This window comes from Misgurnus anguillicaudatus, chromosome 1, assembly GCF_027580225.2.
Source record: "Misgurnus anguillicaudatus chromosome 1, ASM2758022v2, whole genome shotgun sequence".
NCBI lineage: Eukaryota > Metazoa > Chordata > Actinopteri > Cypriniformes > Cobitidae > Misgurnus > Misgurnus anguillicaudatus.
Window position 1 is genome coordinate 29747458 of NC_073337.2, and position 1144831 is coordinate 30892288.

Sequence of the window (1144831 nt, forward strand, 5' to 3'; positions counted from 1 at the left end):
AAACATTTTTGTTTATGTCTTAAGAAACCAGTCAGAAACCAGTCTGGGCTTATTTGTTCTAAATAAAGAGACAGTAACCTCAATTAACCTACTTAAGTCTGTGTCATTTATGTTAATCAAACAACCCAAAACAAACAGAAAATAACTTCTATTGCTCAAAAATAATAATAATAATAATATTTAATTTGTACAATAAAGACAGTGTTATTATCCATTTAATTTAATTTCTGTACATAATGCTAATTTTAGACAACTATGTTCTTTTTTATAAATGTTTATAATTTCTTTATTTGTTGTTATTAGAGTTTTATTTGTTACAACGAGACTTGAGACTTGACTTGGACTCGAGCTCAAAGACTTCAGACTTGACTTGGACTCAAGCTCAAAGACTTCAGACTAGGGCTGTCGCGGTAACCGCATTACCACATGACCGCGCTACTGACAAGCCCAACTGCATGGAAAAAAAGCAACCGCAACAACCGCGCCTTTCACGTTAAATTCAAGAAACTATATGCCGCCTTGTTTTTCACGTCATACAGTACATGTATAATAAAGGCCAAATAGATTGTCAAGAGTTAAGAGAGTAGGCCAATTTGTTTTTCGTAAATTTCAATTAAAAATGTAATACTTCATATTTCGTTCAATCATAGTGAATGTGTAAAAAAGTAAAACTGAGATGACAGAATAACTGTGGCATCGTCCCCTCTAGATGCAGTTTTAAAGATTAAAAGTACTTTAATATAACTGATCAACCCAAATAACGCCAAAATATAACTGGTTGCTTACCAGCATTAAAACCTCATAAAAAAGACCTTTATAGGTTTTTTCTTTGTGCATCTGCAGTGTCCGCTCCGTGGAGCCAATATAACGCCGCGGTTGCTTTTCTGAACTGACTGACTGACTGCACACTTGACTTTCACATTTAAATATCCAGAATGTGCTAACAGAGGTTTTTTCATCAACAGTATCTGCGTGAAACATTATAATATAAACATTGATGATCATCTGTCGACTCGACTGTTTCATCACATCCTCTAAACACGGAGAGTCTGCTTTATTAACGGCTTTTCCTTCGCTCCGCGTGAGCTAAACGTTTCCGCTTTTTGCTTTTTTGGTCGAATATAATTCTACATATTTTCGACAAAGGAAGACACATGATATAATGTAAGTTATTATAGATAGCAGCATTTAAGCTTGTTCTGAAATGATGACAAATCTGTGTGACTAAATATGACCTCTCCAGCTTAATTTAGCCAAAATAATGATACATTCGTTTTCATACTTTATACACGTTATAATATAATTTATCTACTAATATATTATTAAAAATGCCCTAAACATTGATGATCATCTGCCGACTCGACTGTTTCATCACATCCTCTTTTCACGGAGAGTCTGCTTTATTAACGGCTTTTCCTTTGCTCCGCGTGAGCTAAACGTTTCCGCTTTTTGCTTTTTTACTCGCATAAAATTCTACATATTTTCGACAAAGGAAGACACAGGATATAATGTAAGTTATTATAGATAGCATTTAAGCTTGTTCTGAAATGATGACAAATCTGTGTGACTAAATATGACCTCTCCAGCTTAATTTAGCCAAAATAATGATACATTCGTTTTCATACTTTATACACGTTATAATATAATTTATCTACTTATATATTATTAAAATGCCCTAAATTATTATGCATTGCCTTCTGTATTGCATTCGTTTTGTACATTTTACAGGTGCACAAATACTGGCTAATTTTAATTTCTTTAAGACACTACTGTGTTCTGTATTGACTGATGCTCTGTTAATTTGCGCTTAACAAGCCTAAATTATGTTCTTCAATTTATTTTTGTTTTCTCAAAAATATATTTAGCTTGTGTTAAACTTTTTTTTATAAGGGGAAATACATGTAGCCTACCCTTCATCTATTAGTTGACCTCATTGTTCTGGATTTAAAAAATAATTTTATTTTAGTAACGTTAAAATGAAGGCGGTAAAACCGCATACCGCGCTGGTGAGCCACGCAAAATCACCGCAAGGGAAATTCCTTCACCGCGACAGCCCTACTTCAGACTTGACTCGGACTCGAGCTCAGAGACTTGTGAACATCTCTGGTAGGTTCAGTAGATTCTCAGAAAACAAATGAGACCCAGCATTCATGATATGCACGCTCTTAAGGCTGTGCAATTGGGCAAGTAGTTGAATTAGTTGAAATGGGTGTGTTCAAAAAAATAACAGTGTGGCATTCAATCACTGAGGTCATACATTTTGTGAAGAAACAGGTGTGAATCAGGTGGCCCCTATTTAAGGATGAAGCCAACACTTGTTGAACATGCATTTGAAAGCTGAGGAAAATGCGTCGTTCAAGACATTGTTCAGAAGAACAGCGTACTTTGATTAAAAAGTTGATTGGAGAGGGGAAAACCTATAAAGAGGTGCAAAAAATGATAGGCTGTTCAGCTAAAATGATCTCCAATGCCTTAAAATGGAAAGCAAAACCAGAGAGACGTGGAAGAAAACGGAAGACAACCATCAAAATGGATAGAAGAATAACCAGAATGGCAAAGGCTCAGCCAATGATCACCTCCACGATGATCAAAGACAGTCTGGAGTTACCTGTAAGTACTGTGACAGTTAGAAGACGTCTGTGTGAAGCTAATCTATTTTCAAGAATCCCCCGCAAAGTCCCTCTGTTAAAAAAAAGGCATGTGCAGAAGAGGTTACAATTTGCCAAAGAACACATCAACTGGCCTAAAAATTGTTCTTTTTGGGTCCAAGGGCCACAGGCAGTTTGTGAGACGACCCCCAAACTCTGAATTCAAGCCACAGTACACAGTGAAGACAGTGAAGCATGGAGGTGCAAGCATCATGATATGGGCATGTTTCTCCTACTATGGTGTTGGGCCTATTTATCGCATACCAGGGATCATGGATCAGTTTGCATATGTTAAAATACTTGAAGAGGTCATGTTGCCCTATGCTGAAGAGGACATGCCCTTGAAATGGTTGTTTCAACAAGACAATGACCCAAAACACACTAGTAAATGGGCAAAGTCTTGGTTCCAAACCAAAAAAATTAATGTTATGGAGTGGCCAGCCCAATCTCCAGACCTTAATCCAATTGAGAACTTTTGGGGTGATATCAAAAATGCTGTTTCTGAAGCAAAACCAAGAAATGTGAATGAATTGTGGAATGTTGTTAAAGAATCATGGAGTGGAATAACAGCTGAGAGGTGCCACAAGTTGGTTGACTCCATGCCACACAGATGTCATGCAGTTTTAAAAAACTGTGGTCATACAACTAAATATTAGTTTAGTGATTCAGAGGATTGCTAAGTCCCAGAAAAAAAATGTTTGTACAAAATAGTTTTGAGTTTGTACAGTCAAAGGTAGACACTGCAATTTTTTTGAACACACCCCTTTCAACTAATACCCCAATTGCACAGCCTTAAGAGCGTGCATATCATGAATGCTGGGTCTTGTTTGTTGTCTGAGAATCTACTGAACCTACTGGTAACTTGTTTGCCACGTAGCAACAAAAAATACACCAAAAACCTTGATCATTCTGGCTAGTCACATTGCAATGCTATTATTTTGAACAAGACTGTATATTCGAATATCAAAACTGAAAATCGAATGTCAACCCACGGAACGAATATTCTGGTCCAGTCCTACAAATATGGGAAAAATTTCTTTTGAGAGAAACCGAGCAAAAAAACTACAACCACATGTAAACAGACCCTTTTCTGTTTCCCGGCGGCGGAGTGATATATCAGCGAGCAATGAGTCTTCCAAGAGAAGTCAATGGAATTTTACAAAATGCCAAATAAAGCACGACAGAAACTGTATTTCGCTACACAACTTGTTTTTAATCATCAACGAACACCACGAACCACTCGGTGAGAAGCACAGTTTTGAAAATAAACGTTTAGTGTTGTTTTAATGACATGTTTGTGCATGGCCATTGACTTCCATTCTGAAGCAGTCAAGAGACGCTTCTAAACCAGTCAAATACTCAAGACACGACCCATTATCAAAATTTCTGTGTCCATCACTGTAGTTCATCCAAAACAAACCAGAAATGAGACTCAAAGTGTTAAATACCGGAATTATCCTTTAACAATTAGTGTTCAATATCTGTTTTTTTTCTGTGCACTGTTTCAGGAAGCCATCAATAATGAGTTTGATAGATATCTCTTGGACAATGAGACGGCTTCTGAGGGAAAATGTGAATGTATTATATCATGTCTCTCTGAACCAATGACTGAAAGAATCACTGGAGGATACTATGCAAGACCAGGAGGTTATAATCTCTTCTGTCGGGACCTGGAGAACATTGTGATTCAGTACAATACACAGGCCAATAAAGAAGTCAAGGTCTTTAATTTTAAATTATAGTATTAACTTTATAAAATATGACAATACTAATTGTGACAATTATTTACAAAGTTAATGTTATGCATTGTACCAATGCCATAGTTATGGTATCATTCCAGAATTATCTATCCATTGATATTATATAAAAAAGGAAAGCGCACCAAAAAAAATCCAAGAAAATTCTGTCATCGTTTACTCACCTTAATGTTGTGCTAAACTTGTTTCAATTTCTTTGTTAAACACAAACAAAGATATTTTGAAAAATGTTTGTAACAAAGCAGATCTGGGGCACCGTTCACTTTTATAGTAGGAATGAGTAATACTATGGAAATTAATAGTGGCCCAGATCTGCTTTGTTACAAATATGTTTTTGTATTTAGCAGAACAGATACATTTATACAGGTTTATATGTGTAAATAAGTGATGACAGAATTTTATTTTTGTGTGAAGTATACCTTTAAAATCATGTTTACTCTTTCCTTGTGTGTCTATATAGAGTGCTGAGGTGTTGGAGAAGTTTTTACAGGAAAAGGCGGCCATTACAACATCCATCCTGCAGGCTGATAATAAACTAACTGAAAATGAAAGAAGGATTTGTGGTAACGGCTTTGTGTTTTTAACAGAGTATACACAGTATGCACTAAACATGAAGTGTGAATAGGACGAGCCCAGTTTTACATGTAATTTTTTTCCAGAGGAGAGAGAGAGGGCAGTCCTTCTGGAACAAGAAATTAAGTCCCAGGAAGAGAAGCAACGTCATCTGGAGGAGAAGATGGAGATTGAACGACAGAATAATGAAGAGAGAATGAGACAGGTCATACAGATGATGGAAGATGAGATGTTTCTCCAAAAACAAGAGACGGAGCGTGCGATGGAGAGCAAGTTAAGAGAAAAGGCCGCCCTGATGGAGAAAGGCTTTCAGGAGAAAGCAGATAAGATGGCTCGGGAGATTGACGAGTTAAAGAGAAAAAATGCTGAGGCAGAGGACAGAACCTCAAGAAGTTGTTCACAGATGATAGAAGGTCTGCAGCGAAGACATGAACAAAACATGAAGGCGTTGAGGCAGCAGCATAGACAGCAGATGCAAGAAATTAACAGCAGACCCAAACGTTCATCTTCATCCTGTTCTATACAATAAAATGTGTTCATATTATAGGTCTTTAACCGTTTTCAGGCCAATGCATTTGTGTTTGATGCCTAATTTCATTCTTGGAAAAAAATTAAAAATTTAAAAAATATTTGGAGGACCCCTTGTTTATTAAAGGTAGGCCCATATCATGAAAGTCTTTCCATGTTTAAGTGCTTTAATTGGGTCCCCAGTGCTTCTGTCAACCTAGAAAATGTGAAAAATCGACCCAGTAACTTAGTTTTGGTAAAACATTCTCTGAAAGCATGTGAAAAAAATAGATCATTAAAATCTGGTTCCCCTTGTGATGTCAGAAAGGGATTTTATTATCATAATACCACCCCTTACTCTGCACTTGTATCCAACCACGGCACTGACATTTAGTTGAGAGAGAGAGAGAGAATAATTGACAGCACAATTGAGTTCCAGTTTCAACAAACCACCATCATTGTGATCAGTGTTTATGTTTCATCAGCTCATTTACATTTTAAAGGACACACCCAAATTGGCACATTTTTGCTCACACCTACAAAGTGGCGATTTTAACATGCTATAAAAAATTATCTATATGGTATTTTGAGCTAAAACTTCACATATGTACTCTGGAGACACCAAAGACTTGTTTTAAATATATAAAAAAGTTTTGTGAAATGGCACCTTTAAAGATTTTTGAATACATAGTGCGTATAATCTTACTCACAATAGTTTATCAGTTAATATCTTAATATTTTACTTTTTCCCCCTAAAAATCCCCAAAATGCAACTCAAAAACCAGTGAGCATTGGTGATCCCTATGTTCCCTTACTGGAAATCACGTGACCTTTAAGCATAATCAGCGTAAGGCACGGTCATTGACACAGAGTCAATTGGGAAGCTGTGTGTACAGCAGTCAGTGCTGCAGACCTTGCAGATGATCGATCAGCCAGTGGTGGTGGTGGTGGTGGCTGTGGTCGGTCTCTATCGCACTGGGAAATCCTACCTGATGAATCAGCTCGCTGGGAAACAAACAGGTTAGACCCTCACCTGCAATGCTGATAGCAACAAAGTTTATGTCTGTGACCACCAAATTGTTGCTTTTACCCAGCTGTCCAATCATGGTGGAAGAGGGGTGGGACAAATACCACAATGGCTATGTTTACATGCACAAAATTGTATCAATCCGACTGAATTTAATCCGATTGAAGGTTACGACAATAAAGTTTACATGCACCCTAAACAGTGCAATCTGATTTAATTGTTCATTGACATGTACATTCTATATAATCCAAACCGAACGTCTGCGCACAGCCAGAGTTGCCAGATTCGCATATCAAAACCATCCCAAAGGACATTCAAAACTAGCCCAAAAGCATCTCAATCACTATATACAGCCCAATTACCAATAACTAATGAACAAAATCCTTTCATCTTTAACCTGCAGAAAAAAACAACTGGTGAAAACAGTTTAAACAGTAGCCCAAATCTAAACTCGAAAAAAAGGAGATTATGTGGCAACGCCATGCTGCGCACAACATCTCTCATTGAGTTCACGCTTTATCTCTGGATAAAGTCAAAACTGAGTTGGAGAAAGTTCTTCTTAAGAAGTTTTCAGATATAGGCAATGAAAACAAAATTTTTGAAAGGCACAACGCTATTGTATTGCTTTATGTAGCCTAATGCTATAAAAGTACACATGACCACTGCAGAATGTACAGCGTGCTGTGTACAGCTCGTGATCCCATTACTGTTATGTGTGTTGCCATTGCTTTAGAAATTGCATGTTTCTGTGACGAAAATCATACGTAAATAAGAGGTAAATATAAGACGTTAACTTGAGCACAATTGTTCTGGTTTAAGGAGGTGATAACATTTTAGAGCTTACAGGACTAGATCACAGGATCTAAAGCCTGAGAAGGAGGAGCAAGTAGCTCCGAACATCCTGGAGGTTGAGGAGCTCAATGTGGAAGCTGGAGGAGCTGAAACACGCAGCGTCAGCTGAAGCTTGGGATCTGATCCTCTGGGATGTTAAAGGGTTTATGTAAAGGGTTTTTATTTTTTTCTCTTTAATGAAACTTACTATTGACAAAGTCAGAAACATTATAATCATTCCATAATATGGTAACCGAAGTGTCTCCAAAGCAGCTGCCATTTTTAGTAGAGTGCCTGGCATTTTCACAGTCTTAAACACACTGTTGTAGACATGTGGGCTAAGAGAGACATGATTCAGTTACATGAAAACAAGTAATTGTTTATTTTGTGTGTGTGTGTGTGATTTTCAGGGTTTGAATTAGGCAGCACAATTGAGTCCAAGACGAAGGGCATCTGGATGTGGTGTGTGCCCCACCCCAGTAAAAAAGAAACCACTTTGGTGCTGCTGGACACTGAGGGACTCGGAGATGTGGACAAGGTAGGGTGACCACCTCCAGTCAGACAAAATGTGGGACAAGTAGCATGGTGTGGGACAATGTGGGACAGACATTTTAAAGCTTTCAGACACAGCCATAGTTTCAAATGTCACTAGCAGTTTATAGGGGCCATGAATTCTTCTGATGGGGTGAGGAGAGATCGAGGTGGTGGTAGGTCAGGGCACCATGTTTAGCCTGGCTCCGCCCTCCTACATGCTTCTGCTTAATTTTCATTTCGCTTCAGCACGACATCTGAGACTGCTCTGTAGAGTTTCGTTTTCTCTGGCAAAAATCTGCAGGTCCAATCACTGAGCAGAGGGGGGTGGCTAAGAACAATGACGTTGAGGTCGTGCGCCAGACTGAGTGACATACGTCACAACCAAACGTTAGCGATTGGTTATGGCAGATTCAGAGTGACTCTGGGCAGATCCAATAGTTTTAAACTTCAACGGAGGACTCTCCTTAACGGAAGTAACGCTTTGCAATGGAGCGTGGCCAGACTCTATGTACAAATTAAATGAATGTAAAAGAGTCTGGTTGGACCAGGCTACACCATATTAGCAAATTCACTACTTTTCTGGCTTTTGAATTAACCCATGTATTTAGTTAATAGTTTGCTGTAAATAGGAGACAGGGAATGTAAAACAATACTTTCCAAGTTACGTTCTTTTTCTAACTCTGTAAATGTTTTTTTTTCTGTCTCAGGGGGACTCAAAGCATGACACCAACATCTTCTGTCTGGCTGTGTTACTGAGCAGCACTCTGGTATACAACAGTCGAGGGACGATTCAAAACAAGGAGGTTGAAGAGCTGCAGTATCCTTCTTCCTCAAGTTATTTAAAAGTATTTTAGAAATGTATTACATATACTATACAACAAAAAAGAGAAGGCGGCAGCATCTTGTATAATGTGCTCAGTGTTAGCTTAGTATCTTATCTGGACTTTGGTCTCGTGGCCTTAAATTGCTTGTGCTCGCTTAGTCTACGAGTCTCATCTGTCATTTTAACGCTCCAAAGTGTGCTCATCAGCTCCCCCTTTGCACCCTTGATGCGGTATTTGGCGGAGCCTACACTGCAGCAGGGTTCACGCACTTTACCAACCCAGAAGTTCTTGCGAAAGAGCAATCAGACGACGGATGGAAGGAGTTCACACTGATGGGCAACTTCTCTTCCTATTTCCGGCATGACGCTTGAGTCTGTCCCAAAATACGACTCCAGTGCGCCCTTGTGGACTCGCGTCAAGGGTCCCTAAGGTCCCCACTACATGATGTCATCAAAGTGTGGACTCTGAGGAGGTCCACACCTCCGGAGTGTGCCATTTGGGACAGGGCCTGTGTTGTAAATATTGCTGTGTGCCTGCTGAGCGAGCTGAACATAAATAAAAGTTTTCTTTATTGAAATAAGAAACATTACAATCACAACAACACCCGACTTACAGCCACAAAGACTGCAAATAACAGATGAACACAGTAAATCTGTCAAGATCTCAGCAGAGGAAGATTAAACACCAGCAGAGAAAGCAGTCAATTTGACGAGTGGTTGCTGTCGCTCATGATCTTTCTGGCTTTCCTAGCACACCGTTTGGTGTAGATGTCCTGGAGGGAGGGATGCTCACCTCCTACAATGTAGCGGGGAGTTAGCACAACTCTCTGCAAAGCTTTACGGCTGCCCGCAGTGCTGTTCTCGAACCAGTCAGTGATGCAGCCGGTCAAGATGCTCTCAACAGTTCAGGTGTTGAATGATTTATGGATGTCTGACCTCGTCCCAAACTTCCTCAGCTGCCTCAAAAAAGAAGAGGCGTTGGTGTGCCTTCTTCAGCAATGCATCTGTGTGAACTGACTATGTGAGATCCTCAGCAATGTGGACGCTGAGGAACTGTTGACTCGTTACACCTGTATCCCATCAATGGTAATGGGGATGTGTTCTGGGCTCCATCTCCTAAAATCCATGACTAGCTCTTTGGTTTTGTCAGTGTTTAGTGAGAGGTGGTTCCTCCTGGCACCATTTTGTCAGAGTGTGCACCTCCTCTCTGTAGGCTGTTTCATCATCGTCAGTGATCAGGTCTACAACCGTTGTGTCATCTGCAAATTTGAGCTGTGTGTGACTGTACAGTCGTGAGTGTACAGGGAATACAGGAGTGGGATAAGAACGCTGCCCTGTGGAGCACCGGTGTTGAGGATCAGCGGGGTTGAGGTTTTGTTGCCCACCCTGACGCCTGCCTGACAGGAAGTACAGGATTCAGCTGCACAGAGGTCTGTCTAGCCCTGGAGCCTGGAGCTTTTCGACAAGCCTGTCAGGTACTATGTTTAGCTTTAAGAGTACATAAAATTAAATATAGATATGTCTTTTAGTTACATATATGACATTATATTTAAAAATGATTGAACCAAATAGTGTGTTTGTAAAAAAAATATGGAATAAAAATTGTTTTGTTAGACATTGCATCACAAGTTGTTGTTTAAAACCCACTTTGTGTTCATGCCTAAACAAACAGTCAGATATGTTACTGAACTAACAGAGTGCATTAAAGTCAAATCATCTGATGAGGATGCTGATGAGTCAAGCGAGTTTGTGAAGTTCTTCCCTAGTTTTATCTGGGCTGTAAGAGACTTCACCCTTGAGCGAAAGATTGATGGCAAAGATGCAACAGAGGATGAATACCTAGAATTTGCTCTCAAGCTAAAACCTGGTAATTAAAGATTATTTGAATACTTGTCCTCATATTTATTATCACAACAGAACTTTTGTTCACTAAATGACAATGTATAATTTATTATGTAGTATTCTCAGAAGGTGGATCATGTGTTTATCTGTTTTAGGCACTGGAAGAAAAGTGATGGAGTACAACCTGCCCAGGGAGTGCATCCAAAAATTCTTCCCTTCAAGGACATGTTTCACTTTTCCGTTTCCAACTGCTCCAGAGAATGTATCTCGCCTGGAGAGCTTAAATCCTGCTGACCTTTCCCCTGACTTCCTAAAGGTCACAGATAGTTTCTGCAAGTTTGTCTTTCAGAATAGCCAGACGAAGAAGCTGAAAGAAGGATATAGAGTCACTGGCAGGGGTGATTAATGAGAAAATATCTACTACTGGTTATCTATTGTTCAATTTATATTCTTTCAATTATTTAATATCATTGTGTTTCTGGGCTTCTTTTCGTTCTTTGCAGTTCTGGGTAATCTTGCAAAAACATACGTGGACACAATCTCTAGTGGGGCTGTGCCATGTCTGGAGAATGCTGTGATCGCTATGGCAACGATTGAGAATGAGGCTGCAGTGAAGGAGGGGCTTGATGTCTATGAGAGTGGAATAAAGAAGCTGAAGAACTCTTTCCCTCTGGAACTGAAGGTTGTGTCCTCAGAACACCAACGCCTCAGCAACCTGGCAACACAAACCTTCATGAAGCGTTCATTCAGGGACACTGATGGGACATACCTAAAATCTCTTGAGGTAGGCCAGATCTCCACAGTACATTAGCATGAGGAGCATGTCATAGACGTGATCTGATACATTATAGTACAACTGAGAACTGCTACTAACATTCATATGTTATGTTTATAGGAAAACATTAAGAATCTCTTTGAAGGATACCTAATTCTAAATGAGCAAGCTTCAAAGAGTAAATGTGAGGATCTTCTGTCATCTCTGACTGCACAAATGACGGAAAACCTCAAGCAAGGACTCTACGCCAAACCTGGCGGCTATAATCTCTACTGCAACGATCTGGAGAACATTGTGCAAAAATATAACTTCCAGGCCACAAAAGAAGTCAAGGTCTTGCTCATTTTACACGTCAATATCTTTTTTATCATTGTTGTCTTAATTATACACGGTTTCTGTTTGTTAATAGGCTGAAGAGGTCCTGGATGAGTTTCTGAAGCAGAAGTCTGTGGAATCTAAAGCTATTTTGCAGGCTGATAAAAAACTAACTGAGAAAGAGAAAAAGATTAAGGGTGAGAGTCTTAAGCCTTCAAATACCCAGTTTGTAAATTCTTATTTCCATGTGAAACATGCCATCAAAGGTTTGGGTACTTGTGAGACTGCTGCTAGATGATCAAAGTCAAAATGATCATGCATCACATTATCTGCCAAACTATGAAAACAAAATGTCCAGGAAAAGGTTAAGTGCAACTTTTGTCCCTTTATTGAAGTCCACAAAATGTTTTTTAGTAGGTACAGGGCACCAGACTTTTTTTTTTTACTAGAAAATCCGGTAAAAATTATGGGAATTATGATTATTGTTGTTGGGGATACACCTTCCTCAGTAGAAATAAATGCAGTGGGTGCATCGGGGACCCATCCAAGATGGCGGCCGCAATGATATGTCAGCTCCAATAGGCAGGCTCAGTCTATGAGGCGTCTACGTATATAATGTGTATGGGTCGAGCCTGGTTGAGTTAAAAAATAAAATAAAATGGCGGCCATAGAAGCAGCTGAACCAAAAATTTAGTTTAAATAAAAAGAAACCATTGCACCAACATATCCAAAGTTTTTATTTGTTTTAAAGCATGTTTCCTTTTTTTTGTCAATAAATGACCAGAGGAACAAGAGAACGCTGCCCTCTTGAAGCAGGAAATCAAAGCTAAAGAGGAGAAGCAACGACAACTAGAAGAGAAGATGGAAGCGGAGAAACGTAGTAATGAAGAAAGGATGATACAGATGAAGCAGAAGATGGATGAAGAGATGAAGCTTCAGAGATTGGAAGCTGAGCGTGCCATGGAAAGTAAACTGAGAGAGCAGGCGGCTCTGCTGGAGAAGGGCTTTAATGAGAAGGCAGACATGATGACTCAGGAGATGGAGGAGTTCAAGAGACAGAGCGCTGAAGCTGAGAAGAATCGAGCAAAAGAGTTTCTAGAGATGTTAGAGAACTCCAACCAGAGACATGAAGAGTCAATGGCCAAGATGATGGAGCAACACAGAGAACAAATGAAAGCCTTACAAGAAATGAATGCACGCTCTTCAGATGGATGTTGGATCTTGTAAAGAGAATAAATTAAATGATAGCCAGTCTCAGAGGCATGCAATTGCACAATACAATTACAGCATATATAAAGGTATACATTTACAATTAAACGGTACAGTATAGTATTGATCTCTATGTCCAGATGAAACTTCAAGGAAAATAGTAAATGTCACTGTACAGGTATGTTTTCTGTACCTTGTGTACATGACTAACCTATGATTTATTATAATTACATGCATAGCTGACATTGATATTATCTTTATTCATAAGCAGTGACAAAATACTGTTAATTCAATGTTAATATATTTCTCTGGTTTTGAAATACATGATAGCATCACATAACATATTTATTTGTGAAGAACACAAAAGAGTTTGTGTTTGTGTTAGGTCTCACTCCTTAATATCTGTGTTTTCCATGTGCATTTTCCATTTACTCTGTATTTTATTATTTAATCAGTACTTTTGATTGCTTGTATTTGCCTAATGCTAGTCCTCTGTTTGTTTCACATTGCATTTGGGTATTGCAAAAGTTATGAAATTTCATGACATGAGCAGAAAGCAACTATGTACTCATAATCTAGATGGGGTCAGATTGACCTCAAAGACAGTAAAAGCGGTATAAAGAGTTTTTACTGCTACATTAAAATCACATGCTTTTATAATTTTACTGAAGTAAAATTTAAACAGAGTACTTTTCTGGGAGTATTTTCTTTTAGGAGGTCTGTACTTGATTCCTGTACTTTACCCAACATAAATGTAATATTAGAACTTATATCTGTACTAAAGGACATAAATACACTTACATGCACTCTTCCCTTAACACTGCACTAAACACGGTTTACTAAAGCACCAAAGAATCCCCAACATTCTATACATTGTTTTCATATTATAATCATGTACAGTATATGACAGTATGGCGCTGGACATCTTGCATTTCTACTTCAAAATGATTTTAGTGTCATTACTACAAGCTTTCATAGTAGGAAAACAAACAAATGGAAGAATTTCATTGTATTTGTTTTCCTAGTATGGAAGTCAATGGTTACAATCAGATGTGTGCTTATCATCATTTATCAAAATATCTTCACATTAATTTTTCCTCAAATCATTTGTAAAAAATACCACAATATTGCATAACAAATTGCAGTTTATTTGAATTTCATTGCGACTTTATAGACGGTTTCACAGTAACAACATAAACACGCGGCTTTCGTGGTCTTCACGTAACTTTCGGTAAACTCTGTTAAGAATAAATAACAACAAAGTCCTTTTAAAGTAGTTTATTTATATAACAAGCAAAATAAACAACACGTAGATAACATAGGAACCCAAAACATTTGTTATTTTCGACGAGGTATATGTTCAAGAGTTCGGTTTCAGCAACTAGTCAGACCATTAAACAAACAGAAACCAGAAGTAAAGTTCCGACCAGACGCTTATCCGTCACCGCACGTGCGCCTGATTAAACCGTCTATAGACGCTTTTACTGTTTGTTCACAATGATGACGTGACAGCGTATGCGAGTGCATTTAGGCAACAGAAGTATGGCAAGAATCAGCAGTGAAGCAACACAGAGAGAGAAAGCTATTTTAATAAGTTGACTTTATCAACTTTTTTAAAGCAAAACCAAAGAGTTTTTTTTACCTTAAAATAACGTTTCCAAAAAGTTTCAGTGGTTCATCCACTCAAAACAGGGTGAATGGCACTTTCACATTCGCTTTGCAGCCCTCTATCGGCCAAAACCGCACTAAGGAAGTTTCCAACCGTCGGGTAGCGGTCCTGTAGTTCGAGTGAAAACTACAAAAACTTGCTTTACGGCAGACCTACAATTCAATCAGAGCCAGCTATGCTGCAGTATTTACGACAGTGGTAATGAACAATTACGCTTCTAACCTGTAGGGGGAGCAAAGAGCAATAAGTCTTTAGTGTTGCTTTAACACAGCTAACAGATCCGTGTACTATAGTGGAGTGGATAGAAGACGTTAGCAGATGGACAAAGTTGCCAGATACATATATACGTATATTAGTATATTATATTAGTGCAACCAAACGCAACAACCAGACATTTTGATGCTGGGAAAACGTTTTAATAAACTTTCTGAGTTGCTAACACATTAGAACCACTGAGGAATCAGATGGGAACAAGAAATCATGTTAACAGATGAGGTAAAGTAATCAAATTTTATAAATGTTGTGTTTTATGTAAGGTTTAATGTAATGTTCAAAACTAAATTGTTAGTCATAGATGTTACAGTATTAGTCAAATTTAATGGTGTGCTAACACAGCACAGAATTAAGTGTTCAGATCAACAAATTTACCATAAACAAGCGAGTAGCCCGACAGATGCTATATTCCGCATTTGCCCACGACACTGTTGTCATGTGGTTTCTACGTCAGTAAAGGTGGTAACAAAGGGCAACGTGGATATTAACAGGGACTGCACTGCCCCATGTCACTGTTTAGAATGGCAATTTTCTTACGATTTACAAGTTGTTGAAAACATTAAGAGATATTGTTAGTAATCAGCTGGATAAAATATTGGACTAGTGGTTTTTGGATATTTTACTGCAACTATCTTACATATTGTACCTTTAACTCCCATTTTAATAATGCACATGTTTGTCATTAAATCTGGTATTAAAAATTGTAGTTTTATGAGTCAGAATGATAAATGTTGTATGAACTTTCATAATAAATCTGACGCAAGTTCACCTAACCATATTAGACACACTGGTCAATTATGATCAATTCCCCGTAGTGTTAACCATTCAGAGTTTCGAAAAGATTGAAAACAGTTATGACATAAATAAGCTTGGCCAGTTTAAAACACGCTTCGAACCACTGATTCGAAACAAAAGATTCATAAATGTTTTTGAGTGTTTCAAAATCGACCATCACTACATTACAGCAGTCAGTAGTTTCTATAAAGTTAGTTTTAAGCTTTTTGACTACTTTGTGACAGGCAGATCAAAAAAATATCTGATGTTTTATTGTTATATTTTAACTTTGCACTTGGTTTAGTAGTGGGATCGAAATATATTTGAGCTTTGACAACTTTGTGGTACGCAGATATTTTTATTTTATTATACATCATGTCTTTTCAGTTACAATTGTTCATATTTATAAAGAAGCTGGCATTAGTCTGTTAGTAATACAAAATGTACATGTATCTATATCGATAAACACCAGAAAGAAAATATTGTTACTTGTACTCACTCTTTACAAAAATAGTATTGGTGCACTCTTAGCAGTATCACTATGCTTTTAAGCTATATACAATCTACATTACAGTTTAATAACAGATTTTCACTTTAGACTTTAAATGAATTTTAAACCCTGGATAAAGAGGTTGAGTGAATGTGGTCTGGACGCTGTGGATGAGAGTCATTGAGTCTGAAACATTGTAGAAGGACAAAGTTCCTCTGCTGTGATCCACATACACTCCTACTTTACAACATCTGGACACTACAGGGAGTTCAGTCTTGATTTTATTGTGTGTGAATGAGTAACTGGAGTCAGAACAGAACAAACTCCACGATTGATCATTTAATCCAAACTCAGACTCATGAACGCGTCCCTTCCTACCGATGCTCTTATATGACACTGATATACTCACCTTATTACTCCACTCAACCTCCCAGTAACAGCGTTCACACACAATCTCTCTACACAACACCTGAAGTAAAGGATGAAATCTGTCCGGATGATCAGGATACTGACAGACATTGCTAATGTATGCAACTACTCGGTTTTCCTCAGAAAGTTGTAAACGTTCATTCACTGTGTTTGGATCCAGTGTCAGCCGATGATAATATGGAAGAAACATAAGGTTGAATGATGTTTTCATTCAAATTCGATCTAGTTATTATGCAGAAATCATGGAGGGGTCTGAAATTGTCATCGTGGGTGCATCATGTTCACTGTGAGAGACAAAAAATCCAGAAATCACAATATATGATTTTTTAACTATTTATTTGTATGATACAGCTGCAAATAAGTATTTGAACACCTGTCTATCAGCTAGAATTCTGCCCCTTAAAGACCTGTTAGTCTGCCTTTAAAATGTTCACCTTCACTCCATTTATTATCCTCTGTTTGCATCTGTTTGAGGTTGTTAGCTGCATAAACACACCCGTCCACCCCATACAATCAGTAAGAATCCAACTACTAACGTGGCCAAAGAGCTGTCCAAAGACACTATGGACAAAATTGTAAACCTCCACAAGGCTGGAAAGGGCTATGGTGAAATTGCCAAGCAGCTTGGTGAAAAAAGGTCCACTGTTGGAGCAATCATTAGAAAATGGAAGAAGCTAAACATGACTGTCAATCTCCCTCGGACTGGGGCTCCATGCAAGATCTTACCTTGTAGGGTCTCAATGATCCTAAGAAAGGTGAGAATCAGCCTAGAACTACACGGGAGGAGCTGGTCAATGATCTGAAATAAGCTGGGACCACAGTTTTTAAGGATACTGTTGGTAATACACTAAGACGTCATGGTTTGAAATCATGCATAGCACGGAAGGTTCCCCTGCTTAAACCAGCACATGTCCAGGCCCGTCTTAAGTTTGCCAATGACCATTTGGATGATCCAGAGGAGTCATGGGATAAAGTCATGTTGTCAGAAGAGACCAAAATATAACTTTTTGGTCATAATTCACTAAACATGTTTGGAGGAAGAAGAATGATGAGTACCATCCCAAGAACACCATCCCTACTGTGAAGCATAAGGGTAGTAGCATCATGCTTTGGGGGTGTTTTTCTGCACATGGGACAGGGCGACTGCACTGTATTAAAGAGAGGATGGCCATGTATTGCGTGATTTTAGGGAACAACCTCCTTCCCTCAGTTAGAGCATTGAAGATCATCTTCCAACATGACAATGGCCCACAGCAAACAGCCAGGATAGCCAGGTGTGGCCTAGCCAGTCTCCAGACCTAAACCCAATAGAGAACCTTTGGAGGGAGCTCAAACTCCGTGTTTCTCACTGACAGGCCAGAAACCTGACTGATCTAGAGAAGTGGGCCAAAATCCCTCCTGCAGTGTGTGCAAACCTGGTGAAAAACTACAGGGAACATTTGACCTCTTATTGCAAACAAAGGCTACTGTACCAAATATTAACATTGACTTTCTCAGGTGTTCAAATACTTATTTGCAGCTGTATCATACAAATAAATAGGTAAAAAAACATACATTGTGATTTCTAGATTTTTTAGATTATGTCTCTGACAGTTTATTTAGTCTGGTTGATGATCATTTTAATCTATGTAATCATGTTTATGATAAACTTACATGGAAGAAACTCATTCCTGGTCTTGGGTTCAGGGCAGAGAGTAATCTCTGTGTATTTCACTTTGGAAACAAACAGACAATTTTAAGTAAATAATGTTGACTGAAATTATACCCAAAACATTTCAGATTGAATGAATTGTATTTCTACATGATAATTGTCACTAGCTGGGTTTCCATTTAAACGCGAAGCAAATCTTTTCAAAATTTTCGCAAAACAAAAGTGAATTAGGTGCGTTTCCATTAAATTATTGGGCAAGTTATTAATTAACTAGCAATATAGCTTGTAATTGTCAAACTGAATGCTGTGCAGATAAAAAGGAATGCAAAATGTTTGATTTTGAATTTCACAGGGGTTTAATGTTTGCTACATCAGAATTTATTCAGTAAATGCATTTCATCTCCCATTATTCGCATTTATACTTTATCGAATACGTCAAAAACCACCTCAAGCCAGCGTAAAATATTTTGGCGAATTAAGGGATTTTTTATTCGAAATTTGGCGTTTCCATCACTCATTTCTTATGCAATACTTCAAAAAGTGCACAAAATCTGTGAGATGGGTACCCAGCTAATGACATGACATATGTGTGGGTGCAATATGATATCGCATAATACAGAAGACCCCATGTGATCTTATGACTGAGTAAAAGTACACTTTCCATGTCAGGAGGTACAACCAATAAAAAACGAAGAAAATGCTCTTGTATGCAAAACCTCTTATTAGGATTTGAAAATGTGATGCTACGTATTTGTTATTTTATACAAATAATAGGTCTGTATTAAATGCATTTATTTGTATACTTATATGATTATTTATCTGTATTTAAAAGTATAATCAGATGCTAATGATAGTATACCTGAACGCATTCAGTAATTCTGAATTAATATGGTTAAAATACACAACCACCACAATAATAATAATGTGTTTAGCACTGTATATACTCTAAGGATTATTTTGCAAAAATTTCACTTAGTTATATATATTTTATATTCCTAATATTATTTCTATTTACGTATACTTGGTTGTACCACCTGACATTTTTTGGTCACGTTAAAAATAGAGTTTGTATTTCTATGCCCAAAAATTTTTTTGATAAACACAACACATTGTTTCTGGATTAAAATTTTTTTTCAGAAGCTTATTTTGCTTTGATTGAATATATAATGTGATTCTAAGTAGTAAATGACTGATACTTTACCTCTATCAGAAATCTTTTCTAGCTCTTCTCTGCAGAAACGCTCCAGGTTGTCTCTCAGATGAGATACAGATTTACCAACATCATCAAAAGAGAGAGACATGACAGTGATGCTGGATGAGTCTGGAGATTCAGGAGGAGCAGAAATCGACTGGAATTTCTAAACAGACACAAAGACAAACAACAAAAAAATAAAGACATGAAATATTAAAACACGCTCTTCCCTTCATAAAGACCACTGCTCTGTTTTTCACATCTCCTTTACCTGCAGAAAATTAATGTCATAATTTGTGTTTGAAAGCTCCTCCAGCTCATCATCTCTTCTCCTCAGATCATCAATCTCCTTCTCTAGCTGATCCAAAAGTCCTTCAGTTTGACTCACTGCAGCATTTTCCTGATCTCTGATCAGCTGTGACACCTCAGAGCGGCTTTTCTCAATAGATGAGATCAGCTCAGTAAACATAATCTCACAATCCTCCACTGCCGTCTGTGCAGAGCGCTGTAAAGACACACAATACAATCAGCTCTTAATGACTCCTCACACATCATTGGCTGTTTACATGCACAAAATTTTGTCAATCCGACTGAATTTAATCTGATTAAAGGTTAATCAGATTAAATGTATAAATAAAATGTATTGTGTCCAGTCGAAAAGTTGATGTTCTATACGCAGACATTTGAAAACAACAAATTTTATTGTTACAATGGCAATACCGCAACACTGTGCTATTTTTGCTTACGGTTATCATATCGCCAGAATCTAATACGACCCATGCCTATTTATGTGTACCCTTAACACTGCAATCTGATTAAAATGTACATGTACATTCAATGTAATCTGAACCAAAAGTCTGCGCAAGCGCAGGGTTGCCAGATTCACGTTTCAAAACCAGCCTAATGGACAGCTAAACTAGCCCAAAAGCATCCTAATGACTAGCCACAGCCCAAATACCAATACATAATAAATAAAATCCTTTCATCTTTAACCTGCAGAAAAAAATATTGCAGAAACAGATTAAACGGTATCCCAAATCTGAAGTCCGCAAAAAAGCAGAGGACTTGGCAACACAGCATCTCTCGTGAGTTCACGCTTTATCTCTGGATGTACTACAAAGTCAAAGATTTCAGATATAGGCAAAGAAAACACTTTTCGTAAGGCACGACGCTAATTTATTGCTTTATGTAATGTTATATTTACCTTTATAATGCGTGTTGCCATTGCCTGGCTATTGTATGTCTGTGATGAGAATTATGTAATACGTAAATAAAAGGTAAATATAAGACATGAACTTGAGCACAATTGTTCTGTGCATGTCCACAAGGTATTTTTGCATTCGATTGAGAAAAAAACTACGATTCACGCGTTTAGATGCGTACTTTTCTCCTGCTGATTGGATCACAGATCGGACTACACCGCACATTTCAATACAATACAAATTTGCATCTGATTGACTTTAATCGTATTGATTAAGGTGTTCACATGAAGGCTTTTCAATCCGATTGAGCCAACAATACGATTACAAACTGATCATTTGGTTATATGTAAATGTACCTAAAGAGATTGGAAAGTTCTCCACTACCGGAGGAGAGTCCTGACTGATGGTGTACTCACACTATTCGATCCGTGCCCGAGGATCTTTGATCCCCAAAGGCTAGTTTGTTTGACCAGTCTGATTGGTCTTTACCGTGCTTGTACACAATAAGATCAAGCATGCCCTGGTCCACTTGAAGTGGTGCACACTAAAAGGCACCCAGTTGTTGTTGTTGTGCTCAAACTCACCTTGTGAGACTCCACACATGCTCGTAACTCCTGAATCTGCTTCTGTCTCATCTGGATTTTCTGCTGGTATTTTTTCTGAGTCTCCTTTAGTTTACACAGATGACACACACCGTGTTGATCAGTAGAGTTAATATCCAAAATTTGACCATGCTGAGGGCAGATCATCTGCTGAAGTTGTCCGGTGCCATCATCAGTCACCTTGTGCCGCTTACCCGAGTTAAATTCTTCATGTTGCTCGAAATTATTTTGACCGTCTGAGTTTTGACATGCCAGATTGATGGCTTTGTGTTTTTTTCCAGTATCCCCAGGTCCAGGATGAGAGTGAGCAGGAATAGCTTTTCTAGTCTTCTTCAGTTTCTCCACCATTCCAGCTATAACAGTGTTTTTATTCAGATCAGGTCTTGGACTGAAGCTCTTTCTGCATTGAGGGCAGCTGTGGACTCCCTTCTGATCATCCTGATTCCAGTACTTTGAGATACATATCATACAATAATTATGTCCACAGGGAATAGTCACCGGATCGTTTAGTAATTGCAGACACACCGAACAGCTGAACTCGTCCTTAGACACTGAAATACTGGCTTCTGCCATTTCACTGCATGTACAAAACAACAGAGAAACAGAGATCACTATATGCAAATACAATAACACCCTACTTTTGCACCGTTGGTGGCGAAAACAATTCCCCTGGGTCACTGTCTGACTGGATATGAGAGAGAGCGATTCACATAGCGTCATACCAGATGAAAGGTTTCTCTTTCTTAGGAAACTGAGTTTACATATGTAACCAGAAAAGTTTCTGTTTGTTTTACATATGGAGTTAAAATCGTTTCCTGGTTCTGTGTTTGACTGATGTGTGGAAAACAGGTTTGTCGGCAAATCTCGTGCTAAAAATAAAGATGGTAACTGCAGAGAACCACGACCACACCTAGGGCCGCACAATTCATCGAAAAACTAATCAGGATTACAATTATGGGTAAAATAGTTACATAATTGCCAAAAGCCTCAATTACAAATGTCCATTTGTGACAGTATGTTTGTGCACCAAATACAGTGGTGAATTATTAATAAGTTGACGTGTCCTTAAGCCATTCGTTTTGCATTTTTGAACATAACTCCATAACTATTATTTGTTATATTATGTATATTATCTGGTTTTGGATGTTACCATGCAGCTGCTTCACAGAAAGTTATAAAACATTTTGATACTTTAATGTAAAATCTATTAAATGTCATTATTAACTGCAATTACAAGATCAAGGTGAATAATCGACAATTATTATTTTTTGTCATAATCGTGCAGCACATCCACACCATTACCGTCCGTGGGTTTACACCAGACACGAGTTCAACAATTTGCGCGAGTAGATTACATACAAAGTCATAGACGCGATTAGACAATTCCTCGCAATATGGGTGGCGCATTTACCACAAAAACACGTGCTATTCGCCTCAAACGTGTCTTCCCCAAGTTGAAAATATTAAATTCAAGCGAAAAATTTGCATGGTACAAGGTTAAATCCCACGAGTAATCTAGAGCGAGTAATGCGATACCCTGCGTTTGGTGTGTACGTAGAAAACAGTGCAGTAATCATTTCATTATAGCAATGCTTAAGGACGAATTTTTGAAAAACTGTAAAAAAGACCTTTATCCCTTAAAACTCTTCTTTAAGCATCAAACCAGCTTAAGTTTTTCCCCCTGTAATTTCATTAATTTCCTTTAAGTTCTTACTATAGAAAATTAGGGTAAAATCCTTAGATATTGTTGTGTTTTAACATTACAACCGTAAATATTACAGTATAATTAGGTATGTTGCTAACTCCGCTGTCGCGGCTGACTTTTTGGTTCCACTCAACAAAACTCAAGATTTCCTCAGGTGGTGCGCGGTGTTGTTCAAAATAATGCTTCTGTTGGTTTGTTGATGGTGACATTTTAATTTTTTTTATTTGTTTATTTCATTTTTTATTCATATTATTATTTCGTTTTCAGTCACCACCTTTTATGTTTAACTACTGGCCATGCAAGCTCGCCAAAGTCTATTGTTTGTAAAATCGTCGTTGTTTTTACTGAAGTTGAGTAAAGAAATTCTTGAAATTGTAATAGACATTTAGTTTAATTGCTAAACTACAAGTGAACTAAATTTTTATACATTTGAACGATGACCAGGGGAGTTTTACCACCCCCAAAATCTGCTTGGATGGACAAAGAATGTGAAGCAGTCGTATAGCCATAGATGTCTGTATTAGAATGTGTGCGAAATCTAATGTAAATGTAAAACAATAAAATAGTTATGAATTGAATATTTTTGTTTTTAATCTAAAACTTGTAAAGGACATTAGATAAACAAGTTTAACCCTTTGGTTAAAAACAAATAAGATCTTGAAGCCAATCTTGGGGTTATTAGCGATATTCTGAAAAAAAGTGTTATTTGGTGGTTTTATATATCTGACTTTTCAGAAGGATATGACAAACCGCTTATCCTGAAAGATTCAGATCAATATCTCAATATTTAAAAAAGTTACAGCAAAAAAACTTTATAATTTTCTTGAATTTAAATGTAAAACATGGGACAAAATAAAGTGATGATTTTTGAGTTTCAAATGTCCAGTATTTTGTTATTCCTGAACCCATAAACCTGATCTTGGTCTCATTTAAAAGCTCTTTTCAATCTCTTTCTATCTGAACAACTAGTTTTACCATTTATCCATTTTGAAGATTTTAGCAACATACCTAGTATAATAATTTATTATGCCACTATAGTTAATATTAGAGAATACAGTATACTATAGTAATTAAACCACCATACTATAGCATAATTAATATACAACAGCATATTACAATTTACTTCAGTTTATTCAAACTAATACTACAGATTTATTTCACATGGGAAGAAATTCTCAATAAACAACAGTGATATACATCTTATTACAATCTATGAAACCCTGAACACTAAAAAAATTGGGTAAATAATCCTCTCTTGACTAGATATAGCCTACATTTCGCATAGTATAAGCTATTATAACATATAATGAAGTCAAACTTAAAAATGAAACACAAGATAATAAATCTGAACGTTACCTGCACAAGGAATACATGCCACGGATTTCCACAGGAATAAAGAGAAAACAATCCTAGAAAAACACAATAATACACATAATAATACATTACACAAATGCCTCAAGATAATAAAACCGATATATTAGAAAAACATACAATAACATGAGATGCCAAACACATGCGAACAACTTCCATATACATAATACAATTTATTATTTAACAGCTTAAAACTAATAAACGCACCACACGATCGTCAATACTCGAAATTGATTCGAGTCAAACTTGCATGAATTTAACTCCTAACTATATATCGTTACAGGAGCATCGATGTTTCCCAGTTGTTGCTCATGTAAGCTCGAATCTTTCTGGTGTCTGACTGAGAGGAGCTGAAACGAAAGTGAAACCGCTGCTATTTCCGGTTAAATTATGCAAGAGTTCTGAGCGCTCTGAATATTCAGTTTATTAATAGTCATTACTAAAAACTACATATAAAATATAATTAATTGCAAAATTAAGACTCCTTCTAGTGATCTTTACCTCGTTAAAAGTCTTCGTGAACGCGTCATGATGTTAAGCGATGAGTAAACAGGCTAACTAGATGTTGTTGTTAGCATGTTAGCATCCGACAAAATGCTTATGCGATTACAAAACCTAACAGCAGGGGGAGCTGGTGATAAGAAACAGTTTTCTCCTCGAGCCTAAGGTTTTAAACTTCTCAGCAGAACACAATGACCTAAATTATTTAGTTGAAGTAGCCCCCGAGATTTTAAGTAAATATTTAAATAATTGAATAGCACATTGTATGTTTTAAAAAATATATTGTTTACCTGTTTTATCAGTAGTATAGCTATTATGATCTGTTCTTGGACCTTCATCTGGTAGTTTTTTTAAGGCTTGACGTATCTGTCCATTAGTAAAAGGGATAGTTAATCCAAAAATAATATTTTTTGTTATCATTTTCTCATTTACATGTTGTTGTAAACCTGTATTTATTTATTTATTTTTTCTGATGAACACAAAAGAAGATATTTTGAAAAATGATGATAAGCACACAGCTAATTGTAAACATTGACTTCCATAGTAGCAAAAACAAATATGATGGAATTCAATGAGTAGTCAACTGTGTGCTCATCATCATTTTTCACAATACATCCCCAATATTTGACTATGGAAGTCAGTGGTTACAATCAATTGTGTGCTCATCATCATTTATCACAATACATCAATAATATTTGTTTTCCTACCATGGAAGTCAATGGTTACAATCAGTGGGGTGCTTTCCATCATTTATCAAAATATCTTCTTTTGTGTTCATCAGAACAAAGGAATTTATACAGATTTTAAATAACATGAGGACGAGAAAACGATGACAGAATTTTCATTTTTGGGTGAAATATTATGTAAATACTATTATATATGTTCACTTCAATGACACTAAATTGTTTAAAAGGTGCAATATGCCAAATAATACCAAATGTTAAAGGCACACCTACAGCTGATCAACTCTGCCATGTTTAAAGGCGTATGACACATCCAACTTTAAAACTGGTATCAAAATGATCTCAGAGTTGAGAGACTAATTACGTACAATTTTCATTGTGAACTCCTATATATTGTAATTCCTTTTTAGTTATTAATGGTTTGTATTGTTTTGACCCATTTCCCCATTGTTTTAAATAATTAAATTATTATCCAAATGAATGCTTAATAAAGACAACACCAAAAACCAATAGCTTTAAACATAATTTTATGGTTTACTTTTGCATATACATTATTTTTGTTAAATCAACTTGTTTTAACATATCCGTAACATACAATCACAGCGAACTATACCTGGATAATTGTTGACAAAATACCATGCATTAATTACAATACAAAGCATTTATTGCATTGAGACATGATGTATGGTAAAAGTCACTTTCTGACATCAGGTTGACATAGTGCAAAATTTAACATGTGATATCAAGAGGCACTTTTTATATAGCAAAAACAAAATGACACAGCAAACATGAATCACTTTAAAAAAAGAAAACTGGGACATTTAAAGTACATCATCGTGTAAAACTGCTACAAAGATCAAAAACAAATGCTACAATGTTTTCTTATATGTGTGAGTGCATATCAATAAAGATATTTGTAAATTTTGAGGTAGAAAACTATTTTAAGGCAATTAATACAATTTTAAAAGATATACAAAGCTGCAAAAAAAATCTCGGAAAGTGTGTTTAAGATGAACGGAGCTATGAATGCAGTCTGGTGTTCAGTTTCTGAGCACATGGTACCATGTAGTGACTTCATTTAATCCTTTAACAGAAGTCCAGAAGCGCCTTTACTTATCAGGAGCAAATACTTTGGTTAAATGAAATAGCTGCCTTATTAAAATCTGATATAACCTTCAACTAAACCACACACATTTGAGTAGGTACATTAAAAAATAATCCAACAAAAACATAAAACAATTGAACAAAAGATGAAAAATGTCTTTGATTTCTATGTGATGAAAAACAGGAAAGGTAGTTATAAAGTAGCCTCATAAGGGGCCGTTCATATTTTGCATGCGCAAGTACGTTATTGTTAAAAAGGTGTGCGGCAAGCATGATTAAATAGGGAGCGAAGTGCTCTTTTTTCCAGATGCAATGGCATCACACAGATTTAAGAATATTTCAACTTTCACAATGCTGTGCATGCACCACAGGTCATGTGACAAGAACAATCCAATCAGCTTTTAGACGCAAAATGTGAACAGCCCCCTCAAGACACTGGCTCGGGTACACTTTTTTATGTGTTTCATAAAAGTCTTAGTTTGGTTAATCTCAAAAAGATCCAAGTGTAGCATACCGGGTATGTATTTTGCTAGGTAAGTCTGTTAAAGAATAGTTATTAATACACCAAACAAATTTAAACTAAATAAATGGCTCAGATACTTATCCTATACATGTTTTGCATTGTCAATTTATAATGCATTTTCAGATATAAAAATAAGTAAAAATAACACTTTACAATAAAGTTGTATATGTTAACGTTAGTTATTTCATTGGCTAATGTGAATTCTAATTTTAGTTCATGTTAAGTTTTGCACGCATTAGCTAACATGATTTAACAATGAACAATATAGTTTTGCAGAATTGATTAATATTATTTAACATTAGTTAAATCACAATGAATATGAATAATTGTACTGGTATTAACTAATTTTAACCAAGATGAATAAATACTATAAACTATAATGCTTATGCTAGATCGTGTTAGCTAATGCATTTACTAACTTAACAAATACAATCTTATTGTAAAGTGTTAACAAAATAATTACAGGACTTTAAATGATTGTTACAAACAACAGTTACAAAATACTGTGTACAATATATATCTACTGCATTTGGAATCTTAATGATTGCTATGTCACGAGATCACCAAAAGCTTTACAAACAGTCATTTTATAGTGCATTTTGCAGACTTTCACAGTATTTGAAACAGTATATGTAAATATGTTTTCTGCATTTTAAATACTTACCCCAAAGTACTTTTCAGATTTGATTGTTACAATATAATATCAAGATTTCTTTAGATAATTTTAATCAAATTATAAAATAAGTGAATAAAAAAAAACTTGAATAAACTAGATAGAAGTTTCTAAGTCAACTAAATATATGGGAATTTATTTACTGAATGATATCAAAAGTAACCTGCAAAATCATTTAGATGGTATATTATTGTTCCATGTTGTTTTACAGATAATTAAAAAAAATTGGGAGATTCACTGTAATATTATATACAGTGTTCATATCTTATGTATGTATGTATGTATGTATATATACTATGGGGTAAGTATTTATAATGCAGAAAACATTCACTTTTTTAAAAATTTTAAAACGTAATAAGTATACAAAACTAACTGTTAGCGGAACAATGTGCAGATATTGTATATACATTTATACAACCAAAAATGATCCAGTAACGTTTTGTGGTTTGTGTTGATATTTACTCTCCTGAGTTTTTATGATCAAGAAACCTTTTCTTGGTCACTCTGAAAAAGTCTGAAAGACAGAAAATAGGTTTTATAAAATGAAAAATATTACAACAATATATTCGGAGACATCGGCAACTTATACAAAAAGCAATAGTACACATAGTTTCAAGTAATTTATGAATTATGTAGTATTCATAAACAATTTGCTCTTCAGCCACCTTATAGACACAATAAGGGACATTTTTGTGGTGGTTGTGTGATCACATGGTCAAAAATGTAAACTGTTTAGCCTTTAAAAACTGGGGTTACTGATTATGGTGGGTGAGTTTACACTGAAAGGGTAGCAGAGATGCATTTTAACAGATAAAATAAATCTAGCAAACATAAAGGCCCAAGAAGTGATGTGCCGAAATGAAAATACTGGATGCATTTGGCTTAAAACTGAAATCAACTTAAAAAAAACTATGTAAAACTTTTTTTTTTTAAATTGTATTAATATTAGTCTTCCCTCATTTTTATTTAGTGGCATTCCTTAATGTCACCAAATACATTTTATTTGCATTTATTTTATATTTTTGGGGGGTTACATTTTGGTGCATCCCTACCCTTAAGCATGCCTACATCTGACTTACTATGTAACCTTATACTATATGTGTACTTGTAAATAAACACTTATGCTGCCTACACACCAAATGCTAGTGATCGCGTTCCTCGCTAAAAATTAGTTGTGGGATTTAAGTTCGTGTCATGTGAATTTTTTGCTTAAGTTGAATATATTTAACATGCGAACTCATGCAGGGCGATGAGAATGACGCTAATCGGGCGGCAATTGCCGCAAAAACGTATTTTCGCTGCAAACACGCCACCCGATTAGCGTCATTCTCATCGCCCTGCGCGAGTTCACGTATTGCACTGACTTTATATGTAATCTAATCGCGCAAATAGTTGAATTCGCATTTGGTGTGAACGCCCAATAGTTGCAATGCATTAGAATCTACTCCCTCACCTGTGATGTTCGCTTGTTTCCGTTTGACTCTCAGAAATCTCTGCTCTGGCTTAGTTCCTCTCAAAGTTCCTCTACTACGTCGCTCCGGATATTTTTCTGTCGCATCAGTTGTGAAGGAACCATCTCTATTCCTCGGCATACCGGGCCTCACCACACAATTATGGTAGAACACCGGCACATCCTGGCACGGCAGCTCCTCCCACTCGATGGTGCCGGAGACCGGCTGGTCCCTCTGAAAGTCAAAGTTCCAGCGCTGCTTTGCGATCTCAACACTCATGCTTATCAATCTCTGAAAGTCCTGCTGCAACTGCTGGTGATCCACGGGACCGAACAGATTCCGACGAACCAATGCCTCAGGTTTAATGTCCTCCTGCTCCTCTAGTGGTTCACAACAACGCTCGGCTGGTGTCACAGACATGTTCCTAGGTTAAAGGAGAGAAATGGGATTTTACTTCTAAGTTTGTGTGGGTAGAGTGATTCAAATTAGGACTGCGTAATTGAATAGAAGTTGTAATATTGCTTGTGTAATATTATAAGGATTACGGACATGGTGGGTCAATATGATAGTAAAAGTATGTAAAATTATTCAAAATTAAACTTTCATTCAACACAGTATATATATAAGATCACATCTGTGTGCATTAAGGGTGCATGACTGGAAAGGGGGCGCCAATGAGCACCCTTTGGAAACCTAAAATGTGACACCCTGCTGTCGTGTGGACTTAACAACCATTCACACACCGTCACATGAATTGCGCCATTTGGGACACAGCCTACATTGACGTTTTTGCTCTGTGCACAAGAATTGGATGGCTTTTCATCGTATCTCGGAAATGTGCTGATGGTATACAATAGTAAGTTATGCAATATGGTATACATAGAAACACAGGAACTAACTTACTGAACAATGTTTTTTCTTTTACTCAAACTCTGAAATTAAATCCTGATTGTTTTAAGTAATGGTTGGTTGAAAGAGTATTTATCCAGAGTGATACTATAATAAAGACATTAATACCATATGGTAAACACATTTTATATCTGATTTGATATCAAATGTGTATTATTTATATAAAGTATATAGTGCAATATAATGAACACCATAAGAGAAAGAGAGAGAGAGATGCAGCGGACCGACTTTCTACAAACAGTTCCTACTTTAAATACACACGTGGTCAGCACCTAACTTAGCTAAAGATGCAGAAATCTAAAAGCAACACCTGGCTTAGTTTAAAATCTGCATGCTTAATCTTTAATGTCAAATTAGTACACTGACAAATCCAACAAAATGTGCTTAAAATAACAAAAAACAACACAGTTTATTAATGCACGCGACCGCGTGCTCTGCACGGAGACTTGTTTACGTCGAAAAAGTTTGCGTGGCACGCGCACGCCTATCAAATTACTACAACGCCACACGGCTACTACAAACACACACACAACACACGAGAAACTGATAAGGATAGAAAACTAAATTTATACACAGTTTATACACACACATATAGATGCACATATGAAGATTAATAATATTTTAACTATTATATATGAAACAGAAGTGTTCGAGAGAAAATAAAAGTAGCATGTACTCACCATTCGATTGAAATATTCACACTTATTGATCGAGGTGGATATGATCCAAATGCACTTCCTGATCCAAAGCAGAAACAAAATAAAAAGCAACGACCCTCATAAAAACATCTCGTCTCATCTGCTGCGAGTTGTTTGTTATGATCGCGGGGACCGCCCCCAGTCACGTGACAGGCGCAACGGTTCAGCGCTCCGCGATATAAACATCAAAGCACGCGTTTATACATTCATACGAACTTAAAATCATATAGGCTTGGGTTACATGCGCTCCGAGGTCTTTGTAAAAATAACGGGAAGTTTGTGGTTTTCCACGTCCATGTTTACGCGGAAACTGGGTCAAACCCCCACACACCCCCTCCGCGTGACAAGCGTTCAGCGTTTGCTTGCGTCACGCTCGGAATTGGCGCGCGGCCAGGAACTTTGGTCACGTTGATGTGCAACGTGACGAGGAGGAGCCACAAACCCGCAACTGAAGAGAGAGAGAGAGAGAGAGAGAGAGAGAGAGAGAGAGAGAGAGAGAGAGAGAGAGAGAGAGAGAGATTTGAACGCTTTGTTAACCAGAAAGTATTCAAGATAAAGGACATTTATAAAAAATAACAGAATAAAAAAATATTAAAATGACATTCTAAGTCATATAAAAAGTAAAAGTAAAATTTTAGAGGAAGCCCAACATCACAGCAGCTGTCTATTATATATTTCCATACAAAATATACATTTTTGAGTTACAGGTTGCACATTAAGTGTTCGTTTACACACTTATATTTTTATCTGTTTTTTGCAAAATAATAATAATAATAATAATAATAACATTTAGCCAAAACACTCGGTGAAGTCAGCCAAAATTGGCCACTTTTTGGTTAATAATGAAATACAATAGTTTTTTTATTTTTTTATTTCAGGTCTCTGTATTACTCTGTGTTTATATATCATTAAAAAAAAGTATTGTTTTTTCCCATAACAGTTAATTTGTAAACACTTTCCTCTCTATCAGCTTACAGTAAATGGCCAGAAAAAAAATCTACTGAACATGCCAGTGAATTGGTGAACAATTTATTAAATTTTAAAATAAAATTCCATAACAAAGTTATACTAGGACATAATGATCACGACCAGGGCTTTGAGCTGAAAGAATAAATTTTTTATCTGTTGAGCAAGTGCAGGAAATACAGTATATGGATTTGCACACTTGATGTTAAAGGGATAGTTCATCCAAAAATGAAAATTCTGTCATCATTTACTCACTCATGTTACAAACCTGTATCAACCTATGGAAGTTTACAAAATTCCTCAAAATATTATATTTATTTTTTATTTTTTGGGTGAACTGTCCCTCTTATAATGAATCTGAATTTAAAAATGGCAATTACAATGGCTATCCACTAGAGGCCGCTGATGTCCGGGCAAAATCAATAACATCAAGCAACTGCCGCAGTACAAGCTGTTGGACTCCTGCATCCATCCAAAAACCAAATTTAAATCATAAATCTGCTGTTCTGCTCGTCTGTGTTCAGTGCATTCATTCACTCATACTTTTAGGGGCAGTTTCCCAGACAGGGATTGGGTTAATTCAGGACTAGGCCTTATTTATATTAGGTCATTAAGAAGTTTTTCCAAACTAACATTACAAAACAGAAACAACACAGGTGTGCATCTTAAGACAAAACAATGTCACTGATTTTTGTTAAAATCAGTCAGGACAAGGTGTTTTTAAAGCAGCTCAAATATGCATTTTATGCTGTGTTCACATCAGCCGCGATAGAGGCGTCAAGCGCAAGCAGGACTGCCGATGAATATTAGCACTTTTGAGCTAACTTGGGTACATTTACATTATGGTAATGTTGATTAATGTCCTCTTTTTTAAAAAAAAAGAACGCGAGTGATTTTATTGTTAAGTCAATGTAAAGACGCGTTGACGCACATCGCGGTCGAATGAGGCATGTAGCATTTAGTTCGCGCGAATGGCACGAATTAAGCGTTGCCGCGAGAAACCTGCGAGTCAAAAAATTTAAACTTTTGGGTAAAAACGCGCTGCGTTAACCAATCAGGAGCTTGCTCTAGTAGTGACGTGATTACAGGAAGCGAGCAGAGTGGCAGAAGCCCCTCCGATGACACCAATTTCCATGTGGTTTTCACGCGAGAATGAAGCGATTACACTCAAAATGTTCAAGCGTCCAACTACGTGCGGTAGACATGAATTTGACGCCTCAAACGCGTCTGGTGTGAACCCAGAATTAGTCTGGGACTATAAACCCTGTCTGAGAAACCACCCTTATAAGAGGTCTTCTGGGATTACAGCAACCATTAAAATAATGCTAACAATGCACCTGCAATTAATGTTAAAATAAAAGTGATTTTATTTCTGTCATATTTCTGCATTGCATCATGAAGCTTTTTTCCTGATTATCACCACTGTTGAATTGTTTCTACAGATTGTTGGTATCTATGTGCGTCTGATATAGTTGTTTAAAAGGATTTGTATAGAACAACACACAATCAGTGATTATACTTTGAATGCGATTTTTATGCTTGAGTGAATTTGGGGATAATAATTGTATTTTTTTTACTTTATACCCCGAAACTACAGTCATCCGTCTAGTTCTCATGAGTACTATTGGTCTATTTTACAAAATACACCATGTGAACACGCCTGGTATTATTTCAGTCCAGGTTTGGTCACATTCCGTAACATGTTGGAACAGACAAAGGCCGAATGTGAGAAAGAGAAAATCATTTCAACTGACAGTCAGCACAGAGAAGAAAAGTGTTGCATATGTAGCCTACATTTTGTCAACGTGTAAGGTAAGTGAGGATGTTTACTGTGACCGTTTTTGCAGTGATGGAAAAGAGGAAGCATTAGTTTGCCCTCTCCCTCTCCCTCTCTCTCTCTCTCTCTCTCTCTCTTTCATCATGTGTTTGTGTGTTTAGGGTCCCGCTGGTGTTTGAGCACATGGCATATGACAGCTCATACACAGTCCTCATCGTTCCTCTGCAGAACAGCCTGTTTAGTCTTGATGCTCTGCACTGCTTCCTCTGGGTAAGGGGGGCAGATTTTGTTAACATTTTGTAGACCAGACAGGATCCTTGTTAAAAAAAAAAAATTCAAATCTCTAGATTGCACCATACATACATTAATACTAGTGCTGCACAGTATTAAGAAAATATTCTATATGCATAATAATTATAATAATAATAATAATAATAATGATAAATCTACTGTTGAATATTGCGGTAACTGTATTTCTTGCAATATTTTTATTAGCTATTTTTTAAATTAATTTAGATGTGTGATTATTATACTGAAATAAACAGGTAATACATATTCTTCTAATGTAATTAAATGTAATTCAGGCTAAAAACAATTTCACGAGTTTGTCGCTGTAGTTTTCTTCGCTCGTCGCTACTCATGCCATATTTATTTTCCGCTCTCTGCTTTAAGCCGCTAGGTTTGCGCTCGCGGTCTAGCCGATAGGATAACATTGTGAGACCTACTTGGCGGGTATTTATTAAGGGCCCTTCTGATTGGTCTAATTTGGACAATCTGCATGCAACACACAAATTATAGACACGTAAAATAAATGGAAGTTGTCGCAACTCTCTGCAATATGGATATCGCATATACGGCTATGACAGCAATAGTATTTAAAAAAAACATATATCGTCCAGTTCTAATAAATACACAATCCAAGCACATGTTTTATTAAATGCTTTAAAAATTTTTTTGCAACATTTCAAATTGTAACAAATATTCAGCTGCTTTAATGTGCTTGATATTTTTGAAAGTTTCATATTCTGCGTGACTTTTGATCCAAGCAACTCTTTCTTCCTTAGAGCAGTACAGCCCACAGACACTTGAAAGATAATCTTAAAGTGGCATCTTACTAAATATTGAAAAAAAATACTGGATAAAAAAAGATAATAGTTAAAATAGTAAATAAAACAGTTGGACACTAAAAGCGCTTTTCCACTGTGTGGTACAACTAGGCTCGGCATGACGTGGCTACTTTGGCTCGGTTTGCATTTCCACAGCATTCGCTTCAAAGTGGAATATCAATGCTTTAAAATATATTTAAAAATATATGTATAATAAAATTGCCATATATATTCAATTCAATTCAAATTTATTTATATTGCGCTTTTCACAATACTTAATTGTTTCAAAGCAGCTTTACATTAATAGAAGCAGTAAAAGCACAGAAAAACGACAGATAGCACAACATAATACACGATAGCATAAGCAGTCAAATTTGCTGCGGCTATGACTCGACATTATAAGCGAGCGTATTACTAATGTAAAGTCTAGAAGAAGGCTGCCTCCCCGGGGGAAAAAAACCCCTAGGAGAAAAAAACCCCGGGCTGTTTAGCCGAGGAAATAAAAAAAGTCCTAGGAGGGAAAAACCCTTGGGAGATATATATTTATATACACACATATAAATTGTAAGCTTATCTTGCATTTAGTAATGATGCTGGTGGTGATGATACTCTCTGACCAATCAGTGATCTGCATCACATTTTAATATTGGTACAGCTTGCGTGGAACCCATAGACTATAAAAAATATGGACGTAGTGTCCATGACGTCACCCATAGGTTTCTGAAGATTAAAGTAGGTGTTGCCTGCCGTCGCCATCTTGGCCGTGCGTCACCGCGCATCACTCGCGGATATCCGAGAATGGGTAAAGAGGCGGGATGTGGGTGAAGCTGAGGTGACTGGTTGCTGAAACCACGCCCACCTAGCTGGACTCTACTGACAGCAGTGGCTGTTCAATCATCACTCAAGCGGCCACGCCCTTAATTATGCAGAAGTTTAAGGCTTAATATAATATTAAACGGATGAGTTACAAAAAAATACACCCCCCTCACAGATGTCATAAAGGGCAAAATTAGCTATACCAAAAACACTTTTTGTACCAGGCTGTAAATATATTATTTTCTACTGTAAAGTTGTCCATTTTAACATGGAGGTCTATGGGAATTGGCTTCCTTTTGGAGCCTGCCTCTAGTGGTCAGTCGATGAATTGCAGGTTAAACCTCATCATGGGGTGCTAAAAAAGTACCAGGTACTTTACACAGTGGAAAACCTCCCAAAAATGAAGCATACCGAGCTGTCCCGCCATACTTGTGTGGTCATTGCTCTGCTGTGATTGCTCAAAGTTAATTTTAGAAATTAAATCATGTTTATTATCTGTTTATAATAATACAAAGTTACAAATACAATTTCTCTTAGCTAAAGAGACGACGAGATATGGAAAGGGAAAAGGATGCTCTGTGGGCTGGATTACAGGTTCTGGAAAAGGCACACCAATGGTACCAGAATCGACTGCAGCTGAACTTACAAAGAGAAGTTAACTCAAGCACAGGAGACCCGGAGAGAGAGGTACGAACCGTCAGATAACACAACTGAGTAAAGTTGCTTTCATGCGCCTCCTATGTGTTTTTTCCTTGTGTCATTACAGGACAGGTTTTCGTGTGCTTTGCGGTCATGTATGCAGCGTGTACATGGAAGTCTGGGAACACTGATGAGTGACACTTGTCTCTGGAGCAATCCGGCCCCAGAGGAAGGAGAAGGTTCAGATTGGGATCTCCGCTGGACCAATGCCACACTCGTCCAGGTCAGATATCGATTGTACCAATATCACGCACTCCTGTTCATTTTCAGAGTATTACAACAAGCATTGTGTGGATGTTTTTATCACAGGAGTTGATTCAACAGAATCTACAAATTTCCATGTTGGAGCTCGAGAAGGCTCAACTCCAGCGCCTGCTATCCTCCAGCAAGACTGTGTGATCATCAGATACCTTCAACTTTAAGGATCATTCAGATCATGAAGTGAATTTCTGTGCAAATTTGTTTTCAAATTTGCTTTTATCATCTGAAGGATTTATAGTTAGCTGAGTAAATACTAGCTTGTTTTCCAATTTGAATATTCTAATTAGGGTAGTCACGTCACAAAACACAGTTGACAACATGTAAAAATAAAGTAATGTTTAGAAAAATATATAAATAAAAGTGAAAATGAAAAACGTGTTTCAAAGCTTTACTTTTAAGTCATATCATCTTACCAATGCTTTCCGAAGGGGGGGCTTTGGCACCCTCAGCACCCCTATTTCCCACGGCCATGAATGGAAAACATTTCAATTTGAACCTTTGCTGTCCAGCAGGGGGCGGCATAATCTCATCTAAGAAGATTTGGGTTTAGCAGGAGTATTTTATATAGTAGAAGGTAAGGTAATGATGCATACTATTTGATTTGAAATGTGACTCTTACAGTGCTCAAAGATTTATTCCCCTACTTTTGTTTAACTTGTCCTCACTTTTCCAATATTTTAAGTGCAATAATGAAACTGTTAAAGAGGTTTAAGGACTGTATTAACTGGTTCTGACTAAATTGGGATCATCACGGGGCATCGGTAAGAATGCACAAAGTCCAAAGGTCCAATCACTATTTTAATGTAAGTGTGGTTTCTATAATAAACAAAAATATAAATAATCAGTTTACAACAATAATGATAAATGTTTAAATCAAAGGATAAACACGTGAGGATACATGGCTATAAATGTAAACAATTTACTATCAATTTACACGTGATTATCATCTTATAACCACATCTCAATCGAGTGTAATCTCACAAACCACATAAATGTATAGCTCAATAACATCTGTAAAGTGTAAATACTTAAGTAAACATATGGAAAATAGATCGTTATTAGACTTATGCAGCGTGCATCGGAACACACGTGCATATATAATGCACACAATCATACCGCTAGCATTAGCGTCACGGAATACGAATACACTTGACATCAGAACGTTGCAACACATAATACAACAGTATCAATATAATCAAGAGTAAATACGGTAACATATGAGGAAATGAAACTTACTTTTAAATGTACGCACACTTTCCTATGGCTTGAATACACGCGAGCCCTCAGCTTTCAAGCGAAACATAACTAGTTGCGTCATCTCTGGGGGCGGGACTAAGTAACGACTGTCAATCAATAGGTGTGTTCGACATCGGCTGTGGCTGGATGTAACCGATCGGCGAGATTAGCCGCGTGCAGGCGGGGAGGAGCTGAAAACGGAGACGTGAAGTCGGACGCGCTGTGCTTCCCATAGTTTGCAGCATTTACGTCAGGCGTGGCTGATCACGTGCCGTTTGCTTGCTTTATCACAATAAACATGATTTGTAAGATGTAAACTACATAAAAAGTGAATTATACTGTTTTGTATGTCCGTGTATGAGCCTGAGTGGAACTGAAGAGGCTTACAGCATCCTTTTTTTACAGGAATAAAGTTTAACATAAGCATATATTATTTAAATACCAATGTAGTGGGGTCTACGTTTTTTCATTTCTATTTCCATTTTATTTTGATGACACAATATAACATCGCGACTACATGAAAAGAGCTTTAACTGTTTTGTGAGCATTTGTGGAACTAAGGGCGTAAAAATACACACGAAACACACGTGATTGTTGTCATGTGGTGAATCCGACAAATCGTGAAACAGCTGTGTCGTCATTACAGCCCGTGCAGCTCCTCTTCGGGAACTGCGCTGGCTAACTCAGGCGGCTGATCTCGAATCGCTCTCGCGGTACTTAAAAACCATATGACACAGTCACGTGCCTGCAGCGCCAGCTGAAGTCGGACAAAAGTACTAACCAAAATGCACTGCTTCAAGTCAGCCGCCGATCGGTCTGCGCAGCGCCGCATGAAGTCGAACACACCTAATTACAACACACCAATAAGAATAAATTTTCAGAGCCTTTTCAACAGAAACATTAAGGCTACTGCCTTATTTCACTCCAACTGTTCACTACCTTTGTCTGACATTTTCCACTATACGCATCTTTTAAAAAGATTCAGATTAAATTAAATATATTTTTAAAAAATCAGAAAAATATAAATATGAAGAGTTATTGGTTATAGTTAACGCAATAAATCCATTTTGACTACTTTGGGTAAAAAATGTGCTTTCTATAAAGTGACAAGATGAAAACCACTTTTCTGTTACAAACTTTCGCATAGCATCTTTAGGTTAGACATTAAAATTCAAATCCATAATTCAATTTTCAAAGATTTATTATAAAAACAGATTTTTTTCTCGCAAAATTCAATAAATCCGTGATGTTTTTTTCACAAAATGCAATAAAATCTATTAAATCAATATATAAATTAATCTTTGCCATTTTATATTCATTTAGTTGACTGGTCGTATACACCGATAAAAAACATTGCACAATGGCACTAATCAAAAAACTTACTTTGTCATATTAAGAACACTGTTATTGCTGATGTCATCCTTTGGATGTCATCGCTGAACTTTTTTGAAAATGTTTTGGTTCTGTTTGATTTTCATTGACTTTGAGTAAAATAATGGAAAGTTTTTCATAAGATCCCCTATAGGGTCAATGTGTTAACATGAGAGAAGCTTGATGCTGTCGGGAGAACAAGCAACAGCCAGCATTTTTCCTTCGCCCAAGTGCCTCTCACGTAATGATTTGATTTGAATGGCTTACGTTTCTTCCCTACCCTTACCCTAACCACCACAACTTTATCAATGCCATTAAAATTACTAATTTGTTTTTGTTTGTTCACTGAAAAAAAAATGATTCATTCAATTTACTCAATTTTTTAAGGTAAGTGGTCGCAATTTATTTATTTAAGCTACATTTGAACACAAGTTTTTTGTTTTGTTTTTCAATTTTTTTGTTTAAATTTAGCTTAAATAAATTGATTGCAACCGCTTACCTTAAAAAAATGAGTAAATTGAATGAATAATTTTTTTTCAGTGTTTGTTGATCCCAAAGTACAAAGTAGATGAGGAAAAATAGGATCCGTGTGTATTCAAAGCGCCACCATTTTTGTTTACAATGCGTGGAATGGTGCGCTGTGATTGGTTGAGCGGATTTATTGCATTCTGCAGAGTATGAGGACTGGCGTTTATCGTGTTTTGGGAAAAAAGGGAAAAAAGATGACAGAATAACATGGCGGATATCAGATTTTGCATAAATTAAAAAATTTACATCTAATACTGACCTGATACAATACTGATTTTGGTGGTAACTATTTTTTTAATGCCGCTTATCGCGTTTTGAAATCAAACTCTTCATATGTAAATTTACTGTGCATGTACAACCTTTTAATCCCAATGCAATCTTTCATGCTCTCAGGTGATAAAAATACAGGGCAAATATTAAATTAAACAAATTACTGAAATGGTACCAGCACATGTTTAAAGTTGTACAAGATTCCTAATGCACCCTCATTTTTTTCTGGCTGCGTTTATAAAACCTCTGTCGCAACACGTTACTTTTATACCCCGGTGGTCTCCACTGACATTTTAGCTTCTGATAAGAGTTATCTGCTAAACTCATCATACATTTACATCAAACACCCTTCCTCTGGGAAACACAAAAGATTTTTGCTTATCTGCTCTTTGCTTTGTCATGAATGTTGCTGCATGATGTGCAGTAACGGATTAAAAACACAACATGGATTTAATTATGACACTTCAGCTGTATATCTAATATTTCACATCATATATGTTGCTGAGTTTGGAAATAATGTTGTAATTAAAGTAGTTTCTTCCAAACATCACACGTTGAAAGGTTAGATGTAACAATTAAACATTTTTAAATACATTTTGATGATAATAATTATAATAATTAATATTTTTTATATTAATTTTTGATATTATTTTTTATCAATGCATACAGTTTCAAATACTTTTTAGACCGCGAATCCCGAGGTTCATCGTGAACTTAACTTTGACCTCTGCTTCAACCATTTCAACCTCAAATAGCAACTTTAGCTTGCAGGAAGTTTCTGGATGAGTTTGTTCACACCCGGATCACATTTCATCTGATAGAGCGCTCACACTCGTAGAAATTTGTGCAACAAATGCACTAACAGATCATAGACGTGTGATTTTGATCTCAGTGAAAAGTGTTTTGCTATTAGTCAAATTGTTTGTGTGAGTGAACTTCCTCCATCCCCACTGAACCGTCCCAGTCAGGGTACCAGCAACACGGTTAATTACTGCCTCCTATGAAGGCCTTTTGTTGATTCTGTCATTGCTCCATGACCGAGCTTTCTTCCATCCTTCTACGGTTCACTGGTTTTCCGCCCTGCTGGTTTTTTCCTCTCATGCCGAGTCTCAGTCAGTTTTGTGGTGGTATGTTAGCAAGGAATGGGTACGCATACCACTTTGCTGTAGTTTAGCTAAAGCGTGAAGGACAAACAGGTATTTTTCTGGATTGATGTGGTTTATGCTTCCTCCGTTTCCTTCCAAAGTAAAGAATACATTCCAAAACATACTATACATGTATTCAAAAACGGCAGGTGTTTAATCACGTAAGAACACTTTTATGGGGGAAAAGATTGTGAACATTAAATATAATAATGAAGAATTTATGGTCAATAGTGGTGAACACAGTTATGTGACACAACAGAAGCCAAAAACATAATTGGTCCCATTCAGCCCAATGAAGAAAATGGGTCATGAAGATGTGATGATGCTGAAGTAAAAGCACTGTGGACACCTTTACTTTTATAATAAGTAGTCATGATGTATTTATTGGTTTACTATGAACATTGATAACAGCTACATCACAGAAAATAGCATCTTCCAGTCTATCTTGCAAACCAAATGCCAAAAACATGTATGTTTCATTCAGGTTCAATCCAGTATCACGAAATTACGTACCTACAGTCACGTAAATTTGTGAGTCTTTTTCGTGACACTGAAATTACGCATTTATGTTTATGTGTCACTGTCACGTATTTGTTACTCAACTGTTTTGTCCTATTTTCTTACCATTGTCGCTTCGGTTTAGGGTTAGATTTACATGAAATGACATCCTTACCCAAAAACCAGCTCTAACCCTAATGCCAGGCGACAATCATACAATATATAAAAATCCTGAAAAAAAAGTACAAAACCAATACTTAAAATGAAATCCTAACGCAAACGCCAAATCTAACCCTAAATTGAAGCGTCAATGGTTTGAAAATAGGACAAAACAGTTGAGTAACAAATAGGTTACAGTGACACATAGACAGAAATATGTGACATGTTCACGAAAAAAGGCAGAAAACGTGTCAGTGTCACGGAAAATTTACGTGACTATAGTTACATAATTTCGTGATACAGGATTGTCAGGTTGCAGTTATTTTTTAATATGCACACTGTAAAAAATTTGCTGTAATTTTGCAGCTGGTTGCCAGTAACTTACTGTAGAAGATAAAGTCTGAAAATGTTTCATGTTCATTTAACTTTGAACCAAATGTTGCCAGTAAATAACATAAATGTAAAATCTACAGTAACTTACTGGCAGCTAGTTGCCAGTAATACCCATTAATACTGTAATTTCTACAGACATTTTTTACAGTGCACTGCATACACATGCCTGAACTCACATACATAGAGTTTACTCACACATATGTTTATTTCTAAAAAAGAAAATAATTTTTGTGTTGTGAATACAAAAGCCTTAAATGTTACAATAAATTGTAATATTATTTTTTTGCCTTACGGTTGTGATGTGTGTTTTGTATATGCTTTACATATGCCATAATAATCAGGATTTTTACATGCTATCTGGTTTTAAAGACACATCTAAAGTAAAGACACTCCATACAACTTTATTTTCTGAAATAACATACATTTGCTGTAAAGCAGCTTTACAACAATATTCAGTAAAAACTGCTTTTGAATAAATTTGAATTGAGATAAAGTCTTGAGCATGTGGGGGACGCATGTACCTGAAGGTAACTGTTCAGCCTGCTGGTTCTGGATTGAATGCTATAATACCGCCTTACTTTTTAGGTGTGATTGGTGACTAGGTTCAGCTGTAATTATGTGATCCTTCCTAAGACATTACAATTGTTTTAATTGTTACACTGTAAAGTTTAATGTGTTGTCCCTACAGAAGGTGTGTTAATTATTTAATTATTCATTGTGCCGCCCACCACGGTCCTGCGACATTAGATCAGAAATGTTTTGTCTGCAAGTGTTCATTTTTCACAAAATAGAGTAACGCGAGGAAAGAACTCATTTAAATTTCAGTAATTGTAACTGCATTACTTGATTTAAAAAAATAAGTAAATACTTTGTTACAGTAACAAAATTACTTTGTAACGCGTTACCTCCATCACTGTTTTTAACACACTTGTGTTGTCCCTTTCATTTATTTTAACATAAAATAATGTGTTAAATGGCATGACACACACAATGTGTAATTTTTTTTGTCAAATTTAAAGCAAACACAATGCAACTAACTTGCAATTTTATGTTTTGATCATAGATAATAGTGGAGCTATGATGAGCGTATATGATTACATTACTACATTTCAGACTGCTAATACAATTTTGTTTATTATTGATTTCAGATACGTAGAGATTGGTTTATGCATTTTTTATTCTGATAGAAAAACAGGGTTTAAATTTTTTGTTAATGAGCATTTATGAGGTGCAGCTCATTGTGATATGAATTAAATTTACTGCTATTCAGCCCTAAAACACATTAATTAAACAGTTTTGACCAAATTAGACTTTTTTTTAAAACAGCAAAGACTTTATATATAGTGAAAATGAATATTGCATCTTATTCACTTCCAATTGCACATCTGTACAGAAGACATAAATGTGCATTAAATTTAAATGATCTAAATTTGAATCATGCTGTAAAATATAGTGTTTACATATGCAATATGTTGACTGCTTAAAATACACTAAAGTGCAATATTACGCTGTTAAGTACTTAAAGTCATATTTATTTATTGAATCGTATATATTGTTTTTGTTTGATAACTTATGCACCATTAGGAATTTCGTTGTACCTTGTGCAAAGGATCTAATCCAAATATGAATAAAATAACATTTTAATAATTTTTCCATATTTTCTGTTTCTCATTTTTAGTAAGTGTATTGTAAAAGGAATAAAGTTGTGATATTGTACTTCACTGTCTAACAAATCGCATCAATATTGTACTTTATTGATTGAAATATATAAGTTATGGGATCTTTAAACAGTATGTGAATTTATACCTAATCTATTACCAGTCTATTACCAATACCATTTATTGTGCACAACACATTTTTATTTGGAATAAAACATAAGTAATTCACAACCTCACAAAGCTAACAAGCAAAAATCTTCAAGTAAAAAATATGTCTACTTGTGACGTCACATGATTTTTTAAGTGTGTGTTTAATATGTTGTCAGCACTACAAACATTTTACACAAACATCACTTCATGTACAGACCCAATAAAAATATACAATACGATTGTTTAAATGTAATGTCTGTAACCAATATATTCATACTACAAGGTAACTCTGCTTAACGAAGATTTTCAGGATTTGACGATGCATTTTAAAAACTCATTTCCAGTGAACTTCAAACAGTAAGCAGCTGTAAATAAACTATTTGAATATCTCTGTCCAATATTGTCATACCAGTCGTGTAGATCCTCTTTAATGCTCGGATATTCCCTCAGGTAGACTGACTTCCAGAAGGTTTTGCAGGTGTTTGATGTAACTTATTGCCGCCCGCAGTGTCTCCACCTTACTGAGTCTTTTATCTTCAAATTCTCGCGGCAAATGTTCACGGAGTCTCGCGTATCCGTCATTGACACATCGCACTCTCTGGCGCTCGCGCTCGTTTCGTTTGTGGATAAACGCGGGTTCAAATGAATATTCTTGTAAGTGGCCGTGGTAGGAAAGGTAGGAAAAACATCCTATGTACCGTGGACTGTAGACTGATTCCTGGAAATTCCGTGGATTTTTTAGCGCATCGCTGAATGGTGAATACTGATGGTGGTTCAAAGACAAGCCGAAAGCCCAGGGCTGAGTGTACGACCCTCGATCCATGATACCGTGATCTGAACCCATTTCTCTGAAGAAGAAAAAACACCACATTTATAAAGATAATTTGTAATAATTAATTAATACATTTAAAATAAACTTGCCTTACTTTTGAGAACGTCTGGTGTGATCTATGTCTGTTAAGTCTATGAATCGAGAGCTGCTCGTGTGTAAGTTCATTCAGTTTATTATCATCTTCATCTTCTTTACCTGCTGATTATTTAAACACTGTAAGTAAAAACTTCCCCTTTTCTTCCTTATATGAGGGCAGGTGAATAGAGTTTCACCTCAGAAAGTAAGAAAGAGGATGTCATCTGATTCTTACCAGATAATCATCTCATCTGATTGTACTTCTGAGGTGGGAAACCTCAACTTCTCTAGGTGCATGTTGAGATCCTATTGTCTTATCTTATTCAGTAAAGTTTTACAATCAGCAAATAGTTTGCTTTTGACAGATTTAAAACATTTTATATCCTAAAGTAAACATTTTATTATGGGAATTAATAAGATCTGAACCATTGTCATAATAAGCAATGCAATTTTGATTATCCTGATTTGGGTGAAAACATCTCGCATACAAGTAATACTGTGAAAAAAGTGCAGAAAGTGTTTTTTGTTTTATTATAAAATTGGCTACTAACAAAATTGTATTATGTACTCATCTGTAACAATAACAAACAGGAATCAAAACTTGAAGGAAACAATAAGATACTTACATAAAATAAGGAAAGAAAGAAAATGGCAAGAATTATAAGAAATTAAACATTAAAAGCAATCTTTGCCTTTTTTTAGAGATGTTTTAGTTTTTTATGCCCATCAAAGGCAAAACGTAGGAATTATAATCGCCCAGATTGAGAAAGGGGCTTCTTTTCCAGGAATATGCATTTGTGGATAAAAAATAAGAATATAAGTAAAATAATAAGATTAATAATATACTGCATATAATATTTAAAATTATGATAAAATAATAATATTAAAAGTGTTAATAAATATTTCAACACGTTTTTTTTTCTGAATGCAAGTGTATTTATTAGTGGTTTATCGTGACTGTGGCCACCCAGTGGTCAACAGAGGTAGTGCAGTTGGGAATGTTTGGGAACCTCCTGTCCCAAATAAACCATGGGCCTATAAGGCCCACAAAAGTGCATATAATATAAAGTCGCACCTGAATATCTGTTTTATTAATGGCAAGGATCACTATATCAATAATCTTGATACATTTTAAAAAATATTTTCCCTGCTATACTGTAATACCTTAGGCAATTTACTAGCATATATACATGATGTTAAAGGGATAGTTCACCCAAAAATGAAAATTCTGTCATCATTTACTCACACTAATGTTGTTACAAACCCACCATAAATTTAATTGTTCTGATGAACACAAAAAAAGATATTTTGAGAAATGTTCGTAATCAAACTGTTTGTGGACCCCATAACTTCCGTAGTAGGAAAAACGAATACTATGGAAGTAAATGGGGTCCACAAATTGTTTGGTTACAATCATTTCTCAAAATATCTTCCTTTGTGTTCATCAGAACAAAGAAATTTAAACGGGCTTGTAACAACATGAGGGTGAGTAAATGATGACAGAATTGTCATTTTTGTGTGAACTATCCCTTTAAAGCTTGGTTGGCAGCAAACATTTAACCCTAATAAGACCCTTGGGGTCAATTCTACCCCCAAGCCACTTTTCTTTAGTTCAAAAACATGGTTCTCTTTATCTCAGTGGAATAAGATTTTGTGACTTTTCCAGTTATCTGTCAAGAAACATATATAAAAAACTGGGCTTGATTCGGTCGTTCTAAAGAGGCGTAAAAAATAAAAAATTTAATTAGTCCCTTTGGGGGTAAAAATGACCCTAACTGAAATTAATGGGAAATGCAAAAAAATATATATTTAGAGTATATATAAGAGTGAAACTAATTTATTTCTGTGCATTAAACATCATTTGGGAGGGTTTTAGCTTTTCATGTGAGCTATTTCTAATACCAATTGATTAAAGGTATTGAGGAGGATTTTCTTTTTCCGGGTGGATCATCAAGACTATTGGTCCTCCTAGTTGTCAATCAGGAGTGTTGCGCAATTGCATATTTTTAAAAAGTGGAGAAGGCGGTTCTTTTCTAAAATTCGAGAAAATCCTCCGCTACACCTTTAATTAAAAGTCAGGTTAATAGCAGGTGTTTCTACAAAATAGATAAGCGACAAGACTTTTGTCAGGGATGTTTGACATTGGCACGCTTGCAAAACATACAAAATGCTGTTACCAGAATGATTAAGTCAGAAATGTGACCATATTTCAGCAGTGGTTCTCAAACTGGGGGCCAGGGGAGCCCCAATTTTAAAACAATGTATAAAATCCATCACTTTATTACAAATTCTGTGTAATTAAATATCAGAAAAATAAGGCTAATGACCAACAGCACTATATTGTATGTAAAATAAAACATTCTTAAACATAAAAATTGAATTACACTATATTATACATACAATATATATTATACTTGGGGGCCCACAAAGGGATGCACCACACACAAGGGGGGTCGCATGGTGAAAAAGTTTGAGAATCACTGTGTTACACCTTCATTGAGATCCGTAATTGGCTGCCAATTCAGTATAGAGTCAATTACAAGGTTTTGATTCTTGTTTTTAAAGCAACTTAGCACCCCCTTACCTTTCCGATATGCTGTCGGTCTACACTCCATCTAGGTCCTTGTGGTAACATTCTCCCAAGTCAGTCCAAAACTGTAAAATGACCTTTCACCCCTTGTTAGATCAGTAAACTCTTTGGCTGTTATCAAGGCCCTTCTAAAAGTCCATTTACTAAATGTATCGTGGGGGTTTGTCTGAAGGGGACTGGACCTGTTGTTAGTGGTAGGTTAATTTTTTTCTGACATTGTCCTGTTTGTGATGTATCTACTTTTAAATTATTGTTTTATACTGTGTTTGTGAAGCACCTTGGGAAGTCAAATGCAAGAGAAAACAAACCAGCTTAACTAGCAAAATTCAAGTTCATTGTGTAAATGCACTAGACATATATTGAAAATAACAATGTAAAATTATTTTAAGAGGTTTCGGGATCAAACCTAAATCCATCACTGCAATGCATTCCTCTAGGAACATGTTTACATTTTAACAGATAAAAGTTTAAAGTGACTTACATATTTCATGTTATTTTCAAGATGTAAAGTGACATTAGATGTTGATTGGACAAAAACAAGTTTTAATTTTTTTTCAGATAATTTGTTGCATGATGTTAACAAGATAATGTTAATACATACTTAGAATAATTTTAGCATATTTGAACATAAATTTAATTATTTTGATTTAACAACATTGTTCTTACCATATTCCACAAAGGACACAGATAACACTGTTAAGCATTGTTTCACTTTCATACAACTTACGTTCCAGTAAACATTTATATCAAATAAATTTACAAAAACATTGAATGCTCTTTTATGAAAACAGTGGGCGGCTCTTAAAAGAGCCTTTGGGTTCAGATTGGGTACTTTCGGCTTTACTTGGAGCTCGTGTATTTGGTGACGGCCTTTGTTCCCTCAGACACGGCGTGTTTGGCGAGTTCACCGGGCAGCAGGAGACGCACGGCGGTCTGGATCTCTCTCGAGGTGATGGTGGAGCGCTTGTTGTAGTGAGCGAGACGAGAAGACTCACCGGCGATGCGCTCAAAGATGTCGTTGACGAAAGAGTTCATGATGCCCATCGCCTTTGAAGAAATGCCGGTGTCGGGATGAACCTGCTTCAGGACTTTGTACACGTAGATGGCGTAACTCTCCTTCCTGGACCTCTTGCGTTTCTTTCCTCCTTTCCCGGCGGTCTTTGTGACGGCCTTCTTGGAACCCTTTTTAGGGGCGGACTTAGCTGGCTCAGGCATGATTCTTCCAACGATAACTCTGTATGTTGAATAGTAAGCAGTGGCAGTAAGGGCGTATTTATTGGCTCGTCTATGCTAATTTTGAAAGAAGACGAAGCGTGTTGTCCGATTGGGTATTCTCCATCTCCAAACCCTTAAAATGTTTTGATTGGCCAGATTAGAGTTTGACGGGTCGAAAGGAGGGCCAATGAAAGTGTTTCACGTATCACTCTTTGTTGGAACATGACCATCCCCCATACATTCGATTTCCTTTGTTTCCTGCTTTTTGTTTTTATCGTTTTATGTTGGTAAATTACTACAGAAATAAAATATACTAGTGTAGTTACAGCCCTTAACATATAACTATAAAAAAACATGATTTTATGTAGACATTGGATTTCTCTTTTATAACACTCTCTAACAGAAAGTGAAACTGCATTGTCAAGGTCATTTAGATTTACCAACGGACGTGAAACTGACCAATGCCTATTAAATTATTATAAAATTAAATCGAGTTATAGAAACATTAAGCACATAAAATACCACGTGTTACATTGGTTTAATGTATTTGTGCCTTATTTTTATTTCATAAAACGTCAACAACCTGAAGTGGCTTATCAAAACAAACATTGAACTCTTTCGGTGAAATAGTGGGTGGCTCTTAAAAGAGCCGTTGGGTTTTGTTTCTCCTTTAATCGTTTAACCTCCGAAACCGTACAGTGTGCGTCCCTGTCTCTTCAGCGCGTACACGACATCCATAGCGGTGACGGTCTTTCTCTTGGCGTGCTCGGTGTAGGTGACGGCGTCACGGATAACATTCTCCAGAAACACCTTCAACACACCGCGGGTCTCCTCGTAGATAAGACCGGAGATACGCTTGACACCACCACGGCGAGCGAGACGACGGATGGCGGGTTTGGTGATACCCTGAATGTTATCACGGAGAACCTTACGATGACGCTTAGCGCCTCCTTTTCCGAGTCCTTTACCGCCTTTACCTCTTCCAGACATGATCTATAGCTCAGTAACAACAGTATATGACGCAGTACCACAGAAGAGGCATTTTTATAACAACCTACAGGACCTAGTAGAAACACAGTCACAAAGGCGGGGCCAAGAACATGTGATGTTTTCCCTCGCAGTTTGACCTAACAAAGCCTCCCTATGCAGCATATATAAATTGCCTTTATAACCTAAAATGTAACATTACCCTTCAAATTTACTGTGTTGTACTATATGTAGGTGGCCTATGAATATTATGTTGAAATAAAGTGGCGCAAATTAAACTAATTTTTAACAGTATATTAAATATTACTTGCACTGTGTTACTCATTATTGCACATTCCTTGTACATTTAATCCTCTTACGTAGTTTCTTATTAATATACATATAGTCTCTACTTACACCATTATATTTTCCATAGCCTACTACTCGCTAACTCCATTTCTATAGCCTACACTTAATTCGTTGTACGTACTTACAAATATATTTCCCAATACAGTTGTATTTAACTATACACCCATATTATCAATCAGGCTCAGTTACAGTGGAAATCCTTTATGGCCAAAATAGATATAGCCAGAAACATTTAACTAAATACTGACCTATTTAACATGGGCCGTAAATCACTTTTGTTAGTAATTAAGTCAAACAACTGTTTCTACATCTGATAACCAATACAGACTGTAATCTGAAAAATAGCACTCTCTCACGGATAAAGTGGGTGGCTCTTAAAAGAGCCTTTGTATTTAAGTGAACTTCTGTTCATTTATTTGGTCTTGGCGGGCTTCTCGGTCTTCTTGGGCAACAGCACAGCCTGGATGTTGGGCAGCACGCCGCCCTGAGCGATGGTCACACCGCCCAGAAGTTTGTTCAGCTCCTCGTCATTGCGCACCGCCAGCTGCAGATGACGGGGAATGATGCGAGTCTTCTTGTTGTCACGAGCAGCGTTTCCGGCCAACTCCAGGATCTCAGCGGTCAGATACTCGAGCACTGCGGCCAGATAGACGGGAGCACCGGCACCGACACGTTCAGCATAGTTGCCTTTACGGAGAAGTCTGTGAACACGACCGACGGGGAACTGCAACCCAGCTCTGGATGAGCGAGTCTTGGCCTTAGCTCTTGCTTTGCCTCCGGTTTTGCCTCTTCCACTCATGTTTAAACTCAGTATACGCGACACTAATAACCCTCGATGGAACAACTCTGCTATTTCAAGACACTTCTAGTCGGCTATTGGTTAATTTTTTTTACAAATACTAGCCAACCACCAATCTTCCCTCTAGACTTCAAACTCCGCCTCTTTCTTCAGCCTTTGTCTTTTTTTATTTTGTCTACGAACCCGTTCTTTAATTAAAATATAATATTAAATACTATTATATAAACTAGTAAATAATTATTTTTTTGTATTTCTGTTACAGTCTCTCTTAAAAAAAGTATTTAAGGAAATGTAAGGACTCTGATTACACATTATATTTACATTTAGGCATCTAGCACACGCTTTTATACAAAGCGATTTATAAAGATTACACCAATGCGTTTAATATATGTGGACACCTACGTGTTAAATTTCTGTAAAAGTACATAAAGTATAAAAAGCGGGATAAGGATAGCATAAGGATAGAAGATATAACCATATGGGGGTGGTCAAGTTACAACAAAGGGTGTTATGAGAAACCATTTTCATTGGCTCTCCTTCTGACCCATCAAACTCTTTGATGACCAATAGAAACCTTTTAGGGGTGGACCCAACAAAGACACCCAATCACAGCTCGTGCCCTGTTCACTGAATATTTACATGAAGCTGGGAATAAATAACCCTGCAAACTACCTCAAAATTATTCAGTTTCGTTTGAGATTTGAAGTATCGTCATGCCTGAGCCAGCAAAGCCCGCGCCCAAGAAGGGCTCAAAGAAAGCCGTCACCAAAAGCGCCGCCAAGAGTGGAAAGAAACGCAGAAGGTCCAGGAAGGAGAGCTACGCCATCTACGTGTACAAAGTCCTGAAGCAGGTTCATCCCGACACCGGCATTTCTTCAAAGGCGATGGGCATCATGAACTCTTTCGTCAACGACATCTTTGAGCGCATCGCCGGTGAGTCTTCTCGTCTCGCTCACTACAACAAGCGCTCCACCATCACCTCGAGAGAGATCCAGACCGCCGTGCGTCTCCTGCTGCCCGGTGAACTCGCCAAACACGCCGTGTCTGAGGGAACAAAGGCCGTCACCAAATACACGAGCTCCAAGTAAAGCCGAAAGTACCCAATCTGAACCCAAAGGCTCTTTTAAGAGCCACCCACAGTTTCTATGAAAGAGCTTCTGTATGACGCTTAAAATGCTGTAAATATTTATCTGTCTTGTAAAAGCAGCTGCATTTATTCCACAGTTCTAAGAACAGCACTTACACTAGATGTTAAGTGAACTTTTTTTTTGCATTTGAGTCATATCCCTGAATAATTATCTTTATGTTTCATTCCAGAGCATTTTACAAACATAAATAAAATGTACTCTTATTACAGTATCAGAGCAGCCACAATGGGACCTACTATAATAATAGGCTATGTACAATCTCATTGATAATGCTGTTCACATTTAGAAATGATAACTAAAAGTTTTGTCAGAAGCAAATATCAGAGAGAAAGAGAACTGGAAAAAAGTTTGTTTAATTTGAACAAAGTTTTGAGGGTGCGAGGGTCCTGATTGTAGTGATGGGAGAAACAAAACTTTTCGAAGCTTCGAATCAACTGAACCAATTGCTTCGAAAATTGATTCAGTTTTTCGAAGCAGTTCAAAACAACACACACGCTGGTGACCCCAGCTGGTCAAGAAAGTGTAAAAGCAGATATGTCCATTGACAATTTTTTACAAAAAAAAATATCAAGATTTTTATTAAAATGTTAAAAAATTATTTAACTTAATTCAGACATAATTAAAATAGTTTTATTTAGGGCAAACAAATAATTAAAACTACCTCCCCTTTTAATTATCCACATTTTTGTCATTAAATCAGTCTAAAAACATTTATTCTTCTGACTAATAACACTACCATTTTGTCTACTTTTTGTTTAAAGAACTTGCATAATAAAACTGACCCGAGTTCACCTAAACACATTGGTAATTTGTGATCAACTCCCCCTAGTGGTGATTGGTGAACCATTGGATTTTCGAAACAGTTTCAAAACAATTATGACGTAATGAAGCCTCGTTTGCTAAAATCACGTGACTTGTGCCAGTTTGAAACACGCTCCGAACCACTGATTCGAAACAAAAGATTCGTAAATGTTTCGAAGCCTCATGAAGCAGTGCTTCGAAAACGACCATCACTACCTGATTGTATGCAGTAAAAGGCTAATAAAGGGAGTTTGATTTACTGTAAGGGAGTTTATTTAATTGATATAATGCAGAGCCAAACTAGTTAGACATGCTAAGCACACAAAGCTGACTGTACCCATTGACTTCAATAGTATTTTTTTCTACTAAGGAAATTAATGGGTACCATCAGCTGTGTGTGTATCATCATTTATCAAAATATCTTTTCTTGGGTTCAATGTTCTCTAAACCTATTTTGTATATTTTAAGAACTTCTTTGTGAAACATTACGTTTAATTATTTTAAAACTGTTTTAAAACATTATTTCTAAACTGTATAAAACACTTTTGTCTTATTATAAACCAGTTTATTTCATCTGCATATAAAAGCTGTTATTAAGATTGAACATAGGTTTAGATGTTGATTTTTTGTCATTTAAAGTCACCATTATGGTGATCAGCGTTTGCTTTAGTTGAACTCTCTGTCTTTACTGTGGAAAATGTTGCTTGTAGATGAGTTTATTAAGAGCTGATATTATCCATCATTATTTTACATTAGTCAACACATGGATAAAATATTTCTATATTTCATTACACAAACATCTATCACTGTGTCAGATATTAAAGAATCAGATTCAACTGAACGATTCTAAAGAGAAGAATCAAAGGAATCTAAACTCATATGATTCACTTAAGATCCAGAAATAAATCTCATTAAACTCTAATATGAGCTCATAATCTTCATTAATCAGACAGAACAGAAGTGACATCTGATGAGTACATATCATGCATTTTTATATAATTGAACAGCTATTAAAGAAACATAAGAAAAGATTTTGTGTCAGGAGATAAACAAAGAAACTTTTTTTGTATACATGAAATGATTATAAACTTACAACAGATTAAATACAACATTATGCCTTTTATATGTTTATAAATGAACCCTACTTCTAAATAACAACATAAAAAACAGAAAATGAATAAATGCAGTGATAGACACAAATTATTTGTTTATTTTCTGCTGCAGATGAAGTTGAGTTGTTGAGATTGAGGAAGGCTGATCCAGAGATGATCTCCTCCAGACTGAACTGCTCCAGCTCTGTGTTCAGTGTTACAGTCCATCAGTTTTGTTTCGTTCCCTGGAGCCCAATTCTGATAGCAGACCTTCTCTTCATTCACCCAGAACCAAAGACCAACATCACAGGAGTGACTTAACCCCATCCACACAGCGTCAGTAGAGGACCGATGAATCACTTGTGCCACCATGAACTGAATCTCCTCTGAATCAACTGAAACCAGATCCACATGATTCTCTCTGCAGTATCTCAGAGCTTCAGACCAGCTCAGATTCTTCTGGATCAATATCAGATTATCTGAACACACACCAAACACAAACTACACATCAGATCAAAACAAACATACACAACAAACACTGAACTGAGATCATTTTAATAATGAAGAAACTTCTGTCGTCAAACACACATTGACTTTTATTACTCACCTTCATGACACAGAAAAGGCTGACAGTCACTGCAAACCATATTATTCCATTTAACCCCACCGAATGCTGCACATTTTTCAGTATAAGGATTATTTGGTTCAATAGGATACCAGTTTCTGAATCCAGATTCACTCTCATCTGACCACTCCCACGAGTCACTGAACAGACCAATCCAGACTTCAGATATGTTTGTGTCATTCATGATCTTCTGAATCTGTTCATTCTCAATCTGATTCCTCACACTGATCAGATCAGTATGATGCTGTCTGCAGAAGGTCTGAGCTTTTCTCCATGATACTGAAGAATCATCAATGATGAATCCTTTACTGCTCTCTGTTTAAGAAAATAAAGATTGTGTCATGATTTACTTTGACTCTTGTATGGGCATTAAAACTTCTCAAAGACTGGCTAAAAGAGAAAAAAAATGGAGACAGACAAGTATGAAGCAGAGGATCTTAATAAGGTATTACGATCATTTTATGCATCTGTGCAAAGTTTCGCGGAAGGATAAAAATGTTAATTTAAAACAAATATGCCAATAAAATGTTTCATATTCATATTAATGTCCAGTTTTTTTCTTATCTGGCAAGTAGCCGTGTAATAAGCGGGATAATGTAGAGGCCGCTTCGCGTCGGGTCCTGATCACACTGTCGGGGCTTATTTCCCGATAACTACCGGCTGCCTCTACATTATCCCTTACATATCACACGACTCCGAGAGCGATATTGCTTTTATACAACAGTTCGACAGCACACGTTTGAAAAACGAAAACTAGAAAACAACAACGGAGTTATTTTAAAAGCCTCTTTGTTTGGGAACTACTTTCTTCCGCCACGGATTTGAGGGCGGGCAGAATCACAGGTAACACTTTCGCTTGCTTTGAATCTCATATTAACTCAATGGACGGAGCAGACGTTTCTTTATATTACCGTTTCTTGGTCACAAAGTGTGGTTTTAAGATTAGTTCAGTCGAGAATATGTGTGTATTATATCTAAATATACAGTCGATTAGTAAAGATGGCGCCTGATTAAACGTTTGCTTAGTGAGATTTGCAGGGTTCTTGCAGGTTTCAGCAAGTTAAATTTAAGACCTTTTTAAGACCTTTTAAGACCATTATGAGTAAAATTTAAGACCAACACGACACATTACTAGAAGCATTCAAATTATCTCAGAAATTCTTAAAACGTTCTATTTTTATTGATTCAGTTATAGAAAAATATAAAATGAACGCAGTTTTAAAACAGATAATCAAAATACATGGAAATACATTATGCTTAACTCTATTAGACCGCGATTGTTGGCGCCGACAAATTTTACCCATAGCCCTTTAGGAAGAGACTTCTGACAATGGAAGCCCAAAAATGGCTAGTGAGCCATTAAAATACATTGAGTTAGAGGCAAAGAGCTGTGATTTTTCTTAATTAATAGTCAAGAAATGCATTGATTTACAATATTTATATCACACTAAAATGTGTAAGTAGTATTTTTATAAAATTCTATCAACAATGTTTTTTTGACAAATAAAATTCACTAATATTAGATCAGTTAGTATGGTCAGCTGCTGGTTTGTGCCCAGTTTTACACTGCCTCATACAACTTTAAAGCTTTAAAATGCATCACACTCTGTAGTACGTAAGCTTATAGGGGAGGTTTCCCAGACAGGGATAAGAGCTTTCCAAACTTGAAAACAATTTGCACTGACATATCTTAAAATACATCAAAATGCACACAAGTAATGGTTTTAGTAAGGCATGTTTATTAAAACTAGTTATATGTCATAATTAAACTAAGGCCTAGTCCTGGTTTAAGCTAATCCCTGCCCGGGAAACCACCCCATAATGTTTAATGTACAACTGGCTGTGTGCTGTGTATATATATTGTGCCTGTTTATAAATATACAAAGAACAAAAGATCACTTTCAATTATTATTCATCCCTAAAAGCATTAATATATGCATTTTATTAATACAAGTTATTAATAAATTAATGTATTGCATTTAATTGAATACAGAATCACAGAGCCAAAAAAACACTCCACCCATACGTTTTATGCATAAATATGCACTATATACTGCCATCAGGTTTAATAGCCTCTCTAATTACACAATAACGGATGAATCTGCATTAAGAAAATGAAATTTACCATTAAAAGGCTGTTTGATATGTGCTGCTAACGTTATCCACTAAGACCGTTTCTCAATCCGAAGGCTGTAGCCTCCAAAGGGTCGCATTTCTTATTTCAGAAATGGTCTTATTTCAGAATATTAACTTTGAAATTAACTTTAAAATATTGATTATTATTCTTAGTTAATCGTTAATTGTTGTAATATGCTTATGACTTGCGAATGTAATGCTCAGTTAACTTAAATAAACCAGGCGATGCCGTATGCAGCAGCCTGCCTATGCGAAAGGGCTCTGATCTACCGCTGTTCATTCAACCGTAACTCCTGAAGCATTTGCGCAATCAAAAAGTTTGAATTGTTCCTAAAAGAAAACAATTGCACCTTTTTTAAATATATGGCTAATTACGGTACTTTCTTGCTTTCCGTCTGCCAATCGCTGCTGTTTGTAGACAGCTGAAGGGAAAGCGCGTTAGGTTCAAGTGCATCGCAGCAAAGAGCAATATTAAGGTCTAAAATATAAAACTGTGGTAACACTAAAGTTGACACGCTGTTGGTGGCTCGTGACTCGACGGCCCGACTGTTTAAGTTGATTTTCAATAAAGCAGCATTGATTTTTGTTCGCTTCTGTGTCCTCTATGTTTCAGAACCTGGCAAATGCTCGGGTAAGCCACCGGCTTATAAATTACCCCGAAAAAGATTTTTGCCTATACAGAACTAAGTTTAAGGATTGTTTCTCGCCAAACCCACAGTAAACAGTCAGATCACAACACCTGAAATATAGCTTATGGCACGATTTGCGTGGATTATGACAAAGGGCGGAACGTTTCTTTTTAGAGACCCACCATCATACACTTTCTGCCTCCGCCACTGATTAATGTTAGTTCTTCAGCGTTTTAAATTACTATTTTATTTTCTGCGGACAACGCTTTTTGGGAATGAAAAGAGGTAAGAAATTTAAGACCTGGGATAAAAATCTGGGTGTTTTTAAGACTTTTTAAGGCCTTAAATTTAACATTCTGAATTTTAGACTTTTTAAGACTTTTTAAGACCCCGCGGGAACCCTGGATTTGGTATGAGAACCAGAGCATGAGCGGACATCAGTTTTCTCTCGCCCCGCTGACCACCGCCCTATCTGGGCTACATCTCTTTAAAATCTTTACAAAAGCAACACTCGTTAAACAAAATCATTCAAAATATTCTTTATTATCATGAAACACCTGAAACAATTTGAAGAACAGCGATATAAATATTCCTGTAGACATTTCCTGGAATAGCGTTTGTAATGCTACTTCTTCTGTGGCACAAATGGGAGTTTCTGCACGAGAGCACCCCCTGGCCTTGGGATGTGCCGGGATTGCACCGTAATTCATTCATTGAGAAAATGTGCATTTGTACGATTAATTGTTACAGCTCTATTATAGATGTGAACCTACAGAAAGTCTTTACTTATTAAACTCTTGATTCATTACAAAACACTTTTAATGTTTTGTAATGAAGTTGAGAGAATAAACTGATCTGAGTGTTTTATAGTTTGTTGTAGTTTACAAAAGAGTGAATGTGTCAAACATAATCTCACATGATATTTGCGTTTCTGTTATGTTTATTATTGTTGTCTTGTAAAGTTTACATCTGATGATGTTTTATTAAAGGCGCAAAAGAGGATGTTATTCGTCGACTGAGAATCCAAAAACGGTTACTGAGTTTTTTAAATGAGCGCATGCGTAAGAACAGCCTCCCGCCTTCACAGCTCATTTCTAGGGTACGCCTTCCAAAACTCGTGCACGACACAAGTGTTTGTTTACCACCGGCATATGTTGTGTTGCGTCAGTGGATTCATTATGTGAAATGATATGATAATAAACACATAAGACGTTAAAACGTTAGATCAGTCGACGCTACTCCCATTTCAACTAGCAGGTCACTGCCTTACAACTACAGTACAAGAACAACGTCGATATACCTGAATAACAGTACAACAATAATTATTCCACAAAGAAATAATAATCACTGTTACCCGTTTAGGATAATTTTTGCGAACTGCGCGTCTGTCTTGACACCTCTCTGTTCCTTCATTGCTCTCCAGCGTTGAAATGTTTCTCCAATAACGACTCTGGTTAGATTACGTTCTTCTGACAATTTTCTTCTATTCCCAGAGGCTTAAAAAAGGTATTTCTTTTGCGTCCTTCTTCGCGTTTCTTCTCTACCATGGTGCAAACTCGAGGAACAAACCGAAACTTAAGACGAAGTTTCATGCGCTATGCGCATGCGTCGCCTGTGTTAAGTTACTGGAGCATGCACGTCTCTCACAAGGATCGTAATGGCAATGATTGACGAGCCAGAGGGCCAACACTGATGCGATGACCGCATGAGCAATTGGCTGATGTTTTTAAGGCCCTATCTTGATGACGTATATTAATATTATAGTTTTCAGTGCACCTAATAAATAGCCTTTTGTCATTTAGTAAAGAACGTTTCAAGTAGTATTGCAAAAATGTATAAAACAAACACTTTAACTGAAGGTTTGATGTTATTTTATGAAGCTTCACTCACCATTGTAGCAGATGAATCTCATGTTCACTTTACAGTCCTGATGATACCATGATCCATCTCTCATATAAACACACTGACCTGAACCATTTGAGTCTCCATTATACCAGTTTGTATATTTCACAGGATCACCCATAGACCACTTCCATTTATAAACACCTGTATTCTTCAGTCCAATCCAGATACCATAAAGCAGACTGTAATCTATACTCTTCATCAGTTTATCCATGTCGTTCATGTCGTTGATGTTGTTGACTGTGGCCAGATCTGTGTATTTTTCTCTGCAGTATTTCTGAGCTTCAGTCCAGGTCATCTTCTTGTTTATGTGATGATAGCGGCGCTGAATGCATTCAGATAATGAACAGAGAGCGATGAGAAGAAAGAGTTTGAGTCAAATCTCATGAGATTATAAAACAAACATAAAACCACAAACACAAACTCACCGATGAGAAGAACGCTGAAATATAAAGTTTGAGACATTTCTGAAAAACAAACACATTGAAAACATCAGATGTTGATTTATTCTGTTTGTTCATAATTGTAATAATCCCAATAAATTCATTTAAATGTCTAAAATATGGGGGCTTAACCCTAAGTGATGATGTGAAGAGAGCATTGTGATCCCTTTTTGCAAATTGGGACCAGTATTATTATATTAATAAATTCATGGCTACATATTTTACTCTTCTATATAGTTCCAAGCCCTTATGATTTTTAAGTTAACCTAATAAAAAAAATTCATGAACAGAGGTATAAAAGTTATTACTATTATTTATTATTGTGTATCTTGAATCAAAGTTTATACTATATGTATATTCAAAGTTTACTGAATAGTAACAATTTATATGAGAATTTATATTTATACGAGTCAGACTGTACTTTTCGTTATACATTATAAATCAGTTTTACTTTCCAGATCATAACCAGATTCATAAACTTATTCATCTATATAAACTATATTCATCTATAAAAGCAAACAAGTCACTGAATGTTGTTTATAGTCTATCTAATTTGTGTGTGTGTGTGTGTGTGTGTGTGTGTGTGTGTGTGTGTGTGTGTGTCCGTGCGTATAGCCTATTTGTGATGGCGTACAGAAATTTCGTAGGTTAAACTCAAAAGGACAAATTTCTCAATTGCACACTTGAAAACATAGCATCATATTATTCACAGCTAGTATTACTGTTAACTAGAAAAAGGCAAACATAATATATACCTTGTATTGCAAAATGTGTTATGACGGTAAACTAAAAACGCCACGGCTTCATTTTGCAAAACAATTTTGAATATTAACTCATTTAAGACGGCAAATATAAATAAATATATTGCAGACATGACTGCACTTATACCGGCTAGCAAACATATTAAAATATAAGCAAAAATACCTTCTGAGCTTCCACGCTGGATATTTTATAAAACAATGACTTTAAGTTTGCAGCTGCCTCTGTGTGACACGTAGCAAAGGCGCTCACGCTAGTGATGGGCGATTTCGAGACATTTATGAATCTTTTGTTTCGAATCAGTGGTTCGGAGCTTGTTTCAAACTGGCCAAAGTCACGTGATTTTAGCAAACGACGCTTCACTACGTCATAACTGTTTCGAAACGTTTCGAAAATCCGATGGTTCACCACTAGGGGGAGTTGATAACAAATGACCAGGTGAACGAGGATTTTATTATAAAAGTTCATAAAACATTCATCCTTCAGACTAATAACACTGCCATTTTGTCTACTTTTTGTTTATAGACAGATTTAATTACAAAAATGTGCATAATTAAAAGGGTAGTTAGTTTTAATGGTTTGCTACCATAAATAAAACTAAAAACACAGAATACACTTTTAATTATGTTTTAATTAAATGAAATAATTTATTTTTCCTAAAAACATATTTTTTGAACAATCTTGCTATTATTTTGTAAAAAGTTTAAAATGTTTGGACAGATCTTGCTGCTTTTACCATATTTTGACCAGAAGGTGTCGCCAGCTTGTGTGGTGTTTCTAACACTTCGAAAAACTGAATCAATTGGTGAAGCAATTGGTTCAATTGATTCGAAGCTTCGAAGCTCCGTTTCTCCCATCACTAGCTCGCACTGTCTTCTTCTTCGGTTTTGGCGGTTGGCAAATAAAACCTACTGGACTGGAGTGTGAGCAGATAAAATAAAATAAAAATAAAGTAGGCTAATTCAGTGTATAATGGTTTTCATTTCTGCTTTACACAGCTTGTACGTCAACATGCTTTATTGAGCTTTTGCCAAGCCATCAACAATTTAATTTCCCTTCACCTCTACATGGGCGGGGAACCCACATAAATATATGAAAAAAGTTCCTTATATGACTTTAGGGGGACGTTCTGTTTTGGTTATTGTTTGGTCACATATAAAGTTAAAAAGTGGACATTTCGGACATTGATAAAATGTTCCCACATGGTCCTCTGTTGGTCATGTGATAATGTTCCTGATATCAATAGGAGGATAAAATATGAAATAACACTTTTATACATTTTATTTTTTGGACCATTAATACATAGCAGATGTCAATGTGCAGTAAGCTATACAAACAAGAAATAAATCATTTCAGAATGAAGAAAAATACATGAATGATTCAGTCTGCACTATCGTACATCAGACAAATACTGAATGAGTTCATGGTTGAATGGGTATTTTGAGAATGTGAGTAAGTTTAAGTTCTTTATCTTGTTATTTAATCAATTATTTTATAATTAACTAAGACTTATGACCTACCTTAATCTGTGTTAACAGCCACAAAAATACTAGTAATAATACTAATATGTATTATGTTTTACTCTCCGAATATGTTGATGTAGATTGCAATGCATATTTAAAACAGTCCGTTAACATCAAGAGTGTTCAATCTGCTTTGTAAAAATGATTTCCTTTCCCATAATGCCACAGCTCACAAGAGGACCCGTAAGTTGCGCAAAATAAAACTGCCCCACTTGACGATGCATGATCTTTGTTTTGTCATACTGTAATACTGTAAGGTAAGTTAAAATACTTAAGATACTAAATCTAGGTACATTCTTTGTTCTACTACAGCGATATACATGGATGGTTTACCTGTTTATTTGCTATTCTTCCATAAAACTCTATATTTGTATTTGCTTGATTTCTTTTTTTTTTCAATTATACATTTTTGTCACAGTCCCTGTTTATTTCTGCCTGTTTCTCTATGTTTCCCCTGTTCATCATCCATTTGGACTTAATGCAACACAGTCTCACGGGAAGTCGTGTTATAGTAACAAAAAATTTTGATTAATTTATTTGTGTTTGATGACACGAATTCTGGGTTGCTTAATTTCCCATAATCCTCCTCACTCCCTCACCTGAACTGTGTTGTTATTATCCTCATCTGACATTCATCACCCTAATCTGACCATTGTTTGTATACGCTGCTGTTCCCATTGTCTAGGTTTGTTCTCATTTATAATGATGTGTTGTGTGTTTTGCTCTTTACTGTTTTTCATTTTCCATGTTCCTTGGCATTTTAATGAATTAAAGATTATCATTTTGGATTCATCATCATCCCCATCTCCTCCTTTATCCTCCACCAAACCAACCATAACAATTTTATAGTATATAATTAAATAGATGGAGTTATGAAATAACCAAAAAACACTGTATAACATTGAACAAAAGACATGACTTTATTCTCCTTTAATGTATGACCTACTACGGACTCATGAATATAATCTATACCTTTTTCCTTCTTATTTTACGTGTATCTCTTTGTAAAGTGCATTTAATGTTTATATGCTTTGGAAATGTAAAGATCCTTCTTTACTATGCCAATAAAGGCAGTTTCTGGCGACCCAATCTGTGTTCTAATCCTATAGTTTATTGAGATTAATATTATTTTGATATGTAGAAAAACATCAAGAATGAGCAGATGAGTGAGTTGTTTTTAATGTTATAAGAGCAGTACATAGATGTTTGATCACATGTTTGAACACTCCACTTCTTTGAAAATATGCTCATTGTGTACTAAGACCGACGGAAAATTTGTGATTTTCTAGGCAGATGTCTAGGAACTATACTCTCATTCTGGCGTAATAATCAAGGACTTTACTGCTGTAACATGGCTGCAGCAGGCGTAGTGATATTACGCAGTGCGAGAAAATAGTCCCCTGCTATTGAAAGTTACCAAGGGGCTGCATTTGTAGGCTGCATACGTCATCAAGATTTATTTCAGAATATTAACAATTATAAAGTTTACTATTATTCATAAATAATTGTAAATTGTTGTAATAAATGTGTTTTATTTTCTCACCTCATCTTGCCATCTTCAAAAAATGTAAAGATGATGATAAAAAGTTTATTAAAAACAACATAGTATATCTACCCTGGATAAAACTAATAATTATGTAACATTTATACTGACTGTCATCTCCAAAAATGTAATGCCATGTAATAAAAATATAATGCTTTAGGTTTGTTTGTACAGGTAGATTAAAGGAATTCACCCCCCCCCCCCCAAAAAAAAAAAAAAATGAAAATTGTGTCATAATTTACTCACCCTAATGTTGTTCTAAACCTTTGTGAGTCTTAAACACAAAAGAAGATATTTTGACAAATGATGGTAAGCAAACAGTTGATGGTACCCATTGTCTTCGTAATTGTTTACTATACCTACTATAGAAGCCAATGGACGCACTACACGAGGACTTAACTTCTTTGATCGACCCTTGCGTGCCCTGATTCGAGTGAAAACCTTTGTATGAATGTGGCCGCTGTACTGTAACTCAGTTTCAGGTTGTTACTGATCTCCTTATGGCCCAGGACATCTTTGTGAATAGCAACAATTATAATTCTCAAATCCTTAGAGAGATTTTGCCATGAGGTGTCATGTTCAACATCCAGTGGTTGGTATGGTATGAGACACTTGTACTCAAAGCGCCAAATTTGAACAGATCTAATACAAGCTAAAGATGTTCACATTTTGAATGGTCCTGTCAAGTAGATAAAGACATGAAGATAATGAATAGGACACCTGGCTTGCATGGTTAAATGATCACTTAGGGTATCTCTTACTGTTGCCAACTATTTTAACAATAATGGCTGTATGTTAAGTTATTTTCAGAGGACAGTAAATCTATACCTGTAAAAGCAGCACATTGACTACTCTAAAATGTATCCAAACCTTAATTTCTATACTATTGTCCATTCAGAAGATAAACTAAAATATCTGCTTAAATGTGAGGTGTGTACTCACTTTTGTGATCTTCTTTTGTGTTCAGTGTTTTCTTAAGTTATTTTGTAAACTTTTTGAGAAACATTACATTTAATTATTTTAAAACTGTTATAAAACATTATTTCTAAACTGTAGAAAACATTATTGCATTATTATAAATCATTCTCATTCTAATTTAAAGTCATCATTATGACGATCAGTGTTTGCTTTAGGTGGACTCTGTCTTTACTGTGGAAAATGTTGGTTGTAGATGAGTTTATTAAGAGCTGATATTATCCATCATTATTTTACATTAGTCACATGAATGGAACTCAGTCTTCACTATATTTCTTTAGACATACATCTATCATTGTTAAAGAATCAGAGTAAACTGAACGATTCTAAAGAGAAGAATCAAAGGAATCTAAACTCACATGTTTCACTTAAGATCCAGAAATAAATCTCATTAAACTCTGATATGAGCTTATAATCTTTATTAATCACACATGAAACAGAACAGAAGTGACATCTGATGAGTAAATATCATGAACTTTAACCCACTCCCAAAATATAACTAACACATTCTTTACATATAATTCAACAGTTATTAAAGAAACATCAGAAAATATATGTCAGGAGATTAACATAGAAAATATATATTTTTAGAAATGATTCTGAATTTAGGCATAATGTTGTATTTAGCAGTAGGGTCCATTTATAAATGTATTACAGATTAAAGAACAAAACTAAATGAAAACCAGAAAATGAAAAAAAAAGGAAGTGATAGACACCAATGATTTTATTCTTCATATCTGCTGCAGATGAAGTTGAGTTTGTGAGATTGAGGAAGACTGATCCAGAGATGATCTCCAGACTGAACTGCTCCAGCTCTGTGTTCAGTGTTGCAGTCCATCAGTTTTGTTTTGTTCCCTGAAGCCCAATTCTGATAGCACACAACCTCTCCTCGTATCCAGATCCAGAGATTCATTTGGCAGTAATAGTGTAACCCCATCCACACAGCGTCAGTAGAGGACCGATGAATCACTTGTGCCACCATGAACTGAATCTCCTCTGAATCAACTGAAACCAGATCCACATGATTCTCTCTGCAGTATCTCAGAGCTTCAGACCAGCTCAGATTCTTCTGGATCAATATCAGATTATCTGAACACACAACAAACACAAACTACACATCAGATCAAAACAAACATACACCACAAACACTGAACTGAGATAATTTTAATAATGAAGAAACTTCTGTCATAAAACACACATTGACTTTTATTACTCACCTTCATGACACACAAAGGTATAAGATAAACTGCAAGGCACATTATTCCATTGTCCCCCACTGAGGACCATTGCACATTTTTCAGTATCAGGATTATTTGGTTCAATACGATTCCATTTTCTGAATCCAGATTCACTTTTATCTGACCACTCCCATGAGTCACTGAACAGACCAATCCAGACTTCATTTATGTTTTTGTCATTCATGATCTTCTGAATCTGTTGATTCTCAATCTGATTCCTCACACTGGTCAGATCAGTATGATGCTGTCTGCAGAAGATCTGAGCGTCTCTCCATGATACTGAAGAACCATTAATGATGAATCCTTTACTGATCTCTGTTGAAGAAAATAAAGATTGTGTCATGATTTACTTTGACTCTTAATACACTTACAGTATAGATGTCAACCTACAGAAACTCTTATTAAGTTGAGTTACTGGAGTGGGTTTGCTTCTCTCTTTCTGTCTTTATCCATCATGGGCATTTATTTAGTCTAGACGTGAGCTGTCAGTTAACAACATCCACGGTAAGATGCTGTGATGAGGTGTGTTAGAGACAGAAAGCTCTGTCACATGGACTAAAGCTGCATTCAGCAGCGACTAGCAGTAGCAAAGCGAAGCAATCTCATTGATTTCAATGGAAGCTTGCCGACTTCCGGCTAAATGAGCGACAGTAACCGTTGGCGACTGGATGGGCGTGTCCAGTCACATGACAAACTTGAGAAATGTTCAACTTTATGCAAATTATGAGCGACATTCGGGAGCGACTACCAATGAGAACAAAGCAGTGGAGTTCACGTCATTCGTCTCTCGTCAGTTACTGGAGTGGACGTTACTCATTTGTATATGACAACCAGATATAGAAACACCTGTTTTGAAAGAGACGAGCGACACACAGTGACAGAGACGCTTATAATGTGAATGTACTTTCAGACTACACTATTACTGTTGGATTGATAGTGTTGTCTTAGTCCGTGACAGAGCTCTCTGTCACAGATGCACAGTTATGCGTAAAACTTGATCCTTTTTTACCACAAAATATGAGCTGATTTGATTGGATACCTGACTACCATTTGCAGTTTAGTAATAATAATAATAATAATATCTTTATTTTGTATAGCGCCTTTAAAACTCGTTTCTCAAAGCGCTTAACATAAGTAAAAAGTGCAACATGATCTCACAAATTTCCGTGAAATAGTCACGCATTATTTTGCTCAGTTTTGCGTGACATTCTCACGTATTTCCACCATATTACGTGCCCCTGACACGACTTTCTTTTCCGTGACAGTTTCATGTATTGGTTACTCAACTGTTTTTCCTATTTTAAAACAATTGTCGCTTCGGTTTGGGGTTAGATTTGCTGTTTGCGTTAGGATGTCACTTAATGTATTGGTTTATAAAAAACATTCGTATGCTTTTTAAAACATCGTCGCCTGACGTTGGAGTAAGAGTTGGGTTTGGGTAAGGATGTCATTTTATGTAACAGAAAGTTGTTCTAACCCCAAACCGACGCGTCAGTTGTAAGAAAATAGGAAAAACAGTTGAATAACCAATACGTGAAACTGTCACGGAAAAGAAAGTCGTGTCAGGGGCACGTAATATGGTGGAAATACGTGAGAATGTCACGCAAAACTGAGCAAAATAATGCGTGACTATTTCACGTATTTTGTGAGATCAGGCTGAAAAAGTAAGATAAATAAAATAGACATGGTGATAAAAAACACATAACGTAGGTATGAAACAATGGAAGTAAAAATTAAAAGGAAGAATAAATAAAAGTAATAAAAAAACAATTAAAAGTAACACTTGGAAGCCATAAAATATACACATTTAGGATACAACCATAAAAACCACAAGAGACACTATATCACCCAAATGCTTCACTCTAAAAACAAACGGTGCTATATAGCACCAAAAGTGGTTCTTTGCTCGTAATCATAGAAGAACCATTTTTAGTGCCATATAGCACCGGTGAAGCACCTGTGTCGCACCTGTGTAGAACCATATAGTGCTTTGTAGTGTTTTAAAAGCTCCGAAAAATAACGAGTAGCGAGGCCATTTAGTGCCTTGTAAGTCAACATCAGAATTTTTTAGTGTGTGTGTGTGTGTTGGGGGGGGGGGGGCATTATTGTCTGTGAGAAGTACATGGCCAGTTTTAATATTGTAAGAGTGCTATAAATTAATTTATACAACAGTTCTTTCTGGTTCTCGAATCTGATTGGCTAAGAGCCATACGATATTGTGCTGATAACAGCACTGTAACCGCTTCACCTTTCGTATTATTCCGCCACCTAGTGAATGGAGGTCCTAAGCAGGCTCATCTCTAAATGGAAAAACACAGACGCGCTGTTTGAATCACTCTCCGTGTGTCTCATTAGTTTACTAGCTCATAAATCAGTCTGTGAATCCCCAATCGGAAGTTATTAGTCAAAGATCAGCGCTCTTGGATGTTACGTTAAAGTTAATTGGATTAATGTCTTGTCACATCGTGTGGATTATTAACACTTGGAAAGAGGAATATAAACACTCGTTTTTTTTCTGGAGCTATATCTCTTATCAGAACGCGAAAACACCGTGGAACTGCAGGTAAGCACCGCAGCTTTTAAATGTGGACATTGATCATTTACTTTATCGTGACGTGACTATTAAAACATGTTATGAGATATCGCCACTGGTATTTTTATAAGCAGCATGCAAAAACATCTCTCTGACACTTATAAAAAACCGTTTTGTATAGTACTGACAAGAACAAAGTTTAATAATAATAATCGAGTGCTCGTATCGCGTTAAGAATAAATGAGAAAGCAATAGTAACGTTACACAAGTATAACTTTGATTTATTAACTTTTACCTCGCGCCAAAACAATAACAACACAAAAGACACTAAATATGAATAAAAAAACAAGTAATAGTTTGATCATGACACCAAATACTGCTGATTTGATTTCATTTTGACGATCATAAACAAACAAGGCCAACATGAGAGCCGGGGAATCCTGTCAGAGGTGTAGCCCAGAGAGGGCGGTGGTCAGCGGGGCGAGTGAACACTGATGTCCGCTCATGCTTTGGTTCTCATTCGTACCGAATCTCACTAAGCAAACGTTCAAACAGGCGCTATCTTTACTAATCGACTGCAGATTTAAATATAATACATATACATTCTCGACTGAACTACTCTTAAAACTACACTTTGTGACCAAGAAACGGTAATATAAAGTAACAGCTTTTCCGTCCATTGAGTTGTTATGAGCTTCAAAGCAGCCGAAAGTTTTACCTGTCATTCTGGCCGCCCTCAAATCCGTGGCGGAAGAAGTAGTTCTCAAACAAAGAGGCTTTTAAAATAACTCCGTTGTTGTTTTCTAGTTTTCGTTTTTCAAACGTGTGCCGTCGAACTGTTGTATAAAAGCAATATCGCTCTCGGAGTCGTGTGATATAGCTCTATATCATCACGGCTGTGATTGCCTCCGGCACTCGGCCTGTGGCCTCATGCCTCTGGCCTAATCACAGCCGTGATGATATAGAGCTATATCACACTCCTACTCGAGCGATATTGCTTAATTCACAAAGTTTATTTGTCACACAGAAGTTTAACACAGGGTGAGTTAATAAACTGATCTGTGTGTTTTTTAGTTTGTTGTAGTTTACAGAAGAGTGAATATGTCAAACATAAACTCACATCATATTTATTTGTGTTTCTGTGATGTTTGTTATTGTTGTCTTGTAAAGTTTACATCTGATGATGTTTTGTTAAGTGAAGGTTTGATGTTATTTTATGAAGCTTCACTCACCATTGTAGCAGATGAATCTCTTCTTCATATTACAGTCCTGATGATGCCATGATCCATCTCTCATATAAACACACTGATCTCGACCGTTTGAGTCTCCATTAGACCAGTTTGTATATCTAACAAAATCACCCAGAGACCACTTCCATTTATAAACACCTGTATTTTTCAGACCAATCCAGACATTACTCATCATCAGTTGTTTCATGTCATTGATGTTGTTGACTGTGGCCAGATCTGTGTATTTTTCTCTGCAGTATTTCTGAGCTTCAGTCCAGGTCTTCATTATGTTTATATAGTGATAGCGGTGCTGAATGCATTCAGATAATGAACAGAGAGCTATGAAAGAAAGAGTTTGAGTCAAATCTCATGAGATTATAAAACAAACATAAAACCACAAACACAAACTCACCGATGAGAAGAACGCTGAAATATAAAGTTTGAGCCATTTCTGAAAAACAAACACATTGAAAACATCAGATGTTGATTTATTCTTTTTGTTCATAATTCTGATCATCACAATAAATTCATTCATTTAAATGTCTAAACTATTTTAATGTGTAGTAAATAAAGATGAGAATCTGATATTAAAGCTGTTAAATGAAGCTAAAAGTTAACATCTCTTCAGTAACTCTTCATCAATTCTTTATAAAGTTTCATTAATAGTCATTAAACATTAATACACAATCCTTATAAAACACTGTGATATCAAAAATATTATTTTAAAGTAAATAAAGTTCTTACTTTTGAGTTTGTGTGTTTCTCTCCTGAATCTTCTGTTTCTCTGTCTTTGTGTTCATCAGTATGTCTTTGTATTTTATCTGCGCATCATTTTCATATTTTAGTTCCGTGCTGATGTTTTTTTCCACATATCCTTACTTTTCCTTGTTTTTTACTGTAATGACAGAAATATGGCAGCAGTTTAGTCCCCTATTTGCATATTAACATGCAGGGGTGGATCTACGGGGTGGCAGCTGCCACACATGGGATACAGTCTTGTCACCCCTGTTGCCACCCTATTTATAAAACAGATCATATTGTTTAAGCATATTTTATGTTCATAGCCTACACGTTGAAGGCCAAGGAGACCTGTACCAATCTGGTCTCAAACAGAACCCCCCCCCCCAAAAAAAATAGTTTCACCCATCACCAGCACGGCAGTGACCCCCCCCCCCAAAAAAAGGGGAGGCTGCACAGTGCATCTGTCTGCAGTATGCAGTGTCTCGGTGAAGAGAGGCTGATAAGCAGTTAGCAGTGGGTTTAGAGGTAAGTTGACACCAAGTCGAAAAAGTCCATACACAGAAAGTTAACCCTTCAACAACCACACTGTTACGTTATTTACATCCGCAATACTTTGTTGTCTCATATAAAGGTCTAATGTTATGTTAGGCTAGCTCTTTGTGTGTCTTTATGCTACTGCTGTCACAAAATTGACATGGATCCACTTTCTCAGAATCTATTAGTATGACTATTCATTTTTGAAAAAATTGTTGACATGCCAAATTAAACTGAGAAATGTTTTGACAGTCATGGTTATCATTGCAAAATTCTCTAGATCTGCCCCTGCATACATGCGTGTCTGCCAATTTCATTCATACAGCTTTATTTAACATTATTGTTTCATTCATTTCTTTAACATTAGCACAAATTCATTATAAAGTAAATTATTTTATTTCAGAGACAATAAAGTTGTTTTTATAATATCACACTTATTGATCTATCACAGTATGAATGAGTCTTCATACATGGACATACAGTAAATACTGTTGATGTTGTAGGAATCATTGTCTGAAAGAGATAAAATTTGTGGGTCTTTGGCATCATGGTTGATTGTTGTCTACCACAGTCTCACCCAAGCAAGGCCAGGTCTACGGGGGTGTCTGGGGGACATTCCCCCCCCCCAGATTTTCCCTCTGCTCCCCAAAAATGTCCAGCCAACCATAAGTGTCTACACAAATAATGACCCTTGTTGGCAAACGCTATTAATATCCTGTCCACCAATTTCTGGTTATCTTACACAAAGCTCAGAGGTCTCTTCAGCAGTATTTAACTTACAGGAGTAATTCTCTACAACGGTAACTTAAAAAAAACTTAAAAATATATATCAGAAAAAAATCCAATAATCTTAACATAAAACATTTTATAATTCGGTCGGGCCAGCTGGTACATTGCAATCTTCAGCAAATGTCTTCTATTTAATTCTCTCTGCGTTTGCAAAGACAGAATATGAATGATGCATTTTCTGTTTGTAGGAGACAAATAAAGTAAAACCTTCAGATCAGTTTTATATTTACATTGAGAGTTATGGCTGCCGACCCAACATTTCTGACTGCCTTGCAGTTCAGCAAGCCTGGTACCGGGCCAGACCCACAGGTGTTTTTTCCAGGAAATCCAAAGGTGTTTTGTTTTGGATGCAGGAATAGTGTGGATTTCCTGGAAAGATATCAATATCAATATCTTTTGTTAGCCTTTAGACGAACTTCATTTGAATGAGGAAGAGAGCTGAACGTGTGAAACTTTACACCACATATACACTACATGCTAAATACTCATAAATGTGTTTTCTTTGCTCACCTCTTGCTATCGTGAATGACGATTTGCCATCTTCAAAAAATATAAAGATCCCTGATAGAAAGGTTATTAAAAACAACACAGCATGTGTAGCAGTGATAAAAATGATGTTTTATAAACAAGGTTTGGGAGGAGCTGATCAGTCAATGAACACGGCTGGCTCTCAATCACTAATCAATGAACACGGCTGGTTATTAATCACTAATCAACACAACAACTTAGTACCAGCTCTATAAATAATCAAGACTCCTTACCCTCATTCTCCAGAATTATTGCAAACCCACCTCCACCCCTTCGCCTCACTACATACATTTAGCTCAGTACCGGGGATAACCCGGGTCAGGGCACGCCTAGGCCCGGGACTCCTTCCCCAGTCAAGGGACGAACGTTCCGAACTCGTATTTCCCGAGCTCGGAAACTTTGCCCCGGGACAGCACGCCACACACGCATAGCAGTCCCATTTTATTGTCAGTGAGGCGAACTCGTAAACTAATAATTATGTAACATTTATACTGACTGTCATCCCCAAAGATTTAATGCCATGTAATAAAAATATAATGCTTTAGATTTGTTTGTACAGGTAGATTAAAGGGATTCACCCAAAAACAACAACAACATGAAAATTGTGTCATCATTTACTCACCCTAATGTTGTTCTGAACCTGTGTGAGTCTTGAACACAAGAGAAGATATTTTAACAAATGATGGTAAGCAAACAGTTAATGGTACCCATTGTCTTTGTATTTGTTTTTCCTACTATAGAAGTCAATGGTTATTGTCAAATGTGTGCTTACTATCAAAATACAGTACGTCACAAAAGTGACTATACCCCTCACATTTCAGGAAATATTTTAGTATATCTTCTCAAAGGACAAAAGCAGCTTCTGCACCTGATGTACAGCACGAGGACTCAACTTCTTTGAATCGACCCTTCCGTGTCCTGATCCGATTGAAAAATCTTGAAAAACTTCTGTATGAATGTGGCAGCTGTACTGTAACTTAGTTTCAGGTTGTTGATCTTCTGATAGCCGAGGACATCTTTGTGAAGAGCAACAATTATAATTCTCAAATCCTATTCTTTGCCTCGAGGTGCCATGTTCAACGTCTAGTGGTCAGTATGAGACAATTGTACTCAAAGCACCAAATTTCAACATCTTTAATACAAGATACACACATTTGTCAAACAGAATAAAACATAAAGATGATAAACAGAACATGAAGCTTTGATGGTTAAATGATATACATCTATGATCACTTAGGATATCCTCACTTTTGTTGCCAGCTATTTTGACATTAATGGCTGCATGTAAAGTTATTTTGGAGGACAGTAAATCTATACAGCTATACGAGGAGGACCATGTGTCTCAGTCACTAATAATAACGTTTTTCATATTTAAAAGCACACTTGAACTTCTCACGAAAACTTTCTGCCTAATTCACAACATGTAGTCTACATGAATTTGTTGTTATACTTGTTGTTACATTAGTGAATTTGGAGTGTACTATATGAGTGGTCGTGTGCAGAGGTTGGTTATTTGCATAAAACACACCCAAACCAGCTTCATGTTGGGGCATTTTCGTGGTGCTGGTCCACAAAAAATATTAAAGCAGTTTGTCATAGAAGCAAAAGAGCTCGAAAAGAAATCCATGATCGTATTTATTATCTGTTATGTTCCGTTTTGCATTTTTTATTTGTGAGGTTTTACTGTCGCTGGAGGAAGCCAGTACTGTCCACCGACCAGAGTAACATTAAAGAAGTATTGGATGTGTTAACAAATATGACATTTAATTAATATGACAGAGACGTGCATCTGTATCTAAAATAAAACAGACAGGAGATCTAGTTTAGTGATTGACGTTTATACTTCTCATTACATTTACAAGACGTTTACATTAGGCATTAAACACTTTCATACAGAGATTTAAAAGATCAGGAAGGAAAGAGTGAAGATTTGTCATTATGTGCATCCTCTTTATATGTGTAGAAAAAAATAAGTAGACTATAATAATGTATAATATAATGCATATAATAATAATATAGATCATGTATAATAACATATAATATTGAAAATAATAAAATATATTCATGTACATTTTATATATCAACATTATTATAAGCATTGTAATTGTAGCCTAGCATAACATTATTGAGAAGGAACAAAGGTTTAGATGTTAATGTTTTGTTTAATTTAAAGTCATTATTATGATGATCAGTGTTTGCTTTAATTGGACTTTTGTGGGTAAATGTGACTGAGAAGTTGTGAGCAGATGTAAACACTCAAGAGAAGTCGGATGAGTTTGAAAAGATGGGATTTTTTATTTACCCCAATTCAGGCCAAATAAAGGCAATAAAAATCATCAACATTAAAGAAAAAAAATACTATTAAGTAACAAAGTAAATTGACATGAGAATCAAAACAAATAAAATAAAAATAAATAAACCAATCAAAATTTATAATCTTTCAGCTGCTTAGAAACAGAGCTTAAAAAGAAATCACTTTTAAGAGCCTACAACAGACTTATGTCTTCACCTCTCAAAGACTGACACTGTTCGTCTAGATATAGACCTGAAACACACCTCTGAAATTGGCACATACCAACACATAATACAATACAGGGGTGCCTCAGGTGAGCAAACAATAAAACCTTAACAACAGCCAAAATACTAAATATACAAAGCTAGAAAATTGCAGACCATTATTTTTATAATGCAAGCTCATATTTGGCAAAGCCACAATATATATTTACAGCTAATAAATTAATTTAAATTAATAAATAAAACCCTGGGTCACTTCCTGTTGACCCGGAAGTTATAGCGTCATTTCAAGCTATTTAAACCTGACAATTGCAGCAAACTTCCCTTTAAACAGACCAGGATATGCTTGTAAGACACAATGATAGTACTTTGAAACTCTGTTACCTTTTAAACTAAATAAACAGAGACACATAATTAATAAAAACATGTGTTGCGTAGTTATTGTGATCAGCTATTGTTGTGAAGTGAATGGCATGAATTGAACAGTAAGAGATGTATAAATGGCTGTAGCTATAGCATATCGTCGCTGTCCGATGAAACTCACGTATGTTCATTTTGCCGATTTTGAGATTTTTCGACAGATTGAATGTCCAGGTTCATTTCCATATACAGTATGCGTCACATACCTAAATAGCCAATGAAAACTTGTGAAATCATGTCATCTGATTTTCACGTACCCGTTTGGTGTCAAAGCTGTCAATCACGCCGCATATCTTCAGCCTGTGAAGCATCTCGCCGGTCTCGTAAAGTTTCATCGAAGCTCAGCACTGGATATAGCCGAATAAACATGACAATGACTTTCCTTCGAGGTAAACGGTTCCCCCGGACGCCAGACTAACATCTAGGAGTTATTTAATTACGGTAGGACTGTGCAAACAAAGTATCTGTCTAGCATTGGTGATATTTACGCTGGGGATTTCCCCACCACTTTTTGAAAGCATTTGGTTAAAATGTTCTGAAAAATCAAGCGATGCTTAAGACTGGTTTTGTGGTCTAGTGTCACATATGTTGTGTTGTATGCTTATGGTGTGTTTTCTTGTACATATGTAATGAAATTCATTGTAATCATTTATTAAACGCGCTGCTGTTTTCTACGCTATGGTGCTTTGGCATTGTTCGGTTGAGCTGGTGTTGCAGGGACTGTTACATGTGTGATGTGTGCATTCGACATTGTTGAGGGTTTATAAATTTATGCTGAGTATTTTCTTGTTGTTGACTGGCCTACGCTATGCCCATTTTTGATGGGCGTTATTCAATATTTTTCCTGTCCTGCAGTAATGTTTTTATAAGATCTTTTGTCCCCACCACTTTTCAACACAATCTGACGCCCCTGTTGTGTAGCATTACCATGTCAGTGTATTGATTCATTGTCCCTTAATGGTTTGCAAGAGACATTTAATACACTTATAATTAATATTAAATAAAGTAAGCGTATTTAACTAAGATGTAGGCTATTTAATAAACTGAGCGTATTCATCTGTCAATGCGAAACGCGACTTTGGCCATTCTAATTAATGATCGGAAGAACGCGTATCGATCAAAGTTACTGTAAAATATGCACGCATGTCCATTTAAACTCAATTTTGGTCAAATGTGGATTATATCATGACACTGACAAGAATATGGTTACATGTAAATATGCCGTACCAAGTATGACAACGCTACATTCAACTGCTTTTGATATACGGTGTTTTTTTCACTTTCTGAAAAGTTACCGTTTTGGACATACGTGATTTTCATCGGGCAGCGACGATATGAATCACCGTAGTGTTAGATGTCAAAAGTGTGCACACAAAAGCTACGGGATAACTGAGTGTATTGTTGAATGGCTATAATTAAATTATTTGAAACAGTACGATGGTTAACAAAATACATAAACACACTATACCAACATATAAAGGTAACATTTATACTCAGTCTTTACTTTATGGTTGGTAGCGCCCTGCTACCGTGACGGTAGCTACACTCTAAAATATTTGCTGTAATTTTGCAGCTGGTTGCCAGTAACTTACTGTAGAAGATAAAGTCAAAAAATGTTTCATGTCCATTTAACTTTGAACAAAATGTTGCCAGTAAATAACATAAATGTAAAATCTACAGTAAGTTACTGGCAATTAGTTGCCAGTAATACCCATTAATACTGTAATTTCTACAGACATTTTTTACAGTGTATGCGCTCCGTCACATGGACTCACAGCATTTATTGTGGAAAATGTTGGTTGTAGATGAGTTTATTAAGAGCTGATATTATCCATCATTATTTTACATTAGTCAGCACATGAAACAGAACAGAAGTGACATCTGATGAGTAAATATCACGAACTTTAACCCACTCCCAAAATATAACTAACACATTCAGTTCATATAATTCAACAGTTATTAAAGAATCAGAAAATGTATTGTGTCTGGAGAATAACATAAAAAAATTTAGTATACATGAAATGATTCTGAACTAAGGCATAATGTTGTATTAATCTGTAATATGTTTATAAATGAACCCTGAAGAACAAAACTAAATGAAAACCAGAAAATTATAAAAATGAAGTGATCGACACAAATTAATTCATTATTTTCTGATGCAGATGAAGTTGAGTTGTTGAGATTCAGGAAGAGTGATCCAGCGATGATCTCCAGACTGAACTGCTCCAGATTTCACTTCATGGTCACAGTCGTCCACTGCTGTTTCGTTCCCTGGAGCCCAATTCTGATAGCAGACCATCTCTCCATTCACCCAGAACCAAAGACCAACAGCACAGGAGTGACGTAACCCCATCCACACAGCGTCAGTAGAGGACTGATGAATCACGTCTGTCACCCAGCGCTGAATCTCCTCTGAATCAACTGAAACCAGATCAACATGATTCTCTCTGCAGTATCTCAGAGCTTCAGACCAGCTCAGACTCTCATTGATCAATATCAGTTTATCTGAACACACAACAAACACAAACTGTAAGGGACCATTTAAAATACTGTATTTATGTATTTTATGTAAAATGTAAGTATGGATCAGGTCATGAATTATTGAATACATCTGTGTAATTAATTTTGTAATTTGATTCACGATACAAAATTGATGTTTTTGTACTTTGTGCATGTGAATTGTAAACGGAAGTTCGCTGATATTTGTGTTGAAATTGTCCTCTTCAGGCAACTTATTGAGCAGGTGCACACGTAAGCATGATGAGATGGCAGGTGGACATGTATGCTAGATGCTAATTGTTTGACTTTGTATTTTAATGTGAATTTTATACTTTTGCATCATTTGAACTGAATTGGATGCACGTTTAATGTTGACGACAAGATTCTCATATTCGGTTTGCACTCCTTGGAGAGCGTAGCGACGTATGTTGATCGAATAACGCAATTAATGCATCGATGAATGTTTGTGTAATGTAGTGTTTGTGATGCCTATTTATGCAATTTGATGTTTACAAGTTTGTTTGAATATATGAATTTGTTGTTTTTGTATAGTTTTTACAGTGCTGTGGGGTGTTTCAAGTCGATGCACTGATGTATGAAATAAAGAGGCTGTTTGAATACATCGCATTGTCTTGTATGGTGAATTAAAAGAAACTTCACGCATCAGCTGAGGCTCTCGGATACAAGAAGGTTGTTACACAAACTACACATCAGATCAAAACAAACATACACAACAATCACTGAACTGAGATCATTTTAATAATGAAGAAACTTCTGTCATCAAACACACATTGACTTTTATTACTCACCTTCATGACACACAAAGGTATAAGACTCATAGCACTTTACATCATTCCATTCTCCCTGCTTGTTCACAATGGTTACTGTACAACTTTCAGGTTCACCATTATTAGGTTCACCAGACCTCCAGTGTGTGAATGTAGAGTCGCTCTCATCTGCCCACATCCACGAGTCTTTACTTGATCTCTTCAGTCCAATCCAGACATACACATAATAAGTGCTCAAAAGCAGGCTGTTATCCACACTCTTCATCAGTTGATTCATGTCATTGATGTTGTTGACTGTGCCCAGATCTGTGTATTTTTCTCTGCAGTATCTCAGAGCTTCAGTCCAGTTCATCATCATGTTTATGTGATGATAGCGGCGCTGAATGCATTCAGATAATGAACAGAGAGCTATGAAAGAAAGAGTTTGAGTCAAATCTCATGAGATTATAAAACAAACATAAAACCACAAACACAAACTCACCGATGAGAAGAACGCTGAAATATAAAGTTTGAGTCATTTCTGAAAAACAAACATATTGAAAACATCAGATGTTGATTTATTCTGTTTGTTCATAATTCTGATCATCACAATAAATTCATTCATTTAAATGTCTAAACTATTTTAATGTGTAGTAAATAAAGATGAGAATCTGATATTAAAGCTGTTAAATGAAGCTAAAAGTTAACATCTCTTCAGTAACTCTTTATCAATTCTTTATAAAGTTTCATTAATAGTCATTAAACATTAATACACAATCCTTATAAAACACTGTGATATCATAAATATTATTTTAAAGTAAATAAAGTTCTTACTTTTAAGTTTGTGTGTTTCTCTCCTGAATCTTCTGTTTCTCTGTCTGTGTTGTTTAGATGTTATTATATTATATCTCATCTTCAACACCTCCCATCATTTGCATATTTCTCTCAAAAGTCATATTTTCATATTTCTTTTCCTGCTTATTTGTGTATTTTTTACCTTCCTGTTGTGTTTTAACATTAGTACAAACAGAAGTCTCAGAGTAAAATAAGGTGTGAGTTTTTTATTTGCATATTGACGTACAGTAGTCAGTGTCACAACAACACAGTGAGTAAAGTTATTTTTTAATAATAATAATATTGACAGACCTATGGCCATCCAAAGCGCTTTACAAGTTGCCTCACATTCACCCATTCATTCACCGATGGCGGTGTCAGCCATGCAAGGTGCCAGCCAGCTCGCCGGGAGCAGCTGGGGTTAGGTGTTTTGCTCAAGGACAACTCAACACTTGGTACTGTGGAGCCGGGGATTGAACCACCAATCTTCCAATTTGTAGATAATCTACATGAACCACTGAGCCAATAGACTGATGGTAAACTTTGCTATACACATACATTTAAATTAAGTGTTTCTCTTCAGAAAGGTTTTTCACTCTAAATGTACCCTATAACCTGTAGATGTATTTTGACATTTGAGCTGTGGAGGCAGGACTGTAAACTATTGTTGAAAAAAGCGCCAAATTTTACAGTAAAATGTTTTTTATTCCACCAAAACTGAAATACACCATAAAGTCTTGCATTCAGACATTCATCTATAAGATAAACTTTATGCAAAGTGGTCAGAGCCGATGGTGTACTCCGACATATGGTGCAGACGCACTTTTGGCAACCCAAGCTCAAATCCTGGCTCGAGGTCGTTTGCCGATCCCCTGCCCCTCTTTCTATCATATACTTTCCTGTCGTCCAAATCCTTTCCAAAGTGACACACATGTAGTTAAGGACCATCAAAACTGTGTACAACTTTGCAATTTGTACTTGCCGCCACATTGAGATCTCTGAGTATGTTTACATGCACAGAATAAGCGGATAACTATCAAAAATCTGCTTATTATAGAAAACTGTTTTCATGCATTTACATGCAAATCAATAAATCGACAATGCAGACAACTGCGTTTACATGGGACTTGGAGAATTGCCGGTAGTGACGTCACCGCCTATAGTACATAATAGTCGTTCAAAAAGCCGATAGCATATCTGTCTTAAGCTATAGACAGTTTCAGCAGTAACAACATAAACACGCGGCTTTCGTGGTCATTACATAACTTCCGGTAAACTCTGCGAAGAATAAATAACAACAAAGTCATTTTAAAGTAGTTTATTTATATAACAACAAAATAAACCACACGTGGATTACATAGGAACCCAAAACATTTGTTATTTGCAACAATGTATTTGTTTAAGAGTTCAGTTTCAGCAACTAGTCAGACGATTAAACAAACAGAAACCGGAAGTAAAGTTCGGACCAGACGCTTATTGCGTCACCACACGTGGGCCTGATGAAACGGTCTATACTGTTGTATCTTTTCTCATGTCTGCAGAACCTGTAAATGTAAAATAAGCTTCTACTTTTGCAGTTTCTCTGCCATCTGCTTTAGTTGAGCGAAGACTTTTATGCGTTACTTTGCTCTTACTTATGCGTTACGTTTAACTTTCACACGCAGAGACATGCACACATAGAAACAAACCTTGAGAAAGACGGTTAAGGTATTAAGGTGTTTACATGCCACGTGAAATAAGGGTAATGAGCCAATTGGTTTTTGCTTACGCCGTTTATGGGCTTCTAAATCCACCTGGCACAGTGGCTGGTGGTCAAAAAAGTTAACTTTAGGCCCTGAATATAGCATATAGCACAGATAAAACTAATAATTCTGTAACATTTATACTGACTGTCCTTTCCAAAGATTTAATGCCATGTAACGGAAATGTAATGCTTTAGTTATGTTTGTTCTGGTAGATTAAAGGGACCAAAAAAAAAATTCTGTCATTTACTCGCCCTTATGTTGTTCTGAACCTGTGTGGGTTTCTTTGTTCTGTGTGTTTATCATCATTTATCAAAATATATTTTCTTGGGTTCAATGTTCTCCAAACCTATTTTTTATATTTTAAGAATTTCTTTGTGAAACATTACATGAATTTTTTCTAAACTGTAGAAAACACGTTTGTCTTATTATAAAACAGTTTCTTTCATCTGCATATAAAAACTGTTATTGAGAATAAACAGAGGTTTAGATGTTGATGTTTTGTTTAATTTGAAGTCATCATTATGATGATCAGTGTCTGCTTTAGTTGGACTCTGTTCCTTTACTGTGGAAAATGTTGGTTGTAGATGAGTTTATTAAGAGCTGATATTATCCATATATATTACATTAGTCAACACATGGATGAAACTCAGTCTTCACTATATTTTATAACACAAACATCTACCACTGTCAGAAATTAAAGAATCAGATTCAACTGAACAATTCTAAAGAGAAGAATCAAAGGAATCTAAACTCATTTGATTCACTTAAGATGCAGAAATAAATCTAATTTAACTCTTATATGAGCTCATAATCTTTATTAATCACACATGAAAGAGAACAGAAGTGACATCTGATGAGTAAATATCATGAACTTTAAGTTATCTCATCAATTAAAAATAAAGAACAATTTTAAAAAAGTGTTTTGATCATTGTTCTGAATCTGATCTCTAATAAAATTCCTTTAAAAAAGCAACAATTTCATCCTTTTGCTCAATTTTTTTTTAAGAAACCTAGCCATATTTGAGATGATATAAAAAGAGAACAAATGAAGATAGGATAAAACACTTTTTCCCCATTTTTTGTTTGTTTGTTTAAAAGCAGAAGGTCTGTTCTTTCGTTTTATATATTTGTATGTTTATATATATTTATAGAAGAAAATTTTAATGGAAGGCATTTTGTGAAACTTTGAGAAAATTTAATGTCAGGAGATTAACATAGAAAATATATTTTTTGTATACATGATTCTGAACTAAGGCATAATGTTGTATTTAATCTGTAATATGTTTATAAATGGACCCTTATGCTAAAGAACAAAACAAAATGAAAACCAGAAAATTAACAAAGAACAAAAATGAAGTGATAAACACAAATGATTTGATTATTTTCTGCTGCAGATGAAGTTGAGTTTGTGAGATTGAGGAAGGCTGATCCAGAGATGATCTCCTCCAGACTGAACTGCTCCAGATTTCACTTCACGGTCACAGTCGTCCACTGCTGTTTCATTCCCTGGAGCCCAATTCTGATAGCACACGACCTCTCCTCGTATCCAGATCCAGAGATTCATTTGACAGTAATGGTGTAACCCCATCCACACAGCGTCAGTAGAGGACCGATGAATCACTTTAGCCACCATGAACTGAATCTCCTCTGAATCAACTGAAACCAGATCAACATGATTCTCTCTGCAGTATCTCAGAGCTTCAGACCAGCTCAGATTCATCTGGATCAATATCAGATTATCTGAACACACAACAAACACAAACTACACATCAGATCAAAACAAATATACACCACAAACACTGAACTGAGATCATTTTAATAATAAAGAAACTTCTGTCATCAAACACACATTGACTTTTATTACTCACCTTCATGACACACAAAGGTATAAGTCTCATCACACTTTACATCATTCCATTCTCCCTCCTTGTTCACAATGGTTACTGCACAACTTTCAGGTTCACCATTATTAGGTTCACCAGACCTCCAGTGTGTGAATGTAGAGTCGCTCTCATCTGACCACTCCAATGAGTCTTTACTTGATCTCTTCAGTCCAATCCAGACATACACTTCTTGAGTGCTCCTCAGCAGACTGTTATCCACACTCATGATCAGTTGATTCATGTCATTGATGTTTTTGACTGTGGCCAGATCTCTGTATTTCTCTCTGCAGTATTTCTGAGCTTCAGTCCAGGTCTTTGTAACTTTTATGTAGTGATAGCGGCGCTGAATGCATTCAGATAATGAACAGAGAGCTATGAAAGAGAGAGTTTGAGTCAAATCTCATGAGATTATAAAACAAACATAAAACCACAAACACAAACTCACCGATGAGAAGAACGCTGAAATATAAAGTTTGAGACATTTCTGAAAAACAAACACATTGAAAACATCAGATGTTGATTTATTCTGTTTGTTCATAATTCTGATCATCACAATAAATTCATTCATTTAAATGTCTAAACTATTTTAATGTGTAGTAAATAAAGATGAGAATCTGATATTAAAGCTGTTAAAAGCAGTGTTGGGAACGTTACGTTAAAAAGTATAGTTATAGTTACTAATTAATTCTCACACATATTAACTGCGTTACATCTTTATAAAAGTAACTAATTACCAGAGAAAATAATTATTGGCTTACTTAAACAAATAAATTAAATATTTCAAATAACTTGGATGCCTCAAATATTACATATGTTAAATGGGTACTAAAGAAAACAACACTAATTTTGTGTCAGCATGTGATGATGTGAGATGCTTTATTAGATCAGAATTACTTGCAACAGACGTGGAGAGACTTTTTCTTCCTTGGCATAAGTTACACATTACACAAACATTCTTGTCTTTCACCTCAACATTGCACATTTTTCTCGATTATCTACCCTGTGCCTGCACAATCCTTATAAAACACTGTGATATCAAAAATATTATTTTAATAGGAATGAGAAAGAAAATAAAGTTCTTACTTTTGAGTTTGTGTGTTTCTCTCCTGAATCTTCTGTGTCTCTGGCTGTGATGTTTATCATTATGTCTTTATATTTTATCTGTGAATCATTTTCATATTTCAGTTCCGTGTTGATGTTTTTTTCCACATACATTACTTTTGCATGTTTTTACTGTAATGACAGAAATGAGGCGCCAGTTTAGTCCCTCTATTTGCATATTAACATGAGTGTCTGCCAATTTCTGTTTCATTCACTTCTTTAACATTAGCACAGACAATATTGTTGTTATTATAATATCACACTTATTGATCTATCACAGTATAAATGAGTCTTCATATGGACTGTTGATGTTGTAGGAATCATTGTCTGAAAGAGATAAAGTTTTTGGGTCTTTGGCATATGGCTGATTGTTGTCTTCCAAAACCTCACCCAAGAAGGCCAGGTCTACAGGGACATTGCCCCCCTCCAGACTTTCCCTCTACTCCCCAAAAATGTCCAGCCAACTATAAGTGTCTACACAAATAGTGACCCTTGTTGGCAAACACTATTAATACCAGCTCCTGTCCACCAATTTCTGGTTATCTTACACAAAGCTAAGAGGTCTCTTCAGCAGTATTTTACTCACAGGAGAAATACTATTCACTACGACAGTAACTTAAACAAATGCATCTTTACAATATTTATCAGAAAAAATCCAATAATGTTAACAAAAAAAATTATAATTCAGTCGGGGCAGCTGGTACACTGCAAAATATCTTCAGAAAAAAGTCTTCTATTTAATTCCCTCTGCGTTTGCAGAGACAGAATATAAATGATGCATTTTCTGTTTGTAGGAGACAAATAAAGTAAAACCTTCAGATCAGTTTTATATTTACATTGAGAGTTATGGCTGCCCACCCAAAATTCTGACTGCCCCGCAGTTCAGCAAGCCAAGTACTGCATGGGCCTGATCCACAGGTGTTTTTTCCAGGAAATCCAAAGGTGTTTTTGTTTTGGATGCAGGAATAGTGTGGATTTCCTGGAAAGATATCATTTAAATTCACTTTTGTTAGCGTTTAGACAAACTTCATTTGAATGAGGAAGAGAGCTGAACGTGTGAAACTTTACACCACATATACACTACATGCTAAATACTCATAAATGTGTTTTATTTCCTCACCTCTTGACATCGTGAATGATGATTTGCCATCTTCAAAAAATGTAAAGATAAACATCCATGATATTATTAAAAACAACACAGCATGTGTAGCAGTGATAAAACTAATAATTATGTAACATTTATACTGACTGTCATCTCCAAAGATTTAATGCCATGTAATAAAAATGTAATGCTTTAGATTTGTTTGTACTGGTAGATTAAAGGGATTCACCCAAAACAACAACAACATGAAAATTGTGTCATAATTTACTCACCCTAATGTTGTTTTGAACCTGTGTGAGTCTTGAACACAAGAGAAGATATTTTGACAAATGATTCCTTTCCTTACATTCCTTACATATAGCGCTTTTCTCAGTACTCAAAGCGCTTTACATATGAACAGGGGAACCTCCTCAACCACCACCAATGTGCAGCATCCACCTGGATGATGCAACAGCAGCCATATTGCGCCAGAACACCCACCACACACCAGCTTATTAGTGGAGAGGAGACAGAGTGATATAGAAAATTAGTATGAGGGATGATTAGTAGGCAAATGGGCAAGTTTGGCCAGGATGCCAGGGCACATCCCTACTCTTTTTCAAAGGACATCCTGGGATTTTTAATGACCTTTTTTGACAGTATAGTGTCCACGTCACTATACTGGGGTGTTAGGGCCCACACAGACCACAGGGTGAGCACCCCCTGCTGGTCTCACTAACACCAATAACAGCAGAAACCTGGTTTTTCCCAGGTGGTCTCCCATCCAAGTCCTGACTAGGCTCAGCCCTGCTTAGCTTCAGTGGGCAAGCTGTCTTGGGCTACAGGGTGATATGGCTGCTGGTGACGGTAAGCAAACAGTTGATGGTACCCATTGTCTTTGTATTTGTTTTTCCTACTATAGAAGTCAATGGTTATTGTCAACTGTGTGCTTACTATCATTTATCAAAACACAGTACGTTACAAAAGCCATGCTCAACGTCTAGTGGTCAGTATCAGAGAATTGTACTCAAAGCACCACATTTGAACATCTTTAATACAAGATACACACATTTGTCAAACAGAATAAAACATAAAGATGATAAACAGAACATGAAGCTTTGATGGTTAAACAATGTACATCTATTATCATTTTGGATATACTCACTTTTGTTGCCATTTTGACATTAATGGCTGTATGTAAAGTTATTTCAGAGGACAGTAAATCTATACTGCTATACGTGGAGGACCATGGGTCTCTTTCACTAACAATTTCACTTAAACTTCTCACGGAAACTCCGCCTAATTCACAACACGTGCGTATATATTCTTCATAAATTTGTTGTTATACTTGTTGTTACATTAGTGAATTTGGAGTGTACTATATACTATATAGTCGTGTGCAGAGGTTGGTAATTTGCATAAAACACGCCCAAACCAGCTTCATGTAGGGGCATTTTCGCAGCGCTGGTCCACAAAAATATTAGAGCAGTTTGTCATAGAAGCAAAAGAGCTCGAAAAGAAATCCATGATCGTATTTATTATTTGTAACATTTTTTATTTGTGAGGTTTTACTGTCACTGTCGCCAGAGTAACATTAAATAAGTATCGGATGTGTTAACAAATATGAGATTTAATTAATATGACAGAGACGTGCATCTGTATCTAAAATAAAACAGACAAGAGATCAAGTGATTTTCTGACATTTAGACTTCTCATTACAATTACATGACGTTTACATTAGGCATTAAACAAACACTTTCATACAGAGATTTAAAAAATGAGGAAGGAAAGTGTGAAGATTTGTCATTATGTGCATTCTATTTATATTTGTAGAAAAAATAAGTAGATTATAATAATGTATAATATAATGTACATCAATCATTTTATATATCAACATTTTTATAAACATTGTAATTGTAGCCTAGCATAACATTATTGAGAAAAAACAAAGGTTTAGATGTTGATGTTTTGTTTAATTTAAAGTCATTATTATGACGATCAGTGTTTGTTTTAGCTAGACTCTTGACCTTTACTGTGGAAAATGTTGGTTGTAGATGAGTTTATTAATTATCCATTATTATTTTACATTATTTAACACATTAAACAAAACAGAAGTGACATCTGATGAGTAAATATCACGAACTTTAACCCACTCCCAAAATATAACTAACACATTCATTTCATATAATTCAACAGTTATTAAAGAAACATAAGAAAATATATTGTGTCTGGAGATTGATATATATATATATATTTTACTATACAAGAAATTATTCTGAACTAACGTATAATGTTGTATTTTATCTGTAATATGTTTATAAATGAACCCTACTGCTTAAGAACAAGAAGTGATAGACACAAATGAATTCATTATTTTTTGATGCAGATGAAGTTGAGTTTGTGAGATTGAGGAAGGCTGATCCAGAGATGATGATCTCCAGACTGAATTGCTCCAGATTTCACTTCACGGTCACAGTCGTTCACTGCTGTTTCGTTCCCTGGAGCCCAATTCTGATAGCAGACCATCTCTCCATTCACCCAGAACCAAAGACCAACAGCACAGGAGTGACGTAACCCCATCCACACAGCGTCAGTAGAGGACTGATGAATCACTTTAGTCACCATGAACTGAATCTTCTCTGAATCAACTGAAACCAGATCCACATGATTCTCTCTGCAGTATCTCAGAGCTTCAGACCAGCTCAGACTCTCATTGATCAATATCAGATTATCTGAACACACAACAAACACAAACTACACATCAGATCAAAACAAACATACACCACAAACACTGAACTGAGATCATTTTAATCATGAAGAAACTTCTGTCATCAAACACACATTGACTTTTATTACTCACCTTCATGACACACAAAGGTATAAGACTCACTGCAACCCACATCATGCCATTGACTCTGTTCTGTCACACTGACTGCTGTACAATACTCAGAACCACCAACATTATTAGGTTGCTCAGACTTCCAATATCTGAATCCAGATTCACTTTCATCTGACCACTCCCATGAGTCACTGAACAGACCAATCCAGACTTCAGATATGTTTTTGTCCTTCATGATCTTCTGAATCTCTTGATTCTCAGTCTGATTCCTCACACTGATCAGATCAGTATGATGCTGTCTGCAGAAGATCTGAGCGACTCTCCATGATACTGAAGAATCATCAATGATGAATCCTTTACTGCTCTCTGTTTAAGAAAATAAAGATTGTTTCATGATTTACTTTGACTCTTACTACACTTACAGTATAGATGTCAATCTACAGAAACTATTTACTTATTTAACTCTTGAGTTACTGCAAATCTCCTAATATTGTAAAGTTTACATCTGATGATGTTTTATTAAGTGAAGGTTTGATGTTATTTTATGAAGCTTCACTCACCATTGTAGCAGATGAATCTCATCTTCATATTCCAGTCCGTATGATGCCATGATCCATCTCTCATATAAACACACTGACCTGGACCATTTGAGTCTCCATTATACCAGTTTGTATAATTCACGGGATCACCCCGAGACCACTTCCATTTATAAACACTTGATCTCTTCAGTCCAATGAAGACATATATAGTCAGACTGTAATTCACACTCTTCATCAGTTGTTTCATGTCATTGATGTTGTTGACTGTGGCCAGATCTGTGTAGTTTTCTCTGCAGTATTTCTGAGCTTCAGTCCAGTTCATCGTCATGTTTATGTGGTGATAGCGGCGCTGAATGCATTCAGATAATGAACAGAGAGCTATGAAAGAAAGAGTTTGAGTCAAATCTCATGAGATTATAAAACAAACATAAAACCACAAACTCACCGATGAGAAGAACGCTGAAATATAAAGTTTGAGCCATTTCTGAAAAACAAACACATTGAAAACATCAGATGTTGATTTATTCTGTTTGTTCATAATTCTGATCATCACAATAAATTCATTCATTTAAATGTCTAAACTATTTTAATGTGTAGTAAATAAAGATGAGAATCTGATATTAAAGCTGTTAAATGAAGCTAAAAGTTAACATCTCTTCAGTAACTCTTCATCAATTCTTTATAAAGTTTCAATAATAGTCATTAAACATTAATACACAATCCTTATAAAACACTGTCATATCATAAATATTATTTTAAAGTAAATCAAGTTCTTACTTTTGAGTTTGTGTGTTTCTCTCCTGAATCTTCTGTTTCTCTGTCTTTGTTGTTTAGTTCATCTTCAACACCTCCCATCATTTGTATATTTCTTTCAAAAGTCATATTTTCATATTTCTTTTCCTGCTTATTTGTGTATTTTCCACCTTCCTGTTGTGTTTTAACATTAGTACAAACAGAAGTCTCAGTGTAAAATATGGTGCGTTTTATTTGCATATTGACATACAGTAGTCAGTGTCACATCAACACGAAGTAAGTAAAATATATTAAAAGATTCATCTAATAGACTGATGTTAAACGTTGCTATACAAATAAATTTAAATTAAAAGTGTTTCTCTTCAGGTTTTACTCTTCATTTAACATCTACCCCATCTGTACCCTATAACCTGTAGATGAAGTTTGACATTTGAGCTGTGGAGGCAGGATTGTAAACTATTGCTGTAAAAACACCCAAATTCTACAGTTAAATGTTTTTTATTCCACCAAAACTGTAATATACCATAAAGTCTTGCATTCAGACCTTTGTGTATAAGATAAGAATCAACTTTATGCAAAGTGTTCAGAGCCAATAGTGTACTCCAACATATTGTGCAGATGCACTTTTGGCAACCCAAGCTCAAATCCTGGCTCGAGGTCCTTGCCGATCCCATAATCCTCTCTCTACCATATACTTTCCAGTCGTCCAAACCTTTCCAAAGTTACACACATTGGAAAGTTCGTTTTGGACCATCAAAACTGTGTACAACTATTGCCACCACATTGAGATCTCGATATCTCTGACATTGAACTTTACAAAAAAAAAAAAACATTTATTTTAAAAGGTATTGCAGAGAATTTTATTTTTCCGGGTGGATCATCAAGACTATTGGTCCTCCTAGTTGTCAATCAGGAGTGTTGCGCAATTGCATTTTGTAAAAAAGTGGAGAAGGCGGTTCTTTTCTAAAATTCGAGAAAATCCTCCGGCTTACCATTAAGAGCCAGAATATTAAAGAATATCAAGATAACATAAATGCATCTTAAATCGCAGGCATGCAAACAAGAACTCACAACAAATATGCAAAATATTTGGATTTATTGTAGACAACAATGAATATTAACACTCAGCATACATGAAGACTTGAGCACACGAAGAGTTTCATTGCAAAACGAAATAAATCCATTTTTTAACATTTTTGTCAAAACATGTTGATTATTATGTTATCATGTTGTTATTTTGTTTTATGGTGCTACTTAGCTGTATTTTTTAAGTTATGAAGGTTTAAATCAAAACAAACCAAAAAATTAATTGGAATGCACAACCAAAAAACGAGATTTCTGAACAATTAAAAAAATGGTGGTTATCTCGTTTTGCAACGAAACTCTTCATATACAGATGATAACAAGGAGGAAACAGAGCATGATTACACTAATGACAAACACAGGTGAGAATGATTAAATGATAAAGACAATGACTGAACTAAATGATTACAATGATAAGAAACCAGCAAATGATAACAAAAACCCTAACATATATAAGGTTATATTCTTATAATAATATTATTCTTAAATGTGTAAAAATTTCAAATGAGCTGATGAGTGAGTTTTTTTTTGTGTGATTTGGGCAGGGCATAGATGTTTGATCAACTATTAAGCTTACAATAATTATTCTGTTTCTTACACACCTATTCTTTTACTTGAGGAGACATTTATACATTTCAGTTTTATTTCCACAACACTTTCTTCAAAGCACACTCAAATTAAGAGATAATGTATAGGAAACAAAATTATTGCAGAAATAAACCCAGACGGTGTGATCAGGACCCGATGAGCAACGCTGAATTATTACATTAGGTAATAAACACTGACTGTTATGTGATTGTACTGCAACCCAGAAAAGAATGAAAGAGATCACCAAAAATGTACATGTGCCATCAGTAGTTCAATATAATATAAAGGGACAAGAACATTTTTGTGAATACAAAACAAATTATTGTTACTTATTGTGAACATCAAACTGCAGTTTATGTGACAATCACAAGCCTCCCAATTTATACAAAATATCTAAAAATGTGTTCTCAAGATAATTTAGGGACTTTGTGGTTAGAATGACACAGTGGTAATTTTGGTGTTAACCCTTTAATGCCAACTAATGGAAATGTAATGCTTTAGTTTGCGGTGGCGGCTGGTGACTTCTCTTGCAAGGGGCATGAATTCAAAATATGTGTTCATTGCATCATGTAGACCATGTGTATCACGTGTCTTGTCAATATAATATATGTCTTGTCTTGCCTTTTGCACACACGTTGAAGTGGTATGATATAAAAGCAACCCGTTCTCATCATTTGGGTTGGATAAAAATACTCACAAGACAGTCACTTAACACTTAACTCTGATTACACATGACATTAAGACAGTATCTGATGGATAATTTTTTTTATACAAATTGAGATGTATATGCATTGCTTTTTATTTATTTATATTTTTCATTTATTTTCCCCTTTTCTTTTCCTTTTCTGTTTTACATGATGTTGAGCATTTCTGTTAATCTATGATGATTATACCTGATGTCCCGTGGTAGTCTGTCTGGATTTTTTCCCTTTTATTATTCTGGATAAAACATAAAATAATAAAAAAGAGAGTATCTGGCAAAGTGAGTGTTTCTTTATCATAAACCCTTTAAATGCATGTGCAGCAGACACTTTTTTTGACAAGACACATGGTTCACACGATGTGCCGAAAACATATTTTGAAATGACCCCCCCACACACACACACAGTAAACCCATATACTCAAAGTAATTAATTGTATTTAGTAGTGTTAACTTAAATCATTACAATTAGTTCAAATTAATTAACCCTGTTAAAGCTGTAGTCTACGATGTTGAAAATCGGTCGAGAAAGCCTGAGATGGTTAGTAAGTTTTAAAAAACTCATCCCGCCCCTCTGTGCTACCTGATCCCTCCCACCGGGAAACGACCTGAACAACGTCACTCATTCAAGCTGTGATCACTGGTAGTAAACATCAGAACAGAGATTTACCGAGCAGTAAACACATAAAGCCTTGAAGGAATGAACAATTACAATTATGATTCCCCTCGACGTTATTTACTTTCACAACAACGTTTGGCATACGTTTCCCCTCCTGAGCTTCAAGAAATTACTTTATAAATATAATTACTTTGACCCGTGATACGCGATGCTAAACAGCTAACATTCCAATGCCGACCGGCAGCATGAGCATGTTGTCAGATTGATAATATCATATTTATGTAACACCTCACACAATCTTTGTAAATATAATTATTTTGACCCGTGATATGCGATGCTAAACGGCTAACATTCCGATGCCGACCGGCAGCATGTTGCCAGACTCATAAAAATATATTTATGTAACACCTCACACAATAAAAGTATAAATAAATGTGTACCTGTTCAACAAAAGTCTGCCGTGTCTGCGTCGGTTTTCAACCCCAAATCTCCCTGAAGCTTCCTCCAACAGTCAATGGCGGACCATATATTGATTCTACTTAGAGTAGTTCCACACTTTTTTTACCTCTGCTCTTTCTTCAACAGACTTCCTTTTCTTCCAACCTTTACTGTAGGGACAAGCAGGGGCTGCTTGCTGCTGTCGGTTAGTTTTTTTCCATTAGTGAGATGTTGCTGCTTCGCTAGCTACCATACACTGACACAAATTTCATGTCGCAGGCAGGAGAGGGGCGGGGTGGTGTGCGATGGGGTGGAGACGCGAGCACGAGGTGGATTTTTAAATGTAGCAGGGATTGGATAAGAGCAGTTAACCAATGTAAGCTGCCCGGCCGGACAGTTTACATTGGTCAACTTATCTGTTACCATACACCCAATAGACCAGGGCTAGTCAACTGGCGGCCCGCGGGCCAAGTGCGGCCCACCAATCATCTTTATCTGGCCCGCCGGTCACCTATGGCCGTTTCTCAATCGGAAGGCTGCAGTCTCCGGACGTCGCATATGCAGACTGCATATGTCATCAAGATTAAGTTAACTGAGGATTACATTCACAAATCATAAGCATATTACAACAATTTACGATTAACTAAGAATAATAGTCAACTTTATAATTGTTAAAATTCTGAAATAAGACCTAATGACGTATGCAGCCTGGAAATGCGACCTCCGGAGGCTGCAGCCTTATTGAGAAACGACTATAGTCTGATTTAAATTCAGCGTGGTTACTTTTACCTTACCACTGTACAAGACAACACAGACAGGGGCTGTATGTGGTGCCAACCATCTGTGGGTGCGTAATTATCTGATCCAATTCGAGCTTTGGATGCATTAAAGAAAATAAACTTATGCAACTACACCGCATGTGACGCGGCGACCGGCAGTGATGTATTTCAGTGTGTTCCAATCAAAACTGTGTGCAAAGTTAAAATTATTAATTATTGTTGGTTTTACTTTATAAGTAACACTTGAATACTTTAATTACTGGTAAGCAAATTATTAACTATGCATATTTTCGTAGATTAAAGGTTCTCTCCCATGACAGATTTACGATTAAACTACATTTTCATTACGCCACTAGGGGGCGAACTCACGACAGTTATATTTGAATGTAATGTACAATGGAAAGGCTGTTTAGCCTATATATCTATAAAATATTAAAAAAGAAAACATGTAGTGCAATTTTAGTCATTAGGAGAAGACTATATGTGGCTATATGTTGTGAGTAGTTGACATGTAACAATTAATGAAAGTAAACCGTTATAAAGAAAATATGTTTAGAAGTGTTGATCTCTTACACTTTTACTATTAACATTTGGCTCTTACATGTTAAACTGCAATTATTTTTTAAATATTAATAAAGAAAATATGAGTTTTCAGTAATTAAAAGGCTTTTAATTTTTTTAATGCATGTTTTTAATATGTTTTTTTCCAAATATACTACAACAAAAGTAACAAAAACGACAACAACACACACACATACAGTATATGGTAAAAGTAAAAAATATATCAAAAGTAAAAATAGGGGTAAAAGTTGGCCCGCGTCATATTTACAATTTTAAAATCTGGCCCCCGAAGAAAAGTAGTTGAAGACCCCTGCAATAGACTGAATGGATTTTTTAAATTCTTTTTTTTCTTCATATTGTTAGGATTTTACTGTAGAACCATAACCAGCATCTAAACGATTAATAATGAACAATCTTTGAAATCGTAGACCATAGCTTTAAAGAATTTTCTGATACTTATGAGTTTGTAAAAATGAAACTCTTTAAGTTAGAAAAATAGATTTTGTTTATTAATTTACACAAACTGTCTCTTTAAATGTACTCCAACTTAAAATTTCTCAGAATAGAGATTTTTTATCTGATGTCATCCGTGTACACGCAAGCTGCCCGCGTTGTTCTCCTCAAGATGGCAGATCGGTCTCGTGGTGCTGTAACTGCACCTTTCCACTCAATATCAATCCAAAAGCAATTGTACTCGTCATGTATATATACATATATATATATATATTTTGACAGTTAAGTAGAGAGTCAGAAATACAACATGTTAAGATGTGTTTCAAGAAAGAAAACATGTGCTTATTCTGTTGCTAGCTTCTGTTTAGGCAGATAGATAGCCAGATTTAGTGTAATTGTAAAATATCAACCTTTAATCTGAACCTTATTAAATAGCACAAATAATTTATTTTTTAAAACTGTATGTTTTAAAACATAAATTAGTTTAACTTTATAATTCAGATTTTCTGTGCAAGTATGTGTTTGAATATATATCCTCAATTCCTGTTAGTTCCCTCGCCTGCGCTACAGCTTGTAGGCCAATAAAATAAGCTTTTATTTTATTACTGTCATTCTAATTTAAAGTCATCATTATTATGATCAGTGTTTGTTTTAGTTGGACTCCCTGTATTTACTGTAAATGTTGCTTGTAGATGAGTTTATTAAGAGCTGATAGTATCCATCATTATTTTAGATTGAATGAAACTCATCTTCAGTATATTTCATAACACAAACATCTATCACTGTGTCAGAAATTAAAGAATCAGACTAAACTGAACGATTCTAAAGAGAAGAATTAAAGGAATCTAAACTCATATGATTCACTTAATATCCAGAAATAAATCTCATTAAACTCTGATATGAGCTAATAATCTTTATTAATCACACATAAAAGAGAACAGAAATGACATCTGATGAGTAAATATCATGAACTTTAACCCACTCCCAAAATATAACTAACACATTAATTTTATATAATTCAACAGTTATTAAACTAACATTAAAAAAAAGATATTGTGTCAGGAGATTAACATAGAAACTTTTTTTGTATACATGAAATGATTCTAAACTAAGTCATAATGTTGTATTTAATCTTTAATGTTATATGTTATATGTTTATAAATGAACCCTACTTCTAAAGAACAAAATAAAATTAAAACCAGAAAATGAACAAACAACAACAAATAAATGATAGACATAAAATATTTGATTATTTTCTGATGCAGATGAAGTTGAGTTTGTGAGATTGAGGAAGGCTGATCCAGAGATGATCTCCTCCAGACTGAACTGCTCCAGCTCTGTGTTCAGTGTTGCAGTCCATCAGTCTTGTTTCGTTCCCTGGAGCCCAATTCTGATAGCACACGACCTCTCCTCGTATCCAGATCCAGAGATTCATTTGACAGTAATAGTGTAACCCCATCCACACAGCGTCAGTAGAGGACTCATTAATCACTTTAGTCACCGTGAACTGAATCTTCTCTGAATCAACTGAAACCAGATCCACATGATTCTCTCTGCAGTATCTCAGAGCTTCAGACCAGCTCAGATTCATCTGGATCAATATCAGATTATCTGAACACACAACAAACACAAACTACACATCAGATCAAAACAAACATACACCACAAACACTGAACTGAGATCATTTTAATAATGAAGAAACTTCTGGCATCAAACACACATTGACTTTTATTACTCACGTTGACACACAAAGGTCTCAGAGAAACTGCAAGGCATATTATTCCATTGTCCCTGCAGATTCATCATTACCTCTGTACATTTTTCAGTATCAAGATTATTTGGTTCAGGAGGATTCCAGTATCTGAATCCAGATTCACTCTCATCTGACCACTCCCATGAGTCACTGAACAGACCAATCCAGACTTCAGATATGTTTGTGTCATTCATGATCTTCTGAATCTGTTGATTCTCAGTCTGATTCCTCACACTGATCAGATCAGTATGATGCTCTCTGCAGATAGACTGAGCGTCTCTCCATGATACTGAAGAACCATCAATGATGAATCCTTTACTGCTCTCTGTTTAAGAAAATAAAGATTGTGTCATGATTTACTTTGACTTTTACTTCACTTACAGTATAGATGTCAATCTACAGAGACTCTTTACTTATTTAAGTTTTGATTAATTACAAAACACTTTCAATGTTTGTTAATAAAGCTGAGTTAATAAACTGATCTGAGTGTTTTTTAGTTTGTTATAATTTCCAGAAGCAGAGGTATATAATACTTAAAGTGGAATTTAGACAAACTTTAGACATAAAATGTCTGTTATCACGAGTAATCTATTTCCATTTTGCATTTTACATGAGAAAAAAAGAAATTTGCACAATTTCGATTATTAGATTGATAGTGTGTTGAAGCGGAATTTTCGTAACGGTCTTTGATGGACTCAATTAACCAGAATGCACTGCACAAAACTGAGTCATTAGCTCCACCCACTAATGACCGATGCAGCCTTCAGGTTAGTTTGACTTCATGCAGCGCCCGCAAGAACCGACAGCTGGATGACGTCAAGGTTCCGCGAGAGCGATTGCAAAAAGCAGACTCCTCTGTATAGGCTTGTTTGAGATGCAGCTTGCCTGAAATTCAGACGAGAGCAGACGGCTGCAGCAAGGGGAGGAGTGAAAAAAGAGCTTTAAAGTCAGACACTTCACCAATCTCGCAGTCCAGTCGACTACAAACGTCAGCATAGGCAGAGATCACGTTCGCGTATTTTATCGCGGATTAAATAGATGCAACTTAAATACCAATAAATTAATTTACATAAAGATGTTTATAAGGAGAATCAACGAAGGTGAACTGTTCGTTACTGGAAAAGGTTACTTAGTAAATGTTGGGATGAATAAATCTAGTGGTAATACAAATTCGTTTCTGTTGTGTGAAATATAAACAGCTCACAGTACAAATAAATCAACACCAATACAGAAGTTTAGAGGAATTCATAAAAAATATAAATGTCATAGTAAAGAACAACTGAATTAATATAAAAACTACTACAGGAATGAGAGTTTTTAGAATTAACAAGTCATCAGCTGACATAACCTGGCCAATGAGCATTAAGCTGTGTCGTCAGCAAGTCTTTTCCCATCGTGCTTTTCGTCAACGCAGTCGGTGGAGAGCAACTGCGCTCGGCTGTAGAATCCGACGAGCCCGCCTCTCCATCGCGAGAGTTATTTTGCACACGTCAGCGTGACATTAGAGCAAGTCGGACGTAAGTCGGACACTTTTCTAACCGACATGCATCTTGCGCGGATCACCGGTGATCGATTCTGCGCAGAATTTGCTCATCTCAAACAAGCCTTATGATTTCACCAATCGCTCTCGCGGTACTTTGACGTCATCCGGTCGTCTATTCTTGTGGCGCCGGGTAAAGTTAAATAATCCTAATAACTTCTTTTACCGCTCAACCTTCTCTCAAATCAACTCAAGTCAACTTGAAGTTAGCCGGCAGACGTACCCAACCAAAGATTAACTCCGCTTTACCTGTCTCTGAAGGGGAAATCACAAAAACCCTTGATAAAAGATGACTGTCATGTAAAATGGTAAAAATATCTAAAACATAATTTGGCTTAGTTGTAGTGTTTTGTGTAACTACGGTAAACATACTACGTAGAAAGTTATTATAATGTTGTTGTTATTATAAACACGAGCAAAGCAAGCTAATGTTAGCTTATCCTGTGCAGCTGTCAATCAAAGAACGTTATCATCTACTATCAATCATCTCGCCTCAAGACCCGCCCCCATTTAGAACGTTCAGAATTATGTAGTCATGCATTTTTCTTCCGGTGATTTGATGACCTGTCAAATCACCGTTACTGTAGCAGTTAAAAGTTTCATTTTTGATATGGAGATAGTACATTTCATGGCAGCACAATCAACTACATATATGTCATGAAATATAGTGTTGGAGCATAATGTTGTTTAGGGTGGACTTCCGCTTTATGTATTTTAGTTACATTTTCTGAGTGTTTGTCTGGGGAAAGAATTTACTTTTCTTTACTAAAAAATGTTCGCTACATTCTAAAGCATAGAATCATACTGTGTATTCATTATATATTGCATATTAAAATTGATTTAATGCCTAATTACATACAAATTGTGTACTTTTACTTTCTTGAGTAAAAGTACAAAAATAATTTTTACTTAAGTACAAAAAATTACTAGATGTTTAATGTACTTAAATATTAAATATTAACCAAAAATATAAATGATGGAGTAGTGGAGTAAAATTATGATAATATGCTTTGGAATATATGTTTTTCAAAGAAAAACGCTAATAAAATTAGCCTGGGTGCCAGCCGATCTTAGCCACGCCCACAACATTTTAAAAGATGGGAAGATCAACATGTATAGATGTATAGTCACAGTACCAATGAATGTAACAGCCGCACGCTACTGCAAAATACACATTTGAACCATAAAATCAATCGCCTAAAACATACTTTGCAGCGCAGGCATGAATACCCCCATTTCGTCAAAATCCAAAGATGAGGGATTTGGATTCAAATATCGGACGACCCTTCTACGTTGTCAAGTGATGAATTGGGGGGTACTCTCAACGTCAGCTTATAGACGTGAGGGGGAATGACCAACTGTACGTGATCGAAAATAATAAAATATCCTACGTTAATTAAGGCATGTTTTAAACATACAGCAAATACAGCCCTGTACATATGACATTTTATTGTAGACCAAATATATCTATATAAAAAAGAGAGAGAAAAGTCGTGATACACCGATTCAGACAAGGGTTACTGTCCCACGAAAATGTTTGGTCACCGCACCAATAATGATTGTAACCGTATGCGGCGCACGCTTGTGCAAAATGCACATTTGCAGCATAAAATCAATCGCCTAAAACCATATTGCGCAGGCAAACCGATAAACCCATTTCGTCAAAATTCAAAGATGAGGGGTTTGCATTCAAATCTATAGGACGACCCTCTACGTTTTCAAGCAACGAATAGGGGGTACCCTAAATGCCGGCTATGAACATGAGGGGGTCATGACCAAACGGCAGTATGTGACGAATAGGGTGTGAGACTGTGTTGGGAAGATCGGTCTGGGGTTTCTACGTTGAGGAGCTACTATGCGAGACCCAAAGCTGGTCGACCAATCAAATTTTCAGGGTGGGCTTTATACGATCATGGACAGATGATCAACAACAGTAACGTAATCAACCAGGTCACCAGAGAGCGCGTGTGTTGAATCTATTTACAACGAAATGGCTGCCGCTGTAGAACTCAGATGTGTGGATTCTGACATTGAATCTGTTCTAAAAGATATCGACAAAGCATTGATTTTAAAAGAGGAACAGAGAAACGCGATCAAGGCGTTTGTTGACCGGAAAGATGTTTTTGCCGTTCTTTCTACGGGATTCGGCAAAAGTTGGTCGCACTTATGGAGGACCAAGTTAAAGAAGCAACTGAAATGGGTATCACGGCGATGCAACTCTGGATATAATTAGCGGTCGTTGCCAGCGTCTTTTCGGACTCCGATATTTTTCAAGCAAACGTAAGGGGTATCGTCGTGGATGAAGTTCAACTAATGTACAAATGGTAAGCGATAGTCTGACAGTATGACTTAGTAAATACTCAATGTTGTGATATAAATGAAATGTTGTAAACATAGTAGGTGTTGATGTACATTCGCTAACTCAGACTTAGTATAATCACAATTTTAGTGTCATTGTAGCCAGGGCCGGATTAACAAATTCTGGGCCCCTGGGCACAAAGGCATCATTGGGCCCTCCCAGCCCTCTTCCTAGGGTTCCCAACTGTCCTGTATTAGCCGGGACATCCCGTATTTAGAGCCAAATTTTTTTGTCCCGTTTTTTGACTGCTACGCTGATCTAACCAGTGACTGATACAACAGGCTTGTTCGACAAGAACCGAGATTCGAGAAATCATACAAAAAAGACTGCTGTCAAAATGCTCTCGCGGTACTGTGATGCAGAGGTGGAAAGAGTACTGAAAATTTTTACTCAAGTACAATTACAAGTAGTTGTTAAAATAATACTCAATTACAAGTAAAAGTACTGGTGTTAAAAATGTACTTAAGTAAAAGTACAAAGTACCCCTCTTAAAAACTACTCAAGTACAAATTACTTTTTAGCCGGTGATATTTATTGAATAACCATTTAATCCATTGAATGAAATCAGAAATATGAATGGATTAAAATCAGGCAATTTGTGTTTTATACGAATAAACACATAGTACAGGAATTTTGTCTGTTTAAAGAATGTTAAATGATTTTAACAGCAGCTATTATTATTATTATTATTATTATTATTATTATTATTTCATATTGTTTCTTCTTATAATTTTTATCAAGTTACAAAAATGGTCTAATGTTATTATTATTAATGAATTATGATGCAACATAAATAAGCTTTTTGGGTTATTTTATTTAAAAACAGATTTTTGTACATTAACTCATTCCCCGTCAGCCATTTTTCGAAAAATGTTGCCCGCCAGCATTTTTTATGATTTTCACAAAAGTTTTACAAAATGCTTTCCAGGAAAATTTTCTTCTAAAAATATATAAACATACACATATATCAAATGAAAGAACAGACCCTCTACTTTTAAACAAACAATAAAAAAAGTGAAAGACCGTTTCATCCTATTTTTTCCCTGCTTATAAACCCTTAAATATTGGTATTTTTCTTTACAAATACACTTTTTTTTTACAAAAAGCTGAAACAATTGCATTTTTGTGAAGGAATTTAGTTAGAGATCAGATTCAGAACGAATATCAAATATAAAATTAGTAAATAACGTTTTGGCTTCAGTTTATCCATAAATTGTGTAAGTCCGCTATCTAGTGGACAATCGCGGTATTGCACATTAACATAAATTCTTCAGAAACACGTTTTTATGGAAATGTTTTTTTTTTCTTAATTGACAAGATAACTCCTCAATGGCAGGGAAAAGAGTAAAAAAATATTATTGGACAAGAAAGCTTTGAAAAAGTAGCCTACTAATATTTCAAAAGTTATCATAGCATTTAGCACTGACATATGTGTAATTTAGACAGGCTGTCAGTGCAGTTACACTGCTATGCCAGTGGCAACAGACGAATTTGATAAAAGAGTCCTTATTAGACTGTTTATTTTTATAAGCTTAAAACACTGATTCAATATGAATAATACAATGTTGACAATGACATGAAATTTAACTTTGATTTAAATTTAAATTTAACTTAGCATTTTACAATGCTAAATCTTTTTTTACGGTCTATGTGCTCGTCACCTAGGTAACTGAAGCTCATGTTTCAAGTGATGTTTTCAGTCACATTATCGTGAGGTCTATCCAACATTAAAAACGAAAACGATCACATAAATATGGTTATAAGTCTTCTTACCATAATGTGCTTTTTGAGATTAGAGGCTGACGTATTGTAAGCCGAAATCACTGCAGATGGCAAACAAAGTTTGCACGCTGTCTCCTTTCCTTCCTCTGTTTGTGAACAACTCCCAGGTGCGGCCAAAGGCACTCATCATCCGGTATTTCTTCGGAATTTTTAATTAATTCAGCGTCCATAACGCCAAAGTTCTTTGACATTAAAACACTAAATACAACGTCACAGTGAAGGACGTGCGAGGATCGATTGAATAGCTCTCCAGAGATTTCCGCTCCAAATACAAGGGTTTTTATTGGCCCGCCCACGATCAATCATTTCTATTCACCTTATTTTTCACGACAACAAGGGCGGCGCCATTTCGCTCATTTTGTCAACGTTCTTCCGGCCGCATAGACGATGAGCAGCTGAGGTAGTGACTGAAGGCGACGCGTTAAAGCTTTAAAAGCTCACTCGAGCGCCTTTATGTTTCTTTCTTACCAATTTTAAGCCAACTGAGGAATACCCTTATCCCAAGGTTCGACTACGATGTTCCGGTAACTTTAAACCACGCCGGGTGTTGAAAAGGTGGCCAGTTTCAGGTAAGCTATCTTAGCTAACTTTGTGCTCGTTCGCTTGAAGTTAGATTTGTGAAGTCCGTTCTACAAATACACTTAAGATCAGTAACGTTAGTTTATAAAATGCAACTAACGTTATTTGAATGGTTTTAATTATCCACCTATATTTTTATATTTACGATAGTACAACGAGATATGTAGTACATTACATTATTACAGTAGCCCACGTGATTCCTACAAGTTGCTCAGATTTCAGATGCTAGAATGTCAGTTCATTTCTCATTCAGATATTGATAATGACCTATTAAACAACGTATTATTTACTAAAGTTAAAGGCTGTGTGTATAATGTTACTGTCTCTTTTTAATGCATCTCTCTCTTACACACTGTTCTGTTTAAGTATGGGTGCCATTTATATATTAATTCTCATGATGCAAGTTCATTTTAAATACTAACATAAAAATGTTTATGGTTATATTGTTTTCACAGATGCATTGATGTGTAGTGATGCAGTGGACAACTGTGAGGATGATACAATCAACATGTTCCTAAACTGTGATGCAGAAACACAATGGGAGGATCCATCCGTCTCTGACCACAACTACACTTTAACATCACAACTCAACCTGAAGCAACCTACATCTGATATGGGAAAACAATGGTGCAGTTTCCCCGACAGGGCTTATCCTGGTCCCAGGCTAAAATGCATATTTGAGCTACAATAATTTAAAAACACCTTTTACTGACATACCTCAACATATATGAGTGCCATTGTTTTGTCACAAGATGCGCACCAGTCTTGTTTTTTTTTAGGGTTTGTTTGTAAAAACTAAAATGTCCTAATATAATTAAATCCTAGTCCTGTAAATCCTAGTCCTGTAAACCCTGTCCGAGAAACTGCTTCAATGTGTTGAGCTGGCACAAATGTACATATCTCTGCTGAGAAACAACCATCTTTGGTTCAGCTTTACAGAGGGTTGATATTGCATCCATTACACAGTCGCCAAGCACTTTACCAGTACATACACCAACAGCTTCCAGATAAACACTTGGGATCAGCTCCTGATGACTCCGATAAAGCTGTGTCTTAATTTATTTCAGTGTGTTATTGCTTTACCTGTTGTAAAGTTACATTAAACCTTAATATGTGATCAGATGTCATGCAGTGATATTAAACATTTACAGTGTGATCAGATGTTGTGCATTTATATTAAACCTTTACAATGTGATCAGATGTTGTGCAATTATATTAAACATTTACAATGTGATCAGATGTTGTGCATTTATATTAAACCTTTACAATGTGATCAGCTGTTACATGTCATGCAGTTATATTAAACATTTACTATGTCATCAGATGTAACCTGCCATGCAGTTATATAAACCTTTACAGTGTGATCAGATATTATCTGTAAGGAATTTCTTAAACCATATGTGAGCTTTGTAGATTCCACTTAAAAGGATTTAAGTCTCCTGATTTGAAGGAATAAGTGTTGGCAAGTTTGCAAATGAATTCTATCATGGTACCACATAAAAACGAAATAGTTATTGGACTGGCTAAGGTGCACATTTGCTATAAAAAAAGACGAAATCACTGTGTAAATATTGGTAGACATACTTTTAATAATTTTCAATGTTGCTCCATCAACTCCTGACAGGACGAGGTAATTAAATATGCCAGGTTACTTGCCACGCCCGCTTCATATCGTCTAACCACGAGACGATTGATGGGACAATATAAGACTATATGAGCGTCGTATGAAGTTTTAACCGTGCTCCTAATTTCAAACATTTACAGCAGTAGCGATATTTGTCAATTCGCTAAAGTTATAGTGAACTACAAACAATCTTCTAACCACCAAACTAACCACCGAATGCACTGTGCCATATTAGCAGCGGAAGTCGGTTGACAAAATGCGGAAGAGCGAAGAATTAAAAAGGGGCGTGGCGGAATAAGGTGAATTGGATATCAAAATGCTGTCAAAGATTTGAATATTAATTTAATTCAAATTCTACAAGTACTTAGTAACGAATGTGATTTTCAAAGTAGCGAAGTACATTATTTACCTTAATTTGTACTTAAGTACAAGGAAAATTACAGACTTAAAAATTTACTCATAAAAGTACAAGTACACGAAAAAACTACTTAATTACAGTAACGTGAGTAGTTGTAATTCGTTACTTCCACCTCTGCTGTTATGTCATTCACCTGCCAGTTCTTGCAGCGCCACAAGCAGCAACACAACAGCAGCAGTGCTGATTACGACACTTGATACTTTAATGATCTCCAACACCTTTCATCCGATCACAATCAGTATACATTTAAGAGTGTAAAAAATACGATTTCAAGTCTTCTTTTTTTATATAGTTGGCTATTTAGCGGTTTGTGCATGGATTGGATAAGATCTGCATAGTTACAAAGTCTCAATTCTGAAAAGATCCAGAGATCTAAAACGCCTTAATCTGAAATGTTTCAAGGAATTTCCAACTTTGCTAGGAAATTCTCGCTCTTGTGATTTACAGACTGTAACGTAAGGGCGTTTCAATTATTTAATGTTAACTCAAAACTCAATAACTAAAAAAATCAGCTCACAGAATATATGTTAGTTTAGTTTGTCACACTAATATTAACATCAAGATGATAACATTTTACCCTAAGTGCAGGAGTCAAGTGTTTTATTTTAGACAGATATTAAAGGTAATGGTTCAATTAAAGGACTAAAAAGTACCTGCTGTAAATTAACAAACTATTAATAAACCTGTTGCCAAGGTGTAAGAGTTATAAATTAATAATATATAATTAGGAGATAAGCCATCATTTTGACAAATAGCCTAAATACACTGTACTTGAGTGGGTGGCACTTTCTTGGACCGTGTCGCATGTAGCACTGCTTGCTCCAGGTGGTAGCGAGAGACTCACCGGCGGCTCGGGCTCGCAACCGGGACTGGTGGTCTCACAATTAGCCTCATTGCTAACATTAGCAACAGGTGCTTTCTCTAACGAGCAACTAGCAACCTCCTTTTAAAAAAAGCTGTCTTTGTAAAAAGACAGCTTTGTAAAAGGCACACTTTGTAAAAAAGCTCCTCTCGCGTCTTTTTCCTTTTTTTGCTTTCGCTTAATCTATCCGCTACGTCGATCCATTCTTTCTTCTGGTTTTGTGAAGATTTGACATTAAACCCACCCTCCCTTACCATTGTACCAATCGTAAAGGGCATGTCTTCTGGTAGAAAATATTCACAATATTTAATTGGAGTGTGTAAACCAGGCCCGGTACTAGGCTTGCTGGACTGGGGGGGCAGTCAGGATTTTTGGGTGGGCAGCCATTTCTCGACTAAAATGATTCATACACTAAAATTATGGATGTTTCAATCCAATATTACTTTGCATGTCTTATAATAAAAGGCAATTTATATGTCATTTTGCACGTTAAAATTTTAAAAGTAGATGCAATTAGATGAATGCTTTATAATGTTATAATGATTACACTAGTTTGACACATTTAGTCACAGTTAATGAAATCAGGCAAGCAGGTGATATAAATATAAAGCTGTACATATAGCTATATTTTATTTATGTTTACACTGCATTTAAAGGAACAGTATGTAGGATTGTGGCCAAAACTGGTTTTGCAATAACAAAACTAGTGGCTAAAACTGGTATTGCAATCCTACAACTGGTGGCCAATACACAAAATGACAACATAAACATCAGTTGAGGGCTGCAACTCCACTTTTTAAATGGCAATATCCTGGCCGGCCCACTGTTGTCAGTGATGTAAGTATTTGAAAAGAAAATGATTTCTTAATGTCTACTGACATATCAGGGCCATTTTATGATTAATTGATATAAATTTCTTACATACTGTTCCTTTAATCTATTATTTCACTTATAGATAAATTAAAGCCATTCTTATACCTACCCAACATATGCCTTTATTCTAAATAAACACTTGTTAGGAACTTTATTTCCACTTCTCAAACACTTTCTTCATTTAAAATAAGGTATTTTCAATGTGATATATGTGATAAGCTGTATTGTCATTAATTCCTGACCCTATCATACATGCTGCTGCAGCAACCTCAAATATCACAACAAAGCACAACGCTATAAATAATATATTTTGAAACATCATGTAAGCAATTTGACATGCATGGCAAATTTTTCAAAGCTTATCCTGTTTGCCTATAACAGCACCAGACAAAAGCACAAGCCCTAAAATACTGTAAGTGTGATTTGCGACGAGACCAAAGATAAATCACACTGCTTTGTTCATAACACAGCAAATCAGATATTATAATACAACGCACCATTATAAAATACAACGCTTTACCTTATGATGACCTTGCGAAGTGAAAGCTCCTCTTGAACTTAAAGTCTGTAGATTTTTGCGTGTGAAGTTTTTCTCAAACGCGAGCTGAATGAGCTGATGAATGACGATGACAAAACCTCTAAAATTTTAATTTAAAACTGCCCGCGATGCTCAGCTGTTACAATACTGTATATTTACTGTATAACCATCTTATATCATTTATATCTACTATATAGTATGCCACAACCAAACTGCATATTCTAATTTAAACAAACAGAACTACGTCTAAAACAAACACATTAAATGCTGCTGGAGACTTGCCATTGGCTGTTGTATTTGCATGAATAAATAATGAGGTGAGTCTAAGAAAGGATAAGGGGCTATTCTGGGCATGTTTTACTATAAAAAAGTTTTAATTTAATATGTGTTGGGTTATTACGTTTATGTAATACTAAATTGCATTGTTTTTGATATATATTTTAAAGATGCAGTTTTTTTTAGTTTCCGTCATAGAGAACAGTAGTACTTTTCCTATGAGTTAAATACTGCTGAAAAGACCTCCAAGGCTTGAATAAGTTAATCAGACGATAGTGGGCGGGGCTGTAAACGCTAGCGCTTGCCTAGAAAACACGTTTTTTGTTTAAAGAGACTCCGTTATTTTAAGGTTGGCTGGACATTTTTGGGGGGCAGAAGGAAAATCTGGGGAGGCAATGCCCCCCCAGCCCCCCTGTAGACCCAGCCCTGGTGTAAACATTGGACTGTTGACTTGCTCATTTTAATTTATTTTAGTGGCATAAATGCACATTACATCAAAATATGTTTTTTGTACAATTTTTTTTTGTATTTGATGTCATCAAAAAAATGCACGTTACATGACATGCCGTCGGGGGCCCCCTGGTGGCCGGAGGCCCCGGGGCAACTGCGCCAGTTGCCCATATGATAACCCGGCCATGATTGTAGCGAAATAACTAGCAGTTAGGTCAGAATGCAAAAGACGTCATTTCAACATACGTCACACACTCCGTTGCTCTGATTGGTCAGAGGTCTATCCAATTGAGTGCAGAGGCATTTTTCGGTTAAGACACGCCTCATAATCATAGCCCAATGGAGCGGTATCAGACTCAAATTCTGACTAGAATTGAGTATGACAACGTAAGGCTATAATAAAATACGAATAATTGAAAATTTAATTTTATTTAGAAAGTATAAATATTTAAGTACTATACATTCAACTCTATACTATACTATACATTCAACTGAAATAGTGAATGTGTCAAACATAATTTCACATGATATTTGTGTTTGTGTGATGTTTATTATTGTTGTCTTGTAAAGTTTACATCTGATGATGTTTTGTTAAGTGAAGGTTTGATGTTATTTTATGAAGCTTCACTCACCATTGTAGCAGATGAATCTAATGTTCACTTTACAGTCCTGATGACGCCATGATCCATCTCTCATATAAACACAATGATCTGGACCATTTGAGTCTCCATTAGACCAGTTTATATATTTCACAGGATCACCCAGAGACCACTTCCATTTATAAACACTTGATCTATTCAGTCCAATCCAGACACCAGTATACACACTGTTAATCAGACTGTTATCTACACTCTTCATCAGTTGATTCATGTCATTGATGTTGTTGACTGTGGCCAGATCTGTGTAGTTTTCTCTGCAGTATTTCTGAGCTTCAGTCCAGGTTTTATTCATGTTTATGTGGTGATAGCGGCGCTGAATGGATTCAGATAATGAACAGAGAGCTATGAAAGAAAGAGTTTGAGTCAAATCTCATGAGATTATAAAACAAACATAAAACCCACAAACACAAACTCACCGATGAGAAGAACGCTGAAATATAAAGTTTGAGCCATTTCTGAAAAACAAACACATTGAAAACATCAGATGTTGATTTATTCTGTTTATTCATAATTCTGATCATCACAATAAATTCATTCATTTAAATGTCTAAACTATTTTAATGTGTAGGAAATAAAGATGAGAATATCATCTGAACTGCATCTAAACACACATATCTGATTCAGCTGGATTATGACGTCAGTGTTGCACAACGGATTGCGCTGACCATCATCATTTCGCACCTGAAGTAAGAAGGAGTTACATGCGGCTACACCTGACTACAATTCCAGTGTAAAATAAAGAGCATTAAAGCCAAGTATAAGGAAGTTAAGGATCACAACAACCGCAGTATTCAGGACAGAACAACTTGCCTATTTTATGAGCAACTGATCAAATTTTGGGCGTTAAACCAGCTGCTGACCCCCTGAAGTTCTCAACAGTTTTTCAGAGGAAGACGTGATGACAGAGAAAGACAATTTGGATAATGATGATAATAACACTATACCCAGTTACACAACGTTCCCACATGGTCCTCTGTTAATCATTTAAAAACGGTTATTAAAAAAACAGTTGTTATTATGACATTCATCAACCTCATCAGTCCATTATTAATTCTCTGCTGTTCCCATTGTCTAGGTTCATTCTTATTTATAGTGACGTGTTTCCCATTTTCCATGTTGTTTGGGTTTTTTATTAATTAAAGATTATCATTTTGGATTCATCATCATCCCTATCTCCTCCTTTATCCTCCACCACACCAACCATAACAGTGTCATAGTATATAATTAAGAAGATGGAGTTATGGCTATTTTCTGGAGCTTCTGGAAGTTGTGGGTGGGTTGTGGGGTAAAGGTGGTATTTTTTGCTCTTTTCTGGCTGGTTCTGGGAATGTTACTAAGCAACGTTTTTAACACCAGTGGGGGCGTTCTTAGAACATAAAATTTCCACATAAAATATGGTCCCCGTAAATGTTCCTTAAAAGTTCTGCCAAATAATGAAACATTCTGGGATTGTTACTAGACAACATCCTCAAACACCAGTGGGGTCGTTCTGGGAACGTACATGTTCTACATTAAATGGTCCCCTTAACATTTCCAGATCATTCTGAATGTTGTGTGAAGGTCTGCCAAATTTCGTCCTCCAACCTTTTAAAGAACTCCACATCTGTCACGGTTAATCCGTGTCATGTCTTGTCTTTGTTCCGATTGTTATCACCTGGACATTCATTGATTAATTACCTGCCTCATCACACCTGTTTGTCATTTAGTCTGTGTGTATATATACCTCTGTCTTCTGTTTGCTCACGGCTGGATCATTGTCATTGTCATTACTACCCTGTCTGTTCCCCGTGTCACATTTTGGATGTTCCTGTGTTTGCTACCTGTTCGTCATTTTACTCCTCGTGTTTTTGGTTTCCTATTTTATCATTAAATGTTATTTATTTTGTGAATTCTGCGTATGCGTCCTATTTCTCTACCGTGTCATGACAGAATGATCCAGCCCGACTGGACGCAGCAGGTTTAGGAGGGCGGCTCCCCCAGGAGGTTCGTAGAGGGGGAGTAGTGACATCGGGGTTCATTTTCCACCAGCCCCGATGTCTCTTGGGGACCACCGTGAGCGATCGCTCGCTCCTGCCGGCCTGCGGGAGGAGGATCGGCCCAGGCGGTCCCCCCACGGTTGAGTCGTCGTCGTCGACGGTCCCTCGGAGGACCACTGAACTTTAGGGGGATCCGGAACGGACCACGCCCGATCATTTCCCCGGGGTGGCTACCGAAGTGAGGGTCCCCATTTCCGCGAGGGGACGGGAGATGACTTCCGGGGGGCATCAGATCGTTGGCGATTCCCAGGAGGGGGGTAATTCGTCTGCCTCGGTTCTCGGAGCGATCGCTCCGGTTCTCCTGGCGCAGTCCGGCCCACCGTCCTGTTGGTTTCGTCCCGGCGGCTGCCGGCATCGCCAGGGTCCTCAAGCCCTCCACCCCTCCCTTGGACTCTCGCTACCAGACTTTGTTTTTGTTGTGTTTTATGTGAGTGTCTGGTAGCCACTCGTAGAGGGGAGGGTAATGTCACGGTTAATCCGTGTCATGTCTTGTCTTTGTTCCGATTGTTATCACCTGGACATTCATTGATTAATTACCTGCCTCATCACACCTGTTTGTCATTTAGTCTGTGTGTATATATACCTCTGTCTTCTGTTTGCTCACGGCTGGATCATTGTCATTGTCATTACTACCCTGTCTGTTCCCAGTGTCACATTTTGGATGTTCCTGTGTTTGCTACCTGTTCGTCATTTTACTCCTCGTGTTTTTGGTTTCCTATTTTATCATTAAATGTTATTTATTTTGTGAATTCTGCGTATGCGTCCTACTTCTCTACCGTGTCATGACAACATCATGACGTTCTGGAAACTAGGCAACTACTATAACTTCCTTTACACCAGTGGGGTCGTTCTGAGAACTCTTTGGGAACGTAAAAGTTCTAGGGGGTTATACTAATGTATTTCAGACATGTCTATAAAAGCAGAGATTTTCTCACTAAAGTCACTTCACTGGACTTGTTTTCTTAATAAAGCTGCTTTAGACACTGATGTTAAACTTTGCTATACAAATCATTTAAAAGTGTTTCTCTTCAGGTTTTTCCATAGACCGTAAAAAAATATGGACGTAGTGTCCGTGACGTCACCCATTGGTTTGTGAAGATCGTTTCTGAAGCTTAAAGTAGGAGTTGCCTGCCTTCGCCATCTTGGCCGCGCGTCCCCGCGAATCACTCGAGGAAAACCGAAAATGGGTAAAGAGGCGGGACATGGGTGAAGCTGAGGTGAAACCACACACGCCTAGCGCGAGTCTAGTGACAGCAGTGGCTGTTCAACCGTCACTCAAGTGGCCACGCCCTTAATTATGCAGAAGTTTAAGGCTTAATACAATTTAAACGGAGGAGTTACAAAAAAATTCACCCCACTCACAGTTGTCATGAAGGGCAAAATTAGCTATATAGGCCAAAAAAAAATGTTGTACCAGGCTGTAAACATATTAATTTCTAATGTAAAGTTGGCCATTTTTAACATGGGAGTCTATGGGAATTGACTCCCTTTTGGAGCCAGCCTCAAGTGGCCAGTCGATGAATTGCAGTTTAAGTCACTTCCGTATTGGCTTCATTAGAGAGATCGGAAGGTTGCCCCTTGGGTTTTTCTCTTCATTTTACATTCCCCCCATCTGTACCCTATAACCTTTAGGTGTAGTTTGACATTTCAGCTGGGGGGGCAGGATTGTAAACTATAGCTGTGAAAACAGCCAAATTCTACAGGAAAATGCTTTTATTTCAACAAAAACTGTAATACACCATAAAGATTTGCATTCTGACATTCGTCTATAAGATAAGAATCAACTTTATGCAAAGTGGTCAGAGCTGATAATGTAGTGGACATTAATCTGATATGTACTCTGGTACAGACAGTACTTCAATTTAAGGTTTGCATTCAGACATTCATTCATAAGATAAGTATCAACCTTGTGTGAAGTTATTAGTGAAGTTATTATTCATCAAAAGGACAAACTACCATACATACTGGGAGAAAACTCAGTAAGCTAAAACCTGTCTGTCAGGTCCTGTCATAAGAAAAGGACAACAAATTGTAACGGCCACTTTCATATTGTAATGGTTTATGTGTACTGTGCCTTTATGAGAGCTCTGCTGACGTATGCGCTTAGACTGGTGAGTGCGCATGCGCCAGGCAGAGCTAGAGCTAAGCGGAATATGTTCAGACTTGTTGTTGTGATCCTGCCATGTGAGCTAAACAAGCTAATGTTTTCTTTCTTTTGTGACGGGAACCGAGTGTTGTTTTGTTTCTACTTCGCCTTTCACCCTGTTTACATGTATGTAAGTTGGATGTGATCGTTGAAGAGGACTAAAATACAAAGGCTTTTTCGGGATAACTTGCTGTTTGCATCGAGTGTTTATTTCCTCGTATAAGCCATCTTGTTTTTCTCCGGGTAAAACACTCCGGCCACGTTACAAATTGGCGCCCGAACGACTGAATCTTTTACGTTTCCCTGTTGGAAGTATGTGCTGTTGGATTGCTGGATTACTGCCGATCGACATCAGTTACCACCTACATGGACGTCGGCGTTTGTTTTGCCACCCTTTTAGTGTGATGATTTCCACGAACGGAGGAGGTTTGCAAGTTTTACAACCGGCGGATCGTGTTGATTAGCATGCACACAGTGGCCAGCATAGGATCGGCCGCGGCCATTTTGTGGTACAGTCGAACATTTCGGTCCGGAAAAAAATTGTGTACATAATCCAGTTTGATTCTCAACAATCCTAACAATCCGTGTGGTTATATGGTATTTGGACTTTTTTTTCTACATCTATTTCTTCAGTTAATGTGGTGCTGTTTCACATATTGACATTCATCACCGATTGAACTGTGTTGTGTTGGGCTTGGACGTGCCCGGACATGCTCGCGTTGTTTGTAGACTACAAGAAACATCGGCGAGGAGCGTATTTTTGTTAATCCCTAAACTGTCAGTGGACATGACTCGTTGATTTGTTCTTCTCCCTTGTTTTTCAATACTTTTGCCCACTCGCAAATTCGGACTGTGTAACGTTATTTCCTTGTTGTTTCGAAATACACGTGTGGACTGTCGTCTTGGTTGCTAGGACACGGGGGACTACAGTGGGTGATGTGTTTAAACTGTTTAACTTGGACTTTATGTGCTAACACTTGCTGACTTAATCAAAACTGTTTTATATTGGGTGGTGAATTTTTCTGTCTGGTACACCAAGTGGATATCTTTATGCACCTTGTATCACAATATTACTGTATTATATTATTGTGTAAATAGTGTGTATTTTTTTATTTTAATTTTTATTTCTTTTTTTTCTCACTTTATTTTCTTCTCCAAATAAGTTCAGTTATTGATTACTTGTGCTTGTAGACAATATGGCTTCTCACCCTGACCTTAAGTCTGATTTAGATGACAGGTCTGCAGTCGATGATTCTCCCTCACAACAGGAGGGGGCGCAACAAAGTGCTGGCGACTTGAGGGCTCAAGTGCAACAGTTACAGGCCGAGGTGATGGTCCTACGGCGGTGTGTTCGTGACTCGATTGACCTGCAGAAAGGCATGTTGGACTGCATAGAATGGAATGAGAGTGCAACACCTGTCAGACCACACCGCACTCCATTGGCAAGTTCTACCCCTTATGGTATGACAAGCAGTCAGCAAAAGGCCCAAAGGTTAGTGCCACCAAATGCCTGTTATGAGGAAACGCCAACTGTTTCAACGCCATATTCTATCAGTCTGAATAGCACAGTAAATGCTCTTTCCTCATTGTTGTTACAATCACGACTTGAACCACCTGTGTTTGCTGCTGATGGCTCCCTGAGTCCTGAGGAATGGCTTCAGTCAGTTAACAATTACAGAACCTCTCTGGACCTCACGGATGCACAAATGCTTCTTGAGCTTCCACGTTTCCTGTCTAAGGAGCCAAGGAAGTGGTTCTCTGTACTTTGCACCCAGTTAACCTCATGGGCTCAATTTTGTAACTTCTTCAACATTGTCTATTTGCCTTCAGACAGTCAAGAACGTATCCTGAGGGGTATCCTAGACCGTAGACAAATGCCTGGGGAGCCCCTACCTACCTTTGTCGCTCACATGCTAGGTGAGTTCCGTAAACTAAACTCCCCTCCACCCCAGCAAGAGCAAATTGATGTGATTCGGAAACATGCGCTGGAGAAATACAGACTCGCACTATACGGCACGCCCATGCTTTCAACCATGGACCTTCTTTTACGAGCTCACGAGCTTCATGCGGTTCTGGGCCCGAGTGTTGGATGTTTGCCTCAGACGCAACCTAGCAGTATGCCGGCTAAGGATGTCCACTGTTTTAAATGCTCCTTACCGGGTTTTACTACTCGTACCTGCCCAAACTGTTCCACAAGAGGAAATCGGCGTTCACCTCAAAGAGAACGCCGGAGCACAAGAGAGGAGGAAATTGCAACGTCTGATGTAAATACGCCTCGCTCACGTACTACGTCTGCAAGAGACCAAGTGCTAGGTCATGTTGAGGATGTTTCTTCTACTTCGCACTGGAACACTCCTTTCAGGGGGAAAGTAAACCTTTATGGGCATGCTTTTGATGCCACCCTTGACACCGGTGCATCTTTGTCCGCAGTACAATCGGCTGTGGTTTCAAACTTACCTGGGGGGTTGACTCGCATGAAATCTTGGTCTTCACCCCCTGTTCAGCTTGCAGATGGTGCAGCTTGCTGCCCACTTGGTTTGATCTGGCTGTCGCTGGGTTTCATGGGTCAGCGCTTTTATCAGCGCTTTGCAGTTTTTGAAAATCTTTCCTCTCCTGTTGTCCTGGGGATGGACTTCTTGATGAGATCCTCAGCCACCCTTCATGTGCCCTCCAGGACTGTAGCCCTGGGTGATGTTTTACCACCTTCAGAGGGTGTTGAGAGTATAAACTTGATGGAATCCTCAAATGTTTCATGCTTGAGAACTAGTTCTTCCCTCCTGTCTGATAAAGTTAACGAGGCTGCAATTGACATGGATCAGAAATGTATGCTTACTGAACTGCTTGAGTCTTTTGGAGTGCTGTTCGATGGTCATCTGGGTCACACGTCTCTCGTTGAACATGAGATTGATATTGGAAACGCTAAGCCAGTTCACCTTGCCCCATATCGTACTTCTCCTGCTAAAAAGGAACTCATTGAATCCCAAATCAAAGAAATGCTGAGGGAAAGAATAATCGAACCTGCTTCGGGTCCTTGGGCCGCCCCAGTCGTAATTGTTCCTAAACCGTCGGGAGAACCCAGGTTTTGTGTCGACTATCGGGCACTTAATAAGTTGACGGTTAAGGACTCATACCCTCTTCCGAGGATCGATGAATCACTGGATTTTTTGGCAAGAGGCAGTTTCATCTCCACAATTGACCTAGCTAGGGGCTATTGGCAAGTGGCAATGTCTGAGCAGTCTAAGCCTATGACTGATTTCATATCTCACTGTGGATTATACCAGTTCCGGGTCTTGCCTTTCGGTTTGTGTAACGCCCCAGCCACATTCCAGAGGCTGATGAACTCTGTCCTTGCCGGGCTCATTTATAAGTCTTGTGCCGTTTACCTGGATGATATCGTCGTGGCATCGCCCACATTTGACCAACACATCATTGACCTGAAGGATGTCCTTACAAGGCTGGAAACTGCAGGCCTGTCGGTTAAGCTTGCAAAGTGCCAATTCTGCAGAAGCGAGCTCACCTTTCTTGGCTACAATGTTACTGCAGAGGGCATCCGGCCATGTGTGGAAAAAGTCAGAGCTGTGACTGAGTTCATGCCACCCACTTGTGTCAAACAAGTCAGACAATTTTTGGGTCTTACTGGGTACTACAGACGCTTTATCCATGAGTATGCTCGTCACGCGGAACCACTCTTTGCTCTTACCAGAACGGATGTTCCCTTTGTTTGGTCCAGTGAATGCCAGGCAGCTATGGACTTCCTGAAATCTAAGCTAACTTCTGCACCTATCCTGGTGTTTCCCAACTTCTTGCTTCCTTTCTTTGTCCATACTGATGCGTGTGATGTGGGGCTTGGGGCCGCTCTCATGCAAAGAGATGACAGGGGACGAGATGTTGTGGTGGCCTATGCAAGTCGCACCCTACACAAAGCTGAAAGACTATACTCCACCTCAGAAAAGGAGTGTCTGGCGGTCATATGGGCGTTGGAGCACTTCAGGTCGTACATTGAGGGTCTTCACGTGACAATTTTCTCTGACCACAACAGCCTCCGTTGGCTAATGTCTCGCCCTAATCTCTCTGGCCGGCTGGCTAGATGGTCTCTGCGGTTGCAGGACTTTGACTTTGATATCAATCACAAACCTGGAGTGTGCAACCAAGTGCCAGACGCTCTTTCTCGCAACCCTGTTCTTTCTTGCGAAACACAGATGGACATTCTCCCTGATTATGCTGTAATCGGTGGTATGGATCTGCGTACTTTGCCCCCGGTGATTTTCTCGGATAGAGAGCACCTCAGACAAATGCAGCTCAATGATCATGATACGGGAAAGCTACTGCGAATGTTGGAAGGCCAAGGGGAGCACATGGAGGGAGAACTGTCTCAGTTTGAAATTCAGGATGGACTTTTGTACTTTGTGGATAGCAAGGCATCCTGTAACCTCCACCCTATGAAGCGACTAAGATTTTATGCACCTACGGCCATGAAGAGGAGTTTGCTGGAATACTACCATGACCACCCGTTGGCTGGACACTTGGGAATGAGCAAAACGCTTGCTAGGCTGAAACTTCGTTTCTATTGGCCAGGCCTATCGTCGGATGCTAAGCAGTATGTCGCCTCCTGCCCAACATGCCAGTTCACAAAGCCTAGCCAGAAAAAGCCTGCTGGTCTCATGATCCCCATCCGCCCCCAAAGGCCCTGGGAATATACAGGTGTGGACTTCGTGGGACCCTTGCCACGTACTCCTGGTGGTAATGCATACATTCTGGTCTTTGTTGACTATTTTTCTAAGTGGGTGGAGATTAGCGTGGTGAGAGAAGCCACAGCCCGAGTTGCAGCCAGCAAGCTGCTGTGCGATGTCTTTGCTCGTCACGGTGCCCCCACTTACCTGATCTCTGACAGGGGGTCTCCTTTCGTCAGTGAGCTCTTTGATCATGTACTTACCACTTTGGGGTCGGAACACAGACTTACAACGGCGTATCACCCGCAAACAAATGCAACGGAAAGGGTGAATCGCTCTTTGAAGACTGCTATACGTGCTTATGTTGGTAACAAGCATACGGCCTGGGATCGCTACTTGCCGCAAATCTGCTTTGCATTGAGGACGGCGACCCATGAGAGCACAGGACACAGTCCGTCCATGTTATTGTACGGTCGAGAGTTGAATACTCCTCTTGATGTCATAACCCAACCTAACTGTGATGGGATGGATGAGCCGGGGATTCCTTACCCTGAAAGCTTAGAATCTTCCATCAGGGAGGCACAAGATCACGCTAGGGCTGTGTTGGAAGAGAGCCATGCTAAGAGGAAAAAGTATTATGATCAGAGGCGTCGGTCAGTGTCTTACTCTGTGAATGACTTGGTCAGAGTTAAAACCCACCCTCGGTCGGATGCCCTCGCTAACTTCACTGCAAAGCTGGCTCCTTTGTATTCGGGCCCTTACCGCGTCACACAAAAACTCTCTGATGTGAATTACCGCCTTGTTGATGCAGATTCAGGGATGGATGCGGGAGTCTTTCATGTGGTTAACCTCCTGCCTTTTCGTACCTGGGACTCACCTGAGGCTGTGGCCGCCGATGACTCGGATGATGTCTTAATTGACCGTTCATTGTTTACGGAAATGGATGAAAATGAGGTTTCTGTGCCAGATCTCCAGTGTGAAGTCAACTGTAGTCAACCGCTGGGTTCTGATGACCTTGTTCTTACTGGCCATGTTGATGATGTGGATTGCTTGTCTAGCCAACTGCCGGACAGTGGTGAACAAACAGTTGAGTTGCCTGTGGGTGGGGATGATCCAAACAGTCCTCCCTATGCTCTGAGACCTCGGCGTGTGCCGAGGATCACCTCTGATTGGTCCTCCAACAGGTGGACAAATGTTTATCACACTAATAGAATGAATCTTTAGTCATATGGTTTTTCTGATGCCCTGTGTTTATGTGGGTTTTGAATTGGGGTACGGTTAAGGTATATGTTGGGGTCAATGGCTCAAATGTTTGACTGTTGTTACATTGTGTACGGTCATATGTTATGTTAATGGCTGATTACTTAAAAAGAAAAAAAAAAACATCCCCATATGCGTGTAATATTTCGCTATTGCACATGTATATCTATAAATCCGTTCACATTGCATTGTATGTTAGTATGTGCCTCACTATGATGTGCCCTGTGTTATTGATTGTTTTGAATGACTTCATGTCTGTGGTTATTAAAATACTGTACTCTGTTGTGTACGGCTGAGGACAGCCTTAAAGTACCTGGGGGGATCTGTAACGGCCACTTTCATATTGTAATGGTTTATGTGTACTGTGCCTTTATGAGAGCTCTGCTGACGTATGCGCTTAGACTGGTGAGTGCGCATGCGCCAGGCAGAGCTAGAGCTAAGCGGAATATGTTCAGACTTGTTGTTGTGATCCTGCCATGTGAGCTAAACAAGCTAATGTTTTCTTTCTTTTGTGACGGGAACCGAGTGTTGTTTTGTTTCTACTTCGCCTTTCACCCTGTTTACATGTATGTAAGTTGGATGTGATCGTTGAAGAGGACTAAAATACAAAGGCTTTTTCGGGATAACTTGCTGTTTGCATCGAGTGTTTATTTCCTCGTATAAGCCATCTTGTTTTTCTCCGGGTAAAACACTCCGGCCACGTTACAAAATGGAACAGAACCACAACTGGGAAATAACCAAAACACTGAATAACATTGCACAAAAAGACATGACTTTATTCTCCTTTAAAGTATGACATACTACGGTCGCATGACTATAATCGATACCTTTTTCCTTCAAATTGTATGTGTATCTTTTTGTAAAGTGTTTATTTAATGTATGTTTTGGAAATGTAAAGATCCTTCTTTACCATGCCAATAAAGCCATTTTTTGGAAACCTGAATTTGAATCCAAGCTTGAGGTCCTTTGCCGATCCCATACCCCTCTCTCCACCCTGTACTTTCCTGTCATCTCCATAAATACCATCTATCAAATACAGTAAAATGGCCCAAAAAATAACTTCATGCAAAGTGATGCACAGATAGCTTTGGACCAACAAAACTGAGTACAACTTTACAGTTTGCACTTGCCACCACATTGAGATATCCATATCTCTGGCATTGAACATTAAAATAAAGATAGCAAAATGTATGTTAAGTATGTTAAGAAGCAGAATATAAAAGGATATTAACACATCTTGAATTAAGTGCATGCAAACATGGAAAAAACTCACAAAAAGGGTTTTTTCTTATATTGAAAAGTTCAGCATTGACAGTAACAAGGATTGTTAAAGTTGAGATGACACGAAAACATTTCTGCACATCTTGACCAAGAATGACTACACTATTATTATTATTCTTTATTCCAGACACATAGGTCCATATAAAAAAGACATACAAACATACTTATTTAAAAACAATACACACAAGAAAGGAGGAAAAAAGACATTTCAAAAAACATACAGACATTGTATATGACTACGTACAGATGTTTTTAGTCTAAATATAAATCCAATGTGTGTTCTTATCCTATAGTTTATTGAGATTAATATTATTTTAATATGTGAAAAAACATCAAGAACGAGCAGATGAGTTGTTTTAATGTGATATGAGCAGTGCATAGATGTTTGATCAGCTATTAAGCTTACAATAATTATTCTGTTTCGTACAAATCTATTATTTGAGGAGACACTTATACATTTCAGTTTTATTTCCACAACACGTTTCCCAACGCACAAATTAAAGTAAAACCCCACCGTTTTAAACACCACCATAACTGTGTTCTTCCCTCAACTTAGAAGAATTAATACATCCCTATATTTTTTTTCAATACCGTTGTACAGCGCTTTGTGAATGTGTTAGCATTTAGCCTAGCCCCATTCATTCCTTAGTATCCAAACGGATGAATTTAGAAGCCACCAAACACTTCCATGTTTCCTCTATTTAAAGACGTAACATGAGTAGTTACTCATAGAAGTAGTTTAAGCAGATAAACATGAGAACTATATTGTATGGCGGAAGAGCACTTAGTTTGCAGCACATTTGGTGTTTGCATATAGTTTGCACAGTAATGTAGTAATTACCTTTTGAATGTCTTTGTAACACATTTTCGTCTTCGTTTAGCATTCTGGCAGAGTAAAAGACACCTAAAGAAATTAAATCCAAGCGTGTTCATTGACGGACATCGTTTATACCTTAACGGCCGTCTGAACTCTCTGGATCGAGCTCGAAGTGGTAAGACAGTACAGACCCCATCCTTTATAGAGAAATATAACTGCTTGTTTACGTTCATGCCTGTGATTCTCAGGACCGAAAAACCCACGCGTATTCAGGGGCGTAACCTTTCAAGCACACGCTGAACCCAGTTGACCAATAATAGTTGAGTAGGTCATCTGACCAATCAGAGTACACTGGATATTTTTGGAGGCGGATTTTAAAGAGACAGGAACTAAATCTGAGCGTTTTACAGACAGGGCAAAATCGGTGAGCTATGAAAGCAATTTATAAGAATAATAATGCATTAGTTGAACTTTTAATCACATTTATGTACTATGGGAGACCAATATATTACAATAAGGTGCTAATCTATTAACAAAATAGGTGCTGTTTGATAAAGGTCCTAATATGTACCATTTTGGTACAAATATGTATCTTTGAACTGCCAATATGTACATTTGAAGTATTAATATGCACTCTTTGGGTACAAATGTGTACTTTTTTGAAAGGGTACTGTCCCAGTCACAACTTTTGTACCTTTATTTCTGAGAGTGTACCACTTCATGGCTGAGTCGCTGTTGTTCCCAGTTGCTTCCATTTTGTTATAATGTTACTAATAGTTGACTGTGGAATATTCAGTAGTGAGGACATTTCAGGAATTTACTTATTACACAGATGAGAACCTATAACTGTACCATGCTTGAATTCACAGAACTCATGAGAACGACCTATTATTTCACAAGTTTGTAAAAGCTGTCTAAGCATGGTGATTGATTTTATACACCTGAGGCCACCTGAGGAAGTGAATGACACACCTGAATTCAATGCTTTGGAGGGCTGTCCCAAAACGTCTGGCAATATATAGATAAATGATGCAAAGCACACTTTTGATTTGTACCCATTGACTTCTATTTGCTTTTTCTTCTAAGGAAATTAATGGGTACCATCAGCTGTGTGTTTACAATCATTTATCAAAACATCTTCTCTTGTGTTCAGTGTTCTCTAAACCTATTTTGTATATTTTAGGAATTATTTTAGAAACATAACATTTTATTATTTTAAAACTGTTATAAAACTAATAAAACTATTGCCTTATTATAAACCAGTTTCTTTCTTGTCATCTGCATATATAAGCTGTTATTAAGAATAAACAGATGTTTAGATGTTGATGTTTTGTCATTTAAAGTCATCATTATGTCGATCAGTGTTTGCTTTAGTTGAACTATCTGCCTTTAGTGTTGTAGATGAGTGCTGAAATTATCAAGTATTATTAATCAACACATGGACGAAACTCAGTAGCTTTATTTAATAACACAAACAGAAAATTCTGTGTCAGATATAAAATAATCAGATGAACTATGAATCACTTAAGATCCAGAAATAAATCTCATTAAACTCTGATATGAGCTCATAATTTTTTAATCTATTAATCACACATAAAACAGAACAGAAGTGACATCTGATGAGTAAATATCATGAACTTTATCCCACTCCCAAAATATAACTAACACATTCGTTTCATATAATTTAACAGTTATTAAAGCTCACGTAACACACGCTGTTTCTGCATTTCTGATGTTAATCTGGAGTACCTGTAGAGTAGTATGACATCCTTTATATCTCTGAAGAGTCTTTAGTTTAATCAGATTTATAAAAGAAAGATTAGCTTTACCGAATCTTTCCGATAACGTACAAAAAAAAATGAAGAAGGAGGAGTTACTTCCGCAAGAGGAGCGAGTACGAGTCATGCAACACTATACAACACTGTTTTAACTTATGATTCACTACATGTTCGTGTCATTTATATAATATACACGCGCCTATTTCCAACATAAGACAGAAGTCTTACTTACCACGTGTAACTCGTCATGACCCGGTTCTGAAAATCCACAGCATCAAACACACACGCAAAACTCTGCTGCTAATCCGGATAATAAACTATATCCATTGTTTCTATAAGGCTGGATGTCTTCTCCTTACATCCAAAAACACACTTCTGGTTGTGCCATTGTTGACTTTTGAAATTAAACAAAGCTGAGTGGCGTGATAAGCTGTTAGCAAGCTCTAGCGTCTCCCGCTGACTGACGGCTGGGCGGGGTTTTCCGGGGGAAGTTTTCCGGCGGAAGCCCATATAAAGAAGTGATACGTATCGAAAAACCCTGAAACGTCAGTTAGAACCGTAATCGAAAAAAACTAGCCGAAACTTGTACGAACCCTGGCGAAGTGCATAAAGCACAGAAATACTCTGAAACACGCCCAACTGCGGTTTTGACACTTTGCCTACGTTTAGCATGAGGAAACAACTCTATAACTGTGTTAATAAGTCAGAATGCTTGAAATACCATTAACCCCCCGCATTTAAAGAAACATAAAAAGATATTGTGTCAGGAGATTAACATAGAACATATTTTTGTTTATTATACAATGATTCTAAACTAAGGCATAATGTTGTATTTAATCTGTAATATGTCATGACTCAAATGCTTATGAACAAAACAAAAAAAGAACAAAGAACAAAAAAAGAAGTAATAGACACAAATTAATTTATTTTTTATCTTTTCTGATGCAGATGAAGTTGAGTTTGTGAGATTGAGGAAGGCTGATCCAGCGATGATCTCCATACTGAACTGCTCCAGATTTCACTTCATGGTCACAGTCGTTCACTGCTGTTTCGTTCCCGGGAGCCCAATTCTGATAGCACACGGCCTCTCCTGGTATCCAGATCCAGAGGTTCATTTGGCAGTAATAGTGTAACCCCATCCACACGGCGTCAGTAGAGGACTCATCAGTCACGTCTGTCACCCAGCGCTGAATCTCCTCTGAATCAACTGAAACCAGATCCACATGATTCTCTCTGCAGTATCTCAGAGCTTCAGACCAGCTCAGATTCATCTGGATCAATATCAGATTATCTGAACACACAACAAACACAAACTACACATCAGATCAAAACAAACATACACAACAAACACTGAACTGAGATCATTTTAATAATGAAGAAACTTCTGTCATAAAACACACATTGACTTTTATTACTCACCTTCATGACACACAAAGGTCTGAGAGAAACTGCAATGTACATCATTCCATTGATCCTGATCTGTCACACTGACTGCTGTACAATACTCAGAACCACCAACATTATCAGGTTGATCAGACCTCCAGTATCTGAATCCAGATTCACTTTTATCTGACCACTCCCATGAGTCACTGAACAGACCAATCCAGACTTCAGATATGTTTTTGTCATTCATGATCTTCTGAATCTGTTGATTCTCAGTCTGATTCCTCACACTGATCAGATCAGTATGATGCTGTCTGCAGAAGATCTGAGCGTCTCTCCATGATACTGAAGAACCATCAATGATGAATCCTTTACTGCTCTCTGTTTAAGAAAATAAAAATTGTTTCATGATTTACTTTGACTCTTAATACACTTACAGTATAGATGTGAATCTTCAGAAACTCTTTACTTATTAAACTCTTGATTCATTACAAAACACTTTTAATGTTTGTTAATAAAGTTGAGAGAATACACTGATCTGAGTGTTTTGTAGTTTGTTGTAGTTTACAGAAGAGTGAATGTGTCAAACATAAACTAACATACGCACAACCGGCGCAACATCATAGAATGTCTCTGAACAGGTTCACGCCCACTTTTGGGGGAAATTACACTAGACGTTCCATTGACTTCCATTCAAAATAGCGAAACAAAGCAACCTTCCTACACAGCTGGCAGGCGTAAATAACTTGTGAAATCACTCAGATTAAACATGTTGAGTAATTATCTGTCCACCCTGCCTGCCATAGAGCGCGAAAGATAAATTAACATATTTAATTTGGTCAATATAAAAACATGTCTCTTTCATTCTCCCAGCATCAAATTTGTGTAACAACGCTCCCTATTGGCCAGAGGTTTCTAACCCGGACATTTACTCTTACCTCATCGAGTCAACAGGGAAGCAAGGGAATGATTTTACTTCGTATTTGAAAGTTACTTCGTATTTATTTATTATGTCTTTATATTTAGAGTAATGAGTGCACTTTTCCGTCGAGTCATACAACTAACTGGCTTAGCGATATTTCCACCTAACACTGGATAGCGTTGTTACACAAATTTGACCCTGTGAGAATGAAAGGGACATGTTTTTATATTGACCAAATTAAATGTGTTAATGTACCTTTCGCGCTCTATGGCAGGCAGGGTGGACAGATAAATACTCGACATGTTTAATCTGAGTGATTTCATAAGTTATTTACGCCTGCCGGCTGTGTAAAAAATTTGCTTTGTTCAGCTATTTTGAATGGAAGCCAATGGAAGGTCTTTTTTATCCCCCAAAAAGGGCCGGTGACGAAATTTACAGTCAAGTTCCCGGATGTGCCGGTAGTCCGTATGATATTTGTGTTTCTGTGATGTTTATTATTGTTGTCTTGTAAAGTTTACATCTGATGATGTTTTATTAAGTGAAGGTTTGATGTTATTTTATGAAGCTTCACTCACCATTGTAGCAGATGAATCTCATATTCATATTACAGTCCTGATGATACCATGATCCATCTCTCATATAAACACACTGACCTGGACCATTTGAGTCTCCATTATACCAGTTTGTATAATTCACAGGATCACCCAGAGACCACTTCCATTTATAAACACTTGATTTCATCAGTCCAATCCAGACAAGACTAGTCAGACTGTTATTCACACTCTTAATCAGTTGATTCATGTCGTTGATGTTGTTGACTGTGGCCAGATCTGTGTAGTTTTCTCTGCAGTATTTCTGAGCTTCAGTCCAGGTCTTATACATGTTTATATGGTGATAGTGACGCTGAATGCATTCAGATAATGAACAGAGAGCTATGAAAGAAAGAGTTTGAGTCAAATCTCATGAGATTATAAAACAAACATAAAACCACAAACACAAACTCACCGATGAGAAGAACGCTGAAATATAAAGTTTGAGACATTTCTGAAAAACAAACACATTGAAAACATCAGATGTTGATTTATTCTGTTTGTTCATAATTCTGATCATCACAATAAATTCATTCATTTAAATGTCTAAACTATTTTAATGTGTAGTAAATAAAGATGAGATTCTGATATTAAAGCTGTTAAAGCTAAAAGTTAACATCTCTTCAGTAACTCTTTATCAATTCTTTATAAAGTTTCATTAATAGTCATTAAACATTAATACACAATCCTTATAAAACACTGTCATATCATAAATATTATTTTAAAGTAAATCAAGTTCTTACTTTTGAGTTTGTGTGTTTCTCTCCTGAATCTTCTGTTTCTCTGTCTGTGTGTTTAGATGTTATTTTATTATATCTGATCTTCAACACCTCCCATCATTTGTTTATTTCTTTAGAAGACTCATTTTCATATTTCATTTCCTGTTTATTTGTGTATTCTTCCAGCTAACTTCATGCTGTGTTTAAACAAAAGTACAAAGAAAAGTCTAAAATAAGGTGCAAGTGCTTTTATTTGCATATTGACAGTCAGTGTCACAACAACACAGTAAATAAAATATATTAGAAGATACAGCAAAGGTTGGTGTGATGTATTTATTTAATAAATATATTTAAAGAAAACAAGCCTACCCATATAGAAGTTGACATTCTCGCGACCTTTCTCACCGTTCCCTAAAAGTTCTCAAAAGTGGACGAAAAATCGAAACCTTTAGGCTGCATTTACACTGACAAAAAAAAAATCAGATTAAGTGCTCAGATCTGACACAGATCGGATATTTCTCCACGTGTATAAAGACAAAACTTAGAGATCCGATTTTTTTCCTATCTGTTCTGAGCCACTTCCAAATATGGATTTTTATCAGATACATATCTGATATCATCTGAACTGCATCTAAACACACATATCTGATTCAGCTGGATTATGACGTCAGTGTTGCACAACGGATTGCGCTGACCGTCATCATTTCGCACCTGAAGTAAGAAGGAGTTACATGCGGCTACACCTGACTACAATTCCAGTGTAAAATAAAGAGCATTAAAGCCAAGTATAAGGAAGTTAAGGATCACAACAACCGCAGTATTCAGGACAGAACGACTTACACATTTTATGAGCAACTGATCAAATTTTGGGCGTTAAACCTAGCTGCCGACCCCTCTGAAGTTCTCAACAGTTTTTCAGAGGAAGACGTGATGACAGAGAAAGACAATTTGGATAATGATGATAATAACACTATACCCAGTTACACAACGTTCCCACATGGTCCTCTGTTAATCATTTAAAAACGGTTATTAAAAAAACAGTTGTTATTATGACATTCATCAACCTCATCAGTCCATTATTAATTATCTGCTGTTCCCATTGTCTAGGTTCATTCTTATTTATAGTGACGTGTTTCCCATTTTCCATGTTGTTTGGGTTTTTTATTAATTAAAGATTATCATTTTGGATTCATCATCATCCCTATCTCCTCCTTTATCCTCCACCACACCAACCATAACAGTGTCATAGTATATAATTAAGAAGATGGAGTTATGGCTATTTTCTGGAGCTTCTGGAAGTTGTGGGTGGGTTGTGGGGTAAAGGTGGTATTTTTTGCTCTTTTCTGGCTGGTTCTGGGAACGTTACTAGGCAATGTTCTTAACACCAGTGGGGGCGTTCTGAGAATGAAAAAAATTTCCCTTAACAATCCCAGAATGTCCTAAATGTTCCTTAAAAGGTCTGCCAAATAATGAAACATTCTGGGATTGTTACTAGACAACATCCTCAAACACCAGTGGGGTCGTTCTGGGAACGTACATGTTCTACATTAAATGGTCCCCTTAACATTTCCAGATCATTCTGAATGTTGTGTGAAGGTCTGCCAAATTTCGTCCTCCAACCCTTTAAAGAACTCCACATCATGACGTTCTGGAAACTAGGCAACTACTAGGCAACTTCCTTTACACCAGTGGGGTCGTTCTGAGAACTCTTTGGGAACGTAAAAGTTCTAGGGGGTTATACTGATGTATTTCAGACATGTCTATAAAAGCAGAGATTTTCTCACTAAAGTCACTTCACTGGACTTGTTTTCTTAATAAAGCTCCTTTAGACACTGATGTTAAACTTTGCTATACAAATCAATTAAAAGTGTTTCTCTTCAGGTTTTTCCATAGACCGTAAAAAAATATGGACGTAGTGTCCGTGACGTCACCCATTGGTTTGTGAAGATCGTTTCTGAAGCTTAAAGTAGGAGTTGCCTGCCGTCGCCATCTTGGCCGCGCGTCCCCGCGAATCACTCGCGGAAAACCGAAAATGGGTAAAGAGGCGGGACATGGGTGAAGCTGAGGTGAAACCACGCACGCCTAGCGCGAGTCTAGTGACAGCAGTGGCTGTTCTACCGTCACTCAAGTGGCCACGCCCTTAATTATGCAGAAGTTTAAAGCTTAATATAATTTAAACGGAGGAGTTACAAAAAAATTCACCCCACTCACAGTTGTCATGAAGGGCAAAATTAGCTATATAGGCCAAAAACACTTTTTGTACCAGGCTGTAAACATATTAATTTCTACTGTAAAGTTGGCCATTTTTAAGCCAGCCTCAAGTGGCCAGTCGATGAATTGCAGTTTAAGTCACTTCCGTATTGGCTTCATTAGAGAGATCGGAAGGTTGCCCCTCGGGTTTTTCCTCTTCATTTTACATTCACCCCATCTGTACCCTATAACCTTTAGGTGTAGTTTGACATTTCAGCTGGGGGGGCAGGATTGTAAACTATTGCTGTGAAAAACCGCCAAATTCTACAGGAAAATGCTTTTATTCCAACAAAAACTGTAATATACCATAAAGATTTGCATTCTGACATTCGTCTATAAGATAAGAATCAACTTTATGCAAAGTGGTCAGAGCTGATAATGTAGTGGACAGTAATCTGATATGTACTCTGGTACAGACAGTACTTCGATTTAAGGTTTGCATTCAGACATTCATTCATAAGATAAGTATCAACCTTGTGTGAAGTTATTAGTTAAGTTATTATTCATCAAAAGGACAAAACTACCATACATACTGGGAGAAAACTCAATAAGCTAAAACCTTTCTGTCAGGTCCTATCATAAAAAAAAGGACAACAAATGGAACAGAACCACAACTGGGAAATAACCAAAACACTGAATAACATTGCACAAAAAGACATGACTTTATTTTCCTTTAAAGTATGACATACTACGGACTCATGAATATAATCGATACCTTTTTACTTCAAATTTTATGTGTATCTTTTTACAGTGTTTATTTAATGTATGTTTTGGAAATGTAAAGATCCTTTTTTTGGAAACCTGAATTTGAATCCAAGCTTGAGGTCCTTTGCCGATCCCGTACCCCTCTCTCCACCCTGTACTTTCCTGTCATCTCCATAAATACCATCTATCAAATACAGTAAAATGGCCCAAAAAATAACTTCATGCAAAGTGATGCACAGATAGCTTTGGACCAACAAAACTGAGTACAACTTTACAGTTTGCACTTGCCACCACATTGAGATCTCCATATCTCTGGCATTGAACATTAAAATAAAGATAGCAAAATGTATGTTAGGTATGTTAAGAAGCAGAATATAAAAGCATATTAAGATAACATGAACGCATCTTGAATTAAGTGCATGCAAACATGGAAAAAACTCACATAAAGTGTTTTTTCTAATATTGAAAAGTTCAGCATTGACATAAGTAACTACAGATGTTTTTAGTCTAAACATAAATCCAATGTGTGTTCTTATCCTATAGTTTATTGAGATTAATATTATGTTAATATGTGAAAAAAACATCAAGAATGAGCAGATGAGTTGTTTTAATGTGATTTGAGCAGTGCATAGATGTTTGATCAGCTATAAAGCTTTCAATAATTATTCTGTTTCTTACACATCTATTATTTCACTAGAGGATACAGTTATACATTTCAGTTTTATTTCCACAACACGTTTCCCAAAGCACAAATTAAAGTAAAACCCCACCGTTTTAAACACCACCATAACTGTGTTCTTCCCTCAACTTAGAAGAATTAATACATCCCTATCTTTTTTTCAATACTGTTGTACAGCGCTTTGTGAATGTGTTAGCATTTAGCTTAGCCCCATTCATTCCTTAGGATCCAAACGGATGAATTTAGAACCCACCAAACACTTCCATGTTTTCTCTATTTAAAGACGTAACATGAGTAGTTACTCATAGAAGTAGTTTAAGCAGATAAACATGAGAACTATATTGTATGGTGGAAGAGCACTTAGTTTGCAGCACATTTGGTGTTTGCATATAGTTTGCACAGTAATGTAGTAATTACCTTTTGAATGTCTTTGCAACACATTTTCGTCTTTGTTTAGCATTCTGACAGAGTAAAAGACACCTAAAGAAATTAAATCCAAGCGTGTTCATTGACGGACATCGTTTATACCTTAACGGCCGTCTGAACTCTCTGGATCGAGCTCGAAGTGGTAAGGCAGTACAGACACCATCCTTTATAGAGAAATATAACTCCTTGTTTACGTTCATGCCTGTGATTCTCAGAACTGGAAAACCCACGTGTAGTCAGGGGCGTAACCTTTCAAACACACGCTGAACCCAGTTGACCAATAACAGTTGAGTAGGTCATCTGACCAATAATAGTACACTGGCCATTTTGGGAGGCGGGTTTTAAAGAGACAGGAACTAAATCTGAGCGTTTTACAGACAGGGCAAAATCGGTGAGGTACGTAAGCAATTTATAATAATAATAATGCATTAGTTGAACTTTTAATCACATTTATGTACTATGGGAGACCAATATATTACAATAAGGTGCTAATTTATTAACAAAATAGGTGCTCTTTGATAAAGGTCCTAATATGTACCATTTAGGTACAAATATGTATCTTTAAACTGCCAATATGTACATTTGAAGTATTAATATGCACTCTTTGGGTACAAATGTGTACTTTTTTGAAAGGGTACTGTCCTAGTGACAACTTTTGTACCTTTATTTCTGAGAGTGTACCACTTCATGGCTGAGTCGCTGTTGTTCCCAGTTGCTTCCATTTTGTTAAAATATTACTTATAGTTGACTGTGAAATATTCAATAGTGAGGACATTTCAGGAATTGACTTATTGCACAGGTGAGAACCTATAACTGTAACATGCTTGAATTCACAGAACTCATGAGAACGACCTATTCTTTCACAAGTTTGTAAAAGCTGTCTAAGCATGGTGATTGATTTTACACACCTGAGGAAGTGAATGAAACACCTGAATTCAATGATGTGGAGGGCTGTCCCAAAACGTCTGGCAATATATAGATAAATGATGCAAAGCACACTTTTGATTTGTACCCATTGACTTCTATTTGCTTTTTCTTCTAAGGAAATTAATGGGTACCATCAGCTGTGTGTTTACAATCATTTATCAAAACATCTCTTGTGTTCAGTGTTCTCTAAACCTATTTTGTATATTTTAGGAATTTTTTTAGAAACATAACATTTGATTATTTTAAAACTGTTATAAAACTAATAACACTATTGCCTTATTATAAACCAGTTTCTTTCTTGTCATCTGCTATATATAAAAGCTGTTATTAAGAATTAACAGATGTTTAGATGTTGCTGTTTTGTCAATTTAAGTCATCATTATGTCGATCAGTGTTTGCTTTAGTTGAACTCTCTGCCTTTAGTGTTGTAGATGAGTGCTGATATTATCAAGTATTATTAATCAACACATGGACGAAACTCAGTCTTAGCTTAATTACACAAACAGGAAATTCTGTGTCAGAGATAAAATAATCAGATGAACTCTCAGAACTCATTTGATTCAGTTAAGATCCACAAATAAATTTCATTAAACTCTGATATGAGCTCATAATCTTTATTAAATCACACATGAAACAGAACAGAAGTGACATCTGATGAGTAAATATCATGAACTTTAACCCGCTCCCAAAATATAACTAACACATTCATTTCATATAATTCAACAGTTATTAAACAAACAAAAGGAAATATATTGTGTCAGGAGATTAACATAGAAACCTTTTTTTTTGTATACATGAAATGATTCTAAACTAAGGCATAATGTTGTATTTAATCTGTTATATGGTTATAAATGGACCCTACTGCTTAAGAATAAAACAAAAAGAAAACCAGAAAATGAACAAACAAAAAAAACGAAATGATAGACATAAAAGATTTTATTCTTTTTTGATGCAGATGAAGTTGAGTTTGTGAGATGGAGGAAGGCTGATCCAGCGATTATCTCCTCTAGACTGAACTGCTCCAGCTCTGTGTTCAGTGTTGCAGTTCATCAGTTTTGTTTCGTTCCCGGGAGCCCAATTCTGATAGCACACGACCTCTCCTCGTATCCAGATCCAGAGGTTCATTTGGCAGTAATAGTGTAACCCCATCCACACGGCGTCAGTAGAGGACTGATGAATCACTTTAGTCACCATGAACTGAATCTCCTCTGAATCAACTGAAACCAGATCCACATGATTCTCTCTGCAGTATCTCAGAGCTTCAGACCAGCTCAGATTCATCTTGATCAATATCAGATTATCTGAACACACAACAAACACAAACTATACATGAGATCAAAACAAACATACACCACAAACACTGAACTGAGATCATTTAATAATGAAGAAACTTCTGTCATCAAACACATTGACTTTTATTACTCACCTTCATGACACACAAAGGTCAGTAAGGAACTGCAACCCATACCATACCATTGACCCTGATCTGTCATTTTGACTGCTGTACAATAATCATCATTTGGTTCACCAGACTTCCAGTATCTGAATCCAGATTCACTCTTATCTGACCAACGCCATGAGTCATTGAACAGACCAATCCAGACAGATATGTTTTTGTCATTCATGATCTTCTGAATCTGTTCATTCTCAATCTGATTCCTCACACTGATCAGATCAGTATGATGCTGTCTGCAGAAGATCTGAGCGGCTCTCCATGTTTTATTAGAAGTTTCAATGATGAATCCTTTACTGCTCTCTGTTTAAGAAAATAAAGATTGTTTCATGATTCACTTTGACTCTTACTACACTTACAGTATAGATGTCAATCTACAGAATGTCAATCTTCCTTTAACTCTCAAGTTGCTGCAGTGTGTTTGCTTCTCTCTCTATCTTTATCTGTTTGAATACATTTATTCTTATTCTGAATTTTATTACCTTTGCTTTAGTAACATGCACTTTACGATATACAGTTATGCATGACACTTTTAACACAAAAGATGGAGTAACTTGATTGGATATCATATATTTGACTTTTTTTTTTGGAACAACCTGTAATACTGGATGTTAAATAATCAAGTTTAAGTTTATTTATGAAGAGACACTATAAAACAATTAAATCTCAGGTGGTGTTGTTAACCCAAATTTGACCCTCATGTTGAACTGGTTACAGACATGAAACTGTTGGTGCTCCTAATCTCTTCATCTCAAAGGCTTTTATCACTGGGTATCTGCTGGAATATATGTTGTAATGTATACATATTATGTGGTTCTAAGATTGTTATTTTATATTCATGTTTATATTATTTTAAAGGTCATGGCGTGTGATGAGTAAAAAGGTCTAATTTCTATAAGTCTAAGCCAGGTTTTAGAACTTAGGATAGAAGATGCATTTCTTGTAGAGGGGTTTAGCCAGGATACTTCTTGCTAGTTTGACCAGGTGTTCTTTAGTATCACTTGCCACAGGTCAAACTAGATTTTTGTAGTTTTACGATGTCTTTGTCTCAAGCTGTGAATAAAAGGTGGCCTGGCAAAATATTCTGGGAGGCATTCGGTTCAGAAGCTCCCACACTATGTGTTTATTAAAATATCATGGAAGAAATCTTTAACAAGAATCTTCCTAGACCACTTTGTGTGTCTTTAATTGCAAGGTATGATTTTTATTTTATGTTCATTTTTCTATGCTGATCTTTTAGTGAATGTTTTGATAATATTTTTAATTGATGGATTTCAATAACCAAATTATTGATTCAAGTGTAACCTGCCTGGCAAAATAAATTGTTCATCTTTATTGATTTCCAAACTTATCAAATCTTTTATTATATTTTCAGGATTTAAGATAAATATACAGCTTCACTCACCATTGTAGCAGATGAATCTCTTGTTCATATTACAGTCCTGATGATACCATGATCCATCTCTCATATAAGCACACTGACCTGAACCATTTGAGTCTCCATTAAACCAGTTTGTATATTTCACAGGATCACCAAGAGACCACTTCCATTTATAACCACTTAATCTACTCAGTCCAATCCAAACAAGACTAGTCAGACTGTTATTCACACTCTTCATCAGTTGATTCATGTCATTCATGTTGTTGACTGTGGCCAGATCTCTGTAGTTCTTTGTGCAGTGTAACATAGCAGCAGTGCCGTGCTTCATCATGTTTATGTGGTGATAGCGGCGCTGAATGCATTCAGATAATGAACAGAGAGCTATGAAAGAAAGAGTTTGAGTCAAATCTCATGAGATTATAAAACAAACATTATAAAACGGGCAGTTCTGGTTCTTCATTCTGATTGGTTGAAACGCGTTCTAAGCCGTGATAAAATACACCGGTAACCTCACGGTTCAGACCACATTACATAAGTATCACTGCACCACTGTTGCTGCGTACTGATTTATGAGAATAAACACCACAGTCTTTAATCATATTTTTAATTTGTCTACAATTGCACAATTAAGGGCGATATCCAAATAAATGTCAATAAATACTGTTGATTCATCTCGTCGATAAAGAGAAAACGTTGTCTGAGGAGTTTATAACTGAAGTTCATACGCCCGCTATTATCCACTGGGTGGCGATCTTTCCCAACTTGAACACTGACGCATTCACTGAAAACACCGTGTAGTACTGTTCATGTCTGATTTGATTTCTTACTAAAGTTGTTCACAAAAATGGAATTATCTCCGCTTTTAGCTAAAAATTTGAGAGGTGATAACTGATAAGAGAACAAATTAAGGTAGGATGAAACTTTTTGTTATTGTTGTTGTTTGAAAGTGGATGGTCTGTTCTTTCATTTTATATTTATGTTTATTTAAAGAAGATAATTTTTCTGTAAGGCATTAAACTAAAACCGGGTGGCAACCTAAAAAAAAAACGCTGACGGGGAAAGAGTTCAGCATGCTTACAAGCATATTTGATCATCACTTCAACAGCACAATATAAATGTTAATGTATAAATTAGATGAATGGTGATTTATAAAATAAACACCACCGTCTTTAATCATATTTTCATTGTGTCTTTGCTGCGTCTGTGTTGTTTGTGAACTGCGCTCTGTTTCAGTCACACTTGATTCTGAGGAACTACTTTGTTTGGCGGAAGAGTAATATTTATACTAATATAATTACAACTTATTTGTGTTTTATTTTATAAAATCCCGCTAACTTTATGCATATGAAGTAACCGTTTTATAAACGCAATAAACCCCTCGAAGCGTTGGGTTACCAGTGCATTTTATAACAGCTAAGGGGGTTTAGGCACTCCGCTTCGCGTCGTGCCTAACAACGCCCCTTAGCTGTTATAAAATGCACTGGTAACCCAACGCTTCTTGGGGTTTATTGCTTTATAAAACCACAAACACAAACTCACCGATGAGAAGAACGCTGAAATATAAAGTTTGAGACATTTCTGAAAAACAAACACATTGAAAACATCAGATGTTGATTTATTCTGTTTGTTCATAATTCTGATCATGAAAACATCAGATGTTGATTTATTCTGTTTGTTCATAATTCTGATCATCACAATAAATTCATTCATTTAAATGTCTAAACTATTTTAATGTGTAGTAAATAAAGAAGAGAATCTGATATTAAAGCTGTTAAATGTCTCTGAAGCTAAAAGTTAACATCTCTTCAGTAACTCTTCATCAATTCTTTATAAAGTTTCATTAATAGTCATTAAACATTAATACACAATCCTTATAAAACACTCTGATATCATAAATATTATTTTAAAGTAAATAAAGTTCTTACTTTTGAGTTTGTGTGTTTCTCTCCTGAATCTTCTGTTTTTCTGTCTGTGATGTTAAGATGTTATTATATTATATCTCATCTTCAACACCTCCCATCATTTGTTTATTTAATTATAAAGACTCATTTTCATAATTCATTTCCTGTTTATTTGTGTATTCATCCAGTAAACTTCCTGCTGTGTTTCAACATTAGTACAAACAGAAATTTAAAATAAGGTGCGAGTGCTTTTATTTGCATATTAACAGTCAGTGTCACAACAACACGGTAAATAAAATATATTAAAATATACGTCTAAGGTTGGTGTGATGTATTTATTGAGTAAATATATTTAAAATAACAATCCTATACTGATGTATTTCAGACATGTCTATAAAAGCAGATATTTTCTCACTAAAGTCACTTCACTGGACTTGCTTTCTCTCCTTTAGACACTGATGTTAAACTTTGCTATACACATAAATTAAAAGTGTTTCTCTTCAGGTTTTTCTTTATATTTAACATTCCCCCCATCTGTACCCTATAACCTTTAGGTGTAGTTTGACATTTCAGCTGGGGAGGCAGTATTATAAACTATAGCTGTGAAAAACAGCCAAATTCTACAGGAAAATGCTTTTATTCCAACAAAAACTGTAATACACCATAAAGATTTGCATTCTGACATTCGTGTATAAGATAAGAATCAACTTTATGCAAAGTTATTATTCATCAAAGGGACAAACTACCATACATACTGGAAGGAAACTCAATAAGCCCAAACCTGTCTGTCAGGTCCTGTTATGGGAAAATGACAACAAGTGGAACAAAACCACGACTGGGAAATAACTAAACACTGAATAACATTGCACAAAAGACATGACTTTATTCTCCTTTCATGGATATAATCTATACATGTATCCTTCTTTTTTTACATGTATCTCTTTGTAAAGTGTTTATTTAATGTTTCTATGCTTTGGCAATGTAAAGATCCTTTTTTATCATGCCAATAAAGCCCATTTTGAATCTTAAATCTATATGGTGCAGACACACTTCTGAAGACTTGAGTTTGAATCCGGGCTCGAGGTCCTTTGCCGATACACCTTGTACCATGAAGGTTTCCTTGTTTCCTGTTGTCTCCTTGCATACTGTCTATCAAATACAATGCCCCCCCCCCCCCCCAAAAAAAAATGCATACTGTCTATCAAATACAATGCCCCCCCCCCCAAAAAAAAATGCAAATTGATGCACATATAGATTTGGAGCAACAAAACTGGATACAACTTTACAATTTGCTATTGCCACCACATTGAGATCTCAATATCTCTATCTTAAAAATAATGACAACCAAAAGACCAGAATTATGTTAAACAGAATATAAAAGGATATTAAGATAACATGAATGCATCTTAAATTACATGCATGCATGCAAACAGGAAAAACTCAAAAAAAGTGATTTTTCCAAATTTTACCAAATATAAAATAATATATTATATTGACATATAATGTACAAAGATTGTTAAAATTGTTTCTTTCTCCTGACTGTGACGTGATATTTTCAGCTTAGAAAAGAATGAAAGCCATCACCAAAAGGTCTATGTGCCATCAGTAGTTCAATAATAATATTATGAAGCAACGAGAACACTTTTGTGCACAAAGAAAACCAAAATAATGATTTTATTCAGTGTGCATTTACAAGCAGACTACAGCGCATGCACCATGAACTGCTGACGTAGTTGCCAACCTTTTTCTCCTCTTTATTGTATTTAAGCCATTATGCAAACATTGTAAACAATACTTAAACAGCCCGTATTAATGCACAAATCTGCCCAGTGTATTCTGTGTCTGTATGCTGGAAACTACACCAGCAGCATGCGCTGAAGTCTGCTCATGAACGTGCTCTGAAGGACCAAGCAGGAGAATACACTGTTGAAAAAAAATGTTATGTTTTATTAGCCCACCAAGGTGTTCCTGTCGCTTCACAATATTATTTAACTATTAATGGCACAAACGTTTTTGACGATGCCTTTCATTCTCTTCAGGGCATGATTGGGAAATATCAAACTGCAGTATATGGGACAATCACAACTTGACCAAAAATATCTAAAAATGGTTTATGAAGACAACCGGGGTAAGTGATTTGTGATCAAACTGTAACTTTGGGATGAACTAACCCTTTAAGTGTTTATTGAAATTAAACGTGACATTCAGCAGCAAACCTAACCTAGCAAATGGTCGATTTATGTTGAAATTGTATATAGCTAACCACAATTGGAGTTTATTATCGTATGCAAGAATTCAACATTAGAAGCTCTTTTCTGGAAAGTGTGGGTGGCTCTTAAAAGAGCCTTTGGGTTCAGATTGGGTACTTTCGGCTTTACTTGGAGCTCGTGTATTTGGTGACGGCCTTTGTTCCCTCAGACACGGCGTGTTTAGCGAGTTCACCGGGCAGCAGGAGACGCACGGCGGTCTGGATCTCTCTCGAGGTGATGGTGGAGCGCTTGTTGTAGTGAGCGAGACGAGAAGACTCACCGGCGATGCGCTCAAAGATGTCGTTGACGAAAGAGTTCATGATACCCATCGCCTTTGAAGAAATGCCGGTGTCGGGATGAACCTGCTTCAGGACTTTGTACACGTAGATGGCGTAGCTCTCCTTCCTGGACCTCTTGCGCTTCTTTCCACTCTTGGCGGCGCTCTTGGTGACGGCTTTCTTTGAGCCCTTCTTGGGCGCGGGCTTTGCTGGCTCAGGCATGATGATGCTTCAAATCTCAAACGAAACTGAATAATCTCTGAAGTAGCTTGCAGGGTTATTTATCCCCAGCTCTATGTAAATGTTCAGCAAACAGAGCCCGTGCTCTGATTGGATGTCTTTGTTGGCCCAGCCTCTTAAATGTTTCTATTGGTCAGCCCAGAGTTTGACGCGTCAGAAGGAGAGCCAATGAAAGCGGACTTACACCCCGTCTTTTATTTGAACGCCCTTCCCCTATCTTCTTCATTTTTCTTTGTTCTAATTTCCCGCTCTTTAACTTGTTTCTCTTTTATTTTTGTAATATTCTAATGAGGTAAATAATTTGGTTCTTCCCTATAATGTGCACAATCTTCCATTTAATTATTAAACGAATATTGTAGAGAGTATAACAGCCATGCTAATGCGTTTTCATGTTGATTTTCAACTCAATGAATCACATTAAAACATTTAAACTTAAGACATATCATTTGAATGTTCAGCTCTTTGTGTGATAATATGGGTGGCTCTTAGAAGAGCCGTTGGGTTTTGTTTATCTTTTGTTCGTTTAACCTCCGAAACCGTACAGTGTGCGTCCCTGTCTCTTCAGCGCGTACACGACATCCATAGCGGTAACAGTCTTTCTCTTGGCGTGTTCGGTGTAAGTGACGGCGTCACGGATAACATTCTCCAGAAACACCTTCAACACACCGCGGGTCTCCTCGTAGATAAGACCGGAGATACGCTTGACACCACCACGGCGAGCGAGACGACGGATGGCGGGTTTGGTGATACCCTGAATGTTATCACGCAGAACCTTACGATGACGCTTAGCGCCTCCTTTTCCGAGTCCTTTACCGCCTTTACCTCTTCCAGACATGACTGCAACTAAAATGCATACCGCAGTGTTGCAGCACAGGAGTTTTATGGTCGCCTACAGGACCTGGTGGAGACACCATGCGTTGAAAACAGCTGACTACGCTGAAAACAGACGTTTATTTTATTTTTAAACTACACGTTTTGTCTTTTATCGGGCACTTTTTGGGGCGTATACAGTGTAGTTATATTTTATATATCAAACGTGTGTTTTATTTAACATTTGCAAGCATGTCTTAAATTTGCAACAGAACTTTGAAAAAATAACGATATTTTCAGTCTAACAGTGTTGTTAAATATAGAGTAGGCTACATTTATTTAAGCAAAATATAAAGCAGCAGACGCTTTTCTCAAAAAAAGCATGTAAGAAACGTCAGGTTAAAGTAAAAAAAATATATACACACATAGTACTGGAAACGTTTCACCTGTTGGCATTGCAGCTTGCTTCGATGCTTTTTGGCTAGATTGTGTTTTTTTTTTGGAACGTTTCGAAAAACATTTGTTTGGTTTTTACGACATTATTCATAATGTCTATACATAAGATGTATGGCAATATAAACATATCCAACGCTCACTAGATAACGTGAAATCACCTTCGAATTTGTAATACCCTCACGCTAAACAACGTAAAACAAATAGACATTACAGTGGAAATTGTCTCGTTTTAAAAGGTATTTGGGTGGCTCTTAAAAGAGCCGTTGGGGTTAATGTTACACTGCGGTCTTAAGCGCGCTCTCCGCGGATACGGCGGGCCAGCTGGATGTCTTTGGGCATGATGGTGACTCTCTTGGCGTGGATGGCGCACAGGTTGGTGTCCTCGAACAGACCGACCAAGTAAGCCTCACTGGACTCCTGCAGGGCCATGACAGCAGAGCTCTGGAAGCGCAGATCCGTCTTGAAGTCCTGAGCGATTTCTCTCACCAGACGCTGGAAGGGAAGTTTGCGGATCAGCAGCTCGGTTGACTTCTGATAACGGCGGATCTCTCTCAGAGCCACGGTGCCGGGCCTGTAACGATGAGGCTTCTTCACTCCACCGGTGGCCGGGGCGCTCTTACGGGCAGCTTTAGTAGCGAGCTGTTTCCTTGGGGCTTTGCCTCCGGTAGATTTACGAGCTGTCTGCTTGGTTCTTGCCATTGCTGCGTCTAACCTCTTCTGGAGTCAACGAAGAAATTGTACTGAGTTCTTCGCAGGCGGTTCTCTTTTAAAGCCCAGTACAGGCGAGTACGGTTACGCGATTGGCTAATGTGTGACATCTGAGTATGACGGCTGGCCAATGGCTGTGCGTCTCCTGTTTTCAAACGAGAACGAGTGGTTTCCCGCTAAAAGCCGTTTGTTTATTTGCTCCTACACATATTACACTTTCATATTTATATTTAACAAACACTTTCATCCAAAGAAACAGCAGAGGAATCACATAACATTACAGCCCTCAGCGTATCACATTTTCTTATACACAATGAACCAATTATCTATTTTATTAAATTATTTTAAAGTTGTTCTGTTTCAGAGAGCAAAAGTAACTATTTTAAGAATAAAACGATTTAGTAAGAAAACTACGTAAGTAATGACTGGGAAAAGAATGAACAACATAATTCCTTTAGTGTGTTATTGATTACAAATTTAGCGGGAGAGCTTGGGTCTAAACAGAGGCACTACCATGAAAGTCAAATTATAGAAAATATAGTGTGCTTTACTACCATAGCGGATACCACTTAAAAGTCATGATCTTCAGAAAGCAAATCATTTGATAAACCATTATTTAAATTTCCTTATTGCTTATAAATGTTTGAAGTGTGTGCTAACGTTATACGTGGTGCGTCAAACAGACAAGTTTATAGAAACAAGCTCTCACGTAGATTAAGTGGGTGGCTCTTAAAAGAGCCTTTGAATTTAAGTGAACTTGTGTTCATTTATTTGGTCTTGGCGGGCTTCTCGGTCTTCTTGGGCAACAGCACAGCCTGGATGTTGGGCAGCACGCCGCCCTGAGCGATGGTCACACCGCCCAGAAGTTTGTTCAGCTCCTCGTCATTGCGCACCGCCAGCTGCAGATGACGGGGAATGATGCGAGTCTTCTTGTTGTCACGAGCGGCGTTTCCGGCCAACTCCAGAATCTCAGCGGTCAGATACTCGAGCACTGCGGCCAGATAGACGGGAGCACCGGCACCGACACGCTCAGCATAGTTGCCTTTACGGAGAAGTCTGTGAACACGACCGACGGGGAACTGCAGTCCAGCTCTGGATGAGCGAGTCTTGGCCTTCGCTCTCGCCTTACCGCCGGTTTTACCTCTACCGCTCATGTTATTTCTGATGTAACAAACACAAACTCAGAAGAGAAATGTAAGTTATGTAGGTGGAGCCTCTCGTATTTAAACCCGTCTGTCAGTCGCCTATTGGGTGGATTCTGATTAAAACTGTAAACCAATCAGTAAACTTCCCTCTAAACTTCAACTCCACCCCCCAGTCTGCGTGTATCGTAATACAGTTAACAGGAATAAAATGTTTTATGTTAATTACCAGTGTTAAACAAAATAACATGATTTTGTACTGCATTGTCGTTTTAGTATTTTTATTCCACGGACCAATAGATATAATATTTATCTTTGTTGTTTTGTTTGTAAATATATTTAATGTTTGTTTCTTTTTTTTCTTTGACAATGCAAAGATCCATTTTAACCATGCCAAACCCATTTTTAATTTTGAATTTATTAATAAATTGCTATAGCTATATTTAGATTCAAGATGAGAAAATCGGATTGCAGGCACTTCTTTAACAGATTGCTGGTCCTAAATTCACGTAAGTGCTGCTACCAGTCCAAGATTAAATGGGATCTTGGAACAATTAATATATATTAACATATAATAATGATAATCCATTGTCTCAAGATCCACACTAGTATTGTTTTTTGTGAGGGTTGTTACGTAAATGTCCTGATATAAATAAGTCTTAGTTCTGGATTAATCTAAACGCTGTCTGGTTATTCACCGCTTGATGGTTTGAAACAGCCATTAAGTGCTTAACTGTGCCAGCTCTCACACGGCTTCATTTAACCGATCAAATTAAACTAGAGTAAAATGTAAACACATCATAACATGCAGATCTGAAACTCTTTCGTGAGGTGGTGGGTGGCTCTTAAAAGAGCCGTTTGTTTCCTCAGCTGGTGACTTTACTTCTTTTTGGGTGCAGCCTTTTTAGGCTTGGCTGCTTTAGGCTTCGCCGTCTTGGGCTTCGCAACCTTCGCCTTTTTAGGGCTCTTTGCTGCTTTCTTAGGAGCCGCAGGCTTCTTTGCTTTCTTAGGGCTCTTGGTTGCCTTCTTCGGGCTCTTTGTCACCTTCTTAGCGGCTGTGGCAGCGGGCTTCTTCGCCTTCTTCGGAGATTTCTTTGCGGCGGTCTTCTTTGCTGCAGCAGTTTTGGGCTTCTTGGCAGCTGCGGGCTTTTTGGCTGCGGGCTTCTTTGCTTTAGGAGCGGCCTTCTTGGTCTCTGCTTGCTTCTTGTTCAGCTTGAATGAGCCGGACGCGCCGGTTCCTTTAGTCTGAACCAATGTGCCTTTAGTCACCAGACCCTTGATGGCGATCTTGACGCGGGAGTTGTTCTTCTCCACGTCGTAGCCGGCGGCAGCGAGCGCTTTCTTCAGGGCAGCGAGGGACACGCCGCTTCTCTCCTTGGAGGCTGTCACAGCTTTAACGACGAGCTCGCTCACGCTCGGACCCGTTTTCTTCGCCTTGGCTGCAGTTTTCTTCTTGGGCGCTTTGGCCGGTGGAGCAGCTGGAGCTGGAGCGGTTTCTGCCATTCTTCTAAATAGATCCGAACTGTCACAAGAACTGAACTCGATCAGTAATGCTGGACTGCCGAGAGGCGCCGCGCGCTTATACAACACATGAGAACCTTATAGACTCAGTCTGTCTGTAACTGCGCGCCTTTTCGAGTTGCCAGCGACTGTGTTTTCTCCTCTGAAATATCGAATAAAATCCGTGGTGTTTAAGAATTGTATCGTTATGAAAACAGCGCGAGCACAGAGCTGAGATTCAGAGCTTTATTTAGAGACCAAACTTTACGGCAGTAAACTCTTTATTTTGGCACAATCAGATCAAATCCACACTGAGCATCTGTCTCCGGATAAAGCAGTGGACGAATGTCATGTGATTTGTGGTTTTGCAATCTGTATAATCATTGTATTATTTGTCTTTAATAATATTTAGAAGCGTTTTTAGTTTAGTTTAGTTATCTCTTCGTTATAACACATCTGTGTCCTTGTTTCCAAGTAGTGTTTGACTATACAGGACACAACATCTACGACTAAACGCAGCATTAGGATCTTCCCCAGTTTTTTTTTTTAAATAAGGAATGAATAAAAAAAATCAATAATATTGATTGATCATAACACGTTTTTTATTAAATTATGTAATTATTAAAACACAAGTTTAGACAGAACCAGAATATAAAATGACTGACAGGGAATAATGGTCAATGTCTTTAATTTATTTGTGACAAGAACTTGGTTGCACCATAATGTTCCTGTGAGAATCATTGTAAGATTTTGTAACTGAGGCAGTATGACTATTTAAAACATTTATATTCCATTATTCTAGATAATATCTATTGTTTAAGGATAACACTTGAGATCATGACATAATTTACGTGCCTGTCTGTTCCAGAAATCATTGGATGATCTGTGTAGGTTTCAAAATAGTTATCTTCAATCTTAAAACAATCAGATAATGTTTAAATTAGTGTTAATAATTCATATATGTAGTTTTATTTTCAAATAAATAACGTTAAATTGTTAAAATAAGTGTGTTTTGTTTGTGTCAATGATCTAGCATCTAAGATTTGAAGTTTATTTATTAATCTTTTTTTTTTTCTTTGATTGCTTGATTCAAAGCCTATATGAAGGTCAAGTCTAAAATATTGATATTAGAATGATATTAACATACTGCTATTGTTTTTGACCCTCTGTGCTTTATGATAATCAAATGAATAATAATGGAAATAAAGCAGTCTTGTGTGTTTGGTGAGGTGTTGTGAGAGATCCACGCCTTGCTTCTGTTACCAGGACTTGACACCAGGAAAATATAGATCAGAGTAAAATGTGTAAGACTATCAAACAAAACGAATATTTAAAAAAAAATTAAGGTGGAAATGCAAAGTTTAAAACGACCAGCAGGGGGCGCAAAAATGTTTCAACAGAACAATCAGGATTTGTTAAGTTGTTCATGTTTAGTGTGTTAAAACACAGTATTTTTCACATAATTTACTTATCTGTATAGCGCTGTTTTCACTGTTCTTAAAAAGTCCCTCCTTCAGAAATACATAACGAGTTCCGGGTTATGTTTCCCGAAAGCATCATTAGCCAACTACTGTTGTAAGTTTCGTCGTTACTGGTTAAATTCAACGATTTGGTATTTTCTGAAACCATAGTTCCTGAAGTTTCCTGAAACTTACGTTGCTCATGCTTTTGAACAAAATAAGCAAAAAACATGTACATTCTATATCCACCATTCAAAATATATATAAAAAAATATTTTACGTCTTTAAGTTTGTAAACATAATTAAAGTGCTGCATTTGAAAACTGCGCATGTGCACAGTCCGTACAAGCTTTAAGACCCTGAGGAATCCCTGGGAGGAGTGACGTAAGAGGGAACTTGCACATTAATTAAATATTATGAAACTAAACAACAGATAACTAAATCACAATAACAAAATCAGTCTTTCGATGCAATATATGTTATTTACAGCAGTAATCTGACATTAGGCCAATTTGCACAGATTAATTAGTACTTCACCTCCTGTACGTGACATCATCAACTATGTTGTAAAACCAACATGGTTCAAAAGACGAATGTGTGACAAAGTTACTATGCTTTCGGGAAACAGTCCTGACAAGGTTGTTTGTTTCTCCAACTATGTATCGTAGCCTACTATTTTGGTTCAGCAGCGAGTTATGTCGTTGTTCGGGAAATGCACCCCAGCTTAGCTGGCGACTGAAGTATTAGGCTACTTTGGGCGGAGTTTAGTCAAAATCTGTTTTATTGACGTCATTCAACCGGGAAGTAGAGGGCTGCAGTCCAAACCGGCCGTTCGTTGTAGGCTTTGAAAGGGGAATTCTGTTAACGTAAATATATTGCCTGGATGTGAACTTTGAGTTTTATCTTTTTATGTTGTAACAGCAACATCACACTAACGTTGGATCATTCACCGTTATTTCACGGAAGCATGCAACCTTATTATTATAAAACTGGACCTTTAAGAGATAACCTGATTAATTTGTGCAAATTAGCACTTAACCCTATTATGCGTTTATATTTCACAAAGTCAATTATTACAGCAGTTGTTGTAAGGTTTTAGCTATTTTGCATATTTTTTTTAGATAAAAGTTCATATCTAGATCTCTTTTTTTAGTCTAAATGGTTCTATGAACCTTTCAGTTTCACAAAATATTTTTTTGTGGTTAAACATTTCTTCAGATTATAAAAAGTTTGCCATTTTACTGTACCTTTGACTAAAGGATGTTTTGATGACTTTCTTTACTGATCTTTACTGTAAAATAGTCAACACTTTTTGTCAAATCAACATAATTTGTTAAGTTAAAGTAACATTAAAATATAAGTTAATCAGTTTCTATTTGATTTTATATTGTCAACTTATCACAAAGTCAAAACTTAATATAGTAAGTGGAATTAACTTACATTAATAAGTGGATTTTTAACTTCATGCTGCTTTTTTACAGTGCATAAAGCAACTCAGCAAAAAATTGAAATATGATTGGTTAGACGACCCTTGCATTTGGGTCAATTGTGTTATCCAACATTTTAAGTTAAAATATCCCATGCTTTCCAGATTTCACCCAAAGAAGGGTTGCAAAACAACTAAGAATGGGTTATTTTCAGCCCAGCAGTACAAATGTGTATAAATAATGAAAAATTAGTTACTATAAATGATACAAATAAAAACACAATGTCAAAAAATACGACAACTTGCTAACAGCTTATCACGCCACTCAGCTTTGTTTAATTTCAAAACTCAACAATGGCACAAAAGATGAAGTGTGTTTTTGGATGTAAGGAGAAGAAATCCAGCCTTATGGAAACAATGGATATAGTTTATTATCTGGGGTACCAGCAGAGTTTTGCGTGTGTGTTTGATGCGCTGGATTTTCTCAACCGGATATGAGTTGCACGCGGTAAGTAAGACTTCTGTCTTTTGTTGTAAATAGTTGCCTGCATATTATATAAATGACACTAACATGTAGTGAATCATAAGTTAAACAGTGTTGTATAGTGTTGCATGACTCGTACTCGCTCCTCCCGCGGTATAACTCCTCCTTCTTCATTTATTCGTACGTTATCGGAAAGATTCGGTAAAGCTAATCTTTCTTTTATAAATCTGATTAAACTAAAGACTCTTCGGAGATAAAGGATGCCATACTACTCTATAGGTACTCCAGATTAACATCAGAAATGCAGAAACAGCGTGTGTTACGTGAGCTTTAATATAAATACCCCACAAACTAAGTCATTAAGATTAATATTTTATAATCGCTTGAAGTCACTTTTTCTGTTTCTCTCCTTTTTTGAAATGCACAATACAAAGAGTTGATTTGATTTTCAGAAACGTCCAAGATCAATTGTGCACCAATTGATCTCATTTAAAAAAACTACCTTTGCCACCACAAACTGACAAACCTAAACATAATAAAACATCAACAAATGAAGACTTCTTGAAGATGAAGGAGATTTGTTTTGTCTGTCTGTGTTACAAATTGTAATGGATTTCATATATTTCACTTTTTCGAAGATGCACAAGGGTCAGACAGACTTTTTTTCAGTTATTGCGCTGCTTAAATAGTTGTTTGTATATATTTGTATACTCTAAGTGGGTTGGGAGAAGACAAAATGGAAATAGGGAGCTGTTTGTTTTACTATTTGTTTACACACACACACACACACACACACACACACACACACACACACACACACACACACACACACACACACACACACACACACACACACACACACACACACACACACGATTAAATTACCTACTGTTTTTACATTGTGGTGGCACATATTGTTTTTAATTATTTTGAATGTTGTGAAACATAAAACACAGAATGCAGTGTCATGTAATGCAGTAATATCTCAATCAGTGACTCACATTTTATTATTAAATATGAAAAACACAGCGGTCCAGACCTCAGTGGCCTCAGCTGGCTACGGTCAAGATCATAAGTTGACAGGAAAGGTTGATGATCGGCTTCATGGTACCGACTAGGCCTGATCTCATGGTTTGGTTTTGTTAACTCAAAACGAATCCTGTAACCCTGAGTTTTACTATCTTCATGCCCTGGGTTTGTTTGTCTGGTGTTGTCCTGTATGGCCGTTGCGTTCGCCCCGTATTGTTTTTGGTTTAGCTTTGTTTTTTAATGCCTGGATTTTTTGTTTGTGTGTGAATAAACTTGAAGCCGTATTTGGATCATCCGCCTGTTTCTCCTTTCTTCACACATTGCAATTAAAATCATATAATATATGATCTTATTTTTTTTAGATATCTTTACAGTTTTTTACGATTGCTATGACAGATTTTTCAATACTTTTAACAAGTTTTCAAAACTCTTAACACAGTTAGCACTACATCCACCTGTGTAAGCTATACTATTAACACATTTCTTGTTGCTTTAACACAAAATGCATACAATTAACACAAATTTAAAATGCTTTAACTTCTTTTACAGACAAGCTCAAACAAGACCAAAACAATAGATTTTTAATGTCAAATTTACAAATGCTTTAACACAGCATGTCAAAACAGATAACATCATGTGCTAAACCTCACTTATAGTCAAAGTAAACAGCTGTTTATATGATGAATTGAAACATAAATATATTCCCTGTATTTTATTCCATTGGGATTGAAAAACAATTTATTGTACCAATGCACATATACTGTACAAATCACAGCTGATTCCCACCTAGGAAACACACTCAAGTTCTTTCAATTGCATGACTATATAGTATACAATAGAGTAAAGGAGGGCCTCTTTAGGTTGATCTTGTGTGGAAAAGGAACAATATGAGCAACACAAAAATAAGATATATGTCTGCACGAGCCAGCGGAAGACCACCAGGACAAGGGAGAGGTTTTTCTCTAGTCCCACCTGGATGCAATAGATGGTGCATTCCCAGACATCACACCTGAACACTGTCAGAGGTGGATAAGACATGGCAAAAGGTTCTTCACAAGATGCCTTGCCAGGGAAAAATCAGGTGTTATGTGAATGAGAACATGTGGCCAAATAGAAACGCAATAGATTAGATGATGAGATTTTCTTTTTTACTTTATTCTTCAGTGGCTTTTCTGTTTGTATTTGTTTATTTTTACTTTTTTACTGTAAATGGAAGTAATATTGAATATCTTGCAGTAATGTCCTGTTGTAAATACTGTAAGTTCTTTACTGCAGCAATTACAGTATGTCTACTTTTTTTATAAAACGTACTCTAAGATGGATGATTCATTTTTGTCTTGAATTGCTGCAGCAAAACAATCATAATACATGCATTTACTAAACCCAACTAAACAAAAATAAAAAAAAGTTTTCAAAAAAACTCTATAACCTATAATCTATAGTCTATAATCTACTACAGTCTATAAGGACAGACTTACAAATAAACTTATGCAGTTTTTGTTTTTCCACCTTATGTTTGTGTTTTTCATGACATTTTGTTATGATTGACTAAATGTTTCTGTTGGAAGAGAACATGTGTTGGTGATCTGGTATAACTAGTTGATTCTGAAACATGTTTACAGTATTTTGGTAAACAGTGTGAGAGTTTAGTTTACAATGTGTGATTTTGAGGATAAAATTAACTGTTTTGGCAGTTGTGTGTTTTAGGTGTGTTGGTGCGTTAAGAGTTTAGAAAATTTGTTAAAAGTATGGAAAAAAGTGTCATAGCAATCGTAAAAAACTGTAATTACTAATTATTACCAGTGTAAGAGTTAAATGTGTGTTTAATTTCTGAAGTGTTCCCAGCAGGCAACTTGATGTTAAAAATTGCCATCAACATTGAAATACAATAGACAGGTCTAAAACGCAAATCAAACTGACGTTAAAAACTTGATGTTCATTTGACATCCACGCACCTTTCAACCTCCAAAATAACAACACAAAAGCAATGAAATCAAAGTAAAGTTTAATTTAGCAAACTTGAAGTCAATAATACAAAGTTAGTTTTAAAATGTAATGCAAATATTCTGATTGTCTAGTTGCCCGGCCCTTTTGCCTCCCTTATGGCCATATCTGTCAGGAGCAGACCGCAGAAATACTGTAAAATATTTGCTGTAGTTCTGCAGTTGTTTGCCAGTAATTTACTGTAGATTTAAATTGATGTTATTTACTGGCAATAGTTTGTTTTAAGTCCAATGAACATTAAAAGTCTTTATCTTTACAGAATAAAACTAAAATAACAGCCACATGCAAAGCATTCTAGAAATCCTCATCAAGCCTTTTCTGTTTTTTTCCTTCAGATTTTGGTTCCCAGAATGCTTTGCATGAGGCTGTTATTTTAGTTTTATTCTGTATAAATAAAATCTTGTTAATGTTTAATGTTCATTTAACTTTGAACAAACTGTTGCCAGTAAAAACATCAATATTAATCTACAGTAAGTTACTGGCAAACAGCTTACAGTATGTTACTGTAATTCTATATAGTGTTTTGACAGTGTCTTTGTGTTTCTTGATGTCAGTCTCAGATGATGATGGATTTGACTGCTGAAGAGCACCTGGATTAAATGCAGTAACTGTTATTACTTGTTTTAAACAATAGCATCAATGACAAGATTTACAGCCACTTATATACCAATCCACCAAATCAGTGAAGCTCTCTAAACAAACATTGATAAACACCTAATCCTCGCTGTTTAATTCAAGTGAGTCACAGCAGTATGATAAGGTCACAGCCAGGTAACCACAGTAACAATCAAATAACACACACACACCCAGAAATACACACGCTACTGTGTTAAATGTAATCAAAGTACAGAGGGATTTTCTGTACCACAGCCGTGCATTAAAAAAGTACAAGAAATAATCATTGCACAATATTGTTCTTGGTAAAAGTTTATATAGCATCCACTTCCTAAAGTGCCCGTCGAAGGGGGAAATATCATGTCTGCACCCAAAGTCTTTTTCGCAATTAAATAAAAAAGTAATTTGTTTTGGAAAATTGTGGTATTTTTTTTACAAATTAATTATCTGTGAGCTTCATTATTATTATTATTATACAGTTTTGTACAAACACTATAGGACACATTTCTCAATACTTAGGTCACTTTTGTAAAACTCTTCACACAGTTCACCAACTTTCAGCTTGTTAAAGCAGTTCCTTTAACATTCAAAATGCACTACAACTACCAAAACAATTTATTCAAGTCTCAAATCAACTCATTCTTCCAGAACACTAGCAAAGGTTGACAGCGGACCAACACATTTTGTCACCCACAAAACACTGACCTGAAAAACACTAACAACATGTAACATTATACAATGTTTTCTCTGTTTATAATTCACTGCAATATATTTTACTGGAATAATTCAGACATGATGCAGAATTCTTCAATATTTTATGTAGTTTATTTATTTTTTTATTTTTTGCACTGAGTAATTCCAAAATACAAGAATTTGTGTACCTACGGTGGCCCTGAAGTGCAAACCACAACAACAAATTACTAAACAACAACAAATTAAAAAACAACAACAAATAAAAAACACTACAACAAATTAAAAAAACACCACAACAAATTAAAAAACACTACAGCAAATAAAAAAACACTACAGCAAATTAAAAAAACAGCAAATTAAAAAACACTACAACAAAATAAAAAACAAATACAAAATAAAAAAAACACAACAGCAAATGAAAAAAAACACTACAGCAAATTAAAAAACACAACTACAAATTAAAAAACACTACAACAAATTAAAAACACAACTACAAATTACTAGACAACAACAACAAATTAAAAAACACCACAACAAATTAAAAAACACTGCAACAAATTAAAAAACAACAAATAAAAAAAACACTACAGCAAATTAAAAACCAATACAGCAAATTAAAAAACACTACAACAAAATAAAAAAACAAATACAAAATAAAAAACACAACAGCAAGTTAAAAAACACAGCAAATTAAAAAACACAACTACAAATTAAAAAACACAACAACAAATTAAAAACACAAATACAAATTAAAAAACACTACAACAGAATAAAAAACCATAACAAAATAAAAAACACAACTACATTAACTATTCATTCAACTATTATTGTAGCAAATTGCTGTCTTATTCAGTTTTGTATTATGTTATGGTTTTGAACATAATTTTTGAAAACAGTATGTAAGCATGTGCAAATTGGCCTGTATGTATAAAGAGTTCTGGCAGTTGTTGTGTCTGAGTGAGAAAAGAATTCATGAAAATTGAGGGATTTAGTCATTGAATGCATTTTGTGCCAAAGCAATGATAATTGATCCTCAGTTTAGCCCACATAGACTTCTGTTGTGCTCACTGTTTGAAAGAGTTTTGCAAAAGTGACCTAAGTAATGAGAAATGTGTCCTAGCGTCTGTAAAAAAACGAATGTGTTTTAATCAAAAACGCAAATCTCATCCCCTACTCGACGCGATCTCTCTTTACGTCCAGTCATATGGTACAGCAGGTGGGTGGGGTCCGAAAAAAGATTGCAGCGATTAGCATTTGGCAACATCTAGCAACTTCCAGTGGTCCAGTCAGTTCTTAATCGACAAATTCAAGTCCAGCACTGCCGGTTTCATTCAGATATTTGTCACCACGGGAAAAAAGACAATTGCTACTTTCATTTCATGGTTCATCAATGCTTTTGAAGCAGTGGCTGCCACGTCACTACAGCGAAAGCTTTGCTGTTGAATGGACATTAGAAAGGACATCAAGTTGTTGATGTCAGTTTGATTTGGATATTTGAACCGTTATTTTGACGATAATCTCACATCTTTTTAACATCAATTTGCCCCTGGGACATATTTCAAATGAGATGTGGCCTGATCAAGTCTTGACTAACATGTAATGTCAAATTGATATCAAGGTGCCTGCTGGGTTAATATTTACTTGAGACATAAATGATTATGAAAATAATTGCAGCACATTTTGTTTAAAAAAAAGCAATTGGCAAGGCCTCAAAGCAACTTTCACACTGGTCCTGAGCCATCAGGTCGTTCTTACTGTCGAGTCCTGCGCGGTGTCATAAATAATTATAAAACAATGAACAATAACTAAAACAAAACAGAAGATGAACTCAGAGTTCTTGGTGTTCTTCTGAAAAGAAATCTGAATGGTAAATCTAAACATCTGAATGGAAATGAGTTTCAGTTTTACATAAAATGTATTTGTGTATGAATTAGGCAATTCGAAAGGAAATAAAACCTGAAATGTAGAGAGAATACAGACCACTTCAGCTTCAGTCTTCACTGTTCCTGCAGGTAAACATGAAGGTTTTCATTAGAATTCAAAGAGGTTTTGCGTATTATTTTTTACTTGTACTTGCACACTATAAAAACCAGTTAACCTTACTTAAAAGTTCAAGTAACTAAAAAAACCTGCAGGGAGTACTTAAGATATAGCCTTGCTTTAGTGATTCATTGTTAGAAAGTATTATTTGATTTGATGATTTAAGTTATGTAGTATAAACTTTCAAGTTTATTGCACTGTTAAGTATTTTTATGAATTAAAATGTTGCTAAAGTGCTAAACTCCTTTATAAATCAGGCATAATTCAAACTAAACAAAGATGACAGTAACTTTTCAATGTACAAAATGTTTTCAACAAAATTACTGCAAATGTTCAAAGATGATTATTTTAATGAAAGTCAAGCACACAAGTTACTACATTGAAACATTGATCACCGTAAAATTGACTAATACAGACAAAACTTATTTTCAATATAATCTCAACTAAAGTTAAACATCTGTTAATTCTTATTAAGAATGTTTGTGCATGTATGAAATAAATCAGATTGAAGTGAAGATGGTTATGGTGTTTTTAAACGACTTGTTTAGGCTAGTTTTTTTTTACATTTTGCTTGATTGTTTTAGGTTAACATCACTAATTTAATAAAGTTTTATGCATTTTATGCAACTTCATAAAAACTAGTAAGACGTGATAGTAATTAAAGTTGACTAATTATATACAGTTAGAATAGAGTTAAGAGTAGATATGCAGTTAATTAGAATTTATAATGAAAGTTTATGAATGTGTTTGATTTAATAAACTCTTTTTGTTTATTATTTAGGATTCACTGCATGTTACTCCATCACCAATGGAAAGATTTATTCATTTTCTGCTTTTCTCAGGTCAGTGCACTGTGTAACTTTAAATATTCTGTATGGTGGACTCATACATTATAGACATAGCCAAAGTTCATTCTTAAATGTTTCTGTATACTATATAACGGTTTACACTATGACCCACAATGTGCAGCATATTCAAACAGAATTTACAGGGTACGTATGTAACAACAGAGTAAATAAATTAATATTCTGGAATTAAATTTGTTTTGTGCAGGTTTTAATATAAAGTTATTTAAGATTATGTTAAGAGAAGGTTTATAATATATAAAAAGACTTAATAATACTTATAAAAATATAAATGCAGTAGTAATGTTAGGGTTATCAATATTTTTCCAAATATATTATTTTGTGTTCTGCAGAAGTCACACAGATGGTGAGTAACAGATGACAGAATTTTTATTTTCTGGAAAACGACAAACCCAAACTAAAACTTCTGCAGCTCTTAAACCCTATGGTCTATATTCATAATTCTGGTCTTGTTTGAAAATAAACATTTGACATATTGTTGCCCAATATTCATAACAACTCTGAGTAGTATAGTAACAGGGTAAAACAAGGTAAATATACATTAAATGACTTCCGATTTTCTTTGAATAACATTCGTTTAGCAAAAATAAATAAATAAATGTATGAAATTGTAATGCAAGACACCTGGGGACACCATATAGGTAAACTGAATGTCAGTCCATGTTGTGATTCAAATTTGGAGGTGATACTCCAAAAAATGCAGTTTCTGTGAGCTTTTTCTAAGTCCAGACGTTCTTTCAAAAAAGTGCACCTGGAGACTCCAAATAGACACGATAACCAAATGACATGATAATCAAATGAGAATGAGTCAGGACTACATACTTCATAATATATACCAATTCAGAATTTTTCTGCCCACCAAAGCACATAGAAAAAAATGATTTCAGAAAAAAAAAACTATTTTGAATGTGGTCGCTCATGGATGGAGTCCAGATTCCTATTCTGTGTCAGTTGAAGGCCTATTTTACATCACAACAAACAAACAAACAAACAAACAAACACACACACACACACACACACACACACACATTTAACTACTTTATTTAAGTCCACAATTCATAATACATATACATAAGGACATAAATGTTACAGATACAAAACATTGCTGAGGCCAGATCCACCAGTGTGAATCTAATGACAATTTAAACAGCAGATTTATGGATACACACAACACCTTCTTCTCCATATATGGCGACTTCCAATGATGGAGGATATTGAACGATATTCGGCCATTTCCTTTGCCCTTGCTTTTGTAAAGCCAACTATCCTGAACCCCCTAATGACGAGCCTATGCACATGCCCCAGGCTGCCAAAAATGAATACCAAGTATTGACATTTATAGCCAACGCCAGTTATTAGCTGTACAAGAGGTTGATATTTTACTAGCTTTGTTAAGTAAGCCTCCTCTAGACATGAATCAAAACAGCAGCCTACTTCCAGGATGAACACATCCTCTTTGTGCTCATCTATGATTATAATATCAGGCCTGGTGGCGTTTAAATCGAAGAACACAGACAATGTAAGACATCTGGAAAAAATGTGTTGATTAACAACACGATTTACATGTATTGACGCATTTGGAGAAAATAATAATGATAAATTCTCAGATAAAATGTCCACTATCCTATCATGCTAGGAAACGTAAAGACTTTTGTAATAATGACAGCCATTTAATATGTGTGACATAGATTCTATTACTTGCTCTTGCCCATGATGTATACACCATGATGTGTGGGAACGAGGATACCAAATTGACAGATTAAACCTTGTTGGATATACCTGAAGCCTCGCCTTAACTGTAAAAATCAATATATCTTCATCAATAGATGAGTTATGGAAGATTGTGTGTGAAATGGAGTGATCTGCAGAAGGGATACATGCAAGCTTTCCTTGGATTTTAAGTCCTCTCCAATGTCTCTGACGTTGCTGATGTTTAATTAACAACAGAGACGCGCGACTGTTTCCAAGAGGAACTGGATGGTGCATATCATCTTGCAGTAATGTTGCAGTCACAGTGATGTTTTTATCCTTAATCATTACTTCATGAGGTACAGCATTTCTAATATCAACTCCAGACCACTGCAGGTCAACACCAGTCCAGTTGCAAAGATCGTTGAGATCCGGCCAGTCCGATCTAACCCAAAACCGGCGGCACGAGTGTCAAGTTTACCGTTCGCTTTCTTACAAAATCCTACGTCCACTTCAGGCATCCTTCATGCATGCCATAGTGTGGACAGATGCCTGCACTGGCACATCAACTGCCTCGAGTTGTGGGCTATATGTCGTGCACTTGGTTGCCTTATTGACGAGCTTTGATGAAAGGATGCATTAGTATATCAACCGCCAAGGGGGGCTCTCATCACCTGTCGCATCTTGCCTGTCACCCTCTCTTTTGAAGTCCAAAGAATCTGAGGTCCCTTTGTGCTGTTCACATTCTAGGGTCACTAAATGTAGCAACAGACCTGCTCGCACGAGCAGCACGCCCTAGCAAATGGCGACTCCACCCCCAGTCAGTTCATCTGATTTGGAGACGTTTCGCCAGGGTGCAGATCGACCTGTTTGCCTCTGCGGAGACGACCCATTGTTGACTGTTCTATTCACTAACCAAAAGAACACATGGATGCACTGCGCTTTCTCACACAGACACTGTGAAAAGTCAGAGAGGACAAGGAAAACAATTTACTGGTTGCTCCAGGTTCCCAGAACTCTTGCTCCCAGCGACAACCCCCCCCCCCCCCGCCAGATTCTAGAGGAAGGACCTTCTTTATCAGGGAGGGAGCACAATATGGAACATGTGTCCTGTGGTATCTGAACGGGTTGTGTGTTCTAAGTGATTTACCACAAGTGGTATCTAACACTATTGCTGCAGGTTGAGCATAATCCATGAGACATGCTTATACGCTGAAATGGAACCTGTTGTGGTGTCAAGTGGTGTTGTTCTTAACAAGAAAATCCCAGAGAATGCCCAATCAGTGTTGTGCTTTCTTACCTTCAGCATCAGTTGAAGAAGAGGCTGTTCCCCTCAACCATTACAGTTGACATTGCTGCAATCTCCCCTCACCATGCCTCTGATAAACGGCAGGTCAGTGGGACAACACAACCTGGTCATTAGGCTTTTAAGGGGTGCGCAACAGCTAAATCCCTCGCAGCCCCCCTCTATTCCTCCTTGGGACCTGTCCATGGTGCTGAAAACCCTCCAGGAGGCTCCCTTTGAGCCTCTGCAGGCAGTAAGTATCAAGTTTCTCACAATGAAAACTCTGATCCTGGCTGCATTGGCCTCCGTACAGAGGATAGGGGAACTCCATGCATTTTCGGTCGATGATTTGTGCCTCCAGTTTGGGTCTGCTGCCTTTAGCATAACACTAAGGTCCAGGCCCGACTACGTTCCCAAGGTTCCCACCACTCCCAACGGTGCCCTTTGAGGAGGTACTTTATTGTCATGACTTTTATTTGAAATTAAAGTTTAAGTTTATACCTAATAGTATATTCTGTAGAGGTACTCTGTTGTTACAAATAGGTACGCTGTAAATTCTGTTTAATTATGCAGTACATTGTGGGTTGTCATCTAAAGCATTACCCTATTTATTACTCTCAACAGGATTCTGGACGTTCACACAGAGCAACTCAAATGAATATATTCTCATCCAGGAGAATAAGACCTGGGCCGATGCAAAAGTTTACTGCAGAAAGTATCACATCGACTTGGCCTCGGTTGCAAGCAATGAACAACAGACACGTCTACGAGAAGCAGTTAGTGCTGCACTGCCTCCACTGGCTTGGACTGGACTGTTCAGACGCAATAACAGTTGGCTTTGGACCTATCAATCTGAGAAATTGACATTTGCATTCTGGAAGCCTGGAAGGCCAAACAACTACAATGGAAAAGAGGATTGTGCTGTCATCAATGCCAGTGGATGGGTGGATATGGCATGCAGTGAATTATTTCCATTTTTTTGCTACGATGGTAAGAAACATGTCTATATAATGTATATACTTTGAATAGTGAATCCTTTTTACTAAAGCGATATTGCTCCAGTTGGAGTATGACATGGCTCTATATCAGCATGGCGCTGATTAGACGAGAGACACAAGGCAGTTTGTCGGCACAAATCTGTGTGTGTAGACAAATCTTCATGACAGTGGTCTCCCATGGTAGAAATAATGGGCCCTATCTTACCCCCGGTGCAGTGCTTTATGCTAGTTTCAGCCTGACGCTGTTAGCATTTTCATGTCCAGCGCCACGCTGTGCAAATGGATGCGCTGTGCAAATGTGCAGCGCATAGCAAATGGACTTGCACCCATCTGTTGGCCCATAGGTGTGTTTGTCTGAAAATGAGGTGTGTTCAGGCACATTGTTGGCGCATTGTTATTTTGGGGTAACTAGAAACAATTGTGCCATTGACCAACTAAAACCTGCTCTAAAATCAATGGCATAGTATTTAGTATTTATTTAAAGGGTGCGTTAGTAATATGTGTCTATACGACTTCAGGAGCATTTATGAAAAACTGATGAGTTGAATCAGGTGTGTTAAAACAAGGAGACATCTTGTGTGAAAAGGATAAAACAAATTACCTAATTCTCATCTTATTACAGTGAGCGGAGCAGGCAGTTTTGTTTTTATCCCTGAATTACATTCACGGTATGCTGCTCGGATCTACTGCTCACAGTATCACACAAGCCTGGCCACCATTCGAAATCAAACTGAAAATGACCTGCTGCTGAATATGATGGCAGGATATGAAAATGCATGGATTGGTCTATTTAAGACTGGCTGGTGGTGGTCAGATGGAACAAGTTCTGCCTTGTTCCCCATAAACTGGAGCGCAGGACAACCTGACGTGACTGGCCTGAACCCACTTTGTGCCGCTACAACTCTTAATGGATTCGATGATCGACTCTGCCCGGAGACCCTCCCATTTATCTGCTTAAAATGTACGTTTCATGAGTAAAAAGATTAAAATTAATCAACAGTTTTTGAATTTCACCTAAATAAGTCACAATTGTAAAAAAAATATCTAAGTATAAACCACTGTATTTTTTAAATTAAAAATAACAACTGACAGTAAATGTTCAAATGTATTTTTTACAGATAAAACTTGTTGTTTGTTGCTGTCTGTTCATTACTGATTGGTGTAATATTCTAACAGATACAAAGAGTCAGATTGTGAGAGTGGAGGTGAAATCGAGTCAGAATCTAAATGATCCTGCAGTGATGGAGATCATCTTACAGTCGGTAAGAAGACACATTATACCACTTTTACAAGATATCATATAAGTCTTGAGTGAATGTGTTTGTGAAAATGTGAAAAATCCCACAGATCATTTATTAGAGTATATCAAAAATGCCTCTATTTGGGTGACATCAAAAACAAAGTGTTTCTGTGCGTGTACTTTTAAATGCAAATGTGTTTAACTGTGTCTCTCACCTATTTGAAGCGTGTTTATAATTTATACAGAGGATGAGCACTTTCGATTAAAAGAGATCTGACTTCTGTGAAAACAGGCCTGACAGTTTAGCAACATTAGCACTATACAGTGTGTGAACAAACACATTTAGATGATTTGCAGACATTGACATGATAGAAAGTGCAGTTAGATTATTAGATCAGAACTGGTGGTGTAGACTCATCTTTCTGAATGAATTATTATGTAAATTCATCAATGGACCAAACCTTGTCTGCAGGGTATTAAAAAGTGGATTGGTTGGATTTTTTCGCCTTACATTTATTTTCTTAAGGAACAACATATTAATGCATCACAGTAGAAATAATGACACGGGGGTCATGCAGTGACAAAAAACGGTTTGGCAAGATGAGAAAAGCAAAAATCTTAAAAAAGCACGCATCAGGTATATTCCAAAGCACAAAGTGTATTTATGTTAATTTTATGAAATAAAAAATTTCATTTGCACCATTTTTTGAAAGTTAAGACTGAATAGACCTGAAAATGACAAATGCTGTAACCGCCAATTGCGCCAAAGAATGAGAAATATTCAATATTGTTTCCACCTTGATGGCATTTTAAAAAATCATTTTAAAACACAATTTTATTAGTTATTTCTTAATGTAAATTTTCATGTGTTTTTTGTAATATTTGTCTGAAAACAGCTTTGTTTTTTAAATAATCTTTGACAAATTATTTAAAAATGAATGTAAAAAATATTTTTTTCTAAACTAGATGATTATATTTTATTACACATATTTTTTACAAATATATTTATTTTTTCATAAAAAAAATTGACACACACCGGTTACACCACATTGACATTTTTGCAAATATCCCGCAAATATTTTTCAAAATGAAATAAAACCAGATGTTTCAGACTTGGTCCTCAAAAAAGAGAATGTATAGAAATAATCTGCAAATTTATTTTGAAAATTTAATCCTTTTACATTTAATTGAATCATATGGACACAAAATATTTAACGTCACGTCATTGACCCATGAAACAATTTTTATAGGCACAATCTAACCCCAAATATCAACTGTGACAATATATTGACTCATATATCGGTCAACTACTGGTATATATTGTTGACAAATCTAGTTAAATAAATCAATAGATACTTGACTGTTGATTTTCCCCATTCTAGCCCATTCTATATGAAAAATATGTGTTTTTTTACCATATCTACTTATAGTTCATTTTTTTAAGTATTTGTACTCCCTATGTTTTTATCCTATTAGTGTAAAGTGTAAGTTGTCTGGTTAGTTTAGGAAAAGTAAGAGTGTGTGATGAGTACTCAAGATTAATTCTGTTCTTCAGATAAAGAAGAAACTGAAGGATCGTGGGATAGGGAATGACACAACATTGACATGGAGACTGCAGCCAGATGGAAATGTTTTCTCATCAAAAAATGAGACTGAAGAGAACCTTAACCCCTGTCCAAACACTTTCTTTTAAATATAACAGTTACCATATTTAATATTTAGGACTGTTAGTCATTTAAATGAAATTTATTTGAATTTAACTGGATAAAATGTTGTGTGCACACCGCCAGTAACTTACGCTGACAGACTGACACAATCTTGATCATTTAAATTAAAGCTTGGTGACTTTGGGCAATACAAGCGACAGTGAACATTGGCAACATGAAAGTGAGTGTGTCCAGCTAATAGAAAATAGTTAAATGTTATGCAAATTATCCTTTCGGAGCGACTTCCAATGAGAGTGAAGCAGTGAAGTTTAAATTGTTTGTTTATTGTAGTAAAACTAGAGAACGTCTTTTAACGACTTCATTGAAAAGAGATTTCTGACACACAGCGGCAAAGTTTCTGGTGATCTGCACACAGCATTAGAAGTCATTTTTTGTTTTTATTATTGTTTTAATTATTATTGTCTGTCATTGGACTGCTATATCTATTTTGCAGTAAACTTTGTCATAGTTGAGTAGATTTAGAGTCTGTACACATGATGAGGGTTCACGTTCTGTATTCTTATTGTCTCTTTATATGCATACACAATTTTTTGTTGAGGTGTGATGCTTGTAGTAGCAGTAAGGGTCGCATGCATTGACTGTAAAGTCTTTAAAAGAATACTTTGAATTTAACAAAAAAATATAATAAACCTAAACCTGCATGCAGGGCTTCACTTTTATTATTTTATTTGCTTAAACTGTACTTTGATTAAACCCAGGGCCGGCGCCACCTATAGGCAGAGTAGGCAATTGCCTAGGGCCTCGAGCTTAGAGGTGGGGCCTCCATAGCCATAAAATTCCTATATTCTAATACACCAATCAGGATGGACAGCAACAAGTGTCTCTTTGTCTATTGGCTATAAATGAATTGTCACTCACCTGTAGTAAAACCACTTATGTGGGTCCAGCAGCTCCCGCCCTCTGAACGTAAGATAAGATCGATATGCAAACAAGTTTTTTCTGCAAAAAGTCAATGATTTATGATGGCGCCTAAACGAGTGCATCCTTTGGGGGCTGCTAAGCGAAAGGCAAAGCAGGCACGCAAAGAAAGTGCAGAGCGTGATAAAGGTATGTGGTTTGTCATCATCTTTTGAAGTAATGTAACCTGCCAAATCCGGATCATTCACTTTATTTTACTGACTTTGCCGGTTTAATCTGACTGAGGCGACCGTCGTAACGCGTCCACTCGAGACTGCCAGACGTGATGAAACTGCGCGTATAATAACATCACGTCAGGAACTGATTTGCATTATCCCAGCTAACAGTTTTTGGTTCCCAAAATATTTTCCTAACGTTAGTTTTTGGTTCTAAAAACGTTCCCCTAACGTTAGTTTTTGGTTCCCATAACGTTATTTTTTTTAGGTTTGTTTTTAGTTAGCCAAGAAAGTTTTCTTTACAGAAATAGAACGTTATTTTTAGGTTAGTTTAACGTTATTCTAACATTATGATAACGTTAGTTTTTATAATATATATTTGATAAATATTTTATATTTTTTCATGTTTTAGGGGCCATTCACATGTCGCGCCTAAAAACGCATGGAAAATGCTAGACATGTAGGTTATTGTCACATGATCTGCACGCTGCGCTTGTGTCATTCTGAAAAGTTAAAAGCCTGGAAAAATGAGCGCGTCGCGACCGCGGCGCTTCCAGAGCACACATACTGCGCGCCTACATTTGAAATAATGAACTTGAGTGCGCAATAGACGCAATATGTGAATCACTGCTTCCACAGTACTTGTGTTTGCGGCGTCATCTCTCCTAACTCCAAAATAATTCCATGATATAGCTGAAGTGCTGTTCCTTTTCACCACAAGGTCTTCGTCTGACAACACATTTTCCTCACTCTTCTCTCCTTTCTCCACCATCGTTTTTGCTAACAGGCACAGTGTCGCAACTGACACCTCACAAATCAATCTGAGCGTAGCTGACTTGGGGGTTCCCCTGATTTGCCTAATAGCATGAACGCGCAAACCATCCGTGCGTCCCAAACTGCCTACTTCCATACTATATAGTATGCAAAGAGTACGAGAAGTAGTGCTTTTCGCCTACTATATAGTATGGAAGTATGCGGTTTGGGACGCAGGGCCTATGTTATGGTTGTGCGTAAGGTATACGGCGTAGCTATGCTGTAGGTTATCCGTAGCCTGACGTGCACCTTACCAAAATGTTAACAGCGCGTCAGTTCTACGCGGACCGCAAGCACTGTGATTGATCCACTACAACCCCTCCTGTCAGATATAAAAAACATGTGGCGTAGGTATTTCCGTTTGCGACGGTAAGAAAAAAGATTGGCCAAGTTGAGGAGTGTTTTAACTCAAACTGCAACAAAAGTCGCCTATTTTTTTCCATCACTGCTGGTCTTCTCAAAACATACAAAACAAGCTGCTTCTTTTTCATTTGTGAGTTAACTGAGTAAGCTGCTGCTTCTTTTGCAGTTGAGATGCTTCTGTGGTTTTAGCGAGGATACTGCCCACCAGGAATCTGCGCTTGTGTTTGCGCGTCGACGCAGATTTATATATGAAAACCAACACATAGCCTATGCTCTAGGACGTACGCACAACTATAATTAGCCCTTAAGCATCACCTATTCTTTTAAGAAATGTTTCTTAAAAGGGGTCATGACAAATATTTTGTTCTTTGAGTTCCACATAATTTTTGCCCAAAAATTGTACTTTCCACAAGTTTTCACAAAATAAGGAGATTGTAAAGAAATGCTAGTGTTTTATTAGTGATGCACCGATGTATCGGCCGCCGATATTTATCGGCCAATTTTTGATGAATTTGAAACCATCGGCATATCGGCAATAGCACGAGAAAGGCCGATACCGATTGTTTATTAATTAACTGCATAAAGAAATCCATTATATGTAAAAAACGAGTTAATGTTGTTTATCAAATAAATGCTGAATAGCAAAAACCACATTTGAAGGTTGTCATGCTGTCTTATTATATTTGTTTTAGCTTAATTTGTGCCTATCTTATTATGTTGGTTAGTTGAATGTTAATTAGATCCAATCCATGTTCAGTAAAAATAATTTGATGCAGAAATAAACTAGCTAATAGACCAACTGTATAGTATTGTATTCAAGTGTTTAATATCGGTATCGGCATCGGTATCAGCCAGAAGTTGTCTGTTTAAATCGGCATCGGTATCGGCCCAAACAAATCCTATCGGTGCATCCCTATTTTTTATGCTTGTTACTTAAATGTTATAGCCTGACGTTGTCATACTCAATTCTAGTCAGAATTTGAGTCTGATACCGCTCCATTGAGCTATAATTATGAGGCGTGTCTCAACCAAAAAATGCCTCTGCACTCAATTGGATAGACCTACGACCAATCAGAGCAACGGAGTGTGTAACGTATGTTGAAATGTCGTCTTTTGTAGCCTGACCGAACTGCTAGTTATTTCGCTGCAATGACACTAACGTTGTGATTATACTAAGTCTGAGTTAGCGAAGGTACATCAACACCTACTATGTTTACAACATTTCATTTATATCACAACATTAAGTATTTACTAAGTCATACAGTAAGACTATCTCTTACCATTTGTACGTTAGGTGAACTTCATCCACGACGATACCCATTACGTTGGCTTGAAAAAATATCGGAGCCTAGCATGTACCTCCACTTATTCAGCAGCCACGATTCCGGGGTTCCGAAAAGAAGCTGGCAGCGACCGCTAATTATATCCATCTCGTCATGCACGCCGAGTTGCATCGCCGTGACACTCATTTCAGTTGCTTCTTTAACTTTGTCCTCCATAAGTGCGACCAACTTTTGCCGAATCCCATAGGAAGGATGGCAAAAACATAAACAAATGCCTTGCTCGCGTTTCTCTGTTCCTCTTTTAAAATCAATGCTCTGTCGATATCTTTTAGAACAGACTCTATGTCAGAATCCACACATCTGAATTCTCTAGCGGCAGCCATTTCGTTGTAAACAGATTCAACACACGCGCTCTTTGGTGACGGGGTTGATTACGTTACTGTTAAACATCTGTCCATCATCGTATAAGGCCCGCCCTCACAATTTGATTGGTTTGACCAGCTTTGGGACTCGCATAGTAGCTCCTCAACGGAAAAACCTCAGACCGATCTTCCCCTTTTCAAAATGTGGTGGGCGGGGCTAAAATCGGCAGGGCACCCAGGCTATACATGTTACTTATTAAATGTAAAACTTTTTTAGAGGCCTGCCAAAAGATCCACCCAAAATTGCCAGTTAAGGTGTAAGAAGAGTGCATTGCAGACACCTTGAAGTACGTTCCTCATCGTGATTCAAGAGTGAGTCACCCCCCAGAATTATGACAGAATTATTAAAAAAGAGTTATAAATTTTTTTTGAATAAAAACACATTAAATAAATAAAAGAAGCAAAAATGCATGACAAAAATACAGTTTTATTTCAGTTTACAAAAACGAGATGACTGAAAGTGCATATTCGTTATTTTAAAAAGGAACAATGTTTTGTTTTTATTGTGAGTGTACACACTGTTGAATGTCTTAATCCTATCCATGTGACCAAAAATAAGTATTTCAGCAGTGGCGACCGGTGACTTCTCTTCAAAAATATGTGTTTGTTACGTTATGTGAACCATGTGCATCATGCGTCTTGTTAAAATAAGTGCCTCCTGCACACACGTCGAAATGCTTACTTAACAATAACTCTGATTACACATGAGATTAAGTATCTGACAAACAAGAGCGTCTCTTTTATCATAAACCCTTTAGACACGTGTGCACTTATTTTGACAAGAACCATAATGCACATACATTCACATGACGAGCAGAACAAACGACGAATCACACACATGACGGGCTACATACATGTGACATGCTTCGCATCGTCGTCCTCGAAAAAGTCATCAGCAGCTGCCACTGATTTTATGTAGTCTCTGCTGTTAAAACGTCAGAGTCTGTGAACGCGTAGGAGCCTCACACAAAAATAATATCAGTTATAGTATTGACATTACAATTTAATTATAAAATGCTTCACAGTCACACACGTTTAACAATCAGTAGTGTGAGCTAGACCTGTTTGAGTCGTGACTCACTCGGATCTTTCACCCGGATCTTTAAATTAACTCATGAGTCGCGAGTCTCTAGTATCATTAACCCGGATCAGTTGAGTCCTACTACAATTCAATGTAAAACCATAAACAGCGCCACCACACACACAAACCTCTTTCAGCATTATTAATGAGTCTTCGCTCGCTCTACAGATCCACTCGTAACCGGCTGATCTGCGCGAGAACTGACCCGAGATTCTCACTCAGAGCCGGAAACATTGCAAACTCGAGAGACCTGCTGATCCGCGCGAGCTGCAAACTGACCTGAGATTCTCACTCGGAGCCAGAAACAATGCGGACTCAAGAGACCTGTGAATCTGCTCTGACTCGAGAATCTCTCAACTCGTAACCGGCTGATCCGCACAAACTGTCTCTCGAATCAAAGCCCGAAACACTGCAGATTCGCAGATCTGCCGGAAAGATTGACTCGAGACTCTCCGGCTCGGGTGGCTACATAATCAGGACACAGTTTTTTCTATATTTTCTCTATATTATGATGCTATTATTATTAGGCCTATTTTTTTAAATGGTCGACCATACACACCAAACCTAAAACCTATAAGCATGTTATTTCAGAAGTGAAAGGCTTTTGTTGTGGATTTGCTTTTGAGGAGACTTCAGTCGCTCTATAGATCCACTAACCGGTTCCGGCTGATCCGCGCGAATCAGCCGGTTAGTGGATCTGTAGAGCGAGTGAGGTCTCATGAGTCCAATGGTCTGCGAGTGTGCAATGTTTCCAGCTCTGAGAATATCAAGTCGCGTGGATTAGCCGGTTACAATTGGGTCTGTACTGAGTTTCCTTGGCGATTTAGCAATACTGACTCAAGTGACTCAAGTGACTCACACAACCCGGATCACTTTAGTGAGTGACTCACAGTAACCCGGATCCTTAAAAGGAATCGAGTTGCCAGGCACCAACTCCTCACGCTGGCCAACACATTTTTGGTGCATGTGAAACATAATGCTTAACAAAGATACTGGAACAGGACTATAAAGCCTTGCTTGCATAATAAATGATAGTTTAGCAAATTGTTTCATTGTAAAGATGAAAACATTTGCATTTGTGTTCACTGACAGATGTACTTTTCTCTTGTTTTAAGGAAATTCATTTTGGCTAGATGTTTATTTGTCATTTTTAATGAATGCCATAAAAATCTGTTTTAACTCTTTCCCTGCCATTGACGAGATATCTCGTCAATCAAGAGAAAACGCTTCCCCGCCAATGACGAGTATTTCCGTCTTTCCGCAATACCGCTATTTTCCACTAGGTGGCGCACTTCCGTAACTTTTAAAACCCGGAAGTATTGCCCTCTGGCAAGCTGCTGCATGTCCGTGTCTGTTTTAAAGATCGCTCTGAATGGGATCTCTATGGAAAGTCTGTCACAAAAATGGAATTATCTCTGCTTTTTGCTCAAAATGTGGTGTTTTTGCAGAAACCTACCCATATTCAAAAGCTGATTACAAAAGAACTACTCAAGGTAGGATGAAACGTTTTTTTTTTTTGAAAGCAGAGGTTCTGTTCTTTCATTTGGTATATTGTATGTTTATATATTTGAAGAAGAACATTTTCTGGAAGGCATTAAACTTTTGTGAAAATCATGAAAAACGCTGGCGCTGGCTGGCAACTTTTTTAAAAAAATCTGGCGGTGAAAGAGTTAATTTGTAATTGTGTAAATGTAAAAAAATACAGTTTATAGCTACTTACATTTTATAAAATATATTGTTTCTGAATACCAGAAAACTTGAAAAGATTAGCTAATATTTTATAGTTTATAATAGCTGTTTTGTCTATTAAGATTTTATATTTGTCGTACTCATTGCACTGTACCTAATACATTTTATTCTATTTACTTTACAGATGGGGCATGGAGACACAGACATAGAACAAATGAACAAGCACAGAGTAACAAACACAAGGACCTTAAATAGGGGAGAACTAAAGAGGACAACAGGTGACATGGGTTAAACAATAAAGAGGAGGATAACAAGGGAGCGGGGAAGACAAGACAAGACACTGGGAACACGTGGTCTAGTAAAACCAATACTGAGCCCACGTGATCCTACACAAAACACGGGTCTGTCATGATTCTGCCACAAGACTAGATTATACAAAGGACAAGATCGCAGAACCATGACAGAACCCCCCCCCCCCCCTTAAGGAGGGGCTACCAGACGCTCCCCAGGGGAACACTAGACACAGGACAAGACAGACTGGCAGACAGACAAAAACCATAAGAACATGACAAATATACACAGGGGCAGACAAGAAAAAAATACAAGAGGGTTGGGGTGACATAATAAAAACAACAAACAAGGGAGGGGGGGCGGAGGCAAAACAGAGTTCACAAAAGAAGGTGGTCCAGGCTGGGTGGAACTAGGTGGGGAAGGAGTCTTGGGTTCAGGGGTAGTGGAGGGCTTGGGACGAGGAGTCCGGGCATCTTTTATATCGTAACGGCCATCTGAACTCTCTGGATCGAGCTAGAAGTGGTAAGGCACTACAGACACCATCCTTTATAGACCAATATAACTGCTTGTTTACGTTCATGCCTGTGATTCTCAGAAGGGAGACAATAACGTGCTAATTTAGGTCCTAATATGTACCATTTAGGTACAAATATGTATCTTTGAACTGCCAATATGTACCTTTGAAGTAATAATATGCACTCTTTGGGTACAAATGTGTACCTTTTTGAAAGGGTACTGTCCTAGTGACAACTTTTGTACCTTTATATCTGAGAGTGTACCACTTTGGGGTTGAGTTGCTGTTGTTCCCAATTGCTTCCATTTGGTTAAAATATTACTAAAAGTTGACTCAGAATATTCAGTAGTGAGGAAATTTCACAAATGGACTTATTACACAGGTGGGAACCTATAACTGTACCATGCTTACATTCACTGAGCTCCTGAGAACGACCTATTCTCGACCTATTCACTTCAAGGTGATTGTTTTTATACACCTGAGGCCACCTGAGGAAGTGAATGGAACACCTGAATTCAATGCTTTGGAGGGGTGTCCCAAAAAGTCTGCCAATATTTAGATAAATGACGCAAAGCACACTTTTGATTTGTACCCATTCACTTCTATTTGCTTTTTCTTCTAAGGAAATTAATGGGTACCATCAGCTGTGTGTTTACAATCATTTATCAAAACATCTCTTATGTTCAGCGATCTCTAAACCTATTTTGTATATTTTAATATTTTTTTTAGAAACATAACATTTGATTATTTTAAAACTGTTATAGAACTATTAACACTATTGCCTTATTATAAACCAGTTTCTTTCTTGTCATCTGCATATATAAGCTTAAGTATAAACAGATGTTTAGATGTTGCTGTTTTGTCATTTTAAGTCATCATTATGTCGATCAGTGTTTGCTTAAAATGAACTCTCTGCCTTTAGTGTTGTAGATGAGTGCTGATATTATCAAGTATTATTAATCAACACATGGACGAAACTCAGTAGCTTTATTTAATAACACAAACAGAAAATTCTGTGTCAAATATAAAATAATCAGATGAACTCTCAGAACTATCACTTAAGATGCAGAAATAAATTTCATTAAACTCTGATATGAGCTCATAATCTTTATTAATCACACATAAAACAGAACAGAAGTGACATCTGGTGAGTAAATATCGTGAACTTTAACCCACTCCTAAAATATAACTAACACATTCATTTCATATAATTCAACAGTTATTAAAGAAACACAAGAAAATATATTGTGTCAGGAGATTAACATAGAACATATTTTTGTTTATTACACATGAATGATTCTAAACTAAGGCATAATGTTGTATTTCATCTGTAATATGTCATGACTCAAATGCTAGAGAACAAAAAAATTAACAAAGAACAAAAAAAAGAAGTGATAGACACAAATTACTTTATTATTTTCTGATGCAGATGAAGTTGAGTTTGTGAGATTGAGGAAGGCTGATCCAGAGATGATCTCCTCCAGACTGAACTGCTCCAGCTCTGTGTTCAGTGTTGCAGTCCATCAGTTTTGTTTCGTTCCCTGAAGCCCAATTCTGATAGCACACGACCTCTCCTCGTATCCAGATCCAGAGGTTCATTTGACAGTAATAGTGTAACCCCATCCACACAGCGTCAGTAGAGGACTCATCAATCACGCCTGTCACCCAGCGCTGAATCTTCTCTGAATCAACTGAAACCAGATCCACATGATTCTCTCTGCAGTATCTCAGAGCTTCAGACCAGCTCAGTTTCTCTTTGACCAATATCAGATTATCTGAACACACAACAAACACAAACTACACATCAGATCAAAACAAACATACACCACAAACACTGAACTGAGATCATTTTAATCATGAAGAAACTTCTGTCATCAAACACACATTGACTTTTATTACTCACCTTCATGACACACAAAGGTATAAGACTCACTGCAACCCACATCATGCCATTGATCCTGATCTGTCACACTGACTGCTGTACAATACTCAGAACCACCACGATTATCAGGTTGATCAGACCTCCAATTTCTGAATCCAGATTCACTCTCATCTGACCACTCCCATGAGTCACTAAACAGACCAATCCAGACTTCAGATATGTTTGTGTCATTCATGATCTTCTGAATCTGTTGATTCTCAGTCTGATTCTTCACACTGGTCAGATCAGTATAATACTGTCTGCAGAAGATCTGAGCGTCTCTCCATGATACTGAAGAACCATCAATGATGAATCCTTTACTGCTCTCTGTTTAAGAAAATAAAGATTGTTTCATGATTTACTTTGACTCTTACTACACTTACAGTATAGATGTAAATCTTCAGAAACTCTTTACTTATTAAACTCTTGAGTAACTGCAGTGTGTTTGCTTCTCTCTTTATCTGTTTTAATGCATTTATGGGCATTTCTGAATTTTAATACCTTTGCTTTAGTATCTAGTAAGTAAATAACATGCACAGTAATATGTTACGCATGACACTTGAGTTGACCCTTTATTTTCTTTTAACACAAAACAGGGGTAACTTTTTTGGATATCATATTTAACTTTTTTGGCACAACCTGACTACCATTTGCATTTTGTACACTAGAGGGGGTGGCTGAGACTTTCTGTAATCATGATCACTACTACAGCAAGGTCCTGATTGGTCACGCGATGCGGATATTTGTCGAAGTTCCGATTTTTCAACTCGAGCGTTTCCCGCGGCAACGCTCAATGCCGCGCTTACCACCTGTACTGCGCCGCAGGATGCCTAATCGCATCTTGCATTGACTTAACATTTAAATCACTTGCGCTTGCCGTGTCTACCGCGTCTGGTGTAAACCCTGCATAAAGCAATGTACACACCAAATGCAGGGCATCATGTTACTCGCTCTAGATTACTTGCGGGATTTAACTTTGTGTCATGCGAATTTTTCGCTGGAGTCCAATATTTTGGGCTATAACTTGGGCGAAGACGCGTTTGCGGCGAATAGGGCGTGTTTTCGCGGTATCCGCACCACCCATATCGCGTCATTCGCATCACTCCACACGAGGACGCGTCTGATCGCGTCTTTGCATTGACTTTGTATGTAATTTACTCGCGCAAATCGTTGAACTCGTTGAATTCGCATCTGGTGTAAACCCACAGTAAGAGTGATATAACGTCTCGGGTTACGTATGTAACCCTTGTTCCCTGAGAAGGGAACGAGACGCTGCGTCGCCATAGAGACGCTTTGGGAACGCCTTCAGGTGTGAGTGCGTCTGAATGTGTATGCCAAATCCAACCAATGGTGGGGCGTGACGTCACCGGCGGGGTGACGCAGGAGCCGGAAAGCATAAAAGGCGACGTACAACCACGCCCCCACTATCCGAAATATTGCCGAAGACGGCTTACAGGTACGCAGGAAGTATGGCAAAGGAGACGCAGCGTCTCGTTCCCTTCTCAGGGAACAAGGGTTACATACGTAACCCGAGACGTTCCCTTTCGAGGGAACTTGCGCTGCGTCGCCATAGAGACGCTTTGGGAATGCTATACCCAATCCGCCAGACTACGAGTGCCTGTCTGTGTGTAAAAAGCACAACTAAGACCTAAGCACCAAAGATCCAGGAGTAGGAGTAAGATCCAACTCATAGAACTGTACAAAAGTGAGCGGTGAGGACCAGCCTGCCGCATCACAGACATCCTGAACAGAGGCACCTGCCCACAGGGCTTTAGATGCTGCCATACCTCTAGTTGAATGCGCTCTGACGGTTAAAGGAGAGGGCCGTCCAGAGGCTTCATAAGCAAAAGAGATAGCCTCGACTATCCATTTACTCAAAGTTTGCTTTGCGGCGGGAAACCTTTCCGGGCCGAACCAAAGCACAAAAATAACTGCTCTGCTTTCCTGAACTCCGCTGTTCTGAGCACATACATGTCCAGTGCTCATACTGGACAGAGTAAGTTAAGCTTTCTTTGGCTCGCGTCCTTAAATGGTGGAGGGCAGAACGCCTGCAAGACTATGGGGCGTGGTATGTTGCTCAAAACTTTCGGAACATAGCCCGACCTAGGGTATAGAAAAGCCTTTACCATGCCTGGAGCGAACTCGAGACAGATTGGCGAAACTGAGAGAGCCTCTAAATCTCCTACCCTCTTAAGGGAGGTAATAGCTAGGAGAAATATAGTTTTTAGTGTAAGGAATTTCTCAGACACTGTATCCAATGGCTCAAAAGGTGCCCCAGATAAACCCTCCAGCACCACAGACAGATCCCATGCAGGGATCCTAGAATGACTCGCTGGCCTTAGCCTCCGAGTGCCACGCAGGAAACGCATAACAAGTTGGTCTTTACCTAATGAGTGACCATCCACTAAGGCGTGGAAAGCAGATATAGCTGCCACATAAACCTTAATGGTAGAAGGAGACAGCCCTGTTGCGAACCGTTCCTGTAAGAATTCCAGAACTGAACCTACTGGGCAGTTAACTGGATCATATAAGTGCTTTCTGCACCATGTAACAAAGAGTTTCCACTTAAATGCGTATAATTTCCTGGTGGAGGGAGCTCTGGAATGCAAAATAGTCTGCACAACATCAGCTGAGAGGCCTGCTTCTATGAGTCTGTCCCCCTCAGAGGCCAGACCCACAAACTCATTCGCTCTGGGCAGGGGTGAAACACAGTGCCCCTCGCCTGAGACAACAGATCCCTCCTGATCGGCACCTGAAATGGGGAGCCGTCTAGAAGGGAGACCAAGTTCGAAAACCATACTCGGGCCGGCCAACACGGGGCTACAAGCAACAGCTGGGCCTTCTGTTGGCGGACCCTCTCCAGAACTCCCGGGAGCAGAGCGATTGGGGGAAAGGCATACAGGAGGCCCTCGGGCCAGTCCTGTACCATGGCATCCAGGCCGAGCGGGGCTGGATGAATGAGAGAAAACCAGAGAGGACAATGTGAGTTCTCCTGAGTTGCAAACAGGTCGGCTTTCGCTTGGCCGAACCTGAGCCAAATCTACTCCACCACGTCCGGGTGGAGTCTCCATTCCCCCGGGCTCAACGTCTGCCTCGACAGAACGTCCGCTCCGATATTTTGTACACCTGGGATGTACACCGCTTTTAGAGAAGCCAGCTTCCCCCGTGTCCACAGTAAAATAATCTTTGCTAGTTTGTATAGATGGCGTGATCTGATCCCTCCCTGATGATTTATATAAGCGACCACTGCTGTGTTGTCTGAACGGACAAGCACATGATGGCCCCTTAGGGCTGGGAGAAAGTACTTGAGTCCTCTGAACACTGCTAACATCTCCAGTGCGTTTATATGCCATGACTGATGGTGGCTGTTCCACAGGCCCTGGGCTGAGCGGCCTTCCATAACTGCTCCCCAGCCTGAGAGAGATGCGTCTGTCGTTAACGTCTTGCAGCGACAGACTACACCTAGATTCGGGCCTTGTGACAGAAACCCGACATCTTTCCATATTCGTAGGGCACGTAGACATGAGCGCGTAACCCTGAACATGCGAAAAGGATTGCCCCTCGGGGAAAAACCCTTGCTTTTGAGCCACCACTGCAGGGGTCTCATGTACAAAAGACCGAGCGGAATTATATTGGCTGCGGCTGCCATGAGCCCCAGCAGTCTCTGGAAATATATGCTGGTGTGAAATTGACCTAGCCTCATTTTGTTCACATCTGTGAGAATGGAGGTGACACGAGCAGGTGACATCCATGCCTGCATTGCTGTCGAATTCCATATTATCCCCAAAAATGTGATCACCTGTGTTGGGACTAACATACTCTTCTTGGCGTTCAGTCTCAACCCTAGGTGTCTCAGATGTGCAAGCACAACATCTCGATGCTGTGCTGCCATCTGTGCTGACTGGGCTAATATTAGCCAATCGTCTATATAATTTAGTATGCGAATGCCCTGGAGTCGCAGTGGCGCCAGGGCAGCATCTACACATTTTGTAAATGTGTGCGGGGATAGAGATAGGCCAAAAGGAAGGACACGATACTGGTATGCCACGCCCCCAAGGGCAAACCTGAGGTACTTTCTGTGTGCAGGAAGAATCGAAATGTGAAAATAGGCGTCCTTTAAATCTATTGTCACAAACCAGTCCTCGGACCTGATTTGTGACACAATGTGAGGGACCGTCAGCATTTTGAATTTTAGTTTTCTGATGGCTCTGTTTAGGCGGCGCAGGTCTAAAATTGGACGCAGCCCGCCGTCTTTCTTCGGCACTATGAAGTACCTGCTGTAAAAGCCTGTATCCCTGTGTGCTGGCGTAACTGTCTCTATGGCGCCTTTTAGCAGAAGGGATTCCACTTCCTGCTCTAAAATTAGGGACTGTTCTAACCCTATAGTTGTACTCAGCACCCCTTCGAATCTGGGGGGAAGCTGAGTGAACTGAATCTTGTAGCCGAACCTTATTGTGCGTAACACCCATTGAGATATATTTGGAATGTTTTCCCAGGCTGTCATAAATGTATTCAAGGGAACCAACCTCTCGAGGCTGGTCCCTAACTCGGCTGGACTCACTGTGCTCTAGGGGTGGAACAATACATGTATTCGTTTCGAACCGAATCGGTACCGGGGTCACGGTTCGGTGCATGAATTTAAACGGAGAATACACGGTATGAAAATAAAAAAAACTTGCGTGCAAAATAATTAATGTAATGCGGAACTACTGTTAGATACGCGGGTTCTTTATGGACAGCTAATCTGTTGCCCCGCTTTAGCTCTGAAGCTCTGATTGGCGCCGATGCATCCGAGCTCCGCCAATGTATGCGCTCTATCAAAGCCCGTCTACATTCTCTGGCACTCTGCATTTTTTGTCACGTCGAAGCCGGTCCAGTCAGTTAGTGAGCAGCGATAGCGAGGATGGCAAGCCTCTTTAAGATCGCAAGTTTGGCAAAACTTCAGTTTTCCAGTCAGTTACAGTAGTACAAGCGAGAGAGTGGTGGAAAAGACGAGGACTTTGCGTCGGCGTTGTTTAGCAGTTGTTAGGTATGTGAGTGGAAATACATCTAATCAGGGCTCTCAAGTCTCACGCATTCACCTTGACACGCATTTCAGTCAGTTCAAACGCCACACTTTGTATTTCTCACGCTGAGAAGTAGGAGATAAAATGTCCTGCTATATACAACAGGCATACGCAGGGCAGTTCTGTCGAGTTCAGCTGCTTTTTTAAAGTGTGCTGTGCTCAACTTTACGCAGCGCCATCAGCGTCAGAGTACCGCGAGAAATCTTGCGGAGGAGGCTGATTTCAAATCGCTCTCGCGTTACTCTGACGTCATCCACTTGTCCTTTCTTGCAGCGCCTCGTGAAGTCGTACACCCCTATTAATTCATCCTACAAGCCTATTTTTTTGTTCTTTAGTACATTAATATGAAATAAGGCCAAAATGTAATTTTAAAATGTATTTAGGTAACACTTGTAATACATTTGAACCCATATTTGTATGAAAGATGAGTACAAGATTACTTAAAGTGGTATACATTTTTGAAATACGAGATAGTATGTTAAATGCATTTCAGTTCATATTCATGACATCTCAAAATAACACTGATAAGGACACCTATGTTTTTAAGATTAGCTTAAGTACTAAAAAAAATGCCGCCTTCATTTTTGTTTTGCTTTTCCCTCCATTGTACCGAAAGTGAATCGAACCGTGGCGCCTGAACCGAGGTACTAAACGAACCGGGACTTCTGTGTACCGTTCCACCCCTACTGTGCTCCGTACTACGAGAGGCGGAGTGTTCACAGTTAACATCAGGGGGCACTGAGGAGTGTGGAAACCCGTAAACTGCGGAAAAATCCTGCACTCCCCAGGAGCGCATGCCCCCTTTAACTGCTCTGTACCACTCTGGTCAGGGCTGTTTTTTAGAGCTCTTTTTTGCTTGAATTACCGTCCTCAGATCGGGTTTCTTTTGGGGTTTTTGAGCGCGCCAACCTGACCCCCAGTCTCTACGAGGGGGGCCAGGAGCGCTAACGCTCTCTTTCTGCACTTGTCTATGCTGAGGAGTTTGCGGGTTCGGCCGTGATGAGGAAGCATAAACTCTCCGAGGAAGAAAGGTTCTAAAGGCTGCCGCCTGCCTTCGCGATTCCTGGTGTCTCTCGACAACGCTATTCACAGCGTCGCCAAACAGCCCAGAGGAAGACAAAGGGGAATCTAATAAAACTGACTTATCCGCAGATTTAATGTCTGACAGATTAAGCCACAAATGTCTCTCAGTTGTCACCATCAATGACATAGATCTTCCAATAGCTCTAGCTGTCTCTCTTATCACTCTGAGCGAAATATCTGATGCCCTACGTAACTCATGTAACTCATCAGAACCGCCCGCTGCCCCCTCATCAATGTCTTTTAATAATTCAGCTTGATAAGCCTGCAGAACTGCCATGGTATGCATAGATGCGGCCGCCTGCCCTGCTGCCATATAAGCTTTTCCTACCAGGGATGAAGTTAAACGACATGGGTGCGTGGGCAAAGCTGGAGATTTTAATGACGAGGCTGCCGAAGGCGAAAGATAGCTCGCAAGCGACTGTTCAACCTTCGGCATACCTGCATATCCTTTATCATAATGCCCACTTATGTTAGAGTATATATTAGACTGGGGTGTGTGAACTCGTGCAGAGAAGGGGCGAGACCATGATTTTGCAACTTCAGTGTGTAAATCAGGAAAAAAGGGCAAACTACGGCGCGATGGCTGATGTTTAGCCCGCAGAAAGCGCTCTGACAGTTTACTCTGTGGAGCGTCCTCCTGCTTATCTTCGGGCCAATCTAAACTCAACTTAGCCACCGCTCGTGTTATTACACCAACTAAATCATCATACGCTGGGGGAGAGGATAGCTGGGCGTCCTCTGCCCCCGCAGTCCCAGATTCAACACTCGTAACATCTACATCTACATCCACGTCGTCAGAGGAAGATAGCATCATACCCTCTACCCGGGGGGAAGTAACCGCATAACGGGCTTCCGCACCCGGAGAGAGAGCAGCGGGAACGCCCGATGGAGGAAAAGATAGGGCTGAGCCCGTCTCCGCCTCCTCGAGCAGATCCATTTGCGAACCCCAAGAGTGAAGGACCCGGGCTGCCTCGACAGCGGCGGGACCAGAGCCCTGAGGAGCGCGAAGCTGCCCGCCTTTCTCAAAAAGCGAACAGCGAGAGCGAAGCACTTTAAGTGATAGATTCTCACAGTCGGGGCACGCAGCTCCCTCGAGAGCTGCGAAAGCGTGCTCCGCTCCTAAACACTTAACACACATATCATGCGAATCCTCTCCCGTAATAAATCGAGAGCAGGGAGGAACGCATCGCCTAAAGTCTGACTTTGCTGTAGCTTTAATTTTTTCAATCACACAATTTTTAAGCTATTCAGTCACACAGTTTTTTTAAAGCTATTCAGACACTCTTTGACACACACACACAGATAGCCGTCTGAGGCAATAGAGATAGTGGGGGCGTGGTTGTACGTCGCCTTTTATGCTTTCCGGCTCCTGCGTCACCCCGCCGGTGACGTCACGCCCCACCATTGGTTGGATTTGACATACACATTCAGACGCACTCACACCTGAAGGCGTTCCCAAAGCGTCTCTATGGCGACGCAGCGCGAGTTCCCTCGAAAGGGAACTAAGTTAATGGTACATTTCACAAAGTTAATTTGCGTCATGCAGAAGTTTAAAGAAGACAAGGTTTTTCACTGAAGTTTCTAAAAATTGTTATGGCAGTTTAAATTAATTTTAATAATAAAAAATAACCCAATAACATAAAAATCTAAATGAAATGATGTAACACGAAGCAATAAGTCTCAATTGGTTGTGATCAAAATTTCAAGTTAAAATCTCAAAAATGAGGTTTGTGTCACACTTTTTATTGGTTTTACCAACAATGGCCACTAGTCAACAGTTTGCTGCATACTCTTGTCACAAATTAATAAATTGTTGTCACCACACTATTATTAATGCAAAAAAGTTTTTAAATATGAAAACTACAGACTTTCCCAACAATATGTAGTTTGTAAACATTTTTGAAAATGTATAATAGGATATTGTTTTATGAATATAAAATAATTAATATGCATTCCTATGGGGTATGTGGGGGGGTGTCATGTAACAAAAAACTTTCACTACATTATTTCTATCATCAGATGACCTTGAAATATGAAAACTACATTCTGAGAGCTTTGCAGTGATATACAGTTTATCATTTTATATTTAAGATATCAGATTTTAGGTTTAGAGGGGTTTAGTATTATAAATATGTATAAACAAATTGGCCACAGCTGTGGGCCCATGACCTTTTACAAAATGACTCTCACAACACCATTTTATTCCCAAAATGCTGATGATATATTAAAACTACACTATTTAAGCTTTCTAATGATATATAGTCTGTCAGGGTTTTTTAGGTTAAGAATAGGATATTAGTGTTATAAATATATAAAAACAATGTAGGCCCCCTTGAGGGCTTGTGACCTTTTAAAAAATGACTCGCGTCAATCTTTTCCCAAAATATGATGACAAATGAAAACAATATTCTTAGCGTTTTCCAACAATATATAGTTTGACATGATTTGATAAGAAATTATATGCAAAACATAGAATAATTGTAGACGTCCCGCTGGTGGGACAGTGACATTTAGCAGGATTAACAATGTTTTGAGGCACACTCTTATCATAAATGAATCAATTAGTTTCCCTTCATAATTTATTTTTTGATGATATCTGTATTCTAGACATTTCCAATGGTATTGTTTGTCATGATTCAATAAACATTTACATCCAAAATATTGAAAACATCGTCAGATGTAAATTTTTCACCTGTTGGAGGTTACATCTGACGATGTTTTGTTAAATGAAGGTTTGATGTTATTTTATGAAGCTTCACTCACCATTGTAGCAGATGAAACTCTTCATGTTCATATTACAGTCCTGATGATGCCATGATCCATCTCTCATATAAACACACTGATCTGAACCATTTGAGTCTCCATTATACCAGTTTGTATATTTCACAGGATCACCCAGAGACCACTTCCAGTTATAAACACTTGATCTATTCAGTCCAATCCAGACACCAGTATACACACTGTTAATCAGTAGACTGTTATCTACACTCTTCATCAGTTGATTGATGTCATTGATGTTGTTGACTGTGGCCAGATCTGTGTATTTCTCTCTGCAGTATCTCTGAGCTTCAGTCCAGGTCTTCTGTATGTTTATGTGGTGATAGCGGCGCTGAATGCATTCAGATAATGAACAGAGAGCTATGAAAGAAAGAGTTTGAGTCAAATCTCATGAGATTATAAAACAAACATAAAACCACAAACACAAACTCACCGATGAGAAGAACGCTGAAATATAAAGTTTGAGCCATTTCTGAAAAACAAACACATTGAAAACATCAGATGTTGATTTATTCTGTTTGTTCATAATTCTGATCATCACAATAAATTCATTCATTTAAATGTCTAAACTATTTTAATGTGTAGTAAATAAAGATGAGAATCTGATATTAAAGCTGTTAAAAGAAGCTAAAAGTTAACATCTCTTCAGTAACTCTTCATCAATTCTTTATAAAGTTTCATTAATAGTCATTAAACATTCATACACAATCCTTATAAAACACTGTCATATCATAAATATTATTTTAAAGTAAATCAAGTTCTTACTTTGAGTTTGTGTGTTTCTCTGTCTGTGATGTTAAGATGTTATTATTATTATATCTCATCTTCAACACCTCCCATCATTTGTTTATTTAATTATAAAGACTCATTTTCATAATTCATTTCCTGTTTATTTGTGTATTCATCCAGTAAACTTCCTGCTGTGTTTTAACATTAGTACAAACAGAAATTTAAAATAAGGTGCGAGTGCTTTTATTTGCATATTAACAGTCAGTGTCACAACAACACGGTAAATAAAATATATTAAAATATACGGCAAAGGTTGGTGTGATGTATTTATTGAGTAAATATATTTAAAATAACAATCCTATACTGATGGATTTCAGACATGTCTATAAAAGCAGAGATTTTCTCACTAAAGTCACTTCACTGGACTTGTTTTCTCTCCTTTAGACACTGATGTTAAACTTTGCTATACAAACAAATTAAAAGTGTTTCTCTTCAGGTTTTTCTCTTCATTTTACATTCCCCCCATCTGTACCATCTAACCTTTAGGTGTAGTTTGACATTTCAGCTGGGGAGGCAGGACTGTAAACTATAGCTGTGAAAAACAGCCAAATATTACAGTAAAATGCTTTTATTCCAACAAAAACTGTAATACACCATAAAGATTTGCATTCTGACATTCGTGTATAAGATAAGAATCAACTTTATGCAAAGTTATTATTCATCAAAGGGACAAACTACCATACATACTGGAAGGAAACTCAATAAGCCCAAACCTGTCTGTCAGGTCCTGTTATGGGAAAATGACAACAAGTGGAACAAAACCACGACTGGGAAATAACTAAACACTGAATAACATTGAACAAAAGACATGACTTTATTCTCCTTTCATGGTTATAATCTATACATGTATCCTTCTTTTTTTACATGTATCTCTTTGTAAAGTGTTTATTTAATGTTTCTATGCTTTGGCAATGTAAAGATCCTTTTTTATCATGCCAATAAAGCCATTTTGAATCTTAAATCTATATGGTGCAGACGCACTTCTGACGACTTGAGTTTGAATCCGGCCCCAGTATCCTTTGCCGATACTGTACCCCTCTCTCCACCCTGTACTTTCCTGTTGTCTCCTTGCATAATGTATTTCAAATAAAATGCCCCTGGTGGTGACGTGAACTGGTTCTTCATGTTGGAGGGAGGAGTTGTTTCAGTAGGTGATTGTTGACGTCAACGAACCGCGAGAGCAAGTTGAGGAATCACACGTAGAGGTCTAATTTCGAATCGATCTTGCGGTACTTTGACATCATCCGTCCGTCGGTTCTTACAGCGCCGCATGAAGTCAAACACGTGTAAAATTGCTGACCTCCGAGCACTCGTCTCTGCTCCTCGACATAATGGAGCAGCTGTATTTGCAAATACAAACAAATGAAACGAGTTTGCACGAACATAAATGTGATCTTTGAAGCGTTCAGAGTAGCAGTCACATGTAAACATAGGTCGCACTTTTGACGTAGGTGCGAACTCTGGCGCATACTCTGTGACGTTGCCTGCTTAAACATCCGTTTGTCTCACTTTACATGCAACCGTGCAACCGAAGATTTTCAAGATCTCCACTCTGGCCGGAGTTTTTAGAAACAATCGGTTTCAGAGGCGAGTTCTCCATTTGCGTGTAAACGATGGGCACAAACGAATGTAAATCTCTCAGTTTTTAAAAATAACCATGTACGTGTAAACAGAGCCTTAGAGAGGAGCACGTTCAAATAATCTGCCAATCGATCTAGTAATTACGACCAGCTGTCAACAATCAGCAATCAGGCGTCCACCTGATCGGCATCAGTGGAAGCATATATAAACATGCAGCCAACTCACCTACGTTCTTCAATAGTTCTTAGCATGGCCGGAGGGCCTGGGAGTGGCTGAATCCATGACAAGGAAAAAAAAGGGGAATTAACTCTAAATTTCCACTGAACCCCTCACCACAGCTTTCCTTTACTCTGCGTGAGCATGCCTCCATCAGTGGCACAGACTCAGCCAGCACAGGCTTCTCTATCTAATTCTCTCCTCTGTCCATGGCCCGACTGTAGCGCGAGACTGTCTTCCTCACCTCCCTTCTTCCACCCTATCCCCACAAGCGTGAGGCTGCCTCCGCTACCTGCACAGGTCCGAATGTCTTGGGGCTTTTTTCTTGGGGCACTAGGCTCGCTTGCTGCGGTCCGATCCTGACTGTGATCGTATCTGAATACCGGCGCCCCCCGCAGCATCGGTCTGGTTTTACCGTCACTCGAGTACATCAAACCCCGGTTCACTTGAGCAGTCTCGCGTCATCACCATTGCGCTCGTATAATAAGTTTTTTGTTCTCATGCAGGCCGGGGGAGCGACGGCATCGCATCTGTTTTTGAATGCAGAGTTTCTCAGTTGGCATGTTGATCTTGCGTTGTGAAAACGATCAATGTCATCGACCAAGGCGCATGCGCAGCTTGCTTTGCTTCCCGGACGGGTTGCGCGCCTGGTTCTGAGATACTTGTGTTCGCTCAGACTGTGCCACAGTTCTATTGCAATCGAGCTCAGGCCACATCCCTCAGGCAGTCTCGGGTTTGGTCAAGTGGCGGTAGCCCGGTGCGCTCCTGGCTTCGCATGACAGCTTTATAGACAGATTTAATGACCAACATGTGCATAATTAAAGGGGAGTTCATTTTAATGATCTTTTTTAAGCCACCAAGTAAAGTTATTTGCGTTTTTTGTTTAAGTTAAATACATATTTTCTTAAACATATTTTTAGAAAATATTTGCAATGATTTTGAATGACGTGTAAAGGTTTGGACTAAAATCTTGTCGCTTTTACAACATTTTCACCAGCAGGTGGCGCCATATTCAGGTGTTTCGAGTTTGTCGAAATGGTGAATCTTTTTGTCAAAACAATTAATTTACTGTAACTGATTTGAAGCTTCGAAAAGCATCTGTATTTATTGCCCAGTCTCGAGCAGCGTTTAGTGACGCTGAAAGACAAAAAGCCTTTCGTGACAATTAATGATGCCTGCTTAAAAGATTAAGTTCAAGAGAATGATTTGTTTAAAGCGAACAGGTTGAACCATTAGGCTACTCCAAATTGGACTGAATCATTTTTAAAACGATGGCGTCTCCAAACAGCATGATCTAACGTTACTCGATTTCAGGTGTGCTTAACAGTCACTCTGACTCAGAATAAGACAATATTCCACTGCATAATCTATTTACCATACAGACCTTTCATTACAGCTCCCAGTTACTTCAACATTACACTAAACTGAGACCATGTTGTTAATGAGTATGCACGTTCCTGACAGCACGCATACTGATACAACGGTTACCAAGCCACCGGTAGACTGAATCCAGAACAGTTTCCTTCGGACGCATCCGACAATGAGCCAAAATATGCATAGGCACTCAGAATAGTACACGTTCGACAACAGTAAGCTGCCGTGCTGTTTATCCTTGAATTGAAGAGATTACCGATGGGCAAAATGTAAGTCAACATTTAACTTAAAATGTATAGACAATTGTATTGCTATAGCCAGTTATATTCAACAGTGTTTATTAAAACATGTAACGTTAACATGTATTAAACAGGAGGATTAATATAAAACAGTGATTACTCACTCGCATGTACCTGAAGTTTTTGACGCATACAAATGTTTTGGTTTGCACAATTTACTTACGAATGTGTAAGCTTTACTGTGTTTCTTTAAAAAACATAAACTTTAACAAATATGGCCATGGGCAATTAATCTTTATATCTTTAGATTCTGCCGTCATGCCTCACTTCTACCACGGACAATATAATATGACTGTCGACTTGACTTCTGCACTTTCTGCACGTCCGATGCTGTGACCATGAAGCCCCGTCGGATGCTGCGAGAGCCCTCCCGGTTGAACGGCTAAACTCGATCCCGAATCACGCTCGCGCTGCGCGTCCCGTTCAACTGCTGGCGGGGCTTACCCGTCCGACGCTGTGAGCATTAATCCCTGTCGGATGCTGCGAGAGCCCTCCCGGTTGAACGGTCACGCTCGATTATGCAAATACCTTCTCCTCCCTTCACTTTTTGGGGGGGTTAATTTCACATAATGTCTCTACTACTGCAACGCTGATGTTGAAGTTTTTGGGGGGCTACCAATACAACCTCAGGCTGCTGTCCGACATTAGTTTGCAATTTTGGGGTGTGTTCTGGGTTCGGGCCTAATACAGACCCCGGAGCCTTCTCTTTGTGGGGGAGTGCTCTGGGCTCGGGTCAAATACCGAGCTCAGAGCCCTCTCCTCGGACAGCACGCCAAATACGCATATCATTAATTCTATCTGACTTATTTGTAAGTGTGAACTCTTTAATATATTATATTGACATATAATGTAACAAGGATTGTTAAAATCGTTTCTTTCTCCTGACTGTGACGTGATTAGCATGTGATTCAGCTTAGAAAAGAATGAAAGACATCACCAAAAGGTCTATGTGCCATCAGTAGTTTAATAATAATATTATGAGCAACGAGAACACTTTTGTGCACAAAGAAAACCAAAATAATGATTATAAAACGGCTCGTTCTGGTTCTTCATTCTGATTGGTTGAAACGCGTTCTAAGTCGTGATAAAATACACCGGTAAACCCACGGTTCAGACCGCATCACAAGCATCACTGCGCCACTGTTGCTGCGTACTGATTTATGAAAATAAACACCACAGTCTTTAATCATTTTAAATTTTTTCTACATTTGCACAATTATGGCGATATCCAGATAAATGTCAATAAATATTGTTGAGTCATTGAGTATAATGGGACAATCACAATTTTACCAAAAATACCAAAAAATGGTTTATGAAGACACCCGGGATAAGTGATTTGTGATCAAACTGTAACTTTGTGATAACTAACCCTTCAAGTGTTTATTGAAATTAAACGTGACATCAAACTGCAAACCTAACCTAGCAAATTATTGTTTTATGTTGAAATTGTATATAGCTAATCACAATTGGAGTTTTTTATCGTATGCGCGAATTCAACATTAGAAGCTCTTTCCTGGAAAGTGTGGGTGGCTCTTAAAAGAGCCTTTGGGTTCAGATTGGGTACTCTCGGCTTTACTTGGAGCTCGTGTATTTGGTGACGGCCTTTGTTCCCTCAGACACGGCGTGTTTGGCGAGTTCACCGGGCAGCAGGAGACGCACGGCGGTCTGGATCTCTCTCGAGGTGATGGTGGAGCGCTTGTTATAGTGAGCGAGACGAGAAGACTCACCGGCGATGCGCTCAAAGATGTCGTTGACGAAAGAGTTCATGATGCCCATCGCCTTTGAAGAAATGCCGGTGTCGGGATGAACCTGCTTCAGGACTTTGTACACGTAGATGGCGTAACTCTCCTTCCTGGACCTCTTGCGCTTCTTTCCACTCTTGGCGGCGCTCTTGGTGACGGCTTTCTTTGAGCCCTTCTTCGGCGCGGGCTTTGCTGGCTCAGGCATGATGATGCTTTAAATCTCAGAAGAAACTGAATAATCTTGAGGTCGCGTGCAGGGTTATTTATCCCCAGCTCTATGTAAATGTACAGCAAACAAGGCCCGTGGTCTGATTCGATGTCTTTGTTGGCCCAACCCCTAAAATGTTTCTATTGGTCAGCTTAGAGTTTGACGCGTAAGAAGGAGAACCAATTAAAGCCGACTTACATCCAGTCTTTCATTTGAACGCCCTTCCCCCATCCTCTTGATTTTTCTTTGTTCTCATTTCCCGCTCTTTAACTCGTTTCTCTTTTATTTTAGTAATATTCCACTGAGGGAAATAATTTGGTTCTTCAATATAATGTGCGGAATTTCCTATTTAATTATTAAACGAATATTGTAGAGAGTATAACAGCCATGCCAGTGCGTTTTTTAATGTTGAAAATCATTTTCTTCCCAACAGCTCTTCACTAACGTATAGCTATAAACAAACATTTTTATATCCTAAACAAACTACCCTGTAATTTCGCTTTTGCTCATATAATCTTTATGTTCTCGTATTGCAATTATCTGGACCACAAACGCGTTTTTAAACGGCGAGTTGAACACCCTCGTCAAAACAATAAACAATCCCAAAGAGGAATAAAGAAAGAACATAATCACTAATCGAGGGATTTGTGCTCAATGAAAGAAGGTTTCAATAAATAGTTCAACACAAACATAAACAAAAGTGATCTTAAATCGGTGTCAGAAAGTGTACGTATTATGAGGAACGCAACTGAATGAACCACATTAAGACTCAAGAAATATAATTTGAAGGTTCATCTCTTTGTGTGATAATGTGGGTGGCTCTTAAAAGAGCCGTTGGGTTTTGTTTGTCCTTTAATCGTTTAACCTCCGAAACCGTACAGTGTGCGTCCCTGTCTCTTCAGCGCGTACACGACATCCATGGCGGTGACGGTCTTTCTCTTGGCGTGCTCGGTGTAGGTGACAGCGTCACGGATAACATTCTCCAGAAACACCTTCAACACACCGCGGGTCTCCTCGTAGATAAGACCGGAGATACGCTTGACACCACCACGACGAGCGAGACGACGGATGGCGGGTTTGGTGATACCCTGAATGTTATCACGCAGAACTTTACGATGACGCTTAGCGCCTCCTTTTCCGAGTCCTTTACCGCCTTTGCCTCTTCCAGACATGGTAACCTGTTCAGGATGAGCTGTACAAAGAATGTAACAAAGTTGTCATGGCAGAGAGGACTTTTACTTTTGTCTACAGGACCTAGTAGAAAACACACACACGAGGGCGGGGTCAGCATTCACGTGATAGCGTCACAATTATTTTCCTCACAATTTGCTGCTCCACCCCCTCCAAAGGCTTCAGTAAATTGCTTCACAAACAATGCAACTTTTATAAAGGACAATGTTGAAGATTTGCAAAGAAATTAAAGCAATATTAAACTATAAACTAGATGTTAGCAATGACAGCGATGTTGCGCAGTAGAAAACATTCACGCGCTGGCATCTCCTTAGTTTCTATATAGCATCATTTTTTAATATCATATTTAGCAATTATAGTAACTGCTTTCAATATAAACCAATTGAATTCGGTTTTAACTTGCAACTTTCCCGCAGCGAGTCTTTTGGCTATGACATGTATGGCGATAAGAAACGATGTTGTAATCATTAAATCATCATGGGTTTAACGGCACTGCTTAATTCAGTTAAAGGGATATATACACATCTGTGCTTTACGCTTTAGCGCATTCATCTCCCGGTTAACTTACGGGCTCATCTTGCATAACGTTAATATCACAAAACAATGGAAATCGTTTCATTCAGTGGATTTGGTGGCTCTTAAAAGAGCCGTTTGGGTTTAATTCTGTAACGCGGTCTTAAGCACGTTCTCCGCGGATACGGCGAGCCAGTTGGATGTCTTTGGGCATGATGGTGACTCTCTTGGCGTGGATGGCGCACAAGTTCGTGTCCTCGAACAGACCAACAAGGTAAGCTTCACTGGCCTCCTGCAGTGCTCCAATGGCTGCGCTCTGGAAACGCAGATCTGTCTTGAAGTCCTGCGCAATTTCACGGACCAAACGCTGGAACGGCAGTTTGCGGATCAGCAATTCCGTTGATTTCTGATAACGGCGAATCTCTCTAAGAGCCACGGTGCCGGGCCTGTAACGATGAGGCTTCTTCACTCCACCGGTGGCCGGGGCGCTCTTACGGGCGGCTTTAGTAGCGAGCTGCTTCCTTGGGGCTTTGCCTCCAGTAGATTTACGAGCGGTCTGCTTTGTTCTTGCCATTGCTGATGAGATCTCTCAAGCGTTCTTAACGGAACAATGAGCGTTAGGTCCCTGCTGCCTGATTTTAAGGACTTGAATGCGAACTACGTCAGCGAAACAGAGACATGTGCTTGGCTAATGTGTGACGCCTGCTAAAGACAGAGGACCAATGGCTGCGCGATATCTGTTCAAAAGAAAATGGCGGGAGAGTGCGTTTCCTTTGTTCAGTTATTTGTTTACCCAAAGATGTTTCACCTCAAAGACTTCACTGGAAATTACATTACATATGAACTTTTACTGGAAAATAACAAAGACAATTTCCTGGTTAACAATATCCTCATGCTTGGGAATTTTTTTGTACATAAATCAAAATACCAAAAGGTGATACCGAGGTTTTATGCATTTCATGGTGAATTTGTTTCATTTATAAAAGCCCTTAAAGTGATTAAGAAGAAAAATGCAACTAGTCTTTTGTCCATCATATATGAATATGATTTAGAAGAAAAACCCTAGCCCCTAATTCATTTAATTATTATATACATCTGCACCTGGTTTGTAAGTTTCATGTTAACAACTATTATTATTGCCTAAATGCTTGTGCATAATTATTTGTTTAATAAAAAAAAGTTTTATTAGGAGATTAAAGGGATAGTTCACCCACAAAAAAAAAAGGTTCATATGTGTTTAGATATATTGGGACTTTTGCTGTTTAGCACAGTAGCTGACAGAAAATCTTAATCTTATACATCTAGCTGTATTTTTATCAGCTTTTTTATCATCTGCGTGATTATTTTTCAAAGTATTCTTTTTCTCTCTCTCTCTCTCTCACACAGACATCTGGAAACGTTTTCTCTGAATCAGAAAGCATCACATCCTTTAATAAAAATGTAGCAAAATGACAAACTGCAATACATACTTGGAGAAACTTTAATAATGTGAAATCTGTCTGTCATGACAAAAAGGGTTTCCATTAAAATATAGCCACGACATGGAAACAACCAAAACATTATGAAGCATTAAATCACTGCTGATGACTACAAGATGAAACGTTTGTCCTTCAAGCTACAATTTTAATCTAAAAGTTTTAATACAGATTTTAGAAGTGAAAGCTCTGATTGAGCAACAAGAACAAACTCAGAATTTGATCACTTATTTTAAGTACAGATAAGCACATACTGCTTATAAACAAGTATTAGTTGATTGCACACAGTATGTGTTGATTAATCATGCTTTCGCACTATTGATACACATTATAACATTGAATCTCAACTACATTCATTCGGCTCTCTTATGGATCGATTGGGTGGCTTTTAAAAAAGCCTTTGTGTTTAAGTGAACTAGTGTTCATTTATTTGGTCTTGGCGGGCTTCTCGGTCTTCTTGGGCAACAGCACAGCCTGGATGTTGGGCAGCACGCCGCCCTGAGCGATGGTCACACCGCCCAGAAGTTTGTTCAGCTCCTCGTCATTGCGCACCGCCAACTGCAGATGACGGGGAATGATGCGAGTCTTCTTGTTGTCACGAGCGGCGTTTCCGGCCAACTCCAGAATCTCAGCAGTCAGATACTCGAGCACTGCGGCCAGATAGACGGGAGCACCGGCACCGACACGCTCAGCATAGTTGCCTTTACGGAGAAGTCTGTGAACACGGCCGACGGGGAACTGCAACCCAGCTCTGGATGAGCGAGTCTTGGCCTTCGCTCTCGCCTTACCGCCGGTTTTACCTCTGCCGCTCATTTTAGATTTGATCTAACAAACACAAACTCACAAGAGAAATGTAAGTTCTGATGCTGGAGCCTCTTGTATTAAACCCGTCTGTCAGTCACCTATTGGTTGGAGTCTGTTAAACCTGTAAACCAATCAGTAAACTTCCCTCCAAACTTCAACCCCACCCCCTTAGTCTGCATGCATCTTAATACAGTTAAAAGAAATGAAATATTTTGTTAAACAAATTAACATGATTATGTACTGCATTGTTGTTTTAATATTCTTATTCTACGGACCCACATATATAATATTTACCTTTGTTTTTTTGTCAGCAAATATATTTAATTTTAGTTTAAATTTAATTTATTAATACATTGCTATAGCTATAATTAGGTCCAGTCTCAGATTAAAATGTGATCTTGGAAACAATGAATATATATTAACATATAATAAGGCCAATGCCAAAGATCCACAGCAGTATTTTTTATTTTTTTTGTAAGGTATATGCTTGTTAAAACTACTTAAATGTCCTAAAACAACTAATAACCTAACTCTGGTTAAATTAAAACCCTGTTTGGTTATTCACCCCTTTATGATTAGAAACAGCCATCTAAGTACTTAACTGTGCCAGCTCTCACACGGGTTCATTTAACCGTTCAAATTAAAGTAGAGTAAAGTATAAAGACATCATTACATGCAGATCTGAAACTCTTTCATGAGGTGGTGGGTGGCTCTTAAAAGAGCCGTTTGTTTCCAGAGCAAAACACTTCAGCTGGTGACTTTACTTCTTTTTGGGTGCGGCCTTTTTAGGTTTGGCTGCTTTAGGCTTTGCCGCCTTGGGCTTCGCAACCTTCGCCTTTTTGGGGCTCTTTGTTGCTTTCTTAGGAGCCGCAGGCTTCTTTGCTTTCTTGGGGCTCTTGGTTGCCTTCTTTGGGCTTTTGGTTGCCTTCTTGGGGCTCTTGGTCGCCTTCTTAGCGGCTGTGGCAGCGGGCTTCTTCACCTTCTTCGGAGATTTCTTTGCGGCGGTCTTCTTTGCTGCAGCAGTTTTGGGCTTCTTGGCAGCTGCGGGCTTTTTGGCTGCGGGCTTCTTTGCTTTAGGAGCGGCCTTCTTGGTCTCTGTTTGCTTCTTGTTCAGCTTGAATGAGCCAGACGCGCCGGTTCCTTTAGTCTGAACCAATGTGCCTTTAGTCACCAGACCCTTGATGGCGATCTTGACGCGAGAGTTGTTCTTCTCCACGTCGTAGCCGGCGGCGGCAAGCGCTTTCTTCAGGGCAGCGAGGGACACGCCGCTTCTCTCTTTGGAGGCTGTCACAGCTTTGACGACGAGCTCGCTCACGCTCGGACCCGTTTTCTTCGCCTTGGCTGCAGTTTTCTTCTTGGGCGCTTTGGCTGGTGGAGCAGCTGGAGCTGGAGCGGTTTCTGCCATTCTTCTAAATAGATCTGAACTGTCAAAAGAACTGAACTCGATCAGTAATGCTGGACTGCAGAGAGGCGCCGCGCGCTTATACAACACATGAGAACCTTATAGACTCAGTCTGTCTGTGACTGCGCGCCTTCTCGAGTCGCGAGTGATTGTGTTTTCTCCTCTAAAATATCGAACAAAAAACGGGGTGTTTAAGAAGTTTAACGAGGTGAAAACAGATTCAGAGCTTTATTTAGAGACCAAACTTCACGGCAGTAAACACTTTATTTTGGCACAATCAGATCAAATGCACGCTGAGCATCTGTCTCTGGATAAAGCACAAGACGAAATTCATGTGATTTGTGGTTTTGCAATGATGTTGTAATCTCTATAATCATTTTGATTATTTAATACTATTTAGAAGCGTATTAGTTACAATTTAATATGTTATTTATTTGTATTTCCCTTTGTTAAACATCTCTGTTTATTGCCCTTTTCTCCCAGTAGTGTTTGATAGTATTGTACATGCATGCAACGTCTTTCATAGATTTTTTGCTTTTTTTAAAGAAGGAAAAATTGAAAAATATTTGTAGTATTCAAACAAATAATGTTGATTGATTATAATATGTTTTTATGTTAAATATGTTAAAACACAAGTTTAGACAGAGCCAGAATATTAAACAACATTAAGATATCTTTCATTTTAATCTTTGTTTCATTACACACGTCTAAGTCAACAGATTCACTAATAGATCTACAAATATTTTATTATGTAATAATAAAATAATGATTCTGTCATCTTTAAAAAGTAATTTTCACCCCCTTCAAGTGGGTTACAATGAACCATGATCTTACCTATTTAGTTTTTCTTTATCATTTCAGTTCATCTTTCTCCAGAGGAATCCTCAACAAAACCAAAGAGAGGTTTCCAAGCTTTATTTAATTCCTCCGTAAAAGAAAAACACATATCCCAGTACAGATTATAATGTTAATTATATTTATTTACTGAAGTTCCCCCTAAAGGTGCAGAGTAAAGCCTTTGAATGACTTTAACTGTGACAAAATTAAGTATCTGACAGACAAAACACATGATAATAAAATTGTAAACCCTGTTTAGAAGTTATATTTTATTTGAATTGCTTTAGATAAAAGCATCTGCAGGTCCGTAGCCAGCCTATTGAAAGGGGGGGTTCTTTTTTCAAAAAGTGGACCTTTTTTGCAGTTTTTCCTCCTCCATTTGTATTTAATTATGAGCAGGGCCGTACGCAGGATTTTATAAATACCGAGGTCCATATATGTATTTTTCTAGGTCATGCACCACAGGAAAAAATCTTATTTCTCTGCTCTACATATATGAATTTAAAAAAAAATCTGACAACCAAAGAATCAAATAACTATAGATTTCAAACCATGTCAGTATGCAGAAGATTTGTGTTGGTCATTAGGAATGCATTGTAATAACTATTTTACCATCCTGGGCACACTGGGTTATGTCAGTAAAGTAAACATAGGCTTACTGAATATAGGATAATTTTAGTGAATGAACTAAAGGCTATCAATAATTAGTTTATTAAATTAATTCAAAATATACGCACCCTATTATTATACACTTTATATGCTTAAATACAACATCAGTAATGCAGGGAACTTCAATTTTATAAAATGGGTCGGCCGAGGCTACTTTAGGGGGTCCATATCCCATGAAAGAAAACTGTGATTATTAAAAAAGCATACATGAATCTACGATTACTTCACATTACCACATTAGATAAATATTATTCTTGCCCTGCATGCATTTTACTAACTGTGTAAGATGTAAACACAATGCAAGCCTTAATTTTAAACTTCTCACATCCGATTTACTGTCTGTTAATTAAGCAAAAGGCTTCTTGTTAACTGCAGTAACTTTAGTAAAAGTTGTTCAGAAAATTACAATTCCATGATAAACCTTAAACTTAATTTTAATAGCAGAGCTCAACGGCTCAACACTACAGGAAGAAGTTAAAAGTAAGTTATTTATTGGGCTTTAAGACCGAATGCAATAAAATGTTTAAGCCAAAAGATGAACGTGCGCCCATTTAAACTCCGTGCACGCGCATTACCGGTGGATGAAGCGTTGTACCGCGCACGTGATGCGTCACGTTTTCCGTTTTCAAGTTCAACAGTGAATCTAATCATACAGTAAAAAAGACATCTTAAAGAATTAAAGAGTGGCATTGAATTTAGTTAATAAATACGCTGAATAACGGGAAGTAAATTACTGGAGGGAGTTAAAGCAACGCATTAAATTTGGACATTCATGTGGCTCAGCTGCAGTAATGTTTCTTGTCTTGTCACCTTGACAATCACTGCATTTCATATTTCTCGTCATTAAACGGCTGTATAATAGTCAGCGTTTGATTACTTACAACTTTCTTGCGCTTCCACTAAAGGCGCATCTGATCCCTGTGTTGCACCTTTGTCTGCCTGGTTTGATTGGTCATCTCGGAATAATTTTGACTTTATCTTACTTAATGGGGTGCAGCTCAGACCTGTTGGCATGTGACATCACACTACTGCGAGATCTATTTAGAAGCATACTGAGTCATTTACGATTGAATCGGTCTCGCGGTGCTAAGACGTCACATGCCGATTGGTCTGCGCAGTGCAGCCAGAAGTCAAACGAGCACTGAGCATTGAGTCAAATAAAACGAGCGTCAGAAAATGACCGAAATCCGGACCTCGTGGACCTCAATGGTGAGTACGGTCATGCGTCCAGCTTCAATAATGTGTCAGGAACACAGAATATTTGTCAGAAGCATTGATTAAAACAATGATGACAATAATCACGCGAAAAAACGACTTAAATTCTGGACCTTTTGGCAGTGAGGGGGGGTTCGTTCGAACCACCCGAACCCCCCCTGCCTACGGGCTTGTAGTAAAATGCATGCAGGGCAAGAATAATATTTATCTAATGTGGTAATGTGAAGTAATCGTAGATTCATGTATGCTTTTTTAATAATCACAGTTTTCTTTCATGGGATATGGACCCCCTAAAGTAGCCTCGGCCGACCCATTTTATAAAATTGAAGTTCCCTGCATTACTGATGTTGTATTTAAGCATATAAAGTGTATAATAATAGGGTGCGTATATTTTGAATTAATTTAATAAACTAATTATTGATAGCCTTTAGTTCATTCACTAAAATTATCCTATATTCAGTAAGCCTATGTTTACTTTACTGACATAACCCAGTGTGCCCAGGATGGTAAAATAGTTATTACAATGCATTCCTAATGACCAACACAAATCTTCTGCATACTGACATGGTTTGAAATCTATAGTTATTTGATTCTTTGGTTGTCAGATTTTTTTTTAAATTCATATATGTAGAGCAGAGAAATAAGATTTTTTCCTGTGGTGCATGACCTAGAAAAATACATATATGGACCTCGGTATTTATAAAATCCTGCGTACGGCCCTGCTCATAATTAAATACAAATGGAGGAGGAAAAACTGCAAAAAAGGTCCACTTTTTGAAAAAAGAACCCCCCCTTTCAATAGGCTGGCTACGGACCTGTACTAACTGTGTAAGATGTAAACACAATGCAAGCCTTAATTTTAAACTTCTCACATCCGATTTACTGTCTGTTAATTAAGCAAAAGGCTTCTTGTTAACTGCAGTAACTTTAGTAAAAGTTGTTCAGAAAATAAAAATTCCATGATAAACCTTAAACTTACTTTTAATAGCAGAGCTCAACGGCTCAACACTACAGGAAGAAGTTGCAAGTAAGTTATTTATTGGGCTTTAAGACTGAATGCAATAAAATGTTTAAGCCAAAAGATGAACGTGCGCCCATTTAAACTCCGTGCACGCGCATTACCGGTGGATGAAGCGTTGTACCGCGCACGTGATGCGTCGCGTTTTCCGTTTTCAAGTTCAACAGTGAATCTAATCATACAGTAAAAAAAGATATCTTAAAGAATTAAAGAGTGGCATTGAATTTTGTTAATAAACACACTGAATAACGGGAAGTAAATTACTGGAGGGAGTTAAAGCAGCGCATTAAATTTGGACATTCATGTGGCTCAGCTGCAGTAATGTTTCTTGTCTTGTCACCTTGACAATCACTGCATTTCATATTTCTCGTCATTAAACGGCTGTATAATAGTCAGCGTTTGATTACTTACAACTTTCTTGCGCTTCCACTAAAGGCGCATCTGATCCCTGTGTTGCACCTTTGTCTGCCTGGTTTGATTGGTCATCTCGGAATAATTTTGACTTTATCTTACTTAATGGGGTGCAGCTCAGACCTGTTGGCATGTGACATCACACTACTGCGAGATCTATTTAGAAGCATACTGAGTCATTTACGATTGAATCGGTCTCGCGGTGCTAAGACGTCACATGCCGATTGGTCTGCGCAGTGCAGCCAGAAGTCAAACGAGCACTGAGCATTGAGTCAAATAAAACGAGCGTCAGAAAATGACCGAAATCCGGACCTCGTGGACCTCAATGGTGAGTACGGTCATGCGTCCAGCTTCAATAATGTGTCAGGAACACAGAATATTTGTCAGAAGCATTGATTAAAACAATGATGACAATAATCACGCGAAAAAACGACTTAAATTCTGGACCTTTTGGCAGTGAGGGGGGGTTCGTTCGAACCACCCGAACCCCCCCTGCCTACGGGCTTGATCTGCCTAATGCATGAATGTTTAAGAGAAAGACTAAAATTACATTCAGGGGTTAAGCAACAGATGTCCGCCCACAGCGTTACACCCTCAGTTTCTAGTACATCTATAACGTTTCCTCACAGCTGTGTCTGAATCATTTGATTTCTCTTTTCAGTAAATGTAACAACAACTAGTTGTGATTCAGAGCTCAGAAAATGTCAAGCGTTGTGAGTTATAGTTTACTGTTGATGATCTGTTTCAGCTACTCATTACAAGATCCACATTTGAAAGGTATGTATTTGTTTTATTGCTCTAAAATATGTTATTTACACTACTAACAGTAAAAGTTTGTTATTGAAAAAAATAAATTAAGCAAAAATATAAATGTTGTCTTTTTGTGTTTGAACATTTGGTTTGTGAGTTAAACATTTGCTGTTAAATTGTTTTTTAAATGATGCGTCACTGAATCTTACATTGTCAAGAACTCAATAAAATAAAGATTAAACAACCTAACACACACACACACACACACACACACACACACACACACACACACACACACACACACACACACACACACACACACACACACACACACACACAAAACATATTTAGTATAAAAGTGTAACTAATTGTGAACTTTATTTGGTTTGATACAGATTAAATGTTTATAAAGTATACTTTTTTTTCAGTTTTGTTTCATTGCACTTAATCATCCTACTCATCTTTAATATTCAATAAAATGCATTGAGTCTTCTGTGTTAGGCTGTATTTAATACTCATACCTTGCACACTAAACAAAAGCTGTGATAAATCATGACTTACATTTAAATACTTACATTAACACTTACAATATATTTAATCTGTTAAAAAAACATTTACTTTTATTTTGGTATTTACTTCCTCATTGGTCATGTGATGTCTAATCTTAGAGTAAATAACAAGTCTGAACTGAATATATTTAGGAAGTACAGAGACAAAAAACAAAGTCTTAGCAGTTTAATTTCTTCATGAACAGCTACGATGGTAAAGGGACATCTTGGGGGAAACGCCAGCATCCAGTGTGCTACTGAAGACAAGAATCAGCATGGGGTTTACATGTATAGAATGCACCAGAAGAAACAAAACCACAGAGAATCTTCTTCTTTTATTATGACGGCACTTTTGATCTTAATGAAGATGCAAATGTCAAAATAATAAGAAGTGGTACGTTTCCCGGCTTCACCATCACTTTCTTAAACCTGACTGTGACAGACAGCGCCCAATACTGGTGTGAATTCAATCAAGAAGAGAAAATCACATTTAGCATGATCACGTTTTTATCAGTGACGGGTAAGTGCATGCTGGCATAAGTTTATTATAAAACATATATGAACATATTTCATGTGTTGACTGTAAGGATTAGACCGAAATCTGATGTGAACATTATATTTTTGTGCAAGTGAAATATTTATGTCAACACCACCATTCAAAACATTCAAGGCAAATATTAAGCCATATGTATTTCTCTAATTAAACTTCAGCTGTCTTATGATTAAAGTTACAAATCTAAGATTGTTCCAACATTAGGAGGGAGAGATGACAACATGCTGTTTTACTTGTAGATCAGTAACACCTGATGGAGATCCTGCCCATAACTGTGACTGTCCAGGGACACGAGCCTCTTATGAAGAACTTCACAAAATCAAAATCTCTTCACATTTTGACCATGTGTCTATTCAGAGGATACCAGAGCAATAAAAAAGCTCCACAGTTGTTTTTAAACTACACATGGGTGACTATTTATTTAAAACAGTCATGTTGCATCCCATTCATTTTGACTATTGATTCTATATAGTTTCAAATAAAAACAATGCTTCTAAATGTATGTATTTGTGCACCATTATGTACATGTTTGGGATATTCGACAAATAATATAGTGACAGCTAATTAAAGTTTGCTGAAATTAAAGTTTATTGCTGTTTGTTAGATCAATATGAATGTTAAATATTCTTATAAAATTGTATACTACTGTACACGTCCAGGACTTGAACTTGTGTTAAAGATGAGCCTTGAGTACTTTAGTTGAAGTGGATTTAACTGGAGCAAATACACTGCACTGCAAAAAAAATATATACATATATATTACTTAGTATTTTTGTCTTGTTTTCAGTACAAATATCTAAAAATTCTTACGTAAATATTTATTTTCCTGATTAGCAAAATGACATTACAAAATAAGTCTATTTTTAGACAAAAAATATTCAATTTAGGTGAATTTGTGTTTAAAATAAGATAATAATAATAATAATAATAATAATAATAATAATAATAATAATAATAATAAATAAAAATCTGCCAATGTGTTAAGTATTTTTTTCTTGAATTGTGTTTGCCCTATTGGCAGCTTTTTTATTTATTAATGTACTTATTGTTTGCTTATTTTAAGCAGAAATTCACTTAAACTATATTTTTTGTCTAAAAACTATAAATATTTTCTTATGTCACATCTTAATTTAAGAATCCACAGATGAAATGGTGGATTTTTACATTTAGGTATTCAATCATCAAATATAATTTGATGCCTCAAACAACAGAGGCAAGCAGACTAAGCGGGTGGGGCTAAAGTTTGGAGGGAAGTTTACTGATTGGTTTACAGTTTTAACAGACTCCAACCAATAGGCGACTGACAGACGGATACAAATACGAGAGGCTCCAGCTGCAGAACTTACATTTCTCTTGTGAGTTTGTGTGAAAGATCAGAGATAAAATGAGTGGCAGAGGTAAAACCGGCGGTAAGGCGAGAGCGAAGGCCAAGACTCGCTCATCCAGAGCTGGGTTGCAGTTCCCCGTCGGTCGTGTTCACCGTCTTCTGCGTAAAGGTAACTATGCTGAGCGTGTTGGTGCCGGCGCTCCCGTCTATCTGGCCGCAGTGCTCGAGTATCTGACCGCTGAGATCTTGGAGCTGGCTGGCAACGCTGCTCGTGACAACAAGAAGACTCGTATTGTTCCTCGCCACCTCCAGCTGGCCATTCGCAACGACGAGGAGCTGAACAAACTGTTGTCTGGTGTTACGATCGCCCAGGGCGGCGTCCTGCCCAACATCCAGGCGGTCCTGCTGCCAAAGAAGACCGAGAAGCCCGCCAAGACCAAATAAGCGAACACAAGTTCACTTAAAGGCGGAGTCCACGATGTGTGAAAGCCAATGTTGATATTTGAAATCACCCAAACAAACACGCCCCTACCCCAATAGAATCTGGACCTTCTGTTGATAGACCCACCCCACACATACGCAACCCGGCATTTGATTTGAGTTGATTGGCTATAAGTGTGTTTTGGTAGTCGGCCCGTCTCCTTTTCCAACGCGTTGTTCAAACATCGTGGACTCCGCCTTTAAACACAAATGGCTCTTTTAAGAGCCACCCACTTGATTCATAAGAGAGCAGAATGAATGTAGTTGAGATTCAACGTTATGGTGTATGAATTGTGCTAAAACATGATTAATCAACACATACTGTGTGCAATCAACAAATACTAATTAAGTGTACTTAATATAAAGTGATCAAATTCTAAGTTTGTTCTTGTTGCTCAATCAGAACTTTCACTGTGCTCTCTCAATTGTATGTGCTATAATGCCTGTATCAGTGATGAGTCAGTAAATATAAAAAATACAGATTGATGTATAAGATTAAGATTTTCTGTCAGCTCCGTTACTGTGCTAAACAGCAAAAGTGCAAATATATCTAAACAAATATGAACTATCCCTTTAATCTCTTAATAAAACTTTTATATTATTAAACAAATATTCATGTACAAACAATAAGGCAATAATAATATTTGTTAACATTAAACGTACAAACCAGGTGCAGATGTATAAAGCAACAATACACATACACAAAAATTATATATATATATAAATTAAATAATAATTAAATGCAAAAAAAAAATGAATTAGGGGCTAGGGTTTTTCTTCTAAATCATATTCATATATGATGGACAAAAGACTAGTTGCATTTTTCTTCTTAATCACTTTAAGGGCTTTTTTAGATGAAACTCACCATGAAATGCATAAAACCTTGGTATCACCTCTTGGTAATTTGATTTATGTACAAAAAAAATTCCATGCATGAGGATATTGTTAACCAGGAAATTGTCTTTGTTATTTTCCAGTAAAAGTTCATATATAATGTCATTTGCAGTGAAGTCTTCGAGGTGAAATATCTTTGGGTAAACAAATATGAACTGAACAAGGGAAACGCACTCTCCCGCCATTTTCTTTTGAACAGATATCGCGCAGCCATTGGTCCTCTGTCTTGAGCAGACGTCACGCATTAGCAAATCACTTATCCCAGTTTCGCTGACGTAGTTCGCATTCAAGTCTTTAAAAGCAGGCAGCAGGGACCCAACGCGCATTGTTCCGTTAAGAACGCTTGAGAGATCTCATCAGCAATGGCAAGAACCAAGCAGACCGCTCGTAAATCTACCGGTGGCAAAGCTCCAAGGAAGCAGCTCGCTACTAAAGCCGCCCGTAAGAGCGCTCCGGCCACTGGTGGAGTGAAGAAGCCTCATCGTTACAGGCCCGGCACCGTGGCTCTGAGAGAGATCCGCCGTTATCAGAAATCAACCGAGCTGCTGATCCGCAAACTTCCCTTCCAGCGTCTGGTGAGAGAAATCGCTCAGGACTTCAAGACGGATCTGCGCTTCCAGAGCTCTGCTGTCATGGCTCTGCAGGAGGCAAGCGAGGCGTACCTGGTCGGTCTCTTTGAGGACACCAACTTGTGCGCCATCCACGCCAAGCGCGTGACAATCATGCCGAAGGACATCCAGCTCGCCCGTCGTATCCGCGGGGAGCGCGCATAAACTGTGATCACAACAACTCCCAAAGGCTCTTTTAAGAGCCACCCAAATACCTTAAACGAGACAATTTCCATTATGTTTTGCATGAATTAGTGATGGGAGAAACGAAGCTTTTCGAAACTTCGAATCAATTGAACCAATTGCTTTGAAAATTGATTCAGTTTTTCGAAGCAGTTCGAAACCCACACAGGCTGGCGACCCCTGCTGGTCAAAATAGTGTAAAAGCAGATGTGTCCAAACATTTTACATTTTTTTTACAAAATAATAGCAAGATTTTTATTAAAATATGTTACAAAAAATGATTTAACTAAATTAAGACATAGTTAAAAGTGTATTATGTGTTTTTAGTTTTATTTAGGGCAAACAAATGAATAAAACTAACTACCCTTTTAATTATGCATATTTTTGTCATTAAATCTGTCTATAAACAAAAAGTAGACAACATGGCAGTGTTATTAGTCAGAAGGATAAATGTTTTATGAACTTTCATAATAAAACTGACGCGAGTTCATCTAAGCATATTAGACACTGGTCATGTGATCAACTCCCCCTAGTGGTGAACCATCGGATTTTCGAAACGTTTCGAAACAGTTATGACGTAATGAAGCCTCGTTTGCTAAAATCACGTGACTTGGCCAGTTTGAAACAAGCTCCGAACCACTGATTCGAAACAAAAGATTCGTAAATGTTTCGAAGCCTCATGAAGCAGTGCTTCGAAAACGGCCATCACTAGCTGCAACACTGCGGTATACATTCAGTTGCACTCATGTCTGGAAGAGGCAAAGGCGGTAAAGGACTCGGAACAGGAGGCGCTAAGCGTCATCGTAAGGTTCTGCGTGATAACATTCAGGGTATTACCAAACCCGCCATCCGTCGTCTCGCTCGCCGTGGTGGTGTCAAGCGCATCTCCGGTCTTATCTACGAGGAGACCCGCGGTGTGTTGAAGGTGTTTCTGGAGAATGTTATCCGTGACGCCGTCACCTACACCGAGCACGCCAAGAGAAAGACCGTCACCGCTATGGATGTCGTGTACGCGCTGAAGAGACAGGGACGCACACTGTACGGTTTCGGAGGTTAAACGATTAAAGGAAAAACTAAACCAAACGGCTCTTCTAAGAGCCACCCAAACTTTCATGTAAAGAGCAATAACTATCAAATAATATTTCTTAAGTTTAAATGTTTTATAAATGTTGTTTGAGTTGCGTTTCTCATAAAACGTACACTTTCTGACACTAATATAAGATCATTTTTTGTTGATGTTTGTGTTAAACTATTTATTGAAACTGTCTTCATTGAGCACAAATTCATCGGTTATTAATTATATTCTTTCTTTATTCCTCTTTGAGATTGTTTATTGTTTTGACGAGGGTGTTCAACTCGCCGTTTAAAAACGCTTTTGTGGTCCAGATAATCGCAATACGGGAACATAAAGAGGATACGAGTAAAGCTAAAACAAAGGCGAAATTGCAAAGAAACTCATTTAGCATATAAAAATGTATATTGTTTATAGCTGAGAATTAGCCAAGAGCTTTTAGGAAGAAAATACGTTTCAACATAAAAAAACGCACTGGCATGGCTGTTATACTGTCTACAATATTCGTTTTATAATTAAACAGGAGATTGCGCACATTATATGGAAGAACCAAATTATTTCCCTCAGTAGAATATTACAAAAATAAAAGAGAAACGAGTTAAAGAGCGGGAAATGAGAACAAAGAAAAATCAAGAGGATGGGGGAAGGGCGTTCAAATGAAAGACTGAATGTTAGTCGGCTTTCATTGGCTCTCCTTTTGAAGCGTCAAACTCTGAGCTGACCAATAGAAACATTTTAAGGGTTGGGCCAACAAAGATATCCAATCAGACCACGGGCTCTGTTTGCTAAAACATTTACATAGAGCTGGGGATAAATAACCCTGCACGCAACCTCAAGATCATTCAGTTTCTTTTGAGATATGAAGCATCATCATGCCTGAACCAGCAAAGCCCGCGCCCAAGAAGGGCTCAAAGAAAGCCGTCACCAAGAGCACCGCCAAAAGTGGACAGAAGCGCAAGAGGTCCAGGAAGGAGAGTTACGCCATCTACGTGTACAAAGTCCTGAAGCAGGTTCATCCCGACACCGGCATTTCTTCAAAGGCGATGGGCATCATGAATTCTTTCGTCAACGACATCTTTGAGCGCATCGCCGGTGAGTCTTCTCGTCTCGCTCACTACAACAAGCGCTCCACCATCACCTCGAGAGAGATCCAGACCGCCGTGCGTCTCCTGCTGCCCGGTGAACTCGCCAAACACGCCGTGTCTGAGGGAACAAAGGCCGTCACCAAATACACGAGCTCCAAGTAAAGCTGAAAGTACCCAAACTAAACCCAAAGGCTCTTTTAAGAGCCACCCACAGTTTCAATCAAAAGAGCTTTTGTTTCTGTCAGTATTACATTTTATGCATAATATGTAATATAAATATTTTATAAACATGTTATTTCAGTTTTTTAGCTTTGCAGTGTTTGGATTGAATATCAACTGTATCCATACATTTGCAGTATTTAATTATAATTCACATTCTTAAAGATTTTTGTAGTTGAATTACACTAAATCATAATCCACTCTCATGTTTGATATGAAGGAATCGATTTACACTTTTGGAAGACATTTCCTATATCTATAAAAACAAATGTATGTGTTGTCATAAAGGACAAAAAATTGACGTGTAGACCAAAAACATTGTACCAAGCAGTAAATATTTATTTTTATGGGATTGACTCATTTATTTCAGTGTAAGTCACTTTGTTTTTGCTTCACAATAGAGACCAGGGGCTACGCACTAAAATCATGCATCTATAGCATACTAAGCAGCTAAACACTGACCCACATGTGTTAGAAATAAATGTACAGAAGACATCGTAATTAGTGATATATTTTATTAATTGAATTCATAGAGTAATTTACAAGTGCTGATAAGCTAAATGCATTTTATAAAGGATACAAAACTACCCTAAAACATAAATTATTACAAACAATTGTCTGTAGTACATAGATACAGTATGAAGAGACTTATGCTATGCTTTGTTTTTAAACTTATTTTTTAAAATGCATATATTTTATTTAATAGCACAACAGTTTTAAACATCTATATACAAAAATCTGTGAAGACAGACCGACTGGCTTTGCTCCAGGAGTGTTGATGTTTATTATAACGATACTGGAGAAGTGTTTGTGTCGCTCCGCTGGTCTGTGTCTGCTAGCTGATGCTCGGCATCACACAACATTGTGGCTTCCTTTGGAGCTAAATTGTTAGAGGAGCAAAAACAAAACAAAAATAACTGACCACATTGCGTCACAAAGCTACTCGTTCATGCTGTTATGCTAAATATCAGCTTGACTTACCCTTATAATAAGCTGTTATATATGGGAAACAGAGGGTTATCTCGTTCACAGCAAAGTTTACGTGCTCGCAAAACATCACGCACACACTGGTGAAGAAACGCGTACTGACACTGCAACAGAGAAGACATACAACATTGAAAAATTTGTATTACCCATAATTGTAAAATTATTTAAAAAATAAGTTATTAGACAATTGCTTCAGTTAATGGCGACTCGTGACTTCTTTTCAGATGAGGCACGAATGTGAAACTTATCAAAACATAGTCATGTGAATCACGCATCATGTCAAAATACGTGCCTGTTACAGACGTTTCGTAAGGGTTTATGATAAAAGAATCGCTTACGTTTGCCAGATACTCGCTGAATCTCACGTGTAATCCAAGTTTAGTGTTAACATTAGCATACATAGCATTAGGCACATATTTTGACATGACGTAATGAATATAGCACAAACACATATTTTGACATGACAAGACACACACATGACGCCCTGAACACATATTTTGTTTCATTGGATCCTCAGAAAAGGAGGCATTGTCCGCCACTGGCTTAAGTATTCTGTTGTGTTTATAATACTACAATTCTGTTTATGGCTAAATTTCCTGAAATGTTTGATGCGTTTTTAGTTTGACACAAGTAGGAATGTTGCTAATAAACACACATGCAGAGCCGTACCTCAGTTTGGACCATGCACAACCGATGCAGGCGTAGATCGAACACACAGCCAAAAATATCCACTGTGTGGTTACTGTCCAGTCGCTGTAAAACACGGTCTAGCACGATAAAAGTGCCAGTTCTGCCCACACCAGCACTGAGAGAGAGAGAGAGAAATAAAATGATTTGGTCAATGCGATTTCAATGTGAACATACTCCAAATTGTTTTAAATATTCTGCTTAAAAATTTATATTGGATATCAAAGTGCGACCAGAATTGTTTATCATACCAAATTAACTGAAAATTTAAGGGTAAATCGGACGATTAATTTACGATTCGATACAAAATCTATTTTGTACACCAGCGATGCAATTTTTGGAGATACATCAAACGCTTCTTCGATGTGATTACAATTCGATCTGATTAATTTATCTATATTTTTATATTACGTGCCTTACATTTTTACTTACAAATGCAACCAAAATATAGAACATTTAATGTTATATTTTTCTGCATATATTGCCGCTTGGTTGGTGAATCGCATTCACTTGCTGACACTTAGCAGATGAAAATTTGCACTTTGGCGGAAATGCATAGATGGACGTTACATTAAGGAACGAGGAGGGTGTCAAAATAAAAGTACCTCAAATCGATTTTTTTCCGTGTGGCACTGATCCATCGGATTGTTAGAAATAAAATCGATGTATCGATCCATTCTGACGTATTGTTGCACCCCTACTAAAAAATGTCTTTAAAAGTCGGTCTATAAGCCGTGTTTTTTTTTCATAACTTGGCTGGTGCTGCGTCTTATAATCAGGTGCGCCTTGTAAGTCAGTATGAATTAATTTTGACATTTATGAGGCAAGAGACATCATTACCGTCTATAGCCGCGAACGTCCACCATATGCTGCTTCTGTATTTATGTAATTCAATGGATTCAGTGATGAGGAATGACGAGTATGCGAACTTCACGCTAGTTGGTTTGTTCGGTTATTTTAGCCTATTCAACCTTCCAGGTAAGTTCTGTATGCTATGGTTTATCGTTTAAATAACTGATAATATTACTTTAACGTTATCTATTCAGCCTGTTGTTTTGTCTGCTATTATTTAGTTGAATAACTTGCCTTTCCAGATTAAATGTCTGTTCTTTGGCTTAGATTTTGTGAAACAATTTTCTAAATAAACGCGACGTAAAGTCCACTGTGACTTATATATGTTGACTTATTATTGATGCGGTTTATACTCCAGTGCGGCTATAGTCCGGAAAGTACGGTAACTTACCGCACAAAATACAATGTGACCAGCGTAAATAACGTTCATCTTCACTAAAGGTGATCACGTATTTATGAAGTCTGGGTCTTATTTTCTCTAAACTTGGTTATATTTTGTAATTTTTGGCCTTCAAAACCCTCAAAAAAAAAGAGTCAAAAAGATTTAAATTGACACCCAGCCTGACCCGCAACCTATTTTTGGGGTGACTGGTGTAGATTAAACACTCTTACCTGCAATGTACTACACTGACTCCAGCACGGGTCGTCCTGTTAATGAAGTCTCTGACTGTTCGGACGAACTGAACGAGGGACTGTGTTGTCTCGGGTACCCCATGATCCGGCCAAATGGTGTAATGGAACTGACGGACCCCCCTGGGGTATCTCAGCTGGCCCTCCTTAAAAACACACACATCCAAATTTTTATTTAGAGTTTCCAAAATACTATCAAAGTTTGTTGTATGATAGTTACGATTGTTTTCCATGTTATTGGTTCACACTAACTAAAGGATATCAGTGTTAACACTTTATAACATTGTCGACTATTTTAACGTTATTAGTTATTATTAACCACATAATAGTTTTGTACGAGTGTGTCCAGGTTTTTTACCTTCATTTTAGCCAAAAACTTTCCTTTTGAGTGCAACAGTAGAAAGAAAAATATTTCTAATATCCAAAAATGTTATTTGAGCACACTCACGTGTGATATCTTAAAGTCACGAACGGTCCATTCTGGAAAGATCTTCTCGGAGATCATCTGCACCACAATATCACCGTAACACAAAGGCTCATTGTCAGGCGGCCAGTATCGATCACACTTTACCTAAATCATAAACATGCAATGCTGTTATTTTCCACCAGTGAGATCTTAAGATACTATGAAACATTAACATGTACAACAGCTCAATACACATATATCCATCAGAATTGTTCCTATTAAAGTAACGTTAACTGTCATCTGTCTGTCTAAACGCTGTCTCAGATGGCAAAATCATGATTAAAAAGCAATACATGATGACACCCACCATGCCCCTCTCCACACACTGGGTCACCATAACAATGCTGTGCGCATTTTGTTCCCACACCATACGCCAGAAATCATCCTTGGTACCTGGAAGAGGCCCTTGTGTGGCAATATAGTCCCATTTGAAATTGTTTCCCTGTTCAAGAAAGAGATCAAAAGATCATTGTCACATTTATGCTTTAATTCTCATTAACTTTGCCACATCCACCCAGATACACTAAGTGTTACTATGAAGTCCAAGACCACCAGCCAACTTGTCAAGACCATGCATCGATGAAGAGCATGAATTATTTTCTACTTCCAGGTATGTAGTTGGCATTGATGTAGTCTGAGGTGGGATCATCATCCAAGCAAGACAGCCTCACTCGCGTTGAGTCATCTGCAGTTAATCAATAAAGAACTTCATGAGTGATGGGTAGATCTTGCTTATGTTTATATAACATTTGATCAAGTACATCCCCATGATCTCAGATTCTTTACCATATACTATGATCCTGTGAATGAGCACAAGATGGCGGCATAACCACAATAAGTAGAGCTGGACTTGCCATTCCATACATTCATATGACCAAGCGCATAAAAGGGATAGTTCACCCAAAAATGAAAATTCTGTCATCATTTACTCACGTTCATGTTGTCATAAACCTGTATACATTTATTTGTTTTGCTAAACACAAAGGAAGATATTTGTAATCAAGTAGGAAACAGGAGCACCATTAACTTTCATAGAAGACAAGAAAATGCTATGGAAGTCCATGTTGCTCAAAAACGTTTGGTTACAAACATTGCTCAAAATATCTTCAGTTGTGTTGAAGACTTATATATATCATCATTAGACGGGGAAAAGCTACACAATACAAAATGTTTATGATAATATCTTTACTTACAAGGCAATATATTGTTGTATCGGTTTTTGCTTCGGTTGCCAGGTAAACGTGCAGCGTTCTGAGTTTGGGTCCTCCCCACGTCCTTTAGATCCTTTATAATGTGAGGAAAGGATATTTGTATATATTTACATTATCAGGTCTGTTTCTGTACTATTGCCGCTTTGTTATGCTTTGGTAATTGATGTGCATTACCTTAAACTCTTCAGACATCAGGTAACTAGAATCAGATTGAAGTTTGGAGAGATGACTCTCAAAGTTGACCGCTCTGACCGGGCTAGTGTGTAGATAAAATACAATTTTAACTCACACAAATGAACATCTATAGGCCGTTGATTTGGTAGTAAATACCATAATTGGAGCCAAAATGGTCCCAACAGCTGAAGCAATGGGGGAAAGCTCCTCATTCACTTGAGATTACTAAATAATAAAAAAAAACATGGTCGCTTTATGAGCAAAGCCGAAAAATTGTTATAATACAGGGACAAGGCAACAACGCAATGTGTGTTCTTTAAAGCAGGTATATACAACACACAACTCGTCTGTAGACAGTGGTTTAGTTAAAATTGCAGAAGATAATGCTGTTATATTACTTTGGTCAAAATAGTGAATGCTAAACAAGTGAGAACGTTGCTATGGTTGCCTCATTTGTCAAAGTCATGACATGGTCAAGCTAGCTTTTCTCTGATGTATGAATCATTTATTGGTCACACAACGTTTTCACATAATAAAAATTCGTAGAGTTCGCCAAAGTTTATATTCGCCATGTGCAATTCAGAATGCAATGTTATGCTTGCGTTTCCAATCTGACGCGTTTGAATCTGTATGAATGGAAGTCAATTGAAACAGAAGACTGTGGCAAGAGTCTTCTTCCTTACACAAATGGAACGATCAGCTACTGACGCAATGTCTGTGTTTGGTCTATTTATAGTAAGTCTAGGATTTTGGGAAGTGACTTTGACTCCAAGTATGGTGTACATGAATATGAATAGGTAGTAAAATTGCGTAATGTTGTTCAGCTTAATAAACATAAGACATTTCTGTTATCAACAATACTTAATAAACATGTGATTTATTGGCTTCTATCATTAATATAGTGGAAATGTATACCTCCGTATGGCTGAACACATCTGTGATGTGGGCAACTCCTTCCACATACACAACTTCATAACTGGACTTTCCTGTACGGCTCTTCACATATAAAGACACACACATACATATGTGTAAACAAATAAATGTACAGAACTGAACAATTAATTAACTCATGATGCTTTAAAGGATTACTTCACTTTTATAAATAAAATCCAGATTATTTACTACCCCCATGTCATCCAAGAAAACCCTGTATCACAAAATTATGTACCTATAGTCACGTAATTTGTGAAGGTTTTCCGTTAACACCTTTTTTTGCGTGAACATGTCACGTATTTCTGTGAAGTGTCACTGTCACATATTTGTTACTTAACTGTTTTTTCCTATTTTCAAACCAATAGATTTAGGGTTAAATTTGGTGTTTGCGTTAGGATGTCACTTTAAGTATTGGTTTATACCTTTTTTTTCATGATTTATTTTTTAGAATTTTTATTTTTAAACCATTGTCGCCTGGCATTAGGGTTAAAGTTTGTTTGGGTAAGGATTTCATTTTATGTAATTCTAACCCTAAACCGAAGTGACAATGGTAAGAAAATAGGACAAAACAGTTGAGTAACAAATATGTGACAGTGACACATTCACAGAAATACGTTACATGTTCACGCAAAAAGCGGAAAAGCGTGTCAGTGTCATGGAAATCATGAAATTATGTGACCATATGTACGTAATTTCGTGATAATGGGTTGTCCAAGATGTTTATGTCTCTCTTTGTTTAGTCTAGAAGAAATAACGATTTTGCGGGATTTTTCTCCATAGGCCTATAGTGGACTTTAGTGGACTTCAATAGTTTAAGGGACTTATCTAGCGAAATCATCACATATTTTGCAAGAAAAAAAAGTATTTTTAAACTGATTTTCTCGTCTTGCACTAGCCGTGTGATGCTTTCTACAAAAAACGTAATTTCTTTTTGACTGAACAAAGAAAGATGACATGGGGTGAGTAAATTATCAGAATGTTTTTCTATGAAAGTGGAGTAATCTTTTAATATTATTTGTGTTATTATACAGTTATAACACCGTTTAGTAATAAAAGTGTGTGTGCAGTGTGCATACTCACATTTTGTGAGCTTTCTTCCTGTAAATCAGTAATGCAGTCACAATAATCACAATGGTGATCAGAAATGTGGCAGCCATGATGCCTCCCATGACTCCGTTCCTTGGCGCTGAGTGACAGAAACCATTACAATGAGATATGACTTCAGTGACAGTCAAATATTTCATTTATTACAGTTGAAGACATAAAATGAGTTCATAGAGAAATATAAAGTATGTCTACATTTAAAAGTTGATTAGCAGATAATAAAAGAATAACCAACAGGTGTCTAAAATACAATAGGTAGCATCTTCCTCAATACTGTTTAAAAACATCCCAGGATAGACCTGAGCAGAACAACATCCTAAAAACAACATTTACTCGCACATACACAAATCCTTAATTGTCTTGTTATTGAAGCCTTAAGTTCACCAACATGTGATTGTCTTACCTGATTGAGTTAATAATGGGATGGAGAAGTAGGTGTCTGTGTACAGTACTTGAGCAAATTCTCTGTTCTCCTCATCAAACAGCTGAGTAAAGGCACGCACACTTAATCTGGATTAAACAAAACCAAATGAAGAGTTAAATAAACTGTGATGTATAATGAAACATTACATTCATTGAATAAACACTCTACACACATTAAACTTTAGACCTTATAACAAATAATCTATACAGTTCATCAGTACCGATATGCAGTTCTTGGTCTGAGCGGTCCATCGCAGAGATGTGTCCCATGTGGAATCGATTCAGGATCCCATTTACAAGCTCCGCCTAAACGTTTCATGCCAGCTCCCAAGTTTATCTCAAAAACACGGATCTTGCTGTCAGGGACCTCGCCGCACAGACTGTGAAAGTATCCCGTCTGGTAAGCCTTGATGGACCGATTGTGTCTGTAGTCCAGGTAAGAGGGCAGCGGATGTCTCTGCTCTGGTTGGACATAATCAACATCTGCAAATTGAAATAAATGACACTAGATTAGATTTGTTACAGACATTACAGGCGTTAAAGACATTAGATCAAGGAAAACGGTTAAGAACTTAGGTGTGATGTTCGACAGAAATGTATCCCTGGATAGTCATATCTCCAACGTCTGCCGCACAGCATTCATTCGCAAAATTCTGGTCTCTTAACTATCACTCGAATTTTAAAAGTGTCTAAAGGTGGTCGATCCTTTTCCAACATAGCCCCTAAGCTCTGGAATGATTTGCCAACTGATGTCCAAAAATCAGACACAGTCGATCACTTTAAATCTAAACTTAAGACTTTTCTCTTTAACATGGCATTTACATAATTTGTCTAGTAAATATAAAATTAATATAATTATAACGCAATAATTAGCCTGTACGGAACAAAGCATTCAGATAACCCGTCTGGGTAATTTACTAATGCCGCAACAGCTATTCATGTTACAAATTTGCTTTTATTATTATCAATTTGACAGGATTTTTAATAAAAATACCATTTGAATTTTTGTAATGTTTCTCTAAATCCAAAGTCAGAAGTCAGCAAATCATGAAAAAAATGTGGTCGTACCATTTGACTCTGCGACGATAACTGTGAAGAAGCGAACAGCCCCGTTTGCATCGCTGAACCAGCTGCAGTTAAACTTAAACAGAATAGTGGAATGTGTGATAATCGCCGCTTGCTCGCTGACTCGCACCGTCATCGGTGGCGTGGGAGGCCCTAAAAAATATTAAAATTTACATTTCAGTTCATCTGTGGGTTAAACAAATTCATACACAACAGTTAAAGTTTATATATATAATCGTAGCTACGCTAATTGTTTTCTTAACGCTTTGGATAAAAAGCGTCAGCTAAATGAATGAATGAACTCACCCCATGCAATTCCCTTGTGAACCACCAGGGGTTCACAAACCCAGTTTAGGAAATCCTGATGTCGAGTACGTATTCAAATAAGGATGTTATTGTTATATTGCTACTTACGGTCAATCATGGTGATAACGCTGTTGTGTGCAGCTGAACTTTGCTTGTCCCCAGAGATGACGGTGATGAAGACGGTGTAGTTTCTGAAAGGTTCCAGCTGGTCAAACTGCTGTGAAAGAGTTGTGCGTCCCAGTGTGTACCTGTAGACTGGAGTCTTGCTGTCTTGCTTGTAGCATTCAACAATGTAGCTTTGATAATCGCACTCTGGAGGCGTCCAGAAGCAAGACAAAGAGGTGGAGCTCAGCGGGTAACAGTGAAGATTTGGGATTCGAAGTGGAGCTGCAAGAGAAAAAACTTCTTCTAAGAAGGCCTAGCACATGCATCGGTCCCAAATGCTTACAATTCAGGATTCAGATTTCCTAAAGCAATCTGAGGTATTAGACCCTTTCATACCGTAATACTGCTAAATTACTGTAAAATTACCAGTAAACACACAAATGTGCATATTATCCACAACAGCATTCACATGTTAGCAACAAAATACTGAAAGTTTCCTCAAAATGGAGTTCTTAATCTTTGTAAGTTGGTTTGGATAAAAGGGTCTGCTGAACGCCTAAATGTAAATGTATCTAAAAACTAGAAGTGGATTACTTTCAGAGCATTATCTGTTTTGTCTGTCCTGGTCTTGTGGTCAGTTGGATGTTAAGTGCATGTTAATGATCCGGTACTTACAAGTTCTTATGGTGTGGTAAACCGGAGAGCTGTAGGTCACATGACCACCTGTCTTCCCACTGATAGTGCGAATGCTGACATTATAGAGCCGGCCGGGATAGAGTCCTTTCAGGATGCGACGAGTGGGATGATCCCCAGTAACATTAACTTTGTCCTGAGGAAAGCACGTCACTTCAAAATCATCATAGTCTCCGGCGGGTGGAATATTCCATGTTATCTCTAGCGACTCAGTAAAATCGCTGACAGACACAGATGATGGCGGTGCAGGAGCTGTAATGGCACATTTTGAGTAGTTTAGCTTAAACAAAACTGTAATTTACTTTGCTTTACTTTAAAGACCTTATGAAATTGCTTGAAGGAAATGGTTGTTTTTTAAGGCCAATAGCCTTTTAGTTTATGGCACATTCATGATTTGATAGTTTAATGCATAGATATGTATAATAAAGGCTAGATGTATCGCCCGCGCTGCTGGCGAATTCAGTGGAATGTCTGAATTTGGCGGCCATCTTACCACAGGCAGCTCGCTAACTCGTAGCATTGAGTTTTAATGGTGCAGGTACTTTTAAATGACCATAACTTCCTCAATTTTCTATCGATAACGGTTTGGTTTGTTATAAACGTCAGAGATGTACCTTTGACACTGCATACTTAATGAATAATTTTTATGAATCATGTTAAAACATCCAGAATTATAGCCGCGCTAAAAACGTTTGTAAGAAACCAAACCGTTTGAAAATTGAGCAAGTTATGGTCATTTAGAGACTCCGCCATAACACATTTAGCCTTTATTATACATATCTATGGTTTAATGGTAGGGATTAAGGCCTGTATATAACTATAAAATAAAATTATAAATAATGTTATAAATTTAAGAGAATGTTGAAGTCCACATCACAAATATTACAATAACTATACAAAGAATTTTTCAATTTTTTTCCCAACGGATGAACAATAAAACTTTGACAGCCAATCAAAATCCATGTGAATTTAAAGGGCATGTGCATATAACATTTGAAGCTTAGGCAAGGCAAGGCATTTGAAGCTTAGAAAAACATAAATGTATTATCCATATTTATTATTATTTTATAGTTATCAAAGTTTGATCCTCCAAACTTCATCATTAGATAATGAGACTTCAGCAAAAAAAGTCACATACTGAATGTGCCATTAAGGCATTATGGTTGAAAGTTTACAAACCTGTGCGTCCTACTGCGGTTGTAATGTTACTCAGATCTTTACTCCAGGTCTGAACTATAGCGGTATAAAGCCGACCTGCCACCAGCTTTTCAAAGACCACCTTAGTGCTCACTGGACCCAACTCAAAAATTGGCTCGTGCCCATCCAAAGAGACAGAATATCCAGTAAGACCCCCAGGACCTCGTGTCCAGCTCACGAGGAGGCTGTCAGTCCGACCCTGATGCTCAACACGTAGGTTAATGACTGTGGCAGGAGCTGGAATAAAGTGACACAGAATCAAAATTGTATTGAGTTCAAAAATACACAGGCAGTGGACATTAACAGGGCTAAAACTAGCAAACATTACATTGAAAGCATTGTCAGTATTTACCTGTACGTGCCCATATAGACACCTGACTGTTCAGTTTTCCTCTTCTGCTGATCATGATCATCTTGTACCGCGTCCCTGGCAACAGGTGTGTGAAGGTCCAGCTCAGAGCATTATCCTCCAGCGTCTTGCTGGACACCAAGGTCTCATTTTGATCGTACAGACGCAGGTCAAACCCATCGACCCTTCCCTCCGGAGCAGCCCAGCAGAATGAAAGTTCACTGCTTGTGTTGGAGCAGACATGCAGTCCGGACACTGCTGCTGGACCTGAAATAAGATGATTGTTGGTGAATGTGTAAATTGTTCTGCAGCTGTTGTTTATGTTTACATTTATGCATTTGGCAGATGCATTATCCAAACCAGCTTACAGTCGCATTTATGTGTGGTCCCTGGGAATAAAACCTAAACCTTGATGTACAGTTGCTGGCAAAAGTGATGTCCAACTTTGCCAAATTGATTTCTTTTGTTTTTCAAATATAATATTAAAGATGTACTTAAAGACTTTTGAAGTGTAAACTAAAGCTCAGCATTGGGGAGAATTTAAAGTCTTCATAAAATCAAAATGGATAATTCTTATAAGTTTAACGAAATATTGCAGTGTTCAAGAATTTAAAAAAATGCCCAATTTGGTTCTCAAATTTTTTCGGCGTGCCCCCCCCCCCCTCTTGTGTACCCTGCATCTTTTTATGGCCCCGCAAAAGAAAATGTATGACATAAAACATTCCAAAAAGTAAAATTTTAATTAAACAAAACATATTCCATTATATACAATGTGATGCTGTTGGTGGCCTTATTTTTCTGAGGTTTAATTACACAGAATTTATGATAAATTAATGTATTTTATAAAAAGTAATTTAACTGGGGCCCCCTGCTTTCGCTTTTTTCATCATCTTGTGATATTGTCTTACAGAGTTTAACCTGAGGCAAATATTGTACAAATATTCCAGCTAGACATCACTTTTGACCACTAGTTTATATACTGTACAAACAATTTCAATGTATATATTATTTCAACATATCGTAATTACAAGGTTAAGAACATGTAAAAATCATTCCCATCCATGCAGGGTTTCCTTCAGCACTTTGCAGTTCGGGCGGCCCGCCTAAGCTGGGAAACCTTACTGCCTTAACTAAGTCATCAAAAAAAAAAAAAAAAAAAAAATTTGCTGCCCAAAATGCCGTCAAGTGCATCTCGGAGAATAGCGTGGACGCGGTTCACACCATGAGCGTGCACGAGCGCCACACGGCCGAAATGGTCTGTCACATTGACTGTCTGGAGGATAGCCAGTTGATAAAACGTGTCCGTGAGAACTGTAAGTGGACTTATCTTTTGGGTTTATTTAAGCCTGTTACTGTATTAGTCTATAGTTCTTGCAAATTTAAAGTATGTTAGCTGGTGATTTTGTTGTTTGAGCAACCTGCTAAGGTTTCACGTGCCTGTTGATTAGATATAATTGGTAAGCACTCTTGCTCACATTATTTATGTGCATTATTTACATGCTAGTTACACTCCTTTAAGATAATATAATAGTGAGAAATAATCAGTTTTTACAATATTTGCGCTATCTATCATCGCTCGCCAGACGATCTACAACATCTGCTTTAGTTTGTGTTTATTAACCCTTTAGTTTCACTTCATCAAGCAGCTATTCCTGCTAGAGGTAGAAACATTTAATTCATTAATAATATAGTATGTGTTCATTTTCTGTCAAAGTTTCTTCAAAATTAAGTTTTATTTGAGTGTTTCAATGAAAAATATTTTAATTGTCATCATGACGCGTACCCCCCTTCCTTTGATTACCACGCCCTTGGTGTAATTACAACATAAACGCTGAACCACTTCCTGTATGTTATTATTATTGTTAACTGATGCGTTTTCTGCACAAGCATTAAAATGCAATTTTACACACTTATTTATTTTGCTGTTGTTACTGTTGCTATAGAAATGCATAATTCCCAGTCTGATGGCACTAACAGCTACCAGTCATGTTGTCATCTTGAACTACGGTAATCACGATACGGCATAACACATTTGTAGGGTAACTCTGATATAATGTTCATATCTTACATGTCTGTCCGTCTGCTGTGATCTCTTTACTTTTAGAAGCACCGCTGAGGGTCTGAAGACTTGCTTTGTACCAACTCCCTGGAATTAAACCGCTGAAGAGGTGCTGGCTGGCATTGGCGGGCACGGACATGTTTGCGATCACGCTCTCGCTCTCATCCAGTAACTGCAGTTTGTATCCATCATAAATGCCCACAGCTGGCCTCCAGCTCACCCGGAGACTGTGTGTGCTAAGTTCATTATCTGCCTGCAGGACTGTAACAGCGGCGGGATCTGAGACACACACACACACATAAATACAAACTATTGTTTAAGAATATTGATTATTTAGTATAATTTTTTAACAGGACGAATGCAAAGTCATACTGCATGCATAAAATCGTACTTAAGAGACATCATGGGTGTTTTCTCACCTGTTCTTCCTCTGGCTGTGTGGTTGTTTGTCAGTGCACCACTGATCGACTGCACAGTGACAGAGTACAGCTGACCAGGTAACAGGTGGTGAAACTCTATCTGTGTGACGTGTTTAAGAACATTTGTGATGTCCTCTACGTGTCTTCCCTGAAACAAAGACACGGAATAAATGTCCAAGTCTCCGTCGGGAGCAGACCAAGATGCCGTGAGACTGCCTTCCCTGGGGCCAGCACTGAGACTGAGACTCTGAACAGGACTGGGAACTGTGTGGCATTAAAAAGGGAAAAGATGAACGTGAAATGTTAACTTACATTCTGTGCATTCAAGTTTAATAAATAAAAAAAACTTCTAAAATTTCCTCGGTAGTCCCAAGATATGACAGATAGTAACTACATCCACCGTAAAGCTTTACATCACCTGTGCGGCCTTCTATGATTTGAGCGCGCTGGAATGAGCCGCTGTGAGTGGACAGGACGATCTTGTAAAGCCGACCGGGTGTGAGCGATGAGAACACGTGTTCCTTAACTGTGCCACTCAGATTGACAGCCGGTAACACCGGAGTGTCATTGTGGATGATTTGAACCTCGTAGTATTCAACATCTCCTGGAGCAGGAGTCCAAGTCACCCTCAAAAATGTGGTTCCACTATCCAACAGGGACAAATTCCGCACAGCACCCGGGACTGAAAGATACAAAGGTGAAATTTAATGATTTTTTGATGACATTTTATGGTTTGATAGGCATGAAAAATAAGGTCACTCACATGTTCGGCCATCTATAGAAACAGTAGCATTGAATGGTCCACTCCATGTGGTGATAGTCACTTTATAAAGTCGACCTGGAACCAGATCACTGAACACGCACTCGTTCTGAGTCCTACTGAGGTTCTGGCTTTGAAGACGTGTGCCGTTAAACTCAATCCTCACTTCATAATGGTCGTAATCCCCAAACGCTTGATTCCAGGAAACCTTCAGGAAGTCATCTCTTGCCGAGTGGATGGCTGTGGGTTTCTGCACAGTGGATGGGTCTTGATAAAGAAATGATACAACATCAGTCTTTCATAAAATGTTAAATATATGGAAAGGAAAATCTTGCATATCAACATTCCTAATGAGAGAGAAGAGAAAATTCTCTAAATAAGAAGTCTTGGATAAAATTATGTTATATTCTACAATCAGAAGAAATTATATTCAAATCATATTTTTCTATTAAAAGCAAATGGTTATTACCATGTTATGCATATCATTTTTGGGGACAAAACAGGACTAGATATAAGTTTTATTGCTGAGAAAGGAGTGGTTCACCCAAACATGAATATTTTCCCATTATTAACTTCCCATGTTGCCGTCCTGCATGTGACTTCCTTTTGTCAACACAAACAGTTGAGGAAGCTTCAAAAAGCAAATGCATCTATCATAAAATTTATACAAATAACTCTAGTGGTTAAATGTCTTTTGAAGCAAAACGTTTATGAGTGAAAACGATTAAAAGTGAAAGTGACGTTAATATTGATCGTAAAGTAAGTTCATAATATTCAAGCACAATAACATAAATTCGCTTTATAAAACATTTGGATTTATTTATTTGACTAATGTTTTACTTTTGCTTCAACACTGAACCCTTTTTATAAAAAAGAATAAAATAATTAACGGTGTTTAATTGAAGAAAGGAATTTGCATAAATCTAGGATGGCATGAGGTTAAGTAAATTATAAAAATTATTCTTATTAGATCTGTATGTTTGTTTTCTCATACTTGTTCTCGCCTGTAAAACCGTTTGGTTTCTGTAGCTGCCGCTGTTTGTTGTGATGACAATTGTGTAGAGTCGACCAGAAACAAGGCTTCTGAACACACACTCTCTAGTGGCTTTGGACGCAGCGAGCGTGTGTACGATCTTCTCCTGGTATTTCAACGTCACCATGTAACTGTCCACATCTCCATCGGCAGCCTTCCATGACACATTCAGAAAGTCTGCACTGTTATTTGCTACTGTTACCATAGAAACAGCAGCGGGCACTGAAACACAGATAATGAAGTTTGAGTTAATATTATGGTTTTATAAAAAAAATCTGCCAAATAATCAATAGAAATCCTAAAATTGGAAGACCTTAAACCGTAACCCATATTTCCCCCAACATGGGGGCTTATTGTATTTGATGATAAATACTTTAAACAAACTGATAAGCATTACTTATTTTCAAAAATAACTTGATTAAATATTTTTATATAAACATGTTACCTCCAACAAAGTTAAAAATTCAACATGATCAGTTTATGGAAGACGGTCTTCTTTACTGACCAATGGAGAACAGGTAAAATAAAATTGGTGATGCTATTGGTGCAACATATTTTATAGTTAATTCATTGTAATTTGCTTTAGATAAAAGCATCTGCGAAATAAATAAATGGACATGTTTTTTATTGTTGGTGAACTTTTTCTCCACCATTTGCATTACAAAAATTAGTTCCTGATTAATTTTTATGTTAATCTGCAATCTGCATATGCTATTTTACAACGCTGAGTGTTGAAAAATGTTCAATTTTGTGTAAAACGCTCAGCTCGTCAATAGCCTCTTTCACACAGTAATTCTGGTAAATTACCATGAATTTACCAGTAAATACAAAAATGTGCTGTTCACACACGCAGTGGCGTTCCGTTATTTTACCAGTAAGACATCATTCACACATCAGTATCAAAAAACCGGTAAATTCGTTGAGAAAGCGGAATTACCTGTAGCACGCGGCGAGCTCAGTGTTGTATTTGTAAACAATCCACGTCGTTCATATCCACGGTCCGTATTTTGCTGTTTTCACGTCTGTGGTAAACAGTCGGGAAGTTGCTCATGACCAAACAACATTGAATGAGACGACGTCAAACCGAAAATGCGTTTTTAACAACAGTACTGTTTGCACTTTAGGCTTCACAGAGGGCGTGCTAAGGACGTCGGCAATTCGGCGGTAAGCTGTTTTAAACAACTTTGGTGAAGAAATATGGATGTTAACTTAAGGTGTGCTTGACGTTTAAGCAGCGTGTGTGTGGAAACGTCCGCAAACAGTGCATACTAGGTAAACGCATCATCTGTATTAGAACGTTATGATTGGCCCAAAGCTGACAGCACGGTCTGACGTCATTAGTTCTAAATGCCGGTAATATTTTTTGTTCACATGAAGCGTTTTTACTGGTAATCTTACAACCTCTCTTACTGGTAAATTGGGAGCACTGATTTACCGGAAAGGTTCTGTTCACACATGATCTGTTAACTGCAATTTACCAGTAAATTACCAGTAAAGACTGTATGTGTGAAAGGGACTAATGTCACTTCTCACTTGGCCGTCCAATCACAGTGGAGGAGGGGCGGAAACACATATAACAAAAACCAAACTACACATTGTTCAAGACTGATATACAGCAAAGGTAACATGGCAACCAAACCTGGCAAGCGCCTACAGTCGGTGTCCACCTAGTATTTTCAGCCGCATTTAAATGTCTTGGTGTTCACGCCCCCTTTAGTCTATTTGCCCTTTATTGTTTGGGCCACTTCACAGTTCATTATACATCAACACCGAGAACATAAAAAACATTTCAGCACACCAGGATGTGTTAAATATGGCCTGTTGCTTTTATAAAGCATTTCCTGCAATTCCACAAATCCCCTTTGGATTGTAAAAGGTTATTGTTGTGCAGAGCTCAGGAATTTGATGTCTGGAAAAATCGTTTGTTAACACTTTCTACGGCCAAATCATGCAAACAACATATAAATTATGAAAGAGTTTTTGTGTGGATTGTTTCTTTAGCTATTATACAGTATTACTCATGTGATAACAATAACATAATGTATGGCTCCATATAACTGTATATATTGAATATTATATTATGTTGTGAAATCATTACAATGCATATATGCTCACATCAGGGGGTTGTTTTATTATTTTGAATCAATGTTTTTTTAACATATTTTTTATTAAATTAATATTATATATTAAATTAAATGTTATATAATATGTGTGGTACTTTAAAAAATTCCACCTCATATAAATAAAACATTTATATATTTTATAAGCTTTCAGCAGATTTCCACATACCTGTGCGACATTCAGCCTCTGCGTGTATGGACGTCTGTTTTCCACTAACAGTGGTTACCAGTAACTTGTACAAACCACCAGGTATTAAATGGGGCATTAGGACTGATGTGGTGTTTGCTGGAATAGACATGTTGTAGACCGCCTTTTTGTCCCGTAAGAGCTGCAGATGGTAGAAATCCAGATCGCCACGCGGTCTCTCCCAGCTGGCCTTCAAACTGTCTGTATTTCCATTGTTGCTTAACTTCAGATGATTCACATTCAAAGGCACTGAGAACAGAAGGATTTGATTTTGTAAAAAAAAGTACAAAATAATATATAATTTATAATATTAATCTTTTGGCAATTAAACTTATATATCTAAATATATCAATATTTCATCTGTTTATCTCAATAGGGTATCTAAAAACATACAAATATATCAAATTAAAGAGCAGACCCTCTGCTTACAAACAGACAATAAAAAACAAACAAACAAAGAAACAAAATCGTTGTATCCTATTTTTATTTTTATAAACTCTTAAACATGCACTGTAAAAAATACTTTGGTTCCTTAAATTTTTTTTGTTAAATCAACTCAGATTTACAAGTCATGTCAACAGAGATGTCAAATATAGTTGAGAAAAGTCAACTTAATTTTATAAGTTATAACAACTCACCTGTAGTTATAACGACTCATCTCTAGTAAAGATAAATGATAGTTAAAATGAAAGTTAATGAAAGTTAAAATGACTTGCAAATCTGAGTTGATTCAACAAAAAAATTTAAGGAAGCAAAGTATTTTTTACAGTGTGGCTATTTTTCTTAAAAAAAAAATATATATATATATATATATATATATATATATATATATATATGAAGAGTTTGGTTCCAAAACGCGATAAACGCCATTTTTGAAAAAAATGAGTTACTGCCAAAATCAGTATTATATCAGGTCAGTAGTTAAAAGTAAATAATTAATTTTACGCAAAATTCAATACCCGCCGTGATATTCTGTCATCTTTTCTCCCTTTTTTCCCAAAATGCGACAAACGCCACTTCTCCTTTTTTACAGAACGCAATAAATCCATTCCTGATATTACAGCCCACCAGTCACGCAATGTAAACAAACATGGCGGCGCGCTGAGTACACGGAATCCTAATTTTCCTCATCTACTTTGTGCTTCGTGATCAACAAACAAAACAAAATAATACTTTAATAGCATTGCCAAACCTGTGATGGTTTTCTGTGACGGGAAAGAAACGTAAGCCATCAACAGCTAATAATTTCCGCGAGAGGCACTCGGTTGCTTGTTCTCCAGACAGCATCAAGCTTCTCATGCTAAAACATTGTGTTCTTAATATAACAAAGTAAGTGTTTTGGTTAATGCCATTAATGTTTATTTTTTAATCATTGTATACCACTAGTCAACTAAATAAATATAAAATGGTAAAGATGAATGCACATTTATACATTGATTTAATAGATTTATAGCATTTTGAAATAAAAAACTGTCATGGATTTATTGCCTTTTGTGGAAAAAATTAGTTTTTATAATAAATCTTTGAAAATCAAGTTATGGATTTAAATTTTTTATGTTTTTATAACCTAAAGATGCTATGTGAAAGTTTGTAACAGAAAATAGTGGTTTTCATCTTGTCACTTTCTTGGTATAGAAAACACGTTTTTACCGAAATTTGTCAAAATGGATTTATTGCGTTTTGGAACCAAACTCTTCATATATATATAATATATAATTTTGTTAGAGATCAGATTCAGAATGATTATCAAAACATAAACAGTTTAAAATTAATAAGTAATATTAATAAGTAATTTTTTGCTTTAGTTTTTTTTATAAATTGGGTAATCGCAGTGTTCCGATAACCATTAAAACTCATCGGAAACACATTTTTTCATGCAAATGTTTTCTCTTAATTGACAAGATAACTTGTCAATGGCAGGGAAAGAGTTAAATACCTTAAATTAAATATATATAAAAATTTTATTTATTGAATGCAGTTCATCATTTAACAGAAGTATTAAGACATTACTATTTGTAATATTATAATGATATTTGTATTGTAAGGAGTTGGTTGCCCATTACATTTTCTTTATTATTTTGCACTGTGTATTTGTGTTTTACATGCAGTAAACCACATTAAACATCTCTCAGACAGCAGAAGTTTTTGGGTTGGATCTGCAGCGGATCCGCATCGGAGCTGCTGACTTTGGCACGGTTCTGGTACGGAGTCGTCTGCTGTCTGAGAATTACTAATTGGCAAAAAAATCCACAAAATGTCAAAATGTCATGTCAAAATATGTGTTTGTTGCGTCATGTAAACAATGTGGATCATGCCTCTTGTCAAATTTTGAGCCTGCTGGACACGTTTCGAAAGGATTTATAATAAAAGAGACGCTAACATTCACAAAATACTCACAAGGCACTAATTTAACACTTAACTCTGATTACACATGAGATTAAGCAAGTATCTGGCAAACGCGAGCGTCTCTTTTGTCATAAACCCTTTAGACGTGCCTTCAGCAGACTCATATTTTGACATTTCGCGTGATTCACATGACGCGCACACATATTTTGAAATGATAAGCCACACACATGATGGCTACATACATGTTGTGACAAGCTGCGCATCGTGCACCTTTGATAATGAAGTCACCGGCCACCACTGCTTTTAAAGTCGCCATGAAACGGAAGTAGCGATTGCCTTATTTTCCCCGTGGTGACGTATATCCGAATGAAACGGCTTTTGAGATGAAATAAGGCAGGGCTGGATTTGAATTTGTCCATCGAGATCTGATTGGATCGTTTGAAGTTGGGTCGTGTTGCTAATTGCTAATCGCTGCGATCCTCTCCCGGACCCCGCCCACCTGCCATACTTTTGACCGGAAGTGAAGAGAGATCGTTTTGAGGAGATTTACAGTTTTGATTAAAGATTATGAGCACACACAAATTTTTAAAAAATAATGAAGCTCACAGATAAGTCATTTGTTAATAATCCCACATTATTAAAAAAATATATATAGTTTTTCATTTTAATTTCATTGCGACTTTAAGATTATATTTTTGTCCCACTTCTTGCCAAATAAGCTTTAGCATCTAGTCTGCATAAAGTTTGTAGCAAAATAATAATATGCTTCATAGTGCGCTAACATTAGCAAATAGGCATACATTACAATCCTAGAAGAAAGATTTTAAAATAATTTGCCTTACATGTTCTTCCCTCCAGTGTTGCAGAACTACGAAGGTTCTTTCTGATGGTTGTTACAGTAATGTGGTAAAGTCGACCAGGTGTGAGAATATTAAAGGTGCACTCTCTCATATCACGGCTCAATGTTCGTGTCTGATTAGCTGTTAAGTTGTTGCCTTGATAGAGCTGAACGTTGTAGCCGTCACGTTGCGATGAACCAGAACTGTGATTCCACAGAGCACTAATGGAGGTCTCATCTGAGTGACGAATGTGTAGTTGTGACACTGGTGGAAAACCTGAAGACAAACAGACCAATAGCGATAGAGAAAAAATATCATATACAAAATAACTGTTGCTGTTTCTGCAATTTGCAGTATATATGTATGCTTTGGCCATATACTTATTTATTTATTTGTAACATATTCCAGCTTTCTAGGTACAAGCACATAGCACCATTTATTGGAAAGTATTGACACATAAGTTGTACCTATTTCTTCTTGGTAATAGATTGTAGAAGCTACGCCACCAATCTCCACACTGAGCGCAGCGCTGTATAATCTTCCAGACTGCAGATTTAATCCTGACCAAATAATTTCTTTTGATGCTCCATTCACTGTTTGGTTTGCTAAGATCTCACTTCCATTCGAAAGCACCACATGGATTTGATCCATTTTTCCTGAAGGGGGCGTCCAGGAGATTTTCACTGCGCCATTTTCAGACAGGTTCTCTATCACAACACCTGACACAATCCCTGGAGCTGCAATATTAACATATACAATTAACCTATATATTACACACAAAAAATGCATGTAAATAATCTTTTAAATTATTCTCTGATATCTACATGGAATGTCTGTGGCTTTATTAAGTGCAAAGATTATCCAGAGACAGTTTTTCATGTCCATTTACAACCCTAGGATTTGCGTTTATAATGAAATGGTCTATTATTACCTTATTTGAAAGGGTCATGAATAATAATGTTGAGCTCTGCTCTGATTGGCTGTTTCTCAGAGCAGCTCCTTTAGTAGCTCTGTGTGTGTAAATAGATCTTATGTTTGAGTCTGTATCAGATGAAAATACAGATTTTGAGGAATAATTAACTGTTTGGAGATGTTAATGGACATTTCTAAGTGGCAAGTTTGTCTTTTTTCAAGTATAGACCTGCAAAACGTAACTGTAACGTCAATAGTAGAACTTCAACCTAAACGCTAGCATATAGCATTAACTAACATATAGCATTAACTAGCATATAGCGCTAACTTAGCAGTCACAACTTTGTTTATAGCATTGTAACAACATTGTATTTAATTTCATGTGCTATATAATGTTAGGGGCGTATATGTCAATTGTACATCTTTTTTTCTCCTAGGAGTTTTTTCAACCTCTAGGGAGTCAGCTGACATTGCCTTAACTTAGACCTCTCTTCTAAACATTACATTATTACTACACTAGTATTACTACACATTTTTACTACCACTACACTGAAAAAAAATGATTCATTGAATTTAATAAATTTTTTTAAGGTAAGTGGTTGCAATACATTTATTTAAGCCACATTTAAACAAAAGTTTTATATTTTATTTTACGTTACTAATATTTTTTGTTTAAATGTAGCTCAAACAAATCGATTGCAACCACCCACATCAACAAAATGTATTAAATTCAATTAATCTTTTTTTTCAGTGTAGTACAGTTCAATCTTAGCCGTTCTGCTACTTATATTGTCCACCAATTTTTCTGTGTTTTCTCTTGCTTTTTGTAAACCTGCTTTGAAACAACTAAGCAATTGTGATAAGTGCTATATAAATAAATTTGAGAACATTGGCTAGAATTGTAACGTCACAGTTGGTGTTATGTTGAGATTGGCCATGTACTAGGTTAACATAAGGATGAAGAAATCGTGTTTGAGGCTCACGACATGAGATTACCATTCTACAGCACTTTTAAATTAGTGACAGTGATTATCTTTTTCTGAGTGTTTAATATCTATTTTTATGTTTGGGACACTACAAAATTATTTAATTAGAAAAATATCGAACAATACCTAAAAAGATATATTAACTAAAATAAAAAAAAACAACACATGGAGATGCCAAAAATCTATGGTAAGCGCGGATTATGGTTGCAGACGCTACGGGAGCGCATGCGCCCGAGCACTATGGAAAAAAGGAGGAAAGCGTTGCGGTAACATTTTTAACACAAAATGAGAACAGCCCCTAAGAAGTAAAAGGGATAATTCAGTTATCATGTATCAAAAACATACCCCCAGTCACCATTCAGCATTTTATCGTATAGAAAAATCATGCAATGAAAGTGAATGAATATACATTCAAACAGGTTTGGAACAAACAGAGGATGAGTAATTGATTGGGTAAATATTTTTTGGGAACTATCCCTTTAAGTTTCAGAGATAAATCTAGGTTTGTAGAAGATTTGATAAAAACAAACCAATAGTTTAAAGTTTGAATGTTTGATTTTGGCTTCTACTGTGCTGGGTTGACTTCATGTCCAATATAATATTTGAGTCCTGGGGCAAACACATTACTTTAAGGCTACACTTACCTAAAGTCCACATCTTATTAGACAGTTGACCACTGATGGTGTTGACCGAGACCTGGTAGGTCTTTTCAGGGCTTAGGTTGTCAAATATCACCTCTGTAGTGTCTGAAGACACAGATTTCTCAATGGGCGTTGATTTAGATGAAGTCAGTCTGACAAGGTAACGGTCCACATCACCAGAGGCTTTATCCCACAAAACCTTGAGGATGTTCTGGTTGCCGTTTTTCTCCACTCTGAGGTTCGAGACAGCAGCAGGTACTATATAGACAGGAAGTCAGTCATATTATTGTTTAAAGTCAACATGGGCATGACTCAATAATTATTACCTTTTTAATGTTTTTTTTTAATGGCCCTGGTCTTATTACCAACAATTTATTGATACACATTATTATAAAATTACAAAAAGAATTTGTAAAATAATGCAATGAAGTAAAGTGACATAATGCAAGGAGAAAAGATGACCTTTCAGTGCTGAAAACAGGAAAGGGTGTAACAAACCTAAAATACTGCAGAGGAAGTCATACAGCTAGAGATATTTGATACGCATATACACACAGTTTGCGAAGAAAGTAAATTTAGCATGTATATAATTAAATGTCCTATATAAAATACCTGTTTGTGTTTGTCTTGACACCGAATTCTGTACTTCTCCAACCTCCGTTATCAAAGTAACGTTATAAAGTCGTCCAGGTGTCAGATTTTTTATTACATATGATGTTGATGTGTTTGCAAGCGTTGAATTCCAATTTAAACCTGCAGCCTTGCCATCTATGAGCACTAGCCAAAACCGCTCTGTTTCGCCTGGGCCATGATGCCAGGAAACATCCACGCTGTTTGAATCAGCTGAGACCTGAAGATTTTCTACTTCTGATGGTCCTAAACAGAAGACACAGACGTACCATCAACAATAACGGGACTAATATCATCATACCATTTGTGTGAAAAGCAAAAATTAAAATCCCTTCCACCAACCACAAAAATAAGAAAGGCCCTGCAGATTGCGAAGCTTACTGCATTTTAAGTCCGCATGTGTTAACCTAGCACTAGTACTTCACCGAAAGATAATTTTATATATTCTGGTTATTAATTTTTTTGTATTTTTTATATCATTAAATAGTATAGAAAATGTAATATATATTTTAATTTGTATATAATTAAATTAGGGGTAATTTAAAGCCAGTCGGTTGTAATCGCAGAATTATCCTCATCGGGGTGATTAGAACCTCAAGGCGAAGCACGTATTACACGGTACTTACTATACAAGTAAATACATAGATACAACATTTTGATTGTATACCCTTTATTAGTTTAATTTTAAAAATGCAAACCTCCTGCGAGGGAAATCAAGACGCGGTAAAACAAGTTCAAACTTCAAAAAAGACTCATTTGTAACTAATTTATTATATCATTTTTATTTTAAAATCCCATATATGTTATTTTTTATGCTTTTTTAAACTACAGTATATTTCTTCGTAGGTATTAAACCGTGCCTGTTTAAATGACTAGCAGTACCCGAATGAGGCTGTGTTATTAGTTTTGTTTCGGCGGTTGTTATCTCGTAATAAAATATTATGGAATGTCACGACTGGCCAATCAGTATCAAGCATGCAAAAATATTGAATAATTAATTTACATGGTTCTACTATTTTTATTTTCATGTAAAGCTGCTTTGAAACAATGTAACATTGTAAAAAAAAAAGTTCTAGAAAAATACATTTAATCGATTATTTCTCATTCAAATTGCATAAATAAAATGAACATCAAATCCACACTTCAAATGCAAAAGTAAAGTTCCTCTTCTAATGTATTTTTAGTCAAAATCTTATACCTTTTGATATTTAATGCCCTGATATTTAATGGCATTTCCACAATTTTAGCATCTAGATATTTTGTTAGGTTTCTGTAGATGTTATATAAGGGCCTCAATTATCAGATTGACCCTCTAATGAGGGGTACAGAGTCTTTGTACATACTGGAACAAAAGAACAATGAGCAGGAAGGGAGGGGGAGAACTGACCCACAGTCAAGCTTCTGTTTTGGATTCCAGCCCAGACACGTATATATAAACACAGCACATTATCAGCACTGAACAACCTTTCCTCACATTTAATATGACACTTACTATAGACATTTGCTATTAGGAGATACTTAGTGCATACAAGTTTGGTTTTACATAATCTGTTTTCAGTACTCTCAAATTTCTTTGCCGAAATAACTTTACATTTACTTTTTGTTTACCGTTTAAAACTCGATAGAATTGATTTTAACCGCAACCTTTTGACATCTTGTTATGTAAATAAAATGATGACCTCCAATTTTTTGGCAGACGAATTGTAATTAATTTTTTATTAGATTTTTTGTGTGATTGGGTCTAAAAGTCCTGATCAAAAGAACACCCTTGCACATTGCTAAAGTGTTCTGGGTTGTCACTGGGGTGATTGATAGCTGTGGTTGCCAGGGCTTTGCTATGCAACTCTTAGGGATTGTGATTATCACATTAATATGAATGTTATGGGCTGTTGCTAGGGTGTTGGGATGGTTACCAGAGCATAATGCAGTTTTGAGTGTTGCTAGGGTGTTTTGAGTGCTTGCTTATATGGTTGCTTACTAGCCCAAGTCAAAATGTATACCTTTATACAGTATCACCCAGCCTCACAAGGATTTGTGATACAGTCACTTATTTTTTATTTTTTTTTATTTTCGTGATATTATCACGAATTTCCATGGTTTTTTTCGTGATCGTATAACGAATTCCTGTTTTCGTGTGATTGTCACACTGTAAAAAATACTTTGCTGCCTTAAAATTTTTTGTTAAATCAACTCAGATTCACGAGTCATGAGAAACATCAACTTAATTTTATAAGTTATAACAACTCACCTCTAGATATAACAACTCATCTCTAGTCAAGAAAAATAATAGTAAGTTGAGATGACTTGTAAATCTGAGTTGATTCAACAAAAATTTTAAGGCAGCAAAGTATTTTTTTACAGTGCACGTGAACTGCTTTTTCCTATTTTTAAATCTTTGTCGCTTCGGTTTAGGGTTAGATTTGGTGCTTGCATTAGAATGTCACTTTATATATTGGTTTATACAATTTTTTCTGATTTATTTTTTATATGTTGCCTGACCTCAGGGTTAGAGTTTGGTTTGGGTAGGGATTTCATTTTATGTAAATCTAACCCTAAACTGAAACGACAATGGTAAGAAAATAGGACAAACAGTTGAGTAACCAGAACGTGATAATCACACGAAAACAAGAATCCGTTATACGATCACGAAAAAACATGGAAATTCGTGATAATATCACAAAAAATAATTAAAAAAATTACATATAACAAAGTTTCGTGAGACTGGGCTGAAAACACCATATATTATAAAACGCCTACATCTTATTCAAATCCAAGGACATGTTTTCGATTGGTTTGTCTCCTATTTAAACGATCGAACCTTCTCCGTAGAGACTGTCACATATACATCATCATGCGCACCAGTTTTGTATGGGGTTCCACAGGGCTCAATTTTGGGTCCTGTTTTATTTTCTTTATACATGCTTCCTCTGTATGCTATATTTAAGAAGCATTGTGTCTCATACCACTGTTTCACAGATTATACTCAGTGTTATGTTTTTTTGCATCCAACGAATGTTTCTAGTTTACAGTGTTTGTATGATTGTCTGAGGCATGTTAAGAGACTAAGGGTGGGTTGCACCAACAAGGATTAAATTAAGCAGAGTTTAGAGCTAATCTAGGGTTTGTTGATCCCAGTTTAATTTTAATTCGAGTTGTGTTGCACCACTTAAATTTAAACACAGATTAACAAATCTTAGATTAAACCTTTAAACTGTATTAAATCCTTCATCTGCGATTTATTTTGTCCGCCATGTTGAATTTTCCGGTGTAATTAAACAGCAACAATGTTGACGTTGTCATTCAAAAAGGAAATAAACAGTTTATGCAAGCAAAGGTAATGTAATTGTTGTATTATAAATCACCTACATACACCGGTAGACTCATCTAAAGGTCTGATTCAAATAAAAACATTTGACAATCTTTTAAAACAATTAACAGACCAGGAAATATTGTGACAGGAAATATCGCAAAGCTCAGATATTGTGGTATAATGAACAAGATGTGTCGACGCATTTGTCATGAAGCGCCACCGTGTGTCCGTACATTCACTGTCCTTCGTCTGACTGGAGCGCGCGTGACAGAGGAGAAGCACATACGTGCATCGGTAGCTGTCACCGGTGCTGTTAATAATCTTTTTGAGCCGCCAAACTCACTTTGTTGAGATGTTATAATAAACGCATCTTTGAATAGCGCCACCACGCTCGTGGTATGTGTTTCTAATCATTTAGCCAGACATTTAATTGTAAAAAAAACATATTTAAACCTCCTCATATGCAAGTTTAAAGTTAATCCCTCACTGAGGTTTAAAACGGAGTTTAAAGTAATGGAGCAACAGGATTAAAGATAATCTAGATTTACTGTAAGATTTAAACCTGGATCAAAATGACAGTTTAAATTTAAACCTGTTTATTTTTAAACAGGTTTAAAGTTTGGTGCAACGGAATTATTAAATAAGCTTTGATTTAAACCAGATTTAGGCCTAATCCTTGTTGGTGCAACCCACCCTAAGACTGAAGTTTTAATCTTTGGCTCACCTGCTTCTACAGAGGTTGTGGCCACTACAACTGGGTTGTTTTTTTATCAGTTAAAGATTATTGCAAAAATGAAGTCATTCTTAACATCAAAAGACATGGAAACTGTAATACATGCTTTTATCTCATCCAGATTGGACTTGAGTGTTTCACGGTCTCTTTTGTCACATCTTCAACTTGTTCAAAACGCTGCCGCTCGATTGTTGACTGGAACAAGGAAGAGGGAACATATTTAAACAGTGTTGATCTCTCTCCACTTCCTACCAGTCAAATATTGTATTAATTTAAACATTGCTGTTTGTGTATAAAGGCGTTCACGGACTGGACTGGATCTTATATCTCTGATCTCCTTCTGTTCTAGTGTAATGAATTTAAGAATCTTCATTCGTCTAACAGTCTTCAATTGCTTGTTCAAAGGACACAGATGAAATCGAAAGGTGATCGTGCCTTTTCTGTCGCTGCTCCTCAGTTATGGAACACGCTGCCACTCTATTTTGAAAACACGAGCAGCACACACGACACTCCGAACACTTATTTTGAATTTGTGCCCCTCGGAAGAGCAGTCACGAGCCGTCACTGCTATCAGTAATCTCACCAATTATTTTGTCAAAAACGACATGTTACCAAATATTGTCACATTTATTTTTTACTAGAAGTGAGTTACTCATATTTTTTGTGTTTGTATACTTTGGTGTCTCATCAGTTCAGTGAAACCGTTTATGATGGGCATAGGTCTCTTCAAAATCCCATTGACTGTCATTACAGTGACATTGAGAACATGCTTATTTAAATATATTCCTTTTGGGTTCAGCTAAAAGTCAGTCATAAACACCTGGCATGAGTTTTATTTTTATGTGAGCTCCTAAGACATACATGCCCTTTTGTATTTGTGCTGTGCCAACACATTCTCACGGCAAGTCACAAAAATTTTGATTAATTTATTTGTGTTTGATGACACGAATTGCCGCTGTTTTTCGTGTCTCTGGAGATGAATGTCTTTTTCGTCCTTCCCAGAACTAATTTCTATCAATGGCTGTTCGTGTCTGTGGCAAGACTTTCTTTATCGTGTCATTTTATATGTTGTTTTCTCATCGTTCTATCCTATTTTTAAATCATTGTCCCTTGGGGTTAGGGTTAGATTCAGGGTTTGCGTTAGGATGTAATTTTATGCATTGGTTTCTGCATGTTTTAAAACTATTCTTGCCTGGAGTTGGGGTTAGAGTTGGGGTTTGGGTTAAGAAGGCGCAGAAAGTCATTCTAACCCAAACCCCAAGCGACAATGGTCAAAAAATAGAAAACAACGATCTAAAAAAATCTAAAATGACACAATAAAGAAAGTTGTGCCATCAAACACGAATAAATTAATCAAAATTTTTGTTACTATAACACGATTAACGTGAGACTAGGTTGGCTGTGCATATTGATGTACAATAGTTCAGAAAGTGAAATATATATTTTAAAATGAAAAGCTGATTTCTTACTAGTTGGCAGAGACACGTTCTGTTGCATCTGTTGCTGATCATCCAGCATTGATATGATATCCAGGTGATACCAGGTCCCAGGATCTAAATTTTCAATATTGCACTCAACGTGTTGCTGGGCCTGTCGACAGTCTGTTGAATCTTTGTGTCGTTCCCTGACATAAATTCTGTACTGGCATTTCACATCTTCATTATCCAATGTGATGATTATGGACTTGGTGGTGGAGATCGTCTTAACAACATTGATGGTACATTGGCATGTAAAAACCACCATGGTACTCTGAAAAACATCAAAATAATTCTTAATGAAATATGTCTTACGAGGTTTTGTGATTTTTTTTATTCTTTTTTCGTGATATTATCACGAATTTTTGCATTTTCATGATCATATAATGAATTCCTGTTTTCATGTGATTATCACGTATTGGTTACTCAACTTCTTTTTTCCTATTTTTAAACTATTGCTGCTTCGGATTAGGGTTAGATCTGGTGCTTGCATTTGAATGTCACTTTATATATTGGTTTATACTTTTTTTCTAATTTATTTTTTATATGTCGACTGGCGTTAGGGTTAGAGTTGGGTTTGGGTAGGGATTTCATTTTATGTAAATCTAACCCTAAACTGAAGTGACAATGGTAAGAAACTAGGACAAAACAGTTGAGTAACCAATACGTGATAATCCCACGAAAACAGGAATTCGTTGTACGATCACAAAAAAAATGGGAAATTCGTGATAATATCACGAAAAAAAGAATAAAAAATTATGTTACTATATAAAGAAATTTCATGAGACTGGAGAGAGTAGAGATGTACCCAGTCACATACTAAACTAATTTGCTAATTTAGTTTACTTTAGTTTCAATAGTTAATAATAAGTTAATACTAAGATAGTTCATTAATAAAACCCTTGTCAAAATTGGGAAAAAAGATGAAGACGTATGTATATACAAATAAATATACATTTAGGTTATACATAAATAAACATATGATTAAGGACATAAGAATTACATAATCTTGATGAAAATAAATGTTATGTGTTGAAAAGTTGATTAAAACTTACTCAAGATTCCACATGTTACCCAAACAGCTATCTGATCTGCTTTACTCTTCAGCATTGTTATTTTTGGTTTTTAGATGGTTTTGGTAAGTACATTGAAATCTTGTTGGAAAAAGCACATAATTCTTTGATGTATAATCCAGATTTAACCAAATCCAACATGCAAGAGAGGACCTTCGTGGGAACTGCTCACTTTCACTCATCAGCGACAGCAATCAGGAACGTGTGAAGAAAAAACAATCCCGTCTCCAAAGGATATCCTTAATCAAATGTCTACAGAAACATTGTTTTCAGTAGCCCGGTGGAGACGCATTGTACGGTCTTTCTCGAGGTTGTCTTTCATCTATCATAGTTCACCTTTGCCATTTTCAAATAATGTCAAAAAGTATTTTCTTTAGCGTACTGTACAAGCTTTGCTTGAATGTTTTTAGGTCATGAATGCCAGTGAATTGAAACTTTCACTGAAACAATAGATGCCAATGACTTTGTTCTCCACAAATACTCTTGCAGTTCAGCCCATTTCCTTCCTGTGTTCTCAGTGCTCCCGTAGAAGGATGGGTGGAAATTAGCTTTGACCAAACAAATAAAAATGATTAAAAGAAACATGATATGTGTATACAAATCTTCTGCTTTAATGCCGAGTGTACCAAAAAGTTAGTATCAAAGTTATAGTTTAGTGTGTCTATTCACAGCATTTGAAAATTAAAATATAAGATTCTGCCCCAGTGAATCAAAAGCTATACTGTGATTTAGGCTAAGTTTACACGTGGGCGGCTATTTTCATAAACGGACATTTCAACCTCTCCGGTTTCAGAAATAATATCGTGCACACATGTCAGTTTTCAGAAAAGTGTTTATTTACACGTACCCGTGCATATTTGCCGTCAAGAGAAGCTCAAGCCCACGTAAGCCAATCACCGGCACCGCTGGTGGTGACGTGAACTGGTTCTTCATGTTAGAGGGAGGAGTTGTTGCAGTAGGTGATTGATGACGTCTAAGTACCGCGAGAGCGAGTTGAGGAATCACACGTAGAGGTCTAATTTCGAATCGCTCTCGCGTTACTTTGACATCATCCGTCCGTCGGTTCTTGCAGCGCCGCATGAAGTCAAACACGCGTAAAATTGCTGACCTCCGAGCACTCGTCTCTGCTCCTCGACATAATGGAGCAGCTGTATTTGCAAATACAAGCACACGAAACGAGTTTGCACGAACATAAATGTGATCTTGGAAGCGTTCAGAGTAGCAGTCACATGTAAACATAGGTCGCACTTTTGACGTAGGTGCGAGCTCTGGCGCATACTCTGTGACGTTGCCTGCTTAAACATCCGTTTGTCTCACTTTACATGCAACCATGCAACCGAAGATTTTCAAGATCTCCACTCTGGCCGGAGTTTTTAGAAACAATCGGTTTCAGAGGCGAGTTCTCCGTTTGCGTGTAAACGTGGGGCACAAACGAAGGTAAATCTCTCAGTTTTAAAAAAAAACCATGTACGTGTAAACAGAGCCTTAAGTGCTACATAAATAGTTGTCCACTGATTGCTCACAGCTGAGCTCAGGTGCTTACTGATTGGTTCACAGATTACTCAATTAACCATTTAAAGCCTTGACGTGTGTGAAAATCATAAAATGTAAATAATTATTTTAAATAAAAAAAATCTAAGTAAAACACTTACCAACAAACACGGCATATTTTATTAGTTTAATCTGATCATTACACAACACTATAATATATCAGAAAAAAATTACTAGATCAAAATAACAATAAATAGTGCAAAATGCTGATAAAATCTTTTTTTATACATTTTAAAGTTATGTTTTAAAATGGTATTAAGTATTTATATATATATATATATATATAATCTCAGTACATTTTATTGAGGGTAATTTATTTAGGTCAAGTTCTTGGCATAAGGAGGTGTATTTTCATACAGAACAGAAGCTCCTGTAAAAACCAGAAGGTGTGAAAACCCATGCCTGATTTTATTTGACTTAGAAAGACAAACTTTGTTAAAAGGCTAAAATAAGTCCTGAAGGGTTGAGTGTTCAAGCATCTTAAAACAATTCTTCTTTCTAGAGACAGGGTTTTGACTATCAAGAAGATTTATTGTCATTTGAACCACATGTAGACATAAAGTGCATATTTAAGCAATATCGCTCGAGTAGGAGTGTGATATAGGTCTATATCATCACGGCTGTGATTAGGCCGGAGGCAATCACAGCCGTGATGATATAGACCTATATTACACGACTCTGAGAGCGATATTGCTTTTATACAACAGTTCGAAGGCACACGTTTGAAAAACGAAAACTAGAAAACAACAACGGAGTTATTTTAAAAGCCTTTTTGTTTGGGAACTACTTCTTCCGCCACGGATTTGAGGGCGGCCAGAATGACAGGTAAAACTTTCGGCTGCTTTGAAGCTCATAACAACTCAATGGACGGAAAAGCCTTTACTTTATATTACCGTTTCTTGGTCACAAAGTGTAGTTTTAAGATTAGTTCAGTCGAGAATGTATATGTATTATATTTAAATCTGCAGTCGATTAGTAAAGATAGCGCCTGTTTGAACGTTTGCTTAGTGAGATTCGGTACGAATGAGAACCAAAGCATGAGCGGACATCAGTGTTCACTCGCCCCGCTGACCACCGCCCTCTCTGGGCTACATCTCTGAAAGATATACCCTGGCTCTCATGTTGGCCTTGTTTGTTTATGATCGTCAAAATGAGATCAAATCAGCAGTATTTGGTGTCATGATCAAACTATTACTTGTTTTTTAATTCATATTTAGTGTCTTTTGTGTTGTTATTGTTTTGGCGCGAGGTAAAAGTTAATAAAACTACTTGTATAACGTTACTATTGCTTTCTCATTTATTCTTAACGTGATATGAGCACTCGATTATTATTATTAAACTTTGTTCTTGTCAGTACTATATAAAACGTTTTTTTATAAGTGTCAGAGAGATGTTTTTGCATGCTGCTTATAAATATACCAGTGGCGATATCTCATAATATGTTTTAATAGTCACGTCACGATAAAGTAAATGATCAATGTCCACATTTAAAAGCTGCGGTGCTTACCTGCAGTTCCACTGTGTTTTCGCATTCTGATAAGAAATATAGCTCCAGAAAAAAACGAGTGTTTATATTCCTCTTTCCAAGTGTTAATCGTCCACACGATGTGACAAGACATTTCTCCCATTAACTGTAACGTAACATCCAATAGCGCTGATCTTTGACGGAATAATAACTTTCGATTGGGGATTCACAGACTGATTTATGAGCTAGTAAACTAATGAGACAAACGGAGAGTGATTCAAAACAGGGCGTCTGTGTTTTTCCATTCAGAGATGAGCTAGTCTCGCGTAGCCAGACCTTCAGTGCTGAAGCCGACAGTTTGTGGGCGTGATGTCTGAGGCTGAGACTAGAGATGAGCCTGCTTAGGACCTCCATTCACTAGGTGGCGGAGTGATACGAAAGGTGAAGCGGTTACAGTGCCGATATCAGCACAATATCGCATAGGTCTTAGCCAATCAGATTCGAGAACCAGAAAGAACTGTTGTATAATACAGTATAACAAAACCATGATTCTACTTACAGTAGGGGAGACCGGGGCTGGTTGTCTCACGGGTTGGTTGTCACACTGCTTATTCCAGACATACTACATGGCGCTGTGGTACAATTTTGATATCAATTTGTTAGCCATTAATAGCTTTCTCATTTGCAATTGAAATTTTGCTGAGCAGACACAAAACATTGATGTTAGGAGACTATTTTTTTTTTATGGGTCAGAGTAAATTTTCATGTTGGTGTTGTTTTTGTGTTGAGATCTTGTAGGATATTAGTCATTCAAAAACAAAACACTCATTAAAAAGCTAAAAGTAGTATTTTGAGTCATCTTTTAGCGATCAAGTTAAAGCCGTGTGGAAGCTAGCTTAGCATGTTTGTCAAGAAGTCAGTTGGGGATGGTTGTCACATAGCTTGCGGGGTTGGTTGTCACATAAGAATATTGGACATGTAGACCTTTTAAGACTGTTTGTCTGTTTGTTTGTTTTTGTTTGCTGTTAAAATAAAATAAAGCATAAAATACAGAGGTTTTAACACTAAAAATTATTTCATTTTATTTCTCAACACAGTAGACAATAGGCTTTATGCCCAGCTGCACTACTTCCTGAACTTCAGACAGCTTCTTGTTTCCTGTCTGCCATTATTGGACAAACTGATTAATCCAGGTGTGCCTGACCTCAGTAGTCACAACAACAATAATCAGACACACCTGGATTAATCAGTTTGTCCAATAATGGCAGACAGGAAACAAGGAGCTGGCTGAAGTTCATAGTGCAGCTGGGCATAAACCTATTCAAGTAACTGATCACCCACTTTAATCCTGTTGTTTAAACATAAGGGGTATTAATATCAACTATCATAGGGGTGGATTCATATTAAAACTTATTTGCAGTTTCTAGCTTAAAAAACAAAAAAATGACACATTATCTTTTCAGATCCCAATTTATCACTGAAATCCTATTGAACCACTATAGGGACAACCAACCCCATACCCTGTGACAACCAACCCCGTGATGGGGTTGGTTGTCACATTGTGTCAGAGTGTCTTTGATGGTTAATTACTTCCTGTTACAATACATTCTAAAAGTAAAAAGTATACACATTTAAAGCCAAGACCGCAAGGTTTCATTTCATGTAGGATTACTGCTGAAAGATTTTTTGAAGAGGAGCAATTCATGCATGAGTAAAAATTGTGACAACCAACCCCGGTCTTCCCTATATGGATGATTCTCACGAAAACTTGGTTTTAAAAATGTCAAGCATGAAAATGTAAAAATTGCTTAAATTTACTTTTTTTCCCACCAGACATTGAAAAACAAAGTCTGGAGTAAATGGGAACATTCATTAAAAACTTTTACTTATTTAACACTTTTTGTAACATAATTTAAAGAATTAGTCCTAAAAAATCTCATTACCGCAACAGTCAGAAAACATCAACACTGACATATTTTCAAAATGACATGACAAACCTGAAAGAACATAATTTGGAGATTCTGCACATGCATTTAAAATCAAAGTATTATGCTTCTATTAATTAAATTAACATTTATTAAGCATCTGTTGCGGTAATGATAATCAAAATGTCGTGTAAGCATTCTGACAAGACAATATTTCAAATTAACTGTAAAAAATGATCTTACCTGGTAGCCGTCTTGAAGTAACTGGTCCATGTGCTTGGTCACTCAAAATTAAACTTTGTTAAAATTCTGTATGTGTGCTTAAACTGTTCTTAAAAAGTGTTGCGGAGGATGAGAACATCAGGCATGGACACATCATTTTCCTAATATTTCTTCATTATTATTATACATGAATATTCGGTAAATATTTTTTCTGTCATCTAAAGTAGTCTAGCAAAACGTAGTCTATTTTTTTCTTAATATTTTTGTGTTAATTTGATTAAATTACAACATAACGCATGTTCAAACACAGCCGGACACATTGCGGTAATGAGAATTTCAGCAGAAAATGAGATAAAATTTCCAATTATAAATTCTTATGTTGAAATCACACATTGTGCAAGGTAGAACACAGTATTGTGTTAATTCTGATGCCTTTTAATGTTACTATATTACACATTTTAAAGCTAAAATCATTAGTGCCGTGGTGTTTCAATGGTTTCGTGAGAATCACCCATATGAACTATGCCGACCAAACAACATTTGGCAGTGACACTGGCTGTAAAAAGCAAAGGGAAAGCACATTAAAAGATGAAGTAATGCAGTATGCATCGAAGTATGCTTTAGTCATCAGCACATAGAACCAATACTAGCAAAACTGTGCATTTGCAATTGGATAAAATGTTTTAAAGGGGTCATATTATGAGATTTTTTTAAGTAAAAGAAATCTTTGTTGTCCCCAGAGTGCGTATGTGAAGTATTAGCTCAAAATACCACATAATTATAACATTTCGTTCTGAATCTGATCTCTAACAAAATTCCTTCACAAAAATGCAATTATTTCAGCTTTTTGCTATAATAAATTGTATTTTTAAAGAAAAATATCCATATTTAAGAGTTTATAAGCAGAGAAAAAAATATAGGTGTTTATTGTTGGTTTGAAAGCAAAGGGTTTGTTCTTTCATTTGAGATATTTGTATGTTTATATATTTTAAAAACAAATCCTGGAAGGCATTTTGTGAAACTTTTGTGAAAATCACAAAAAAATGCTGGCTGGCAAATTTTCAAAAATGGCTGGCAGGGAATGAGTTAATTTCTTCTTCAATGTAACTTGTTCAGATGTGGCTGTAAAGTCTTTGCCACTTCTAACAAATTCTGATTATTTCTTAGATAACTGCACAACAATAATAAAAAAACTAACAAGATTAGTTCACTCTGATATTTTGTCAAGTTGAAATTGCTTAACTTATTATTTTTATTTCATTTAAAGTAACACAAAATTGTATGTTGATTTGACAAAAATGCTGTTTTTTACAGTGAATAAAGTGTCCATGTAAAAACAGATTAACATTGACATACCCAGATCATTATTATTGATATTTTTTAAATAAACAAATTAGTTTAGTTAGAAAGACATGGAAAAAGAAAACACTTACAGTACATTCTTTTTCACAGCATTGTATTTGGATTACCCACTTCTGCTCTTAGCCAAATTGAGTCTCATTTTCTGCACGTCATTTGCTAAAGCAAATATATTTGAATGTCCATCATGCTTGCCACCTTTAAGACGATATAGGTCATACATTGATTTACATGTATTTATGACCAAGTGCAAAACAGCCTATAAAATTCATAGATTTTTGTTGTTTGACATTAATAAAAACATTTTGTAACATGTACACTAAGAATGTATAAAACACTTTAAAATGCTTTAAATGCTTCAATAGTAGCACAAGATCTGACATGGAGAGATAAATTATTCTGCGACTGACAAGGCCCTGTCCCCTTTTGATTTTAATTGAAACTTGGAGAACTAGTTGATATCTTTGTCCAGATCGTACAGGTTGAAGAAGATCACTAATACAACCTGGTGCCAGTCCATTAACCTTTTAAGAGCTGGATGTCCACTTACCTCACTTTTTTGCACCATAATACTTAATTTTGTATAACTGGAACCTGCTGTACACAAACATGGACAATTACACTGCTTCATGTATAAAGAAAAATATTTGGTTATTATATTTATTGGTTCTTCCTAACCCCAAAATAGCTGGAAGAAATAAAAAAAGACAAACCAAAGCTCAGGTCTTGGGAATTTAAGGCCCTTATTTTTTTTTAAAGCAGCTTATTGAGTCCTAAATTTGACTGAAAGCCACTGAAGGAATGCTAAAACCGGTGTTATGAATACAAATTTAGTACGTAAGAGTTTATATGATCTATAGCAACAAGTTGTTTTTTGTATTTTCCATCTTAAAAGCATAATTTGAATGCAGTGATTAATAAATTAGATTTTATTAGCAAAAAAAAGTAAAGGCTTAGATTGATATCCATTCCTTTAATGTTGAACCTATCAAATACTCTATCAAAGAAACATTTCATTAATGGTCCTTACCCTGTATCTTACCGAAACCCAGTGCACTTCTAGCTTTATTCTTTGCATTCATTTGCTGACCCATCACACACAAGTTTAGGAGAAACCTTTTTCCAAGGCCATGATAAAGTTTTGAAGCACAGCCATATTGGGCAGAACGTCCATGAAAGCCAAGACAGGAGATTTACTGTACAGAACATACAAATCTGTCCATGACACATTTGTGTGCAGATTTGTATAGGGCGGGTGCAGATGCACACATCTTTGAAATGTCCAATCAGTCAATTTCCATTTTCTGTCCCCAGTTGACCATTCAAATAACATTGCAAAGGACAAATGGAAACGAGTCCTGTTTTCACTAAACTTAAACATGTTTGCATTTTTAATCTCTCCGATGAAAGTAAACGCATAAGCATAAGCAAGAAGACAGACGCCACTGACAAAACAAGTGTACAGGTACAGATTGTGTTGGAGGTAAATTTTATTATTCTTAAAATTGTGTTGTTTTTCATTGCATTTTTATTATCGCTCATTTTACATATATATTTATTGAAATGTTATTTTGTTATGAATATGATGTTTCTACTCTTTCAGATTCACTGCATATTGTAAATTCATCACCAATGGAGAGCTTGCTGTTTTTCACAGGTCAGTGTGTAAAAATAAATAAACTATTATCTGTAAGTCATATAATAAGCAACTTTAAATAATACACAAAATAATATATGTAAATATTGATCAACTTTTACTTTAGGTGAAAATTTGAAGTTGACATTTTTTTTCAAGTGATTACATAACTGAGGCTTTGTTTTTGGGGGTCGTTTTCTTTATATTTCAGTTTTCAGTGCTGATGACGTATATTTACAAATCTAAATGTTTATCTGTATATAAAATGGTTAATGCAAGAGGGGTTATATTTTCATTTTTCGTCACGGTTGGTACCTGACAGGTACGCAAAATAAAATATGATGAGACAGCCCAACAAAGTTGTATATGTATGTTAGATGAGTGTATAAAACACATACTGTAAATGCAATCTATAATTTAATATCAACAAATGTGACATCTTAGCATCTTACATTAGGACAGTGCATTTAACAAGCTAAATACAGTTACAATGAAGAAATCAAACCAGAGATCAAATAAGCTATTTTTAAGTTGTAAAATGAAATGCTTGACTTAAGAAAAACGCTCTGTTCTTCAGTTCTGCTATGTGAGCACTCATTTAAATTTAGCTGGATGTGAATGTTGTTCCACGCATGAGAACATTAAAGAAAATCCTATGCAAAGTTTGTTAAACATTCTGACTTAAGCTAACCATGGTTTTAGTACAGTAATCATATAGTTATTTGTGGTAAAGCCACAGTAGCCACAAATTTGTCATAGTTTTCCTAGAGAAATAATAAACAATAACAAAGAGGGGGCAGGCGTCTGCACCCTACACAAACATGATGCAATGTCGAGGAAACACCTTTTCAAAGTTTGATTTGAAATCGATCAATAATGAATTAATTCCCAAGAATCAAGCTGTTTTTAATAAGAGGACAGCATATTTTAACATTGATTTAATGCTTGTTTGCTATCTGGGATTTTGTTAGGTAGAGGGACATCTTTTATTGATGTCTTTTGAACGACTTTGAAAATACATCTTTTTAGCTTTATTTTTTTTAACTAAATCTTAACTTTTAGATTTTAGAAGTTGACATTTTAACGTCTTTTCAACAAGTTTTTGCTGGGAGAACAGTGTTCTAATTGAGGGGTGGTCCTTGACCTCCTATAAGCATTGAGGGACCCCCCCCTAAAGCACAAAAATATAAATTAGGGGGTCCCCCTGGTTTTTATTAAAATTGAAATATTACACACATTTTAAATTTCTCGTGCTGCACTGCCACAAAGTGTTATTGTTCATTATTTGTCCCAATTTCGCAATAAACAAATCCAAAAGATTAAAGACTGAAATAAATGTAAACTCTCAAGTGCGCCTCACGCTGTTTTCTGGAGGAATTTACATTGTTAGATTTTAGGATTCATTTAGGTTTTTTGATTCTTCTCAAACTAGTGTTTAGGGTTTGAGTACATGGTAATTTGGGGTCTTCAGATAAGCACACTAAAGGTTTTTTAACAATGTAAACTTACACTTTAACACTCTTATCTCAACAGGACTCTGTCTGTTTACACAGATGAGCTGGTGTGATTATCTTGTCGTAGAGGAAACAAAGACCTGGTATGAAGCACAAGCTTACTGCAGACAGAATCACATTGATCTGGCCACCGTTCAAAGCAATGAAGACTGGACAAATGTACAAGAAGCAGACAACACTGTATTTACTTCAGTGGCCTGGACTGGACTGTACAATGATGTTACTGCCTGGCGGTGGTCTTATCAAAATGAAAATATGACATTTGTGATTTGGCAATCCGGTCAACCAAACAACAAATTTTCACATCAGGAATGTATTTCATTTGAGTCAAACACGTGGAATGATCGCGACTGCCAAGAAACCTATCAATTTTTTTGCTTCAATGGTAAGAAATATTTGGTCAATAGTATCCTCATGCAGATCACCACAGTCCCAGTTTCGATTACACATATGGGCATATCTCAGTTTGTTTCAGGTCCATTTTGGTGCTTTTTCATTGCATGAAATGACCCCACGGTTTGGTTTGGGTCGGGTCAGCTTACTTTTGGGGGCTTTTGCACTGGACAGCATATGGCATATTTTTGAGATATTTCTATGATGGAAGAATGCGGCAGACGTTGGAGATATGACTATCGAAGGATAGATTGCTCATCACAACTAGGTTCTTGACTGTGGAAGACGGCACCACAGTGCAGCCATCTATGGGCAACTTGTAATCTGACAAATTTAGTTTGGAGCGATTCGGTTTGGTAATAAGTATCTCTGTCTTTTGGAGTTTAGCATAAGGAAGTTATTTTATTTGCCATCCAGTGCCTAATATCACTAATGCAGTCTGTTAGCTTAGAAAGCTTGGTGGGTTTCGCTAGGATGTGACGAGATGTAAAGCTGGGTATCATCCGCATAGCGGTGAAAACTTATATTGTGTTTCCTGATGATGTCTCCTAAAGGTAACATAGTATATTGCATTTCTGTGAAGATATCCTCCTAAAAGTTACACAATGCCCCTTTAAATCAGCTTCATTTATGTTTAATTACAGTGAATGGAATGGGCAGCAACAGATATGTATGGATCAGAAATTGGATGAACTGGTCTGATGCTCAGAGCTACTGTAGACAACATTACACAGACCTGGCTACCATCCGGAGTCAAACTGAGAATGACTATCTGGTGCAAATGACCGCAGGACAGGGTATAGTATGGATCGGTCTGTTCAGGGACTGGTGGGAGTGGTCAGATGGAACAAACTTTAACAATACCGCCATGAATTGGATGACTGGACAACCTGACATAACCGGCCAGAACTCACCCTGTGGAGCTGTAAATCATGATGGTCTGATGTATGATCAGCTCTGCACAGAAGCCTTTCCTTTCATCTGTAGGATCCGTAAGTTTCATGTCTGACCCACATTATACATTACAAGCATCATAAATACACTTTCATTAATCAACCCTTTAAAGCCTTTATATTCCCAGTCCTAATCCTCACTGGTACTGGACTGCTTATAGTTGTCATATAGAGACTAGTAGAAGTTAGTAACAGGCATTGTATAGTAATGAGACAGGCCCAACCTACTGTTTTTACCAATCATTGTTTTGTTTAAGATGGCTGGACCAACATAAAAAAACAAGGTTTTATGTTTTGCTCTTCCCCCATTCAAGTAGATAGGAGCCACATTTGCATAACAAAAATATGCCTGGAGATTTTCCTAATATGGCTGTTGAGTGGATTAAGACTTTTGGTGGTAGTTAAATTCTCTACCTGATTTTGCTAAGTGAGATATGTCCTCAGGGCAACATATTGTATTTTGTTAATAAAACCTAAACCCAGGGAAATGATAAGTAAAAAAAAACAATGGTAGCATCTAATCCTGATTATAAGATTTAAACTTGAACAAAACTGTAAACTTATTTCTGAAATCTTGATTGAAATGTTGTCCCAGGGTCACATAATGTTGCCCCAGGACATCAACCACTTGGCAAAACCAGGAGAGCCTGTTGAACACAGAATTTTTGTTCTTGTTTAAAGAAATAGCTTACCCAAAATGAATATTTTAAAGCTGCAATCCAACATTTTCAGTTTAAAAATAAACTAAAAACCAGTGTTCATCAAGAAAACATTCATCTGGTATGAGTAATATATTCAATAATTTTCATATTGGGTGAGATTCTCAACAAGCCCTGAATGTTAGGGTTTTTCCTCATTTTTAGCAGACTAAAATAAATACAACTTCTAACAGGTGCAAAGAGACAGGTTGTGAAAGTGGAGGTGAAATCTGCTCTGAATCCAAATGACCCTGCAGTGATGGAGATCATCTTACAGTGGGTAAGCATGAATGTATTTGTGTTAAACCTACATGCATATACACACGCACACACTCCTGATGCAAAACATTATGATTGACCACTTTAAGAATACAAGCTGGTGTGTAATGCTCTATAATCTAAGAAAAAATACATTACAATTTATTCAAGATTCGCTTCCCTGGACTCCCTGACTGCCTAATTACATTACAAAATCAGCATAAGAAACTGAACAATGGTGAAAATAAAATAAAAATGCATACTACAGCAATGCATGCTGGGTATTAGCATTTGTTGCAGTTGATCAGAATTATTTGATTGATTGTTACCATTGAGTTACCATTCTGGGTAAAACACTATCGCAAGATATTTACTTGAAAAAAAAATAAAAAAAACATTCACTAAACAAATTAACTTAAGAATTAGTTAAATAGTAAAACTTCTTATTATCTAAATAACGACATATGTTTAAGTTTATTATAATATGTTACATCTACCTAAACAATAATTTCTACAAGGTGAATTTGCAATAGTATTTCTTTAAGTGTGCAGATGAAAAAATAGCATATGAAGGATATAAATGAAGAGAGTTAAATAAGGCTAACAGCATTGTGAATGATAAGAGGCACTCACTATCCAATACTTTGAACTGCTAGGTTGACGCAACATGATCTCATGGAAAGTCATGTTATAGTCACAAAAAATTTGATTAATTTATTTGTGTCCATGGCACGAAATTCAGCTTTTTTTGTACCTTGAGCACGAATGTCTTTTTCGTGTCATTTTTTTGTATTGTTTTTTTTTTTTGTTCTCTTTATTTTTAAATCATTGTCGCTTGGGGTTGGGGTTAGATTTGGGGTTTGGGTTAGGATGTACTTTTATGTATTGGTTTCTACATGTTTTTCTTTCGCTTTTAAAACTATTCTTGCCTGGAGTTGGGGTTAGAGTTGAGGTTTGGGTTAGGATGTCTAAAAATGTAACAAAGTGATTCTAACCCCCAAGCAACAATGGTTAGAAAATACCATACATTTCAAATGTGAATCTGACGAATGTCTGTGTGAGTGTTCACTGCAAACACAATTTCCCTACGGGGATAAATAAATACTGAACAAAACCCCTCAATGATGATCTCACATTTCTAATAAACAAACTAAAGCTAATGGTCTATGTGTATCTAACAACAGGATTTCTTTTTTTAGATAAAGCAGAAACTGAGGGATCAGAGGATAGAAAAGGACACAAGATTGAGATGGAGAGTTCAGCCAGATGGAAATGTGTTCTCACTAAAACATCATTAAGAAGATGGTGCTGAGGAGAGAAGTCATAAATATATTAATCAAAAAATATATGCAAATGATTTGTAGTTAAGCAGCTTGATTTATTTAATTTTACTGAACATAAGACTATCAGCTTGCAGTCTACAGCAATGTGCAATCTTAAAATTAAAGATGCTTATAAAGGTTTACAATGATGCCATAAAGGGATCATTTTGGTTTCCCAAATAACCATTTTGTCAAAGGTGTTTTAAAAAAAAAGATTTCATTCTTACCTATTTCTATTCAAAGAGCCTTTTTACAATACAAGGAACCTTTTGTTCAACAAGGTTCTGCAGATGTTCAAGGTTCTTTATGGAACCATACAGCCAAAAATGGTTTGTCTGTGGTTTTATCTATGTCTGTGGTGTTCTGCCATCTTATCATTAGTCTATGCAGGTGCAGGTGGCAACGATGGATGGGAATTTATGTTTATCAAGGTATGGCCCTGTCCCAAATGGCGCACCTTATGTGGACTTCCAGACTTGTGGCCTTAAATTGTGTGTGCTCGCTCAGTCTACGAGTCTCATCTGTCATATTTACTCTCCGAAGTGTGCTCATCAGCGCCCCCTTTGCACTGCAGGCAGCTTAGCACTTTACCAACCCAGAAGTCCTTGTGAAAAATCAATCAGAGGAGTTCACACTGATGGGCAACTTCTCTTCCTATTTCTGGCGTGGAGCTCGAGTCTTTCCCAAAACACAACTCCGGTGCGCCCTCATGGACTCGCGTCAATGGTCCCTAACGTCTGCACTACATGATGTCATCAAAGTGTGGACTCTGAGGAAGTCCATAAGTCCAGAGTGTGCCATTTGGAACAGGGCCTATGTTTTTTTGTTAGCAAGGTATTAGAATATACAGGTGTATCTCAATAAATTAGGATGTCTTAGAAAAGTTCATATATTTCTGTAATTCAACTCAAACTCTGGAACTTGTGTATTAAATGATTTTAATGCACACAGACTAAAGTATGTGAAGTCTTTTTTTTTCGTTTAATTGTGATGATTTTGGCTCATATTTAATTTGATCACAGTTGTAATTTAATTGAATAGTGCCAGATTGAGTTGCTTGGTAAAAGGAAACACTGAAGAGCATTCACGCTTCAATAGGCCTATTTGATTGACAGGACAGCTGCCTCAGTAGCAATATAAAAAGCCACTCTGCACTGCTTTTTTTAAAGTGACAAAAAAGGCAGTGTGGCACGCCTTGTGTTTTTTTAAGCATTTAAAACTTGTTTGGTGTAATTGGCCTCTTACTTGACTGCATTATCAAACAGCAGAAATCTACCTCCGAAAGTATAAAGCTCCAATAATGTATTATAAACAAAAATGATTATAGACAGTAGCTTCACCTGCTTCTCTTTCTGATATTTAGGACTAGTTTTGTTAAATAAACTTTTGGTCTTCTCAACTCACTGGATGAAAACGCTTTATTTGCAAATGTTTTATGCAATATTAAAATTTTGAGCATAATTTGAATACACAACTTTGGATGAAAACATAACTAATCAGACAATAGGTCTGACTTTTCTGATAGTATAGAGGTGGGCACAATTGTTGTCCCAATCAAACAAAATACAACCTACTGAACTCTATTACTGGACTTTTCTGAAATATTGAGGTTATGACTTTTTTCAGCAAAGGTCTATGTAAGAATATTCATCACAACTTTACATATTTGTCAGCATGGCACATTCAAGTACATAATGACACAATTACTTTTAAACCCATTCAATTTATGTAGACTAAATCAAATGTTGATTTTGTAAAATAAAATCTCATTTAGTTAACTAAAACCTAAAAATAAAAACATTTAATATGACTAAATATGAGTACAACTATATATTGCATTTTAGCCAAAAGACTATGACTAAGCCTAATTCAAAACTGCTGTCAAAATTCACACTGGACAGAAGAAAACTAAATGATACAAAGTAATTAGGGGGTTTAAACGAAGACACAATTCTTATATTTTATTATTCATATTTATATTATACTAATCCTTGAGTATAAAAAGGTTATGGTATGTAGTACAGTTGCTAACCAACATTCCCTCCTGCACTCCACCTTTCTTGTGAAGCTCCAAATTTCCCAAAAAACAAAAGTGAAACCAAGCATCAAAGTTTCACCCTGAATGGGTGGAGCAATGGTTGTATGACTATAAAAATCAATGTAGAGACTTTAAGCAGCTGAAGTTTATGAAGAACTACTGTCAAGAACAAACATCAGTTGCAGTAAGTAATCTCTATATTTAATTCCATTTAGTCTTTTATTTAAGACATTTACTGTACTGCCCTACAAAGTCAAGCTCAGTAACTACGCATCTGGTCAAAATTGAGTTAAGGGTTGAAATGGGCTTTTTGAGATCTGTTGTGTCTTGTGACAAAGTCTCCTGGTTCAATGTTGTCCCATTCCAGAGAAACGTGTGTGGCAAAATTGCAATAACATGTTTGACTGGCTGGTGTAAAAAACTTTAAGGGCATTTTTCTCAGTTTCAGTGTTTGCGTAGTTACTGCACTTAGCCTTTGTAGGGCAGTATAATGTAGAAACGTATTTTTTGAAGTTTATTCTAATTGAAGTATGTGCTAATGTACATTGTACGGTATTTTTGCAAAATTGTCATGTTTTTAATATCTTTTTTTTGTACCATTTCCAAATAAGATGGAATGACATTTCGGTTCAAATAAAACCTGTCTCCCAAGCTAAATGACTAAATATCTTAGATCTCAGATGTATGCATGCCTTAGTCAGTATGTTTACACATTGTTCCCTTTCAGTCGGTTACTACGACGTCACGTCACGTCGCGTGACCGACAAATTGGGAACCGCTTCGCGGGGACCTATCTGCTTCGAGAAACTATTAAAAAGCCAATGAAATTGCCATGCAGGTATTTGCATCTGCCGGCGCCGCCCCGCCGCACGAGTATTTAACACTCTAAAAACAAACGGTGCTATATAGCACCAAAAGTGGTTCTTTGCTCGTAATCATAGAAGAACCGTTTTTAGTGCCATATAGCACCGGTGAAGCACCAGTGAAGCACCTGTGTAGAACCAAATAGTGCTATGTAGAACCATATGTGGTGCTATATGGCCCCTATTTGGTTCTACACAGGTGCTTCACTGGTGCTATATGGCACTAAAAACGGTTCTTCTGATTATGAGCAAAGAACCACTTTTGGTGCTATATAGCACCGTTTCTTTTTAGAGTGAACGAGAGGCAGGTTCGGATACCAAATTACTCTTTTCGCTTCGAAAGCCAGTAGATCAACTGCTATTGAGAAGCTCTCTCTGCTCGTGGGGATACGCTGCGTGTTGGTGTTGTTGGAGAAGATAGCATTTAAGCGGAGGCTCGCAGAATTCCACCTCTTTACTTTCACTTTGAACTTGAGTTTGAGTGTGTGCGTTGCTCTCCCCTGTGTGCTTCATCAACTCAGCACAGCATTAAAGAGTGATTTCCCTAAAAGAGCAGTACGAGTTGAATTTGTGTCTTTTTAAAGACAGCCATTCTCTCGTCTCATGGCAAGTGCGTCTTTTTAAAGATGCGTTTCGGATGTGACAGATATATGGGTCCTGGCACGATCTCTGTCTCTCGTGCCATACTGTGCACGTTGAGGTGGCGTTCATGGAGGGTTCATACTCCTAAAAAGAGTATGACCCTCTTGGATTTGCGGAGATGGTTTCGTACCTCCGGGAACGTTACCCACCCTCTGTTGCTGAGCCCCATTAAAGGTGCGGTGGCAAAAACCTCCGGAGGACGATCTCTGTATAACAGTGATGAACCGGTCTACAGACTGATAGCTTTCAGCACCCTGATCCACAGGCGTACCGATAGGTCTGGTGGCGCGTGTTCTACGTTGCCCTCGGATTCTGTCAGGCCTCACCAGGATTCTATGTCTGTCGCAATATCGGAGAGGGGGCCGTCTATTTTCCTTGTAACGGCCAGGTTGGCTCGGGTGGCAGCAGCGGTTGGTTCAGAGTGGTCTCAGTCGCCATGTCCCCAGCCGTTTCGCCTTTGATTGGTACTCGGGTCTGCAAGATCAGCGCAGTCCTAACCTCCCGTACCTTTCTTTCCCGGGGTTCATGATGGTTGGTGTGGTCGTGGAAAACCCGTTTTCCTCCTTGAACCGACCATTCGGCCATCACCTCTCATCTCTCTTGACGGTGAGGCCGCTAAGAGTAACGCTGCTCCCAAACGACCAGCCACCCTTCCCTCATGTGCTCTCTGGGCTGTGGGGAGGCAGTCTCTGCCGTGCACACCGTGGCGTTGCTGCAGGTTCACCAGGCGAAACCACTGAAGGATCTGCACAGGGGAGGTCACGTTCTGGCGGTGTATACTGACCTGGCATTGAGAGCGTCCATGATCACCACACAAGCTGTTGGAGATGCAATGTCCACTCTGGTGGTCCAGTAATGCTATTTTTGGCCGTGTCTTGTGGACATGAAGGAGGTAGACAAGAAACATCTCCTGAATGCTTCGATTACCTTGACCGGCCATTTCGGCAATGCGGCTGAGAGCATCATACGACAGCTCTTGGCCGCCCTAGAGCAGACTGGGGCTATCACACCACGTCAGAGCCTAGATGCTCGTATAAGCAGTCCCCCCAACTCAGCCCGCTATGAGAGGTGGAAAACGAAACCAAGCGGCCTGGGAGGGGCGACATGGAGATGGAGGGGATCGCTCTCGGAGACGGTAAAGACGAATCCATGGTTTTCTTTATTTTCTGTTCCTCTGCTTTTTTAACCGGTACCCACAAAACCACAAAAGGGCGAATTCCTCTTCCTTCTCCAGGTCTTCAGAGGAGCTCTGGAGCTACGGACAGGTGCAAAGCCCTGCGTCCTCCCTCTCCTCCATTGCCAGCGAGTGTCACAGCGGCCAAGTCTTTTAAAACAAGATCTCCCCAGCTCAGCCACCCATCAGCGGAGACAGGTGAGTGTTACAATGCACAACACCTCTGTCGGTGCGCTCACAGAGTTCCTGGACCTGCGTTCATTAAACCAAGCACTTCACAAGTTGCCATCGACCTGAAGGACGCATACTTTCATGTCTCGATACTTCCTCGACACAGGCTGTTTCTCCGATTTGCGTTCAAGGGGCGGGCATATCAGTACAGTCTTACCATTCGGGCTTTCTCTCTCTCCCCGTGCCTTCACAAAAGTTGTTGAGGGGGCATTTAAACCCCTGAGAGAGAGCGGTGTGCGCATTCTAGCATATCTCGACGATTGGTTAATAATAGCCCAGTCCCGTCAGATGCTTTGCGATCACACGGACCGTGTGTTAAAACACCTCGCCTGTCTCGGTCTTCAGGTCAGCTGGGAAAAGAGGAAACTTTGCTTCAGCATTGGCTTCACGACCAAATCTCGAGGAGAGCGTGGCTCACCGGCGCGCATCGCGTAACGATCCCACTTTTCACTCCGTGGTTAGACCCGTCATTTCTCGGAGCAGGGGTATCATTAAAATAGGTCTCCAGGCATGCCATTGTGTGCACAGATGCCTCCAACACGAGGTGGGAAGCCACGTACAATGGGCATACAGTTTCGGGTGTCTGGACCACATTCCTGAGACGCTGGCATATAAATCGCCTCGAGTTGTTGGCTGTGCATCTCACTCTCATTCGTTTCAGCAACGATCTCCGAGACAAGGATGTATTAGTTCGCACCGACAACATTGCGACTGTTGCATATATCAATCGCCAAGATGGTTTGCGCTTTCGTCACCTGTTGCATATCGCCCGTCATCTCCTCCCTTGGAGTCAGAAGAATCTGAGGTCTCTTCGTGCCATTCACATCCCGGGTTCGCTCAACACAGCAGTAGACGCACTTTCATGAGCAGTGCGCCCCGGAGACTCCAACCCCGGACGGTTCAGCTGATTTGGAAACGTTTTGGCAGAGCACAGGTAGATCTGTTCCCTTCCCCAGAAACGACCCATTCTCGCCTGTTTTATCCATTGACCGAGGGAACACTCGGCATGAATGCGCTGGCACACAGCTGGCCACGGGGTCTTCGCTCCAGTGAGCCTCATCGCGCAAACATTGTGCAAACTCAGGGAGGACGAGGAGCACATTCTTTTTAAAACCCGCGCTCCTCGCTACAGCCCTCCCTGGAAGATTCCCATGAAGAAGGATGTTCTTTCTCAAGAAGGGGGCACATTATGGCATCCACGTCCCGATCTATAAAACCTCCATGTGTGGCCGTTGGACAGGACCTGGAGGTTCTAAGTGATTTACCTCAAGCGGTATCTAACACTATCTCTGCAGTGCGAGCGCAGTCTACTAGACAGGCTTATAAGTTTAAATGGAACCTGTTCATTGCTTGGTGTGCTTCGCAGTCAGAAGACCCCCGAGAATGCCCAATCAGAGTCGTGCTTTTGTATCTCTAGCATCGCTTGGAGAGGAGGCTGTCCCTATTTACGATTGAAATGGATATCGCAGAGATATCCGTGCATCACGCACCGATAAACAGTAGATCAGTGGGTCAGCACGACTTTAAATTTAAGAGGTGCACAAGGCTGAATCCTTTGCGCCCTCCCTCTATTCCTTATTGGGACCTACTCGCACGCGGACAAGCGTCCCCGCGAGCGCAGAATACAATTCAAGATGACTTTTGGGACTTTGGGGGCGGGACATTGACTGATGTCTCCGCATCTGTGATTGGTTGTTAGATTTGATTAGTGACACGCATGATCTCTTGTTCCACTATCCGTATCCAGTCAATATAGGTAGAGAAAACATTTTTAATATGTTTTAATATGACCTTTATGTCGGAGTAGGTAATTTATGTTAAAACATTAGTCTTGTTTAAACCATGCAATAAGCTCCCCTTAAAAAAATGATCCATGGTTTTACTACAGTACACCAAAAAACATGGTTACTACACTTTTACCACAATAAAACCATGGTTAATTTTATTAAGGGTCCAAACATAACCAAACAATAATGCTCATTTTAAGGTATTCATTTTGTTTGTTGTTTAATATGTAGATAATTTAACAACCATATTATGGCAAATGAAAGTCATTGGGAAACGTCTCGGGTTACGAATGTAACCATTGTTCCCCGAGAAGGGAACGAGACGCTGCGTCGCCGAAGCTACGCTATGGGAACGCCCTCTGCGTGATTGCGTCTGAAGCACGTATGTCAAATCAGTCCAATGGTCAAGTGACACGTCATAGGCGGGTGACGTGGGAACCAGGAAGCTATAAAAAGAGCACCCAACAAGCCAACTTCAGCTAAATTGTGCCGAAGCAAGGCGAGACAGGGATGCAGGGAGTATGGCAGGGAGACGCAGCGTCTCGTTCCCTTCTCGGGGAACAATGGTTACATTCGTAACCCGAGACGTTCCCCTTCGAGGGAACTCGAGCTGCGTCGCCGAAGCTACGCTATGGGAACGATGTACCAAAACACCATACTACCAAATGCCTGTCTGTGTGTAAAAACGCGCACAGCTTAAGACATGAGCACCTGGGCTCCAGGCGTAGCACCAACATCTAACTCGTAAAACCGAACGAATGTGAGCGGAGAGGACCAGCCTGCCGCATCACAGACATCCTGCCGCATCACAGACATCCTGCATTGAAGCCCCTAGCCACAAGGCCTTAGAGGCTGCCATACCCCGGGTAGAATGAGCCCTGACGGCGATAGGTGAAGGCCGTCCAGTGGTCTCATAAGCCAGAGAGATAGTCTCAACTATCCACTTACTGAGTGTCTGCTTGGTCGCCGGCAGGCCTTTCTTGGGCGAGCCAAAGCACACAAACAGTTGCTCAGACCTCCTCCACAAAGAAGATCTGTGAACATAGGCGTCCAGTGCTCGCACTGGACACACCAAGTTAAGCTTTTCCTGATTCCTATCCCTAAATGGGGGAGGACAGAGGGCCTGAAGTACGACAGGTCGTGGCACATTAGTCGGTACCTTAGGCACATAGCCGGGCCTTGGGTACAAGAAAGCCTTAACCATCCCCGGTGCGAATTCAAGGCACGTAGGGGAAACCGACAGGGCCTGAAGGTCACCCACTCTCCTCAGAGAAGTGACTGCCAACAGAAGTACTGTCTTAAGTGCCACAAACTTGACTGGAACGGTCTCAATGGGCTCAAACGGAGCCATGGACAGACCTTCCAGCACAACGGCCAGGTCCCAAGCTGGGACCCTGGGTCGGACTACAGGCCTCAGCCTCCGAGTGCCACGAAGGAAGCGAACCACCAGCGGGTCTCTCCCAAGGGATTGCCCAACCAAAGGAACATGGTAAGCCGAGATGGCCGCCACATACACCTTCAGTGTAGAAGGAGATAACCCTGCGGTGAACTTTTCCTGCAGAAACTCCAAGACTGTACCAATTGGGCAGTTCACAGGGTCATGCAGGTGTTTGCTGCACCAGGAAGTAAAAACTCTCCATTTAAAGGCATAAAGCTTCCTCGTGGAGGGAGCTCTGGAGTGAAGAATGGTCTCAGCAGCCTCAGCTGAAAGACCAGATTCTATGAGTCTGGCCCCCTCAGAGGCCAGACCCACAGTTTCCATAACTCTGGGCGGGGGTGAAGAATCGAGCCACCCGCCAGAGAGAGAAGATCCCTCCTGACGGGTATTTCCCAAGGTGAGCCGTCGAGGAGGGACACCAGGTCCGAGAACCATATTCGGTTCGGCCAGAATGGGGCTACCAACAACAAGCGGACGTTGTTGCGACGAACCCTCTCCAGAACTCCCGGGAGCAGAGCGATCGGGGGAAAAGCGTACAGCCGTAGCCTCGGCCATGGCTGAACCATGGCATCCAGTCCCAGCGGTGCTGGATGTGTGAGAGAAAACCATAGCGGACAGTGTGTCGTCTCTCTGGACGCAAACAGATCCACTTCCGCCTGGTAAAATCTCGTCCAGATGGACTCCACCACCTGAGGGTGGAGCCTCCACTCCCCGGGCCTCAGCCCCTGTCTCGACAGGACGTCTGCTCCCCGATTCAGACACCCGGGAATGTATACTGCTCTGAGGGACAGCAACTTCCCCTGTGTCCACAGAAGGATATGCCGCGCCAATTTGTACAAAGGGCGTGAACGCAAACCCCCCTGGTGGTTGATGTACGCGACTACCGACGTGTTGTCTGTCCGGACTAACACGTGATGGCCCCGCAGGTGAGGGATGAAACATCTCAGGGCATAAAACACTGCCATCATCTCTAGGCAATTTATATGCCAGCTGAGCTGTCTGGCCCCCCATAATCCATGAGCCAGATGGCTCCCCATAGTTGCTCCCCAGCCTGTGAGGGAAGCATCCGTTGTCAGTGTAACTCGACGGTACTGAGCCCCCAACATCAGACCTTGGGAGAGAAACCATGGTCTCTTCCAAAGATCTAAGGCACGAAGACATCTGCGCGTGACCTTGATCAGACGGAACGGGTTGCCCCTCGGGGAAAACCCTTTGGTTTTGAGCCACCACTGTAGCGGTCTCATGTGAAGCAGCCCAAGGGGTATCACATTGGACGCTGCTGCCATGAGCCCCAACAACCTCTGAAATTGTTTTACAGTGTGTGACTGGCCTAACTTCACTCTGCCTACAGCCAAAAGAATGGATTCCACACGAGCAGGGGACAGATGTGCCTGCATTGTTGTTGAATCCCATATAACGCCAAGAAAAGCTGTCCTCTGTACTGGAGAGAGCATGCTTTTCTTTGCATTTAGCCTTAACCCCAGTTCTCTCATGTGGGTCAGAACAGCATCTCGATGCTGCGCTGCCATACTCTCTGATTGGGCTAAAATTAGCCAATCGTCTATGTAGTTTAAGAAACGGATGCCCCGGAGTCGTAATGGAGCCAGCGCTGCATTCATGCACTTTGTAAATGTACGGGGTGACAGAGATAGACCGAAAGGGAGAACCCGATATTGGTAAGCCACGCCCCCGAAGGCGAACCTCAGGAATCTCCTGTGTTGCGGGAGGATAGATATGTGAAAATACGCGTCTTTTAGATCTATCGTCACAAACCAGTCCTCGGATCTGATTTGTGTGACGATCTGCTTTATAGTTAACATCTTGAACTTTAGTTTTGCAACAGACCGGTTCAGATGACGTAGATCTAAAATCGGACGCAACCCCCCGTCTTTCTTTGGAACTATGAAATAGCGGCTGTAATACCCTGACTCCCTGTTGTGAGGAGGAACACATTCTATGGCTTCCTTGCACAAGAGAGTTTCTACTTCTTGTTCCATTGTTAGAGTCTGCCCAGCACCCACTATGGTAGATAACACGCCGTTGAATTGGGGTGGCTGGTTGCAAAACTGAATTTTGTAGCCCTTTTCTATTATTTGCAGAACCCACTGAGACACGTTTGGCAGGAGTTTCCACGCTGCCAAATTTTCTATAAGGGGTACCAGCCTCTCGAGACTGGCTTTTTGTGTACTGCTTAAACTTTTCCCGGTGCCCTGAACCAAACTGGCAGGGTTCAACCTGGGTGATATTAATGCCTCCCTCCTCGGAGAGAGGTGTTGCGTGCCCCGCGCACGAGGCACACAAGAATATGAAGCCGCTGTGCCCCGAAACACACACTGCGGCGGGGTTAACACACTGACATCCCGAGGGCATCGAGGAGAGACGGGCACCGTGTTGTGAGGTGACTGCCGGCTCTCCCCGATTGGGGGCTGCCCTCGGAAACATGACACTACGTCCCTCAGGACTTCTTTTTAGCCAACGCCTTCCTCGCCATAATAACAGCCCTCAGGTCTGGTTTCTGTTTAGAAGATGTCTGAGTACGACCGCCCGAACCCCAGTTCTTTTGAGGGGGACCACGAGTGGCAACACTACGCTTCTGCGATGCTCTATACGATGGCTGCTCCCGCCCAGCAGCCCTAGAATCAAGAGCACGGCGGGGGAGATAGCGTTCGAACGCCGCCGACTGCTTACGAGCCTCCGCAAATCTCTCGACGACAGTATTAACGGCATCGCCAAAGAGACCGGAGGGCGCAACGGGCGCGTCTAAAAGGAATGCCCTATCTGAGGATTTAAGCTCAGAAAGATTAAGCCATAAATGGCGTTCCGTGGCTACGAGAGCTCCCATCGATCTACCCACGGCTTTCGCAGTTTCTTTAATGGCCCTGAGTGACACATCAGTGACTCGACGAAGCTCTTTAAAAACATCAGACGTACCCCCCGCCTCGGTATCCAAATCTTTAAGTAGTTCCGCTTGGTACGCCTGTAAGACAGCTAGGGTATGCAGTGAAGCCCCAGCCTGCCCTGCAGACTTATACGCTTTACCCACTAAAGATGAAGTCAACCTAACCGGTTTCGTGGGAAGCGAAGGCGATTTTAAAGATGACGCCGCGGCGGGGGAGAGATAGCTCGCAAGCGTCTGCTCCACCCGGGGCATCGTTAAATACCCGTGCTCACCCATCCCCACAATGTTGGAATACATGGTGGCGTGAGGGGTATGAACACGGGCCGAATACGGGGCTTTCCATGATCTCGACAGCTCGCTGTGGAGATCAGGGAAAAAAGGCATGTTGCGCCGCGAAGGTTGAGATTTTTGCTTTAAAAAACGCTCGTCTAACATGCTCTGAGGACGAGCGCTCTGTGTCTCCGCCGGCCAGTCTAACTTTAAGCGAGCCACAGCATTAGTGACAACCTCCAATAAATCATCGAACGCGGGGGACGAATGAGAGGGCTCCTCAGCGTCCACCACGTCTACAGACATAATATCGACTTCCTCGGACGACGATAAATGCAAATCTGGGCTCCCGCCCTGGGCGGAAGAAACCGCAGCGCGGGCTTCCGAATCCAGAGACGGGGCACTAGATCCCGCGGGTGAAGGCTGAGAAAGGGGAAGACCCGTCTCAAGCTCGTCCGCGAGATCTAGTTGTGATCCCCACGATCGCAGCTTCCGCCCTGCCTCGGCAGCAGCGGGGCCAGAACCGTGGGGAACACGCGGCTCACCACCCTCCTCGAAGAGAGCGAGCCGCGAGCGCAACGTACGGAGCGGCATCCTTTCACAATGTGCACAACCACCCCTCTCAAGAGATGATCGTGCGTGTTGTGCCCCGAGGCACATAACACAAAGACGATGCGAGTCCTCGCTCGTAATGAATCGAGGACACGGGGAAGCACACTCCTTAAAACTTTGCTTAGACATGATAATAACACACACTCGCTTGCTGAGGCACAAAGAGCTGAAGTTGGCTTGTTGGGTGCTCTTTTTATAGCTTCCTGGTTCCCACGTCACCCGCCTATGACGTGTCACTTGACCATTGGACTGATTTGACATACGTGCTTCAGACGCAATCACGCAGAGGGCGTTCCCATAGCGTAGCTTCGGCGACGCAGCTCGAGTTCCCTCGAAGGGGAACTCAAATACAACAACAAAGTCAAATTAAATGCTATTTTTACCCTGAAAAGATACAGAATAAAACTAATATATTAAAAAAACTAGTATCTAGTTTTTAAGTTTTTTTACATATACACATACACATTTATACACACCAACACAGCAGTCCATAAATTCTTTATAGTGAGTTGGTGTTTGTATGTATCATTTCTGGTAATCTTTGTTTACACAACATATTCTTTACACTATACTATTTTGTTTTGTATATTTAAAAAAATCTAACTGTTCCATTTGACATTTTTAACTCTTACATTTATTTCTTCTTATTTTATTTGTACACAGCCCAACTGAAAATGCTATACATGTACAGTCTTTGTCATGCTGATAAGGTACACTAAAATTACAATTGTTAGATAATATCACCTTTTTTTATATAGTTTTGTACAGGACAGAAAGTTTGCTAATGCTAAGTCCGAACCAACTATGTGACCTGACAATGTCAGTAGGCTACAGTATATATGCAAGATGATAAAGAGTAAACATAATATATAATAAAATTGGCAATGTTGTTTGGTTTTGCAATCATTAAAATTACGTGCTCCGACATATTGGTCATATAAACGTGTCTTCTCTACCTAGATTGACTGGATACGGATAGTGGAACAAGAGATCATGCGTGTCACTAATCAAATCAAACAACCAATCACAGAAGCAGAGACATCAGTCAATGTCCCGCCCCCAAAGTCCCAAAAGTCATCTTGATCGAGCGAGCGTGTGTGTGTGGCCCCAGCGGTGAACGTGATTTCACCAAGTAAGATGTGATCCTGGATCAACACCATTGTTGGTCCTGGATCAATATTTTCATTAACCAATCAGATTGCAGGATTAAGATTAGTGTAAATGTTAGATTTAGGTTTAGGATTGGGTTAGGGGCTTTTAAGAAACACTCCTCAAACTATTATTTCACACTAATTTGAGGGTTTAAAAATGGTTAGGGTTTGAGTTAAGGGTAGGTTGGGATATCTTTGATTAAAACGTTGATCCAGGATCACATCTTTCTTGTTGAAATCACGGCGGCCGTGGTGCAGCTGTGAGAGCATAGAGAGAGTCGTGCGAGAGCTCATCCAAGCCTTTGGTCGCGTGGCTGCATTTGTGCGCACTGAGTGGAGGTGCGCTCTCGCGAGGACGCTTTTCCGCGCGTGAATTGTGTTCGGCACGTTTCCCCTTGCAGAGCTTGCTCTGCTTTCTCTCTAGTATTTGATACAGCTCTGAGAGTCACGTTATAGACTTACAGGCTATTTTTCGCCACCCTTTTGTACAATCTCCTCTGGGTTGGCTCCACAGCGTTTCTTAGTTCCACCCAAGCTGGATTCGCTTCCCAGTTTGCCTAGTTCACTACCGTGGGTTTAGGAACAAGTAGTGACCGGCCTTCTGCTGTAAGCCCAGATTCCACCTCTCGTAAAGTGAAGACGGAAGGTTTACGCAGGCACTGGAAGGGTCAGCTCCAGTGGCGCTTTGGTAGGGATTCCCAATTCATCTGAAGGGGAACGTCTCGGTTACGTATGTAACCCTCCTTCCCTGAAGGAAGGGAACGGAGACGTCATGTCCCGTCGCCACAGTTGCTGTTCCACTGCTGAGTGTGGCCGGGCACTAGATGCTCGGCTTTCTCCGTGAAAAGAGTAATTTGGTATCCGCACCTGCCTCTCGTTAAATACTCTCGCGGTGCCGGCAGATACAAATACCTGCATGCCAATTTCATTGGATTTTTAATAGTTTCTCGAAGCAGATAGGTCCCCGCAAACCGGTTCCCAATTTGTCGGTCACGACGTGACGTCTCTGTTCCCTTCCTTCAGGGAACGAGGGTTACATATGTAACCGAGACGTTCTCTCATAAAGCAACAGGGTAGATTTAAAGATATAATGACAGGTACATCCATTTCCTGCAATAGATTAAAATTACTCTTGGATTTAATGAGACACATTTTCTTTGGTGGAGATGGAATAAAATGAGAACATATTGCAAGTGAAAAAGTGATATATTGCATTTAACCTTGATTCATCAACTTTTTGATGAATATTAGTAACCATGTTATGCTATTAGAAAGGATAATATGTGCTTTTAGGAGTCCCCAACAACAGGTTTACTTGCATGCAAGGTAAAGAACATTGTTTTTTATAATATGCATTTCATTATTCCTTATTTCGCTCATTTCGATTCTCAATTTATCTTGCCAAATCCCTCCTTTGTGTGATGCTACTCTGTTCTGATTGGTTGCAGTTGCACATTACTCTGTGTTAACAGTTTATAAAGCCACAAAAGAAGCAAAAAGTTGCTTCATACTTACATTAGTGAACTCGGCCCACAGTTTGGTAGTAAACACCCAAACAATAACATTATGTGTTAGCTGAACAGACACAGAGTAACGTTACTGATAAAGTTTGTAAACCAGCATATTGCTTGATCTTTCATGGTGACTCCAAGTAATAAGAACGCCAGACATACTTTATTAATTAACACATTTGTAGACAATAGCGGGGCAATAGCAGATTAGCAGAACTATAAACGCGAGTTAACTTCTGAGCTTGAGGTTGAGTTCTGGTAAGCTTTAGTGCACACAACTATCACAGCACAGTAAAAAGTACAGCTTCTCCTAAACATGACATTATCCACACCAGGGAAGGTATTTGAACTGTGAATGACTCGTTCCAGCGACTCCAACTCAACTCTTTCTTTTGAAAGAAAATAAATTTAGTTACAGTGCCCTTTCAACTTTGCAGCTTTTGCAGTACTGTTTACATTCACTTAAAACCATGACACACTGTAATTTTCCAACATGATCTCATGGAAATCCATGTTATAGTCACAGACAATTTGATCACTTTATCCGTGTCCATGTCACGGAATTCAATTTTTTCAGTGACGGGAGCACGAATGTCTTTTCCGTGTCACTCCAACAGATTTTTCGTGTCATTTTATGTATTGTTTTTTTCCTATTTTTAAACCATTGTTGCTTGGGGTTGGGGCTAGGTTTGGGGATTGAGTTAGGATGTTCTTTTATGTATTGGTTTCTACATGTTTTTCTTCCACTTTTAAAACTGTTCTCGTCTGGAGTTGGGGTTTGAGTTGGGGTTTGGGTTAGGATGTCTAAAAATGTAACAGAAAGTGATTCTAACCCCAAGCAACAATGGTAAGAAAATAGAAAAAAAGAGAAAACAATACATAAAATGACACAAGAAATCCGTGAGAGTGCAAGGAACAGTTTTTATGTCTCTACTGTTACTGTTCTAACTGTTTAGCTGGTTTGCAAAATTCAAAACTGTGAAAACCTGTACCTAAATTCATTATGGGGTGGTTTCCCAGACAGGGATTAGCTTAAACCAGGACTAGACCTTAGTCTAAATAAGAAATATAACTAGTTTTAACAAACATGCATAACTAAAAAGCTGTGCGGCCGGTGTGCGACCCCCTTTAGTCTTTGACTAAGCCCTGTTTTGGAAACTAGTCCTTAATGGTTTGCTTAAACATTGTTAATGATATGACAGTGTGTGCATTGTGAGGCAAAACAAATGGCACTAATGTATTTTAAGAGGTTTGGACACCTCTTACATTTATTTTACTCTAGGACTGTATTATCCTTGTCCAGAAAACCACCTCCAAGTCTACTAATCCCTTGATACTTGTGCACTTTGGGTAAGTTTTCCGTACAAGGTTTAGTTTCCCGGGACTAGGCCTTTGTTATGATATATTATGATATACTTAAAGGTGTAGCAGAGAATTTTCTCGAATTTTAGAAAAGAACCACCTTCTCAACTTTAAAAAAAAATGCAATTGCGCAACACTCCTGATTGACAACTAGGAGGACCAATAGTCCTGATGATCCACCCAGAAAAAGAAAATCCTCTGCAATACCTTTAAGTAATTTAAAAAAAAAAAATTACTGGTGTGTATCTATAAGACTGATATATTTTAAATTATATAAGTGCAAGCGGTTTACAGTTAAGGCAGCTCAAACAAGCATATTAAGGGGGTCGTACACAGGACGTACAGCGCCGCTCCGTTCTAAAAAACTTGAACACTCGCTTTCTATGAGTATACGACTCAGGAAGTTGCTCAAATCCCTGTTGCACCACAGAGTGCCACTGACATAGTTTAACATTAAGTAGTAATATATAATTTCATATTTGTCCCAAATCATTAACGATTAACATTGGCTGCTAACACATATTTTGCATTTTGAAGTAGACGCTATCTGACAAAGCTCGCGCTATTTAATGTGCACTTCCGGTTTACAATATCTCTGAGTTGTCCTAGATGCAACTCAGCGCGGTGCTGAGCTGCGCGGCCAGTGTGCGACCCCCTTTAGTCTTTGACTAAACTTAAGCCCTGTTTTGGAAACAAGTCCTTTATGGTTTGGATAAAGATTGATAATGATATATTGATCATTTGTTATTTTCTGATTGATTATTTCAGAATTGTGATTATTGGGATTCATAGCCTGTTGTGATTAACAATCTAAAAAGATCAAGAGGAAACATGAGCAGCTCAAATCTTGCACAAATTATTAAGAAGACTATGAGCACTCAAATAGAAGATGGAGCTAGTGCAGGTCTGCCCATCTTTAAACTTCACATGGATGAGACCTGGCAGAACAGTGATGGATACTGCAGAAGATGCACATTTGGAAAAAAGACTGCAAAAGAGAAGAAGACCATTATGATGATTGGAGCCACAGGTGCAGGGAAAACCACTCTTATAAACAGCATGATTAACTACATTCTGGGAGTGCAGTGGGAAGATGACTTCAGGTTTATGTTAATAGATGAAGGAAAGCAGAAATCCCAGGCTGAAAGTCAGACATCAGCAATCACAGCATATAACATTAATCACATGAAAGGTTTCCAGGTTCCCTGTAGTCTGACCATTGTGGACACACCAGGCTTCGGTGACACAAGAGGGATTTCACACGACCAGAAAATCACAAAGCAGATTCATGAATTCTTTTCTCAACCTGGAGGGATCGACCGAATTGATGCTGTATGCTTTGTAGTACAGGCTTCACTTGCCCGCCTCACACACACACAGAAATACATCTTTGACTCCATTCTTTCTATATTTGGTAAGGACATTGCTAATAACATCCTCATGCTGGTCACATTTGCAGATGGGAACAAACCTCCAGTTCTTGAGGCCATCAAAGTCTCTCAGGTGCCTTGCGCTACTGATGAGTCTGGAGAGCCGCTTCACTTCAAGTTTACAAACAAGTTGGCAAACCAGCTTAAAGGTCATGTGATTGGCTCATAAGTAAACAATCCCCCACGTGGGGTGCGTTCTTGTGATTGGCTAAAACAAGGGAGATATCTAATTGGTTGCAGATCATTCCCTGTTTAAAAAAAGGCATTTGTGTGTCGAGCCAAGTCAGGGGAGTCTCAAAATTCATACACAAATGCAGTAAAGTTCACAGACCAAAACAGTTTGTAAATCAAGATATATTTGTGTGTGCTTCAGAAATACATTTCTGAATCTTGTCCTGTGCATTTGTGAATCTTGAGTGCATTTGTAAATGTTGTTTGCATTTCTGAATTGTTTGTGTATTTATGAATTTTGTGTGCATTTCTGAATTTTGTGTGCATTTGTGAATCTTCTGTGCTTCTTAAATTTTGTGTGTGCATTTGTGAATTATGTGCGCATTTGTGTATCCTGCGTGTGTATTTATGAATCCTGTGTGTGCATATGTGAATGTAGTGTGTGCATTTATCTTTATTGAGACTCTTCTAGCTCCATATTTTTATAGCATTACGTTTATTATCTATATATATTAAATGTTTTAATGGCTTGGCTACTGAGATGTGTTTGTGTGCATGTATGTAATGTATCTTTATTGTCCTTTAATGGTAAGTCAATTATTTTTACAGTATAATTTACTTCATTTTAAAAAGTAATACTTTCATGTATTAAACTATACCATTTATTAAATATTTCATAATTTTCCTATTTTCTATTATTTCTTTTTACCTTATATATAGCCTACGTGTTTGTTCTACAATTATTTTGTTACATGCATACAAATTAATATGCCCCAGCCTGTTTATATATAAATAACACTTCACATCATGGGTGTGTGCTATATTTATGTATTTATTAAGAATGTCCACATAATAATTATTGAAACAATTTTATTAAAACGGGTTATAAAAATACCACAATAGAAAACTGGGGAAAGTATGAAATATTTAATAAACTGTATTATAAAATACATTAAATTATTGTTTTTTTTTTTAGTATAAACCATTCAAATCTTTGGTCTTTATAAATATATAAAAACATACCGTGATAAAAACGCTACACTAAAGGGAAGGGAACAGACTTTGACAGAACACCTGAAATCAGTTGCTTTGGACCTACTAATTAACGCAATCCTGTATTACCGCACTGACAAGCCAACCGCATGAATGCAACCACGGCGCTTTTTACATTAAATTAATGAAACTAGCTATGACCTTCTTGTTTTTCACATCATACATGTATAATGAAGTCCAAATAAATTGGTAAGAGGTCATTTCGTTAAATCACAGGCTACAGCCAGGGCTGGATTGTCAATATTGGGCGAGTGCCCCAGGCAATAGGGGGGCACCAAGGTCTCCAGACTGCGGCCAAAATGTTTTTACAAGTACTCGAGCATGTGCGGGCACTACGGAATGCACGATCGGGTTTTAACCGCTCAATTGCATGACGCGTAATCGCGTATATCGTTTTATGTGACCATGCGCTCGGTTGATTTTACCGATGGATCTACGCAGCCCTGGTAAAGTTAACACATCTCACTCAGAACCGCGCCGGTTAAACATTACAGCGATGAGAGATAAAGAGAGCCGGACAACTTTTAGCCTACATTAACACTAAAAACATTATAGACGAGAATAAAGGTCTACATCAGTGCCCAAGGAAAACTAGATAAAAGATGAGAAACGTGTAAAGGATACAAGCATGTAAACTGCTGCCCTGCCACTCATCTCATTAAAGTATGCTATCTAGATATAACTTATTGTAGCCTATATGTAGCCTATCTTATGCCTAGTTAAGGGGGTTGTATGAATCTTTGATTCATAACTTCTTATTCTGAAAGTTTCATTAATTGTGCATAATGATGACATGTGCAGCAACTGCATAGTTAAGTCTATTTAGTATTTTTCAGTAATGCAGTTATTTTGGGAAAATGTCAAAATATTGCATTGCAGGCTTATTTAAGGTGTGCCCTAAATTTTCTGCTAGCGCTCCTAAAATTTTCAGTCAGGGGCTACATTGCTCCTAATAACAAAAACGTTAGTCTGGAGCCCTGAATGACTAGTTTAAAATAATAAATAAATAAATAAAATATATTGGGGGGGGGGCACTTCACTGTGTTAATCCGGGCCTGGCTACAGTGATTGCGTGAGAAAGTGAAACTGAGATAATAGAATGATAGCGTCGTCTGCAGATTGTCTGCAGATTGTCTGCAGATGCAGTATTAAAGATTCAAATAACTTTAACTGATCAACACAAATATAAAATGCCATAATATAATTGACGTTTTTTACCAGCATTTAAACCTTTATAGTTTTTTCTTTGTGTATCTGCAACATCCGCCCGTGGATGAGGAAGTTGCAGCCAATGTCGTTGGCTTTTTTCTTTGTTGTGAACTGACTGAACACTTGACTCTTACCTGGGCATTTAGATATTCAAGTTTTCATTATTAATTTCTGGGTGAAACATTTTAAGCATGATGATCATCTGTCGACTCGACAGTTTCAGCACGTCCTTGCGGAGAGACTTTAACGTCTTTTTGTTCACTCCCCATGAGCTGAACGATTTTATTTTGTACTTTTTTACTTGCATATATTTTCAACATATATTCAAGAAACACACATGATATAACCCAGCAAACATTTGGACATGTGATGACCGTTGAAAAGACGTCCGTTCGTCACGTCCCGTCATGGTTGAAAAATAGTTCCAAAATGAAAATCCAACCGACGTCTTTGACGTCATCTGGCCGTGAGTCGCGCGTCTTTTCTGCACGGTCCGTGCACGTCTGGGGATGTCGTCTTCTGGACGGTAATATGAGTCTCTGCTTAATTTAGGCGTTATACTCACTTAAAACGTGCATATAAAACAGGCTAGTTTGTACTATTGTAATAGGCAATTATTAAGGTTTTAAAAATACACAAATTTAGTCCAGTCAAACCTGAACGTCTTTATAACGTTGTAATCACGTGTATTTCAAACACATTAAAGAACACATTATTTGTGGACATAAGCAATAAAAAGAAGCATGTTCTGATTTAGCACTTTTTATTTTTTTTTAAACTGTTTAACTATAATAACAATTTCAAAATACTTTACTATATAAAAGGATAGTTCACCCAAAAATGATTATTTAGTAATTTACTCTCTCTTATGTTTCAAACCTGTATACTTTTCCATGTTCTGCTGAACACAAAGATATTTGAAAGAATAGAAAGCAGAAAGCAGATCTCACAACCCATTACTACAGTTGTAAAAAAAAATTATTGACAGTTAGCTTGGTTACAAACATTTTTCAATCTTTGTGTTCAGCAGAAAATAGAAATGTATACAGGTTTGAAACATGTGGGTAAGAAAATTATAACAATTTTCATTTTTGGGTGAACTCTCTCTTTTACACATTACAGCTGTTTGGCTTATTTAGTGTATTCACAACCCCCAGCTCTTCCTGGAGCGTGCTTGAGGTGGTCTGCCATAGCTGCATCTATTTCCGAGTCTGTGGCATTTGGGCTCCACCTCTTCACAGCATCTGAGGGAAGAGAAGAATATGTTTCTTTTTAAAATAAATACAATTAAAATAGAATACAATATATAGTATAAAAGATGTTCTGCATTAAATAAGTGTTAGATCAGTTGTGGGGGAAACAGCATTTGTCCCCTCCCTCTACTGTCGTGCCCTTGAGAAAGACCCTGAACTGGGTTTGTAATTGTCAAAAAATGAACAGGATATTTCTGATAAAGACAGGTGAGCTGTGATGTCCCCTAAATACATAAATCATAGCAATGAAAATTACATCAATATACAAAAACAAGTTTTTTAGATCAACATATTCCCCAAATTACCTTGAATAACACAATACAAAGGTCTGCCTTTAAAAGACTTCTTTTCCAGATGTCCACCAACCCTCATATTGAACTTTGCCATAAGACAACTAGACATCATTCTGTGAAAGAAATGTAAGATTACTTTTAAGATTACACCTTAGACAAATTACCTAAATGGTCAATAAATCACAATTAACAGTAATGTGCAACATAGCAATTGCATGCAATGTTCAAACATAAACTATGTTTTAACATTTCACAACTACTCATCTATCATGTAACAAGTGCTATAAACTATATCCTCATCCATAAGTTTTGATGACAAGTAATGGCTTACACTGAAATTATGTTTTGATTTCTTGTTTGACTGTTTGAGCCACTACGAACATTAAAACTTCTGACAAGTAATGTGTGACAGATTAAATACTGAAATGAAGTAATATAAATAGCTGGGTTAATGGTGGTAATCAACATATATTCCTGAAATATTATGCAGGATTACACAATTCAAGAGAAATACATACCTGTTCATAACGTTGTTCACGCAGTCTCTGACAGAATATCCACCAACTCAGACAGTTGCTGGACCTACATGTGAAAACAATTGAAATAATGTTATAGAAAGATAGCTGGAAATATATATACATATTCTTTATGTCACAATTTACGCAGATCAACTTGTTATCAACATCTTTGATGTATTCATAATGCATTCATAATGCAAAATACACAGTCATATAGCATTTCTTGCTTCTTGCATTTGAAGCTGAGGCCATAGGTGAAGAATCAGGTAGTCTCCATCCTGTTAGTTTTTCGTTGTGTTACCTCACCTGGACAAATATAGTTACTTACATGGTAGTGTAATATTTTAACAGTAAATAACTTCACAGTGTAATACTGCATTAGTTATGAAATTAGCTGTCTGTATTTTTAGGTCTTTGTGGTTGAGCAATGACAGACATTATAAGCTCTGTATTTGTAACTATTAACTCAGATTCAGAGAAATGTACATGTTTATCCTCTGAGTTGTCACTAATGTAAAATCTAGGGCTGCACGATAAATCGCATGCGATATCATGCGCATCTCGTCAGTAAAGCCAGTTCCTTGATTAGTAGTAAATTCATCACCTGCTTTCAGATGGAGGCTCTCTGGGATTGGCGTGCCCTCTGGTACTGGGGCGTCAATCCAGAATTTGGGATTGTAGAGAATACTATGAATGAATAACACCATAATTGTATGATTAAAAAAAATCCTCTTTAGGTGTATGACAATACACAAGAAAACAATACTACCATATGCCTCTTTCGGTTGTCTGTAAGATGCCTGTTCATTATGTGACCCTGCGAAACAAACACCTTGCATGTAATTTCATTAAGTACAATAAACATACACATGCACAATGTATTTTAAAAAATACATAGTAGTGTAAAATATTAAAATAAATCACTTTTTATATCAAAGTTTTTGGATATTATGTTGACATTCAGGCAAAACCCTGACTCATGGAATAAATTTTTACCTAAAAATGAGAATGACATTATAAAGGCAAAAGTGTATGCACTTTGGAGCAAAGCAACGTGTTTGCATAGTGTGGGAATGCACCAAAAAAAAGCATCAGTAGCACGTACGTCTCATAGTGTCACAGCTTATTCTAGGGTATAGATCAATCACACCATCTTGATACCGATGTTTACTGTCATGAAGTGTGCCTGTGTAAACAAAATACACCAAAACAATTTATATACATTTTTGAGTTTCATATCAAAATATATAAAAGTCCTTTTTGAAAGAATCACGCTTTTTCGTAGTATTAAGCAAAGAATTCAAAAACTTACAACTTAATGTAGGGGACAAAGTCAGGGGTCGGGCACGCCTCATCTAAGTGTGGTGGACACAAAACTTGATCTTTAGCACAGACAAGGACATATGACAAATTAGAACAAATGTGTAGACTGTTTAAGCCATATCTACAAAAATTCATATCTACAGTTTTCCATACCTTTTGTTATTGTTTGTAGAATGCGCAACATCTTTATTTGGTTTGTGTTGATCTTCAACTGTAAATAAAACGAAATTGTAATTAATTATATTAACTCCACAATAACAACTCAAATTTGTTGATGTATTTTCAAACTGAGACATTTACCTGACTTGGGTTTTGGGTGGTTATATTTTGGAGGGTCTGTGTAGGACACAGTGCCTTTAACAGCTTGTTTATTTTTATTTGGATGAGATTCTACTTTTCCTTTGTACAAAACAAAAGCAAAGGAAGTTAATCAAACAAACACTTCTGCTAAACTTTTAATGCAAAACAGTATTTAATATTTTATATGTGCAATGTTTAGGCAATCAAATCATTGTAATTCCATTAATGCCAAATAACTTTTATTTTTCAGATAAATTACTTTCTGAAAGAGACTTTCAAGAGGCTACATTAATAAGTTACAGTAATAACTTTGACTGTATCCTTAAACATACTTTATACCATGTAACGTTATAACTTCAAAGTACGTTAGCTTTTAGCCTTAAGTTATAGCTAATTTTTGCCATATTCAGTGTGGACAATTCTGGCAACGTTTATTTCGGAGCCTTCGTGTCAAACAAGTAAAACTTAAGCACGTTAATCAAATAATACACAATGTACTTACCCAACAGTAGATTTTGCATAATATATAGACAAAACTCCCTCGTAACCGCTCCTCCTGTTTGAATGTGAACTTCCGGAAGAACGCATGACGTGATCACTATTTCGCGGGATAATCTGTCCTATCGAGGGATTTTGTAATATATTTCTTAAAATAACATTGGAATCACAGTTTTTGAAATTACATCCAACTCACACCTAAATGGTGACCGGATATGTATCTGTTTTACATTTATATGCATACATTCAATAATAAAACTGGTTGAAATAATGACTAAAATGCAGCGTGGCTGTGCAATCACACTGGGCACTTTGTGATTATAATTTATTTAAACAAGATAAAGTTAATATATTTACTTTGCATACAAACCGTGTATTTTATAAAGATTATTATGTTTTGTTTCCTACGAGTCTAGTCTAGACGTGTAAAAGACGTGAGTGGACGTCTATTCATAACCTCTTAAAAATATACTTTGTTCACTTAAATTAATTATTGCAGTATTAACCAAGGTGTACGCACAGCATTTGCATATTTCACAAGGACTACATAAATGCATTTTAGGACATGTTGTGCATTTGTGCCGTCCAGCACCGACTAATTTTGGACGGGGAGACGACATTGATTTCGGACCAATAGTACACGATTTGTGGCGTCCTGCCGCGACCTCTTTTGGCCAGGGAGACGACGTTGCCGTCCGACCAATGTTTGCTGGGATGTAAGTTGTTATAGATAGAATAAGCTTGTTCTGAAATGATGACAAAATCTAAATGACTGAAAATGATCTTGAAATGAACCATCTTAATTTAGCCAAAATACTGATTCATTCGTTTTCATACTTTATAGATACACATTAATTTATCTAATCAACCTATTATCATCAAATGCGTATGAATAGCAATCAGTGTGATTATCGTGCAATACATAGCCTACGCCAAATTCCAATTATGCGTGCATATGCTAGTCCTTCCCGTTCACTTAAATGGCGCATCGTTTGGTGTCGTTGTTTTTTTGTCTGTTTTTTAAACCATTGCCGATTGGGTTTGGATATCATTTTATTTTACAAAAACTTACTCTAACCCCAAACCCAAGAGACAATGGTGGGAAACAAATGAGAAACCAATTATTAAAAAACACGAATAGATGAGCCATGAGGGAACAGGAAGGACTTGCGTAACATATTCACTCAAAATTGTAATTTTGTGTGGCCTGTGTGTTGCACGATAATCAAACTGCGTGTTATTTGTACGCATTTCATGAGAATACTAATATATTATTGAAAATGGCCTAATTTAATATTCAGTGCTTGTGTATTGCATTCGTTTTGTACATTTACAGCGCAGTGTTCTGTATACCGATGCTCCGAAAATTTGCACTTAACAAGCCTAAACCATGTTCTTTAATTTATTTATGTATTTTTGTTTAAATGTAGCTGTAGTAGCTTGTGTTGATGATGTTTCTTCCATAAGGGTTAAGACATAGCACCCAACTTCTAGTGTACCTCGTTGTTCTGGATTTAAATTATATTTTTAGTAAATAAAGGCCGTAAAATTGCATACAGCGCCACGCAAAATCACCGCAAGGGAAAGTCCGACACCGCTACAAAACTAGTTCAGTGACATTATTTGTAATTTAATCAGTAATTTGATTTAGGAGCTTAATAAAAAAATGTTACCGTGTGTTTAATGTACTGTCACTCAGATCAGGATCCTTAAGTATTACTGCCTTTCCTGATCTGGGTGACAGTACATTAAATTTTTATTAGATTATACTAATCCAATAAACAGTCGGGATATATAAATCCAAGTAAAGATTCACCATGGCAAAGCAAGACTTCGCACCGAACAGGTTTGGTGAGATCTAAATGAAGATCTAAATGAAATAAATAAAGTCCACCAAATGAAGAACAGGCGACGCGCGCAATCAGTCTCAGGTACGGGCCGATGGGAAATTTAGTAAATGTTAATATTCGGGCGAGTAATCCCTCTGACGACCCAAAGACGAAGCCTGAGGAGTAGAGGAGCGCTTTTAACAACAGGCAACAGACTTTTTACAATTTATATCATACTAATTATGTACGTTTATAAATCATGTTTTCGTTCATAACTTATGAATCGATCAGCAGTTCAGCACTTGAAAGTGTGTATAAGTACTTTGTTAATACAATATTCTATAAGTGCTTAAATATAGGCTATTATTCACATAACCTTAAATAACGTATAATCTGATCTAGGATCTTAATTAAATTTAGACTAGATCAGATTATAATTTTTTGGCGTTGGGGATACCAGCATAGGTCCCAAGCAAAGCAACTGATTTCAGGTGTTCTGTCGGGGTCTGTTCCCTTCCCTTTGGTGTAGCGTTTTTGTCACGGTGTGTTTTTGTGTATTTGTGAAGACTAGAGATTTGAATGGTTTATACAAAAAAATAATAATAATTTAACGTATTATATAATACAGTTTATTGGATGTTTCATACTTTCCCCAGTTTTCTATTTTGGTGTTATTTGTGGCCTGTTTTAATGGAATTGTTTTGGTGATTATTATGTGGACATTCTTAGTAAGTGTAGCACAAACCCATGATGTGAAGTGTTGTTTATGTGTGAACAGGCTGGGGCATATTAGTTTGTATGCATGTAACACAATAATTGTAGAACAAACACATAGGCTATATATAAGGTAAAAAGAAATAATAGAAAATATGAAAATTATGAAATATTTAATAAATGGTATAGTTTAATACATGAAAGTATTACTTTTTAAAATGAAGTGAATTATACTGTAAAAATAATTGACTTTCCATTAAAGGACAATAAAGATACATTACATACATGCACACAAACACATCTCAGTAGCCAAGCCATTAAAACATTTAATATATATAGATAATAAACGTAATGCTATAAAAACACCAGACTAAAGGGAAACACAGAAAACAGAATTCACCGCCATGTGTGAAACTCCGTTAGACTGACACCTAGTGTTGACTCTTTTCATAGCACATCTGTGCTCGTGGATCTTTCAATGCAAACCATGCAACTTAAGTCTCAAAACTCGTATGAACAGAACAGGATTAATGCACGCGCGTCGCCTGATCCACGGGTGCACATCCTCTTTTTTGCGTGCACAAATTGTGGAATAGTGGTGCGGGGTGTGGCAGCTGAATTCGCAGGTGTGTCTCTGTTTGTGCAGGTCGATGCACATTCACATGGATATTGAAATTCGCGGACACGGAGTCGGGGACGTCTTTTCGGTTCATTCATTGATAGTTGTTTGTGTTTGGCTCTTGGAATGCTTTGAACGGCGAAATGAAAGTCTCAATATACAAATGAACAGAACGGGATTAATGCACGCGTGTCATATGATCCACAAATGCACATCTCCCTTTTTGCACGCGCGAATTATGATATTTGAATACACAATAAAACATGTGTATTTGTACATTTGTACAAATCGATACACGTTCATTCAAATTCTGAATTTTACATATTCAAATCTAAAGACATTTGTTCGTGGATAGTAAAATACATTTGTAACATGCATCCAGTTCACAGATAAATGTGCATGTATTTGTTAATAATATTGAGTCTGATTTCTTTCCATAGTTTTCAATTTAAATTAATTAATGAATCAATTAAATATAAATACATACTGTTAATACAGTAAAACATTATCCATTTTAAATATTACCCATTTACCAAACCTAAACAAACGGCAAACCTAAAGGCAAACGCATTAAAGTGCATAAATGTGGGTAACACAAATTATTAATTACTGAAAATTACCTATAAAGAGCAAGTCTTATAACACTGTGTTCAGCACAAACTGGGCTACTATATTATATGATCAACATGTATGTACATGTTTGTATTTTTGAGAGAAAAATGTTTATGCGTGGTTTTTGAAAAAGCTAAATTTTTAAGTGACTGATATAAGTCCAAAAAAAACATACTAAACATGTTTTAACAAGACTTTTCAAAACAGGATCTAGTAGTCTAGAGTTTTTTCTTTAAAATGATGTGAAAATCATTCTGCTTACTCATTTACATAAGACAATATATTGATTTACAATTTCAAAGTCACTTTTTGGTTAGGAAGGCAATATGCAAGGAGACTGGAAGCTCTTGAATAATCTGTGATTGACAGCTGAAGAACAAAACACTTGTAAATGAGCTGCATAATGAGCCTTTAGGCAGTAAAGGGCGATTTATAGTCGTGCGTAGGTCCTACGGCGTAGCAGCGACGGCGTAGGTTCCGCGTCGGTTTTCATTTATACTTGTGCGTCGCCGTCCGCGTCGACGTGCAAACACACGCGAAACCGCTGGTTGGCAGTAATCACGCGTGTAACTACAGTAGCAGCAGAAGTCATCACAGAAGAAGAAGCTAAGCAAGTAAACCCACAAACGAAGAAGAAATAGCAACTTGTTGTGTATAATTTGAGAAGACCAGCAATGATGGAAGTAAATAAACAGCGACTTATGTTTCAGTTTGAGTTAAATCACTCCTCAACTTGGCTCATCTTTGTTTTCACCGTCTCAAACGGAAATACCTATGACGCAGTTTTTTTACCTGACGGGAGGGGTTCTGGTGGACCAATCACAGCGCTTACGGTCCGCGTAGAGCCGACGCGCTGTTAGAAATTTTGTGAGGTGCGCGTCAGGCTACGCAGAGCTACGCACAGGCTACGGATAGCCTACGCCGTAGGACCTACGCACGACTATAAATCGACCTTTAGACGACACCTTGTTACGTGTTTGTTTGTGAAAGCAACACAAAAGAAATGCCTTCCCATGCGTGATCCTGCATTAAATAAACGTACTGTGCAGAGATATACGCGAACAAACAGGGTTTTAGATATGTTTAGATGTCTTAACACAAAAGTGCGTCAAATATGAGGCATTGTGTGTTTGTGTGTGCGTTTGGACGTCTATCGCGTCTGTTTGATGAAGCACACACACTCGCGTCTGGAGATAACTTAAGTTACAGTCTGAGTAAACAAGTAGATGTCATGTCACCAGGGGTGTATTCCAGAAAGCAGGGTTAACTTACCATTAGATTAACCCTGAACTTTGGGTTGATCAACCCCAAACTTGCTTACTCTGGGTATGTCGGTTCCAAAACACAGTTTAAGAGTTAGTTCAATCAACCCACTGAAAGTAACCCAGAGTTAATGCGTGCTCACGGTAATAACATAAAGGCATTGTCAGTGGATCACAGATTTCACGAGTCACCATGGAAACGTCAGATAACTTAAAAGTTTTTAAATGAGAAATAACATTATAAACCAATACTTTCTGTCAAAATCAATGTTTTATAATCTGCTTAGAAGTGTGTGATTACAAAACAGATAAAATTAATTAATTAAATAATTAATATGAACCTATTTTACCTCATTTAAGTCCAATATTATATGTGTCTCAACGAAAATACACATATTTAAATATTATTTAAAAGCCTGTAAAAATAATCATAGATTTTATATATGATTTTAAATATATTAATTATATCTAATTAGATATAATTTGACATAATTAAGATTATCTTTTCTCTTACAAAAATTAACAATGGTTTTACTTCAGGTAACCACAAAATAACCATGGTTTTGACAACCATGGTTTTCGAAAACCATAGTTAAACCATGGTTAGTGTAGTAAAACCATGGTTTTGCTGATCAATGCCCCCCCCCAAAAAAAAACATGGTTACCACAACTTTACACCAATAAAACCATGGTTAATTTTCGTAAGGTTGTGGCACATCAAGTGCATAATCTGTCATAAGGCTTATTTAGTTTTTTTTTTTTTTTTAGATATGATTGTATTGTGTATGCATAAAATGCACTATGATTATATTCACTATATTGTACTTATTTCACTTCTGCTCCTTTGGGTGACCCTGTTTAGTTTTTGGACTTTCCATTGTATGACACTGTATTAGTGTTGGAACTTTAGATTAATCTCAAATTATCTAGTAAGTGAAAGATAAGGTTATTTATGAATTGACAAAATTGATACGGAAATGTACTTTATTGTTAACATTAATTAACTGATGTGTTTCATACATCCACTGATATTTGGAGATATATTAATAATGAACATAATTAAATGTATAGTAATTAGTCCAATCACAAATATTAATCCATGTTGTTAAAAAAAAATTCTTTAAAGAAAATATCATAATTTTTAAAGACAGCAATAAATATTCGCGACTGTAAATGTAATAAAATAAATGCTTTAACATTGTAATATTATGCAAAATATATGCTTCCACGCCCGCTACACGCTCATCATATGTACACGCATGCGCAGACATCCTCCGGAGCCTCGGTTTATTAAGTAAACTGAACTTACTCTGCAACATAACCTGCTCCTGAGCAGGTTATCTTCAGAGAGTCAGTTGCTATGGTTACTTACATAACCCGAAAGTTACCTCCGTTTTTGGAACCGAAAGCAGAGGTTATCCGGTTACTTACTCCTAAACTTACCTAGGTAAGTCACATAACCTGCTTTCTGGAATACACCCCAGCACTTGGATTAAAACTCAACACAGCACTGAATGGCTACAGAGACAGAGTCTCCATTGACTGGGGTTGACTAATGAATATGGATGATCTCTGCCCTTCTCTTCAATGGAGCGGGGCGTGGCTCATTATAAATAATGCAGTAACATGAGAAAGACAGTACATCTCCCTCTTCTAACACAATTAACAACGAATTACAATATTTGTTTTCGATTTCACTTACATCTTCCAAAAGCAGACATTCCAAGCATTATGTAGACATGTATCTTTTGTTTTTATGACAAGTATTCGTTAAGTTACAGTTAATTTTTCTGACGTGTTTCTGAAAGGACTTCACTGAGGGAGAGAGAACAAAAGACGCATCATGTTTATTTTCTTAATTTTGCGAAAAGCACAACATTCTGTTTTTATTGGGAGTGGACAGATAAAAACAGAAAATAAAAACAAAAAGAGTTTGTGGCGCCCGCGCCGCCGTCAATCCCAGAGTGTTAAAATATTACAAACACATACATTCCTCTTGTTCCCTTGCTTCACGTTTTTCCATTTATTCTGCTCTCAATGGATATCTTCGTTTTAAAGCACACCACTCTCTTGCCTCATGCACGTGGCCGTTTCTCAATGCAAAGGGTGCAACCTCCGGAGGTTGCATATGCGTGCTGCATTCGTCATTAAGCTTGGTTTATTTAAGTTAAATAAGCATTTCATTTGCAAGTCATAAGCATATTATAACAATTAACCATTAACTAAGATTATACCACAGGTCCGTTGAATGCTGCATTCTGATGGGCTGAGAAATGTTCCATGGGTGTTGATTATTTTTCTGTAAACCGCACACCTTAATTATGTCTTAAAAATAGGCACCATAGCAATGTTTGTGGTAACTGTGATATAAAAGGGATAATTGACTCCATCATTTGAAAATAATGCACACCTGCGGTGTAACGGCACTCCGCTTCGCGTCGTGCCGCAGTCTTCAGATTGAGAAAGGGCCTGCATTTCGTCCGAATAAATATCCGTGATTAAAGAAATCATTAACAATTTGTTTCCACGACATCCACATGTTTTACTAGGCTAATTCATAATTTGAAGTAATAATAATTGTAATAGTAATGACGAAATATTATAATAATGAATCCCAAGGAACAAACTGTTGAATATTGGGAACGAATTTTATATTTATGGCCATACTTTAGACTTAATAAGAAAAAGAAGTGTCCATAATGTAGCATAAAAGATAATTCGTGGCCATGATTTTGTCCGCATGTCATCATGATCGGATTTACGGCTCCATTCAACACAAGCATTTTACCTTACTTCATTTGTATTTATTTATCATCGAATGGTATGTAACTAGCTTACCTTTTGATGCATTATTACCATGTTTTCGTAGCACATCCTTGTGCTTTCTTGCAATGTGCCGCTTCAGATTCCAGGATGAATATTTGCTAACTTTTACAGTCTCTCCGCAGTCCCTTTCAATTTTTTTTCCTGCTCAATCTTAACTTTGATTTGTACTTTACATTTATGTATAAGGCTTGAATTCCACAACTTATTGCTAGACGTTTTTACAGATTCTCGAACTAGCAAATTATCAAAGGGCGTTCTGGGTTCAACGAGCGGTGCTGAGCGAGCAGACTTTTTAGAAAGGCGCTTTGATGGTACCGCACCGCTCAACGCTCTGATCCGCTCACATGCTCGCGAAACGTCAGGTAAAGCGCCCAGGCTCTCAACTGAAGGAATACATATGCATACAAATCAAATGCTTTGGTAAAGTCTCTCAAATTAAACATTGAAGTCCATGTTGCATAAAAATAAACACTGAAGTTTGTAAGTATTATGTTTTTAATTTTAATTTGTCAGTGCGTTTTGTGGTGTTAGGAAGTGTTTGCGCATTTCTGCACTAACTCAAAATGTGCGTACACCACCTCCTGAGCAGGTGTAGGATTTAAGCGTGCCGTACGCCAACGTCCATATTGATAAATCTCAAAGTCACCGTGGTTTTGGGTGTACGCCATGTGTACGCTGAAATTTTGGTGTATGCACTTTTGATAAATGAGGGCCATTATGTGTACAGTCAAAAACATCATTTACATTATAATAATTATAAAGCATAATGACACACAGTGTTTTTACCTTCATTTAGTGGCAGTAATGACCATACATTTTGTAATCATAGTTGTATACATAGGCTAATGGACTTAAAAAAGCAGATTAGATGAACATACCGGGCTAAAATGTAAACATGGCTTAGGGTTGAGAGATTAACATTAGAGATAGAACAGAACTCAAAACAAATAATGTCATATCAAAGTACTGTCTATTTACCACATATAAGAACTAAACAGGCACTATTGCGTATTAACTCTGCCTTTTTCTTTAAAACGGCACATGGGGTTTAAATAGGATAGACACAGATTCAACAAGATGTTTAGATATAGAAGTGTTCATAGTCCCAAGAAAGTCATCTTTATTTTCAATTCTGATGCTCTGTTTGAAGTTCAGAAGATGTCTACATTATAAAGCATCTCTTTCTATACACATATATTAATTTAAAGCACATCTCATCAGTTCGGGATGTTTATACTTAATTGAAGCATCAATAAATCTATATCTAAACATTATATTATTTGTGTGGTTATAATGGACAATTGATTATTTACAGTTTTCACATTAATAATCAATAAGCATAAATAGGAAAACAAGTCACTTACTGCCTAACAATAAGCCACATAGTGGGAGTTATATACTGTAGCACAACATTTTGCACTGACAATATCAATCATTTATAAAAGTATCAAGAAATAACAATAATCATCATACAAATAAATACAATAGAAAAACAAATGCCCTAGAAATATTCACTCTCGTACAACATAAACCATTGACGTAATAGATAGCAGCAAGACCCCGGTGGTCCCAAGATATATGAAACTTCACACTACAGCTGGATTTGAGAAAAAGTTCAATATTATCCTACAAGATTATACAATTATTAAACAACATATTTATTGTATGTTTTTACCAAGTGTGTTTAGGTTTTTGTCAATGGTTTTGAATATTTACTTATCAATGATAAGCAGCACAAGGAACTTTCTGGGTACGACTTTGACTCCAACCCAAAATTTCTTTGACTGTGGTGCTGTAGAAAAACCCCATCAGAACTGAGATGAATATAAATCATTGTTACAGCAAAATATTTGTACCTGATGTTGTACCTGTGAAATGCCCAGATAATGTTATCATAACCAGTAAACAACAAACAAATAAAAACTTATTTGTATATAAGTGGTCCCTATGCTGCAGTGCTAAAAACACTTATTAGTGAAGCTGAAACCCACAACGAAAAACAGGACTCACAAGCGCAGTAAGCTAATGAAAGGTTACGATAAGAATTAGAACTGATAACAGTTACGCTCGCTGATGACACCGGATTTCAAACGACAACGCCAAAGGCAAGATTTTCACAAATCCATGAAGATCCATCTTCACAAACAATCATCTGCTGTCTCTCTCATGATTCAGAAACCCTGCGTCACTAACAGATCTCTTAAGAGATGCTCATTTTAGGTAAAACTGGTATGAAAACTCCTCTTGTTTGAAAGCTCATTGTCCAGGATCTTCAGTAAGTCGACTCTCATAGAGACTCAAGGCATGATGCACAAATTCATATTGTTCCTCAGTCTGGATCATACCACCCCTGTGAGAATAAAAACATGCTATTAGAGACAAATATATTTAAAATAAACCAACCTGTGGTCAGTAGGGGTGCAGCCCTGTCAAAATATCAGAAGGCTACTTAAACATATTAAACGTTCATCATATATGATATGTATTTAGTAGTCTTGTTAGCAATAATTAATAATGTTACCAAAAACTGTAATTGTTTCATTTCTGTGTGAATTAATTCTGATAAAGTGAAATAACTATAAAAGTGTTTAAGAATTCTAAAACGTTTGAGTCGTACCTGTCTGTCCTAAGTTGGCAAACGATTCCCAGCACATCAACGCTTCCCTCCAGCTGTAACTGACGACAGCCGATTGTTGTGGCGATGAAACACCCTGTTCGACCGATTCCAGCACTTCAAACAAAAAGTTAAAGTGAAGTTCAACAACATAATGATATTTTTTGATATTGTGGTTGAATGCCCCTACCCAACAAGCAATAGCCATCATTTTATGGTCTAGGCTGTCACGATCCCATTAGCCCTGTATGTCTTTTTGTGTGTTTCATGTGACCAGGGTCATGGCATGTGGCCTGTGTTTATGTTTTGTGTACCTTATAGAGACAGAGCGCAACGCGTCATAACCTGAAAACCACGCCCACTGGGGGGACAAACCATCTCCATTGACTTTGTAATGCGAGAGGCCGCCTCCCCGTCACCTCCGGCCCACAACAAAAAAACAGAATAATGCCCAAAAGCTGCTGTGTGACAGGATGTACAGCTAACAAGTCAAAAAACCCAGAAATACATTTTTATAAGCTGTCGACCCCAAAAACGAGCGTTTAAAGACATAAAAATGGAAACAAGACACTTTTCATAGTACTCCTATTTTCATAGTACTACATAGTACCCCTAAAGGCTGAGTTTTACAGCTCAACAACTTATAAAAACTTATTTCTGCATTCTTTGGCTTGTAAGTTGTACATCTTCTCACACTGCAGCTTTTAGGCATTATCCTGTTTTTGTTATAAGCCAGAAATGACAAGGAGGCGGCCTCTCGCAAAACAAAGTCAATGGAGACGGCTAGAATAGGCTTGTTTGAGATGCGGCTTGCCTTGCCTGAAATATGGGTGACAGTAGGCAGCTAAAGTGAGGGGAAGGGTTGAAAAAATGCAGGCAAGCCAGACGCTTCATGAATCTCGCTGTGGTGTGTGGACTGCAAACGTCAGCAATGGAAAAGCTTGCGTTTGCGTATTTTATCGCGGATTAAATAGATGCAACTGAAATACCAACAAATGCATTTACATTAAGATGTTTATAGGGAGAATCAAAAAAGGTGAACTGTTCATTATTGGAAAAGGCTACTCAGTAAATGTTGGGATGTAATCTAAGTCTAGTGGTAATACAAATTTGTTTCTGGGTGAAATATGAACAGCTCACAGTACAAATAATTTAACATTAACACCAATTCAAAAGTTTACAGGAATTCATTAAAAATATAAATGTCATAAGGCAAGAACAATTTGAATAAATATAAAAACTACTACAGGAAGTGGGGTTTTTAGAATTAAAAAGTCATCAGCTGACATCTCCGGGCCAATGAGCATTAAGCTGTGTCATCAGCAAGTCTTTTCCCATCGTGCTTTTCGTCAACGCAGTTTGTAGAGGGCAACTGCGCCCGCCTGCAGAATCCGACGAGCCTGCCTGATGTCAGTGTGACATCAGAGCAAGGCAGACCGCCCTCGGACACTTTTCTTACCGGCATACATCTCGCGGCGATCACCGGTGATTGATTCTGCTCAGAATTTGCTCATCTCAAACAAGCCTATTGTTTTCCCCTCCGGTGGGCGTGGTTTTTAAATTTCATAACTGCGCTCTGTCTCTATGCTCTCCTGTCTTAAGTCTTGACCCCGCCCCCTCGTGTCTTTGTTAATTAGTCATTATTAGTTTATGCCCCACACCTGTGTGTCCTTGTTCCCTAGTTTAGTTATACCCTATTTAAGCCATTAGCCGTTTCTCAATGTCAAGGATACTTCCTTGGCAGGACTAGTTCTTACAAGTCACTTACTTCAGAGGCTAGGCGAGGCTCCTTTTAAGCATTCAGAGAACACGTTAAATGGAACAGGCTAGCAAGTGCACGTCGTTACGTCATTGCGTGATTGAAAGGTGTGCTTTCGGTGCTGCGCGCATAGGATTGTGGGTGATTTCAGCGCGTGAAGAGCGCGAAGGATATAAAGATGCATCCTTTCCTGTATATGGGATATTTCTCGAACGAAGGACTCAGTCCTTGGCTGAAATTTCGAGGATCCTCGACATTGGAACAGTCTTGCGACGGACATCAATGACGTAGCATCCTCGAAATTCTGGCTTCCGAGGATCCTTCCTTGAGAACCGGCTATAGTGTGTGATATCTTGTGTCGGATCATTGTATGTGTCAGGTTTGACACCGTCATGGGGCCTTGCCTTGCCCTGCCCCTCAACATAAATGAATGTAAATGACAGCATGTTATCTGTGATGTGATATGTGCTGATCTTATACCTGCAGTGTACAATAACAGGTCCAGAGGATGAAGAATCTCTTCTGTCTTCCTCAACATCATTGACTAACTGCAGCAGGTGTCCAGCGCTCTCTGGGGTCTTATGGTCTGGCCATGACGTATACCAGTAGTGCTGGACCTTGCGGGTCTGGCCCCCATTCTGAAGCAATAAAGCAAAAGATCTGATTCATTTTTCAAACATTAACTCTTTTCCCACCATTGACAAGTTATCTCGTTAATTAAGAGAAAACACTTACATGCAAATTACTAGTTTAAGGCAATCCATAATTCCACTATTATCCACAAGATGGCACTCTTACACAACTTATAAAACACTGAAGCATCCACTGATCCAAAAACAATAAAAACTCTGTGTATGTTTTGGTCTTTGTTCTTAATCTCATCTCTAACAAAAGTATTTTACAAAAATCCAATTATATCAGATTTTTGACCAAACCTACCCATATTTTAGAAGTCATAAAAAGTGGCATAAAGGCATAACTTTTATTTTTTTTTAAATGCTGGTGCTGACTGGCAACCTCTTTTAAAACGCAGGTGAGGAAAGAGGTAAAGAGGCACAGTTTACCCCAAAATAATAATTCTTTCATTTATTCCACTTGACATTATTCCAAACCTGTATGACTGTCTGTGAAGCATAAATGGAGGTCCTTAGCAAAATATTAGTGTCTGACAACCTCAGTGGATAAAGATCCACATAGAAGTGAATGGTAACTAAGATTTTTCAATCCAATATTTTGCTAAGCATCTCTATTAGGGATAACAACACAAGGCTTAAGTTTGAACCACATAAATAACATCACATTTCAGTTTATGGTCCTGATGTTATTTTGACAAGTGTAACAAGATGGGAGTTTGAGAGCATGTTAGATGTAGCGTGGTTAAAGTCATTAAGTGGATCATTAAAACAAGTATTTGATTTATTTAATTAGAATGAAGTATTAGTGCACATACCTTCAGTATGAGGGTGCGAACTATATAATGGTCACACTCCTTCACATTATTAATAAAGACCTCCACCTTCCCATAAATCCCTCGCTTCTCAGGCCAGTACAGCACACATTTCTGAAACCACATAACAGGGTAAGTACTTTATATATATACACACACACAGTCAAATGAATAACGTTAAATGATAAATACTTCATTTTTCTCTTTCAGTTTAGTGATCATAACAATGACGGGAGAGTCTTCCTGCCAGGCCATTTGCCAGAAGTCGTTCACTGTGTTGATCATTGGACCCTGAGTGGCAATGAATGACTTCTCGTCTCCGAGGTAGCCCTGGACAAATAAAAGACATAAACACCTTAAACTATTGAATATCACCACCAGGATTAAGGAGTATTTTACAACACAACGATTTCAACCCTCAACAGTAAAGTTTTTTATGTGATTTGGATGTTTGTTTACACGATGACTGCATTTTGGGATCCTAAAGACGAAACTTTTAAAAACGATTTAGGGTTAGGGGTCTCCTTTTCGTCTCCATGTCTACATCAAAATGAATCTGGGATGACATCATATGCATGTGTTAATTCAGTCAAGAGTATAACCAAAACAACACTGGTGGTTTACAGGACTGTGTTTGTGCTGATCAGAATACCGATTTTATTAACGCTTCTCCTACAAAGTCTACAAAATTTTAATGCGTCACTTGTTGTAATAAAATCATCATTGGTCTAAACAAAATTGCTGAATGGTCTTAATTGTTTGTATTTATTGCTATGTAGACGAATCTATGTGCACAGACATTTCTCTGTTTTTTACACTTTTTTTGCGTTTTTTACGGCAATTTAAGGGTAACATCAGCATCTACTGGAGTGGCGTGCATAATACAGCGAATTTTCATTGATCCATGTAGTGGCAGATTTTTTTGTTGTGTGTACGTGAAATTTTGTTGTGTCGTGTAAACATAGCCTAATGGGACATAAACACCAAATGCAAATTCAATGATTTTTGCGAGTAGATTGCATACAAAGTCAATGCAAAGACGCAAATAGACTCACGTGGCGCGATGCGAATGGCGCGAAAATGCACTATTCGCCTCAAGCGACTTTGCGCAAGTTGAAAATTTTCAACTCAAGGGAAAAATACACATGACACAGAGTTAAATCCGAAGAGTTATCTACAGCGAGGAACACCATGCTTCACATTTGGCGTGTAAGAGAGGAAAGAAAGAATGGCTGACTAATTGTTTAATTACAATCTGCATTCATCCCAGTGATGTTGGGTTTAGGGATGGAGCTTTATTCTTGTTTATCTGATAACTGTTTTAAGATTAACATCATAGGAATTGATATGAAACCGTCACCTCGTAAAATATAAGTTGAGATCAGGTTATAGTGATGAGTATAAACTCACTCGTATGTAGTTGGCATTAATGTAACTACTGAGCGGGTCATTTGTGTTCTTGGTCTTCAATACAACTCGGGAATGTGGATCTGAAACAGAAATTAATTGTTAAAAATATATCGTTTTTAAAAGAAAGCTACATCATTTCAAGCTTTTTACTTCGTATAGTAAATTAGGTATTAATTAAACAGATTAAATGGAATTTAAGGAGGCAGTGATCTCAATTTTTTTATATTAATTAGTCTAGGCAACACTAAGGTGACACTGGGTTGGACTTGAAAACTTCATCCTAGATGCTTTAGGATTAATGCTGGAGTTTAGTTCCAGACCAATTATATGCCATTGACGTTCAAGTAAAAAAAAAATGGGTGAAATGTCTCTCTATGGTACTGATGTAGTCATAATCACACATAATGACACTATGTCAAGATACTAACTTGGCAGAATGGTCTTGTATCTGTTTTTTGATCCATGATTTGGGATATCCAGCTCTTTCTGATCCACAAAGTTCATGGGAATTTCCTGTGGGAGAAAATATATCTTGAATTAATGCAATGAAAATGGTCAATAATGTATATTCAAAATGTATAGCATGAATTTGGTTTACAAACCATTAAAACATCTATGAAACATATCCTAACAGACACATTAAAGTGGCCTGCAATATGAAGCATTATTTGATGTGGTGACGTCAGTTTAACTGAAACAACAGTAAAATAACCAATAGCGTTTCATTTGTGGCACAGTCCATCAAAGACATACTGTAACAAAATGTAGAGGGTGGGACGCTTCAGCATCTTCAGATCATTTGATTGGACAGAAATGTGATAAGAAGCTGAAGTGTAGGGTGATGTCATAAGGGTGAGTTATTTAGCGAACATGCCAAATTGTAGGTTTTGAATGCTTATATTTTCTTGTATCGTTGGGAATTTTCTCAGTGACTATACCGGTTAATATTTATTCTTAACCCTAATGTATTTATATTAAAAGGAAAATAAGTTTAACTTTAATTTCATGGGGGCTTTAATAAGATAAAATTTTCTTCACACATAGACTGAACTCAAACAATGTCTTAACTTCGTGAATAATATTTACAAAATATAAAGAGCGTAATTAATGCAATCTTGCAGTTCATTTTCATTTGAATTTTTCAACAAGCTTTTTGTTTAATTGGCAAAAGTTATATGTTATGTATAATTTATTTATTTATTTACATTAAATATTTTTCTTTCCATAACATAATAGAATATAGGCCTGCAAAAATGGAGTACTCAGGGTTTATTGCCATCTAGTGGTTAAACAATAATAATAACATCATGGCTCCTATGATGGCCACTTACAGCAAACTCAGCATTCAGCATCTGGATGTTTTGTGTGATGTCACGCAGCTGTTCCCGCGAGAGGGCACGACCCGCTGACTGCAGGTATTCCTGAGTCACGCGCTCACGTGGGGTCACGACCCCACAAATCATGGGCTCCACCGAACCCAATGCGCTCATATCCAGCACCAGTGATACATTAGAGCCCCGTCTGCATTGAACACAGAAAACGTGTTAGCAATAAAGTATTGTGCCTGTTTGCTTGTTATTTTCCAAATGCTCTAATCAATGTTGTAGTAAAACAACTCCATACTTAAGCAATTTTGCAGTCAAACTGTGGCTCTCTGACGAAAAACAGCAATGCCGCTTGCCACAATTTTACTGCAAACCTGTTTTGAGATTTTAAGAGCTGTGGTCACACTTGGACATTCAGCATGCAAAATTTTTACGCAGACCCTTGCAACAACCGGATACGATGCTGTGCACTAAAGTATGTTCTTTGTATTTGCAAATCATGGATTATGATGCTTGCAAAGATTATTTTAAAGGTCATGCTTTCACATATCGATTTATCTATTGGTTACACGCATTCATGTGATTTGACTTTGCAGGTCATATTTGAAGTTCCAAATCTGAACTTTGGAACGCAATGAAAGGTAAAAGTTTTCGCACGCGCTTGCGTTTTCGGTCTGATGCATTTGGATGCATATGACAGGAGGTAAAAAAATTAAAAGTGTGATGTGATTGCACCTTTATAGCTCGGGGATGTTAAATGCTTCATTTCGATTGGTTGGCAAGCACTCTAAGATATGCATTATTTTTGTCATTTTTAACTAAATGGAAAATGATTTCAATTTTCATAAATTACTTACAATAAATACAGCATTGCCAAAACAAATATAGAAATGAATTAAAAGGAATGAATTATGCTGATTATAGAAAAAACAAATACAGCAAATAAATATTGATAAACCCTCTTGTTTTACAGATGTTTAGTCTAATAAGCATATTATAAACCAGATGATATACACTCCTAAAGGATTATTAGGAACACCATACTAATACTGTGTTTGACCCCCTTTCACATTCAGAACTGCCTTAATTCTACATGCCATTGATTCAACAAGGTGCTGAAAGCATTCTTTAAAAATGTTGTCCTATATTGATAGTATAGCATCTTGCAGTTGATGGAGATTTGTGAGATGCACATCCAGGGCACGAAGCTCCCGTTCCACCACATCCCAAATATTGCTCTATTGGGTTGAGATCTGGTGACTCTGGGGGCCATTTTAGTTCAGTGAACTCATTGTCATGTTCAAGAAACCAATTTGAAAGATTCGAGCTTTGTGACATGGTGCATTATCCTGCTGGAAGTAGCCATCAGAGGATGAGTACATGGTGGTCATAAAGGGATGGACATGGTCAGAAACAATGCTCAGGTAGGTCGTGACATTTAAACGATGCCCAATTGGCACTAAGGGGCCTAAAGTGTGCCAAGAAACACCCCCACACCATTACACCATTGCATTAATGAGAAATTGAACAGGTGTTCCTGGTAGTCCTTTAGGTGAGTGTATATTCACCCAAGATACAAGGAAACAATAAAACTATCAAAAATGAATCTTCTATATTCCAATTCATCCAATAGCTTTGTATGAGGAACAGACTAAAATGTAACTTATTATTCACTTATTTTATTCACATTTGCATTCATGTTCAGATTCAATTCCAGCAAGGGAAGAACGTTAATTAATAAAAACATGCGTTTGGGTTGGATTCTCACATGACAAGATTCTTCAAAATAAATAAAAAAATTACAAATAAGAAAACAACTTGAAGGTTTAGAGCAGATATGAGGGTCAGTGAATGTGGATAAAGTGCTGATTCTAGATTTAAAGACTCTTCATTAAAGGTCATACCGTTCCTGCAGGCCTGCGACGGGCTTCATCTTAAATGGTGAATGTGTTGAGGACCAGCAGGGTTTGAGTTCAGTGACGGTGTGAGAGGTGGAGCACTGCGGCTCTGAGGTGACACTGGATTGAGTCTGATGGATGTTGATGTTGCAGGATGGGACGCTCGTGCTGTTGATGTTTGTGGCACTGGTTGTGGATGTCTGGTTGGCCTGTACCATGCTGTTCTTAAGGGTCAGAGAGGGCTGAGCACCCTGAACAGGGACTGGCGTCAGGTCCCGGATGGCTGGGGATGGATCTTTAAGCTGCTGATCCAAGAATTTCTTCTCTTTTAGTCGATAAAGCACCTGAGGAAAGAAAATATTGTTTTTTAATATTATACAGTGCTCGAATTGAGGGGGGGCTGGGGGGATCCGGGACCCCCCCATAATGCATTAGGGACCTCCAATAAGAAGTTAAAATTATACTTAGGGGGGTCCCTAAGTCATGGCCACAAAAGTAATTACATTGTGAGCAAAAACATTGAAAATAATGCTCTCTATGTATTAGGGGAAGCCTCAGCGTTACCTTAGTAATGCATTTCTTGTCACTTGCCTCATGGTGTCAGTTCAAATAATTTGAACAGCTTTTTTACTGAATGAAGCAGATGAGTAAAATGGTTAAATGAACTACTAAGTGACTAATAAAGAAAGCAACTTGCCCCACTTAATGTAGGCTATCCTGCACTCAACTTAAACACCACTTATAGGTCACATTAACGTCCTATCTAGTCAAACTTTAAATTTTGAAATTATTAATACATTCGTTTCCAGCCTCTATAGAAAAATATTTTGGGAATTATTACATAAATCATATACTAATGCTGATATGTCATGGTGGGGACCCCATAAGACTTGATTCAATTCGAGCACTGATATTATATTGTAACATAGTAATATATTTAATATTCAAAATATTTTAATTAAAACAACATTAAAATGGAAGAAAAAGAAAAATAAGAACTATATCAGATATCAGAACTATTTCAAAAATTTCTCAAATCTGTGTGTGTTTGATCCCAAGCATTAAAAATTCACTGTTCACTCCAAAAAATAAGCAAAAGGTTCCCAAGTTGAACACAAGAGGTCTCAATTTCATCAAAATAGGTTCGATTGTGAGTTAAGCTGGCTGGGCGATATTTACTGAAAATCATATCTTGATCATTTTGATAAATGTCAATTTACACCAAATATTTCTTCATTTTCTATTTTCTATAAGCTTGTGTCTGACCTCACATACAGAGAATTTTTAAAGAAGGATCATATTGATTAGAGTATATTGATCACATAAGCAGTGGCAGCTAAATTGTTTTGGGGCGTAACAAACTATATGTTTTACATTCTTTTAACTGAACATATTTTTGCCAGACATTTAGTGTCCTAACACAAATCAGCCTGAGGGTGGCGCTCTGAGGTTGACTGACAGACTCGAAAATTATATATACATAGTGTAGTATTATTGCATTTGAATATTAATTTAAAATGTTAAGTTGTGAAAAATTCAATAGAGGTAAATGAAGTTACATAAATTCTCATGTACCAAAGAGTGCATGAGAACTGCTAAATAAAAAAAACACAATATTAATCATCTAAAAATATTTTTCATATTTATCTTTAATTGCTTATTGGTTTTTTTGCAATTGTTTCTGATTATGAAATGGGTATATGGTTTGTGCTTTTACTCATTTCATAAGAATTTATTTAGCTTTTGATCCGATGTTGCTTCATAGAAGAACTTTTGATTATTAATTTGTTAAATGCTGCAATCTTGGGTGTTAAAAAGCACAGCTGATACTGAAATGCTTTAAAATACCATGGAGGACTGATTATCATTTGTATAACCACAGTTTTACTATAAATACCATGTTTAAACTAGGATTTCTTAAGCAAAATAGGTTTAAGGTTTTATTTGTAGTAAATCCATGGTTGTAGTAAATTATTTAGGGATCCACATGTACACAACACTTTGTTAAAAAAGAACGGGAGAGAAACATAAACAAGTTATTTTCTTAAACATTGAAGGAGATTGACAGAGATTTCAATTCTTTTCAATTGTATTTATGTATTTAAAATGATGTATTTCTTTTGGTATAGCCACATTTCCCCCATTCTTTTTGGGTTTCTTGTTTTTGTTTTATGTCCCGCAATGTATTGTCATCTTAATGATGCTAGGTCATGCATCTTTCCTTTTCTGTAATAATAAAAATATATTTTAAAAAAAGGAGATTGCCCAGAATAAGTTTTGTGCCCGAGTCCTGAATTTAGCAGTTTAGCAAGTTGTCCATCTCGGACCAAATTTGAGGACGCAGATTGGATCAATTTGATCTCGTCATCATAACTTTATTTCCTGAATCAGCTATTGGCTAAACTTATATAAAGACACACCTCCTTTAGCTAAACTTAAGTAGAACAAACCAGCACAGGGGACATATACGGGGAAAGCAAATATTTCAACAAATATTTTCAATCATGTCACACCACACAAATATCAATTTATATAATATACAAAATAATGATTTTTGAATAATTAATTTTATTATTTTGTGTTTATGACAGAGAAGGCATATTATCTTAATATGCTGATATGTTACCAAAATACGATATACTGTCCATCCCTTAGTTCTTTGTCCTTTAATTAACATCAATTACTTTTGTTTTTTATATTTTTATCATATTTACATTATATAATTTGCATTAATATTCTTTTGTGAAAGTGTTTTCATACTGCACTTCTATATGCATTATCATTTGTAAGATATTAATACAGGTGTAAAAGTGCATTGCATGACAGTCGGTTTGTTCACATATGCCAAAAACTAGTTTGAAAACATTCAGTGTCACAAACGTGAATCACAGTTAATAATGTTTGCTAATGATATATTTAGAAAAAACTTGTATCACCACAACACAATCTCTCTTTTAACGCAAATGTAAATGTTATGTGTTTATTGTATTAGTGCTGTTGATATTAGTCATCCTGATAGAGGACTTAAGCTGGCAGCAGCTTACCAGGTAATTATTCCTTAATCTCTTCAGTCAGTTAGGGTAAGCGAGAGCGCAGGTGCTCTGAGGATACGCTATCATGACTTAAAACATCAAGAGAGAAGATTAACCAATCAGAGAGCAGAGTCAAGTGTGACCAAGATGATTTCTTAAAAATGCTGAACCACCAAAAGGAAGCCATGCAATTTCCTCTGCCACACTACATCCGTTTCACAATCTCTCTTTCTGTTTCTCTATAACATCCGGTTGCTCCGCTCTCTTACATCTAATATAATCCTTCATTTAAATCACATGTGTCTTTAACATGTACATTCAATTACATATGAGACACATCTCTTTAAAATCTCACTTTTATCTTCTAAACAGCAATCCTGGTTTAAGATTTAGTAGACGGTTAATGAAAGTGTCCAGTTTCTAAGAAGTGTTTTCCATGAAAAAATCTAGAAATCTTCAATGACAAATGATCTTAAAATGTGTTCGGATTCGTCAATGTAAGTCTGCCGTTAAAATTAAGATATATATTTTTTAATTCAAATTAATAGGCCTACTAAGTGATCAGAGCTACAATATTCTGTCCACATTCATTTTTTAAAGCTGTATACTCACACTGTATGCCAACTTAATCATTTGCATCTATGCTTAAAAACCGTAAAATAAACATTTACAGTAAAATAAATACAGCAAATATGTGAAGGGAAGTTTGGCAACATTTCATTGACACAAACACAACCACACACATACACATACGTGCACTTAAGAGGATCACAACTTCCTACACATCACTTCATATCTAATCTAAATGTAACAGTATACTGTATATACGTACCATTAAACAGGTAAAGATGATGATGAGTATCGTGATGCAGATGACCAGCACACAAAAGCCCTCTTTGTCCCACACGTTGTTCTTCTCATGATGGTCTTTAAAAACATTCCTCTGTTAAGACACAGACAGATCAGAAGAGCGTTAAAGCTGACCGATCTGCTGTGTAAATCTCAAGGGAGATCCGTCACACAGTTACACGCCGAAAAGCTTCCTGTGTGGTTCATGCATGATCAACAAGTGCAATCTCAAGGAAGACATTGACATTGAGCTCTACATGACAGACTCCGCCCCTAAATACACACACATGCACACGCAGTCACCCACACACACACACACACACACACGCTGAATGTGTTACACCTGAATGGAAACATGCATTAGAATTTATTCGATTAGATTTATTCAGCAGTAACGACTGTCTGGATGTGCATTTTACATTCCCTAAATATCTGAACACCATGTGTATTAAAGGTTTCCTTTTAACATCCCATATAGAAAATTAAATTACAAAGACATTACTGCACTTGCCACTATAATACAGGCAGTAAATGCATTTACATTACAAGTACATTACAAGCTTTTTATGACAGCTATAAGCTATAAGGTGAGTCTGTATGTGATTTCTACACATGTGATATTTTCCAATATTTCAGTCACGCAAAGAAATGACTTTCTTATTTAGTATTTTTGTCTTGTTTTCAGTACACATATCTAAAAATTTACCTAATTTAAATGACCTAATAACCCCATTGGCAGAATATTTTGGTTGTTTTAAACACCAATTCAATTTAACTTTAAATATGAATTTATAAATATATAAAGAAAATACTAGAATATATTTGTACTGAAAACAAGACAAAAATATTAAGTAAGAGAGTTATTTTTTCAGGTGTAGTTTCAGTAAAGAGGGTCTAAAGCTATTTCATGCATTCTGGCTAATTCACACTATTTAATGGGGCGTACACACCAAACGCGAATTCAATGATTTGCGCGATTAGATTACATACAAAGTCAATGCAAAGACGCAAATAGACGTGAACTCGTGCAGGGTGATGCGAATGACATGATGCAGGTGGCTTGATTGTTGTGTAGACAAGCGATTTTCGTCTAAAACGCATCTTTGTGCAAGTTAAACATTTTCAACTCAAGTGAAAAATTTTAATGACACAAAGTTGAATCCTGCAAGAATTCTAGAGCAGGGAATGTGATGCTTTACGTTTGATGTGTACACAGCATAATGGTGCATTCCCACCAGCCGTGGTAAAGGCGGCAAAACCGTGATATTCACGCATAGTTGGATCCTTGAACATTTAGGTTCACTCGCGTGTGAAAGCCGCACATGAAATTCTAGTCATTCGAGACATTCACGCGGAAATTCGTGTCATTGGAGGGGCTTCTGCGACTCCGCTGAGACTCCGTCACTCCGCTCGCTTCATGTAATCACGTCACTACTACAGCAAGGTCCTGATTGGTTAACGCGGCGTGGAAATCCGCCAAAGTAAAAAATTTTCAACTTACGCGTTTCCTGCTGCAATCGCACGGAACACGCGTTCCGCGGCATTCGTGCCGGTGTTACCACGTGTACAGCGCCACAGGATGCCTAATCGCATCTTTGCATTGACTTAACATATAAATCACTCGCGCTTGCTGCGTCTGTCGTGTCTGGTGTAAACCCAGCATAAGAGTTGGATTCATTCGTTTCGTTTTGGAAAGTTTTTTCAAACATAAAAAGTTTATAATGTAATTATTTTATGGGCAATTTAAGTGCAGGAAGTACAGTGGAAGTCCATATATGGGCACTTTAACCTGAATAGCACATGCAAACACCAACCAAGAGCTCACACGAAATCAACGTCACCAGAGAAGTGTGTTGTTGTTTGTGAGAGAAATTTTAACTTGTTCAGCTCCCCAAAGAACACAGCATTATGGAAACAATGAATATAGTTTGTTTATCCGGGGTAGCAGTGAAGTTGTGCATGTATGTTTAAAGCTGGATTTTGTTGAAATGGGGCAGTCCCAACTGGATAATGAGTGGCAGGTGGTAAGTAAAAATGCATCAAATGTGTTTTGTTGGCAATCAGCACGTAGGTGCATATAATGTAAGCGAGACGAACATGTAGTGAATCATAAGTTATACAGACATAGTGGGATTTTGTTTTGTGTGTGTTGTTTAGTTGTGACTCGCCCCTCCTGCGGTGCGCCTCGAAGGGGTCATGTTTTTCCGGAAACTATCTATTTCCGAGCCGATCTGTTTTTTATTTATCTGATAAAACTAAAGACTCTTCAGAGATATGAAGGATGTAATACAACTCTATAGATACTCAAGATTAACATGAGATTAGCAGAAATAGCGTGTGTTGTGGAAGCTTTAAAGATTAAGCTGCACTAAAATGTAAGAAATATGAACTTATGAATGAAGAAATATGTTTTTCACATGGCCTGTTATTGGTAAATGACTTCCGCTTGACAACGTTGATTTCACATTACAAACCTCAGTGGGTGCTTCAGTGGTGCTAAACAGTCCAGAACTGTGGTGCAATGTGTTGATGTTAAGCAAACGTATCATTTCCTCATGTGACACGGCTTCTGATACTCCCACGGACGACACGTACAGTTCAATGTCATTCTTTTCCTCCTAAAACATAAAGGAAAGTTACACATTATACTTATTTCTTTACCTTAGCAAGATTAAAAAATAAAAAAGGAAATGAAAAGGTACAATCGAATGTGAAAACTCAATGTACTTAACTGCAAAAAGCAAACAGGATGTTGAATTTCAATGACCGCCCACACAGACACAGCTCTCAAAACCTGTATTAGCTGTGATGGGCAACAACCTTTGTGTACTCAACACATCCCATATTAAGCCTCGCTAGCATTAACATAAATAAATATATAAATGTGTGGCTCTCACAGGCAGTGCTGTGTGCCAAAGTGGTGATATATAAGTGCGGTGATTGATTTTTTTGGACACCCCATGAGAGAGGGGAAGTTTCTAGAGGTCTGGCATCAGGTGCATTAGTGTAATTGGCTCTGTGGGTGAGAGAGGTCATTATTCACCTCACATTGCTGTGATACTCGAAAGGCACATATACATAATTTAATTTTACATGTAGACGGTTGCCAAATGCTCGATGCCAAAGTCAATATCAAATATATTAGTCCAATCACCATTACTGTTATTCTTTTTTAGGGATTATACACATCACATTTTGTGTTTTGTTAACAGCCTGGCACTCACCATTGTGAGCGTACGGTGGGCGGATAAGGGCTTGCTCTCCACACTAGATCTGGATCTGGGCAAAAAGTTGTTTTTTGAATGCCTTTGATGGACTTTTGGAAAATGGGACTCCAGAAACATGCCTTGTTTCAACTTGGCTACCCGTGGACGAGACTGCCCGTAAAATATTTCTGCGTTAAAATCTGGAAACTTTTCATGACCGATGATACCCGCCCGCTGGTACACGGGCCTGGGGAGCCCATCTGTCCGGACATGATAAACATCATCTTCTGCAGAGATAGCTCCTAAGAGAAGGACAGATAGAGTTCACTTTCTGTTTTTTAACCAGCATAGAGGCACGGGGCTTTCTAAAGCAATAACAGGAAGCACATAAGTTAATTTTATACCCAGCAAGCAATTTTGCGTTTAAAAGACATCCAATAGCCATCCAAACACTGCCCAGACGTCTAGACTAAAACAAGGCAAAATTTGGTCTGTCAATTTTTTTTAAAGATGTCTAACCATAGCACAAAAATAAATGAAATAAAATTAATCAATAAATAAAAAATTACATGTAGCCTAATTTAGGTTTATTTTGGATTGAAGTGGATTACTCATAGCCAGACTATATCAGGTTTATAGTTAACATTAACTGTGAAATGATTGCGATTGCTTGCTGGGTAGGTGAATAAATACACAAAATAGTTAATACATGATAAAGCCATTAGTGATCAGTGTTGGGCACTCACTAGTTACCAGTTAACTATTTACTTTTCCTGGTAACTAGTAACTTGGATTCACAGACTGCAAAAATTATGCAATTAACAATTTCTGGGGTGTAATGGAAAAGTAATGTAACTACTAGTGTAACTAATTACACTGTTAGACTTTTTATTGTATATAACTGGCCCATTACAGTACCATAACTGTACATGTTTTTTACAGTATGATGCCTTTACCGCAGTTCCATTTTACAGTATAATACCCTTACTGTAACCTAGTTTTAAAAAATATATTGCCTTGAAGGGAAATTGAACCCCGGTTGCCCGTGTCGTAGGTTCGTAACTGTCCTACCACCTACCGAGGAGCGAAATCTTGGCATCACTAGTGTTTTGAAGTCTTGATGTCAAATTCAAATCTGACGGTCAAGCATTTATAATCCCTTTCGTGTTTCTATACAATTCTCAATAAATTATTTATACTGCTGAAAAACAATTCACATTTTGAAGTTTGCTTCACTGCTAAAAGCATAACAAATTAAATGTATTTAATTTCATAGATATATTTTATTTTGACATTTTATATGCTTTTATAACACTGTTTTATTCATCTACAGTAGCACTACTGCTGTTGTTTTACAGCAGTCTACCGCAAATTCAAAACATACAGTAAATCACTGTAAATTAAATGTTAATACCCATAATGCAATGCATATTACAGTAATGAACTGGAAAAGAAAATTATGGTATTTTACTGGGCATTTTGCGGTAAGTAACTGTAGAAATTACAGTTAAGTCTAACATTGTACTGTTGGCAGGGAGTAATACGTAACTAATTAATGGGTAATATATTTCATTTTTAACTAGCCCAACACAGTTAGTGATGCAAAATTACTGTTAGTTATGCAAATTACTAAACTGGCTTCATGTATTTATCTCTACAGATATTGTGATAAACACAGTGCCTATATCTGAACAAGCATTTCACATAAAAGCTGACCATCATATTGTTCTTATATGTGTTAGAAAACCAACGCTGCCTCGCTGATGAAGTATGTATTTTTTCACCATGTTTCTTTTCATTGCAAGTGTTCCTTGCTTAAGTGTTCCTATTGACTAGCTCTTCAACCATACTTTGCAGTAAAATAATTACACGATTACATGCATATTTGCATTTTATTATTTGTTTTTCTCTCCCCTGCTGTGACCCATCAGAACAGACCTGTGCCCCATTTTTTGGTTCACCAAAAACCATCTGTTGGCAACCACTTATATAACAGACCTAAATGGACATTATGTCTGCAAGAGGAATTCAGTTTAGCCTTTTTTTTTGTATAATCATATTGTTGGTGTTTATTATGGTGAGACATGCACACTAATGGTAAATGTGTTTTAGTGCAACGTCTAATTTTTCTTTTGTGTTTTGTTAAATCCAGTATTTCACAGAATAACACTGTATGCAAAAATCATGCAATTAGCAAATGCATTCCTGTTAAAAATTATAAGAGCATAAACAGATCAATAGCACAAATGACAGAAATACATTTTGAGATAAACAGCGCACGAGACTGCAAACATAATTTAGTTAAACCTTAATAACATTTTCCTCAGTAACCCTTTACAGAAATAAACATTTCTCTGTGTAATATCACTTTTATATGCTGTGACAATGTATAACAAAACAAGCCAACTTTCGATGTTTAATTGTATCTAATTGTATCTAAATATGCAACATGCATTTGTCAAATAAACGATTATTTCACCAATACGCTGTTATTGCGATTAATATTTGTAAACGAACAATCCTACCGCTGCATACATAGCAGACATAAAAACAAACGATATCGATATTGTTTTAACCCCCTACCTGTGATGTGCAATCCAAGCAATGAAGAAATAACAACAAACGCCGTTTTTCCCAACATGATGAAACAATCCTTCTTGTTGTTTTACGAAGACATCGCTTTATGTTGATCAATAAAGGCCCGTAGTTAAGACAATAATGCAATATTATCTGTTTTAATACAATAATAATTCTGCATCGACTGAGCATCACACACCCTGTTTGCTTTCTGTAGCGCTGAGCTGATTCATTTTAGCGAACCGAGTCTTTTAGATGACTCAGTTTAATTAGCAAAGTCAAAACCTGATTTATTAGACCTATATCTGATATTTGTTAAAACCCGAAAATATATGACCAGAAAAAATATGACATTGTACTTTATTTATTATATTAAATCTGTGTGTACTACATTAAAATACACAAAAAACTGAATAATATAGCCTACGTGAATGTAAATGTAAATATCAAAAATATAGGTATATATATTATTTTGTGTACTGTTTCTTTTTCGGCCTTTTGCATCTACATATAAAAACTTGCCGATCGTTAGTAGACTATACTATATTTTTATAATTTTTCAAATGTTGATGATTCAAACCCACATGTCACAAACACAGCACATGATTCACTCCGTGAATCACTTCAAAGGAATCATTAGATCAGATCCGGTTGAAATGAACAATTTGCTAGTGAATCACTGGTTGGAAGAGAGAATAAGTGGGAGGAGAAAACATAAGATGAAAAATTAATAACCCTTGTTTGCCAACATGAGCGCACACACTTACAAAGACACACAAACTCATAAAGCTTTTATAGGCCACATTACAACATTTAAATATTGAAGCAATTACTCAGTTGTTTTATTAACATATTATATTGTACTTGTAATAATGTTTATTTCTGTGACCAGGCGCATTGCCTGGAGATAGAAATTATAAATGAAGAAGGTCATCTTTTTTTAATTCTTCTATCCACATACTATTAATATTCGCTTTTTGCTTTATTTGGAATTATGTTGACTTTACAAAGCCAGCAAAAATGTTGTATACTTTCTTTTTGGCGTGCTATGGATGGCCACACAGTTTACAGTCAACAATGTTCATAAATCTTTAGCAAATACTTAATGCATTGCACATGATGCAGTTACTAAAGTATGCACAAAGCTTGTAATCTTTAAATCTCTTGCTAACCTTCAGACTGTTTTAGATCATGATTCTTCATAACAAACCTTATCTTCTCTTATATGGGCATGACACTCATATGACCAATGATTCAAAGATGGCTTTGAGGCCAGGTCTGTTCATTGTGAACTTCAGCTAAGCATTCATGCATCAGAAATTGTATTGGCCTTTTATTAGGAGTTCATCCTATAGTGAAATCCAGTGTTCTTTGGAGCCGTGAAGCTGACTTGCCACAATTTTTTTTCTTATTTTCCAGTTATTGTGGTCTAGATCAGATTTTTAAGCCATTCAAATTTGCAAAGTCAGTCTGCTGCTTTGTGTTTCGGCAAACATGCAGCTCTCTGTTGTTGCCATGGCAATCTGATGTCTGACATTCACCGTGCAGAAACAAGAATCGCTGCCAAAATGCTTACCCCAAAATAGATTAGATCTATTCAATGTGATTAGTCTGAAGGGAAAGTGCAACCCTGGACTTGAATTTATCTCTGAATATTTTGAACGAAAGGCTTTATATGTATGTGTATGTATGTGTATGTATGCATATACATAAGCCATAATAGCAGCCATGACGCAGGTCTGTTAGCATGTTGTTTTGGCCTCATATTTAGTTTATTCTGATTTTAGTAGGTTACCCACAATTACAGCAATGATCTATTTATAGTTTTACTTATATTATACTTATTCAAGTAAATTCCAGCTAAAACCGGCATAAACTGGTGAGCTGGTTTTAGCTGGTCTCCTGATTTGGTATTAGCTGGTTTTGCTAGTGTAGCAAGCTGGCCTAGCTGTGTTTTGGTCACTTTTAAGATGGTCTAGCTGGACTTAGCAGGTCAGGCTGGAAGAACAGCTGACCCCGCTGCTGAAAAAAACAATAAAACCATTACAGAAAATGTTTTTTATTGGTTTTATTGGGAATTTTATTGGTTCTAATGGAATATGGCCCAAAACACACTACAGTGTAGTGGTTTAAATGGTAAAAGCTAATGGTTCCTATTGGGTATTTAATGGAAACCGTTAGAATTTTCTGTAATGGTTTTATTGTTTTTTTTTTTTCAGCTTGACCGACTTTGCCAGGCTGGGAGGACCAGCTTAAACCAGCTACTGCCACCTTAAAGGGATAGTTCACCCAAAAATGAAATTTCTCTCATCATTTACTCTTATGTTGTTACAAACCTGTATACATTTCTTTGTTCTGATGAACACAAAGGACGATATTTTGATGAATGTTTGTAACAGTTTGTGAGCCACATTCACTTCCATATATAATTTTTTCCCACCATGGAAGTGAATGGGGCTCATAATCGCTTTGGTTACTAATATTCGTCGAAATATCTTTCTTTGTGTTTATCAGAACAAAGAAATTTATACAGGTTTATAACAACATGCGAATGAGTATGTCAGAATTTTCGTGTTTGGGTGAACTATCCCTTTAAATCAGCTAAAACCAGTTACCAGCTAATGCTGGATTTTTCAGTATGTATTTTTATGTAAGTTTGATAATTATATTGTATCTGCTGCTTTAAAAAGTCATATGATTTTCCAGCAATTACTTTCACTTCTGAACAGAAATATAATCAGTCAGTAGAACGAACTAGAAATATTAAAACAACATAAGGGGCTTTGTTGTCCGAATATTGCCAGATCATAGATGCATTGGATTTAAATAATATGTATTCTATTTTGGCTGTTTATGAAGTATTTTACTTTCATTTTCTTATAAAATATCTGTTAATTTTTATTGTCCATTATACTGATTGTTGGCGCTGGTGACATTTTGCAGCGTTTGTCATTACAAATCAACCAGATATATCATGAGATGTTTTTTGTTTTAAATCTTTAAAATGATTGTTTAAAATGTTAACAGTGTATAAATGACAATACGACTAAAACGCATCCCGAAATATAAATGCAACTCAATGAGGGATTCAGCTCGCTGGGCCACCGCGCGCCCCCTGCAGGAATAACCAGAGATCGTCCATTATGAGACCGTCATCAACCAGCAGCATTTGCCCGGCAAATCACATGATCGGTGCCCTGTGACGACACGGAACGAAACGCCATTAGACAGATCGCAGAGATTGATCGGAAGCCGTTCAGCTTTTAACAGAGGAATCCGCGCGTGAAGTTGGTCGGATTCGCGTTACGGTGGCTCTCTCCACGCATCGGTTTCACGCTTGAGAGTCTATGGCCGCTGTGATCGGATAGAGGATCGGACCTGAGGTTCTGTTGTTGTGTCAGTATGGCGGCGGCGGCGGCCGGAGGGAAGACCTACTCGTTCAAGGTGGTGCTGCTCGGGGAGGGATGCGTCGGCAAAACTTCGCTGGTGTTGCGATATTGCGAGAATAAATTCAATGACAAACACATCACCACTCTACAGGTAACGCAATCTATTTAATGACACCTGTCAATCATTCTAGAGATTGCTCAATCATCGAGAGTTCATGTCATGCATCATGTGTAAATAAACGATGGATTTAGCAAAATGTGGGCGTGTAGGTTGTATAATAAATAAATAAACTATGTGTTTGTGATATCGTTTAGCTAGTCGTGTAGACGTAAATAATCCAGTAATAGTTTCGCAATTCACTACAGGCCTGTTTAGTTTTAGTCAAGTAAGTTATGATGAAAGTCTATGTAAGACGCACCATACGCAGCAGTGACGTAGATCGTGAAAGTTAATGTTTAAACGCGTATCTAAACTTACAAATCATCATACATAGTTATCGACTATCCATTAAACAAATTTACGTACACTACCTGACAAAATCTGGTCACGCCCACTCACTCTTCATGCTAATGTGATCCACCAACATCAGGAAACAGAGGATCAGGAGCTCGTGCTATAGAAATCATTTCAGATTTCAGAAGAAAAATGAATTTAATGTTCATACGCGAGATGTAAACACTGTAAAATCAGTGTAAACACAACTATACTATACACTACCATTCAAAAGTTTAGGATTACAAGACTGATATATTTCTCTTGGTCTTAAAAATCTTTTAATCTGAAGGTGCTTTATGTCTGAATGTTTGAAATGATGTAGACAGAAATGTAATTGTGGCAATGTATATATATATATATTTTCATTAGAAATTAAAACTGTATTATAATAAATCTTTTCGAAATGCTAACATGACTGAATAATGCAGAGAAAGCAGCCAATATGAATTCAGAATATATGCGAAATCGGTATAATGAGCGAAAAATTCATGTGCTGATTCACTTTTTGCTTAAGCCGTTTATGAGCCATAAATGAAAACCGCTTTACACGTTTACATTACCTCGTGCGTTGTCAGTTTAGTAAGGAATAAGTGACGACAGTCTGTTTAATTATTTGATAATAATGCACACTCAATGTAATAGTACCATAAACATTGCTCCGGTGGTTATTTTAAGTTATACCACAGGTCTTGTTGAATGCTTGATTCTGATTGGCTGAGAAATGTTCCCCACACCTACCTGGTCAAATGTCTTAAAAATAGGCACCAGAGCAATGTTTGTGGTAACCGTGGTATAAGAGAAATAATTAATTCCGGTTCTTTGATTTATTTGAAAATAAGGCACACCCGTGGTGTAATGACACTCCGTGACCTTTGGTGAGCATTATTTCGATAGTAGAGATTAAAATATCAACACACTATCATGGAAAAATGTATCACGATAGTTAGCTGTATTGATATTTTTGCACAGCCCTAGTCAGGTGTGCGTTTATTGGAAAATAATGCATACATGTGGAACATTTTCTCAACCAATCAGAATAAAGCATTCAACAGACATGTGGTAAAATTAACCATAATCAGTATAAGTCGCATTTAAATGCATTCAATGATGACAAGATTTTAATTTTTTTTGTGAACTGTCCCTTTACGGATACAACTTAAATCCAGTCACTGAATACACCAAACCAACTAGTTCTGTAAACTTATTGAACCAGTGTATAACGTGCATGTTTAAAGCACATAACATTAGTAAGGTTATGTGCTACGTGTGATTCTGAATGTTTATGTGTGTGTTTATATAGGAGGGCAACTACACAAGTGTTGTTGTGATATAAATAACTATTACAGAGAGAACATAAAAGTATAAATTGTTTTTTATTTGCGTGTTTTTCTTCGCAGGCCTCGTTTCTCACAAAGAGGCTAAACATCACAGGAAAGAGAGTCAATCTGGCTATATGGGTAAGTCACAATTATTTTTGAATTTAAAAATATTACCCTATATTAAGTGTGGCATGTGTGTATTTCTGTATTTCTTTTAGCTTTTAATGTGTACTGATGACAATGGTAAGCATGTATTATTCAAAAATATTATCATGACAAAAGCTCATGATAAATATATTTGTAAAGCTATATATTAACAATAAAGCAGGGATCTGCGCGCCGAGGGGCTCCCAATTTACATAATTTTATTTGGTGACGTTTCGGGTCAGTCCGAGGAAGGGCCGATAAGACCCGAAACATCACCAAATAAAATCATGTGAATTGGGAGCTCTTCTGTGTGCGGTTCTTTGCTATAGTATTTATACTATGTAATCGATCCTGCACACGCATTTCATTTGGATGTGCGTGAGGATTCTGTTTCTTAAGCTATATATTAATGTCAGATTTTGGTGATTCAACTTTCAGGGGTCTGAAAGGGTTAATTCATTACAAATTTCAGTGGTTTATTTTTATGAATTTAATCTATCTTTGAACATGAAGTACATCTTGAACTCTGCTGGTATTCGTGCTCCAAGTGTGCAGTTATTTACAGATTTGGCTGGTTTTGTCTGTCAAAGACATAGATTGGTGTTTCTCAAGTCAATGTCATAACTCGACAGATGAAAGCATCTACTAAAAGAGTTCAGTATGTTTTATACACAGCTTGTTTATGTGTTTGTCACAGGACACAGCCGGTCAGGAACGCTTTCATGCACTTGGACCCATCTACTACAGAGACTCTAATGGGGCCGTCTTGGTCTACGACGTCACAGACGAGGACTCGTTTCAGAAGGTGAACTTATGTAAAGACTAAAATGAGACATCTGAATCTTGCTAATATCTAGTAGGCAGAGGAAGAAGTTCAAATTTATTTCTATAATGCCTTCACAGTTCTGCTATGTTGCAAGGCAGCTTTATTAAAAATACAGATGTTCAGGGTTCCCACGGGTCTTTCAAATCCTTGAAAGTTTATGAATCCGGGGATTTCTCGTTTTTTAAAATATACATACATAGATACAGGTCATTGAAAGTGCTCAAATCTATTTTATGCTATTTTATGCTATATATATATAATTCCCTGTGTAGTGTAGGATCATATCATAAAAAATTCTAGACTTTTTAAGCACACGTGCTAAACTGTTCGCTTTAAATGCTTATATCTTCTGTATGCAAATGTTGATAGATACCAAAATGCTTTTTTGCATAGTTGTGTTTGACACATGAAAACGTCTCGGAGTTACGTATGTAACTGTTGTTCCCTCAGAAGGGAACGAGACGCTGCGTCTCCCTTGCCATACTTTCTGCATTCCTGTAACACCATCCTTGGTAATATTTCAGATAGCGATATACTTCCTGACACCTGCGTCACCCTGTCTTTGTCGTTAAGCCTCACCATTGGTTGAATTTGATATACACATTCAGACGCACTTACCCCTGGAGGCGTCCCCAAAGTGTCACCGCAGTGAAGGGAACTGTAACAATGTATCTTAAAAGGTAACACTATGTAACCTTGCTCTCATTCGAAATGTGTCCCCACATTTAGTCTTTGAATTTGAGGGTATAGGACCTGGAAAGTGCTTAAAAAGGTCCTTGAATTTGAAGTCAACTAAGGTGTGGGAACCCTGGATGTTAAAAACCAAAAGAAAAGCACAATAGAAATAAGAAGATAAGATAAATGAATAAAATAATATATAGAATACATGTTGTTGATAAAAGTGGTCATATGATGAACCTAAGCAATTCTAAGTATAAAAGAAATTAGCACAATAAAGATGTACATTAGTAGATCATTACTGTGTTTAGGATTATAATCAGCCATTTATTCATATACAAGTTAAGTATATGTCTCAGTTTGTTGTTTATATCGTGTAACAAACACATTAACTTGCACATCGCATTCTAGTGTATAGGATAAAAGTTTAATGTGGTTATTAATTTGTGCTTTTTACAGGTGAAAAACTGGGTTAAAGAATTAAGGAAAATGTTAGGAAATGAAATATGTTTATGTATAGTAGGTAAGTGAGCACTTTACATTTATTACATTCAACATTAATTACCATAACAAATGTATTAAATGGATGATTAAAATATTAAATTGATTATTAAATGGATGAACATGATTGGGCAATACCTGGAGTAATACTCGACCATTTAAATTCTGTTGAAATCAGTTTATATTAGTCTGGGCCTAATAATGACATAAACATCTTTGATATTTACAAGACAGATGTCAATTTCATCCCATGTTTGTTTATTTTCTTTTTTTAAAAAGGCAATAAAATTGACCTGGAAAAAGACAGGCATGTTTCAGTAGAGGATGCAGAGGGGTATGTATATATCTTTTATCTTTGGTGTGTTTTTTTTAAAGCAGATTATATGTTTATTATTTTAATTGCTTCCTGGATATCTGTAGTTGAACTGTAGTGCGTTTCCCAAAACCATCGTTGCTAACTAAGTTAGCAACTTTGTTGGTTGCAATGCAATTTCCCATTTCCAACCGACTAAGTTGCTAACAGGTTAGCAACGATGCTTTTGGGAAACGCACTCCTGGATGGCACGTACAATTATGGGTTTGTTTCTTTATTTGGGTATACTTACATTATCCCAGAGGTTTCCAACATAAATCTTTCACCACTAGAGGTCATATTTTGAAAACAATAAAAATGTGAAGCTTGATGACATTTTGAGTGGTATTTACTAATTATGTTCACATATGAGGATATAAATTAATGTTTTATTATCTGTACGTTTGATCATATTTTTTATGCAATCATATTTAGTATTTATCTCAACTATTACACATGCCTACTCAGTCAAGATCACTTAGATGGGGGGGATTCGGATCTACTATCTAATTACAAAAACTAAACTTCAAAATAGGGGTGAGCGTGGTTTTCTGGACTTAAGCTATGAAATATCATAGATTAGATCCACCCAAACTCAGCCAATTTTTAAATCCACTTTGAAAACTTTTCTCAATTTCCTTTAATATTTTTATTTTCTAATAAATAGTTTTTTATTATTTTTTTATGATTTATTGCATAGGTTTTGCCTGGGGTTTTGTTAAGCACTGGTCAACACTAGTTGTTTTTAAACAATATGTGCTATATAAATAAAAATGTATGTAGACATTTCTCTAGATTTACAAATCCTTGGGAACTTTTAGGATAATGTAAGTAAACAACTGCATCAAATATATCAAACTGCAAGTTTGTGGATATGCATACGTGGTTGTTTAACCTAATAAGGAACACTGTGCCGTACACGGTACACCCCCTCCCTTGCACGGAAGGCTGCATTACGTCATTGTAACTTTGAAGCATTAAATCTTTAAAATATACGGTCATGCGGCACATCGTTGTAAAGCTTAGACTTTAGGGATTACATTAAGCGCACACACAAAGCATAATATGATTTTTAGCAGTCATAAAACTGTAATCTAGTTGTTAGGTACCTGAACCGGGCGGCGCCGATTTAGGATATTTACTTACCTTCAAAATCTTCCCTTTATTCGCTTCGGTGAAATTGTCCAAAACAAATTGTTCATAAATCCCCAAAAGTCCAAGGAAATGGAATATCCAAGCCTTTTAATCCAAAATGATTTGTTCATCTCACAATCTTGATGTTTCTGACCGAATTACGATATAAATAGTGTATACCATTAGTTTACTAACGGACATTCGTTTGAATCTCACTTTTCATTCACGATTTATAATGAATATATTTGGATGTCATGTTTATTGTGCAACATCTGAGGAACAAATACGCCCCCTTGTGGAATTTCTGCCGTTCCATAAGGGGCTACTATGGTAGTGTCCATTTTTTTCTTCCCCTATCATTGTCATCATATGATTGGCAGTCAGAGAGTGTAAATGGGCTGCCATTTATACCTTTTTGTCTTCTCTTTTATTAAGTAAACATAAGGTGAACTTTGTCTTTCTAACAGTGTTTTAAATCAAATCTTTTTCAGGTATGCAGAGTCAGTTGGTGCAAAACACTATCACACATCAGCCAAATTAAACAAAGGAATAGAGGAGCTGTTCCTGGACCTGTGTAAACGTATGTTTGTTTCATATGCTGTCAGACTGCATGCATGTATTTAAGAAACATTTACATGTATATAATTATTTAGATTTTGATATATTTTATATATTATATATAAATAAAAAAATATGCATAATTAAATTTTTTCTCGAACGTACACATGTATGTGTGTGTTTATATATACACAAAATAATTACAGTGCACACACACACACACACACACATATTGTGCAAACACAAACTTTTATTTTGTACGAAATTAATCGCAATTAATCTTTTGACAGCCTTATACACAATATAGACATAATGCACAGAACACAATGTACTCATGAAGTGCACAGTGGGTATGCACAAGGACAGATGTATACTTGATATACATTAAGTAAAGATTAAACACAGTGCAGTTATAGGTGTGTTATGTTGTCCTAGTGTGAAAGGGTATTCTTGAATATCAACTAACATAAACTTTCAATCAAATGGACAAAAATTCCTAATATTAATGCTGCGTACACACCGAATGCAAAGCATTGCGTTCCCCGCTATTTTGAGGCAAATAGTATTTTTGTGGCAATCACGCCGGCCAATTTGCATCATTCCATATCTTAGCATTGCATATGTAATCTGCTCGCGTAAACCGTTAAATTAATGTTTATTGTGTATGCCAAATTATGATGTCACTCCTTCAAGTATGATGATTTTTTCGTTGAAGTGAGCAAGAGAAATAAATCTAGTTGGCAGCGTTTTCTGAGAGTGACTTATTTTTGACTTGAATTGTTTGATTGATGTCTGTCTGAAAGTGTTTGTCTACCTCTGTAGGCATGATGGAGAGCGCTCAAGCGGACGAGAGGTCGAAGGGGAACGGCGCAAGCAACACAAGCACAGGGCGGAGAGGCGTACAGATCGTCGACGACGAACCCCAGACTGCCATGGCCGCCGGAGGCTGCTGTTCATCCGGCTAATCACATTTACATTTTACCATATCGGGACTGATAACTCCTTTTCTCCCACAGCTACACCCATCTGCTACTGTCTGCAAAATCATTTCTTTAACACTGTTTCTTATAGAAAAACTTTATTAAAATGCCACTCGCTCCCAAGCCATTGCAGTGTTTGAGGATGTAAATGCCAGACTGACCCACACTCGTTATATTCACTTTGGCAAAGTAATGGAGACCTGACACCCAATCTTAAAACAAACTGATATTTTCCTAACTGTCTGATGCTTTCTCCGTTTCATTTGGGATGGTGTTGTGCATGTTGAATCTTTAAAGCTTCGTTTTAATTTTACGTCAATGATAAAAGTCTTTATTTAATAACTTATTTACAAGTTATACCAAACATCTTCAGGTCCAATGACCTTTGTACAACTACAGTAGTAATCGATAGGCTTGTGTCATTCTTACACCATCTCATTTTCTGTTGTTGAGGTATCTTCTGTATCTTTCTTAAAATAAGAAATTAAAAACCATCTAGAATGTTTAAACACCTTGTAGATTATGTCTTTTTCTTATATTGACTGTTTTACCACTTTGAAATTAAAATCTTTGTGTAATGTAATCTTGATTACTTTTTATATTTATATACTATTTTGACGCAGAAAATATATTAAATATATTCCAATCTTAATGTGTGAACACGGTTAAAATTGAACTGAATTAAAAGCAATAAGTTTAAGAGTTCAACTAAATATATTTATCTGAAATCATCTTTAATTAATATAACTTAAAAATTAATTAATTTCAATACATTATTGTTTTCTGAGCTAAATTTGACACCTGTGCTCTACACCAGTGTTTTTCAATATGCATTCTTGTCTGGACTTCTGAAACGGAATCAGCCGCGGTCAAAATTACAAAATGTGTACTCTTAAAAGTGTGCTATAATTGGGTCTCCAGTGCTTCTTTCAACCTAGAAAATGTGAAAAAGATCAACCCTGTAACCTTGTTTTGGTAAACCATTCTCTGCAACTATGTGAAAAAAGTAATTGAAATCTCGCTCCCCTTGTGATGTCAGAAGGGGATAATACCACCCCTTAATCTGCACTATCCAACCATCGCAGTGCCATTTAGTGCAGAGATCAGCTCATTTGCATTTAAAAGGACACGTTGGCTCAGTAACAGAGTTCTAAACACCGGCATTCAGCTAGATGGGCTAGTCTTGTTTCATGCCAACAGGAATACAGCGCTGTTCGATAAGACTCGCGGCAGTGGCGTGTGTGTTTTATCAACAAGGAATGGTGCGAGTTCTCGGTGGTCTAATTAATGCTCACCACTAGTGAGACTGTTAGATGCAGGACATTTTATTTGTCACAGGAAATCACCACAGTCTTCATTTTCAAAAAGTACATTCCCCCAAACGTTAATATGTGTTGTCTGTGGGGCTTAGCGATCTGCAGAATGCTCAGCCAGACGGACTTGATCTTGTTTATGCAAACATTCCCGGCACGTATTGCGCGTAGCCCCGTCTCCACCTCGGATACTCAGATCACATCTCTGTTATGCTATTGCCAGCATACAGACCGCTCATCAGAAGCTCTAAAGCAGATGAAAGCCGGGCCAACAGCAGCCATCTCCGCTTTACATGACTGTACATTTTGATTTTCAAAGATTTATTATAAAAAATAATATTTTTCCCACAAAATGCAATAAATCCATGACAAGTTTTTTTTTTCAAAATGCTATAAATCTATTGAATCAATATATAAATGTGCATTCATCTTTGCCATGTTATATTCAATTAGTTGACTTGTGGTATCCACTGATTAAAAAATAAAAAAACATCAATGGCATTAATCAAACACTTGCTGATAGAGCTGATAGAAAGGCAACAGTAACTCAAATAACCACTGGTTACAACCGAGGTACGCAGAAGAGCATCTCTGAAGGCACAACACGTCGAACCTTGAGGCAGATGGGCTACAGCAGCAGAAGCCAACACTGGGTGTCATTCCTGATAGCAAAGAATTGGAAAATGAGGCTACAATTCGCACAAGCTCACCAAAATTTGACAATAGAAGATTGGAAAAACGTTGCCTGGTCTGATGAGTCTCGATTTCTGCTGCGACATTCGGATGGTAGCGTCAGAATTTGGCGTCAACAACATCAAAGCATGGATCCGTCCTGCCTTGTATCAAAGGTTCAAGCTGCTAGTGGTGGTGAAATGGTGTGGGGGATATTTTCTTGGCACACTTTGGGCCCATTAGTACCAATTGAGCATCGTGTCAACGCCACAGCCTACCTGAGCATTGTTTCTGACCATGTCCATCCCTTTATAACCGTAGTGTACCCATCTTCGGATGTCTACTTCCAGCAGGAAAAATCATCTCAGACTGGTTTCCTGAACATGGCAATGAGTTTACTGTACTCAAAACGGCCTCCACAGTCACCAGATCTCAACCCAATAGAGCACCTTTGGGATGTGGTGGAACCAGAGATTCGCTTCATGGATGTGCAGCCTACATATCTACAGCAACTATGTGATGCTATCATGTGAATATGGACCAAAATCTCTGAGGAATGTTTCCAGTACCTTGTTGAATCAATGCCACGAAGGATTAAGACAGTTCTGAAGGCAAAAGGGGGTCCAACCCGGTAGTAGTAAGGTGTACCTAATAAAGTCATCAGCTGGTTAGGGAAACATTTGTACCCTTTTTGAAAGAAGGCTAATAAGTTGAATCAGGTGTTTCTAATAAGGAGACATCTAAAACCTTCTGGTAGGGGGTCCAGGACCAGGATTGGGAAGGACTGTAATAGACCCCTTCAAAGTTTGTAAACATTGAATGACTATCGGGTGTGTGCGCAGCATGGTGTCAAACTGTTCATACCATTTAGGCTTTCTAGTTTAATCTAACAGGGCTGAAAAATGATGACTTACCTGAAATGAAGTGAGCACTACAAACACAAGCCTCTTTGATATTTGCTTTGTCCCAGTCTGCACGTTTAATTGCTTGCAGCCACAGATGTTGGATTTTTTTTTTTTTTTAGATTCTGCAGGAATCCCGAAAAACTTAACGGCAGACCTGGTGAGATTTTTAAAGCCCACGACGCAAGTAGGCATTTTTGACGATACACAGCAAAATCACTGGTGTTAAAATAACACCCACGGTGTCAAATTTAACACCGGCAAAGTGTGTATATGTGTCCACACTACACTGTGTTAATTTAGTCAAAAGTGTAGTGTTAATTTAACAACACCCATTATATGTTAATTCAACACTCAATATTGTTAAATTTTACACTTTGTTCAACACTATTCATTGTTGTTTCCACACTACACTGGTGTTGGCACACAAATACAGTGTTAAAAATTAACACTCCTAATTTAAGGTCAACACCAGTGTAATGTGAATTCAACAATGTTAAGTGTTAAAATACTGATTAATAGCCACTTTTGTTGCTAATGGGTTGTTTCTATAAAAGACAAATGACAAGAAATATTGCAAAACCTCTTTTTATTAAAGTACATCACATTTAATATTTAAATTGATACAAACAACACTTTTCATTTAACACTGCTTATTTAAATACCTCAGCTACAATTAGAAACAGAATACAATATGGAATAATAAAAGTTATCTTATACCACAGCGCAGTGACATGAAAACCACTTATTATAAAGTCTTTAATAAATCAAATGAGAGTTAAAAAAAATTAGCCACCCTACTCAAAACTTGAATATTAAAATACACTGCAATTACCTTACTGGCAGGCAGAAATGCTTATCCTTCACAATACTAAAGATTTTTCCATAACAAAACAGACATTTCAATTCAAAAGACGTTTCATTTTTCTTAAATACGTTCCAACCTGGTATTAAGTTCTGTAGTTGTTTTACTCATGATGTAGTGGAAGGCTGCATCAGTGGTCTTCATCATGCAGGGAATGGCTTTTTGGTCCAGAATGATGCAAAAACTCTGGATGCAACTTCTGTTCCCAACGCAGAGCAGGCAGGGCTGTGCTGATTCATCCACCTCAAAGCATGGATTGATGCTCATCACCTAAGAGTGTTTTAAAAGAGTGTATTTGATGAATGTATTTGATGTGTATTTATGAACTTGTATGCATTTACATGGGGTGAACAATGCAAGCAAACTAACTGCTGAATAAACAACTAGAACAAAATACCAAAAAACGTACACAGCACAATCAGTAGCTTCAGTTGCACATTGACCCTCTCCAGTCTTTCTTCCTTTCACAAATTAAGGCAAGAGGTGAATGAGCCAGGGAAGAGCTGCCACATCAATGTCCCATCCTAGCAAAACAGAATTTAAACACCATGAGTATACAGTTAAACTTTAAAACCTTAAAAGCAAACCCATGTACACTTACCATATTTAAACTATTGTTGACCAGACAGAGGGTCATCCATATCTTCATCAGGATATAGTCTGCAATTATCCTTTAATTGTTGTATGTTGGCTATTTTGCAATACATCGCCTCAGCATATTTCTGCAGATTTTCAAAGACAAAAAGAGTCAAGAAAATACCAAAAAGGGTGCAGTTTTAACCGTTATTTGAATCAAAATCATCTCAGTATAACAAATCATGTTAGAGACAGTGTACAGTACTAATGTACTCTGTGTACTCACATAACTAGTTGGTAAGCTCTTATCCTCCAAACTGGGTTAAGGAATAACAGTTCAGAATTCATGGGTATGCCGTATTCAAATAGTCTGGTAGGGTCCTATCACAAAAAAATGACAATAAAGACTCTGAAAACTCAACATTCTTTTTATATTAAAAACAGCACTCAAGACAATATGAATCTTCATTTATACATTTCCAAATTAGTAATCAATTTGATTGCTATTTAATATGATATCAATAGCAAAACGATGTATGAGAAGATAATATATTTTTATTAAAGTTGGCAGCAGGTCATGTGACTTTCTTGCCAGATTAATAACCATAATATGTACAAAACTATACTAAAAAGATTGGTTAACTGTTCAGTTATGTCAAATAAAATGATTAACATGTATAAATATATAAACTTACCTTCTGTAATGAATTTATATAAGTATTAGCAGTCGTTTCTCATTGGAAGTCATCCATGTCAGGTCTTCTTTAATAAACTTCAATAAAACAGCATGTCTTTTGAATAATGTGAAGCACTCAGTGTGTACTTTTACCAAACTAGCATTTATAATGACAGAAAAACAAATGTTTGCCATACACGTTTACACTTTCGTATGTATTTGCCATTTGCATCTGTCTGACATCTAGCGACACAAAAAGCTTACAACACACAATGCATCCAATCCAGCAATCTGTGCATACAAATGATGATATATAGTGAGGTTTTGGTAAAATGAATTGTTGGTTTGGTGATATTTCCCCTGTTTGCATACATCTTGGAAAAACACATGGCAATGCGGTTGCGGTTTTCTCCGTGTTTTTCAGTAATTTGAATAATTAACCGTTATCCGTGCACTCGCGTGCATGTAAACGACCTCGTTAACTCACGGTATCTAGCCTATATGATTACCTCATAACGAGCATCATATGGTGAATAAACGAGCTTTCATTTAACTTAATTTCATATCTTCAATTTGTAGTGCATGTCGCGTTTTATCATGGTTCAATTCTTTCATTCATATCTCCTGTTAATATTATCCTTCTTGGATTAAACTTTTAGCTAGCAGTTTAACTTTATACTAAACTAACAAGGGAACAACGTAACACAAGGTAGCTGTGATTAAACTGAACCAAATAACGAACAAAAAGGAAATAAAATGGGAAAAATATCTTATTTAGGTTTTTTGGCATATGGCTGCGTAGAGTCAGACAGAGAAATAACAGTTTAATTTAGCTAAACCAAGTGAATATTATGAGATTTACCTGCTCTCTTCAGTCCTCCTTTGAAAGAAAATGGCGGTAAAATCCCTGACAGGAAATGTTTAGTGGAGGCGTGGCTTGATTTACACCGCTCAGAGTGAAATCTGATAACACCCTTGTTTTACACCGACACTGTTGTGGATATAACACTGGCCTAGCAATGGCAGTGTTGTTTTATTACCAGATAGTGTTAAAACAGCATCAACACTGTGTATTTAACACCATCCCTGAAAATTTAACACTGGTGATTTTGCTGTGTACCGAATAATACGCAACTTAATTTGCTGTAATGACTTTTCTGACCCCGACATCCACAGTGGGTACCGCCTGTGACGTGAACTGTGAAGGGGTTTATACACACACACCAAACGAAATGCAAAAACGTGAATCGGACAATAGGTGCTCTTTAAATGAAACAAAAAATCAACATCTAAACCTCAAAAAGAGCTTTTATACGCAGGAAAAGAAACACTATCACAAATAACACTATCAGAAATAATGTTTTATAATAGCTTTAGTGTTTCTCAGAAAAGTTAAAATATACAAAATAGGTTGAGAGAACATTGAACACAAAAGATGTTTTGATAAATGATGGTAATGATTTCCATATTTGTTTTTCCTGCTATGGAATTTAAAATAGGATTCTGTTCTTCTGACACATATGTATAAAGTTTGTTTACTTCCCTTTATCATGAGGCGTGTGCTCTTTACCATCTCTTTATCCTGTTCACGATCTCCACTGAACCTGTATTTCAATATCTGATGAAACATTTTTTTATCATACTGCCATTAACTGTTATCGACTCTCTTTAGTCTGTATCTCTCTCTTTGAGTCGTTCGTAACAGTTGTGGGGCCCTGTTGCAGTGTAGGAAAAGTGGGTTAAGCAAAGGAAAGGAAGTTCATTGTGTTGCACACTTCTTGCACACAGTAGACTTAAAAAAAAAAAATAATTATAAAAATATTGAAGAGCCTGCAGTTGAGCTTTATGTCTAGAAACACTCACGTTAATATGCAAATACAAGGACCGAACTAAAGTTGCATTTCTGTCAAGTTGAGTTGTTTATCATTACAGCAACAACATGCAAAATTAAGATATGTGGAAAAACACCAACAAGGAACTAAAATATTAAAATGTTACACAAATTATGTGCAGATATATCACAATGACATACTGAAACACAGACAGATAAACAGAAGATTCAGGAGAGAAACACACAAACTTAGAAGTAAGAACTTTATTTACTTTCTCATTCCTATTAATATAATATTTATGATATCACAGTGTTTTATAAGGATTGTGTATTAATTTTCAATGACTATAAATGAAACTTTATAAAGAATTGATGAAAAGAGATCCAGTAAATGAAATGACTTTTTAATGTGTTCATTTGTGTTCATATAGACTTACTTAACTTTATCCATATTTATAAATTGTATGCATTTATTTATTCAGGCAATAAAATTCACCCTACATCAGATCCAGTGGCTGGTGCACCTGAAAATCGTTTAGTGCAGAACCACAGCTACCATTGTCATATTGTAAGACAACATAAAGTCTTTGATCAGTGTATGACATCAAAGTACCGCAAGAGTAAAAGTGTATGAAAGTATTTGTAAGTTTACCTCACTCTCGCGATACTTTAATGTCAGATCAACTGATCTGCAAAACACTGCATGAAATCCTGCAGAAAAAACAGACCTGAGTCACATGAGAAAAAAAAGATTTTGACAGCTGTAAACATAGCTTCACTCTATGAGTCATGATTGTCTATTCGTGATGATAATTTATAATAATTTAATTAATTAAAACAAATTTATTTCTAATATTTTCTTTCGTCCTCAGAAATGGATCAAACTCTTTATCTCAGACTTCTTATTGGTGAGTTGTTGTTTCTGGATTTATTTTTGTTTTATTAAAATTTACTATAAGTGTTTGATTCTTTAATAAAATAATCAGAAGAAAAATAAGGAAGGATGTGAAAAAGCATTTGAACATATTGGTCTGGTTTCACAGACAAGGCTTAGATTAAACCAGGATTAGTTTTAGGTAAATTAGGACATTTTAGTAGTTTTTATAAATATGTTGTGGATCAGAAACTTTACTAGATAAACAAAACAATGACACTGATATATTTTAAGATATGTCAGGGCAAGTGGTTTTCAAACATGCTTTTCAGTCTGGGACTAGACGTAAGCTTTGTCTGTGAAACTGGATCTTTAAATAATATATTGAGAGTGTTTTTATAGCGTGTGGTGGCACGCTTAGAAATTGCAAACTACTTGAATAATTATTTTAGAAATAAGCAATAAATGATTGATTTATCATTTAAACAAACATTACCTCACCTATGAGCGATAAACAATGTTACTTTGAAATTAGTAAACTGAATGTAAAAACATAAAAAATGAATATATTGTCACGGAGTGACTCGATGGGGCGGAACCAAAGTGAGCGGGAAGAGGTTCCGCCCGGACCCGTTTGCACAAACACCGGCACTTCCAAATTTCCCGGGAATCCCCAAAATCGAGAGGCATCCAGCTGCAGCCCCGCAGACTCACTTCTTGCTAGACACCATTGGCTGGACACCAGTGGATGGACAGCTGACGTCATTTCCGTATCGTCATTCACTTTTCAAATTTGACGCGCCATGCACATGTCAGCGGTAAGAAAAAATAAGAAACCATTGATGATTTATCGGTCATGTCAGAATTCAAATGCACAAACTAGCTAGCCAGTTTTAGGGGGCAGAAATGAGGTGTGGTGTGCACAGTGTGCAATAGTTTATTTGAAACTGTTCCATGTTTTATTTTCTCTTGAAATCGGGACTTCCCCCACACAACCTTACGGGCCTGATTGTTGCATCTTCATTCTGATGGTCAGATTTGTCTAATTTTACTAAGATGCGTGTAATTTCCAATAAATATTGCAAAACCACGAAGTGTTCATTTGATCTGGATTGTTTGTTAAATTGTCTGATCATGTGAATCTACGTATATTTTAAAAACGTGGTTACATAAAAAAAACCTGTGGTCGATAAACATGTATAAGTCTGTTGTAATGACAAAACGTTATGGTCCATTGATCTGGCTGAATTTAAGTCACAAAAAAATAGTGAAATGATCTGAACAATATAACGTTATATTTTCAAGGTGGTTCTTGTGAATGCAGTTTGCATGAATTATTGATGTTATAATATTAATCATATTATTAAGAATTGTTTTATGTAAAGAGATATGATAAAGATCATATTTCAATTTGCACACAGATTTTATATGATATATTTTAAGTCATTAAAGTAAATACGGAAAAGACGTGTGCAAATAAGCCTGCAAAGAATGTCTATCCACTGGTGAAAACCGAAAATAAATTTGCTATAGGTGAAAATATAAAATAAATATGCTGTCTATCCAGAGGTGAAAATATGAAATAAAATTGCTGTTCATCCAGCGGTGAAAAAGGAAATTAGCGGCGAAACGGAAATGACGTAGGCTGTCTATCCACTGGTGTCCAGCCACTGGTGTCTAGTCGGAGGTTAGTCTGCGGGGCTGCAGCTGGATGCTATTGCCGAAATCACCGAAATGAGACACAGCTGTACAAATGACGTGGCAAACGAAGATTGGGTGAGTCGCGCTGGAGAAAGGTGTATATAAGGGGAAGTCAGAAGAGACAGGGGGTTGTTCGGTTGCGTTGGACACACGCTGGGAATAGCCGCTGGGCTGAGTCGTGGAGAAAGGAAGGCAGCATTGGGCGAACGCTGGAGAACCAAGAAGTCCTTCCACGCAGGAAGTGGGCCGAGGACGAAGGAGCTCCGCCCGGCCCTTGCCCTGCTCTCCCTTGGCTCTACGGAACCAGACTTCTCCCCTCCAACGTCCCTTGCCCCGTAGTTCCCCCTGAGGGCGAGAAGAGAAATTTTAGACTTCCCTCCCCATTTACCCTTCTGATTTTAATTAATTTAAATAAAGTTTACTATTTTATATTTTACTCATCTCTAGTTTGTTTGGTCATTGGGGTGCTTTTGGGACCTCCTCGAGGTGGAACTTTGGGAGGAGCGTGACGCACATAGTCTGTGGTCCGCTCCGGTCTGTGACAATATGAACATATACTGTACATTGCTGATATATTAAACATTAAACAAGTGAAATTTCAATGACCAATAAAGAAAAATTAATCTACTGCATAAAGATTAAAAAAACGATTTTAATGTATCTAATACTGTGAAAGATACTTCATATTTGATGAAATATAAGGATATTTAACAGAAAACAATCAGATAAGAAACATTCATCATGCTCATTGTGAAGGACATTTGCCAGATTTAGTGCAGATAACAAATGATTGGTGTATTTAGATCATAAACTGATCTGGTGCAGGTTTTACTGCAGTGTTGGGTGTTGAATTGAAGCAAGGAAAGAAATGCCTATGATCACTTACAGTGCATTCAGAAATGTAAATTATATAATGAAGTGAGGAGGGTCTGAATGTATGTTTTTACAAATTATTTACATTATGCACATGTAAAACTAATAAATATGCAAATAAACTAAATATAAAGCATGGTGTTTATTTGAAATTATTTATTTTATTTATTTTGGTGTAAACTTAAGGCAAGATGTTGACCTAGAAAGATTATTTTGTTTACTGCATGTTTATTTTGTCATCCTCTATTCCTAATATCAGTTCTTAAATGTTTTTCTGGACCTCAGAAACAGCAGCAGTGCTGTAGGGCACCGTTATGAAGATCCTAATAAATAAACACAATAAACTCTTTCTTTCATCGCTCTCTGTTCATTATCTGAATGCATTCAGTGCCGCTATCACCACATAAACATGAAGATGACCTGGACTGAAGCTCAGAGATACTGCAGAGAAAACTACACAGATCTGGCCACAGTCAACAACATCAATGACATGAATCAACTGATGAAGAGTGTGAATCTGAATAAATATGTCTGGATTGGACTGCATAGATCACATGTTTATAAATGGAAGTGGTCTCTGGGTGATCCTGTAAATTATACAAACTGGTCTAATGGAGACTCAAATGGTCGAGATGATTGTGTTTATATGAGAGATGGATCATGGTATCATCAGGACTGTAATATGAAGAAGAGATTCATCTGCTATAATGGTGAGTGAAGCTTCATAAAATAACATCAAACCTTCACTTAATAAAACATCATCAGATGTAAACTTTACAAGACAACAATAATAAACATCACACAAACACAAATATCATGTGGGATTATGTTTGACACATTCACTCTTCTGTAAACTACAGCAAACTACAAAACACTCAGATCAGTTTATTAAATCAACTTCATTACAAAACATTGAACGAGAATGATAAACATGCTATCCACAGTTTCATTAAAACTAAATTTCACTGGGTATGTAAGTGTTAAACCTCTGTGTGATAAACGCATTGATTCCCAGACTGGTGGTACAAAAATACAAAAAAACTTTGTGAAATGTACCATTAACTTTATTATTCTTATATTCCATACAACAGTCAAACAAGGCATGTTCTTCTCACAGACAAAATGGCCGCTCCTTCTAGTGTACAAACAGGATCCCTACTGAAAAATCCAGCTAAGACCAGCATAAGCTGGTGAGCTGGTTTTAGCTGGTCTCCAGCTTGGTTTTAGCTGGTTTTGCTGGTGTAGGAAACTGGTTTTGCTGGTGTAGCAAGCTGGTCTAGCTGTGTTTTGGTCACATTTTAAGCTGGTCTAGCTGGACTTTGCTGGTCAGGCTGGAATACCAGCTGGCCCACAAGCGTGACCAGCTTTGTCAGGCTGGAAGGACCAGCGTAAACCATCTTAAACCACCTTAAACCAGCTAAAACCAGCTACCAGCTTATGCTGGTTTTAGCTGGATTTTTCAGTAGGGTATGGTAGTCAGCATGTGCCAAAAAACTTACATTCATGATATCCAATCAAACCCCATAGCCCCATCTTTTGTGGTAAAAACTTAAGTGTCAAGCATAACTCTACATGCTGTGCATGTTATTTATTGACAGCACACATCTGGGTAATAAAGAGAAGCTATTAAAAATAATTAAAAAGGTGTCTACAACTGCATACAAACAGATCAAAGAAAGAGTCAAAGTAAATCAAATTTATTTTCTTAAACAGAGAGCAGTAAAGGATTCATCATTAATGGTTCTTCAGTATCATGGAGAGACGCTCAGATCTTCTGCAGACAGCATCATACTGATCTGATCAGTGTGAGGAATCAGACTGAGAATCAACAGATTCAGAAGATCATGAATGACAAAGACATATCTGAAGTCTGGATTGGTCTGTTCAGTGAGTCATGGGAGTGGTCAGATAAGAGCGACTCTGGATTCAGATACTGGGGTTCTGGTCAACCTGATAACCGTGGTGGTATTGAAAATTGTACAGCAGTCAGAATTAAAGAGCAGGGACGATTGCATGATGCACCTTGCAGTGACTCTCAGACCTTTGTGTGTCATCAAGGTGAGTAATTAAAGCCAATGTGTGTTTGATGACAAATTTTTGTATGTATGACCAACTTTACTCAGTATAATCACTTCTTACTATTCTTGTACTAGTTACTACACAGTAAAAATTAGCTTGACAAATTAAGTTTTGGTTGTATTGTTCTGGAAGAGTGTTATAAATAAAAGCTGATCACTGATTTGTAATTGTGTCATCTATTGGAAGGCCAGATTAAGGACTTTTGCTTTCGCAAAGAATCATACAGAATCTCCACAGTATGGTGACAGCATCAACACTACAGCCCTATACGAAAGACACACCCACATTCTTTATGTATACATTTGGATGGCATTATCCAGATATTCCCACACTGTGACTCTATGTTTATGTTGGGGATGTGCATAATCTGCATAATTTAACAGTTTGAACATTAACAGAGGTTTAGCTTTAGATCACATTTTATTGAAAATAAGAGTTTTGATTTAAGTCAACATTAAGGTGATTAGTATTTGCTTTAGTTTTATTAACTTTATTTTCAATTCAGTTTTATTCATATTGCGTTTTTCACAATTGTTTAATTGTTTCAAACCAGCTTTACATTAATAAATGCAAGAAAAAACACAGAAAAGTATCAAAGTACCATACTAGTGAGCCAAGTAATGCAGAGTGTAGGATAGGGCATTTTCTCAATGAATGAATTTGATTGAATTACGGTGAAATGCTGCCACATCCAAAAGCCAGAGAACGCTTTCATGCAGAAACACCATTTGTGCCACAACCATTGCAAACACTATTCCAGGAAATGTCAAGAGGCATATTAGTATCACTGTTGTTCAGATTGTTTAAAGTATTTTCATGATTATTTTCAAGAATATTTTGAATGATTGTGTTTGACAAATGTTGCTTTTTTAAATGCACGTTGTAAGCGACTTGGACTCATTATGATTTTAGATTGATAAGGACTTCCTACTGATCAAAGACCTGTAGTACATGCACAAGCTGGGCATGAAACACAGAATTGAAGCCTTGCGATTCAGAATAGATTTCAGACAGGTATTTTTAATGGGAAACGCAATGCATCATCACAGCTGTAGTATAAAAGAGAGTTCTAAGTTAATCCAATGTAAGCTGACTCCCTAGGGATTGAAAAAAACAAAAAAAAAACCAGACAAATTATGTGAATGCTTTGTTTCGGACAAGCTAACTATTGCGAGATAAGTATATTTACAAGATGAGTTATGTGAATGCTTTGTTAAAGAAATATGTCTTTATTTTAGACTTAAAGGAACACGCCCACATTTTGGGAATTTAGCTTATTCACCGTATCCCCCAGAGTTAGATAAGTCCATACATACCTTTTTCATCTCCGTGCGTGCTGTAACTCTGTCTGACGCAGCCCCCGCTAGCTTAGCTTAGCACAAAAACTGGAAATGCATGGCTCCAGCTAGTATACTGCTCCCAATAAGTGACAAAATAACGCGATCATTTTCCTATTTATGTGTTGTGATTTGTATAGTCAAACCGTGTACAAATAACAAGGTGATATGAGACACAGCGATCTTTTAACAGTATACATACTGAGAACTATATTCTCTGAAGACGAAGCACTGCCGCATGGGCGGAGTGATCTGCTCGCAGCACACGAGAAGCCCCTGGTGAGGAGCAGAGAGTTCGGTCAGAGTTGTGCAAATCACTCCGCCCATGCGGCAGTGCTTCGTCTTCAGAGAATATAGTTCTCAGTATTTATACTGTTAAAAGATCGCTGTGTCTCATATCACCTTGTTATTTGTACACGGTTTGACTATACAAATCACAACACATAAATAGGAAAATGATCGCGTTATTTTGTCACTTATTGGGAGCAGTATACTAGCTGGAGCCATGCATTTCCAGTCTTTGTGCTAAGCTAAGCTAGCGGGGGCTGCGTCAGACAGAGTTACAGCACGCACGGAGATGAGAGAGGTATGTATGGACTTATCTAACTCTGGGGGATACGGTGAATAAGCTAAATTCCCAAAATGTGGGCGTGTTCCTTTAAATTGTTCCTCACAAATTAAGTTAAACAATTTCAACTTGTTTTTATGTCATGTAATATGTCATGTATCATATGTCAGAACTTGCCTAACCAAGTTGATTAAGCTTAAAGGGTTACTCAAAGTTATTCCATGATTTACTTACTCTCAATCAATCCGAGATGCATACAATATGTCCATAATCTTTCACACATTTAAAGTAATTTTAGTAAATGTGGCCCTTATAGCATGGGTCTTTAACCGGGGGTCCGTGACAAAACTGCCAAATGATGTTTAATCACAAGCTATTTTTGGTTTAATACGTAAAACATATGTGCAAAACGTTACAACCAATGTGCCCTTTAAGTTGCGCATGTGCACGGCCGCATAAGGTACCGCGTTCAGTTCAATTTTAGCCTGCGGACAAAAATATAATATCTGAAGACGAACCGCCCACTTAGCAGCAGTTGCGTCAGAAAAAGCATCATAAAACAGATAACAGAAACACTTTATAATAACTCCACACTATGAAGCATTAGTAAAGCATTAGTTAAGCATTACTAAATAGTCAATTCTTCATTTATTAAACATTAATATACATTAGTTAGTAGTTTATTAATGCTTTATTCTTGATTTATAAGATATATATATATATATATATATATTGATATATATAATGTGTTTAAATGTCTTTTCATACTTTATTTATGATCAATTCATCATTTTCAAATTAATTATTATTTTAATTATAATATTATTATAATATTATTATTATTATTATAATACAATTTTAAATATGGCAAAATAATTTCACTTTATGTTGCCATCATAAATCATCCAAAAGGTGTTAGTAAGTTTGTTAACACAATGTACTATCCCTCTTTCACTTAACTGGCATGCTTTATAGGTAAGGTTCATTAAGAATAAGGATTTTACAGTGCTCAGGAATTTCTTCTGTGACAAAAGCAAACCAAGTGTCAGGAACAAAGAGTTATCTGAGCAGATGGTGAACTTTAGGAACCGATGTGCTCTGATGTGGACCCATGTTTAATTATTGTTTGGGTCACACACCAGTCTCATCTCAACCTTTCCATTTTATTATCTCTTCCCTCTGCTTGTAATAAAAGTGAGTGTGTGTTTGATGACAGAAGTTTCTTCATTATTAAAATGATCTCAGTTCAGTGTTTGTCGTGTATGTTTTGATCTGATGTGTAGTTTGTGTTTGTTGTGTGTTCAGATAAACTGATATTGATCCAGATGAATCTGAGCTGGTCTGAAGCTCTGAGATACTGCAGAGAGAATCATGTGGATCTGGTTTCAGTTGATTCAGAGGAGAGTCAGTTCATGGTGACTAAAGTGATTCATCGGTCCTCTACTGATGCCGTGTGGATGGGGTTACACTATTACTGTCAAATGAACCTCTGGATCTGGATACGAGGAGAGGCCGTGTGCTATCAGAATTGGGCTTCAGGGAACGAAACAAAACTGATGAACTGCAACACTGAACACAGAGCTGGAGCAGTTCAGTCTGGAGGAAATCATCTCTGGATCAGCCTTCCTCAATCTCACAAACTCAACTTCATCTGCATCAGAAAATAATAAAATATTATCACTTCATTTTTCTAATTTTTTGGTTTTAATTTAGTTTTGTTCTTTAGCAGTAGGCTTCATTTATAAACATATTACAGATTAAATACAACATTATGCCTTAGTTCAGAATCATTGTATAATAAAATATATATTTTCTATTTCAATCTCCTGACATAATATCTTTTCTTATGTTTCTTTAATAACTTTTGAATTTTATGAAGTGAATGTGTTAGTTATATTTTGGGAGTGGGTTAAAGTTCATGATATTTACTCATCAGATGTCACTTTTGTTCTGTTTCATGTGTGAATAATAAAGATTATGAGCTCATATCAGTGTTTAATATGATTTATTTCTGGATCTTAAGTGAGTCAAATGAGTTTAGATTCATTTGATTCTTCTCTTTAGAATTGTTTGGTTGAATCTGATTCTTTAATCTCTGACACAGTGCCTGAATCCGAAACCGCACACTGCCATACTATTAATTTCAAGGATAATTCTGTAATGATCCAGTTCTGTGTTTTTTCTTGTCCTGTCTCTAACTTTGAAGTCCTGTATTATGTGGTCCATGTTTGTAGTTCTGTGTAGTTCTTTTGTTCATGGTCCTCGTGCTGATTGTTTCCCAGTTGTGTCTTGTTATCTGGTTTACCCTGTGTAAATATAGACGGTTTCAGCAGTAACAACATAAACAAGCGGCTGTCGTGGTCCGCACGTAACTTCCGGTAAACTCTGCTAAGAATAAATAACAACAAAGTTCTTTAAACGTAGTTTATATATGTAACAAGCAAAAAACAACACATAGATTATAGGAAACGAAAACTTTTGTTATTTTCGACGAGGCTTTTGTTCAAGAAATCTGTTTAGCAATTAGTCAAACGAAACCGGAAGTAAAGTTCGGATCCAGACTTGCATCGCGTCAGCGCATGTGCGTCTGATGAAACGGTCTATAGACCCAGTGTTTCAGTTGTCTTTTGTCAGTTGTTGTCTATGTAATGTGTTGATTCCCTGTGTCTTGGATTAGCGCGTTTCTGTTTAATGTTCTTTCTTTTATGTTTTTATTTAATAAAACCCTTCATATGGATCCAATACCTCTGCCTTCCTCCAACGTTACAATCTCTATCCTGTCCACGATCTCCACTAAACCTGTAATACAATATCTGACAAAGTATTACTTTATCATCATACTTACTGTTTGCTATTAATAAACTCTTCAGTCTGAATCTCTCTGTCTGAGTCGTTCATAGCAGTTTCTGGGTCAGTTCCAGCATTTGACTTTTGTCATTTCAAGTGTAAATTGTATCACAATCACATGTACATTAGTGTGTGTGGGTAGTTTACAGATGTGGGTTTTCAATACAAATGATCGTCAATAAACCATCCTCACTCTCCTCTAGCTTTATAGTAGCTCAGTGTCTGGTAGGATGAGGATTTATTCAATAACGTTTTGGTTTGGTGGGTAAAACTGACACTAACAATGAAATGAGTTCAAATGAAGTTTGTCTAAAAATGTATTTTAATGATATCCTTCTACAAAATCTACACTACTCGTGCATAAAAAAAACACACAACAGTCATGATGTCAAAGATCCCCAAACTATCTTTTTGAAATGTTAATCTACCAACATGATGATACTGTACTGTATATAAGAAACAATTGTGGTGGGCCGTTGATTTTTTGTATTATTTCTCTTATACCACAGTTACCACAGACATTGTGTTAAATATATAATAATGTTAAATATACATAATGTTAAATATAAGTTATATAGCTGACATTGGCTGACACTCATGTTAATATGCAAATAGTGGGAATGAACTTGCATCTCATATCTGTCATTACAGTAATAGCATGCAAAAGTAATGTATGTGTAATCAAACTTGAAGGAACTGAAATATGAAAATGATGATGAGATATAATATAATAAAGACATACTGATAAACACACAGACAGAGAAACAGAAGATTCAGGAGAGAAACACACAAACTCAAAAGTAAGAACTTTATTTACTTTAAGATAATATTTATGATATCACAGTGTTTTATAAGAATTGTGTATTAATGTTTAATGACTATTAATGAAACTTTATAAAGAATTGATGAAGAATTACTGAAGAGATGTTAACTTTTAGCTTCATTTAACAGCTTTAATATCAGATTCTCATCTTTATTTACTACACATTAAAATAGTTTAGACATTTAAATGAATGAATTTATTGTGATGATCAGAATTATGAACAAACAGAATAAATCAACATCTGATGTTTTCAATATGTTTGTTTTTCAGAAATGTCTCAAACTTTATATTTCAGCGTTCTTCTCATCGGTGAGTCTGTGTTTGTGGTTTTATGTTTGTTTTATAATCTCATGAGATTTGACTCAAACTCTTTCTTTCATATAGTAGGGTAGGAAGGTGGGGTTCACCTGCACCCGAAAGGTATATTTTTTTAACCTAGTTTTTTGTAATCCTTAAGGTGCCTAGAAAAGGAATTTTGATGTTCCCCATCTTTTGTGTCCGTGTTTGATTTTTGGCTGTGAAAAGGAAAACTTGAAATCAAAATAAAATCGGTACAATACATTCTACAGACACAATCCACCCCATTTCCTCTTCGTCTTTGCATGAGGAATTGATAGATATGAGGATTGTCATGATTAGATGATGTATAATGCATAAGAACTCAAATAAACACAAAAAAGTAAATAAAATTGTGACATTGGATCACTGGAACTCCTCCCCTATGGACCCTATTGATATATGTCTTCTAACTTTTGTATTTTTACAGTCTGTAAGATGTCTAATAAACAAACGTTGATGATCCACACCTGACATATTGTCACGTGTATGTCTTTTCTGGCTATATTGGTTGCCTCCCTGGATTTCCAAAAAAAGCAAAAAAGAACATTTACATAATGTCTTTTTCAAACTGGTATATATTTGTAATGCTTCAGGTGTCTGATAAACATATTCCACATTAAAATATTGTGCCAAGTTTTTTCTAGATTTAAATCAATTTGAAACTTAGAGCAATAAGTGTGGTCGAAAGTTAATAACTCTGAAGGCCTTCAGAAAGTCCAGACTTAGCAAGCCCATAATACAGAAAAAGCTGTTTGGAGTAATCCAGTGCCACACTGTATCAGTGCCGGCCCATCTTCCCAGCTTCTCTTTTTTTGCAATTGATGCATGCTAATCATCCTCAAAAAAGAGAAGAGTGATATCGATGGTGAGTCTGAAAAATACTCCTCTACCAAGTTTGAAGCTGCCTTGAAGACATTAAGGAAAAATAAAGTCAACACTGTTATACTATAATAGCTATTTGGCTAGTTGGTGATCATTGCTAATCATGCCCAAGTCAAAGAAACACAAGGAAGAAAATGATAGTGAGTCTGAAGAGTTTAATCCTGCTACAAAGAAATCCAAGAGAGATGATGGTGTCAAATAATAATAATTTGTTACATTTATATAGCGCTTTCCGGCAGCACTCAAAGCGATTTACATATGAAAGGGGGATTCTCCTCAACCACCACCAATGTGCAGCATCCACCTGGATGATGCGACGGCAGCCATATTGCGCCAGAACACCCATCACACACCAGCTTATTATTGGAGAGGAGACAGAGTGATATAGCCAATTAGTATGGGGGGATGATTAGTAGGCCAACGGCAAGTTTGGCCAGGATGCCGGGGCACACCCCTATTTTTTTTCGAAAGACATCCTGGGATTTTTAATGACCACAGAGAGTCAGGACCTTGGTTTAACGTCTCATCCGAAGGACCACTCTGATGGCCATGTGAGAAGTACTATGTGAGATACCTCAGTTGGATTCAACCCAGTAAGAGACTGACAACCGGGTTGTTCTGTACTTGCTGTATGCCGCTCAACTGGGGCACAAGGTGGCTGTGGTGAGGACTGCAGACACAGACATTTTCTTCATCCTCCTACACAAGGCCGCCTTAATGCACGGGCTTACCTGGGCTGAAGCCCAGGGGCCTCCCAAGTTCAAGGGCCTCCCAAGTTTGCGTTCATGACGAGCTGAAAATGTCATATTGTTTTGTAACTTGTCCGGTTTTCTGTCAATCACTCTAATTGCACGTTACATGGCTGCTGATTGGTCCGTTGTAACTTAACGTGAAATAAAATGTCAGCGGGACGCACCTATAGCCGACAGCTTAGGGCTGGCGGCAAAAAGAAGTCCTGCGGATATTTTTTGCTATCTGGGACGTAACATATTTGTTATTCCGCGTAATGTAATTAAGTGCGCGTTGTCAACTTGACATTCCTGCACGTTAGACTGAGTGTGACAGAGAAACGGGAAATAATCCACCAACAAATGAAAGAGTAATATCTGAAATCTCATAATAAGCACTAGTGAGGTGCAGGTCTCTCTCTCTTTCGTGCGCGCGCTCGCTCGTTCGCTCGCTCTCTGTGCTGGTTCAGCTGAGTCTCTGGCATGCAGAAGTCTCTGACCCGTGCACAAGAAACTGTGCCGCTAAATTAAGAAAGGAGTTCCCGCATATAATGCTGTTAGTTGTTATAAAGTTTAAGTTTACTCGCGTCTATATCAGTGACGCGTGCGCAGCTGGAGCGATGTAGTTTGACGCAAAGTCAGCTCACAGTACACACATCTGTTGGTAGAAAGACGAGAAAGAGACGCAACGGTAAAGGTGCAAGTCTACGAAAGTAAAGAGCGACAAAACCATCTCAAATGATCATCCCCTGATAGCACCATTATAATCTCATTATCTAAAGATCTTATATACAGGTATGTTCCCTGTCTGTCTTGTGCATATTCATACTTGGTCGTTTTACATGCTTATGTATCAACACGTATGCATAAATACTAAATACAATGCATACTATATCTTCAATATCCTACAAAATAAATCACTGATTAAAAAACAAGATTCTGTCTATAAAGACTTAGGTTTTGTTATCATTAATGCATTTAACAAGATTATGTCTATAAAGACTTATCTTTTGTTATCATTAATGCATTTTCACTTAACTTATTATATTTTTAAAACTGTGGTGAGCATTTAGTTAGTGAGTGGCAATTTTCTGCAAATTATATTCCAAAAATTATATAAACATAAAGCTTATAAACATATAAACTTTTACACATTTTGGTTTTATTTTCACCACAAGTTGCTGTGTGTGGTTGTTAAATAAATCTAATGTCTTGTGTTTATGCTCAAGTGGACTCAGTGATATGTTAATAACAATATTATGGTGTTTTCTGGCTCAGAGAGGGAAAACTCACTGTTGTATGTCTCGAAAGAAACTAATGCATTTTGTGATGTAGATTACCTAGATATTACACTTAAAAAAGAGACTATAAATCGAGGGGAAGGGGGGCCTACAAAACCTCTTGGCCCCGGGGCCTCACAGTAGGTTAAGGCGGCCCTGCTCCTACACCACGCCCAATCCGTCCCGCTGACCATCTACGTCGACATTGGGATCGGAAAGCACAGGCAGATCCTAAATGTCAGCGAACTGGCAGAATGTAAGGGGGCAGACTACTGCACAATACTCGGCCTCTACATCTTCACAGGGAAAGCTTTACAAGTACCTTTAGAGGCAAAGGGAAGGTTGGGTCTCTGAAAAAGCTGCAGAGTTATCCAAGTACCATGCAGCCTTCAAGTGAGTTTTTTCAAGGCAGATATTCTGTAGCATGTAATGGCAATTACAGTTTTTTACAGATGCTAGGACACATTTCTCAATACATAGGTCACTTTTGCAAAACTCTTCACACAGTTCTCCTAACCAACTTTCAGCTTGGCAAACCAAGGTGGATCTGTCCGGGCTCCCGCCCTGCAGAGACAACCTGGTCCCACACATCAACTGTGCCAACCACCGTCTGGCCATCTACAAGAGAGCAGCCACACCGATATTCTGGTGTCTCAAGCCCCATGATCCTGGCCAAGGCTGGGAAAAGACTGAAGAGGGTACTCTGGAACCAGTGTGGTCTTGTGGACCTATCCTCCCCACTTCACTCACTGGCTTGCTGGAGGAAACAGTCGAGGAGATGGATGGAGATGGTGAAGACGACGAGGAGCAAGAGATCGATTATGAAGACCTGGGCTGTTTCTCAATTCCAAGAACGCAAAGAACGGACTTGCGTCCTTGTGGAGATTGAACTTGCCAGGCGACCTCGGAAGAACGAACTCAGAAGGTCGCGAGAACACAGAATGCAATTATGAGAATTGAGATGTGTGCGATCTTCCTGTTGGTCACCTGACCTCCGCCATTGTTTTGCCTCAATGACTTCTGGGGCGTAAAGCGATTTCAGCGCGCAAGTCTGCACTCGATGCATCCTCGATATCAAGAACACATCCGAGTATTTTCATGCGTCCTCTGTACTTGCGTTCTTGAGAATTGGAATGAACTTCGACTGTTAATGATGACGTAGAGCGAGGACACGAGAACGCAAGATCGCTGAAGAACGCATATTGAGAAACAGCCCTGCTGTATGATGAATAGACTTCATTGCCCTTGACCTTTTGACCTTTGATTAGAATCCCTTTTTTCTATTTCAGTTTATTCTAATGGGGATTTGTTATACCCTATATATACACATATTTGACTATATGAGTGGTTTTCTCTTTTGTTTCTATAAATATAATACCAAAATAACAGTTTGAATAGTAACTCCTTATTATGGAAGATGTTCAGTTGGACCAACATGTGACAATATTTTAAGTAGGGATCATCAACATTTGCTTCTTAGACATACTAAGACTGTAAAAATACAAAAGTTAGAAAACATATATCAATAGGGTCCATAGGGGAGAAGTTCCACTGATCCAAGGTCACAGATTTTTTTTAATTGTTTGTGTTTATTTGAGTTTTAATGCACCATACATCATCTAATCATGACAATCCTCATATCTATCAATTCCTTATGCAAAGATTAAGAGAAAATGGGGTGGATTGTGTCTGTAGGATGTATAGTTCAGATTCTATGTAGATTTAAAGTTTACATTTTTCACAGCTGAATATCAAGCACGGTCACAAAAGATGGTACAAAAAAATCACATATGGGACAATAATTTGCATGGGGAACATCAAAATTCCTTTACTAGACACCTTAAGGATTACAAAAAACTAGGTTAAAAAAATATACCTTTCGGGTGCAGGTGAACCCCCCCTTCCTACCAGACTAATAGCTCTCTGTTCATTATCTGAATGCATTCAGCGCCGCTATCACCACATAAAAATGACAAAGACCTGGGATGAAGCTCAAAGATACTGCAGAGAAAACTACACAGATCTGGGCACAGTCAACAACATCAACGACATGAATCAACTGACGAAGAGTATAAATTACAGTCTGTGGACGAGCAGTAATGATGTATTTGTCTGGATTGGATTGCATAGATCAAGTGTTTATAAATGGAAGTGGTCTCTGGGTGATCCTGTGAAATATACAAACTGGTTTAATGGAGACTTAAATGGTCGAGATGATTGTGTTTATATGAGAGATGGATCATGGCATCATCAGAGCTGTAATATAAACATGAGATTCATCTGCTACAATGGTGAGTGAAGCTTCATAAAATAACATCAAACCTTCACTTAACAAAACATCATCAGATGTAAACTTTACAAGACAACAATAATAAACATCACACAAACACAAATATCATGTGGGATTATGTTTGACACATTCACTCTTCTGTAAACTACAACAAACTACAAAACACTCAGATCAGTTTATTAACTTAACTTCATTAGGAAACAGTGAAAAATGATGACATGAACTTCATTGACAGGATCACCACATAGAGTTTAATAGCCATCAACAGCAAAACTGAAACTTAAACTAAACTCTTTGTAAAGCGCATGTGTTAAACATCTCTGTGATAAACTCATCGGTTACAATAAACTGAGAGAAGCAAACCCACTGCAGTAACTCAGTTAAAGGAAGAGTTTCTGTAGATTGACATCTATACTGTAAGTGTAGTAAGAGTCAAAGTGAATCATGAAACAATCTTTATTTTCTTAAACAGAGATCAGTAAAGGATTCATCATTAATGATTCTTCAGTATCATGGAGAGACGCTCAGATCTTCTGCAGACAGCATCATACTGATCTGATCAGTGTGAGGAATCAGACTGAGAATCAACAGATTCAGACGATCATGAATGACAAAAACATATCTGAAGTCTGGATTGGTCTGTTCAGAGACTCATGGGAGTGGTCAGATGAGAGTGAATCTGGATTCAGATACTGGAAGTCTGGTCAACCTGATAATCAAGGTGGTATTGAAAAGTGTGCATCAGTCAAAATGAAAGACCATGGACAAATGTGACCTGTCACGGAAACCAGGGACACAAGTCGGCAGCAGAAGTTTCGAGAAAATGAGAAACAACGTTTTTTTTTCAAAATTTGTGATTTTAGTTTTATTGCAGAATCTGTTAGTTGAGATCACGAAGAAGCCTCTCCATGTTTGAGATAGCAGTTTATGTATATTTAAAAGCGTACATTTTGCGGTTAAAATAGGCTTGTTTTTTCCGGAGATTCTAGCGTGCAGCGGGGGGGGCGTCTTTGTCTGTGTGTATATTTACATACTGGATAAGCTTGTGTTTTCACCTCCGCCCCCATAGACAGAGGTGGGTAGTAACGAATTACATTTACTTCGTTACATTTACTTGAGTAATTTTTTTGGGTAACTAGTACTTTTAGAGTAAATTTAAGGATGGGTACTTTTTACTCTTACTCAAGTACATTTCTAATGAAAAAACTGTACTTTTACTTCGCTACATTCGGTGGCGTTACTACGCTACTTTCAAATGGTAATAATTAATGAATATATTTTATTTTATTAAGTTTATATGGCTTGTTCGAAAGTCTCGCGAGACGTTAGAGAGGCAGCGTGCGTTGCGAGGGGTGGCTACATTTCACCCTTTAGCGCGCGTAGATGAAAGGAGATGACTGAAGCGGAGGATGACCTATGCAAGCTATCGGAGGCAGATCACGCGTGGCCTCAAGTTTGGTCTATGTTTACACTACAAAAGGTCAAAAAGAATAGTTTCATAATGCAATGTATGCTTTGTGCACCAAAACGAACTGACATCTCAGCATACAAGAATTCAAGCTCCAACATGAAACTACACGGCGGTAGGTGTCACTTTCTGCAGTGCCTTATTATAATATTATTTCACGCACTGTTTTTGTCATATGCGCTCTTGTGCAAGCAATGAAAATTACTCTAACCTTACAAACAACACACGTTCACATCTGCACATTTCCATATCATTTCCTCATAAAACTAAACAAATTGAACAGCATGTTAAGTCTTGCATTAATAATACGGAAGAACCGGTGCAAAAGTAACGCTGGACGAAAGTAACAAAGCGATTTTCTCAGAGGACTGATAACATTTGCATCCCAAACTATGACAGCATCTTTGCAACCCTTGACAGAGCTGACAAATATCGCGTTATTTACTTACCATTTTCCGGGTGTAGATCCAGAAAGGTGTTTTCAACCATAAGTAAATTCCAAAAGCGGTCATTGTTTTCTTATAACGCGTTGTGTTTCTCGTTTCATCAATCTTCAGGTTATTTAGTGCTCTTACACATCCTGAAGTTTGACTTCTCAAGAGTTTTTCAAAATAAAAGTAAATCGGTTTAAATGTGAGGAGATCCTGTTGGGACGAAAGTAACACTTACTTTTGTACCATTTATATTATTCTAATTTTATTTAATTTAATTTTCATATTGTTCAAACTGTTGAATTTAAGTTTGTACTGTTGGTTGCTTTTGAAACATTTGATAAAACTGAAATTTAAAATGAAAATATAATTTCATTATTTTTTCAAAGATAAATTACAAAATATGTTTGCAGTTACATATTAAAGAGGCCATAGTCATGTATAGTTAATAAAAACAAGTGTAACACGAAAATCTACATTGTTTCGTTGTGTTAAAAAAGTAACAATTCACCACTTATGTTCAAAGTGAAATTATACTAGTCATTTTACATTTGTTTAAAATTCCACCTGGTATTGATAGACCACACTTGTGAGTTACTGACCACAGCAAAAATATATCTCTGTCTGAAACATTATCTTTAAAATTTTAAAAAACTTAAAAAAAAATTCTGAAAAATTTTACTTTTCGCCTGTTCTCCCCTACACATAACCGGACACCTTACTTAAATGTATAAAATACATACAAATAAAAACTGGATTGTAATTTATTTAATTCCTTCCTAAAGAATCTATATACTTATAAAAATAAAAGAATAAAGTATGTTTTTAAAGAAACATGTTTTATATATTATAATAAATGTAGAGTTGATTTGCAAAAACAGATAAGTTCCATTTGAAATTCTAAAATAAGCATTTTATCAAGCTCCTTATGTTCATTAATTGCACATTAATGGCAATGAAAATAACCTATTCATATAAAAACATGATAACAAACAGACACACACATTCTTTTTTTCTTACTGTAAGCTTGTTTAAAGGCAGATGCAGCCAAATTTTGTTGTGAACTTGAAAATAAATACACAGTTAACTGTCAGCAAACAGTCAGTGTGTGTTTAAGATTTTTTTTAATGACACATTATGTGATGTTGAAGGACTGAGATAGACTGCTTTCCTTTTAACCTAGGTTTATAAGTAGTATATAAGCAGAACAATGAGACTTTTAGGTTTGTGAAAGCCCTCCAAGTAGTCTGAAATTCAGGGATTTTACGCTTCTTTTCAATCAGATCGGAAGTAACGAGTAACTAACTACTTGAGTAGTTTTTTCATCTAATACTTTTTTACTCTTACTCAAGTAAATAATTAGATTGTTACTTTTACTTTTACTTGAGTACATTTTTGTATAAGTACTTGTACTTTTACTTGAGTACAGATTTTGGGTACTCTACCCACCTCTGCCCATAGGGAACAGCGTGACTACTGAATAAGGACAGTTCGCCCAAAACTGAAAATAATGTCATTAATGACTTGCCATTATGTCGTTCTAAACTCGGAAGACCTCCGTTCATCTTCGGAACACAGTTTAAGATGTTTTAACATTAGATTTAGTCCGAGAGCTTTCTCTCTCCTCCATTGAAAATCTATGTACGGTTTCCATGTCCAGAAAGGTAATAAAAACATCATCAAATTAGTCCATGTGACATCAGTGGGTCAGTAAAATTGTGTTGATGCATCGAAAATACAGTTTGGTCCAAAAATAGCAAGAATTACGACTTTATTCAGCATTTTCTTCTCTTCCGGCTCGAGCGTGAAGTCACGTGACTGTAGTGACGTGGCTGCTCTGTCCCTTAGACATGTTTGCTTAGTTTTATTTATTTTTTTCAAACTTATAGCGTGCATCTCCCCAGACTGTAAATGAAGCTCGGGCGCACAAAACAAAAGAAATATAAAAGAAGCTGGGGCGGAACAAATAACAGTCAGCCGCATCGTACGTCAGCCGCGTCACTGATGCTGCGTTCCAGGCAACCTGTAACCCGTAACTCACGACTTCAAAACCACGACATACGACTCTGAACTGGGAGTACATCGATCTAGTACGAGGTCACGGGTGGGAAGTCACGGGTTTGACTGCCGTTCCAGTGCACTTTCACCGGTAGAAGGTTGTAAAAACACGAGTTACAGGCTGCCTGGAACGCATATGGTCGTGAGTCGTGGTATTGAAGTCGTAACTCACGAGTTTAAAAACCTGCCTGGAACGCAGCATGAGTTTATGGGGCGCCGCAGTCGGATGACGTCAAAGTACCGCGAGAGCTCTTTAAGAAATCTTACGGAGTATTTTAATTTCGACTAGCTCTCGCGGTACTTTGACGTCATCCGACTGCGGCGCCCCATAAACTCAGTGATGCGGCTGACTGTTATTTGTCTAAACACACAGAAGTTACACAGAGATCGTTGTATTCTTTCTATAATTGGCTTCATGTTTTTTCTATCAATATTTTCCATAAAGTCATTGGCTGATGGAGGAACGAGCGAGCGATTGGTAACATCTCTTAAGGACTTCACGTTTTCGACGGTGCTGTGTTTGGATTATCTATTATTTTAAATACAAACTTTGAAGGCGGGTTCATGTGTTTAATACCGGAGTGTAATCTGATATACCCTTACATGTTACGATGTAAATAGTCCTCAGATTGTATATTATATTGTATTACCAGAAGTTCATGCGAAATAGACTGTATATCTATATTTCACGGATTATACGCATTTGTGGACAAAAATCATTGGATGATTCACACATCTGAAACAGACTGGATTCGACTTGTGATCCCCGCAAAGGTAACGTCAAAAGTCCTGTTTATTTTTGCATTTTGTCATTCGGACTTCTGTAATAAAATACTACATATGCTGCTAGAACAGCTGTATCTTAAAACGGCTTTACAGGGGGTATGGCTTAGCTAAATGAGATGTAAATGAGCCCTATTGTCTCTCCAGCCAGGGAAAAGGGAAAGTGTTAACTTTTTTCTTTCTCAAATTTCTCAGCATTCTCTTTCTTGAATGTGTTACATTCAAATGGCCACAACTTCTCCAAATCTTATCAGATTTCCATGTGTTACACATCGTTGGAAAGCTTAGAATCTGCACTTTCAGAATCTACGAATAACTCAAAATGCCCCAGATCCGACTTGTGTCCCTACTTTCCGTGACTGGTCACAAATGCATGATGTGCCTTGCAGTGACTAATAAAAGTCAATGTGTGTTGGATGACAGAATTTTATTTTGTATGCTGTCAGGGATAAGTCTTCTTAATGTAATAGTACGTAAATATACTTATGTCGCAATAGTTAGCTTGTCCGAAACAAAGCATTTACATAATTTGTCAGGGAGTCAGCTGACATTGGATGAACTTAGAACTCTCTTTTATACTAGAGCTGTGACGATGCATCTTATGTCCCATTAAAAAGACCCATTTGAAATTATTCTTAATCGCAAGACTCCGATTCTGTGTTTCATGCGCAGCTTGTGTGTGTACTACAGGTCTTTAATCAGTAGGAAGTCGTTATCAATCTAAAATCATTACGAATCTGATTCGTTTACAGCGTGCATTTAAAAAAGCAACACTTGTCAAACACAATCATTCAAAATATTCTTTATTATCATGAAAATACCTGAAACAATCTGAAGAACGGGGATATAAATATTCCTCTAGACATGTGGCACAAGTGGAGTTTCTGCACGAAAGCGCCTTCTGGCTTTTGGATGTGGCAGCATTTCACCATAATTCATTAAAATTAAAATGCACATTTGCACAATTATTCATCACAGCCCTATTCTATAAGTTATATTATGACTATTCTCATGGTAATTTGATACTTTTGTGGTTCCTTGATTTTTCAAATCCTTTTTTTAGTCTATTGGTTGTTTTAAATGGGTCATATGATTCAATTTCATGTTTTTCTTTAGTGTGTTATGTAGCTGTGTGTACTGTAATAAGACCTGATCATTTAAAAAGCTCAAAGTCCTAAACCAACGATTTATTCTAAAAGAGATTGCTGATCCAAACATGCCTAAAACTGTTAAATTATGCAGATTATGCACATCCCCAACATAAACATAGAGACACAGTGTGGGAATATCTGCATAATGCCATCCAAATGTATACATAAAGAATGTGGGTGTGTCTTTTGTATAGTGCTGTTCTGTTGATGCTGCCACCATATTGTGGAGATTCTGTATGTTTCTTTGCAAAAGCTAAAAGTCCTTATTTTGGCCTTCCAATAGATGACACAATTGAACACTATTGCAGAACAGTACAACTAAAACTCCATTTGCTGAAGTAAAACAACTTGTGTTGGGATGAATTTTATTTTTTATAGTGTAGTAACTATTAAAGAAAAAATAGTAAGAAGTTATACTAATGAGATACTACTGCTTCTTCTCAAGTTTGTCATGCAATAAGCTCCGGGGCAGATCCGCAACAGATCCAGCTCCGGAGCTTATTGCTGTCAGGGATGTGAATGCTTTGTTAAAGAAATATGTCTTTAGTTTAGACTTAAATTGTTCAAATTAAGTTAAACAATTTCAACTTGTTTTTATGTCATGTCATAAGTATTGTGTAATAACAAGAACAGTTAGATCTTCCTAACTAAGTTGATTAAACTTAAAGGGATACTCAAAATTACCCCATATGTCCATAGTCTTTCACACATTTAGAGTAATTTTAGTAAATGTGGCCCTTATAGCATGGGTCTTTAACCGGGGGTCCGTGGCCCACAGGGGGTCTGTGACGAAACTGCAGGTGGTCCACCAAATGATGTTTAATCACAAGCTAATGTCACAGGTCGGAGCGGACCACAGATGTTGCGAGGCACGCCCCTTCCTAGTTTTCACCTCGAGGAGTTTCCAAAGACACCCCAATGACCAGACAAACGAGAGAAGGCAGGTAAAATTTAAAACAAGCTTTATTAAGTTACTTAAAAGTCAATATGGGAAAAGGGGGGAGGGGAGCTAAAATCCAAAAGCTTGGATGGGGACAATCTTGAGTCTCGTCGACCCAGTCGCAGGTAGGCCTGAGGTAGGTCCTTTCCGTTGGCCTCTTCTTTCCTTGCGACTTATCAGTTCATTCACGGACCTCCTGTTTTTGTTCCTTCCACAGGCCGCCGATTCTGGGGTTCCGCTTTCTCCTGAGCCTAAAGAGAGACAAGGGTGAGTAGTTGGAAAAGGAGAGTTTAATACCTGGACCACTGTTCGTCTGGCAGTCAGCTCAGCTCTGTCCGTTGGAGGACAATACAGAGGGACCCTGAGGTAAGTATTTCGTCAGTTTCTTTTTGAGATGGAGGCACAGGTAAGTACTGCAGGGGACAGGACACTCGAGCTGCGATGGAAGCACAGGTAAGTATCTGTAAGTTGGAAGTAAGGAACAGACACAATGCAGCTACAGAGGCATTTGCTTGGTTTCCACACAGTGCCGATCCAGTGGCTCGTTGCTATAGGCAGAAGACAGGCACCGCAGACAGCTGGGACGTTACTTTCCTTGGGACACTGCGTGATGCCGCTTGGTGGCTCTGAAAAATCAGCACAAGGTAAGTATTTACACTGGTGACGGGGGTTTTCCTCTCACTTAGGTAACGCGTAGCACAGGCAGGTTACTGTTCGCTGTGACAGACGGTAGATACTTCCACTGGTGGCCGGGGCTTTGCTCTCACTTGGATGAAGGATAACTCAGACAAATAGCTCTTTAGCTATAGCAAGGGGTAGATACTTTCGCTGGTGACTGGGGCTTTACTCTCACAGGGACGACGTGAAATTCTGGCAGACAGCTCTTAGCTATAACTGGAGTTAAGTACTTTCTCGCTGGTGACTGTGGCTTTACTCTCACAGGGACAACATGTGATACTGGCAGATAGCTCTTAGCTATGACTGGAGGTAAGTACTTTCTCGCTGGTGACTGTGGCTTTACTCTCACAGGGACAACATGTGATACTGGCAGATAGCTCTTAGCTATGACTGGAGGTAAGTACTTTCTCGCTGGTGACTGTGGCTTTACTCTCACAGGGACAACATGTGATACTGGCAGATAGCTCTTAGCTATGACTGGAGGTAAGTACTTTCTCGCTGGTGACTGTGGCTTTACTCTCACAGGGACAACATGTGATACTGGCAGATAGCTCTTAGCTATGACTGGAGGTAAGTACTTTCGCTGGTGACTGTGGCTTTACTCTCACAGGGACGACGTGTAGCACTAGCAGATAGCTCTTAGCTATAACTGGAGGTAAGTATTTTCGCTGGTGACTGGGGCTTTACTCTCACAGGGACGACGTGAACGATCTTTTCCCGGACTGACAATCTTATAACAGGCGAGATTTCAGGGTAGTGAATAGAAAATAAATTACAGACCTTCAGTGGTGGTAGGTATCCTAAGGTTGGCCTACTCAGAGGCTCAAATGTAACCGGTAAAGCTGGGAACTACTGCGGTGGGCCGAACGCTTCCCTCTCCTCTCCTCCAGCTGACGGGATCAGAGATCTAGACAGGGGCGAACTTTGAAGGGCTCCACAAAAGATGTAATTACTCACACCGCTAATATCTTTTCTCCACAGTCAACTTTCCCTCTTATAGATAGCTTTCACTTCACTCACCAAAGGTCTTACTTGCCTTATTGTTTTCTCCACTGCCCCTCGGAGGCCAGGAGGTTCTCCCCAAAGTCAGCCCGGGGTGTCGACACTGAGCTCCAATTCAGATCGTCCTTAGTAGGTATCCATGCAGGGGGGGGGGGGGTCAGATAGGGCATATAATTTAGATGGTGCTTCACAGAATACAACGTCCACTTGTTCTTTCAAAACTCCTTCAGCCTAGAGGTGGTCACTGACCACACAAGCACAGCATAGTATTGCAAACCTCTTCACGTGTACACACTCACGACAAGGACATGGATTCACCCACTGCACTCCACACACTTCAGTGAATTAGGGTCACCAACCAACGACTGACTGGAATTTGTCCTGGGGTTTACTGGGCGCCATCTTCAATGCAGATGGAAAGTCAGTCGTCGCCATCCTGACACCCCCGTTCCTTCCTTTATTCCGCGGTTTCCGGCTCACCCACAACACTCTTTCGCAGTGGGGCCGTTTTCCTACGAAAACTAGACTCACAATATTCGCCTCGTGATTACACGCCAATAAGATGTAGCTTTCACAATTTGTGCAAGGGTACTCACAAGCAACTGCTAATACTCTCCTTTCTGTGTCTTTCTCCTTTTAGTGGCCAGCTGAATCCTCCTTTCTGCATGTTCCTGCTGCCAGAAATCCGCTCTTGATGATGCTTCCGGTGAGTATTCCTGTTGCACACACTTAGAATGGATCATTCGATTATATACCTGCTCACACACATCCTTGTTGCATAGTACAAATACTCAGCCAATTCCTGTTGTCCTATTTCCTTTTTCACCCAGTCACTCGTTAATCCTCGTCAACTCGTTACCCTTCTCAGTGTTGCACTCGCTCCCACACTCAACTTCCTTCTCACCAGATCGGCTAGAATAAACTGCAACATTGGCAACTTCTGAAGCCCCTTGTATCCTCCTCCTCTTCTCTCTGTCGTCCAATCCGTGATCTCCACGTCCGCTTAACACACCTGTGGCTGATCGCGCCTAATTTTCCCTCCTGGAGAACCCGGAAGTTCCGGTGTTTGCGCTTTTCGGTCCGGGCGGAACCAATCTCCAACATTTGGTTCCGCCCTCCGAAAGTCATCCTGTGACACTATTTTTGGTTTAAAACATAAAACATATGTGCAAAATGTTACAACCAATGTGCCCTTTAAGCCGCATAGGCTTATTGAAGGTACCGCATTCTATTTTAGCGTGCGGTCATATAGGCATGTTTGTCATTCTTTTTGAATGTTATTTTAGAATCAGTGCAACTTTCACATCCGTATTTCTGAACTTGGACGGTTGTTTCAAGCTGTTCAGATTTGTTTTTGCTAAAGCGCTGATTCGACAAACTGTGTGTGCATTATAAACTGAGACAAAACTATCGCTTGCATTTAGGATCATGAAAACGTGTGCCATGATAGTGCTTCCCACTAAACACAGGACGCCGAATAGACGTGCAGATCGTGTCTATATTGGGTCCGTCGGTCCATGACCAATTCTGGACATCTATTCGACGTCCAAACTAGGTCCACTATTTGGACGTCCAACCATGACCCTACTTGGACGTCATATTTACGGGCAACATTTGACGTTTAAACTGGGTAATTTTTTGGACGTCATTTGGACGTCATATTTACGGGCAACATTTGACGTTTAAACTGGGTAATTTTTTGGACGTCATTTGGACGTCATATTTACGGGCAACATTTGACGTTTGAACTGGGTAATTCTTTGGAGGTCATTTGGACGTCTATGACAGGCCTATGTCTGTATTACATGATTAGGCCTATAAAAATTTTTTATTTACAAATATCAGCATTATTGTACCAACATGATTAATACTTACGAATAGTCTATATTATTTTATACAGTACTGTGTTTTCTGCTTTCTATATTTATATACAAATTCATCTAAATGTACAATTAAAAATCTGTAATTAATTGCGTAGTTCGTTATATTACAATATATGATCATACTAACAATTTAACATGAAAATATTCTCACCTGTTCTCATAATGTTGCGTTCGTGTTATGAATGCAATAAGTGTGCCTTATATACAAAATTAGCATATGGCCTTGTGGCTGAGTGGTTAGCGAGATTGGCTTGTAATCCAGAGATCGGTGGTTCGAAACCCGCGGCCGGCAGGAAATGACTGAAGCGTTCGGTGTTGCAATGGATGGGTGAAGTGCAGAGACAATTATTTCTTTTCGCTTTTTTCATGTCTTTTTTCCTTACACGGAGGTCCTACGGATGTAAACATTTAGACGTGCAGAAGACGTCGCAAAAAAACAACCCCTTTTATGTACTGAATTCAGACGTCCAAAAATTACATGAAAAAGACGTAATTCTGACGTCACTTTGCGCAGTGGGTTGGTTCAATATTCATACTCAGGTTAAAATGCGAATTAATAGCACCTGTCAAAAAGTTGCCCCAAAGAGATGATGCAGAATCATTACATGATGTTCTCCTGAGTCTGATATGATGCTCTGCAGAAAATAAACCCTAGTAACTCAAACTTGTGATGATGATCCATGAGAAAGGCAATGCATCAGAATTATGAAGTAGCACAACCTCTATCCCCATCAGATCAGACAGTCATCTTAATAAACTGAAGCTCAGGTTCAGGTTATTGTGTATTGGTGCTTTTCCATTGCATAGTACCCCACAGTTTCTTTTGGGTCAGGTCAGCTCACCTCACTTTGGCTTGTTAGCTTTTCCATTGAGTTTAGTAACACTTCGGAGTGGGAGGGATTAAAGGCGTGTCATTATATTTGCGCAGCCTACTGCTGTGACATCATTTAAGTGAGAGTGTCATCCCTACTGAAAAATCCAGCTAAAACCAGCATTAGCTGGTTTAAGGTGGTTTACGCTGGTCCTCCCAGCCTGACAAAGCTGGTCATGCTGGTGGACCAGCTGGTATTCCAGCATGACCAGCTAAGTCCAGCTAGACCAGCTTAAAATGTGACCAAAACACAGCTAGACCAGCTTGCTACACCAGCAAAATTAGCTTCCTACACCAGCAAAACCAGCTAAAACCAGCTCACCAGCTTATGCTGGATTTTTCAGTAGGGAATGTACATTCCCATACATTCATTTATTCCACAGTCTGCCACAAAATTAAAATTGGCCACCACAAATTGATGTTTGCAAATCGTGTTTATCACTGCCTCTGTGTCACATGACAGTTTCTGTACCAGTGGCATCAGTCAATGCGCTCCGCTGAGCCTCATTTAAGTTGCAACAAAAAACATTGAAGACCCCTGCCTTAGAGTAAATGTTCTTGCTCTTCCAAGCTTATACTGGAAGAAAACATGGATCAAGGAACAACTTATTACTTTAAAGCCCAAAAAGTGCATTCATCCAAAGAGGTAATCCACACTGTTCCAAGGTGTTAATTGAGGGCTTCTGCAGTTAATGTATGCAATTTTGTAAAAAAAAACATTTTTTTAAACTATAACAACTAGCTTCCGGTAACAATGGCATCTCGGACTCACACAATTTATAAGTTACTGCGTACTTGAATCACATAATGATATGAAGTTATAGCCCACCATTGTTTAAAGCACAACAGTGACCTTACTAGGGTCTGGAGGAAACTTCAGCTCTCAGACAGAGTTTACCAGTATTTTAGTTCTGATGTGTGAATGGTGAAACTTTTAATTGATTATTGCCATATTTTAATACAATTTTAAATATAATGGTGCAAAAGCGTTTTACTTTATGTTTCCATCATAAATCATCCAAAAGGCGTTTGTAAATTGGTGAACTTTAGGAACCTATGTGCTCTGATGTGGACCCATGTTTAATTATTGTTTGGGTCACATGCCAGTCTCATCTCAACCTTTCCATTTTATTGTCTGTCATCTCTTTCCTCTGCTTGTATTAAAGGGACACAAGGCAGCATTTTTGTGTTAATAAATCATCTTCGTAAGTCGGTATATGGTTAAATGACTCATTACATGACGAATGAAGACTCTCTCGCCCGCCCCTACCGTCTGTAGGAAGAATACCCCACTTGCAAGTTCGCTGTATCCGACCCGGTGTCCTTCAGTCTCGTATAGTCTCTGATATAGAACGCATTTACTCCCAGACACTAGGGGGAACTAGTAGAGAAATAATACTCAGACTTGCCTTGTGTCCCTTTAAAAATCATTGTAATAAAAGTGTGTTTGATGACAGTGATGTGTGAAGTGACAGTGAAGTGACAAGTTTCTTCATTATTAAAATGATCTCAGTTCAGTGTTTGTGGTGTATGTTTGTTTTGATCTGATGTGTAGTTTGTGTTTGTTGTGTGTTCAGATAATCTGATATTGATCCAGAAGAATCTGAGCTGGTCTGAAGCTCTGAGATACTGCAGAGAGAATCATGTGGATCTGGTTTCAGTTGATTCAGAGAAGATTCAGCGCTGGTTGACTAAAGTGACTGAAGAGTCCTCTACTGATGCTGTGTGGATGGGGTTACACTATTACTGCCAAATGAACTTTTGGATCTGGATACGAGGAGAGGTCATGTGCTATCAGAATTGGGCTTCAGGGAACGAAACAAAACTAATGGACTGCAACACTGAACACAGAGCTGGAGCAGTTCAGTCTGGAGGAGATCATCTCTGGATCAGCCTTCCTCAATCTCACAAACTCAACTTCATCTGCAGCAGAAAATAATCAAATCATTTGTGTCTATCACTTCATTTTTCTAATTTTCTTGTTTTCATTTTGTTTTGTTCTTTAGCAGTAGGGTTCATTTATAAATATATAACAGATTAAATACAACAGTATGCCTTAGTTTAGAATCATTTCAGGTATACTAAAATATTTTCTATGTTATTCTCCTGACACAAAATCTTTTCTTATGTTTCTTTAATAACTGTTGAATTATATGAAATGAATGTGTTAGTTATATTTTGGGAGTGGGTTAAAGTTCATGATATTTACTCATCAGATGTCACTTCTGTTCTGTTTCATGTGTGATTAATAAAGATTATGAGCTCATATCAGAGTTTAATGAGATTTATTTTTGGATCTTAAGTAAATCAAATGAGTTTGTAGATTATTTTCATTTTCCTCTGAATCGTTCAGTTTAGTCTGATTCTTTAATCTCTGAAACAGTGATAGATGTTGTTTGTGTAATGAAATATAGTGAAGACTGAGTTTCCTCCATGTGTTGACTAATGTAAAATAATGATGGATAATATCAGCTCTTAATAAACTCATCTATAACTAACATTTTCCACAGTAAAGGTCAAGAGTCCAACTAAAGCAAACACTGATCATCACAAGGGTGACTTTAAATGAAGCAAAGCATCAACATCTAAACCTCTGTTCATTCTAAATATCAGCTTTTATATGCAGATGACATGAAAGAAACTGGTTTATAATAAGGCAATAGGATGTTTTGATAAATGATGGTAATCACACTTTCATAGACTATAGTTTTTCCTGCTATGAAAATAAATATATAAATCCCAGCTAGCAAAAAGTCGTCTATTGGACGTTGAGTAGACGTAAACCTTCAACGTCTAATTTTGGTCCACTGAAGGTTGAAAATGAAAATTGAAAAGACGTCATATTCGTCCATCTTTTCAACGTTCAAATCAGGTCGATCTTCAACGCCTAATTTTGGTCCATATTCATCCATCTTTTCAATGTTGAAAACAGGACCACATTAACATACCAAATAACATTTTATAAAATAAAACAAAGCTTTAAAGGGTTATAATAACTTTAATAAAACAGCACATTTTAAATAGTGCAAACAGTCAAGTAACCAACAGATTTCACAGTCTGCAATAAACAGGTCGGTCCAGTAACCAACACAGAGTGCAATAAACATATACCAACACAGATTTCAGAGCGCAGTAAACATAGGTCAGTCCAATGCAATGAGCCAGAGGTTTTCAAAGCTGTCCTGGAGGACTACTAGTACTGCACAATTTGCATGTCTCCTTCATTAGACACACCTGGTTTAAATTTTCAGCTCATTAGTAGAGACTGCAAGACTTGAACTGGGTGTGTAAGGTAACTGAATGAGGTGTGTCACAAAAGGGAAACATGCAAAATGTGCAGTACTAGTGGTCCTCCAGGACAGCTTTGAAAATCCCTGCTATGAGCAGTCCAGAGCTTTCTGTAATCTGGCGGTTGGTTGGGCTTCTCTCTGTGATGATGGGTGGAAGATTCGCGTCACATTCACACGCCTCTTCGCTTCTTCTTCTTTAAGTTTTATGGCGGTTGGCAACTACCTTTAATGGTGCATTACCGCCACCTGGTGGGGTGGGGTAATTATATCATAAATCCTCATTGCACCTCAATCGCAGTTTCATATTTTTTATAACTTTGACGTAATATGTAAACTCTTTACATTTACTTAAGATAATTGTAGAAATGAGTGAAGAGTCCATGACAAATCCAAACCAGCCGTATTTATTACATAAACATCTGTAGTGTATATTCAATTTACAGCTTACACAGCCACAGGCAACAAACCCAAACTAAACATTTCAACCCGGCAGGGGAATATAAAACAGTGCCAACAGGACTCAGGCACACTTCCACTAGTACGGTGTCTCCCAGTGTCCATAGAGTACGCAAGCGCAATCATTAACAAGAATGATCTACAATAATAATAAACATGGTTTGGTAAATTGTATTCTCCGTTGTTTCAGCATGTATAACAGATTATCTAGCTGTCTTAGATTATGAGTTGAAAACGTGGTCAGTTGAAAACACGTAGTCAAACAGTCCAGCCAAAACTACTTAGTTGAAATCACGTCTTAACCAGTCCAAGGTGGACCGACTTATTTTCAACCATATTTCAACGTTGAAAGACCGTAATTGTTTACTTGTAGATTATGAGTTAAAAACATGGTCAGTTGAAAACACATAGTCAAACAGTCCAGCCAAACCTACTTAGTTGAAATCACGTCGTAAACCAGTCCAAGGCGGACCGACTTATTTTCAACCATATTTCAACGTTGAAAGACCGAAATTGTTTGCTGGTAGATTAAGAGTTGAATACATGGTCAGTTGAAGACACGTAGTCAAACAGTCCAGCCAAAACTACTTAGTTGAAATCACGTCGTAAACCAGTCTAAGGCGGACCGACTTATTTTCAACCATATTTCAACGTTGAAAGACCGCAATTGTTTACTGGGATGGGACTTTGTTCTTCGCTTCAACACATGGTGTGTGCTCTTCATCGTTTCTGTAATGATCCAGTTCTGTGTTTCACTTGTCATGTCTCTTAGTTTGAAGTCCTGTATTCTGTGGTCCATGTTTTTAGTTCTGTGTAATCCTTTTGTTCATTGGTTCTCGTGCTGATGGTTTACGAGGTGTGACTTGTTATCTGGGGGAGAGTTGTTTGTCCCCTTAACTGTAACTTTTGCATCTTTTATTGTCTCCAGGCTCCTTTGCAAAATATCAGTCCCGATCATTGAATAAAGAGAATGAAATGTCGTACAATATCTATCACTGAAGATGAAATTGGAAGGTGAACAGTTTGATACCAAATAGGAATGGTTTAAACTAGAATTAACTTGTGACATGAATAATACACTAAGCATCTCTACTTGTCATAGGTAATCTAGACTAGGTATAGAACCCCAATTGTACATGAGATTACAGGTTATTTAAAAAGGTTTCAAAAAGAGGGGACCAACATATATCACACATGCATGAATGTATTTACAGACAAGACCCTAAGGAGTTTTTCATATGGTCTCTAAGAAATTCCTTGGGTCTCTGTAGGACCATTCACACCTTAACTCTGTTGAGCTTCAAAACAGGCCATAAATGAGATTGCTGGGATGCTTTCGGTGGAGTTCGACCCTACTAGGAACATAGGTTAATATCAAGAGACCTTAGCAGATTAAAAGGGAAATTTACCTTGAATCAGATCCAAAAGTCACGGCACCGCAGCCAGACACTACGATAATCATTGGGAGGCTTTTGAGCTAGTTTTGAATGTCTATTGGGATGGTTTTGTTATGCAAAGCTGGCAACCCTGGCTGTGCGCTTGCACAGAGGTTTGGTTCAGATTATAGATTGTACATGTAAACAAACAGTTTAATCTGATTGCAAATGTTTAAGGTGCATGTGAACTTTACTTTTGTAACCTTCAATTGTATTAAATTCAGTTAGATTGACAAAATTTTGTGCATGTAAACACATAGCCAGAGCCGGATTAAATAAATGGATTACACTAGGCAGGTTGCAGTTTTTGCCCCCCCCCCATTGAGGTTATATGAATTGAAATCGGAAACTTACCAAAGTTACTTATAAAAGTTAATTCACATTTTACATAGCCTAGTCTTTGGTTACAAACTGGTTGTTTGTCTGCCAAATTAAGTCATGTGTTGTATATTAACCAGTCTTTCAGACTATTTTTTAACCCTTGTGTGGTGTTCGGGTCTGTGGGACCCGTTTTTAATGTTTACTGTAAGAAAAATTATGTAATTAATTGTTGTTTCAACCTCAGATTCATTGGCCTTGGCTCATTTTCTATGAAGAACATAAAAATAAACAACTTTATAATTACTGTACATCGTGTACCCCCCCTACACATTTATATTACATATGTGGTGTTCGGGTCCACTGGACCCGGGGGTAATAAGAATGTGAAAATTGAATTTGCTATGTAACTTTACTCTGTTTTTCTCCTATCTGCGACTCCTGTGAGTGCATGAGTGTGTTTGTATATATGTCTGTACATATGTGATGGATGCATGTCAGAGTTTTGTCCTTCTACTCTTGCTGTAATGCCGCAAGCATCCAACATGTTATATATCATGCATGAACATTTGTCTGCCCCCACTGTCCCAAACACTTTACCTTCTGTCTAACAGGAAACATTCTACATTTTACCATTATATCCCTTACAAAAAATAACCATGGTTTTACTGTAGTAAAAGTGTAGTAAAAAAAAATGGGTTTACCACAAAACCTGGTGTGTGTGTGTGTGCGTGCGGCCGGGTAATTATCACGTTGTGGGGACCAAGTGTCCCCAAAAAGATAGGAATACCAGTATTTTTGTGACCTTGTGGGGACATTTTGATTTCCCCATCAGGAAACAAGCTTATAAATCAAACAAAATGATGTTTCTTGAAAATGTGAAGTAGCAGAAGGGTTTCTGTGATGGTTGGGGTTAGGGAATGGGGTAGGTAAGGGGAATAGAAATAAAATGCATTACATCTATGGAATGTCCCCACAAAACATGGAAACCAGAAACATGTGCGTGCGTGTGTGTACCTGGTATTTATCACATTGTGGGAACTAAATGTCCAACAAAGATGTGTGTGTGTGTGTGTTAGAGAGAGTGAATAATAGAGAAATAAAAATATTATCAATTAATTTTCATCATTCTAAGTTATTTTCAATAGCAACACATTGTTTAACATGTGTGTGGAAATAAGATGGACACATTATTTGTGTATAAAATGCAAGAAATGCATTCGCAACACAACTACACAGTAAAATTTTGCTTATAATGTGTTGTGTTTGCTGGAAAGAACAGGTTATGTGTTCAGTGTAAATAATTTCTTAAGATACGGCATCTGTTCAGTTGGGGCCTGTGCTGTGTAGACTGACACAAATGTGTACAATTTCAAAAAGTTCAAAGAATATAACATCAACAGTGATGAAAAACTTGGTTTCATTTATACTTATTTATGATAAAATAGTTTTTCCCCCAAAATCTGGATCAGAATAGAATTTTCTTCTTTTATTTCATATTACCACAAAAACGAATGGCACTTTAGTTTATAAATAGTCCTCTACCAGTGGTAAATAACAAATATTAACCATGAATTCTGTCTATGTTACTTGCAATAAGGCTAAAGTAAACATCTGTAAACAATCTTACATAAATTTGTATGACTGCATTGGTTTAAGAGGTCCAGTAGACCCACAAACATGGTCTAAGTAACAAAAATATGAACACCACACAAGGGTTAATCAATGGTCAGTCCCCACGTGGGTCTGTTACAATTTTTTAAACAATCTAAAGTCCTGAAAAAGCTTGAGCGCAAACCTCTTAAATCCATTTGACATTTCAACTGTCTGAGAAACCTCGTAACTCCACCTCTTCTTCACTCCGCGGGAGAGCTTCGCTGCATATTTCTCTTCAAGATTGAGAATCGCAACGAAATCCTGGTTGAGCAACAAGTCCACTGAGGTAAATGTCCTCAAAATACTGTTTATTTATGTTTCAGTTATATGAATTATATAATAATAGTTTTTATATTATGTATAACAATTTTATCTCGAAGTAATGGTAGTGCTAAACTCTAATGTATCGTTTCTGAGGCTGCTAGATTTTTCTTTACGCTATTCACGTTTCTGAAGTGAATTTAAAGCACAGATTGCTTGTTGACTTAGTTAACCACTATGCATCGGTTTTGTTATCATGTTTGGTGAGATATCTAACGTGATTTTCGTGGGGCTTAAAGAAAAAAAATCTTGACCCCGCTAGTTCTGCCATTGCAGTCATGAATTATTATGCAAGCTAACTGTTTTTTTTTGCCTCATTATTATACATAAACATGCCTTATATAACGTAGGGAAATGTACGTTTGTCCTTTATTTATTTATTTTTTGCAGCAACCATGTCTGTGTCCTTAAAGGAACTCTGTCAGGTACAGAGTGGAACGATGAACTTGAAAATCAACCATTCTGATGACTGACGTCCCCATCCGAGTCACCACCTCAGACAACAACAGTCATAAACTCACAAACACAAATACACTCAGTAATGGGCTTAATAAAGAAATACTTAACTATGATTTTATCTGTGTTAACCTATGATATCAGTTATTGATGTATTTTAAATATTTACATATTACTAGGCTTATCATACATGCACTGAAGTTTTAAAATGTATGTAATATAATACTTGAATTAAATTGAATGTTTTGGATACCACCATTAAATTATTTTGTGCATGTTAAACACAAGTAAAAGTTTTTATTTATTGGAGATAAAGGGGCTGTTTAAATAATATAATAATTCTGCTTGTTAGGCACTAACAAGTGAAAATAGTTAGGTTTGAGTACATTTATTAAAACTCGATAGCTGTAATGCTTCTGTGCAGAAGGAAGCCCGTGAGCCACGAAGTTTGCGAGCAGATTAATTTCCACTTATTAGACCAATTGTAAAAATTGTAGATGGGACATTTGTACATTTTTCCCCCTCTGTCTGGGCCCCATCCCGCCAACAGGGCCCTAGGCACGTGCCTAGTTTGCCTTTGCGTTAATCCGGCTCTGCGCATAGCCATTGTATATTTTGCATTTTTCTACATAGGGAAACGGAGGGGTTACTTGAGTGTAACCTTGTTCCCTGAAAAAGCGGAACGAGATGCTGCGCTGCTAAGCGCTATGGGGAAACGTCTTTATCGTTGACCAGCTGAATATAGTGTGCAAACACGTCAATGAAATTGACCCGGAGGTATATAGCCTCGGTTGATGACGACATCACAGCGCACCCGATGCGAGGCTATAAAATAGATGAGCAACAGCTGTGTCATCAGATCTTTTGTTTGAAGACCAGTCCTGGGACATCTACTGTACGGCAAGACAGCGCAGCATCTCGTTCCGCTTTTTCAGGGAACAAGGTTACACTCAAGTAACCCCTCCGTTCCCTATCAAAAGCTTTACTTGATGCTGCGCTGCTAAGCGCTATGGGGAACGACAATACCCACGCTGCCGTGCTTGGAGATGTCTGGACCCCTTACGGATGTGTAAGTGTGTGCACAAGGACCGCAAAGAAATCTCAGACATAAACAACCAAGCTAAAAATAGTGGATGTGTGCAGAAAGGATGCTCCTGCCGCCTCACAAACATCTATAAGAAGGCACCCCTTCCTAATAAATAGCAGTGGGGAATACCCCTTTATGGAAAAATGGTTTAGACAGCAGCTTGAGATGTTGACTTGAGGACATGAGACCCTGGAGTGACATGAGCATCCAAGCTATAAAATCTTATGAATGTATGCGGAGAGGACCAGCCCGCCGCATCACAAACGCTCTGTAAGGAGGCACCCCTTACTAAAAGTAGCAGTGGGGGATACCCCTTTTATGGACAAATGGCATAGACATCAGCTTGAGATGTTGACTCGAGGACAGGAGATCCTGGAGTGACATGAGCATCCAAGCTATAAAGTCTTATGAATGTATGCGGAGAGGACCAGCCTGCCGCATCACAAACGCTCTGCAAGGAGGCCCCTTTTACTAAAGGAGTAGAAGAGGCTACTCCCCTGGTGGAGTGAGCTCTCAGACCTGCTGGCGAGACTTGACAGCGCGCCTCAAAGGCAGGAGCAATGGCATCCCTAACCCAATGTGATATGGACTGCCTGGTGGCAGCAGCACCTCTGTTGCGGCCCCCAAAACAGACAAACAACTGCTCTGACTTACGCCACTGGCTAGTGCGGTGGACATAAGTCTGAAGAGCACGGACTGGACACAATCTGTGGTATAACTCCTGCTCCGGCGTGGTGAACGGCGGAGGGCAGAAAGTCTCAAGAATGACCGGATGTGCAGTCGAAAAGGGAACCTTACGCAGGTAATCAAGATAAGGATGTAAAATCAACTTCACCATTCCTGGGGCAAAATCTAGACAGGATGGCGAGATCGCCAGAGCCTGCATATCCCCAATTCTTTTTAAAGAAGTTATCGCCATTAGAACAACCATCTTTAGTGTCAGAAGTCTATCAGACGCTGACTCTAGAGGTTCAAAAGGAGGTCTGAACCAGACCCTCAAGGACTATAGCTAGGTCCCACGAAGGAATCTTAGTTCTTGCTGTAGGCCTCAATCGTTGGATGCCTCCCGAGCGGCGCCCCGTCCACCAAAGCGTGGCAAGCCGAAAAAGCGGCCACATAAAACCTGAGAGTGGATGGGCATAAGCTGCTGACAGCTTTTCCTGCAGAAAACTCAGAACTGTAGCAAACTGGCAGTTAAAAGGATCTGCATTATATGTCATGCACCATGCTTCAAAGACACCCTATTTAAAGGCATACTTCTTTCTAGTGGAAGGAGCCCTAGCACTCAAAATAGTGTCAGTAACATCAGGCGACAAACCTGTGTCCCTCAGTTGGTACCCTTAGGAGCCAAACATGGAGATTCCACAGGTGGGGCCTGAGATGCATTATCATATGAGACAGAACGCCCCTCCTCTCCGGACTTGCCCATGGCGAGCCGTTGAGGAGAGATATTATCTCTAAAAAACCATACAATGTTCAGCCAACGCGGTGCTATCAGAAAGAGGCAAGAGCCTTGCTGGCGAACTCTGGCTAGAACCTGCGGGAGCAGCGCCACTGGAGGAAACACATAAAGGCGTTTGTCCGGCCATGTGTGCGCCATTGCGTCCAGACCCAGGGGGGCTGGGGAACTCAGAGAGAAGTAAAGGAGACATTGCGCTATCTGAAAAGAGGCCAAGAGGTCCACTTTCTCTCTGTAAAATCAGGTCCATATCTGAGACACTATGTCTGGGTGGGGTTTCCAATCCCCAGTCGATAATGTCTGCCTTGACAGTAAATCTGCTTCTACATATAGGTTTTCTGGGATGTACACTGTTCTGAGGGACAGGGACTTGTCCTGAGCCCAGAGAAAAATCTGCCTCGCTATCTTGTTCAGATTGCGCGAGCGCCGACCTCCCTGGTGACTTAAGTATGAGACTGTCGCTGTGTTGTCCACCCGCACTAGGACATGACAGCTTCTCATTTGGCGGAGAAAATATTTCAGGGCCAGAAATACAGCCATCAGCTCTAGGCAATTGATGTGCCAACCGAGCTGATGACCCTCCCATTCCCCTTGAGCTGGACGACCATCTAAGGTCGCACCCCAGCCCGTCAGGGAGGCGTCTGTCATTAGCAGTTTGCGATGACAAGTCGCTCATAGCGTGGGACCCAAGGCAACAAACCGGGGTCTTATCCACATAGTTAGTGTATGAAGCCCGTGGCACATCACTTTAATCAGCCTTTGAGGGTTGGCCCTTGGATGAAACCCTCCGGCTCTGAGTCACAACTGAAACGGTGTCATATGCAACAGCCCCAAAGGAATCACCGTGGATGCTGATGCCATAAACCCTAATATCCTCTGATTATTTCACAGTGAGATCCTGGCCTAGCCTGACTCTGCTCAGGGTATGCTGAATGGCCTCGATTCGTGAGGGAGACAAATGTGCCCGCATCGTAATCGAATCCCAGACTATCCCTAAATAAGTCATTCTCTGGGCATGAGAAAGAACGCTTTTCTTGGCGTTGAGTCTCAACCCTAGAAAAAGTAGATGTGCTAACACAATGTCTTTGTGTTGGAGCGCCACCTATCGCGATTTGCTAGTATTAGCCAATCATCCATGTTATTTAAAATGCGGATGCCCTGGAGTCTCAATGGAGCCAGTGCTGCATCCATACATTTTGTGTGTGTGCGGGGTGATAAAGCTAGGCAGACTGTAAGAACCAGGAAGTATCTGCTGTAAAAGCCTGACCTTCTCTCTGGAAGGGGAACATGTTCTATGGCCCCTTTCATCAGTAGAGTTTGTATTTCTTGCAACAGTACGTGCGTTCGTTCCGGTCTCACGGAAGTGAATATCACGCCATTGAAGTGCGGAGGACGACGAATAAATGGGGAATGCTAAAAACCCTTTAACATTGAAGACAGAGGGCCTTTAACATTAGGCTGGAACCCCCCCCCCCCCGCAAGCCCAGAGGCGGCGGAGGTGGAGAGGCTTCGTAAAGGCAACGGGACGGAGTGATCTGATGTAACATGATATGCCCGCATGCCGGCGAGCCCTACTGTAAAGAGTGGAATATTCCCTCATGCTTTTAACTTCAGTGAATTTCGTGACAACGGAGTCAACCGTGTCACCAAATAAACCCAATGGGGAAACAGGGGCATTTAAAAGAAAAGTTTTATCCTTCTCATTTATGCCTGACAGATTTAGCCATAAATGCCTCTCTGTGTTTACCAGAGCAGACATAGTACGGCCGATAGCGCGAGCCGTTTATTTAATGACACGAAGAGACAGATCTGTAGTCATACGCAACTCGTCAAATGTCTCTTTGTCCATCGTCTCGCCTGCACTCAAATCCTTTAACAGATCAGCCTGGTAATATTGCCATAGTATGCAGCGCAGCACCAGCCTGACCTGCGGCTTGATAAGCTTTGCCCACGAGAGCTGAAGTTATTTTACACGGTTTCGTGGGCAGGGTAGGCTTCTTTAATGAGGATGCCGAGCCAGGCGAGAGATAACTCGCGTGCGTCTCTTCCACCTGTGGCATTTCGGTATATCCGCGCGTCTTCGTACCCACGATAGTCATAAATTGACGCCGTGGGCATGAAGCACGCAATGAGTATGGTCTTTCCCATGATTTATTTAATTCACCATGGAGATCCTCAAAGAAAGAGAGAGGCTCATGTTTCGTCCTCTCCCTTTGTCACTATAGAAATCTATCCGCTAGTTTGCTTTGTTTGGGGTTCTCTGGCTCGCGAGGCCAATCAATTTGCAACCTGGCGCGTGTTCAGAGCCGGATTAAATAAATGGACTACACTAGGCAGGCTGCATTTTTTGGGCCCCCCCATCGAGGTTATTTATGAATTGAAATCTGAAACTTACCAAAGTTACTAATAAAAGTGAATTCACATTTTACATAGCCTAGTCTTTGCTTACAAATTGGTTGTTTGTATACCAAATTAAGTCCTGTGTTGTATATTAACCAGTCTATCAGACATTTTTTTTCTAAATGTATTATTTATACGTCATTACACGGCTATATTAAATGCTATTAAATTATCCTCACTTTATCCATTGGGAGTGTCATTGTTAAGGCAGTAGTACCAGTAAATAACCAATAGGTGTCAGTAATCCGCGGGAGAGCTTCGCTGCATATTTCTCTTCAAGATTGAAAATCGCAACGAAATCCTTGTCGAGCAACACGTCCACTGAGGTAAATGTCTTCAAAACACTGGTTATTTATGTTTCAGTTATATGAATTATATAATAACAGTTTTTATATTATGTATAACAGTTTTATCTCAAAGTAATGGTAGTGCTAAATTCTAATGTATCGTTTCTGAGGCTGCTAGATTTTTCTTTACGCTATTCACGTTTGTGAAGTGAATTTAAAGCACATATTGCTTGTATTTGACTTAGTTAGCCACTATCCATTGGTTTTGTTATCATGTTTGGTATCTAACGTGATTTTTGTGGGGCTTAAAGAAAAAAAATCTTGACCCCGCTTGTTCTGCCATTAAAGTCATGAATTATTATGCAAGGAACTGTTTTTTTTTTTTTTGCCTCGTTATTATACGCAAACATGCCTTATATAACGTAGGGAAATGATCGTTTGTCCTTTATTTATTTATTTTTTGCAGCAACCATGTCTGTGTCCTTAATGGAACTCTGTCAGGTACAGATTAGAACTATGAACTTGAAAATCAACCATTCTGATGACTGGCGTCCCCATCCGAGTCACCACCTCAGACAACAACAGTCATAAACTCACAAACACAAATACACTCAGTAATGCGCTTAATAAAGAAAGACTTAACTATGATTTTATCTGTGTTAACCTATGATATCAGTTATTGATGTATTTTAAATATTTACGTATTACTAGGCTTATCATACATGCATTGAAGTTTTAAAATGTATCTAATATAATACTGTAATTAAATTGAATGTTTTGGATACCACCATTGAATTGTTTTGTGCATGTGGAACACAGGCAGCAGTGTTTTTGTTGAGTTCAATTTTGAATTAAATTGAATGTTTTGCATACCACCATTAAATTATTTTGTGAATGTTAAACACAGGTAGATGTTTTGTTTGTTGGAGATAGAATGGCTGTTTGATTGATGTGGTACTTCTGTTTGTTGGGCACTAACAAGTGAAAATAGTTAGGTTTAAGTACATTTATTAAAAGTCGATAGCTGTAATGCTTCTGTGCAGAAGGAAGCCCGTGAGCCACGAAGGTAAGTTTGCGAGCAGATTCATTTCCACTTATTAGACAGCAGTCCGCTCATCGTGTTTTGTATTGCATCACTTAAAGATTGTATTGCATCACGTAAACCTTTAAAATCGAGTTTAGTAAGATGTATACTACAGTCAGCTTTGGTTAACTATTGAAGCATCGTCTTTAAGGCTCAATGTGACCGCAGTATTTGTTGAACACTGCTGGCAGCGGCGACGTCTGTGTCCGTCAATGAGAGCATAAACTCGTATCTCTCTGCTTCCGAGTCATAAAGCTCGTCTTTAATGAAATAATGTTTAATAACTTAAAAAATACGGCGTTTTTTTAATTTCCTGAAAAATAATGGTTTTGGAGATATGGGGATCCCGCCCGACAGCGGCGAAATTGGAGATGGGACATTTGTAAAAAAAAAAAAAAATTCCCCCTCTGTCTGGGCCCCATCCCGCCAATCGGGCCCTAGGCACGTGCCTAGTTTGCCTTTGGGTTAATCCGGCTCTGCGCGTGTTACCACCTCGAGAAGCTCCTCGACCGCCTTTCATCGCGCGAGAAACGCTCTAAGGCTGGTTTATGAAACTCCGCAGAACCGAGAGAGATATCATCAACGTCATTATTATAATTACCCCCACATAACCCGAAGAAACACCGGAGTGCGCTTCGGAATCACGCGAAGAAATATAACTTAATTTGAGGTTGCGGTCAGAAATAATCACGGCGAGCACGAATCATTTATATTGTGAATGATTCACAATTCTCGCACTCATCAGACTGTACAAAGCCATGACCGCATGCTCCTCCCCCAAACACACAAAACAGTTAAGTGTGTGTGTCGTCCTTCGCCATAAAGCGAAAACCAACACGACTTAGACTGCTCGTGACTCTTCTTACTCATATTTCTTTTTAACTTAAACTCCTTTAAAATCGGAAAGAGAGAAAGTCTGCACTCTATCTTGTTGGAATCTAACTCCTAACAAAGATCTCAAGTGAAGTTCAAAAGGTAAGAAAGAGATTTGCATTTCAGTGTAGCACACACTCATTCAGTAGTTGGTCTGAAAATAAAAAGACCTGATGACACAGCTGTTGCTCATCTATTTTATAGCCTCGCATCGGGTGCGCTGTGATGTCGTCATCAACCGAGGCTATATACCTCCGGGTCAATTTCATTGACGTGTTTGCACACTATATTCAGCTGGTCAACGATAAAGACGTTTCCCCATAGCGCTTAGCAGCGCAGCATCGAGTAAAGCTTTTGATAGGGAACTGCTTTCTTAAGCAACAGCAATGGCCTTCCCTAAACAATGACCTGTTATATACAAATTAGAAGGAAATGAAATATGAAAATGAGTCTTTCTAAAGAACTATACAAATGATGAGAGGTGTTGAAGATCAGATATAATATAACAACATCTAAACAACACATACAGAGAAACAGAAGATTCAGGAGAAACACACAAACTCAAAAGTAAGAACTTTATTTACTTTCTGGTTGACTTTTAACTTCAGTAAAATGTAAGGAATATAACAGACACTAAACAAACTGTAATATCATATTCTCATGTTTATTTACTACACGTGCTTGCTCCTAAACTGTGTTCAGTTCACAAGTTCACACTTACAAATAAGGCGGATATATTAACCTGTTATGAAATGGCTGAAATTTCATGTTTTTTGTCTAAACAACATACCCAAATTAAAAGTGGTATAGCTCCCATTTACTTTGACACTCAGGGGTATGCGGTGTCCGGCAGTGAACTATTGTTTACAGTTTTTTATAGCGTAATTTGGTCAGAAACGTCAAGATTGTGGGGCGAACAAATCATTTTGATTTCGGCTTGTACAACCCCAAAACAGAAAAAGTTGGGACACTGTAGAAATTGTGAGTAAAAAAGGAATGGAATAATTTACAAATCTCATAAACTTATATTTTATTCACAGTAGAATATAGATACCATATCAAATGTTGAAAGTAAGATATTTTGAAATGTCATGCCAAATATTGGCTCATTTTGGATTTCATGAGAGCTACACCTTCCAAAAAAAGTTGGGACAGGTAGCAATAAGAGGCCAGAAAATTTAAATGTACATATAAGGAACAGTTGAAAGACCAATTTGCAACTTATTAGGTCAATTGGCAACATGATTGGGTATAAAAAGAGCCTCTCAGAATGGCAGTGTCTCTCAGAGGTCAAGATGGGCTGAGAATCACCAATTCCCCCAATGCTGCAGCGAAAAAAAGTTTTCTAAGTTTCTCAGAGAAAAATTGCAAAGAGTTTGAAGTTATCATCATCTACAGTGCATAATACCATTCAAAGATTCAGAGAATCTGGAACAATCTCTGTGCATAAGGGTCAAAGCTGGAAAACCATACTGGATGCCTGTGATCTTCGGGCCCTAAGATGGCACTGCATCACATACAGGAATGCTACTGTAATGGAAATCATAACATGGGCTCTGGAATACGTCCAGAAAACATTGTCAGTGAACACAATCCACTGTGTCATTCGCAGTTGCCAACTAAAACTCTATAGTTAAAAAAGAAGCCATATCTAAACATGATCCAGAAGCACAAGTGTTTTCCCTGGGCAAGGGTCATTTAAAATGGACTTTGGCAAAGTGGAAAACTGTTCTGTGGTCCAACAAATTAAAATTTGAAGTTATTTTTGATAAACTGGGATTCCATTTCATCCGCACTAAAGAGGACAATGACAACCCAAGTTGTTATTAGCGCTCTTTTCAGAAGCCTGCATCTCTGATGGTTTGGGGTTGCATGAGTACGTGTGGCATGGGCAGCTTACACATCTGGAAAGGCACCATCAATGCTGAAAGGTTTATCCAAGTTCTAGATACATATGATCCCATTCAGACGTCGTCTCTTTCAGGGAAGACCTTGCATTTTCCAACATGAAAATCCCAGACCACATACTGCATCAATTACAATGTCAAGACTGCATAGATGAAGGATCTAAGTACTGAAATGGCCAGCCTGCAGTCCAGATCTGTCACACACAGAAAACATTCGCCGGATCATAAAGAGGAAGATGTGCCAAAGAAGACCTAAGACAGTTGAGCAACTAGAAGCCTGTAATAGACAAGAATGGGACAACATTCCTATTCCTAAACATTGGTCCTCCTCCAGCTGTTCCTTATATGTACATTTAACTTTTCTGGCCTCTTATTGCTACCTGTCCCAACTTTTTTTGGAATGTGTAGCTCCCATAAAATCCAAAATGAGCCAATATTTGGCATGACATTTCAAAATGTATCACTTTCAACATTTGATTTGTTATCTATATTCTACTATGAATAAAATATAAGTTTATGAGATTTGTAAATTATTCCATTCCTTTTTTACGCACAATTTCTACTGTGTCCCAACTTTTTCTGTTTTGGGGTTGTATATTCCATTTCCTTGGACTCTTGGGGATTTATGAAAAAAAAAATGGACAATTTCACCGAACTGGATAATGGGAAGAATTTGAAGGTAAGTAAACAAACTGAATTTATGCAGCCCGGTTCAGGTAACAACTAGATTACAGTTTTATGACTGCTATAAATCATCTTATGCTTTGTGTGTGGGCTTAATGGAATCTCGAGAGTCTAAGCTTTCAAACAATGTGCTGCAGGACCGTGTATTTAAAAGATTTATTGCTTAAAAGTTATGAAGTTTATGCAGCCTCACTTCCGAGCCACAGTGATTTCTATTAGGTTAAAATGGTAAATGTATTTGGCGTGCTGTCCAGGAAGAGGGCTCTGAGCTTGGTAATTGGCCTGAACGCAGATTATCCCCCAGAAAATTTGATCACTTTATCCGTGTCCATGTCACGGAATTCAGCTTTTCTCCGTGACGAGAGCACGGATTTTCCTTGTCACTCCTACGGATTTATTGTGTCATTTTATGTATCGTTTTCTCAATGTTTTTTTCCCGATAAAATTTTCTGTGACTGTAACACAGATTTCCATGAGATCATGTTTGTTATAAACTGGTGGTGAGGTGTAAAGATTAACATTGCATTTTATGTTAAATTTATTGTGATGATCAGAATTATGAACAAACAGAATAAATCAACATCTGATGTTTTCAATGTGTTTCTTTTTCAGAAATGTCTCAAACTTTATATTTCAGCGTTCTTCTCATCGGTGAGTTTGTGTTTGTGGTTTTATGTTTACTTTATAATCTCATGAGATTTGACTCAAACTCTTTCTTTCATAGCTCTCTGTTCATTATCTGAATGCATTCAGCGCCGCTATCACCACATAAACATGATGAAGACCTGGACTGAAGCTCAGAAATACTGCAGAGAAAACTACACAGATCTGGCCACAGTCAACAACAACAATGACCTAAATCAGCTGATGATGAGTGTGAAAAACAGTCTGACTACACATGTCTGGATTGGACTGCATAGATCAAGTGTTTATAAATGGAAGTGGTCTCTGGGTGATCCTGTGAAATATACAAACTGGTCTAATGGAGACTTAAATGGATCAGATCATTGTGTTTATATGAGAGATGGATCATGGCGTCATCAGAGCTGTAATATGAACATGAGTTTCATCTGCTACAATGGTGAGTGAAGCTATTCTCCCAGGGAGCATTCACATTATCCAAACCACATCTGAGCATGTTTGACCCTCAAAGCCTGGTTCGTTTGACTAGTTGGACTGCTCCATATGTGCTTAGACATGGTTTGGTTAATAGCGCCCTGGCCCACTTGCAAAGGTGGACTTGGGTCAAACCCGGCAGCAGGGTGGCATAACTGGGGGTGGCGTTTTAATCACACTAGGGATGTGCCCTAAGCCGAATACATTATTTGGAAGGGCACGGATAATGGCTTCAAAACGAATAACAAATTCATCCTAATAACAGAAAAAATATTCGGCCAGACACAATCATGTTTTGCTGGAACAGCCCTAATTTATAAGCCGCTTAAAGCACGAACAATGTGTGTGTAAAGTGAATGAGTGCAATCTATGAAATGACATGAATTACATGCTCCTCTCTTATTTAGAAATCCACGTTTTTTTTTTTTTGGGGGGGGGGGTTGTTTAAAAAATCTAATATCAAACTTCTTTTAACCCAACTGTAAAACATTGACCCTTTTAGTTTTATTTTGTTTTATTTAATTACACAAGACCAGAAAAGCTTGATAAAATGCTGCACTCTAATTATAAAGGAATGGCAACAGATGATCTTTTAATAACTTTAAGTTGAAAAATGTTTATGAAAATGTAACATTTAAACTGAATATTACAATGATATGAATTCCAATTAACATAAATATAAAGTAAATAAATGACTACTTAAACATTTGAATCAAATGTGTCACAGGTGAGAAGCGGACCGCCCCTATCGCGGGTCACGCTCCTCCTTCCGTTTCCACCCCGAGGAGGTCCCAGAACACCCCAATGACCAGACAAACAAAGAAAATAAAATGTAACAATTTTTATTAAATATTAAAAAACACAATTAGGGGGATTTAAATACTTAAAAATAGTTCAGTCCTCTGGCCTTCATCCCTTGGCAGTACAGGAATGCATACAGGTGAGTACATTGGCTTTTAGCTCTGGACGTACAGGGGTATACAGGTATGTACACTGGGCTCTGAATTTTGGGCGTACAGGGAAGTTTACGGGGGGAGAACACTGGCTCTTGGTTTTGGGAGTACAGGTAAGTATACAGGTGTGTACACTGGGTGTTTAGCTTTGGGCATGCAGGGGTATGCAGGTGAATACATTGGGCTTTTAGCTTAGGGCGTATGATGAAGCAACCAGGCAAGTGGATGGGCAGACACACAAACTGGGCATAGGCTGGCATTCTCCACAGCCACAATACCACGCCAGGTGGGAAGGAGCTTCACAGGTCATGGTCATGTATGTATATAAAGCAGCTGTTCAGCACCACCACTCTGCTCTTCCGACACAAGGCTCTTTCTTCGGCCTAGGAGGTGATCCTGACAACACTGACAACAACACAGCACTGCAATTGTCCAAGTGTATACACATCAAAAAGACTCACCCACCGCACTCCACACACTCACAGTGATATATGGTCTGAATCACAACGTTGGGCCAGATTTGTAGTCCTGGATAATCGAGAGACTGGGGACAACCACATGAGAACGTTCAGACCAACGATCCTTAAGCCTACTCTTTCCTCTTCTCCGCCGATTCTCCCCTTCAATCCATTTCCTATGTCCTCTCAACATACACAAGCTCTTCAAGATATACAGTCAGATCAGAAAAGATACTTCAGAATAAATTAATGACCACTTAGCTCTGTCTTTTCTTCGCCCAATTCTCTGTCTTGTCCTCGCCCAGCCTGCAAATCCACATCATCGCGTCTCTCCAACACACCGGAAACCTCCGCCTCACTCACAGTGCCTGCCGGAAAAACTCTCTCCTCAGACTCGTCCCTTCAGCCCCCATACTCTCTCCGCTTTGCTTCTCCGCGAACGCCAGATCAATGTGGCTTTTCGACCCCTTTCTTGAAGGTTACTTTCCATCCGCCATTGGCTTCCTTTTCTCCAGACGCTCGACTTGACTCTTGGTTTCGGTTTTTCGGCTTCCCCTCACCCGTCCCCCTTTCACAGCCACCCAGCGGGCTCCCAAAGCGCACTCGTGGAACAGCACTCCCGGAACAGCACTCCCGGAACAACTGCTTCCTTCGGCTTCTTCAACGCCCTTTTTATGAGTCTCTTCTCTCCAATGCCCAATCACCACTCGTCACGCTTCCTTCGCACACCTGTTACGATTTGTTGTGATTTGTTTACCCGGAGTTGGCCGGAACCAGCTTGGTGTTTGGTGGAATGGGTCCGGGTGGAACTGGTTCCGCCATTTTGGTTCCGCTGGTGTAAAGTCACTCCGTGACAAATAGTTTCTTATTACCTTATTATTTAAAATCATATTGCTTGTTTTGAACTATTGGTCAAAACAGTTTTTTTTTAAATAGAACATACTGTTATTTGAAATTTTAAACGAATATCTGATTATATATTTATTTAGATGGAGAAATAATTAGAGTTTTTTAAATAAAAAACAGACTTGCGCATCTGTGCAAACTAAACATTTTAATAAATTTGAAGTAATAAAAATAGAGTAATCTTTCCCATTGAGTTTTAATTTTGCTGAAAGATTAAGGGGGCATCACACCAAAGCTTTTACGCCTGCGGCCGGCATATGTTTTATTTCAAATGGAAGCTCTGCGTTTTTTAAGAAACAGCGCTCAGTGGTTTTTCTGTGCTTAACGCTGAGCACCGAGAGTTGAAAAAGATTCAACTTTGGGTAAAAAGCTCCGCTTGTCAATGTCAGATCTCACACGGCCATCCAATCACAGTGGAGGAAGGGCGGGACAAATATCACAACATCCAACGGGCTCACAGCTCAAATGTCACAGCTACCAAAGGACTCAGTGTATAAAGGTTTTGGTGTGCATGCCCCTTAAGGGACTCATTTTGATTATTCAAAATCACGAAAGCTTGCCTCAGAAAAGACATTACATGTTTTAAGTCAGGGTTTTTGCAAACAAGTGAAATCATCTTAATTGGACTTATTATTTTACCAGACATTTGGAGTAACGACTCCAACATTTCGTTCTTATCAAAAGGAGGAACTTTGGAGAAGGGAACCTTTTTAGAAGGACTTAACAAAGGCAGTACTGGAACCAAAGTATCCATAAAAGTAAGACCGAATTCAATCAAATCATCAACCATACAACTGTCAGTAAGAAAGAAATGATTGCCAATTGTCGATTGCATTATTCTACCCTGGCTAACACCAGACCAGTCTCATAGAGAATGAGACGTGGTCTGGGAAACACATGCTCATTTTCTCATATTTGAGGCGTGGTTTATGAATGCCCAGAGCCGTTTATTGGGCGCTATGAATGTATCAAAAGCGTCTGTACGTAGCTCATAGCCAATCGTTTCAATTATAACAGATGACATATGTAGAGTGACATCAATTCAAACGTAAACAACTTTTATCGGGTACGTGTGCACACAGCTGAAAGCTATGCAACTAAACTGGTAGCTGTATATTGATATTGAAAAACAGCACAGCTTACTGGCACTGTGACAACCACAGTACAGGCATAATGACAATATGATAATAAATATCACTTACCATTTATAAGTTAAATGGACTTCGTTGACGACGATGCCTAGCAGGTTGGTCCTATAAAACCCTGTGGTTATCATGTCTTGCCATATACAAACATCATTTTTGGATATGAAACTGTTTAATGCCAAAAGTTGTATTTTTTTTTAAATAAACTTGCGTTCAAAACTACTTAGAACACTATCTAAGGCTGCATTTAAAAGTAACTTTGCATCTGTCACAGGTCGGAGCGGACCCGAGATAGCTGAAGGGTCACGCCCCTTCCTAGTTTCCACCTCGGGGAGGTTCCCAAGACCACCCCAATGACCAGACGAACAAGTATACTATGTTTTAAAATACAACTTTATTAAATAGTTAAAAGTAGGGGAAGGAAAGGGGAAAGGGCAATTTAAAACACTTCTTTCTCTTCTTCTGATTTCAGACGGAATTCCACAAGACGGAATTCCACAAGACGGAAGAGGGTGGGGTTCCTGTCTGAGGGTTCCCTGCTGTCCGTGGCACCCTCCGCTCGTCCTGGAGGCAGAACACAGAAGACACAATGAATAGTAGGCTAGGTGGTTCCCAACTACTTGCCGGCGGACTCGTAGGGGCTGTATCTCAGGCGTGTTTTCCTGTTCTCGCCCACAGGGCTTCTTTACGAGCCACGTTGGAACAGAAGTCGAGGCCGTACAGCAGCCCGGGGTCAGTGGACAGCTCAGAGGTAGGTTCACCGGACTCTGGGATACTTTTGCTCCTCCTCACGGCCTTACTGTAAGTAGAGGTAAGTTAACCTTCATAACATGCGTGACTCACAGACTGAGGTCTTCCTGGTTTCTCCACAGGTTCACTGGGGACAGAGGTAAGTAATCATCAAATAGCATACGTTACTCACAAACTGGGGCTTTATCTCTTCCTGCACAGGTTTGCTGAGAGCAGAGGTAAGTTAGCATCCATAGAAGTGCATGACTCACAGACTGAGGTCTTTCTGGTTTCTCCACAGGTTCACTGAGGACAGAGGTAAGTAATCCTCCAATAGCATACGGTACTCACAGACTGGGGCTTGGTATCTTTCTACACAGGTTTGTTAGGAGCAGAGATAAGTCAACATTCATAGAAGTGCGTGACTCACAGACTGAGGTCCTTCTGGTTTCTCCACAGGTTTACTAAGGACAGAGGTAAGTAATCATCCAATAGCATACATTACTCACAGACTGGGGCTTTATCTCTTCCTGCACAGGTTTGCTGAGAGCAGAGGTAAGTTAGCATTCATAGAAGTGCATGGCTCACAGACTGAGGTCTTTCTGGTTTCTCCGCAAGTTCACTAGGGACAGAGGTAAGTAATCATCAAATAGCATACGTTACTCACAGACTGGGGCTTGGGATCTTTCTGCACAGGTTTGTTAGGAGCATAAGTTAGTTAACATTCATAGAAGTGCGTGACTCACAGACTGAGGTCCTTCTGGTTTCTCCACAGGTTCACTCACCCAATGCTTAGCCCGGGGGCGGCGGACTTACAGGGCCGTCACAGACAGGGCGTGCGGGGCCGAACGCCTCCCTAACGCTCACTCTTCCCGTGCTGACTTCCGGGGACACTGCGCAGGGGCGAACTCCCTGAAGTGGCTCCGCACAACAGATGGCGATGTACAAGACTGCTCACACGCGGGCCTACGGCCCAAACAATGGAATACCCGTACGTTACCCTGGCAGATCTCCAACACAGTTCACCACCGCCCACACTCGGGGTCAGCGAGGGCTCCACGAGTCACACTGGTATTACAGGTAAATAGTCCCTTTCCACTACGCTGGTCAGTTCAACGTGTTGTTCCTTCCACACGGGGTCTCTGGGATGAAACAGTCTCTATCTCCAAAAGAAAGCACAGCACTACACTGCAAGCTTCAGTGAAAATACACAAATTGAAAGTCAGAGATAAGCAAATCACTTTAACCCTACAACTTGCAAAAAAATAAACAGAAAAGGGAATGAAAAATTCAAACCGACAAAGGAAAAATCTCATGCAAACAGTTCCATCGACACTGCCTCACAGCGTGCACAAACACACCCACCCACACACACACACACACAAAGATAGAGGGAGAGAGAAGAGTATAATCATAAAAGAGTTTCTGCAGATTGACATCTATACTGTAAGTGTAGTAAGAGTCAAAGTAAATCATGACACAATCTTTATTTTCTTAAACAGAGAGCATTAAAGGATTCATCATTAATGATTCTTCAGTATCATGGAGAGACGCTCAGATCTTCTGCAGACAGCATCATACTGATCTGATCAGTGTGAGGAATCAGACTGAGAATCAACAGATTCAGAAGATCATGAATGACACAAACATATCTGAAGCCTGGATTGGTCTGTTCAGTGACTTATGGGAGTGGTCAGACAAGAGTGACTCCACCTTCAGAGACTGGAGCTCTGGTGAACCTAATAATTATGGTGGTATTGAAGATTGTACAGCAGTTGTTGTGACAGTACATGGACAATTTAATGACTACAGTGGTACTTACTCTCAGACCTTTGTGTGTCATGAAGGTGAGTAATAAAAGTCTATGGGCCCTATTTTAACAATCTAAACACATTGTCTAAACTGCATGCCGCACGGTCTAAACAGGCGTGTCCGAACCCACATTTGCTAATTTACAGACTGTAACAATGATTTATGCTTCAAGCGCACGGCCTAAAAGGCTTGTTCCTATTCTCATAGTGAGTAATGGGTTTTTTTTTTTTTTGTGTTTTCTTTCAGTCATGGAAGTAAAATTAGCATGTTAATGCTGTAAATGTATTGATATACTACATAATCATTGTAATCTCATTAAACAATTAGCAAATATGCAAGAAAAGGTTTGTAATCTAAAAATACAAACCAGCGATAAAGAATTTACAGACGTGCGGAGAGCCGTTTCAGCACTCGGACAGCACCATGGATTTTTTAAAAAGCATTACTTAAAAAGGTTCTAATCTCACCATATGATATCCACAGGTACAGAGTCATCATATACAAAAAATCAGCCAGGATTGCGTTGCGCACTGCGCCACATTGCGTCGGGTGTATGATAGGACCCAATGTGTGTTTGATGACAGTGATGACAAGTTTCTTCATTATTAAAATGATCTCAGTTCAGTGTTTGTTGTGTATGTTTGTTTTGATCTGATGTGTAGTTTGTGTTTGTTGTGTGTTTAGATGATCTGATATTGATCCAGAAGAATCTGAGCTGGTCTGAAGCTCTGAGATACTGCAGAGAGAATCATGTGGATCTGGTTTCAGTTGATTCAGAGAAGATTCAGTTCATGGTGACAGACGTGATTCATCGGTCCTCTACTGACGCCGTGTGGATGGGGTTACACTATTACTGCCAAATGAACCTCTGGATCTGGATACGAGGAGAGGCCGTGTGCTATCAGAATTGGGCTTCAGGGAACGAAACAAATCTGATGGACTGTAACATTGAACACAGAGCTGGAGCAGTTCAGTCTGGAGGAGATCATCTCTGGATCAGCCTTCCTCAATCTCACAAACTCAACTTCATCTGCAGCAGAAAATAATCAAATCATTTGTGTTTATCACTTCATTTTTCTAATTTTCTGGTTTTGATTTAGTTTTGTTCTTTAGAAGTTGGGTTTATTTATAAACATATAACAGATTTAATACAATATTATGCCTTAGTTCAGAATAATTTCGGGTATACTAAAAATATATTTTCTATGTTAATCTCCTGACACAATATCTTTCTTATGTTTCTTTATTAACTGTAGAATTATATGAAATGAATGTGTTAGTTATATTTTGGGAGTGGGTTAAAGTTCATGATATTTACTCATCAGATGTCACTTCTGTTCTGTTTCATGTCTGATTAATAAAGATTATTAGCTCATATCACAGTTAAATTAAATTTTTTCTGCATCTTAGGTGAATCATGTGAGTTTAGATTCCTTTGATTCTTCTCTTTAGAAGTGTTCTGTTGAATCTGACATACTATTAGTCCACCTACTTCTTTTTGCCCACTATATAGTATGGCAGTATGCGGTATCCTTCTTTTGTTTACTTCCGGGGGTTCCTTCGGAATTTGCCGCACGTTGATTCTGACCAATCGTGAAGCCGTTTAGGAAATACGTTCAAATACATGTGGCCAATGAGTGATGTTGATCTTATTACATGACAGAATTTTGGTTCGTTTCAATTGGTGCGGATCAGAGCAATCAGTGTGGTGTGAAATGGAACCAAATCTGCTAAAAAAGTTACAATGTCATTTTTTGCTTTTGGTCCGGACCAAATGAACCGAATTACAGATGTGAAAACGCCCTCAATTTCAAGGATACTTCATTGTCTTCTCTGTAATGATCCAGTTCTGTGTTTTCTCTTGTCATGTTTTTAAGGGTCTGTTTACACTTGGTATTAAGATGTGTTTTCATTGATCGGATCACAAGTGGACGAGAGAGACACACATTACGTTTACACCTGGTATTTAAATCCATCTCTTTTGTCCACTTTCGACCACTTCTGTCCTGAATATTGTGAGGGGGTGGTCTGTCAAGATGATGGGCGAGTCTATCTGCTGTCATTCAAACACGAGCGGGAGTAATGATGAGTTTATATGGACGCAAACTAATATTATGTCAGAGTTCCCTGCTTGTTTAGCAAGTAAACATGCCGCACAGTGTTTTGTTCATGTATATGTTAGAGCTTTCTCTGAATTTTCAGCGCAATTGATGAAATATGATTGCGCAACTTTCACACGCTTGCAAAACAAAACTACGGAGATCTGCCGCTTTAGTTATATCAATGAAAGGCTAAAATAGCGCTGTTAACCATATGTTCGCGCCTGATGTAAAAAAAACGTAAAAGATTGTGTTGAGTACCTCAGATTAGAGAGAAGGCGGTCGCGTGTGGCTGTTCGAACACATTCAACCACATTTGCGTTTACACTACAAAAGCAATCAGATCGAAAGGGGTTTTGACTACCTCTGAATGTAGTTGAAAGTGGACGAGCTGAAAACGTTTTGAACAATTTTACACCTGGCATTAACGTCATGCACTTGTGATCCGATCGATGAAAACGCATGTTAATGCCAAGTGTAAACAGCCTCATACATTATTTTATGTCAAATAAAATGTATCTACATACATTTACATGGAAGTCGTTGTCATGTTTCTACAGTAAATGAATAAACTGTTTTACAGAGTGCATCGTCTCTACGTTGTCTGTGAGATGACATGTTTGTCCTGTGGCAGCTACTGTAGCTTCTCATTGCTTTTCGAAATTAAGGTTGGTTACAGTTCGCAATCTCATAACTAAAACCGATACTGTACCTTGAATTCTTCGAAGATGAGGGTCAGTATATGTATAAATGTTACATAAATATTACTTTAATCCATGCTACAATATGTTGTTTTAACAACCTCTCTCAAGGTGGCAAATCGTCATACACAGCGGCACAGACAGCTGCTCGAACTGATTTTGCCGAGTGGTTGATGTCCTCAGGTCAACATATTGTGTTGACCCAAGGACAACATTTTTCTAAATAAAACCTAAACCTACCCCAAATCCCAACCATAACCAAACCCTAAAATCAGAGGGACATGATAAGTAAAAAAACAATGGTCTAGAAACAGCTAATCTTGGTTGTAAGCTTAAACTTAAAACAAATCTTATTTCTGATATCTGATTGGCTGATTGAAATGTTGTTCCAGGGTCAACATAATGTTTCCCTGAGGACATCAACCACTTGGCAAAATCAGGAGAGCCACAGACAGCTACAGCAGACTTGTTGTTTTCTTGAAGGCTTCTGTCAACAATCACAAACAAGACGTTTTCGAGAGCTTTGTAGTTTTTTACTGGCAAACATGGAGTAGCTTTAAAAGTTCACTGTAATAATGAAGGGAAGAACAAAGTCTGTATTAACAAGAAGTTGACGCACACACAATCAAAGAAGATTGATGGGTAATGTTTGGCAGGGCATCACCAACACTTTTATTCCTTATTCATTCTTTTGGAGAGTAATGGTAAAACTGACACTAACCGTGAAATGAGTGTTCACACATTCAGCTCTCTTCCTCGTTCAAATGAAGTTTGTCAAAACTTGAATTTTAATGATATCTTTCTACAAAATCCACACTATTCCTGCATCAAAAAAAAAAAAAAAACACCTTTGGATTTCCGGGGAAAAACACACACCAGTCATGATGACAAAGATCCCCAAACTATCTTTTTAAATGTTAATCTACCAACATAATGATACTGTACTGTTTGTAAGAAACAATTGTGGTGGGTCGTTGAATTATTGAATTATTCCTCACAGTTACCATAGACATTGTTCTGGTGGTTATATTTAAAGACACTTGACATGTTAGGTGTGCAGTTTACAAATAAACAATCAACACCTGTGGAATATTTCTCAACCAATCAGAATGAAGCATTCAACAGACCTGTGATATAAGTACATGTATGAAGACTCATTTATACTGTGATAGATCAATAAGTGTGATATTATGAAAACATTATTGTCTCTGATATAAAATAATTGACTTTATAATGAAATAGTGCTAACAGTTAAGGAATTGAATAGAGTAATAATGTTAAATATATAAAGCTGTATAACTGACACTCATGTTAATATGCAAATAGTGGGAATGAACTTGCGTCTCATATCTGTCATTACAGTAATAACATGCAAAAGTAATATATGTGTAATAAAACATCAAGGAACTGAAATATGAAAATGATGATGAGATATAATATAATAAAGACATACTGATAAACATCACAGACAGACAAACAGAAGATTCGGGAGAAAAACACACAAACTCAAAAGTAAGAACTTGATTTACTTTAAAATAATATTTATGATATCACAGTGTTTTATAAGGATTGTGTATTAATGTTTAATGACTTTTAATGAAACTTTATAAAGAATTGATGAAGAGTTACTGAAGATATGTTAACTTTTAGCTTCATTTAACAGCTTTAATATCAGATTCTCATCTTTATTTCCTACACATTAAAATAGTTTAGACATTTAAATGAATGAATTTATTGTGATGATCAGAATTATGAACAAACAGAATAAATCAACATCTGATGTTTTCAATGTGTTTGTTTTTCAGAAATGTCTCAAACTTTATATTTCAGCGTTCTTCTCATCGGTGAGTTTGTGTTTGTGGTTTTATGTTTGTTTTATAATCTCATGAGATTTGACTCAAACTCTTTCTTTATAGCTCTCTGTTCATTATCTGAATGCATCCAGCACCGCTATCACTATATAAACATGAATAAAACCTGGACTGAAGCTCAGAGATACTGCAGAGAAAAATACACAGATCTGGCCACAGTCAACAACATCAACGACATGAACGACATGAATCAACTGATAAAGAGTATAGATTACAGTCTGCTGAATACCACTCATGATGTGTATCTCTGGATTGGATTGAAGAATACAGGTGTTTATAAATGGAAGTGGTCTCTGGGTGATCCTGTGAATTATACAAACTGGTCTAATGGAGACTCAAATGGTTCAGGTCATTGTGTTTATATAAAGGGTGGATCATGTTATCATCAAGACTGTAAAGTGAACACGAGTTTCATCTGCTACAATGGTGAGTGAAGCTTCATAAAATAACATCAAACCTTCACTTAACAAAACATCATCAGATGTAAACTTTACAAGACAACAATAATAAACATCACACAAACACAAATATCATGTGAGATTATGTTTGACACATTCACTCTTCTGTAAACTACAACAAACTACAAAACACTCAGATCAGTTTATTAACTTAACTTTATTTACAAACATTGAAAGTGTTTTGTAATGAATCAAGAGTTGAATAAGTAAAGAGTTTCTGTAGATTGACATCTATACTGTAAGTGTAGTAAGAGTCAAAGTAAATCATGAAACAATTTTTATTTTCTTAAACAGAGAGCAGTAAAGGATTCATCATTGATAATTCTTCAGTATCATGGAGAGACGCTCAGTCTATCTGCAGAGAGCATCATACTGATCTGATCAGTGTGAGGAATCAGACTGAGATTCAGGAGATCATGAATGACAATGACATAAATAAAGTCTGGATTGGTCTGTTCAGTGACTCATGGGAGTGGTCAGATAAGAGTGAATCTGGATTCAGATACTGGTGGTCTACTCAACCTAATAGTAATCTTGGTGATTCTGAGTATTGTACAGCAGTCAGTGTGACAGATCAGGCTCAATGGCATGATGTGGTTTGCAGTGAATCTCATTCATTTGTGTGTCATGAAGGTGAATAATAAAAGTCAATGTGTGTTTGATGACAGAAGTTTCTTCATTATTAAAATGATCTCAGTTCAGTATTTGTTGTGTATGTTTGTTTTGATCTGATGTGTAGTTTGTGTTTGTTGTGTGTTCAGATAATCTGATATTGATCAATGAGAGTCTGAGCTGGTCTGAAGCTCTGAGATACTGCAGAGAGAATCATGTGGATCTGGTTTCAGTTGATTCAGAGAAGATTCAGTTCACGGTGACTAAAGTGATTCATCAGTCCTCTACTGACGCTGTGTGGATGGGGTTACGTCACTCCTGTGCTGTTGGTCTTTGGTTCTGGGTGAATGGAGAGATGGTCTGCTATCAGAATTGGGCTCCAGGGAATGAAACAGCAGTGAACGACTGTGACCGTGAAGTGAAATCTGGAGCAGTTCAGTCTGGAGGAGATCATCTCTGGATCAGTCTTCCTCAATCTCACAAACTCAACTTCATCTGCATCAGATATGATGAATAAAATAATTTGTGTCTATCACTGCTTTTTAATATTTGTTAATTTTCTGATTTTGTTTCTTTTGTTCTTTAAAGTAGGGTCCATTTATAAACATAATTTAAATACAACATTATGCCTTAGTTCAGAATCATTCATGTATACTAAAAAATTATATTTTCTGTTTTCTATATTCCATCAAGCTCCTGACACAATATCTTTTCTTATGTTTCTTTAATAACTGTTGAATTATATGAAATGAATGTGTTAGTTATATTTGGAGAGTGGGTTAAAGTTCATGATATTTACTCATCAGATGTCATTTCTGTTCTCTTTTATGTGTGATTAATAAAGATTTTGAGCTCATATCAGAGTTTAATGAGATTTACCTCTGAATCTTAAGGGAATCAAATTAGTTTATAGTTTTCTTTGATTCTTCTCTTTAGAATCATTCAGTTGAATCTGATTCTTTAATCTCTGACACACTAGGTACATTTACATGCAACCAAATAATCAGATGCTGTCCACAGCGTGGAATTGTAAAGTCCTCTGCTTTTTTCGAGTTTAGATTTGGGCTACTGTTTAAACTTTTCTGCGGGTTAAAGATGAAATAATTTTGTTGATATTTGGGCGTGGACAGTTATTGAGATGCTTTTGGGCTAGTTTTGAATGTCCATTTGAATGGTTTTGATACGCAAATCTGGCAAGTTGTGGCAACCAAGGCTGTGCACTTGCACAGACGTTCGATTTAGAGTATATAGAATGTACATGTAAACAAACATTTTAATCAGATTGCAAAGTTTAGGGTGCATGTAAACTATATTGCCGTAACCTTCAATCGGATTAAATTCAGTCGGATTGACAACATTTTTGTAAACATAGCCAGTGATAGATGTTTGTGTAATGAAATGCAGTGAAGACTGAGATTAATCCATGTATTGACTAATGTAAAATAATGATGGATAATATCAGCTCTTAATAAACTCATCTATAACCAACATATTCCAAAGTAAAGGTCAAGAGTCCAACTAAAGCAAACACTGATCATAATGTTTACTTTAAATGAAGCAAAACATCAACATCCAAACCTCTGTTCATTCTTAATAACAGCTTTTATATGCAGATGACCGGAAAGAAACTGGTTTATAATAAGGCAATAGTGTTTTAAATTAATGTTTGACTGAACTCAAGAACACTGAACACAAAAGATGTTTTGATAAATGATGGTAAACACACAGCTAATGGTACCCATTGACTTTCATTGACTATAGTTTTTCCTGCTATGAAAATAAATATAAATTGGACTCTGTTCTTCCCTTCAACACAAGGTCTGTGCTCTTCATTGTCTCTGTAATGATCCAGTTCTGTGTTTTCACTTGTCATGTCTCTTAGTTTGAAGTCCTGTATTCTGTGGTCCGTTTTTGTAGTTCTGTGTAGTTCTTTTGTTCATTGGTCCTCGTGCTGATTGTTTCCCAGGTGTGTCCTGTTATCTGGTTTACCCTTTAGCTCCAGTGTTTCAGTTGTCTTTTGTCAGTTGTTGTCTATGTAATGTGTTGATTTTCTCTGTCTTTGATTATTGTGTTTCTGTTTGATCTACTTTGTTTTACGTTTTTATTTAATAAAACCCTGCATATGGATTCACTACCTGCTTTCCTCCAACGTTACAATCTCTATCCTGTTCACAATCTCCATTGAACCTGTAATACAATATCTGACGAAGTATTGCTTTTTCATCCTAGTGTCATTACTGTTTACTATTAATAAACTTTTCAGTCTGTATCTCTCTGTCTGAGTCGTTCGTAACAGTTGCTGGGTCAGTTCCAGCATTTGACTTTTGTCTATTCAAGTGTAAATTGTATCACAATCACATGTACATTAGTGTGTGTGGGTAGTTTTACAGATGTGGGTTTTCAATACAAATGATCGTCAATAAACCATCCTCACTCTCCTCTAGCTTTATAGTTGCTTAGTGTTTGGTAAAATGAGGATATATTCAATAACGTTTTGGTTTGGTGGGTAAAACTGACACTAAAAATGAAATAAGTGTTCACATTCATCTGTCTTCCTTGTTCAAATGAAGTTTGTCTAAAAATGTATTTTAATTATATCTTTTTACAAAATCTACACTATTCGTGCATAAAAAAACACCTTTGGATTTCCTAAAAAAAAAAAAAAATCATGATGACAAAGATCCCCAAACTATCTTTTTGAAATGTTAATCTACCAACATGATGATACTGTACTGCAGGGATGTCCAGAATTTTTTGTGTGGTGATCTACTTTTAAAATGATAAAGCCGACAAGATCTACCTGCTAAAAAACACAGTTACATTTATTAATGAAAATTTTAAAGCGTATTAGGACTATACTGCATATCTCTACATTGAATTTAAGGCTGTCCCCCCCATTAGACTACATTCTTTTTGAGGAGTTAAAAAAGTCCTTGAGTACATGTCAAGTATTGCTTAAAGTGTGTGTTGCAGGTAAAATTTTTTACGAATTTGTGCAACTTGCTTGTGTGTAATAACCATTTAAACTGTTATCCATTGTATTTTATGTTGTTGGTTATCACAAAACGGAATATAATACGAAAAAGTATAGCATTTTGCAAGATTCTCCTTTCCCGCACACTGCACTGCATGACGTCACGTTGGGGAGAGAAGTTACCAAACCCGCCTTGACAGCATTGAGAGTGACTAGAGTGACGAGTAGACTACAGTATACAGATAGCGCAGATTATAGATAAATAAATAGATAAAGATAGACTAGACAGACTTACAGACAGATAGAATAACATTAGCATAGATAGCTAGCAGCTAGATAGATTAATATGTCACACCCCGGGGCGGACCCAAATAGACTAAAGGGTCACACCCCTCTTAACCCTTCCACCTCGAGGAGTTTCCCAAGACCACCCCAATGACCAGACGGACGAGTATACTATAATTAAAACAAACTTTATTAAATATTTAAAAAGGGAAAAGGGGGAAGGGAAAAAGGGAAATTTAAAACTAATATGGCTCTTCTTTGCCTCCAGGGCCACTTGGGGAAAAGACTGGGGACCGGGGCTCTGGCCCAGCAATCCGTGGCGCGCTCCGCTTCTCCTGGAGGCAGAATCAAACACAGTCAGACCAGGGTAAGTACTCCTTTGCTACTCACAGTACTGGGGGATCCTCGTTCCCACACAGAGCTTCACTGATGCAGGTAGGTAGTTGCCATAAGCACAGCACAGATTTATTCCACAGGTTGCGTTACTCACAGTGCCGGGGGATCCTCGTTCCCACACAGAGCTTCACTGGTTCAGGTAGGTAGTTGCTATAAGCACAGCACAGGTTTATTTCACAGGTTGCATTACTCACAGTGCCGGGGGATCCTCGTTCCCACACAAAGCTTCACTGGTGCAGGTTGGTAGTTGCTATAAGCACAGAACAGATTTATTTCACAGGTTGCGTTACTCACAGTGCCGGGGGATCCTCGTTCCCACACAAAGCTTCACTGGTGCAGGTAGGTAGTTGCTATAAGCACAGAACAGATTTATTTCACAGGTTGCGTTACTCACAGTGCCGGGGGATCCTTGTTCCCACACAAAGCTTCACTGGTGCAGGTAGGTAGTTGCTATAAGCACAGAACAGATTTATTTCACAGGTTGCGTTACTCACAGTGCCGGGGGATCCTCGTTCCCACACAAAGCTTCACTGGTTTCAGGTAGGTAGTTGCTATAAGCACAGAACAGATTTATTTCACAGGTTGCGTTACTCACAGTGCCGGGGGATCCTCGTTCCCACTCAAAGCTTCACTGGTGCAGGTAGGTAGTTGCTATAAGCACAGAACAGGTTTATTTCACAGGTTGCGTTACTCACAGTGCCGGGGGATCCTCGTTCCCACACAAAGCTTCACTGGTGCAGGTAGGTAGTTGCTATAAGCACAGAACAGATTAATTTCACAGGTAGCTTTAATCACAGTGCCGGGGGATCCTCGTTCCCACACAAAGCTTCACTGGTTTCAGGTAGGTAGTTGCTATAAGCACAGAACAGATTTATTTCACAGGTTGCGTTACTCACAGTGCCGGGGGATCCTCGTTCCCACACAAAGCTTCACTGGTTTCAGGTAGGTAGTTGCTATAAGCACAGAACAGTTTTATGTCACAGGTTACGTTACTCACAGTGCCGGGGGATCCTCGTTCCCACACAAAGCTTCACTGGTGCAGGTAGGTAGTTGCTATAAGCACAGAACAGATTTATTTCACAGGTTGCGTTACTCACAGTGCCGGGGGATCCTCGTTCCCACACAAAGCTTCACTGGTGCAGGTAGGTAGTTGCTATAAGCACAGAACAGATTTATTTCACAGGTTGCGTTACTCACAGTGCCGGGGGATCCTCGTTCCCACACAAAGCTTCACTGGTGCAGGTAGGTAGTTGCTATAAGCACAGAACAGATTTATTTCACAGGTTGCGTTACTCACAGTGCCGGGGGATCCTCGTTCCCACACAAAGCTTCACTGGTTTCAGGTAGGTAGTTGCTATAAGCACAGAACAGATTTATTTCACAGGTTGCGTTACTCACAGTGCCGGGGGATCCTCGTTCCCACTCAAAGCTTCACTGGTGCAGGTAGGTAGTTGCTATAAGCACAGAACAGGTTTATTTCACAGGTTGCGTTACTCACAGTGCCGGGGGATCCTTGTTCCCACACAAAGCTTCACTGGTGCAGGTAGGTAGTTGCTATAAGCACAGAACAGATTTATTTCACAGGTTGCGTTACTCACAGTGCCGGGGGATCCTTGTTCCCACACAAAGCTTCACTGGTGCAGGTAGGTAGTTGCTATAAGCACAGAACAGATTTATTTCACAGGTTGCGTTACTCACAGTGCCGGGGGATCCTTGTTCCCACACAAAGCTTCACTGGTGCAGGTAGGTAGTTGCTATAAGCACAGAACAGATTTATTCCACAGGTTGCGTTACTCACAGTGCCGGGGGATCCTCGTTCCCACACAAAGCTTCACTGGTTTCAGGTAGGTAGTTGCTATAAGCACAGAACAGGTTTATTTCACAAGTTGCGTTACTCACAGTGCCGGGGGATCCTCGTTCCCACACAGAGCTTCACTGGTTCAGGTAGGTAGTTGCTATAAGCACAGCACAGGTTATTTCACAGGTTACATTACTCACAGTGCCGGGGGATCCTCGTTCCCACACAGAGCTTCACTGGTTCAGGTAGGTAGTTGCTATAAGCACAGTACAGGTTTAGTTCACAGGTGGCGTTACTCCCAATGCCGGGGGATCCTCGTTCCCACACAGAGCTTCGCTGGTTCAGGTAGGTAGTTGCTATAAGCGCAGCACAGGTTTATTTCACAGGTTGCATTACTCACAGTGCCGGGGGATCCTCGTTCCCACACAAAGCTTCACTGGTGCAGGTTGGTAGTTGCTATAAGCACAGAACAGATTTATTTCACAGGTTGCGTTACTCACAGTGCCGGGGGATCCTCGTTCCCACACAAAGCTTAACTGGTGCAGGTAGGTAGTTGCTATAAGCACAGAACAGATTTATTCCACAGGTTGCGTTACTCACAGTGCCGGGGGATCCTCGTTCCCACACAAAGCTTCACTGGTGCAGGTAGGTAGTTGCTATAAGCACAGAACAGATTTATTTCACAGGTTGCGTTACTCACAGTGCCGGGGGATCCTCGTTCCCACACAAAGCTTCACTGGTTTCAGGTAGGTAGTTGCTATAAGCACAGAACAGATTTATTTCACAGGTTGCGTTACTCACAGTGCCGGGGGATCCTCGTTCCCACTCAAAGCTTCACTGGTGCAGGTAGGTAGTTGCTATAAGCACAGAACAGGTTTATTTCACAGGTTGCGTTACTCACAGTGCCGGGGGATCCTTGTTCCCACACAAAGCTTCACTGGTGCAGGTAGGTAGTTGCTATAAGCACAGAACAGATTTATTTCACAGGTTGCGTTACTCACAGTGCCGGGGGATCCTCGTTCCCACACAAAGCTTCACTGGTTTCAGGTAGGTAGTTGCTATAAGCACAGAACAGATTTATTTCACAGGTTGCGTTACTCACAGTGCCGGGGGATCCTCGTTCCCACACAAAGCTTCACTGGTTTCAGGTAGGTAGTTGCTATAAGCACAGAACAGGTTTATTTCACAGGTTGCGTTACTCACAGTGCCGGGGGATCCTTGTTCCCACACAAAGCTTCACTGGTGCAGGTAGGTAGTTGCTATAAGCACAGAACAGATTTATTTCACAGGTTGCGTTACTCACAGTGCCGGGGGATCCTTGTTCCCACACAAAGCTTCACTGGTGCAGGTAGGTAGTTGCTATAAGCACAGAACAGATTTATTTCACAGGTTGCGTTACTCACAGTGCCGGGGGATCCTCGTTCCCACACAAAGCTTCACTGGTGCAGGTAGGTAGTTGCTATAAGCACAGAACAGGTTTATTTCACAGCTTGCGTTACTCACAGTGCCGGGGGATCCTCGTTCCCACACAAAGCTTCACTGGTGCAGGTAGGTAGTTGCTATAAGCACAGAACAGATTTATTTCACAGGTTGCGTTACTCACAGTGCCGGGGGATCCTCGTTCCCACACAAAGCTTCACTGGTTTCAGGTAGGTAGTTGCTATAAGCACAGAACAGATTTATTTCACAGGTTGCGTTACTCACAGTGCCGGGGGATCCTCGTTCCCACTCAAAGCTTCACTGGTGCAGGTAGGTAGTTGCTATAAGCACAGAACAGGTTTATTTCACAGGTTGCGTTACTCACAGTGCCGGGGGATCCTTGTTCCCACACAAAGCTTCACTGGTGCAGGTAGGTAGTTGCTATAAGCACAGAACAGATTTATTTCACAGGTTGCGTTACTCACAGTGCCGGGGGATCCTCGTTCCCACACAAAGCTTCACTGGTTTAGGTAGGTAGTTGCTATAAGCACAGAACAGATTTATTTCACAGGTTGCGTTACTCACAGTGCCGGGGGATCCTCGTTCCCACACAAAGCTTCACTGGTTTCAGGTAGGTAGTTGCTATAAGCACAGAACAGGTTTATTTCACAGGTTGCGTTACTCACAGTGCCGGGGGATCCTTGTTCCCACACAAAGCTTCACTGGTGCAGGTAGGTAGTTGCTATAAGCACAGAACAGATTTATTTCACAGGTTGCGTTACTCACAGTGCCGGGGGATCCTTGTTCCCACACAAAGCTTCACTGGTGCAGGTAGGTAGTTGCTATAAGCACAGAACAGATTTATTTCACAGGTTGCGTTACTCACAGTGCCGGGGGATCTTTGTTCCCACACAAAGCTTCACTGGTGCAGGTAGGTAGTTGCTATAAGCACAGAACAGATTTATTTCACAGGTTGCGTTACTCACAGTGCCGGGGGATCCTCGTTCCCACACAAAGCTTCACTGGTTTCAAGTAGGTAGTTGCTATAAGCACAGAACAGATTTATTTCACAGGTTGTGTTACTCACAGTGCCGGGGGATCCTCGTTCCCACACAAAGCTTCACTGGTGCAGGTAGGTAGTTGCTATAAGCACAGAACAGATTTATTCCACAGGTTGCGTTACTCACAGTGCTGGGGGATCCTCGTTCCCACACAAAGCTTCACTGGTTTCAGGTAGGTAGTTGCTATAAGCACAGGACAGGTTTATTTCACAGGTTGCGTTACTCACAGTGCCGGGGGATCCTCGTTCCCACACAGAGCTTCACTGGTTCAGGTAGGTAGTTGCTATATACAGTGGATTTCGCTACAGTGTCAGTGTACCGTATTCCTTCGCCCCTCCAGTTTGGCTGTCCGGGCGTCGTAGGGACTAGTGGGTCCGATGACCGGAGCCGAACGCTTCCCAAACTCCCCCTCCTTCTTCCACGACCGGGGTCACGAGCTGGGGCGAACTTTCGTCGGGGCTCCGTTCACCACAAGCTTCTGTTGAAGAGGTCAGTACACACACCGTTACGACCCACAATCCGCACGGTACACGCTTGATACTACTCACTGTGTTTTACCACTGTCTGTTCTGTGTACAAACGAAGCTCTCGTTGTCACACCCCGGGCACCGGGCTTGGTTTTCTCTCTCTCTGTAGGACTCAGGCCACAATGGATGTCGTCATCTCGTGACTCGTCGGAGGCTCGGCGGTTTGAACGCTACAAGCACAGCATACACACAGCAAGTAAAGCGTAAACACCATCAATCAGTGAAACTCACCCACAGCACTCTTATACAATTTCACGTGAATTTTATATCGTCCTTGCCACCTGACTACGACGACCTCGAGAGGATGGTTGGGCAACAACTGGATCACAATTGAGGGAGAGATATGTGATATTCACAGGCCCGGCGTGTTGGTTATCACTCCCCTGGCTCACCTGCACTTCCTTTTTTCCCACAGGGCCACTGGCTTACTGGTGAACGGTGCTTCGTCCGTGCTTCCGGTCAACCCGCGGCTCACCCACGCTTTCCTCTCCAGTGGGGCCAGGGACCTCAAGAAACACAAAAAGCACACACCAGGACAACTCTTCATACAAGTTATGTACAGATAAGTACCACAGCGGTTACTCACGCTTTGTTGCCAATAACCTCTGTTCACTGCGCTCTTGATGGCTCTGTGTCCACTCTTTCTCACTGGAACTCCACAATATTCCTTCGTCAGCTGATTGTCTCTTCCTCTCTTCCCCAGGAGAGCGATCCGACCAGCGTGGTCCGTCTGCAAAGCAGCAACACAGCGTACACAAAGTATACCACCAGCACCCCGTTTGAAGTCTTCAAAGGTGTTTTTATACACTGACTCTTCTCCTTGTCAGCCTATTAGCAACCGCTGTGTAAATTATCCCCACCTGCGCGCAATCAGGCTTAATTTTGACTTTGGGGAAACCCCGGAAATGAAATGTGGAAGACGGGTTCCGCCCGTCGTCGGTTCAACCAAGGATGTGGAAGACGGGTTCCGCCCGTCGTTGGTTCAAAACATCACCTGTGACAAATAGATATAAATATAAAGTAAGTGAGGTAGATTGACAATGGTGAACTACTGTGTTTGTGCTGGGTGTAAAAACTCCACCCAAACGGGACACCGGGTCCATGGCTTCCCTATGAAGGACAAGGCAACGCTCAGACAGTGGGTACAATTTGTTTGTGTTAGGCGGGCAAATTTTTCAATGACATCTGTCACCAAAAACTCGAAGATCTGCAGCGCGCATTTCACGGAGGAGGATTACGACCAAGGGGATATCAGGATGGTTTCTCTTGGGCTGAAGAAGCTGAGGCAGGTACAGCTTATTCCGACCGCCGTGCCGTCTGTGCACACACACCTCTCTGCCTGCCCTGCCCCAAGACCGAGAACCACTAACATCGGTGTCGCCCGCCGCAAGCGAGAGCTGGCTACGGTAAGCTTCATGCTAATGTTTACGTTAGCTAGCCCTGTGTATTACATACCGTGTTTCCTCTCCACTACAGTCATGATCAGTCTGACACCAGAAAAGCACATTTCGTGATTAATGAATATGAACCAAAATAAAAGTGGAGTGTCCAGAAGCTTGTCATATTTATCTAGTTAGCGCCTAGATATATTTAGCTAGATAGCGCCCTGGCTATAGTCTTTGGATCACTGGTTATAATCAAGCGACGTTCTCAACAGTGTGCGTCTGTGTTTGATTTTGAGTAAGATTTGAAGTGGATGGAAATTTACAATTACGATTTTCTTTCATATGTATTTAACCGTGATCGTGTTGCTGACCATTTTGGATTTCTTTGCGCAAGATGTTGACAGATGGCTCGACGCAGGAGACCGCGGACAGTGTCGGTGGTACGATAGACGACCCCTTGCCCGACCCCTTGCCCACCTCCTCCACTTGTGCCACAGGAACACAATGCAATTTGAAGCCCTCTGGAATGTCTCACGGTAAATTTTGGGTATTTATGGGATGATTCAGTGTTTGAGTAGTTGATATGCTGTCTAAAACATATGTTGACAAATTCAATGCATGCAGGATATTTCCATACACGTTGATGAAATTAAAACATAGCCTACTCCAAAACATAGCCTCTTAGATTTGTCATGATTGTCATATGTGTGGGTATGTTTACTGCCTCTGCCAAAGCTGTGCAGGTGAACCTAAAGCCCAAGATGGTCAGTGTGGGGACTCAAACGGCTTTCAGGATGCAGACCTCCACACCCCTCACTAGTCCTGAACAAAGTGATGAAGAAGAGGATCCCTCTGTCATCATCAGTGATGCATCATGGGTGCCAGAAGACCAGATGTCTGACGAGGATGAGGAGGAATTGTGTGAGGAGGAGCCATCTGAAACTTGTCACCCCCACCAAAAGTTAAATAATTTAAAACCAACATACACCAACTTTGAATTTTCATTTTTGAGTATCTGGTAGTTTAAATGACAGCCCCTCCTCCTCCTTTTTTCGTTTAGTGGCATTGATAAATTCATTGTTTGTAAAGCGGAACTCATGGCCCTGTTTGCCATCTGCCCGGCCTGTTGTGAGAAGTCTGACAGTGAAATCGTGCAGCAGGGAGGAACATTCATCAAAATAGAGCAGGTAAGGTTTTTTTTTAATAAATTTAGATTAAAATAATTATTTCTTACTCCGATAATGTCATCATGTTCTGCTTGCTAGATTTCCTATGCAGGGTAATCTCATGTGTGTTTCCATTTACACCAGTGGTGGCTGGTGACTTCTTTTTTAAGGGCGCTCGATGCGAAGTTCGTCACATGTATGTAGCCCGTCATGTGTGTGGTTCGTAATTTCAAAATATGTGTTCTGCGCTTTGAGCGATCGTGTGTGCATCACGTGTCCTTGCAAAATAAGTGCCTGCTGCAGACGCATCTAAAGGGTTTATGATAAAAGAGACGCCCACGTTTGCCAGATACTCGCATAATCTCATATGTAATCAGAGTTTACTGTTAAGGGAGTGTCTTGCATGTATTTTGTGAACGTGAGTGTCTCTTTTATCATAAACGGTTTTGATGCGTCTGCACTCTGCAGCAGGCACTTATTTTGACAAAACACGTGATGCACACAGGATCAGTCCACGCGCAGGACACACATTTTTGGAAAAGGGAACCACACACATGATACACAGAACACTTATTTTGAATCAGCGCCCCTCGAATGAGTCATCACGAGCCGCCACAGATTGACACCAAGAAACATTTGACCAGTAGTGTACAATACTTACTCTTTATTGAATCCTGATGTACTGTTCATTTGTATTTTACTTTTACATATTTAGGTCTGTGCATCATGTGGTTACAAGCGTTTCTGGCAAAACCAGCCGATCCTACACAGGAATATGCCAGCCTGCAACCTCCTTTTAAGTGGGGCCATTCATTTTAGTGGATGTTTGGCCTCCCAGACATTACGAATGATGACCCTGTTTGGCCTTCAGTGCATCAGCGTGAGCACCTTCTTTCGACATCAGCGCCATTACACGATCCCTGTCATCATTCAGGCCTGGCAGAACGATCAGGCCAAGACTCTGAGCGACCTCAGGGCAATGGATGGAGGCCTAGTTGTTGCTGGTGACTGCAGGTAAAGCAGAATTGTTTATAGGGCTGCACGATAAATTGCATGTGAAACCACGCGCATCACGTCAGTAATGCCAGTTCCTTGATTAGTATTAAATCACCAACAGCTGTTTTCAGATTGTGCAATATTAACTGGACAGAGCCGTAGTTCTCTGACAAGCTGGGCCATATTGCATACATATCACAGGCAATACGTCCCCGATAATTAATGCAAAATTGCACCAATTGTCAGTGAACTACGGCTCTGTGTAGTTAAAGCTGCTCCATCTGAAAACAGCTGTTGGCGATTTAATACTAATCAAGGAACCGGCATTACTGACGAGATGTGCGTGACAAACGCATGCGATTTATCATGCAACCCTAATTGTTTATTCTATGGGATTTCCTAATTTTACATACAACCTGGATTCTATATTGCAGGTGGAATGGTGGATTGTCTTTACAGACATTGGTTAATAAAAACTGGAAATATAATTCTAATTTGTAATTATCCCCAGGTCAGATTCACCAGGGCACTCTGCAAAGTATGGCTCCTACTCACTGATAGAGGAGAGAGTGAACAAGGTGGTGGATGTCCAACTTGTTCAGGTAAGCCTGATGTTATACGACAAAGAAATTAAAGGAGTAGTTCACCCAAAAATGAAAATCCTGTCATCATTCACTCACTTTCATGTTGTTACAAACCTGTATAAATGTCTATGTTCTGATGAAAACAAAGGAAGATATTTTGAGAAATGTTTGTAATCAAACCATTCGTGGACTACATTTACTTCCATAGTATTATTTTTTCCTACTATGGAAGTAAATGGGGTCCATAGACGATTTGGTTACAAACATTTCTCAAAATATCTTCCTTCATGTTTATCAAAACAAAAACATTTATGTGGGTTTGTAACTACATGAAAGTGAGTAAATGATGACAGCATTTTCATTTTTGAGTGAACTATCCCTTTAAGTCTGTGGACTTCAACTTATATAGCACTTGTCCACTAGTACAACTACGCATAGGGCTTTATCATGTCTTTCCTAACTTTGAGTCCTGTACAGTGTATTATAATGCTTTGATCAGCAAACCTCTGGTTCCATTATCACCACAAACATTCTACACTTCACTGTTCTGTCATGTTTCAGAGCTCCGAGGTCCCCAACAGCTCTTGGTGTGAGCTGGAGGGGCTCAAGCGCAGCATCAACTTGCTGAGGAGGCAGGACCTGCATGTGTCAACCCTTGTCACAGACCGACATCGCCAGGTAAATACAATATAGATGTAGAATGTAGATTGATGAATTGCACTGTGTGTTTGTACTTTTGCTGATGCACTGATGGTCAGACAGTGCAAGCATTCACAAAGTTTTCTTTCTACTCTTTAGGTTGCCAAATGGGTGAGAGAAGAGCTGTGCCCTGAGGGAACACGGCATTATTTTGATGTGTGGCATGTTGGGAAAAGTATGTATCCTTTGTTGGAACCTTGACGCAGTTTTTGTTATTGCATTTCACTTAAAACCATTTGTCTAAACCAGGTCTGGGGAAGGCCTTGGATACAGCCTCAAAAGACAAACATTGTGACCAGCTACAGTTGTGGAGGCCAGCTATAGTAAACCACCTTTACTGGACTGCAGCCTCAACCCCAGATGGCAACCCAGCTGTGATGGAGGCCAAATGGAGAAGCTTGGTCAATCATATCCAGGACATCCACAACCATGATACCCCTGCCTTTTCCAGTTGCGCTCATCCCCCTCTAGAGGGGGAACAACGTGATAAAGAGTGGCTGGAACCAGGTACAGTACACAGTATGTAGTATTATAAAACCAATCGTTGATTCTGATTGGTCAATAGCTGTGCTTTATTCATGATAAAACACGGCTATGACCGCTTCACCCAACGGTACTATTTATCACTGTGCTCTTAGCAACACCCTTGGCAACCACATGTATCAACATAGAGAATGGTTTGTTGTTTTTTATTTGAGCTTTCATGCATATTGCCCATTGGAATGTTGTTTTTCCAGCGTAAGAAATGCTTTTATTGATTAACTTCATGACAGTTGCACTTCTAATTTTTTCTTTACTTTAATATTGGGTGGTAAACATTTTATAAAACCACGTCGTGACTAACAATGCCCTTCAGCCATTACTTATTTACGATACAGCACAGCCTCTCATACCTTATTGCTTACTTATGCATGCTCTATAATTCCTATGCAGGATAATTTCGTGTGTTTCCATTGAAAACAAAAAACTGTCTATCTATCTGTCTATTAATCTGTCTGTCTGCATACATATCTTGTTTTTTGCAGGCTCAATGGGAGCAATAAAACTGGAAAGCATTGTCACAAAGACTTCCTTACTGAAGGATGTGAAACAGCTGTCTCCACAGCACCAGACTTTCTCCCTTGAAGCCTTCCACTCCCTCATCCTACACTTCGCACCCAAGCACACTGGATTTTCATACCTGGGCATGTATAGCAGGTCAGTGCTATGCAATGGAATAAATAATGCAGTATTTTATCATACATACCCAACATTTTTGTTTCAAACAGGGAACTACACTAACCTTTTCCACTGGTGGCACTTGCGCTACCAACTTTTTCAGTTACTGGCGCAAAATATGATTTGGTTGCACATATTTTTTCAAGTTATATTAAGGCGCTCTGGATAATAATGAACAATAATGAAACTGTATTGCATACAGCAGTGGCGAACCGTGGGTACTTCAGCTGGGCCTTCAAAATATGCAATGAAGTGCAAATGCCCCTCCATCCATAATACTAGGCTATTCGTATTTTCGTTAAATCATACAGTGAACGTGTAAAATATCTGAGCACGCAAAGTTATATTACAGAATGGGCATGTCTGCCTTTAAATGCAGTTTTAAAGTTTAAAATTACTTTAATCTAACTGATAAACACAAATACAGATTCTGCTGCTCTGTAATGACAGGGGCTCTGTAAATTTGCATTTAACAAGCTTAAATTATGTTCTTTAATTTATATTTTATTTTTGGAAATATATATATAGCTGTCGGATACCTTGTTAATCTTTTTCATAAAGGGAAATATAGCACCCTGCGTTCTCAGTGCACTTCCTTGTGGCTTATAACTGTTGTTATAAGATATCCAGGGCTCGCAAAATCGCTAGCCCGAGCCCCCAGGTCCCGGGGCTATTGCGAATTCTTGTCGGGCTACCAAAATGTATCTCCGCCCTGCCCATCGGGTATATCGAGGTAAAAAATATTTTTCGCGTTCTCTCAGATTTAGTTAGGAAATTATATTGTATGTAATTCGGCGTTGTCTGTCAGTCATTACTATCCTCACGTAACAAGTGAAACTGTCAGGAAGTAAAAGTATAATTAAACCCATTATTTTTCTCGTGTTCGCGTCATATGCACAGGCTCCTCTGCACGCGCTTCTCCCAGCTGTGCTCTTCACGAGTACGCGCTTAAGTAATTTCGTTTTTACCTCAGCCCTATCAAGCTAGCCACAACGTCAATCACGTTTTCCGCCATTTACCTCAACCACTCTCACCGCAGAGATTCGGGCCATTAGACTGTATTAATATTAACGGTCTATGATCTTCGTCTTTGGTGTTTTACGGCAGCTCGCATCCAGTTTGTTGCATGATTAGGACTTCATGAAGGCTTACAATGTTTTGTTTTTTGCCCGCCCACTTGAAATCAAAACGTGATTGGTCGATTTGCCCGTCACTCTCCACACCAAAACACATAGCTTGGCCTTCCTTGGGATTCTTGAAGTCCTAACCAATGAATGAGCCAGCTAACCGGGCCTTAATAGAGACGGACGATTCTGATTGGATTAGATGTTTTCATGACATGAACATGACAGTAAGCTTAACGTTAGAACATAGATGAGAGAAAATATATAACATGTATTGTATTGAATTGAATTAAATAGAAATTAAAAAATGTAAAAACATATTTTTATTGAATATTATTTATTTGTATTATTATAATAAAAAATCTTTTTATACATTTTTTTAGGCCTTCTCTGAAGGCGTAGAAGGCCCTGAAGGTTCCCCACTGGCATACAGATATGCTTTTTATTTTACTTGCCATCTTTTAAACCACATGCCTTCTTGTTTTCTTAAACGTTGCAGTGTTTCCTTCCCACAGATCTGAAATTTACTTGTGGTGGTAGCCGGTGAAAAGGGCAATTATTACCCACTGACAAATAATGGTCTACTAGTCTATACATGTGACGAAGAACTAATAATGTGTGACACAACACAATACTTTGATTTATTGAAAATTAATGTAAATTTCACATTATATTTCATCAATCTAACCACCCCAAACTTTCTTTGCCATTAACAAAGCTGACACTGTTTGTCAAAGCACCACGAAAACACTTACTGTTTTTAGACTGATATATGAAGCAATTAGACCCCAATTGATCAAACTCAATATAATACAATACTATGTATAGTATATTAATAGACAGTGCAGGTCTATAGATTATAAATGTGACTGATGTTATAATGGTAATAATTTCTATTAGATAGAGCAGAAGCAGTAAAAGTGCCAATCTTTCTATTTCTCTCTTGCCGATTTAAAAAGCTTAATCCCCTCATTATTTCAGATTTAAAAGTCTACTTGCTGTCCCGGTGACAGACTTTACATTGCTTTGCTCTTTTAGTGCAATTGGCTTGACATTAGCATTGCTTTTTGCTACAATCTCTGTCCAAACTTAATATGGATATGGTTTTAGAAAAGATATGGTTTATTAATAATAAGATTATTAAAAACATGTGAGAAAGAAAATGCAGCGCGTGGTCGTAACAAGAACCATCGCCATAGAAACCGAAGCCACGCTGAAACTTCACTCGAGCTTTAGCGCGGTAGCGCTCATGGCCGTTTTCCGATCGACTCGGGTTATAAACACAACATTAATCAGACTTGGGACCCAAAGTAATTAAACTAGGACCTAACCGGACCCGACAGACCATTTAAAATATAAACCCGGAACCATACGGGTCCCGCGTCCTCAGTGAAGAAAGACCTCTGCTCAAGTTCAGAAACATGGAAGACACTGCGCTTGCGTCGCGTCGCACCAAATTCATTGAGAAACAGCTGAGCACGCAAACGCACACTGATAGGGAGAGACACGACGTGCTTTCACGCAAAATGAACCTGTTGATGGCTCAGAGCACGTTATAAAACGTATTCTTAAAATCCACATTTCTGTTTTAATAAATGCTCATAGTAAATCATAGCATATTGTCTAAAACATTAGGTAGCACATTTGCGACCCATTAAAAATTAGGGTCGCAACGGCAGTTCAAAAGGTCGCATATGCGACCATTTTGGTCGCAGTGTAGCTCCCTGTTCAAAGGTGTTTTAAAATTTGTTATACCGTAGGCTTCTCTTAGCATCACTACATTATAACTTCAATGCAATCAGAGAGACAGCACGAAGAAGTGATGGAATGGAGAAGTTTTGCGTGTGCTACCCACGGTTTAGAAAAGGTGCCTATGTAGTGCGTCCCATCAAAGAGAAGGCGTCATATGGTAATCCGTGTCATGCAGTTTTATCATATTTTGACATAGCGAATGAGACTGATCAGAGACAGCAATCTTTATAGAGTATTTTATCATCATTATTATGTCTGCAGGTTATGCAAGATCATTAATCGAGGCCCTTCGGGAGAGCTACATACAATCACCAAAGGCTCTTCAAGAGGTTAGCGCCAATCTGTCAGCCTGTGCACCCGCCCCCATCTCCAAATCATTTGAACAAATTCCTAAGGAGGAGGCCATCAGCCTCTATCTAGACCAGCAGTCACGCTACAACAAATCTAATTAACTTTTTTTTTACCAGACAGGTCCAATCACTTACTTGTAAGTATTTATTATACATGTATTTGTGTGTGTGAGAGAGAGCAAACCATCAGCTGACCCGCAGGTAAGACCACACTCTTGCAAGGTAATTTTATGTAGATTTTTCATGCCTTACTCTTGACTCTTTTCAGAAGTGTTTATTTTATCAGGACCTCCAACTGGTCTCTCTCTTTTGTAATGTACTGTTATTACTAATAAACTAATAAACTGTTTTTATTGAAATTCACATGTTTTGTGTATTGTTACATTTTAAGGCTGGATAAGCGATCACAACAGAACAAGCATGACTTAAATCTTTTACAAAGTAACACGTAATTTTATTAATGTTGTACATGCCAATATGGTTTTTATTCATTTTCATCCAAACGAGGCCATTGAAAGCCATTATAGATCTCATCACCACTTTGAAATTGTTGCCTGACAGCTGAAACCAGACAGGAGGGTAGAGGCTTCCTTATATGCCTGCCAAGAACTCCATATGCCCAGCGTATAGCCTGCCTGTATGCAGTGTACCGGTATTGCCTAGAGAGTATTTTGGAAAAATGTTTATTGTCTATACAACACATCTCTAGTCATCTATAACTGTTTTAGTTGGTTCATAAGACTTAGTGTAAAAAGTAAACAAACAATTAACATACTCGTGCGTGCTGGCTTGAAGGGGACCATAATCCTGCCTGAAATTGGTGTAAGCTATCTTCAGCACAAACGGATTCAGGCAGCATGCGTCAAATCCTGGATGCTGAGTGAGGCACGTCACATTTGGTCGCAGTGTAAGGTTCTCGACCAGCGACCAAAAGGCACTCACTTCCCTACAGCACATGCTTTCCAACGCAGTTTCCATGGGACGGCATCGCCCACACAAGCACCTGCCAATCACACCGACAGACACGCGGCGGGGGTTTATTTTCACCGGAGGAACAGATAAACGCTTAGCAACTCCCATAAAGCTAGCATGATGCATTACCAGTACTACGACACTATCGATGCGTCCGAAACCGCCTACTTCCATACTATATAGTAGGCAATGTAGTGCTTTTTGCATACTATATAGTATGGTAGTAATCGATTTCGGACGCAGCATATGACAAATACTACCGGTAAGTTACTTATCTGAACTAACGTCATGCTTACTGCCAATAGATATAAAGAAAACATAGATTTTTTTTACTCGGTGCTATTTAATGAAAGTAAAAAAAATATGTGTTGTTATTCTGCACTGCTGCTCGTAGACTAGCTCCAGTATTCATTGCTGCGTTGCTAAATAATAACAGCTCACCAGGGTAGGGTTGCACCAGTCGTTCGTAAGTTCTTACTTAAACTGGGACGTAAAGTCCAAACTAGAGGCTTAGTAACTACTAGCTAGTTTATAACTAACTCTTTACTTAATTCGGTTGCACCATTTGTTCTTAAGGCAGAACGTAGCTAGTAGGTCGTAAGCTCTCCGTAAAGTATTGCGTTGTCGCATAGAATGACGTCTATTTTTCTTAACCCAATCACAAGCCTTATAATGGGTAAACAGGAAATAGTCTGAACAGTACGTAATTTCAAACTCATTTTTGTCTCGCCTAAAATGAAAGTTAAAAAAGACGTTAAAGCAAACGTTATCGAACTCAAAACATTACACTTTTAATTAAAATATCTATCCCACACATGGAGGAGAAAATAAACAGTAAGAAATTTTAAATCTTATTTTAATTGATGGATACACAGAAAATTAAACAGTTCTTGAAAACTCGTTGACGAATTTGCGGCTCTTTATAATTTATACGAGCTCATCGATGTAATATAATCTGTCTGACATCTTATTCCAAGCGTTATTCATGGACAGAGGCTTCCGTAAATATTTAGTTACAACGTATGGTTACTGTTATGAACTCTGTCTGTGTACCCTGTCTTGCACTCTTATTTTGAAGTCATGTCTGTGTCATCCATGTCTGTAGTTCTTTGTAGTTCTTTTGTTCATTGGTCCGTGTGATGATTGTTCCCCAGGTGTGTCTTGTTTTCCCTGATTACTCTGTGTATTTAAGCCTAGTGTTTCCAGTGTCTGATGTCGATCGTTGCTCAATGTTATGGTGTTTTTTCGTGTTCCTGTCTCGTTGGATTACCTGCTATGTTTTTGTTTGTTTGTTGTTATTTTTAATAAATCTTACTGCATTTGGATCCGCATCCTGTCTTACCTGGATTGAACCGTAACAGTTACGTTTAAACTAAGTTTTATGGTGCAACGCAAAAACATTTAGTAATGCGTAAGTTGTAACTTAGTGCCCATTTACGTCGTAACTAAGCTACGTGGTAACTTACGCACAGCTGGTGCAACCGGCCCCGGGATACTTCACCAACTCTCCACTCATTCTCCTCAGACCATGCATTTAATTGGCTTTGACGGCCATCAGTTCTAGGCAATTCCTCATTTGGTCTCTCACGCCTGGCAGGTTCGAAATTATATGGCTGTGGGCTAGAGGTCTACACGGAAGACCCGAGACCCGAAGACCCGGGACCCGACCCGGGACCCGTACGGGTTCGGGTCTATATTTTAAATGATCAGCCGGGTCCGAGTCGGGTCTCAATCTATTACTTCGGGTCCGGGTCTGTTTAACATTGTGGGTAATACCCGAGGTCGATCGGACTCGGAGAACACACACTCACATTTAAATAAAATATTTATCCAGCAACAAAAACTTAGATCAACTGTCGCATACATTTTTTCCATGACGCTAAAGTTGCGTTAAAAAGTTTATATTTGGTTGCTCCAACCAGGCAGCTAACGCGCATGCGCTCTTGTAATGTTTCTCTGGCTACCAGTCAGGAGCTTCTGCAGTGAGACGCAATGACTTTACCTTTGACAATTGGCTATTTTATTTAGAAGGCGGGACCTATTCCACCGTACCGCGCATTTTGCACTGACGTGACTTCTAAAATTTTTATAATAATATTATAAATTGACCGTCTTGCTGTTATATCTAAAGTTTTCGCGACTCTGCTCAAAGAGCACAGAGATGATAGCAAAGTAAAGCTAACGAAAGCAGCTATGACACCGAACGAGCAATCGTTATTATAATCCAAATGGGCAAACATTATTAAGCAAGTTGACCCGATACACAACAAAGTGGACTTTTAAAGCTGGAAGAAGCATTAAACATTTCAATCGTCAAGAGAGGAATAACATGGATGGAACTTTCTTGGAAATAAGGATTGTGCATCACACACAGTCAGGTACAAGGAGGGAGAAGACTAACGTAACTTCTAACGTTATGGGTAAGACAAAAAGTTTAATTTTTGCCACTTGTTTATTGACTTATTAATAACATTTAGATAAAGAATATTTGCCGGTCGGGTCTGTTTCTTCCCGGACGGGTTCGAGTCCAGCTTTTAAATAATAGACGGGTCCGCGTCGGATCCGGGTCCAGCTTTCAAAACAACAGACGGGTCCGGGTCGGTTCAGTGTAGCACATTTACGGGTCTGATCGGGTTCGGGTAGGATGTTGATATATAAAAATAAACACCACAGTCTTTAATAATATTTTCATTGTGTCTTGGCTGCGTCTGTGTTGGTTGGGAACTGCGCTCTGTTGCAGCCACACTTGATTCTGAGGAACTTCTTTGTTTTGGCGGAAGAGTAATATTTGTACTAATATACTTACAACTTATTTGTGTTTTATTTTGTGAAACCCTGCTATGCATATGATGTAACTGTTTTATAAACGCCCTAAACCCCGCAAAGCAGTGGGTTACCAGTGCATTTTATAACAGCTAAGGGGGTTTAGTAGCCTGACGTTGTCATACTCAATTCTAGTCAGAATTTGAGTCTGATACCGCTCCATTGAGCTAAAATTATGAGGTGTGTCTCAACCGAAAAATGTCTCTCCACTCAATTGGACAGACCTATGACCAATCAGAGCAACGGAGTGTGTGATGTATGTTGAAATGTCGTCTTTTGCAGCCTGACCGAACTGCTAGTAATTTCGCTACAATGATACTAACATCATTGTGATTATACTAAGTCTGAGTTAGCGAACGTACATCAACACCTACTATGTTTACAATATTTCATTTATATCACAACATTATGTATTTACTAAGTCATACAGTAAAACTATCTCTTACCATTTGTACGTTAGGTGAACTTCATCCACGACGATAGCTACCCATTACGTTGGCTTGAAAAATATCGGAGCCTTGCATGTCCCTCCACTTATTCAGCAGTCACGATTCCGGGATCTGAAAAGACGCTGGCAACGACCGCTAATTATATCCATCTCGTCGTGCACGCCGAGTTGCATCGCCGTGATACCCATTTCAGTTGCTTCTTTAACTTTGTCCTCCATAAGGGCGACCAACTTCTGCCGAATCCGGTAGGAATGATGGCGAAAACATAAACAAATGCCTTGATCGCGTTTCTCTGTTCCTCTTTTTAAATCAATGCTCTGTCGATATCTTTTAGAACAGACTCAATGTCAGAATCCACACATCTGAATTCTCCAGCGGCAGCCATTTCATTGTTAACAGATTGAACACACGCGCTCTTGGGTGACGTGGTTGATACGTTAGTGTTGATCATCTGTCCATCATCGTATAAAGCCCGCCCTCACAATTTGATTCGTCGGCCAGTTTTGGGACTCACAGCTCCTCAACGGAAAAACGACAGACCGATCTTCCCGTTTTTCAAAATGTGGTGGGCGGAGCTAAGATCGGCTGGCACCCAGGCTTCGCGTCGTGCCTAACAACGCCCCTTAGCTGTTATAAAATGCACTGCTAACCCACTGCTTTGCGGGGTTTATTGCTTTAATAACTGACATTGGCTGACACTCATGTTAATATGCAAATAGTGGGAATGAACTTGCGTCTCTCATATCTGTCATTACAGTAATAACATGCAAAAGTAATATATGTGTAATAAAACATCAAGGAACTGAAATATGAAAATGATGATGAGATATAATATAATAAAGACATACTGATAAACATCACAGACAGAGAAACAGAAGATTCGGGAGAGAAACACACAAACTCAAAAGTAGGAACTTTATTTACTTTCTCATTCCTATTAAAATAATATTTATGATATCACAGTGTTTTATAAGGATTGTGTATTAATGTTTAATGACTATTAATGAAACTTTATAAAGAATTGATGAAGAGTTACTGAAGAGATGTTAACTTTTAGCTTCATTTAACAGCTTTAATATCAGATTCTCATCTTTATTTACTACACATTAAAATAGTTTAGACATTTAAATGAATGAATTTATTGTGATGATCAGAATTATGAACAAACAGAATAAATCAACATCTGATGTTTTCAATGTGTTTGTTTTTCAGAAATGGCCCAAACTTTATATTTCAGCGTTCTTCTCATCGGTGAGTTTGTGTTTGTGGTTTTATGTTTGTTTTATAATCTCATGACTCAAACTCTTTCTTTCATAGCTCTCTGTTCATTATCTGAATGCATTCAGCGCCGCTATCACTATATAAACATGATGAAGACCTGGACTGAAGCTCAGAGATACTGCAGAGAGAAATACACAGATCTGGCCACAGTCAACAACATCAATGACATGAATCAACTGAAGAAGAGTGTGAATAACAGTCTGACATATGAGGTCTGGATTGGACTGAATAAATTAAGTGTTTATAAATGGAAGTGGTCTCTGGGTGATCCCGTGAAATACACAAACTGGTCTAATGGAGACTCAAATGGTCGAGATCATTGTGTTTATATAAAGGGTCGATCGTGGCATCATCAGGACTGTAATATGAACATGAGATTCATCTGCTACAATGGTGAGTGAAGCTTCATAAAATAACATCAAACCTTCACTTAATAAAACATCATCAGATGTAAACTTCACAAGACAACAATAATAAACATCACAGAAACACAAATATCATGTGAGATTATGTTTGACACATTCACTCTTCTGTAAACTACAGCAAACTACAAAACACTAAGATCAGTTTATTCTCTCAACTTTATTTACAAACATTGAAAGTGTACATTGAAACATTGAAAATTAATCAAAACTTAAATAAGAAAAGAGTTTCTGTAGACTGACATCTATACTGTAAGTGTCATATGAGTCAAAGTAAATCATAAAACAACAACCAGTTTATTTTCTTAAACAGAGATCAGTAAAGGATTCATCATTGATGGTTCTTCAGTATCATGGAGAAAAGCTCAGATCTTCTGCAGACAGCATCATACTGATCTGACCAGTGTGAGGAATCAGATTGAGAATCAACAGATTCAGAAGATCATGGAGGACAAAGACATATCTGAAGTCTGGATTGGTCTGTTCAGTGACTCATGGGAGTGGTCAGATAAAAGTGAATCTGGATTCAGATACTGGATGTCTGGTCAACCTGATAATAGAGGTGGTTCTGAAGATTGTACATCAGTCGTTGTGAACATGCAGGAAATATGGAATGATATCAAGTGCAGTTTCTCTCAGTCCTTTGTGTGTCATGAAGGTGAGTAATAAAAGTAAATGTGTGTTTGATGACAGAAGTTTCTTCATTATTAAAATGATCTCAGTTCAGTGTTTGTGGTGTATGTTTGTTTTGATCTGATGTGTAGTTTGTGTTTGTTGTGTGTTCAGATAATCTGATATTGATCCAGATGAATCTGAGCTGGTCTGAAGCTCTGAGATACTGCAGAGAGAATCATGTTGATCTGGTTTCAGTTGATTCAGAGAAGATTCAGATCATGGTGACTAAAGTGATTCATCAGTCCTCTACTGACACTGTGTGGATGGGGTTACACTATTACTGTCAAATGAACCTCTGGATCTGGATACGAGGAGAGGTCGTGTGTTATCAGAATTGGGCTCCATGGAACAGAGTAAGACTGATGGACTGCAACACTGAACACAGAGCTGGAGCAGTTCAGTCTGGAGGAGATCATCTCTGGATCAGCCTTCCTCAATCTCACAAACTCAACTTCATCTGCAGCAGATATTAAGATAAATGAAATAATTTATGTGTTTTGCATTTTGTTTTGTTCTTGTTCTTAAGCATTAGGGTCCATTTATAAACATATTACAGATTAAATACAACATTATGTCTTTCAGTATTTCAGAATCATTTTATATATACTAAACATGTTATTATAAATGTTTTTTTTTTCTATGTTAATCTGCTGACACAATATATTTTCTGATGTTTCTTAAATAACTGTTGAATTATATGAAATGAATGTTGTAGGATTTAAATTGTACGAAATTATTAGTCTGTCGTATCCCCCTTTCTGTCCGGTACCATCTGCATTCCTGTGCATATTGCAGTCATCAAAGACTATTGGCAGAGCTGTTTATCTAATACAGTGGGTGTTAAATGTTGTCTTCTGATTGATCAGTTTGAATGTATCATGTTGGGTTTTGTCACATGGTCAAGGAAAGGGGGATAAAGTTCTATGTTGGGGGGGTCTTTGCTTTCTTCTTTTTCTTGCGCTAATCCATCTTTGGGCTGGTCTCCATGAGCTCTTCATTCTTTATGCTTTTCTTTTTTACCTGAGCTCTGGAGTTTAGGCCATCTGGCCAAGATGGGGATTCAATGGTGACTTTCTTTCTTCCTCTATTCTCTATACTATCAGATAATATTTCATATACATTGGAAAGTAATTGCACATGTATTATACCATTTCATGCACTTATAGTGTAACCATTTCAATTGTAACTTTAAGTCAGTACTGTAATTAAACCTTTTCATTTACAAATCTGTTGTTTAGTTTTGATTTGGTGTTAATACTTAAGTGCTACATATTGCAATACAATATATTTATATTCTAGCAATGCTCTCCCACATATTTTGCTATCATAAGTGCATTTATTTCTGTCGTTGGTATAAGTTGCAGAAGGGTGATAATTGACAAGAAATTTTTACACCACCTTGCTGTTAACATTTCTTAGTCTTTTCGGCGATCATTTATAGCCTGAACCACTGTAATGTATCCACCCTTACATTTCAATATAATTTCTTTAATCTCTGACACAGTGATAGATGTTTGTGTAATGAAAAACAATGAAGGCCATGAGTTTTAGCCATGTGTTAATGTAACAATGTAAAATAATGAGGGATAAAATAATCTGCCAAAACTTTCCACAATAAAGGTTGAGATGCTTACTAAAGCAAACACTGATCATCATAATGATGATTTTAAATGACAAAACTCTGTTCATTCTCAATAATAGCTTTTTTATGCAGATGACAGAAAAGACACTGGTTTATAACAAGGCAAAAGTGTTTTTTACAGTTTAGAAATAATGTTTCTCAAAAAAGTTCCTAAAATATTCAAAATAGGTTGAGAGAACATTGAACACAAAAGATGTTTTGCTATATGATGGTAAACACACAGCTGATGGTACTTATTGACTTTCATTGTATTTGTTTTTCCTGCTATGGAAATAAATATATAAATGAGGCCCTATTCTTTTATTCCTGAACGAGAAACTGAAGAAACCATCCTCACTGTGCCCTAGCCCTATAGTTGCAGTAAAGTTTTAGTTTGGTGGACTCTTCTGAAACCTAGGCACTCACACAGGGTGCCAGCGTTAATGCTTAATGGAGGGCGTGTTTGAAGCATGGCCAACAGCCAATCACAGTGGCTGCAACACATGCTCCTCTTTTCTCCGGTCTTGCATAAATGTAATTGACTGGTTCTGCATTACGTTATTTGCAACTGATTGAAAAGTTGGGGTGGCTCAGTGGTTCATGTAGGTTGTCTACAAACTAGAAGGTTGGTGGTTCCCCGGCTCCACTTGATCAAGTGTCGAGGTGTCCTTGAGCAAGACACCTAACCCCAACTGGTCCTGACAAGGTGGATGGTGCCTTGTATGGCTGACACCGCCATTGGTGTGTGAATGTGAGGCAACTTGTAAAGTGCTTTGGATGGCCATGGGTCCGTTGAAAGCCCTTAATAAATGAAGTCTATTTACCATTTGAGAAATGTTTAACTTCTGCTGCGAGCAAAGGCAGTGACAAAACGTTGACAGATCCACAATTCAGTTCGGCAATAAATGTCATTACCTATTCTAAGGAAATGAGAAGCTTTAACGCTGGCGCCCCCGTGTGAATGTACTGTTAATGATATTGATATGTGCTGCACACACAATCTTCCTGACCTCACTGTCAGGCATTAAGTATTATCAAAGGTTTGGAGTGAGATTTGCATCTGTTAGGGGAGGGGCCACTCAGTTTTTTTCAGCAGCACCTCCTTAGCCCCATCTAATTCTTACAAATTTTTGTCCGACAATTCATAATTGACCCCAGCACAAATTATAACAATCGATATCAAGTCTGAATTACATGTCAATAGCACCTTTAGAAATATTTAACAGAGAAAAACGATGACAAGCCCTGGCTAGGGCAGGTGACCTTTCTGTGTGGAGTTTCTGCATGTTCTCCCTGTGTCAGCGTGGGTTTACTCCGGGTACTCAGGTTTCCTCCCATAGGCCAAAAACATGCAAGTTAGGCAAATTGGAGATACCAAATTGTCCCTCCCCCCAACCTGTGTATGGATCAACTTGTCTGAATAAAACTTGTGTATGGATTAACTGGTTTTTGCCATGAATATAGCCGTAGATGCTGAAATGGCGGTAAGAAATAAAGGAAGAAGAGAAGGAAAACGATGACATGCTTATTTTACCCGCTGTATTAACATTAAACATTACATTTCCATAACATGGGGCTCAACAAGGGGTAGAAGGAGCACAAACAATAAAAAAGATTGTGGGGTGATGTTTGGCGGGGCATCATCAATACTTTTATTCCTTATTTATACTTTTGAACAGCGAGTGTAAAATTGAAACTGACAATGAAATGCACATCTGGGCATTACATTATAACAGCTTGTCCCAGCGCAAACTATCCTTTTGGTGGGATTTACTAAAGACGCACAGTGGATAATTAGCGCTGAAAGGTTGTAGTGTAGTTATTTTTGTGACTGTCCTTATTGTATATGCACTTAGCAGTTTCCCTTTCAGATGCTAAATTTTTGGGAGGAGAATATTTAAATGTTTCAAGCAAATCAGTTAACTCATGCTTGCGTGTGTGTTATGACCGGTATTTGCCCCATTATTTAACGCCAAAAAAGCATGTCTTAAATCATTTTGCACTTGAAATGTCTGCAATTATTGCTAAAAAAAGAGGCATCGCAGAGAATGTTTGATACAATGCAGGGGATTGTTTTAACTTATAACAGTGTATTTGGATTGGCAGACAAACATATTGTTCAAAAATATTGTTTTCCAAATCATGTTATTTCTTATTTGCTGATGGAAATAAAAGAGGAGTCAGAAGTCGCACAATACCACACTTAATGTTTTTTGTCCTTTAGTTCTTTTCAGTGTTCTATGGCTTCATTAGCTGAGATTACACATCCCAAATTTTCCACTGTGATGTCTGTGGTGCTGAATTTAAGTGCATTTATCAGCTCTTGTTTGTGCCCCTGAACTAATTTGCGCTGCTCTTAGTAGATTGCGATGGTCATTATTGAAATCAGCTGTGTTATTTAATTTGCCCTTTTTTAGTAAATAACCCACAGATATTACAACTCACTTTTTTGGAATTGGGCTCTCATGCTAATTTGTCCGTTTAATAAATCCGGCCTCATGTGTTTAGTTTGCAAGAGACAAGGAAATAAAACACACTCATGAGTATTTAGCATGGAGTGTACGTGTGGTGTAAAGTTTCAAACTGAGTGTTCACACCTTCAGCTCTCTTCCTCAATTCAAATGAAGTTTGTCTAAAAAGTGAATTTTAATGATATCTTTCCAGGAAATCCACACTAATCCTGCATCCAAAAACCACCTTTGGTTTTCCTGGAAAAACACCTGTGGTTGAGACTGTGGTAGACAACAATCAGCCATGATGCAAAAGACCCCCAAACTTGATCTCTTTGAGACGGTTAACCCATTTGTGCCCAAATTTTTCTGAATGGTTTCATGCATATAATTGTGTTAATAGTGTCCTCTGTAAACATGTTCTGCATTTATTTTCCCCATTTTTCTTTTTTTGAAAATCGTATTCGAATGTGCGGCAACTATAGTTGCCGGTGGGCAAAAAGGTTGTATGCACGCCTTCAATGTCAAATTTGAATACATTTGGCATCTTACTCAAAATAACGGCTTTCAACAGATCAACCTTTATTCATAAACACATTTATTATGTATAACAGTCAAAGAACATTCAATGCGAACCCCCCCCCCCCCCAAAAAAAAACAATCTAGCTCATAATCTCTTGTTCAATTGAATTGAATTCAATTTTATTTATATAACGCTTTTCACAAGTGTTAATTGTTGCAAAGCAGCTTTACATGAGTAGATGTAGGGGAGAACACAGAAAATCAATAGATAATATAAGAAGTAGAATATAGCAGCTAAGGTTAAACCGTGCAAGCGAGCGTATTAATAATGTAACATATACAGTAAAGTGCTAAGTTAAGCCAAAGTTGTCTGACTCTCCCGGGGACAAAAAAAACCCCTAGGAGAAAACCCAGTGGGAAAAACTCCTAGAAGGACAAAAACCCTTGGGAGAAATTAATATATATTTATATATATATAAACACGGTAGAGATAGGAAGCGGGTAAGCGGATTAAACTGGTTCTGCCGGTGGTCGTTGGTCGCGCATCGGCTGGGCATCACGTTGAAGAACAGCCAGTAGATCAGTGATGTGATGACCTTCACAGCAACAGGAACTGGGTCTGTTTGTCCCATTGTCCTCGGGGTCGAGGACGAGACAGGGAGAGAGAAACAGAATTCTATTAGCGTAGAGCCGGTCACATGAAACGCAAGTGTCATACAGTATTGTGGTTTAAAAACGCTCGGTTCCAGAAAGGCAACCTATTGCAGTAATAGTATATTACCCATATGAGGTATGTGAGTGCTTTGTTCTAGACAAAATAACTATTGTGGGACAAGTACATTTACTGGACATTTTATGTAAATGCTTTGTTAAAGAAGAATGTCTTAAGTTTAGATTTATGAACGCGTGCTAAGTGATATAAACTGTGACTTGTTAAGGTTTTTATTATTATTTTTATTTATTTATTTTCTCTGTTGCATTCAGTGCTTTCTTCCAGAAACAACGGACCATATGTCAGCTCCAAGTCACTTCATATCACTTAGCACATCGTTCATGGCTTTTCAAGATGTCTGCTATCTGAATACGCGGAATGTGCTGTCTTTATAAAGTAGCTTCTTATTAAACTGTTTGTACACTTACAACGTTCTCAATGCTTCGGTTTGAATGTAGGGACCCTCATTATGCTACTGTGGCAGTGTGAGGCTATTTTGAGCCTTGTTAGTGGTATTAACTATTGATTTACTTGTACTTACTCTTTGCCCCATATACTAGCGCTATATGCTAATCTGTTTTTATTGATAAAAAACTCTTTACATTTGATTATCATGAAAACGCACCCCAGAGAACGATCTACTCGGTCACCATTTGTTAATTACCCCTAGGTTCATTTTTCACCGGAGTTGTCCTTTAATGAAAATAATATGAAAATAAATCAATAAAATGGGCAACCAGTCTTTGGAAGAAGAGGAGATCTCTGTCTCCCTCTTTCAATGACCTGTATGAATGAATTTTATTCCCTATCAAATTAAGGTCTAATGGACAGTAGAGATGTTAGTTAAAGGGTTTTAGGTATGATATTATGAAAGAAAAAAGCACAAAAAAATACCAAAAACCTTGATTATTATTAACACAGTATACCCCATTTCCCCATGATATATGTACTTACAAGGCATTTGCCCACGGCCAACTATAGTTGCCGCTTGGACTTTTGACTAAGTATATAAAAAACTATAGATCTCTTGTAAGATTTGTTTTGTTTGGATGACTCTAGAGACATGATTATGTAGATACATAAATGTCAACCAAAAATACTTGTTAGTAAAATGAAAATTACCTTTCTTTGGGAGGGTTTGTCTTCGCCATGTTTCTTGGAAGAAGAGGTAAGAAGTTGACAGCCTCATGTGACAGGAAGGAAATAAATACATTTTCTAACATCTAAAAAAAATTCTTAAAAAAAGGAAAATGACAACTATGCACTGTGGCAACTATAGTCGCCGGTGGGCTGAAATGTATACATCATCAACCAACAGTATTTACTGTACGTGTAACGACACAATAAAGTGGAGGAAGCAAGCGCAGGCGATCAAAACAGATTTATTATAAATGATGGTAAATGCAGGAACACATAGAGCAAGTGACTGAGTCCAGGATGTTGGCAATGGTGGTCGAAGGTCTACGGTGGCGTGAAGAGTGTTGAGGCGTGAAGTCAGTGAAGAGTGTGATGATGGCCAATGGATGAAACCAGGAACGAACCAAACACTCACACGGAGACGACAACACGAACACAGATCCAAACACGACGACGAGAGACGATAATCCAAGTGGAATGGCTGGAACATGAAATGAGGATCTGACAACAGGAAGAGAACTGAGTGAGTATATGTAGCTGATGGGTAATGAGGATCAGCTGGAGCGAGGCAATCATACACAGGTGACAACACTTAATCAAACGAGCACATGGCAGAGGTGAGTGAACAAACAAACACACACACACATGACACGGAGGAAACAGTGGATTTCCTACCGTGACAGTACCCCCTCCCCTAGGAACGCCCCTTGGCGTTCCCAGCCTGCTTTACCTGTAGATTGTAATCATCAATAAGGCGGTGATCCAGTATGTCCCGAGCAGGAACCCACCTTCTCTCCTCCGGACCGTAACCTTCCCAATCCACCAAGTACTGAAACCCGCGTCCCCTCCGTCTAGAGTCCAGAATACGATTAACCAAATATGTGGTCTCCCCATTAACGATACGAGGCGGGGGGGGGGACCGGGGCAGGCGGATTAAGACGGGAAAAAATCACAGGTTTAATTTTGGACACATGAAACACGGGATGAACCCTCCTGTACGCCGGTGGAAGGCTAAGACGCACTGTTACCGGATTAATGATTTTGGTAACAGAAAACGGGCCAATAAATTTGGGAGCAAGCTTATTCGAAACGGAACGCATCGGAATGTTCTGGGTTGAAAGCCACACTCTTTGACCGACGACGTATCGGGGAGGCTTCGACCGGTGGCGATCGGCCTTAGCCTTGGTGCGCGACCTTGCCTGGAGCAGAGCTCTGCGAGCTCTGGTCCAGGTGCGGTGACACCTCTGGACTAGTGCGTTTGCGGAGGGGACCGACACCTCGGATTCAGTACTGACAAAATTAGGTGGTTGGTACCCTAAACTACACTTAAATAGAGACATGCCCGTAGATGACACCGGCAGAGAATTGTGTGCGTACTCCACAATTGAGAGTTGTTGACACCAGGACGAAGGATTGTTGGAAGCCAAACACCGCAAAGCCCTTTCGACATCCTGATTGGCTCGCTCGGTTTGACCATTGCTCTGGGAATGGAACCCGGATGAAAGACTAACAGTCGCCCCTAACAATTTACAAAACTCTTGCCAAAATTTGGACACAAATTGGGGACCCCTGTCAGAAACCACGTCTGTCGGAAGGCCATGTATACGGAAGACGTGGTCAATGACAATTACCGCTGTTTCCTTGGCTGATGGCAATTTGGGCAAGGGGATGAAATGAGCCGCCTTCGAGAACCGGTCCACTACGGTTAAAATCACTGTATTACCCTTAGAGGGTGGGAGGGCGGTAATAAAATCTAGCGAGATGTGGGACCAGGGTCTCGAAGGGACAGACAGCGGTAAGAGTAACCCATCTGGAGGTCGATTGGAAGTCTTACCAACAGCACAAACCGAGCAAGCCAAGACGAAGTCGTGGACATCACGAGCCATACCAGGCCACCAAAATCGTTGCTTGACTAGAAATCTAGTTGTACTAACCCCTGGGTGACAAGCAACACTGGAACAATGACCCCACTGGAGAACGTCTGACAGTAACCCCTCCGGCACAAATAAACGGTTCGGTGGGCAACGACCCGGGGGCGTTACCCCTTCTAAGGCAGTCAATACCTTCGATTCGACCTCCCATCTGAGCGCGGAGATAATGATGGTCTCCGGTAAAATGGGCTCGGGAGTAGCAGTACTATCTGAACGATCAAAAAGACAGTATAACGCATCGGGTTTGATGTTTTTGGAACCCGGCCGTTAATAATGTGTAAAATCGAAACGACCGAAAAACAATGCCCACCGAGCCTGCCTGGAGTTAAGTCTTTTAGCAGTTCTAATGTATTCGAGATTCTTATGGTCCGTCCATACAATGAAAGGTACACCCGACCCCTCAAGCCAGTGACGCCATTCTTCCAGTGCCAATTTGACGGCCAACAACTCCCGATTGCCAATGTCATAAATAACTTCCGCAGGAGATAAACGATGAGAATAATACGTGCAAGGATGAACCTTTCCTTCTGAGGATGCGCGCTGGGATAACACTGCTCCTACCCCCACCTCTGACGCGTCGACCTCCACTATGAATTGATGTGAGCGATCAGGGGTGACGAGAATAGGAGCTGAAACAAAGCAGCTTTTCAGTTTGGCAAACGCAGCCTCAGCTGCGTCTGACCACCTGAACGTCAAACTAGGAGAGGTCAAAGCGGTCAGAGGCGCGGCTAGTTGGCTGAAATTGCGAATGAAACGCCGATAAAAATTGGCGAACCCCAGAAATCTCTGCAGGGCCTTGCGAGACTCTGGGGATGGCCAATCTACCACAGCCTTAACCTTCTCAGGATCCATGCGAACACCCTCAGTCGAAATGATGTGTCCTAGAAAAGAAACAGACTGTGCATGAATAACGCAATTCTCCGCCGTGACAAACAATCCATTCTCTAGCAACCGCAGAAGCACTCGTCGTACATGTTGCACATGTTCCTGGAGAGACGAAGAAAAAATCAATATGTCATCCAGGTAGACATATATGAACTGATCGACCATGTCTCGCAACACGTCATTAACGAGTGCTTGGAAGACTGCCGGCGAGTTGGATAGACCGAAAGGCATCACGCAGTACTCAAAATGGCCACGAGGGGTGTTAAAAGCAGTCTTCCATTCGTCCCCCTCCCTAATACGGACCAAATGATAAGCGTTACGTAAGTCTAATTTAGTGAAAACGGACGCTCCCTGCAACCTCTCAAAGGCTGAAGACATAAGCGGCAAAGGATAAGTATTCTTTACCGTTATGTTGTTCAACCCTCGGTAGTCAATACAAGGTCGCAAGGATCCGTCCTTCTTTCCCACAAAAAAGAACCCCGCCCCCGCTGGAGAAGAGGAAGGGCGAATGAACCCCGTTGCTAGAGAACTGGATATATATTTCTCCATGGCCGCCGTCTCTGGAATAGACAAGGAATATAACTTGCCCTTAGGCGGAGAGGTACCTGGCAATAACTCTATCGCACAGTCATAGGGACGATGAGGAGGAAGAGAATCAGCCCGGGACTTACTGAACACCTCCTTCAGGTCGTGGTACTCCCCGGGCACGTTAGTCAAATCCACTGCTTCCCCCTGAAACACAGACTCAGAAACATTAACACCAGCAGACAAAAGACAAGACAAATGACACTCCTCGCTCCAGCTAACCACAGATCCGAGACGCCAATCGATCCTGGGGTTGTGTTTATGGAGCCAAGTGTGACCGAGAACAATGGGAGTCTGAGGTGAGTCTGTGATGAGGAATGAAATCTTCTCCCTATGATTGCCAGATGTGATGAGTGAAACAGGGATGGTGGTCTGAGTGATGACAGGTAACTTGTGTCCGTCAAGTGCAAAAGGTGCAATGGGGTGTTTGAGGGAGGTGAGAGGAATCTTGATCTTGCGTGCAAATTTGATGTCCATGAAACTACCCTCGGCCCCAGAATCCACCAAAGCGTGCTGATCCAGTGTGTGGGTGGACCACCGTAGTCTCACCGGAAGGAGTGTCGATGTAGATGAGGTCTTCCTGGCAGAGATCCCACCCGATAGTAGCCTCAGATTTACTATCGGGCTTGATACTTTTACTGGGCAGCGCTGGATGTGATGTTCTGGGCTGCCACAGTATAAACACAGTCCAAGGGATCTCCGCCTGATCCTCTCCTCCCGGGAGAGCCGAGCTCGCCCCACCTGCATGGGTTCCGGATCTCCAGGTGGGCTGACCGCAACCTCTGACCGTCGGTGCTGATCCTCTGAACTGGATGTGCAGGTGGTCCCCCCCTTCCGTCTGGCTGCTTGGTCGAGTCGGTTGTCTATCCTGATAGTGAGGTCGATTAATCCATTGAGTGAAGAGGGGAGTTCAACAGCGCGAATCTCCTGTTTGATGCGGTCAGCCAACCCATGCAGGAAATGATCCCACTGCGCCTCTTCGTTCCACTTACACTCCGCCGCCAGGGTGCGGAACTCGATCGAGTAGTCTGATACGGACCTATCCTCCTGCCGTAGGTCCGCTAGAAGTCTGGCCGCCTCCCTCCCGGCGACGGAGTGGTCGAAGACCCGTTTCATCTCCTCCGAAAGGGCGTGGAACGAAGCACAGCAGCGGTCTTGGTTCTCCCACACCGCCGTCCCCCAGAGGGCAGCCTTCCCTGTGAGTAGAGCGAGTACGAACGCCACCTTCATCTCTTCGGTGGTGAACGTGCGGGGCTGCAAGGCGAAGTGCAGAGAACAATGAGAGAGAAATGATCGACAAAACTTTGGCTCACCCGCATATTTCTCTGGAATGGGAAGGCGTGGCTCGGACTGGGGAAAACCCCCGGTGGCGATCGGCGGTGTGGGTGGCGTGGGGGGCGCAGTGGGTGGCGGTGGATGAAGTTGTTGGGCCTGGAGAGCGAGCTCGGAAACCTTCGTCACCATTGCTTGGAAAGCTCGACCCATCTCATCTATCGCCTTGTCCTGACGATCCATTCGACCCACGGCACGTTGTAAAAACTCCTCCAGATGAGATGGGGAGCGATCGCCTGCTGCTTCCATGATGGTCAGATCCTTCTGTAACGACACAATAAAGTGGAGGAAGCAAGCGCAGGCGATCAAAACAGATTTATTATAAATGATGGTAAATGCAGGGAAACACATAGAGCAAGTGACTGAGTCCAGGATGTTGGCAATGGTGGTCGAAGGTCTACGGTGGTGTGAAGAGTGTTGAGGCGTGAAGTCAGTGAAGAGTGTGATGATGGCCAATGGATGAAACCAGGAACGAACCAAACACTCACACGGAGACGACAACACGAACACAGATCCAAACACGACGACGAGAGACGATAATCCAAGTGGAATGGCTGGAACATGAAATGAGGATCTGACAACAGGAAGAGAACTGAGTGAGTATATGTAGCTGATGGGTAATGAGGATCAGCTGGAGCGAGGCAATCATACACAGGTGACAACACTTAATCAAACGAGCACATGGCAGAGGTGAGTGAACAAACAAACACACACACACATGACACGGAGGAAACAGTGGATTTCCTACCGTGACAGTACGTCCGTGTATGAAGACTCATTTATTCTGTGATACATCAATAAGTGTGATGTTATTACAACATTACTGTCTCTGAAATAAATTAATTGACTTTATAATGCTATAGTGTTTGAATTATGTCAAAGATTATGGGGTCCCCTAGCTAGCTACACCCCCGGCCAAGCCCCCTTTCCATCTTTATAAAGTCTCTGTGTTTCCCAAAGTAAGATGTGATCCTGGATTAACAATCATCTGGGCCCAGTTTTTCAAAAGTAATCCACTAGGATTTTGGATAACAGATTGGATCAAATCTTGAAAATGGGTTTTTCAAAAGAAAAAACGGATTACATAATCGGATTAGATCACGTAATCCAATCTTGGCTTTGATCCGGATCACACCTTTAGTTTGGGTTTTTCAGAACTTTTTTGTAGGATTTGGATCACTTTGATACAAAAAATCTGGATTAAACTGATCCCATCAGAAGGGTGGATTTAGCGTGGATTTCATGCCCAAAATGTAATGAAAACTTTAAAAATGTATCAAATAATACTATATTTGGTTCTTGCAGTATCTTACAAGATATCCTATTTATTCATAAGGTTTTAATTTTATTTGTTCATCTGTCAGGCTACAGTGATTAGGTAGGCTTTAACGTACTCAGCCTTTCAGTATAGGCCTACAGCAAAGTAGAAAGAGTTTGGCCTTATAAAATAATAAAATTATTGTGGAGTATTTTTTTTTTATTCAATACATCTATATTTGACTTGTTATAAATATCCTCAGTGTTTGTGTTGTAGGTCTCAGATGAGCGAACTGCTGGAAGAGGATGGGGTGGGGGTTTTCTTGTTTTTATTTATTTTTTTAAATGTGTGTGTTTTAATTTCAAATAAAAATAAACTTATTGACCACACACTGGCTATTCCACTCGTTGCTCTTTACATATCTATAGTTCTACATTGTGATTTTCTATCCTGTTTGAGCACTGGTTATCCAGATTTGGTGATCCTGAAAAGTTCCTATCCGGATCAGACTGATCCAATCCGATGTTGCTTTGAAAAACTGGCTCAAAAGTAAGCTGGATTCTGTGATCACGGATCGCAAAAGAAAGGATTACTAAATCCGGATCAATTTTATCCGGATTAAGCCTTTTGAAAAACCGGGCCCTGATTCTGGTTTTAATCAAATAAACCTCAAATTACACTTAAATCAAACCCTAACCATTTTTACCCCTCAAATTAATGTGAAACAGTGGCGAGGCCAGAAATTTTAAACTAAGTGGACCGTGTTAAAATGGGGTGGACCTCAATGCCTACTCTTAAATTACATAATTTTACATCATGGAAGTTAAATGAATCACGCTTTTCCGAGTTATGGGTTGAATAATTTTTGGATCAGCAAAACTGGGGGTGGGAAAAAGGTAAGAAGAAATTAAGAAATTATAAGCATATAGAAAAGAACAAAGTTACAAATAAAGTAAGATCTAAGAGTAGTATTTACAGGTACAGAAATAGAATCAAATAAATAATAACACTGTCTTCTTCATTGTAAAAATTAAATGTAATTAATCCTCATAAAGCTATCAAAGTGATTTTTCTTTTGTCTTCTATTATATAATGTACACAAACATAAGCAAATTTCTTGAGGCCATTTTAAGACCACTGACACAAACATCTGATTTCTTTCTGAAAAGTTTGCACTCACTTTAAGACATAAAATAATTTGCAAATATGCAAGTAAAGTTATGATATTACAATGATTATGTAGGATATGGGCAAAAGTGGGTTCGGCACTTGAGAATTTACATTTATTTCAGACAGAAATCTTTTGGATTAGTTTATTTGGAATTTGGGACAAATAATGGAGAGTATCACTTTTTGGCACCACAGCACAACAATTTTAAACTCATGTTGTATTTTAAACCAAGGGACCACCATATGTTATATTTTTGTGCTTTATAGGGGTCCGTCAAGGCTATAGGAGATGCGGGAGCACCACAGCCCCCCTCAATTTGAACACTGTATAAAGCTGTCATTGAGTGCGTTTACATGCACAGTCTTCTGCCGATTATGCTTAATAAACTGATAACACGTGGGGTCATGTAAACGCGTAAAACTGTTTTCCTTTATCGGGGAAAGCCCACATGGCATGTAAACACCTTAACCAGCTTTCTCACGGTTTTGTCCATGTGCGCATGTCTCCGCGTATGAAAGATAAACGTCACACACGGAAGTAAGCGAAAAGTAACGCATAAAAGTCTCCGCTCGACTAAAGCAGTTGGCAGAGAAACTGTGAAAATAGAAGCTCATGTTACATTTACAGGTTCTGCAGACCCGAGAAGAGATACAACAGTACAGCTTAAGACAGATATGCCGTCAGCTTTTTGATCGACTATTATGTACTATAGGCAATGACCTGTGAGAAACCTGACAAATCTCCAAGTACCATGTAAACGTAGTTGTCTGTATAGCCAGCTTATTGATTTCCATGTAAACGCATAATAACGCAATAATAAGCAGATTTTTGATAGTTATCCTCTTATTCTGTGCATGTAAACATACTCATTGGCTGACACACTGTTTATCATTAAAGTAAAAACCTGCAAAAGTAAGGGTATGTGGAAAAATACACCAACAAGGAACCGAAATATGGAAATTATTCACAAATAAAATATAATGACATACTGATAAACACACAGACAGAGAAACAGAAGAGGAGAGGAACACACAATCTCAAAAGTAAGAACTTTATTTACTTTCTCATTCCTATTAAAATAATATTTATGATATCACAGTGTTTTATAAGGATTGTGTATTAATGTTTAATGACTATTAATGAAACTTTATAAAGAATTGATGAAGAGTTACTGAAGAGATGTTAACTTTTAGCTTCATTTAACAGCTTTAATATCAGATTCTCATCTTTATTTACTACACTGAAAAAAAAAATCCTTTCAATTTACGTAATTTTAATGTGTACATCGGTCCCACATAATCCGATTGTGTAAAACCAAAATAATTTTCCTCATATAATTTTTATGTGTCAGACCAAAACATTTTAATTGTTTTAAGTAGTCTAATATAAATATATTGACTCAAAGTGCTATTTCTCTTTACTATAACACATTTATTTTGTAATGTTTAAGTATTTTTATTATGTAAGGGGACTAGATCTTCATCTGTAATTCCAACATGCTTTTTTAATGCTTATATTATGGGATTATGTAACTCTAAAGCAATTTCATTATGTCTCTGGCACCAGAATAATCACTCATAATTATCCAAATGTTATTTATTTCTTTTTTAAATACAAAATACATTTGCATTGGCATAAAAAGCACAGAGTTTTGAACAAATGTTTAGTGATATTTAGGCAAACCACTGCTTTCAGATCATCAATTCATTTAAATCACTACACATTAATTCATTAACAGGCAATAACTATTACAACAATCAGCACATGCAGTACATACAAAGGGGCAATTTCCCAGACAGGTTGTAGATTAAGCCATGACTAGGCCCTAGTAGTTATATTAGAATATTTTTTACAAGAAAAGTTTACGAACAAACCTACCTTACAAAAACAACACTGGAGTACATCTTGAGACAAAACAACAATGGCACTGATATATGTCAAGATATGTCAGTGCAATATGTTTTCAAATTAAGGCATTGCAAAAGTCTGGGACTAGGAAAAGCCCCATCTGTGAAACTGACCCAAATGTTTAAAATAGTTACTATCACAGTAGATTTAGAAGTGCTAAAACACAAACACTGCATTCCAAAGAGACATGCAAAAGAGTAAGTACTATTATTTTTTAAATGGATTTACAAACTGGAAAATATCACTCCTTCAGAAAGTCAGAGCTACAGCATTTGTATAAACTGATAATCAAAGATTCAACAAAAACAAAATACAACAACCATTTCAACTCTGAGCAGCAAACTGTTAATGTTTTAATAAGAGAAAACACTTAAAACAGATAAATAAAAAGAACATAAATGAGCAGCACAGTCTTTCTGATCCTTTCACTGAAAGAAACTGTTCGTTAAAGTTACGCTCAATGCAGTTCCATTAAAATCTTTTGGATTTCCTCAAAAATAAAGCGGAGATCAGGATAGGTCAGGTTTAAAGGAATACATCAGCTCAAACAACATGGCACGATGTTGCAACACCTTCATGCCTTCCAGGACTATACAAAGATCCTCTTCTTCAAGAAGCATGTTGTTTGAGAGCACAAATCCCAACATTGGTGTCTTCAAATGACCTCACTGATGCTGACTTCATCCATGCCCTGTACAAAACAAACAAATGTAGTTAAAGAAACAGAAAAAAAGTTACTGTTACAATAAAAGTGTCATTGGAAATACGTACAATGCAAACAAATATAAATGTAAGTATACAGACCCATGTGCATTGCCACAGCATGTTACAATTGGTTACAAATACATGGGTTACAAAGCAAGGCAGCTGCACTGTCCACTGCTCCAGGTGTGTGTGTGTGTGTGTGTGTGTGTGTGTGTGTGTGTGTGTGTGTGTGTGTGTGTGTGTGTGTTAAATAAAGAGGCCACATTTCAAGTGTGTGCTACCATACCTGACAATCACAGCAAAAGTTAATTATCTCATTTTCTCACTCTCATTTTGTTACAGACCTGTATAAATGTCTTTGTTCTGATGAACATGAAGGAAGACATTTATTTTGAGGAATGTTTGCAACCAAACTGTTCATGAGCCCCATTCACTTCCATAGTATTATATTTCCCCACTATGGAAGTGAATGGGGCTTATGATTGGTTTGGGTACAAACATTCCTTAAAAAAAAATCTTCCCAAGGGCTCAGTCACACCAAAAGCGTTTATGGCAGTTGCAGGCGCCTTTTTTGAATGATATTCTATGGGCAGGGCACGTTTGCGCGCTGTTTATGCGCGCCGAGCGCCTTGCGGTTTTCTGCCGCCTGCCGCGCACGCGTTTTTGAAGGAGCGCTGAGAGTGGAGAAGCGCCTGACGTCATTCGCGTCTTCCATTGTCCAATCGAATGAGGGGAGAGGCGGGCCTTACATTGTGGTGAGGGAAGTTTACAGTTGCTTTGAAGAACCGGACTCCACTCGCTCATTCTCTCCTGCGTGTTTGTGCACCTCTCACCCTCAAACAAGGTCAGAGCAAGCGTCCTCTTTTTAAAGTTTCTGCTAATATGACAGTAAACAGCAAAAGAGCACTCACGCTTCAATATTTGATTGACAAGACAGCTGACTCGGTGGTTGCTTAGCAATATGAAAAGCTGCGCCGCACTGCTCTTTTTTAAAAAAAGGCAGTGCGTCGCGCCTTGCGTTTGCAAGCGTTTAAAGCGCTTTTGGTGTGACTGACCCCTTAGTGTTCATCAGAACAAAGACATTTATACAGGTTTGTAACAACATGATAAGGAGTAAGTGATGAGAATTTTTATTTTTGGGTGAACTACCCCTTTAAATCTTCCCAGGTGTTTTAATGACCCTTGTGCCAAAACATACTGCTTTTTCTGTACTTCCAACAAGGTTTACACATTTTTATGTCTGTAAATCTATATTACTTACTTCTGTCATTTGATCATTGATTGTTCCAAGTCTTTTTGCTAGCTGTCCTCCTTTCTGATAGAAGAGTTTCGTCAGGTTTTTGGATTGGAGGTCCAGGTGACACGCAGGAACATTAGACAGTAGTGATTCTTTTAAATTCAGCATTTATCTGAAAACAAATTAACCAACCATTGTTTATTTGAGTACTGCGAGTCAAAAAAATAATACATGTAAGTTATATTAGTTACAAAAATAAGATTTTTTTTGATGACTTACCAATGCTTTTGAATGTGTAGCGTATGAAAGGATGATGGACCTATAAGAAAAAATATTCAGAGGTGAAATCAACACAAAACCTCAAATGATGAAGGTCACACATACACAGAGCAATAATGAAATAAGTATTATATCTGTCATAGGACGCAATTTTGGACAAAATTAGATCTTAAAACAACAAGGTTCTCTTCTGAAAATGTCAGCTTTAAGGTGTGGCACTATAAAGCAATTTTTTCAGTTAATATACCAGACGTCACGCGAGACATTTCAAAAAGCTTTTTCTAATAGAATCAAGTGTTGCTCGTGGCGTAGCGAAGTCATGAATAACTGACACGGGTCCGATAATCTGATTAAGCAGACAGTTTTTTTAATACGCAATGTCATTATTAATGTAGTCAATTGATATCATCTGGTAAATTACTTACATGGATAACGTTACTCTGGACAGAATAAAAACGTTTGGTTAGTGTTTTATTTGTCCTGACACGTTTCCATAGAACAGCTGAGTAAAATGTGCCTCAAAAGTCAACTCAAAGCTGACAGTTTTCAACTCGGATAAAACTACCAAACAAGAAATAACGTTATACAGCTGACATTTTTAAAACGCTGTTTTTCTTTATGAGCCTTACACTTACTGACTGACTGACTGACTGACTGTAACGTTAACTTACTCCACCAACCTCCTCCAAACTAATTTTTACTACAAGTCATTGCAATGACTACATATTGTAAAAAAAACTATCTATCTAGTGAAGATGTATCACGTATAAAGTGAACATAAATAAATAATAGAACTTACTTTAATAACGTGGTGTCCGTCTGAGAGAGTTCTTCTGACTGACTGCTGCTGAGTCTTCATTTTGGCGCCCAAAACAAACGATGTTTATTCTTCTTTTATGGCAGTTGACGTCCTTTTCATTGAGCGTTACTGCCACCTTCTGCTCAGGAGGTGCCGTTTTGTTTGCTTACTCAATTTTATTGCTTTAACTATTCAATTCAATCAATTTTAATCAATGTGAGAATAATGTGTTCATTTTACATTCAAACAAAACATTTTAATCCTAATCAATTAAATTATGTTTACACAAGGAATATAAATATTTTGTTTTGCATATACATGTTTATTTTATTTAAATTCAAAGACCCACCAAGTCCATTTTTTTCAGTGTACACATTATAATAGTTTAAAACATTTAAATAAAATTGAGGCTGTGGTCAGGATTTTTCAAATACAGAGGACAACCCCCCCCCCCCAAAAAAAAAGACACTTGAGAAATACATTTTATTATATATTTTTAAAATAACATATTTATTTTCAATAACAACACGTGCAAACTGTGCACCTTGTGTGTGTTTTCTGGTATCTGTATTGGGAGGGCCCTTCACGTATTATTTCCCTCTCTTCTCCTTCTAACTCTTTCTCCTCCTCAACTGCCTGAATTCTCTCTCCTGTCTCCTCTGTTGAATTTAACATCATAATCATAATGTAATGTCTCACTACACACTGTAAAAAAATGCAGCACGAAGTTAAAGCAACTTGGTTTTGCAAGTAACTTTTGGCTTAAAAAGTTTACATAACTTCAAGTTGACATTGTTTAATTTAAATTAAATTTTTCAGCATTTCAGTAGGAAATAGGTTTGAATCATTGGTACCCCTATTGCATCTTATATTGTAGGCTATTTGCTGCATAACCATTAACTTTCTCACCTCCCTCCATCTCTTTTTCTGCTCATCTTCTGCTGGCTTTTAGAACGATAATTTAGTTTGTTGCAGCCTTTTCATTTTCGGTTATTTTAATGAAAATCACAGGCAGAAATTATCATGGCATCAACTTTATTTTGAACATTGGATTGGTGGGTATTGAAGTTTATGTGAGATATGTGAGACACTGCGTTGCATTCTTTTATTGGTTTTTGGAAACATTTCACTATAGCCGACTACTTTTGTTTTGAGATGGCAAAGTTATCTGCAAGTACGTGTGATGTGACGGTCAGTAAGATAATTATTTTGTCGGCTATTTTTACATCAAAATGAAACGAAACTTCAAGAAAAATACAGAGGAGATGACCTCGGTGTCCTCAATGGTAGCTATGGCCATGATTGTCAACAAGCAGAATAAATCAACATCTGATGTTTTCAATGTGTTTGTTTTTCAGAAATGTCTCAAACTTTATATTTCAGCGTTCTTCTCATCGGTGAGTTTGTGTTTGTGGTTTTATGTTTGTTTTATAATCTCATGAGATTTGACTCAAACTCTTTCTTTCATAGCTCTCTGTTCATTATCTGAATGCATCCAGCGCCGCTATCACCACATAAACATGAAGATGAACTGGACTGAAGCTCAAAAATACTGCAGAGAAAACTACACAGATCTGGCCACAGTCAACAACATCAATGACATGAACAACATCAATCAACTGATCATGAGTGTGAATAACAGTCTGACTTCATATGTCTGGATTGGACTGATGAGGTCAAGTGTTTATAAATGGAAGTGGTCTCTGGGTGATCCTGTGAATTATACAAACTGGTCTAATGGAGACTCAAATGGTCCAGATCATTGTGTTTATATGAGAGATGGATCATGGTATCATCAGGACTGTAATATGAAGACAGGTTTCATCTGCTACAATGGTAAGTGAAGCTTCATAAAATAACAATAAACCTTAACTTAATAAAACATCATCAGATGTAAACTTTACAAGACAACAATAATAAACATCACACAAACACAAATATCATGTGAGATTATGTTTGACACATTCACTCTTCTGTAAACTACAACAAACAACAAAACACTCAGATGAGTTTATTAACTTAACTTCATTAGGAAACATCTAATAAGGATCTGCACCAGAGCTGTCTGAGGGCTATTTCATAAAACTAGATTACAAAATAAGCCAGGCTTATTTTGTTAAGTCTGGCTTATTGCCGGTGGATTTTGTTTCATAAAACAAACTTGAGCTAGTTCAACCCCGGTTACAATGGAAACTTATGCTTGGAAACTAGCATGGTCTGGGGCAGGCTAATGCTGCGTTCCAGGTAGGTTTTTTAACCCGTGAATTACGACTTCAAAACCACAACTCACGACTCTATGCGTTCCAGGCAGCCTGTAACCCGTGTTTTTACAACCTTCTACCTGTGAAAGTGCACTGGAATGCCAGTCAAACCCGTGACTTCCCACTCGTGAACTCGTACTAGATCGATGTACTCCCAGTTCAAAGTCGTAAGTCATGGTTTTGAAGTCGTGATTCACGGGTTACAGGTTGCCTGGAACGCAGCATAACTGTCAGGCTAAGCCTCAGTGTTGCTTAAAGGGCGTGTTGCAGGTTAACCACCACTGTCGATTAATACGTAGATAAATCACCCAAGATATGTATATCATCATAAAATGTCTCAAAAATGGTCTTAAAGACCACAGTTTTTTACGTTTTTGGTATTAACATTTTTACGCAATTTGGCGATGATGTCACGTTGGGGAGAAGTGGAGAAAGCCTCAGCCACAGCCATAAAGATAGACGAGACATTTATTGCTGTTTAAAGCAACACTAAAGAACTCTGGCTCTTTGCTCCCCCTACAGGTTAGAAGCGTAATTGTTCATTACCACTGTCGTAAATACTGCAGCATAGCTGGCTCTGATTGGATTGTAGGGCTGCCGTAAAGCAAGTTTTTGTAGTTTTCTCTCGAACTACAGGACCGCTACCCGACGGTTGGAAACTTCTTTAGTGCGGTTTTGGCCGATAGAGGGCTGCAAAGCGAATGTGAAAGTGCCATTCACCCTGTTTTGTGTGGATGAACCACTGAAACTTTTTTGGAAATGTTATTTTAAGGTAAAAAAACCTCTTTGGTGTTGCTTTAATACTTACATATATCATTTGGAAATCATATATACATCTTAGGAAATATATAATGTGGTATACTGCAAAGTTACCATGCTAATTATTATTTATGATATATGTGGAGATAAATAAAACTTCGCAAATCTGCTGATTTTATCCATTCATGTCCTGACCACCAGGCAAGAGATTTTTAAACATCCTTTATCCACACTTACTAGTCTATCAAATAATATCTAAAATATATTGTTTTGTGAAATAAAAGGATGTTTTGTTATATTGTTTATGCGATCATAACGAATCACACGATCATTTTATATGCAGAAGCAGCAGTTAGCAGCTGCAGCACACTTGGATGCGACCGCATACATACATACATACTGCATTTAAACAGGTGTTCGGCGGCTTTTTACATCACGACAGGCTATGCCATTTGAGCAGGAACCCCCTTATTGATCACCGTATTTTTATAAATCCTGTACATGGTTGGACCTGCCGAACGGGTTGAGCACTCTTACATACTTTGTTGATCAGAGAGGCTGCACAGTTTGACCAGCGGGCTGCGGGAACCGGCCGCACAGACGGTGTTGCTAATATAACTCGAAATGTATAACTATTATAAGACCGGCCCAGCGGGAAAGTCCCAACTCTCCCGATTGCCACTCTGCAAATGCCTGAAAGTGAGTGCGTTTTGGTCACCGGTCGAGAAGCTTTCCCCGCGAACAGATGTGACGTCGCCTCACTCAGATCTTTACTCGTCTCTCTATAGTCACTCTCAATGGTCTCAAGGCGGCTTTGATAAATTCTCTCCCCAGCGTGACGTCATACAGTGCGTTGTGGGGGGAAAGGAGAATCATTGCAAACCGCTGTACTTTTTTGTATTATATTCCGTTTTGTGATACCCAACAACATAAAATACAATGAATAACAGTTTAAATGTTTATTACCAACAAGCAAATTGCACAAATTCGTTGAAAAATTTAACCTGCAACACGCCCTTTAACTAGACTTCCACTTACACTGAACTGTAAATGCAATGATATTACAGCTGACTCTTTGACATTTTATTTGGCTTTATTAACCACTATTAATCTAACAATTAAAGAAAATCAAGTGAATCTTTCTTCTCTATACACATTCCAGTGTGTAAGACATACAACACCCTAACTGTGTCACACAAGTAAAGATAATCCATACAAGTCTTAAACATTTTTTTCAACATATATAGCATATACATGCTTTCAATTACATTGCATTTGCAATCTATGGCTGCAGAACATTAACTGTGAAGCCCTAAGGCTTAATTCTGTTTATTATAATTGCTTCTATATTGCTATAAAAATGTTATATGTCTAGTATTAGCTTCCTCACATTATACTTTTTGAATTAATGTTTGGGCGATGCGTATATGCAGATGTGAAAGAGGAAAATCTACTGGACCAGAGAAGACAACCAACCATGCATTTCATTCAGAGGTCTGAAATATGACAAAATACCCCCCACCCCATTTTCAATTCCACATCATTGTCCATCTGCCCCCCCCCCCCCCCACACACATATTCTCACTCCTCCTATTCTACTCAGGGAAATTAAAACTGTTCAGAAGATCATTACTCATCTCCCGAGCATCTGTGATGTTGTGATGTGCGGTGCCTTACAAAAATTAACCATGGTTTTATTGTGGTAAAGGTGTAGTAACCATGTTGCTGTTTTTTTGGTGTATTGATTACTATAAGCAAAACCATGAGTTTACTACACTAACCATGGTTTAACTGGTGTAACGTTAGTGCTGCATATATGACCGGCTTTTATTTTGATAGGCTGTATTTATTATAACTTCCGCGTCACGTGGCCAACCTGTCTTTCTTTTAATGTAGATCCTCAAACGGAGAAATGAAAAAAGGAACCTCCAAAAACCAAAATCAGACCGTTATTTGAATTTGGTTTAGTCGTTTTTCGTTTTTAGATTCAGAAACCAAAAACGGAAGAATGGCTCTTTTTTTAGCGGTTTTTGTTTTTTGTTTGAAACAGCAAACGAAAAACGTGTGGTTTCTCGTTATTTTGTTTTTTTGTTTAAACGAAAAAACAAACTATCAAAACTTACACGGACCGTCCTTGTTCCCTAGTTAAGTTCTTCCCTATTTAATGCCATTCTGTCTGCTGTCTTGTGCTGGATCATTGTGTGTCATGTGTGACACCGTCAGGAGTCTTTGTCTTGTTTCCTGTTTGTTATTTAATTCTTGTCTTGATTCTTGAGGGAATTTTTGTTATATAATAAAAGTATTTTTGATTGAGAACTGTCTGTACTTGGGTTCTGTCTTCCCCAACCCTGACAGTAAGTGTATTAAGAGTCAAAGTAAATCATGACACAATCTTTATTTTCTTAAACAGAGAGCAGTAAAGGATTCATCATTGATGATTCTTCAGTATCATGGAGAGACGCTCAGATCTTCTGCAGACAGCATCATACTGATCTGATCAGTGTGAGGAATCAGATTGAGAATCAACAGATTCAGAAGATCATGAATGACAAAAACATATCTGAAGTCTGGATTGGTCTGTTCAGTGACTCATGGGAGTGGTCAGATAAAAGTGAATCTGGATTCAGATACTGGGATCCTAATGAACCAAATAATCCTGAAACTGAAAAATGTGCAGTGGTCAGTGGGGTTACATGGAATAATGTGGCTTGCAGTGACTCTAATACCTTTGTGTGTCATGAAGGTGAGTAATAAAAGTCAATGTGTGTTTGATGACAGAAGTTTCTTCATTATTAAAATGATCTCAGTTCAGTGTTTGTGGTGTATGTTTGTTTTGATCTGATGTGTAGTTTGTGTTTGTTGTGTGTTCAGATAATCTGATATTGATCCAGATGAATCTGAGCTGGTCTGAAGCTCTGAGATACTGCAGAGAGAATCATGTTGATCTGGTTTCAGTTGATTCAGAGAAGATTCAGTTCATGGTGACTAAAGTGATTCATCAGTCCTCTACTGACGCCGTGTGGATGGGGTTACACTATTACTGCCAAATGAACCTCTGGATCTGGATACGAGGAGAGGCCGTGTGCTATCAGAATTGGGCTCCATGGAACGGAGTAAGACTAATGGACTGCAACACTGAACACAGAGCTGGAGCAGTTCAGTCTGGAGGAGATCATCTCTGGATCAGCCTTCCTCAATCTCACAAACTCAACTTCATCTGCATCAGAAAATAATAAAATAATTTGTGTCTATCACTTCATTTTTGTTCTTTAAAGACTTTCTGGTTTTCATTTTGTTTTGTTCTTTAGCAAAAGGGTCCATTATGAACACATTACAGATTAAATACAACATATAAAGATACTCTACATAAATATCCTGATACTCTTGATCTTTTCTTATGTTTCTTTAATAACTGTTGAATTATATAATGTGTAAGTTATATTTTGGGAGAGGATTAAACTTCTGTTCTTTTTCATGTGTGATGAATAAAGATTATGAGCTCATATCAGAGTTTAATAAGATTTATTTCTGGATCTGAAGTGAATCAAATGAGTTTAGATTTATTCTCTTTAGAATCGTTCAGTTGACTCTGATTCTTTAATCTGTAATGTAAAATAATGATGGATAATATCAGCTCTTAAATATAGCTGCAAGCAGCAATTGCGGGGTCAAGCACCTTCAGCGCAATGAGCACCCAAAGCACAGCAAAAACCACACGACGCAGCAAATGCGCAAAGCGCAGAAAGCGCACAATACAGAGCCCGAACCCGAAGCAAAGCAAATGGTGAGCAGAACCACTGCAGTGCGGAGCAACAACAGAAAAGATTTCAAAAATATAACACGTGTGGAAAACCAGACAGGTCGAGAACAACGTGTTAAAGGGAACACAAAAGGAAATCTCAATAAGTGAAAGTAAGAGCTGGGATTCGAACCCATGACCTCATGTTCCCAAAGCACAGCACTAACCGCATGCGCCACTGAGTAAATGATTAAACCACTGAGTTGGTGTGTCCAAGCTATAGAATACAGCTTTACAGCTATAGACATTGATATCCAGCAATTACCAAAAGTGTAGAAATGACAACAGAGAGCACAAATAACTGAAATACAATGTATAGTATGAAAATCACAAAACTTAAGTGAGAAAAAAAGTTAAGACAAAAGACCACTGCACATGGGATTTGAACCCATGAACTCAGGTTCTCAAGGCACAGCACTAACCGCATGCGCCACTGAGGAACCATGGGTTGAAAAGCTGTGGAAAAGAGGCTTCAAAGCTGCAAACATTGACATGCCAATCACTGAAAGGGCAGAAATAACACAACAAAGCAAAAATAAACAGAAATACAAAGTGTAGGGCAATCAGATAACTTAAATGGCACTGAATTCGTTTAGAACATTTTGTACAATAATGAACAACATGGGCAAATTTTGTCAGATTCTATTTAATATGACAAAGGGACAGCATGACAAGCATGGTCCGCTTTACAGAGGTATTTCTTAAAAATTTGACATTCAGCAGAAAAATCTGTTCAGTCACGTCTGTGCGGATTGCTCCAAACATTATACAAGCAGAACCTGGCATAAAATAAACAAAATTTGTAAAAGGAGTAGCGAAAAAATCATTTACCATATGCTTTACAATAACACATGAACAGAATGATGGAAAATGCCAAACAAGGTATTGTTGCGATCGCCAAAAACCAGTGAATAAAATGTCACAAAGAAAATGTATATCAGTCAAAGTATTCTAAAGATATAAGCAGTTCTATAAGAACTGTTATAGTTTATAACCCCTAGGTGGCGCTGTACTCTGACTTCCCAGGTAACTTCAGGACATCATGCCGAAGCTCCCTAACTATTTTTGCACGAATATGTCCAATAGTTCAAAAGATATAACAATTTATGACCAATTTCAAAATGACGGACAGGTGGTGTGGTCAAACCCGACATAATACATATCGACAGATTCGGCATGAGCTAAGGAATCCGTAAACACCAAGATCATAATTTTCTGACAAACATTTCAGTAGTTATGGGCAAAAAAAGCAATTTTCCATATCTCATGACCCATAGGTGGCGCTGTCACCAAATTTGGCATGGACCCCCAGTTTATGGTCGACATGACGTGTACAAAATTTCATTTCAATTGATGAAAGAATGACAGAGATACAGCCTCAGAACTTTTTTTGTGTCAACCTCGTTAAGTTTGCGCATTTATTACTTTTGAACAAAGATAAATATCAAAATTCTGTTTGGTCATTTCTGTGCGGCTCACTCCAAAGTTCACCTGTGCCAAATTTCATAAGAATTGAACCAAATTTGAAGGAGGAGTAGCGAATTAACGGAATACTGTACATTTCAAAATGGCCACTACTGTAATGGGTGGAGTTTTACTGTAAGGTATTAAAAACAACAAGCATGAGGAGAGCAATCACGTGTACTAAGTAGAATTTTCATAGATCAAGCGGATCAGCAGTTATAACCATTTGAACATTGAATTTTTGCACTGCTGGTGGCGCTATAGAGTTAGTACTAGAGACCCCATTTTTGGTCACATGACTTTTTAAGACCACCACTACAACTGTGCCAAATTTCATCATTTTCCTACGTACGGTTCATAGGGCTGCCATAGACGCCTATGGCTAAGAAGAAGAAGAAGAAGCAGAATAATAAATATAGCTGTAGACAGCGATACGGGGCCAAGCAACAATGGTCCTGCAACACGCAACGAAGCTGAAAGGACATGCAATTGAAGAATGCAATGTAGCAGATATGTATGGGAACTATCAGCACACAGGACTCAGATGAGAATGAACATAATGAAAAAATAAAAATTTTGAAGTATAATATTTATTTGCATGCTGAAAGAAGGACCGATTAGTCCAATGCTGACCTAGAAAACAATTGAACCACCAAAGCATCATACATGTTACACATGAGACTTAAACCAAAAGAGCACAAACGAAATAAAACCTGTAAAACTAATAAAGTAAAATACAAATCATGAATTAAAGCTTTTGACTCTAAAGTAAGAGACTTCAATTGCTGCCCTAGCCAGGATTTGAACCCATCTGGTTGAGCTACAGGGTAGACCACATCCATACAGCTAGCTGCTTAAGCTAGATTGCTGTAGTGACAATGTGTATGTTCAAGTTTGGAGAGATTTTTCTCAAGAACAGAATATTTTTTTAAATCCCCTGTAGGTAGTCAAACCTGTTCGAACATTTGACTCTACATGACAGAAATTTGTCAACCATTTTAATTGTTGCCCTACGCTGGATTTGAACCTGCAACCTCTGGATTTCATGCCCATCACGCATTTGGTTGAGCTACTGGGAAGGCATAGATGACCCCATCAAATATTCTCCATAGAAGTTTAGTTGATTAAATGGTTTAAAAGTTATTCCTGTTGACAAATGTATTACTTTTGAACAAAGATAAATATCAAAATTCTGTTTGGTCATTTCTATGTGGCTCGGTCCAAAGATAATCTGAGCCAAATTGTGTAACAATTAAACAAACACTGCAAAAGTAGTAGCAAAAAAACTGAATACTGTACTTTTCAAAATGGCCGCTACTGCATTTTTGAACTGGTGATGATGCTTGGCCACCAAATTGCAAGCCGTGCAGAACATGGAAAACAGACTGGTTGAGAATAATAGGTGAGAATAAACTCAAAACAAATATTAATAGAAAAACATAACACATGCATCAGATGGGATTCGAACCCTTAACCTCTGAGTTTTGATGCATGCGATTTAATAGACTGAGCTACACAGGCAGTGTAGCTAGCGAAGGTTTTCAGAGCTGCAAGCATTCAAATGGAGGAAGGAAGGTGCAGACATGACATTGCAGAGCAGAAATAACAAAATTACAATTTATATGAGAATCAGATAGTTTAAGTGAGAAGAGTTAAAGTTTAATTCAAGAAAAACATGTTTGTATAGGAATGCACAACATGTTACAATACAGTCATAATAATTTAATATGACGAAGAGACAATGTCACAGGGACAGTCAACTTTGGACAGGTATTTCTCGGGAATGGCAGAGAATATCAAAAATGTGTTTGGTCATTTCTGTGCGGATTGCTCCAAAGTTTATGTGAGCAGAGCCTGGCATAAAAAAGACTTAATTTGCAAAAGTAGTAGCGAAAAAACTACTGCACATATGCTATGAAATAAGATATGAACAGAATGTTGAAAACTGACAAATGAGATATCGTTGCAATCGACATAAACCAGTGAATAAAAATTCACAAAGAAAATGAATATCAGACAAAGTTTTCAGAAGTTATGGCCTGTTTTATATAGTTTATGAACCCTAGGTGGCGCTGTCTTCAGATTTTCCAGGTACCTTCAGGACATCATACCGATGCTTCCTACCGATTTTTGTGCCGATACATTATATAGAATAATAGTTATCCCAATTTAAAACCAAATTCAAAATAGTGGACAGGCGGTTTGGTCATTTCCGGCATAATATATATCGACAGATTGGTCATGAGCCAAGGAATCCATAGACACTAAGATCATAATTTTCTATCAAACATTTCAAGAGTTATGGGCAAAAATAGCCATTTTTCATATCTCATGACCCATAGGTGGCGCTGTCCTCAAATTTGGCATGGTACCCCAGTTCATGGTCCTTATGAAGGGTACCAAGTTTCATTTCAATTGATCAAAGAATGACCGAGATAATGACTCAGAACGAATTTTGGGTCGACATCGATAAATGTATGCAATTATTACTTTTGAACAAAGATAAAAATCTAAATTCTGTTCGGTCATTTCTCTGCGGCTCGGTCCAAAGATTCTCTGTGCCAAATTGCGTAACAATGCAATGAACGCTGCAAAAGTAGTAGCGAAAAAGCAAAATACTGTACTTTTCAAAATGGCCGCTACTGTAATGGGTGGAGTCTTAATGTAAGGTGGTCATTGTAAAGAGCGTGAGGAGAGGAATCAGATGTAGTAGGTAGAGTTTTTGTTGATCAAATGATTCTACAGTTATAACCATTTGAATATTGAATTTTTGAAGTGTTGGTGGCGCTATAGAGTTAATGCTAGAGACCCCATAGTTGGTCACATGACTATTTAGGACCACCACTACAAGTGTGCCAAATTTGTTTCATTTTCCTATGTACGGTTCATAGGGCTGCCATAGACTCCCATTGGGGAAGAAGAAATATAATAATAAATATAGCTGCAAGCAGCAATTGCGGGGTCAAGCACCTTCAGCGCAATGAGCACCCAAAGCACAGCAAAAACCACACGACGCAGCAAATGTGCAAAGCGCAGAAAGCGCGCAATACAGAGCCCGAACCCGAAGCAAAGCAAATGCAGAGCAGGATCACTGCAGTGCGGAGCAACAACAGTAAAGATGGCAAAAATATAACACGTGTGGAAAACCAGACAGGTCGAGAAGAACGTGTTAAAGGAAACGCAAAAGGAAATCTCAATAAGTGAAAGTGAGAGCTGGGATTCGAACCCATGACCTCAGGTTCCCAAAGCATAGCAGTTAACGCATGCGCCACTGAGTAAACGGTTAAACCACTGAGTTGGTTTGTCCAAGCTATAGAATAGAGATATAGAGCTGTAAACATTGATATCCAGCAATTACCAAAAGTGCAGAAATGACAACAGAGAGCACAAATAACTGAAATACAATGTATTGTATGAAAATCACAAAACTTAAGTGAGAAAAAAAGTTAAGACAAAAACCACTGCACATGGGATTCGAACTCATGAACTCAGGTTCCCAAGGCACAGCAGTTACCGCATACGCCACTGAGTAAACGATTAAACCACTGACTTGGTGTGTCCAACCTATGGAATAGAGATATAGAGCTGTAAACATTTATATCCAGCAATTACCAAAAGTGCAGAAATGACAACAGAGAGCACAAATAACTGAAATACAATGTATTGTATGAAAATCAATAAACTTAAGTGAGAAAAAAGTTAAGACAAAATATTACTGTACATGGGATTCGAACCCATGACCTCAGGATCTCATGGCATCTGGTTAACCAGATGCGCAACTCAGTTAACACAGCCCAAAGGGCAGCAAAAAACAGCTTCGGTGCTGCAAGGATTGACATATGCCAATCAACACAGATGCAGAACTGACAGTGCAGAGCAGAACTAACAGAAATACAATGTATATGAGAATCAAAAAGATCAAGTGAGATTGAAGACAAGAAGATCATTCTGTATAGTAATGCTATACAATGTAACATACAGTCACATTAATTTACTATGACAAATAGACAACGGCACAGGCACAGTCAACTTTGGAGTGGTATTTCTAAGAAAGAGAACAGAATATCAAAAATCTGTTCGGTCATTTCTGTGCGGATTGCTCCAAACATTATACGAGCAGCACCTGGCATAAATAAAACAAAATTTGTAAAAGGAGTAGCGAAAAAATCATGTTCCAAATGCTTTACAATAACACATGAACAGAATGTTGGAAAATGACAAACGAGGTATCGTTGCAATCGGCATAAACCAGTGAATACAATTTCACAAAGAAATTAATATCAGACAAAGTATTCAGAAGTTATAAGCAGTTCCATAAGAACTGTTATAGTTTATAACCCCTAGGTGGCGCTGTACTCTGACTTCCCAGGTACCTTCAGGACATCATGTCGAAGCTCCTTACTAATTTTTGCGCGGATATGTCCAATAGCTAAAAAAATATAACGAATTATGTGAAATTTCAAAATGGCGGACAGGCGGTTCGGTCAAACCCGGCATAATACACATCGACAGATGCGGCATGAGGTAAGCAATCCATAGACATCAAGATCATAATTTTCTGACAAACAGTTCAGAAGTTATGGGCATAAATAGCCTATTTTATTATCTCATGACCCATAGGTGGCGCTGTCACCAAATTTGGCATGGACCCCAAGTTCATGGTCCACATGAAGTGTACCAAATTTCATTTGAATTGATCAAAGAATGACTGAGCTACAGCTTCAGAACCATTTTTGCGTCAACCTCGTTAACTTTGCGCATTTACTACTTTTGAACAAAGATAAATATCAAAATTCTGTTCGGTCATTTCTGTGCGGCTCACTCCAAAGATCATCTGTGCCAAATCTGATAAGAATTGAACCACATTTGAAGGAGGAGTAGCGAAAAAACAAAATACTGTACATTTCAAAATGGCCGCTACTGTAATGGGTGGAGTTTTACTGTAAAGTATCAAATTCAATAAGTGGGATGAGAGCAATCACGTGTACTAAGTAGAATTTTCATAGATCAAGCGGATCACCAGTTATAACCATTTGAACATTGAATTTTTGCACTGCTGGTGGCGCTATAGAGTTAGTGCTAGAGACCCCATTTTTGGTCACTTGACTTTTCAGTACCACCTCTACAACTGTGCCAAATTTCATCATTTTCCTATGTACGGTTCATAGGGCTGCCATAGACTCCCATTGCGGAAAAATAATAATAAATATAGCTGCAAGCAGCGATACGGGGCCAAGCACAATCAGCGCAATGAGCTCCCAAAGCACAGCAAGAAAGATACAACTTATCAATCACTCAGGGCGCATTGAGCACCCAAGGTGCATCAAGAACACAAGGCGCTGCAAAGAACCCAAAGCGTAGCAATGACAGAGCAGAACCACCGCAGTGCAGAGCAGCAACAGAAAACATGGCAAAAAATAGAACATATGTGCACTACAGACAGGTCGAGACAAATAGGTGGGAAAGAACAAAACTTTGATAGAACAAATTAAAAACTGCCTCAGGCAGGATTCGAACCCATGAACTCAGGATCTCAATGCATACGACTTTACAGATGCGCCACTCGGTAGACACAGCTCAAGGGACAGCAGATAAGAGCTTACATGCCATACAAAGAATTCAGAAGTTATAAGCAGTTCTATAAGAACTGTTATAGTTTATACCCCTAGGTGGCGCTGTTCTCTGATTTCCTCAGGACGTCATGCCGAAGCTCCCTACCGATTTTTGCGCCGATATATCCGATACTTCAAAAGTTATAGCAATTTATCACAGATTTCAAAATGGCGGACAGGCAGTTCGGTCAATCCCGGCATAATACATATCGGCAGATGCGGCATGAGCCAAGGAATCCGTAGACACCAAGATCATAATTTTCTGACAAACGATTCAGAAGTTATGCGCAAAAATAGCCTTTTTTCCTATCTCATGACCCATAGGTGGCGCTGTCACCAAATTTGGCATGGACCCACATTTCATGGTCGACATGAAGCGTACCAAATTTCATCTCGATTGATCAAAGAATGACCGATATACAGCTTCAGAACCAATTTTGCGTCAATCTCGTTAAGTTCACGCATTAATTACTTTTGAATAAAGAAAAATATCAAAATTCTGTTCAGTCATTTCTATGCGGCTCACTCCAAAGATCACATGTGCCAAATCTCATAAGAATTGAACCAAATTTGAAAGAGGAGTAGCGAAAAAACGAAATACTGTACATTTCAAAATGGCCGATACTGTAATGGGAGGAGTCTTACTGTAAAGTATCAAATTCAATAAGCGGGATGAGAGCAATCATGTGTACTAAGTAGAATTTTCATAGATCGAATGGATCACGAGTTATAACCATTTGAACATTGAAATTTTGAGATGATGGTGGCGCTATAGAGTTACTGCTAGAGACCCCATTTTTGGCCAAATGACTATTTATGACCACCACTACAACAATGCCAAATTTCATCATTTTCCTATATACGGTTCATAGGGCTGCCATAGACTCCCATTGGGGAAGATTAAGATTAAGAAAAATAATAATAATAATAATAATAATACTAACAGAAACAATAGGTGCCACAGCACCATAGGTGCTTGGCCCCTAATAATAATAATAATAAATATAGCTGCAAGCAGCAATTGCGGGGTCAAGCACCTTCAGCGCAATGAGCACCCAAAGCACAGCAAAAACCACAGGACGCAGCAAATGCGCAAAGCGCAGAAAGCACGCAATACAGAGCCCGAACCCGAAGCAAAGCAAATGCAGAGCAGAACCACTGCAGTGCGGAGCAACAACAGAAAAGATGGCAAAAATATAACACGTGTGGAAAACCAGACAGGTCGAGAAGAACGTGTTAAAGGGAACACAAAAGGAAATCTCAATAAGTGAAAGTAAGAGCTGGGATTCGAACCCATGACCTCATGTTCCCAAAGCACAGCACTAACCGCATGCGCCAATGAGTAAACGTTTAAACCATTGTCTTGGTGTGTCCAAGCTATAGAATACAGCTTTACAGCTATAAACATTGATATCCAGCAATTACCAAAAGTGTAGAAATGACAACAGAGAGCACAAAAACTGAAATACAATGTATAGTATGAGAATCACAAACCAAAATACCACTGCACATGGGATTCGACCCCATGACCTCAGAAACTCATGGCATGTGATTAACCTGATGCGCAACTCAGTTAACACAGCTCAAGTGGCAGCAAAAAAAACAGCTGAGGTGCTTCAAGGATTGACATGTGCCAATCAACACAGATGCAGAACTGACAGTGCAGAGCAGAACTATCAAAAATACAATGTATATGAGAATCAAAAAGCTCAAATGAGATTGAAGACAAGAACATCATTCTGTATAGTAATGCTATACAATGTAATATACAGTCACATTCATTTACTATGACAAATAGACAACGTCACAGGCACGGTCAATTTTGGAGTGGTATTTCTAAGAAAGAGAACAGAATATCAAAAATCTGTTCAGTCATTTCTGTGCGGATTGCTCCAAACATTATACGAGCAGTACCTGGCATAAAATAAACAACATTTGTAAAATGAGTAGCAAAAAAATCATCTACCATATGCTTTACATTAACACATGAACAGAATGTTGGAAAATGACAAACGAGGCATCGTTGCAATCGGCATAAACCAGTGAATCCAATTTCACAAAGAAATTAATATCAGACAAAGTATTCAGAAGTTATAAGCAGTTCCATAAGAACTGTTATAGTTCATAACCCCTAGGTGGCGCTGTACTCTGACTTCCCAGGTATCTTCAGGACATCATGTCGAAGCTCCTTACTAATTTTTGCGCGGATATGTCCAATAGTTCAAAAAATATAACAAATTATGTGAAATTTCAAAATGGCGGACAGGCGGTTCGGTCAAACCCGGCATAATACACATCGACAGATGCGGCATGAGATAAGCAATCCACAGACATCAAGATCATAATTTTCTGACAAACAGTTCAGAAGTTATGGGCAAAAATAGCCTATTTTCATATCTCATGACCCATAGGTGGCGCTGTCACCAGATTTGGCATGAACCCCAAGTTCATGGTCCACATGAAGTGTACCAAATTTCATTTCAATTGATCAAAGAATGACCGAGCTACAGCTTCAGAACCATTTTTGCGTCAACCTCGTTAAGTTTGCGCATTTATTACTTTTGAACAAAGATAAATATCAAAATTCTGTTCGGTCATTTCTGTGCGGCTCACTCCAAAGTTCACCTGTGCCAAATTTCATAACAATTTAACAAAATTTGAAGGAGGAGTAGCGAATAAATGGAATACTGTACATTTCAAAATGGCCACTACTGTAATGGGTGGAGTTTTACTGTAAGGTATTAAAAACAACAAGCATGAGGAGAGCAATCACGTGTACTAAGAAGAATTTTCATAGATCAAGCGGATCAGCAGATATAACAATTTGAACATTGAATTTTTGCACTGCTGGTGGCGCTATAGAGTTAGTACTAGAGACCCCATTTTTGGTCACATGACTTTTTAAGACCACCACTACAACTGTGCCAAATTTCATCATTTTCCTACGTACGGTTCATAGGGCTGCCATAGACTCCCATTGGGGAAGATGAAGAATAATAATACTGACAGTTCCAATAGGTGCCTCAGCACCTTCGGTGCTTGGCCCCTAATAATAATACTAACAAAAACAATAGGTGTCTCAGCACCTTCGGTGCTTGACCCCTAATAATAATAATAATAATACTAACAAAAACAATAGGTGTCTCAGCACCTTCGGTGCTTGACCCCTAATAAATATAGCTGCAAGCAGCAATTGCGGGGTCAAGCACCTTCAGCGCAATGAGCACCCAAAGCACAGCAAAAACCACACAACGCAGCAAATGTGCAAAGCGCAGAAAGCGCGCAATACAGAGCCCGAACCCGAAGCAAAGCAAATGCAGAGCAGGATCACTGCAGTGCGGAGCAACAACAGTAAAGATGGCAAAAATATAACACATGTGGAAAACCAGACAGGTCGAGAAGAACGTGTTAAAGGAAACGCAAAAGGAAATCTCAATAAGTGAAAGTAAGAGCTGGGATTCGAACCCATGACCTCAGGTTCCCAAAGCACAGCACTTACCGCATGCGCCACTGAGTAAACAATTAAGCTACTGAGTTGGTGTGTCCAAGCTATAGAATAGAGATTTAGAGCTGTAAACATTGATATCCAGCAATTACCAAACGTAAAGAAATATCAACAGAGAGCACAAATAACTGAAATACAATGTATTGTATGAAAATCACAAAACTTAAGTGAGAAAAAAAATGAAGACAAAAACCACCGCACATGGGATTCGAACCCATGAACTCATGTTCCCAAAGCACAGCAGTTAACGCATGCGCCATTGAGCAAACGATTAAACCCCTGAGTTGGTGTGTCCAAGCTATAGAATAGAGATTTAGAGCTGTAAACATTGATATCCAGCAATTACCAAAAGTGCAGAAATGACAACAGAGAGCACAAATAACTGAAATACAATGTATAGTATGAAAATCACAAAACTTAAGTGAGAAAAAAGTTAAGACAAAAAATGACTGCACATGGGATTCGAACACATGACCTCAGAATCTCATGGCAAGTGGTTAACCAGATGCGCAACTCAGTTAACACAGCTCAAGGGGAAGCAAAAAACAGCTTAGGTGCTGCAAGGATTGACATATGCCAATCATCACAGATGCAGAACTGACAGTGCAGAGCAGAACTAACAGAAATACAATGTATATGAGAATCAAAAAGCTCAAGTGAGATTGAAGACAAGAAGATCATTCTGTATAGTAATGCTATACAATGTAATATACAGTCACATTAATTTACTATGACAAATAGACAATGTTACAGGCACGGTCAACTTTGGAGTGGTATTTCTAAGAAAGAGAACAGAATATCAAAAATCTGTTCAGTCATTTCTGTGCGGATTGCTCCAAACATTATACGAGCAGTACTTGGCATAAAATAAACAAAATTTGTAAAAAGAGTAGCGAAAAAATCATCTACCATATGCTTTACAATAACACATGAACAGAATGTTGGAAAATGACAAACGAGGTATCGTTGCAATCGGCATAAACCAGTGAATACAATTTCACAAAGAAATTCATATCAGACAAAGTATTCAGAAGTTATAAGCAGTTCCATAAGAACTGTTATAGTTTATAACCCCTAGGTGGCGCTGTACTCTGAGTTCCCAGGTACCTTTAGGACATCATGTCGAAGCTCCTTACTAATTTTTGCGCGGATATGTCCAATAGTTAAAAAAATATAACAAATTATCTGAAATTTCAAAATGGCGGACTGGCGGTTCGTTCAAACCCGGCAAAATACACATCGACAGATGCGGCATGAGGTAAGCAATCCATCGACATCAAGATCATAATTTTCTGACAAACAGTTCAGAAGTTATGGGCAAAAATAGCCTATTTTCATATCTCATGACCCATAGGTGGCGCTGTCACCAAATTTGGCATGAACCCCAAGTTCATGGTCCACATGAAGTGTAACAAATTTCATTTCAATTGATCATAGAATGGCCGAGCTACAGCTTCAGAACCATTTTTGCGTCAACCTCGTTAAGTTTGCGCATTTATTACTTTTGAACAAAGATAAATATCAAAATTCTGTTCGGTCATTTCTGTGCGGCTCACTCCAAAGTTCACCTGTGCCAAATTTCATAACAATTGAACCAAATTTGAAGGAGGAGTAGCGAATAAACGGAATACTGTACATTTCAAGATGGCCACTACTGTAATGGGTGGAGTTTTACTGTAAGGTATTAAAAACAACAAGCATGAGGAGAGCAATCACGTGTACTAAGTAGAATTTTCATAGATCAAGCGGATCAGCAGTTATAATCATTTGAACATTGAATTTTTGAGCTGATGGTGGCGCTATAGAGTAACTGCTAGAGACCCCATTTTTGGTCACTTGACTTTTCAGGACCACCTCTACAACTGTGCCAAATTTCATCATTTTCCTATGTACGGTTCATAGGGCTGCCATAGACGCCTATGGCTAAGAAGAAGAAGATGCAGAATAATAATAATACTGACAATTCCAATAGGTGTCACAGCACCTTCGGTGCTTGACCCCTAATAATACTAACAATTCCAATAGGTGTCACAGCACCTTCGGTGCTTGACCCCTAATAATAATAATACTAACAATTCCAATAGGTGTCACAGCACCTTCGGTGCTTGACCCCTAATAATAAACTCATCTACAACCAACATTTCCACAGTAAAGGTCAAGAGTCCAACTAAAGCAAACACTGATCATCATAATAATTACTTTAAATGAGGCAGAACATCAACATCTAAACCTCTGTTCATAATAACAGCTTTTGACAGATGATGCAGATGAAAAGAACGTTACTGGTTAATAATGATGTTTTTTACACTAAAATTAGGTTAAAGGCAGTAACGTTTTGGTTTGGGGGACTGTTCTGAAACTCTCAATGGTAAATCACACAGTTGACAGTACCCATTGACTTCTGCAGTAGAAAAAATAAATACTATAGAAGTCAGTGGGTACCTGATAACTGTGTGTTTATCATTAATCGAGATATCTTCTCGTTTTCAACAAAACAAAGAAACTCACACAGGTTCAGAACAACATTAGGGTGAGTAAATGATGACAAAAATCTACATACAATTTAACCTAATGTTGAAACAATGTCTTTTGCACATCTAATTTTGATCCCCTGAAGGTCTTTTATCCAATGTACACTATAGGACCTCTGTATAAGAGCTACTTGTAGTCCAAACGTGGTCGGTGTGGATGTTTCTACTATATCAAATGTATACTGCTATTATATTTCAGAAGGTGATAACTGTTAAAGTTTATTTTCCTATACTTCATTTGTCACAGCAGCAGATAAAAAGCTTTCTCGTCAATGGCGGCGAAAGAGTTAAGACAAACATTTAAGATGTTCTTATGTAAATATTTGAGAATAATAAGAAATGTTTGAGAATTGCACTTAGAAACATTCTTACGAACTTCTTATAATTTATCTAAAGTACTCTCTTATTTTTTTGTCTGTGAATATAGCCCCAGATCACAACAGAAGTGACGTAGATAGTGACGTGTGCAAAACTGTCCCAATTCTGCTCTTCACCGCTACGGGCCCTTGCGCACTTACTCTGCTAAGTGCACTTTCAACAAGTGTCCACTTCGAGGAAGACCTTAGGGCTTAGTGTGAATATTGGGACAGGGCCTTGGTCCATCAAACAAAAGAATGATCAAATTGAAAAGACTTTATGTGATGGTTACATACAAAAGGTATATAAACATTCCAACGCATTTCGGCCCATGCCTTACTCAGGGAGAGTGACAAACAAATTCAGCAACAGGTGAACGCAGTTAACATTCTTGTGAGTCATGTGAGTAGTCAACGGTTGTCATGTGACCAACATCTCAATTACAGCATTTCATTTAAATTTTCTGCACATGTCTTAGACGTCTAAAAAGTTACCTAGTCAGGCATTCGGATGTTGAACTGCATATGAACATCTAAGTGGGGTCATGGTTAGACATCCAAATAGCAGACCTAGTTTGTACATCGTGTAGACGTCCAGAATTGGTCTTGGACCGACAGACGCAATAATGCATGATCTGCATCCATCAGATGTCTAATGTTTAGTGGGTACATACGGAAGGTTGGCAATTTAATTTGCTATCTCCAAATATGCCTAACTAGCATGTTTTTGGAGGAAACTCATGCTGACACAGGGAGAACATGCAAATTTCACACAGAATGGCCACCTGACCTAGCCCAGCCTCGAACCATCATTCTTGCTGTGAAGCAACACTGCTACCCACCAGAGCCGCTCCATAACTTAAATTATGAACATCTATGTTTTGATTTTTTTAATTGAGTGAATTGTTTGGGTTGTAACCATTATCTGGTGAAAATGTCATGTCAATAGTACCTTTAGAAATATTTTAACAGAGAAAAACGATTCCTTATTTTATTCCTTATTTATGCTTTTGAACATCAAGTGTAAAATTGACACTAACAATGAAATGCACATCTGGGCATTACATTATGGGCCAGATTTACTGCCAGTGCAAACTATCATTTTTGTGGGATTTACTAAAGATGCGCAGTGGATTATTACCGCTGAAAGGTTGTAGTCTAGTTATTTTTGCGACTACCTAATTGCATATGCACGTCTAGGAGTTTCCCTTTCAGATGTAAAATTTTTGGGAGGAGATTATTTAAATGTTTCATGCAATGCAATTTACTAATGTTTGCGTGTGTGTTATGATGGATATTTGCGCCATTATTTAAAGGCAAAAAAGCATGTCTTAAATAATTTTGCACTTAATGTCTGCAATTATAGCAAAAAAAGAGGCATCGCAGAGAACGTTTGATACAATGCAGAGGATTGTTTTAACATGTAACAGTGTATTTGGAATGGCAGACAAACATATTGTTCAAAAATATTCTTTTTCAAGCCATGTTATTTTTATTTGCTGAAGGAAATTAAAAAGGAGTCACTAGGAGAAGTCACACAAACTTCTTGTAAACCATCTCTTTTTTGTCCTCCAGTTCTTTTCAGTGTCCTATGGCTTCGTTGGCTGCGATTACACATCCCAAATTTTCCACTGCAATGTCTGTGGTGCTACATTTAAGGGCATTTATCAGCTCTTATTTGCGCCCCTGAACTAATTTGCGCTGCTCTTAGTAGATTGTGATGGTCATTATTGAAATCAGTTGTTGCGTCTGTGTTATTTAATTTGTGTATTTTAGTAAATAGCCCACAGATATTACAACTCACATCTGCGCTTTTCTGGAATTAAGATGTTAATTTTCCCGTTTAGTAAATCTGCCCCTATGTGTTAAGTGTGCAAAAGACGAGGAAATTAAACACAATCATGATTATTTAGCATGTAGTGTACGTGTGGTGTAAAGTTTCAAACTGAGTGTTCACACCTTCAGCTCTCTTCCTCATTCAAATGAAGTTTTTCTAAAAAGTGCATTTTAATGATATCTTTCCAGGAAATCCACACTATTCCTGCATCCAAAAACCACCTTTGGATTTCCTGGAAAAACACCTGTGTAACCATGATGCACACTGATCTATTTGCGTTTGGTATGTGTTGCATTTTTGATTTCCTGAATGATAATATGCATTATGTTTTGGAAACTCTTCTTCATAATACTATGAAACTCTTTGGGGCGGTTTCCCGGATAGGGATTAGACTAGTCCTAGACTAAAATAAATGTAGAAGCTGTCAAAACAAAAAACTACTTGTACTGACATATCTTAAAATTCATCAGTTCCCTTTGTTTTGCCTCAAAATGCACACAAGTAATGTTTTTAGTAAGGTATGTTTGTTACAACTAGTTATATTTCCTAATTAAACTAAGACCTAGTCCTGGTTTAAACTAATCCCTGTCCGAGAAACCACCCCTTTAACATTTCCACCTCAACATCCAATCAAATTCCATAAGCAAAACAATATGTTGGAAGACAAAAGGTGTGTTCGACTTCATGCGGCGCTACGCAGACAGATCGGCGGCTGACTTGAAGCAGTGCATTCCGGTTAGTAATTTTGTCCGACTTCAACTGGCGCTGCAGGCACGTGACTGTGTCATATGGTTTTTAAGTACCGCGAGAGCGTTTCGAGAGTAGCCGGCTAGCTCAGCCGGTGCAGCTTCTCCAGAGCGGCTGCAGGGAGTTGTGATGACGTAACAGCTATACGTGATTGGTCGCCTCACTGATGACAACGATTTTAATCCAACCTTTTGTTACACTAATAAACATTGTGAATTCATGTTTTAAAACAGGAAAAAAACACTTTAATATGCTTAAATATGTTATATTGTGTCGTGTAATAAAATAAAAATGAAAATAACAAACTCTATTGGTATTTTAATAATATAGGCTTGTTTCCCATTATTTTCGGGTATACAGTATAAGCAGCAATTAAAATATTTGATTTAAAATGTTTCTGGTTGCAACTGTCACCTAGTGACAATAAAATGACTCGGGTCCCAGCCACGGAAACAAAACAGACAGTCAGTGTATAAATGCAAAAAAATACTTTTTATTAATAGGCTAGAAAGCATTAAATAGGAAACACTATTATGGAGGGTAAAGTCCACTAAAATAGAGTCTTTATAGCAAATGGGGGCGGGGTTAAGGTTTGGTGGCTCCTCGGCAATCCGCCCAGCTGTCCTTCCAAATAATCGAGCAAATACGTCCAGAACGTCACGGCAGTCGTCAGACCCACCGGAGAAAGTGATGGTACTTTAAGCAGCAAACGTTGAGGAAGACTCCGGGTAGCCAAGGCAGGCTCGCAGCAGCACTGGGCCAAGATCACCAACGGGACAATCCAGAGGCTAGAAGAGAGCACCAAGAATAACCACCAGCACCACAAACAGCAGAGGTCACACTTGCACTGTAGTACGACAAAATATAGTTACGGCCCTTCAGGCGAAGTTAGCGAGCGTTGAGGGAAGTTAGAGGGTAACCACTGTCTTCAGGACAAAGCCGCCACTGGGACCACAGGAAAGGTATTGCAGAGGCTTCGGGCAACCATAGCGAGCGTTGAGAGAGGTTTGAGGATAACCACAGTCTTCAGAATAACGCCACCCGCTGGAACTACCAGATAGGTATTGCTGGGACTGGAAACAAGCGACCACCATAAACACCAACACCACAAATAGTAAATGGACACATTCACAGTGCAGTAACAAAAATATATTTACGGCCCTTCAGGCAACATTAGAGAGCGTTGAGGGAGGTCGGAGAAAAATCAGTCTTCAGGACGACGCCAGCCGCTGGAACTACCAGGTAGGTACTGCTGGGGCTAGAAGCAAGCGACCACAATGAACACAAACCCCACAGATAGCAAATCGACACACATTTACACAGTGCAGTAGTAAAAATATATTTACGGCCCTTCAGGCAACATTAGAGAGCGTTGAGCAAATCCAGAGCAGTGCACCGTTGTTCAGCAAACGTCCTGGGAACCCAAACTTCCTTTGCAAGGCAGGAGAGTGTATTACACCATGGCAGCAAACATCTACGTCACCCTCAAAACAAAAAACCAACATCCTCTCCCAAAGAAACAGTTTTTATACCCTTTCACTTAATCATGTCCAGCTGTTTGGCAATTGGTTGCTAATTGTAATCATCAGCAGCAAGACAGAGACAATAAAACAATTCATCAAAGACAGGAAGCACAGTCCAAATATGGGCAAAAAGGTGGAGCATAATAATGAGTCCTAATAAAGAAAATTAGGTCAAATTAACAGGGGAGGAAGCACAGACCAAATATGGGCAAAAAGGTGGAGCTTAACAACGAGTTCCAATAAACAAAATTAGGTCAAATTAACAGGGGAGGAAGCACAGACCAAATATGGGCAAAATAATAAAACAGGAAACAAGTTGCCAGGTTTGTCCATGAATGAATCTCTAAGAGTTAAATAGGGCAGTTTTAAAATAAAAAAAAGTAACACTATAAATTTAATGTACAGTAAATACCCACTACAATTCAAAGTGCCTATATTTTAATGCACACAATAACCATCACACAGCACACTGCACACAATAAAGCCCTAATGTCTTAAATGATTCAAGGCAAGAAAAGAAAACTATTAAATCAGCCTGTGACACAACTTTTTATTAAAAGGTTTGTTCTTATCAAATTCAGCATCAAGTTCACTTCATTTGCGATTAAAAACAAGGAAACACGGCGCACACGTCACTACGGCAAGCAGCAGGTGTCCGGCTTGACGGCTCCGTCTTCAGTTCCTCCCTTCATCTTTAAGTTAAATGGCGGGTGGTGACCCAACTTCACAGGTGCATACCGCCACCTACTGTAAGGGTATGTGAAGACACCAAACTATAAATCTTGTGATTGGTTGTCAAGCCAGCCAATCGAAATTTAGCGGTCTCATCTCTGATTGGCTGAAATTATGGCACCGCTGATGCTTAGTTGTGTTGAGCGAGTGAGCTGAAGGATCTTAGTGCGTGCAGATACGGTAGCAGGAGAGCAAGTGGGGCTTTGCCAAGCAGAAGGGCACGTTTGAACATATTAAAACAAGCATTTTCATTTAAGGGAAGCACTTCTTTATTTGCAGGACGAATATTTCTCCAGTCTCAGTTTATGCGTGCACAAAATTCACTTTCATGTGCTCAAAATGTGATCTTGCATGCGCAAAATTGTGGCACTTTAAAAACGGCAAATTTTTAGAGATAATTTGGTGTTTGCGTGCTTTTTGAAACACGCATCTGTCTGTGTGTGCGCTTTGTTTATTTCTGAATAATGCATATTTGAGCAATTTGTATTAAAGAGAATATAATTCAGTATCATTATTGTGTGATTTCCTCTGCTTTTCCAATAAAATATTTTGTGTGTCTTATGACTGAATAGACCAGCTGTCAATCTGAGTGGGTAGCCTTGCCCCTAGTGTGAAATAATACTTTAAAAAAAATTAAAACCCTACCCCTAAAGATTACCAAATATTATTAGTGTCAATAAGGTGAAAATAATCAACACGCAAAGACATTAACTCGTCTGTCAATTGCTTTAGAAAACAGCGTGAGGTGCACTTAAGAGTTTACATTTATTTCAGACAGAAATCATTTGGATTAGTTTATTGCGAAATTGGGACAAAAAATGGACAGTATCGCTTTGTGGCAGCGCAGCAAAATAATTTCATGTAGTATTTTAAACCAAGGGACCATCCTTATTTATATATTTTTTATATATGTTTTTTAAGGTTTAAATAGGAGGTCTGGGACCACCACAGCCCCCTTCAATTTGAACACTGTATAGCTGACACCAGGCACGTGCACACATAGACATCAAAGGGGGCTTGAGCACCTGCCCTTTTTATTCCTGGACAGAAAGTGCCCTTTTTTCTGGGGTATTTTAAAAAATATATATATATATGATCTTTATTCATATAACAACTGATGTCTGTCTGTTTCTTGTGTTTTTTACTTGTTGCTTATTTAATTTAACATGAATTTATTCAGGAATCATTTAAATGAGATTTAAACTCTTATAAAAAGAAAAATAGCGCTATTTGTGGCACACAAACGGTTAACAGATGAGTCCCGCCTCCAAAATTCACATCGCTAATATGATTGGCTTTACCTTTCCTTAGTCCCGCCTCTCTAACTTACTTCGCTTTATGATTGGCTTGTCTACATTCGTGCTGCATCATTCGCGCTTTAAGCGCCAAATCTCAGCCTGAACAAGACGCGATCATGTGCATGATTATGCAGGCAGCTACCGGTAAGTGTGTGAGGAAGAAAACATTCTTATATTAACAGTTTTATGCACAAAATATGGGACACGTTGTTACACATAACAATTCAGGGACATTGTTTTCCACGACAATCCCATATTAACCTGAAGAGTTGCAAACGTGTAACAGTGTAGCGTATGTAGTTTAAACAGACTGCTCATAAAATAATAAAGCACAAACAATAAAATAATTGCTAACTGCAGTAGTAAGCTTTTTTGTTTGCGTTTTTTGTAATGTCTGTTAAGTAAGGGATAATGTAGAGGCAGCCGGTAGTTATTGGGAAATAAGCCCCGACAGTGTGATCAGGACCCGACGCGAAGCGGAGGGTCTTGTATCACACTGAAGGGGCTTATTTCCCAATAACTACCGGCTGCCTCTACATTATCCCGCTTATTACACGGCTACTTGCCACATAAGAAAAAAAACTGGACATGAATATGAATTTTAAACATTTTATTGGCATATTTGTTTTAAATTAACATTTTTATCCTTCCGCGAAACTTTGCACAGATGAATAAAATGATCGTAATACCTTATTAAGATCCTCTGCTTCATACTTGTCTCCATTTTTTCTCTTTTAGCCAGTCTTTGAGAAGTTTTAATCCCCATTCTGTATTTTTGTGTGTGTTGGCTTCGTAGCTGTCATGCTCTATTTTGTCAAGTTCAGTCTCAGTAAGCTGTCTGTCTCTTGTCGTGGTTGTCCAGTGTTTGTCACAAGATGGCGCCAAACAGACAGTAATCTTTATTGATCTTTATTGGCGCGGAGCGATTTCACTCGTGCAAGTAGTCCGGCTATGCGTTATTAATTTGGAGCGGTTATTATTTGAAAAGAACGAACCTGCAAATGTCTCAACTGACCAATCAGAATCAAGCATTCCAGAGAGCCGTGTAATAAATAAGTATAATGTGTTATACTGCAGTGCTGGAGTAGATTGGGAAGAAATCTGATGGTTCAGTATTTTACTTGCCCAGTCTGATCTTTCACTGACATCACAAAAAAGTAAAATATAAAATACAAATAAAATAGGCCTAATCTATATTTGTTGTTTCTGACATGTGTAACCCTAATAAATATGAAACCTAAGATTAAAGGTGCCATAGGATGTGTTGTCATAATATGTCAAATTGTTCTTTGACAATTACATAGAGGGTATGTTGCTTTATTAAGTGCAAAAATTATCCAGAAACGTTTTTACATGTCTATTTACAACCCTAGAATTTGTCATTTGAATGAAATGGTCTATTTTTGCCCTATTTTAAAGGGTCATGAATAATAATGTTGAGCTCTGCTCTGATTGCTCTGCTCTAAGGCTCATGCCAGAAGCTCACATTAGTAAACAGACCTTATATTTTGAGCCCTTATCAGACAAAAATACATTTTGAGTAACAACTAATCAGCTAAACGCTAGCATATGATATAGCATTTATTGGCATGTAGCGCTAACTCAGCAGTTACAACTTTGTTTTTAGCATATTAACAAATTTGTAATTAATGTGTAATTTAATGTTTTCAAAATATGCACATTATGTAATGGCTTTTTTTGCTGCTCTGTAAACCTAGACTACTAAGGAGACCATGATGGACTGATTATTTTGTAGACGTCTTTTGAAAATTAAACAATTGCGTGAGTTTGAGGAAGATAAAATTAATTAATTTAATTTTTTTAAAAAGGAAGTCAGAATTGTGTAAATATATATACTTTTTGTTTAAAAAAATGAAAAAAAAAAATATACATATTTTGTATATGTATATACAAAATATACATATACACAGACAGAGAAACAGAAGATTCAAGAGAGAAACACACAAACTTAAAAGTAAGAACTTTATTTACTTTAAAATAATATTTATGATATCACAGTGTTTTATAAGGATTGTGTATTAATGTTTAATGACTATTAATGAAACTTTATAAAGAATTGATGTAGAGTTACTGAAGAGATGTTAACTTTTAGCTTCATTTAACAGCTTTAATATCAGATTCTTATCTTTATTTACTACACATTAAAATAGTTTAGACATTTAAATGAATGAATTTATTGTGATGATCAGAATTATGAACAAACAGAATAAATCAACATCTGATGTTTTCAATATGTTTTTCAGAAATGGCTCAAACTTTATATTTCAGCGTTCTTCTCATCGGTGAGTTTGTGTTTGTGGTTTTATGTTTGTTTTATAATCTCATGAGATTTGACTCAAACTCTTTCTTTCATAGCTCTCTATTCATTATCTGAATGCATTCAGCGCCGCTATCACCACATAAACATTAAGATGACCTGGACTGAAGCTCAGAAATACTGCAGAGAAAACTACACAGATCTGGCCACAGTCAACAACATCAATGACATGAATCAACTGATGAAGAGTGGTGTCTGGATTGGACTGATGAATACAGGTGTTTATAACTGGAAGTGGTCTCTGGGTGATCCTGTGAAATATACAAACTGGTCTAATGGAGACTCAAACGGTCGAGATCAGTGTGTTTATATGAGAGATGGATCATGGCATCATCAGGACTGTAATATGAATATGAGATTCATCTGCTACAATGGTGAGTGAAGCTTCATAAAATAACATCAAACCTTCACTTAACAAAACATCATCAGATGTAAACTTTACAAGACAACAATAATAAACATCACACAAACACAAATATCATGTGAGATTATGTTTGACACATTCACTCTTCTGTAAACTACAACAAACTACAAAACACTCAGATCAGTTTATTAACTTAACTTTCTTACAAAACATTTAAAGAGGATCTGCACCACAGCTATCTGGTTGTTCATCTTACAACGCATTACTGAGATCTTATATCTAAATAAAAAGCAAAGCTTCAAAATAAGTGACTACAACTGTGTCAGGATCCTGCCAAAAGTTCCTTGACAGCCCCATGTTCTATGTGGAGGCTCATGGCCTTGTATATTGGGTCATGTGTCTCTGGTGTCTCGTCTCTAGTCCCCGACCCTTTATTCTCCCTGTTAATCATTCATTATTAGTTTAATCCCATCACCTGTCCTCCCCTGGTTATCTTGTTTAGTTTCTCTTAGGCTCTGTTTACACGTACATGTTTATTTTTAAAAACTGAGAGATTTACCTTCGTTTGTGCCCCTCGTTTACGCGCAAACGGAGAACACGCCTCTGAAAGTGATTGTTTCTAAAAACTCTGGCCAGAGTGGAGATCTTGAAAATCTTCGGTTGCAGTAAACTGAGACAAACGGATGTTTAAGCAGGCAACGTCACAGAGTATGCGCCAGAGCTCGCACCTACGTCAAAAGTGCGACCTATGTTTACATGTGACTGCTACTCTGAACGCTTCCAAGATCACATTTATTATTGCAAACTCGTTTTGTGTGTTTGTATTTGCAAATACAGCTGCTCCATTATGTGGAGGAGCAGAGACGAGTGCTCGGAGGTCAGCAATTTTACGCGTGTTTGACTTCATGCGGCGCTGCAAGAACCGACGGACGGATGATGTCAAAGTACCGCGAGAGCGATTCGAAATTAGACCTCTACGTGTGATTCCTCAACTCGCTCTCGCGGTACTGTGACGTCATCGATCACCTACTGCAACGACTCCTCCCTCCAACATGAAGAACCAGTTCGCGTCACCACCAGCCCTGCCGGTGATTGGCTTACGTGGGCTTAAGCTTCTCTTGACGGCATATATGCATGGGTACATGTAAATAAACACTTTTCTGAAAACTGTCATGTGTGCACGATATTATTTTTGAAACCGGAGCGGTTGAAATGTCTGTTTATGAAAATAGCCGCCCACGTGTAATACCCTTGTGTTCTTAATCCTGTGCAGGTTCGTTTTGTACTGTTTATATGTAGAGTCTGTCAAGTCTTTAAATCTAGTCAAGTTTAATGTTCTATCTGTCTTTATATATTGTGTCATGTTGTTTGCCCCCACGTGGGCTTTTGTTTTCCCTGTTGTGTCTAAATTAAAGTCTTTTGTTAACCCCTTAATTGTCTGCGCTTGGGTTCGTCTGTCCAACCTTGACACCACTGCATATAAACAGATAAAGAGAGAAACCTACTGAAAAATCCAGCTAAGACCAGCATACGCTGGTGAGCTGGTTTTAGCTTGTCCCCAGCTTGGTTTTGCTGGTGTATGAAGCTGGTTTAGCAGGTGTAGCAAGCTGGTCTAGCTGTGTTTTGGTCACATTTTAAGCTGGTCTAGCTGGACTTAGCTGGTCAGGCTGGAATACCAGCTGGCCCACCAGCATGACCAGCTTTGTCAGGCTGGGAAGACCAGCGTAAACCACCTTAAACTAGCTAAAAACAGCTACCAGCTTATGCTGGTTTTAGCTGGATTTTTCAGTAGGGAAAGAAGCAAACCCACTGCAGTAACTCAATTTACAGGGCTCTCAAGTCTCACGCATTCACCGTGAGACACATGCATTTCAGTCATTTCACACATTCACATGCCACACCTTGTATTTCTCACACTGAGAAGTAAATAAATTGTCCTGCTTTATACAATTAATGGACGAGGCACAGGCATACGCAAGGCAGTTCTGCTTCGTTTTTTTTAAGTGTGCTCAACTTTACACAGCGCCACAAGCACAGACAAGCAGATGACATTAGAGTACCGCAAGAAATCTTTCAAATCTCTCTCGCGTTACTCTGATGTCATTCACTTGTCGTTTCTTGCAGCGCCTCGCGTCATGAAGTCGTAATTCATCCTACAAGGCAATCAGAAAGAAACGAGAAGTTTTTTCTGGATAAATCTGATATTATCCCACATGCACGTTCATTACGAACATGGATGTAATGGAGTGGAAGTTGGATGAGCAAGATCCGATGAATGCGGTAGATATATAACCCAATTTTTAAACATTTTGATTTTACTAAAATGTAATTTAAAAAATGTATTTAGGTCCCACTTGTAATACATTTGATTTGAACCTGTCTTTGTATGAAAGATGAGTACAAGTTTACTTCCAGTGTGGGTCATTCTACAAAAAGGTGGAAATGCTTGTCCCTTGCTGTTGCAGACCACTTAATCATTTAATTTGACCCAATAATCCCATAATGATATATATTTAATAAATATAGACTGTCCTTAAAATGATGAGAGAGTTTATTTACCTTTTTTAAACTCTTTTTTAAATGTCTGGTCCTGAAAATTGCCCTGTACCTTTGATCATACATGGAAGTTGAGCTGTGTACTTATTATTTAAAACCATGTTTTTTATAAAACAAATCTAATTTACATGTACCTTTAACCCTGTATGAATTTACAACAACCTTGAAATGGTAAAAATATACTATTAATATGAATAATATCAAATAAATATTTGTCCCCAAAATTTATGTCATTGGTGTTACCCTACCCAAAGCACTTTTATTTTGAAACAATGCATCAGCTCTTTGAAGTTTTTCATGGGTCGACAGGTCAGTGAAAGAAGTGCAGTGGAGGAAGGCAAAAGGTTTGTGAGATGTCTTACCTTATTTGTCTAAAATATCATAATATATCTAAGAATTTTGAGATAAGATTTTTTGGATGTCATTAGTGTTACTCTTTTTTATAGCTGGGAGTGTTAAGATCTTTACATAAAAATACATTATACTGAATAAGTATGTGATTGTTACATCTCTGATGAAATAGCACATGGTTAATAGCAGCCATTTTGTTAAAATATTAGTTTTTTCTGTAAATTGTCATTGGTGTTACAATCATTGATGTTACCGTCATTAGTGTTACTTCTCTAATGAGTACTTCCTAAGCACTATTCCTTTAACTGACAAAAATAAAAGCATAAAAACAAAACAAGATGGAAAATTTTATGAAAGTTTATAAGTTTTATCATATTCATTATCTATTATTATATTCTAATTTTGTCATTTGTGTTACATTTTGTCATTGGTGTTACATTGTGTCATTGGTGTTAAACCAAGTTTTGGTGTTATGAATGTATTTTCTTGTACTTTCTAGTAATATTTTGTTGTTGTCAAACTGAGAATCAAATAATTTCATATAATGCTGGGTAAAGATGAAGAATTTAATTAAACAAATATTAATAATCAATTATATTTCTTGCTGTTATCATTCCTCTACTCAACCTTTAACTAAATACACAAGCTGTAATGGGAAAAAATATTTAGTTTCAACAATAATGTTGTTTAAATCACAGGTAACACCAATGACAAATAATTGACTCATGGATTCTGTATTATGTATTAATGTATTAAAAAGTTAAAAATAGATTAAGCTCCCCGTTTTGCGGATTCATAGATTTGACAAGCTAATTAATGCTATTAAAGAATTTTTGGGTATGTTGAAAGAAGTTTATTTAAGCAAATTTCCATCACCCAAATTCCACCTTTTCTGTAGAATGACCCGTGTGTAAATTTTTATAATGCAAGATAGTATGTTAAATGCATTTCAGTTTATATTCATGCCTCTCAAAATAACACCAATTAGGACATCTATGTTTTTAAGATTATCTTAAGTACTAAAAAATAAGTATTGGTATATTATTTAGTGTGTGAAAATAGGGCACTTTAAAGGGATAGTTCACCCAAAAATAAAATACAACATTGTTTTATTTCTGAATCATTTTATGCATACAAAACAAATATTTTCTAATCTCCTGATACAATACATGTTCTTATGTTTCTTTCATAATACATAATAATTTAACAGTTATTAATGCATTAAGTTATATTTTGGGAGTGGGTTCATGATATTTATTCATCAGATCTCACTTTTCTGTTTCATGTGTGAAAATGTTTTTAATAAAAAATGTATGAGTTTATGTCAGAGTTTAATGAGATTTATTTATGGATCTTAAGTGAATCAGATGAGTTTATAGATTCCTTTGATTCTTCTCTTTAGAATCAATAGATAATAACTAGATTACTGTTACTTCCCCGTAAGCAGGCTACGTTACTGCGTTATTTTATAATCTTGATTTTGTTTCGTGAGATTCTCTCGTGTCGTGACACGAGTCGAGAGACAATGACGTACGGGCGCCGCGCCGTCAGTCAGTGTAGTGTTGAACGTGAAAAGACAACATGGAGCGCGGAAAAGAGCAAGACTATGCAGCGTTTAATGCTTGGAAGTAACTGGCATCGCATCACATGCAAACAATAATGCAATGTATGGAATCATATTACAGCACACACTTAAAATATCCTGTAGTGCATCCTTACTATCAAGATAACATTATAGCGAATGTAACTACCGAGTCTAAACTGCACAACATAATTACACGCCACAGGAGTAACTTGTCCTCATTTGTAAACAATACATACGCGAACGCATGTAACTTACCCGCGTGATGTGTAATAAGAATATTACATGACAGCAACTATAAATGAAAATAAATGGCTTACTTCAGGAATATTTTCTTCCTCCAGTCAATCTTCCATTGATCTGTAAAGTTTCCCACTGGGATAAATAAAGTATCTAACTAAGATGAACGCTTCTTTACTTTCCCTCATTGTCCAGACATAATTGAAGATCTTACTCACGTGTGTATAAAGTTTATCATCCAAACAGGCAGTAAAGTCTTTAAATCAAATAAGAAATCAGATAATTAAGTCACCCAGGTACCTCTTTCTACTTTAACACAGATTATATAAACAGGCAATATTGTTTTCGATTAATTAGTTTGTTTAAAAGTAGAGATTTCATGCTTTCATTGGATATGTGTATCATGTTTGTGTGACGAGATTTCTTGAAGTTTCAATAGATTTTTTTTAACATGTTTTGAGAGACAGCTGGTGGAGACAGGGGTATCTGAATGCACACCCTGCTATTTTCTTTATTTGACAAAACCCACAGATTTGTTTTTATTGTGAATGTACACAAATTAAAAAAAAACCTTCACAGTTACAAATGAGATCTAACACCTAAGTGTATTTTAAGTTGAGCTCATCCTATGGTCATAATGTGAGGTCACGGTACACTCACAGTGAGCTCATACTATGGTCATAATTTTGGGGGAACGGCAAACTCATTTTGTTATAGCAGGACAGCACACATGTCTGGAAAATGTTTGCCCAAGAGTAGAACGTCATCTTACCTGTAAATTCTAACAAATACTATAGAAATGATTGTAGGATCAAATTTAGGACACTTCCTGTCACGGTAGGTTTGACGAAGAGAACCCAAACGCAGACAAATGTAAAAATAAACTGAAGGTTTATTTAAACCACACAACACAAAAACCCACGAGGGGGTAAAACAGGTAATAAATGACGAAGTAGATAACAAAACAAAGAAACAACACTGAATACTAAATAACAAAAGACTCTATGAACTCGATTCAGGCAACACGGAATGACGTGAACTAAGGCAGTGAATGTAGACGAACATATGAGCACAAGACAGAGAACGAGAGGGCATAATAAAGACAAGAACTAAAATGGGGAACAGGTGCAAATCATTACATAATAAGGATGAGAGCACATAAGGGAGTAGGGTAAAAGTGACAAGACACTGGGAACATGTGGCCAAAGCATACAATGATACTCCACATGTCCCCACACAAAACACAGTACTGCCATGATCTTGCCCTATGAAATCAGACCTGAATCTAACACAGAGGTCTGACAAGACCATGACAGTGACAAGACACTGGGAACACATGGAAGCCACACACAATATGACTCCACGTGTCCCTACACAGAACACAGTACTGCCATGGTCTTGCCATATGAACTCAGACCTGAATCTAGCACAAATGTCTGGCAAGACCATGACACTTCCTACACAGCATTTTATACTGCCATAAACATGGTATAATGAATATACAATATAAAATTTCATCAAGAACGTAATGGCATCAATAAGCCTAAATAAAGGTAGAAAGCTCACACAGATTGGATGTAAAAGTGACCGGGATTCACAGATTTGTTTTGTCCAAGCATTGTGGCCTAGTGGTTAGAGAGTCAGACTTGTGTGTAACCCAGAGGTTAGTGATTCGATTCCCGCAGCTGGCAGGAAGTGATTGATTGTTGGGGTGTTGCAGTGATAGTTGCTGTGTGTGTGTGTGTGTGTGTGTGTGTGTGTGCACTTACTTATGTCACTTTTGGGGACATTCACCAGAGTACACACCAGTAAACTGAGGACCACCTTGACAATTTAGGACTTTTTTGATGTCCTCATTTGTTTGACTATATAATGGCATTCAGCATGTCCTAAAATGGTGTCCTAACTTAAAATCTCACTTGTCCCAAAAATGCACTTTTACATGATTTGTGTACTCAAAGTGTGTATGCCCCCCCACTAATTTGTGTATAATGCAGCGCCCTCTAGGAGAACTGCACTTCCTGAAAGATACACACTCGGGAGATTCTGACCAATCACAGGCCAGGAAGATTAGGGCCCCATATCGCCCCAATCGGCCATTAAATGAACTGCACATTTTAAATATAATGATAATCTGACCAATCAGAGGCCAAATACGCGATCAGTAGAGATTGCGGAAGATATTATATGAAAGAATTGACACATTATTTACAGTTGTTTAAAATAAACCCTATCAATTTAAAACAGACTAACCTGTATTAAGAATCAGGATCTCTTATGATGTGTTTCTCAACTTTGCATCGTATACTCGGTTTCTCTGTCGCGTCTGTGTAAAGATGACCCGTGCAGCCTCTCCCTCGACTCACTCATCGAGTGACTGACAGGACCCGCGGTACAGTAATGCAGGCAGCACGTCTGTTTGTGCTGCGCAGATCGATCGGTTTGTGACATCACAGTTTTGCGAAAGCGATTCAAAAGCACACTCAACCGTCTGTGCTCGCGGTAGTTTGATTTCATAGCCGGACCAATATGCGCAGCGCTGTATAAAATCGATAACAGTTGTTTATTAATGGTGCAGGAACAGTTTAATACAGCGGAGACGGACATTAGGCTTTAAAGGAAACATTTCTTTCTAAAAGTAAAGTGGTATGTTTACATTTAATGCAGTAGGTGTCATTACAATGTTTTTGTTTATTTAATTAAATATATATGACACAACGCTTACGAAAATTAACCATGGTTTTACTACAGTTAAACAAAAACAAATAGTAAACCATGGTAACCACAAAATAACCATGGTTGTTGATAACCAAAAACTATAATTGGTTAGTGTAGTAAAACCATGCTTTTGCTGATAGTAATCATTACCCCAAAAAACATGATTAATACACTTTTAACACAATAAAACCATGGTTAATTTTCGTAAGGAAAATATGTTAAAACATGAGGAATTGTGTGCTTTTTGTTGCAGTTTGATTGGTTTGAATATTTTTTCCTTCTTTATGTTTAGTTTGAAAATCGATCTCTGACCATTCTGTTTAATTCAGATGGCTAAGCAGACTGTAGCCCAATCCCCACTCCACACAGTAAGCACAGCAAACATCACCTCATGGCATCAGATAGTGATTTATAATATAAACAATCCTCATGCCATATTTCATCATTAATTATTATATTCAGTTTCTAGAATAAGAATAAATGTGTATTTTCAGTTTATTAACTAAAAGCTCTAAAAACAATCACAAATCAAGATGAAGTTTATATGATTTTTATAATTATATAGCTGGAATTCAAAGAAGTAAGGTTAGCAGTTTGTCAGTCAGTGATTTCATGCTTTCCACCACATGTCACATCAGACTTTACAACACATATACAATTCTCATTCAGAAATAAAGTCATATAAGCTGTTTGTTAGAGAACTTGATCATTTAATTTAAAAGGTGCAGTCCTCTGAAGTAAAGTTAGCCTCACATGTCTAAATGCCCTTCCCCCGACATCACAGTAGCACATCAGACTTTACAACACATATACAATTCTCATTCAGAAATTAAGTCATATGAGCTGTTTGTTTAGAGAACTGTATCATTTAATTTAAAAGGTGCAGTCCACTGATGTAAAGTTAGCAGTTTGTCAGTCAGTGATTTCAGGCCTCACATGTCTAAACGCCCTTCCCCCGACATCACAGTAGCACATCAGACTTTACAACACATATACAATTCTCATTCAGAAATAAAGTCATATAAGCTGTTTGTTTAGAGAACTGTATCATTTAATTTAAAAGGTGCAGTCCACTGAAGTAAAGTTAGCAGTTTGTCAGTCAGTGATTTCAGGCCTCACATGTCTAAACGCCCGTCCCCCGACATCACAGTAGCACATCAGACTTTACAACACATATACAATTCTCATTCAGAAATAAAGTCATATAAGCTGTTTGTTTAGAGAACTGTGTCATTTAATTTAAAAGGTGCAGTCCACTGAAGTAAAGTTAGCAGTTTGTCAGTTAGTGATTTCAGGCCTCACATGTCTAAACGCCCTTCCCCCGACATCACAGTAGCACATCAGACTTTACAACACATATACAATTCTCATTCAGAAATAAAGTCATATAAGCTGTTTGTTAGAGAACTGTATCATTTAATTTAAAAGGTGCAGTCCTCTGAAGTAAAGTTAGTAGTTTGTCAGTCAGTGATTTCAGGCCTCACATGTCTAAACGCCCTTCCCCCGACATCACAGTAGCACATCAGACTTTACAACACATATACAATTCTCATTCAGAAATAAAGTCATATAAGCTGTTTGTTAGAGAACTTTATCATTTAATTTAAAAGGTGCAGTCCTCTGAAGTAAAGTTAGCAGTTTGTCAGTCAGTGATTTCAGGCCTCACATGTCTAAGCGCCCTTCCCCCGACATCACAGTAGCACATCAGACTTTACAACACATATACAATTCTCATTCAGAAATAAAGTCATATAAGCTGTTTGTTTAGAGAACTGTATCATTTAATTTAAAAGGTGCAGTCCTCTGAAGTAAAGTTAGCAGTTTGTCAGTCAGTGATTTCAGGCCTCACATGTCTAAGCGCCCTTCCCCCGACATCACAGTAGCACATCAGACTTTACAACACTACAATTCTCATTCAGAAATAAAGTCATATAAGCCAGCTGTTTGTTTAGAGAACTGTATCATTTAATTTAAAAGGTGCAGTCCACTGATGTAAAGTTAGCAGTTTGTCAGTCAGTGATTTCAGGCCTCACATGTCTAAACGCCCTTCCCCCGACATCACAGTAGCACATCAGACTTTACAACACATATACAATTCTCATTCAGAAATAAAGTAATATAAGCTGTTTGTTTAGAGAACTGTATCATTTAATTTAAAAGGTGCAGTCCACTGAAGTAAAGTTAGCAGTTTGTCAGTCAGTGATTTCAGGCCTCACATGTCTAAACGCCCTTCCCCCGACATCACAGTAGCACATCAGACTTTACAACACATATACAATTCTCATTCAGAAATAAAGTCATATAAGCTGTTTGTTTAGAGAACTGTATCATTTAATTTAAAAGGTGCAGTCCACTGAAGTAAAGTTAGCAGTTTGTCAGTCAGTGATTTCAGGCCTCACATGTCTAAACGCCCTTCCCCCGACATCACAGTAGCACATCAGACTTTACAACACTACAATTCTCATTCAGAAATAAAGTCATATAAGCTGTTTGTTTAGAGAACTGTATCATTTAATTTAAAAGGTGCAGTCCACTGATGTAAAGTTAGAAGTTTGTCAGTCAGTGATTTCAGGCCTCACATGTCTAAACGCCCTTCCCCCGACATCACAGTAGCACATCAGACTTTACAACACATATACAATTCTCATTCAGAAATAAAGTCATATAAGCTGTTTGTTTAGAGAACTGTATAATTTAATTTAAAAGGTGCAGTCCTCTGAAGTAAAGTTAGCAGTTTGTCAGTCAGTGATTTCAGGCCTCACATGTCTAAACGCCCTTCCCCCGACATCACAGTAGCACATCAGACTTTACAATACAATTCTCATTCAGAAATAAAGTCATATAAGCCAGCTGTTTGTTTAGAGAACTGTATCATTTAATTTAAAAGGTGCAGTCCACTGAAGTAAAGTTAGCAGTTTGTCAGTCAGTGATTTCAGGCCTCACATGTCTAAACGCCCTTCCCCCGACATCACAGTAGCACATCAGACTTTACAACAATTCTCATTCAGAAATAAAGTCATATAAGCCAGCTGTTTGTTTAGAGAACTGTATCATTTAATTTAAAAGGTGCAGTCCACTGAAGTAAAGTTAGCAGTTTGTCAGTCAGTGATTTCAGGCCTCACATGTCTAAGCATGTCAAGATGTAGGTTAAACCGCTATAAAAATTCTTTTTTGCCCATGTCTATTAAGCTCATTAACTCTAATATGTAGGTGTGTGAAATGCAATCTGTTTGTTTTATCGGGGGGTGCAAAATGTAGGTTGTTGAGGTTTGTGATGTCAGTTAAGCGATTATAGGCCATGAGGAATGTGAAATATGTCAATTGTGTATTTGTAGGTCGTATGGAGTGTGCAATATAATTGTATTCTATGGGTACTATGAAATGTGCAATATGCCAACGGGTATTTATGTGTATTTCTTATCTTGTTTTTAAAGTGTGTAACTTATTAGTTTAATGCAATATATTAGTGTGGATTTTAGAGGTACTATGGAGTGTGCAGTGTGCCAATCGTGTATTTTAAAGGCCTTATGGATAGTGCAATGTATCACTCGTGTATTTGTGTGTGTAAAAATGTCTTCTGTATTGTTCTTGTAAAGTTACGGAATGGACAGAGTCCAAAACAAAATTCCCCTTTGGGGACAATAAAGTATAAAGTAAGTAAGTAAGTAAGTAAGCGCCCTTCCCCCGACATCACAGTAGCACATCAGACTTTACAACAATTCTCATTCAGAAATAAAGTCATATAAGCCAGCTGTTTGTTTAGAGAACTGTATCATTTAATTTAAAAGGTGCAGTCCACTGAAGTAAAGTTAGCAGTTTGTCAGTCAGTGATTTCAGGCCTCACATGTCTAAACACCCTTCCCCCGACATCACAGTAGCACATCAGACTTTACAACACATATACAATTCTCATTCAGAAATAAAGTCATATAAGCTGTTTGTTTAGAGAACTGTATCATTTAATTTAAAAGGTGCAGTCCTCTGAAGTAAAGTTAGCAGTTTGTCAGTCAGTGATTTCAGGCCTCACATGTCTAAACGCCCTTCCCCCGACATCACAGTAGCACATCAGACTTTACAACACATATACAATTCTCATTCAGAAATTAAGTCATATAAGCTGTTTGTTTAGAGAACTTGATCATTTAATTTAAAAGGTGCAGTCCTCTGAAGTAAAGTTAGCAGTTTGTCAGTCAGTGATTTCAGGCCTCACATGTCTAAACGCCCTTCCCCCGACATCACAGTAGCACATCAGACTTTACAATACAATTCTCATTCAGAAATAAAGTCATATAAGCTGTTTGTTTAGAGAACTTTATCATTTAATTTAAAAGGTGCAGTCCACTGAAGTAAAGTTAGCAGGGTCAGCAGTGATTATGTTTACATGGACAGTAGTAATCTAATTACTGACCTTATTCTAAATAATACAGTATTCAAATTAAGGTGTTTACATAAAATGCTTTTAATGCTTTCATGTTCCCATTTTACATGTTATAGAATAAATCCATTAATCGCAGACATTATTACATCCCCATGTTACTCCTGAACAACATAAAGTTCATCGTTGTTGTGATACTATATTATTTTTTTATTTTAAATATTACGAAAGCTTAAAGTGCAGTTAATTATTTGTTATATGTGTTAGATGTAGGGTTGCTAACTTTGTCACCCTCACCAAATACAGGACAAAAGGTGGTCTGCTGCAGCAGTGCAGGCATGGTTTTGTTTGTATACAGTGTAGCCTATTTTGTCCAAATGATAGCTAATCCCTTAATTAAAATTGTATAATAACTCTTATGCCTTGGCAACATACAATGGGTTTATTAACAGTTTGTTGGTACAGCAGGTACTTTTAACACAGTCCTTAAATTGAACCATTACCGTATAACGCTGCTGAAAAAAAACAGCATCAAACCAGCATGGACCAGCAGGGGAATTATGCTGGTCTATGCTGGTTTAGCTGGTGGTCACAGCATACCAGCACCAAAACACAGCATATGCTGGTATGACCAGCATGGGATGCTGGTGCTAATGCTGGTTTAGCTGGTGCTAATGCTGGTTTGGTGCTGGTTTAGCTGGTGCTAATGCTGGTGCTGATGCTGGTTTGATGCTGGTTTAGCTGGTGTTCACTAGCAGACCAGCACCAAAACACAACATATGCTGGTCTTGCTGGTATGCTGTTTTTTTCAGCAGGGAAGACAAAACAGTTGTTACTTCTGCACTAAGGGTAATTAAACGTTATCCCCTTCATGTTCATCTTACATGTGACAAACTAAAACTAACATAGATTCAATGATTCTGTGAGCTGTAGTTTTGCAGAGTCAACTTCAAATACTTTAATTAAAACACACAGGATGTGAATTAGAAGTGTGAGAATGTCCAAGCAAAGTTGGAAATGTTTTGTTGGGGCCTTTAAGATCGATTTATTACGCAGGTCTGGATCAGTGATCTCTTTGTAATTGAGACTGAGCATTTTAATTATGAAGATCTTTGCACAAATAATAAAAGGATAACATGATATCATATTATATGACCCCCTTTAGCGTATACTGATTGTGTTTGAGATTATTCTCAAGTGTTCAGCACTGCTTGCTACTTGTTTGACTTCATGCGGTGCCGCATGAACAGACAGGCGGATGAAATCAAAGTACCGCGAGAGCATTTCGATAGCAGTCCACTTTGTCTGAATTCTCAAATCACTCTTGTTGGATTTTGTCGTCATCTGCTTCTCAGTTGTTGTGGAGCCACAAGAAGTCGAGCAAGCCTGTTGTATCAGTCACTGTTTAGATCAACGTAGCAGTCAAAAACAAGACATGGGAGGTCACATACAGTACTAAAATCAATGAGACCCAAAATACGGACATGCCGACTAATACGGGACAGTTGGAAACCTAGCTAGAGGGCCTTTCCTGCTTGAAGCCATCTGTTTACAGCCAAACGGTTGACCACTGTGTGTGTATATGTGTCCTGTCACAAAACTCCCACACAACGTTAGTATTGTGATTGAAGTGTGTAGGTCATGATGCACTTTGATAATGAAGCTAAAATATGAATATGAATTTGATTTGTGTTTACTTTGATTATGACTTTAGCCAAATAAGAGTAATTAAAAACCACTGTTTACATCTTAGTTTTGCAGTTGTTTTATTTGAATATTGTTGTGCATGTAAACATTGAAACCCACTTGTTTTAGCCACTGATGCTCCACATCAGAGCAGCACATCAAACTGCTAACTACACAACCAGAAGAAATTAACAGGAGATTTAGTGTCATTTGAGGTTATCAACATATAAACATGCTTTTCACACTGGAAAAGTTAACACCAGGTTATTCTAAACCCCGGGTTAACGGAATCCTGGGTTATCTGTTTCACGTGTCACACTGTTCGTGCTTAACCAGGGGTTAAGAGATAACCCTGGGTATTCATAATCTGAAGTTACACATTGTGTATTCCTAAACCCTAGGTCAGGTGTCTAAAACCCTGCTCATACACCTGTCTGTAATTATCAAACAACCCTGAACACCTTCTGTTTCAGCTGTGTTCAATTTGGGTCAAAAGTTATTATATTATATTTTTTACTTGTTTAAAAAAGCTTTGTTGCATGTTTAATTTTTATTAGGTAATAAAAAAGACAGTCCAATAAGATATTGTAGGTGGAGCAGTAAATGTTCTCAAGAAACAGAGCTTTCATTAAGCTGTTTTGTTGTATGTATTAAATGTTTTTAAAAGTACATTCCATCAATTAATTTCCATGTGGATTTGTCAACATTTAGAGGAATCTCTCTGTAAATAGCAGTTGTTTTGGACAGTAGCACGAGGTGCTGTGCTGATCCCCTTGTCTGTAGCGTAACAGCAAAAACACTAAGCTGTGTTCATACAGCGCTGCGCAGATCGAACAGGATATGACATCACAGTACCGCGAGATCAAACTTTATCAATACGTGCTCGAATCGCTCACGCGATATTTCAACGTGACATCCTTTCGGCCTTCCTATCAACGACACTTTTACTACGCAAGTCAGCAGCAGTGGATTCGTTTCCCTGGAAATGCAGACACGTGATAATGACATCACCGCTGTTAGCCCCAATTTCCCGCGAAGCAGACTACACGCGCTCATTATAGGAGGAAAGGTGAGTTCAGTCCTATGTATAATAACATATTTTTGCAAAATATCAAAGATAAGCAGGATTAACATACGATTTGTGAAATATTTTATCTTATTTGACGGTTTGTGGTCAAAAATATTATCTTCCTGAGTAGCCTATAATGATATTGGCATTGGTCAGTAAACAAACATTCGGTTTCAGAGTAACTTAACTTACTTTACTGATCTATTAATGTTGTCCATAAACGACTAAGTGCTTAGTAAAATTATGTGAAATAGCAGTAATAGATTGGGTAATTAGTAATTAATTCTTATTGTTTAATCTAAGTTTCAATCATGCGATTTTCTTATCATGCACAGTGGCACGAATAGCCACAGATATCTTTAAAGATTTTAAGTTGTGTATGTATATCTAAGTTAACTACAGTTGTGTATGTATGTATGTATGTATGTGTGTGTGTATATCTAAGCTATATGTATATTTACAAAAGTATACATGCATAAACATAAGTTAGATACATATGTTATACCATTTGTTGGCTATTTGGGTAAACAATTTTAGCAACCTTAATATTATGGTTGATTAATCGATTGATTAATTTAATTATTTTCAGTCATTGCATGTCACTGCAGTCGCCATGATGCTGGGTATACCAAGGCAGAAAAAACGAAAAAGACCTCAACAGGATGCTGAGCATCACATTACTTGCAAAACAGACAAGCCTGAGCTTTATGAGCAAGTTATCAGCAAATATAAAGGTAAGATAAATTCTGTAGTATAGACGGTTTTCTTTCATGTACGCAAATGTAAGTTGCAAAGCATAGTTTATTTGTATGTGCATACAGACTTTTGATGCATGCGCATTGCGACAAAATGCAACACATCGCCTGGGCTACCTACTTCAAAATCCGTCAGTGAATGCATGATGGAAATTGTGTCACGTGCACTCTACATGGACTCTTGTGATAGATCCTGCTGACTTAAAGGGGCAATGAATCTGTCGATTTTATTGTTTTACTACTGTTGTCTGATATCTACTTATGATGTTCGCGTGGTTTTTCCATTCAAAAACATCAAAGGCAATAAGTAATAGGTTATTTTGTAACATGGATTAGTTGCTCTCTGGATAATGGTTCGTTTGAAGGGGCTGGCCGCAGTGAAGACCTGGACGTAAACGCCCACTGCTATGATCCCCGTCATTACATGTGGGGAAATGTTTTAAAAACATTGATGTGTAAAAATAGCAGCCGAACACAAATATGTTTGAGCCACAAAAGATTCTGGGTGCTAAAGATGATACCCATAAATGATAATACGTATAGTAAAGTATAAACTAAACTCAACGTGACTAAATTACCATAAACAACACAAGTAAGCACGCATCAGAATCTAAACCACGGCTGATAAGTCCTTATCACTAACTTTGTATATTTCTATTGTGCTTGTGAGGTTGCTCTTACATACACGTAACGTTACATACCACAGTTATATGATAAAAAAGCTTTGTTGAGTGTTGGACCTTACAAACGCGACTTGCCTAAATTACCGTATACAACACAGTAAGCAGGCATCAGAATCTAAATTAGGGCTGGTAAGTCCTTCCTTATAACTAACTTTGTATATTTCTATCGTTATATTACAGTCATATTGTTAAGTGTTGCACCTTTATTAATGGTTTAATTTTTTTAGTAAATTAAAACAGTAAAATATACGTGTTTAGACACTGATGTTACAACAGGACATATCAAGCGATCTTTTACTAAACAGTAGTGACGCGTAGTAACTTAAAGTAAAATGTATTTCTCACTGTGTATACTGTTGTGTCATTCCTGCCAGATGCAATATTACTGGTGCTTTTAATCACAGTTTCTCTGCAAATCCAGCACCGACTCATGGCTTCTTTACAAATGAATCCGTGGTACACATAGTAAACAAACACTCCCCACCCGAGCTGGAACTTCTTCAAAAACAAACTTTAACCACGCATTCCTAATGTTATGTTCCAAGCCTCCGTTAAACAGCGTCTGTGTTCTTCCCATAGACGGTTCTTCCACAACCGAACACTTTGTTGGGTACTTATAACAGATCACCACGTCAAAATAAAAGGAAACATGTTTTCAAAAGTCATTTTGGTTACATTTGGCAATCTTTAAAGACATGTTTACTAGGGGTGGCACGGTTCACAAAACCCTCGGTTCGGTTCGTATCACGGTTTAATGGCCACAGTTCTCGGTTCTGTACGGTTCTTGTTGTTATTTTTACTTTTAATTTTGAACACTCCAGAAATGTATTATCTTATTAATGTAGTAATTATCCATAATTTAGGATACATTATTAAAAAAGTTATATCATGTAATCATGCACAAACTGAATTTGACTTTAAGCACATTATTGGGACCCTCTCTTTTTTTGGCAAAAAAGGAGAATGTGTATATCCATCTTATGTGCCTTTTTAGCACACAAAGATAACTTGCATTTATCAAACTGCCAACTTCAGTGTAGCTCTTAGATTTATCACCGAGAGGCTGCTTAAATACTGCAGAGAGTATATGTGGACGAGAGAGAAACACAACGTTTACACCTGTAATATTTAAATCCGTCTCTTTTTTCCACTTTTGACCACTTCTGTCCTGGTTACTTTAAGAGGCAATTTATGAAATAAGATCGCGCAACTTTCCTACGCTAGCAAAATGAAACTACGCGGAAATCAGCCGCTTTAGTTTTATCAATAAAAGGCTAAAAATAGCGCACGTTCACTGTGTTTTCGCGGCAGAAGTCAGAAAAGACGTTCAGTACCTTAGCTTAGATAAATGGGCGGAGAGAAGGCGGTCTCCTGTGGCTGTTCGAACAAATTCAACCCATAGACTGCAGTTCTATCTATTGTTTTTTTCTACTGTCATTGTAGGTAACATCCTCCAACTCCGGGCAGACTTCCTTTTCTCTCCCACTTGCCATTTCTACATGTAACATAACCTGCAGCACTCACTCTCCACAACAGTCAACTTTTCTTTCGCGAAAGGGAAACACGCCATCTGAGGCAAGGTCACATACAGGGCACGAGGCTATTGCGCATGCCATGAACCGTGCGACGCACACGCGCTCCGAACTGAACGATTCGGATTTTTTTCATGAACCGTGCCACCCCTAATGTTTACTGATTGTTGAGACACTGCATGGTTTGCTTTACCCCTGACCCACACATGTCACGCAAAGCTGTGGACGGGGCTACAAAAGTGGTCATTGTATATGGGTTTGGGGAGGTGTTTCAATTCTACTCTGACATCATATTTCAGCACATTCCTGAATAGACCATTTTCCTGGCTTGGTGCAAAAAACTGTTATATTTCAATAGCACGGACGTTTTCAAATTTGTGATGTTCATTTAAGTATGATGACCTCTTATATAACAAATTATCAAGGTAAAATTTATTGTTTTACTCCTTTTAATCCAGCCGACAACAACAAAATGAAAGATCCAACTAGGGCAATGTCCAAATTTGTTGGATACCACAGATAAAACTTCAGATCTAGTAATTTTTATTATTGTTTTTGGATAAGAGCTCATGAAAATAATAATTAACTTTAAAGGAACATCAGAACTTACTGGTATTTTTTTCTTTTTAGGACGTGGAGTTTTCACCACTGAAGCATTTTTTAGAGGTGATTTTGTCCTTGAATACAGAGGTGAACTTCTGACTTCAGAGGAGAGCCTTGATCGATCTAAACTCTACAATGACGTTGAGAACACATTCTTGTTTGATTTTCAGTGGCATGGCAAAAATTGGTGGTGAGTATAGAGTTATTGTCTTGAAGTAATAGGGCGGTTAAGGGTTAGTTCACCAAAACTCCTGGGTCCTGGTGATCCTCGTCTCTGCACATTTGGTATGACGCACTCAGCACCCAGCTGATGATTTTTATTGTGTGTAAAAAAGCAGACACAAAGGGGCAGTTTTCCATACAGGGTTTAGATTAATCCAGGACTAGGGCTTAGTAATATTAGGACATTTTACAAAAAAAAAACATTGCTGTGCATCTTGTGATAAAAACAGTGGCACTGATATGTTAAAGAGCACCTATTGTTTTTAAATTTCCTTTGGTGTGTAAGTGTGTATTAGTACATGTTAACAATGTGCAAAAGTTACAAACCTCAAAGTAAACCATGACGCGAGTTATCGTCTCCAACGTAAATCTCTTTTCTTGGATTACAACAAACACATGGATTGTAGGCAAAAGGTTTACTTCCTGGGGATTGGTGATGTAGACAAGACCGACATTATCATAATTCATCCTGCTTCGAACTCAGCCTGTAAGTTAACTCCTGTAACTCCTGTTAGTAACTGAATCTTTCAATCATGGTAAGAAGTCTCACGTTTCCAGCTGACAGAGCTAATCAGACCAATCACAACATACAGATTAGCTGACCAATTAGGCACACAGCTTTTCAAATCCGTGCGTTTCAGGAAGAGAGTGAAATCTGGAAATACAAAAATAAACCTTATGTGGAAAATAATGTGTTTTTTAACCATAAACCACATGAACACATTATATTATACCAAATACACAAAATAATATTGTTTTTTAGCAATGAAATAGGAGCTCTCTAAGATATCTCAGTGAAAGCTGTTTTCTGTTCAGACAATTCAAACTTGTATTCAAGTCTGCGAATAGACTTTAGCCCTGTTCAGGAATCTGCCCCAAAATGTGTAGAGCAGACCATATAACCAGACCCACTGATGTAAAATGCCTTAAAGCCCAAAAAACTCATTTTGATTTCATGTAGTTGTTAAGATATGTTTACAGAAGTTACTCTTACGAGGTACAGGCATAAAGGAAACAACTGCTGTACAAGATTACAAATCAGTCTCTTATGCTTGGTGTTATTTTTATGTATTTATAGCATGGATGCATCCAAGGAAGATGGGTCTTTGGGAAGACTTGTAAATGATGAGCACAGAAATCCTACATGCAAAATAAGAACTGTTGAAGTGAACAAAAAACCTCATCTGTGTCTTTTTGCTGTACGAGATATTCAACCAGGGGAAGAAATCACTTACAGTTATGGAGATTCAGATTGGCCTTGGCGAGCTAAGGTACTGTCAAGTATATCCTAAGAATCTTTAAAAATATTTCATGATTACATTTTTCTCTTATGCTGATTTGATACCATGTGATTGTGTTCTCATATTTCTCAAATCTTTCATTTAGGTATCATCAACAGAATCCAGTGATGAAAGCCCAGTCAGCAGTTTGGATTTGCAGAAATTGGTAAGTACACAAAACATCTATATTCGGGTTCTATACAGTCATGTGGGAAACTAGCAATTTGAGAGGTTTTTGACATATTGGACAAGCATTTAATCCTCTGTGAAACAGTGCCACAACTTCTAAATCATGCATTTTTTCAGTAAACGTATTCTTGTTTTTTTTTTTAAACAGAGGAAAACTGACATTTTTAAAAGTAGGCTCAGCTAAAGTTACTGTAGGACAGATGAACGTGTAGCTTATATTACTGCATCTCACTGTCTTTTATACATCACAGTATAAAACAAAACCATACAAAAGCTTAGCAAATACAGTACAAAATGTACCCCCTAACTCTTCTTTTCTGACTTCCAGTTCCATCAGGCTCCTCCTGTTTCCTCATCTGCCTTGTATAAGGTGTACATCAATGAACCACATAAGCAAGTTGAGCCACAACAGTCAGGCAAAGCAAGTACATCAGAGAATAAAATGGTAACCATTCTATACATGCAGAAAGTATCTTAGGCCGTTTACTTCATCAGATAACTAGTTACACTATATGGACAGAAGTATGGGACAGCAACTTCTAGTGAACACATTTAACTACTCATTTCTGTGAGCACAAATCTTAATGCTACAGCATATAATGATATTTTCCAAAATTGTGTGCGTCTAATTTTATAGCAGCAGTTCGGGCAGAGCTCTTTTCTATTCAAACATGACAATGGCCCCACAATCGATTTTGTGTTTTAAAGACATTCAAGTCTTTAGTAAATCACAACGGTCGTTATTTAACAACAAAATGATGGTTTGCGCTGGCACAAGCTGTTAGTAAATCTGGCCCATAGACCCTTCTTACTTTATGTGCTATATCTTTTCTAACAGATTTATGGGTTTCCTTATTTAGTTTACTAAACTAAATTTATTTGGCTTGCTCTTAATCTAAACCAGAGCACTTGAAATTAAGCAATATTTTATATTTACTTTTTGTTTTCTATATTTTTAATTGGTTTTGCCTAATGTCTTTGAAGTCACAGCTTTTAACATTATGTACATTTTACTTTTATTTTAAGTTAAATACCTTTTCATATATCCTCAGAAACTCAAAGATTGCCATGAGCGCTTTAACAGAGCACAAATTAAAACGAAAAAGACTGCCATAGAGCCATTACAAGAATATTTCATGGTGAGTAATATTTGGATATGATCATCACATTACTTGATTAGCACCTCAGTCAATTAAGACTTTATTATTTAAAGTGTTAATAGTTGTTGAACAGTTTCCATGCTGCTTTTATTTTTAATTTTTTTTTCAATTATACTTTTAAAGTTACAGACAGTATTATAGCATACACATTTAATGCATCGTCTTAGGCACCCTGTGCTATGTCTACCTCTGTAGAAGCCTTATTTCCCTCATACCCTTCTCCTTCTCCTGTGCAGCCCTCATCACCTGTGAAGACCACATCATGGTCCTCTTCTAATGTGCAGCCCTCATCACCTGTGATGACCACATCATGGTCCTCTTCTCATGTGCAGCCCTCATCACCTGTGATGACCACATCATCTTCCTCTGCCCTTGTGCAGCCCTCATCACCTGTGAAGACCACATCATGGTCCTCTTCTCATGTGCAGCCCTCATCACCTGTGATGACCACATCATCTTCCTCTGCCCTTGTGCAGCCCTCATCACCTGTGAAGACCACATCATCTTCCTCTGCACTTGTGCAGCCCTCATCATCTGTGATGACCACATCATCGTCGTCTTCTCCTGTGCAGCCCTCATCACCTGTGAAGACCACATCATCGTCCTCTTCTCCTGTGCATCCCTCTACACCCTTGCCCTGTGCTGCTTCCACCCCTGTGATTTCCTCATCACAGGTGTCTGAGACACTATCTTTAATGGAGGTGGGTAATTGAGATTAGTAAGAACTGTTTAATGTGAATTCACAGACCTAATATTATTATCATCTATGTCAGTGTTTCCCAACCCTGGTCCTCGGGCACCCCCTTCCAGAAAGTTTTAGATGTCTCCTTATTTAAAACACCTGATTTGACTCATCAACCTCCTTCCAAAATGGTAAAGACGTGTCCCTAACAAGCTGATGAGTTAAATCAGGTGTGCTTAACAAGGAGACATCTAAAACTTTCTGGGAGGGGGTGCCCGAGGGCCAGGGTTGGGAAACACTGATCTATGTCATGGTGCAAGAAGATTTTATGATACAGTTGTATTGTACAGAGTTTCTGTTTGTGATTATCAAACCGTGCCAAGTGTGCCATCTACTAAGGCCTTATTTGCTGAGCTACAGTTTGAAATGTATCTAGTTGAAATAACTGTTTTTTACTCTTAAGTGTTTTATTTTTTTAATTATTATTATTTACATTTAATAATTATATACAATTTTATGTACATTAGTTTTGTTTGCCTTAATGAGTGCATCTGGAAAAAGAACAATCAAGAAAAAGACAGGTTTGTAATTAACCATGCACTTTATATGCTTAAATGAGTTCCTCTTGTTGAAAATCAGTTGGATTCTGGCAGTTGTCTATCCCATTAAGCAAGTTTTTAAACATTTAGTTAAAGAAATAATTTTGCATGATTTAAGTAAGTGTAACATTTTTCTCATTTAGTATTCTGGGAGTGCCTACAGTGATTCAGATGTTACGGACTACAGTGATGTTGACTACATACCCCAGATCAGCTCAGATGAATCAGATGGAAGTGCTTCTGGACAAAGCAAGGCTGAAAGAAGTTCAGATGGATCAAACAATAAGTTTGAATGTAGTGATCCTAGACCCAACAAACGTTTAAGACATACTAAATCAACCCTTTCAAAAAGGAAAGCTGAAGAGGCAGGTAGTTCATCTGCCAAATGTATGACAGCAGTGTCATCAAAAAGGATGAAATGCCAAACTGAAGAGACCAAAACCTCATCTGACAAAAAGACTTTGGTTCAGTCAATGCCATCACCACAAAAAAAGAGCAGGTCATATAACAAAAAACAGTATTGCCTTTATTGCTCTAAGCCATATGCAAAAATGGCAAGACACCTTGAGTTTGTACATCGCAATGAAGTAGAGGTTGCAAAGGCTGTAGCTTTCCCAAAACGATCCAAAGAACGAAGAGTCCAGTTAAACCTTCTTAGAAAAAGGGGCAACTTTGCCCACAACACAGATGTGGTGAGAAAAGGGGAAGGTGAGATGATTGCCTGCTACCGTCCAAAAAAAGTGCAAAAACCCCAAAGAATTTATCCACTGTATTCACTGTCAAGGCCTTTACAACAAGCTCAGCCTATGGAAACACATTAAAAACTGTCCACTTAAACCGAAGGATGATGATGCTCAGGGCAGAAAAAGAGTAAGATCTCTTTGTGCCCTAAAAACACCTGTTGGCTTAGAGGTGAGTAAAGGTTTCAAGAAAGTACTTTCCCTGATGAACTATGACGAAGTTTCAAGGGTGATTCATAGTGACAGATGCATCATGCAACTGGGAGAGCACATGTTTAACAGGATGGGATCTGATGTGACCAGACATGACTACATCCGACAGAAAATGAGAGAAGTTGGCAGACTTCTTCTTGAAGCAAGAAGGATAACCCCACTGAAAACAATGGAGGACTTCATGATACCAGCAAACTTCAAACATGTCATATCAGCTGTGAAAGTTGTGTCTGGCTTTGACGAAGAGAAGAACTCTTACCGCATTCCCTCTTTAGCCCTCAAACTTGGACATTCTTTAAAAAAGATCTGTAGCATTGTTGAAAGTAATGCGATGATGTATGGAGACCATGAGCGTGCTGAGTGTGCTCGAGACTTCAGAAAAGTACACCAAGCGAGGTGGAATGAATACATTTCTGCTGGTGCTATAACTACATTGAAGGAAGCCAAGTGGAATGCACCACAGATCATTCCTTTCACTCAGGATGTCAAAGTCCTGCACGCACATCTAGAAAAGAAACGGGATAAATTCCTTAATAAACTTAAAAACTGCCCGTCTGCAGACAGCTATGCTGCTTTGGCCAAAGTCACACTCTCCCAAGTTATCCTGTTCAATAGACGAAGAGAAGGTGAGGTGTCACGGATGCTTTTGTCAGCTTTTCAAAGCCGGGATTCTTCTGAGCTGCATGAAGACATAGCCATCTGTCTTTCTGAGTTCGAGAGGAAGCTGTGTAAACACTTTACCAGAGTAGAGATCCGTGGTAAGCGAGGGAGAAAGGTCCCTGTCCTCCTCAAACCTTCATTGGTTTCTGCCATGGAGCTGCTTGTTGAAACACGTGAGGCTTGTGGTGTCCCAAATGAGAATCCTTTTATGTTTGCCAGATCTGGTGCAATGTCTGCCTACAGAGGAGGAGAGTGCATAAGTAAAGCTGCTCGTGAATGTGGCATTAAGAATCCTGAAGCTCTTTCCTCAACCAGGCTCAGGAAACACATAGCTACCATGTCAAAGATTCTCAACCTTGATGAAAATGAAGCAGATCAACTGGCTGATTTTCTCGGTCACGATATAAGGATCCACAGACAGTATTACCGGTTACCAGAGGGGACATTGCAGCTGGCAAAAATGAGTAAGGTCTTAATGGCAATGGAGAAAGGAACGCTGTCCAGCTTTAAAGGAAAGAGACTTGATGAAATTGAAATCGACCCAAATGGTATGTATGAAATTAGATTTTTGTGCGAGTCTGTGCTTTACAAATTTGCAAATCTGTATTTATCTTTCATCATCTTTTGCAAAAAATGCATTGACTGATTCCTTTTATTGTTATAGAGCAACTCGAGGCCGAAGGTGATACAATGTCAAGTGATGAAGAGGATTGTAGTGACCTACCTCAGACAACATCACCAGTACCAGCAGAGACTGATCAACCATCTGCTTCACAGAAAGATCAAGGTAAAAAAATCTTTAAACTACACAAACAGCAAGAAATGGCAAACCCTGAATTACTAAATACAATACCTATAGGCAACAGTAGCAAGACAGGAGCTTTTCAAAATTTGAGTTTGTTGTACAGTCAGTTTGAAGAAATAGATAAACATATATTATGTGATTTTGTCATTTGTTCACTAATTCTGCCTACACTGTTATGTGCAAAACCTGCAATGAAATTCACATACACAGTATGATTTTTATTTACATTGTTATATTTTAATGCATCAATGCAGAATACTTAATTATAAAAAGGATTTTACTATACAGCTGTAATATGGTAAATTGGGTATATACAAGTCTTAAAAACAGTAATATGTGCCCCGTCACGGAAACCAGTGACACAAGTCGGCAAAACAACTTTTGAGCTAATGATAGAAAAGCATTTTTATATTTTTTGCAGAATCTGTTGAGATCACGAAGTAGCCTCTACATGTTTGAGATAGCAGTATTTGTATATTTAAAAGGGTACATTTTGAGGTTGATATCTGCTTTTTTTACGCAGTTTCTAGAATGCAGTAGGTGGCGTCGTAGTCTGTGTGCATTTACATGCAGGATAAGCCAGCTTTTGTTTCTTTTGTTATTGCCCCTGCCCTCAGCGTGGCTACTTAACCTCTTGAAAATGAGCCCCACTGTAGCCCAAACCAACCTACGTTCACTAAAATGGTTGTTTTTACCAAAAATACTCAGTTAGGAGTCTTCTTCGTTTCATAGCTATTCGAGCTATTCAAGAAATCTTACGGAGTAGTCTAATTTCGACTCGCTCTCGCAGTACTTTGACGTCATCAGCCTGTCAGTTCTTGCAGCGCCATATGAAGTCGAACACACAAAACGAATTCAACGATCTTTGTGTGACTTTTATGTTATTGGCTACGTATTTTGTCTATCAATATTTGCCATGAAGTCATTGGCTGATGGAGGAACGATCGAGCGATACAGTGATATACAGTGTTACGACGTAAATAGTCATCAGATTGTATATTTATAATCTATTACCAGACTTTCATTCGAAATCTGATGTAAACAATAGACTATATATTTCTATATTTCACGGCATTTGTGGACAAAAATGGTCATTGGATGATTCACACGTCTGAAACAGACTGGATTCGACTTGTGATAAACACAAAAAATCCTGTTTATTTTTTGTCTGTTGTCATCCAGACTTCTGTCACAAAAAACTACATATGATGATAGAGCATCTGTATCTCAAAACGGCTTTACAGGGTGTATGGCTTAGCTTAATGAGATGTAAATGAGCCCTATTGTCACTCCCAGCAGAACAGAGGTGAAAATGATCCAAACTTTAACAGGCTATATCTCTGCTTTGAGGTCTTTTGAGTTCCTACATTCAAATGGCCACAACTTCTCCAAATATTATCTGATTCCCATGTGTTACACATCGCTGGAAAGCTTAGATACTACACATTAAGAATCTGCCCCAGACTTGTGTCCCTACTTTTCGTGTTCGGTCACATATCTAAAAATTACAATGTTGGTGTTTTGGTGTAATATCAATTTCTTTTTAGTAGTGCTGCAGCGACGCGTCGACGTCATCGATTACGTCGACTCCGAAAATACGTCGACATGCGTAAAATGCGTCGACGCATCACGCTGTTTACATTTATCTATGGTAAAGGCTGCTTCTGCTCCTGGAAGTGTTTTCCATACATTGATTTGTTTGTGTGCGCCACAAAATCAACAATGGTTGCAACATTTACATTTTTATTTTCATTTAAAACGGCTTAATTTATTGTTGTGAGCGCTCAGTGGTGCCTCTCTTGTGCACGTGCGCTCTCTTTCTCTGCGTGAAGCCCCTAGACAGCGCCTCTCATACATGACACTGAGTGAAAGAATTAAAAGTTGGCTGTGTTTTCCGTGCGGATTCTTCTGTGTACTTGCATTTTCACGTAAACGTCAGATGTTACTGACAGAGAAGACGACTGATTCGAGTTTATCATGAAAGGTTAGCAGTGTTTTCCCACACACACTGGTTCTCTATGTGCTTGTGCACGAGCTCTCTCTCTCCTATGCCTGCGCATGTCTTCTGTAGTAACTCTGTGTAATGGCAATTTTTTTAATTTGCGCCGAATTGTCTGCGATGTCGCGTTTATAAATCAAGATTTTAGTAACTTAGTAGGATTAAACACAAGGTTATTGGGTCATGTTTTGTCACTATTTTAATAGTCTTTGGGGTGGTTTCCTGGACAGAGATTAGTTTAAGCCAGGACTAGACCTTCGTTTAATTAGGAAATATAATTAGTTTAAACAAACATGCCTTACTAAAAACATTACTTGTGTGCATTTTGAGGCCAAACTAAGGGCACTGATGTATTTAAAGATATGTCAGTGGAAGATGTTTTCAGTTTGGACAGCTCTTATATTTATTTTAGTCTAGGACTAGTCTAATCCCTGTCTGGGAAAACGCCTCTATATGTCTGACAACAGAACAGATAATATGTGAAAATAGCATTCAGTTGTGAAAATAGACCCCTTCACGGTTCACGTCACAGGCTGTTCCCAATGCGCATGTCGGGGTCAGAAAAGTCATTACAGCAGATTGAGTTGCGTATTATTCGGTATCGTCAAAAATGCCTACTTACGTCGTGGGCTGTGAAAATCGCACCAGGTCTTCCGTTAAGTTTTCGCGATTCATGCAGAAACTCAAAAACAAAAAATACAGCATTTGCTTCTGCAAGCAATTAACGTGCAGACTGGGACAATGCAAAGATCAAAGAGGCTTGTGTTTGTAGTGCTCACTTCATTTGAGGTAAGTCATCATTTTTCAGCACTGTTAGATTAAATTATAAAGCCTAAATGGTATGAACAGTTCGACCCCGTGCTGCGCGCGCACCCGATAGTCATTCAATGTTTACAAACCTTGAAGGGGTCTATACAATAAAACAAACAATGACTGTCAGATCAGACAGAGAGTAGAAAACAGATTATCCAACAGATTAAATAGCTAATCAAAAAAAGAACACTGTATTAATAAAAAAATAATCGTTAGAGTAGTCGACTAATCGGAAAAATAATCGCTAGATTAGTCGACAGAAGAAATAGTAGTTAGTTGCAGCTCTACTTTTTAGTGATCTGGCTCCCAACTGCATGAATATTGCTTTTCAAGGTACTTTGTTTGAACTTGAAATGTCAAAGTTCAATATCCTATGTAGATGTTCCTCTGTGTGGCCAGGTTATGTTTCCTCATGTCATATTCTCTAGGGGCTAGGCTTCATTTATATTGGTATATTATTTAAATTACTATAGTTTTCATTCGCCACATTTATCAACACCCATTCATTTGTGTGATGGAATTGGCCACATGAAAGTTTAATGAATCACACATGAGTGTTGTTGTAAGATTATGTTTGCGCATGTATCTGTGGTTGTTTCTACATTTGATTGATAAATAAATCCCATTGACTTTAGTTGTAATAAGGATATGATTTTTCACTTTATAGGTTCATCAATACCTCCGAAAAGAAAATGGGAAGAAGTTGAGGTAAAAGCTGTTGAAAAACACATGATGAAGTTCATAAAGACATGCAAAGTTCCTGGTAAGCAAGACTGCGAGAGATGCATTCAAGCAGAGTTAGAAGCCTTGAAGGAACGTACGTGGACTGGTGTGAAAAATTATGTGCGAAACAGGATCACCACTTTAAAAAAACAGGGTGGATTATAGGGGAGCAAATAAAAACACTTTTTTTCTTTTTACTGTAAAAAACAGAGCATGGTGAGGAAAAGTTGCCATGTTACAAAAACATAAAATAATGAATGTCTTTTCTAGAATAACTTTTTAATATGTTTAGGGCTGCAAAATGATGAATTATGACCAATCGTTTGCAGAATAATTTTTTTTTTACATCATATGTGTGTATTGTGTATAATAATTATCTATATATAAATACACACACATGTATGTTTATATTTAATAAATATAAAAATGTATAAACACATGTAAATGTTTATATGTATTTTATATTATATAAACACTTAAAATATAAATAGATTTTGTTTCTTCAAATTATACATTCATGTGTGTGTATGAGCTACATAATTATTATACACAGTACACACATATATGATGTAAACAAAAGCTTTTCTTCTGCAAACGATTCATCATTTTGTATGTTTGTAATATATAATAGGTTCCTTTCAGACAAACTGTCTTTATACTTTACACATCATGCTCTGTTTTTTAAAAATGAGTGAAAATAGTAAGGAAGAGTAAAGGTGTATGAAGAGGGAGAATTTGTTTGAGTACAGGAGGAAACAGAATATTAATGAGGTAAGCAAGACAGGAGAAGAGAGAGGATTGAATGTAATGGTAAGACGATAATTTCTGTAAAAAGCTGAGGAAGCAAAAAGAACAAGCTGCACTGACAAATTTCTCATTTTCATTCTTTGTTTACATGCATGTTTACATGTTGTTATATGTTTACATGTTGCTATTTTTTTCTGTCATTCATTCTGTTCTATATGCACTTTTAAAATATGTCAGTATTGTTTATTTCCTTTAATTGTAATTACAATAGTTCAATGTAGACAGAAGTTAATTGAGTGAACTGAAAGTATAGAGATAAAAGGAGAAGCAAAGATAAAAGAGAAGAGGGAGGAGCAAAAGGAAAGTGAAGTGGGAGGAGCAAGGTAGAAGGCAAGAAAATAAAGGTGAAGAAAAGAGTGAAAGAGTTCATATCAGTTTCATTGATTATACTGTCCTATATTTTATACTGACACTTTTATTGGCAAACTAAAATGCACTTAACTTTTAAGTAACTGTGTTTATGGTTAAGTGCTGTTACTGGTATTGCCAAAACTTCTGACATTTATAGCATGCATTTGCATGGTAAATAAATGGTTTGGAAGTCATTTTTCCTTGTTTTCTTGTAGTCCTCAAAGTGACTTAAAATCTGAGTTTGTGTATGACCAGAGACCCCAAAGTGACCTAAAATCTGAGTTTGTGTATAAACCAAAGTCCTCAAAGTGACCTAAAATCTGAGTTTGTGTATCAACCAAAGTCCCCAAAGTGACTTAAAATCTGAGTTTGTGTATCAACCAAAGTCCTCAAAGTGACCTAAAATCTGACTTTGTGTATCAACCAAAGCCCTCAAAGTGACTTAAATTCTGAGTTTGTGTATCAACCAAAGTCCCCAAAGTGACTAAAAATCTGAGTTTGTGTATCAACCAAAGCCCTCAAAGTGACTTAAAATCTGACTTTGTGTATCAACCAAAGCCCTCAAAGGGACTTAAAATCTGAGTTTGTGTATCAACCAAAGTCCCCAAAGTGACTAAAAATCTGAGTTTGTGTATCAACCAAAGTCCTCAAAGGGACTTAAAATCTGAGTTTGTGTATCAACCAAAGTCCTCAAAGTGACTTAAATTCTGAGTTTGTGTATCAACCAAAGCCCTCAAAGGGACTTAAAATCTGTGTTTGTGTATCAACCAAAGTCCTCAAAGTGACTTAAAATCTGACTTTGTGTATCAACCAAAGCCCTCAAAGTGACTTAAAATCTGACTTTGTGTATCAACCAAAGCCCTCAAAGTGACTTAAAATCTGACTTTGTGTATCAACCAAAGTCCCCAAAGTGACTTAAAATCTGACTTTGTGTATCAACCAAAGTCCCCAAAGTGACTTAAAATTTGAGTTTGTGTATCAACCAAAGTCCCCAAAGTGACTTAAAATTTGAGTTTGTGTATCAACCAAAGTCCCCAAAGTGACTTAAAATCCGAGTTTGTGTTTCAACCAAAGTGAATTGATATGTTGTTGTGTATGAATTGAGTTGTGTATGACCAGACTGCCCAAAGTGACTTAAAATATGAATTTGTGTATCACCAGAGTCTTGGATTTCAAGAAAGCAATAATTTTGGTCTATTGACATTAACTAGGCCAGTGGTTCTCAACGTTATTCCTGGAGGCCAACTGCTCTGCACATTTTCTAAGTCTCCCTTATTTAACACACCTGATTCAAATCATTAGCTCATTAGTAGAGATCAGCATGAACTAAACTAAGGCTGCGTCCGAAACCGCATACTGTATAGTAGGTACTGAATTAGATGAAGTACCTACTTACTTAGCGTTAAAACAGTAGGTACTGTATAGTATGAATCCTGGTAGTATGAATGAGATTCGGACGTACTACATCCGCCATGTTGCTACATCACGTGATATACGTCGTCATCACGTCATGTCATTTCAGCGCGAAAACAACTGCATGCCTCGTCTTCTTCGTTGGATAACTCCTCTCCCGGGGCATCATGGGATAGTGAAGCGTCCATCGTATGCACACTGCAAAATCTAGCCGGAAGTAGTAGGTCATCCGGGTACTTTTCGCATACTGTTTTTCGAATACTATGTATTCGGACATACTACTCGCCTCGCCTACTGCTTTTCGCGTACTATATAGTAAGTAGTAGGCTGTTTCGGACGCAGCATAAGTCTGTCAGATAAGAGAGATATACAAAATGTGCAGAGCAGTGGGCCTCCAAGAATGGAGTTGAGAACCACTGAACTAGGCAATTCCTGTCTTTTATGTATGTTGAAGTAGTATATATTCATAAAATCAGCTTACCAATCAATAATCACTAAATAATAGAAGAACTTAACTGTAACCGCTGTATATCTGCACTAGGCTGTTTTCAAGTCAGTATTTGAACTTTGAATTGTAATGTTGCTTATTAGAGTGAGTCATATACAGCATAATCTTAAAGTCCTCAAAGGTTAACATAATCAGAGATTGTGTATCACCATTGTCCTCAAAAGTCGACGAGATCAGAGTTGGTGTTTGTCCTCAAATTGGACATAAACAATACTGTCCCCAAAGTGAAGGCAAAATGTCAGGTCTGGAAAGAAGGCTTTTATTGAAAATATCAACTGATATCTGTAATGAGGGCATTTCCAGTAGTGCAGGGATATCTTTATTTTGTCTCTAGACCCTTCAGAAAGGGGTGTACCCAAAGGTAGGGTGTTCAGTCATACGTCCCCACTTGGTAGATAAGTAGGTGTGTGTGTGTGTGTGTGTGTGTGTGTGTGTGTGTGTGTGTGTGTGTGTGTGTGTGTGTGTGTGTGTGTGTGTGTGTGTTTGTGTGTGTTCATGACTTGCAGCAGATGGCTTCACTACTCAGTGGAGAGGTTAAATGCAGACAAAAAAATTTGGAATTTGGCCCATACCGGCCCACTATAGGACCACAAATCTTTGTGCAATCTTGACTACCAACTCCATATAATGATTAAGTAGAAAAGTATAAGAGGTGACACTACAAAACTGTAAGCGCTGTAAAAGGCTTTGCAGGTTTAAAAAATCTGCTTATTATCTTAGCCAGTGAGTGTGCACAATGTTTTTTTTAGCCATCTATTCTTACCACCTTATGATAACATTGAGACCTAATAAATGTTACAATGAAGTTGCAATCTCGCGGCAGAGCCACCATTACAGTGTGTGCAGAATATTTTGATCACTTTTTTTCTGAACACCTTTTACCAATTCCAAACCACAGTAATTTTAATAACTACCATTCATTTTGTATATATCTTTTCCTTTCATCCTATTTTTATGACCATGATGCCCGAATCAGGATGTCTAATGGTAAATTTTGCAATTTCCATGCATGGCATCTTTCTAATGGACATCAAATAATGAATTTCCAGTGTGTGTGTGTGTGTGTGTTTTAAAAAAAAGAAATGTGCCTAATTCTGCACACCTGAAAATAAGGAATATTTTTTTTTCTCCAGCCAGCCATAATGTACAATAATGTATTACTTATAAATGCTTTATTTAGTTAATTAATGGTAGTTGTTAATATTAATTTGCTTTGGAATTAGTTTGATACTGTGATCAAAAGTTTGATGTAGCTACCTAGTAATTCTGCCCACACTGCAGTATAATCACTGTCATTGCAAAAAGTCATTGGATTATCACTTGTATTTTTGACTGTGTTTTATCACGAGGATATCTAACGAAAGTGTTTTAAAAGCAGTTCTGCTTACCGCACGTTAGTCTCAGCCTCAGACGTCATGCCCACAGACTGTTGGCTAAACGTCTGATGTTTTTCGTACATTTTTCTGGAAACCCTGTGAAAATTTCAATGTCGTCTTTGGTTGAAATAAACCGGATTTCCAGGAGACGCGAGTGTCGTGATTAGTTTCGGTCCCTGGAAAACAAAGCTCTGACGTTCCATTGAGGAAGAGAATCAGTCGTGTTCACGTGGTAAATAATGAGCAGTTATCATGATCAGCTAAACATTGAATTCTAAAAAATATGCAAAGTTCGCAGCATAGACTCTCTAAAAGACGTCCAAGAGTTTTGCTTGAGGCAGTTAGTGGAGTCAAAAAGTTCAGTTCTCCTGAATTGCTTGTATGTGTTAAAAAGTGGAGAGATATGCTTCAAACAGACGTTTAACGGGAGCGTCTCATTGGTGTGGCTGATGATGAAGTGCTCAACGTTGTTCTATGGTGAGTAATGTGGTTTATTTAGATGCTAATCGGTTGCGGCTGATTATTTCAATAACTGACTTGCCAGCCGGCTCGTTATTGTGGGGAGTCCGAAACGTGACGCTAGACGAAACAAACTGTGATTGGTTGTTTGACATGTTGGTCAAACAGCTCGTGGGCGGGCTTTGTCCAGAAAAAGCAGCGAAAAACACCAGACCTTCAGTATTGAAGGTCTGTCTATGCGAGACTAACCGCACATCAACTCGGTTCTCAGTCGTCTCTTATTTTGACAGATGCACACTGACGCTGCACGTTTCATATAAAAAGCCTGAATAGTTGTGATTGAGCTAGCCAAATGGTAAATAAAAAAGAACGAACGGGCTGCTGATTAGGTGTCTCCTGGGCCGTTCTGTCTGAAAAAAAAACATCTTATGCAAAAAAAAAAAACATCTTACGCAAAATTTTTTGGAAAATGCAGTTCCACCGTGCCTTTTAACGGCATTAATGAATTACGTAAGCAGAAACAAAGAAAGAAAGCAAAAGGCCGCATTGCACAATGTACAAGTGTTATGTGCTGATCAGACAAAAGTAGTATGAGATGTATAATACTTCATGTGTGTAATGATACTTCACATTGACTTCATCTGACACAAGAAACAGAGGGGGAGAGGTGGAGCCTGTTAAGAGGTGATTGGGCCAGCCCAGTGTCAGTATGGAAAATGAACCAATGGGCCGCTGTCCCTGCTTTATGGGCCGGTTGTGGGCCAATTAAAAAAAAAAATGATTATATCCACCAGCCCCCAAGTGTGTTGGCCCACTGGGCATGTGCCAGATTACCAGTCCAGGCCTGTCTGGCAATTAAATGCTGACGTCTCTGCGACATGTTTCCGATTAGCAAACATTAGAATATTAACTCTCTGAGCGAAATCTGGTACTTTTCATACCATGTGCTTTATGGGTAGTATGTGTGAGTGTGCAGTGATCTCATACTGGGACCTTAATATATGAGCACACCGTAAGTGTGCAGTGTGGTTACACTTTTAGATCACAGTGACGCACACATTGTGACAACATGATGATGATCTTGTGAGCTCATGGTGACTTCACTAGTGATGGGAAGTCCGACTCTTTTTTTGTGAATCAGCTCTTTCGGACAGTTCGTTTCAAAGAACTGGTTCAAAAAAACGATTCACCAGTTCTTTAACATACTTTACGTAATGACGTTATTCGCATCTAATTTTATCATCCAGGAGGGTAAAATACATAAAAAATTCAAAAATTCTAACTAAAGCACATTGAAAAACTTTTAACAGAAATCATGATCAAGCTCATAACAACTTAAAATATAATCTGCAAACACACTGTGTTTAATATAACTGTTCCATGCATATTTCGCGCAAGTAAAATTAAATAACTATGTCTGTCAATCATCTTAGTTCATGTAGGCTATAGTATTAGCACAGCAACTCACTGATGTCCGTACTGTTTGGCTCACGCTAGCTCAGTATCCACAGTTCTTTGATTAGTTCTTTGGACGCGTCCGATAGAAACTGTTCTCAAATCAGTGAACTGGTGACTCCATAAATGCAGCAACCTGTTCCTGACTCGAGAGTCGCTCTGACTCGAGAGTCGCTATATCATGCTTTTCAGTAACACGAGTTAAGATACGGATTACTCTCTCTTAATTAGAATCGGAATGACTGTCGAGCACATCTGAAAGTGAGTAACTTGTGGATCATTGCTGCCTCGAGACACAAACTTTTTAAACGATTCAGTCCGATTAGGTGTACCGATTCAAGTCGTTCACTGAAAAGAACCAGTTCAAAAGAACGATTCGTTCACGAACTGGACATCACTAGACTTCACTGAGAGATCAAATTGTTGACTGTGATACTACTTCACTTAGAATAAGATAGAAAGTCTGATGTAAGCCAGTAATCTATACGCAATTTTCTCGAGAGATCTTTATTAAACCAAGTACAGTATATGAACAATCTTTATCGTGCATAAACCTGTAAGCATCCAAAAGAGAAAGGTTACTACAAAAATCATTAATAAAAGTGTTACATCTGCATGACTCTCGTTTTAGGGGAAATCTATCTAGACATCGGTCAGGAGCTTCATTAAATTCTCCTCCAACTATTACTATAGCAGATGGATATTAACCTTAGTAAGTAGCAGTGTTGTTTTCGTCAACGATGACGATAACGAAATGATTTCGTTGACGCACATATTTTTTATGGCGCTTACGCGACGATGACTTGCTAAAAATGTCTCTAAGGTGACGAAAACATGACGAGACGCTTTTGAGTTTTCGTTGACGAAACGAGACGGAACGAAAATTATTATAAGTCTGACGTTCATAATGCATGTCATTTCTGCCTATTTTGCGTGAAATCAGTCTGTTTTTAGCTCAAAAGTATCAGCAATGCTGCCGCTTTCTATCCTTGTTTTGGGTCAACACAGTCTCACTCACGCTCACGCCCACCACCCGGCTGCCGCCATGCCGTGCACGCGCACAAGATTTCAAACAACCACACACCTACGGCTGTGGCGAGTTCGAAGGACCGTAGCGGTGACGCCAATAAACGGAAACGACGAGATGATTTATGGACATACTTTCAGTATAATCCATCAGACAGACAAACGGAATGCATATTGGGAGACGACGGTAAATGTGGCCACAAACTAGGTGGGAAGAATACCACCAACCTCAAGCGGCACCTGAAGGCTCATCACTCTAATATTTTTTAAAGGTAACTAACAAGTCACGCTGTTAACATATCATATACATTCAATTTTACTCGACAATCGGCTTGTGACACATTTCATGGTAAGCTTAAGGTTTTACATGTATCTGCTTGTCAGACCTAAACCCATTTCCAATACTTTTTGTGGTGTATTTAAATAAGGCAAGGCACGCGTTTCTCAACTTTATAAGCGAGGTCTCAGCGTAACACACAAACTCAACATGAGGGTATATTAGGCTAAACTTTTTTCTTCATAACTTTTTGTTATGACATGCGCAGAAGGCATACCGACTAAAACAACGGCAAGCCCTCAGGGACAACCTTAATGCACATTTTAATTGTATTTAATACACCACACTTTTTAACCTAAATTCATTGGTTGCAAAAATACTTTTTTTACTAAAATTGAGTAAAACTTGACTAAAACCTTTTTGCGTTTTCGTCGAATAAAACTTGACTGAAACCTTTTTGTGTTTTCGTCGACTAAAACTTGACTAAAACTATAAATTTTACAAGTGACTAAAATGTGATTTAAAACTAAAAGCATTTTCGTCCAAAAGACTAAGACTAAAACGAAAACTAAAAGGGCTGCCAAAAACAACACTGGTAAGTAGCCCTGAACATCCCCTGAACCGGTTTTTTATTACTCCCATCTGGCCGCAGATACAGAACTCTGGACTGGAAAAAGGCACCCTTCAAGGGGCCAGTCACACCAAAAGCGTTTATGGCAGTTGCAGGTAGAGGCCTGCACTCCCGCGGGAGTCCCGCGGGACCCGCGGGTCCCGATGCAAAACAGTGCGGCGCGGGACAAATTTTGAATGGTCATTGCGGGAGCGGGCGGGATGATAGAGATGCACTTGCGGGTGCGGGCGGGAGGGATGATACGCTGCACTCCCGCAAATTAAATATTAGTTAATATTACAAAACTTTAGGTTTATTTATGTTAAAAGATGGGTAAATGTTTTCTGTCTATTAGTTTTTGTTAAACGTTCTGTTTAATAAGCGAGTCATTTTACTAATTTATTGTTGTTCTGTTTTAACAACAACAAAAAAAAAAATACTAAGCATTCGTAGTAATGGAAAATTATGTCTTCATTTATTCGTTATAACGCAGATAGCATCCGTTGAATTTGTTTTATTAATAAAACAAACTGTTTAATATAAGTGAGTTTGTCATTGTAAGCCTACTATTTTATTGGTGTTGATTTTGAGGCTGCAAGGGTCGCTCTGATAATAGTTATACATTGCGAGTTATAGCAACCCCGTCTGGCGGCTTGATGTGAATATAATTCATATTATAAACAAGAGTATTCAACTGCAATATGGCAATATCCTCACAACATTATTATTTCTCAAAACTTTGACAAAAATTATTTTTCAGGATTAACTGTATTCTTACAGTTATTCAAAGATACACACATTATTCCGCATATGATTTGAATATTAGTCGAGAGTATATAACGGCAATTAACGTCTTATATGGCAATAAATATCCACATAACTTAAAATAACAGCATAATGAAATGAATAAAAGACAAGGAAGTAGGATTGGCATGTAAGTTGTATTATTATTACCGGAAAAACAGCAAAATAACTGAAATAATCTCTGAGGTAAATGCGCGAGGTAAACACGTTAAAATAAATGAGCAATCACAGTGGAAAAAACATTATTATCTCTCAAAACTTTATATGACAAAAATGATATTCTTACAGTTTTTCAAAGATGTAAAGAAAGTATTCCATATTACTCCAGTTTATGAGCACGTTCATCTCTGGTCTCGCTCTGTTATGTAATAGCTGATTGACAGGTGCGCATCTCCGTCTTTTAAAAAGGTATCATTTTGTAAAGTTACTCATTTAGGGAAATTATCCATGATTTGATGATTTTATTATTATTATGAAAATGTTTTTTTTTTTTTTTTCAGATTGATTGCGATTTGTATTACCGTTTTACTACAAATACAAGACCTTTTTTTCCACGGAGGGCCGGTGGTATACGAAATTTCCCGGTAGATTTTTTGGTCCTACTCCGCCCCTGATATATATAATGAATAATAATGAACAAAAATTTAACAAATTTATTTTATTAAGAAATGGAAATATTTAATAATCTAACGATAAATATCAAATGTAGCCTACTGGGTAGGATTTTAAACGTCTTTGCCAAATATATTTTCGTTTAAAATATGCGGTGTGTTTAATACATTCAGAAGGTGAAAAGATCCTCACCTGCATATCCCTAAATCCAACACATCTTTGTAAGAACGTAAGTTAAGTGTCCATGTAATTTTTACATTCTGACTTTAAAGAACAATTTGGAAAAAGAGATCAGAGCAGAGGAGCGTGTAAATGCTGCAATTACACTTGCTCTGACAGCAGCTTATTTTTAAAAGACGCTGTATTTTATTGCTCTATTCGCCAAGTGTATTTTAATTGGCCACACTATGAAATTTATATATAAATTCAGAACTTTTTAAAATTGTATTCAATTAAACTTATTCAAAAACTACTGAAAGGAAATAAATGTGTTTGTTTCTATTTTTTTAAATGGTGGGTCTTGAGATTACCTGTTTGGTTGAAAAAGTTTGCAAACCCCTATAATACATAAGCAAGATTGATCAAAGCTTATCAAATCTTTTATTTTTTTTTATTAGTAATTATATCATGTTATTCATGTATATAAGTAAATAACGTCGTAAGATACGCATACTTTGTGTCCAAAAACTTACTTTATTTTCCAATAAACTGATGAGTTTTGCATCAAATAGATTTTTGATACTCTTGCAATAGACGATTTATGACGATTCACAGACAATTCATTGTTACATCTATGACTTAAAAAATTACGATTTGTATATCCTTTTCTTTTTAGAGACCGTTCGCATCAAGTTTCCAAGTTTATTTTAAATCTTGATGCGCGGCAAGCGCACTCAATTATAGACGCGTCTGAAACAAAACCCGTATTTACAGGCGAACGCTTTGAAAAGAAGAAGAAATTCAGTGCGTCCTGCGTTTTCCATTCACTTTAGATGTTAAGTTAATGGACTCGAATGCAAAAATTCTTCCAATAAGTGGTCGGGACTCAGGACACAATTAATTTGGGCATAAAGTGGTGGGGCTGCTGTGACTGCAGGCAGCCTACGACAGCAACCTTCAACCTGGTGGCATGACAACAACCGGCCTCGTTGCCAAAAAACAGATCGGCCCATCAGGAATTCTCCTTGTCCGATTAGCCATCTGGGCCTGTTACCATGTATTGGTAAGGAATTATATGTGCACGCACGTTTTTTTAAGACCTTTTCTGAGACCGAAAGTAAACACCCATCCATCCTGCCTGCGGGCATTTGCGGGCGGGAGCGGGACAAAATATCACAGATGCGGGCGGGAGCGGGACTAAAAATTAAAAATCTTTGCGGGAGCGGGCGGGAGTGGGACTGAACATTGCGGGTGCGGGCGGGAGCGGGACTGAAAATTGTGTCCCGCGCAGACCTCTAGTTGCAGGCGCCTTTTTTGAATGATATTCTATAGGCAGGGCGCATTTGCACGCTTTTTATGCGTGCTGAGTGCCTTGCGGTTTTTTGCCGACTGTCGCGCACACGTTTTTGAAGGAGCGCTGAGAGCGGAGAAGCGCCCGACGTCATTCGCGTCTTTCCATTGTCCAATCGAATGAGGGGAGATGCGGGCCTTACGTTGTGGTGAGTGAAGTTTACAGTTGCTTTGAAGAACCAGACTCCACTCACTCACTCTCTCCTGCGTGTTTGTGCACCTCTCACCCTCAAACAAGGTCAGAGCAAACGCCCTCTTTTTAAAGTTTGTGCTAAGATGACAGTTAACAGCAAAAGAGCGCTCACGCTTCAATATTTGATTGCCAAGACAGCTGACACGGTGGTTGCTTAACAATATGAAAAGCCGCGTCGCACTGCTCTTTTTTTTTTTAAAGGCAGTGCATCGCGCCTTGCATTTGCAAGCGTTTAAAGCGCTTTTGGTGTGACTGGCCCCTAAGAAAAGCTTTGTTCCATCAGCCATCATTGCTTTAAATAAATCCCTGTGATCAGTATTCATTAATCTTTTTGGGTAATGTTTGGCTGCACTGTTCACCTTTTTGCTGCAGAGGGGGGAAACTAGAGGGGGGAGATATTGTATGGTGTGTGTACTAAAGTATTATATTATTATATGTTACATGTTATATTTGTGTGACTAGGTCAGAGATGTTAATATCAGATGCTGCTGTATGTGATGATGTGTGAAAAAGAATATCCCTATGGGACAATAAAGATTCTATTCATTCTATTCATTAAATCAAGAATTTTATATGACAAATCCTGAAAAAATAAGCTATTTTGTGTATGATTATTAAAACCATTAACATTAACCAAGATGAAGAAAAAATCCCCTAGAAGAATGAGAGCAATAGAAGAGTTTCAAAACGAGATAAATCCATTTTTTTACATTTTTGTCAAAACATGTTTATTATTATCATGTTATTATTTTGTTTTATGGTGCTACTTGTATTTTTTAAGTTATGAAGTTTTAAATCAAAACAAACCAACTGCAGTTGAATTGAAATTAAATGGAATGCACAACCAAAAAACAAGATTTCTGAACAATTAAAAAAACGGTGGTTATCTCGTTTTGTAACGAAACTCTTCAATACATCTACCCTCGGCGGAAGAAAATTACTGCAGAATCGAGCCACTAAAATTACGGTCAAATAAAATCAAAACTCCAGCGGAGTGGTTAGTACCATGACAAAATAAAACTTAATAAAAAAAATAGGTTAAAAGAACTTTGAACACAAAATATGTTTTGGTAAATGATGATAAACACACAGCTGATGGTACCCATTAATTTTTATAGTATTTGTTTGTCCTGCTATGGAAATAAATATATTAATGGGACTCTGTTCTTCTTACACATGTATAAAGTTTGTTTACTTCACTTTACCATGAGGTGTGTGCTTTTTTAACCTTCTCTTCATCCTGGCAATGATTTCCACTGAACCTGTAATATAATATCTGATGAAGCATTGCCTTTTCATCATACTGCCATTACTGTTTGCTGTTAATAATCTCTTTAGTCTGTATCTCTCTGTCTGGGTTGTTCATAACAGTTGTGGGGCCCTGTTGCAGTGTAGGGAAAGTGGGTTAAGCAAAGGAAAGGAAGTTCATTGCGTTGCACACTTCTTGCACACAGCAGACTTAAAAAAAAATCATATAAAAATATTGGGGATCCTGTGCCCCATTTGAGCTTTACTGTATGTTTAGCAACAATCATGCTAATATGCAAATACAGGGACTGAACTGACGTCACACTTCTGTCAAGTTGATTTGTTTATCATTACAGTAACAACATACAAAAGTAACGTGGAAAAACACCAACAAGGAACTAAAATATGAAAATGTTACACAAATAATGTGCAGATATATCACAAAGACAAACTGAAAAACAATCAGAGAAACAGAAACACACAAACTCAAAAGAACTTTATTTACTTTCTCATTCATAAAGCCACACAGATCCAATATCGAAAATGACCTGTTTTGCAGTGTATCATGTAGCTATCCATCAATGTGTAAACCAAAAAGTGCATGATTAATAAAGTAATTGGCTTTTAAAGCAGGGAGTCGACTCTGAATCACTAAACGAGTCGTCATATGTGTTTAATCTCCTTCCTGTACTATACGTAGATACGAACACTTATCATAATAATCTCCGTGTTAGGACGTCAGTTTGATTGGTTGCTTTGTTTCTGTGTTTTCATTGTCTGTGTTTTTGTTTTACAGCTCTGCTCATGCGCGTCTGTCATTTGGGTTCTTCATCAGCGTGATTTCCTACACCTGCGTCACCACACCTGTTAATTATTTACCCCTCGTTTGGTTGCTATATCAGTGCCCTTAGCCCTTTGTTCTCTGCGAGTTCGTCATTGTATGTGCCTTGCCATATCTCCTGTCCTGTCTTGTCTAGTCTAGTCGATCTAGTTCCCAGTATTATATAACTCTAGTTATCTGTTATTTTTTATTTTATTTTACTTCAAAGTCAAGTTAATACTCATAGTTCCAGTTTATTTCTTTAGTTATTTTCCGTATTTTACCTGAGTTCTCTGCTGTCACCATCTGCCAGGTCACCCACTGCTCTGCCTTCTCCGAGTGGTTTGCATCTCACTCTCCGCTGCAGCTTCGGCTGTTGTGCGGCCAGAGGCGCTGTCCAGCGTACCTACGCAGGGTCTGTAGCCGCGGTCCGGCTTGCCCGGTTAAATTCTCCGTGGAAGTTAATTTATTCACCCTGTCTTCGCGCAGTGGATTATTCACCCTGACATCGCTCAGTGGATCTGTCACCCTGTCTTCAAGCAGTGGATTTCTCAGCTGACCTTCGCTCATTGGAACTCTCACCCTGTCTACGCACAGCGGAAAACCTCACCCTGTCAACGCACAGCGGATCTTCTCTCTCTCTGATTTACTTTCTGAATTATTCACCCAAGCTCAGTCTTGTGGACAGTGACTTTATTAAAGCATTTATTTTCTGCAATTGGATCCTGTCTCAGTCTCCCTGTGTAAATCCTGACAGACGAACTCGCCATCAAATGGATCCAGCAGATGCCGAGTCAGTGCGTACTGCCATCGCCCAGCAGGGAGCCTGGTTGGGTCAGCACACGGCACAGATTACATCAGCGTCCCGTGAAGTCGAGGATCTCTCGTCTCGCTTCACTGAGCTTAGCGCTCAGCTCGATCAGGTCCGTCGAGAGGTCAGTCAACCCCGCCAGCCTCTGGAAGCGGAACCCCACGCCACCAGCCCTCCGCCGTATGACGGCGATCCCAACTCCTGCCGGGCATTCCTTTCCCAGTGTTCTTTAGTGTTTGCACTTCAGCCTCGACGATATGCTACAGAACAGACCCGGGTAGCTTTCTGTATTACCCTGCTCACCGGGCGAGCGCGTGAGTGGGGCACTGCGGTCTGGGATGCCCGCGCACCCTGCTGTCAGTCTTTCGATGCCTTTCGGCGTGAGATGGAGAAGCTGTTTGACCGGTCGGTGCAGGGTGATGCCGCAGCCGCCCGTTTGGTGCGTTTGGGTCAGGACAAGCACTCAGTCACGGAGTATTCCATTAGATTCAAGACTCTGGCCACAGCGTGCGGTTGGAATGACTCAGCTCTACGTGCTCAGTTTGTTGACGGCCTCAATGATGATATCCAGGATGAAATCGCTATCCACGATTTGCCTCGTTCACTCGACGAGATCATCGAGCTCGCACTCAAGGTTGAGGCTCGGATGCTTCTTCGCCATCACCGCCGCACGCTGCGTCATCGGGTTCTCCAGAGTGAGTCTGCCAATTCTACCACGCCCACTTCACTCACTGAGGCTGAACCCATGCAGCTCGGTCGCATGCGTCTCTCTCAGAAGGAGAGAGAGCGACGTCTACTAAATTGTCTCTGCCTTTACTGTGGCAAGCCGGGGCACTTCGCTAAAGGGTGTCCGTTAAAAGATCCAGCCCGCCGGTGAGACCGGGAGTCCTGGTGGGCGTGGCTACTGAAGAAATCTCCCGTGTCTCTAGCTCTCATCTGCCTGTTATTCTGTCCTTTGGGGGCTTGGATCATCCCACCTCGGCTCTTCTTGACTCCGGTGCCGAGGGTAATTTCTTGGACGAGGAGTTGGCTCGCTCGTTGGGCATTCCCGCTGTTCCCCTCAAGATTCCTCTCGTGGTTTGGACTCTCAAAGGGCAGCAGACAGCGCAGGTTACCCACTGTACACCCCCGGTTAGTCTTTTTGTTTCCGGCAACCACCGTGAGGAGATTGTGCTGTACCTTCTAGGCTCATCTCTTTCGCCCATCATTTTGGGTCATGCCTGGTTGGCACAGCACAATCCTCACGTGGATTGGCGTAATAGTGTTATTTTATCTTGGTCATCATCATGTCATGTGTCTTGTCTTGGTGCTGCTTCTTCTGGTTCTGTTTCTTCTGTCTCTCAGGTTTCTGCAGCCGATCTGACCGGGGTCCCGGCGGAGTATGGAGATCTTCATCAGGTGTTCAATAAAGCCCGGGCCACCTCCCTTCCTCCTCACCGGCCGTATGATTGCGCTATCGATCTCCTCCCAGGCACTTCTCCGCCTAAAGGTAGACTTTTTTCTTTGTCCGGTCCTGAGAGAGAGGCTATGGACCGTTATATTAATGATTCCCTTCGTGCCGGTCTCATCCGTCCCTCCACTTCCCCTGCGGGGGCAGGTTTCTTTTTTGTTAAAAAGAAAGACGGCTCCCTACGTCCATGCATTGATTACAGAGGTCTCAATGACATTACCATTAAGAATAGGTATCCCCTGCCTTTAATGTCGTCGGCCTTTGAATTATTGCAGGGAGCGCGCGTCTTCACCAAATTAGATCTGCGCAATGCTTACCATCTGGTGCGCATTAGGGAGGGAGATGAGTGGAAGACAGCTTTTAATACACCTTCCGGACACTTTGAATATTCCGTTTTACCGTTCGGGCTTTGTAACGCTCCGTCTGTCTTCCAGACTCTGGTCAATGACGTGCTGAGAGACATGATCAATAAATTCGTGTTTGTGTACATTGATGATATTCTCATCTTTTCTCCGTCTATGCAGGTACACACTCAGCACGTTCGCAGAGTTCTCCGGCGTCTTCTTGAAAATCAGCTCTTTGTTAAGGCGGAGAAGTGCGAGTTTCATAGGGATTCGGTTTCGTTCCTTGGTTACGTTATTGCCGCGGGCGAGATCCGTCCAGACCCTTCTAAGATTAAGGCGGTAGCCGAGTGGCCAGTCCCCGACACTCGTAAGGAGTTGCAACGGTTTCTGGGTTTTGCCAATTTTTATCGGCGATTCATTAGGAACTTTGGTCAGATTGCTAAACCTCTAACTGCTCTCACTTCCACTAAAGAATGTGTCCGTTGGAATAATGTCGGTCCTTAGGCCTTTGATAATTTAAAGTCCCGGTTTATCTCTGCTCCTGTTCTTTCTATTCCAGATCCGGAGGCTCAGTTTATTGTGGAGGTAGATGCTTCTGATGTCGGGGTAGGCGCCGTGCTTTCTCAGCGGTCTGCGAAGGACGGAAAGGTGCATCCTTGCGCTTTCTTTTCTCACCGGTTAAGCCCTGCTGAACGAAACTACGACATTGGTAACCGGGAGCTGCTGGCGGTTCGATTGGCTTTGGGTGAGTGGCGTCACTGGTTAGAGGGGACCTCGGAGCCCTTCTTGGTTTGGACGGACCACAAAAATTTGGAATATGTCCGTTCAGCCAAGAGGGTGACATCGCGGCAGGCTCGTTGGGCACTCTTCTTTGACCGTTTTAACTTTACTCTCTCGTACCGGCCAGGTTCAAAGAATACAAAGCCTGATGCCCTCTCTCGCTTGTTCGGTAGTCCTGACGTTGAGAGGGACGAAACCATCCTCCCTGAGGGGCGGGTGGTGGGTGCCCTCTGTTGGGGCATCGAGCAGCGGGTGAGGGAAGCCGGACGAGAGAGTGAAGTGCCAGAGGGGTGCCCGGCGGGTCGGCTTTGGGTTCCGGCAGCGCTTCGCTCCGAGGTCATCCGGTGGGGTCACGAGTCTAAGTTTTTCGGCCATCCGGGAGTTCGGAGAACGTTGGCTACCGTCCGTCAACGTTTTTGGTGGCCCGCTATGGGCTCCGACGTCAGACAGTTCGTTTTAGCCTGTCATGTGTGCGCTCGTAATAAAGCGTCTCATCAGCCTCCCATTGGTCTGCTTAAATCTCTCCCCATACCCACCCGTCCTTGGTCACACATAGCCATTGATTTTGTCACCGGCTTACCAGTTTCTAAGGGTAACACCGTCATCCTCACGGTGGTGGATCGTTTCTCCAAAGCGGTTCATTTTATTCCCCTACCTAAGCTTCCCTCTGCCAAAGCGATGTCTCAGATATTAGTGGAACACGTCTTCCGTCTCCATGGTTTACCCACAGACGTGGTATCCGACAGGGGTCCCCAATTTATCTCTCGTTTTTGGCAAGAATTCTGTAAGCAGATCGGTGCCACTGCCAGCCTGTCTTCAGGTTATCACCCTCAGACCAATGGGCAATGTGAACGGGCTAATCAGGATCTTGGTCGTACGCTCCGCTGTCTGACGTCTCAATGTCCGAACTCTTGGTGCCAACAGCTTCCGTGGGTAGAATATGCACATAATTCCCTGCCTGTATCATCCACTAACATGTCCCCTTTCGAAGCCTCGATGGGTTTTCAGCCTCCTTTGTTTCCCTCGCAGGAATCCGATGCGGCGGTTCCGTCTGCGCTGGCCTTCGTTCAACGCTGCAAACGCATCTGGAATAGGGCCAGAAACGCTTTAATTCAGACTTCCAGACGAACCCAAGTCGCGGCCGACCGGCACCGGCGACCCGCCCCTCGCTATATTTGTGGGCAGAAAGTATGGCTCTCTTCCAAGGATCTGCCTCTCCGAGAGCCTTCACGTAAACTGGCTCCTCGCTTCCTTGGTCCATACAGTATAGTTAAGGTCATTAGTCCGGTTGCGGTCAAGCTCAGATTGCCTTTAGCATTCGGTCGGATTCACCCGGTTTTTCATGTTTCCAAGATCAAACCTGTTTTTTTTTCCCGTATTAATCCTGTCCCCTCTGCTCCCACCCCTCCCACCCCTCATCTAGTGGACGGTTCTCCTGCTTATTCAGTTAAGCGGTTATTAGATTCACGTCGGCGGGGCAGAGGTTTTCAGTATCTAGTGGACTGGGAGGGCTACGGTCCGGAGGAGAGGTGTTGGGTACCGGCCCGGGACATTTTGGACCCTGAGTTGATTAACGATCTCCGTCGGCGACAAGGTGAGCCCCTTCTGGGACCGCCCGGTGGCGGTTTTGGGAGGGGGGATTCTGTTAGGACGTCAGTTTGATTGGTTGCTTTGTTTCTGTGTTTTCATTGTCTGTGTTTTTGTTTTACAGCTCTGCTCATGCGCGTCTGTCATTTGGGTTCTTCATCAGCGTGATTTCCTACACCTGCGTCACCACACCTGTTAATTATTTACCCCTCATTTGGTTGCTATATCAGTGCCCTTAGCCCTTTGTTCTCTGCGAGTTCGTCATTGTATGTGCCTTGCCATATCTCCTGTCCTGTCTTGTCTAGTCTAGTCGATCTAGTTCCCAGTATTATATAACTCTAGTTATCTGTTATTTTTTATTTTATTTTACTTCAAAGTCAAGTTAATACTCATAGTTCCAGTTTATTTCTTTAGTTATTTTCCGTATTTTACCTGAGTTCTCTGCTGTCACCATCTGCCAGGTCACCCACTGCTCTGCCTTCTCCGAGTGGTTTGCATCTCACTCTCCGCTGCAGCTTCGGCTGTTGTGCGGCCAGAGGCGCTGTCCAGCGTACCTACGCAGGGTCTGTAGCCGCGGTCCGGCTTGCCCGGTTAAATTCTCCGTGGAAGTTAATTTATTCACCCTGTCTTTGCGCAGTGGATTATTCACCCTGACATCGCTCAGTGGATCTGTCACCCTGTCTTCAAGCAGTGGATTTCTCAGCTGACCTTCGCTCATTGGAACTCTCACCCTGTCTACGCACAGCGGAAAACCTCACCCTGTCAACGCACAGCGGATCTTCTCTCTCTCTGATTTACTTTCTGAATTATTCACCCAAGCTCAGTCTTGTGGACAGTGACTTTATTAAAGCATTTATTTTCTGCAATTGGATCCTGTCTCAGTCTCCCTGTGTAAATCCTGACAGACGAACTCGCCATCTAATGGATCCAGCAGATGCCGAGTCAGTGCGTACTGCCATCGCCCAGCAGGGAGCCTGGTTGGGTCAGCACACGGCACAGATTACATCAGCGTCCCGTGAAGTCGAGGATCTCTCGTCTCGCTTCACTGAGCTTAGCGCTCAGCTCGATCAGGTCCGTCGAGAGGTCAGTCAACCCCGCCAGCCTCTGGAAGCGGAACCCCATGCCACCAGCCCTCCGCCGTATGACGGCGATCCCAACTCCTGCCGGGCATTCCTTTCCCAGTGTTCTTTAGTGTTTGCACTTCAGCCTCGACGATATGCTACAGAACAGACCCGGGTAGCTTTCTGTATTACCCTGCTCACCGGGCGAGCGCGTGAGTGGGGCACTGCGGTCTGGGATGCCCGCGCACCCTGCTGTCAGTCTTTCGATGCCTTTCGGCGTGAGATGGAGAAGCTGTTTGACCGGTCGGTGCAGGGTGATGCCGCAGCCGCCCGTTTGGTGCGTTTGGGTCAGGACAAGCACTCTGTCACGGAGTATTCCATTAGATTCAAGACTCTGGCCACAGCGTGCGGTTGGAATGACTCAGCTCTACGTGCTCAGTTTGTTGACGGCCTCAATGATGATATCCAGGATGAAATCGCTATCCAAGATTTGCCTCGTTCACTCGACGAGATCATCGAGCTCGCACTCAAGGTTGAGGCTCGGATGCTTCTTCGCCATCACCGCCGCACGCTGCGTCATCGGGTTCTCCAGAGTGAGTCTGCCAATTCTACCACGCCCACTTCACTCACTGAGGCTGAACCCATGCAGCTCGGTCGCATGCGTCTCTCTCAGAAGGAGAGAGAGCGACGTCTACTAAATTGTCTCTGCCTTTACTGTGGCAAGCCGGGGCACTTCGCTAAAGGGTGTCCGTTAAAAGATCCAGCCCGCCGGTGAGACCGGGAGTCCTGGTGGGCGTGGCTACTGAAGAAATCTCCCGTGTCTCTAGCTCTCATCTGCCTGTTATTCTGTCCTTTGGGGGCTTGGATCATCCCACCTCGGCTCTTCTTGACTCCGGTGCCGAGGGTAATTTCTTGGACGAGGAGTTGGCTCGCTCGTTGGGCATTCCCGCTGTTCCCCTCAAGATTCCTCTCGTGGTTTGGACTCTCAAAGGGCAGCAGACAGCGCAGGTTACCCACTGTACACCCCCGGTTAGTCTTTTTGTTTCCGGCAACCACCGTGAGGAGATTGTGCTGTACCTTCTAGGCTCATCTCTTTCGCCCATCATTTTGGGTCATGCCTGGTTGGCACAGCACAATCCTCACGTGGATTGGCGTAATAGTGTTATTTTATCTTGGTCATCGTCATGTCATGTGTCTTGTCTTGGTGCTGCTTCTTCTGGTTCTGTTTCTTCTGTCTCTCACGTTTCTGCAGCCGATCTGACCGGGGTCCCGGCGGAGTATGGAGATCTTCATCAGGTGTTCAATAAAGCCCGGGCCACCTCCCTTCCTCCTCACCGGCCGTATGATTGCGCTATCGATCTCCTCCCAGGCACTTCTCCGCCTAAAGGTAGACTTTTTTCTTTGTCCGGTCCTGAGAGAGAGGCTATGGACCGTTATATTAATGATTCCCTTCGTGCCGGTCTCATCCGTCCCTCCACTTCCCCTGCGGGGGCAGGTTTCTTTTTTGTTAAAAAGAAAGACGGCTCCCTACGTCCATGCATTGATTACAGAGGTCTCAATGACATTACCATTAAGAATAGGTATCCCCTGCCTTTAATGTCGTCGGCCTTTGAATTATTGCAGGGAGCGCGCGTCTTCACCAAATTAGATCTGCGCAATGCTTACCATCTGGTGCGCATTAGGGAGGGAGATGAGTGGAAGACAGCTTTTAATACACCTTCCGGACACTTTGAATATTCCGTTTTACCGTTCGGGCTTTGTAACGCTCCGTCTGTCTTCCAGACTCTGGTCAATGACGTGCTGAGAGACATGATCAATAAATTCGTGTTTGTGTACATTGATGATATTCTCATCTTTTCTCCGTCTATGCAGGTACACACTCAGCACGTTCGCAGAGTTCTCCGGCGTCTTCTTGAAAATCAGCTCTTTGTTAAGGCGGAGAAGTGCGAGTTTCATAGGGATTCGGTTTCGTTCCTTGGTTACGTTATTGCCGCGGGCGAGATCCGTCCAGACCCTTCTAAGATTAAGGCGGTAGCCGAGTGGCCAGTCCCCGACACTCGTAAGGAGTTGCAACGGTTTCTGGGTTTTGCCAATTTTTATCGGCGATTCATTAGGAACTTTGGTCAGATTGCTAAACCTCTAACTGCTCTCACTTCCACTAAAGAATGTTTCCGTTGGAATAATGACGCTCAGGAGGCCTTTGATAATTTAAAGTCCCGGTTTATCTCTGCTCCTGTTCTTTCTATTCCAGATCCGGAGGCTCAGTTTATTGTGGAGGTAGATGCTTCTGATGTCGGGGTAGGCACCGTGCTTTCTCAGCGGTCTGCGAAGGACGGAAAGGTGCATCCTTGCGCTTTCTTTTCTCACCGGTTAAGCCCTGCTGAACGAAACTACGACATTGGTAACCGGGAGCTGCTGGCGGTTCGATTGGCTTTGGGTGAGTGGCGTCACTGGTTAGAGGGGACCTCGGAGCCCTTCTTGGTTTGGACGGACCACAAAAATTTGGAATATGTCCGTTCAGCCAAGAGGGTGACATCGCGGCAGGCTCGTTGGGCACTCTTCTTTGACCGTTTTAACTTTACTCTCTCGTACCGGCCAGGTTCAAAGAATACAAAGCCTGATGCCCTCTCTCGCTTGTTCGGTAGTCCTGACGTTGAGAGGGACGAAACCATCCTCCCTGAGGGGCGGGTGGTGGGTGCCCTCTGTTGGGGCATCGAGCAGCGGGTGAGGGAAGCCGGACGAGAGAGTGAAGTGCCAGAGGGGTGCCCGGCGGGTCGGCTTTGGGTTCCGGCAGCGCTTCGCTCCGAGGTCATCCGGTGGGGTCACGAGTCTAAGTTTTTCGGCCATCCGGGAGTTCGGAGAACGTTGGCTACCGTCCGTCAACGTTTTTGGTGGCCCGCTATGGGCTCCGACGTCAGACAGTTCGTTTTAGCCTGTCATGTGTGCGCTCGTAATAAAGCGTCTCATCAGCCTCCCATTGGTCTGCTTAAATCTCTCCCCATACCCACCCGTCCTTGGTCACACATAGCCATTGATTTTGTCACCGGCTTACCAGTTTCTAAGGGTAACACCGTCATCCTCACGGTGGTGGATCGTTTCTCCAAAGCGGTTCATTTTATTCCCCTACCTAAGCTTCCCTCTGCCAAAGCGATGTCTCAGATATTAGTGGAACACGTCTTCCGTCTCCATGGTTTACCCACAGACGTGGTATCCGACAGGGGTCCCCAATTTATCTCTCGTTTTTGGCAAGAATTCTGTAAGCAGATCGGTGCCACTGCCAGCCTGTCTTCAGGTTATCACCCTCAGACCAATGGGCAATGTGAACGGGCTAATCAGGATCTTGGTCGTACGCTCCGCTGTCTGACGTCTCAATGTCCGAACTCTTGGTGCCAACAGCTTCCGTGGGTAGAATATGCACATAATTCCCTGCCTGTATCATCCACTAACATGTCCCCTTTCGAAGCCTCGATGGGTTTTCAGCCTCCTTTGTTTCCCTCGCAGGAATCCGATGCGGCGGTTCCGTCTGCGCTGGCCTTCGTTCAACGCTGCAAACGCATCTGGAATAGGGCCAGAAACGCTTTAATTCAGACTTCCAGACGAACCCAAGTCGCGGCCGACCGGCACCGGCGACCCGCCCCTCGCTATATTTGTGGGCAGAAAGTATGGCTCTCTTCCAAGGATCTGCCTCTCCGAGAGCCTTCTCGTAAACTGGCTCCTCGCTTCCTTGGTCCATACAGTATAGTTAAGGTCATTAGTCCGGTTGCGGTCAAGCTCAGATTGCCTTTAGCATTCGGTCGGATTCACCCGGTTTTTCATGTTTCCAAGATCAAACCTGTTTTTTTTTCCCGTATTAATCCTGTCCCCTCTGCTCCCACCCCTCCCACCCCTCATCTAGTGGATGGTTCTCCTGCTTATTCAGTTAAGCGGTTATTAGATTCACGTCGGCGGGGCAGAGGTTTTCAGTATCTAGTGGACTGGGAGGGCTACGGTCCGGAGGAGAGGTGTTGGGTACCGGCCCGGGACATTTTGGACCCTGAGTTGATTAACGATCTCCGTCGGCGACAAGGTGAGCCCCTTCTGGGACCGCCCGGTGGCGGTTTTGGGAGGGGGGATTCTGTTAGGACGTCAGTTTGATTGGTTGCTTTGTTTCTGTGTTTTCATTGTCTGTGTTTTTGTTTTACAGCTCTGCTCATGCGCGTCTGTCATTTGGGTTCTTCATCAGCGTGATTTCCTACACCTGCGTCACCACACCTGTTAATTATTTACCCCTCGTTTGGTTGCTATATCAGTGCCCTTAGCCCTTTGTTCTCTGCGAGTTCGTCATTGTATGTGCCTTGCCATATCTCCTGTCCTGTCTTGTCTAGTCTAGTCGATCTAGTTCCCAGTATTATATAACTCTAGTTATCTGTTATTTTTTATTTTATTTTACTTCAAAGTCAAGTTAATACTCATAGTTCCAGTTTATTTCTTTAGTTATTTTCCGTATTTTACCTGAGTTCTCTGCTGTCACCATCTGCCAGGTCACCCACTGCTCTGCCTTCTCCGAGTGGTTTGCATCTCACTCTCCGCTGCAGCTTCGGCTGTTGTGCGGCCAGAGGCGCTGTCCAGCGTACCTACGCAGGGTCTGTAGCCGCGGTCCGGCTTGCCCGGTTAAATTCTCCGTGGAAGTTAATTTATTCACCCTGTCTTCGCGCAGTGGATTATTCACCCTGACATCGCTCAGTGGATCTGTCACCCTGTCTTCAAGCAGTGGATTTCTCAGCTGACCTTCGCTCATTGGAACTCTCACCCTGTCTACGCACAGCGGAAAACCTCACCCTGTCAACGCACAGCGGATCTTCTCTCTCTCTGATTTACTTTCTGAATTATTCACCCAAGCTCAGTCTTGTGGACAGTGACTTTATTAAAGCATTTATTTTCTGCAATTGGATCCTGTCTCAGTCTCCCTGTGTAAATCCTGACAGACGAACTCGCCATCAAATGGATCCAGCAGATGCCGAGTCAGTGCGTACTGCCATCGCCCAGCAGGGAGCCTGGTTGGGTCAGCACACGGCACAGATTACATCAGCGTCCCGTGAAGTCGAGGATCTCTCGTCTCGCTTCACTGAGCTTAGCGCTCAGCTCGATCATGTCCGTAGAGAGGTCAGTCAACCACGCCAGCCTTTTGAGGCGGAACCCCACGCCACCAGCCCTCCGCCGTATGACGGCGATCCCAACTCCTGCCGGGCATTCCTTTCCCAGTGTTCTTTAGTGTTTGCACTTCAGCCTCGACGATATGCTACAGAACAGACCCGGGTAGCTTTCTGTATTACCCTGCTCACCGGGCGAGCGCGTGAGTGGGGCACTGCGGTCTGGGATGCCCGCGCACCCTGCTGTCAGTCTTTTGATGCCTTTCGGCGTGAGATGGAGAAATTGTTTGACCGGTCGGTTCAGGGTGATGCCGCAGCCGCCCGTTTGGTGCGTTTGGTTCAGGATAAGCACTCAGTCACGGAGTATTCCATTAGATTCAAGACTCTGGCCACAGCGTGCGGTTGGAATGACTCAGCTCTACGTGCTCAGTTTGTTGACGGCCTCAATGATGATATCCAGGATGAAATCGCTATCCACGATTTGCCTCGTTCACTCGACGAGATCATCGAGCTCGCACTCAAGGTTGAGGCTCGGATGCTTCTTCGCCATCACCGCCGCACGCTGCGTCATCGGGTTCTCCAGAGTGAGTCTGCCAATTCTACCACGCCCACTTCACTCACTGAGGCTGAACCCATGCAGCTCGGTCGCATGCGTCTCTCTCAGAAGGAGAGAGAGCGACGTCTACTAAATTGTCTCTGCCTTTACTGTGGCAAGCCGGGGCACTTCGCTAAAGGGTGTCCGTTAAAAGATCCAGCCCGCCGGTGAGACCAGGAGTCCTGGTGGGCGTGGCTACTGAAGAAATCTCCCGTGTCTCTAGCTCTCATCTGCCTGTTATTCTGTCCTTTGGGGGCTTGGATCATCCCACCTCGGCTCTTCTTGACTCCGGTGCCGAGGGTAATTTCTTGGACGAGGAGTTGGCTCGCTCGTTGGGCATTCCCGCTGTTCCCCTCAAGATTCCTCTCGTGGTTTGGACTCTCAAAGGGCAGCAGACAGCGCAGGTTACCCACTGTACACCCCCGGTTAGTCTTTTTGTTTCCGGCAACCACCGTGAGGAGATTGTGCTGTACCTTCTAGGCTCATCTCTTTCGCCCATCATTTTGGGTCATGCCTGGTTGGCACAGCACAATCCTCACGTGGATTGGCGTAATAGTGTTATTTTATCTTGGTCATCGTCATGTCATGTGTCTTGTCTTGGTGCTGCTTCTTCTGGTTCTGTTTCTTCTGTCTCTCAGGTTTCTGCAGCCGATCTGACCGGGGTCCCGGCGGAGTATGGAGATCTTCATCAGGTGTTCAATAAAGCCCGGGCCACCTCCCTTCCTCCTCACCGGCCGTATGATTGCGCTATCGACCTCCTCCCAGGCACTTCTCCGCCTAAAGGTAGACTTTTTTCTTTGTCCGGTCCTGAGAGAGAGGCTATGGACCGTTATATTAATGATTCCCTTCGTGCCGGTCTCATCCGTCCCTCCACTTCCCCTGCGGGGGCAGGTTTCTTTTTTGTTAAAAAGAAAGACGGCTCCCTACGTCCATGCATTGATTACAGAGGTCTCAATGACATTACCATTAAGAATAGGTATCCCCTGCCTTTAATGTCGTCGGCCTTTGAATTATTGCAGGGAGCGCGCGTCTTCACCAAATTAGATCTGCGCAATGCTTACCATCTGGTGCGCATTAGGGAGGGAGATGAGTGGAAGACAGCTTTTAATACACCTTCCGGACACTTTGAATATTCTGTTTTACCGTTCGGGCTTTGTAACGCTCCGTCTGTCTTCCAGACTCTGGTCAATGACGTGCTGAGGGACATGATCAATAAATTTGTGTTTGTGTACATTGATGATATTCTCATCTTTTCTCCGTCTATGCAGGTACACACTCAGCACGTTCGGAGAGTTCTCCGGCGTCTTCCTGAAAATCAGCTCTTTGTTAAGGCGGAGAAGTGCGAGTTTCATAGGGATTCGGTTTCGTTCCTTGGTTACGTTATTGCCGCGGGCGAGATCCGTCCAGACCCTTCTAAGATTAAGGCGGTAGCCGAGTGGCCAGTCCCCGACACTCGTAAGGAGTTGCAACGGTTTCTGGGTTTTGCCAATTTTTATCGGCGATTCATTAGGAACTTTGGTCAGATTGCTAAACCTCTAACTGCTCTCACTTCCACTAAAGAATGTTTCCGTTGGAATAATGACGCTCAGGAGGCCTTTGATAATTTAAAGTCCCGGTTTATCTCTGCTCCTGTTCTTTCTATTCCAGATCCGGAGGCTCAGTTTATTGTGGAGGTAGATGCTTCTGATGTCGGGGTAGGCGCCGTGCTTTCTCAGCGGTCTGCGAAGGACGGAAAGGTGCATCCTTGCGCTTTCTTTTCTCACCGGTTAAGCCCTGCTGAACGAAACTACGACATTGGTAACCGGGAGCTGCTGGCGGTTCGATTGGCTTTGGGTGAGTGGCGTCACTGGTTAGAGGGGACCTCGGAGCCCTTCTTGGTTTGGACGGACCACAAAAATTTGGAATATGTCCGTTCAGCCAAGAGGGTGACATCGCGGCAGGCTCGTTGGGCACTCTTCTTTGACCGTTTTAACTTTACTCTCTCGTACCGGCCAGGTTCAAAGAATACAAAGCCTGATGCCCTCTCTCGCTTGTTCGGTAGTCCTGACGTTGAGAGGGACGAAACCATCCTCCCTGAGGGGCGGGTGGTGGGTGCCCTCTGTTGGGGCATCGAGCAGCGGGTGAGGGAAGCCGGACGAGAGAGTGAAGTGCCAGAGGGGTGCCCGGCGGGTCGGCTTTGGGTTCCGGCAGCGCTTCGCTCCGAGGTCATCCGGTGGGGTCACGAGTCTAAGTTTTTCGGCCATCCGGGAGTTCGGAGAACGTTGGCTACCGTCCGTCAACGTTTTTGGTGGCCCGCTATGGGCTCCGACGTCAGACAGTTCGTTTTAGCCTGTCATGTGTGCGCTCGTAATAAAGCGTCTCATCAGCCTCCCATTGGTCTGCTTAAATCTCTCCCCATACCCACCCGTCCTTGGTCACACATAGCCATTGATTTTGTCACCGGCTTACCAGTTTCTAAGGGTAACACCGTCATCCTCACGGTGGTGGATCGTTTCTCCAAAGCGGTTCATTTTATTCCCCTACCTAAGCTTCCCTCTGCCAAAGCGATGTCTCAGATATTAGTGGAACACGTCTTCCGTCTCCATGGTTTACCCACAGACGTGGTATCCGACAGGGGTCCCCAATTTATCTCTCGTTTTTGGCAAGAATTCTGTAAGCAGATCGGTGCCACTGCCAGCCTGTCTTCAGGTTATCACCCTCAGACCAATGGGCAATGTGAACGGGCTAATCAGGATCTTGGTCGTACGCTCCGCTGTCTGACGTCTCAATGTCCGAACTCTTGGTGCCAACAGCTTCCGTGGGTAGAATATGCACATAATTCCCTGCCTGTATCATCCACTAACATGTCCCCTTTCGAAGCCTCGATGGGTTTTCAGCCTCCTTTGTTTCCTTCGCAGGAATCCGATGCGGCGGTTCCGTCTGCGCTGGCCTTCGTTCAACGCTGCAAACGCATCTGGAATAGGGCCAGAAACGCTTTAATTCAGACTTCCAGACGAACCCAAGTCGCGGCCGACCGGCACCGGCGACCCGCCCCTCGCTATATTTGTGGGCAGAAAGTATGGCTCTCTTCCAAGGATCTGCCTCTCCGAGAGCCTTCACGTAAACTGGCTCCTCGCTTCCTTGGTCCATACAGTATAGTTAAGGTCATTAGTCCGGTTGCGGTCAAGCTCAGATTGCCTTTAGCATTCGGTCGGATTCACCCGGTTTTTCATGTTTCCAAGATCAAACCTGTTTTTTTTTCCCGTATTAATCCTGTCCCCTCTGCTCCCACCCCTCCCACCCCTCATCTAGTGGACGGTTCTCCTGCTTATTCAGTTAAGCGGTTATTAGATTCACGTCGGCGGGGCAGAGGTTTTCAGTATCTAGTGGACTGGGAGGGCTACGGTCCGGAGGAGAGGTGTTGGGTACCGGCCCGGGACATTTTGGACCCTGAGTTGATTAACGATCTCCGTCGGCGACAAGGTGAGCCCCTTCTGGGACCGCCCGGTGGCGGTTTTGGGAGGGGGGATTCTGTTAGGACGTCAGTTTGATTGGTTGCTTTGTTTCTGTGTTTTCATTGTCTGTGTTTTTGTTTTACAGCTCTGCTCATGCGCGTCTGTCATTTGGGTTCTTCATCAGCGTGATTTCCTACACCTGCGTCACCACACCTGTTAATTATTTACCCCTCGTTTGGTTGCTATATCAGTGCCCTTAGCCCTTTGTTCTCTGCGAGTTCGTCATTGTATGTGCCTTGCCATATCTCCTGTCCTGTCTTGTCTAGTCTAGTCGATCTAGTTCCCAGTATTATATAACTCTAGTTATCTGTTATTTTTTATTTTATTTTACTTCAAAGTCAAGTTAATACTCATAGTTCCAGTTTATTTCTTTAGTTATTTTCCGTATTTTACCTGAGTTCTCTGCTGTCACCATCTGCCAGGTCACCCACTGCTCTGCCTTCTCCGAGTGGTTTGCATCTCACTCTCCGCTGCAGCTTCGGCTGTTGTGCGGCCAGAGGCGCTGTCCAGCGTACCTACGCAGGGTCTGTAGCCGCGGTCCGGCTTGCCCGGTTAAATTCTCCGTGGAAGTTAATTTATTCACCCTGTCTTCGCGCAGTGGATTACTCACCCTGACATCGCTCAATGGATCTGTCACCCTGTCTCCAAGCAGTGGATTTCTCAGCTGGCCTTCGCTCATTGGAACTCTCACCCTGTCTACGCACAGCGGAAAATCTCACCCTGTCAACGCACAGCGGATCTTCTCTCTCTCTGATTTACTTTCTGAATTATTCACCCAAGCTCAGTCTTGTGGACAGTGACTTTATTAAAGCATTTATTTTCTGCAATTGGATCCTGTCTCAGTCTCCCTGTGTAAATCCTGACAGACGAACTCGCCATCAAATGGATCCAGCAGATGCCGAGTCAGTGCGTACTGCCATCGCCCAGCAGGGAGCCTGGTTGGGTCAGCACACGGCACAGATTACATCAGCGTCCCGTGAAGTCGAGGATCTCTCGTCTCGCTTCACTGAGCTTAGCGCTCAGCTCGATCAGGTCCGTCGAGAGGTCAGTCAACCCCGCCAGCCTCTGGAGGCGGAACCCCATGCCACCAGCCCTCCGCCGTATGACGGCGACCCCAACTCCTGCCGGGCATTCCTTTCCCAGTGCTCTTTAGTGTTTGCACTTCAGCCTCGACGATATGCTACAGAACAGACCCGGGTAGCTGTCTGTATTACCCTGCTCACCGGGCGAGCGCGTGAGTGGGGCACTGCGGTCTGGGATGCCCGCGCACCCTGCTGTCAGTCCTTTGATGCCTTTCGGCGTGAGATGGAGAAATTGTTTGACCGGTCGGTTCAGGGTGATGCCGCAGCCGCCCGTTTGGTGCGTTTGGGTCAGGACAAGCACTCAGTCACGGAGTATTCCATTAGATTCAAGACTCTGGCCACAGCGTGCGGTTGGAATGACTCAGCTCTACGTGCTCAGTTTGTTGACGGCCTCAATGATGATATCCAGGATGAAATCGCTATCCACGATTTGCCTCGTTCACTCGACGAGATCATCGAGCTCGCACTCAAGGTTGAGGCTCGGATGCTTCTTCGCCATCACCGCCGCACGCTGCGTCATCGGGTTCTCCAGAGTGAGTCTGCCAATTCTACCACGCCCACTTCACTCACTGAGGCTGAACCCATGCAGCTCGGTCGCATGCGTCTCTCTCAGAAGGAGAGAGAGCGACGTCTACTAAATTGTCTCTGCCTTTACTGTGGCAAGCCGGGGCACTTCGCTAAAGGGTGTCCGTTAAAAGATCCAGCCCGCCGGTGAGACCGGGAGTCCTGGTGGGCGTGGCTACTGAAGAAATCTCCCGTGTCTCTAGCTCTCATCTGCCTGTTATTCTGTCCTTTGGGGGCTTGGATCATCCCACCTCGGCTCTTCTTGACTCCGGTGCCGAGGGTAATTTCTTGGACGAGGAGTTGGCTCGCTCGTTGGGCATTCCCGCTGTTCCCCTCAAGATTCCTCTCGTGGTTTGGACTCTCAAAGGGCAGCAGACAGCGCAGGTTACCCACTGTACACCCCCGGTTAGTCTTTTTGTTTCCGGCAACCACCGTGAGGAGATTGTGCTGTACCTTCTAGGCTCATCTCTTTCGCCCATCATTTTGGGTCATGCCTGGTTGGCACAGCACAATCCTCACGTGGATTGGCGTAATAAAGTTATTTTATCTTGGTCATCGTCATGTCATGTGTCTTGTCTTGGTGCTGCTTCTTCTGGTTCTGTTTCTTCTGTCTCTCAGGTTTCTGCAGCCGATCTGACCGGGGTCCCGGCGGAGTATGGAGATCTTCATCAGGTGTTCAATAAAGCCCGGGCCACCTCCCTTCCTCCTCACCAGCCGTATGATTGCGCTATCGATCTCCTCCCAGGCACTTCTCCGCCTAAAGGTAGACTTTTTTCTTTGTCCGGTCCTGAGAGAGAGGCTATGGACCGTTATATTAATGATTCCCTTCGTGCCGGTCTCATCCGTCCCTCCACTTCCCCTGCGGGGGCAGGTTTCTTTTTTGTTAAAAAGAAAGACGGCTCCCTACGTCCATGCATTGATTACAGAGGTCTCAATGACATTACCATTAAGAATAGGTATCCCCTGCCTTTAATGTCGTCGGCCTTTGAATTATTGCAGGGAGCGCGCGTCTTCACCAAATTAGATCTGCGCAATGCTTACCATCTGGTGCGCATTAGGGAGGGAGATGAGTGGAAGACAGCTTTTAATACACCTTCCGGACACTTTGAATATTCCGTTTTACCGTTCGGGCTTTGTAACGCTCCGTCTGTCTTCCAGACTCTGGTCAATGACGTGCTGAGAGACATGATCAATAAATTCGTGTTTGTGTACATTGATGATATTCTCATCTTCTCTCCGTCTATGCAGGTACACACTCAGCACGTTCGCAGAGTTCTCCGGCGTCTTCTTGAAAATCAGCTCTTTGTTAAGGCGGAGAAGTGCGAGTTTCATAGGGATTCGGTTTCGTTCCTTGGTTACGTTATTGCCGCGGGCGAGATCCGTCCAGACCCTTCTAAGATTAAGGCGGTAGCCGAGTGGCCAGTCCCCGACACTCGTAAGGAGTTGCAACGGTTTCTGGGTTTTGCCAATTTTTATCGGCGATTCATTAGGAACTTTGGTCAGATTGCTAAACCTCTAACTGCTCTCACTTCCACTAAAGAATGTTTCCGTTGGAATAATGACGCTCAGGAGGCCTTTGATAATTTAAAGTCCCGGTTTATCTCTGCTCCTGTTCTTTCTATTCCAGATCCGGAGGCTCAGTTTATTGTGGAGGTAGATGCTTCTGATGTCGGGGTAGGCGCCGTGCTTTCTCAGCGGTCTGCGAAGGACGGAAAGGTGCATCCTTGCGCTTTCTTTTCTCACCGGTTAAGCCCTGCTGAACGAAACTACGACATTGGTAACCGGGAGCTGCTGGCGGTTCGATTGGCTTTGGGTGAGTGGCGTCACTGGTTAGAGGGGACCTCGGAGCCCTTCTTGGTTTGGACGGACCACAAAAATTTGGAATATGTCCGTTCAGCCAAGAGGGTGACATCGCGGCAGGCTCGTTGGGCACTCTTCTTTGACCGTTTTAACTTTACTCTCTCGTACCGGCCAGGTTCAAAGAATACAAAGCCTGATGCCCTCTCTCGCTTGTTCGGTAGTCCTGACGTTGAGAGGGACGAAACCATCCTCCCTGAGGGGCGGGTGGTGGGTGCCCTCTGTTGGGGCATCGAGCAGCGGGTGAGGGAAGCCGGACGAGAGAGTGAAGTGCCAGAGGGGTGCCCGGCGGGTCGGCTTTGGGTTCCGGCAGCGCTTCGCTCCGAGGTTATCCGGTGGGGTCACGAGTCTAAGTTTTTCGGCCATCCGGGAGTTCGGAGAACGTTGGCTACCGTCCGTCAACGTTTTTGGTGGCCCGCTATGGGCTCCGACGTCAGACAGTTCGTTTTAGCCTGTCATGTGTGCGCTCGTAATAAAGCGTCTCATCAGCCTCCCATTGGTCTGCTTAAATCTCTCCCCATACCCACCCGTCCTTGGTCACACATAGCCATTGATTTTGTCACCGGCTTACCAGTTTCTAAGGGTAACACCGTCATCCTCACGGTGGTGGATCGTTTCTCCAAAGCGGTTCATTTTATTCCCCTACCTAAGCTTCCCTCTGCCAAAGCGATGTCTCAGATATTAGTGGAACACGTCTTCCGTCTCCATGGTTTACCCACAGACGTGGTATCCGACAGGGGTCCCCAATTTATCTCTCGTTTTTGGCAAGAATTCTGTAAGCAGATCGGTGCCACTGCCAGCCTGTCTTCAGGTTATCACCCTCAGACCAATGGGCAATGTGAACGGGCTAATCAGGATCTTGGTCGTACGCTCCGCTGTCTGACGTCTCAATGTCCGAACTCTTGGTGCCAACAGCTTCCGTGGGTAGAATATGCACATAATTCCCTGCCTGTATCATCCACTAACATGTCCCCTTTCGAAGCCTCGATGGGTTTTCAGCCTCCTTTGTTTCCCTCGCAGGAATCCGATGCGGCGGTTCCGTCTGCGCTGGCCTTCGTTCAACGCTGCAAACGCATCTGGAATAGGGCCAGAAACGCTTTAATTCAGACTTCCAGACGAACCCAAGTCGCGGCCGACCGGCACCGGCGACCCGCCCCTCGCTATATTTGTGGGCAGAAAGTATGGCTCTCTTCCAAGGATCTGCCTCTCCGAGAGCCTTCACGTAAACTGGCTCCTCGCTTCCTTGGTCCATACAGTATAGTTAAGGTCATTAGTCCGGTTGCGGTCAAGCTCAGATTGCCTTTAGCATTCGGTCGGATTCACCCGGTTTTTCATGTTTCCAAGATCAAACCTGTTTTTTTTTCCCGTATTAATCCTGTCCCCTCTGCTCCCACCCCTCCCACCCCTCATCTAGTGGACGGTTCTCCTGCTTATTCAGTTAAGCGGTTATTAGATTCACGTCGGCGGGGCAGAGGTTTTCAGTATCTAGTGGACTGGGAGGGCTACGGTCCGGAGGAGAGGTGTTGGGTACCGGCCCGGGACATTTTGGACCCTGAGTTGATTAACGATCTCCGTCGGCGACAAGGTGAGCCCCTTCTGGGACCGCCCGGTGGCGGTTTTGGGAGGGGGGATTCTGTTAGGACGTCAGTTTGATTGGTTGCTTTGTTTCTGTGTTTTCATTGTCTGTGTTTTTGTTTTACAGCTCTGCTCATGCGCGTCTGTCATTTGGGTTCTTCATCAGCGTGATTTCCTACACCTGCGTCACCACACCTGTTAATTATTTACCCCTCGTTTGGTTGCTATATCAGTGCCCTTAGCCCTTTGTTCTCTGCGAGTTCGTCATTGTATGTGCCTTGCCATATCTCCTGTCCTGTCTTGTCTAGTCTAGTCGATCTAGTTCCCAGTATTATATAACTCTAGTTATCTGTTATTTTTTATTTTATTTTACTTCAAAGTCAAGTTAATACTCATAGTTCCAGTTTATTTCTTTAGTTATTTTCCGTATTTTACCTGAGTTCTCTGCTGTCACCATCTGCCAGGTCACCCACTGCTCTGCCTTCTCCGAGTGGTTTGCATCTCACTCTCCGCTGCAGCTTCGGCTGTTGTGCGGCCAGAGGCGCTGTCCAGCGTACCTACGCAGGGTCTGTAGCCGCGGTCCGGCTTGCCCGGTTAAATTCTCCGTGGAAGTTAATTTATTCACCCTGTCTTCGCGCAGTGGATTATTCACCCTGACATCGCTCAGTGGATCTGTCACCCTGTCTTCAAGCAGTGGATTTCTCAGCTGACCTTCGCTCATTGGAACTCTCACCCTGTCTACGCACAGCGGAAAACCTCACCCTGTCAACGCACAGCGGATCTTCTCTCTCTCTGATTTACTTTCTGAATTATTCACCCAAGCTCAGTCTTGTGGACAGTGACTTTATTAAAGCATTTATTTTCTGCAATTGGATCCTGTCTCAGTCTCCCTGTGTAAATCCTGACAGACGAACTCGCCATCAAATGGATCCAGCAGATGCCGAGTCAGTGCATACTGCCATCGCCCAGCAGGGAGCCTGGTTGGGTCAGCACACGGCACAGATTACATCAGCGTCCCGTGAAGTCGAGGATCTCTCGTCTCGCTTCACTGAGCTAAGCGCTCAGTTCGATCAGGTCCGTCGAGAGGTCAGTCAACCCCGCCAGCCTCTGGAGGCGGAACCCCATGCCGCCAGCCCTCCGCCGTATGACGGCGATCCCAACTCCTGCCGGGCATTCCTTTCCCAGTGCTCTTTAGTGTTTGCACTTCAGCCTCGACGATATGCTACAGAACAGACCCGGGTAGCTTTCTGTATTACCCTGCTCACCCTGCGAGCGCGTGAGTGGGGCACTGCGGTCTGGGATGCCCGCGCACCCTGCTGTCAGTCCTTTGATGCCTTTCGGCGTGAGATGGAGAAATTGTTTGACCGGTCGGTTCAGGGTGATGCCGCAGCCGCCCGTTTGGTGCGTTTGGTTCAGGATAAGCACTCAGTCACGGATTATTCCATCAAATTCAAGACTCTGGCCACAGCGTGCGGTTGGAATGACTCAGCTCTACGTGCTCAGTTTGTTGACGGCCTCAATGATGATATCCAGGATGAAATCGCTATCCACGATTTGCCTCGTTCACTCGACGAGATCATCGAGCTCGCACTCAAGGTTGAGGCTCGGAGGCTTCTTCGCCATCACCGCCGCACGCTGCGTCATCGGGTTCTCCAGAGTGAGTCTGCCAATTCTACCACGCCCACTTCACTCACTGAGGCTGAACCCATGCAGCTCGGTCGCATGCGTCTCTCTCAGAAGGAGAGAGAGCGACGTCTACTAAATTGTCTCTGCCTTTACTGTGGCAAGCCGGGGCACTTCGCTAAAGGGTGTCCGTTAAAAGATCCAGCCCGCCGGTGAGACCGGGAGTCCTGGTGGGCGTGGCTACTGAAGAAATCTCCCGTGTCTCTAGCTCTCATCTGCCTGTTATTCTGTCCTTTGGGGGCTTGGATCATCCCACCTCGGCTCTTCTTGACTCCGGTGCCGAGGGTAATTTCTTGGACGAGGAGTTGGCTCGCTCGTTGGGCATTCCCGCTGTTCCCCTCAAGATTCCTCTCGTGGTTTGGACTCTCAAAGGGCAGCAGACAGCGCAGGTTACCCACTGTACACCCCCGGTTAGTCTTTTTGTTTCCGGCAACCACCGTGAGGAGATTGTGCTGTACCTTCTAGGCTCATCTCTTTCGCCCATCATTTTGGGTCATGCCTGGTTGGCACAGCACAATCCTCACGTGGATTGGCGTAATAGTGTTATTTTATCTTGGTCATCGTCATGTCATGTGTCTTGTCTTGGTGCTGCTTCTTCTGGTTCTGTTTCTTCTGTCTCTCAGGTTTCTGCAGCCGATCTGACCGGGGTCCCGGCGGAGTATGGAGATCTTCATCAGGTGTTCAATAAAGCCCGGGCCACCTCCCTTCCTCCTCACCAGCCGTATGATTGCGCTATCGATCTCCTCCCAGGCACTTCTCCGCCTAAAGGTAGACTTTTTTCTTTGTCCGGTCCTGAGAGAGAGGCTATGGACCGTTATATTAATGATTCCCTTCGTGCCGGTCTCATCCGTCCCTCCACTTCCCCTGCGGGGGCAGGTTTCTTTTTTGTTAAAAAGAAAGACGGCTCCCTACGTCCATGCATTGATTACAGAGGTCTCAATGACATTACCATTAAGAATAGGTATCCCCTGCCTTTAATGTCGTCGGCCTTTGAATTATTGCAGGGAGCGCGCGTCTTCACCAAATTAGATCTGCGCAATGCTTACCATCTGGTGCGCATTATGGAGGGAGATGAGTGGAAGACAGCTTTTAATACACCTTCCGGACACTTTGAATATTCCGTTTTACCGTTCGGGCTTTGTAACGCTCCGTCTGTCTTCCAGACTCTGGTCAATGACGTGCTGAGAGACATGATCAATAAATTCGTGTTTGTGTACATTGATGATATTCTCATCTTCTCTCCGTCTATGCAGGTACACACTCAGCACGTTCGCAGAGTTCTCCGGCGTCTTCTTGAAAATCAGCTCTTTGTTAAGGCGGAGAAGTGCGAGTTTCATAGGGATTCGGTTTCGTTCCTTGGTTACGTTATTGCCGCGGGCGAGATCCGTCCAGACCCTTCTAAGATTAAGGCGGTAGCCGAGTGGCCAGTCCCCGACACTCGTAAGGAGTTGCAACGGTTTCTGGGTTTTGCCAATTTTTATCGGCGATTCATTAGGAACTTTGGTCAGATTGCTAAACCTCTAACTGCTCTCACTTCCACTAAAGAATGTTTCCGTTGGAATAATGACGCTCAGGAGGCCTTTGATAATTTAAAGTCCCGGTTTATCTCTGCTCCTGTTCTTTCTATTCCAGATCCGGAGGCTCAGTTTATTGTGGAGGTAGATGCTTCTGATGTCGGGGTAGGCGCCGTGCTTTCTCAGCGGTCTGCGAAGGACGGAAAGGTGCATCCTTGCGCTTTCTTTTCTCACCGGTTAAGCCCTGCTGAACGAAACTACGACATTGGTAACCGGGAGCTGCTGGCGGTTCGATTGGCTTTGGGTGAGTGGCGTCACTGGTTAGAGGGGACCTCGGAGCCCTTCTTGGTTTGGACGGACCACAAAAATTTGGAATATGTCCGTTCAGCCAAGAGGGTGACATCGCGGCAGGCTCGTTGGGCACTCTTCTTTGACCGTTTTAACTTTACTCTCTCGTACCGGCCAGGTTCAAAGAATACAAAGCCTGATGCCCTCTCTCGCTTGTTCGGTAGTCCTGACGTTGAGAGGGACGAAACCATCCTCCCTGAGGGGCGGGTGGTGGGTGCCCTCTGTTGGGGCATCGAGCAGCGGGTGAGGGAAGCCGGACGAGAGAGTGAAGTGCCAGAGGGGTGCCCGGCGGGTCGGCTTTGGGTTCCGGCAGCGCTTCGCTCCGAGGTCATCCGGTGGGGTCACGAGTCTAAGTTTTTCGGCCATCCGGGAGTTCGGAGAACGTTGGCTACCGTCCGTCAACGTTTTTGGTGGCCCGCTATGGGCTCCGACGTCAGACAGTTCGTTTTAGCCTGTCATGTGTGCGCTCGTAATAAAGCGTCTCATCAGCCTCCCATTGGTCTGCTTAAATCTCTCCCCATACCCACCCGTCCTTGGTCACACATAGCCATTGATTTTGTCACCGGCTTACCAGTTTCTAAGGGTAACACCGTCATCCTCACGGTGGTGGATCGTTTCTCCAAAGCGGTTCATTTTATTCCCCTACCTAAGCTTCCCTCTGCCAAAGCGATGTCTCAGATATTAGTGGAACACGTCTTCCGTCTCCATGGTTTACCCACAGACGTGGTATCCGACAGGGGTCCCCAATTTATCTCTCGTTTTTGGCAAGAATTCTGTAAGCAGATCGGTGCCACTGCCAGCCTGTCTTCAGGTTATCACCCTCAGACCAATGGGCAATGTGAACGGGCTAATCAGGATCTTGGTCGTACGCTCCGCTGTCTGACGTCTCAATGTCCGAACTCTTGGTGCCAACAGCTTCCGTGGGTAGAATATGCACATAATTCCCTGCCTGTATCATCCACTAACATGTCCCCTTTCGAAGCCTCGATGGGTTTTCAGCCTCCTTTGTTTCCCTCGCAGGAATCCGATGCGGCGGTTCCGTCTGCGCTGGCCTTCGTTCAACGCTGCAAACGCATCTGGAATAGGGCCAGAAACGCTTTAATTCAGACTTCCAGACGAACCCAAGTCGCGGCCGACCGGCACCGGCGACCCGCCCCTCGCTATATTTGTGGGCAGAAAGTATGGCTCTCTTCCAAGGATCTGCCTCTCCGAGAGCCTTCACGTAAACTGGCTCCTCGCTTCCTTGGTCCATACAGTATAGTTAAGGTCATTAGTCCGGTTGCGGTCAAGCTCAGATTGCCTTTAGCATTCGGTCGGATTCACCCGGTTTTTCATGTTTCCAAGATCAAACCTGTTTTTTTTTCCCGTATTAATCCTGTCCCCTCTGCTCCCACCCCTCCCACCCCTCATCTAGTGGACGGTTCTCCTGCTTATTCAGTTAAGCGGTTATTAGATTCACGTCGGCGGGGCAGAGGTTTTCAGTATCTAGTGGACTGGGAGGGCTACGGTCCGGAGGAGAGGTGTTGGGTACCGGCCCGGGACATTTTGGACCCTGAGTTGATTAACGATCTCCGTCGGCGACAAGGTGAGCCCCTTCTGGGACCGCCCGGTGGCGGTTTTGGGAGGGGGGATTCTGTTAGGACGTCAGTTTGATTGGTTGCTTTGTTTCTGTGTTTTCATTGTCTGTGTTTTTGTTTTACAGCTCTGCTCATGCGCGTCTGTCATTTGGGTTCTTCATCAGCGTGATTTCCTACACCTGCGTCACCACACCTGTTAATTATTTACCCCTCGTTTGGTTGCTATATCAGTGCCCTTAGCCCTTTGTTCTCTGCGAGTTCGTCATTGTATGTGCCTTGCCATATCTCCTGTCCTGTCTTGTCTAGTCTAGTCGATCTAGTTCCCAGTATTATATAACTCTAGTTATCTGTTATTTTTTATTTTATTTTACTTCAAAGTCAAGTTAATACTCATAGTTCCAGTTTATTTCTTTAGTTATTTTCCGTATTTTACCTGAGTTCTCTGCTGTCACCATCTGCCAGGTCACCCACTGCTCTGCCTTCTCCGAGTGGTTTGCATCTCACTCTCCGCTGCAGCTTCGGCTGTTGTGCGGCCAGAGGCGCTGTCCAGCGTACCTACGCAGGGTCTGTAGCCGCGGTCCGGCTTGCCCGGTTAAATTCTCCGTGGAAGTTAATTTATTCTCCCTGTCTTCGCGCAGTGGATTATTCACCCTGACATCGCTCAGTGGATCTGTCACCCTGTCTTCAAGCAGTGGATTTCTCAGCTGACCTTCGCTCATTGGAACTCTCACCCTGTCTACGCACAGCGGAAAACCTCACCCTGTCAACGCACAGCGGATCTTCTCTCTCTCTGATTTACTTTCTGAATTATTCACCCAAGCTCAGTCTTGTGGACAGTGACTTTATTAAAGCATTTATTTTCTGCAATTGGATCCTGTCTCAGTCTCCCTGTGTAAATCCTGACAGACGAACTCGCCATCAAATGGATCCAGCAGATGCCGAGTCAGTGCATACTGCCATCGCCCAGCAGGGAGCCTGGTTGGGTCAGCACACGGCACAGATTACATCAGCGTCCCGTGAAGTCGAGGATCTCTCGTCTCGCTTCACTGAGCTTAGCGCTCAGCTCGATCAGGTCCGTCGAGAGGTCAGTCAACCCCGCCAGCCTTTGGAGGCGGAACCCCACGCCACCAGCCCTCCGCCGTATGACGGCGATCCCAACTCCTGCCGGGCATTCCTTTCCCAGTGTTCTTTAGTGTTTGCACTTCAGCCTCGACGATATGCTACAGAACAGACCCGGGTAGCTTTCTGTATTACCCTGCTCACCGGGCGAGCGCGTGAGTGGGGCACTGCGGTCTGGGATGCCCGCGCACCCTGCTGTCAGTCTTTCGATGCCTTTCGGCGTGAGATGGAGAAGCTGTTTGACCGGTCGGTGCAGGGTGATGCCGCAGCCGCCCGTTTGGTGCGTTTGGGTCAGGACAAGCACTCAGTCACGGAGTATTCCATTAGATTCAAGACTCTGGCCACAGCGTGCGGTTGGAATGACTCAGCTCTACGTGCTCAGTTTGTTGACGGCCTCAATGATGATATCCAGGATGAAATCGCTATCCACGATTTGCCTCGTTCACTCGACGAGATCATCGAGCTCGCACTCAAGGTTGAGGCTCGGATGCTTCTTCGCCATCACCGCCGCACGCTGCGTCATCGGGTTCTCCAGAGTGAGTCTGCCAATTCTACCACGCCCACTTCACTCACTGAGGCTGAACCCATGCAGCTCGGTCGCATGCGTCTCTCTCAGAAGGAGAGAGAGCGACGTCTACTAAATTGTCTCTGCCTTTACTGTGGCAAGCCGGGGCACTTCGCTAAAGGGTGTCCGTTAAAAGATCCAGCCCGCCGGTGAGACCGGGAGTCCTGGTGGGCGTGGCTACTGAAGAAATCTCCCGTGTCTCTAGCTCTCATCTGCCTGTTATTCTGTCCTTTGGGGGCTTGGATCATCCCACCTCGGCTCTTCTTGACTCCGGTGCCGAGGGTAATTTCTTGGACGAGGAGTTGGCTCGCTCGTTGGGCATTCCCGCTGTTCCCCTCAAGATTCCTCTCGTGGTTTGGACTCTCAAAGGGCAGCAGACAGCGCAGGTTACCCACTGTACACCCCCGGTTAGTCTTTTTGTTTCCGGCAACCACCGTGAGGAGATTGTGCTGTACCTTCTAGGCTCATCTCTTTCGCCCATCATTTTGGGTCATGCCTGGTTGGCACAGCACAATCCTCACGTGGATTGGCGTAATAGTGTTATTTTATCTTGGTCATCGTCATATCATGTGTCTTGTCTTGGTGCTGCTTCTTCTGGTTCTGTTTCTTCTGTCTCTCAGGTTTCTGCAGCCGATCTGACCGGGGTCCCGGCGGAGTATGGAGATCTTCATCAGGTGTTCAATAAAGCCCGGGCCACCTCCCTTCCTCCTCACCAGCCGTATGATTGCGCTATCGATCTCCTCCCAGGCACTTCTCCGCCTAAAGGTAGACTTTTTTCTTTGTCCGGTCCTGAGAGAGAGGCTATGGACCGTTATATTAATGATTCCCTTCGTGCCGGTCTCATCCGTCCCTCCACTTCCCCTGCGGGGGCAGGTTTCTTTTTTGTTAAAAAGAAAGACGGCTCCCTACGTCCATGCATTGATTACAGAGGTCTCAATGACATTACCATTAAGAATAGGTATCCCCTGCCTTTAATGTCGTCGGCCTTTGAATTATTGCAGGGAGCGCGCGTCTTCACCAAATTAGATCTGCGCAATGCTTACCATCTGGTGCGCATTAGGGAGGGAGATGAGTGGAAGACAGCTTTTAATACACCTTCCGGACACTTTGAATATTCCGTTTTACCGTTCGGGCTTTGTAACGCTCCGTCTGTCTTCCAGACTCTGGTCAATGACGTGCTGAGAGACATGATCAATAAATTCGTGTTTGTGTACATTGATGATATTCTCATCTTTTCTCCGTCTATGCAGGTACACACTCAGCACGTTCGCAGAGTTCTCCGGCGTCTTCTTGAAAATCAGCTCTTTGTTAAGGCGGAGAAGTGCGAGTTTCATAGGGATTCGGTTTCATTCCTTGGTTACGTTATTGCCGCGGGCGAGATCCGTCCAGACCCTTCTAAGATTAAGGCGGTAGCCGAGTGGCCAGTCCCCGACACTCGTAAGGAGTTGCAACGGTTTCTGGGTTTTGCCAATTTTTATCGGCGATTCATTAGGAACTTTGGTCAGATTGCTAAACCTCTCACTGCTCTCACTTCCACTAAAGAATGTTTCCGTTGGAATAATGACGCTCAGGAGGCCTTTGATAATTTAAAGTCCCGGTTTATCTCTGCTCCTGTTCTTTCTATTCCAGATCCGGAGGCTCAGTTTATTGTGGAGGTAGATGCTTCTGATGTCGGGGTAGGCGCCGTGCTTTCTCAGCGGTCTGCGAAGGACGGAAAGGTGCATCCTTGCGCTTTCTTTTCTCACCGGTTAAGCCCTGCTGAACGAAACTACGACATTGGTAACCGGGAGCTGCTGGCGGTTCGATTGGCTCTGGGTGAGTGGCGTCACTGGTTAGAGGGGACCTCGGAGCCCTTCTTGGTTTGGACGGACCACAAGAATTTGGAATATGTCCGTTCAGCCAAGAGGGTGACATCGCGGCAGGCTCGTTGGGCACTCTTCTTTGACCGTTTTAATTTTACTCTCTCGTACCGGCCAGGTTCAAAGAATACAAAGCCTGATGCCCTCTCTCGCTTGTTCGGTAGTCCTGACGTTGAGAGGGACGAAACCATCCTCCCTGAGGGGCGGGTGGTGGGTGCCCTCTGTTGGGGCATCGAGCAGCGGGTGAGGGAAGCCGGACGAGAGAGTGAAGTGCCAGAGGGGTGCCCGGCGGGTCGGCTTTGGGTTCCGGCAGCGCTTCGCTCCGAGGTCATCCGGTGGGGTCACGAGTCTAAGTTTTTCGGCCATCCGGGAGTTCGGAGAACGTTGGCTACCGTCCGTCAACGTTTTTGGTGGCCCGCTATGGGCTCCGACGTCAGACAGTTCGTTTTAGCCTGTCATGTGTGCGCTCGTAATAAAGCGTCTCATCAGCCTCCCATTGGTCTGCTTAAATCTCTCCCCATACCCACCCGTCCTTGGTCACACATAGCCATTGATTTTGTCACCGGCTTACCAGTTTCTAAGGGTAACACCGTCATCCTCACGGTGGTGGATCGTTTCTCCAAAGCGGTTCATTTTATTCCCCTACCTAAGCTTCCCTCTGCCAAAGCGATGTCTCAGATATTAGTGGAACACGTCTTCCGTCTCCATGGTTTACCCACAGACGTGGTATCCGACAGGGGTCCCCAATTTATCTCTCGTTTTTGGCAAGAATTCTGTAAGCAGATCGGTGCCACTGCCAGCCTGTCTTCAGGTTATCACCCTCAGACCAATGGGCAATGTGAACGGGCTAATCAGGATCTTGGTCGTACGCTCCGCTGTCTGACGTCTCAATGTCCGAACTCTTGGTGCCAACAGCTTCCGTGGGTAGAATATGCACATAATTCCCTGCCTGTATCATCCACTAACATGTCCCCTTTCGAAGCCTCGATGGGTTTTCAGCCTCCTTTGTTTCCCTCGCAGGAATCCGATGCGGCGGTTCCGTCTGCGCTGGCCTTCGTTCAACGCTGCAAACGCATCTGGAATAGGGCCAGAAACGCTTTAATTCAGACTTCCAGACGAACCCAAGTCGCGGCCGACCGGCACCGGCGACCCGCCCCTCGCTATATTTGTGGGCAGAAAGTATGGCTCTCTTCCAAGGATCTGCCTCTCCGAGAGCCTTCACGTAAACTGGCTCCTCGCTTCCTTGGTCCATACAGTATAGTTAAGGTCATTAGTCCGGTTGCGGTCAAGCTCAGATTGCCTTTAGCATTCGGTCGGATTCACCCGGTTTTTCATGTTTCCAAGATCAAACCTGTTTTTTTTTCCCGTATTAATCCTGTCCCCTCTGCTCCCACCCCTCCCACCCCTCATCTAGTGGACGGTTCTCCTGCTTATTCAGTTAAGCGGTTATTAGATTCACGTCGGCGGGGCAGAGGTTTTCAGTATCTAGTGGACTGGGAGGGCTACGGTCCGGAGGAGAGGTGTTGGGTACCGGCCCGGGACATTTTGGACCCTGAGTTGATTAACGATCTCCGTCGGCGACAAGGTGAGCCCCTTCTGGGACCGCCCGGTGGCGGTTTTGGGAGGGGGGATTCTGTTAGGACGTCAGTTTGATTGGTTGCTTTGTTTCTGTGTTTTCATTGTCTGTGTTTTTGTTTTACAGCTCTGCTCATGCGCGTCTGTCATTTGGGTTCTTCATCAGCGTGATTTCCTACACCTGCGTCACCACACCTGTTAATTATTTACCCCTCGTTTGGTTGCTATATCAGTGCCCTTAGCCCTTTGTTCTCTGCGAGTTCGTCATTGTATGTGCCTTGCCATATCTCCTGTCCTGTCTTGTCTAGTCTAGTCGATCTAGTTCCCAGTATTATATAACTCTAGTTATCTGTTATTTTTTATTTTATTTTACTTCAAAGTCAAGTTAATACTCATAGTTCCAGTTTATTTCTTTAGTTATTTTCCGTATTTTACCTGAGTTCTCTGCTGTCACCATCTGCCAGGTCACCCACTGCTCTGCCTTCTCCGAGTGGTTTGCATCTCACTCTCCGCTGCAGCTTCGGCTGTTGTGCGGCCAGAGGCGCTGTCCAGCGTACCTACGCAGGGTCTGTAGCCGCGGTCCGGCTTGCCCGGTTAAATTCTCCGTGGAAGTTAATTTATTCACCCTGTCTTCGCGCAGTGGATTATTCACCCTGACATCGCTCAGTGGATCTGTCACCCTGTCTTCAAGCAGTGGATTTCTCAGCTGACCTTCGCTCATTGGAACTCTCACCCTGTCTACGCACAGCGGAAAACCTCACCCTGTCAACGCACAGCGGATCTTCTCTCTCTCTGATTTACTTTCTGAATTATTCACCCAAGCTCAGTCTTGTGGACAGTGACTTTATTAAAGCATTTATTTTCTGCAATTGGATCCTGTCTCAGTCTCCCTGTGTAAATCCTGACACTCCGCCTACAGTCTTGCCCTGGAGAAACGAAAACTCTGACCTGCCCACAGACACTTCAGCTAGTTAGTGTGTAAAACAGATGTCAAGAAGACACTAGGTCTCATTCAACAAATCATGAATCAACAAAAACTTTTATACTAAAATTTCCTCTAAATGTTTGCAATAATGTAAGAAAAAGCAGACCACAAGTATGCAATAATCCTGAACAAGGAAAAAGAACCATATAAAATATATCTATGTTATATATTTTATATCTTTTTTCCTATTTATAATTATTTCGTATGTGTGGTCTAAGTTGTTCTTACGTTTTTTGCATATAAAATAATTTTTAGTATGAAAATTTTTTTTGAATCATTATATGTGAGTTAAAACATCTGTATGCACATTTCAAGAACAAATTTGTGCATATGCATGCTTAGTGAATGAGAGCCAGTGTGTTTTCAGCTTTAAAGGCAAGTTTGTGTTGTTTTCAATAAAGGATGAAGATATAAAGAATCAGTGGTTAAAATACTTTTTTCAAGGAGGGATTTACTAAGCGTTTGGCAATGAAAGATGGTCCAGTACCCACTCTATTTGGAACAACATGCATCTCCTGACCACAACCTGTAAGTATGATTATTACATGATGTGTTTATTTACCCCCCCGGACTTAAAAACAGCGAAGATGCTTACAAATTACATGTCTTTAAAATAATATTTATGATATCACAGTGTTTTATGAGGATTGTGTATTAATATTTAATGATTATTAATGAAACTTTATAAAGAATTGATGAAGAGTTACTGAAGAGATGTTAAATATTAGCTTTAGTGACATTTAACAGCTTTAATATTATATACTGTATCAAACGCCTGTGTACATGTATGATCAATAAGTGTGATATAATGATTTATTGTCTCTGAAATAAAATAATTGACTTCATAATGCCATAGTGCTAAAGTTAAATAACTGAATTTAGTTATATCCTATATATGTTAAATCCTGTATAAAAACCTATAATAAAAACCTGTATAGCTGACATTGACTAACACTTACTGTATGTTAATATGCAAATAAAGGGACTAAACTGGGTATGTGGAAAAACACCAACAAGGAACTGAAATATGGAAATGATGCACAGATAAAATATAATGACATATTGATGAACACACAGACAGAGAAACAGAAGATTCAGGAGAGAAACACACAAACAAAAGTACGAACTTTATTTACTTTCTCATTCCTATTAAAATAATATTTATGATATCACAGAGTGTTTTATAAGGATTGTGTATGAATGTTTAATGACTATTAATGAAACTTTATAAAGAATTGATGAAGAGTTACTGAAGAGATGTTAACTTTTAGCTTCATTTAACAGCTTTAATATCAGATTCTCATCTTTATTTACTACACATTAAAATAGTTTAGACATTTAAATGAATGAATTTATTGTGATGATCAGAATTATGAACAAACAGAATAAATCAACATCTGATGTTTTCAATGTGTTTGTTTTTCAGAAATGACTCAAACTTTATATTTCAGCGTTCTTCTCATCAGTGAGTTTGTGTTTATGGTTTTATGTTTGTTTTATAATCACATGAGATTTGAATCAAACTCTTTCTTTCATAGCTCTCTGTTCATTATCTGAATGCATTCAGCGCCGCTATCACCACATAAACATGATGATGAACTGGACTGAAGCTCAGAAATACTGCAGAGAAAACTACGCAGATCTGGCCACAGTCAACAACATCAATGACATGAAACAACTGATTGAGAGTAATGTCTTGATTGGACTGTATAGATCAAGTGTTTATAAATGGAAGTGGTCTCTGGGTGATCCTGTGAAATACACAAACTGGTATAATGGAGACTCAAATGGTTCAGGTCAGTGTGTTTATATGAGAAATGGATCATGGTATCATCAAGACTGTAATATGAAGATAAGATTCATCTGCTATAATGGTGAGTGAAGATTCATAAAATAACATCAAACCTTCACTTAACAAAACATCATCAGATGTAAACTTTACAAGACAACAATAATACACATCACAGATACACAAATATCATGTGAGTTCAGTGGAGGCTGGTGATAAAAATCAAACTTCAAATCAAAACAGGTCTGCCCTTTATAATTTCCTCAACATCATAAGAAATGCGTGTAAAACTTTTAGAAAATAAAACAGCAACCCCTCCACTGATAGCAGTTTTATGACTCAAAATAGAGAAACCATCCCATTCTTTTTCCAGTAAACAGCATTCTTAGAATCACTGTGAGTTTCTTGAAGAAAATTTACATCTAGTTTCCTTTGCTTAAAAACTTCATATAATTTTACTCTTTTTTTTAACATCTCTTGCTCCATTCACATTCACTGAAGCAACACTAATTTCTAAGGAGGACTGGGAGTGCAAAAATTATAAATAAATAAATACATGTACAAATAAATATATAAAACAAACATAAATAAAAAAGAAATAAAATAAATATGCAGAGAAATATAAAAAACAAACATAAATGAGTATTGCAACTTTGATTTCTTTATTTTTTTAATTAAAATATTTTTAAAACATTTATTTATTTCTGTATAAAATTATACATTTGAATGTATTATTTTATTAATTTCCACATTTAGGTATTTATTTATGTATTTATGTGAACATTTATTTATTTATACATGTATTTATTTCCACGTCTATTTATTTATACATGTATTTATTTCCATGTCTATTTATTTATACATTTATTTATTTCCACACTTATTTATTCATACTTTTTTATGTCTAATATGTTAATAGGGGCGTGCACAGAGTGACAATGCTTGTGTAGACACATGTTCTGAGGCCACAACAGTCACATCTTTTGTTTTTACAAAATGATACGCAAGGGAAGAGAGTGGGCATGATTTTGAGTTTAGTGAAATGAATGTTGAGAGAGGTGGGCGAAATAGCAAAAATTACAGTTTAAGTAATTTAATATCACTGTTTGTGTATGTATTTACAGGATAAGCATGCATATTCTTTACCCCGAACCTCGCGTTTTAAACATCCGTTCGGGATTCTTGAACACATTACAGAAATCGCATCTTTAACAGGTCTGGTAACAGACAGTGGACAGTGAGACACGTGAAATAATCCAGTACACTGATCATATTTAATAAACGCCAAATGCAGCTGATAGATCATTGATAGAGCTTGATGTCGACAAGGTTTGTGCACGATAAGGAGAAAAACCACATGCACTTTCACTGATGCCCACAAGCATAATATTTAATATTGCATTTGAAACGGGACACTTTAACATTCGCGTTTGCTAATTTTGTATGAACAACGCGTGCAGTGATCATTCATATGCCTGAAATACTGTGCCATCGTGGGCTCAGTCTCCTCTTCCAACGTGCCCCTCTCAAACACCAGCGCAAGACAGCCCGTCCGGACACCTCTCTCCTATCAGCAGGCTATGATCATTGCTTTCTGTCGTTTACACATCATAATAAAGTTATGACAAAATGCAGGCATACCCTTGTGAAAAATCCAGCTAAGACCAGCATAAGCTGGTGAGCTGGTCCCCAGCTTGGTTTTAGCGGGTTTTGCTGGTGTAGGAAGCTTATGCTGGTTTTAGCTGGATTTTTCAGTAGGGTAGGCTACTATGTAAAGGCAAGCAAATAGCCATAGAATATAAAGGCAACAAGTTTCGCGTTAAGTGTTCTCCAATACCTAAAACATTATAAAGACATTGCATTACGCGGAGTAAGACAGTGATTTTAAAATACACAATTCAGTACTCAGTTTAAAAATAAAATATAGTCTGTAATAATTTGGAATTACAGTAATGATGTTGTCTTGTTCCATTTCCAAAATTATTCTTTTTGATCTCTCTCTCTCTCTTGTTGTGATGCAACTGTGTCCGGCCACCGCTCCCACTTGGAAGGATCGTCCAACCCTCCCCTCCCGTGCTTGCAGACAGTCTTCCGGTTTAACGGGGGCTGCCTATCATGCATGTGGAGAGGCGGCTTCAGCCCTGCACGCTATGGCGTTGCTGCAGGTCCACCAGGCCAAGGCCTTGAGAGATCTGCACGAGGGAGGACACGACTCGCCTGTGCTTTCGGAGCTCCGGGCCGCTACGGATCTGGCCCTCCGTGCTACGAAGGTCACGGCACAGGCGATTGGTCGTGCGATGTCCACGATGGTGGTCCAGGAACGCCATCTGTGGCTCTGTCTGGCCGACATGACGGATGCTGAAAAGAACAAGTTCTTGGATGCGCCCGTATCCCAGGCAGGCCTGTTCGGCGAGTCGGTGGAGTCGTTTGCCCAGCAGTTCTCCGCCGCCCAGAAGCAGACGGAAGCGATCGCTCAGATCATGCCCCGGCGCAAGCGACCTGCATCTCGCCCCCCAGCGCCGGCGGCCCCGTCTGCTCCTCGCCGAGGGCGCCCTCCGGCGGCTGCCTCCGCCCCCCCCGCTAGAACGTCTTCTAGACCACGGAGGGGGAACAGCCGTCGGCAGCCCGCCCCGCCCGCACCACCCGCTTCCCGTGGCAAACGGAAATCGAAGCGGCCCTGAGTTGGATGGGATCACTCAGCGGGAGACGGTGATGGCACCGCTCCTTCCACCGGTAGAGGGCCGGGTGGAAAATCTTTTGTTTCGTTTTGTTTCTGTTCCGCCGGCTTCTCAGCCGGCACCCACAAAACCACAAAAAGAGTGCATTCCTATTCCTTCTCCAGGTCTCCAGAGGATCGAGAGAGATGTGAGCGGGCAGTCAGATGCTCTTCCTCCCTCTCCTCTATCGCCAGTGGGTGTTCTGAGGAGTTCGAGCTCTCCGCCACGGAGACCGGACCACCAGCAACCCCTTCGGAGTCTGCGTCCTCAGCTGAGGAGACCGGACGACCGTTTCCCTCAGCGGGCTCAGGTCAGTGTCACACACACACATACTGTAGATGCTTATGCTGTCACGGCAGACGCACTGGCAGTCCCGCCTGTCCCGCCTCGCTGCCCCGCCGCGGGTACACCGGTAGTGCCGTTAATTCCTCTCGTACGGTCCCTGGGGGCTTGGCTTCAGCTTCCCAGTCCGTCTCGTTTTACGCACGATCCGCCTCGGTTACGAAATTCAATTCAATCGGCACACTCCCAAATTTGCGGGCATACGTTTCACCACGGTGAAAGCGTCCGTTGCACATGTACTGCGTGCAGAGGTCGAAGTCCTGCTGGCGAAGGACGCGATCGAGCCGATCCCTCTTACCGAGATGAGATCGGGTTTTTACAGCCCGTATTTCATAGTACCCAAGAAAGGCGGCGGGTTACGGCCGATTTTGGATTTGCGGGTCCTGAACAAATCTCTTCAGAAGAGGTCTTTCAGGATGATTACACCGAAACAAATTTTCAGTGCAATACGCCCCCAAGATTGGTTTGCAGCGATAGACCTGAAAGACGCGTACTTTCATGTGTCCATTCTCCCTCGTCACAGACCGTTTCTCCGGTTTGCGTTCGAGGGACGGGCATATCAGTACAAAGTTTTACCGTTTGAGCTGTCTCTCTCTCCCCGTGTGTTCACGAAAGTAGTAGAGGCGGCGCTAAAGCCCCTCAGAGAGAGCGGTGTTCGCATTCTGGCTTACCTCGACGATTGGCTTATAATAGCGCATTCTCGGCGGACGCTGTGCGAACACAGAGATCTAACACTTCAACATCTCGCCCGTTTGGGTCTTCGGGTCAACTGGGAAAAGAGCAAACTCTGCCCTACGCAGAGGATCTCTTTTCTCGGTATGGAACTGGACTCGATCGATTTATCGGCGCGTTTAACAGAAGAGCGCGTCCAATCAATTCTGACTTGCCTCGGTTCATTCCGAGGGAAGAATGCGGTCCCTCTGAAACAATTTCAGAGACTCCTGGGGCGTATGGCAGCAGCAGCGGCCGTGACACCGCTCGGGCTGCTCCATATGAGACCGCTTCAGCGTTGGCTTCACGATCGAGTCCCGAGGAGAGCGTGGCGCGCTGGCATCCATCGTGTAACCATTACACCTGCGTGTCGCCTAACATTCCCCCCGTGGTCAGACCCCGCGTTTCTCAGGGCCGGCGTGTCCATGAGACAGGTCTCCCGGCATGCTGTTGTCCACACAGATGCCTCCGACACGGGCTGGGGAGCCACGTACGACGAGCTCACGGCTTCGGGGGTGTGGACAGCACCCCAGTTGCATTGGCATATCAATTGCTGCGAGTTATGGGCAGTATATCTGGGACTCGTACGCTTCGCTACGGAGCTGCGAGGGAAGGATGTACTAGTGCGCTCAGACAACACTGCGACCGTAGCGTATATCAACCGTCAAGGCGGTTTGCGCTCTCGTCACCTGTCGCATCTCGCTCGTCATCTCCTCCTTTGGAGTCAGAAGCATCTGAGGTCCCTTCGTGCCATTTACATCCCGGGCTCGCTCAATACAGCGGCAGACGCGCTTTCCCGAGCGGCGCGCCCCGGCGAATGGCGACTCCACCCCCAGACGGTCCAGCTGATTTGGAGGAAATTCGGTCGGGCGCAGATAGACCTATTTGCGTCACCGGACAATACCCATTGTCGCCTGTTTTATTCACTAACCGAGGGCAGCCTCGGCGTGGATGCGTTGGCACACAGCTGGCTGCGGGGCATGCGCAAATATGCGTTCCCCCCAGTGAGTTTAATAGCACAGACACTGTGCAAAGTCAGGCAGGACGAGGAGAGCCTTTTAATGATCGCCCCATATTGGACGACCAGGAATTGGTTTCCGGAACTAATGCTCCTCGCGACAGCCCCTCCCTGGCGGATTCCCCTGAGGAAGGACCTTCTTTCTCAAGGAGGGGGCACATTATGGCACCCGCGCCCCGACCTGTGGAATCTCCACGTTTGGTCGTTGAGCGCGCGCAAGGTTTAAGTGATTTGCCCCAGGCGGTATCTAACACTATTGACGCGGCACGAGCTCCGTCTACGAGACGGGCTTACGCGTTAAAATGGAACCTTTTCGTCACCTGGTGCTCTTCGCAACGCGAGGACCCCAGAGAATGCCCTATTAACATCGTGCTTTTATATCTTCAACATAGATTAGATGGTAGGCTGTCACCGTCCACTATTAAAGTTGATATCGCCGTTATATCTGCGCATCACTCACTTATTAACGGCAGATCAGTGGGCCAGCATGATTTGGTTATTAGATTCCTGAGAGGCGCTCGCAGGCTAAACCCCTCGCGCCCCCCTTCTATTCCTCCCTGGGACTTGTCCATGGTGCTGAAAGCGCTGCAGAGTCCTCCGTTCGAGCCTTTGCAGTCTGCGAGTCTGAAGCTTTTATCAATGAAGGCTCTGACCCTACTAGCATTGGCCTCGGTGAAGAGAATAGGGGATTTACATGCATTCTCTGTTGACGATTCGTGCCTTCAGTTTGGTCCTTCTGTCTCGAGCGTGACTTTGAGACCCAGACCAGGCTACGTGCCCAAAGTTCCCACTACTCCCTTTAGAGATCAAGTGGTGAGCTTGCAAGCATTGCCTTTGGAGCAGGCAAACCCAACCGAGGCTTTGTTGTGCCCCGTACGCGCACTGCGATTCTACGTGGACCGCACACAAAGCTTCAGGACCTCAGACCAGCTCTTTGTTTGTTATGGTGGCCAGCAGAAAGGGAAAGCTGTCACTAAGCAGAGGATGTCTCATTGGATAGTTGATACTATCGCCCTAGCTTACAATTTGCAGGGCATTCCTTGCCCTTTTAATTTGAGAGGGCACTCCACTCGGAGTGTTGCCTCATCTTGGGCATTAGCTCGTGGTTCCTCGCTAACAGACATCTGTAGAGCTGCTGGTTGGGCGACTCCTAATACGTTCATTAGATTCTACAATGTTCGTATCGAGCCTGTATCCTCTCCAGGGAGGACACGGAGAGCAGACTTATATACGCACCTGGCGGGGCGGCGCCAGCATTATGCAAATATCTCAATGCCAAGTTCATTGGCGTTTTAGTAGTATTCGAAGCAGATTGGTCTCTCTAAGCGAGCTCCCAATTCGTCGGTCACGACGTGACGTCTCCGTTCCCTCCTTCAGGGAACGAGGGTTACATCCGTAACCGAGACGTTCACTAGTTCGCCTGCGCATTCAGGTCTTAATGACCAATGGTAAACAAACTTGGCTTGCTGTCCTCGAAGGGAGCTCTGTACCTGAGCTCTGAACCTTCAGAGAGAGCGAACCTGAGGCTGGGGCTCGAGCCACAAGTTCAACCCCCTGCAACGGAACTGCAAAGAGGAAGAAAGAGAGAGTGAAGGAGGAGATGGGGAGGAGGAGGGATGCCGGAAAAGACTGCAGCTGGACAGGGAGGCCTAAAGGCTGCCTTATATACGCCCATGATGATGATGATTGACAGGCCTGAATGTTTAGGCTCCTCCCGAACCTATGTTTAGAACTGCATTTCACTAGTTCGCCTGCGCATTCAGGTCTTAATGACCAATGGTAAACAAACTTGGCTTGCTGTCCTCGAAGGGAGCTCTGTACCTGAGCTCTGAACCTTCAGAGAGAGCGAACCTGAGGCTGGGGCTCGAGCCACAAGTTCAACCCCCAAAAGATTGTTTGAGGGACAGCAAGTTAAGCAGGTGCCTGCGAGTAATTAAGCTGTATACGATTTTAGGATTAATATCCTCTCTCTCTCCCCCCAAAAATAGGTAGAATATCATCAAACCATTGCTTCTTCATCTTATTGAAAACTACTGCGGTAGTAAAAGCGAAGATGCTATCATTGCTGCGGCAATGAAAGAATTGTACAGAAAAAGCTGTGCAAAATTTCAGCTTATGGGAAGCGTGCGGCCTGGGGCTCCTGCGGGAGCGAGTCAAAATTACTACTGCGGGTAGCGCTAGCGTTATGAAATCACTGCTGCGGCAGTGAAAGATTTGTAGGGAAAAAGCAGTGCAAAAGCTTATGACTCCTTCGGGTGTCAATGGGAAGCATGCGGCCTGGGGCTCTTGCGGGAGCAAGGCTAAATTACTACTGCGGTAGTGCAAGCGTAATAAAATCACTGCTGCGGCAGTGAGCAAAGTTGTATGGAAAAAACTGTGCGAAATTTTGGCTCAAGACTCCTGCGGGAGTTACTTGAAAGCGAGCGGAACTGGGGCTCCTACGGGAGCGAGGCTGAATCACTACTGCGGTAGTGCAATCGTTATGAAATCACTGCTGCGGCAGTGAGCAAAGTTCTACAGAAAAAGTTGTGCGAAATTTTTGCTTACTTTAGTTCTAGCTATAAACTCTATATGCTACGCATCAGTTACAGACTTTGTATTGTAACTATGTTTGCTTATACAGTCCCTGTCAAATAAACAAATAAATGACTCCTGCGGGAGTAGGAATTGCGCTGTCTGGGGCTCTGGAGCGAGCAGGATGAGATCACTACTTAGGCTGTGAGAAAAAAGGTTGCGGCAACTAGGGGTGCTCTGATCGATCGGCCGATAATGCTAGCTATGTTTCTCAATGAATTACGGTGAAATGCCGCTACATCCAAAAGCCAGGGGGCGCTCTCGTGCAGAAACTCAAAATGCGCTGTAGACAAAGAACAATACACACGCGCAGCTGTGATGACACGCAGCTCCACGAAATGGCTGAAGGACATATTTATATTGCTGTTCTTCAAACCTTTTCAGGTATTTTCATGATAATAAAGAATATGTATAATGATTATGTTAAACGAGTGTTGCTTTTTCAAATGCATTTTATAAACGACTCAAACTAACAGTGATTTTAGATCGATAAGGACTTACTGATCAAAAGCCGTAGTACATGAAATACCTGTAATAAGATCGGCTGTCCGATTCAGAATAGTGATCGGCCACGTATTATTAGTGGAGATTGGCATTGATCGGAGCATCCCTAGCGGCAACTGTTAAATAAGAGAGCGATCGGCTGGGATCAATACTGTGGTAGTATGAGCAAATACATGTGTTTACATTTTGACAAATGACCCGCGCAAAGACACACGAACATTGGAAACAATCGTGAACAAGTTTTTTGGAACGTTTGAAATAGCACCTCTAGACACCTAGACAGCACGGGTACGACTGAAAAAGCATTCTAAGTATCTGGAGCTCTGGAAAAAACAACTGTTGAGTAAAAACAACTGATAAAGGTCTTAGAAAGAGCACTTTTTATAAATTCTATATTAAAATCTTGCAGATATACTGCAGATGTGTAAATAATCAAAAATTACCTCTTGCAGATGAAAAAGAATAGAATACATCAAATAGACATCCCTGAGATGTATGCGAGCTATCAGTCATGGCGGAGTGGCAATCGGGAATGTTGGTACTCTGCCGGAGGGCCGGTAGTGTTAAACATTGCGAGATATATTAGCTACATCAGCTGGCGGCCTAATGTGTGGCCGCTTCCCCCTGGTCAAAACTGTGCAGCCTCTCTGCTCAATACAGTATATAAAAATGCTCAACTTTCAGCAGGTCCAAACATGTCCAGAATTTTAAAAAATAGATGGGAATCCGTGAGCGTCCGCTCCCCGAATGGCATAAACCTGTGGCCTTTGATGTAAAAAACCGCCGAACGTCTGTTTCACACATATACCGTAGCCTATGCTGTGCGTTTGCGGTCAGATCCGTCAAGCACCCGTTGTGCTTTCACACATACGCTGTTTGCAGTGTGTTGTTGACCACTGATTCGGTGTATAAAATGATTGTGTAATTGACACTTTTTCTGTGGAAAAGCGAATAAACGATATAACAAAGCATCAAGATTATTACAATCTCAAAAGCAAATCACGTTTTGACGACTGCATATCGACAGGTACGCGGAGACGCACGCACGTACACAAATGGTGCAAATCACCCATTATTGGTTGACTGTGCCCTGGTTACGGTTTTAAATTGTTTGCCTTAAAGAACCAGTTCGAGAAAATGATTCATTCACAAACTAAACAGACGTCATTAGTCATCACAAATAGTATTTTGGGACGGGAAGCTTTCAACATAGCCGGGTTTAACCATGCTCAAGGACGGGCAATGAATACTGAAGGTAAAGCAAAGCTTTGAATCCAATTGCGTCAACAATGATTCACAGGAAACAATGGTTTCGAAGCACTAAAAAAAAATCCTAGATGTGGCACCACCTGCTGGTGAAAATGTAGTACATGCTTTATACAAACTGCAACAAGTAGAGATAGGCTCTCGCTTAGGGGGCAAGACAATAGAAGGGAGCTGAGGAAGAATATAGGGCATCCGAGCTTGTGACGGTAGCGGAGGCAGCCTCGCGCTACAGTTTTCAGTCAGGCCACTGACGGAGGAAACGATTAGAATGAAAAGGATCCTGAGTCTGAGCCTCTAGCGGAGCCATGCTCACGCTGCGAGGTCAGAATGTGTTGCTAATGGCTGTTGCTGCGCTCATTCAAAATGTGGATTTATAGTATATAAATATAGACACAAAACCTAGTAGGTGCATATAAATGGATAAGTTGAGTGGGTAAGATTGGGAAAACAGCTAGCCAGCGTAGGGCTCTACTATATGCTTTATAAAGATTACATTTGGTCCATGGCAACCTTAATGTAAATTACTTAAGGCATGTTAAGCGTTTTTACTCGTGCTGTTTTGACGCATCTACTGACTCAGCAGTCGTTCCAATGTTGGATAAAACACATTCCATATTCGCTGGTCAAAACCTTTTAAACCCCTTAGGCACCACCCCACTCTATTGAGTTAAATTTACACTCTTGAAGCTTTCAAGCAATATCCAGTTTGTCATTAGATAAGAATCCACATGCAAAAACACTGAAGTAAACGTAGACGTCCTGCTAACAGGACAGTGACATTTAGCAGGATATAAAAGTTTTGAGGCAAACTCTCTTCATTAATGAGTTGATTACTCTCCCTACATAATTTATTTTATAAAACACTGTTGAAATGTCTATTCTAGAGCCTTAGACTTTCCAACGATATATAGTTTGTGGTGATGAATTAAGATTTACATCAACGATATTGATATAAACTTAGCGGTCCCGTGGTCGGGACGGCAACGCTTAACAGTTTAAATTAATTTAAGCTTGTTCGATGATGAACTACTTGTATGACGGTTGTTACACTCGTTTTCATTTAAACATTCGTGAAATAATGACGTGTTGCTAATAGGTTAAGTAAAATAAAATTATTGAAAGTTGTGCATCACCTGGATGCGGTCGAGATTGGGAATCACCTGGACAGATCTCAATTCGCTTCATCATTAGAAAGCAAAAAATCGATATGCATAAATGTTACTTTCTGCAATTCATTCAAGCTAGCATAAATTACCCTAACGATACGCTCTCTGTACGTGTGGGTGTTGGAGCCACAGTTTTAGGGAACGGGGAAACAGTGATCATGATCATTACGATCAAAATTTTAGTTCTGATAAAATTCTAGCAGAAACAGCCATGTAGGGATGAAGTCCTGCAGCGTGGCTATGAGGTAACCTATGAGTTGCTTCAGACAAGTCTTCTTAAGACCGTAAAGTCTATAAAGTTTGTCAGCATGAACTCCACGTTGTGATATTGCTTAAATGACCTGATATCAGATTTGAGATGCGGCGATAAACAATACTGAAGAACCATTTAAAATTGTGTAGCATGCGTTTTAAAAATACTCTGTGGTTTGTCTGACAGACAAAAGTTGCGAAAGGCGATAAGATCGATGTTATAATTGTTCAGTTTGCCTGCCTATGAAGCTTGCGGCGATGGATCGATTGCCCAAGCATAGATGACAGTCAAATTAATCGAGCATCGACCAAAGCACGTTCCTTTTGATGTAATAATCAACTTTGAAATTATATTGAAAGCAATGTCGAGGCAATACATTAACAAATAAAACATTGTATAATTATTAGGCGGGCCTGTTGATGAAAGTAAGTTGGCATACTGCAATAGTGCGAGTGGCAATGAAATTGCTTTAGTAACAGAGAAAAAAGATCGTAATAATTGAATTAATATAGGCTGAGATCCCTACTGCGGTAGAGATGACGACAAAGCGGCCAAAAGATCAGCGTTTTACACAATACTTAACCGAACTCAAGGCGATTCTGTCTGAGCAGGCAAGCCTGTAACGTTAGTATCTCTTTGATCAAACCATGCAAAACAATGCATACTATTTATCTGACGTTCTTAAATTATGGAAATTTGCATTTTAAAACAAATTTTTTTACGTATGACTCAAATTATTGTCTAATATTCATATAGAATGTACCACTGGATGAGAAATAACATACAAAAACTTAAGATTTCTGCATTGTTTGTCAAGTAAAACGTAAATGAAATGATAATATTTATAAAGACATTAGTGACTGTGGTTTTAATCATGTTCTCATATTTACATATCGAGCTTTGAAGTTACAAGCACCAGGGTTGTTCTAGCCAAACGACTTCTTCTATCCTTTACTTTGTGTTGGTTTTTTGCACTGGATTCCTCGAGTTGCCCCCTATCGGGTCAAAGAATAGTGCAACAGCGAGCGCGTCGACTGAACGCCTTCCGTTTGTTGACAGCGGAGGCTCGCGATCGGCGGAGCAAAGCGCGAGTATCCTCGCCCATCCGCGGAGACCGTCCTATCAAGTATGCAGGGTATGGCAAATGAAGTGCGGTGTTGAATAGAAGAACCACGCGAGAGCGCATACTTCCGCGGAGCTGTGAATAAACAATTGATACGGAGAAAACGAGCAGTTTGATTACATTGACAATGAGGTAAGTTTCACTACAACTAAATCTCCGGTATTTGCAACTTCAGTGGAAAGGGGGTTAATTAAACGCGGAGACGATGGCAGCATGGTCCTGTAGTCCGCCATTGTTGTTTTGGTTGATCGTGCATGCTTAGATTGAAATAACAGCTGCACCTGACGTCGCCGTTGTCAAACCCATTTGCGTTGTTCCTAACCGAAACACGCCATTGTCGAGTAAAATAAACATCCGGACTGCATAAAAAGTTGTGTACACTGTCACTGACATGACTACTGCGGTAGTGAGAGCGGGGACTAAAAATACTGCTGCGGCAGTGGTATTTAAAAATATTTCCCAGTTGATCGGAGCGCTGGAGCTCGTCATGTGGAGACGTGATTCCGGGAACGGGCGGGGCCAAATGCCGGAAAAGACTGAAGCTGGACAGGGAGGCCTAAAGGCTGCCTTATATACGCCCATGATGATGATGATTGACAGGCCTGAATGTTTAGGCTCCTCCCGAACCTACGTTTAGAACTGCATTTAACGAACTTAACTTGCTGTTCTCGAAGGCAGGTCAAACCTTAGGTTGGGCTCGAGCCCCAAGCTCAAGTAACAGAACAGAACAGTAGATTCCTTTCAAATCTACGTACAGTCGTGGCCAAAAATATTAGCACCCTTGGTAAATATGATAAGGCTGAAAAAAATTAATCTGCATTGTTAATCCTTTTGATTTTTTATTTAAAAAATTCACAAAAATTTATCCTTTCATTGGATAATAGGAATTTTAAATGGAGGGGAAATATCATTATGAAATTAATGTTTTTCTCAAATACTCGTTGGACACAATTATTAGCATCCCTAGAAATTCTTATTTTTGAATTTTGAATTTTATTTATTTAAAGAAACAGGGACAGCATACATTAAACATTAACCTTAAAAGGAAAGATGCATAGTATCAGGTTATAGCTCAAGAGCTAATTTGCACCCGTAGTCCCTGGGCAGGCTGTTGTTAAAATACATACATGAGTACAAAATTTAAATTGGTCCAATAAAAAGTCAAGACTTCACATGCAGGACATCCATTACATGTGAGTACAGTTCTGATTTGATAAAAGCCATTTCTTAGCCAGGCGAGAAAACATATAAAAGTTTGTGCTTCTTATCAGCTCTGTAGGCAGCATGTTCCACTGACGAGCCGCCACACAAGAAAAGGCATAATTTCCAAATGCTGTCCTGCGTTTGGGGATCCTACATTCGCCTCGCAATGTAGATCTAGTGTTTCGAGCTCAATTTACAGAGCTAAAAGATATAAAGTCTTTTAGTTGAGGAGCAGCGATGAAATGGAGTATATTATACATCAAACACAGATTTTTGTGTATTATCAGGTTTTCAAAACTGAGAAATTTGTATTTTACAAGAATATGACAGTGATGAAATCGTCTGCCTTTCTTATCATGAATCTTTAAAGAAATTTTATACAATGACTCAAGTGGCCTAAGTGCAGATTTACAAGCCTGTGACCAGCTTGTCATACAATAAAGAAAATGTGGAACAATCATAGCATTTAGATAGGCTCCTGAGGCCTCTGTCGTTAGAGAATTTCGAATGTATCTAAACTGTGCCATATTAAATTTAATTGTATTTGATAACTTTTTAATATGCTTTTTAAAGCCTAAGTTTGGTTCCAATATAACACCTAAATATTTTACCTGGTTTGGGTTTAAAATCATTTGTCCATCAATTAAAATCTTAGGGTAATTTTGTAATTTATAACGATTTGTAAAAAACATTGAAACGGTCTTATCTAAATTTAAGGTGAGGCATGAGTTTTTCAGCCACAAGGAAACTTTCTTCATCTCTTCAGTCAGTTTTTGAGCAACTACTTCTGCAGTTTTACCATGTGCATATAGCACTGTGTCATCAGCATACATAATAATTTTACTTTTACACACAGTTGGCAAATCATGGTAAAATTTGTAAAATATCTCTGAAGTATATTCACATTAATTTTCACAATTTTCAGAACTCCAGCATGATTGTAAACACAAAATCATTCAGCTCTGGCTTCTGTTTCACAAAAATATAAAGAGGAGGGGAAACAAAGCCTAAATTCCCTTAATCATCCACCACAATGAGAAAAACCAAAGAATATATTTCTGATGTGCAGCAAAAGATAATTGATCTTCACAAATTGGTGAAGTGGCTTTAAGAAAAGAGCTAGAGCAGTGGAAAATGACCATTTCCATCATCAGGGCAATAATTAAGAATTTCCAACTATCACAAAACTGCCTGAAAGAGGACCTATGCCTATATGGTCCTAATGTGCGGTGAGAAGGAGAGTTTGAGTAGCTAAAGACTCTCTTAGGGACACAGCTGAAGAATTGCAGAAAATTGTTGAGCCTCTGGTTCAGAAAACCTTTTAAAAAATTGTCAAACAGAACCTACATCAACACATGTTGTTTGGAAGGGTTACAAGAAAAATTCTCCTAGCTTATTCAAAAACAAACTAAAGCATATTCAGTTATCAGTCATGACTGGAACTTTAAATGGGAATGGCTTCTATGGTCAGATGAAACTAAAAAATGAGCTTTTAGCAGCAAACACTCAAGATGGGTTTGGTAAACACAGAGAAAAAAAGTACCCCATGTGTACAATGAAATATACTGCTGTGTTTTTGCAACCCATCCTCACCCCATGTCATCAATATTTGACGACACTTGACCATTCGTCAATATGTGACGGGGAGGGTATACCTTTCGCGTCATTTTTTGACGAACTGGGGACTTCAATACTATTACGTCCGTTGCATTCTCTTTCCTATTTTCTTACCATTTTCGCGTCGGTTTAGGGTTAGATTTACATAATGACATCCCTACCCAAACCTAACTCTAACCCCAACGCCAGGTGACAACTGTCGTACCTAACTCTAACCCCAACGCCAGGTGACAACTGTTTAATTTCGCGTACACTGTTTAATTTTGCGTAATCTAACCCTAAACCGACGCGAAAATGGTAAGAAAATAGGAAAGAGAATGCAACGGACGTAATAGTATTGAAGTCCCCAGTTCGTCAAAAAATGACGCGAAAGGTATACCCTCCCCGTCACATATTGACGAATGGTCAAGTGTCATCAAATATTGACGACATGGGGTGAGGATGTGTTGGTTTTTGATGTTGTGGGCCTATATTTCTGCTGGAGGTTCTGGACATCTTGGTAAAATACATGGCATCATGGATTCTATCAAATACCAACAGATAAAAAATCCGTAAGTGACTGACTCTGTTAGAATTCTTATAATGGGCCATGTTTGGATCCTCTAACTGTACAATTACCAAAACACAAACCTCAAAAAAAACACAAAAATGAGTCACTGAGCTCAAAACCAAGCTTCTGCTAAAGCCTTCCACTCTTCTGACCTGAACCCCACAGAAAATGAGAGGAGTGAACTGAAGAGGAGAAGCAACAACATATAGCTGGGAATCTAAAAGGTCTGGAGTGATTCTGGATGAAGGAATGGTCTCTGATCTCTTGTTAGGTGATTTCTTACCTCATCAGGCATTATAGGAGAAAATTTAGACCTTTTAAACTGGCAAATGGAGGTTTTAAAAAGTATTGAATAAAAGGGTGCTAATAATTTTGGACAATGTGTATTAGAGAAAAACATTTATTTCATAATCATATTTCCCCCCATTTTAAATTCTTATTATCCAATAAAAGAATACATTTTTGTGATTTTTTTAAATGAAAAATCAAAAGGATTAACAATGCAGATGAATTTTTACAGCCTTATTTGATCATATTTACCAAGGGTGCAAATATTTTTGGCCACGACTGTATGTATTAGTTTAAATATTACTGCAGTAAAAGAGATTATTTCTAAAAGCCTGCAATTTCAGTAATTTGCGATGTCACGGAGTTTAACGTCTTCATGCGTGACGCATTTGTCACAAGCCAGGGGCTGGCCGCTAATGGTTAAGCCACGCCCCTTCTAAACTTCCACCTCGAGGAGGTCCCCAAAACCAAACCAATGACCAGACAACAACGAGTACAGGTAAGTATAAAAATATTCTTTATTTATTTAAATAGTTAAAATATACGGGGACTTGGGGAAAGGGGAATTAAAACTAAAATCAGAATCTGTCCTCCAGGGGGCCACGGCTGAATGGAAGACGGAGGGTAAGGGGAGGGGATTTTGCGTCGGGGAACTGGCTCCCGCCTCTGGTTCCCTCTACCCGTGGCGCGCTCCTCTTCCTTCCTGGAGGCAGAATAAAATCACAATGAGTGGGGGTATGGACTTTTCTGATCAGTGTACCTTTGCAGCGCACAGCGTTTCGCCGCCTATCTCCCACAGTTCCTTGCTCGTTGACTCACTCTTCTTCTTTATTCTCTCTCTCTTCACAGACTCTGCTGGGATACAAGGACACAGTGAATCGAGTTCTAGGTTTTCTCTCACCCCTGCGCTGATTACAGCTTCTAGGTAGGTATGGCTCTCTCCACAGCTCAATATCTCAGTGCTCGCGCTGGCTCTCTTTCTCTCCACAGACGACTGCTGGGATACAAGGACACAGTGAATCGAGTTCTAGGTTTCCTCTCACCTCTGCGCTGATTACAGCTTCTAGGTAGGTATGGCTCTCTCCACAGCTCAATATCTCAGTGCTCGCACTGGCTCTCTTTCTCTCCACAGACGACTGCTGGGATACAAGGACACAGTGAATCCATTTCTAGGTTTTCTCTCACCTCTGTGCTGGTTACAGCTTCTAGGTAGGTATGGCTCTCTCCACAGCTCAATATCTCAGTGCTCGCGCTGGCTCTCTTTTCTCTCCACAGACGACTGCTGGGATACAAGGACACAGTGAATCGAGTTCTAGGTTTTTCTCTCACCTCTGTGCTGGTTACAGCTTCTAGGTAGGTATGGCTCTCTCCACAGCTCAATATCTCAGTGCTCGCGCTGGCTCTCTTTTCTCTCCACAGACGACTGCTGGGATACAAGGACACAGTGAATCGAGTTCTAGGTTTTTCTCTCACCTCTGTGCTGGTTACAGCTTCTAGGTAGGTATGGCTCTCTCCACAGCTCAATATCTCCGTGCTCACGCTGGCTCTCTTTCTCTCCACAGACGACTGCTGGGATGCAAGGACACAGTGAATCGAGTTCTAGGTTTTCTCTCACCTCTGCGCTGATTACAGCTTCTAGGTAGGTATGGCTCTCTCCACAGCTCAATATCTCAGTGCTCGCACTGGCTCTCTTTCTCTCCACAGACGACTGCTGGGATACAAGGACACAGTGAATCGATTTCTAGGTTTTCTCTCACCTCTGTGCTGGTTACAGCTTCTAGGTAGGTATGGCTCTCTCCACAGCTCAATCTCTCACAAACGGCTACGGGTGGCGGGCTTAACGCTGGCTGGCTATGCAATGCGTCGATTGGACAGTAGTTTACAATGGGACGCCGGGGACCAAGACCCACTCGGCGAACTTGTTGGTTGACAGAGGGGCGAGGACGTCACGCCGGCACACCGGGTCGAGCGCTGCCCTTTCCTCGAGACCCGTTGGTCAATCAAAAACCGGACCGGGGCGCCCTTTCGTCGAGACCTCGGGCCGGCGGATCTCGTTCGCCTCTACTCTGTAATGATGAAAAAGACACAGGTAAAGTAACAACAGCAAATGTAGTACTCACGCACACCGCCACTCGCACAGTACTTCACCGCCACTCTATAATACCGTCAGACTGAAGCACACTACAGCATAATCGTGCAGATGTTCTCTAGCGCCGTTTTTCCTCTTCGTCGTCCCGGGACGAGTGACTGAAGGCAGGGTTACGTCAGACAAGACACAGCACTCTCACTGCAATACACAGCATTACACAGCACCACTTCAAGTGAAAAGTTCTACATCCAAAAGACTCACCCACCACGCTCAGTGCACACAACGACACCCGCCTTCTTCCACTTTGCTCTGGGCGAGAATAGGGAGATGGTAGACGGCCTAGCGTTTGTTTATTGTCGTCACTGTAGCTGCTTACACAAAGACCCTTCGGCTCACCCACCACGCTGGTACAGGGGTAGGGCCACTCGTTCTCTCTTGAAAAACACTCCAACCGATTGCATAAATCAACTGCATGTAAAACACCTACTTCAAGAGATGTAGTTACTCACGACTTCTGTCTCCCTTCGTCCTAGGTTGACTTCACGCTGTAATAACTCCAGATGCATCAACGAGGTGTTTTCCAGCCACCAACACCACTCTTCCACAGGTGCGTACTCACAACAGTAAGTTTTCCTCTTCCTCCGTTTCTCTCATCCAACGTTAGTATTCGTCTAATAATTCTCCTATAAGGTCGTCGATATCTTCCTTTGCATAGATCTGTAATCCAAGCAAGAGAGAGAGAGAGCAATACAGCGATCCAAACAGCGTATCCGGCGAGCCCAACTCGGCGCTACGATACACAACAACACACCGCAACAACAACCAAGACTGTGATTTACGTTGTTCTAAAATACTCTCCTGGTGTCCTTTTCGTCCAATCACCCGGCGCTCCTCTTAATAACTCCCAGCTGTGTATGTTTTTGGCTGATTTCAGCGTTCGCGACGCTACCGGATGTCCGGTGTCTTCTCTTACCGGTCCGGGTGGAAACATCCGGGCGGAACCAAACTTTCCCAATCTTTGGTTCCGCCCAAAAGATCGTCACTCCTGTGACACATTGACATGATTTACGAGGTAAATTTGCAAATGATTCATGAATTCATACCTCTGCAATTATTTGATCGAAGGTGTTTTAGAAGTATGCTCAAACTCTAATGACAGTTATGATCGCGGATGCGCTGGTAGAGAAAGAGAACGAGAAAGAGCGGCCCGTTAAGATTAAACTAGCTATTATACGCATTTTTTTCAGGACATTCTTGCGAGCCGGTGGCAAAAAATTTTTTTTATCAGGTAATACATTATTTATCAGTGTGTTATATGCGAATAAATAATAATGAAAAAAGTTGAAAAGTCGGACTGTAAGCGAATTAGACTTACAGGAAAGCATGGTTGCTATTCAAACTCTCATTAAAACCCTTATTAAAATGTAATCTGTTAGTACCTGATCTGTTTAAATTTATTTCATTGGTATATGTCTGCTAAGAAAACGGACTTCAAATTAATCCAGCGGGCCAGAAAATATTGCTGGCGGGCCACTTTTGGCCCACGGCCCGCCTGTTGCCGACCCCTGCCATATATATAAAGGGTTTAGATGTCATTTCGAAGTGCTCATTTCATAAATGCTCTAGCAAAATGAATAATATGTTTAATGCAACAAGGTCATATCAGAAAGTGTTCATTCATAAAACGACATCATACCTTTATTATGAAACAGCACATCCATAGTAACTCCAGACTTGCGCTGCTCCATGCGTCACAATATAACATCCACTTGCAGTTTTTGTCCACAAACATACAGTGGCGGCTCCAGAGATTTTCTGATGCAGGTGCTATGGGGATGCTCAACACTTAAGAGAAGGTGCTTTACATTTTGGGGCGTTTCATTAAGGAGGTCGCATCGGACCACCCTTTATACACGCGTACACGCCCGCATTAACTAGCCTATACTTGTTCCACACCTATGTAAAAGTATTTAACACAAGGGCTATAGAAACAACATACATAAGCTTGCCAATGTAAACCTCTGAAAATAATATTTCACAGATCTGTCACAGTCTAGCCCTGAATACAACGGAGCAGCAAACGCAGCAACAGACACTGTGCACACTTCGGCTCAGATCACGAAATCACACAGCCAGTTACCGACACTAGTGATGAATCAGCATTGTTTCTATTGTTGGAGCATCATAGGCTGACCACACGTGCCATTCTTACCGGACCCGGACGCGTCCTGTCCAGGATTTCGGGTGCATCTTCTGGAAGTCGTATTTGTCTGCCGCATACGGCATAGAGTATTATTATTATTATTAAAGAAAAGCAACCGTTACATTTTAAGGTAAGAATTAAACTACGATTGTATATCTCTTATGTTTTTAACTGAATGGCGTATGCGGTCAACGACTTCCGAAAGACGCACCGAAATCCTGGACAGGACGCGTCCGGGAAGAATGACACGTATGGGCACCTTATAGATGTAACAATGCAGAGCCAAGATTTGTTCTTTAAACACCTACGTAATTCAATTTGTAATAGCCAACAGAGAGGAAAATAAAGCACTTATCATAGACGTCTTCACAACAAAACAGCATCATCACTGATGTTGACGCAGTCAAGGGTCCTCATTCTCTCCGTATTTATAGTAGAGATGCGCGGATGGGCTATTATATCATCCGCAACCGCATCACAAAACTCATCACCCGTCCGCCATCCATCGGCACCAACGTTTCTGACCAGTTTTCAAAACCGCACCCGCCCGCCATCCACTGACTGGGCGATGCAAGGCGCTGCTGATGACAGCCGCTGCTGATGACAGCCGCGAGACTAGAAAGCTTTAGAATATCAGCAGTGAACTCAGTCTCCGATCGGCGCACATGGGACAAAAATAAATAAATAAATAGCCTAAATTAAACGCACAAATGACATAGTCTGCACTGGTGTGATCCTGATTTACCACTTTGTAAAACTTATTCCAGGCAACCCTTTTCTGACCTTCTATTTCCTTTGTTTTTAATTCTCATTTTTTGAGTTTGCCACGTACCTCCTTCGCCGGCGTTGATAAGAGCTGTGTCAAAATGCGTCCTCATTTCCCTGCGCTGTTAATGATAGAACGAATAAATCCTTAACAGCCGAGGCTATCCCAAACAATTAAAAGCTTTATTAAATAAAAGTGTATTAGAAAACTCTTCTTGTCACTGTTTTAGTATTATAAGTTATGTTTTGTGTTAATATTATTCGGTTTATGTTGCGTATATTTCTAGGTTGATATGCTGTTGAATAGATTAATCTACATCAATGTGTCATATGTTCTAAAATAAATTAATATTTTTCTGATTACATATTTATTTTAATAAGTCAGAAATTTCTCCGCTGTTTATTGCTGACAGGCGCGGTGGGCGCTACTGGGGGCGCGTGCAACAGGTGACGCAAATTATGGGTCCTCAGAAGGCTAGACCGTCTCATTTCAGTTCTCTTTGTGAACTTCTGAGACTGCCACCTTGAAAGACAGAGTGCTCACCTTTTAAGGTCACATCCTTAGAAGGACACAGCTAATAACAAGCAGTCGATCCGCCACCCGCCCGAATTTAATTAAAATATTATTTTTGTCACGTCATCTGCCCGATCCGCGGTTTATCCGCGGTGTCCGCGGCTGTGACCGCCAACCGCGCATCTCTAATTTATAGCCAAAAGTGCCAGATTACTGGTCCTAGTTTGTCCACTGCTGTTCCTCGGGTAGTTTTTGGTTTATCCATTTTGGTGTATTTTACTCGGCTAAATTTCTAAACTCGCTTTCAAAAACAAACTGCCGTGCTTTAAGTTCAAAAGTTCACCGAGCGCTGCACCCATTGGCCAAAGAAGATCACATGTTTGGGCGTCATGATAATTTAGCTAAATATATGTTTTTAAATGATTATTTAACTCCCTTTTTTAACAATATGAAAACACTATTCAAACATGACATTAAAATATAAATATAAAAAATTACAGACATTTCTTGGGGGTGCTGGGCGGGTGCTATGGATATTATAGCCGGAGCTACAGCACCACCTAGCTCCTCCCTGGCGCCGCCACTGCAAACATATTACATTATGAGAAATATTGATATTCCATCGGATTTTGTAAAAAAAAATCCTCAATCCATATTGTTTTTCAATAATTGTGCATGCAGCGTGATTCTATTATGGAGAAGGCATAACGTTACGCGATCAGGGCATTCTCCATGCCAAACGTTCACAATATCACATCCATTTACAGTTTGTGTCCACAAAACATATTAAATATGAGAGAGTTTGATATTCCATCAGACTTTGTATAAAGTAATCCTCAATCCATATTGTTTTTTTTTATAATTGTGCATGCAGTGCAAATCTACTATGTAGAAGGCATAACGTTACGCAATCAGGGCAATTCTTCTCCGTTTTCAGCCGTCTCCATCTTTCAAAGGCATCTCCTATACAAATTCTTGTTTTATTTTAGACAACGTATTTCGGACTAGACATTTTTATCCGACACGTTTGTAGCTGCAGCTGTGGGTAACTAGAGTTGGCAACCTGTATGTCGAAACACTACTGACTTTATGATTGGTAGGTAGAAGGAGGATGGCGCATCAGTAGGGTTGCCCGTATAATACGGAATCATCCCGTATTTGACACATAAAATTCTTGTTCCGTATTGAACTGATACGGAACGCAGTTTGTTCCGTATTTTATGAAAATTAATTCAGTGCAAATACATGACAGACACATAGCTTATAATATGTCATGAACGAAGACGTCGTCATTTGTATAAGAAAACCCAGACGGTGTGGTAATTTCTCCTTCTGTTTGTCTATGATCAGCGTAGCGTTTTTAACATCTTGCAGCCCCATCAGGGAATGCCCTTTTAATTGGTCGTTTCAGTCATTGTGATGTCACGTATCATAGCAACGATGACGACAAGTGACAACAGCGGGAAATGTAAAAATGACTGCATCCGAGCAGCCGGCGAAAAAGAAACGAGCACAAAAATATTGAATTGAATGGGAATGACTACCCGTGGCTGAAATGCGTGAGGGACAATGAATACAAGGCCAATTGTACCATATGCCGTCGCGTTTCTTCTGTTTGTCACGGCGGAGTGTGTGATATAAAGCAGCACGCATGAGGAGATAATCACAAGAGGAGCGAGAGGCTGCAGGCACAGGATGGAGCAATGTCAAGGTTCATTGTCCATCAGTCGTCTCCAGAGGCTCATATGGTATGTAATTATGTGGCTTTTTAAAACTTAAATATAGTTGATAAGAAAGTGATTATATTAAAAGAGATAGTACAGGTTTAGCCTAAAATATATATCCACATATATATCTCTCCAGTGCTCTCCCTCTGTTCCTGTGTCCCGCTCCCTCCCGTCTCATAATGTGTCAATCATTTCTGATGGGTTTCTTATTAAATAATTATGGATTTAGATAGCTCAAGGTTTAAAAAGGGGTGGGGTCTTTGAAGTGGGCATATTATAAACTTAACAAAACCATGGTTCATTGTTGGCAAAATGATCATGATAGCCTTTATATTTCACATCTATGTGGTTCAGTCTTGTATACTTATTAGGCATACTTTGCTATTCATTAAATATTTAGGCCTAAGAAATTGTATGAAATATATTTATCTAAATTTATTAATTAGTTTCCACTATTTTCACCAGAAGTCTTCATTTCAGGGGTTATTTTTTTTTCAAAATTCTCTTCCCTGGGGGCATGTCACCGGACCCAGGCAAATGTAGAAAATGTTTTCAAAACATGCACATTGTGTAATGGTTTCCTTTGCTGCTCTATAAACCTAGAATACTGAGGAGACCATATAGTTTCTTTGTGAACTGATTATTTTGTAGACATCTTTTGAAAATGAAACAATTGCGTGAGTTTGAGTAAGGTAAAATTAATTAACTTTTTAAATAAACATTAAAAAAGGAAGTCAGAGTTGTGTTAATATACTTTTTTGTGTAAAAAAAGAAAAAAAAACGTAATTATGAGAAGTGCCTATTATTTAACTTGAGCCCCTGCCAACATTATACATTTCGCAAAGAAGGTTTTTCAGCACTTTGTCCGAACAGCAACTCAGCAACATCCTGTCCTGAGTCCTGTCCCACCCATATATAATAGTTCCAACACCCATGGTTATGAGACTCTGAGAATTATCCAATTACATGACCTCAAAAACATAAAAAGCAATATTGATTCACTTACAACATAAGCCCCAAGGCGGTTCTGAAACAAACCAATTAGAGCTCAGCCTCAAGTCACATGTTTTTGACAAGTTTACTGACCTACATACAAATTTGTTTGGGTGGCGCCCAAGACACACACATATGACACACACAGGACACAATACATTTGTTAAAATAAATTATAATATGACAGTGAAATAGTACAACTAATATATTTATATATTATAAATATATTTTATATATTTAATTTTTTGGTAACATGTTAAAGTAGTTTTCTTCTCTGTCCATCTTTGACCAGCCGCCACTGTGTGAGTTTATGTTTGACACATTCAGTCTTCTGTGAACTACAGCAAACTACAAAGCACTCAGATCAGTTTATTCTCTCAACGTCATTACGAAACATCTAAAGAGGATCTGCAGCAGAGCTATTTGGTTGTTAAGCTTACAGCGCATTACTGACAGCTCATATCTAGATAACAAAGCAAAGCTTCAAAATAAGTGACTAAACAGATTCAATTCAATTTCAATTCAATTCAATTCAATTCAATTTTATTTATATAGCGCTTTTCACAATTTGGTAATTGTATCAAAGCAGCTTTACATAATAGATGCAGTGGAAAGCACAGAAAATCGACAGATAGCACAACATAATATACGATAGCACAAGCAGTTAAATTTGCTACGGCTATAAATCAACATTATAAACAAACGTATTACTAATGTAACGTATAGAAGTTAAGCCCAAAAAGGCTGCCTCCCCGGGTTGAAAAACCCCCTAGGAGAAAAAAACCCCGGAATTTTAGCCGGGGAAGTAAAAAAAGTCATAGGAGGAAAAAACCCTTGGGAGGTATATATATATATATATATACACATTGAAACGGAAGGAGATTGAGCGGAGATTAAGCGGGGTTCTGCCGGTGGTCTTTGGTCAGGCATCAGCTGGACATCACGTTGAAGAACAGCTAGTAGATCAGTTGTGTGCCGACTTTCACATGTACCGGAACTGGATCTGTTTGTCTCGTCCTCGGGATCAAGGACGAGACAGGGAGAGAGACACAAAATCTTATTAGCGTAGGGGCCGTTCACATAGAAAACAAGTGTCACACAGTAATGTGGTTTTAGTCAGCTCGGTTCCGGACAGGCTAACTATTGCTGGTTAAGTGTATTACATATAGTTAATGATTTTAGAAACGGAAACAGAACTCGTTTGACTAAGGCCAGAGGCCCCACTGCCGTCGTTAATGCTAACGTACAGTGGCAAACGGTTCTGTATGACATACTATTTTAAGGTATTACATATAGTTAATGATTTTAGAAACGGAAACAGAACTCGTTTGACTAAGGCCAGAGGCCCCACTGCCGTCGTTAATGCTAACGTACAGTGGCAAACGGTTCTGTATGACATACTATTTTAAGGTCATGGGAAAAGGCCAAAATTGCAAGCCGGCCATATTTGGCAGTTAAGACTCAGTCGAAAACCAATTCAAAGTTTCAGCATATTACTAAAGAGTATTAATGAGATTTACCATGCTTTGAAGTGTTGACGAAAAAAAAAGGTTTTAATTTATTAATTAATTTATTTAAGATAAAGAGAGAGAGAGAAACAAACACACTGCAGTAACTCAAGAGTTTAACAACTAAAGAATTTCTGTAGATTGACATCTATACTGTAAGTGTAGTAAGAGTTAAAGTAAATCATAAAACAATCTTTATTTTCTGAAACAGAGAGCAGTAAAGGATTCATCATTGATGATTCTTCAGTATCATGGAGAGACGCTCAGACCTTCTGCAGACAGCATCATACTGATCTGATCAGTGTGAGGAATCAGATTGAGAATGAACAGATTCAGAAGATCATGAAGGACAAAAACATATCTGAAGTCTGGATTGGTCTGTTCAGAGACTCATGGGAGTGGTCAGATGAGAGTGAATCTGGATTCAGAAACTGGCATCCTAGTGAACCAAATCATCCTGATACTGAAAAATGTGTAGAATACAATCCGGGTCAATGGAATGATGTGGACTGCAGTAAATCTTATACCTTTGTGTGTCAAGGTGAGTAATAAAAGTCAATGTGTGTTTGATGACAGAAGTTTCTTCATTATTAAAATGATCTCAGTTCAGTGTTTGTGATGTATGTTTGTTTTGATCTGATGTGTAGTTTGTGTTTGTTGTGTGTTCAGATAATCTGATATTGATCCAGATGAATCTGAGCTGGTCTGAAGCTCTGAGATACTGCAGAGAGAATCATGTGGATCTGGTTTCAGTTGATTCAGAGAAGATTCAGTTTATGGTGACAGACGTGATTAATGAGTCCTCTACTGACGCTGTGTGGATGGGGTTACGTCACTCCTGTGCTGTTGGTCTTTGGTTCTGGGTGAATGGAGAGATGGTCTGCTATCAGAATTGGGCTCCAGGGAATGAAACAGCAGTGGACGACTGTGACCGTGAAGTGAAATCTGGAGCAGTTCAGTCTGGAGATCATTGCTGGATCAGCCTTCCTCAATCTTACAAACTCAACTTCATCTGCATTAGAAAATAATAAAATAATTTGTGTGTATCACTGTTTTTTTATTATTTGTTGATTTTTTGTTTTTTATTTTATTTTGTTCTTTAGCAGTAGGATCCATTTATAAACATATTACAGATTATTTCAGAATCATTTTATTTATATAAAAAAAAAGATTCTCTCTTAATCTTCTTACATAATAAATATTTTCTTATGTTTATTTAATAACTGTTGAATTATATGAAATGAATATGTTAGTTATATTTTGGGAGTGGGTTAAAGTTCATGATATTTACTCATCAGATGTCACTTCTGTTCTGTTTTATGTGTGATTAATAAAGATTATGAGCTCATATCAGTGTTTAATGGGATTTATTTCTGGATCTTAAGTCAATCATATGGGTTAATAGATTCCTTTGATTATTCTCTTTAGAATTGTTCAGTTGAATCTGATTCTTTAATCTCTGACACAGTAGTTGCGTTTACATGGACATTTGTAATCGATTTAAATGTCCAATCTAAATAAAAATGCTCCATGTAAACACCTCAATCGGACTAAAAAAAGACAAGCTGATTAAAAATCGAATCCGCTTGATAAGGGTGTTTTATACCTCGCTTAAAAGGACATGTAAACACTTGATCGGATGAACAACTAAAACTGAGACGCTCTGCGCATGTGTAATCTTTTTCTTCTTTTCTTTTTTTAATGCCCGTTGGTAAACCCACTGAAAAGTGCATTTCCGCCACCTACAGGACGTAGAAATGACGTGTGACGCAATGATGTGTGACGCAAAGAACTCGTGTTTATTTAGCTGAAGAAAGTCACATGAGTGATTGTCTTTTTAATCTTAAAATGTTCCTATTGTCCTTCCAACCCCCCATAAAGTGATACGAGACAGCATTGTCCGGTCAGTCCATTATTTATACTCTGATCCACAAATGTGTTTGGACTCGCTAGATGTTTGTGAAATGAAATATAGTGAAGACTGAGTTTCATCCATGTGTTGACTAATGTAAAATAATGATGGATAATATCAGCTCTTAACAAACTCATCTACAACAGTAAATGTCAACTAAAGCGAACACTGATCATCATAATGATGACTTTAAATTCCTCAGTTAAAACCTCAGTTACAGCTTTTATATGCAGATGATAGGAAAGATAGTGATTTATATAAAGGCAATAGTGTTTTCTACAGTTTAGAAAAAATGTTTTATAACAGTTTTAAAATAAACTAATGTGATGTTTCTTCAAACAAAAAAAGAATATACAAAATAGGTTAAAAGAACATTGAACACAAAAGATGTTTTGATAAATGATGGTAAACACACAGCTAATGGTACCCATTGATATCCTTAGTATGTGTTTTTCTTGCTGTGGAAAGAAATATATTAATGGGACCTGTATGAAGTTCGTTTTCTTTCCTTCAACACAATGTATGTGCTCTTCATCATCTCTATCGTGACTATGATCTCCACTGAACCTGTAATATAATATCTGATGAAGCATTGCCTTTTCATTGTACTGCCATTACTGTTTGCTGTTAAAATAAAATCTTCAGTCTGTATCTGTTATGACCTAGTTTCTTTCTCTCTCTTTCTCTTCATTCTTTTACACACACACACACACATTCACTCACTCATTAGCCGCTCTCATTACCTACAGCCGCAGCTGTTTCCACTCTCTCCTCTCTCCACCTGTCTCTCATCATCTCTCATTAACTTTGGCTTTATCTATCGTGCTCTGTCTTTGTCTCATTGTCAGATTGTTAATTCAGTGTGAACTTGTATTACAAGCCGAGCAGTTACGCTAAATATTGTCATCAGTCCTATCGTGTCGTGTCGTGTCCTGTCTGGAGTATTTTGTCATCTGTGTTTGCTGTCAATTCATTGGAATTACCTTGCATCCTCTATCGTGTGCTATTACAGAACTCTGGCGAGTGTGGTGTCTAAGAGGTACCTGTGAGGGGTGCTCGTTTGCCTCCTGCCTCGCCATCACCTGTACCAGCTGCCCTGTGAAGCCTTGCTGCCACTTTCATTGTTACTCTGCCACGGAGGACTTTATGTGACCCCTTTGCCAGCCATCTGGATATTTTTCTGTTCGTCTGAGTTTGTGTTGATGCCGTTATTTTGCCTGTGGTCAGCTCCATTAAACTGTGAACTATTATTCTGCTATTTCCTGCATTTGAGTCCTTCATTTCCATAACAGAACAATCTGACCAAGCATGGACTCAGCGGGTAGCAGCCCCTTCCAAGCAGCCGGTCCTTTTCAGGTAGCCGTCGAGCATCAGGGTGCCCTTCTAGGACGGCACGAGGAGGACATCACCGCTGCCAGACATGCGGTTGAGACGCTTGCAGCCCAGATGTCTGACCTCTTGCAGCAGGTCCATCATATCCGCCAGCCGCGGGTCTCTTCACCGGAAGCTCATGTTCCGCCAGAGCCGCGTATAAACAACCCTCCTGTCTATTCGGGTGAGCCCACTCAGTGTCGTGCCTTCCTGACCCAGTGTGAGGTGGTTTTCTCTCTTCAGCCGGTGACTTATGCCAGGGAGCAAGCGAGGGTCGCCTATGTCATCTCTCTCCTCGCTGGCCGCGCTTGTGAATGGGGTACGGCTAACTGGCAGGCGGATTCGGATTGCGTCCTCAGCTTTGCTCAGTTCAAGGAGGAGATGATCCGGGTTTTTGACCGTTCTGCTCACGGCGCCGAGGCATCGCGTCAGCTGTCCGTTCTTCGTCAGGGCAGGAGCTCTGTTTCGGATTTCTCCATAGAGTTCCGCACTCTCTCTACTACCAGTGGCTGGAATGAGCCGGCTCTCATCGCCCGATTCCTGGAGGGTCTTAATCCTGAGATCAGGGAGGAGATTTTCATTCGGGAGGTTCCCGCTTCGCTCGATGACCTCATTGCCCTGGCTATTCGGGTCGAGAAACGTTTCGATCTACGACGCAGTGCCCGTCGCATGGAAACTACTTTCCCCTCTACTTCTTCTGTCAGAACTCTCCCCGTTACTGCTGGAGCTGAGCCCGAGCCCATGCAGTCGGGAGGTCTACGCATCTCTCCTAAGGAGCGAGAGAGAAGGATCACTAACCGTTTGTGTATGTACTGTGCAGCTGATAATCATTATGTTTCTACCTGCCCAGTAAAAGCCAGCGCTCGTCGGTAGGTGGAGGGTTACTGGCGAGCGCCATCACACAGAAAACCCCTTCCAGGTCTTGCACGTCACTTCCAGTCATGCTTCATTGGTCCGCTTCATCGGTTGCCAGTTCTGCCTTAATCGACTCTGGGGCAGAGGGAAATTTTATTGATGAGGATTGGGCTCTACAACAAGGTATTCCCCTCATGCATTTAAGTGACAGTACTCCTTTATTTGCCTTAGATGGCAGTTCACTACCCAAGGTACAGAAGGAGACTGTTCCATTGACTCTTACCGTATCTGGTAACCATAGAGAGACAATTTCTTTTTTGATTTTTCGTTCTCCTTTTACCCCCATTGTCCTGGGTCATCCTTGGCTTAAACGCCATAGTCCTCATATTGATTGGTCTAAGGGTTCTGTTGTGTCTTGGGGATTGTCTTGTCATGTTGAGTGTTTAGTATCTGCTGTCCCTCCTGTCTCTTCTGTTTCTGTGTTTCAGGAAGAGCCTGGTGATTTGTCTGGAGTCCCGGAGGAATATCACGATCTGCGGGAGGTTTTCAGTCGTTCTCGGGCCACCTCTCTCCCTCCTCATCGTCCATATGACTGCGCCATCGATCTCTTGCCGGGGACCACGCCCCCTAGGGGTAGACTCTATTCTCTGTCGGCTCCTGAACGGGAGGCGCTAGAGAATTATCTTTCTGATTCACTTAGTGCGGGTACCATTGTTCCGTCGTCTTCTCCCGCTGGTGCGGGGTTTTTCTTCGTAAAGAAGAAAGACGGATCGCTCCGTCCCTGCATAGATTATCGAGGGCTGAATGACATCACTGTTAAGAATCGGTATCCTTTGCCATTGATGTCTTCAGCCTTCGAGATCCTGCAGGGAGCTAAGATTTTTACCAAGCTCGATCTCCGCAACGCATACCATTTGGTGCGTATTAAAGAGGGAGACGAGTGGAAGACCGCCTTTAACACGCCCCTCGGTCATTTTGAATATCGGGTCCTCCCTTTCGGTCTAGTCAACGCCCCCTCCGTGTTTCAGGCTCTTGTCAATGATGTTCTCCGTGACATGCTTAACATTTTTGTGTTTGTCTATATTGACGACATACTAATCTTCTCCCCGTCTCTCCAGGTTCATGTCCAGCATGTACGCCGCGTTCTTCAACGCTTACGTGAGAACCGGCTATTTGTCAAAGCAGAGAAGTGTTCGTTTCACGTATCCTCGGTCACGTTTCTGGGTTCAGTAATCTCGGCAGAGGGGATTAGTATGGATCCTTCAAAGGTTCAAGCGGTGGTAGATTGGCCGGCTCCCGATTCTCGCGTCTCGTTACAACGCTTCATTGGTTTTGCAAATTTTTATCGCCGCTTTATCCGAAACTTTAGTCAGGTAGCCGCCCCTCTCACCGCTCTAACATCTGTCAAGTCACGCTTTGAATGGTCAGAATCCGCTCAAAGGGCCTTTGATCATTTAAAGTCTCTTTTCACCACCGCACCGATTCTTATTACGCCTGATGTCACTAGACAGTTCATAGTCGAGGTTGATGCGTCTGAGGTAGGGGTGGGTGCTGTTCTATCACAGCGATCTGCAGCTGATGGAAAGATCCACCCGTGCGCCTATTATTCCCATCGTCTTTCGCCTGCAGAACGTAATTACGATGTCGGCAACCGGGAGTTGCTCGCCATACGCTTAGCGCTCGGCGAGTGGCGACATTGGTTGGAGGGTTCTTCTATTCCCTTTATTGTTTGGACCGACCATCGTAATTTAGAATATATCCGCTCCGCTAAGAGATTAAATGCGCGTCAGGCTCGTTGGGCTTTATTTTTTACGCGCTTTGATTTCTCTATCTCTTACCGCCCCGGTTCCAAGAACGTTAAGCCGGATGCATTGTCTCGGCTCTTTGATTCCTCGACCCCCTCCACGTCACAGAGGGAAATTATTTTTTGCCGTTTTATTGCTTCGTGTACCGTTTGTGCTCAGACCAAGGCTGGTAATGCCCCACCTGCGGGTCTGCTTCGTCCGTTACCCGTACCCACTCGCCCATGGTCTCACATTGCGCTCGACTTTATCACCGGTCTTCCCCCGTCAGATGGTAACACGGTCATTTTGACGGTGGTTGATCGGTTTTCTAAGTCTGCACACTTTATACCGCTCACTAAACTCCCCTCTGCCAAGGAGACCGCCCAGATTGTTGTCAATCATGTATTCAAATTACATGGTCTACCCTCTGAAGTAGTTTCTGACAGAGGACCACAATTTTCCTCTCTATTCTGGAGAGAGTTTTGTCGCCTCATTGGTGCTACTGCCAATCTCTCGTCGGGCTTTCACCCCCAAACTTGTGGCCAAGCTGAACGAGCCAACCAGATCATAGGCCGGCTCTTACGTAGTCTCGCATTTCGTAACCCTTCATCTTGGTCAGAGCAGCTCCCGTGGGCAGAGTATGCCCATAATTCGCTCCCATCCTCTGCCACGGGACTGTCTCCATTTCAGTGCTGCCTCGGGTACCAGCCTCCTTTATTCTCATCTCAAGAGGTTGATTCTAGATGCCCGAGCGTGCAGACATTTATTTTTCGCTGTAAACGAACCTGGAGAAAGGTGAGATCCGCTCTTTGTCGCTCACGTAGACGCATGTGCATTACAGCCAATAAACGTCGGATTAAAAGCCCCCGCTATTTGCCGGGTCAGAAAGTGTGGTTATCCACAGCTAATTTACCTCTCCAGTTTGAATCTCGTAAATTGGCTCCTCGATTTATTGGACCTTTCCCCATCACTAAGATTATTAATCCTGTCGCTGTCAAGCTCCGTCTCCCATCTAATCTTCGCCGGGTACACCCCGTTTTTCACGTCTCGTGCATTAAGCCTGCCACCCGTTCGTCCCCTCGCTCTGCGCTTTCCGCTATTCGTATCGAGGGGTCGCCCGTTTACAAGGTCCGCAAGATTTTGGACATGCGTCGTCGGGGGCGTGGGCATCAGTACTTGGTCGATTGGGAGGGATATGGTCCTGAGGAGAGGAGTTGGGTTTCCCCCCGGGACGTCTTGGATCCTTCGCTCATTGATGATTTCCTCCGGTCTCGTCGGGCTTCCCCCTTGGGAGCGCCAGGGGGCGCTCTTTAGTGGGGGGGCACTGTTATGACCTAGTTTCTTTCTCTCTCTTTCTCTTCATTCTTTTACACACACACACACACACATTCACTCACTCATTAGCCGCTCTCATTACCTACAGCCGCAGCTGTTTCCACTCTCTCCTCTCTCATCATCTCTCATTAACTTTGGCTTTATCTATCGTGCTCTGTCTTTGTCTCATTGTCAGATTGTTAATTCAGTGTGAACTTGTTTTACAAGTCGAGCAGTTACGCTAAATATTGTCTTCAGTCCTATCGTGTCGTGTCGTGTCCTGTCTGGAGTATTTTGTCATCTGTGTTTGCTGTCAATTCATTGGAATTACCTTGCATCCTCTATCGTGTGCTATTACAGAACTCTGGCGAGTGTGGTGTCTAAGAGGTACCTGTGAGGGGTGCTCGTTTGCCTCCTGCCTCGCCATCACCTGTACCAGCTGCCCTGTGAAGCCTTGCTGCCACTTTCATTGTTACTCTGCCACGGAGGACTTTATGTGACCCCTTTGCCAGCCATCTGGATATTTTTCTGTTCGTCTGAGTTTGTGTTGATGCCGTTATTTTGCCTGTGGTCAGCTCCATTAAACTGTGAACTATTATTCTGCTATTTCCTGCATTTGAGTCCTTCATTTCCATAACAGTATCCCTCTGTCTGAGACATTCCTAACAGTTTTGGGGTCAGTCCCAGTATTTGACTTTGTTAATTCAAGTGTAAATTGTACATCACATGTACACAGGTTAAAGCAGTGTGGGTGGGTAGTTTACAGATGTGGTTTCTTAAAGGTGTCTTAAAGGAACTAATAAAAACTTCCTCACTCTCCTCTAGTTTTATAGTTGCTCAGTGTCTGGCAATAATGTTTTGGTTTGGTGGACTCTTCTAAAACTGTCAATGATCCTGATATGTGTCGTACACATACAATCTCGCCTGCCGTCACTGTCAGGCCTCTCAAGTTTTATTTGTGAAGTTTGGAGTGAGGTTTGCATCTTTTAGGGGAGGGGCCACTCAGGTGTTTGCAGCAGCGGCCCCTCTGCCCAACCTAATTCCTTCCTAGCAGTTCGATTCCCTCTGTTCATAATTGACTCCAGCACGAATAAAAATTATAACAATTGGTAAGCAAGTCTGATAAAACACAAACAAATTAATCAAAATACAATAAATTATTTTATGTATGTAAAATATACAAATGTGTCAAAATTCAAATGAAATCTGGCCCAGTACAAGTTTCTTTATTCTGTTGAAGACAAAAGAAGATATTTTGATAAATGATGGTAAGCACACAGTTGACGGTACCCATTGACCACAGTAGGAAAAACAAATACTATAGAAGTCAATGGTTACCTGATAACTTTGTGGTTAAATTTATCGAAATAACTTCTCGTGTTCAACAGAACAAAGAAACTCACACAGATTCAGAACAATGAGAATAAACCATGACAGAATTTTTTATGTTTTGAGTGAACTATCCCTTTAATATACCAGTATAAACATACAGTGGGTAAAATAAGCATAAAAACATCTGGGACTAAACCAGCGGTTTTATTTTCACTGACAAGAAGGCAGGATTGCTTTTTTATTACTGACGATCTTGGCTTTCCATGCCTTTTGGACCTCCTTTTCTTCAGGGGTCCAAAACTGTGCCTGTGTCATTTTACATGAATTTCTTTCTTTAATGGCATTTCAATGGCTGACAAAGGGAAAACATGCAATCTCCACACAGTAAAACCACCTGATCTCCAGAGCTCGAACCGGGGACCTTCTTGCTGTGAGGCAACAGTGCTACCCACAGAGCTGACCCATAACTTATTTTTTGGACATCAATGGTTGGATTTTTTAATAATAAATGGATTGCATGGGTCTGGTGATGTCAATAGCACCTTTAGAAATATGTTAACAGAGAAAAATGGTAATGTGTTCTATACTTATCTTACTTGTTGTCAGTGTTGGGGGTAACGCATTACAAGTAACTTTAGTTACGTAATAATATTACTTTTCTGAAGTAACGAGTAAAGTAACGCATTACTTTTTAAATGTACACATTAATATTTGAGTTACTTTTTCAAAAAGGTAACTCAAGTTACTTTTTTAGTTTAATTAATTTGATTAAAAAATATGTACTGAATTAAACTAAACGTATGCACTCTCTGTGCCTGTGTGGAAACAGTTTGAGTCAGAAACTGAGATGGCAGACCAGAGCTAAACATTTTTGTGATGAAATATGCAATTTCTGAATACAGAACTTTTTAGTCATAAAAACACCTGCAAGGCCTGAAAGAGATCAAGCTTTAGCCAAGAAAAAGTAACGCAAAAGTAACTAAAAGTAACGTAAGCATTACTTTCCATGAAAAGTAACTAAGTAATGCAATTAGTTACTTTTTTTGGGAGTAACTTAATATTGTAATGCATTACTTTTAAAAGTAACTTTCCCCAACACTGCTTGTTGTATCTAGAAACATTACATTTCCATTACATGTCAATTTTAGAAGGATGTTTTGACAGAAATGCAATACAATCTACATAACTATATTATCAGTGGTCTATAAAGACCTTAGATGATGAACTGTATTGTTTTTATTAGGCTACCTAAGATTGAGACATTTTTATCTACATACATCTCCGTCCTCTGTAGGTCTCCGTGCATGGAAGTCACTGTCATGTTTGTCTTGTCTTGTCTTGTCTTGTCTTGTCTGGTCTTGTCAAGTCAAGTCAAGTCAAGTCAAGTCAAGTCAAGTCAAGTCAAGTCAAGTCAAGTCAAGTCCTTTTATTCAGCCATGTCATTACAAACACAAAATAATCACATCCAAAACAAAATAATTACTTTCAATGCTGAATAGGAGCATGAGGAAGACATAGTCTTATATTTCATGCCCCTTTGTTCAATAAACTACACTGTAAAAAATGTCTGTAGAAATTACAGTATTACTGGGTATTACTGGCAACTAGCTGCCAGTAACTTACTGTAGATTTGACATTTATGTTATTTACTGGCGACATTTTGTTCAAAGTTAAATGAACATGAAACATTTTTAGACTTTATCTTCTACAGTAAGTTACTGGCAACCAGCTGCAAAATTACAGCACATTTTTTACAGTGTAATATAACACAGAATAGATAGCTTGCTGTTTTTTTATTCTTCCCTAGTTCGAAGCACATTAGTACTTCACATCTAATAATTCATTTTTATCAGACATTAATTCTTATGTTTCACTTCATTCATATTTCACAAGTACATTTTTTTATACATTTTTTTAAATTGAACAATTGTGTTACATGATTTTGTCCAAAGAGTTCCACAAACTGATTCCAATGACCATAAACCCTTTTTGTTTTTGTGAGGTGCGTGAGTATGGTACACAAAAATTGCCTTTTCTTCTATTATTACTAAATTATTGTTTCTACAGTAGCCATTAATGGACAAATTGCTTTACAGAGCACTCTTCATCCCTACATTGTCTGAGACGATGACATGTTTGTCCTGTAGCTTCTCATTGTGTTTGGAAATTGAGGTTGGTTGCAAGTCTGTATTTATGAATGTTTTCTGTGGCTCAACAAGAGGTAGATGCACAAACAATCAAAGAATACAAAGATTGTGGGGTGATGTTTGGCGGGGCATCACCAATACTTATTCCTTATTCATTCTTTTGGAGAGTGGGGGTAAAAGTGACACTAAAAATGAAATGAGTGTTCACACATTCAGCTCTCTTCCTCATTCAAATGAAGTTTGTATAAAAGCTGAATTAGAATGATATCTTTTCAGGAAATCCACACTATTCCTGCATCAAAACAAACAACAACAACAACAACAAAAAAAAACATTTGGATTTCCTGGAAAAAAACACAACAGTCATTATGCCAAACATGCCCAAACTATCTTTTTGAGAAGGTTAATCCTACATCTACCAACATGATGACACTGTACTGTATGTTAGGAATAATTGGTAGTAGCTGTTGAAATATTCAAAATAATGCACACACAGGGCGGTATTGTGGCACGACGGGAAGCAGTGTCAATGATTCCTCTTATACTATGGTTACCACAGACATTGCCCCGGTGGTAATTATAAGACATTTGACACAGGTTAATTGTGGGTTCACTAGTTCGCCTGCGCATTCAGGTCTTAATGATTAATGGTAAACAAACTCGCTGTCCTCGATGGGAGCTCTGCACCTGAGCGCTGAACCTTCAAAGAGAGCGAACCTGAGGCTGGGGCTCGAGCCACAAGTTCAACCCCCCGCAACGAAACTGCAAAGAGGAAGAAAGAGAGAGTGAAGGAGGAGATGGGGAGGAGGAGGGATGCCGGAAAAGAATGCAGCTGGACAGGGAGGCCTAAAGGCTGCCTTATATACGCCCATGATGATGATGATTGACAGGCCTGAATGTTTAGGCTCCTCCCGAACCTACGTTTAGAACTGCATTTTTATAAAAAAATAATTAACCCCTGTGCAATTTCAGGGCTTGACATTAACACCCGCCAACCCGCCAAATGCAGGTAGTTTTCGGCTGTGGCGGGTAAGACAGCCAATCCCACTAGCCACTTTGGCAGGTTGAATATAATTTTTTAATTGTAGTTTTCTTAAAAGTTATGCGAAATGATAAACAATACACCTACAGTATTGTTCAAAATAACAGCAGTACAACGTGACCAACCAGAATAACCAAGGCCCTCAGCACACTTTCCATTGCTATACGTGGCAAACAAGTTACCAGTAGGCCCAGCAGACTCCCAGAAAACAAACAAGACCCAGCATTCATGATATGCACACTCTTAAGGCTGTGCAATTGGGCAATTAGTTGAAAGGGGTGTGTTCAAAAAAATAGCAGTGTCTATCTTTGACTGTACAAACTCAAAACTATTTTGTACAAACATTTGTTTTTCTGGGATTTAGCAATCCTGTGAATCACTAAACTAATATTTAGTTGTATGACCACAGTTTTGTAAAACTGCTTGACATCTGTGTGGCATGGAGTCAACCAACGTGTGGCACCTCTCAGCTGTTATTCCACTCCATGATTCTTTAACAACATTCCACAATTCATTCACATTTCTTGGTTTTGCTTCAGAAACAGCATTTTTGATATCACCCCACAAGTTCTCAATTGGATTAAGGTTTGGAGATTGGGCTGGCCACTCCATAACATTAATTTTGTTTTTTTGGAACCAAGACTTTGCCTGTTTACTAGTGTGTTTTGGGTCATTGTCTTGTTGAAACAACCATTTCAAGGGCATGTCCTCTTCAGCATAGGGCAACATGACCTCTTCAAGTATTTTAACATATGCAAACTGATCCATGATCCCTGGTATGCGATAAATAGGTCCAACACCATAGTAGGAGAATAATGCCCATATCATGATGCTTGCACCTCCATGCTTCACTGTCTTCACTGTGTACTGTGGCGAATTCAGAGTTTGGGGGTCGTCTCACAAACTGCCTGTGGCCCTTGGACCCAAAAAGAAAAATTTTACTCTCATCAGTCCACAAAATGTTCCTCCATTTCTCTTTAGGCCAGTTGATGTGTTCTTTGGCAAATTGTAACCTCTTCTGCACATGCCTTTTTTTAACAGAGGGACTTTGCGGGGGATTCTTGAAAATAGATTAGCTTCACACAGACGTCTTCTAACTGTCACAGTACTTACAGGTAACTCCAGACTGTCTTTGATCATCCTGGAGGTGATCATTGTCTGAGCCTTTGCCATTCTGGATATTCTTCTATCCATTTTGATGGTTGTATTCCGTTTTCTTCCACGTCTCTCTGGTTTTGCTCTCCATTTTAAGGCATTGGAGATCATTTTAGCTGAACAGCCTATCATTTTTTGCACCTCTTTATAGGTTTTCCCCTCTCCAATCAACTTTTTAATCAAAGTACGCTGTTCTTCTGAACAATGTCTTGAACGACCCATTTTCCTCACCTTTCAAATGCATGTTCAACAAGTGTTGGCTTCATCCTTAAATAGGGGCCACCTGATTCACACCTGTTTCTTCACAAAATTGATGATCTCAGTGATTGAATGCCACACTGCTGTTTTTTTGAACACACCCCTTTCGGCTAATTCAACTGATTGCCCAATTGCACAGCCTTGAGAGCGTGCATGTCATGAATGCTGGGTCTCATTTGTTTTCTGAGAATCTACTGAACCTACTGGTAACTTGTTTGCCACGTAGCAATAAAAAAATATACTAAAAACCTTGATTATTCTGGTTAGTCACATTGTACTGCTATTATTTTGAACAATACTGTACAGCACCTACAGCACACATTACAGACACTGATACACAATTGTGGATGTGCTCTATTCTAAATATAAAGAATGAATAAAATTGTCTTTAAAACTCATTGTTTGCTTAAACAACTTAATATGATTTGCAGCTTTTAAAATAAAAAAGCATATATCCAGTATCCTACATTTTGTTTGTTATAAAGAAACATTGCGCATCAGGCTCTTTCAAATTCTTGCCAATACACACGCAGTGTCAGCAACTCACTCATCCGAATTGTCGGTAATCCTAGACTAACTTCAACAGTTGGTTGAACCGGCTCATTTAGTTTTTTTTTAGTCCAACGTGGTATTTTCGTATGACGTCAAGAAAGAAATTCAATTTATAGTTTAATTGTGAATCAGGTAGAACATTCAGATAATTTTACACATTAGCAAATGAGGTGTTTAAATTTTACTATAAATTGTATTCCTCATATTTTTCCATTAGTGATTCTAATTATATTTTTTAGTTGATACAGTAAACAGATAATGCATTCAAAGAAGTTTGTGAATTAGACATAATCATGCAAGAATGTAGCAGTTAAACAGAGCAAACTGAGTAAATCACCAGGCCCTGATGGCCTAACTACATAATTTTATATTTTCTTTTGGGAGGACCTAAAATTACTTTTGTTAGAAGCTTTACATGAATGTATAAGGAACAGTCAACTTTTACCAACTATGAAACAAGCCTTATTATACCAAAACCATAAAGATAAGAGACTATCAGATAACACTTTAAATACAGATTACAAATGATGTACTAGACCTTTGGCTTCTAGTTTGACAACTGGATTATCACAAATTATTAGTGTGACACAATCAGGATTTTTAAAGGATAGATCAATTCATAATAATATTATTTAAATTTTTGATTTGATTGAATGTAGCAATTTGATTGAAGAAGATGGGTTTATTTATTTTTTTTAGATTTCTATAAGGCCTTTGACATGGTGAAACACTCTTTTATTTTTAACATTGGTCCAAAATTTATAAATATTGTTAAAACACTCTATAAAGATACTAATAGCGCTGTAGCCCTTACTCATGAAGTTGTTCATCTTTACCTTTATCATGGTTGCAGAAATGTTATCTATTTGAATCAAAATGGGCATCATATCAGGACCCAACTTAGCAGGATTTAAATAAACAGCAAATTCCCTTTGCACTCCAGTCTATAATGATTTTTCAGGTAAACAGTTGAATATGTCAAAATGCAAGCGAATGTCCATCCATGATCAACCTAATACATCACTATATAACATCCCAGTAAAAAGGAGATTAAATACTTGGATATCTGGTTATCAAAGAAAACAGATAATTTTGCAAACTTAAATATTGAAAAGAGGTTGCAAAGAGACATAACGATCTTTGGTAGGATCATCTTAACGAAAGTTGAAAGTCTATCCAAGTTTTTCTTTAGCATCATCTGCTAAAAAGAACAAGACAATAAACAAGCTACATTTATATTTCATATGGAAAATGAAAAGTCACTATATCCATAAAAATGATACACTGTAAAAAATGTATGTAGAAAATACAGTATTACTGCGTATTACTGGCAACTAGCTGCCAATAACATTTATGTTATTTACTGGCAACAGTTTGTTCAAAGGTAAATGAACATGAAACATTTTCAGTCTTTATCTTCTACAGTAATTTACTGGCAACCAGCTGCATAATTACAGCTAATTTTTTACAGTGTATGATTAAAGACTATGAAGAGGGTGGTTTTAAAACAATTGATATTGTGAATGGAGTTAAGTGGTTACAATCTTTCATAAATAATGAATCTTCATTTTGGTTTTAAATTCCTACAGCTTTATTTAAATTTAAATTAAATTATGTGGTGGCCTTAGTTTTTTATTAAGTTGTGATTTTGAATAAAACTTCACCAACAAACACTATTATAATTGATTTTAAAACAGAATTTTAGCCCACATAACATGTCTATCTGGAATAGCAGGTCAATTTTGGTGAATATGAAATCTTATCTTTATTGATGATTGGTGGAAGAAAGGCATATGGTCACTAGCACATGTCATGGACAATTTAGGGAGTATATTTAATTATGATGATTTTAGTGGTTAATACAATATAAATTGCTCCCCTAAAAGATAAGATAGAATTATCAAAAATATACTATTCCAAATGATTAAATTAGTTAAGGAACAAATAAAATATTCAACAATATTTCACAAATAGCCGGGTCATATCATAGAAAATGTTATTTTTTTCTGATAAAAAAATGTTTCTAATCGATTTTTAAGAAATTGTTCATTGCAATGTTGTTTTCCACGACTTACATATATATTTTATCAGTTTAAATAAAAAGAACTGTCTAAAATTAGAACAAATTTTCTTACTTTCCTGTGAACCTTAAATGTAAAGAGATGCACTTTATAATTATGAATCACATTTATCTTGCAAAAGAATTTCTGAGCGTAAGATTTAATGTTGGGGACTCTAATATATGCCAATTATGCAGTTTGGAGATGGAAACAGTTGAACAATTAACTGTAATTTTTTTGTTGTTGAATTAATTTGACATGACTTGTAAATCTGAGTTGATTCAACAACAACAACAAAAAAAGGCAGCAAATATTTTTACAGTGTTGTTTTTCCAGTGTAAATTACCACAAACTTTATGGAGTTATGCTTTCTGTTGGATTAACCAGAGATTACCTGTAAAACTGAATTTATCATGGAAAATTATCAAATCAGATCTTATGTTGTAAATAATTTTTTGATGTTGTTAAAATTTTACATTCATGAATGTAAATTTTGTAAAACTCAGTTGAGCTTCTACTTATGTTCGCTGATCAACATTTACAATTTACAAAGTAAAAGACCAAATTAAATCTGTTCATCAAATGCGATCGATTCTCTTCAGAAAATTTGTGCTAAACCATTCAATTCTTATGGATTAGTGTTCTGATCTTTTTATGAACTTTGAAGCTCAAAGACAGACTATAAAAGAAAATCTGACAGCATTCTGTCATCAAAAATATCTTAATTTGCGAAAATCTTCTGTAGAAGAACAGGAGGAAGAATAATTATTGGCAGATTATTAATTTTGGGGTGAACGAACACTTACTAAACTACTTACCAGATACTCCTTGATTGTCTACCAGCTTGATGTGCTGCTTGTCCAAGGCATAGTGTGATTACGCACTGCCGAAGATAGTCCCCTGCCATTGAAAGTAACCACGGGGACCAGTGATGCTGGTAACGCGTTACTCTAATTTTACCACTTTTTTTAGTAACGAGTAATCTAACGCGTTAATATTTCCAAACCAGTAATCAGATTAAAGTTACTTATCCAAGTCACTGTGCGTTACTATTTTTGAAATTTTCCTTAGTAAAATATATATTTTCTTGTATATTTCTTCTTGCGTCTCGGGAAGTGAAGTCAGGTGTGCGACAAGTCACGTTTTCAGCACGAGGACAATTCAGGTCACGTGTAAGCGACACAAACGTAAACAACGTACAATGGAGAGAGAAGAGAGATGCAGCTACAAAAACACTACGTCAAAAAAAAAAAAAAAAAAAAAAACAGACAGACGGCGCAGACAGTGAAACTAAGAGCAAGTCCCACCCGGTGATGCGAAGCAGTGAGCAGGAGTTCATCCACTACCCAAACAACAAAAGCTGGACTTCAGTGCAAAACCAGTAAGTGTGGGAGAGTTGAAGAACGAAAGTAACAAAGCGATTTTCTCCGAGCCCTGATAACATCTAAATCTCACTATGACAGCATATTAGCACATAACCTCTGAAAGAGTTGACAAATATCGCGTTATTTACTCACCGATTTCCACGTGTAAATCCAGAACTGTGTTTTCAACCATGCTAAGTACATTCCAAAAGCTGTCTTTTTTCTTACAACGCGTTGTGTTTCTCGTTTCATGTGTTACAATACTGATAAATCTACAAGGTATGTAACATCCTGAAGACTTCTCAGTTTTTCAAAATAAAAGTAAGTCGAGTTTATAGAGTAAGTAGATCCTGTCGGGTCAAAAGTAACACTTGTTAGTTTTGTCCCGCTGCTAATACTGTGTATAATATGGTAAAAAATTGATATTATTCTAATTTTATTTAATTTTATTTTCATAGTGTTCAAACTATTGAATTTTTTTTTAGTCTCAGCAATTTAAGTTTGTACTGTTGGTTGCTTTTGAAACATTTGATAAAACTGAAATTTAAAATAAAAATGTAATTTAGTTATTTTTTACAAAGATAAATGACAAAATAAGTTTGCAGTTACATATTCATAGTAATATATATTTAATAAAAACAAGTGTAACACAAAAATCTATCATTGTTGTGTTACTTTTGACCCACCTGTGTGTTACTTTCGTCCCTGCTGTCAAGGTCAAAAGTAACAATTCACTACTCTTGTTTAAAGTGAAATTATACAGAAGTCGTTTTACATTTGTTCAAAATTTCAGCTGGTTTTGATAGACCACACTTGTGAGTTATTGACCACAGCAAAAATATATCTCCCTCTAAAACATTAACTTTTAAAATTAAGTTTTTCTGAAAATGGCCCCTGCTCACCCCTATTTATGTTAGTGAAGTCAAGAAAGACTCATATATATATATTAGTTTCTTAAAACACAACAGTTCAACTTAAAATGTCAGGAGATACATTGTTGACGTTACTGTTAAAATGCACTTCCAATAAAGTGAGTGTTGGCAAAACCGGTTGTCATTTTTAATGTTGAGGCAGTGGGGGTGTTGGCAGCTACTGGAATGTAACTAACAAAGTAACTTGTAATCTAACTTAGTTACTTTTAAAATCAAGTAATCTGTAAAGTAACTTAGTTACTTTTTAAAGGAGTAATCAGTAATCAGTAATCAGATTACTTTTTCAAAGTAACTGTGGCATCACTGACGGGGACTATTTTCGGGCAGTGCTTAATATCACTCCGCCTGCTGCAAAGTCCTTGATTATTATGCCAGAATGAGAGTAGGCTATAGTTCCTAACCATATCTAACAATGTAACTACAGAAGAGTCACGTTTTAAACAGGAAACATATTGAAACTCTTTGGTTATTTTTTAGCACGATGCTAATGGTCTATTCAGATTCAATGGATTTTGCTAAGCTATGCTAAAAGTGCTAGCGCCAGACCCGGAGATCACCTGATTTTCAAAAAAGTGGAGTGTCCCTTTAAAAGTGACAGTCTTTCATATTCCATATTGTCTGGGGACTCTCCAGTTGGAGTGTCAGGTATGTTGGCCTCTCCTCTCTTAGCTCTCTTGACTTTTTTGCTGGGAATCCATCTTCTGGAGCTTTAGACTTCAGTGAATTTGCAAGTATTTCAGAACACCCAAGGCCCTTCATCTGAGTTCGGTGGTTGCCCATTTTTGTCTTTAGCTGCTGCTTCCACCCGTAGCAACCATTGTATGATCCAGGTTCAGTCAGGCATGGTGTTTCTTGATTAATGCTTCAGCAATATCACTAAAGTCTACATCTTAAAGAGGGGGTTCAATGGTATTTCAAGCATTCTGACTTATTAACACAGTTATAGAGTTGTTTCCTCATGCTAAACGTAGGCAAAGTGTCAAAAAAGCAGTCGGACATGTTACAGAGTATTTCTGTGACGAATGCACTTCGCCAGGGTTCGTACAAGTTTCGGAAAGTTTTTTCCGATTACAGGTCCAACTGACGTTTCAGGGGTTTTCTATTCGTATCACTTCTTAAAATGGGCACTTCCCCCGGAAATCCTCGCCCACCCGTCAATCAGCGGGAGACGCTAGAGCAGGGCTATTCAATTAGTTTGTCGTGGGGGCCAGTTCATAAAAAGTATCTTAAATGAGGGGCCGGAGATATAACAGTGATGATGACTAAATTTTTCTACATTTAAACATATTCATGTTGTATTTTGAAACTGCATAACAAAATCATCAGTGCATTGTACAATAGGCTTTTTCTACAAACATGTATTTTGAAACTGCATTCAACAACATTAGTGCATTGTTAGATGTCAGAGTAGGCTTTTCTACATCCAGACATGTTTGTTGTATTTTAAAATTGCATAACAACATAAGTAAGATGCCCAAGCTTTATTATACATTTAAATAGGTAAATAAGATCCATATCACACTTGAGAATTTAACTCATTTACTCACTTCAGTGCACATAACAAAAAAGTTTATAATATGGAACAATTGTTTTATGCTGTTTTTTTGTCAAAAGCTAATTATTACAGTAGCCCTATTTAAACTACAACAGCCATCTTAATAACTGGCAAACATTAGGCTACCTTCTAATAAACAGAATATGTTTTTTGATTTCGCAAGAGCAGTAAAATCAGTTGTATGTTTGTCCGCGATACGCACACAGTGGTGCAGGTGCTGGCTGTGAGCGATGGGCGACTAACTGTTACTCGTTTTAATTGCATTCTTATGTGAGAACGATGACTCGCATAATATTTGAGCTTTTGTCTGCTTTGAATTTTGGAGAAACGACAGGATCTTTTTGTCTAGTTCACAAAATAATTTCAACGAGTTTCCTTATTAAGACATCTAACATTAATGTCATTGTGGATAAGCATAAACATATCAGACAACAGTTGTCGGAAAAGGCAGTGTTTTAAGCTGAAAATACAACAAATAAAGTTAAAACAACCATAGAGTCCGGTCTCTTAACTCACCACTGTCTGTCAGCTATCGCGTCTTGAGACGCGGGCGCGAGCGGGGGAGGCGATCGCTTTGAACTTGTGGACAAAAGCGCGAATATAATCACGTGACACAGCTGCTCGCACCAGTCACGTGACTCGCGCTCTGCAGCTCATGCTGCATGAAACAGACGCACGCGCATCAACTCGTAACTGTACGGCCCGTTGTCTAACTTACTAAATTTATTTTAGAGATGTCTTTTTTACAGACTACATAAAGGGCCGGATCAAATTACCTTGGGGGCCGGGTTTGGCCCGCGGGCCGCCAATTGAATAGCCCTGCGCTAGAGCTTGCAAACAGCTTATCACACCACTCAGCTTTGTTTAATTTCAAAAGTCAACAATGGCACGAAAGATTAACTGTGTTTTTGGATGTAAGGAGAAGACATCCAGCCTTATGAAAACGATGGATATAGTTTATTATCTGGGGTAGCAGCGGAGTTTTGCGTGTGTGTTATTCGGTGGATTTTCCCAACCGGGTCATGACGAGTTGTACGCGGTAAGTAAAACTTCTGTCTTATGTTGGAAATAGTCGCGTGCATATTATATAAATGACACGAACATGTAGTGAATCATAAGTTAAAACAGTGTTGTATAGTGTTGTATGACTCGTACTCGCTCCTCCTGCGGTATAACTCCTCCTTCTTCATTTTTTCGTACGTTATCGGGAAGATTCGGTAAAGCTAATCTGTCTTTTATAAATATGATTAAAGGGGGAGTCCTCTGTGGAGACCAACGGGAGCTGCCGAGACGGTGGGCGCCCAACCAAATAACTACACGACTATATCCAGCGGGAGTCCTATGGATCCACTTAAGTGAGGTACTGTGGGGAACATTGTAGCCAGTCTTGAACACATAACGTCAGAAGAGGTGTTGGGAGCATTAGAAGATCTTGGCGGCTGTATATACGCTGTGTGTGTGGTGGTGCATGTTGAATACTTACCTTATCGTCTAGATCTTCGCCTATCCGCAGGAGGAAGGGAAGAGGACGTGTTGGTCCGGGAAGACGGATGTGTGCTCATTGTGCCACTCTGAACTCCACCCCCGACGGGACGTTGTCTCATCGGTCACAGTTGGACGCCGGTAAAAGCCCCCCCCTCTCTCTGCCCATGTTGGATGCTGGAGGTGACGAATGGTTCTTGTTCTTGTTGACCCCCGGAACCCCGTTAACATTTAAACTTACCTCACGAAGACTCATAGACCCAGAGGAAAACTTGTAGAAAGAAATACTCACCTTGTAACGAGCTAAAGCTAAACCCACTCTGCACTGACTCGTAGACCCAGAGAAAAGCCTGTAGAGAGAAACCCTCACCTCGTAACGAAGAGTTCACATTTTAGATTTCCCTTCCCTATCCCCCTTCCCTTTACATTTTAAATAAGTTAAATAAAATTTACATTTTATTATACTTATCTCTCGCTTGTTTGGTCATGGGGTGCTCTTGGGACCTCCTCGAGGTGGAACTTAGGGAGGAGCGTGACACACAAAGTCTGTGGTCCGCTCCGGCCTGTGACACTACTCTATAGGTACTCCAGATTATCATCAGAAATGCAGAAACAGCGTGTGTTACGTGGGCTTTAAGGGTAGGCTTGAACTTGAATATCTCTTGTGCTAACTTTTCTAAAATATCTGGCTCTGGTTTTAAACTCAGTGTCAACTGTCAGGCTCTTGAAGGCAGGCGACATTAAAGATAAACATATTTACACTAAATGCTGGATAAAACGCTTCGACTACACAAGAAAAGCTGTAGCTGCGCGGCAATTTGGCCGCTTGCCGCATACCGTGTGAAACGCCCAATAGACGTTGCTGTTTAAACAAACAAACTCCTCCTTCTCCTCCATTGCTCCTCACGCTGGCTGAGGTCTGGGTTTTGCCTTGCCAGGAGGGGGAAGTACTGTAACATATCCTCCATCATCTACCCTCACTAACACTCTCCATACACAGTATAACATATAATGAATACAGCATTATTGTCTCTGAAATAAAACAACTGACTTTATAAAGCTATAATGTTCAAGTTAAAGAACTTAATAGAGAAATCATTTTAAATGTATAAAGCTGTATAACTGACATTGGCTGACACTCATGTTAATATGCAAATAGGGGGAATGAACTGGTGCCTCATTTCTGTCTTTTGAGTTATCATTACAGTAAAAACATGCAAAAGTAAGGTGTGTGGAAAAATACACCAACAAGGAACTGTAATATGAAAATGATGATCAGCTGAAATATAATGACATACTGATTAACACACAGACAGAGAAACCGAAGATTCAGGAGAGTTTTGTCCTCAAGTAAAGTAAAAATCCCCCAAAATCATAGTTAAGTACAGTAATCAAGTAAAATTACTCAAGTACTTTACACTTCTGTGTAATTAAACAGAATTTACAGTGTACCTGTTTGTAACAATAGAGTACCTCTACAGTACATACTTGTATAAGGGACAACATTTTAAGTTTGGGTTAATAAGGGGGAAAGAATATGAAATATTATAAATGATTTATACTCTAAGTATTTTATAACTACAGGGTGCCTATTGTAGTATTATGTGGTATGTATGACTTACGTCAATGAGTAATATGGCCTATTGATTTGTTTCATATTCGCTACTTACCCGATGAAAGTGTATTGTATAAAGTCAATATCTACCAGCAAATAAAATGTAACAGCACATTACTTAACAGCACTAACCGAAAATAGCCCCCTGCCATTGAAAGTTACTAAAGGGACTATTTTCAGGCAGTGCATAATGTCACTACACCTGCTGCAGCCATGTTACAGTAGCAAAGTCAGTGATTGTTACGCTGGAATGAGAATATAGTTCCTAGCAATATCTGGAGAGAAAATCCCAACTTTAAATTTTCTGTCTGTCTTAGTACACGATGTAACTACAGCGAGGCAAGTTTTAAATAGGAAAAATATCCAACCTCTTTGGTTATTTTTGAATGCAATGCTAAGGGTCTAATCAGATTCAATGGACTGTGCTGCTAAGCTATGCTAAAAGTGGTACCGCCAGACCCAGAGATCAGCTGAATGGATTCCAAAACGGTAAAAATCTAATTTTTAACTCTAGGGGAGCTGGAAAATGAGCATATTTTCAAAACATTTGAGTGTCCCTTTAATTTTAAGAATAATTATTTCTAACCAGAGGTCATGAACACTATCAACAGAATAAACTGACAGATTTCTGACAATAGCTTTGCATAATCACGTCATTCCTATGTAGCCTGGCTCCGCCCTCCTTCGTGCTTCCGCTTAATTTTCATTTTGCTTCAGTACTACGCCTGGGACTGCTCTGTAGAGTTTCGTTTTCTCCTGCAAAAATCTGCAGGACCAATCAGCGAACAGAGGGGGGTGGCTAAGAACGATGACGTTGAGGTCGTGTGTCAGTTTGAGTTGTAGCTCAGTAATGGCAGCGGAGAAAGACGTGAGAAAATCTATTCGGTCCGTTGTTGCAAAGCTGCAGAATATACAGAAGTTAAAGCCGGAGCAAGAACCAGGTTTGCTTATTTTTGTTTGTCTGATTATTCTTACTTGTTCTTTCCGGACGGTTTCGGTGCATGATATACGTCACGACCAAATGTTAGCGATTGGTTATGGCAGATTCAGAGTGACTTTGGGCAGATCCAATAGTTTTAAACTTCAACAGAGAACCCTCTTAACGGAAGTAACGCTTTGCAATGGAGCGTGGCCAGACTCTCTGTACAAATGAAATGAAAGTACGAGAGTCTGGTTGGACCAGGCTAATTCCTATGTACACTGAGATAGAATAATATTGAAATAATCAGAACTTGAAGCTGACTCTATTCAGAGTGGTCAGATAACATTTATATGTTACTCTAAATGGAAGCCTCCACGCTTCTAAGTACACTTAAGAAACACTGACTTCTTAAAACTTAAAATTCATACTCGGCCATGTAATTCTATTGGCTGGGAGTCGTTTACTGTGGCTTCTGTGACGAAAAACTTTCATTTTGATTGGTCAACAATTTGACACTGATGTGCGCCGTTAGATCGCTGCACTAAGCGACTGTGTGTTTTGAAGGAGGCAGCAATGACAGCAGTGAGTTACAAGTGGGTCTGTAACTTACGTGCATTAAAGCAAACTGGCCCACATTGCCATGCGGCCCACTGGGAAACCTCTAAGTGCTCCAGATGACCAGTCAACCCTATATCACGCAAATACGTGACTATTTCAATTCAATTCAATTCAATTTTATTTATATAGCGCTTTTCACAAGTGTTAATTGTTGCAAAGCAGCTTTACATGAGAAGATGTAGAGGAGAACACAGAAAATCAATAGATAATATAAGAAGTAGAGAAAGCGGTTAAACCGTACAAGCGAGCATATTAATAAAGTAACGTATACTGTAAAGTGCTAAATTAAGCCAAAGTTGGCTGACTCTCCCTGGGATTAAAAACCCTCTAAAAAAAAAAAACCCAATGGGAAAAAGTCCTAGAAGGACAAAAACCCTTGGGAGGAATTAATATATATTTTTATATATATATATATAGAAACGGTAGGGATAGGAGGCGGGTAAGCGAATTAAACTGGTTTAGCCGGTGGTCGTTGGTCGGGCATCGGCTGGTCATCACGTTGAAGGACAGCCAGTGGATCAGTGATGCAATGATCTTCACAGCAACCGGAACTGGGTCTGTTTGTCTCATGGTCCTCGTGGTTGAGGACGAGACAGGGAGAGAAAAACAGAATTCTATTAGCGTAGGGGCCGTTCGCATGCAATGCAAGTGTCAAACATTATAGTGGTTCAAGTCGGCTCGGTTCCAGACAGGCTAACTATTGCGGCATAAGTATATTACCCATATGAGGTATGTGAGTGCTTTGTTTTAGACAAACTAACTACTGCGGGAAATGTACATTTACTGGACATTTTATGTGAATGCTTTGTTAAAGAAGAATGTCTTAAGTTTAGATTTAAATTGATCGACTGTGTCTGATACTCGAACATTGTTTGGTAAATCATTCCAGAGCTTAGGGGCTAAGTAGGAAAAGGATCTACCACCTTTAGACACTTTTGATATTCTAGGGATAATTAAGTGACCAGAATTTTGTGAGCGCAGTTTACGTGATGGATTGTATTCTGATAGTAGTTCTTTAATATACGAGGGCGCTAGGCCATTTAAGGCTTTGTAGGTGATTAGTAATATTTTAAATTGTATACGATATTTAACTGGTAGCCAGTGTAAAGATGCCAGAATTGGACTGATGTGGTCATACTTTTTAGATCGAGTAAGCACTCTTGCGGCGGCGTTTTGAACCAGCTGTAGCTTGTTTACCTGATTTGCATGGCATCCCCCGAGTAACGAGTTACAATAGTCTATTCTAGAGGTCATAAAAGCATGTATAAGCTTTTCTGCGTCTGATGCAGACAGCATATGGCGTATTTTTGAGATATTTCTAAGATGGAAGAATGCTGTGCGGCAGATGTTGGCGATATGACTATCAAAAGATAGATTGCTGTCGAACATTACGCCTAAATTCTTAACCGTGGAAGATGGCACCACCGTGCAGCCATCTATGGGCAACTTGTAATCTGACATATTATGTTTGTAGCGATTCGGTTCAATAATAAGTATCTCTGTTTTATTGGAGTTTAGCATAAGAAAGTTTTGTGCCATCCAGTCCCTAATATCACTAATGCAGTCTGTTAGCTTAGAAAACTGGTGGGTTTCGCTAGGGTGCTACGAGATGTAAAGCTGGGTATCATCCGCATAGCAGTGAAAACTTATGTTATGTTTCCTGATAATGTCTCCTAGAGGTAACATATATAACGAGAATAGGATAGGGCCTAGAACTGATCCCTGAGGTATGCCGTATTTAACGGGGGAGTGATATGACTCTTCCTCATTTACATAAACAAAGTGATATCGATTGGTTAGATACGATCTGAACCAGGCTAACGCCTGACCACTGATGCCAACATAGTTTTCTAGTCTATTGAGTAAGATTGTGTGATCTATTGTGTCAAAGGCTGCACTAAGGTCTAGTAATATAAGGATTAAGATTTCACCACGATCGGATGTTAATAGGAGGTCATTTGTAACTCTAAGCAGCGCTGTCTCTGTGCTATGGTGGGGCCCGAATCCCGATTGGAACTTTTCATATGTATTATTATTTTCTACGAATGTGCGTAGCTGGCTTGCCACTACTTTTTCTAATATTTTAGAAAGAAAAGGTAGATTTGAGATTGGTCTAAAGTTATTAAGATCTCCCTGGTCAAGGTTTTGCTTTTTTAATGAGCGGTCTAATAACTGCTAGTTTGAAAGCTGTTGGAACGTATCCTAATTCTAGAGATGAGTTAAAGATATTAAGTACAGTGTCTGCCACTACATGAAATACCTCTTTTAGTAATTTTGTGGGAACGGGGTCTAGTATACAGGACGATGATTTGGATGACGTTACTAGTTTAGAGAGCTCTTCTATTGTAGTAGGATTAAATGACTCAAGATGTTCGTTTGGTAATCTAGTGGAAAATGTACTATTGGGTAGAGTGATGGATGCTTGCATAGTTTCTATGTTTTCCCTAATAAACATAATTTTGTTAGTAAAGAAGTTCATGAAGTAGTCACTATTGTTTTTGTTTTTTCTATTGGTTTCTTTTTTTTCTTTGTTTCTAGTCAGGTTAGCAACTGTGCTAAATAGAAAACGAGGGTTGTTATGTTTTTCTTTAATAAGCGTACTGAGATAGGTAGATCTGGCAGTTTTAATAGCCTGTCTGTAGTGTTGAACACTCTCTTTCCATGCTGAACGCCATACCTCTAACTTTGTGCTCCGGTAGTTTCTTTCCATTTTTCTAGCTAGTTTTTTAAGGGCTGCAGTATGATGGTCATACCATGGAGCTGGCGGTTTTTCTTTGATTCTCTTTTTTCGAATGGGAGCAACGGCATCCAACGTGCTAGAGCAGACGTTGTTCAGGTTTTCTATTATAATATCTAGATCTTCACGATTATCTGCTACATGTTTAATTTGGGACAGGTCTGGAAGAGTGCTAATAAAGCTATCTTTAGTGGTGGAAATTATTGTTCTGGCTAATCTGTAGCATGTTGTAGACTGAGCGGTCCTATCTTGAAGTATTGTGCATGACACAAGGCAATGGTCTGAAACGGCATCGCTCTGGGGTGATATTTCGATGTCATTAATATTGAGTCCGAGTGACAGAATTAAGTCTAGTGTGTGATTACGAGTATGCGTGGGCCCTGACACGTTTTGTTTACTGCCGAGAGAATTTAGAACATCCATAAACGCACGTCCTAATGCATCTTTTGGATTATCCACATGGATATTAAAATCACCAACGATAAGAGCTTTATCTACAGTGACTGTAAGCTCAGATAGGAAGTCTGCTATTTCTTTAAGAAAATCTGTGTGGTGGCCTGGAGGCCTATATATGGTAGCTAAAATGAACGAAAGTCGTTTGTTGTTGCGATCAGTTATTTCCATATTTAACAGTATTATTTCAAACGAATTTCACGTATGGACCAACGTGAAAATGTCACGTTTTACCGCGTTTGAACGTGAGCATGTCACGCTTTTCTGTTTGTGTCACTGTCACGTATTGGTTACTCAACTTTTTTGTCCTATTTTCAAACCATTGTCGCTTCGGTTTAGGGTTAGATTTGGTGCTTACGTTATATGTCACTTTAAGTATTTGTCACTTTAAGTATTGGTTTATAAAAAAAGATACAAGACTTATTCTTCTTTATTTTCTAAACTTTAACCAATTGTCGCCTGACGTTTGGGTTAGAGTTTGTTTAGGTAAGGATGTCATTTTATGTAAATCTAACTCTAAACCGAAGCGACAATGGTAAGAAATTAGGACAAAAAAGTTGAGTAACCAATACGTGACAGTGACACAAACAGAAAACGTGACATGCTCACATTCAAACACGCAAAACGTGACATTTTCACGTTGGTCCATACGTGAAATAGTCACGTATTTGCGTGATATTGGGATGGAGCAGTTCACTACTGCGTCCATGTAGCCTCTATATGTGGAAAATATCTCACCTGCCCACATAAAAAATGGCCCGGTCCCTCTGGCATTTGCCAGAATTGGCAGATGGTCAATCCGCCCATGTCCTTCAGACAGCAACCTGGACTGCGTCTCTTTTTTCCTTCATTTCGTTTGTGTGGCGTGTGTGCCCGCTCAAGGTGTGAAGCGTGTCCGTGCTATTCTTTGAGATGCACTTGACAGCCTTTTGTGCAACAGATTTTTTTTTGATGACCTAGTTAAGGCAGGAGTATTCCCCAGCTTAGGCGGGCCACCCGAACTGCAAAGTGCTGCAGGAAACCCTGCAATCTGCTGTTGTTTTATTCTGGTTTTACATTGTATAAATTATTTTAGGCTAAAATGCTTGTATTTACACATGTTGCACAGATTTGTGAGCATTTGTGGAACTGAGGGCGTGAAAATAAGCACGAAACACGTGATTGTTGTCATGTGGTGAATCCGACCAATCTTGGAACAGCTGTGTCGCCATTACAGCCCGTGCAGCTCCTCTTCGTGAACTGCGCTGGCTAACTCAGGCGGCTGATCTCGAATCGCTCTCGCGGTACTTAAAAACCATATGACACAATCACGTGCCTGCAGCGCGAGCTGAAGTCGGACAAAAATGCTAACTAGAATGCACTGCTTCAAGTCAGCCGCCGATCGGTCTGCGCAGCGCCGCATGAAGTCGAACACACCTAAAGCTTTAATGAAAATCGGTTCTTTTTTTTGACACACGCCTCGGAGCTTCGGTGTCACTGGTATCATCACTTTATGTTACCCGTTTTACCCCCTCGTGGGTGTTTTATGCTGTAAATAAATCTTCAGTTTATTTACGTTTGTCTGCACTTTGGTTCTCTTCCACCAAACCAGTCGTGACAATCTGGGTAACTGACCAAACCGTGACGTAGGTGAAAACCCTCTATTGCGTTGAGTATACGGCACTAGCGAATTTTACAGTTTTGTCTAAGTTTTCTTGAGCATCGGTGCTGTAGACTTAAATGAAGCTGGTGGTGCCTCTATTAGTGTCTTTTCTCCTTCGCTTGCCGCGGTAAACGGTCCGCGCCACACACACTGTAAACTGTGGGAACTGTGAGGTTGGCAACAGATTTGCATACTTCGAGTTGATTGGACAGGTACTCTCACCTAAACACACGCAGAGCTTATTCAGAGCCATACATTAGCGGTTTTATGTGTTGTTTTTTTCACCAAACTATATGAAAAATGCGAGATCAAATCAAACAAGGTGCATCAAGAACTGTTACACCCCTAGTAAATTCTGTGTCATTACGCAGTACATTGCGGGTCGTAATACAAAGCGTTTCCAGACTGTGTATTAATGTTTAATGACTATTAATGAAACTTTATAAAGAATTGATGAAGAGTTACTGAAGAGATGTTAACTTTTAGCTTCAATGACATTTAACAACTTTAATATCAGATTCTCATCTTTATTTACTACACATTAAAATAGTTTAAACATTTAAATGAATTAATGTATTGTGATGATCAGAATTGTAAACCTGCTGAAAAAACAGCATCAAACCAGCATGGACCAGCATGGGAATTATGCTGGTCTATGCTGGTTTGATGCTGGTCTAGCTGGTGGTCACCAGCATACCAGCACCAAAAAACAACATATGCTGGTCTTGCTGGTATGCTGTTTATTTCAGCAGGGAACAAACAGAATAAAATCAACATCTGATGTTTTCAATGTGTTTGTTTTTCAGAAATGTCTCAAACTTTATATTTCAGTGTTCTTCTCATCGGTGAGTTTGTGTTTGTGGTTTTCTGTTTGTTTTATAATCTCATGAGATTTGACTCAAACTCTTTCTTTCATAGCTCTCTGTTCATTATCTGAATGCATTCAGCGCCGCTATCACCACATAAACATGATGATGACCTGGACTGAAGCTCAGAAATACTGCAGAGAAAACTACAGAGATCTGGCCACGGTCAACAACATCAATGACATGAATCAACTGATGAAGATTGTGAATAACCGTCAAACTGAGGTTTGGATTGGACTGAATAAATCAAGTGTTTATAAATGGAAGTGGTCTATTGGCGATCCCGTGAAATATACAAACTGGTCTAATGGAGACTCAAATGGTTCAGATCATTGTGTTTATATGAGAGATGGATCATGGCATCATCAGAGCTGTAATATGAAGAAGAGTTTCATCTGCTACAATGGTGAGTGCAGCTTCATAAAATAACATCAAACCTTCACTTAATAAAACATCATCATATAAACTTTACAAGACAACAATAATAAACATCACAGAAACACAAATATCATGTGAGATTATGTTTGACACATTCACTCTGCTGTGAACTACAGCAGGGGCAGAGCCAGACATTGTAGACATTGGGGGCTTAGCCCATATCAAGGAGTTCCAAAGCATGGCCCCCCTGCTGATTTTTTTTTCTCTGTTTATAATCTATTTTTTAAATCTAAGTGTTCTCTGTATTATCATTTTGAAACTGTAACATAACAAATTTTGACAATGACACTTTAACTTCTCTTATCCAAAAATAGGCAAAATATGTTTGCTGTAGGCTAATTCAGTAACTATAAAGATATATAAGAAAGAACAACAATTTTGACTTCACTAGCAATACTCTCTCTCTCTCTCTCTCTCTCTCTCTCTCTCTCTATGTCTGTTATCTCTCTCCACCTTCCTCTCTCACTATTTGCACTGACAAAAATCACAGAAACGCCTGGAAGTGTTGTGAAGCATGACACTGAAATAAAAAATAACAAGAGACAGACAGAAATGAAAAAAAATATATATATATATTTTGCCGATGTTCGCGAAAGCTTTGTGCGACAAAGCCACTTTGTCCTCAGCCGGCATCTGTGCAAGGTTGACGATGACGGGCCATTGTGAATGGCAGTGAGTGCTCCACCAAAGTGCCCAGAACCATTGCCTGATTGCCAATATCAACATACATTTCTGTTCAATAATTATAATAATAATGCATTTTTTATGTAGGGCTCCTTACATTGAATAAACAATCTCAAAGTGCTAGTGTTCATAATGTAAATTCAACTTACAACACAATGTAAAGATTTCATTGACAGAATTTGATGCAAAATGTAGCCCTTTATTATACAGAAATTTGCTGTTGGTGTATTAGCCTAGGACAACACGCTCGCCAGTTTTTTTTTATCCAAACAGCCCTATGTTGTTAAAAATTACTGTTTACAGGTATACAGCCACCAGGAATGAATGGGGCTAAGGCTAAATCCTAACACATTCACAACGCAATGTACAAAGATTAAGTGCATGCATTGAAAAAAGATAGGTATGTATTAATTAGTCTAAGTTGAGGTAAGAACATAGTAAAATATTGAAAAACGGTGGGTTTTCCTTTAACATTACTCTTGCATCATATATTGTGTAAACAGTCACATTTACCCACATCACGAATGACTGCCTGCGCAAGCGCGCACCACAGCCACCGTAATAAAGTTACTCAGGGTAACGTTAGCTCAGAATTCAAGTAGTAGTCGTATATCTCGGAACTCAGGGCAGAGCACCCGGGTAACAATAAGCCTAGCTAACAATCATCCTGCTAAGTTAGCTAACATTAGTCATTTTGCTCGAAGCATAGGCAAACTTTATGCAAGGTCTACGTTTGTGCATTACTCGCCATTGACTCGTTCCTAAAAATACAATATAAGTGGTAGCTAACGCTAATTTAAATCAAGCAAACAAATAGTTGTTGTTTTTGCTCCAAAAAAGTTGAGATACCTTGAATAAGATGGTTCCTTTACGTTAAAAGGGTCCATCAGACTCGCGTGGTAGCCAGGTGTGTCTCTCATCCAAAGGACTGCGCTGTCTTCAAGATTCTGAAGGAAGTGCTAAGATTCCGATTGGCCCAGAGAAAAGTCAATTATAAGAATGATCCAATAATGTTTGGCAATTCTAGCCCGCATGGCATTCAGATAAAGAGCCTCCTCCCGACCCCCCCACCACCTAAAAAAAAACCTCTCCGGTTCTACGCAATTCACGTGAATGACCCAATTGACCAAGAAAACGGCGATTGTTGCCGAAAAGCGACAAGTTTGCAGGTCTGGTGAAAACAAAGCAAGCAAAACTAGACCTACACTCATAGAACGAATGTGTTAAAAACAACACATTAGTGTTGATTCTGGGACGACACACTAAATGCGTTGTCCCAGAATCCACCTATCTCTGTGTTATTATCGAAACAACACATTTTGTGTTACTTTTAACACAACTTGTGTTACTTTTAACACAACTTGTGTTTTATTTGAACACAAAATCAACACAAAATGACACATAATGTGTTAAAAACTTAACACACAAAGATGTGTAAAAAATTAACACATCCTTTCTATGAGTGTATTTTCTGTAGTTACTGTGTAAATATACCATTGTTTTGTGTTGTTACAGTCTAAGTCAAAAATTTTTACTCCCTTGTTTTACGTAGTAACAGAGTAAGTACAGCATCTGCGGGCTGTAAATTAAAGTGGCACTTGTTACCCCCTTGTTTCACGTAGTTACAGAGTAAATACAACATCTGCGGGCTGTAAATTAAAGTGGCACTTGTTAGCCCCTTGTTTCACGTAGTTACAGAGTAAATACAACATCTGCGGACTGTAAATTAAAGTGGCACTTGTAACCCACTTGTTACCCCCTTGTTTCACATAGTAAAAGAGTAAATACAACTTCTACGGGCTGTAAATTAATCTGGCACTTGTTACCCCTTTGTTCCCAAAATATTATAAATTGTTCGTGATGCCTAGCCGATGCACGACCAACGGCTTAACCAGTTTAATCTGCTTACCCGCTTCCTATCCCTAACGTATCTATCTATCTATATATACATACATATATTAATTTCTCCCAAGGGTTTTTGTCTTTCTAGGAGTTTTTCCCACCGGGTTTTTTCCTAGGGGGTTTTTCGTCCCAGGGAGAGTCAGCCAACTTTGGCTTAACTTAGCAATTTACTGTATATGTAACATTATTAATACACTTGCTTGTACGGTTTAACCTTAGCCGCTATATTCTACTACTTGTATTATCTATTGATTCTCTGTGTTCTCCTTTACATCTACTCATGTTAAGCTGCTTTACAACAATTAACACTTGTGAAAAGCGCTATATAAATAAAATAGATTTTTTTGAATTAAAATTACACGTATGTACTTTATAAGTAAACTATAATTACAGAAACATACGCTGTAAATTCGCTGTACTTACCCAGTACTTTCCGGGCTGTAATCTAAAGCGTTAACCAAATGTGTTTACTGTGGGGAGATTCAGAATATTCATTTGCCTTCATCAACTACAATCTCTCATTCGTTTTCACTGGAGTGTGTGGGACTGGAGAGTTTAAAGCTGAATGCCGCCACCTAGCGTACTGGATGAATTCATTTTACAGATCTGAAAAGATTCGGGGCTTTATACAAAAAAATTGGGGCTTGAGCCCCAGAAGCCACCCCCTCGCTCCGCACCTGAACTACAGCAAACTAAAAACACTCAGGTCAGTTTATTAACTCAACTTATTACAAACAGTGTTGGGAGTAACGCATTACAAAATATAATATATTACAGTAATATATTAGTTTTTGCTGTAACGCAGTAATATAACGCATTACTAATACAATTTTGGTAATATTTTACTCGTTACAGTCTAAGTAACGTGCGCTACAACGATGCATTTCAAAATTAGACTGTGTTTTTTAATTTTTTTATTTTTGACCAATGCGCGCGACCAGCATCCAGACAGGAAAAAGCTGGGGGTAAAATAGTTATAGCTGCGTCCCAAACCGCATACTTCCATACTATATAGTAGGCGAAAAGCACTACTTCTCGTACTCTTTGCCTACTATATAGAATTTAAGTAGTCGGTTTGGGACGCAGCGTAAGTCTGTTTCCAGGTGCTGTATGCAGCATGTTCATTTGTATTTAATTTTGTATTTGAAATGCGATTTGGACGCGGTGCGCGTTAAATATAGACGCGTTTCTTAAAGAGCCGAATCTGGGAAGTCCACGGCTGTATAAGCATTGACTAAAGTGGTCGCAATCAGGTCCGGTAGCGCCGCACATGCATAATTCTGTGAATGAGAGCACTAAGTAAAAGCAACAGAAAGTTTCTATCGTTCTCCTGTGCTGCTTGAACCTCAGAAGTAAAAAAGACTTTTACAAATGTTGCCAGTAAAATCCATATCACACCAGCAATGACAAGGTAAGCTAACATTGCTATGGTTACAGTCCATATACATAATTGCTAGGCTATTACTGTCTACCAGACATGGGGACTTGTGACTTGGTGACTTGGACTCGAGTCGACTTGAGTCGCTATTTTTGTGACTTGTGACTTGACTTGACAAAAAATAAAATAAAAAACTTGACTCGGACTTGAAAGTTAAAGACTCGGTACTTGAATTGACTTGAGACACGATGACTTGAATGACTTGAGTGTTAATCACATCATGTTTTCAGTTTGAATATAAAATATACAAACTATTTAAAAAAATAAAGTTGACCCAGCTGGAGCGCAGGCTGAGAATGGCGTTGCCATGACTGAATCACGACACTATCATCAGTAATGCCCTCTTGTACCTTACGCACACCACGCCCACAGATATCAACATGTCAGCCGGAGGGGTAGCGAGGGTCATCGCTTTCAGCTTCATCAAGATGGCAAAAGACGAACAGTGCGTTGCAAGACATGCAACATTAAATTCACGGACGGCAACCTCCAAATTCGTCCGTCATTTGAAGAGCCATTCTGCCCAATAAGTGCTTGTCAATTTGTTAATATCTGGTTAGTTGGTAGTTAGCTAATGTAATAATAGCTAAAGTAGCCATTAACCCTCATCATACTGTGTTGGGGACAAATGTGGGCAAAATAATTGTGATTTTTTTTAAAAATACTTCCCTTGATCTGAGCGAAACAATACTTGGCTACTTTTTCTAAGTTTGCCACCTGAACACACACACAAAGAAAAATGACTGGATTCTACAATGTTAGGACCGGTTCACATATTGCGTCTTTTGCGCGCTCAAGTTCGTTATTTCAAATGTAGGTGGGCAAACGGAAAAGATTACAATTTTGTTTGATTCCATGATGTATTTTACTGAACACGAGTATTTCTTTACATCTTTATATTCTATCTTTATTAAGATCAGATTCTGCAGGTAAAATTACAATAATAAGGTGACTTGTGTTGGGGACAAATGTGGGCAAAATAATTGTGATTTTTTTTTTTAAATACTTCCCTTGATCTGAGCGAAACAATACTTGGCTACTTTTTCTAAGTTTGCCACCTGAACACACACACAAAGAAAAATGACTGGATTCTACAATGTTAGGACCGGTTCACATATTGCGTCTTTTGCGCGCTCAAGTTCGTTATTTCAAATGTAGGTGGGCAAACGGAAAAGATTACAATTTTGTTTGATTCCATGATGTATTTTACTGAACACGAGTATTTCTTTACATCTTTATATTCTATCTTTATTAAGATCAGATTCTGCAGGTAAAATTACAATAATAAGGTGACTTGTGTTGGGGACAAATGTGGGCAAAATAATTGTGATTTTTTTTTTAAATACTTCCCTTGATCTGAGCGAAACAATACTTGGCTACTTTTTCTAAGTTTGCCACCTGAACACACACACAAAGAAAAATGACTGGATTCTACAATGTTAGGACCGGTTCACATATTGCGTCTTTTGCGCGCTCAAGTTCGTTATTTCAAATGTAGGTGGGCAAACGGAAGAGATTACAATTTTGTTTGATTCCATGATGTATTTTACTGAACACGAGTATTTCTTTACATCTTTATATTCTATCTTTATTAAGATCAGATTCTGCAGGTAAAATTACAATAATAAGGTGACTTGACTTGGACTTGACTTGACCTACTACAGGACTTGACTTGACTTGACATAGCCTGTGACTCGACTTGACTTGACTTGCCCAAGAAAAAAAATACTTGGGACTTACTTGAGACTTGAAGGTTAAGACTTGAGACTTACTTGAGACTTGCACATGTGTGACTTGGTCCCATCTCTGCTGTCTACAGTTTTATTACAAACAGCAACCTAAACTACAACATAACATTAGTGTAGACTTAAACATGGTTATCTAAATAGAACATTTAAACATCACTGTTTAAAGTTTTTACCAGCCTTTGTATGGGAGCCTATATGCATTGTTTGGCAAAAAGCAGTGTTCCTCTGTTTGTCTGTGTTTTATATGTTAGTCTACATGTAATCCTTATATTGTACTGAAATGAGCTGTATTCCTTGAGACCTAATCCTCCAATAGCACTTTTTGATAAGTTGTGTCAACCAAGTGCATTCCAGGTTTGTGTTGTGACTCTGAATTAAAAGTGAATTAAAGAATAGAAATGAAAAGAGGTTGCGTGTCTTGCCATGTTATTAGTCTATAGGTTGCATTATAGTGGGCTCTAGCTCTATTGTGTTTGGTATGTGTACCATAATTTACCAGACTTTTACCAGATCATTTGTCTATGTTTATGATTCTGACAGTGATTTTTACTGTATTTTGCCATAAGTCTTCACTGTGCCTATTCAAAGCTCGAGGGCCAACACATAACTTCTAGATTTATAAACAGCAATAAACTACATTTTAACATTTTATAATGCCTAGTCATACTTCTTTTATTTTGATGAAAGTAACTCAAAAGTAACGCAAAAGTAGTGTACCTCATTACAGTTCAGAGTCAGTAATATTGTAATGTAACTAATTACTTTCAAATGACAGTAATTTGTAATATATAATGTATTACACTTTGGAAGTAACTTGCCCAACAATGATTACAAAACATCTAAAGAGGATCTGCACCAGAGCTATCTAGTTGTTCATCTTACAGCGCAGATCTCATATCTAGATAAAAAAGCAAAGCTTCAAAATAAGTAACTACAACTGCATATAAACAAATAAAGAGAGAGAGAGAAACAAACACACTGCAGTAACTCAAGAGTTTAAGTAAAGAGTCTCTGTAGATTGACATCTATACTGTAAGTGTAGTAAGAGTCAAAGTAAATCATGACACAATCTTTATTTTCTTAAACAGAGAGCAGTAAAAGATTCATCATTGATGGTTCTTCAGTATCATGGAGAGACGCTCAGATCTTCTGCAGACAGCATCATACTGATCTGACCAGTGTGAGGAATCAGACTGAGAATCAACAGATTCAGAAGATCATGAATGACAAAAACATTAAAGAAGCCTGGATTGCTCTGTTCAGTGACTCATGGGAGTGGTCAGATGAGAGTGAATCTGGATTCAGATACTGGCATCCTATTGAACCAAATAATCCTAATATTGAAAAATGTGCAGAGTTTTATTTGAATCTGCAGGGACAATGGAATAATATGCCTTGCAGTTACACTCTGACCTTTGTGTGTCATGAAGGTGAGTAATAAAACTCAATGTTTGTTTGATGACAGAAGTTTCTTCATGATTAAAATGTTCTCAGTTCAGTGTTTGTGGTGTATGTTTGTTTTGATCTGATGTGTAGTTTGTGTTTGTTGTGTGTTCAGATGATCTGATATTGATCCAGATGAATCTGAGCTGGTCTGAAGCTCTGAGATACTGCAGAGAGAATCATGTGGATCTAGTTTCAGTTGATTCAGAGAAGATTCAGCGCTGGGTGACAGACGTGATTGGTGAGGCCTCTACTGACGCTGTGTGGATGGGGTTACACTATTACTGTCAAATGAACCTCTGGATCTGGATACGAGGAGAGGTTGTGTGCTATCAGAATTGGGCTTCAGGGAACGAAACAAGACTGATGAACTGCAACACTGAACACAGAGCTGGAGCAGTTCAGTCTGGAGGAGATCATCGCTGGATCAGCCTTCCTGAATCTCACAAACTCAACTTCATCTGCTTTAGAAAATTATTAAATAATTTGTGCCTATCACTGCTTTTTATTCTTTGTTAATTTTCTGGTTTTCATTTAGTTTTGTTCTTTAGCAGAAGGGTTCATTTATAAACATATGACAGATTAAATACAACATTATGCCTTAGTTCAGAATCATTTCATGTATACAAAAAAATCTATGTTAATCCCGTGACACAATATCTTTTCTTATGTTTCTTTGTATAACTGAATTATATGAAATGAATGTGTTAGTTATATTTTGGGAGTGGGTTAAAGTTCATGATATTTACTCAGATGTCATTTCTGTTCTGTTTCATGTGTGATTAATAAAGATTATGAGCTCATATCAGAGTTTAAGGAAATTTATTTCTGAATCTTAAGTGAATCAAATGAGTTTAGATTTAATCTCTTTAGAATTGTTCAGTTGACTCTGATTCTGTAATCTGTAATGTAAAATGATGGATAATATCAGCTCTTAATAAACTCATCTACAACCAACATTTCCACAGTAAAGACTGTAAGTTCAACTAAAGCAAACACTGATCATCATATGATGACTTTAAGCAAAACATCAACAACTAAACCTATGTTCATTCTTAATAACAGCTTTTATATGCAGATGACAGAAAAGAAACTGGCTTATAATAAGTTTTATAACAAAATAATTTAATAATATTTCTGTATCATTTCATAAGCAAAACATTTCTTATAATATACAAAATAGGTTAAGAGGGCATTGAACACAAAATATGTTTTGAAAAATGAGGATAAACACACAGCTGATGGTACCCATTTATTTTATAGTATTTGTTTTTCCTGCTATGGAAATAAATATATTAATGGGACTCTGTTCTTTTTATTCCTGTATGAAGTTTGTTTACTTCCCTTCATGAGATTTGTGCTCTTCACCATCTCTCCATTCTGTCCATGATCTCCGAACCTGTAATACAATATCTGCTGAAACATTGCTTTTTCATCATACTGCCATGCTGTTTACCTTTATTAAGTCTGTATCTCTCTGTCTGAGTCCTTCATAACAGTTGTGGGGCCCTGTTGCAGTGTAGGAAAAGTGGTTTAAGCAAAGGAAAGGAAATTCATTGTGTTGCACACTTCTTGCACACGACAGACTTAAAAAATCATATAAAAAATATTGGGGATCCTGTGCCCCAGTTGAGCTTTACTGTATGTCTAGCAACACTCATGTTAATATGTAAATACACTGCAAAAAAATGTTGTGTTAATTTTTTATACATTGTGTGTGTCATGCCATTTAAGGCGTTATTCATGTTAAAATAAATGAAAGGGACAACACAAGTTGTGTTAAAACAGTGATGGGAGTAACGCGTTACAATTAATTCTGTTACTGTAATTCCACTACTTTTAGCGGTAATAAACATTGAAATGTGAAATTTAAATGAGTTGGTTACTCACGTTACTCTATTTAGTGATAAATGAACACTTGCAGACAAGACATTTCTGATCTAACCTCACAGGACCATGGGGGGCGGCACAATAAATAATAACACAGAAGGTGTGTAAGTATAGAGATGACACATTAAATGCTTGGTAATACTTGAATAATTACTAATGGGCAGTGTTGGGCAAGTTACTGAAAATTAGTAATTAGTTACAGTTACTTACTTCTTTTAAAGGAATAGTCTACTCATTTTCAATATTAAAATATGTTATTACCTTAACTAAGAATTGTTGATACATCCCTCTATCATCTGTGTGCGTGCACGTAAGCGCTGGAGTCCTCTGCGACGCTTCAATAGCATTTAGCTTAGCCCCATTCATTCAATGGTACCATTTAGAGATAAAGTTAGAAGTGACCAAACACATCAACGTTTTTCCTATTTAAGACGAGTAGTTGTACGAGCAAGTTTGGTGGCACAAAACAAAACGTAGCGCCCCTCCAAGCGGATCCAAAAGAGGAACTACATTTTATGGCGCAACAGCACCCTTGGGAGTACTTCGACTCGCCTGAAAAGTTCGCTCCCCTTCTCACTCTCATAATGGGAGAGGGAGGGTGTTACTGCGCCGAGTCGAAGTACTCCCAAAAGTGCCACCACGCCACAAAATGCAGCTCCTCTTCTAAATCCGCCCAGAAAAGCGCTACGTTTTATTTTGTACCATCAAACTTGCTCGTATAACTACTCGTCTTAAATAGGAAAAATGTTGATGTGTTTGGTCACTTTTAACTTTATCTCTAAATGGTACCATTGAATGAATGGGGCTAAGCTAAATGCTATTGAAGCGTCGCAGAGGACTCCAGCGCTTACGTGCACGCACACAGATGATAGAGGGATGTATCAACAATTCTTAGTTAAGGTAATAACATATTTTAATATTGAAAATGAGTAGACTATTCCTTTAAAAGTAACTGAATTACTCTACCAGTTACTGTATATCAAAAGTAATTAGTTACTTAGAAAAGTAACTTTTAAGTTACTTTTATGTCTGCTTTTTAAATGTAAATATGAACAGTACTGAACAGTCAAACAGTAAAATGATATGGATGGGCTATTTTACACGTAAGTAAGCAATAAGGTACGAGAGGCTGTGCTGTATCGTGAATAAGTAATGGCAGCCGTTACTTATTCACGATACAGCACTTGCCTCGAGTACCTTATTGCTTTTATAAAACGGTTACCACACAATATTAAAGTAAAAAAATATTAGTGCAACTTTCATGAAGTTAAATCAATAAAAGCATTCCTTCCGCTAGAAAAAATAGTCCCTGACTGCGAACAATAACATGAAAGCTCAAATAAAAACAACAAACTGTTCTCAGACTTTGTCTCATTATATGTTTATGTGTTGCTAAGGGTGTTGCTAAGGGCGCAGTAATATTAAATAGAACCGTTGGGTGAAGCGGTCATAGCAGTGTTTTATCGTGAATAAAGCACACCTATTGACCAATCAGAATCAAGGACTGGAACTAACCGTTTTATAAGACTCTAATATATCACATACTGTAGGAGCCTATTTTCCTTTAGATTCAACCTTTGAATATTTTTGTTAGAAATTATCTTAATATGTAAACTTAGTTTATTTATGTATATCATTTAGACAATTTAGACAAATATTCTGCATGTTTACAAAAATATATAATGTGTTAAAATTGTGTAGTGTCTCTTTAAAAATTTGGAGACAATTGTGTCAACATGTTATATTTCTAAAATAAATAATCATTTTTCTGATTTCATATTTATTTTAATAAGTTAGAAACGTCTCCGCTGTGTCCTGCTGACAGGCGCGATGCGCGTGCAGAAGGTGAGGCCAAGGCCGCGTTATCGTAATGGGCAACATAGGCTGCAGCCCAGGGCCCCGAACACTAGGGGGCCTCCGAGACAATTGTATTTTGAGTTTTTAAAAACATTTTGATTGACGTAATTATGCGTAAGTGCTACCTAGAGCAGAGGCCCCCAACAACTGGGTCGCAAGAATGTTCTGAAATTTTTTTTTATAATAGCTACGTAATAGCTTATGGGATATTTTGTCCTTTAAGAGCCGACTTCAAATAACATCGATCATTTACACTCTTGTACAAGGCCGCGGTCTCTCTCTCTCTCTCTCTCTCTCTCTCTCTCTCTCTCAGCGCATCGGCAATCACATTGCTGTTTTTAGAGTTTGAGTATACAGTACTTCTAAAATACAGAGGTATTATTTATGAATCATTTGCAAATGTACCTCGCAAATCATGTATACGTGAAGACGTTCAACCTTGTAACATCGCAAATGACTGAAAAGTAATTTCAGAATTATCCAGATCAAACCATGATCAAAATAAACTCTTTAACTGCAGTAATAATATTTTAACGGGTACACTTTTAACGTAGGTTTAGGAACCTAAACAGTCCTGTGTCAATCATCATTAAAATCATATCGTAAACGGGAGTATGTGCCTCCGCGCCCGGCCGCAATTCTTTTGGGATCTCTCCTCATCATCTCCTCCTTCATTTAAACTTGGGACTCGAACCCGACCTAAGGTCGAGCTGCCTTCAAAAACAGCAAGCCAAGTTCGTTTACTGTTAATTATTATGACTAAATAGGCAGGGAATCTCGTGAAACAATAAAAGTAAAACAATCCGCCAAAATATGATTTAACTTGATTTTGATGATTTAGTCGAGGAATTCTCTTTAAAAAAGAGCAGAAAGAAGCACTTTTAGTTGCTTAATAAATGTTATTTTCTGTGCTGTTCTGATTGTAAAATTATTACTTGATAATATTGTTTAATTTGTTTAAATAATTTTAGCCTACTTTTTAGAGCCCTGCATTTCAGCCCGACGGGGCCCGACCTGTTTACGCCCTTCGGGTCGGGTTTCGGGCCAATTTTAACGTCACAGCAGATACGCGGGCCGGACCTCGGGCTTATTTAGGCTTCTCCATCTTTTTATATTTTTCAAATTAATTAAAGAACCTTTTGACAGACATTGATGATTGCAAAACAAACATAGGAAGACGTTTAACCTATAGCATGAGTCCGCCACGCACAGCCACACATTTACAATGCAGCTGTTGCGTATTTAACAGCAGGACCTTCAGCGCACCAGGAAAAATTATAAATGGAGTACTAGATTAAAACCTTGGATACTGGGACTGCGCTCTTTGGTCATATATTGTTTGTTTTGTGTTGGATTTAAATGATACACAGGATTAAAGGAAGATATTTAATCAGAAAACGGAGTAGGCTACGTGGATTGTTTTGTCGGACGGACACAGAGCGAGTGGATTGTTTTGTCAGACGGACACAGAACGAGTGGATTGTTTTGTCAGACGGACACAGAACGAGTGGATTGTTTTGTCGGACGGACACAGAGCGAGTGGATTGTTTTGTCAGACGGACACAGAACGAGTGGATTGTTTTGTCAGACGGACACAGAGCGAGTGGATTGTTTTTTTCGGATACAGAGATACTGAAACTAAAACTAAAAGCGAGTCACACATACTATGGAGTTTTAACACGGGTGTACAGCGCAGTGTGAATATTTAAGTGGAAACAACAATCGCGGATCGTTCTCTTCCATGAAGCCGATGTAAACATCTAAGAATATATGAACATTTCTCAGATTTATTACCTTTGTGGACTACAAATGCAAGTTGATGTCATACTGCGATTGCTTGGTGAAGATAATTTACAAACATGGGACCGGATGGATTATGACTTGCGCACAATTTTTAAACAAAGGTATTTTGTCCCGTTTAGATTTTTCATGTTCATTCTAAATGCACTGTCAGCTATGATGAAGTGTAATGATTCATTACGCCGCCAACCACGGTCCTGCGACGTCAGATATGTCTTGTCTATTTTTTACAAAATAGAGTAACGCGAGTAACAAACTAATTTAAATTTCAGTAATTGTAATTGCGTTACTTGATAAAAAAAAAACTTTGTTACATGCTCGTTACTGCTAAAAGTAGTAGAGTTACAGTAACGCGTTACTTTGTAGTAAGATTAAGAGGTGTATTCCTTAGGTTGTAAATAATTCAATTTATATGGTAACATAAGAATTGAATCCTACCATATAAATACTATATTTGCCCCTTTCAGTGATGATAGATTGTAACACTCTGCAACTATTATAAGTCACAGAGTGTACAAAATATAATAAAGCGGAAGATGCTCGCCTTTAAATCATTAAATATGATAATAGAATATAATTACACAGACACCAATAACTTTTAACTTGCCCAAGTGTATTATACAAAAGACACATATATATATACAATAACAAAAGATTTACAAGACAAACAACGAGTAATACCGTGATTGTGCGTGTTGTGTGTGTGTGTGTGAAAGTCTCAAGTCCAGTATATTTACAAGTGTGGATCAGTCCCACCGTCATCTAAATAGGGATTAAACATAGCGGCAGCACAACTGGCTTTTAAAGGGGATGAGAGCTGAGACTCTCATTGGTTTATTGCATGTTACGCCCAAAATACTCCCATTAATCATTAAAAAATAGGACCAACCCTTTTCGACCATGCGCTCGGCGCACAAACCATTTCTCCCGTCGTTAAATCAGCAAAAGCGGCATCAGACATGCCCATGTAGACGTTGCGCTGTGCGCTTTAGACAATGCGCCAAGATCGTTAAAATAGGGCCAATAGAGAGATAGAGGTTACGTTAGTGATAAACGCGGTGTGCAAACATCTATTTGTGGTGGCCAATTTTAATTTTGTGGCGGACTGATAAATAAATAAATGTATGGAAATGTACAAGGACGCTCTCACTTGTATGATGTCACAGCAGTAGGCAGCGCAAATAACGATACGCCTATAATACCTCCCACTGCGAAGTGATACCAAACTCGATGGAAAAGCTAACCACACCAAAGTGAGGTGAGCTGACCCGACCCAAACCCGACCCAAACTGAACTAAACCGTGGGGTACTATGCGATGGAAAGCGCCAATAGACTCTATACAAAAATAGGCTCAAATGAGAATGAACTGATTCGAACATTACCATTAAGTTGTCATATAATGTTACAGCTACTGCGGTCAATGTTTAACCAACTTTAACACAGTTGACTGTAAAGTACCCTTAATAGCACAAGTTAATTGTCTATCTTGCCACTAACTATAAATGTGAATGAAAACACTTAATTTTGGTAAAATAACATATTCCGAACGCTTACCTTGTCTAAAAGAGATTTTCTCTGTCACGTACCGTCTTCACACTTGAATCGCTAATGGCGGATGGAGTTACAAGATGTGACGTCATGTGGTCACATGACATGAAAACTTTTGGTCTAAAGTAAAAATATCACTTTTTTATTGCTATCAAATTATTGCTTTTTATTTGTCCTGGACAAACTGAAAAAAAAAACAGGTTTAAACCAGAAACCACGATTTTCACTTAGTCCGATGTAGAAAATGCACTTTAAATGAACAACAAAGTAGTTTAAATTTTTTCAGTGTGGCTCAAAAGAACGATTTGTTCAAGAACCAAACATCACTATTGTCGGTTCTCGTATGATGTACATGTGTTTTTACCTGCCATCAATTATTAAAGTTATATGTTTATTGTCACCTAACGTCCTCCTCTTATTTCCATAGCAGTACCTTAACAGAAGAACCGACCAGTGTGGTTTTTATCTTCCGTGTTCAGTTTTGTGATGTTTAGTTTATTTTTCTTTGTCAACCTCACTCATTGACCTCCCTGCTGTAAGACTTCTGTGCCTTGAGCAGGTGGGTCGCTCCCTCAAGGATAATGTTAAAGACTTTCTGGATTTAACACTGTTTCGCCACTTCCTGGACTACTGCCTTTTCACTTTCATATGTGCTGGCCTCAACATTGCCACCCGAGAGCAATTGTCTGGGGAGGGTCCTCGAGGGAGTTTCGTAGCATTTGTGGAGTGGGTGCTTGTCCCCTGTGGGGGGACGGCTTTCACCGTTGATGACATCACCAGCCATACTCCTGACCCAGAACCTAGCCAGCCATCACCAATTATGGGCATTTCACACGGTACGCAGCAGCCGTGAATGTTTAGTTCATTGTCAATAGAAAGCGGCAGAAAGCGTGCGGAAAGCGGCAAAACGGAGGCGGTTACAGAAGTGATAGTCTCGCGTAGCCAGACCTTCAATACTGAAGGTCTGGTGTTTTCGCTGCTTTTTCTGGACAAAGCCCGCCCACGAGCTGTTTGACCGACATGTCAAACAACCAATCACAGTTTGTTTCATATAGCGTCACGTTTCGGACTCCCCACAATAACGAGACGTCTGGCAAAAAGTCAGTTATTGAAATAACCAGCCGCAACCAAATAGTATCTAAATAAACAACATTACTCACCATAGGACAAAGTTGAGCACTTCATCAACAGCCACACCAATGAGACGATCCTGTTAAACGTCTGTTTGAAGCGTATCTCTCCACTTTTTAACACATACAAGCAATTCAGGAGAACCAAACTTTTAAACTCCACTAATTGCCTTAAAGAAAACTCTTGGACGTCTTTTAGAGAGTCGATGCCGCGAACTTTGCATATTTTTGAGACTCCAATGTTTAGCTGATCATGATAACTGCTCATTATTATCCACGTGAACACGACTGATTCTCTTCCTCAATGGAACGTCAGAGCTTTGTTTTCCAGGGACTGAAACTTATCGCGACACTCGCGTCTCCTGGAAATCCGTTTTTTTTCCAACCAATCAAAGACGACTTTAACATTCTCACAGGGTTTCCAGAAAAGTGTACGAAAAACATCAGACGTTCAGCCAGCAGTTTGTGGGCGTGACGTCTGAGGCTGAGACTACAGAAGTGAAGCCGGCCCGCATGCCTTGCTCATGCACCCAAAATCATGCCCCTTCCACAAACATGGCTCTTCATGGCAGGGGCCATTAAAGATAAACATATTTACACTAAATGCTGCATAAAACGCTTCAACTACACAAGAAAAGGTGTAGCCACGCGGCGATTACTCCTACTCCTCCATTGCTCCTCACGCTGGCTGAGGTCTGGGTTGCGCCTTGCCTGAAGGGGAAGTACTCTAACATATTACGAATTACGGGAGAGAACCCAAGCGCAGACAATGTTGGGCAGTGAACAAAGAACACTTTATTAACATACAAAACAATGAAAACAACATTAAACAAGGTTTTACAAAAAAGACTAATTTAACATTAAACTTGACAAGACTTTGATTTAAACACTAGACAGGATCTCACATGAACAATACAAAACAAACGTGTAATGAACAATACACAAAAGGGCATATAAATAGGAAGAAACTAAACAAGGTAACAAGGGAAGACAGGTGATGAGAATGATTAAACAATGAACTGGGAGAACAAGGGGGCGGAGACAAGAGACGAAACACACCGAAGGCACATGACTCGATACACAAGGTCATGAGCCTTCACATAGAACATGGGACTGCCAGAACCCTGCCATCATGACAAAACATAAATAGAAAACAAGACTCTTTGGCAGGATCCTGACACCGTCATCTACCCTCACTAACACTCTCTATACCCAGTACCATAATATATAATGAATACAGCATTATTGACTCTGAAATGAAACAACTGACTTTTTAAAGCTATAATGTTCAAGTTAAAGAATTGAATAGAGTAATTATTTTAAATGTATAAACCTGTATAACTGACATTGGCTGACACTCATGTTAATATGCAAATAGTGGGAATGAACTGGCGCCTCATTTCTTTCTTTTGAGTTGCTTATTATTACAGTAAAAACATGCAAAAGTAAGGGTATGTGTAAAAAATGTACCAACAAGGAACTGTTATATGAAAATGATGATCAGCTGAAATATAATAACATACTAATAAACACAGAGACAGAGAAACAGAAGATTCAGGAGAGAAACACACACATTTTAAAGTAAGAACTTTATTTAATTTCTCATTCCTATCAAAATAATATTTATCATATTGCACTGTTTTATAAGGATTGTGGGTATCGCTGTATATTACGACCCACAGTGTACTGCATAAGGTGTAAAAAGTACTCAAAAATGTTACTCAAGTGAAAGTACAAGTACTGAGTGTAAATGTACTCAATTTAAAGTAAAAGTATCTGGCCAGAATCATACTTGAGTAAAAGTAAAAAAGTATAAAAATTGTACTTGAGTATTAAAAAAGTAATATGAATAATGAAAATTAAAGATTCTTCTTTAAGCTTTTAATCTCAGTATGCAACATGCTATTTAAAGTTATAAAACCTTCAATTTAACTTGAGCAAAAGCTGATCTTCAAATGTCAAGCTCTATCAAGCCGCTCACAGGCAGCCGATGCAGTAAGAGGTGTATCAGACCTTGTTCACACTGTCAGTCCAAATTTGATTTTGGTGCATATACAATAGAAATCCAATCACATTTAGAACGTCTGAACGGCCAAAAACCACATGAAAATCCATTTTGTCTTAAAAAAAAAGTTAAAGTACTGATTTTTAATTGTAGGCTACTCAAGTAAAGTAAAAATGACCCAAAATAATAGTTAAAGGATAATTCCGCTATTTAACACTTTGAGTCTTATTTCTGGTTTGTTTTGGATGAACTACAGTGATGGACACTGAAATTTTGATAATGGGTCGTGTCTTGACTTTTTGACTCTTTTAGAAGCGTCTCTTGACTGCTTCAGAATGAAGGTCAAGGACCATGCACAAACATGTCATTAAAACAACACTTAACGTTCATTTTCAAAACTGTGCTACTCACCGAGTGGTCCGTGATGTTCGTTGATGATTCAAGTAATTCAAGTAATCAAGTAAAATTACTCAAGTAGTTTACACCTCTGTCCGCATAATTAAACAGAATTTACAATGTACATGTTTGTACAGGTAGAGGTACTCTGTTGTTGTACATTGACAACAACAGAGTACCTCTACAGTACATACTTGTAGGTATAAGGGACAAAATGTTGGGTTAATAAGGGGGAAAGAATATGGAATATTATAAATTATTTATACTCTAAGTATTTTATAACTGCAGGGTACCAATTGTAATATTATGTGGTATGTATGACTTACGTCTATGAGTAATATGGCCTATTGATATGTTTCATATTCGCTACTTACCTGATGAAAGTGTATTGTATACAGTCGATATTTACAAGCAAATAAAATATAACAGCACGTTACTTAACAGCACTAACTGAAAATCGCCCCTGCCATTGAAAGATACTAAAGGGACTATTTTCAGGCAGTGCATAATATCACGGCGCACAATTAAACAATTCAAAGATTATGAGGTGATGTTGGCGGGGCATCACCAATACTTATTATTCCGTATTCATGCTTTTGGAGAGTGATGGTAAAACTGACACTGACAATGAAATGAGTGTTGACACATTCAGCTCTCTTTCTAATTCAAATAAAGTTTGTATAAAGGCCTACAAAAGTGAATTTGAATGATATCTTTCCAGGAAATCCACATTAATCCTCCATCCAAAAAAACAACTTTGAATTTCCTGGAAAATCCCCTGCGGGTGAGACTTCAGTGAACAACCATCAGCCAAACTTAATCTCTTTGAGAAGGTTAATCCTACCGCATAAACCAACAGTATTTACATGTCCATATATGACGACTCATTTATACTCAGGGTTCCCACACTTTAGTTAACTTCAAATTCAATGACCTTTCAAGGACTTTCCAGGTCCAATACCCTCAAATTCAAGGACTAAATGTGGGGACACATTTCAAGAGAGAGCAAGGTTACATCGTGTTACCTTTTAAGATACTTTGTTACACTTCCCTTTTGAGGGAACTCGCGCTGCGTCACTGCGGTGACACTTTGGGGATGCCTCCAGGGATAAGTGCGTCTGAATGTGTATATCAAATTCAACTAATGGTGAGGCTTAACGATAAAGACAGGGTGACGCGGGAGCCAGGAAGTATATCACTATCTGAAATATTACCAAAGATGGCGTTACAGGGATGCAGGAAGTATGACAAGAGAGACGCAGCGTCTCGTTCCCTTCTCAGTGAACAACAGTTACATACGTAACCCGAGACGTTTTCAGGTGTAAAACACAACTATGCAAAAAAGCATTTTAACAGTTTAACATGCTTAAAAAGTCTAGCATTTTATGATATTATCAAGCACTTTCAAAACTTCCCCAGGGCCTTGAATTTTTCCCCCAGATTCACAACCCGTGGGAACCCTGTTATACTGTGATAGATCAATAAGTGTGATATTATAAAACAACATTATTGTCTCTGAAATAAAATAATTGACTTTATAATGCTACAATGTTAAAGTGAAAGAATAGTGTAGAATTCATTTCAAATATATAGGGGCGGTTTCCCAGACAGGGATTAGACTAGTCCTAGACTAAAATAAATGTAAGAGCTGTCAAATCTCAAAACAACTTGTACTGACATATCTTAAAATACATCACTGCTCTTTGTTTTGCCTCAAAATGCACACAACTAATGTTTTTAGTAAGGCGTGTTTGTTAAAACTAGTTATATTTCCTTATTAAACTAAGTCCTAGTCCTGGTTTAGGTAATACCTGTCTGTCTGGGAAACCACCCCAGCAAATTATATAACTGACCTTAGCTGACTCTCTTTGTTAATATGCAAATAGAGGGAACTATCTGAGGCCTCATTTCTCTCATTTGAGTTGTTTATCATTATAGTAATGACATGCAAAGTAAGACGTGGAAAAATACATCAACAAGGAACTGAAATATGAAAATGATGATGAGATATAATATAATGACTGATAAACAAACAGACAGAGAAACACACAAACTCAAAGTAAGAACTTGATTTTCTTTCTCATTCCTATTAAAATAATATTTATGATATCACAGTGTTTTATAAGGATTGTGTATTAATGTTAAATGACTATTAATGAATCTTTATAAAGAATTGATGAAGAGTTACTGAAGAGATGTTAACTTTTAGCTTCATTTAACAGCTTTAATATCAGATTCTCATCTTTATTTACTACACATTAAAATAGTTTAGACATTTAAATGAATGAATTTATTGGGATGATCAGAATTATGAACAAACAGAATAAATCAACATCTGATGTTTTCAATGTGTTTGTTTTTCAGAAATGTCTCAAACTTTATATTTCAGCGTTCTTCTCATCGGTGAGTTTGTGTTTGTGGTTTTATGTTTGTTTTATAATCTCATGAGATTTGACTCAAACTCTTTCTTTCATAGCTCTCTGTTCATTATCTGAATGCATTCAGCACCGCTATCACTATATAAACATGAATAAAACCTGGATTGAAGCTCAGAAATACTGCAGAGAAAACTACAGAGATCTGGCCACAGTCAACAACATGGATGACATGAAACAACTGATGAAGAGTGTAGATAATAATCTGACTGTCTATGTCTGGATTGGATTGAAGAGATCAAGTGTTTATAACTGGAAGTGGTCTCTGGGTGATCCTGTGAATTATACAAACTGGTATAATGGAGTCTCAAATGGTTCAGATAATTGTACTTACATAAGAGATGGATCATGGCATCATCAGGACTGTAATGTGAACACGAGTTTCATCTGCTATAATGGTGAGTGTATTGCTATCTGGTTGTTCATTTTACCAGGGCCGGATTATACATCGACGGGATTGAGCGAGTGCCCTGGCAATGGGTACCGGGCAATGGGGGCACCAACCATGTGCCTAGTTGAATCTACCGATGGGTCTATGCAGGCAGGGTAAAGTCAAACATCTCACTCAGAACTGCAAGAAGACACGCATTCGCGGGTTTAATTAGACATAACAGAGATAGACAGATAGAGGGAATGGAAAAAAATTCTAGCGTACATTAACACCAAAAACATTATAAATGAGAATAAAGTTCTTAGACATCAGGTGCCCAGTTAAGGAAAACTGGACAGAAGTCGAGAAACGTAAAGTATGTATATTGCCCTGCCACTCATTTTATTGCAATATGTTACACTCTAAAAAATGATGTGTTAATTTTTACACATAGTTTGTGTCATGCCATTTAACACATTTATGTGTTAGTTCGTGTTAAAATAAATGAAATGGACAACACAAGTTGTGTTAAATAGGCTATAGCACAAAATATGTTGTTCCAATAATAACACAAAGATGTGTTAGTTAGGGACAACACATTTAATGTGGTGTCCCTAAACCAACACAGAATGTGTTGTTTTTAACACATCTGTTTTAAGAGTGTAGCTGAATGCCTAGAATTAGTTATTGGGGTTGTACGATTCTTTTGTTTCATAACTTCCTATTCTGAAAGTTTCATATATTGTGCAGAATGACATGCAGCAGCTGCATAATATTACAACTATTTAGTATTTTTCAAAAATGCTGTTTATATAAAAAAAGAATATTTGCATTGCAGGCTGATTTACGGTATGTACAATTGCGCTCCTACAATTTTCAGTCAGAGGCTACAGTGCTGCTAATAACAAAAACGTTTGTCTGGAGCCCTGAATGACTAGACTTTCAGGGCTCCAGACGAGCTATATCCTTTTTTTTGGAGGGGAGGGGGGGCTTCAAAAGTGGTCACCCTAGGACACTACACTGTGTTAATCCAGGCCTGCATCGTACCATGCATGTTATATCTGACCATAAATGCAGACAGACAACGAGAGAGAGAGAGAGAGAGAGAGAGAGACCTCGACCTCGGGCGATAATATTGACGGAAGTTTGAGCAGTTAGGAATGATGATGTTACTGCGCCAGAGGTCGAAGTGCTGCAAACTGAGTGCTCTTCCGCCATACAATATAGTTCCCATTTTTTAATCCGCTTACAAATTCACCAGTTTTATTTTGTGCCACCTTACTTACTACTCATTTAACAGTCTTTAAATAAGGAAAACATGGCAGTTTTTAGTGGCTTCTAAATTCATCCCTGTTTGGATCCTAAGGAATGAATGGTAAAAAGTAGTAGCCTACACTTCCACAGTGCTTTATTTTTTAAGTAATTTTGTACTTAATATACTAAAAATTCATCTTACTTTTTGAGATAATTTTAAGAACATCTAAGTGTACTTCACTGTGCTATTTTGAGCAACGTAATCTCACAAAGTCACAAAATATTTTGCTCTTTTTTCCGTGGAATTCTCACGGATTGGTTACTGAACTGCTTTTTCCTATTTTCAAACCATTGTCGCTTTGGTTTAGGGTTAGATTTGGTGTTTGAGTTAGTATATCACCTTAAGTATTGGTTTATACTATAGTTATTCTTTTATATTTTCTAAACTTTAAACAGTTGTCGCCTGGCGTTGGGGTTAGAGTTGGGTTTGGGCAAGGATGTCATTTTATGTAAATCTAACCCTAAACCGAAGCGACAATGGTAAGAAAATAGGACAAAACAGTTGAAAGTCAAAACACTATGGAAATGTACTACTTTTTCACCTGGGCAGGCTAAATGGACGTGATGTAAAATGATTAAGTGCATAGTAAAATATTGAAAAAACGGTGGTGTTTTTTCTTTAAGAGTTTCTAAAGGTTCATATCTATACTGGAGTCAAAGTAAATCATGAAACAATCTTTATTTTCTCAAACAGAGAGCAGTAAAGGATTCATCATTGTAACTTCTAATAAAACATGGCGAGCAGCTCAGGTCTTCTGCAGACAGCATTATACTGATCTGACCAGTGTGAGGAATCAGATTGAGAATGATGAGATTCAGAAGATCATGAATAACAAAAAAATATCTGAAGTCTGGATTGGTCTGTTCAGAGACTCATGGGAGTGGTCAGATGAAAGTGACTCCACCTTCCGATATTGGTTTTCTGGTCAACCTGATAATTATGGTGCTTCTCAAGATTGTACAGGAGCCAGAATGACAGTGCAGGGTCAATGGCATGACATAAGTTGCAGTTCCTTGCAGAACTTTGTGTGTCATGAAGGTGAGTAATAAAAGTCAATGTGTGTTTGATGACAGAAGTTTCTTCATGATTAAAATGATCTCAGTTCAGTGTTTGTGGTGTATGTTTGTTTTGATCTGATGTGTAGTTTGTGTTTGTTGTGTGTTTAGATAATCTGATATTGATCCAGATGAATCTGAGCTGGTCTGAAGCTCTGAGATACTGCAGAGAGAATCATGTGGATCTGGTTTCAGTTGATTCAGAGGAGATTCAGTTCATGGTGACTAAAGTGATTCATCGGTCCTCTACTGACGCTGTGTGGATGGGGTTACACTATTACTGCCAAATGAACCTCTGGATCTGGATACGAGGAGAGGCCGTGTGCTATCAGAATTGGGCTCCAGGGAATGAAACAAGACTGATGAACTGCAACACTGAACACAGAGCTGGAGCAGTTCAGTCTGGAGGAGATCATCTCTGGATCAGCCTTCCTCAATCTCACAAACTCAACTTCATCTGCAACAGAAAATAATCAAATCATTTGTGTCTGTCAGTTCATTTTTATTCTTTTTTAATTTTTTTAATTTTTATTATTTTTTTTTTTTTCAGAAGTAGGGTTCAATTATAAACATATTACAGATTAAATACAATATTATGCCTTAGTTTAAAATAATAAAAGATTTTCTATTTCAATCTCCTGTCACAATATCTTTTCTTATGTTTCTATAATAACTGCTGAATTATATGAAATGAATGTGTTAGTTATATTTTGGGAGTGGGTTAAAATTCATGATATTTACTCATCAGATGTCACTTCTGTTCTGTTTCATGTGTGATTAATAAAGATTATGAGCTCATATCAGTGTTTAATGAGATTTTTTTCTGAAGTTAATCAAATTAGTTTATAGATTAATTTGATTCTTCTATTTAGAATCGTTCAGTTGAATCTGATTATTTAATCTTCACACAGCATTTCCTGTTTGTGTAATAAAAATAGAAAAGAGTTTAATCCATGTGTTGACTAATATAAAATAATGATGGATAATATTTATAAACTCATCTATAACCAACATTTTCCACAATAAGACAGTCCAACTAAAGCAAACACTGATCGCCATAATGACGACTTTAAATGAAAACAAAAAAAAAATAAAACCTCTGTAAATTCTCAATAAAAGCTTTTATATGTATATGACAAGAAATAAACTGGATTATATTAAAGAGCACCTATGGTCCGATTCACGTTTTAGCATTTCCTTTGGTGTGCAAGTGTGCATTAGTAACGGTACAAACCCCCAAAGTAAACGATGACGTGAGTTATCGTCTCCAATGTAAATCTCTTTTCTTGGACTACAACAAACACACGGATTGTAGGCAAGAGTTTACTTCCTGGGATTGGTGATGTAGACAAGACCGACATATCATAATTCCTACCGCTTTGTCTTACAGCTTGTAAGTTAAAGCTGCGGTCGGCAGCTTTTTTTAACATATTTTTTGATCATATTCACTGAAACCAACACTATGCTTCGATAGAACAACATAATTTAGACTGTTTAAGAAAAAAACCCGCGCCTCTACCTCCACCTAGAGCCTGTTATTTGTTTTGCAAAAATGCACCGCTCCCGCTTAATTTGGTCCAATCATCGCAGACCGGTTCATCTGGTCCAATCAGCGCAGGGCTGTGTATACTCTGCCTGTCAATCACAGTTCCTGCACCCTCCCCCCTCGTGCTCATTATCACATGCACCCGCCTGAAGTTCACACACAGGTGTATTGGATGAAATTCAGCGTGATGGCGGATAGAACGCTCTCTAACAAACTTCCGATTCCTCGGTTACCAACCCGAGCTAAGCAAAAAACCAAGGAGAAGAAGACAACAAAGATAGAAAGCGACCGTGCGCGTAATAAAACGAGGATAAATATCGGACCAGCATTTGAAAGGTGGAGGAATCTACGAGATTTGAAAGGGTTCAAGCTGGATGCAGAGCTTGCCACATTTCTTCTCGACAGGTAAATGTGCTTTATCAACCATTTATGTTATTTCTGAGTGTTATGTAAGTAATCTAAGTATGCTTTTCTAAATGCGTTGGTTGGGGGGGGGGGTCGGGTTCGGGTTCGTCGTTATCTTTGTATGTTCAGATGCAGCGATTATTGGAGGCTCTTTGCAAGAAGCAATGTTACCTTTCTTACGATATGTACTATATAGTTACTGTTAATGTGTATACTAGTTCTGTTAGTAGTATATGTGGAATGACCATGTCTGCTGCATATACCAAATAGCATTTCGTAACAGTATGCAATTTGAATAAGCTAACTTAGATCCAATTAAAATCCTGTCAGTTTCCGGGTCCTATCTTATTCAATGAGTCAGAAATAATTTTGTTGTGCAATTTACTTTCAAGTTGGTGAGTCATATCAGAACAAACACATCAATTTGTATTTTTTTTCTTTTTAAGTTTCCAGGCCGATTCGTTGGTAACATCAACTCCATTAAAACGTCTGCGGTATCCCGGGCCTGCTATTTCAACCATAGCTGGCGAGTCATTCTCTGATAGGTAAAGAAAGTGGAGTGGTATTCATGAAAATAATTTTTTGAATATGTCTGTTACCTCTTCAAACACAGTTACTACAAACATTTTGTTAGAAAGTTGAAGTAAAATATTTACATGCCTTCATAATAAATGTGGATTGAATGTTGAAAAAACACTTTCTGTTTGTCTGCAGAGAAAATGACTTTGTAGAGGAAGCCCAGTGTTTTAGTGGTGATGGTGAAACAACAGAAACCATTCCAGTTTTAGAAGCAAGGTAATTTTGTTATTTATGCAAATGATACTGGCTTGTGACATGACTGACAACTGTTTGTATTTTTAGCATTTTTACCTCATACCATTCGTTGACCTTACATAAATGTGTTACAATTTTGTTTCTGTTTTTTTTAAGCATGTCATCACTAGACATTCAAGATGACATTGATGAAGATGTCTTCAATGACATCAGGAATTCTGTGTAAGTGTGCTATTCTTAATTTCGTAAAACATTTTAAGTGTGTTTTCCAATGACTTATGTGGTGTTCTTCATAGCATTGACTGGGCAGTGTTTGAAGATCCAGAAAACATTACACCCTCTGAGGAAGAGGAGACAATAGAGGACAGCTTTTCTGATGATAGTGACGATGAGGATTATATGCCTCCATTATGCATAAGGTAATAAACCCAACCCACCCCCTCCACAAAATGGCATTTTATGATAATGACTCCATCTCATTATTTCTGTATTCCTACAGAAACAGTGGGGTCGTTACAACTGGAATACACCTGGAGGACCTTGAGGCCATAGGCATGGATGAGACTGTCCACGATTGTCCTGATAACGAACCACCAGAACCGACCACATTGTTTGAAAAAGTTCAGATTGTGGAGGAAGGGGACATTGTTGGCGAACCTGCAGCCATAACCTATTTAATTTGTTTAAAACGTCTTGCGGAGTACCTCTTATTACCAATTCCACTGTGCACAGCCAAGGACCCACTGACTTCTGTTGAGTGTCGGGCTCCTGGACCTTTCAGGATTGATTGTAAAGTGAGAGGTACAGCTGTCATTCTTCAATGGGTGAGTAACACCAGAATATGATAATTAAGATTACATATTACTATTATTAATTAATTTTAGTACCATAACTATATCTTTTTTGTTATTTAGTGTAAAAAAAATAATGTTCTGTCTTTTCAATTTTCTAATTGGAGGTATGTCCCAATGAGCACTGTGTCTGGCAATGGAATTCGCAGCCTACGTTCAAGTTTGGAATGCAGGCAGGGGACTTTATGCTGGCAACCAACATTTTATTGTCAGGAAACAATTTTGCCAAAATTTCCCTACTGTTCCAATTCATGAACATGAAGATTGTTGATCGCGCCACCTTCTTCAGAGTGCAGGATGCGTACTGCGTTGACACTATAAGAGAATTTTGGCATGACTGCAGAAGTACCATAATCTCAGGGCTTAAGTCAAAGGACAGTGTTGTAGCTCTGGGTGAGTGTCTCTGTGTTAAATGATTTGGTAATCTTTGCTCACAATGATGTCTTTGTGTTACAGAATGTCTAAATAAGTGATTAATATTTTTACAGCCGATGGTCGCATGGACAGCCCTGGCTTCTGTGCTCAATTTTGCACATACACAGTAATGGAAAATGACACAAAACAAATCATTTCTGTAGTAAACATTGACAAGCGAGAGACCAAAAGAATTTCCGTGAATATGGAGAAGGAAGGCTTCATAAGAAGTTTTGACAAGCTTCGACAGGAGGTGAAACTGACCGAAATCTGCACGGATGCTCATATTCAGATATCGGCTCTCTTCAGTAAGTCTATTTATGTTCCTTTACTTATTGACTTCACTAAGCGGAAGTTTGAATTTTTATTCAGTGGTATAGCTATTGCTCCAACACTTTGATCAATGACAACCACATAGTTAGCATTTGATAAGGGTATTGTTCTGCCATAGTGTGTAATGTGTTATATACATAAATGTGTCTGTGCTTACCGTAATAGGCACTTAAATACTACTTGTAAACCCTCATTTAGCTGTGCTCATCTAATAATTGAATTATTGGCATTGCTGTTTGACTTTAATATTTTGTGTTATAGATCCAAGCAGAGGGAAATATAAGGATAGTGGAGTTCATCACACGCTAGACATGTGGCATGGATCAAAGAGCCTTGGGAAGAAGATCCAGTCAGTGAGTGCATTCTGTATAAATTATTATTCATATTTAATGAAAACCACTGAAGGTTTTTAATAATATTTTTTTTTTTATAAAGGTAGGTCTGAAAAAGGGTTGCTCTATTCTTTTACATTGGAAGAGGGACATCTGCAACCATTTCTGGTACTGCTGCAAGGTCAATGATAACTACGATGCCTTCTTTGTGAGTAGTTATTTACATATGGAGTAAGGTGACTGTATCTCAAAATTTGGGCTCAGACATTCTGTCATTCATGTGTTTGCAAATTCAATATTTCATTACAAGATTATTTTATTCATCCTACATTCATGCAGTAGTGTTTTCTTTATTAGTCTATGTGGATCGGTGTTTTGCACCATGTCACCGGTGAGCACGTGTGGGCTCTTGATGCTTGCCAACATGGTCCCTTGGCAGATGAACGAGAAAAGGAATGGATTCCGAAGGGATCTGTGGCTCATGATGCTTTGTCAGACATTGTTCTCAATGGCCGATGGCTTAAACAGGTCCACAAGTACTTGCGCTTCAGGTATTGTTGAAATATAGTCATGATATTTATGAGTCAGATAAGACATGCATAGTCTAAGGTCTTGCAGCCAACTTAGAATCCCCACAGTCAGGCATCATAGATGTGACGACATAATACTGCGTGATGGTTGTTCATTACAAGCAAGTAAAGGATAATTGAGCTTTTTTATGCTATTGTTTTTCCAGATCCACATCAGAGTTAGAGTCCTTCCACAATCACCTGTTAATGTATGCTAGTAAAAGAAACAGCTTCACATTTCCAGTATATGAAGCCCGTATCTTTCTGGCCGCCCTGGACTACAACAGCCATTGCAGCAGGCAGCCGAGGAGAAGACCTGATGGTTCAATACAGTAAGTATAAGTGATGTAAGTGTGTTTGAGGATGCCTAGTTAAGGTATTGTAAACTGCATGCAGTAACAGATAATGGTCTGTAATCTAAGAATTCACAGCCTAGAGTAAAGCCTACTTTATTCCATTTAATCAATCTTTTTGCCTTACATTTATATAACACCAGGTACAAAAAACAATTCAATAAGAAGTCCAGGAAGTGGAGTTTGTACGCTGTCAAGGAGAAGAAGGACTACAGGTTGGTGCTGCATATAGGTGGTTTGTTAGTGTAAAAGCACTTTGATTGATTATCAGGATGGGTTTGGTATAATTGTACATATGTGTTGCATGTGCGAATGCAAGACTTTTATATATAAACTACATTGTGTTGTTACAGTTACATTGAAGACATTCAAAGGGCCATCGTGAAGAAGCGGGTGTCATCAGGACATGGGATGCCACGGCTGTCGAGCAAGAGAGCAGATGATCCCCGAAAATATGGATTGTTGCCTGATGTGCCTGCTCCAACAACAGAGGAACTCTTGAACACTCAAGTCAGCCGGGTGCATGGTAAGGACCACATCGTAATGATGGTGTCTGGTTGTGTTGTGTTGTGTTGTGTTGTAAGTGGTTGATGTTTTATATGGCACTCAGTTCGGATCAGTGGGTGTGAGTGGATAGGGATGGTAGTAATGCTTTAAGTATATTAGTAGCCCTCATCTGGCATGATTTCTGGCATGACTTCTCAAAGAAATATCAGTTTTAAAGGGATAGTGCACGCAAAAATGAAAATTCTGTCATTTACTCAATCTCATGTTTCAAACCTGTATAAAGTTTAATTTTTTGATGAACACAAAGGAAGATATTTTGAGTCATTTTTATAACCAAGCCGTTCGTGGACCCGCATTCACTTACATAGTAGGATAAAAGAATACTATGGAATTAAATGGGGTCCACAACCGGTTTGGTTATAAACATTTTCTGGGCTCAAAGGCCTGTGTGAAGGGTTATGGTAGTAAATGATGACAGAATTTTCATTTTGGGGTGAACTATCCCTTTAACAGTAACATTTTTTTAAATTATACATTAATTCCTAAAGTTGTATGTTTTTTTTTCACAGGTCATGCATTGCCCCAGAAATAGAAGAAATGAGAATTTTTTTGAAGGTTTCTTGCATACTTATGCACTTTGTCAAATAAAGTATCATTATATTTCACTCTTGTTAGAACTCAATTACTACCCAGCTTAATGTGTTTCTTTTGTTATATTTGTTTATTCCATAAGTCCTAAAGGTGTCTTTACATATTACATACTAAGGTGTCATTTTCATTAGTAATCATTTACACAGATAACATTTCCTAAAGTAAAACTTTATTTGGTCACACAGAAGAACTATATACATAACTGCACATATCCCAATTTAAAAAAGTTTGAGCAGCTAGGCCTGTCTAGGAATAAATCCCCTGTACTGGCCATTAGGGTCTGGGAAACGATCCCTTATGGCCCACACAACGCAGCTTGGAATCACCACCCTATTCCCAGCACCCAGAGTCCCACACTGCCAAGCAACATACTGCCTGTAAGCAGCATGGCGGAACTGACGGTTATCTTCGCCCTCCTCTGGGACATCTGCAACTGCACGGAGGTCATTCCAAATGGTTCGGGCCAGGCGCAACACCCCCTCCTGCAAAATATATTGCTCCATTTGAGGTAATGTGGAGACACACATGTCGGGCTGTTGGTTGCAGCATTTCATCTCTACAAGCGTGGCCATTGCTCTGCACCTGCTGCAGATGCACCAAGTTGGTTGCCCAGAGACTGGAGGAAAAGGGTGAGGGGCAGCAGGTAATTGGCCCATCACATCAAATATGAGGCTGGGGTACCGTGTCAAGCACCTCTCCAACACTTGTTGTGCCTGCCCTGGGGTCAGTCGTTGAATTTGAGCCTAAAAATAACAGTATGGAGGGAGAAGTGACAATGTAAACGGTGTATGATGTTGCTATGTGTTTAGAGAAAACATAAATGCTTATGTGTTTCACTTGAGTGGGTGGGTTAAACCATATAAGTTGTCAGTCTTTGACTAATTACTACTATGTGTGTTTTAGAGGTAAATGTCACCTCTATGGGTTTCCCCATAAAGTATTTTTGACCATGCCAAAATGGTATTTTATATATATATATAAATAAATTATACCATTTTGGCATAGTCAAAAATACTTTATGGGGAAACCCATAGAGGTGACATTTACCTCTAAAACACACATAGTAGTAATTAGTCAAAGGCTTTTACTATATACTTACATGTTCAAATTCTATTCTTTGCGATCGCAAAAGATTGACCCGAGCCACGTCCTCCTTGTCCAGGTTTGCTTGGTTATATCTCAATCGTCGCCGTCTGCCTGGTCCAGCGCTACCTCCAGCAGCACCTCTGCGGCTATGGCTATTGCCTTGATCCGTACACTGGAGTGTAGAAACGGCCGCGGGGACATACTCTTCATCCGAGACTTGTGCCTCGCTTTCAAAACTCTATCAAATCGCATAAGCTTATTTAGAATATAAATAATGTTAGCAACTGATATCTATGTGTGTATTAGCCAGAGCAGTTTACCTCCGAGTACTCCATAGTGTTCATCGATGCTGATGAGACGGGCCGGGCGCGTTCACAATAATACTGGTTCACACGCAATGACGAGAGCGAGCTCGAAGGGAGGTGGCTCTGCGGTAGTGGGGGAGGGACATGAAATTGTAAACATTTGGAAACGGCTCAATCCTCCAGAGTTGCCGACCGCAGCTTTAACTCCTCTCAGCATTGCATTGTGACTGAATCTTTCAAACATGGTATGGAGCGTCACATTATCGGCTGACGTCAGAGGTATTCAGGCCAATCACAACGTACAAGATTAGCTGGCCAATCAGGGACACAGAGCTTTTCAGATTGATGAGTTTTTGCATAGATATGTATAAAGGCTAGATGTCTCGCCTGCGAGGCTGGCCAATTGAGTGGAACGTCCGCATTTGGCGCCATCTTACCACAGGGCGCTCGCTCACTCATAGCATTGAGTTTTAATGGTGCAGGTACTTTTAAATGACCATAACTTGCTTAATTCTCTACCGATTTTCAAACGGTCTGGTTTGTTATAAACATCAAATATGTACCTATGACACTGCATACTTATACTAAAAAAAATTATACTAAATTAAAATTTCATGAAACATGTTAAAGCATCCAGACTTATAGCCACGTTAATAATGTTTGTAAGAAACCACATCGTTTGAAAATTGGTAGAGAATTGAGCAAGTTATGGTCATTTAAAAGTACCATTACACTCAAAGCTACGAGTGAGCGAGCTCCCCATGGTAAGATGCCTGCCTGGTGATAGAGACTCCGCTGTAACACATTTAGCCTTTATATTATGAGTTTTTGTACAAAATCCGTGACTTTCAGTAAGAGACAGTGAAATCTGAAGCTACAAAAATGTGCAGTATGTGGACATAAACCACACAAACACCAAATGAAGAGTTTCGTTGCAAAATGAGATAACCACCGTTTTTTTAATTGTTTAGAAATCTTGTTTTTTTGGTTGTGCATTCCAATTAATTTCAATGCAACTGCAGTTGGTTTGTTTTGATTTAAACCTTCATAACTTAAAAAATACAGCTAAGTAGCACCACAAAATAAAATAATAACATGATAACATAATAATAAACATGTTTTGACAAAAATGTTAAAAAATGGATGTATCTCGTTTGCAACGAAACTCTTCAAATACACAAAAGTATGTTGTTTTTAGCAATGAAATAGGTGCACTTTAAGGCAATAGTGTTATAGCCTACAGCAATATTTTACATAATATTTTAAATAATGTTTTATAAGAGTTTTAAAATAAATTAATGCAATGTTTCCCTGTCATTTACAGTCAACCCTGCTGAAAAAACCAGCATCAAACCAGCATGGACCAGCATGGGAATTATGTTGGTGGTCTTGCTGGTATGACCAGCATGGGTGCTGCTGCTAATGCTGGTTTAGTGCTGGTTTAGCTGGTGCTAATGCTGGTGCTGATGCTGGTTTAGCTGGTGTTCACTAGCAAACCAGCACCAAACACAACATGCTTGCTGTTTTTTTCAGCAGGGAAAGCTTTACACAACAGTGTTACAGTCTAGTATAATTAATATTTGACTTGGATCCTTGAATTTTTCTTTTACATGTGTACATTTTCCCGAAATAATAAACCTAAAATTATTTGAAATTGAATGATACTCATATTCTGATACAATTGAAAGTAAAATCTGTTTCACTTCTAATATACGAATCGCGTTTGTCCTCTCTTGGCTCCCGTAGTAACGCGTCATAACAGAGAGTCTGTGACGTCATGCCGGGGCCTTTGACCATCGTCAACAAATGCATGAAGTGCAACCAGCCGCTGAATCTTAAAATAAAACACCATCAGCGACTTAAATGAACAAACTCTGTTGTTGCTTTTTGGTCAGAGTTAAAAGTCAATAAATCGTTTGCTATACCGCGGTTAAAAACCAAACGTCTGTTTATTTCGCGTACATATGTTCATCTGAATCTGTCATCAGCTCACTGCGCAGTGCATCGGTCTGAGGTAAACATTGGCGATTAATGTAAGATGTTTTTATACTCTATAGTCTCTGGGTTACTTTGGGCTTCCTGAAGTGAACGATGGGTGAAAACGCAGAGAAGAAGATCGAGGCAGTGGACGATCTGGTGATCATCGTGGAGAATGAAGCGGAGAGCAAACCGGTGCAGGAGGCTGATGCTGCCGATCAGAGTAATGTGAAAATGATGATGATGGGACTGATGGACGTGTGTCCCGTGTGTAAGCTCAGCTTCACGAGCCGAGAGCCCAAACTGCTGCCCTGCCTTCACTCCTTCTGTAAGAGATGTTTACCTGCTCACAACAGGACGGTCAGCACAGGCAGCCCTGCTAAACTATGTAAGTGTATTTCACAGGCAAAATGTTATAAAATGGTGACTAGTATGTTTTTGACACGTTGGTGTGTTCTCCTCTTTTATTAGTGAGCATGATCCGCTGTCCAGTTTGTCAGCAGGAGTGTATGGATGTTGAGGTCTTGGATAACTTCTTTGTCAAGGATTCAATGGAGGTGCCGAGCAGCACGATGGAGAAAAGCAGTCAGGTGTGTATTTATAGAAAGTCTGTGTTTACATGCATGCATTTATCCAAAGTGCTTTTCAGTGGGTTATGAAATCTACATGTAATTTATAAACTCACGACCTTTTAAGCTGCCATCTCATGAAAATACGTAGGGTTTGGAATTGAAAATGGGAAAAATAGACTGCTTACATAAACAAACAAGTATTGCTGTAATTGCATTTAAGTTTGAATAAAAAGACACAGACTTGCATCATTGTATTAAATATCGAAAGAAATGTTTGGTTAAGGATAAATGTTCCCTTTATAGGATAATATCTGGTACAGTTGAAACCAACCACAGCGTGTACCGTAAGAGACTTAAAGGGATACTTCACCGATTTAGCATTCAGCTTTGTATCTGTAGAAACCCGACAGTATTACTGAATGACCATGTTTCCCTCCCTCATTTCCCCCTGAGAGGAGAGATATCTGCATTTTGGTTCTGCAGGAAAGTCCTCCAATGATGCAAAAATCGTCATATTGCATCGTCGGAGGACTTTTTTGCAGAGCCAAAATGCAGATGTCTCTCCTCTCAGGGGGAAATGAGGGAGGGAAACATGGTCATTCAGTAATACTGCCGGGTTTCTACAGATACAAAGCTGAATGCTAAATCGGTGAAGTATCCCTTTAAGCCCTTTACAGTGGAAATTAGTAAAAATGTGAATATTTGGTTAGCATGTTGATTTACGGTGTGTGCCCCTAAATTTTCCGGTTGCGCCCCTAAAATTTTCAGTTGGGGGCTACTGTGGTCCTAGTGAAAAAAAGTTAGTCTGGAGCCCTGCATACATTTTATTTGGGTGCGGGCGCTAAGGGATGCACCATACATAAGGGGGGCCGCACCACAGAAAGTTTGAGAACCACTGTTGTAGATGTCTGGAGTATCATGTGGCTCTGTTTTGATGATTTTGTTTCAGCTGTGCATGAGTTGTGATGATAACACGGAGGCGAGCGGCTTCTGTGTCGAATGTGTGGAGTTTTTGTGCGTCACCTGCATCGATGCCCATCAGCGTGTCAAGTTCACCAGAGACCACACGGTCCGACAAATTACAGAAATGTCCTCAGGTTTGTAAATGCTTGTAAATCAATACCAGTACAGAATAAATATACTGAAGTATACAAGTGTACTCAAAAGTGTTTGTACAACTTAAAATTATGAAATGCCTTTGCATCAGTTTTAATGTTATATATAATAAGCAAGTCACCTGTACCCCTTTGCTCCCTGGGCGCTGTGATAGCTGCCCACTGCTCCGGGTGTGTGCTCATTACTTACTGGAATGGGTTAAATGCAGAGGTCACAATTTGAGTATGCGTTCCATACTTGACAAACATCCCACTTCCACATTTTCACTTTCCCAAACCATTTTTAATTGTTTTTTTTTTAAATCAAACATTGTAACTATCCATGTTATCCACTTTTTGGATTAAGCAAGTAAACATCTGCATTTATTACGTTTCACAGATTTAAGTTTCCGGTTCATTACATATTTCCTGTTTTTTTGTTGTCAGAGGCGATGGGTGCTTCCACACAGAAGCCAGTATTCTGTGATGTTCACAAGCAAGAGCCTTTAAAGCTGTTCTGTGAAACTTGTGATCGTCTTACGTGCAGAGACTGTCAGCTTCAAAAACACAAAGACCACAAGTATGACCTACATTTATCATGTTTACCATGCTCATTTGATAATGTAGATTGCTTTATGTAAATATAATGTTGAAGTTCATAGATGTAACACATATGGGCAGTTTCCTGTACAGGCCTTAGATTAACCCAAGCCAAAGTTATATTAGGACATTTAAGTAGTTTTTACACACATACCATACAAATAACTATACTGGCTTGCATCATGAGACAAGACAATAGCACTGATATATTTTAATATTTATCAGCACGATATTACGACAGCTCAAACAAGCATTTTAGTCTTAGGAAAAATGCCCAATAGAGTTAAACGTAAATGTAAAAAATATCACTGACATCATCAGGACCAGGTATGAATGCTTCTAACAGAGGTTTTTACAATACAGCTACCAGTTTCTAGAGGATGCGTATAAAAACCACAAGGAACACTTGGAAAGTATGACCTACCAGCTTCAAGAAAAGAAGAAAGCTATAGAGGATGTAACCGCAACTATTAATAACGGGTAAATATGTTTATATTTTTTTTATTGAATGCTTAAGACATCTAACACCAGCTGCTCCCAACAAGCTGGATGGCGCCTTGCATGGCTGACACCGCCGTCGGTGTATGAAAGAGTGAGTGAATGGGTGAAAGTGAGCAATATGTAAAGTGCTTTGGATGGCCATTGATCTATGAAAGCGCTATATACATGCAGTCCATTTATAACAGGGAATTTAACAAACAGTGATTTTCAGAAATTAATTAAAACATGAATCATAAAAAGTCGTCCCAGAATTTTTTTTTTTTTTAGAAAAGTCCTCTTAAGTGCACAAAAGTGAATTAGATGACGGCGCACGTACATCGAGGTTTAGTCGTCGAGCTGCAAAAGTGTTTCCACGGTTTAAAGCGGTTTATTGAATATTATTTTTATATATTAGGATATTGACTGAATGTTTTAGCCTTTACCTTTATTCAGAAAGGACAATGAAGAGTGACTGGAGACTTTTTTTAGAAGTGAAGATTGTGGCCAAAAAACTTGCATGCACTTACAGGGTTTTGAATCTCTGGGGTGTACACACCAAATGCTAATTCAACGATCTGCGCGAGTAGATTACATACAAATTCAATGTAAAGACACAAATAGACCTGAACTTGTGTGATGCGGATGACGCAAATTGCGCAGTATGATTGCCGTGCTATTCACCTTAAATGCATTTTTGCGCAAGTTGAAAATATTCAGCTTAAAGAGCCAGTAAGATGACAATTTTAAGCGTCCTATCACTGTTTTTAAGTCCCAGACAACAGGTTTTTAAATGCATGCAAGGTCAAAAAACACAAATTTTTCAGAGATCCCCAAACGATTCAACGATTCAAGCCGCTCAACGACTCAGTCTGCCTAAACACCACCTTTCAGTAGCCTACTCTGCTCTGATTGGTCAACTGACGGAGTCATTTTACACTCATTTAAGCATTTATGTAAGCTAACCGGGTCATAGCAAAACTGTAAATGAGCATGCGTTAGCCGCTTGCTAACGTGACTCTCTGACATTTATATTAAGAGATTAAACCATGACATCATTCATCATTAATCCAAGCAATAAAAACGATGATAGAAACTAACATTTTACACTCATTTAAGCATTTATGTAAGCTAACTGGGTCATAGTAAAACTGTAAGTGAGCATGCGTTAGCTGCTTGCTAACATGACTCTCTGACAGTATATCAAGAGTTTAAAAAACAACATCATTCATTATTAGTAAAGGTTTTATAAACGACGACAGACATTAACATTTTTACAATCATTTAAGCAAGTATGTAGCTATAATCATACTTACAGGTTGTGGTTAGGAGATGCATGTTGTTCAAAATAAAGTGGGTACTGAACCATCTTTCATTGACAATTGTCTTGTAAATTCCTCAGTGAAAAAATAATTTTAACCACTGATTCTTCATAGCAAACGTTTAGTAAATCCCTCCGTGAAAAAGTAATTTTAACCACAGATTCTTCATATATCTTCATCCTTTGGTAGTGAAACAACACAAACTGAAAACACAGCGTGATATGATGTTTACACACTAACTAGCTGTGGGCAGGTCATAGTTTTTGTTTCTCCTGCGAGATGCTTCACGTTTGGTGTGTACGCAGCATTACATCCATATGTTTATTTTTTAAACTAATAGCCGTATTATATTTTTTCTACTATTACCAGTCTCGTGCAAATGGATGAAAATCGCAATGCTGTAGCTACTGAGATCAGAAAGTCCATTAGCAATCTCATAATGGAGATCAACAAGAAGGGGAAAATATTAATCAATCAACTTGAGGTACTGTTGAGTATTTCATCATCTTTTATCTGTTGTTATGCACGATGTAGTGTTATAAATAAATATTTTTTTTTTTATAAGGCGATCACAAAAGACCACGAAACGCTTTTAAAAAAGCAACAGCAGGATGTGATGTCACTCTCCACTCATCTTGATCATGTGATCAACTTTACGAAATGGGCCACGGCCAGTAACAGCGGGACAGCTCTTCTGTACTGTAAACGACTGGTAAGTGATCATCAACACAGGAAAACATCAATTGCTCAAAATCTTGTTTCGTCATAGGTCAGCTGAAATATTCATGATAATATTTAATGATGTAATAACTGTAACAAGCCATATGCCATTGGTAGGCTGACGTGTAACTTCCTCTTTCCAGATCACATGTCAAATCCAGTACCTCATGCGGGCGAAATGCAACATCTCGTACGTTCCCCAGAGCTCAGTTCGTTTCCACTGCCGATCTTCCTTTTGGGCTTCGAATATGGACCTTGGTAAGAGGTTTACGATTACTCTCCAGTATCAGTACAGTTCGAAACACAGATCATCAACACTTTTTTTTTTGTCTCAGGTTCCCTAGTTGTGGAGAAATCTCCGGTCCGTCATCCGAACGTTCCGCATCCAGGCGCTCCACAGCAGATGTCTTTCCAGCAGATGAACCCAATCCCCAGACCTGAGAATTTTCCGTCAGGTTTCCCGAGCTCGCAGCCTCAGCAGCAGAGACAGAGCACGCTGGCCCAGCTTCAGATGCAGGTGGAAAAACTCACGCAGCACACCGCCCGCCATCAACAACCCAATCAATGGCCGTGGTACCACAGCATGCGCTTACCCGGTCCTCCTCCACCTAGACCCATGCAGGGTGGGTCACCGTCTCAGACTTTACCCAGCATGGCTCAACAACAAGGGCGGCGTTATAACGCGAGGAGTCCTCCGCCGGTGCTTCAGAACTCGGCCCTGCCTCCACAGGTGAAGATGATTCAATATAAGACCAAGTGTGTCCAAATATGATATGATAAATTGGGAGTATTTCTAAAATCAAGATGTTGATAAATTATTTTATGTAAATGTGGGTTTTTCTAAAAAGAAACAATTGTGTAATTCCTTTCTTCCTTTAGACCATGAGGGGTGTAATGAACAACCCTATGTACCCCCCTAAACCACTGGAGGGTATCCCAAGGCCGGCTCGCTATCCGCACAATGCTGCATACTCCAGCGGTGGAATGCTTTCCTCTTCACATGCACTCCATCAGGTAAGGGTGTACTCGCACTAGGCCTGGGATGATTAATCGTGCGATATGCTTGCTATGCTTCTCAATTAATTACGTTGAAATGCCACTACATCCAAAACCCAGAGGGCGCTCTCGTTCAGAAACTCTATTTGCGCCGCAGAAGAAGAACCATTTACACACACATCTTCACGAAATGCCTATAAGCATATTTATATCGCTGTTCTTCAAACCTTATTAGGTATTTTCATGATAATCATTATAAATATTCTTTATTATGTTTGACGAGTGTTGCTTTTTCAAATGCATGTTATAAACGACTCAAACTTACAGTGATTTTAGATTGATAAGGACTTGACTTCCTACTGATCAAAGAGCCAAAGAGCTGTGCATAATATCACCTTTGCGATTCAGAATCGATATCAGGCATTATTAGATTAGCCCTAATTTACACTAAGCACAGTTGCCTTGAACTGCGCCCGAGCTTGATTGCATTTTGCTCCCAAGCCCACATCTGCAAGCGGGACCTGGTGCGATTAACCAACCATGCCTGGCATGGTCAAGAGCAATCATGGTGGTTCAGATTGGATAGTTTATGTCAAGCATAATTTACATCAGCTGCAATGCAAAAAACAATTGATCTCATTCAGGCATTTCATGCCTGTAGATATGTGGCGCTCTATGAGTTTCACTAGTAATGTTCTTAACCACCACGCCACGCATGCTCACAAATGCATGAGGCGTAAATATGAGTGACATGTGTTTTTGACTCATTTGGTCTCATTAAATCTCATTATTCAGAGTATCACTTGACTAATCTGATCAGAGAATTGGAAATAACTGTATAGTTAAAGTCTGTATAAGTTTGTGTATATGCCATTAATTGTGTCCACCAAATATGCTAAATGTGTCCTTTCTTTTTTTTTAAGCCAAATGTTCCAGTAACATCATATCTGAACAGGAGGTGTGAACCCAGTGCACTAATGCAGACTCAAAGACCCAGTTATTCAACCAGTCAACTTTCCACGCCTCCTGACCGAGCAGGTATGCAAACATATATTTGCTTAGATTTACTGATATAATGCAATTCATCATCATCATGCAAGAGACAAAAAAGACATGATAATAGAAATGACAAAAAAAAAAGAACTACAAACAGACTTATTTATAATCTTTAGGTTAATAGTTTCTGCACATCAAAACAACACAAATTAAATGTGTGTCACAATTTATGAATATAATCTTACACGCACAGATATCCATCATATTATACTAATTATTTTATCTTCTAAGTTACAGAATACATTATATTACAACTTTAACACTGTACAAATTGAGTAAATGCATAAAAAAATTCATTGTGTGCGTTAATGCAACACATTTTATTGTTGAAGAAATATTGAAAACAATTGAACTGGCATTTCTTTAAGCATTTTCTTGATTTTCTTTAACTTTTAGCACAAGCAAGGCAGTTTTCTCAAATGCCTGTAACCTCATCACAACCAAAGAACAGGTATATAATTTCTTCTGTTCACCAGGCATCTTGCGTTTTTGTATGTGTTCATCTCAAAATAATGTTGTGTCTTTTCTTGTGCGCTGCACTTTAAGTTCCAGTACCTGGAAACGTGTGGAGGCCCCTCGGAGTGGCCAATCAAATCCGTCCAATAAAAGAAGGCGCAGGTCGTCTCCAGGGCCGGTCATCGTCATCAAAGATGAACCAGAGGATGATGATGAAGTTCGTTTTGTAAGCATTTACTCATTCTCACTGGATACAAGACCAAAGTCCTACATGTTAAATACTCAGAATATGTTCACTTATGTTTCTACTTTTTTCCACAACTGATGAAGCCAAATAAAAATCTTTGATCAGTGTGGGGAACTAATGCTGAATACTTACATTTAAAAATATATACTTGTGTCCATTGCTGTACTTCAGGTAAAGACTAGTGCTAAAGCCAATCTTCCAGATAGCACCGGGGTTCAGTCCCAGACCCCACAGCAGGGCGAGCAGCAGTCAGAGAAGACCCCAGAAATAGATGAAGACCCCAATGAGGACTGGTGTGCTGTGTGCCAAAATGGAGGGGAACTGCTGTGTTGTGACAAATGTCCTAAAGTCTTCCATCTTACCTGTCATATCCCTACCCTGACCGCATCACCAAGGTACATATAAGTCATACTTTAAAGATTGAAGATTTGGGAAACAGAAAAAAGGCTTTTTAACAGTGGCAGATCTACCATGATCATTTCACAATAAAGTAAAGATATTATTTGAACAAGGCGTAGGGCTGGGTAGTTATGATGTTAAATATTGTGCCGCTACACTTTGGACATTAATTCTATAATTGGTTAAGCTTTTTTTAATTTGTAATGTTTTTATTATTTATTTTACTGTTTGAAGTGTTCAATATGTGAAGCTGTTTCTATACAAATCATATGTACATGATATATACTGTTTCTCTTAAAGTTTACCTATACTGTAATATGTTTTTGGTTATACCTACATCTTCACACATTAGTATCTATTTATCTGTTGTTTGTGTATATCTGCAGTGATGAATGGTACTGTACGTTCTGCCGTGACCTTACCTCACCTGAAATGGAGTATCACAGTGTCAGCAGTTCAAACAATGTAAAGCAGGATCCAGATTCAGAGGCGTTCACGCCTGTGGATAGACGAGTATGAAGAACATCTTGCCAAATTTGAAGCACTAAGATTGCATTACTTTAAGTTTTGAAGAGTTTTGTCAGTTCTGTTACATTAATGTTTATTTCATGCATTTTTATGTTCATTCAGAAATGTGAGCGACTGCTGCTGCGTCTTTACTGCAATGAGCTCAGCATGGATTTCCAGGAGCCGGTCACTCCAGCGGTAAGATGATCCATCTCACACAGCATTCCAGATTAAATTAATTAATTGATTCCCATTGGAAAACTACAGAAATCATGCAAATTTAATAGTTAAAATCAATCAATAAGTGCTCTGTTCCAAAACCTAACATGTTACCTACCTAGAAAGCACATTTGGGAATCCTGGGCATGCACCTGACATTAAGTCCTTATGCTGCCAGAATTTATGTGAAGAGCTGTTATCAAACAACTTGTATCACAATGACTGTCATTATCATTCATATTTTTGTGCAATGTATTTTTATGCACTGTTAGATAAGTCACTTGTGTGGTTCATGCAGGTAAGGATTTGTACAAATTAATCGTATACTGTATGAGATTACGTTTCATAGAAGGCAGCTAATAATGTATACAGTAGACAGCAATACTGGATTGTTTTTTTTTGCACTAACTCTGTTTTACTTTTTAAATTGCAGTCAATGCCGGAGTACAGTGAGATAATAAAGACACCGATGGACCTTTCTGTGATCAGAAGTCGGTTGGAGAAGATGCATTATAAGAGCACTGATGACTTTGTTGCAGATGTCAGGCTGATTTTCAAAAACTGTGCAACTTTTCACAAGGTACAATGACTTTTATTGGGTTGATAACAGTTATTAATAACTAGAAATTCATTTTAAAGATCTTGCTTTTTTATTCAGCATCCTAATTTTGCACGCACAGAAACCTTGCAAAGTGAGTCCGATGCTTTTTAAGTTTGTGGTTAAAAAATTTGCAAAACAATACAAATTGAGTCTTTATAAAGTTAGCAGTTTCACTATAAATTGATAAATGACATCAGCAACAAGCTTAGATAACTTGAGCACACTATTGTATAATCTTTCGTACACATTTTGCTTTGAAATCAGTACCTTCATCCTGTTTTCCAAGCTGATCTGCAATCACCTGCCACAATCTGTTTTTGTTGATGAATCTGTGCTGCGAGACAAACTGAGTCAACTTGTCAGACGGCATTCTGGATTTTGGAGTTTGTATGTAGGATGGCTCTGAATTGTCAAAACACCTCTCAAAATACTTGCTACAGATGGGAAAAATGCAGGAAATAGATTTTTTTATTGACAGACGAAAGTTTCAGAGCAATGTATAAACGTGATTGACAAAAAGTGAGGTCGTTTTTTTGTGCGCAGAAATATCGTAGGAGAATTTTGGACTCTTTACAAGTAATTTTAACTACTTATCTTGACTAGAGATGAGTTGTTATAACTTCAATTAATAAGTTGTAGTAATTAATTTCTTATCAAGATAAATAATAGTTAGTTATAATGACTTATAAATTCAAGTTGATTAAGCCTAAACATTTAAGGCAGCAAAAATTTTTTTACAGTGTGGCATACGTGGTCCACTTAGATCTGAAAACTTAAGGACCCGAGCAAGTTTGGGTCTAAAAGTTTCACTAAAAGTGCCTCGGACACGGGTCCGGTATAGTAATAGCGACCTCAGGTCTTGAGTAATTTAAAATGAATGTGTTTTTGCCAAACAGACCCGAGACACCCAAACTATCTTGCGTGTGTACCATAAGTCCAATCTGTTTGTCAAGAGTGCATGTCACATCGTATGGCTGGTGTTAGGTTATTTTTCGTTGAGACAGACCTGTCAATCAATTTTGAATACACATTTTAACGGTTACCTTGGTGTTGTCGTGAGATAACAAATGAAAATAAATGGAGCAAGATAGCCACCAGGGTTTCTTTTCATCTGACGTCAATGCAGTTTACATTTGGGTCCAGTCGGGTTAAAAAAAGTCCACTTGTTCGGGTTGGACTCAAGTCAGATTTTCTCTGGCTTGCATTTGGTCTTTCTTTGAAAAAAAAATATTTATGCATGTCGAGTTTAGGTCAAAAGTGATTTGTGTCATTTTTGGTTGGGAACATTTCTTTGGACCCAAGAAGACCTCTAGTGTGGCATGATTAAATTTGTGAAGAAAGTCATAACATTATTAGCCTGGCTAACACCAGACCAGTCTCATAGAGAATTTTTCATATTTGACCAGGCTCCAGACTAACTTTTTTCACTAGAAAATTTTAGGGGCACAACCAGAAAATTTAGGGGCACACACTGTAAATCAACATGCTAACCAAATATATTTAATGATAGATGCAGGAAGTACAATGTGTGGTTTCAAATTCAGTGTCACATCACAAAAAAAGTCAAATTTACTGGTCGCACATGTGTGACTGGATGTAAAATTCAGTGGCACACTCTCAAATTTTGGTGGCAGTCTGGAGCCCTGTTTTAGGCGTGGTTTACAAATGCCCGGAGCCATTTATTGGGCACTACGAATGTCTATCAAATGCGTCTATACGTAGCTCACAGCCAATCGGTGTGTCGCATAGACGTCGTCATCGTCTTGCTGCCCCCTCGTTGTTCTGTGATTGGTTCCCTATGCCATTTATTGGGTGCAACGAATTTCTAGTAAATGCGTCTGTACGTAGCTTATAGCCAATCGGTGTGTCGCTTAGACGTCGTCATCGTCTTGCTGCCTCCTCCCCGTTCTGTGATTGGTTCCCTATTTCAGGTGAAAATTTGGCCCATGGTTTCCATGCTAGACTTGCAGCGTGAATACATTTGCCCGCAAGGCAGTATGGGGAAACCCAGGCTATAACATTATGAGAACAAATGCTTACCATTATGACATAGTAGTATTATTTAAAGAAGTAGTAATGAGTATGAAGTAGTAACATTCCAAAAATAAAGTTTATGTTATTGCCAAACAATAATAAATGGATCCTTCTGCATGAGAGCAAAAAAACGTCCTTGTCCTTTTATGCAGGGCTAAATATTACTTTATTGGTCATATGTAACTTAATTAATTGATTCATTTACAAGCAACAAAATTAAAATTTGCTTTAATTTTTGGTCAGTTGAGCATCCTTGTAAACATTTAACATGTTTAAAAAAAATCAAAACACCTCTGATATTTTATATATACTTTAAGCTGCAGCACATGAGTGTAATACTGATGTTGGATATTTATGGTATTTTTAGGAAGATACTGAGATGGCCAGTGTGGGTACTAATCTCGAGAGTTTCTTTGAGGAACAGTTGAAACTGCTCTATCCAGACCGGACATTTTCTGTCCCTGACGTAAAGGAGGAAGGTGCAGCTTCTGTGGCTCCTGTCGAAACTTCAAGTCCGTCATCAAAGACTCCTCAGGACACTTCCCAAACAGCTGAGACTGTGGAACCATCCAGTGAGGATATCCCTCAGGAGGAAATGTCTACTAAAAATACTGAGGGAAAACCAGAGACCTTGTTAAACTCACCTGCAGGCCTCAGTCCTGTAAATACTGATACAGACAGTAAAGTGACTCAGGTGCCTGAAGGCTGATCAAACTCCAGGATCATCCCCTAAAGACTTGACATGTGAACTCTTTAGATTATGACTCATATGCAATAAGTATTGTGTATTAAATTGTTTTAGGCATTTGGAGAAAGGCAGTGCAAACCAGTAACAATGTAATGTGTAATATAGGCACAATAAATTACTATGTAAAAAAGTGTTTGCATTGTGATCAACATAAAAACGACATAAAACAACATACTGGGTTGTGTTATAGATGCCACACTGGCAACTTAAATGGAGATGCCCTAATGACACCACAATGCATCCTACTTACTTACATCCTACAAAATAAAGTTATACATTTTATAAATATTTTACAGAGATCTCAATCCAGATATAGGATATGGGCCACTTTAGGCAGTGATGCGGCACTGCTGGCTTTCTTTGGGTAAACCACATGTGCACAGTAATATTAAAACATATCTGGGCCATCACTGGTGAATGTTTATGTCCTAAAGTGGCTAAGAAATGACATTGCAAATATTAGACATCTTTGAAATGTTTTGGAAAATATATGTCCCAATGTGGGCTTTTTTACTTAACTTTATTATCTATGTAGTGGACATTTGTCTCTTGTTTCACAGTACAACAACACATAAGAAACAATAAAGAAAATAAAAGAGAAAATACACGTTAATCATTAACCAGTTTTGACCGCACTTTACACAAAAGGTGATTAATAAAGTTTCCTTATTGCTCGTGGTTGCCTATGACGTCTTTCTGATGGCAACAATCAAAACTCACTATGAAGGGGGTAAGGCACATCCTCAACTATCTTTTTGCCTTTTCCTTGACAGAGATCATTCAAGTCTCTCTGTCTCTTACTTGCCTCATTCACAATCTTGGACAGCTTAGCTTTGGCTTCCTGAATATATTTCAGATTTCTATTTTTTCTAACACAGAAGTGCATAGAGGAAATATCCTGATTTATGCACTGAAGTGAAATGAAGAAGTGAAAGATGCCTTTTAGTTTCTGTTTAACGCAGTCGAGAAGCAAGATTTACGTTGGCATAATTCAAGGTAAGTTGACCCTAAACTGATTCAAATATATTTGTATGTGTTATCAAGATATCGGAAACACTTTAAAGTAAGATTGTATTGGTAAATTTATTAGCTAACGTAAAGTAATAGTTTTTCAGCATTATTCACCTTTGTAAGTTCATCGTGCATTAACTAACGTTAACAGATACAAGTTTTAATTTTAAAAATGTATTGGTAAATGCTGAAATTAACATGAAGTAAGAAGAATATATGATCTGGAACCCGTACAAAGCTCTTAAAGCTACGGACAAACATTGTCATCGAGGCTGTACCTTTATCAGAAAGTAAAATTTTGTACCTAAAAGTGGCATATTGGTACCTTAAAGGTACATTTCTGTACCAAAATGGTATATGTTAGGAACTTTTTTAAAGGGACTGTCCAGTGACAAAAGTACTTTTTTCTATATATAGAAAATGTGACATGGTGCTTTTCAGAGGTTAAAGTATTTCCTGAGAATGTTTACCCTTTATTAAGCATACTTTAAATATCATTTTGTGTTCAACAGAATAAAGAAACGCATCCAGGTTTTCAACAACATGAGGGTGAGTAAATGATGACACATTTTTTCATTTTTGGGTGAACTATACCTATACCTGACTGTTATGTGTTTAAAAACATTAAAATGCAAAAGATGCTATTTGCTGTAATTTCATACATTTTATTCTGTAGTTGGTCAAAAGCCATACATACATAGCCTAAGAATAAGAAATAATTAACCTTAAAATAAATATATACAATATATGTTTAGATATTACAAAAAACATTTAAGTAATACTTAAATATTCATTCATGTAGCCTACATGTGTGGACTACAGTCGTCTTTATTCCTTATAAGTTAACTCATCCTGTGAAAGCAGAAACACAACACAGTTATCTGATGTTGGGCAGGTCATCCTAAATGAGTGTCATTTCTTGTGAAAGATTTGAACTCTTCTCGGAAATCACTTGTGAAGTAGCCAAACATCTACATTGTACGTGTTTATGTGCCATGTCTGTGTGTTGTGCAATGTCACATGACTTTCTTATCTGGCTACCTGCCCACTTCATCTTATTCTCATGCAACGCTAACAACCAACACAAAATGAATGTAAGAGGAGAAATTGAATTTTACTGATTTACACTTCAGTAAATGCATATACATTGATGTGGTGTTGGTTATAATAATCACTGCTTATCATTTGTTTTAAGATGCTACTGTGTATGTCATTTATCCTCAGAAATAGTTTTAAGGTCTGCTTGTGTGTAAATCATTTATTTTTCACAGAGAAATTGTTTTACGGTGTGCTACTGTGCAAATCATTTACTTTTACACTATAGTACCGATCTTAGGGTTCCTTCTAGTGTTGTAGTCAAGACCCCCTAAACCGAGACCAAGTCATGACCAAGACAGGCCGAGACCAAGTCAAGATCAAGACCAGTGCAAGTCACTGCATTAAACACTTATGATAAAATGTGGAATATGCATATGATTAGGCACTTTTTGTTTGTGTGTGTGTGTATGTGTGTGTGCGCGTGTGCATGTGTGTGTGTGTGTGCGTGTGTGTATGCCATCAGAGAGGTTGATAAAATAATCAAAGGCATTGCAGATATGTGGGAATTTATCTTTGACTAAAAGCAAATAAAAGTGAACAAACACTAAAGAGCTGAAATCAACTTAACCATTTATTCTGAACTGTCTTTCCATGGCCTACCATCCACTTAACACAATGCAGGTGTTTTTAGTAATAAAATTAGAAAAATTGTCATTGGGAGAAACTTAAACAATACCAACATCATATGCCAAACCTGAATAAACTGCATAAAATTAATGATAAAAATACATTTGTGATGTGCCATCAGTTGTGGTCTTGACCGGTCTGAAAATAAAATTCCGAGTCCTCTTTGTCTGAGACCGAGACGAGACCGAGTAAAAATGCAGTTGATTCCAAGACAGGACCAAGACCTTTTAAAAAGTGGACTCGCAGGACGAGAACTACAACACTAGTTCCTTCAACAGTCGACATATGGCTGCCTATACCGCCTATAGGCTGGCTATTGCCCTAACAGTTTTTACCCCCCCAAAAAAAAAAAAAAAATCTTGATCTAATCAATAGATCTGCTTAAAACCTTTATCTTTATGCTCAACAGCAGTAAATCAATGAGGTATGATGACATCTGCGGAGGACCTGCTTTATGACGCACTAAAAAAGCTTCAAGAGGAAAAACTACAGCGATTTAAGATCTTCTTAAAACAAGATGGATCCATACCAGCGACTGAACAGGATGATGTTACGGGTACGGTGGAAAAGATGATCGATTTTTTTGGACCAGAACAAGCTGTGAAGATTACGCTGGACATCCTGATGAAGATGGACCAGAACTATCTGTCTGAAGAGTTAGAAAAGAAACACAAGAAAGGTAATAAATGAAAGAACATCATTCATGTTTAAGTTGTAATGTAAGAAACATAAACATAAAATCGGTCTTTATTTCAGTTCAAAATACTTCAGATGAGATCAGCAGCCGCACTCACACTGGAACCATTGTTGATGTGAATGCAAAAACAGGTGCACGTGTAAATGCTCCTGTACTCACCGGAAACACTTTCACGGGCCCAGTCAGCTTCAGTCTAAATGCCGCAGGAAATGGTACAAATTTAACGCATCTAAAATGAATAGTTAATATATGAGACAATCCTGTAATGATACTTGTATAACTATATGCTATTGCTTCTTTTTGTTCATTGTCATTTTGGATCTGTCTTTTCTTTTTACTTTCAAGAGGCACAACAATTTGCAGAGCAACAGACATCAGATAAACAAGGTACAATGCCTGACTCTATACCCTAACAAATTATCTTACATCACAGTAAAATGTTTTGTTGAATCTTGTACTATCAGTTTGTTTGATCACACAAACTTTATATTCCACCATTCCACTGCATTACTTTACCTATTTAATTTTTTATATACAGTATATATATATTTTATAAAGAATCTGTGAAAGTGAAGAGATTAGTAATAAAATCAAGTCAACTTAATGCAGTTATAACATTGATCTTTCATAACAGAGTTATCCCTGCAGAAGTTCTTGGACACTCACAAAATCAACATGAAGGAAAAAGCAGAGCATATTTTTGAGGGCAGAAAAGAAAACGAAGCACTTCTGAGGGATGTGTATACAGAACTCTATATCACAGAGGGGGATATTAAAGAAGTCAATCGGGAACATGAGATTCTAAAGATCGATGATGCTTTCAAGACTAAGAAATCACAGGACAGGCAGATAGACTGCAGTGAAATATTCTGTTTACTGCGGAAAAATAAAAAGATTGTGCTGACCAAGGGCATCGCTGGCATTGGAAAAACCGTCTCTGTACACAAGTTAATCCTGGACTGGGCTGAAGGAAAAGCCAATCAGGATATAGATTGCATGTTCCTGCTTTCGTTCCGAGAGATCAACCTAATGAAAAATGAAGAATTAAATCTTCACGAGTTTCTACTGGAATTTTATCCAGAATTGAACGGACTGGAAAAAACAAAGTTCTATGAAACACACAATCTTGTGTTTATATTCGATGGACTTGATGAGAGTCAACTGGCTTTGAAGTTTGAAAGCAGAACATTGAAGGTGGTTGACAAAAAATCATCTGTAGATCTGCTGTTTACCAGTCTGGTCAAAGGGGACTTGCTTCCATCAGCTCTCGTCTGGGTAACATCCCGACCAGGGGCAGCCAATCAGATCCCTCCTGAGTTTGTGGGTTTGTTTACAGAGGTGCGAGGATTCACTGACCAGCAGAAGGAGGAGTACTTTAGAAAGAGAATATCGGATGAGTCTCAGGCTTCCAGGATCATCTCGCACATCAAGACGTCTCGTAGTCTCTACATCATGTGCCACATTCCCGTCTTCTGTTGGATCACGGCTACTGTACTACTGGAAATTCTCTTTAAGAACAACGGGGAGCACATTCCCACCACACTGACTGAAATGTACGTTCATTTCCTACTCATACAGATGACTTTAAAGAACCAAAAGTTTGACGAAACGGTGGAAAGAAACTACAAGAAACTGCTAGATGCAAATCTAACAAACATTTTGAAGTTGGCCAAGCTAGCATTCGAACAACTAAAGAAGGAAAAGACGGTGTTCTTTGAAGAAGACCTAAAAGAATGTGGAATTGATGCAAGTGATGACTGTGAGCAAACAGGAATGTTCACCGAGATCTTGAAGAAGGAAGCCGGACTTTATGAGATGAAAGTCTTCTGCTTTGTGCACCTGAGCATTCAAGAGTTCCTCGCTGCGCTCTATGTGTTCTTCTGCTACCTGAACAAAAACCTGGAGGAGCTTCAGTTTTTCTTTGAAAATTCAAAAAGAAAGAGCATAAATGAGTTTTCATTCCACTTTAAAAAGATGTTCAATAAAGTCAAACTACACGAATTGCTAAAGAGAGCCATTGCCAAAGCAATGCAGAATGAGAGAGGACATTTAGACCTTTTCTTGCGATTCCTGTTGGGAGTTTCACTGGAATCCAATCGGAAGATGCTCAGTGGCTTGTTGACGTGCAAGAAAGACACCACAAAGAGCATTACCAAAGTAATCAAACATATTAAACAATTACAAGATAAAGATCTCCCAGCTGAAACTTCAATAAACCTGTTCTTCTGCTTGGTTGAAGTAAAGGACCATTCGTTATTCAAGGAAGTGCAAAGATATCTTAGTTCAAATACAAGAAGAGAACTCTCATATTCAAAGTGCTCAGTGCTGGCATACATACTGCTGATGTCAGAGGAGGTTCTGGATGAGTTTACCCTGAAGATGTACAAGACATCACCAGCAGGTTACATGAGACTAGTTCCAGTTGTGAGATGCTGTAGAAAAGCCCTGTGAGTATTTGGAAACTACACTTCATCTTCAGAAATCAATTGCTGGGTCTTTTAAGGCTAAATTGACCACAAAAGTAGCAAGATTAAGATACAACAGTATTCATAACATATAAAATGTTATTCTTCAACAAATAAAATTTTAATTCTTTAACAAATACTCTGTCTGGGTAGGTTTGACAACGGTGGTCTTACTGAAACGTGTTGTGAGATTGTGAAATTGGCCCTACAGTTACCAAACTCCCCACTCATAGAGCTGGACCTGAGCTTTAATAGCCTACATGATTCGGGAGTGAAGCTGCTCTCGGATGGACTGCAGAGTCCAAACTGTCAGCTGAACATATTGAGGTTTTTGTCATTCTAGTGCATGGATGTGTACTGTATATATGCACACGAGTCGTTTTATATATTCACTTTATCCACTATGTTTTCTGGTGATCTGTTCAGATTGTCCGGCTCTAGACTGACTTGTCAGTGCTGTGAAAGTTTGGCATCAGTTCTACAATCATCAAACTCCTCTCTGAGAGAACTGGACCTGAGTAACAATGACCTCCAGGATTTAGGAATCAAGATGCTATCTGATGGACTGAAGAGTCCAAATTGTCAGCTGGAGATATTGAGGTATTTCAATATATTATTACGGCATGGTCAAAAATTATTAAAAAAAAAAACAAATTCAAAAACAAACATGGGGCTTAAACTAAATGGTCCCAATTACAGTCACCAAAGTTGGCAAAATAAAAGCACATGGAAACTGAAAACGTGACCACTAACAACCTAATAAATACAATGAACCAGCACACCACTGAATAAGACAATAAATAAGAAAGGAACTAAACAGAGTAACAACCCCACAGCAAAAACTCATTTAAAAGACGTTTAAAAGACGACTTGACCAGACAACTAAACATTTTTTGATTTGTTTGTTTAAAAGGTTTAAAGGTGCTCTAAGCGAAATCTCCTCATTATCTGCTTGCTGCCTGTCCACTGATCAAACTGTAAAAAAATCTCTGTAGAAAGCCTAGGCTCCACAAACTCCAATAAAAACAAATTGTCCAAACCTACCACCAGAAACGATAACAAAGTGTTACAGCCAATAAACGACAAAAAGGATTTAGGGGTGGGGGTTAGGCGCGTTCATGAAAGCACGTAAGGGAGGGGGAGGAGTTGGCTACGCTCCATTTGTTTGAAAACAGTTCAAATATCAACAAAAAGTAATGTCAACAAAAAGTAATGTCACACAGATTCGCTTAGAGCGCCTTTAAAATGAGAAATGACATCTATAAATATTGTTGTGATCAGTGTTTCTTTTAGTGGACAAAAAGTAAGTTTTTTTTTTACTTTTCTGAAAATATTGTGAACACAGTTGGGTGTCACCGAACATCTAGTGAATCTTCCCAAATTTTATTTGGGCAACTGGTATTACGCCAACAGTGAAACCATAGACAATTACAAATGGGATATTTTAGCAGACCCCAAAATTAAAATCATGAACTTAATAGGCATAACATGGGCTTCTTAATTTACAGATTAAAGTTCATAAAATCATCACCAGTGATGTCCAAAAAAAGGGCTGTCAACAGATTAATTCTATATGATATATAAAAAAAAATCTGAAATAAATATATGTATGTATGTGTGGTTAAATATATATAATAGGTACACACAGTACACACGTATATTATGCAAAAAAAAAAAAAACGTTTATTTTGTATGCGATTAATCTTTGCCCCACACTAGTATATATAAATATATTATTTATGTATTTTTATTTGTATATAATATAAAATATTTCAAAATCTGAATATATATGTACATGTTTCTCAAATACATACATGTATTACAAAATTATTATACACAGTGCACACACATATAGTATGTGAAAACAAACTTTTATGTTGTATATGATTAATCACGGTTAATCTTTTGACAAAATACATACATGTATTACAAAACTATTATATACAGTGCACACACATATAGTATGTGAAAACTTTTATGTTGTATGTGATTAATCACGGTTAATCTTTTGACAGCCCTACCAAAAATACAGTATTTTGTTTAATTGTGCTGTGAACCCAATGATTTCCGCTTGCATCTTTATTTTTCCAATTCTGTTTAGATTGGCTTTGTGTAATCTATCTGGTCAGTGCTGTGAAAGTTTGTCATCAGTTCTACAATCATCAGACTCCTGCCTTAGAGAGCTGGACCTGAGTAACAATGACCTGCACGATTCAGGAGTTCAGCTGATTTATGATGGACTGAAGAGTCCAAACTGTCAACTAAAAATACTGAGGTATCTTTTACAAGTGTAAAATAAGAGCATAGAGTTAATATAATAAAAGGCTAACACAGCTCAGTTGACAAGATTCTTAAAAAATAATAATATGCATGTCACTGTCATTCTTTTTTGTTACTACTGGAGTTCACAGCATCTTGTTTTGTGTCTGTGCTTTTGGTGTTGGATCTGAGCTTCTCATTAGGGGTGTCACGATTCTCCAATTCCTTGATTCGACTACATTTTTTGATTGCCAGTGGAAAAATATGGTACACGCACATACCTGATGAAACAAAACTTCCTGTCAGATGAACATTCCTGTCAGTACTTTGCACCTTAAAAACGCGCTTTTATTACCGTCAGATGAGATTGTGAGACTATACTCCAATAAGTCATGTTTAAATGCTGTTTTCATAACTCTTAAGCAACTGAAATAAGTTGGTGTGAAACTTAAACAGATCTCAGTTCAGAGAAACGACCGGTCCTGGCACAGACGCCGTTCTGCTGTGCACGTGTGCATGCCCTGATTGAGTGCAGCTGAAGGCGCGTGCTGTTTTTTGTTTCCCATGTAAAGAGCAGCTGGCTTGGTGTCTCCTGCATCTGCCATGATATCTTTTAACTGTCCGTAGCTAGCTAAGTTAGAGGAGGTTGACTCGCAGCGCTCAACATGTGTGTCAACATGTGTGGCAGCATCGACGATTCCATTTTTTAATTCAAAGTTCGAGGTTGTGACTTAATTTCGATCGATTTCGATGTCAATCATGACATGACACTACTGTTTTTATAGCATTAAACAACTAACTAAAAACAAACTTATTTTAAAAACAAACACTTGAATTTACATCAGCGTGATACAAACTACAGTAAATGACAGAAACCAACTTCGGAAAATAGATAATTGAAGCGTAAATAAATTGTTTCGTTGGTCTCAAGTCCCATTGAATAACATGGGGAGGCGGGGTTTATGACCTATACTGGGACCAGTCACTGGGGGGGGCGACTTTTGGTTTCACTTTTCAGAGCTTGTAGGGCACGCTTGCTTTAAACATGTTTGTGGTTTCTAATAGCATTGTATAGACAAAGTGTATGGGTCTCACTCTCAGCACAACATAGTGAAAAAATCAACAAGACCACATGGTGAGCAACACTGGGAAAAGGGAGGGACCAATCCAACAGGGAATAACACTACAAAACAACATAAATACAAACATGCAAAATCCAAAAACAAAACCGCTAAAAGAGGAATGAAATCCAGCATCTGACAGGGAAAGCCAGGTCACCATATGCCATTTATTTCGTACACGCCCTAGCCAACATTTCATTTTCGTTCTCCAGAAGTTGCATTGGTTGACCACAAATGGCACGTATGGTCACGCTAGTACAAGCTTTACAAGAACATCAGACAAGCCGCCAAATAATTGGAGCACACTATCAAAGAAAAACAAGTAAATTAACAGTAAGAAATGAAACCAATAAACAGATATAAGATAAACATATAGGATAGGAACTCATGTCCTTAAACAAAATCTAAAGGACAGAATCCTGACAGGGCTGTGTTGGGCAACGGTGTTTTTAGGGTTATTCCCACAATGCACTACAAAAATAGGAACTTTCTTTTCTCACTGTGTTCACTTACTGGCTTTAACAGTCTTAAGCAACAACGACAGGCAAAGAGCTGTACGTTACACAAACTGTCAACCCAACAAACATCGTGTAATTTTTAAGAAAACTCCAACCTTGCAAATCACTTCTGCTTAAATCTTGGGTCACGTTTCCACCACAATGTTTCATGAACTGAATCAAACTTTCCTTGATTTTTGACATGAAAGGTCTTGGTATTTTTAATATATCATGCAAGTTTCATTAAAATGTAATCCCCTACTTCCCATAAGTAATGGAAACATTTATTGGTTGGGAATACAAAGGGCTCCAAAGCATCTCATCATAAGAATAAAGTGGATTAAATTTATTGCCCAATACAATGCTGGCTAAAAAAATAATTGACGTTAAACAATTCGGATACTTCAAGGGGGACACTTAAATCTGACGTTTAATCACAGGACAAAATATGGAAGAGACAAGTAACCATTTTACAAAACTTACAATTAAACATTTGGGGGGTCTGCAAAATTTCAAACTGGTCTGTGTTAACTTTAATGTTTCTGTTTTGTATCTGTTTTTAAAACGTTAACTTGTCTGTTTGTTTCTTTTTTATGAAAGTCAAACATAAGCTTGCTTTCCTACTTCCCCTAACATGACAAAAAACTCAGCCAAAAATAATTCTGTATAATTGAACAAGAGAAGTTCATACTATGCTAAAGTGTTAAAAATACTGTCAGTATATTAGTATAGTACATATGGCACTGAGTTTTGCAGAACCTCTATTTAAAGACAAATATTTATAAAAGACAATGAGATTATGTTGTGCATAGTGTTGTTAAGGTTTGTGTTTGGTTACGTTTGATTGTTAAAAAGGTTTGTTATGAGTATCAATAGAATTGTATAACGTGGCGGTTAAGGTAAAATAATTAAATTAAGCCTGAGGCATGTCTTTTAATAATGGATGTTTATTGTTTGTGTAGTTTAGCAGGCTGTAATCTAACTGGTCAGCATTGTGAAAGTTTGGCATCGGTTCTACAATCATCAAACGTCTCTCTGAGAAAACTGGACCTGAGTAACAATGACCTCCAGGATTCAGGAGTAAAACTGCTATCTGATGGACTGAAGAGTCCAAACTGTCAGGTGGAGATATTAAGGTTTGTTTTAGTTTCATTGGGTTTTAATATTATGGTTAAACAGTTATACATATATTAGGGGTGCACCAACATATCAGCATGTAATCGGTATCAGCAGATTAAAGCAATTTTCCCATTATCAGACATCTACAGATTGTTTAAAAACAGCTAATGATCAGGGCAGATTATGTCATGGCAATAAAAAGAGGTGGAACGACACCCAAGCTCTTTGTTTATATTCACCTGAGTAATATAAGACATCGTACTCCATAAATGTGAATTTTTATCTTATTTAGATTGGCCATGTGTAGTCTCAATACTCAACATTGTGAAAGTTTGGCATCAGTTCTACAATCATCAAACTCCTCTCTGAGAGAACTGGACCTGACGAACAATGACCTTCAGGATTCAGGAGTCAAACTGCTATCTGATGGATTGAAGAGTCCAAACTGTCAGCTGGAGATATTGAGGTTTGTGTTGGTTTCAATTTTAATGTTACAGGAATATTCCACTTTCATAAAAAAATCCTGATAAAATACTCACCCCCATGTCATCCAAGATGTTTGTCTTTCTTTGTTCAGAAGAAATTACGTTTTTTTTATGAAAACATTCCAGGATTTTTATCCATATTCATGAATATCAGTCATGTGACTTTTTACGTCATCTGCACTTTTTCCGGCATTTTGTGTACCTACCGAGTACCAGTAGGCTACTGACAAGCATTAGCTAGCTTGCTACGATTTACTGATTTCTTATCTTTTACTGATTCGTACGGATACATTAAATGGCTACGAAAGACAACATTTCGCACCTTGACTGTCAAAAAATATAATCGTTAGGGTGTGATTCCTACTCGATCCCTGATGCGTTCTTCCAGCCGCTGTCTGCTGCTACCGAACTATCACTATTTTTACAACACTAAGAAGGTGCGAAACAACATGAAACTTTGCTCATATCACATCTACACATGAACGTGAGCATTGAGAACATTGTTTGTGTACACAGAGTTTACTAAAAAGAAATGTTTGGAACAACCGACTTGTCTGTTTTGGTGTCCGCTCGCCATTTTTGCCAGACATAAAGAATCAATTTCTGTATGCGAATGAATGAATCTCATATGTGGCTCAATATTGTTTTTCACGACAAAACAACAAATTATCTGTGCATTTATATGGAACTATGCTTTAGGAGCTATCCATCTTTACTCTCGTCCCTCCTTACGTTGCATTCGGAGATCGATACATCTTGACTGGGAAGATGTCGGCGAGCGGACACCAAAACAGACAAAGTCAGTTGTTCAAAACCTTATTTTTACTCTGTGTACACAAACAATGTTCTCAAGTTCACGTGTAGAGACACATGTGATACTTCAAGCCAATTTTGATGCAATTTTGATGCTCACAACATATTGAAGGCATAGCTTCTAGTTCTTTTGCGACCACTTCAGGTACTCAAAATGGAGGAAGACAAGTTTGAGATGTGAGTGACGTCAGTTGATAATTATGTATATTGGACTTAAGTAGACCTCAACATCTTATCTAGCCAAACCATCATCATTTTCAAGTACTTTTAGACCAAAACTTCTCATCTTGCACTGCGTATGTGAAACTATCGCTCCAGTGTTTACAAGTGTGGAGAAAGAGGAGCATTCAGATGTTGTTGTATGTGGAATGATACTAATTCATGTCTTTGTGTCAGTTTAAAATGGTCCGCAAGTGTGCGTTTCACATATGTAACACATGATCTTTCAAGGTGATTACGTGATACACAAGGTCGTGCTAGCATGTCACACAACTAGTGAAAGATGAGAAATTGTGGTTTAAGGGTATATTAACATTTTTATTTTGGTGAAGATGGCGATTCTTTCGCTAGATAAGTCCACTATAATTAGAAAAATCCTGAAATGTTTTCCTCAAAAAAGTTCATTTATTTTCGACTGAACAGAGAAAAACATAAACGTCTTTGATGACATGGGGGTGAGTAAGTAATTGGGATTTTTCGATGAAAGTAACCATTTTAACAGTTGTGACTATAAATACCCAGCAGGCAATTCTGGCTAAAACGAGGCAAAATTTGGCCCCAAGAATAGACGAATATGCTTAGAATATTTAAAAGAAATGAAAGCAAACACCTATTTGTACTTTGTACATAAAAATCTGATTTTTGTCCCTGTCTAATATGTCTGTGTGTTTCTGTAGATTATCAGGTTGTATGGTGACAGAGGAAGGCTGTGGTTATCTGGCTTCAGCTCTGAGTTTAAACCAATCACATCTGATAGAGCTGGATCTGAGCTACAATCACACAGGACCCTCAGGAGACCAGATGCTCTCTGAAAGACTCAATGATCCAAACGGCACACTGAAAAAACTCAAGTACGTTCATCAATTAAATGTCATGCTGTCTTGTGTGTGATTGAGATCAAGAGACATTTTTAATGGTTTAAAATGGAACAGTTCACCAATCCCAACTCTATTTCAACCATATTCCTTAATGAAAAGAGATTTGCTATTTGCAAAGTACATAATTATGTACTCTGGGGACACCAAAGATTTATTTAACATCCTAAAAAAGTCTTGTGAAATGTTCCCTTTAATCGCTATATGTTTGTTTTATAGTGTGGATCACAATGGAAAGTTCAGGATAACAGCAGGACTTAAAAAATGTAGGTGGTCTTATGACATTGTGTTGTTGCATTTAGAAAAAATGAGGAACACTGACATTGATTCATTATTCCTCATCCAATCCCTTTCATTCAGATGCCTGTAATCTCACGCTGGATCCAAATACAATCCACACTCGTCTAAAGCTGTTTGAGGAGAACCAGAAGGTCACATATATGGACCAAGAGCAGTCGTATCCCGATCATCCAGACAGATTCGATGTGTTGCACCAGGTTTTGAGTAGAGAGGGTATGATTGGACGTTGTTACTGGGAGGCTGAATGGAGTGGGAAGGGTGTTTATATTTCACTATCATACAAAGAAATAAAGAGGAAAGGATGGGATGATGAAGGAAAGTTTGGCGTCGGCGCTGATTCTTGGACTCTCATTTGCTCTGATAACAGGTTCACCGCCCGGCACAATAACAACTTCACCTACATACCGATTTATTCACCTCCCTCAAACAGAGTAGGGGTGTACGTGGACTGGCCGAGTGGGACTCTGTCATTTTACGTTGTTTCTGACACAAACACTTCCACGCACCTAATCACATTTAAATCCACATTTACTGAACCCCTTTATGCTGGATTAAGAGTCTTTGATGATTCCTCTGCGTCTTTGACTTGCTTTGAATTGTAATAACTCACTGAACAGTAACAGAAGTACACACTATACAGTGCACACTGCTTCTGCTTTACTATATACATACTGCAAATATGAAGGATAGACGTAAACATGTAATTGCATGCAGATGGCACATCCTAAATAACAATCGCATAACCAGCCCAGTCTCACGAAATTTATATAGTCACATATATTTTTATGATTTTTTTCCCGTGATTTTATCACAAATTTACACGTTTTTCGTGATCGTATAACGACTTCCTGTTTCCGTGTGATTATCACGTATTGGTTTCTCAACTGTTTTGTCCTATTTTGTTACTATTGTTGCTTCAGTTTATAGTTAGATTTACATAAAATGACATCCCTACCCAAACCCAACTCTAACCCTAACGCCAGGCAACATATAAAAAATAAATCAGAAAAAATAATATAAACCTATGTATAAAGTGACAACGCAAGCACCAAATCTAACCCTAAACCGAAGCGACAATGGTTTAAAAATTGGAAAAAAAACAGTTGAGTAACCAATTTGTGATTATATCACGAAAAAGAATCAAAAAATTATGTGACTATATCACGAAACCTCGTGAGACTGTGTAGCGCATAACAATGTCAAAAACAATGAAGTTGTCTCATCAGTTATGTTTTGTAAACTTAAAGGGATAGTTCATCAGTTTTGGCGCATCCTTGACTTCCAAAGCATTTTTCTTACTACAGAAGTCAATGGTGCAACAAAACTTCAGATGGTTTACAGAATATTAAACTCCTGCTTTTTATTATTTTTTAAAGGGCCATTTACATGTAAGATAGAAAGTCATGTCTAGTTTTATACGACACCTTGTTTATCATATTATTGACTAAACATTTCATGGTCGAAGGATAGGCATTTTATCAGATTATGCAGTAGTTTATTTACGAGGACTATCAAATCTGTAATTAATATATTGTATATTATTCTATAAACTATATATTTTTAACCCTCCTCTTCCTGTGGTTTCCTTTTTATGTAAAGCCGATTTAAAGCAATCCAACATTGTAAAAAGCAGTATATAAATAAAATAAACCTAAACTTATTGACACATCTGTGGTTAATTAAAGAGCACCTATTTTATTCCTAAAAAAAAACATTATTTTGGGTATTTGGTAAAATACAATGCTCCTTACCATGTTTAAAAGATTCGGTTGCTAACAGCAGTAAATTTACAGGCTGTGAGTCTGAAGCTGGAGGAATTATGATAATGTCGGTCTTTACTACATCACAGGAAGTAAACTGTTGCCTACAATCTGTGTTTGTTGTAGTCCAAGAAAAGAGATTTTCTTTGGAGACGATAACTCGCTTCATCGTTTACTTTGAGGTTTGTACCTTTTGCATATCGAACACATGACTAATACACACTTACACACCAAAGGAAATTTTAATTGGTAAATAGGTACTCTTTAAGCATTTTTTCTAAATTGTTAAGTCTGAGAAATGTTAGGAAACAATTTAGAAACTAAAACAACCAAATTACTTGGAACCACAGCAGGATGTCATCTCTACACCAGGTAACAGATTATAATTAATTTAACGGAAGATTTGGGAATTTAGCTTATTCACCGTATCCCCCAGAGTTAGATAATACATACCTTTCTTATCTCCGTGTGTGCTGTAACTCTGTTTGACGCAGCCCCCGCTATAGCACAAAGACTGGAAGTGAATGGCTCCTGCTAGCGTACTTACTGATTTACGTACTTAAATTTTCCCACACCTACTTCTTTTCTGTTTATCATTTGCTTCTCATCATTTATAAAAATTGAGATTGTGAAATGAATCCAATCATAATTATATTGCATTTAAATTTTATTTATGTATTTGTACAACTCATACAGTTAATTGTCATTGAGTTTCTCTTTACCGTTTACAAAACACCCTGACCCTCTTCAAAATAAACCAAAATAAAGTGTACAATTAAAAATAATCAATCATGACTAATTTATAGACTAGGATTATGAAACTCTTTACCTAGCACAGCCCTTTTTCAGTTGGGGGTGAAAAGATGATGTACCCCTTCAATTTAATATAACTCTGATAATTTTCAGATAATTTTTTTTACGTAAGTTGCTGGAAATAAAAATATTAAATAAGAAAAAATAGCAGTTTAAATGTATGTTAATAAACAAAAATAATGCAATATAATATTATTTTATACATAAAATTATCAAACAAAATGAGGTTTGTGTTGGTTTGGTGCATACTCTTGTCACAAATTAATAAATTAAAGTCACTGCATTATTTTTACTGCTAAAAGGTTTTGAAATATGAGAACAATATATGTAGTCTGTCGCAATAGATTAACATTTACATGAAAAATATTAAACTTAACTTAGTTGTCCCGCTCACGGGATAGTGCCAGTTAATGGGTTAAAGCTTTAAACATAATAGTTTAGCAGTACTAGATGCTACATTTACTTTTTACCGAGTCATGCACAGAAAAACTGCATTTGTGCCTGATATACTTCACAGATCTGCTATATATTAGAATCATATAGAATAATAATAGAAAAATTAAAAGAATATAGATAAGCAGTACTTAAAACTAAGTTTACTTTAAACTCCCATAAGCATAAAATAATTGCATTTGTGTCTAATAAATCACTTCACAGATGTGCTATTATTACTTATTAAAACGTTGAGCTGAGCAGTCAATCTGTTGAGGGTTAGTTTCTTCAGCCCTGACGTCTTTTGGCGTGAAAACATTTCCATCAGGTTGTACTCTCCATGTCATATTTGTGATGTTCACTCCCTGTACTGTCAGTTTATGCTTGATCTGAAGAGCAGAAACAATCATTATTATAATTATTATTATTATTATCATTATTTATGTTGTTGTTGTTATTAATTACTAAGTAATCATGTGTTCTACACTCTAAAAATGTCTGGGTTAATTTTGACCCATAATGGGTAAATATTGGACAGAACACACTGCTGCATTATTATACCCCATGGTTCCATAACAACAACCCAGCATTGGGTCATTTTTAACCCAGCATATGTTTGACCCATTTTTACCCATTATGGGTCAAAAATAACCTAGAGATTTTTTGAGTGTAATTTGATACTTACCCACTGAAAGATTAACTGCATGTTTGTAGAGTTTAGATATTGACCAGACGTTATCTCCACTCTCAAAATCTGCAGTTTCGAGATGTTAACCGGCGCTGAATTTGAAACCGTCACGGTAGTGATTGGAGTTGTGGTAGTTGTAGTGGTTGGATCTGTAAAAAACATCAATTCAATGTATTAATTCTTGGCTGTTGGAAACAACAACAACAAAAAGTTACAAACAAGTGAGCAGTCAATGATTCAAAGGGCATTTCAAAGAAATATACATATATAGCCTCCATTTGTTCTGTCTTACTCATCAAAACACTTATGCAATTTAGTAGTGCCAGCCACCCCCTACTGGTTTCCCAAAACAAATATACATATTAAATTAGTATATTATACATTTGTTAACGATTGTTAATATGCTCATAATATTTGTTTTTATCAAAACATGGCAGTCGGTAGACACTTTTAGTCCAATCACGATGGAGGAGAGGCGGGACAAATACTACAACACCGACCAACCAAAACATCCTACCTATGTCCTATATTACAGTTTTTCTCAGTCGCTTTGGTACATTTCTCGAATCATACTCACAATTTGCAAAACAGTAAGTGCATTTCTCACAACAATTTGTACAAATAGCAAATCATTATGGATAACCTGCAAAAGCCACTTTTTTACTCAAAATACTTAGTTCATCTCTCAAAATTAAATATCTGTGTCAATGAACATGTCAGTGCCATCAGAATAACAAGTCATTGTGTCATTGTGTACGGATAAGACAGTCAAATTGTTTAGTCATGTTGTCAATATAACAGTTTACTCTGAAGTGATGTTCTGATGTAAACTATGGCTACAGTTTTGACGACAAGTATTGTAAATTGTAAGTTACACTTAGTATAAGTTATGTGTAAGTTTGATTGCAAGAGACTTGACAAAATTTACATTTACGCTTTTACTGTTTGTACTGTAATTGGTTGAAAGACCATGTCATTGCCATAAAGAAAGATAAAGACAGCACTGCAAGCACTGCATAGCATAAACAGAAAAAAACAAAAGTAGAAATGTGAACATGATAGATGTCTTAAAGATGTCTAACCATAGCCCAAGAATAGATGATGCATATACTTTTAGAACATGTAAAAGAAATGAAAGCAAACACCTTGAACACACTTTGCTTACATGTTGGAATATCATACATCTTCAAGTTATTTTGGCAAAAATGGCATGTAACCAAATTCAAGGTTATTTAGGGTAGAAGTGGGTTACTCATAGCCGGACTATATTGGGTCAATAGTTAGCAGTCATTTCAACGTCTTGGTTTTTGCTTGCTGGGGACGTTTCTGTCTGTTAGAGAAAGTCAAGATTCACCTGGGAGCAATTTACCAATTCAAGACAGATTTAGAAAAAATGTCTAATGGAAATGTATAGAAATATGTTTGACCATATCCTATATTTTGACAACATGTTCAACCATTTTGCATGTAAAGACTTATACTATGAACTAATGCCTAAATATTGTGGGGGGTGAGACTATTTAACAGAGACCCATTATAATACATTTTGATCAACATGACATAAGCAAGTGATAATGTAAGAAAAAGCAGAGAATTGTACATAATCATTTGCATGGATGTACCAAAGCATTTGCAACTTGTTCAAAGAAATGAGAAACTGCTTTTTTGATGTGCACAAGTGACACAATGATGTGAGAATTGAACAAGCAGTTTTGAGAATTTCAATTCTGATCTGAGAAATGTACTAAAGCGACTGAGAAAAACTGTAAACAACAACATGAAACATGAAAGTTTATAAATATAAATTAAAAATTATGATATTTTGCACCGTGTGCTACCACAATAAAAATATGCATTATTTAAACAAATTATTTGTGGATGATTGATTTTTTATTGCGGTGAAATGGTGGGTAAGGCATTAAACCTCTTAATTTTAATATAATTGTTGTTTATAATTACTGTCAAACTGTAATTCATTATGATTTTGGACGCTTCAGTATTTGATCACTGTTTATAATAAATAAAATACTGTTACTAGTAATTTCACTGATTATAGTATTAATAATTTTCATAAAAAATCAACTAATGGTACTCATTCTTTACTTTTAAGTGTGTGTTACGGTTACAAAAAATCTAATTCAGGCTATGATATTTTTGTCGATAAAAAAGTTTTAATTCATTTGAATAATTTTTAACTCATTCCCCGCAAGCTTTTTTTTAAGTTGCCCGCCAGCATTTCACAAAATGCCTTCCAGGAAATTTTTCTTCTAAAAATATATAAACATACAAATATATCAAATGAAACAGATCCTCGCTTTCAAACAAACAAACAAAATGAAAAAAAAAACGTTTCATCCAATCTATATTTTTTCTATGTTTATAAACTCTTAAATATTTTTTTTCAACAATACAAAACTTGAGCAAAAAGCTGAAATAATAGCATTTTTTGTGAAGGAATTCGGTTAGAAATCAGATTCAGAATGATTATCAAAACATAAACGGAGTGTAAAATTAATAAATAATGTTCGTCAATGGCGAGGAATGAGTTATTTTGTGATAAAAATCATAGCACTTGCATAGATGGTGGTATAGATACTATGATAGACCAGATCTGGGGCCTCATTTATAAAGGCTGCATGCACAAAATGGGGCTAAAAAGGGCGTACGCCACTTCCCACGCAAAGGTTGTGATCTATAAAGAAAAACTTAACGGCAGAATAATTAATGGGAATTGGCGACACAGATGGCGAGAAAGTGAACTGAAATCAGATTGAAGAAAGTAAATATGACAAGAACGATAATAAGAATTGATAACACAAACACATTTAATTTTACTGTATGTCATAGCCTATCCACGTTATTATGCCAATTAAGTAGTGTTATGTGCACTTGTACTGAATTGAATTGTTTTATAAACATCTTGTAAAATTCAATCTTAAATCAAAAATATTTTTTATATTTAATCAGCGCTCTCTCAAAGTGAATAGCTGAGAATCAAACAGAATACTTACCGCACATGCAGATGAAAGGCAAGAAATCTGAGCCATACTGATCATTTAAATACCCATCAGGATCTGCAGCAACACCAATCAGGTCAATCCCGTCTAGGTCTGGATCAGTACTCGCCCAGTTAATGGGGTAAGCGTCGACTTTTGTCCCATCTGACCACTTCCACGTATCCCTGAACATACCAATCCATGCGTAGTCACCATTAACAGTAGGGACACTTATCACGTCATTGTCAGCTTGAGTCCGAATGATGGCCATGTCGGTGTAATGCAGTCTGCAGTATATCTGAGCATCCTGCCATGTCCTCAAGACATCTGATACTAAAACATACCTAGCTGCTCCCGTTTGAGTCGCTGGAATAAGATCAGAATGAAAAATTAATTATGTGACTTTTTTAGACTAAATTTTTCAATGCTGAAGTCATAAGAAACAAATCAGAGGTCACACCAAATGTTATTTTTTTTTCTAACACTGCAACAAACAGGAACACTTCAAACACCTGTTCTTAAGATGAGCTTAAATTTCTGGTCTGGGAAATTTTCATATGATTGTAAGTCAATGCGACAAAAGTCTAGTAGGACCAGCCTTTAGGGTAATGTTACTATCAATGGATTAGTACCTGATTAATGTTCGCTTTGAATTACTTTAGTATTATATTTCTTTAACCTGCACATAAGCGCAATCATTATCAATTGTCTTTCTCTGACACCTGTCTCTTGCTTTGACAAGTTTTGGATCTTAAAGCGGTTCTGATGCGATGCTAGGGCAAAGCTCTGGGAGCGGACACTTTATATAGCCATGTCTTACCTCATGAATATTAATTAGAACACTACTTAAGTTTGACTTTATACACTCTTTCTAGTGTGTATTCATCCAGTTACCAGTGTACCAAAGTTGACATTTTATGTTGAATTACAATCATGTGCAAAAGAAAGGACACCCTCTTTCTGTAAGGAATAATTGACGACAGGCATTGAATTATAAGAAAATAATGCACACCAAGGTGGTAACACGGCACGACGCGAAGCAGGTGTGCATTATTTTCAAATAATTCAAAGGACCGGAGTCAATAATTCCGCTTATACCACGGTTACCACAAACATTGCTCTGGTGCCTATTTTTAAGACATTTGACAAGTTAGGTGTGCAGTTTACAGAAAAATTATCAACACCCATAGAACATTTCTCAGCCAATCAGAATGCAGCATTCAACAGACCCCTAGTATAAATATGTATTATGACATAAAGACAGTGAAGATATGACAAATGCTATTTTCTGTTAATCCTTCTCGTTGAAAAGTTTCAATAAAAAAAAAGAGGTATCTATTAACATATTCAACACGTGTTGATGATATTTCTTACCATCATAGCAAAAAAACTCAAACTTAAAAGAGCATGACAAATCATTCCAGTCGCCATAATAAGACGCTACGCATTCCTGACCTCCATTGTTGTTTGGCTCGCCGGAAAAAAAGTTTGAATATGTTATACCCTCATTGTTATAGGACCACCTCCAGCTATTAACGTCCAAGTACAGTCCAGTCCACACTAAAAATGATGCAGATTGAAAAATTAATGCTGCTATATTTGTCACATCTTCAGTGGTTTGAACCGTGGCCAGGTCGATGCAATTCAGTTTGCAGTAAGCTTGTGCGTCAGCCCAGGTCTTCTCCACCGGGACCAGCATATAATTACGTGTGCCATGGGTAAACAGACAAAGTCCTGTTGAAAGAAAAATGTTGAAATTAAGAAACTAGACATGAAAATGTTCTTCTTTGACGGTGCAAATTTATAAGCACAAACATCCATCTATTAATTGCATTCTGAAGTGAAACAAAAGGTCCTCTACCGCGGCTGATGTGAACGCAGCATTAGTCTAATGATGGTGGCTAATATGTGCCATAATGAGAGCATTTTACATTTTAGATAAATTTTTTAGATGTTAATACAATGTTTAAGATGTTTTAGGGTGTATTCACACCAGGAAAGTCCGCTAGTTCACTTGCTTTGGTCCGGACCAAATGTTTTTTATTTTTTTATTTTTTGGTGCGGTTCGCATTCACACTGCCCTTTTTTCAAGTGAACCAAAATATGTAAACAAAACCACATGTGTATTAAGGTCATTCATTCATTGGACAGAAATTATCACGTGGGGGAAAGCAGGAAGAGCAAAATAATAGAGATAATTCATAATGCAATACTTGTTCTGTTACTGATTTGGTGTTATCAGCAGGTAAAGCAAAATACCGACACTATATTGAGAAGCACACAATTTAATTTCATCTAAACGATATTATATTATTATATATATTTTGCAAAGACAGCATAGACAGCATGTTCTGACAGTTGCGCTGTGCAGATGATGTATCAGGTATAAAGTTATCAGGCTTTTGCGCTGTACAGATAGAGAGATGCGCTGTATACGCGGCTTTCATTATTCATACAAATATAGCTATTCGGATTATTCAGATTGTTCAAACACAATTATTTCAGTCCCTCCAGGATTTCGCGATTTATTTTTGTGATTTTTGCGATGCAGTAATTGCGTGGCAGTAATTTTTAGAAATTTGCGCAAAAATAGATATTTTTTCTCTCCAATTACGATACCAATGCGTGTAAAATATTAAATGAGAAGTTCTCAAGTAATTAAATAATAAGTAAACAGTCAGTGATATATTAAGAACAGAGAAACAAAATGAACATATGAAAAATAAATACAACCTCAAGATACAGATACACTGTTTGTTTTTTATTTAACCTAGACAACTGTCATACAGTGGTTTGCCAAGATGATTTAAGGAAAATGTTATTAAATAATTAACCACGTAGGGCGCATAAATATTTTATAAATGCTTGATAATAATGAGAATATATGAATCAATCCTTATCGCCAACACTGAGAGAGGTGCGTTGCGTAATCTTGTTTTTTATGGTTGTTTCTTAACCTCTTAAACCCTGAGGACCCAGTCCCGGGGACAAAATTTCGTATTTTGACTCAAATAAAATATTCTTTTAATCTTTAATGGTCCATCATGGACCCCAGTAACACATATGAGATACTGTTTGAAAGCTTAGACTCTCTACTTTCTCCAGATATGCATCACTTTGAGAAATCTTTTACTGTAAGAAAGTTATTTACACTTAATTTACACTATCACCCCCCCACAATTTTTTATATGATTTAATATTCACATATTTCATATTTTTCAAGTATGACAAACATGGGCAAGTCTTATATCAAATGAAAGCTCTCATTCTCAGGAATAAGGCTACAGTGTTATTTTTGTTCTATTATCAACACATATCCAACAATAGTTGAATGAATAATAAGGTAAAAAATCGTCTTTTGTAAACATATGGGAAAATTGAGTGTGGACTGCCTCAGATAGCACATATAGCCACAAATGATACACCATCTTTTCTCTTAGGTCCTACTCTAAAAAATGAGTCCATTCACAGCATTTTCTTAGGTTGTGTGCATGAATAATCCCTTGCTATTTATTATATGTCCAAAACAAAAAATTAATATTTATATGAAAAATGTATTTTCGGACACTTCAGTAAAATGAAAATAACTTTTGAATGCGACATGCTAAAGAGATCATTCTTTTTTTGGGTGTTTACTGTCTGCTGCTGGTAACCACCAGAACTGTCTGCAGTCTGCTAGAGCACATAGAACCAGAGTTATACACTATCAGAGGCAGTATTTACAACATATAAAAAGAAAATTTGGTGTTTCATCATATGAAAAACAACATAAATAACATTATTTGTCACAAACAGCAGCTTTTTATGTAACTTCAAAGGGTTTTCTTTAAAATGATATAAAGCAATTGCATTTATTCCACTGTATGTGGTTATGGGAGCACTTCAAATATTTTTAGGCAGAAATTGTATACAAAAAGGGTATTATTCCTCCCATCAGTTGGAGTAAAATAACTTTTGCATAGATTATGATAGAGAAAAAAATCTTTTTTCCTCTGTAAGCAGGCAATTGCTGGAATCAAACAAAACTGTCTGCAGGGAGCTGAGGCACTCAGGGCCAGAGTTATACACTTTTAAATAAAAACTTTAGAAAAAAAACATCAAAAAGCGCCTATTTATTTTTGTGTTTATTAGAGAACTGACATCACATACAACCATGTTTAGCACTTTCAACAGTGTTTTATGTAATTTCAAAGGGTTTCCTGTAAAATGATACCAAACATTTGTATGTAAACCTCTGCATGTGGGTATGGGAAGCTTTTGAAATTGGGTAGGCCAAATCCAGGCGAAAATCCCCAAAATAGCTTCAGGGTGGAAGAAGTTAAAAAGTTTGAAAATTACTTACCTACAGTAATGCACAATAGCCACAAGTCCAAAGCTACATTTTCCCTATAATGTGTGTTTATTTTTTGTTTTATTATTATGCGTGTATGTGACCGGACCATTCAAGTTCAAAGCCTTAAAGGAAAAAGATCGGTCTTCACGCGCTGACAGCATGCACAAGTTTGCTAACGCTGAGATGAGATGGTAGTGGACAGATGCCTTTCTTTTGTGTCCCAAATTTTCAACAACTTAATATAAGGACTAAAACAGTAAATTGAAATGCATTATGACATTGCTTCACCCAGTTTTTGTAATTTATGTGAGACAGCAGATGCGACACGCAGCTCACAAAGACCTTTCACGTATGTATCCTCATGAAAATAATGAATTATACTAGATAACAATTAAAAACGTAAAAAAAATGTAGTAATGTGCACAGGAGATTTTGATTGACTGTTATTTGTGGGGCGCGGTGTTGCTGGTGATGGGGTGCAGGGTGCTGGAGAAAGATTGAAGTAAAATAAAGCCAGAAATGTTTACCAAGTTGTCTAACTCTGTATCTAAGAATATTAGATAATTTTATAAAAAAATATAATAAGACATTTTAAATTACTGATATTATTTTGCCATGAAATAAATAATGCAGGTTGGCAAGACATTTCTTTTGATTTTGCGTTTTGTTCCGCGATTGCGGAAAAAAGTTAAATTACGCGGATTTAGATGCGCTGTTTGTATGCATAATATTCTGCTATTACAATGAATAAAGGTATTCAATATCATTGCCTTACAGTATATGCACGAAATAAACTGCTTGATAGCGCATCTCATAATTTTCCATAATGTTTAGTATGTGTTTATTATTATTTTTATTAAAACAGAACAACATTAAATTAGTTAAATTACTCGCTTATATTAAATATAGGAATAGACGGAAAACACTGTACCTTGATAGCGCGTCTCATAATTTTCCATAATGCTTAGTATGTGTTTATTATTATTTTTATTAAAACAGAACAACATTATATTAGTTAAATTACTCGCTTATATTAAACAATAGGAATAGACGGAAACCATTGTACCCGCCTTATAACATAAATAAATCTTAAGATCCTTAGATTTTTCGAAACAAATTATTAGCTTGCATTTCTTAATGAATATAAAACTACAACAATATAAAACATGCACAAACTCACCTAAGTTAAGCAAAGAAATAAAACGTTTATTATTACAATAAAGGTATTCAAAATCATTGCCGTACAGTATATGCACGACATAAACTGCTTGATAGCGCGTCTCCCACTAGCAGAATAACAATAATATAATACATTTGGTGCGAATCGAGGTCGGTACATGTTCACACCTTAAACGAACCGTACCAGAGTTCGTTTGGAACCGGACCGAGACCACCTCTTCAGCTGGGTCTCGGTGCGGTTGTTTGGTCCGCACCAGAGTTCGATTGCTGTATTCACACCTGCCCAAAAGGTCCGCACCAAGGGGGGAAACGAACTTGAGTTCGATTTAATCGAACCAAACAAGGTAGGTGTGAATACACCCTTAAATAAATTAACACTGTAGATCCTGTGTAGAGATAGAAGTCATTTTTCCTGATATAAGAATATACATTTTCTTATTGAGATTTCTGTACTTGTTATTTTTTCATAAATATTTTTAAATAAATTGGTGATATTGTTTTTGGCAAGAATAAAGTGGTGAATTTAGGCTTCCATAGGCCTTATACATACAATATGTCCCAGAATACAAAATGATCTGTCCAAGATTATCAAATTAAGGCAGATTTATTTGGCACAAAAACAAATGTCTTCTATGGGTATAATAACTATATTCTTTCTTCTGGTGCGGTTAGAAAACATCTTTACATAAATGTACTTTTGTGCCAGAAGCAATGTTTCTTTTTTATATTTGTTTTCCTCTTCGATGTATTTGGTGTATTTTTCATATTTGTGATCTGATTGTTGTATGTGTGAAGCAGCACGATTGGTTAAATTTAATGGATAGATAAAGCTCTGAACTAAAAAAAAAATCTTAGGTATTCCAGAAAAGTCTAATGTGTTGATCTAATGTTTTTGCTAGTCAAAATTGCAAAACATATGTCCCATATTACCCAAATTCACCCCACATAGTTTGCTCATTTCGAATTTGCATCTTTTTAAAATATTCTGTCTGTTCCTGTTTTTTTTTTGTGCAGGTTATAGCAAGTAAAAACAATATTGTGATTTTATAGCAGGTCTTTATATACATGGTTGTAACTTCAATTTGATTTATATAGCACTTTTTACAATTGGTTAATTGTTTCAAAACAGCCTTACATAAATAAATGCAAATCTATGGACAACATAAGCAGCACAATACAGCAGCTAAGATTAAACCGTACTAGCGAGTGTAGTAATAATGTAATCTATAGAAGAGGTTGCTAAGTTAAGCCAATGTCTGCTGACGAATAACTAAAGTTGACTGCCATTTTACTGTTGACTGCTGTGTTACTGTATATTACGTTTAGAATTCAAATGAAGTTTTCATCATTCTGATTACGAAATATCATGACAAACTATTTTACACTCTATACATGAAACAATAATGGCATATGGTAACACATTCATTATGACAATCATAGACATTTATTTATTTATTTATTTACTTTGCTACTATTTTCTATTATTAATTTGTTTATTATTAATATTAGTTTGATAGTAAATGCAAGCGCCATTAATTAATAACTCACTGCTATGTAATAATTTACAAAACTAATTACACTAGTACATTACAGTTTAAAAGTATTAGTCTTTAGATCAAAAATATTGGGTTTGTAAAGTAGGGCTGCAATGGAAAACAAAACTAAAAGCTTGATACGTCAAAGTGTGCAATTTACAACTAAAATGTGTTAAGTAATCTTTACAGATTTTAGATATGGAAATTAAAAGACAGATTATTATTTTTTTCTTTATTGTATCGAAATCATACTGAACCCTGACGGAAAAGCAGGGTACATGCCAACCTTGGTGTACCGTTGCAGCCTTAACATATACGCATAAATACATGTGCACATAGAAAACAAACACTGTAAATGAAGAGTTTCGTAGCTAAATGAGATAACCACAATTTTTTTAATTGTTCAGAAATCATGTTTTTTGGTTGTGCATTCCAATTAATTTCAATTCAACTGCAGTTGGTTTGTTTTGATTTAAAACCTTCATAACTTAAAAATACAGCCAAGTAGTACCATAAAACAAAAAATAACATGATAACATAGTAATAAACATGTTTTGTCAAAAATGTTAAAAAATGGATTTATCTCGTTTTGCAACAAAACTCTTCAAATATTCACACTGACCTGAGAAAAGCAGCAAATGAATCAGCATTTCCACTTTTGATGGATTTAATGTATGTTACAAATCTGAAACATAAATCAAACTGAATTATGACAAACACGCATTTCATTAAATTAAAGGAGTTTTGCGATTACAAAAATGCATTTCAGTTTACCTGCGTCAATGGGCCGCACTGACGATCAATCTGTCTACACTTTTTCAATCTCTACGTATATATCCTACATTAATAATGATGCAATAGTCTCCATGCAAAGTTTGACTGATTTTCATTTAGATTTGGTTTACAATATGAGGCTTTATATTCAAATAGCATTCCAGAGAATAAAAGTACACTATCCTCACGTAGCCTCATGACATCTGTTACTAAGGGAATCAACTGTGTTTACTATTTTTAAATCATAATGACAGAAACTACCCAAACGACCCCCATCAAACATTTACATACACTGGTAATTTTTACATAATAACATGCACACAAGTTGACCCAAACAAGTATGAATGGCTATATAAGGTATCATGTGATCTGTTTGCTTGTGATTAGTGTGTGCGTATAAAAGGTCAATGAGTTTCTGGACTCCAGGCAGACCCTTGCATTTGTCATCCATTGCTGCACTGACGTTTCTGGACTCTGAGTCACGGGGAATGAAAAACAATTGTCAAGGTAAAGGTAGTTGAACTATATAAAACAGGAAAGGAATAAAAAGATATCAGAGGAATTGAGAATACCACAATCAGCAGTGTTCAAAATGTAAATAGTAAGTGGAAAATGTGGGGTTCTGTTGAAACCAAATCACGGTCAGGTAGAATTTCAGCCACAACTGTCAGGAAAATAGTTTGTGATGCAAAGAAAAACCCACAAGTATCTTTAGGTGAAATACGATACTCTCTAAAAAATATGTGATGTGGATGTTTCAGAAAGCACAATAAGGAGGCAATTGAAGAAAGATGGGCTACATGGTTGAGTCACCAGAAGAAAGCCATTACTAAGCAAATGCCAGAAAGTATCCCACTTACAATACACCAAACAGCACAAAGCCTTCTGGCACAAAGTCATTTGGAGTGATGAGGCCAAAATTGAACTTTTTGGCAACAACCATAAACGCTGCAAAAGGAGTCAACAAGGCCTATGATCAAAGGTACGCCATTCCCATTGTGAAACAAAGAGGTAGATTGCTGATGTTTTGGGGATGTGTGAGCTAAATGCACAAACCATATGGTTAAAATTTATGGCAAGATGAATGCAGAATGTTATCAAAAAATACTGGAGGAAATTTACACTCATCAGCCCGGAAGCAGGCATGGGATGTGCTTGGACATTACTGGACCTGTCATTGGCTACAGCAGAATAAAGTGAATGTTCTGGAGTCTCCTGACCTCAATATCACTGAGCCATTCTCTGTGAAGATCTCAAACGTGCAGTTCATGCAAGACACCCCAAGAATTTACAGCCTCACCCACAACTACAGTACCACAAAAGACTTCAAACTGTCATTGATGTTATGTAAACATTTCATAAGGGTCATTTGGGTAGTTTCTGTTGTCATTATGATTTTAAAAGAGGAAATGGCTTCAGCCAAACACTAACCATGAGTGAAAGAAAAGCTTTTGTGTTATCATTCATATTCTCTGAAAAATTGCCAAGAAATCATAAATTTTGCCAGTGTTGGTAAACTTACACAACTGTATATGACCTTACTGTATTTAAATTTGATAGTTGTTGTTGTGTTGCTAGGCAGTTGCTGGAATTTGTTTGTAAATGTGTTTATGTGAGAGTGTTTTGTTTATGCAAAGATGATAGATAAGTGTTTTTACAATAGTCTTAATAGGAAGGCAGCAACAAAACTGCTTTCAGTTCAGATGCTCAGAAAGATGATGGAAAATTTTAGTTTCTTTTTGATAGTATGAAGGGCCACATTGTTTTTTTAGGGTTTTAGGGTCCAAAACCAAAAGAGCCTGCACTGTAGATGCGAAACCTTATTGTTTTCCTAATTATTATTTTTTAAATCATTTTGGACATTTTGGGGCCTTTAACTCTTTCCCCGCCAGTGTTTAAAAAAAGTTGCCAGCCAGCGCCCGCATTATTTTATGATTTTCCCCAAAGTTGAATGCCTTCCAGAAAATGTTCTTCTTTAAATGTATAAACATGCAATATATTAAATGAAGGAATAGACCCTGTGCTTTAAAAAAAAACTTGTTAATTTGTTGTCGTTTTGAGTTTTTGACCAAATTTTGAGCAAAAAGCTGAGATAATTGCATTTTTGTGAAGGACTTTTGATAGAGATCAGATTCAGAGCAGTGATTAAAATCTCTGTGTATGTTTTGCTGTTTAGCCTTGGTGGATGCCTCAAGGTTTTATAAGTTGGATAATAGCGGAAATATGGATTGCCGTAAAAGCTCATCATTAGCAGGGAAGCATTTTCTCTTAATTGAGGAGTTAACTCATTAATGGCAGGAAAGAGTTAATATGCTCAGACACTCACTTGGCACACACTTTAGAGTCATTGGCTATTTGGCCCGGGCAAAGACTGGCACCTGGGTGTTGCAGTGAGGTTCAATACAAAATTAAGACTTGGGATACATGTACACGCATGTTGGAAACTATGGTAAATATATGTAACCCTGTATGTGAAAACCCAGCTAAAGTTTACAAGAAGTCGTCCATTTTGGATTTTGCTTAAAAATACTGCTCCTTGGCATTGTTACACATTTTTATGCGTCATTCCAAGACTCTGCAGAAACTGAATTGCAAATCGATTTTTGATGTCTTTAACAACGCTGCCATGCTGATGTCAAATCAGAGATCTGCATTAATTGTCAGATTTTGATCAAGCTTGGGTTGGATCAAGTGGGCAGGGTTAAGATGTGAGAAACTTGAGCACTTACCCATATGCTCCCATCCAGAGCACAGGACAGAAGAGAACTAGCAACCCCGACAAAACACTAAGCACAAAAGACTGAAGATGAGTTTTAGATTCTGAGACCAGAAGATTGTTCAGTTAAAAAAAACTACCAAGCTACCAATTATGGTTAGTTTGGTTCATTGTCAGCTGATTCTGTTCCGTAACACGTTGCTGTGAATATGGGTGTGGATCACTTCGTCCATCTTTGCTTTTCAGTAGGGAAATCTCACGCCATAATGCACTGATTTCCTGGTGATCGCTTCTTCAGGTGATACAAATTCATAGGTCAGAGTTCACCAGACTTGATCTTTGGTAAGCACAGACTGCAAGCCAAGATGAACACAATTAGAATGGGAGCTGATAGTGTCTGTCCATGAACACATTACACCCCAACCTTACAATTGAGTAGTTTGTTACTGAGTGCACATCATCACACCCATTATTATAAAAATGAGAACATCAAGAAGCACTAACCGGGTTCCTGTGGGTCCTTAAATTTGAGGTCAAAAAATGGCACATATCATGACAATCTGACTTTTTCCATGTTTAACTGCTATAATTAAGGCCCCAGTGCTTCTATCAACATAGAAAATAGATCAACACAGTAACTTAGTTTTGGTAAACCATTCTCTGCAAACATGTGAGATAATAACACAGTCCCTTAATCTGCACTATCCAACTAATGTTTGCTTTCATCAGCTCATTTGGATTTTAAAGGACACACACAAAACAGCACATTTTTGTGTCATATAAAAATCACATAAAAAAGTATTTTGAAGTGTCCCCTTTAAAGTCTCATTTTTCATCAAAACCCAACACTGGCAAGAAAGCTGACGTCAAGTCAGAGTTTTGTTTTGGTCCCCATATCCAAGTCAACCTGATTTTACATCCAGCGTCATTATGTTGAAGTCTTTCCAACATTAAAGTGACAAGCAGTGCCCACCAACAAATCTTATATTTAAACAAAAACATTTCAACAAAATCATTCTGATTTAGAAATAGTCTGAGCTAAACTAGTTTACTTTTGTTTCACCATTCACAACAGAAACTCTTAAAAGTATTTGAGTTCAGATAGTAAATATAATAGACATTGAACATCATTTAAGAACTCAGCAGATCATTTGCTTTTAGCTAAATGTTCTTGCTCTTTTACATATCGAAGGAGCATTGTGTTCACTGGCTGTCAAACTCAATTGCATACGTCCTTAATTTAAATTGCATATCAGGTTGGATATATTTACATATCTAAAGTCTGCTCCCCAATACTATATTTATTCCTAGTTAAAAGTGACTGACATCATACAGTATATGCAGTCAGCTATTGAAACAGAGGCACATTTTGTGTTATTTTATCTGTTTACCATCATTTATTCCAGTGACGATCATATCATGAATATTGGCTGCATACTCACAGCTTTACTTAGAGGTCACATCCAAATTGGATAAAAGGTTTATACAGCCCTACAGTTTAATATGTAACTCACAAAATAATGGGACAGTTGATTTAAAAGCTATTTTACGGACAAGAATTGTCTATTTCTTAAACCATTTCCTCATAAATAAATGATGTTAAATGTCTGGAGTTGATTGAAGTGTGGCATTTGCATTTGAAACTGTCTGTAAACCTACACCATGTGGTTCAGGGAGATCTCCATGCAAGTGATACAGACCATATTTAGGTTTGCATTGGGGTTACTTCCGTGTTTTTGCAGATAACCCTTGACAAAAAAAACGTGTCGGATTTCCTATAGGTTTTGTTTTAACAGTTCATTTGCACAATTAGATCAATGTCTCCAAACAGACGTAAACGTATGCAAATCACTCATATAGCCTACACCCATTTCTCTTTTCTGTTTTATTAAAATATTAGACATGTTGCAATTATAATGACAAATTATTCTACTTATATTACAATTATCAGTTTAGGAATTTTGTAATTCAGCCCTGGAAATTACTCAATGATTGATAAATACTTAAATAAACACCACTTAAAGGAATATTCAATTTTCTTAAAAGAAAAATCCAGATAATTTACTCACCACCATGTCATCCAAAATGTTGATGTCTTTCTTTGTTCAGTCCAGAAGAAATTATGTTTTTTGAGGAAAACATTGCAGGATTTTTCTCATTTTAATGGACTTTAAATAGAGCCCAACATTTAATACTTAACTCAACACTTAACCGTTTTTTTTTCAACAGAGTTTCAAATGACTATAAACGATCCCAAACGAGGCATAAGGGTCTTATCTAACCAAACGATTGTCATTTTTGAAAATAAAAATAAAAAATATCCACTTTTAAAGCACAACTTGTCGTCTAGATCCGGTCGTGATGCGGCAGCATGACCCCACGCAATACGTCATCACGTCAAGAGGTCACAGAGGACGAACGCGAAACTCCGCCTCAGTGTTTACATGTGTTGAGAAAGAGGACCGTTCCTACATTGTTGTATGTCAACTGATACTAATTAATGTCTTTGTGTCAGTTTATTGTTTAAAATGGTCCGCAAATGTGCGTTTTATATATGTAATACGTGACCTCCCTACGTCACTACGCATTTATGTTAGGTCACGCTGGACTGGACCTAGACGAAAAGTTGTGGTTTAAAAGAGCATATTGGTTATTTTTCTTGTCAAAAATGACAATCGTTTGGTTAGATAAGGCCCTTATGCCTCGTTTGGGATCGTTTATAGTCCTTTGAAACTCCGTTGAAAAAAACTGTTACGTGTTGAGTTAAGTATTAAATGTTGTGCTCTATTAAAGTCCATTAAAATGAGAAAAATCCTTCAATGTTTTCCTCAAAAGACATAATTTCTTCTCGACTGAACAAAGAAAGACATCAACATTTTGGATGACATGGTGGTGAGTAAATTATCTGGATTTTTCTTTTAAGAAAATGGAATATTCCTTTAATCATTGTGAGTTTATATCAGTTTGGTTTTTGGTAACGTACTTGTAGCTGTTTGAATGTGGTTCAATATTACACATTACTTAATAATCGAACTCGTTTGCTTCCTGAATGCAGTGTTAAGAACTTTTCAGGAAATTATGGAAAATACAAAACATTGCGCATGCGTCCCTCTACTGCCTGATAACAGTAATGTTATATTATTTTAGTCTGTCCGCTTCTGGGCCTCATTTATAAAGTGTGCATACGCTAAAATCCACTGCAGCGTTCATATTTAAACGTTTTCTGTTTTATGTGGAAAAGTACTTACAGCACAACAGGGTCTGAGCAAACATACGCACATCTGCTTGTCTGATAGCTGCAGGTTTTTGGAAATAAGATATTTTGAGAAATGTTTGTAACCAAACTGTTTGTGGACCCCATTCACCTTCATAGTAGAAAATAGAAAAAAAATATACGATTGAAGTAAATGGGGTCCACAAACGGTTTGGTTACAATATAAACATCTCAAAATATCTTTGTGTTAATCAGAACAAAAAAATACAGGTTTGTAACAAAATGATAGTGAGTAAATAACAGAACTTTCATTTTTGGGTGAACTTTCGTTTAAGTACCATATTCATGTTGCCATGTCATATGCAAAGCACAGAACTTACTGAACGTATACAAGGATAAATCCTCACTGTACACACGACATGTGTAATATCACCATTTTAAAGACAATGAATTAGTTGTTTATAGAAACAGTGAAGAACTTCACTATGCATTTAAAATACGTGTGAAGGAAATCTAACTGCTATATCGAAACCTCTTTTCTGGAAACTGTGGGTGGCTCTTAAAAGAGCCTTTGGGTTCAGATTGGGTACTTTGGGCTTTACTTGGAGCTCGTGTATTTGGTGACGGCCTTTGTTCCCTCAGACACGGCGTGTTTGGCGAGTTCACCGGGCAACAGGAGACGCACGGCGGTCTGGATCTCTCTCGAGGTGATGGTGGAGCGCTTGTTGTAGTGAGCGAGACGAGATGACTCACCGGCGATGCGCTCAAAGATGTCGTTGACGAAAGAGTTCATGATGCCCATCGCCTTTGAAGAAATGCCGGTGTCGGGATGAACCTGCTTCAGGACTTTGTACACGTAGATGGCGTAGCTCTCCTTCCTGGACCTCTTGCGCTTCTTTCCACTCTTGGCGGCGCTCTTAGTGACGGCTTTCTTTGAGCCCTTCTTGGGCGCGGGCTTTGCTGGCTCAGGCATGATGATGCTTCTTTAGATTAATCTCACAGCTGAATAGTTTGGGATAAGAACGCAGGGGTATTTATTCACACCAACATGCAAATGTTCAGAGACCCTGGGCGCGTGCTCTGATTGGTTCCATAGGTCACCTCATAGTTGACGGGTCTGAAAAGCAGCCAATGAAAGAGGTTATCCAGCAGTCTCGTGTTTGAAAACGCCCCTCCCCCATGAGACTCAGTTTCCTTTGTTATAATTCCCCGCTCTTTTTCTGTGGATTTACATTAACCTTTAACACGAGGAAATGATCACACACACATAAACAGTTTCTTATCAGTTTGTCTGAGCACAACGCTTTTTTATTTTCTATTTTCAGCCCCAGTGCTTCGAGAACACAAATAACAAAATGTGATCCATTCAAAACGATATCACTATTTATCTGCAATTGGTTGTAGTCTATGGGGTGGTTTCCCAGACAGGGATTATCTTAAAACAGGACTAGGCCTTAGTTTACATAGGAAATATAACTAGTTTTAACCAACATGCCTTACTAAAAACATTACTGGTGTGCATTATGAGGCAAAACAAAGTGAACTGGTGTATTTTAAGATGTTGTTTTCAGTTTGGACAGCTCTTACATTTATTTGAGTCTAGGACTAGTCTAATCCCTGTCCGATAAACCACCCCTATAAATTATGTTGTAAATTAAACAAACGATTATCCACGAGCACATCATGTATATAAATGAGGTTATGACATCGAGTATGGTTTAGTTATTATTTTATAAACAATACGTATGCTTTTTAAGCATATAGTTCCTTATCTAAATTAATTACGCTAAAACGTGACAATAAAGGTTTTGCTCTTTGTGTGATAATATGGGTGGCTCTTAGAAGAGCCGTTGGGTTTTGTTTATCTTTTGTTCGTTTAACCTCCGAAACCGTACAGTGTGCGTCCCTGTCTCTTCAGCGCGTACACGACATCCATAGCGGTAACAGTCTTTCTCTTGGCGTGTTCGGTGTAAGTGACGGCGTCACGGATAACATTCTCCAGAAACACCTTCAACACACCGCGAGTCTCCTCGTAGATAAGACCAGAGATACGCTTGACACCACCACGGCGAGCGAGACGACGGATGGCGGGTTTGGTGATACCCTGAATGTTATCACGCAGAACTTTACGATGACGCTTAGCGCCTCCTTTTCCGAGTCCTTTACCGCCTTTACCTCTTCCAGACATGATGAACCACAATCGTTCTTTTAACCACTGAAATAAGATATAGGAAAACCGCTTCAAGGAATGACTTTTACATTTGCCTACAGGACCTGGTAGAAACACACACACATGGGCGGTGTCAGCAGCACGTCACGTATTGGGTTTCCTTTGCAGTTCACAGCTCCGCCCCTCCACACAACCCATGTCTTCAGTAAATCGTTTCATTGTGTACCTTTCCAAAAGGCTTGTACATACTCATGTACAAAACACTGTGCAGCATTTTTACTTGCTTAACAAGCAGTGCACTCCGACATAATATTACTTTGCGTCCATATAAACTCATAATTACTCCCGCTCGGGTTTGAATGACAGCAGAGAAAGTCCTATATACTGGAATGAGGAAGACACTCGTTAATATCACAATAAAAGAATATATTTGAGAACAAGATTAAAATAAATGTTGTCATGAATATAATGGCCATAAATGCAGGAATGGCTTTAAGAAATAAATAAATTTTTTGAACTTAGTCCTGATATGATCATTTTCGTTTTCTCTTTTTACATACTAATAGGACTGCAGCATTGTCTTTAATGTCTATAGTCTTTGGTACATTTAACCAAACATGTCAGGGATGTAAAGTACCTTGAATGTGTAAATGTGAAAGCAAAAATGGTAGTGACAATAGTGACAATTCATAGTTGCATTAATCCATCATAAACATTATATGATATACAGAAAGTATTAATGATAGTTATTCACTAAAATATTTTAGTCAGCAAGTAAAGTAAATGCTGAATTTGAACAACCCAGACCTCCACAGAATGACTACATTTAAATGTATTGAAACGCTATTATAGCTCTGATCTCATTATGTACAACTGAATATACAAACCCAATTGTACTCCTCTTCACTATAGGCTGATAAAAGTCTATACGGAAATACACAACATATTGACTTCTGAAGACACATTTAGAGTCTATTTACTGTAGTAGTTTGGTATTTAAATGATCTCAGCACATGTATTAAAACAACATTTCTAAATTAATTAAAAACATTTGTTTACTTTTTGAAGACAAAAGTTAATGACAATCTGATAAATCACTAGATTTCCTAGTATTGTTATATTTCAGGATAACAAGATTGTTGGGTGGGTTGATATTCTTCAGGTTTGATTGTGAAAACATTTCCATCTGGTTGTGTTTTCCATGTCATATTTGTGATGTCCAGTCCCTTTACTGTCAGTTTCCGCTTTATCTGAAGAAAAAAAAAACAATCATTATTATTAGTTATTGTTATTATGATTATTTTCCCTATTTATAATTTTTTATTATTGTTATTATTATTGTTATATTATTATTATTATTATTAATTACTGAGTGCTGCTGGTAAAAGCACAAACTCTTTTTTTATTAACAATACAACTAAAGCCGCATTCAGACAGCCAGCGATGTTATCGCTGTGTGTCGCCCGTCTCTTCCAATGAGGCATTTCAAAATCTGCTTGCCATAAACAAATGAGTACCATCCACGCCAGTAACTGACGAGAGAAGGATGACGTGAACTCCTCTGCTTCGTTCTCATTTAAAGTCGCTTCCGAAATTCGCTCGACATTTGCATAAAGTTAAACTTTTCTTAACTTTCTTGCGTTGCTGGACATGCCCATACGGTCGACAACGGTCACTTTCTCTTGTGCCGCCGGAAGTTGCCCGGCTTCCATTGAAATGAATAAGATCGTGTCGCTCTGCTTCTGCTGGTCGCTGGCTGTCTGAATGCGGCTTAATACTTCTGTTATGTGTTTAAAGTAGTTTAGTACTCACCCACTGTAAGATGAACTGCATTTTTGTAGGGTCGTTTAGATTTTGACCAGACTTTATCTCCACTCTTAAAATCTCCTGCTTCCAGCTGGTAACAGGCGCTGAATTTGAAACCATCATTAAAGTTGGGATAGTCACTAGAGCTGTGGTAGTGATTGGAGTTGTGGTAGTTGTAGCAGTCGTTGCATCTGTAAAAAAAAAACATAAATTCAATATTAATTCTTGGCTGTTTAAAAAACAACAACATGTTCCAAACAGTCAATAATTCAAAAAACATTACAAATGAAATTTAAATATAGCCTCTATTTGTTTTGTTCTACTTATCAAAACGTTTATGCAATTTAGTAGGGGCAGCCACTCCCCCACCCCATTGGTTAAGAGGATTTAGAGGATATAAAAAAAATGTATTCTAAAACAAATATACATATTAAATTAGGTTCTTAAACATTTACTTTGTAAGATACTTTGTAAAATAAAAAATGATTTGTTTTTATGAAGACGCGAAGGGTGCCCCTATGCGTCACTATATCGACGAAATGGGAACTCCGTTGCTTTCATGCTAATCCCTCAGCGTCAGATATAGACGAAAGGGAATCCCGGAAGGTGATGCCGTCACGTTATGCGACGATCGGTAGGATCGTGCCGCTTCTGGACGGAACTACTAAATTCCGATATAGTGACGCATAGGGGCACCCTTCGCGTCTTCATACTGACGCTGAAGCCGTTTGAACATGCTTCAGATTTTGACGCCTTGGGAAGTGAGAATGTGTTGGTACTTCAGTGAGTTTAAACAAGTTAAAGCAAGGATGGCTGAACTTCCGTTTTTGTCGAGAGACATCATTCCTTTCAAACGAAGGAAGCATAACATTTGCTCTGTGTTTGGATGTTCAGAAGAACGCTGGATTTGAAGAGAGACTGTGATTTAAAAGCAATGCTACTCCATCAATATTGGATCCGGACAGAATGGCACAGCTTATGTGAGTAAAACACTTTAATACTATGTGTCACTGTGGCGGCCGGTGTTTTCTCTTCCGAGGGACGGAAATTCACGCAAATTCCTGCTGCACACGCATCGAAAGGGTTTACGATAAAAGACATGTGTGTGTGCGCGTCGAAATGGTTTATACAAAAGACACACTTGTGTATGTGTGTGTGTGTGTGTGTGTGTGTGTGTGTGTGTGCTGCTGCACATGCGTCGAAAGGGTTTACGATAAAAGACACGTGTGTGTGTCGAAAGGGTTTATGATTAAATGTGTGTGTGTATAAGAAAGACACTGTCTTAAGACACTCACTTAACAGTAAACTGATTACACACATGAGATTAAGTGAGTTTTGAAAGTTAGTTTGACTACGAAAAACTGTTATCCAATCATAGCAGTGGCAGTTTACTTCCAAGTCGTCAATGCGGCTGGCCCCTCAAAACGGATCAGTTTTCAAACCAGCCTCAAAACCAGGTAAAATGGCCTATTACTTATTACTTTTGATGTTTTTGGATGTAAAAACCACGCAAACGTCATGAGTAGACCTCAGACAACAGTATAAAACAATAAAAACAACCGAGGAAGGGCACCTTTAATTATACAAATTATCTGCAAAAGATAGCACTTTCGTGGACACACCTCTTAATTGTAATATAATTGTTGTTTATATTTACTGTATAATTCATTATGATTTCAGACACTTAGATATTTGATCACTGTTTATAATAAAAAAACTGTTCCTAGTAATTTCACTGTTTATACTATTAATTTTTTCATAAAAAATACAAATAATGGTCCTTATTCTTTACTTTTAACTGTATGTTACAGTTACAAAAAAATTTAATTCATGCTATGCTGTTTTAATGTAGTTAATGAAAATATTTAAATTAATTTTAATGATCTTTAACTCATTCCCTGCAAACCTTTTTTTCTAAAGTTGCCAGCCAGCATTTTATGTGTTTTTCACAAAAGTTTCACAAAATGCCTTCCAGGAAATTTTCTTCTATAAATATATAAACATACAAATATATCAAATTAAATAATAGACTCTCTGCTTTCAAACAAACAATAAACAAACAAACAAAACGGTAAAAAAAGTTTCTTCCTATCTATATTTTTTTTATCTGCTTATAAACTCTATATGTTTTTTTTTTTTTAAAAAATACAAAATTTTGAGCAAAAGCTGAAATAATTGCATTTTTGTGAAGGATTTTTTTTGTTAGAGATCAGATTCAGAACGATTATCAAAACATAAACGGAGTGTAAAATTAATAAATAATGTTTGTCAATGGCGGGGAATTAGTTATTTTGTGGTAAAAATCATAGCACTTGTATAGATGGTTGGTATACTATGATAGACCAATCTGACCCGCCCAAGCTCAAATGTCAAGCTATGCCTACACTCATAAATTGAATAAGTAGCTGAGACAGAAGACTTACTGTACATGCAGATGAAAGGAAAGAGATCTGAGCAGTACTGATCATTGAAATACCCATCAAGTTCTGCAGCAACACAAATCGGGTCCATCCCGTCCACATTTGGTTGAATACTCGCCCAGTTAATAGGGTAAGCGCTGACATTTGTCCCATCTGACCACTTCCATGAATCCCTAAACATACCAATCCATACGTAGTCGTCATAAGCAGTAGCGACATCTAGCACGTCATTGTCAGTTTGAGTCCGAATGATGGCCAGGTCGGTGTAATGCAGTCTGCAGTAAATCTGAGCATCGTGCCATGTCCTCAAGACATCTGATACTAAAACATACCTAGCTGCTCCTGTTTGAGTCTCTGGAATAAGATCAGAATGAGAATTATGTGACTTTTCAGACTAAATTTGTCAATGCTGAAGTCATAAGAAAAGCATCAGAGGTCACACCAAATGTTAAGCCTGGGAATTTTTCTAACATTGCAACAAACAGGAACACTGCACACACCTGTTCTTTAAATTCTGCAAAGAGGGAAATTTTCATACAAATTTCAACACAAACTGTACAGTATTTGGTAGCATACATAACTTAAGATGAGCTTCTGGTCTCGCAAATTTGAATATGATTGTAAGTCAATGCGACGAAAGTCTAGTAGGACCACCTTTAGGGTAATGTTACTATCAATGGACTAGTATCTGATCGCTTTGAATTATCTATACTTTAGTATTATATTTCTTTAACCTGCACATTAGTGCAATCATCTTTAATTGTCTTTCTCTGACACTTCTCTCTTGCTTTGACATCAGCAGAGAAACCACAAATAAATTCATGCCTGCAACAGATTTTGTATAGACGGTTTCATCGGACGCACATGCGGTGACCAATACGAACTAGTCCGAACTTTACTTCCAGTTTCTGTTTGTTTAATGGTCTGACTAGCTGCTAAACTGAACTCTTGAACAAATACCTCGGTGAAAATAACATGTTTTGGTTTTCTAGGTAATCTATGTGTTGGTTATTTTGCTTGTTATATACATAAACTACGTTTAAAGTACTTTGTTGTTATTTATTCTTAGCGGAGTTTACCGGAAGTTATGTGATGACCACAAAAGCCGCTTGTTTATGTTGTTTCTGCTGAAACTGTTTATACTTAATATTTGCGTATAATCAGAAATAGGGTTGGGAACCGAGAACCGGTTCTTATTCAGAACCAGTTCTGATTCTCAAAAGGAACCGGAACCGCACAGTATTCTTAAGTTTCGAATCTAAAAGCGGTTCTGGTGCGATGCAAGGGCAAAGCGCAGGGAGCAATCACTTTAAATAGCCATGTCTTACCTCATGAATATTAATTACGTTGAGCCACTGTTTACAGTCACGCAACCAAATTAGCAGCTTACCACAGAAAACACTCGCACTGCTGAGGTACGCTTTGTATACTTAGTGTTAAAGGCGCTCTAAGCGAATTGAAGTGTTTTAGACCATAAAACATTTTTTGTTACATACCGGAAACATCTCCTCACTATCTGCTTGCTGCCTGTCCGCTGATCAAACTGTAAAAAAACGCGATCTCTGTAGACAGCCCAGGCTTCACAAACGGCAATATCAACATAGTGGCCAAACCTAGCATCACAAAACATAACAAAGTGTTCCAGCCAATAAACGACAAAAAGGATTTGGGGGTGGGGGTTGGGCGCGTTCATGAAAGCACGGAAGGGAGGGGGAGGAGTTAGCTACGCACCGTCTGTTTGAAAACAGTTTCAAACGTCAACAATAACTAACGTCTCGCAGATTCGCTTAGAGCGCCTTTAAACATGTCTAAAAGAAAGTCAAAAGTGTGGATTTATTTTCAAAGGTATAATGATGAAAAATTATACAAAGGCATAAATCTAAAATCATGCAGTGTTTTCAAATGTATTGATCTGGTTAAATTTGAAACGGTACAATTTATGTTTAAAGCAAGAAATAATTTACTTCCCGAAAATTTACAGTACATGTTGAGAGGCAGGGTAGGTATAATTTGACAGATGAATTAAACTTTAAAAAGATCAGCATAAGAACTACTCTAAAAAGTATGTGCATGACTATATGTGGGGTGAGGTTGTGGAATAACTTGGAGCAGGGGTTTAAATATTGTAGAAACTTTAAACAGTTTAAAAAGATGTATAAAAACAAGCTACTAGAAGGTTATGAGGATGAACAGTAGTGATTGTGAGGGCGGGTCAAAAGATTGGTTATTAAGTTTAAAGGGTGATGGGTTGTTTGGAATAAAAGGTAAATTAGGTTCATATTTTAAAAATAGGGGGAATTAGTTGTAATTGTAATAGGAAGATATAGACTATAGAAAATATTTGAAAAATAATAGATTTTTGAATGGCTCTTTAAGAGGTGGGAAAAAATAAGCTTTTGCTTCATCCCGCTCCTTTTCGAACACATGAAGTAAAAGGATATTTTGTTTTTTTATGTGTTAATGCAATTACTGTATGTTCAATTATTGTATTTTCATATTTTATTTTATTTTTGTTATTTTTATTTTAAATATATTTTTTTGTTGTTCGAAATAAAAATAAAGAAAGAAAAGAAACAAATGTTTGAGAACTACTGCTTGCAACATGTCCACTTTACTAGGACTACTTCAACAAGAATATATGAAATATCAATTCACATTACATTTAAAATATTTAAACAGTGATTAATAAACATAAATTAAATTGTTTAAGTTGAATAATGTTTGAATATTTATTTTATTAAAATGAAATCGAAATCAGAACCGCAAATCGTTAGACAGAACTGAAACTGAAACTGGAATCGGAACCGGAAAATGTCTTACGATACTGAACCCTACTCAGAAATAATTATTTAGACGAGCTGAATATTAAACACTGTACACTGGCCACTGTAATATCACTATAAGGTACACTCAACCTTATACTGATATTACAGTGGCCAGTGTACAGTGTTTAATATTCAGCTCGTCTTGATTTAATTATTTTATTTTGCCGAATGGAAAAAAACATCCATATCTGAATAAATGGAACTCAGGAAGTACAATTTACGCACGTCAGTAAGACCTTACGGCAGATCACGTTGGCCAAAACATGACAAGAACCGCGTTTTCAAAAGATATTGCGGGCAAACACAGGCATTTGCATCCGGACGGGATTCAATTTCTCAGAGGACCTCTGAGTTTGGCGAAAAACAGTAGGTACATTGCTCTGGAATTCTTATGAAGGTCGTCAGAGAAAAACACAGACATGGCCGATTCAAACGGGATTAAAAACACAGAGGACCTCTGAGAAGCACGATTTTTTCAGAGGTCCCCCTGTAAAACTAATCCCGTCCAAATAGGGCTTATGGCTACTGAGAAACTGTGCCACGCGGCATCATCACTAAAGCTCAATCATCACTTCATTATCGAATTAACTGAAAAGCAACACTACATACGTTTCAATTTATACACTCTTTGTAGTGTGTATTTATCTTGATAGTGACCAGTGTACTAAACTTGACATTTTATGTTGAGTAACAGGCATGTGCAAAAGAAATTACACCTTCTATGAATCCTACGATTTTATGTATTATGGCAAGATATATGCTATTTTGTTAAAAAAGTTGAGAGACTCCACTTCCACTATTCACATATTTAACACGTGTTGATGATATTTCTTACCATCATAGCAAAAAAACTCTAACTCAAAAGAGCACGACAAGTCAATCCAGCTGCCATAATAAGACGCTACGCATTCCTGACCTCCATTGTTGTTTGGGTCGCCGGGATAAAAGTTTGTATATGTTATAGCCTCATTGTTATAAGACCACCTCCAGCTATTAAGATCATTGTACATTCCAATCCACACTAAAGATGATGCAGATTGAAAAACTAATGTTGCTACATTTGTCACATCTTCAGTGGTTTGAACAGTGGCCAGGTCGATGTAATTCTGTTTGCAGTAAGCTTGTGCGTCAGTCCAGTTCTTCTCCACCAGGACCAACACATAATTACGTGCAGTGCCATGGGTAAACAGACAAAGTCCTGTTGAAAGAAAAATGTTAAAATTAAGAAACTAGACATGAAAATGTCGTTCTTTGACGTTCTTTGAGTTAGAAACGGAGATTGCAGGCCAGAGCTTGACATTTTTGCGATCATAAAAAACACCTGTAAGGCCTGAAAGAGATCAGTCCTCAACCAAGTAAGAAAAAGTAACGCAAAAGTAACTTAAAAGTAACGTAAGCATTACTTTCCATGAAAAGTAACTAAGTAAAGCAATTAGTTACTTTTTTGGGGAGTAACTTAATATTGTAAGGCATTACTGTTAAAAGTAACTTTCTTTTATTTATCTCTTAAGTGTATGTATAGAGAGTCAAAAACCAGTCTGTGCTGGTCTTAAAGAGACAGTAACCTCAATTAACCTACTTAAGTCTGTGTCATTAATGTTAATCAAACAACCTAAGACAAAGAGAAATTCACTTTTGTAGCTCTGAAAAAAAAATATATTTATATTTAAATTCATACAATAAAGACAGTGTTATAATTCACTATTGAGGAAAAAAAAAACTGTCTGGTAAAAAGTCTCTGTGGCAGGTGGATTTCTAAATCCACCTGCCACAATGGCTGGTGGTCAAAAAAGTTAACTTCAGGCCCTGGATAGGTCTATTGCTGCAATAGCTCAGACCTATTACTCTGATTTCAGTTAAAAACATTTTGAAATGTTGGAGCCAGAGTACTAACAACCCTCAAACTCCACACAGAAAGACCTCCTGACCGAGGCAAGGCTCGACCCGGGTCCTTCTTGCTGTGAGGCAACAATGCTACCTACCCATGGCCGCAGGAAGTGGGGGTGCTGCGGGTGCTGCAGCACCCCCTGTTGGCGAGAGGGAGATTTTTTTTTAAGTAAACATTTTTGCACAATTTATACATGAGTTGCTTGACGACATCATTAACTGGTTGAGACAGGCAGAAAGAAGTCAAAATGCAAAGGAGTTGTTGCGTGGATAATAGTACCAACAGAGTCAGTGCTGGGTCCTGATGTTAACAAATGCGACTATTACGTTACTAGCCCAACGTTAGAATTCATACATGTATCACAGTAACACTGCAAAAATAAAGACAGAAAAACAGATCCAACTAATATCAAGTTTTATTTACATACAAACAATAAAGAACGCTTCAATAATTAAGGTTGTTGCAGTAGCGGATCAGCTCACCAATCAGGCTTTCTGCCTCCTGGATGCTCGCGCACCCTGTAATGTTTGTAAACCGGCAGCCCTGTCTATATAGTACTTATGAATATTTAAGAAACAACATGATCTCACAATGTTCCGTGGGATAGTAACGGAATTTTTTGTTCATTTTTCCGTGGCATTCTCACGGATTGGTTACTCAACTGCTTTTTCCTATTTTTAAACCATTTTCGCTTCGGTTTAGGGTTAAATTTGGTGTTTGTGTTAGTATGTCACTATTGGTTTATACTATTTTTTCTGCTTTATTCTTTTATATTTTCTAAACTTTAAACAATTGTCTACTGGCGTTGGGGTTAGAGTTGGGTTTGGGTAAGGATGTCATTTCATATAAATCCAACCCTAAACCGAAGCGAAAATGGCAAGAAAATAGGACAAAACAGTTGAGCAACCAATCCGTGAGAACGCCACAGAAAAAGACAGTCCATAGCAGGGCCACGGAAAATGCGGAGATCCGTGAGAATGCCACGGAAAAACGAGCAAAAAATTCCGTGACTATGCCAAGGAAATTCGTGAGATCAGGTTGGTAATGTAACATTCTTAAAACAGTTAGATTAAAAACGTTATAATTGCATTGTTAGCAGAATGTTCTACACATCCTAGCATTGAAAACGTTACTATTGTGTATGTAATGTAACATTCTTAAAACGGTAAATTAAAACCAGTGTTGGGCAAGCTACTTGGAAAATGTAGTGAGCTAAGCTACCAGTTACTTCACACTAAATGAAGCTTCACTACACTGAAGGGTAAGGATGTCACCCCCCTGGGAAATGTAGCAAGCTAAGCTACATCAATAGTAGCTTGCTACATCCAAGCTACTTTTTATTTTTAACCAGTTTTATTATGTAATTATTAATTCAGTTTCCATTTAGCATTTTGATAATTATAGGCAAATAAAGCATGTAGGCCTATACTTCACATTATGGGGCGGTTTCATGGACAGGTCTCATTCTACTCCCAGAATAAAATGCATGTTTGAGCTGCCTTCATTTAAAAACACCTTGCACTGACATATCTTAATACAGGGTTCTCCAACGTGGTGCTCGCGGGTAGCATGTAGTCCGCACAGAGTCTGTGAGGTGCCCGCCAAAGCACATTCTATTAATAGTTTCAATTGTAATATTTATTACATATTTTTATATTAGCTTGGCTTGGTTTACGTAAGTTAACCTTTTAAACAATACTAAAACACATTAACAAGTAAAACAAAAAGTTTTAAGTAGACTATATCGCATTGATTACTATCAGCAAAAACATGGTTTAACTAGGTTTTTGAAAACCATGATTGCCAAACAGCGTTTGAAGCCCAATTCATGCGTCCCGCAAATTGAGACCGTGTCACGCATAATCAATGCTTGCTCAAAAAAAGTTGGTCGCTCTATATCCTCGAGCCCCAGGCAGCCAAACGAACATTACTTGACAGTTCAGGCTCGCTCGCCACTCGCACGCTACTGTTGCCCCTCGAGTTGAACTGCTGACTAGGTTGTTGTCCACTTTTCATTGTTGTCATGACAGCGAAGTCCGCACGCAGCCACGTACGTGCATAACTTTTAGGTGCGCGCTTTCCAATTCGAAAAATGGAGAAAGAGACTGAGTCTGCACCGCCATCATCGATTAAAAAGAGAAGATGTGGGTACAAGAAAGACTGGGGAAATAAATATTTTTGTGGCTAAAGGTGTCTCCAGAACACTGAACAGTTTTTTCCTGAGCCTGCTTTTACTAACATGCAAGTTCACCATCCTTCCTCCTTCTTCTCGTTCCGTGAACATCTGGAGTTGTGAGTTAAGACTTTTTTTTAACTGTTCCTGTGTTATTGAGCAACTTCAAATCCTGTTAATTCTATAATTTTATATTATAATTTATTTAAAGTGAATAAATTGTAATGAAAAATAAATTAAATAGCTAAAGTAAATCGTAAGTGGAAGTGCATCTGTCAATTCATTGAATGTTCAAAATATTATGAATCTTTATTTAAAAAAATACACATTGGTTGCCCTAAATTCATGAGCGTACATCAGCAATTACACATGTTTAGGGATAATAGGGCATTATTAATATGAAATGTACACTACAAAAAATGATTTTCAAGAAAAAAAATCTTAGTATTTTTGTCTTGTTTTCAGTTTTATTTAAATGTGTGCATAAAACAAGCAAAAAATCTGCCAATGGGGTAGGCACATTTTTCTTGAATTTAGTGTTTAAGAAAAATGTTCAAGATTTTTTTGCTTACACCATTGGCAGGATTGTTTGCTTGTTTTGGGCACAAAATCACTAAAATTTGATATTTTTGGTCTAAGTTTTTGGACTTATTTTCTTGGGTCGTTTTGCTCATCAAGAAAAAACATCTTAATTTAAGAATTTTCAGATCTTTTTCCTGAAAACAAGACAAAAATACTAATAATTTTTGTGCAGTGTAAGGTGTTATGTGCTAAACATGGGTAAACCACTATCAATAAGTCTGCCCGTGGGTTGGGTGCACCGCCGGGCCATGGAGTGTCCCACATTGTCCCTCGGAAACAGACCCCTTGTCCCCCCTTGGGCTTATTAGCAGGTGGTCACCCTATCATGGTTTTGCTACAGTTACCATGTTTTTATTTATCTGTAGTAAAACCATGCTTAATTTTCGTAAGGGTTGGGTCAAGATGCACACCAGTATTGTTTTTGTAAGATATGTTTGTAAAAAACACTTAAATTACCTAATAAAGCTAAGGCCTGGTACTGGATTCATCTAAACCTTGTCCTGGAAACAGCCCCTAAATTTTATTAAATCAGTGTTAAAAATATCTCTCTTTTAATTCTAATTAAATTAATGCTTATATGTCTGACTATATAGGCTACATCTCAGCCTTCAGTAAGACACATTATAACTTCAGGATGTGATTCATTTACATTTTAACATTATTTCTTAACAAATAGGCAGCATTTGAAATGTAATAATATAATCAAAGAGAAGATGATTAATGTCGGATCTATTGTTAATACATACAATTGACTATTTTCTATTCGTGACCATATAGCACCTTTATACATTTCACTGTAGGGTGAATTTCTAGTAATCTGGGACATTTATCTCAAGTGTGTTTATTTCCTGTTGTAAAAAAATTGAGTCAAAGTGAAATTTACTATAATTTTAGCATGGATGTCATGTGACTGATATCATATGACTTAATCGGGGTGATTTCACAGAGAGGGGTCAGGGCACTTGTCAATCATGAAGCTACCTTGGGATTGCATGACAAGGTCAGTGACATAGATTCATGTTCTATGTACATAAATCTATCGTAAATAAGACAATGTTCCTAATTGTTGTCAAATTATGTTTGTGGTCTATTCAAGAACAAAATATGCATTAACGTGTTGAAACTTTTTTTTTTTTTGCTAATATGCTTTGGGTACTCTGAGACAGTCTTCAAATGAAGGGAATATGCATTTATGGACTACATATAGTAAGTAGACTTATATAGACTTAAATGTGCATAAACATTTTACAACCTTCATGGTACATTTTACATTTTAGTTAAATTTCTGTTACTACAATGTTTAAGATGTATTAAATAAATTAACACAGTAGGTGGTTAATCCTGTGTTTTTTTTACTTTTATTGTGAAATGTATTTATTATAAAACAAAGCGCTCTCTATCTCCCCCTAGTAAATAGGGGAGGAATTACACCAATATTATTACGGATATTGGAATACATTTTCTTATTGAGTTTTCTTTACTTGTAATTTTTTCATAATGCTTTTTTAAAATTGATGATATTGTTGTTGGCATGCATAAAGTGGTGAATATAGGCTTTCCTAGGCCTTATACATACGATATGTCCCCGATTACAAAGTGATCTGTCCCAGGCAGATTCTTTTTGGGTATAATAACTACATTATTTCTTCTAGGGTGGTTAGAAAACATCATGACTTTACAAATTTACTTTTGTGCCAGAAGCAATACGCTTATGTAACAAATCTAGTTGAATTAGATGATTTATTTTTATAATTGATTTTATTTATTTAACTCTGTTTTTCATTTTAAATATTTGTAATCTGATTGTTGTATATGTGAGCACCACGGTTGCCTGAATTAATTGCCCCAAATGGATAGATAAAGCTCTAAACTAAAAAAAAAATTAGGGATTTCAGAAAAGTCTAATGTGTTAACCTAATGTTTTTGATAGTCAGATTAAGTCCCAGATTAACCAAATTGACCTTACATAGTTTGCCCATTTAGTATTTGCATCTTTTTAAAATATTCTGTTCCTGTTTTTGTTTTTTGCTCATAATAGTGCACGTTACCATAAGTAAAGAACAATAATGTGATTTTATAGCAGGTCTTTATATACATGGATGTAACTTAATTTTTTCAATTCAACTTTATTTACAAACTGTAGCACTTGAAAATTTGATGGACAACATAAGCAGCAGATTAAACCGTACAAGCAAGCGTAGTATTAATGTAATGTATAGAAGAGGTTGCTAAGTTAAGCAAATGTCTGCTGACGAATAACAAAAGTTGACTGTCATTTTACCTTTGATTGCTGTGTTACAATGTATTACGTTTAGATTTCAAATGAAGTTCTCATTGTTCTGATTATGAAATATCATGATAAACATTGTTTCAATTAATATTGAAAAATTGGTTGTGTTGATTTTTTTAGTTGGCTTGTTGGCCATATTGCCGAGCACTAGAGGTTACACAAGTGTGCAATCCCAACTTTACAGAAAACTTTATGTAAACTCTGTCTGAAATATCTCAACTGCAGCTTTAGACAATTTGAAAAATAAATTAATAAATAAATAAAGTCCCAAACTATTTTACACTCAATACATGGAACAATTAATGAATGGCATATGGTAACACATTCATTATGACAATCATAGATATGTATTTATTTATTTATGTTGCTACTATTTTCTATTATTATTTGTTTATTATTAATATTAGTTTGATAGAAAATGTAAGCACCATTAATTAATAACTCACTGCTATCTTTTAATTTACAAAACTAATTACACTAGTACATTACAGTTTAAAAGTATTAGTCTTTAGATCAAACATATTGGGTTTGTAAAGTAGGGCTGCAATGGTAAACAAATCTAAAAGCTTGATACATCAAAGTGTGCTGCAATTTACAACTAAAAATGTGTTAAGTAATCTTTACAGATTTTAGATATGGAAATTAAAAGACAGATTATTTTTTTCTTTATTGTAACGAAATCATACTCAACCCTGATGGAAAACAGGGTACATGCCAAACTTGGTGTACCGTTGCAGCCTTAACATATACGCATAAATACATGTGCACATACAAACAGACACTGTAAATATTCACACTGACCTGAGAAAAGCAGCAAATGAATCAGCATTTCCACTTTTGATGGATTTAATTTATTTAACAAATCTGAAACATGCATCAAACTGAAACATGACAAACATACATTTCATTAAATTAAAGGAGTTTTGCAAATACAAAAATAAATAAATAAACATATTAGTTTACCTGCATCAACGGTCGGGACTGAAGATCAATCTGTCTACACTTCTTCAATCTCTACGTTTATATCCTACATTAATAATGATGCAATAGTCTTCATGCAAAGTTTGACTGATTTTCATTAAGATTTGGTTTACAATATGAGGCTTTATATTCAAATAGCATTCTGGAGAATAAAAGTACACTGTCATGTATCCTCACATAGCGTCATGACGTCTGTTACTAAGGGAATCTTCTGGAATTATCAATCAATGCGTTTACTATTTTTTAAATCATAATGACAGAAACTACCCAAATGACCCCCATCAAACTTTAGGTGAATACGGGACTCTCCAAAAAATATGTGATGTGGATGTTTCAGAAAGCACAATAAGGAGGCAATTGAAGAAAGATGGGCTGCATGGTTGAGTCGCCAGAAGAAAGCCATTACTAAGCAAATGCCAGAAAGTATCCCGTTTACAATACACCAAACAGCACAAAGCCTTCTGGCACAAAGTCATTTGAAGTGATGAGACCAAAATTGAACTTTTTGGCCACAACCATAAACGCTGCAAAAGAAGTCAACAAGGCCTATTATCAAAAGTACGTCATTCCCATTGTGAAACAAAGAGGTAGATTGCTGATGTTTTGGGGATGTGTGAGCCAAATGCACAAACATATGGTTAAAATTGATGGCAAGATGAATGCAGAATGTTATCAAAAAATACTGGAGGAAATTTACACTCATCAGCCCGGAAGCAGGCATGGGATGTGCTTGGACATTACAAGAACGAGTGGACCTGTCATTGGCTACAGCAGAATAAAGTGAATGTTCTGGAGTCTCCTGACCTCAATATCACTGAGCCATTCTCTGTGAAGATCTCAAACGTGCAGTTCATGCAAGACACCCCAAGAATTTACAGGAACTGAAGGCTTTTTGCTAAGAAGAATGGACAGCTATACCATTTGAGAAGATAAAGAGCCTCACCCACAACTACAGTACCACAAAAGACTTCAAACTGTCATTGATGTTATGTAAACATTTCATAAGGATCATTTGGGTCGTTTCTGTTTGTAATTATGGTTTTAAAAGAGTATGTTGATTGATAATAAATGGCTTCAGCCAAACACTAACCATGAGTGAAAGAAAAGCTTTTGTGTTATCATTCATATTCTCTGAAAAATTGCCAAGAAATCATAAATTTTCCCAGTGTTGGTAAACTTACACAACTGTATATGTTGCTAGGCAGTTTCTGGAATTTATTTGTAAACGTGTTTATGTGAGAGGGTTTTGTTTATGCAAAGATGTTAGATAAGTGTTTTTACAGTAGTCTTAATAGGAAAGCAGCAACAAAACTGCTTTCAGTTCAGATGCTCAGAAAGACGATGGAAAGTTTTAGGCCAAGTCCACACGGACACGGGTACATCCACAACCGGAGTTTTCCCTAAAAAAAAATCCCGTCCACATGTGCTCGGTTTAAATTAAATATTCATCCACACGATAAAGCAAAAGCACGCTATAAAGCGCTGTCAAGAGCATGCCACACCAGCAGGCGGGGATATAACCCAAATTGTGTTCCGCAATATAGTGAGATAACTGAGCATCTATCTGTATACATGTTAGAAGCCCTGTTAGCACAGTTATTATTAGCAAGATACGTCCGCCATTGCACAGAATCATCAACAAAGCAGTCAGCGGCGCACAATCTTGATGTCAAACACAGTGGATAACGGCGCACACTCTGACGTCGCAAGGCAAAACCCCCGGTTTTACTCTCTACACGATACCACTGTAACCGGGGTCTCTTAAAAAGTTCACCCTGGCCGGGGTTTTCAAATATTGCTCGGTTTCAGTGCCCTGATACTGTGGTTTCGTGTGGACGAATGGCTGCACCGCGTGAAAAAACTCACGGTTATAAAAATACCCGTGTCCGTGTGGACTAGGCCTTAGTTTCTTTTTGATAGTATGAAGGGCCCCATTGTTTTTCATGATGTTTTATTAACGTAGTTCGGGAAGAGCACGTCAAATAAACCACTTAAGTACTTCCAGCTGTCTGTAATCAGTAAACAACATATACTCTAGTACCACCAGCTGTCCTCAATCATATCTACCCAATCAGCACAAAGGCAAGCCATATGTAAGTCACAGTTTAACTTTCCAAAGATCCTCTGCAGTCTTCAGAATCTCTCCACCACACTGTCTCCTCTCACTCACCAGGTTAATTCCTAAACCAGGGGGAGGGGGTACTCTGCGTTTGGGCCCATTTCTGAGCTCAGAGCCCTCTCCCCGGACAGCGCTAATTTAATCTATCCAACTTATTTGTAAGCGTGAACTCGTGAATTAGGGTTTTAGAGTGCAAAACCAAAAGAGCCTGCACTGTAGATGCGAACCCTTATTGTTTTCCTGATGATTATTTTTTTTAAATTTTGGGTCCTTTGACTCTTTCCCCGCCAGGTTTTTTAAAGTTACCAGCCAGTGCCAGCTTTTTTTTAGGATTTTCACAAAACTATAATGCCTTCCAGAAAATGTTCTTCTTTAAATGTATAACCATGCAATGTAATAAATGAAGGAATAGACTCTGTGCTTTCAAAAAAAAGTTCCTTTGTTGTCTTTTTATCACCTATCAGAGATGGGGAAGGTTTTGAGTTTTTGACAAAATTTTGAGCAAAAACCTGAGATAATTGCATTTTGTTTGTGAAGGATTTTTGATAGAGATCAGATTCAGAGCCCTGATCAAAACATACACAGAGATTTTAATGTTTAGCCTTGGTGGATGCCCCCAGGTTTTATAAGTTGGATAATCAGTGTTTCCCACAGATCTGAAATTTACTTGTGGTGGTAGCTCGTGAAAAGGGCAATCATTATATCCACCGACAAAAAATGGTCTACTATACATGTGACAAAGAACTAATAATGTGTGACACAACACAATACTTTGATTTATTAAACATTAATATTAATTTCACATTATAGTTCATTAATCTAACCACCCCAAACTTTCTTTGCCATAAACAAAGCTGACACTGTTTGTTAAAGCACCACGAAAACACTTTATGTTTTTGCACTGATATATGAAGCAATTTGATGACCCCTTTTATCAAACTCAATTATATACAATACTATGTACAGTATATTAATAGACAGTGCAGGTCTATAGATTATAAATGTGACTGATGTTATAATGTTAATAATTTCTATTAGTTAGGCACTTTTGCTTCTGCTTTCTATTTCTCTTTTGCCGATTAAAAAAGCTTAATCCACTCATTATTTCAGACTTAAAAGTCTACTTGCTGTCCCGATGACAGACTTTACATTACAGCTTTGCGTTTTTTATATCCTGAGTCAGCTAGAGCTTTGCTCATTCAGTATTAGCACTGCTTTTTGCTACAATCTCTGTGCAAACTGTTTAGATTTTAGTAAAGATATGGTCAATTAATTGTAAGATTATAAAAAAGTGGGATAAAGAAAAAATGAAGCGGCGCGTGGTCGTGACAAGAGCCAGCTGTTATCGCCAAAGAAACCGGAGGCACGCTGAAACAGCACTCGAGCTTTGCGCTAGCGGCCGTTCTCCGATCGACTCGGGTTTTACACACAATATTAATCAGACTTGGGACCCGAAGTAATGAACTAAGACCGACCCGGACCCGACTGACCATTTAAAATATAAACCCGGAACCGTACAGGTCCCGCGTCCTCAGTGAAGAAAGACCTCTAATGGTAAAACTCTGCTCAAGTTCAGAAACATGAAAGGATACAATGTGACACTGAGGTTGCTTCGCGTCGCACCCAATTCATTGAGAAACAGAGAGCACGTGAACGGACACTCAACGGGAGAGACACAACGTGCTTGCATGCTGTTGTGACTATATTGCATATTATTAATGATTGTCGTTGCAGCCTTTATCAATGGTGACGTCTCCTGTGATGAACATGCCCATATATGGATCAAACCCGCTGAAGTGGGCGTGTTTCATTGGGATTCCCCTGTATAAAGGAAGGACTGACAAGCCGCGCGAACGCACACAATAGAGACTCCATGCTGTCTTTGTTCTTAATCCCCTTTCCTGCACAAATCTTACATTGAAAATTAGTAGTAAATAAAGTAATACAATGCAACAAGAAATTTCTTCTCCTTGTAGTTTTCCTTGTACTTTACAAACTGGTGCCGAAACCCGGGATAAGGATTTAATCCAAAAAGAATAAAGGGAGAAGATTGATCTGGATTAAAAATTTGTTTGAAGAAAGAAAAAACTACGAGGGAATTTCGAACATAAGTTATGGATCCAGTAGATGTAAAGCGACTAAAGATAAAGCGGGGAGTGATTCGAACTGCAACAACAAAACTCATTCAGAAGATTGATGGTGAGTTGGACAAAGATGAATTATGTTTTGAGAGATTGGAGGAATTGCTCGAACAGGTGCAAGATAAAGAACAGATTCTCAGAGAACATGATAAAGATGTTGAAGCAGAAACAAAAGAAGAGGATTTGGAAGCTGAAATGATTACAGCATTGGAGTATATGGATGCAATTAGTACTCGGAGAACAAGATTAAGACGCGCCTTGCGCTCGGAAGATAGCCAGTCAGGACAGAGCACACATGAACTGGACTTGGAATAAATAGGAGAAATACAGTCAATCTTCCTAAATTGGTCATTTTGAAGTTTTCTGGGGAGATTTGTCAGTGGCAAGGATTTTGGAGTCAGTATGAAACAACGATCCATGATAATGAAAGTTTGAGTAAGACTGACAAATTTAGTTATTTGAAATCATTATTATCTGGCACCGCATTTAGTGCGGTAGCAGGTCTAGCGTTGTCTGATATTAATTATGACACTGCCATAGATCTCCTCAAAAAAAACGATTTGGCCGTAAAGATTTAGTGATAAATGCCCATATGAATAAGTTGTTGAATATGACTCCCGTAAAACGAGCAACCGATGTAAACGCTCTGCGCAAACTATATGATGACTGTGAGATACAAGTGCGTAGCCTTGATGCATAAGGTGTTGTAGCTGACACCTATGGAAGTTTATTATGTCCAATTTTGTTGAAAATGATCCCAGAAGACATTGCACTCGAATTTACGAAATCAGAAGCTGATAATGTTCTTAAAGCAAAAGAGTTGATGGAATTTTTGAAAGTAGAGGAGTAGAGAAAGAACTGTAAATCTGATTCAGAAGAAAGAAGTGTCTCATAATGAGTGGAGAAGTGCTGGTATTAACAAAGAACATATGCAAGAGCGAAGGACAAAAAGGTCCAACGTCGGAAATATGGCTTCTTCTGCCGTGACATTCCATACGTGGAGTCCGAATGATAGTGACTGTTTGTTTTGTGGGAAGCCTGATCACAGATCCACTGACTGTACCGAATCCACAGTGGATATTAGGAGAGAAAAGCTCAGACGATTAGGCAGGTGTTTTGTATGTCTAGGGCCCAGATTGCACGTAATTGTAGAGCACACGGTATTGAATGTGCACAGTGTGGCAAACGACATTATAAAACAATTTGTAACTAGCAGTCAACACAGATACGAGAAACAACGACTAAAACAGAGGTAGACACTGCGCAAACTCAATGCTCAGTTTTGCCAGGTGATTGTAATGGTAAAGCAGTGCTGTTACAAACAGCAACTATTTGGGTAGATACACCAAGACAAAGACAAATTACAAAATGTTTGTTAGATGGGGGAAGTCAACGTAGCTTCATCCGTGAAGATATTTCTAAAGCTTTGAACCTAACAGTAGTGGGTACAGAAGTAATTAAGTTACATGTATTCGGTTCTGTAAATGCCAAACGAATGACAGCTAGAAAGGTTAAAGCTAGTCTGAGAAATATGAAACGAATGTATCTGTTGAAGTTGAGTTATTAGAAACCCCAAGTGTATGTTCATCTAACATTAAAATGGCTAGCGAAGAAATCAGACGCTCTCTTGAAGCAAAGGGCCTCCAAGTAGCGGATCATCCTGTGAGAGGAATGGAACAGGAAAGTATTGGAATTCTAATCGGAGGAGATTACTATTGGAATATTGTGTCAGGACACACAGAGAGAGTGGATCATGGACTTGTGGCTATAGATAGCAAATTTGGATGGTTGATACAAGGAATTGTGCATATCCCTGTAATGAGTGTGACAACTGAAACAGTGGATGTAAATGTTCTGCATCTCAGTGTTGGCGAGGAACAAGGGCTGACTGACCAATTGCGTAGTTTCTGGGAGACCGAATCGTTGGGAATTACGGACATCAAACAAAACCCCGAGACAGACGTGCTGCGGAAGTTCGAGCAGACAGTAAAGTACCAACAAGGTAGATATTAGGTTAGCTTACCTTGGAGAAAAGAGAACATTAATTTGGCTAATAATTACTGTACTGCTAGAAATCGCTTGAATAGTTTAGTAAAGCGTTTTCATAATAATGATGAGTTGTATGAGCAATATGATCAAGTAATTCAGGAATATCAAGCTGAGGGAATGATTGAAGAGGTGACTAATGTTGAGACAGAAAATCCAGTGTATTATATGCCCCATCATCCTATAATCAAAGAAAACAGGATTACAACAAAATTGCGAATTGTGTTTGATGCATCATCGCATGAACGAGAGAGTCGCTCACTTAATGAATGTCTCTTTACGGGACCGAATCTGAACCCTGATTTGCTAAGCATTTTAATAAAATTCAGGCAGCACAGAGTTGCTATGATGGCAGATATAACAAAAGCTTTTTTACAAATTGGCCTGAATGAGAAAGATAGAGATGTGCTTAGATTCTTGTGGTTTAAGGAGAGACCTGCCTCTCATGAGAAAATTAAAGTGGCGATTATGAGAATGACGCGCGTGCCATTTGGTGCAACAGCAAGCCCCTTTTTATTGGCTGCAACTATCAGACACCATCTTAAGAAATATCAAGAGAAATATCCAGAAGAAGTCAAAGTTTTGGATGAATGTCTTTATGTGGATGATTTAATAACAGGAGCAGATGATGTGAAAACTGCACTCAAATTGTCTCAGAGAGCCAAAGAAATAATGTCAAGTGCAAACATGAAACTATGCAAATGGAACACAAATTCATCTGAGTTGCAAAACGAATGGAAACAACGAAATAATGAAGAAGTTGTGGAAATCAAAGGCCCAAATCCACTCAAAGTACTTGGTCTAACATGGAATAGAGACACTGATGAGTTTGCGTTTGAAACTAACGAACTGATTGAATTTCTGCAGAACAAAAGAGACACGAAAAGAGGAGTCCTACAGACAGCTGCGCGCATTTTTGATCCAATTGGATTTTTGTCTCCGTTTACTATCCGAGTCAAATGTCTATTTCAGGAAATGTGGGAGAGAGGAATATTATGGGATGAAAATATTCCCTTGGATCTCACAAAGACCTGGCATCAATGGTGCTCAGAGATATCCCATTTGAAAAGGATAACTATTCCACGTCGTTATGATGAGGATAATGATATCAAAATTAAATGTGATGAAACGAGCGCAGAGGCAACAGTTGAACGTGAAATGCATGTATTTACAGATGCCAGTGAGAAGGCATACTGTGCCGCAGCCTATCTGAGGTGCATAAAAGGAAACGGAGAGTGTACAACAAGTTTGATTGCGTCCAAAACTAAAGTCGCTCCACTAAAGAAAATGACAATTCCCAGATTAGAGTTAATGGGAGCGCTTATTGGAGCAAGACTTGGAAAATTCATATCGAACAAGCTGCATGTGAGTGATAAAATGTATTTCTGGACTGACTCGATGATAACTTTTCATTGGATAAGGAGTAGTTCCAAACAGTGGAAACCGTTTGTGGAGAATCGAGTAAGTGAAATTCAGAGCTTGACATCACCGGAAAACTGGAAACACTGCTCTGGAAAGGAGAATCCAGCTGACTGTGGGACGCGTGGATTAAGCGCCCAAGCGCTCCAAGAGGAAGTGCTCTGGTGGCACGGGCCGGAGTGGCTGACAACCGGTGCGCAGACATATGAAATCGAGCCTCAAGTGATTAACGAAAATGATGACGTTCTGGAGTATGTCGTTCAGAATACAACTATTGATCAAAACTGTATAGTTTTACCGTTGTTTGACTTGCACAAATACAGCGGACTCAACAAAGCTTTGAGAATTACAGCATGGATACAGCGGTTTGTATATAACGCACGGACGCAGAAAAAACGTAATGGACAATTGTGCACAGAGGAGATCCAACAAGCAGAACAGTACTGGATCAAGCACACTCAAAGTAATAGCTTTCCAAAGGAAATGGACAGTCTGATGAAAAATACAAATATGGACAGACATTCGAAAATCATTTCATTGAAACCATTCCTGGATGAATATGGACTTCTGCGCGTAGGAGGGAGATTGCAAGAAACGAACTGGTCCTTTACACAGAAGCATCCATACATCTTGCCAGGTAATGAAATATTTTCAGAACTACTGATTAGAAAGGCACATGAGGATGTGATGCATTCAGGTTTACAAGCCACTCTCAATCAACTGAGAGAAAGGTACTGGATATTGAAATCCAGACAGATGACCAAGAATTGTGTAAAACGTTGTTTGATCTGCAGACGCGCACGCGTTAAAGCAGGCCAACAGGTCAGCGCACCATTACCAAAGGAACGCATCAACGAAGCACAAGCATTTGAAATTACTGGAGTTGACTTTGCTGGACCAATTTATGTAAAACCGGAAAACAAGAAAGCATACATTGCTTTATTTACATGCGCTGTAACTCGAGCTGTGCATTTAGAACTTGTTTCTGATTTGACTACTGATGCATTTCTGCTTGCCTTTAAGAGGTTTATCACCAGACGTGGCATTTGCAGTGTCATTTATTCTGATAACGCAAAGACTTTTAAGAAAGCTGAAAAGGATTTGAAATTACTGTGGACATTTATGAATGGAAAACCTTTGCAAGAATTGTTTACAGACAAGACGATTACATGGAAGTATATCGTTGAGCGCGCCGCTTGGTGGGGTGGCATGTGGGAGCACTTGGTAAGATCAGTTAAGACGTGCTTATGGAAAGTATTGGGAAAATCCTATCTTGAGTTTGAAGAACTCCAAACTCTGATTTGTGAAGTGGAGGCTGTGATTAATTCCCGACCTCTTTCCTATTTGCACACCGACATCACTGAACCTTCACCCCTTACACCTGCTCATTTTTTAACTGGACAGAGGATTACTACCCTTCCATCCTATCCGTTACATGATTTCAGTTTGGAGAAAACGAATGCTACTCAGATTAATAAGAGACTACAGTATCGGCAGAGGTTAAGTACTCATTTTTGGAACCAATGGAAGAAAGAGTATTTGATGGAACTTCGTTCTGCACACCATGTGAGTAACACATTTAATCAATCTATACCATTTAAACTTGGAGATGTTGTATTAATTCATGATTATAAGCAACCCAAGCATATGTGGAAAATGGGACGAATTGATGAAACATTCATGGGAAGAGATGGTAAAATTCGATCATGTACTGTCCGATTGCCGTCTGGATTTGTATTAAAGAGACCTGTACAATTACTCTACCCGCTGGAAGTGGATGAACATTGATTGACAAGTTCATCGGGCCGGAGTATGTTGTGACTATATTGCATATTATTAATGATTGTCGTTGCAGCCTTTATCAATTGTGACGTCTCTTGTGATGAACATGCCCATATATGGATCAAACCCGCTGAAGTGGGCGTGTTTCATTGGGATTCCCCAGTATAAAGGAAGGACTGACAAGTCGCGCGAACGCGCACAATAGAGACTCCATACTGTCTTTGTTCTCAATCCCCTTTCCCGCACAAATCTTAAGTTGAAAAATTAGAAGTTAATAAAGTAATACAATGCAACAAGAAAATTCTTCTCCTTGTAGTTTTCCTTGTACTTTACACACGCAAAATGAAGCCAACTTAGATGCTATAAACACATATGCACATAAGCATATGCGACCATTTTGGTCGCAGTGTAGTTCCCTGGCTGCTCAGTTACCTCAGTATGTGCTGCAGTTGATCCAGTTTGCCGCGCTGGATGATGAGTTTATGACGCGTGCATCATCTTCACGGTCTCCCGGCCCCCACCTTTCTATCTCTCGCTCACGCTCTCTCTCTCTCTCTCGCTCGCTCTCTCCAACCAGGGCAGTGCCATTTAGTGCAGAGAGAGTGAAAAAAATATTTACAGCACAATTGAGTTTCAATTTCAACAATTCACCATTATGGTGATCAGTGTTTGCATTTCATCAGCTCATCTGCATTTTAAAGGACACACACAAAACAGCACATTTTGCTCACATTTGCATAATTTAAACATTTTATAATAAATAATTTGTGAGGTATTTCACATACATACTCCAGGGACACCAAAGATTTATTTTACATCTAAAAAAGTCTCCCCTTTAAAGTCTAATTTTTCATCTAAACCCAACACTGGCAAGGAGGCTGACGCCAAGTCAGAGTTTTGTTTTGGTCGCCATATCCAAGTCAACCTGATTTCACATCCAGCGTCATTATGTTGGAGTCTTTCCAACATTAAAGTGACAAGCAGTGCCCACCAACAAATCTTATATTTAAACAAAAACATTTCAACAAAATCATTCTGATTTAGAAATAGTCTGAGCTAAACTAGTTTACTTTTGTTTCACCATTCACAACATAAACACTTAAACGTATTTGAGGTCAGATAGTAAATATAATAGACATTGAACATCATTTAAGAACTCCAGCAGATCATTTGCTTTTAGCTAAATGTTCTTGCTCTTTTACATATTGAAGGAGCATTGTGTTCACTGGCTGTCAAACTCAATTGCATACGTCCTTAATTTAAATTGCATATCAGGTTGGATATATTTACATATCTGGAGTCTGCTCCCCTAACACTATATTCCTAGTTAAAATGACTGACATCATACAGTATACAGTCAGCTATTGGAACAGAGGCACATTTTGTGTTATTTTATCTGTTTACCATCATTTATTCATATAATGAATATTGGCTGCATACTTACAGCTTTACTTAGAGGTCACATCCAAAGTGAATAAAAGGTTTATACAGTCCTACAGTTTAATATGTAACTCCCAAAATAATGGGACAGTTGATTTAAAAGCTATTTTACGGACAAGTATTGTCTATTTCTTAAACCATTTCCTCATAAATAAATGATGTTAAATGTCTGGAGTTGATTGAAGTCTGGCATTTGCATTTGAAACTGTCTGTAAAACTACACCATGTGGTTCAGGAAGATCTCCATGCAAGTGATACAGACCATATTTAGGTTTGCATTGGGGTTACCTCCGTGTTTGTGCAGATAACCCTTGACAAAAAAAAACGTGTAGGATTTCCTATAGGTTTTGTTTTAACAGTTCATTTGCACAATTAGATCAATGTCTCCAAACAGACGTAAACGTATGCAAATCACTGTGAAAACATATAGCCTACACCCATTTTTCTTTTCTGTTTAATTAAAATATTAGACATGTTGCAAGCACCAATTATAATGACAAATTTTTCTACTTATATTACAATTATCAGTTTAGGAATTTTGTAATTCAGCCCTGGATTGATAAATACTTAAATAAACACAACTTAAAGGAATATTCCATTTTCTTAAAAGAAAAATCCAGATAATTTACTCACCACCATTTCATCCAAAATGTTGATGTCTTTCTTTGTTCAGTCGAGAAGAAATTATGTTTTTTGGGGAAAACATTGCAGGACTTTTCCCACTCCAACGGACCTCAATAGAGCCCAACATTCAACACTCAACTCAACACCTAACCGTTTGTTTCAACAGAGTTTCAAATGACTATAAACGATCCCAAACGAGGCATAAGGGTCTTATCTAACCAAACGATTGTCATTTTTGACAAGAAAAATAAAAATATCCACTTTTAAAGCACAACTTGTCGTCTAGATCCGGTCGTGATGCGGCAGCGTGACCCCACGCAATACGTCATCACGTCAAGAGGTCACAGAGGACGAACGTGAAACTCCGCCCCAGTGTTTACATGTGTGTTGAAAGAGGACCGTTCCTACGTTGTTGTATGTCAACTGATACTAATTAATGTGTTTTTGTCAGTTTATTGTTTACAATGGTCCGCAAATGTGCGTTTTATATATGTAACACGTGACCTCCCTACGCATTTACGTTAGGTCGCGCAGGACTGGACTTAGACGAAAAGTTGTGGTCTAAAAGAGTATATTTTTTATTTTTCTTGTCAAAAATAACAATCGTTTTGCTAGATAAGACCCGTATGCCTCGTATGGGATCGTTTAAAGACCTTTGAAACTCTGTTGAAAAAAACTGTTACATGTTAAGTATTAAATGTTGGGCTCTATTAAAGTCCATTAAAATGAGAAAAATCCTTCAATGTTTTCCTCAAAAAACATAATTTCTTCTGGACTGAACAAAGAAAGACATCCACATTTTGGATGGCATGGTGGTGAGTAAATTATCTGGATTTTTCTTTTAAGAAAATGGAATATTCCTTTAATCATTGTGAGTTTATATCAGTTTGGTTTTTGGTAATGTACTTGTAGCTGTTTGAATGTGGTTCAATATTACACATTCCTTAATAATCGAACTCGTTTGCTTCCTTAATGCAGTGTTAAGAACTTTTCAGGAAATGATAGAAAATACTGCACATGCGTGCCCTCTACTGCCTGATAACAGTAAAGTTATATTATCTTAGTCTGTCTACTCCTGGGTCTCATTTATAACGTGTGCATACGCTAAAATCCACTGCAGCGTTCATATTTATTTAAACTCTTTTTTATGTGGAAAAGTACTTAGTGCCACAACAGGGTCTGAGCAGTCTGACAGCTGCAGGTTTTTGGAAGTAAGGAAGATATTTTGAGAAATGTTTGTAGCCAAACCGTTTGTGGAATGCATTCACCTCCATAGTAGAAAAAAATATACGATGGCAGTAAATGGGGTCTACAAACGGTTTGGTTACAATACAAACATCTCAAAATATCTTTGTTTTAATCAGAACAAAAAAAAATAATACAGGTTTGTAACAACATGAGGGTGAGTCAATGACAGAACTTTCATTTTTGGGTGAACTATCATTTAGTATCATGTTGCCATGTCATATGCAAAGCACAGAACTTACTGAACGTATACATGGATAAATCCTCACTGTACACACGACATGTGTAATATTTTAAACACCATGAATTCATTATTTATAGAAACAATGTTGAACTTCACAATGTATTTAAAATACGTGTTAAGTGCATCGAATTGCAATATCGAAACCTCTTTTGTGGAAACTGTGGGTGGCTCTTAAAAGAGCCTTTGGGTTCAGATTGGGTACTTTCAGCTTTACTTGGAGCTCGTGTATTTGGTGACGGCCTTTGTTCCCTCAGACACGGCGTGTTTGGCGAGTTCACCGGGCAGCAGGAGACGCACGGCGGTCTGGATCTCTCTCGAGGTGATGGTGGAGCGCTTGTTGTAGTGAGCGAGACGAGAAGACTCACCGGCGATGCGCTCAAAGATGTCGTTGACGAAAGAGTTCATGATGCCCATCGCCTTTGAAGAAATGCCGGTGTCGGGATGAACCTGCTTCAGGACTTTGTACACGTAGATGGCGTAGCTCTCCTTCCTGGACCTTTTGCGCTTCTTTCCACTCTTGGTGGCGCTCTTGGTGACGGCTTTCTTTGAGCCCTTCTTGGGCGCGGGCTTTGCTGGCTCTGGCATGATGACGATGCTTCTTTAGGTAAATCTCAAAGTTGAATAGTTTGGGATAAGAACGCAGGGGGATTTATTCACACGAGCATGCAAATGTTCAGAGATCCCGAGCGCGTGCTCTGATTGGTTCCATAGGTCACCTCATAGTTGACGGGTCTGAAAAGCAGCCAATGAAAGAGGTTCTCCTGCAGACTCGTGTTTGAAAACGCCCCTCCCCCAAGAGATTCAGTTTCCTTTGTTATAATTTCCCGCTCTTTTTCTGTGGATTTACATTAACCTTTAACACGAGGAAATTATCACACACACATAAACAGTTTCTTATCAGTTTGTCTGAGCACAATGCTTTTTTATTTTCTATTTTCAGCCCCAGTGCTTCGAGAACACAAATAACAAAATGTGATCCCTTCAAAACGATATCATCTGCAATTAGTTGTAGTATATGGGGTGGTTTTCCGGACAGGGGTTAGCTTAAACAGGACTAGGCCTTAGTTTACTTAGGAAATATAACTAGTTTTAACAAACATGCCTTACTAAAAACATTACTAGTGTGCATTATGAGGCAAAACAAAGTGAACTGGTGTATTTTAAGATATGTTGTTTTCAGTTTGGACAGCTCTTACGTTTATTTGAGTCTAGGACTAGTCCAATCCCTGTCCGATAAACCACCCCTATAAATTCTGTTGTAAATTAAACGATTATCCACTCACGAGCACATAATGTATATAAATGAAGTTATGACATCAATGAGTATGGTTAAGTTATTATACAGACAATATGCTTTTCAAGCATATAGTTCCTTATTTAAATTAACTACTCTGAAACGTGACAATAAAGGTTTTGCTCTTTGTGTGATAATGTGGGTGGCTCTTAGAAGAGCCGTTGGGTTTTGTTTTTCTTTTAATCGTTTAACCTCCGAAACCGTACAGTGTGCGTCCCTGTCTCTTCAGCGCGTACACGACATCCATAGCGGTGACGGTCTTTCTCTTGGCGTGCTCGGTGTAGGTGACGGCGTCACGGATAACATTCTCCAGAAACACCTTCAACACACCGCGAGTCTCCTCGTAGATAAGACCGGAGATACGCTTGACACCACCACGGCGAGCGAGACGACGGATGGCGGGTTTGGTGATACCCTGAATGTTATCACGCAGAACCTTACGATGACGCTTAGCGCCTCCTTTTCCGAGTCCTTTACCGCCTTTACCTCTTCCAGACATGATGAACCACAATCGTTCTACAAACAACTGAAGATATAAGAGAACCGCTTCAAGGAATGACTTTTACATTTGCCTACAGGACCTGGTAGAAAAACACACACACATGGGCGGTGCCAGCAGCACGTCACGTAATGGGTTTCCTTTGCAGTTCACAGCTCCGCCCCTCCACACTACCCATGTCTTCAGTAAATCGTTTCATTGTGTACCTTTCCAAAAGGCTTTTTAAAGATTCTCTAAAAATTATTTTAAAGTAAATATAAACTAGATGCCATCAAAGACAATTGTATAGCACAATAGGAAACATTTATGCATAAGAATCTAAAACATTTAGGGGTGACAGGTCTCAGACTAAAATCAATGTTTTAATGCCATTGTTTTGTCTCAAATTGCACGTTTTTTGTAAGGTTTGCTCGTAAAAACTACTTGCTGGCCTAACATAACTAAGGCATAGTCCTGGATAACTCTTTACCCTGTTCGGGAAACTGCCCCTTAATGTTGTTATAGTGTTAAGTCATAGACAGAAAACATCCCTGCTGAACTAAACTGAAGACTGGATAATAATCTGAATTGGTTTAAAAATTGGTGAGATGTTGTCTGGCAGATAACACTTGATCAGAGTTGATCAACACTGTTGATCAGAATTTATAAATTAAACAGTATTTGAAACAATTATAAATGAGTTTTCACTAGAGACGGGGAAAAAAAGTTCATTCACTACAAGAAATCGTGTCTTTCAAGTGGATTGGGTGGCTCTTAAAAGAGCCGTTGGGGTTAATGTTACACTGTGGTCTTAAGCTCGCTCTCCGCGGATACGGCGGGCCAGCTGGATGTCTTTGGGCATGATGGTGACTCTCTTGGCGTGGATGGCGCACAGATTGGTGTCCTCGAAAAGACCGACCAAGTAAGCCTCACTGGACTCCTGCAGGGCCATGACAGCAGAGCTCTGGAAGCGCAGATCCGTCTTGAAATCCTGAGCGATTTCTCTCACCAGACGCTGGAAGGGAAGTTTGCGGATCAACAGCTCGGTTGACTTCTGATAACGGCGGATCTCTCTCAGAGCCACGGTGCCGGGCCTGTAACGATGAGGCTTCTTCACTCCACCGGTGGCCGGGGCGCTCTTACGGGCGGCTTTAGTAGCGAGCTGCTTCCTTGGAGCTTTGCCTCCGGTAGACTTACGAGCGGTCTGCTTGGTTCTTGCCATTGTTGCTGAGGTCTCTAGTGCGTTCTTAACGGAACAATGTCTGTTCGGTCTCTGCTGCCTGCTTTTAAGGACTAGAATGCGATCTACGTCAGCGAAACAGGGATATGTGATTGGCTAATGCGTGACGTCTGCTCAAGACAGAGGACAAATGGCTGCGCGATATCTGTTCAAAAGAAAATGGCGGGAGAGTGCGTTTCCTTTGTTCAGTTCATATTTGTTTAAATATTTTGGCACTCTTGCTGATTAGTACAGTAACGGAGCTGTACATATGACCTAAAAGTTTAATCTTATACATCAATCTTGTAGTGTTTAAATATTTACTGATACACTTGTGATTGTTTTTTCGCGTTATGAGTCCACACACACACACACACGGCATTTAGTCAAACATAACAAAATGCAACACATTTTAGAAGAAACTTTGTGAAATAATTGCTGTCATGACAAAACGTGCTGACATTAAAACATTACAAAAACATGGTCATAACAAAATTATTATGCAGCGTGAAGTTACTGACGATGACCACAAACTAAAACGTTTGTCCTTTTATCTCCCATTTTAATTTAATTAAGCTAAAGAGTGTATACTTTATGCATTGTCACTGTTACGTTAAAGGCCTTAGCACCTACAACAGAGAGGGCAGCAAAAGTTCTGGTTGAAACATCAATAAGAAACTCATCACTCTATATTATATGAATGTATGCAGCTACACAATGCCTTAATATCCATGTTAAAACATTTATTCAATTTTTAGCATAAAAACATATTCGAAGCACCAGTATCTCAAACCCATTCAATTGGCTCCTTTATGGATGGAGTGGGTGGCTCTTAAAAGAGCCTTTGTGGTTAAATTAACTTGTGTTCGCTTATTTGGTCTTGGCGGGCTTCTCGGTCTTCTTGGGCAACAGCACAGCCTGGATGTTGGGCAGCACACCGCCCTGAGCGATGGTCACACCGCCCAGAAGTTTGTTCAGCTCCTCGTCATTGCGCACCGCCAGCTGCAGATGACGGGGAATGATGCGAGTCTTCTTGTTGTCACGAGCGGCGTTTCCGGCCAACTCCAGGATCTCAGCGGTCAGATACTCGAGCACTGCGGCCAGATAGACGGGAGCACCGGCACCGACACGCTCAGCATAGTTGCCTTTACGGAGAAGTCTGTGAACACGACCAACTGGGAACTGAAGTCCAGCTCTGGATGAGCGAGTCTTGGCCTTCGCTCTCGCCTTACCGCCGGTTTTACCTCTGCCGCTCATTTTAGATCAGTTCTAACAAACACAAACTCAGAAGAGAAATGTAAGTCATGTAGCTGGAGCCTCTCGTATTTAAACCCGTCTGTCAGTCGCCTATTGGTTGGATTTTGTTAAACCTGTAAACCAATCAGTCAACTTCCCTCCAAATTTCAACCCCACCCCCTCGGTCTGCCTTCCTCTTAGTTTGCCTGTTCAGGAGTTAAATTAATGTTAATTAAACAAATATTAAAATATAAACCCAAAACGAATTACATGCACTTATTTGCTGTGATTGAGTATTCAAGAAAACATATTCATCACACCCTCATAAAAGTTAACCATGTCAAAGACATTTTTTTTGATGATGGTTAATTTCCATAAAGGTAATTTCACATAAGCACCACAAAACAATTTCCTCTGAATCGATTTTAAATCTAAATATTTTGAGAAATAATAAAAACAAGCCAGACAAATACTTAACCACGACCGCACATTTAACCTTCTCAAGTTATGGAAACTATCATGAATTTTTGGGTGCCTTGAAAAAAAAGCAACATATACTGATAACATTATACTGTTTTAAAGTTTTATAAATGGAGTGGCCTTGTAAAATTGCTTTGGATAAAATATTCTGCCAAATGTATTAAGTTTGCTAGTTTTAATAAAATATAATTAATGTTTTGATGTTCTGTCATTCTTCTTTAAAAGTGTCTTGTGAAATAATTATACCACCCAAGAATGTTAGGACCAGTGGCCAGTTGCATAAACATAGCCGGTTTGTTAAAGCTGTGTCTTAAGAACTAGTCTGACCAGCAAGCAAACAGTTATGATCAGATTTGAAGAAAAAAAAGATGGCTAAGTTATAAGACTAGTCTAAACAGTTTATTCAACCAGCCACATGATCCAAAGGGATGTTAATATTATAATGTCTTTAATGCTCATCGAGTTACAGCATCATCATTGAAATGCAACAAGGATTGTATTAGATATAAAGATCTCTGTGTGAAAAATAAAATAATGATGCCAGCATCTTTTCAAATTAAAAAATTCAACCCCCTGTAATTTTGCTCATAATCCTTCCCCTTCCATAATAGTGGACATTGCAGCGATTATTATGGTGTTGGGTTTTGGCTTTCAATCATCAGAATTTGAGCTGGTGGTCTGGTTGAGTGGGCATGAAATTAATATATAATTAGTATTTTAATAACTTTACTATGGTCACTGTTGAAGTGTTCGTTTGAACGGGATGATGAAAGCGTTTGAATCGGATCACACTGATGTTTAAACAGGTCTGAATGATCAGCTGCTTATAACAGGAGGACGCATGTCATCATTAGTGACACATATGTGGCCGTATTGCTCATTTACATGTTCTGCTTCGTAATCACTTATGAAATCAATAATATTTCGCTTTGCTTTCACTGCTCGACTAGTGTAACTACAACAAACCCATTTATCAATAAAACAGAGACATATAAGACCAATACAGCGTGAGGTAGCGAGCATCTGTGTTTTAGGCTGGCCAAAACAACTGTTTATGCAACGTTTCACGAGTCCCTGAATGGTTTTAATTTCACGCAAGTATTTTTTTAACATAAGTGTTGAATAACAAGAAGACGCGTTCGGTCTACCATCAGAGTTTGCAGAAATAAATCACATGAAATCCGTCTGCTGCTTTTTCCGGAGACAGATGCTCGCCGTTTATTTGATCTGATTGTGCCAAAATAAAGAATTTGCTGTCGCGTAATTTGGTCTCTAAATAAAGCTCTGAATCTCAGCTCTGTGCTCGTGCTGTTTTCACCTCGCTAAACTTCTTAAACACCCCTTTTTTTGTTCGATATTTCAGAGGAGAAAACACAGTCACTCGCGACTCGAAAAGGCGCGCAGTTACAGACAGACTGAGTCTATAAGGTTCTCATGTGTTGTATAAGCGCGCGGCGCCTCTCTGCGGTCCAGCATTACTGATCGAGTTCAGTTCTTGTGACAGTTCAGATCTATCTAGTAGAATGGCAGAAACTGCTCCAGCTCCAGCTGCTCCACCGGCCAAAGCGCCCAAGAAGAAAACTGCAGCCAAGGCGAAGAAAACGGGTCCGAGTGTGAGCGAGCTCGTCGTCAAAGCTGTGACAGCCTCCAAGGAGAGAAGCGGCGTGTCCCTCGCTGCCCTGAAGAAAGCGCTCGCTGCCGCCGGCTACGACGTGGAGAAGAACAACTCCCGCGTCAAGATCGCCATCAAGGGTCTGGTGACTAAAGGCACATTGGTTCAGACTAAAGGAACCGGCGCGTCTGGCTCATTCAAGCTGAACAAGAAGCAGGCAGAGACCAAGAAGGCCGCTCCTAAAGCAAAGAAGCCCGCAGCCAAAAAGCCCGCAGCTGCCAAGAAGCCCAAAACTGCTGCAGCAAAGAAGACCGTCGCAAAGAAATCTCCGAAGAAGGTGAAGAAGCCCGCAGCCGCTAAGAAGGCGACGAAGAGCCCTAAGAAGGCAACCAAGAGCCCCAAGAAGGCAAAGAAGCCTGCGGCTCCTAAGAAAGCAGCAAAGAGCCCCAAAAAGGCGAAGGTTGCGAAGCCCAAGACGGCAAAGCCTAACGCGGCCAAGCCTAAAAAGGCTGCACCCAAAAAGAAGTAAAGTCACCAGTTGAGGTGTTTTACTCTGGAAACAAACGGCTCTTTTAAGAGCCACCCACCACCTCACGAAAGAGTTTCATATCTGCATGTTATGATGTGTTTATTCTTAACTCTAGTTTAATATAAAGAGTTAAATGAATCCGTGCAACAGTCGATTATGGTTAAGTATTTCTGATTATTTAGATATAAAACTGGTTCAAGTGTTTGTGGCGCTAGGTAAAAATTAACTCTATGGAATTTAACAACTTAAAGAAATAATAATAATAATAATAATAAACGGTTTTGCCAGTGGTAAATTATTACCCCAAAAACACTTTACTACAAAAACATGGTTAACTTTTGTAAGGTGTGATGAATCCGTTTACTTAAATACGCAATCACAGTAAAGACATGAATGGAATACGTTTTGGGATCTTGTATAATTTGCGGCAGCCTAGACACTTCAATGGTGCATTACTGCCCTCCACAGTTAATCTGAAGAACTTCGTCTCGTAGTTTATATCCTCAAATAAAGACCAGTGTGGAGTAAATTTGTTTTGGGTTTATATCTTAATATTAGTTTAATTAACATTAATTTAATTCCTGAATAGACAACAGTATTGTATAAGAGGAAGGCAGACTGAGGGGGTGGGGTTGAAGTTTGGAGGGAAGTTTACTGATTGGTTTACAGGTTTAACAGAATCCAACCAATAGGCGACTGACAGACGGGTTTAAATACGAGAGGCTCCAGCTGGAGGTCTTACATTTCTCTTCTGAGTTTGTGATTGTTAAATCAGATCTAAAATGAGCGGCAGAGGTAAAACCGGCGGTAAGGCGAGAGCGAAGGCCAAGACTCGCTCATCCAGAGCTGGGTTGCAGTTTCCCGTCGGTCGTGTTCACAGACTTCTCCGTAAAGGCAACTATGCTGAGCGTGTCGGTGCCGGTGCTCCCGTCTATCTGGCCGCAGTGCTCGAGTATCTGACCGCTGAGATCCTGGAGTTGGCCGGAAACGCCGCTCGTGACAACAAGAAGACTCGCATCATTCCCCGTCATCTGCAGCTGGCGGTGCGCAATGACGAGGAGCTGAACAAACTTCTGGGCGGTGTGACCATCGCTCAGGGCGGCGTGCTGCCCAACATCAAGGATGTGCTGTTGCACAAGATGACAGAGAAGCCCGCAAAGACCAAATAAGCGAACACAAGTTTACTTAAACACAAAAGGCTCTTTTAAGAGCCACCCACTCCACCAAAAGAGAGCGAAACCAACATAGTTTTGCGATACTGATGCTTTAGTGGTATCATGCGGTTATTTAGATAATATACATTTTCTATATAATATATAGAAAAATGTTTTAATAAATGCGTGTTTGTAACCAGTAACTGAATATACGTATTTGCATATTCTCATACAAACAGATCCGATTACATTTTCTTGGTGTTTTAATTACAACTTTTACTGCACTACACCAATCATAGGTGCCAAGACCTAACGCTACATCTGAAAATGACAATGCTAAATGTCTGCACTCTTACCCTGCTGAATAAAACAACACAACCATTACAGAAAATTCTAATGGTTTTATTGGTTCTAATGGAATATGGCCCAAACACGCAACAGTGTTGTGTTTTTAATGGTCAAAGCTAATGGTTCCTATTAGTATTTTAATGGAAACCATTAGAATTTTCTGTGATGGGTTTATTGTTTTTTTTTCAGCAGGGTAAACTCTTTTTGGATTAAAACGGAAGATAAAAAGACAAACGTTTTATCTTGAAACCATAGTCAGCGTTATGTTTGTTTTACAGACCGACGTTCTGTCAAGAGAGCCAGATTCGACGTTATTAAAGCTGCTTTAAGCATGTTTTGCAGTTAAATTTTTATGGTGTTTTGTGATTCAGAGAAAACTTTCCCAGACATACTGTGTGTGCGCAAGCATGTCAACGCAAAGAACTGTTATAAAACAAGACGAAAAATAATCACACGTGTATCCATAAACATTTAAACACTACCAGATTGATGTATAGGATAAAGTTTTCAGGTGATATTTACAGCTCCGTTACTGTTCTAATCAGCAAAAGTGCAAATATATTTAAATGAAAACTGAACATAGGAAACGCCCGCCATTTTCTTTTGAACAGATATCGCGCAGCCATTGGTCCTCTGTCTTGAGCAGGCGTCACACATTAGCCAATCACGTGTCTCTGTTTCGCTGACGTAGTTCTCATTCTAGTCCTTAAAAGCAGGCAGCAGGGACCACCAAACAGTCATATTTCTGTTAAGAGCGCTTGAGAGACTTCAGCAGCAATGGCACGAACCAAGCAGACCGCACGTAAGTCTACCGGAGGCAAAGCCCCAAGGAAACAGCTCGCTACTAAAGCTGCCCGTAAGAGCGCCCCGGCCACCGGTGGAGTGAAGAAGCCTCATCGTTACAGGCCCGGCACCGTGGCTCTGAGAGAGATCCGCCGTTATCAGAAATCAACCGAACTGCTGATCCGCAAACTTCCCTTCCAGCGTCTGGTGAGAGAAATCGCTCAGGACTTCAAGACGGATCTGCGCTTCCAGAGCTCTGCTGTCATGGCCCTGCAGGAGTCCAGTGAGGCTTACTTGGTCGGTCTCTTCGAGGACACAAACCTGTGCGCCATCCACGCCAAGCGTGTGACAATCATGCCCAAGGACATCCAGCTGGCCCGCCGTATTCGCGGGGAGCGCGCTTAAGACCGCAGTGTAACATTAACCCCAACGGCTCTTTTAAGAGCCACCCAATCCACTTGAAAGACACCATTTCCTGTAATGAAAGTGTTTTCACATCTGCGATTAAAAACTGAAATTCATGACTGTTTCAAACACTTCCATTAACACGAATACATGATTCATTCCGTGGAACGGGGCCTTCTTTCAGAATCTAATGCTGTAAGATGCTGGTAAACTGTTAACCTATCCGCCAGAAAATATTCCACCTATATATGCCTTCGTTTAAACCATTTCACATTATTATGCACATGGAGAGATTTTGTGCCGTGTTCCATTTAATTCAGCAGTGATGTTTTTCCTTCTATCACGACATCATACTTAACAGTAAGCGTTAAGAGATCCATGTGCATAAATATTTTCTATAGTGTAATATTAATCATTGGTGGAATCTAATTTACATTTTCTGTACAATACGTTTCTTAGGGAATCTTTAAAATTATAATTTCGGGAAGTTACAATAAGAAGCGATTTACTGAAGGCCTTAGTGAGTGGGCGGAGCCGCGAACTGCAAAGGAACCCTAATGCGTGACGCGCTGCTGACACCGCCCTCTCGTGTGTGTGTTTCTACCAGGTCCTGTAGGCAAATGTAAAAGTCATTCCTTGAAGCGGTTCTCTTATATCTTCAGTTGTTTGTAGAACGATTGTGGTTCATCATGTCTGGAAGGGGCAAAGGCGGTAAAGGACTCGGAAAAGGAGGCGCTAAGCGTCATCGTAAGGTTCTGCGTGATAACATTCAGGGTATCACCAAACCCGCCATCCGTCGTCTCGCTCGTCGTGGTGGTGTCAAGCGTATCTCCGGTCTTATCTACGAGGAGACTCGCGGTGTGTTGAAGGTGTTTCTGGAGAATGTTATCCGTGACGCCGTCACCTACACCGAGCACGCCAAGAGAAAGACCGTCACCGCTATGGATGTCGTGTACGCGCTGAAGAGACAGGGACGCACACTGTACGGTTTCGGAGGTTAAACGATTAAAAGAAAAACAAAACCCAACGGCTCTTTTAAGAGCCACCCACATTATCACACAAAGAGCTGAACGTTCAAAACTTAAATATGTACTGTAATAGTGTTTATTCACACACATAATTAAACGAATGAAGACATGGTCTGTTTAGTAAGAATAAACAATAACGACCGAGTACCATAGGTTCATGTGCATCTCGGGCACGTGAAATGCATAATCTTTGTTAATTTCTAAAACTTCTAGACTAAAATGCACTTCATTTTGTTATGAATTCGTCCGTGCACCGTGCTGAAAAAGCATAAAAGCACACAAAGCGTTGTGCTGAAACAAACTGATAAGAAACTGTTTATGTGTGTGTGATAATTTCCTCACGTAAAAAGTTAATGTATCCACAGAAAAAGAGCGGGAAATAATAACAAAGGAAACTGAATCTCTTTGGGGGAGGGGCGTTTTCAAACACGAGACTGCAGGAGAACCTCTTTCATTGGCTCTTTCTGACACGTAAACTATGAGCTGATCAATTGAACCAATCAGAGCACGCGCCCAGGGTCTCTGAACATTTGCATGTTGGTGGGAATAAATACCCCTGCCTTCTTACCCCAAACTATTCTGTGTTGAGATTTCTCTAAAGAAGCATCATCATGCCAGAGCCAGCAAAGCCCGCGCCCAAGAAGGGCTCAAAGAAAGCCGTCACCAAGAGCGCCGCCAAGAGTGGAAAGAAGCGCAAAAGGTCCAGGAAGGAGAGTTATGCCATCTACGTGTACAAAGTTCTGAAGCAGGTTCATCCCGACACCGGCATTTCTTCAAAGGCGATGGGCATCATGAACTCTTTCGTCAACGACATCTTTGAGCGCATCGCTGGTGAGTCTTCTCGTCTCGCTCACTACAACAAGCGCTCCACCATCACCTCGAGAGAGATCCAGACCGCCGTGCGTCTCCTGCTGCCCGGTGAACTCGCCAAACACGCCGTGTCTGAGGGAACAAAGGCCGTCACCAAATACACGAGCTCCAAGTAAAGCTGAAAGTGCCCAATCTGAACCCAAAGGCTCTTTTAAGAGCCACCCAAAGCTTCAATCAAAAGAGTTTTTGTATGCTGAAAAATCAAAGTGTGGGGAAAAATGTGCAAAACATTAACTAGACACTTCATGTGTATTTAAACCATGTATATATTATCATGAATATTGACATGAGATACTAGTGTAATTAAAACTTTACTTTTTATGGTAATATTGACATTTGCAAGGAATTGCTCATACAAATCAGTCACAGTGAAATAATGGAGAATTCCAAGTTTAACCAGTTTTAATTGTTTTTAGGTTAAAACATTTTATTCTACATAAACAACATGCATGAACTGTAAGTGACCACAAGTGTCTTTGCTGCCGCCTTGGTGTAAATTGTGCATATCTGTAATTAACCAAATATCTGCATCATGCTTTCCACATAACGTTACATGTAAAGGAGTGAAAAATAAAATGTGAAATGTGTTTTTATGACATACACTACACACATATATAAAAAATTATTTCATTACTATGTTATTTAACACAGTAGGCAACATCAGCTAACATTTATGCATAAATGTTGTTAGTCAGAAATAATATGAATATATAAATGATTTATTCATTATTTTGTATTTGATTACACGCAAGCCCATGTGTTTTGCTTACATTGCAGGTTATGACAACATCGGTTTCCCAGTGTAATAATGTAAATTACCTGAATTAAATTTCGAACTAAGAGCTTATGGCAACACCATTGTCATCTCATAAATTCAAATTGAGGTGACGTAGTTCTGCTCGCTTGCTAATGGAGGTCATGTGTTTCTTGTTTGAGAGTGGACCTCTACTCGCCCATGGGCTGCAGTCAGAACTTATTGTGTTCTTATTGGTTCTCTTGTCTGATTTGTTCTCATTGGTCCCTTGCTGTATATATTTCCCATTTACATCCCTCATTGTCATTTTTATTGTTGTAATGTTACTATGTCTGACTGTTTGGTAAATGCAATGCCATGTAAAGTTTATCATGTTTGTAATTTAACAAAGTGCACTTGGGTTGACGTTATTCACTTCTCATTGGAGTTTGGTGACAACATAAAGCGGAAGCTGGTTCTATTTGCACATTAAATGAGTTTATTAATCCAAAAAGTTAAGATAAACCGTGAGCAGAAATCACTAAAAAACACTATGAACATGACCTGACACCCACAAATAAGAGATAACAAGACACACCTGGAAACAAGTGTGATGGGGTAACAACGATAACTGCAAAATACAACTTAAAAAATAAAGACTTAATCATAAACCAAAAACACAAGACAGATTACAAGACATATTTCTGGTGACAGTTATTTTTCACTTCTGCAATCTTTGCCCTTGTTTGAGATGGAAGAAATATCATTATCTGCCACACCATTTATTGGATTGAGATTGTGAAATAAGTCAAATTGTGATTATATTGCATTAAATTTTTATTTATGTATCTGTACAACTCATACAGTTCATTGTCATTGAGTTTCCGTTTACCATTTCTAAAACAGCCTCTTCAAATGAAACCAAAATAAAGTGTACAATTAAAAATAATCAATCATGACTAATTTATACAGTAGGATTACTAAACCCTTTACCTAGCACAGACCATTTTGATTGGGGGTGAAAAGATGAGGTACCCCAAGTTAATATAATATATATGAATATATTTAACAATTAAATAAGAATAGCAGTTTAAATTGATTGTAATAAATACAAATAATGCATATAGTATTATTTTATACATAAAATTATCAAATAAAATGAGGTTCGTGTTGATTTGCTGCATACTCTTGTCACAAATGAATAAATTACAGTCACTGCAATATTATTACTGCTAAAAGGTTTGAAATATGAAAATTACATTCTTAGACCTTTACAACAATATATAGTTTGTCGTAATAGATTAACATAACAAAAAATATAAAAGTAAACTCTGGTGTCCCGCTCACGGGACAGTGCCAGTTAATGGGTTAAAGCTTTAAACATAATAGTTTAGCAGTACTAGATGCTACATTTAATTTTTACTGAGACATGCACAGAAAAACTGCATTTGTGACTGATATACTTCACAGATCTGCTACTAACTAGTATATATTAGAAAAAATGATAATATAGATCAGTGGTTCTCAAACTGGGGGCCGCGAGATGGTGCCAGGGGGGGCCCAGTTTTATGACATTTTTATAAAATATATTAATTTATCATGAATTATGTTAAATAAAACCTAAAAAAAATAAGGCAGCACTACTTTGTATAATTTAATGTTTTGTTTAATTCAAATGTGAAGTTTTAGAACTGTTTTTGTCATACATTTTCTTTGGGGGGGGCACAAAACACAAAAGGGGCTGCACGCTGAAAAAGTTTAAGAACCACTGATATAGATAAGCATTACTTAAAACTAAGTTTACTTTTAACTCCCATCAACATAGAATAATTGCATTTTTGTCTGATAAATCACTTCACAGATGTGCTATTATTACTTATTAAAACGTTGAGCCGAGCAGTCTATCTGTTGAGGGTTAGTTTCCCTGACGTAATTTGGTGTGAAAACATTTCCATCTGGTTGTACTCTCCATTTCAATTTTGCATTCATTACACCACGATTATTCAGCTTCTGTGTTATCTGAAGAACAGAATCATTACTGATGGTACAAACTCTCTCTACACATTATTGGGTCCTGGTGTTTGTAATTACTGATATTTCTCATTAGTAAAGAAAAACATTTAAGATGAAACTTTGTTGAATAATTGATCTGAATACATAAAATCTGTCTATGACTTTAATTGATACTGTAATGAAGATCAAGGCCATTGAAGTGTGCAAGCTATAATGACCATATTAAAGGGATAGTTCACCCAAAAATGACATTTCTCTCATAATTTTCTCACTTTCATATTGTTTCAACCCCGTGTTGATGAGCCCCATACATTTCCATGAAATGAGAATTCTATGGACGTGAATAAGGCTCATAAACAGTTTCAAACATTACTCAAAACATCAAGAATTTTCATTTTTGTGTAAACTATCCCTTTAAAAGAAACTAATAGTAAAGACATAAGGGCTGCATAACAATTAATCACAACTTATCACTTATCACGCATTAAAAAGTTTATATATGTTTTGTATAATAATTATCTATACTGTATATAAACACACAAACACATGCATGTATAATTTAAAGAAAAAAATATGTGTATTTATTAAGTATTCATGTTTATATATCATTTAAATTATATATAAATATAAAAATGTATTATAATAAAATTATACATGCACAAGTGCATATTATATTTACATAATTATATTATACAAAACTTTTTTCTGCAAATGATTAGTTGTGATTAGTTGTTATGCAGTCCTAAATGATATAGACATTTGACACTAAAATATGGACTTTGTTTCATATGCTTTACAACAAGGCATCAAAGTACATTGCATTTGTAGACATCTTGCCATTTTTTCCTCTATTGACTGCATGTGGTCTGTTTCTACTCATGATATGAATACTTACCCACTGTGAGATGCTGTCCATCACTGCAGGGTCATTCAGATTCTGAAGAGATTTCACCTCCAGTTTTACAATCTGTGTCTTTGCAACTGTAAAACATTTTTAAAAGTTGCATTTATTTTGTTGTACTAAAGTTTTTTTTATTTAGTATAGTTGATGCAGGGAGACAAGTGCGTCTCTTTGTGCTTGTTGGTGTTTTTTATGTTGAGCCAACATATCTTTTTTACTGTGCATGTAATCTACATTTTAAAGGCGCTCTAAGCGAATTGACGCGTTTTAGACCATAAAACATTTTTTGTTACATCTCACTATCTGCTTGCTGCCTGTCCGCTGATCAAACTGTAAAAAACGCAATCTCTGTAGACAGCTCAGGCTCGACAAACGGCAATATCAACATAGTGGCCAAACCTAGCACAACAAATCATAACAAAGTGTTCCAGCCAATAAACGACAGGAAGGATTTGGCGGTGGGGGTTCGGCACGTTCATGAAAGCACGGACGGGAGAGGGAGGGGGAGGTGTTAGCTACGCTCTGTTTGTTTGAAAACAGTTCAAACATCAACAGGAAGTGACGTCGCACATTATTCGCTTAGAGAGCCTTTAATCTATATTCAAAAATGTCCACTTGCTTTCATTGACGACATAATTGGGTTTCCAATTTACAAAGTACACGCATATCTATTTTGCTGAATGCTGGTCCAGAAACAGTTGACATTACTGTGTAAGACCATTTTGTTTCCACTGCATATACAAACATATGCTTGCTAGAGAGGATGTAACAGTGACTGCTTGCTAGCACATGTTAGCAAAACCCTATCCACCTCTACAATGTGCTGATCCAAAGATCTATTTAACTATCTATCTGATCGTTGTTTAATATAAATCTGTGAAGCTGGTTTGCTAGGGTACTTTGAATGTTAGGGCATGGCTAGGCTAGCTCACATCTCTAAAGGTTAACAATTCATGTAAACTGTACATACAGTACTTGATCCCAAGATGGCGGGGTTTATTATTATGTATCTAGTCGGACCAACTTGTCGGTTGAACAAAATAATGAAAATACTCAAACTGTGTGTTTTTTTCTTTATAGCGAGCATGATTTACGCTGGAAACATTACTACAACATGGTACTGTTCTTAGAGCATCTCATTGCAACTAAACTTTTTTAGCTTTTTCGAGGACACTTTCTCATCAAATTAATTAAATGTTTGTTTGTAATGTAAAATTATTAACTAAGAATAACACATGAAACTTACTGTACACACAGATGAAAGGAAGCAGATCTGAGCAGAGCCGATCGTCAAGCTTACTATCAGTACCTACAGCAGCACAAGGGCGGCCCTTCCCGGTCAAGTCAGGTTTTCCAGTCATCCAATAAATGGAGGTAGGAGAGAAAGCGCTTCCATCCAACCACTTCCAAGATTCTCTGTACAGGCCGATCCATGGATTAAAATATGATGGCACCATTAGGTTCAACTCGTTCATTTCATCTAAACTTTGAATGGTGGCCAGGTCTGTGTATTTCTGTCTGCAGAAAGCCTGAGCCTCTAGCCAGGTCTTCCAGACAAAATCGTAATAAATAAACCTATCTGCTCCTGTTGCCGATTCTGTAATAAAACATTAAGGACAGCTGTAATCAAAATTATTTAACCCCCATTTAAACTATGTTTAGCTTGCATCAGGTGTGCTTAAGACCACGGCAGTAATGCAAATTTTTGCTGTTGTGAGGACCTCTTTTTGCGTCCTTTGAGGAACCAAAAATGTCTCTTCTATGTGCATAAATTGCAATATGAATTATTGAATATATTATGAGGCAAGAACAGTTGTGTAATAGTGAAGTAATGCTGACCTGCAACAGTTAAAGGAAAACCACAGTTTTTCAATATTTTACTATGTTCTTACTTCAACTTAGATGCATTAATACATACCTATCTTTTTTCAATGCATGCACTTTTAATCTTTGTTCAGTGCCTCATGAATGTGTTAGCATTTTGCCTAGCCCCATTTATTCATATGGCTCCAAACAGGGATGAATTTAGAAGCCACCAAACACTTCCATGTTTTTTCCTATTTAAAGACTGTTACATGAGTAGTTACACAAGTAAGTATGGTGGCACAAAATAAAACTTTTGTTTGGAGCCATATGAATGAATGGGGGCTAAATGCTAACACATTCACGAAGCGCTGTACAAAGATTTAAAGTGCACGCATTGAAAAAAGATAGGTATATATTAATTCATCTAGGGTGAGGTAAGAACTTAGTAAAATTTTGAAAAACTGTGGAGTTTTCCTTTAAGTGAGTTGATTGTTTTATTCGTGTTGAATGTAGGAATAAAAATAAATGCTTCAATTAGAATGTCTAACATGTTGGTAATATTTCTTACCATTGAAGCAAAAAGTGGGGAGGTAGATAGTGCATGTCGAGTCCTGCCATGTTCCCTGATTGAATACACCACATTCATCTTTCCCACCGGAGTTGTCTGGCTCTCCAGATTTCCATTGCACATAGGAGACGTTCTCATTTTTATAAGACCACCGCCAGCTGTAAATATCGTTGTACAGACCAACCCAGGCTTGTGAAGTCATGTACGGTACAACTGTTTTTTGAAGTTCGCTCCAGTCATTACCGTATGCAACCACGGCTATGTCATTATAATTATCTTGGCAGTAAGTTATTGCATCATCCCAGGTCTTTGGCTGCTGGACAAGAAGATATCCACGTAGAGCACTTTGGGCAAATGAACAGAATCCTGTTGAGAGGGAAATGTACAGAAATACTTATTTTGGTTAAGCCCACACTGTAAAAAAAATCCATAGAAATTTGCAGCTAGGTTGCCGGTAACTTACCGTAGATTTAAATTTTTGTTATTACTGGCAACATTTTGTTCAAAGTTAAACGAACTTTAAACACTCACAACTCCCCGTCCTTACAGAACAAAACTAGATAAACAGCATCAAGCAAAACATTCTGGGAGACAAAATCTGAAGCAAAAAACAGAAAAAGGTTGATGATGATTTCTGTTTCCCAGAATGCTTTGCATGAGGCTGTTATTGTATGGTTTTATTCTGTAAAGATGAAGACTTGTTAATATTTCAAATTTATTTAACTTTGAACAAACTCTTGCCAGTAAATAACATAAATTTAAATCTACGGTAAATTACCGGCAACCCAGCTGCAATACCATTGTAATTTCTACGGATTTTTTTTTACACTGCACAGTCTCTATCCATTTGTAAATATATTTTGTATGACTGTGAACGTTTGAGCAAAAACACATTTTTTTATATATTTATTTATATATATTGGCAATTTTTGTATATTTTAAAATATATTTTAAAAATAAATAGATTTTAAAGCATAAAAAATATATTTGGCCCTCCACATATTTCAGTCCAAGGAAACCGTTGTCGCATTGGAAGAAAAACTTACACAGCTGTAAACATAACAGTTTTAAAAGGTTAAAATTACATATATTTTCAAATTAAAAGATATTCTTTATAAAATTAACTTGTATTGAACGTATATTTAAAATGATTTTTTTCCATATGGGATGTAAAATTAGAAATGTATTTGCTTTCCCTGGAAATACATTTTGAAATATATGTTGATATATGAAGGTTAAAACTAAATATATTTCCAAATTCAAAAATATATTCATACATAGTTCAACATAGTTCATTCATAAAACTTTAGATGCGCAGCTGATAGATTAATGCTGAATTAAAAGCTGACCAGAAACAAACTGATTGTCTTTTTCTGCAAATCATTGCAATGACAATGCAAAACATTTAAATATTGAAATAGTTTTGTTGCCATGCTTTAAGCCGTATCTATAAAGAAATGTTACGTAAACATGATAATATCAGTATTTCCTACTAGTGTTCGATTTAAAGATCTAATGGGATTGTTTAATAGTTATGGATAACAAACTTGTGCCAGTAAACAATAATCCACAGACCGTTTAAGCTGAGTCAGAAGAATAAGTGACTGTTCAGGAGACATTTACAAACCATTTTGATTACTTTTACAATAGATGTTTATGCTGTTTTGGTGTTTCACCATTTTAAGCACTGTATAAGGTATTCATTTTTCACATCTAGCAAAAAATTTTTATTCATTTAATCTTTTGAATTTTTTTTGCCAATAATAAATAAATTATCGCTTAAACCACTAAAAGCCATTTGGGACAGTATCTGTTTTCAGGACATATGTCTGTAGGGCAGCAATAGTATGTGATATTTACAGTATTTGTGTCATGTTAGGTACAGCTTGTGTACTATGGAGTCATTGAATATTGTTTTTAATATTCAAATACTATGAAGAGCAACTTTATCTGCCGCAATTAATATTGTAGACTGAACTTCTTTGGGTGGTTTCCAGGACAGGGATTAGACTAGTCCTAGACTAAAATAAATGTAAGAGCTCCAAACTGAAAACAACTTGCACTGACATATCTTAAAATACATCAGTAATGTTTTTAGTAAGGCATGTTTGTTATATTTTCAAATTAAACTAAGGTCTAGTCCTGGCTTTAGTAATCCCTGTCCGGGAAATCACCCTCTTGTGTTTTAAATAAAAATAAAATAAACGTAAAATTTACAAGACTATTTTTAGAGACAACATTTAATCCACAGGTTTTAATCTTTATAAATAAAGTAATTTAATAACAAATTCATTGAGGTCCATGTACTAAATTGTATGAAACATGCACATTTTACTGTAAATGTTGTGTACCGTTTCAGCCCTAAAATATACATACACTGTACTTGCAGACACACACACACACACACAAAGAAAACCTATGTAAATATTTACACTGACCTGACAAAAGCAGTAAATAAAGCAACATTTTCATTGGTGATTAATTTAGAGTAATAATTCTGAAACAGAAAAAAGTGCATACAGGATCATGACAAACGAGCAAGGAAAATAATACTAATTATAATACACAAAAACGTCTTAGTTTACCTGCATCAACGGTCAGGACCGAAGAGTCTTTACTTTATCAATCTCTAAATTTAGGTTTTTATTTCCTACACACATCCTTATGGATAACCCTTTATGCAAAGCATGTCTCAAATGTCATTTAGATTTTGTTTACTATATGAGGCTTTATATTCAAATAGCATTTCGGAGAATGGAAATATTCAGGCCAGAAACCACACGTACGCCACATTGCCCTTTGTATGACTTCATCTTTTCTGGAATGATCTTATTCTCATCTCTCATCAGTTACGTTCATTTAATTTCAATATGGGTTCCAATTGACATACAAATATATCAACGTGAAGGTTTTTTTTTTTTAAGAAAAAGGACATTTGGAAAGCTTTCATGAAAAAGTTAAAACTAAAGATAAATTTATATTTGCACTTTTGTAATCTGAAGTAAGTTAAGGTTTTAAACACCACCTGAAGGGCTTTGGAATGCATAACATTATTTAATGTAGTGACGTCATTTCAACTGAATCGGGAAGTTAGCCAACTGCGTTTTGTTTGTGGCACAGTTCAGCAAAGCGGCATTTGACAGCCAGTGAGCGCTACAGTTTTATAAAAATGAAGTCTAATCCTGTCCTGATTGAGATATAATATAAACTGTTATTACAGAATAAAACCGTGATAAAAGTTAAACAGATTTGTGTGTATGGCAGCACTGTTTGTCTTCTCTTCTAATCGTCATTGTTGTAATGTTGAGGCTGTCTAATTTGTGATCTTTGGTCTACATGGTGCTTTATTATATTATTATGGCACAGACTTGTGCATATGATTGTCTCTGTGCTAATGCACTGGATTTGCATGCAAATATGGAATATGAAGTTAAAACTGTAGCATAGGATAACGTCATCATTTTAAGATTTTTAAATGCTTGTATCATCTGAATGCATAACAATGTTTTGGACAATACCTGTTTATATATAAATATCCTTAAGCCTAACGTATTTATCCTAATAGAAAAAAATATTTGCATTACATTTGGGGAGGGAGGCTATAATATAAAAAATAATGCTATAGGTGTGATTTCTGTAGTATTTCTGTAAGACCTGTGTGTCAAATCATCATTATCTGTATTTGTCTCTAACTAGATGACAACTCATCTGTTACATTGTCTGGTCAATATAAAAAATATTTTTCTTATATCATTTTAAAATACAGAAGTTTAAGCTAAACTGAAATGTAGAAGAAAATGCACTTTTCTATTCCAATCACAGAGACTACAGAAAAATCCACAAATGTCTACAGTATTAAAGGTAAATAAGTAAATATGACAAGCCTTAAACACCATAAAATAGTTAGCATTTCTGGCTCTATAGTGCATTTGCTTTTAGCAAAATATCTTGCTCTTTTCCAAACAAAGAAAGTGGGTTGTGTTTACTGGTTGTCAAGCTCAATTGCATCATTGCTTGGTTATTTAAATTGCGTATCAGTTTGGGAATATTTACATATTACCCTGATCCTCTTACACTCACTTGAACTTTTCTTCTTACATACTGCTGTCACTGTTAAAAGTCTGTTTTAAAGAAAGATAACACCACATGAAAGTATCAAAGCTATTCAAAACTATTTGTTTTTTTGTTCATTATTATTTGGGCCAATTATCGCCAAGTGTTAATAACAACATTGTAATGGTTGTTCTTTGTGATTTGGAGATGGGATGACATCACAGCACAGGGTGGAGTTGAACATTTAAGCCATGTCAGAAATGACTCCATATCCCGATATAGTGCACTATATTACATGTGGGTCATTTCGTATGATGTTGTATAGCTTAGTAAACACATTCCCTGCATTTGTTCACTTTTTTCTGACTCTGATTTTGTGTTTACATTTGATATACACTCGCTGACTCACTATTTTCCATGCTTCACCGTGACACTGACCGGAGTCAGCTTGAAGACACTTATAGTAAATCCCACAACAATGTTCATACACTTGTATTGACCAATTAATTAATAATAAGCTGAAAATGTTTTATTCTTATATTTCTGACAAGTGCACATCAGGTCAAAAGGATTTCCATAAAATTCTCAGAATTAAGGTATATATTTGCATTATTTTGTAAACAATTTGATTGCTGTGACTACGCATCATATTATTTACTTTGTTTGGGTGTGTGTCTCATTGAGAGAATAAAAAATGTAAAACTGCATATTTTTTGTTAAAACCTCACAATCATTTATTTTTATTTCTCCATTTTGTCATACATATAATCAGGGGTGGACCTAACAAATAAGTGAGGTAAGCAGTCGTTTACGGCATACCTGTCAAGTATCCCGTTTTGGCCGGGAAAGTCACGTATTTTACCCTTCTTTCCTGCCGTACTCCCGTATTAGTATTTTCCAGTACATCTCCCGTATTTTAACCTGCGTTATTACAAAAATAATAATGCCCGGGCGGAGTAATAAAAAAAAACATTCCCAATCCCAGATCGCTAAAGATCCACTGATTCCGCTAATCCACTTTGTGTTTTCCCACCCGCTCCGCATCATCTCTGTGTGCACTCTCTGCCTGGAGAGCGAAGACAACAGTTTCTGTCTGAAGTTTGTTGCATTAACAGGTAGACTTATTACATTATATCAGTTGTTAAACCGCAGAATTACTAATCTGGAAGTTTGTTTATGTATTTCTTCGGTTAATGATTTGCTGTCGGTGTTCTAAAAGTGCTAACAAGTTAGCAAGCAAACAGCAACAAAATATCCACATTATTATCGTTACAATGCTTGTCTAATGAATTAAATGTTCCCGGTCAGATCTAAGTTAACATAAACATTAAATTAGCTGTTGTTGGCACACTTTGTAGACAAAAAATACCAAAAACACCAATGCCTTCACAAAATAAAGACAGAGAACGGAAAGGGAGGCTGGTGAAGGCAGTTCAATATTGCAAACATGGATTCAAAGCTCCATCAAGCCAACAGGTAAATCATATTGAATATCTATGTCACACTTAAATTCTTGTTATTATATTTTCCCATTATAATCACTTGTAATCACTTGTCTAAGTTGATGCTAGTAATATAGTAACACATCATTTATTTATAATACTATATTAAAACCATACTAATAGTACCACCCCCCGCAGTGCCCTTTTTGGTTTGGGCCACTGCCCCATCTAGCATTTTCATTTTCTAAATGACAGTTCTCATTACAAAGAAAAGTGAATGGTTTATAAATAATTTTGGCATTAAGTTATAATGCAAAAGAAGTTAAAATAAGGCTTTTCAACCTAAGGCCAGTGGGTTTTGTACAGATGCAAATTTGTGTGTATAGTATGTACAGTTTGAGTGTGACTTATGAAATGTAGTTTTCTTGCTAATGAATTAGTTTGTTTAGTTAATTTTAACACAATTATCAGCACTGGTTTAAAAAATATTATCCGTCCCTCACCAGTCTTAAAATGTAAGGAATACTGGAGCTTGTTTGGGTTGGTGGTGGGACTGTTCGCGGTGGGCGCCGGAAAATTTCCCTTATTTTCAAATCCAAAACTTGACAGGTATGGTTTACGGCCCTGGGGAAGTAGGTGGCTATTTGTTTTCTATCATATATTGTTTGCCCAGTCTGTAACCATTAAGATTTTGACGTTTTTATTACATCTGCTCAAAAGAGCAGATTGAGTTAAGAGTGAGCGAGAGCGTGCACAAGTGAGAAATACCAAGCAGAAGACGAGATTTAGACAATCAATGAAACGCAGCTACACTGAAAAAAATATTCATTCAATTTACTAATTTTTTTTTGTAAGGTAGGTGGTTGCAATCAATTTATTTAAGCTACATTTAAAAATAATAAAAAATATAAAAATAAAATAAAATAAAATAAACAACTTTTGTTTAAATGTAGCCTAAATCAATTTATTGCAACCACTTACCATAAAAAAATTAGTAAATTGAATGAATCTTTTTTTTCAGTGTACCCCAGCAGAGCTAAAAAGATGAAACTCCCAAAAGTTGCTTCTTTTTTCCTACAAAATCGCAGTCAGTGCTGCTCCTACAAGTCCCACAGAAGCTGTAGCTGAGTTTACTCAAGGCCATTGGAAATATGCCAATATGAATAGCACACCGGGACAGGGGGCGAATTCTTCACTGCTCTATTTCCCTTGAAGATCAAAGCTCCTGTGTAAACTCTAGATTGAGTTCGTAATTGTATTTTATATCTTAGTGTGTGGCCCTAAAAAACACTTGGCTAATAGAGCGATTAAAACAACATAATTTTCTCTTCATCTGAAGCAATTGTTTATGCAGCATCCCCTTCCCGAAGTGCTCTTCAAGGGAGCAAAAATGCCAATTGGAATTCGCCCAGGGAGTTTTTATGAGTGAGATCCTGCTTTTTAGTTGAAACGCACTGTAAGGTTTTAGTTTTAATTTCGTTTTTTTTTATTTGTGAATGAAATTGTATTTGTTTGTTTATAGAGGAAATAAAAGTTGCAGGTTAAAGATATATCTAACATGCATTGTTATTATTTACCAATATAGAAAACAAATTATGAAGCACTTAGATGCAAAACCCACTAAGTGCATCTGTTAATAAATAAAATTTTTATGCCAACAAAATGGTATTTCTGAATGGCCAGATTGAGGGATTAAGCGCAAATGTATTTTATATATATCGAGAGCATTCAGTTACAATCATTATTATTATTATTTTATATTTGACGGAGGTGACATTTAGCTGCTTTTGCATCGAAACTCTTCATATACAATATAGAAAGTGTTTTGACTTCAAAGTTTGACTGTTGGTGGCCCGATATGTGGCATCGTAAAGTCTACCCCTACACGTAATTGACTTATTTTAAACATTTCCACATTCGTCTACAAAAGTCTGGATGTTTTGCTCCCTTGAGAAGATATGAAAAAATATATTATTTTTTACATAATTTCTGATAAATGATGTTCTATTTGTTTGTATGCAAGAAATTCATTGTTTAGTGCAATGTTATTTTTGATATGAAAGATTTAACATAACCTTTATAAGATTACATCCCAATAATAGGTTTGGTCCCACTGCCCACCTATTCTAGGCCATATCTGCACCCTTGATCCCAACTTTCATTCTGCTGTGCAATGTCTTGTATCAAATATATTGTATATAACAAGATTGATCACTGTTACTTTTATGAAAGAGACACAATGCAATGTTTGCCTTTCAGTTAACGATTCTCTTGGGGAGGAGCTCTATACAGTCACGTGAAGCACATGTGCAGTGTTTTAATGCAATTTAAGGAACAAAAGTTATGGAACACTTGATGTCAGGTTTACTTACTGGTTGAAGGTATGTTGTTTAACACTCTGGGGTCGACGCTATCGACGTCCAAACGCACACACAAATACCTCATATTTGACGCGCTTTGTGGTATCATTATAGTATGCGATTGTAAACATCACATCTACTTGTTTACTCGCGCCTAAAGTTATCTCCAAACAGACGCGAGTGTGTGTGCTTCGTCAGTGACGCGATGTCCAAATGCACACACAAACACACACTGCCTCATATTTGACGCGCTTTGTGGTATTCTTATAAAAGGTGCCATTGCAAACATCACATCTATTTGTTTACTCGCGCATAAAGTTATCTCCAAAAAGACGCGAGTGTGTGCTTCGTCAGTGTGACGGGATCGAGGTCCAAACGCACACAAAAACACAAGATGCCTCATATTTGACGCGCTTTGTGGTAAAATTATATGCTCTCTCGCCTGTAAATACAAGTTATCTCCAGGCGCTTATATTTTCTTTGTGCTTCCGTCAGACGCGGTCGACAGCCAAACGCACACACAAACACACAATGCCTCATATTTGACGCACTTTGTATTAAGACGCATCTAAACACATCTAAAACCCTGTTTGTTCGCGTATATATCTCTGCACGGTAAGTTTATTTAACGCAGGATCACGCATGGGAAGGCATTTCTTTTGTGTTGCTTTCACAAACAAACACGTAAAAAGGCGTCGTCTTACTGCCTAAACGCTCATTATGCAGCTCATTATGCAAGTGTTTTGTTCTTCAGCTGTCAATCACAGACTATTCAAGAGCTTCCAGCCTCCTTGCATATTGCCTTCCTAACCAAAAAGTGACTTTGAAATTGTAAATCAATATATTGTCTTATGTAAATGAGTAAGCAGAATGATTTTCACATCATTTTAAAGAAAAAACTCTAGACTACTAGATCCTGTTTTGAAAAGTCTTGGGAAAACATGTTTAGTATGACTTTTTTTACTTATATCAGTCACTTAAAAATTTAGCTTTTTCAAAAACCACGCATAAACATTTTTCTCTCAAAAATACAAACATGTACATACATGTTGATCATATAATATAGTAGCCCAGTTTGTGCTGAACACAGTGTTATAAGACTTTTGTCATTATTATGTTTTTAAGCAACTGAAAAAAGCACAAATGTCAGTGCATGTCAAAACTTCTCCAGGGCCCTAAAAACCCCTTAGACCCTCAGAGGGTTAATTGTGTTTTTTAGCGCACAATTTCAGGGACTGTTTATTAAGTGGATTAGGTTTTTCACTGTAGTCTTGTCTGAGTCAAAGACTCCCCAGAGGCAATGGAAACATGGTTGCCAACTGGCGTGACTTCCAAAAACGGACTTTGCTTAAACATGCCTTTGAGGTCTTGTACATGCTGATGGGATAACTAATAATTCTGCTATGTAAACCAAGCAAAGTGTCAACATTTGCGAATGGAAGCAGGCCACAGATGGTACTCAAGCAGAATAAGGCTTTTACTGCTACGTTTACCGGCAAGGCAAATGTGTTAATTTGTGTTTGCTACTTTTTACCACTAAGTGGCAGTATATTTTAGACTTTCACTAGGAGGGGTTAAAGCTCACTGTCTTGAATGAAAAAGGCTGCACTTCTCACTTATAGATTTGAGCAATGTCTACAGTATTACAGTTTAAACTGCCTTGCCGGGGAGGACGCTGGCGCTGTCTGTTCGCCGCTTCTCCAGTCAGCCAAAATAACATCAAGTTAAGTTAAAAAGTATAAACTTTTACTATCCGTGCCACTGACTAGTGGACCTTTTTAAACTACATTTTACATTCCGCACCACCAAACAGTGGACTTTTCTGGATAGTAATGTTATCTGATAGTTTTTGAGTCTATCGGTGGCCTACCTGTTGCTGCTACCTCAGCTGGAAAAGTGGACACTGGACAACCTGGACACAGCTTGTCCCTAACATTGTGAAGTAAATCTGGGAAGTCTGAAATCATCCATCGCTGCCGCAGATTTGAAAGTCCTTGTAGCCAGCATCCTGGCTATGTGGCTAAAAACAACCTGGACCGGCGCCACCACTATGCTGAGTTACACCACCAACCAGCTGATGAATCTCAACAGTTTTTTCACTCCACAATGCAGTGCAGTGATTAAACAACTTGGACTTCTCCGCCCTCCGTGTTACATCCATAGAAGTTTCCGCAAAAAGTCTGTATGCTCACAAACATGTTCTACCATCCCGGCTCTCTGGTCAGCAACGCGAAACTGATGCTTAACGCATATGTTATCCGAGCGCTGCCTCATAATTAGTACCGGATAAGTATTGTGGACGTCTCCGTGGCAACACCTCTCAATGAGCTGAATGGAAAACGTGGGGTGGACTTTAGTTTGCTACGGCCAGTGTAAAGACTTGTTGCATCACCAAGTAACAAAATTGAACTCTTGTAACGTAGGCTGCTTACACAAAGTGAGAGAGAAGAGAATCCATGTGCAAAAAGGTTTATTGTAAAATCCCGAAGGGCAGGCAAACAAATCCAACCAGGATAATCCAATAACATTATCCAAATACAGGCAAAAAGGTCAAAATCATAACATGAACAAGATCCAAAACAAGAAACAATGACAAGACAAGGCACACTCGGTAATGCAGTTGTAAACATACAATACTTCGGAATGAGATGATCTCAATGAACCAGATTTATAGTGAACAAACAGGAAGTACAAAGTGAAGTGTGACATGACAAGATTTCAAAATAAAAGACTGGAAACAGAACATGATATCAAAATAAAAACCTGTCAACAAAACAAACAGAACACAAGACATAACCCTTGCAACTCGTAAATGCACAGTCTATTACAAACAAATCCTGCCTCATTCATGACCACATCCTGGATAAAATTCTGGATTATATGTGCATTACAGAGACATAGCACCAACCAAATACTTTATTCTCTTTAAACAAGAGCTGTCCCATAGGATATAGCTACCTCCAGAAAGCTTGCAGCACAGGACGCGGTGGTGGTAGGGTTGCCACCCAGGTCTGATAAAAAACCTGGACATATCAATGTCAATGACCCGAACAATTGTTTTGCTCACAAGTCCCCTAACCCCCCCCCCCCCCAAATGTCATAATATTTCTATAGACCTATGCAATTATTGGCAACACTTTACAATTCTTATTTGTTAGCATTAGTTAATGTATTAACTTAGATGAACTATCCGTAAGCAGTATGTTTGTTACTGTATTTGTTAATCTTTGTTAACATTACTTTTCATGGTTTATTCATGTTAATTCACAGTGCATTAACTAATGTTAACAACATTTAAATCATGTATTATTAACATTAACAAAGGTTTAAAAAATTTCTTTATAAGTGCAGTTAAATATTATTTAATTTTAACTAATGTAGGAAACTAATGAACCTTGTAAAGTGTCACCCAATTATTTGTTAATTAAGTTTAAATAGGTACATCACTTTTACAATTTATATAAGCTGCTTATACCATTTCTGTAAACTGTTTTATTTATATTCCATTTAAACAGGTCTAAATAGCAACTAGCCGGCCTGAATAATGCACATGAAATTAAACGTGTTGAACTCACCTCAACATGTCTTTTACAATCATTTAACCCATATGTCACTGTTACAAACTGTTCACTGTGCAAGATTGTCATTATTTTTAACGCTTATAAGACAGGGGTACACTTTCGTACACGTGTCTTATATTTTTCGCTTTTGGGGCGCTCCTGTTTCTGAGAAGAGATAAAAGCCTGCCCACACTGACAATTGATTGGTTGATTTACCGAAATAGGCCAATAAGGATGCTCTTTGTCTTACATGTGCTTACTGAGGCACACACACACACACAAAGACGCAAGGTCTCCGCGCGCGCTAAATAACATATTCACATAGCTTTTCGAAAACCGGGACATTCAGTGTCCCGGGAGAGTTGACAAATTTCTCCAGGACAGGTTATTAAAAAGAAGGATAATCCCGGTAAAACCGGGACAGGTGGCAACCCTAGGTGGTGGCCTGTCAGTTATCTATCACAACGATCTGGATTTATCTATGCAACCATTACCTGAAACTGTCTTTATTTGAATGCCTTGCATTTAAATGTAAGTCCCCCTCCCCTGTGCTGTTCCTCTTCATTTATTGACCACCAAAATCAAACCCATTATTTATCACTGAAATGACGATTTTTTTTACAACTTTCTGCACATCCTCTGCCAATGTTATAATTTTAGGTGATATGAACATCCTTATTGACACCCCTCATCCCCTTTTGCAGCTGAATTTCTTCAACTACTGGACTGTTTTAATATAAAACAAATTGTTGATGTCCCCACACATGCCAGGGGCCAGACCTTGGACCTGGTCATTACAAACTCTGCCCCTCTTACCAACCTACAGGTGTATGATTTGGGTGTGTCTGATCACAAGGCAATTTCTATGGATCTGCAATACCCATCCAGCCTATCCAAGCCGAAGCAGAATATCTGTTTCAGAAACCTAAAAAACATAAACCCAGAACATTTGGCAGCAGACTTTCGTCATCTTTCCACACATTTCCATCAGCCGATAAAGCAGTGGACTACTATAACAGATATCTGAGCAGTCTCCTGGACCACCACGCTCCTTTTACAATCAAAACAGTCATCTTCACCCACTCGGCTCCCTGGTTTACCGATGGGCTTTGTAAGATGAAGGCAGCAGACCGGGTCTTGAAGCGGCGCTTTAAAGCCTCTGGCCTCACTGTCCACAAACAAATGTACCGGGTGCAACAACAAAAATATGCACAATCTCTCAAAGATGCAAGGTCACAGTTTTACTCCGATGTCATCAGAAACAGCCCAGGAAATTCCAATCAGCTTTTCTACACTGTCAATCACCTTCTCAAACCACAACCCCCTTCACTTACTGCCACTACAGAAGAACAGTGCAATAAATTCATGGAATTTTTCCACATCAAAAATTGCACATATTCGCTCTGCCCTTTCTGGTCCTCCCACCCTAACTGTTCCTCCAACGTTTACTGTCCCCCAACCACTAAACTGCTTTCCTGAGGTCTCATCAGGGGCCCGTACCATGAAAATGGTTAAACAAACTCAGGGTTACAGGATTAGTTTCAGGTTGACAAAACCAAGCCAATGTGCAGGCCTTGTTGGTAAAAGCTATTTTCATGGTACCCAAAACCCAGGATTTGAACAAACTAATCCTAAACAAAGCTGGCTAACCAACTAAACCAGCTTCATGGTATAGGCCCCAGAAGAGGTGAAGAACACAATTAGGATTATGCTGTTATAAATCATTCCCTCCAAACTGGTCACATTCCCCCTGCCTTAAAAAATGGCATAATTAGACCATTGCTCAAAAAACCCACTCTTGATCCGGAAATCCTATCTAACTGGCCCATCTCAAATCTACCTTTCTTGTCTAAAGTTCTTGAGAAATTAGTTGCCACCCACCTTCAGGATCACCTTAAACATAATAACCTCTCTGAAAAATTCCAGTCTGGTTTCCGTTCCACCCACAGCACAGAGACTGCCCTTGTCAGAGTCACAAACGACCTCCTTATATCTCACTGCACCACTGGACTCAATGACACTGCTCTCAGTTGGTTCAAATTGACCTCACATACCTCACAAACTGGACAGAATACATATCTCTGGGCCACTCCAAATCAAAACCACATATAGTCACCTGTGATGTTCCCCAGGGGTCAATTATTGGCCCCATCCTTTTCATCCTCTACCTCATCCCCCATGGCAAATCTTTAGCCGTCACAAAATTTAATTTCACTTCTATGCTGATGACACACAGCTCTATGTAAATGCCACAGCTGAAACTCTATCCTTACAGTCATCCCCATCAAAACTCACCATCTGTTTGGATGAGATAAATGGATGGAGAATCATTTCCTCCAACTAAATAGCTCCAAAACCAAAGCCATCCTGCTCTGGACTCCTCACCAGACCAAACCCTCATCCATAACCAGCATCACCTTTTCTGGCTCCAACATCCCCCTCTCATCAACAGTCACAAATCTTGTTGTAAAAATGGATTTCTAACTCTCATTTGAAGCCCATATAAATCACCTCTGCAAGACCTTTTACCACCTCCGCAACATTTCTAAACTCTGCCCCATTCTCTCCCTCTGGTTCATGCTTTTATCTCCACTAGATTGGACTACTGCAATGCACTTCTCATTGGGATCCCCTCCAAAAGTCTTCAAAGGCTTCAGTACATCCAAAACTTTGCAGCTAGTCTCAGGACTATGGAAGATAGGGCTTTCTGTGCTGCTGCCCCACGTCTATGGAATGCCCTCCCTGACATCCTTAGGACACCACAATCCACTGACTGTTTTAAAAAAGGTCTTAACACAAAATCAACACAAAATGTCCATCATTATTGTCCATTCATCACATCATATCTAACACTGCATCAATTTCACTTTATACACTATGTCAGGGGTGTCCACTCCTGGTCCTGGAGGCCCGTGTCCTTGCAGAGTTTTATTCCAACTCTAATCAAACACACCTGATCCAGCTAATTAAGGTCTTACTAGGCAGACTAGATACTTTGAGGCAGGTGTGTTGAGGGAAGTTTTAGCTAAACTCTCCAGGACACAGGCCCTCCAGGACCGACTTTGGACACCCCTGCACTATGTAATGTGCACTCATGTAGACACTGAGCAGTGATTTAAACCTGAGCCGTTGTTTTACTGCAGGGGTGTCCAAACTTTTTTCTACCAAGGGCCAAAAATCAAACCTGACTGAAGGCCGTGGGCCAAAAGTAAATGTTGCTGTGTTATATAGACTATTTGGCAATATGTAAAAAATACTAGAAGCACTTCCTGTTGTTTTTAATTTTTCATTTTAAGTATTTTACATTTTGATTCAGTTCCAAAATTTTCTGTTGTTTGTATTTTGTTCTAATATTAATTAATATTAATATTTTCTTCAGTGTTATAAAGATTGAAACAGAAAGTGTGTCACGGTAGGAAAATCCATTGTTTTCCTCCGTGTCATGTTTGTGTGTGTGTGTTGTTCACTTACCCCTGCCATGTGCTCGTTAGAGCAATCCCATTCACCTGTGTGTTGATTGTCTCGCTCCAGCTGTTCATCATTACATCATCTCCATATATACTCACCTGACTTTCTGTTCCCTGCCAGATTCTTATGTTTGCTAAGTCCCCGTGTTGCTTGGTTGTTTCGTGTGCTTTGGATTACGTGTTTCAGTTGGATGTTTATTGTCATCGTCGTCTTCGTGTGGATGTTCCGTGTCAGCCTGGATTTCACCACTGCTCACCACTCCACCAACGTCATCGTCATCATTGCCCACCACAACACCGGACTGGATTACTTCCGCATTGACTCTGAATACTCTCTCTTTGTTTACATTTAATAAACATTGTTTATATTTCACCTGCATTTGCTTCCGCTTCATACGTATCATTACAAAGTGCTTCTGGATCAGTGTTGTTAACATCTTGCAAAATGGTCTATTAAAATGAAAGTTGCCCTGATTCTCCTCATTTAATTTTTTTTGTTTATTCATAACTAATGCAGTTTTATTTTCAAAGGTAACTGTTGTAAAAAAAATAATCATTTTGCCAATGATTTTTAAATTTCCAGTGTGTCACTGCCTCAACCTCTCCATTATTGGTCTATACAGTACCGGAGTTTGAGTTTTGTGACGCATGCTTTACACCTTCAAGTACGCATGTACATTCAAAAATGTTTTACTCACTTTAATTCATGGCATTTAATTTCATTATTGTAATGTACAAATAAAACCAACAATTTTAAAATTTAGAAAATGTTTAATTAGAAATAGTGTATTAACTGTACTGTATTAAAGCCTGATAAAGTCTAACAGTGCTCTTCAGTTAATGTCCTCTTTAATGCTCTTGTGTTTCTTCTAAACAGGATCTTGTATTTTCTGAAAATGCTATGTGTGACTGGGTTCTGTCTCACCAAACCACATGACAACATGATGAATACTAATGCATTAACTTTGTGTTTTAGTGTGGGTGCTCACAATTCAAATAATATTGTTACTTTTGGAATAATTGTTGCAGTTCAAATTTTCGACTAGACATGAACACTGCTAACATTTATTTATTCATAATTGGAATTGTGTGAAAATACATTTACAATGACAAGCAACTAGAGTATAGACTGTACATGAATTCCAAATGATCAGTTAAAATAAAAAAAATTGAATGAATAACCCACACCAACAAAGAATTTGTACATTGTGTCAAGTTTATTTTATTTCTATAGCACTATTTAACAATGTCGCATTGTTTCAAAGCAGTTTTACATGAAAAAAAAACACAGAACATTGGAGAATTATTTATACATGATATATAAAATATAACAGAATAGAATCTATAATATTATTGCAAATTTTATTGTCCTCATAACTTGAATCTCGTAAAACAGTATATACTTTTCTTCAACTATTGTGTTTGTTTTGTATAGACTTTCATTGTTTAGTTAAAGGCGGAGTCCACAATGTTTGAAAAACGCGTTGGAAAAGGAGACGGGCCGACTACCAAAACACACTTATAGCCAATCAAATCAAATCAAATGCCGGGTTGCGTAGATTCTATTGGGGTAGGGGCATGTTTGTTTAGGTGATTTCAAATATCAACATTGGCTTTCAAACATCATGTAATCCGCCTTTAAGGTCAAAGGTTTCAGAAGTGAGATAAAACTATCACAACTACAGTATAATAATTTTCATGTGCACATAAATCACATAATGTAGTAAGGCATTACTACATCAGAGCAGAAAAGCTTTAACAAATTCAAATGTAAAGCATACTTTTCATAGTGCAGCATCTGTTGCTTTTACAGATATTGGACCTCGACACACTTTCACATTTCCACAGAATGGAGATTTAAAAACAATCAATGCAAAAAGCAAAAACAATCTACCTCAGACAGCTGTGTATTGTACTCCAGTCATTGGCTTCAATAAGAACAAACACTGTTATTTTTAACTTCTTAAGCCATTGTTAAATAAGCCATTTATTGTTTTTTATTCTGAATTAACTTGGTCTTATTTAACTATTTTAAGTTTTGGCTTACTGTAAGTTGATATAACTTATAAAAACTAGTTGAAATTGTTGACCTTAATTTGTTAAGTCAAAGTAACATAAAAATATATGTTGATTTGACAAAAAAGCTGCATGGTTTTACAGTCTGACTACTAAGAATAAATAGTTAATAGAATAAATCAGTTTACAAATGTTCTAGTCACAAAGCAGTTTATCTCTGGTTGAAGTATCCTGTTTTGTTGAAAAAAACATCTCCATTTGACTGTGTTCTCCATGTCAGTATTGTCTTCTTTATCCCACGATCCGTCAGATTCTTCTTAATCTAAAAGTAAAATCAGTCCTTGTTTATTGCATACTGCTGACACACACTCATGTTTGTGTCTTTACATTTATGCGCAATACATATTCAGCTTACATAAACAAGTGCTTTAAACGTTACTTAACCATTAAAGCCATGGTCTACGATTTCAAAGATTGTTCATTATTAATAAACTCTGCTGGTTATGGTTCTACAGTAAAATCCTGACAATATGAAGAGAAAAAAAAGAATGAAAAAAATCCATTCACGCTATTGGGTGTACAGCGGCATAGAACTTGACCAATGTAAGCTGTCCGGCCAGACTGCTCTCATCCAATCCCCGCTCCACTTGAAACTCCACCTTGCGCTCGCGTCTCCACCCCATCTCACCCCCCCCCACCTGCGACATGAAATTTGTGTGTATGGTAGAGTGTGTATGGTAGCTAGCAAAGTAGCAACAGCTCACAATGGAGAAAAAGAAACCGACAGCAGCAAGCGGCCTCTGCTTATCCCTACAGTCAAGGTTGGAAGAAAGAGAAAGTATGTAGAGGAAAAAGAAGAGATAAAAACGGAGACTCAAACGCTGGACTCAAAGTTGAATTAATATAGGGCAGTGCTTCTCAAATAGTGGGGCGGGACCCCCAGGGGGGGCTTGAAGCAACACCAGGGGGGGCACGCGAGACCCCGGGGAAAATACTTTTTCAGGAAGTGATTTTTTTGCACTGTCACATAAAGACATTACACCCCAATCGCGCTGATGCTGCTTGAGTTTTTATTATTATTTATTGATTATATTTAATTTAATTTTTCAGTATCAAATGGTCAAAAAATATTATACTTTAAATAAGGATTGGTTTTTTTTTCAGGCAAATTGATGCATTTTAAGTCTTTTTTTTACAGACTAAAAACAATGTTAATAAAGCTATTCTTTGTTGTAAGTTGATCGATATTTCTATTTTTGTGTTTTCTTTAATGTTAATGAGGATGCAATGTTTTGCAGATGTGTCATCTTATAGACAAATTATACTATTTACAGTCGCGACGGAGAGTTGGGGTGCGCGAAATGTTTACTTCTTCCTAGGGGGGGGGGGGGTGACAGAAAATAATTTAGAAGCACTGATATAGGGTCCGCCACTGACCGTTGAAGGAAGCTTCAGGGAGATATCGGACTGAAAACCGACGCTGACACAGTAGAGGAGGTACACATTTTTTTTACTTTTATGGTGTGAGATGTTACATAAATATCTTTATATCAGTCTGACAACATGCTCATGCTGCTGGTCGGCATTGGAATGTTAGCCGTTTAGCATAGCGTATCACGGCTCAAAGTAATTATATTTATTAAAGTGCTTGAATATATTTCAATTCGGAATTTAAACAACATGCGTTGTGTGCTGCTATAACAATTACTCAAAACGTTAGCAATACTAACTAATAATTGTTGTGCAATTAATGTGCGCTAGGTAGCACTTTTGACCAGGAGTAACAAGACTCAGGAGGGGAAACGTATGCCAAACATTGTTGTGAAAGTAAATGACGTCAATCAGTCATAATTGTAAGTGTTCATTCCTTCAAGGCTTTATGTGTTTACTGCTCAGTAAATCTCTGTTCTGATGTTTACTACCGGTGATCACAGCTTGACTGAGTGACGTTGTTCAGGTCATTTCCCGGTGGGAGGGATCAGGTAGCACAGAGGGGCGGGATGAGTTTTTTCAAACCTCCCAACCATCTCAGGCTTTCTCGACCGATTTTCAACATCGTAGACTACAGCTTTAGTCAGTGTTTGGGATCCCACTGGACATTTCCTTTTTATTTTTTTAAAGTGTTATCTTAATCTCAGGGGCATGAAACTCTGTGACTTTTCCTAAATGATCTAAACATGCATACTTTTGACCGCAAACACCCCAAAAGGTGTTTGGGGTCAAAATGACCCACAATGAAAATGAATGTTTTATTGTTCTCTCAACATTAAAAACACCTATTTTGTATCTTTGCAGAACATTTACAAACCCATTTGTTTCCTGCCGTATGCATACAAAAGCTCTTATTGAAAAATTGACATGTAAAAGGTTTAGATGTAAAAGGTTTAGATGTTGGTGTTTTCTTTCATTTAAAATCACTTTTATGGTGATGCACACTTTAAAATCAAATGGTGCTAAATAGCACTAAAAATGGTTTCCCCATGATTTCAAGCTTTTAGTGCTATCTTAGCACTAATTTTGGAGTGTTAATGGTAATGAGATGCTTGTTCTGCGCCATCTAGTACCCCTGAGGTAATGTTTGACATCTTATGTAGTAGGAAAAATATACTTCACCGCAGAAGATATTTAATAACTGTATGAACTGGTTTGGATGGATGGATTGAGGCATTTTTTGTGGTTAAAAATTGGCACTCTCCATAGTTAAGCTGAAGAAAGCCATGGTTTTATTTCATTAAACAAGAAAGTCGTACATTATTCCCATTGGGGATGAATAAAATATGGTTTTATTTTCATTTTAGTGCGCACTCTTTCTTAAAGGTACTGTAGCATCACTCAAAACAAACAGTTAAGTGTTTCAGTCACTATAACTGTATATAAAAACTATAGTAAGAAGTGATATTGAGGAAAGTTCAATTAAGTCAAAGCAGCTATAAAAATGCATGGTGTATGCTTACAAACTGCAAGATGGTCTCCATTACTGCAGAGTCAATTAGATTCTGTCCAAATTTCACTTCCAATCTCACAATTTGTTTCTTTGAATCTGTAAGAACATTACACTGTAAAAAGTTAATCTTCCTTAAACACTGAGCCATATGGATATTTGTGATGACAAAAGTTGCGCTCACACTGCTGATGTTTGATACTGTACTAATGTTTGGATAATTATGATGTATGTAATATAAGATTGGGAGCAATAAGTTACACACAAAACTCACAGGTCGAACAGATGAAGGGAAGGCGATTTGAGCAGAGTCGATCTTCTATAAGACCAGTAGTGCCTATACCTCCACAAGGTACTTGCCCCTTCCCACTAATATGTGGTTGTCCAATCATCCAGTTAATGGAGGAAATGGAAATATTTGTTTCATCTGACCACTTCCATGAATCCCGGTATAGACCAATCCATGCGGGAATAATCTCTGTCATTAATCCCAACTCGTCATTCTCCGTTTCATTCCGAATGGTGGCCAGATCTGTGTAATGCTGTCTGCAGTAGCTCTGAGCTGCGAGCCAGGTTGTCTGGATATTAGAAATTAAAATGAAACTGTTTCCATTCTCTGTAATAAAATGTAAATCTTCATTAGATTTGAACACTCTTACTTACACTGCTGCTAGCTTTACTGCAACTACTGCAAACTACAATAATGGCTGTCAGGTTTATGACACTGCTCACTATCTTATTACATCCGTGCACACATAGTGTATAAAGTGACCCTGAAGTGGTGTTGCAGTTAATAGAAAGTAGAGTAATTAGTTAAAAAAAGTTAGTAGACTGTGTCCGAAAGCTACGCAGCTGCCTTGTTGCTCAATCAGATGCTGCGTTAGCCATAGGTGAATTAGCAATCGAGTGCGGATTAATGGTTTAAATAAATTAAACTATGGTAGCCTTAAGTTACTCAGGCTTCCCATTAAAATATTAAGAATAGACAAATAAATATGAATTCTTGTATTTCATTATTAGCTCAAACAGAATCATAATTGGCCCTGCTCTGTGGGGCATTGTACATACCCCCCCCCCCCCCAAAAGCCATGGTGTTAGCACATGAAGGCAGCTCCAAGAAACAAATAGAGACTTTATGACAACCCCAATCACATATTTTGAAACTTCAACACTTAAAGGGGCTCTCCGTAAGTTGAGAAATTTCTAACCGTTACTGACACCAGTGGCCGTTATAGAAACTGCAGCCAGTCTCATGCTCGTTCTCGGTGGGCACACTCGTACGAGCATGACAACAACAACCAGAGTTGCCGTAGCAACCACAGACAGCTCATTGAGATTCACCAGCATTTTTACAAATGTAAGAAAAGTTACAGTACTGTAAGGTTATTGTCTGACAGACCATATTTTAGCAAAATGTTGCAGTGCTACTTTATATTTTCAACAGAAGTCTACTTCTAAAAGTTTTGTAACACGTCACTGTAAAACACACTCCCGACACTCACAATCTTAATGCACTCGTGCTCTGAATAAAGATAATTCATATAAGAAAGTAACTTTTGAAACGGTCCTGTGCTACATGCTATCGTTAGCATTACACCACAAAATAAATGTTATCGTTAGCATTACACCACAAAAACAATAACATAATATATTACAGATGCCCTGTAACTATGTCTTACTTTTGCAGTAAAAAGGAAACCTGCTCAAGGTCTGTTTTCATACATTCACCCCCTTTAATGTCTCATTGGAAAATTAATAAAAATGTATTCACTGCAAAAAATATTTTCAAGAAAAAAATGTCTTTGTATTTTTGGCTTGTTTTCAGTAAAAATATCTAAAAACTCTTAAATTAAGATGCTTTTTCTTGATGAGCAAAATGACCCAAGAAAATAAAGTCTAGTTTTTAGACCAAAAATATCAAATTTAAGTGATTTTGTGCATAAAAGTAAAGCAAAAAAAAAAAAAAAAAAATCTGCCAATGGGGTAAGCCATTTTTTCTTGAAATTGTCTTGAATTTAGTGTTTAAGAAAAATGTTTTTGCTTACCCCATTGGCAGATTGTTTTGCTTGTTTTATGTACAAAATCACTTAAATCTGATATTTTTGGTCTAAAAACTAGACTTATTTTCTTGGGTCGTTTTGGTCATCAAGAAAAAACATATTAATTTAAGAATTTTTAGATATTATTACTGTGAACAAGCCAAAAATACTAAGATTTTTTTTCTTGAAAATCATTTTTTGCAGTGTTGAAAGTGAATGATAAACCCAAACCCTAAACAAGATACAGGGGTCTCGTTTATAAAGCGTGCACAAAACGGGGCTGGAAACCTGCGTACGCCAGTTTCCATGCAAAGGTTGTGATTTATATTAAAAAAACTTAATGGGAGAATGGGCTTGCAGCGTGCGATCTGAGAATGATTCATGTACGCACACTTGCAGGTGATCTTTGATTTTTAAAGGAAATATTGCTGTTGGAGATTTTGGCATCAACTTTTCAGGTCAAAATCTGCAGGTACTCAGGCATCATTTTCTCATCAATTGCAAAACTGTTTCAGTGTTACTTTATACATTCTGTAGTGTGCACTATTGGCAAACCGGTTTCTCAAACCATTTGGCCATCTGCATTCAGTCCCAGCAGGCACTTGACTCCAACATTTACAACGTCAGACTAACATTAAAGTTTGGTTAAAAAATGAAAACCTCAACAGAAAGCTTACATTGAGAATAAAAAGAGGTTTAGCTCTAGCTTATGTTGATGTTTTCAGTTTTGTTTCAAGTCACCATTATGATGATCAGTGTTTACTTTAATTGTTGATGACATTCAAGTGACGTCATGGGATTGAAAGGGGCTTAGATTTAGAAGTTTTAACAACAAAAGGTTTGCATAAATGACTACAACACTCCGAGAGAAACAAATGCTGCATCTTAAGTGCCCAACATAATGGTGACTTTAAATGAAATATCAACATAAGTTAGAGATAAACCTCAATGAGAGCTACTTATAAACCAGAAAGCTGGATTATAATGAAGTGAAGATGGCAGTGGTCTTTATGAAGTTGTTTAATCGTTCTCTGGTGAGATCTTAAGAGATTTAATGTGTTCATCTGTCATTTGCGTTGATGTTTTGATGGTATTTGTTTATCTATCTATCAGTGATTCTGCTTGTTAACAGCAAATATCATTACTTTTCAACCAAAATCTAATGTCATTCCAACGTTGGAATTGTCGGAGTCCAGCTGGGGTCAGTCAAGTAGATAGTCTAGTTCCAAACTCATATTAAGTCAATTTTGCTTGTTAGGATGCTCAAAGTCAGCAACATGTTACTCAGGTAGTTTGCTAGGGGGAAAAAACAAACATTGACATGTCTTTGTATTATTTCTTACCATTGGAACAAATAAAGGGATGGCTATGTGTGCATGGGTGATCTATCCATGTGCCGTTGTCAATTACAACACATTCCTCTCTTGTATTGTAGTTATTTGGCTCCCTCACTGCCCAATACTGTACTGTCATGTTTTCTTGTTTATAAGACCATCGCCAGCTATTAATGTTATTGTATAGTCCAATCCAAGTTACTCCAGTCATTGCCACTTGAACAGCATCTTGTATGTTAATCCAGTCTTCATTAGTCTGAACAGTGGCCAGGTCTATGTAATTCTGTCTGCAGTAAGCTTGGGCCTCATTCCAGGTCTTCATCTGCTGGATGAGAACATATTGATACTGGATGCTCAGGGTGACCAGACAGAGTCCTGTTGAGAGAAAAGTGTACATGGAAATACTCATGTTAACCCTTTCAATAACTTAAGCCCACCTTTTTTGTTGTTGTTCAGCTTACTTCAGTAACAGTATTCCTCACCCAACAAAACTTGACATGTCTAAACAACATTAAGATTTGAGGTTGAAAAGTGAAAGGTCAAAAAAACAGGTAATTGAAAAGACGTTTATGAAAAGACGTCCCTCTGTCTATTTTGTTAAAAAGCGAAAGGTAAAAAGCCGCCAATTGAACCATTGAATCAATAATTTTCTAAAATACTAATAATCCATCCTGCCAATTTATGAGAGAAGTTGTATTTAATTAGCATTAGCAGTAATTTACTGGTATGATGCTTTGTGTAAAAGGAGAATCTGATTACTTTTTTGTGATAAAAGTGTAGTAACCATAGTTTTTTGGTGTATTGATTACTATTAGCAAAACCATGCAGTTGTTTGTACTCACTCCATGAAACGTTACGTTTAAACATTACTGTCTAATGTTTTAGACCTAGGTTGTGATTCTTTTTCCTACAGTTTGAAAGCTTCATGCTGCAATGCAAGCTGGGTAATTAAGCATAGGTATCACAAAACTAATCCATGCATTTCAGCATGCATTGCAATTGATGTTTATCTGAATTTTTTGTTGTTTGTCACCATTGTTGAGGTTTTTAGGATGAATGTGTGATGTCTCTCATTGTGTCAGTCAAATACTCTTGTTGATCTTGTTTTAGTGTCTATGCACAACAATGACTTTCTTCAGTAGAAGAGTGGTTATTCCAATCCTTATTACTTGAAAATACAGTCGGACAAATCTCACACCAGCAGACCAATTTTAGCTGTGCTAAAGCTAAACCTCTTTTGGGTGGTTTCCCAGACAGCGATTAGCTTAAACCAGGACTAAGCCTTAGTTTAAAGGTCCCATTCTTTCTGTGTTGGGAGCTAACAAGAGTAGATGGCCTATTATCATAACAGCAACAGGTATTAAATACAATATTAAAATGAATTTAATTATAGATGTTTACATATAAACTCAGTATTGAGGTCACGTGAATGATCATGTGATTAAACAAATGAGAAGTGCATTTCCGTGTCTGAAAGATTCCAAACTTGCATGCTCATTATTTATTTATAAATAAACTTCTTTTTGAGTGCATGGTATGGTTCCTTCATGAGTTTTATCAAATACACATGTTTACAGACATCCTCATGAGAAACAATTGTAGGGCTTAAAATGAACTAAGCTCACCGTAAAAGCAATATTTATTCATAAAGGTAACTGGTTTCCGAAGCGAAATGACTAAGCCTTTGTGGTAATATTACATTCACATGATTTAAGTAAATTAACAGTATTGGCAACCACAGCTAGTGTCAGTTCAAATATATGTAAAACTTTGTAAAATGATACACTGACCTGAGAAATAAAGCATATGAAACATCAGTTCCATTGTTAAAAGGATTTCCTGTTGAAATAGAGAAATAAACATCTTAAAACACAATCAAATAAACAATTGTAATAAACTTGCCGGTATAATAATGAATATAGACAAACTCTTTTGAATTATAATAAGAATTACCTGCAATAACAGAGAGGAATTGAGATGTATGGATCTCTTAAGTGTCTGCGATCAGTGAGGTATAATTTCTTATAGTATTCTGTAAAATCTAGCTTTTGCTTAAACAAATCTTTGACATTACCATTTATGCAAAACTTGCTCTGAGAAACAGATTGTGTTTGGAATATAAGGTTCCTGATTCAAATACCAACACGATATGAAAATATTTAGCCTGGAAAGTAAAAGGTAAACAGACATCCCATATAGCAGGGGTTCTCAAAGTCCGGACTGCGGTCCTGATCCGGACCCGACGGGAACTTGATCCGGACCCGCGTCCACTTCATATTACAAGTGCATTAATTTCTATGTGATTGCTAAATGTGTGAATTTGCTACTTTACAAATGCATATTAAACTTGTAAACCATTCGTTTCGGGTTTTTTTTCTTTTTAGATTTAAGAGTATTCCTGGTCCGAAAATAAAACGAGTTATTTAAAAATTTCCTGTGTGAAGCTGTAGCCATCACACCCAGATATTATACACAGCTACTTCATGTTCTACGGCTTTTGATCAGTAAGTCCATATCAATCTGAAATCACTGTTGGTTTGAGTCGTTAAAACATGCATTTGAAAAAGCAACACTCGTCAAACATAATCACTATACATATTCTTTATTATTATGAAAATACCTGAAAAGGTTTGAAGAACAGCAATATAAATATATCCTTAAGACATTTCCTGGAGCTCCGTGTGTCTGGTTCTTCGTGTGCAGCGCATATTAAGTTTCTGCCCAAGAGCGCCCCCTGGCTTTTGGATGTAGCGTCATTTCACCGTAATTCATTGAGACATTGAGAAGCATAGTAAGCATTATTTCTTGTGTTTATGTTTAAAACATTATTTTTAGTTTAAATGCAAAATACACATATGTTTTTCCCAAACTATTTGTGTTGATTTGTTATATAAACAAATGATTTATATAAAGTTTTTCTGGACCTATGTAAATTATGAGAATTCAGATTTGGACCTTTGAATGTAAACTTTGAGAACCCCTGCCATATAGCAAGCAATCATTGAATGAATGCAAAAAAGTTGATGCATTAATGTAAAATTAATTTCACTTTTCCACCTGCAATTAATGTTAAAAAAATGTTAAGTATAAACAACTCCACACATGATTATCATCCCTTATTAAAAACTAGTGATAGTGATAACTTTGCGAAGCATCAATGCTTTCACAGAACGTCTACTTTTGACGTTTACCACACTCAAATCCTCATATTTATTAATTTCTTTACAGCACAATTACCTGTCGAGAAGAAATGTGGCAAGCTATGCATCCAGCTTGATCCCTTTAAAATCTTGTAAATTCCTCCACCTTTCAAATACCGTTCCTAGTGCTTTAAGTGGGCCGGTATGCGCCGGTACTCAGCATCGCCACTTCCTCTTCCCAAAACTGCTCTGTTAAAATGAAAATACAATGAACACCTAATATGCCCTCCTTGTTTTAGACTCTGAGTAGTAAAAGAACAAGGTCAGAATCAGAGGACTCCCTGGCTGACATCCCACCAAGCCAGAATGATATCGCTGCAGGTCAGAAGCAAACTTTTTCCAATAACCTTTTGTAGGTACGTGATAATCTCCGCTGTCGGGGCTGTCAGTTTGGATCCCCTCGACGCAACTTCGGATTTCCTCAGGAGATGTGCAAAGTAAAAACATTCTTGAAATTGAAATATACATTTAGTTTACTGGTAAACTACAAGTCAACGAAATTTCAATTAATGGGACAAAATAAAGTGAGGACTTTCTAGTTTCAAATGGCCAGTATTTTGTTATTCTTGAACCCATAGAGATGGTCTTGGTGTTATTTTAAAGTTTTTTTTTTCAAGCTCTTTCTATCTGAACAACTTAGCATTTAACCATGCTGAAAATTTTACTCACATATCTACCTTTTGCACATTTTATTTATGTTCAAATGCACAATCTTATAAATGGAATTTATTATTTTTTACAAGGTCGTCTGTTGACTACTGAATATAAAACCACTTCAATATAGGAGTCGAGTCAGCAAAAAAATAAAATAAAAAATAGATTACCGGCATCTATTTTGGGCCACTTAAAGCACTGGCCGGTCCGATATTGATCCTAGTTTTATTACGGGCACGGTCGATTTCTTTTTTTTCTTCTTTTCTTTGGTTAGTCTCCTAACTGGCCTGCGCAAATTGGACATAATGAACTGGGAGCGGTGGATTTTTGCAAACCAAATAACAGGTTCTAGGTGGAGCTAGAAGCGTGGATTTTTTTTCTTAAAAAGTCTAATTTATATTGTTCTATTGGAGCATAGTGACGGTTTCAGTGAATATGATCAAAAATATCTTGCCGACCGCAGCTTTAAGAGGAAACAATTGCATGAAAAAAAGTGTTCCTGATGAGTTTTTATTATATAGGGTTGCAATCTGAAGACTATTTACAACGTAACATCTAAGGGTATATGAGATTACACTCCGTTAAACACATGAACCCGCCTTCAAAGTTTGTATTTAAAATAGGGAGGGAGGTAGTAACATAGATCATCCAAACAGCGCCGTCGAAAACGTGAAGTCCTTTAGGGATGTAACCAATCGCTCGCTCGTTCCTCCATCAGCCAATAACTTCATGGAAAATATTGATAGACAAAACATGTAGCCAATATTATATAAAGAATACAACGAACTCTGTGTAACTTCTGTGTGTTTGGACTCATGCTGCGCTGCAAGAACTGACATAGAGATGACGTCAAAGTACCGCGAGAGCGAGTCGAAATTAAATTACTCCATAAGATTTCTTGAAGAGCTCTCGCGGTACTTTGACGTCATCCGACTGCGGCGCCGCATAAAGTCAGTGACGCGGCTGACGTATATGCGGTTGACTGTTATTTGTTCCGCCCCAGCTTCTTTTATTTTTCTTTTGTTTTGTGCGCCAGAGCTTTACAGTCTGGGGAGATGCACGCTATAAGTTTGAAAAAAAAAAAAACCTTAGCAAACATGTCTGAGGGACAGGGCAGCCGCGTCACTACAGTCACGTGACTTTACGCTCGAGCCGGAAGAGAAGACAATGCTGAATAAAGTCGTAATTCTGCTATTTTTGACCAAACTGTATTTCCGATGCTTCAACACAATCTAACTGACCCACTGATGTCACATGGACTACTTTGATGATGTTTTTATTACCTTTCTGAACATGGAAACTATACATAGATTTTCAATGAAGGAGATAGAAAGCTCTCGGACTAAATCTAACGATAAAACATCTTAAATGTGTTCCGAAGATGAACGGAGGTCTTCCGAGTTTAGAACGACATAAGGGTAAGTCAAAAATCACAAATTTTGAAAAAAAAACTTTGTTTCTCATTTTCTCGAAACTTGTGCTGCCGACTTGTGTCCCTGGTTTCCGTGACGGGTCACATATGTAATACCACGATTATCCACTAAATGTCAGACTTACCCAATTTAAAAAAAAACTGAAGCAAAACATTATTTATTAATTTTACACTGCGTGTATGTTTTGATAACACAGTCTCACCCCATGTCGTCAATATTTGACGACACTTGACCATTCGTCAATATGTGACGCGGAGGGTATACCTTTCGCGTCATTTTTTGACGAACTGGGGACTTCAATACTATTACGTCCGTTGCATTCTCTTTTCCTATTTTCTTACCATTTTCGCGTCGGTTTAGGGTTAGATTACGCAAAATTAAACAGTGTACGCGAAATTAAACAGTGTACGCGAAATTAAACAGTTGTCACCTGGCGTTGGGGTTAGAAACAGTTGTCACCTGGCGTTGGGGTTAGAGTTAGGTTTGGGTAGGGATGTCATTATGTAAATCTAACCCTAAACCGACGCGAAAATGGTAAGAAAATAGGAGAAGAGAATGCAACGGACGTAATAGTATTGAAGTCCCCAGTTCGTCAAAAAATGACGCGAAAGGTATACCCTCCGCGTCACATATTGACGAATGGTCAAGTGTCGTCAAATATTGACGACATGGGGTGAGACTGGGTTGGTTTTGATGGTTGTTCTGAATCTGATCTCTAACAAAAAATCCTAAACAAAAATGCAATTATTTCAACTTTTTGTTAAAAAATATTTTTGAAGAAAACATTTATTTGATATATTTCTATGTTTATATATTTTTAGAAGAAAATTTTCCTGAAAGGCATTTTGTGAAACTTTTGTGAAAATCACAAAAAAGGCTAGCAGGGAATGAGTTATTTTCAAAGGACATTAAATCTATACTGCTATACAAACAGCACATTGACTTTATTACTATAGACCGCATATAAAGAAATCATGTAATAACTTTACATATCTTCAAATGTAGACCGCAAATTCAGGTTGATGGTCTTCTGCTTTTGGTGTGTGTTTGTGTTCATTTAAAGTATTAAACTACCATGGCTTGATAATTACATCATTTTCAGTTTATGTTTATTCTTTTCTAATGAGAAGCCTACACTTCAAGAAAAGTGTGCCAGAGAAAAATTGTAGATCTGTGACAAATAAAGGCACTCTTAAAAGAAAAGACTTTAACAAAAACAACCAAAACACATCACTGAGCATCCTATTTTAAAGAGATTACACGTGCTTTATGCTTCATTTAATCAAAGGCTAAAATTCTCTAAATTCTATTTCTAAAGAAACAATTTAAATAAAAAAAGAAGGAAAACACAAAGGTTGAATAAAAACCATATTATTTAATATTATTTGGAAAAAAGAAAAGGCTAAACATTTAAAACATGACAGTCAAACAAGCATTATCAATTTGAGCTTTTCCTTCACTGCTACATGAGAATTCCTGATGCTGTGTGACTAGTCCGGGCATCTTGCCTGTAACTAGTATTGGCTTGTTTTACCTATACACCTGTCTTCTTGTGTTTTTGCATAAAACATTTCAAGCCATGACCATAATGGCAAAGCCATAAACAAACGTTCAGTTACTCAGTCAAATGATACGGTTTCTTACTGTGATTTAAAGAAATTTGTGCTCCAGCTGCTTTCTTGTCCACCATTTTATTTTTTCAAACTCGACCAGGCTCAACCTATCACAATCCCATAATCATATAACACCTGGACCTGGGCATTAGGACCAGGAATTGAGTAACAGGCGTCTTCGGCGAGGGCACCCCCCCCAAAAAAAAACATATTATACTTCCATAACAGTAATACAAAAAGATTAAATAGTCATAATTATAATATGCTGTTAGTAAAGAAAAATATTTGTAAAACTTTGATAAAAATAAAGAAATGTTCTTAATTTGCCTAGCAGATTGTGCCATCCCATCAGGGGCATCATGCACCATTTTTTTTAGAGGGGCACAGTGTGCACAGCTCACACAGCATACACAGACATCAAACGAAATATTATAGAGCTTTTAGTCTTTTCCATGGCACTTACATTCTAACAATCTGAACACCTTTGCTTTCATGCAAAACCTCCAAAATAAAAGTGTTGACTAACTTTCAGAATAATGACATATTGGTATCATATTTACATCTGAAACGGCATGTTTTATTTATTTAAGTTTTAATAAATGACTTGTTTAATTGTGTCATTAATGTTAGCGTAATTCTTACCATTCTTACAACAACTGCATTATCCTATAAAATTAATGTAATTTTAAATCCATAAAGTATATAAACAATGAAGATGACATAAGCTATAGCCACGTGATTGATTTTAATGTTCAATAATGATTTAAAAAAAATGTAGATAAAATTTATTAAAGGAACGCATTATTGCATAAAATTTTACCTCATATGTGAACATGTGTGATTTTGCGACCCGGTGAACTCTGGCGATATACCAAGATAAATCTAGAAATATCTACTAATAAAACGTAGAGACGGTCACATTTTAAACCATTTCTACACAGAGGAGGTGAACTGCACATTACCGTACTGGGGTCTGGAATTGTTGTGAGCGTTTCTTACACGTTTTAATTCCTCAGATAGCCAAATGCAGCAACCAGGGGCGGATTTAGTGATTTGGGGGCTCAAGGCGAACCATGTGTCGGGGCCCTAACTATGCAACCTTTACTGTATTTTTCTCTCTTTCTCATCGCTATCTCTTTTTTCCTCTAGGTTACATAAGCTTCAGCCCCCAATGAGGTTGAGATTAATACTGTTTGATAATATGATTGGATTTTATACTAACCGCAGTACTACATGGTAAAAAGATGTGTATAACAATTATGTACTTTTTATTTTACTTTGTGTACTTAATTTATTTAATACATTTTCATTTAATGCCACATTACATCCACAATATATTTTAAATTAAAATACTTTGTATTCAAATGAACATAATATGATGAGAAGAAACCCCTTACGAAAATTAACCATGGTTTTATTGTGGTAAAAGTGTAGTAACCATGTTTTTTTGGCGAATTGATTACTATGAGTAAAACCATGGTTTTACTACACTAACCTATGGTTTTTGAAAACCATGGTTGTCAAAACCATGGTTATTTTGTGGTTGCCATAATTTTGCTACAGTAACCATGGTTTTTTGGTCTTAACTGTAGTAAAACCATGGTTAATTTTCGTAAGGGACATAATATGGTTTTAAAATAATGCAATCATAGGTGTTAAGAACTCGAAATAAGATAAACAAGGGGTGAAATTTGACTCTCTATATGGATGGTAAAGCGTCATGTATTGCTTCTGCATTACATTATGTAAACAGTTTTTATATTATTGAACTATACATCTATGTACAAATCTTGTACTTTGATGTTCGCTAGTGATATACAGGGCAAAGCCGAAGCATGCTAACGTTACCGTTTTCATATGAGATTTAAATGAGACTAAAGCGATCACAAATTCGTTTGCAGATTGGGGATGAATTACAATCTTTAGTGGTGCTGGCAGACATTTCGGCGGACTAAAGCTTACCTACAGGCTACTGTACCTAAGATTACACGCTAATATTATATAAACTGTAGATCCTGTATTATTTGCGGAGCATACTCACCGGCACACTATCAGTGTCCGTGGCCGACAGAGAGCTGTGTCTGACGGAAAAGAGGTTGCTGAGAGCAGCACAGTGGCAGTGTTTGTGTGGAGAAAAGCGGAGACTTTTGCAACATTTTTGTGTGAATCATCTTTTCTGCTCCATTGGTGTAGCTACGTTTCACTCTTCACTCTTTATTTCACTACGTTTATTTCCTTGCAGTTTCGCTCTTTTAATGTATCAATCTCACTCGCTGCTGCCTGCAGCTCTGCTCGCTTTGTTGATTTGAGCTACGCGCGCATACAGTATCCGGTAGTGCATGGAATGATCCACTCTAAACTATAATGGGGGGCGCATTCGTGCAGATGTAATAATAACGTTCAAACCTTTTATGGGAATATACTGAAAAACACAAAAGATGTTTAAATAGAATTCTTAATTAAACAAAATATGATAGTTTTCGGGGAATCTTGATGATAATCAGGGGCAAAAAGTGGCAGCTCACCAAGTACACCCCTGCGTTTTGGGGCCCCTTGGTAAGGCGGGGCCCAAGGCAACTGCCGACCTTTGCCTAATGGGTAAGTCCGCCCCTGGCAGCAACAACAGCAAAGAGCCCGTGAGCGTGCTCAGACGCTGATGACGTCTGCGACTGCACTGGCTGCAGCGCCTGCCGCAGAATAAAGTAATGTAACATGATGATCTAAACACTATCAAAACGGCAAAAATCTTTGAAAAGTGACAAAGATGCAGCACAGAATTGATAATATTGTGCATATTAAACATATTAAAAGTCAAATAACAGATTAATGGACGCTTCTTTGATTTTGAGGTTGTATGCAAAATCCATTTTGCTCAAAAAAACCAAAAGACGTGCCCCCTCAGTTTGAATGGGCATGACGCCTCTGCCTCCCATGTTGGCGATCCCCCTTTCAAAAGAAAAAATATTTGGTCTTGTAGTCCGGTCCGGCACTGTCATCAAATTTCTAAAGTTAAACTCGGTTTGTGGTGTGGAATTGAACCTAGCAGTCACTGGCTGTGCAAACCGGGCTTAAAACAGTCAAATTCACCAGTCCATTCAAGACGTCAGAGATTTATTTCAGTGTGAGCTCATCTGAATCCTTTTATTAAAGGTGGTGTGTGTAGATTTTAGTGGCATCTAGTGGTGAGATTGCAAATTGCAACCAACAGCCGACCCCTCAATTTCAAAACCCATATGATACCCGCCACAGGACAAACATATTGTTATCTGAGACAACGTAGTGACGAAACGCGCTGTGTAGAACTGTCATGCACCCTCAAGGTTTTGTTCCAAACCTGTATAAATTAATTTGGTCTTTGTGCTTTATTATTTTATTAAAAAAATATGTTATTATGATCAATATAAACCTTTTTTATGTATCTGTATTATACATTTTGATGCATCCAGTAAGCAAATGAAAGTGTACTTCATATCATGAGCATAATATAACAATGCAAACATTTGTGCAAAATGATAAATAAGTAAATTCAGCTTCTGGTAAATGTCATCATGTGGAAAAGTAAAGTCCAGGGGCCTCATTTATCAACATTGCGTAGAAAATTTTCTATATTTGTACCTACGAATGAAATTTAGAATGTGCCTAAGTACAAAAAAATTGGGATTTATCAAACGTGCGCACGTTGTTGGTACGCACATCAGTAAGTAATCCTTGATGATAAATCCCACTTGTTCTTAAGCACCATGCCCGTGCACGTTCATAGTCATTTGCATTCCGAAACACCTCCAATGAACCATATATCTGCTTAATCTCCTTATCCGTTTCAATGTATATATATATATATATATATATATATCCCAAGGGTTTGTTCCTCCTAGGACTTTTTTTTACTTCCCCGGCTAAAAATCCGGGGTTTTTTTTCTCCTAGGGGGTTTTTCAACCCGGGGAGGCAGCCTTCTTGGGCTTAACTTCTATACGTCACATTAGTAATACGTTCACTTATAATGTTGATTTAAAGCCGCAGCAAATTTAGCTGCTTGTGCTATCGTGTATTACTTGTGCTATCTGTCGATTTTCTGTGCTTTTCACTGCATCTATTATTGTGAAAATCGCTATATAAATAAAATTGAATTGAATTGAATTGAATTGAATATATGGTGACAATACCGCCCTTTACAAGTCATGTGGTTGTGCTTTTTCCCTCACCGCAATAATGGCAAAGAGCGAAAAATATTAACTTTACCGACAAAGAAATTGAATAACTGGTGGATGAGTTTGAATCCAAATAACACATACTGTTTGGTTCACTTAGTGCAGGAGGAATGACAAAAAAATCTAATAAAAAATCTGCATGGGAACATGTTACCAGTGCTGTTAATTCCGTTGGGTAGGCGATGAGGAGAGAACACTTCCAGAAATTAAAAAAGTGGTTTCACATTAAATTATCGACTAAAAAACGTGTCACAGCACACCGACGTGAAATCAGTGCAACTGGAGGAGGACAGACAACGACAGAACTTTCCACCTTGGACAGCCGCATAAAACCAGCAGCAATGGCGCGATCTGAAACGCGCTCCCGGTGGATGGATGATTTGCCAAGTCTACCAATAACGCAAGATAAGCCATTGCACTGCATTGTCGGAGCTTTCATTTATAGGGGTTGACACCAATTTGATGACAAATCACACATAAATCATTAACTTCAACACTGGTTTGCTGTTACTATATTGACATGAATGATTTTAACACCTGCTTGTAGATAATAAATACACACTTCTTTACACACTGGGGATGATCCTGTGTAGTATCGCTATTCTACCACTACATTCTTTGCATACGCATGCTCCGAGATGTGCGTATATTTACACACATTTCTACGTATAAGTGCAATTTGATAAATTCCACACTTTGCGTAAAACTCTTCCTACGCACACTTTACGCACACTTCTGTGCGTACGCACGCTTGATAAATGAGGCCCCAGGTTTGTAATGGGTGATATTTGCAATGGTACTCATCATCATGTGTACAGACACTAAATGTGGAAGAACTGTAGTCCAGTGTGAAACAGACTTTATTAGATCTAGACTTAATTAATTAATTAATTAATTAATTAATTAAAATAAACAAAATGAAGATGATTGTTTTAAACCATTTAAGAGCAATTTATGTATTATTATTAATTATAAAGAAGAAATGCTATAATATGCAGATTCTGACTGTGTCAAATTTAATAAATCACTATATGGATGTGCTACTAATTGTTGTATGTTTAAAAGTCTGAACAAATATTCCCAGGTTCTTCAGCAGAATCTATTGGTGAGAAAACATTTCCATCTGGCTGCACTCTCCATCTTAATCTGATGACATTTATCCCACGATCCTTCAGTTTCTGATTGATCTGAGAAAGAAAATCAGTTCTTGTTTGTCACGTTTATGCAGATTCTTTTGTATGCACATAATGTATCATAATCTACATCAATGTTTTCATCATGTGTATCATGACTTTAACTAGCTGAACCATAAGTTACGGTAAATAAATGGTTTAATGCTCACCCACTGTAGGACCATCCCCATCACTGCAGGGTCATTTGGGTTCTGACTGGATTTCACCTCAATGTTAAGAATCTGTTTGATTGAATCTGTCAGAATAGTTGTATTAATCCTAGATTTTTTTTATTAGAACAACCATAAATTTACATTCATTACAACAGATGATGCATCAAACACCTCACACAAATGCAGACATGTTGAACTTATAAAGCCTTGTATAAAGATCAAACTTGATCAACGCCTTAGCAAACAATGACAACAAGCATAAAGTTTCATCAGATTCATAAGCCTCTTTCAAACAGTAATTCTGGCAAATTACTTAATTTAATTAATTTAATAACTTAATTAATTTACCAGAACAAATTTACCAGTAAATACAAAAAAAACCTCTTTTGAGAGAAAGCAGAAGTTACTTGTGGTCCGCAGCCGGCGAGCTCAGTGTCGTATTTGTAAACAATGGCGGATTATGACTTTATATGCACGGTACGTATTTTATGTTTATCTGTGGCAAACCCTGGTGGTCGTGAAGTTGTTTTCTGTAAGGTTTTGTTCTGTGGTTTTCTTGTATTCTGTGTATTTTTGTATTTTGGACTTTTATTTTGACATCCTGTTCTGTTCTGGCTTTTATTTTGAAATACATCCTGCCATGTTTCACTTCACACTTCCTGTCTGTTTGTATAAAGCCACTTCCTGTACTCCAGTTCAGGGCTGATTATTACATCGCCACATCCTGTCTGTTATCTGAATCTGTTATCTGTATCTGTTAATCTGTTTTGGTATCTGTTCCTGTTTTGTCCTACGCCTGTTTATCTGGATTTTGCCTGTATTGCCGCCTGCCCTGATATATTTTGCCTGTCTCTGGATTACGATTTGGATTTACCTTTGGATTTGTTTGCTGGCCCTTATTGGGATTTTACTTAATAAACACCTTTTGCATATGGATTCTCACCTTCATCGCTTTCTTTAAAGCACCCGTTACAGAATAATCAGCCATAACCCGGAATCCAGCAAAGGTCAGTAATCTCCCACCAGCACCATGAAACCTGTTTATGCCCTGCTTGCACTACGCCAGAACCACCGTCCAATCGAAGAATACGTGAGTGAGTTTTTGGATTTATGCCATCAGGTACATTTTGACGATGTGACACTTAAGAACTTGTTTTATAATGCATTGGATGAATGGTTGCGTTTATGTATGCCACGTGATATGTCTGCCTGGTCCCTGGAGAGTTATATTGACTTTGCCCTGTTGTTGTGTGGCTCTCCCTTCACGGTGGGGGTTGCGGATAGCAAACCAGAGGCTATTCCCAACACACCACACCATGTCCTGCCTGTTATGCCCACACCTGTACCCGTTATGCCTGCTCTGTCTATGCCTGTTAACAAAATGGCCGCCACCATGCTTGCTCCCAAAATGGCTGCCATCCTGCCTGTCCCTAAAATGGCCGCCACCCTGCCTGTTCCCAAAATGGCCGCCATCCTACCTGTCTCTGCACCTGCACCTGTTCTCGAGAGAGCTGTTACCATTCCTGCACCTGTGCTTCAGAGGGCCATCGTCACCACCACACCTGCACTCATGAGGGCTACTACTCACCCAGCACCTATCATCAAGATGGCCGCCCTGCCTGAACCAACCGCCACAGAGGTATGCCTCATTGACTGTGACATTCTTGAATTTGCTATGGCCCTGTGGTGCGTTTGGTCTGCCTTCTGTTTGTTTGTTCCCGAGGTTCCTCAAAACCCTGAATCTGACCTGCCCGTCTCATCTGACCTGCCCGTCTCATCTGATCTGCCCGTCTCATCTGATCTGCCCGTCTCATCTGATCTGCCCGTCTCATCTGATCTGCCCGTCTCATCTGATCTGCCCGTCTCATCTGATCTGCCCGTCTCATCTGATCTGCCCGTCTCATCTGATCTGCCCGACTCATCTGATCTGCCCGACTCATCTGATCTGCCCGACTCATCTGATCTGCCCGACTCATCTGATCTGCCCGACTCATCTGATCTGCCCGACTCATCTGATCTGCCCGACTCATCTGATCTGCGCGACTCATCTGATCTGCCCGACTCATCTGATCTGCCCGACTCATCTGATCTGCCCGACTCATCTGATCTGCCCGACTCATCTGATCTGCCCGACTCATCTGATCTGCCCGACTCATCTGATCTGCCCGACTCATCTGATCTGCCCGACTCATCTGATCTGCCCGATCTGACTGATTCACCTGATCTGCCTGATTCACCTAATCCGCCCGACTCCTCTGATTCTTCTGATTCATCTGATTCGTCTGTCCTGCCTGATTCACCTGTCCCATCTGATTCGTCTGTCTCACCTGATTCACATGATTCGTCTGTCCTGCCTGATTCACCTGTCTTGTCTGATTCACCTGGCTCAACTGACTATTCTGATTCATCTGGTCCACCACCTGGGACATCGCCACCCTGGGCTTTGGGAGCTTTCCCAAGTTTTTTTTGGGGGGGGTAGTACCCGGACACAGGGAGGAGGCAGAGGACACCAAGGCGGAGGCCGAAGTGTGCTCGGACCCTTCCTCTCCCTGTGTTCCAGGTCTATTCCTGCCCCTTGATGCAGTTCCTTGCCTGCCCCTTGAGCCAGGTCCTTGCCTGCCCCATGACCCAGGTCCTAGCCTGCCCCATGACCCAGGTCCTAGCCTGCCCCATGACCCAGGTCCTAGCCTGCCCCATGACCCAGGTCCTAGCCTGCCCCATGACCCAGGTCCTAGCCTGCCCCATGACCCAGGTCCTAGCCTGCCCCATGACCCAGGTCCTAGCCTGCCCCATGACCCAGGTCCTAGCCTGCCCCATGACCCAGGTCCTAGCCTGCCCCATGACCCAGGTCCTAGCCTGCCCCATGACCCAGGTCCTAGCCTGCCCCATGACCCAGGTCCTAGCCTGCCCCATGACCCAGGTCCTAGCCTGCCCCATGACCCAGGTCCTAGCCTGCCCCATGACCCAGGTCCTAGCCTGCCCCATGACCCAGGTCCTAGCCTGCCCCATGACCCAGGTCCTAGCCTGCCCCATGACCCAGGTCCTAGCCTGCCCCATGACCCAGGTCCGCATCTGCCCCATGACCCAGGCCCGCATCTGCCCCATGACCCAGGCCCGCATCTGCCCCATGACCCAGGCCCGCATCTGCCCCATGACCCAGGCCCGCATCTGCCCCATGACCCAGGCCCGCATCTGCCCCATGACCCAGGCCCGCATCTGCCCCATGACCCAGGCCCGCATCTGCCCCATGACCCAGGCCCGCATCTGCCCCATGACCCAGGCCCGCATCTGCCCCATGACCCAGGCCCGCATCTGCCCCATGACCCAGGCCCGCATCTGCCCCATGACCCAGGCCCGCATCTGCCCCATGACCCAGGCCCGCATCTGCCCCATGTTCCTGGACCATACTGGCCATATGACCCAGAACCTCTCCTAAACTGCCCTGCCTTCGCCAAGAGGTCCTGGCCCGCCCGCCCACCCTCTATTGGACTTTATTATGTGTATGTTGGGCTCCGGGAGTCGCCCTTTAGAGGGGGGGTTCTGTAAGGTTTTGTTCTGTGGTTTTCTTGTATTCTGTGTTTTTGTATTTTGGACTTTTATTTTGACATCCTGTTCTGTTCTGGCTTTTATTTTGAAATACATCCTGCCATGTTTCACTTCACACTTCCTGTCTGTTTGTATAAAGCCACTTCCTGTACTCCAGTTCAGGGCTGATTATTACATCGCCACATCCTGTCTGTTATCTGAATCTGTTATCTGTATCTGTTAATCTGTTTTGGTATCTGTTCCTGTTTTGTCCTACGCCTGTTTATCTGGATTTTGCCTGTATTGCCGCCTGCCCTGATATATTTTGCCTGTCTCTGGATTACGATTTGGATTTACCTTTGGATTTGTTTGCTGGCCCTTATTGGGATTTTACTTAATAAACACCTTTTGCATATGGATTCTCACCTTCATCGCTTTCTTTAAAGCACCACGTTACATTTTCAGATTGTTTATGATGAAATAGAATGGTTTTGACTGAAATTTCGACATATGATGCTGGCCTGAGAATTTTTGGGTGTTTGTTGTATCACCTCCCACCTCTACAATGAGTTTATAGGTGCACTGGAACAATCCTTCCTAAAATGCAAGAAACTTTCGTTTACAAAGATGTGAAACTCACCGAGTGGTCAGGGGTGTTCACTGATATGCTCACACAAAAATTGCTGCAAAAGATTTTTTCTAACAGGTGTTTTAGCATTCGTTGTAAACCTGTGGACCTATTTTTCCAAACGCCTCACACCCGTACATTCTTCCGCTGAGAGCTTGAATAATAGACACTCCAGCCCAGGTGGTGGCGATAATCACCTTTGCCAATTGCAAGAATACAAACAACGTTCCCAGCGCAGAGTAATACCGTACCTCACAGCACATCTAATACAAGTCAGTGGAGTTGGACGTCATTGTAAACGAAAGTTTAATGCATTTTAGGAAGGAGTGTTCCAGTGCACCTATACACTCATTATAGAGGTAGGAGGTGATACAACAAACACCCGAAAATTCTCGGGCCAACATAATATGTCCAAATTTCAGTCAAAACCGTTCTATTTCATCTAAAAACAGGGCTTTAAGTGTAAAATACTGAACTTGTCCTTAAAACCCCAGAGTGTTACGTTTTTTAAAGTCAGGCTACTCTGGGTAATTAATCTAATTTACATCAGATTGCATTCTCTGTAGAATGGACTTGTGTAGACACAGAGCAGTTTAATTAACCTGCCTGTTGATAAACTTGTTGATGTTTTCACAAAGAGATTACGGAAAATATATAGAAAATGCTGTGGGATTTGTCCAGGATTGTTTGATTTTTCTTTTATTCACACTGACAATGATTTTCTGAAATCTGTGCATGCTTTCACAAAGACCCTGTAAAGACGTGTGACGTATTTAAAGTCCTACACTTGGTAGTTGTTTCCGCCGGGTCTGAAGTAATATATAATCTGTGATTTCTCTCTTGCAAAACCACACAATTATGGGTTTAAATCCGTTTCAAAGAGCTGAACCATAATTTTTTGTTGCGATAACACGGACATCCTTACTGCATTGTTTCTGTCTCTTGTTCACACATAATGCTTTCTGTGAATGTTACATCAATGTTACCAGGTCCTCTTTACGGGAGCAATTCCAAAACATTTATACGGGACATATTTGTGTTCACACAGAAGCCTCTCTGCCAATTTTATGGAAATTGTGTAAAATTGGGTTTTTGAAAGACTACAAGGAGTCACTAAGAAGAAAGTTTACTGTTTTGTAAAATGGATAGATAAGTTCAAACTTACGAGTCCAACAGATGAAATGAAGGGTATTTGAGCAGTATTTATCATCTATCAAACCATCAGGACCTATAGCTCCACAAGGTTGACTTTGCCCACTTATATCAGGTTGTCCACTCATCCAAGGAATTAATGAAGCATTTTTCCCATCTGACCATGTCCACGCGTTCCTGAAGAGACCAAGCCATGTATAAGAATACTTTCGGGTCAGGACCATCTGGTCAGACTCATTTTGACTTTGAATGATGGCCAGATCTGTGTAATGCTGTCTGCAGTAGCTCTGAGCATCATACCACGAGTCCCACAAGGAGATATAAACAAACTCATCTGTTGCATTCTCTGTAATAACATGTAAAAAAAATATTTTAGCTTATACCGGGTGTTGATTATTTTTCAATAAACACAAACCTAACCTGTCAAATGTCTTAAAATAACTACCAGAGCAAATGTTTTTGGTAACCATGGCATAAAAGGAATAATTGACTCCGGTTCTTTGAATAATTTGAAAATAATGTTGGTAGGGTAACGTCTCTTCAACTTATGTTGCATTACTACCTTGGGTGTGCATTAGTTTCAAATAATTCAACGACCCGTTGTCAATTATTCCTTACATATTAGTCAGAGCTGAGGTCTGATTGCTTTAATTTAATTATTGATCAGCAAGGCCTCTGCCTTCAACAATCTACAAGCTTTTGTACAAAGTAATATTTAGTTAAAGTATATACAGAGAATACAGTAGAAATTTACATTTTGACACTCTTGGTCAAACATCATGATTATTATCGGCTCACTAGACGTCTGAAAGAGATGCAAATCAAACCACTTTATTGTTGTGCTGTTGTATATAGCACATCTGTTTGGTTGAACATACTTTTTCACATCTGGTCTTGCACATAACTGTTGTTTATAACAGACTTGTATTTCTGCTTTTTATATCCATGTAGTGTAAGAAAGGGACAGCACTCACAGTTTAAAACTTCAAACTAGCGTTTAATTGCCCACAACGAACGTTTCAGGCTGAACGCCCTTCTTTAGCGTGTAATGGCGATTTCACAGATTAATCACAGGTGTTCCCTTCAATAGGGTGTTCACCTCTGACCTGTATACAATTCCTCTCCAAAAGAGGGAGCTCAAGTTACAAGCAACCATCGAAATTCATCAAAATACATTTATCAAAATGAACATATTGTACAAATACAAGTACCAGCCCGAAACGTTCGTTGTGGGCGATTAAACGCTATTTTGAAGTTTAAACTGTGAGTGCTGTCCCTTTCTTACACTACATGACATTATTCACATTGAGGGATTCGGCACCCAGTCTAATTTACCCCATTATCAGTAAGTGTGAGCGTGTTGTTGCATAGAAGATGCTTTTATATCCATACATCTTGTGTATTATGTAAAAAAATGAGGGTAAATTTTACAATAAAATTTAAAACCTTTAAGATGACGAAAACATAAACATGTGATGATGTGTATAGTTGTTAGGGAGATCAACTTAAATTAAAACATCGACCTTATTTCTTACCATCGTAACAAATAAAGGGATACTGACTAGTGCAGGGGTAATCTCTCCACATGTCATCCCGCATTAATGCACATGCCTCGTTTGCATAGTTGTTGTCTGGCTCTCCAGCTGCCCAAAGCTGAAATGTAATGTTCGCATCTTGATAAGACCACCGCCAGCTATGAATGTCATTGTACAGTCCAATCCAGGCTAAAGAAGTCAATGAAGTTCGAACGGCTCCTTGAATATACATCCAGTCTTCATTGCTTTGAACAGTGGCCAGATCAATGTGATTCTGTCTGCAGTAAGCTTGTGCATCATACCAGGTCTTCCTCTTCTGGATGAGAATAGACTGACATGAGATGCACTGGGTGAAGAGACAGAGTACTGTAAAGATGAAAGCGTACAAACAGGCTCCTGTTAACATGCTATTATATAACACTTTTTATTGATTGCTAAAACATTGCTAAAAGAATATAACCAGGTTTTTGAACCATAATGCCCTTTTTCAAAAAGCTCACCAATTTTGCTGAACTATAAACAACCCTGCTTTAACACATGAGTCAGATTTGGTGAACTGTTACTGTAAATCTCTCCACACAAATCCCTACATTTCTCAGTGTTTACAGGATGAGAAGGAGGAGGAGGAAGAGGAGGTAGAGGAAGAGGAGGAGGAAGAAGAGGAGGGAGAGAAGGAGGAGTGAGAGGAGGACATGGTAAAGAAGGAGAGAGAGGAGGATGTGGTGAGGGAGGAGGGAGAGGACTTAGTGTAGGGGGAAGGGGGGGAGGAGGACTTTGTAAAGATGAGGAAGAGGACATGGTGAAGGAGGAGGAAGAGGACATGGTGAAGGAGGAAGAAGAGGACATGGTGAAGGATGAGGAATAGGACATGATGAAGGAGGAGGAAGAGGACATGGTGAAGGAGGAGGAGGATGTGGGGAAAGAGGAGGAGGGAGAAGAAGGGTAAGTAGACAAGCAGTCTCAGATGAAATTCGAGCCACTCTAGCTGACCATGTCCTTGTCCATGGTATGACTTTGAGAGAGGCTGAGCAACAAGTACAGCCAAATTTGAGTCGCCTCACTGTCGCCTCCATCTTCAGAAGCTTCAGGGAGGAAAACAGGTAGATGTACTTAAAGTAAGACTGCTCTGTACAGTAACTTTACAGTAGGGCTGAACGATGTGAGGAAAAGTTGCGATGTGCGATGTGTTTTAGGGGCCAATCACAAACACGTGGAAAACACTAGACACGTAGGTTATTGTCACATGACCTGCACACTGCGCTTGTGTCATTCTGAAAAGTTAAAATGTTTTTGAAATACCTGGAAAAAACGAGCGTGCCGCGACCGCGGCGCTTCCAGAGCACACATACATTTGAAATAATGAACTTGAGCGCGCAATAGACGCAATATGAGAATCACCGCTTCCACAGTACCTGTGTTTGCGGCGTCATCTCTCCTAAATCCCAAATAATTCCATGATATAGCTGAAGTGCTGTTCATTTTCACCACAAGGTCTTCATCTGACAACACATTTTCCTCACTCTTCTCTCCTTCCTCTGCCATAGTTTTTGCTAACAGGCAAAACCGCCTACTTCCATACTATATAGTAGGCAATGTAGTGCTTTTTGCATACTATATGGTATGGTAGTAGGCGATTTCGGACGCAGCACATGTCTTCAGGACTAAACGTGATAGGTCAAACGTTTATAACATGCGCTTACTGTTTTCCCTTCATTCATCGCGTCAAGGCTGTCTGTTGCGATGTGTTCATCGCGTGAGTTCATATCGCCATGACGATGAAAATTCGATGTATCGTTCAGCCCTACTTTACAGTGCATACACTGTTGGACTATGCTACTGTATTAAAGGCATGCATACAGATAGACATATCAGTAGATGAATGCCAGGAGTGGATCAGGCATGCAAGAGGATTTTACTCTCGCTGTTTGGCTAGGATCGTGATGTTGAGGCAGAATATTTTTTACAGTTGTGTTGTGTAGCACATTAATTAATACAATTGTGCCAATGCATACATTGATTGTGTTTTTTTCGTGGGATAACCGTTCATGTGGAACGGTTTTGTGAGGGGAGAACCACAAGCAACATAACTTACCAGTTTTGGATATATTGTTTTGATTTTATTGCACCAGTGTGTAATCCTATATAAACTTTATTACAGGTAGTAGACCCAACAACAAGACATACAACATAACAGAAGAATAGATACATAAACACATAAAAACATAGCTGCACCTGGGGCTTGTGAGCATTATTATAATAGAATTTTGAGACTTATCAAGTCGGGACATGAACTTAAACATTAGGTTTATCAAGAGAGCATGTAAAGTGCTTAGCCCTAAGTTACAAAAGAGTTTACTTGCACTGCTACTCCTGGGCTTTTCCAGCAGTATCTTTAGGCAGTCTTTATATGCCGGGGTTAAATTGGTATTTGTTATGTGGGGGGGCCCTGCGGGGAGGGTACTTTAAGGGGTAACATGTTTAATACTGATGACAGCAAAGCCACTGGTGTGTTTTAATGACATTCTGGACCTCTGATAGGATTTGATAAGTTTCAACTGTGCCAGAGATTGACCACAAATATTTTATAAAGAGTGTCTGTATTTTAAATTATGCAAATCTATGAGTTTGACACCCTATATCCATTTGTTGCACATGTCATTATGCACAATTGATCAAACTTTAAATGAAGTAAAAGGAATTAACCTCCTTGAATAATTCTATAAGATAGGCTACCCAAAAAGATTAAATTAACAAGAAAAGGTACAACACACAGTACTGTATCATCAACATGTCTAATAAATTAGCAAAAGAGATTCCCTATGCTGGTCAGCAACTAAAACAATCGTAAGGTTTGATTTGTGTAATCAAAATACATAAATGTATTAAACTATACAATGAGTTATATGAAGTGTTATCCAGTTAACATACTGTAATTAGATGAGTGACATACATACTTTAGTCCTTAACACGTTTCTAGTCTTCTATTAAGTTTCCTCAACGTGGGCACCATTATTACCTCTCTCAATGTCACATGATCCTGGGCGACAGCCGTGCTTGAAGTTCCTGAGGTGCGTCGCTCGAGTTGTATAACTTGCGCGAAGACGCGTTTAAAAGGAAAAGCGCGTGTTTCTGCGGCAATTGCGCCGCCCAATTCGCGTCATTTGCATCGCCCCGTGCGGGGACGCGTCTGATTGCGTCTTTGCATTGCCTTTGTATGTAATCTACTCGCGCAAATCGTTGAACTTGCGTTGGTGAGTATGCCCCATAATGAATGGAAACACATTATTCCCTTCGCGTCGGTGCACACGCGCCAGCGCAGCGAGTACACACGCACAAGCGCAGCGGGTACACTGGCACGAGCAGAGCGAGACCTTCAGCCTATGTGCCGGAGCTTAGCCCCGGACGGCCCCAGCCCAATTTAAACCCTGTTTATATGCAACCTGAAGGCAGGGCAAGGCAAGGCAAGTTTATTTGTATAGCACATTTCATACACAAAGGTCATTCAAAGTGCTTTACATAGAAATGAGAAAACAAAAATCAAAGATACATGAATTTAAAATATCAATTAAAAGAAAATAAATGTGTTTTTAATAAAAACTGTTTAAATGTGTGAAAAAGAATAAAACAGGAATAAAAGTATAAAACAATTAAAAATATGAATAAAAACAAGAGAAATAGAAAATAATTAAAATAGTGCATATATAATATAGTGCAATCAGTTCGGACGCAGGATAGTGCTCATTCAGTAAATGCATAGCTATACAGATGTGTTTTGAGTCTGGATTTGAATGTGGCTACTGTTGGAGCACATTTGATCTCTTCTGGAAGCTGGTTCCAGCTGCGACTGGCATAATAGCTAAAAGCTGACTCTCCTTGCTTTGAGTGAACCCTTGGTATTTCTAGCTGATGTGATCCTAATGATCTGAGTGACCTGTTGGGTTTGTATTCAATGAGCATATCAGCAATGTATTGAGGTCCTAGTCCACTGAGTGATTTATATACCATTAATAATACTTTAAAATCAATCCTAAATGTAACTGGTAGCCAGTGTAGCGACCTGAGGACTGGTGTGATATGTTCATATTTTCTGGTTCTGCTCAGAATCCTGGCAGCAGCGTTCTGAATGAACTGGAGCTGTCTAATGGTCTTTTTGGGAAGGCCAGTGAGGAGGCCATTACAATAATCCACCCTGCTGGTGATGAAAGCATGCACAAGTTTCTCTAAGTCTTGTCTGGAAACAAAGCATCTAATTCTTGCGATATTTTTGAGATGATAGTATGCTGATTTAGTTATTGCTTTGACATGACTACTGAAACTAAGGTCAGACTCCAGAATCACACCAAGATTCCTGACTTGATTTTTAGTTGTTTGACCCCTAGTGTCAAGGTATGCATTCACCTTGAGAACTTCATCTTTGTTTCCAAACGCAATGACTTCAGTTTTCTCTTTGTTTAACTGAAGAAAGTTTTGGCACATCCAACTGTTAACTTCATCAATGCATTTGCACAGGGAGTCAATGGGGCTGTAGTCATTAGGGGATAGAGCTAAGTAGCTAAGTCGTCTGCATAACTGTGATAGGCAATTTTGTTCTCTCTCATTATTTGGCTTAGTGGGAGCATATACAGGTTGAACAGGAGTGGCGCAAGAATCGAGCCTTGCAGGACTCTGCATGTCATGGATGTCCACTCAGATTTATGGCCACCTATACTTACATAATAACCTCTCCCTTCTAAGTATGACTTGAACCATTTCAGGACCACCCCAGAAAGTCCGACCCAGTTTTCCAGCCTGTCAAGAAGTATGTTGTGATCGACAGTGTCAAAAGCAGCACTGAGGTCGAGTAGCACCAGCACTGATAGTTTGCCTGTGTCTGTATTGAGGCGAATATCATTTATGATCTTTATGAGCGCTGTCTCTGTACTGTGGTGTGGTCTGAAACCAGATTGAAAAATGTCAAAGTAACCATTAGAAATTAAGAATTTGTTCAGCTGATTGAAAACAACTTTTCAATGATCTTGCCTATGAAAGGAAGATTTGAGATTGGTCTGTAGTTGCTCAATACAGTGTTATCTAGGTTGCTCTTTTTCAGGAGGGGCTTAACAACTGCAGTTTTAAGGGACTTTGGAAAAGTGCCAGAGTTAAGTGATGAATTTACCACTTTTAGGAGATCTGCTTCTAAACAGTTAAAGACACTTTTGAAAAAAGATGTTGGGAGTGTGTCAAGGGCGCAGGTTGATGTTTTAAGATGCTGTACTATGTCTTCCAAAATTTTACCATCAACTGCTTCGAAATCAGACATTGTAACTACTTTCTGATGTTGTGGTCTGATTTGTCTGACCCCGGCGGAGCTCAAGGATGTGCTGATCACCTTTCTGATGTTATTGATTTTATCAGAGAAGAAGTTAGCAAACTCACTACATTTGCTGTCTGAGAGCATTTCACTTGGAATGTGACTTGGGGGGGTTGTTAGTCTCTCTATAGTAGCAAAAAGAGTGCGTGTGTTATTTATGTTTTTGTTTATTATATTTGAAAAGAAGGTCTGTCTAGCTTTGCCTAGTTCCACACTGAAAGCACGAAGGCTGTGTTTATAGATTTTATAATGGACTACAAGTTTTGTCTTCCGCCACATGCGCTCAGCTTTTCTGCATTGTCTCTTCATATTCTGCACCTCTGTTGAGTTTCTCCAAGGTGATTTTTGCCTGCCATTCTTCTTCAACTTTTCAACTGTTTAGTCTGCAGATATGCTTGGTGTTAAAGATATAGCCTTCATAAATAGCACACTGGTGTTCTCATTTAAGCATCTCTTTTTGACAGACAGAGATCTAGTTTCAATAGTAGGAGAGATTAATATATCAAAGAAAATACAGAAATGATCAGACAGTGCTACATCCTTAATAACAATTGATGAAATGTTTACACCCTTACTGATAATTAAATCTAGAGTGTGTCCACGATTGTGTGTGGGTCCATGTACATGTTGAGTCAGATCAAAAGTATTTAAAACAGCTGTGACATCTTTTGTCATAATGCTTTCTGGCTTATCTATGTGAATGTTAAAATCTCCAGCAATAGCAAAACAGTCAAACTCTGAGGAAATCATTGATAACAGTTCTGTAAAGTCCTCAACAAATGCTGGAGAGTATTTTGGGGGCCTGTAAATAATGATCAGTAGAATGCGTGGGGTACCTTTTAACACAATACCTAGATGTTCAAAAGACGGGTAATTCCCAAATGACACTTGCTTACATTGATAGACATCTTTAAAAAGAGCAGCTAGACCTCCCCCTCTCCTATCAGTTCTGCAAAAACTCATATAAGTAAAGTTAGGAGGGGCTGTTTCATTAAGGACTGTTGCACTGTAGCTTTCTTCTAGCCATGTTTCATTTAGAAACATAAAATCCAGGTTGTTTGTGGCTATTAAGTCGCTGACTAAAAGTGATTTGTTTCTAAGTGAACAGATATTTAAAAGTGCTAACTTAACAGTACAATTTTTTTCCCTAACAGAGATCTTAGTTTGACAAGTCACAGGCAGCAGATTAGATTGATTTGCCACACGATTTGATCTAGCCTTACACTTTCTATCATGTACTAAAACAGAAATAGAGAAAGATATAGGCACACTGAGTTCCTGCTTTTGTAAACATTTGATAAAAGTATTAGTATTTTCATAGCAGGAACCCGACACACATCACTGAGAGCCATTATCAGTTGTTTTTGGTTCACCTATAGTAGATGGAGGAGGGTGTGTGCCTTGGCGTTGTGTCAGAGACCGAAGAGCTCTCACAGGACGAGGAGGGGGAACTGGGCCCACTGGCTTTGGTGGTTTTGGGGCTTGTCGTTTTCTGGTTGAAATCTGGGGGCTTGCAGCAATAGAGTGGGATAGTTTAGTTCCAGCATAAACCAGTTCCTCCATTTTTCCAGAGAAGGTCAAAAGCGGGGATGCTGGAGAGAGGAATGACATATCTAGTGAGGAGTCCTGTTGTTCTGATGTGACCGGAGGCTGTGATATGTTGTCCTGGTTTTCCTGGCTGTTTTCCAGAAAGTCGTCATTGGGTGCTGAATCTTGGAGCCGTTCTAATCTGACACAGTCTGACTGTGGTGAGCTCTGTGGGCAGGACTCAGCTGAGATTTTGTCCATGAGCAGTGGTTGTTGTGGCTGCGTGGTGTTATCTCTGTCCTTGTGGGATATGTCAACAACATGTCCATTCAGGTGCTGAAGAGAAGTCCTGTGGTCATTCATACTCTGTCCAGGTGTGTGTGTGCCATTCAGGTTGAGTGGATTGGCACACACTGCTGAAGGATGATGAAGGGAGAAATAGATATTGTCCTTTAGCACTCTTGCACCCAGTCTGTTTGGGTGGATGCCATCCTGTTTAAATAGTTGTCTCTGACTCCAGAAAAGATTGAAGTTGTTGATAAAGTTCAGTCCTTTTATGTTGCAGGTTTTTTGCAGCCATGTATTAAGTCCAAGCAAACGTGAAAACCTATTTGTTCCTCTTGCTGGAAGTGGTCCACTTATGAACGGCTGAACTTTCACTGTTCTGAGTGTTTCAAAAAGTTTGTTGAAATCCCTCTTAAGGAGTTCAGATTGCTCTTTGTGAACATCATTCTTCCCCACATGAATGACAACTCGATTTACTTATGTTTCATCAGAATGTTCTGAAGTTCCCTGTTTACATCAGAAACGGTTGCTTGTGGAAGGCAGCACGTAGTTGAGTCCCTGTTGATAAAGTTTCTGATAATTGAGTCACCCAATATCAGAGTTCTGGGCTCGGATGCGCTCTGCGCTGAGTGCCGCTGTCTGCTCGATCTTGAGCGGCAGTTAGCATCAGTGTTAGCTGCTGGCTGATTTGATCGGTGTTCAGTCACATTTATCACATTTGGGGATTCCTCACTCATATTCATTAATACTTCAAATCTGTTCTCAAGATGTATAGGTGGTGGTAGAAAGTCAGTGTTTGCAATCCTTGTCCTAGCTGTATCTGGGGTGGAGGAAGCAATTGTGGCAAAATGTGATGCTCGTGACAGTCTGATTTCTCGAGTGATTTTGGGTCTTGCTCCCTGTTTGTACCATTGATTAGTGTGTTGATCATTAGATTTATGGGACTCACCGGCTGTTTGCTGAGGGCGTCCATGATGACGAAGCTCTGTTGTGTGTTCCGTCTGGTTTGGTAGTCCTGTAAGTAACTTTGTTTCAAGAACAGCAATCCTTTGTAAAAGTCTGTGGCAGTTTGTGCAACAAGTAGATTGTTGATGAGGCATTTCTTTTTCTTATCCTTTTGAATGAAGGCAGCTGTGTTTTTCCTTCTGGAATGTAAGCTGATGGCGGTGGGAGTCTAGACGGATGAAAAATTCCACTTTTTTGTAATCCTCCAGTCCCGAAAGTTTGTAAATTAACGTTGATGTCAAGCTTTGTTGTTTGAGCACTATGCTGATTTGCTGAAGTTAAAATTATAAGATAAAATATAAAAAGCGATAGAGCAAAGCGCAGAGCAGTAAGCAAAAGCGTCCGAACAGTAGCAGAGCAGGAAGTGAAAACCTGGTAGCAGAGCAGGAAGTGAAGGCCCGGGTATACTTTTTTCTGCGTCCGGCTTGCGCGCGCATGCGTCCACACAGCTTTCCGAGTATAGTCCCCGCGGCTACACGCGGATGGCCGCGTTCGACACTATACGCAATACAAATGATTTCTTATTCAAATTATTAGTCTAACAGGCTGTCAGGGCAGCACTGAATTGGCGACATTTACAGTACATTAAAACATTAGGATAGGTGAAGAAAAGTAACTGATCCACCAATGCAAACACAGTTTAGAACAAACAACAAGACAACAAAGAACAGGAATCAAACAAACATGCTCCACAGCTTTCTGTTCTTGGAAGAAGTAAAAGTTAAAGAAGAAAACGATAGTGTGTGCGCAAATGCTGTCTATTTCCTTTGTATAATTGTTTATAGTGGAGTGTCCTGTCTAAATGTTTTCACGCGCATGCGCTGTCGTACGCGGACTGTACGCGCACTGTCCGCGCGGTCTCAAATTTTGGGCGTCTACATACACTCGAGTTTTATACTCTCTTTTTCAGAGTACTTACATTTTAATTATGCATTTGTATATAAAGACAGTTTAAACAAATGTGTAAAAAAGTTTTTTAGATAATTCCAGCCCTACCTCGTTATATAAATAATCACATCACTATATTATTCCCGGGTTGTCCAGTTGCCAGATCTTGTATGAAACAAATCCTACTCACACAATAGACACGTGACATGAGGGTCTCCCTTTGTGGCACTGATTGGCCTGTCCAGACCCAAGGCAGAACTCTCCACCTTCTGGCTTGAGTCTTTGTCACTGGTCTGGCCCTCCATGCCAACTTGGGTCTTCTCACAGACTTGTGGAGTGGACGATCTCTGACTTGTTCCAGGTTTACTGGTTTGGAAAATAGGCCCTCTCTCCGGATTTGGTCTAGGCTGCTCAATAGCACCCAGACGGTGATAATCCGCAGATCGTTACAGGTGTTTGTCTCCAAAGACACAGCCTGTTTCATGTTGGTAATATCTGCACCTAGTTGTTTAATCTTCCCAAGCAAACAGGAAACATCAAGGCTGTTAAAAGTCACACGTGGTAGTTCATCAAGATGGTGAGAAACAAACCGAGGAACATTTTCACCAGCTTCATCGAGAAGCCTAAGACAATTCCTAACATTCTTTGAATCTTTTTGTGGCCAGTATGACCCACAAGCTTGCGACTAGTCCCATGGCACAGTTCAAATAGCAGTTTGGTGGAGTTTGTAATCCATTCTGATCCAAAATGGTCCACAGCCATCAAAACAATCTCGTCCTGTTTCACATTTTTGATCTTAATAGAAAGAAAGTTTTAAAACCCATCTTCCATAATACTTTTTCTTGTATCTGTGCGGTAGATTTCAGGTTTTGTACATGCATCGGCGGCCATTTTGGCAATCTATGTTGTAGTGTGTGTGTGTTTTTGAAAGCTTGTGTGTAATGTCTTAGGGAAAAGTTACATTTTTCAGTAAGAGTGAATGGTTATAAGTGAAGAGCTTCATTTTGACCTGAAAATAGGATGTTTGGAGAATTGACTTGGATGTGTGTTTATTGTTTTAAGAATAAGAGGCATAGTTTCAAGGAATGTGTTTAAGCAACAGAGAACAACTGTAAAGCTTACACAAGCTTATTATAAATTACATGGAAGCAGGGCTGGACTGGGACAAAAATTCAGCCCTGGCATTTTGGCCCAAACCGGCCCACAATACATACACTGCAAGAAAAGGATTTTCAAGAAAAAAAAAATATTATTTAGTATTATTATTAGTATTTTTGTCTTGTTTTCAGTAAAAATATCTAAAAATTCTTAAAATAAGATGCTTTTTCTTGATGAGCAAAATGACCCAAGAAAATAAGTCTAGTGTTTAGACCAAAAATATAAAATGTAAGTGATTTTGTGCATAAAACTAAAAAAAATCTGTCAATGGGGTAAGCAAAAAAATCTAGAAAATTTTTCTTAAACACTAAACGCAAGAAAAATAAAAAAAATAACCAATGGGCTGCTGCTGAGTGGGCCGGTCTATCTAGGAAAAAAGGACGATGACTGGGCTGGTCAGTCATTGGGCCAGCTTAATGTCATAAAAAAATAACCAATGGGCTGCTGCTTAAATGTCAATGGGCCGGTCTGTCTAGAAAAAAAAAGACGCTAACCGGGCTGCTCAGACAAAGATAGTTTGAGATGTATCGGCCCAAAAAGTACGTCGGCCCACCGGGAAACTGCCCGGTGTATCAGATGGCCAGTCCGCCACTGCATGGAAGTGGAATTTTACAATCTCTCCAATCAGCAAATGCAAGTAAATTCGACATTGGCAAATATATGAATTGTGTAAAGCGCCAGTTGGCCCGTAACATTTGTATCAATTCTAAGCACAGCTCTACCCAGGTAAAAATATACTTAGATACAGCAATAAACTTTTAATACATTGCTATTTTTGTTCTATTTTGTTCTATTTTTGTTTTGGGTAATAGCATGAATCAGACATTGACAGTGCCTGCATTTCTCTACCACAAATACAAAAGGATAAGTACACTGCAAAGAAAAAATTATTTTCAAGAAAAAAAATCTTAGTATTTTTGTCTTATTTTTACTGAAAACATCTAAAAATTATCTAAAAATCTTATGATCTTTTAGGATGAAAACACCCAAACAAAAATTGCTATTACAAAGCAGATACCAAGTGTTTTAAACACAAAAGTATTAACAATCAATCAGCCTGAAATAATAATTGTTCATACTGATGGCCAATGAGAGATCTTTACAGTCATGCATTAGTGTAACTGTATGGGTAATATTTAGACATCAATCTGCCCCAAACAATGAGCTTTGTCATATTTAATTTACAGGCATAAATACCTGCAAAGCTCCACATTAATAATGTTACATTTTTTTTACACGTACTGTACTGTAGGACTCTGATACGATTTCAGTTTTACACTGTAAAAAAAATCTGTAGAAATTGCAGCTGGGTTGCCGGTAATTTACCGTAGATTTACATTTATGTTATTTATTGGCAAGAGTTTGTTCAAAGTTAAATGAACATTAAACATTTACAAGTCTTTGTCTTTACAGAGTAAAACTAAAAAAAACAGCATCAAGCAAACCATTCTGGGAAACCATATCTGAAGCAAAAAACAGAAAAAGGTTGATGATGATTTCTGATTCCCAGAATGCCTTGCATGAGGCTGTTATTGTATAGTTTTATTCTGTAAAGATAAAGACTTGTTCATATTTATAATTTATTTTACTTTGAACAAACTCTTGCCAGTAAATAAAATAAATGTAAATCTACGGTAAATTACCAGCAACCCAGCTGCAATATCATTGTAATTTCTACGGAATTTTTTTACAGTGTACCACAGTGCTGAGTGCATACTTCGTTTGGAACACAATGAAAAGTGATTCTCGTACACGAATACCCAATGTAAAAACATTGAGAATATACCAAAATATATCTTATTTAATGCTTATTTATTTATTTACTTAAAGTGAAAAAATAACCACCCACCCAAAATGCTGTTGCTGCTCTTTGCACAAAAACAGATACAAACCTATCATAAATTATTTTCTTGTAAACACACAAAAAATCTTAAAACAATAACACTGACCTGAGAAGAAAAGCGAAAGAAACATTAAATCCATTTTTGATGATCTTCCTGCACCGGGAACACGCAATTAAATAAACAAACAAATAAACTTGCAAGTACAAAAATTACATTCAAAGCAAGAAAAACCTTTTGAAATACAACAATAAAACATTAGACATGTACTGTCTTGTCTATGGTTTTTATTGTACTGTCCATTCTGGTTTTTATTTCTGATGCAAATCTTTTTACATTACCATATGCAAAAACAGATTTTCCAATACAAACATTGATTTAAATGTCATCACATGAAAATATTCAGTTTAAGGACACACACGAGCAGGTGTGTGAAATGTCTTTTAAATACTGCATCATGTATTTAGAGTCTCTGGGTGTTTGAGTTTGAAATGATCGCATTAATAAACAAGATGTGTTGTAAGAATATTTAATCTCTGTTGATTCTCTAAAGTTTGAACACAAAGTTTGCAAGGTAATATTGTTATGATGAGACGTATTGTGTATGGTATGGTCTCTCTCTCTCTCTCTCTCTCTCTCTCCCACAGGTTGCACTTCCTAACTGAAGGTGTCCGTGCGTGCCCTGTGGTTGGTCAAACTGGAATTGCGCATCTTTTAAAACAGAGGAAGAGACATGGGAGAGAGGGAGAGGGAGAGAGAGAGAGGGAGAGAGGGAGAGAGGGAGAGAGAGAGAGAGAGAGAGAGAGAGAGAGAGAGAGAGAGAGAGAGAGAGAGAGAGAGAGAGAGAGAGAGAGAGAGAGAGAGAGAGAGAGAGAGAGAGAGAGAGAGAGAATATGGGGAATGTTGTTTGTTCGTTTCACTAGCATTGAAACTGTTGATAAAAAGAATTTATCTCTGTGAAGTGACTTTTATATGGTTATATATCTTTTTCTTCTGTTTTTTCCCCTTTATGTCTCATTGTCTTGTACAGTTTTCTGTAAACGTTTTTTCCCCCTTTAACACTCAATGTGTCTGAGTGTTTTGATTATTGTTATTATAAATAATCTACAGTAATTGTCACCATAATTCAGCACAGAAGCGGTAGGGGTTTGGGTGCCATTTTTTCTTTATTGTAAACCTTACATTTTCTCCTGTTTTTATTTTTATTTTTTGGGGGGTGTTAGTAAGGGATTTAGGTTAGCATTTGTATTTTGTTTAAACATTTCTTTTATAGGGTAAAAGTTATTTTTTTAAAAAAAGGTAGAGTTTTGTTTGTTATTTTGGCTTTGACCCAACCCTGAAAATAGCTTGCTTTCACTGATTTTTAGTGCTTCTATTAATAATTTGCAACTGGTTTCAAATAATAAAATACAGAAACAAGAAAAGTTGTAATGAAATTATTTATGTTATTTACCTTGACCCTAGACCTTGGGACATAACAATATATACTGTAGATCAGTGGCGTGCGGTGACGTTTCTTCCTGGGAGGCATGAATGTAAAGCTAGTCAAAACACATGTTGCCTGATGTGGGTAATGGCAAAAAAATATGTGTCTGCCGTGTCATGTGAACCTGTATTAAAATACATGAATTTCAGTTGAAGTCACTTTTGTTGGCTTCATGTTAGAGACCAGAAGGTTGCCCTTTGGATAAAAGAGACCCTTATGTTTGCCAGATACTCACATAATCTCATTTGTAATCAGAATTAAGTGTTTAGTGAGTGTTTTGTAAATATTTCGTGAGAAATATAACAAATAAACAATAAAACAGGATGCATTGAGGGTCCTGTAAATAATTTCATTTTGTTGAATTTCTTTAAGGTATTTTTATAATCTTCTTGTGTTCCAGGCTGGCACCCTCCATACCATAAAAAATGTCAAAAATGTCAGTGCCAAAAATTAAATAGATTACCAGATTGATATAATTTCAATGACATGAATATTTATTCATTTAGCTGAAGTAAAAGTAATAAGGCCAGGGTTGTAAAGAAAGAAAAGAAAGAAATAAAATAAAGAAAGTACAGTGGAAAAACATGACATTAGACTTATAATTAAAGTTGAAAATGCTTAAATCAAATCATTAAAGTACACTTTATAATTAATTTAAAAGAAGAAATGCTATAATTTGCAAATTCTGACTCTGTCAAATTTAATAAATCACTTCATATGTATGCTTCTAATTGTTGTATATTTAAAAGTCTGAACAAATAATCTCAGGTTTTTCAGCAGAAACTTTTGGTGAGAAAACATTTCCATCTGGCTGCACTCTCCACATTAATCTGATGACATTTATCCCATGATCCTTCAGTTTCTGATTGATCTGAGAAACAAAATCAGTTCTTGTTTATGTCACGTTTATGCAGATTCTTTTGTATGCACATAATGTATCATAATCTACATCAATGTTTTCATCATGTATATGCATGTGTACCATGACTTCAACTAGCTGAACCTTTTTTAAAACAACACACTAAAGTTACAATAAATAAATGGTTTAATACTCACCCTCTGTAAGATCATCCCCATCACTGCAGGGTCATTTGGATTCTGACTGGATTTCACCTCAATGTTAAGAATCTGTTTGATTGAATCTGTCAGAATAGAAGTTGTATTAAGCCTAAATATTGTTATTAGGACAACCATAAATTTACATTCATTAAAACAAGTTACTGTAACTTATTTCTTTGCAGCTACTGCAAAGTAAACTCCTTTGTGTTAATTTAAACACGCCCAGTTTATTGTGCTGCCCTCAAAGTAAAGAACAACAGATGATGTATCAGACAGCTCACACAAATTTAGACATCCTGAGATTATAAAAACCTTGTGTTGATGTGAAATAAAGAAAATATACAGGGTGCGCCTCAGCTCACAATCTCTGGGATCAAACCCAGTGCACACTATTCATACTGTTGACCTGACACGAGCCATACAAACTTGATCAGTGCCCCCACCAAACAACAACAACAAAAAAAGAATCAAGTTTCATCAGTTTTATAGACTTTAATGCATGATTGGATGATAACAGATCTTTAACCTCAGATGATGAATGGGTGCATTAAAAAAATTAATAGATCTAATGGAGGATATTATTGCTGATATGTATTCTCAATTACATTTAATAACATGTTGTTTAATATTTATACAAATAATAACCAGACTATATTATAACAGTTTCAGTAAACTGTTACCTGTATTCTTTACTTTGTGAAAGTTGTAATTTTAATCCCTGCCATTAGATGGCAATATGGGGTCATTATAAGGGAGATTTCTCTAGGCTAGAGAGTGAAATGAAGGAGGAAATTTGAGTGAGGCTGACAAAGCCGCATAATTTAGTAGTATGAATGAGATACATGTGCAACAAATGCATAGAGGGTGTCAGACTCATAGATTTGCATTTAAAATTCAGGGTTTAAAGTTTGGCACAGCTTTAAAGCTGAAACTTTTAAAATCCTATCAGAAGTCCAAAATGTAATTGAAACACACCAGTGGCTTTGCTGTAATCAGGATTAAACATGTTACCCCTCAACCCCCCCCCAACAGAGCACCCCACAAAAAAAATCCCAATTTAACCCCTGTACGCATGTACAATATATATAGTTGAAAGAAAAAGTATGTGAACCCTTTGGGCTTACTTGGATTTCTTCATAAATTGATCATAAAATGTGTTCTGATCTTCATCTAAGTCACAACAATAGAGAAACACAGTCTGCTTAAACTAATACTGCACTAACGTTATACGTTTTCATGTTTAATTGAACACAACATGTAAACATTCATAGTGCAGGGTGGAAAAAGTATGTGAAACCCTAAGCTAATGACTTCTCCAAGAGTTAATTGGAGCCAGGAGTCAGCCAACCGGGGGTCCAATCAATGTGATGAGATTGGATGTGTTGATTAAAGCTGCCATGTCCAATAAAAACACACATGAGTTTTGAGATTGCTGTTCTGAAGAAGCATTCTCAGAAGACCTATGATCCAGAATTGTTGACTTACATAAAGCTGGAAAGGGCTCCAAAGTATATCTAAAAGCCTTGATGTCCATGGTAAGACAGATTGTCTAGAAATGGAGAAATTTCAGCACTGTTGCTACACTCCCTAGGCGTGGTCGTCCTGTAAAGATGACTGCAAGAGCACAGCGCAGAATGCTCAATGAGGTGAAGAAGAATCCTAGAGTGTCAGCTAAAGACTTACAGAAATCTCTGGCACATGCTAACATCCAAACTGTGAAATATGGTGGAGGGGGCATCATGGTTTGGGGCTGCTTTGCTGCCTCAGGCCCTGGATGAATTACTGTCATCGATAGAAAAATGAATTCCAAAGTTTATCAAGACATTCACACCAGACATCCCAAGAATATTGCTGAACTGAAACACTTTTGTAAAGAGGAATGGTCTGAAATAGCTCCTGACCTTTGTGCAGGTCTGATCTGCAACTATAGGAAACGTTTGATTGAGATTATTGCTGCCAAAGGAGGGTCAACCAGTTATTAAACACTACGTTTCACATACTTTTTCCACCCTGCACTATGAATGTTTACATGTTGTGTTCAATAAAAACATGAAAATGTATAATGCTTGTGCGGTATTAGTTTAAGCAGACTGTGTTTCTCTATTGTTGTGACTTAGATGAAGATCAGAACACATTTTATGACCAATTTCTGAAGAAATCCAAGTAAGCAGTTGTATTAATGAGGAGGGATCAATCACCACTTTATTAATGTGACTCCTAACTTAATTGTTACAATATTAAACTTGCCAGACTCCATTACCATCAGTCAATATTGTCGAATTATGTCCGTGAGATATTTGATTAACATTTTTTACCTAAAGTGATTTTTTTAAGTTGATAGTAATATGTGTAACTATCTTCTGTACATAATTTTTCGCGCTCTGTAGAAAAGATTGGAAGATTACAGGAAGTCACCGTAAGTGTACTGAATAGTTAAAAGATAAAACTTACGGGACCAACAGATGAAAGGAAGGGCTTCTGAACAGAGTTGATCCACTATCATACCATCAGGACCTATAGCTCCACAAGGTTGATTTGCCTGCCCACTTATATAAGGGTGTCCACTCATCCAAGGAATTAATGAATCATTTGCATTTGTCCCATCTGACCACGTCCATGCATTCCTGACGAGACCAATCCATGTATAATCATAATCTTTGAGCAGCGCCACCTGGTCATATTCATTTTGACTTCGAATGCTGGCCAGATCTGTGTAATGTTGTCTGCAGTAGCTCTGAGCATCATACCATGTGTCCCATGTAGAGATGTAAACGAACTTGTATGTTGCACTCTCTGTAATAAGAAAGTTGATTATTTTAGCTTATTCGTGTCACGGTTAATCGTGTCATGTCTTGTCTCTGTTCCGATTGTTATCACCTGGACATTCATTGATTAATTACCTGCCTCATCACACCTGTTTGTCATTTAGTCTGTGTGTATATATACCTCTGTCTTCTGTTTGCTCACTGCTGGATCATTGTCATTGATACCCTGTCCGTTCCCGTGCTAATGCTCCCGTGTTCTTGCCTTCACCATGTCTGCCCTCGTGTTTTTATTATTAAATGTTATTTATTTTGAACCTTGCGTTTGCGTCCGGTCCTTACAACCCTTCCGTGTCGTGACAATTCGTCAGTGCTGAGATCTGATTGCTTTGGCTTGAAGTATTTATTAGCAAGGCCTTTAACTTTAACAATGTTCAAGCTTTTGCACAAAGTAATATTTCGTTGAAGCTACATGGGGCTGTTGAATGCTTTATTCTGATTGGTTGAGAAATGTTTAACAGGTATGCATTATTTCTTGATAAACGCACACCTGACCTGTCAAATGTTTTAAAATAACCACTGAAGCAACATTTGTGGTAACCGTGATATCGGAATAATTGACTCCAGTACTTTGAATTATTTGAATTATTATTATAACTCAATTTCGTGTTGTGCCGCATTACCACCTTGGGTGTGCATTATTTTACATAATTAAAAGGCCCGTCATCTATAATTCCTTACATAGAAAGAGAATACAGTATTAAGTACATTATTCAGAGAATACAGTAAATATAGCCTACAACAGTTTTCTGACAGTGTCAGAAATTCTGCATGATCAACGCACAGTGTGTTTGGTGCTATGACCTGCATACTGGTATTTGTTTCACACTAGTGCATGCTGCTAACGTATGACGCAGCCACCGGAGCCTCTGTGTCATCATCGTACAGTCTACATGCTTGTCGTACCCAAGCTTAAACGGTCCATGTCACAAAGTGTGATAAGTTAATGATCTTATAGGATTGCAAAAACTTGATACTGTCCATCTTAGTATACTGAAAAATAGACTGAGACAGATCGGATTGTCTAAAGATACAAATTTGTGGTTCAAAAGCTACTGAATAGACAGGACACAGTGTGTTCAGATGAAAGGCCATTCATCCACACCTTTGCAATTTACGAACGGAGTTCCCCAAGGATCCGTTTTGGGGCCTTTACTTTTTATTATTTATATTAATAACCTTGATGCTAATATTAGTAATGTTAATTTTTATTTTTATGCCGATATACTGTGATCTACTGTAGTGCTCCTAAATTACATCATGCTGTGTCTTTGCTACAATGTTCTTTTGACGATGTGGAGCAAAAGCTTTATGATTTAAGCCTGACTTTGAACGAGACTAAAACTAAAGTAATGTTCTTCTCAAGATCAAAGAAGCAAGTGACAAATCAACCATTTCTTAAAACCTTATAGGGCACTAAAATAGAGGTAGTGACAGAATATATAAATATATTGGTTTTATATTGGATGATTTCTTGTCTTTTAAATCTCATGTTGATCAATTAAGGACTAAATTAAAAATAAAATTAGGGTTTTATTTTAGAAATAATAAAAAAAGAAAATTTGTTTCTGTCACTTTTATGCCGGTCCTTGATTATGCCAATATTTTGTAAAAATCAGCAACTGCTAAACCTCTAAATTCTTTGGCTGTTTTATATCATGGTGCACTTAGGTTTATATTAAATTGTAACTATAGCACTAACCATTATGAATTTTACAACAGAGTCGGATGGTTATCATTATCAATGATGCACAGACCTAAGCACTGGTACATTTTTATTTTATAAAACTATCTTGGGACAGTTGCCACAATATCCCTGCTCTCTTACTCAACTTAAATTTTCAGGAGCTAATTCTGTGCAATCACAACAGTGTTACATCCTTTCAGCACCATCTATATGAACTGAATTTGGAAAACAAGCATTTTTGTATGCGGCACCCACTGATTGGGACTTTTAACAGAATACCTTAAAATTAGCTACCCCAATGTTGATGAAAACTTTCAAATATTTTATTATTGAGCTGTTGAAGGAAGAAATAATTTATATAATAAATGTTTTTAATCTGTACTAATCATGTGTTTATATGGTGTTTGATGTGTTAATTTTAATTTAATTTTTAAATACTGTGTTGCTCATCTTGGCAAGGTCACTTCTGTAAAAGAGATGTTTAATCTCAGAAAGTTTTATCTACTATATTTCTTTTAATTTTGATGATTATAACTGACCACTAAGGAAAATCCCAAATTCAGTATCTCAGAAAATTTGAATATTGTGAAAAGGTTCAATATTAAAGACACCAAGCATATTAATAGAGAGACAAAGGGAAGGAAAAGATGTGGTAGAAAAAAGTGTACAAGTAACAGGGATAACCACACCCTGAAGAGGATTGTGAAACAAAACCCATTCAAACATGTGGGGGGATTCACAAAGAGTGGACTGCAGCTGGAGTCAATGCTTTAAGAACCACTATGCATAAACGTATGTAGTGTTGCTTTCGAAAAGTATGACTGAATATAGTTGTCAACGAACCTTTATAAAGTGATGAAAACGAGACGCAACGAAAATGCTGGTCATGTGACAAAGACTATACTTAAATGTATAATGCAGTATTGTTGACGAATAAAATGAGACTAAAAGTGGTTTACAAAATAGCAAAAATCATTGCTATTCCACTTCGACTCGCCTGAAAAGTCCGCTCCCCTTCTCACTCTCATAATGGGAGAGGGAGGGTGTTACTGCGCCGAGTCGAATACAATATAGTTCCTCTTTTAAATCTGCTTAGAAAAGCGCTACGCTTTATTCTGTACCACCAAACCTGCTCGTATAACTACTCGTCTTAAATAGGAAAAACGTTGATGTGTTTGGTCACTTCTAACTTTATCTCTAAATGGTACCATTGAATGAATGGGGCTAAGCTAAATGCTATCGAAGCGTCGCAGCGCGCTCCAGCGCTTACGTGCACGCACACAGATGATAGAGGGATGTATCAACAATTCTTAGTTAAGGTAATAACATAGTTTAATATTGAAAATGAGTAGACTATTCCATTAAGCCAAAGTCCATTAACTACACAGGCACAGATGCAGAAATATAGGCTATAATTGCATATTTGAATAAATGTAGTTTGTGCTGCTGTCAAAATACAATTATAAATGATAACAATAGCATTTTAATAAAGTTGCATTCTCACACATTCTATAGTTGTACATACTGTAGCTACAATAAACTAACCTGTGAGATGATAAAAACATAATGTGATGTGTGTAGGGTTGTTAAGGAAATTGACCTACATTAAAACATTGATTTTATCTCTTACCATTGTAACAAATATAGGGAAACTGATCAGTGCAGGGGTAATCGATCCACGTGTCATTCTCCATTAAAGCACATGGCTCGTTTCCATAGTTGTTGTTTGGCTCTCCATCTGCCCAAAGCTGAAATATAATGCTCTCATTTTGATAAGACCACCGCCAGCTATAAATGTCATTGTAGAGTCCAATCCAAGCCTCTGAAGTCAATGAAGGTTGAACGGCTCCTTCTATATACGTCCAGTCTTCAGTGCTCTGAGCGATGAACAGGTCTATGTGATTTTGTCTGCAGTAAGCTTGTGCCTCATACCAGGTCTTATTTTGCTGGATGAGAATAGACTGACATGAGATGCTCTGGGTGAAGAGAACGAGTCCTGTAAAGATGGAAGTGTACAGACAGACTCCCGTTAATAATAGGTTACTATATTAAAGCCTACACATGCTTATTGTAAATGCTTATAAAACCAACATGAAAGCCGACAATGCTAGGAGAAGAATTTGGTAATCTGTTGAAAAATGTGTTGATATTATATATTATATTATTATTGTACATTTTATAATCATTCCAAGCTTGCAAATGTGAGTAAAAATCCACTTTGGCAAATATATGAATGTTGTAATGTGCCAGTTGGCCCGTAACATTTTTATCAATTCTAAGCATGGCTCTACACAGGTAAAATATACTTAAATACCAGCAAGTAAACTTTTAATAGTTTTTGTGCTAATTACATGCAAAAGTTATACATTACCACCAGTACATGAATTCAAAATATATAATATGATGTGTGCCTCTTCATGTCAAAATATGTGTCCAGTGCATCATGTGAACCTATGTGCATCACGCGTCATGTCAAAATCCATGCCCGCTGCACATGCGTTGAAAGGATTTATGATAAAAGAGACGCTCATGTTCACAAAAGACACTAACTTAACACTAAACTCTGATTACACATGCGATTAAGCGAGTATCTGATGAAGATCGAGCTTTGCATCGTGCACCCACGAAAAAAGACATTATTAATAATATCGTATCAATCCTGTTTTAATTACAATTATCATTCAATAAACAAATATATTCAGAAAAGTGACAAATATTTTAAATTAATGGTGAAATGAATGAAATGACAAATGGTAAATCTTAACCGCTGTATTCTGCTGCTTATGTTTTATGATTTTTCTGTGTTTTTTCCTGCATCTTTTAATGTAAAGCTGCTTTGAAACAATTAAACAATTGTGAAAAGCACTATATAAATAAAATTGAATTGAATTAGCAAATGACCATGAAATAAGTGGGATAATCAACGGCTTCCATGCATTAAAGGATTTTAAATGGTTGTGCAGTTAAAAATCTGTTAATTCGCAGAAAGTCGTTGATTATCTCATCCATATTTTGTCTCGCTTCATATGTCCCTTTAATTCTTCATATGTCCCTCCAAAGCCAATTTAGACATCATTCTGCCCCAAACAATAAGCTTTTGACATCTTTAATTGACATTCATGAATACAAACTGCACTGCAAAAATGATTTTCAAGAAAAAGTTTCCTATTTTTTTTGTCTTGCTTTCAGTAAAAATATCTAAAATTTCTTAAATCAAGCTTTTTCTTGATGAGCAAAACGACCCAAGAAAATAAGTGGTTTTAAAATTTAAATGATTTTTATGCATAAAACAAGCACAAAAATCTGCCAATGGGGTAAGCAAATTTTTCTTGAATTGTTCTTGAATTACGTGTTCAAGAAAAATGATCAAGATTTTTTGCTTACCCCATTGGCAGATTTTTTTTGTATAAAAGCACTTAAATTTGATATTTTTATCATTTTTATACACATTTTACACTTACTGTAAAAAACTGTTGCATGCATATTTTGTTGGAAAACAATGACAAGTGAATTCTCATCCACAAAATCCATATGTAAAAAATGGAGAATCTACCTATTGAATGTTTTTTTTTAACTGCAGAAACAACCATATCCTAAATGCTGTTGTTGCTGTACATGCCCAAAACTATATTATATATCATATTCACACTGAAACAAAAAATACACTGACCTGAGAAGAAAAACAAATAAAACATCTTCTCCATTGTTGATGTAATCTTCCTGCACGTGGAAACAAACGAATATCTTGAATAATCGCACACACGCAATTAAATAAACAAATGTATAAACAAGTATCAAAATAAATGCAAGACTAGAGAAACCTCTTCATTTACAACAATAAAACATTAGACACGTACTACAACAATAGATACCTTGTCTTGTCTGGGTTTTTATTGTACTGTCCATTCTTTTTTTTCTTATGCAAATAATTTTACATAACCATTTATGCAAAAGCTGATTTCGCAATACAAGGCTCTTGATTCAAATAACATCAGATAACATGAAAATGTTCAGCTTAAGGAAGCGCACGCAGGTCTGATAAATACTGCATCTTCTGAGTTTGAATGACCACATTCATAAACAACATGTGACATGCTCATCTAACTAACATGAATAACAACTAACTACACAGATGGGACTCAAGTGGAAACCCCATTAATTTCATCTCTCCACCAGAGTCATCTGCAGCTTAAAACAACAAATTGTTGTTAACGTGCAAAGAGTAACGTGGATATTAACATCATTGAGAGGCGACTGCACTGCCCACAAAAAGTTTTGCACGGAACAGGTTAATTCCACCAACCTTAAATATTTCTGTTGTTTAATAAAAATTGTCCAGACAGAAATTTAAATATACAAAAAACTACTGTATGTGACAGAAAGCAAAACAGCTACCAAAGAAAAACAAGATAACAACAGTGACATTGTTGTGATTAAGTTTACTGGAATGCTTAGAAAAAAACATCTCAGTTACGTATGTATCCCTCTTTCCCTGAAGGAAGGGAATGGAGACGTCACGTCTTGACCAACGAATTAGGAAGCGCTTCGCCGAGTCCAGTCTACTTCTAGAAACTATTAAAAAGCACCAATGAAATTGGCATGCAGATATTTGCATCTGCCGCTCCGCCCAGCCGCCCGGGTGTTTAATGAGAGGCAGGTGCAATAATCAAATCAGCTATTTTTGCTGAGAAAGCAGAGCATCTAGTGCCCGGCCGAACTCAGCAGTGGGACAGCAAACGGTGGCGACGGGACGTGAAGTCTCCGTTTCCTTCCTTCAGGGAACAGGGTTACATATGTAACCGAGACTTTCCCTTTCAGTCGGGAATCATCACCAAAGCGCCACTGCAGCTGACCCTTCCAGTGCCTGCATAGAGGCAGCCTCTCAAGTCAATGTCAGCCTGTTTAAAAATGGTCAAATCTTACCATTCGTTGGGTAGCAAATAGTTTTGTGACAGTTTAAGCTGTTTGGTTAGACTACCCTGCTTTGGCTGAACTGATAAAAAGGCAGCTGAAGATGGATCACGTTGTGATGGAGATAGAAAAAAAAATCAATGTCCTTTTCAATCGCCTCTTTTGTTAAACAGTTGTGTATACAAAAGAGCACACGTAAATAACAGAACAGGGCTGTGGCTACTACACAAGTTCAACCACGCAGCAATAATCAACAGTGTAAACAGGCAAATGATCAGGGCAGGCAGCGTAACAATCCAAAGAATAAATCAAACCTTACGAAAATTAACCATGGTTTTACTACAGTTAAAACCAAAAAACCATGGTTACTGTAGTAAAACCATGGTAACGACAAAATAACCATGGTTTTGACTACCATGGTTTTCAAAAACCATAGTTAAACCATGGTTAGTGTAGTAAAACCAGGTTTTGATCAGCGGGGTAGTTGTTGCGGACATCTGTCACAGCATGGGCTTTTGAATGCAGCCATAGTTAAGGTACAAATAACTAAAACTTTGTTTATAGCTTTGGCAAAAATGACTTCAACGCGATGTGGGCGTTTGTGCGCGTTGGGTGTTTGAGACCCCATTTCGCTTTTTTTTTGTAAATGTGGAATTAAGGAATGAGCCATAGGTGAGGAGGACCCAACAAAAACGTATTGATAATGCGTAACAGTAACACAACAAAATTACAGACTGTCCTCCAAAAATTACGACCTACAGACCTACAGTTCATTTGTGCAAGCACCATAATACAACATATAGGGACGTAGTGCCCTTTAGTGACCAAAGCTAACCCACCCTTACCCTAAACCCAACCACTTCTTAACCATATAAAACACAACATGTAAGCACGTCACAAGTGTTTATTGCATAAATTGAGCAAAAAATGTATTATAGCCTACATTGTTATGCATTCACTAAGGAAATGAAAGTGTCCTACTTCATATCATGAGGAAAATATAACATGCAAACATTTGTACAAAATGGTAGACACATGTTATGCAAATTCAGCCTCTGGTAAATGTCCTGATGTGGAAAAGTAAAAGTCCAGGGTTGTTAAGGTTGATATTTGCAATAAAGATATGTGTACAGACACTAAAAGTTGATTGATTGTAGTACAGTGGAAAAAATGACATTAAACTTATATTTAAAATTAAAAATGCTTTTTAAGAGCACATTATAATTAATTTAAAAGAAGAAATGCTATAATAATTAGCAGTTTCTGAAAAATCTGATACATCATTTAATATGTGCTACTAATTGTTTATTCTGTCTGGACAACTATTTCCAGGTTCCTCAGCAGAATCTTTTGGTGAGAAAACATTTCCATCTGGCTGCACTCTCCAGCTTAATCTGATGACATTTATCCCACGATCCTTCAGTTTCTGATTGATCTGAGAAACAAAATCAGTTCTTGTTTATGTCACGTTTATGCAGATTCTTTTGTATGCAAATACAGTAATGTATCATAATCTACATCAATGTTTTCATCATGTATATGCATGTGTACCATGACTTCAACTAGCTCAACCATTTTTTTTTAAAACAACACATTTTATGTCTTACTAAAGTTACAATAAATGTTTTATTAATACTCACCCTCTGTAAGATCATCCCCATCACTGCAGGGTCATTTGGATTCTGACTGGATTTCACCCCAATGTTAACAATCTGTTTGGCTGAATCTGTCAGAATAGAATACATTTACAATTATTAAAACAATTTACTGTAAATAATGTCTTTAAAGCTACTGTGTTAAGTAAACTTCTTTGTGTTAATTTAAACACACCCAGTTTATTGCTCTGCCCTCAGAAGGTAAACCGTACAGCTCTCTGAACAGTGTCTGGGAGGCTGTGGTTGTGACTGCACAAAATGTTGGTTCAGAGCAGATCAAGAAACTGACTGAATCCGTGAATGGAAGGCTTGTGACTGTTATCGAAAAGAAGGGTGGTTATATATTTTTTATTATTATTTTTTTTTTTTTGTAAATGTAGAGTTTGTTTATTATTCTCACTTTAACAGGTGAAAAAAAAACAAGTGAGATGGTAACATCTTTGTTTTTCATTTAGTTGCCTAATAATTCTGCACACTAATAGTTGCCTAATAATGATGTACATAGAAATATTCTCTTAAGAAAGCCAAAATTTCACTTTTACTACTTAAATGTTCAGGGTTTGAAGGTTTGTTATCAATTTGAATTGACCAAGAGCTCTGTAGTTGTACAATAACAAAAGTAATCCTCAAAAATACAACTTGCCTAATAATTCTGCACTCCCTGTATAAGCTTAACAGAAAGGATAAACACAAAAAGCCTACAAACACTTTAGATTTATTAACAACAGCTTAGTCAGTACATGAATTTTACTGCCAACTTGTTCATGCAGATATTTTATAAGCTTGATCATGGTTTCTGTGATTTAAGACTATATTTAAGGTACTGAGAACTGTTGAGAGGATATTATTGTTGCGCAAAAGTACAAAGCAGATGATGATGATGATGATGATGCATGAGCAGGAACCTCTCTCCCCTCTACAGTTTAATTTGCCTTTGCACAAAACTCATTGTCCTGCAGATAAGAGAGACATACAAAATGTGCAGAGCATTGGGCCTCCAGGACCAGGATTGAGAACCACTGCTCTAAAGGTCAAAGCGAACTAAAATGAGACGTCTAGCCTACAGGGGGAGTTATGTCACTTGCTGGACAAAACAGCTGGAACTTTTTAAAATAGATATGATTTTTTTATTTTAAAATATAACACATTGATGCAGATTAAACTATACAACAGTATGTAAAATTCATATTATATTTAACTTGCCAAACTGACTAGAAGGAGTATGTCTTTCCCGCCACCACTGAAATCTACCAGCATTTGTTGACGGGTGTTGATATCAAGCCCTGTGGACAGTGTTTACTTTATCTGGGTATCTGACTGACACATCCTTTTGGTTTCCTCTGAAGATCACTGGGTATTGAAATTATAAAAGAAAGCTTCTGATAAATGGCTTTTATGTGCTTGATTTGTCGAGAAAACAAATAAAACAGATAATTCACTTAGTGCTCCCTCCCTGTAGTGTCATGTCATTACTATTAATCACCCATTTACTGACCCTTTGATTCGGACAGATACAGTACCGGCAACATGTGAGTTTGATTAATTATATTTTTACACAATCAACACACACATCTCTGCTACAAATGAACATTTGAAGTTTGTTTCTATTGCTTACCATCCTTGGACAATGACAGAAGTGCAAACTTTACCCTGCCCCTTTAATCTGGGTTTCGGAAACTGCACAGCACAGAGACTGCATTGGTTAAAGTAACTAATGACATGCTTGGATCTTAGTCCTGCCTTCGATACTGTTGATCATGCACTGTTACTTAATCGTCTGGAAACCGATTTGGTTTGTCAGAGACCGTTCTTGGCTGGTTTAGCAGTCAATTTGTTTTTATGGGTGGCCATAGGTCCAAAGTAGGTTATGTACATACGGGTGTCCCACAAGGGTCAGTACTTCGTCCCTTACTGTTTAGTATGTATATTTATCCACTTGGTCAACTACTTAGATCTCTAGACCTTAACTATCACTTTTATGCTGACGATATGCAGATTTATATTCATTCAAGGCCAGGTCAACATGTGGACATTGTGCATCTTTCTAACTGTATTACTGAGATTAAGATTTGGATGTCTTATAATTTTCTGTCCTTAAATTGCTCTAAAACGGACATTATGCTCCTAGGCTCCCCTCATCAACTGCAAAGTGCTGATGGTTCGCTTACCCTGTCTGTTGATGGTGTCACCCTGGCATTTCAAACCAAACTAAAAAATCTTGGTGTCATGTTTGATGCGTCGCTGTCATTTGAGCCTTTTGTTCAGAATACGGTTAAGACATCTTTTTTCACCTCAGAAACATAGCACGTTTAAGTCCCATGTTGTCCTTTGCTGTGGCTGAGAAGTTGATAAACTCCTTTGTTTTTTCACGTCTGGACTATTGTAATGGTCTTTTAGTTGGAGTATCTAGATCATTACTCAACAAACTTCAATATTTACAAAATTCAGCTGCTAGAGTACTGTCTGGGGTCAGGGCTGGAGATCATATTACCCCTGTCTTGAAGTCTTTGCATTGGCTCCCAGTCAGGTATCCTATTGATTTTAAAGTCCTTATGTTAACCTATAAGGCTTTGCATGATCTGACTCCTCACTACTTAACTGATCTTTTAATGCCTTATACTCCTTGTCGTAATCTGTGTTCCTCTTAGAGTGGACTCTTAGTTGTGCCTAAGACACGGCTTCGCTCCAGGGGTGATAGAGCATTTTCATCCTATGCTCCTAAGCGTTGGAACTCTCTTCCAGCTGACATAAGGGAAGCAAATACTTTAGCGACTTTTAAATCTCTTCTTAAAACATTCTATTTTAGGATTAAATAAAGGTATTATTATTATTATTATTACCAAAAAGTTGCTAAGAGCTGCCGACATATTTCTAAATGATATTTCATAAATGATCTTACACACCCAACTCAGAAAGCAAAAAATTTACTTACATGCCACCAAAACACTCTGCCATCAATAACTGAATGGAAAAACATGATACCTTTCTATAAATTTGCGGGAGACCGTCTTTTGGCAATAGTGAAAAGGTTAATAATTCTGCTTTATTGTATTATTGTCAAGACATTTGTGAGCTCTGTAAAACTGTATATTTTGACAACAAGAGAAATGCAGTGTTGCACTAAGTGGTGATTAATTCCTCTTCATTTATTATGTGACTCGTAACATAACTGTTACAATATTACACTTGCCAGACTGCAATACCATTAGTCGATATTGTCCAATTATGTCCATGATATAGACAATTTGATTAAAATTTTTCACCTAAAGTGATTTTTTAAGTTGATCCAACTTTTTACGGTGTAAATGTTCTCTTTGTCAGTTCTCACACTCTGTAGAAAATATTGTAAGATTACAGGAAGTCACCAAGAAGAAAGTGCACTGGATAGCTAAAATAAAACTTACTGGACAAACAGATGAAAGGAAGAGCGTCTGAGCAGAGTTGATCCACCATCAAACCATCAGGACCTATAGCTCCACAAGGTTGATTCACTTGCCCACTTATATAAGGGTGTCCACTCATCCAAGGAATTAATGAAGTATTTGCATTTGTCCCATCTGACCACGTCCACTCATTTCTGAAGGCACCAATCCATGTGTAAGTATATCCTCGGATCAGCTTCACCTGGTCAGCCTCATTTTGACTTCGAATGGTGGCCAGATCTGTGTAATGTTGTCTGCAGTAGCTCTGAGCATCATACCATGAAACCCATGAATGGATGTAAACAAACTTGTTTGTTGCATTCTCTGTAATAAGAAAGTTGATTCATTTAGCACATAATACAGTGCTGTTGAATGCTTTATTCTGATTGGTCGAGAAATGTTTAACAGGTATGCATAATTTCTTGATAAACACACACCTGACCTGTCAAAAGTTAATGTTTGTGGTAACTGTGCTATAAGATAAATAATTAACTCAGGTCCTTTGAATTATTTGAAAAAAAATGTCGCATTAGCACCCCATCTCACTCATTTGTATCTGTGCTTGTATACTTTCTCATAGATCTGGTCTGGCACATAACTACTTGTTTTATCTGCTCTTATATCCATATCCTATACATCTTGTGTATTGTGTAAAAACTGAGTACCTACATACTGTAACTACAGTAAACGTTATAACCTGTTAGATGATGAAAACATAATGTGATGTGTGAAGGGTTGTTAGAGAAATCACCCTACATAAAACCTTGATGTTATTTCTTACCATTGTAACAAATATAGGGATACTGTCTAGCGCAGGGGTAATCATTCCATGTGTCACGGGTCATTAAACCGCATGCCTCGTTTGCATTGTTGTTGTTTGGCTGTGCATATTCCCAAAGCTGAAATATAATGCTCTCATTTCGATAAGACCACCGCCAGCTAAAGATGTCATTGTAGAGTCCAATCCAGGCCACTGTGGTCAATAAAGGTAGAATGGCTCCTTGAATATATGTCCAGTTGTCAGGGCTCTGAGCGAATAACAGGTCTAAGTGATTTTGTCTGCAGTAAGCTTGGGCCTCTTTCCACGTCTTATTTTGCTGGATGAGAATAGACTTACATGAGATGCTCTGCGTGAAGAGACAGAGTCCTGGAAAGATGAAAGTGTACAGACAGACTCACATTAACATGTTATTACATTAAAGCCTACAAGCTTAATGTAAACGCTTATGAAATCAGTATGAAATCATTACCAGCCTTTCTAATTCATAGTTCATGTGGCAGGATCAAGTGGTACCCAGGGGCGGTTCTAGACCCTTTTTAGGGGGGCTTCAGCCACCCTGTCATCTTAGCTGCCCGAAAATCTTAATAGTTCTTATAAACTTTCAAATTTATTTTTCTGAAGTTTTATTTATTTGTTTTGGTAATCTGTTGGATAATGTGTTGAATAATGTGTTGATAATATCATATTATTATTGTTAATTTTATAATCTCTCCCAAGTGGCAAATGCGAGTAAAATACTTTTAATAAATTATTTTTGTGCTAAATAACATTACCACCAGTACACTAATTAAACTAATTTAAAAGATATATGATGTGTGACTCTTCATGTCAAAATATATGTTCAGTGCATCATGTGTACATATGTTCATCATACATCTGTCAGGAATGCCAGGAGACAGAACCCAAGCGCAGACAGAATGGGGGAAAATTGAAAACTTTATTAAATAAAACTGAAAAAAACAAAACCCACAAGGGGGCAAAACAAGATATAACTAATGACAGACTAAACTAGATAATAAACTTGACTGGACTGAAAACCAACAGTAAACAAGGCAATAAACGTAAAAGAATCTCTACAATGAACTAGACTTGACTTAACACTTGACTAGACTATGTAACAGGAAAAATACAAACTCCACATAAACAGACGATCAAGCACAGGACAGCAAACACAAGGGCATTAAATAGGGGAGCAAATCAAGAGGGAAACAGGTGACATGAATCAAGCAATAATGGGATAATTAACAAGGAAACAAGGAGGCTGGGTCAGGAGATGAGACAGAAAGCACATGGCTAGGAAAAACAAAGCCAGTGCTTTCACACAAAAGATGGGGCTGCCATGATCCTGTCACTATGACTAGAAAACTGTGACCTGAAGACAGGATCATGACAGTACTCCCCAAGGGAACACACTAGACACGTGACAGAACATACAGTGAAACCCAAATTAAACATAATGCACAAACACAATGGCAAACAACAACTTACAATGACAGGGTTGGGATGAAATAACAAAAACATTATTAAAGGGTGGGGAGGTGGGGGAACGAGAAAGCTGATCAAGGGTGGTCCAGACTGGGTTTAGAGCGGGGGGTCTGGGCAGGTCTTACGCAGGGTTCTGGAGGAACAGACCTAGCAGTGGGTACGCAAGGGGTGAAGGAGTAGGCAGGACAGGAGGAGGAGTAACAGGGGACAAAGCAGACAAGACTGAGTCATGGAGGTGATCAGGGTGCAGTGGCTGCGCTGGCAGTGCAGGTGGCTGTGGCAGTGCTGGGGGCTCAGGAGATTGTGCTGGCAGCACCGACTGCGCAGACTCTGACTGGGACACAGACAATAGCAGGCTGGGGGTGTGCCATGAGACTCGCTCACGCTTCCCCCACAGGCTTATGAGTTGAGCCAAGTCATCAGGGGCTGAGACTGAGAGTGCCGGGCCCTCCTGGGTCATAACCCCGACGACAACTCCCTCAGGAATAGAAGGCAAAGGACTGGACTTGGACTGGAGGGACGCCTTCTCATCCCGGGACCGTTGCGCGAGGCATTCCACCATCTTCCAAAAGGGCAGGGAAACCAGATTTCCCCGCTGCAGAATCGGTGGAGGATTGTTTAGGCCGTCCACTAGATATTCACTAGCCAGGGGGTCCGAATAATTCCCCTTGCTCCTCTCAACAGCCAAGGCGTAGTCGTGGAGGGACAGCCTCCCCTGGGGTGAAAACGGGCTGCTGCCTGCGAGGGTCTGGGAGGTAATGGAATCACACCATTAAGGGTCCTGGGTATGCCACATTATGGGACTGTCTGCTGGGTTCTAAATGACTTGATCGTTCTGTCAGGAATCCCAGGAGACAGAACCCAAGTGCAGACAGAATGGGGGAACATTGAACACTTTATTAAATAAAACTGAAAAAAACCCCACAAGGGGGCAAAAACAAGATATAACTAATGACAGACTAAACTAGATAATAAACTTGACTGGACTGGAAACCAACAGTGAACAAGACAATAAACGTAAAGGAATCTCTACAATGAACGACACTTGACACCTGACACTTGACACCTGACAACTGACACTTGACACCTGACACACACCTGACAAGACTATAGCCCTTTTCACACACAAATTCCATAAAATACACGGGATACGCATCCTGGATTTTTCCGGAATAGTTAGATTTTTTTTCATTCACACTGCCAAGTTTATCCGGCATGTGACGGTCCCGGAAAGACACGTGACCTATTGAAAGTCCCGCCCTCTCTTCTATGCAGCGTCTGAAGTTTGCATATTATATATTATTTCTCCCTCCAAGAACCACTCGCGTGCATTTTTGTTTATGATAAGATTATAAAGGAACGCGTGACGCACCGTTCTAATGCTGGTGAATGATCTCAGCTTCTGAGTGGATATTTGACGAGCTCCCTGAGCTCTGCTTTAATACAGTTTTCAGACATTTCTCATCGTGATTGTTTATATGCATTTAAAACCCGCATTTTGAGGAGCTGAACGACTTGTTGGGATGACGCGCGGATATTTTCGTTTATTATAGCTCAAATGAGCACGTGACGCGATATTCTTTTATGCTGCTGAATGATCTCCATTTCAACGCAGTAAGTAATGAGCTAACTTACCTGATATCTGCATTAGTCCAGTTTGCTGACATTTCTCGTCGTGAATGTTGTAAATACCTCATTTTAAAGAGTTGAACCAACTTCATGTTGCCATGACACGCGCGTCCTAACTACGGCACATGCGTCATTGTTTATGCGTCTCATTTATCATTTCCTGATAACTGCGTCAATCTAGTTTGCAACATTTCTCGTGATGAATGTTTATATGCATGTTATCTCGTTGTAAGGAGCTGAACCATCACTTCGACACGCCCATTACGGCATTTTTGCGTCTTCTTGTTCACACAGAGGGTTACCCGCGTATCTTACTAGGTCCTCTTTCCGGCAACGATCCCAGAAGATTAACGGAACGAGTTTTTGTTCACACAGACGCTTGTCTGGCAATTTTACGGGTATTTTCTGGGACCAGAGGTCTGTGTGAATGAGGTTTAGGTAACAGGAGAAATACAAAATCCACATAAACAGACGATCAAGCACAGGACAGCAAACACAAGGGCATTAAATAGGGGAGGAAATCAAGAGGGGAACAGGTTACATGAATAAAACAATGTGTTTCTTATGTTATGTTAATATTACAGTATTTATTTTCTCATCCTCTAAATTATACACATCAATCCTGTTGTAATTACAGTTATCAATAAATAAACTAATATATTCAGAAAGGTGACAAATATATTAAATATGACAAATATCTACTTGTTGCATGGTTGTTGGTATTCTTACTGTGAAACCTTACTTGAATGTTTCCAACCCTATAAGATCTCCTCTATAATAATAATAATAATAATAATAATAATAATAATAGTTGTTGTTGTTGTTATTATTATTATTATTGTTATTATTTTATTCTGCCAATGGACTACTGGATATTTTTGGTAACTTTTCATCAGCACTGTCTCTAGAAAATATATGCCACATTTCATGCAAATCAGACAAATTACAAAGGATAAGTTTAATAAGATTTTGATATAGTTTAAAATTACAGACGTACAAAGAAGTATTGTTAACATGTATTTTTATTCCTTCTAAGAGCAGAGGAATCAAGAGAGATCAGGCCCATGGCAATCAAAAAAGAAAAGTCAGGTATTTTCACAACAAGACACCAATTTTTTTACTATGCTTACTATAATAAAATATTGTGTTGTTTACATGAGGTAAAGTTTAATTGTAATATTGGTTCAATCATATTATAATCGCATTATGATGGTTAATGTCAGTGCAGTCGTTGCCATAACATTTTAGGCAGTGCTTTAAGTGGCCCAAAAGAAGTGCCGGTACTCTATTTTTCTTTTTTGGACTTCTATATTGAAGGGGTTTTATATTCAGCAGTCAACAGACGACCTTTTAAAAATAATAAATCCTTATATAAGTTTGTGGATTTGCTTGAGCTAAAAATAGCTATTGGACATACATAAAATGTGCAAAAGGTAGATATATAAGTAAAATTTTCAGCATGGCCAAATGCTAAAACTAGTTGTTCAGATAGAAAGAGCTTAAAAACAAAAACTTTAAAATGACACCAGGACCATGTCTATGGATTCAAGAATAACAAAATACTGGCAATTTAAAACTAGAAAGTCATCACTTTATTTTTTCCCATTGTTTTCCATTTTGCGGGTGGTAAAACTACTGTGCGCGTCGCTCAAATTCATTGAAATTTCGCAGTGTCCCAAACCAAAAAGGGCACTAATGGGGATAGTACTATTAGTATGGTTTTAATAAAGTATTATAAATATGATGTGTTATATTACTAGCATCAACTTAGACAAGTGATTATAATGGGAAATATAATAACAAGAATTAAAGTGTGACAAAAAATATTCAATATGATTTACCTGCTGGCTTGATGGATCTTTGAATCCATGTTTGCAATGTTGAACTGCCTTTAGAAGCAGCCTCCCTTTCCGTTCTCTGTCTTTATTTTGTGAAGGCATTTGTGTTTTTTGTATTTTTGCCTACAAAGTGTGCCAACAACAGCAAATTTGGTGTTTATATTAACTTAGATCTGATCGGGAACATTAAATCCATTAGACAAGCGATAATAGTAAGAATGTGGATATTTTGTTGTTGTTAGCACTTTTACATTTTACAAATACATAAACAAACTTCCAAATGAGTAATTCTGTGGTTTAACAGCTGATATAATGTAATAAATCTACCTGTTAATGCAATGAACTTCAGAAACTGTCGTCCAGGCAGAGAGTGCACACAGAGATGCTACGGAGCGGGCGGGAAAACACGAAGTGGATTAGCGGAATCAGTGGATCTTTAGGGATCTTTTTATAGATCACAACCTTTGCGTGCGAAATTACGGAGGATAAAATACGGGAGATTTAAGGGAAAATACTAATACAGGAGGACGGCGGGAAAGAAGAGATGGGTCTGTCTGCGGACCGCAAGAGAGGGGCGTGCCGTTAAGGGGCGTAACTTTTAGCAGGGGGCGTAACTTTAAGTTGTCCAAGTTACACAGAACCACGCGAGACGTCAGGACGAGATGTTGTCATTCTGTCTTCTCTTCTGCCCGCATAGAGATACGGCGGCTAAAGGCGTTATTACAGTTGCTCATCCAAGCGCCCTCATGTTTGTTCGTACCCATTTTAATGGACGGGAAGCCGACTGACGAACATCCTTTTCCCGAGAAATGGTTCGGCTACGACACATGTTAAGAAGTCACGCCAGGGGCTGAATTCGACCGTTTCAGGTAAGCTCGCTAATGTTAGCTAACTTATGTGTTGTTAGCCTAATGTTAGATTTGTGAAGTCCGTTCTATGATTACACTTATGATCAGTAACGAGTAGTTAACAAAATGTAACAAATCTTGCATGAGTTTCATTGCTCACTTATATATTTTCCTGTTTACGATAGTAACGTTAGATATTAGTACTGTAAGTGGTCGACATTTCAAATGACAATTAATTAATGACCTATTAAACGTCATAATAAGTGTGTACTACTGTCTCGTTTTTAATGTATCTCTCTCAAACCCTATTCTGTTTAAGTATGGGTGCCATTGTATATTCTCATAATATAAGCTTATTTTAAGTACAAATGTAAAAAATGTTTGTTTATGGTTATTATTTTCACAGCTGCATTGATGTGAAGTGATGCAGTGGACAACTTGTGAGGGTGATACCATCCACATGCACCTTAACTGTGATGCAGAAATACAATAGGATGATCCATCTGTCTACTACACTTCAAAATCACAACTCAACCTTAAACAACCCATATCTGTTATGGTAAAACAATGTGGCGGTTTTCCAGACAGGGCTTATACTGTTCCTGGGCTAAAATGCATGTTTGAGCTACTGTAATTAAGAAAACACCTTGTACTGACACATCTCAACATATATCAGTGCCATTGTTTTGTTTCAAGATGCACACCAGTCTTGTTTTTGTAAGGTTTGTTTGTAAAAACTAAAATGTCCTAATATAAGTGCCCAGTCCTGGTTTAATCTAAACCATTGGTGACCAAACCTGTGTCTTGAGATCTACTGTCCTGCAGAGTTCAGCTCCAACCCCAATCAAACACACCTGAACCTGCCAATCAAGCATTTCAGGGCAACCTTAAAATTATAGTCAGGTGTGTTTGTTAAAGCTGGGTTAGAACTAAAATATGCAGGAGGGTAGATCTCCAGGAACAGGGTTGGTCACCCCTGATCTAAACAAAGGGTTTCCAAACTGTGTCCTGCAAAGTTTAGCTCTAACCCTAATCAAACACACCTGAAGCAGCCAATTAAGGTCTTACTAAGCATACTAGAAACTTACTGGCAGGTGCTCTGATGCAAGTTGGAGCTAAACTCTGCAGGACACCGGCCCTCCAGGACTGAGTTTGGGCACCCCTGACTAAAAACTGCACCAATGTGTTGAGCTGGCACCATTGGACATTACTGCTGCTGAGAAACAACCACATTTCTCAGCTCTACACAGGGTTGACATTGGATGCATTATTTTTATAAAATGCATTCATGTGCACTTTACCAATACTGTACATACATCAACAGCTTCCAGCTATACACTTGGGATCAGCTCCTGATGCCTCTCATAATGCTGTGTTATAATTTATTGCAGGGTGATCTTGCTGAAAGGATATTTTTATAAACCTTTACAATGTCACCAGATGTTACCTGTTGTGAATAATTATTTTATAAACCTTTACAATCTCACCAGTTGTTACATGTTGTGGATAGTTATTTTTATAAACCTTTACAATGTCACCAGATGTTACCTGTTGTGAATAATTATTTTATAAACCTTTACAATCTCACCAGTTGTTACATGTTGTGGATAGTTATTTTTATAAACCTTTACAATGTCACCAGATGTTACCTGTTGTGAAAAGTTATTTTTATAAACCTTTACAATGTCACCAGATGTTACATGTTGTGGATAGTTATTTTTATAAACCTTTACAATGTCACCAGATGTTACATGTTGTGAATGGTTATTTTTATAAACCTTTACAATGTTACCTGTTGTGAATAGTTATTTTATAAACCTTTACAATGTCACCAGATGTTATCTGTTAGCCATTTCTTATAAAACTACGTGAGCTCTGTAGATTCCTCTTAAAACTTAAAAAGAATTAATTCTGCAAGTTTGCAAATGAATTTCATCTTGGTTTAATTAGGTATGTTGCTAAAATTTTCAAAATGGTTAAATGCTAAAACGAGTTGTTCAGATAGAAAGAGCTTGAAAAAAGCTTTTAAATGAGACCAAGATCATGTATATGGGTTAAAGAATAACAAAATACTGGCCATTTGAAACTCGAAAATCATCACTTTATTTGGTCCCATGTTTTCCATTAAAATTCAAGAAAATGTGTGACCGAATCATGAAAATTATGAAGTTTTTAGCTATAACTTTTTAAATCGTTAAGATATTGACCTGAATCTTTCAGGATAAGCTGTTTGATATATCCTCTACATATTCCACTTCTGAAAAGTCAGATATATAAAAAAACAAACCACTAATTACACCAAATAACACTCTTTATTCAGTCTATATATACAGATATCATCTACATGGCTATACGGCTGCGTCCCATTCTTTACCATTAAAGCAGATTTTGGTAGAGGTAAAACCACCTTTGGTAGTCGGTCAAATTTCTTAAAATTTCGTTCACTTGTAGTTTAGCAATTAAACTAAATGTCTTTACAATTTCAAGAATGTCTTTACTCAACTTCAGCAAAAACAACGACTATTTTTCAAACAACCGACTTTGGCGAGCTCGCACGGCCAGTGGTTAAACATGAAAGGTTGTGACTGAAAACGAGAAGGTACCTATGGTTCTTCCGGTGGTGTTAACAATAAAAACTCAGAAATTTCGCCATCAACAAACCAACAGAAGCATTATTTTCAACAGCACCGCGCGCCGCCTGAGAAAATCTTGAGTTTCGCTGAGTGGAACCAAAACGTCAGCCGCGACAGCGGAGTTAGCAACATACCTAGTTTAATACATATTAAACTGTCTGAGGTGCACATTTACTTAAAAAAAAAGACGAAATCACCTCACTGTGTAACAGTTCACGATTTAAATATTGGTATGCCTCGGTACTTTAATAATTTTAGGTTGGTAAATATGTCCATATGCCGTATATGGCCATATTGTCTACCCAGGTTAACAATGACGATGGATGAGACAATATAAGACCATCCGAGCGTCTTATGAAGCTTCCTCCGTGCCCTCAATTTAAAATATTTACGGCAGTAACGTTATTTGTCATTACGCTAAAGTTGAAAGAGAGCTATAAACAATCGTCTTACTATTAAACTAGCTATCGAATGTGCCGTGTCAGTTAGTTTAGCGGAAGTCGGACATCTCGCGGGATTCTGTGTGACTTGGACAACTTAAATTTCCGCCCCCTGCTAAAAGTTACACCGCTTAACGGCACGCCCCTCTCTTGCACTCCGCAGACAGACACTATTGGGAAAGAAGGGTAAAATACGGGACTTTCCCGGCCAAAACGGGATACTGGACGGGTATGGTGAGTCACACTTCTCCACACCACGTTGAGGCTGACTGACAGCAAAGGCGACGCATTCGCTTTTAACTTGCAAACTCAAGGGTGTATGGGTAATGTAGTCTCTGCTCTCGGTGGGACGAATTAGGAAGTGTACATTGTGAAGATCGCTCTGAAAAGCGGCAGCGCAGCCAAAGGATTAAAACCTCTGATTTAAACAGATGTGCAAATGAGCGTTCCGGTACGCTAAAAGCACGTTCTGGGCTCAGGGAGCGGTGGTGGTACGCTCAAGAGCTATTTTTAGAAGTGGCGGTACTGGAATAAAAAACCCAAACATCAATTGATATTAAAAAGTAGATACCAAGTGTTTTAAACACAAAAGTATGAACAATCAAACAGTGTGAAATGATAATAAAAATCATTCATGCTGATGACTGATGGGAGACCTTTACAGTCATGCATTAGTGTAACTGTATGGGCAATACAGAAACCATTTAGACATTAATCTGCCCTAAACAATAAACTTTTGTCATCTTTAATTTACATTCATGAATACTTGCAAACTGTAGCACCACATAAATAATGTTTACACACTTTTTACACATTTCACACACACTGTAAAACTTAGATAAGATTTTACACAGTTATACCACAGTAACACAGTGCTGCGTGCATACATTTTTAGAAAATAATGAAAATTGATTCTCGTACACAAAATCCGATGTAAAAAAATTGAGAATATACCTCCAGATGTCCCAAAGCTATATTATAAATTATATTTACACTGACATAAAAAATACACTGGCCTGAGAAGAAAAACAAATAAAACGTCTTCTCCATTGTTGATGTAATCTTCCTGCACGTGAAAACAAAAAAATGGCTTGAATAATCGCACACACGCAATTAAATAAACAAACGGACAAGTACAAAAATAAATGCAAGACAAGAGAAACAACTTCAATTACAACAATAAACGTAAAACAATAGACAACTTGTCTTGTCTGGGTTTTTATAGTACTGTCCATTCTTTTATTTCTTATGCAAATCTTTTTACATTACCATTTATGCAAATAATGATTTCTCAATACAAAGCTCTTGATTCAAATAATATCAGAAAACATGGATTTTTTTAACTTAAGGAAGTGCACGCATGTCTGATAAATACTGCATTGTGTTTTTAAAGTGTCTGAGAGAGAGAACAGTGATTTTCGTCTTTTAAGTTTGAATGACCACATTCTTAAACAACATGTGACATGCTCATCTACATTACCATGACTAACAACTAACTAAACAGATGTGACTCAAGTGGTCACCCCTCCAGAAACCCCATTGATTTCATCTCTCCACCAGACTCATCTGCAGCTTAAAACAACAAATTGTTGTGGACGGGGGTAGCACCAATTTTTGGGCCCCTCACAACAGCACCTCACCAAATACCCAAGATTATTAAAATAAGGTATTGATGTAATATTAACATAATAAACATATTACACTTGACCTTTTTAAATACTTTGATATAAGCGATACAAAACATGGATTTCTATTTTTTTTATCTTATACTGTATGCTACATCCTTGATACATACAAAACAGGCTCATTTTGACTCTTTAACTATTCAATTTTTTAAATAAATAAATAAAATAAATGAACAAATAAGTGAATTATTAACCCTATAACAATTATAAGTAAATGTAAGTGACAATAGTTCAGCTAAAAATGAAAATTACCCCATACTACTGTCAAGCTGTCCTTGATTGGTCAGTTGAGACTTTACTACTTGTATGAGTAAAATCGTTCCGTGCCAATAAAGATCAATAAAGATTAATGTTTGGCGCCATCTTGTGACAAACACTGGACAACCACAATTAAGAATGGAAAATTTTGACATTAATTTTAACATGTACGGAAAAAACAAAACATTTAAACAGTGAATAGAAGAACAAACAACGACAAGACACAGAGAGCTTACTGAGACTGAACTTGACAAAATAGAGCATGACAGCTATGAAGCCAACACACAAAAAATACAGAATACAGCATTAAAACTTCTCAAAGACTGGCTAAAAGAGAAAAAAATGGAGACAAACAAGTATGAAGCAGAGGATCTTAATAAGGTATTACGATCATTTTATCCATCTGTGCAAAGTTTCGCGGAAGGATAAAAATGTTAATTTAAAACAAAGATGCCAATAAAATGTTTCAAATTCATATTCATGTCCAGTTTTTTTTCGCGTCGGGTCCTGATCACACTGTCGAGGCTTATTTCCCGATAACTACTGGCTGCCTATACATTATTTCTTACTTAGACGCACACAACGGAGTTATATTAGAAAATGACCTGGTTTATAATAATAGTAAAGGATGCTTTTGATTTACAGCCCAAAAAAGTCCATCCATCATTCACAGAAGTAATCCACATGGCTTCAGGGGGTTAATAAATGCATTTTGAGGATAATCAATGTGATTTTGTAAGATTAAATTATCAATATTTAAAACTTTACAAACTAAAATAATTATCTTCTGAATGACTGCTGCATGTTCACGAAAATGTTTGTTTCTCCCCATAGTGTAGGAGGCGTAATGGCCTAGTAACTAACACAGAGAGCCAAACAAAACATCAGGAAATAGAAATCTAAAAAAGGGATTTTTCCTTGTTGGTCACTACGCCATAGTAAAAACGATATATGATAGAATCTAACGTCGCTGCAAGTGATCTTTTCAGAACCCTGCTGAAAAAACCAGCATACCAGCAAGACCAGCATATGTTGTGTTTTGGTGCTGGTTTGATAGTGAACACCAGCTAAACCAGCATCAAACCAGCATCAGCACCAGCATTAGCACCAGCTAAACCAGCAACAAACCAGCATTAGCACCAGCTAAACCAGCATTAGCACCAGCATCCCATGCTGGTCATACCAGCATATGTTGTGTTTTGGTGCTGGTATGCTGTGACCACCAGCTAAACCAGCATAGACCAGCATAATTCCCATGCTGGTCCATGCTGGCTTGATGCTGGTTTTTTCAGCAGGGAAACACAATAATATGGGGAATTAAAGATTTGTCTCCAAAACTAAGAGAACAAGTGTCAGGCAAAATGCGCAGATAGGATTTTATTCAGTTGCGTGCGATGTGAGACGCTGATGCTAATCCCACAGGCAATGCACAGTTCCCTTTCAGTCGGTCACTACGACGTCACGTCGTGACCGACGAATTGGGAACTCGCTTAGAGAGACCAATCTGCTTCGAATACTACAAAAAACGCCAATGAACTTGGCATTGAGATATTTGCATAATGCTGGCGCCGCCCCGCCAGGTGCGTATATAAGGCGCACGTGCAAATAAGGAAATCAGCTTTTTTCGCTTCGAAAGCCGGCTTTATCTGACTGAGAAGCTACTCTCTGCTCTTCTGGGAACGGTTGCTGAAGTTGATTGACAAGCAGTACTAACACAGCGGACGCTCGCAGTATTCCACTGCTCTGCATATTTTTTGTTTTGAGTTTAGTGTGTGCGTTGCCTTTCCCTGTGCGCATCATCAGCTGAGCACCTAAAGAGTGATTTCCCTAAAGAGTGATACGTGAGAGCTCTGTGTCTTTTTAAAGACAGCCACTCTCTCGTATATTCGGAGATCGGCGTCCTTTTCAGGATTGCTTTTCGTCCGTGCGATCTTGGATGTGAGAGGTATAAGGGTTCCAGTTTCGGTCACGAGCGCTGTCTTCATGCTTGGGCATCAAGCACTCTGAGGCTGCGCTCGTGGGGAGTTTTTGTTCTCTCTGTGAGAGCATAACCCTCTTGGATTGCGGAGACGACTGACGTTTCTACGGGAATGCTGTCCGCGCCTTTGCAGTGCTGACACCGCCATGGTGCGGCTGTCAAGCGCTCGCATGACGCTCTTCGCATCACTACGCTGAGTAGGACGGAGGATACGTCCTCCACCTACCGGCCTTTCATCCTCAGCCGGTTGAGGCTCCGGTGGAGACGGCAGAGTCGTGTTCTACGATTTCTACCGATCCATTGGATCTCCTTCTGGTCCCGTTCACTTCTGCAGCATCAGAGGGGTGTCCAATTTCCTCCGAAGTGGAGTCGGTCCGGAGATGGCGGCCGTGCCCGCTCGAGCGGCGGAAACGGTAGAGTTGGAGAGGTTAACCCCTCTCCGCCCGAACCGTACTGCCCACGTGATTGGTATTTCGGAGCTGCTCGGGCCTCTCAGTCCTCTGCTCCTGTGCCTTTCTTCCCGACGGCACGAAGAGCTGACGTGATTTCGGCCATCCGGTCGTTCAGCTTCAGCTTTCATCCCTCATCTCCCTCACCAGGGAAGCCGCTAAGGGCGGGGACCCCTTCAGTGGAGCGGGGGGTTGCGATTCAGCTGCGTTCCTGGAGGGACCACCCAACCCTTCCCTCCCGTGTTTGTAGACAGTCGTCCGGTTACGGGCGCTGTCTGTCAGGCATGCGGAGAGGCGGCTTCAGCCCTGCACGCAATAACGTTGCTACAGGTTCACCAAGGATTTACGAGGGAAGCCGCGACTTACAGTCGTGCGATGTTCACCACAGTGGTTCAAGATCGCCACCTTTGGCTGTGTCTGGCTGACGGACGCAGGCGAGAACAATTTCTTGAATGCTCCTGTCTCACAGACCGGCCTCTTCGGCGAGGCCGTGGAGTCGTACAGCTCCACTGCGCAGACTGAGGCGATCTCTTAGGTCATGCCCCGGCGAAGGAGAGCTGCCCTTGGTAAAAACCACCACGCCGGCTCCTCAGTCTGCCTCTCGCCGTCGGCGTGCTGCGGCGACCACCTTCGTTCCCCTCCTCGGACCCCATCTCGGCAGCGCGGTGGAACCGGTCGTCAGCAGCTCGCCCCGCCCGCTTAGCCGCTTCCCGTGAAATCGGGAGTTTAAGTGGCCAGTAAGCGGGCGACCCGGATTGGCAGAGGATCACTCTTCAGGAGACGGTGATTCGCTCCTTCCCCCGATAGAGGGTCGGGTGGAAAATTCTTGGTTTGCATATGTTCCACCGGCTGTTTAGCCGGTACCCACTTAACCACACATAGAGTGCATTCCTCTTCCCTCTCCAGGTCTCCAGAGGATCGAGAGAGCCGTGAGCGGGCACACACCAGCTCACCCTACCTCTCCTCTATCGCCAGCGGGTGTTCTGAGGAGTCCGAGCCCTCCACTGAAGAGACCGGACAACCATCACCCTCATCGGAGTCTGTGCTCTCCGCAGAGGAGACCAGACGACCGTCACCTTCAGCGGGCTCAGGTCAGTGTGTCACACACACACACACACACACACATACTGTAGATGCTTATGCTGTCACAGCAGACGCACCGGCAGTCTCACCTGTCTCGCTTCGCTGCCCCACCGCGGGTACTTCGGTAGTGTCGTTAATTCTCCTCGTACGGTGCCTGGGTGCTTGGCTTCAGTTCCCAGCCCGTTTCGTTGGGTTTTACGCACGATCCGCCTCGGTTACGAAATACAATTACCGGCACAACCCCAAAATTCTCGGGCTTTCGTTTTCACTGTAGTGAAAGTGTCCGATGCACATGTACTGCGTGCATAAGTCGATGTCCTGCTGGCGAAGGATTATCGAGCCGGTCCCTCTTACCGAGATGATGATATGATGATAGGGTTTTTCCAGCCTTTATCTCATAGTACCCAAAATACGCGGTGGGTTACGATCGATTTGATTTACGCACCGGCTCCACAAAGGTGGTCTTTTTTGGACGATAACGCCGAGGCTCGTATTTCAATATTCAGATCGGTTTGCAGCTTTAGACCTGTAAGACGTGTACTTTTTGTGTCCATCTCCCTCGCCTTAGACCGTTTTTCGCTCTGCGTCGTGGGGTGGGCATATTAATATTAAGTACATCATTCGAGCTGTCTCTCTTTCTCCGTGTCTCCATGAAAGTGCTAGCCACGACATTAAAATATCAGAGAGAGAGCGTTGTTTGCATTCTGCTTTTATTTACGTTGACTTATAATAGCCCGTTCTTGGCAGACGTGCGCGAACACAGAGTTAATGCTTCGGCATCTCGCTCGTTTAAGTCATCAGGTCGACTGGGTAAGAGCAACTTTGCCCCGTGCAGAGGATCCTTTTTCTCAGTATGGAATTAGACTCGATCAACTAATTGGCGTGTTTTACAAGAGCGCGCAACTAGTCAGTTCTGACTTGCCTCGGTTTAATTCGAGGGAAGTACGCGGTCCCTCTGAAACAATTTCAGAAGCCCTGGACATATGACAGCATGCTGCAGCTGTGACGCTGCTCGAGCTGCGTCATATGAGACCGCTTCAGCATTGGCTTTACGATCGAGTCTCGAGGAGAGCGTGGCGCACCGGCATGCATTGTGTAAACACTGCACCTGCGTGTCATTTAAATTTCCCCGTAGTAGACCCAGCATTTCTGATAGCAAGATATGCCTTTGAGGGGTCTCCTGGCATTCTGTAGCATACGATGCCCTAAGCACGGGATGTTCAGCCACGTATGACGGGCTTGCAGTCTGGGGTGTGCATAGCACCCCAACTGCCGCGAGCGGTGCGCTGTATATCTGGGACTTGTACGCTCCGCTATGGAGATGCGAGGGAAGGATGTATTAGTAGACACCGATAACTTTGCGACTGTTGCGTTATTTACCGTTAAGGCGGTTTTGCGCTCTCGTCACCTGTCGCATCTCGCTCGTCATCTCCTCCTTTGGAGTCAGAAGCATCTGAGGTCCCTTCGTGCCATTTACATCCCGGGATCGCTCAATACAGCGGTACGCGCTTCCCGAGCTGCGCCCCCGGCGAATGGCGACTCCACCCCCAGACGGTCCAGCTAATTTGGAAGAAGTTCGGTTGTGCGTAGATAGATCTGTTTGCGTCGCCGGATGATACCCACTGTCGCCTATTTTATTCACTACGAGGGCAGCCTCTGCGTGGATGCGTTGGCACACAGCTGGCCGCGGGGGGTGCGTAAATACGCATTCCTTCCAGTGAGCTTTATTGCGCAGACACTGTGCAAAGTCAGGCAGGACGAGGAGAGCCTTTTATTAATCGTCCGTACTGGACGACCAAGAATTGGTTTTCATAGTTAATGCTCCTCGCGACAGCCCTCCCTGGCGTTTTCATGCACAATTTGTTGTGTTGACAGTCATTTGTTGTGTTGCATGTCAGAAAAGCACCTTGACATGAGGGGCATTAAGAATACAACAATGGGAGGGGATTTTTTTAGATTTTAAAATGAAAAAAAAAAGTCTGACACTTGAATTCAGTGCCATGACTGGCTGGCAGACCTTGCTATTTTAGATGATTTGACTACTTCTTTGAACACATTGAATAAAAGCCTCCAGGGCAAAGATTAGTGTATACATACTGGAAATCCTTTTTTTTGTAAAGCCCGGCTTTTTTGAGAGACAAATCTGTGTTTGGAATGCTAGTTTGTTTGAAATCTTCTTGATGTTTAAAAAAAAAACGCTGTTAGTTTATGTGTACAATTTAAAATCAGCGCGGTTACTTTAAAGCAGCTTTTCCACTGTACACAACAAATGATTGCCGATAAACCAGAAGGAGAGCCATAGAGGGGCTGCATGGGGTGCCAACCATCTGCGAGTAACTATTGGATCCAATTTGAGCTTTGGATGCATAAAAAAAAATGTGTGACTACACTGCGTGGTACACGCCGAAGGGGTTTTATATTCAGCAGTCAACAGACGACCTTGTAAAAAATAATAAATCCTTTTATTAGTTTGTGGATTTGCTTGAGCTAGAAATAGCTATTGAACATAAATAAAATGTGCAAAAGGTAGATATGTAAGTAAAATTCAGCATGGTCAAATGATAAAACTAGTTGTTCAGATAGAAAGAGCTTGAAAAACAAGTTTAAAATGACACCAACACCATGTCTATGGGTTCAAGAATAACAAAATACTGGCCATTTTAAACTAGAAAGTCGTTACTTTATTTTATCCCATTGTTTTCATTTTGCGGGTGGTAAAACTACTGTGCGCGTCGTTCAAATTCATTGCAATTTCGTTCACTTGTAGTTAACAAATTAAAATAAATGTCTATTACAATTTCAAGGATTTTTTTACTCCGCACATCATCTGAGGAAATCCGAAGTTGCATTGAGGAGAACCAAACTGACAGCCGCGACAGCGGAGATTATCACGTACCTACAAAAGGGTATTGGAAAAAGCTTGCGTCTGACCTGTAGCTGTCATTCTGGCTTGGTGGGATGTCAGCCACCGAGTCCTCTGATAATGACCTTGTTCTTTTACTACTCAGAGTCTATAACAAGCAGGGCATAGTAAGTGATCATTGTATTTTCATTTTAACCGAGTAGCTATGGTTGCGCGTTTCACACACAGACACACACCTCTCCACACCACGTTGACACTGACTGGCAGCAGCAAAAGCGACGCATGTGGTTTTAATGTGTTAAACTCAAGGGTGTATGGGTAATGTAGTCTCTGCTCTCGTTGGGACGAATTAGGAAGTGTACATTCTCAATAAAGAAGTGAACAAACTGCAAGTACAATAATTTATACAATAGATCCTTTTGCAGCCCACGTGATCAAATAGCCTGCACTCGCATTTTAGCAACAGAAGTGGTGTTGTTCCCCAGTCTTTCTTATGTGTTAGCAACTCAGAAAGTTTATCAAAACTGTTTCCCACATCAAAATGTCTAGTTGTTGCGTTTGGTATATACACTAATATAATATCCTAAAATACGTTAATATGTATCTGGCCACTTTTTATTTGACCATCTTCTATTCACTCCACTATTTTTAAAATAGCTTTCTCTCTCTGTGTTACTTCACTGCTGATTCTTGGCATACTTCTGTTGCCAAAATGTGCACACATACGTTGTCACGTCATCATTGTGTACAAACAGTTAAAGGGTCTATACAAAAAAAAAACTTTTGAAATGCAATGTTGAAACATCACAATTTACATGCACCAATAGAACAAAAGGAACAGGCAGGTTTTGACTTTGTACATGTCTGCTGGGTTCTTTGATGTACTGTATATTTACTCACATTTTACTCACAAATATTTTTGCTCTTGATTCAAATGACAACACAAAGCATGAGCTTTGAGCACAAGGCATTAGCCCAGGGGCACAAAGAAATTTCCGAAACACCCTGCCCCGGAAAGCATTTATGTTTGATGTTATTTTGTACTGTGTTAAAGTTATGGAAGAGGCCTTTTCATTGATTTTTGGATGTTTGTGGACGTTGAAGGCAGGTGCAGGAAATCTGCTTATGAATTTAATTGTTGTCAGTTAGGGTTCACAGTTTAATGTCATAACTTAATGTCCAACATTGATTGAACCACTGTAGTCATGTCGACTATTTTAATGATGTCTTTCCTTGAAAGTTGTGAGTTGCATTGCTGTCTATGAGGTCTCAGAAATCTCTCAGATTTTCATTTGTGTTATAAAAACTGAAATTGAGCTTTACAGCCAGTAACCACAATGTGCGTATGTGCAATATATGGAAAAGATCCGAAGGTTTTGTTAAAATCAAATTAACTTTCAAGATCTCCCAAAATCCAAGAACCTTGAATGCAAATGCTTGATTCAACCTTAGCAACATGTTTCCAACCTAAATATAATAATGATATACAGCTGCATTATGCTATAACATTATGTAATTTTTAATGCATAAAGTATAGGTAAGTGGTAGAGCATTGCTTTAGTGCAAAAAGTGCACATAGATCATTGGTTTGAACCTAGAGGGAACACACACATTGTGCCTTAATCTAGTCTATATCCAGATAGAGTTTGTATCAGTTTAGTGTCCATTTCTTAAAAGCAGCCAGCTACCCAACAGACAACTCAGTCATCAAGAAAAGATGTTGCAGGGTTTCCTAAATATTATGTGCATTGTATATTTTATAAGAAATATTGTATACAATCTGAGATATTACACAATATCAGATCGATTATCCGCAGAAGACCTTTATTAACCATTTTGATCCTTGTGGATTATCTATGTGAAGGATAAATGCACTTTTTTGGGCTTTAAAGTCAGAAGTTGTCCCCTTATCTCTGTTTTCTGTACTTATGAAGCTTGGAAGGTTAAATACATTTACTAACATAACTCCAAAAGGTGGTTTCCCAGACAGGGTTTAGATTAATCCAGGACTAGGCCTCAGTTATATTACGACATTAAAGGGACACTTCATCCATTTGCATTAAGCTTTGTATAGTTAGAACCCCAGTCATGTTTTTGAATGGTCATGCATCATTCCCTCTGTCTCCCCTGAGACAGGAGAAATACAGATTTCAGTGTTGCACTTCCTTCTTTCAATGATGTAAAAATCATCATTTTGCATCATTGAAAGAAGGAAGTCCAATATCTTTGTTGAGGAGGTTAGACTACAAACACCCCTTTTCTCGGTCAAATAGGCACCAAATTCTAAATGTATGTTACATTTTGACTACAAATATGACGCACTTTCAATAAAGATTAATGTTTCTATGGGAGAAATGCTCCTTTAAAGTAGTTTTTACAAACATACCTTACAACAAAACATTACTGGCGGTAACAAATGTAAAAGATATGAAACATCGCTCAACATCGATATCAATTATGTGCAATTCTAAAATATGATTTAAAACATAACCCTTTCATTATTTAGTATGATATATTAAAATGAATTAAATCATGTCTAAACGCCACAGAGATATCAGAGCCAGCAGTCGATTTCTGATGGGCTTGCCGAGGAGAGGCTGCGCTAGGCGGGGTGTGAGCGCTTAAGTGTCTGTGATTTTCTGGAGCTCATCTGGAGCTCTTCTCCGTCCGAAAGTGTCCGAGCACATTTTTAAATAGACGCTATATTAACCGACCGCATATTTAAACTTAAAGCACATACATCACGCCTGAACAACTCTTACAATTACATTTTGTGACCAAATAAAAGTAATATTATGAGCATTTTGTTGTCAGGAACATGTCATAAGTCCAAATTTTGACCAGATTTGTCTTAATTAGTTCAGTCAACACTAGCCATTCGAATGTTGACTGGATTTGAAAATAACCATTCATTTAATGTCTTAAAGCGTAACTAAACCCCTGGTCAGAGCCTGACTCCACCCACTGGCAATATTTGAAAAATGCAAGAAAAGTGGGCAGATCCCAACGGAGATAGAGGGGACGAACTAAGCTCGTACCAAGTGTGTTGTAAGATCGTAACAAGGGCGTGGTGAGCTTGTACCTGTTACGTCACGAGTCATTTTTTGGACCCAACATCCAATAGGAAAATTCAACTGCAGTAGCCACCGTTCAACCTGAAGAGGGCAGCACTCAGACGTTTTTACACCATATTTTTGCAGTACTGAAACACTTTATATCCAAATGTCAAAAAAGTTACTCAAATCAATGAACAGCACTAATAAAGAATCATTCTTACAGATCATTAACTTAAAAAAGTTGGTTTAGGGTTTAGTTACTCTTTAAACACAGATTTATCTAGGCTTAAAATAATATGTCTTCTCAACTAGCTCAAACCAAAAAATTGGTTAAACTTATATATTTTTGCCCATCCAACATTTCATTAATTGGATTTTTTACAGTGTATGTATGTATGTATATATTAGGGCTGTGAAAATAACGCATTAATTCGATTAATTAATCTGAGAAAAAAATAACGCGTTAAAAAAAATAACGCAGATTAATCCATTCCGTATTGAACCTGGATACATTCTAGCTACCATTTGACTGTAAAATAAAGGAGGTAGACGAGAACGCTCTGGCGGTGACTGGATCATTGACTGGAACATTTACTTATAAAAAAAACGGCCTGATGGAAGTGATGATAAAAATAAAGTATGCAACGTCTGCAGCAAAGAATTTGCATATCATAGAGTTCGTCCACTCTAAAGTACCACATCATACAAAGCACATGGATTAAAGTTCTCCGTCGTTACACGGATTTCCGTCAATTGCAAAATTATTAAATTAACTTTTCATAAATATGACGTGTATTCAGCTTTTTAAGTGGGATGTGATCAAAGCCTGGAGTGGAGCAAAATCACGTTCCTCTCTCCACTGTAAGCTTTCTGTAATCATACGCACCGGATCCACTCCGGGTCTTCTGGCTGTAGCGCGTAAGATGAGGTAAAACTTTATTTCAGCTAGCATGGACATACTTATAATGCCGGAAGGCTCCGAAGTTTTGGAGATCGATAAAGGTGTAAAAGACCAATGGAGATTGACTTGGCTTAGCGGAATGATGAAGATTGGGATCAGAAAACCAAATATAGCACAGTATAGGTGTCCTGTATTTTGTGTGTAAACGATTTCTCTCGTACGTAATTACTTGCGTCCCGTTTTTGACTGCTACGTTGGTCTAACTAGTGGCTGATAAAACGGGTTTGTTAAACTAGTGAGTACACTTTATGTGGCGCCACAAGAACCAAGAAGCAGATGACATCCAAATCCCGTGAGAGCAGTTCAAGAAATCATAACAGAAGACTGCTTCCTAAATGCTCTCGCTGTACTTTGATGTCATCCACCTGTCGGGTTCTTTATTTAAGGTTTATGTTCACTTGCACAAAAAAGCCCTGCAATTGATATTGCACTGTTAAACTTTTGGTAAATAATCTTCCTGAAGCACTTTATTTCCTTAGCATATTACTTTAGGTTATTTTTGTTGATTGTTATGGCCATTATTTGAACAGTGAAAATACTGTAATAATAAAAGAGTTTTTGAGCTTCATTGTCATTAATGCTGATTATTCACTGATTTATTTAAAAAGAAATATTTAATACTTTCACAGCAAAAATTATGTAGGCGATTAATTTAGATTAATTAATCACAGAGTATGTAATTAATTAGATTAAAAATTGTAATCGATTCACAGCCCTAGTATATATATATATATATATATATATATATATATATATATATATATATATATATATATATATTTGAAGTCATGTACATTTGGGATGAAATTGTTCTAGGAAAAAAAAAAGTTTTATTCTTTTTGATCCTATTTGAATGTCCAACCTCGGATTGTACACAAAATCTTAATGGAAATCAGTCCCTGTTTCTCCTACTCATCATGATTTGTGTAGGAAATTAAAACAAAAATGTAGACTTTGATCTTGTGAGCTTCAGTTTTGACTGTTGATGCAGTTAAACTAGAATTCTTCTTTTGATGCAGCCCTTCTGTGAAGAAATCATGTTTCCTATGGGTTTTAAGCCAAAACTTAAAGTTCAAACAAGTTGAATGTGTAGTTTTGTTAAAGATAATCTCATATTAATGAAACACTTTGATATGCAGTCTTTTGGATGCCGCACACTCTTAATTCCAAGAGGAACACACCTTCACTTTTGCTTTGTCCCAAACCACTTCCTATCTCCTATATACTGCACTATATTTGCCGTTTGCCATTTTGTAGTGGTGTCTGAAACCTGAGTGTACAACTTCATTCCCTACATTTGTTCACTAAGTTTTACCCATAATGCACTTTGCCTTTGATGGTACATTTGATACACTCACTGTTTTCCATGATACAATGAGAGACAAATGTGTAACTGGAATCAGATACTGACAGTAAACACCACAAATTAATGTTTATACATTTTTTTTAGTTATTGTTGTCAGTTATTTCCTACTTTTAAAATAATAATAATAATAATAATTCTAATACCTTTTATTTAAAATATAATACATGGACGGGGAGACGACGTTGATTTTGGACCAATTACAACAGTTGTGCCGTCCTGTGGCGACCCCTTTTGGCCGTGGAGACGACGTTGCCGTCTGACCTTTGTTTGCTGGGAATATAGGGATTTTGTGGACAAAATGCCAAGTTTGAAGCACATTTGCGCCCCCTATTGGACTTTTTTTACTCATCACTTAATACATAATCTTTTTTCCTGCGAAATCATTGGATAGCAGGTTAACATGCTTGAAAATCATTTTGTAAGTGTGATATTCTTCAGGTTTGATTGAGAAAATATTTCATCTGGTTGTGTTTTCCGTGTCATCATTGTGAAGTTCACTCCCTATACTGTCAGTTTCTGCTTTATCTGAAGAACAGAAGCTGATATTATTATTAATAAAACATTTATGATTTACATTTTACTTTTTCAGACTAAATTAGTCAATGCTAGTGGGTATCAGTGGTTCCCAACCCATTTTCCCTTTAGTCCACCACCAATGCACACTTGGATGGCAATATTCTCACAGGATTAGTTACATATGGATTTATTTATTGCAAAGGTTTTATTAGGTAAATTACCATCTTATTTCTCAAATATCTACATATAAACAGACACTGTACTAGATCACATGTATTTGGATAACAGTTACAAGGGTATTGACAACATTTGGTAAACGTGCCTTCTATGGTTAGGCTTGGAATGAACTGCAAAATGTACTCAACCTGGATACACTTCCAACATTAAGTATTTTTAAAGGTCTTCTATATAATGTTTTAAATTAAGCTTGTAATTGATCTTCGTTTGCAACTTTTTGTGTCATTGTCTTGTACAAGTCTCACTGGAAGAAGAGATGGTAATATTTCAAGGTGATCTCCTGGTTAAATAAATTAATAATAACAAAAATAGTATTATCTTGGGGCCTGGTGTGATTTAGAACACCCATTCAACATCTAAATATCGTGTTGCGCATTTGACTTATCTCCTGGATATGATGTCAAGGCTTTGCGTAACACAATGTCCTAACAACTGATCTATCGGCCTCCCATCATCATGTGCCCGGCTGATGTTTGATCACCAACCACCGACAGCTTCCCTTTATTTCTATATATGAATCTTATAGTATAGTATTTTTTTCTACTAGATTGATTTAGTCTGCCCAGCCACAACCAACCGCTTTCCTTAAAGGAATTTTCAATTTTCTTAAAATAACAGTTTGACTATTCCTTTAACATTTATCTCACGACTCCAAATGTGCCATGATTAATGTTATTTATTTGATGTTTATGCAAACAAAAGTGCAAGATGTAAAATCCAAATTTTAAATTGTTAGCTACTGGGATCTGTCAAAATCTGTTGTAGTGTCATAGTGATGCAAAATTTAATACAATTTCTGTTCCAGTTTCTACTTTGTTTCAATTTGACTTTGTTTCAATTGTGTGATTTTGTCACTATTGCACTTTAATGCTGCTTCGGCCACTTTATGACAATGAATTTACACTTCGAATTAGGTAGTCTGTCATCAATGACAGCTCATTGGATGGAAATACCCTTCCTTTTCCATTTATTTTATACTGTCATAAATATCCTTACCCCAAAAAAATGTTGTACTGTACTGTATTGCCCACCCCTAGTGAGTACTCTTGCAGCAGCATTTTAAACTAGCTGAAGCTTGTTTACATGACATCCCCTGATTTGCATGGCATCCCACCTTTGCAGTTTCAAGAGTGACAACCTTGTATGAATAGGGAGTGAATGCAAGCAATTTTCATTCCAAAATTCTTTCCAGAAATTGAGATGATTGACGTGATAACCATAGCAACAGACTAACTTTTCACTTGATCTATTTAACGCATTGATTGCGTTATTGAAAAAAAAAACATATATTTAATGTTGCTGTAACTTAATAATGTGTTTAATTCACTTAAAAGAAAAAAATATATATGAAAAACTTGAACTGTTGAAGTGGATGTTTTATGTAAAAGAATCTGTTTGTTTTACAAAAAATACCATATTATGAGGAAAATATAGCATGCAAACATTTGTACAAAATGGTCAATTCTGGTAAATGTCCTCTAAATGTGGAAAAGTAAAATGCCAGGTTTGTAAAGGGTGATATTTGCAATAAAGGTCATCATACTGTATGAGTACAGACACTAAAAGTGAATTGCTTGTAGTACAGTGGAAAAAATTACATTAGACTTATAATTAAGAGTAAAAAATGCTTTTTAAGAGCACATTATAATAAATTTAAAAGAAGAAATGCTAGAATTTGCAGATTTTGACTCTGATAAATCTAATAAATCACTTTATAGATGTGCTACTAGTTGTTGTATGTTTAAAAGTCTGAACAAATAATGTCAGGTTTTTCAGTTGAAATTTTTGGTGAGAAAACATTTCCATCTGGCTGCACTCTCCAGCTTAATCTGATTACATTTATCCCACGATCCTTCAGTTTCTGATTGATCTGAGAAACAAAATCAGTTCTTGTTTATGTCACGTTTATGCAGATTCTTTTGTATGCACATAATGTATCATAATCTACATCAATGTTTTCATCATGTGTACAATGACTTCAACTAACTGAACCATTTTTTAAAACAACAGATTTTATGTGCTATTAAAGTTACGATCAAGAATTTGTTTAATACTCACCCTCTGTAAGATCATCCCCATCACTGCAGGGTCATTTGGATTTTGACTGGATTTCACCCCAATGTTAAGAATCTGTTTGATTGAATCTGTCAGAAGAGAAATTGTATTAATCCTAATTTACTCTAAATAATATATTTGCAGCTAAACTCCTTTGTGTTAATTTAAACATGCCCAGTTTATTGCTCTGCCTTCAAAGTAAAGAACAACAGATGACGCATCAGACAGCTCACACAAATTTAGACATCCTGAGATTATAAAAACCTTGTGGCTTACCAAACAGGGAAGCCACCAAACACTTCCGTGTTTTCCCTATTTAAAGACTGTTACATGAAGAGTTATACCAGTAAGTATGGTTTTTTGGTACCATAGGAATGAATGGGTCTAGGCTAAATGCTAACACATTCACGACGCGCTGTACAGTGCATGCATTGAAAAAAGATAGGTATGTATTATTTCGTCTAGGTTGAGGTAATAACACAGTTTAATATGGCAAAAGGGTAGACTATTCCTTTAATGTAAAATAAAGAAAATATACAGGGTGCGCCTCAGCTCACAATCTCTGGGATCAAACCCAGTCCACACTATTCATACTGTTGACCTGACACAAGCCATACAAATTTGATCAGTACCCCAACCAAACAACAACAAAAGAATCAGGTTTTATCAGTTTCATAGACTTTAATGCATGATTGCTGTATTTCTGTATCTTCTTTGATATATTGATCTCTCCTACTATTGAAACTAGATCAAAAAGAGATGCTTAAATGAGAACACCAGTGTGCTGTTTATGAAGGCTAAATCTTTAACACCAAACATATCTGCAGACTCTGTTGATTCTCTCCTTGATTCCTTTAATTCGAAAGTTAAGAGTGCAATCAAGGATATTGGTCCTGTGAAAGTCAGGAAGAAGAATGGCAGGCAAAAATCACCTTGGAGAAACTCAACAGTGGTGCAGAATATGAAGAGACAATTCAGAAAAGCTGAGCGCATGTGATGGAAGACAAAACTTGTAGTCCATTATAATATCTATAAAGACAGCCTTCGTGCTTTCAGTGTGGAACTAGGCAAAGCTAGACAGATTTTCTTTTCAAATATTATAAACAACAACATAAATAACACACGCACTCTTTTTGCTACTATAGAGAGACTAACAACCCCCCCAAGTCACATTCCAAGTGAAATGCTCTCAGAAAGGTGATCAGCACATCCTGGAGCTGCGCCGGGGTCAGACAAGTCAGACCACAACATCAGAAAGTAGTTACAATGTCTGATTTCGAAGCAGTTGATGGTAAAATTTAGGAAGAAACAGTACAGCATCTTAAAACATCAACCTGTGCCCTTGACACACTCCCAACATCTTTTTTCAAAAGTGTCTTTAACTGTTTAGAAGCAGATCTCCTAAAAGTGGTAAATTCATCACTTGACTCTGGGACTTTTCCAAAGTCCCTTAAAACTGCAGTTGTTAAGCCCCTCCTGAAAAAGAGCAACCTGGATAACACTGTGTTGAGCAACTACAGACGAATCTCAAATCTTCCTTTTCATAGGCAAGATCACTGAAAAAGTTGTTTTCAATCAGCTGAACAAATTTTTAATTTCTAATGGTTACTTTGACATTTTTCAATCTGGTTTCCGACCACACCACAGTACAAAGACAGCACTCATAAAGATAATAAATGATATTCGCCTCTACTCGACCTCACGTGCTGCTTTTGACACTGTCGATCACAACATACTTCTTGACAGGCTGGAAAACTGGGTCGGGCTTTCTGGAATGGTCCTTAAATGGTTTAGGTCATACTTAGAAGGGAGAGGTTATTACGCGAGTATAGGTGGCCATAAATCTGAGTGGACATCCATGACATGTTGAGTCCCGCAAGGCTCAATTCTAGCGCCACTCCTGTTCAACCTGTATATGCTCCCACTAAGCCAAATAATGAGAGAGAACAAAATTGCCTATCACAGTTATGCAGACGACACTCAGTTCTACTTAGCTCTATCCCCTAACGACTATAGCCCCATTGACTCCCTGTGCAAATGCATTGATGAAGTTAACAGTTGGATGTGCCAAAACTTTCTTCAGTTAAACAAAGAGAAAACTGAAGTCATTGCGTTTGGAAACAAAGATGAAGTTCTCAAGGTGAATGCATACCTTGACGCTAGAGGTCAAACAACTAAAAATCAAGTCAGGAATCTTGGTGTGATTCTGGAGTCGGACCTTAGTTTCAGTAGTCATGTCAAAGCAATAACTAAATCAGCATACTATCATCTCAAAAATATCACAAGAATTAGATGCTTTGTTTCCAGACAAGACTTAGAGAAACTTGTGCATGCTTTCATCACCAGCAGGGTGGATTATTGTAATGGCCTCCTCACAAAAAGTCCATTAGACAGCTCCAGCTCATTCAGAATGCTGCTGCCAGGATTTTGAGCAGAACCAGAAAATATGAACATATCACACCAGTCCTCAGGTCTCTACACTGGCTCCCAGTTACATTTAGGGTTGATTTTAAAGTATTATTGATGGTATATAAATCACTCAGTGGAATAGAATCTCAATACATTGTTGATATGCTCATTGAATATAAACCCAACAGATCACTCAGATCATTAGGATCACATCAGCTAGAAATACCAAGGGTTTACTCAAAGCAAGGAGAGTCAGCTTTTAGCTATTATGCCAGTCGCAGCTGGATCCAGCTTCCAGAAGAGATCAGATGTGCTCCAACAGTAGTCACATTCAAATCCAGACTCAAAACACATTTACTGAATGAGCACTATGCTGCGTCCAAACTGATTGCACTTTATTATATATGCACTATTTTTATTATAGTGCATATATAATGTAATTTGCTCTGGTCCCCTCCCCGCCTACCGGGGTGATGAAACTTATAGCAGATTAGTGTCTCTTCACCACTGGATGTCAAAATGGTGCCCTCAGCATAACGTAGGGTTTATAGATAATTGGAAACACTTCAGGGGGAGACCCGACCTGCTAAAGAGAGATGGCCTTCATCCGTCATCGGAAGGAAATGCTATACTCTCTAGAAATCAGACCAATACTCTAAATTCTAATACAGTTTGACTACCCAGGGCCCAGGTCAGGAAACAGATAGATCGGCCTACCCGTCCATCTGTTATTAGCTCTGACATGTCAAGATCACATATATCCCAGAACTTAGAGTCTATCTTACCAGAGTATCAACACATTTTAACTGTGTGCGTTCCTCGAACAAACGAATACAGAGCACCGTTTACCTCGTCTCGTACAAATCTTACTAACATAAAATTAGAAAACAATACGTTTACAGATGAACCTCGAATGTTAAAATTCGGCCTTCTTAACATTGGATCGCTTACCAATAAAGAACCTATTGTCAATGAAATAATTACTGACCAAAACTTAGATGCACTCTCTTTAACAGAAACCTGGCTTAAAGCAGACGATTACATTAGTTTAAACGAATCCACCCCACAAGACTATTATTATAAACACGAACCGCGTTTAAAGGGGAGAGGGGGTGGTGTAGCTAATATACAAATTTTTTTTAAAAGTAAACCATAAATCCGAACTAAAATTTAATTCATTTGAAATAATGCTATTAAATATGGAAATAACTGATCGTAACCATAAACAGCTCTCTTTTGTCCTTGCTACAATCTATAGACCTCCGGGCCACCATGTAGATTTTCTTAAAGAAATATCAAATTTCCTGTCTGACCTCGTAGTCACTGTAGATAAAGCTCTTATCGTTGGTGACTTTAATATACATGTTGATAACCCAACAGATACATTAGGATTAGCATTTATGGATATTCTAAATTCTCTCAATATTAGACAAAACGTGACAGGGCCCACGCATACTCATAAGCACACATTAGACTTAATTCTGTCACTCGGGCTCAATATTAATGAAATCGAGATATCACCTCAGAGCGATGCAGTTTCTGACCATTACCTTGTGTCATACACTGTACTTCTAGATAGGATCAGTCAATCTACAACATGCTACCGACTAGCCAGAACAATAATTTTCACCACTAAAGATAACTTTATTAGCACTCTTCCAGACCTGTCCCAAATGAAACATGTAGCAGATAACCCTGAAGATCTAGATATTGTAATAGAAAACCTGAACAGTATTTGTTCTAACACATTGGATGCCGTAGCTCCAATTCGAAAAAAGAGAATCAAAGAAAAAACGCCAGCTCCATGGTATGATCATCACACCGCAGCACTCAAAAAGGCAACTAGGAAAATGGAAAGAAATTATAGAAGCACAAAGTTAGAGGTATGGCGTGCAGCATGGAAAGAGAGTGTTAAACACTACAGACAGCCTATAAAAATCGCCAGATCTACGTATCTCAGCAATCTTATTAAAGAAAATCATAATAACCCTCGGTTCCTCTTTAGCACAGTTGCGAAACTGACTAGAAATAAAGAACAAACAGAACCCACTAATAAACTCCCACACAATAGTAACGACTTCATGAACTTCTTTACTAAGAAAATTATGATTATTAGGGAAAACATTGTAGGTACCCAAGCAGCCACCACTCTACCCAGTAATACATTTAACGCTTGCCTACCATACGAACATCTTGAGTCATTTAAACCTACTACAATAGATGAGCTATCTAAATTAGTAGCATCATCCAAATCATCGTCGTGTATATTGGACCCTGTTCCCACAAAATTACTCAAAGAGGTATTCCCTATAGTGTCTAACCCAGTACTAAATCTCTTTAACTCATCATTAGAATTAGGCTACGTTCCTACAGCTTTCAAACTAGCAGTTATTAGACCGCTCATTAAAAAACCAAACCTTGACCAGGGAGATCTAAATAACTTTAGACCAATCTCAAATCTCCCTTTTCTTTCCAAAATATTAGAAAAGGTAGTGGCAAGCCAGCTACGCACATTCTTAGCAAATAATAGTACGTATGAAAAGTTCCAATCAGGATTCAGGCCCCACCATAGCACAGAGACAGCGCTGCTTAGAGTTACAAATGACCTTCTCCTAACATCCGACCGTGGTGAAATATCATTCCTTATATTATTAGACCTTAGTGCAGCCATTGACACAATAGATCACACAATCTTACTTAATAGGCTAGAAAACTATGTTGGCATCAGTGGTCAGGCGCTAGCTTGGTTCAGATCGTATCTAACCAATCGCTATCACTTTGTTTATGTAAATGAGGAGGAGTCACATCACTCCCTGGTTAAATACGGCGTACCGCAGGGATCAGTTTTAGGTCCTATCCTGTTCTCGTTATATATGTTACCTCTGGGAGATATTATCAGAAATCATAACATACAGTTTCACTGCTATGCAGATGACACACAGCTTTACATCTCCTCGCATCCTAGCGAAACACAAAATTTTTCTAAGCTGCATCAGACTGCATCAGCGATATAAGTGACTGGATGTCACATAACTTTCTTATGCTAAACTCCAATAAGACAGAGATACTTGTTATCGAACCGAATCGCTGCAAATATAATATGACAGATTACAAGTTGCCCATAAATGGCTGCACTGTGGTGCCAACCTCCACGGTTAAGAATTTAGGTGTGATGTTCGACAGCAGTTTATCCTTCGACAGCCATATCTCCAATGTCTGCCGCACAGCATTATTCCACCTTAGAAATATCTCAAAAATACGCCATATGTTGTCTGCATCAGATGCAGAGAAGCTTATCCACGCTTTTATGACCTCTAGAATAGACTATTGTAACTCGTTACTCGGAGGATGCCATGCAAAACAGGTCAACAAGCTTCAGCTAGTTCAAAACGCTTCTGCAAGAGTTCTTACTCGAACTAAGAAGTATGACCGCATAAGCCCAATTCTGGCATCTTTACACTGGCTACCAGTTAAATATCGTATACAATTTAAAATATTACTAATCACCTACAAAGCCTTAAATGGCATAGCACCCTCATATCTTAGAGAATTATTATCAGAATACAATCCATCACGTGCATTGCGGTCACAAAATTCTGGCCTCTTAATTATCCCTAAAATATCAAAAGTGTCTAAAGGTGGCAGATCCTTTTCCTACTTAGCCCCTAAGCTATGGAATGATTTACCAACCGACGTCCGAAAATCAGAGACAGTAGATAACTTTAAATCTAGACTTAAAACTTTTCTCTTTAACAAGGCTTTCAAATAGTTGTTTTAACAATGGTACTTATCTCCTAATAGCTAGCTTGTACAACCTAATAAATAAATAAATAAATTAATGAATAAATTAAAACCTTTTTTTTCGTCAACACTTCAAAGCATGGTAAATCTCATTAATACTCTTTAGTAATTTGCTGAAACTTTGAATTGGTTTTCGATTGAGTCTTAACTGCCAAATATGGCCGGCTTGCAATTTTGGCCTTTTCCCATGACCATAAAATAGTATGTCATACAGAACCGTTTGCCACTGTACGTTAGCATTAACGACGGCAGTGGGGCCTCTGGCCTTAGTCAAACGAGTTCTGTTTCCGTTTCTAAAATCATTAACTATATGTAATACACTTAACCAGCAATAGTTAGCCTGTCCGGAACCGAGCTGACTAAAACCACATTACTGTGTGACACTTGTTTTCTATGTGAACGGCCCCTACGCTAATAAGATTTTGTGTCTCTCTCCCTGTCTCGTCCTTGATCCCGAGGACGAGACAAACAGATCCAGTTCCGGTACATGTGAAAGTCGGCACACAACTGATCTACTAGCTGTTCTTCAACGTGATGTCCAGCTGATGCCTGACCAAAGACCACTGGCAGAACCCGCTTAATCTCCGCTTAATCTCCTTCCGTTTCAATGTGTATATATATATATATATATACCTCCCAAGGGTTTTTTCCTCCTATGACTTTTTTTTACTTCCCCGGCTAAAATTCCGGGGTTTTTTTCTCCTAGGGGGTTTTTCAACCAGGGGAGGCAGCCTTTTTGGGCTTAACTTCTATATGTTACATTAGTAATACGTTTGCTTATAATGTTGATTTATAGCTGTAGCAAATTTAACTGCTTGTGCTATCGTTTATTATGTTGTGCTATCTGTCGATTTTCTGTGCTTTTCACTGCATCTATTATGTAAAGCTGCTTTGATACAGTTACCAAATTGTGAACAGCGCTATATAAATAAAATTGAATTGAATTGAATTATTTTTATTTCTCTTGTTTTTATTCTTATTTTTAACTGTTTTATAATTTTATTCCTGTTTTATTATTTTACACACATTTAAACAGTTTTTATTAAAATCACATTTATTTTCTTTTAATTTATATTTTAAATTCATGTATCTTTGATTTTTTGTTTTCTCATTTCTATGTAAAGCACTTTGAATGACCTCTGTGTATGAAATGTGCTATACATACAAATAAAATGCCTTGACTTCCCTAGATTGGATAAAATCAGATCTTCAACCTCAAATGATGAATGGGTGCATTTTAAAGAGTGAATAGATCTAATAGAGGATATTATTGCTGATATGTATTCTCAATTACATTTTCTCACATGTTGTTTAATATGTATATATGCAAAAAATAACCAGACTATATTGTAACAGTTCCAACAAACTGTTACCTGTCTTCTTTACTAAGTTGTAATTTTACTCCCTGCCATGAGAGGGCAATAGGGGTTCAATATAAGGGAGATTTCTCTAGGCTAGAGAATAAAAGGAAGGAGCAGTGCTTGAAGTGGGGAAAAAGTTGAGGTACTCACTTGTGCACCATTGACTTTGATATTAGAGATAAAAACCATAGTGGCGGTTTCCCGGACATGGCTTATCTTAGTCCCAGACTAAAATGCATGTTTGAGTTGGCTTTATTTAAAAACATATTGCACTGGCATATCTTAACACAGTGAAAGTGTACTGGATAGCTAAAATAAAACTTACGGGACCAACAGATGAAAGGAAGGGCGTCTGAGCAGAGATGATCCACCATCAAACCATCAGGACCTATAGCTCCACAAGGTTGATCCACTTGCCCACTTATATAAGGGTGTCCACTCATCCAAGGAATTAATGAAGTATTTGCATTTGTCCCATCTGACCACGTCCACTCGTTCCTGAAGGCACCAATCCATATATAAGGATATCCTCGGATCAGCTTCACCTGGTCAGACTCATTTTGACTTCGAATGATGGCCAGATCTGTGTAATGTTGTCTGCAGTAGCTCTGAGCATTATACCATGTGTCCCATGAAGGGATGTAAACAAACTTGTCTGTTGCGTTCTCTGTAATAAGAAAGTTGATTCATTTAGCACATAATATAGTGCTGTTGAATGCTTTATTCTGATTGGTTGAGAAATGTTTAACAGGTACGCATTATTTCTTGATAAACACACACCTGACCTGTCAAAACTCAATGTTTGTGGTAACCGTGCTATAAGATAAATAATTAACTCAGGTCCTTTGAATTATTTGAAAATAATTGTCGCATTACCACCCCATCTCAGTCATTTGTATCTGTGCTTGTATACTTTCTCAAAGATCTGGTCTTGCACATAACTACTTGTTTTATCAGCTCTTATATCCATATCCTATACATCTTGTGTATTGTGTAAAAACTGAGTACCTACATACTGTAACTACAGTAAACGTTATAACCTGTTAGATGATGAAAAACTAATGTGATATGTGTAGGGTTGTTAGAGAAATTAACCTACATTAAAACCTTGATGTTATTTCTTACCATTGTAACAAATATAGGGATACTGATGAGCGCAGGGGTAATCACTCCATGTGTCATAGGTCATTAAACCGCATGCCTCGTTTCCATTGTTGTTGTTTGGCTCTCCATATCCCCAAAGCTGAAAGATAATGTTCTCATTTCGATAAGACCACCGCCAGCTAAAGATGTCATTGTAGAGTCCAATCCAGGCCACTGAAGTCAATAAAGGTTGAACGATTCCTTGAATGTATGTCCAGTTGTCAGTGCTCTGAGCGATTAACAGGTCCATGTTATTTTGTCTGCAGTAAGCTTGTGCATCATACCAGGTCTTCATCTGCTGGATGAGAATAGACTGACATGAGATGCTCTGGGTGAAGAGACAGAGTCCTGGAAAGATGAAAGTGTACAGACAGACTCACGTTAACACGTTAATCATAAAAGCCTATGAGCTTAATGTAAACGTTTATGAAATCAGTATAGAAGTCGACTGTCATGAACTTGCCAGCCTGTCAGGGTAATTCATAGTTCATGTGGCAGGATCAAGCTGTACACAGGGGTGATTCTAGACCCTTTTTTAGGGGGGCTTTAGCCACCCTGTATGTCATCTTACCCCCCCCCCAAAAAAGTCTTAATATTTCTAACAAACTATCAAAAATATTTTTCTGAAGTTTTATTTATTTATTTTGGTAATCGGTTGGATAACATGTTGATAATATTCTGCCCTCCAAAGGCTAAGTGCAGTTACTACTCAAACACTAAAACCGAGAAAAATGCCCTTAAAGTTTTTACACCAGCCAGTCAAACATTTTACTGAAGTTTTGGCACACATGTTTCTCTGAAATGGGATAAAATTGAACCAGGAGACATCAGATCTCACAAAGGCCATTTCAACCCTTAAAGGTCACGTTCTTCCTGATACAATTTTTTAAACCCTAGTAAGTGTGTAATGTTGCTATAATAACATAAATTATACCTGTAAAATGATAAAGCTCAAAGTTCACTGTCAGGCGATATATTTTCTTCAATAGAATTCCTCTTTAAAAGCCTACAACGAACGGCAGGTTTGGACTACAGCCCCCTATTTCCTGCTTGAATGACGTCAGTAAAACAGTTCGTTGACTAAACTCCGCCAACAGGAATGTCAGTCACCAGCTTTGGCTCAAACGGCTCTGCTAAGCTAAGCTGCTATCGAATCACAGCACACTAAACAAACTACACAATCAGAACTCGATACGTATTTCTGAAGGAGGGACTTCGCATAACAAGGAAGACATCAGCCTGTTTTGGGGACAGTGAAAACAGCGCTATACAGATAAGTAAATTGTGTGAAAAATACCGAGTTTTTTTACACGTGAAACATGAACACATGTTATATTGCCCACTATAAACACAATCAAAGCTTCAAAATCACAGACAGAACGGGAGCTTTAACTCAGTTTTGACCAAATGCGTAGTTGCTGCGTTTTGGGTTTGTATGGCAGTATTATTTATCATATTGGATAATGGCTTCAAAATAAATAACTGAAAAAATATTCGGTCAGATGATCTTTTAATTACTTCAAGTTAAAGCAAACTTTGATGTCAATCTAGGTGAATATAAAATAGATAAGTAAATAGATAAAAATTTGAAAATGTAACATTTGAAAAGCAAAATTTAAACAGAAGATTATTATAACATGAATTGCAATTGCATGTATTGCATGAAAATAAAGTAAATAAATACTTTCGAATAAAATATGTTTATAAAACCTCATCACGTTGCTTTTCTTGAACTAATGGTCAAAACTGATTTTTAAATAATAGAGCACTGTTGTTTGAATATTAAATGAATATCTGATCATTTATTTATTTAGATGAAGATTAAAAGTTTTTAAAAACATTTTATGTTCGCACAAACGCTGTGTGGACATAAATAATAATGAGCTCAGCAAGTTTGTTGGAAACTTGTCGTGATTTCTTGTCAAAACAGATGTTTTTAAACTATTCTTTATATGTCAGTGTCCGCACTTGCGCTTTTTGCGTTTCGGATCTATCAGTCAGTGCGAGTCTTGTCGATCTTAAAAACTCTTTAAACATCAAGCAAGTCCTGCTTTTTATTTTCAAATTTTGCATGTTTTTAAACCGAAACCAAAATGTCAGATGCATGTGGATGGACGCACATCTAGTATTAGGTTAATCATTTAGGATAGTGCACGGCACCTCTTAGAAAATGTACAAATGCGTAGGCAGTTATTAATATTCTATAAATATATTTATAAAGAAACAACAACATGTATACCCCATTATATAAACAGTATAGTTACATTTATAATATTTTATTATTACTTATAAGTGACGCATTTGCATTTCAATGCGCATGCTCATAATCCACTATACAATGATTTATAACTACTCAGTCGTATACTTCCATAAGGGTATTTAAAAAGGTGCAGCCTGCATTGCTATAATGTCATTATATTATAGTTGCGACTTACTTAATCATGCAGATTCATTTCTACATTATTTCAAATAACTGATTTGATTTTTATTGTTATGTTATAAGTTACTTATTATGAGTCATAATACAGTTATTAACTTCTATAAATGCGTTATTAATGGCTTTAAGTAAAGTGAAAGTATAGGATACAGATTTCCTAATCCAAATGTTAGGAAATCATGAATCATCAATCATCTAAAAATAGCCATGCTGTGAGTTACTTATTATGAGTCATAATGCTGTTATTAACCTATATAAATGCATTATTGATATCATATCAAATGTATTTCATATATTTATAAATGCCATAACATTTTAGGAATTAAAAAAACAAACAACAATTACTATTACAAAGTACATACCAAGTGTTTTAAACACAAAAGTATTCACAATCAATCAGTGTGAAGTATTTATATATATAAATTACATATCCTAAATGCTGATGGTACCCACATGCCCCAAAACTATATTATATATTATATTTACACTGACACAAAAAAAATACACTGACCTGAGAAGAAAAACAAATATAATGTCTTCATTATCGATGTAATCTTCCTGCATGTGGAAACTAAAGAATATCTTGAATAATCGCACACACGCAATTAAATAAACAAACGGATAAACAAGTACAAAAATAAATGCAAGACAAGAGAGACCTTTTCAGTTACAACAATAAAACATTAGACACGTACTACAACCATAGACAACTTGTCTTCTCTAGGTTTTTATTGTACTGTCCATTATTTTATTTCTTATGCAAATCTTTTTACATTACCATTTATGCAAAAACTGATTTCGCAATACAAGGCTCTTGATTCACATAACATCAGAAAACATGAAATTTTTATCTTAAAGCACACACAGTTCTGATAAATATGTTCTCAAGTGTCTCAGAGAGAGAACAGTGATTTAAAAACAACAAATTGTTGTTGACAGGCGGTGGGCCGCTCACAGCAGCACCTCACCAAATACCAAAGATTATTAAAATAACGTATCGATGTAATATTAACATAAAAAATATATTACCCTTGACCTTATATACTTTGATTTAAGCGATACAAAACATGGACTGCTTTTTTTTTTAATCTTATGCTACATCCTTGATACATACAAAACCGGCTCATTTTGACTCTTTAACTATTCAATTTATTTTTAAAAAAAAATAATTAAGAAAAAAATAAGTGAATTATTAACCCTATAATAATTATAGGTAAATGTAAGTGACAATTAGTTCAGCTAAAAATGAAAATTGTATGTATATGATTATCTTTTTCTGACGCACACAATCGGAGTTATATTAGAAAATGCCCTGGTTTATGAAGTCCGTCCATCTTTCACAGAAGTAATCCACATGGCTTCAGGGGTTAATAAAGGCCTTCTGAGGGTAATCAATGTGATTTTGTAAGATAAAATTATCAATATTTAAAACTTTACAAATTAAAATAACTATCTTCTGAATGACTGATGCATGTTCATTAGAACGTGCGTTTCTCACCATAGTGTAGGAGGCGTAATGGCGTAGTAACGAACACAGAGAGCAAAACAAAATGTCAGGAAATAGAAATCTAAAAAAGTTGATCACTACGCCATAGTAAAAACGATATATGATAGAATTTAACATCGCTGCAAGTGATCTTTTCAAAAACTCAATCATATGGGAATTAAAGACTTTTCTGCAAATCTAAGAGAACAAGTGTCAGGCAAAATGCCCAGATAGGATTTTATTCAGTTGCGTGCGATGTGAGACGTTGATGCTAATCCCAAAGGCAATGCACAGTTATTAATTTGTTGTGTTGCATGTCAGAAAAGCACCTTGACATGAGGGGCATTAAGAGTACAACAATGGGAGGGGATCTTCTTTTGAGATTTTTAAATAAAAAAATGTCTGACACTTGAACTCTGGCCATGACTGGTTTGCAAACCTTGCTTTTTTAGATGATTTGACTACTTCTCTGAACACATTGAATAAAAGCCTCCAGGGCAAAGATCAGTGTATGTATACTGGAAATCCTTTTCTTGTAAAGCCCGACCTTTTTGACAGACAAATCTGTGTTTGGAATGCTTTGCACCTACCTAGGTTGTTCAAAATCATCTTGATGTTGTCAAATTCCTAAAATGAAGAAACGTTGGAAGGTGCTCAGTGTTTTCAATTCTTTGCTGCTATGGATAAATACGGAATTCCGGATTTTTCAACGTAACTCGTGAATCATGCAAATCCAATTGTTTTGTGTGTGTGTGTGGGGGGGGGGGGGGGGTTCAAGCCACGGATCTAAATGACCACTCACCGCTGTCAACATTTTGTATGCCTCTGATTCATGTGTTCATATCACTTTGCAAGTAGTCTATTTATTTGTCACGATGTAACTTCATTTAAAGCAGAGCTCACCAAAGAGCCTGCGTTCGGATCTCCGGAGTGTGGTGTTGGCTGCGAAATAAAAAAAAACTAATAGTATTAGAGGAACATCTTTCACTCTCAACCAAACTAACAAACTAGCCATTCAGAAGTAAAATGGGGAGGAGTCTTTGAGGTGTGGTTGAGATCCAACGTCATCCTGACGAACACACGCCTGCACTTGCTCCTCTTAATGGTTTGTGAATTTGGCAGTAACGCTTGCGATTACAGAATAATATAATGACAAACACACACATTTGTGAATCTGGTTTGTGAAACGCGTAGCTCTTGACTGAAGATCTATGCAAAAGACAAATGCACTTGACTGCCTTTCCAAAAAGTCACAACATCATATGAATTAAGTAACTTTAATGTTACAATATCCACTTCAAATTCAGCATTGTAATCAATAATTAATCTGTATTAAATGCCCCCACTAATTATTCTATAAACATTAAACGTGTTTTGACCAATGGTGAATCTCATTAATCAAGTTGTGTATGTGGCTTGTGTGCCTATTATTATTATCATATGCAACCAAAGATTTTACTAAAAGGGCACAAATGTATTTAGAAGAACATACAATTCCTCATAGATCTAGTCACTTATTTTTACTCTCAAATGCACAACATTCATGTATTTACCTTTAAATGCACAAAGTGACTGATTTTGTTCAGTCTGATGCAGTGGCGAGGCTACATAACGGTCAGGGTGGCACTTGCCCACGACGATTGGACGTAGAATTAAGTGAGTTCTGAAGGCGAAAGGGGGTCAAACACAGTATCAGTATGGTGTTCCTTATAATCCTTTAGGTGAGTGTATACCAACCCCCTCCACACATTTAATTGCTTTTATTTGGATCTAAAAGACATTACAAAGACAACAAGATCCAAATACTCTGGGAAGGGTCTTTAGCATGATGACAGATCCACATTACATGGCTCTATACATTTGTACAAGTCCTTCTATTTATGATACTTAACCCATTAAGGATAAACAAAACATCTCCGTCTCCATATTTTCATACTCCCAATGGTGGCAGAAACAGAGCAAAATTTTGCAAGCCTCTTAGCCTCCTTTTTTCGTAGCCCTCCTAACTGCATCCCCCTGATCACATTCTTATGGACATGGCCTAAACTTCCAAATACCAAAATTATCAATTTACAATGGTATCCAAGTTGTTGAATGAGATCAACCAAAAGTTGATATTTCAATAATTTAGAGTAGTAACACGTGTCCATGTACAGGTCAAAACAGCAGCCCACCTCAAAAATAGATACAGATTTCATAATGTCATTTACAATTACAATATCAGGAGTATTTGAAATGTTCTTAAAATACTCATTATCAGATGTATTTGAATGAAACCAGTTCAAATGTACAGTACTGTGTTTGTGGATCTTATTATCATGTTCATAGAATACCTTCTGCAGGTCTTTTGCTATCAGATCAACCAAACGATCATGTCTGGCCACATAAAGTCCTTTATAATTATAGCATCCATTCAGTATATGGGCAACAGTTTCTTTTTCCTGCTGAGTTGGATGGAACATACAGTAGGGTTCATGCTTTGATGGATACCATGTTGCCAAATTATACTTCGTTGGAAGACACTGTAACCTGAAATGTCATCTGAAATTGAGGAGTTTATCAGGACAGAATGAGACAATGAATGGTCAGCAAATTGAAGTAATGCAAGTTTCATTTGTAATTTAAGACCTGTCCAGTGCTGTCCATTTTGAGTCTCTCTGTGATGAAGAATTGAGGCTCTTGCATGTTTTATCTGCAACTGATGAGGTGTATTGTCTTTATTTAGAATTGCCAACATTGAAACCAGCGGATCAGTGATTAAGTTGTCATTAAGGGTGACTACCTCTCCATCGGATCCCATCCAGGACAGCTGTATTCCTGTACGATAGCAGAGATCATTTAAATCTAGCCAGTCGGAGCGCACTCCAAATCCAGCTGCTCTGATGTCTAGTTTTCCGTTCTGCTTTACTCTAAATTCGAGGAACTGGGACTCGTTAGGAGAAGCAGCAGGTATTTTGCGGCGCTGTAGGTGTAAAAACAGCGATTCCCGTGATAATTCTCTAACAGTTGTATCATCATTGTTAAGCATGTTTAAAAGATGTCCTGTTCTAGAAGCGGTATAAAGCCATTCAATGTTTGGAACACCGAGACCTCCGTCTCTACGCGACTGAAAGATGATGTCCCGAGTTGTACGACTGTTGAGACACAACCATTTCCTCACCAACCTCACCGTGTCATTGTTCAACACTGACAGTGTACATTGCGGAATATGTACGTTTGAAAGTAGGTGTTGAATTTTAGCCACTGCAATAAGCCTGATAGCTTCAATTTTCATCCTTATAGGTAGTGGGGCAGCATCAATCAGTCCAAGTCTTTGAGTGTATTGATGACATAACTCTGTGATTTGTTCCTCCCACTCACCACTGATGTTGAATTTATGGCCTAGATAAGGATAGGTTTCGTGGCGTTCATACAATCTGATGGGTTTCTGTATTAATGAAAAAGCGGGAAGTTTGTCAGACTTTGCTTTATACCATCTGTTTCCTCCACTGCGTCTTTCATAAAATGCAGCACATTTTGTATGTTTGATGTCTAAACCTGACCATGTTATAAACTCATCTGTGCGGAGGAGCATATTGGAAATAACCCTTTCATCTCTCGAGGATATTACCACATCATCCGCATACACACACACACACACAAGATAACACTGATAACAGTACTATTTGGAAAAGTCACCATTTCACTATTTCAGTCCATAAATAGTTGATAATGACGCTTTGTATGATGCTACATGAACCACGTAGACAACACAAAATTTCAAATCACAACACAATCTATCTGTAAAAGGTTTTGCTAACAGGCTTACAGGTATAGTACACCAAAAGAGATGGGCTGCTGAACCAACATAGTACGATGCATAGTTGGAGAAACAAACTACCTTGTCACAACTGTTTCCCGAAAGCATAGTAACTTTGTCGCACATTCGTCGTTTGAACCATGTTGGTTTAACAACATAGTGTCATGATCCTGCCAATCTGTCATAGTTATTCAAAGTTGTTCATGGTCATGTGGCAGGATTGTGGCGGTACCCATGTTTTGTGTGGCCTCACATGGCCTTTTGTTTCTGTGTCTTGTCTCTGTCCCCACCCCCTTGTCTCCTTGTTAATTATTCGTTATTGGTTAACTCCCCTCACCTGACCCTCCCTCATTATTTCGTTTAGTTTTCCTATTTTAGGCCCCAGTGTCTTCTGTCCTGTGCTGAATCAATTTGTATATTTGGTTTGTCTCCATATTTATTGTATTTGAGAGTTTTCATAACCAAGTCTAGTCTTGTAAGTCTAGTCCAGTAAGTCCAGTTCAGTGTGTTGTCTTGTTAGCTATCTGGTAATTGTTTCCTGTTTATGTCTTGTCTTTTGCCCCCACGTGGGCAGTTTTTGTTATTAATAAACCCCGTTTGAGTTCACCTGTTACCTTGCACTTGGGTCCCAGTCCTTGAGAGTCATGACACATAGTTGATGATGTTACATGTGAGGTGAAGTACTAATTAATCTGTGCAAATCGATTTAATGTCAGATTATTGCTGTAAATTGCTGATTTTTTTATCATGATTTAGTTATCTGTTGTTTATTTTCAAGATATTCAATTCATGCGCAAGTTCCCTCTTACACACTGCACAGAAGTTGGTAAACTTTCTGCAGAGTCAATAACTAGAGACCTCCAAACTTCATGTGGCCTTCAGATTAGCTCCAGAACAGTGCGTAGAGAGATTCATTGAATGGGTTTCCATGGCCGAGCAGCTGCATCCAAGCCTTACAAGTGCAATGCAAGCGTCGGATGCAGTGGTGTAAAGCACGTTGCCACTGGACTTAAAGCAGGGAAGATGTGTTCTCTGAAGCAACGAAATCTTGCTTCTCTGTCAGGCAATCCAATGGACATGCCTGGGTTGGGGGATGCCAACAGAACTGTACCTGCCTGACTGCATTGCGCCAAGTGTAAAGTTTGGTGGAGGGGGGAATATGGTGTGGGAGTTGTTTTTTAGGGGTTGGACTTGGCCCTTTAATTCCAGTGGAAGGTACTCCTAATGCTTCATCATACCAGGACATTTTGAACAATTTTATGCTCCCAACTTTGTGGGAACAGTTTGGGGATGACTCCTCCCTGTTCCAACATGACTGTACACCAGTGCACAAAGCAAGGTCCATAAAGACATGGATGAGCAAGTTTGGTGTGAAGGAACTTGACTGGTCTGCACACAGTCCTGACCTTAACCTTACAGAACATATTTGGGATGAATTAGAGCGAGACTGTGAGTGAGGCCTTCTCGTCCAACATCAGTGTCTGACATTACAAATGTGCTTTTAGAAGTATGGTCAAAGATTCCCATATACACACTCCTAAACCTTGTAGTAGCTCTTACAAGAAGAGTTGAAGCTGTAATAGCTGTAAAGGGTGGGCCAACTTTATATTAAACTCTATGGATTAAGAATGGGATATCATTTAGGTTCTTGTGCATATATGTAAAGGCAGGTGTCCCAAAACATTTGGCAATATAGTGTATGTCTATCACAAAACACTTTCCTTGCATAAAGAAGACATGCAGGACATTTTGCTGGGAGCAAATGATCCATGAATCCATCTGTTTCAACTAAAACGTATTAGTGCAGCACATTGCGAAACATTCAGTATATTTTGAAGGATTATAAAGCATCCACTTTTTATGAGTCTCAACAGTGCAGATTATAACAGTGATTCTCAGTGCTGTTTCTGAAGTACCTGTAACCAAACCCTCCTCTAAAGGCAGAAGGTCTGCTTTTATTGGTCGAGGACTGCTAAAGACACTGACACTGTAAGCAACCAATCACAGTTCAGACATAATAAGTTTAACATCATGAGAGGTGGGGTAAAGCTATTGAGGAGCTCAGGGCCAAAATATACTTAGCAATCAACTCAATCAAGAATAAGATAATGATGTTACTAAATGCTCATGGCATGCATTATATGTTCATCAAATACTTTTTCTACAAATCTGCCACATTTTTACTTTTTTATGTTAGATGATTTCTCAAGACAATGCTTTTCTTGTTGAAATGCCCCATACAGTTGAACTTTTACATTTCTGATATTAAGGCTGTGTGATTCGTTACAAACACACATTGTTTGTGTGTATATTGTGTGAAGGGACCATGGTTACAAAATGCAAATATCTCAGACGATAATGCGCAGCTTAAATGAACCAAGCTGGAAAAAACAAACTGAACTAAATGAACCAAAACTGGAATTGAGCTGAACAGCCAGGAACCACAACATGCGTATGTGCAATATATGGAAAAGAGCAGATGATTTTGTTAAAATCAAATGAACCTTTAAGAACTCACAAACTCCAAGAACCTTGAATGCAAACGATTGATTCAACCTTAACAACATATTTCCAACCTAAATATAATAATGCAAATGTACAGATACACAGCTGCATTATGCTATAACATTATGTAATTTTTAATGCATGAAGTATAGCTAAGTGGTAGAGCATTGCTAAATATTATGTTCATTGTGTAAATATTATCTGACTATATTAAAAAGTTAATTTTATATTAAATGTTGTCAATGCACAAATAAAGGTCGAACTATCTTTAAACAGTTGTGCAGGCAACATATAGTATTTGAACGTTTGAGGAAGTTGATTCATGACATCATGCATTCACAAATCTTAAAGCGATACTCCACCCAAATATGAAAATTACTGTCAAATGTACTCACCCTCAAGCAATCTGAGATACAAATATCCAACATCTTTCAGATGTTTTGAGTTATTTTATAAGAGATATTGTACTGTTTACCATATAAGATATTAGGCTATACAATATCGCATCGATTATCCGCAGTGTGTGCTGTGTGGATCATCTATGTGAAGGATAAATGCACTTTTTTGGGCTTAAAAGTCAGAAGTTGTTCCATTATCCCTGTTTTCTATCATTATGAAGCTTGGAAGGGCAAATACATTTACTAACATAACTCCAAAAGGTGGTTTCTCAGACAGGGTTTAGATTAATCCAGCACTAGGCAGTGGCGGATGCAGAACGTGACATATGGGTGGGCATGGATTAAGTCCGGGTGGGCCTGAATCTATGGGTGTCACTTTTGAATAAGAAACTATAACAAGTCTATAAAATTCGTCAAAACTTCAGAACACTAATTTAAACAGCATACACACACACCCGAACTGCACGTCACATTTTTGACATTATTTATACTTTAAATTGTAATGCAACGTGACATTTATTAAGCCTTTTTGGTAAAAAGAATATTGGGCTCTCATAGCCTACAAAAAAGAACCTGCACACAGTGACAGGAAATATAAATGAACCCAAAAAAAACCTTATAGTTTTTTAAATAACCTATTAAAGTGTTTAAATAAATACGGCTACTAAATGCTTAAAATGAAGCTTCTAACATAATATTCTCTTCATGCAAATCACTAAAAATATATTTTCGTTCTCACATATTTAAGTTAACTTACTAAATAAAGAAAGAAAAAGGGAATTGCTAGAATAATGTTAGACTCTGAGGTTAAACGAAATGACAAATAAAGAAACATTTAATATACTTTTTGATGAGCACAAGAGCAAGCCTACTCGTGAAGAGCGGAGCCGAGGAGCGCATATCAGACGTGAACGAAAGGAATAATGGATTTAATGCTTTCACTTCATTTCCTGACAGTTTCACTTGTTAGTGAGGATAGTAATGGCTAACAAGATGACGCCGAATTACATACAACATAATTACCTAACTAAATCTGAGAGAATGCAAACACATTACAATATTTTTTCCTCCGCCCGACGGCCAAGGCGCATCATTTTTTTTTTAGCCCGACAGGAATTCGCAAAGCCCGTAATGGACGTCGGGCAAGCGATTTTGCGAGGTTTGTTTTGTAGAAAGACTTTCTTTAAAGTGAATTTTGTTTTGTATAAATTGTATCTTAATATTAATAAATGTTTGATCAAACAATTGCCTCGATTTAATAAATAAGAAGCAAACCAAGAGCGTCTGTGGTGTGGATTGAAGTGAACCCACTATATTTCCGCAGCCTACGTCTTTCTGCTTTAATGCATTTCTTAAATTAATGTCTCAATTACACAGTAGGCTTATAGGTTGTTATGATAGGCTATTTGTTGCTTAAAAGATATTGTATAAAGTGTAGCAATAAACGTGGCGTGACTTATGGTTGCAACACAGTCTCGCGGGGAGTTGTGTTGTAGTGACGAAAAGTTTTGATTGGTTTGTTCGTGTTTGATGACACGAGTTTCCGCTGTTTTTCGTGTCTCTGGAGACGGATGTCTTTTTCTTCCTTCCCAGCACAAATTTCTATCAATGGCTGTTCGTGTCTGTGGCACGACTTTCTTTGTCGTGTCGTTTTGTATTTTGTTTTCTCATCGTTGTTTCCTATTTTTAAATCATTGTCGCTTGGGGTTAGGGTTGGATCCGCGGTTTGCGTTAGGATGTTATTTTTTGCATTGGTTTCTACATGTTTTTCGTCCACTTTTAAAACTGTTCTCGACTGGAGTTGGGGTTAGAGCTGGGGTTTGGGTTAGGAAGTCGCAGAAAGTGATTCTAACCCAAACCCCAAGCGACAATGGTCAAAAAATAGAAAACAACGATGAGAAAACAAAATATAAAATGACACGATAAAGAAAGTCGTGCCACAGACACGAACAGCCATTGATAGAAATTCGTGCTGGGAAGGACGAAAAAGACATTCGTCTCCAGAGACACGAAAAACAGCGGAAATTCGTGTCATCAAACAAATTTATCAAAATTTTCGTTACTATAACACGACTTGGCGTGAGACTGGGTTGCATAGTGCCGCTATATCGCTATATCAAACAACATCACTGTGATCAGATGTTTTCTTTCTATTTTTTACCCCGCTGTCATATTTGTTGTGTGTTTATGTTATTGAGAGGAAAGCGCACAGCACATATTTATAACGTGTTGTTATTCAAAATACGTTTTCTACTTGTTTGCAAAAAAAGTTCTCAAAGTGATCATGGCTGAAAGCTGCTCGGGAATATTTCATTATAACGCAACATTCAACTGCTTTAATAGTTTTTAAATAGTTATCAGGCTTACTTATAATTTTACTGTTTTTAACATAACATGCAATAGATAAATTACACCACATTAAGTAGTATACATGTCTAACTATACAGAGTAGTATTTTTTACATTTCTGATTGGGCGGGCCAGCTGTCAAGCTCCGCGCCTGGCACTAGGCCTCAGTTCTATAAGTTGTTTTTACAAACATACCTTACAAAAAAACATTACTGGTGTGCGTCTTGAGACAAACCAATTTCACCAATATATGTTAAGATATGACAGTGCAAGGTGTTTTTAAATTAAGGCAGCTCAAACATGCACTTTTGTAGTCTGGGACTAGGATAAGCCCTGTTCGGGAAACCTCCCCCAAATGTGTTTGTTTGATTGATGGTGGACATAATTATGTCGGATGGCTTGGGGGGTGAGTAAATCATGGGGTAATTTGGATATTTGGCTGAAGTATCGCTTAAAGTGTTTTGAAGATCAGTCCCTTTTAACTGAGATATCTAACATGCAAACCTGTTTCCTATAGGCTGAATATTTCCATGGTCTGCTAAGCCTCATATTATAAACATTATTTGAATGTAAATCACTCTCAGTACATCCGGACAAAACTATGGATTTTGCATGAAGATTTGTGTAGGAAATGAAACCAGAATGTAGAGATTTTGTGGGGTGTAGATTGTTTCATCTTCACTCCTCGTTGTTTTTGCTGTTAAAGCAACACCAAAGAGTTTTTTTTACCTTAAAATAACGTTTCCAAAAAAGTTTCAGTGGTTCATCCACACAAAACAGGGTGAATGGCACTTTCAAATTCGCTTTGCAGCCCTCTATCGGCCAAAACCGCACTAAAGAAGTTTCCAACCGTCGGGTAGTGGTCCTGTAGTTCGAGTGAAAACTACAAAAACTTGCTTTACGGCAGACCTACAATCCAATCAGAGCCAGCTATGCTGCAGTATTTACGACAGTGGTAATGAACAATTACGCTTCCAACCTGTAGGGGGAGCAAAGAGCCAGAGTTCTTTAGGGTTGCTTTAAGGATAAACTGAAGTGCTTCTTCTTATTTTATATATTTCTTCTTATGTTTTTCATTGTACTTGCAAGTGCTTTTAATTTGTTTTGAGCATTTGCGTCAATATTCAAGATTTTTCTTCTAATTTTTAGATCTTTTATTCAAGCTGTAAATCTATTATAAATGGAAACACTGTTTTATTGGCTGTTTCTCTCAGGTTAGTGTCTAACTTGTAATTTTGCATGTGTTATATTCATGTACTACCTTATACCACCTGATCATCCCTCTATTGTCTATTTATTTATTGCACTATGACTTCATATTGTGAAAATATATTTTATATCAGTTTTTTTAATTTTACACTATTTTACTTGTATCACTATTGTACACTAAAGTTCTTGATTCTGTATATTTTTTAAAAAATAAAGTAAATTCATTAAACAAATTCATTTCAAAGAACTTGAAACTTAAATATACTACTGCCCTGAGAAAGCTGTGCCACACATAATTATTAAGTAATAATTATATAGTGTATTATATTAATATATAATAATTACAGTTATAATAATAGTTGTTTCCTTTATCAAATGTACAATCTTTAATTTTGTTTTCACCTATGTTTGTATAAAAACATCTCGTTAAGGGGCTAATGATTGTTGCAAAGAATATGCGACTACACTTTCAAGTTTTAGTAGAGTAGGGCTGTCAATCGATTAAAATATTAAACTTAGATTAATTGCATGATTGTTATGTGTTAACTCGTAATTACTCGCAACTTAATTACACATTTGTGAACACCTCTGTTCTACATTTACCTTTAATTTAACCCATTTCAAGTTTTAACACTCTAATTAACATTGGCATAGACAAATATTATGCAAATGTAGTAGCCCTCCAGATTGTTTTATCCATTGTGGTAGCCCTGCCCACAAAAAGGTTAGAAACCCCTGGTTTAGAGTATTAGATAGTATGTACAATAATAACCCAGTGCATGCTTGTGACATTCATGTTCACTCCAACAGGACTTTGCCCAGAGCATCTCATACGAGTATGATCTCATGCAGACGAAGAAGACCTGGCATGAGGCACAAACTTACTGCAGAGAAAATCACATGGACCTGGCCACTGTTCAAAACACTGAGGACTGGACACGTCTACAAGCAGCGATTAAACCTGTTTTTACTTCAGCAGTATGGATTGGACTGTATAGTGACATTAATAGCTGGCGGTGGTCTTATCAAAATGAGAATATGACATTTACTAATTGGTATTTTACACGACAACTTGGATGGAAAACAGAAATGTGTTTGTCTAGAAAAAGAATGGTTTGATCGGCCCTGGACTGATCTATATCCCTTTTTTGTTACAATGATTGTAGGTAAAATAAAACAAAAAACGTCAACTGCTGCAGGTTAACATTTATGCCAAGCCTGTCCTGAAAGTTTAAAATAGTTTAGTTTAGTTTGACAAACTTAACATGTGAACCTTAGTATTAGCATATTTTAGCTGATTTCTAGGTGGTACTGTAGATAGACAAGTGGACAAGATTATGTACGTATTATCAAGTAGTTGATTAGTTGTTAATTTATAGTTATTTAAAATGAGTATTAATTCATGCATAGTTCTCCAAGAGGTATAATATAGGTTTAGTAGTTAATAATGACTATTAAATAACAATTTGTATGCACCACATACCCCTCCTTCTACTTCTGTAAAGTTTAATCAAAATCAGAACGGTGCTTGACTCAATTCTTGGACTCTAATCGGTCCACCAGGCAAAGTGTACATATCCAACAGTCCTTAAGTTTAATTTTCCAATCCAACACTTATAATTTTATATTTTATACATACTTATACATTTCAAATAAACGTATATTTTGGCCATGAAACACTGTATGGGTTGTAATATTAGAAATGTATTTGTTGCCTATGAAATAAATTTTGAAATATATATAAAGGTTAAAACTATATATATTTTTAAATTCAATAATATGTTTTTTTAAGCTTTACTTTCTTCCAAATGTATTTGGTATATTTAAAACATACTTTTGGCCAAATAAATGTTTCATTTTTCATCTTTTATTTTTATTCATAATTCTAGCTGGGTAGATGGCATGACATTAAACTATTAATAAACAACAACAAAAAAACACTGTAATAATACATCATTCCCCCGACACGTTTTTGCAAAGTCATTACTCATTATCATAGTAAGTAGTGTGCTGTCCCCTTTCCCTTAAAGCAAATGTGGTCTCAAGACTCATCCAATGCCATGTGTAAATAGGGCCTATGTTACATGAGATTGGAATGACATGAAGTAAATATCAGGATTTTTATTCCTGACATTCATGTACTTGCATATAGTTACTTTGGCATTATGTGTCCTTAGAAATTTATCAAACTAAATTTGGTTAGCATTGTAACACATTGTTTCTTTTTCAGATGGTGGAGCAACTTTTTCAAGAGGAAATTGTTGACATTGTCACAGAGGATGATGGTGTGGTCGTGGTGCCAAAGATCTATTGTCCTTTGTCAGACCCAAAGCCTTTGATATCACCACTGAATGTCCAGGAGTTATACCAACAGACACTCGATGTCATCCAAAGACTGTGCTCCATTTAAATTGTAAAAGTCATTTTCAGGTTTGAAAGATGCAGAAGTTGGTTCACAGCTGTACTTTTCCTTTAAAACTATTTCCCACCTCTAATCACAATGTAGACACATCTCTGACTGCTGGGCCTCCCCTCTTATTGTGTTCAGAGTCAAATGCAACTGCAGGGTTATTCATGCCAACACTTTATAGCGTTGTGCTGGTAATTTATCTTTATGTGTCATGCCTTCTCATTGCGTCTGTCAGCCTGTGCTTTACATATCTGAGAGTCAATACAGCTAAACATGAAGGACAAATGCAATGCAAGATGTTATGCATGTTATATCTCGGCATATGGATGATTAGATTAGAAACTGCTTTCTGTTGGTGTGTTTAAACATCATGACATAGAAAATTTACTGTCTTCCATTTTCTGTTGTGTAATAATTCATAGGAAAATCACAAACCATTCAACCGTTTATTTTGAGAAATAACTTTTTTGTAACAAAAATATTTAAGACTTTTTAAACCATTTAGTGTTAGGATTCTGCCTGTATCTTGTCTTGTATATCTAGTTTTAGTATGGCAGAGTCCTGACACTACAATGTTTTATGTGGGAGATATTTCCTGTGTCTCGTCACTTTTTACACGATCTCTTACCTGTTATTATTTTCAGCTGTTCCACTCATTAGTTCTCTCTATTTAATGTCCATGTGCTCTTTGTTCTGTGCTTGTGCGTTTGTCTCTTTCACTGTGAGTATCGTGTCTTGAAATATATCCCGTCTAGTTTATTGTCATTTAGTGGAATTTGTTTGTAGTATTGTTCAAGTTTAGTCAGTGTTTGTTATCTAGTGTTTGTAATGTTTTACCCCCTCGTGGGTTTTTGTTTTGTGGTTTTTCTTGTTAAAGTCTTCAGTGTTTTTGTATACATCTGTCTGTGCCTGGGTTCTTGCCTTGCCATTTCCTGACAATGGTTGCATAACAACAACTCAACATTGGGTCATTTTCAACTCAGCATGTTTTCTTTGTTTTCCCTACGTGCGTCTATAAGATATACAGCAAGAATAAAGAATTGTTATTCACTAAATCAATTTATTATAGTCAGTTAATAATGTAAATTTGCATTAATTGGAACTGTAGAAATTATCAAAGCTCTCACAGATGTCTGCTGTGATCATATGATGTGTATACATCTATCTGACACTCCTAATAATATGCCTGTGGACTGTAGGTTGTAGGTTAAATGATATGGAAATAAACAACATAGGTGACCAGGACCACAAATCATATGGGTCAACTTTACAACTCAACATCATTCGCTTTCTAGTAAATGAGCTTTCCATCGATGTATGGTTTGTTGGGATAGGACAATATTTGGCCAAGATACAACTATTTAAAAATCTGCAGTCTGAGGATGCAAAAAATGCAAAAGAGCAATTGAGAAAGTCCTCTTTTTAAATTTGTCCAAATGAGTCCTTAGCAACTGCATCCACTCATAAAAATGAGGTTTTGATATAATTACAAATTGATATATTGACAAGTATTTGACACTTTCTAATATATAGCCTACTGGTGTTGGTGACTTATGTTTTGTGCTCCAGAGTCACATATTGACTTCTAAAGACCCATTTGTCCATTTAGTAGTCTTCAATCTTGAAATGAATATATATGTTTAACCAACTGATACTATACTTTATGGGGACATTCTTACATATTTGATAATATTGTTATATGTCAGAATAACAAGATTGATGGGTGGGTTGATATTCTTCAGGTTTGATTGAGAAAACATTTCCATCTGGTTGTGTTTTCCATGTCATCATTGTGATAGCCACTCCCTGTACTGTCAGTTTCTGCTTTATCTGAAGAACAGAAGCTGCTATTATTATTATTATTATTATTATTATTATTATTATTATTACTATTATTACTATGGCTGGTACATGCACACACTCTTCTTTATTAACAAAACAACTAACACTTCAATCATGTGTTTAAGTTTCATACTTACCCACTGTAAGATTAACTGCATGTTTGTACGGTCGTTCAGATTCTGACCAGACTTTATCTCCACTCTCAAAATCTGCTGCTTTGAATCTGAAACATTCACTGAATTAAAAATAGCATTGTATATCATACTCATGAAAACATTTATGCAATCCAGAAGAAGGAAAATCTGAAACAAAATTTTGTGCATGTGATTAAAAAAAAACACTGTAGGTAGGTCATTACCATATACTTATGACAATTTCCCACCCTAGTTACTTAGAAGAATGAGTTCTTATGATATTTATAATGTGAATAAGTAGCTGACATACAAAACTTACTGTACATGCACAGGAATGGAAATACTTTTGAGCAGTGCTGATCATCTAACGTCCCATTAACATTTGCAACACCACAAATTGGGTTCATCCCTCCTAGATTTGGTTCAGAACTCGCCCAGTTAATGGGGTAAGCACTGACATTTGTTCCATCTGACCACTTCCACGAATCCCTGAACATACCAATCCATGCGCGGTGGGCAGTAGAGACATTCAGGGCATCATTGTCAGTTTGAGTCCGAATGATGGCCAGGTCGGTGTAATGCTGTCTGCAGTAAATCTGAGCATCCTGCCATGTCCTCAAGACATCTGAGACTAAAATAAACCTAGCTGCTCCTGTTTGAGTCGCTGGAATAAGATCAGAATGAAACATTTATGAATTTTTTTTAGATTACATTTTTCAATACTGAAGTCATAAGAATTGTTAGATTTGGTGCTAGTGATTAATAATGGTTCCCAACAAATTTTATTCAGGCCACCACCAATACACACTTGGATAGCCCTATTCTCACAGTATTAGTATTATCTGGGAACCTGGTGTGATTTAGAACTTAAATTCGTATGGCACATTTGCTTGCGTATACTAATGCTCAATCGTCACTTCATGATATCATTAACTTCAACACAACACTACTTAAGTTTTGCTTTATTCACTTTATAGAGTGAAATCATTGTCACACCCTGGGGATGAGTGATGGTGATGGAGACTCCGGAAGAGGAGACCAGGGCAGAGCCGAGTAGATGAAGAGCACAGGGGAAGCTAATGTACTCTAGGGTGTACTTCGAATAGCCATCCTGGAACTTCATCCTGGTCTTACTAGTGTAGTGGGTTCTGGAATGGCCATCTTAGACACAGGAGTAGGCATGAGTCTTGGGTTACCCACCGTAGGCACAACACACACAGGTATCCATGACTGGCCTGCTTCTCCAGCCTGCGGAGCCTGATGCCCACTGCCCCCCCCCCTAAAAAAAAATACTATTTAGGCGAGAAGTCTGCCTCTGCCTCACCCACAGTGGACATTGACCTGCTCAACGCCCGTACATATTCAATAAACTGTTGGAATTACCCTCGAGGACCAGTACGGGTTAGAATGTCTTTGAGTGGTTGGTTTAATCCATGGCAATAAAAGTCTTTTAACTTGCAGTCAGGAAGGTGAGTGGTGTTGGAAATGTCCAGTAATGTTTGAAGATGGTCCTCGAGGGACTGATTACCTTGACATAGGCTGACAAGGGTGACTGCTGGATCCATTTGTGGCTAGTAGTTCTGTTACAGTTGCTGCTGAATCAAGGTAAGGATCCAAGTGTAGTTTTTATCCAATTGATTAAAAATACAAAAAACAAGGCAGGCAATATACACGAGCTAACATGAAAGTAACATTTAACAACGACTAGCAAAAACAAGTGACAAAGGCAGTGTATATAAGAGACAGGAACCAATGACTAAACAGAGACAATCAGTAACCATGACAGCAAACAAGGGGTAATGAAAGAGTTCAATAAATGTCCATGGCAACAAACAAGGGGGCGGAGCTACAAATGAACAGGAGGGAAAACGACAGGTAGAAACACAGGGAAAACACAGACAGGACTCGTTACATTCTGATATGACAGCATCAAGCTTCCGTCATGCTAATACATTGACCCCATCTTATGAAAAACTTTACATTATTTTACTCAAAGTCAATTTAAATTGAGCAGGACCAAAACATTTTACAGCTGATCGCTGTCAAAAAAGTTTAGCGACGACGTCCCAAGAATAACAGCAGACAGTGTTCTTAATATGACAAAGTAAGTGTTTTGATTAATGCCATTTAATGTTTATTTTTTTTAATCAGTGTATACCACTAGTCAACTAAATTAATATAACAAGCCAAAGATGAATGCACGTTTGAATCAATAGATTTATAGCATTTAAAAAATAGAGAGTCCGGATGGGGATGAATAGGGAAAACAGGCCGGAGAAAAGACGAGGATCTTGTCAGATACTGAGTTAGTGCGGTTTGTATTCACATATGTTGTTTTTATTGTACTCGAAATGCCACACCGTACATCATGTGACAACGGTCAGCGCTGTCATTGGTCTCTGACAGCTCTTACCCCCATGACCACCCCCCACATTTCCACAACAACCAGCCTGACAGGAAGTGCGAAGCTAGCAAGATAAGCGATGCACATCTTTGCAAAGTTTCCTTAAAGCAAAATTGTTCAACTGTTGTATTAAAGCCCTTTTCAAGGAGCCATTTGCTAAAAATCCCGTAAATGTCACTATTTATTTGTGTGGAGGACAGCTATGCATTTATGAAATCATCAGCTCGAACCTCCAGGAGACAGCAAATCGCTGCAACAGACACGGTTTGTTGTTTACCAACACTATAACACTTGGCTCACACAACGGAAGCCCAATGTCTCAAACATTTGGAGAACTTCCTATATTTGAGGTCGCGCAGTTTCACGCGATGGGTCGCACCAGAGTATGGCTGTTGTGTTCACACTGACTCGAACAAACCGTACTCGGGCCAAAAGCTCATTTGGGCTGACCATGGTGCCTGTGTGAAAGCACCATGAAACTTGACATTTTAAATTAAGTTACAGTCATGTGCAAAAGAAAGGACACTACTGTATATTTTTCTGACGTAAAAATAGCAAATACAAACGCATAACAAATGCTACATTTCTCTTAATCATTCTTGTTAAAAAGGCAAATTCTTCACATGAAATGTAAAAAAAGAATTTCTTACCGTCATAGCAAAAAGACTCAAACTGTAAAGAGCACGATAAATCATTCCAGTTGCCATTATTAGATGCTACACATTCCTCATCTCCATTGTTGTTTGGCATGCCGGAAATAAAGTTTGTATATGTTATAGTCTCATTGTTATAAGACCACCTCCAGCTCTTAAGGTCATTGTACAGTCCAGTCCACACTAAAGATGATGTGTATTGAGGTAGAAATGATGCTAGCTTTGCCACTTCTCCAGTGGTTTGAATAGTGGCCAGGTCGATGTAATTCTGTCTGCAGTAAGCTTGTGCATCAGTCCAGTTCTTTTTCCCCAGAATTAACATATAATTACCTCTGGTGCCTTGGATAAACAGACAAAGTCCTTTTGAAAGAAAGAAAAACATTTGGGAACTGGACATAAACATGTAATTCTTAAATTAATATTTATGTTACAGTGCAAATTGTTAAAGCTCCAAAAGCACAAACATCCATTATATTTGTAATTCATAAATTGGATTCTGAAGTGAAATGATGGTTCTATTGCCCCAATTTACAGACAGTAGTTCAGACCCATTAATCTGAGGTCTGACTACAGTTACAATTGATTTAAAGTGCTGCTGGTTTTTAAAAACGCTATTTAATGTAAATGACAAATGCTGGTTCAGGAGAACTGTTAACAACTTCTTAGCTTAAAGAAAAACATCTCCATTTTACCGGATTATGGGAGGAAACCAGAGTACCCCCACCCTGACACAAGGTGAACACACACAAACACACAAAAAAACATCCGGCCCAGTCAGGGCTTGTACCAGGGGCCTTTTTGCTTTGAGGCAACAGAGCTACCCACTAAGCTGAGATGCTACCCTTCTTCTAGTCTTGCGTGTTTTTCGCTGCTTTCTTTGGCCAGTACCCGCCACAAGGCCATTTGACTGACATGTCAAACATCCAATCACGCTTTGTTTAATCTAGCGTCACGTTTCAGGTTTTGGAAGTCTCCCCAAAATTACAGACTGGCGTGCAACAAGTCGAGAGACAGAAACTCCTGGACGTCTTTTAGAGAGTCTATACCGTGAACTTCGCATATTTTTGAGAATGCAGCATTTAGCTGATCACAATAATTGCTCATTATTACCAACTTAAACAACTGCTCTTCCTTAATCGAACGTCAGAGCTTTGTTTCCCAAGGGACCAAAAAATCGCAACACTCGCGTCTCCCGGATATCCGTTTAATTACAACAAATTAGGTTTCCAGTTAAGTGTACAATACACATCAGACATTTAGCCAACATTCCTACCCAGTCTAATGTAGATGCATATAAATAGCACGAAGTGTAAAAATTGTGTGATAAATACCCCAAATTACACTTTGGCGTGCATATGATATGACAGTCTTTCCCATTCATTCAAACAGCGCATATTTTTTTGCTGTTTTATTTATTGTTTTTTTTCCAAATTTTTTTCTGTTTTTTTAACCATTTTCGCTTGGGTTTAGGGTTAGATTTCAGATTTGCTTAACGAGGTTATTTAACTCATTCACCGCCATTGACGAGTTATCTCGTCATTTATGAGTTCATATTTAACTAATAAATATGCCTTTTTGGACGAATTTCAAAGTGAAAGTGTAATACCGCTTTTATCCACCAGATGGCGCCGAATCGAATTTATCAAAAACGGAAGTTAAAAAGAGTTAATGGTTTATTTTAACTGCCTTTATGTTTGATAGTTATTCTGAGTCTGATCTCTAACATAAATTCCTTTACAAAAACGCACTTTTTTTAAAGCTTTTGCTCAAAATGTTGTATTTTTGAAGAGAAATATCCATATTTCAGTGGTTAAATTAAGTAGAAAAAGTAAATATATAATGAAACGTTTTTTCCCCATTTGTTTGTTTGTTTGTTTATTGTTTGTTTGAAAGCAGAGGGTGTGTTCTTTAATTTGATATAATTTGTATGTTTATATATTTATAGAAAATTATTTTTCCTGCAAGGAATTTTGTGAAAATTTTGTTAAAATCACAAAAATGCAGGTGGGCAACTTTTCTCAAAAAGGCTGGCGGTGAATGAGTTAATATACAGTTTTCTCCATGTTTTGTCTATATTTAAGCCATGGTCACTTGGAGTTGGGGTTAGAATTGGGGTTTGGGTTAGGATGTCATTTTTATGTAGCAAACAGTTGTTCTAACCCCAAAACCTAAGCGAAAATGGTAAAAAAAAAGCAAAAAAAAAAAAAGAAAGAAACCAATAAATAAAATGACAAAAGATGCGCAATTTAAGTGAATGGGAAGGACTGGCGTATCACATGCACGCCAAAGTGGAATTTGGCATATGTATTGCAAGATTTTTACACTTTGTGCTATTTATACGCAACTTCGTGAAACTGCTGGGTTGAAACTGCATTCTGTGGGCGTGATGTCTGAGGCTGAGACTACCCCTCTTCTGACAATGCTTTAACTTTTAGAGTCCGTATGGAGTGATAATGTGTTGCGTTAACAGGAAGAGGAAGGAAAAGATGACTGCATGCAAATTACAGGTTGCTCTGTTGGAGTGTCAGTTCAGTGAACAGCGGGTGGAGCTGCACCGGACATTGAGTCATGGAAATTATGAGAGTGACCGGTTTAGACACATTGTTGCTGATATGCTTGTTAGGGGAACACAGAGCAGAGGCAATATTTGATGTATTCAAGGTCTTCTTCAGGTGGTGGCAGCAAAAAAAGAAAATTTAGCAATTACTGTGCAGGTAGAAATGTAATTTCTAAATTTTTGTATATAATTTGCATCTTGGAATATTTTGTCTGTCTGCATCTATTGCGCATTCTAAATAATTTGCACATTTTTGTATAATGTTTGCACATTTTTTTATAAACGGTGTGTACCTTTTGTGTATAGTTTGCTTATTTGGGTCTATTGGTATTATAAACGATTGACTATATTCTATTCTAGACCATAGCACCTTAATACATTTCACTGAACATGGTTTGCCCATTGGATCTTTTTAAAATATTCTGTCAGCTCTTTGCACCTTAAATTGTGCAGGTTATCACAAAGTAAATAACAGTAACGGAATTTTATTGCCAAGTCTTTATATCAAATTACATTGCTAATCTGTTGGAAAAACAACAGATTAATCACAATGGTTTCTGACACTGTCTACATTTGACTTATAAATAGTTTAAATCAGCTCTCTTATAGCTGCACTCATATTACACACTCTTTGTGCGATGCTCATTTTGCTTCAATGTGATGACACAATGTGTCTCGGGCCAAATGCAAACAATCTGCATCAGTTTCTAAATATTGCAAGTAAATCACAAATATTTATGTAGTTTGATTTTCCCTTTAAATTCAGCGAGTGTAAAATCCTGGACAGACTGATTATCCAACTAAATATCATGATAAACATTGTTTTCAATTAATATTAAAGGAATTGTTGTGATTATATTTTTGTTGGCCCTATTAATCGCAGCTTTAATCCCAGTAAAGCTTGCTGGGACAACTTAATGAGAAACTTTATGAAATCCTTTCTGACCTGTAAATGCTCTAAATGATTTAGAAAAATTTGTAATGTTGATCGTTTATAACATTTAAGTTTTTGTTTAATGTAAATTGAATATTGACAGTTAATATTAAAGTACCAATATTTTACACTCTATACATTGATCATTTAATTTATGACATATGGTAGCGCATTCATTATGACAACCACAGATGTTTATTTATTTACTTTGCTACTAGTTTCTATTATTAATCAAACTGAAACCAATCGGAAAATATGCCATAGTAGGTGTTCCATTGCAGCCTTAAAATATACACATAAAAACATCCGCGCATACAAACAGACACTGTAAATATTTACACTGACCTGAGGAAAGCAGCAAATAAGTCCAAATTTCCATTGTTTATGGATTTACAGTATGAAACAAATCTGAAACATGTGACAAACACACATTTCATTAAATTGAAGGAGTTTTGCAAATACAACCACAACAACAAAAATATTGTTTACCTACATTAACAGTCGAGACTGAAGATTAATCTGTCTACACTTCTTAAATCTCCAAGTTTATATCCTACATTAATAATGATGCAATAGTCTTCATGCAAAAGTGACTGATTTTCATTTAAATTTTGTTTACACTATAAGGCTTTGGATTCAAATAGCTTATACGGAGAATGGAAGTACACAAGACTCTTCCATGAAATGGAATGTAGCTTTCATAAGATCTGTTATTTAGGGAATCTTCTGGAATTATCATATTCTCTACCTACAAGATAGACACAGTTCATTTGTAATAAAGGTTTCTAACACAATATTTTGACAGAACAAGATAGTCTGTGGACAAACTATAAAGTAGATGAATATATTTTATGTAGAGTCATTGGCCATTAGGCCTGGGCAAAGACTGCACCTGGGTGTGGTGGGTTGGACCAAACTTGGGTTGGATCAAGTTGGATCAAGATGTGAGACACATACCCATATGCTCCCACACACAGAACATGAGACAGATCACATGGCAACCCACACAAAACAATAAGCACAAAAGACCAAAGATGAGTTTTAGATTCTAAAACCAGAAGACTGATTCATAAAAAAAAAAACTTTACCAAGCTAGGCTTATTTTGTATATGGTTCATTATCCGATGATTCTGTTTTATAAAGCAAACTCAGAATAGTTATACCTAGTTGTCAGGGTAAGTTAAGGATGCGATCACAGTAGATAAACTCAGACATTGCTGCCAATATGGGTGTGGAGCCAATGGAATATCATCTACTTTCTATAAAATATAAATGCATTTGGCTACAGCCCTAGTGTGGAGCACTTCGTCCATCTTTGCTTTTCAGTAGAGAAAGGTCACGCTGTGATGTACACATTTTTTAGTGATTACATATTAAAGTGATATGGATTCGCAGGTCAGAGTTTACCAGAGAAATGTCTTTGCATAAAACATGTATTCATATATGGTATGTAATGTCAAATGTTAAGACTTATGATACAAGAACACTTCAATTTTAACAATCCCATTAAAATGCTGATAGACCTGTTAAACAATGATAATGACCAGAAATGTTGCATCCAAATTCATATAATTCCAGTGTGGTGACCTTTTTCCCAGATGATCTGTGACGCAGAAAGGGAATTTCATTTAATTATACCAAATCCAAGTCACATTAAGTACTCTGTGTTTTGATTTTAACTTGAAGGTGCCTTTGGGGAGAAAAGGCATACAATAAAATGGTGTCAAAGAACAAAAGGTCAATTTGCATCTTTTTCCATTTCTAGCTCCAATTTTCTCATCTTCAAAAGACTGCAGTTGTTTCCCACCACATTACACCCCAATCTTACAATTAAGTAGTTTGTTACGGTTTAAATAACCATAATGTGCACATCATTACACACATTATAAGAAAAATGACACCAACAAAAAGCACTAAAGGGGTTCCCATAAGTCCTTAAAAAGTCTTTTTTATAATTAAAGGTCATAAAAAGTCTTAGGGCCAATCCCATTTCTCTGTCTTACCCCTTCCCCTTCCCCTACCACTTCGTCTTACCCCTAGCCCTTGTCCCTCAAAACCAAGTGTTAAGCGCTAGGGGTGAAAACATACCCCTATGAAATGAGACACCGCTTAATATTTACGGTTACGTCATCAGTGAATCAGCCGCCGAGTTTCTTCTTGCGTCCCTGTGTGATACAGGACGGTATACGTAAAGCACGTACCGATGTCTCCAAAGCACGTAGTGTTATGCACTGATATCAAACGAAATTCGCTGCTAACGTTAATGGAATTTAGTTAAAACTGTAGACAAGCATGCAGTCCATTCATGGCTAGTTAGAGAAATACGGGAATGTTGTGATAATCAGCAAATACGGTAATGTTGTGCAAATCTTCAACTTAACGTTAGCGTAGCTATATAGCGAAATTTTAAAACATTTAAATTAAGAACATAATTCATATATATATGAACAGGACTGTGTAGATCAAAAAACAAGACGTTAGTATTTTTTAAATTTATTATTAAGCCGAAAATACTTACATTTATGGGACTCTCTGGACGCTCTAGCCGCCATTTTTGCCGGTTGCGCAGTGTATTCTGGGTATCCCTTGGTTTCAAGTAAGCTCGCGGAAATTCTTGGTTTTAAGGGGTATCTACCACTTGCCCTTAGCCCTACCCCTTGATCAAAACGAGAATTGGGATAGCCCTTACTCTCACGTGAACGTGCAAAACTAAGGGGTAGGGGTAAGGGGAAGGGGTAAGACAGAGAAATGGGATTGGCCCTTAAAGTCTCATTTTTACTTAGTACTTACTCAGTTTTTTAATTACACTTATGATGACTATATTCAATTAGTGATATGATTAATGTTTATAAATGTCAGCTGGCACAGGTCATCAATTCATCAGAAAGACACTTGACTCCAACATTAATGTTGGGGCAGATGTCAAATTTAGGTTAAAAGTGAAAAACTGGTTGAAAAATCAAAATGTTTCTTATCCAGCTTCATAATGTTTAAAACTTTCCGACATTAAAGTGGCAACCGGTGCCCACCAACAAATCTTAGATTTAAACATGTTCATCAAAACATTCCGATTTTTGAAAAAGTCTGAGCTAAACTAGTTTACTTTTGTTTCACCATTTTATTCACAACAGAAACACTTTTAAATGTATTTAAGGTCAGATAGTAAATATAATAGACATTAAGAACTTGTATTAGTGGCATACATACAGATCATTTGCTTTTAACAAAATACTCTTGCTCTTTTACATTTCGAAGGAGCGTTGTGTTTACTGGCAGTCGAACTCGATTGCAGACTTAATTTAAATTGCATATCAGGTTGGATATATTTACATCTCTGGGCCCGTATTCTTAAAGCTCACATAACACAAGCTGTTTCTGCGTATCTCATGTAAATCTTGAGTAGCCTACCTATAGATGAAAATCAGTCATGTGACCTTTTACGTCATGCCGCCATCTTGATTACCTACCGAGTACCGGTAGGCTACTGACAAGCATTGGCTAGCTACGATTTACGTATTTCTTATCTTATGGGGCCCTATTTTAACGATCTAACACATTGTTTAAAGCGCACAGCGCAACATCTAAATGGGAGTGTTCAAATCCACTTTTGCTAATTTAACGACGAGAAAAATGGTTTGTGCGCCGAGCGCAAGTTCAAAAAAGGGTTGGTACAATTTTTTTAATGATTAATGGGAGTATTTTGGGCGTAACGTGCAATAAACCAATGAGAGTCTCAGCTTTCATCCCCTTTAAAAGCCTGTTGCGCTGGCGCTATGTCTAATCCCTATTTAGATGACGGACTTTGTAAACTGAAAAACTAAGCGGAGGAAGAAGATTCCCAGTTTAAGATTAATGTTAAATAATTGTGTTGTTTATCACTTGTATTGAAATTGTTATTTTTTGGATTAAAACATTTAAAACACCGTTTTCTTTTAAAGCATTACTCAAAAATGTTTCTCATCTCACCATATCCGCAGGTACAGAGTCATCATGTACAATAAACCCGTGAGGTAGCATTAAAAAAATAATTTAAAAACAGATGCATTTGTTTAAAGCAAAGGGTTTATTTACTTACCAGGCTAAAGGTGAAGCAGCTCTTTGCGCCTTCTTACGTCTCATAATCAGAGGTGGGTAGTAACGAGTTACATTTACTTCGTTACATTTACTTGAGTACATTTTTTGGGTAACTAGTACTTTTAGAGTAAATTTAAGGATGGGTACTTTTTACTCTTACTCAAGTACATTTCTAATGAAAAACCTGTACTCTTACTTCGCTACATTCGGTGGCGTTACTACGCTACTTTCAAATGGTAATAATTAATGAATATATTTTATTTTTTAAGTTTATATGGCTTGCTCGAAAGTCTCGCGAGACGTTAGAGAGGCTGCGTGCGTTGCGAGGGGTGGCTACCTATCACCCTTTAGCGCGCGTAGATGAAACATATGAAAGGAGATGACTGAAGCGGAGGATGACCTATGCAAGCTATCGGAGGCAGATCACGCGTGGCCTCAAGTTTGGTCTATGTTTACACTACAAAAGGTCAAAAAGAATAGTTTCATAATGCGATGTATGTTTTGTGCACCAAAACGAACTGACATCTCAGCGTACAGGAATTCAAGCTCCAACATGAAACAACACGGCGGTAAGTGTCACTTTCTGCAGTGCCTTATTATAATATTATTTCACGCACTGTTTTTGTCATATGCGCTCTTATGCAAGCAATGAAAATCACTCTAACCTTACAAACAACAAACGTTCACATCTGCACATTTCCATATCATTTCCTCATAAAACTAAACAAATTGAACAGCATAGTGTTAAGTCTTGCATTAATATAATACGTGAGAACCGGGGCAAAAGTAACACTGGACGAAAGTAACAAAGCGATTTTCTCAGAGGACTGATAACATTTGCATCCCAAACTATGACAGCATCTTTGCAACCCTTGACAGAGCTGACAAATATCGCGTTATTTACTCACCATTTTCCGGGTGTAGATCCAGACAGGTGTTTTCAACCATAAGTAAATTCCAAAAGCGGTCATTGTTTTCTTATAAAGCGTTATGTTTCTCGTTTCATCAATCTTCAGGTTATTTAGTGCTCTAACACATCCTGAAGTTTGACTTCTCAAGAGTTTTTCAAAATAAAAGTAAATCTGGTTTAAATGTGAGGAGATCCTGTCAGGACGAAAGTAACACTTACTTTTGTACCATTTTTATTATTCTAATTTTATTTAATTTTCATAGTGTTCAAACTGTTGAATTTAAGTTTGTACTGTTGGTTGCATTTGAAACATTTGATAAAACTGAAATTTAAAATGAAAATATAATTTCATTATTTTTTACAAAGATACATTACAAAATATGTTTGCAGTTACATATTAAAGAGGTCATAGTCATGTATAGTTAATAAAAACAAGTGTAACACGAAAATCTACATTGTTTTGTTGTGTTAAAAAAAGTAACAATTCACCACTTATGTTCAAAGTGAAATTATACTAGTCATTTTACATTTGTTCAAAATTCCACCTGGTATTGATAGACCACACTTGTGAGTTACTGACCACAGCAAAAATATATCTGTGTCTGAAACATTATCTTTAAAAATTTTAAAAACTTAAAAAAAAATCTGAAAAATTTCTCCCCTACACATAACCGGACACCTTACTTAAATGTAGAAAATACATACGAATAAAAACTGGATTAATAAAATAAAAATAACAAAAATAAAATAAAATAAAATAAAATATGAAAATACAATAATTGAACATACAGTAATTGCACATTAATGACAATGAAAATAACCTATTCATATAAAAACATAACAAACAGCACACACATTCTTTTTTGCTTACTGTAAGCTTGTCTAAAGGCAGATCCAGCCAAATTTTGTTGTGAACGTGAAAATAAAGACACAGTTATCTGTCAGAAAACAGTCAGTGTTTGTTTAAGATTTTTTTTAATGACACGTTATGTGGTGTTGGAGGACTGAGATAGACTGCTTTACTTTAACCTAGGTAGTAGTATATAAGCAGAACAATGAGACTTTTAAGGAGAGGTTTGTGAAAGCCCTCCAAGTAGTCTGAAATTCAGGGATTTTACGCTTCTTTTCAATCAGATTGGAAGTAACGAGTAACTAAATACTTGAGTAGTTTTTTAATCTAATACTTTTTTACTCTTACTCAAGTAAATAATTAGATTGTTACTTTTACTTTTACTTGAGTAAATTTTTGTATAAGTACTTGTACTTTTACTTGAGTACAGATTTTGGGTACTCTACCCACCTCTGCTCATAATTAGTCCTCATTTATGTCCAAGAGACTAAATAATAATCTTTTACATTCAATCCTTTAATCTTTCATATTTAAAAACGTTTTTGTGATGCTGCGCATTCATGAATGTGTTAAGCAAACCAGCGTTGTCGTCCCGTTTAGGCGCATATTACTAATGCGCTCTTTAAATAACAAAAAAATATATTGAGCCATTGACTTTAGACTTTAGACCAGGTTTTTGTTGGTCAATGGCGTAGTCTATTTTAGTTGCCTCAAAATAGCAATGCGCCAACAATGCGCCTGAACACACCTCGTTTTCAGACCGGAACGCCCATGGGCGCAAAAGGGGGCGCAAATGCATTTGCTATTTAAACAACACAACGCTAAACGTGAAAATTATAATTGCGCAGGGTGGAAACTAGCAAAAGACACTTGCGTCGCGCATTGCGCTGCATTGCGCCGCATTGCGCCGGGTGTAAGATAGAGCCCTTACTGTCTATGATCCTTACGAATACAGGAAAGGGCTATGAAAGACAACATTTTGCACCTCGACTGTCATAAAAAGAAACGCTACTTAAAAAAAATCTCTTGGTTAGGGTGTGATGCCTACTCAATCCCTGATGCGTTCTTCCAGCTGCTGCTACCGAACTTCCACTATTTTTACTAACACTAAGGCGGCACGACACAACATGAAACTTTGCTCGAAGTATCACCTGGATCTCTACACATGAACTCGAGCATTAAGAAAATTGTTTGTGTACACAAAGTTTATTAAAAAGAAAGGTTTTGAACAACTGACTTTGGCTGTTATGGTGTCCGCTCGTCATCTTTGACAGACATAAATAATCGATTTCCGAATGCAAATGAATGAATCTCATATGAGACTCTTTTTCAACTAGAAGGTCAATATTGTTTTTCACTTCCAACAAAACAACGATTTTTCCGTGACATAGTTCCGTGCATTTATTTGGAACTATGCTTTAGGAGCTATCCATCTTTACTCTCCTCCCTCCTCACGTCGCATTTGGAGATCAATACATATTGACTGGGAAGATGGTGGCGAGCGGACACCAAAACAATTAAAGTAAGTTGTTCAAAACATTCTTTTTAGTAAACTCTGTGTACACAAACAATGTTCTCAATGCTTGCGTTCACGTGTAGAGACACAGGTGATACTTCGAGCAAAGTTTCATGTTGTGTCGCGCCTTCTTAGTGTTGTAAAAATAGGGATTTTGATGCTCACAACATATTGAAGGCATAATTTCTAGGTTTTTTTAGACCACTTCAGGTACTCAAAATGGTGGAAGACAAGTGAGTGACGTCAGCTGATATTCATGTATACAGTAGCATACATCCTTCATATCTCCGAATTGTCTTTAGTTTTATCAGATTTATAAAAGAAGGATCAGCTCTAGCAACATGACCCCCGTGTGGCGTGCCGCAGGTGGTGGCATACGCACAATTCCGCTTCTACCCCAGATAAACAAACTATATCTATTGTTTACTTGGAAAGCTGAACAATGCAATAATCACAAACATCAGGATATAATTATTAATGTTTTTAGTAATGTTGATATAAAACATTTACATGATTATATTTTGATATTATAATATTACCTGTATTATATATTATTTTATAATACATGATCTATTTTATTATTATATACATTACATTATTATAGCTTACTTACTGTATTTTTTCTACATGCACATATAAAGAAGATGCACGTAAGACAAATCTTCACGCTTTCCTTCCTCACTTTTTAAATCTCTATATGAAAGTGTCTGCTTAATGCCTAATGTTAACTTAATGTAAATAAAAAGAGAAGTCTAAACATCAATCACTTGATCTCCTGTCTGTTTTATTTTAAATACAGATGCGTGTCTCTGTCAAATTAATTAAATGTCATATTTGTTAACACATCAAATAAATTTTTTTTTTGTTTTTATGTTTTATGTAAATAAAAAATTGAAAACCATGTGGTAACCATGTTTATTTTTTGTTGTATTAATTACCATCAGCAAAACCATGGTTTTACTCCACCAACAATGGTTTAACTATGGTTTTTGAAAACAATGGTTGCCAAAATCATGGTTATTTTGTGGTAACCGTGATTTTAATACAGTAACAACAGTTTATTTTTTAACTATATTAAAACAATGGTTAATTTTTGTATGGAATATGCAAAAATTGACTTTTCACACTGCCTGCTACTTATACAAATTTCATGAGAATCTGTTTTGTGTTTTATTTATATGACCACACATACTCCTCAAAATCAGAACGGTGTTTGACTCAATTCTTGGACTCTAATCGGTCCACCAGGCAAAGTGTACATATCCAACAGTCCTTAAGTTTAATTTTTCCAATCCAACACTTATAATTTTATATTTTATACATACTTATACATTTCAAATAAACTTTTATATTTTGGCCAGGAAACACTGTATGGGTTGTAAAATTAGAAATGTATTTGTTGCCTATGAAATAAATTTTGATATGAAGGTTAAAACTAAATATATTTTTGAATTCAATAATATGTTTTTTTTAAGCTTTATTTTCTACAAAATGTATTTGGTATATTTAAAACATACTTTTTGCCAAAGACTTTTATATATATATATATATATATATATATACATATATATATATATATATATGGGTATTCTTCTTATTATAAGGGAGGAGGATGAGTAATAATAAATCTCATTCCTTTTTTCTCATTCAATAATAAATCAAATTCATTTTTAATTGTTATTTATATAAATCGGTCCAGTTCATTTAGATACAGTGTTATTATTCTCTACCAGGCAAATTAAAGTGTTAAAGCTTTGAAAAGAAGCACTACTAATCACTTAACTAACTGCTCAGTTTACAATAGTTACTACAAAACTACTATTACTATTTAAATTTGCATGAATCCATCACTAAACTTGATAAGACACACAGCAAGAATAAAGAATGGTAAAACATTTTATTATAGTTTGTAAGTAAGTGACTCAGTTTATAAACCCAATTATTTGCCTGTATCATATAGGTTAAATGATATGATAATAAACAACATATGTGGCTCAACTTTTTTAAAATTGACTGGTTTTGTGTTCCAGGGTAACATATTGGGTGCTTCTCAATTCTTATTTGTCCATCCTTGTTCTCCTTGGTTTCGAGGACGTGAGGATGGAAAAGACGAAGTACTTAAGTAAAATGGCATATCCTCTTTCATTGTTCTCTTTTGTATAAAGTTCATTCTCTATTATCAAATTATCAAGTGCATTAAAAACTCAAACCATTTAACAAGAAAATAAAGTTAAATACACACTTGAGCTAGAGTTCATAGCCTTACTAAAGACATTTATAAATGTGCTATAAAATAAAAATATGTGTCTATAGCATTGATCATTTATAGATTGGTGGTCTAAACATGAATATTATACAAACTGTCTGAAACGAGTCTAAATTTACAACAATTTGATGATTTATACCAAGATGTATGCATGTTAAAAAAAACGTGACGATGTGAAGGGGGAGGAGATTCATATTTGCATCAGCCTTAGTTGATAAAACACTTCTGCATCGGACACACTTGTTGAAAGCCGCTTAACTCTTTTTCCTCATGGTGCAATTTAAGAATTGAGATGTCCTAAGATGGCGAAGCTCGATCGTTTTCCGTGTCGTAAGATGTAGGACGAGGAAACGAGAATGCATATTGAGAAGCACCCATTGACTTCTATAGACACATTAGTTTAGTCTTCTGTCTTGAAATGAATAAAACATTTTAATTAATTGACACTGTACTGTATGGATAGTTTTAGAGGACAAAAATGAATGACAATCTGATAAATCACTTTTACAGATGTGCTATTATTGTTATATGTCAGAATAACAAGGTTGATGGGTGGGTTGATATTCTTCAGGTTTGATTGAGAAAACATTTCCATCTGAGTGTGTTTTCCATCTCATCGTGATGGCCACTCCCTTTACTGTCAGTTTCTGCTTTATCTGAAGAATAAATTATTATTTATTACTGAGTATGTATACGCACACACTCTTCTTCATTAACAATACAACTAACACTTATTTTATGTGTTCTAGTACTTACCCACTGTAAGATAAACTGCATGCTTGTAGGGTTATTTAGATTCTGAGCAGACTTTATCTCCACTCTCAAAATCTGCTGCTTTGAATCAGTAACATTCACTGAATTTAAATCATTCATTGAAGTTGTGCCAGGCATTGGAGTTGTGATAGACATTGGAGTTGTGCCAGGCATTGGAGTTGTGCCAGGGATTGTATCTGTAACAAAACAACAAAAATAGCAATTGTTCTGTCCTACTCATTAAAATCTGAAACTCAATTTTGTACGTGTGATGTTAAAAAAACATACTAGCCTATACAGTAGGTAGGTTATACCATATACTTATTTGACTATATCCCACCCTAGTTGAATGAGTACTTATAATGTTCATAATATTAGTTCATAATATCTTATAATGTCATAACTAGCTGACACATAAAAACTTACTGTACTTGCAGATGAATGGCAAGACTTCTGAGCAGTGCTGGTCATTTAACATCCCATTAAGATTTGCTGCACCACAAATTGGGTTCATCCCAGTTATGTTTGGTTCAGTACTCGCCCAGCTAATGGGGTAAGCGTTGACATTTGTTCCATCTGACCACTTCCACGAATCCCTGAACATACCAATCCATGCAGCGTCATCATTCGAGGTAACAACATCCAGCGCGTCATTGTCAGTTTGACTTCGGATGATGGCCAGGTCGGTGTAATGCTGTCTGCAGTAAATCTGAGCATCGTGCCATGTCCTCAAGACATCTGTGACTAAAACAAACCTAGCTGCTCCTGTTTGAGTCTCTGGAATAAGATCAGAATGAAACATTTATGAATGACATTTTACTTTTTCAGTCTAAATTAGTCAATGCTAGTGGTTATCAGCGGTGGAGCTGATTTTATGTATAACTTGTGATTGTAATCATTGCCTTTGTTTGTTTGATCTTTGTACATGTATGCAACTTTTTGTGTCATTGTCTTGTCCAGGTGTCACTGGAAGAAGAGATGGTAATATCTCAATTTGATCTCCTGGTTAAATAAATGAATAATAACAAAAATAGTATTATCTTGTGATCTGGTGTGATTTAGAACACCCATTCAACATCTGAATTTCATGTGGCGCATTTGACTTATCTCCCGGATATGATGTCAAGGCTTTGCATAACACAATGTCTTAACAACTGATCTACTGGTCTCCCGTCATCATGTGCCCAACTAATGTCTGATCAGCGACCACCGACTGCTTCCCTTTATTTCTACATATGAATCTTATAGTGTAGTATTTTCTTCTACCGGATGGACTTAGTCTCGCGTAGCCTATTGAAGGTCTGGTGTTTTTCGCTGCTTTTTCTGGACAAAACCCACCCACGAGGCTGTTTGACCGACATGTCAAATAACCAATCAGAGTTTGTTTCTTCTAGCGTCACATTTCGGACTCCCCACAATAACGAGCCGGCTGGCAACAAGTCAGTTTTCGAAATAACCAGCCGCAACCGAATAGCATCTAAATAAACAACATTACCCATCAAAGAACAACGTTGTGCACTTTATCAACAGCCACACCAATGAGATGCTCCCATTAAACATCTGTTTGAAGCATATCTCTTCATTCTTTAACACGTACAAGCAATTCAGGAGAACCAAACTTTTTGACTTCACTAACTGCCTCAAGCAAAACTCTTGGACGTCTTTTAAAGAGTCTATGCTGCGAACTTTGCATATTTTTCAGAATCCAAGCTGATCATGATAACTGGTCATGGTTTATTTCAACAAATCAAAGACGACTTCGACATTCTCACAGGGTTTCCAGAAAAGTGTACGAAAAACATCAAACGTTTTTCCAACAATCTGTGGGCCTGATGTCTGAGGCTGAGACTAGCCCAGCCACAACCAACCACTTTCAGCCACAACCAACTTTTTGTTAAACCCATGTCAAGAAGCGGCACAATGGGATAAGGAGGGTGAATGATTAGCAAGGGATACCCGGTTCGTCTACCCGACAATTCACTAGTTTGCCTGCGCATTCAGGTCTTAATGATTAATGGTAAACGAACTTGGCTTGCTGTCCTCGAAGGGAGCTCTGTACCTGAGCTCTGAACCTTCAGAGAGAGCAAACCTGATGCTGGGGGTCGAGCCACAAGTTCAACCACCTGCAACGGAACTGCAAAGAGGAAGAAAGAGAGAGTGAAGGAGGAGATGGGGAGGAGGAGGGATGCCGGAAAAGAAAGCAGCTGGACGCGGAGGCCTGAAGGCTGCCTTATATACGCCCATGATGATGATGATTGACAGGCCTTGATGTTTAGGCTCCTCGGGAACCTACGTTTAGAACATCATTTTGATAATTTTATTAATTCTAATTTTAGTTAAGTCTATATTTTACGGATAACCTAAACTATGTTAAAATAAATGTTACTGGAATAATTTGAGTATTGTTCCATTTGTAAAGAGCGTGTTGTCTTTCTTAATGCCGTAATGCCCCTTCTCGTGAAGTGGAAAATCAATCCCTGAGCAGCGATCGTTCGCAAATAATTCAGCACCTTCACTTGGGACAGTGCCATTGTTACGTCGAACTTAGAGGCAGCGTGTTAAGATGCTTCCTAAGAGACACTTCGGGGAACACACTTAAGAACATAAACAAAAATTTTGAGACAACACGACTAAAATATGTTAAAAATGTATTTAAAAATGTATTTATGTACCACTAAAAGTTTGCTACAAGTGGTAACTAAATACATTTTCTATTTGTGCTGGTTATTTAAAAACAATAGGTAAAATTAAACTGCTAGCAAAAACCTGAGAGAATTTGGCCCCACCCCTAACAGATGTAATCTCACTCCGAATTTTGGTAGAGCCCTGCAGATCTGTCCAACACTGAACTCACAAGACATCACTCACATCACCCCAGAAATGAGAATATAAATGTGCCCAAGAAGGTTTGCCCTAAATAACGGTCTAAACTAAAAGCATTGGCGTTTACTATGTTAACTTTATGATGATTAAATAATTGACCAGGTCTACCAAAGAAGGATTTTATCCTACAAAGCCATAAAAGCCAAGGTAAAAACCAGAACAAAGAGCAAGAAATGATGACAGCAAAGGAAGATCTGTGTCTGATAAATGTATGATGTGGAGGACGTTGACAAACAGGCTGCTGTAGTTTACTACTTTGCTGTCCTATGATCTTTCTGTTTTCACATGTTTTATTAAAATAAAACTGCTTTGGAACAATTTTATGAAAAGTGCTATACAAATAAAATTAAATGTAAAAATGTATAAATACATTTGCAGATTGCTTGCACACATTATCTTTTTAAAGGACCAACTCTAACATTTCTGGTTTTAATTTATTTTGACAGAATATTTGGGGGGAAATTGCAAAAATGTCAATGTGGTATATCTGGTCTGTGTCAATTGGTGTAAATAGTATGTTTTAAATAAAAATGAAAATATAAATATATTCATAACAAATGTGGAATAAAATATAATCATCTAGTTTAGTGTAATATAATTTCTTCCATACATTTTTGCACCATTTGTCAAAGTTTACTTAGAAAACAGAGCTGTTTTCAGCATATGTCAGGACAAATATTACAAAAACACATTTGAAATAACTTTCAGGTCCATTCCGTTTTAACTTTCATAAAAATGGTGCAAATGCAATTTTTTATAGTATAAAATTAACATGAATACACTATGTGCATTGAAATATACCTGATATATGCTTTTTAAAAGTTTTTTTTAAAGATTTTTTAATAAAAATAAAATATAGAGAATATTTCTTACCATCGTAGCAAAAAGCCTCCAACATGTCAGAGCACGACATATCATCCCAGTCACCATAATAAGACCCTACGCATTCCTGATGGCCATTATGGTTGTTTGGCTCATCAAAATCAAAGTTGGTATATGTTATAGACTCATTGTTGTAAGACCACCTCCAGCTCTCAATGTCATTGTACAGTCCGATCCACACTAAAGACGATGTATATTGAGGTAGAAATGATGCTAGCATTGCCACTTCTGCAGTGGTTTGAATAGTGGCCAGGTCGATGTAATTCTGTCTGCAGTAAGCTTGTGCATCAGTCCAGTTCTTGTTGTCCATTAACAACATATAATTACCTCTGGTGCCTTGGATAAACAGACAAAGTCCTTTTGAAAGAAATCAAAAATTAAGAAACTAGTCATAAACAAATGTCATTCTTAAATTAATATTTATGTTACAGTGCAAAATGTTAAAGCTCCAAAAGCACAAACATCCATTATAAAGTAATCCATAAGTTGCATTCTGAGAATAAACGATAGGTCTATTGCTGCAATTTACCTATCTTTATTATTAATACATTATTAATCATACTGAAACTTATCAGAAAACCTGTAAATATTCACACCAACCTGAGAAAAGCAGCAAATGAATCTGCGTTTCCATTGTTGATGGATTTACAGTATGAAACAAATCTGAAACGTGTAACAAACTCAATCATGACAAACACACATTTCATTACATTGAAGGAGTTTTGCAAATACAACAAAACATACAAAAAAATTCTCATTCACCTGCATCAATAGTCGGGACTGAAGATCAATTGGTCTACACTTCTTCAATCTCCACGTTTATATCCTACTTTAATAATTATGCAATAGTCTGCATGCAAAAGTGACTGATTTTCATTTAGATTTTGTTTACACTTTGAGGCTTTATATTCAAATAGCGTTTCGGAGAATGGAAGTCCACGAGACTCTTCCATGAAACCCCATGTAGCTTCCATAACATCTGTTATATAGGAAATCTTCATATCTCTTCCAGCTAGGTACAGTTCATGTGTAATAAATGTTTCAAATGACATACTGCTATTTACACGTTATTTTGACAGGACAAAGAGTTTTGACATTTTTTTGTGGGATAAAAACTATACAAATAAGAATCTTGTGTGTGTCTGCAATGCCCTGTGCTCATTGATTTGTCTTCTGAAGTAAGAAGAAAGTTTCATAAGTGATCGAAAAATCAAAGGCAAAAACTTTTACATTAGGTAATAGATTACTGTTAAAGGGGAGATTTCACAAGACATTTTTAAGATGTCAAATAAGTCTTTGGTGTCCCCTTAGTGTGTATGTGAAGTTTTAGCTCAAAATATCATATAGATAATTTATTATAACATGATAAAACTGTCACTTTGTAGGTGTGAGCAAAAATGTGCCATTTGGGGTGTTTCCTTTTAAATGCAAATGAGTTGATATCTTCACTAAATGGCAGTGCTGTGGTTGGATAGTGGAAGTTATCCCCTTCCGACATCACAAGGGGAGACAAATTTCAATTACCTATTTGTTTTCACATGTTTGCAGATAATAGTTTACTAAAACTAAGTTACTGGATTGTTCATTTTTCACATATTCTATGTTGATAGTAGTAGTAGTAGTAGTTTATTTATAGAGCAAATTTTCAACAGCAAGATGATGTACCAAAGTGCTGTACACCTATACAACAATAAATACATAAAGAATGCAAAAACACATCATAAAACAGCACATCATAAAAGAACATCACAAAACAATATACATATAGAAAAGTCAACAATCTCAAATCACAGAGTTTACACTTAAGAGGTGAATTTTTAGGTAGTTTTTAAAAGATCGTAAGGTGGGGGGATATGTAATATGGAATGAGAGACTATTTCAGAGCCAAGGAGCAGCCATTGGGGACCTAATTATAGCACTTAAACATGGAAAAGGTCAGATTTTTATGATATGTCCCCTTTCATGTAAACGTACTGTGTATATCACATTACTGTAACAAATTTGAAAGTTGTTGGGAAAGGTGTTGAAAAACATTTGCTGGAAGTTGTTTTTAAAACATGTGTTATGTAAAAGTGTTTTGTTTATGCAAAGATGTCAGGCACTCATAAGTGTTTTTAAAGAAGTCTTAATAGAAAAGCGTCAACATTACATCTTTCAGTTCAGATACTCAGAAAGACAATGGATAGATCTTTTTGATAGTATGAAGAACCCCATTGCTTTTCTTAGGGTTATTACAGTCTAAACACAAAGTGCCTGCATCGTAGGTGCTAAGCCTTATTGTTTTCCTAAAGATTTTTTAAAATCTTTTGGGACATTTTGGAGCCCTTAACAAGCTCAGAAACGCTTAACAATTGGCACACACTTGAGATTCATTGGGCAAAGGCTGGGGGTGTGGTGAGGGGCTCTATAGCGGCCCCTGTAATAGGTTGAAACACACGTGCACACATGTATAAAACTTGGTACGTATATGTAACCAAGTGGAAAATGATATTTAACATTGCGCAACGGTCAGTGTCTGTTTCTTAGAATGTTGTACCTCAGTCAAAGTCTCCTCCCAGGTTTACTGAGGAGGGTGAGCCTATTTGTTTCAGATGCAATGGGGTTGGGCATATTGCTAGGCGTTGCACTGGGAGACGGGGTGGGACACCAAATAGTGCTACCAGAACTACTGAAGGGCAAGAAAAACAAAACCCCTCTGTCGCGCAGAGTCAAGCTGCAATAGAGAAAATTTCTGATCCAATGCCCAAGGGAACTTGTAAGGACAGGTTTCTTGAATGGGCGGTGGGGACATCCCCTATGGTGGATTTGATGATCAAGGGTGTGCCAGTGTCATGCCTGTTAGACACTGGAAGTCAGGTCAGCACTATTACTGAGGGGTTCTTTCATGAGCATTCATTTGGGGATGAGAGTGATGTGTTGGCTACCTCAAATTGGCTGAAGATCACTGCAGCCAATGGTTTAGAAACCCCCTATTTGGGGTACATGGAGCTGGATGTGGAGGTTATGGGGGTGGTCTTGCCCGAGTGTGGGTTTTTGATCATCAAAGAAAATCCTTGTCCAGCCTTCATGCCTGTGCTCATTGGAATTAATATCATTAGTAAGTGCCTACAAATTGTTCATGCTGAATTCGATACCATGTTGGGGGGTAGCCTTGATTCCAACTGGAGGGTGGCCTTTCAGCAAGCACAGTCAGTTGATGTAGTTGAACGAGTATCGTTTGCTCACGTCGTGGTTAAGACTCCTACACATGTGCCTGCTTGGTCAGCAACTACCGTCCTAATTAAGAGCAAAGAGTCCTGTAAAAAGGATGGTTCGGCATGGTTAGTAGAATCAGCAAATACACCCTTACCAGATGGATTGGTCGTAGTACCTACCCTGGTCCCAGCAGAAGTACCAGTGTGTCCAGTGCAAATACTTAACCTGTCTCAGGAAGATTTTTGGCTTCAACCTAGAGCCCAACTGGGTATGTTGTCACCGGTAGATAGTTACAGTGTAGGTTCGTCCTGCGAAGTGAGGTTCCAATTAATCTCTGCAGACACAGCTCAGTATATATACCCAATGTTACATGTGTTTAGTATATTTCCAGTAACCAAAACCTTAAAGGAGAAGAGAGAGGGGGTGAAATACAGATCAGTTCCTGGGTATCCGTGACAGGTCTCTCAAAAATAGACATTTATTGTTTTATGGTCCAGCTCCAAAAACAAAACTTGTCCACCTGTCCTACAGGAGGTTCGAGAGCACATTACTAAACTGTTGAAAAATGTTGTCATTCAAGAGAGCATGAGTGCTTACGCCTCTCCTGTGGTGCTGGTGCGCAAAACTGATGGTTCGCTAAGGTTATGCGTAGATTACCAGAAGCTCAACGCCAAGACAAGGTGTGATGCATTTCCATTACCCAGAATTGATGAGAGCTTCAATGCCGTCAGGGGAGCTCAGTATTTCTTGACTGTGGACTTGGCATGCTTGTTTGCGTGAGGGCAGGTATGCAAAGGGCAGTTGCTACATTAGTACTCAGTGGTCTAATGAGTGTGAGCAGGCATTTAATCATTTGAAGAAGAAACTGACAACAGCACCTGTGCTTGGTTTTGCAGACTTCACCTGTCCTTTCATTCTTGAAACCGATGCCAGTCAGAATGGCTTAGGAGCCTTTCTTTATCAGAAGCAAGGTGACAAGAAGAGAGTCATTGCATATGCAAGCAGAAGGTTATGCAATGCTGAGCGGAATGATCGCAATTACAGCAGCATGAAGCTCGAGCTACTGGCCCTTAAGTGGGCTGTCAAAAAGTTTCGTGGCTACCTACTTGGGTCGTGGTTCGAGGTGATAACGGACAATAATCCGTTATGTCACTTGCAGACTGCTAAGTTAGGAGCGATCGAGCAGAGATGGGTGGCACAGCTCTCTGTGTTTAACTTTGAGGTGAAGTACAGGCAAGGAAAGAATAATGCTGCAGCTGATGCCTTGTCCAGACAGGAGTTTGCAGGGGAGTCTGGCTAGCAATCTGCAGTGTAATTAGTCGAGGGACAGCCTTGAACACCGAGCTCGCTTTGAAAGGGCTAGAGTGTGGTAGGTTAAGGCAGATCCATGCGTTAGAGGCCGATAAAGAGGCTGTCACCAGTCTCCAAGGGAACACTCATACTCTTCCTGGTTACACTAAAGAACAGTTAGCCGATTTTCAGAAAAATGACCCAGTTATACAGGAATTCAGAGAGTTTTGGGACAAGGAAAAGAGGCCAGTTCATCTGGAAAGATGTCTTTGGTGTCCCCAGAGTATTCGTTGCTGCGAATATGGGTGTGGAGCACTTCTTACAGCTTGCTTTTCAGAATAGAAAACTCATGCTTTGATATACCCATTATCTAGTTTTCACATCTTCACGTAATACGAATTCGCAGGTCAGAGTTCACCAGACTTGAACTTTGGTAGGCAGAGACATTTCTTTGCATGAGCTTGCGCTTCTGCTAGATGCATTCACATGTACATAAATAGAAGTGTACTGCCCTACAAAGGCTTAGTGCGGTAACTACGCAAACACTGAAATCGAGAAAAATGTTACTGCAATTTTGGCACATATGTTTCTCTGAAATGGGACAAAATTGAACCAGGAGACTTTGTCACAAGACACAACAGATCTCACAAAGCCCATTTCAACACTTAACTCAATTTTGATCAAATGCATAGTTACTGCGCTTTGGCTTTGTAAGGCAGTGTAGTGTGACCACCCCTTATGTTGGGAATTAAGCCTCAGTTGTGATAATGTTGTGTTCAACATGTGTTCATATATGGTATGTGATATCAAATGTTTTAACTTATGCCGCAAAATAAGTTTCAATCTTAACTACCCAAATAAAATGATGTTGGAAACATTAAAATTCAACACTACATCTTTGGCAGGTTGAGTTTGGTTTTGGTTGCCAAATCCAAGTCAACCAGATTTCACATCCAGTGTCAAGGCAGTGGTTGTCATTAAAGTGACAACCAGCACCTACCAACAAACCTTAGATTTCAACTAAAAAACATTTTCTCAAAACCTTCAGATTTTTTTAAACCATCGAGCTAAACTAGTTTACTATTATTTAACAATTTTATTCAAGTCAGATATGAAATATAATAGACCGTGGCTCCTACAGATTATTTGCTTTTAGCAAAATATTCCTGCTCTTTTACATATTGAAGGGGCGTTGTGTTTACTGGCTGTCGAACTCAACTGCATACGTCCTTCATTTAAATTGCATATCAGGTTGGATATATTTACATATCTGGAGTCTGCTCCCCTAATACACTATTGATTTCTAGTTAAAAGTGTCTGGCTTAAAAACAATACATACGTATAAATCTTTTTTAACTAACAAAGTATTCATAAACATATTTGTACTACCAGAAAGACTCAGGAGGCAGTGTAATGTTACAATGACAATTATTTAACAATCTTAAGCAAAAGAGTGCAGCGATGATGATAAAGTTATTTGGCGTAGACCCCATCCATAGCTTAAAGCTGGAGGGTTGTAGATTCTTGGTGCTCCTGCCTGAGACAAAGGCAGAGGCGAAGACTACAACCCCCTTCCCAGATGCATGGACAAGGGTAAACCTGTTGGTGGTGGGGGGGGGGGGGGGTGGAGGTGAATTCAGCGTCAGTATCTGCACATGCAAATAAGATTGAGGAGGGTACTTGTCAGAGGTGTGGACTCGAGTCATGTGACTTGGACTCGAGTCAGACTCGAGTCATGAATTTGATGACTTCAGACTCGACTCGACAAAATGTACAAAGACTTGCAACTCGACTTGGACTTGAACATCAATGACTTGTGACTTCACTTGGACTTGCGCCTTTTGATTCGAGAAGACTTGCTACTTCACATGAAAACATGGGGAAAAAATCAAACGGCTGCGCTGCTTTCAGTGTATCTGCATCTGAAAAAAATGTGCACAACCTGCATGCAGAGAGCACGCACGCTGCCTGCACGACAGCCAATCACTGTAGTCGCACGTTGGTTTGGATGTTGGGACCGTACTAGCAGTACAGCTCAGCAGTGGTGTAGTCTACGTGATATTCAGGTACATGCCTTATACCCACTTGGAATTGTCAAGGATTTCCGTATACCAACTAAAAATAGCGTGAGGATTCGTAACAGCATGGTTTTGTGACATTTCAACATTTAGATGTGAAGCACTGACCATTAGAATCCTACTTGCTACTTTAGCGGGTTGAAATGCATATTCATATTAGGCTATATATTTGGTGTGTTTGACTTCCTGCCGAACTGCGCGATCTGATCAGCGTATGAAATCAAATTACTATTCACCTTATTTTTCACGACAACAAGGGCGGCGCCATTTCGCTCATTTTGTCAACGTTCTTCCGGCCGCATAGACGATGAGCAGCTGAGGCAGTTACTGAAGGCGACGAGTTAAGCTTAAAAAGCTTACTCGAGCGCCTTTGTTTCTTTCTTACCAATTTTAAGCCAACTGAGGAACACCCTTATCCCAAGTAATGGTTCGACTACGATGTTCCGGTAACTTTAAACCACGCCGGGTGTTGAAAAGGTGGCCAGTTTGAGGTAAGCTATCTTAGCTAACTTTGTGCTCGTTCGCCTAAAGTTAGATTTGTGAAGTCCGTTCTACAAATACACTTAAGATCAGTAACGTTAGTTTATAAAATGCAACTATTTGAATGGTTTTAATTGTCCACCTATATTTTTATATTTACGATAGTACAACGAGATATTATAGTACATTTACATTCTTACAGTAGCCCACGTGATTCTTACAAGTTACTGAGATTTCAGATGCTAGAATGTCAGTTCATTTCTCATTCAGATATTGATAATGACCTATTAAACAACGTATTATTTAACACTTAAGTTAGAGGTTGTGTGTATAATGTTACTGTCTCTTTTTAATGCATCTCTCTCTTACACACTGTTCTGTTTAAGTATGGGTGCCATTTATATATTAATTCTCATGATGCAAGTTTATTTTAAATACTAACATAAAAATGTTTATGGTTTTATTGTTTTCACAGCTGCATTGATGTGTAATGAGTGATGCAGTGGACAACTGTGAGGATGATACCTGTGATGTTCCTAAACTGTGATGCAGAAACACAATGGGAGCATCCATCCGTCTCTGACCACAACTACACTTTTTAAAATCACAACTCAACCTGAAGCAACCTACATCTGATATGGGAAAACAATGGTGCAGTTTCCCTGACAGGGCTGCTGGTCCCAGGCTAAAATGCATATTTGAGCTACAATAATTTAAAAACACCTTTTACTGACATACCTCAACATATATGAGTGCCATTGTTTTGTCACAAGATGCGCACCAGTTTTGTTTTTTTGTAGGGTTTGTTTGTAAAAACTTAAATGTCCTAATATAATTAAATCCTAGTCCTGTAAACCCTGTCCGAGAAACGGCTTCAATGTGTTGAGCTGGCACAAATGTACATATCTGTACAACCGTCTTTGTCAGCTTTACACAGGGTTGATATTGCATCCATTACACGGTCACCAAGCACTTTACCAGTACATACACCAACAGCTTCCAGATAAACATTTAGGTTCAGCTCCTGATGACTCCGATAAAACTGTGTCTTAATTTATTGCAGGGTGGTCTTGCTTTACCTGTTGTAAAGTTACATTAAACCTTCATATGTGATCAGATGTCATGCAGTGATATTAAACATTTACCGTGTGATCAGATGTTGTGCAATTATATTAAACCTTTACAATGTGATCAGATGTTGTGCAATTATATTAAACCTTTACAATGTGATCAGATGTTGTGCAATTATATTAAACCTTTACAATGTGATCAGATGTCATGCAGTGAACTTAAACATTTACAGTGTGATCAGATGTTGTGCATTTATATTAAACCTTTACAATGTGATCAGATGTTGTGCAATTATATTAAACCTTTACAATGTGATCAGATGTTGTGCAATTATATTAAACCTTTACAATGTGATCAGATGTTGTGCAGTTATATTAAACCTTTACAATGTGATATGATGTTGTGCATTTATATTAAACCTTTACAATGTGATCAGATGTTACCTGTCATGCAGTCATATAAACCTTTACAGTGTGACCAGGTATTATCTGTAAGGAATTTCTTAAACCATATGTAAGCTTTGTAGATTCCACTTAAAAGGATTTAAGTCTCCTGATTTGAAGGAATAAGTGTTGGCAAGTTTGCACATGAATTATATCATGGTACCACATAAAAACTAAATAGTTATTGGACTGGCTAAGGTGCACATTTGCTTTAAAAAAGACGAAATCACTGTGTAAATATTGGTAGACATACTTTTAATAATTTTCAATGCTGCTCCATCAACTCCTGATAGGACGAGGTAATTAAATATGCCAGGTTACTTGCCGCGGCCGCTTCATATCGTCTAACCACGAGACGATTGCTGGGACAATATAAGACTATCCGAGCGTCATATGAAGTTTTAACCGTGCTCCTAATTTAAAACATTTACAGGAGTAGCGATATTTGTCATTTCGCTAAAGTTATAGTGAACTACAAACAATCTTCTAACCATCAAACTAACCACCGAATGCACTGTGCCATATTAGCAGCGGAAGTCGGTTGACAAAATGCGGAAGAGCGAAGAATTAAAAAGGGGCGTGGCGGAATAAGGTGAATAGCGGCGCGAAAGTGACTGGGGAGCAGACTGGTGTGGCGCCTACCGGCGAGTGACAGCAAAGTACCGCGAGAGCGATTCCAGTTATCACGTGGAGAAATCTGCTTTTAATCACTCACGCGCTACTTTGACATAAAGAGGTCTGCTTAGTGCCAAATGAAGTCGAACCTGCAGTGTAGCTGCTCACGCGACACTGTAAATGAACAGTCCATGTGGAGGAACAAGTGGAGCAGTGCACAACATAAAATCCGGAGAGTTAACAACGCACATGTGAGTAAACAACATTTAAATCATCAGTCCAGTTTATTGCTTTATCTGAAGGTAAGAATCCAAATGCAATAAAATAAGCCTGTGATTATATCCTGATGGTTTTTAGCTGCGTGTTTGCTTGTGCTTCACTTCCCTTCTCTTTGTTTATTTATATATCTACGTTCAAGATGTATATGATCTTAAACTTCTGTTTGATTTGGGTGTCTAATATTAGGCTACAGATTAATCTTGTAATAATAAAAGTTAAAAGTAATAATAAGTAAAAGCCTATTTTTAATTTTAGACAATGCTTGTATTATATGCAAAAATAAGATTTTTATATCAAAGACTATTTAGAGTTAATTCAAGGTCATCTTAAATGTGTATTAATTAAAAACATTTACACCATTAAATTACACATGGTAATGTTATCAATAGTTGTCAGATAATAGCTATTGAAAGAGTGGATTTTTTTCTCCTTCAATGCATGTGTTAGCCACGGTTTGAAGATTGTAAACAATTTATTTTATTTTAATTAACAGTTGAGTAACTTTTGGCCCTGAGTTAGGTGTTGATTACCACTAAACCAGTCTAAAAATCAGTCCAGTTTCCCCAGCTCTAAACCCATTGGCTTTTAAAGTATTTTTTTCTTATAATAAACTGATATTGATAACACATTCAGTTTATGTGTTTATGAGTATACAATTCATTGAATTTGATTAGACCATTGCGCTAAAAATAACCAAAGAGTTTCAATAATTTTCCTATTAAAAACTTGACTCTTCTGTAGTTACATTGTGTACTAAGTTGCGATTTTCAAGGCAGATATGACTACACTGTAAAAATCTGTAGAAATTACAGTGTTACTTGCAGCTGGTTGCCGGTAACTTACTGTAGACAGAGGTGGGTAGTAACGAATTACATTTACTTCGTTACATTTACTTGAGTACATTTTTCGGGTAACTAGTACTTTTAGAGTAAATTTAAGGATGGGTACTTTTACTCTTACTCAAGTACATTTCTAGTGAAAAAACTGTACTTTTACTTCGCTACATTCGGCGGCGTTACTGCGCTACTGTCAAATGGTAATAATTAATGAATATATATATATATTTTTAAAGTTTATAGAGCGCGTTCGAAAGTTGCGCGAAAAAGGCTGCGTCACCTTTTAGCGCGCGACCGCGAGGTCACCCTTTTAGCGAGCGCGACCGCGCGGCCGCGTAGATGATAGGAGAAGCAGATGAGGGCGCGTGTGCGTTGTGCGAGTTATCGGAGGCAGATCATGCGTGGCTTCAAGTTGGGTCTATGTTTTCACTCCAAGAGGTCAAAAAGAATAGTTTCATAATGTGATGCATGCTTTGTTCAATAAACGAGCTGACATCTCAGCAAACAGGAATTCAAGATTTAGCCTGAAGTAAGTGTCACAGTATTGTCTATTTGAACACTATTAATGGTCATTTCACACACTGTCCGAGTTTCTTTGCCATATGGACTCTTGTGCAAGCGATTACAAATCCTAATGTAAGTTAAACCATACAAACAGCACGTTCACATCTGCACATTTTCATATCATTTCCCCACAACTAAACAAACTTAACAGCATAATGTAATGACTGCATTTATACACAAATCCGGACACCTCACTAATGTGTAGAAAATACATTCAAATAAAAACGGGATTGTATTTTATTTAAATCCTTCCTAAAGAATAAATGAATAAAAATAAAAGAATAAAGATTGATTTGAAAGAAACATGTATTATATATTATAATAAATGTAGAGTTGATTTGCACAAACAGATAAGTTCCATATGAAATTCTAAAATTATCATTTTTATTAAGCTCCTGTTTATGTTCAGTAATTGCACTTTAATGGCAATGAAAATAACCTATAAAAACATGATAACAAACAGACACACACGTTCTTTTTTGTTTACTGTTTGCATGTTTAAAGACAGACGCTGACAAGTTTGTGTTGTGAACATGAAAATAAATACAGAGTTAACCGTCAGAAAAACATCTGTGTGTGTGTGTGTGTGTGTGTTTGAGATTTTTTCTCAAACGACACATTATGTGATGTTAATGTACCCATTGCAGGACTGAGATAGGCTGCTTACTTGTATATAAGCAGAACAATGAGACTCTTAAGGGGGGGTTTGTGAAAACCCTCCAAGAAGTCTGAAATTCAGTGCTTATGCGCTACTTCTCTATCAGATCAGAAGTAACGAGTAACTAACTACTTGAGTAGTTTTTTCATCTAATACTTTTTTACTCTTACTCAAGTATATAATTAGATTGATACTTTTACTTTTACTTGAGTACATTTTTGTATAAGTACTTGTACTTTTACTTGAGTACAGATTTTGGGTACTCTACCCACCTCTGACCGTAGATTTAAATGTATGTTATTTACTGGCTAGAGTTTGTTCAAAGTTAAATAAATGTTATTGTGTGTTGTGCGCGTTCGTTGTTGAAAACTCAGTGTTCATGTGCTTCGTGTTGAGATCTGTTCCCGTTGTTCCTGTGTTTGTGTTCCACCACAGTGTTATTATTTCATCCTCTGTTTTACCCCCACGTGGGTTTGTTTTGTTCTGTTTTATTAAATACATAGTTTATTTTTACACATCTCTTGCATTTGGGTTCATCTTTAGTTTTCTCTTTTTCGGTGTTAAACACACCGTGACAGATACTACTCATTCTGGTTTAATAATCAAGGACTTTGCTGCTGTAACATGGTTGCAGGAGCAGCAATGATATTACCCACTGCCCAAAAATACTCTCCTGCTATTAAAAGTTACCAAGGGGACTATTTTTGGGCAGTGCGTAATAAAAAAGTCAGAAAATAAATCTGTAAAAATAAGAGACATTTAAAATAACAATAAAAAACAAAGATACATCAGAATTAAAAATAACAATTAAAAGAAAATAATTGTGATTTTATTAAAAACAGTTTAAATTCCTTTTAAATAAAAAAACTTGAAACTTAAATAAAACACGAGTAAAAGTGACTTGAATTAAAAATGCAGTCAGTGTGAAGCAGCAACACAGTCTCACACCCAATTCGTCACATACTGCCGTTTGGTCATGACCCCCTCACGTCCATAGCGGACGTTGAGGGTACCCCCTATTCGTCACTTGAAAACGTAGAGGGTCGTCCTATAGATTTGAATGCAAACCCCTCATCTTTGGATTTTGATGAAATGGGTTTATCGGTTTGCCTGCGAAATATGGTTTTAGGCGATTGATTTTATGCTGCAAATGTGCATTTTGCACAAGCGTGCGGCGCATAAACGGTTACAATCATTATTGATGCGGTGACCAAACATTTTCGTGGAGCGGAAAGCCTTCTGAATCGGTGTATCACGACTTTTCTCTCTCTTTTTATATAGATATATTTGGTATACAATAAAATGACATATTTACAGGGCTGTATTTGCTGTGTGTTTAAAACATGCCTTAATTAACGTAGATATTTTATTATTTTCGATCACGCACAGTTGGTCATTCCCCCTCACGTCTATAAGCTGACGTTGAGGGTACCCCCCAATTCGTCGCTTGACAACGTAGAAGGGTCGTCCGATATTTGAATCCAAATCCCTCATCTTTGGATTTTGACGAAATGGGGGTATTCATGCCTGCGCTGCAAAGTATAGGCGATTGATTTTATTGTTTAAATGTGTATTTTGCAGTAGCGTGTGGCTGTTACATTCATTGGTGCGGTAACTACATTTTCGTGGGGCAGAATCCCTTGTCTGAAGCGGGATCACGAATTTCTCTCTCTTTAAGTTATATATATATATATATATATATATATATATATATATATATATATATATATATATATATATATATATATATATATATATATTGTTCTACATTAAAATGACATGTTTACAGGACTGTATATTTGCTGTATGTTTAATTAAGATATACCCAAGGCAGTTCGTGTAATTTAATCTATTGATTCGTGTCCATGGACACGATTTTCCCCTTTTTTCGTGCCAGTCAGAACGACTTTCAATCTAATGTATTTCAATAGGAAGTATTTTTCGTGCCTGCACCACGTTTTTTTGTCCTATTTTTTTTCGTGTTTATAAGCACGAATTTAATCTAATGTATTGCAATAGTATATACCAGGGATTGTTTTACTTTATTTGTCATTAATTGATTACACTTTAAGCGCTACTTTACTCAACATTTAATCAGGAGATGTTTATCCTATAATATTGATTTTTCGATCGGTTTCATGTGTCAAATACAAGAGTAAATACTACAGTACCCATGAGCCTTATCGACATCTACTATGGTGAAGGCACCAGCTAAAACTACATGTGGGCCCGCTGCAGATCACAATATTTTCTCAACACATGAACACTAACGTGTGCTTGATAATTCAACAATACGATGTTATGGCCATCAATTTTGATTGTTTCTACTTTGATTGTAAAAAAAAAATAAGTCAGTTTCGGACGCCTGCATTTCCCAGAATCCTCTCTGCCTCCGTTACTATGGAATCTGAGCCAGTCCTCTTTGCTATTGGGTGATTTCTTCTTCGGTACTCGTAATTGACAAGGATTCTCTCATACGCGAAAATCATTGTCCAGGTAAGTGACGCTTTCGTTTAAAGTTCACTATTTGTTTAAATGTTATAATTCACGCCTTTCTTTTGGCATTACGCTGACATTGCCATACCCGTACGAAAATTAACCATGTTTTTGTGGTAAAAGTGTAGTAACTACGGTTTGTGTATCGATTATTTGCAAAATGGTTTTACTAAACCAAACATGGTTTAACTTTTTTTTTTCAAATTCATGGTTCTTTCTTAACTTGCAACCTATCTCTATATACTGCATCTGTTGTACCTGTCTGTCCAGCTGCGTGTTTGTCTTTCTGTCTTTGTCTGCTTTGCAATGGCCACCAGATATACCCCTCACAAACAGGATCCCCACTACCAAGAGGGGAGGCTCATGGCTCTTGAGCTGAACTATGACCACATTCTAGCTGAAGCCAAGGTTAGAGTTTTTATTTACCTGTTAGTTTATACTTAAACATAATGGATGTGTGACAACTTAAAATAAAAATGATAAATATGGAAAAGAGATGAGTGTTGAAGATTTAATACGGTATATTGTAATAGCAACTTATTTAGCAACTAACATCCTATAATGTTCCGTGGCATGTTTTAATAAGGTAATATATTTTGGAAAAGAGAGGTTTCATCCCCTGAGTTTCAGAGACTTGGAGAATCTATGCCAAGGCTCATTTAGGTGTTTCAATACTTATGCTGTGTTTCCTTTTAGTTGTTGCATGTCTTTCACGTCCTGTACCTTTATTAGTCTTACAAGAAATATTCACTTCAACACACAGAGAGCAGCTGTGGAGACGAAACGTTTATGCCCTAGAAGAGACCCTTCACAGACCTCTAAAAGGATCTTTGTTGGCTGGGGCAAGCCGAGGGGGAGGCAAGGAGGGTGACGCCAAGCCTCAGCTACAGGGTATATCTGAATTATTTCAGATTTGTAGGAATTGAAATGTAAATGGTGGACCAAATCAAATTACGGAATAACATTGTAATTGTATTTGAGTATTAACAGTTTAAAACATTTAAATATGACAAAACACATAAGAAATAGAGTATAACACTTAAGTATACTATCATGTCAAGTACTTCGTTATGTCTTTACCAAACCCTTAACAGAAATACATCTGATTTCATAAACAGTTCTGTATATATGTTGAAAAATATCATGTATGTAGTGATAGCCTAACCTGTTCTGTGTACTGTTGCAGTCACTTTTACAGGTTGAGTGCTTCCTGTCATCCAGTGTAGAGTTTCCACTTAACTGTACCCTCAGCAAAACTAAATCCTCATGAGGAATTTGGTAAATCGCATTGATTAATTTGAGTTTAATTTTATTTAGTCAATAATATTAAACTTTAATTACTTAAAGTATGCTTGCTAAGAATTAATGCACAGTGCCCTGCTTTATGGTTTAAGATGCATGTTTTTGGGGGGATTTGAGAAACCAGATAAAAACACATTTAAGAGAAAATTAAATCTAGGACCTTCTTGCTGTGAGGTGATAGTGCTAAACGTTGAACCACTATGCAATCCTATACAAAAAAATCAAACCTAGAATCCAACTAAATCTTGAATAGTCTGGTTTAGTGTATTATTTTTATATGAGTTATTCACCTAGAATAATGTTAATTTATTTTTCTCCCAAGGTGCAGAGAGTGGTTCTGTGGGGACCGTGATGTATTACGTCACAAAAAACAGCCACTCCCCAATAGGGAATGTGTAATTAATAGGTTTTTTGTAGCCATCCGTCCAACCAAATGCATCATTAAAGGGGAAGATGGATATTGCACTCAACACAAGGTATGTTCTCAAAAAAGCCCTAATTTTGATGTTTTTATGTGTCTGCAGCCAGTAACAGGTAATCTAAACTAGTGGTTTTCTTTCTTTTTGGCAGTCGGCAAGATGACATACCACTGTTGTAAACGCACAAACGTAATAATGCTTTCAGGCAAACCAATCGTTTTAATTACCATCAATGGTAAAACCAATTCACAGTTTAGATTTCCATTTTAGATTTGATGTTTTTCACACTATGTTTTGATGTTTTCAATGCTGTGGCATTGTACTTTGCAGTAGAGTCAAAGTGCATTGTATAGCACATTACAATCCAAGTAGGGCATCGTGAGCAAGGCCTGTTGTGGGAGTCTAAACGGGGGTCAACTGCATGCAATTTATGTTTAGTTATTATTTATTTATTTTGTGATTTTAGATATGTTCATCATTCATCAGTTCTCACTTCCCTGGACTTCAACCTTGCTACACACATGGTATCGTTATTAATCGAAACAAAGACAGATATCTTTATATTTTTGTTCTCTGCAGACAAACAAAAAATGTTAGCTGTTGCAAAGCAATTTGGTGAGTTAGCAAATGATACTACTCGAGAAGTTAGGCAGGAAGGAGTGCTATACTTGGATTATAGAAACTTATAAGATGTCTCTTAAACATTCACAATGTGCAGAATGAACTAACTGTTTTAAAATATAGTATGTGGTAAATGTTTTTTTTCCAAGGGTGTTTTGACTTGCATTAGCCACTATATGTCTGTTAAACATGCAAACAGCAAAGGACCCCAGACCTGAAAGACCTTCTGAGGAGTGGATATTGGCCAGCTTCAATAAACAACACCACACTTTACACACTGGACCTCCTGATCTCCTTTCAAGAACTCAAGGTCATCTCTCCAAGCTTCTCCAGACAAGCCTTCGCAAAGCTGCTGGAGCATCGCACGAAGTGTGGAGGAAGAGTAAGTGTAAATGTTATCATTTTATTCAAAACTCCATAAGCAGACAATATCACAATTACTATTTCATTCTATATATCTTCCAGTTTGGATATATCAACGGCGATGCACTGCAATGCAGCTTCTTGGAGTTTTCATACGCTTCATTTGAATCAGACCAGCTCTGGTCTGGTGCTCCTTTCACCTGCCCAGCCTGAACGCTAGAATTGTTGGCTGCTTCAGCAGATCGAAACAGAAAGCTATATCGCTTTTGCCGAAACAGAAGGTGGTCTTTATTCCAGTATTTTTATTGGTTTATTTATTTACTTTAATTGATGGATTTCCTATTTTTCTTTCTTAGCTCTGGTGATCCTGTTTTTTGTTTTCTTTTTTGAGGGGCCTTTTGTGGCTGAAGACAGTGCGGTGTCTAGATTTGTCAACACCATACAAAAAGCACTGAAAATTGACAAAATAGTTGTTACACAAAAAAATCTTGTTCGGAGTTGATTTCTACTTTTGCCTACCAAGTACTCCTAAATCAAATTAGGAATAAATGCCATATACTGTATTGTATGACACCATCACTTTAATTTGATTTGTTGTGTTTGTTGTGTGTTTCATAGACTGTGGCTTGCAAATATTGGCCATTTGAAGAAAGTTGCTAGTGTCCTTCCTGATCTTCAGGAGCTGACCTCAATGAAACCTTTCCTTAATGTTATGCATGCTTGAGCCACACAAAAAAGTTTGAGGTATGTATAATATTTTTGCTTCATATGTACATGTGTAATGTACATTCATAAGAAATAGAAGTTAATGGCTTGACTACACTATTTAGATTCTTTTTGGCATAACCATTTCTTGTACAGGTTGTAAAAGCCTTTTGAGGACAAATGTGATATTGGGCTATATAAATTAAATTTATTTGAATTGAATTAGTCTTGAATTCTTAAATTAGTCTTCCACCATTTATTCACAGATTAAATGAAGTGGTAGGAACCAGGAAGGAACAGGGACAACCACCGGTGAGTGGAGCAAGTGAACAGCTACCTTTCACGTTGTGCCCGTACAACCAAATATATGTCCAAAGCAGGTGATCAGAGTGTTTGTAATATTTTTGTATACTTTTTTATATTGAGCATCATACCCTCATTATTTTCTTTCAACGGCAGGGGTGGACATGCTTACATTGCATGCAATGGGCTGGAACCATAAAAAAGTATCTCTCTACATCAGGCACTTTCCACAATATATGTGAAAGTAAGTTTTTATTTTTATTTTTTTATAAATGTTTTGTGTGTCTTTTAGTTGTTGTGTGCATTTTGCCTGTTGTTAATTGTACAATGTACAACAATCCTGATTATTGAATAACACTGTTCATCAGACATCCAGCACGAGACTGCAAGGCTAGCAGAACTAAAAACAAAGCTACATCGCACAGATAAAGGAATGTCACAATGGCTTTCTGATGTGAAAGAATGGGTAGCTCGTGGTACTACTATTTAACATTTTTAGTTTGATATTAAACAAGTGCCAAAGATGGTAGGCGTATCATCTATTTCTTAACCTCCTAAGACCTGGTTTGTCCACATACATGGACATCACATTTTTTGTTGTTTGCATCATAATACTTTATTCTGTGTAACTGGAACCTGGTACACAAACATGAAGAATTACACTGCTTCATTTTCAAAAAAAAATATTTGGTTAATATATTTATTGATTTTTCCTGACCCCAAATAGCTGGAAGAAATCTAAAATGCAAGCCAAACCAAAGCTCGGGTCTTAGGAGGTTAAACAGTTGGTGACATCTCCTGCCACCATAAACAAGCCAACTTCATCTCACCATCAGATGTTATTGCACATTTATGTTGTGTTTATGTTTATTATAGTTCTTTGCAGGAACCATACATATCAAGTAAAGTTGTTTTAAACCATTAAAATGGCTTTTATATACAAATTTATCCTCTGAAATGTTTGTGTGTTGTTTAAACAGTGAATTTGCTTTCATTATCCCTTCTACAGAGACATCAGAAACATCTCATGCCAGTCAAGACACCACACACAGAAAACTTCAGCAGTCAATTGAGGGGCTTTATCTTAGTGTGATGCTGCGCAAGCAAACTCTCTACTGTCAGAATGGTATAACTATTATAATTTAATAGCTTGATAAATTCAAGCTAATGTATGCATCCTACTTTCCAACAACAATTACATGGAATTAGCATTTAATTCTGAATTCTGTTCTTGAAATGTCTAGTCTGTAGGATTTATGTAGCTGTAACATTTTAGCTTCCTCCCCCAAATGGATCTTTCAGTTACCTCTTTGTCAATCTAAATTGTAATTTTCACATAAAATTCAATTGCTGCTTTCCCTTTTGCTTGTAACATTTTTTCTTGGTGAACAGTATACAAATCCCTGTAAATGTCTTTCTAGACAGCAGCAAGCTTCCCTAACTGGAGAGAGCAGTGTGTCTCAGATATGGCCGCGGGACCTTCATGGCAGTGGTATGTCAAGAATTTATTTACAGTTTTGCTTTATAGAGTATTCTGAACAAAAGCATGCAAAATAGTCAGTGTTAAAATATTCATTTAATTTATTGGTGTTTGCTTATTATGTATCAGTTTGTAACAAATATGCATAATGCTATTATGCAATATGGTCTCAAAGTAACATCTAACTGTTGATTGATTCTTAGCAAACATTTCAGTCAAGAAACGATTGCATGACCAAGTGATGTTGACAATGTGACTGCAAGAGGAAAGGGGCATTGTGGTGTTGGAGATGGCTCAACAATACACATGGTTGCAGAGCCTGGCAGTGGCTCTCAAGAACAAGATGGCTGAGGAGGGTAAGTTAAATAAAAATCCTGTCAATTCAAAGTTTGAATAAAGAAGTCACCCTCAGTCTCCGAACTTATATGGAGTAGAACGGTTATTGCTCTGTTTACCATGGACATTTGGCTTGTACATAATAAAATAGGCATTATTGTTGTTTTCAACAAATACGGCTTTGCTAGACTGTGATTTAGGTAGTACTAGTTTAACACAGGACAGAGTTAAATATTTAACACAATGCCAGTTTCTTTAACTCACGAAAGTTTTAAAGGGGTCATATTATGACATGTTTTATTGTGTTAAATAAATGTTTGGTGTCCCCAGAATGCATATGTGAAGTTTTAGCTTAAAATACCCCACAGATAATTTATTATAGCATGTTAAAATTGCCACTTTGTAAGTGCGAGCAAAAACGTGCCATTTTGGAGTGTGTGCTTTAAAGGAAACAGCCAACATCTAAACCTGAGTTAAGAAAATAACACATAACACAGAGATGGTGATAGAGAGAATAAAGTAAAAGATTGCAGATCTTCATCAGTGTTACTTTTTAACACACTTTAAGATTGGGACTCTATATATATATATATATATATATATATATATATATATATAACCCAGCAGTGTTCGTTTAACTAGGGTTCAAGGAAAACGAACACAAAAAGTTTAAAAAAGTTCATTACAGTTAAAATCGGAGCATTAAAAATGAGTTTAAATAATTTAGTTTCACTAAATGACAGGCGACCAGCCCAAACGGAAGACTGAAATGTGTGGGTGGACTGTAATTGCATCTCTAACTGTATGTTCACAACGCTGATGGAGACTGCCTAAAAAAACGCTCTGGCTGCCCTGCAAACGACGCTATAGAAAAAGAGTAGCAGACACTCGAATACATTCTCTGGAATCCTTTTCCACCTTCTGATTGGTTGCCGCCGAATGTTTTCTCTGACTTCTGGCCACATTAACGCTCTCGTCGGTGGCGGTGTGAACGCATAGTAAGGAAACTGGCATTATTTACTCTGTCAATGAACTCCAACTCTGAACAACAATTTACTCTGAATATGTTAAATCTACTCTTTAGGTGTTCAATTCAAGTCAGAAATGTTTAACACTGAAATTTTTACTTTCCAATTTTGCTGTGTACTTAAGCACAACTATATTGAAGAAGAAAACGGTTAACCAAAAGGACCTATCAGACATTGGCTGAAACACAAAATGCTTTTTTCTGCTTTTGGTCTTTCTGCATTAAATTACCTCAGTGAGCCATCATGTTGCCTCAGTTTATACAGAATCATCTAGCCGGGTACCATTGCAACAATGCACAGAAAAATGACAGCCATTCTTGTATGTAGATTTGAATGGGTGAAATTTGTTACTCTATTGAAGTTCTTTGGCCTCAAAAAGCAAAATTAATATCAAGTTAGTTTGTCTTTAATGTACGCTCTTTTGTATTTTAGACAAGGGAAATGAAGGACTTTGCTGTCTCTTAAGAAGAAGATCGTCAGTGGTGACAGAAGGGTTACAAGTCGTCCTTCAACAATACAAGACTCCATTAGGTCTTGAGGCCTCTGTCCTTCTACATGTTGAAGAAGAAGATCAAAGTGACCTCAGCAGTCCAGATACCAGTGAGGATGAAGAGGAAAACATAATTTAGGTATTTTATTTATTTATTTATTTATTTATTTATTTATTTATTTATTTGTATGTTTGTTCTCAAAAATTGACCAGAGGCTATTCCATCAAAGTGGATAAAGGAAAAGATTTTTGATAACTCTCACTAATTTAAGTGGGAGTTCTGTTCCATTACTGTGGCTTAAGCCCAGTTCAGATCAAAGATTCACAACAAGACAAAGCTGTTTTAAAAGTTAACAGGGGGAAGTTGCAGCAACATGAACTGGCTCATCTCAGCTCTACTCAAGCCAGCTAATGGGGTTGCTGCAACACAGCTTTTCAATTTGCCAGCTGCTGGTTTTAGAAGGTTTCAACACACTGTCAGCTTGTAACAGAGTCAACTGGTCAAGTCACTATTCAACTAAGTCAACTATTGGCTGGTTCAAGTTTTGGACGAAAGAAAGTGGGGAACAATTAGTTTATTTGTTTGAGGAACAGCTGTGTCTGTTTGCCTAAAAACGTAAAATGTACTTAACTCTTCAGGGCACCTTATGTGCACTGTGCACGAGCACACTATATACCTATTCTGGCTCGGTTAAAGTCAACATGGACTTGTAATTGCTATATTACACTGACTTTCACTGTAGGCTCAAGCCATTTCACTGACAATGTTAATTTAAGCAAGGCGTTTTCAAGTGAGCACAGCTTTCCTTAGCTGCATTGATGGAATATCCCCATTACTGTTACATTAAATCACATTTTTGTGTAATTAATAATGCTTTACACACTTAAAACAGCTGAACTTAACCTTCTTTTCCTACCTCTTGCTTTCCCAGATAGAAACTACACAAAGGACTGCGTTTAAGGAAATGGACTTGGCATATATCTGTGTAGTGTTAGTATGCTAACTACATTATTATCTGTATGCATCCTATATTGTTGAAATGTTCAACCTGTGTCTAGATTATCAAGCATGTTATTTAGCACGTTGATGCTCCTTAAATATGCACAAACATCTCAATATAGGTGCAACCATTGTATGATATTATCAGATGTAATAATTGAACTGATGTTATATTTGGCTAGTGTATTCATAATTTGTGTATTTAAAGTTGCTAATGGGCATTGTTAGCCACATCACAAACTCACTGTTAAAACACTGCTTATTGTGCCTTATTGTGTTTATGTACTTGCATTGGTGCAGTAATATCGATGTTATGCAGTAAGGTCATTGGTGTGTTTTACAATGGCTTTGAACAGAGCTCAACCAATCAGAATAATCATTGATAATAAAGTAAGTTTTATAATGGGTAAGTTGATATGAAATATTGTAAGCACATTCATCAGGATGACTTTGCTGACCTTGTGACCTTTATTACCACATTTAGGCCAAAATGTGAAAACTCTACTTGATTGAGTGTATTATAGGATTGTGCACCATTGAAGATAAACATCATAAATTCTTTCTTAAAGATGGATAATTTGTTGGCAATGTGTCTGTCACTATCAGTTCTGTTCTTATAAGCACATTGTACATTAAAGACTATAGTATGCAAAAGAAAAATACACTACATTTATATTTTATGATTACACTTATATTGTGTATTACTACATTTGATAGATAACTTTATTCCCTGTTCTGCTGGTGGTTTTCAAGTGAACTTCACAGTCTAGTGTTATTAAATTCAGCCTTATGGCTTGATTGACAAATTTGCATTTCATGTATTTTCACTGCTTTTATTGTGAAAGACAAAAAATAAAGTGTTTCTAAACATGAGCATATTATGTTTTTACTTGTTCATACATTTTTAGTTAAAAACAAAATGTGATTATGCATATTTATATGGGGGATCTTGGTTAATTTGACAACAGACTGCATTATATAATAAATGCATTACTTTAAAGCAGGGGTGGGCATTCCTGGTCCTGGAGGGCTACTGTCCTGCAATGTTTAGCGCCAACCTTAATCAAACCTTTGATTGCAGCCTTTGATTAGGGTTTTCAGGTGTGTTTGATTAAGGTTGGCGCTAAACTTTGCAGGACAGTAGCCCTCCAGAACCAGGAATGCCCACCCCTGCTTTAAAGCATTGGTCTCCAACAAGGTTGCCCTGTGAATTGTCTGCCAAAGCACACTCTGGACTATTTATTTATTACATATTTTTATATTAGCTTGGCTTCTTTTATGTATGTTTACATTTTAAACAATTATAAAACATCAAGTAAAATAAAATAAAAATCACCAAGTAAAACAAAAAAGTTTTAGTAGACTATTTAAAAAACGTGGCCCTGCAGAATTGTTTTATCCATTGTGGTAGCCCTTGCTCACAAAAAGGTTGGAGACCCATGCTTTAAGGCAGGGGTCAACAATCCTGCTCCCGATGGGTCGGTGTCTCTGCAGAGTTTAGCCCCAAACCTAATCAAACTCACCTGAAGGGCTGGAGCTAAACTCTGCAGAGACACCAGCCCTCCAGGAGCAAGATTGGTGACCCTTCCTTTAATGCATATATTTTACTTAACTTCAAACCGCTTGTTTTTGCTTATATTTGATGATGTAATGATTTTGTATTAGTATTTATACATTAACTTTTAGGGAAATGAGTGATGTGGTGGGTAGTGGTTAGACATTGGAGTGTTCTAGCAGTGGTAGAGCTCAAACTAGATCAGTAGGACCCACAGCTCTGCATATTTTGTATGTTTTCCTTAACTGATGCACCCAGAACCCAGATCTGTTCATGGATCTCTCCCTTAATGAGCTGATGATCTAAATCAGATAAGGGAGACATGCAAAATGTGCAGAGCAGTGGATCACCTGGGAACAGTTTCAGATCATCAGCTCATTAAGGGAGATCCATAAACAGAAATTGGTTTGTCAGTTAAGGTAGACCTAGAAATTATGCATAGCCGTGGGTCACCTGGGACAAGATTGAAAACCACTGGTTAAGGCAGACAACAGATCTTGGATGTCATCATCCAAATAAGGTAATAATTCAGGCCATGTCAAACAATTTCTTTTCAAAGGGTTCTGTGAAGCTATGGATGCAAAGTCATGTCCAAGAAAGTATGAGAATTAAAACTTTGTCACATGACTAAACATATTAAAGAACTCAAACTAATTTGGGCACTATTTCTACATAAAATATCAAAATAAAAATGAAGCTTTGTGTTTATTTGTGTAAGTGCTCTCTAGGCCAGGGACAGCTTGAATCAGTGAAATGAGGGAAAAAAAACATTTTATCATAGAGCTATACCAAATGCATCCTTGGAAAGGTCTTGACCTGGGAAGTAACATATGTGAGTATAAAGATTCTACATGGCTCATGCTTTCTAAATTCTGACTTTGGAACCTTAACATTTTACCATTTTTGAAAGCTTATAATCCAGCAACAAGAATGTCTACAGATGTGAGACCAATAGTTATACACAGCTCTGGACCTCACTTATCACATGAGTATAGTCACTACTGGGCACCATCTGAAAGTGCAGTACAAATAGCCCATAAGCAATTTTCACCCATTTAACAATTAGACTTTTAAAATCTGACAACACTAATATTTTCCCCACCCCTTAAAACCCCTAGAGTACCATCAGTTTTACATTACCAAGTTCTAATTATGGTGAATATACCAATGTATTTAAAGACTACAATTCCCAGCAGAGATACGCCCTGAACTTTTTACTAAGCATGCAAATCGGTGTCCATATTTGAAGTTCTTCAGACTTGAATTAGGGTTAGGGTTATAAAATGTATTTATACTATGTGTTTCAATAATCTACTACAGCTAAAACATACATTATACTATATAGCGAGGACGTCAGTTTATTGGTGATATTGTAGAGCGTTCAGCCGTCTCCAATATGTTTATAAACTACAACATCCAGAGTAACGCGCCATAGAGCTTCGTACAAATCAGCCATAATAGTTGTAGTTCTTCCGGTTTTCAGAGCGTGAATATGGTTATACAGATTTACTATTTATATATCAACCATATTTTAGTTTAAACAGCCGAAACATAAATTATTATTTTGCATTTACATGTTCAGGTTGAAAAACACGGCAGTATGTCAGTTCATTCGGGGTAGTTTAGCTAGTAGCCTACTGTAGGAATTCAAGGTCAGTGTCAGCGGGTGTTACTGTAGGCTACATTTCAAATAGCGATCTTATATTAAACAGTACCACAACAATAAATACTTTCAAAAGGTGCAATGTCTACTCTCCAGACAAAGACTTTCAGTTCACAATAGTTGTTAACTAGTGACAAAAAAACGGTTTGCTAGTATATAATAGTGATCCAGATAGCCTATTTATAAAGTATTATAATTGGCATTTCAAAACCATCCACTTAAAACAACCTAAGGCAAAGATATTTCTTTGGTCTACTTTTTCATATGTCACCGTCATATTGTGTTTGGAATTATGATGTATGGAATAGTGAAAACAAAAAGGATTATCTTTTGCAATATTTGTGGTTCTTCACAAAGATACAGGTAAAAGAGACCATACGCTTATTTATTGCTTAATTATTCACTAGAAGCTTAAAGAGTGATCAAACAAATGCATTATCGAGATGCACAACAAATTTAAATGATGCAGCCTTTGGCAAATTGACCACATGTAGGTGCAGAGAAATGCATGATATATAAAGGAATCCTCAATTGGAGTCTAAACACTGGTGGTGGTGGTGGTGATGAAGAGGTGAATAGCAATGCTCAAGCTCCTGGTGAACACGCACTGGAAGGATACCTAGGAGCTTAAAGCAATGAAGAGTGTCTGCAGATGGAAATGGGGTGAAAGAGTTGCGTCGTTTACCCTGAAATGACAATAACTGACTACAGCAGAGAGTAACATAAGATGAGAGTAAGATATGATTGGTTTAGGAAGTAACAACATAGAATAGCATAGTGCAGGGCCATTCAAATCTTACGCTGGAGGGATGGAGCACTACTCAGGTGTGTTTGATCAGGGTTGGAGCTAAACTATGCAGTGCTCCGGCCCTCCAGGGTAAGATTTGAATAGCCCTGGCATAGTGCAATGTATAATCATGAAATAAAACATGTTTCTGAAGATCTTCTTTTGAGCATTTTGAGATTAAACTCCATTCGTAGTGGGTAGCACTGGTGCCTCACAGCAAGAAGGTCCCCGGGTTTGAGCCCACACTAGGTCAGGTGGCCTTCCTGTGTGGAGTTTACATGTTCTCCCTGTGTCAGCATGAATTTACTCCGGTTTCCTCCCATAGGCCAAAAACATGCTAGTTATTCAATTTGGAAATGTCAAATTGTCCCTCTCACCATGAAAATAGCCATAGATGCTGGAATGGCGTAAAGAATAATAAAGAAACTCCATGCGTCACATTTCTTGAAGATTTCCACCTTTTTACCACTACAGAAGGAAAATACGACTTCAAATGCAGCACAGAAAAATTTAATAAATAGTCAGAAACCAAAATGGAATTTTAGTGTAATACAATTTTTATTTAATTAATTTGGAGAGAATCCTTTGGCTGCCCGGGATGGGTCCAAATCTCATCACTAAAACAGAAGAGAAAGTGTGGAGCACAAATTATAACATGTCTTTTATAAATATAAGTTTCTTTTTTTGTCATTTGTGAAACAGTTCAGATAAGAAAATTATTGTAGCCAAATAAAAAAACAAACAAAGTTAAAGTGAATAAATAAATAAATAAATAAATAATGCATGCATTAATTGATAAAGCAAGCAAACAGAAGACTACATACCAAACTGGACAGGGCTCCCAGTCCACCAAAATGTCTGCTTTGCCCTATTAAGGAAACAACAAAACAAAAAAGCAAACAGATGAATTTCATTTTTAGCATGATGTTTAGATTATGTTTGGCTATAGGCATTAAGTTTAAGTAACACAGTGGGTCAATGTTGATATTTACAGCATCTGATCATGGATTTTTCTGTTCCTTCTTAGCCTGTAATTCAAAAAGACTAAACACAGAAAGTATCCATCTAACAATTATGATATCAATGTTATTTATTACCCACAAGGAAGTATTTGAATCCTATATTAGACTCTGCAAATGGTCTACACTATACATTTCTTTTATGACTGTCTAACCTTTGTGACTGTTGTAAGTAGTTAGAGAAATAGACAATAGAACTATAACAAATAACCAGGGGAAAAAATAGCAATGTCAACACACTGATAAAAGCATCAATCAATGTTTATGTACACTTACTCCTTTGAAGCTTTTTCTTATCAGGCATAAGCTTTGGTCCACCTGTAGGATAGAAGATTACAGTCCAGTCATATATCCATTTAAAAACTCATTAATAAAAAATGACAAAATGCTTAGTTGTAATTTGTGCCTAGTACTAAACATGGGCATCAGAAACAAAAATGTGGGTGGGTCAAAAATATTTACTGGGGTAGATACCATTTTCTTGTATTCTAGTGCATTTTAATAAAAAAAAAAAAATCCTTTTATAACCTAAAAGCTTTGTTTAGCGTGTTGTGTTGTGGAAGTGCATCATGCAAAGTAGTAAAAACAAAAACAAAATGGAGTTTAATTTATAGGGACTCTAAATTAGACAAGGGAAACGTATTTGAAGAAGCAGCAACTAAAACGTGGAACGCAGTTGAATTTATTAAGGCATTACTCTAGTGCAGTGTTCTTCAACCCTGGTCCTGGAGGACCTCCTTCCAGAATGTTTTAGATGTCTCCTTAATCAACACACCTGTTTTAACTTATCAGGGAGACATTCTGGAAGGAGGCTGATGAGTTGGTTCAGGTGTTTTAAATAAGGAGACATCAAAAACTTAGGCCCTGTCCCAAATGGCACACTCCGGACTTGTGGTCCTCCTCAGAGTCCACAATTTGATGACATCATGTAGTCCAGACTTTAGTGACCCTTGATGCGAGTCCACGTGGGTGCACAGGAGTTGTATTTTGGGACAGACTCGAGCGTCACACCGGAAATAGGTAGAGAAGTTGCTCGTCAGTGTGAACTCCCTTTCGTCGTCTGATTGGTCTGATTACTCTTTCGCTAGGACTTCTGGGTTGGTAAAGTGCGCAAAGCCTGCTGCAGTGCGGGCTTCACTGAAGACCGCATCAAGGGGGGAAAGGATGAGCACACTTCAAAGCGTAAAAATGACATATGGGACACACTACGGCCTCGTAGACTAAGCGAGCACGCGCAATTTAAGGCCACAAGACCGAAAGTCCACATGCAGTGCGCCATTTGGGACAGGGTCTTTCTGGAAGGGGGTCCTCCAGGAGCAGGGTTGAAGAACACTGATATAGTGATATAGACTTGATCGACAGTGCTCTGACAAGTGAAAAGACTAAAGGTACATTCACATAAGCTATTTTGTCGCTGTGTGTCGCTCGTCTCTTCAAGAGGTCGTTTGGGGGTGTTTCTAAATCTGGTTGTCATAAACAAATGAGTAACATCCACTCCAGTAACTGATAAGAGACGGATGACATGAACTCCACTGCTTTGCTCTCACTGGTAGTTGCTCCAGAAAATCGCTCATCATTTGCACAAAGTTAAGCTGCATTCAGACTAGCAGTAGCAGTGCGACGCGATTTCATTGATTTCAATGGAAGCTTGCTGACTTCTGGCGAAACGACCAACAATGACTGTTGGCTTCTGAATGGGTGTGTCAAAGTTGAGACAAAGTTGAGAAAAGTTTAACTTTATACAAATGATGAGCTACTTTCTGGAGTGACTACCAATGAGAGCAAAGCAGTTGAGTTCCTGTCATCCATCTGTAGTCAGTTACTGGAGTGGACGTTAATGACAACTAGATTTAGACACTCCCCTAACGACCTATTTGAAAGAGACAAGCGGCACATAGTAACAAAGTCACACGTACTATGTATGAGGCTTTAAACTTTTCTTAAATTTGTCGTCCGCTGGACATGCCCAATCTGGTCGCCAAAGGTCACTGTCGCTCATGTCATGAAATGAATGAGATCGCGTCGCTCTGCGCTAGTCACTGCTAGTCTGAATGCAGCTATATGCACTAAGTTTAAGATTTAAGATGCATTCTGGTCAATCGGATTACAAGTGGACTACACTAAACACAGGTTTAAACAGTGTTCAAAACGTTTTGGGCTCATCCACTTTCGACCACATTCAGAGGTAGGCTTTTATTTTGTGAGCATGTAAAAGTTGTGCAAACTTATTTCATCAATGGCTCTGAAATATCAGAGAAAGCTCTTACATAAACATGTACAAAACACTGTGCAGCATGTTTACTAACACCAAAAGACTTTGACATAATATTAGTTTGCGTCAATTTAAACCCGCCAATTCTCCCGCTCACTTTTAAACGAAAGCAGAGGGACTCGCTCAGTTTCTCACAGTAATTAGGATGAAGTGGTCGAAAGTGGACAAAACAGATCAAGTCAAGTTAGATTTAACACAAGTGTAGTGTGTTAATCCATCTGTAAAACAGATCAATTTAAATACCAACAATAATAACTCTACAAACATTATTTACATACCTGGCTTTTTCTTTTTGCGACAGAGTGCAAGATTTGTGACTGTGGCTGACCATGTGTAGACACCTGTGGGTTTGAAGAAAGAAAATTACTCATTAACCAAATAAACCTTTAACTTCTTATTTCAAATACTGGACAATCACAACATCACTGTGCAGCAGTACATGTATAAGTGTGAAGTACATGTATAGTTATTGTGATTTAAAGTTTTAAGTTAAGTGTTTATAAACAAGGACATTAAGGATCTACTGTATACATGATACTTAACATCTTCTGTAACTGTTTTTTTTTTTTTAAATAGCCTTTTGTTATGGGTGATCTATAAGCAATGTAACTGTGTTTCAGCTGGTGCCAAGAGTTTGCTTTACTTTTAAAAATGTCTATAGTGTATTGCATGCACAAAAAATGAAGCATGACCAAAATCAAATCTACTTAATGGTTGATCTGAGTGGCAAAATATTCTGGTGCGGCTGAACAGATTTATACAACGTTACATGTCATCTTGTAAATACAGATTAGTGCTGTCAATCTTCCTCTGTTATCCCATTCAAAGCATCATGCCACATTACCACCTTGAATGTGCATTATTTTTTAATATTCAACTGCCCGTCATCAATTATTTTTAACGTAAAACGCATAGGAATAGTAATTTTGCACTTAAGATTTTTTGCACTTACAAATGACAATCCACATTGTGTGTTTTTTGATGTCTTGATGACACATGACAAAGACACCTATTTTAATGTCAGAAAACCCTATAACATGACATGTTTGAGTTCATTTTTGCAACATGATTTCATGCGTCCTGCAATGTGACCATTTCACATGCACACAATGCAATGTTGGTGCTGAAAATATATCAGCCTTAACCTGAATAAAGCTCTATGGGAAAAACACTGGACAACAGGTAGCGTTAAGGTAACCCATAGGTTAAATACTTGAAACCCAGATATAAATGGCAACTCTTAATATCTTAATTACTTAATTACCTTGGCCCTTTGTAGTGGTTGCCTGCTCCAGCTGCCCTTCCATAGTGTTCGCTGCCTCCACATGTCCCTCTGTAGTGGTCGCCTGCTCCACCATGTTTGTCATCTCTTCCAGTTGTTTGCATTCTCCAGTGGGTCACAGGGTGTGAGGTGCAGTGTAACCAGCTGATCATAATGCCACTGGAATCCTGGGTCCAACCTGTGCAGGTTAAATCATATGGATGTTTTAAAACATAAGACTTTAAAGGGATAGTTGACCAAAAAATGTATAATTTTTGATCCTCACGTTGTTCTAAACCTGTATGAATTTGATTTCTTCTGTTAAACACAAACAGATATTTTGACAAAATATTTTCTTTGTGTTCATTTGAAAAAAAAGAATCCTTTAACCATGGGATTGGGCTGTACCTCTTAAGTGTTTGAATCATATGGTCTAATTTTTCCAAACCAGATTTATTGCCACTTTAGATTAGAGCTGAGGTAATGATAGACTATTGGATGTATTAGATATGTGCAAATCTATATTTGATTGATTCTATAGGACTATAACAAATACAATATATATTTTGATCAGGAAAAAACAGAGTGCTTATATTATCAATTCTAAGAATAACACCAAGTGTGATGTTTGTTTAAAGAAAAATGTATACTTTACGCTTTCAAGTTAGCAGCAGCGCAAGTGTATGATGTCTCCAGCCAACATTTGATGGTTTCCTTTTTTGTGTTATTTCTGCTAATGGTCCATCTGCATTGTAAGCTCTACATTTCATATACAAGAGTATAATGATATTCATTTTCATTTGATTCAGTAACTGAGTGACCTAAAAAAGGACTTTACAAATTTCATGGGTCTAATTGATGTGTGTCCCTACAAAAAAAGTGTTTAAGTCAGTGTGCCTAAACTTTAAAAATAGTGTTGTATGTGGGCAGAAAACAAATAAAATATGGCTTCTACAAAAAATAAAACATTTCAAACATAATAATTCCAAAGTTAACATAGTATGAATTCAGGTATATGCTTGAACCAAGTTAACTATGGGTACCAAATCCCATCCGCTTGTTTGTCTGACATCACATAGCACCGCTTCCGGGTCCAAAAGCTCATCAGATGCTGAGGAAACAACAAAAATACTGATATACAATCACAATTCTAACCTCTCTCTCTATGTGGACATCCCAGATGATCGTTCAGTCATTGCAATGGTAGTGCTGCTAGCCTGGAGAATGTAGTGCACAGTGTGATTTTATAAAAGCTTAGCTTAAATGCATGAAATCAATAAACTACTTTGTTGTAAATGTCTGTTTAGATTTCACTCAAAATAAGTTACCGTTTTTTTTTTTTTACATTTTCTAGGTTGATAGAAGCACGGGGGACCCAATTATAGCACTTATACATGGAAAAAGTCAGATTTTCATGATATGTCCCCTTTAAGATTTTAATATTGATCAAATCTTTTGCCTACTCAACACAAGCTGTGAACTGTGACTTTAAAAATACAGTGCATGCATCTCACCTTCACAAAGGTATTCATAAAAAGAACCGATGTTCTGAAGGTAGTCCTGGGCATAGGCGATAATCTCTCACATTTAATATTTTGCTTCTTGGTCTCCTTTTCACGAAGAAGAACTGGCTTGTATCCAGTAGCATGGAGTTTTTCAAGCTGCAATGACAACATTGTCTATTTACTGAATGGAATATTGGTTAATGTCATTCAGGATATTTTTTACTTCATGGTGAGTTTAGCTTTTGCATAACCAAGTATGTGAAAACAGGAAAGAGTAATACATTAAAAGAAAACAGCAAAAACATAAATGACATCATAAGGTTATAATAGAACTTTCTGTAACATTAGTAGGTTTGGCTGGTACTATGGTAACTATTGTGCAATTGGACAGTGACAATCTACTGTATAGATTTATTCAAAATAAAGGCCAAACGTTAATCATTAAAGGCTCTCCAAGCGAATCGCTGTGTTGATTTTTGAAATGTGTTTTCAAACAAACTGAGCGTAGTTAACTCCTCCCCCTTCCCCTCCCTTCTGTGCTTTCATGAACGCGCCCAAACTCAACCCCCAAATCCTTCTTGGTGTTTATTGGCTGGAACACTTTTTGTTTTGTGGTGCAGGTTTGGCCACTGTGCTTACATTAAAGTTTGTAGAGGGGCTGTCTACAGAGATCGTTTTTTTACAGTTTGATCAGCGGACAGGCAGCAAGCAGATAGTGAGGAGATGTTTGCTATATGTAACAAAAAATGTTTTATGGTCTAAAACGCGTGAATTCGCTTAGAGAGCCTTTAAATGGGTTGCTTTGGATGAACTACAGAATCTACAATAGTAGTATGAATGCAGTCTATTTGTTAATTGTCATTCACAGAATTCCCGAGTGTCACTTATATTTTGTTGTGGTAGATAATTTAGGACTGTGATGTGTTAAAGTGAAAATGTGGTTACTGAAGAGAATTGCCACTAAAAAAAAACAATATATTAAAAGAGATATATAAGAATATGTAAGAAATTCTACTTACTAGGGCTGCACGATAAATCACATGTGATTTTCATGCGCATCTCGTCAGTAAAGCCGGTTCTTTGATTAGTAGTACACCAACATCACCTGCTTTCAGATGGATCAGCATTTACTACACAAAGCCATAGTTCACCGACAACCAGGGCAATCTCGCATTAATTATCGCCTGCGATATGGCCCAGCTTGTCAGTGAACTATGGCTTTGTGTAGTAAGTAAATGATGGCTCTTAAAAGTGCCTTTGGGTTTATAAAATAAGCAACGTTAAATCTAAGTTGTAACAGGTGATTCGAATGACAGGATCTGCAGGGAGAACAGAAAATGTTTATTATGTAGTGTAAATTAGCTCTAATATAAGGCTTAAATAGTGTACCCCAATAGTGGGGATTCCTATTTTCTTACAAATATTATAAGACAAATATTTAAACTTTAGACTATATTAAGCTCACACAATAAAGCAATGACCACTTTAAGTTACCCTAAAGGTTGATAACTTAAACTAGGTTAACGTTAGCCTATTAATGGGACTTTAATTAGATTTCCCTTGCAAAAATTAACCATTGTTTTACTACAGTTAAGAAAGAACCATGAATTTGAAAAAAAAAAGTTAAACCATGTTTGGTTTACTAAAACCATTTAGCAAATAATCGATACACAAACCGTAGTTACTACACTTTTACCACAAAAAACATGGTTCATTTTCGTACGGGCATGGCAATGTCAGCCTAATGCCAAAAGAAAGGCGTGAATTATAACATTTAAACAAATAGTGAACTTTAAACGAAAGCATCGTGACTCACCTGGCAGTGATTTTCGCGTAATGAGAGAATCCCTGTCACGAGTACCGAAGAAGAAATCACCCAATAGCAAAGAGGACTGGCTCAGATTCCATAGCAACGGAGGCAGAGAGGATTCTGGGAAATGCAGGCGTCCGAAACTGACTTATTTTTTTTACAATCAAAGTAGAAACAATCAAAATTGATGGCCATAACATCGTATTGTTGAATTATCAAGCACACGTTAGTGTTCATGTGTTGAGAAAATATTGTGATCTGCAGCAGGCCCACATGTAGTTTTAGCTGGTGCCTTCACCATAGTAGATGTCGATAAGGCTCATTGGTACTGTAGTATTTACTCTTGTATTTGACACACGAAACCGATCGAAAAATCAATATTTCTCAGAAAAAAACGGCAACATTTGTAAAAGATAGCAGTAGAAAAACTCTGCATTCTCGTAAATTAACAATTTTGTACCGCTGACGATGGTGGTTTACAACAATCATGCAGAATATTAAACAAATAAAAAAGGATAAACATCTCCTGATTAAATGTTGAGTAAAGTAGCGCTTAAAGTGTAATCAATTAATGACAAATAAAGTAAAACAACACAGCTCCCTGGTATATACTATTGCAATACATTAGATTAAATTCGTGCTTATAAACACGAAAAAAATAATAGGAAAAAAACCGTGATGCAGGCACGAAAAATACTTCCTATTGAAATACATTAGATTGAAAGTCGTTCTGACTGGCACGAAAAAAGGGGAAAATCGTGTCCATGGACACGAATCAATAGATTAAATTACACGAACTGCCTTGAGACTGGGTCCTATCTTAATTAAGCATACAGCAAATATACAGTCATTTTAATGTAGAGCATATAACTTAAAGAGAGAGAAAGTCGTGATACCGCTTTAGACAAGGGATTCTGCCCCACGAAAATGTAGTCACTGCACCAATGAATGTAACAGCCGCACGCTACTGCAAAATATAGTTGAACCATAAAATCAATCGCCTAAAACATACTTTGCAGCGCAGGCATGAATACCCCCATTTCGCCAAAATCCAAAGATGAGGGATTTGGATTCAAATATCGCGGACGACCCTTCTACGTTGTCATGCGACGAATTGGGGGGTACCCTCAACGTCAGCTTATGGACGTGAGGGGGAATGACCAACTGTGCGTGATCGAAAATATTAAAATATCCTACGTTAATTAAGGCATGTTTTAAACACACAGCAAATACAGCCCTGTAAATATGTCATTTTATTGTATACCAAATATATCTATATAAAAAAGAGAGAGAGAAAAGTCGTGATACACCGATTCAGACAAGGGTTTCCGCTCCACGAAAATGTTTGGTCACCGCATCAATAGTAACCGTTTATGCGCCGCACGCTTGTGCAAAATGCACATTTGCAGCATAAAATCAATCGCCTAAAACCATATTGCGCAGGCAAACCGATAAACTTATTTCGTCAAGATTCAACGATGAGGGATTTGCATTCAAATCTATAGGACGACCGCCAAGCGACGAATAGGGGGGTACCCTCAACGTCGGCTATGGACGTGAGGGGGCCTTGACCAAACGGCAGTATGTGACGAATAGGGTGTGAGACTGTGTTGGAAGCAGCACAGTGCTCGTTCAGTAAATGCAGAGATAAACAGATGTGATCTAGATTTAAAAGTGTTTACTGTGTAATGCACCTTGTTTTAAATGAACCCTAACTGACCTGGGCTGCGTTCCCCGAAACCTTCTTAGCTCTACGTCGTTCTTAAGTTGTACCTTAAGCTGTACCTTATCGTTAATACGTGTTTCCCGAAACGTTCTTAGTTACGTATCACTTCTGTAAGACATTCGTTCGGAAGGTTGGTCTGGAGCACTCTTAGCTATACCTTATCCCACTTGACTCCGCTAGGGGCCATCAATGTGATAAAAGCTTATGTATATTGCAGTCTATATAACTAAATATCTATAAAAAAAAGTTGAAGTACCGTGTTAAATTAGGCATTTTTTTGTAAAGAATAAGAAATTCACATAATTAGACATCATTACACTGGTGGTTGTTAGATTTTAAACTATTAAAAAACATTTTGGGTTTAGGAGTTGGTAAAACTATGGCAGGCAACTATACAGCGAATCTTACTATTTCATTTATGCATTTCAAATCCGTTAAATCTTTAGTTTACCGGCTATTTTAGCTGCAATAAAACAAATCAAGTAAAATCGCATGCCACGGGAGCACATTCATCACAAAATCATAATTGTTGATTTTCCTAAATATTATTATTGATGTTAAGTCGACTTTGCATCGAAGTTTTTAATTTTGAGGCAGCTGCATGCCATATTCTTTATAAACACTCAAAAGAAACTGCTACACTTGATTATTGCTTGTATAAGGTCAACAAATTTTCCACATTAAAACTAATCAAAACTAAAATCTAAATCAATCATAATATATATTTATATCATATAATATATATTTTTATGTTATATTTAAGTTAAACAGACAGGCGCGGCTCCAGAAATGCGTCCATTAAGCGTTATCTGCATTGTAAACGCGCTGTTGTGCATCAAGTGTCCAAGCACATAAACGCGTGAACAAATGAACAACAATTTGTTTTTATTTTAAGTGTAATGCCAAGCCAGGTGACTTGCACGACCCACCTTATTCCCCTGTGCAACGCATTTATTGGGAACCCTAATATAAATTATCCAAGGAATAATTGATGCATTGGAGCAGTTTATGCATTATACTTTTGGACATGAAGTTGCGAGTTTTGCATGGGTTTGATATAAAATAAAATATACAAGGTTTATATTTAGTTGTTTGCAATTTGAAATATTTTTACCAGATATTCCTAATAAATGTAACTTGAACTATTTCTGAAATGTTTCTTTAATAAATAACACCGCTCTCTCATAACGCAGCGAAGTACGTATTACATAAAGTGAACAATTGATTGTCGAGCAATCGATATCAACCTATTCAGCACCATCGCCATGGACAGCACCCGGTCCTAAACCATGAAGTGATTTATAAATGAGTAATAATGCTTTAAAATCTATTCTATATGTAACAGGAAGCCAGTGTAAGGACCAGAGGATTGGAGTAATGTGCTCAGATTCTTTGATTCTTGTCAAAATTCTGGCAGCAGTGTTTTGTATGAGCTGTAGCTCTCTTATGGTCTTTTTGGGGATCCCAGTAAGGAGACTATTGCAATAAACCGTCCTGCTAGTGATGAAAGCGAGAACAACTTTCTCAAAGTGCTGTCTTGAGACAAAACATCTAATTCTGGCAATATTTTTGAGATGGAAGAGGATTTGCTTAATGTGACTACTGAATTAAGGTCAGATTACACAAGATTTCTGACCCCAAGCGTCAAGGACCTTGAGAGTTTCATCTTAATACAATGACTTCAGTTTTGTCTTTGTTTAACTGGAGTTAGTTGAAAATAACCTTTTCAATGATCTTGCCCATAAAATGAAGATTTGAGATTGGTCTGTAGTTGCTAAGTGTGGTTTTGTCTACCCTTTTGCTTGGGTTTAGGGTAAGATTTCAGATTTGCTTAAGCAGGTTATTTAATATACAGGTTTCTCCATGTTTTTGTCTATATTTAAGCCATGGTCGCTTGGAGTTGGGGTTAGAGATGGGGTTTGGGTTAGGATGTCATTTTTATATAACAAAAAGTTGTTCTCGACAATGGTAAAAAAACAGAAAACAATAAATAAAACGACACGAAACGATTCGCCATATAAGTGAATGGGAAGGACTGGCGTATCATATGCACGCAAAATCGGAATTTGGCGTATCTATTGCACGATAATCACACTGCGTGTCGTTGTACGCTTTTTGGTAAGAATGGGTTGGGTTTTGTCTAGGTTACTGCCATTTTTGGGACTCTGGAAAAGTGCCTGTGAGCAGAGAGGGATTTATTATTTTTAAGAGATCAATTTCTAAACCATTAACTACCTTTTTGAAAAAGGGTGTAGGGAGCATGTCAAGGTTGCAAGTTGATGCTTTAAGATGTTGTACTGTTTCTTTCAACGTTTTTAAATCAAATTTAAATTATGTGAAATACTGTGAAATGGTTTATTAAGAATAGTTATTCACTAAAACATTTTATTATAGTCAGCATGTAAATGCTGAATTTATACATACCACACTAACAGAAAATTACTACATTTGAATATATTGAAACGATATAAAGATTAATCAAAGCTCACACAGCTGTGATACCTATATGTATTTATCCAATTTACAAACCCAATTGTAGTCCTCTGGACTGTAGACTGGTAAGAGCCTATATGAAAATACACAACATATTGACTTCTAAATACACATCAAGAGTCTATTTACTGTAAATGATCTCTGCACATTTATTAAAATAACATTTCTAAATCAATTGAAAACATACACTGAAAAAAATGATTCACTGAATTTAATCAATTTTTTTAAGGTAAGTGGTTGCAATCAATTTATTTAAGCTACATTTAAACAAAAAAGATTAGTTACCTAAAATGAAATATAAAACTTTTGTTTAAATGTAGCTTAAATAAATTGATTGCAACCACTTACCTTAAAAAAATTGATTAAATTCAATGAATCATTTTTTTCAGTGTACGTTTACTTTTTGAAGACAAAAGTTTGACAATCTGATAAATCACTTTTGGATGTGTTATTATTGTTATATGTCAGAAGAACAAGATTGTTTGGTGGGTTGATATTCTGCAGGTTTGATTGAGAAAACATTTCCATCTGGTTGTGTTTTCCATGTCATCATTGTGATGACCACTCCCTTTACTGCCAGTTTCTGCTTGATCTGAAGAATAAATTATTATTATTATTATTATTACTACTACTGAATATGTATAAACAAACACTCTTTTTATTAACAATACAACTAAATGCTTTTATGTGTTTAAAGCAGTTTAACACTTACCCACAGTAATATGAACTGCATTTTTGTTGGGTCGTTTAGATTCTGAGGCGACTTTATCTCCACTCTCAAAATCTGCTGCTTTGAATCGGTAACATTCACTGAATTTGAAACATTCATTGAAGTTGTAGCAGTTGTTGCATCTATAAAAAACAAATTGAATGTATTATTGGAAAAACAACAACATGAAGTTACAAACAGGTGAGCAGTCAATGATTTAAAGAACAAATTAAATATAAATATATAGCCTCAATTACTACTCATCAAAACATTTATGCAATTCAGTAGGGGCAGCCACCCCCCATTGGTTAAAACAACATATTAAACAACATGAGAGTAAATATATCTTAAAGATGACTATATATACTGTAGCAGCAATATGAATACCCATTGATTAAACAAATTATTTGAAAAAGACAGCACTTTCGTGGATGATTTGTATTATAGCAACAAAAACTCGCTTCCAAAGCTGCCTCAAGTGCTCGATTTTAGAACAACACTCAGTTTTCGGTTTTGTTTTTTACTTGTATTTTAAAATAGGCATTGAATTGTGTTATGTTTTAGAAGTGAAGAAAATGTCCTAAACTGAACTAACCCCATTTTCCTTGACGTGTATATGGCGGGTAAGGCATTAAACCTCTAATTTTAATGTAATTGTTGTTATATACATGCATGGCCAAATTGTACATTCCTTAACCCAATCCATTACCTAAACATAACCGCTACAACAACTACCTTATTAACTATAAATAAGCAGTAAGTTGGGAGTTAACTGAGGCAAAAGTTATAGTTAATAATCAATGAGTGTTACCCATACTAAAGTTTTACTAGTAATCTCAAATAATGTTCCTTATTCTTTACCTTCAACTGTGTGTTACAGTTACAAAAAAAAAAAAAAATGAAATCCATTATGATTTTATTTTATGCAACATATAGTCTACATTATTTTACTGTAATCAATATAAATGTTTTAATTCATTTCAATTTTATCTTTAATTTCTGTTAAAAATCATAGAACTTAAAGGGATAGTTCGGCCAAAAATGATATTAAACCTATGATTTACTCACCCCCAAGCTGTCCGAGTTGCATATGTCCATCGTTTTTCAGATAAACACATTTTCGGATATTTTAGAAAATGTTTTAGATCTTTCAGTTGATTAAATGTGAAGTTACGGGGTCCACGACCTTCAAGTCCAAAAAAAGTGCGTCCATCCTTGACAAAATAAATCCAAGTCTTCTGTGGGTAATCCACGCGGTGTTGTTGTAGAAATATCCATATTTAAAACTTTATTAACTTAAATAACTCGCTTCCGGTAGCGCCGCCATCTTAGCCGCGTCCGCACTCAGGATGAGTGCTTACGCAGCTTACAGAGGCTACTCTGCTGCTGCTCTGTGCCCCCGCCCTCCGAATTTGTCATACGTCACTGAGAAAAGTGCGTACACTACGCTAATACTATCTCCTGTATACAGAGGAGTCTAAGATGGCGGCGCTACCGGAAGGTAGTTATTTACGTTAATAAAGTTTTAAATATGGATATTTCTACAACAACACCATGCGGATTGCCCTCAGAAGACCTTTGTTTATCATCCTGGAGCCATTTGGATTTATTTTGTGAAGGATGGACGCACATTTTTTTGGACTTGAAGGTCGTGGACCCCGTAACTTCACATTTAATCAACTGAAAGATCCAAAACATTTTCCAAAATATCCGAAAATGTGTCCGTCTGAAAAACGATGGACATGTGCAACTCGGACAACTTGGGGGTGAGTAAATCATGGGTTTAATATCATTTTTGGCTGAACTATCCATTTAATAAGTAGCTGAGACATAAAACTTACTGTACATGCAGATGAAAGGATAGACATCTGAGCAGTACTTATCATTTAATGTCCCAACAAGTTCTGCAGCAACACAAATCGGGTTCATCCCTTGTACGTTTGGTTCAGAACTCGCCCAGTTAATGGGGTAAGCACTGACATTTGTCCCATCTGACCACTTCCACGAATCCCTGAACATACCAATCCATACATAGTCCATATTCGGGGTACTGATATTCAGCGCGTCATTGTCAGTTTTATTCAGAATGATGGCCAGGTCAGTGTAATGCTGTCTGCAGTAAATCTGAGCATCGTGCCATGTCCTCAAGACATCGGTGACTAAAACAAATCTAGCTGCTCCTGTTTGCGTTGCTGGAATAAATCAAGAATGAAAAAATGAATTATGTGACTTTTTTAGACCAAATTCCCGTATGGAAATTAACCATGGTTTTGCCAATACACACACAAAAAAACATGATTACTTCACTTTAACTCCATAAAAACATGGTTTATTTTTGTAAGGGTTTGTCAATGCTGAAGTCATAAGATAAGAAACCACTGATCTAAAGGCCGATTAAAACTTGACATTTTACGTTAAATGACAGTCATGTGCTAAAGAAAGGACACCCTCTTTGAAACCTACGGTTTTATGTATCATGACCATAGACAGTTTAGTAGTTTAGTTTAGTTTTAGTTTTAATAGTTTAGTTGTACTATTTCACTGTTAGTCATGTTATAATTTATAAAAAAAAAAAAAAAAATCAAAACTGAGTTTGTTGTGTGTGTGTCATGTTTGTGTGTCTGGGGCGCACCCCTAATGAGTGTCTTTGTAGGTCAGTAAAAAGGGTAAAAACATGTGACCTGAGGCTGAGCTCTTATTGGCTGGTTTCGGATCCGCCTTGGGCCGCAGGACTGTGCACCCCAAATCCTCCCACTTATGTTGTAAGCGAATTAATATTGCTTTTAATGTTTTTTACCTCCTGTGATTGGACCGTTCTCAGAGTCTCATAACTGCGTTGGCAGATTGCTGTGTTTCTTGATAGCTACAGTACTGATCAGTGAAAGCAAGGGAAATATCTTGAGATGAAGGAAAATATTATTTTATCCTTACAAAATCACCCTATACAAGGTATTTAATTGATGAATAAATAAAGGATTAAGAAGCTTGGACCAGATCGACCAACAAAGTCAAATGATGGCAGTCTGTGTGCTCCACCACTTCTAATGGCAAACGGAGTTGGCTAGCTGGATATCATGTAAGTCCTGAGTTGTATATTTTCCCTGTTTGCCGTTTTAAAGTCTGAATGCGTGATAGACATGCACCACATGAAGTTTTGTGGCGCGTTTGAGCTTGTATTGCGTGGACATAATGAGAGAGAGAGCTCATATAATCCGGTATATTCCGTGGCTTGGTCAACTTTGTTGTTGTTAGTTTTGTTGTTGTAGAGTTTAAAAAAGCACCCACGAGAAAAACCACTGTTTTTAAGGGAACTTCACGAACCGTGCAGATTGAGCTGATGGACTGTATGTACTTAAACATGTAAAGTGATGCACGGTCTCCATTTATCTGTTCTCTAAACAAATAAATAAACACATTTGACTTGTATGCTCGTCTTGTAAGTTTATGATTAGAAATGGACATGTGAACGAAAACAATTATTATCATTTAAACATGAAATGACGGATAATAATTGACTATGAAAATATGGACGTAGTGTCTGTGACGTCACCCACTGGATTGTAAAGATCATTTTTGAAGCTTAAAGTAAGCGTTGCCTGCCGTCGCCATCTTGGCCGTGCATCACAGTGAATCACTCTCGGAAAACTGAACATGGGTAAAGAGGCGTGACATGGGTAAAGCTGAGGTGGCTGTTTGCTGAAACCATGCGCGCCTTGCTCGATTCTAGTGACAGCACTGCCTGTTTACCCCTCACTCAAGTGGCCACGCCCTTAATTATGCAGAACTTTAAGGCTTTATTTAATTGAAACGGATGAATTACAAAAAAATTCACCCCCTCACAGTTGTCATGAAGGGCAAAATTAGCTATACAGACCAAAAACACTTTTTATAAAACGGGCAGCTCTGGTTCTTCATTCTGGTTGAAACGCGTTCTAAGCCGTGATAAAATACCCCGGTAAACCCACGGTTCAGACCGCATTACATAAGTATCACTGCGCCACTGTTGCTGCGTACCGATTTATGAAAATAAACACCACTGTCTTTAACTCTTCGTCAATCAAGAGAAAATGCTTCCCCGCCAATTACGAGTATTTCCGTCTTTCCGCAATACCACTATTATTCCGCTTTTTTAACCCTGAAGTATTGCCCTATGGCAAGCAGCTGCATGTCCGTGTCTGTTTTAAAGATCGCTCTGAATGGGAACTCTATGAAAAGTCCGTCACACAAATTTAATTATCTCTGCTTTTTGCTCAAAATGTGGTGTTTTTGCAGAAACCTACCCATATTTAAAAGCTGATTACAAAAGAACTACTGAAGGATGAAACGTGTTTTTTTTTTGTATGAAAGCAGAGGGTATGTTCTTTCATTTGATATATTGTATGTTTATATATTTAAAGAAGAACATTTTCTGGAAGGCATTAAACCTTTGTGAAAATCATGAAAAACGCTGGTGCTGGCTGGCAACTTTTTTTAATTTGTCTACAATTGCACAATTAATGGTGATATCCAGATACATGTCAATAAATATTGTTGAGTCATCTCGTCAATAAAGATAAAACTCTCCCTGAGGAGTTTCTACCTCAAATTCATATTTCTGCTATCCATAGGGTCGGGGGGACAGGACCCCCCTATCTGAGGGTTGTCCCCCCCCCTAAAATATCATTAAAATATGTGTATTGAAAATAATTTAATGATTTATAATACTTAAAATAGTTGTGTAAGAAGTTAAACAATATAAATGCAAACAGATCAACAACAAATGTTAAACATTTTGATTCTCCCCTCCCTTGCCTCACAGTGGTTTGGTCCACTACACACAGTCGGGTGGTCAAGAAGTGTACGGAGCCGACGCATTAATCAGCTATATACCTACAAAACAACGTTTCCCATCACGCATCAGTTTATCCTCATATGTTTTATGGACTATTTGGACATATAAACATGAACATATTTCGTTTTATGTGAACAGAAGCAGGTAAACGAACAAGAAAAAAATTTTATGCATTCATGCAGAGGTGAGGCAGAGGTGAAAGTAACAAATTACATTTGCTCACGTTACTGAATTGAGTTTTTTTTGTGTGTGCTTTTACTTTTGAGTAAAAGTAAAAAATAAAATCTGTAGCCTACTTTTACTTTTACTTGAGTATGTTTTGTTTAAAGTATTGTAGGCTACTTCGCTACATTTTAAATCATATCCGTTACTGAGTAAAAAAATTTAAAAAGCAAGGTGATAAAGAAGCGCCACGGATGATTGATTGATGGGCGGGGAACGCGCAAAAGGAACATGGATACGGACGAGACAGGCGCGGGCTAATGCAGACCCTATATTCAATTCAATTCTTTTGAAAGAAACCCCTGGCCATTGACGCGAAGCGATTGTTTCATTCAGGTAGGATTCATGCTCTCGAGTACGAAATTGCCAACCAGGTTTTTAACGCTAATTTGCACGGCGCGTTTTTAATACATGCGCATTATCTTCCGAGGTCTAGCAGCTTCGCGTCAAGTCAAACACAACTTAAGAACGTCCTCGAGAATGCGCAGATCATTAGACATTGCAGAGAGAGAGAGAGCGCGAGAGAGAGAGAGAGATTGAAAGACATCATGTACAAAAGTATGGAAAGCTAGAATGCAATAAACGTGTAAAGGATAAAAGTATAAGTTTTGAACTATACTAGAAACCTTTCCCCGCTGTAAAAAAGTAACCTTTACTCTGAGTAAAATTAAAATGACTTACTTTTTACTTTTACTTGAGTTGATTTTTAGACCAGTAACTTAACTTTTACTTAAGTAAAATATTATTAAAGTAACTTTACTTTTACTTAAGTAGAATATTTTGTTTTCTTTCCACCTCTGCATTCATGTGTATTAAAATTAAATTTGTGTCCGTACATGGAGAAAGAGAAACGTTTTCTGTCTGTACACATTTCCTTGCAAGTACAATTTTGCCTGTATTATTGGTGTCCCCTTCAAAAATTGTTCTTGAAAAATGTTATGTTTATTGTCCCCCCCAACATTTAGATGAAATTTTCGCCCCTGCCGCTATCCACTGGGTGGCAATCTTACCCAACTTAAACACTGACACATTCACTCAACACTAAAAACACAGCGTGTAACTTTTAATGGCTCTGAATCTGATCTCTTACAAAAGTTATTCACAAAAATGGAATTATCTCCGCTTTTAGCTGAAATTTTTAAGAGGTGATAAGAGAACAAATTAAGGTAGGATGAAACAGGTTTTTTTTTGTTGTTGTTTGAAAGCGGATGGTCTGTTCTTTCAATTGATATTTTATGTTTATTTTAAGAGGATAATTTTTCTGTAAGGCATTAAACTTAAACTGGGTGGTAACTTAAAAACCGCTGACGGGGAAAGATTTCAGCATGCTTCCAAGCATATTTGATCATCACTTCAACAGTTGCACGATACACATTTTAATGTATAAATTAACGTTAGATGAATGTTGATTTATAAAATAAACACCACAGTCTTAAATCATATTTTCATTGTGTCTTTGCTGCGTCTGCGATGGTTGTGAACTGCGCTCTGTTGCAGCCACACTTGATTCTGAGGAACTACTTTGTTTGGCGGAAGACTAATATTTGTACTAATATTTGTACTAATATAATTACAACTTGTTTTATTTTATGAAATCCTGCTAACGTTATGCATATGAAGTAACGATTTTATAAAAGCAATAAACCCCGCGAAGCAATGGGGTTACAGTGCATTTTATAACAGCTAAGGGGGTTTTAGGCACTCCACTTCGCATCGTGCCTAACAACGCCCCTTAGCTGTTATGAAATGCACTGGTAACCCACTGCTTCTTGGGGATTATTGCTTTATTGTACCAGGCTGTAAACACGTTATTTTCTACTGTGAAGTTAGGCATTTTAACATGAGGGTCTATGGGAATTGACTCCCTTTTGTAGCCTGCCTCTAGCGGCCAGTCGATGAATTGCAGTTTGAGTCACTTCCGTATTGGCTTCATCAGAGAGATCGGAAGGTTACCCCTCGATCATGACATAAAGACAGTGAAGATATGACAAATGCTATTTCCTGTTAATTCTTCTTGTTGAAAAGCATCAATAAAAATAGGTGAAATCCTCCACTTAAACTATTCACATATTTAACATGTGTTGACATTATTTCTTACCATTGTAGCAAAAAGACTCTAGCATGAAAGAGCACGACAAATCATCCCAGTCGCCATAATAAGATCCTACGCATTCCTGATATCCGTAATGGTTGTTTGGCTGACCGGAATAAAAGTTGGTATATGTTATAGTCTCGTTGGTATAAGACCACCTCCAGCTCTTAAGGTCATTGTACAGTCCAGTCCACATTAAAGACGATGTGTATTGAGAAAACATTGCTACCATTGTCACATCTTCAGTGGTTTGAACAGTGGCCAGGTCGATGTAATTCTGTCTGCAGTAAGCTTGTGCATCAGTCCAGTTCTTGTCCGACAGGACCAACATATAATTATGTGTGGTGCCATGAGTAAACAGACAAAGTCCTGTTGAAAGAAACATGTTGAATTTAAGAAACTAGACATAGAAATGTCATATTTAATTAATTTGTAAGCACAAATATCCATCTGCTGTTATTCAGACCTATTACTCTGAATTAAATGAATTCAGTTACAATTTAATTGAAGTGATGCTGGTTTTTCAGAGCTGGAGTATGCTTCAATTTTTGTGAGTGAGAATGGGTAGCACGGAAAGAAAACTGGATGCAAATTGCTGGTTGCTCGGTTAGAGAATGACCGGTTTGGGCAGACTGTTAATGATATCGTCAGGGGAACACAGGACCCAGACACTATTTAATGTATTCAAGGTCCTCTTCACGTGGTGGCAGCAAAATGAACTGTTTGCAACTACTGTGCAGATTATGTAGTCTGTGCATTTTTGTATATTATTTGCAACATGAACTCACAAAGTTCCGTGGGATAGTGGCATTCTCACGGATCTCCGCATTTTTCCGTGGCCCTGCTACAGACTGTCTTTTTCTGTGGCATTCTCACGGATTGGTTACTCAACTGCTTTTTCCTATTTTCAAACCATTTTTGCTTCGGTTTAGGGTTAGATTTGTTGTTTGTGTTAGTATGTCACTTTAACTATTGGTTTATACTTTTTTTTCTGATTTTTTTTACATTTTCTAAACAATTGTCGCCTGGTGTTGGGGTTACAGTTGGGTTTGGGTAAGGATGTCATTTCATGTAAATCTAGCCCTAAACCGAAGCGAAAATGGTAAGAAAATAGGACAAAACAGTTTAGTAACAATCCGTGAGAAAGACAGTACGTAGCAGGGCCATGGAAAAATGCGGAGATCCGTGAGAATGCCACGGAAAAATTTGCAAAAAATTCCCCACGGAAATTCATCCGAGATCAGGCTGATTATTTTTGCATCTTTAAATATTTTTTCTTATTGGATTCATTGCGTAGGTTAAATAATTTGCACATTTTTGTATACAGTTTGCATATTTTTATGTCCCTTTTGTGTATAGTTTGCTCTTTTGGATTTATTGATCATATAAACAATTGACTATATTCTGTCTAGCTCAGGGATGGGCAACTTCGGCCACTAGACTATAGCACTTTAATACATTTCACTCTAGGGTGAACTCGGATAATCGGGGACACCTTAGCTCCAGTGTGTTTATTACATGTTCTTTTTTGGGCCCTTTTTTGCCTCTTTTAGAAAGACAGTATGATCGAAAATGACAGAAAAGTATAGGGTGGAGAGAGTGGTATAGGATCTGCAAAGGACCACTACACCATTTCCCCTGACGGTTATTTCCTGTCCTAACAAAATTTAGTCAACAGGACTTTTATTAAAGGTGTTCTACGGTGCTGCATAGACCGATGGGCGGCTGGCTCGAAGCAATGACTGCCAGTTAGACAGTAATTTGAGCAGTGATGGCATGTGAATGTTACATATGGCATTAAAGTACTGCGAGAGTAATTCAAGAACAGTGGTCTGGCTCAGTCAGCGCATCTTCTTCCGATTGGCTGCACAAAGTTCTAATTATGACACAGCTCTTCGTAATTGGTCGCCTTATTGATGGCAACGATTGCGTGCATTTCACGTGTATTCCAACCCAAAAAAATGCAAAAAAATCTGCATTAGTTTCTAAAAAAATTTCCAGAGTTTAATTAATTATTGATTTAAAATCTGTGATCGTAAAATCCCGGAAGGACTGATAATCAAATTAAATATGATGATTACTTTACATAATATTGAATAAATTGTATTTTTTTAGTTGGCCAACACATTTGTGCAATAGAAGCAAGGCTGACTGGGACAACTTTATGGAAACTCTGTCTGAGATATCTGACCTACAGCTCTAGAAAATTTTGAAAAAAAGATAAATGTTGATCAGTTTATAAAACATAAGAACATTTTTAAGTTAAATTGAATAACAACAGTAAACTATTTTTCACACTATACATGAAACGTTTAATTTATGGCATTGGGCAACACATTCATTATGACAACCATTGATGCTTACTTGTGTTCTTTGCTACTATTTTCAATTATTAATTTGTTTATTATTAATATTAGTTTGACAGTAAATGTAAGTAACAGAACTTAATAACGCACTGCTATCTTTTGAATTACAAACTAATTATACCAGTATGGTCGAGTTTGAAGAGTATTAGTCTTTAGATCATAAATATTGGGTCAATTAGGGCAGCAATGGTAAACAGAAGTAAAGGCTTGATACGTCAAAGTGTGCTGCAATTTAAGGCTTAAAATATTCTTTACATGTTTTAGATATGGATATTCGAAGACACATTCTTTTTTTGTCCATACTGTATCAAAATCATACTGAAACCTGACAGAAAACCAGGGTACATGCCAAACTCGGTGTGCCGTTGGAGTCTTAAAATATACACATAAATACATGTGCGCATACAACCAGACTCTGTAAATATTCACACTGACCTGAGAAAAGCAGCAAATGAATCAGCATTTCCATTGTTGATGGATTTACAGTAGTCACAAATCTGAAACGTGTAACAAACTCAATCATGACAAACACACATTTCATTAAATTGAAGGAGTTAAATAGAGCAAATACAACAAAACATACAAAAAAATTAAACATTCCAGTTCACCTGCAGTAACAGGGACTGAAGATCAATCTATCTACACTTCTTAAATCTCCACGTTTATATCCTACATTAATAATTATGTAATTGTCTGCATGCAAAGTTTGACTGATTTTCATTTAGATTTGGTTTACAATATGACGCTCTATATTCAAATGTGATGATTTGTCTTCTGAAGTAAATGGAAAGTTTCATAAGAAAATCAGAAAATTAAAAGCAAAAACTCTGGCAGAGGTTAACATTAGGCTAACATTACCTGTAATCTGTTACCTTTAGTTGTAATGTAAACTTACTGTGTATATTACCCTACTGTAAGACGTTTAATAATTGTTAGGTGTTCTTAGGCATTTGCTGGATGTTGTTTTTAAAACATGAGTTATGTGTAAGTGTTTTGTTTATGCAAAGATGTCAGGCACTCATAAGTGTTTTTACAGAAGTCTTTATAGAAAAACAGCACACACCTGCTTTCAGTTCAGATACTCAGAAAGACAATGGATAGTTCTTTTTAATAGTATGAAGAGCCCCATTGTTTAACTTAGGGTTATTAGAGTCCAAACACTAAAAGTGCTTGTAACGTACGTGCAAAGCCTTATTGTTTTCCTAAAAGAAAAAAAAATTCCATTGCTTGGGACATTTTGGAGCCCTTAACAAGCTCAAAAACTCTCTAACAAGCAGTAAAAACTCACCAGGAAAGCTTCATTGGCAGGGAAATGTTTTCTCTTAATTGACTCGTCCATGGTGGGGAAAAAGTTAAATACTGCTCCTATATGGGATTCATGTGATACTTGCAAGACACTGCAGAAACTAAATTGCAAAAAGATTTTTGATGTCCTGAACAATGTAGCCATGCCTAGGAAATACATTTATGGTGAAATCAGATAAACAGGAAGTGTCTCATGTTTTCTGGATTAATTGTCTGATTTTGATCAGACTTTCAACTTGGGTTTGGTCAAGTGGGCAGGGTCAAGTTCTGAGACACGTTTGCACTTACCCAAATATGCTCCCACACACAGAACATGGGACAGAAGAGCACATGGCAACCCACACAAAACACTAAGCACCAAAGACTAAAGATGAGTTTTAGATTCGATCCATAAGCTTATCATGCTAGGCTTATTTTGTGTGTCCGCTGATTCTGTTTCATACAGCAAACTCAGAATAGTTAAAACTCAGTTACTCTGACAAATTAAGGGTGCACTCACATTAGACAAACCCAGAAGTTGCTGCAAATATGGGTGTGCAGCACTTCTTCCATTTTTGCTTTTCATTATAGAAGTCACGCTGTGATGTACCTATTGTCTAGTGGTCACATCTTCATGTAATACAACTTCACAGGTCACCAGACTTGTACTTTGGTATTCAGAGAAATTTATTTGCATGATCTTGCGCTTCGCTCGATGCATTCATGTGCACATAAATGGAAGTTAACCACCCCTTTATGTTGGGAATCAAGCCTCAGTTGCAATAATAGTGTTGTGTTCAACTTGTGTTCATAAATTCAATTCAATTAAATGGTATGTGATATTAAATGTTTAGACTAGTGCTGGGCAAAGATTAATCGCGATTAATCGCATACAAAATAAAAGTGATTTTGTGCATAATATATGTGCGTGTACTGTGTCTAATTAATGTGTATATTTAACCACACACACATTCATATATTCATTTTAGAATTGTTTTACTTATATATAATTTTTTTCATTTATTTTTAATATAGAATATATAAAAATATAAATAAATATATATATACATGTAAATGTTTCTTAAATAAATACATGAATGTGTGTGTATTTATTTATACATAATAATTACACACAGCACATACTCATATATTATGCCAAAAATCACTTTTATTTTGTATGCGATTAATCGCGATTAATCTTTGCCCAGCACTAGTTTAGACTTATGCTACAAATAAGTTTCAATCTTAACTACCCCTAGTCTGGCTAACACCAGACCAGTCTCACAGAGAATGAGATGTGGTCTGGGATCCACATGCTAATTTTCTTGTATTTGAGGCGTGGTTTACGAATTCCCAGAACTGTTTATTGGGCGCTCCGAATGTCTATCAAATGCGTCTGTACATAGCTCATAGCCAATCGTTTCAATTATACCAGATGACGTATGTAGAGTGACATCAATTCAAGCATCAACTTTTATTGGTTATGTGTGCACACAGCTGAAAGCTATGCAACTAAACCGGTAACTGTATATTGTATCGAAAAGCAACACAATTTAGTATCACTGAGACAATCTCTACAGGCAAAATGACAATATGACTTTGCCGAGCAGGTTGTCCTATAAAACTCTGTGTCTAACATGTATTGCCATATCCAAACATCCTTCTTGGTTATGAAATTGTTTAATACCAGAAGTTGCTCTTTTTTAAATAAACTTGCATTCAAAACTACATAGAACACTATCTAAGGCTGCATCGAAAATTAACTTTGCTTTTGCTGCCGTGTTGGATAAACAAACAGACGTCGTCATCGTCTTGCTGCCCCCTCCCCATTCTGTGATTGGTTCCCTATGGCAAAAATTTGGTCCATGGCTTTCATGCTATGCAGCGTGAATAAATTTGCAAAAAGGAAAGCATGGGGAAACCCAGAGTAAACTACCCCAATAAAATGACGATAGCTACAATTAACAGAATCATATTAAACAATGTTAATGACCAGAAATGTTGCATTCAAATCCACATAATTCCATCTATTTGCATATTTCTTCATTTGTTACATTTTCAACTCCAACTTTCTCATCTTCAAAAGACTGCAGTTGTTCAAAATCTTTATGCCACCTGCAATCTGAGCAAAGTGTAATTTTCCAAAAAGTCAAATTTAAAGTAATGTTAATGTGTATTTGCATGTAAAAAGAAGAGACACAATAAAAAATCCCTACAGCAGATACAGTACACGCCTCTGGAGCATTCTCCCCTGCGGCTATCTGGTAAGAGCAAATATTTCCTACTAAAAGAGCAAGTGCGCTGTTGTTATAGCTTATACAAGCTCTCTGGTTTCAAATGATGGTTGTATGTGAGGAACACGTAGAAATATGTCAAATATTGTGATGTGAGATTTAATTTTTTATAAATTTATTGAGCTTATGTATCGGCAGAGTTTTCCTTTTTTTATATTTTAATATAATTTATTTTGTACCATTGCCTAAGCTGGCACTGGTCATTAATTTAACATTAGAAAGACACTTGACTTCAACATTAATGATGTTGGGACAGACATTACATTTTGGTTGGAAGTGAAAACTGGTTGGAAACAGTAAAACCCAACGCTGCCTCGACATCAGCCTCCTTGGTCTTTCCAGCATTAAAGTGACAACCAGTGCCCACCAACAAATCTTAAACAAAAACATTTCATCAAAGATCAGATTTTTTTAAATAGTCTGAGCTAAACTAATTTACTATTGTTTCACCATTTTATTCACAATAGAAACAAGTTTAGAAATATTCAGAGTATTTGAGGTATATTATATATTAAATATAATTGAGACCGAACATCATTTATGAACTTGTATTAGTGACTCCTACAGATCATTTGCATTTAGCAAAACATTCCTGCTCTTTTACATATTGAAGGAGCGTTGTATATACTGGCTGTCCAACTCGATTGCAGGCTTAATTTAAATTGCATATCAGGTTGGATATATTTAAATGTCTGAACTCTGTTCCCCTAATACAATATTTATTCCTAGTTAAAAGTGACTGGTTTAAAACAATACATGAGCATTCATCTTTTTTTACAAAAAACGATTCATAAACGCGTTTGTTTTGTAGTTCAGATTCTCAAGTCCTTTTTCTTGTGCTTCAGGGATGTTGTACTTTATGAAGTTGTCTTACCTTGTTGTCATGACAACAATGATATCTGTTACCCATAGTGTCAGCTACAGATGCAATGCGAACTGTGTCGAAAGGGTACGATCAAGGTACGCAAGTAATCCTGGTTCTCTGAAATAACAGGAACACGCATTGCATAGCCGGCCTTGCTTTAACTTCACACAGCAATTTTTTCCTGCATGCTTCAGTTGAAAATAGGTACTGTATGGCAGGGGTCCCCAAATCTTACCCTGGAGGGCCAAAGCACTACAGGGTTTAGGTCCAACCCTAATCAAACGTACCACCTGTGATTGTCAAGTGATCATGAAGACCTTGTTTAGCTGCTCCAGCCCTCCAGTGTGAGATTTGGGGAATCCTGCTGTATAGTGTTCGACCCAGACTTTTATAGACTGCTTTAATAATGCTTTAGAATACTGTTTTATAGTTACAGTTTTTCTTAAAGCACTGTAACCAGGCTTTTAAAGTTTCATAACCAAAATGCCATTTTTCAAGAAGCACAATCCTTTTGCTAATCAATAAACACTACTCCCCTGGTTTAACACATGAGTAAGACATTTCTTAGTGCTTAGCATGTTTGTCAGGAAGTCAGTTGGGGATGGTTGTCGCATAGCTTGCGGGGTTGGTTGTCACATGTGAGTATTGGACATGTAGACCTTTTAAGACTGTTAGTCTGTTTTTTTGTTTGCAGTTACATACATAATGAAACGATAATAAAGAGGTTTTAGCACTAAAAATGATTTCATTTTATTTCTCAACACAGTAGATAATTCAAGTAACTGATCATCCACTTTAATTTCATTGTTTAATCCTAAGGGGCATTAATGACAACAATCATAGGGGTGGTATTCATATTAAAACTTATTTGCAGTTTCTAGCTTAAAAAACTGAGATCCCAATTTATCCCTGAAATCCCATTGAACCACTATAGGGACAACCAACCCCATACCCCGTGACAATTGTCACATTGATGGTTAATTATTTCCTGTTACAATACATTCTAAAAGTAAAAAGTATACACATTTAAAGCCAAGACCCCAAGTTTTCATTTCATGTAGGAATAACTGCTGAAAGATTTTTTGAAGATGAGCAATTCATCCATGAGTAAAAATTGTGACAACCAACCCCGGTCTCCCCTAAAGCCTAATTTGAGTCGTTTCACTTTTGATCCATCTTCCGAACCTTCAGGGAGGGAAACAGGTAGATGTAAGACTGATCTGTACAGTAACTTTAGTGTTCATACACTGTTGGACTATGCTACTGGAATAAAGAAATGCATAAAATTGCCTTCCATACAGATCAACATATCAGTAGATGAATGCCAAGGGTGGATAATGCAAGAGGATTTTACCCTCGCTGTTTGGCTAGGAACAATATAGTCTGTGATGTGGATGAGATTCTCTGGCCTGACCCAGAACAAAGGGCGGCGGAATAAATAAAATGTTTTTATCGCAAAATGCACAGCAGTAAAGTTTTTTGTAAGGTATGTTTGTAAAAAAAACTTAAATGTCCTTATATAACTAAAGCCTGGATTAATCTAAACCAATAATTCTCAAAGTGTGGTCCGTGGTCCGCCAACCCCCCCCCCCCAGTGGTCAGCCAAAAGATGACCTAAACTAGGCAAGTGTTTATACAATTGTCACTTATTTAAAGGCGGAGTCCATGATGTTTGAAAGCCAATGTTGATATTTGAAATCACCTAAACAAACACGCCCCTACCCCAATAGAATCTGGACCTTCTGTTGATAGACCCGCCCCACACATACGCAACCCGGCATTTGATTTGATTTGATTGGCTATAAGTGTGTTTTGGTAGTCGGCCCGTCTCCTTTTCCAACGCGTTTTTCAAACATCGTGGACTCTTAAGTAGATTTTTAATGCACTTGCAAAACTGTGACATCAGTTCTTGCCATTCTGTTTTAATAACGTAAAAATGGATGGGTGGCTAAACCAAAGAGGAGTCAAAAGAAGGATCAAGCGTCAACTGAAAGCAGCTAAAATCCACAGATCTATTAGTTTTGTAATGTACTAGTTTTCGTTTCATGTGTAAAATCCTTGTAATTTCAGTGATTTTGAACATTAAGGGGAACTTTTTTTTCAGCATTTTATTGTTACCATAGTTACAACCATAGCCTTCATATACCCACCACCTCAGTTTTAAACTAAGGGCTCTTTGGAATGACATTAAGTGGGACCTAGGCTGTTGTACTATTTTAATTGCTGTTTTTTTTCATATGTGCAGTTTGTTGTTCATATTAAGCTGTAACTCATTTCACATTTACTTGTTTAAATGAAATAAAATTCATATAATAATTTCTTACCATAGCATTGCATTTGTGTTTAAAAAAATTTGTTTTTGACTTGAAACAGTTAAACTTAAATTTAGCTTATCCTTCCTATTTTGTTGTTTTTTGGGGGCGTGTTAGAGTGGGATTCTGTTAGGTGGTCCTCAGAAAAAAATCGGAAGATAAAGTGGTCCTTGGGCTGAAAAAGTTTGAGAAACACTGATCTAAACCATTGGCCCATTATGTTCATCTGTACTATTTTGTTTGCAGTGTAACATTATCATTTTAGATTTTACTGTATACCCTACTGAAAAATTCTGCTAAAACCAGCATAAGCTGGTAGCTGGTTTTAGCTGGTTTAAGGTGGTTTACGCTGGTCGTCCCAGCCTGACAAAGCTGGTCATGCTGGTGGGCCAGCTGGTATTCCAGCATGAAAAGCTAAGTCCAGCTAGACCAGCTTAAAATGTGACCAAAACACAACTAGGCCAGCTTGCTACACCAGCAAAACCAGCTTCCTACACCAGCAAAACCAGATAAAACCAAGCTGGGGGCCAGCTAAAACCAGCTCACCAGCTTATGCTGGTCTTAGCTGGATTTTTCAGTAGGGTAGAGTACAAACCTTTTATCCCAAAAATGTGTAGGCTTGTAAATAATATTCGAAATGTGACCCCTGCATTTCGCCCATCTAGTGAGTACTGAACATACGGAACATACTGCAGTGCTCGGAAAGCAATCAGGGGAAACATGATCTTCGATATTCAACTCTCTCAGCATTATGCCATGAAATATGTTGTTGTCAGTTTATACTCCCACTTACATTTATGTATCTGGCAGGTGTGTTAGCAGGCCCCAGGGGCGGATTATTCATAGGTGGGATTGGGTGAGTGCCCTAGGGCACCAGGTAATAGGGGAGCACCAAGGGCTCTAGACTTACTAGTACTCGCACATGTTCAGGCACTCATGACAAAAATATGGAATGCTTGGTCGGGTTTTAACCATTTGCATGACGTGCCAATCGTTTAAAGGGATACTTCACCGATTTAGCATTCAGCTTTGTATCTGTAGAAACCCGGCAGTATTACTGAATGACCATGTTTCCCTCCATCATTTCCCCCTGAGAGGAGAGATATCTGCATTTTGGTTCTGCAAAAAAGTCCTCCGATGATGCAAAAATCGTCATATTACATCATCGGAGGACTTTTTTGCAGAACCAAAATGCAGATATCTCTCCTCTCAGGGGGAAATGAGGGAGGGAAACATGGTCATTCAGTAATACTGCCGGGTTTCTACAGATACAAAGCTGAATGCTAAATCGGTGAAGTATCCCTTTAATGTCACCATGCGCTCGGTTGAATCTACCCGTGGGTCTACACAACCAGGTAAAGTCAATACAGCTCACTCAGAACCGTGAAAAGATGTGCACGGACAGGTTCAAAATAAGACATTGCAGAGATGAGAGACAAAGAGAGCAGAAGAACATTTAGTCTACATTAACACCAAAAACATTACAGATGAGAATCAAGGTTTTAGACCTCAGTGCCCAGTTAAAGAAAACTGGATAAAAGATGAGAAACGTGTAAAGGATACTATATTGCCATGCCACTCATCTCATTACAGTATGCTATCTGGAAATTACTTATTGTATATGTATGTATTTTATGCCTAGAATTAGTTAAGTGGATTGTATAATTGTATAATTTGCTCACACATGTATATTATGCATGTCTTTTTCAGCTCTAACTGATTTTGCCAAGTGGTTGATGTCCTCAGGGCAACATATTGTGTTGACCCAAGGACAACATTTTCTAAATAAAACCTTAACCTACCCCCAACCCTAAACATAACCAAACCCTAAAATCAGTGGGATATGATAAATGAAAAACAATGGTCTAGAAACAGCTAATCCTTGTTGTAAGCTTAAACTTAAAACAAACTGTAAACTTATTTCTGAAATCTGATTGGTTGATTGAAATGTTGTCCCAGGGTCAACATAATGTTGCCCTGAGGACATCAACCACTTGGCAAAATCAGGAGAGCCGTCTTTTTCACTGGCATGTCCACTTTTCTTTTGTTCACTGGTGCCCTCTGCAGGTAGATCACTTAGATACTGTTGCTTATTTGAGCCTAAAGCAAGATTTTATGCTTTTTACATTAGACACATACTGATCGTGAAAACATCATATAAAATAAATTAAATGTAAATGAAAGACATGGAGAGGGGATTAATAATACTACCACAATACTAGTTTAAACCTGTCATATTTGGTATCAAACCATTTGTCTCTTAATTTCTTCTTTAATGATATATGTTGTATGATGATAGATCACTTCATATTCTTGATACAATAATCAGGACTAATATTTAGCAAATGTTCCAGAAGGCCATAAAGATTAACTATTGAAGTTATATATCTAAATATCTACCACAAATTCTCTTCCTTGTCTCTCTGTTCCTCTCTTGCCTGCTGCACACAAGTGAGCTCCCCAGCTCTTCCAGCAGAAGAAGCTTCCGACAAAGATCAACTTTGTGAAGGTTTAACTTTGCTTTCAGTAGAGAAAGGTCAAACCATGATATACCATTTTTTTTTTAGTGGTGGGATCTTCAAGTGATACGAATTTGCTGGACAGAGTTTACCAGAATTGAACTTTGGTAAGCAAAGAAATTTCTTTGCATGAGTTGCGCTTCTGGTCACGTGCAAATACATGGAAGTGAATGGGGAAAAGGTGTAGTGTGACCACCCCTTATGTGCCCAACAACAAACCTTATATTTCAACAAAAAAACGTTTCATCAAAATCATTCTGATTTTCAAATAGTCAGAGCTAAACTAGTTTTTCTGTTGTTTCACCATTTTATTCACAATAGAAATAATTAATATTAAATATAATAGACACTGAACATGATTTAAGAACTTGTATTGTGTGAGAATTTGGGAGATTAATATTGCATTTATATACTGTATTTGAAAACTGTAAAAACTCAAGAATAGAGGTGAGCTTGCATCTCTTTTAAAAAACATATTCATTTTCATTAGTTATTGAGTATTGTTACATAAGTTTAAGCTTTATTGCTTTTATTTCCTTTTGTGTGACTTGCTGTTGATGTAAAGCACTTTAGTCAGCCCAGCGGTGCCGTGGTGGACTTAAACTAATCAGCAAGAATATGTATAGCTTGTACAAGTGTATTTACAGGGAACTGGATAAGATCATATAAGGTAATGTTGTGTGACCCGACAAACTTGATGCGTCTCTGCGTAGGAATTTTGCTAGACCAAGACTTACTTAATGAAGTGAGGAAGACACTTAATATCACAATAAAAGACTATATTTCAGAACAACCTAAATTTGGCTAAATAAATACAATTTGGCATGATTGTGATGGCCATAGATGTTGGAACAGCTTTAAGAAATAAAGAAATTAATAAATACAATTCTCAAACTTAGTCCATAATCATGTTTTTTATTGCACTTTGCTCTTTTAAATCGTTTAAAATCGTTGTCTTAATGTCTATTGTCTTTGGTATAAATAACCAAAAAGGTCAAGAATGTATAGAAATGCATTGAAAGTGTTAATGTGAAAGCACAAATGTTTTTGACAATTCATAGTTGCATTAATCCATCATAAAACGATATATATATATAGAAAGTATGAAGAATAGATATTCACTAAAACATGTTATTATCTCTATAATAATAATATAACCCCACACCAACACAGAATTACTAAATTTGAATGTATTGGAATGCTCTAGCTATGATCTTATTATGTATAGACCCCTTCACGGTTCACGTCACAGGCTGTTTCCACTGCGCATGTCGGGGTCAGAAAAGTCATTACAGCAGATTGAGTTGCGTATTATTCGGTATCGTCAAAAATGCCTACTTACGTCGTGGGCTGTGAAAATCGCACCAGGTCTTCCGTTAAGTTTTCGCAATTCATGCAGAATATCAAAAACAAAAAATACAACATCTGCGTCTGCAAGCAATTAACGTGCAGACTGGGACAATGCAAAGATCAAAGAGGCTTGTGTTTTTAGTGCTCACTTCATTTAAGGTAAGTCATCATTTTTCAGCACTGTTAGATTAAATTATAAAGCCTAAATGGTATGAACAGTTCGACCCCGTGCTGCGCGCGCACCCGATAGTCATTCAATGTTTACAAACCTTGAAGGGGTCTATACAACTCAATTTACAAATCCAATTGTATTCCTCTGGACTGTATGCTGGTAAAAGCCTTTATGTAAATACTCAACATATTAACTTCAAAAGACACATTTAAGGGCTGATCACACCAAACGCATTTTAAATGCTTGGAAAGGTAATGCGCGACACTGCTAGTTTCTGGTTTCATTTCTGTTCCTTGCAAAACATCGAAAGTTTCAAGTTTTCGTTCCATGAACCGGTTCAAAACCTTGATTCAAAGCAACTTTAACATCTGTCACCACAACAGAAAGTCTGACTCTCCCCTCAATCATTAACAAAAGGCAACTGCCATAAACACTTTCTTCGTGATCGGCCTATGTTAGTCTATTTACTGTAGTAGTTTGGTCTCAGCACATTTATTAAAATAAAAGTTCTAAATCAGTGGAAAACATACTTTTACTTTTTGCAGACAAAAGTTCATGAAAATCTGATGAATCACCTTTACAGATGTGCTATTATTGTTATATGTCAGAATAACAAGGTTGATGGGTGGGTTGATATTCTTCAGGTTTGATTGAGAAAACATTTCCATCTGAGTGTGTTTTCCATGTCATATTTGTGATGGCCACTCCCTTTACTGTCAGTTTCTGCTTTATCTGAAGAACAGAAAACAATCATTATTTATAACGTAGTATGTATACGCACACACTCTTCTTTATGAACAATACAACTAAACACTTTTATTTGTTTAAAGTAGTTTAAAACTCACCCACTGCAAGATGAACTGAATTTTTGTTGGGTCGTTTAGATTCTGACCAGACTTTATCTCCACTCTCAAAATCTGCTGCTTTGATTCAGAATTTGAAACCATCAATGGAGTTGGGATAGTCATTAGAGTTGGGAATGTCATTAGAGCTGTGGTAGTTATTAGAGCTGTGGTAGTTATTGGAGCTGTGGTAGTTATTGGAGCTGTGGTAGTTATTGGAGCTGTGGTAGTTATTGGAGCTGTGGTAGTCGTTGGAGTTGTGGTAGTTGTAGCAATCGTTGCATCTGTAAATAAAAACACAAATTCCATGTATTGATGGAAAATCAAGAACATGAAGTTATAAACAGGTGAGCAGTCAATGATTCAAAGAACATTTCAAATCTGGTCATAATGTTTGTTTTAATTAAAATTTTAATTGTTTTAATTAAAACATGGCGGTCTATAGATACTTTAAGCCAGCTGCCAATCACAGTTGAGAACAGGCGGAACACATACTACACTGACCAACCAAAACATCCTACCTTATATATTGAACAACAACATGAAAGTTAATTATTAGTAAATTACCTGTGCTACCACAATATAAAAATGTATTGATTAAACAAATGATCTAAAAAGACAGCACTTTAGTTTTTTTATGCAACATTCAGTCAGTATAAATGTTGAATAATGATGAATTATCTTTAATTAATGGTAAAAATCATAGCACTTAACAAGTAGCTGAGACAGAAGACTTACTGTACATGCAGATGAAAGGATAGACATCTGAGCAGTACTGATCATTCAATGACCCATCAAGTTCTGCAGCAACACAAATCGGGTCCACCCCGTCTACATTTGGTTGAATACTCGCCCAGTTAATGGGGTAAGTGCTGACATTTGTCCCATCTGACCACTTCCACGAATCCCTGAACATACCAATCCATACATAGTAGTCATACGGGGTACCAACATCCAGCGCGTCATTGTCAGTTTGACTCTGAATGATGGCCAGGTCGGTGTAATGCTGTCTGCAGTAAATCTGAGCATCATGCCATGTCCTCAAGACATCTGTGACTAAAACAAACCTAGCTGCTCCTGTTTGAGTCGCTGGAATAAAACAAGAATCAAAAACGTATGAATTACATGATTGTTTCGGACTAAATTTGTCAATGTTGAAGTCATAAGATAAGAATGGTTCAATTGGTGCTAGTGTATATCAGTGGTTCCAAACCCAATTTCACAGACCACCACAAATTGTGGTTATAATGTAATAGTGTAATCTGCGGACCTCGTGTGATGTAAAAATTATTTTTTTTAAATCTGTGAGTTACAGATGAAAGGATTTTGTTTATTAAGGGATTGGTATTTGGGCTGTGAATAATGACTGGGATGCTTTAGGGCTAGTTTTAAATGGCCATTGAGCTTGTTGTGATATGTGATTCTGGCAACCCTGGCTGTACACTTGCGCAGATGTTTGGTTCGGATTATATGTACATGTAAACCAACATTTAATCAGATTGCAATGTTTAGGGTATATGTTAACTGTATTGTTGTAACCTGCAATCAGATTAAATTCAGTCAGATTGACAACATTTTGTGCATGTAAACATAGCCATTTTAAGTTTTATGAATCATTATTGAGAACAAATCAATTTATTGAAAAGCTACCAGAAATACCAGGTAACCAAAGGTGTGGACAGACCATTTTTTTTATACAAGTAAAATTTCTTTCTTAAATAAATCATATAAAAGCTTAAAGTTTTAAAAAAAAATCGTATTAACACAAACTTAAACAATAAAAAGCCCTTAAGCCCTAAAAAAATAAGTCATAAGTCATTTCATTACTTGTGATTACAGTTTTTTTTCTGTTTGAATTCTACAGTTTTACGTATTATGACGTAAAGACGGCGCAAAAAATGTTACTTTTTTGTTAATTCATCTCGTTGAAAAGCTTGAATAAATGAGTTTAACTAAAGACTAATCCTGTCCAGAAAATATTCACATTTTTAACACGTGTTAACATTATTTCTTACCATCGTAGCAAAAAGACTCTAACGTCTCAGAGCACGACAAATCATTCCAGTTGCCAAAATAAGTTCCTACGCATTCCTGATCTCCATTGTTGTTTGGCTCGTCAGAATAAAAGTTGGTAAATGTTATAGCCTCATTCTTATAGGACCACCTCCAGCTTTTAAGGTCATTGTACAGTCCAGTCCACATTAATGATGATGTATATTGAGAAAACATTGCTACCATTGTCACATCTTCAGTGGTTTGAACAGTGGCCAGGTCGATGTAATTCTGTCTGCAGTAAGCTTGTGCATCAGTCCAGTTTTTGTTCGACATGACCAACATATAATTACGTGTTGTGCCTTGCGTGAATAGACAAAGTCCTGTTGAAAGAAAGAAAAAAAAAGAAACTATTCATAAGCACGTCATTCTTAAATGAATATTTACGTTACAGTACAAATTGTTAAAGCAGCAAAAGCACAAACAATGGCAAATTGTTCCACAATCTAGGACCAACGACACAGAAAGCACAATCGCCTTCCATTTTAGAGCATGCATGGGGAATCATTAAAAGAAACTTGTTTGCTGATCTCAGTCCTATGCCTGAAGTAAAAGGCTTGATAAGCCCAGCCAAGTATTCTGGCGCAATTCCATGTAGAGTCTTAAAAACATAGATCAAAATCTTGTAGTGTATCCTAGATTGAATTGGCTACCAGTTACATTTAGGATTGGTTTTAAAGTAGCCTATTATTAATGGTATATAAATCACTCAATGGACTAGGACCTCAATACATTGCTGATATGCTCATTGAATACAAACCTACCAGATCACTCAGATCATTAGGATCACATCAGCTAGAAATACCAAGGGTTCACTTAAAGCAAGGAGAGTCAGCTTTTAGCTATTATGCCAGTCGCAGCTGGAACCAGCTTCCAGAAGAGATCAAATGTGCTCCAACAGTAGTCACATTCAAATCCAGACTCAAAACACATCTGTTTAGCTATGCATTTACTGAATGAGCACTATGCTGCGTCCGAACTGATTGCACTATATTATATATGCACTATTTTAATTATTTTCTATTTCTCTTGTTTTTATTCATATTTTTAATTGTTTTATACTTTTATTCCTGTTTTATTCTTTTTCACACATTTAAACAGTTTTTATTAAAATCATATTTATTTTCTTTTAATTGATATTTTAAATTCATGTATCTTTGATTTTTGTTTTCTCATTTCTATGTAAAGCACTTTGAATGACCTTTGTGTATGAAATGTGCTATACAAATAAACTTGCCTTGCCTTGCCTTGCCAGCCTAACTCAGATAAAAGGGGAGTAACATGGCCTGTTTTCCCAACATTCATCGACAACCTAGCAGCAACATTTTGCACTAGCTGCAGGCGAGCAATATGTTTTTGACAGGTCACAACATACAAGTCACTAAAATAATGTAGGCGGAAAAATATACGCATGTACAACTTTTTCCAAGTCACTGGCTGACAGAATTGGTTTTAGTTTCGCTAATGCTCTTACATAAAAGAAACAATTACGTACTACTAACTTTATCTGCCAGTCAAAAATTAGTGGTGAATCAAAAATGATTCCCGAGTTCTTTACCTGGTCCTGCAAGTGCCCCTTCCATGGACCTAAGAGATCGATTAGCAATTGACTACCAGCTTGGCGACCAAAGATAATAGTTTCTGGGGTTTTTTTTATTTAATTGGATGAGATTTTCTGCCATCCACAACTTTATTTCCTCCAGACATTTTGGTACCGTGGCATTTAAATGCTTACCACCAGAACTTAAAGGCACATAGACGTGTCATCTGCATACAAATGATATGAAATGCCATTCTTCATAAAGATTATGCCCAGCGGGAGCATATAAAAGGAAAACAGTGTGGGGCCTAAAATGGACCCTTGAGGGACCCCACAACAAATAGGTGACGATGCGGATTAGTTATTACCAATCTTCACTGAGAAGCATTTACAATCCAAATAGGAGGCATACTAATTTAAAACCATCCCCTGAAAGCCAACAAGCTGCTTTAAGCGAGTTAGAAGGATCCTGTGATCAATGGTGTCGAAAGCAGCTGATAGATCTAATAAAATTAGTGCTGCATGATTACCTGCATCCATGAATATAAAGAGGTCATTTACAACTCTTAAAAGGGATTTCAAATGTCAACATTGGCTTTCAAACATTGTGCACTCTGCCTTTAAAGAAAAAACATCTCCATTTCGCCAGATTTTTGTTTATAATTTTGCATCTTTGCATATTTTGTCTGTTTGCATCTATTGCACAGGTTAAATGATTTTCACATTTTATGTATACTGCCCTCCAAAGGCTAAGTGCAGTATCTACGCAAACACTGAAACTGAGAAAAATGGCTTTAAAGTTTTTTACACCAGCCAGTCAAACATGTTACTGCAATTTTGGCACACACATTTCTCTGAAATGGGACAAAATTTAACCAGGAGACTTTGTCACAAGACACAACAGATCTCACAAAGCCCATTTTAACCCTTAACTCAATTTTGACCAAATGCGTAGTTACTGCGCTTTCGCTTTGTAGGGCAGTATAGTTAGCACTTTTGCAGTTCTAAATATTTTGTATGTTTGCATCTATTCTGCAGGTCAAATAATTTGAACACATTGTTTCGCATATTGTTTTCCCATCTTTTGTGTTTAGTTTACTTTAACAATTGACCACATTTTATGTAGGCCATAGCACTTTAAACATTTCACTGTACGTAGTTTGTCCATTAAGTATTTGCATCTCTTTTTATATTCTGTTTTTGCTCTTTGCACCTTCAATTGTGAAGGTTACTGCAAGTAAAGGACAATAATGTGATTTTATAGCAAGTCTTTATATTGATGGTTGTAGTACCGTATATCTACTGTAAATTATGTTTAGGTTTCAAATGGAATTCGCATTGTAATTAGACTGGTAGTTAATAAAAGTGTATTAAACTGACATATGTACATTAAATTACAAATTATACACAATGGTTTTGATACAACTCGAAGTGGATCAAATCCAGCATTTTGAGCGCTTTCATTGTTTTGTTGCTGGACATGCTCCATCAAATTGGTTTCTGACAGCGTCTACATTTGACTTATCAATAATATAAATCAGTTTTTTATAGATGTACTTACATTACTTTGAAGCAAAATGAGCATTGCATAATGTGATGGCATCTTGGGCCAAATGCAAATACATTTGACTCAGTTTTTAAATATTGCAAGCTGTTGCTAGATTTCCTTTGAATTCAGTGATTGTAAAACCCTGGACGGACTGATTAGGAAATTAAATTTGATGAAAAACACTGTTTTTAATTAATATTGAAGAAATTATGATTTTTTTTGCCATATCGCCCACCACTAAAGGTAACAAAATTGTACAATCCCAGTAAAGCTTGCTGGAACAACTTTAGGAGAAACTTTATGGAAACTCTGCATGAATTCTCTGACCTTTTTAACACATTGATAAATGTAGTTAAAATTAAATTGAATAATGTCAGTAAACATTAAAATTAGAAACTATTTGGGTCTGTAAATAGGGCTGCAATGGTTAACAGAAGTGAAGGCTCAATGTGTCAAAGTGTGCTGCAATTTATAAGTAACAAAAAAGTCTTATCTAAAATCTGTAAAGTTTATTTTAAGACATTCGAAGACAGATTCTTTTTATCCTTATTATATTGAAATCATACTAAACCCTGAAAGAAAACCAGGGTACATGCCAAACTTGGTTTGCTGTTGAAGTCTTAACATATACACATAAATGCATGTGCGCATACCAACAGACACTGTAAATATTCACACTGACCTGAGAAAAGCAGCAAATGAATCAACGTTTCCATTGTTGATGGATTTACAGTATGAAACAAATCTGAAATGTATAACAAACTCAATCATGACAAACACACATTTCATTACATTGAAGGAGTTTTGCAAATACAACAAAATATTTAAAAAAACTGTTCACCTGCATTAACAGTCGGGACTGAAGATCAATCTGTCTACACTTCTTCAATCACCACTTTTATATCCTACATTAATAATGATGACGCAATAGCCTTTATGCAAATAGTTTAAGATACCAAGATTTTCATTTTAAATTTGGTTTACAATTTAAGGCTCTATATTCAAATAACATTTTGGAGAATGGAAGTAAACCTCACATAGTCTCCATGACTACTGTTAATGACATCATCTTCTGGAATTATCATATCCTCTGCCTCCCAGTTAGGCACAGTTCATTCAATTGAGTTACATTCAAATGTTGAGACATTCAGATGGTAGAGTCAGAATTTGGTGTAAACAGAATGAGAACATGGATCCATCATGCCTTGTTATCACTGTGCAGGCTGGTGGTATAATGGTGTGGGAGATGCTTTCTTCTCACACTTTAGGCCCCTTAGTGCCAATTGGCAGGGCCGGTTTTTGCTATGGGCAATGTGGGCGAACGCCCAGGGCGCAATCTATGTGAGGGCGCACGAGCGCCCTAAAAAAAAAAAAAATATCAAAACCGCTCATTTCCATGTCAAGTTAGTGCTGAGAAACACAGTTAGTGCGTGTCAGAAGCGGCACGGGTGAGGGGGGCGGGGAATCAACTTGCGATTGCAAGTCCCTCGCTCGCCTTTAAGGGGGGCGAGCGAGGGATTGACTGATCCCAGGCCAGAGGCCACCCAACACAAACTGCTGCGTCTGCTTCCAAGTAAATTGTATTTTTCATTCCTAAAATTAACATAGACCCATATACCTACGAACATGTCATTAATTGGGTTATGTGAAAAAAAAATCTGTTGAGTCATCTACGTGACTCTACGTGACTCCGGTTGATTGACGGGTAAAACGGACGTTGTTGTCAAAATGTAATGCATAGTTAATGATGTCGAGTCTTCATCTCCATCATCATGGATCAAATTAAAAGACCAAAGTAGCCATCTCAGTTGCCCGGTTCAGGAAAAGAAGATGAGGAGAAACGGGCAAAAGATAAAGGTATGCTGATTTCTATGAGTGACGACGTGAGTGGCAGTAGGAAATAGGCTATTTATATTAGCCTCGCACTCTTGCTAATATGTTGCTATTAGCCACAGAATACGACTGTATTTGGTTTTAGTTTTGCTGAACTAGCAACTATTAGAATTGAGGCCTCATGCCATGCAACTAAATTCACTCTATAGGCAACAGAGTCTAGTTTGTGTGTGCAACACAAAAAGTGCAAATTCACACAGACCTCCTGACTGTGTAATTTTTTATTGCTTTACGCTATATGTGTCAACTTAAATAACTTCTAATATACATTGACATGGCATTTTGTAAGCTACAGTGATATAGCTTTTTAAATAATTTGTAGTGTATGCTTAGTTTATAGGATGTTAACAAATACTAATAAAATGTGTGTTATGGTCATTTTAATTGGGTAACTGATGCATGTGTGAAATAAGTGTATCTTAATTGTAAATTCAGGGGCACTACTGAAATATTTTAGAGCTAGAGCACCCACTGGCCAAAATAAGGAGTCAGATACTTCCACAGCAGCAACTGTGTGCGTGTGTGTGTGTGTGTGTGTGTGTGTGCATGAGTGGGTGTTTATACTGTATTACATGTTTTTCTCTGGTCTTGCTACCTTTTTGTATTTAAGATTATATATAACAAAATAATACATTTTGTGGAGGGGTTTGGGGGTAATTCTTTTTTTTTTATGGGGGCGGCAAAGGGATGGTTCGCCCAGGGCGTAAATCTAGCCAGGACCGCCACTGCCAATTGGGCATCGTTTAAATGCCACAGCCTACCTGAGCATTGTTTCTGACCATGTCCATCCCTTTATGACCACCATATACTCATCCTCTGATGGCTACTTCCAGCAGGATAATGCACCATGTCACAAAGCTCGAATCATTTCAAATTGGTTTCTTGAACATGACAATTAGCTCAATGTACTAAAATGGTCCCCACAGTCACCAGATCTCAACCCAATAAAGCATCTTTGGGATGTGGTGGAACGGGAGTTTCGTGTCTTGGATGTGCATCCCACAAATCTCCATCAACTGCAAGATGCTATCCTATCAATATGGGCCAACATTTCTAAAGAATGCTTTCAGCACCTTGTTGAATCAATGCCACGTAGAATTAAGGCAGTTTTGAAGGCTAAAAGCGGTCAAACACTGTATTAGTATGGTGTTCCTAATAATCCTTTAGGTGAGTGTAAATAATAATAATAATAATAATCGTGTGTGCAATGCCCTGTGCTCATGGGTTTGTCTTCTGAAATAAGACAATGTTTTATAAGTGATCGGAAAATTAAAAGAAAAAACTCCAACAGAGCTTTTATATTAGGCTATTATAGCATTACCACTACATGTAAAGATTACAGGTAATCTATACTTATTGTGTATATTACATTACTGTAACACATTTGATTGTGTTGGGGCATTGCTAGGCATTTGCTAGTTGTTTTTAAAACAGTGTTTTGTTTAAGCAAAGACGTCAGGCACTGTAAGTGTGTTTTTACAGTAGTCTTAATAAAAACAGCTTTTAGTTCAGATACTGAGAAAAAATCTAAAAAAAACCCATCCTCAGAATTGTGTTTAAGTTATTGTTTAGGACATTGTGGAGCGCTTAACATGCTCAAAAGCATCAAATTGGCACACACTTTAAGAGTCACTGGGCAAAGGCTGGCACCTGGGTGTTGACAAACTGACTTGACAGCCTCCTTGGGAGATTGAGCTTGGTTTTGGTCGCCATATCCAAGTCAACCAGATTTCACATCCAGCATTATTACGTTGAAGTCTTTCCAATATTAAAGTGACAACCAGTGCTCACCAACAAACCTTAGATTTAAACAAAAACATTTAATCAAATCATTTTGATTAGTGTAGTTTACTCTTGTTCCATCATTTTATTCTCAAGAAAAACACATTTAGAATGTGTAAATATAATAGACATTGAACATCATGTAAGACAGTGCTATCTCACGAAAATTCATACATATTTTACGAGTTGGCTAATACGTATTAATTAATACGACCAAATTTGTAATTTATGGTACAATTTGCCTTGACCCCTGTGACATTTGGTTCAGGTGCGGGGTTAGGGGTTTCAGTTTCATTGTTGTTTTTTGATGAGAATCGTATGATTTTGCAAGATTAACTTCGTATGAATTGATACGAATTAGCCAACTCGTAAAATATGCACAAATTCTCATGAGATCAGGCTTTGAAAGAACTTGTATAAGTGATTCTTACAGATCATTTTCTTTTAACAAAATACTCTTTCTCTTTTACATATTGAAGGAGCGTTGTGTTTACTGGCTGTTAAACTCAATTGCAGACTTAATTTAAATTGCATATCAGGTTAGATATATTTACATATCTGAACTCTGCTCTAGGCCAGCAAGGAAGTCAATGGCTCTCAGATACGGTTTACATTGTAAGAACATAGCTGAGAGAGGCGTTCATGGGTCGCAGTGTTGTAGTCGAGTCACCAACTGTCGAGTCCAAGTCGAGTCTCGAGTCCCAGTGTTCGAGTCCGAGTCCAAGTCCGAGTCACCAAAGAAGAGTCCGAGTCGAGTCCAAGTCGAGTCATTATTACCAGAGTTCGAGTCCGAGTCAAGTCTCAAGTCCCCAATGTTCGAGTCCGAGTCGAGTCTCGAGTTCGGTATTCGAGTCTGAGAGTGCCTACATGTCTTCACTCTGGGACCTTCAAAAAACTGATAAAATGTATTAAAGAGGTTCTACATTAAACAAAAATGACACCACTGTCACGATTGCAAAGGGAGTTTATTTACTGATTTGACATATACACTTTGCAACACACTTTGCAACTTTACGAAGCCATCAAAAGCATGTGTTTACTTGCATTGTTGTGAACTTGTGATTGAGATCTAGATTTTCTTTAAAAATCAATTTATTTTCCACTGAAGAAAACAAAGATCCTGGATGGCAGTGGGAGGAGTACATGATTAGGAAATTTCCATTTAGTGTGAACTAATCCTTTAACACTGTATTACAGAAAAACACTCAGCGAAAAAAAGAAACCTGCACTTTACAGGACACTGTATTTTAAAGATACTTAAAACGTAAAATTCAACACGATATGCAGAGAGAGAGAGAGAGAGAGAGAGAGAGAGAGAGAGATTGTGTGGGTGACCTTGGCACAGTGACTAGTAACATCTGTTGATAACTTAAAGCGTAACTAAACCCCTGGTCAGAACCTGACTCCACCCACTGGCAATATTTGAAAAATGCAAGAAAAGTGGGCAGATCCCAACGGAGATAGAGGGGACGAACTAAGCTTGTACCAAGAGTGTGGTGAGATCGTAACAAGGTCGTGGTAAGCTTGAACCTGCTTATGTCACGAGTCATTTTTGGACCCGACATGCAATAGGAAAATTCAACTGCAGTAGCCACCGTTCAACCTGAAGAGGGCATCACTCAGACGTTTTTACACCATATATTGTAGTATTGAAAAACTTTATATTCAAATGTCAAAAAACGTACATCAAAATCAATGAACAGCACTAATAAACCATCATTCTTACAGATCAGTAACTAAAAAAACGTGGATTAGGGTTTAGTTACTCTTTTTAAGTTATCAACAGACAACAAAGCTTTAATCTGAACCAGACATACATTAACCCTAGCTTCTTCTGTTTGTTATATATGCATTAGTCAGTAATATTTTTTTGAAAAAAGCTAACGTTAGGCAATGGAAAGCATTTTACTTACTTTTCTGGGTGCATCCGTGACCGGTGTCTGTTAAAGTTTGAGGTTGTCCAAATCTTTTCCTTAATTGTGCGATTACACACACAACATTTAGCGCTGCTCTTTCCAGCATTAGAAGCAAAATTTGCGTAGGCGAACTTCACGATCCGGGGCACATCTTCTGCATTTTACAAATGTGAACATTTAGCCCGCGAATCATGCATCATGCATTGCACGAGCGTAAAAGTGAGTGACGTCAGTGAGTGTGTTGTCAAGCAAAGAGAGCGAGAGGTAGCAGTGTCTGTGAAGGGAGATCGTGATCGGTTTTGGGCACGAAAAACAGGAAAAGTGTAACACCTTATATAATTTTTTTATAACATATTTAGTCAAAAACAAAGTGATGAACGCTCAAGTCCGATTGTATATATCCTCGAGTCCGAGTCCAAGTACGAGTCATCAATCCGCGAGTGCAAGTCGAGTCACAAGTCCAGAGAATGGATTCTCGAGTCGGACTCGAGTCCAAAGAATAGTGCCTCGAGTCGGACTCGAGTCCAGGACTCGAGTACTCCATCACTGATGGGTCGCAGGTGTTTCTGAGGTGAAACGTTGTAAATACGTTGGATGATTTTCCCCTTGATGTTGTCAGGGCTAAACTCGCTCTACGGGTACTAAGTAGTAGTCGAATTTAGATTTAGCATCTCTTTCACTGCACTCGAATGTCTATACATTTAAAAAATGAAAACTGTACATAGCCTACTTTTACGGCATAGTATAGGCAAATTGGGATGCAGGCTCTGTGGGCGTCTGGTTTGCCATCAACTATGAATTTTCAGGAAAGCTGTGAGAGGCAGGTGGCCTTTGACCTTCCTCATGAAAACAGTTTGCTTCTGGGCAAGGATGTGGTACGATGTCCTGAGAACGTTTCCTTATCTTCAAACACGCCATTATTTCAACTATAAAAAAGTTTTACTTGACTTTTGCTTAAATTAAATAGTATATATAGTTTGACAATTTCTGTAATACTGCTATTCTTAGTAAATCTTAATATGTGTTGCAATAGAACACAGGCCTATTATATCATGTGACCCGTTCACTCTTGATTGTTCTTCTTACAGCGTCCACGGCCATTTAAGTTGCATTTTTCGAAACGATAATGAGGTAGACTGGAGCAGAAACACTGTGGTTTCACAACCCTTTAAAGATAACTGAGCGCTTTAGTTTAATACAGAAAGTTAATGTAATAGTGTTTACCAGTCCTATTTCTCATACATCAAGGATGTTGCACTCTATGGAGTTGCCTTACTTTGTTTTCATGCAACAGTTTGTCATCACATCAGATTATGGCTGTGTCCAAAACCCAAGGCAGTTGACTTGTTGCCTCGCTGCCTCACGATGCAATGACTTCAGAGGCATGAAGGCAGCTCTGGGCCACGCATTCCTTCATAGGAGGCGTAATTCTGTTTGAAATATAAGCAGAGAGCATCTTTGTGATAACTAATCGCATATTTGAAAACTACAATACTAATTTCTCACTAGAAATGCAATTAAAAGGTGTAAAAAAAACTTTATTTACAATAAATCTGTGCCCCAGACGCTTTCTTGGCCACCATTTGATTTTTTTTAACTTGACCAGTCACATTCCCTGTGCACACACGCATATAATTGTGGGACAAGATGATGAATGTATCTTAAGAGACAGGATGTAAAACAAACATTGCCCCCAAAGGCAGCATTTTAGAGATTTTGGATGCAGCCAATTTCAGAGCTTGAGCTGTAACATATAGGGGTGGTTTCCCAGACAGGGAATAAGACTAGTCCTAGGCTAAAATAAATGTAAGAGCTGTCCAAACTGAAAACAACTTGCACTGAAATATCTTAAAATACATCAATGACCTTTGTTTTGCCCCAAAATGCATGCCAGTAAAGTCTTAAAGGTGCCCTTCCTCTGGCGTTTTTAATGTTTTTGAAATTTGTATTAGGTCAAATCATGATGTTTGCATGATTTTTCATCCAAAAACATAAAAATCAAAAATTAATAGGCTATTTTGTACCCTGGTTTTGAGGCTGGTTAGAGAAGTGATCCGTTTGAATGGGCGGGCTGCATTGACGACTTGGAAGTAAACACCCACTGCTATTATTGGATAACCGTTTTTCGTTCAAACTAACTTTCAATTTAATCTCATGTGTAATCAGTTTAATGTTAAGTGAGTGTCTTAAGACACAGTGTCTTTCTTACACACGCATATTTTATCATAAACCCTTTTGACACACACACGTGTGTCTTTTATCGTAAACCCACGCACAAAAACACACACACACACACACACACACACACACACACACACACACACACGTGTCTTTTATCGTAAACCCTTTCGATGCGCGTGTAGCAGCGCATGCACACACACATACACACACAAACCCTTTCGACACACGTGTAACGAATGCACAAACACACACGTCTTTTATCACATTCGATGCGTGTGCATCATGAATTCGCGTGAATCGCGTCCCTCTAATGAGAACTCATAGTGACACAAAGTACTAAAGTGTTTACTCGCACACACGAGTGCGTGTCTTTTATCATAAACCCTTTCAACGTGTGTGCAGCATGAATTCGCGTCCCTCGGAAGAGAAAACACCGGCCACTACAGTGACACATAGTACTAAAGTGCTTTACTCACATAAGCTGCGCCATTCTGTCCGGATCCGCTTTTTAATCGCAGTCTCTCTTCAAATCCAGCGTTCTTCTGAACATCCAAATATGTAGCAACTGTTATGATTCCCTCGTTTAATAGGAATGATGTCTCTCGACGAAAAACAATGGCCCGATTACGGTACAGTTGACGTTTAGCCATCCTTGCTCTAACTTGTTATGAAAACTAACTCAACTACACGTAATATGTGGGCGCGGGCTCAAGTTGAAGAGCTCATGAATATTAATGACCTCGATCAGTTCCACGTCACACTGATAAGAGTTTTAAACTGACCTGATTTCTACGCTTATTTCTTTTCAGTGGCTAGAGCTGACAGAGGAGGCGGAAGTTAATTTTCACATTCACGACACAACACAAACACACATGGACCTAACACATATCAAAAAATACAAGTAAAAACGGTTTTATGTGGAAGGGCCTCTTTAAGTAAGGCATGTTTATAATAAGAATAATAATAATAATAGTATAGCTGCAAGAAGCGATACAGGGTCAAGCACCTTCAGCGCAAAGAGCACCCAATACCAACCCAGTATCACGCTAAAGCGTGTAATAGACACGCTGGTCCACTAGAGGATGCGTGTCAATGTCACGCTTTGCCTCCTCAAGGCGTGAAAATGACACGCATTTATGAGGATGATAACCAACAGGGGGCGATAATTTCTTATTGCCAACAACTTCAACAAGAGAAGCGACGCAGTGATATGCGTTCTCTGGAGCTCCATGGGTAAGGCTTTCTTGGAAATTTGGTGATTCATGTTACTAAAATTGAGTAAATCCTGTGTTTATGTTAAGTCTTTGTTGCAACGTTAGCAATATAATATCACCGCTAAGGCAACAGACAAGTCAGTGCACGCGTTTGGTCAGAATCCAATTGGCTCATATTTAGGACATAATTGTTTGTTCAGGTGCGGTCATTTAAGAAATCCTAAAGTTGGTGCAGCATAACATTTAATTTGCGTGTGTGGACTATGGAGTTATCTATAGTGGTTTTTACGTTACTAAGGTCAGAAACATTATTGGATGACTGTTTGATAATCAGCTAATGTATTAATCACAGAAAGCTGCAGTGACTGCATTATATTATGTTGCTAAACAGTTGTTCTGGCGTTTTTAAACCAGTAGTTTTATTAATTTCGCGCGGAATGCAGTTCGTAAAGTAAGCTCTAAATGAAAAAATAACCGATTTAAGTAAATAATTGTGTTCATTGTAAATCTGCTCATCTAAACATACAAGGCGGAACCAATCGATCACAGAGAGCGATCGCTGCTGACACCGTCAGCAGCACTTACATTCAGATTACAATAATATTTCACATTATTACATTCAGATTACAATAATATTTCACATTATAAGTGTTTTTATATCAAATAAATGCAGCCTTGGTGAGCAGAATAGATTTATTTAATTATTTAATATTATTTATATAATAAGGCTAGTTTGTGCAGTTACATTATGTCAATTGATCGTTAGAAGGGATTAAAATTGATTGTGTTATGTTCTGTAATTGTTTTTAATAAATCTTTCAGAAGAAAGTGTGTAAAAGTTTGACTACAGTAACCATATCTAACCAAGCTTCATGTACCAAGATAGTTATTTCATTTATTTCTCATCAGATCAACTGTTCATTTATGCAGTTTATGCTTTATTTATAGGTAGCATAACTGTTACCTTTTTTTTTTACAGTTCTGCATATATAATATGACAAACCTAGGAGACTTTGCTGTAAGAGAATTAATCATGTTTTTGTTTTCTTTTCTCAGGTCCGGTCAGTACCCACCACCCTTCCCTGTTAACATCACCCACAGTTTATACTTTTTCTTAGAAAACCAACGGCTCTTTTAAGAGCCACTTCAATAATCAACTCACTCACTCACTCTCCTCAAGTAAGTATTGCTTTTTAATTTTTTTAATCTTGCCCTGCTTTGTACTTCTCAAAGTCTCTTTCACTCTCTCCCGTTTACTCTTATCTTTATTAGAAATGCCAGGCCAGGGGTCAACAACTAGAAAGTGTGTGGTCTGCCATACACAACTAAATGTAGCTTGCAAAACCTGCAACACATGCAAGGTAGAGCAGCCACATAAGCTTCGGGTAAAAAAGAACTGAAGAAATTTGATCAGAAGCGGGAGAGCTGGGTGCATGATGAAGATATGCTGGTATGAAATTGCGATTATTGTTTTATATACATACATACATACATACAACATATATATGTTATTTTGCGTGTTTGTTATGTTTTGTATTTGTCAAGGCCTGGAAGAAAACCAAATGCTTGGGGGTCTGAGGTTCTGACACCCCGTTGTCACTTGACTGAGACATCCATTACATGCTTGGAAAGATTAAAGAACCTATTCAAGGTAAGATTATTTTTTTATGTATTAAAAATTACAGGTAAAAATGTGGTGCCTTCTCTCAACTAATGTAGTACTCAGCTTGTGATTGATGCTTTTAGTTTACAACTGACTTTTGACAAATGTGTCACACACACACACCACGTGTTGAATGCATGCTCGAAAGTGACCCATGCAATTTAAAGGGATAGTTCACCCAAATAATTAACATTGTCATTATTTTCTCATTCTGACATTGTTCTAAACCAGCATGAATTCCCTTGTCTATTGAATTCAAAAGATATTTTGATAATGTATGATGATGTTGCTCATTGACTTCCATAGTATTTAAAACAAATACTATGAAAGTCACTGAGTACTGTCAACTGCATCCTTGCCATCCTTGCTCATCAAATTATCATCTTTAGCATTCAAAGGACTAAAGATACTCATATAGGTTTAAAATAATGAGTGAGTAAATGACGACAGTGTGAACTATTCTTTTAACCCATCTTAGTGAGTAGTAAACACACACACACAGAACAGTGGGCAGCTATCACTGCAGCTACAACTGCTCTCAAGTGTTGGGAGAGGTTAAAAGCTAGCTAGCTTTATGTAGCTGATCATGTTTAAGTATCAATAAAATAACATTAATAACTCCATCTGCTTGGTTGTCAGTTTAATCTAAAATAAAATTAAATGCACACACCAGATGATCCAGTCCAGACACAGGACGACAGACGATATTAAACTAAGCTTGAACTAAGCTTGAACTCTAATGTGGATTAAAGGGTTGTCATTTTATTCTACAAATGCTTGCAAATAGGGCTGCAGGATAAATTGCATGAAATTGTCCTGCACATCTCATCAGTGAAGTCAGTTCTTTGATTAGCAGTAAATCACCATCACCTGTTTTCAAATGGAGCAGCATTTACTACACAAAGCTGTGTTTCTCTGAAAAGCTAGGCAATATCCAGTTCATTGTCACAGGCAATTTGTCAACGATGATAAATGCAATATTGCGTAGCTTGTCAGTGTACTTCGCTTTGTTTGGTAAATGTTGCTCCATCTGAAAGCAGGTGATGGTGATTTACTACTAATCAAGCAACCAGTGTCTGCATCTAGAGACCAAACATTGGCACTGATATATGTTAAGATATGTCAGTACAAGTTGTTTTTCTAATTAAAACGCTCAAACATGCATTTTACTTTGGGACTAGTATCAACTCTGACCAGGAAACCACCCCTAAAGGTGATAACACTGGTCCTATCAGAGTAACTTTACAATTGCATATATTTTATCATTTGTTTATAACATTAACTATCACATTGAATTGGTAGACACTGTAAATAGTAAATATTGTAGTTATACAATTTCAGTATACCAGTAGAACAAGTGGCACAATTGGTCAACATCCAGACTATCAAACATCCATCACATTTCTATTTTAAATTATTACTGTTTGGTAGAACAATAAGCACTTTTTACATTTGTAAGGTCTACATCTCTTGTTACTACTGTGGCTGCAATTTATTATGATTATTTTAATTGTCGTTTTTCTCTTAAAATAATTGTTTAGGTGTTTGGTCTATAAAATTGTTAAAACGGTTGATCAGTGTTTTCTAAATAATTCTGTATTTCGAAAATGTAGGCGGGACCTCACAAGGTGTTGCAGAACAAGTCAATAAAACCTCATCAGCCCGAGTTGAATCCAAATGGCCCAACCTGATCTCCAGGTACCAGTGGCCCTGCCTCATACCAAAGCAGCTCCAACTGGACCACCAGCAGCCCTTCTTGGACCACCAAAGTCCCCAATTTGACAGCCAGTATCCCTTTTAGGACCCTCAGGACACCATGCAACCCCACTGCAACAATCTGGGAAAAGAAACCCATTACCCAGATGGACCCCCAAGAGCCTCCCCAGTTTCTCTTGGAAAAGGTAAGCAAAAAAGGAGCTTTATGAAGTGCATTGAAAATAAATTCTAAGCTTTATAAAAAACCATACTCTTACTTTGTGTAATGTGAAACTGTAATCAAATTAAGAGTCCTGGGATCCCTGCATTCAAAGCATTTGGAATAGGAGTTGCAGAAATTGATATTTATATACAGTGGTGGTCAAAATTATTCGAACACCTGACAGATCTGAAATATTGATTTTTTTTGTTTGTTTCCAAAACATGATTACTTTTCATAACAATGGTTGCTTTGAGCACAACAAATATCAGATGAGGTGAGTCGTACTGTTTTTATCCACTTTTAACTTTATTATTTGGTATGTTCACCTTTTGCAGCAATTACAGCAGCACATCTCTCTGGCATAGTGTCAATATATTTCCTCAGAACTTTATCGGTAATGTTATCTCATAGCCCATGTGGGTTTAATAATCTGTCAGGTGTTCTAATCATTTTGGCCACCACTTTAAGTAATGAAAACAGCATTTCATGAATTTTGACGAGAGGTACCATCAATCAAATAACAGTTTTGTGTGTGTTTGGCAAATTCCATGAAATGCTGTTGTCATAACTTAAATCATGCCTGTGTTTGCCTATATCTAAGACAACGTTTTGGTGGGCTCCAATTAGGGGTGCAATATATATTGACTCTGTACCTTTATCACAATATTTCATTGCATAATATCATAAAGAAAAACTGCATACTTTCTGTTGACTGTGTGGCTTAGTTGCGTTAGATTTAGAGCCCACTTGGAACTGCTAATGATCATGTTTCATTGGCCAGTTGCCCAGTCACGTGCAAGTGTCCATGCAAGTATAAACTGTCTATTTGAGATTATAAAGCTGTGGAATAATAGGCTATTTTTTGTTGTGATTACTTTACTGTGATGGCGTTATTTCTTACTGACTGTACAAGACCTTTTGCGTCCAGTGCTCACCGTGTGCAGCCTTTATGAAAATAAGTTTTTATTATAAACTGGACTAATTTTCATAATAATTTCTACATTTTAAATGTTTCTCTGTTGTTAACAGATGGTGTGAAAGAAGGCTTTCCAGCTCTGACTACAGTGCGGCCAGATCAAAGGAAAGGTGTGTTGACAACGGACAGTTAAATGACTTTTAAGCTAAATTTGAATTGGTTGATGGGGAAAAAGATCACAATCTAACTAGATGAATCAGCAATGGCCTTTAAATTCAGGAGGGGATATTTATGTAGTAGGATGAATCGCGTGCGATTATTAATGCAATATTTCCCCTCTTGTCAGTGAACTACGGCTCTGTGTAGTAAATGCGCTCCATCTGAAAGCAGCTGATGGCCATTTACTACTAAACAAGGACGAGATTTACTGACGAGATGCGCATTACAATCACATGCGATTAATTGTGCAGCACTAGTATGTAGTGTATTACAGTCTGTTGTGAATTAATGAACGGTACTTATCTGCAGTGTGGAAACTGTTGAACATGGTGGTTCTTGCACTCTATGGGAAAGTACGGATTTGATTTAAGGAGTGTATATAAAAAAAATGCAGACTATTACTCCCATTCCATTTTCTAAAATGTATTATTCAGAAATTCTGAATGCCCACACAATGTGACAGGGAGACAGGATTTTTACTCTGTGAAGAGGGTTGCCAAATCCAGAGTTATTAAGGTTAAATGTAATACAACTCAAACAATACGCGGGTTATATAATGTTCCAGTTGAAAAGGGATGATATAGTTTTTTTTTTGTTTTGTTATTGATGTAATGGTCTTAAACTTATTGGTAAACACAGTAAATATTTGAAACTAAAAAAGTCCCACTGTTTTTTAGGGCCAGAAATGGAAGCAGGTGGAGTGGGAGCCGTGCAAACTTTGGTATGTACAACGTCTCAGTCATGCCAATGAGAAGTGGCATGTTCACTGTTAATTTTAATCTGTTGTCAGTATATCTAATTGCCACTAACACCTACTGTCCACAATTAACATGCAAAACAATTTAGGCAAATAATGAAATTAAGGTAGTATGCCCAAACTAAATGGCCTACGTGAAGTCATAGTTCTGAGGATTTGTCAACCCATTAAACTCCTTGTAGAAGATTAGGTCGAGACAAAATGTAAGATTTTGGCATCATTGCAAAATGAGCTTTCCTTGTCTCTAGGTATTTATATAGATTTACCTTGCTCATGTGCTTTTCTTTAAAGTCTCATTCTAGTCAAGAATTGTATCAGTTAAAATGCATCTTTGAACATCATAATAAAAAATAATAATATAATATAATAATATAAAAAAAGTTTTGCTTGTCACATTGTATGCGCAGATCTATGAATATGCTAATCTACTCAGTTGCACAGCTAAAACATCTGTATGTAGCATCTACTTACATGTATATGGTCTAAGACCATTGGTCACCAATCCTGGTCCTGAAGGGACGGTGTCTCTGCAGATTTTAGCTCCAACCCTAATCAAACACACCTGAAGGACCAGGATTGGTGACCACTGTCTAGACGCATAACTGCTGAGCTTAGACTATATATACACATACATACATACATACATACACACATTCATACATGCATACATACTACTGATGCACGCGTTCAACTGTGTTGATGTGATTGGTTATATTATGTTTGTGACGTTGGAAACGCAGGTGATTTTAAACTACGGGGAATTAGACTGCGGAATATTTTCTCCATATAATTAAAGACAAAGTTGTTGAATAATGAATTTGCACATGGCTTGTCTTTAATTGTTAAAAACACCAAATTGAGACATAAACAATGTTAACATTGTGATTCATTTATCACATATGTTGTCTTAAAGTTAAATGTGAACTTCACATTCCTCTCTTTGGAGTTACCAGAACAAAATGCAATAAGTCAAGTAATGCTTTAACACAAAATTGATGTAAAAGAACAATGAAGGCTTTCTTTTGCATTGTTGACTTGCATATCCTACTGTGATTTAATAAAACCCCACCAAAACACAGCTTTAGGAAAACAGCTGAAGTTTTAATGTGTGTCTTAAAGGAAAACACCACCATTTTCAATATTTACTATGTAACTTAGACAAATGAATACATATCTTTTTTCAATGCATGCACTTAATCTTTGTACAGTGCTTCTTGAATGCTTTAGCATTTAGCCTAGCGCCATTCATTCCTTAGGATCCAAACAGGGATGAATTTAGAAGCCACCAAACACTTCCATGTTTTCCATATTTAAAGACTCTTACATGAGTAGTTACACGAGTAAGTATGGTGGCACAAAACAAAACATGGAAAGTGTGGAAACCGTGGAAGTGTTTGGTGGCTCCTAAATTGAACCCTGTTTGGATCCTAAGGAATGAATGGGGCAAGGCTAAATGCTAACACATTCAAGAAGCATTGTACAAAGATTAAGTGCACGCGTTGAAAAAAGATATGTATGTATTCATCTAAGTTGAGGTAAGAACATAGTAAATATTGAAAAACTGTGGTGTTCTCCTTTAATGTGTCTACAGTTTATTTGCCCAACCAAACATGTAATTGCATTTTTTCTTTTTGTGTTACAGATAAAAGAAGTGGCCATTGGAGTGGGTGGCGGATGGGGACACTTGTTAGTGCTTCGGCATCTTCTTGGGGACCTGATACAATAAGAAGCACTATTATTTTCTCTGTGTAACTTGTTTTTCTTTTATGTCTTAAACAAACCATTGTTTCCTGGACCCTTTTATTGCTCCTCCTTTCACTTGCTTTTTTGCTCTTTTTTGGATATTAATACTGAATACTGTTAAAACTGTTTTGCAACCAAATTATTGTCAATTTAACTGTTTTAATTGATGTTATATCCTACTGTGATGTAATGATGTTAAGTGCAGTGAGTCTATTTACTTTACTTTTTTCAATAAACATTGAGGAATTCATTGGTTTCTTTATTTTCACACACACACTATTTATTAAAAAGTCTACTTGGTGAACATTCAAGACAACATAAAATGTATTTGCTCAGAGAATAAAAAACATCCATAGCTGCTGATCCTTGTATTATTTATAGGAAAACTGTTTAGTTTCTAGAAAAAAGATATTTTGTTCTGCCTGTCTTGTGTTGTAAAAAACAAATCAATCATCCATTCTAATTGATCACATATTTTACCTACACATTTTATCTATCAAGCAATGGAAATGATGTGGTTTAGAGCACCTCAATTTTTAATGTTGATAGACAACTCTATACAAAGCTTTTTTTACTTGAAGATTGATGGTGGGAAATAAGTAATTGTTTATACATTTAATAATTTTGCAGATGCTTTTGTCCAAAGCGACTTACAAATGAGGTAGCATTAAGAGCAACACAAGAACAACAATACATAAGTGCACCAGAAATAGTCTCAGTATATAAACTAACAATACATAAGGTGTTGAGTAATCACACCATCATTTAAATGTTGCCAAATGCATTGTGAACTTCTGAGCAATAGAAAAGTTTTAAAACATCAGTGTGTCATATAATAGCTCTTTAAATTAGATGATGATTCTGAAAATAACCACTTACCCATATGTGCACAGCCCAAACAGACAGACATAAAATTAAGAGGATGGACCCTGGAGTTCTGCAGTACATTACTTGAAGCTAATTGGGATGTGATCAGCCCCCCTCAACTGTTGCTGCTTTGAGGGCCATCTATAATGACACTGTTATGAGGCCCACAGTAGTGTTTGATTCAAATAAGAAAAAAATTCATTAAGGAATTGAATACTATGTCTGACAAATGCACTGGACCATTTCATGTCTTTGAAATGTGTGATACAAGGGCTGAGTGGGCAGAGTGAAATTAAAAATGTTGTCATAGGACTAAACCAAATATACAGTTGCTTTGCTTTGATATATTGACCTCTGAACTATAAAAATGATGCATATATGTGAGTCTCATCATTCAGAAAAGGAAAGGTACTACAATGATGAGACGAACTGTTTTACAAAGCCCTTGAACTCTTCCATCATGAGAAGTACTGGTGTGATCACTAGATAGCATCACAAAATGTGATACAAATTAAATTTCACTTTGCTGTCATGTATAATTATTAATTCTGACAACACTACTGTGCTTCACTTCTGCATAACCCTAAATGCATACTCATGCTGGTATGCTGTTTTTTTCCAGCAGGGAAATGATGTGTTTTGGTGCTGGTTTGCTGATGACCAGCATAATTCCCATGCTGGGTTGGTGCTGGTGGTCATCGCATACCACCACCAATCCCATGCAGGTCATACCAGCAAGAACAGCATGCTATATGTTGTGTTTTGGTGCTGGTATGCTGGTGACCAGCTAAACAAGCACCAAACCAGCATGGGAATTATGCTGGTCTATGCTGTTTTTTCCATTAGGGTTTAATATTCCAGACATGAAAAACACTACAAATAATTTCCCTGTTGCAGTGTAATATAGACTGTTAAATATGTAGTTCTTAGGTTTGCAAACTAGGGTTGTAAATAGACCATTTCAAAAGATGTAAACAGTGGTCCAGAAGCACTTCCTGTTTCAGTTTTTTAACACTAGATAAATGTTGGGATAAATTACAACCAACAGAACATATAGAACTGAGTCAAAAAGTTAAACAAACATCTTAAAGATAATGATATAGCCTATGTGTGAAATAACAGTCACAAACTGAAACAGGAAATGCCTCTGGACCAGTATTGTTTACATCTTTTCAAAAGAACTATAGTATAACGTGACTTTCTAACAGACATGCTATTGCCAAACAATAAAACATATTGTAAGAATTCAAACGAGTTCATGCTAGTTGCTAAGCTAACAGCCTGACCACAGACACATATAGGCCTAAGTAAGTTAAACGTATTGGGGGGAAAAGATACTGATATTGCTAAGAAATCATTTAAAATGTCATTATTTATAATTGTGTTTCAGATTGAAATTTAAGCACTAAATGTTAGGGGCTGGCTATTTATTTCTATCCATCCATTGCTTATCCGTTTGGCTGGGCTACGGGGTGTTTGCTACACCCTCAAGTCGGACTGGTCACCATCACTGATTTACTAATAGAAACAACACTCCAGAGAAATTTTAGGGTCTCCAATTATCCTATTGTATTCTTTGGGTTAAGTTTAGTATGTCTAACTTTTAGGTTTTAATACAGAAAACACAGCAAATAATAAAAATAACTTTATTTACAAAGCATTTTCCCGTGCTGACAAGCATTTAATCAAAGACCAAAAGCATTCACACATACTATATGTAAATATATGTATTTATAGTATACATAACTTAAAAGTTAATCATCTTTGAACTGTCTAGTATTAATACCCTACTATTATCTAGAGCAAAGTTATGCAGCAGTGTAATGAAAAACTTGTATTAATTATAACAACTATGCCATAAATAATACAACACAACTGTATACTAACTAATTAACACGTTTTTATTAATATTTACCCTGTATTAAACTATCATATATTTTTAAGGCATAAATAAATAAAGCAGTTTTACATCTCTTTTTCAAAACAGGGAAAAGTAAACAATTTTGCAGGTACATATATGAAACAGTTTAATAATTACCTCAAGAAAATGGCATTGTAAAACATTTCCTTTCATTGAAAAGGTAACAACAGTATTAACTCATGCATCAAATATGGGTAGGTTATTGATCAGTCATTTATGTAAAGTATTTCATCTAATGACATACAGTTAGTTCACTCCAAAAGTATCCACAATCACTGTGAAAAAAACTTGATACAGTATAAAACTATATAACAATAATAGTAACATATGTAACACAGGCAAAATAGATTTGCACATTTTTCTACAGTAAATGTCATTATGTTGACAAGATGATATGGGCACAGTTTGGTGAAGTAACCACTGCAAGAGGATTGTGGCATTTGCAAGTTGCAGCAACACAGTTGACTGTAGGAGTAGTCTGTGAAACATCGGAGGTGGAGGGGAAACCTAATAGCTAACCTGCTGCTTGTAAACGGAGATATGGATTATCATACAAAAACTTATTTAACAGTAGTTTCCCATCAATCTATGAGGCTAATGTTGCTTACAGACTGCAGGAAACGGTTGTCTAAAATAAAAGCACTGTATCAGACATCCATTACATTTCCAAATAGTTTTATGTTTTCCATGAAACACACCTGCAGTTCAGTGTGACACACAGTCTAAATGCATACACCAGTTCAGAGTTCCAAATCCAAAATGTCATCTGAACTCTCATAATCCAGCTCTTTGTGGTCCTCCAGTATCTCCTCAGGCTCATCCTCCAGCAGAGAAACAGCATTTGGTCCTAAAGCAGTGTTCTTCACTCCCCATCCCGGAGAGCCGGCGTCCCGCAGAGCCCAGCTCCAACCCCAATCAAACACGCATACCTGTGATTTTCTAGAGATCATGAAGACATTGATTAGCTTTCAGATGTGTTCGATTAACGTTGGAGCCAAAGTCCGCAGGACACCGGCCCCCCAGGGTCGGGAGCGAAGAACACCGTCCCAAAGCCTGGCTGTAACTTGAGCAAACTTGGAACTTCTTCTCTACATCTGCAAGCCTTTTCTGAAGACGACACAGTAGCCAGCGATGACACTCTTCACTTAAACTGCCTAAAAGGAAAAAATTGAAGGGATGCATGAAAATACTTAGAGGTTTTACTTGAGGCTTATTTTGTACATTATGTTAATACTGCTTTCATTATGAAGGTCCAATTATATTCCTAAAGATTTCACATTAGTATTACTAATTACATTATACTATTAGGAAATAAATTTAAATACCTCCATGTACTCCTTTCTAAACTATATACAACAATTGCCATGCTTTCATTGTGTCTTGATTTTCTTTGTTTCTATTCTATGTAAAGAACTACAGATCATTAAGATCCAACCACAAGAAAACTATAACGTAACACTTCAGGATCTAAAAATGAGTGGGGTTTTATTGTCGTATTTGCTATTCAGTGTGTCTAATCATCTAGATTAGCTGTGATTTTTATCACCAAATGACAAAGGAACTTGATTTCAGAATGTGAAACTAACATGTGTCTTGAGACTTTTGTAAACCTTATTTATAGAAACCAATGGCATGTATCATTGCAAGATGGTAATAAAAGTTAACCTCTTACCACTGTTTTTGCCTGAAGACATTTCTGATATCATTTTCCTGATGTTCCTAGCCAGGCTTCTGAGATAGGTGCGGTGCAGTGGTGTCTCATCTCCCTCATCACAATGATCTTTGCTTCTTGAAGGCGCACTTTTGAAATCTTCTTGGTGAGGGTGTTGCTGGATTCTGAAGTCACACAAATAACAACATCTTAAACACAATTTTGACTGGTATATTCTGAAAAGCAAGCAAAACAAAAGCAGTGCATGTACAGCCCATAATCTGGTGCAGGGTGCAAAATATTTGATTCAGAAAGTCGGCTATGAGAGGTTAAAAAGAAACACTCACACAGTAAAGATTGTCTCCCTTTATCTTTATATCTATATAAGAACAACTTCCTATGCTGCTTATGAGCCTTTAAATAATTCTCCTTATATCACATGTGGTGTAAGCCTGCTGAAGACCTAGTTTCAACATCACCCTAATGAAAAATAATGGACTAAATCTTCAGAGTAGCAGTAAAATTAAAATGAATATTGTAATTGTGTCATTCAATAATTTAAAAGTACAGACAAAAAATATTATGTTTGTTCTTTATCTGTTGTTTCTCTCAAAAGCACTTTTGGTGCAAAAGCACATTTGGTGCAATGAGGCACGACGCCAACTGGATGCCCCGTGGGTGTGCATTATTTTCAAATAATTCAAAGGACTGGAGTCAATTATTCCTCTTATACCACAGTTACCACAAACATTGCTCTGGTGCCTATTTTTAAGACATTTGACAAGTTAGGTGTGCAGTTATCAGAAATTAATGCATACCCACAGAACATTTCTCAGCCAATCAGAATACAGCATTCAACATACCCCTGGTATAACTGCAATCAACAAAAATGACTAAATGTTTTAGATGAGTTATCAACATACCAGTGTGATTATAAAGGCTGGCTTTTCGATGAAGACTAAGAAACATTTGTTCAATTCATTTCTGAAGGTTATGTAGGTCATCACATCTGGTACCTACCAAATCCTAAAGCAAAAATAATAATACAAGTAAATGATTATGATGTCTTTTAGGCTGTACATGTCCCAAATCAAATTAATGTCTCAAAGGAGTTTACAAGGACACAAGTTTATTGCGATTAAAACAGGACATACCTTTACTTAAATACTTATACATGGCAAAGATTCTCAGTTACAAAATTGATTATCACACTGCAATATTGTAAACCAATTTCAATAATGTCCATAAAATACATTACCATCAGTAGCCTTTTGTCTGACATCTTGTACCCACTGATTCACAATGTTCTCAGGACACCCCAGTTCACTGCTCAAATCTTCCCGTCTCTGAGACTCAGCCTTTCTGAAAGAATGCCATAAAAATATGTTTGTCCTTGCAATCTTTAAAAGTGAGAAAAATCTTTGTGTCTATATAACTCAGTCATAATATAAGACCTTGATGTATCTGCTGGATAATGCTGAAGGCCTTCTTGCTTCCGTTGGTTCCACCCAATAGCATGGACAGTTAGCATGTCATTCCTGGCTATTAACAAGACATGTATGTGATGAAGGAAGAAAGGTCCCATTAATGCTTGTCGTATTTCAATTAATCCAGACACTGACAATTGAGTTTAAAATAAGAGAGAACTACATGCCAATTTTTTATGTACTTTGAACAGTTACAGCTTACTCTTATGCAATCTCAAAGTACTAGACAGAAAGAATAAAAAAGTGAAAAAATAAAGACAGGTTTCCTAAAATATTATAAATAGGCATCAATTAGATACTTGGTTGTGAGGCCACAACGAGACAGGTAGCTGTTGACCATTTCGACCTCCTCAACTGCAGTTGTACCAGCACCTTCCTGATTTTTGCCAGATTATCTAACAAATGTGTGACACCTATATTACAACCATAAACAGTTACAGTGTATTAATAAGTAATACAAATACAGTTTCAAATGGTACGATAAAGAATATGCATTACCTGACACTTGGTTGAATGAGCCTTGGCATGCATGACAGAAAGGAAAGGTCTCATCTGCAGTAAAGGTCTGAGTTCCAACATGGAGACTGACGCCTTCTCAAGGTATGGCCAATACTTGCAAGCAATATCTGTTCAAAAGAACTCTCCGTTTGTGGCTGCTTGAAGCTCCTTCTGCAGGTATAGGTGGATAAGAAAATATTACTTCCCGGCACATTAAGAGCTTTGAGTAGCACTCCGTGTCTGCAAACAACCACCTCAAGGCCCTCTTCATCAAGTTTGCTTACTTTTCTGTTAGTTTCAAATTACATCACACCAACAGGCATCTTTATAATGATTGTAGACAATAAAGGTTTACTTTTAAACTAAAGGTTTTTCAGGATTCATGGAGCATTAAAAAGTTATTCTTCTGCTTTCTCTACTCCAGGTACACAAACTAGTTGAAAGTCAGGGTGACAAATTGATATGTAATAATGAATGACCAAGCTATTAAACTAGCCACTTTGGGTGCCAGCACACATTCCCATATCCAAATGATTATTTTTGTAAAACGCACACCTAACCTGCCAAATGTCTTAAAATACCCAAAGCAATGTTTGTGGTAACTGTGGTATAAGCAGAATAATTGACTCCAGTCCTTTAAATTATTTGAAAATAATGCACACCTGCTGCGTAGCAGCCCACTGTCAAATATTCCTTACGTATTATATAAGCTCACAACAGCTGGGATACATTAACTATTTAATAAAGCAAAAATTACACATTTCAAATGATGGATTTAAATCAAAAAGTTTATTTTTCCTTAAAACTACAAGAGTAAAAGAACTTACTCTTTTGACTGACGGAATCTGTAGGTTTTTCTGTTGCCATCTGCACAAAGAGCGAGCATTGTTGGGTGTACATGCCGGGCAGGTGAAGTGCTCTACACTGGATGTTTGCATGATCACAAGTGCAGAAATGTGGAGGTCTCACTGTAGGCAATAAACAGACTGAAAACAGAAGTTCAATAATTTGTGAGAAAGCATTAACAATGGGCACAGTAATATAGCTTAGAAAAAATGAGGCTGACAAATCACAAATAATCTGGTAGAACATGGATACCTGTAGCTGAAGCTTTGTATCTCTTCACTTCTGCTGCTTTTTAGTAGTGGACGTCCTTCAGCATTTTCTCCACCTATCGGACATTAAATGTACTCCCTTTAATGGCTGTTGCTTTGCCCTTGGGTTCCTCTGCCTTGCATAAAAGAAAGTGTGCCTTGTATGGTAATACTGAAATACAGCCAACTCTTGAGCAGTTCACACAACTATTGCACTCTAAATCGCACACTTTAGAATTATCACAATACTGCAAGAACACAATCTCAACAAATATACTCACCTTGATTTGAGCAAGAAGCATGTCTGCTATGAAAATAACACCCTCTGCTCTCCCTCTGTCTTGCTCAGCAGCCATTTCAACAATACTACATTGGTCAGACAAAGAGGCATAGGATAAGTGTTTTGGACAGTGAGAGAGAGAGTAAAATGAATAAAATTACAATACTTGAAAACAGAGAAGCTTGCGAAAGAGTGAGTGACCCTTTTACTGTTTGTACACAATGATGACGTGGCAACGTATGCGCACGCAGTTTGGCAACGGAAGCACGGCAAGAATCAGCAGTGAAGCAACACAGACAGAGAAAGTTAGTTTAAAAAGTTGACTTATCTTCTACACAGTTACCAGATCCGTGTACTATAGTGGAGTGGATAGAAGACGTTAGAAGATGGCCAAATACTAAACATATATTATATTAGTGCAACCAAATGCTACAACCAGACGTTTTGATGTGGGGAAATCGTTTTAATAAACTTTCTGAGTTGCTTACACGTTAGAACCACTGGGAAATAACATCACTTCCGTTGCCAAAATGCGCACGCAGGCTATTTGATCACGTGGGCTGTAAAAGGGTCTATTGAAGTGGCTCTTAAGAAGAGCCGTTGGTTTTCTAAGAAAAAGTATAAACTGTGGGTGAACAGGGAAGGGTGGTGGGTACTGACCGGACCTGAGAAAAGAAAACAAAAACATGATTAATTCTCTTACAGCAAAGTCTCCTAGGTTTGTCATATTATATATGCAGAACTGTAAAAAAAAGGTAACAGTTATGCTACCTATAAATAAAGCATAAACTGCATAAATGAACAGTTGATCTGATGAGAAATAAATGAAATAATTATCTTGGTACATGAAGCTTGGTTAGATATGGTTACTGTAGTCAAACTTTTACACACTTTCTTCTGAAAGATTTATTAAAAACAATTACAGAACATAACACAATCAATTTTAATCCCTTCTAACGATCAATTGACATAATGTAACTGCACAAACTAGCCTTATTATATAAATAATATTAAATAATTAAATAAATCTATTCTGCTCACCAAGGCTGCATTTATTTGATATAAAAACACTTATAATGTGAAATATTATTGTAATCTGAATGTAATAATGTGAAATATTATTGTAATCTGAATGTAAGTGCTGCTGACGGTGTCAGCAGCGATCGCTCTCTGTGATCGATTGGTTCCGCCTTGTATGTTTAGATGAGCAGATTTACAATGAACACAATTATTTACTTAAATCGGTTATTTTTTCATTTAGAGCTTATTTCACGAACTGCATTCCGCGCGAAATTAATAAAACTATTGGTTTAAAAACGCTAGAACAACTGTTTAGCAACATAATATAATGCAGTCACTGCAGCTTTCTGTGATTAATACATTAGCTGATTATCAAACAGTCATCCAATAATGTTTCTGACCTTAGTAACGTAAAAACCACTATAGATAACTCCATAGTCCACACACGCGAATTAAATGTTATGCTGCACCAACTTTAGGATTTCTTAAATGACCGCACCTGAACAAACAATTATGTCCTAAATATGAGCCAATTGGATTCTGACCAAACGCGTGCACTGACTTGTCTGTTGCCTTAGCGGTGATATTATATTGCTAACGTTGCAACAAAGACTTAACATAAACACAGGATTTACTCAATTTTAGTAACATTAATCACCAAATTTCCAAGAAAGCCTTACCCATGGAGCTCCAGAGAACTCAATATCACTGCGTCGCTTCTCTTGTTGAAGTTGTTGGCAATAAGAAATTATCGCCCCCTATTGGTTATCATCCTCATAAATGCGTGTCATTTTCACGCCTTGAGGAGGCAAAGCGTGACATTGACACGCATCCTCTAGTGGACCAGCGTGTCTATTACACGCTTTAGCGTGATACTGGGTTGCCCAATACACAGCAAGCACCATACAGCGTATCAAACACACAAGGTGCAGCAATCACAGAGCAGAACCACCACAATGCAGAGCAACAACAGCAAACATGGCAAAAATAGAACATATGTGAACTACAGACAGGTTGAGAAGAATTGATGAGGAAGAACAAAACTTTAATAGAAAAACCTAATACATGCCTCAGGCGGGATTCAAACCCAAGAACTCAGAATCTCAATGCATGTGATTTACTAGATGCGCCACTCAGTTGACACGGGTCAAGGGACCGCAGAAAAGAGCTTACAGAGCTGCAAGCATTGATATATGTCAGTCACCAAAGATGCAGAAATGACACCGCAGAGCAGAAAAAAACAGATATTCTATTTATATGAGAATGAAAAACCTTAAAGAGTGGCCTAATGAGTATTATTATTGGCAAGGAATCAGTCTAACGGAATTCATAAAATGGACGATGAAACTGTCAAAATTCCCACAGACTTTGTGAGGTCTGTTGAGAGAAAGCAACACTGATGAGTCAGATTATGGTCCGACAGATACGTGTGCACGTTTGCCGGGTCATTTGTCAAGCCAACATCAAAGTTAGTTCACAAACTTTAAACACTAGTTATATGGTCTTAAAAATGATTCCACTTCTGTTACAATTATGAGTTTAAGAATTGTGTGATTTAGCGCTGTAAATTGCTCAATGATTAATAAATATACAAAAAACAAAATTTGTGCAGAATAAGTCATCATGAGGTTATGTATGTTTGTGATTTTGGTAATGCACTTGTAGCTGTTAATAAATGAATGTGGTTCAATATTACACATTCCCTCATAATCAAATTCGTTTGCTTCTTCAATGTAGTGTTAGGAACTTTTCAGGAAATGGTAGAAAATACAAACATTGCGCATGTGTGCCCTCTACTGCCTGATAACAGTAATGTTATATTTTCTCAGACTTTTCTGTCCACTCCTGGTTATGAAAATCAATCGCTGGAAAAAGTGATCCATACATTTCAATCCATCTTGGTGTAGTGTTTTTTTTTTTTTAAATTAGCTTACATAAAGTCATAGTGTTATTATAAAGTGTCATTCTTATGCTTTAATACGTCCCATACGGCAAATGTCTTTGGCCAAAAGTATATAAATATATGCCAAATAAATTTTGTAGAAAGCAAAGCTTAATTAAATATATTTTTAATTAAAAAAAGATATATGTAATGGTGTTAACCTTCATATATTAACATGCATTTGTTCCCCAGAAATCCAATTTGAAATATATTTTTAACTTTACAACTTTTATGGCAAAAACAATCCTGGCCAAAATATGAAAGTTTGTATTAAATGTATAAAATAATATACTTTTGCAGTGGAAAATATACTTTATTTTAATCTTTTCAAATCGGTTATGTTTACATGTTTGTAACATACAAAGTTCTTCTTCCAATGCAACGTGAATATAAATGCGTTAAAATAAATTTCCGTACACATAGCCAAAAAAAAAAAACGTAAATATTTTTTGCCATATAGAGTTTGACCTGCAGGTTATCCTATCTGGAGGATTCCCTCTGTATCCTGAAGAGATTTTATTTCATTAGTCCCTTTCACACATACAGTCTTTACTAGTAATTTACTGGTAAATTGCAGTTAACATGTCATGTGTGAACAGAACCTTTCTGGTAAATCAGTGCTCCCAATTTACCAGTAAGACAGGTTGTAAGATTACCAGTAATTTGCCAGTAAGTGCTATGTGTGAACGAAAATTCTAGGATTACCGGCATTTAGAATGGCCCGATCTGTCAGCGCGGTCTGACGTCGTCCAATCAGAACGTTTTTTATACAGGTGACGCGTTTACCCCCGAACTGTTTACGGACGTTTCCACAAACATGCTGCTTAAAAGTAGAGCACACCTGAAGTTAACATCCACATTTCGTCAACAAAGTTGTTTAAAACAGCTTATCGTCTATTTGCCATATTGCCGACGTCCTTAGCACACCATCTGTGAAGCCTAATGTGCAAACGCAGGTTGACGACGCCTCACGCAATTTGTTTGGTCACGAGCAACTTCGCGACCGTATGCCACAGATGGGAAAACAACAAAATACAGACCTTGGATATTAAGTCATAACCCGCCGTTTACAAATACGACACGGATGGAGCTCGCCGGCCGCACGCCACAGGTAACTTCCGCTTTCTCTCCGAGTTTACCGGTATTTTGATACTGATGTGTGAATGATGTCTTACTGGTAAAAAGACGGAACCTCACTGCATGTGTGAACAGTACATTTTTGTATTTACTGGTAAATTCATTCTGGTAAATTCATGGTAATTTACCAGAATTACTGTGTGAAAGAGGCTAATGTCACAAGAAACATTAGACAAGGTTCAAAATGTTAAATATAATCTTGAAGCACAATTAATACAATAAGCAAAAGACAAGACTTTGAGACTTTGAAAAATAGGCCCAATTACAAACACTTATGAAAGAACACTAAAAATACACTGAAATGTTTGAACTGCGGTACATAAACTTACTCTCAAACATCATACGTTTATATAGCCTACAGTTCTTTTTCTGTAATGTTTATCTTCTCACAGCATGATCCTGCTTAAAGTTTTTTTATTACAGTAAACAAGCCCACCTTGCCCTGTTAGTAATGCAACTATACTGTCACATTTAACAACAAGATTTCTACATCAGTTTCTGCTAAACTAAATTTTTTAAGCCATCTAAATCAGTGGTTCTCAAACTGGGGGCCGCGAGATGGTATTATGACATTTTATAAAATACATTACTTTATCATAAATTCTGTGTAATGAAACCTCAGAAAAATAAGGCTACTAACCAACAGCAATACGTTGTTTAATTTAATATGTTTTGTTTAAGTTTTAGAATGTTTTATGTCATACATTTTCTTTTGGGGGGCCGAGGAGGGATGCACCGTACCCAAGGGGAGCCGCACGTCGCAAAAGTTTGAGAACCACTGATCTAAGTAACACAGAATAAAAGTGATAAATAAATAATACTGAATCAAAATTATATTTCAGGCACTATGATTTCTTCAAAATATTTATTCATTTTAGCACAAATATTTCCATAATTTCTCCACCAAACAATCAAAGTTGTTAAGTGCTTAAATACACAATATCTGCTACTATTCATTATTAACTAAACTGATAAAATAAAGTGAATTTACCAAATATAACCGCAATTGTTAAATATGTATACGTCAGTGCATATGTATATATACATATATATGTATAAACAGTGCCAAATTTATTATAATGGAAGTCACCTGCATGTCAAATAATAATAACAAGCTTCCTTAGTTATCTTAGTGACTGCAGTCTCCGGTTCTCCTGAGCAACTTTAACTTCTGTTACGAGAACGGAAGGCCTGACTCTCCCCTCAATCATTCAAAAAAGGCGCCTGCCATAAACGCATTCTGTGTGATTGGAAAATATGTGAGTCTATTTACTGTAGTAGTTTGATATTTAAATGATCTCAGCACATTTATTAAAATAAAAGTTCTAAATCAACTTTTGCAGACAAAAGTTCATGACAATCTGATAAATCACGTTTACAGATGTGCTAGTATTGTTATATGTCAGAAGAACAAGATTGATGGGTGGGTTGATATTCTTCAGGTTTGATTGTGAAAACATTTCCATCTGGTTGTGTTTTCCATGTCATATTTGTGATGGCCACTCCCTTTGCTGTCAGTTTCTGCTTGATCTGAAGAACAGAAGCAATCATTATGTATATGCACACACTCTTCTTCATTAACAATACAACTAAAACTTCTTTCATGTGTTCTAGTTTAAAACTCACCCACTGCAAGATGAACTGCATTTGTTTTGGGTCGTTCAGATTCTGACCAGACTTTATCTCCACTCTCAAAATCTGCTGCTTTGATTCGGAACTTGAAACCATCATTAGAGTTGTGGTAGTTATTGGAGTTGTGGTAGTTGTAGCAGTCGTTGCATCTGTAAATAAAAAAAAAAACATCAATTCAATGTATTAATTCTTGGCTGTTGGAAACAACAACAACATGAAGTTACAAACAGGTGAGCAGTCAATGATTCAAAGTGCATTTCAAATGAAATATACACTGTAAAAAATCTGTGTAGATATTACAGTATTACTGGCAGTGTACTAAATTACGGTAACACTTTACAATAAGGTTCATTAGTTAACATTAGTTATAATAATACAAATAATAAAGTGCACTTATACAGCATTTATTAATATTTGTTAATGTTCATTTAAACAGTTACTAATACATTATTACAATCTTGTTAACGTTAGTTAATGCACTGTGAACTAACATGAACAAACAATTTAAAGCTTTATTTCTATTTACTAACATTAACAAAGATTAATAAATACTGTAACAAATGTATTGCTCATGGTTTGTTCATGTTAGTTAAATAATGTTAACTAATGAACCTTATTGTAAAGTGTTTATTATTACAAAAAAAGAAAAAAAAATGAAATCCATTATGTTTTATTTTTATGAAAAATTCAGGCCATGTTATGTTAATGTAATCAATATAAATCTTTTAAATTAATTAAATGCACTTTATAAAATCAAAGACCTTAATAAGTAGCTGAGACAGAAGACTTACTGTACATGCAGATGAAAGGATATACATCTGAGCAGTGCGTATCATTCAATGACCCATCAAGTTCTGCAGCAACACAAATCGGGTCCATCCCGACTACGTCTGGATCAGTACTTGCCCAGTTAATGGGGTAAGCGCTGACATTTGTCCCATCTGACCACTTCCACGAATCCCTGAACATACCAATCCATACAGTGTCATCATTCGGGGTAACAACATTCAGCGCGTCATTGTCAGTTTGACTCTGAATGATGGCCAGGTCGGTGTAATGCTGTCTGCAGTAAATCTGAGCATCATGCCATGTCCTCAAGACATCTGTGACTAAAACAAACCTAGCTGCTCCTGTTTGAGTCTCTGGAATAAAACAAGAATGAAAAATGTATAAATTACATGACTGTTTTCAGACTAAATTTGTTACTGGTGAAGTCAAAAGATAAGAATTGTTAGATTGGTGCTACTCAGATAGCAATTACATTTGGCCCAGATCCGTTTTAAGCCCCTTGCCTCCGTTTCTATCTTAGAGACGTTTTCTGATTGTGAACCAGATCAGTGCTAGATAGAGGTTTCAGTTTAAGCATATAACTGTATTTATATCATTTTACAGATCTGGCCCAGATCACTTTTCCTAAAGGTAACCAAAAGGCATTAGCTGTGTCTGACACTGATTTGGTCCAGATCTGCATTACGAATCTGAGGCGATACTGATGATCAGCGGTGCTGGATCGGCGCTGCCACATATCCACCACAACCCCTAAAAACAGACCAGAAACGGCTTCTGCCTGATGTGCGTTTGGACTCAGGAACGAGTCCGGCTCTATCGTTTTGCGGTTGCGGTCCTGTTCCGTTACAGCAGTGTTCTTCACTCCCAACCCTGGAGAGCCGGTGCCCTGCAGAGTTTAGGTCCAACCATAATCAAACACACCTTCCTGTGATTATTTCTAGTGATCATGAAGACATTGCTATTGATAGCTTGCAGGTGTGTTTGATTGAGGTTGGAGGTAAACTCTGCAGGTCACCGGTTCTCCAGGGTTGGGAGTGAAGAACACTGCGTTACAGCATCCAGTGGCTATCTGGGATAGTGTATATCAGTGGTTCCAAACCCAATTTCTACAGACCACCACAAACACACTTTGATAGCCCTATTCTCACAGGATTAGTGTTATCTGTGGACCTCGTGTAATGTAGAAATTATTAAGAATTTTTCTGTGAGTTACAGATGAAAGGATTTTGTTTATTAAGCATTAACGTTTGGCCTGTGAATAGTGACTGGATGCTTTTGGGCTAGTTTTGAATGGCCATTGAGCTGGTTTTGATATGTGAATCTGGCAACCCTGGCTGTGCACTTGCGCAGATGTTTGGTTCAGATTATATAGAATGTACATGTAAACCAACATTTAATCATCAATCTTGCTCGTCACTGTAATTCGATTGGCTGGTCGTCGTTTACGTTGGCTTCTGTAAACAGAAACTCCTGCCGCCTTTAAATTGGATTTGTCAACATTTTGACACTGATGTTTGCTGTTGGGCTGCTTCACTTATGTGATTGTGTGTTTCACGTGTTACAAGTGGGTCTAAAGAGAAAACACAGTGTAAACTTTATTATTATTTCCCTATACGGGCATAACAGTGAACCGGTCAACATTGCCAAGCGGCACACTTGGAAAACTTCCAGTGCACCAGAGCACTTCATTTTATTTTATTTAACCTTTATTTAACCAGGAAAGGCCCATGATCAGGTAAATATAAAAAAAATCTTACCCGGATTTTTAGTCCTATTTATTATTTCTTAATGCCATTCCAGCGTCTATGGCAACTGAGCAATTCTGCCACCCGGCATCATCACTGATGTTCAATCATCACTTCATTATATCATTAACGGCAACACAACGCTACTTGAGTTTCGCTTTATTCACTCTATAATGTGCATTCATCTAGATTGTGACCAGTGTACTATACTTGACATTTTAATGTAATTTAATAATGTACGAAAGAACATCCTCTTTGATTTCTACGGTTTTATGTATTAAAGGGGTCATATTATGAGATTTTTTACGGTGTAAAATAAATATTTGGTGTCCCCAGAGTGTGTAATTGAAGTTTAAGCTCAAAATACTCCACAGATTATTAATTATACCATGTTTAAATTGACACTTTGTAGGCCTGAGCAAAACTGTGCCGTTTTTGGGTGTGTCATTTAAAATGCAAATGAGCGGATGAAGTGCAAACACTGATCGCAATGATGGTGGTTTGTTGTAATTGAAACTCAATTGTGCTGTCAAGTATTTTTCTCTCTGTACTAAGCTGTGGTTGGATATTGCAGATTGCAGGGCGGTATTATTGTAATTCGCCTTGCTACCTACCTCACAAAACAGGCGAAATCTGAACGATCTAATTTTTCAAATGCTTGCAGAAAATGGCTTGCCCAAACATAGTTACTGGGTAGATCTTTATCACATTTGCTAGGTTGATAGAAGCTCTGGGGACCCAATTATAGCAATTAAACTGGGAAAAGTCTGATTTTCACGCTATGACCCCTTTAAAGACGGTGACAAAATTTTACTTTTCTATTAATTCCTCTCGTTGAAAAGCACCCATAAATGAGTTCAACTGAAAACAAATCCTCCACAGAAATTATTCACATTTTTAACACGTGTTAACATTATTTCTTACCATCGTAGCAAAAAGACTCTAACTCATTAGAGCACAACAAATCACTCCATATGCCATGATAAGATCCTACGCATTCCTGATCTCCATTGTTGTTTGGCTCGTCATAATAAAAGTTTGTATATGTTATAGACTCGTTGTTATAGGACCACCTCCAGCTCTTAAGGTCATAGTACAGTCCAGTCCACATTAAAGACGATGTATATTGAGAAAACATTGATACCATTGTCACATCTTCAGTGGTTTGAACAGTGGCTAAGTCAATGTAATTCTGTCTGCAGTAGGCTTGTGCATCAGTCCAGTTCTTGTTCGACAGGACCAACAAATATTTACGTGTTGTGCCTTGCGTAAATTGACAAAGTCCTGTTAAAAGAAACGAAAAAAAAGAAACTAGTCATAAACGTAATTAATTAAAAGAATATTTATGTTACAGTACAAATTGTTAAAGCTCCAAAAGCACAAACATTCGTTACAAAGTAATCAATCCAACTGCATTCTGAGATGAAACGATAAGTCTATTAACAGACCTATTACTCAAAGGTCTGACTTTTTAATGGTTTTTAAAACGTCATTTAGTGTAAATAAAATACTGGTTCAGGGGGACTGTTAACATCTTAGCTTAAAGAAAAACATCTCCATTTAACCAGACTGTGGGAGGAAACTTCCCACATTTTTGTTTATAATTGTGCATCTTTGAATATTTTGTTTGTTTGCATCTATTGTGCAGATTAAATACTTTGAACAAATTTTTTTCGCATTGTTTTTCGCATCTTTTGTGTTTAGTTTACTTTAACATAAACAATTGACCACATTTTATGTTGGCCATAGCACTTTAAACATTTCACTGTACGTAGGTTGTCCATTTAGTATTTGCATCTTTTTTAATATTCTGTTTCTGCTCATTGAATTGTGAAGGTTACTGCAAGTAAAGAACAATTATGCAATTTTATAGCAAGTCTTTTATTGATGGTTAAGCCTGATCTCACAAAATATTTGAAATAGTCACGCATTATTTTGCTCAGTTTTGCGTGACATTGTCACATGTTTCCACCATTTTACGTGCCCCTGTCATGACGTTCTTTTGCGTGACAGATTAATGTATTGGTTACTCAACTGTTTTTTCTATTTTCTTACAATTGTGATGGCATCTTGGGCCAAATGCAAAATCATCTGCATCAGTTTTTAAATATTGCTAGATTTCCTTTGAATTAAGTGATTGTAAAATCCTGGATGGACTGATTATGAAATGAAATTAGATGAAAAACACTGTTTTTAATTAATATTGAAGAAATTATGTTTTTTTTTTTTTTGCCATATCGCCCACCACTAGAGGTAACAAAATTGTACTATCCCAGTAAAGCTTGCTGGGACAACTTTAGGAGAAACTTTATGAAAACTCTGCATGAAATCTCTGACCTTTATAACACATTAATAAATGTACTTCAAATTAAATTGAATAATGTCAGTAAACATTAAAATTAGAAACTATTTGGGTCTGTGAAGGCTCAATGCCTCAAAGTGTGCTGCAATTTACAAGTAACTAAAAAGTCTTAAAATAATCTTTACAGGTTTTAGATATGACATTCGAAGACAGCTTCTTTTTTATCCTTATTATATTGAAATCATACTGAACCCTGAAAGAAAACAAGGGTACACGCCAAACTTTGTGTGCCGTTGGAGTCCTAACATATCAGCTCAGTCTCATGTTATATAGTCATGTATTTTTTATTGTTTTTTCGTGTGATTGTATACAGAAATCCTGTTTTCGTGTGATTATCATGTATTGGTTACTCAACTGTTTTGTCCTATTTTCTTACCATTGTTGCTTCGGTTAGGGTTAGATTTACATAAAATGACATTCCTAACCAATCCCAACTCTAACCCTAATGCCAGTCGACATATAAAAAATAAATCAGAAAAAATAGTATAAACCAATAAATAAAGTGCAAGCACCAAACCCTAAACCAGTGTTTCTCAAACTTTTTCTGCCATTCCCCACTTTGGAGGTAGGCAGGGGTTCCGTGCCCCAGCTGTCCCAAATCACCCCCCTACAAAATGGTAATCAAGTAGGCTTTAAGTTTAACTGTTGAAATGTATTTAATCACATCATATTGTAGAACATAACAGCATTAAACACTTTCAATAGAGAAAATTAACGTGCAAATATATTATCACTTTGCATGAAATATGACTTAAAGTAAATAATAATAATATTGCGAATTTTTGGTTGATTAGGTCCACTGTCTATCTTGGTTTTCTTTGCTGGTGCCGAATATCCAGTTTTCTTTTCATTCTGTGCCACAAACGTATCCATTGTTAACCTTTATACCCACTACAGCCTATACCGCGTAATATTAATAGAGATCACAAAAATGACAACATTTCCTCCCGTTTGTCACGCCCCACTTGTAATGTTCCTATTCCCCACCAGTGGGGCCCGCCCCACACTTTGAGAAATGCTGCCCTAAACCGAAGCGACAATGGTTTAAAAATAAAAAAGCAGTTGAGTAACACGAAAAAATGCGGAAATTCGTGACAATATCACGAAAAAAGAATACAAAATACGTGACTATATAACGAAATTTCATGAGACTGGGTAGAACATATACACATAAATACATGTGCGCATACCAACAGACACTGTAAATATTCACACTGACCTGAGAAAAGCAGCAAATGAATCAGCGTTTCCATTGTTGATGGATTTACAGTATGAAACAAATCTGAAACGTGTAACAAACTTAATCATGACAAACACACATTTCATTAAACTGAAGGAGTTTTGCAAATACAACAAAACATTAAAAAATATTGTTCACCTGCATTAACAGTCGGGACTGAAGATCAATCTGTCTACACTTCTTCAATCACCACTTTTATATCCTACATTAATAATGATGACGCAATAGCCTTTATGCAAATAGTTTTAGATACCAAGATTTTCATTTTAAATTTGGTTTAAAATTTTAGGCTCTATATTCAAATAACATTTTGGAGAATGGAATGGAAAAAAACTCAGTCTCCATGATGACTGTTAATGACATCATCTGGAATTATCATATTATCTGCCTCCTAGTTAGGCACAGTTCATTCAATTGAGTTACTTTAATTTCATTAAAGGTTGCAAATGACATACAGCTACATCAAAACACAAAAAAAGAGTTTTGAAAATGTATTGAAAGTTTTTGTGCAAAAAAAAAAAAAAACTATATGAATACAATAATAATAATAATAATAATAATAATAATAATAATGTGTGTGTGTGTGTGTGCAATGCCCCGTGCTCATGGGTTTGTCTTCTGAAATAAGACAAATGTTTCATAAGTGATCTGAAAACTAAAAGCAAAAACTCCAACAGAGCTTTTATATTAGGCTATTATAGCATCACCACTACATGTAAAGATTACAGGTAATCTATACTTACTGTGTATATTACATTACTGTAACACATTTGATTGTGTTGGGGCATTGCTAGGCATTCGCTAGTTGTTTTTTAAACAAAGTGCTTTGTTTAAGCAAAGACGTCAGGCACTGTCAGTGTGTTTTTACAGTAGTCTTAATAAAAACAGCTTTAATTTAGATACTGAGAAAAAAAAAACTATCCATCCTCTTTCTAAGAATTGTGTTTTGCATTTTGGAGCCCTCAACATGCTCAAAAGCTCTTGACAATTGGCACACACTTTAGGCCTTAAAAGGTTGCTCTAAGTACCCCCACAGCCCTATCAGTAAGGCTCAAGTACCCCTTTGAAACTAAACTACACCAAAGTTGTGTTTTAAAGACAAATAATTAGTAATATTAATTAATTAATTAATTAATTTTAAACATTAGAGTAAAAATCACTGACTGAGGAAGCATGTTTATTTCAACAAACCACCATTATTGCGGTCAGTATTTGTATTTTATCAGCTCATTTGCATGTTAAAAGACACACCCAAAAACAGCACATTATTGCTCAGGCCTACAAAATGGCAATTTTGACATGCTATAATTAAATATCTGTAGGGTGTTTTGAGATAAAACTTCACATACAGACTCTGGGAACGCCAAAGAGTAGATATTTAGCTCTGAAAAGGTGTTATTTTTGCGACCTTATTGCATATGCATTTGTAGTAGTTTTCCTTTTAGAAGCAACATTATTGGGAGGAGAGTATTAAATTTGCCAGAGGAACATACTTAAAAAAAAAATAGTTTGCCAAGCCATGGTATGTTTAATTTGCTGGAGAAACAAGGAGAAGAAGTCACGAGAAGTCATCAAATCGGGTGTTTAAAAACTTCTTTTACCCTCTTCTTTCCCATCTTTCATCCTCCGGTTCTTCTTAGTGTACTTTTACTTAGCTGGAATGGGGAATTTCACACGCAGTCTGCATTTTCATTGCGATGTCCTGTCGAGGACTCTTATTTGCGACCCTGTACTAATTTGCGCTACTCTAAGTAGATTGCAATGGTCATTATGGAAATGTGAAAATGTCATTATTGTGCATGTGTATTTTATGTGTGCTTTTGTAGGAAATCACACGTAAATTTTCCACTCTGGCGCTTGTTTGGAATTGAGCTCTCACGTCCTTTTTAGTAAATGCCCTAAATTTACTAAAATCTCAATTTAAGTTACTGATAATTAAAGTGTGCAAATAACTTAAATTATTATTTTCAAATAGAAAGAGAAACAAAATGTGTCAAGAAATTCACTATAAATACAAAATACTAGGGGTGTGACGAGATCTCGTGCGACGAGATCTCGCGAGATTAAATATGTATCGCGAGATTACGTGTGTCTCGCGAGATTTCTTGTGTAGGTGAAATTCTGTCCGTTTTTGAAATAAAAGACTGCATCCTTCGGAGGTCGCATTTTTAAACTGCATTTACTTCATAAAGACTGTCTTAATAGAGACTACTAACAATTATAAAGTTTACTAATAATTTAGTTAATCGCAAATTGTTGTAATATGCTCATGACTTGCGAATGTAATGCTCAGTTAATGATCTGAAATAAACCTTAATGACGTATGTAGCCTGCATATGCGACCTCCGGAGGATGCAGCTTTCTGTTTGATCCTTTTAGGGGCCAGTTACACCAAAAGCGTTTATGGCAGTTGCAGGCGCCTTTTTTAAATGATATTCTATGGGCATGGAGCGTTTGCGCGCTGTTTATGCGCGCTGAGCGCCTTGCGGTTTGCCGGCGGCCGCAGCACGCACCTTTGAAGGAACACTGAGAGCGGAGAAGCGCCCGACGTCATTCGCGTCTTTCCATTGTCCACTCGAATGAGGGGAGATGCGGGACTTACGTTGTGGTGAGGGAAGTTTACAGTTGCTTTGAAGAACCGGACTCCACTCGCTCACTCTCTCCTGCGTGTTTGTGCACCTCTCACCCTCAAACAAGGTCAGCTGACTAGGTGGTTGCCTAGCAATATTAAAAGCCGCGTCGACTCGCACTGCTCTTTTTTAAAAAAGGCAGTGCGTCGCGCCTTGCGTTTCCAAGCGTTTAAAGCGTGGTTGGTGTAATTAGCCTCTTACAGTGCATGCATTATATTCTGTCTTTTACTGCATTTGCTTTTTATGTTTGGGTTTCCAATAATGTTCGTTTGGGAGCTCATATGAAGTCCGAGACGTGCTGTGTTGGCTGTTGATCAGTGTCAGATGTCTCAGCAGATTAAACCATGACAGAGTTTACATGATTTAATGTCTGCATGTTCATTTCTATTGTAAAGAAATGGACGTATATTAAATTAAAAATATTCAAATGGATTTATTGTTTGGCTAAAAATAAGCATTCTCTCCGTCTAAAGTGAAAGTGAAGATAGCGTCCGCGAGACGAGTCAACTATCTCCCCCTGCAGGCATTTGTTATAATATATATATATATATAATGCTTTTTATTTATAGACCACAAATGTAATGTGTTTGTTAATGTAATGTTGTTTAATGTAACTTGGTTTTAATACTTTATTTGAACCAATTATTATTGCATCTTCGTTATTATGTAATTTTAAAGGCTACTGCTCACTTGGGTCTATTTTTACAACCCATTCTCACCCCATGGCGTCAATATTTGACGCACTTGACCATGCGTCAATATGTGACGCGGAGGGTTACCTTTCGCGTCATTTTTTGACGAACTGGGGACTTCAATACTATTATGTCAGTTGCATTCTCTTTCCTATTTTCTTACCATTTTCGCGTCGGTTTAGGGTTAGATTACGCGAAATTAAACAGTTGTCACCTGGCGTTGGGCTTAGAGTTAGGTACGACAGTTGTCACCTGGCGTTGGGGTTAGAGTTAGGTTTGGGTAGGGATGTCATTATGTAAATCTAACCCTAAACCGACGCGAAAATGGTAAGAAAATGCGTCAAATATTGATGCCATGGGGTGAGAATGGGTTGATTTTTATTACCCAAAAATAACAAATTACTTCATTATCAGTTAGTAAAATAATTGTTAGGGCCAGTCCTTGATTAGTTAAAACATTTAAAAATAACATGATTTCAGTTTCTTATTCATTTATTTTATCATCAAGGGGTTTCTTAAAAAGTGTAAAAATATCGTCTCGTCTCGTTCTCGTGAACCCAATCTCGTGTCTCGTCTCGTCTCGTGGATTAAGTGTCTCGTCACACCCCTACAAAATACATCATACAGGACAAAATATGTTAGCCAAAAACAATGCAAATGTTTTTTTGCGTCATTTGAAAAAGCAATGGCAGCGGGAATGAATATCATTATTTGAACATTATTTGAAGAGTTTCGTTGCAAAACGAGATAACCACCGTTTTTTTAATTGTTCAGAAATCTTTTGATTTAAACCTTCATAACTTAAAAAATACAGCTAAGTAGCACCATAAAACAAAATAATAACATGATAACATAATAATAAACATGTTTTGACAAAAATGTTAAAAAATGGATTTATCTCGTTTTGCAACGAAACTCTTCATTTATAGTTAATAAACTTTGTGTCTTTAGAAACTATTCAGGTTCATTGAAAATGGTCAGATTGTTCTTGAGTTGGACATCGATATTGTGTTTTGGAGCATGGAGCACATTTACTCACGACGGCTAATAATATTAATGATAACATTAAAATTACATTTAAAGTAATCCTTTTTACAATGCTTTCCTCACAAAAAACTTAGGTCAATGACTGGACAAACGAAAGACATTTTTATAAAAAGTAAATGAATTCAAAGCAAAATCTAAATCTTTTCGCGTACCCCCTAGAAACCCTTCACGTTCCCCCTTGGGTACTCGTACCCCCGGTTGGAAATCACTGCTTTAGAGTCATTGAACATTAGGCCTGGGCAAAGGCTGGCACCTGGGTGTTGACAAACTGACTTGACAGCCTCCTTGGCAGATTGAGTTTGGTTTTGGTCGCCATATCCAAGTCAACCAGATTTCACATCCATCGTCATTATGTTGAAGTCTTTCCAACATTAAAGTGACAACCAGTGCTTACCAACAAACCTTAGATTTAAACAAAAACGTTTAATCAAATCATTCTGAATTGTGTAGTTTACTTTTGTTTCACCATTTTATTTACAACAAAAAACACGTTTTGAAATGTTCAGAGTATTTAAGTTCAGATATTAAATATAATAGACATAGCACTGTCTTATATGATGTTCAATCTCATGAAAATTCTTACATATTTTACGAGTTGGCTAATATGCATTAATGGTATGATTTGCGGGGTTAGGGGTTTCGGTTTCGTTGTTTAAAATGAGAATTGTATGATTTTGCAAGATGAACTTCGTATGAATTGATACGAATTAGCCAACTTGTAAAATATGTACAAATTCTCATGAGATCAGGGTTTGTAAGAACTTGTTTAAGTGACTCCAGCAGATCATTTGATTTTAACAAAATACTCTTTCTCTTTTACATATTGAAGGAGCGTTGTGTTTACTGGCTGTCAAACACAATTGCAGACTAATTTAAATTGCATATCAGGTTGGATATATTTCCATATCTGAACTCTGCTCCCGTTTCGTGCAGCCAGCAAGGAAGTCAATGGCTTGGGGAAATCGCACTAGGTTACGGTTCACACTGTAAGAACACAGAGTAGCTGAGAGAAGCGTTCATGGGTCGGAGGTTTTTCTGAGGTGAAACGTTGTAAATACGTTGGATGATTTTCCCCTTGATGTTGTCAGGGCTAAACTAGCTCTACTGCTACTAAGTAGTAATTGAAATTAGATTTAGCATCTCTTTCACTGCACTCGAATGTCCATGTACATACTTTTAGGACATGGTATAGACAAATTGGTATGCAGGCTCTGTGGGCGTCTGGTTTGCTATCAACTATGAATTTCCTGGGAAAAGCTGTGAGAGGCAGGTGGACTTCACTATGAAAGCAGTTTGCTTTTAGGCAAGGATGTGGTACCATGTCCTGAGAACGTTTCCTTACCTTCAAACACGCCATTATTTCAACTATAAAAAGGTTTTACTTGACCTTTAATGTGCAGATACTCACTGTTAATGGTGGAAATTGTACATGCAGTATTTGTATTGTATGTATGGTGTGCATAAAAATTGTTCTCATTGTAAAAGCCCCCATATCTCCAAACAAAAACAAAACAACAACATTTACTGGAGTAGATTTTCATATTCTGTTGCCTTTTAATTAAATAATTGCTTTAGTTGAATAAAAGATGCAGTCGGAATCTTGTTAATAATAATCCACTCAGTGTTACCAACAATTTTTTATTGGAAAGTAGCTGAAGCCTGCTTGAAAAGTCGCTAAATGTCTCTAGATTACATCATTATGTAATAACATATCTGTGATGTCACCAGGTTGCATTTGCATTCTGGCATTGTCAGACAACAAAACAATTATAAAAAAGTGACTGAACGTGACCCATTAAAACTACTTGTTAAAGTACATGTTGTTTACCAGCAATCTTACTGAACTGTTCATCTTACTGAAGTCTATCTAGGTAAAATAATGTGCAGGTGAGCTATGTTCATGTTTATTTGTCCAAATAGTCAAAACAAATGAGGATCAAACAATACCCAGGTAAATGATTAGTGTCTCATCTCAAAAATGCTTGAATGATTTCTAAGATGGTTGTCGTTCGGACATGTCGGTTCAGTGTCGGTTCGCCTAAAACATTCCCGCCACGCCTGCGGTTGTGGATAGAAGGGATACAACAAACAAAATCTCAGCGAATGAGCACTGTTTTATCCTAATCCTTCACCCAAACCCAACTCTAAACACAACATTTCACAGGATTTAGGATTTAGGATTTATTTGTATCTCATTTAGCCAGAGCCGCTGTTTTCATACTAACCCTACCTCCAAATCTAATCCTAAACTTTGCTGTATGCCTTCTAGACAAAACCCATCAGCCCATTAGTTATTCAGAATGTGGGCACTGCTGACCGCTCAGCTGTCAATCTTCTGTGCTTCAGGTCGACACTCACAAAGTTTCACATTAAATGATAAGATATTTGTCCAAAAACAAAAGGCATGAGCACTGTGGAAATTTCCGTGACCAGCACGTGAGCGGAGCATCTTTATGTGTGTGTGTCTGATACACGGACAGCAAGTGTCCAGCAGAGGCTGCTATAAGTCTTCATTTTCTACAATTAAGTCAACCTTTATAGAACGTCCCATGCGGCAAATGTCTTTGGCATATATTGACATATTTTTGGCCAAATACATTTTGTAGAAAGCAAAGCTTAATTAAATATATATTTAAAAATATATGTAATTGTTTGAACCTTCATATAATTAACACGTATTTGTTCCCCCGAAATACATTTTGAAATATATTTCTAAATTTACAACCCAAAATTGCTGGCCAAAATATAAGTTTTGTATTAAATGTATACAAGTAGTATATTTTTGCAGTGAAAAATATATTTAATTTTAATATTTTCAAACCAGTTATGTGTACACGTTTGTAACATACATAGTTCATACTTCTTCCAATGCATATACAAATATATATACATTTTTTGCCATATGGGGTTTGACCTGCAGGTTATGCTGTCTGGATGATTCCTGAAGAGATTTTATTTCAAATGTCACAAGAAACAAGGTTTAAAATGTTGATATAATCTTTAAGCACAATACAATAAGCAAAAAACCAAATACACCCAAATACAAAACAAAGCTTATGTAATTGAGACTTATAATAGGACCAACTACAAACACTTATAGTCTCGCGTAAATGTTAAATAGTTTAATTTTTTATGCCAAAGACAACAGTTCTCTTGAATCAATATTGAAAGAATTTAGCAATTCATTTTTCACAATACCGCAGTAATATTACACACCAATATCGGAATCTCTTTTCTGGAAAGTGTGGGTGGCTCTTAAAAGAGCCTTTGGGTTCAGATTGGGTACTTTCGGCTTTACTTGGAGCTCGTGTATTTGGTGACGGCCTTTGTTCCCTCAGACACGGCGTGTTTGGCGAGTTCACCGGGCAGCAGGAGACGCACGGCGGTCTGGATCTCTCTCGAGGTGATGGTGGAGCGCTTGTTGTAGTGAGCGAGACGAGAAGACTCACCGGCGATGCGCTCAAAGATGTCGTTAACGAAAGAGTTCATGATGCCCATCGCCTTTGAAGAAATGCCGGTGTCGGGATGAACCTGCTTCAGGACTTTGTACACGTAGATGGCGTAGCTCTCCTTCCTGGACCTCTTGCGCTTCTTTCCACTCTTGGCGGCGCTCTTAGTGACGGCTTTCTTTGAACCCTTCTTGGGCGCGGGCTTTGCTGGTTCAGGCATGATGACGCTTCTTCAGAAAGATCTCAACGATGTATAGTTTGGGGTAAGAGTGCAGGGGTATTTATTCACACTAACATGCAAATTAACAGAGACCCTGGGCGCGTGCTCTGATTGGTTCCATTGATTAGCTCATAGTTTACGTGTCAGAAAAAGAGCCAATGAAAGAGGTTTTCCAGCAGTCTGATGTTTGAAAACGCCCCTCCCCCAAGAGATTCAGTTTTCTTTGTTATAATTTCCCGCTCTTTTTCTGTGGATTTACATTAACCTTTACGCGAGGAAATTATCACACACACAAACAGTTTCTTATCAGTTTGTTTGAGCACAATGCTTTTTTCAGCACGGTGCTTCAAGAACACGAATTCATAACGAAATGAAGTCCATTTTATTCTAAAAATGAACAGAGATTATCCATTTCACGTGCCCGAGATGCACATGAACCTATAGTATTCAGTGGTTATTGTTTATTTTTATTAAACAGACCATGTTTTCATTCGTTTAATTATGTGTGTGAATAAACACTATTACAGTACATAATTAAGTTTTGAACGTTCAGCTCTCTGTGTGATAATGTGGGTGGCTCTTAGAAGAGCCGTTGGGTTTTGTTTTTCCTTTAATCGTTTAAACTCCGAAACCGTACAGTGTGCGTCCCTGTCTCTTAAGCGCGTACACGACATCCATAGCGGTGACGGTCTTTCTCTTGGCGTGCTCGGTGTAGGTGACGGCGTCACGGATAACATTCTCCAGAAACACTTTCAACACACCGCGAGTCTCCTCGTAGATAAGACCGGAGATACGCTTGACACCACCACGACGAGCGAGACGACGGATGGCGGGTTTGGTGATACCCTGAATGTTATCACGCAGAACCTTACGATGACGCTTGGCGCCTCCTTTTCCGAGTCCTTTACCGCCTTTGCCTCTTCCAGACATGATGAACTAAGCGTTAACACTTCGTGTAATGACTACAGGAACGACAGTAAAAACTTTTACACTTGCCTACAGGACCTAGTAGGAACACACAGGCAAAGGCGGCGCTAGAAGCACGTCACGTGTTTACTTTACCTCGCAGACCTTCCTTCCAAAAGCTTTTGATTCATGCGACTTCCAAAAACAAACGCATAAATATATATACTATTGACATCAGTATGTGACATAAATACATGACATCAGCGATACTGCGCAGTAGAAAACATTACAGAAAATTCGAATGGTTTCCATTAAAAAAAAAAACAATAGGAACCATTAGCTTTTACCACTAAACCCACTATACTTTAGTGTTTCGCGCATATTCCATTAGAACCAATAACATTTCCAATAAAACCAATAGAATTTCTGTGATGGTGTCTATTGTTTTTTTTTAGAAGGATAATGTTACACTGGTTGAGAAAAATTTAGTTAAGTAACTTAAAGCGCATCACAGAAGTTGAGTCGTTAGATTCTGATTGATTTTAACGTATAATCTAGATGGACTTGTGTTGTATCTAGCTGATGTTGACAACTTTAAATCCTGTTGGAGCAATGCACCATACTACATCAGAAAGCAAACTGCTCAAAGCTTATCAAATTAAAGTGTAGCAACCAAGAAACGCACGCATTATTTTCAAACCTTCATATCCGTAAAAAACTACATTATCATTCAAGTTGGCTCTTTTATGGATCGAGTGGGTGGCTCTTAAAAGAGCCTTTGTGTTTAAGTGAACTTGTGTTCGCTTATTTGGTCTTGGCGGGCTTCTCGGTCTTCTTGGGCAACAGCACAGCCTGGATGTTGGGCAGCACGCCGCCCTGAGCGATGGTCACACCGCCCAGAAGTTTGTTCAGCTCCTCGTCATTGCGCACCGCCAGTTGCAGATGACGGGGAATGATGCGAGTCTTCTTGTTGTCACGAGCGGCGTTTCCGGCCAACTCCAAGATCTCAGCGGTCAGATACTCGAGCACTGCGGCCAGATAGACGGGAGCACCGGCACCGACACGCTCAGCATAGTTGCCTTTACGGAGAAGTCTGTGAACACGGCCGACGGGGAACTGCAACCCAGCTCTGGATGAGCGAGTCTTGGCCTTCGCTCTCGCCTTACCGCCGGTTTTACCTCTGCCGCTCATTTTAGATCTGATCTACACAAACACAAACTCAGACGAGAAATGTAAGTACTGCAATTGGAGCCTCTCGCATTTAAACCCGTCTGTCAGTCGCCTATTGGTTGGATTTTGTTAAACCTGTAAACCAATCAGTCAACTTCCCTCCAAACTTCAACTCCACCCCCTCAATCTGTCTTCCTCATACTACAGCTGTCGTCCCCCGCGTGTTCCTTAACGAAATAAAAATGATATGAAGTTCGATGAAGCTTCGAGAAAATTAACTGCAGACAATTCTTTGTAAATACAGGTACGCATTTATTCAAACAGATTCATCATAATAACTAATAAAAACAACTTCATTGTACTGATACTTTGACTATTACAAGAAATAAGCCACAAAGCTGAAAAAAAAAAACAATAAAACCATCACAGAAATTATATTGGTTTTATTGGGAATTGTATTGGTTCTAATGGAATATGGCCCAAAACACAGTGTAGTGGTTTAATGGTAAAAGCTAATGGTTCCTATTGGTTTTTTAATGGAAATCATTAGAATTTTCTGTAATGGTTTTATTGTTTTTTTTTTTCAGCAGGGTAGGCCTACAATACCATGAGTGGCTCTCACATTCATCTAAAGTTTAAAATACAGACTGTTTTTAACTCACATTGTTCTGCTCTTACTTTAACAGACAGGAACAATGATGAGCAATCGGCAATAATATATGGAGAAATGTCAGATCCTACACTGTCCGTAATGAAAAGTACATCCAGCCTTCAACCCACACCGACAGCACCTGACGCTGTTATAAAAGCAGGTTAGCTGTTCTTCTGATAGCAGCTGTAGGTGTTTATTTATTAGTGTTGGTACTCAGCACAACATCCAAACTGAAATAATTTTTTGCACTATGTTTGTGGGAGATTGGGCAAACCTTCTGCAAACAGATGTTATGAAACACTAAACAGTAAATCGGTGCTAAAGAAATACACTGAAATGTTTGAACTGCAGTACCTAAACTTACTCTCAAACATCATAAGAGTATATACAGTTATTTTTCTGTAATGTTTATCTTCTCACAGCATGATCGTGCTCATAGTTTTTTTTATTACAGTAAACAAGCCCACCTTGCCCTGTTAGTAACTATTCTGTCACATTTAACAAGATTTCTATATCAGTTTCTGCTAAACTAAATTTATAGCCATCTGAATAACACAGAATAAAAGTGACAAATAAATAATACTGAATAAAAAATAATATTTCAGGCAATATGAATTCTTTAAAATATTTATTTATTTTTAGCACAAATATTTCCATAGTTTCTCCACCAAACAAATCAAAGTTGTTAAAGGATTAGTAAATTTTCTAAGTCACAGGACTGGAGGAAAACGAGAAGTTGTGGTTTAAAAGTGCATATTTTTTATTTTTCTTACCAAAATAACAATCTTTTTGCTAGATAAGACCCTTATGCCTTGTTTGGGATCGTTTAGAGTCCTTTGAAACTCCATAAAAAACTGTGTTGGGGTCCATTAAAGTCCATTAAAATAAAAAAAATCCTAGAATGTTTTCCTAAAAAAAACCATCATAATTTCTTCTCGACTGAACAAGGAAAGACATCAACATTTTGGATGACATGGTGGTGAGTAAATTATCTGGATTTTTTTTTTTAAGAAAATTGACTATTCGTTTAAGTGCTTAAATACACAATATCTGCTACTATTAATTATTAACTAAACTCTTAAAATAAAGTAAACCTACCAAATATAACCTGCAATTGTTAAATATGTATATACTGAAAAAATAAAGAGTTTCGTTGCAAAACGAGATAAATCCGTTTTTGTCAAAACATGTTTATTATTATGTTATCATGTTATTATTTAGTTTTATGGTGCTACTTAGCTATATTTTTTAAGTTATGAAGGTTTAAATCAAAACAAACCAACTACAGTTGAATTGATATTAATTGGAATGCACAACCAAAAAAACAAGATTTCTGAAAAATAAAAAAAAACAGATTTATCTCGTTTTGCAACTGAACTCTTCAAATATAGATTGTTTTTTAATTAAAGTTTAGATTTGATAGCAAAAGTCAAAGTTGACCAGTTCACTGCAACACAGCCACAGTTGTACTTGATATACTGTGTATGTATTAATTATTTGAAAGGGTTAAAGGTCATAACTATATGGCAAACTTCAGAGATGTGCTAACTGTTATAAGGTTTCCTTTCCTCTGCATCACATTCACAATTCTTAACATCCAAATCATCACTTTGTTGAGATGTTGAAGTAAAATGTAAAATTTGATGAAAGCTGAAAGCACAAAGATAAAAGTGACATTTAATGAATGCATCTATATTCCTAAAAGGACTCAACTTGAATCAGTTCACTTTTTTGTTGTTTTTGTTTAGTCGGGTATAAACTGTGCAATGGTTCTCAATTTACTTTATTTTGAGTCAGGACGAATTTCTTCTTTGTGTACAAGGGGGAAACAATATGGCAACAGATTAACCTCTGACCAGCGATCAGATATGAATAGTTTTGACAGCCCTTGTGAGGATGTTGCACATGGTTAGTAGTAGTTGTCAAGTCACGCCAAAGCTCATGATCTGGTTGTTAGGGTTTTACATTGCATGCGATTCACTTTGTGAGGAGTGGTATTTACCCAAAACGATGCTGAACTCACAGCATATGCCCAGATTTATGCCAGCAAACAGTGTCAAATGTATTATACTGGAAGTCACCTGTATGTCAAATAATAATAACAAGCTTCCTTAGTTATCGTAGGGGTCTCTTACATAACCCATCACTCTCTGCTTTTTCTCCAGCACTATCTTCATTTTTCAGCTACATTTTTATTTACTATAAATTGTTGTTTGTGGAGTCGTTTAATCCTCATCTTGTGAGATCTTGAGAGATTACTGTGATGATCTTGTTCTGCAGTTGATGTTAAGCTGTGTCATTTTAGTTTAATTTGTGTTAAACTGACTGCCATTAACATTGTAATGACATTTTAACATTTGCCGGTTCATGTTGACACGTGAACATTGATTTAACATGGTTTTATTGGTTTCTTGCTATCTGGATTATCCTTTGGTGAGAAAACATTTCCATCTGGTTGCAGTCTCCATGTCAATTCTGTGTTCTCCATCCCATGATCCTCCAGTTTCTGCTTTATCTGAATAATAAAATCAATCCTAAATTACTGAATTCTGCTATTAGACAAAGAAATTATATCTGTCTAGATAAACAACACTACAAAAACAAAATGAGTAAATTGAGGTATTTTTACACGACTGTGAGACTGAAAAAAATCTCTTTTTATTTAGTTATTTTAACTTACTATTAATTATCTTGACGAGATGAGTTGTTATTTATTTAAAAAAAAATATATATGTCAATCTCATTTTATCAGTTGTAAAATCTCACCTCTAGTCAAAATAAAAAATACACTGTAAAAAATACTTTGCTGCCCTAAAATTGTTTGTTAAATCAACTTAGATTTACAAGTCATGTCAACTGAGATGAGTTGTCACAACTTATAAAATATAGTTGAGAAAAGTCAACTTAATTTTATAAGTTGTAACAACTCACATGTAGTTATAACAACTCATCTCTAGTCAAGATAAATAATAGTAAGTTGAAATGACTTGTAAGTCTGAGTTGATTCAAAAAAACATTTAAGGTAGCAATGTATTTTTTACAGTGTAGTTGAAATGACTTGTAAATTTGAGTTGATAAAAATTTAGGCAAATAAATAATTAAATTATATCTCCTATCAAGCATGCAGGATAACTGACTATTCAGTTTCTGAAAATGAGTGTATTTATTTTGCAGCATCTAAAAAGTAAGTTTTCAGTTCCAGAGTCATAAAATGTTTGAATAATAAAATTTAAATAATTTATATTCCTTTACTGTTTCTCCCAATTTAATTCAGCAGTTCATACTTTTTTTGGTTAAACAAAAATCAGTGTTCAAACAATGTGTGTGTGTGTGTGTTGAGGATGGTGCAGCATAATAATAATGGATATGACTTACCAACTGTAAGATGCTATCCAACACTGCAGGGTCATTCAGATTGTTGCCAGATTTCACCTCAACCTTCAAAATCTGTTTTTTTGACACCGCTAAAAACAACAAAAGTTAAATTAATTGTTGGCTACTGAAAATGTATAGAGAATAACAATAAACAAGTTACACAAATCTATTGATAATTTGACTTTAATGAGAATGTAGAATGCTATGGGTTGGATTAACATAAGGGCTATATGGGGGTGAAGCTCCATAGAAGGAGCAGGCCAGTGATTGGCTGAATAGGCCTATTTCACAATATTAGGAAATACTTACTTCCTGTTGCACTACTACGATTGCTTTTTAATATAATAATGGACTGACAGCTGCTTGTTTTCTCCTAAACATGAATTTACTTGCCAAAAAAAGTAGATATTGTCCATTTAGGTGTTAGTTGGAAAAGATGGAATAATGTTACACATTCTTTTTTTGGGCATTTTTTATGATCAGATATATGTTAGACAGCTGGACATTTCAAAGCAAATAATGAGACATACCTATTAATTCGTGTCTGCTCCTGTTTATTGCAATGCTAGTCTTAGTTCAAAGTGAGCACATTTGGAGAAATATTTACACATTTTACTTCTTATATCTTTAGACTGAATAATTATTTTCTTTCCAATTCCAAAGTATGCGATCTGATGATCTTAACCCGGTGTGTGGCTTTGTTTTATTCCTCGATTGCTTGCATGCATTGCTTTACTTACTTGTGTGTTGCCTTTAAATGCACATTTGATTTGCTTGTGTCCAGTTTTTGTACTATTTACATCAAAATTACATAATATAAGAAGGGTCATTATAATTCATTATATAGCTGTAAAATATATAAATGTCTTGGCATCACTTTCTTTAGCTCACATAACACTCTACCTTAAAGGATAATTCCGGTATTTAACACTTTGAGTCTCATTTCTGGTTTGTTTTGGATGAACTACAGTGATGGACACAGAAATTTTGACAATTGGTCGTGTCTTGACTTTTCGACTCATTTAGAAGCGTCTCTTGACTGCTTCAGAATGGAAGTCAATGGACATGCACAAACATGTCATTAAAACAACACTTAACATTCATTTTCAAAACTGTACTACTCACCGAGTGGTTCGTGGTGTTCGTTGATGATTAAAAACAAATATATTGGCGCAATGTATGATGTCAATCCGTGTTATTTGCTATAGTGGAACTATTTTTTTTCAGATACCTCACAACCGCGTATATACTTCCGCTCTATATTTGAGTCTGAAGCATGAATGAACATAGTCCAACAAACTGTAATAAAACGGTAGCATACTTTCAAAATCAAGTTTATTTATAACACTTACACCATCCAATATGTTTTTTTCATCAGCAGAACAATAAAGAAGATATTTTGCAGAAACCCCAGTGCTCCGTCATGCAAGTCAACAGATCCGCACACTTTAAGAGCTAAACATATATATCCAATACAACAGTAATCCCCCATAACTCTGTGTGACATATTGACGTCTTGTGAAGCAAATCAATCAGTTTTTACAAGAAACTGAACGTTATTTACAACGTTATTAGCGTGAATGTCAAAGCAGGAAGCGTATTTTCCGTTTGAGGCGATCTCTTCCACTGGTGTGCGTTTGGTGGCTGTTGGCTATGGATGTTGGTCTCTCTGCGCCACCTATAGAGCGGGAGCGTGAAGCGCACTTCCTGCTTGGCAAAAGCTCTGCATTAACGCTGTAATATATATATATATATTCGAATCTCAAATCTGAAATTCGAATGTCAACCCACGGAACGAATATTCTGGTCCAGCCCTACAAATATGGGAAAAATTTATTCTGAGAGAAACCGAGCGAAAAACTACAACCACATGTAAACAGTCCCTTTTCTGTTTCCCGGCGGCGGAGTGATATATCAGCGAGCAATAAGTCTTCCAGAGAAGTCAATGGAATTTTACAAAATACCAAATAAAACACGACAGAAACTGTATTTCGCTACACAACTTGTTTTTAATCATCAACGAACACCACGAACCACTCGGTGAGCAGCACAGCCCCGAAAATGACCGTCAAGCGCCGTTCCAACGACGCGTTTGCGCATGGCCACCGACCTCCACTCTGAAGCAGTCAAGAGACGCCTCTAAACGAGTCAAAAACTCAAGACACGACCCATTGTCAAAATTTCTGTGTCCATCACTGTAGTTCATCCAAAACAAATCAGAAATGAGACTCAAAGTGTTAAATACCGGAATTATCCTTTAAAATAACTGCATTTACTGTAGGTACACTATGATTAAAAATGTTCCGACTGCGCTTGCATGCACAACAGCGAACCTCTACCTCAGGTAAAAACAAAACTAGACAGAGAAATAAATCTTATTTTTTATTTAGCAACAGTTTAAATAAATTTACTGCGTTCTGTACATAACAAACACGTCTTACCACCTGGTGATCGGTACACCATCTGTAGTGATTTAAGTTGCTCCACATAAAATTTAAAAAGCAAAGTAACTTACGCAATATAATAAGACATCAGGCTATTGATGTATGCAGACTTCATTCTCCGTTAAGTGCTTAGCAATTATAATAAATGCTGTTTACTCTTCTCTTTAAATGCGCTAAATCCAGTGCTGGAAAGCAAATCAAATGTGCATTTAAATGCAACACAAGCAAGTAAAGCAATGCATGCAAGCAACTAAGGAATAAAACAAAGCCACACACCGCGTTAAGATCATCAGATCGCATACTTTGGAATTGGAATTAGAAAATAAAAAATTATTCAGTCTAAAGAAATAAGAAGTAAAATGTGTAAATATTTCTCCAAATGTGCACACTTTGGATTTGTCATTATAATAAACGGTAGCAGATGCAAATTAATAGTTAATGTCTCGTTCTTTTATTTGAAATGTTCAGCTGTCTAACATATATCTGATAATAAAAAATGCTAAAAAAGAATTTGTAACTTACTCCATCCTTTCCAATAACACCTAAACGGACAATATCTGCTATTGTTATTTTTGACAAAAAAAAAATAATGTTTGGGAAAAAACAAGCAGCTTTCTGTCCATTATTATATTAATAAGTGGCAATCATAGTAGTGCAACAGGAAGTAAGGATTCCCTACTTCTGGTCAAATTCGCTGATTCGTTGCCTGGCTGCCTCATGAGGCAATGACTATGGAAGGATGAGTTCAGGGAAACACATCCGGACAGCCTTCATAGGCAGCATGATGAAGTTCAGTTTGAAATATAAAGTGTCTTTGTGAGGTTTATGAACTGAAAATAGAACTTAAAACTAAATTGGTGCTCCAGCCACTTTCTTGGTCGTCATTTTTTTTCGAACTTGACCAGGTTCGACCAAGCATGTTCCTCGCACACACAAACACGCATAGAATTGTGAAACATAACGATTAAGTTAGCTTCTGCTGTTTAACAGTCAGTGATCCCAATTTACTTCATTCAATCTGTTTAATTTCATCTTCTTAATTGACTTTGTCTGTGGGATGTCCTTAACTAGACTCTCAATCATCTCGTGTTCAGTGTGAAAGGACCATTTGTCAATTAGGCTGGTTATACTTGATATTAAGAAGGTTTTCTTTGATCTGATCAAAAGTTGACAAGAGAGACACATTCCCATTACAGCAGGTATTTAAATCTATTCAATTCAATTCAATTTTATTTATATAGCGCTTTTCACAAATGTTAATTGTTGCAAAGCAGCTTTACATGAGTAGATGTAAAGGAGAACACAGAAAATCAATAGATAGTATAAGCAGTAGAACATAGCGGCTATGGTTAAACCGTACAAGCAAGCGTAATAATAGTCTTACATATACAGTCAAGTGATAAGCTAAGCCAAAGTTGGCTGACTCTCCCTGGGACTAAAAACCCCCTAGGAAAAAAACCCGGTGGGAAAAATCCTAGAAGGACAAAAACCCTTGGGAGAGATTAATATGTGTATATATATATATATATATATATATATATATATATATATATATATATATATATATATATATATATATATATATATATATATATATATATATATATATATATATATATATATGTACATATATATAGATAGATATAGATATGGTAGGGATAGAAAGCGGGTAAGCGGATTAAACTGGTTCAGCCGGTGGTCGTTGGTCGAGCATCGGCTAGGCAATGTCTATCTCTTTTGTCCACTTTGGTCTGTGGGTGAGTCCCTCTGCTTTCATTTAAACGCGACTGGGAGAAATGACGGGTTTAAATTGACGGAAACCAGTATTATGTCCGCCAATTTATATGTAAGAGATTTCTCAGATATTTCAAAGCAATAATAAAATAAGCTGACGCAACTTTCACACACTCACAAAATGAAACTAATGAAAGACGAGGAGAGCAGCCGCTTTAGTTTTATCAATAAAAGCTATAATCAATCAAAGATAGCGCTGGCACTGTGTGCTCAGTACATCACATTAGATAAATGGGTAAAGTATAGGGGGTCTCTTGTGGCTGTTCAAACACATTTGACCAGTGGATGAACACAAAACGTTTTACACCTCGTTTACACCTGTTTACCGTCGTTCACTTGTGATCAGATCGACAAAAACACATCTTAATTCAAGGTGTAATCAGCCCCTTTGTTTTATTTCGCTTTATCTGTTGTGAGGGCATTTACTTGAGTATAATTAAAGTGATTCTAACAAGGGAACCAAGTTTTTTCAGTATCTTCAGCAGTGCAGTATTTTTCTTTTCAAATCTATTATTAATAATGACAGCCATCGATTATTTTTTTATTTATTTCTGCAACATTATGTAATCAAGAGTTGAGTTTAAAAAGAATAAAGTCTGAGACGAATCTTTCTTTCTTTGTGTTGTTACACGTAGTTTTGAATGTCATTAACATATATTATAAAAACCTAAACTTACTATCCATGCAGATGAAAGGAAAGGTTGTTGCACAAAGTTCATCTACTAATAGACCCCTGGCATCTGCAGCACCACAAGGTTCGTTCTCCCCGCCACTGTTAGGGTCTCCAGGTTCCCAGTTAATGGAGGATGTGGAGACATTTGATCCATCTGACCACTTCCACGAGTCCCTAAACAGACCAATCCATACTTCAGCGATCAAACGTGTTATCATCATTGTTGTCAGCAGGTCACTCTCAGCTTGAGTCCGTATGGTTGCCAGGTCTGTGTACTGTTGTCTGCAGTAGATCTGAGCTTCAGGCCAGGTCTTCATTTTGTTGATTAAAACAAACCTGTTTGATCCTGTTTGAGTTTCTATAAAAAGATGAAAAAGAATTACATTACATTTTTACACTGTGTAACTTTTATTATGTAGATACATCGCTCCCAAGGTCTGATTAGGATTAGTATTGTGTGAATTCTTAGATGATTGCTAGTCTGGACCAGTCGTATGTACTCAGATTCTTTTAATATATTGTTGTTGGAACATAACTAAGGTACTATATAATTGAATGTACATAACATTTCTTTCTGCATTATCATTGTGGCTATTATTGTGCTCCACCTTGTATGTGTTTTAGCGCAGGTAGTGTGGTTGGCTGTGAGTGACACGCCCTAATCCCACCCCCAACATTGATTGACAGTTTTATGTTCAGGCATTGGAAACGCAAATAAAAAGGGAATTGCAATTTTAATTGAGTTTTGGCATGCTCCGTACGCAACACCAGAGGTAGTGAAATTGCAAATGGTGAATTTCTATTGAGATTAAAATATTGCAGGGTAGTAACTCGAAAAACACAGGAAATTTTTTGTGGCTGCATCTGAAATCTCATACTGTGACACTAGGTACTCAATTAGTTGAATTACCTACTCATGAAGCGTTAAAACAGTAGGTTGTAAATTGTATGAATAAATTTGACGTAAGTTGTCATAACAACAAGTTAGTCGTTAAATTGAACGCAATTTAAATACAAGGCACAGTTGTTTAATATATGTATTTGCATGTGAATAGAGCTGCTTTACCACTTTCAGGCTTTTTTGAATAAAACAACACCCCTCAGTCTTCTTCGTTGGATAACTCCTCTCCTAGGGGATCATGGGATAGCAAAGTGTCCATTGAATGAACACTTCGGGACTTACCAAAAGTAGTAGGTCTTCCGGCTACTTTTTAGCCTACTGTTTTTTGGAATACTATGAATTTGGACGTACTACTCGCCTACTACTTTCCGCATATTATATATTATGCAAGTAGGCAGTTCTGGATGCAGCCTTTGTCTTTAAAGCATAACTAATGCTGCGTTCCAGGCAACCGGTAACCCGTAACTTACGAGTTCAAAACCACGACTCACGACTCTAAACTGGGAGTACATCGATCTAGTATGAGTTCACGGGTGGGAAGTCACGGGTTTGACTGCCGTTCCAGTGCACTTTCACCGGTAGAAGGTTGTAAAAACACGAGTTACAGGCTGCCTGGAACGCATAGGGTCGTGAGTCGTGGTTTTGAAGTCGTAACTCACGGGTTTAAAAGCCTGCCTGGAACGCAGCATTAACCCCTGTTCAGAGCCTGACTCCACCCACTGGCAATATTTGAAAAATGCAAGAAAAGTGGGCAGTTCCCACCGGAGATAGAGGGGAAGAACTAAGTGTGTGGTGAGATCGTAACAAGGACGTGGTGACCTTGAACGTGGTTACGTCACGAGGCATTTTTTGGACCCAACATTCAATACGAGAATTCAACTGCAGTAGCCACCGTTCAACCTGAAGAGGGCAGCACTCAGACGTTTTTACACCATATATTGTAGTATTGAAACAATTTATATCCAAATGTCAAAAAAGCACTACTAAAGCCCCGTTCTTACAGATCATTAAAGGCGCTCTAAGCGAATCTGTGAGATGTCACTTTTTGTTGATGTTTGAACTGTTTTCAAACAAACGGAGCGTAGCTAACTCCTCCCCCTTCCTTCCGTGCTTTTCAAAAACGATGAGAAAAAAGATGGGAATAGTAAATAAAATGATATTGGACATAAGTTATAACAATGAATGAAATGTAACAGTCGTGGTGTGTGTAACTAAGCAACCACGTTTTCGTTCAAATTGCATGACGTCATCGAAGTATGTCCCAGAACGTGCATACTCTTTTGCTACACACTCAAAAGTATGTATGTTTTCCTCACAAAAACAGTACATACTTTTAGGTCGTAGTATAAGTAGGCGAATTGGGACTCAGCACATGTTATGGTTTCTGCTATTCTCCACCAGGTGGCTCTTCTGCAAGTTATAAAAACACGGAAGTATCGCCCTAGGCCAGTGCTTCCCAATCCTGGACCTTAAGCACCTCCTCCCAAAAAGTTTTAGATGTCTCCATCTTTAACACACCTGCTTTAACTCATCAGCTTGTTAGGGAGACATGATTACCATTTTGGAAGGAGGCTGATAAGTTGAATCAGATGTTTTAAAGCAACACTATTTAGTTTCCATGTAAAAATGACCTACAGCTCCCCCATGTGGTTGAAAAGCGCAACAGTGCCTTGTATCAGACACTCTTATGCTGGCAGGGGGAGGGGCGGGGCTGTGTTTCCTACCCTCCACCACCACTTTCAGAGTGTGCTTGTAGCAGCTAAGAGGCTGCTCAGGTTACAGCAACAGTACAATTTGTCCAGTTAAAAGTTGTTCTATCACTGAAATAATTTTAGAGACATTATTTAAAGGTAAAAAAACGACATAGTGTTGCTTTAAATAAGGTGACATTTAAAACTTTTTGGGAGGGGGTGCTCAAGGACCAGGATTGGGAAGAACTGCCCTAGGCCAAACAGCTGTATGTCCTGTAAGTTTTGATGATCGCTCTGCATCTGATCTCTGCCAAAAGTCCTTCACAGGATCGTTTAGGTTACTCGCATAACCCCGGGGAAATACGTCAAGAGCTTTAGTAGCGTGGAGGGCCAAGTCAGTCGCGCTGCGCAAGTCTTTAAAGGTTGACGGGTCCAGGCCTGCCTCGTCCATATCACGGAGGAGTTTTGCCTTGTATACTTGCAGCACCACCATCGTGTGGAGAGCGGATGCAGCGTGGCCGTCGGCGGCGTAAGATTTCTGCAGTGCTCAGATCGACGGCGAGTAAGGGCTTCTTCTTCGGAGCAGCGAGAAGGTTCGCGCTGAAGGAGAAAAGTAATGAGCTCTTGACGTATTTCCCCGGGCTTATATAGGGACGTGTGCCACGCCCCACGCGGGCTCAAACGTCATTGGTCTGTATTTTCTACAGACGTTAACCAATAGGCTTCAATCGCGGAGTAAACAGGAGTCCCCCCCATAGCGTCAGCAAAATGACGCAATCCGAAGTCTTAAAAAAGTGAAGCCTCTGGCTCTTTGATCGCCCCCTGGTGGCTGGCTGCAGTACAAGTTATAAACTCCGCCCTCTCCATTCAAACGAATGGGACTCTGCTCTAAATTAAAAAAATATTTACACTTCCAATAAAAGTTTCCGAAAGATGGTTTTTGTCCTTTCAGGTAGTTGTTATCACGCTGATATATGTTCAATTGTTCATTTTTGTGATAAGTTACGTTTTAGCTAGTAATTTGATGCTATAGAAACGGGGTGTGTCGTTATGATTGGCGTGGTTGAATTGGGCATGCGAGCGTTTGGGCGGAAGTTTTATACCCCGGCTGCGCCTCTGGCTCCACGGACGATTCCTTCTGCGCATGCCTTGGCTCCAAACTGAAGTTTTTTACATAACATGGCGGTGACCATGATCTGACATTTTTGGCTTCAATTCATTACAATGGAGGCAGGCGACATTGCGTTGTCCATTTTTTTTTACGGTCTATGTTTGATTGTATGTTTACATATTTTTTAATAGTCAAGGTACCCTTTAAATAACTTCAATAATTCACTTCACATGAACTGACTTTGTATAAACTGTTATAAAGGATTTGTTTATTCAACTTGAATCAATCTTGGTTAACCTAATAATTGGGGGTGTAACGATTAACCGTGCAAATGCGCGTTTTCTCAATGAATGAATTTGAATGAATTACTGTGAAATCCAGGCACATCCAAACGCCAGGGGGCGCTCCTGTTCAGAAACTCCCTTTGTGCCACAGAAGAAGTATCATTACAAACGCTATTCCAGGAAATGTCTACAGGAATATTTATATCAATGTTCTTCTAATTGTTTCAGGTATTTTCATGATAATAAAGAATATTTTAAATGATTTGGTTTAACGAGTGTTGCTTTTTAAAATGCATGTTATAAACGACTCCAACTCGTTATGATTTTAGATTGATAAGGACTTCCTACTGACCAAATGCCGTAGTATACGCACAAGCTGTGCATTAAACAAAGAATCGCAGCCTTGCGATTCAGAATCGATTTCAGACAGGCATTTTTAATGGGACACACGGTTGAATCGTTACATCCCTACTAATAATGCAACTGCGACAAGAGATTTCTCTCCTTTATAAAGTTTAGCCTGATCAATATACAAAATATTTTATTCATTTGTGTTTAATAAATGCATACACTACTCAGAATATTTACATTATTGGGTTGTGTTTGTAACATTTCTTACCATTGAAGCAAATAAAGGGAAATAGCGTCATGCATTGCCTATCTTGCCATGCCAAAAGACTTGATAACATAACGCATTGCTGTTTTCCATCCAGATTGTTAGGTTCTCCAATAAACCAGTAAGAGTATGTAACGTTCTCATCTTGATAAGACCACCGCCAGCTATTAATGTCATTGTACAGTCCAGTCCAGGCAAGTGAACTCATTTTATTGTATTGTACTATTTCTTGTAGACGTGTCCAGTTTTCATTGCTTTGAACAGTGGCCAGATCAATGTGATTCTGTCTGCAGTAAGCTTGTGCATCATACCAGGACTTCATCTTCTGGATCATAATATACCCATAATGACATGAGATGGTCTGGGTGAACAGACAAAGTCCTGTGGAGAGGAAAGATAGAAAGAAACCGAGATGTGTTGAATTGAGGACCAGCTTTAATGTTTATACACTTCCATCTAGAGTTCGTACAACAACACAGCATCATGAACTGATTACAGCCTGAAGACATTAAAGGCGGAGTCCATGATGTTTGAAAGCCAATGTTGATATTTGAAATCACCTAAACAAACACGCCCCTACCCCAATAGAATCTGGACCTTCTGTTGATAGACCCGCCCCACACATACGCAACCCTGCATTTGATTTGATTTGATTGGCTATAAGTGTGTTTTGGTAGTCGGCCTGTCTCCTTTTCCAACGCGTTTTTCAAACATCGTGGACTCCGCCTTTAAACGAGCAGTACAAATCCCGTTTGCATATTTTGCTTTTTTGCCACTGTTTGATACCATGGCCGTAACCACGTCTTGAACATTGGGGAGATCAACAGTAAAGATTACTTGCCCATGCTTTGCAAATAAAACAAATCCTTTTCAGTTTACCGCGATAAAAATACAGTTTTTTAATGTGCCATTGAGAAATTTGCCATCCATTCATAATTCCTGAGTTTGACCTCACAAAGTGTCTGTAAACACCGCCATCACTAGAGACACACACACACACGCACATGCACACATGTTTTCTGGTTTCCATGTTTTATGGGGACATTCCATAGACGTAATGCATTTAATACTGTACAAACTATATATATTATATTCCCCTAACCTACCCAATTCCCTAACCCCAACCATCACAGAAACCTTTCTTCTACTTCACATTTTCAAGATACATCATTCTGTTTGATTTATAAGCTTGTTTCCTCATGGGGACATCAAAATGTCCCCACAAGGTCACAAAAACACTGGTATTCCTATCTTTGTGGGGACAATTGGTGATAATTACCAGGTACACACACACACACACACACACACACACACACACACCTGGCATAACCCAGTGCAATCCATTTTGTATATAGAAAACACAAATCAGCTAGACAATAAGAACCATCCAGTGATGTTTGCCTTTAGAAATGGATATATAATGTTATTTTAATGGTAAAAAAAGAGCAAACCGATTGAGAAAGAGAGAGACAGATAAGATATGATGAATAAAGTTAATTTAGCAGTTTAATAATCATGATAAAGGTTATTAGCACCTAAAATAAACATCATTACATTATTTACTTACACTTATGTTGCTTTAAAAACATAAGTTTTTAATGTTCCTATCAAGTACTTAAGGAGTCCTGTATGATATATTTCATATTTGTCATATTTAGAATCAGTACAGGTTGATGTTAGTTTTTGAATTGGGCTATGCCTGCTACAGTAAACTTTTACATATAGTATACATACATTTTTACGTAATAATAAATACATAATGGTAATGAATAACTTTTATACCTTTATAGCTGTTTAAGAGTTTTGGTCATCATTACTACAACGGTGTAATTGTTTTATTTTTGACTTAAGATGAAATTTAATATATTAGTACAGTAATATTATAATACTGGTCCTAAGGGCTAAGCCCCACAAGAATGAAATCCTAGAACCGTGCCTGGAGACCAAAACATTCAAGATTCAGGTCTATATATATTTATATTAAAAATACCTACATTCCTTATTATTGGGGGGGAAAAGGGGGAACTTGGGGGAAATGGTGTTTATTTTCACCTATGAAGTGCTGCCCTTTGTTGCAGAAGTATCGTAACCAAATATAGATTAATATAATAGTGCCTATATGTTTAAATTTATTAAAAATAATGAATATTATATTTTCTTTTTGTGTGCATTCTTACACTTTTACTTATATTAGTTTATTTATATACATCTTCAAATAAAACAATGTTAAATATCATGAGACACAATATAGTCAAATAACACAAACCTTTCAACCAGCATTAATCTAACAACACTGACCTAAGAACAGCAGCAGATGAATCAAACTTTCCATGATATAATCGATCTGAAACAGTGAAGACAACATCATGACAAACACATATGAACACAATGACTGAGCTTACACAAGTCAATAATAACAAGAAAATCTTCATGTTTACCTGAATCAACAGTCACGACTGAACATCAAGCGGTCTTTGTTTCTTCAGTCTCAACATATTGACTTTTATTTCCTATACGACTTTATGCAAAACATGTTTCAGTCTGGAGATACGGAGACAATTCAGATTTTGTTAGCAATGAGGCTTTGCATTCAAATAACAGCTTTTAAATCCAGAAAGCACAAATACACATCTAAAGATTTCTGTTAAAGATTAAAGACACAAATACTGGAATTCATATCATTCACCCCTTTACTTGCGTGAATTGGATTTGTAAAAATTCTTAAAAAAAGAAAACAATTTTAGGGGGAGCGGCTTCATTTAGTTATTTCTAAAGTGCAAAAATGACTATCTTACCTACTATTTTTGTCTTTTTTTTCCGTATTTAAAAATTTTTAAATCAAAATGTATTTTCTTGATGAGCAAAATGACCTAAGAAAACAATACAATTTAAGTGAATATGTGTTTAAAACGTGTTTCTTGAATTATAAAAGTTCAAGATCGGTTCTTACCACATTGTCACATTTCTTTGCTTGTTTAAAAATCAGTTAAATGTTATGTTATTTATTTATTTTTTTGCATTATATAATTTCCATCAAATCATGTATTTTTTATGGTAAATGTTACTGTTAAGTATAAAAACACAATGCTAAAGACCTTTTATTTCTTTCCTTTTATATAATATTAGCATCATGACTCTTACACGTTTACAGACACAGGTGCAACAGATTTTCATCTCAGGCAAATTCTCAATGTAAATTAAACGAATTACACCCACCGGGAAATAAACAATCCTTCGCTTAAGTTCAAAAGAAAAAAACACTTTTGTTCCTTTCACAGCGTGCATCCCAATTTGAAAGCTGGATCCTTCGAAGGATGCAGCCTTTGATATCCACGAAGCGAACTGAAATGAGACATTCTAGCCTACGGAGAGAGTTGTGTCACCAGGCTTTTAAATGAGTCAAGTGATCATACTCATGCCATATTCCCTTTAAAGATCCGAGCTTTTGATGTATAAACCTTTGAGGGAATTGTGTCTCAAGGCTGATTAAAACATGGCTAGAGCAATGAAAACAATAATTTTCTCTTTATCTGGAGCATTTGTTGTTCTCGGCTGTGCCCCCAAGCAATGATTGGAAACACATTTCATTTCCTTGCTCTTTACACAGATGGCCAGCATATCATTTAAGTCTAGGGTAGTAGTAGCCTACTGGTTAGAGAGTTGGGCTTGTAACCCGAGAGTTGCCGGTTCGGTGTCGTTGAGTTAGGAACCAATTGCATCAGTTTTACGGTCATCAATAGTTTTAGTAGAATGAAATGTCCCATATGTTGAAACAGTAATAACTTCCTCACTCATTCTTGCATATCTCATGAGTTGTGGACATAATACAGTATATCCAATTTTTGCTAGTTCAAAATATTAATTGATTGTACACATACCTGTCCCCTTTGTTTTGCTTCAGAAGATATTTCTTATTTAATTATTTTTTTCTTTCTTTCTTTCTTTCTGCCATTCCAGCATCTATGGCTATATTCATGGTGAGGACTGGTTAATTCAAGTTAATTCGGACGAGTTAATCCAGACACAGGTTGGGGAGGGGCAATTTGACATTTCCAATTTGCCTAACTTGCATGTTTTTGGCCTGTGGGAGTAAACCTACGCTGACACAGGGAGAAAACCTCATTTATTTGAATATTTTATGATATGTGTCCAGTATGTGGTTTTAAGAGCTTTTACATGTTGGACCATGTGGTGAATTGCACATTTTTTAATAATAACTTTGTGTTTAGCTAAGAATAGGAAGTCATGCACATTTGGGATGACATGGCGGTGACTTAACAAATAGAGAAATTTCAATTTTTCTGTACTTAATTGAGTGAGTTACATTACACAAAAGCAGTTGTATAAGAAAATGCTAAACACAAAAATGTTTTTGAACCTCAATGTTTTTGAGTGATAATCATCAAACAAAGTCTTGGAATTGTCTGGGCAAAATATGTTAATCTCTGTGACGCTATTTAAATGTACAGCCTTGGATTTGGACTAATGGAAATCAGTCCCAGAATCTCCAACATGAAGAGACAGATTTTACATAAAAGCCTACTCATCATGATTTGTGTAGGAAATTAAAACCAAAATGTAGACTTTGATCTTGTGACCTTCAGTCCTGACTGTTGATGCAGGTAAATCAGAATGTTCTTCTGTCATTATTCATACAAATATTTTTTTAAATGTGTTGATCTGATTTAACATGTTCTTTCTACCAAAAAGTTAAAAAAGTAAAATCTGTAGCTTGGTTAAATCATGTGTAAAGATAATCACAAATGAGTTGCCGGAGCAAAAGTTTTGAACTTATATTTTCAAAACCAGTTAAAAGTCAACCCCCTCTTTTGAAAACCCCAAAAAGTCATATCCAAACTAAAATTATATAACAACACAGTCTCACAGGAAGTCGTGTTATAGTAACGAAAAATTTTGATTATTTTATTCGTGTTTGATGACACGAATTTCCGCTGTTTTTCGTGTCTCTTGAGACTAATGTCTTTTTCGTCCTTCCCAACACGAATTTCTATCAATGGCTGTTCGTGTCTGTGGCACGACTTTCTTTATCGTGTCATTTTATATTTTGTTTTCTCATCGTTGTTTCCTATTTTTAAATCATTGTCGCTTGGGGTTAGGGTTAGATCCGAGGTTTGGGTTATGATGTTATTTTTTGCATTGGTTTCTACATGTTTTTCGTCCACTTTTAAAACTATTCTCGCCTGGAGTTGGGGTTAGAGCTGGGGTTTGGGTTAGGAAGTCGCAGAAAGTGATTCTAACCCAAACCCCAAGCGACAATGGTCAAAAAATAGAAAACAACGATGAGAAAACAAAATATAAAATGACACGATAAAGAAAGTCGTGCCACAGACATGAACAGCCATTGATAGAAATTCGTGCTGGGAAGGACGAAAAACACATTAGTCTCCAGAGACACGAAAAACAGCGGAAATTCGGGTCATCAAACACGAATAAATTAATCAAAATTTTTGTTACTATAACACGACTTGCCGTGAGACTGGGTTGTATATACAGTTCATGAAGCCTTTGCACTAAAAGCATAAGTTTGGTTTCATTTTAAAGCAGACACTTGGAAGTTTATTGTAAACACTGAATTATTATTATTGTTATTAATATTTTTTTATAATGAAAACACTAGTTATAAAAGGCTAAAAAAGTCTAATAATTTCACAAAATACTTTTGATACATCTTTATCAAAAATTAATTGAAATTATCCTTAAAAGAATCTAGAAATGCACTGCAGCTAAAGCCTCAGGTCTGACCTTGTTGTGTTTCAAATCTGAAGATGATAACTTTAAAACTCTTAATTTTATGAAAGGTTTTTTAAAACTATGTCATTAGGTATTTTTAGAGAAATCTAAGAAATGCTTACATTTATCTACTTAAATCTTTGCATTGCATTCTTTGAATGTATTTTCAATTATTTAGTGTGTCAGACTGACCATTTAGTAAGAACTTCCAGGGAAATAAGCATTCACACCTCTTCAGACGAATTATGGCTATCTATATCATTCTTTTGTAATTATTATAATCACTGACAACGATTTATTCACGGTGTTTTAATCCCTCTTTACTTATGTCTCACTTCACCTTCTTTGACTGGTTTCAAATGCCTTTCTATTCAAAACAAAAAATTCAATGAGCTTTACCATTCGAAATTATTCCCAAAACCTATTTTTCATATCTATAACACGATGCAGGTGCACGTTAGCTTAGCTTAGCATAGCTTAGCACACCATCAAATTACCTTTGTGCGATTCAGGCATAGACCGTGTTGTGGTAATATGGTTGAAATCACTAAAAGTCTAGAGTAGAAGAAGTACACAGACCCAATATTCGTCCAATGGCAAATTATTGCATGCATGCATACATGCACACTGTCAGTAATGTAACGATGCCCGGGAATGTCATAGAGATCTGGGGGTGGTGGTGTTTAAAAGCTCTCACCACCCCTTCAAGGGGGATGATCTATACAAATAATGGGCAAACGTACAAATAATGGGTCCGTGGCCTGGGCGTGGTCAGTGGGGTCAAAATTTGCACCATTGCATTAGGAAATTGCTTGTTGGGAGTTAAAAATGTTGAAAAAGAAGTGATAGTGTTGCACAAAAAGAAAACGTTTGAAAATGAGAAAACCGAAGCCAAACTTGTCAGTGATTCACTCTGCTTTATATGTTGTGAGAGCATTTACTCGAGTATATTTTAGGTAATTCTAACAAGGGAACCAAGTTTTTTTCTGTATTTTCAACAGTGCAGTATTTATTTTGTAAACCTATTTTTAATAATTAAAGCCACTGATGTCCATAAGTTATTTTCTTTTTGGCAACATTGTAATGTAGTCCAGAGCTTAAAAAGAGTAAAGTCTGAGACAAATCTTTCTGATGAAAAACTCACTTTTTATGCAAATAAAAGGAAATGTTGTTGAACAAAGTTCATCTACTATTAGATGAACTGGCATCTGCAGCACCACAAGGTGGATCAACCCCTGTAATGTTAGGGTCTCCAAGTTTCCAGTTAATGGAGGATTTGGAGACATTATCCATCTGACAACTTCCACGAGTCCCTAAAAAGACCAATCCATGCTACAAGTGTTATGTCGTGGAGTGAATGACACGCGTGTAAATACATCATACACGGACAACGTCTTGTAGCAACATAAGTCTTTACTGTTTTTAGCAGTAGTTCATTGTGACACCTCCGAGTGAAATAGAGAAAGTAAAAAGGGTACGACGTCAGGGATGATTGGCACATGCTCGGCAGAAAGGAAAATCAACAAACACAAACAGTGAGTGAAAAGTGCATTAACTTGTAAAGATGGCTGGATTAGTGGGACAAAAATGGACCATATGATGAAAATACGGAGCAATGGAGCTCGTATACAGAGCGGTTTGATTTTTTTGTTAAGGCTAATGGAATTAAAGACAAAGTTCTCGTACCGACCTTTCTGAGTGTAATGGGCAGCAAAACATACAATCTTGTCAGGAAATCGGACTCAGAGTCAAGTGCAAGTTAAATAGTTTATTTAGAAAAATAGAGAACAGGAGAGCAAAGTCACTGGTAGATCCACACACGGCGTACACCCGTTGACTCACTCTGGTGGAAACACTGCTGTGGGAATGAAGCACTCCCACAGTAGGAGAGAGTGAGTCGGCGCTACACAATAATCCAGTACAGATCCAAAGGAAGAGAGAGAGCCACCCACGCGCTCCGTCGAGAACGCCAGCACCGTCACCACACGCAACAGAGGGATGAAACACGCCGCCCTGAAGGTGGATGACAGGCGGAGATGGGAGAGGGAAGTCCAAGTTCTCAGACGGGTAATCCACTGTGTAATCCAAATGTAGAAGGACCACCCGGAAACCACTGGTCACCGCCTTAAAACAAAGCGAACCAGCGGTTCTGAGAAACAACAGTCGTTAGAGTCAATATAATCCACAAAGGTGAAATGGGTGTACTCCACTCACGGGTGATGATGCAAACCGGAGAGAGAGGGAGACAGCTGGTATACCGCCTAGAAACGAAGCGAACCAGCTGTATCAAGAGACAAACAAAGTCAATATAATCCAACACTCCACAAGCGAGCGGTCCGGGTGAAGACGGGTCCCCGAACGCCGAAACCAAACCTGGGGTAACAGAGGAGAAGACAGAGAACGACTGACAAGACAAGGCAGGGCAGCAGGACTGTGATAAAACAATGAGCGCGCACGAAGGACAGGACTACGTGCAATATAAAGGGAAAGGTAAACGAGACACCACCGGTGAACAATCTACTGAAACAAGGGGGTGGAGTTAGTGAACACACAAGGAACCGGCACCACAGGTAAACAACACACACACACACAGATCACACAGCCATCGATCACCCAGCAGTCATGACAGTAGCCCCCCCTCCACGACCGGCACCAGACGGACCGGGAGACTCACCCTGTCGCCGACGGAGATCCTCGATCAGCCCAGGATCCAGCAAATCCCGACCCGGAACCCAGCTCCTCTCATCAGGACCGTATCCTTCCCAATCCACTAAATACTGAAATCCTCTGCCCCTGCGGCGGGAGTCTAGTAACCTCTTAACAGTATAGACAGGGGCACCATCCACTAGACGAGGAGCGGGGGGATTAGGGGCAGAGACAGGAGGGTTATAGCGAGCAAACATCACAGGTTTAACCTTGGATACATGAAAAACAGGGTGAACCCGACCAAGAGAAAGGGGTAACTTAAGCTTTATCGTCACCGGATTAATGACCTTAGAAATACTGTATGGCCCAATGAATCTCGGAGCCAGCTTACGAGACGGCTCACGGAGAGACAGATCCTTGGTAGAAAGCCATACCTTTTGACCACAAACGTAACGGGGTGGAGGTCGCCGATGACGATCAGCTGCAGCCTTGGTTCGTCTGGAATTAGATAATAACAATGTCTTAGCTCTCCTCCAGGTGCGTCTACACCTGCGTACGAAAGCTAACGCAGACGGAACCGCTGCCTCGGGCTCCTGTGATGGAAACAGGGGAGGTTGATAACCGATGGAAAGTTCAAACGGGGATAAATTGGTAGACGTAACGGGAAGAGAATTATGAGAATACTCAACCCACGGGAGCTGATCGCACCAGGAATTCGGATATTGTGACGACAGACAGCGGAGCGTTCTACCGAGATCCTGATTAGCCCGTTCGCATTGCCCATTGGTCTGCGGGTGATAACCAGAAGACAAGCTGGCCGTGGCGCCAATCTGTCTACAAAACTCCTGCCAAAAACGAGAGATGAACTGAGGACCCCTATCTGACACTACGTCAGTCGGAATACCATGTAACCGAAAAACGTGATTAATCAAAACCTGAGCCATCTCTTTAGCAGAAGGTAGCTTGGGCAGGGGAATGAAATGAACCGTCTTCGAAAAACGATCCACCACAGTAGAACAACAGTGTTACCATTAGATGCGGGTAAGCCGGTGACAAAATCAAGGGCTATATGCGACCAGGGGCGGGAGGGCACGGGCAAAGATTTAAGCAGACCAGCGGGTGGTAAATTAGATGCTTTATTACGAGCACAAACTGAACAGGCTAGTACAAACTGTCTGACGTCAATGGACATAGTAGGCCACCAAAAATGCTGACGGACGGCAGCCAACGTTCTCCGAATACCTGGATGGCCGACAAATTTGGACTCGTGACCCCACCGGATGACATCGGAACGTAACCGCTCAGGAACCCATAGGCGACCCGCTGGACACCCCTCCGGAACTTCCCCCTCCCGGCTGGCCTCTCTTACCCGCTGTTCGATTCCCCATACAAGGGCGCCGACCACTCTCCCCTCCGGGAGAATGGTCTCCGTCCTCTCCGAATCGGACTTTTCGAACAGACGGGAGAGAGCATCAGGTTTGGTATTTTTCTAGCCAGGCCGGTACGAGAGGGTGAAGTTAAAACGATCAAAGAAAAGTGCCCACCGAGCCTGCCTAGATGTTAGTCTTCTGGCCGAACGAATATATTCAAGATTTTTGTGATCCGTCCAGACCAGAAAGGGCTCCGAGGTTCCCTCCAACCAGTGACGCCATTCACCCAAAGCGAGTCTAACCGCCAGCAGCTTCCGATTTCCTATGTCGTAATTTCGTTCCGCTGTGTTTAACCGGTGAGAGAAAAAAGCACACGGATGTACTTTCCCATCAATAGACGATCGCTGTGATAAAACGGCACCTACCCCAACATCAGATGCATCCACTTCCACTATAAATTGTTTAGCCGGATCGGGAATAGAGAGGACAGGCGCAGAGATGAACCGGGATTTTAACACATCAAAGGCCTCCTGAGCCTCTCTATTCCAACGGAAACATACATTAGGTGAAGTGAGAGCAGTGAGAGGCTTAGCGATCTGACCAAAATTTCTGATGAAACGCCGATAAAAATTGGCGAACCCCAGAAATCGCTGAAGCTCCTTCCGAGTGTCGGGTACTGGCCAATCGGCAACCGTCTTAATCTTAGCGGAATCGGGACGAATTTCTCCCTCGGCAATGACAAAACCCAGAAACGAAACCGACTTTCTGTGGAACTCGCACTTCTCCGCCTTAACGAATAGCTGATTCTCTAATAGCCGTTGTAAAACCATGCAAACGTGCTGAGTGTGTATCTGCATGGAGGGAGAAAAGATGAGAATGTCATCGAGATACACAAAGACAAATCTGTTAATCATGTCACCCAGCACTTCATTGACCATGGTCTGGAAGACAGCCGGAGCGTTACAAAGACCGAACGGCAGAACGGAATATTCCCAGTGTCCTGAGGGTGTGTTAAAGGCTGTCTTCCACTCATCGCCCTCTCTAATACGTACCAAGTGATAAGCGTTGCGCAGATCTAGCTTGGTAAATACGCGCGCTCCCTGTAATAACTCGAATGCTGATGACATTAATGGCAAGGGGTACTTATTCTTAACAGTAATGTCATACAGCCCTCGATAATCAATGCACGGATGAAGAGACCCGTCTTTCTTCTTTACAAAGAAAAATCCAGCACCAGCTGGAGACGAGGAGCGGCGAATGAGACCGGCTTTAAGAGCGTCATTAATGTATTTATCCATAGCCTCTCTTTCTGGTTTAGCTAGGGAAAATATACGACCCTTAGGCGGAGAAGTGTTGGGAAGTAGTTTGATCTCGCAATCATACGACCGATGAGGAGGCAGAGAAGTAGCCCGGGACTTACTGAAAACCTGATACAGATCCGAGTACTCCGCCGGAACCCCTGAGAGATCGATAGCCGGAACCTGCGAGACAGAACAAGAGACAAGAGAGGGAGCAGGACCAAGACAAGAAACATAACACGAAGACTTCCAAGATAACACAACATTGTTCTGCCAATCAACGTGAGGATTATGTTTGGATAGCCAGTCATGACCTAAAATGACTGGCGATTGTGAATCCTCTAAGATGTAAAATTCAATCTCCTCACGATGATTGCCAGAAACAAACAAACTCACAGGGGGTGTGCGGTGCGTGAGCACAGCCATATGCTGGCCCTTCAATGTCCAGGCAGACAAAGGAGAGGAGAGAGGGATGAATGGAATACCCCAGGACTTGGCCAACCCAGCATCCAAAAGACACGCCTCCGCACCGGAATCCAGCAACGCCTGTGACGGGAAAGAGTTAATAATGACAGGTAGAGTGGTGCTGCTTACGGGAGATTTAAATGACGATGCGCCCACCGAGACTCCCAGGTTCATCGGCGGGCGTGAGATTTTACCGGACAGGTGGCCGCCAGATGCCCCGGCTTGCCACAATACAAACAGAGGCCATTAGACAGCCGACGATTTCTCTCTCCAGCAGAAATCCGGAACTTGCCCAGCTGCATAGGCTCCTCGGAGGGCGTCTCTGAAGCGATCTCCCCTGGTTCCGACATCAGCTGGCGAAATGAGCGACGCAGATCTCTCTGCCGATGGCGAGACTCGACCCTCAGAGCCAGATCGATGGCAGCTTCCAGGGACGTGGGTGGCTCCCTCAGTGCAATCTCGTCCTGAATACCTGGCGTGAGACCCTCGAGGAACTGTGCTCTTAATGCCGTGTCATTCCAATTGCAGCAAATAGCGAGCGTCTTAAATCGTATGGCAAAATCTGTCACAGAGTCATTACGTTGCCGTAATCTCACCAACTCAGCCGCTGCCATGTCTCCCTTGAGTGAGCGGTCAAACAATTTTAACATCTCCTCCTCGAGAGCCTCAAATGAAAAAGTAAAAGGAGCTTTAGCCCCCCAAGCGGCCATACCCCAGTCTCTCGCCCTTCCAGTGAGTAATGTCAGGACATAGGCCACCTTGGAAGTGGATGAAGAAAATCGACGGGGCTGGAGCGCGAAGACGAGAGAGCACTGCTGTAAAAAGGATCTGCAGGTGTTGGGATCCCCATTGTAGGTGGGGGGTGTAGCCGTGTGTGGCTCCCGTTCAAATGAAGCGGCTCCTCCGGATGAGGTTGAGGCTTCATGGTGAGGAGTCACTTGGTCCAAGCGATCGCTGAGCTCTTTCAGTTGCCCAGACAGGATGCTGAAATCTCTGGCAGCAGCAGACAATAACGACGAATCTTGGTCGATGGCCGCCCCCTGCTGGTGAAGGGCGGTCTGCACCTCCAGACTTTCTAAACTTGCTGACTCCATTTTTGGCGCGCTCATCTGTCAGGAAATCGGACTCAGAGTCAAGTGCAAGTTAAATAGTTTATTTAGAAAAATAGAGAACAGGAGAGCAAAGTCACTGGTAGATCCACACACGGCGTACACCCGTTGACTCACTCTGGTGGAAACACTACTGTGGGAATGAAGCACTCCCACAGTAGGAGAGAGTGAGTCGGCGCTACACAATAATCCAGTACAGATCCAAAGGAAGAGAGAGAGCCACCCACGCGCTCCGTCGAGAACGCCAGCACCGTCACCACACGCAACAGAGGGATGAAACACGCCGCCCTGAAGGTGGATGACAGGCGGAGATGGGAGAGGGAAGTCCAAGTTCTCAGACGGGTAATCCACTGTGTAATCCAAATGTAGAAGGACCACCCGGAAACCACTGGTCACCGCCTAAAAACAAAGCGAACCAGCGGTTCCGAGAAACAACAGTCGTTAGAGTCAATATAATCCACAAAGGTGAAATGGGTGTACTCCACTCACGGGTGATGATGCAAACCGGAGAGAGAGGGAGACAGCTGGTATACCGCCTAGAAACGAAGCGAACCAGCTGTATCAAGAGACAAACAAAGTCAATATAATCCAACACTCCACAAGCAAGCGGTCCGGGTGAAGACGGGTCCCTGAACGCCGAAACCAAACCTGGGGTAACAGAGGAGAAGACAGAGAACGACTGACAAGACAAGACAGGGCAGCAGGACTGTGATAAAACAATGAGCGCGCACGAAGGACAGGACTACGTGCAATATAAAGGGAAAGGTAAACGAGACACCACTGGTGAACAATCTACTGAAACAAGGGGGCGGAGTTAGTGAACACACAAGGAACCGGCACCACAGGTAAACAACACACACACACACACAGATCACACAGCCATCGATCACCCAGCAGTCATGACACAATCTACTGCGTAGCCTGGTCCAGCCCAATAAGCCTAGTGATTGAGCAATGTTACAACGTCCCTGAATGAGCAAAGAACATTTTGCACCAAAACCCCTCATTATTGCCGGAAGATTTCGCTTTCATAAACGCAACCAGTTAGAGGGAGAATCAATCGCGCAGTTTGTTGCTGTTCTGAAATGTCTCTCTTAACATTGTGAGTTCGGAGCAATGCTGAACGACACTATAAGAGACCGATTTGTGTGCGGACTGCAAAGTGAAACCATCCAGAAACGTCTTTTGTGCGAAAGTAATTTTACACTGGGGCGGGCAATGGAAATCAGTGTTTCCATGGAGATGTCTGCAAAAGAAGCACAAGAGTTAAGCACTTTCACCCAAGTGAACAAAGTATACAGGAAATTATAGAAGACATAACTTATAGGGCTCATATGTGGATATAAAGAAGCAATACAGGAGACCTATATGGCCTGTATATGCACATATATGCACCTCAATTTTGCATATATGCAGCATATATATTATCATATATGGTCATATATGCTGTATATGTGCAGCATATATGTGCATATTGGCTGCATATATGTGCATATTAGCTGCATATAGGTTTCATATATGTGCATATATATTATTATATATGTGCATATATGCTGTATATGTGCTGCATATAGTATGTGCATATTAGCTGCATATATGTTTCATATATGCGCACATATATTTTATATGTGTGCATATATGCTGTATATGTGCTGCATATATGTGCATATTAGCTGCATATATGTTTCATATATGGGCATATATATTTTTATATATGTGCATATATGCTGTATATATATGAAGAGTTTGGTTCCAAAACGCAATAAACGCCATTTTTGAAAAAAATGAGTTACTGCCAAAATCAGTATTATATCAGGTCAGTAGTTAAAAGTAAATAATTAATTTTACGCAAAATCCAATACCCGCCGTGATATTCTGTCATCTTTTCTCCCTTTTTTCCCAAAATGCGACAAACGCCACTGCTCCTTTTTTACAGAATGCAATAAATCCATTTCTGATATTACAGCGGACCATTCACGCAATGTAAACAAACATGGCGGCGCGCTGAGTACACGGAGTCCTAGTTTTCCTCATCTACTTTGTACTTCGTGATCAACAAACAAAACAAAATAATACTTTAATAGCATTGCCAAACCTGTGATTTTCTGTGACGGGAAAGAAATGTAAGCCATCAACAGCTAATAATTTCCGCGAGAGGCACTCGGTTGCTTGTTCTCCAGACAGCATCAAGCTTCTCATGCTAACACATTGTGTTCTTAATATAACAAAGTAAGTGTTTTGGTTAATGCCGTTAATGTTTATTTTTTAATCATTGTATACCACTAGTCAACTAAATGAATATAAAATGGTAAAGATGAATGCACATTTATACATTGATTTAATAGATTTATAGCATTTTGAAATAAAAAACTGTCATGGATTTATTGCATTTTGTGGAAAAAAGAATTCGTTTTTATAATAAATCTTTGAAAATCAAGTTATGGATTTGAATTTTTTATGTTTTTATAACCTAAAGATGCTATGTGAAAGTTTGTAACAGAAAATACTGGTTTCATCTTGTCACTTTCTTGGTATAGAAAACACGTTTTTACCGAAATTTGTCAAAATGGATTTATTGCGTTTTGGAACCAAACTCTTCATATGCAGCATATATGTGCATATAAGCTGCATATAGGTTTCATATATGCACATATATCCACATATAGGTTCTTTCCATGTGGGACCAGTCTGAGTATGTAATGTTCTCATCTTGATAAGACCACTGCCAGCTATTAATGTCATTGTACAGTCTAGTCCAGGCCACTGAACTCATTGCATTGTATTGTATTGTACTATTTCTTGTCGAAGTGTCTTCATTGCTTTGAACCTGTTGAGAGGAAAGATAGAAAGAAACAGGGATGTGTTGAATTGAGGGCCAGCTTTAATGGTTATACACTTCCATCTAGTGTTCATACAACAACACCCTCACAAGTTTTTATTTTTTATGTATTCTCCATTGGTGGTGTTAATATATGGCCAAACCACCATACACAAAATCTCTACATTTGTAATTGCAAAAATACTAATTTGATAGAAATAGATCAATGACGACTTTCATCTGGGCAATAACTTTTAGACCATGAAACTCAAATTTCAATTAAAATGTATTTCTCTGTTGCGAACTACCATGCAAAAAACATAGTATTTCGTCTTGTTTTCAGTACAAATATCTAAAAATTCTTAAATTAAGATGTATTTTCTTGATGAGTAAAATAAGTCTAGTTTTAGACAAAAATATACAATATAAGCAAATTTTTGCTTAAGAGAATCAAAAATATCTGCCAATTTGGTGAAAAAAAATCTTGAAATTTTTCCTAAACAATTCCAGAAAAAATCTGTGACCTCATAGCTGGCTACAGCCATGCTAATAATTTGTTTATTCATTAATCTTTTAAATTATTTTGGTGTTAAAATAATGCATCTTTACACTAAACTAACTAAATGATTGTTGTGGCTGTTAATTTCAAAGGAGAAATGCCGCGAAATAAATAAATAAATAAAAACACTACAAAATGGTTGGCGAAATACAGAAGTACAGCAATTGAAATTGTTATAAAAAGTCTTGAACTTTAAACTAAAATCTGTAACTTTAGAAAACATATTACATTATATAAATCATGTAAGCAAGGCACAAGTTAACTGGAATTGTCTTTTGGCTAATAAGCTGTAAAGATAATTCGCCCAATTTGAATAATCTCAAATGATGTAAAAAAAAGTATTATTTCAGTCACGTTCAAATACATCAATGTGTAAAAGTTAGTGTAGTTTAGTTTAATATATTTTATTTAAAGGTATTACAAAACCACATCTGAATGTTTACTGCTGGTGTTTTTTTCCACTATAATAACCTATAAAATCCAAGCAACATTTCATCCAAAAGATTTGTTGACATGTTTTATTCAATGCCATTAATGTGAAGGAAACACATAATTCAGTCTGTCAGCAATCCTCAGTAGCCTATATCCTCACAGCTTTGCATACAGCAGTGGATTTAAAAAAAATGACATGTAGTTTAATATGGGTCACCGAAAAACATGAAAACACACTCGGTTCAAAACGATAGTGCTCACCTTGATCTTCGTAAAAACCTTTTGATGCAGGCAGCAGCGTTGCGTAAATGTCTGAGCTGCGGCAGATCAACTAATATAGGCATGTGAGAGTGCTGTGTGTAATTGTGCCCCATATTAAAATTATATTAAAACTAATACAAACCTTTGTCTTTATAAACGTTTACTAAGTTTTCTTCTTTCTTCTTCAATTTTTGGTTTGAGAGTTTCAAAAAAGGTCAAGTGACTTCTGGTTAGGGAACTTAGTGGGTTGGTGTCAAAAATGCCATTCATTTAGTCTGCCAAAGTACCCATAGTGGTGGCGAGGGATCGTACTGAGTTTGTGTCAACCATGGACGCGTTAAACCGGTTACTGAATGGACACTTTTGGATTTTCAAAGATTTTACCTAGAAGGCAAATTCTACAAGGTAATGGACACCTCTAGGGGTGCCATTGAGTTGCGGGACCACCCCCCTCGACCCCCCCTCGACCCCCAGTGACACGGAACCACTATTTGTCCATTTGCCCATTATTGGTCCGGATTTAGCGCCACACCCCTCGGGACCCCCGGGCACGCCCCCCCTGACACGGACCCACTATTTGTCCATTTGCCCATTATTGGTGCGGATTGACCCCCTGACCCCTCCTGACCACCCCCCCGACCCCCCCCCCCATGACACGGACCCACTATTTGTCCATTTGCCCATTATTGTCGCGGATCGACCCCCTGACCCCTCCTGACCACCCGCCCGACCCCCCCCCCATGACACGGACCCACTATTTGTCCATTTGCCCGTTATTGTCGCGGATTGACCCCCTGACCCCTCCTGACCACCCCCCCGACCCCCCCCCCCATGACGCGGACCCACTATTTGTCCATTTGCCCGTTATTGTCGCGGATCGACCCCCTGACCCCTCCTGACCGCCCCCCCGACCCCCCTCCCATGACACGGACCCACTATTTGTACATTTGCCCGTTACGTGTTCGGAACGTCCACCCAGACCGCCCCCCCGACCCCCCGACCCCCCCCCCCCAGTGACACAGACCCATTATTTGTACATTTGCAAATTAAGTGTACGGAACGTCTCCCCCCACCCTGCCCGACCCCCCCGACGCCACGGACCCGTTATTCGTATGTTCGCAGGCTACTTTTTTGGGAAACGGTCCGAACCGCGAACGGACGTCACGGGCCCTGCTTACGTCCCCTCACGTGCCCTGTAGCGCAGAGTTCGACGCGAAAATGACGTCCCTGTCCGTTTTTGCTCAATTTGGACGTTACCTCTACCGGACCCCCCCTACCCCCTCCTCGTCCACCGGCCGAACGCTCCCCGGCCGTCCGTTTCGCGATCCGACGTGAACCCTCTACGAAAATAACATTGGTTTAATGGAGAAGTGTCAGTGGCGTCACGCGGCCCCGTAAGGACGCACGGCTTCGAAACGCACGCGGCATCCCGTTGCCGACGGCCCGGCCGAAGAGTCCTGCAGTCTGCCCGCAGAGAACCCTTTGTGAGCCTACTTGCCAACCCTAACCCTAGGCGCTTTGCGATCGCACTAAGAGGCACGGCGAGGGAGCTGTGGGCAGGCCGTACGCCGAAGGCACGCGGGAACGGGAGACGTCGTGCGCGGGCCCTCCGCCGGACGGCACGCCGAATTTCGGGCGCCTAGGCCTTTTCCCGGCCTCGCGGGGGCACTGACAGTTTCCCGCTAAATTAGCGGGTTCGCGTACGGAGTCGGATCTGGCCCAAATTCGGCACGCGCGCGCTTGGGGGCCCCGCCGTACGGGCCCTCGAAGCGCAGACCCCTGGGACCTTGTGAAAAAAAGTTAGCGAAACGGAGCTCTATTGGCAATTAACATGGGGTGGTGTCTGGGCCATCAACAGGATCCTGATGAGTGATTTTGAGAACATTTGGTCAACTTGGTCTTATTTTTGAGCTACGTTCTCCAAATTCGGATATGTCGATCGGGGGACCCCCAGAGGTCATATGACACCGCGCGGGGTCACGAGGAGCGCGTACACAAACCCATTACGGAAAAACGCATTGGTTTAATGGAAAAGTGTCGCTACCCCCGCGCGGACCCCGAACGTCGCGCGGCCCCGATACGCCCGGCGTGACGTCCTGCCGGGGGGCCGGCCAGGGACGCCGAAGGACGTGGCCGAGGACCTTTCGCGAGCAGAGTTGCGAACCCTAAAACCCGGACTTTGCGCCTGTCCTGTCGGAGCGCGGGTGTCGGATATGTCAGGCCAGAGCCTACCGGCAGCACGCGCGCCGAATTCCGAGAGGCTACGACTTTTCCCGTCCTCGCGGGAGACCCGACAGTTTTCCACGATTCGGCCGTGGGTTCGTGCCGGAGTCGGATCAGGTCGAAACTCGGCATGCGCGCACGGCGGGGTCGCCGAAGACAGACACCGGAAGCGCGTACTCATCGGACGTTCGGAAGAGGAGCCTTAGGGCCGTTTCTCGAGCCGATGCCGGCTTTCGCGGCGGGATTACGCCGTCCCCGTGACTCCGATTCGACCGGGACGCGCGCGGGTCTCCTCGGCCGGACGGCCTCTCCGCGGGAAGCCGAGCGTCGCGGCTGAGACCCTTTCGCGTCACGACTCGCCTACCCTAGTTTTGAGGTTTTCGCCGGGGCGTAGCGCGCGCGCCTTAGACCGCGCGTCGATTTCGGGGACTTTACGACTTTTCCCAACCTCGCGGGAGAGCTGACGGTTTCCCGCTAACGACCGTCTGTTCGTGCCGGAGTCGGATCGCGTCGAAATTCGGCACGCTGAATGTCGGAGGTCTCACGAGGCGTACCCCGGAAGCGCGGGCCGCTGCAACGTTCCTGAAAGAATAGATAAAAAAAGCAACGAAAACGCAAGGCCTGAGGCCTATGGAGATTATAATGGGGGAATTTCATGTTTTCGGACGGCGGACAAATGGATTTTTTCGCGCCACGACACCCGTCTTCGGATATGTCGTAGAGGGGCACTAGGTGAGCCAGGGCCCCGAATTTGGGGCACCTAGGCCCTTCCGGGGCCCATCGGTGAGGCTTCGAAAATCCTCAAGTTTTCTAGGCGTTTCAGACGACGCCGATTCACCTGGTAAAATTTCTGTGTGAAGTATTTTTGAGTTTGGACTTGTGTGTTTTTTTGTGAAAAAGGGTGAAATAAAGCTCAATTTGGGGCTTTATTGCTCGGCAAAGGAAGGTCGTAGAGACTCGAACGAGGGTTGGAAAGACCCGGACCAGGCCTTTACGAAGACCCCAAGGACGAGGGGGTAGCCTGATCAGGGGCGGAGCTACGGCCATTTGAAAATGAAAAATGTGTGAAAAAGGCTAAATTTTGGGGCTTTATTTCTCCGCCCAGGTCCTAGAGACTCAAATGAGGGTTCTTTGGAAAGCCCCTGAGGAGACCTTTCCAACGAGCCCGAGGTCGAGGGCGTGCCACTTTCAGGGGCGGAGCTATGGCGATTTGAATTTAAAAGCTCATTTTTTATATCTCCGGAAGGGAACGACACCAGCCTCGAGTCTCTACGAAGTTCCCTCGTCGAGATATAGTTTTTGATTTTTGAAAAATTATGAAAAACGCTTGTTTTCAGAGCTCGTTTACTCGGCCTAGGAAGGTCGTAGAGACTCGAGTCTGGGTTCATTGGAAAGGCCCGGACTAGGCCTTTCCAAAGAGTCCAAGTTCGAGGGCGTGACCCTTTCCTGGGCGGAGCAAGGGCCAGTCGAATATTGAAATAAGTGAAAAAACTCAAGTTTAGGGCTTTATTTCTCGGCCCAGGAAGGTCGTAGAGACTCGAGTGAGGGCTCGTTGGAAAGGCCCGGGCTAGACCTTTCCAAAGAGTCCGAGGAAATGGGCGTAACTCTTTCCTGGGCGGAGCTATGCGCTTTTGAAAAGACGTTTTGAAAACATTGGTTTTTCGGAAAGGGGGGGGGGGCGTAGAGACTTGGGGGTGGGGGCTTGTCGGAGGGGGCGTCGAGACCTTTCAAATGACACCTCCCCCAAGTCTCTACGACACTCATTGGCCGAGATAGATTTTTTATTTTTTGGCTGAAATGTTCAAAAAAGGCTTTCTTGAAGATTGACCTCAATATCTTTTGTGTGTGAAAATGGGAAAAAAAATGATGATTTTCAGGGCCCTATTTCTCGGCCCGAGAAGGTCGTAGGCACTCGAGTGAGGGTTCGTTGGAAAGGCCCTGGGGAGACCCTTCGAAGGAGCCCAAGTTCGAGGGCGTGGCCCTTTAGGGGGTGGAGCTACGCGCATTTGAAAAAATTGGCAAATTTCGTATATCTCCGGAAGGGAAGGTCCTAGAGACTTGGGGTCGGGGTCGTTTTGAAGGGCTCGACGAGAGCTTTCGAACTACACCAACCTCGCGCGCGTCTCTACGACGTTCCCTCGCCGAGATATAGTTTTTAAATTTTTGAAAAAGTACGAAAAAGGCTCATACTCGCGGCTCTATTTCTCGGCCCAAGAAGGTCGTAGACACTCGAGTGAGGATTCTTTGGAAAGGCCCGGACTAGCTCTTTCCAACGAGCCCAAGGTTGAGGGTCTAGTCTAATCAGGGGCGGAGCTGAGGTCATTTGAATATGTGTAAAAAAAGCTTGGACTTAGTGTTTTTTTAATTTTTTTAAACATGTGAAATAGGCTAAAGTTTAGTGCTCTTTTTCTCAGCCAAACAAGGTCGGAGACAGTTGATCTTGGGTTCGTTAGAAAGCCCTGGAACAGTAATTTCCAACAGGGCCAAGCACGAGGGCGTGTCTCTCTCGTGGGCGGAGCTATTGGCATTTGAATATGAGGAAAAACGAGTTATGTCTTTGAAGTGACACCGCCAACATGTCTCTACGACGTTACGGGGCATATTTACATCACTGACAGTTTCCATGTATTCGTGCATTCAATAGTCTGCCATTGGACGAATAATGGGTCCGTGTCATTTTTTCCCCTTTAGAGCCTCGCTGATTTCGACCGCATTACCGCGACACGGACGACGCGCGGAGAGCGGCGAGGTAACTTTCGCGTGCCTACGACATGTACACGAACGCACTATTTACGATTGAATTGAATCGCTGACACGTGTCAGGCCTCTATCTCGGCACAGGAACGCGCCAGGAAGGCGGGACCCACGCACCCGTATTAGTCTCGGCACGGTCGACGCGTGGTGCGAATTCGGTGAAGATCCGGCGAGGTCGAAAATTTGGTCAAAAAAACACGACAGGGGTACCCCCCTTACGTCATTTTTTTGGACGAAATTTTCAACGTTGATGGATTTAGCTCAAATCGCTCACGCGTGATGAGGGGGTCGGGCCGTGCGCGGAAACGTGCGTCTCGGGGCGGTGACTCGTTACGGGGCGGAGTTACGGCCCTGACACGTGTCACAGATTCCATTCAAAAATAAATAACGGGTTCGTGTACGTGTCGTACGTGCGCGTAAGTTACCTCGACGCTCTCCGCGCGTCGTCCGTGACGCGGGAATGCGGTCGAAATCGCCGAGGCTCTAAAGGAAAAAACTGACACGACCCCATTATTTGTCCATTGGCCTTCTATTTACACGCAAGTGTCAGGCCTCTATCTCGGCACAGGAACGAGCTAGGAGGGTGGGACCTGCGCTCCTGTCTTAGTCTCGGCACCCTCTACGCGTGGTGCGAGTTTGGTGAAGATCGGACGAGGTCGAAAATTTGGTAAAAAAAAACGACAGGTCATTTTTTGACCAAATTTTCGACCTCGTCCGATCTTCACCAAATTCGCACCACGCGTAGAGGGTGCCGAGACTAAGACAGGAGCGCGTGTCCCGCGTTCCTAGCTCATTCCTGTGCCGAGATAGAGGCCTGACACGTGCGTGTAAAATAGTCTGCCAATGGACGAATAATGGGTTTATGTCAGTTTTTTCCTTTAGAGCCTCAGCGATTTCGACCGCATTACTGCGACACGGACGACGCGTGGATAGCGACGAGGTCACTTGCGCGCACGTACGACAAACGTGCGTTCGTGTACGTGTCGAACGCGCCGCAAGTTACCTCGACGCTCTCCACGCTTCGTCCGTGTCGCGGTAATGCGGTCGATATCCCAGAGGCCCTAAAGGGAAAAACTGACACGAACCCATTATTCGTCCATTGGCAGACTATTTACACGCAAGTGTCAGGCTTCTATCTCGGCACAGGAACGTGCTAGGAGGGTGGGACCCGCGCCGTCGTCTTCGTCTCGGCACGCTCTACGCGTGGTGCGAATTTGGTGAAGATCGGGCGAGGTCAAAACGATCGGTCAGGAACGCGCGACCGGCGTACGCCTTAACGTCTTAGGCTCGGCACGCTCTACGCGTGGTGCGAATTTGGTGAAGATCGAGCGAGGTCAAAAATTTGGTCCAAATTATTGACCAAGTCCTGTCCGCCATTCAGTATGGGGTCCGAAATTTTGTCACCAGGGAACAAGTTTTCTAGGCGTTTCGGACGACGCCGATTCGCCTGGTAAAATTTCTGTGAGATGGATTTTTGAGTTTGGACTTAAGGTTTTTTGTGAAAATGGGTGAAAAAAGCTATGTTCAGGGCTTTGTTTCTCGACCCGGGAAAGTCCCAGACACTCTGTCGAGGGTGCGTCGGAAAGGTCCGGACTAGACCTTTCCAACGAGTCCAAGGTCGATGGTGTAGCCTAATCAGGGGCGGAGCTGCGGTCGTTTGAATCACTGACAGTTCCCATGTATTCGTGCATGCAATAGTCTGCCAATGGACAAATAATGGGTCCGTGTCATTTTTTCCCCTTTAGAGCCTCGCTGATTTCGACCGCATTACCGTGACACGGACGACGCGCGGGGAGCGGCGAGGTAACTTTCGCGCACGTACGACATGTACACGAACGCACTATTTATTTTGAATGGAATCGCTGACACGTGTCAGGCCTCTATCTCGGCACATGAACGAGCTAGGAAGGCGGGACCCGCGCACCCGTCTTAGTCTCGGCACGCTCGACGCGTGGTGCGAATTTGGTGAAGATCGGGCGAGGTCGAGAATTTGGTCCAAAAAACGCGACAGGGGTACGTACCCCTTGCGTCATTTTTTTGCATCAAATTTTCAACGTTGTCGGATTTAGCTCAAACTGCTCACGCGTGAAGAGGGGGACGGGCCGTGCTTGGAAACGTGCGTTTGGGGGCGGTGACGCGTTGTGGGGCGGAGCTACGGCTCTGACACGAGTCACCGATTCCAAAACGTGCGTTCGCGTACGTGTCGTACGTGCCCGAAAGTCACCTCGACGCTCTCCGCGCGTCGTCCGTGTCGCGGTAACGCGGTCGAAATCCCCGAGGCCCTAAAGGGAAAAACTGACACGAACCCATTATTCGTCCATTGGCAGACTATTTACACGCAAGTGTCAGGCCTCTATCTCGGCACAGGAACAAGCTAGGAGGGTGGGACCCGCGCCGTCGTCTTAGTCTCGGCACGCTCTACGCGTGGTGCGAATTTGGTGAAGATCGGGCGAGGTCAAAATGATCGGTCAGGAACACGCGACCGGCGTACGCCTTGACCTCTTAGTCTCGGCACGCTCTACGCGGGGTGCGAATTTGGTGAAGATCGGGCGAGGTCAAAATGATCGGTCAGGAACACGCGACCGGCGTACGCCTTGACCTCTTAGTCTCTGCACGCTCTACGCGTGGTGCGAATTTGGTGAAGATCGGGCAAATGGACAAATAGAGGGTCCGTAACGTGGGGGGGGTGTCGGGGGTGCGGTCAGGGGGTCAATCCGCGCGACTAATGGGCAAATGGACAAATAGTGGGTCCGTGTCATGGGGGGGGTCGGGGGTGCGGTCAGGAGGGGTCAGGGGGTCAATCCACGCAACTAACGGGCAAATGGACAAATAGTGGGTACGTGTCATGGGGGGGGGGGGTCGGGGGTGCGGTCAGGAGGGGTCAGGGGGTCAATCCGCGCAACTAACGGGCAAATGGACAAATAGTGGGTCCGTGTCATGGGGGGGGGGGGTCGGGGGGGTGGTCAGGAGGGGTCAGGGGGTCAATCCGCGACAATAATGGGCAAATGGACAAATAGTGGGTCCGTGTCATGGGGGGGGGTCGGGGGGGTGGTCAGGAGTGTCCAAGGGGTTAATCCGCACCGATAATGGGCAAATGGACAAATAGTGGGTCCGTGTCATTGGGGGGGGGGTCGGGGGTGCGGTCAGGAGGGGTCAGGAGGTCAATCCGCACCGATAATGGGCAAATGGACAAAAAATGGCCCCGCGTACGTTTGGGAGGGGGCCGGGGGGCGTGGCCGAAGATAATGGGCAATCGGACGAATAGAGGGTCCGTGGACGGAGGGAGAGTCTCCACCTGGTGGCCGAGTGCTGAACGACGCCCGAAATCCCTAACATCAGTGGAAAACCAAGTCGGACCCCTTGGGGGGGAGGGGCGCGAAAACCCACCCGCCTCGACCGGGAGTTCACGCGGGGACCCCCTGTGGCGTTCGATTGGTCGTGAAAAATTTTGGGGGCGCGGCGCGCAGCCGACAGTTACCCCTTCCCACTCGGCCGTATTTTAGCCTAGGGATGTCACCTGTCCTAACCTGGTACCCTAAGGCGGCGTGTAAGGGAACAGGGACCATCAATGCTCAGTGTTTTTTCCTTGTGTTGTCGGAATATTTGTGAAATGAATGTTCCATTGCACTGGAGGGATTTTGCGATTGAGACAGCCCTTAAAATGACTACTGAACAGGGGAGCAGATTGAGACACAACCCGTGACCGATGAAGCAGCCAATTTCATTTCCTTCGATAAAGCATTTCTGCTGAGAGCGCATGCACAGGCACCTAAGATCAGCTGGGTGTTTTTTTGTTTTGGTACCTCATATGTACAGAGTTTGTACAAACTTTTACAGCTCATAACAATGAAAACAATAAAATAAATATAAAGAATAAAAAACACTCTGGATGTATGAAAAGCGATAAGTAGTAAATTATTCTGTAAAGTGGAACAGTCATTCCAAGCAGAGCCGGCCCACCCACTAAACGAACTTTGCAATTGCAAAGGGCCTCGTGGCCAGCAGAGGGCCCCCTAAAGTCACTTAGCTAGTGGTTGAAAAAAAATCATTCATCAAAAGTAACATAAAATAAATATAAATATTCATTATTTATTATTATGGCAATGTTAAAAAGGCTGTTACTTGTTATTATAGTTATTATGAAAGTTCGCTAATAAGATCTCTTTCTTGCCGAGATTGATTGACACACAGCAAACAGCGCAGCAGCCAATCAGTGCCCGCGATCTATGTGCAGGCGAAAATCCCGCCCACAGAACGCAAAGTTGAGTTGAGCCGGATCTCTGATACAGACGCAAACTTTTGCTGTTGCTTTAAGCACAATTTCTTTAATGTTATATGTGTTTGTGCGTAAATGCGAAGTAAGTGGATCTTATTTGACTTCGGTAATGACCAAACTGTGGTCTGTTTGACTTCTCTTTCTTATATTTGCCATCATAACGTGAATTGGTTTATTAAGCTTAATAATTAATATTTGAACGGTTTAAAGTGTTAATTACTTCTTTTACGCTTATATTTCACGTATGCCATTGTCATTTCTACATATTTATGTCATTAGTGTAATTATATTGTTGGTAAACGTCTGAATTTAAAGTGTTTTATGTGTAAGAGTAAACAAACTCATGCGCATGGCATATGCGTGGTAAATGTCCAGACAGCGCACCGTTGTTAAACCACCTGCTAGCCTTTGCAAAAGTGTATAATGTCACTGTTCAGTGTTTAATATTTAAACTATAGCAATGCATATGACATACAGTAGCCAGCTTTGTTAGATTAATGTTATGAATGCAATGTTAATTGTTAATCTTCAATTATTAATATTATTTGCAAGTTAGTTATTATTATCCACAAACCTATGTTTCTGTCAGATTTAGCTCATCTCAAACAAGCCTATTAACTTTTGTTATGCTAGTTAAGTAAGGGATAATATATTGTTATATCGAATGTTAGGTACTATTAACCTTGTTTGTGGTGTTTTAGATATTATTGTTAATTTTGTTTATTTGAAAAATGTAAACATTTAAGTGTTATATTCATTATTTTATATAATATTTTATTTAAATGTTATTCTATTTACTCTATTTCATTTAAATTATATATATAGGCTGTTGTTTGTGCCTCTTAAACTCTGGTGTCAATTAAAAATGTTTCTTTGATGGTCAGTGAAAGTCACTTTATCAGTCTTTTTGTTCAGCAAGTTCATCAGTGTGTGTTTGTTGCACTGTACTGCCATTCAGTTCAGTCAGTGTTATCATATTTTTCTGTTAGACATCAAACATGGAACTCAAATCAAGAACTCAAGGGGGCAGTTTCCCTGACAGGAATTAAACTAGTCCTAGACTAAAATAAAAGTAGGCTAAGAGCTGTCCAAACTGAAAAAAGCTTGCACTGACATATCTTAAAATACACCAGTGCCCTTTGTTTTGCCTCAAAATCCACACAAATAATGTTTTAGTAAGGCATTTTTGTTAAAATTAGTTATGTTTTCTAATTACACTAAGGCAGAGTCCTGTCTTAAGATATTCCCTGTCCGGGACCACCCCAAGGTCTTTTATTGTCATTCTGTAGGCTACATGTTGCCACATAAGAACGAAATACGTACTCAGGACCAGCAATGTAAAAAAGAGCATTAACATACAGTATACATAGAATAATTAAAACATAATTTATTAGACACATTTAAAAAAAATAACATAGTAGATATAATATGTGCAGTATAGTCATAAGATAGTCATTGCTTTTCTTTAGGCCTTACTTAAAACGGTCAAAGGGGCCCCCGACCAAATTTTGCTTAGGGCCCCCAAAGGTCTAGGGCCGGCTCTGATTCCAAGGCAAACTTGATCGGCTTCTTCTGGCTCTCTGACACATTCATCTAACCCTCCAAACTACTGAAAAGTGTAAAATGCAGACTGTATTTAACTTAAAATTGTCTGCTCTTACTTTTACAAACACCAAAATAAGAGGAACAATGATGAACAATCACCAAAAACTTTGTGGAGAAATGTCAGATCCCACACTGTCTGTATGCTCTTGATGGAAAGCCCATAGAGACAGCACCTGACCAGACACGGTTATAAAGTAGGTTAGCTGTTCTTCTGATGGCACCTTGATGTTTATTCATATTTGTTTTGGTACTTAGGACAACTTTGTTTTGCCCATTCTGACCTGAAGAAAGCATTGGAGCAGGGTCTCTTAAATGTTCCTTCTTCTCCAGAAAAGCTTTTCAGTTTTGATGTTGTGTTGTGTTTGTGGCAGATGAAATTAACCCCTTGAGAACAAATCTCATGAAACGGTGATGAAATGTTTGAACTGCGGCACATAAACTTCCTCTCAAACATTTTTCATGAGATTATATACAGTACTTGTACGAGTTTCAGATAAATTAGCTTTTTCTGTAATGTTTATCTCTCACAGGATGATCATCCTGCTTATATTCTGATCTGTAGTTTGTTTGTTTGTTTGTTTTTACAGTAAACAAACCCCACCATGCATTGTATAACGATAACTAACATTAACTATAACAATAACTATATTTGAGTCCACATCACCTGACGCTAATAATAACTTTATGCAAAGCATTAACGTTTAATGTCATTAACTAATATTGAATATTTCCTTTAGTAAAAACATTTGTAATTGTTCACGTCATTAAATGTTTAAATATGCTGTTCTTGTTGCATTTACATGTACATCAGTTATATAACCAGCAGATGTCCTCAACACACTGCGTTTCTTGTATATCTAAACAGTAAATATTGTGTAATCTTACCTTTACAGAACAAAAGTGATAAATAAATAATACTGAAGAAAAAATAATGTTTCAGTCGTTACTATGATTTGTTTAAAGAATTTATTTGTTGTGTATACATAGTTACAATTCATTTTAGCACAAATATCTCCACCAAACAAATCAAAGTTGTTGAGTGCTTAATAGCTGCTACTAGTTATTAACTTAAACTGTTAAAATCATTTGAATTTACCCGTTATAACCCGCAATTGTTAAATATGTATGTTCTAAAAAAGTGTAGATATTTTTTTGAAAATAAAGTTTAGATTTGTTAATGTAAAGCAGAAGTCAAAGTTCCCTAGTTTACTGTTCACATGCAACCCAAGTTTTATATAAATATATAGACTAATTATTTTAAAAGGTGAAAGGTCATAACAAAATGATACATTACTCTACAGATGTGCTAGTAAATATTTTAAATTAGAATGAAGTTTCCTTTCCTCAGCTTCACTTTCATGATTCTTAACATCTCAATTGATTTGGATGAAAACTCAACATTGTATCAACATCGCCTTAAACAAGCATTTAAAATTGGATGAAAGGTGAGAGGGCACACAAATAAAAGTGACATTGAATGAACGCTAATATCTACATACTTAAAGGAATTCATAAACTCAACTTTCAATTCATATGTGTGATATTATTTTAAGTTGTGTGTCATTTTTTTAACAATTAAGTGCCATTACCATTTTGATGACATTTTAACTTTTCAGTGTTTGCTGGTTCATTGTATAGTGTTGACACATGTTTTCATTGGTTGCTTGCTATCTTGTTTATCTTGGTTATCTGGGTTATGTTTTGGTGAGAAAACATTTCCATCTGGTTGCAGTCTCCAAGTCAATTTTGTGTTCTCCATCCCATGATCCTTCAGTTTCTGCTTTATCTGAAGAACAAAATCATTCATTATCATTGAATTCTGCTGTTAGACAAAGACAATAACTCTACCAGGATAAACAACACTACTGACACTTTGTACTAAGCTACAAAATAAAGCTTAAAACAAAAATGAATAACTTGAGGTATTTTTACAACACATTGAGACTGAATATGAGACACCTACAGAAAGAGTAACTGGTTAATTCTCTTTCCTATCAAGTAATCAGATCATTTTTAGATTTATCTTACTATTTAAAATATTTGCTGAAAATTGATGCATCTCTTTAGTCATATTTCAGAAATTCATTGTTTTTTGGTTAAAATGAAAATGTAATTAATTTCCAGAGTAAACAAAAATCAGTGTTTAAACCTGTTCCTGTCACTCTGATTTAGAGTAAGCTTTTACAGTTTTTCTCATTCGCTTTGGTGCAATTCTCACATCACTTTTATCATTTGCACAATTACAGTTAGTTCAACCTCCACAACATTTAGTCATTTGTGCACATCATAGAAGCAGTTTCTCATTCCTTCGAACAAATTGCTTTTGGACATGCATCAAATGCTTTCATACAATTCTCTGCTGTTTTATAACGTTATCGTTTGCTTATGTCATGTCAGTCAAAATTAACTATACTTGTGAATGCTGAATAGTCATTCCATATAAAACGAATTGTCCTCAATTCATTTCTTGAGTCATTCCATACAAAAATGTTGAAATATTTGTTAAAATTATTTTTTAAACTTTTTTTTCCGAAAATGTCTCCTAAATTGAACAACTTCTGAAATGATGTGGTCAGACAGAGAGGAATGTCTGGATGTGCATGAATGATTAGAGTATATGTGTTGTATGTTCAGTTCCAATATGTACTGCAATATTGATGACACTGACACTTTCATTGACATGAATACTTGGTTTTGAGGAATGAGCTATTCATTGTGAGCAAGTGACACGCTTTTGCAGATTATCAACTAGGTTTTGCTGTTTGTACTAATTGTTTTGAGAACTGCATTAACTGTTGTGCAAATGTAAATAGTGATGTGAGAAATGCACCAAAGCGACTGAGAAAATCTGCAAATTACATTTGATCGTTAGGTGTCTTTCCTGGGATTGAACCCACAACCTTTTGGATTAAGATTTTAGGTAGGTAGTATTAATTTCATGCATGCATGTGTGTGTTGAGGATGGTGCAGCATAATAATAAAGGTTATTACTTACCAACTTTAAGATGCTATCCAACACTGCAGGGTCATTCAGATTGTTGCCAGATTTCACCTCCACTCTCACCATCTCTTTCATTGACTCCGCTAAAAACATCACACGTTGAATTAATTGTTGGCTACTTAAAATGTACAGACAACAACAATAAACAAGTTATACAAATCTGTTGATAATTTGACTTTAATGAGTCTTGATAAAACAAAGAAACATGAATGATGATATGGGTTGGATTAACATAAGCGCTAGATGGGATTGAAGCTTCAGTGCCCAAGAAAGGAGCGTGCCTGTGAGAAAAGAAAAGCTAAACTTATAGCCAAACTAAACCTAAAGGACTCAGACTTGCTTCCTCAAAGACCCGGTCTTGACTCGGACTCGACTGTATTTGAAAAGCAACGGACTCGGTCTCGACTTGGTCTCGACCCTTCAAAGACTCGGTCTTGACTCTGACTCGGCTTAGGCGGTCTCGTACCCATCACTAGTCATTGTCCATTAGCATATATAAAAAAACACTTACTTTGCATGCAGATGAAAGGAAAGTTTATTGCACAAGCTTCATCTACTAATTGACCCTTGGCATTTGCAGCACCACAAGCTTGGTTCACCCCGCTAAAGTTAGGGTCTCCAGGTCCCCATTTAATGGAGGATGTGGAGACATTTGATCCATCTGACCACTTCCACGAGTCCCTAAACAGACCAATCCATACTTCAGGGATCAAACCTGCTTGCATCATTTGTACGAGAGATTCATTGTCAGCGTTAGTCCAAATGGTTGCCAGGTCTGTGAAATGTTGTCTGCAGTAGATCTGAGCTTGACGCCAGGTCACCGCATTGTTGATTAAAACGAATCTGTTTGCTCCTGTTTGAGTTTCTATAAAAAGATGAAAATCAAAGAATTATATTAAATATTTACACTATGAGACTTCATTAAGTAGTCTCAAGGTCTGAATAGGTGAATTGTTAGTAATGTGTTACTAACATTAGTAATGTGGGAATTGTCAAGTCTATTATGCTAGTCTAGACCAGTTGTATGTAAACAGATTCTTTTAAAGTAGTTGGAACGTAATTAAAGTATTATTTACTTTTATTTATACAACAGGCCTGATGAATGCATTTTTCTGATTGGTTAAGAAACGTTTTAAGGGTGTTGATTATTTTTCGATAAATGCACACCTGACCTGTTAAATGTCTAACAACCCCCAGAGCAATGTTTGTGGAAACTGTGGTATAAGAGGAATAACTGACTCCGGTCCTTTGAATTATTTGAAAATAAAGCACACCTGCGGTGTAACATTACTATATTGGGTGTGCATTATTTTCACATAATTCAACAGCTCGTTGTTTTTTATTCCTTACGTACATTGCACTATTTTCCTGCGTTATCATTTTAGCTACTCTTGTGCTCCACCTTGTGTTACCAGTTACCAGTTAAGGTATTTGATAGGAAACCACGGTTGTTTCACCTTTGTTCAATTCTCGAAAAGTAAAAATTCTAAAGTTTTAAAAATCTTAAAGTTTTTAAAAGCAGCTGTCTTATCTACAGTGATGGGAGTAACGCGTTACTGTAATTCCACTACTTTTAGCAGTAACGAGCATGTAACAAAGTATTTTTTTTAATCAAGTAACGCAATTACAATAACTGAAATTTAAATGAGTTTGTTACTCGCGTTACTCTATTTTGCAAAAAAAAATAACACAAGACATTTCTAATCTAACATCACAGGACCGTGGTGGGCAGCGCAATAAATCATTAAACTTCATCATGGCTGACAGTGCGTATAGAATGAACATGAAATCTAAACGGGACAACATACCTTTGTTTAAAAATTGTGCGCAAGTCATAATTCATCCAGTCTCATGTTTGTAAATTATCTTTCCCAAGCAATCCCAGTATGACATAAACTTGCATTTGTAGTCCACAAAAGTAATAAATCTGAGGTATGTTAATATATTCTTATGTTTACATCGGCTTCATGGAAGAGAACGATCCGCGATGTTGTTTCCACTAAAATATTCACACTGCTGTACAACTGTTAAAACTCCATATATGTGTGAGTGCGCATTTAGTTTCAGTTTCGATTTCACTCGCTCCGTATCCGACAACACAATCCACTCGCGTGTCCGTCTGACAAAATAGTCCACGTACTCCGTTTTCTAATTAAATATCTTTCTTTAATCCTGTGTATCATTATCATTTCAATCCAACATAAAAATATACAAACAATATATGACCAAAGAGCGCGCTACCCGTCCCGTCGCAAGCTTCACAAGCTGTGTCCCAATTCAAGGGCTGCGCCCTGCTAAGCATGCGAACTGAGCATTCGGTCTTTCAAGGTGGCAGACTCAGTCGTCCGCGAAAAGAACTGAAATGAGACGGTCTAATCTTCGGAGGACACATAATTTGCGCCAGCTGCTGCACGCGCACACGGTGCCTGTCAGCAGGACACATCAAAGACCTTTCTAACTTATTAAAATGAATATGTAATCAGAAAAATTATGATTTATTTTAGAAAATATGACACGTTGACACAATTGTCTCCAAATTCTTAAAGAGACAATAGCCTACACAATTTTAACACACTATATATTTTCAATGGAAACACACAGAATATTTGTCTAAATGGTCTAAATGACATAAATAAACTAAGCTTACATATTAAGATAATTTCTAACAAAAATATTCAACGGCTGAATTTAAAGCAAAATAGGCTCCTACAGTATGTGATATATTAGAGTCTTACGTGTAAAATAGCCCATTCATATCATTTTATTGTTTGACTGTTCGGTGTTCATATTTACATTTAAAAAACAGACATAAAAATAACTTAAAAGTTACTTTCCCAAGTAACTAATTACTTTTGATATACAGTAACTGGTAGAGTAATTCAATTACTTTTAAAAGAAGTAACTAGTAACTGTAACTAATTACTAATTTTCAGTAACTTGCCCAACACTGCTTATCTATTGGTTCATAAATGGGATTGCCCTTCCACACCTGGGGGACTTAAAAAAAAGAGAAATAGCAAGACTGGTACGAGGTCAATTACTCTCAGGGACGGTGAAGTACTATTTAGAAAGTCTATGTTTGCACAAAATGGCTGAATAATAATCAAAAATGTGGACATTGGTAAAAAGGTAGATTTTGATAGGTAGACAGATAGGTAGATTTATTTTATTTTTATATAAAAAACAGCATGCAATGTCTATTTTTTATGTTTCTTTAGTTTCATATGTTTATTAAAGGCAGAGTGCACAATGTTCAAACGCTTTGGAAAAAGAGACGGGCCGACTAACAAAACACACTTATAGCCAATCAGCAGTAAGGAGCGTGTCTACTAACCGACATCCTTGCCGGGTTGCGTATGTGTGGGACGGGTCTTTTAAAAGAAGGTCCAGATTCTATTGGGGTAGGGGCGTGTTTGTTTAAGTGATTTCAAATATCAACATTGGCTTTCAAACATTGTGCACTCTGCCTTTAATTGTTATGCATGTTTGTTTGTTTTTGTTTTTATTTGTATGTCTGGGACTACGAATGGAAATTAGCATTGTGCTAAATCCGGCATATGTACGTCAACTTTGATTGTACGTTCATTAATATACATTGTCCCATCTAAATAAAATAAAAAAATAGGAAAATAAAGACGATCTGAGAGATAAGAAGCTGGGAGTAAAACATTCTCATATAAAAAACCACAGTATTTATTTTAATGTTTGTTTAATAAATGCGTCCTCTACTCAGAATATTTGCTTTATTTGGTTGTGTTTGTATCATTTCTTACCATTCAAACAAAAAAAAGGATATACCCTCATGCAATTCTTATCTGTCCATCCCAAAACAGTTGATAACATAGAACATTCCTCTTTTCCGTCCCAATTGTCTGGTTCTCCAGTACACCAGTAAGAGTATGTAATGTTCTCATTTTGATAAGACCACCGCCAGCTATTAATGTCATTGTACAGTCCAATCCAGGCCAGTGAACTCATTGTATTGTATTGTACTATTTCTTGTAGACGTGTCCAGTCTTCATTACTTTGAACAGTGGCAAGATCAATGTGATTCTGTCTGCAGTAAGCTTGTGCCTTATACCAGTTCTTGATCTGCCGGATCAAAATATACCCGTACTGACATGAGATGCTCTGGGTGAACAGACAAAGTCCTGATGAGATGAAAGAATAGAAAGAAACAGGGATGTGTTGAATTGAGGTCCAGCTTTAATGGTTATACACTTCCATCTTGTAATTATACAACAACACAGCATCATTACTTATTATTAAAATTTGACATTTTTAAAGCAGCAAATTGACTCTGTTCAGAAGCCTTAACTGAGTCAAAATCAATGTTTTGTGTTTTTGCACATTGATGTGTGAGCCAGATCTGGAACAAGGAGCCACTAACTGAGACAGAAACGCTTAGGTTACTCACGTAACCCCGATTCCCTGAAATAACGGTCAGTTGCTGACGCTATGGGGGGAAACTCCTGTTTACTCCGCGATTGAAGCCTATTGGTTAACGTCTGTAGAAAATACAGACCAATGACGTTTGAGCCCGCCCAGGGCGTGGCACACGTCCCTATACAAGTCTGCGTCAAGAGCTTATCATTATTCGACTGAAGCGCGCAGCCGAATAACACTCTCTGCGTAGACGTTTGTAGCATGGCCAGAGACGCAATGCTTCGTTCTCGTTACTTCAGGGAACCGGGGTTACGTGAGTGACCTAAGCGTTCCCTTTCATTACAGTTCACTTCGCATTGCGTCAGTTGCTGACGCTATGGGGGAACATAATCCCATCCCACCGTGCATACACAACGGACCCAGCGTGCACATAGCTCTAGCGAGCATAAGTGTAAGCACAATATATGAGACATAATACGCATACAGTGAAGCCAAAGCAATGGCTTCGACAATCCATTTAGATAGCCTCTGTTTAGTGAGCGGCATACCTAAAGAGTGGTGCACGAAGCTTAAGAACAGCTGATCTGACTTGCGGTATGAGGCAGAATGGTCCGTGTATATTCTTAATGCTCTGACGGGCAGAGCGTGTTCGGGGTTTGTTCGCCGTCCGCCGGTGGGAGGGCGAGCAGTGATACCACCTGAACTCTAAAAGGCGTGTTCAAGACTTTAGGAATGTATCCCGCTCTCGGTCTAAGGATCACTTTGCCATCGTTAGGACCGAATTTCAGACACGACGGGTCAATTGAAAACGCGTGTAGATCGCCCACTCGTTTAACCGATGCCAACGCCAGGAGAAGAGCGGTTTTAAACGAGAGAGCACGCAGGTCAGCCTGCTTGAGGGACTTGAAAGGGGGACCGCACAGCGCTTTCAGAACCGTGGACAAATCCCAAGACGGGACCGTGTTAGGTCGCGGTGGGTTTAGTCTGTGAGCGCATCTGAAGAATTTAATGATGAGATCATATTTTCCCACGGTGTGACCGGCGATATGGGCGTGATTCACCGTTATCGCCGCCAGAGATACGTTAAGCGTCGAGGGCGCGCGACTGCTGTCCAGCATTTCTTGTAGAAAGGAGAGTATATGCTCAACTTCACAGGTGTTTGGGTTTAAGTTTTTCTTCGTACACCAGTCAGAAAAAATAGACCACTTTTGAGCGTAAAGGCACCTGGTAAATGGGGCCCTAGCTTTTGATAGAGTATTTAACACTAGTCCTGAAAGGCGTGACGGTTGCCGTTCAGAAACCAAACGTGTAGATTCCATAGCTCCGGCTGTGGATGCCATATCGTCCTTCTCACCTGAGATAGGAGGTCTCAGTTCCTCAGTCGCTGGCCATGTTTGCGACAGGGCATTGTGGTATCTCGAGAAGAAGATCGGGCAATGCACGTTCTCGTCTGATGCAAACAGATTGATCTCCGCTCGGCCGAGGACGGTCCATATTTTCTCGATCGTCTGAGGATGCAGCCTCCATTCTCCCGGCGGCGGACCGCTGCGCGAGAGAATGTGTGCACCCGTATTGGTTACACCCGGTACGTGAGTCGCTTTCAACAAATGTATGTTCACGTGAGCCCATAATAAAAGCCGTTTCGCCAGCCTGGATAGGGAGCGAGATTTCAGCCCTCCTTGGTGGTTTATGAATGAAACCACCGTCATACTGTCCGACCGTACTAGAACGTGCTGATGTCGGAGTTTAGGTCGAAAGTGTCGTAGCGCTAGGATAACAGCCCACATCTCGAGGTGGTTGATATGTAGCTGAAACAATTGGTTGTTCCACGTACCGAAGGTGGGTTCGCCATCGCAGTGCATGCCCCAACCCATCACAGACGCATCCGTAGTCACCACTTTCCTCCTGCTCACTGAGCAGAGCTTCGTGCCCGAGAGGAAAAGGTGAGGGGATGTCCATATCGAAAGCGCTTTCACGGAGCTGTACGTGATTTTGATTAACTCTTTCACCGCCAGCGTTTTTAAAAAAAGTTGCCAGCCAGCGACAGCGTTTTTCATGATTTTCAGAAAAGTCTAATGCCTTCCAGAAAATGTTCTTTAAATATATTAACATATAATATATCAAATGAAAGAACAGACCCTCTGCTTTAAAAAAAACGTTTCATCCTACCTTCAGGAGTTCTTTTGTAGTCAGCTTTTGAAAATGGGTAGGTTTCTGCAAAACCACCACATTTTGAGCAAAAAGCAGAGATAATTCCATTTTTGTGACGGGCTTTTCATATAGTTCCCATTCAGAGTGATCTTTAAAACAGACATGGACATGCAGCTGTTTGCCCTAGGGCAATACTTCCAGGTTTAAAAAGTTGCGGAAGGGTGCCACCTGGTGGATAATAGCGGTATTGCGGAAAGACGGAAATACTCGTCATTGGTGGGGAAGCGTTTTCTCTTGATTGACGATATATCTTGTCAATGGCGGGGAAAGAGTCAATAAGCCGCTCGACAACCAAGCATTCAGCATTCCCAACGGTATTAGTGGGGATGCTGCTGCCATCAGACCCAGCATTTTTTGGAATCGTTTGAGAGGAAGATGTGAACCCGCTCTGAACGACGCCGCTTCACGCCTGACCGTGAGCGCGCGTTCCGGTGTAAGCCATGCTCGCGTCTTTATCGAGTCAAGCGTCATGCCTAACTGTGCATTCAGACCGCCACCGGCGAGAGCGTCAAAGTGGCTGGAAGTCATTCATTTTCAATGAGAGCCGGCGGCGAGCTCCGGTGAGCATCGGTGTGGCACATCATGTACAGCGTGAGCGTCGAGGAGAGTTAAAATCAGCTCAACTTTATGGTAATGAGATATGACGCGGTTCGGCGGCAACCAATCGGAAGGCGGAAATGTTCGGCGGCAACCAAACGGATGGCGGAAACTTCCGCCTGAGAGGAGTTCAGAGAATGCATTCGAGCATCAGAGTGTCCACTACACCTTTTCTTTAGCGTCGTTGGCAGGGCAGCCAGAGCTTTTATTGACGCTCTCGTCGGTGGTGGTCTGAATGCACAGTAAGAATGCAATCCGCTGCGTGGGGGTGAGCAAACTCTTCTGGAGGTTGATTTTTGAACCCTAAATTCTACAAATGCTGGAGTACAATGGTCTTGTGTGTGATAATTTCCCTCTCTGACTGGGCTAGAATAAGCCAGTCATCGAGGTAATTCAATATGCGGATGCCGCTCTGTCTGAGAGGGGCGAGCGCCGCGTTTAGCACATTTGGTAAACGTACGTGGTGCCAGAGATAATCCGAAGGGCAGAACTTTGTATTGGTATGCTGTCCCGTCGAATGTGAATCTTAGAAACGGCCTGTGACGAGGTGCTATCAGAATGTGAAAGTAAACGTCTTTCAGATCCACTGATATGAACCAATTGCCCGGTCGAATTAACGCCATGATTCGTCTAGCTGTAAGTATTTTGAATGGCCGTTTGACAAGAGCACGATTCCAAACGCGTAGATCCAATATCGGTCTGAGGCCGCCATCTTTCTTTGGAATGAGAAAATAACGACTGTAAAAGCCTGATTTGCTTTGTCATTATCGCGTATTTTAGTAATGAAGAACGCACCTCTTCCCTGAGGATCTGCATGCGATTGTCTGGGACAGTGGTGTAGACAATGCAGCGAAACCGGGGTGGTCTCCGTGCGAATTGAAGTAAATAACCGTGTTGGATCACATTTAGAATCCAGCCCGGCATACCGGGGGTGGATTGCCAAATGTGAAGTTTGACGGCGAGCGTCGATATCCTTATGGATGGTGAGCCGTGTGTGTGTACAGAGGAGGAAATTTGCTCTTTTTGTGAAAAGGTAAAAATTTGTTTTTCGCTTTTACAGCGAGGGTGTGTCCAGCACCCGAGGGGACTAAAAACACGCAGAACTTTCGAGGGCGGGCTGGCCGAAGCAGGACCAGAGCCTCTTTTCCTCCTCAGACTATCTTCAGGGAGGCGGCACCAGCGCCGGGTTCAGGGTGATCCTAGGACGGGGGCCGCGGCGTCGAGGTGGACAAGCCGGTCGTGCAGGATGCTGACACTTAACCTCTGGTAAAGCTCTCTGTTGGGGTTGAGCTGGTGCTGGCTTTGGGCGCTGAGCTGGTGGCGGTTTTGGGCGGCTGGTCTCAGACGCTGAGGCAGATCGTTTCGGTAGGAAATGACGCATAGCCTGCGCCTCAGTGAAGCGCTGGGTAAACCCCTCTACAGCAGAGCCGAAAAGCCCCGACGGCAATATGGGCGAGTAAAGAAGGGCAAACCGATCCCGTCTTTGATCTCCGTCGAGTTCAGGGTTGATGTCAGAAGGCAGGGCTTTGACGGATGGTTCATCTTCGCTCTCCATCCGCCGGCCGAGGATGGGCAGAGGTGAGCCGCAACAGAATCCTCGAGCGGCGGCAGACGATGCTCTGCGCTCGGGTGGAGTGAGGAGTGCGCCAGGACTTGGTGAACCTCAGAGATGAACAGTCCCGCTGGCAGGACTGTTGACGATGCCCGGGCTGCAGAAACCACTCATCCAGACAGCTGAGTTGAGGCTCTGATGGCGGCGACCACTGAATATTGAGCTCCGCTGTAGCTTGAGTCAGGATGCGGATGAGCTCTGAGTCATGTTGACGTGACTCGGTGGTTCTTCAGCGACGGGGGTGTCGTCATCTGAAGCCACCCAATCCTCGAACTCCTCAGAGGATGACATCATCTCAACGGTGTCACCGGACCTAAAGGAAACATGCCGCTAACGTTCTGCAGGGGGCGTTGGTTCTCATGGACAAATGTGACAGGATGACGGAGGGAGACAGAGCACGCGGGGATGAGCCGGCGTGGATTCGGTCTCGGGATGCCTCTTGACTTCACGGCTCCGCTGCAGTTTAGGCGGGGGAGCATGGGAAGCCTTCCGCTTGAAGGTATCAAGGCGGGAAACGCAGCACCGCGATGTGAAGGAGCTCGCAGTGGGCCCAGCCCATCTCGGTAAGCACGGACTCGGCGTGGGCGGGATCCAGACAGAGAACGCACTCTTTGTGGAGGTCTTCCACAGGCTAAGGGGCTCGGCATGAGCCACAATGCCGAAGCGACACTCTTTCAACGCGCTTCTGCTCTTTTAGATGAAATTCGCTCTTTTATACTTCAGCCGGAAAGCAGCAGGGGAACACGCTGGCGTGTAGTAGTCCGCTGCAGTGCTCGGATCAACGGCGAGTAAGGGCTTCTTGTTCGGAGCAGCGAGAAGGTTTGCGCTAAAGGAGAAAAATTGTAAGCTCTTGACGCTTGTTCCCAGACTTATATAGGGACGTGTGCCACGCCCCGCACGGGCTGAAATGTCATTGGTCTGTATTTTCTACAGACGTTAACCAATAGGCTTCAATTGCGGAGTAAACAGGAGTTTCCCCCCATAGCGTCAGCAACTGTGACACAATGCAAAGTGAAGCGTATTGAAAGGGAACTGACTTTTATCTTCTAACGATAATGTGATATTAAAACGTTGTCAAACAAGTAGCTTTCTTCCTGTAAGCTTACGACGGTCAAACTGAATTGTGGATCCGTCAGCATCATGTCATTGCTCATGCCAGAAGTTGAACATTTCTTAACTTTTCCATCACCAATCAGATCATCTAAGGTAAATAACCTAGTGCAGAGCCAGCCAATTGTTTATGCAAGACTTGTAAAACTTATTTAAGTGTACATCTTTAGATGAAACAATATTAAATATCAAGAGACGCAATAAAGTCAAATGACCCAAACCTTTCAACCAGCATTAATTTATAAAAACAACACTAACCTAAGAACAGCAGCAGATGAATCGAACTTTCCATGATATAATTGATCTGAAACAGTGAAGACAACATCATAACAAACACATATAAACACAATGACTGAGCTTATAATAACAAGAAAATCTTCATGTTTACCTGCATCAACAGACACGACTGAACATCAAGCCGTGTTTGTTTCTTCAGTCTCAACATATTGACTTTTATTTCCTATACGACTTTATGCAAAACATGTTTCTGTCTGGATATACGTAGACAATTCAGATTTTGTTAGCAATGAGGCTTTGCATTCAAATTACAGATTTTACATCCAGAAAGCACAAATACAAATCTAAAGATCTCTGTTAATAAAAAAACAATAAAACCATTACAGAAAATTCGAATGGTTTCCATTAAAATATCAATAGGAACCATTAGCTTTAACTATTAAAACCACTACGATGTAGTGTGTTTTGGGCCATATTCCATTAGAACCAATAAAATTGACAATAAAACAAAAAAAAAAACAATAGAATTTATGTGATGGTGTCAATTGTTTTTTAGCAGGGTTGCACAGGGACTAGTAAAAAGACTTGAAAAACTTTTCAGGTGGAGCGACTTCATTTATTTATTTCTCCAATGGTTTTTGCAACTCTTAGTTAAACAGTACATCAGTTCTGAAACCTTAAAATAAAAGATTATCTATCCATTCAATAAGGTTTGAAACAATGTGCATTAAATGGGTAAATATGTCCATAGAAAAAATGTGCATTAAATGGGTAAATATGTCCATAGAAAATACATGTTTAGTGGTAAATGTTACTCCTTAAGTTTTAAAACGCAATGCTAAAGACCTTTATTTCTTTTTTATATAATGTTTTGTTTTCTGCATGCTACACAAACACCATGGCTCTTACTCCTACACATTTACAGACACAGGTGCAACAGGTTTACATCTGAGGCAAATTCTTAATGTAAATGAATCGAATTATAGCCACTGGGAAATAAACAATCCTTTGCTTTAGTTCACAAGAAAAAAAACATGTTTGATCCTTTCACAGCGTGCATCCCAATTTCAAAGGCTGGATCATTTGAAGGATGCTGAATTTAAAGGCGAGACCACATTTGCCTCCAAATTGGAATGGCCCTGATTGGCTGAGAGCTGTGAGATATTTCCTCATCACAGAAACCACTTCTCCATTTATATCATAACATACAGTATCTGGTCATTTTTCTTGAACCGGTTGAGCCGTACGGTCACTCACATATCTGTCATTTTTTTTCTTAGTATAACCAGCTAATACCAAGCTATGTTTTTCAGTAGGGTAGCTCCATAGATCGTAACTCAGTTGTTATCATCCCTAAGCCTATTCCATTCAAAGATCAGAGCTTTTGATGTGTACTTTTTATGTGAATTGTTTTTCATAGGATGTCTTATTAAAACACATTTGGCTAATAGAGCAATAAAACAACAGTCTTCTCTTTATCTGGAGTGTGTGTTTATTCTGGAGGCTCTGGTCTTCTCAGCTGTGCTCCCCCAAGCAATGATTGGACAAATATTTTATGGTCCTGCTTCTTCCACAGAAGAACAGCATACATTTTTTTTCTGGAAAATCATCTACCCTGCCTTTACATGCACACCTACTGCCGGAGCACATCTAAGTCTAAGGCAGTCATAGTGGTTAAAGATTTGGGTTTGTAACCCAAGTGTTGCCGGTTTGCTGCCCTTCAGCAAGGCACCAATAGCCTCAATTGCTTCTATTTGCTCCCTGGGTGCTGTAGGTATTACCGTCCACTGGATGTTTGCGTATGCGTTGAATACTTCACAAACTTGTAACACTTTCTGAGCCTCATAGCTTTTATATGTGTAAGGTACACAAAACATGTTTTTTAATGATAAACATCAAACAAATTCTTGGAATTGTCTGTGTGTTTTCTGGAAAAAATATTTTAATGTCTGCAATGCTATTTGAATGTATAGCCTCGGATTGTAAACAAAATTTTAATGGAAATCAGTCCTAGAATCTTCAACATGAAGTGACAGATTTTACATAAAAGCCTACTCATCGTGATTTGTGTATTACATCAAAACCAAAATATAGACTTTGAACTTGTGAGCTTCAGTCCTGACTGTTGATGCAGGTAAACTAGAATGTTCTTTTGTAATTATTTATACAAATTGTTCTTTTTAAATGTGTTGGTCTGATTCAACATGTTCTTTCTACAATTAACAAATGAAGACCTTCTGGAAGGAAAGCATGCTTTCTATTTGCTTTAAGCCAAAACTTAAAGTTTCAAAAAGTCAAATCTGTAGTTTGGTTGAATCATTAGTAAACATGATCTCAAATGTTACAGCACTTTTCAGCAGATGTTGGCCAAGCAAAAGTAAAAATGAACAGTTTTATACGAAATACAACCATCTTTCGTTGTGTTTACGTAGGTGTAAATATGTTGTGACAACCAGAAAAGTTAAATTCATGTTTTTGTTGCCACCTAACTTTCTGACGTTGCCTTTAATAATGTTGTATTGTCTTGTGGGTATTATAGGCGGAGTTTGGACACTGCTGACATGATACTACATTCTGTCATGATTTCTGGGTGATCGATGGTTGTGTGTGGGATATGTGTTTGTTTATTTACCTGCGGTGACGGTTCCTCATGTGTTCACTAGCCCCGCCCGCTCGTTTCGGTAATTGTTCACCGGTGGTGTCTTGTTTACGTTTCCCTTTATATATGGCCAGAGGCGGACAGAGTACACAGCTTCATTACTTGAGTAAGAGTACAGTTACCCCTTGCTAAATTTTACTCAAGTAAAAGTACTGCAGTCAGATGTCTACTCAAGTAAAAGTAAAAAGTACTTGTTTTTTTAAAGTACTTGAGTATCAAGAGTACTGTACAAGAGTACATTTTTATATTTTGCATTACTACTGCCACAGTGCACATTGAACCATGTGAGATGATTGACAGCTGTACAGCAAATGATAGAGCTCTGAGGTCAAATCTGACACGAATCAGGAAGAGGAGACACACATCTCAATCCATTCAGCTCTTTAGATTACATAATTCAGTGGAAAATGAATAGAAATCTTATTCTGTAAGACTAAATATTTTACTAACATGTGATAATTAATCATTATTTCTCCAAATATGCACACCATTGTACTAATAGCCCTGGCGGATTCTGTATATTTTATGTATTTTAATACAAATAAACCGGAGAAGACAAGAATGAATGTTTGATGATTTCTATTCAAAATAACGAACGTTTCAGATTAATTATTTTGCACTCCTGGCATAAATTAAGAAATTAATGTCACTGCAAACCAGTTTAATAACAAACAGTGGTCAAATGTCGAAGCTGGAGTCTTAAACCTGTCTTTTGATGCTGAGTTTGTCCAGATCAAGTAAGAGTGTGATGTTTTGAAGAGTAATGAATTTTGAACAACAATAATCCAGGATCACCAGTGATCCCTGCCGCTCTCAAAGGGTTGAATTTTTGTAAGCGGTGATGAAGCTCTGTTTTGGTAAACACAGCAAACACTTAAAGCGAAAACTATCATTACCTTGTTTAGAAAATTAAAATAGTCTGGCGAGGTGGAGCCACGGGTTGTCACATTCCCAGGATGGACCTGCTGTGTCTTCATCCATTGTTTTGTCCATGGTTTCATTTCTTATCTAAATCTGATTATTGGGACTTTGGCGGAAAGCTGAAGGTGATAGCTGATAGGCTGTCCCAATCAGTGGCACCTGCACAATCCAATCACGTTTGAGAAAAGGGAAACAACAAATCGAGGGTTTCTGAGATTTTTCTTTTTTCTTTTTTTTTAGAAGTAACGGGTTCTCACGGTTATGGATAGAAATGTAGTGGAGTAAAGAGTACAATATTTGCCTCTCAAATGTACTTGAGTAAAGTCATGAGTACTCCCCAAAAATAATACTAGAGTAAAGTACAGATCCCTCAAAATTGTACTTAAGTACTGTACTCAAGTAAATGTACTCCGTTACTGTCCGGCTCTGTATATGGCACGCCGTCTTGTCTCTGGTTGCACGCTCATTGTTTCGGTCACAGTTTTGCTGCCTTGCCGTGTCCTGTCGGAAGTTTCTGTGCTTTCTCTCTCGTTTACCCCAGGTTTGGGTTTTGGCATCCGGAGGCTCGTCTTTGCTCGGAGTTCACTCGCCTGTGGATTTATGAACTTGAATTTAATTGAACTCTGACTGTTTCTCTGTACAGCTGGTTTGCTTCGTTATTAGGCGGTACACCAGCTGCTTCCGGGTTTCATCGGCTAACATCTTCATCCATAGTGGATATCTCCAGTCTTTGAACATTGTGGATTATATGAACTTGAACTCTATTGAACTCTGACTGTTTCTCAGTACAGTTCGTTCGCTTCGTTATTAGGCGGTACACCAGCTGCTTCCGGGTTTCACCGACTACATCTTCATCCGTAGTGGATATATCTCCAGTCTATGAACATAGTGGATTTAACATCTTCCATCTCCGCCTTTCACCCACCTTCAGTTGAGTGGGATTCATACTCTCTGTTCCGTGTGGTGATTGTGCTGGTTGTCATCGGCTGTGTGCGTGGGTGGCTCTCCAATCGAGATCAGAACTGGACTATTAATCCGCAGTGCCGGCTCACTCTCTCCTACTGTCGTGTGTGCATCACATACCGGCAGTAGGATTCCATCCAGAGTGAGTCGAGGGTGATCGTCTTGTGTGGTCTCTTGAATATTAACTTTTGCTCTGCACTCTCCATCCATTTTTCTAAATAAACATTGTGAACTTGCTATTGACTCCGAGACTTTGTGTGACACATTCTGTAAGACACAACAATAATCATCAAGAAACGCTTTCAACACAAATCAGTAGAAAATAACACAGGGATAAATAAAATATGTCAAGTATGCAAACATTGGTCACGGAGAACAATCTTCACTAGGTTTTCAAGTGGGCACCCCCACCCCCCTGTGTTTCATCAACTGGCCCACGACACCTTCATGGGCTTGACAGCAGAACCAGCATCCTGGAACTGCTCCCTCTGCCATTCAGGACTTCACCACTCAGCTCTGTCCCCTGCCCCCTCTGCCAGCCTGGTTTAGCCCCTGCTCACTACTCTTTAACCACAGACATCTGGATGCTGTCTTTGCCTGCTTCAATATATTTTGTTCCAGATTCTGGCAGGTTGCCCTCTAAACCCTAACATCCCCAGTTTTTTTCAAAGTGACTGTCCAGGGAACCCCCTGAAACCCACCTCCACCGGTAAATTTCAGTCTCTCCAACCCCTTTGCTGGCTGTCGTAGATGAGGGAATGGTACTTTCCCAGCTTGCGTTCATGTGCCTTCTCAATACTCTCCTCCCAGGGTACCATCAGCTCTATAAGGGCCACCTGCCTTGTTTCTTGAGACCAGAATATCTGGTCAGAGGCTGGTGACAGCAATCTTCTCTTGAACTTGAGTTGCCTTCCAAAATCAACAAAATCATTTCCCAGTCCTCTGCCGTACCAAGGATCCCTAAGCATCTGTCCTCCTTGCCTGCCTTCTCCCCAGGCCTGAAGAAGCCAATGAAGTGGGGCATTTGTCTTGGGCCTTCCTTCTCCACTCCATCGACCAGTTACACCAACACCTGGTCATGGCGCCACCTGAACCTTCCTTCAGTCAGGACTGCCCGACAGGATGACAGAATGTGCTCCAGGTTTGCTCATCTCTCACACAGCACACAGACGGGATCCTCTGTCAGTCTCCATCTTTGGAAGTTTGTTGGTGTTGGCAGCACATTGTACACAGAGCTAAGGATGAACTTTATCTGATGCCCCTCCATGTTCCAGATGTCCTTCCAACTGAGGGATTTTCCTCTGACACCTTCCCACTGAGTCCAGCTGCCTTGCTGTTTCATGGCTACTGCCCTGGCTTGTCTACTTTCTTACTCCACAGCCCAAATCTCTTTCTTCACCATCTCTTTCCGGTCCTTTGCTCTTGCCTCCATCCAGCTTGCTCCCGGTGATGACTCCCAGGCCCAGCCTGGCCACAGGAGCCTTGGAAGGATGCAGTGTTGATAGCCCCATACCTTGTACTTGCCGGGCAGGCCACTCCTTTTCAGGACTTTCAGCCATTCTTCTGCTTGGTTGAGCACCTCCTTCATGCTTGCTTTGTTAGTCAGATCAGCTCTGGACCTGGCTTCTCTGTGACTGTTGGCATGGCATCTTCACCATTCTTATACCGGAAGTGGTCCTGTACATGGCCCTGCTTTAGGACCAAGCTTCTCTATTTTGAGGGTTTGAACTCCATCCTAGCTCCTGTGGTGAGTCCCACTCAGACTGTTCGCCATGACACAGGAAGGGCCTGAGGGCCTCTGTTTGATTTTTCCCCAACTGCTCTGCTCCCGGGAGTTCTGGAGAGGGTCCGGCAGCACAGGCACAGCTGTTGATTGTAGCCCCGTGTTGGCCAAACCGAATGTGGTTTTCAAACCTGGTCTCCCTCCAAGACGGCTCCCCATTTCAGGGGCCGATCTGGTGGGATCGGTAGTCTCAGGTGAGGGGCACTGTGATTTACCCCTGACTAGAGTTTTTGAGTCTGGCCTCTGAGGAGGACAGACTCAGAAATGGGTCTCACAACCGAGGTTGTGCAGACTATTTTACATTCCAGACTTCCCCCACCAGGATATTACACGCATATAAATGAAGACTTTTTATTACATGGTGCCGGTGCCAAGAGCGCTTATATGACCCAGTTAACTGCCTCTATGGTACAGTTCTGAAGTTTTTATAGGAGCAGTTCACAGCAGGGCTGTCTCCTTTGACCATTAAGACTTATGTGGCAGTTATATCTGCCTTAGTGGTCGGTCCCTCATTGAGTAGAGATCTATTCATACTTTTCCTGTGTGGCACTTGGAGGCTGAGGCCTGGGAGTCATTTTAGAATCCCTGTGTGGGATCTGTCTGTGGTACTGGAGGACTTATCAGGGGCACCATTTGAGCCATTGATACTATTTCAGAAAGTTTCTTACTCTGGAAACTATATTTCTCCTAGCTATTACCTCTCTTTAGAGGGTAGGAGTTTTATTGTCTCTCTCGGTTTCACTTACCTGCCTCAAGTTCGTTCCAGGCATGGTGAAGGCTTTCTACCCTAGGTCGGGTTATGTGCCTAAGGTTCGGAATAATATTCCACACCCTATAATATTGCAGGCTTTCAGCCCTCCACCTTTGAAGGATTAAGCCAGAGGGCGCTTAATTTGCTATGCCCAGTGCGTGGTGCCCGGAATGGGTTCCTGGTCACCAAGCAGACTTTAAGTAGATGGATAGCCGAGGCTATCCCATGTGCTTATGAAGCCTCTTGACGGCCCTTTCCTTTAAGCGTCAGAGCGTATATGCCAGATAAAGTGGACATTCCTTTCTGCCGTATTTATGCTCTCTGGCTTCCGTCTATGACGTCATGCTCCACCATTGGTCAAATTTGATATACATACTCAGACGCCGTCACATTGTAGGCATTCCCCGTAGCGTCAGCTCTGATGCAGCATCTTGTTCCCTTCTCAAGGAACAAGGGTTACATACGTAACCCGAGACGTTACTCTTAAAAAAATGACATGTTCAATATGGGGCACCGAAAACAGAGATGTCGCTCTTTCCTGTTCTCCTGACTGTGTTAGGGCGCGCTAACAACAGTACCGTCCCTGGGCACCCTTGCGGAGGTGGGCTCGGGCATTGTTCACTTGTGCTCAGGCGCAGAATGTGATCGCAGATCCGCTCAAAATGATTGTGTGACCGCTCACCTTGATCCTCCTTCATAAAAACCTTCTCATGCACGCAGCAGGGCTGTGTAAATGTCTGAGCTGCATCAAATCAACTTATAGGCATGTGAGAGGGCTGTGTGTAATTGTACCTCAGATATCTCCTGTGGTGGTTAATCAGTATATTGTGTATGCAGGTTCAGTCACTGGTAAGGACTTCTAGCTCACTTCACATTGGAACATTGTTCACGTATTTTCCTGTGACATGGGTGCTTAAGTGCATTGTGATCATTCACAGCTGTTATTCATCAACAACTGGAAAAACCAACATAAAATGAAAACACTTTAATTATTCTTGTACATATCCATGCATAAATTTTTAGGAATATTACATTTAAATATTAAGTAGATTGTGGTCCCTTCCTGTCTAGCAATGTGTGTTTATATTAAAACTAGAACATTTGTATTTATAAAAGTTTACTAAGTTGGCTTCTGCAATTTTTCGTTGGAAAGTTTCAAAAAGGGTCATGTGATTTCCAGTAAGGGAACATAGGGACCATCAGTGCTCACTGTTTTTTGTGTTGTATTGTGAGAATTTTTGGAAACGAATGTTCCAGTGCACTGGAGGGATTTTGCAATTGAGACAGCCCTTAAAATGTCAGACTCCCTGATCAGTGCCCTGACTACTGAACAAGGGAGCGGATTGAGACACAACCTGTGACCGGTCAAACAGCTGATTTCATTTCCTTCAATAAAGCACTTCTGCTGACAGCGCATGCGCAAGCACCTAAGATCAGCTGGGTGTTTTTTATGGTACCTCATATGTACAGAGTTTGTACAAACAAATATAGCTCAGTGTATGAAAAGCGATAAGTAGTAAATGATCATCTAACCCTCCAAACTACTGTAAAGTGTAAAATGCATACTGTATTTAACTCAAAATTGTCTGCTCTTACTTTTACAAACACCAAAATAAGAGGAACAATGATGAACAATCACCAAAAACTTTGTGGAGAAATGTCAGATCCCACACTGTCTGTATGCTCTTGATGGAAAGCCCACAGAGACAGCACCTGACCAGACACGGTTATAAAGTAGGTTAGCTCTTCTTCTGATGGCAGCTTGATGTTTATTTATATTTGTTTTGGTACTTAGGACAACTTTGTTTTGCCCATTCTGACCTGAAGAAAGCTTTGGAGCAGGGTCTCTTAAATGTTCCTTCTTCTCCAGAAAAGCTTTTCAGTTTTGATGTTGTGTTGTGTTTGTGACAGATGAGATAAACCCCTTGAGAACCAATCTTATGAAATGGTGATAAAAATACACTGAAATGTTTGAACTGCAGCACATAAACTTAATCTCAAACATTTTTCATGAGATAATATACAGTACTTGTACGAGTTTCAGATAAATTAGCTTTTTCTGTAATGTTTATCTCTCACAGGATGATCATCCTGCTTATATTCTGATCTGTAGTTTGTTTGTTTGTTTGTTTTTACAGTAAACAAACCCCACCATGCATTGTATAACGATAACTAACATTAACTATAACAATAACTATATTTGAGTCCACATCACCTGACGCTAATGATAACTTTATGCAAAGCATTAACGTTTAATGTCATTAACTAATATTGAATATTTCCTTTAGTAAAAACATTTGTAATTGTTCACGTCATTAAATGTTTAAATATGCTGTTCTTGTTGCATTTACATGTACATCAGTTATATAACCAGCAGATGTCCTCAACACACTGCGTTTCTTGTATATCTAAACAGTAAATATTGTGTAATCTTACCTTTACAGAACAAAAGTGATAAATAAATAATACTGAAGAAAAAAATAATGTTTCAGTCGTTACTATGATTTGTTTAAAGTATTTATTTGTTGTGTATACATACTTACAATTCATTTTAGCACAAATATCTCCACCAAACAAATCAAAGTTGTTGAGCACTTAATAGCTGCTACTAGTTATTAACTTAAACTGTTAAAATCATTTGAATTTACCCGTTATAACCCGCAATTAGTTATTTTTTGAAAATAGAGTTTAGATTTGTTAATGCATAGCAGAAGTCAAAGTTCCCTAGTTTACTGCAATGCAACCCCAGTTTTATATTTATATAAATGAATAGACTAATTATTTAAAAAGGTGAAAGGTCATAACAAAATAATACATTACTGTACAGATGTGCTAGTAAATATTATAAATTAGAATGAAGTTTCCTTTCCTCAGCTTCACTTTCATGATTCTTAACATCTCAATTGATTTGGATGAAAACTCAACATTGTATCAACATCGCCAACATCAACATATAGTGTTGACACATTGTTTCATTGGTTGCTTGCTATCTTGTTTATCTTGGTTATATTTTGGTGAGAAAACATTTCCATCTGGTTGCAGTCTCCAAGTCAATTTTGTGTTCTCAATCACATGATCCTTCAGTTTCTGCTTTATCTGAAGAACAAAATCATTCATTATCACTGAATTCTGCTGTTAGACAAAGACAATAACTCTACCAGGATAAACAACACTACTGACACTTTGTACTAGTAATCTACAAAATAAAGCCTAAAACAAAAACAAATAACTTGAGGTATTTTTACAACACATTGAGACTGAATATGAGACACCTACGGAAAGAGTAACTGGTTAATTATCTTTCCTATCAAGTAATTAGATCATAAATGACTGTTTTTTTTTTATTTATCTTACTATTTAAAATATTTGCTGGAAATTGATGCATCTCTTTAGTCATAATTCAGCATTAACTATACTTGTGAATGCTGAATAGTCATTCCATATAAAACTAATAGTCCTCATTTTATTACTTAAGTCATTCCCAGAGGTGGAAAGTAACGAATTACATTTACTCACGTTACTGTAATTGAGTAGTTTTTTTGTGTATTTTTACTTTTTTGAGTAGTTTTTAAAATCTGTACTTTTACTTTTACTTAAGTATGTTTTATTTAAAGTATTGTACTTTGCTACATTTTAAATCATATCCGTTACTGAGTAAAATTTTTAGTAAGTAAGAAGGTCAATTACAACCTTACTATAGTGATTGTATTTACAAGCTGCTGACCACCTTCAAAAGTGCATTACTCACATGTAAAATCATTAAATAATTCCATAAATGTTTCTTAGTTTAAAAAAGCTTTTTATTTTATTAACTTTTTGTTATTGCACTTTAATTGTAAAGATGTTCCTACAATTAAAAACAACTAGCTTGAGATTGATATTCCCTTGTCGTTTTTGAACTATACTAGAATCATCCACCTCTTCCCGCTGTAAAAAAGTAACTTTTACTCTGAGTAAAGTTAAAATGATTTACTTTTTACTTTTACTTGAGTAGATTTTTAGACAAGTAACTTTACTTTTACTTAAGTAAAATATTATTAAAGTAACTTTACTTTTACTTGAGTACAATATTTTATTACTTTTTCCACCTCTGGTCATTCCATACAAAAATGTTGAACTAGTTAAAAATGTCTCCTAAATTGAACAATTTCTAAAATGATGTGGTCAGACAGAGAGGAATGACTGGATGTGCATGAATGATTACAGTACTATGTGTGTTGTATGTTCAGTTCCAATATGTACTGCAATATTGTTTACAGTTGTGCACAGCTCTACCCAAAGGGAATTTATGTTTGTTGTAAATAAGGGTGTATTTTTTTCTTTTGCACAATGCTGTGAACAAATTAGAATTTAGAATTAGGAGCATATGCTGTAAAATGTAAAACATATATTCAGTGTCTTGTACTCAGTTACCTCACTAAATACAGTAATGTGTAACTTTACTGTATTTTTCAAATAGCTGTGCAAATATTATATTGTGCTGTCTTGAGCATTTTCAGGTAGTATCACCAAGATTTGACTTTTTTGCATTGGAAAATATTTATAGAGTAAACTGTCATAATGAAAACATGACAAAGCCATTTGACTCTCTTGTTCATAAACAATGCTGTCAGGACTTTTCATCTTGATGACACTGACACTTTCATTGATATGAATACTTGCTTTTGAGGAATGGCCTATCCATTTTGAGCAAGTGACACGCTTTTGCAGGTTATCAACTAGGTTTTGCTGTTTGTACTACTTGTTTTGAGAACTGCATTAACTGTTGTGCAAATGTAAATAGTGATGTGATTAATTATTTTGCACTCCTGGCATAAATTAAGAAATTAATGTCACTGCAAACCAGTTTAATAACAAACAGTGGTCAAATGTCGAAGCTGGAGTCTTAAACCTGTCTTTTGATGCTGAGTTTGTCCAGATCAAGTAAGAGTGTGATGTTTTGAAGAGTAATGAATTTTGAACAACAATAATCCAGGATCACCAGTGATCCCTGCCGCTCTCAAAGGGTTGAATTTTTGTAAGCGGTGATGAAGCTCTGTTTTGGTAAACACAGCAAACACTTAAAGCGAAAACTATCATTACCTTGTTTAGAAAATTAAAATAGTCTGGCGAGGTGGAGCCACGGGTTGTCACATTCCCAGGATGGACCTGCTGTGTCTTCATCCATTGTTTTGTCCATGGTTTCATTTCTTATCTAAATCTGATTATTGGGACTTTGGCGGAAAGCTGAAGGTGATAGCTGATAGGCTGTCCCAATCAGTGGCACCTGCACAATCCAATCACGTTTGAGAAAAGGGAAACAACAAATCGAGGGTTTCTGAGATTTTTCTTTTTTCTTTTTTTTTAGAAGTAACGGGTTCTCACGGTTATGGATAGAAATGTAGTGGAGTAAAGAGTACAATATTTGCCTCTCAAATGTACTTGAGTAAAGTCATGAGTACTCCCCAAAAATAATACTAGAGTAAAGTACAGATCCCTCAAAATTGTACTTAAGTACTGTACTCAAGTAAATGTACTCCGTTACTGTCCGGCTCTGTATATGGCACGCCGTCTTGTCTCTGGTTGCACGCTCATTGTTTCGGTCACAGTTTTGCTGCCTTGCCGTGTCCTGTCGGAAGTTTCTGTGCTTTCTCTCTCGTTTACCCCAGGTTTGGGTTTTGGCATCCGGAGGCTCGTCTTTGCTCGGAGTTCACTCGCCTGTGGATTTATGAACTTGAATTTAATTGAACTCTGACTGTTTCTCTGTACAGCTGGTTTGCTTCGTTATTAGGCGGTACACCAGCTGCTTCCGGGTTTCATCGGCTAACATCTTCATCCATAGTGGATATCTCCAGTCTTTGAACATTGTGGATTATATGAACTTGAACTCTATTGAACTCTGACTGTTTCTCAGTACAGTTCGTTCGCTTCGTTATTAGGCGGTACACCAGCTGCTTCCGGGTTTCACCGACTACATCTTCATCCGTAGTGGATATATCTCCAGTCTATGAACATAGTGGATTTAACATCTTCCATCTCCGCCTTTCACCCACCTTCAGTTGAGTGGGATTCATACTCTCTGTTCCGTGTGGTGATTGTGCTGGTTGTCATCGGCTGTGTGCGTGGGTGGCTCTCCAATCGAGATCAGAACTGGACTATTAATCCGCAGTGCCGGCTCACTCTCTCCTACTGTCGTGTGTGCATCACATACCGGCAGTAGGATTCCATCCAGAGTGAGTCGAGGGTGATCGTCTTGTGTGGTCTCTTGAATATTAACTTTTGCTCTGCACTCTCCATCCATTTTTCTAAATAAACATTGTGAACTTGCTATTGACTCCGAGACTTTGTGTGACACATTCTGTAAGACACAACAATAATCATCAAGAAACGCTTTCAACACAAATCAGTAGAAAATAACACAGGGATAAATAAAATATGTCAAGTATGCAAACATTGGTCACGGAGAACAATCTTCACTAGGTTTTCAAGTGGGCACCCCCACCCCCCTGTGTTTCATCAACTGGCCCACGACACCTTCATGGGCTTGACAGCAGAACCAGCATCCTGGAACTGCTCCCTCTGCCATTCAGGACTTCACCACTCAGCTCTGTCCCCTGCCCCCTCTGCCAGCCTGGTTTAGCCCCTGCTCACTACTCTTTAACCACAGACATCTGGATGCTGTCTTTGCCTGCTTCAATATATTTTGTTCCAGATTCTGGCAGGTTGCCCTCTAAACCCTAACATCCCCAGTTTTTTTCAAAGTGACTGTCCAGGGAACCCCCTGAAACCCACCTCCACCGGTAAATTTCAGTCTCTCCAACCCCTTTGCTGGCTGTCGTAGATGAGGGAATGGTACTTTCCCAGCTTGCGTTCATGTGCCTTCTCAATACTCTCCTCCCAGGGTACCATCAGCTCTATAAGGGCCACCTGCCTTGTTTCTTGAGACCAGAATATCTGGTCAGAGGCTGGTGACAGCAATCTTCTCTTGAACTTGAGTTGCCTTCCAAAATCAACAAAATCATTTCCCAGTCCTCTGCCGTACCAAGGATCCCTAAGCATCTGTCCTCCTTGCCTGCCTTCTCCCCAGGCCTGAAGAAGCCAATGAAGTGGGGCATTTGTCTTGGGCCTTCCTTCTCCACTCCATCGACCAGTTACACCAACACCTGGTCATGGCGCCACCTGAACCTTCCTTCAGTCAGGACTGCCCGACAGGATGACAGAATGTGCTCCAGGTTTGCTCATCTCTCACACAGCACACAGACGGGATCCTCTGTCAGTCTCCATCTTTGGAAGTTTGTTGGTGTTGGCAGCACATTGTACACAGAGCTAAGGATGAACTTTATCTGATGCCCCTCCATGTTCCAGATGTCCTTCCAACTGAGGGATTTTCCTCTGACACCTTCCCACTGAGTCCAGCTGCCTTGCTGTTTCATGGCTACTGCCCTGGCTTGTCTACTTTCTTACTCCACAGCCCAAATCTCTTTCTTCACCATCTCTTTCCGGTCCTTTGCTCTTGCCTCCATCCAGCTTGCTCCCGGTGATGACTCCCAGGCCCAGCCTGGCCACAGGAGCCTTGGAAGGATGCAGTGTTGATAGCCCCATACCTTGTACTTGCCGGGCAGGCCACTCCTTTTCAGGACTTTCAGCCATTCTTCTGCTTGGTTGAGCACCTCCTTCATGCTTGCTTTGTTAGTCAGATCAGCTCTGGACCTGGCTTCTCTGTGACTGTTGGCATGGCATCTTCACCATTCTTATACCGGAAGTGGTCCTGTACATGGCCCTGCTTTAGGACCAAGCTTCTCTATTTTGAGGGTTTGAACTCCATCCTAGCTCCTGTGGTGAGTCCCACTCAGACTGTTCGCCATGACACAGGAAGGGCCTGAGGGCCTCTGTTTGATTTTTCCCCAACTGCTCTGCTCCCGGGAGTTCTGGAGAGGGTCCGGCAGCACAGGCACAGCTGTTGATTGTAGCCCCGTGTTGGCCAAACCGAATGTGGTTTTCAAACCTGGTCTCCCTCCAAGACGGCTCCCCATTTCAGGGGCCGATCTGGTGGGATCGGTAGTCTCAGGTGAGGGGCACTGTGATTTACCCCTGACTAGAGTTTTTGAGTCTGGCCTCTGAGGAGGACAGACTCAGAAATGGGTCTCACAACCGAGGTTGTGCAGACTATTTTACATTCCAGACTTCCCCCACCAGGATATTACACGCATATAAATGAAGACTTTTTATTACATGGTGCCGGTGCCAAGAGCGCTTATATGACCCAGTTAACTGCCTCTATGGTACAGTTCTGAAGTTTTTATAGGAGCAGTTCACAGCAGGGCTGTCTCCTTTGACCATTAAGACTTATGTGGCAGTTATATCTGCCTTAGTGGTCGGTCCCTCATTGAGTAGAGATCTATTCATACTTTTCCTGTGTGGCACTTGGAGGCTGAGGCCTGGGAGTCATTTTAGAATCCCTGTGTGGGATCTGTCTGTGGTACTGGAGGACTTATCAGGGGCACCATTTGAGCCATTGATACTATTTCAGAAAGTTTCTTACTCTGGAAACTATATTTCTCCTAGCTATTACCTCTCTTTAGAGGGTAGGAGTTTTATTGTCTCTCTCGGTTTCACTTACCTGCCTCAAGTTCGTTCCAGGCATGGTGAAGGCTTTCTACCCTAGGTCGGGTTATGTGCCTAAGGTTCGGAATAATATTCCACACCCTATAATATTGCAGGCTTTCAGCCCTCCACCTTTGAAGGATTAAGCCAGAGGGCGCTTAATTTGCTATGCCCAGTGCGTGGTGCCCGGAATGGGTTCCTGGTCACCAAGCAGACTTTAAGTAGATGGATAGCCGAGGCTATCCCATGTGCTTATGAAGCCTCTTGACGGCCCTTTCCTTTAAGCGTCAGAGCGTATATGCCAGATAAAGTGGACATTCCTTTCTGCCGTATTTATGCTCTCTGGCTTCCGTCTATGACGTCATGCTCCACCATTGGTCAAATTTGATATACATACTCAGACGCCGTCACATTGTAGGCATTCCCCGTAGCGTCAGCTCTGATGCAGCATCTTGTTCCCTTCTCAAGGAACAAGGGTTACATACGTAACCCGAGACGTTACTCTTAAAAAAATGACATGTTCAATATGGGGCACCGAAAACAGAGATGTCGCTCTTTCCTGTTCTCCTGACTGTGTTAGGGCGCGCTAACAACAGTACCGTCCCTGGGCACCCTTGCGGAGGTGGGCTCGGGCATTGTTCACTTGTGCTCAGGCGCAGAATGTGATCGCAGATCCGCTCAAAATGATTGTGTGACCGCTCACCTTGATCCTCCTTCATAAAAACCTTCTCATGCACGCAGCAGGGCTGTGTAAATGTCTGAGCTGCATCAAATCAACTTATAGGCATGTGAGAGGGCTGTGTGTAATTGTACCTCAGATATCTCCTGTGGTGGTTAATCAGTATATTGTGTATGCAGGTTCAGTCACTGGTAAGGACTTCTAGCTCACTTCACATTGGAACATTGTTCACGTATTTTCCTGTGACATGGGTGCTTAAGTGCATTGTGATCATTCACAGCTGTTATTCATCAACAACTGGAAAAACCAACATAAAATGAAAACACTTTAATTATTCTTGTACATATCCATGCATAAATTTTTAGGAATATTACATTTAAATATTAAGTAGATTGTGGTCCCTTCCTGTCTAGCAATGTGTGTTTATATTAAAACTAGAACATTTGTATTTATAAAAGTTTACTAAGTTGGCTTCTGCAATTTTTCGTTGGAAAGTTTCAAAAAGGGTCATGTGATTTCCAGTAAGGGAACATAGGGACCATCAGTGCTCACTGTTTTTTGTGTTGTATTGTGAGAATTTTTGGAAACGAATGTTCCAGTGCACTGGAGGGATTTTGCAATTGAGACAGCCCTTAAAATGTCAGACTCCCTGATCAGTGCCCTGACTACTGAACAAGGGAGCGGATTGAGACACAACCTGTGACCGGTCAAACAGCTGATTTCATTTCCTTCAATAAAGCACTTCTGCTGACAGCGCATGCGCAAGCACCTAAGATCAGCTGGGTGTTTTTTATGGTACCTCATATGTACAGAGTTTGTACAAACAAATATAGCTCAGTGTATGAAAAGCGATAAGTAGTAAATGATCATCTAACCCTCCAAACTACTGTAAAGTGTAAAATGCATACTGTATTTAACTCAAAATTGTCTGCTCTTACTTTTACAAACACCAAAATAAGAGGAACAATGATGAACAATCACCAAAAACTTTGTGGAGAAATGTCAGATCCCACACTGTCTGTATGCTCTTGATGGAAAGCCCACAGAGACAGCACCTGACCAGACACGGTTATAAAGTAGGTTAGCTCTTCTTCTGATGGCAGCTTGATGTTTATTTATATTTGTTTTGGTACTTAGGACAACTTTGTTTTGCCCATTCTGACCTGAAGAAAGCTTTGGAGCAGGGTCTCTTAAATGTTCCTTCTTCTCCAGAAAAGCTTTTCAGTTTTGATGTTGTGTTGTGTTTGTGACAGATGAGATAAACCCCTTGAGAACCAATCTTATGAAATGGTGATAAAAATACACTGAAATGTTTGAACTGCAGCACATAAACTTAATCTCAAACATTTTTCATGAGATAATATACAGTACTTGTACGAGTTTCAGATAAATTAGCTTTTTCTGTAATGTTTATCTCTCACAGGATGATCATCCTGCTTATATTCTGATCTGTAGTTTGTTTGTTTGTTTGTTTTTACAGTAAACAAACCCCACCATGCATTGTATAACGATAACTAACATTAACTATAACAATAACTATATTTGAGTCCACATCACCTGACGCTAATGATAACTTTATGCAAAGCATTAACGTTTAATGTCATTAACTAATATTGAATATTTCCTTTAGTAAAAACATTTGTAATTGTTCACGTCATTAAATGTTTAAATATGCTGTTCTTATTGCATTTACATGTACATCAGTTATATAACCAGCAGATGTCCTCAACACACTGCGTTTCTTGTATATCTAAACAGTAAATATTGTGTAATCTTACCTTTACAGAACAAAAGTGATAAATAAATAATACTGAAGAAAAAAATAATGTTTCAGTCGTTACTATGATTTGTTTAAAGTATTTATTTGTTGTGTATACATACTTACAATTCATTTTAGCACAAATATCTCCATTAAACAAATCAAAGTTGTTGAGCACTTAATAGCTGCTACTAGTTATTAACTTAAACTGTTAAAATCATTTGAATTTACCCGTTATAACCCGCAATTAGTTATTTTTTGAAAATAGAGTTTAGATTTGTTAATGCATAGCAGAAGTCAAAGTTCCCTAGTTTACTGCAATGCAACCCCAGTTTTATATTTATATAAATGAATAGACTAATTATTTAAAAAGGTGAAAGGTCATAACAAAATAATACATTACTGTACAGATGTGCTAGTAAATATTATAAATTAGAATGAAGTTTCCTTTCCTCAGCTTCACTTTCATGATTCTTAACATCTCAATTGATTTGGATGAAAACTCAACATTGTATCAACATCGCCAACATCAACATATAGTGTTGACACATGTTTTCATTGGTTGCTTGCTATCTTGTTTATCTTGGTTATATTTTGGTGAGAAAACATTTCCATCTGGTTGCAGTCTCCAAGTCAATTTTGTGTTCTCCATCACATGATCCTTCAGTTTCTGCTTTATCTGAAGAACAAAATCATTCATTATCACTGAATTCTGCTGTTAGACAAAGACAATAACTCTACCAGGATAAACAACACTACTGACACTTTGTACTAGTAATCTACAAAATAAAGCCTAAAACAAAAACAAATAACTTGAGGTATTTTTACAACACATTGAGACTGAATATGAGACACCTACGGAAAGAGTAACTGGTTAATTATCTTTCCTATCAAGTAATTAGATCATAAATGACTGTTTTTTTTTTATTTATCTTACTATTTAAAATATTTGCTGGAAATTGATGCATCTCTTTAGTCATAATTCAGCATTAACTATACTTGTGAATGCTGAATAGTCATTCCATATAAAACTAATAGTCCTCATTTTATTACTTAAGTCATTCCCAGAGGTGGAAAGTAACGAATTACATTTACTCACGTTACTGTAATTGAGTAGTTTTTTTGTGTATTTTTACTTTTTTGAGTAGTTTTTAAAATCTGTACTTTTACTTTTACTTAAGTATGTTTTATTTAAAGTATTGTACTTTGCTACATTTTAAATCATATCCGTTACTGAGTAAAATTTTTAGTAAGTAAGAAGGTCAATTACAACCTTACTATAGTGATTGTATTTACAAGCTGCTGACCACCTTCAAAAGTGCATTACTCACATGTAAAATCATTAAATAATTCCATAAATGTTTCTTAGTTTAAAAAAGCTTTTTATTTTATTAACTTTTTGTTATTGCACTTTAATTGTAAAGATGTTCCTACAATTAAAAACAACTAGCTTGAGATTGATATTCCCTTGTCGTTTTTGAACTATACTAGAATCATCCACCTCTTCCCGCTGTAAAAAAGTAACTTTTACTCTGAGTAAAGTTAAAATGATTTACTTTTTACTTTTACTTGAGTAGATTTTTAGACAAGTAACTTTACTTTTACTTAAGTAAAATATTATTAAAGTAACTTTACTTTTACTTGAGTACAATATTTTATTACTTTTTCCACCTCTGGTCATTCCATACAAAAATGTTGAACTAGTTAAAAATGTCTCCTAAATTGAACAATTTCTAAAATGATGTGGTCAGACAGAGAGGAATGACTGGATGTGCATGAATGATTACAGTACTATGTGTGTTGTATGTTCAGTTCCAATATGTACTGCAATATTGTTTACAGTTGTGCACAGCTCTACCCAAAGGGAATTTATGTTTGTTGTAAATAAGGGTGTATTTTTTTCTTTTGCACAATGCTGTGAACAAATTAGAATTTAGAATTAGGAGCATATGCTGTAAAATGTAAAACATATATTCAGTGTCTTGTACTCAGTTACCTCACTAAATACAGTAATGTGTAACTTTACTGTATTTTTCAAATAGCTGTGCAAATATTATATTGTGCTGTCTTGAGCATTTTCAGGTAGTATCACCAAGATTTGACTTTTTTGCATTGGAAAATATTTATAGAGTAAACTGTCATAATGAAAACATGACAAAGCCATTTGACTCTCTTGTTCATAAACAATGCTGTCAGGACTTTTCATCTTGATGACACTGACACTTTCATTGATATGAATACTTGCTTTTGAGGAATGGCCTATCCATTTTGAGCAAGTGACACGCTTTTGCAGGTTATCAACTAGGTTTTGCTGTTTGTACTACTTGTTTTGAGAACTGCATTAACTGTTGTGCAAATGTAAATAGTGATGTGAGAAATGCACTACTAGCGACTGAGAAAAACTGCAAATTACATTTGACTTACCAACTTTAAGATGCTATCCAACACTGCAGGGTCATTCAGATTGTTGCCAGATTTGACCTCCACTCTCACCATCTCTTTCATTGACTCCGCTAAAAACATCACAAGTTGAATTAATTGCTGGCTACTAAAAATGTACAGAAAACAACATTAAACAAGTTAAAAAAATATCTGTTGATAATTTAACGTGTCTTCATAAAACAAGGAAACATGAATGTACGGTGATACGGGTTGGGTTAACATAAGGGCTAGATGGGATTGAAGCTTCAGTGCACAAGGAAGCAGTGAGCGTGTGATTTACTGTATGAAATGAAGGCTGCACATTCGAAACCTTAGCCTGATTTGTTGCCTCATAACTTTATTTACACTAATTTGTGCTCCAGCCACTTATTGGGCGCCACTTTTTTACTCAACGAATCTCGACCAATTATATTCCCTACACACACGCACTCATGCACACACAAGGTATCTCAGGAGTCAGGAAGTAAAGCAAACATTGGATTCGGACATGCCTTGATGTCTTCCTGCCTTGGAATGCTGCCTCCGCAGGTAGCATTTTAGAGATTTTGGACACAGCCAAGAAGTCTTTCTTCTGTAATGTTAAATATGGGCCAGTCATTGATTTGTCTAATTATAATATGAAATAATTGAGAAGTGCCCCTTATGCATATTTTTGTCACTTTTCGAACAAAATTTGTCCCATTACATTAGAAAATTGCTTGCTGGTGTATAAAATGTTAAAAAAGTAGTGATAGTGTTGCGCTAAAAGGAGAAATAAATGAGAAAAGAAAAGCTAAACTTATAGCCAAATATTTAAAACTGAAAACAAGACTGTGATATTGGGTGCATTTATTCTCAAAAAGCAGAGCTCAATTATTGGAGCACAGTCCAGCTTAAAGGACAAGTTCGGTTTTTTAAACTTAAAGCCCTGTTTTCAGATTGTTTATGATGATCATTTATCATAGTTTATGATGGCTGTATAGGTGTCCAACTCCATTGACTTGTATTAGATGTGATGTGAGGTACGGTATTACTCCTCACCGGGAACATTGTTTGTATTCTTGCAATTGGCAAAGGTGGATTATCACCACCACCTGGGCTGGAATGTCTATTATTCAAGCTCTCAGCGGAAGAATGTACGGGTGTGAGGCGTTTGAAAAAATAGGTCCACAAGTTTACAACGAATGCTAAAACCTGTTGGAAAGCATCTTTTGCAGTGATTTTTGTGTGAGCATATCAGTGAACACCCCTGACCACTCGAAGAGTTTCACGTCTTTGTAGACGAAAGTTTAGTGCATTTTAGGAAGGATTGTTTCTGTGCACCTATACACCCATTAAAGAGGTGGGAGGTGATACAAGAAACACACAAAAATTCTCGGGCCAGCATCATATTTCAAAATTTAAGTCAAAACTGTTCTATTTCAACAGAAACAATCTGAAAACCGAGCTTTAAGTGTAAAACAACAAACGTGTCCTTTAATCTGCTTGTCTGTGGGATGTCCAAACTCTCAAATATCTTTTCTTGCTTTATCTTTTGTGTGAGCATTTACTGAAGTATATTTTAGGTATAAATATATTTTTTCATTTTGACAAAGGAACAAAGTTTTTTTTGTATTTTCAACAGTGCAGTATTTTTGTAAAACATTTTTTACAAAAACATTGAAAACCGGTGATGTCCATGAGTTATTTTCTTTTTGTCAACATTGTTATGCAGTCCAGAATTTAAAAAAAAAGAGTAAAATTTGTTTTGTTATATGTGATAGTTTTGAAACCTGATGTTATTGTCCATTAGCATATATTATAAAAACCTAAACTTACTTTGCATGCAGATGAAAGGAAAGGTTATCACACAAAGTTCATCTACTATTAGACCCCTGGCATTTGCAGCACCACAAGCTTGGTTCACCCCGCCAAGGTTAGGGTCTCCAGGTTCCCAGTTAATGGGGGATGTGGAGACATTTGATCCATCTGACCACTTCCACGAGTCCCTAAACAGACCAATCCATACTTCAGGGATCAAACCTGCTTTCATAATTTGTACGATTAGGTCATTGTCAGCTTTAGTCCGAATGGTTGCCAGGTCTGTGAAATGTTGTCTGCAGTAGATCTGAGCTTCACGCCAGGTCATCACATTGCCGATTAAAACAAATCTTTTTGCTCCTGTTTGAGTTTCTATAAAAAGATGAAAATCAAATTATTACATTACATTTTTACACTGTGTAACATTCATTAGTAGGTACATTATTCTCAAGGTCTGATTAGGTGAATTGTTAGTAATGTGTTACTAACATTAGTAATGTGGGAATTGTGCTAGTCTATGTATGTATGTAAACAAATTCTTTTAAAGTAGTTGGAATGTAATTAAAGTATTATTTAATTTTATTAATACGACAGGCCTGATTAATGCTTTTTTTGATCCACCTTGTGTTACCAGTTACGGTATTTGATAGGAAACCACCTTTGTTCAATTCTAGAAAAGTATTGAAGTTTTAAAGTTTTAAAAATCTTAAAGTTTTTAAAGGCAGCTGTCTTATCTATTGGCTAATTAATGAGATTGCCCTTCCACACATGGGGGACTTAAATTAAAAGAGAAATAGCAGGACTAGTACGAGGTCAATTACTCTTGGGGACTGTGAAGTACTTTTTAGAAAGTCTATGTTTGCACAAAATGGCTGAATAATAATCAAAAAATGTGGACATTGGTAAAAAGGTAGATTTTGATAGGTAGACAGATAGGTAGATTTATTTTATTTTTATATAAAAACAAGCATGCGATGTCTATGTACAGATATTTGCGTACCTTTTTAAAGTTTTTTTTTTTTTGCTTCATATGTGTATTAATTGTAATGCATGTGTGTTTGTTTTTGTTTTTAGTTGTATGTCTGGGACTACGAATGGAGATTTGCATTGTGCTAAATTCAGCATATTTACGTCAACTCTGATTGTATGTTCATTAATATACATTGTCCCATCTAAATAAAATAAAAAAAATATGAAAATAAAGACGATCTGAGAGATAAGAAGCTGGGAGTAAAAGGTTGTGTTTGTCTCGTTTCTTACCATCCAAACAAAGAAGAGGATATAGCCTCATGCAATTCCTATCTGTCCATCCCAAAACAGTTGATAACGTAGAACATTCCTCTTTTCCATACCAATTGTCTGGTTCTCCAGTACACCAGTAAGTAAATGTAATGTTCTCATTTTTATAAGACCACCGCCAGCTATTAATGTCATTGTACAGTCCAGTCCAGGCCACTGAACTCATTGTATTGTTTTTTACTATTTCATGTAGACGTGTCCAGTCTTCATTACTTTGAACAGTGGCCAGATCATTGTGATTTTGTCTGCAGTAAGCTTGTGCCTTATACCAGGTCTTCATCTGCTGGATCAAAATATAACTGTACTGACATGAGATGGTCTGGGTGAACAGACAAAGTCCTGTTGAAAGGAAAGAATAGAAAGAAACAGGGATGTGTTGAATTGAGGACCAGCTTTAATGGTTATACACTTCCATCTTGTAATTATACAACAACACAGCATCATTACTTATTATTACAATTTGACATTTTATAAAGCAGCAAATTGACTCTGTTCAGAAGCCTTAACTGAGTCAAATCAATGTTTTTTATTGTGCACATTGGTGTGTGTGAGCCAGATCTGGAACAAGGAGCCACTAACTGAGACAGAAACTGACTTTTATCTTCTAACGATAATGTGTTATTTAAACGCCAAACAAGTAGCTTTCTTCCTGTAAGCTTACGACTGTCAAACTGAATTGTGGATTCGTCAGCATCATGTCATTGCTCACGGCAGAAGTTGAACCTTTCTCAACATTTCCATCGCCAATCAGATCATCTAAGGCAGTGGTTTTCAAACTGGGGGCCGCGAGATGGTGCCATGGGGGCCCCAGTTTTATGACATTTTATGAAATACATTAATTTATCATGAATTCTGTGTAAATAAACCTAAAACATAAGGCTACTAACCAAAAGCACTACTTTTTTTGTATAATTTAATGTTTTTTTATTATTATTAAAATTGTTGAGGTTTAGAAAGTTTTTTTTTGTCACAAATCTTCTTTGGGGGGGTCGCGAAGGAATGCACCGTACACAAGGGGGGGCACACGCTGAAAAAGTTTGGAAACCACTGATCTAAGGTAAATAACACAGTGCAGAGCCAGCCAATTGTTTATGCAAGACTTGTAAAACTTGTTTAAGCGTACATCTTTAGATGAAACGATATTAACTATCATGAGACGCAATAAAGTCAAATGACCCAAACCTTTTAACCAGCATTAATTTATAAAAACAACACTGACCTAAGAACAGCAGCAGATGAATCAAACTTTCCATGATATAATCGATCTGAAACAGTGAAGACAACATCATGACAAACACATATGAACACAATGACTGAGCTTACACAAGTCAATAATAACAAGAAAATCTTCATGTTTACCTGCATCAACAGTCACGACTGAACATCAAGCGGTCTTTGTTTCTTCAGTCTCTACATATTGACTTTTATTTCCTATACGACTTTATGCAAAACATGTTTCATTCTGGATATACAGAGCCAATTCAGATTTTGTTAGCAATGAGGCTTTGCATTCAAATAACATATTTTACATCCAGAAAGCACAAATACAAATCTAAAGATCTCTGTTAAAGAGACAAATACTAAAATTCTGAATTTACCCATTAAATGGCACAGGGACTAGTAAAAAGACTTAAAAAACATTTCAGGTGTAGCAACTTTTATTTATTTCTCCAATGGTTTTTGCAACTCTTCATTAAACAGTACATCCGTTCTGAAACCTTAAAATAAAAGATTATCCATCCATATTCAATAAGGTTTGAAAACAATGTGCATTATATGTCCATAGAAAATAAATTTTCAGTGGTAAATGTTACTCCTTAAGTTTTAAAACGCAATGCTAAAGACCTTTATTTATTTTTTATATAATGTTATGCTCTTACTCCTACACATTTACAGACACAGGTGCAACAGGTTTACATCTGAGGCAAATTCTTAATGTAAATGAATCGAATTACAGCCACCGGGAAATAAACAATCCTTTGCTTTAGTTCACAAGAAAGAAAAAAACAAGTTTGTTCCTTTCACAGCATGCATCCAAAATTCGAAGGCTGCATCCTTTGAAGGATGCTGAATTTAAAGGCGAGACCACATTTGCCTCCAAATTGGCTGAGAGCCGTGAGATAGTGTTGTAGTCAAGACCACCTAAACCGAGACCAAGTCATGACCAAGACCAAGACAGGCCGAGAACGAGACAAGACCAAGACTTTAAAGGGTCGAGACTAAGTCAAGACCAAGACAGGCCAAGACCAAGTCAAGACCAAGACCAGTGCAAATCACTGCATTAAAACTTATGATAAAATGTGGAATATGCAAATGATTAGGCACTTCTTGTGTGTGTATGCCATCAGAGAAGTTGATAAAATAATCAAAGGCATTGCAGATATGTGGGAATTTATCTTTGTCTCTAAGCAAATAAAAGTAAACAAACACTAAAGAGCTGAAATCAACTTAACCATTTATTCTGTACTGTCTTTCCATGGCCTACCATCCACTTAACACAATGCAGGTGTTTTTAGTTATAAAATTAGAATAATTGTCATTGGGAGAAACTTAAAAAATGCTTAAACAATGCCAACATCATATGCCAAACCTGAATAAACTGCATAAAGTTAATAAAAAATTAATTTGTGATGTGTCATCAGTTGTGGTCTTGACCGGTCTTGAATTACAATTCCTAGTCCTCTTTGTCTGAGACCGAGACGAGACAGAGTAAAAATGCCAAGACGAGACCAAGACCCTTAAAAAGTGGTCTTGAGACCGGTCTCGAGAACTACAACACTACTGTGAGATATTTCCTCATTACAGAAACCACTTCTCCATTTATATCATAACATACAGCCACTGGTCATTTATCTTGAACTGGTTGAGCCGTATGGTCACTCGCATATCTGTCTTTTTTTCTCAGTATAACCAGCTAATACCAAGCTATGTTTTTCAGTAGGGTAGCTCCATAGATCGTAACTCAGTGGTTGAGGTTATCATCCCTAAGCCTATTCCATTCAAAGATCAGAGCTTTTGATGTGTAAACTTTTTTGTGAATTGTTTTTCATAGCGTGTCTGATTAAAACACACTTGGCTAATAGATCAATATAAACAATAATTTTCTCTTTATCTTAAAGATTTGGGCTTTTAACCCAAGAGTTGCCCAATTGTTGCCAATTGCCTCAATTTCCCCCATTTTCTCCCTGTGTGATGTAGGTATTGGAGTCCCCTGGATGTTTGCGTTGCGTACTTGACAAACTTGTCACACTTTCTGAGCCTCATAGCTTTTATATGTATAAGGTACACAAACAGGAAACACTTTAGGGGTTTTAAAGTCATCATCTGATGGTTAAATTATACAGTATGATTTCTGTCTGACAAGCATGAAAATGCATCAGTCTGAATTCTGCTTATTGTGCGATTTATGTTACAAAAATTAAGAAATAGCAGTTGTATCAGAAAATACTCATGCAAATATTGTGTTTACATGTAGATGTAAACACATAAAACATGTTTTTTAATGATAAACATCAAACAAATTCTTGGAATAGTCTGTGTTTTTTCTTGGAAAAAAATATTTTAATGTCTGCAATGCTATTTGAATGTACAGCCTCGGATTGTAAACAAAATTTTAATGGAAATCAGTCCCAGCATCTCCAACATGAAGAGACAGCTTTTACATAAACGCCTACTCATCATGATTTGTGTAGGAAATCAAAACCAAAATGTAGACTTTGAACTTGTGACCTTCAGTCCTGACTGTTGATGCAGGTAAACTAGAATGTTCTTTTTTCATACAAATTGTTATTTTTAAATGTGTTCTGATTCAACATGTTCTTTCTACAATTAACAAATGAAGACCTTCTGTAAGGAAAGCATGCTTTCTATTTGCTTTAAGCCAAAACTCAAAAGTTTCAATAAGTCAAATCAGTATTTTGGTTTAATCATTAGTAAACATAATCTCAAATGTTACAGCACTTTCAGGGCAGACATTGGCTGAGCAAAATTAAAAATGAAAATGTTTATACGAAATACAATCATCTTTCGTTATGTTTACATATGTGTAGTTATGTTGTGACAACCAGAAAAGATAAATTCACATTTTTGTTGCCACATAACTTTCTGATGTTGCTTTAAGTAATGTTGTATTGTCTTGTGGGTATAATAGGCGGAGTTTGGACACTGCTGACATGATACTACATTCTGTAAGACCCATGCAATAATCATCAAGAAAGGCTTTCAACACAAATCAGTAGAAATTAACATAGGGTTTAAATGAAATATGTTAAATATGCAAACATTGGTCATGGAGAATGAGTATGTTATTTCAACACATTCTCACCCCATGGCGTCAATATTTGACGCACTTGACCATGCGTCAATATGTGACACGGAGTGTTACCTTTCGCGTCATTTTTTGACGAACTGGGGACATCAATACTATTACGTCCGTTGCATTCTCTTTCCTTTTTTCTTACCATTTTCGCGTCGGTTTAGGGTTAGATTACGCGAAATTAAACAGTTGTCACCTGGCGTTGGGGTTAGAGTTAGGTACGACAGTTGTCACCTGGCGTTGGGGTTAGAGTTAGGTTTGGGTAGGGATGTCATTATGTAAATCTAACCCTAAACCGACGCGAAAATGGTAAGAAAATAGGAAAGAGAATGCAACGGACGTAATAGTATTGAAGTCCCCAGTTCGTCAAAAAATGACGCGAAAGGTAACCCTCCGCGTCACATATTGACGCATGGTCAAGTGCGTCAAATATTGACGCCATGGGGTGAAAATGGGTTGGTTATTTTGAATGTCTAAAACGATATGGCGTATCGCAGCCACCACACTTGGCAGGAGTTACTTCCTGCTCCTTACGTGGGTGGCTAGCATTGAAGTCACTCCCCTCAGATGCCTTTATCTGAGGACAGAGCTGCAGGTTTCAGACCTGTTATCTTCACCGGGTTTTCAAGTGAGCACCCCACCTCACCGGTGTTTCGTCAACTGACCCACGACACCTTCATGGGATTGACAGCAGAACCAGCGTCCTGGAACTGCTTCCTCAGCCATTCAGGACTTCACCACTCTGCCACCTGCCCCCTCTGCCAGCTTGGTTAGCCACTGCTCACTCCTCTTTAACCACAGCCATCTGGATGATGTCTTTGCCTGCTTCTATATATTGTTCACCCGATTCTTGCGGGTTGCCCCCTAATCCCTAGCATCCACAGTTTTTTCCAAAGTGACTGTCCCGGGAACCCCTTACAACCCACCTGAGTGTGAAGTGGGGGCCCCACAATAAAGTGGGGGCCTTTGTCTTGGGCCTTGGTTCTTTTCTGCTTCCCTTCCTTCTCCACTCCATTGACCAGTTGCGCCAGCACCTGGTCATGGCACCACCTGAACCTCCCTTCAATCAGGACTGCCCGACAGGATGTGCTCCAGATTTGCTCATCTCTTGCAGAGCACACAGAAGGGATACTCTGTCAGTCTCCATCTTTGGAGGTTTGTTGTGTTGGCAGCATACATACGTACATGGAGCTAAGGATGAACTTTATCTGATGACCCTTTATGTTCCAGATGTACTTCCAACTGAGGGATCTTCCTCTGACACATTCCCACTGAGTCCAGCGGCCTTGCTGTTTCATGGCTACTGCCCTGGCTTGTCTACTTTCTTACTCCACATGCCGAATATCTTTCTGCACCATTCCTTTTCTGGTCCTTTGCCCTCCTCTTTATCTAGCTTGCTCGGGTGATGACTCCCAGGCCCAGCCTACCCTTAGTCACTTGGCCAATAATGTCTACATGTTGTAAGTACCCCTTTGCTTCTCCGAGAGCTCTGGTAGCTTTCCACTTCTGCCCCATCTTCATTACAATGTTTGCCTGCACACAGCCTGATCATCACTGTCACGCAACATCATTGCCAGCCGAACTTTGGCTGTCTTAAATTCCCCTATGACTGATGTAATTGGTAACTGCAATTAGCTCCCGAAGCTGTATAGCCCTATAGAGCAAAAGCTTTTGGGGACAGACAGCCAACTCCTGAGAAAGTTGATAATTCTTTCCACAGTCTCTACTGTTTTCAAGGGAACCTTGTACATAAGCAGGGGCCACAGGAGCCTTGGAAGGATGCTGAGTTGATAGCCCCATACCTTGTACTTGCCAGGAAGGCCACTTCACTTCAGGGCTTTTAGCCATTCTTCTGCTTGGTTGAGCATCTCCTTCATGCTTGCTTTGTCAGTCAGATCAGCCCTGTACCTGGCTTCTCTGTGACTGTTGGCATGGTATCTTCACCAATCTTATACCAAAAGCGGTCCTGTACATGGCCTAGCTTTAGGACCAAGCTTCTTGATTTCGAGGGTTTGAACTCCATCCTAGCTCCTGTGGTGAGCTCTACCAAATCTTCCAAGTTCCACCTGCCGCCAGGACTTAACTTGCTGTGATTGTCAAGTCGTCCATAAAATTGCAATCAGTGTATATTTCTGTACAGTAAGTTTATTTAACACAGGATCACGCAACAAACTTTCACAAACAAACACGTGACGGAATAAAGGCGTCTTACATTCCTGCCTAAAGGCTCATTATGCAGCTCATTATGCAAGTCTTTTGTTTCCTTAGCTGTCAATCACAGATTATTCAAGAGCGTCCAACCTCCTTGCATATTGCCTTCATAACCAAATAGTGACTTTAAAATTGTAAATCAATATATTGTTTTATGTGAATGAGTAAGCAGAATGATTTTCACACCATTTTAAAGAAAAAACTCTAGATTACAAGATCCTGTTTTGAAAAGTCTTGGGAAAACATGTTAAGAAAGAGTTTTGTGGACTTATATCAGTCATTTAAAATTTTTGCTTTTTCAAAAACCACGCATTAACATTTTTTCTCTCAAATATACAAACATGTACATACATGTTGATCATATAATATTGTAGCCCAGTTTGTGCTGAACACATTGTTATGAGACTTTTGTCATTATTATGTTTTTAAGCAACTGAAAAAAGCACAAATGTTAGTGCAGGTCAAAACTTCTCCAGGGCCCTAAAAACCCCTTAGACCCCAGAGGGTTAAGGGCAGGTTTTTCTTCTTCATGATCCTGCTGAAAATTATTCTTCAGTCTTCTCAAGTCACCTCTGAGTTTTGCAATTTCCCTTGAAGGGCTTTTCTCTCCAGCATGCTGCAGGCATTTGTTCTGCCTCTGCTCCATCCCAAAGCACTCTACTCACATGTTCCAGATGATAGTGGACATTGCCTTCATCTTCCAACTGCTGTGGGCCACTGCACTAGCTTTCTCTTTTCCTCTCCCTCAATGGCCCGAACTTGCTGACCTATTTCCTGGCTGGCCTGCCTCTCTTGATATAGATGTCGTCTGATACATTGTTGGTACTTGAGGGAATGCTGATGCCTTCGTTTTGTGCCTGCAGATTCTGGGTACTATGATCAGACACCTGACCCTGCCTCTCCTCCGGCTCATCGAGTTGCCCTGTGCGTTGCACCTTACTGTGTCGTAAACAGCCTATCCTATTCTGATTTATCTTCAAACCCCTATCGCCTTTACAGACCTTTCCACACCTACAGACTGAATCATTGTCCTTTGGTCATCATCCATGGTCATAACAGTTGTCTAGCCTGTAGGTCGCTTAATCTCCCCTGCTCTTGCGCGACCTCATGAGTATCTTACAATAACCTTTTCTATAGCGTCTTGAGAAAAGGAAGCGCTTTGGCTTGCCAAGCCTTGGCACCCTGTTTCTATTCTTCCCCAGATGCCATTATTTAATTCAGTTTAGGAGTTCGTATTTTAAGGAGTAAGTTTTTGTTTATATAGCCTAATATTGCTTATTACAGTTTTTTCTCAATTGCTACACTGCAAAAAATATTTTCAAGGAAAACATCTTATTATTTTTGTCTTGTTTTCAGTAAAAATATCTAAAAATTCTTAAATTAAGATGCCTTTTCTTGATGAGCAAAACGACCCAAGAAAATAAGTCTAGTTTTTAGACCAAAATATCAAATTTAAGTGATTTTGTGCATAAGCAAAAAAATAATAATAAGAATAATCTGTCAATGGGGTAAACTAATTATTCTTGATTTTTTCTTGAATTTAGTGTTTAAGAAAAAATTTCAAGATTTTTTTTGCTTACCCCATTTTTTTATATAAAATCTGTTATGATAGTAATACAAAGTATGAATAGTTTAAATCAACTTTTTAATGAACATGTACTGTATGCATCTGTATGCACCATTGTTTGTATTTGTATGCTGTGTGTAGACGTTTAGCTGCTATAGCTAACGTTACTTGCATCTAACGTGCTAGAGAGTTTAATACACACATCAATATAAATAAAAGCTGTGCATGCTATCTTCAGGTTGTTCTTGTTATAATAAGTAACAAGCATACTGCTTCCAGTTGCCAGCCGGTGGCGCTTTAACCATGAGTGACTATTAGCATGTAGATTTGTTCAGTCCAGGACTCTTATCAATCGTGTGATTGGGACAAATTGGACACTGTATGCCTGAGTTCCAGTAACCCGTTTCATGGCGAAACGTCAAAATTTGACAGGCCGTAACAGACAGAATTTTTAATGTTAAATCAAATCCTTTGCAATTTAGCATCGCAAAAGCCGTAAAATGAGACTATGATGATGATCCGACAAAAAAACTGTAGGATGAGTTTCTTAAAGTATCGTGGCTGGAAATGATAAATAATGAACCAAAATTTTGAAATGTTGACATTTATCACCTCTAAAGATGAGAAGGATAATTTTTTTCCCCAAAATAAATCTTGAATTTGTAACCCCTTGCCACCATTCTCCTGTTAGCAAATATTGCTAGCAGACTTCTATACATGAGACTTTGCCTGTAAAAACCAAACTAAAGACTCAAATCTAGTCTGTAGATAAAGAACATCATAGTTTGATTTCAAACATTTATTTGATTATGATTTCAATTGCTGACATGAACTTACTTAGTCAATATTAAAGATATCACATTTTATATTTTCACTAAACGTGCTTTACATTATGTAGGATAATTTTATGTAGAAAACACTAAATCAAAAATGAATACTTCAGCTGGGTTTTCACAGGCAGGCTCACAATTATCCAGTGCATGAAGCTAAAGGTTTTTGGGTAAAGGTTCATACAAACCATATTATGTTTGTTTAATCTTTGTTTAAGAATGTTGCATTTCTCTGAACATTTGATAACTGTACTGTATTTTTCTGTTCAGTTTACATTCGCAACAATAAATCATCTTATAGCTACAGACATGGTACAGTAGGTTTCTGATTAAACACTTATTATAGTGGTCAAAAATAATAGCATTATAGTTGTATATTATTAAATTGCAGCAGATAAAGATTTAAGATAGCTAGGTTGGCTTGTATTTTTGGTGCACATGGGAGTGGTAAGGTGCCCAACATCATATTCTTTCACAGGGACCAGAATTGCTAGTGGCGCCCCTGACTGATAGCAATGTTCAGGGGTGCAAACTCATCAGGGGTGAAAAAGGTGACCCTACATGTATGACGTACATACATGACATACATACATACATACATATTATAATTTGTCATTTATTTATTGTAAATCTTGTTCATTTTAGCATTTTAATTTAAATCAAATTTGAAACTGTTAGCATTAGTTAATGCAACATCAATTACTAATACCAATTACTGTAATGACATAAACAAGAATTAATAAATGCTTATATACAATATAATGTTCATTTTTCGTTCATAATGCATTTACTTATGTGAACAAATACAACCTTTTTGTAAAGTGTTACAGAAATTTGCGTTTTTATTATTATTTAGTAGTACACATAAACAAATAATTTAGTGTTTTTTCTGTTCCACAGTCATAGCTCTATGAATATGAACCCTGAACGAGCAACTTGAATCAAACTCGTGTACAATTCGACGTACAAATGTTATTAAAGGTAGAAAAGTGATTTAGTTAAGAGCAGTGAGAGATTTTCTCTCAATACTGTTTGATTAACACGAGTGACAGACAGGAGCAAAATTAGGTAACTTCCCCTTTAAGACCGAATTCTGACTCCGGATCTAAAATACTGTTACACATGTGTTTTCTCTTTTAGCTGTTTACTTTCTCTTAAGCCCTGAATATGAGGACAGTTGCAAAAACCGGGACTTTTGACGCATTTTTGTATTAAAGGCTAATACAGCGGCAAAAATACTCACAAGCTTAATGAGAAGCGGATACGCGGCTTTCACGCTCCTCTCAAACAGAAACAGGTATATAGCGCATATAGCACTGTTGTTTGTGTTTCAATGTCTTAAAATCACTTAATTTAAAACTGCGGTGTACAAATGTTAAGCTTTTATGACCACGCGCACAGCAACGTGACGTGGGCGCGTAACCTCGAATGAGAAAATACTATGAGTTAAGTGTGTGCACTCAATCTGCAGACTGCTTAAACTTCGGCAGCAAATGAGGGGGCTATAAATTGTAAAACATAACCCGCCAAAGTGGCTAGTAATTTGACATCGTTACCACAATAGCTGGACATGATTTTCATAATTTCATTTACTGCTACCCTGTCGCAGACCCCCCTTACCCCTCATTTTCAAAAACTCATCGGATCTAGACGAATCACAAGAATGACCTATTTTGGATCAAAAACGGCGAATTTCGCCGAAAGGTGACAAGTTTGCACCCCTGAATGTTTGTAAATGAGGCGGCATTTAAAAAAAAAAAAGGTTTTTATTTTTCTTTTGAGCGGGCCCTTAAAGCTCTTTAATTTAGCACGCAAATGTAATCAGAGGGAGTAAACGAAATCCAAGACAAATTAATTCCAAAAATTTCAACATCGAACAGCTCTAGAAACACATTTTAACACTCTGGGGTCGGCTGCGGCGCGGGCGCCGCCAACTCTTTATTTTTCAATCACTCCGTAAAGAGACTTAGATAACTGCTGATTTTGGACATACAGATATGATTTATACATCATTTAAAACGTTAAAGTGTCTAGTTTTTTTTCTGTCCACTCCCAATAAAAACAGAATGTTGTGCTTTTCGCAAAATTAAGAAAATAAACATGATGCATGTTTTGTTCTCTCTCCCTCAGTGAAGTCCTTTCAGAAACACGTCAGAAAATTTACTGTAACTTCACGAATACATGTCATATAAACAAAAGATAAATGTCTACATAATGCTTGGAATGTCAGCTTTTAAATGGTGTAAGTGACATCAAAAATATATATTGTCATTCGGTGTAAACTGTATAAGAAGTAGGAGAGGGACCGTCTCTCTAATGTTACCTGATTATCTGTAATGAGAAGAGATCGCCACACCCCCGCGCCATTGAAGTGAATGAGCAGAGACATCCATATGCATAACTTGTGCCTCCTGCAGTCAATGGATATGCAATCCACAATCCAGTCTCTCCATTCCTTGTTGTTTCATCCGATTGCACCAAAACATGACATCTAAATCCTTATTTACTTGCGTATGTGTGTCAGTATCTCCAGACGCGAGTGTTTTCTTTGTTCTTCCGTCAAACATTTCACGCGAGGGGAACACACATAAACAAACACACGAGTCAAGAAACTCAACGCGCTTTTTGGTATTCTTATAAAATACGTGATTGCAAACAGTACAATCCTTAGTTACTTGCATATGTGTGTCACTATCTCCAGACGCGAGTGTTTTCTTTGTCTTCCGTCAAACAGTTCACGCGATGGGAAACGCATACACAAACACATGAGTCAGGAAATCGACGAGTTGGTATTCTTATAAAATACGCGACTGCAAACAGTACAATCCTTATTTAGTTGCGTCTAAGCATATATCTCCGCACAGCACGTTTATTAAACACAGGATCACTCGCATGTGCCCATATAAGTTACTGCTTTCATGAGCAACACGTAATGGCGGCGGCTGTAAACAAACATTGAGCAAGTTTATCATGCAAGTTTATCATGCTTGTCCCTTGTTGTGTTTCTACTATAATGATATAATGATTACAAAAACACAACTAAGAGTCCAAACAATGATAGGCAGTTGTTCTTTTGAGCTTTTTACTGCACACAACCCTTACAAAAATTAACCATGGTTTTACTACAGTTAAAACAAAAAAAACATGGTTAGCCTACTGTAGTAAAACCATGGTAACCACAAAATAACCATGGTTTTGACAACCATGGTTTTCAAAAACCATAGTTAAACCATAGTTAGTGTAGTAAAACCATGGTTTTGCTCATAGTAATCAATTCACCAAAAAAACATGGTTACTACACTTTTACCACAATAAAACCATGGTTCATTTTCGTATGGGAAACCCTGTGTTCACTTTACCATGATTAGGCTACTATGGTTTTTAAAAGGTAACTTATACTTGTGAAATTAATATAATATCAATAGAAATATATATATATATATATATATATATATATATATATATATATATATATATATATATATATATATATATATATATATATATAATGTGTGTGTATTTACATTTAAATTGAAAAGTAAACCATATCATGGTTTTACTACAGAGAAAGTTACATTCCTGTTGAACATCCCCACAAGGCTCATTATGTGGCTCATTATGCAACCCTTTTGTCTCTCAGCTGTCAATCACTGATTATTCAGGAGCTTTCCCCCCTACACGCATACAGCCTTCCCAAGCAAAAGTGTCTTAGAAATTGTAAATCAATATCTTGCTTTATGTGAATGAGTAGGTGGAATGATTTTCACATCATTTTGAAGAAAAAACTCTAGACTACTAGATCCTGTTTTGCAAACTCTTGGGAAAACATGTTTAGAATTAGTTTTGTGGACTTATATCAGTCACTTAAAATTTTTGCTTTTTCAAAAACCACGCATAAACATTTTTCTCTCAAAAATACAAACATGTACATACATGTTGATTATATGATATTGTAGCCCAGTTTGTGCTGAACGCAGTGTTATGAGACTTTTGCCATTAATATGTTTTTAAGCAACTGAAAAAAGCACAAATGTCAGTGGATGTCAAAACTTCCCCAGGGCCCTAAAAACCCCTTAGAGCCCAGAGGGTTAATACCAGATATAAATATCTAAAATGAAGCGTTGTTACATATAGTGATTAGACAAAGGCCATTTAGTCAACATCACACAGACCCTGAAAACTTTAAGCAGGAACAAAGCTCTTTTCTAGAAACTTTTGAGTTCAGATTGGGTAGGCTTTATTTGGAGCTCCTGTATTTGGTGACGGCCTTTTCCCCCACACAAGAATCAAGAAACAAGGTGAAAAACAAATGTGTACAAGATGCCTGAAGTGCAGAGGCCTATACCATGAAAATGGTTAAACACACTCTGGGTTAAAGGATTAGTTTCAAGTTGATCAAACCAAGTCAATGTGAACAGGCCTTTTCATGGTACCCAAAACCCAGGATTTGCACAAACTAATCCTAAACTTACCTGGCTAAACAACTAAAACGGCTTCATGGTATAGGCCCCAGGGGAACAAAATATAAACCACAAACAGCTAAATCCCTGAGTGATCTATAAATAAAATAAAAATAAAGAAATTATTAAAATAACAAAATTATAGCCAGAATTGGTTCTTGTTATAATGTGAACACCCCTTTAGTAATGAAACATGTCTGTTACATTTAACACAACAATATTTCTGTGTTTTGAGATGTAAATTTAAAGGTGCTATAGAAAATAAAGGTTATTATTATTATTATATTAACATAATTTTCTGCCACAACTCAAAATTTCAGCCATCTGAATAACAAAGAATAAAATTGATAAATAATACTGAAAAAATAATCATATTTCAATACATCGGTATGATTTCAAAATATTTATTTGTTGTGTATATATACTTATAATTCATTTTAGCACAAATATTTTCATAGTTTCTTCACCAAGCAAATCAAAGTCTCAGTTGCGTGCTTGCCATTATTAATTATGAACTAAATTAGTAATGAACTGATAAAATAATTTGGATTTACCATTTATAACCCACAATTATTATATATGTATGTACTGGAAAAAAAGTATAAGATATGTTTTAATTAAAGTTTAGATTTAATAATGCATAGCAGAAGTTAGAGGAGTCTTTACAGCAGTCAACACAGCCCCAGTTTATATATGACAGACCATTTAAAAAGTTTAAAGGTCAATCTGATAAATTGCTTCACAGATGTGTTAGTAACTTCATAAATTTGATGAAAGCTGAGAGTGCACACAGATAACAGTGACATTGAATGAACACTAATATTAATATCTACATTCTTAAAGCGATTTATTGACTTAACTTGACCTATTTTGTTATTTTGACTGAGTTAAAACAGGTCTAAACTGTGCAATGGCTCTTAGTTTATTGAACTTAACTGAAGGAAAGTTGAAAAAAGAAAAGTTAACAGCAGAAACACAACTACAGCTGACTGACAGGTAAGCTTTAGTTAAACATCAACTGCAAATAACATAACATGAACATTAATTCACTTAAGATCTCTGAAGATCTTCACTTATTTCTGTTATGTCAACAAAAGCTCTCATTCAGAATGATTAGTTAATACTTCTTATTTGCATTGTGTTAGTTGGAATTCACCAGTATGTCAGATAAAAATAACAAGTTTCCTAAAAGGGGTCTCTTACATCAGTGGTTCTCAAACTTCTTTCAGCGTGCGGCCCCCCTTGTGTATGGCGCATTCCTTCGTGGCCCCCCAAAGAAAATTTATGACAAGAAACATAACAAAACGAAACAAAACATATTAAATGATACGAAGTTGTGCTGTTGATTTGTAGTCTTATTTTTTTAGGTTTAATTGCACAGAATTCATGATAAATTTATTTATTTTATAAAATGTCATAAAACTGGGGGCCCCCTGGCACCATCTCGCGGCCCCCAGTTTGAGAACCATTGTCTTACATAATCTATCGCTCTCTGCTTTTTTCATTTACTATAGATGGAGTTATTTAATCCTCGTCTGGTGAGATCTTGAGAGATTTAATGTTGATTTTAAGATATGTCATATTAATTTCATGTTTGTTTAATTTGTTGAGAGTAAAAACACGAAGTTGAAACAACAAAACATTGTACCATAATTAAGTTCCATTACAATTAACATTTTGCTGACATTTCAACATTTTTCTATAATAATCGCTGATTCATTGTAATTGTTGTTGACAATGCAATGTTTCCTTGGATGCTGGGTTATCTGGATTATATTTTGGTGAGAAAATATTTCCTCCTGGTTGCAGTCTCCATGTCAATCCTGTGTTCTTTATCCCACGATTCTTCAGTTTCTGCTTTATCTGAGTAATACAATCAATACTTCATTATCACATTATAATGATAACTATAAAAAAAATGTAAATTTGTTTTTATTTTAAAGAGAGTGGAGTGCACACCAGAACTATACCGATAAAGGTACAATGAACAATATCATTGGAATCAATTTCTGAGTTCCAAACTGATGAATAATAAACCGTTGACAGCCAATAAAATATATTTGAACTTCAAGTGCGTATTTGAAATAACTTATGACCCGATGAAGAAGCTCATTGCTGAGGTACATAACATAAAGTTACATCAGGTATCCAGTGCTGATGCAATTGATGTGAAATTGACCACATGATTTTTATTCTACTACATTTAAGATATTAGATTACACAAACTACTAGATTCATTGTTTAGTTACGAATACACATTGTGTTGAGGACATCTGCTGGTTACCCACTGTGTAAACAGGTCCTGCGCTATAGGCAGAGTAGGCAAATGGCCTTAAGCTTGGGGGGGGGGCTCCATAACAACTGACAGCAATAGATAAAGTCAAAGAAGCCTATATAATGAACAACATTCAAAACTCTGAGTTTGAAAGCAGCTTTCACATTATTTGTTTCTTGCTTAGCAAAACCAGCATCTGTAGTTTTTAGGGTTAGGGTTTTTGTTTTGTTATCCCAAAAACCGTGGGTTTTTAAATCTGCATCCACAACAACATAAAAATTTACCTGCCTTAAAATGCACATGTGGTTTTTCACATTGTTTAATTAAATTTTAACAAATTGAATCCATTGGTTAACTTAAAAATAAAATAAAAAGTAATTGGGAAAAAACGTTGTTAATTGTAGTGCTTAAATGATTTCTTACAGGGTAAAAAATACTTAATGACACTTTCTCAAATTCTGAAAATTCGAGGGGAACGAGGGGCCTCCAAATATCTAGAACCGGTCCTGTGTGTAAACGCAACAAGAAGAGCATATTTACTCATTCAGTGACATATGTGCAATATTAGTTAATGCCATGCGATAGTCATTGCGCATCTCGTCAGTGAGGCCGGTTCCTTGATTAGTAATAAATCGTCATCACCTGTTTTCAGATGGAGCCGCATTAACTGCACAAAGCCGTAGCTTTCAAACAACAACAACAAAAAAACGTTTCATCCTACCAAATGTTGTAGCTAAAAGCGAGATAATTCCATTTATGTGAAGAACTTTTGTAAGAGATCAGCTTCAGAGCCTGATCAAAACACGCTGTATTTAGTGTTGAGTGAATGCGTCAGTGTTTAAGTTGGGTAAGATCGCCACCCAGTGGATAGTGGAAATATGAATTTGAGGTAGAAACTCCTCAGGGAGTTTTATCTTTATTGATGAGATGACTCAGCAAAATTTATTGACATTTATCTGGATATCGCCATAATTGTGCAATTGTAGACAAATTAAACATATGATTTAAGACTGTGGTGTTTATTTTCATAAATCAGTACGCAGCAACAGTGGCGCAGGGATACTTATGTAATGCGGTCTGAACCGTGGGTTTCACGGTATCACGGCTTAGAACGTGTTTCAACCAATCAGAATGAAGAACCAGAACTACCCGTTTTATAATAAAGGTTAATACTTACCAACAGTAAGGTGCTCTCCAACACTTCAGGGTCAATCAGATTGTTGCCAAATTTGAACTCCACTCTCACAATCTCTTTCCTTAACTCCGCTAAAAACATCACAAGTTGAATTAATTATTGGCAAATGAAAATAAGCAAGAACAACAATAAACAAGTTGCACAAATCTGTTGATAATTTGATCTAAAGAACCTTTATAAAGCAAACATATATGAATGTACAATGTATGAATGGCACGAAGTGCCACTAACTCACTCTTAACCCGAATTAGTTGACAGTACTAGAAATTTGAGAGGAAAACCCGTTACACTAAGTCATTTTAGTTTTTACACAGGGTGAAACTAAACAGATTAAGTTGTATTAACATAGAACCTATAGTTGTTGTAGCAGATAAATCATGTTGCTATTAGTAGTCTTTACTGAAAAAGCATTAGTTATTAACTTCATTTAAATTTGATTTAATTTGTAATATTGATTGCTCTGTCCAACAGCTCCACTTATTTAATTAAGTTCATAGATTTTTTTTATTCCTTTATATTCCTTTTGGTGTTATAAATAGTATTAAAAGACAAAATTGATGACTGACTATAAGTCAATCATTGAATAAACTTGATTCTCCACAGAAATACATACATTACTTTGTTTTTGACATGCATTGTCAGCACTGTGGAGAGAAATACAATGAAATGTGCTGAAAAGGGTTCATGTAAGAAAACACTGATCACCCGAACGGTGATTTCACACAAATATAATTTACAACGAGGGGGGGGGTTCAAAGGTATTTCATGCATTCTGACTCGTTAACACAGTTTAAGAGTTGGTCTCATGCTAAATATAGGCAGTGTCAAAAAAGCAGTATTTCTGTGCAGAAGGCACTTCGCCAGGGTTCGTACAAGTTTCAGAAAGTTTTTTTTCGAATACGGGTCCAGTTGACATATCGAAGATAAGCTATACGTATCACTTCTTTTCATGAGAACTTCCTCCAGAAAAGAACGCCCACACGTCAATCAGTGGGAGAGCGAAAACCGAGGACACTAGAAGTCACAGCCATCACTTTACCTGACATCTTTGAGAAAATGGCATGGTTTTGGGTGTAAGGAGAAGAAACCCAGCAATATGGAATCAATGGATATAGTTTGTTTATTCGTGTAGCAGCGGAGTTTTGCATGTGTGTTTGTTTAATGTGGATTTTGTTGAAAAGTCCCAACCGGGTCATGAGTTGCATGTGGTTAAGACTTCTGCGATATGTTGGAAATTGGCGCGGAAATGCATATAACATAAACGACAAGAACATGTAGTGAATCAGAAGTTGTTTTGTATACAGTGTTGCATGACTCCTCCCGTAGCCCGTGACTCCTTCCAATTTTTTTGTATGTTATTGAAAGAATCTCTAGAGCTGACATGTGTGCAGTAGACATTTGAGGGTTTTATGCTGAGTATTTTCTTCTTGACTGGCCTATGCTACCAGTTATGCTACTGATGCGCCGTTATTCAATATTTTTCCCATTCTGCAGTAATGTTTTTTATCTGATCTTTTGTCCCCACCACTTTTCAACACAAACTGACACCCCTGCTGTTTAGCATTACTATGTCAATGTATTGATTTATTGTCCCCTCATAGTTTGCAAGAGACATTTAATAAATGTATAATTAATATTAAATGAACTAAGTGTATTTAATAAACTAAGACGTAGGCTATTTAATAAACTAAGCGTATTCATCTGTCAATATAAAACGCAACTTGGCAATTCTAATCAATGATCAGAAGAACGTGTATCGACCACCGTTACTGTAAAATATGCACGTATGTCCATTTAAACTCAATTTTGTTCAAATGTGGATTATATCATTACACTGGCAAGAATATGGTTACATGTAAAGATGCCCTACCAAGTATGACAACGCTACATTCAACTGCTTTTGATATACGATGTTTTTTCACTTCCTGAAAAGAAACCGTTTTGGACATACGTGAGTTTCATCGGGCAGCGACGATATAATACTATAGGTACTCAAGATTAACAAGAAGGTGTATAATGGGACCTTTAAACCTATATGACATTTTATTAATAAATATTTAATTAGTGAAGGTTCAGAAAATAATTAAAATATTCAGGCACAAAAAATATGGGTATTCCTCACAACATGTACTAATAATTTTAAGTTCAGTTTACCTGTTTTTATCACAAAATATTAAGTGATGTTTACTTTACCAATAATGACCAATAATGAGTGATCCTGCTGTTTACCAACTCATTTTACTTTATTTAATGTCAGAGGAATTTCAGGCGTCTGGGATGTCCTTAACTAAACTCTCAATCATCTCATATTCAGTGTTAAAGGACAATTTGTCTGTCATTCACTTTGCTTTATCTGTTGTGTGAGCATTTGCCCGATTATAGTTTAGGTCATTCTAAAAGAGGAACCAAGTTTTTTCAGTATTTTCAACAGTGCAGTATTATCTTTAATAATGACAGCCACTGGTGTCCATGCATTATTTTCTTTTTGGCAACATTGTTGTGTAGTCTAGAGTTTAAAAAGAGTAAACAAATGTGTTTGTGTTGTTATACGTAATAGTTTTGAAGCCTGCTTGGCCATTAACATATCTTATAAAAACCTAAACTTACTTCGCATGCAGATGAAAGGAGAGGTTGTTGCACAAAGTTGATCTACTATCAGACCGTTGGAATCTGCAGCACCACACGGTGGCTTCTTCCCTGTAATGGCAGGGTATCCAAATTTCCAGTTAATGGAGGATGTGGAGACATCTGATCCATCTGACCACTTCCACGAGTCCCTAAACAGACCAATCCATGCTGTAGAAATCCCACTTGTTTGCATCAATTGTGTCACCAGAGCATTCTCAGCTTGAGTCTGAATGGTTGCCAGGTCTGTGAAATGTTGTCTGCAGTAGATCTGAGCTGCAGGCCAGGTCATCACATTGGCGATTAAAACAAATGTGTTTGCTTCTGTTTGAGTTTCTATAAAAAGATGAAAATCAAAGATTTACATTACATTTAAATAGGTATGTCGGTCCCAAGGTCTGATTAGGATTAGTATTGTGTGAATTGTTAAATGGTTGCTAGTCTAGACCAGTCGTATGTAAACAGATTATTTTAATATATTATTGTTGGAACATAACTAAGGTACTATATAATTTAACGTACATAACGTTTTTTACTGCGTTATCATTTTATTCAACTTTAATTAAGCTATCTTGGTTAACCTAATAATGCAACTGGGACAAGAGATTACTCTCCAAAGTTTATCCTGATCAATATACAGGTGCTGGTCATGTAATTAGAATATCATCAAAAAGTTGATTTATTTTAATAAATTCCATTCAAAAAGTGAAACATGTATATTATATTCATGCATTACACACAGAATGATATATATCAAATGTTTATTTATTTTAATTTTGATGATTATAGCTGACAACTAAGGAAAATCCCAAATTCAGTATCTCAGAAAATTAGATTATTACTTCAGACCAATACAAATAATAGATTTTTAGAAATCTTGGCCAACTGAAAGTATAAACATGAGAAGTATGAGCATGTACAGCACTCAATACTTAATTAGGGCTCATTTTGCCTGAATTACTGCAGCAATGCGGCGTGACATGAAGTCGATCAGTCTGTGGCACTGCTCAGGTGTTATGAGAGCCCAGGTTGCTCTGATAGTGGCCTTCAGCTCTTCTTTATTGTTGGGTCTGGCATATCACATCTTCCTCTTCACAATACCTTAAGGTCAGGTGAGTTTGCTGGCCAATTAAGAACAGGGATACCATGGTCTTTAAACCAGGTACTGGTAGCTTTTGGCACCAGCACCCATAAAGTTGGTCAGCAGCAGGAAGCATTAAGTGCTCTAAATCTTCCTGGTATATGGAAACACAGAAAACACAGTGGACCAACGCCAGCAGATGACATGGTAACCCAAACCATCATTTACTGTTGATTGTGTGCCTCTCCTCTCTTCCTACAGAGACTGGGACCCTGAACATAACTTTGGACCACTCAGCAGCAGTCCAGTCATTTTTGAAGGCAAGATGCTTCTGATGCTGTCGTTCAAGAGTGGCTTGACACAAGGAATGCAACAGCTGAAACCCAGGTCTTGCATATGTCTGTGCGTAGTGGTTCTTGAAGCACTGACTCTAGCTGCAGTCCACTCTTTGTGAATCTCCCCCACATTTCTGAATGGGTTTTGTTTCACAATCTTCTCCAGGGTGCAGTTATCCCTATTGCTTGTAAACTTTTTCTTCTACCACATCTTTTCCTTCCCTTCGCCTCTCTATTAATGTGCTTGGACACAGAGCTCTGTGAACAGCCAGCCTCATTTGCAATGACCTTTTGTGTCTTGCCCTCCTTGTTCAAGGTGTCAATGGTCGTCTTTTGGACAACTATCCAGTGAGCAGTCTTCCCCATGGTTGTATAGCCTACAGAACTTGACTGAGAGACCATTTAAAGGCCTTTGCATGTGTTTTAAGTTAATTAGCCGATTAGAGTGTGGGAGTGTCTTCAACCATTTCACAATATTCTAATTTTCTGAGATACTGAATTTGGGATTTTTCTTATAATCATTAAAAGAAATAAACATTTCAATATATCAGTCTGTGTGTAATCAATGAATATAATATACAAGTTTCATTTTTTGAATGGAATTAGTGGAATAATACAACTTTTTAATTATATTCTAATTATATGACCAGCACCTGTACAACATATTTCATTCATATTTGTTTAACAAATGCCTCTTCTACTCAAAATATTTACATTACTGACATGTGTTTGTTTTACTGTATGTCTTACCATCGAAGCAAAAAAGGGGAAATAACATTGTGCAATCCTTATCATGCCATCCAAACCCACTTGATAAAATAACGCATTGCTCTTTTCTATTCAGATTGTCTGGTTGTGTACTATTCCAGTTGAAGAATGCAACATTCTCATCTTGATAAGACCACCGCCAGCTATTAATGTCATTGTACAGTCCAGTCCAGGCCACTGAACTCATTGGATTGTATTGTACTACTTCTTGTAGACGTGTCCAGTCTTCATAATTTTCAACAATGGCCAGATCAATGTGATTCTGTCTGCAGTAAGCTTGTGCATCATACCAGGTCTTCATCTGCTGGATCATAATATACCCGTACTGACATGAGATGCTCTGGGTGAAGAGACAAAGTCCTGATGAGAGGAAAGAATAGAAAGAAACAGGGATGTGTTGAATTGAGGGCCATACACTTCCATCTACACAATAACACAGCATCATTACTTATTATTTAAATTTGACATTTTTTCAAGCATATAAAGCAGCAAGAAGATTCTGTTCAGATGCATTAACTGAGTCAAGTTGAGTCAACAAGTCATTTTTTCTGCACATTTGCGTTTTGGCCAGAACTAACAAGGACCCAGGCATTTACTGACACAGAAAGAAACTTTGCAATGGGTCTAATTTCTATACTAAACCTATAAACGGTTTCAGCAGTAACAACATAAACAATCTGCTGTCATGGAACACGCATACTTTCTAGTAAAATCTGCTAAGAATAAATAACAACAGAGTCCTTTCAGAGTACTTATTTCTGATAAGCAAAAAACAACAACAAGTAGATTACCATAGATCAATTCATAGCTAAAGCGTATCAAAAACTACACTTAGCTAATGTTACTGTGTAAAATGTGTACTAAATATTGTATGCAATCTTAACTACAGATCGTCTACCAAACCTCCAATCAAATAGCGATAATCCATGATAGCCGTCTCCCCTTGTCTTTAGGAAATTAAAACATTTGTTATTATTTTCGATGAAGTATTTGTTCAAGAGTTGAGACCGGAAGTAAAGTTCTTCTTGGATGCCTAATCACCACATGTGCGTCTGATCAAACGGTCTAAACAAAGTTTCGATTTTAAGGCATAATCTGCATTCATGCCCTGGGTGAACTCAGCCTTGCTTTAGCGCCCCCCAACCCCACCACCTGTTTTTTCTGTTTTTGTTTGTAATGTTTTATATTTTGTTTTCCACTGAAGTCTAAACCTGCCTAAACCTTGACTTTTCTTATATTTTTGATAGAAGTCATAAATTACATCATCATAAGAAATCTGCCCTGGGATTTTTATTTTATGATGGCACCACAAGCTGTCACTCGGTGGCAGAGTGCATGGATCTAGAGCAGGGATGGGCAACTTCGGTCCTGGAGGGGCGGTGTCCTGCAAAGTTTAGTTCCAACTTGCCGCAGCACACCTGCCTAAAAGTTTCTAGTATGCCTAGCAAGACCTTAATTGTCTGCTTCAGGTGTGTTTAATTATAGTTGGAGCTAAACTCTGCAGGACACTGGCCCTCCAGGACCGAAGTTGCCCATTCCTGATCTAGAGCATAGGATGGCAAACTAGGACCCGCAGGCCCGCTGGGCACTTTAATCTGATTTACGAAGCCATTTAAAATTATATTAAACGGTGTCGAATTTTGGTCCAGAATTATTTATTTGATGCAGTACCATTAATGTCCAAAACATGTGACTAGCGCTGAAAAACTAAATTAACACGCCAGAGCGGCAACAGAATTGAATCATAAACCCTGCGGGGCAGTTTCCGGACAGGGATTAGACTAGGCCTAAAAATAATTGTAAGAGCTGTCCAAACTGAAAAAACTCACATTGTCATATCTTAAGAAAATACATCAGTGCCCTTTATGTTGCCTCAAAATGCACACAGGTAATGTTTTTAGTAAGGCATGTTTGTTAAAACTAGTTTCCTGATTAAACTAAGGCCTAGTTTCCTGGCTTAAGCTAATCCTTGTCCGGAACACCGCCTCTGAATGTTGCATGGTTTAAACCGAATGGACAGCAAAATACCGACATCAGACATAAGCCAGTATGTGTTATTTTGCAAAGAATGCCATTTTCAAAGACCAAAACCTGCTTGTATGACAAAGAAAAAGAGAATTGTTCTCGATTTGCTCTCGCTGTAAAGCATGTCACACACTGATCGGTCTGTGTGTCGCATAAAGTTAACCAAGCCGCCTCTGAAATCCAAGCGGAATGACGAACACTCCTAGCCCTGAACAGGTTAACTGACAGCTGATAACATTAAATGAGCTGTAAAAGTCCTGGTTGCGTATTTCATTTATAATACTATGGCCATAACCACGTCTTGAACATTGGGGAGCCAAAACATTCAGGGCTAGATATATTAAAAATACCTAGATTTTTTATTATTGGGGCGGCATGGGGACAATGGTGTTTATTTCCACCTCTGAAGTGCTGCCCTTTGTTGCAGAAGTATCGTAACCAAATATAGATCAATATCACAGTGCCTATATGTTTCAATTTAGTCGAAATAATGAATATTACATTTGCTCTTTGTGTTGGAAAATTAAATAGAATAGATTTATATCTGTTCATCTCAAACACATTTATGTGCCTAAGGGTAAATGGGTCAGTTTTAACCAATCAAATAGCATTCCCATCAGAGTAAATACATGATATGAACCAGATGTAAAAAGCCATTACAGTAGATTATATTTCTATTTTTCTCTTTTTGCTTTTGATGAAAATGGTATAATGTTACTTTTGTTGCAGTTTAATGTACTCAAAACATTTTAATAACCAACTTCTCGTCATTATTACACGTGTATAAAACAACTTGTTTAAGCGCATATCCTAAGATGAAACAATATTAGAGATCATGAGACACAATAAAGTCAAATGACCCAAACCTTTCAACCAGCATTATTCTCTGACAACACTGACCTAAGAACAGCACCAGATGAATCGATCTTTCCATGATATAATCGATCTGAAACAGTGAAGACAACATCATGACAAACACACATAAACACAATGACTGAGCTTACACAAGTCAATAATAACAAGAAAATCTTCATGTTTACCTGCATCAACAGTCACGACTGAACATCAAGCGGTCTTTGCTTTTTTCAGTCTCAACATATTGACTTTTATTTCCTATACGACTTTATGCAAAACATGTTTCACTAGGAGATACGATTTTGTAAGCAATGAGGCTTTGCATTCAAATAACAGATTTTACATCCAGAAAGCACAAATGCACATCTAAAGATCTCTGTTAAAAATTTAAAACACAATTACAAAAATTCATATAATTCACCCGTTGACTTTCACATGGACTTGTAAAACGACTTCATTTATTTATTCATCCAATGGTTTTGCAACTCTTCATTAAACAGTACATCGGTTCTGAAACCTTAAAATAAAAGATTATCCATCCATTCATAAGGTTTGAACACAATTTGCATTATATGGGTAAGTATGTTCATAGAAAATACATTTTCAGTGGTAAATGTTACTGTTAAGTTTAAAAACTCAATCCTTAAGACCTTTATTTATTTTTTAATATAATGTTATGTTTTCTGCATGCTACAGAAACACCATGGCTCTTACCCTTAAACATTTACAGACACAGGTGCAATAAATTTACATCTGAGGCAAAATCTCAATGTAAATTAAACGAATTACAGCCACCGGGAAATAAACAATCCTTTGCTTAAGTTCACAAGAAAAAACACTTTTGTTCCTTTCACTGGGTGCATCCCAGTTCGAAGGCTGGATCCTTTGAAGGATTCTCATTTTAAAAGTGAGATTCTGTCTTCGAATGATGCTGCCTCTGAAGTGCACAAAGCAAACTGTATTGAGACGGTCTAGCCTATATAGAGAGTTGGGTCACCTGCTATTCCCATCTGATGGATCTTTCCTTTCACAGGAAACGAAAGATGCTTTTAAAGGCCTCATCTGAAGACTTTCAGGAAAAAGAGCCTCCGAATTGGAACAGCCCTGATTGGCTGAGAGCTGTGAGATATTTTCCCAGTATCATCACGGAAACCACTTCACCATTTATATCATAACATACCGCCACTGGTCATTTGTCCGCCACGGTCACTCACATATCTGTGACTGGAAAAAGCATATTGTAGCTGAATATTTAATGATGTATGTCCAAGTATGTGGTTTTAAGAGCTTGTTGAGTCATATAGTGACAGTATTTTTTTTAAATACAATTTTGAGTACTGTGCGAGTCATATTACACAAATGAAGTGATCACAGTTGTATTAAAAAGCTTTCCACATGTTAACACACAAACAGTATTTTCAAACGATTAAACATCAAAGAAATCCTTGGAATTGGGTGGGTTTTCTGGGTAAAATATTTTAATCTCTGCAATGCTATTTGAATGTACAGCCTCACATTGTAAACAAAATCTTAATGGAAATCAGTCCCAGAATCTCCAACATGAAGTGACAGATTTTACATAAAAGCTTACTCATCATGATTTGTGTAGGAAATTAAAACCAAAATGTAGACTTTGATCTTGTAAGGTTCAGTCCTGACTGTTGATGCAGGTAAACCAGAATGTTCTTCTGTCATTATTCATACAAATTCTTCTTTTGAAACATGTTGATCTGATTCATCATGTTCTTTCTACAATTCCAGGTTCATTAGTTTAAATCCAAGCTCATTTGTAACAAATGCAAACCGGCTGTGAAGAAAGCATGTTTCCTATGGGCTTTAAGCCAAAAAGTAAAAAAGTCACATTTGTAGTTTGGTTAAAAAAATTCTAAAAAATAATTTCAGATGTAACTGCACTTTTAGGGCAGAAGTTGCTGAGTTTTAAACTTTTATTTTTCAAGTAAAAATGAACATAAGCAACAAATAAAACATGTAGTTATAGTGTGACAACCAGAAAGGTTTAATTTATATTTTTGTTGCCACACAACTTTCTGATGTTGCCTTTAGTAATAGCAATGTTGTGCTGTGGGTATTTTTACCATAGGCAAAGTTTGGACACTAAATGCCCCCCAGTCTAGAGACAATTATGATTTTTGTCCGAGATGTTAATAGGTTTTGTTTTGCATTCACATACATGTAATAGATATATGAGAGTTCATACAATTTCCCCAAAAATTGTCTCTTTTTTCACAACCATAATATATACAATATATGTATTCATAAGAATTAAAAAAGATTAATATCTAAAAATGTTGCTACCGTTTACTAAATATAAATACTACAGTATTGTTTATGTGGGCATTGCATCACAAACTATTTTCTTAAATTCAATACTTGCATAGCCTAATAATGATGTTAATTAATTATTTTTTACATCACACAAGGTTAACAGGTATTTTTAGTGTAAGGCCAAAGTTCAGCAATGAATATGTTCCTCTTTGTGGCCGGGTCACGTTTCTTTATGTCATAAACTATGGGGGCAAAGCTTTGTTTATATGGGCTTAATATTTAAATGGCCATTTGTCAATGTACACTTAAAAAAATAATAATTGTTGGATTTACTTTATTTAATTATAGACACTGGTTCCATGTGATTTTCTTCCCTTATTTTACTGCAATATTTGTGATGTAAATTTGATCTATTGCGACAAACTATATATTGTTAGAAAGGTCTAAGAAAGGTCTTAATTTATTTCATAAAACACTGTTGAAATATGCTATGTAGGGAGTAATTGATTACTTTATGAAAACAGTGTGCCTCAAAACATTTATATCTGCTAAATGTCACGGTCCTGCCGGCAGGACGCCTACATTTACTTCAATATTTTGCATGTGAATCTTATATAATCATGACAAACTGTATATAATTTCTAGTTTTCATTTATTATCAGCATTTTGTGAAGGGAATGAAATAGTGAGAGCCATTTTCTAAAGGTTGGCCCATGTTGTTATCATATATTTGTAACACTAATACCCTATTCTAAATCTAAAAAATCTTTACATCTACTATAAAAATGTAATATATTTTGCATGTAGCTAACGTGAAGCTAGCATGATTTAGCATCAAGCTAATATGACTTAACACGAAGTTAACATGAAGCTAGCATGATTAAAATACCTAATCCCCATGTCTCTATGATGCTCTGATGCAGAGATGTAAGGCTTTGTTTATTCTGTTGCTAGGGTACTGTCTTTGGTTACTAGGGAGTGGCTTGGCAGTGACCAATGATTGTAGGCTGCTTGACAGTATGAGTTATATAAAAGAAACCCCATGTCTATAAGACATTCAAATTTAAATATATATTTGTTTTTGTTTTGGTTGCTAGGGTGCTCAGCAGTGGTTGCTAGAGGTGTGGCTTAACAGCAACATGATTATCTTGAAAAACTGATTGGATGCCTGAGTGAAATGAGCCCACCCCCTTGTTTCTATGACACTGTGCTTTCTGCAGTATCTGGGCCTTTTATAATTGGTATCTGCTAAATGACTACATGTAAATGTATAATGGCAGTCTATGGGCATTCCGTTCCCATTATAAGTCTATGGAGAATTTTGGGGGCTTCTTACACTCAAGGGGTACAGCTTACACCCCATTATGATGCATGTTCTACAAAATACACATTCAGAGTTATGACCATTCAAAGTTTCCTGCAATGTTAATTCAATTGGAATTTTGATCGTCATTTTTAGGAAATGTGTAAGTCTGATCACTTAGAAAAGATATAGCACACCAAGTCAGACCAGTCTGAAGGTCTGTGAAAAGTTTGCCAACATAATTCATTTATTATAATAAATAATTTTAGAAGTAGCTGAATTTACCCTCCATAACCCACAGTAAAATCCCATGTATTAAATCAACACCACTCTGTAATCATATGGGAACCACACTAGGATGTTAAAAGTGATACTGAAGCAGTCTTAAGAGATAATGAGATACTTGAGTGATGAATTGATTAATGAATACACCTGATGAGCACAAAAAATCAGTAGCTGTGTTTCTATTAAAGGGTTGCACAAAACTTATTTTCTAAATGTCGACAAAAATTTATTGCGAAATGATGTCACTTCCATTAACCAATGTTATGTGAATAAAATTAAATTTTGTTCTCTCGCAATAAGTAATTCCGAGAACCATGGGGTCGGATGTGTTCGACTTCACACGGCACCCTGCAGACCTACATGCGGATGACATTAAAGTGCTGTGAGAGCGACTCGAAAGCATGCAGAGGAGTCGAGTCCTGAAATCACTCTCACAGTATTTTGATGTCATTTGCTTGTTGGTTCTTGTGATGCCGCATGAAGTCAACTACACCTCCTCTGTCTTGTCCTCAAACATGCAACACCATATTTAAAGAACGGTCATGTGACTTTTACGCTCGTCAGGTGACCTGTACAGTAAATGTGAAAAAAATAATTGCTGTTCTGCGATATATTCCTTTTTCGACGTGCCTGAAAAACAACATGATCTCACAAAGTTCCGTGGGATAGTCAGAATTTTTTGCTCATTTTCCATGGAATTCTCACGGATCTCAGCATTTTTCTGTGACCCTGCCACGGACTGTCTTTTTCCGTGGCATTCTCACGGATTGGTTACTCAGCTGCTTTTTCTTATTTTCAAACCATTTTTGTGTCGGTTTAGGGTTAGATTTGGTGTTTGCGTTAGTATGTCACTTTAAGTATTGGTTTATTCATTTTTTTCTGCTTTATTCTTTTATATTTTCTAAACTTTAAATAGTTGTTGCCTGGCGTTAGGGTTAGAGTCCTAAACCGAAGCTCCAATGGTAAGAAAATAGGCATTCTCACCAATTCGTGAGAATGCCACGGAAAAATGAGCAAAAAATTCTGTGACTATCCCACGGAATTTCCTGAGATCAAGTTGCTGAAAAACCACCTAACAAGAGTTTAAAAATACGTTTTAGCAATATATGGGAGTTAATGGGAAATTGCAGTGTTTCCATTGGGTGCATTTTTAATTCGCTATTTGGAACATACACAATACTGCAACGCATTGGAAACACAGTTGCTTGTTACCATTGATTTTTATGACATTTGAATATTTTTCAACATTATTTGCAAACTCATTGTATAGTGTTGACACATGAACATTGATTTAACATGGTATCATTGGTTGCTTGCTATCTGGGTTATCTTTTGGTGAGAAAACATTTCCATCTGGTTGCAGTCTCCAAGTCAATTCTGTGTTCTCCATCCCATGATCCTTCAGTTTCTGCTTTATCTGAAGTATAAAATCAATCCTTCATTACTGAATTCTGCTTTTAGACATAAATAATATCTCTGTCTAGATAAACAACACTACTGACACTCTGCACTAGTAAACTAGTTTACACTTTACAAAAAAAGCCTAAAACAAAAAGTAACTTGAGGTATTTTTTTAACACAGTGAGAATGAATGAGACACATACTGTAAGAGTTCGATTATCTTTCCTATCAAGTAATCAGAAGACAACTGACTGGTTATTCGGCTTTATCTTACTATTTAAAAATGTATCTGGAAATGAGTGTATTTGTATAGCAGCATCTAAGAAGTAAGTGTTCAGGTCCAGAGCTGTCATAAAATATTGGCACATTGACATCTTGCTGTTTCTTAAATAGAATTTACTTTCCAATTTATCAAAATTCCACCTGGTATGGATAGACCACACTTGTGAGTTATTGACCACAGCAAAGATATATCTCAATCTAAAAAATTAGCTTTTAAAATTATGTTTTTCTGAAAAATTGTGTGTTAGTACCCTTGCTCTCCCTTGCTTACCAACTGTAAGATGCTCTCCAACACTGCACTGTCTTTCAGATTGTTGCCAGATTGGACCTCCACTCTCATAATCTCTTTCCTTGACTCCGCTAAAAACATCACAAGTTGGATTAATTAAACAAGAACAACAATAAACAAAAAAAAAAAATCTGCTTTAAAGAGCCTACAGTATATAAAGCAAAAAAAAAAAAAACATGAATGTAAGTTGCTCTGGGTTGGATAAACATCAGGGTTAGATGGGGCTGAAGCTCCAGGGCAAAAGAAGGAGTGAGTCAGTGATTGGCTGAATGAAGTCCTCCTTCTATCATGTATAGAGGCATAGAGGCATAGAGACGCAGTTATGCAAATTTTAAAACCACGCCCACCGCGGGGGAAAACAATCCAACCATCTCCATTGACTTTGTATTGCGAGAGGCCGCCTCCTTATCATTTCTGGCTTATAACAAAAAACAAAATAATGCCTAAAAGCTGCCGTGTGACAGGGTGTACAGCTAACAAGACAAAATACCCAGAAATAAGTTTTTATAAGCTGTCAAGCCACAAAACTCAGTATTTAAGGAGAAAAAAGTGGATCGCCGACTATGTTTCCCCCTAGTGGGCCCAGTTCTATTAATAGTAGTACCGTATTTTCCGCACTATAAGGCGCACTTAAAAGCCTTTAATTTTCTCAAAAAATGACAGTGCGCCTTATAATCCAGAGCGCCTTATATATGGATCAAAACTCCGGGTCAATGTCAAAATGTTCTGGGCCGGCTCGCGCGAGGACGCTTCTCGGCGGCCGGCTCGCGCGAGGACGCTTCTCGGCGGCCGGCTCGCGCGCGGACGCTTCTCGGCGGCCGGCTCGCGCGCTTCCGCGGGTATCAGACTGTTTCATTTACAACGTGTTTACTGAAATATTCCCTTCCACGTTTGGGAGAAGAGTGAGCAAGGCTGGGAGATATTGTTAATATGCACATTAACGTTTGAACAACGTCAACATGGTGAACTGAGTTTTCAGAAGGCTTAATAAAGTTTGACTTTATCTGACATTCCCATTAGCACAGCTCCATCTAGTGGATGCATAACGCAAACCCAGTCAAACGTTTGACTGCAGTATCTTTCATTATATGCGCCTTATAACCCGGTGCGCCCTATGTATTAAAAAAAATCTAAAATAGGCCATTAATTGAAGGTGCGCCTTATAGTGCGGAAAATACGGTACTATGAAAAGTTGCCTGTTTCCACTTTTGTGTCTTTAAACGCTTGTTTTTTGGGGTCGACAGCTTATAAAAACGTATTTCTGTTTTTTTTTTGGCTTGTTAGCTGTACATCTTGTCACACAGCAGCTTTTAGGCATTATTCAGTTTTTTGTTATAAGCCAGAAATGACAGGGGGCAGTCTCTCGCAATACAAAGTCAATGGAGACGGATGGATTGCCCCAAAGTTTATAAAGAGTAAAGTTTGTATTGTTATATGTGATAGTTTTGAAGCTTGATGTCATTGGCCATTATAGCATAAAATCTAAACTTACTTTGCATGCAGATGAAAGGAGAGGTTGTTGCACAAAGTTGATCTACTATCAGACCGTTGGAATCTGCAGCACCACAAGGCGGCTTCATCCCTGTAATGGCAGGGTATCCAGATTTCCAGTTAATGGAGGATGTGGAGACATTTGATCCATCTGACCACTTCCATGAGTCCCTAAACAGACCAATCCATGCTAGAGAATATGCTGATGTCGGGCTGGATATAATTTGTACCAGCAGGTTATTCTCAGCTTGAGTCCGAATGGTTGCCAGGTCTGTGTATTGTTGTCTGCAGTAAATCTGAGCTTGACGCCAGGTTGTCACAATATTGATTAAAACAAACCTGTTTGATTCTGTTTGAGTTTCTATAAAAATATGAACATCAAAGAATTACATTACATTTTTACACTGTGTAATTTCATATTAAGTAGATACTGTACATCGGTCCAATTGTCTGAATAGGATTAGTAATAATAATAGTGTTTCTTTAAGGGGGACATCCAGAATGTACAGCTTAAAAGTTGCTCAGCTGTGGGAAAGGAAACAAGTAGCCAATAAAATCTTTTGTTCGGCCCTTTTGTATTGATAAAATATACAACATTAACTTTCACTCGTATTACTCTGCAGTCTTTCCAGAAAAACACAGTTTTTTGTGATTGTTCCTTGATCTCGTTTTCTTAAAAAATATGATGGAATATGCAGGATATTTATGCAATTTTATGTGATGAAATTGCGGTAACTTGCAAAATAGCGGGAACTTGTAAAAACTGTTTGCAGCTTTTCAATGATGTTTATGGTACATAATCCCGTCACTTCATGACGTTCCCATGGCAACAGGGGACATGGCTGCGCTTGTGTGAAGTAAATGCAACATTTTTCAACTTTCTGCTAAGATGTGATTTTTGCTACAAAAATGTGGGAATTATGAAATCGTGCAATGCATATTTTGCGCCCGGAAATCTGCAATTTATGCTGCGAAAGTGTGGCGTATTTGATAAAATGCAGCCCCCGCATAAATGCGGACTTTGGCTATTATGCGTTGAATCATGCGATCACATATTCGCGTTTTTCTGGAGACTCTTAACAGCCTACAAAAGCCAAAAGATGAGGACAAATGGAACTTTGAAGTCTGCCGGCTAAAAGTTGTGATAATTATACATGGAACATAGTCTTGTTTGCGACAAGAGATTACTCTCCAAAGTTTATCCTTATCAATGCACAAGACATTTTATTTATATATGTTGAACAAATGCATCCTTAACTCAGAATATTTACATTATTGACATGTTTTTGTATAATTTCTTACCATCGTAGCAAAAAAAGGGATACACATTCATGCAATCCTTATCATGCCATCCAGAATGACTTAAAACAATGCATTCCTGTTTTCCATCCAGATTGTCTGGTTGCTTTAAATACCAACTGAAGAATGTAACATTCTCATCTTGATAAGACCACCGCCAGCTATTAATGTCATTGTACAGTCCAGTCCAGGCCACTGAACTCATTGTATTGTATTGTACTATTTCATGTAGACGTGTCCAGTCTTCATCATTTTCAACAATGGCCAGATCAATGTGATTCTGTCTGCAGTAAGCTTGTGCTTCATCCCAGATCTTCATCTGCTGGATCATAATATACCCGTAATAACATGAGATGGTCTGGGTGAACAGACAAAGTCCTATTGAAAGGAAAGAATAGAAAGAAACAGAGATGTGTTGAATTGAGAGCCAGCTTTAATGGTTATACACTTCCATCTAGTGCTCATACAACAACACAGCATCATTACAAGTTTAATTTTTATGTCTTCTCCATTGGTGGCGCTAATGAATGAACAAAACAATCATGGATAAAATCTCTACCAACCTCAACTGTACATGCAAAAAAACTAATTTGATAGATATAGATCAAGGACGACCTCAATCTCATCAGGGCAAAAACTTTCAGACCACAAAACTGAACAGTAATTTTAGTAATTTTAGTATTTTAATGCGGTAATGAGAATTTCAGCAGAAAATGAGATAAAATTTACAATTATAAATTCTTATGTTGAAATCACACATTGTGCAAGGTAGAACACAGTATTGTGTTAATTCTGATGCTTTTTAATGTTACTATATTACACATTTTAAAGCTAAAATCTCTAGTGCCGTGGTGTTTCAATGGTTTCGTGAGAATCACCCATCTATGCATGTATATTTTCAAAAACTTCCCAGGGCCTTGAATTATTTCCCCCAGATACACAAACTTTCAAGGATTTCAAGGACCCGTGGGAACTCTGAATTAACAGTGATCAGAATATGAACAAAAATATAATAACATCACCAAATTAATCTCTTAAAATCTCTGCAGATTGGAATTACAGTAAACTCCACAAACATCATTATCATCATCATTTATTATTTATTGGTTTGATATTATTTCAAGTATAAAGCAGCAATGACTTTGTACAGATGCCTTAACTGAGTCAAGATGAGTCAACAAGTGTTTCTGCTCATATAAAAAGTAATTCAGACGACCTTTAGTCATTACTTAAATATATACATTGTTGTGAAATAAAAAATCAAGTTCAGAGATACTGTTAGACTTTTTACTTGTGATTGTTATTTTATCGAGCTAGGATGACACATAAATTATGCCTATTGATTAAATGTATTATCATGACTTGTCTGAATTTAACATTTTCAGTTAATCAAAAATAATTTAATTTTAAGTTCTGTTAATGTAAAACACTATTTGATGACGTGTGAATGGCCGGCCCACAGTTTCCGCGCCATGTTCAAGGATACGATTGTGGTGCCACAGCTGAAACTCGTTGAAGTGTAATGTGGTGATGAATGGTAAGTAATTTTATGCTTAATTGCACATATTTGCACTCAGGATTCTGTTAGTGATAACATGTACTATAACCTAATACTGAGATTTGAGCAGTGTTTATATTCTGTTTGCTGAGGTAAAGTTAGTTAACGTTAGCCTGCAGTAGCTAACGGTCGTTCAAGGCCCTATGAATTCCATTTTTTCAACAGAAAAACTTTGACTGCATGCTCTTTTTGTCTGTTGAGAATGTATTTGAGGAACCATATTTCATTAATAAGGGTTTATAAGCTCATATTTATGTTAAGACAGTTAGTGTGATAAATAATTCAGGGACGTGCACAGGGGGGTTGCTCAGGTTGCCCGGGCAACTGCCCATATGCCCTTCTCGAGTCTCGACTCAAGTTGCCCTTCCGAGGTGGAAAAAAATGTACTTTTACTTCGTTTACACTATGCAGCGTTCCTTCGTTACTGTATTTTAATTAATTACGAAATTTGTATTTTATTTTTAATTTGCTATCTTATGTTTCTGGCGCATTCGCGAATTAATGACTCGTTTGAGTCGATTCCTTACAAAGTGTTGCAAATAAATGAGTCTTTTGAGTCGATTCTTTACAAAGCGAATGGGCCAAACGTTTTAATTTGGTTCGCGAAACAGTTTGAATGAATTTTTCAGATCGCTGCACAAACGGAATCGTCCGAAGCTGTTTTACTCGTAACCTATGTAGAAACACGCAGAATATAACCAGTGTTGGGTGACGTGGAAATGAATTTAACAATCTTTTAACTAAAAGCAAAACTTCACACATGTACCCGCCATTACATACGCGCGAGTCCTGTTCGTCGTCAAACACAGTTAAACGCGTGCAACCCCCAGAAACACTGTAGCACAGATTGAAGAAAATCCATCGATGATTGACGTCTGATTCGCTGCATAATGTACTGTATGATGTAAGTGATTCTCACAAAACACACGTGACATGACAACGTATGAAAACATGAGTTTTGTCTAAAATCATTTTTATGTAAACTGTCAATGTCCTTAGACCATCTTAGGAGGCTCCAACTTTATACATATGCAAAACTGTTGTCAGTTTACTTGTCTGATATTTCAGCTATAAGCTACATCAACATTTAGACTAAAGTTAATTTGTTAATTTGAAATGCTTGTCTATTCTGTGTTTGTATTATTTTTTGTACTGTTTGTGTATGTTGCAGTTTTACACATACTGTACCCTTCATAAGTATTCTTTTCTTTGCTGTGGAGTCAAGAAATGTCTAAACATTAAAAGATGAACATGAGTACAGAATCTGTCACATTATTTTAATGGGCACTGAGCTGTGTCCTGATTGTTTACACATGAAAAGCATTAAATGTGTAGGATCAGTTTGATTCACTTATGTGCATTTGTGTACAATACACATAAGTCAGCATTTAATGCTGTTGTTCTTTGTTGTTAAAGCATGTATGTTTTGAAACAAACAAAGGTTAATAAAATATGACATTCTAAGCTTCTGACATACTGATATTTATCTTACCAATTTCTGGTCTCCACAGCAAACAGAAAAACCTTGTCTTTACAGTTCTGATACTTATCGGGGTCACTTTATTGTGTGTGTGTGTGTGTGTGTTTGTGTGTCAATACAAAGAACAACAACAAAAATCGGTCCTGCCCACACAGTGTTATGCCCGTTTCAAAATTTGCACCCTGTTAACTTCAACAGGGCCAGTTTAAAACCTGCTTTTAGCCTCTCAACATCCTTGATGTGACATTTTAAGTGCCCAGCCATCATGAGCGACCCCCTCAATAGTGAACACAGTGAATCCGACTGCAGTAAATGCGAAAAACATGTACAAAATTGATGCCAACTCAGCCAGCCACATATCTGCATTTACATCCTGTTTTCGATTTAAGTCCACAGTAGTCGATTGTTCAAATCCCACGTGTGACTAAGCTACGGTGGAGACTCGGATGCGCGTGAACTCGACAATCGACTACTGTGGACTTTGACTGAAAACAGGAAGAAAATACAGGCATGTACGGTGGCTGAATTAGCATCACTTTAATTCATATTTTTCACATCTACCGCAGTCAGATTCACCGAGGTTCACACTTAAGGTAATCACTTGAAATGTCATATCAAGGATGTTAAGAGGCTAAAAGCAGGTTTAAAACTGGCTCCGTTGAAGTCGACAAGGTGCAAATTTTAAAAAGAGGATTACACAGTGTAGGCAACACAGATTTTTGTCATTGTTCTGTGTACTGACAGCACTCCAAATTTACAAATAAATGAGCTCAATGTTTAAATTCACCAGAGTTCTTCTTGAACATTATTCACCATTTACTAAAAATGATTGAAACATGTAAAACATTTTGTGTACAGGATGCATAATGTCACAACCGATTAAAAAAAAATCTGATCATTACTGGTGTCTGTATATATTTAAAAAATTGCCTACTGGGAAACACAGGAAAATGTCTTTATTATAGGCAGGGCTCATCTTAACTCTTGTAGAGATCAACCATAATTAAGTTCATGTGACTTAGAAATGTGTTTTATTATGGGCAAAAACTTCTTCATCTAACTTAAAATATTATGTTAGATCAACTTTATTACAGATCTGAAACCAGGACTGAGAAAGAAACTAACTTTGCTATTTTAAAGGGACATTCCACTTTATTTTTTGAAAATATGCTCATTTTCCAGCTCCCCTAGAGTTAAACATTTGATTTTTACCATTTTGGAACCCATTCAGCTGGTCTGGCGCTAACACTTTTAGCATAGCTTAGCAAAATCCATTGAATCTGATTAGACCATTAGCATCGCGCTACAAATAACCAAAGAGTTTCAATATTTTTTCCTATTTAAAACTTGACTCTTCTGTAGTTACATACTAAGACTGACGGAAAATTAAAAGATATTAGTGATATTACGCACTGCCCGAAAATAGTCCACTTAGTAACTTTCATTGGCAGGGGACTATTTTCGGGCAGTCCTGCAGCCATGTTACATCAGCAAAGTCCTTGATTATTACGCCAGAATGAGATTATAGTTCCTAGACATATCTGCCTAGAAAATCACAACTTTTCATTTTCCGTCGGTCTTACGATGTAACTACAGAAGTGTCAAGTTATAAATAAGAGAAATATCAAAACTCTTTGGTTATTTTTAGCGCAATGCTAATGGTCTAATCAGATTCAATGGATGGTGCTAAGCCATGTTAAAAGTGTTACGCCAGACCCGGAGATCAGCTGCACTGCAAAAACTTTCTTACTTGTTGTTTTTGTCTTGTTTTCAGTGGGGATGTCTAGAGATTCTTAAATCAAGATGTATTTATGAGCAAAATGACCTAAGAAAATGATACTAGTTTTTGGACAGAGAATATACAATTTGAGTGAATATGTGCTCAAAACAAGCAAAAATAACTGCAGATGGAGTGAGAAAATGTTACTTGAATTAAGTGTTTAAGAAAAAAGAAATGTTATTTCACAATTTTTTTTTCTCACCCCATTGGCAGATAATCTTGCTTGTTTTAAGGACAATTTTACTTAAATTGTATATTAATTTTCTTAAAAAAGGACTTATTTACTTAGGTCGTTTTGCTCATCAAGAAAAAGCATCTTAATTTAAGAATTTTTAGATATTTCTACTGAAAACAAGACAAAAATACTAAGTAAGAAAGTCATTTTTTGCAGTGTGAATGGATTCCAAAATGGTAAAAATCAAATGTTTAACTCTAGGGGAGCTGGAAAATGAGCTTATTTTAAAAAAGTGGAATGTCCATTTAAAGATAATGTGTTATTTTAACCGTATTTACCATTGCCAAGCTAGTCATGTGAGCTATTAACAATGTATTGCGCTAAAATACATGAACTACCAAATTCAGAAAATTAAAATACTTGGTCTTAAATATTATGTTCAGCAAATATTCATGTTACGGGGGACATGTCATGTACTCCTAGTCCCGCGATGACGGACCTGTTAAAATGATTTATTTGTGTTACAACACAGTTATCTACAGTAACAATAAACCACATAAGCTAAGCATTTGTTTTAGAGGTCAGGGAAAATTCAAAGGACTTTCATGCTTTACTTGTTTGGTTAATAACAAATAATGTTCATAATATTTTTGTTTAAAGACATTTAAACTGCTCTATGAATATACATCAATAATACAGTGCATATACAATTTCAATGATGTACAAATAATGAATATTACACATTTATGAATCAGTTTTAACCAATCTGAGCAAATGCATGAAATTAACCAGAAGTAAAAAGCTATTATATTTTTTTATATATTTCTATTTCTCTTTGTGCTTTTCATTAAAATGCTTTAATGTTACTTTTGTTGCAATTAAAAGACATGTCATATATATACTCAAATTATTTTAATAACCAACTTCTCTTCATTATTACACTTTAATTTCAATTTTTTTTAAGCGTACATCTTCAGATCAAATGATTTTAAAGATCATGAGACACAATATAGTCAATTGACACATATATAAATACATATGTATGTATGTATGTATGTATGTATGTATGTATATTTTGAAATATATTTAACTTTTATACTAATCTCTTAAAACAACACTGACCTAAGAACAGCAGCAGATGAATCGATCTTTCCATGATATAATCGATCTGAAACAGTGAAGACAACATCATGACAAACACATATAAACACATATACACTGAGCTTACACAAGTCAATAATAACAAGAAAATCTTCATGTTTACCTGCATCAACAGTCACGACTGAACATCAATCTGTCTTTGTTTCTTCAGTCTCAACATATTGACTTTTATTTCCTATACGACTTTATGCAAAACATGTTTCAGTCTGGAGATACGGAGACAATTTTGTTAGCAATGAGGCTTTGCATTCAAATAACAGCTTTTACATCCAGAAAGCACAAATACACATCTAAAGGTCTCTGTTAAAGACACAAATACTAAAATTCATATCATTCACCCATTGAATTATATTTGAATTATTTGAATTATACTTGTATAAAATAATTTTCAGGGGGAGCGACTTCATTTAATTATTTCTACGTTGGTTTTTGGGGTCAGTTTCCCAGACAGGGTTTGGATTAAACCAGGAATATAAAGTTATATAATAGGACATTTAAGTAGTTTTAAGTAGGCAAACTGTTCTTAATTTAAGGCAGTTCAAACATGGATTTTAGTCTGAGACTAGGATGAGTCCTGTCCGAGAAACAGCCCCATATACTGTCCCAAAGCAACCCTTCAGTAAACTGTAAACATTAAAATAATAGATTATCCATCCATTAAATAAGGTTAAAAAATCTGGTAAAATATCAATGGAATATTAATTATAATGGGCAAATGTTACTCCTTAAATATAAAAACTAAAATGCTAAATTGCTTTTTTCTTTGTGAATTAGAAATTGAATGGATCACCATAAAATTACCAAAGTCATAGATATATAATTCAGTGTTTTCTGCATGCTACACAAACATCATGACTCTTACACATTTACAGAAACAGGTGCAATAGATTTACATCTGAGGCAAATTTTTAATGTAAATTAAACAAATTAAAACACATAATTATTTGCTTTAGTTCACAAGAAAACATTTGTGTTTCCTATGAGTAAATATTATAAACATTGAAAGCATAGTTTGCATTGTTGTCTCTTCCAGATCGTTTAGTTTTAGGAAAATATTCAGCACTTTTCCATCCATTAAAGGCCACAGTGATCACTGGCTGTCAAGCTCAATTGAGTTCTCTGTTTGGTTCATTTAAGTTGCATATTAGTTTCAGTCATGTTTGTGTATTTCAACCCTGGTCCCCTCACGCACACTTGTGTAAACGTGACTTTTCAACAATACCTGTTCTTGTCTTAGGACAACTTTGATCAAATTTTTGATCCACTTTAGCATGGTTGAACAACCTCAAATTATGTTTGAAAATATTCATTGATTTTTTTTATTATTTAAGTCACTGTCAGTGGAAAGACCAGAACACAGAGATAAGTTTCACTAAATACAACATATATACTGATAAACAAGGAAGACAATGCAGAAGTGGAGATATATTCTTGGTAAATCGGCTCGGTGGGGAAATGTCCAGGGTGGTTAGTCTTTGTTTAGTACAAGTACTCCAGTGGATGTGAATGAGCATGGAGATAGCAGGTTAATGTTAATTGTCTTCATACAATTATTATTATTATTATTTTGCTGTTGTCGTTTTTGTTGTTGTATATAGTAAGATTGTTCAGAGCTCTGTACGTTGGTCACTATAGCTGCAGTTTTTGTGGTTGTATTACAGAGATGTTTGTTTATAACGCATTAAAACTTAAGGAAAGAACCACAACTATATGTATTTTCTTGGATAATTACAGTATATCCATTCATGTGATCACCACCTCATTGGCGCCGACGCTGATTTATGCACTGCTGCCCTTTTGTTGATGTGATTGCTTTCAATGTTTACCTCATTTGTAAGTCGCTTTTAAAAAAAGCATCTGCTAAATGACTATATGAAAATCAGCTTTAGCTTAAAGATCACATTTACATTGTCTAACAGCGGTGTAAAGATAGCATTGGTTTTCATTTCTAGAGATAACTTCTCATTTTTTTTTGTCTTTTGTGGCGTGATGTCACTGTAAAGATGAGCAATGTGCCAATGATGATACAGAACTGCACAATGTTACACTTGATGTAATGTCAACTAAGATGTAAGAGCAAACTTAAGTAAGGATTCACTTAATTTGTAGTTTATAATAATTTGTGAAATGTTTTAATCCCCTCCCCCACAACACCAACCAATATACACATGGCTAAAAGCTATTATAACTGCGAGTATAATTTCAGTGTAATAAGAGGGCCATTCCACCGAATCAGTGAATTTGCATGTTGGAACTCGTCAAAATTGAAGTAATTTATATATGAAGAGTTTTATTGCAAAACGAGATAACTCATTTTTTAAACATTTTTGTCAAAACATGTTTATCATTATGTTATTATGTTAATATTTTGTTTCATGGTGCTGCTTAGCTGTATTTTTTAAGTTATGAAGGTTTAATAAAAAAACAAACCAACTGCAGTTGAATTGATATTAATTGGAATGCACAACCAAAATATATATCACTAAATCTAATAACACACATATTTTACTTTTCAAAATTAGTATTGGTCGATCTCAGGTAACTACTTCATTTTTAACATGGTTTCTTAATGGAGGCATTTTGGTAACAGGACTGAGTTTTTAGCATAGATTTAGCAAATACATTATGGGCTGGTTTCCCAGACAGGGATTATTTTAAACCAGGACTAGACCTTAGATTAATTAGAAAATAGAACTAGTTATAACAAACATGCCTTACTAAAAAGATTATGTGCATTTTGAGGCAAAACAAGTCTGATGTATTTTAAGATATGTCAGTGAAATTTGTTTTCCGTTTGAATAGCTCTATTTTAGTCCAAGACTAGTGTAATCCCTGCTTGGGAAACCACCCCTAAATATTTGACATTAAATATGTGCTTATAGCATAAAGACACTGAGCAAATTCTAGTGTTTTATCAATTTATTTTTTATAATAAACCAATGATATCAAATAAAGGTAACAGGACTGAACACTCGCAGTGATAGCATCAATATAAAATATACAGAAAATAAATTTGTTTATCACAAAGGCTTTAGACCCAGATGATGTGACTTCCTCTTGAAAACGTGATTTGTAAAATATTTAGATTTTCAGATGGGGAAGTGTCGGGTAATAGGACTGAATGAAATCCTGGGGATACAACTAGAAATACTGTTTGCACTATTTATATCCGATATGAAATACACTAACTTTCGCCACATACAAAGATAAGCAATTTAACTTAAATATCACGCACCACGTGTAAAGAAAACCTCTTTTCTGGAAAGTGTGGGTGGCTCTTAAAAGAGCCTTTGGGTTCAGATTGGGTACTTTCGGCTTTACTTGGAGCTCGTGTATTTGGTGACGGCCTTTGTTCCCTCAGACACGGCGTGTTTGGCGAGTTCACCGGGCAGCAGGAGACGCACGGCGGTCTGGATCTCTCTCGAGGTGATGGTGGAGCGCTTGTTGTAGTGAGCGAGACGAGAAGACTCACCGGCGATGCGCTCAAAGATGTCGTTGACGAAAGAGTTCATGATGCCCATCGCCTTTGAAGAAATGCCGGTGTCAGGATGAACCTGCTTCAGGACTTTGTACACGTAGATGGCGTAACTCTCCTTCCTGGACCTCTTGCGCTTCTTTCCACTCTTGGCGGCGCTCTTGGTGACGGCTTTCTTTGAGCCCTTCTTGGGCGCGGGCTTTGCTGGTTCAGGCATTAATATGCTTCAAATCTCAGAACAAGAAACTGAATAATCAAGTGACCGCGTGCAGGGTTATTTATCTCCAGCTTTATGTAAATTTTAATCAAACAGGACTCGCGCTCTGATTGGGTGTCTTTGTTGGCCGCACCCTTAAAATGTTTCTATTGGTCTGGCCAGGCTGAAAGAGAGCCAATGAAAAAGGTCCACCCACAGGCTCGCGTTTGAAACAGCCCCCCCACGTGATTCAGTTCTTTGTTTCATTTCCCGCTCTTTTCGGGAGTTTATTTTTGTGATTTTCTACACAAAATGTCTTATACTCACATTATTGTGCGTAATCAATTACATATTTTTACCGAAAGTGTTTGGTAGAGAGTGCAAGGAGTTACTATTTTCTATTTACACTACAATGCTTAGAAAACACAACTTATCCATGCTTAAATCAAAGTCTCAAAAAAATACCATCCTTTATTTTTTATGTTCGACATTTTTTTTATAAATCAAACAATACACACCATTACACAAGTTCTATTGGGAATTTTATTGGTTTTAATGGAGAATTGCCAAAACACAAAGTGTAGTTGTTATAATGGTAAAAGCTAACGGTTCCTCTTGGTATTTTAATAGAAACCATCAGAATTTTCGGCAATATTTTATCAGCCGAAATACAATTAACAACAGCGTTATTTAATCATGTTTAGAATATTGAGCTCTTTGTGCGATAATATGGGTGGCTCTTAGAAGAGCCGTGGGGTTTTGGTTATCTTTTGTTCGTTTAACCTCCGAAACCGTACAGTGTGCGTCCCTGTCTCTTCAGCGCGTACACGACATCCATAGCGGTGACGGTCTTTCTCTTGGCGTGCTCGGTGTAGGTGACAGCGTCACGGATAACATTCTCCAGAAACACCTTCAACACACCGCGGGTCTCCTCGTAGATAAGACCGGAGATACGCTTGACACCACCACGGCGAGCGAGACGACGGATGGCGGGTTTGGTGATACCCTGAATGTTATCACGCAGAACCTTACGATGACGCTTAGCGCCTCCTTTTCCGAGTCCTTTCCCACCTTTACCTCTTCCAGACATGATGATTAAACGTGTTGTTTGTAGAATGCGCTCGCTCGCTCTAGCAGGAAAGGACTTTTACTTATGCCTACAGGACCTTGTAGAAACACACAGACACGAGGGCGGTGTCAACATCACGTCACGAAATGTATCTTCCTCACAATTTGCGGCTCCGCCCTTCTTCAAAGCTTTCAGTAAATCGCTTCACAATGCAACTTGAGAAAAGGACTGTTAAAGATTTGCAAATAAAAAATATAAACTAAATGTTACGTGCAAAATAAAACTACGGTGCACTTGAGCAAGGCACAGCCACAGTTCCACCCAATGCGCCGTAACGATAGCTGCCCAATGCTCCGGGTGCACACTAGGTCACATTTCAATTGTGAATCCAATACTTGACAAATACTTTCACAAGTGTCAAGTCACTTTAGAATAAAATTATGAAATCCATAACAGAAAATATGTTTTGGGTAATATTTTAAATATGGTTTATATGAACTCGGTTTTAATATGACTTAATTAACTGTCCCCGCGGGACTCAAGGTTAAGACAGTACATGGCAGATAAGAACCAATATTGTAATCACGCATCATGGTTTTACTGACACACAAGTACAGAAAAACGGTTCAGTGCGTAACGTTACTGTAGGCTACGTTACGTTATCATCGGAAAACAATGGAAATCATTTCGTACAGTGGATTGGGTGGCTCTTAAAAGAGCCGTTGGGGTTAATGTTGTAATGCGGTCTTAAGCGCGCTCTCCGCGGATACGGCGGGCCAGCTGGATGTCTTTGGGCATGATGGTGACTCTCTTGGCGTGGATGGCGCACAGGTTGGTGTCCTCGAACAGACCGACCAAGTAAGCCTCACTGGACTCCTGCAGGGCCATGACAGCAGAGCTCTGGAAGCGCAGATCAGTCTTGAAGTCCTGAGCGATTTCTCTCACCAGACGCTGGAAGGGAAGCTTGCGGATCAGCAGTTCGGTTGATTTCTGATAACGGCGGATCTCTCTCAGAGCCACGGTGCCGGGCCTGTAACGATGAGGCTTCTTCACTCCACCGGTGGCCGGGGCACTCTTACGGGCGGCTTTAGTAGCGAGCTGCTTCCTAGGAGCTTTGCCTCCAGTTGACTTACGTGCGGTCTGCTTGGTTCGGGCCATTGCTGCTGAAGTCTCTCAAGCGCTCTAAACAGAACAATGACTATTTGGTCCCTGCTGCCTGCTTTTAAGGACTAGAATGAGAACTACGTCAGCGAAACAGAGGCATGTGATTGGCTAATGCGTGAAGTCTCTTCACGACATGGGGCCAATGGCTGCGCGATATCGATTCAAAAGAAAATGGCTGAAGAATATTACGTTTCCTTTGTGCTTTTACTGATTGAAAAACGACATCAAATGCAAACATATTTTCATCAATCCCACATGAACAAAAGGTTTCAGTAACGCATTTTACCAGTGAAGAAAGAAAATAGTACTTTTAAAATATTAAATTTGTTCCAAAGGGGTACAGTAAAATTTGAAATCATTCATGAAGTGCGATAGATTTGGTTTACAAAGGGCCCATTTTGTGTGTGTGTGTGTGTGTGTGTGTGTGTGGTACTTTCCAAATAAAAACACTTTATAATATATTCTTAATTCTGAATGATCTCTCAAAACAAATTAAGCACATCAAATACAATATCTAGTACACTACCCAATTTTCTACTAATATATTTTATTTTTTCTGTCCACAAAATTCACAAGCATATAAAACATTAAGCTCAAATCTTTCCAAAACATGTTTAACAAAATTAATTCTATGTAGAACTTTGTAAGACTTTAAAGACCTTAATTTTCATTACTGACGCAAAACTTTATTATCTTTGTTCCTTTCTATAATTTCATTTGTTAACGTTGATAGGATTACAATAACGATAGGATTCAGTCAATTTTCTAATTTGCACTTTAATATTATATGTAAACAAATGCAGAAATGTATTTTGACATTATATATTGTTGTGTACAATTACACTAAAATAAACTCTTCAACATAAACCAGCAGCACTTGTGTTCATTTATTTGGTCTTGGCGGGCTTCTCGGTCTTCTTGGGCAACAGCACAGCCTGGATGTTGGGCAGCACGCCGCCCTGAGCGATGGTCACACCGCCCAGAAGTTTGTTCAGCTCCTCGTCATTGCGCACCGCCAGCTGCAGATGACGGGGAATGATGCGAGTCTTCTTGTTGTCACGAGCGGCGTTTCCGGCCAACTCCAGGATCTCAGCGGTCAGATACTCGAGCACTGCGGCCAGATAGACGGGAGCACCGGCACCGACACGCTCAGCATAATTGCCTTTACGGAGGAGTCTGTGAACACGACCGACGGGAAACTGCAGTCCAGCTCTGGATGAGCGAGTCTTGGCCTTCGCTCTCGCCTTACCGCCGGTTTTACCTCTTCCACTCATTTTAGTTCTAATAAACAAGTTCTAATAAACAAACTCAAAACAGAAATTTAAGTCATGTAGCTGGAGCCTCTCGTATTTAAACCAGTCTGTTAGTGGCCTATTGGTTGGATTCGGTTAAACCTGTAAACCAATCAGTAAACTTCCCTCCAACCTTCAACCCCACCCCTCAACCTCCCTTCCTCTTATACAACACTGTTGTCTGTTCAGGAATGAAATGAATGTTAATTAAACAAATATTAAAATATAAACCCAAAACAAATTTACTCCACACTGGTCTTTATTTGAGGAAATAAACTACGAGGCGAAGTTCTTCAGATTAACTGTGGAGGGCAGTAATGCACCATTGAAGTGTCTAAACTGCCGCAAATTATACAAGATCCCAAAACGAATTACATTCATGTCTTTACTCTGCGTATTAAAAAAAAAGCGGATTCATCAGACCCTTACAAAAGTTAATTATGTTTTTGTATTAATGTGTTTTTGGGGTAATAATTTACCACTGCCAAAACCAATTATTATTTTTATGATGTTACATTCCATTGTTAATTTCACCTAAGCGCCACAAACAATTGTCTTTGATTCAATTTAATATAATCAGAAAACGATCCAGCCAAATACTTAACCATGATCGACTGTCCCACGTATTCATTTTACCGTTCAAATTAAACTAGAGTAAAGTATAAACACATCATAACATGCAGATCTGAAACTCTTTTGTGAGGTGGTGGGTGGCTCTTAAAAGAGCCGTTTGTTTACAGAGTAAAACACCTCAGCTGGTGACTTTACTTCTTTTTGGGTGCGGCCTTTTTAGGCTTGGCCGCTTTAGGCTTTGCCGTCTTGGGCTTCACAACCTTCGCCTTTTTGGGACTCTTTGCTGCTTTCTTAGGAGCCGCAGGCTTCTTTGCCTTTTTGGGGCTCTTGGTTGCCTTCTTAGGGCTCTTCGTTGCTTTCTTAGCGGCTGTGGCAGCGGGCTTCTTCACCTTCTTCGGAGATTTCTTTGCGGCGGTCTTCTTTGCTGCAGCAGTTTTGGGCTTCTTGGCAGCTGCGGGCTTTTTGGCTGCGGGCTTCTTTGCTTTAGGAGCGGCCTTCTTGGTCTCTGCTTGCTTCTTGTTCAGCTTGAATGAGCCAGACGCGCCGGTTCCTTTAGTCTGAACCAATGTGCCTTTAGTCACCAGACCCTTGATGGCGATCTTGATGCGGGAGTTGTTCTTCTTCACGTCGTAGCCGGCGGCGGCGAGCGCTTTCTTCAGGGCAGCGAGGGACACGCCGCTTCTCTCCTTGGAGGCTGTCACAGCTTTGACGACGAGCTCGCTCACGCTCGGACCCGTTTTCTTCGCCTTGGCTGCAGTTTTCTTCTTGGGCGCTTTGGCCGGTGGAGCAGCTGGAGCTGGAGCGGTTTCTGCCATTCTTCTAAATAGATCTGAACTGTCACAAGAACTGAACTCGATCAGTAATGCTGGACTGCCGAGAGGCACCGCGCGTTTATACAACACATGAGAACCTTATAGACTCAGTCTGTCTGTGACTGCGCGCCTTCTCGAGTTGCCAGCGACTGTGTTTTCTCCTCTGAAATATCGAATAAAATCCGTGGTGTTTAAGAAGTTTAGCGAGGTGAAAACAGCGCGAGCACAGAGCTGAGACTCAGAGCTTTATTTAGAGACCAAACTACGCGACAGTAAATTCTTTATTTTGGCACAATCAGATCAAATAAACGGCGAGTATCAGTCTCCGGAAAAAGCAGAAGACGGATTTCATGTGATTTATTTCTGCAAACTCTGATGGTAGACCGAACGCGTCTTCTTGTTATTCAACACTTATGTTAAAAAAACACTTGCGTGAAATTCAAACCATTCAGGGACTCGTGGAACGTTGCATAAACCAGTTGTTTTGGCCAGCCTAAAACACAGATGCTCGCTACCTCACGCTGTATTGGTCTTATATGTCTCTGCTTTATTGATATGCGTTTGTTATATGTGCACTAGTCGAACTGTGAAAGCAGAGCGAAAAGTTATTGATTTCATAAGTGATTACGAAGCAGAACATGTAGGTAAGCAATACGGCCACATATGTGTCACTAATGATGACATGCGTCCTCCTGTTATAAGCAGCTGATCATTCAGGCCTGTTTAAACATCAGTGTGATCCGATTCAAACGCTTTTTGAAAGCCAAAACATTACACACCATAATAGTCACTGCAATGTCCACTATTATCTTGAGGGGAAGGATTATGAGCAAAATGAAATTTGACTTTGAAAAGATGCTGGCATCATTATTTTATTTTTCACACAGAGATCTCTATATCTTATACAATCCTTGTTGCATTTCAATAGTGATGCCTGTAACTCGATGAGCATTAAAGACATAATAATAATATTAACATCCTTTCAGATCCTGTGGCTGGTTGCATAAACTGTTTAGTCTTATAAGTTAGACTGTTTAAAGTTGGGTACATATTTATAAATGAAAACTGATCTCATTTCAGTCCGAAAAGTTAGACTGATTACCCCTAACTAATTGCTTGCAGGTCAGACTAGTTCTTAAGACACCCCATTCATAAAACTTTAAAACTGTATAATGTCATCCGTATGTGACGTTATATGGCTCTTTTTTTCGAGTCACCCACCACCTCATGAAAGAGTTTCCATAACTTGCGAAGGTTAAATGAATATGTGCGGTCGTGGTTAAGTATTTGTCTGGCTTGTTTCTATTATTTCTCAAAATATTTAGATTTAAAATCGATTCAGAGGAAATTGTTTTGTGATGCTTATGTGAAATTACCTTTATGGAAATTAACCATAAGCAAAAAAAAATAAAATGTCTTTGACATGGTTAACTTTTGTGAGGGTGTGATGAATATGTTTTCTTGAATACTCAATCACAGCAAATAAGTGCATGTAATTCGTTTTGGGTTTATATTTAAATTTTTGATAAATTAACATTAATTTTATTCCTGGACAGACAACTGTATTGCATAAGACGAAGACAGACTGAGGGGGTGGGGTTGAAATTTGGAGGGAAGTTTACTGATTGGTTTACAGGTTTAACAAAATCCAACCAATAGGCGACTGACAGACGGGTTTAAATACGAGAGGCTCCAGCTGCAGTACTTACATTTCTCTTCTAAGTTTGTCTTAGATCAGAACTAAAATGAGCGGTAGAGGTAAAACCGGCGGTAAGGCGAGAGCGAAGGCCAAGACTCGTTCATCCAGAGCTGGACTGCAGTTTCCCGTCGGTCGTGTTCATAGACTTCTCCGTAAAGGCAACTATGCTGAGCGTGTCGGTGCCGGTGCTCCCGTCTATCTGGCCGCAGTGCTCGAGTATCTGACCGCTGAGATCTTGGAGTTGGCCGGAAACGCCGCTCGTGACAACAAAAAGACTCGCATCATTCCCCGTCATCTGCAGCTGGCGGTGCGCAATGACGAGGAGCTCAACAAACTTCTGGGCGGTGTGACCATCGCTCAGGGTGGAGTTCTGCCTAACATCCAGGCTGTCCTGCTGCCCAAGAAGACCGAGAAGCCCGCTAAGACCAAATGAACGAACACAAGTTCACTTAAACACAAAGGCTCTTTTAAGAGCCAACCACTCGATCAATAAAAGAGCAAAATGAATACATAGACGTTTGAAATGTGAATGATAGTTAAAATCAATTCTTTTGGATACGTTTAAACTAGACATTCGCGTTATTGCGAAGTACTGCTGATTTATGTTAATGAGTCTATCTTTGGTACACACCAATATCTCAAAATACATGTCTGCATTCGTTTACATATAATATGAAAGTATAAATAAGAAAAGTGTCTGAATCCTATCGTTATTGTAATCCTATCAATGTGAACACATCTATGAAATTAGAACAAAGGAGTTGCGAGAAGTTTTGTGTCAGTAATGAAATTAAGGTCTTTAAAGTCTTACAAAGTTCTACATAGAATTGATTTTGTTAAACATGTTTTGGAAAGATTTGATCTTAATGTTTTATATGCTTGTGATTTTTGTGGACAGGAAAAAGAATAAATTATATCGGTAGAAAACTGGGTAGTGTGCTAAAAATTGCATTTTAAGTACTCAGTTGGTTTTGAGATTATTCAGAATTAACAATATTATACTTTTTTTTATGTAACACACACACACACACACACACACACACACACACAAAATGGGCCCTTTGTAAACCAAATCTGTCAAACTTTATGAATGATTTCAAATTTTACAGTACCCCTTTGGAAAGAAACACATTTTTTTGTATTTGTTTTCCTCTTTCTTCACTGGTAAAATGTGTTACTAAAACCTCTTGTTCATGTGGCATTGAGCAAAATGTGTTATATGAAATATGTTTGCATTTGATGTCGTTTTTCAATCAGTAAAAGCACAAAGGAAACGTAATATTCTTCAGCCATTTTCTTTTGAATCGATATCGCGCAGCCATTGGCCCCATGTCGTGAAGAGACTTCACGCATTAGCCAATCATATGTCTCTGTTTCACTGACGTAGTTCTCATTCTAGTCTTTAAAAGCGGCCAGCAGGGCCCGAATAAGTATTGTTTCGACGAACGCTCGAGAGATCTCATCAGTAATGGCAAGAACCAAGCAGACCGCTCGTAAATCTACTGGAGGCAAAGCTCCAAGGAAGCAGCTCGCTACTAAAGCCGCCCGTAAGAGCGCCCCGGCCACCGGTGGAGTGAAGAAGCCTCATCGTTACAGGCCCGGCACCGTGGCTCTGAGAGAGATCCGCCGTTATCAGAAATCAACCGAGCTGCTGATCCGCAAGCTTCCCTTCCAGCGTCTGGTGAGAGAAATCGCTCAGGACTTCAAGACTGATCTGCGCTTCCAGAGCTCTGCTGTCATGGCCCTGCAGGAGTCCAGTGAGGCTTACTTGGTCGGTCTGTTCGAGGACACCAATCTGTGCGCCATCCACGCCAAGAGAGTCACCATCATGCCCAAAGACATCCAGCTGGCCCGCCGTATCCGCGGAGAGCGCGCTTAAGACCACATTACAACATTTACCCCAACGGCTCTTTTAAGAGCCACCCAATCCACTGAACGAACTGATTTCCATTGTTTTCCGATGATAACCTAACGTAGCCTACAGTAACGTTACGCACTTAGCCGTTTTCCTGTACTTGTGTGTCAGTAAAACGCTGAAAAGTGATTACAATATTAGTTATTTTCTGCCATGTACTGTCCTAACCATGAGACCAGCAGGGACAGTTAATTAAAAAGTCATATTAAAACCGAGTTCATATAAACGATATTTAAAACGACTAAAATAATACCCAAAACATAATTTCTGATATGGATCTCATAATTTTATTCTAAAGTGACTTGACACTTGTGAAAGTATTTGTCAAGTATGGGATTCACAATTGAAATGTGACCTAGTGTGCACCCGGAGCATTGGGCAGCTATCGTTACGGCGCATTGTGTGCAACTGTGGCTGTGCCTTGCTCAAGTACACCGTAGTTTTATTTTGCACGTAACATTTAGTTTATATTTTTATTAGCAAATCTTTAACAGTCCTTTTCTCAAGTTGCATTGTGAAGCGATTTACTGAAAGCTTTGAAGAAGGGCGGAGCCGCAAATTTTGAGGAAGATTAATTTCGTGACGAAATGGCGACCCCGCCCTCGTGTCTGTGTGTTTCTACAAGGTCCTGTAGGCAAAATTAAAAGTCCTTCCCTGCTAGAGCGAGCGCATTGAGATGGGTCTGTCTGCGGACCGCAAGAGAGGGGCGTGCCGTTAAGGGGCGTAACTTTTAGCAGTGGGCGTAACCTTAAGTTGTCCAAGTTACACAGAACCACGCGAGACGTCAGGACGAGATGTTGTCATTCTGTCTTCTCTTCTGCCCGCATAGAGATACGGCGGCTAAAGGCGTTATTAAAGTTGCTCATCCAAGCGCCCTCATGTTTGTTCGTACCAATTTTAATGGACGGGAAGCCTACTGACGAACATCCTTTTCCCGAGAAATGGTTCGGCTACGACACATGTTAAGAAGTCACGCCAGGGGCTGAATTAAGGTCGACCGTTTCAGGTAAGCTCGCTAACGTTAGCTATGTGTTGTTAGCCTAATGTTAGATTTGTGAAGTCCGTTCTGTGATTACACTTATGATCAGTAACGAGTAGTTAACAAAATGCAACAAATCTTGCATGAGTTTCATTGCTCACCTATATATTTTCCTGTTTACGATAGTAACGTTAGATATTAGTACATTAGAATCTTACAGTTATTCCTGTAAGTTGTCGACATTTCAAATGACAGTTAATTAATTAATGACCTATTAAACGTCATAATAACACTGGAGTTAAAGAATGTGTGTACTACTGTCTCGTTTTTAATGTATCTCTCTCAAACCCTGTTCTGTTTAAGTATGGGTGCCATTGTATATTCTCATAATGTAAGCTTATTTTAAGTACAAATGTAAAATATGTTTGTTTATGGTTATTATTTTCACAGCTGCATTGATGTGAAGTGATGCAGTGGACAACTTGTGAGGGTGATACCATCCACATGCACCTTAACTGTGATGCAGAAATATAATAGGATGATCCATCTGTCTACACTTCAAACTCACAACTCAACCTTAAACAACCCATATCTGTTATGGTAAAACAATGTGGCGGTTTTCCAGACAGGGCTTATACTGTTCCCGGGCTAAAATGCATGTTTGAGCTACTGTAATTAAGAAAACACCTTGTACTGACACATCTCATATCAGTGCCATTGTTTTGTTTCAAGATGCACACCAGTCTTGTTTTTGTAAGGTTTGTTTGTAAAAACGAAAATGTCCTAATATAAGTGCCCAGTCCTGGTTTAATCTAAACCATTGGTGACCAAACCTGTGTCTTGAGATCTACTGTCCTGCAGAGTTCAGCTCCAACCCCAATCAAACACACCTGAACCTGCCAATCAAGCATTTCAGGGCAACCTTAAAATTATAGTCAGGTGTGTTTGTTAAAGCTGGGTTGGAGCTGAAATATGCAGGAGGGTGGATCTCCAGGAACAGGGTTGGTCACCCCTGATCTAAACAAAGGGTTTCCAAACTGTGTCCTGCAAAGTTTAACTCTAACCCTAATCAAACACACCTGAAGCAGCCAATTAAGGTCTTACCAAGCATACTAGAAACTTACTGGCAGGTGCTCTGATGCAAGTTGGAGCTAAACTCTGCAGGACACCAGCCCTCCAGGACTGAGTTTGGGCACCCCTGACTAAGCCCTGCCTGGGAAACTGCACCAGTGTGTTGAGCTGGCACCATTGGACATTACTGCTGCTGAGAAATAAACCACATTTCTCAGCTCTACACAGGGTTGACATCGGATGCATTATTATTATAAAATGCATTCATGTGCACTTTACCAATACTGTACATACATCAACAGCTTCCAGCTATACACTTGGGATCAGCTCCTGATGCCTCTCATAATGCTTTGTTATAATTTATGGCAGGGTGATCTTGCTGAAAGGATATTTTTATAAACCTTTACAATGTCACCAGATGTTACCTGTTGTGAATAATTATTTTATAAACCTTTACAATCTCACTAGTTGTTACATGTTGTGGATAGTTATTTTTATAAAGCTTTACAATGTCACCAGATGTTACATGTTGTGAATGTAAAGGTTTATAAAAATAACCAATGTCACCAGATGTTACATGTTGTGAATGGTTATTTTTATAAACCTTTACAATGTCACCAGTTGTTACATGTTGTGCATAGTTATTTTTATAAACCTTTACAATGTCACCAGATGTTACCTGTTGTGAATAATTATTTTATAAACCTTTACAATCTCACTAGTTGTTACATGTTGTGGATAGTTATTTTTATAAACCTTTACAATGTCACCAGATGTTACATGTTGTGAATGTAAAGGTTTATAAAAATAACCAATGTCACCAGATGTTACATGTTGTGAATGGTGATTTTTATAAACCTTTACAATGTCACTAGTTGTTACATGTTGTGGATAGTTATTTTTATAAACCTTTACAATGTCACCAGATGTTACCTGTTGTGAATAATTATTTTATAAACCTTTACAATCTCACTAGTTGTTACATGTTGTGGATAGTTATTTTTATAAACCTTTACAATGTCACCAGATGTTACATGTTGTGAATGTAAAGGTTTATAAAAATAACCAATGTCACCAGATGTTACATGTTGTGAATGGTTATTTTTATAAACCTTTACAATGTCACCAGATGTTACATGTTGTGAATGTAAAGGTTTATAAAAATAACCAATGTCACCAGATGTTACATGTTGTGAATGGTTATTTTTATAAACCTTTACAATGTCACCAGTTGTTACATGTTGTGCATAGTTATTTTGATACACCTTTACAATGTTACCTGTTGTGAATGGTTATTTTTATACACCTTTACAATGTTACCTGTTGTGAATGGTTATTTTTATACACCTTTACAATGTTACCTGTTGTGAATAGTTATTTTTATAAACCTTCACAATATCACCAGATGTTATCTGTTAGCCATTTCTTATAAAACCACGTGAGCTCTGTAGATTCCTCTTAAAACTTAAAAAGAATTAAGTCTTTGCAAGTTTGCAAATTAATTTCATCTTGGTTTAATACATATTAAACTGTCTGAGGTGCACATTTACTTAAAAAAAAAGACGAAATCACCCTCATTGTGTAACAGTTCACGATTTAAATATTGGTATGCCAAGGTACTTTAATAATTTTAGGTTGGTAAATATGTCCATATATGCCGTATGTGGCCATATTGTCTACCCACGTTAACAATGACGATGGATGAGACAATATAAGACCATCCGAGCGTCTTATGAAGCTTCCTCCGTGCCCTCAATTTAAAACATTTACGGCAGTAACGTTATTTGTCATTACGCTAAAGTTGAAAGAGAGCTATAAACAATCGTCTTACTATTAAACTAGCTATCGGATGTGCCGTGTCAGTTTAGCGGAAGTCGGACATCTCGCGGGATTCTGTGCGACTTGGACAACCTCAATTTCCGCCCCCTGCCAAAAGCCACGCCGCCCAACGGCACGCCCCTCTCCCGCACTCCGCAGACAGACACTATTGAGCGCATTGTTTAAACAACACGTTAGATCATCATGTCTGGAAGAGGTAAAGGAGGTAAAGGACTCGGAAAAGGAGGCGCTAAGCGTCATCGTAAAGTTCTCCGCGATAACATTCAGGGTATCACCAAACCCGCCATCCGTCGTCTCGCTCGCCGTGGTGGTGTTAAGCGTATCTCCGGTCTTATCTACGAGGAGACTCGCGGTGTGTTGAAGGTGTTTCTGGAGAATGTTATCCGTGACGCCGTCACCTACACCGAGCACGCCAAGAGAAAGACCGTCACCGCTATGGATGTCGTGTACGCGCTGAAGAGACAGGGACGCACACTGTACGGTTTCGGAGGTTAAACGATTAAAAGAAAAGCAAAACCCAACGGCTCTTCTAAGAGCCACCCACATTATCACACAAAGAGCTGAACCTTCAAAACATGATTAAATAACGCTGTTGTTAATTGTTTCCCGGGTGAAAAAAATAATACCGAAAGTTCTGATGGTTTCTATTAAAATACCAAGAGGAACCGTTAGCTTTTACCATTAAAACAACTACACTGTGTGTTTTGGCAATTCTCCATTAAAACCAATAAAATTCCCAATAGAACTTGTGTAATGTTGTGTATTGATTGATTTATATTAAAAAAAAATGTCGAACATAAAAAATAAAGGATGATATTTTTCTGAGACTTTGATTTAAGCATGGATAAGTTGTGTTTTCTAAGCATTGTAGTGTAAATAGAAAATAGTAAATCCTTGCACTCTCTACCAAACAGTTTCGGTAAAAATATGTAATTGATTACGCACAATAATGTGAGTATAAGACATTTTGTGTAGAAAATCACAAAAATAAACTCCCGAAAAGAGCGGGAAATGAAACAAAGAACTGAATCGCGTGGGGGAGGGTCTGTTTCAAACGCGAGCCTGTGGTTGGACCTCTTTCATTGGCTCTCTTTCACCCTGGACAGACTCTGAGCTGACCAATAGAAACATTTTTGGGGTCGGGCCAACAAAGACACCCAATCAGAGCACGAGTCTCGTTGGGCTAAAATTTACATAGAGCTGGGGATAAATAACCCTGCACGCGGTCACTTCATTATTCAGTTTCTTGTTCTGAGATTTGAAGCATCATCATGCCTGAGCCAGCAAAGCCCGCGCCCAAGAAGGGCTCAAAGAAAGCCGTCACCAAAAGCGCCGCCAAGAGTGGAAAGAAGCGCAAGAGGTCTAGGAAGGAGAGTTACGCCATCTACGTGTACAAAGTCCTGAAGCAGGTTCATCCCGACACCGGCATTTCTTCAAAGGCGATGGGCATCATGAACTCTTTCGTCAACGACATCTTTGAGCGCATCGCCGGTGAGTCTTCTCGTCTCGCTCACTACAACAAGCGCTCCACCATCACCTCGAGAGAGATCCAGACCGCCGTGCGTCTCCTGCTGCCCGGTGAACTCGCCAAACACGCCGTGTCTGAGGGAACAAAGGCCGTCACCAAATACACGAGCTCCAAGTAAAGCCAAAAGTACCCAATCTGAACCCAAAGGCTCTTTTAAGAGCCACCCACACTTTCCAGAAAAGAGTGTTTTTTCTTAAGCAAAGTAACTAAGTTAGCTGCTGTAGTTAATAAAAAGGTTAACTTGTACAATTTAAAATGAATAAACCGTTTAATGTAAAATATGTGCATACTCATTAAATCTATAAGTTAGAACTGCAGAAATATACTCACTTTCTGAGATTTAGTGTCAGTTTCTCAGACATTTATGGAAAGAAGCCTGGCGTGAAGTTTTATTTTGCTTTTTGTCACCAGATGGCAGCAGTCTGCCCCAAATGCTTGATATTCTTTCCACATTACCTGTTTTGCCTATAATAACTTACATTTGTTAGAGATTGTATACTTAATAGAAAATTATATTTGGATTAAAACTGGTTTAATTTCCTCAGATTTTTCCACTTTCCAAGTCTGTTTAAAAAACACTTGCAGTATCTATCGTTACATTAGTCAGCCAAACTATATTTGTGTTAAGCTTCCTGTGATGGCTCATTCATAGACAATGATAATATAGTGGTGGTCATATTTATATTTATATATTCTTTATAAAGCAACGTGAACTATTTTACTAATTAACGTATGTAAAATGTCAATACCTTCCTATTTTGTTTTGACATTTAGGGGACTTAAACCCTCCATAATTTCATCCTGCTTATATATCACGACACACTAAAGTGTATGCTATACAAACAAAAGTTTCAGTATCAATATTGACAATGCTGGCCCCATTTCTATGTGGTATCAGATAGATACAAAATGTTTGTGTTTCGCCCATCTCTAACTGATGCATATCCTCCCCCTTCATCACGTCTCTAAACACGCATCAATCTTGGTATTATCATTAAATTATTTTAAATGTTTACTTGTTTCAGACAGTATAAATATTTAGGGTTTTGAATGCACTTATTAATTTGACAATACAGAATAAACTTTACACACATAGTGAGGAAAGAGGATATGCCATTTCACTTAATTATTCTTCTCCATCATCACCTTCAGTGTTATCTGCTAAAACGTTAATAGAAAAATGTAAAACAGGAATTAATATTTTACATTGTTTATCAGGGGTTGAATGAGGAGCTTGTAGAATATCACTGAAAAGAAAATACTTGGGTTAGCTCAAGTCTGGAATATGGGAGTATAATTTAGGGATTTATATCTGAAAACCTTCTTAAAAAGACTGGAAAAAAATCCATCTCCCATTGCAACCTTGCACTTGGAGAAATTCTTCTTACCTGCAAAGGTATATAAGCTAAGAATAAACTACTCGGCTAATTTAAAATGGCATAAAGAAAGTCACATAGTAAAGGGAGTAATGAAAGAATGCTGGGAACATGAATAAGAATATTAAAATCTTTGGATGGACTGCTAATACACTGCAAAAAAAAAAAAAAAAAACTTTCTTACATAGTATTTTTGTCTTTTATTTCAGTAGAAATATCAAAAAATTCTTAAATTAAGATTTATTTTCTTGAGGAGCAAAATCGCCTAAGAAAATAAGTCTAGTTTTTTAAGTGAATTTGTGCTTAAAACAAGCATAATTATTTGCCAATGGGGTGAGAAAAAAACTTGAAATAAGAAACACTTTTACTGCAAAAAAATGATATTTTGGAAAAAAATCTTAGCATTGTCTTGTTTTCAGTACAAAAAAAAACTAAAATTCTTAAATTAAGATGCTTTTTCTTGATAAGCAAAATGACCCAAGAAAATAAGTCTAGTTTTTAGACCCAAAATATCAAATTTAAGTGATTTTGTGCATAAAACAAGCAAAAAAAAAAAAAAAGAATAAAAATCTGCCAATGGTGTAAGCAATTTTTTCTTGAATTTAGAATTTAAGAAAAATGTTCAAGATTTTTTGCTTGCCCCATTGGCAGATTTTTTTTATTTTTATTTTTTGCTTGTTTTATGCACAAAGTCACTTAAATTTGATATTTTTGGTATAAAAACTAGAATTATTTTCTTGGGTCGTTTTGCTCATCAAGAAAAAGCATCTTTATTTAAGAATTTTTAGATATTTCTACTGAAAACAAGACAAAAATACTAAGTTAGAAAGTATTTTTTGCAGTGCAGGAAATTGACAAATTGGGCATATAAACGTATAATGTTGATTTAAAGCAAGGAGGAAGTATAGTTCCATTATAAAATGTGTTAAATAAATCGGGCTATACGGGATCATTTAGTTTTTTTGTTTCTTTTCTTGATGTCCTTGCAAATCTGTGCTCCAAACTCCAGTCCAGTAGGGGGCGGTAGTGCAGCATAAATTTGTTTGCCAACCGCCATAAAACATCAAAAGAAGAAAAAGGGCGTTTCTCAACACGAAAGCTGCATCCTCCGGAGGTCGCATATTTATGCTGCATACGTCATCAAGCCAGGTTTATTTCAGTTATATGAGCATTTAATTCACAAGTCAGGAGCATATAACAACAATTTACGATTAAATAAGAGTACAAGTCAACTTCATAATTGTTAATCTTCTGAACAAAGAAAGTCTTGATGACGTATGCACCCTGCATATGCGACCTTCGGATTGAGAAACAGCGAAGTGTGATCAGCTGGTGAAGACTGTTGTCCGCGTTTGTATGCTGCTGAAATATAAAGTTAATGCAAGTAAGTGCGAGTATTATTGTATGCTATCATGTTGATGCTGATGTTGATCGCGGTGTTCCGTTTCTTTTCTGCAGATTCATTTTTATGATATCGCTAAGTTAAGTGTAACTGTGACGAACAAGTTTAGTTATGCTAATTATTAATATAACGTTAAACCCATTTTTACTCGTCCGGTATTCTATTATTCTTGTCACTTTAAAAAGATAACATTTCTGTTAGATATGTTTGTGTTTTATATCTATCTTTACTGCTAATGCCATTGCTATGCAGTTACTTTCTGACAGCTAATGTTAATGTAAATCTGAGAATGATGAATATTTTTGATTATTTATCTTGTTTCTTTGTAGACCATTACATTTAATTCATGTCATATGAGTGGTATATACAGCATATATTGGATTTAATCTCTCCTGATTCTCTGACTGGAATCTGGTCTATATTTGACCGCCTTAACCAATTAAACTAAAATGTAGGGAGGTTTACTACAAACCCTAAAAATGTGAGAGATAAATGCCAAGTTAAAAAGTTTGTACTAATTTGTAATCCTGGTTGTTTTGGGATTACAAGTGATTAATTTGACAAGTGACATTAAAACACACAAAAATGACAATTTATATATTTAATTTGAACCTTTTTAAACTTGTTATTTACAGGTTTGTAACATACTACGTTTTTCTTTCAATGCATTGTAAATATAAATGCTTTAAAATATATTTCAGTATTTGGCCATTTTTGTATATTTGGAAATAATATATTTTTACACAGCTACGCCCTCAGTTTCTAGTACATCTATAAAGTTTCTTCACAGCTGTGTCTGTATCCTCTGATGTGACATTTCAATGTAACCACAACTAGTTTTTGTCTTTCAGAGCTCAGAAAATGTCAAGCGTTGTGAGTTATAGTTTACTGTTAGTGATTTGTTTCAGTAGCTTCTCATTACAAGATCCACATTTGAAAGGTACGTATTTGTTTACTTTTACTTTTAAAAAGATGTTATTTACACAACTAACAGAAAGAGTAAAGTTTTTAAAGAAAAATCAATTAAGATTAAAATATTAATGTTGTCTTGTTTGACTTTTTGTGTTTGAAAATTTGGAAGAAAAGTGCTACTAAATGTGGACTTTATTTGGTTTGATGCAGACCAAAATGTTTATAAAGTTTATTTTTCAGTGCAGTTTCATTGCACTTTTATATTTAATCATCCGACTCATCTTTAATATTCAATAAAATGCATTGAGTCTTCTGTGTTAGGTTGTCATTATTAATCATCTCACCTTGCACACTAAACAAAAGCTGTGATAAATCATGACTTACACTTACATTAATACTTACAATATATCTAATCTGTTAAAAACATTTACTTTTATTTTCGTATTTACTTCCTCATTGGTCATGTGATGTCTTATCTTAGAGTACATAGCGAGTCTGAACTGAATGTATTTACGAAGTACAGAGACAAAAACAAATTTGTTGCAGTTTAATTTCTTCATGAACAGCTGCGGTGGTAGAGGGACATCTTGGGGAAAACGTCAGCATCCAGTGTTCTACTGAAGACAAGAATCAGCATGGGGTTTACCTGTGGAGGAAGAAACCAGAAGAAACAAAACCACAGATAATCTTCTACTTTTACTATGACGGCACTTTTACTCCTCATAAAGATGCAAATGTCACGGTACATAAAAGTGGTATGTTCCCCAGCCTCACCATCACCTTCCTCAACCTGACTGTGACAGACAGCGCCCACTACTGGTGTGAATTCAATCATGAAGAAAGAATCACGTTTAGCATGATCACATGGTTATCAGTGACGGGTGAGTGCATGTTAGCATAGTTTATTATAAAACATATATGAATGTATTTCATGTGTTGACTGTAAGATAGACATAAACTGAAATCTTTACCTGGGAAACCAAAATCGTGTAATGTGGACACTATATTTTCAGATCCTGCTGCATACAAAGCAGACAGAAACACAGAAGATTGTACAGACAATTGCCTGCGCTGTATTTAGCGTCATATTTCTATTGTGCATCATCGGTGTGATTGTGAAGGTCAGTACACACACGCATATACATATAAAATGCAAAACAAACAGTCAATGAAATTAATATATCGTGTAAGGAATAATTGACGACGGGCCATTGAATTATAAGAAAATAATGCACACCAAGGTGGTAATGCGGCCCGACACGAAGCGGAGTGCCGTTACACCGCAGGTGTGCATTATTTTCAAATAATTCAAAGGACCGGAGTCAATTATTCCGCTTATATCACGGTTACCACAAACATTGCTCTGGTGCCTATTTTTAAGACATTTGAAAAGATAGGTGTGCGGTTTACAGAAAAATAATCAACACCCATAGAACATTTCTCAGCCAATCAGAATGCAGCATTCAACAGACCCGTGGTATAAGTGAGGAATAATTGATGACGGGCCATTGAATTGTAAGAAAATAATGAACACCAAATATGTTAATGTGGCACGCCGTAAAGTGGAGTGCCGTTACACCACGAGTGTGCATTATTTTCAAATAATTCAAAGGACCGGAGTCATTAATTCCGTTTATATCACGGTTACCACAAACATTGCTCTGGTGCCTATTTTAAGACATTTGACAAGTTAGGTTTGCAGTTTACTGAAAAATAATCAACACCCATGGAACATATCTCCATCAGAATACAGCATTCAACAGCCCCGTGGTATAATTTAACAATAAACTCTGGGATGATTTTACTGTATGTTTGATCTCAATGTCTTTTAATGACTCACAACATGGGTCTAAAAATGTGTGTGAAAAAATCAGCCATACTGTACATGTACATATCTTAAAGGTATAGCGGAAGATTTTTCTGAATTATTTAAAAGAACCGCCCCTCCATATTTTTTTTAAAAATGCACACGCAACACTCTCCCTCCTCCCGAGAGGGAACGCCTGTTAAACGCGTGCACGAGACAGAGAGAGAGCATGCAGGAGCTCGGTTCTTCTCTTTGCTTTGTTTACAAGTTTCTGTCGGCATGTTTACCTTGTCTGTGCGGTTTGTGACTCGTGCCAGGGCTAGCATCGCTAATCATAGCTTACATCAACTTTTACTAGCAGTGATTTTAAATGGATTTCTCAAAATCGCATGACAAAATGTACCTTTCCAGTAGAAACTTCGCGTGGGAAGCCCAACCTGTCCTTTTAGCTCACGCCAGCGTGTGAAATAGTCTCCCATAAACACTCTGGTCTTGTTTCTTTCTTTATAGTCCTCTCTCTTCTTGTCATACAATTCGTAGACACTTTTTCTCTTGCGACCCTCAGACATTTTGGAAAAAAAAAAACACAGTGAGAACGCGAGCTTCAATGAATGGTTGAAACTGTAGCACAACACACATATACACGTGAAAGTGCACATGTGCAGAAAGCGAACCTAGAGGCGAGCACGTACGACGGTTATATGTCAACATATAATCAGAATGATTGACATCTGGGATGACCATCTAAAAAACGATTCGTTGGCTGAACAACCATAACTTATGAAAGTAATCGGATTAAACATAAAAAACTTAGTATTTATAATTTTTCAACCTCTACTTAACATATTTAGTATGTGTAACACAAAAATTTAAGTTACCAGGTGAACTTAAATGTATCCAAAAATAAAATGAAAAAACATAAGTAATGCTAACTACTATAACAATTGCATCAAAATTAATTAAATCTAGCATAACATATTAAGTAACTATAGAGCCACGTGATTTCCCATGATGCCTTTCCATCCAAAAATTATGACATCTGTCGTAGCCATTTTGTGAAGCACATGCCCTGTAAAAAATCCAACTTCAAAATGTTCTTTTAACAAAAAACAAAGTTTTTCTTGTTGAAGGGCATCAGTTCATTAATTTGTGTTCACTAAATGAAATAAGCATAATCATCCTGCTAACAAATATCATTTGTTGACTGGAGTTTTAAGTTTTTGTCCAATTTGTTTAACAAACTTGCCAAATTGAGTAATCTGAACAAGCAATTAAAAAAACAATGGTCTGAATAGTTCCCAGCATGCATTGCGACATGTTCACTTGTTTGGTTAATATTTACTAAAAAATATGACTGTTTTAATGTTTGCATGCTTTATTTATGTTGATATGTTGTTAATGTTAGTTATATGTTGTATTTAGAGTTATTTTGAAAAAAAAATGTTTATTCATTGTTACCATGATTGAGAAGTGTGTGTTCAGTGTAGAGGGCAACACAGTGGGTTAGCGCGCATCATTGTTTCCTCACAGCAAAAAGGTCTCTGATTCAAGCAAGAGCTAAGTCAGACAAAGACTTTGTTCAGGAGACCTTTCTACACTCCCACAGTCCAAAACATGCAGATTAGCTGAATTGGATATACTAAATTGCTCCAACTTCACTCTAAAATGTGTGTTGGATTTACTTAAAAAGTGTGATGCAAAAATGGTGCATATATATTTTAAGTAGTCCCAACTTGGAATAGTTTTGCCTAAAATAAACAAGAAAATATGTGTTATATGAACTTAAATATTTGAGTTCATCATCATTCTTTACTTAAAGATGTAAGTAAATATAACACAGGTTTTCTTGTTGATTTTGGGTAAAACTATCAAAGTTGGGAATACTTAAAAAGTGTGATGCAAAAATGGTGCATATATATTTTAAGTAAATCCAACACATCATTTTTTAGAGTGATGATCCACCCGGAAAACGAAAATCTATACCTTTAATATGTAAAAGTAGTTATGGCACCTTTGCTTGAGACTGGGGATGAGACATGGGTATAGCGGAAGATTTTCTTTTTACGGGTGGATCACCTATATTATTGGTCATCCCAGTTGTCAATCATTCTGATGATATGTTGACGTAAGGCCGTCGTACGTGCTCGTCCCTAGGTTCGCTTTCTGCATATGCGCACTTTCAGGTGTAGATGTGTGGTGACGGTTTCAGCCATTCATTGAAGCTCGCATTCTCACCGTGTTTTTTCTAAATGTCTGAGGGATGCAAAAGAAAATGTGTCTACAAATTGTATGACAAGAGAAAGGGCTCTGAAAAAAGAAGCAAAACCAGAGTGTTCTGGGAGGAATATTTCACATGCTGACTTGCGCTAAAAGCACAGGCGTTCCCCCTCGGGAGCAGGTAGTGTTGTGTAATTGCATTTTTTTTTAAGGTGGAGAGGGCACTTCTTTTCTAAAATTCTGGAAAATCTTCCGCTATACCTTTAAGATCAGCAACATTGCAGTATTTTCACACACATGTTTGATTGTTTAAATAGCTCAAGTTTTGCTGTCATTCTCAGGTGAAGAGACGCTGTAATTATGAACCAGAGTCCTCGGGTCTATGAAGAGATGAGGAGAAGCAAACTGAAGATTGCTATGCAGGGTTTATTCATGTAAACGTTGAATCCAAAGCAAGTCCACTAAACACATCGGTGCTAATATCATTCATTCAATTCAACTTATTGCAGATATTAGTTAAATGGGCATAGGCTATCATGGTTATGTGCCCCAAGTTAGGTGTAAAAGAGAAAATGAGAAACCTAGAAAATGTGACAAAGATCAACTCAGTAACTTTGGTAAACCATTCACTGCAGCATGCGAAAAAAGAATTAAAATTTGACTCCCCTTGTGATGTCAGAAGGGGATCTTATTATAATAATGCCACCCCTTAATCACGACCCTGACATTAAGTGCAGAGAGAGAAAAAAATCATTGACAGCACAATTGAGTGACCACCATTATGATGATCAGTGTTTGCATTTCTTCAGCTCATTTGCATTTTAAAGGACACACACAAAAACAACACATTTTGCTCAGACCTACAAAGTGTCAATTTAAACATGAGATAAAACTTCACATATATACTCTGGGGACTCTAAAGATTTGTTTTATATCTTCAAGTCTTGTGAAATGTCCCCTTTATCATCTGAGTAATATAAGATAATAGATTATAAAGGCCTGCACAAACCCTGATTCATTCTGGGTCTATCATGCATTTATCTTTCACATACATATGTTTTCTTTAGAAACGTATTTTCTTACAATTTTTTATTCGATTTTTATAAGAATTTCTTACATTTTTAAATGAGATTTTATAAAATTTAACATGTACAGCGAATACATTGGAATAAGCTCTAAATTTACAAATGTTAAAAATATTGAATTTTCCATTTTGTTTGGAAAAATCTGTTAAATAAATCTAAAAGTGTCAAAAAGAAAATAAAAAATGTAGCCCTACCTGTGAAAAAAACATTTAAAGTATTTTGCTTTCCTTATCCATGTAGTGGTAATTTTCCACGGGGTGCACGATATATAAACTAAATATTTTGTTAGTGAAAAAGATTTAATTAATCAAAATATAAAGAAATCAAATATAATCTAAATATAACCATTTATGTGTACTGATTATTTTACCATTATGTATTTTTATCACTCATATACATCAGTGGCGGCCGGTGACTCCTTTTTCGAGGGCACTCGATGCAAAGTTTTTTCACAACATGTATGTAGCCCGTCATGTGTGTGGTTTGTAATTTCAAAATATGTGTTCTGCACGTCAAGTGATCCTATGTGCATCCCATGTTTTGACAAAATAAGTGCCTGCTGCAGACGTGTCTAAAGGGTTTATGATAAAAGAGACGCTTGCGTTTTCCAGATACTCGCATAATCTCATGTGTATAATCAAAGTTTACTGATAAGGAAATGACTTGTGACTTGCATGTATTGTGTGAACGTGAGCGTCTCTTCCTCAGATGAGCAGTCATGAGCCGCCACTGGTATATATTAAGTTATTCTATTTTAACAATCATGTATTTGAGGAGTTATTCTATGCACACATTTAATTGTGTAGTCTAAGCATATTTTCATTTTGAGGGGTTATGGTTTTGATTTGAGATGACCCCACTGGAAGAAAACTTTGTTTTGAAATTGCACTGTAAAAAATGTCGGTAGAAATTACAGTATTACTGTCTATTACTGGCAACTAGCTGCCAGTAACTTACTGTAGATTTGACATTTATGTTATTTACTGTCAACAGTTTGTTTAAAGTTAAATGAACATGAAACATTTTCAGCCTTTTTCTTCTACAGTAAGTTACTGGCAACCAGCTGCATAATTACAGCAAATTTTTTACAGTGTGTAACAATTGCCCACATATGGTTTTATGATGTTAAAATTAAAGAAAAGAGCATAAACACTAAGTAATTGTGATGGGTTTGCGTGGAAGCGGCTCTATATATACAAGCCATAGGATTGAGAGTAGCCAGCAGATCTTGCAAGATCTTTCTAACAATAAAGACTATCTTTTGAAATCCAATTCTGAGACTGAAGAGTGTTTTGTATAAAGAAAAGAGGAATCAGAATGCTGTATGTAGCAAAAAGCTTCATTTGTGGAGACATCTGAAAAAATGTAAAGCCCTGTAACTTACTCAATCCTGAGAGCTGAGTCCAGCATAGACCTACATTATAGTCAGGAGGTTCGACTTATTTGTTGTGGCCCTTCTAATAATTTCAATTATGTTTTAGAAAACCTTTTTGACTAGAAAATTAAGTGCAGTACTAGGAAATACACTAAACTGTGACATTCTGAACATTAAGGATCATTTTCACAGACAGTCATGCCCTTTTAAGAACCCTGACATATTTTATTTTACTTTGTCACCAGATACTAAAATGCATGTTTGAGCTGCTTTAATTTAAAAACACCTTGTCCTGTTACATTTGAACATATTTTGTTGACATTGTTTTGTCTTAAGATGCACACCTGTAGTGTTTTTTTTTTTTTTTGTAAGGTATGTTTGAAAAACATCTTAAATGAATTTAAAGTCCTGCACTGGTAAGTGTTACAGCTGCTATTGTGCTTTGTCTTTTCTCCTGTCTTTTCTATCTATCTTAATTTCACAGTCCTGTCATTGGTTGATTCACGTGTCTGTTACATTTGACCCTCTGATGTCCTCTCCAATCAGCTTCATCCTCCTTCCGTAAAAGTGGGTGTCAGTCCCGTGGGCTCCCTCGAACACACATTACCCAGCTGTACTGTTACTTTGTATCGATGCTTTATTGTGTCAGTCCTGAGTGCGTTGTCCCCACCACTTTTATTCCCCTTATGTATATCTGTGGTTGGGAATTGGACAGGTAAGAACGTTGCACGACATACATCATCCAAACGCAAAACGCAGTCTGGTTTCTATTATTTCTGTATTAGACTTACTAGGAAAGGGTGAGCACCATCCACTGTACTTTTGATAAAGAGTGTTATTTAGGCAGGGCATCCTGGATGCTGAAGAAATCTTTGTTTTCTTTTTTGTGTGGTCAGTGTAGAAGGGGTATATATATTAGGGGTGTAACGGTTCAAGTTTCTCACAGTTTGGTGCATGTCACGGTTTTAGAGTCACGGTTTAGGTGTGTGTATTTTTACAGGGACAAAAAGGCTGTCAAATTCAAAGCAAATATTATTATTTATTGGGTTACAAACACCTAACACTTTGGTCACAACAGGCCTCTTTAAAAAAATAAAACCGAATCAGTTTTTAGCCAAAATCAACATTTTAACTTGGATTTAAAGGTATAGCAGAAATTTTATATTGTGTCTTTGTTTTTTGTATCTTTTAACTTGTTTTGGATGCATTTTGTGTGGACTTGTAGCACTTTGGGTTTAAGAAAAGCGCATTAGAAATAAAATGTATTATTATTATTAATATTACCAAATGTAGAAAAGACAATGGTAAATTTGGGGTTACTGTGGTTTAGGTACAATTACTATAGTAAATCATGGTAAATTTATTAAGGCATGAGCATGGGCAACTTATCAAGACTTCTTACTCGCCGCGTGTTGTATTAAAGAAACACAAAGTAATGTATGGCCAGATGTGTCAATGTGGGTGTAATAAACTTGCTGTGTGGAGATAGATGCAACAAAAAAAAAACAAGGTTTTAGATGTCTTGTTTGCACGTAAATCATGTTATTTACAGTATAAGAATATGTCACAGTGTGACTTTTTGCATAGGCGGAACGAAAATTTGGAAGAGTAGTTCCGCCTGAAGATGGGGACACCGGGACTTCCTGTAGTTTTCCAAGGACGAATTCAGCCTGATTGGGACACAGGTGCCTAAAATCAACACAGCGGTTAGCGATTGGCTGAAGAGAAGGAAGGAAGGAGGATAAAAGGAACTTTGAAAACACAGTTTGATGATCATGTTTGTGTTGTGTTGTGTTCCGGTGTCGTGTCGTGTCGTTGTGCTGTTATTGCCATGGAGGAATCGGAGTTGGAGGAACTGGGTGAAGAAGCATTGTTAAAGCGAGTCACTAGGTCGGCGAAGTTGAAGACAGCTGTGGCTTTCAATCCGGATAGCCGGGAAGCCCCAGCAAGTGTGAGTAAACAAATTCTACCATTGGGAGTAACTAAGCAAAGAGTATTACCTGACCTTGTGTTGTAAGTTCTCACGTAGCGTTGCGGCCCCACTGGAGAAAGGAAGTGTGGGCGAGCCGGGGAGCCACTCTGGAAGTAGAGAATTTACGTGAGTAGCATCGAAGTACTTGGTGTGTATTGTGAATGTAAAAGTATCACCTGACCCTGTGTTGTAAGTTGCCACGTAGTGTTGCGGCCCCACTGGAGGAGCGTGGGCGAGCTGGGAAGCCACTCTGGAAGTAGAGAACATATGTGAGTAGCATTGAAGTTTGTATCGTGGATTGTAAGCACAAAAGTATTACTTGACTGTGTGTTGAGAGTTTTCCCGTAGCATTGCGGCCCCACCGGAGAGGAAGGAGCGTGGGCGAGCCGGGGAGCACCAGAATCACCTCAGGGGGTCCTGTATCCATCTCCGATTCACTTCATCCCCTCCACCAAGAAAAACCACCCAACCACACGGCGGGCCCAGGTCGAGTTCTGGCTTAGTCCGTAATTCACAAAGTGTGTAATCACTCTCTCTTATTTTGCCTCCAGGAGAAGGGGAGCGCGCCACGGGTTCAAGGGAACCAACCCCAAGGACTCTGTCCCCGTGGAAGCCCCGCCTGGAGGCGCAAAGGAACCATTGTTTTAAATTGCCCCTTTTCCCTTCCCCATTGATTTTAAGTAATTTAATAAAGATTTATTTTAATTATAACTTATTCCTTGTGTGTCTGGTCATTGGGGTGGCTTTGGGACCTCCTCGAGGTGGAAACACTTTGTGGTATTTGTCACAGGTCGGGGGCGGACCACAGAATGTAACGGGCCACGCCCCGACCTGTGACAAATACCACAAAGTGTGTGAAATATGATGCCTCATGTGTTTGTGGGTGCGTGTGGCTGTCGTGTCATACTGTTTGACGTCAGCAAAAATCACTCACGTCTAGTAGTAATAGTAGTTCCCTTTCAGTCGGTCACTACGACGTCACGTCGTGACCGACGAATTGGGAACCGATTCGCGGGTGACCTATCTGCTTCGAGAAACCTTTAAAACGCCAATGAACTTGGCATGCAGATAATTGCATCTGCCGGCGCCGCCCCGCCGCATAGGTATTTAATGAGCGGCAGGTGCAGTTATCAAATCAGCTTTTTAGCTTCGAAAGCTGGCAGACTAACACTGCTCACGAGAAGCTGCTCTGATTCTGAGAATAGATCTCTGCGTGTCAGTTGGTTGGGCGAAGGCACCACAGCGAGGCTCGCGAGTGTTTCCACCTCTTTCTTTTCACTCTCTTTTATTTGAGTGTGTGCGTTCTCCTCCCTGTGTGCTTCATCAACTACACAGCTAAAAGAGTGATTTCCCCTAAAAGAGCTGCAGTTGAACTTGCGTCTTTTTAAAGACAGCTGTTCACTGCTCACGGGCGTTAAGTGTCTTTTTAAAGATGTCTTTTCGTCCGTGTTCGACTCCTGGATGCGGCAAGTACATGGGTCCTCGCGATGGACACGATCGTTGTCTCTCATGTCTGGGTCTCCAGCATGCTGAGGCGGCTTTCGTGGGAGGGACATGCTCCGCTTGCGAGAGCCTGACTCTTGCGGATCTGCGGGGTCGTGTGGCGTTTCTCCGGGAACGCCGCCCTCCGTTGCTGATCACCGCCAAGAAGGCGGCTGTGAAGCTACGGAGAGACGACCTCCGCCTCACGGTGCTGAACCGGCAAGCTGGTTCGTCCAGCGGCTCTCAGCCACCGGATCCGCAACCATCTGAGGTTCCGATGGAGACGGAGAGCGCGCGTTCTGCGTCGCTTTCTGCATCCGTTGGACCTCCCGAGGATTCCCTGTCTGTCGTAACATCGGATCGGGGGCCGTCATTTTCGGACGTTGATCCGGATCCTCTCCCTCCTTCGGGAAGGGTTGCGGTTCCTGATCTCGACCCGGAGATGACGGCTATGCTCGCTCGGGCTGCGGAGACGGTCGGGTTGAAGTGGAGAGCTCCTCCCCCTCCCGTACCGTCTCGCCTAGACGATTGGTACTTTGGGGCTGCACGGGCTTCACAGTCTTCCCCACCGGTACCTTTCTTTCCCGAGGTGCATGATGAGCTGACTCGGACGTGGAAAACCCCGTTTTCCTCCCGGAACCGTCCGTATCAGCCATCACCCCTCACCTCCCTCGATGGGGGGGCCGCTAAAGGGTATGCCGGTATCCCGACAGTGGAGCGTTCGGTAGCGATGCAGTTGTGTCCTGCCGGAGTCTCCTACTGGAAGGACCGTCCTGCCCTTCCCTCACGGGCCTGCAGGCATTCGTCAGCTCTGACGGAGTCTGCATACCAGGCCTGTGGGGAGGCGGCCTCAGCCATACATGCCATGGCTTTGTTGCAGGTTCATCAGGCTAAGGCTCTGAAGGATCTGCACGAGGGAGGTCACGATTCGGCGGTCTTTAAAGACCTGCGTGCGGCTACGGATCTGGCGCTACGTGCGACCAAGACCACCGCACAAGCCGTCGGTCGTGCTATGTCCACCCTGGTGGTCCAGGAGCGCCACCTCTGGCTGTGCCTTGCGGACATGCGGGATGCCGACAAAACCCGGCTTCTAAACGCCCCGGTGTCCCAGGCCGGCCTGTTCGGCGAGGCGGTGGAAGACTTCGCACAACAGGTCTCCGCCACCCAGAAGCAGACTGAGGCTCTGGCTAACATCATGCCGCGTCGAAAGAGACCAGCACCTGCCCCGTCGACGTCGGCACCTCAGTCTGCCCCTCGCCGAGGGCGTCCTGCAGCGGCGGCCGCCTCCGTTCCTCATCGGGGCCGTCCAAGGAAGCGAGGAACCGGCCGTCAGCAGCCCGCCCCGCACGCTCAGCCCGCTAAGCCTGGTGGAAAGCGAAAGTCTAAGCGGCCCTGAGATGGGCGACCTGGAGGTGGAGGGGATCGCTCTTCGGGAGATGGTGAACGCACCACTCCCCCCCCCCGGAGGAGGACCGGGTGGGGAATCTTTGGTTTTCTTTAATTTCCGTTCCGCCGGCTTTTCAGCCGGCACCCACAAAACCACAAAAAGAGCGAATTCCTCTTCCTCCTCCAGGTCATCAGAGGCAGTCGGGTGTGACGGATGGGCTCATAACCCTACGTTCTCCCCCTCCTCTCTCGCCAACGGATGTGTTAAGCGCACCGAGATATCTTCATCAGAGTCTTCCCCGCGCAGCCATCCATCAGCGGAGTCAGGTGAGTGCTCATTCTCACAATACACATGTCAACGCAGCCCAAGAGAGCGCGTCATCGAGCACCGCCGTTCCGCTCGCCGCGGGTACTACAATTGTGCCGTTAATTCCCCTCGCCCGGTATCTGGAAGCTTGGCAGCAACTTCCCAGTCCGTCGCGCTGGCTTTTACGCACGATCCGTCTTGGCTATGCGATACAATTCGCCCGGCGACCTCCCAAATTTACAGGCATCCGTTTCACTATAGTGAAATCCGCCGATGCGCACGTACTACGTGCAGAGATTGCTGTCTTATTGGCGAAAGACGCGATTCAGCCGGTTCCTCCAGCCGAGATGAGGTCAGGGTTTTACAGCCCTTACTTTATTGTACCCAAGAAAAGCGGCGGGTTGCGACCGATCCTGGATCTGCGCGTTCTGAATCGAGCACTTCACAAGATGCCGTTCAAAATGCTTACGCAGAAAACCATATTTCAATGCATTCGCCCACAGGATTGGTTTGCAGCCATCGACCTGAAGGACGCGTACTTTCATGTCTCAATCCTTCCCTGGCACAGGCCGTTTCTCCGCTTTGCGTTCGAGGGAAAAGCATATCAGTACAAAGTCTTACCGTTCGGGCTCTCTCTCTCTCCCCGCGTCTTCACAAAAGTGGCAGAGGGCGCTTTAAAACCTCTCAGAGAGAGCGGTGTTCGCATCTTGGCATATCTCGACGATTGGCTCATTATAGCACAGTCGCGTCAAATGCTTTGCACTCATCTAGATCGGGTGCTCAAACACCTCGCCCGTCTCGGTCTTCAGGTCAACCGAGAGAAGAGCAAACTGTGCCCGACACAGAAGATCTCTTTTCTCGGCATGGAATTGGATTCGGTCAATCTTACAGCACGCCTCACGGAGGCGCGCGTTCAGTCGATTCTGGCTTGCTTGAATACGTTTTCGGGCAAGACTGCGGTCCCTCTGAAACAATTTCAGAAATTACTGGGGCATATGGCTGCAGCCGCGGCTGTAACACCGCTCGGTTTGCTGCATATGAGACCGCTTCAGCATTGGCTTCACGACCGAGTCCCGAGGAGAGCGTGGCTAACCGGCTTTCACCGTGTCACGATCACACCGAAATGCCGTCTCACTTTCACCCCGTGGTCAGACCCAGCGTTTCTCAGGGCAGGGGTGCCACTGAGACAGGTCTCCAGACATGCAATAGTATGCACAGATGCCTCCAACACGGGGTGGGGAGCCACGTATGGCGAGCTTGCAGCTTCAGGAGTATGGACATCACCCCAGCTGCATTGGCACATAAATTGCCGAGAACTGTGGGCTGTATATCTTGCGCTCGTCCGCTTCAGCAGCGTGTTGAGAGGCAAAGATGTATTAGTTCGCACAGACAACATTGCGACTGTAGCGTATATCAATCGCCAAGGCGGAGTGCGCTCTCGTCACATGTCGCATCTCGCCCGCCATCTCCTCTTTTGGAGTCAGAAGAATCTGAGGTCTCTTCGTGCCATTCACATCCCGGGGTCGCTCAACGCAGCGGCAGACGCGCTTTCCCGAGCAGCGCGCCCCGGCGAATGGCGACTCCACCCTCAATCGGTCCAGCTGATTTGGAGACGTTTCGGCAGAGCGCAGATAGATCTGTTTGCATCTCCAGAAACAACCCACTGTCACCTATTTTATTCACTGAACGAGGGATCACTCGGCGTGGATGCATTGGCGCACAGCTGGCCGAGAGGTCTTCGCAAATACGCATTTCCCCCAGTGCGCCTCATTGCACAGACATTGTGCAAAGTCAGGGAGGACGAGGAGAAAATTCTTTTAGTTGCTCCATATTGGGCCACCAGGAGTTGGTTTCCAGAGCTCACTCTCCTCGCGACAGCCCCTCCCTGGAGGATTCCCCTGAGGAGGGACCTTCTGTCTCAAGAAGGGGGCACATTATGGCACCCCCGTCCCGATCTGTGGAACCTCCATGTGGACCTCTCTGGACGGGGCGCGGAGGTTGTAGGTGATTTACCCCCGGCGGTATCTAACACCATCGCTGCAGCGCGAGCGCCATCTACGAGACGGGCATATACGCTGAAATGGAACCTGTTTGTTGTTTGGTGTACTTCTCAACGAGAGGACCCCCGAGAATGCCCGATCAGTATTGTGCTTTCATATCTCCAGCACCGCTTGGAGAAGAGGCTGTCACCATCTACTATTAAAGTAGATATCGCGGCAATATCCGTGCATCACGCACCCATAGACGGTAGATCTGTGGGTCAGCACGATCTGGTCATTAGGTTTTTAAGAGGTGCACGGAGGCTCAATCCTTCGCGTCCTCCCTCTATTCCTCCTTGGGACCTGTCCATGGTGCTGAACGCTCTCAGGGACTGCCCGTTCGAGCCTCTGCAGATGGTGAGTGTCAAGTTTCTCACTATGAAAACTTTGATGCTCCTCGCATTGGCTTCTATTAAAAGGATAGGGGATCTTCATGCATTCTCGGTCAACGATTCGTGCCTTCAGTTCGGGCCGGCTGAATCCAGCGTTACACTGAGACCCCGGCCGGGCTACGTGCCTAAAGTTCCCACCACTCCCTTTAGGGATCAAGTGGTGAACTTACAAGCACTGCCTTTGGAAGAGGCAGACCCAGCTATGGCTTTGTTATGTCCTGTACGTGCACTACGTGTGTATGTGAATCGCACTCAAAGCTTTCGGACCTCAGAGCAGCTCTTTGTCTGTTACGGTGGTCAGCAGAAAGGGAGAGCTGTCACTAAACAGAGGATGTCTCACTGGATTGTAGACACAATCGCCCTGGCTTATGAGAAACAGGGCATTCCCTGCCCTTTTGGTTTGAGAGCCCATTCAACCAGAAGCGTGGCTTCATCTTGGGCTTTGGCTCGTGGTTCCTCGCTTTCAGATATTTGTAGAGCTGCTGGCTGAGCGACACCTAATACGTTCACTAGATTCTACAGTGTTCGTGTTGAGCCGGTATCCTCTCGAGTTCTCTCGTCAGATCAGTGAGAACATCGAGGAACGGCTCCTGTGTCGGCTTGGAGCCTTTCTTCTTGGCTGCGCAGAAACCGCACCAGTATGGAAGGCCATTAAGGCAAAAACATTACAAAAAATGTTTTTTGTCTTTTTCCACCGCTTGGCGGCCGATGTTGCGGAGCATCGGCTGCCAGCCTCTCACTGGATGTATTCTTGACTATCTGGGTGAGGCTAGCGCCCACATTGCGCCCCCTAGTGGTTTCTTTGTGAGTATTTCCGTGGAAAGTTTATGATTTACCACGTTTCCCTTAGCGGAGTTCCTCTAGTATTGCTAAGAGAGTGTATTTTTTAGAGACTTCGTGTCTTTTTCTCTATCACCTTAGTGGTAGACCCCTAGAGGGTTTTTCTTCCGCAGCGATCTTAGTCCCGCCTGACGAGTTCGCTTCCCAGTTCGCCTAGTCACTATCGTGGGTTAAGGAACAAGTAGTGACCGGCCTCTGCTTCAACCCCATTTCCGTTCCCTTAAAGGGGAGAGTCGGAGGGTTTACGCAGGCACTGGAAGGGTCAGCTTCAGTGGCGCTTTGGTAGGGATTCCCAATTCGTCGGTCACGACGTGACGTCGTAGTGACCGACTGAAAGGGAACGTCTCGGTTACATATGTAACCCTCGTTCCCTGAAGGAAGGGAACGGAGACGTCACGTCCCGTCGCCACAGTTTGCTGTTCCACTGCTGATATCGGCCGGACCCTTTCCTTCTGTCCAGCTTTCTCAGCAAAAAAAAACTGATTTGATAACTGCACCTGCCGCTCATTAAATACCTATGCGGCGGGGCGGCGCCGGCAGATGCAATTATCTGCATGCCAAGTTCATTGGCGTTTTAAAGGTTTCTCGAAGCAGATAGGTCACCCGCGAAGCGGTTCCCAATTCGTCGGTCACGACGTGACGTCTCCGTTCCCTTCCTTCAGGGAACGAGGGTTACATATGTAACCGAGACGTACTTTATTGTTCAGCCAAAGTTGAAAATTGATCTTTGGTCTCGCCATACAATCACATAACAATTAACAATACACAACATTCAAAATAATAAAATTTATATAAATATATACATACAATATTAAAAAACATACATTAAAATATATATTTCCTAACCCTTATTTAAAGACTTATTGCATTTGGTACGAAGGTTTGTTTATATATTGCTTTAGTTGCTTTTGGTGTTCTGTAACAATGACGTGATGGTAATAATTCAAAAACATGATTCAAGGGGTGTGTTGTGTCTCTTGTTATAATCAAAGCTTTTCTCTGGACAGCGATTTCATAAAGCTGAGCAACTGACTTTTGCTTTAATCCTATAATTTTTCCGGCTACTATTGTAATTGCAGTCTAGAGAGAACTTTCAGTGTGGAGACACGCATATGCATACATGCTAACATTATTGTAGACATTTCAAACCTGTTATGTTTTTCTTCCAATGCAATGTGAATATAAATTATTCAATAAATACTTATTTTCAAAATATATAGAAAATGGCCAAAAAAATATAATAGTAAAAATATTTTTTGTAAACATATTGCAAAATACATATATTAACATATATTTTTGGCCTTTTTGTATATCTGGAAATATATTACAATTATTGTTAACACATCCGCCCACAGCATTATGCCCCACTTATGGTAGCTGTGGTACGTCTATAAATGTACCCTCTGATGTTACATTTCAGTAAATGTAACCACAACAGTTGTTGTCTTTCAGAGCTCAGAGCAGAAAATGTCAAGCATTGTGAGTTATAGTTTACTGTTAGTGATCTGTTTCAGTAGCTTCTCATTACAAGATCCACATTTGAAAGGTACGTATTTGTTTTATTTGACTCTAAAATATGTTATTTACACAACAAACAGAAAGAGTTAAGCTTTTATTGAAATGTCAATTAAGCATAAATATAAATAAATGCAGTTCAAATTAGATTTTTGGATTTTTATGTTGGAAAATTTGGTTTGTGAGTTAAACATTAGTTTGCTGTTAGACTGTTTTTAATGACACACTAAAAATGTCACTGAGTCTTACATTGTCAAGAAGACAATAAAATAATTGTGATTAAACAAACATAAAAACCCTCTTAAGTAGAAAAGTGCAATTAAATTTGGACTTTATTTGGTTTGATCCAGATCATTGCGCTTTGATATTTAATTATCAGACTTCTTTTTAATATTCAATAATATGCATTGGGATCCTTGACTGTATTCTATGTTCAGCACAGTCTCATGTAATTTAGTTATATAGTCATGTAGTTTTTTGTTCGTTTTTCGTGGTGTTGTTGCGAATTTTCGAGTTTTTTCGTGGTCGTGTGGCGAATTCCTGTGTTCGTGTGATTGTCACGTGTTGGTTGCTCAACTGCTTTTTCCCTACCCAAACCCAACTCTAACCCTAATGCCAGGCGACATATAAAAAAAAATCTGAAAAAATAGTATACACCAATTTATAAAGTGACATTCTAATGCAAGCACCAAATCTAACCCTAAACCGAAGCAACAATGGTTTAAAAATAGGAAAAAGCAGTTGAGTGACCAATACGTGATAATCACACGAAAACAACAATTCGTTATACGATCACGAAAAAACTCGGAAATTTGTGACGGTGTCACGAAAAAAGAATGAAACATTTATGTGACTATATCACGAAACCCTGTGAGACTGGGTAGCCTATGTTAGGATGTAATTATTACCAATCTCACGTTGCACACTAAACAAAAATCATGCTAATGGATGATCATGAATTACATTTACAAATCTAATTTGTTAAAAAAAAATTGTATTTCCTTCATAATTGGTCACATGTAGTCTTAAACGCATAGTGTGCCTAAACTGAATGTATTTAAGAAGTTTAAAGACAAAGTCTTAGCAGTTTCATTTCTCCATGAACAGGTACAATGGTAAAGGGACATCTTGGGGGAAACGTCAGCATCCAGTGTGCTACTGAAGACAAGAATCAGGATGGGGTTTACATGTATAGGCATAAACCAGAAGAAACAAAACCACAGAGAATCTTCTACTTTTACCGTGATGGCACTTTTACTCTTAATGAAGATGCAAATGTGAAAATAATTAGAAGTGGAGAATTTCCCGGCTTCACCATCACCTTCCTCAACCTGAATGTGACAGACAGCGCCCACTACTGGTGTGAATTCAATCAAGAAGAAAGAATCACGTTTAGCATGGTCACATGGTTATGGGTGACGGGTAAGTGCATGTTCGCATAAGTTTATTATAAAACATTTATATTGCATGTGTTGACTGTAAGGATTATAAATCTTTACCTAATCATGTAATGGGGACACTTGAGTCACATTCTGTCACATGCATAGGATACATTAACCAGGGATGTGATTTTTCCGTATAAATACGGATTTCTGTATTTTCTGATCTTGGTGGGTTGACTTGTCTAAATCAAATAAATCCGATGAGTTTTATTTTGTGTGGGGGCTATGCATGCGTTGTTTGTTGATGTGCACTTTGCCATCATCCAACATGTATCCCTTACATTAGGTTTGTACGACTTAATGCGGCACAGCAAGAACCGAGAATCTCTCTTCCATCCATTGATGTCATCTGCCTTTTTTGTGTTCTTCATCATACACATGCTTGTTGAGGATGCACAGAGCGACTACATCAGTCGAGTTTAAGACGCATAACTAGGGATGCACCAAAAGGAAAATTATTGTCTGAAGCCAAATTAAATGAAAAACTCAGTTGACAGATGAATACCGAACAAGCAAACTTTTTTATTTTCCTAATTATTTTGACAATTTTCTCAACATTGCATTTTCAGATTGTCCTTATTACTATATTTATTTTACATTATTTAACAATGACATTTTTTAAACTCTTTTTTTACTCTTTTTAACTAGTCAATAAAGAGAAAATGCTTCCCTGCCAATAACGAGTTTTTCCGGCAATCCGTAATTCCACTATTATCTACCGCGTGGTGCTTTTACCCAACTTATAAAGCTCGGAAGTAACCCCTTAGGGCAGGGTTCCCCAAATCTTACCCTGGAGGGCCGGAGCACTACAGAATTGAGGTCTAACCATAATTAAACTTACCCACCCAACAATCAGAACGTGCAGTCATCTCTCCAAACTTTATAAACAGTAGCGTGATCTCTGCTGTATTTTCCTCTTCTTTTGTTTACTTCCGGTGTTCCGTTGGAATTTCCAGCACATTGATCCTGACCAATCGAAAAGCAGTTTAGAAAAAAAAAAACATGGCCAACGAGTGATGTGAATGTTTTCACATGACTGCATTTTAGTTCGTTTCAACTGGTCAGTATGGTGTAAAAGGGAACCAAAATTGCTAAAAAGCCTCCAGTGTATCTTTTTTGCCTTTGGTCAGGACCAAATGAACCGAACTATCTAAGTACCATAATTATATTTAAGTGATAAAATGAAGACAGTGTTATTATATGTATTTTAATTTTTGTATTTATTCTTTTTAACTGTTGTACGTTTTCTCTGTTTTTATCTGTCCTGTCTTGGTGGTTTTTGGACATAAGTCTGGCAAATAAACTGAATTGAATTGAATTATTCATTTGATTATATTTCAATACTTAATTCTACTGTTATACTTTAATTTATTGGGTTCTTTTCTTCTTTTTTTTGTCCTCAGCCAATCACGTAAAAGAGTGTCCAGGAAATACATTTCTCTTGTATGTGACGGGATTTAGCATCTTAACTCTGCTGTGCATCATTGGCGTGATTTTAAAGGTCAGTACACACACAAACATAAATATAAAATACAAAACAAACAGTCAACGTAATGAATATATCATACATATATAATACGTACATACATTTTAGTACAAAACTGATATACATGTGAAGATACACTTCATATGATCAATGTTTGTGTTCTGTTGTATTCTTTAATAATCAACTCTGGGATGATTTAACTGTATGTTTTAACTTTGTATCTTAACTGCGACTTCATCTCAATGCCTTTTATGACTCACAAAATGTGAAAATTCAAAGCCATTATGTACATGAAGACGGCTTTACATGTGAAAGTATTTATGGCACCATTAAAGACCGTAAAAAACTGAGTTGTTAATTTACACAGTATTTGCACAAACTATGATTTCATCTCAATGCCGTACAGCTCACAGAAACTGACTGCATATAAACATTTAAACAAACAGCTGTATAAAACATAACCTAGTATCTTCTCATTTTAATGTTACAAACACTTAATTTATTTCTGAACTCTTAATGCATTTCAATGGTTGAGCCTCAAACTCCATCAAGATTAAACAGTCTGACACTTTGGTTTAGTTTCCTTTAATGGTCATGTTGGGTAATGCAAAAAAAACAAAACAATTAAAACATTTGCAGCTCTTATATGGTCAATATTAATCATTCTTGCCTTGTTTGAAATAGTCATAATAACTCATAGTAGTATAGGAACAGAGTAAAACGGTGTAAAATACAACTTCTGATTTCCTTTGACAAATACCTGGAAAGGTAAACTGGATGTCTGGCCATGTTGTGATTCAAATTTAAGAATATTTGACTGTTTAAGTAACTTAATTTTTGCTGTCATTTTCAGGTGAAGAGATGTGAGGGGAAGAAACATGAACCCGCAAAACCCTTGGTCTATGAAGAGATGAGGAGATCAAACGGTCCACATTAACCCCTTAGCATTCCTGAAAAAGCCTAAACAAATGCCTAAAATGGACACTAATTACACCTGTTGTGTTCATTTTATCTTAATAGGGTAATCAGATCATCATTCGAATATCAGCTTTCCAAAGATATGTGACATGTTTAGCTTTTTTATTCTGCATACCAATCTTCAAAGCAAATCCGCTAAACATTAACATTTCATCCAATATAACAGATAAGTTTATGCCGGTAATTCATTCTGGATTTATCATGCATCTATCTTTTACATACATTTATTTCCACTCACATTAACAGAAATTCATACACATACATTATGTTTTCTTTAGAAACTTATTTTCTTCAATATTTTTATTAGACTGTATAAGATTTAACTGTACAGCGAATACATTTGAATGAGCTCTTAATGTAAGAATGCGTGAGTTATCATATTACATTTCCGCTTTTGTTTGGCTAAAAGTCTGATAAATAAAGAAATGCAAAAATATCAAAAAGAAAGTAAAAATTGTGACCCAACGTCAATGTGTCAAAACTCAGCCAAAGTACTTTATTTTACTTTACTCTTTTACTTATTATCCACATAGTGGAAATCTGTCTCTGCAGCCATTAAAATAGGTTTACTTTCACACTTTGAAATTAAGATAATTCTGTCCCCTGTACTTTTCAGCTCCCCGCCACCATCCCCGTTCATGCTTTTTGTTTGTTACTTAAATTTGGGTAAAGTAATATATACCTAATCACAAGTAAGCATTACAAGGAGAATCATCTTCAGAACACGTCTGGTTGAGCTTCAAAGTTTAAAGGACAGAAGCAAGAACATCATAGACTTGTTACTGCATCCTTACAAGTGATCATTTCACATGTTTTCAGGTATTGCCAATTTAAATATTTAAGCACAAAAGTTTGACTTCATATGGTGCTGCGCAGACTGATCAGCTTATGACATCAGAATACCGCGAGAAAAAAGGTAAAGGTCGACCATTTTGTAACATTTCGACTTACTCTCATTTTCCGATCAGTTTGCACAGCGCCGTATAAAGTGAAACAGCCTTTGACTCTGTTGCAAAGTAACAGCAACAGAAGTGGTGGTACACAAGAAAAAGTGAAGTTGTGTTTGAAAGCCTAAAATTAAAAGTGCCAGTCATTGCTCTTTCACCAACTTTAACAACCTGAAACATTGGACACCCTGCGTGAGAAAATGTATATGTGGCGTGAGAGCTTGAGAATGTGGTCAATTGTGTGATGCTGAATGCATGTGGGTGCCAACGTTAACTGAGTTCATGTCATCCTGCACGTGAACTGACATATTTACTAAAAACTAAAAATGATTTTTCTTTTAAACACACTCTGTTTTAAATAAATGTGAGCACAAGTTTGGATCCGTGCTTACTTACTGCACTCTTATGCTGTCTGTTTCTAATGTTAATCAAAATATGGATAAAGAAAAAAGCATTGTGGTTCCTTTTATCGGCATCACTTTAAAGTGTGTGTGTGGGAGTTGTCAGTATATACACTGACAGTCTTGCTGTGTGTAGCAAAAAGCTTCATTTGTGCAGTACAGACAATAGCCTCTTTCACACAGTAATTCTAGTAAATTACCATGAATTTACCAGAATGAATTTACCAGTAAATACAAAAATATGCTGTTTACACACGCAGTGGCGTTCCGTTATTTTACCAGTAAGACATCATTCACACATCAGTATCAAAATACCGGTAAATTCGTTGAGAAAGCGGAAGTACCTGTAGCACGCGGCGAGCTCAGTGTTGTATTTGTAAACAATCCACGTCGTTCATATTCACGGTCCTTATTTTGCTGTTTTCACGTCTGTGGTAAACAGTCGCGAAGTTGCTCATGACCAAACAACATTGAATGAGACGACGTCAAACCGAAAGTGTGTTTTTAACAACACTACTGTTTGCACGTTAGGCTTCACAGAGGGCGTGCTAAGGACGTCGGCAATTCAGCGGTAAGCTGTTTTAAACAACTTTGGTGAAGAAATGTGGACGTAAACTTCAGGTGTGCTCAACTTTCAAGCAGCATGTGTGTGGAAACGTCAGTAAACACTGTGGGGGTAAACGCGTCGTCTGTATTAAAACTCTATGATTGGCCCGAAGCTGTAAGCACGGTCTGACGTCGTCCGTTCTAAATGCCGGTAATCCTATAATTTTCGTTCACACATCATAATCTTACAACCTGTCTTACTGGTATATTGGGAGCACTAATTTACCGGAAAGGTTCTGTTCACACATGAGCTGTTAACTGCAATTTACCAGTAAATTACCAGTGAAGACTGTATGTGTGAAAGGGACTAGTAACTTAGTATCCTGAGACACCGAAAAATAGTAAAGTTTTGTACTCAATCTTGAGAGCAGAAACGAAGAGGAATTAGAATGTGGTCCCTTTATATAGTTTCAACTATGTTTTAGAAACCCATTTTAATAGACAATTAGGCGAACATCTGAATCTTGTCATGTCTGGTATAGGTACAATCGCAAGTTCCATTGCAATAGATGTATACAATATATACGCATAAATGTATGTGTATACATCTAACATCACATAAATAATTTCTAAACTTCTATAGGATCAGTTTCACAAAAGAACCATGACATGAAGTTTTGTCACCAGGTGGCAGCAGTCTGCCCCAATGATTGATATTTCTTCCACATTACCTGTTATAAACATTTAGGCCACCAGGGGTTAGATTGATTCATTAAGCAAACACTTTACATCATAAAGGTCTTAGAAATAAAAGAGTGTTTAACATTTTGTTTAAGGAGCCAACAATAGAACATAGAATAGAATACACTTTATTGTCCCCAAAGGGGAAATTTGTATTGGGCATAGCGCTACAATCTGTTGCATTACGACATGACAACACAAAACAACACAACACAAAAACTCTTAAAATCCCTCTAAAAACAACACAAAATAAGTTACAAAGACAATACACTAAAATAGAAGACAACATGAGGATAAGAACAGCAGAGCACATTTAAAAGTATAAACTCAACATCTATATACTGTACTGACCATGGTAATTAAAGTGCAAAGTGCATAAAAGTGCGAGTGTGCTGTCCTTTAGTCTGCTAAAGTTTACTACTGGAATTCAGCAGCTTGACAGAAGTTGGAATAAATGATAACTTTAGTCTGTTTGTTTTACATCTTGGCACACGGAATCTTCTCCCTGATGGCAGAAGTTCATATTCAGGGAAGAGGGGGTGTAGGGGGTCTGCAGTTATTCTTTCTGCTTGTTTTATGACTGCTTGCTCATACAGGCTCTGTATGGGCCTGTATTCTTTCCTCCCTATTATCCTCATAGCTGTTTTGTGTATGCTGATCAACCTGCTTTTTAGTTGCACCGTTAGGTTTCCAAACCATGCCGTTATTCCATATCTAATAATGCTCTCCAGGATTGCCCGGTAGAACATGAGCATAATCTGACTACTTACTCCATATAATCTCAGTCGCCTTAGAAAATAGAGTCTCTGCTGTAATCTATTACAAAGATGGCCAATATGTGTATTCCAGCAGAGGAGATTGTCTATATGGACACCTAAGTATTTGTAGGTGTTCAGACAATTGAAGCCCAATTGTCTGAAAGGTGTAAAATTGTGATGATGTTATATTCAGACATTTTAATATAGTTTAGTAAGATGTAAAAAAAAATAAATGTTATGTTTCCTTTGCGGCAGAAATAAAATAAGCCCATGTGTGGTCTAATAGATGTTTTGAGTCATCTGACTAAACATCTGACATGTTCCCACCATATTTTGGGGCATATAGGCCTTGTCTGGTTTGATGGCCCCATTAAAACCACCCTTAATTATACATTAGTCCATGCAGAGAGATCAGTTTCTTCTTTCACCTAAATAATCAAATTTATTTTATATCAATTTAAATAAATTAAGATTAATGTATTATCTTTAATCTGAAAAATGCGAGAGGTGGTGTAAATGCCAAATACAACAGTTTAGCCTACTAACAGTTTACACACTGCAAAATATTATTTTCAAGAAAATTTCTTAGTATTTTTGTCTTGTTTTCAGTAAAAAAAATCTAAAAATTCTTAAATCAAGATGCTTTTTCCTAATGAGCAATACGACCCAAGAAAATAAGTCTAGTTTTTAGATCAAAAAATATCAAATTTAAATGGGATAAGCACATTTTTCTTGAATTTACCGTTTAGGAAAAATGTTCAAGAATTTTTTGCTTACCCCACTGGCAGATTTTTATTTTTTTTTTTTTGCTTGCTTTATGCACAAAATCATTTAAATTTGATATTGTTGGTCTAAAACTAGAGTTTTCTTGGATCGTTTTGCTCATCAAGAAAAGGTATCTTAATTTACAATTTTTTAAATATTTTTACTGAAAACAAGACAAAAATACGAAGATTTTTTTCTTGAAAATAATATCGATTTTTTTGCAGTGTCAGTCACCACACACTGCAAAAATGACTTTCTTAGGGGCCAGTCACACCAAAAGCGCTTTAAACGCTTGCAAACGCAAGGCGCGACGCGGCTTTTCATATTGCTAAGCAACCACCGAGTCAGCTGTCTTGTCAATCAAATATTGAAGCGTGAGCGCTCTTTTGCTGTTAACTGTCATATTAGCAGAAACTTTTGTAGGAGCCATACATTGGGTTTGATCTTTCTTTTATTATTATTCATTTCTTCTTATTCTGTCGTGTACCGTAAAACTTCAAATAATATCCCGGGCTTTTATTTTCCCAAACCTATCATCACACCAGGCTTTTAATTTAAGTGTTCCAGCATGACAGCAGGAGGTTACCACATATTACGTTTTATTTTTTATTTGAATGTGTTTAACAAATAAGTTCGTGTAATAACAACAGTCTTAAATTATTGGCAGTATAAATAAAGCAAACAATGATATGTTTTTTATTGGTTGTTGCGTGAAATCTTACCCAGATACAACAGTGCTATTTTCTGATTGTCTATTGTGTAGCCTCTTTCTTTTTTTTTGTATTGGCTCGCTCGACTAGAACTCTAGGGAAGACGGGCTTGATAGAGAGAGAGAGCAGTGCGGCCAGATACATTTTAGGTGCTCCAGCATATTAAATATGATAAATAGTGTTTCCGCGTGAGAAATACAATGTGTGGCGGGAGTGCATGCATGACAAAAGACTGAAAGCCCGGCTATTATCAGCGGCCCCAAAACACTACCGGCCCACCGGGAAAAGTCCCGGCTCTCCCGATTGCCACTTCGCTACTGTCATCATCACCTCTATCCTGGCGACGAAGCTTGTTGTGTTGTCATAGGGATGAGTAAAGAAACGACTGCGTCTGTCACGTGACATCTACCGGTAAGCAAAAAAAACTTTAGCGTGTTCAATCTGCACCATAGAACCGTCTTAAACAGACTATCTGACGGGTTTTAGAAGATTAAATACAACCCGAAACTAAAAAACAGACCAGGCCTTTATTTGAGACAGGCGTTTATTTAACCAAACCTGTCGTCACACCAGGCGTCTAAAAGAGACAGGCGTCTATTTGGGACTCGGCTATTATTTACGGTATGTGCACCTGCATTCGTGACGTCATTGCTTACTGTGGGTGGCACTCGGGGGTGTGGTGTTTGTATTAGTGTGTGTGTGTGCTCACCTGTGTTTATGGATCATGGCCGCGGGGTGAGCATGGGGAGAAACTTTTTGTTGACCGTCATCGTCATCATCTTGATCGTGGTTGCACTGTCTGTCTAAAGTATCTTTGCACATTTTATGAAGTACATCAATCAAAGTAAGTGCTTGTGTTTTCTAAACTCGTGAAAGAGAGAAATAAAGACATCCCATCATGTGCAATGGTTTAGCGTGACGCGTCTTCAATGTCTATCCTCATGTGTTCAGCCTGCTCGCAGGGGGATCCGGAACGGACCACGCCCGATCATTTCCCCGGGGTGGCTACCGAGCGAGGGTCTCCGTTTCCGCGAGGGGACGGGAGATGACTTCCGGGGGGCATCTGATCGTCGACGATTCCCAGGAGGGGGGTAATTCGTCTGCCTCGGTTCTCGGAACGATCGCTCCGGTTCTCCTGGCGCAGTCAGGCCAACCGTCCTGTTGGTCTCATGCCAGCGGCTGCCGGCTTCGCCAGGGTCCCCAAGCCCTCCACCCCTCCCTTGGACTCTCGCTACCAGACTTTGTTTTTGTTGTGTTTTATGTGAGTGTCTGGTAGCCACTCGTAGAGGGGAGGGTTATGTCACGGTTAATCCGTGTCATGTCTTGTCTCTGTTCCGATTGTTATCACCTGGACATTCATTGATTAATTACCTGCTTCATCACACCTGTTTGTCATTTAGTCTGTGTGTATATATACCTCTGTCTTCTGTTTGCTCACTGCCGGATTATTGTCATTACCCTGTCTGTTCCCTGTCTTGGATGATCCTGTGTTCACCATGTTATCCCTCGTGTTTTATTATTAAATGTTATTTATTTTCGAACTTTGCGTTTGCGTCCTGTCTCTCCTTCCGTGTCATGACATAAACAGCGCGCAAACGCGCCCTGCCCATAGAATATCATTCAGAAAAGGCGCCTGCAACTGCCATTAACGCTTTTGGTGTAACTGGCCCCTTACTTAGTATTTTTGTCTTGTTTTCAGTAGAAATATATAAACATTCTTAAATTAAGATGTTTTCCTGAAAATGACCTAAGAAAATATCTTTAGTTTTTAGACAAAATTATACAATTTTAGTGAATTTGTGCTTAAAACAAGATTTTTAAAATAAGATTTATTTTTTTCTTAAACACTTAATTCAAGCTAAAATTTTCTCATCCCATTGGCAAATTTTTTGCATGTTTTAAGCACAAATTCACTTAAATTGTGTATTTTTGTTTACAAGCTAGACTTATTTTCTTGGGTCATCAAGAAAATACATCTTGACTAAAAAATCAAGTAATTTTTTGCAGTGCAGGTGTCACTATATGGCACAAGTGATTCAACTGTTTCTGTTTCACAAAGCCTCGCTCTGCCCACCACTAGAACCAAGAAAAAAAAAAACATGACATCCAAACATCAAACAACGAATGACCCACAATTAATAAACAGGCAGGGTATTAAAAATGACAACAACCAATGACAGGACAGAAACAATGAATTACTATGCCAACAAACAAGGAGGAAGTGGTGAAACAATATATGTCTATGGCGACAAACAAGGGGATGAAGCAACACAAAAACAAGAGGGTGCAAGGTAGACTAAAACAGGGCAGAGACAGACTAGACTCACAACAAGTTCCTACTAGTAGATCTACCCGTCTATGTTTAATTAAAAGATAACAGTGAGACTTATCACCGAATTGATCAAACCAATCTCACAGAGTTGCGTATAAATAGCACAAAGTGGGAAAATCGTGCAATGCATACGACATATGATACGCCAGTCCTTTCCATTCACTTATCCGGCGAATCTTTTGGTTTCTCAACTTTTTTTTGTTTTTTGGGCCATTTTCGCTTGGGTTTTGGGTAAGAACAACATTTTATACATAAAAATGACATCCAAACCCCAATTCTAACCCCAACTCCAAGCGACCATGGCTTAAAAATAGACAAAAAAATGAAGAAACCTGTATATTAAATAAACTCATTAAGCAAATCTGAAATCTAACCCTAAACCCAAGCGAAAATGGTTTAAAAAACAGAAAAAATTGAGAAACCAATAAATAAAACAACAAAAAAGATGCACCGTTTAAGTGAATGGGAAGTACTGGTGTATAATATGGCGCATGTATTGCACAATTTTCACACTTCGTGGCTGCTCTCCGCTTCTTTAATTTTTTGCTTCATTTTGCAAGTCTTTGAAAGTCGCTCAAGCTTATATTTCATCGATTGTGCTGAAATATCTGAGAAAGCTCAAACATACACATATACATGTACAAAACTCAACTTTACTAAAAGACAAAAGAGACAGATTTAAATACCAGGTGTAAACGTAAATGTGTTTTTCTTGTCCACTTGTGATTCAATCAACCAAAACACATTTTAATACCAGGTATTAGTCACTTTATACAGCATCTGCCTAATGCATAAATGTGAATGTCAATAAGAAAAAATGTAAAAACACTTAAGAGGTGGCAGACGTCCGCCCACATGTTCCGCCCTCAGTTTCTATACATATATAAAGTTTCCACACAGCTGTGCGTGTTTCATCTGATGTGACTTTCTGTAAATGTAACCACAACTAGTTGTTGTCTTTCAGAGCTAAGAGCTGAAAATGTCAAGCGTTGTGAGTTATAGTTTACTGTTAGTGATCTGTTTCAGTAGCTACTCATTACAAGATCCACATTTGAAAGGTACGTATTTGTTTTATTTGAATCTAAAAGATGTTATTTACACAACTAACAGAAAGAGTAAAGTTTTTATAGAAAAGTCACTTAAGCACAAATATAAATATAAAAAACGCTCTTATAAGTAGAAAAGTGCAACTACATATGAACTGTATTTGGTTTGATGCAGACTAAAATGTTTATAAAGTTTACTTTTCAGTTCAGTTTTACTTGCATTTTTATATTTAATCATCAGACTTCTCTTTAATATTCAATCAAATGCATTGATATCTGTCTTCTGTGTTAGGCTGTATTTAATACTCATCTCACCTTCCACACTAAACTAAAGCTGTGCTAATGGACAACCATGACTTACACATCTAATTTGTTAAAAAAACTTTATTTTTGTATTTACTAGTCTTGCTCAGAGCGCATAGTGTGTCTGAACTGAATTAATTTAAGAAGTCCAATATAAAAACTAAGTATAATCAGTTTCATTTCTCCATGAACAGGTACGATGGTAGAGGGGCATCTTGGGGGAAACGTCAGCATCCAGTGTGCTACTGAAGACAAGAATCAGGATGGGGTTTACATGTATAGGCATAAACCAGGAGAACCAAAACCACAGAGAATCTTCTACTTTTACCATGATGGCACTTATACTCTTAATGAAGATGCAAATGTCAAAATAATAAGAAGTGGTACGTTTCCCGGCTTCACCATCACCTTTTCAAACCTGACTTTGACTGACAGCGCCCAGTACTGGTGTGAATTCAATTTGGAAGAAAAAATCACGTTTAGCATGATCACATGGTTATCAGTGACGGGTAAGTGCATGCTAGCATACGTTTATTATAAAACATACATTAACGTATTTCATGTGATGACTGTAAGGATTAGACATTAACTAAAATCTTTACCTAATAGAAAAACAATAATGATGTAATGTGCACACTATATTTTCAGATCCAGCTCCTGTCCCATCCAAAGTACAAAATCAACAAGAGTGTCCAGACAATAATGTTATTCTCTATGTGACGATTGGCTGCACTGTATTTAGCATCATATTTCTGCTGTGCATCATCGGTGTGATCGTGAAGGTCAGTACACACATGCACATAAATATAAAATACAAACAAACATAATGAATATATTAAACATATATAATGCATACATACACACATACATACATTTAAGTATAGAACTGACACACACACTGTAAAAGTGAAAAGTTGGATTAACTTTAAAAAAATACTTCCATTGGTAACACCAAATACTTAAATGTTCCCTTCAGTTTCACTTTAGGAATATTTTTAAAGTTTAAACAACTTATTTTTTAGGTGTTACCAATTGAAGTATTTTTTTTTTAATTGATCCAAGTTTTTACTTTTTACAGTGCATGTGAGGATACACTTTATATGATCAGTGTTTGTGTTCTGTTGTATTCTTTAACAATCAATGATTTTACTTTTTATTTTAACTCTGTATCATCTGTATCATCTGTAACTCTGTATCTGACTTCATCTTAATTAATGCCTTTTAATGACTCACAAAATGTTGTGTGTAAAAATTCACAGCCATACTGTACATAGCTTTACATGTGAAAGTATTTATACTGTATGGCACCTTTAAATACCGTAAAACCTGATACAAAAGAGAAGAAAATGATACAATAGTGCTGAGGAGTTGTTTAAAGTAGTTGTAATTAAAGTCATTCATACAGTATTTACAAACTATATAAAAAACATAACCAAAGCTGTATCTTCTGTTTTCAAAGTTTTGATCACTTAATGTATTTTTTATTGGTTGAATCTCCGGGTAAATCAAGATTACACACTCGGACACGTTGGGGGCGGTTTCCCGGACAGCGATGGACAAACCTCTTGCACTGACATATCTTAACATATATTAGTGATATTGCACACCGGTATTGATTTTTGTATGGTTTGTTTGTAAAAACATCCTAGTCCTGAATTAATGTAAACCCTGTCCGGAAAACCACCCCTGAAAATGCACACAATAATAATCAACCATGCGTTAAATGACAAAAAAAATGCAGAACAAAAATCAAACTGTCCATATCAGTTCATAAGTCAGATGGTTTTGTTAAACTGTGTACCATTTTCAGTGACCTGTAGCTGGTATTACGATATTGGATCCAAATGCAATAAGTTGCTAAACATGGTTCCTGTAGCTCAGTGGTTAAGCATTGCATTAGCATTGCAAAAGGATGTTGGTTTAATCCCAGCACTGCAAAAAATCCAACTTCAAAATGTTCTTTCAACAAAGAAAATTAAGTAACTTGAACCAAGTTTTTTTTTTGTTGAAGGGCGTCAATTCATTATTTTGTGTTCACTGAATGAAAAAAGCATAATCATCCTGCTAACAAACATTATATATACGTAGATATATAAGTTTTTGTCCAATTCGTTCACCCAACTTGACAAACTGAGTAATCTGAACAAACAATTAAAAAAAAACAATGGTCGGAATGGTTCTCAGCATGCATTGCGACATGTTCACTCATTTGGTTAAGGTTTGCTGGCTTTATTTATGTTGCTATGTTGTTAAAAATATGTTGTATTTAAAAAAATTATGTTTGTTTATTGTTACCATGACTGAGAAGTGTGTGTTCAGTGTAGAGGAGGGCACAGTGGGTTAGCGTGCATCATTGTTGCCTCACAGCAAAAAGGTCTCTGGTTTAAGCAAGGGCTAAGTCAGACAAAGACTTTGCTCAGGAGACCTTTCCGTGTACACTCCCACAGTTCAAAACATGTAGATTAGCTGAATTTGGGTATACTAAATTAATCTTTACTCGTTGAGTAAACATAGAAATTTGCTTATTGCCTACACTCTAAAAAATATTGCTTGGACTCAACAACAAAAAATTAACGCAACAGTTTGCATTAATTATTTTGAGTTAAGACAACTACTTCTGAAATTAATTCCGGCCAACAAACTATAAGAAGTTGGTTGTACTTAAAAAGTTGCGTTGAATACCCATAAAAATTAGGTTGTTTTAACTTTTTTTTGCATTTTAAATTTGATTCAATCGTGGACACTGATTTACACAAAACTACTAAGATGATTTGAACTTTTTTATTTAACAACACTTGTCAGGTTGCAGAAGAAAACCAGTTTCAGCATTTTTATCAAAATGCCATCTGGTTAAAACAGCAAGATAATGCTCGGTGAGTCTGTTCTCATCTTGAGCAAATGCTTTATTCTTCAGCACAATGGTAACCTATTAAAATCAGCAACATAACAGAAAATCTTTAAAATACCAAAAGTACAGAACAATAATCATTAAAAGTCTTCTCGTGTTTTCATCTTGATTAGAAATGCATAAAACAACACCACATTTCTACATTTACTCGCACTATCAAGTCCCATGCAAAGCATGCTGGGAACCTGAAGTTATCAAGCTAAATGCATTGAGTTACTACAACTTAAATAATGTTTGAAACAAACTAACACAGATAATTAATTTGAAGTTACACACAATATTAACTTGATGTAACTATTAACATTATCATCTCTGGACAACTCAACAAAAACTTTAAATATTTCAATAAATCAATTATTTAGAATTTTTAACTTGCACCAATGCATTAAATTAAATAATCCCCTAAATCCCCTGAAATATTTTTTAGAGTGAATCAGTTTAAGTTGGTTCAACTTGTTGGTTTAACTTTACTGAGTAAATTGAGTTAGGTAACCTACATCATCCAAAAGTTGAGTAAACTCAAAAAAGCTGTGCACCAAGTTGCCTTAAAATTTAAGTTTAGTCAACTTTTTATGTTTTACAGTAAGGGAACACACATTGGGGTGGTATCCTGGACAGGGTTTGGTTTAATCCAAGACTAGACCTCAGTTATATTAGGACAATTAGGTAGTTTTTACAAACAAACCTTATATAGGTTATACAAAATAACAATAGGTTTGCATCTTGAGACACAACAATGGCCCTCATATATGTGGCAAGGTGTTATAATTTAAGGGAGCTCAAACATACATTTAAGTATGGAACTAGGATAAACCCTGTTTGGGAAACCGCCCCATAATGATAAAAAATAAACACTGTAATGTACTGTAGCTTTGGATAAATGCATCTGCCGAATGTATACGTTTAAATGTAATTTAATTTAATATACATTAATCGTTACGGTAATGCTCTGTTTAAAATCAATTAACTAATTAATTAATCAATAACTAAAAAGTTATTTGTTGTTTTAAGCAACTGGGGACTTATATGTTTTTACAATCGGTGTAAAATGTAAAGAAATACTGGAAGCTGGAGTTAGATCAGTAACACTGCCGTATTTTTCTTAAACTTTTTTTTGTTGTTGCTGTCATTCTCAGGTGAAGAACAGCCGTAAATATGAACCTGCAAAATCATCCGAGTCCTCGGTCTATGAAGAGATGACTAGAACCAAACTGGATTCAATGTCCACATTAATAAACCCTGCATATCAATCTTCAAGGCAAGTCCGCTAAACATCTGTGCTTGATAACATTTCATTCCATTCATCTTTTAAATATTATTTTGATATAAAATGAGTTTTATTTCAGTTTTTATCTTTATTTTAATGAACACAAAAGAACATATTTGATAAATGATGGTAAGCACTCATTTGTTTTTCCTACTATGAAAGTCAATGTTTACAATCAGCTGTGTGCTTACCATCATTTATCAAAATATCTTCTTTTGTGTTTGAAGAAATTCAAACAGGTTTATAACAACATACGGACGAGAAAATTATGACAAATTTTTATTTTTTTACATTTTTTAAATGTTTTTAATTTTTATTACATTTTATAAGATTTTTTTTTTACATTTTTTATATTAGATTTCATAAGATTTTACATGTACAGTGAATACATAAGCTTTTAATGTACGAATGTGTGAGCTAGAATATTAAATGTCCCTTTTTTGTTTGGAGAAATGTCTGCTAAATAAATAAATGTATAAAGATCAAAAAGAAAGCAAAACATGTGACCCTACTTGTGAAAACCAAGCCAAAGTATTTTATGTGTGGTTTTTCTACATAAAAAACTAATCTGAGCCGGAGATTCACCTAACACATTTTCGTAATAGGTCACTAGATCTCCATCAAGTAAAAAGTTTTTTTCTGAAGTTTAAATTTCTGAAAGATCTCTGTAAATACACATAAAAATGTCAATGTAATAATAGAGATGTATGTTTGTGTTGAAATCTTTTATAATCACATTGAACAATGAAAGCATTCAGATGGACTCATCTTTGATAAGTTATTTCCTAATCTATGCAGAAGGTCACTGTGGTAATGGTTTGTTAGTTTCACAGTAAACATCTGAAGTGAACATTATAGATATGACACACGTATATCTGGAGTGTTTGTCAGTGGTGTTTATGTCTCAATGTTGGTTTCCACTCTGAACCAGGTAACTTCCTGTAACCATCCGAGCTCTTCGTTGCAATGCAACTGTGGTCACATTTCCTTCCACCCTTTAAACATTTTTAACTTGACTCATACTGACTAACAATGTGTTTCATGTTTTGCATTGTATGCACCGTGTGCATCCTTTTTTTGAAAATCATTTCATTTAATCATGCATTGCTATTATATAATGTATACTGATTTAAACTGAAGTGTATTTTATAGAGTTTATAATTATAGTGTTCTGTCTTTATTTGTTCTAATCATATCAGTGCTTAGAATTTGCTTAAATGTGACAATTATTCAATCATTAAAATAATCATTCTTCAAAGTTTTGGTTTCAAAATGTAGTCATTTTGCTTTTTTTCTCTCTCCTTCTCTCTCTAGATTTATATTACAAATTTAATTCAAATTTAATCTTATTTCAATTTTAAATTTTCTTTTTAATTCACATTCACAAATGTCACATTTTATCCAAGTATATTGTACAAGATTTAAGTTCAATCATACTTTTTGTTTAAAGAAATCTTACACATACAAAAACCAAATGTTATTTCACTTAGTTTTCAGTAAACTTGTCAAAATACTACAATTTTTCACAATTGCTAACACAACGAAATCAAATATTAAAAAAAAAAAAAAAAAAAAAAAAACATTCACAGATCCTCACTTCACTAGCAAAATTAAACAATGCTTTCAGATCATACACACGTCATACACTACACAGCATTCAATGGACACTACATAAAAAATTAATGCATACATTCTCTTCCTCATACTCTTCCTCCTCACCAGAGATGGGGACTCGAGTTTGAGACTCGGACTCGAGTCACACACAGTGACTTGAGACTCGACTTGAGACTCGACCCTCAAAGACTTCAGACTCGACTCGGACTCGAGCCGCGCGACTCGTGAACAATGTTTATTTTTAGGAAACGTCTGATGAGCTCGCTGTCATAGCTCCCTCCGTTACCTACAACCTGCCCACGACGTAACACGTAACGTATCTGCTCCGCGCGCGCGGCCGCGAACATACATGTCGACTGTACCTGCAGGCAGCCGCTGCTGTGGCATTCATCTGAAGCTTTGGGTAGTGCTGTGACGGATCCGCGGTTCGGCTCGCATGCGATTTGCGGATTAATATGCAATTTAAAAAGGGTAAGTTTGTCATTAACGTGTTTCTAAGGCTTGCAATTGTTTAAATGGTTAAACAATTTAACTGCAAAAAGGCGCTCAAGTGAGCAGATTTCTGTACGCACATGCGGTTACAGTAAGTGTATCCGGTCCAGCTCCAGTCAGGTCCAGAGTTGCGCTACTTTGTCTCATACTGTAGTCCATTAACATACATTTGCTGAATAGAGCAATGAAAAACAACGTAACGTTTTTATGTGAAGCGACTGCTGCATCTTCTTCCTGAATTCGCCCTCTGCCTGTGTTTGAGCACGCGTTTAAGTGCCCTCGGTAGTTTACATACAGAGAGAAGTGTTTCAAAAGTTAAGCCAACATAAAATCTTTTTTTTCTTGACAAGGCACATACACGCAAAATGATCTCACAGTATTCTTTTTCTAATAATTTTTTTTTTTGTTTTATGTCTTAAGAAACCAGTCAGAAACCAGTCTGGCCTTATTTGTTCTTAATAAAGAGACAGTAACCTCAATTAACCTACTTAAGTCTGTGTCATTTATGTTAATCAAACAACCCAAGACAAACAGAAAATCACGTCTATTGCTCAAAAATAATAATAATAATATTTAATTTGTACAATAAAGACAGTGTTATTATCCATTTAATTTAATTTATGTACCTAATGCTAATTTTAGACCTTACTTAATGTGCAACTTTGTTTTTTTATAAATGTTTATAATTTCTTCATTTGTTATTAGAGTTTTATTTGTTACAACGAGACTTGAGACTTGACTTGGACTCGAGCCCAGAGACTTCAGACTTGACTTGGACTCAAGCTCAAAGACTTCAGACTTGACTTGGACTCGAGCTCAAAGACTTCAGACTTGACTCGGACTCGAGCTCAGAGACTTGTGAACATCTCTGCTCCTCACTCACCAGCTCTTTCTCATACTCGTCCTCCTCATCTCCCCACCCACCAGCTCTTCCTCATACTCTTCCTCCTCATCCACCACCTCTTCCTCATACTCTTCCTCCTCACCCACCAGCTCTTCCTCATACTCTTCCTCCTCATCTCCTCATCTGCCAGCTCTTTCTCATCATCCACCACCTCTTCCTCAGACTCTTCCTCCTCATCCACCTCCTCTTCTTTATACTCTTCCTCATCATCCCCCACCTCTTCCTCATACTCTTCCTCCTCATCCATCACCTCTTCCTCATATTCTTCCTCCTCACCCACCAGCTCTTCCTCATACTCTTCCTCATCATCTGCCACCTCTTCCTCATACTATTCCTCCTCACCCACCATCTCTTCCTCATACTCTTCCTCTTCATCTCCTCATCTGCCAGCTCTTCCTCATCATCCACCACCTCTTCCTCAGACTCTTCCTCCTCATCCACCCCCTCTTCTTCATACTCTTCCTCATCACCCGCCACCTCTTCCTTATACTCTTCCTCCTCATCCAACTTCTCTTCCTCATACTCTTCCTTATCATCCGCCACCTCTTCCTCATACTCTTCCTCCTAATCTCCTCATCTGCCAGCTCTTCCTCATCATCCACCACATCTTCCTCATACTATTCTTTCTCATTCACCTCCTCTTCTTCATAGTCTTCCTCATCACCTGCCACCTCTTCCTCATACTCTTCTTCCTCCTCATCCAACTTCTCTTCCTCATACTCTTTCTCATCACCCCCCACCTCTTCCTCATACTCTTCCTCCTAATCTCCTCATCTGCCAGCTCTTCCTCATCATCCACCACATCTTCCTCATACTTTTCTTTCTCATTCACCAGCTCTTCCTCATACTCTTCCTCCTCCTCATCTCCTCATCTGCCAGCACTTCCTCATCATCCACCACCTCTTCCTCATACTCTTCCTCATCATCAGCCACCTCTTCCTCATACTCTTCCTCCTCACCCACCAGCTATTCCCCATACTCTTCCTCCTCATCCACCTTCTCTTCCTCATACTCTTCCTCATCATCCGCCACCTCTTCCTCATACTCTTCCTCCTCATCTCCTCATCTGCCAGCTCTTCCTCATCATCCACCACATCTTCCTCATACTCTTCTTTCTCATTCACCACCTCTTCCTCGTCCTCTTCCTCCTCCTAATCTCCTCATCTGCCAGCTCTTCCTCATCATCCACCACATCTTCCTCATACTCTTCTTCCTCCTCATTCACCTCCTCTTCTTCATACTCGTCCTTCTCATTCACCACCTCTTCATCATAATTTTCCTCCTCATGCATGTGAGGATTTGGTAAAGGATGAACTTTACAACAGATGAATGACAGATAATTTATTAAAACAAACAAGAAAACAAAAACCCACAAGGGGGCAAAACAGAACAAAATGAACACTACACTAAACTGACACAAAACTTGACACGATATACATGCACTAAACTGCACATGAAACAAGACAAAGTTTAACACTAGCAAAATACTCCTTTGAAATACACTGGCATGAAACAAGACTGGAACCATGAAGAAAAAAAGGCCGTGTAAAGAACATCAAACACAAGGACATTAAATAGGGAGAACTTAATGACACACACCTGAAAAGTAAGGGATCGGGCAAAAAGTGACGAGACCCGAGAAATGCGTGGTCAGAATAAACCAACACTAAACCACGCATCTCCCACATAAAACATGGTACTGTCAGAACCCTGTCACAAAGACTAGATATAATTCAAAACAAGATTCTGACAGGATCCTGACAATGCACCTCTATTTTCATCTATTGTTGGTATAACCCTACTATTATTATTTTGACCCAATTCAAGTTTAATGTCTGTAACCCTACTATTATTATTTTGACCCAATTCAAGTTTAATGTCTGTAAAAACATGATTGTCTTTTTTGCCTCATATTTAATTACTTTTCCTAATTTAATGAGGACAATTCAGTAAATCAAACATGTCCTCTACACATTTTGTAGCATCGGTGGTCTTTGGGGTCAATTTGACCCGAGGCTCTTTAAGCTGTATAAAACATAGGAGATATCCAAAAATTACATAGAATTGGTTTGTTTGTTTTGGGGTGATATTGAGATCACTATAACATGCTATAATTTTATAATATTTACAATTTTTATATATTCAATATATAAATATTATAAATATTTATACACTGCGAGAACCACTAATAGTTCACATGATATAAGAAAAGGGAAGTCCTAATTCTCATGAGAACTTTGATATTTCCTTGCCATGGTGGAGGGGAAAACATAATTCTCATGGTTTACATGGGCAGACCAAACATATACTAAGGTTTTCTGTCAATGATTTTTGACAGTAAAATTGACATTGAGGAGAATGTGTCTGAGATGATAATGTTGAAGAGGGCCCTGATTAAAAGGAACTCTCATTGGATAATGTGTTGATGACCCTCTTATTGTTTCTCAACCACAAGCAGACACATTACCTTACAAAAAATGAATGATTCTTTACATGTACACGAGGGTCCTCATATAGTACACGTGGGGCAATTTTTGTCATCAGAAGAGTGCAGACATCATTATGTTCAGTGTTGGGGAAAGTTACTTTTAAAAGTAATCCATTACAATATTAAGTTACTTCTCAAAAAAGTAACAATGAGATTTTATAGAATTGTTTCAAAACCCTCAATAGAAACAAGAGTGTGCAACACAATTTTGTAGTCGTGTTGAACTTTTGTTTTACATTATTGCCATATGAAGTGTGTTTTAGTGAGTGAGAAGCTTGTGTTTTAGAGCTTGTTTTTTTTTTTTGCTTTAGATCTTTCTTAACTTGTTTAAAGTGTTGTTAAAATAGTCAGTGATTTGACAAATGGGTTAACCCTTGTGTGGTGTTCGGGTCTGTGGGACCCGTTTTTAATGTTTAGTGAAAGAAAAATTATGCAATTAGTTGTTGTTTCAACCTCAGATTCATTGGCCTTGGCTCATTTTCTAAGAATATAAAAATAAACAAATTCATAATTACTGCACACTGTGTACCCCCCTACACATTTATATTACATATGTGGTGTTCGGGTCCACTGGACCCGGGGTTAATAAGAGTGTAAAAATTCAATGTGCTATGTAACTTCACTCTGTTTTTCTCCTATCTGGGACTCCTGTGAGTGCATGAGTGTGTTTGTATATATGTCTGTACATATGGGATGGATGCATGTCAGAGTTTTGTCCTTCTGCACTTGCTGTAATGCCGCAAGGATACAACATGTTATATATCATGCATGAACATTTGTCTGTACCCACTGTCCAAAACACTTTACCTTCTGTCTAACAGGAACCATTTTACCATTATCTCCCTTCCAAAAAATCTATAGTTTTATTGTAGTGAAAGAGTAGTAATCATGGTAATTTGGTATATTGATAACCATTTGTAAAACCATGTATTTACCACAAAACCTATGGTGTGTGTGTGTGTGTATACCTGGTATTTATCACGTTGTGGGGACCAAATGTCCCACAAAGATGTGTGTGTGCATGAGTGTGTGTGAGAGAGAGTGAATGATAGAGAAAGTAAAATATTATCCATGTATTTTCATCATTCTAAATTGTGGCCAATAGCAACACATTGTACTGCAATGTGAGTGGACATAAGATGGACACAATATATGTGTATAAAATGAAAGAAATGCATACGCAACACAACTACGCAGTAAAAATCTGCTTCTTATGTGTTGTGTTGGCTGGCATGAACAGGTTATGTGTTCAGTGTGGATGATGTCTTAGGATACGGCATGTGTTCTGTTGGAGCCTATGCTGCGTAGACTGACAAAAAATGTGTACAATTTCATAAAGTTCAAAGAATTAAACATCAACAGTGATGAAAAACTTTGTTTCATTTATACCTAATTAAGATAAACATGTTTTTTCCCCTTATATCTGGATCAGAATAGAATTTTATTATTTTATTTTATATTACCACAGAAACGAATGGCACTTTAGTTTATAAATAGTCCTCTACCAGTGGTAAATGACAAATATTAACCATAAATTCTGTCTATGTTACTTGCAATAAGGCTAAAGTTAACATCTGTAAACAATATTACATACATTTGTATGACTGCATTGGTTTAAGATATTAATAATGCTCTGGGTCCACCAGACCCACAAACATTGTCTAAGTAACAAAAAATACGAACACCACACAAGGGTTAAGGCCACTGGAGTCTCGATTCAGATGGGTTGTGTTTTCTGTTTACACAGTGTTTAATGTATGTTTTCACACCATGAGCTATGTGGTCTCTCATCTTCCTGCTCATCTGGTCTCAGCTCTGTACCTATAATTGTTCTTCACAGAATAAAACGCATCTAAACCACACGGCCAAAACATACCACTAAAAGAATTCGCAGCAAGAAAATACACTTTAGACAGACTAAGTTCTGCATTTGCACAATGTTAACATGACTATAAAAGGCCATAGGTCATTTCCTTTCATTCAACCCTTGCTTCATTTAGTATACAGTGGATTCAAAAAGTTGAAGGTTTGTATTATGTAAAATAATAAAACCAAGATGAATCATTTTGATGAATCAACTGTTCCAACTTTATTACGAAATTGCAACATGTGCATAACAATAACAACAATTTTAGTTTCATTTTAAAAATAATTTTGCAAAGTAAATATTTTTGCATAAGTGTGCACACCCCTTAACTAATATGTAGTAAATGCGCCTGTAGGTTTTATCACAGCATGCAATCTTAATGAATAAGAGTCCATCAGTTTCGCAATATTTTATTTGACTCTGTCAAATTGGTTGGATATCACCTGTGAACAGCCCTCTTCTGATCACTCACAGATTTTTGATTGGATTTAGATTTCTACTTTGTCTGGGCCATTCCAAAACCATGATCTTGTTTTGGTGAAGCCCTTCTTTTGTTGATTTGGAGGTGTGGTTCGGGTCATTGTCATGCTGAAAGGTAAAAGTCCTCTTCATCTTAAGTGTTTTGGCAGAAGCCTTAATTAAGGTATTTGAAGATATTCATTATTTCATCAGATTCCATCAGGAATCAGGTTCCCTTGGTAAAAATTATGACAGCATGGGAAGCCTGTGCAATGATTTAGTTTCCTAACATCCATCAATTCAGTCATGTCCATTTTCTCACATGGTGCAATATTCGCTGGGGTTTGTTTGGCAAAAAGGGGGTGGGACAGTGGACAGTGCTCGGGATTAAGACTGAAGGCACCGACTGTGTATTCCTGAGATCACAATTTTACGGAAGTACAAACGAACCGTTTCAGATCACAGCAACTTCAAGCAGGCTGTGTGCATTTGACTCTTAAATTACTGTATGACTCACCCACCAGCTCTTCCTCATACTCTTCATCCTCATCTGCCAGCTCTTCCTCATCAACATCCACCTCTTCCTCATACTCTTTCTTCAAATCCGCCACCTCTTTCTCAGACTCTTCCTCCTCATCTGCCACCTCTTCCTGATACTCTTCCACCTAATCCACCACCTCTTCCTCATAATTTTCCTCCTCATGCACCTCTATTTTGATCTATTGTTGGTATAACCCTACAATTATTATTTTGACCCCATTCAAACTTTAACGTCTTGGAATCAGGTTCCCTTGGTAAAAATTAGGACAGACATTCCAAACATATCTCAATGGGTGTTCACTATGGTGACGCAGCACAACTTCCCTCGAAAGAGAATGTCTCTGGTTACATATTTAACCCTTGTTCCCTTAGAAGGGAATGAGACGCTGTGTCTCCTTTGCCATACTTCCTGCGTGCCTGCCTGCTTCGGCATCTTCCTGAAAATATGGGCATTTCTTCCTCATTCAACCTTTTTATGCTCGCTGGCTTTTGCCTATGACATCACGCCCAACCAGTGGTGAAATCTGATATACATACTCAGACGCCGTCATGCTGTAGGCTTTCCCAAAGCGTCACTATGGCGACCCAGCACGAGTTCCCTTAACATAACCTGAAATGTTTTCTCCTTGTTTTTCATTAATTTCCGGTGGATGTCCTGGTCTTAGTAATGTCAATGTTGTGGCAAATTTCCTGCACTTGTTGATTATTGTCTTTACAGTGTTCAATCTCTTGGAAATGTTTTGTAACCCTCTGTTGATTGATATTTTTAAACAATGAGATCCTGTACCTGCTGAGTAAGCTCTCTGTGGCCCATGGCACAGTCCGTTGGATGTTACCAAACTGATTTCTGAAAAAATAATTTATGACAGGTTTGTATTAATCATATTTAACTTAAGTCTTAATATAACAATAATATATAGGTAGCAATTTCACAATAAAGGTAGAACTGTCACGGTGAAATCCGTGTCATGTTTTGTGTCTGTTCCGATTGTCGTCACCTGGACTCTTGTTAATTAATTATCTGCCTCATCACACCTGTGTATCGTTAGTCTGTTTGTATATATACCCCTGCCTATTGTATGTGCCCTTGCCGGATGATTGTCGCTGATGTCATGTTTGTTTCCAGTGTTCCAGTCATTGTTCTAATTGCCCGTGTTGTTCCTCGTGTTTCATTTCATGTTATTTATATTAAATGTTACCCTTTCGTGTGAACCCTGCGTTTGTGTCCTTGCTCGTGTTCCCGAACGTGACAAGAACAGATTCTGACACGATTAATCTTGGTTTCATTTTTTACATGTATAGATTTAAATCCATTGAACGTGAGTCTATGAATATGCAATTTAGTCCCCGCATATACTAAATCGCACCACCCTGAACCACAGATATGTAAAAATGTGCGAATTCAGTAGCACATACAGAGGTGGCAAAACTATTGGCACACTTGGTAAATCTGAGCAAAGAAAGATGTGAACATGAATCTACAATGTACCTTCTTTGAAGCTTTTTTAAGAAAAAAATCACAAACATACAGTGTTTTTTTAAGTAAAGCAATTTGAAGTGAGGAAGGGAAATTACCTTATTAAATAAGTTTTTTTTTCTCTAATACACATTGACCACAATTATTGTCCACATGTGTCCTTGGCTTTTATTTAATCCTCTTTGTTACCTCCATTTGCAAGGGTGACAGCTCTGAGTCATGTCATGTAATGTCTGATGAGCTTAAATAAATTATAATCTTAGATTATTCATCCATACAGAATTTCTCCAGATCCTTCAGATGTTGCTGCTCTCTCTCTTCAGTCATTTTCTTTATGGTTCAGGTCAGGGAACTGGGATTCATTTTGTCTTGTGACCCATTTTTTGTTGATTTTGATGTTTGTTTTGAGCCTATGTCTTGATATTTAATCACGACCCATACACTCTAAAAAAATTGGGTTGTTTTTAACCCAGGGCTGGGTAACTATTGGACTAAACACATTTCTGGGTTAAAATGACCCAAATAATGGGTTGTTTTTACCCAACTGTAGGGTTATTGTTAATCAACCACGTTGAAACAACCCAGCAGTTGGGTTAAAACAACTCATTTTTTGGGTCATTTTAACCCAGAAATGTGTTCTGTCCAATAGTTACCCAGCCCTGGGTTAAAAAGTCCAACCCACCATGCTGAAATTATGGGAATTATGCTGGTCTATGCTGGTTTAGCTGGTGGTCACCAGCATACCAGCACCAAAACACAACATATGCTGGTCTTGCTGGTATGACCAGCATGGGATGCTGGTGCTAATGCTGGTTCAGTGCTTGTTTAGCTGGTGCTAATGCTGGTGCTGATGCTGGTTTAGCTGGTGTTCATTAGCAAACCAGCACCAAAACACAACATATGCTGGTCTTGCTGGTATGCTGTTTTTTTCAGCAGGGCATCTCACGGAGTTGCATATAAATAGCACAAAATGTGATAATTGTGCAATACATATGGCAATTTCCACTTTGGCGTGCATATGATACGCCAGCCCTTCCCATTCACTTAAACGGCACATCTTTTTTGTCGTTTTATTTATTTGTTTCTCTGTTTTTTACCATTTTCGCTTGGGTTTAGGGTTAGAACAACTTTGACATCCTAACCCAAACCCCATCTCTTACCCCAACTCCAAGCGACCATGGCTTAAATATTGACAAAAACATAGAGAAACCTGTATATTAAATAACCTCTTTAAGCAAATCTGAAATCTAACCCTAAACCCAAGCGAAAATTGTTTAAAAATAGAAAAAAGAGAAACCATTAAATAAAACGACAAAAAAGATGTGCAGTTTAAGTGAATGGGAAGGACTTGTGTATCATATGCACGCCAAAGTGGCACGATTTTCACACTTTGTGCTGTTTATACGCATCTACATGAGTTTTTGACTTTTCTACACTGTAAAACATTTCTGTAGAAATGACAATATACTATCAGCTGTTTGCCAGTAACTAGCGTTAAATGTATGTTATTTACTGGCAACGGTTTGTTCGAAGTTAAATGAACAATAAACATTAACAAGTCTTTCCAGAATACTATAGCAGCCGTTGTTTAAGCTGTTCTTTATTCTGAATATATTTGAAACACATAGCACAGAAAACATGCAGATGGTTTCCTTGCGGTCTCCTGTTCTTGTGATAAAGTCTTTGTGAGAACCGATTATTTTGTTGAAATCTTTTTTGAGTATGAAACAGTTGCGTATATGTGTGAGGGAATTAAAATAAACTAATGAGGAAGTTGTGTCAATATAGTTAACCTTTTGTTAAAATAAGAATAATGCTGCCTAACAGAAGTTCTGTTTTTCACTCGAGCCTCCGCCCTTCTGTGCAGGTCTCTGCTTGCAACAAAAATCTTTACATGTATTCATATTGTCCTACAAGTTGTGATCATATGCTGTAATGTGTCAGTGTAAATCCTGTAAAGGTGTTTCTAACAACAATAACCATATATTATTTGATTTGGTGCATGGGGGGCCTACGAGTCATTGTGTCTAGGGGCTTCAGAATTCTTATTGCGTGCCTGCTGCTAAGTCTGGTTTCACACAATGCATACGCACTTATTATTTTAGCGCTGATCTTAACAGGTGTAAACCACTGCACATTTCGGCTTCACACAAATAGAGGTGAGGCAGAAGTGCTGCGACCATTTCATGGAATATTGTTTATGTAGCCGTTTGTGTGAATGACGCACTTGCTGACCTTAATACAAATTGATTGATCTCAAGAGCTAATGTTAATGTTATGCAGCTGAAGGTTGAATTAAGTTGCAATCTTTTTAAAAGCAGAAAAATTTATAAAGCATGCGTACACACAGATTTGATCGCAAGTGTGCGGGTGCAAAAATCCACAGCATATTCATATTTATAAAAACGTCTTTGATGTGGAAAAGTGCTTCGCGCCACGTTAGGGTCTGAGCAGACATACGCACTTTTGCTTATAAAAAGCACATGTCAATGTTTAAATCATTTTTAATGTCAGTGACATTAATTAGGCATCATTTAATCTACCAAAAGTGAGCATTTTAAATAGGGCCGGGACTCGATTAAAAAAAATCTAATTAATTAGAGGCTTTGTGATTAATTAATTGAAATTAATCACATTTTAATCACATATAAATATTTGACCTGAGAACATTGAGAAGTGGATTTTTAGTATACCATGAATAATGACTGAATACATAAGCTTAAGCAACAAAATATTGTTTATTTTTGTTCAACCAAGTCGTCGTACTCGGAGTCGGGCTAACGTCCACGCTAGCTGCTATATGTTTTGCATTGAGATGATACTTGAGGCTCGATGTGCTGCGGTGATATGTGAATTCCTTGTTACATAGCTTACACACAACCATGCTCTTATCAACACTTCCATCCGTTCGTTTTTTTATACAAAAAATTCCATCCACGGGGCCAACCAAAGCGATCTCATCAGCTTCTTCGTTCATGTTTACTGTGGTTTGTTGTTGTCTGAAGTCATGAACGCTAGTTGGTGCTCCAGTATAATCGGTCCGCCGAAACTCATCCAATGAGAAATGTTCCGCGGTGCAAAAATAAGTGTGATTAAAATGCGTTAAAAAATTTTAACGCGTTATTTTTTGTTATTAATTAATCTTAATTAACGCGTTAAAGTCCCGGCCCTAATTTTAAATAACAGAAACTTGTAAATTATGTTAATAACTAACTTATCGCACGGCTCGAAATTACAATTTGCCCATCCATCGCTGTATGTCAAAACTGCACTGACAATAAATCTGTTTAAAATCATTAAATCAGTTATTTGTTATGCCATTATTATTTTCCGTTTGGCGACTAAATTCAAAAGGCTACCCGCCACACTGGCGGGGGATTTTCATACCAAAATATTTATGCAATATAATGTGTTTGCCAGTAACTGATCTGGGAACGAGGTGAGCTAGCCGCAGAACGTCTCTACGCTCCAAGTCTCGCACTAGAGACGGTCTGTTGCTAGCTAGTACTGCAGGTAACTTGCGGTCTGCAGCTATCTGCTGCATATTAGCTATCAAAATGCATCCCCGCCCTGCCCGTCGTGACTTATAGGGAGGAAAACATATATTTAAATGCTTATGCATTCTTTCACAAATTTGGATGGGTAATAATGGTGTA

The 1144831-nt window shown here is 38.4% G+C and overlaps 84 protein-coding genes, 10 long non-coding RNA genes and 1 pseudogene across 110 annotated transcripts in view; 43 read left to right on the forward strand and 52 right to left on the reverse strand.

Moving 5' to 3' along the window:
* The window catches only part of LOC129431703 (guanylate-binding protein 4), a 68082-nt gene extending 54907 nt beyond the window's left edge, over positions 1 to 13175 (forward strand). For 3 of the 4 annotated variants that reach the window (XM_073869309.1, XM_073869307.1, XM_073869308.1), the window contains 8 exons: positions 7754 to 7881; positions 8585 to 8694; positions 10377 to 10567; positions 10698 to 10940; positions 11046 to 11326; positions 11438 to 11650; positions 11727 to 11829; positions 12417 to 13175. In XM_073869309.1, the coding sequence (XP_073725410.1) occupies positions 7754 to 7881; positions 8585 to 8694; positions 10377 to 10567; positions 10698 to 10940; positions 11046 to 11326; positions 11438 to 11650; positions 11727 to 11829; positions 12417 to 12859 (1712 nt within the window). In that variant the 3' untranslated portion in view covers positions 12860 to 13175. Of the gene's footprint in view, positions 1 to 6390; positions 6506 to 7753; positions 7882 to 8584; positions 8695 to 10376; positions 10568 to 10697; positions 10941 to 11045; positions 11327 to 11437; positions 11651 to 11726; positions 11830 to 12416 lie in introns of those variants that run through there. The other variant, XM_055189697.2, reaches the window with a different exon arrangement.
* A 2720-nt stretch (positions 13176 to 15895) lies between these two features.
* Positions 15896 to 24851, reverse strand: LOC129432153 (tripartite motif-containing protein 16-like protein). 3 transcript variants are annotated; one of them, XM_073869351.1, is made up of 8 exons: positions 24701 to 24813; positions 24460 to 24549; positions 24185 to 24237; positions 21106 to 21700; positions 19591 to 19824; positions 19329 to 19485; positions 18130 to 18189; positions 15896 to 16653 (listed from the first exon to the last, which is right to left on the reverse strand). In XM_073869351.1, exons 3-8 carry the CDS (start codon positions 24199 to 24201, stop codon positions 16133 to 16135), a joined length of 1584 nt encoding a protein of 527 aa, XP_073725452.1. In that variant the 5' UTR covers positions 24202 to 24237; positions 24460 to 24549; positions 24701 to 24813; the 3' UTR covers positions 15896 to 16132. The 3 variants fall into 3 exon arrangements, with proteins under 3 accessions (XP_073725452.1, XP_073725447.1, XP_055046343.2); XM_073869346.1 differs by having other exon boundaries at positions 24407 to 24549; positions 24701 to 24812; XM_055190368.2 differs by lacking the exon at positions 24460 to 24549 and having other exon boundaries at positions 24701 to 24851.
* A 1042-nt stretch (positions 24852 to 25893) lies between these two features.
* Positions 25894 to 31079, reverse strand: cdkn1d (cyclin-dependent kinase inhibitor 1D). The gene is made up of 3 exons (XM_055190372.2): positions 30724 to 31079; positions 29137 to 29558; positions 25894 to 28197 (listed from the first exon to the last, which is right to left on the reverse strand). Exons 2-3 carry the CDS (start codon positions 29552 to 29554, stop codon positions 28142 to 28144), a joined length of 474 nt encoding a protein of 157 aa, XP_055046347.2. The 5' UTR covers positions 29555 to 29558; positions 30724 to 31079; the 3' UTR covers positions 25894 to 28141.
* On the forward strand, positions 29855 to 36704 carry LOC129432154 (suppressor APC domain-containing protein 1). 3 transcript variants are annotated; one of them, XM_055190371.2, is made up of 6 exons: positions 29855 to 29990; positions 33383 to 33519; positions 33646 to 33754; positions 35944 to 36079; positions 36171 to 36328; positions 36415 to 36704. In XM_055190371.2, the coding sequence occupies exons 3-6, from the start codon at positions 33668 to 33670 to the stop codon at positions 36502 to 36504; spliced, it is 471 nt and encodes a 156-aa protein (XP_055046346.2). In that variant the 5' UTR covers positions 29855 to 29990; positions 33383 to 33519; positions 33646 to 33667; the 3' UTR covers positions 36505 to 36704. The 3 variants fall into 3 exon arrangements, with proteins under 3 accessions (XP_055046346.2, XP_055046344.2, XP_055046345.2); XM_055190369.2 differs by having other exon boundaries at positions 29861 to 29990; positions 35944 to 36093; positions 36173 to 36328; positions 36415 to 36575; XM_055190370.2 differs by having other exon boundaries at positions 29962 to 29980; positions 35944 to 36093; positions 36173 to 36328; positions 36415 to 36575.
* Positions 36705 to 48064: 11360 nt separating this feature from the next.
* On the reverse strand, positions 48065 to 48977 carry LOC129432739 (histone H2B). Its single transcript, XM_055191330.2, has one exon. The coding sequence runs from the start codon at positions 48484 to 48486 to the stop codon at positions 48112 to 48114; it is 375 nt and encodes a 124-aa protein (XP_055047305.1). The 5' UTR covers positions 48487 to 48977; the 3' UTR covers positions 48065 to 48111.
* Positions 48978 to 49118: 141 nt separating this feature from the next.
* Positions 49119 to 50634, reverse strand: LOC129432740 (histone H2A). Its single transcript, XM_055191331.2, has one exon. The coding sequence runs from the start codon at positions 50618 to 50620 to the stop codon at positions 50234 to 50236; it is 387 nt and encodes a 128-aa protein (XP_055047306.2). The 5' UTR covers positions 50621 to 50634; the 3' UTR covers positions 49119 to 50233.
* On the reverse strand, positions 49165 to 49476 carry LOC141348981 (histone H4). Its single transcript, XM_073870125.1, has one exon. The coding sequence runs from the start codon at positions 49474 to 49476 to the stop codon at positions 49165 to 49167; it is 312 nt and encodes a 103-aa protein (XP_073726226.1).
* Positions 50635 to 51302: 668 nt separating the features above from the next.
* LOC129432352 (histone H2B-like) lies at positions 51303 to 51755 on the forward strand. Its single transcript, XM_055190717.2, has one exon. It carries the CDS (start codon positions 51334 to 51336, stop codon positions 51706 to 51708), a length of 375 nt encoding a protein of 124 aa, XP_055046692.2. The 5' UTR covers positions 51303 to 51333; the 3' UTR covers positions 51709 to 51755.
* A 1512-nt stretch (positions 51756 to 53267) lies between these two features.
* LOC129432574 (C-type mannose receptor 2) lies at positions 53268 to 60466 on the reverse strand. The gene is made up of 5 exons (XM_055191045.2): positions 60320 to 60466; positions 59381 to 59419; positions 58941 to 59306; positions 54268 to 54600; positions 53268 to 54139 (listed from the first exon to the last, which is right to left on the reverse strand). Exons 2-5 carry the CDS (start codon positions 59415 to 59417, stop codon positions 53778 to 53780), a joined length of 1098 nt encoding a protein of 365 aa, XP_055047020.2. The 5' UTR covers positions 59418 to 59419; positions 60320 to 60466; the 3' UTR covers positions 53268 to 53777.
* A 4453-nt stretch (positions 60467 to 64919) lies between these two features.
* On the reverse strand, positions 64920 to 70079 carry LOC129432413 (C-type mannose receptor 2-like). The gene is made up of 5 exons (XM_073870183.1): positions 69940 to 70079; positions 69608 to 69646; positions 69195 to 69534; positions 65413 to 65741; positions 64920 to 65284 (listed from the first exon to the last, which is right to left on the reverse strand). The coding sequence occupies exons 2-5, from the start codon at positions 69642 to 69644 to the stop codon at positions 64920 to 64922; spliced, it is 1071 nt and encodes a 356-aa protein (XP_073726284.1). The 5' UTR covers positions 69645 to 69646; positions 69940 to 70079.
* Positions 70080 to 70847: 768 nt separating this feature from the next.
* Positions 70848 to 72044, reverse strand: LOC141363679 (uncharacterized). Its single transcript, XR_012369196.1, has 2 exons — positions 71770 to 72044; positions 70848 to 71628 (listed from the first exon to the last, which is right to left on the reverse strand). It is a non-coding gene; the product is annotated as an uncharacterized lncRNA (long non-coding RNA).
* Positions 72045 to 76727: 4683 nt separating this feature from the next.
* On the reverse strand, positions 76728 to 78526 carry LOC129432128 (macrophage mannose receptor 1-like). Its single transcript, XM_073866633.1, has 3 exons — positions 78490 to 78526; positions 78030 to 78416; positions 76728 to 77226 (listed from the first exon to the last, which is right to left on the reverse strand). The coding sequence occupies exons 1-3, from the start codon at positions 78524 to 78526 to the stop codon at positions 76868 to 76870; spliced, it is 783 nt and encodes a 260-aa protein (XP_073722734.1). The 3' UTR covers positions 76728 to 76867.
* A 3351-nt stretch (positions 78527 to 81877) lies between these two features.
* On the reverse strand, positions 81878 to 82931 carry LOC129431814 (snaclec purpureotin subunit beta-like). The gene is made up of 3 exons (XM_073866678.1): positions 82895 to 82931; positions 82584 to 82821; positions 81878 to 82311 (listed from the first exon to the last, which is right to left on the reverse strand). Exons 1-3 carry the CDS (start codon positions 82929 to 82931, stop codon positions 81945 to 81947), a joined length of 642 nt encoding a protein of 213 aa, XP_073722779.1. The 3' UTR covers positions 81878 to 81944.
* A 3959-nt stretch (positions 82932 to 86890) lies between these two features.
* LOC129431895 (C-type mannose receptor 2-like) lies at positions 86891 to 88836 on the reverse strand. The gene is made up of 5 exons (XM_073866740.1): positions 88787 to 88836; positions 88455 to 88493; positions 88027 to 88387; positions 87492 to 87829; positions 86891 to 87363 (listed from the first exon to the last, which is right to left on the reverse strand). The coding sequence occupies exons 2-5, from the start codon at positions 88489 to 88491 to the stop codon at positions 87002 to 87004; spliced, it is 1098 nt and encodes a 365-aa protein (XP_073722841.1). The 5' UTR covers positions 88492 to 88493; positions 88787 to 88836; the 3' UTR covers positions 86891 to 87001.
* A 12890-nt stretch (positions 88837 to 101726) lies between these two features.
* LOC141365252 (uncharacterized) lies at positions 101727 to 103365 on the forward strand. Its single transcript, XR_012370457.1, has 2 exons — positions 101727 to 101986; positions 102452 to 103365. It is a non-coding gene; the product is annotated as an uncharacterized lncRNA (long non-coding RNA).
* A 4296-nt stretch (positions 103366 to 107661) lies between these two features.
* LOC141365635 (C-type lectin lectoxin-Phi1-like) lies at positions 107662 to 108149 on the reverse strand. The gene is made up of 2 exons (XM_073870228.1): positions 108113 to 108149; positions 107662 to 108038 (listed from the first exon to the last, which is right to left on the reverse strand). Exons 1-2 carry the CDS (start codon positions 108147 to 108149, stop codon positions 107662 to 107664), a joined length of 414 nt encoding a protein of 137 aa, XP_073726329.1.
* A 14458-nt stretch (positions 108150 to 122607) lies between these two features.
* On the reverse strand, positions 122608 to 124886 carry LOC129422832 (C-type mannose receptor 2-like). Its single transcript, XM_073870282.1, has 3 exons — positions 124565 to 124886; positions 123104 to 123448; positions 122608 to 122975 (listed from the first exon to the last, which is right to left on the reverse strand). Exons 1-3 carry the CDS (start codon positions 124869 to 124871, stop codon positions 122608 to 122610), a joined length of 1020 nt encoding a protein of 339 aa, XP_073726383.1. The 5' UTR covers positions 124872 to 124886.
* A 6035-nt stretch (positions 124887 to 130921) lies between these two features.
* On the reverse strand, positions 130922 to 135203 carry LOC129432131 (macrophage mannose receptor 1-like). Its single transcript, XM_073866776.1, has 4 exons — positions 135045 to 135203; positions 134659 to 134697; positions 133144 to 133500; positions 130922 to 131586 (listed from the first exon to the last, which is right to left on the reverse strand). Exons 2-4 carry the CDS (start codon positions 134693 to 134695, stop codon positions 131222 to 131224), a joined length of 759 nt encoding a protein of 252 aa, XP_073722877.1. The 5' UTR covers positions 134696 to 134697; positions 135045 to 135203; the 3' UTR covers positions 130922 to 131221.
* Positions 135204 to 137347: 2144 nt separating this feature from the next.
* On the reverse strand, positions 137348 to 137823 carry LOC129431955 (histone H2B-like). The gene has a single exon (XM_073866832.1). The coding sequence runs from the start codon at positions 137767 to 137769 to the stop codon at positions 137395 to 137397; it is 375 nt and encodes a 124-aa protein (XP_073722933.1). The 5' UTR covers positions 137770 to 137823; the 3' UTR covers positions 137348 to 137394.
* Positions 137824 to 138264: 441 nt separating this feature from the next.
* Positions 138265 to 138800, reverse strand: LOC141363706 (histone H4). The gene has a single exon (XM_073866878.1). It carries the CDS (start codon positions 138620 to 138622, stop codon positions 138311 to 138313), a length of 312 nt encoding a protein of 103 aa, XP_073722979.1. The 5' UTR covers positions 138623 to 138800; the 3' UTR covers positions 138265 to 138310.
* A 492-nt stretch (positions 138801 to 139292) lies between these two features.
* On the reverse strand, positions 139293 to 139792 carry LOC129431929 (histone H3). Its single transcript, XM_055190052.2, has one exon. The coding sequence runs from the start codon at positions 139750 to 139752 to the stop codon at positions 139342 to 139344; it is 411 nt and encodes a 136-aa protein (XP_055046027.1). The 5' UTR covers positions 139753 to 139792; the 3' UTR covers positions 139293 to 139341.
* A 687-nt stretch (positions 139793 to 140479) lies between these two features.
* Positions 140480 to 140947, reverse strand: LOC129431971 (histone H2A-like). The gene has a single exon (XM_073869391.1). It carries the CDS (start codon positions 140913 to 140915, stop codon positions 140529 to 140531), a length of 387 nt encoding a protein of 128 aa, XP_073725492.1. The 5' UTR covers positions 140916 to 140947; the 3' UTR covers positions 140480 to 140528.
* Positions 140948 to 141782: 835 nt separating this feature from the next.
* LOC129431921 (histone H1.5-like) lies at positions 141783 to 142482 on the reverse strand. The gene has a single exon (XM_055190042.2). The coding sequence runs from the start codon at positions 142404 to 142406 to the stop codon at positions 141783 to 141785; it is 624 nt and encodes a 207-aa protein (XP_055046017.2). The 5' UTR covers positions 142407 to 142482.
* Positions 142483 to 152909: 10427 nt separating this feature from the next.
* Positions 152910 to 160467, forward strand: LOC129431904 (C-type mannose receptor 2-like). The gene is made up of 5 exons (XM_055190027.2): positions 152910 to 152996; positions 156619 to 156984; positions 157615 to 157953; positions 158169 to 158254; positions 159788 to 160467. Exons 1-5 carry the CDS (start codon positions 152963 to 152965, stop codon positions 159923 to 159925), a joined length of 963 nt encoding a protein of 320 aa, XP_055046002.2. The 5' UTR covers positions 152910 to 152962; the 3' UTR covers positions 159926 to 160467.
* Positions 160468 to 168655: 8188 nt separating this feature from the next.
* On the reverse strand, positions 168656 to 178930 carry LOC129431907 (C-type mannose receptor 2-like). The gene is made up of 4 exons (XM_073869411.1): positions 178770 to 178930; positions 178322 to 178696; positions 169405 to 169736; positions 168656 to 169285 (listed from the first exon to the last, which is right to left on the reverse strand). Exons 1-4 carry the CDS (start codon positions 178804 to 178806, stop codon positions 168902 to 168904), a joined length of 1128 nt encoding a protein of 375 aa, XP_073725512.1. The 5' UTR covers positions 178807 to 178930; the 3' UTR covers positions 168656 to 168901.
* Positions 178931 to 184120: 5190 nt separating this feature from the next.
* On the reverse strand, positions 184121 to 184614 carry LOC129431947 (histone H2B-like). The gene has a single exon (XM_055190069.2). The coding sequence runs from the start codon at positions 184540 to 184542 to the stop codon at positions 184168 to 184170; it is 375 nt and encodes a 124-aa protein (XP_055046044.1). The 5' UTR covers positions 184543 to 184614; the 3' UTR covers positions 184121 to 184167.
* A 751-nt stretch (positions 184615 to 185365) lies between these two features.
* On the reverse strand, positions 185366 to 185744 carry LOC129431966 (histone H4). Its single transcript, XM_055190089.2, has one exon. The coding sequence runs from the start codon at positions 185715 to 185717 to the stop codon at positions 185406 to 185408; it is 312 nt and encodes a 103-aa protein (XP_055046064.1). The 5' UTR covers positions 185718 to 185744; the 3' UTR covers positions 185366 to 185405.
* Positions 185745 to 186373: 629 nt separating this feature from the next.
* Positions 186374 to 186855, reverse strand: LOC129431925 (histone H3.3A). The gene has a single exon (XM_055190047.2). The coding sequence runs from the start codon at positions 186821 to 186823 to the stop codon at positions 186413 to 186415; it is 411 nt and encodes a 136-aa protein (XP_055046022.2). The 5' UTR covers positions 186824 to 186855; the 3' UTR covers positions 186374 to 186412.
* A 917-nt stretch (positions 186856 to 187772) lies between these two features.
* Positions 187773 to 188573, reverse strand: LOC129431940 (histone H2A-like). Its single transcript, XM_055190063.2, has one exon. The coding sequence runs from the start codon at positions 188535 to 188537 to the stop codon at positions 188151 to 188153; it is 387 nt and encodes a 128-aa protein (XP_055046038.1). The 5' UTR covers positions 188538 to 188573; the 3' UTR covers positions 187773 to 188150.
* A 557-nt stretch (positions 188574 to 189130) lies between these two features.
* Positions 189131 to 190122, reverse strand: LOC129431919 (histone H1-like). Its single transcript, XM_055190041.2, has one exon. The coding sequence runs from the start codon at positions 189931 to 189933 to the stop codon at positions 189289 to 189291; it is 645 nt and encodes a 214-aa protein (XP_055046016.2). The 5' UTR covers positions 189934 to 190122; the 3' UTR covers positions 189131 to 189288.
* Positions 190123 to 194703: 4581 nt separating this feature from the next.
* Positions 194704 to 196419, forward strand: LOC129431978 (uncharacterized). Its single transcript, XR_008639956.2, has 3 exons — positions 194704 to 194857; positions 195585 to 195898; positions 196171 to 196419. It is a non-coding gene; the product is annotated as an uncharacterized lncRNA (long non-coding RNA).
* An 896-nt stretch (positions 196420 to 197315) lies between these two features.
* LOC129431932 (uncharacterized) lies at positions 197316 to 693522 on the forward strand (annotated as a pseudogene).
* LOC129432132 (histone H3) lies at positions 198972 to 199490 on the forward strand. The gene has a single exon (XM_055190343.2). The coding sequence runs from the start codon at positions 198995 to 198997 to the stop codon at positions 199403 to 199405; it is 411 nt and encodes a 136-aa protein (XP_055046318.2). The 5' UTR covers positions 198972 to 198994; the 3' UTR covers positions 199406 to 199490.
* On the forward strand, positions 200165 to 200487 carry LOC129431963 (histone H4). The gene has a single exon (XM_055190085.2). The coding sequence runs from the start codon at positions 200169 to 200171 to the stop codon at positions 200478 to 200480; it is 312 nt and encodes a 103-aa protein (XP_055046060.2). The 5' UTR covers positions 200165 to 200168; the 3' UTR covers positions 200481 to 200487.
* LOC141365259 (histone H2B-like) lies at positions 201368 to 201788 on the forward strand. Its single transcript, XM_073869418.1, has one exon. The coding sequence runs from the start codon at positions 201368 to 201370 to the stop codon at positions 201740 to 201742; it is 375 nt and encodes a 124-aa protein (XP_073725519.1). The 3' UTR covers positions 201743 to 201788.
* On the reverse strand, positions 202298 to 232957 carry ptprb (protein tyrosine phosphatase receptor type b). The gene is made up of 30 exons (XM_073869415.1): positions 232484 to 232957; positions 231426 to 231701; positions 225896 to 226159; positions 225287 to 225541; positions 223212 to 223481; positions 222748 to 223020; positions 219542 to 219808; positions 217214 to 217474; positions 216223 to 216486; positions 215878 to 216141; positions 215460 to 215723; positions 215050 to 215319; positions 212985 to 213248; positions 212615 to 212869; positions 211418 to 211687; positions 210746 to 211024; positions 210335 to 210484; positions 209488 to 209749; positions 209247 to 209353; positions 208820 to 208925; positions 207722 to 207802; positions 206807 to 206888; positions 206615 to 206705; positions 206032 to 206106; positions 205729 to 205865; positions 205404 to 205526; positions 204938 to 205101; positions 203456 to 203591; positions 202781 to 202890; positions 202298 to 202679 (listed from the first exon to the last, which is right to left on the reverse strand). Exons 1-29 carry the CDS (start codon positions 232539 to 232541, stop codon positions 202783 to 202785), a joined length of 5676 nt encoding a protein of 1891 aa, XP_073725516.1. The 5' UTR covers positions 232542 to 232957; the 3' UTR covers positions 202298 to 202679; positions 202781 to 202782.
* LOC129431908 (putative C-type lectin domain family 20 member A) lies at positions 240522 to 246692 on the forward strand. Its single transcript, XM_055190031.2, has 5 exons — positions 240522 to 240683; positions 242196 to 242561; positions 243214 to 243561; positions 244415 to 244500; positions 245678 to 246692. Exons 1-5 carry the CDS (start codon positions 240590 to 240592, stop codon positions 245774 to 245776), a joined length of 993 nt encoding a protein of 330 aa, XP_055046006.2. The 5' UTR covers positions 240522 to 240589; the 3' UTR covers positions 245777 to 246692.
* LOC129431888 (uncharacterized) lies at positions 247904 to 263377 on the forward strand. The gene is made up of 2 exons (XM_055190014.2): positions 247904 to 248022; positions 262547 to 263377. The coding sequence occupies exon 2, from the start codon at positions 262610 to 262612 to the stop codon at positions 263375 to 263377; it is 768 nt and encodes a 255-aa protein (XP_055045989.2). The 5' UTR covers positions 247904 to 248022; positions 262547 to 262609.
* On the reverse strand, positions 278910 to 298040 carry ptprr (protein tyrosine phosphatase receptor type R). The gene is made up of 13 exons (XM_055190013.2): positions 297812 to 298040; positions 295247 to 295530; positions 294497 to 294640; positions 292006 to 292116; positions 288148 to 288485; positions 286250 to 286439; positions 285347 to 285431; positions 284919 to 284998; positions 283701 to 283838; positions 283512 to 283622; positions 282542 to 282699; positions 280306 to 280419; positions 278910 to 280038 (listed from the first exon to the last, which is right to left on the reverse strand). The coding sequence occupies exons 1-13, from the start codon at positions 297867 to 297869 to the stop codon at positions 279945 to 279947; spliced, it is 1905 nt and encodes a 634-aa protein (XP_055045988.2). The 5' UTR covers positions 297870 to 298040; the 3' UTR covers positions 278910 to 279944.
* On the forward strand, positions 300983 to 308694 carry rab21 (RAB21, member RAS oncogene family). Its single transcript, XM_055190034.2, has 7 exons — positions 300983 to 301345; positions 303088 to 303147; positions 303854 to 303961; positions 305120 to 305183; positions 305441 to 305495; positions 307139 to 307227; positions 308028 to 308694. Exons 1-7 carry the CDS (start codon positions 301208 to 301210, stop codon positions 308168 to 308170), a joined length of 657 nt encoding a protein of 218 aa, XP_055046009.1. The 5' UTR covers positions 300983 to 301207; the 3' UTR covers positions 308171 to 308694.
* Positions 311526 to 313296, reverse strand: LOC129449599 (uncharacterized). 3 transcript variants are annotated; one of them, XR_012369378.1, is made up of 5 exons: positions 313209 to 313296; positions 312800 to 312894; positions 312539 to 312659; positions 312347 to 312461; positions 311526 to 312207 (listed from the first exon to the last, which is right to left on the reverse strand). It is a non-coding gene; the product is annotated as an uncharacterized lncRNA (long non-coding RNA). The 3 variants fall into 3 exon arrangements; XR_012369375.1 differs by having other exon boundaries at positions 312539 to 312894; XR_012369379.1 differs by lacking the exon at positions 312800 to 312894 and having other exon boundaries at positions 313209 to 313282.
* LOC129432134 (C-type mannose receptor 2-like) lies at positions 318679 to 324316 on the forward strand. The gene is made up of 3 exons (XM_073867345.1): positions 318679 to 319182; positions 320189 to 320526; positions 323758 to 324316. The coding sequence occupies exons 1-3, from the start codon at positions 318878 to 318880 to the stop codon at positions 324117 to 324119; spliced, it is 1005 nt and encodes a 334-aa protein (XP_073723446.1). The 5' UTR covers positions 318679 to 318877; the 3' UTR covers positions 324120 to 324316.
* LOC141365624 (macrophage mannose receptor 1-like) lies at positions 329732 to 345324 on the forward strand. The gene is made up of 5 exons (XM_073870131.1): positions 329732 to 329744; positions 329879 to 330187; positions 331241 to 331646; positions 332121 to 332344; positions 344484 to 345324. Exons 1-5 carry the CDS (start codon positions 329732 to 329734, stop codon positions 344843 to 344845), a joined length of 1314 nt encoding a protein of 437 aa, XP_073726232.1. The 3' UTR covers positions 344846 to 345324.
* Positions 361229 to 368977, forward strand: LOC129431893 (C-type mannose receptor 2-like). The gene is made up of 5 exons (XM_073867381.1): positions 361229 to 361271; positions 361345 to 361705; positions 362798 to 362802; positions 367442 to 367774; positions 368424 to 368977. The coding sequence occupies exons 1-5, from the start codon at positions 361235 to 361237 to the stop codon at positions 368783 to 368785; spliced, it is 1098 nt and encodes a 365-aa protein (XP_073723482.1). The 5' UTR covers positions 361229 to 361234; the 3' UTR covers positions 368786 to 368977.
* On the forward strand, positions 372288 to 374253 carry LOC129431969 (C-type mannose receptor 2-like). Its single transcript, XM_073869496.1, has 4 exons — positions 372288 to 372383; positions 372456 to 372840; positions 373170 to 373501; positions 373630 to 374253. Exons 1-4 carry the CDS (start codon positions 372347 to 372349, stop codon positions 373995 to 373997), a joined length of 1122 nt encoding a protein of 373 aa, XP_073725597.1. The 5' UTR covers positions 372288 to 372346; the 3' UTR covers positions 373998 to 374253.
* Positions 376442 to 391674, forward strand: LOC129438521 (uncharacterized). 3 transcript variants are annotated; one of them, XM_073869443.1, is made up of 14 exons: positions 376442 to 376802; positions 382948 to 383346; positions 383720 to 383861; positions 384061 to 384286; positions 384386 to 384512; positions 385207 to 385505; positions 385999 to 386089; positions 386633 to 386749; positions 386870 to 386945; positions 387020 to 387277; positions 387796 to 387967; positions 390873 to 391021; positions 391126 to 391193; positions 391332 to 391673. In XM_073869443.1, the coding sequence occupies exons 2-14, from the start codon at positions 382981 to 382983 to the stop codon at positions 391353 to 391355; spliced, it is 2115 nt and encodes a 704-aa protein (XP_073725544.1). In that variant the 5' UTR covers positions 376442 to 376802; positions 382948 to 382980; the 3' UTR covers positions 391356 to 391673. The 3 variants fall into 3 exon arrangements, with proteins under 3 accessions (XP_073725544.1, XP_073725547.1, XP_073725538.1); XM_073869446.1 differs by lacking the exon at positions 390873 to 391021 and having other exon boundaries at positions 391332 to 391674; XM_073869437.1 differs by having other exon boundaries at positions 391126 to 391672.
* Positions 396673 to 398992, forward strand: LOC141365283 (C-type mannose receptor 2-like). The gene is made up of 4 exons (XM_073869471.1): positions 396673 to 396709; positions 396776 to 397132; positions 397475 to 397819; positions 397948 to 398992. Exons 1-4 carry the CDS (start codon positions 396673 to 396675, stop codon positions 398307 to 398309), a joined length of 1101 nt encoding a protein of 366 aa, XP_073725572.1. The 3' UTR covers positions 398310 to 398992.
* On the reverse strand, positions 413364 to 416741 carry LOC129436282 (uncharacterized). The gene is made up of 4 exons (XR_012369489.1): positions 416369 to 416741; positions 415570 to 415609; positions 415315 to 415462; positions 413364 to 414039 (listed from the first exon to the last, which is right to left on the reverse strand). It is a non-coding gene; the product is annotated as an uncharacterized lncRNA (long non-coding RNA).
* On the forward strand, positions 417729 to 422681 carry LOC141365625 (C-type mannose receptor 2-like). The gene is made up of 4 exons (XM_073870145.1): positions 417729 to 417765; positions 417839 to 418204; positions 421799 to 422131; positions 422260 to 422681. Exons 1-4 carry the CDS (start codon positions 417729 to 417731, stop codon positions 422619 to 422621), a joined length of 1098 nt encoding a protein of 365 aa, XP_073726246.1. The 3' UTR covers positions 422622 to 422681.
* LOC129436578 (uncharacterized) lies at positions 439713 to 441300 on the reverse strand. The gene is made up of 2 exons (XR_012369500.1): positions 440586 to 441300; positions 439713 to 440497 (listed from the first exon to the last, which is right to left on the reverse strand). It is a non-coding gene; the product is annotated as an uncharacterized lncRNA (long non-coding RNA).
* LOC129453496 (uncharacterized) lies at positions 457289 to 468597 on the forward strand. The gene is made up of 9 exons (XM_073869451.1): positions 457289 to 460071; positions 460661 to 460805; positions 463672 to 463834; positions 464945 to 465137; positions 465253 to 465312; positions 465664 to 465780; positions 466388 to 466474; positions 466732 to 467196; positions 467920 to 468597. Exons 1-9 carry the CDS (start codon positions 459988 to 459990, stop codon positions 468595 to 468597), a joined length of 1992 nt encoding a protein of 663 aa, XP_073725552.1. The 5' UTR covers positions 457289 to 459987.
* LOC141365278 (uncharacterized) lies at positions 468578 to 474565 on the forward strand. Of its 2 annotated transcripts, XM_073869462.1 has the most exons (3): positions 468578 to 469937; positions 470054 to 470176; positions 473674 to 474565. In XM_073869462.1, exons 1-3 carry the CDS (start codon positions 468722 to 468724, stop codon positions 473892 to 473894), a joined length of 1560 nt encoding a protein of 519 aa, XP_073725563.1. In that variant the 5' UTR covers positions 468578 to 468721; the 3' UTR covers positions 473895 to 474565. The 2 variants fall into 2 exon arrangements, with proteins under 2 accessions (XP_073725563.1, XP_073725560.1); XM_073869459.1 differs by lacking the exon at positions 473674 to 474565 and having other exon boundaries at positions 470054 to 470856.
* LOC141365626 (uncharacterized) lies at positions 487971 to 492379 on the forward strand. The gene is made up of 4 exons (XM_073870149.1): positions 487971 to 488707; positions 488854 to 489497; positions 490362 to 492176; positions 492294 to 492379. Exons 1-4 carry the CDS (start codon positions 487971 to 487973, stop codon positions 492335 to 492337), a joined length of 3240 nt encoding a protein of 1079 aa, XP_073726250.1. The 3' UTR covers positions 492338 to 492379.
* Positions 503775 to 508400, forward strand: LOC141365305 (uncharacterized). The gene is made up of 2 exons (XR_012370543.1): positions 503775 to 504499; positions 507991 to 508400. It is a non-coding gene; the product is annotated as an uncharacterized lncRNA (long non-coding RNA).
* LOC129431892 (C-type mannose receptor 2-like) lies at positions 520180 to 546768 on the forward strand. 2 transcript variants are annotated; one of them, XM_073869478.1, is made up of 4 exons: positions 520180 to 520216; positions 520290 to 520629; positions 545890 to 546212; positions 546341 to 546768. In XM_073869478.1, the coding sequence occupies exons 1-4, from the start codon at positions 520180 to 520182 to the stop codon at positions 546697 to 546699; spliced, it is 1059 nt and encodes a 352-aa protein (XP_073725579.1). In that variant the 3' UTR covers positions 546700 to 546768. The 2 variants fall into 2 exon arrangements, with proteins under 2 accessions (XP_073725579.1, XP_073725584.1); XM_073869483.1 differs by lacking the exon at positions 545890 to 546212 and having other exon boundaries at positions 520290 to 520625.
* LOC141365627 (C-type mannose receptor 2-like) lies at positions 575582 to 583811 on the forward strand. Its single transcript, XM_073870150.1, has 4 exons — positions 575582 to 575618; positions 575692 to 576045; positions 582938 to 583279; positions 583408 to 583811. The coding sequence occupies exons 1-4, from the start codon at positions 575582 to 575584 to the stop codon at positions 583809 to 583811; spliced, it is 1137 nt and encodes a 378-aa protein (XP_073726251.1).
* On the forward strand, positions 595848 to 599633 carry LOC129431891 (macrophage mannose receptor 1-like). Of its 2 annotated transcripts, XM_055190017.2 has the most exons (5): positions 595848 to 595978; positions 596284 to 596322; positions 596396 to 596752; positions 598733 to 599077; positions 599206 to 599633. In XM_055190017.2, exons 2-5 carry the CDS (start codon positions 596286 to 596288, stop codon positions 599565 to 599567), a joined length of 1101 nt encoding a protein of 366 aa, XP_055045992.2. In that variant the 5' UTR covers positions 595848 to 595978; positions 596284 to 596285; the 3' UTR covers positions 599568 to 599633. The 2 variants fall into 2 exon arrangements, with proteins under 2 accessions (XP_055045992.2, XP_073723606.1); XM_073867505.1 differs by lacking the exon at positions 595848 to 595978 and having other exon boundaries at positions 596001 to 596322.
* On the forward strand, positions 601633 to 603984 carry LOC141365629 (uncharacterized). Its single transcript, XM_073870154.1, has 8 exons — positions 601633 to 601840; positions 601976 to 602041; positions 602116 to 602238; positions 602319 to 602643; positions 602778 to 603063; positions 603159 to 603392; positions 603679 to 603770; positions 603853 to 603984. The coding sequence occupies exons 1-8, from the start codon at positions 601728 to 601730 to the stop codon at positions 603982 to 603984; spliced, it is 1371 nt and encodes a 456-aa protein (XP_073726255.1). The 5' UTR covers positions 601633 to 601727.
* Positions 604003 to 605885, forward strand: LOC141363925 (uncharacterized). Its single transcript, XM_073867601.1, has 5 exons — positions 604003 to 604300; positions 604486 to 604650; positions 604815 to 604886; positions 605025 to 605197; positions 605748 to 605885. Exons 1-5 carry the CDS (start codon positions 604110 to 604112, stop codon positions 605768 to 605770), a joined length of 624 nt encoding a protein of 207 aa, XP_073723702.1. The 5' UTR covers positions 604003 to 604109; the 3' UTR covers positions 605771 to 605885.
* On the reverse strand, positions 605931 to 607340 carry LOC141363914 (P2X purinoceptor 7-like). The gene is made up of 3 exons (XM_073867556.1): positions 607236 to 607340; positions 606929 to 607153; positions 605931 to 606572 (listed from the first exon to the last, which is right to left on the reverse strand). Exons 1-3 carry the CDS (start codon positions 607257 to 607259, stop codon positions 606066 to 606068), a joined length of 756 nt encoding a protein of 251 aa, XP_073723657.1. The 5' UTR covers positions 607260 to 607340; the 3' UTR covers positions 605931 to 606065.
* Positions 609008 to 621378, forward strand: trim24 (tripartite motif containing 24). 2 transcript variants are annotated; one of them, XM_073869530.1, is made up of 18 exons: positions 609008 to 609585; positions 609669 to 609787; positions 610719 to 610866; positions 611311 to 611443; positions 611827 to 611943; positions 613632 to 613746; positions 613828 to 613974; positions 614126 to 614240; positions 614318 to 614712; positions 614862 to 614996; positions 615902 to 616016; positions 616431 to 616485; positions 616587 to 616716; positions 616909 to 617132; positions 617523 to 617649; positions 617767 to 617841; positions 618296 to 618442; positions 620865 to 621378. In XM_073869530.1, exons 1-18 carry the CDS (start codon positions 609312 to 609314, stop codon positions 621204 to 621206), a joined length of 2913 nt encoding a protein of 970 aa, XP_073725631.1. In that variant the 5' UTR covers positions 609008 to 609311; the 3' UTR covers positions 621207 to 621378. The 2 variants fall into 2 exon arrangements, with proteins under 2 accessions (XP_073725631.1, XP_055045986.2); XM_055190011.2 differs by having other exon boundaries at positions 609009 to 609585; positions 616581 to 616716.
* LOC129431883 (uncharacterized) lies at positions 622019 to 636491 on the forward strand. Of its 2 annotated transcripts, XM_055190008.2 has the most exons (14): positions 622019 to 622241; positions 622769 to 622805; positions 624391 to 624660; positions 624738 to 624890; positions 625024 to 625065; positions 625313 to 627125; positions 627297 to 627470; positions 627570 to 627743; positions 629245 to 629418; positions 631983 to 632156; positions 632432 to 632605; positions 634334 to 634507; positions 634751 to 634797; positions 634892 to 636491. In XM_055190008.2, exons 3-14 carry the CDS (start codon positions 624408 to 624410, stop codon positions 635431 to 635433), a joined length of 3894 nt encoding a protein of 1297 aa, XP_055045983.2. In that variant the 5' UTR covers positions 622019 to 622241; positions 622769 to 622805; positions 624391 to 624407; the 3' UTR covers positions 635434 to 636491. The 2 variants fall into 2 exon arrangements, with proteins under 2 accessions (XP_055045983.2, XP_055045985.2); XM_055190010.2 differs by lacking the exon at positions 629245 to 629418 and having other exon boundaries at positions 622020 to 622241.
* LOC129431890 (macrophage mannose receptor 1-like) lies at positions 638003 to 650075 on the reverse strand. Its single transcript, XM_055190016.2, has 5 exons — positions 649190 to 650075; positions 642895 to 643254; positions 641536 to 641886; positions 638522 to 638673; positions 638003 to 638225 (listed from the first exon to the last, which is right to left on the reverse strand). The coding sequence occupies exons 1-5, from the start codon at positions 649215 to 649217 to the stop codon at positions 638073 to 638075; spliced, it is 1044 nt and encodes a 347-aa protein (XP_055045991.2). The 5' UTR covers positions 649218 to 650075; the 3' UTR covers positions 638003 to 638072.
* LOC129431946 (histone H2B-like) lies at positions 655824 to 656296 on the reverse strand. The gene has a single exon (XM_055190068.2). The coding sequence runs from the start codon at positions 656242 to 656244 to the stop codon at positions 655870 to 655872; it is 375 nt and encodes a 124-aa protein (XP_055046043.1). The 5' UTR covers positions 656245 to 656296; the 3' UTR covers positions 655824 to 655869.
* LOC129431958 (histone H4) lies at positions 657100 to 657460 on the reverse strand. The gene has a single exon (XM_055190081.2). It carries the CDS (start codon positions 657457 to 657459, stop codon positions 657148 to 657150), a length of 312 nt encoding a protein of 103 aa, XP_055046056.1. The 5' UTR covers position 657460; the 3' UTR covers positions 657100 to 657147.
* LOC129431948 (histone H2B-like) lies at positions 685530 to 686094 on the reverse strand. Its single transcript, XM_055190071.2, has one exon. It carries the CDS (start codon positions 686049 to 686051, stop codon positions 685677 to 685679), a length of 375 nt encoding a protein of 124 aa, XP_055046046.1. The 5' UTR covers positions 686052 to 686094; the 3' UTR covers positions 685530 to 685676.
* LOC129431956 (histone H4) lies at positions 686902 to 687286 on the reverse strand. The gene has a single exon (XM_055190079.2). It carries the CDS (start codon positions 687257 to 687259, stop codon positions 686948 to 686950), a length of 312 nt encoding a protein of 103 aa, XP_055046054.2. The 5' UTR covers positions 687260 to 687286; the 3' UTR covers positions 686902 to 686947.
* Positions 688002 to 688489, reverse strand: LOC129431927 (histone H3). The gene has a single exon (XM_055190049.2). It carries the CDS (start codon positions 688458 to 688460, stop codon positions 688050 to 688052), a length of 411 nt encoding a protein of 136 aa, XP_055046024.1. The 5' UTR covers positions 688461 to 688489; the 3' UTR covers positions 688002 to 688049.
* Positions 689279 to 689757, reverse strand: LOC129431931 (histone H2A-like). Its single transcript, XM_055190054.2, has one exon. It carries the CDS (start codon positions 689712 to 689714, stop codon positions 689328 to 689330), a length of 387 nt encoding a protein of 128 aa, XP_055046029.1. The 5' UTR covers positions 689715 to 689757; the 3' UTR covers positions 689279 to 689327.
* LOC129431918 (histone H1-like) lies at positions 691670 to 692369 on the forward strand. The gene has a single exon (XM_055190040.2). It carries the CDS (start codon positions 691697 to 691699, stop codon positions 692312 to 692314), a length of 618 nt encoding a protein of 205 aa, XP_055046015.2. The 5' UTR covers positions 691670 to 691696; the 3' UTR covers positions 692315 to 692369.
* Positions 693523 to 694569: 1047 nt separating the features above from the next.
* LOC129432138 (histone H3-like) lies at positions 694570 to 695004 on the forward strand. Its single transcript, XM_055190348.2, has one exon. It carries the CDS (start codon positions 694594 to 694596, stop codon positions 695002 to 695004), a length of 411 nt encoding a protein of 136 aa, XP_055046323.2. The 5' UTR covers positions 694570 to 694593.
* Positions 695005 to 695680: 676 nt separating this feature from the next.
* On the forward strand, positions 695681 to 696051 carry LOC129431960 (histone H4). The gene has a single exon (XM_055190083.2). It carries the CDS (start codon positions 695694 to 695696, stop codon positions 696003 to 696005), a length of 312 nt encoding a protein of 103 aa, XP_055046058.1. The 5' UTR covers positions 695681 to 695693; the 3' UTR covers positions 696006 to 696051.
* A 547-nt stretch (positions 696052 to 696598) lies between these two features.
* On the forward strand, positions 696599 to 697233 carry LOC129431945 (histone H2B-like). Its single transcript, XM_055190067.2, has one exon. It carries the CDS (start codon positions 696644 to 696646, stop codon positions 697016 to 697018), a length of 375 nt encoding a protein of 124 aa, XP_055046042.2. The 5' UTR covers positions 696599 to 696643; the 3' UTR covers positions 697019 to 697233.
* Positions 697234 to 698627: 1394 nt separating this feature from the next.
* LOC129431898 (C-type mannose receptor 2-like) lies at positions 698628 to 705428 on the reverse strand. Its single transcript, XM_055190022.2, has 5 exons — positions 705362 to 705428; positions 702924 to 703289; positions 701796 to 702146; positions 700544 to 700629; positions 698628 to 699654 (listed from the first exon to the last, which is right to left on the reverse strand). Exons 1-5 carry the CDS (start codon positions 705393 to 705395, stop codon positions 699508 to 699510), a joined length of 984 nt encoding a protein of 327 aa, XP_055045997.2. The 5' UTR covers positions 705396 to 705428; the 3' UTR covers positions 698628 to 699507.
* Positions 705429 to 759384: 53956 nt separating this feature from the next.
* LOC141365664 (C-type mannose receptor 2-like) lies at positions 759385 to 768241 on the reverse strand. The gene is made up of 5 exons (XM_073870327.1): positions 768208 to 768241; positions 766168 to 766533; positions 762480 to 762821; positions 760026 to 760111; positions 759385 to 759840 (listed from the first exon to the last, which is right to left on the reverse strand). The coding sequence occupies exons 1-5, from the start codon at positions 768239 to 768241 to the stop codon at positions 759712 to 759714; spliced, it is 957 nt and encodes a 318-aa protein (XP_073726428.1). The 3' UTR covers positions 759385 to 759711.
* Positions 768242 to 780844: 12603 nt separating this feature from the next.
* Positions 780845 to 782643, forward strand: LOC129437286 (uncharacterized). Its single transcript, XR_012370553.1, has 2 exons — positions 780845 to 781127; positions 781513 to 782643. It is a non-coding gene; the product is annotated as an uncharacterized lncRNA (long non-coding RNA).
* Positions 782644 to 942840: 160197 nt separating this feature from the next.
* LOC129432142 (uncharacterized) lies at positions 942841 to 954344 on the reverse strand. The gene is made up of 4 exons (XM_073870400.1): positions 954302 to 954344; positions 944315 to 944665; positions 943518 to 943672; positions 942841 to 943421 (listed from the first exon to the last, which is right to left on the reverse strand). Exons 1-4 carry the CDS (start codon positions 954342 to 954344, stop codon positions 943287 to 943289), a joined length of 684 nt encoding a protein of 227 aa, XP_073726501.1. The 3' UTR covers positions 942841 to 943286.
* A 2931-nt stretch (positions 954345 to 957275) lies between these two features.
* Positions 957276 to 957716, reverse strand: LOC129431952 (histone H2B-like). Its single transcript, XM_055190075.2, has one exon. The coding sequence runs from the start codon at positions 957695 to 957697 to the stop codon at positions 957323 to 957325; it is 375 nt and encodes a 124-aa protein (XP_055046050.1). The 5' UTR covers positions 957698 to 957716; the 3' UTR covers positions 957276 to 957322.
* Positions 957717 to 958270: 554 nt separating this feature from the next.
* LOC129431964 (histone H4) lies at positions 958271 to 958756 on the reverse strand. Its single transcript, XM_055190086.2, has one exon. The coding sequence runs from the start codon at positions 958625 to 958627 to the stop codon at positions 958316 to 958318; it is 312 nt and encodes a 103-aa protein (XP_055046061.2). The 5' UTR covers positions 958628 to 958756; the 3' UTR covers positions 958271 to 958315.
* Positions 958757 to 959361: 605 nt separating this feature from the next.
* On the reverse strand, positions 959362 to 959821 carry LOC129431934 (histone H2A-like). The gene has a single exon (XM_055190056.2). The coding sequence runs from the start codon at positions 959792 to 959794 to the stop codon at positions 959408 to 959410; it is 387 nt and encodes a 128-aa protein (XP_055046031.1). The 5' UTR covers positions 959795 to 959821; the 3' UTR covers positions 959362 to 959407.
* Positions 959822 to 959953: 132 nt separating this feature from the next.
* On the forward strand, positions 959954 to 973682 carry LOC129431980 (uncharacterized). Its single transcript, XR_008639958.2, has 3 exons — positions 959954 to 960077; positions 960460 to 960585; positions 973550 to 973682. It is a non-coding gene; the product is annotated as an uncharacterized lncRNA (long non-coding RNA).
* Positions 961152 to 975870, reverse strand: LOC129431899 (putative C-type lectin domain family 20 member A). The gene is made up of 6 exons (XM_055190023.2): positions 975753 to 975870; positions 975613 to 975658; positions 973318 to 973695; positions 968716 to 969069; positions 963801 to 963889; positions 961152 to 962940 (listed from the first exon to the last, which is right to left on the reverse strand). Exons 2-6 carry the CDS (start codon positions 975644 to 975646, stop codon positions 962815 to 962817), a joined length of 981 nt encoding a protein of 326 aa, XP_055045998.2. The 5' UTR covers positions 975647 to 975658; positions 975753 to 975870; the 3' UTR covers positions 961152 to 962814.
* Positions 975871 to 1032310: 56440 nt separating this feature from the next.
* Positions 1032311 to 1039095, reverse strand: LOC129431896 (putative C-type lectin domain family 20 member A). Its single transcript, XM_055190020.2, has 6 exons — positions 1039013 to 1039095; positions 1038873 to 1038918; positions 1037615 to 1037992; positions 1036373 to 1036726; positions 1034558 to 1034646; positions 1032311 to 1032812 (listed from the first exon to the last, which is right to left on the reverse strand). Exons 1-6 carry the CDS (start codon positions 1039016 to 1039018, stop codon positions 1032663 to 1032665), a joined length of 1023 nt encoding a protein of 340 aa, XP_055045995.2. The 5' UTR covers positions 1039019 to 1039095; the 3' UTR covers positions 1032311 to 1032662.
* A 12359-nt stretch (positions 1039096 to 1051454) lies between these two features.
* LOC129431897 (putative C-type lectin domain family 20 member A) lies at positions 1051455 to 1077192 on the reverse strand. The gene is made up of 6 exons (XM_073868286.1): positions 1077089 to 1077192; positions 1076947 to 1076992; positions 1059298 to 1059675; positions 1057114 to 1057467; positions 1054489 to 1054577; positions 1051455 to 1052899 (listed from the first exon to the last, which is right to left on the reverse strand). Exons 1-6 carry the CDS (start codon positions 1077092 to 1077094, stop codon positions 1052753 to 1052755), a joined length of 1020 nt encoding a protein of 339 aa, XP_073724387.1. The 5' UTR covers positions 1077095 to 1077192; the 3' UTR covers positions 1051455 to 1052752.
* A 3063-nt stretch (positions 1077193 to 1080255) lies between these two features.
* LOC129432144 (histone H2B) lies at positions 1080256 to 1080704 on the reverse strand. Its single transcript, XM_073868340.1, has one exon. The coding sequence runs from the start codon at positions 1080675 to 1080677 to the stop codon at positions 1080303 to 1080305; it is 375 nt and encodes a 124-aa protein (XP_073724441.1). The 5' UTR covers positions 1080678 to 1080704; the 3' UTR covers positions 1080256 to 1080302.
* A 477-nt stretch (positions 1080705 to 1081181) lies between these two features.
* On the reverse strand, positions 1081182 to 1081763 carry LOC129431965 (histone H4). The gene has a single exon (XM_055190088.2). The coding sequence runs from the start codon at positions 1081744 to 1081746 to the stop codon at positions 1081435 to 1081437; it is 312 nt and encodes a 103-aa protein (XP_055046063.1). The 5' UTR covers positions 1081747 to 1081763; the 3' UTR covers positions 1081182 to 1081434.
* Positions 1081764 to 1082424: 661 nt separating this feature from the next.
* LOC129431924 (histone H3) lies at positions 1082425 to 1082893 on the reverse strand. The gene has a single exon (XM_055190046.2). It carries the CDS (start codon positions 1082881 to 1082883, stop codon positions 1082473 to 1082475), a length of 411 nt encoding a protein of 136 aa, XP_055046021.1. The 5' UTR covers positions 1082884 to 1082893; the 3' UTR covers positions 1082425 to 1082472.
* A 753-nt stretch (positions 1082894 to 1083646) lies between these two features.
* On the reverse strand, positions 1083647 to 1084234 carry LOC129431930 (histone H2A-like). Its single transcript, XM_055190053.2, has one exon. The coding sequence runs from the start codon at positions 1084161 to 1084163 to the stop codon at positions 1083777 to 1083779; it is 387 nt and encodes a 128-aa protein (XP_055046028.1). The 5' UTR covers positions 1084164 to 1084234; the 3' UTR covers positions 1083647 to 1083776.
* A 160-nt stretch (positions 1084235 to 1084394) lies between these two features.
* On the reverse strand, positions 1084395 to 1085729 carry LOC129431914 (histone H1-like). Its single transcript, XM_055190036.2, has one exon. The coding sequence runs from the start codon at positions 1085567 to 1085569 to the stop codon at positions 1084946 to 1084948; it is 624 nt and encodes a 207-aa protein (XP_055046011.2). The 5' UTR covers positions 1085570 to 1085729; the 3' UTR covers positions 1084395 to 1084945.
* A 1565-nt stretch (positions 1085730 to 1087294) lies between these two features.
* LOC129431936 (histone H2A-like) lies at positions 1087295 to 1087698 on the forward strand. Its single transcript, XM_055190058.2, has one exon. The coding sequence runs from the start codon at positions 1087312 to 1087314 to the stop codon at positions 1087696 to 1087698; it is 387 nt and encodes a 128-aa protein (XP_055046033.2). The 5' UTR covers positions 1087295 to 1087311.
* A 1008-nt stretch (positions 1087699 to 1088706) lies between these two features.
* On the forward strand, positions 1088707 to 1089187 carry LOC129432145 (histone H3-like). The gene has a single exon (XM_055190357.2). It carries the CDS (start codon positions 1088734 to 1088736, stop codon positions 1089142 to 1089144), a length of 411 nt encoding a protein of 136 aa, XP_055046332.2. The 5' UTR covers positions 1088707 to 1088733; the 3' UTR covers positions 1089145 to 1089187.
* A 668-nt stretch (positions 1089188 to 1089855) lies between these two features.
* Positions 1089856 to 1092004, forward strand: LOC129417686 (uncharacterized). The gene is made up of 2 exons (XR_012370589.1): positions 1089856 to 1090186; positions 1090610 to 1092004. It is a non-coding gene; the product is annotated as an uncharacterized lncRNA (long non-coding RNA).
* A 1221-nt stretch (positions 1092005 to 1093225) lies between these two features.
* Positions 1093226 to 1093610, forward strand: LOC129431959 (histone H4). The gene has a single exon (XM_055190082.2). The coding sequence runs from the start codon at positions 1093253 to 1093255 to the stop codon at positions 1093562 to 1093564; it is 312 nt and encodes a 103-aa protein (XP_055046057.1). The 5' UTR covers positions 1093226 to 1093252; the 3' UTR covers positions 1093565 to 1093610.
* Positions 1093611 to 1094293: 683 nt separating this feature from the next.
* Positions 1094294 to 1094762, forward strand: LOC129431950 (histone H2B-like). The gene has a single exon (XM_055190073.2). The coding sequence runs from the start codon at positions 1094341 to 1094343 to the stop codon at positions 1094713 to 1094715; it is 375 nt and encodes a 124-aa protein (XP_055046048.1). The 5' UTR covers positions 1094294 to 1094340; the 3' UTR covers positions 1094716 to 1094762.
* A 31949-nt stretch (positions 1094763 to 1126711) lies between these two features.
* Positions 1126712 to 1132592, forward strand: LOC129431910 (uncharacterized). The gene is made up of 4 exons (XM_055190033.2): positions 1126712 to 1126868; positions 1127354 to 1127668; positions 1127808 to 1127941; positions 1131204 to 1132592. Exons 1-4 carry the CDS (start codon positions 1126790 to 1126792, stop codon positions 1131336 to 1131338), a joined length of 663 nt encoding a protein of 220 aa, XP_055046008.1. The 5' UTR covers positions 1126712 to 1126789; the 3' UTR covers positions 1131339 to 1132592.
* Positions 1132593 to 1144831: the final 12239 nt, after the last annotated feature.

Excerpts from the sequence above, each read along its gene's own strand:
- LOC129431936 (XM_055190058.2), top strand. The coding sequence starts at position 1,087,312 with ATGAGCGGTAGAGGTAAAACCGGCGGTAAGGCGAGAGCGAAGGCCAAG.
- LOC129431907 (XM_073869411.1), bottom strand. The coding sequence starts at position 178,806 with ATGGCTCAAACTTTATATTTCAGCGTTCTTCTCATCG. Across the intron at positions 178,697-178,769 it reads TTTCAGCGTTCTTCTCATCG|CTCTCTGTTCATTATCTGAA; the intron begins GTGAGTTTGTGT and ends TTTCTTTCATAG. Across the intron at positions 169,737-178,321 it reads GAGTTTCATCTGCTACAATG|AGAGCAGTAAAGGATTCATC; the intron begins GTGAGTGAAGCT and ends TTTCTTAAACAG.
- LOC129453496 (XM_073869451.1), top strand. The coding sequence starts at position 459,988 with ATGCAGACACGTGATAATGACATCACCGCTGTTAGCCCCAATTTCCCG. Across the intron at positions 460,072-460,660 it reads CGCTCATTATAGGAGGAAAG|TCATTGCATGTCACTGCAGT; the intron begins GTGAGTTCAGTC and ends AATTATTTTCAG. Across the intron at positions 463,835-464,944 it reads TGGCATGGCAAAAATTGGTG|CATGGATGCATCCAAGGAAG; the intron begins GTGAGTATAGAG and ends ATGTATTTATAG.
- LOC129431946 (XM_055190068.2), bottom strand. The coding sequence starts at position 656,244 with ATGCCTGAGCCAGCAAAGCCCGCGCCCAAGAAGGGCTCAAAGAAAGCC.
- LOC129431947 (XM_055190069.2), bottom strand. The coding sequence starts at position 184,542 with ATGCCTGAGCCAGCAAAGCCCGCGCCGAAGAAGGGCTCAAAGAAAGCC.
- LOC129431891 (XM_055190017.2), top strand. The coding sequence starts at position 596,286 with ATGTCTCAAACTTTATATTTCAGCGTTCTTCTCATCG. Across the intron at positions 596,323-596,395 it reads TTTCAGCGTTCTTCTCATCG|CTCTCTGTTCATTATCTGAA; the intron begins GTGAGTTTGTGT and ends TTTCTTTCATAG. Across the intron at positions 596,753-598,732 it reads GAGTTTCATCTGCTATAATG|AGAGCAGTAAAGGATTCATC; the intron begins GTGAGTGTATTG and ends TTTCTCAAACAG.
- LOC129431950 (XM_055190073.2), top strand. The coding sequence starts at position 1,094,341 with ATGCCTGAGCCAGCAAAGCCCGCGCCCAAGAAGGGCTCAAAGAAAGCC.
- LOC129432574 (XM_055191045.2), bottom strand. The coding sequence starts at position 59,417 with ATGTCTCAAACTTTATATTTCAGCGTTCTTCTCATCG. Across the intron at positions 59,307-59,380 it reads TTTCAGCGTTCTTCTCATCG|CTCTCTGTTCATTATCTGAA; the intron begins GTGAGTTTGTGT and ends TTCTTCTCATCG. Across the intron at positions 54,140-54,267 it reads GCCTTTTCTGTGTCATGAAG|ATAATCTGATATTGATCCAG; the intron begins GTGAGTAATAAA and ends GTGTGTGTTCAG.
- ptprr (XM_055190013.2), bottom strand. The coding sequence starts at position 297,869 with ATGTTGGGAAAAACGGCGTTTGTTGTTATTTCTTCATTGCTTGGATTG. Across the intron at positions 282,700-283,511 it reads TTCGCACCCTCATACTGAAG|AATGGGGGCCAGACCCGCAA; the intron begins GTATGTGCACTA and ends TTATTGCTTCAG. Across the intron at positions 280,039-280,305 it reads TGCCAACTTAGGACAGACAG|GGGTGGTATGATCCAGACTG; the intron begins GTACGACTCAAA and ends TTATTCTCACAG.
- LOC129431899 (XM_055190023.2), bottom strand. The coding sequence starts at position 975,646 with ATGGAAAGTTTGATTCATCTGCTGCTGTTCTTAG. Across the intron at positions 973,696-975,612 it reads TCATCTGCTGCTGTTCTTAG|GACTTTGTCTGTTCACCCAG; the intron begins GTCAGTGTTGTT and ends TCCTCTCCACAG. Across the intron at positions 969,070-973,317 it reads TCCCTTTATTTGCTTCAATG|AAACTCAAACAGGATCAAAC; the intron begins GTAAGAAATGTT and ends ATCTTTTTATAG.
- ptprb (XM_073869415.1), bottom strand. The coding sequence starts at position 232,541 with ATGCTGAAGAGTAAAGCAGATCAGATAGCTGTTTGGGTAACATGTGGA. Across the intron at positions 217,475-219,541 it reads AGAGGCTGAATGTCGCACAG|TGCCCGCTGCTGTTTCTATG; the intron begins GTATGTGGAAAT and ends TCTGTGTTTCAG. Across the intron at positions 211,688-212,614 it reads AACCGCAGTAGGACGCACAG|CTCCTGCACCGCCATCATCT; the intron begins GTTTGTAAACTT and ends GTGCCATTACAG.
- LOC141365624 (XM_073870131.1), top strand. Across the intron at positions 330,188-331,240 it reads CGATTATGAAGACCTGGGCT|GTGAACCCCCCCTTCCTACC; the intron begins GTTTCTCAATTC and ends TTTCGGGTGCAG. Across the intron at positions 331,647-332,120 it reads TTCATCTGCTACAATGGTGA|TAAAGGATTCATCATTAATG; the intron begins GTGAAGCTTCAT and ends AACAGAGATCAG.
- cdkn1d (XM_055190372.2), bottom strand. The coding sequence starts at position 29,554 with ATGTCTGTGACACCAGCCGAGCGTTGTTGTGAACCACTAGAGGAGCAG. Across the intron at positions 28,198-29,136 it reads GAAACAAGCGAACATCACAG|ACTTTTTCAGAGTGACCAAG; the intron begins GTGAGGGAGTAG and ends TCTGTCTTTCAG.
- LOC129431898 (XM_055190022.2), bottom strand. The coding sequence starts at position 705,395 with ATGAAAATGTTGCTTTATTTACTGCTTTTGTCAG. Across the intron at positions 703,290-705,361 it reads TTATTTACTGCTTTTGTCAG|GATTCTGTTCATTTGCCCAA; the intron begins GTCAGTGTAAAT and ends CCCTCTCAACAG. Across the intron at positions 699,655-700,543 it reads TGGACAGCATCTCACAGTGG|ATAACACAGAAGCTGAATAA; the intron begins GTAAGTATTCAT and ends TCTGTTCTTCAG.
- LOC141363706 (XM_073866878.1), bottom strand. The coding sequence starts at position 138,622 with ATGTCTGGAAGAGGTAAAGGCGGTAAAGGACTCGGAAAAGGAGGCGCT.
- LOC129431929 (XM_055190052.2), bottom strand. The coding sequence starts at position 139,752 with ATGGCAAGAACCAAGCAGACAGCTCGTAAATCTACCGGAGGCAAAGCC.
- LOC141365627 (XM_073870150.1), top strand. The coding sequence starts at position 575,582 with ATGTCTCAAACTTTATATTTCAGTGTTCTTCTCATCG. Across the intron at positions 575,619-575,691 it reads TTTCAGTGTTCTTCTCATCG|CTCTCTGTTCATTATCTGAA; the intron begins GTGAGTTTGTGT and ends TTTCTTTCATAG. Across the intron at positions 583,280-583,407 it reads GACCTTTGTGTGTCATGAAG|ATGATCTGATATTGATCCAG; the intron begins GTGAGTAATAAA and ends TTGTGTGTTCAG.
- LOC141365259 (XM_073869418.1), top strand. The coding sequence starts at position 201,368 with ATGCCTGAACCAGCAAAGCCCGCGCCCAAGAAGGGCTCAAAGAAAGCC.
- LOC129432740 (XM_055191331.2), bottom strand. The coding sequence starts at position 50,620 with ATGAGTGGAAGAGGCAAAACCGGAGGCAAAGCAAGAGCTAAGGCCAAG.
- LOC129431958 (XM_055190081.2), bottom strand. The coding sequence starts at position 657,459 with ATGTCTGGAAGAGGTAAAGGCGGTAAAGGACTCGGAAAAGGAGGCGCT.
- LOC129431893 (XM_073867381.1), top strand. The coding sequence starts at position 361,235 with ATGTCTCAAACTTTATATTTCAGCGTTCTTCTCATCG. Across the intron at positions 361,272-361,344 it reads TTTCAGCGTTCTTCTCATCG|CTCTCTGTTCATTATCTGAA; the intron begins GTGAGTTTGTGT and ends TTTCTTTCATAG. Across the intron at positions 367,775-368,423 it reads GACCTTTGTGTGTCATGAAG|ATGATCTGATATTGATCCAG; the intron begins GTGAGTAATAAA and ends TTGTGTGTTTAG.
- LOC129431952 (XM_055190075.2), bottom strand. The coding sequence starts at position 957,697 with ATGCCTGAACCAGCAAAGCCCGCGCCCAAGAAGGGTTCAAAGAAAGCC.
- LOC129431964 (XM_055190086.2), bottom strand. The coding sequence starts at position 958,627 with ATGTCTGGAAGAGGCAAAGGCGGTAAAGGACTCGGAAAAGGAGGCGCC.
- LOC129431965 (XM_055190088.2), bottom strand. The coding sequence starts at position 1,081,746 with ATGTCTGGAAGAGGTAAAGGTGGGAAAGGACTCGGAAAAGGAGGCGCT.
- LOC129431930 (XM_055190053.2), bottom strand. The coding sequence starts at position 1,084,163 with ATGAGTGGAAGAGGTAAAACCGGCGGTAAGGCGAGAGCGAAGGCCAAG.
- LOC129431969 (XM_073869496.1), top strand. The coding sequence starts at position 372,347 with ATGTCTCAAACTTTATATTTCAGCGTTCTTCTCATCG. Across the intron at positions 372,841-373,169 it reads TTCATCTGCTACAATGGTGA|TAAAGGATTCATCATTGATA; the intron begins GTGAAGCTTCAT and ends AACAGAGAGCAG. Across the intron at positions 373,502-373,629 it reads TTCATTTGTGTGTCATGAAG|ATAATCTGATATTGATCAAT; the intron begins GTGAATAATAAA and ends TTGTGTGTTCAG.
- LOC129432739 (XM_055191330.2), bottom strand. The coding sequence starts at position 48,486 with ATGCCTGAGCCAGCTAAGTCCGCCCCTAAAAAGGGTTCCAAGAAGGCC.
- LOC141365664 (XM_073870327.1), bottom strand. The coding sequence starts at position 768,241 with ATGGAGAAGATGTTTTATTTGTTTTTCTTCTCAG. Across the intron at positions 766,534-768,207 it reads TTATTTGTTTTTCTTCTCAG|GACTCGTTCTCTTCACCCAG; the intron begins GTCAGTGTATTT and ends CCATCTTTACAG. Across the intron at positions 759,841-760,025 it reads TGGGGATGATCTTACAGAGG|ATCAATCAGAAACTGAAGGA; the intron begins GTGAGTATTAAA and ends TTTGTTTCTCAG.
- LOC141365625 (XM_073870145.1), top strand. The coding sequence starts at position 417,729 with ATGTCTCAAACTTTATATTTCAGCGTTCTTCTCATCG. Across the intron at positions 417,766-417,838 it reads TTTCAGCGTTCTTCTCATCG|CTCTCTGTTCATTATCTGAA; the intron begins GTGAGTTTGTGT and ends TTTCTTTCATAG. Across the intron at positions 418,205-421,798 it reads AGGTTTCATCTGCTACAATG|AGAGCAGTAAAGGATTCATC; the intron begins GTAAGTGAAGCT and ends TTTCTTAAACAG.
- LOC129432153 (XM_055190368.2), bottom strand. Across the intron at positions 19,486-19,590 it reads ATGACATTAATTTTCTGCAG|AAATTCCAGTCGATTTCTGC; the intron begins GTAAAGGAGATG and ends GTGTCTGTTTAG. Across the intron at positions 16,654-18,129 it reads CAGGAATGAGTTTCTTCCAT|ATTATCATCGGCTGACACTG; the intron begins GTAAGTTTATCA and ends TGTTTCTTCCAT.
- LOC129431897 (XM_073868286.1), bottom strand. Across the intron at positions 1,054,578-1,057,113 it reads TCCTTTCATCTGCATGCGAA|CGGAGTTAAGGAAAGAGATT; the intron begins GTAAGTTTAGGT and ends TGATGTTTTTAG. Across the intron at positions 1,052,900-1,054,488 it reads TGGAGAGCACCTTACTGTTG|ATAAAGCAGAAACTGAAGAA; the intron begins GTAAGTATTAAC and ends TGTATTACTCAG.
- LOC141348981 (XM_073870125.1), bottom strand. The coding sequence starts at position 49,476 with ATGTCTGGAAGAGGTAAAGGCGGTAAAGGACTCGGAAAAGGAGGCGCT.
- LOC129432413 (XM_073870183.1), bottom strand. The coding sequence starts at position 69,644 with ATGGCTCAAACTTTATATTTCAGCGTTCTTCTCATCG. Across the intron at positions 69,535-69,607 it reads TTTCAGCGTTCTTCTCATCG|CTCTCTGTTCATTATCTGAA; the intron begins GTGAGTTTGTGT and ends TTTCTTTCATAG. Across the intron at positions 65,742-69,194 it reads TTCATCTGCTACAATGGTGA|TAAAGGATTCATCATTAATG; the intron begins GTGAAGCTTCAT and ends AACAGAGATCAG.
- LOC129431814 (XM_073866678.1), bottom strand. The coding sequence starts at position 82,931 with ATGTCTCAAACTTTATATTTCAGCGTTCTTCTCATCG. Across the intron at positions 82,822-82,894 it reads TTTCAGCGTTCTTCTCATCG|CTCTCTGTTCATTATCTGAA; the intron begins GTGAGTTTGTGT and ends TCTCTTTCATAG. Across the intron at positions 82,312-82,583 it reads AAAGACTCATTGGAGTGGTC|TTCAGATAATCTGATATTGA; the intron begins AGATGAGAGCGA and ends GTTTGTTGTGTG.
- LOC129431908 (XM_055190031.2), top strand. The coding sequence starts at position 240,590 with ATGTTATTTTGTTATGAATATGATGTTTCTACTCTTTCAGATTCACTG. Across the intron at positions 240,684-242,195 it reads GAGCTTGCTGTTTTTCACAG|GACTCTGTCTGTTTACACAG; the intron begins GTCAGTGTGTAA and ends TTATCTCAACAG. Across the intron at positions 242,562-243,213 it reads TCAATTTTTTTGCTTCAATG|TGAATGGAATGGGCAGCAAC; the intron begins GTAAGAAATATT and ends GTTTAATTACAG.
- LOC129432132 (XM_055190343.2), top strand. The coding sequence starts at position 198,995 with ATGGCAAGAACCAAGCAGACCGCTCGTAAATCTACCGGTGGCAAAGCT.
- LOC141365629 (XM_073870154.1), top strand. The coding sequence starts at position 601,728 with ATGTTGAAAAAACACTTTCTGTTTGTCTGCAGAGAAAATGACTTTGTA. Across the intron at positions 603,064-603,158 it reads GGACAGTGTTGTAGCTCTGG|CCGATGGTCGCATGGACAGC; the intron begins GTGAGTGTCTCT and ends ATATTTTTACAG. Across the intron at positions 603,771-603,852 it reads TTGGGAAGAAGATCCAGTCA|GTAGGTCTGAAAAAGGGTTG; the intron begins GTGAGTGCATTC and ends TTTTTTATAAAG.
- LOC141363914 (XM_073867556.1), bottom strand. The coding sequence starts at position 607,259 with ATGAACACTATGGAGTACTCGGAG. Across the intron at positions 607,154-607,235 it reads ACACTATGGAGTACTCGGAG|AGTTTTGAAAGCGAGGCACA; the intron begins GTAAACTGCTCT and ends GCGATTTGATAG. Across the intron at positions 606,573-606,928 it reads AAAGAATAGAATTTGAACAT|GCTCAAATTCAACGACTGAC; the intron begins GTAAGTATATAG and ends TGTTATTTTTAG.
- LOC129431966 (XM_055190089.2), bottom strand. The coding sequence starts at position 185,717 with ATGTCTGGAAGAGGCAAAGGCGGTAAAGGACTCGGAAAAGGAGGCGCT.
- LOC141365278 (XM_073869459.1), top strand. The coding sequence starts at position 468,722 with ATGAACTATGACGAAGTTTCAAGGGTGATTCATAGTGACAGATGCATC. Across the intron at positions 469,938-470,053 it reads AATTGAAATCGACCCAAATG|AGCAACTCGAGGCCGAAGGT; the intron begins GTATGTATGAAA and ends TTATTGTTATAG.
- LOC129431934 (XM_055190056.2), bottom strand. The coding sequence starts at position 959,794 with ATGAGCGGCAGAGGTAAAACCGGCGGTAAGGCGAGAGCGAAGGCCAAG.
- LOC129432145 (XM_055190357.2), top strand. The coding sequence starts at position 1,088,734 with ATGGCAAGAACCAAGCAGACCGCTCGTAAATCTACTGGAGGCAAAGCT.
- LOC129431924 (XM_055190046.2), bottom strand. The coding sequence starts at position 1,082,883 with ATGGCCCGAACCAAGCAGACCGCACGTAAGTCAACTGGAGGCAAAGCT.
- LOC129431955 (XM_073866832.1), bottom strand. The coding sequence starts at position 137,769 with ATGCCTGAGCCAGCAAAGCCCGCGCCCAAGAAGGGCTCAAAGAAAGCC.
- LOC129432138 (XM_055190348.2), top strand. The coding sequence starts at position 694,594 with ATGGCACGAACCAAGCAGACCGCACGTAAGTCTACCGGAGGCAAAGCC.
- LOC129431971 (XM_073869391.1), bottom strand. The coding sequence starts at position 140,915 with ATGAGCGGTAGAGGTAAAACCGGCGGTAAGGCGAGAGCGAAGGCCAAG.
- LOC129431918 (XM_055190040.2), top strand. The coding sequence starts at position 691,697 with ATGGCAGAAACTGCTCCAGCTCCAGCTGCTCCACCGGCCAAAGCGCCC.
- LOC129431890 (XM_055190016.2), bottom strand. The coding sequence starts at position 649,217 with ATGCTGATTCATTTGCTGCTTTTCTCAG. Across the intron at positions 643,255-649,189 it reads TCATTTGCTGCTTTTCTCAG|GACTTTGTCTGTTTACCCAT; the intron begins GTCAGTGTGAAT and ends TTCTTTCAACAG. Across the intron at positions 638,226-638,521 it reads TGCAGTTAATCTTTCAGTGG|ATCAAGCATAAACTGACAGT; the intron begins GTAAGTATCAAA and ends TCTGCTCTTCAG.
- trim24 (XM_055190011.2), top strand. The coding sequence starts at position 609,312 with ATGGGTGAAAACGCAGAGAAGAAGATCGAGGCAGTGGACGATCTGGTG. Across the intron at positions 609,586-609,668 it reads AGGCAGCCCTGCTAAACTAT|TGAGCATGATCCGCTGTCCA; the intron begins GTAAGTGTATTT and ends CTCTTTTATTAG. Across the intron at positions 614,713-614,861 it reads ACTCGGCCCTGCCTCCACAG|ACCATGAGGGGTGTAATGAA; the intron begins GTGAAGATGATT and ends TTCTTCCTTTAG.
- rab21 (XM_055190034.2), top strand. The coding sequence starts at position 301,208 with ATGGCGGCGGCGGCGGCCGGAGGGAAGACCTACTCGTTCAAGGTGGTG. Across the intron at positions 303,962-305,119 it reads ACGAGGACTCGTTTCAGAAG|GTGAAAAACTGGGTTAAAGA; the intron begins GTGAACTTATGT and ends TGCTTTTTACAG. Across the intron at positions 305,184-305,440 it reads AATATGTTTATGTATAGTAG|GCAATAAAATTGACCTGGAA; the intron begins GTAAGTGAGCAC and ends TTTTTTAAAAAG.
- LOC129431888 (XM_055190014.2), top strand. The coding sequence starts at position 262,610 with ATGAGCAGCTCAAATCTTGCACAAATTATTAAGAAGACTATGAGCACT.
- LOC129438521 (XM_073869437.1), top strand. The coding sequence starts at position 382,981 with ATGGTGAACTACTGTGTTTGTGCTGGGTGTAAAAACTCCACCCAAACG. Across the intron at positions 386,946-387,019 it reads TGTGTGGCATGTTGGGAAAA|GTCTGGGGAAGGCCTTGGAT; the intron begins GTATGTATCCTT and ends TGTCTAAACCAG. Across the intron at positions 391,022-391,125 it reads CAAAGAGAAGGCGTCATATG|GTTATGCAAGATCATTAATC; the intron begins GTAATCCGTGTC and ends TTATGTCTGCAG.
- LOC129431948 (XM_055190071.2), bottom strand. The coding sequence starts at position 686,051 with ATGCCAGAGCCAGCAAAGCCCGCGCCCAAGAAGGGCTCAAAGAAAGCC.
- LOC129431895 (XM_073866740.1), bottom strand. The coding sequence starts at position 88,491 with ATGGCTCAAACTTTATATTTCAGCGTTCTTCTCATCG. Across the intron at positions 87,830-88,026 it reads TTCATCTGCTACAATGGTGA|TAAAGGATTCATCATTGATG; the intron begins GTGAAGCTTCAT and ends AACAGAGAGCAG. Across the intron at positions 87,364-87,491 it reads TACCTTTGTGTGTCATGAAG|ATAATCTGATATTGATCAAT; the intron begins GTGAGTAATAAA and ends TTGTGTGTTCAG.
- LOC129431956 (XM_055190079.2), bottom strand. The coding sequence starts at position 687,259 with ATGTCTGGAAGAGGTAAAGGCGGTAAAGGACTCGGAAAAGGAGGCGCT.
- LOC129432134 (XM_073867345.1), top strand. The coding sequence starts at position 318,878 with ATGAAGATGACCTGGACTGAAGCTCAGAGATACTGCAGAGAAAACTAC. Across the intron at positions 319,183-320,188 it reads TTCATCTGCTATAATGGTGA|TAAAGGATTCATCATTAATG; the intron begins GTGAAGCTTCAT and ends AACAGAGAGCAG. Across the intron at positions 320,527-323,757 it reads GACCTTTGTGTGTCATCAAG|ATAAACTGATATTGATCCAG; the intron begins GTGAGTAATTAA and ends TTGTGTGTTCAG.
- LOC129431931 (XM_055190054.2), bottom strand. The coding sequence starts at position 689,714 with ATGAGCGGCAGAGGTAAAACCGGCGGTAAGGCGAGAGCGAAGGCCAAG.
- LOC129422832 (XM_073870282.1), bottom strand. The coding sequence starts at position 124,871 with ATGTATAAGACCTGGACTGAAGCTCAGAAATACTGCAGAGAAAACTAC. Across the intron at positions 123,449-124,564 it reads GAGATTCATCTGCTACAATG|AGAGCAGTAAAGGATTCATC; the intron begins GTGAGTGAAGCT and ends TTTCTTAAACAG. Across the intron at positions 122,976-123,103 it reads GACCTTTGTGTGTCATGAAG|ATAATCTGATATTGATCCAG; the intron begins GTGAGTAATAAA and ends TTGTGTGTTCAG.
- LOC129431959 (XM_055190082.2), top strand. The coding sequence starts at position 1,093,253 with ATGTCTGGAAGAGGTAAAGGAGGTAAAGGACTCGGAAAAGGAGGCGCT.
- LOC129431925 (XM_055190047.2), bottom strand. The coding sequence starts at position 186,823 with ATGGCAAGAACAAAGCAGACCGCTCGTAAATCTACTGGAGGCAAAGCC.
- LOC129431914 (XM_055190036.2), bottom strand. The coding sequence starts at position 1,085,569 with ATGGCAGAAACCGCTCCAGCTCCAGCTGCTCCACCGGCCAAAGCGCCC.
- LOC129431910 (XM_055190033.2), top strand. The coding sequence starts at position 1,126,790 with ATGTCAAGCGTTGTGAGTTATAGTTTACTGTTAGTGATCTGTTTCAGT. Across the intron at positions 1,126,869-1,127,353 it reads ACAAGATCCACATTTGAAAG|GTACGATGGTAGAGGGGCAT; the intron begins GTACGTATTTGT and ends CTCCATGAACAG. Across the intron at positions 1,127,942-1,131,203 it reads TCATCGGTGTGATCGTGAAG|GTGAAGAACAGCCGTAAATA; the intron begins GTCAGTACACAC and ends TGTCATTCTCAG.
- LOC129432154 (XM_055190369.2), top strand. The coding sequence starts at position 33,668 with ATGGCATATGACAGCTCATACACAGTCCTCATCGTTCCTCTGCAGAAC. Across the intron at positions 33,755-35,943 it reads CTCTGCACTGCTTCCTCTGG|CTAAAGAGACGACGAGATAT; the intron begins GTAAGGGGGGCA and ends AATTTCTCTTAG. Across the intron at positions 36,094-36,172 it reads CAGGAGACCCGGAGAGAGAG|GACAGGTTTTCGTGTGCTTT; the intron begins GTACGAACCGTC and ends GTGTCATTACAG.
- LOC129431904 (XM_055190027.2), top strand. The coding sequence starts at position 152,963 with ATGGAAAGATTTATTCATTTTCTGCTTTTCTCAG. Across the intron at positions 152,997-156,618 it reads TCATTTTCTGCTTTTCTCAG|GATTCTGGACGTTCACACAG; the intron begins GTCAGTGCACTG and ends TACTCTCAACAG. Across the intron at positions 157,954-158,168 it reads CCCATTTATCTGCTTAAAAT|ATACAAAGAGTCAGATTGTG; the intron begins GTACGTTTCATG and ends ATATTCTAACAG.
- LOC129431940 (XM_055190063.2), bottom strand. The coding sequence starts at position 188,537 with ATGAGCGGCAGAGGTAAAACCGGCGGTAAGGCGAGAGCGAAGGCCAAG.
- LOC141363925 (XM_073867601.1), top strand. The coding sequence starts at position 604,110 with ATGTGGATCGGTGTTTTGCACCATGTCACCGGTGAGCACGTGTGGGCT. Across the intron at positions 604,651-604,814 it reads AGACCTGATGGTTCAATACA|GTACAAAAAACAATTCAATA; the intron begins GTAAGTATAAGT and ends ATATAACACCAG. Across the intron at positions 604,887-605,024 it reads AAGGAGAAGAAGGACTACAG|TTACATTGAAGACATTCAAA; the intron begins GTTGGTGCTGCA and ends GTGTTGTTACAG.
- LOC129431896 (XM_055190020.2), bottom strand. Across the intron at positions 1,036,727-1,037,614 it reads TCCTCTTCTTTGTTTGGATG|AAACTCAAACAGGAGCAAAA; the intron begins GTAAGAAACGAG and ends ATCTTTTTATAG. Across the intron at positions 1,034,647-1,036,372 it reads TCCTTTCATCTGCATGCAAA|CGGAGTCAATGAAAGAGATG; the intron begins GTAAGTTTAGGT and ends TGATGTTTTTAG.
- LOC141365283 (XM_073869471.1), top strand. The coding sequence starts at position 396,673 with ATGGCCCAAACTTTATATTTCAGCGTTCTTCTCATCG. Across the intron at positions 397,133-397,474 it reads GAGATTCATCTGCTACAATG|AGATCAGTAAAGGATTCATC; the intron begins GTGAGTGAAGCT and ends TTTCTTAAACAG. Across the intron at positions 397,820-397,947 it reads GTCCTTTGTGTGTCATGAAG|ATAATCTGATATTGATCCAG; the intron begins GTGAGTAATAAA and ends TTGTGTGTTCAG.
- LOC129432128 (XM_073866633.1), bottom strand. The coding sequence starts at position 78,526 with ATGACTCAAACTTTATATTTCAGCGTTCTTCTCATCG. Across the intron at positions 78,417-78,489 it reads TTTCAGCGTTCTTCTCATCG|CTCTCTGTTCATTATCTGAA; the intron begins GTGAGTTTGTGT and ends TTTCTTTCATAG. Across the intron at positions 77,227-78,029 it reads TACCTTTGTGTGTCATGAAG|ATAAACTGATATTGATCAAT; the intron begins GTGAGTAATAAA and ends TTGTGTGTTCAG.
- LOC129431963 (XM_055190085.2), top strand. The coding sequence starts at position 200,169 with ATGTCTGGAAGAGGCAAAGGCGGTAAAGGACTCGGAACAGGAGGCGCT.
- LOC141365635 (XM_073870228.1), bottom strand. The coding sequence starts at position 108,149 with ATGGCTCAAACTTTATATTTCAGCGTTCTTCTCATCG. Across the intron at positions 108,039-108,112 it reads TTTCAGCGTTCTTCTCATCG|CTCTCTGTTCATTATCTGAA; the intron begins GTGAGTTTGTGT and ends TTTCTTTCATAG.
- LOC129431945 (XM_055190067.2), top strand. The coding sequence starts at position 696,644 with ATGCCAGAGCCAGCAAAGCCCGCGCCCAAGAAGGGCTCAAAGAAAGCC.
- LOC129431892 (XM_073869478.1), top strand. The coding sequence starts at position 520,180 with ATGACTCAAACTTTATATTTCAGCGTTCTTCTCATCA. Across the intron at positions 520,217-520,289 it reads TTTCAGCGTTCTTCTCATCA|CTCTCTGTTCATTATCTGAA; the intron begins GTGAGTTTGTGT and ends TTTCTTTCATAG. Across the intron at positions 546,213-546,340 it reads TTATACCTTTGTGTGTCAAG|ATAATCTGATATTGATCCAG; the intron begins GTGAGTAATAAA and ends TTGTGTGTTCAG.
- LOC129431960 (XM_055190083.2), top strand. The coding sequence starts at position 695,694 with ATGTCTGGAAGGGGCAAAGGCGGTAAAGGACTCGGAAAAGGAGGCGCT.
- LOC129431927 (XM_055190049.2), bottom strand. The coding sequence starts at position 688,460 with ATGGCAAGAACCAAGCAGACCGCTCGTAAGTCTACCGGAGGCAAAGCT.
- LOC129431883 (XM_055190008.2), top strand. The coding sequence starts at position 624,408 with ATGATGACATCTGCGGAGGACCTGCTTTATGACGCACTAAAAAAGCTT. Across the intron at positions 627,126-627,296 it reads AGATGCTGTAGAAAAGCCCT|GTTTGACAACGGTGGTCTTA; the intron begins GTGAGTATTTGG and ends CTGTCTGGGTAG. Across the intron at positions 634,508-634,750 it reads GGCACACTGAAAAAACTCAA|TGTGGATCACAATGGAAAGT; the intron begins GTACGTTCATCA and ends TTTGTTTTATAG.
- LOC129432352 (XM_055190717.2), top strand. The coding sequence starts at position 51,334 with ATGCCTGAGCCAGCAAAGCCCGCGCCCAAGAAGGGCTCAAAGAAAGCC.
- LOC129432142 (XM_073870400.1), bottom strand. The coding sequence starts at position 954,344 with ATGGCGACCAAAACCAAACTCAATCTGCCAAGGAGGCTGTCAA. Across the intron at positions 943,673-944,314 it reads TCCTTTCATCTGCATGTACA|ATGCAACGACTGCTACAACT; the intron begins GTAAGTCTTCTG and ends TTTTATTTACAG. Across the intron at positions 943,422-943,517 it reads TGCAGTTCATCTTGCAGTGG|ATCAAGCAGAAACTGACAGC; the intron begins GTGAGTTTTAAA and ends TCTGTTCTTCAG.
- LOC129431921 (XM_055190042.2), bottom strand. The coding sequence starts at position 142,406 with ATGGCAGAAACCGCTCCAGCTCCAGCTGCTCCACCGGCCAAAGCGCCC.
- LOC129432131 (XM_073866776.1), bottom strand. The coding sequence starts at position 134,695 with ATGTCTCAAACTTTATATTTCAGCGTTCTTCTCATCG. Across the intron at positions 133,501-134,658 it reads TTTCAGCGTTCTTCTCATCG|CTCTCTGTTCATTATCTGAA; the intron begins GTGAGTTTGTGT and ends TTTCTTTCATAG. Across the intron at positions 131,587-133,143 it reads GAGATTCATCTGCTACAATG|ATAATCTGATATTGATCAAG; the intron begins GTGAGTGAAGCT and ends TTGTGTGTTCAG.
- LOC129432144 (XM_073868340.1), bottom strand. The coding sequence starts at position 1,080,677 with ATGCCTGAACCAGCAAAGCCCGCGCCCAAGAAGGGCTCAAAGAAAGCC.
- LOC141365626 (XM_073870149.1), top strand. The coding sequence starts at position 487,971 with ATGGATCCAGCAGATGCCGAGTCAGTGCGTACTGCCATCGCCCAGCAG. Across the intron at positions 489,498-490,361 it reads AGGCACTTCTCCGCCTAAAG|ATCCGGAGGCTCAGTTTATT; the intron begins GTAGACTTTTTT and ends TTTCTATTCCAG. Across the intron at positions 492,177-492,293 it reads CGATCTCCGTCGGCGACAAG|CTCTGCTCATGCGCGTCTGT; the intron begins GTGAGCCCCTTC and ends TTTGTTTTACAG.
- LOC129431919 (XM_055190041.2), bottom strand. The coding sequence starts at position 189,933 with ATGGCAGAAACCGCTCCAGCTCCAGCTGCTCCACCAGCCAAAGCGCCC.